This window comes from Oncorhynchus tshawytscha, linkage group LG05 (genome assembly GCF_018296145.1).
Source record: "Oncorhynchus tshawytscha isolate Ot180627B linkage group LG05, Otsh_v2.0, whole genome shotgun sequence".
NCBI lineage: Eukaryota > Metazoa > Chordata > Actinopteri > Salmoniformes > Salmonidae > Oncorhynchus > Oncorhynchus tshawytscha.
Window position 1 is genome coordinate 58,612,527 of NC_056433.1, and position 1,153,433 is coordinate 59,765,959.

The 1,153,433-nt window shown below is 42.7% G+C and overlaps 16 protein-coding genes, 2 long non-coding RNA genes and 1 pseudogene across 48 annotated transcripts in view; 9 read left to right on the top strand and 10 right to left on the bottom strand.

Annotated features, from left to right (window-relative positions):
- The first annotated feature begins 566 nt into the window (after window positions 1-566).
- lrrc40 (leucine rich repeat containing 40) lies at window positions 567-7,530 on the top strand. 2 transcript variants are annotated; one of them, XM_024421546.2, is made up of 15 exons: window positions 568-873; window positions 1,028-1,209; window positions 1,391-1,464; window positions 3,196-3,325; window positions 3,442-3,565; window positions 3,715-3,854; window positions 3,979-4,151; window positions 4,439-4,529; window positions 4,723-4,768; window positions 4,932-5,037; window positions 5,216-5,323; window positions 5,502-5,612; window positions 5,876-5,953; window positions 6,147-6,332; window positions 6,654-7,530. In XM_024421546.2, the coding sequence occupies exons 1-15, from the start codon at window positions 726-728 to the stop codon at window positions 6,757-6,759; spliced, it is 1,803 nt and encodes a 600-aa protein (XP_024277314.1). In that variant the 5' UTR covers window positions 568-725; the 3' UTR covers window positions 6,760-7,530. The 2 variants fall into 2 exon arrangements, with proteins under 2 accessions (XP_024277315.1, XP_024277314.1); XM_024421547.2 differs by lacking the exon at window positions 5,502-5,612 and having other exon boundaries at window positions 567-873.
- A 155-nt stretch (window positions 7,531-7,685) lies between these two features.
- Window positions 7,686-200,003, bottom strand: LOC112251575 (leucine-rich repeat-containing protein 7). 11 transcript variants are annotated; one of them, XM_042322154.1, is made up of 29 exons: window positions 199,691-200,003; window positions 151,796-152,104; window positions 72,750-72,952; window positions 70,930-71,047; window positions 70,686-70,764; window positions 68,654-68,743; window positions 65,643-65,699; window positions 63,692-63,755; window positions 59,680-59,754; window positions 58,830-58,974; window positions 36,400-36,472; window positions 35,362-35,379; window positions 32,186-32,315; window positions 31,428-31,543; window positions 30,592-30,661; window positions 30,362-30,461; window positions 29,787-29,911; window positions 29,514-29,702; window positions 29,113-29,247; window positions 27,415-27,501; window positions 26,152-26,263; window positions 23,341-23,524; window positions 16,994-18,797; window positions 16,142-16,294; window positions 14,940-15,059; window positions 13,696-13,968; window positions 13,310-13,402; window positions 11,819-11,893; window positions 7,686-10,166 (listed from the first exon to the last, which is right to left on the bottom strand). In XM_042322154.1, exons 3-29 carry the CDS (start codon window positions 72,936-72,938, stop codon window positions 10,059-10,061), a joined length of 4,782 nt encoding a protein of 1,593 aa, XP_042178088.1. In that variant the 5' UTR covers window positions 72,939-72,952; window positions 151,796-152,104; window positions 199,691-200,003; the 3' UTR covers window positions 7,686-10,058. The 11 variants fall into 11 exon arrangements, with proteins under 11 accessions (XP_042178088.1, XP_042178087.1, XP_042178092.1 ...); XM_042322153.1 differs by lacking the exons at window positions 151,796-152,104; window positions 199,691-200,003 and adding an exon at window positions 131,737-132,355 and having other exon boundaries at window positions 13,696-13,929; XM_042322158.1 differs by lacking the exons at window positions 151,796-152,104; window positions 199,691-200,003 and adding an exon at window positions 131,737-132,355 and having other exon boundaries at window positions 11,819-11,876.
- Window positions 200,004-205,917: 5,914 nt separating this feature from the next.
- Window positions 205,918-216,446, top strand: depdc1a (DEP domain containing 1a). 2 transcript variants are annotated; one of them, XM_024421569.1, is made up of 12 exons: window positions 205,918-206,086; window positions 207,708-207,973; window positions 211,335-211,479; window positions 211,560-211,678; window positions 211,765-211,895; window positions 211,992-212,039; window positions 212,183-212,320; window positions 212,898-213,905; window positions 214,367-214,539; window positions 214,633-214,809; window positions 215,200-215,388; window positions 215,582-216,446. In XM_024421569.1, exons 1-12 carry the CDS (start codon window positions 206,036-206,038, stop codon window positions 215,723-215,725), a joined length of 2,589 nt encoding a protein of 862 aa, XP_024277337.1. In that variant the 5' UTR covers window positions 205,918-206,035; the 3' UTR covers window positions 215,726-216,446. The 2 variants fall into 2 exon arrangements, with proteins under 2 accessions (XP_024277337.1, XP_024277338.1); XM_024421570.2 differs by lacking the exon at window positions 212,898-213,905.
- An 817-nt stretch (window positions 216,447-217,263) lies between these two features.
- Window positions 217,264-222,072, top strand: LOC112250987 (retinal Mueller cells isomerohydrolase). 2 transcript variants are annotated; one of them, XM_024421571.2, is made up of 14 exons: window positions 217,264-217,403; window positions 217,779-217,861; window positions 217,990-218,140; window positions 218,504-218,611; window positions 218,711-218,852; window positions 218,940-219,087; window positions 219,177-219,258; window positions 219,429-219,561; window positions 219,687-219,826; window positions 219,915-220,044; window positions 220,172-220,286; window positions 220,437-220,531; window positions 220,651-220,762; window positions 220,991-222,072. In XM_024421571.2, exons 1-14 carry the CDS (start codon window positions 217,393-217,395, stop codon window positions 221,137-221,139), a joined length of 1,599 nt encoding a protein of 532 aa, XP_024277339.1. In that variant the 5' UTR covers window positions 217,264-217,392; the 3' UTR covers window positions 221,140-222,072. The 2 variants fall into 2 exon arrangements, with proteins under 2 accessions (XP_024277339.1, XP_042178097.1); XM_042322163.1 differs by having other exon boundaries at window positions 217,272-217,468; window positions 220,991-222,071.
- Window positions 222,073-223,371: 1,299 nt separating this feature from the next.
- Window positions 223,372-230,526, bottom strand: si:ch211-198n5.11 (methylcrotonoyl-coenzyme A carboxylase 2). 2 transcript variants are annotated; one of them, XM_024421574.2, is made up of 13 exons: window positions 230,371-230,526; window positions 229,593-229,910; window positions 229,295-229,491; window positions 228,922-229,100; window positions 228,763-228,843; window positions 228,498-228,676; window positions 228,199-228,382; window positions 227,996-228,087; window positions 226,968-227,124; window positions 226,462-226,584; window positions 225,704-225,828; window positions 224,077-224,158; window positions 223,372-223,719 (listed from the first exon to the last, which is right to left on the bottom strand). In XM_024421574.2, the coding sequence occupies exons 1-13, from the start codon at window positions 230,388-230,390 to the stop codon at window positions 223,633-223,635; spliced, it is 1,824 nt and encodes a 607-aa protein (XP_024277342.1). In that variant the 5' UTR covers window positions 230,391-230,526; the 3' UTR covers window positions 223,372-223,632. The 2 variants fall into 2 exon arrangements, with proteins under 2 accessions (XP_024277342.1, XP_024277341.1); XM_024421573.2 differs by having other exon boundaries at window positions 228,190-228,382.
- A 589-nt stretch (window positions 230,527-231,115) lies between these two features.
- On the top strand, window positions 231,116-274,975 carry fnbp1l (formin binding protein 1-like). Of its 3 annotated transcripts, XM_024421577.2 has the most exons (16): window positions 231,116-231,307; window positions 255,200-255,315; window positions 258,081-258,131; window positions 261,670-261,817; window positions 261,978-262,040; window positions 262,746-262,850; window positions 262,969-263,097; window positions 263,240-263,386; window positions 263,899-264,108; window positions 264,206-264,214; window positions 265,962-266,071; window positions 266,203-266,335; window positions 268,241-268,335; window positions 270,645-270,808; window positions 271,018-271,176; window positions 271,962-274,975. In XM_024421577.2, exons 1-16 carry the CDS (start codon window positions 231,284-231,286, stop codon window positions 271,967-271,969), a joined length of 1,671 nt encoding a protein of 556 aa, XP_024277345.1. In that variant the 5' UTR covers window positions 231,116-231,283; the 3' UTR covers window positions 271,970-274,975. The 3 variants fall into 3 exon arrangements, with proteins under 3 accessions (XP_024277345.1, XP_024277343.1, XP_024277344.1); XM_024421575.2 differs by having other exon boundaries at window positions 271,018-274,975; XM_024421576.2 differs by lacking the exon at window positions 264,206-264,214 and having other exon boundaries at window positions 231,117-231,307; window positions 271,018-274,975.
- A 1,450-nt stretch (window positions 274,976-276,425) lies between these two features.
- LOC112250990 (breast cancer anti-estrogen resistance protein 3) lies at window positions 276,426-337,781 on the bottom strand. 2 transcript variants are annotated; one of them, XM_024421578.2, is made up of 12 exons: window positions 337,545-337,781; window positions 326,992-327,343; window positions 320,581-320,623; window positions 288,299-288,427; window positions 280,688-281,133; window positions 279,992-280,092; window positions 278,850-279,655; window positions 278,100-278,215; window positions 277,821-277,992; window positions 277,567-277,678; window positions 277,274-277,480; window positions 276,426-277,077 (listed from the first exon to the last, which is right to left on the bottom strand). In XM_024421578.2, exons 2-12 carry the CDS (start codon window positions 327,333-327,335, stop codon window positions 276,902-276,904), a joined length of 2,652 nt encoding a protein of 883 aa, XP_024277346.1. In that variant the 5' UTR covers window positions 327,336-327,343; window positions 337,545-337,781; the 3' UTR covers window positions 276,426-276,901. The 2 variants fall into 2 exon arrangements, with proteins under 2 accessions (XP_024277346.1, XP_024277347.1); XM_024421579.2 differs by lacking the exons at window positions 320,581-320,623; window positions 326,992-327,343; window positions 337,545-337,781 and adding an exon at window positions 309,990-310,369 and having other exon boundaries at window positions 276,428-277,077.
- Window positions 337,782-404,070: 66,289 nt separating this feature from the next.
- LOC121846534 lies at window positions 404,071-414,967 on the top strand. 2 transcript variants are annotated; one of them, XR_006083458.1, is made up of 3 exons: window positions 404,071-404,237; window positions 409,236-410,125; window positions 414,310-414,967. It is a non-coding gene; the product is annotated as an uncharacterized LOC121846534 (long non-coding RNA). The 2 variants fall into 2 exon arrangements; XR_006083459.1 differs by lacking the exon at window positions 404,071-404,237 and adding an exon at window positions 407,116-407,306.
- slc5a9 (solute carrier family 5 member 9) lies at window positions 408,528-416,025 on the bottom strand. Its single transcript, XM_024421580.2, has 13 exons — window positions 414,991-416,025; window positions 414,671-414,742; window positions 414,287-414,391; window positions 413,954-414,118; window positions 413,760-413,865; window positions 413,589-413,669; window positions 413,211-413,416; window positions 412,903-413,038; window positions 411,082-411,189; window positions 410,744-410,894; window positions 409,931-410,099; window positions 409,597-409,812; window positions 408,528-409,439 (listed from the first exon to the last, which is right to left on the bottom strand). The coding sequence occupies exons 1-13, from the start codon at window positions 415,117-415,119 to the stop codon at window positions 409,104-409,106; spliced, it is 1,980 nt and encodes a 659-aa protein (XP_024277348.1). The 5' UTR covers window positions 415,120-416,025; the 3' UTR covers window positions 408,528-409,103.
- A 2,060-nt stretch (window positions 416,026-418,085) lies between these two features.
- Window positions 418,086-425,183, top strand: LOC112250992 (glutamate--cysteine ligase regulatory subunit). 2 transcript variants are annotated; one of them, XM_024421581.2, is made up of 7 exons: window positions 418,086-418,396; window positions 419,106-419,174; window positions 422,994-423,078; window positions 423,263-423,319; window positions 423,568-423,770; window positions 423,860-423,974; window positions 424,113-425,183. In XM_024421581.2, exons 1-7 carry the CDS (start codon window positions 418,271-418,273, stop codon window positions 424,280-424,282), a joined length of 825 nt encoding a protein of 274 aa, XP_024277349.1. In that variant the 5' UTR covers window positions 418,086-418,270; the 3' UTR covers window positions 424,283-425,183. The 2 variants fall into 2 exon arrangements, with proteins under 2 accessions (XP_024277349.1, XP_024277350.1); XM_024421582.1 differs by lacking the exon at window positions 418,086-418,396 and adding an exon at window positions 422,625-422,843.
- Window positions 425,184-433,554: 8,371 nt separating this feature from the next.
- Window positions 433,555-436,769, top strand: LOC112251576 (annotated as a pseudogene).
- Window positions 436,770-437,636: 867 nt separating this feature from the next.
- spata6 (spermatogenesis associated 6) lies at window positions 437,637-450,977 on the bottom strand. Of its 2 annotated transcripts, none has more exons than XM_042322164.1 (13): window positions 450,688-450,977; window positions 450,157-450,294; window positions 449,990-450,038; window positions 449,866-449,907; window positions 448,580-448,704; window positions 448,287-448,373; window positions 443,510-443,794; window positions 442,474-442,585; window positions 442,295-442,339; window positions 441,534-441,687; window positions 439,809-439,902; window positions 438,897-438,979; window positions 437,637-438,648 (listed from the first exon to the last, which is right to left on the bottom strand). In XM_042322164.1, the coding sequence occupies exons 1-13, from the start codon at window positions 450,778-450,780 to the stop codon at window positions 438,492-438,494; spliced, it is 1,464 nt and encodes a 487-aa protein (XP_042178098.1). In that variant the 5' UTR covers window positions 450,781-450,977; the 3' UTR covers window positions 437,637-438,491. The 2 variants fall into 2 exon arrangements, with proteins under 2 accessions (XP_042178098.1, XP_024277351.1); XM_024421583.2 differs by having other exon boundaries at window positions 441,534-441,691; window positions 442,299-442,339; window positions 450,688-450,974.
- Window positions 450,978-456,068: 5,091 nt separating this feature from the next.
- Window positions 456,069-856,732, bottom strand: agbl4 (AGBL carboxypeptidase 4). Its single transcript, XM_024421584.2, has 13 exons — window positions 856,437-856,732; window positions 849,860-849,982; window positions 827,506-827,630; window positions 707,230-707,324; window positions 661,410-661,626; window positions 596,639-596,678; window positions 497,818-497,907; window positions 495,992-496,106; window positions 493,065-493,176; window positions 481,580-481,729; window positions 466,672-466,834; window positions 456,424-456,526; window positions 456,069-456,330 (listed from the first exon to the last, which is right to left on the bottom strand). Exons 1-13 carry the CDS (start codon window positions 856,477-856,479, stop codon window positions 456,219-456,221), a joined length of 1,488 nt encoding a protein of 495 aa, XP_024277352.1. The 5' UTR covers window positions 856,480-856,732; the 3' UTR covers window positions 456,069-456,218.
- Window positions 553,482-577,421, bottom strand: LOC112250996 (BEN domain-containing protein 5). Of its 2 annotated transcripts, none has more exons than XM_042322165.1 (7): window positions 577,106-577,421; window positions 565,286-565,416; window positions 563,929-564,322; window positions 557,713-557,772; window positions 555,767-555,915; window positions 554,765-554,978; window positions 553,482-554,648 (listed from the first exon to the last, which is right to left on the bottom strand). In XM_042322165.1, exons 1-7 carry the CDS (start codon window positions 577,281-577,283, stop codon window positions 554,452-554,454), a joined length of 1,323 nt encoding a protein of 440 aa, XP_042178099.1. In that variant the 5' UTR covers window positions 577,284-577,421; the 3' UTR covers window positions 553,482-554,451. The 2 variants fall into 2 exon arrangements, with proteins under 2 accessions (XP_042178099.1, XP_024277354.1); XM_024421586.2 differs by having other exon boundaries at window positions 563,869-564,322.
- Window positions 856,733-860,654: 3,922 nt separating the features above from the next.
- LOC121846535 lies at window positions 860,655-880,281 on the bottom strand. Its single transcript, XR_006083460.1, has 2 exons — window positions 880,198-880,281; window positions 860,655-861,352 (listed from the first exon to the last, which is right to left on the bottom strand). It is a non-coding gene; the product is annotated as an uncharacterized LOC121846535 (long non-coding RNA).
- LOC112250997 (ELAV-like protein 4) lies at window positions 862,044-931,563 on the top strand. Of its 7 annotated transcripts, none has more exons than XM_024421591.2 (8): window positions 862,044-862,545; window positions 893,488-893,574; window positions 897,094-897,334; window positions 906,400-906,503; window positions 912,553-912,706; window positions 922,224-922,458; window positions 924,757-924,795; window positions 927,663-931,563. In XM_024421591.2, exons 1-8 carry the CDS (start codon window positions 862,498-862,500, stop codon window positions 927,988-927,990), a joined length of 1,236 nt encoding a protein of 411 aa, XP_024277359.1. In that variant the 5' UTR covers window positions 862,044-862,497; the 3' UTR covers window positions 927,991-931,563. The 7 variants fall into 7 exon arrangements, with proteins under 7 accessions (XP_024277359.1, XP_024277357.1, XP_024277358.1 ...); XM_024421587.2 differs by lacking the exon at window positions 862,044-862,545 and adding an exon at window positions 863,021-863,253; XM_024421588.2 differs by lacking the exon at window positions 862,044-862,545 and adding an exon at window positions 863,021-863,253 and having other exon boundaries at window positions 922,233-922,458.
- A 100,770-nt stretch (window positions 931,564-1,032,333) lies between these two features.
- On the bottom strand, window positions 1,032,334-1,039,909 carry dmrta2 (DMRT-like family A2). Of its 2 annotated transcripts, none has more exons than XM_024421612.2 (4): window positions 1,039,778-1,039,909; window positions 1,037,022-1,037,139; window positions 1,034,497-1,034,967; window positions 1,032,334-1,034,165 (listed from the first exon to the last, which is right to left on the bottom strand). In XM_024421612.2, exons 3-4 carry the CDS (start codon window positions 1,034,942-1,034,944, stop codon window positions 1,033,321-1,033,323), a joined length of 1,293 nt encoding a protein of 430 aa, XP_024277380.1. In that variant the 5' UTR covers window positions 1,034,945-1,034,967; window positions 1,037,022-1,037,139; window positions 1,039,778-1,039,909; the 3' UTR covers window positions 1,032,334-1,033,320. The 2 variants fall into 2 exon arrangements, with proteins under 2 accessions (XP_024277380.1, XP_024277379.1); XM_024421611.1 differs by lacking the exon at window positions 1,039,778-1,039,909 and adding an exon at window positions 1,039,451-1,039,532.
- Window positions 1,039,910-1,047,288: 7,379 nt separating this feature from the next.
- faf1 (Fas (TNFRSF6) associated factor 1) lies at window positions 1,047,289-1,131,346 on the bottom strand. Its single transcript, XM_024421613.2, has 19 exons — window positions 1,131,042-1,131,346; window positions 1,128,660-1,128,728; window positions 1,123,104-1,123,150; window positions 1,119,255-1,119,490; window positions 1,118,548-1,118,639; window positions 1,118,249-1,118,340; window positions 1,113,782-1,113,887; window positions 1,095,549-1,095,635; window positions 1,088,917-1,089,012; window positions 1,088,700-1,088,826; window positions 1,088,540-1,088,603; window positions 1,088,358-1,088,439; window positions 1,074,208-1,074,362; window positions 1,069,311-1,069,447; window positions 1,069,030-1,069,118; window positions 1,064,899-1,064,979; window positions 1,064,533-1,064,610; window positions 1,055,352-1,055,567; window positions 1,047,289-1,048,146 (listed from the first exon to the last, which is right to left on the bottom strand). The coding sequence occupies exons 1-19, from the start codon at window positions 1,131,087-1,131,089 to the stop codon at window positions 1,048,063-1,048,065; spliced, it is 1,986 nt and encodes a 661-aa protein (XP_024277381.1). The 5' UTR covers window positions 1,131,090-1,131,346; the 3' UTR covers window positions 1,047,289-1,048,062.
- A 20,733-nt stretch (window positions 1,131,347-1,152,079) lies between these two features.
- The window catches only part of cdkn2c (cyclin-dependent kinase inhibitor 2C (p18, inhibits CDK4)), a 4,745-nt gene continuing 3,391 nt past the window's right edge, over window positions 1,152,080-1,153,433 (top strand). The window contains exon 1 of one of the 3 annotated variants that reach the window (XM_042322166.1): window positions 1,152,080-1,152,202. The gene's annotated coding sequence lies outside the window, so the exon portion shown is untranslated. Of the gene's footprint in view, window positions 1,152,203-1,152,225; window positions 1,152,938-1,153,001 lie in introns of those variants that run through there. The other 2 variants (XM_024421616.2, XM_024421614.2) reach the window with 2 other exon arrangements.

Here is a 1,153,433-nt window from a genome sequence, read left to right on the forward strand (position 1 = left end):
GCTTATTGTGGACAGTATTTTGACGGGAGTAAACTCTCTCGCTTCGCCTCATCCTCCCTTTTTATATTGCACCTCTAGCCGGACCTCTAGTCCGAGGTCCGGCGCGCTATCGACTGTGTCGCAAAAGCATGCTCGTGCGGCAGAGTCGATTTCCGCGCTTATAAACCCAGGGTCGTTACAATATTTAACCTTCATTTAACTAGGCAAGTCAGTTAAGAACAAATTATTATTTACAATGACGGCCTACCCCGGCCAAAACCGTTCTTATTATACCTCAGTGGATCCAACTCATCCAACAGCCACAGAGTTTCTAATACTGTACTGTCTTTGATTCAGCTGCTCAACCTTTTCCGGGTCAAGGTTTTCACGTACTACCAAAATAAGAGTCCATATTGAAATCCGGGCGCATCATTGGATAAAATACAAAAAGTGAATTATATCGAGCATTACTAATTCTTATTTCAGATAAAGGTACATCAATTAACAATTCAATATACATCGCTTTTTACGACGTTTATAATTCTGAAGAATGACTTTTACAATTAAATATTCACATTTGAACCGGAAATTATCATTTAACCCAGAAAGGCTTATGAAATGCTTGGCTCCTAAATTTAGTTTTCTATCGGCTTTTTATAAATACATAGCGAGCTAGCTAGCTAACATTATTGGCATAACTAACAAGCTGGTTAGACAAAGTTAGTGGCACTAACAACATATGAACAATGTCACGCTTTAAAAGAGGTGCCAAAGTGGATTCTAGAGCAGGATTTAGAACAGAAAAAGAGGAACCGGGTGCTGTCCCTTATGGATTGTTGAAAACCGCCAGAAAAAGCGGGCAGCTCAATTTGTCTGGGCGAGGGCTGACTGAAGGTAACTGTCAGGGAAGAAAGACTCTGCCTATTTATCATGATGACACATCATGAGATGGGTATGGTGTTGGTTGGTTGATTGATTGATGACCACTTGAATGAATGCATGTAACGTTATGCTAATGCTAAACATTTTACCACTATTCTGCACTTAGTCCCACAAAGTGTCTGGAGGCTGAACTTAGACACACCTGAGGAGGCCAAACAGAACTTGTCATTTGGGGCAGATGATCGCTGGTGGGACCAGACAGATCTGACCAAGCTGCTTCTCTCTTCAAACAAGCTGGAAGCTCTGTCAGAGGATGTCAAGCTGTTGCCAGCCCTTACTGTTTTGGATGTGGGTATTGTTTTTTTCTGAGGTGTTTTGTGTTGCCTGATTTAAGAAGTGATCGACTAGGCCCTTTCAAAGCTTGAATGGGAGGTCTATGCTCCCAAGATTTATGGGAGAAACTACTTTGACAAGTTTGATGTTTACGATGACCCTCTGACATTCTGTCTTGTCTTTCCACTTTCCCAAGGTCCATGATAATCAGCTTACCTCATTACCCACATCTATTGGAGAGTTGCAACATCTTCAGAAACTCAGTCTGAGGTATGTGAGGATTTTGTCAACTAGAGTTACTCAACAAATGAGAAATGCACACCAGGAATCACTTCCATTATAAAGAAAGAAGAGGTCTCTCCTCTATATACTGACGTTCTGCTAAAATGCTGTCCGTTAACTGGGTGGGTATAATTTGTGGAACATTCCAACTGGAATCTGTTCCAAAAACTTCATAAAGTACAAGGTTGCTAACAAACCATGCATACAATGTAACATGATCAATTCACCTAGCGAACTAGCTGCCGAATAGGCATCAACTCACCACGTAGTTTATTCTTAATGTTTGTCCATAGGTTAACAGAGTGAGGACAGACATTTTTCAGAATAAACATGGTGAGTGAAAAACGTAATTAAATAGCCCACTCCCTACCCGGTATCTTATTCTGCCGCTATACATTTTATTTGTCACATGCGCCGAGTACAACAGGTGTAGACCTTACAGTGAAATGCTTACTTACAAGCCCTTAACCAACAGTGCAGTTTTATGAAAATACCCCCCAATTTGTATTTATTTTTTATTAAGAGATAAGAATAGCAAATAATTAAAGAGCAGCAGTAAATAACAATAGCGAGGCTATATACAGGGGATACCGGTATGGAGTCAATGTGCGGGGGCACCGGTGTCGAGGTAATATGTGCATGTAGGTAGAGTTATTAAAGTGACTGCATAGATAGTAACTGAGAGTAGCAGCATAGAAGGGGGGCAATGCAAATAGTCTGGGTAGCCATTTGATTAGCTGTTCAGGAGTCTTATGGCTTGGGGGTAGAAGCTGTTTAGAAGCCTCTTGGACCTAGACTTGGCACTCCGGTACCGCTTGCTGTGCGGTAGCAGAGAGAACAGTCTACGACTAGGGTGGCTGGAGTCTTTGACAATTTTTTATGCCTTCCTCTGACACCACCTGGTATAGAGGTCCTGGAAGGCAGGAAGCTTAGCCCCGGTGATGTACTGGGCCGTGCGCACTACCCTCTGTAGTACCTTGCGTTTGGAGGCCGAGCAGTTGCCATACCAGGCAGTGATGCAACCCGTCAGGATGCTCTCGATGGTGCAGCTGTAAAACCTTTTGAGGATCTGAGGACCCATGCCAAATATTTTCAGTCTCCTGAAGGGGGATAGGTTTTGTCGTGCCCTCTTCACATCTGTCTAGGTGTGATTGGACTATGTTCGTTTGTTGGTGATGTGGACGGCAAGGAACTTGAAGCTCTCAACCTGCTCCACTACAGCCGCATTGATGAGAATGGGGGCGTGCTCAGTCCTCCTTTTCCTGTAGTCCACATTCATCTCCTTTGACTTGCTCACATTCAGAGAGAGTTTGTTGTCCTTGCACCACACGGTCACGGTCTCTGATCTCCACCCTACCACTGTTGTGTCATCAGCAAACTTAATGATGGTGTTGGAGTTGTGCCTGGCCGTGCAGTCATGAGTGAACAGGGAGTACAGGAGGGGACTGAGCACGCACCCCTGAGGGGGCCCCTGTGTTGAGGATCAGCGTGGCGGATGTGTTGTTACCTACCCTTACCACCTGGGGACGTCCCAAAAGGAAGTCCAGTTTCAGAGGGAGGGGTTTAGTGCTGGAGTCCTTAGCTTAGTGATGAGCTTTGAGGGCACAATTTTTTTATGCGTTATTTGTTGGCAACCTTGTTATTTACAATGTTTTTGGAATAGATTCCTGTTGGAATGTTCCACAAATTATACCCGCCCCTATTACCTCTCTGTTGCAGTCACAATAAACTGAAAGAGTTTCCGGAGGAGATATGGAGTCTGAAGAACCTCACCTGTCTCCAGCTGCAGCAGAATCTACTGGAGCACCTGCCAGAGGGAGTGGGATTGCTCACTAACCTGGATGATTTCGTAAGTTCAGAACTGGCAATGAAACACTACTAAAATGTGTCAGTGTAACAAAGTGATTATCTTAGATTAACTCTTTGGATGATCTCGCTGACTTGTTTTTGTATTGTTGGTGGAAGGATCTTTCCAACAACCAGCTAACTGCCGTCCCTGACAGTCTGGGCAACTTGAACCATCTGGTGAAGCTGAACCTCTCCCACAACAAGCTGAAGAGCCTCCCTTCAGGAATCAGTGTCATGAAAAGTAAGACGGAAATGGCAGCATATGTTTTGGTTTGTGTGTTGTTTAGTTTTTGTATGTACTGCCTACCTGTTAGAAATGGATGCATCCACTGTTATGTTCTTGACATGAACATGGCTGAAGCATAACATCCTGTATGAACGCCTCCACAGATTTGAGACTGCTGGACTGCACACACAATCAGCTTGAGAGCATACCTCCTGTCTTGTCTCAAATGGCGTCTTTAGAGCAGCTCTATCTGAGACACAACAAACTGCGCTTTCTTCCTGAACTGCCCTCCTCAAGGCTCAAGGTAAGGACACTGATGATTTCCTTTGAGAAGGAACGTTTGAGTCTCAATGAGATCACCTGTATGAATGAATTGTAAACAAGTGCCCTATGCAAACTCTGACAGCTTTCTATCACATGTCTGGTAGGAGCTGCATGTTGGTAATAACCAGATTGAGGTGCTGGAGGCAGAGCACCTGAAACACCTGAGCACTCTGAGTGTATTGGAGCTGAGGGACAACAAGGTGAAGACTCTCCCTGAGGAAATCAAACTACTCCAAGGCTTGGAGCGCCTAGACCTAGTCAACAATGACATCAGCAGGTAGGTTTGCCTGATCAGATCTCCTCTGGTCTCTCCTCCGTGGTTACTGTACTTGGTCCACCTCACAGGTCGTGTGCTGTTATTCTTAACTAATTTGTTTATTATTTAGTTGATTTAGCCTCTTTCATCAGTGCATATAACAGATTTCTACACAGCACAAATATAAACCAATTAAATAAGAACAAAGCTCACAAGTCAAAACACCCCAAAATGTCCTGTGTAGTGTTTAGCTGCCTGGATATCTTATGGCTGTGCTACTGCATTTCTCCCTTGTATGCGTGAGCCAGTCTGCCAGCTGCCCTTGCCCTCCTGCCCAAGCTGAAGATCCTGACTCTAGAGGGCAACCCTCTGAGAGGCATCCGCAGAGACCTCTTGACTGTGAGTTAGTTAGGACGACATCCCATTACCTTCTGGAAGCTACTACAGTTTCAGCACTACAGTAGAACCTCAATTAACCTCACTGTAGAGTTGCAATGTAGCCAATTTTATTTTTATTTTTTACCTTTTATTTAATTTATTTAACTAGGCAAGTCAGTTCTGTGATAGGATATGACTTTTGTGCCCTTCACAGAAAGGAACCAATGAATTGCTGAAGTACTTGAGGGGTCGAATAAAAGGTACAATGATGTTTGTCTTTTTCTGTCTATGCAGAAGGTTCTCATATTCTGTGAATAGGCCCTTTTATTTACTTTGCAAGGTTTTGTGGAAAGGCCACTGTTGATTTACCAGACTGTCTCATATCATTGGACTGACATTTTCATTTTTCATTTGGATCTGTAGAGGATTCAGATGGCAAAGGAGATGAGCCTGACACCGCCATGACTCTGCCCAGTCAGGCGAAGATCAACGTGCACACCATTAAAACACGGAAGACATTGGACTACAGGTGTGTGTCAACTATTATTTTTGTGCCGTGTTTGAAGCTCAGTTAAGACATTCTGGGAAAGTTAAAAACTCAAACGTTCTACCACAAAATGATATTGCATTGCCACAGCATGAGGGTAGTTGTGATGTAGTGAAGTGTTGTCAGTAAACTGTTGCTTTGTGTGTGACCCTGGTTCCAGTGAGAAGCAGATGGCATGTGTTCCTGATGATGTGTTTGATGCTGTGGGAAGTGAGCCTGTTGCCAGTGTCAACTTCAGCAAGAACCAGCTGGCTGCAGTACCTCCCAGGTACCTTGCTTGTAATCAGTGACTTCACACCACAGTCTGGGCCTATGGAGGAAAAACCCTCAGTGTGAGAAGAATCACACCACTCCTAAAAGTCACCACAAAGCCATTGATAGAGAATGTCAGATACAGTAGGACTGTTGTGGTGTTGAGTTTGAATGAGTCTCTGCTTGGTCCTCAGGGTTGTGGAGTTGAAGGACTCTGTTTCTGACATCAACCTGGGGTTTAACAAGCTGACCAGCCTCCCCTTGGAGTTTTGCATGCTGCAGCAGCTGGCACACATAGACCTCAGGTACATAAACTGACAATCAGCCTCCACAGCACATCTGTCAGCTCTACAGCTCAAATACCAGAAGGCCTTGTCTTTCCAAATAAAAGTAGCGTTTCTGTTGCGGAGGTCAGTGAAACGAGAGGCTCAACCTTTTTTAGACTCCGAGGTGTTTCTGGTGGGAGCATTGTTTTAACCCGGTCTAAAATTGGTACATTTGCTTAAGATGGTACATCGGTGCATGTGAGACATTTGTAATATGCAGTTTGTTTTGGCTTTTCCCTCAGAAACAATCTTTTGACATCTCTACCAATGGAAATTGAGGCCCTAATGAAACTGCGGAGCATCACACTGTCATTCAACAGGTAAGCACTCTGGTCTTAAAGGAATGTAGTCATCGTGCTGTACACAGATGATTGGTAACAATGGATTCAAATTCATGTCATATTTTGACAGTCATTCAACAGGTAAGCACTCTGGTCTTAAAGGAATGTAGTCATCGTGCTGTACACAGATGATTGGTAAAAACGTATTCAAATTCATGTCATATTTTGACAGGTTTAAGTTGTTCCCAGAGGTGCTGTACCGGGTTCCCAGCCTGGAGACCATTCTTATCAGTAATAACCAAGTGGGAGCCATTAACCCACTGCAGCTCAAAGCTCTGGACAAGCTGTCCACTCTGGACCTGCAGAACAATGACATCATGCAGGTGCCACCTGAACTGGGCAACTGTACGAGCCTGAGGTAGGGACCGGGATGTGACACTGTTTAGGGGACGATATATGATGTGACGAAGATATAACTGGACAGGATTTCAAAAAGCGTGGTCATATCTGGTTTTATTTAGATAGGGGTGGAAGCTGCAGGAACTGTGCTATTTGTGTCAGGTATGGTGTTGAATAGCAATCAGAAAAGGTATATGCGCTAGGGCATCCAACTCAGTGATCCATATAGTTGTGATTTTGCTCCGAGCTGTTGTTGTATAGAGGGAAGTATGTGTTTGTATATCAATATTTGAAGCTGGCTTGAAGCTGGTCTCACTAATTCTCTCGTCTTTCCTTTTAGAGCCCTCATGCTGGATGGAAATCCTTTCCGCAACCCCAGAGCAGCCATTGTATCCAGAGGAACTGATGCTGTCCTGGAGTACCTACGAAGCAGGATCCCTACATAGTCAACTACATTAAAGCCAAATGAGATACAACACACACAACTACAACACACCACATGAGAAAGTACCATTTTATGATTAATCAGTGTTTGTTTTTGGCTTGAAACTAACTGCCATTATTCTGTGAAAGTGTTCATGACATTCGAGCCTGATGATTTGAAGTGTACTTTCTCTGGTTTGATCTAAGATATAAAGTTTGAATGATTACTACTGGGAGACTGCTGTAACAATGTTTACAAGATCCTTTACCAATGGCAATATTTGAATTGCATTCCAAGCTGAAAAGCCTGTCTTAGTGTGGGTTCTTTTTCTCAATATATGGAAAAATATTAGCAATTCCACTAAGCTTATTCTTTAGGAAAGTTTTGCATTCAATGTTTAACATAATGTATGGCAATTGCAAGATAATCTGACACTTCTACTGATTTGGCCTTGGCCTGTTTGATACTCTGATCCAAACGAGACATTTTAAATTGTTATATCATTCTCAAGAATTCATTTGTAATGACATTGAGATAGTGTAACAACATATCTAATAGCCTGAAAAAAAACATCTGTTCTTCAGTCGCTCTTTATGTGAGACAGAAGAACTTGCATGCACTCTCATTGTATTCATGAAAACTGAGTAAGACAATTGAACCATGTCTGTTTCAATGACTCCAACAACAATAATGATTGAATTCCAACCACATTAAATGTGTACAAGGCAGATGTGTTTGGTGCTTTGATCCTTTGTTATAGTCTTTAATAAATACACAGTATGATACTGTTTAGTGTGATAGATGGCAGTAGATGCCAGACTTACCATGAAATATTAAATTTGAGTAATTTAGCAGATGCTGTTATCAAGAGTGACAAATTAACTTCCTAATTTAGGGGAAGAAAATACTGGTATTGATGGGATTGTATAAAGACCACAGAGGACCATGAAAAATAACAAGTGACATTTTTATTATTTGTACAATATACTTTTATACATTATTCAAAACACTTCTTAAATACTGAAAAATTGTACTTCCAAAGCCGAAAATGGCTCTGTATTTGCTGCACAGCATTTTTCGTTCCATTTTATAATCTTTTAATAAAAATGTATCTTAAATATGTACAGATAGCATCTGCGAAATGCAATCTAAACACACAATATATACTTTACCAATTACATTTCTTTGTGTTAATACAGAAATAAAACTGGAAGGATTAAACTTGCATGTGCAAATAAATAGTATAATAAATTTCACTAAATTTGTCCAACTAAACAGAATAATTCTCTTTCAATAGTTAAAATGACTTTTTGCACAAAAAATGAAGCAGCATTCAAGTCCAGTGAGTCTTCATACTGCAGAAGCTTGGAGTACATTCACAATCTATATGAATAAATGATCTCAAAGTGTTTTCATTCACAATCTATGAATAAATGATCTCAAAGTGTTTTCATTCACAATTATTTACATCAATACTGCAATTTGACTGAATATTACCATATATTCACTTTTTTATATTTAATTGTATTTTAAACACATACAAAAATGACTATTTTTATATTCATATACATATATATAATATTTGTATAACACAAATTCACAATTACTGTAGAAATACATTTGATAGTAGAGCTTTTCTTCAAGTCGTAAGATCTTCATCCATACTCTTTCATTGTCCTTATAAAATCTCGCAAATTGAGCAAAGCTATATATTTGAGCAAAGGTATATCAATATATTCCGAATAATTACCTGAAAACATTTAGTAAAAATAATTATATTATCAAACTTTCTGGAACAATATCTTGAATATTTGAACTCATAATTGACTGGATACCGAAGTACCACTTACCAGCTTAGCTTGGCACAAATTCAACCAGGGTCCTTCCATAGAGTTATAGGTGCTTGGTTTTTCTCAAGAATGTCACATTTGATGCTACATTTGACAAAAATGTTATGAAAAATTGTCAGGGCTCATAAGGAATATGTTTTTGATTGGGATAAAATGGCACCAATTTTGACAATATAATAATCTCATTGGTTTGCAAAAAGAGAGAAATCTCTTTATAAGAGAGACCCTAAAATCTATTTCAAAACGCAGAATGTATCCCAAAAACATATTCAAAGACCATGCTGTAACATCAGAGCTTAAAATGAACATCCATCCAGAAATGTAACAGGGTGGAATGCTTATTCTGGGCAGTGGCATTGTTGAAAAAAACAAACATAGTTCTCGCATTAATATTTCTCCAATGATGCGTACTCATAATAAACTGAGCTTGAAATGTTCTAAAAAGTCATTGGTGTTCCACAGAGTGGTGCTGAAAAGCTAAGCAATATTACTCACACCACTTCAAATCAGTGCGAACAAAACCACTCAAAGGTTTTTTATAGAAACACAGACAAACAGATGAGAAACGGTGTTACAATTGTGCTTAAGTGCACAAACAATGGATGTTTCTGTATATGAATGTGGGGGTATGTATACATTACATGCTCCTTGGCACAATTATGGGAAACCACATAATATAGCCAGCAGATGGCCCTCTAGGGTAGTCTTGTCATGTTGGGATAGAATATTGCTTCTACTTCAATTTTGCTCATGTGTGTAAACATATACATATACATTATTGAACATTGAGCACCTACAAACATTCTAGTTCACAGAATGCAGTGACTGGTTGGGTACAGAGAGCAACATAGTTTTAAAACAATTAAATAAACCGGTGGGAAAAGCTATAATAAAAAATAAAAAAGCAGTTTATAAGTTGGCCCTGTATTAAGGTTGGAGACAAGTGCGATTTCCTTCTTCTGTAACAAAAAAAATAATATTTTCAGTACCATTCACCTCTCTACTGTTCATGTCTTTATTGTAAATGAAAATATTTACACAAGGCATATACAAAGTTGAGGCAGTGTTTATGGTGAATGTAATTCCTAAAGAGCTAGTGTGTTTTCATGCTCTGAGAGTAAAATGAGAAGCTACAATGAAAAAGGTACAAAATAAAAGGCAATATAAATAAGCAAAAAACTTCTAAATAAAAACAAAGATCAAATAAAAATAAATAACATGAAATTACTCCAACCTACAGCCTCGGGCTGAATGAGAAAAATGACTTTCATTCACATCAACTCAGAATATACATTTCCTGTTTACACAAAATTCATAGATAGGTTATAAGATATGTATCCTATAGTACATTTGGCACTAGTATTTGCCATTGGTCCAGCAATTGGCAAATGTCTCTGTTCATAGATAAAAATCGGTTGTACACATTTCCACAAACCGTTTGGGCAAGAAGCAATGGTGTTATAAAAAATATTTAAATTGTGCTCTCCCTCAAGATTACCAAGTCCACAGGTTTCTGGAAATTCTTCAGAAGAGAGACAGCAGTTTCATGTTCCATGTGTAAAAAACTATGTCCATTGCCCTGCAATGCAAAAATGAAGCAGAAGGTGAACAGAGTGAAGTGGGTGAGGAGGGGCAGGGCGGGGCAGCATGGAGAGGACTGGAAACAGTCCTAGCTCAGGAGATAGAAACACAACACTGTCAAGGAAAAGAGGAGAGGAAGAGCAGAGAGATGCACACAGGACGAGAAGGAGGTCATGCTGTAAAGGAGAGAAGGAGGAAAGAAGCTGGTCTTTAGAGGTCTGTCCTTCAGCTAACACTTGTATCTGTGGAGAGAGTAGAGAAGTGCCTGCTTCTGCAGGCTACGGGTGGGCGAGGAGCAAGGGGCGAGGGGAAAGGAGCGAGGGGAAAGGGGCGAGGGCTTCTGCTAGCACACATTTAAAGCGGCACAGATATAACAGACATGCCAATAACTGTAGAGACTATTGCAATCCCATTAAGTTGTATTGGCACAGAGAGCCTGGCTTGTTCATGTAGGCTTCACTGACATGGGTTTGGATTTATGACATGGACCAGGGATCTGACAATCTACAGGGGTACAGTGCCCTCTCTGCACTATGGTAAACACTTACTTTGACAGTGTCAAGCCCTGGTCTTAGTATTTTGTGTTTTCTTTATTTATTTGGTCAGGCCAGGGTGTGACATGGGTTTATTTTGTGGTGTGTTTGTGTATGGGGGTTTTTCGTAGGTTTTGGGATTGTGGCTAAGTGGGGTTTTCTAGCATAGTCTATGGTTGCCTGAGGCGTTCTCAATCAGAGGCAGGTGATTATCGTTGTCTCTGATTGGGAACCATATTTAGGCAGCCATATTCTTTGAGTGTTTGGTGGGTGATTGTTCCTGTCTCTGTGTTTGTTGTTCACCAGATAGGCTGTATAGGTTTTCACATTCCGGTTGTTGTTTTTGTATTGTTCATGTTTCATCTTAATTAAAGATGTATATTATTAACCACGCTGCATTTTGATTCGACTCTCCTTCGACGGAAGAAAACCGTAACAGACAGCTTCATCCCTATGTACTGTATGTATGATGGTGATTACCCTTTTAAAGTAACAGCCCTCTACCTAAGCTAAATACACCACCACATCATAGTGTGCAATTTGTTTCTTATCACATTGGGTAGAAGAACTCTGATGCTCATCCTAAAATGTTTACTCCTAAAGTATTTTTCGAGAAGAGATTGGAGTATTTGATATTACTGAAATAGAGGAAGAGACCAGATTCAATCTTTGCTGCAAAGTTGGAAAGATGGAGAGGACAGTTGAGAAAAAATAGCAGAAAATGCTCCAGGGGTTTCAAGGTTATCAAAAAAGTTGAGATCATTACATTGCTGGTCGATACTATATATAAAACATCACATTAGGAATCCTATATATCAGCAAAGTTACTTACTTGTATGTTATCCACTTACATTTTTCAGTCTGTTTCTATGGGCCTTTATTAGGATACATACAGTATAAGCACTATTAGTGGAAGACCTGACTGAAGGACAAGTAAAGCATGTTGGAGGTTTGACAGAGGTCAAAACAGAGGACCATGCTCACTTGGTAGACACATGTACGTCCAGCACAAAATGCCACATGCAAAGCCTCTACTGGCAATGTGGCGGAAGGAGGATGCGCTCTCACAGACTCAGAGGACAATGATGATCGATGCAGTGATGAACAACATGGTTACCTTCAGTATTTTGTCCCCAGGCAGAAGCAGGTTGGAGGCCGGTCCATCAGGCTGTACCCTAGTAACAAAGATACCCTATAAGTCAAAAGTGATATGAGGTTAGGAACCACATGGTGAAGATGGTTTAGAATCTTTGCCTTTCAAACTGGGTGTTTGGCGCTTTTTTTGTGTTTCCTCGAACTCAAGTTCTGTGCATGATTTTGATGATGTCATTGTCAACATTAACTTTATAGATTTAGCTGGACTGTAAAAAGCAGACAACTATCGTAAGGATCTGTCACAAGATGGAAGTGTTCTCTGAGTGTGCTCTGTTTGTTAAACTCAAGAAGTACATGTACTTACATGGCATTTACATCTAACTTTAATGAAAAGATATCAACAGTACTAAAACGATACGATAAAAATATATATATTTGTCCAGCTATTTACAAAGTTATGGACACTGTGGGGGAGGTTTTTTACATTTCATGTTTCCAAAAAATGTCTAATCAAGGCAGAGATTATAAATATACCAATCTTTGCATGCGTTTAAACCATATGAAGATGATCATAATACCATATGAAGATGCTTATTCAACACAGTTACACAGTTAATCCTCACTTGAAGCCCGAATAACGTTACTAACATCTAATGACTCATGTATTACATCAGGGACTCCTTGAGGCATCACAGGAAAGCAGGCCCTCAGAAGATTCCCTCTGTAATCAGCATGCACCACCTTTCAGTGGGGTGCTAAGATGGGGGATGATATGCATACAAAATATACAACACATTCAATGGCTATAACAAGGTGTACAAAATTGAATTTAAATTCTATTTCCATGGCTTACAATACTTTCCACCCTGCAAATATAATGTCAAGGAGAAGAAACTAGGGACTGGATTCGCGGAAGATCCACGTTATGCTCAATTGATATTTAAAGGCAATGTTCCCGCCACTACATTCACAGTAAACGCTGCATGTCATCTAAATCGGAAATGACCTTTACATTTTTACGTGGATCTTCCACGATACTTCTGCGATAAGGATTTAATCCAGCCCTAGGCTTTGATGTTTCAAAATGACAAGAGAAAAACAGCAACAACATTTGAACTGATTTAGAAATAGTTTAAATTCAAAGCTATGGACATTTTTCTCACTGCATCCTTTCTTTGCGGTTACCATGGTAACAAGACAGTATTGAACTATTGGCCATTTGCCAACCTTGCCAACATTACGATTCATTGCCACAAAACATGTGGAGTCTTTTCTTGATTCTTGCTCATTATTGGCATATAATAAAAAGGTTCAAAGTTAACCAAGTAAACTGCAGCACTGTAGTAGCACCTGTTACCATGGAAACTCTGAAGCGAGACATACAGTGCTGTGCAGTGGTTATTCAAACAGCTTAAGGAACAGCCTACAGCAGAGAAAAATGGAACATGTTCCTATGGCACAGGCTGCACAGTATCAGACCCCCACAGAGAACATTTAGCTGCTTTAATCTTACCATGTCAGAAGGCTTGAAGGGGTTCCCTTGGCCACTGATTCCTCCTGAGATGCTGAACCCTAAGCCTGGATTCTTCTCTATCCGCACACAGAACTGCCAAACGACACAAAAACTTCATATTGCCAAAAATATAAATTTGATATTGTATTACGATACAATTACGTGGTGCAAATCTCTCCTCTCTATATACCGGTAGCCAGAATATAGGCCTCTCAGAGATCTGTTGTCGACCAGATTGAGAGAGGGAAAGGAAGAGGGAGAGGAGAGTGAAAGGATGCCTAAGAGGAAGAGGGTGAGAGAGAAGTACAAAGAGACAAACACAGATGGAGGGACAAACACAGAGACAAACAAAGAGATGGAAGTGGAGCGAGGGAGTGATGGCCAACCTGCTCCTGGAAGCCGTCCATGCTTTTCTGGCCTTTGGTCTGGATGAGACAGCGTGCGCTCTGGGGCCGGGGACTGGTGGTGGTGGCCATGGGCAGAGGAGACTGGTACTGTTGAATGGAGATCTTGTTGATGGCGCCCTCGTACTGCTGGTCCCGCACCGAGCGGTGTGGGGGTGTGGCCGACGCGGATGTCACTATCATTGTCTGTGATTGGTGGGGGTGGTGGCCGCCTGCCTGTGGGTAATTCAACCCGTTAGGCAAAGAGTCAGGAAGCTGCAAAGATGCAAACGTCACGTCTTACAAAATGGCGGATAACAGACAGATGAGGTGCAGCATGCTTCAGCCCCTATCTCTGTTAGTTTGGTTTTCTTCAAGCCTGAATGACCATATAGAGGCTTTCCTGCAAACCCTATTATCCTACATGATACTCTTAGAAAAAAGTGCTATATAGAACCTAAAAGGGTTCTTCGGCTGTCCCCATAGCAGAACCCATTTTGGTTCCATATAGAACCCTTTCCAAGGTAGTTCTACCTGAAACCAAAAAGGGTTCTAACTGGAACCAAAAAGGGTTCTCCTATGGGGACAGCCGAAGAACCCTTCTGGAACCCTTTTATCTAAGAGTGTACAAGTAATAAAACAGGATACACAACCCACAGTTCTCTCTGTGCATTAATATTTCATAGGAAGTCCCTGGTCTACCTTTCTCATTATTGTTGCACAGACACTGATGGCTAGATTGTGACCACAATTAAATGACAGCCAAACTAACTGAAAAACAGAGGTTGCCAGGGAGACCAAGCAAGAATGGAGCGCTGCTGGAATGATTCATGGTGCTTAGCAATTACTCCTGACATTTAACAACATTGACATAGCAATCACAGCTAAATAAAGGAGCCCATCTTAAAAGAACAGGTGGAGTAACCTTAAGAAGTACAACAGAGACAAGACAAGGGACCCTTTATGAAGCATTATGTGGTTATACTGTATGTCCTTGTAATGTCACCTTTGTTTAATACAATGCATGTATGGGGGGTGTATTACGGTTTGACGTTAAATGTACTGGTATGTCATAAATAAATACATGAATGAGCTACAAGCTCAATGTTCAGTCAGCAAGCTGGGTGATAATGAGCACTATATCATCAGCATAGTTTAGGCTCAAATTAACAGTGACATTACACCACATATCTAACACTCCAAACAGGCCTCTCTCTCTGGGTCCTTTGTCAGTGTAAAGCACAAACCTTTTTCATGATGTTTTCTGGGGGCACGTCTCTCCTGCCCAGTGAGTAGGGGGCCCACTGAGTGGTGGGAGAGACCACCTCCTGGCCGTTGTCTAATATATTGCTCTGTTGAGAAGGGGTCTGGAGAGAGAATAGGGTAAAGGAACAGGGTTCAGGGTATCATTACGGCTATGGGGTTAACCTGCGTTTTCTGCCAAAAGGACTACAGTTTTGCCAGAGATAAAGTTGAATTGATTTACAGTGTTAATTATAAGGTTATAATCATTGATAATAATATTACTATTGACGGAGTACTGCAGCTAGTAAACCAGTGGGTGTCCTTGGATCAATCATGACCTTAATTTCTTTATAATAGTAAGCGCAAAGTCCTATGCGTATGAATATATTAGTTGGGTTATTTGCCTCCTGTCATTTTTCCGCACACAATACTTTTTTGTTAAGAATAGATGATAACAGGTGTAGAGATATTCTGAATGATGGTTTTGCTGTCAAAATGATATATTATCTTGGCACTAAAATACCTTATACGAGAAAGATACAATCTCCGGGTTTTATTACAATGTGCTTGTCTATGTCCTGAAATGCATGGTGTCTATTCACTAGGCTCTATTGGATTGAGGCTACTGAGTGACACAGTAATACTTGTACAGAGGACGGCTGTAACCCGTAGAGCAGAGCAGACACCGTAGCTGACACACATATATTGCAGACATGCAACACACCGCAAGACATTTTAAGATTTCAGACAACAGATAAAAGACAGCACTTGGCTTGAAGTTGAAATGGGAGGTATTGCCATGTCCGTCATTTTAAGGCTTGTTTCACCATTTGGCTGAGAAATGGTATAATACTCGGCTTCACTATGGATTCTATACTGATACTGTGATACATGAGGCTTAGCCCATCACATGTCATGGTGTATCTGTAGGCTAGTTTCTGTTTGATGTTGAAATATGGACTATAATAAAAAATATATATATATATACGGCCATAGCATTTCAATATTTAAGGCAAGTGATAACAAATATTCACATTCTCCATTGGCAATTGTAGGTATTGGTAATATTGTGCTTCTTATGATAAATGTTATTTTTAAGCTTTTATCCTTACAAAACAGGACAAATGCAGTACGCACTATCACATGAACGTTAAAGGGTTCAACTGCACTGAGACTGTTTCTGTGTTTTCTGGTTCATACTCACATTGGGTAGAGGTAGCCACTGTGTTGTTTGGTTTTCATGCTTATTCGTGTTATTGTAAAAGTTTATTGTCATGCTTCTGCCGGCATGCGGTGCGGCATAGCCTCCAGAGTACAGCATGCCGAAGTTTACTGTGTTGTGCTTAAGGACAGCGCTCTGATTGGAGGGAAACAACCGCGTGACATGAGTAAATGGGTGAGCCACTGGGTAAACGGGATTGCACCAACACACATTGCGTAGCTGCAACAGATAAAGTGAGCTTGACAAACAGAACAACAACAGTACAGAGTTACTACAGTACCAGAACAAACACATTAAAAACACACTCATGGATACAATACGATTACGTATACCATACAAGCAACAGTATGTACTTTTCTTTAAGAGATGTGTAGCACTGAAGTACTTGCCTATATTATCAAGGGCCGATTTCCCGGACCCAGATTAAGCCTAGTCCTGGAGAGCTTTTTAGTTTAGAACTAGACTTAATCTAGTTAGGGAAACTCATCCAAATTGTTGTAGTACAGACAGATATACTTGTCTTGTTAAAGTATGATATCATACTAACAGTTATAGTAGAATGAAAATAAAAGAGAAAGAAGAGGAGAAAGGAGGTAAGAGGGGAAAACTTACCATGTTTGTGCTTCTTATCACAATCGACATAAGTGATTAACATACGTATAGAGAAACATCAAGTGGGTCTGGTGCCACAACTGGCGCACATTGCTAAGCAGTGGACTGAACACGTTCATTAATACTGACAGTCATGCAGTCATGTGGTGTGTCAACAGAAGCGCCCATATAGATGTTACGTGAGCGTGTAATAAACTGTGTTTAAGAAGTTGTCAGACTTACCCGGTCTAATCGTTTGGCCTCTATATGTCTAAGCAGCTGTTGCCTCCAGTCTACTGGCATCTTAGAGGACATATCATCAGGCTTATGCTGCAGCTGCATGGTGCGCATTTTCATCTCATCAGGGCTCTTTATATTCTCAGTGCACGTGCTCAGATTATAATCTGGAGGCATCTTCTCCAACAGTGCAGCCATTGTGGGTCTGGCAGACACAGGCCTGGCCTGGGACGCCCCAAACGTCTCTGTGCTGTAACTCCTGGCCGACAGGGGGCGTCGCTGCGTCAGGCTCTTTGTAGGGTAGCCCATGATAGGCTTCTTGGGCTCCTGGTAGGAGGAGTAGTCTTCCTCGTACCTGCCATTCCTCTTGTTGTACTGTTGGTCCTGCTGGGCCATGCTGGGACTGTTCTGTTGCTCCAGAATGCCTTTGAAGTGCTGCCGGCCGTAGTGGTCCGACATCTGCTGCATCTCCTGGGCCTCCTGAACCCTGCGGAACAGAGCCAGCTCTGTGGAGCTTACCAGGGAGTCAGCCCGCCTCAGGAACCCAGGCCGGGAGCGCTGACTAGGGATGGGGAAGGGTTGCTGTTGCTGGGGCGGCTGGTTCTCCTCGTTGACTGAGGGCTGAGAGTAGGAGAACATCTGGTCCATATGAGGGTAACCCCGGTAGCCCCTGGGGCTCACCAGCTCTTTGGGCAGGGTCTTCCCTGGCTGGTTGACATACTCAGGGGTGTTGGGGAAGGGCGGAGGGGCCCTCCTCTCCTGCTGCTGATTCCTCATGTCCATAGCCACCTGAGGGTTGAAGCTCTGGTCGAAGTGGTAGACCTTCTTCGGGATGGCAGGCTTCTGCTGCTGGCTATTTGTGCCGTAGGCGTCATCATCGTCCAGCATAGGGGCAGACTGGCTGCGGGACATGCTCTGTTCCATGGGGGCCGGCATGTCTGGACGGTCAACACTCCCATGGTTCTCTATGCTGGAGCTGTAGCTGTCCACAGGGATGCTGTACACCTTGTAGGAGCCCATGTCTATTTCATCAATGCTCTGGGACTTCTTGAACTTAGCCTTCACCTCCTTCATCATGGGAGAGAGGCGCTCAGAGCTCTTGCTCATCACCATGGCCCCAGAGCTTGGTCTAGTGGGTTTGGATTGGACATGTTGGTACATGCTGGATATGTTGGCCTGCTGGTTGCTGCGCCCCTGACCCTGCCCCGAATTCCTGGAGTCTAGGTAACCCCATGTCCCTGTGGAGGGGAACGTCCCTGGCAGCTCCCCATGATGCATCTCCTGCTCAAAGTCCTTGCGGTCAGGGTTGGGGCTGTTGCCTGGGGAGCTCAGTTTTGAGGGGAAAGCTGTGCGGTCCTCGAAGGGGCTGGGCGTTCGTGTCCAGTTCTGCCATGGGTTGGGAGGGGGAGGCTGAGGCACTTCATTTTCTGGCGTGGTGCGGACATTATGGAATTGGTGGGAGGGGTGTGGGTGTTGGTGAGGTGCATCCTGCAGCTCCAGGGGGACGCCCACGATGCGCTCCTGCCTCATGAGGGGCCGGCGGCCCCCGTGGGAGGTGGAGGAGCTGCGGGACTTGGAGCCCAGCATGGGGTTACCACTGCTGCTACCACTGGGGGTCTCTAGAGGAGCCTCCTCAGACACGAAGCCTGTGTTGTCGTAGTGGGAGGTATCGTTCCACTGGTCAAAGGTGTCACTGAGAGGGCGTCGCTCACCGCGCTGCTGCAGTGTGCTGGAGGGAGGGGTCTCTCTGGGGTCTCTCTGACTCAGTAGCGGCTTGGTTTCGATGGGTTTGGGGAACTGCTGGACCAGCCTGCAGAAAGAGCGTAAGCACAGGTATGACAGCGTATAATTTCATTAAGATGTACAGCACCAATCAAAAGTTTGGACACACATACTCACTCAACGGTTTTTCTTTATTTTTACTATTTTCTACATTGTAGAATAATAGTGAAGACATCAGAACTATGAAATAACATACAGTGCCTTGCGAAAGTATTCGGCCCCCTTGAACTTTGCAACCTTTTGCCACATTTCAGGCTTCAAACAAAGTTATAAAACTGTATTTTTTTGTGAAGAATCAACAACAAGTGGGACACAATCATGAAGTGGAACAACATTTATTGGATATTTCAAACTTTTTTAACAAATCAAAAACTTAAAAATTGGGCGTGCAAAATTATTCAGCCCCCTTAAGTTAATACTTTGTAGCGCCACCTTTTGCTGCGATTACAGCTGTAAGTCGCTTGGGGTATGTCTCTATCAGTTTTGCACATCGAGAGACTGACATTTTTTCCCATTCCTCCTTGCAAAACAGCTCGAGCTCAGTGAGGTTGGATGGAGAGCATTTGTGAACAGCAGTTTTCAGTTCTTTCCACAGATTCTCGATTGGATTCAGGTCTGGACTTTGACTTGGCCATTCTAACACCTGGATATGTTTATTTTTGAACCATTCCATTGTAGATTTTGCTTTATGTTTTGGATCATTGTCTTGTTGGAAGACAAATCTCCGTCCCAGTCTCAGGTCTTTTGCAGACTCCATCAGGTTTTCTTCCAGAATGGTCCTGTATTTGGCTCCATCCATCTTCCCATCAATTTTAACCATCTTCCCTGTCCCTGCTGAAGAAAAGCAGGCCCAAACCATGATGCTGCCACCACCATGTTTGACAGTGGGGATGGTGTGTTCAGGGTGATGAGCTGTGTTGCTTTTACACCAAACATAAGGTTTTGCATTGTTGCCAAAAAGTTCAATTTTGGTTTCATCTGACCAGAGCACCTTCTTCCACATGTTTGGTGTGTCTCCCAGGTGGCTTGTGGCAAACTTTAAACAACACTTTTTATGGATATCTTTAAGAAATGGCTTTCTTCTTGCTACTCTTCCATAAAGGCCAGATTTGTGCAATATACGACTGATTGTTGTCCTATGGACAGAGTCTCCCACCTCAGCTGTAGATCTCTGCAGTTCATCCAGAGTGATCATGGGCCTCTTGGCTGCATCTCTGATCAGTCTTCTCCTTGTATGAGCTGAAAGTTTAGAGGGACGGCCAGGTCTTGGTAGATTTGCAGTGGTCTGATACTCCTTCCATTTCAATATTATCGCTTGCACAGTGCTCCTTGGGATGTTTAAAGCTTGGGAAATCTTTTTGTATCTAAATCTGGCTTTAAACTTCTTCACAACAGTATCTTGGACCTGCCTGGTGTGTTCCTTGTTCTTCATGATGCTCTCTGCGCTTTTAACGGACCTCTGAGACTATCACAGTGCAGGTGCATTTATACGGAGACTTGATTACACACAGGTGGATTGTATTTATCATCATTAGTCATTTAGGTCAACATTGGATCATTCAGAGATCCTCACTGAACTTCTGGAGAGAGTTTGCTGCACTGAAAGTAAAGGGGCTGAATAATTTTGCACGCCGAATTTTTCCGTTTTTGATTTGTTAAAAATGTTTGAAATATCCAATAAATGTCGTTCCACTTCATGATTGTGTCCCACTTGTTGTTGATTCTTCACAAAAAAATACAGTTTTATATCTTTATGTTTGAAGCCTGAAATGTGGCAAAAGGTCGCAAAGTTCAAGGGGGCCGAATACTTTCGCAAGGCACTGTATATCATACAGTAACCAAAAAAAGTGTTAAATCAAAATACATTTGAGATTTTAGATTCTTCAAAGTAACCACCCTTTGCCTTGATGAAAGCGTTGCATACTCTTGGCGTTCTCTCAACCAACTTCATGAGGAATGCTTTTCCAACAGTCTTGAAGGAGTTCCCACACATGCTGAGCACTTGTTGGCTGCTTTTCCTTCACTCTGCGGTTCAACTCATCCAAAACCATCTCAATTGGGTTGAGGTCAGGTGATGCAGCACTCCATCACTCTCCTTCTGTCACGTTGGCATAAATGGTCGGAAGACAGGCGCAGGAATGCGTAATAGTTTTTTAAATTATACCCCAAATGACGGCGTGTCGTGTAAAGGCACGGGGACAAAGCCCAAACAAACACTATACAAAACACAGAGTTGAAACCCAAATAAAAGAGCGAGGAGTACCTCGAATAAATAACACAAGCGCACAATGATTAACACACGGGACCCGTAATCATCTGTGCAATCCACAATGGCACGAAAGCCAAAACACACAGCACAGGTACTCACACAAACCAATGGACATTGTAACAATAATCAATAGGACAATGGTAAACCAAGGACACACTTATACAATTACAAATCACTGGGAATAGGGGCCAGGTGTGCGTAATGAAAGTTCCGGAGGGATCCGTGACAGTATCACCCTGACGCGCTGCACAAGCAGCACAATGCCACCGGCCTCGAGGATGATCACAGGAACGCAGTGCGGGTCGATCAGGACCCAATGCAGCTGCCGAAGTTGGATCGTCATCGGACGGGCTAGTTGCAACTGCCGAAGTTGCATCGTCATTGGACGGGCTAGTTGCAACTACCGAAGTTGCATCGTCGTCGGACGGGCTAGTTGCAACTGCCCGAAGTTGCATCATCGTCGGACAGGCTAGTTGCAACTGCCCGAAGTTGCGGCGGTTGTCGGAAGGACCATTCGCAGTGGCGTCTGACGGACCGGTTGTGGCGGTGTCAGACGGCCCAGTTGCAGCTGCTGAAGTTGCGGCGGCGCCGGATGGACCAGTCACAGCGTCGTCGGACGGGCCCTTCCCGCTGTCTCCCGTAATGGTCGATTATTCTGTCACGTTGGCATAAATGGTCGAGAGACAGGCGCAGGAAGGTGTAATAGTTTTTTTTATTATAACCCAAATTACGGTGTGCCATTTAAAGGCACAGGGACGAAGCCCAAACAAACACTATACAACACAGGGTTGAAACCCGAACTAAAGAGCGAGGAATACCTCGAATAAATAACACAAGCGCACAATGATATTACGAGACCCGTAATCATCTGCACAATCCACAATGGCACGAAAGACAAAACACACAGCACAGGTACTCACACGCACCAACGGACATTGTAATAATAATCAACAGGACAATGGTAAACCAAGGACACACTCAAGCAATTACTAATCACTGGGAATAGGGGCCAGGTGTGCATAATGAAAGTTCCGGAGTGATCCGTGACACCTTCTTGGTCAAATAGCCCTTACAAAATCTGGAGGTGTGTTTTTGGTCATTGTCCTGTTGAAAAACAAATTATAGTCCCACTACGCGCAAACCAGATGGGATGGCGTATTGCTTCAGAATGCTGTGGTAGCCATGCTGGTTAAGTGTGCCTTGAATTCTAAATAAATCACTGACAGTGTCGCGAGCAAAGCACCCCCACACCATCACACCTCCTCCTCCATGCTTCACGGTGGGAACCACACATGCAGAGATAATCAGTTCACTTACTCTGTGTCTCACAAAGACACGGCGGTTGAAACAAAATTATTAAATTTAGACTCATCAGACCAAGACAGATTTCCACCAAATTGCTTGTGTTTCTTGGCCCAAGCAAGTCTCTTCTTATTTGGTGTCCTTTAGTAGTGGTTTCTTTGCAGCAATTGACCATGAAGGCCTGATTCACACAGTCTCCTCTGAACAATTGATGTTGAGATATGTCTGTTACTTGAACTCTGGGCTGCAATCTGAGGTGCAGTTAACTCTAATGAACTTATCCTCTGCAGCAGAGGTAACTCTGGGTCTTCCTTTCCTGTGGTGGTCCTCATGAGAGCCAGTTTCATCATAGCACTTGATGGTTTTTGCGACTGCACTTGAAGAAACTTTCGGAATTAAAGTAATGACTGTCATTTCTCTTTTCTTATTTGAGCTGTTCTTGCCATAATATGGACTTGGTATTTTACCAAATAGGGCTATCTTCTCTGTGTGTGAGAGTGAGTGAGTGAGTGAGTGAGTGATAGAGAGAGAGAGAGGTGTGCTGTGCGGCGCTCTGTCAGTCTTATGGAGATGTATGTTAATGAAAGATTTAAAAGAGCCTTGTTGCACCACTCTCTCCCCTCACACAGCCTCTTGACAGCTGGAGTTCCAACCCTTGTTCACCCAGGTGCTCTACACAACATCCCTGTCTCAAGAAACAGACGGCTGGAATCGATGCCTGCTAAATGACATATTTACACAGTACAGAACAGTACTGGATGTGACCCAGCTAGCAAGCACTTATCATACCACAGGTGGCTGAGGCAGCACACCATGGTAGGCAAACTGACATCAGACCATTGTCGGCAAACAGACGATATAGGGCTATGCTGAGCCTCTGATTTTGCCGATGGAAGACCGATCATGGGTCACCGTAAGCTTGCTATCAGGCGTGTGTCTGTAGCTGGCCACTGGTTCTGTGTGAGGACTGTGGGTTGAAAGCCGGTGAGCCACTGCCCACCTGTTGGTCCAGTGTTGTTGAGGCACTCCTCCATCCTTCCCAGCAGCCTGCAGGGCGGCCACGTTGCCCGGGGGGTTAGAGGAGCCGGAAGAACCCTGGGATGGAGAGTAGTCCGAGTAGGTGGCTGACGAGCCACTGTTGTTCAGGCAATGCATCTTATCCGGATCTGATTCATCTGTAGACTCTGACAGGGAAGGGCGAGAGAAAAGCATTGACATGTCTCTGCTGTCATCTACCTGAAAATTTCATTTGAATGGGGGCTTAAGGAGTTATCTTATTTTCAAAAGGTCACTGCTCATGTTTCCACTTGAAATGTGGATTGAAGCTGGGTCTCCAGGGGAGCAAAAGCTATTGGAGAGAATTGGATGCTGTTCTCCTCAATCCAACAGGGAGTCGTTATGTAATGGATTGCAATAAACATGGGCGATTCCACGTCAAATATTTTTGGTATCTCAGATAGTTCTGGCAATTCTCACATATACATCCTTCCTCCCAAGGAAGTAACTAACATGCTTTTTACATTTGTATCAAAAAACGTTTTTTGTATAATGAGTAATATTGCCATTTTATGCCCATCTTGGTGTCATTATACTCCTTATAGTGGTCTCTCTAATATGTAGTATGTCTTTATTCTGAAATACACCTTTTGATGTGTATTTATTCAATGTGATAAAAAGTAATATTAGTATTTCTAAACTACCCTTTTTGATGAAGATTATTTTTGACATATTGTTTGTAAACATCTCTAATTTACAGAGTGTGCTCTCTGGTACTTTTAATGATATGACCCATCTTAGATACAGAAATTGACGTTATAGGTCAGTAACCAATCACAGCCCTCCTTTAGGATTGCACATTCAGCAAGTCACCAGCAGAGGGAGTTTGCATTTAATCTATTTTCCCATTCACGGTGTTGGTGGTGCTCATAAAATGTATCATACCTTCAGAATTAGCAGAGTCCACTCTAGAAATGTGATGTACTTGTAGAGTATATCGTCCCGAACAATCGGTCTTAAAATGAACACAATCTAAAAGGGTCATTTTGAGGAATAAATATTTTTAATGTTGAATAAATGAATGTGAATATTTGTATTTCAGAATAAAGACATACTACATATTAAAGAGACCACTATAAGGAGTATAATGACACCAAGATGTTGTATCATATATATAATTCCCGCTCCCGCTGAACCATATATCTGTATCATATATGGTTTACATATCATATGGTCTTACAGGAGGCATGTATGTATAGGTCTATAAAGGGCATAAAATGGCCAATTCCATCATGATTTTCAAAAGAATCGTTTGTGATACAAATGTAAAAAGCATTTTAAACATCCTTCCTCCCAATAAATTTTAATGTGAGAATTGCAAGAACAATCTGAGATACCAAAAATATTATTCCCGCTCCCGCTGGCGTGGAATCACCCTTATGCTTTATACCGTACCTAATTAGAATACAAAACTCCCCAAGGACATTATATAATAATTGTGCATTGCAGGACTATGCTTTGTAATCTCACAGGAGGAAACAACCATGCAATTAGAAAGAACAATAGCAAACACAGGGATTTTCACTGTAGAGTTGAGAAAGCTTGAGGCTTTTTCATGTCAGAATAGGATAAGAGCGGAGAGTGAGTGTATTTACTGATAGGGGTCAGCCTCCCACCGATTGAGATATCAGCTCAAATGGCCTGCAGCAACTAGTCAATCAGCTTACTCTCTGGTTTATCAGTTTGAAAGTATGGCCCAAGATATACAGTACCAGTCAAAAGTTTGGACACACCTACTCATTCAAGCGTTTTCCTTTATTTTTACTATTTTCTACATTGTAGAATAACAGTGAAGACATCAAAACTATGAAATAACACATATGGAATCATATAGTAACCAAAAAAGTGTTAAACAAATCAAATATATTTTCATATGAGATTCTTCAAAGTAGCCACCCTTTGCCTTGATGACAGCTTTGCACACTCTTGACATTCTCTCAACCAGCTTCATGAATGCATTTCAATTTACAGGTGTGCCTTGATAAAATGTAATGTAGAAAATAGTAAAATGAAAGAAAAACCCTTGAATGAGTAGGTCCAAACGTTCGACTGGTAATGTATATGGTGGGGTCAACATTGATAAAGATGAGCAATAATGACTATAAAATCAATTTAAAACATTGGGAAATTATATTATTTTATACTAGTATAATTGTTCAGGGAAAGAGATTTTGTTTAACAAGTAATCATTGTTTATTTCAAAAAGGTAGGGATAAAAATAATTGACACCCCTAAAGATCCTTATAAAGTATTAAAAAGTTCACTATTTGTACCCATTTTCCTAGCATGCAATGACTACATCAAGCTTGTGACTCTACAAACTTGTTTGATGCCTTCACAGTTTGTTTGGGTTGTGTTTCAGATTATTTTGTGCCCAATAAAAATGAACGGTAAATCATTTGTGTAATTTTGGAGTACCTGTTCTTAGAAATAAGAATATAATATATTTCTAAACACTACATTAATGTGGATGCTACCATTATTATGGACAATCCTGAATGAATCATGAATAACAATGACTGAGAAAGTTACGGAGGGTCAAAGATCATACCCCCAACACATGCTAACCTTTCACCATTACCATAACAGGGGAGTTTAGCATGTCTTGGGGGCGTGATCTTTGACCTCTAACATCACTCATTTTTGTTTTCTGAAATGAGTTTAGAGGAACAGAGAGCAGTGATGATATAACCTTAATGATAATGGTTGTGTTTGTAGTGAAGTAGAATACCAGGGATGGGAGTTTACGGCCTACCTTTCTTGTCTTTCCCCAGTAATACAACCTTTGGTTTGTACATGGCCGGTTCCACCAGGGTGGGCCTCATATCAGAGATACGGATATCATTCGGAGAGCCGCTCATAGAATCCTGAGAAAAGTTATTACACAATTCTTATTTCTGAACAAAAGACCCAAAGACAAAAACCGAGACACAGCTTGGTTAACAGCTTCAACGACTTAACTCCACAAGCTCTTCCTGAGGCAGGAACTAACAAAAGGACACAAATATAGTACATAACTGATCATTATTGTACTGCTTATACTGATAGTGTCATCAGTAACTGATATATGTTCTCTATATCTTAGTGATGTGTAACACACTGGAGCATGTCCTATCTGTGACTTCCTTCTCTCTTAGAGCTTAGAGGCCCAGCTGCTTGCTACAGGAGAGCCTACTTCCCACACCTGATGTCCCACATCTGCAGCTCTGCTCACTGCACCCCCACGGGGCAGGCCGAGGCAGCCGAGCGGAGAGAGACCACCAGGCCTGCTTGCCAGGCGACTCCAGGAACCACATCCCAGGAACACTCACTACACAGCACTGTCTCACTGGCATATCTGTATCTCCCGCCATCTTCTTTTTCTCTTGTGTAAAAAAGAGATCGCAATATATCCGATACTTCTATATGTTTCAAAACATATAATCGGATATCTATAAATCCATACCCATGATGGGGCTACTATGAGGGTTCAGCATGTTCAGTGTTACATGACACGCAACGACAGCTGCAACCTCTTTCTGCTTTGGGTAAAAATGCCACCTTAAATCACTCCCAAGATTGTGTCCATAATTTACCAGCACCTTCTCTGTGGCTGGGGGTAATTGGTATGCCAGGCTGGATGCTTTTTGCCACGTCTCAGAGGAATGCTTGATTAACTCAAAACAAACAGCTGCGTGGTGTGGTGATGCCAATAAGTGCTGGAGTTAGCCTTGGCACTGCCAGTCTACTGCCCGTTTGCACACTACTGTGTATACTATATATGCCATGATGCAGACTTTGCATAAAAAATGTTCCTCTTCATAAGTACTGTACATTATATACATTACATATCTACAGTTTCACTGTTCATTAGAGAGAGTGCCTGTTATCGGCTTTCATCTTCATATTTCATGATACTCCGACTTTGTTTCTCCAGAAGTTTCATAGTCTTTGTCAGCGTGCAAGAGGCAGTGTGAAGTCACACCAGCCGAGCCGTGGTTGAGCAGACTGTCTAATGTCTGATCTCACAGCCACTTACTATGAGGCAGAAACAGGAAGAAGCTGTAACGGCTGATGATGTATTCTCTGGCTGTGGCAGCTTGGGAACCACGCGATGTAAAGAAATCTAAGCAAAACAAACAAACACACATACAAACAAATAAAAGATGGAGAGGAAGTTTTCATGGTTCTACAAAAAAAAAATTGTGTGAGGTAAAGAAGCATGGTTTATGGCATCAGCCCCCCACCCCTTCATCCCACCCACCCATCCATCCCCCCACCCATCCATCCCCCACATCCCTCCACCCCTCCAGCCACCCCTACATCCCCAAATCCCTCCAGCCCCCTCCCCACCAGCCCCCCACCCCTCCAGCCCCCCACCCAGTGACCCAGTTCCCATTGCGGCACCGCGGCACCCAAGGGTCTCTTTCTCCCTGGGGTTTTATGGGAGGAGACAGCATGAGGCAATCCAAAGCAGTTATGGACACAAAGTACACAGGACATTGCAGCTCTGTCAAAACACTTTACAGAGAGGTAGAGATATAGCAGAGTGCCAAGCACAGGAGAACCTTCCAGATTTAGGGTTAGGAAAATAAGTGGTTGCTAGCTGACTCCTTGGAAGTTCGAACCTACTTCTACTGGAAATCTATTTTCATATTACAGGTTAAAATAAAATCTAATCTACATCTCATCTCAAATATATGCAATGTTTAAAGGACTCACAACCAGCATGAGTGCATTTACAACCCTGATGTAAATGGCCCAAACTCTGGGCTCCTATAGAGCTTATAAAGAAATGACAGTAAGCAGATACAAGATACATATTATATGACCTGCTTCATTCATCTCCAGATGCTGACCACTTGACTCTGGGAACAGGCGCTTATTCAGATCTAGCCTCTTGGAGTCCTCTGAATACAATTGACATTTAACACTGACCTTTGCTCTGTTTGTTCAACAGCCTCTGCTGTTCGTTGTGCAGTATTTCAAGCCTTATTAAAAGGCTACAAATTCTGCACCAGGTTGCCCCCCTGGGGACTTGCAAATGCACTAATACTTGACATTTGAGCTATGGCCGAGTTAACCTCCATTTCAGCCACAATATGATATTATGCCAAGATAATGCACCTTTTTGCACACAGCATCAAAAAAAATCTGAAAACAGCACCTCAGCAGACTACCTGTCTGACTCTGCGTATTCAGAGAGAGAGAGCTAACGATTTAACAAAGACCCAGTTGAAGCCATCATGGGGCCTTTGAGGCTTCCAGATGAAAGGATTCTATGATCTCTGTAGGTTTCAATCACCTCTAAAAAGTTGCTACGCCACAGTTCCATGGCCCTGGGTTTAATACATTGCCCCCTCAAACTTTGTCACACCTGGCCATAAGTCAAAAACACTGAAACCTGATACTACATGAATCTATGTCTTTGAAAAAGTTTGGACACACCCACTCAGTTATTTCAATGAAATTCAGTTCCCATGCGTTCAATACAGGTGGTCTCACCTCTACCCGAACTCTCACATTGAGATGTCCAAGGCAACTAAGGACTAAATCTGACATAACGGCCTGAGAGGACCTTGAGGCTGCAGTGTAAACATTCATGTCAGTACTCTCTCCCCCACCAAGCCCAATACAAGCTGTTATTTTGTTTTGCTTTCCTGGTGTTAAAAGGACGTAATAAGTGCTACAAACAATTGAACATTTTCACAAAGAGATAAGGAAATTGCTCCTGTACCTCTGAGCTCTCAGTCAGATCCTCCTTGTCCTTGCGCTTTGGGATGTCGATGGCAGAGTTGTGGATGATGCCCTGCTCTGTCATCTGAGTCTTGTTGAACTCTCTCTCTCTCTCTAACATCTCTCTTTCCATCACCTAGAAAAGAAGATCACTCTGAGTGACTGGGTGACACATATCTATCGCATTCAGCCAAAGAGGACTATGTATAATCAAATCATTTGTTTTTGTTTTGTGTGTGTGTGTGTGTGTGTGTGTGTGTGTGTGTGTGTGTGTGTGTGTGTGTGTGTGTGTGTGTGTGTGTGTGTGTGTGTGTGTGTGTGTGTGTGTGTGTGTGTGTGAGAGAGAGAGAGTGTGGTGGTATGTGTGGGTCTCTGGGTGTGTGGTATGACCCGGTCTGTTACCTCTTTGGGGGGCATGGGCCAGGGGGGCTCATACTGTTCTTGTTTTCGTGACTCCATGTTGGTACCAGAGGAGTTAGTACCAGTGCTGAGGGGAAGCTGGTTCTTGCCCACCATGTTCTGCACTGACTTCACCATGTTCTTCAGGTCCTCTGGGTACGGTGTGGGGTAGCGCTTCAGATTGATCTCAACCTGGACGGACAGGACAAGCAAAATAAGCGGTAATAACAAGATACAAACGGGGGAAACTGAGGTCAACAGAAAGTCCTGTGAAACCTTGACTTTTCCAGAGTTGTCCTCCTCCTCCTTCTTCTCCTCGAACTCAAAGGCAACGGTCATCCTCTGCTGACGCTGCTCCTCCCATAAGGTGGGGTTGAAGCTGTCGCTGTCTGACTGGTAGTCTACAGAGAGGACGGGCAGGAAAACAGGGAGGTGTCACTGACTTATTGTGCACTGGTCTCACACTGGTGCTATTCTGACATGCTCACTTCACCAACAGCATACAGTGCACTGGCACCTAACCCAACCATCTGTCAAACGCCCTCAAGTGGAACCTCAAAATGGATTCAATCCCTGAGTAAATTTACACCTTCAGTCTCTCTGACCCTCAAAGGGTAGTTCAGTGACACATGCTCTGCACACATATCACTATACCCATTACTATGAGGGATACCAGTGTTATTTAAAGCACCATTCATCAATTGTAAATACATATCCATGGCACCTTAGCGATCACAAAATCACATACTCATAGTACTGTAACATCCACTTTGTGGGAATACTTGGCTATGAGCATTTTCCCTCATGTCAGCATGTGTTACATTTCCACCCACAGTATCTGGCTAGCTCACCCTCATCATGTCGTGGTTGCTGAGGGAACATATAGTTGGTGAGGACCCTCTGCTTGGTCTCTGGATGGGCCTCTGTCTGGAGAGGGATCAGGGCCTTGGACTGCACACAGAAGACAATCACACATAACTGACACTTCAAGTATAGCTAACACAGCTAAAACTATAGATTTGATCCAAAAATGTAAAGGTCTGTTTCTTTCTAACAAAACAATATATAAGATCATATTTACCTGATTGTCTGAAAGCCAAAGAGCAGCAAGATCTTTTAGTTTTGTGAAAGTGAATGGGAGATTCTTTAATCTGTGTAAGGGAGAAGAAGACGAAATGGGAGTAAGAAGGCATATCATCTCAATGAGTACACTGTGTTCGGGTGTGTTCAAGGACACAGATCATCATTAAGTCCCCTGTGAAAAGCCAATATTATTCCTCTACCAAGGAACTATAATAGCCTGCCTCTGACTGACTGACACCCACTACTCACCTTGGCAACACGCTCAGCAAACTCTGCCTCACTTTGACAACAGAAATATGTCAGAGGAAGACAGTGTTGTCGGCTACCGTAGGGAGGATGATGCAGGGTTGGGGTGATTCGGTGCCCATTCTGAGGCAGCCTATCAGCTCTGTGGTGTGTGGTGCTGCGTGTAGAGGCAGGTCTGACTAATGGCTGTCGTGTGTTAAGTGATGGTCAGGTTTAATTACCTTGGATCCAGTTAATCACTGGCAGAGCAACCAAACATCTCATAAAGAGCTTTCTTAATTAGCCCGTGGGCAGGGGGAAGTGCTTTCTAAGGCTGTGCAGCTATCTTAATGTGCTATTAACAAAATAATAACCACTAGCTAGCTTCCCTAGTTTTTATAAAATCCTCAGAAGAATGCCCCACTCCACCTACGCTCTATGTAAATATATAGACACACAACACAAGCCTTTTCCTCATCAATGAGAGTGTGAGGAACATATGGATTCACTGTGTGTCTGCGTTTCTGTGTGTCTGTGTTTCTGTGTGTCTGTGTTTCTGTGTGTGCGTGTGCTAATGTATGTATACATAGCAGAGCAATCGGTAGATACCTATTATCGCTTAAATTGAGAACACGTAGCTTGGTCATCTGCCCAATCTCATCAGGTAGAAACTCTAGTTTATTGGAGCGCAACGACATGACGGTCACATTCTTACAGTTCCCAATCTGCAACAAAAGAGCCAAGCAGATATTTCGGTGATCACTTTCCATCTTCCATGCACCAAACCATATAAATGACCAGTTTTGAGGAAGCTACACTGAAAATATAGTTTACCACGCTACCAATTACTTCACACTGGAAGAAGTTAAGCTACACTAAAGCTACCCTTAAGAAAAAGTAGATCACTACATCCAAACTACTTTGTGCTAAATTATCATATCTCAACCTGAAATGTCATAGACTACAAATTGCAAGAATAGATCACTCTGGAGTCAGATGTTAGCAGAATGTGTGATTTAGCCTATTCAACGGGTCAAGTGAAAATTAGGCAGGTCTGACGCTGAAAAAGCAAGAACATTCTTGCCTACCTCACCTATATATTATATATTATATAGCAAAAAAGTAGCATGTAGTTCCAGTAGTTAGCTACACCACTGCATGGCAAAAAAAGTAATTAACTACTGACAACACTACCAAGATTTGAATTTAGTTCAACTGCCACCAAGCTACTGCAAAACATAGTTAAATTACTAGTTGAGCTAGATGTAGTTCACTATTCCCCAACACTGTTAAATACACAACCAAATGCATTGTGTATGTGTGTGAGTACAGGAGCACTGTGAGGATATAGGGACAGACGGACGTACCTCCCTGGGTAGTTCAATGAGAAAGTTTTCATCAGCAGAAAACGTGCGAAGGTTGGGCAGGTAGCCAATGGTGGGGGGCAGGGACTCTAATTCATTACAGCTGCAGTCAAACTCCTCTAAAAGCGATAAACTGGGTAGAAGAAGAAAGAGGAGAATGAGTCCCTTAAGAATCCTTCATGCCACAGCTACTTCCACTTGGTTAGTTATTAGTGTAACATCAACATGTAAAGAAGCACAATAACCAAAACCCTATCAATAAAAAATAAAGGAAAAACAACCACAAAACTGCATAGATTTTCTACTACACATGTCTTTGATGTACCATATTAATATGTGCATATCATTTTGTCAAGAACCTGCGAAGCACAGACCTACTTACACAGACCAACTTAATTTGTACGCAAAAAAAATGGGCTGTGAATTATTGAAGTGGAACATTTACATACACTTAGGTCATAGTCATTAGTCATTAAAACTTGTTTTTCAACCACTCCACAAATGTCTTCTTAACAAACTATAGTTTTGTCAAGTCGGTTAGAACATCTACTTAGTGCATGACACAAGTAATTTTTTCAACAATTGTTAACAGACAGATTATTTCACTTATAATTCACTGTATCACAATTCCAGTGGGTCAGAGGTTTACATACACTAAGTTGACTGTGCCTTTAAACAGCTTGGAAAATTCCCCAAAATTATATCATGGCTTTAGAAGCCTCTGATAGGCTAATTGACATAAGTTGAGTCAATTGGAGGTGTACCTGTGGATGTATTTCAAGGCCTACCTTCAAACTCAGTGCCTCTTTGCTTGACATCATGGGAAAATCAAAAGAAATCAGCCAATACCTCAGAAAATATTGTAGACCACAAGTCTGGTTCATCCTTGGAAGCAATTTCCAAATGTCTGAAGGTACAACGTTCATCTGTACAAACAATAGTACGCAGCCATCATACCGCTCAGGAAGGAGACGCGTTCTGTCTCCTTGAGATGATCGTACTTTGGTGTGAAAAGTGAAAATCAATCCCAGAACAACAGCAAAGGACCTTGCGAAGATGCTGTAGAAAACAGGTACAAAAGTATCTATATCCACAGTAAAATGAGTCCTATATTGACATAACCTGAAAGGCCGTTCAGCAAGGAAGAAGCCACTGCTCCAAAACCACCATACAAAAACAGACTACGGTTTGCAACTGCGCATGGGAACAAAGACTGTACTTTTTGGAGAAATGTCCTCTGGTCTGATGAAACAAAAATATAACTGTTTGGCCATAATGACCATCGTTATGTTTGGAGGAAAAAGGGGGAGGCTAGCAAGCTGAAGAACCCCATCTCAATCGTGACACATGGGGGTGGCAGCATCATGTTGTGGGAGTGCTTTGCCGCAGGAGGGACTGGTGCACTTCACAAAATAGATGGCATCATGAGGAAAGAAAATTATGTAGATATATTGAAGCAACATCTCAAGACATCAGTCAGGAAGTTAAAGCTTGGTCACAAATGGGTCTTCCAAATGGACAATGACCCCAAGCATACTTCCAAAGTTGTGGCAAAATGGCTTAAGGACAACAAAGTCAAGGTATTGGAGTGGCCACCACAAAGCCCTGACCTTAATCCCATAGAAAATTTGTGGGCTGAACTGAAAAAGCGTGTGCGAGCAAGGAGGCCTACAAACCTGACTCAGTTACACAAGCTCTGTCAGGAGGAATGGGCCAAAATTCACCCAACTTATTGTGGGAAGCTTGTGGAAGGCTACCCGAAACGTTTGACCCAAATTAACGGCAATGCTACCAAATACTAATTGAGTGTATGTAAACTTCTGACCCACTGGGATTGTGATGAAAGAATGAAAAGCTGAAATAAATAATTCTCTCTACTATTTCTCTGACATTTCACATTCTTAAAATAAAGTGGTGATCCTAACTGACCTAAGACAGGGAATTGTTTACTAGGATTAAATGTCAGGAATTGTGAAAAACTGAGTTTAAATGTAATTGGCTAAGGTGTATGTAAACTTCCGACTTCAACTGTATCATAATGATACAAGCATTATTTCACTCAAGCCACGGGCAGATTCATTTCAGCAGCAGGTTGCATTATTTGTTATTGACTGTATTTGTTGTTGACAGATACAGTCTCAGATGACTGATCCCTCCTTGGTGTAGAGACATTAATGGAAACAAATCATAATTGTGTTCCTTATAAGAGTAGATCCATCTAAGACATGTACAGACTACAGAAAGGTGAAATCATGAATCAAATGGATTCATGAGGATCATGGCAATATTCAATACCATGACTTGATAGAATGAGAGATTTTTACAGACAAACCACAACATTTATTCAACTTTATTAATTCCATGAGTGAAAATGAAAATGAATACTCACTATCTGGTGGTGCCAGTATCTCTTTTCAATCAGATTATAATCAACAGAATGCTTTTTACCAAAATCGGGAATATTAAATACTGAACTTCATGAATGACAAACTTAACTCTATATCTTATATTATACCTTAAACTCTAAAGCCACAGTGTTTATTGAGTCAAATGCCCTTGCCTCTTTGTCAGATTTCAAAGGACAACGTGAGCAAAAACAACAACAACTGTCCAGTTTTTAAATTCAAACTCCAACAGAGCGTTTAGTGTAAAATGTCATTGTATATGAACAGGATAGGATGAGGGAAAGAGCTGCCTCCCCAAACTGGAAAGACTTCATTTAAGCAATAAGGCCTGAGGGGGTGTGATATATGGTCAATATACCACAGCTAAGGGCTGTTCTTAAGCACGATACAATGTGAAGTGCCTGGATACAGCCCTTAGCTATGGTATATTGGCTATATATCACAAACCCCCGAGGTGCCTTATTGCTGCTTATCAACGTTATTAGAACAGTAAACAGTTAATTTTGTGTCATACCACAGCTTTAAGTCAATCAGCATTTGGGCCAATCACCATTTACAATTGTATTTATTTATTATACACACAGCAGAGTCATTAGCTCAACATTTGTCTGAACAGGCTGGCCCAGCTGGCCTCCCATATGCAGGCCTTTTACTAGAGCTGCTTCCCTGGCCGGAACATACAGACAGGGGACATTAAGGTGAGCACTTGCCTGAATAAACATGCTGTGGCGAGGAGGAATGTGTACAGGAGACAGGGATTTACAGTCTACTTACCCTATTTTGGCGCGTCCACTAAGTGGCCCATTTTAGATGCATGTGAAATAACCACAACACACAAAACCGACCAATGACAAACCAAGAAAAAAAGGTGTACAGGAAACAGTATCACAGGCTTGGGGAGCAGCAGTGGGGGAGGCAGGGCACGGTAAGGATGAACATGACATGATGAGCTGTAAGGTAGTGACCCTGACCTATGACATCCCAGTAACTGGGCGTCTTCAGACTTGACCCCCAGAATTGCCTCTGACTCATTCTAGTTTACAGATTAAACTGATATAGTATATATAAAACAAGCAAATCAACTTGGCTGGCTATTGTGTTTGAGTTTGAGGTTACAATACAAGCAAAGGAAGCTTGGGAAGTTTTTTAATTTTTTTATTTTTACATCAGAGTCAAGTCCACTAAGACAGCCTCCATTTTAAATATTGCACAACAAATGAATGGCACACCCCCAAAATGTATCTCTCTCCCTCTCTCCCTCCTTTCCCTCCCTCCCTCCCTCCCTCCCTCCCTCCCTCCCTCCCTCCCTCCCTCCCTCCCTCCCTCCCTCCCTCCCTCCCCCTCCCTCCCTCCTCCCTCCCTCCCTCTCTCTCCCCTCTCTCTCAGTGCCGCCAACTGAGACACAATGTTCTACATCACTCTGTACTTGGTGTGAACAGTGATGGAGCAAATCAGCGTTAGTCGATGTGAGGTGAGAAGCAGCATCAAGGAGAAGGTGCCAGAGTGAGACAGCAGAGTTTCAGACCCCTTCTATCCACAGGCCGTGTTGACTACAGCAACAAACCACTGGCATAGAAGACGAGCTAAGATTAAGATGCAATGTGTCAACTGAATTTACCATCAAAATCTGTCTCTGACGGCTTTTAATTTGGTTATGCAATAGATGCCCTAAAACGGACTAACATTCAGTTCAATGATAGATATGCATTAATAAACAAGACTTGGAATTTAGTTTAGCTTTTGGCCACATCCTTTCAAAAAATGTCATTTGGGAAGTTCAGGGATTGCAATTTGAGAAGTGAAAGTACTCACCTTCCAATGGTGTTAGGCAGTGAGGTGAGCTGGTTGTCATCCACTTTTAGTGTTGTGAGCTTCTTCAACATTCCTACAATGGAGACAAAGACATAACTCTAGTTTCACTATTCATTTGATGTTATGTAATTGATTCTTTAAAAAAAGGAACAAATACACTATGAGAAGCAAAGTCAAAAGAGAAGAACACGGTTAAAAGGAATTTTTCAAACCCATTGTCTATATAATCCTCTTACCGGTTGATTCATCTACAGCCAGGAAATTATAGACAAACTTATTAAGTACAAAATAACTTAATAGATTGTGCAAATTAAATTTGAGGATTCAAACAAACACTTTTTTCTCTCCAAATAGGAATGGCATTTTAATGACGCATATGATTGATAATGGCAATCCAACTCAGGGATTTGCGCTCTCAGATAACAACCTCTAACCAGGAGATCCTATTGTTGCAGAGGGGAGAGAGAGGAGACAATCTAACCAGGAGATCCTATTGTTGCAGAGGGGAGAGAGAGGAGACAATATAACCAGGAGATCCTATTGTTGCAGAATGGAGAGAGCAGAGACAATCTAACCAGGAGATCCTATTGTTGCAGAGGGGAGAGAGCAGAGACAATCTAACCAGGAGATCCTATTGTTGCAGAGGGGAGAGAGCAGAGACAATCTAACCAGGAGATCCTATTGTTCCAGAGGGGAGAGAGCAGAGACAATATAACCAGGAGATCCCATTGTTGCAGATGGAGGAGAGAGAGACACATTCTAACCAGGAGATCCTATTGTTGCAGAGGGGACAGAGCAGAGACAATCTAACCAGAAGATCCTATTGTTGCAGAGGGGAGAGAGAGAGACCATCGAACCAGGAGATCCTATTGTTCCAGAGGGAGAGAGCAAAGACAATCTAACCAGGAGATCCTATTGTTGCAGAGGGAGAGAAAAGAGACAATCCAACCAGGAGATCCTATTGTTCCAGAGGGGAGAGAGCAGAGACAATCTAACCAGGAGATCCTATTGTTACAGAGGGGAGAGAGCGGAGACAATCTAACCAAGTGATCCTATTGTTCCAGAGGGGAGAGAGCAGGGACAATCTAACCCAGGAGATCCTATTGTTCCAGAGGGGAGAGAGCAGAGATAATCTAACCAGGAGATCCTATTGTTCCAGAGGGGAGAGAGCAGAGACAATCTAACCAGGAGATCCTATTGTTCCAGAGGGGAGAGAGAGGAGACAATCTAACCAGGAGATCCTATTGTTGCAGAGGGGAGAGAGAGGAGACAATCTAAACAGGAGATCCTATTGTTGCAGAGTGGAGAGAGCAGAGACAATCTAACCAGGAGATCCTATTGTTCCAGAGGGGAGAGAGAGGAGACCATCGAACCAGGAGATCCTATTGTTCCAGAGGGGAGAGAGCAAAGACAATCTAACCAGGAGATCCTATTGTTGCAGAGGGGAGAGAAAGAGACGATCCAACCAGGAGATCCTATTGTTCCAGAGGGAGAGAGCAGAGATAATCTAACCAGGAGATCCTATTGTTCCAGAGAGGGAGAGAGCAGAGACAATCTTACCAGGAGATCGTATTGTTCCAGAGGGGAGAGAGAGGAGACAATCTAATCAGGAGATCCTATTGTTACAGAGGGGAGAGAGCAGAGACAATCTAAACAGGAGATCTTATTGTTGCAGAGGGAGAGAGAGGAGACAATCTAACCAGGAGATCCTATTGTTGCAGAGGGGAGAGAGAGGAAACAATCTAACCAGGAGATCCTATTGTTCCAGAGGGGAGAGAGCAGAGACAATCTTACCAGGAGATCTATTGTTCCAGAGGGGAGAGAGCAGAGACAATCTAATCAGGAGATCCTATTGTTACAGAGGGGAGAGAGCAGAGACAATCTTACCAGGAGATCGTATTGTTCCAGAGGGGAGAGAGAGAGACAATCTAATCAGGAGATCTTATTGTTGCAGAGGGGAGAGAGCAGAGACAATCTAACCAGGAGATCCTATTGTTGCAGAGGGGAGAGAGAGGAGACAATCTAACCAGGAGATCCTATTGTTCCAGAGGGGAGAGAGCAGAGACAATCTAACCAGGAGATCCTATTGTTACAGAGGGGAGAGAGCAGAGACAATCTAACCAGGAGATCCTATTGTTGCAGAGGGGAGAGAGCAGAGACAATCTAACCAGGAGATCCTATTGTTGCAGAGCGGAGAGAGCGGAGACAATCTAACCAGGAGATCCTATTGTTCCAGACGGGAGAGAGAGGAGACAATCTAACCAAGAGATCCTATTGTTCCAGAGGGGAGAGAGCAGAGACAATATAACCAGGATATCCTATTGTTCCAGAGGGGAGAGAGCAGAGACAATCTAACCAGGAGATCCTATTGTTGCAGAGGGGAGAGAGCAGAGACAATCTAACCAGGATATCCTACTGTTCCAGAGGGGAGAGAGCAGAGACAATCGAACCAGGAGATCCTATTGTTGCAGAGGGGAGAGAGCAGAGACAATCTAACCAGTCTACCCTATTGTTTCAGAGGGGAGAGAGCAGAGACAATCTAACCAGGAGATCTTATTGTTGCAGAGGGGAGAGAGCAGAGACAATCTAACCAGGAGATCCTATTGTTGCAGAAGGGAGAAAGCAGAGACAATATAACCAGGAGATCCTATTGTTCCAGAGGGGAGACAGCAGTGACAATCGAACCAGGAGATCCTATTGTTGCAGAGGGGAGAGAGCAGAGACAATATAACCAGGAGATCCTATTGTTGCAGAGGGGAGAGAGCAGAGACAATCTAACCAGGAGATCCTATTGTTGCAGAAGGGAGAAAGCAGAGACAATATAACCAGGAGATCCTATTGTTGCAGAGAGGAGAGAGCAGACACAATCTAACCAGGAGATCCTATTGTTGCAGAGGGGAGAGAGCAGAGACAATCTAACCAGGAGATCCTATTGTTGCAGAGGGGAGAGAGCAGAGACAATCTAACCAGGAGATCCTATTGTTGCAGAGGGGAGAGAGCAGAGACAATCTAACCAGGAGATCCTATTGTTGCAGAGGGGAGAGAGCAGAGACAATCTAACCAGGAGATCCTATTGTTCCAGAGGGGAGAGAGAGGAGACAATCTAACCAGGAGATCCTATTGTTGCAGAGGGGAGAGAGCAGAGACAATCTAACCAGGAGATCTTATTGTTGCAGAGGGGAGAGAGCAGAGACAATATAACCAGGAGATCCTATTGTTGCAGAGGGGAGAGAGAGGAGACAATCTAACCAGGAGATCCTATTGTTGCAGAGCGGAGAGAGCGGAGACAATCTAACCAGGATATCCTATTGTTCCAGAGGGGAGAGAGAGGAGACAACCTAACCAGGAGATCCTATTGTTCCAGAAGGGAGAGAGCAGAGACAATCTAACCAGGAGATCCTATTGTTCCAGAGGGGAGAGAGAGAGACAATCTAATCAGGAGATCCTATTGTTACAGAGGGGAGAGAGCAGAGACAATCTAACCAGGAGATCCTATTGTTGCAGAGGGGAGAGAGCAGAGACAATCTAACCAGGAGATCCTATTGTTCCAGAGGGGAGAGAGCAGAGACAATCTAACCAGGAGATCCTATTGTTACAGAGGGGAGAGAGCAGAGACAATCTAACCAGGAGATCCTATTGTTACAGAGGGGAGAGAGCAGAGACAATCTAACCAGGAGATCCTATTGTTGCAGAGGGGAGAGAGCAGAGACAATCTAACCAGGAGATCCTATTGTTGCAGAGGGGAGAGAGCAGAGACAATCTAACCAGGATATCCTACTGTTCCAGAGGGGAGAGAGCAGAGACAATCGAACCAGGAGATCCTATTGTTACAGAGGGGAGAGAGCAGAGACAATCTAACCAGTCTACCCTATTGTTTCAGAGGGGAGAGAGCAGAGACAATCTAACCAGGAGATCCTATTGTTGCAGAGGGGAGAGAGCAGAGACAATCTAACCAGGAGATCCTATTGTTGCAGAAGGGAGAAAGCAGAGACAATATAACCAGGAGATCCTATTGTTGCAGAGAGGAGAGAGCAGAGACAATCTAACCAGTCTACCCTATTGTTTCAGAGGGGAGAGAGCAGAGACAATCTAACCAGGAGATCCTATTGTTGCAGAGGGGAGAGAGCAGAGACAATCTAACCAGGAGATCCTATTGTTGCAGAAGGGAGAGAGCAGAGACAATATAACCAGGAGATCCTATTGTTGCAGAGAGGAGAGAGCAGACACAATCTAACCAGGAGATCCTATTGTTGCAGAGGGGAGAGAGCAGACACAATCTAACCAGGAGATCCTATTGTTACAGAGGGGAGAGAGCAGAGACAATCTAACCAGTCTACCCTATTGTTTCAGAGGGGAGAGAGCAGAGACAATCTAACCAGGAGATCCTATTGTTGCAGAGGGGACAGAGCAGAGACAATCTAACCAGGAGATCCTATTGTTGCAGAGGGGAGAGAGCAGAGACAATCTAACCAGGAGATCCTATTGTTCCAGACGGGAGAGAGAGGAGACAATATAACCAGGAGATCCTATTGTTGCAGAATGGAGAGAGCAGAGACAATCTAACCAGGATATCCTATTGTTCCAGAGGGGAGATCAGAGACAATCTAAGCTGGAGATCCTATTGTTCCAGAGGGGAGAGAGCAGAGACAATCTAACCAAGAGTTCCTATTGTTGCAGAGGGGAGAGAGCAGAGACAATCTAACCAGGATATGCTACTGTTCCAGAGGGGAGAGAGCAGAGACAATCTAACCAGGAGATCCTATTGTTGCAGAGGGGAGAGAGCAGAGACAATATAACCAGGAGATCCTATTGTTGCAGAAGGGAGAGAGCAGAGACAATCTAACCAGGAGATCCTATTGTTACAGAGGGGAGAGAGCAGAGACAATCTAACCAGGAGATCCTATTGTTGCAGAGGGGAGAGAGCAGAGACAATCTAACCAGGATATCCTATTGTTCCAGAGGGAGAGAGCAGAGAGTATCTAACCAGTCTACCCTATTGTTTCAGAGGGGAGAGAGCAGAGACAATCTGAACCAGGAGATCCTATTGTTCCAGGGGAGACAGCAGAGACAATCGAACCAGGAGATTCTATTGTTACAGAGGGGAGAGAGCAGAGACAATCTAACCAGGAGATCCTATTGTTGCAGAGGGGAGAGAGCAGAGACAATACAACCAGGAGATCTATTGTTCCAGAGGGGAGAGAGCAGAGACCATATAACCAGGAGATCCTATTGTTGCAGAGGGGAGAGAGCAGAGACAATCTAACCAGTCTACCCTAATTTTTCTGAGGGGAGAGAGCAGAGACAATCTAACCAGGAGATCTTATTGTTGCAGAGGGGAGAGAGCAGAGACAATCTAACCAGGATATCCTATTGTTCCAGAGGGGAGATACGAGACAATCTAACCAGGAGATCCTGTTGTTCCAGAGGGGAGACAGCAGTGACAATCGAACCAGGAGATCCTATTGTTGCAGAGGGGAGAGAGCAGAGACAATATAACCAGGAGATCATATTGTTGCAGAAGGGAGAGAGCAGAGACAATCTAACCAGGAGATCGTATTGTTCCAGAGGGGAGAGAGCAGAGACCATATAACCAGGAGATCCTATTGTTGCAGAGGGGAGAGAGAGGAGACCATCTAACCAGAAGATCCTATTGTTCCAGAGGGGAGAGAGCAGAGACAAGCTAACCAGGAGATCCTATTGTTGCAGAGGGGAGAGATCAGAGACAATCGAACCAGGAGATCCTATTGTTGCAGAGGGGAGAGAGCAGAGACAATCTAACCATTCTACCCTATTGTTTCTGAGGGGAGAGAGCAGAGAAAATCTAACCAGGAGATCTTAGTGTTGCAGAGGGGAGAGAGCAGAGACAATCTAACCAGGATATCCTATTATTCCAGAGGGGAGAAAGCAGAGACAATCTAACCAGGAGATCCTATTGTTCCAGAGGGGAGTCAGCAGAGACAATCGCACCAGGAGATCCTGTTGTTGCAGAGGGGAGAGAGCAGAGACAATATATCCAGGAGATCCTATTATTGCAGAAGGGAGAGAGCAGAGACAATCTAACCAGGATATCCTATTGTTGCAGAGGGGAGAGAGCAGAGACAATCTAACTAGGAGATCCTATTGTTCCAGAGGGGAGACAGCAGAGACAATCTAACCAGGAGATCCTATTGTTGCAGAAGGGAGAGAGCAGAGACAATCTAACCAGGAGATCGTATTGTTGCAGAGGAGAGAGAGCAGAGACAATCTAACCAGTCTACCCTATTGTTTCAGAGGGGAGAGAGCAGAGACAATCTAACCAGGAGATCTTATTGTTGCAGAGGGGAGAGAGCAGAGACAATCTAACCAGGATATCCTATTGTTCCAGAGGGGAGAGAGCAGAGACAACCTAAACAGGAGATCCTATTGTTCCAGAGGGGAGATACGAGACAATCTAACCAGGAGATCCTGTTGTTCCAGAGGGGAGACAGCAGTGACAATCTAACCAGGAGATCCTATTGTTGCAGAGGGGAGAGAGCAGAGACAATATAACCAGGAGATCATATTGTTGCAGAAGGGAGAGAGCAGAGACAATCTAACCAGGAGATCGTATTATTCCAGAGGGGAGACAGCAGAGACAATCAAACCAGGAGATCGTATTGTTCCAGAGGGGAGAGAGCAGAGACCATATAACCAGGAGATCCTATTGTTGCAGAGGGGAGAGAGAGGAGACCATCTAACCAGAAGATCCTATTGTTGCAGAGGGGAGAGAGATGAGACAATCTAACCAGGAGAATCTATTGTTCCAGAGGGGAGAGAGAGGAGACAATATAACCAAGAGATCCTATTGTTCCAGAGGGGAGAGAGCAGAGACAATCTAACCAGGAGATCCTATTGTTGCAGAGGGGAGAGAGCAGAGACAATATAACCAGGAGATCATATTGTTGCAGAAGGGAGAGAGCAGAGACAATCTAACCAGGATATCCTATTGTTCCAGAGGGGAGAGAGCAGAGACAAACTAAACAGGAGATCCTATTGTTCCAGAGGGGAGATCAGAGACAATCTAAGCTGGAGATCCTATTGTTCCAGAGGGGAGACAGCAGTGACAATCGAACCAGGAGATCCTATTGTTGCAGAGGGGAGAGAGCAGAGACAATATAACCAGGAGATCATATTGTTGCAGAAGGGAGAGAGCAGAGACAATCTAACCAGGAGATCCTATTGTTCCAGAGGGGAGACAGCAGAGACAATCAAACCAGGAGATTGTATTGTTCCAGAGGGGAGAGAGCAGAGACCATATAACCAGGAGATCCTATTGTTGCAGAGAGGAGAGAGCAGAGACAATCTAACCAGGCTATCCTATTATTCCAGAGGGAGAGAGCAGAGACAATCTAATCAGGAGATCCTATTGTTGCAGAGGGGAGAGAGCAGAGACAATATAACCAGGAGATCCTATTGTTGCAGAGGAGAGAGAGCAGAGACAATCTAACCAATCTACCCTATTGTTTCAGAGGGGAGAGGGCAGAGACAATATAACCAGGAGATCCTATTGTTCCAGAGGGGAGAGAGCAGAGACAATCTAACCAGGAGATCCTATTGTTCCAGAGGGGAGAGAGCAGAGACAATCTAACCAGGAGATCCTATTGTTACAGAGGGGAGAGAGCAGAGACAATCTAACCAGGAGATCGTATTGTTCCAGAGGGGAGAGAGCAGAGACAATCTAACCAGGAGATCCTATTGTTGCAGAGAGGAGAGAGCAGACACAATCTAACCAGGAGATCCTATTGTTGAAGAGGGAGAGAGAGGAGACAATCTAACCAGGAGACCCTACTGTTCCAGAGGGGAGAGAGCAGAGACAATATAATCAGGAGATCATATTGTTGCAGAGAGGAGAGAGCAGAGACAATCTAACCAGGAGATCATTTTGTTACAGAGGCAGAGAGGAGACAATATAACCAGGAGACCCTACTGTTCCAGAGGGGAGAGAGCAGAGAAAATCTAAACAGGAGATCCTATTGTTGCAGAGAGGAGAGAGCAGAGCAATCTATCCAGGAGATCGTCGTGTTGCAGAGGGGAGAGAGCAGAGAAAATCTAACCAGGATATCCTATTATTCCAGAGGGGAGAGAGCAGAGACAATCTAAACAGGAGATCTTATTGTTGCAGAGGGGAGAGAGCAGAAACAATCTAACCAGGATATCCTATTTTTGCAGAGGGGAGAGAGCAGAGACAACCTAAACAGGAGATCCTGTTGTTCCAGAGGGGAGAGCAGAGACAATCTAACCAGGACATCCTATTTTTGCAGAATGGAGAGAGCAGAGACAATCTAACCAGGAGATCTTACTGTTGCAGAGGGAGAGAGCAGAGAAAATATAACCAGGAGATCCTATTGTTGCAGAGAGGGAGAGAGCAGAGGCAATCTATCCAGGAGATCGTCGTGTTGCAGAGGGGAGAGAGCAGAGAAAATCTAACCAGGATATCCTATTATTCCAGAGGGGAGAGAGCAGAGACAATCTAAACAGGAGATCCTATTGTTCCAGAGGGAGTCAGCAGAGACAATCGAACCAGGAGATCCTATTGTTGAAAAGGGGAGAGAGCAGAGACAATATAACCAGGAGATCCTATTGTTGCAGAATGGAGAGAGCAGAGACAATATAACCAGGAGATACTATTGTTGTAGAGGGAGAGAGCAGAGACAATCTAACCAGTCTACCCTATTGTTTCAGAGGGGAGAGAGCAGAGACAATCTAACCAGGAGATCTTATTGTTGCAGAGGGGAGAGAGCAGAGACAATCTAACCAGGATATCCTATTTTTGCAGAGGAGAGAGAGCAGAGACAATCTAACCAGGAGATCCTATTGTTCCAGAGGGGAGAGAGCAGAGACAATCTATCCAGGAGACCCTATTGTTCCAGAGGGGAGAGAGCAGAGACAATCTAACCAGGAGATGATATTGTTACAGAGGGGAGAGAGCAGAAGAGACAATCTAACCATGAGATCCTATTGTTACAGAGGGGAGACAGCAGAGACAATCGAACCAGGAGATCCTATTGTTGCAGAGGGGAGAGAGAAAATACAATCTAACCAGGAGATCCTATTGTTGCAGAGGGGAGAGAGCAGAGACAATCTAAACAGGAGATCCTATTGTTCCAGAGGGGAGACAATCTAACCAGGAGATCCTATTGTTCCAGAGGGGAGAGAGCAGAGACAATCTAACCAGGTTATCCTATTGTTCCAGAGGGGAGAGAGCAGAGACAATCTAACCAGGAGATCCTATTGTTCCAGAGGGGAGAGAGCAGACACAATCTAAACAGGAGATCCTATTGTTCCAGAGCGTAGATAGCAGACACAATCGAACCAGGAGATCCTATTGTTGCAGAGGGGAGAGGGCAGAGACAATATAACCAGGAGATCATATTGGTGCAGAGGGGAGAGAGCAGAGACAATGTAACCAGGAGATCCTATTGTTGCAGAGGAGAGAGAGCAGAGACAATCTAACCAGTCTACCCTATTGTTCCAGAGGGGAGAGAGCATAGACAATCTAACCAGGAGATCCTATTGTTCCAGAGGGGAGAGAGCAGAGACAATCTAAACAGGAGATCCTATTGTTCCAGAGCGGAGATAGCAGGCACAATCAAACCAGGAGATCCTATTGTTGCAGAGGGGAGAGGGCAGAGACAATATAACCAGGAGATCCTATTGGTGCAGAGGGGAGAGAGCAGAGACAATCTAACCAGGATATCCTACTGTTCCAGAGGGGAGAGAGCAGAGACAATCTAACCACGAGATCCTATTGTTGCAGAGGGGAGAGAGAGGAGACAATCTAACCAGGAGATCCTATTGTTGCACAGGGGAGAGAGATGAGACAATCTAACCGGGAGATCCTATTGTTGCAGAGCGGAGAGAGCGGAGACAATCTAACCAGGATATCCTATTGTTCCAGACGGGAGAGAGAGGAGACAATATAACCAGGAGATCCTATTGTTGCAGAATGGAGAGAGCAGAGACAATCTAACCAGGATATCCTATTGTTCCAGAGGGGAGAGAGCAGAGACAATCTAAGCTGGAGATCCTATTGTTCCAGATGGGAGAGAGCAGAGACAATCTAACCAAGAGATCCTATTGTTGCAGAGGGGAGAGAGCAGGCACAATCAAACCAGGAGATCCTATTGTTGCAGAGGGGAGAGGGCAGAGACAATATAACCAGGAGATCCTATTGGTGCAGAGGGGAGAGAGCAGAGACAATGTAACCAGGAGATCCTATTGTTGCAGAGGAGAGAGAGCAGAGACAATCTAACCAGTCTACCCTATTGTTTCAGAGGGGAGAGAGCAGAGACAATCTTACCAGGAGATCCTATTGTTCCAGAGGGGAGAGAGCAGACACAATCTAACCAGGAGATCGTATTGTTACAGAGGGGAGAGAGCAGAAGAGACAATCTAACCAGGAGATCGTATTGTTACAGAGGGGAGACAGCAGAGACAATCGAACCAGGAGATCCTATTGTTGCAGAGGGGAGAGAGCAGAGACAATCTAAACAGGAGATCCTATTGTTCCAGAGGGGAGAGAGCAGAGACAATCTAACCAGGAGATCCTATTGTTCCAGAGGGGAGAGAGCAGAGACAATCTAACCAGGAGATCCTATTGTTCCAGAGGGGAGAGAGCAGAGACAATCTAACCAGGAGATCCTATTGTTACAGAGGGGAGAGAGCAGAGAAAATCTAACCAGGAGACCCTACTGTTCCTGAGGGGAGAGAGCAGAGACAATCTAACCAGGAGATCCTATTGTTGCAGAGGGGAGAGAGCAGAGACAATCTAACCAGGAGATCCTATTGTTGCAGAGGGGAGAGAGCAGAGACAATCTAACCAGGATATCCTATTGTTCCAGAGGGGAGAGAGCAGAGACAAACTAAACAGGAGATCCTATTGTTCCAGAGGGGAGATCAGAGACAATCTAAGCTGGAGATCCTATTGTTCCAGAGGGGAGAGAGCAGAGACAATCTAACCAAGAGTTCCTATTGTTGCAGAGGGGAGAGAGCAGAGACAATCTAACCAGGATATGCTACTGTTCCAGAGGGGAGAGAGCAGAGACAATCTAACCAGGAGATCCTATTGTTGCAGAGGGGAGAGAGCAGACACAATCGAACCAGGAGATCCTATTGTTGCAGAGGGGAGAGGGCAGAGACAATATAACCAGGAGATCATATTGTTGCAGAGGGAGAGAGCAGAGACAATCTAACCAGGAGATCCTATTGTTGCAGAGGGAGAGAGCAGAGACAATCTAACCAGTCTACCCTATTGTTCCAGAGGGGAGAGAGCAGAGACAATCTAACCAGGAGATCCTATTGTTCCAGAGGGGAGAGAGCAGAGACAATCTAAACCAGGAGATCCTATTGTTCCAGAGGGAGAGAGCAGGCACAATCAAACCAGGAGATCCTATTGTTGCAGAGGGGAGAGGGCAGAGACAATATAACCAGGAGATCCTATTGGTGCAGAGGGGAGAGAGCAGAGACAATGTAACCAGGAGATCCTATTGTTGCAGAGGAGAGAGAGCAGACACAATCTAACCAGGAGATCGTATTGTTACAGAGGGGAGAGAGCAGAAGAGACAATCTAACCAGGAGATCGTATTGTTACAGAGGGGAGACAGCAGAGACAATCGAACCAGGAGATCCTATTGTTGCAGAGGGGAGAGAGCAGAGACAATCTAAACAGGAGATCCTATTGTTCCAGAGGGGAGAGAGGGGAGACAATCTAACCAGGAGATCCTATTGTTCCAGAGGGGAGAGAGCAGAGACAATCTAACCAAGATATCCTATTGTTCCAGAGGGGAGAGAGCATAGACAATCTAACCAGGAGATCCTATTGTTCCAGAGGGGAGAGAGCAGAGACAATCTAAACAGGAGATCCTATTGTTCCAGAGCGGAGATAGCAGGCACAATCAAACCAGGAGATCCTATTGTTGCAGAGGGGAGAGGGCAGAGACAATATAACCAGGAGATCCTATTGGTGCAGAGGGGAGAGAGCAGAGACAATGTAACCAGGAGATCCTATTGTTGCAGAGGAGAGAGAGCAGAGACAATCTAACCAGTCTACCCTATTGTTTCAGAGGGGAGAGAGCAGAGACAATCTTACCAGGAGATCCTATTGTTCCAGAGGGGAGAGAGCAGACACAATCTAACCAGGAGATCGTATTGTTACAGAGGGGAGAGAGCAGAAGAGACAATCTAACCAGGAGATCGTATTGTTACAGAGGGGAGACAGCAGAGACAATCGAACCAGGAGATCCTATTGTTGCAGAGGGGAGAGAGCAGAGACAATCTAAACAGGAGATCCTATTGTTCCAGAGGGGAGAGAGCAGAGACAATCTAACCAGGAGATCCTATTGTTCCAGAGGGGAGAGAGCAGAGACAATCTAACCAAGATATCCTATTGTTCCAGAGGGGAGAGAGCAGAGACAATCTAACTAGGAGATCATATTGTTACAGAGGCGAGAGAGAGGAGACAATATAACCAGGAGACCCTACTGTTCCAGAGGGGAGAGAGCAGAGAAAATCTAAACAGGAGATCCTATTGTTGCAGAGAGGAGAGAGCAGAGGCAATCTATCCAGGAGATCGTTGTGTTGCAGAGGGGAGAGAGCAGAGAAAATCTAACCAGGATATCCTATTATTCCAGAGGGGAGAGAGCAGAGACAATCTAAACAGGAGATCCTATTGTTCCAGAGGGGAGTCAGCAGAGACAATCGAACCAGGAGATCCTATTGTTGTAGAGGGGAGAGAGCAGAGACAATATAACCAGGAGATCCTATTGTTGCAGAATGGAGAGAGCAGAGACAATATAACCAGGAGATCCTATTGTTGTAGAGTGGAGAGAGCAGAGACAATCTAACCAGGAGATCCTATTGTTGCAGAGAGGAGAGAGCAGACATAATCTAACCAGGAGATCTTAGTGTTGCAGAGGGGAGAGAGCAGAGACAATCTAACCAGGATATCTTAGTGTTGCAGAGGGGAGAGAGCAGAGACAATCGAACCAGGATATCCTGTTGTTCCAGAGGGGAGAGAGCAGAGACAATCTAACCAGGAGATCCTATTGTTCCAGAGGGGAGAGAGCAGAGACAATCTATCCAGGAGATCATATTGTTCCAGAGGGGAGAGAGCAGAGACAATCTAACCAGGATATCCTATTGTTCCAGAGGGGAGAGAGCAGAGACAATCTAACCAGGAGATCCTATTGTTGCAGAGGGGAGAGAGCAGAGACAATATAACCAGGAGATCCTATTATCGCAGAGGGGAGAGAGCAGAGACAATCTAACCAGGACATCCTATTGTTGCAGAATGGAGAGAGCAGAGACAATCTAACCAGGAGATCCTATTGTTGCAGTGGGGAGAGACCAGAGACAATCTAACCAGGAGATCTTACTGTTGCAGAGGGGAGAGAGAAAAGACAATCTAACCAGGAGATCCTATTGTTGCAGAGGGGAGAGAGCAGAGACAATCTAAACAGGAGATCCTATTGTTCCAGAGGGGAGAGAGGGGAGACAATCTAACCAGGAGATCCTATTGTTCCAGAGGGGAGAGAGCAGAGACAATCTAACCAGGAGATCCTATTGTTGCAGAGGGGACAGAGCAGAGACAATCTAAACGGGAGATCCTATTGTTCCAGAGCGGAGATAGCATACACAATCGAACCAGGAGATCCTATTGTTGCAGAGGGCAGAGACAATATAACCAGGAGATCAAATTGGTGCAGAGGGGAGAGAGCAGAGACAATGTAACCAGGAGATCCTATTGTTAAGAGGAGAGAGAGCAGAGACAATGTAACCAGGAGATCCTATTGTTGCAGAGGAGAGAGAGCAGAGACAATCTAACCAGTCTACCCTATATTTCCAGAGGGGAGAGAGCATAGACAATCTAACCAGGAGATCCTATTGTTCCAGAGGGGACAGAGCAGAGACAATCTAAATGGGAGATCCTATTGTTCCAGAGCGGAGATAGCATACACAATCGAACCAGGAGATCCTATTGTTGCAGAGGGGAGAGGGCAGAGACAATATAACCAGGAGATCCTATTGGTGCAGAGGGGAGAGAGCAGAGACAATGTAACCAGGAGATCCTATTGTTGCAGAGGAGAGAGAGCAGAGACAATCTAACCAGTCTACCCTATTGTTTCAGAGGGGAGAGAGCAGAGACAATCTTACCAGGAGATCATATTGTTCCAGAGGGGAGAGAGCAGAGACAATCTAACCAGGAGATCCTATTATTCCAGAGGGGAGAGAGCAGAGACAATCGAACCAGGAGATCCTATTGTTGCAGAGGGGAGAGAGCAGAGACAATATAACCAGGAGATCCTATTGTTGCAGAGGGGAGAGAGCAGAGACAATCTAACCAGGACATCCTATTGTTGCAGAATGAGGAGAGCAGAGACAATCTAACCAGGAGATCCTATTGTTGCAGTGGGGAGAGACCAGAGACAATCTAACCAGGAAATCTTACTGTTGCAGAGGGGAGAGAGAAAAGACAATCTAACCAGGATATCCTATTGTTGCAGAGGGGAGAGAGCAGAGACAATCTAAACAGGAGATCCTATTGTTCCAGAGGGGAGAGAGGGGAGACAATATAAACAGGAGATCCTATTGTTGCAGAATGGAGAGAGCAGAGAAAATCTAACCAGGAGATCCTATTGTTCCAGAGGGGAGAGAGAGGAGACAATCTAAACAGGAGATCCTATTGTTGCAGAGGGGAGAGAGCAGAGACAATCTAACCAGGAGATCATATTTTTCCAGAGGGGAGAGAGCAGAGACAATCTAACCAGGAGATCCTATTGTTACAGAGGGGAGAGAGCATAGACAATCTAAACAGGAGATCCTCTTGTTCCAGAGGGGAGAGAGAGCAGAGACAGTCTAACCAGGAGATATTATTGTTCCAGAGGGGAGAGAGCAGAGACAATCTAACCAGCAGATCCTATTGTTACAGAGGGGAGAGAGCAGAGACAATCTAACCAGGAGATCCTATTGTTGCAGAGGGGACAGAGCAGAGACAATCTAAACGGGAGATCCTATTGTTCCAGAGCGGAGATAGCATACACAATCGAACCAGGAGATCCTATTGTTGCAGAGGGGAGAGGGCAGAGACAATATAACCAGGAGATCCTATTGGTGCAGAGGGGAGAGAGCAGAGACAATGTAACCAGGAGATCCTATTGTTAAGAGGAGAGAGAGCAGAGACAATGTAACCAGGAGATCCTATTGTTGCAGAGGAGAGAGAGCAGAGACAATCTAACCAGTCTACCCTATATTTCCAGAGGGGAGAGAGCATAGACAATCTAACCAGGAGATCCTATTGTTCCAGAGGGGACAGAGCAGAGACAATCTAAATGGGAGATCCTATTGTTCCAGAGCGGAGAGATACAAAATCGAACCAGGAGATCCTATTGTTGCAGAGGGGAGAGGGCAGAGACAATATAACCAGGAGATCCTATTGGTGCAGAGGGGAGAAAGCAGAGACAATGTAACCAGGAGATCATATTGTTCCAGAGGGGAGAGAGCAGAGACAATCTAACCAGGAGATCCTATTGTTCCAGAGGGGAGAGAGCAGAGACAATCGAACCAGGAGATCCTATTGTTACAGAGGGGAGAGAGCAGAGACAATATAACCAGGAGATCCTATTGTTGCAGAGGGTAGAGATTAGAGACAATCTAACCAGGACATCCTATTGTTGCAGAATGGAGAGAGCAGAGACAATCTAACCAGGAGATCCTATTGTTGCAGTGGGGAGAGACCAGAGACAATCTAACCAGGAAATCTTACTGTTGCAGAGGGGAGAGAGAAAAGACAATCTAACCAGGATATGCTATTGTTGCAGAGGGGAGAGAGCAGAGACAATCTAAACAGGAGATCCTATTGTTCCAGAGGGGAGAGAGGGGAGACAATATAAACAGGAGATCCTATTGTTGCAGAATGGAGAGAGCAGAGAAAATCTAACCAGATGATCCTATTGTTGCTGAGGAAACAATCTAACCAAGAGATCCTATTGTTCCAGAGGGAGAGAGCAGAGACAATCTAACCAGGAGATCCTATTGTTCCAGAGGGGAGAGAGCAGAGACAATCGAACCAGGAGATCCTATTGTTGCAGAGGGAGAGAGCAGAGACAATATAACCAGGAGATCATATTGTTGCAGAGGGGAGAGAGCAGAGACAATCTAACCAGGACATCCTATTGTTGCAGAATGGAGAGAGCAGAGACAGTCTAACCAGGAGATCCTATTGTTGCAGTGGGGAGAGACCAGAGACAATCTAACCAGGAAATCTTAGTGTTGCAGAGGGGAGAGAGCAGAGACAATCTAACCAGGAGATCCTATTGTTGCAGAGGGGAGAGAGATGAGACAATCTAACCAGGAGATCCTATTGTTGCAGAGCGGAGAGAGCGGAGACAATCTAACCAGGAGATCCTATTGTTCCAGAGGGGAGAGAGAGGAGACAATATAACCAGGAGATCCTATTGTTGCAGAATGGAGAGAGCAGAGACAATCTAACCAGGATATCCTATTGTTCCAGAGGGGAGAGAGCAGAGACAATCTAAACAGGAGATCCTATTCTTCCAGAGGGGAGAGAGGGGAGACAATATAAACAGGAGATCCTATTGTTGCAGAATGTAGAGAGCAGAGAAAATCTAACCAGGAGATCCTATTGTTCCAGAGGGGAGAGAGAGGAGACAATCTAACCAGGAGATCCTATTGTTACAGAGGGGAGAGAGCATAGACAATCTAAACAGGAGATCCTCTTGTTCCAGAGGGGAGAGAGCAGAGACAGTCTAACCAGGAGATATTACTGTTCCAGAGGGGAGAGAGCAGAGACAATCTAACCAGCAGATCCTATTGTTACAGAGGGGAGAGAGCAGAGACAATCTAACCAGGAGATCCTATTGTTACAGTGGGGAGAGAGCAGAGACAATCTAACCAGGAGATCCTATTGTTGCAGAGGGGAGAGAGCAGAGACAATCTAAACAGGAGATCAAATTGTTGCAGAAGGGAGAGATCAGAGACAATATAACCAGGAGATCCTATTGTTGCAGAGGGGAGAGAGAGGAGACAATGTAACCAGGAGATCCTATTGTTGCAGAATGGAGAGAGCAGAGACAATCTAACCAGGAGATCCTATTGTTGCAGTGGGGAGAGACCAGAGACAATCTAACCAGGAAATCTTACTGTTGCAGAGGGGAGAGAGAAAAGACAATCTAACCAGGATATGCTATTGTTGCAGAGGGGAGAGAGCAGAGACAATCTAAACAGGAGATCCTATTGTTCCAGAGGGGAGAGAGGGGAGACAATATAAACAGGAGATCCTATTGTTGCAGAATGGAGAGAGCAGAGAAAATCTAACCAGATGATCCTATTGTTGCAGAGGGGAGAGTGAGGAAACAATCTAACCAAGAGATCCTATTGTTCCAGAGGGGAGAGAGCAGAGACAATCTAACCAGGAGATCCTATTGTTCCAGAGGGGAGAGAGCAGAGACAATCGAACCAGGAGATCCTATTGTTGCAGAGGGGAGAGAGCAGAGACAATATAACCAGGAGATCATATTGTTGCAGAGGGGAGAGAGCAGAGACAATCTAACCAGGACATCCTATTGTTGCAGAATGGAGAGAGCAGAGACAGTCTAACCAGGAGATCCTATTGTTGCAGTGGGGAGAGACCAGAGACAATCTAACCAGGAAATCTTACTGTTGCAGAGGGGAGAGAGAAAAGACAATCTAACCAGGATATCCTATTGTTGCAGAGGGGAGAGAGCAGAGACAATCTAAACAGGAGATCCTATTGTTCCAGAGGGGAGAGAGGGGAGACAATATAAACAGGAGATCCTATTGTTGCAGAATGGAGAGAGCAGAGAAAATCTAACCAGGAGATCCTATTGTTCCAGAGGGGAGAGAGAGGAGACAATCTAAACAGGAGATCCTATTGTTGCAGAGGGGAGTGAGCAGAGACAATCTAACCAGGATATCCTATTGTTGCAGAGGGGAGAGAGCAGAGACAATCTAAACAGGAGATCCTATTCTTCCAGAGGGGAGAGAGGGGAGACAATATAAACAGGAGATCCTATTGTTGCAGAATGTAGAGAGCAGAGAAAATCTAACCAGGAGATCCTATTGTTCCAGAGGGGAGAGAGCAGAGACAGTCTAACCAGGAGATATTACTGTTCCAGAGGGGAGAGAGCAGAGACAATCTAACCAGGAGATCCTATTGTTCCAGAGGGGAGAGAGAGGAGACAATCTAAACAGGAGATCCTCTTGTTCCAGAGGGGAGAGAGCAGAGACAGTCTAACCAGGAGATATTACTGTTCCAGAGGGGAGAGAGCAGAGACAATCTAACCAGCAGATCCTATTGTTACAGAGGGGAGAGAGCAGAGACAATCTAACCAGGAGATCCTATTGTTACAGTGGGGAGAGAGCAGAGACAATCTAACCAGGAGATCCTATTGTTGCAGAGGGGAGAGAGCAGAGACAATCTAAACAGGAGATCAAATTGTTGCAGAGGGGAGAGATCAGAGACAATATAACCAGGAGATCCTATTGTTGCAGAGGGGAGAGAGAGGAGACCATGTAACCAGGAGATCCTATTGTTGCAGAGGGGAGAGAGCAGAGACAATCTAACCAGGAGATCCTATTGTTGCAGTGGGGAGAGACCAGAGACAATCTAACCAGGAAATCTTACTGTTGCAGAGGGGAGAGAGAAAAGACAATCTAACCAGGATATCCTATTGTTGCAGAGGGGAGAGAGCAGAGACAATCTAAACAGGAGATCCTATTGTTCCAGAGGGGAGAGAGGGGAGACAATATAAACAGGAGATCCTATTGTTGCAGAATGGAGAGAGCAGAGAAAATCTAACCAGGAGATCCTATTGTTCCAGAGGGGAGAGAGAGGAGACAATCTAAACAGGAGATCCTATTGTTGCAGAGGGGAGAGAGCAGAGACAATCTAACCAGGAGATCATATTTTTCCAGAGGGGAGAGAGCAGATACAATCTAACCAGGAGATCCTATTGTTACAGAGGGGAGAGAGCATAGACAATCTAAACAGGAGATCCTCTTGTTCCAGAGGGGAGAGAGCAGAGACAGTCTAACCAGGAGATATTATTGTTCCAGAGGGGAGAGAGCAGAGACAATCTAAACAGGAGATCAAATTGTTGCAGAGGGGAGAGATCAGAGACAATATAACCAGGAGATCCTATTGTTGCAGAGGGGAGAGAGAGGAGACCATGTAACCAGGAGATCCTATTGTTCCAGAGGGGAGAGAGCAGAGACAATCTAACCAGATGATCCTATTGTTGCAGCGAGGAGAGAGCGGACACAATCTAACCAGGAGATCCTTTTGTTGCAGAGGGGAGAGAGCAGAGACAATCTAACCAGGAGATCCTTTTGTTGCAGAGGGGAGAGAGCAGAGACAAAATAACCAGGAGATCCTATTGTTGCAGAAGGGAGAGAACAGAGACAATCTAACCAGGAGATCCTATTGTTCCAGAGGGGAGAGAGCAGAGACAATCTAACCAGATGATCCTATTGTTGCAGCGAGGAGAGAGCGGACACAATCTAACCAGGAGATCCTATTATTCCAGAGGGGAGAGAGCAGAGACAATCTAACCAGGAGATCCTATTGTTGCAGAGAGGAGAGATCGGACGCAATCTAACCAGGAGACCCTACTGTTCCAGAGGGGAGAGAGCATAGAAAATCTAAACAGGAGATCCTATTGTTGCAGAGAGGAAAGAGCGGACACAATCTAACCAGGAGATCCTATTATTCCAGAGGGGAGAGAGCAGAGACAATCTAACCAGGAGATCCTATTGTTGCAAAGAGGAGAGAGCGGACGCAATTTCACCAGGAGACCCTACTGTTCCAAAGGGGAGAGAGCAGAGACAATCTAACCAGGAGATCCTTTTGTTGCAGAGGGGAGAGAGCAGAGACAAAATAACCAGGAGATCCTATTGTTGCAGAAGGGAGAGAACAGAGACAATCTAACCAGGAGATCCTATTGTTGCAGAGGAGAGAGAGCAGAGAAAATCTAACCAGTCTACCCTATTGTTTCAGAGGGGAGAGAGCAGAGACAATCTAACCAGGAGATCCTATTGTTGCAGAGGAGAGAGCAGACACAATCGAACCAGGAGATCCTATTGTTGCAGATGGGAGAGAGCAGAGACAATCTTACCAGGAGATCCTATTGTTCCAGAGGGGAGAGAGCAGAGACAATCTAACCAGGAGATCCTGTTGTTCCAGAGGGGAGACAGAAGAGACAATCTAACCAGGAGATCCTATTGTTACAGAGGGGAGAGAGAGGAGACAATCTAACCAGGAGACCCTACTGTTCCAGAGGGGAGAGAGCAGAGACAATCTAACCAGGAGATCCTATTGTTGCAGAGAGGAGAGAGCAGAGACAATATAACCAGGAGATCCTATTGTTGCAGAGGGGAGAGAGCAGAGACAATGTAACCAGGAGATCGTATTGTTGCAGAGAGGAGAGAGCAGGGACAATCTAACCAGGAGATACTGTTGTTGCAGAATGGAGAGAGCAGAGACAATCTAACCAGGATATCCTATTGTTGCAAAGAGGAGAGAGCGGACGCAATTTCACCAGGAGACCCTACTGTTCCAAAGGGGAGAGAGCAGAGACAATCTAACCAGGAGATCCTTTTGTTGCAGAGGGGAGAGAGCAGAGACAAAATAACCAGGAGATCCTATTGTTGCAGAAGGGAGAGAACAGAGACAATCTAACCAGGAGATCCTATTGTTGCAGAGGAGAGAGAGCAGAGAAAATCTAACCAGTCTACCCTATTGTTTCAGAGGGGAGAGAGCAGAGACAATCTAACCAGGAGATCCTATTGTTGCAGATGGGAGAGAGCAGAGACAATCTTACCAGGAGATCCTATTGTTGCAGATGGGAGAGAGCAGAGACAATCTTACCAGGAGATCCTATTGTTCCAGAGGGGAGAGAGCAGAGACAATCTAACCAGGAGATCCTATTGTTACAGAGGGGAGAGAGCAGAAGAGACAATCTAACCAGGAGATCCTATTGTTACAGAGGGGAGAGAGAGGAGACAATCTAACCAGGAGACCCTACTGTTCCAGAGGGGAGAGAGCAGAGACAATCTAACCAGGAGATCCTATTGTTGCAGAGAGGAGAGAGCAGAGACAATATAACCAGGAGATCCTATTGTTGCAGAGGGGAGAGAGCAGAGACAATGTAACCAGGAGATCGTATTGTTGCAGAGAGGAGAGAGCAGGGACAATCTAACCAGGAGATACTGTTGTTGCAGAATGGAGAGAGCAGAGACAATCTAACCAGGATATCCTATTGTTGCAGTGGGGAGAGAGCAGAGACAATCTAACCAGGAGATCTTAGTGTTGCAGAGGGGAGAGAGAAAAGACAATATAACCAGGAGATCCTATTGTTGCAGAGGGGAGAGAGAGGAGACCATGTAACCAGGAGATCCTATTGTTGCAGAGGAGAGAGAGCAGAGACAATCTAACCAGGAGATCCTATTATTCCAGAGGGGAGAGACCAGAGACAATCTAACCAGGAAATCTTACTGTTGCAGAGGGAGAGAGAAAAGACAATCTAACCAGGATATCCTATTGTTGCAGGGGAGAGAGCAGAGACAATCTAAACAGGAGATCCTATTGTTCCAGAGGGGAGAGAGGGAGACAATATAAACAGGAGATCCTATTGTTGCAGAATGGAGAGAGCAGAGAAAATCTAACCAGGAGATCCTATTGTTCCAGAGGGGAGAGAGCAGAGACAATCTAACCAGGAGATCCTATTATTCCAGAGGGGAGAGAGCAGAGACAGTCTAACCAGGAGATATTACTGTTCCAGAGGGGAGAGAGCAGAGACAATATAACCAGGAGATCCTATTGTTGTAGAGGGGAGAGAGCAGAGACAATCTAAACAGGAGATCAAATTGTTGCAGAGGGGAGAGATCAGAGACAATATAACCAGGAGATCCTATTGTTGCAGAGGGGAGAGAGAGGAGACCATGTAACCAGGAGATCCTATTGTTGCAGAGGGGAGAGAGCAGAGACAATCTAACCAGGAGAACCTATTGTTCCAGAGGGGAGAGAGAGGAGACAATATAACCAAGAGATCCTATTGTTCCAGAGGGGAGAGAGCAGAGAAAATCTAACCAGGAGATCCTATTGTTCCAGGGGGGAGAGAGCAGAGACAATCTAACCAGGAGATCCTATTGTTCCAGAGGGGAGAGAGCGGAGACAATCTAACCAGGATACCCTATTTTTTCAGAGGGGAAAGAGCAGAGACAATCTAACCAGGATATCCCATTGTTGCAGAGGGGAGAGAGCAGAGACAATATAACCAGGAGATCCTATTGTTGCAGAATGGAGAGAGCAGAGACAATCTAACCAGGAGATCCTACTGTTCCAGAGGGGAGAGAACAGAGATGTTATATGGCCTCACCTATGGTGTCAGGCAGATGCTGCAGCATGTTGGAGGAGAGTAGGAGGTCCTCCAGGCACTCACAGCCAGAGATGTCAGTGTCCAGGCTTTCAATCCTGTTTTTAGCCAGGTCTAGGTAGCGCAGCTGCCTCAGCTTCCCTATACACTTCAGCAGAAGGGGAGGGAGAGACATGGAGAGATGGATGTTAGAGTGGTTGAAGAGAGAGAGACAGAGAGAGAGACACAGAGAGAGAGGGGGGGAGAGACAGACAGACAGACAGAGAGAGATGGAGAGACAGGGGAGATGGAGAGACAGAGACAGACAGAGAGAGATGGAGAGACAGAGAGAGACAGAGAGAGAGAGAGAGAGAGATGGAGAGACAGGGGAGATGGAGAGACAGAGACAGAGAGAGATGGAGAGAGAGAGAGAGAGAGAGAGAGAGAGAGAGAGAGAGAGAGAGAGAGAGACAGAGAGAGAGAGACAGAGAGAGAGAGACAGAGAGAGACAGACAGAGAGAGAGAGAGACAGAGAGAGAGAGAGAGAGAGAGAGAGAGAGAGAGAGAGAGAGACAGAGAGAGACAGAGAGAGAGAGACAGAGAGAGAGAGAGACAGAGAGAGAGACAGAGAGAGAGAGAGACAGAGAGAGAGACAGAGAGAGAGACAGAGAGACAGAGAGAGACAGAGAGAGACAGAGAGAGACAGAGAGAGAGTGTTGCCATTGTTCCAACATGTGGGTTTGAGGGAACTGTCTTGCAAGAGTTTCCCTATGGTAGTGCATCACACCCGCCATCTACAGACTTCATTAGGGCCAATGACAAATGAAACAGACAGATAGTGACTGGAGGTGGTAGTGAAGGGCTGTAGGCCTACCCCAGGTATCTTCTGCAGAGAGTTGTTGTCCATCCACAGCTCCTTTAGGTTATGGATCTGCTCCAGGACTTCAGGCTGAAACACCAAAGACACACAACATCCTGTAGCTGTCTAGAACAACCAGCAGCAGGAGGGCTGTACCTTAGAAAATAGCCCAGAAACTAGGGCAGAGACATAAGAAAGCCCTGGCAACTTGGAGTCAGGGCAGGGTGAGGAGTGGCATTTCATTTATCATCATGGTAAAGGAAGTGGGATTTTAACACCAACAATATAAGAAGTGAATAATCTCAATCCACAACACCAATGGGGGTAATAACAAAAGTAGGGATGTCAATGACGGCATGTGCACACAGAGTGGTGCAAGGTTACGATCCTCAGTCGCTCCTCCAGATGTATTCTAGAATCATCTCACGTTCCGTATTCTATAATGGGAAAGGTGTGTTTGAATCGCTGCACGGGCCACAGAGTGGGGTAATGAATGAATGGAGCTCTGTGAGTGATTGTATTCGATACAGGCCTGTGTGGAGAGGCCTGGCCAGACTGTGTGTGTCTCTCTGGAGTAAAGGTTATACCCGACTATGTGTAAATGACTCCATTAGGCCAACCTGAGAGACTAAGTGACAGACCCCACAGTCCTTCATGCTGCCCAAATCAATTCCAATCTCTCTCATCTAGGTGTTTCATGCATTTCTTTCCCCAGCATGGTGTGGCATCATTGGTGTGGCAGTCAATAAGGACTCCAAATAGTATTGTGGACTATTTTCTATTTACACTATTTCTGATTGTTATTTCTGACAGCTTTTTTCTCATAGTTGTGAGGGTAGCTACAGTATCTTGTGTGTTTTCTGAAAAAGTAGTGATGTTTTATTAAGTTTGCCAAGGGCATTCTCCTAAAAAAAAATGGTATGTGCTAGCTTCAGTGACAGAATTTGTGAGCGAAGTTAACAGAATCTCAGCATGGAAGCAGCCAGAACCTAACAACAACAAAAACAGGAGGTACACAACCACTTTCTCAAAAATAATAGAAATTCCTACAGTATCATTTGAGACTTTACAACATAGCAATCTAAATCAGACTGATGCAATGCATTTTCTATTATCTGCTCAAAAAAAGTACAATTTAGAGTAAACTTCAAACCCCCAAAAAAACAAATGAAGTTTCCATCCCACTAAGGGTATAAAGAAGGTCATTGGGTAATGGATGCGGTGCTAAAAATGTCCCATGTAGTCGCCGTGTCCCCTACCTGCCCACTACCCTCCCAAAACACCACACACAATCTCCAAATCCCTCATTGAACTCTTGGAGTGTTGTGTGTAGTATGACTCATTAATCCATAACTCACTATCTACAGTACAGCTGGAGTCAGTACAGTAGCACCACACTATTTTACTTGTAAGTTCAGCGTTAATGAGAAACAAAGAGAAGGGTTGGCATGGTGGACTGTGTTGGCACCTCTACCATGCCTCCTGTTCTCTCCGGATGGAGATTAAACACTTGGATGGTGCTCATTGCCATGGAGCTTCCTGTGCAGAGGCATGTCTTCTTGTCTGTCTTTGAAGCGCTGGGATGTCATTTCCTCTCTGCTGATGACATCCACTGCTCTGCTCTACCCCGGCCCTCCAAGCACCGGCATCTGCATCCCCCTCCCCCTCCCCCCTTCCCCTTCTCCAGGCAGGGACTTTAATTAGGAAACTTTCCTCACTCTCTGCCTGTGACACACAGGACTCAGCATCTGCTCGTGGCTCAGCTGGGCCCACATGTGCTGAGGTCATTGTTTGGTTTCGTCACATGACAATGCTTCTGAAGTTGCAGACGTTTTCACATCTGCATCTTCTGCATGCGTTTAGCCTAGAGCAAGAAGGACAATGTTTTCAGTCTCATTCATATCAATGAGCTGCTTGTGCTGAATGCACATAAGGTGCATAAGATAAGGTCTTCTGAATCCTGGTCTTATACATGTAAATGTTTGCAGTTTAGTAAAACCGAGTAGAAGACTGATTGCCACTAAAATAAGGCATGAGCTGAAATCAGAGCTTTCATAGAGCTTCTGGTTCAGCCAACCTGCTAGAAGCTCTGTTGATTCTGAATTACATTCCAGAGCTTAGTTAAATTAAGGGGAAAGGTGTCTGCCTCTACAAAGAAATACCAATAAACCAGGACGGAATTCTGGAAAAAATCCATGAATTCTCCGTGCTGAAAAACACTGATAGAATAATCTAACATTCGCCACAGAAACCATCAGCTGAAGAAATGCAATAGGTATGTTGGCACAAAGTATGGGGCAGACAACAGCTTAAGGAATGCGAGAAAATGCATTATATTTTCCCTGGGCTTCGAAATCAGCAGGCAATAAAGCTAGACTACAGGATTCTATTTGAGGGGAATTGAGATGCAATTGGCAATGTTGCTCACACTATCAGCAAAAAGCAACAGGAGTCCTTGAATGGGGAAGGGATAGGACAAGAGAGGCCATAAGTGGAGGGAGGAAGGCTTGTATTTAAGTAGGACACACAGATTGTGAGTTCAGACTATAGCACCAGGAAGAGTTGATGGGCACTCTCTCTCTCTGCAGTAACTTGGGGGCTTCAGCAAAGCATGCTTATCACAATGCCAAACCATCTGCTCCCTTGGAACGGGCTGTGCAAAATATGCCTTTTCCTCACTTCCCAAGGACAAAGTCCTGGAAATACTAAAGGTACATCAGACGTGACAGAAAGTATAGACGAGGGGTTCCCAAACTTTTTTACACGACTCCATCATGTAAACAAAGTGACGTAATCAACGGCCAATGTTGTCTTTTTTAAACTGGGGTTATGACAGTCTATTACAAATCAGTCTGACAGTACTTTTGACAGTATTTCAATCTGAAGGAAGTATGTTTTGAAGTGACTGAAATGCATCAGAAAGGTAATGGGAAGTTCAGAAGACCATCAGGTAATAATTTTGTATGATCTTGATATTATTTTCCCCCCAGTCTGATTTAGTGCCTGGTCTTGTCCACTCTGTTCTAGTAAGTCCTGCGTGGCTTGTGGGCTTTGCAGGGAAACAGAAGACACATACGTGTCTTAGAGTCTTATCTTTCAGTAATGGGGTCATAATATTTTGTAGTTTAAACTGTTCAAAAAAATGGAGCCATTTTTAGGAAGAAAACAGAAACAGCTCTGTTTAATACATCTAGCGGCTACCGGCTATGAAGCAAGTTCAATCTTTTTTATTTCACTTCAGAGTTTCTCTCACAACCCTATTTTCAAATAAGGCGACCCCACATGGGGTTGCGACCCCTCGTTTGAGAAACGCTGGTTCAGACCTACAACCAACTCCAAACAGAAAAATGCTCTTATGTTTAAAATTCGATGGTTGGAACATATCACCCAGTCATTCTGAGATGGGTTTGTTTGCCTGTTAATCTTGACCTTGAGTGAGGAGGAGGCAGGTGCTGCCGTGTGCATAGTGAGTGTGTTCCATCGCCACAGTGAGTCACAGAGGGGTCCGTGGAGGCAGCCCAGCCCTCAGTCTAACAGCACATTTAGACATGCACAATTAAGGCATCAGTGGGACCTGTGGCACAGAGCATGTCATGCATGGCATCACCCAGCAGCTCTCCCAGGGGCTCCGCAGTCCCAGCACAGTGTGTGATCATGTTAACCAAGGATGACTTGAAAAGTTACGCACTTGAAAAGCCTCCCTCCCTCCCTGAGCATTCTGCATCCACACACTTCATATTGCCCCATTTTAGATATCACATGGATTGTCGGTCAATAATCATGCAACATTTTAAACTAATCTCACAGTACCTCTCTATTGTACCAGCCATTTCCCATGGCACGCATTCACGCACACATGTACACACACAAACAGCGGGCGGAGGGAGCAGTGCTGGAGAAGTAATGAGGGTGCAGAGCAGAGCGAGGGGGGCCTGGCTCGTCTTCCAGGTCTGCTGGGTCATGGCTGCCTGTGTGGTGACAGCTGCTGTCCACGTGACTGCCGTCTTCAAAGGGCCTCTTTTCTTACCAGTTCAGTGAATTCATTGCTTCCCAAGTCTAATCGCTCCAGCTGTGACAGTCTGTGTATTGACCTGCAGCAAACAAGAGGGAAGAGCCTCAGATTCTGGCATAGAAACAAAGTCACCATTTAGAAAGGCCAATCACCAGCCAAACTCCTTCCCAAACAGGCCTCCTGCAACTCTGCCATCGCAGAGGGGACGCCGTGCTTGCCAGATATCCCCACACATTCACATAATATTCACTACAAATATAAATAGCTAAAATCAAAACAATGCAGTTAGTTAATGATTAATATAACATGAAATGGCTTTCTCCATTGCACCATGCAACACCTCAAATTAAACTCTTTCATCCATGCAGTGTACACAATGTCAGCCGGGGAGAGCAATGTCAGAATGATTTCATCTAAGATGTATTGCACATCATTACTGGTTGTATTGGCTTGCGATTGCAGAGGACCTTTGTCTTGAGTGGTGCGCGTCCATTAGTAAAATCACTAAAGAGGATAGTCTGCCATGTATGTTTTATGTCATGATATACAGCAGCTGGGCCATATAGTTCATTTCAATTATGATGTGAGAACAAACAGATCAGATCCCTCATGGCAGAATATTTCCCCAACCTTGATTACATATCAAAATCCTATTTGCAATCTATACCCTTCCTCTAGGATACACTTTCCCTCCAATGACTCTGTGATAACGTGACACACTCATTAACTGAATGAGGACATTACACTCATCTTCAAGGGGAAACATGTTTGAGTTGGTTTACGCAGATGAATAAACATCCCTTGCTGTGCCACATTAGAGGTGACAGAGGATGAGTGTACTTCATTTGATTCAATCTCTAGTGTGAGGGATGGGGGTAGGGTTATTGTTATGGTGGGATAAAAGTTGTTTTCAAATCAGGACACCTGAGTGAGCCAGCATGCACCAACCAATGTGAGCAGTGTGTGTCTGTCTCTTGGGCACACAGTGCAACACTCTCCACTATGATAAATAAACATCACTGGCTGCGCTCCACTAGCTACACACACACCAGTACACACACACACTCCAACGTGGGGCCTTCTTCACATTTCATTTAGACATCAAATAACAAGACCACAGCACAGCGCCCCTCCTCTGACACATGCTACCCATCGCACAGAGAGAGACTGATGGCATTTGCTTTAGAAGCTGCTATTTACCATGCTCTGACTCTGATCTGCCCATTAAGATTCCTCCTCAGAATGTTACTCAGGCTATTTGCCCCCCAGCGTGTGATGCAGGGGGAATGGTAAAACCAAAGCCTGCTGTGTTGACGAGTACCTTGGGCAGGGTTGGATTATTCATAGGGACTGAGTAGGCATGCTGGCTTCTAAAGCTGTCAGTGCTTCCATTAACAGACACATTTCATGGCTACTTCAGGGGCTACTTCAGTAGCTCCTCCATAGGAGAGAGGGGACAGACGTGAGGTGGGTAGGCTATGTGTAGGCTGGATGGAGTGGGATGAAGGCTATCATTTATTTGAAGTGCTTGTGGAAGACATAGAGACGTTGCAATAAAATACTCTATTAACTTGTGGATAGATAACACTAAAACAGTTCAACATTGTAGTTCTCTCTATTTGTATGAATCAATGATATTGGCTGCAAATGATCCAGGCTGTATCACAACCGGCCGTGATTGGGAGTCCCATAGGGCGGCGCACGTCCGGGTTAGGCCAGTGTAGGCCGTCAATGTAAATAAGAATTTGTTCTTAACTGACTTGCCTGGTTAAATAAAGGTTAAATAATTTTTTTTAAATAAAATTATCTATGTACTTTAGTGAAAAGTATGTTGGCAAAGAGTTTAGTTTCAGCCTGGGATGTCTTTTACTGTACCCTTTCCTTTCCATCCCATGATCAAACACGTCTCTGTAGCTAACTCTAGCTGCCCTGGTGATGTAAGGTCTCTGCGTGGTGAGTCACTCACTTTGGCATCGTTTTCAGGTGGTTCTCTCGCAGTTCCAGGATCCGTAACTTGGAAAGTCTGAAAGGTAGAGGATGTCAAAAACACACATAATCACAACAAGACATACAAAATAAATTATAGGGAGGGTATATTCCTGGAATCTTTTGAAGTTTATTTGAAAATTACCAGAATTTTCATCTTTCAAGGATTTTATGTAATCTATCACAAGGCATTTAGTGGCCCTTTGGGTACTTCAGATTGTCACAGGTGCCTGTAATAATTTCTGGCACTCTGCGTGGCCTTATCACATGTAAAATACATGAAATAATTGAATAAGAGTCAAAAAAATGGAATGACAAAGCTACAAAACATTATCCTAAATAAAAACGATAAACTCAGGGTTCCAGCATGAAACAACCTTTATACAGTGCATTTGGTGCATTTGGAAAGTATACAGACCCATTGATTTACAGCCTTATTCTAAAAGGTATTAAAACGTTTATTTCCCCTCATCAATCTACATGCAATACCCCATAATGACAAAGCATGTTTTACATTTTTTTTTGCAAATTTATAAAAAATGTACTGAAATATTACATTTACATAAGTATTCAGACCCTTTACTCAGTACTTTGTTGATGCACCTTTGGCAGCGATGACAGCCTTGAGTCTTCCTGGGTATGACGCTACAAGCTTGGCACACCTGCATTCTTCTCTGCAAATCCTCTCAAGCTCTGTCAGGTTGGATGGGAAGCGTCGCTGCACAGCTATTTTCAGGTCTCTCCAGAGATCAGGTTCAAGTCCGGTCTCTGACTGGGCCACTCAAGGACAGTGAGACTTGTTCTGAAGTTTATATTTATTTATTTCACCTTTATTTAACCAGGTAGGCAAGTTGAGAACAAGTTCTCATTTACAATTGCGACCTGGCCAAGATAAAGCAAAGCAGTTCGACACATACAACAACACCGAGTTACACATGGAGTAAAACAAACATACAGTCAATAATACAGTATAAACAAGTCTATATACGATTTGAGCAAATGAGGTGAGATAAGGGAGGTAAAGGCAAAAAAAAGGCCATGGTAGCAAAGTAAATACAATATAGCAAGTAAAACACTGGAATGGTAGATTTGCAGTGGAAGAATGTGCAAAGTAGAAATAAAAATAATGGGGTGCAAAGGAGCTAAATAAATAAATAAATCAAATAAATACAGTAGGGAAAGAGGTAGTTGTTTGGGCTAAATTATAGGTGGGCTATGTACAGGTGCAGTAATCTGTGAGCTGCTCTGACAGTTGGTGCATAAAGCTAGTGAGGGAGATAAGTGTTTCCAGTTTCAGAGATTTTTGTAGTTCGTTCCAGTCATTGGCAGCAGAGAACTGGAAGGAGAGGCGGCCAACGAAAGAATTGGTTTTGGGGGTGACCAGAGAGATATACCTGCTGGAGCGCGTGCTACAGGTGGGTGATGCTATGGTGACCAGTGAGCTGAGATAAGGGGGGACTTTACCTAGCAGGGTCTTGTAGATGACATGGAGCCAGTGGGTTTGACGACGAGTATGAGGTGAGGGCCAGCCAACGAGAGCGTACAGGTCGCAATGGTGGGTAGTATATGGGGCTTTGGTGACAAAACGGATTTTGTACCCACAGCATGATGCTGTCACCACCATGCTTCACTGTAGGGATGGTGCCAGGTTTTCTCCAGATGTGACTCTTGGCATTCAAGCCATTCTTGGTTTCATCAGACTAGAGAATCTTGTTTCTCATGGTCTGAGTCCTTTAGGTGCCTTTTGGCAAACTCCAAGCGGGCTGTCATGTGCTTTTTACAGCTGAGTGGCTTCTGCCTGGACACTACCATAAAGGCCTGATTGGTGAAGTGCTGCAGAGATGGTTGTCCTTCTGGAAGTTTCTCCCAACTCCACAGAGGAACTCTGGAGCTCTGTCATAGTGACCATCGGGTTCTTGGTTATCTCCCTAACCAAGGCTCTTCTCCCCCGATTGCTTAGTTTGGCCGGGTAGCCAGCTCTAGGAAGAGTCTTGGTGGATCCAAACTACTTCCATTTAAGAATGATGGAGGCCACTGGGTTCTTGGGGGCCTTCAATGCTGCAGACATTTTTTGGTACCCTTTCCCAGATCTGTGCCTCGACACAATCTACGGACAATTCCTTTGACCTCATGGCTTGGTTTTTGCTCTGACAAACTGTCAACTGTGGGACCATATATGGACAGGTATGTGCCTTTCCAAATCATGTCCAATCAACTGAATTTACCATAGGTAGATGGTTGTAAAAGTTGTAAAAAGATCAAGGATGATAAATGGAAACAGGATGCACCTCTGCTCAATTTCGAGCATCATAGCAAATGGTCTGAATATTTAAGTAAATTAGGTATTTCTGTTTTTATTTTATTTTATACATTTGCAAACATTTCTAAAAAAACGGTTTGCTTTGTCATTATTGGGTATTGAGTGCAGATTGATAAGGGAAAAAAACATTTTAATCAATTTTAGAATAAGGCTGTAACATAACAAAATGTGGAAAAGTTTTTTTTTTTTTTTACAGTTATCCAAGTAGAAATGACCAAATTTACGATAGATTTTCTGTTAATTACCAAAATTCCTGAAGATTACAGTAACTTTGGTAAATTAACCTTAGTAGTAATAGATGTTAATGATATGCATAGGACTGTCAAGTATTGGATCAGAAAACATGACACCCCAACCTTAAATTCCATTACACTGAGCCCAAGAGCAATACCACTGCCGTTTTGATGAACTGTTACTTTATTTTCAATTCATCACCAAACCAGAGAGGAGATGCTGCTAAACCCATTGCTTTATTAAAGCAAGCCCCAGGCTGGTGCTTTTTACCAGGCGTTGTGTGCAGAGAATAAAGAACAGTCTGTTTACAATGTAAACCCACCCAGGCATACATGTAACGGAGCGCAGAATAAAAGCTCCAATCCAAACCCTATACATACACAGAGGACCCAAGGACCCACAGACGCAGAGCAGGGTACTCCATAAGCTGAGCTCACCTGCCAAAGTTGGCGGGGAGGTACTCCAGAAAGGCGTCGTTTAAGAAGAGCTGTGTCAGGTTGAGGAGCTGGGTGAAGCCGTCTGGGAGCCTGCAGTGGAGAGATTGAAAATGAGAGAGAGAGGGGAGGGAATAGAGAGAATTGTAGAAAGAAAGAGAGCAGGTTCCTGTTAGTTGGTGCCAGGGTACAGGATTTACAGAGGCTAAGGACCTCAGACACATTTAAAGTCAGGCTAAATGTTAGCCCGCCCCAACTCCCCTGAAACAGCTCCACTCAGCACTGTCAGAAAAGCTAGCACACTGCAGCACTACAGAATGACTCATACTCATACCTTGGTGCCCCAATATTCAATATTCGGCCCACTATTGTTTACAACATATATAAATAACATTGGTAATGCTGCAAAAAATGTATATAATTGTATGCAGATGAGACAGTGTTGTATTCCCTTGCTCCATCGGTTAGCCAAGCCTTTTCACATTTTAAGTCAGATTTTCAAGCACTGCAGATGTCACTTTTTGATCTAAAGTTAGTGCTAGATGCAAACAAAATACATGCTTTTTTCTAGGTCCCAAAAAACAAGATTTAAATGAATGTGTAATGCCTAGTTTGAACGGTACACAAATTGAGTGAGTTCCTTCCTACAAATATCATGGTAGCTGGCTTGGTGACAAACCTTTGTTTAAAAAACGTCACTGAGTTGGCGAAGAAGTTGAAGTTTCAGGGTTTTTTTTATTACAGAAACAAGCATGTCTGACTTTTGTTAATAGGAAGGAAATTGTCCAGGCCACTTGAATGTTTATTTTAGATTCTGGGGATATTATCTATACGCATGCAGCAGCAGCTACACTTAAACCACTAGATGCTGTTTCATTGTGCCCTTAGGTTTATTACTGGTGATAGTTGTACAACTCACCATTGTGTTTTGTATCAAAAAATGGGTTGGGCCTCTTTGTATGTAAGGAGAAAGCAGCATTTTCTTGTGTTTATCTACAAAGCACTCATGTAGAAACATCCTATGTATCTATCATCATTAATTAAAATGGCCAAACCCAGGCTCAGACTTGGATAACAGCGGAGGCCCCTTCAGTCTCTACAGAGCTGAGTAAAGCTGATTTTAATTTTCTTGTACCATTTATGTGAGATCTCTGAAATGAGATGTTCTGATCCCCATTGGTCAGTTCTGAGTACTGATCAGAGACCTTTACGTTGATAAATGTGTCTGTTTTTTCTTAATATGTTTGGAAACATTGTGTATTGTGTGTTTGATGTATTTATGCAGGGCTCATCTGTAAGAGAGACCCTAGTCTCAGTATAATAAAAAGCCAATCAGTAATACATCCTTACTCTAGTCTACGAGGAGCCATTTGTTTGTCAACCTATGATTTTCCACCAAAAAATGCTAAATGTATGGCGTAAAAAATGTTCAGTGGCAGAGCAACTCCTCATGGCTTTTCAATGTATTTAATAGCAGGAGTCACGTCATGTCAAGAACTAGCAGAGAGACCTGCATTACCCTCTGTAAGGACAGAAAACGACTCAAAATCAAATTTATTGGTCACATACACATGGTTAGCAGATGTTAATGCAAGTACAGCGAAATATGCCATATTTAACAAACGGCATATTTACACAATGCAGTATCAATTAAGATAATTAACAGGGCAGGACAGAAATGTCTTAGTTTAACATTGATGGAATTGTTTCTATTCTTCTATTCAAATCATTTCAATTCAGAAAAAAGCCTCAGATACACAAATAGAACAGTCTCCCATGTAGTTATTTGCCTCTTTATGTTTATCTGTTAGAGTTGCCCTGGGGCGATTTTGGAAAATATTAAAAAGATTGACCCATAATTTCTACAGCCATTTTTACTGAAATATTAATGGATGTTTCTTACTGAGGTCATCTGTGGTTGTTGCTTGGTACATAGCGACAGACACAGCTGTTGGCGATGATAGTACAGCATTACCATTGTCCCTATAGACTACAGCCATTCCACCACAGTGATACACTTTCTCTCTTCACTTACTTGGCAATGGGATTTACACTGGCCTCCACAACAGATAGGCATTTACAGCATTTAATGTTGTCTGGGAACTCTTGAATACCTAAAGATGGAATGGAATAGAAACATGTTTGTCATTCATAAACCAATTACCACTCATGACTCATCCTTTTGTACATCATGCAAACATTTAGTATCAGTAGAGAGTAGAGATTTTGAATAGATCCGAGTAGAAACTAGCAGAGATTGATGGATCTCACTCGCTTACCGTTTTTACTGATGTCCAACTCCCTCAGGTTTACAAGGCTGGCTATGGTGGTTGGCAGGTTGGACAGGTCATTGTCAGGCATGCTCAGCTTCCGGAGAGCCTGACAGTTAAATAGTTGCTTTAGAAAGAGAGAGGCAGAATAGAAGAAACACAAGTTTTACTCTCAGCCTTCTGAGTTGAAAGAGTGTAGACTTGGTGAGACTTCATGCATTGCGTTTCAATGAGGCTGGTCTCTAGTGATACGATGCTGTTAAATGAGTAACGTCTCAACATTCTAACGGGTTTCCCATTGATCACTGTAAGAGCAGCCACTCTCGGTTGAGTAACCTTGTGGGACAGCATTAGTCCTCCACAGCTCTATATAGAGGGGGGAGCCACATGAGAGAGAGAGAGAGAGAGAGAGAGGTAACAGAGAGAGAGAAAGGGTGCTATACAGAATTATAGTGTGCATGTGCATCACAGCATGCCACTTGATGTTTGAGATAACAGGTTACAAATTACCAGTGCACAGTGTATCATGAATAATGAATAGATCAGCTTTTACATTCAAAGCCAGCCAATACAGTATCAGCAAGCGCCTTCTCCTATATTTGACTGCAGTCCATTCCTTTCTCCATGAAAAGGAAAGAATAGAAAGGGAGACGTTCTGAGTCTCTGCATCCCAAACAGCACCTTATTCCCTATATGGCCCATGGGGCTCTGGTTAAAAGTAGTGCACTACAAAGGGAAGAAGGTGCCATTTGAGATGCAGTCAAGGAGACATTACAGTCCAGTGGGGACATTACTATAACATGCCCATTATGAGAGGCCATTACTCTTTAAGAGCAGTAAGAGCCAGAGGGGGAGTAGCTACAACAATGAAGACTGGAGAGGAGAGCCAGCATTGTCCAGTCATGCCCAGGGCATCACTCTGATACATGAGCCACACTTACATAAAGGACCACACACTCTGGATCTATCAATGCCTGGTCTTATGCAACCCTGTGAGGAGCCACACTGGCCCTGAACTCTCTACACAAAGACCCTAACCTAACGTAGCAGGCGTAAAAGAAAACGCCTGAGCGGGGTCCCCATATTCGGGTGTCATGAGAAAAAGAAGTTGAAGATACCAAAGTCGGTTTCTGCCGCCTAAAAGCATCTAATTGGGAGTTTGTTGATGAACACTGTGAAATTTCATGAAATGTAGTAATTCCACTGAAACACTCTGAAGGATATCACAGTTAAGTGCACTGTAAACATTCAGCCAATACATTGTTGGATTTCATCAATGTTGTACTAAACGACTACGATGTATTCAGCCAGGGGTTTCAATTTAAAACAAAGACACTATTGTCAAGATTGTAATAGATCTCCGTTGAAAGTCTTAACGAAAGCTACATTCACAGATTGTATTGTTTTCAGTTCAATGTGAAGGTCAGACAAGAGTCAGCAAGTCCATTTGTGTTTCACTCTCTGCTTCATAAGCAGCTCATTTACAGACAGGAAGGACATTGCGGCACTGTTTGGTCTGTGGGGGTCTGGTTGGCCTGGCAACTTATTTAGCCAATCAACACTGAGCGCCACATGAAGAGAGAGTGCATCGAGCTGAGATAATGTTTCCATCGATCATTACGACATGCTTTAGTAATGTGGGGGAAATTCAAGGGAATAACTGTTGTCTGAACTATTTGGCTTTATAGAGCCTCTTTTCTAGTTCACCCCTTTCATTTCCCAGCCCCAGCCTCAACCCCAGCCGCAGCCTTGTCCCCAGCCTCGTCCCCAGCCTCAGTCCCAACCCCAGGCCCAGCCCTGTCCCCAGCCTCAGCCCCAGCAGAACCCACCTTGGGCAGCTCCTCGATCTGGTTGGCATCCAGGTAGAGTTCCTCCAGCGTGCGCTCAAAGCTGAATATCTCCTTGGGCACCTGCTGCAGGCTGCAGTGGGAGTAGTCCAGCACTGAGATGACCTCCTCCTCACCCCGGAAGCACCGGCACGGCACCAGACGCCCAATGATCTTCCTCTTAGTCGTCATCTCCAGACACTGCACTGTTGAGGGGGAGGAGGAGAAGAGAGAAGAAGGAAAGAAAGGGAGAGAAGACTGTCAATGTAACGCATTTCAATCCCATATTAATGTGTGCTGACGCCAGGCTAGCGTGTCCTGAGTTATCGACAACATAAACTAGCCGAGCGTTCCTCTGACCCACTCTGCTTTAAATAATCTCCCCACTGCTTGGCCCTCGCCTCGCCATCCCCACGATTAGGTCAGGACAGCATTGCAGAAGATTAAATGTAATTAGCCGTAGCCATGCTGAACCACGGTCGTCATCCAGGCTCTTAATTGTCTCCGACAAAGTTAAGTGCATTTAGCCAACCTGAGTCAAAGCCACTATTCACACTGTTACAAAGCACAGCAATACCATCATACTAGTGCCACATCCTAATTATACTGAAGAAAAATATAAACTGAACATGTAAAGTGTTGGTCCCATGTTTCATGAGCTGAAATAAAAGATCCCATAAATGTTCCATACACATAAAAAGCTTATTTCTAAAAATGTTGGTGCACAAATGTGTTTACATCCCTGTTACTGATAATTTCTCCTTTGCCAAGATAATCCATCCACCTGACAGGTGTGGCATATCAAGAAGCTGATTAAACAGCAGGATCATTACACAGGTGCACCTTGTGCTGGGGACAATAAAAGGCTACTCTAAAATGTGCAGTTTTGTCACACAACACAATGCCACAGATGTCTCAGGTTTTGAGGGAGTATGCAATTAGCCTGCTGACTGCAGCAATGTCCACTAGAGCTGTTGGCAGAGAATGTAACGTTAATTTCTCTACCATAACCTGCCTCCAACGTTGTTTTAGAGATTTTGGCAGTAACCCCATTCGCTCAGGACCTCCACATCTGGCTTCTTCAACTGCGGGATTGTCTGAGACCTGCCACCCAGACAGCTGATGAAACTGAGGAGTGGCTCCCCAGCGCCCCTGCCAGTCATGTGAAATCCATAGAATAGGGCCTAATGAATTTATTTAAATTGACTGATTTCCTTATATAAACTGTAACTCAGTAAAAAAAATTGAAATTGCTGTTGCGTTGTGGTTGCATTTATATTTTTGTTCAGTATAGTTTACATCAACTACCAAGGAGAAGTATAGTCATTTCACACAAATAAAAATGTAATATTCAGCCGTGGACAACAACTCCTAAGCACTATTTCTTAGGGCTAAAATAGATTTACTGGGTAAAGTAAATGGTAGATATCAGGGCTCATAAAATGTGCTATTAGCATACATTCTCCATCTGTCTTTTTTCACTATCACAAATGATGCCACTTATCAATACGTACAAGGTACGCTATCAAGGTAGTATAAGCTGAAACATCTCTGTAAGTGTAAGTCCTCTAGTGCAAAGTGGTTATGTGTGCCTATCCACAGTCTTTAATATATTGAATAATAGAAAGGAGACAAACATTGGACTAACAATAAATAGACACTGATCTGGACGTGATTAATTTGTTAGTGATCAGTCAGCAATAGAATAGTCTCTCACAAAGCCTCTCTGCACATCCCCACTGGTTAACTAACGGTGGAACATGTTTGTGTGAAGACAGTTTGCACTAAATAATTAGCAGCTCTGCACTCAAAATTATAGAAGACAATTAGTATGAATGTGTCCTATTTCCATGTAACGATGGGGTAAGATCTGAGTTGTATCTGAGAGACCATATTCCTTTCTCTTGGAGATTGTATAAACAGTTTTTCCCAATGGGCTCAGGAGTGGCGAAGGTTGAGTCATGCTTTCCCCCGAAACATGACCCGCCAAGCCTCGCTTCTTAACACCCGCTTGCTTAACCCGGAAGCCAGCTGCACCCATGCGTCTGAGGAAACACCGTTCAACTGACGACCGAAGTCAGCTAACTGGGGTCGAACCCCAGGCTGCACCGACGCCGCAACACTGCGATGCAGTGCCTTAGACCACTGCACCACTCGGGAGGCCATAATGAGATCTTTTGAACAAAAGTCAATCATTCCCCCAATTAAATAACATTTCTAATAATAAAGCAGTGGTATAAATGTGATTAGAAATGGGGTGGTTCGAGCCCTGAATGCTGATTGGCTGACAGCTGTGGTGTATTAGACCATATACCACAGGTATGACAAAACATTTATTTTTACTGCTCAAATTACGTAGGTAACCAGTTTATGATAGCAATAAGGCACCTCGGGGGTTGTAATATATTGTGTCGTGCCTAAGAACTGCCATATACCACACCACCTCGTGCCTTATTACTTAAATGTACCCTTGTGATAATTAAAACGTTCTTCTATTATACTGAACCCATCGTTCAGTCTCTGCTGGGAAATCAATGCCAAATTAACAAGATACATGTTTATCATTTTAGTTTTTCCTGTTTTAGTCCTTGTAAATACCACATTAAACACCACTAAAAATACCAAGACGTGAAGCTGTGATTGTCCCCTAACCTTGGGCTGCTCTATGCCACTACAACTAGCGTGTGAATTGCACTGTCCCTGTACAAATCCATCGCTCACTGTAACGTCACTGTAAGATTTTTGTCTCTGTTTATTTTGAAAGATGCAGTCACATCAGTTCTGGCAGTCAAACAAGGTTATTCATCATAAGCTAAACCATATGATGATATTTGGATTCCTACAGACGCAGCAGTAGCAGCTCTGAGAGGCGTGCCGTTGGTTAGTGTACTGTGCTGTGTAGTGTGTACAGTTAGATTTGGGGCCCAGCTAGCGTGGCTGCTGGTGGGAGGACAGCTGTGCAGGTGGAGAGCAGGGGCAGCTGGGTACTGATTCCACAGCCTCCACCAGCCAGTAGTGACTCCACAGCGAACAGGCTGGGTCCCACCACTCATCTTTGTTTTTCACCCAAAAACACACACACAACAACAATGGCTATAGCGCAGGCAGGACAACCTTCTTTCCAGAAGCCACATTTTCCATGTATTGGTCTTTGTATTGTTCTGAAATCCTATTGTAAAGGAGACAAACAACCCTGTTTTAATCGGAGCGCCTTGTAAAGAGCCTCTCTCCAATACTGTAGAGCAGAGCAGAGCAGGGATATAAATGATATTTCAGCTTGGGAGACATAAAGCCGGTATGGAGCCAGGCTCTCTGGGGGCAGGAGTATATCACACAAGGTCACAGTGAAATCCCTCTATCACATCCACACTCCTACTTCCAGGAACACAGCAGCAGCTGCCAGTTCCCTCTCATCTTCTCCTCAGTCCTCACACACACACAGCAGCATCAGGGGTCACACCCACAGAGAGGTGTCAACAGCCAATCAAAATGCAGGGAAGAGGCTGTCTGAGCAGCAAAAGAAATACCCTTAGAAATATCCAGCAGCTTCGTGTGTGTTTCCTAATCAGATCCTTTGAGTGAGATCCCTGCTCTTATGACTGGTTGTATAGCATAGAGCCGGAGGGCCTCTCATAGAAGTATAATTCTGATTATATAGGGCCTCTTCACACAGATCAGACCTGCAGGACTCCAGTGCTAGGCTCAGCTGCCTGTGTGTGAGAATATTCCCAATGGGGCTAGAGAGAGAGAGAGAAGTGACAGAGAGTGGTGAAGTTGAAGACAGGCAGCAGAGAGAAAGAAGAAGCAGCATCAGCCAGACAAGATAAGGTCTCCTTAATCTCCACAGTAGTCAAGAAAGCTGACTGACAAAGCCACAGCAAGATTTTACACACTTGATCCACAGTGCGTGAAATGTATCTATTTGTTTTAGGCACCATTCATTGTAAGACTGTGGTTATCTTACATAGCAATCCTAAACAATTCAGAAATGTGAAAACGAACTGACGCCAATACTATGTTCTCTCTACAACCAACAATAAACAAGGGTTCAAATTCCTGATCAAGATTAGCTGCATTACACAATCAATGAATCCTATAACCCACTGAATCTCATTTTTCTGTGAGATGAATTGCCTCTAGAACAGAAAGATTGCATAAAACTGAATGAGTTCATCAGCAATCTGACATTGTGGGAAATCTATGGACTCAATCTATGGTCTCATTTAGGTTGGTCTCATTTACTCTAAGAGCAGGGTGAAGAGGTACCCCAACGCTCAATCAAGTCAAATCGAGTATTGGAGTATACATAACAAAGGAACATATGCCATGCCTGTAATGTATCACTTGTTGAATTGTATACAGTTTATTGAGCTTCTATTTTGAATATCCTTTTGTATACAGTACAATGACTAATATTCTATTCTCTCCAGTCTACCAAGTGTCAGAGAGAAAAGGAAACAGTAAAAGAAGAGCACTTTGGTATGTTGTGTTATCATCAGTGAGTTCTGCTCAGGGTGCTATGGAAACTACATGACGCAGGAGCAGATTCTGCAGAGGTGGTGAGGAGCGAGGACACCGGCTCAACTCCATCTCTATCTCTCTCTGTCAGCCATTCTATGGGAACAGCTCTGCTGATTAGATTTAATTCACTAGACGAGTCATTCCAAATGTCTCTAACGTGAGCCCTCACTCTTGAGTATAAAATATGTACTCTTTTGTTGGCTTATCAAAGGCACTGCTGAGAATATGCACATGAATGGAGATGTTGCCTGTAAAATAAGTTTATTTTTGGCTACAGATTTCAATAAAAAGCCAGCTCTGTCTTACTTTTTTAAGGAAAGTTGTAATTTGTGTCTATATCAGTGGCTCCGGTGAGCAAACCCTTCTCTCCCAGGAAAAGTGGAACAGCAGAACACTGTACATACTCATTATAAATGCATGCGTACCCCAACAGCTGAATTCCTCAGGGTCAGCTAGCAGCCAACTTTACAAATGCAGCTCCTCACAATAGCTCCAATCCGTTACCACGGTAACCATCTTTAAGGGGTCAATGTATTTTATAGACAATTGTATTTATTTATCTGACTGTTGATATTACACACGTTCAGGAACCAAGGAAAATAAGCATTGATTTAGATGTCCAGAGAATGTTGTGTAATACCCTTGTTAAAATCAAGTAGAGTTTGTTATAATTACGTTGTATTAGATATAAAAGGTGATCGAATTGCTCCTGAAGTGTAATGTCATTAATGCATTTTTTCAAAATAAATATTTCTTTAATGTACTAGTGAATAGATTAGTTTACTTTTAAGTTTTGACCAATATGGTAGCTTGTTAAGCTGAGGCCAATGGGAGAGTTGACCTGGTTAACAGGAGGCCTGAGACGGAGACGTTGAAGAAAGAAAAAAGAGATGTTGAAAAAAGGATGAGGAGACATTATCAGTGTTGGTGAAGAAAAACTATAAAAGTATAACATAACAAGTATAACATAACCCATATCTACCCGAGTTTTGGAGGGAAATACTGATTTTATTTTATTAGAGAGTTATATTTATTTTGTTAAGAAAGACTTAGTAGAGACTGAAGCTACCGTTTCATCGTGGAGGTATTTGACAGCCTCGAAGTTAGCCTAGTATCGTGCGAGACCTGGAGAGAATTGCTTGTGGAAGATACAGTGGAGAGAACAAGTATTTGATACACTGCCGGAAACGTATGATCTCTGTAATTGCAAACAAAAGTTTCTGTACCAAATATTAAGTTCCGCTTTTCTGATGTATCAAATACTTATGTCATGCAATAAAATGCAAATGAATTACTTCAAAATCATACAATGTGATTTTCTGGATTTTTGTTTTAGATTCCGTCTCTCACAGTTGAAGTGTACCTATGATAAAAAATTACAGACCTCTACATGCTTTGTAAGTAGGAAAACCTGCAAAATCGGCAGTGTATCAAATATTTGTTCTCCCCACTGTAAATGAGTTAATGTTTCCATGGCATATCTGTTGCTGCTAAGGAGTACTGTCTGCATTGATAGCTGTGCTTGCTCTGGATCTTGTGAGGACACCTACACAGAACTGCTATACTTCCCTGAGGAAATATCAACTAGTAGTGAGTAACCATAATGGTGGGGTTCTTCGGGACTTCATGTGTGTCGTAAAAAAAAGTTCAGCTCCACATGCACCAACCGGTTTAAAAGCAAGCTTGTAAGTAATCTGGACAATGGTTGTATTATTTTTCATTTCTTTTGATGTGATACATTGAAAATGTGATAATATGATAATATGATTGATAATATGATTGGTTTACAGAAGAAGGCTAAAAAGTATGTATTTTTCCTCTGTGAACAATATGTTAATAAGGATGGATGCTGCGGAAGTGATTGAGAGCTATGCCTTCCTTGCCTGGCTGTAAATAATGGAAGATTACAGTGAACATGAAGGAAAACGGGCTCAGGGTAAATAAATCAAGCAATCTGTAAAAGGTAATTGTAGCACTGGGGCTTGTTCACAGAGCCTGGGCAGAGCCTGGCCCATTGACAGAAAGACAGACAAACAGAGCCTGGCCCACTGACAGAAAGACAGACAGACAGAGCCTGGCCCACTGAAAGAAAGAAAGAAAGAAAGAAAGAAAGAAAGAAAGAAAGAAAGAAAGAAAGAAAGAAAGAAAGAAAGAAAGAAAGAAAGAAAGAAAGAAAGAAAGAAAGAAAGAAAGAAAGAAAGAAAGAGGTTAGGTCGGGGTGTGACTAAGCAGCGTGACCAGGAGGTGCAGGGATCCTGGGCCAGGAGTGGAGGACATCCTGGACTTGGGATGAAATAATGGCAGGAGACAAAAGCCTGCCATGGAAGCAGGAGGAAGCAGCGAAAGAGGGACAGTGACGACACCGGGGTTCGTGGCCACGACGTAGGCCCAAGAAGCAGCCTCAAAAAAATGTTTTGGGAGGGGCACATGGGGTGGTCGGCGACGCTGAGGGGTGAGTCAGAGACCATGGAGGAAGCGTTGGATAGATTGAGAGAGAGTGAACGAAGTGGTGAGATAGAGACCTTCGAGGAGTGGTTGGCGAAATGTGAAGAAAGTGAAGCGGAAGAGCTGTTGGTTTGGCTGGAGAGGCAAGACAGTCGCCCTGAGGAGTGTGTTAGCCGTCCGATGCCACCTGTGCCAGATCTCCGCACTCGCTTTGAGGAGAGTGTCATCGTTCCGGTACAATGTTTTCAGGTTCTACGCACTGTGTCTCCAGTGCACCTCCACAGCCCAGTGCGTCCTGGGCCAGTCCCCCGCATTTGCAGAGCGAAGGTTGTCAGCTCTGCGCTCCAGACCTCCAGTGCGCCTCCACAGCCCGGTACGCCCTGTGCCAGCTCCACGCACCAGGTCTCCAGTGCGTCTCCCTAGCCTGGTACACCCTGTGCCAGCTCCACGCACTAAAGCCTCCAGCGACGGTCTGCAGTCCGAAGCCTCCGGCGACTATCCACGATACGGTCCCTCCGGCGACGATCCACGGTCCGGTTCCTCCGGCTACAATCCACGGTCCGGTTCCTCCTGCGACGATCTTCGGGCCGGAGCTTCCGGCAACGATCCACGGCCCGGTTCCTCTGGCGACATTTCATGGTCTGGAGTCACCGGCGATGATCCACGGTCCGTTTCCAACGGCGACGATCCATGGTCCGGAGCTTCAGGCGATGATCCCCGCACCAGAGTCGCCACCGAAGTGGGCGGATCCGCAAGCGGAGCGGGGTCTACGTCCCGCACCGTAACCGCCACCGAGGCTAGATGCCCACCCGGACCCTCCCCTATAGAGTCAGGTTTTGCAACCGGAGTCCGAACCTTTGGGGGGGAGGGGTACTGTCACACCCTGACCTTAGAGATTCTTTATTCTCTATTTTAGGTTAGGTCGGGGTGTGACTACGGTGGGCATTCTAGTTTCTTTATTTCTAGGTTGGCCTGGTATGGTTCCCAATCAGAGGCAGCTGTCTATCATTGTCTCTGATTGGGGATCAGACTTAGGCAGCCTTTTCCCACCTGTTGGTTGTGGGATCTTGTGTGTGTATAGTTGCCTTGAGCGCTGCATAGCTTCACGTTCGTTTCTTTCTTCTTTATTGTTTTTTGCCGGTTCACGTTAAATAAAGATGATGAATCCAACCCTCGCTGCATTTGGTCAGATTCTTATAACAACGTTCATGACACAGACAGAGACAGAGACAGACAGAGCCTATAGCCTGGGACACATTGACTAGGATGCTACCAGTATTAAAACGATTAAAAAGCTCCATGCATCCTGTATGTCTAATCATTCCATATTCAATGATCTGTAATGTTTTATGTAAATATTCTGTCATAATGCCTACACAAGGTTGTCATAAACTTCCCTTACACCGTGACATTACATTTAATGACGTTCCATTGCAAAGTTCGGCCTAGCCAGCCTTGGAGGCACTATACAGCCTAGTGTAGTAGACTAGTGTTACAACACACTATATAGCCTAGTGTGCTAGACTAGTGTTACAGTTTACTAAAGGGAATGTCGCAGGTACAGTTGAAGTCTGAAGTTTACATACCCCTGAGCCAAATACATTTAAACTCAGTTTTTCACAATTCCTGACATTTAATCCCAGTAATCCCAGTAATTCCAGTCTTATGTCAGTTAGGGTCACCACTTTATTTTAAGAATGTGAAATGTTAGAATAATAGAAGAGAGAGTGATTTCTTTCAGATGTAATATTTTTCATCACATTCCCATTGGGTCAGAAGTTTACATACACTCAATTAGTATTTGGTAGCATTACCTATATATTGTTTAACTTGGGTCAAATGTTTCGGGTAACCTTCCACAAGCTTCCCACAATAAGTTGGGTGAATTTTGGCCCATTCCTTCTGACCGAGCTGGTGTAACTGAGTCAGGTTTGTAGGCCTCCTTGCTCACACACGCTTTTTCAGTTCTGCCCACAAATGTTCTACAGGATTGACGTCAAGGGCTTTAATGCCACTCCAATACCTTGACTTTATTGTCCTTAAGCCATTTTGCAACAACTTTGGAAGTATGCTTGGGGTCATTGTCCATTTGGAAGACCCATTTGTGACCAAGCTTTAACAACCTGACTGATGTCTTGACATGTTGCTTCAATATATTCACATCATTTTCCTTCCTCATGACGCCATCTATTTTGTGAAGTGCACCAGTCCCTCTTGTAGCAAAGCACCCCCACAACATGATGATGCCACCCCCGTGCTTCACGGTTGGGATGGTGTTCTTCGGCTTGCAAGCCTCCCCCTTTTTCCTCCAAACATAACAATGATCATTATGACCAAACAGTTCTATTGTTGTTTCATCATTTCTCCAAAAAGTACGATCTTTGTCCCCATGTGCAGTTGCAAACCGTAGGCTTTTTATGGCGGTTTTGGAGCAGTGGCTTCTTCCGTGCTGAAAGGCCTTTCTGTCACGTTCTGACCTTAGTTCTTTTATTATGTCTTTGTTTTAGTATGGTCAGGGCGTGAGTTGGGTGGGTTGTCTATGTTAGTTTTTCTATGATTTGCTATTTCTGTGTTTGGCCTGGTATGGTTCTCAATCAGAGCCAGCTGTCAATCATTGTCCCTGATTGAGAACCATATTTCGGTAGCCTGTTTTCTATTGTGTTTCGTGGGTGATTATTTTCTGTTCTGTGTTTTATGTATGCACCGTACAGGACTGTTTCGGTTTCATTTCGTTCTCTTTGTTGTTTTATTATTTAGTGTTCTGAGTTATAAATAAATATAATGAACACTTACCACGCTGCGCATTGGTCCTCCGATCCTTCTTACTACTCCTCCTTAGAAGAGGAGGACGAGAATCGTTAACCTTTATGTCAATATACAGTGGGGCAAAAAAGTATTTAGTCAGTCACTAATTGTGCAAGTTCTCCCACTTAAAAAGATGAGAGAGGCCTGTAATTTTCATCATAGGTACACTTCAACGAGGACAGACAAAATGAGAAAAAAATCCTGAAAATCACATTGTAGGATTTTTAATTTATTTATTTGCAAATTATGGTGGAAAATAAGTATTTGGTCACCTACAAACAAGCAAGTTTTCTGGCTCTCACAGACCTGTAACTTCTTCTTTATGAGGCTCCTCTGTCCTCCACTCATTACCTGTATTAATGGCACATGTTTGAACTTGTTATCAGTATAAAAGACACCTATCCACAACCTCAAACAGTCACACTACAAACTTCACTATGGCCAAGACCAAAGAGCTGTCAAAGGACACCAGAAACAAAATTGTAGACCTGCACCAGGGTGGGAAGACTGAATCTGCAATAGGTAAGCAGCTTGGTTTGAAGAAATCAACTGTGGGAGCAATTATTAGGAAATGGAAGACATACAAGACCACTGATAATCTCCCTCAATCTGGGGCTCCACGCAAGATCTCACCCCGTGGGGTCAAAATGATCACAAGAACGGTGAGCAAAAATCCCAGAACCACACGGGGGGACCTAGTGAATGACCTGCAGAGAGCTGGGACCAAAGTAACAAAGCCTACCATCAGTAACACACTACGCCGCCAGGGACTCAAATCCTGCAGTGCCAGACGTGTCCCCCTGCTTAAGCCAGTACATGTCCAGGCCCGTCTGAAGTTTGCTAGAGAGCATTTGGATGATCCAGAAGAAGATTGGGAGAATGTCATATGGTCAGATGAAACCAAAATATAACTTTTTGGTAAAAACTCAACTCGTCGTGTTTGGAGGACAAAGAATGCTGAGTTGCATCCAAAGAACATACCTATTGTGAAGCAGGGGGGTGGAAACATCATGCTTTGGGGCTGTTTTTCTGCAAAGGGACCAGGACGACTGATCCGTGTAAAGGAAAGAATGAATGGGGCCATGTATCGTGAGATTTTGAGTGAAAACCTCCTTCCATCAGCAAGGGTATTGAAGATGAATCGTGGCTGGGTCTTTCAGCATGACAATGATCCCAAACACACCGCCCGGGCAACGAAGGAGTGGCTTCGTAAGAAGCATTTCAAGGTCCTGGAGTGGCCTAGCCAGTCTCCAGATCTCAACCCCATAGAAAATCTTTGGAGGGAGTTGAAAGTCCGTGTTGCCCAGCAACAGCCCCAAAACATCACTGCTCTAGAGGAGATCTGCATGGAGGAATGGGCCAAAATACCAGCAACAGTGTGTGAAAACCTTGTGAAGACTTACAGAAACGTTTGACCTCTGTCATTGCCAACAAAGGGTATATAACAAAGTATTGAGATAAACTTTTGTTATTGACCAAATGCTTATTTTCCACCATAATTTGCAAATAAATTCATTAAAAATCCTACAATGTGATTTTCTGGATTTCTTTTCCTCATTTTGTCTGTCATAGTTGAAGTGTACCTATGATGAAAATTACAGGCATCTCTCATCTTTTTAAGTGGGAGAACTTGCACAATTGGTGGCTGACTAAATACTTTTTTGCCCCACTGTAGGACTCGTTTTACTGTGGATATAGATACTTTTGTACCGGTTTCCTCCAGCATCTTCACAAGGTCCTTTGCTGTTGTTCTGGGATTGATTTTCACTTTTCGCAACAAAGTATGATCATCTCTAGGAGACAGAACATGTCTCCGTCCTGAGTGGTATGATGGCTGCGTGGTCCCATGGTGTTTATTCTTGCTTACTATTGTTTGTACAGATGAACGTGGTACTTTCAGGCATTTGGAAATTGCTCCCAAGGATGAACCAGGCTTATAGAGGTCTACATTTTCTTCTGAGGTTTTGGTGGATGTTTTTTGATTTTCCCATGATCTCAAGCAGAGGCACTGAGTTTGAAGGTAGGCCTTGAAATACATCCACTGGTACACCTCCAATTGACTCAAATTATGTCAATTAGCCTATCAGAAGCTTTAAAGCCGTGACATCATTTTCTGGAATTTTCCAAGCTGTTTAAAGGCACAGTCAACTTAGTGTATGTAAACTTCTGACCCACTGGACTTGTGATACAGTGAATTATAAGTGAAATAATCTGTCTGTAAACAATTGTTAGAAAAATTACTTGTGTCATGCACAAAGTAGATGTCCTAACCGACTTGCCAAAACTATAGTTTGTTAATAAGAAACTTGTGAAGTGGTTGAAAAACGAGTTTTAACGACTCCAACCTAAGTGTATGTAAACTTCCGACTTCAACTTTATATCACACAGGTATTAGTCAATAACAGGACATTGATTTAATATTTTAGGGCAGTTGAACTTGTTTGAAGAGAAAAACACTCAAATCTCTACTTTTACAATCCCATAAACCCTATACAAGCAAGGTGTGTTGTTTGCCATCTACAATTCAGACATCAGTCAATTGACATGTACTGTCACGATTTTGTAGTCTCTAGCAGCTATGGGATTTTGCAACAGCTGGATGAGCCCAAGTTGAAGTTTGACAACTTTGTGAATGGCTCCTTAGAATGGAAACACAAAGCAGAAGTCCCAAAGCAGTCAATGTGTCACGACAGTATGAACACGTATACAAATCTATCAAGAGATACACACAAGAGGGAAGTTAGTACAAATATAGCATGCCTAACTCTCATCCATCTCCCCTACTTCTTCTACTCACTCTCTTCCTGTGCCTGCTGCCCTGTCAGAGGAGATGCAGTTTATTTAACAGTGAGCAGCACATCGCTCTTAAGCAGCATGGTCCTGTTTGAGTGACTAGACTAGTCGTCTACCTCCCTTGGGCTGGATTGAGAACAGGCCCTGTGGAAGTCACAGCCAGGCCAGGAAAAGTAAGCCCTCCACGGCTCAGTCACAATGTGCAGCCAGACACACAATACAAATGTCTCCAGCTGGACATCAGCCAACAGTGGATTACAGAAGCTTACAGATAAGACTATAGAGGGCACCCAAAGTCACCAGAAACAGACTTCTTGTTTGTTTTGCCACTTTAAAAAAATGATAATGGGTATGAATCACACACACAGCAACATGTATGTGGCATACTATTTCCTCTGAATTCCATACTATTTCCTTGGAATTTTACAAAATGTCTCAGCTTTAGCTCAGCGGGCTTAGACTGTCTTGTCAAACCCCAGTCAGTCACACTAGTAAACCGTTTGTCAGAAAGAAACTTCAATAGCCTTGGTGCTCTGGGACTGGTGTTACAGCACACTATATAGCCTAGTGTCGTTGACTAGTGTTAGAGCATGCTATGCAGTCCTAGTTAACAAGAAAATGAGAAAGCTACACTCAAGGGCACATGTCACAGAGAGGCAGTGAAAAGGGGTGAGAAGGAGTACCTGTCAGGCAGCAGAGTGTGTGAATATACCCCTTACTGGCAGTAGGAGGGAGAGAGCAGTTAAATTAGAGCAGAGTCAGATCAAGTTACTGAGCCTGCCATCTCTCCAGTTCTCAGAAGTTTGGCCTAGCCAGCCTTGGAGGCAGGAGTGTTAAGGACATAGCTTACTGAGGGGAATCTCACAGTTATATCAGACAGGTGCTAATCAATAACAGGACATTGATTTAACCTTTTATCTCAGACTGCAACTATATGTTTGGATTATCTGTGACAGGTCTTATTTACGTTACAGTTTCTGCAAAGCTTAACGGTCTAATCCTCCAACAACACTATTTAAATGATAAACATCCTTAGGAAGTATTCACTTTAAGATTCAAACTGTAGCCAACCAACGTTCATAAAAATTATAGTCCAGTTAGAGTGAAACTACTCTACATACTGTGTAAACACATCAAATATTAAACCGTTAAAATAATTGAATTGAAATCAAGGCTAATATGGGTGTGCATGGATAGTGGTAGATCTCAATAAGTACACTTTTATTTATTTAACCCCCCACCCCCTTCAGTGATATCCAATTGCGATCCAATGATGATCTTGTCTCATCGCCTCAACTCCCCAACGGCCTCGGGAGAGGCGCAGGTCTATAGACCCGGGTTCGATTCCGTGTTAAGGAGCGTGGTTTGGCGGGTCATTTGGAGGGCGCCTTACTCAGCCTTTGCCTCTCCCTTGCAGTGATGAGACAAGATCGTAATTGGATATGACAAAATTGGTGAGAAAAGGGGGGGTAAAATACCAACAATTTTAAGAAAGTAAAATGACTCTTTTTAGTCCCCTCCCAACCCCCCCTGACGATCCCACAGGTGAAGTAGCTGGATGTGGAGGTCCTGGGCTGGTGTGGTTACACGTGGTCTGCGGTTGTGAGGCCGGTGGAATGTATTGCCAAATTCTCTAAAACAAAATGAACATTCAATTATCTGACAACAGCTCTGTTGGACATTCTTGCAGTCAGAATGCCAATTGCAAGCCTCACCTCAAAACATGAGAAATCTGTGGCATTGTGTTGTGTGACAAAACAGCCCATTTTTAGAGTGGCCTTTTATTATTCCCAACACAAGGTGCACCTGTGTAATGATCATGCTGTTTAATCATCTTCTGGATATTCTACATCTGTCAGGTGGATGGATTATCTTGGTAAAGGACAAATGCTCTTTAACAGTTATGTAAACAAATTTGTGCACAACATTTTAGAGAAATAAGCTTTTTGTGCGTATGGAACATTTCTGGGATTTTTTATTTAAGTTCATGAAACATGGTACCAAAACTTTACATGTTGCATTTATATTTTTGTTCAGTATAAGAGAAGACGATATGAATGTCGTCATGTAGACTACAGTCTGACATTTCTAAATTCAAAATGACTGTTAGTACGCACATCCAGATGAGACAACAAACAGACTACTGGCACAGATCTGTTTGCTGAGAGGTTATTTGTAAGAATCCCAAGAAAATAAAATGTCGTCAGACTCATTCATACAATAATTGTTGGACTGACTCCACAATATGGCCTTAGAGAGCCATACATCATGAGAGTGGAAGCTCTCTCCATTGAAACATGGTGCCCAAGGGTCTACTGTAGTCCATCACTGATGCTCACACACACACCACACACACACACACACACACACACACACACACACACACGCACACACACACACACACACACACACACACACACACACACACACACACACACACACACACACACACACACACACAAGGTGACTTCAGAATGAGATCATCACAGCTGCCTCTCCTCTCGTCATTGGCCAGTCAACACCATCATAATTTACACTAGAACAAGGATTTCAACATATAGTACTGCATGTGGTTCACTTCATAGTCTACTTTATGACATCCACAGCTGGCTGCAGGAAAGAATAACTGTGCAGATACAGATTAACACTGATATGTCTACATGCAGCTTTACATTGCCTTATTCCTGAAAAACAGACTACACCCTCAATTGGTGATACCAAACTAAAATGTTAGGGGTTAAAGGACTGTAGCTGTGTGAAGGATGACAGGAAGCTGAGACTTGATGGGAACACTTAAAGGTCACTCAGTCTACTGGTAGATGTAGACAATGAAGACATACGCTATATAACAGGACTGGGCTTCTGACAGCTATTCTCATCCTAGAATCCAGGTCAACCTCAAAGGCGCGTTGTTTCTAAAACTCTGAAATGACTGAAAAAATGCTCCAAGTAGAAGGACCTCTTCAGTGGGTTTAACACAATGATTTACAGAATAGTGTTGACTGAACAAGGGAAATCATGTCATACTGTGAGGTCATTGTTTTCTCAACAACGTAGCAACTGCTCATTAATCATACAGGCAAGCTAAAATGTTAACATTTGAGGACAGGCTTCTTCAGCACAACAGCAGTTGTACTTGTCACAATGGCAAGGAAAATGGGGGCTTCTTTTTTCCATGTCCTGTGCTCTACATTACAATCAGGCTCTCTGTGGTAACATGTCAGAGTGTGTGGGAGGAAAAAGCAAGGAACATCTTTTTTATTATCTTGTTCTGCCGCAAGTTGTCATTCATTATAGAGGAAGACTGGGGATGCAGGATGGCAAAAGTAAGATCCTCACATGGAGACAAGATGAGTTTTTAAGCAGTGCACAGAATGCTCTGATGAGTCAGACAGGTTGGGCAATGGACCATGGCTTCCAATGGTGAGAACCGACAAAACACAGCTATGTCTGTGCAACAAACTCACAAGGGCAGTGGTGCTGATGATGATCAATAGCACTTGTTGACAACTGGGTGGGATTTTTATATTGATTTCATATATTTCATACATTAAATGAAATATATTTATCTTCACAACAACGTTAAGTGAGTCCTTTTATATTCACTCACCAGGTGTGAGATTCACTTTGATGAAACATGCTAACAAGGCTCAGCTCTCCTATTCGCTGCAGTTTGTCCGTATGCAGGGTTTTGTAGTCACAGACACTGGCACTTCCATTGGTCAGCTGCAGAATTGCCTAATTAGCCTCACTAAATATGTCAATGTTTTAGCTTAACAGCCACCTACAGTGCATTCGGGAAAGTATTCAGACCCCTTCCCTTTTCCACATTTCGTTACGTTCTAAAATGTATTAAATCATTTTTCGCCCTCATAATTCTACACACAATACCCCATAATGACAGAGAGAAAACTGTTTATTTTTATTTTTTACCAAATGTTTTAAAAATAAAAAACAGAAACACCTTATTTACATAAGTATTCAGACCCTTTGCTATGATACTCTAAATTGTGCTCAGGTGCATCCTGTTTCCATTGATCATGCTTGAGATGTTTCTACAACGTGGAGTCCACCTGTGGTAAATTCAATTGATTGGACATGATTTGGAAAAGAACACACCTATCTATATAAGATCCCACAGTTGTCAGTGCATGTCAGATCAAAAACTAAGCCATGAAGTGGAAGGAATTGTCCTTAGTGCTTCGAGACAGGATTGTGTCGAGGCACAGATCTGGGGAAGGGTACCAAAGGATTTCTGCAGCATTGAAGGTCCCCAAGAACACAGTGGCCTCCATCATACTTAAATGGAAGAAGTTTGGAACCACCAAAACTCTTCCAAGAGCTGGCCGCCCGGCCAAACTAAGCAATCGGGGGAGAAGGGTCTTGGTCAGGGAGGTGACCAAGAACCCGATGGTCACTCAGACAGATCTCCAGAGTTCCTCTGTGGAGATGGGAGAACCTTCCAGAAGGACAACCATCTCTGCAGCTCTCCACCAATCAGGCCTTTATGGTAGAGTAGCCAGACTGAAGCCACTCCTCAGTAAAAGGCACATGACAGCCCGCTTGGATTTTGTCATAAGGCACCTAAAGGACTCTCAGACCATGAGACACAAGATTCTCTGGTCTGATGAAATCAAGATTGAACGCCAAGTGACACATCTGGAGGAAACCATTTAAAAAATGTATACATTTGCAAAAATGTCTAAAAACCTGTTTTTGCTTTTAGGGTATTTTGTGTAGATTGATGAGGGAATAAAACTTTAATCAATTAGAATAAGGCTGTAACGTAATAAAATGTGGAACAGGTGAAGGAGTCTGAAAACATTCCCGAATGCACTGTATACATGGGGCGGTAGCGTAGTGGTTAGAGTGTTGGGCTAGTAACTGAAAGGTTGCAAGTTCTAATCCCTGAGCTGACAAGGTACAGATCTGTCGTTCTGCCCCTGAACAGGCAGTTAACCCACTGTTCCTAGGCCATCATTGAAAATATGAATTTGTTCTTAACTGACTTGCCTGGTTAAATAAAGGTCACATTTTAAAAAATACATACACACGTGCCCTCACATCCTCTTTTTTTAGCTCTAGGTGGATTCGAGGTAAGACGGAATCATCTGTTACTATGCTGATTTTTCACGCAAGTGACATAACAAAAGACTCTGCAACAATTACAGTCAAAATGCTCAACATCACAAAGTCTGGGGAAATTTACTGTAGAAAGTTTTTAAAGTCAGTGAAGTGAACTTGAGACTGTCCTTGAATACTTGGGATATACTGGCTTCAGTTGTCTGAATTACAAGTGCCGGGAGAGGTTTCATGGCTTAAAATGGAATCATTTGTGTTCTTAAATACAGTGGCCAGGTCACAGACTATTAAACCAAGGAGATATCCAAGCCTTCAAGAGTGACAAAAAGCAGTTTAGAACATTATAGCATTACCAACAACCGCATTATATGGTACAGTACTGAGGGATTTAGCTATATTTGATTGGCCTCTTTTGAGGCCACCGCTTAGTTTTTTTCTTGGACAAAAGCCTGTGATCCATGGCCCAGTTCTGCCTCTGTCGCAGAACATCCTTGAGCATGAGAGTGGGCAGGGACAGCATCATAATGATATCTCACGCTCTGTTGCTAGAAAGAGGGAATCTATCACTAACAATAGAGAAAGACTACATTTTCTGGGTGAATTGGTGTAGCGAATAAGGGGGAACAGCCAGACAGGGCATGAACCAATAACCTATTATTACAGGGTAAGCATGCTATGTTGGCCCATAAAGATCCCAGTCTCTTGGCAGAGGCAGTATGCTTCCCATGCAGGGTGGATACACTATGTTCTCTCTTGAGAAATAGGCCTATGTCCAAATGAACAGGGGCACACATACAAAAATAAATTGCAGCCATATCCCATGACTACCACTGGTGTAGCGACTAAGCGGGAACAGCTTGAGTGCTTTTACATACAGTACAGGGAGGCTATAATATCAATTAATGTCTAAGTAATAATAATTTACAAAAATACTTTTATAATGGAACCATTTATCCCCTTACAGCAAAAAGTACCTTTTGAAAAGGAGCTTGTGTGCACTGCCTTAATACTGTTGACAACAACTAAATATCTGGAGAGAGTGCAATGCTGAGCATTAAAGTTAGGACTGAGGATGGTGGTGATGGTGCTGTGTTTTAGGTCACCTAACAGAAGGGACTCCCAGCTGCCTGTGAGAACTGGTGCTCGGTGCCCAGGGAGCCAGGGACTTTCAAGATAATGGAGACAGATCCAGGACATCAGGCAGAGCAGACCATTATAGTGAAGATGGAGGGGAACTAGAACAGATACCTCACCCTGCTGGAGTCTGACAACACCTCCTGACATTTCTTTTGTGGACTCAAACCAATGTATCACTTTTCTCAACACGATGAGCTAAGTTTCAGCATTAATTGCCAAAAAATGATTAATATGACAAGAATGTATTCCAATGTAATGTCTGCAAGTGAACAAGCCTTGATGCACCTGAATATGTTTCCTAAAGCCCGAGTCCTTGCAGATACTTCCATGCACTCTCATAATTCTGACAGGCAGAGGGAATTTGTGCTCTGTGAGTAAATGTGGTTACTGAGGAAGAATGCTTTGCTGCTGTGATCTTTAGCAGGTCAGTGGGCAGGCAGGCAGGTAGGGAGGGAGGTAGGGAGGGAGGAGGGAGGGAGGGGGAGGGAGGGAGGGAGGGAGGGAGGGAGGGAGGGAGGGAGGGAGGGAGGGAGGGAGGGAGGGAGGGAGGGAGGGAGGGAGGGAGGGAGGGAGGGAGGTAGTAAGGTAGTAAGGTAGGGATGCAGGCAGGCAGGTAAGCAGGAAGGAAGGAAGGAAGGAAGGAAGGAAGGAAGGAAGGAAGGAAGGAAGGAAGGAAGGAAGGAAGGAAGGAAGGAAGGAAGGCAGAAGGAAGGCAGACAGGCAGGGCAGGCAGGCAGGTGGGTCAGTGGGCAGGCAGGGAGGCAGGCAGGGAGGCAGGCAGGGAGGCAGGCAGGCAGGTAGGCAGGTCAATGGGCAGGGAGGAAGGCAGGCAGTCATGCAGGCAGGGGGACAGGTCAGTGGGCAGGCAGGCAGGCAGGCAGGAAGGGAGGGAGGGAGGCAGGTCAGTGAACAGACAGGGAGGCAGGCAGGGAGGCAGGCAGGGAGACAGGGAGACAGGCAGGCAGGTCAGTGGGTAGGGAGTGAAGGAGGCAGGCAGTCAGCCAGGGAGACAGATCAGTGGGCAGGCAGGGAGGGAGGGAGGCAGGTCAGTGGGCAGACAGGAGGGGGCAGGCAGGGAGACAGGCAGGCAGGTCAGTGGGCAGACAGGGAGGGAGGCAGGCAGGGAACTGGCGGGTTGAGGGGTTCAGTGACGCAGTGTTGTCATCACTCATCATCACATCTGTTCACTGACTATGTGTATAAACAGAGTAAAGCTACCAGAGGGGAACAGGCAACTGTAGTCCATTTCACCCTGTCACAACAATCAAAGAAACAATCACTCAGCTGACCCAGGTCCAGATCACATTACGGAGGAGGATAGTGAATCATAGCTGATCCTGAGGAGAGGCATTATGATATGTCTCCATTAGGAGGAAACACAGTTAAATACCTACTATAATTACATATCTATAATGGGTAATGACCCATTTCGCTGCAATGAGTCTGTTTAGCCTGATATACTGCAGCACGTACGTCTCTGTATGACCCAAGCCTTGGCCCATGACCCACTATCTGACGCTGATCTAATGCTTCTGTAGTCTGAAGCCAGACAATCTGTCCTCTGTCTCTAGGCCGAGAAAAAAAATGATTCCCCCAAGTAATAAAAAGAGGATTCCTTCTGTGCAACAAACACAACAGTGGTTTCATTGTCCCTTTAGTATAGGTCAGTACTCCGTAAGTAATTGCCCAACATTTAGTATTATTAATGATTCCATATTATACCATAACTATTTTTGAAAAAGGTCAAATCTAATTAAAAGTTTTTCAAAGTGTAATTTCTTATGCTATTTTTCTTGATGAGCCTTCTAACCTACATATTAGACCACCATCTCCATTCATTATTACACTCTTAATGAGTACTGGGGAACAAGTGACCTTTCCATATAGAACACATTTCACCCTCACACAGAACTGCTACGTTTCCGAATTTCTCCATTGATGCATTATTCTGGGATCGACTCCCCTTGCCTTGCTAGTGCTAATTTAATCTCTTTGTAGTCTGTGCCAGGCAATTGCTCTGTGAGGCTCTCCATTTCTTTCTTCTGTGTCCCTTTATGAGCTACACAACCCCAATAACAGACACATTTTTCTCTCACTCCCGCTCACAGAACTCAACTTTTACCATCTCCCCCTCTCAAAATACGCCATTAAGTTGGCTGGCCAACCTCAAGCACCTTTTCCTCCCTTTTCCAATACTAGACATCCCTATATTGGGGGCTAATAAGCATTTAGCCTCAGCACATGGAGCATTTAACTGTGCTAAACTACCATTTAAAATATCAAATAACAATTAAGGCATGTTCTTCATCAAACTTAATCTCAGTAAATGCAGAGAGCAATGAATGGGAGAGATTTGGTCTTGTCACAGATCTTACAGTACATACTCTAATCCTGTCCCACTTCACATCCCACTGTGCCTGTGCCTGTGTGTGCGTGCGCGTGCGTGTGTGTGTGTGCGTGCGTGCGTGTGTGTGTGTGTGTGTATGTGTGTGTGTGTGTGTTGTAAGTAGGGTTGCAATGCTACTGGTAATCTTCAGAAAATAACAGAAAATCGATGGCACTCTATCGTTAACTTTGGTAATTTATACTTGAATAATTTGAATGCATTCATATATAGTATTAATTTATTATGTCTCCATATTGTCCATGAGTTTCTAGTAGATAGACCATATGGTTCAAGAGAAAATAGACAAATTAATTTAAAAAAGCATTGAATCAACATGGCATTATTTTCAATTAACTCTACAACTCTTCCAGCTATTGCTGAAACTCTCATATTAGACACCAATGGTATTCACTAAATTGATGGTTTATATTTAGGAGAATGTTTTACAGCTTTGTCATACAGTTTTTATTTAATAAAATAATAATCTTATTAAATTATTTCATATATTTTATATGAGGCCACTCAGAGGTCCAGAGATTATTACAGACACCTGGGATAATCTGAAGTAGCAAAAAGGTTCACTAGATAATTTGTGATAGATTACATAAAATCCTTGAAAGATACCAAAATTCTTGTAGTGGAAATTGGTGGAGGTATCTGAAACAGCCGATAATCTCATTGAGGAAGCGGTAATGTTAGACAACAATGGGCCTGACACAAATGTTATTAGTTACATGCGCTGAATACAACAGGTGTAGACCTTACAGTGAAATGCTTACTTACGAGCCCCTGACCAACAAAATAACAATAGCGAGACTATATACAAGAGGGTACGGATACAGAGTCAATGTGCGGGGGCACCGGTTAGTTGAGGGAGTATGTACAGTACATATAGGTCAAGTTATTAAAGTGTCTATGCATGACAACAGAGAGTAGCAGTAGTGTAAAGAGGAGGTGAGAGGGGGCACTGCAAATAGTATGGGTAGCCATTTGACTAGATGTTCAGGAGTCTTATGGCTTGGGGTTAGAAGCTGTTTAGAAGCCTCTTGGACCGAGACTTGGCGCTCCGCTACCGCTTGCCGTGCGGTATCAGAGAAAACGGTCTATGACTAGGGGGGCTGGAGTCTTTGACAATTTTTAGGGAATTCCTCCAACACCGCCTGGTATAGAGGTCCTTGATGGCAGGAAGCTTGGCCCCAGTGATGTATTGGGCCATTCGCACTACCCTCTGTAATGCCTTGCAGTCGGAAGCAGAGCACTTGCCAAACCAGGCAGTGATGCAACCAGTCAGCTCTCGATGGTGCAACCAGATGCTCTCGATGGTGCAGCTGTAGAACATTTTGAGGATCTGAGGACCCATGCCAAATCTTTTTAGTTTCCTGAGGGGGAATAGGTTTTGTCATGCCCTCTTCTCGACTGTCTTGGTGTTCTTGGACCATGTTAGTTTGTTGGTGATGTGGACACCAAGGAAGCTCTCAACCTGCTCCACTACGGCCCCGTCGATGAGAAGGGGGGCGTGCTCGGTCCTCTTTTTCCTGTAGTCCACACCAGACTGAGTCTCTGTACCACAGGGCCTGATAAGCAGTACAACAGTAGCTAGATGGGGGCTTCAGAACATGTCGTCAACAAGGCTTTGTAAATCTGTTTTACCACTACAGTGATCTCCCCCAATGTTATAGATGGAGTTATAGATAGTGTTATAGACGGCTGCAACAAACACTGCTGATACACTTGACTTAGTTGCTGCCCAGGAAAGAATAAATGACATTCTAAACAAAACTTACGACTTAAATGCCCCAGTTAGGAATAATTAAATTGATAATGTTGTTTATCCACGACTTTCTAGTGCCGAGCTAACTTAGCAGATAGAGCATGCTCAGGCAGCATTGCGTGACAGCTCATACCCCTGAGTGGCCTTGAACCACTTTCAGAGATAATGCAAAGCAATAAAGTTTAAAAATGTCTCTGTAGAGTGTACCCAACACACTCTCCTCCTCCTCGCCTAATTTGAAGATTTGAAACTTCACCCTGAGAGTGACTGGTGATTTACAAAACGGACTCTTGTACTGTCTGTGTGATCAGAATCTTGTTCCACTTAATCAGTGAAGTTCTCCACTGATGCCTCCATGGTTTGGGACTTACAGAGAGATCCTGATGAACTACTGTCTTTACATCACCAGAGCCAATTGAGAAATGATGAAAAGAGTTCTAATAGGCTAGAAAAAGTGAAAGTTGACTTTTTTGTCTTTAATCATAGGGATTTAATGTTCATGTGAGTGAACCTAAAATGAAAGACTACGCTGTTCACCAGTGGGCGCTAGAAAGCAGTCTGGGGAAGGAGGCATTGGCAAATAATCAACCTGCATCGTCTAATTAGGATACCAGTGGTGACGCAGCAGTTCAGAACATTCAGAACTCTGGGAAAGAAGAAAAAAAAGATCCTCTTCACAGTTAAGGAGTAATCCTCTCTGACCTGGTGTGATGTGGCTCACAGTCCATTCACACAGTTCATATGGGGCTGGATGTATGTAGTGGGAGGAGGAATTTTCTCTCTGTCTTCCTCAGGTTGATATTAGGGGTCATGACATGAATTGTCATGTTATCGTGGTTACCCAGGGAAACCATGAGATTGGTTGATGTGAGCGGTTTAAAATCTGTGCTTTGGTGAAGTGTGTTGGGTACTGGAATATTAGATTCTGAACCAGGATGTACAGACCCAGTCCAGTATGCTTTCATTTCTTTTAACAATATTTGCAACAAATACTTGGGCCTATGCGATGTGTAAAATGGTACAGGAGGACAAAACTAGGAACTGTCTGATGCAACACAAGACAGTCACAAGGCCCTCGGATGTTGAGTGAAAACGTTGCCAAAATTCCATCATAAAATCTAAGCTCAGTCTACCTCAGGTGCCAACCAATGGACTGGCTTGAAATCACTCTAACTGCAACAAAGTGCAAATGATAGGATTTTAACAAACCAAATTGAGTAATTCATGAAACCCGTGCTTGATACTATGAAAGCCACATTTCACAATATGTGTTTGGCCAGACAACTTGACAAGGTTAAGCACTGTGAATGAAAAGTTGGTGTTTTAATAAAGCCTTTTCCTATATATCATGAAATTATTATGAGCGGCGGCAGTCCAGGCAGAATTGATAACATCATATATTATTTATCCCAAATGTAACTATGACCTACTTCAGAATCCTATGCAGTACAATAGAATGGTATGAAGCTACAGTATATGCAAAGATTAGACTGATAACAAGATAGATAAGACTGCTTTACAGAACATGCAACCAATCCACATCTTCATTCAAAGTAGCCTATGACTTAGTAGCCTATCACCCAGCGGTCATCATTTGGTGTATGGGACATAATGTGATGTCATTGTCTGGTTGAAATATGGTTTTCTGGTTGTGTTAGTTGGGTAATGTGATTGCTTTACAACTGATGAGTCCCCTTCCTTGTTGCTATGCCGATTGCAATGCATCGGTACCAATCCACCATGTTGGTGGGCGAAACAAATGCTAAAAATGACTTGTATCACACAACCCTGCGATATTAAGAGCTGCTATTTTTAAACCGAGATGCAAATGTGAGAGGCAGAAGTAATCAGTGCTAAGACATGTGTCTGTAGAGCTTGTGACACTATTTTCTGATTCTCTCTCTCTATCTCTCTCTGATCATGCATCCAGGGCATGTCCGTAGAGTCCCTTCCAGTATGAGGCTGAGGTAGGTAGGTAAACCATCTTGTAAGAGAGAGAAGAGGGGAGGACTCCAATAACATTGAGCCCCTCTGGACTGCACTCACTCAGCCATAAATGTTTTTGCTCCATATTGCTTACTCTACTGCAGCCAGGAAGCCCTGGAGCAATGAATGTGAAGTACAGCCATGAGAGGAAAGCTTAACCTGTACAACTTGAGAAAGATTACTGGAAGTCTGTGCAACACACGGCGCCCCATATTGCCTAACGCAGACATTAAAAATGTTGCACCAATCAACATTTGCATATGAGCCGAGTATGGCCACGGTTTATATAAAACTGAAAGCCAATGGGAGGGTCAGGTGTAACGACGGGTCAAAGGAGCAAGCTCCATTCAATAGTGGTTACCGCCGCGTCGTCATACAAGTGCATCTAAAAAAAGAACATGCTTCCTCAGCAGAAACTGGCCTCATTCGATAGACTGATACCTATAAGTGAATCAAGGCTCTAGGGACTCGGCCTAGATTCAGAATTGGGAGTTGTTCCGAGAGCTGGAAGGAGAGACCAGGGAGAACAATTTCTGGAAAGTTAAAGGAAACCCTGTAAAACTAATACAGTATATTTGGCTACTCCATTCACTCCATTCTCCATAGAATGCTGATTAAAGGGGGTATGATGAAGTAATCCACCCTATCTAATATCTCATTTGTGCCCTGGTGCATTTACCATAACTCAAAACACTAGCCAAAGGTTACAATGTCAAGGCCCATATTTATTATTGTTACTTAATATAAAGGGGGTGACAAAATGACTAATTGGACTAATAAGCCAAATCTGTGTTCAAATCCTGCTAGCGCTCAGAAGCATCTTGAGGGTATTTCTCTTACTTTTCATCTCAGTAGTGTTATTCCAGAGTGCTGTTCCATTTCTTTATGCCTGAGAAAGATTACATGACATCTCCATCGTGATATGGCCCTGCGGAGGAGGGAGGGAGGACAGCGATGGTTTAAGGTGCACTGTAATCTGGGAGAATAGTGGAATTACACAGCAGGAATGTAAAGTGTTCTCTGAATGGAATTGCCCGGTCAGCATTCTTCAATAATCCTGCCTCTCCCAGGACCACTAGTGCCGCCCAGCCATCCACCCACATCCACAGCACACATCAACTAAACCATCCAGCCGTAGAACCGCTAACCATAAACATGTGAGGTCATTACAACCCCAGAGCCCATTAATGGGAGCCATGCACTCATGTGGAAATGATATTGCATCACAGTGGCATCTTATCAAATCAAATGCAGTAGCTGGAGTCATACTCCTAATGTATGTACAGTGGGGCAAAAAAGTATTTAGTCAGCCACCAATTGTGCAAGTTCTCCCACGTAAAAAGATGAGAGAGGCCTGTAATTTTCATCATAGGTACACTTCAACTATGACAGACAAAATGAGGGAAAAAAATCCAGAAAATCACATTGTAGGATTTTTTATGAATTTATTTGCAAATAGGAAAAAAAATATAAACGCAACATGTAAAGTCCCATGTTTCATGAGCTGAAATAAAAGATACCAGAAATTGTCCATACACATGTGGGTGAAAAACGAATTCTAATTGGCTGAGCCTGGCTCCTAAGTGGGTGGCCCTATGCCCTCCCAGGCCCACCCATGGCTGTGCCACTGCCCAGCCATGTGAAATCCATAGATTAGGGCCTAATGAATGTATTTCTACTGACTGATTTCCTTATATGAACTATAACTCAGTCAAATCTATGAAATTGTTCCACGTTGCATTTATATTTTTGTCCAGTGTAGTATATTCATGAATTTAACAGTGTTGGTTGAATGAACCTCTACCTCCTATTGAAGTCCCCCCCCCCCTCCAATGGTAATCCAAAAACATATGAGCTGCACATAGCCTTAAATACCTTAAGGGAACATTTTGACATTCGCCATATGGTTAGTGAGAAAGTCCACATTGCAAATGTATGGTCCCTTACTAGACGTCCGACAACGTTTCTAAAATTTACGGACGGCGGCAGGCCATGCAGCAGGGCCGTGCAGCAGGGCCGGATCTTCCAGGAAGACATCAAACGAAGTCTCTCGGACATTCGGTTTCGGTTTTATAACATTTTCCAATTTTGGTCATTTTTCCGCTGTCCCGGTAAATCCCACAGGAGGAATCATATTGAATCATATTGCTAATCATATTGCAAATGTACAAAACATCACCAATCACGACATGGCCTTATCTCCTAAACGGAAAAGACTTTGAAGATGAAACTTGGTGAGCATAGGTTTGGCATAATGGGCAGTTGGCCCGGAACAAGATGGCGTCCAGGCCTCAACGTTTTTTGAGTTATGGCCATTTTTCTGGGATTAAAGGTCAAAAATGAAAATAGAGCAATATTTTTTCCACTTCACATCGAAGTAAATGAACCTACGGTGTCAATACGGCCATTTATCTATCGTAAATTTAAGAGAAATCGTACAATGTCAAATTGGTGATGTTCAAAAAAAGGTTTCGTTTTTTAAAGTTTCAGATCCAGTTGCAGCGTGTTCAGACGAACCTTTTTGTGTTTCCGAGCTATGCGAGATTTCTGTGATTTTCTGTGATTTTCTGAAATAACACACACTCATTCAACCCTCTGTAAATAAGTCAGTTCTTAACATGAAGACTTAAAACTCAATATTCTATAAGTGCCTACCTAAAGGAGGATATGTGTTCACTTTCAGCTTCCTGTGTAAACCGGAAGTGCATTAAAATGGTGTCATAGGTGCTGTTTCGAAGGGTTAAAAAGGTCTGATCTTTTCAAAACTTCCTATGTGTGATTAGGCAACCCTCATGAACTGTAAATCAGTCATTTCTCCCAACAGATGTCAAAGAAAAGCTCTCTCTCACACACACACACACACACAGGAAGGATGGAGTGACAAAGTGCGGTGCTTAAAGACACTCAGAGCCTGCAATGGCATTACCATAGTCTCTAGGCTGTGCCGAGTTCAACAAGATGCCCTGCTTGACCGTAGCTCGCTCTGAGTGCAGCGACCGTGAAAAAAGTAGGCCCAAAATGAAGCCTGGACCTAAATGTCATTTGCTTTTGGGTGACAGTGAGAGAACCGTTAGGGTGAGAAGCACAATTCGACCTCAGGTACGTTCCTGAGGTCCTCCCGATCTGTGCAAGCCTAAACTTGACCATGTGGCATTAACCCTTAACAGTGAAAACAGTTTTTTCTCACAGTTTACAATGACTTCTCTCCCCATGGGAATACATTGGCTGCTCCTCTAAAGTCAACCTGAAGCCTATGTGGGTTATGAATGCCTTATGAACCTGTCTTCGATGACAGTCCATCAAGCCACTATGAGGTCTACCTGTGTCGATTCTAAGCTTCCTGAAGCAAACGGAAATGGTTCAAATCACCCTAAAAGTGTTTTGCCATACCCAACCTGATGTTTGATAGAAATAGTGCATTCAACCCTGTGTAAATCAGTCAGTTCTTAACGTATAGACTTACAACTCAGGATTCTGTAAAAGCATACTGCAAGGAGGATATGTGTTTACTTACTGCCATAATTGGAGTCATAGGGGCTGTTTCGAAGGGTTAAAAAAGTCAGCTCTTTCCAAAACTTCATATGTGTGATTAGGCAACCCTAATGAACTGTAAATCAGTCATGTCTCCCATAACATTTCCAAGAGAAACTCACACACACACACACACACACACACAGCTTGGACGGAGGGACACAGTGTGGTGCGTAGAGACAGACAGAGCCTGCAATAGTTAACTTGGTTCAAACTATTAAAGAACCGTCAGAGCTAGATTTCTGAAACTTTAGAAACCTGTTCTAGAGCTCAGATTGATAGTGCGTGGTGAGTTATGTGGCTCTAGAAGGTTCTCGGACCGAGAAACAGCCTCGTACATTTGCAATAACTTCAATTCATTTTGACCATTATGAAAATGACAACATTTAGAAAAGTCCCAGAGTCGCAAGACTAGGTCCATTGAAACCGGCTCGGCCCATAGAGACGGACCCCAACGTTTCTGTCCAATAGCTCATTCAAGGACCCCGTAGAAAGGCATGGAAAAAAAGTGGATTTTCAGCACCTTGCTCGGGCACCGAATGACTTATCGAGTCGAAACTTGGGATTTGAGGTTGCCTCAGCTAGGCCTACATATAATGTCAGAACTGGGCCCGCAGCTAGAACGTAACTACGTGATTCATGTTTTTATTATGGTTTGAACAGAAGGCGCTGTGAATTTTGGGCCAGCTATGAAATATGTGATAGTTGGCTTCTAAACTATTTGGAAAAAGTGGGTGTGGTGTCAGTTTGTATCAGTTTGGTGTCAGAATGATATCTAATTGACTGATGGATGGTGACTTCCTGGTTGACTTTTGTCCATTTGCAATATGTTTAAACAGTGAGGTACCATCACCAAAGTGACATTCTGAAATCAACCCCAACGAGCGATGGAGAGGAACCAGAATGCCCAGCCATCCCGAGTTCATTGGCCCAGTCAATTTTGCATTTCTGCAGGAGTTTTGAGCATGCCAAATTTGTGATAGTAAATGCCCATTGAAACATATTGCAAATGCACAGTGCATTTTCAATGTGATTCAGCAGTGAAAAAACATCACCAAATGGACATGATGAAATCAACACAATGAGCGATGGAGAGGAACCACTATCACTGCCTGGCCATCCCGAGTTCATCAGGCCAGTCAATTTAGCATTTCTGCAGTATTTTTGAGCATGCCAAATTCGTGATGGTAAATGCCCATTGAAACATATTGCAAATGCACAGTGCAAAAAATTATGATAATCAAATATGACAAAAGTATGTTCATACAGTTCCTATACATGTGTAACTGACAAAAAAATCTAAAGAATTCCGTAAAACGGTCCAGAAAGCACTTTTTTAAGGCGGTGCTAAGTTTTTGAATTTTTTTTCACATTTTCGACTTTTGACTTCCTATGAAATCATATTGCAAATGGACAAAACATATGCCTTATGCACAAAAAAACGGTCCAGAAAGCACTTTTTAAGGGGGTGATAATTTCTTTCTCACTTTTTAGCTATTTTTGACTTTTGACTTCCTATGAAATCATATTGCAAATGGACAAAACATATGGGAAATCTTATGCACAAGTTTTTTTTAAATTATGATAATAAAATATGACTAAAGTATGTTGATACAGTTCTTATACATGTGTAATTGACACAAAAATCTAAATAATTTCGAAAAACGGTCCAGAAAGCACTTTTTAAGGGGGTGATAAGTTTTTTCAATTTTTTTGTTATTTTTTTACTTTTGACTTCCTATGAAATCATATTGCAAATGGACAAAACATATGCCTTATGCACAAGTAAAAATAAATGTTTTTAAAAATGATGATAATAAAATTTGACAAAAGTATATTTATACAGTTCTTACACATGTGTAATTGACAAAAAATCGAAAGAATTAAAAATAAAAAAAACTTTCAAAATTGTGTTACATTTGCAATTTGAAAAATTACGGTGGAGCGCACTCGCCATCTGTTGGAGTGTTACACTTGGCATTTGCCATATGGCTTTTGCAATCAACTTTGAATGAAACAACGCCGAATTGAGTGGTATTGGACACTGTGTATATGTTTCGTACGGTGCCAATATGTTCCCATTCATTTTTGTACATTTCAGGGGGGTGTTCCCTTACAAAGGTGATGCACTACATGACCAAAAGTATGTGGACACCTGCTCGTCGAACGTCTCATTCCAAAATCATGGGCATTAATATGGAGTTGGTCCCCCCTTTGCTGTTATAACAACCTCCACTCTTCTGGGAAGGCTTTCCACTAGATGTTGGAACATTGCTGCGGGGACTTGCTTCCATTCAGACATAAGAGCATTAGTGAGGTCGGGCACTGATGTTGGGCAATTAGGCCTGGTTTGTAGTCGGTGTTCCAATTCATCCCAAAGGTGTTCAATGGAGTTGATGTCAAGGCTATGTGCAGGCCAGTGAAGTTCTTCCACACCAATCTCGACAAACCTTTTCTGTACGGACTTCGCTTTGTGCATGGGGGCATTGTCATGCTGAAACAGTAAAGGGCCTTCTGCAAACTGTTGCCACAAAGTTGGAAGAACAGAATTGTCTAGAATGTCATTGTATGCTATAGTGTTAAGATTTCCCTTCACTGGAACTAAGGGGCCTAGCCGAACCAGGAAAAATCAAATCCAGATTCGTCCGTCGGACTGCCAGATGGTGAAGCGTGATTTATCACTCCAGAGCATGCGTTTCCACTGCTCCAGAGTCCAATGGCGGCGAGCTTTACACCACTCCAGCCAACGCTTGGTATTGTTCATGGTGATCTTAGGCTTGTGTACGGCTGCTCGGTCATGGAAACACATTTCATGAAACTCCAGACAAACAGTTGTTGTGCTGACATTGCTTCCAGAGGCAGTTTGGAACTTGGTAGTGAGTGTTGCAACTGAGGACATACAATTTTTACATGCTACATGCTACACGCTTCAGCACTCAGCTGTCCCGTTCTGTGAGCTTGTGTGGCCTACCACTTCGCGGCTGGGCAGTTGTTGCTCCTAGACCTTTCCACTTCACAATAACAGCACTTTGACGAACTGACTTCTTGGAAAAGTGGCATCCTATGACGGTGCCATGTTGAAAGTAACTGAGCTCTTCAGTAAGGCCATTCTACTGCCAATGTTAATTTATGGAAATTGCATGGATGTGTGCTCAATTTCATACACCTGTCAGCAACGGGTGAGTCTGAAATAGGGCTGTCCACATACTTTTGTATATATAGTGTATTAAGGTTGCACTGCCGCCAGAGAAACTTCTCTTGATACCTGGAACGCACATTGTAACACACAAAGCACCTTGACTGCATCCTGTTCACTTGACAGGTTTATATACTGTATATAAATATGAAATGCCCAGAAATAGTAAACCAGCATTTGTGCAACCATTGGGATATACTGTACATAGTGACAAACAGAAAGAATATCAACAGATGCTTCATATCCTCCAAACACTCTACAACCAGCTTACAGAAGCAAACAATTCCTAAATCTAAGGTATTGTCCTTTCCAAAAAAAACATAAGAGAATAGACGAAGCATCCAAGTATGTTTGCATGCAATAGTTTGTATTAGTGGTATGTAATACAGCAGCATAAATATGACAAGCTGATGTTTAGCCAACAAGGTAAAATAAGAGAGGGAGTGATGAGTCTAAATCACAAAGAGAATGATAGTTATGATTACTGTTTACCCCACATGATTCTGGAGTAAAAGACGTTTAAGTTTACCCCACGTGATTCTGGAGTAAATACTTTTAAGTTTACCCCACGTGATTCTGGAGTAAAAGACGTTTAAGTTTACCCCATGTGATTCTGGAGTAAAAGACTTTTAAGTTTACCCCATGTGATTCTGGAGTAAAAGACTTTTAAGTTTACCCCATGTGATTCTGGAGTAAAAGATGTTTAAGTTAACCCCAGATGATTCTGGAGTAAAAGACTTTTAAGTTTACCCCACGTGATTCTGGAGTAAAAGACGTTTATGTTTACCCCACATTATTCTGGAGTAAAAGATGTTTAAGTTTACCCCATGTGATTCTGGAGTAAAAGACGTTTAAGTTTACCCCATGTGATTCTGGAGTAAAAGATGTTTAAGTTTACCCCACGTGATTCTGGAGTAAAAAAGATGTTTAAGTTTACCCCACGTGATTCTGGAGTAAAAGACGTTTAAGTTTACCCCACGTGATTCTGGAGTAAAAGACGTTTAAGTTTACCCCACGTGATTCTGGAGTAAAAGACGTTTAAGTTTACCCCATGTGATTCTGGAGTAAAAGACGTTTAAGTTTACCCCACGTGATTCTGGAGTAAAAGACGTTTAAGTTTACCCCATGTGATTCTGGAGTAAAAGACGTTTAAGTTTACCCCATGTGATTCTGGAGTAAAAGACGTTTAAGTTTACCCCACGTGATTCTGGAGTAAATACTTTTAAGTTTACCCCACGTGATTCTGGAGTAAAAGACGTTTAAGTTTACCCCATGTGATTCTGGAGTAAAAGACTTTTAAGTTTACCCCATGTGATTCTGGAGTAAAAGACTTTTAAGTTTACCCCATGTGATTCTGGAGTAAAAGACGTTTAAGTTTACCCCACGTGATTCTGGAGTAAAAGACGTTTAAGTTTACCCCACGTGATTCTGGAGTAAAAGACGTTTAAGTTTACCCCACATGATCCTGGAGTAAAAGACGTTTAAGAACAAATAATCCTTCTCAAAATGACCAAAAAGCCATGACAAACATGCCAAGTTATGGGTTATACAGAGTATTATCAGTTCAGTTTAATCATCCCTATTTCTTACTTTGAAAAAATTATGAGCAGCAACCAATAGATTCTCAGTAGAACATCAGTCTCACTTCACCTTCGGGAGTGCAAAAATAGATAGCGTTCCCTTGAGGTACACCAAGGTAGTGTTCAGGTTTTTTGAGTACAGTACCGCCTGCCCTTCCACATACATTCATGTTGGATTCAAACAGATCTTGAACTCATTAGCGTTAGTTGATTGGAGCTTTATACGATTATAGATCTATTAGGGTCTACAGGCACACGATGATAGACTTAATACAATGAAGACTTGGAGTTGTGTTGTTGTCCTGAAATGCACCTCAGAGGCTATTAGCATCCACTGTCATCTTGCCTTTGCCCTCTAGCCCAGACTGGCCAATGACAGCCCTGCTGAGACACAAGTCAAAGCTGACTACTGGAAAGAAAACAACAGACAAATGTTGCTTGCCCCGGTCTGTCCGCTCAGACTACACTCCTATCAGCTTCCTGATAGCACATGGTTAGCGACTCTGTAGTAGATACAGTCAACATACATGTACAACATACTGTACATTAGTCTCGCTTGGCCAGACTTACAGAACAATGAGGCCAGGTCTAATTTGACGTAAAGACAAGATGTGCATTGATCAAATTGGATGATTCTTCAGCTTAACAATTTGCTGTGGGTCTTCCTAGCCTAGTACATCAGTGGCCCTACAGAATTATAAAAACACATGCATAATGATATGGAGTTTTTGAACTTGTCTCCTCCAATCAATTGCAGTCATTTCTATAGATAATGGAACCCTAAGGGCAGGAATACTTTTACTCTAATGTGAGCACTTATACTATAAGAAAACTGCTAGTAGAGTCATACAAAAGCCTCTGTCCTTTCAGACTGTCAGAATAAGGCATAGAGCCAGGACGAACCCACGGCTATACAAGACAGGCAAAGCCTACTTGTTTTATTTTGCACTTTCTCTACTCAACAGTTGAGAATTATTGGGAACGAAGATGTGGTGTGCTTGTACACAATACCAAAAATATACAAGGCAAAACCAAATGTCTCAAGTGATACAGTCCATGTTACGTCATGCTGCTGTAATTATTAGGAGTAGTAGTCTAGGTTGTCACAAAACATCAGACATATGGTTTCTTATTGTTTTCAAGCCTGAGGAGAAATATGATTTAGTTATGTTTTTTATCCCAGTAGTCCCAGTTTATCCACACAGGAAGTACATTACAGGGTTGGTCCATTCTTTCTACACCTCCGTTCCTTTATTTATATGTGCTGTGCTTGAGGTCCAGGTAATGCAAATGTAATGCTACATAATCACAGAGGTGAAACCTTGCAATCAAGGTATATTTAATACTGCTCACTGCAGCAGTTTGCCCCTCTCCCTATCTCTCTTTCTCCTTCCCACATACTGCATATGAATGAATGCAATTAGACATGGCTGGCTGGCACCCTGATCCACAATGCTGGCTGACAGGATTCTTTATCACGCTCACAACAGCTCTTCACCACTTTAAGTAAGAAAAGGCACTTGGATAATTAATTGAGATTATGCTGTGAGAAATACGCGGTGCTGTTGCAGACAGGGGATTCAGATTGTAATCGCTCGCTCTCTTTTCTTACCCACTCAGATTTATCCATTGAGTTTTATAGATTAGAAAAGACTAAACTCTAGGGTTGCAAAGATATCAGGTAATCTATGGCAATCTATCGTATTAATTTATAAGTGTTAATTTATAATATCTGTGTCCATATTGCCCATCAGTTTCTAGTAGATACACCATATGGTTTAATGGAAAATAAAATAATGAATGAAAAAAGCATCTAATCCACAATGCATTATTTTCAATTAACTCTGCAACTCTTCCAACTATAGTTTTTTTCACAACTGCCACCAGTTTGACGCCAACACATTGACAACAAATAAATATTGACATAGTAAAATAAATAAAAGTTAGAAAACTAAGTTGATGGTTTTTATTTAGTATAATGTTTTATAGCTTTGTTATTTAAAAAAATATTTTTTAATTATCTTATTAAATTATTTCACATAGTTTACATGTGATAAAGCCACACAGAGGGACAGAGATTATTACAGACACCTCTGATGATCTGAAGTACCCAAAAGGGCCACTAGATATCTTGTCATAGATTACATACTTTATTATTTTCCTTGAAAGATACCAAAATTCTGGTAGTTTACTGGTAAAGAGTGAAATGTTACAGTAATGTACCCTCCCTTTGCAACCCCCACTCAAAAAACCTTAAAACTACCCAGCAGGAGGAAACAACTTCCTAGATGGCTTTAACAGTGGTTGTCTATGGTGGATAAAGGAAGTTAAGTGGTAGAATACCCCCCAATGCTTGTATTTTTTTACTAGGCAAGTCAGTTAAGAACAAACATTTTTTTTTAATGACACCCTAGGAACAGTGGGTTAACTGCCTTGTTAAGGGTTAGAACCACAGATTTTTACCTTGTCAGCTCGGGGATTCAATCTTGCAAACTTCCGGTTACTAGACCAATGCTCTAACCACTAGGCTACCTGCCGCCCCAGGTAGCCTGCATACCCTTAGGCATTTTGTGACTTGTTTCGATATTAGTCACCAAGAATGATAGTTATACTGTCAGTAAAACATATCATATTATTTAATGCAATGAGGTGAACAACTGTGACAGGCATGCAGTAATAAATTAAAACAGAGCAATTCCCCTCTCAATGTGCACTATGACACTAGAAAGGAGAGGCAGTAAGTTTATTGGAGTCATTAAAGTATATTACCCCCTCAGTCAGTATATTTTCATTGAAAGGTCTAAATAAAACACATACTGTATATGGAGTAGAAAGACAGATATTATAGCCATTTATGTTGCTTAGTTACAGGAAAATCTGTAGTTGATTAAATGGTACTAGCAATTGAAACCCCAACTGTATATTCAAACTGAATAATATAAAATCACATTTATGGTGCCTCTCATCTTGTACCTCACGGTGACACTATCAACAGGAAGGATATTAGCTCAAGCTTATTGAGGTATCTTGTGTAGATCTGTAATGCATTAGTTATAGCCCACTGGTAAACCCCTCTGTGGTAGAGCCAGACACAGGAAGCTTTATTTCCAGAGAACATCTGATGACCTCAAAATTGGGTTAATGGAGATAAGGATTTGGCCTGAATTCTGCATGGCACCCTCTTCAAGCCAACATTGGGGGTCCATTGGCAACTCAAAGCAGACACACCATAAGGTAATTTTGAGGATTCTGCCATTTGTCTTTAAGAGGTAGTGGGAGTGGCTGAATAGACATAGATTTGGAGACACTTTGCAACAGTTTCTGTTAATATGTTGTGGTTGAGGCAGCTGTCCAGGCAGGGGCAGGGTGTATGGGTAGATGATGGATGGGCCGCCTTTGACGACAGGCCCCAGGAGCTCCCAAAGCGCCTGGCAGGGGTCCAGGGAAGTCAGGCCTGTTTGCCCTGCCTGGGTCCTCTCCTCTCTCTCTCTGCTACTAGAGAGAGGCCCATTAATCTCCTGCCAGTGCCACGGCCCATCATACAAACATCCCTCCCCTCACACTGTCACTCAGGTTTTGTGCTGCAGTCAGGCCTGATCCATTCCCATGGCAGTGCTTACGGGAGACACCACCGCCACACCTAATCTCCTCACACCTGTCCACCATGTTATCTCGTCCCTGCACTCCCACTGCAGGCCATTGAGACCAAAGTCTCCTGCCCATATGACTAACAATCAAGCCACTCTTCAGTTGAGGCCGGCCGCTCCCATCTGTGAATAGAAAATCAACTGCAGTGTAAATACTGTACCAAACCAATTTTGACAACTGACTCATACTGGCATCTATCAAGGTAAAGTTAATAGAGACTGAGAAGAGATAATATAAGCACAATAGGTTCAAGTGTCTGCTTTGAGATTAAAATGGCGCCGGAGAAGAATGCAGATGTTTTACGTGCCCCCAAATTATTTTGTTTTTTGTTTGTTTCTTTGCGTTGTTTGTGATTTATTTTTCTTATTTTGTACATAATGTTGCCGCTACGTCTCTTATGACCGAAATAACTTCTGGACATCAGGACTGCGATTACTCACCACGGACTGGCAGAATACTTTTTTTCCTTTAACGAGAATGACGAGCCCGATGCAAACAATATACTGCTTTCTCTGGAACAGGCCCAGATCCCCGTGATTTGTGTGAAGAGGAGGCGGAGAAAAAGGCAGCTGGAGGGCGGGCTGCCTTCTGAGAATTCGTAGGCGATCAAATAAACCCCCACTTCCTTCCATTCTGCTAGTAAACGTGCAACCTTTGGACAATAAATTACCTACGCGGAAGATTAAACTACCAACGGGACATTCAAAACTGTAATATCTTATGCTTTACGGAGTCGTGGCTGAACGACGACACTATCAACATACAGCTGGCTGGTTAAACGCTGCAGCGGCAGGGTAAAACAGTGGCGTCTGATAAGACAAGGGGCGGCGGACTATTTATTGTAAATAACAGCTGGTGCACAGACTAAGGAAGTCTCGAGCTATTGCTCGCCTGAGGTACAGTATCTCATGATTAGCTGTAGACCACACTATCTACCTAGAGAGTTTTCATCTGTATATTTCATAGCTGTTTACATATCACCACAGTCAGAGGCTGGCACTAAGACAGCATTGAATGAGCTGTTCCGGAATAAGCAAACAAGAAAACGCTCACCCAGAGGCGGCACTCCTAGTAGCCGGGGACTTTAATGCAGGGAAACTTAAATACCAAATTTACCAAATTTCTATCAGCATGTTAAATGTGCAACCAGAGGGGAAAAAAACTCTGGACCACCTTTACTCCACACACAGAGACACATACAAAGCTCTCCCTCCATTTGACCTCCATTTGGCAAATCTGACCATAATTCTATCCTCCTGATTCCTGATTACAAGCAAAAATCAAAGCAGGAAGCACCAGTGACTAGATCAATAAAAAAGTGGTCAGATGAAGCAGATGCTAAGCTACAGGACTATTTTGCTAGCACATTACCCTCCCCCAATTTGCATTACCCACTCTCCTCTCCCCCTCTTTTACACACCGCTGCTACTCTCTGTTGTTATCATCTATGCATAGTCACTTTAATAACTCTACCTTCATGTACATATTACCTCAACTAACCGGTGCCCCCACACATTGACTCTGTACCGGTACCCCCTGTATATAGTCTCGTTATTGTTATTTTACTGTTTCTTTAATTACTTGTTACTTTTATTTCTTATTCTTATCCGTATTCTTTCTAAAACTGCGTTGTTAGTAAGGGGCTTGTAAGTAAGCATTTCACTGTAAGGTTGTATTCGGCGCATGTAACCAATACAATTTCATTTTTGATTTGATTTGAAGCCTATATTGTAACTGTACTGATGTTGATGTCTTCTTCAGTTTGACTTCAGAGCTGCATATTGTTGCCCTGCAGAGTTTGTCTACTAACTTGGTATCTTGCTCTAGCAATGAATACACAAACTGGTAGAAAGAAATGACTATAAAACAGCCCAATATATGAGAGAAATACCGTTATTAGAAATATATTTATTTGCAAAAAGAGATGGCTGACATTTTCATGGCAGATGGACTAATCAGTGAAATATGATGAATAGTATAGGTAAGGAAGCACAGACAGCAGCTGCCCATGTCCATATGGACAGATGCCACAACAAAGAACACCTTTTCCACTGTGTTTACAGATCCAGTTGGGGTCATCCAATATTCAAATCACTTGTCACTATTCTGCACCTAAAGGCTGGAAAGTTTAGAGTCCTCTAAACTTCAGAACATCATTTAGACTTGTAAAATGTTGAAAATCTAGTAATTGATAAGCAGTTGTTAAACTAACAGAAACACTCACAATTCATAATTCATTAACACACAAACATAAAAAGCATTTATGTTAATTGATGGAAGACACAAATAGGGTTATGGAGGCTTAACGAAGAGCCTCTTCACAACTACTACACTTTTCGTAAAAATATCGTTGGCTGCTACGTCTGGAGCGCTACCTCTGGAGGTAGCACATGACCTCGCCCGACAGTTGCCCCCCTTGAACCAGGGTAGTGTAAACAGAATTGTCTCACTGAACTAACACTCCTACAGCATATCTGGTAATAGCAGAGCAATATTTTTGAAACAGGTGAAATGTATAGACCTTTTCCAAATTTTTCCTTGAAATTGAATTAACATCCTTTCACATTCGCAGTAGCTGCCAGCTGCACTGAGTGACTTAAAACTATGGAATCCCATCCCACCACCCAAAAAATGTCACATGTAGATTATACAAATAGGCAGTGGCGGTCCGCCATATTTTGGCATTAATACATGTCACATACCAGTTTGCAAAAAAAAATAATCTCTGAGTTAATAAAGCTGCATACATGCAACATCTTTTTTTTGCTTTCTTGAGAAAGGTAGCTCCAAAATGCAGGTGTTTCAGCCTAGCTCAGTGCTTTCTGTGAGGGTGCGGCAGCCAGCTGAAAATACGGACTGTAGGGGTTGGTAATGTTCTCTAGTTGCGCGTGATTGGCTCAGTGTTCTGTCACTGATGGGGACACTACGTCACCGCAAAATCTAAGGGTAGAGCTCAAAACATTCAAGCCCCTTGCTGCCATTAAGTTACATTAGAAGTGCCCATCCAAGAAGGTTCAAGGTCATTGACCACAGATAAAATGACATCAAATCACGTTATATATTTCCTTTCCTTCCAGTTCTCTGCTGCCAATGACTGGAATGAGATGCAAAAATCTCTGAAGATGGAGTCTTATATCTCCCTCTCTAAAATTAAGCATCAGCTGTCAGAACAGCTTACCGATCACTGTACCTGTACACAGCCAATCTGTAAATAGCACACCCAACTACCTCATCCCCATATTATTACTTACCCTCTTGCTATTTTGCACCCCAGTATCTCTACTTGCACATCATCATCTGCACATCTATCACTCCAGTATTAATGCTAAATTGTAATTATTTTTGCCTCTATGGCCTATTTATTGCCTACCTCTCTACTCTTCTACATTTCCACACACTGTACATAGATTTTTCTATTTTTATTTTATTTTGTGTTATTGACTGTACGTTTGTTTATGTGTAACTCTGTGTTGTTGTTTTTGTCGCACTGCTTTACTTTATCTTGGCCAGTTGTAAATGGCAACTTGTTCTCATCTGGCCTACCTGGTTAAATAAAGGTTAAATAAAATAAATTTTAAAAAACATATCTACAGTAGCTTTAATTTGACTGATTATGTCAACATCATACTTTCAAAATCTTAGCTAGCAAGCTAGCAGTCATCATCATGAATCAAGTCGACAATCTACTGGCAAATCCTTTTCAATCCTTGTCATATAAAGAGAAATAATAAAGAGAAATTATAGAGAAAACGTATCAGTGCAAATCGGCCATTGGACATAAATATCACACAAGTTGGCAATCGCAAATTCAACGTTTTTCCAAGTGTTCAAGTTTTTCCAGCGCGATATCTGCTCAAAACAACTGGAAACTTGGAAATGTGAAATATCAGACTTAAGTGAGTCCAAGAAAACTGGGAACTCAGAAAAAAAAACTAGCACCGACTGGGAAAATATGTTTTGAACAATCATCCAAATCGGAATTGCATGTTGAGAAATCGGGCTTCTTTCTAGAGCTCCGACCTGAAGATCACTGACGTCATCATGATTCAACCTTGGTTTTTCTGAGTTCCCAGTTGTCTTGAAAGCACCATAAATCCAGAGAATGCCAGACTTTGATGACAAAATTTGTTCACAAAGGACCCCCTCGCCACCTTCCTGTTCAAGTGAGCACAGCACAACAAGGTGAGTCCAAAAATGTATTGTATGCTGTTGCATTAATTATGTAATATGCCAGGGAGATACTGTAGCTAAGAGAGCAATTCTAAGTGTATGTTGTGTAGTAAGCTGTTAGTAGCCCATGTGCCTCACCCTAATTATTTGGTCCCTTTTCCCCTCATAATTTCACCTACTGTTCTGACTTGGTGGTGAACATGTAACCTATAGCCTGTTTTAGAGAAATGTAATCACTTAATATTGTAAGGTCTTTCATTGTCTGCTTATATCCCCTCTTTATTTATCCTGTTCCTTCTGAATTGGTGTATCTGCTCGTAGTCCCATTATGCCATAGTTTGTACATCTCAATTGTCAGTAGAAACCATATTTGTTTAAGCGAGTCAGCCATATCAGCTATGTTTTTTTTTAGAGGTGTAGCAGTGGTAAGGTGTTGGGACTACAGTTGGGACTCTGCTGTTGGGACAGCTTTGTGTAGGCTCTAACAGTTTGTGTGTCACGACTTCCGCCAAAGTTGGTCCCTCTCCTTGTTCGGGCGGTGTTCGGCGGTCGACATCACCGACCTTCTAGCCATCGCTGATCCATTTTTTATTTTCCATTGGTGTTGTCTTGTCTTCCATCACACCTGGTGGGCACCGTTTGTCACCGTTATAGTGAAATTAATTAATTTTTTAGTGTTGTGTTGGGTAGTGGCATTGCTGACATGCATCTAAAAAAATAGTTTTTTGCCACACTAAGATGTATATGCTAAAATGTTTTTTAATTTGTAACGTGTGATTTCATAGGAGACCCCACAGGTCCCATAGTGGTGTGGGGGAAATTGTTTTCCTGGGGCCCAGAGTTTTTCCTGATCTGGTAGTAGGCTAACCTAACCAATTCTGGACCCTAGTTGTAGCGTATGACAGGAATAAATCAGCTGTTAAAAATGGTTTTATATGGGCTATGATGGGACCCGATTATTTTTCTAATCAATTCAAATAGTAAAAAAATATATATAAACTCCTGGAAAAACTCCTAACCCTAGCCCTTACACAAACAAAGAGACAACAACTGCGACTGGACAACAAAACTAACAGGGCTGAGCTCACTGTATGCAGGGTTGCATTATGTAGGCCTTTGCATCTGTAATTAAAAACATACTCAAACAGTATGTCATCACTTTCGTGTTGATTGATTAATTCCAGTCAATACTTTTTTATTAAAAAGACCTAGGTAGCCTAGCCACCCGAAGTTTGAATATAAGCCAAGTTTGATCACATTCACAATTTCTCAGAACACAAATAACTGGGCCTATTTTAGACTATAAATACATAGCTTTGGCTACAAAAACATGATGTTATGTTTCCCCTGGCCAGGCCAAGATGGGATCAGAGGGCATGGGCTACCTACAGTTGGGATTGTTATCAGTAGGCTACAGTTGATCAGACTGAAACACAGACTAATTGTGCACGTTGAGAAATCATGGTGGTGTGTATCAGCTTCCATATAAAACAGCCCATCACAGTGAATTCACCTATACCCACATTTTCAGCCACAGTTAGCTTATAGCACATGCAATGATTTGCATGATATAGATCAAAATTAAACAATGTTATAAGGTAGGCCTACTGTACTTATATCTTCGTATGAGAGAGTTAATCATAAATTTTTGATAGGCTAACGTTACTTGATGTAATGAGTGTAGCATACAGATGCGTAAATTAACCCTTTAACTGTCTGCACATGCTTGTGTATTGTTGTATTATTCAAGATTATAGAACAGGTGCTTCTAATCCTGAATGCTGATTGGTTAAAACCACATTCTGGTGTCTATTCCACAAGTTACCACCAGCTAAATCTATGACGTTAAAATTCCTATTTACTCTGTTCCGTCTGACTTCACAATTCACTGTCTCATTAGCCCAGCCAGGCACTTTATAAACTTGATCTCCGCTATAAAAAGCATCTAGACATTATCTCACATTTCTTTAAGACTAACATTTTGTTTTCAACAGAGATTTGAATAAACCCAGCTGTCTGTCTCTCTGACATTTGCAACATTGTTTCAATATATAAATTCGATCTCTACCCCTCCTGAGTGGTGCAGTGGTCTAAGGCACTACATCGCAGTTGCTAGCTGTGCCACTAGAGATTCTCTGTTGCAGCCGGCCGCGACCGGGAGACCCATAGGGCGGCGCACAATTGGCCCAACATTGTCCGGGTTAGGGAAGGGTTTGGCCGGCAGGGATGTCCTCGTCCCATTGCACTCTAGCGACTCCTGTGGCGGGCCAGGCGCCTGCATGCTGACACGGTCGCCAGGTGTATGGTGTTTCCTCCGACAAATTGGTGTGGCTGGCTTTCGGGTTAAGCGGGCAATGTGTCAAGAAGCAGTGCGTCTTGGTTGGGTCGTGTTACGGAGAACGCATGGCTCCCGACCTTCGCCTCTCCCGAGTCAGTATGGGAATTGCAGTGATGAGACAAGACTGTAACTACCAATTGGATACCACGAAATTGGGGAGAAAAAGTTATTAAAAAATTATTATAATAATTATGTCCATCTCCATCTGTCAAATAGTAATGAACTAGTCGGGACGAGACAGACAGGTAGGCAGCGTTTCTCAGCCAGTCGAAATCATGAATTATCTGGCATCATTTTTATGGATACAAAGAAATGTCAATTGAAAAAAGGTCAAACGAAACGAAGTGCAGCAAGTTTGCAGTCTTTCCTGCTTCAGTTTGAAGTGACTGTGTTAGCTGTGTTGTTGGCTAGCTCCTCTGAACAACAGTGTCCTGAGGAGAGAGCACATTTTCTATGTCAGGCGAAATCGCGCCTCATTAGCTCATTGTTATGGATGTATCCAAATAAATGTCACTAGAAAACACTTTAAACAAATGCAAATGCAGCTACTGTTGTTATTCTGAGTGCACTGTTTGACGTGACTGTAAGTTAGCCGTAGTTGGCTAGCTAGCAAGCAGGGGATAAGAACGTTGCCAGCCAGTATGGCAATGGAACGTTTAGAACGAACGACTGGGTCGCGTCCATAGATGCAGAACAAAAAGACTGAATGACTGGGTCGCGTCTCTGGCAACCGAACCAATAGAACAAACGACCAGTCGGCTTGGGTAGTAACCCTAGATTTGTGTCGGGACTATATCTAGTGGAAGGATGAAATAGTATGAATAAATTAATCAAAATAAGGTTTTTAATGAAAATATGTCAATCGTTATTTGAATATGTTGGTAACTCGTTGTATAAAAGTGAAACCAAAGTGAAACCTTTCTTCTAAAATGTTGCCCTATTGAATAATGCAAACCAAGAGTGTCGCATTGCCAGCCACAACGAAAGGTAAGGCAAGGACATAATGTGAATTGAAAAGTAGAATTATCTTTCACCACAATGCTCCTCTCCTTCATATCTCGTAGTGGGAACAGGGCCCAAATGGAAGATAATTAGATTATTTCTGCTTATTTCTGCAGTAGTTTTAAGAGCACTAAACAGGCAAATGTGTAGACATCAATGAGTTAATTAGAAAGATGCACTAAAAACTCAAGGTAGAGATATTTTCATGTGGAAGACCTGTTGTCAACTTTGAATGGCTAGCTAACTTCAACGGTACAGCTTGTAGCAGTTAGCTGCTGCCTCTTTTCCAGTGATGTGACTAACTGGCAGGTTGGGCTTTCATCAGCCCCTTCAAAGGCACAAAATGTAAACAGTACCTGCTTACTAATGAGAATGGAAGACAGCTTTCATCCATAAGAAAAAAATATGAACCAAATGAAAAATTAAACACCTCAACCCTTACACACACTCTTCACATTTTGCTGCCTTAAAATTAAAGGGATACAACTTTATTTTCCTACTGATCTCCACAACCTAGTCCACATTTTCTAAGTGAAATAAAACATTTCCAAATCAATACAAATGTAAACGAAGATGTCTTGATTGTGTGTCTTCATACCCCAGAGTTAATCCTATGTGGGAGCACCATTGATTAAGATTAGATTAACATCACTTTATTGGTCAATTACACAAAGGTCCAGACAAAATTCTACTCCGCTTTTAACCCAACCCCCAAGAAAGACACACATCAGTGGAGACTCCTCAGAGGTGTCACGGTTCATGAATCCACTGCCTCCCTCTCTCTTTCTCTTTCTCTTTCTCTCTCTCTCTCTCTCTCTCTCTCTCTCTCTCTCCCGTGCATGCCCTAACAGACCGTATAACGACACGGAGGGCTGGCACGCCAGCGGCGGGAACACGGCCAGTTCAGCCTCCGCTCACGAACCCATGCAGCTGGGGAGAGCTTGCCTCTCCCGGGAAGAGAGGGAGAGGCGGAGATCCCAAGGACTCTGTCTCTACTGTGGTAGAGCGGGCCACTTTATCCACTCCTGCCCGGTAAAAGATCAGGCCCGGTAGTAAGCATGAGGCTACTATCGGGTGGTGTCACCACAGAGAAGACCTCATCATCTACTCTCCTCCCGGTAAGACTAAGATGGGCCACCCACACGCACGACACCCAAGCCTTACTGGACTCAGGAGCAGAGGGTAATTTCATGGACTTCAAGCTCGCTCACAAACTCCAGATTCCTATCACCTCACTCTCGCACAAGATATCCGTCAACGCTCTCAATGGTCAAGAACTCCCCAACATTTCTCACACCACTGAACCTATCACACTCATCACTTCTGGCAATCACACTGAGACACTATCATTTCTACTCATGGACTCACCCCTTGCACCATTAGTTTTTTTCTTCCTTCCGGCGCCGACAGAGATGGCCGCCTCGCTTCGCGTTCCTAGGAAACTATGCAGTTTTTTGTTTTTTTACGTGTTATTTTTTACACTAGTACCCCAGGTCATCTTAGGTTTCATTACATACAGCCGAGAAGAACTACTGAATATAAGATCAGCGTCAACTCACCATCAGTACGACCAAGAATATGTTTTTCGCGATGCGGATCCTGTGTTCTGCCTTACAACCAGTGTAACGGAGTGGATCACATGCAGCGACCAAAAAAAAAAACGACTCAGAAAAAGAGGGAAACGAGGCGGTCTTCTGGTCAGACTCCGGAGACGGGCACACCGTGCACCACTCCCTAGCATTCTTCTTGCCAATGTCCAGTCTCTTGACAACAAGGTTGATGAAATCCGAGCAAGGGTAGCATTCCAGAGGGACATCAGAGACTGCAACGTTCTCTGCTTCACGGAAACATGGCTCACTGGACAGACGCAATCCGTTAAGCGGTGCAGCCAGCGGGTTTCTCCACGCATCGCGCCGACAGAAACAAACATCTTTCTGGTAAGAAGACGGGCGGGGGCGTATGCCTTATGGCCAACGTGACATGGTGTGATGAAAGAAACATACAGGAACTCAAATCCTTCTGTTCACCTGATTTAGAATTCCTCACAATCAAATGTAGACTCCCTGTTCACCCACGACTGCGTGGCCATGCACGCCTCCAACTCAATCATCAAGTTTGCGGATCGACACAACAGTGGTAGGCTTGATTACCAACAACGACGAGACGGCCTACAGGGAGGAGGTGAGGGCCCTCGGAGTGTGGTGTCAGGAAAATAACCTCACACTCAACGTCAACAAAACTAAGGAGATGATTGTGGACTTCAGGAAACAGCAGATTGTGGGGAACACCCCCCATCCACATCGATGGAACAGTAGTGGAGAGGGTAGCAAGTTTTAAGTTCCTCGGCATACACATCACAGACAAACTGAATTGGTCCACTCACACAGACAGCATCGTGAGGAAGGCGCAGCAGCGCCTCTTCAACCTCAGGAGGCTGAAGAAATTCGGCTTGTCACCAAAAGCACTCACAAACTTCTACAGATGCACAATCGAGAGCATCCTGGCGGGCTGTATCACCGCCTGGTATGGCAACTGCACCGCCCTCAACCGTAAGGCTCTCCAGAGGGTAGTGAGGTCTGCACAATGCATCACCGGGGGCAAACTACCTGCCCTCCAGGACACCTACACCACCCGATGCTACAGGAAGGCCATAAAGATCATCAAGGACATCAACCACCCGAGCCACTGCCTGTTCACCCCGCTGTCATCCAGAAGGCGAGGTCAGTACAGGTGCATCAAAGCTGGGACCGAGAGACTGAAAAACAGCTTCTATCTCAAGGCCATCAGACTGTTAAACAGCCACCACTAACATTGAGTGGCTACTGCCAACACACTGTCAATGACACTGACTCTACTCCAGCCACTTTAATCATGGGAATTGATGGGAAATGATGTAAATATATCACTAGCCACTTTAAACAATGCTACCTTATATAATGTTACTTACCCTACATTGTTCATCTCATATGCATACGTTGATACTGTACTCTATATCATCGACTGCATCCTTATGTAATACATGTATCACTAGCCACTTTAACTATGCCACTTGGTTTACATACTTATCTCATATGTATATACTGTACTCGATATCATCTACTGTATCTTGCCTATGCTGCTCTGTACCATCACTCATTCATATATCCTTATGTACATATTCTTTATCCCCTTACACTGTGTATAAGACAGTAGTTTTTTTGGAATTGTTAGTTAGATTACTTGTTCGTTATTACTGCATTGTCGGAACTAGAAGCACAAGCATTTCGCTACACTCGCATTAACATCTGCTAACCATGTGTATGTGACAAATAAAATTTGATTTGATTTGATTTGATTTGATTAGTTCTCGGCCACCCTTGGCTCACCCAACACAACCCCAGAGTTGACTGGGGTCATAACTCTATATCCATGTGGAGTAACAAGTGCCTTGAGTCCTGTTTGGTGTCTGCTTGTTCGTCTGTGTCTGATTCTGTGTTTCTAGAGGAGGCAGTGGATTTGTCTAACGTGCCCGTTGAATACCTCGACCTGAAGGAGGTGTTCAGTAAGTCCCGTGCTGCTTCTCTTCCTCCGCATCGTCCCTATGACTGTGCAATAGAATTATTGCCAGGTGAGTCTCCGCCTAAAGGCAAGTTATATTCACTCTCTGTTCCTGAGAGGGAGGCTATGGAGAGATACATCTCTGATTCTCTGGCATCTGGATTCATTCGTCCTTCCTCTTCTCCAGCGGGGCGGGGTTCTTCTTTGTGGGGAAGAAGGACGGTTCTCTGCGTCCTTGCATTGATTACCGTGGGTTGAATAACATCACAGTGAAGAATACCTATCCCTTACCGTTGATGTCCTCAGCCTTTGAAAGGTTACAGGGAGCATCCGTGTTCACTAAGTTGGATTTACGGAATGCATATCATTTGGTGGGGGACGAATGGAAGACCGCGTTTAACACCCCCAGAGGGCACTTCGAATATTTGGTCATGCCTTTTGGGCTATCCAACTCCCCAGCGGTTTTCCAGGCACTCGTCAATGACGTGCTGAGAGATATGATTGATCAGTTCATATATGTTTACCTGGATGACATACTGATTTTTTCTTCTTCTCTCCAGGAACACGTTCAGCACGTCAGACGAGTGCTTCAGAGGTTGTTGGAGAATGGACTTTTTGTCAAGGCGGAGAAATGCATTTTTCATGCACAATCCGTTCCATTCCTAGGTTACATCGTCTCGACTGAAGGTATTCGCATGGATCCTGACAAGGTTAAGGCTGTGGTGGATTGGCCAAGCCCAGATTCCCGTAAGGCCCTACAGAGGTTTCTGGGATTCGCCAATTTCTACCGGCGTTTCGTTCGCAACTTTAGCCAGATAGTCGCTCCTCTCACCGCCTTAACCTCCCCCAGAGTGACGTTCAGGTGGTCCGATACAGCCGAGGCTGCATTCGCCAAACTCAAGAGCCGCTTTGTTTCGGCTCCCATCCTCATAGCTCCCGATCCCTCGCGTCAGTTCGTGGTGGAGGTGGACGCTTCAGAGGTGGGGGTAGGTGCGGTACTTTCCCAACGTTCCTCTTCTGACGACAAGATGCACCCTTGCGCGTTCCTTTCCCATCGGTTATCACCTGCGGAACGCAACTACGACATTGGCAACAGAGAGTTGTTGGCAGTGAAGTTAGCACTGGAGGAGTGGCGCCATTGGTTAGAGGGTTCGGGGTACCTTTTATAGTTTGGACCGATCACAAAAATTTTGAATATATCAGAACCGCCAAGCGACTCAACTCCAGGCAGGCGCGGTGGGCACTCTTTTCGGACGTTTTGACTTCTCTCTCTCGTATCGCCCGGGTTCCAAGAATGTCAAACCCGATTCCCTTTCTCGCATTTTTGACCATCCATCCACTCCCGAGTGCATCCTACCCGGGACCCTAGTGGTCTCCACACTCACATGGGAGGTTGAATCGAGTCAAAACGGCCTTAGAAGGGGTAACGCCTCCGCCCGGTTGCCCGCCTAATCGGTTGTTTGTGCCGGAGGGGTGTCGGTCCGATGTTATTCGGTGGGGGCATTGCTCCAACGTAGCGTGTCATCCAGGAGTCAGCCGCACTAGCTTTTTGGTTAAGCAACGCTTTTGGTGGCCACTGATGGCTCGTGACATTCACAGTTTTGTCTTGGCTTGCTCGGTTTGTGCCACTGGGAAGACTTCTAATCGACCCCCAGATGGGTTACTCCAACCGCTGTCGGTCCCTTCGAGACCCTGGTCCCACATCGCGCTAGATTTTGTTACCGCCCTCCCGCCCTCCCAGGGCAAGACGGTTGTTTTGACCGTGGTGGACCGGTTCTCGAAGGCGGCTCATTTTATTCCCTTGCCTAAATTACCATCTGCCAAGGAGACAGCGGTAACTGTCGTGGATCACGTCTTTCGCTTACATGGCCTGCCGATGGACGTAGTTTCTGACAGGGGGCCCCAATTTGTGTCCAAGTTTTGGCAAGAGTTTTGTAGGTTACTGGGAGCGAGTGTCAGCCTGTCTTCAGGGTTTCATCCCCAGAGCAACGGTCAAACGGAGAGGGCCAACCAAGATTTGGAGAGAGTGTTGCGATGTTTGGTTTCTAAGAATCCCTCTTCCTGGAGTCAACAACTCTCTATGGTTGAGTACGCTCACAATTCGTTGCCAGTGGCAGCCACGGGTCTCTCTCCGTTTGAGTGTAGTTTAGGTTACCAGCCACCTATCTTTCCCAGTACGGAGTCCGAGGTCACTGTTCCCTCCGCTCACGCTTTCATCCAGAGGTGCCTTCACGCATGGAGCAGAGCCCGTGAGACTCTTCTCCGGGTGGGGGCGCACCAAGGCTAAGGCCGATCGCCACCGGTCGAAGCCTCCGGTATACGTCGTTGGCCAAAGAGTGTGGCTTTCTACTAAGAACATTCCACTCCGATCCGTTTCGAACAAGCTTGCCCCAAAATTTATCGGCCCGTTCAAAGTCACCAGGATCATTAGTCCGGTGGCGGTCCGGCTCAAGCTTCCTCCGGCGTATAGGAGAATTCATCCTACCTTTCATGTGTCTAAAATAAAACCTGTGTTTCAGGCACGCATTAACCCGCCGGTCCCGGTTCCCCCGCCGCCACGACTTGTTGATGGGGAACCCACCTTTTCTGTCAATTGTATTTTGGACTCTAGAAGGAGGGGACGCGGATTCCAGTACCTGGTGGACTGGGAGGGTTACGGCCCGGAGGAGAGAAGTTGGGTACCTGCTAGGGACATTCTGGATCACTCCCTTATCGATGATTTCAATCGACAGGTAAATTCGCCTGGGAACGCCAAGAGGCGTTCCTGGGGGGGGGTATTGTCACGGTTCATGAATCCACTGCCTCCCTCTCTCTTTCTCTTTCTCTTTCTCTCTCTCTCTCTCTCTCTCTCTCTCTCCCGTGTTTGTGTGGGCGTGGTTCCCAATCTCGGCCTGATTGTCTGTGCCAGCTGGAATCACTTATCTTCCCTTTATATGTTCTGTAACCAGTGTTTCTTGTTGCCAGATCGTTGCTACTTCTCTGAGGTTGTGTCGTGTGTCCGTGCTCATCTCTCACCGCCCTTGTGTGGATTATCTGCTGTGCTTCCTCCTAACCATCCGGACACACTCCCCTGGATTTCTCAGCACGCTATCATCGGAAGATGCGCCCTAGTCCCTGGGTCGGATTCCGTCTGAGTACAGTCTGTCTGTCCTGTTGCTGCTGTAAACTGTATTCATTAAACCATCGTTGCTTGCATCCTGCATCCGCCTCTGTATTGTCACAAGAGGAGGAAGGGGAGGAACATCCTCCACAGTGAATTTCATAAAAATGTTAATTGTAAAACATTAAAAAAGTTACATTTTTTAGATAAAACTATACTACATATAATCATGTCACCAAAGAACAAATTAAAACACACTATTTTGCAAATAACGTCTACAGTAGCCTGAACAGCACTCTGTAGGGCAGAACCATGGTGTAGCCGGAAGACAGCTAGTTTCCATCCTCCTCTGGGTACATTGACTTCAATACAAAACCTAGGAGGATCATGGTTCTCACCCCCTTCCATAGATTTGCACAGTAATTATAACAACTTCCGAGGACGTCCTCCAGCCTATCAGAGTTCTTGCAGCATGAACTGAGATGTGGTCCAACCAATCAAAGGAATCTAGTACTGAAAGCATAAGCGTCAGCTAGCTAGCACTGCAGTGCATACACTGTGGTAAGTAGTTGACTCAAAGAGAGAGAAAGACAATAGTTGAACAGTTTTGAACAAAATAGAGAGAGAGAGAGAGAGAGAGAGAAAGATATCTTTTTTTCATTTAATTAGCTAGAAAATGCAGCTAGCTAGTTTAGCCTACTGAAACATCCTACTAAAACAGAGGAATGCCCTGTTAGCTAGCTAGCTATGACTTAAAAACACAACAAGGTAAGCTTTTGTTATTGCAAAATTATTGCCACAGGTGCCCGCCGGCGTAACTGCTTACTGACTGCACACTAACTTTATGATTGTAGCGGGTTTACTAACGCATTAGTTATATTAGCTATGATGACTATGACGTTACTTTAGCTAATATGGTGACAACGATGTAGGCTGTGTGTAGTGGTTTGGCTTGGAAAGTTTTTTTTGCCTGGTCACATACAGCTGATGCATTGAAGTCTACAAGCGAAGGGAAGAGGTTAGACGAAGAGAGCGCATAGATGCGAGATGGAATACAACATGGCTGCTATGAAAGTGAACTGTGTTTACGCATGATCAGGGGTGTATTCATTCTGTCGATTCTGTTTAAAAACGTTTCTTAAATGGAAGCAAACGGAACAAAACAGGAATAAACATGCCTGAATCTGTCCAATAGAAACTCTTGTTTGCAACTGTTGGACTAATGATTACACCCTATATCAGCTAAATGCAGGCAAGAGTTTGCAAGGCAGTATTGAATGTCACAGACTGTCCATATCGTTCTCTCGACCTGTGTGTACCTACGTTGAAAACTTTAAATCATAGGCTAGGTTGTAGCAACCTCATGATGGGTATAGGGAAAATTAGAGTATCATGTAGTAGCCTAAACCTATCGCTGTTACATTGAACTGGGTGAATGGAATATGAATATTTGTCATCCAATAAGCTGTAATAGAAATAAGGCCATGCTTTTGAAAGAAAAATCTTCCGCCCTCGCCCTAAAATTTCACTGACCGCCACTGACACAAATACAGGGTGCTCCGACACTGGGCACCCAGGAACTATTGCTGTGTGGGGGTAAGTCCCTTGCTCAAGGGCACAACGGCAAGCAATGGCATCTAGGATTTGATACCAGAAAATCTCCAGTTGCCAGCTCAATTCCCGCCAGATATTTCCCGTCGGACCCAGGATTCAAACTGGCAACCCTCTGGTGGCTGGCTCGCCGCTCGAACCGCTAGGCTACTTGCAGCCCTAGCAGCCATTACAGCTGTGAATCATTTTAAATAAGATTCTACCAACTTTGCTCTGTCAATTATAAACCATAAATGTATTTTACTTTGAAAATGTGGACTAGGTTGTGTAGATCAACAGGAGCAAAATCAAATTGAATCCTTTTTTAGATTGAATTTTTAAGGTAGCAAAAAGAGTGTGTGAACGGTGTGTAGACTTTCACCAGGCACTATATGCAAAACGGAAGCTGTCAACTCCAAATCAAATCAAATGTTATTTGTCACATGCACCGAATAAAACAGGAAATAAGGCCATGCTCATGAAATGCTTACTTACAAGCCCATAACCAACATTTCAAGCAATAGAGTTAAGAAAATATTTACTAAATAAAATAAAAAGTAACACAATGAAATATCAATATCGAGGCTATTACAGGGGGTACCGGTACCGAGTCAATGTGCGGGAGTACATGTTAGTCAACGTCATTTGTACATGTAGGTAGGGGTAGAGTGACTATGTATAGATAATAAACAGCGAGTAGCAGCAGTGTAAAAAAAAGGGATGGTCACTGATGGATGGTCACTGTAAATAGGCGGGGTGGCCATTTGATGAAAGCTGTTAAGGAGCCTTTTGGACCTAGACTTGACGCTCCAGTACTGCTTGCCGTGCGGTAACAGAGAGTCCATGACTGGAGTCGTTGACAATTTTTGGGGCCTTCCTCCTCTGACACCGCCTGGTATATAGATCCTGGATGGCAGGAACCTTGGCCCCAGTGATGTACTTGGCCCCAGTGTGCGCACTATCCTCTGCAGTTTCTTATGGTCGGATGCCAAGCAGATGCCATACCAGGTGGTGATGTAACCGGTCAGGATGCTCTCGATGGTGCAGCTGTAGACATTTTTTGGGATCTGGGGACCCATGCCAAATCTTTTCATTCTCCTGAGAGTGAAAAGGTGTTGTTATGCCCTCTTCACGACTGACCTGTTGTGTTTGGACCATGATAGTCTGTTGGTAATGTGGACACCAAGGAGGTTGAAACTCTTGACCCGGTCCACTGCAGCCACGTCAATGTTAATGGGGGCCTGTTTGAACCTCCTTTTCCTGTAGTTCACGATAAGCTCCTTTGTCTTGATCACATTGAGGGAGAGGTTGTTGTCCTGGAAGCACACTGCCTGGTCTCTGACCTCCTCCCTCTAGGCTTTCTCACCGTTGTCGGTGATCAGGCCTACCACTGTTGGGTCATCAGCAAAGTTAATGATTGTGTTGGAGTCGTGTTGGCCACGCAGTCGTGGGTGAACAGGGAGTACAGGAGGGGACTAAGCACTCATCCCTGAGGGGCCCCAGTGTTGAAGATCAGCGTGGCAGATGTGTTGTTGCCTACCCTTACCACCTGGGAGCGGCCTGTCAGGAAGTCCTGGATCCAGTTGCAGAGGGAGGTGTTTAGTCCCAGGGTCCTTAGCTTGGTGATGAGCTTAGTGGGCACTATAGTGTTGAACGCTGAGTTATAGTCAATGAATAGCATTCTCACATAGGTGTTCCTTTTGTCCAGGTGTGAAAGGGCAGTGTGGAGTGCAGGAGAGATTGCATCATCTGTGGATCTGTTGGGGCGGTATGGGAATTGGAGTGGGTCTAGGGTTTCCAGAATGATGGTGTTGATGTGAGCCATGTCCAGCCTTTCAAAGCACTTAATGGCTACCGACGTTGGTGCTACGGGGCGGTAGTCATTTTGGCAGGTTATCTTCGCTTTCTTGGGCACAGGGACTATGGTGGTCTGCTTGAAACATGTAGGTATTACAGACTGGGTCAGGGAGAGGTTGAAAGTGGACTTCAGGAAACAGCAGAGGGAACACCCCCCTATCAACATTGATGGAACAGTAGTGGAGAGGGTAGTAAGTTTTAAGTTCCTCGGCATACACATCACAGACAAACGGAATTGGTCCACCCACACAGACAGCATCGTGAAGAAGGCGCAGCAACGCCTCTTCAACCTCAGGAGGCTGAAGAAATTCGGCTTGTCACCAAAAGCACTCACAAACTTCTACAGATGCACAATCGAGAGCATCCTGTCGGGCTGTATCACCGCCTGGTACGGCAACTGCTCCGCCCACAACCGTAAGGCTCTCCAGAGGGTAGTGAGGTCTGCACAACGCATCACCGGGGGCAAACTACCTGCCCTCCAGGACACCTACACCACCCGATGTCACAGGAAGGCCATAAAGATCATCAAGGACAACAACCACCCGAGCCACTGCCTGTTCACCCCGCTGTCATCCAGAAGGCGAGGTCAGTACAGGTGCATCAAAGCTGGGACCGAGAGACTGAAAAACAGCTTCTATCTCAAGGCCATCAGACTGTTAAACAGCCACCACTAACATTGAGTGGCTGCTGCCAACACACTGACTCAACTCCAGCCACTTTAATAATGGGAATTGATGGGAAATTATGTAAAATATATCACTAGCCACTTTAAACAATGCTACCTAATATAATGTTTACATACCCTACATTATTCATCTCATATGTATATGTATATACTGTACTCTATATCATCTACTGCATCTTTATGTAATACATGTATCACTAGCCACTTTAACTATGCCACTTTGTTTACATACTCATCTCATATGTATATACTGCACTCAATACCATCTACTGTATCTTGCCTATGCCGCTCTGTACCATCACTCATTCATATATCTTTATGTACATATTCTTTATCCCCTTACACTTGTGTCTATAAATAAGGTAGTAGTTTTGGAATTGTTAGCTAGATTACTTGTTGGTTATTACTGCATTGTCGGAACTAGAAGCACAAGCATTTCGCTACACTCGCATTAACATCTGCTAACCATGTGTATGTGACAAATAAAATTTGATTTGATTTGATTTGAAGTATCAGTGAAGACACTTGCCAGTTGGTCCGCGCATGCTCTGAGTATACGTCCTGGTAATCTGTCTGGCCCCGGGGTCTTGTGAATGTTGACCTGTTTAAAGGTCTTGCTCATATCGGCTACGGAGAGCGTGATCACCCAGTCGTATGAAACACTGGTGCTCTCATGCATGCTTCAGGGTTGCTTAACTCGAAGTAATCATAAAAGGCATTTAGCTCATCTGATAGGCTCGTGTCAGTTCGACGGCTGGGTTTCCCTTTGTCGTCCATAATAGTTTGCAAGCCCGGCCACATCCAACGAGCGTCAGAGCTGGTGTAGTAGGATTCAATCTCAGTCCTGTATTGATGCTTTGCTTGTTTGATGGTTTGTCTGAGGGCATAGCGGGATGTCTTATAAGTGTCCGGATTAGGGTCCCGCTCCTTGAAAGCAGCAGCTCCAGCCTTTAGCTCGGTGCGGATGTTGCCTGTAATCCATGGCTTCTTGTTGGGAAATGTATGTATGGTTACTGTGGGGACAATGTCGTCAATGCACTTATTGATGAAGCAGGTGACTGAGGTGGTGTACTCAGTGCTAATGGATGAATCCTGGAACATATTCCAGTCTGTGCTAGCAAAACAGTCCTGTAGCGTAGCATCCACGCCATCTGACCACTTCCGTAATGAGCGAGTCCCTTTTACTTCCTCCTTTAGTTTTTGCTTGTAAGTAGGAATCAGGAGGATATAATTATGGTCAGATTGGCCAAATGGAGGTTGAGCTTTGTATGTGACTCTGTGTGTGGAGTAAAAGTGGTCTAGAGTTTTTTTCCCCTCTGGTTGCACATGCGACATGCTGGTAGAAATGACGTAAAATGGATTTGAGTTTGACTGCATTAAAGTCCCTGGACACTAGGAGCAACGTTGTTTGCTTTTGGCCTTAGGCAGCGCGTTGAGTGCGGTCTTAGTGCCAGCATTAGTTTGTGGAGGTGAATAGATGGCTAATGAATACTATAAATGAAAACTCTCTTGGTAGATAGTGTGGTCTACAGCATATCATGAGGTACTCTACCTCAGGCGAGCAACACCTTGAGACTTCTATAATATTAGACATTGCGCACCAGCTGTTACTGACAAATAGAAACACACCCCTACACCGCGTCTTAACAAAAGTAGCTGTTCTTTCCTGCCGATGCACGGGAAACCCAGCCAGCTCTATATTATCCGTGTCGTCGTTCAGCCACGACTCGGTGTAACATAAGATATTACAGTTTTTAATGTCCGGTTGGTAGGATAGTCTCAATCGTAGATCATACAGTTTATTTTCCAGTGCTCATTGGCCAAAATAACTGATGGTAAAGGTGGTTTACCCACTCTCCGACGAATTCTCTCAGTCTTTTCTTCACACGAATGACAGGGATTTGGGCCTAGTCTCGGGGAAGCAGTATATCCTTTGCGTCTGACTCATTAAAGTATTCAGTTTGGATCCAGTTCGAGGTGAGAAATCGCTGTTCTGATGTCCAGAAGCTTTTTTTGGCCATAAGAGACAGTAGCAGCACCATTATGTACAAAATAAGTTACAAACAATGCAAAGAAACTAAAAACATAGCACAGTTAGTTAGGAGCCCGTAAAACGGCAGCCATCCCCTCCGGCGCCATTATGTTACTTCACTATGAAACTGTATCATTGACTGGATATCTAACCAGATCAATTCCTATAGGTTGCAACAGGATTTAGACACAAGCCGACCTGTATCAAGGCACTGCAGTATCAGTTAGAGTGACCTGCTTATGCCACTCATATGAACACCAGGAAATTCATGGTCTTCTCATTAATTGATCAATTTAAGAAACAGTTGATTTGGATTGAAATTGGATTGTACTATGGGACTACAAATAGACCCATATCCTCATTCAATTGTCTAAGATGATCAGGGTTCACCTTGAATAGCTATGATACCATAGAGGTGCAATCATGTCAATCATGAATATCAGGGACAAGTAGCCTAGGCACCTGGGGAACAAACATACAGTGGCTCATGGTTCAATATAAACATCAAGCCTGATGTAACCTATACTGTAGGTTAGTGAAAGACTAATACTGGATATACACTACCTTTCAAACGTTTGGGGTCACTTAAAAATGTCCTTGTTTTTGAAAGAAAAGCTATTTTTTTGTCCATTAAAACAACATCAAATTGATAAGAAATACAGTGTAGTCATGGTTCATCTTGTAAAACACCAGTCTCAACGTCAACAGTAAAGAGGCAACTCCAAGATACAGGCCTTCTAGGCAGATTTGCAAAGAAAAAGCCATATCTCAGACTGGCCAATAAAAATAAAAGATTAAGATGGGCAAAAGAACACAGACACTGGACAGAGGAGCTCTGCCTAGAAGGCCAGCATCCTGGAGTCGCCTCTTCACTGTTGATGTTAACTGGTGTTTTGTGGGTACTATTTAATGAAGCTGCCAGTTGAGGACTTGTGAGGCATCTGTTTCTTAAACTAGACACTCTAATGTACTTGTCCTCTTGCTCAGTTGTGCACCGGGGCCTCCCACTCAGTTTGCTCTGTTCTGTGAAGGGAGTAGTACACAGCGTTGTACGAGATTTTCAGTTCTTGGCAATTTCTCACATGGAGTAGCCTTCATTTCTTAGAACAAGAATAGACTGACGAGTTTCAGAAGAAAGTTCTTTGTTTCTGGCTATTTTGAGCCTGTAATCAAACCCACAAATGCTGATGTTCCAGATACTCAACTAGTCTAAAGAAGGACAGTTTTGTTGCTTCTTTAATTAGCACAACAGATGTCAGCTTTGCTAGCATAATTGCAAAAGGGTTTTTGAATCATCAATTATCTTTTTAAAATGATAAACTTAGATTAGCTAACACAAAGTGCCGTTGGAACACAGGAGTGATGGTTGCTGATAATGGGCCTCTGTACGCCTATGTAGATATTCCATAAAAAATCTGCCATTTCCTGCTACATTAGTCATTTACGACATTAACAATGTCTACACTGTATTTCTGATCAATTTGATGTTATTTTAATGGACAAAAAATGTGTTTTTACTTTCAAAAACAAGGACATTTCTAAGTGACCCCAAACATTTGAACGGTAGTGTATGCAATTATAATATCAATATAACCAAGTCTTTATCCAGAACTCACTGCTAGCCTATATGTGAAATGTGAACATAATCTTCATAAAACATAAGAATCTTGCAATTGGTAACAGTGATCAATTGAGTGAGGTGCAATATTTTGTTATTATATCATTTGCTCACTACATTAGATACAGTTTCTTATTGATGACATGGCTTTACAGTATCAACAATAAAATGCACACTTACGTTGTAGATGTGAGTAATTGTCCATTGGGTTGTTCTATAGAATTTATCTAAATCCAATTGTAATTCCAAAACCGGGCAGTAGCCTTCTGTGACAGGTATGTGCAGAGGTGAGTAGACTATTCAAGGAGCACCAACCCATGGTGCGGTTTTCCTTTCAGTGACAAGGAATAAATTGGTCTCTTTCAAGACAAAACAAATGAGCATCCACATGCTGACCATAACACGTTAGACTGTAAGCACATCATAAAATAGTATTCCTATTCTAATAGCAGATTTCAGGTGATAATAGGATATTGATCAAGATGCGCTTTATATCACTGTAAACCGATAGATGAACACCCAGCCATTTCTCCCCATACTTTTATCAAAGGGTTCAAAGTCATAATGCTTATCTTCTTTGTGCATACAATCCCGTTTACCGAGGTGCACAAACACGGCAAAAAAAACTCGCGATTATGCCGGGTTTGATAGATTACGCTCATTGGGTGATTCCGTCATCGAATTTCGAGGCAGGTACCGATTTGGTCCTCTGCCCTCCACGAATAATTCGATGTCCTTCTCCGTGAGAGAACTCGAAGACTTCTCACGAATGAAATCAAATGAGCGTTTCCTCCTCTCGCATCGACACGAGAGAGGAGGAGGCAGAAGAAGGGAGGTGGAGGGAGGAAATGAGGATTAGATGAAGATGGAACGAACGGGGACGCAAAAGGAGTGGTCTGTGTGCATGCGAGCGCGTGAATAAAGTGCGCGGCAGGGAAACAACTGAGATAAAATAAGACCAGAATACACCGTTCATAAAACTAGAAACTACACTCCTGTCTGACCACGGCTCCACCGCCACTCTAGAATTACTCAAGAGCTTGCCCAATGCTGTGTGTATAACCCTTCCATGTCTGTGTTAACCAACAGTGTAGCCCACTTTCAATGAAATAAAAGTCCAATATTGAGGTTTAATACAGTATTTTTTCAGCCTACTATTGCATGTTGCTTTCATCATTCCTCTTCCAGACAGAAATTTGGGCAAGCAATCTCAGCGCTCTCTATAGCAGACACACAGAGGAATGGTGAGAGCACAGATCACATTGGGCTTCTTCGGAAAGCTATTGCATCTGTAAAGAAAACTGGATTGAGGAGGGCTTGTAACCTGTTGTTATACTTAGCTGCTTTAGTCTTAATATTTTTTGGTTTAGGGACCACTGAGAAAAAACGTCAATGTTTTAAGAGGGCATAGTTTACATTGCACTGAGCTCAGAACTCAAGAAAAACACACAAAACAACGGCTTTGTTAGGATTTATTGGCACCCTTGGTTAAGATGAGCAAAAAATACTATAAAATAAAGAGCTATTTTCTATGCAAAACAAATTTGTGAAATTATATTATTTTATTCTAATACAATTGCTCATTTTTGAAAAAATTCAGAAAGATAGGGGTCAAAATTATTGACACCCCTGTTTTCGATACTCTAGCAATACTCATCGATTTTGATTAGTGCTTGGGGTTTTTGTCTTGATGGAAGATCCACTTGTGGCCAAGTGTCAGTCTCCTGGCAGAGGCATCCAGGTTTTTGGATAAAATTAGCTGGTACTTTGTAGTTCATGATGCCGTTGACCTGAAAGGGACAGTGTAGTCAAACATGCAATTTTCTTGTATTTTATATAGGCTGAGTGTACAAAACATTATGAACACCTCTTTCCATGACATAGACCAGGGGAGTCAAACTCATTCTGTGGAGGACCTACTGTCTGCTGGTTTTGGGGTTTTCATTTTTAATTTATCAATCAAAGACAAGGGAGGAGTGAAAACCGGCAGACACTCAGCCCTCTGTGGAACGAGTTTGACACATGTGACATAGACTGACAAGGTGAGTCCAGGTGAAAGCTATGGTCCTTTATTGATGTCACTTGTTAAATCCACTTCAATCAGTGTAGATGAATGGGAGGAGACAGGTTAAAGAAGGATTTTCAAAGCCTTGAGACAATTGAGACATGGATTGTGTATGTGTACCATTCAGAGGGTGAATGGGCAAGACAAAATATTTAAGTGCCTTTGAACAGGGTATGGTAGTAGGTGCCAGCAGTTTGTGTCAAGAACTGCAACGCTGCTGGGTTGTTCACGCTCAACAATTTTCCATGTGTATCAAGAAGGGTCCACCACCCAATGGTCAACCAGGCAAATTGACACAACTGTGGGAAGGAGTCCACATTGGCCAGCTTTCGACACCTTGTAGAGTTCATTGAGGCTGTTCTGATGGCAAAAAGGGGGGGGGGGGTTGCAACTCAATATTAGGAAGGTCTTCTTAATGTCTTGTACAATCAGTGTATATTTCTATTCAATGAGTTTTTAATAATACTATGAAATTGTGCAAATTATGATAATGTAATTTTAGTGTAAGATCTGTTTGAAAAGATCGCCTGAACCTTCAGTTTGTTTGGCTGGGTGGGGATTTGGACTACCTGGTGACATCAAAATTCTTGATGGAGAAATTGCATTTTGCTAAGAAGCCATTTTAGTTTATTTTTGACCATTTTAATTGAAAATAATCACAGGTACTTAATTGATACCCAGAAATGATTTTGTATTGAGATGAAAACAGCTGCATTGGACCTTTAACAAGGGCCCCAGGACCTATGGAAGCAAAATAGCCCCATAACATCAAAGATCCTCCCCCATATTTTACCGTCAGTATGAGGTACTTTTCCGCATGTGCTTCTGTTTTTCAATGCCAATCCCACAACTGGTGTGCGTGGCCGAAGCGCTCTATTTTCATGTCATCTGACCATAGCACCGGTTCCAGTCCAAGTGCCAATGCCGTTTATCAAACTCCAGGCAGTGCAACAGTCAGATGATCATAGCACCGATGGTCATCCTAATATGGGTGATTTCCATAACTCAGCTCTTGAGAGATGACTAAATCGCCTATGACTTTTCATTAGATCTCCCTCCATACATTGAAGGTCAATGATTGGAATTGTTCCATACAATGGCCAGTCAGCCTGTAAGCCACATATATATAGGATAAAGCGCTGGAATTGGGACAGAGGCATAGAGTTACTAAATGGATTACAGATGGATGGTTGAATGTTTCAAGCTATATGGATCAAGTCCAGTAATAGTAGGCTAGATTATACAGTATCTTAGGCTATTATTGGCTTCTAAATATTAGGCATCTAAATGGCTGCATGAATACCCTTCCACCTTCAGACAGGCAACATTTACTTTGGCTATGGTGTAAATACAGTCATTCCCAAATGAAGGAGAATGCTTGCCACGGGTGTGTATTGTTGTGTTGTCATCACATGCACTGCACAACATAATCAAAGGCAATTATACACCTTCATACACCAGAGAGACTATAATCCAACCCACAGCCTCTATAGTATGTTTCAACAACTAACTATACATTTCTGTTTTATGATAAAAATACCTATTGTCAAAACATGTCCATTGAAAGACTGGACTCATTTGCACACTCTCTTGATGAAATGTATGTAGAGTCAAATGTCTGAACACATTATAAAACTCAGCCTCTTGTAGAGGTATTGTCAAGTATTTTAGTGTTGCATGCAGATATTACATCCTTCTTTCCTTGGTTACTATGGAGACATTGTGACAAGAATGCCTGTAATCCAAGGGCAAATAATAATAATACATTTTCATTGCAAGGTTATCTCAAAGCTCTACTGAGGGGGAAAAATAGCATTATATACAATAAAAACAACATACATTTAGAATCAAGGCAGGTAAAGTAGTAATAGTGGGCTAAGTGGTAAATGCATTTTAGATTTGGACTAGGACTATGAAATAGACAGTCTGTAGAAGTGGGTTTTAAATCTCCTATGACTCTTCATTAGATCGCCCTCCATACATTGAAGGACAATGATTGGAATCTTTCAATACCATCGCCAGCCAGCCAGTAGGCCACAGTATATGGGAAATAGCACCTGAGTGGGGACAGAGACATGGAGTTACTAGATGGATACACACTCAGATGGATGTTGGAATGTTTCAGGCTGAGTTGACATGCACATGATGCAACATTTTTTTAAAATTCATTACAAATGTTATTCTACACACCAAAATGTATAATCATCATTGTCATACATCATACTACAGACTGTATGTCACAAATTACAATTGCTTCACAAAATCTATATACAGTAGCTTAATTTAACACACACTCTTATCTGTCTCTCCTCTCTGTCTGTCCAACCCAGTGAATACCTACAATACGGTACACTGTCAACTCTCACAGCTGTCTCTCTGTTAGATACAGCCAGAGGATGATTTTCATAATCCCGTGAGAATGATGAGCTAGTTTACTGACCGTCAGAGTGTCACTCATTATCCATAATCAATTATGAGCATGACAAATACACAGAATGCCATTAGGATGAAAATAAATATTAATATAAACAAAGTCTATGTTCTGGTTTAATGTTCAGTGATGTGCTCTGTGAGTGTGGTTGCTGCATAGGGATATTACATGATAATTAAGCTATCAAACAAGTGACATAACTGCTGTGTGAACCCTTTGTAATAACATGCACTCCATGGCCTTGTCTCCAAAGCCAAACCCCCCGTCATCACAGGCAGACATTCCCAGGTGGAACCCCAGCATGGACTACGATCGGAGAGGGTCTGTTTCAACGCTGCTTCAGAAGTGTCCGATTCAATTAGGCAGTCTGACAGCGAGTGCAGCACGACTGGAGAGACCCTCTTTGTGGGGACTAGGAAAGCTAGTTAACATTGGCAAGGCACTCCGCCAGCGTACAGCATCAGGCCTCTGCTCTCAACATCAAAGAACAGACCTGGACACGTCTTTAACGAAGCAGGCAGGGCCTGACCAATCTCACTGAGACAGTTGCAAATGAAGAACCAAATGCAAATGAAGGCAATCAGACACCTCCATGTTTTCAAGGCCCAGGGGCTGTTTGTGTCTATACTACATGGGAAATGTATTCACTAAGTGGCATAAAATATGGTTTGCTCAGATCTGGGTAACTATCTGAGATTTGTAAAGATTGCTGATTCGATATCTGTATGTCATCACTTATTAACAAGGGGTTATTTGGTTTTATTTCTGCTCTAACAGCCACCTGTGTGCTGACTGTCTATCTCCTGCCGACTGTGCAGTGTTGTGGGCAACCTTCATGGGGTAGACTGCTGTCAGAGAGGGGTGTAATGGTGATGAATGAGGTTCTGGGGAGGTATTGAGTCCATCTGTGAAATCCACTGCACTGGAAACACCAGTGGGCTTCTCAATGGACAGCACTATACAATGACATAACGCTTTTATGTCAGTGTGCTAATGGTCATTGGTGCAAAGACCTCAAAGATTGGTCGTCATGAGATGAGATGCATAGTAAGGGTCCTGTCAACCCTATATCATACATTAATTAATCACTAACATCATTCAGTCATACCAGGATCAGTTTGATAGGTCCAATAGGTGAAATAGAAAAACAGATGGAAATGACAGAATTCTTATAGTGAATTCCACTGCAGTTGCCTGTTAAGAGGTTAACAGTGTTAGTAGTACATTTTCATTGATTCTTTCCTTCCTCAAAGGCAACAGCCTACAAACAGTCCTGTTTGATTTTTCACAAATGACACCGTTATCTAATTGTTAACATAAGCATGCACACAGTCCTTAAATAAACAGATCGTACATTAAGTTGAACACATTTTAATAATACAGCTAATAGATTTGAACATGTTTCTAGTCTCTGGTGACCGTTTATCCACCTACAACTAGTAAATCTACAGTATGGTATTGCACTGGGACTGGATACTCTGAATGAATCAGAACTAGGCAATATCTTTGCATTCATTTCCTCCATCCTGACAGCTACCCCAGGCTTTAGAGAGCATTCAAGTAACTATCCAGTGAAAATCTCACATTTAAAAGCTCATATTCTGTTAACACATACATAAATAATGTTGTTGACTTATCCTATACTCGTATTTGTGGCCAAAGCATAAATTGTAGAAAAAACACAAAAAAAACCCACAAACAGTTTTTTCAAAAATGCTTGCTATTTCCTCATGGAGGATGATGTCATCCTCATGAGGAGAATGATCTGGCCAATCAGTGGTTTACTCCCATTAACATTTTTGACCGGTATACGGCCACACATTTCCATTTCCATATAGACCTCACACTCGTACAGGTTACCCACGTCCATATGCAGTGAAACATAACAAATATAAGCACCCCCTATTTGACCTTTGACCATTCTGTTGTTGGGGTACGCCCACAACATTCCAACACAGAAAACTGCTTTTTTAACATACTCAATTACAATTTTATGGAAGGAAAACTACATGTATTTCACTCATATTGTAAATAATTATAGGTCATATTTCATAGAAATCTGGAAACACTGGAGAGTAACTTTAAAAAGAACAGATTGCTTTTGTCATTTTCAATCTGTGAGAGTAATCCCACCAGAATTGCCATATCATCTTAAAGCAATTTTTACTGAGGTTGCCTGTAGTTTTAGCACAAAGGTAAACATTAAGACAAAGATCCCTAAGCTATTCAATAAAAATATAGCTGTCACTTACAATTATAGCTCTAAAATTAAATGTAGGCTACTCAAAAAAATGGGGTTTCATTTTCCACTTCCTGCAGCGCTTGCCTAGACTAATGAAACCCCATGAAACTGAGTTGCATTTTCTGCTTATGATGGGGAGGAAAGATAAGACACGGAATACATACTTAATCAAATAATCAAATATGAAAATGGACCTACTATGGCTAAACATACACAAATAATCTCCCACTCCCCCTCTTACCTCCCCCTCTCTCAGAAGTCCAAAACTTTCTCCTACATTGAACCCGAGTGTCAGCACTTCTGCTTGGATATGAATAAATGAATTAGATTATTTTCCACAGGCCCTTTCATCAGCATTTCAGACCCTCACCTTTGGGAAGGGGAAGTCAATTTGTGTCTTCTCAGTTCACTATGGCTGCAGCAGCCCAGCCTGGCTCTCGAAACCTCATCTAATTAACATTGGTGCAGTGTTGTCAATGATCAGTCCAGAAACCCTCCCAAGGACCATTAATACAGACCATTAATACAAAGGCTGAGAATCAGGCTCTGATACTTTAATACCCTCATTAATTATGATCATTTTATACCACAACTCCAGTAAGTCCCCCCTTGCAAATCAATGTTATCAATATGGGATTTATATCATTCTGGGACACACGTTTCCTTCACTGATGAACACAACACAGAGCTTCTTCTCTCATGCATAAAATGTTTACCGGCATCAAACAAAACAAGTCATTAATGTGACACATTTCCACCTCATTAATAAAACCATACAACAATATATTATAGAGTAGAATTATTACCAGGAGGCTTCAATATATCCTGTATGTATCAGTAGAGGCTCCTCAGAGGAGAAAGGGGAGGACCATCCTCCCCAGAAAATGCCATAAAAATAAAAATAATTTAACATTAAAAAAGTTATCCTTTTTAGATAAAGCTATACAAAATATGTTCACGTCACCAAATAATTTATTAAAACACACTGTTTTGCAATGAAGATCTACATTAGCTTCAACAGCACTCTGTAGGGTAGCACCATGGTGTAGCCGAAGGACAGTTAGCTTCCATCCTCCTTTGGGTACATTGACTTCAATACAAAACTTAGGAGGCTCATGGTTCTAAACCCTTACCATAGTAATTATGACAACTTCTGGAGGACATCCTCCAACCTATCAGAGCTCTTGCAGCATGAACTGACATGTTGTCCACCCAATCAAAGGATCAGAGGATGAATCTAGTACTAAAAGTATAAGCCACAGCTAGCTAGAACTGCAGTGCATAAAATGTGGTGAGTAGTTGTCTCAGCTTTGAACAGATTAATTTCTTCAAAAATGGAGGAGCAAGAGAGAGAGAGAGAGAGAGAGAGAGAGAGAGAGAGACAGCTATATTTCATAATTATTTTTTCACTTTCTTAGCTAGCAAATGCAGCTAACTAGTTTAGCCTACTGAAGCACCCAGCTTCAACAGAGAGATGCTATGTTAGCTAGCTGGCTGTGACTATCCAACACTGGAACTCTTCCAAGTAACTAATTACTAGTTACTAATGTATTGCCACCGGGGCCCGCCAGTGTAACAGATAAATATCTTACTGGCTGTACACTGTACTGCATGGTTGTAGGAGGTTTACTAACACATTACTTCTATTAGCTATGTTGACTATGACGTTACTTTAGCTAATATGGTTACAACGATGTCGAGTGTGAGTAGTGGTTATGATATGAAGGTTTGGCTTGGAAAGGTTTTTTGCCTGGTCACAGACAGCTGATGTGTTGTGCATTGAAGTCCACAAGTGAAGGGAAAGGTGAGAGGAGAAGAGGGCTTAGATGCGAGAAGGAATACAACAAGCTGTTGATATGTGGCTATGAAAGTGAACTGTTTGCGTGTGATCAGGGGTGTATTCATTCTGCCGATTCTGTCGAAAAACGAAACAGGGATAAATATACCTGAATTTGTCAAATAGAAATGCTAGTTTGCAACTGCTGGACTAATGACTACACCCTAGATCAGCTAGATGAAGGCAAGAGTGTGCAAGGCGGTATTGAATGTGTCACTGTCTGCCATATCGTTCTCTTGACCTGTGTGCACCTACGTTGTAAACTTTCTTTCATAGGTTGTTGCAATCTCATGATGGGTATATGGAAAATGTGAGTATCATGTCGTTGCCTAAACCAGTTGATGTTACATTGAACTGGGTGAATGGAATATGAATGACTGTCATTCAATATGCTGTAATAGAAATAAGGTCATGCTCATAAAAAAAATGTCCTCCCTTTTAAACGGCACTGACTGCCACTGTTATGTATGTAGCTGTATTGTTATCAAATCTAATATTATTTGTCACATGCGCCGAATACAACCTTACAGTGAAATACTTATTTACAATCCCTTAACCAAAAATGCGGTTTTAAGAAAATATTTTTTTAAAGTAAGTGATCAACGTAACAAATAATTAAAGAGCAGCCGTAAAATAACAATAGCGAGGCTATATACAAAGGGGTACCGGTACAGAGTCAATGTGCGGGGGCACCAGTGTCGAGGTAATTGAGGTAATATGTACATGTAGGTAGAGTGATTAAAGTGACTATGCATAGATAATAACAGAGAAGAGCGGCAGCGTAGAGGGGATGGGGGGGGGCAATGCAATAGTCTGGGTAGCCATTTGATTAGATGTTCAGGAGTCTTCTGGCTTGGATGTAGAAGCTGTTTAGAAGCCTCTTGGACCGAGACTTGGCGCTCCGGTACCACCTACTGTGCGGTAGCAGAGAGAACAGTCTATGACTAGGGTGGCTGGAGTCTTTGACCATTTTTAGGGCCTTCCTCTGACACCGCCTAGTAAAGAGGTCCTGGATGGCAGGAAGCTTGGCCCCGATGATGTACGCACAACCCTCTGTAGTGCCTTGTGGTCGGAGGCCGAGCAGTTGCCAAACCAGGCAGTGATGCAACCAGTCAGGATGCTCTTGATGGTGTAGCTGTAAAATCTTTTGAGGATCTGAGGACGCATGCCAAATCTTTTCAGTCTCCTGAGGGGGAATAGGTTTTGTCGTGCCCTCTTCATGACTGTCTTGGTGTGCTTGGACCATGTTAGTTTGTTGGTGATGTGGACGCCAAGGAACATGAAGCTCTCAACCTGCTCAACTGCAGCCCTATTGATGATAGGCGTGGGGGGGTGTGCTAGGTCCTCCTTTTCCTGTAGTCCACGTTGAGGGAGAGTTTGTTGTCTTTGCACCACATGGTCAGGCCTCTGACCTCCTCCCTATAGGCTGTCTCATTGTTGTCGGTGATCAGGCCTACCACTGTTGTGTCACCTGCAAACTTAATGATGGTGTTGGAGTCGTGCTTGGCGGTGCAGTCATGAGTGAACAGGGAGTACAGGAGGGGACTGAGCACGGAACACCTGAGGGGCCCCCGTATTGAGGATCAGCGTGGCGGATGTGTTGTTTACCTACCCTTACCACCTGGGGCGGCCTGTCAAGAAGTCCAGGATGCAGTTGCAGAGGGAGGGGTTTAGTCCCATGGTCCATAGTTTAATATAGTGTTGAACGCTGAGCTGTAGTCAATGAATAGCATTCTCACATAGGTGTTCCTTTAGTCCAGGTGTGAAAGGGCAGTGTGGAGTGCAATAGAGATTGTGTTATCTGTGGATCTGTTGGGGCGGTATGCAAATTGGAGTGAGTCTAGGGTTTCTGGGATAATGGCGTTGATGTGAGCCATGACCAGCGTCTCAAAGCACTTCACAGCTACAGAAGTGAGTGCTACGGGTCGGTAGTCATTTAGGCAGGTTACCTTAGTGTTATTGAGCACAGGGACTACGGTGGTCTGCTTGAAACATGTTGGTATTACAGACTGAGATATGCTCGGAGTACATGTCCTGGTAATCCGTCTGGCACTGCGGCCTTGTGAATGTTGACCTGTTTAAAGTTAAAGGTGTAAAAGGGATAGGTGAAATCCCTGGAAAAGAGGAATAATAGCTTGTGCGTCACAGGACTATGCTACATCTGTTTCCTTTTCCATTGGATTAGTGGATCATTTTAAGCTAGAAGAACAAATGAATGCCAAAGAGAGCTTCCTTAGAAAATAAAACGAGAAGTAATGCCAGCGTGAGCACAAATCCACTAACAAATCATTAAAACTCCAAAACACAACTAAACACACACACACTCAGAGTGTGTGCAATGGCGGCCTTCTCTAGCATAATGAGTGCCTTAGACCCAAAACTTGAATTGGGCCTTTCGTCAAGGGGCCTAGTGGTCTGGAAAGCAGATGAACACGTATCGTAATGCGTACTCTGAGCAGGTAAGGACAGGGACAGGGCCAGTGGTATAGAGCAGTGAAGTGGCCTAGCTGGACACTGTAATCACAGGACACAGGTCTCTCAGCCGTCTATCACTCATTGATCCCTGAACCTTGGCTCCTCCAGCCTTAAACAACCTCCCACAGAGTCCCCTCCCTGCACATGAAGATTACATCCTGGGAATACGACGGGACTGGAATCGACCACATTGTCGGGGGAATGTATAATATATGTGTGGGTGCTGCAGCCCCGGTTAAGCATATCAAATCCTCACTGGTTCCATAGAAGTCAAAAACATTTTCCACCACGTCAATGTCGCCTACTGTACATGCCACCAGCGGCGTTTGACACACTCAGAGTGTATCTGGGGAAAATGGGTTCTGATCATATATCCAGGAAAAGTGCTGCCCCACTCTTTTACGCTACTGCTACTCTCTGTTCATCATAAATGCATAGTCACTTTAACCATATCTACATGTACATACTACCTCAATAAGCCTGACTAACCGGTGTCTGTATGTAGCCTCTCTACTTTTATACCCTCGCTACTGTATATAGCCTGTCTTTTTACTGTTGTTTTATTTCTTTACTTACCTATTGTTCATCTAACACCTTTTTTGCACTATTGGTTAGAGCCTGTAAGTAAGCATTTCACTGTAAGGTCTACACCTGTTGTATTTGTCGCACGTGACAAATACACTTTGATTTGATTTGTATTTTGAAAATATAGAAAACAAAGCGAGACTAGTATAGGAAAATATAGGAATTATTGAATACACCCTGCTGTGTTTCCTACCATAAATCTTTAAATAAATTACCACAACTAGGTGACAGTGTGTTTAAAGGAGATTTGGAGTTAAATAATGAGCACATACAGGTGTTCTTATTGCTGTGTTTGTATAATATGAAGCTAAATCAACAAAACAAACCACTTTTTAATCTTAATCTGCTTCATTTCTCAATGGGGATTGCTCTTCCCCATACTGCACATCAGTTCTACATCTGCACTGGAGAAATCTCAGCCTTGCACATCCTCACCACTTGGTTTCCCTATGGGCTCTCTGTTGCCATGGAAACCCCATCCTGTAGCTAGCCCGGTGGAGGCAGATCAAATACCTGAAGAGGAAGTGGAGGACAGATGGATTTGGAGCTAGGCCTGGAAGGATGCTCCAGCTAAGACAAATAATGACACAGAGAATCAACGCGGTTTATATGGTTTAAAGGGTTCCTCTTGGTTTACACACGTTAGAGTAGGAGATGGATTTATTAAGGGAGGGGAATGAAGCAGTGAGCTAGGGGGTTAAGTGGGAAGATACTCACTAAAAGCTGAAACATTAACAGCACCATTTCCTTGTGTCTCCCTGATGCCTTGTGAGTAATAGGTGAGGGTGTACAAAATTCTCAACCAGTGGGTTTTAAATCTGGATAGAACATGTTATGCTGTGGTGCTCCTCTTCATGTCCTCCTGCAGCTGTTACAGGGCGCATAAGGCTGAACGGTTGTGTATACGTGGAAATATATTAGCGAGGCCTGTGTCTTCACTAATCTCTGTTGTTTAAGACATTCTTCTAATTAATCTCATTGTCTGTCTGGCATGACAATTCCTTTTGGCAAGAAAACCCTTTAAGTATTCCAAGATCCATCTCTGGAGTATTCCAATGAGACCCACTCTTATTGGTCTGTTGCTATTGTTTAATGATAAGGCATGATTCATCCTATTCAGATGCAACATTTATCATCTTTTAGGCTCCATATGCGTATCATATGAAATATTTATATTGGAACGGGCAGTTATATTTAGTTTATTCTGCTCTGTCTCCTCTTTCCCGAGGAATGAAACAGCATTTGGCTGAGCAGCAGCAGCAAGGTCATCAGACATTGAGCAGAGGCTATTGAGTGCAGTGTTTATGAACACTACCCAGAGATGTGACACTTGTGCTGGGGGAGCGTTACTTCATTATGCCATCTGCAGACACAGTACATTACAGAGGAGTGCAGGGAGCTATCCGATGGCCTGCAAAGGCCTAACAAACATCATGCAAAGAAAGCAAGCTGTGGATAACATGGAGGAATTTCATGAAATATACGTTCAAACGGAGAGTGGCTCTGGGAAGAAAGGAATCAAAATGGTAGAATAGAACATCCAGTCAAAATTTGCCAAGGTTATAAGAACTATGTTGTTTTAGCTCCATGTCATCAACCAGCAGAGTGTGAGCAGTGGTGTGATTACATTAAGCACTGGATTCTAAACTGGAAGCTCTCACGCAAATAACTGAATCCACTTGCATGTGCCCCCAAATACATTTCATAGCCCTCTTGTTTGTGATGTCTGTTTGTGTATGCAGAGTATTTCTGTCATTTTCTTCAGGGATGGGTTGTGTGTGTGTCCGCCCCCAGAGCCTGATACTATAACTCAGCCAGCCTATGACAGACAGAATGTGGGGGCTGCCATACAGCAGGAAGCCATGCAGCCTCAAGAACATCACATAGATTAGAGCAGGCCTGGGCAACTCTAGTCCTCAGGGGCCTGATTGGTGTCCCACTTTTCCCCCATCCCTAGCAAACACACCTGATTTAAAAAATAATGTCATTTTCAACTGAAGATCATGATTAGTTGATTATTGGAGTCAGGTGTGTTAGCTGGGGCTGGGCCAAAAGTGTGACACCAATCAGGCTCCCGAGGACTAGAGTTGCCCAGGCCTGGATTAGAGGGTACCAGGCTACACAGTTGCCAAACGCATCGCATGTCATCTCTTTAACCAAAAACACAGAGCTCCACCATGCTAAGCTTCAATGATTACCATGTGTTAGCACTGTCTGGAGGACATATAAACATTAGAAATGTTTTCAAAAAGATACTTGATTAATTGGTTACTCTTAGTATACATTATACTGGAAATTGCATTTGAGTTATTTAGCAGACACTTTATCCAGAGAAATGTACAGTAGTGAGTGCATACATTTCTGTTGTTTTCCCCATGCTAATTGAACCCACAACCTTGGTGTTGCAAACACCATCCTCTACCAACTGAGCCATGAAGGACCACAGAAATGGTGCCTAGAGGTGCCCTCCTTTTGGAAGCAGCACGGTAACAGGCACAGTCTGCGTCAGAGCATGCCATGTTGGCATAATTAAACCAGGCCTGAGTGGCAGAGCTCTGATAGGGAAAGGTTGTCAGTGGTACTGTACATCACAGGCTGTGCCAGCTTCAGCACTGCCACACGGACAGGTCTGGCACGAAGCCAGTGGAGATGTCAAGACAACGAGAGGATGGTGAGATAGAAAGCCCAGTCCAACTGCTTCAATCGGGGTCACAATAACACCTTTCAGTGAAGAGGCATGAGTCAAGCTTCCTCTGTTCTATTACTCATTTCACTATAACGTGTTTCATTTCCTACATGTCAATTCTCAGTCAAAGATTATGTTCAGTATAAAATGTTTTATATGTCATATGCTAGGAAAATCTCATGTAGTCCAAAACACGTCCATGGAGACCCACAGCTAGCTGTGCCTGCCTGTGTATCAGCTCATGCCAGGGTTTGAGTGGCATGCCTAGGCAGGGTTCTGACATGAAGTTACAGTGTCCAGTCCTGGACGTTCAGCATCACTGAGTCTCCATAGATACACAGTCAGTCAGCTCCCATAGTGGGCTTCTTTGAACCTGGAGTGGACACTCTCTGTTGCAGCGTTGCTCAGGTCTCAAGGTCTCATCATACCAAAGCACAGATGGTTATTGGCCTGTAAATGAACAGGCAAGAAACAGATTACTGCCATGATGACCCAGTTTATCTGGTGAGTGTATCAACCTTACTACAAGCTAAATGTATCACCACCGGCTGAAGACCAATCCAGATGTCGGTCCAGTGCATGGCTTTAAGAATATAGAATGGATTATTGTCCACTTGTTTCGTTGTCCTAGAGCGTAAAGTATCGTATGGTAGCTGTCAGCTTCCTTAATCTTAAACACAAACATAACCTCCACCCAACACCTTAGCAAGAAACACATCTATCTCCTCAAATTCACATAAAGAGTGAAGAGAAAGATTAATAAAATAGTGTCCCTGTGTTACAGTGAGAGTGGCTTGCCTGCCTCCAGTGTGGGTGGTGGTAGAGAAGAGGTACAGAAAGCAGCAGTAGCAGTGAGCACATCCCCTCGCTCCAAGAGGACCCCAGCCACTCTCTGCTCTCTGTCTCTGCTGAGGTGTAGCTGTGTTCCATCTGCCACTGTTGCTATGGAGACCAGTCCCACTGATCTACATAGGAGACCGTTGGGGAAGATCTGCTAGGGCTGTTCCTATTAGCATGACTCAACGGCAGGCAGCATTACAGGCCCTGCCAACCATCCTTTCTGCCTGGCCACATGACATAGTTTTTATTTAACCTTTAACTTGACAGGGAGTCAATGCTGAGACCATGGTCTATTTCCCAGCTGAGGACGGTATAGTACCACAATACACATCAAAATACAATAAAATACACATTATTATAAACAACGAAACAATCATATAAAACAGACACATTCTTCAGTAACAATGTCCCCTAACAACCATCTGAAATGCCGTAGAGGCACCAATTCCACCATTTTGAAAGTGTATTGTAGATCATTCCACACGTAAGGTTAATGCTCATAATTTTTCTCTAGTTGGGCTGAAATTGTAAATGGGAGGTCACATCAATCCCCGTATTCTCATCACTGTTCCGAGACCTATGTTTGTTGTTGTATGGAGGAGCTGCATGGGGCAGAAGTGATGATTCAACACTGCAATTTAGAGGGAATAAGAACATCTTGTGAAATATTGATCTCATGATTGTGTACCACAGAGACATCTTTTATTGATTTTCACAATGATTAAATTACTTAAAACCATGTCCCAAGTCACATGTACCGGTATATTCCAGTATTCGAAGATGTTCGTTTATAGTGTATCATGTTCAGTAGCGACCCGTCATTCAGGGCAGGTGGGGCTATTTTTTGCCCAAAAAAACAAAAAATATATTTTGGGGGGGAGGGGGCTTGCTTGTTTTGCATGTTATTTTGGCATTAATATGTGTCACATATCAGTTTGCAAATAATGTTAAAAAAAAAAATATATATATAATTGAGTTAATAAAGCTGCGTACAAACATGTTTTCTTGAGTAAAGGAGGTCCAAAATGCAGGTGTTTGAGCCTAGTTCAATGCTTTCTGTGGTGGTGGGGCAAGCCAGCAGAAAATATGGAGTGTTGCGCAATGATCGGCCCAGTGTTCTGTCACTCATGGGGACACTACATCACCGCCAAGTCTAAGGGTAGAGCTCGAAAGGGTAGAGCTCGAAAATTCAAGCCTCATTGGGTACTGCCATACATGTCAATGTCATACTTTCAAAATCTTAGCTAGCAGTCATCATCATGAATCAAGTCGACAATCTATTGGCAAATCATTTTTAATCCTTGTCATATGAAGAGAAATAATTAAGAGAAATTATAGATAAAACGTATCAGTGCTCATCGGCCATTGGACATAAACATTACACAACCAGTTGGAAATCGCAAATTCAATGATGAATGCTATGGAAGGAATCAGTGGCAAACTGCAAGCATTGCAAGGAAATCATTAGCCTGCTATTCAGTGGAGTGGCTGTAGGGTTCAAGTCTAAAATTAAGGGTCTCTTTTCCTAGTTTAAAATTATAAACATTCAACACTGGCCATGCTGTCAATGAAGCATGACTTGTGCCGCGCTCAAAACAACTGTTATCTCGGAACTACAAAATCTGACTTTAGTGAGTTCAAGACAATTGGGAACTCGGGGAAAATAAGTTTGGAACTTTCATCCAACTCGGAATTGTAAATCAGGAACTCGGAACTCTTTCTAGATTCAACCTTTTTTCCCAAATGTCTTGAAAGCACCATAAATCCAGAGAATGCCAGACTTTAATGACAATGTTTGATGACAACATTTGCCTACAAAGGACCACTGCGCCACCTTCCTGTTCAAATGAACACAGCACAACAAGGTGAGTCCAAAAATGTATTGTATGCTGCTGCATAAATTATGTAATATGTATATGTATACTAATATAAACATAGATATGTATACTGTAGCAAAGAAAGTAATACTAAGTGTATGTTGTGTGGTAAGCTGTTAGTAATCGATGTGCCTCACCCTAATAATTTGGTTTATTTTCACCCCTTAATTTTGCCTACTGTTCTGACTTGTTTCCCTGACCTGTTTCTGAGAAATGTAATCATCGAATATTGTAAGAGCTTTCAATGTCTGCTTATATGCCCCCTTTAATTATCGGCTCATGTTCTGAATTCTGTCCCTGTACATTTCAAAAGTGCTGAACAAATAGTTATATTGACTACATCCGTCCTAGCTCGCTCATTAATGTCTTACTTGAAATTACGGATTGCTTCTTATCTGCTTGTCATCCCCCTTATGCCATAGTTTGTACATCTAAATTGTCAGTATAAACCACATTTATTTAAGCAAGTCAGCCGTTTTTTTAAAGGCAGTAAATGAGGCTAAATTAACTTTCGCTGCCAGGTGTAGCAGTGGTAAGGTGTTGGGACTCTGCTGTTGGGACAGCTTTATATAGGCCCTAACAGTTTGTGGGCACAGTTTGTCACCTTTATAATGCAATTCATGTATTGTTTACTGTTGTGTAGTGGCTTCCCACATTTTACTTTTTTTTTTTGCCCCACCAAGATTTACATGCTAAAATTGCCGCTGATCATGTTGTATGCATTGCATATGTATATGATACGACATAAATAATGTATCAACTACACTCTTTGAGGTTTAACATGAGCGATAGAGGCTTTTTCCGAATGTCAGCTTTGAAGTATGAAAATATTTTTTTTAAAGAAGAAGGAGCTTTAGACATGGGCATGGAAATGAACCTTGACTGGCATTATTCAAATGTCATAATATTAACGGCTGGTTGACTATACCGACCATCATAGCACTACAGTGCTGTGTAAAGCAGAACATTCCCTGGGGCTCTGTCCCTTTCTCCACTGATTCAAATCCACACTTGTCCATGACTATGTGGGAGTTCCTAGGGAAAACAAGAAAGCACTTTGAAAGATGAATCCAGATCAACAACGCTAGCCAGGGTCATGATGGGATGTGACTATCACAACAGAATAAAGGCAAGGTAAAAGTCAAAGCTTTTAGACCCCCTATTACTCCAATAACAGGATGTATGTAGTGAAGGGGTTCTGGATTGTAAAACATAGAGAATTATAGCACTTTCAGGAACAGACGATAATCACTCCTCTTTGGGAAAAGTCGGCTTGGGGCCAGGAAGTCACCTCAGAGCCATGTCTCTCTCCAGGGATGGGAAATAGCAGTTCATCTCCTGATTACACTGGTAGAACTGGTGAAGTGACCCTAAACATCTATAAGGCTCTCCAATCAGAACCATGGCTCTCCTTCAAATCAAATTCAGCCAGGGATGAAATCCCATGGGTGATTAAAGTTGAACATGCCTGCATCCATAATACTGAGCCTTGGCATCCAAATATTATTATGTGTCCTTGGTCTCTTTCCATCTCTCTCCTTCACACAGTAGAGGAAGGCTCACAAAGACAGTCTGACAGTGCAAGCCCGCCCTGAAGATGATTGACAATTGTTAGGCTCTGATGCTATCTCCATGGGAACTGATTGGTAAGATAAATACAGTGCACCAGAAAGAGCGGTGGCTCACCCAATAAGAGAGGAGCTGACCTCCTTTATGCACCATAAACCCAATCATTACTCAAACCTCATCACATGATTAAGCTAATTAAAGCCCTATGTTCATGACATTCCATTAGTCGTGTCATGTTTATTACCCACCTCATCAAACACTAATGATATGTCAGGTAATAATTAAATCATCAAACAAATGAACAGAGTCAATATAGTGTATAGCCCTATTCTGATAATGTGGTTAGTGTTATTCATTGAGGATTGTTATTCAGTTCATGAACTTCTGTGTAGACTATATTGAATGGCCCTGTATTCTAATGGTAAAAATACAGGGCTGAATCTAGGTTCTTATAGTTTAATGGCAGCTGAGCGAGAGGACTCTAAATGTGCCAGCCTCCTCCCTCCCTAAGAGGTTAGAAGAAAGTGCTAATGAGAACATCTGGTCAAATGGCTGAGAGCCAGAAGTGTTCCTGAGACACTCTGAAAGACACCTCTCAGCTTCGCTCTCCAAAGTGGAGCACATTCACTATTCACTGCTGTCATCATTCAACTGCACTTTAGTGGAATGGGCATATAATTGCAATGCATTACTACTGTTGATTATATATCTCACATATTAAGGCCCTTGATTTGATCTGTCTCATAAGACCCCTGCTCATTATTTATCTCACATATCAAGATCAACACTTTGTGGACACAGCTCAAAGATACAAAAAATACAAACGGAATACAAGACAACATTTAATATTCTGCAGCAATGATTGATAAAAAAAATGTTTTGATCTGGCTACAGCAAAACACAAGTTCTATTTGCTCCTGTTCTTAACACTTGGAGCGTGAAGAAACACATGATTGTACTGTCCAGTGGCACCACTAACTCTCTTCTCCTAATGACTCGACTCTTCTCTTTCACCAACCCAACAAAGCTGCACAGCGATGTGTATTTGGCCTTTGGCCATAAAGATGGCATTTAAGACTAGCAAATATAGATTTTTTTAATGACATTGGAATTACAGACATTTAATGTTACAGCCTGTTGGCAGAATGAGTGAGTCAACATTCCAATCTGCCATATTCAGACAGGCCTTCCTCTCAATCTGCCATATTCAGACAGGCCTTCCTCTCAATCTGCCATATTCAGACAGGCCTTCCTCCCCTGCATGTCTCCATAGATCATTATCACTGCACTATATCCAGCTGTGGTCAACCTCTCTCTGGAGGGAGGCCAGAAGTTAAACAATTGTATTATTGGACCCATATCCAGGCTGTAGTACACCTCAGTGAGTCCATTACATCAGTTCATTCACCCTTTTACTAGACCTTGTCCATCACTCAAATAGAGGATCCAGCTGCACTCCGATGACATCAGAAGAGTCACCCAGGCCTAGCGACAGGGTCAGTAAGTCTACAGCACTGGGAGACTACATCACTGCAAAATGAACCCCCAAAACTGTTTCTGAAGCTCATTATAAAATCGTTGATCATAAGCGTTTCAAATTTCTATTATTTCTATATATCTATTATTACTTACCAGGGCAGACAGGGGATGGCCTTGGGTTTGTGTTGCCTATGTTGTCGGTTTGGCCAGGGTTAGTAGAAGGCCCCTGGATTTCACTGGTGGTGGATTGACACAGTCGCCCAGTGCATTGACCTGCGTTTGTTCTTGTTGTCCTGCCTCATCTTTGCCTCCCTGTCCGTGCAAATCCTGCAGGGCACTAGGCTCTGGAGAAGTCTCTTGTTACATCCTCCATATTATGTACAGTTGGCACTCCTGCCACTCTCCTGCTCTCAGTCCCAATGTGATGATGAACGCTTGTTACTCCTTAAGCGCCAATGATTCCTAAGAAAATGAAGAAAAGGGAAGGGAAGGACATCTTTAGTTCTGCTCCACAGGTTGCTCAAGTGGTCTACTGTTTTTCAGTTGGGTTTCAATACGAGAAAAGATTTCCAACAGCAGACACAGTACATTAACATGTGTATTATTGTTATCTCTGAAACGAGAATCAGGGAGGGTTGTGGCACAAGCGAGATGAATTGAGGGCATGTTTAGTACATCATATAGCTTGCCATTAAAAATATTCTCTAGTTGAAAGCCTCATGAAAAATCTGCCAGTGCACTCATGGCAATGTGCTTTATTTAGTGAGTGAAACATTTCCCTATTTTACTGAGGAGCAGGAGGACTCTGCTGCCTGCGATGGCCACACCATTCATGTCTTCAGGAAAGAATGCTTTTAAACTTGAAAAGAGTGGAAAATAATGAAGCCCTTGAAAAAGGCATTTAGTAATTATTATATATCCCTGCATAGAAGGACTTATCCCACAGTTAAATGTTTCAAAACCAAGTATAAATTCTGCACTCAATGTTCTCATCAATACACTTCAACATCTCTGTGTTTTCTCCCAGAGTAGAACAAAACAGACCTTACATCATCACCCCTTAAGCAGAGAATGTAGATAGATTAGGTTTATGTAAATTCACTGAAAGTTATTTCTGTTCTATGGCATGATTGCGTCATGGCAATCAAATCAACCCACTGTCCATATTGTGTCAATGCTAAGAGCAGAAGAGTATTTAAATCTGTAGCCATGGTGAGCATGAGTCATAAGAATGCATGTTCATTAAACTATTGAGGCTATTTAGATGCTCAGTTAATAGAACAACCTAGATACCAATGCTGTATACCTCCTCAAAACAAGGCAAGAGCTCAATTTATTTTCTTAAAAACTTCCATTTGTAAATGTGGTCTACATAATGTTGTGGGGCAATGTGAACTCAACTGTGTTCTAGTATCATAGAAGTCTCTTAAATGTTTAATTTTGCAGCTGATTTTATATCATTCAACCCAGAGTCTTCCTTTGGAGTGGTTGTGACTGTAACGTTAGCTGGATGGGCTGAGCCTCACTGCGAATAACTTAAATCACACTTCCCTGCTCTTAAACCATGGGGCCACAGAAGATCTAAACACACAGTACCCTCAGACTCAGAAGGAGGATGAGTGAGTCATTGGCATGAAATGGAATTGCGGGTATTAAACCCAAATGTGAGTTGAAGGAGAGAAAGAAGTTTCGGCTGTGAGTGACAGCAGGCAGCATCAGTGTTGTGATGGAGACATGTCTATTTTCATAAGCTTTATCCTTGAGAATACCAAGCACCACCTTACGGATTTATGCCCTTCTGTTCACATTTGTTTGGTTGCCATACCATGGATCTCCCTTTAGGATCTCCCTTTAGACTGCAAGCCAATGGCATGATCATGACTGTCCAGTTAAGGCTTGGATAATGAATTCCTCATCATGGTTACCCCTGATCTCTAACTCATATACTAACGCAGCTTCTAGACTAGAGGAAGGTCCACCAGCAGACATGCAATCATCCTCAAAGATATGTTACTTAAGAGTACCTCATTATGCACACAATGAAAATCCTCAATTATTGAAAATAGATCATTATGAATTAATGTTTAATGATTGCATTTGAGTGGTTATCGCATATGACATTGACTAATACAGTATTCATGTAGCTCTCATGTAGATATTGTTCTGCTCGAGATTGGATATTCAACATAAAGTACTTACTGTAGCCATGTGTACTTTACTTATTCAATATTACATGACATTATTTTCCATTTTATATTTCCCTTGTTGCTCCTGTGTGCTGAATATGGGCTACATACACACCTGCATTTCTAAAAAACAATGATGTGTCATTTTGTACTTTACAGTACACATAAGGCCATCCCCAGGCACGACTCAGAAAGAACGCCCAAAACTGAATTCAACTACAAAGTGCTGTCATGTTAATCTTCTTCTCAGCCTCTAATACGGTTCCCTTTCAAACTTAATCAATCAAGTAAAGACAGGAAAATAAATATTAACTGTTCATAGTTTGAACGTCGCTGAGGCAAATGAGAGTATTTTCTAATTTCTCATATTTCTCATTTCAAAACAGAAATGTTGCTGCATGCTTTCCCAGAGGTAAACACCTGTCAGTGAAAACACAGAGGCATTTTCATTCAATTATATTGCATACATCCATTTTCTTTCTCAACATATTTAATTATCCTGTAAAATATTGTTTTAGTTATAATCAGCCAAGATGCTTTTTGGAGTGTGGTTCTCTAAAATGGGCTTCCAAAGTGGGCAAGTGTTAAATATTCCATATTAATGAGCCCAGAGAGGGCATCGCTTACTACAGAGTAGGCTGGGCAGCCTAAGGTGAAGATAAACTTAGCCTGATAGCATGTAATCTTAACCCATGGAGTCATGGTTTCTCCCAGGTTCACTATGCTGCATCAAAGAAGTCTGGTAAAGCAAGCATACAATATGTTAAGCAACAATACCCCAGTGTATTAACAGCTCATTCACCCTTCCCTTGAATATAATGTGTAACTCTCCCACCCACACAGCAGGTAAAGTGATGAGTAATCTCCTCTGCAGCTGTGCCCCAGCCAGGTAAACACTGTGTGCATAAAGATGACCACTCACACCAACCACTCTGCCCTGATGAGTAAATGTCACCTCCCACCCCCACCCCCACTCCCACCACCAACACCACCACCACTGCATGTCCAGGTAAACAATGACGGACCCCTTCAGATCCTCTCTGCTGCCAGCCTCGTGACTGGCAAGGGCAGCTTTAGTGTAGTGAGTGGTGTTAGTGGATTCCCATGGCAGACGGGGGCAACCTGATGAAATAAGGCTGACGGTGGGGGAGCCACGCACAGATTGAAAGTGGTTAAATCACAGCTGGGTAGCCGTGCGGGCGGATCAATGGAAAGAAAGTATCTCTCCCTTAGTTCCACCAGTGAGCAGCATTTAAACATGCCAAGCTCAGACTCAATCACTTTACCTAATGTGCCTCGATAGTTTTAGGGTTGTATAGGCAGTAGCTGGGGGAGACACAGCACGCTTCATCGCAAAATGTATTGTATAGCTCAGATGGTATAGTACAGAACATAAAGGACAATTTGCAGCATTTGTGTCAATTAGAGTGTTTGTGACAATTAGAGCAGAGCAGCCATCTTATATTTCAATATTCATTTTTAGATTAAAGCCAAATGTTACTAATTTCCCTTTCTCTTTTTTCTGACCAACTTTTTATGTAGGTTTGTCAGTCAAAACCACATGCATGGTCATTGAGTTATTTCTAACCCCCCCCCTATAGTTGGTTAAAAGAGCTTACATAAGTTAGTTAGTGAGCGTCTGGATCTGTTGTGTATTTCCCACATAACACATGTGACTCAGTAGTCAGGTGGTGTCACTCAACTGAGTGAATTTCATCCTCCCTCTCAGACGAAGTCAGTCACGATGGCAACCAGATTCACTTACAGTAGTACTGTAGCTCCAGCCACTCAACTCAATCATGTTAGAATCCTGACCTCAAGACAACTTCAGACCCAAGAGGCAGGCTGGCCACAAAGCCAAAATAAGCAACATACTGTATACCCTCTCTCTGAATGAGGTTGACAAAAACTGGAGAACACTAAATCTAATACAAGGGCATCAGAGAGGTTCTATGTGGGTGTATGTTCTATAGGTATCTATAGATTTCAAATGTAGGTAAGCTTTATTTGTGGTTAATGCTTGTGTGGAGTACTGCACTACACTGCTCCTCAACTGACTCTAACCAATGCACATAGGCCTACATTTGCCAATAGTAATGTGAGCACAGTCAGCCGGACGGTGAGCGCCTCTAGAAAATTCAAATCAAATAGTTTATTGTTCACATACACAGATTTCAGATGTTATCACAGGTGCGGCGAAATACTTGTGTTTCTAGCTCCAACAGTGCAGTAATAACAATACAATAATAATATTTGTATAACTAACCCCATATAGACCAGAGCCTGTCGTTTCCAATGGGAGCAAAGTAATCATAGTGGGCAGAACAAGCAAGGAGGTGGGCCGAGCCAAGTAGGAGCTAGTGAGATTCTATTGGCGCATTCAAGCATTCATTTGCATATTAACGTTAGAGAACTCTGACTCTGTGAATTGCTCGTGTGCAATAACTCAATTCGCCCTTGCACTCCTTCTAAACAATGCAGTCCATTCTGAAGAATTTTGTTTGCAGGGGGGTATTGCAAATTGATTAGCTGTTCAGGAGTCTTATGGCTTGGGTGTACAGTCGTGGCCAAAAGTTTTGAGAATGACACAAATATTAATTTTCACAAAGTCTGCTGCCTCAGTTTGTATGATAGCAGTTTGCAAATACTCCAGAATGTTATGAAGAGTGATCAGATGAATTGCAATTAATTGAAAAGTCCCTCTTTGTCATGCAAATGAACTGAATCCCTCCCAAAACATTCCACTGCATTTCAGCCCTGCCACAAAAGGACCAGCTGACATCATGTCAGTGATTCAGCTGCGGGATTGGGGCACCACCAGTACAGAGCTTGCTCAGGAATGGCAGCAGGCAGGTGTGAGGTCATTTGCACGCACAGTGAGGCGAATACTTTTGGAGGATGGCCTGGTGTCAAGAAGGGTAGCAAAAGAAGCCATTTCTCTCCAGGAAAAACATCAGGGACAGACTGATATTCTGCAAAAGGTACAGGGATTGGACTGCTGAGGACTGGGTTAAGTAATTTTCCCCTTTCCGATAGTTTGGGGCATCCGGAAAAAGCTAGTCCGGAGAAGACAAGGTGAGTGCTACCATCAGTCCTGTGTCATGCCAACAGTAAAGTATCCTAAGACCATTCATGTGTGGGGTTGCTTCTCAGCCAAGGGAGTGGGCTCACTCACAATGTTGCCTAAGAACACAGCCATGAATAAAGAATGGTACCAACACATCCTCCGAGAGCAACTTCTCCCAACCATCCAGGAACAGTTTGGTGACTAACAATGCCTTTTCCAGCATGATGGAGCACCTTGCCATAAGGCAAAAGTGATAACTAAGTGGCTCGGGGAACAAAACATCGATATTTTGGGTCCATGGCCAGGAAACTCCCCAGACCTTAATCCCATTGAGAACTTGTGGTCAATCCTCAAGAGGCGGGTGGACAAACAAAAACCCACAAATTCTGACAAACTCCAAGCAATGATTATGCATGAACGGGCTGCCATCAGTCAGGATGTGACCCAGAAGTTAATTGCCAGCATGCCAGGGCGGATTGCAGAGGTCTTGAAAAAGAAGGGTTAACACTGTAAATATTGACTCTTTGCATCAACTTCATGTAATTGTCAATAAAATACTTTTACACTTATGAAATGCTTGTAATTATAATTCAGTATTCCGTAGTAACATCTGACAAAAAATATTTAAAGACACTGAAGCAGCAAACTTTGTGGAAATTAATATTTGTGTCATTCTCAAAACTTTTGGCCACGACTGTAAAAGCTATTTTGGAGCCTCTTTGACCGAGACTTGGCTTGCCGTGAGGTAGCAGAGAGAACAGTCTATGAATAGGGTGACTGGAGTCTTTGACAATTTTTAGGGCCTTCATCTGACACCTCCTGGTATAGAGGTCCTGGATGGCAGGAAGCGTGGCCCCGGTGATGTACTGGGCTGTACGCACTACCCTCTGTAATGCCTTGTGGTCGGAGGCAGAGCAGTTGCCATACCAGGCAGTGATGCAATCTGTCAGGATGCTCTTGATGGTGTAGCTGTAAAACCTTTTGAGGATTTGAGGACCCATGCCAAATCTTTTCAGTCTCCTGAGGGGGAATAGGTTTTGCCCTCTTCATGACTGTCTTGGTGTGCTTGGACCATGTTATTTTGTTGGTGATGTGGACGCCAAGGAACTTGAAGCTCTCAACCTGCTCCACAACAGCCCCGTCGATGAGAATGGGGGCGTGCTCGTTCCTCCTCTAACGATGTACGCTGAGAGTCGGGAAGCAAGTTCAGGAAGTGAATACATTTAATTAATAAATGAACATGAACTAAACAAGAAACATGAATAGCGCACCGACATGAAACAGAAACAGAAACAATAACACATGGGGAAGGAACCAAAGGGAGTGACATAAATAGTGCAGGTGAACAAGGAGGTGATGGAGTCCAGGTGATTGTCATTAGGCGCTGATGCGCGTGACAGGTGTGCGCAACAATAAACAGCCAGGTGACCTAGAGGCCAGAGAGGGAGCACACGTGACAGTACTCCCCTCCCCGACACGCGGTACTAGCCGCAGGACAGTGACCAAAATGACGATCCCGGGGATCAGGAGTGGACTGGTCACCTCTGCTGAGGCGTGGAAACCTGTCGTTCCGGCTGAGGAGCGGGAGCATGGCGACCTAGAGCGCCGGAGAGAGAGCATATGTGACAGTTCCCCCTCCCCAGCGCACAGCTCCAGCCGCAGGACACCTGGAGTGGACTGATCGCCTCCACTGAGGCGCAGAAACCTGGCACGGGAACCTGTTCACCCAGCTGAGGCATTGGAGCCTATCGAGCCCGCTGAGGCATGGGAGCCTGTCGAGCCAGCTGAGGCATGGGAGCCTATCAAACCCGCCGAAGCATGGGAGTCGGACAAACCGGCTGAGGCCTCCGTTGTAGCTCTGGTACTGACACCCGGACCCGACATCACCTCCAACACAAAAACAAAACAAAAAAACACTCCCTGATGCTTCCCTTTGGTGAGAAGTTATTCTGTAAAGATGTATGCTGAGAGTCGAGAAGCAAATTCAGGGAGTGAATACATTTAATAAATAAACAAACATGAACCAAACAAGAAACACGAATCACGCGTAACAGGTGTGGCGCAATAATAAGCAGCCTGGTGACCTAGAGGCCGGAGAGGGAGCACACGTGACACCTCCTTTTCCTGTAGTCCACAATCATCTCCTTTGTCTTGATCATGTTGAGGGAGAGGTTATTGTCCTTGCACCACACGATCAGGTCTCTGACCTCCTCCCTCTAGGCTGTCTCATCGTTGTCTGTGAAATATCTGTCTCATTGTTCTATCTGTGGTAATAACACCTAGCAAAACACAACAATAATCCCAACATTTTAAATAAAGAAATGAAGAAATATCAGAATGAGCAATGTCAGAGTCCGGAATATAAATATATATTTAAAATTATATAGACAGTATGGACAGTATATGAATAGAAAATGTACAGCAGTAGTTATATTGCATAAACCATGACTAAAATACTGTATAAACATTTCATGGTAAGGTCTACACCTGAAATATAAGTATTTCACGGTAAGGTTGTTGTATTCGCCACATGTGACAAATACAATTTTATTTTATTTACATATAATGTGGTTAAAACTTCTTCGGGATCGGTGTCCCATCCACGGGACGGTTGAGCTAACGCAGTCTAATACAATTAGCATGACATCATGCAACAAGAAATGACGTAAGTAACAAGAAAATTTCCCAGGACATAGACATATCTGACAGAACGCTTAAATTCTTGTTAATCTAACTGCACTGTCCAATTTACAGTAGCTATTAGAGTGAAATAATACCATGCTATTGTTTGAAGAGAATGCACAATTTTGAACATGAAAAGTTATTAATAAACAAATTAGGCACATTTGGCAAGTCCTGATACAAAATTTTGAACAGAGATGCAATGGTTCATTGGCTCAGTCTTAAACTTTGCACATACACTGCTATCTAGTGGCCAAAATCTAAATTGCAGCTGGGCTGGAATAATACATTATGGCCTTTCTCTTGTATTTCAAAGATGAAGGTACAAAATAACAGTTGTTTTTTTCTTTGTGTTATCTTTTACCAGATCTATTGTGTTATATTCTCCTACATTCCTTTCACATTTCCACAAACTTCAAAGTGTTTCCTTTCATATGGACCAAAGAATATGCATATCCTTGCTTTAGGGGCTGAGTTACAGGCAGTTTGTCACGTTCTGACCTTAGTTCTTTTGTTATGTCTTTGTTTTAGTATGGTCAGGGCGTGAGTTGGGTGGGTTGTCTATGCTCCTTTTTCTATGTGGTGTTTTTTTGTTTGGCCTGGTATGGTTCTCAATCAGAGGCAGGTGTCGTTAGTTGTCTCTGATTGAGAATCATACTTAGGTAGCCTTTTCCCACCTGTGTTTTGTGGGTGATTATTTTCCGTTTCAGTGTTTGCACCATTCGGGACTCTTTCCGTTTTCATTTTGTTTCTCTTGTTCCTTTTGTATTCTGTATTCATTCTCATTAAATTAAATTATGGATACATACGACGCTGCATTTTGGTCCTCCGATCCTTCCTACTACTCCTCCTCAGAAGAGGAGGAAGAAAGCCTTGACACCGTTAGATTTGGGTATGTCATTTTAGGTGAACATTTTAAAAAGGGGGTGGATCCTTAAGACGTACCAAGGCCAAAACTGTTTAAAACATACATTTGCCTAACCTGATTTCAAAAGTGTGTTCCGCGATTGCAATAAGAATTGTTGTGCAATTACATCAGTGCCATTTATGATGAGGGAGGATTTTTTTTTATATGCGCATGGTCTTATTTCTATTACAGCATATTGCATGACTGTCACTCATATTCCATTCACCCAGTTCAATGTAACATCGATAGGTTTAGGCTACTACATGATACTCTAATTTTCCCTATACCCATCATGAGGTTGCTACAACTTAGCCTAAAGTTTACAACGTAAGTGCACACAGGTCGAGAGTGTTCAATACCCCCTTGCACACTTTTGCCTGCATCTAGTTTATCTAGGGTGTAATCATTAGTCCAACAGTTTCTATTGGACAAATTCAGGTATTTTTTTATCCCTGTTTCGTTTGCTGCCGTTTAAAAAACGTTTTTCAAAATAATCCGCAGAATGAATACACCCCTAATGGCACGGAAACACAGTGCACTTTCATAGCAGCCGCGTTGTATTCCTTCTCGCTTCTATGCACTCTCTTCCGCTCACCTTTTGTCACGACTTCTACCGAAGGTAACTCCTCTCCCTGTTCGGGCGGCGCTTGGCGGTCGGCGTCGCCGGTCTACCAGCCACCACCGATCCCTTTTTCCTTTTCTGTTTGTTTTGTCTTTGGTTCTTTTTTCACACCTGGTTTCATTTGCGTTAATTTCTGTGTGTTTAAGGGTAACCTGTTGCCTGCCTAAGTTTGTGCGGGATTAGTCTTTTTATGTATATGCTCGGTTGTATTTACCGTTGTTTTGTTTTCACGGTTATGCAAGTGTATTATTGTGTCGGAACTGTGTTCTCTGTAACAAGGTTGTAGTCCTTTTCGACTGTGCCATTCCTGTGTTGGTGGACTGTCTTATTAAAATACGCTTCTCAGACATCAAATCAAATCACATCAAATCAAATCAAATTTTATTTGTCACATACACATGGTTAGCAGATGTTAATGCGAGTGTAGCGAAATGCTTGTGCTTCTAGTTCCGACAATGCAGAAATAACCAACAAGTAATCTAACTAACAATTCCAAAACTACTGTCTTATACACAGTGTAAGGGGATAAAGAATATGTACATAAGGATATATGAATGAGTGATGGTACAGAGCAGCATAGGCAAGATACAGTAGCTGATATCGAGTACAGTATATACATATGAGATGAGTATGTAAACAAAGTGGCATAGTTAAAGTGGCTAGTGATACATGTATTACATAAGGATGCAGTCGATGATATAGAGTACAGTATATACGCATGCATATGAGATGAATAATGTAGGGTATGTAAACATTATATAAGGTAGCATTGTTTAAAGTGGCTAGTGATATATTTACATCATTTCCCATCAATTCCCATTATTAAAGTGGCTGGAGTTGAGTCAGTGTCAGTGTCAGTGTGTTGGCAGCAGCCACTCAATGTTAGTGGTGGCTGTTTAACAGTCTGATGGCCTTGAGATAGAAGCTGTTTTTCAGTCTCTCGGTCCCAGCTTTGATGCACCTGTACTGACCTCGCCTTCTGGATGATAGCGGGGTGAACAGGCAGTGGCTCGGGTGGTTGATGTCCTTGATAATCTTTATGGCCTTCCTGTAACATCGGGTGGTGTAGGTGTCCTGGAGGGCAGGTAGTTTGCCCCCGGTGATGCGTTGTGCAGACCTCACTACCCTCTGGAGAGCCTTACGGTTGAGGGCGGAGCAGTTGCCGTACCAGGCGGTGATACAGCCCGCCAGGATGCTCTCGATTGTGCATCTGTAGAAGTTTGTGAGTGCTTTTGGTGACAAGCCGAATTTCTTCAGCCTCCTGAGGTTGAAGAGGCGCTGCTGCGCCTTCTTCACGATGCTGTCTGTGTGAGTGGACCAATTCAGTTTGTCTGTGATGTGTATGCCGAGGAACTTAAAACTTGCTACCCTCTCCACTACTGTTCCATCGATGTGGATAGGGGGGTGTTCCCTCTGCTGTTTCCCATCCCTGCTCTCCTGCGCCTGACTCCTACACCTATCACCTAGACACACTTTATCACAGAATCCCGCACCAACTCATGGAGTCAGCAGGAGCGGACCCGTGTCTATGGAGGAGTGCGTTCAACACCACACGGCAGTGTTACACCGGCTGGGGACCGCAATGGATCAGGTGATGGCAACGATGGAAAAATGGGAGAGAGCTGGCCTTCCCACACCTCCATCAGCCACACCCCAACCAGTACCACCACCCTCTCCTTCATTGCCTGGGTACAGTGGGATCCGACTGCGGCCAGGTGCCAGGGTTTCTTACTCCAGATGGACTTATACCTGGCAACCGTTCACCCGGCTCCTTTGGGAGGTGAGAGCGTGAACCCCCTCGTCTCCTGCCTCTCAGGTAAAGCTCTGGAGTGGGCCAACGCAGTATGGAACGATTCTGACTCGGCGAGGGAACACTACCCAGAGTGAATGGCTGTTCCATCTGAGGCAGAAGAAGAGGAGTGCTCAGGACTTTGCCCTAGAGTTCCGGACCTTGACTGCTGGCGCGGGATGGAACGACAGGGCCCTGATCGATCACTATAGGTGCAGTTTGCGAGAGGACGTCCGTAGGGAGCTAGCCTGTAGAGACACCACTCTCTCCTTGGATCAGCTGATCGACATGTCCATTCGTTTGGACAACTTGCTGGCGACCCTCGGACGTCCAGATCGGGTTCTGTCAGTTTCATCCCCCAGCTCCTCCACTCCAACGCCCATGGAGCTAGGAGGTGCTGCAGCGAGGGAGACCGGAGGAGGGGGCCTTTCCTGTACCAGCTGTGGTCGCAGAGGGCACAATGCTGACCGGTGCTGGGGGGGGGTCCTCCAGGGAGTCGAGATGCCAGGCCGAACACTGTTCAGACTCCTCAGGTGAGTCAGCACCAGGCTCACCCAGAGCCCCCTGTTGGTCACATGTATGTATTGATTGTTTTTCCTGAATTTGCCCCTCTTTCCTGGCATAAGGCGCTAGTAGATTCAGGCATGGCGGGGAATTTTATTGACCACGGTTTAGCGCATAGGTTAGGGATCCTCCTTGTTCAGCTTGACAAACCCTTCCCAGTGCACGCCTTAGATAGCCAACCATTAGGGTCAGGGCTAGTCAGGGAGGCCACGGCTCCACTGGGCATGGTTACGCAGGAGGGTCATGAGGAGAGAATTAGTCTCTTCCTCATTGATTCTCCTGCATTTTCGGTGGTGCTGCGGGGAAGCCTGCGTCCGTGCATTGACTATAGAGGTCTAAATTTCATCACGGTGGGGTACCCGCTACCTCTCATTGCCACGGAGATTGAGTCATTTCACGGAGCACGCTTTTTCAGAAAAATGGATCTCAGGAGCTCATATAACTTGGTGCGTATCCAGGAGGGAGATGAGTGGAAGACAGTATTTAGTACCACATCCGGCCATTATGAGTACCTCGTCATGCCGTACGGGTTGAAGAATGTTCCAGCAGTCTTCCAATCTTTTGTAGAAGAGATTCTCAGGGACCTGCACGGGCAGGGTGTGGTGGTTTATACCAATGATATTCTGGTCTATTCCGCAACACGCGCCGCGCATGTGTCTCTGGTGTGCAAGGTACATGGCCGACTGTTGGAGCATGACCTGTACGTCAAGGCTGAGAAATGCTTGTTCTTCAACAGGCCTTCTCCTTCCTTGGGTATCGCATTTCCACATCAGGGTTGGTGATGGAGTGTGACCGCATTGCAGCCGTGTGTAATTGGCCGACTCCAACCACGGTAAGGAGGTGCAGCGGTTTTCCAATTACGTCCCGGAGGTTTATCCGGGGTTTTGGGCAGGTGGCTGCTCCCATTACGTCACTGCTAAATGGGGGGCCGGTGCGTCTGGGGTGGTCGGCTGAGGCGGACAGGGCTTTTGATCGCCTGAAGGCTCTTTTCACCTCGGCCCCCGTGCTAGCGCATCCGAATCCCTCCTTGGCATTCATAGTGGAGTTGGACGCGTCCGAGGCTGGGATTGGAGCCGTGCTCTCACAGCGCTCGGGTACGCCACCAAAGCTCAGCCCGGCAGAGCGAAGCTATGATGTGGGGGATCGGGAGCTGCTGGCTGTCGTCAGGGCCCGGAAGGTGTGGAGACATTGGCTTGAGGGGGCTCAATACCCATTACTCATCTGGACTGACCACCGTAATCTAGAGTACATCTAGAGCGAGGAGACTGAACCCTCATCTGATTTGGTGGGCTCACACGTCCACACCTTTTCCCTTTGTTTGTGGACTTCAACGCACATGTAATGATGGCGCGGTGAGTCAGAAGCAGGTGCAGGTAAAAATGTTTTAATAAATAAATTAAATATAATACAAAACAAGACACATGAACAACACACAGACAGGAAACAGAAACAATGATGCCCGGGGAAGGAACCAAAGAGAGTGACATATATAGGGCAGGTAATCAAGGAAGTGATGGAGTCAAGGTGAATGATGACACGCAGGTGCATGTAACGACGGTGACAGGTGTGCTCCATAACAAGCAGCCTGGTGACCTAGAAGCCGGAGAGGGAGCACACATGACAGCACAACACATCAGCTGTATGTGACCAAGCAAAAAAAACAACGTTCCAAGCCAAACCATGTCATAACCGCCACACAGCCTACATCGTTGTCCCCATATTAGCTAAAGTAACGTCCTAGTCAACATAGCTAATAGAACTAATGCTTTGTAGTAACATTAGTGTATAGTCAGTAAGCAATTTAGCAGTTACACCGCCGGGCCCGGTGACAATAAATGAATTAAGCCAAAAGCTTACCTTGACTTGGAAGAGTTCCAGTGTTGTGTTGGATAGTCATAGCCAGCTAGCTAACATAGCATCCCTCTGTTTGAGCCAGGTGTTTGAGTAGGCTAAACTAGCCAGCTGCATTTGCTAGCTAAGTAAGTGAAACTGAAACTGAAAAAATTACAAAATCTCTCTCTCTCTCTCATGCTTCTCCTTCAATTTTGATGAAATTAATTTGTTCAAAACTGTTCAACTATTGTCTTCTGAGTCAACTACTATACTGGAGTTCTAGATAACTATTGCTTAGGTTTTCAGTACTAGATTCATTCTCTGATCCTTTGATTGGGTGGACAACATGTCAGTTCATGCTGCAAGAGCTCTGATAGGCTGGAGGATGTCCTCCGGAAGTTGTCATAATTACTGTGTAAGTCTATGGAAGGGGGTGAGAACCAAGAGCCTCCTAGGTTCTGTATTGAAGTCAATGTACCAAGAGGAGGATGGAAGCTAGCTGTCCTCCATCTACACCATGGTGCTACCCTACAGAGTGCTGTTGAGGCTACTGTAGACCTTCATTGCAAAACAGTGTGTTTTAATCAATTATTTGGTGACGTGAATATATTTAGTAAAGTTATATCTGAAAAGGATAACCTTTTAAATGTTTTAAAATGTTTTTTTAAATGAAATTCACTGCAGAGGTGGTCCTCCCCTTTCTGCTCTGAGAAGCCTCCACTGGAATACATGTTTCCCTCCTATGGCTCTCCCAACTTGAATGGTCCCTGAGAGGCATATTTATCTTGTACACACTATGTAAATATGTCAACTATTACACTATGGGGTTGTCTGATTTTGTTTTAATAATAACATTACATGGAAAAAATAGTAGCACTGGAAAGTTACATCCTGAGTGATCAAGTATAGGCTTTGAATTACTTTGACAGCAGTTACAGGAGGCTACAAAAGCCTCACACTGTTGTCTGAGTTAAGCGCTGCTGTGGTTCGCATTATAGACAATTTAATTCCCTTCATCTGAACATTGGAGTTTCATCAACAATCATGCATGTTAGTTCAGTGCACACAGTATAACAGAGAAAATAACATATTTGAGAATACATTTATTTGGGAATATATTTCACAGAACAAACATGCTTCTGTCTGTATTAGGCTGTCATCTCCAAACCAGTGTTTTTTATTCTACACTGATCTCAAAAACGACCTCTCTAGAATCCATATGACGGATTCCTGTTCACGTGACGGAATCCAGAATCCTGTTCACGTGCTAGTCGGAACTCTGAAATGTACGACTTGCTAAGTGGTTGTAGTTATACACATGCAGCGTTCAACCAGTTAGCACGTCGGTTGAACGCGGCATGTGAACGAGGCATAAGTGCATAGAGTCATAGAACACTAGTCACTTTAAAAAGCGACTGCCCTAAAAAACAGCTAATCCCTTTGAAAATGACCTATGTGGCGTCGATATGAGTCAGAAACATTTATTCCAGTGTCAAGATTTACTACAAAGTGTAAATATGATTATTTTGGTCATGAAGTCAATCTCGTCTGAAACAGAGTTTGGAACCTCACAATGAGTAAATGAAGGTTGGGTTTGGATTACAATTATGTCAACAAACCATACCCCCTTTTGCCAAGCTCCACTTGCATATTAACCCGCCTCCCACTTCACTTCTCTTCATTGAGGGGAGTCGATTAATTGGCATAAGCCAGGTGCTCCGTTCACAGCTCATGGCGAAGTCTTGTCTTCACATATCATGATATCTGAAGTGAAATAGAAAGGTGAATGCAGCAACCAGGTGGGTTCCACCATGCTAATCATAACCAGCATTGATAATGTAATCAGTGCTCGGTGTGTGTGTTTGTGTGTGACCGACCAGTATCTTTGATGAGGGGCCAGGAGATGATCTCCACTGCCATGCCCATCAATGGGGCGCTGGCAAAGACCTTACCTCCAGCCTTACCTTTTGCCTGCTCGCCAACAGTCGTCGATGGGGAAACCAGAATTAGGTAGGATTAATCGGACCGGTTAAAACTTCAACATAGTATATGTCTGTTTGTCAGAGATCATCTATCTTAATAGAACAGTGACTATGTGTGTATTCGTTCACAGATGCATCTATGGTGCCAGCACTTGTTAGACTTGCAAGATGATGTGATGGAGCCCTGACCGACAGACAGGCTTGACACTGATGTCTCTGAATGGAGAGAGACCTGGCACTCTGCATAAAAATGTTTATTTCACTTGTATTGTCTTTTTTTATTATTGAATTGAATTGTATCAGTCAATATGGGGAGGGAGAAACCCTGTGTATTCTGCACCAGTATCAGGGAACTCCTGTTGTATATGGGACACCACATGGGAAGGTGTGACCACTGGGACATGTTTGCCAAGGTAGCCCCATTGCCACCACCAAAATGCCAATAGGCACAGTATCTGTATCGGCTGGGAATGACAATCAAAGGTGAAAGGTGCACAGTGTTATATCAACAGAACACTGCTTCTATAGTATTATGTAAAGGGTTGTTTATACTACATGGACCTGTTACAACATTTGAAAGATATCAAAACTCTTATTTTAGAATATCTACAGATAAATGTATATCTACCTACATCTGCCTGTAGTTATTGAACTCAACCTGCAGGAGGTTTGTTTGTTGTGATTGAGTGAGGGAAAACAGCCGTGGGCAAGGTTCTGACAGATGGGTATGTCTTGATGGTGGCAAGGACACATCCAAGAAACACCACATCAAACCACACCCCCAACCCAACTCACGTTTGGCTTCTGTCATGCCCGCCACATTAGTAATGTTTACATACTGTTTTAAAAAAAGAGTGGTATCCCAGTTTAGCAATGATTATTCATCTACTCCTTCAGTTGAGCATGTGTCATTGTTTTACAAATACACTTTTACAGCTGGAGTTTCAAGAAAGGTTTAGATGCAGCTGCGCAACAGAACTTTTAAAGGGGCAATTTCGTTTTAAAAGAGCAATGAGATACTTTGTAATAGAAACAACAAAAAATCGTATTTTGGGTGAATAATAATGAATATGTATTTATACGTACATTCATATTTATAATAAAATAACAATAATTAATAATAATAACAATCAGGATGTTGTCTCCAATCGGGTAAACGCAGATGGAAAAACTCCATGCTTCCACCTACAGTATGTACATTATATAGCCACTATGCTTTATCAGTTGGGTTACAGGTGATAATGCTTATTGCTAATAGCACATCTGATAATATAGATCATTCATAGGCTACATGCATAGTCCAATATGTTAAAATAAACAATACTAACCTAAATGACAGAGTGAAAAGAAGGAAGCCAGTACAGAATAAAAAATATTCAAAAACATGCATCCTGTTTGCAATAAGGCACTAAAGTAAAATTGCAAAAAATGTGGCAAAGAAATTAACTTTATGTCCTGAATACAAAGCATTATGTTTGGGACAAATCCAACACAACACATCACTGAGAACCTGTCATGCCATGACCTTGGAGAGCCTTTTTATTTCTCTATTTGGTTAGGTCAGGGTGTGATTTGGGTGGGCATTCTAGTTTTTCTGTTTCTTTGTTGGCCGGGTATGGTTCCCAATCAGAGGCAGCTGTCTATCGTTGTCTCTGATTGGGGATCATACTTAGACAGCCTGTTTTCCACCTTAGTTTGTGGGATCTTGATTTTGTATAGGTGCTGGGTAGCCTGCAGACCTTTACGTTCGTTTTGTATTTTGTTGTTTTTCGGTGTCATTAAAATAAAGAAAAATGTAGGCCTACCACGCTGCACCTTGGTCCAATCCATCTTTAAACGAACGTGACAGTACCACTCTTCATATTTTCAAGCATGGTGGTGCCTGCATCATGTTATGGGTATTCTTGTCATCGGCAAGGACAGGGGAGTTTTTTTTAAATAGAAAGAAACAGAATAGAGCTAGGCACAGGCAAAATCCTAGAGGAAAACCTGGTTCAGTCTGCTTTCCAACAGACACTGGGAGACAAATTCACTTTTCAGCAGGACAACAACCTAAAACACAAGGCCAAGTCTACACTGGAGTTGCTTACAAAGACAACATTGAATGATGCTGAGTGGCCTATTTACAGTTTGGACTTAAAACAGCTTGAAAATCTATGGCAAGACTTCAAAATCACTGTCTAACAATGATCAACAACCAACTTGACAGAGTGTGAACAATTTAAAAAATTATAATGTGCAATTCTTGTACAATCCAGGGCCCAGATTCACAAACCTTCTTAAGAAGAAATTTCTTCTTAACTGCCATTTTTTCCCTTAACTATAGACTTACGAAGGAAGTTAAGCAAAGATGCTATTCCTCAAAAAGGTTCTTGGAAATGTTCTTGCGCTATTTCAAAATTTGATTATTGAAAATAACATTTTTGTATTTGTTCTTAATTCCAAGTTAGCTAAACCCTTGTCTTAAACTCAGGCTAGTGAGATAATACACTCATGAAAGCAATTGAACATGTTTAATTCACTCACAAACGTAATCTGAACGTTTTACTATTGATTATTTTAAACCCAATAACATGTTTTTGAACAGTAAGTAGGAAATATGCTAATATAAGTGCTTGTATAAGTGCTTGTAAAACAAAGGGCAGTGTGGCTGAGGCCAAGCTACAGGCCACAGCTACAGTAATATCTATTGTTATATTGGACCTTCTGGCGAGGTTGCCTATCTGGGCATAGTGTTCTGTTGCCCTTATTCGTGACTACATTGCATTACATTAAGCCATTGAACGTCCCCTTTAGGAGGTAAATGTCCCAACTATTTGATGCTGCCCGAATGCGCTGTCTAAACGCAAATACGCTTCGCACGTGATACAGTTTTGAAAACATTTGGAACTTAACTTTCATATAAGCAGGAAATAATTGTTCAATTATACAAAGTTGCTGCAAACCTTTTCACCTATTGCTCATACAATATAACTTACAAGAGAAAACTAAAAACATTCCTGTTTCCACAACTCTCCTTCATTCCACTACATCAAAACCTTCTAGTCGCCAGTGCCATTCTAAACTGAGGCCCTAGGTCTCTTTCTGACAATGCTATTCAACAATATCCTTCCTACAGCCCACTGAGATGCTCTCTTGCTTCAAGACCATCTCACAGACATCCTCCCATCCATGGTCCAGACAGGCATGGCACAAATAAAAGAGAGATAAATTAATAAATGGAGGGAGGGGAAAGTGGAGCAGAAATCCCTTAGGTCTCCCATTTCTGGGACGCACCATCAACATCACTCACATGGAGGTGATGCAAACCCACAGATCGCTGCTCCACGCTTATTATCACAGAGATTAAGAGGGAGAGCAGGGGGAGCACAATCCATACATCCCATACCTATAGCCTATGTTTGTCACAGCCGGTCTCCCGGTGGAGGGAACAAAGAGGAAGTCACAGCATGTTGTGACTAAGTACACCTGCAGGCACATCCGGCGGAGCGTACGGCCACTCATAGATTAATTCCCTCACCTGCCTGTAGCGTCTCTGTGTCTTTAGTCGGCTTTCTGAGGTAAAATACACTGGCAGTGAACCTACAGAACACTGCCCTCACGATATGTTTACAGTACTTTATATGTATAATAATATATTTTCAATGCATTTTCAGTACCTACAGTTGAAGTCGGAAGTTTACATACACCTTAGCCAAGTACATTTAATCTCAGTTTTTCACAATTCCTGACATTTAATACTAGTAAAAATTCCCTGTTTTAGGTCAGTTAGGATCACCACTTTATTTTAAGAATGTGAAATGTCAGAATAATAGTAGAGAGAATGATTGATTTCATCTTTTATTTCTATCATCACATTCCCAGTGGGTCAGAAGGTTACATACACTCAATTAGTATTTGGTAGCATTGCCTTTAAATTACTTAACTTGGGTCAAACTTGAAGCCTTCCAGCCTTCCCACAATAAGTTGGGTGCATGTTGGCCCATTCCTCCTGACAGAGCTCGTGTAACTGAGGCAGGTTTGTAAGGACTCCTTGCTCACACATACTTTTTAAGTTCTGCCCACATATTTTGTATAGGATTGAGGGGTTTGTGATGGCCACTCCAATACCTTGACTTTTAAGCAATTTTGCCACAACTTTGGAAGTATGCTTGGGGTCATTGTTCATTTGGAAGACCCATTTGCGACCAAGCTTTAACTTCTTGACTGATGTCTTGAGATGTTGCTTCAATATATCCACATAATTTTCCTGCCTCATGATGCCATCTATTTTGTGAAGTGCACCAGTCCCTCCTGCAGCAAAGCACCCCCACAACATGATGCTGCCACCCCCGTGCTTCACGGTTGAGATGGTGTCCTTCGACTTGCAAGCCTTCCCTTTTTCCTCCAAACATAATAATGGTCATTATGGCCAAACAGTTCTATTGTTGTTTCATCAGATCAGAGGACATTACTCCAAAAAGTACGATCTTTGTCCCCATATGCAGTTGCAAACCGTAGTCTGGCTTTTTTATGGCGGTTTTGGAGCAGTGGCTTCTTCCTTGCTGAGCAACCTTTCAGGTTATGTCGATATAGGACTTGATTTACTGTGGATATAGATACTTTTGTACCTGTTTCCTCCAGCATCTTCACAAGGTCCTTTGCTGTTGTTCTGGGAATGATTTAAACATCACTAGGAGACAGCACGTGTCTCCTTCCTGAGCGGTATGATGGCTGCGTGGTCCCATGGTGTTTATACTTGTGTACTATTGTTTGTACAGATGAACGTGGTACCTTCAGGTGTTTGTAAATTGCTGACCAGGATGAACCAGACTTGTGGAGGTCTACAATTTTTTTCTGAGGTCTTGGCTGATTTCTTTTGATTTTCCCATGATATCAAGCGAAGAGCCACTGAGTTTAAAGCCATGACATCATTTTCTGGAATTTTTCAAGCTGTTTAAAGGCACAGTCAACTGAGTGTATGTAAACTTCTGACCCACTGGAATTGTGATACAGTGAATTATAGGTGAAACAATCTATTGTTGGAAAAATGACTTGTGTCATGCACAAAGTAGATGTCCTATCCGACTTACCAAAACTATAGTTTGTTAACAAGAAATTTGTGGAGTGGTTGAAAAACGTTTTTTTTAACCTCTTATGGCTACGATCACTGTACAGGGATTAACATCAGGGGAAATTTCAGAGTGACAACTAAAAATACAACGTCGTAACATTAAACATTCTTGAAAATGCAAGTGTCTTACACCCTTCAAAAAATTAGGATCTTGGTAATCAAACTACGTTTTCCAATTTAAAATAGCTATTACAGAGAACAAATACCATGTTTTTGTTTGAGAAGAGCAATCAACAACAAAAAAACATTTTCCGCCATGAAGGTTTTTACACATTCACATCTGAAGGTAAAATTATGACTTACATTCTGATATCTTGCTCTTATTTCTCTTCCTGAGGGTCCCAGTGATCAAATGAAGTCATGTAAGCTTCTGAGTTTAACTGTATACAGTATTACTACATGCTAAATTGGAAAAAACATACCACCATCTCTTTCTGTCAGTGAGAAACTTTCCTACTAACTGTAACTTATCACATCTGTGGTCATCTGACCCAAAGAGCTGTAACTTTTTGCACAAGGTCATATCTAATGAAGTGAATTAATTGACTGTTGTTAAGTTTATTATGTTTGTCCATCAATGGGGTTAAAGGAGAGAGATCTTTTACCTCACAGACGCCCACATGGTGTCTGATGTGTCCCATTCACATCCCACCAAATTGCCGCCAAGGAAACATTTGTATAAGTAATCTTGGTTTACATTTTACAATTTCGAATCACAAGATGGATTCAATTGGAAATGTATCATCTCTTTTCTCTCTGCAGAGTCATAACATGAAACTGAAGTACTGACAGTACTTAAGCACGCCTTAATTTTGAGAATATGCTGTTAAAATTAAACACTGTGGAATGAGGGAAAGCTATATTAAATGGATGTCTAGTTTTGTAGAAGCCCAGGGGGTGTCCTGTCATCCCAGAATGCCTCACACTGGCCTACTTTGGTATTTCTGTTCCTGCATTTTGTCACCGCAACAGAGTGAGCAATGAAGCCCTCTCAATAAACCAGTGAGTATAGCCTATCCATAAGTCCAAGAATTTGAAGAATGCATGGAAAGAATAGAGTCAGTCCTATACTGAGAGATAAAGAAAAAATATATTGCATCAAGGTCTAATATCACATCTCCTCACAATGAAAGAGGAGCTACAGGAAGATCATAATGAAAAAAGTCCATTCCAGTTTCCTGTGGAGTAATAAGGCATTGTCCTCAACGTTTTGTTTTGTTCGCCCCCCCCCCCCCAAATGGCAATTTGTTATGTAATATAGATTTAGGAGCAGCATCCCATCAAAGCAGTGAGCCTCAATTGCTTTTATTGCTATTACTGAGACCATTAAACTCACCTTACAGCGTGTGGATGGTTTTATAATACTGAGTCAATGTGCTGAACATGAGTTTGCATTAGGGTCTGAGAGAAGAGCATACAGACGAGACACATTGTCTTATCTACACAGTGTCTTAAAGCAGAGCGGGGCCTCGGGATATTTCTTGTTTTGTCAAACGAGAGGCTCTTAATGCCTGTGCAGTGACTGATTCACTGACCCTACACTTGTAAACGTTTACCTTCCTACAGTAACAGGGTCATAGTACTGTAGTCTTCCATTATCATGCTAGGGAGAGGAGATGCTGTTAAAATATGACCAGTCTCTGACTCTCCCAAACAGGGTCCAACTCAACCATCCTCTGTTGGGTCTTGTTGAGGTAGCCCTGATACATAACTTACTGTAAAACCATTGCATTATCCATTATTTTTATTTTCCTCTCAATTTCCTCCAAAACACACAGCAGGCGACTTCTCTCTAACTCAGATCCATTGGTCTTTAGTGCCTTACTTCCTTTCCCATTGAAATACACAGCCTTATCAGGATGTCTTGTTTGTAGTGATCAAAGCATAAGACCTCATTTACTTTGGATGGTGTGATTCAGGGTTATGGTCTAATTAATAAGGTCAGTGCCTATTGATATAAAGTAACTATGCTTGTGTTCATTAACCTAGGCTACAACTCACCATGGGTTTGGAGGGGCTAAAGAGAGAATGGATTAGTATGAGCGCAGTGAGAGGGCTCATGAAGGCTGAGGGAGAAATGCCTGGATCTCTCTCTCTCTCTCTGCTGTGGTGGTAGTGGTGAGATGGTGTGATGTTGAAATGAACAGACAGAATGTTTTATTTGTGACTTCACACAGAGAGGACTGAGCAGTACTGCACTGCCTGAGTGGGCTGACAACCAGTCATGCAACACAGAGTTACCATGGAAACTAGAAAAGGCAAGGAGAAAAATGCAAGACCATGGATGAGAGGAAAAGTTCCGTCATTTCCCCCTAGAATGTCGGGCAGTGCAATGTAAACTGTATCTAGTCTCTGTATAGCATAGGGTGAATGTCAGTAATAAAGCTTATTTAGTCCTTCCTTGTGCTATACTGCTCAGTACACTGTACTACACAGGCAAGGTCCCTAACAGTTGGTTAACACTTTTTTTTAATCTGCTTTTTCAATCCACCAAGACAAACTAAAATCTAGAAATTGATTTAGCCTGAAACGCTTGGTAAGATGAGAGCTTGGTCCAGAGTTGAAACATGTTCAGGCCAGTGATGTGAATCCCCTGGAGGTGGCTTTTTGAAAAATAAGTCACACAAGAAACATTTTCAATTCGTCTTACACAGTAGGTGGTAACCTCCCTCAGCTTGGTAGTTATTAAATAGCCTTAACCCAAAACACCAAATATTCATTTTTAAGAGCAAAATTTGCACATTCTCACACCAACCATTCACAAGCTGCACCAGGGCTCCACCTGCTGAACAGAGAGGAGCAGCGGAGAGGGACCTCAGACTGGGACTCTATCAGCAGCAGTATGCGGATATATCTCCTGTATTTTATCTACCAGCCCCGCTAGTCACATCAGTAGGAGGAATAGGGGGGATTAGAAGAATAGGGTTTTCATTGGTTAATGTATCAGCACTATTTCTTCAGGAGGAGACACCAAGGACATCTCTATAGTCCATAAAGTCCTTCCACCAGTACTTCCTTCTCCATGACTCATTAATCCATACGGCACATTAGATTTATCTGTTCGATCAGAGCAGGTTGGCCTCTACTTCAATTAAAAAGTCTGCTGATTTATGGCCAACTGCTCCAAAGGATTAGCGCCAGGGCCTGTGAAGAAAAAGTACAGTGAGTAAGCAGAGTAAGAGAAAAAAATATTTTTTTATGTATGTAACTTGGCTGACTAAACTTTTAAATGTCAACTGAAATGGTCTAAAAGTTCCTATTACAGGATTTCAAAGTACTGTAAATGTATGATGTTGTTAGATCCGAGGCACTGTGCTAGATGATGCAGAAAGCCATAATGTTTTCATTTAATTGGATATTTCCAGTAAATAGATCACATTTGTAAAACATTCCATGTAGGTTTAACAAGCACAGTATTGCCCTATTTTCCCTACAAGCCTTCCGATGCAGTTGTAGATCTGGATGTTCTTTCTTTTGGCCAGTATCAAAGATTGGAGCTGACTTCATGTTCTGCAGGGACTCTGTGTTCACCCTTCGGTTTCAATAAAGGAGGATCAAGAGGAATAAAAGATTAAAGTAATTGCTCATTCCAATTCAGCTGTTTTTTTTAACAAAGTGAACATCTCATAAAAAACTGTATTTGTTTCTGCATGATTTTGAATAATGAATCTAAATAATGCATATTGATCACTGAGGGAGTAAACAATAGCTCTCCAGTGATTTGATACTTCAGTTGAAGTCGGAAGTTTACATACACTTAGGTTGGAGTCATTAAAACTCGTTTTTCAACCACTCCACAAATTTCTTGTGAACAAACTATAGTTTTGGCAAGTCGGTTAGGACTTGTCGGTTATCTACGTTGTGCAGTCGGTTATCTACTTTGTGAATGACACAAGTCATTTTCCCAACAATTATATACAGACAGATTATTTCACTTATAATTCACTGTATCACAATTCCAGTGGGTCAGAAGTTTACATACACTAAGTTGACTGTGCCTTTAAACAGCTTGGAAAATTCAAGAGAATGATATCATGTCTTTAGAAACTTCTGATAGGTTAATTGACATCATTTGAGTCAATTGGAGTTGTACCTGTGGATGTATTTCATGGCCTACCTTCAAACTAAGTTCCTCTTTGCTTGACATCATAGGAAACTCAAAAGAAATCAGCCAAGACCTCAAAAAATGAATTGTAGACTTCAACAAGTCTGGTTCATCCTGGGGAGCAATTTCCAAATACCTGAAAGTACCATGTTCATCTGTACAAACAATAGTACGCAAGTATAAACACCATGGAACCACGCAGCCGTCATACCGCTCAGGAAGGAGACACGTTCTGTCTCCTAGAGATGAACGTACTTTGGTGCGAAAAGTGCAAATCAATCCCAGAACAACAGCAAAGGACCTTGTGAATATGCTGGAGGAAACAGGTACAAAAGTATCTATATCCACAGTAAAACAAGTCCTATATCGACATACCCTGAAAGACCGCTCAGCAAGGAAGAAGCCACTGCTCCAAAACCGCCATAAAAAAGTCAGACTACGGTTTGCAACTGCACATGGGGACAATGATTGTACTTTTTGGAGAAATGTCCTCTGGTCTGATGAAACAATGATAGAACTGTTTGGGCATAATGACCATTGTTATGTTTGGAGGAAAAAGGGGAGGTTTTCAAGCCGAAGAACAACATCCCAACTGTGAAGCACGGGGATGGCAGCATCATGTTGTGGGGGTGCTTGCTGCAGGAGGGACTGGTGCATTTCACAAAATAGATGGCATCATGAGGCAGGAAAATTATGTGGATATATTGAAGCAACATCTCAAGACATCAGTCAGGAAGTTAAAGCTTGGTCGCAAATGGGTCTTCCAAATGAACAATGGCACCAAGCATACTTCCAAAGTTGTGGCAAAATGGCTTAAGGACAACAAAGTCAAGGTATTGGAGTGGCCATCATAAAGCCCTGACCTCAATCCTATAGAACATTTGTGGGAAGAACTGAAAAAGAATGTGTGAGTGAGGAGGCCTACAAACCTGACTCAGTTACACCAGCTCTGTCAGGAAGAATGGGCCAAAATTCACCCAACTTATTGTGCGAAGCTTGTGGAAGGCCACCCGGAACGTTTGACCCAAGTTAAGCAATTTAATGGCAATGCTACCAAATACTAATTGAGTGTATGTGGGGGCCAGTGTCTCCTGACCCCTCCTGTCTCAGCCTCCAGTATTTATGATGCAGTAGTTTAGGTGTCGGGGGGCTAGGGTCAGTCTGGTTTATCTGGAGTATTTCTCCTGTCTTATCCGGTGTCCTGTGTGAATTTAAGTATGCTCTCTCTAATTCTCTCTTTCTCTCTTTCTTTCTTTCTTTCTTTCTTTCTTTCTTTCTTTCTTTCTTTCTTTCTTTCTTTCTTTCTTTCTTTCTTTCTTTCTTTCTTTCTTTCTTTCTTTCTTTCTTTCTTTCTTTCTTTCTTTCTTCTCTCTCTCTCTCTCTCTCTCTCTCTCTCTCTCTCAGAGGACCATGCCTCAGGACTACCTGGCATGATGACTCCTTGCTGTCCCCAGTCCACCTGGCCGTGCTGCTGCTCCAGTTTCAACTGTTCTATGGAACCCTGACCTGTTCACCGGACATGCTACCTGTCCCAGACCTGCTGTTTTCAACTCTCTCAATGATTGGCTATGAAAAGCCAACTGACATTTACTCCTGAGGTGTTGACCTGTTGCACCCTCGACAACTACTGTGATTATTATTATTTGACCATGCTGGTCATTTATGAGCATTTGTACATCTTGGCCATGTTCTGTTATAATCTCCACCCGGCACAGCCAGAAGAGCCTGGTTCCTCTCTAGGTTTCTTCCTAGGTTTTGGCCTTTCTAGGGAGTTTTTCCGAGCCACCATGCTTCTACACCTGCATTGCTTGCTGTTTGGGGTTTTAGGCTGGGTTCCTGTACAGCACTTTGAGATATCAGCTGATCTAAGAAGGGCTATATAAATACATTTGATTTGATTTGATTTGTGTATGTAAACTTCTGACCCACTGGGAATGTGATGAAAGAAATACAAGCTGAAATAAATCATTCTCTCTACTATTATTCTGACATTTCACTTTTTTTTAAATTTAATTTTACGTCTTTTTCTCCCCAATTTCATGGTATCCAATTGTTTTAGTAGCTACTATCTTGTCTCATCGCTACAACTCCCATACAGGCTCGGGAGAGACGAAGGTTGAAAGTCATGCGTCCTCCGATACACAACCCAACCAAGCCGCACTGCTTCTTAACACAGCATGCATCCAACCCGGAAGCCAGCCGCACCAATGTGTCGGAGGAAACGCCAATCAAGAAAAGCTGCAACGAGCTAGCCACTATAATATAACAATGTTCTACAGAAGAGATCTTCTATTAACCTTAATCATAGCATGCCAGAGTGATGGTTTCCTACTACAAAGACTTCAAAACCATTTCTCACGCACACAATAGTCTCACTACTGTGAGAAAATTGCAATAGTGTAACTGTTTTAAACAATTCTCAAAGTGTTTGTGAAACCTAAAAGACTTCAGTGAAGTGGAACTTGCACCATGAGTTTAAAGAGTAGGCCTATGAGTAGCTGGTACATTTATTGCCTTGGGCTGTGAATCTCTCATTACAGCATGTACAGTACAACTGCCGCCCTCCTAATCACCCTGTTAAAACAGGACAGACTCCACTGCCTCCCTTCACACCTCAGGCATACAGGTGCCATTGGCCACAGCAGTCATTCCCACCCCTCAGGTATGACTTCCATTTACAGAAAGCAAATACAGATGAGAAAGTCATGCTTGCATTGCTCCCCGACACAAAAGTCATTATAACAGCGATGGGGAAGATGATGAGAGGCACTTATTGAGTTCTAGGAGACACTCTCCTCTCTCCTCCCCAGTATACCCTGTTGTGAATGTCTTGTAATGTCTTTAAAATTGTATAACTCCTTAATCTTGCTGGACCCCAGGAAGAGAACCTGCTGCCTTGGCAGCAACTAATGGGGATCCATACGAAATACAAAATACAAATACCCTTATTGTCAATGCTAGATCATTTGGAGACAGAAATATTTGTCCTATGGCATTACATGACCTGTTATACACATTATATTATGGTCTTTTTACACATCCAACACACATGTCTTCCGAGGATCAATATACTGCAACACCAAGTCAAATATAATCATCTTTCAGTCACACATATACTGCATTCAGATATGAGGCCACACAGACAGGACTAAAGGGACAGCGAAAACATACAGGTGATGTTTCGTTGAACTTTTCCTAGAAACAGACCCATAGAGAACACTCAGTTTAATTTCAAATGCATAACTTAGTCTGTGAAATGTATAAAGGCAGATAAACCTCTCTTTTGAGTACAAATCTGCTTGGCAGATTTATAATAACTCATGATCTTTTATAATGTAATCCTTTTAGCCCAATAAACTGGTCACACATTTCATGATTCACGCATTTATACTACAGCACAGTCATTTGAATGTCCAAGTATTATCACTTTGGCGAGATCTAATATCTCTATAACTAATATGTTCATTATGAGAGTATCAATTACATTAATGCTCTTTCTTTCCTGGATATTCCTGGGAGGAGAATTTGTCATTACACTGCCAGTGTCTGTACCGTACGGAATTCAAGGATTTGGCTCCTCGGCAAGCAAGGTTTTGAGAATTGATGTGTCTCGGTAGCAAAATACAAATTAGCCTTCTCCTGCTGGTTGTATGATTACACAACATCATCATAAAATGTGAAATGATTGAAATCCAGCTTGTATCATCTTGTAATCTAGCTGTTACCCATACTGCAGCATATCTTCCACTCTCAATTTTCAAATCTCTGACAGAATAAAACTGTCTTCACAAAGCAAACTAATGGTTATTCCCGGGACCAAGGTGCAAGAAAATCAAGTGTTTATAATAAAAATTCTGCTGTGACTCTTGTTACCTGGAATAGAATCCTCAATTGAGAATGAAGTTAATACAGTAAAATCATACTCCTTACCAGCCACATGCCATGATTAACCATGCCTCGTGAAGAGCCAACACTGCTACCTACAGCCAGCTGCCCTGACTCACAACTGAAGCACCAGCCATTTTGTCGTGGGAACATTCATACGAGCAAAATGAATACATTGGCTCTGCTGGTCAAACCTCCCAGTCAGGAGGTTTAATGGGAGGAAAAAATAAACAAGCAAATTCCTTTTGTATCATTCACACAAATAGGAATCATATTGCTAGTGGACCGACAGCGGAGCAAACAGTTCCCAGGAGACAATGACATGTCTTTACAGTGAGCTGCTCACTGATAATTAGACTCAGTTTGGGATGCCCTTCTGGTGCAGTTGGCTAAAGTGTCCAAATAGGACCTAAGCTATGATTCAACCCCAGTGCTGAGTCTTCCCCCACCAGCACTATGGCCCCCCAACACCTTACGACCATGACACTGGCAAGGGTTTAAAGTTCATGGGCTATGATGGGATGTGTTAGCACAGCAGCACTAATGGCATCAGGTAACCCTAAAGCATGCTATGAACACACACACACAGACACAAACACACACACACACACCTTTCTGCATTATCTGTTGCTGGTTTGCTTGAGAACAGTTCAGCCTGTGACTGATGCTTGATGAGTTCTTGGAGAGGGTATTTAAAATAGATAACACAACAATTTAGAAAAACACAGAGACAGAATGTAATCACTCGACATCAAGTAAAATGAGCATTTAGTAGTCAGATTCAAGGCTGTACAATCTCATTACATTGTCATGTACAATCTCATTACATTGTCATGTACAATCTCATTACATTGTCATGTACAGTTGAAGTCGAAAGTTTACATACACTTAGGTTGGAGTCATTCAAACTCATTTTTCCACCACTCTACAAATGTCTTCTTAACAAACTATAGTTTTGGCAAGTCAGTTAGGACATCTACTTTGTGCATGACACACGTCATTTTTCCTACAAGTGTTTACAGACAGATTATTCCACTTTTAAATCACTGTATCACAATTCCAGTGGGTTAGAAGTTTACATACACTAAGTTGACTGTGCCTTTAAACAGCTTAGAACATTCCAGAAAATTATGTCATGGCTCTAGAAACTTCTGATAGGTTAATTTACATAATTTGAGTCAATTGGAGGTGTACCTGTGGATGTATTTCAAGGCCTACCTTCAAACTCAGTTCCTCTTTGCTTGACATCATGGGAAAATCAAGAGAAATCAGCCAAGACCTCAGAAAAAGAATAGTAGACCTCCACAAGTCTGGTTCATCCTTGGGAGCAATTTCCAAACACCTGAAGGTACCACGTTCATCTGTACAAACAATAATATGCAAGTATAAACACCATGGGACCATACCACTCAGGAAGGAGACGCGTTCTGTTTCCTAAAGATGAACGTACTTTGGTGTGAAAAGTGCAAATCAATCCCAGAACAACAAAGGACCTTGTGAAGATGCTGGAGGAAACAGGTACAAAAGTATCTATATCCACATAACCCGAAAGGCCGCTCAGCAAGGAAGAAGCCACTGCTCCAAAACCGCCATAAAAAAAGCCAGACTAAGGTTTGCAACTGCACATGGGGACAATGATCGTACTTTTTGGAGAAATGTCCTCCGGTCTGATAAAACAAAAATAGAATGGTTTGGCCATAATGACCATTGTTATGTTTGGAGGAAAAAGGGGGAGGCTTGCAAGCCGAAGAACACCATCCCAACCGTGAAGCATGGGGGTGTCAGCATCATGTTGTGGGGGTTCTTTGCTGCACGAGGGACTGGTGCACTTCACAAAATAGATGGCATCATGAGGCAGGAAAATTATGTGGATATAATGAAGCAACATCTCAAGACATTAAAGCTTGGTTGCAAATGCGTCTTCCAAATGGACAATGACCCCAAGCATATTTCCAAAGTTGTGGCAAAATGGCTTAAGGACAACAAAGTCAAGGTATTGAAGTGAATCCTATAGAAAATGTGTGGGCAGAACTGAAAATGCGTGTGCGAACAAGGAAACCTGACTCAGGTACACCAGCTCTGTACAGAGGAATGGGCCAAAATTCCCCCAATTTATTGTTGAAAGCTTGTAGAAGGTTACCTAAAACATTTAACTGTCACGCCCTGGTCTTAGTATTTTGTGTTTTCTTTATTATTTTGGTCAGGCCAGGGTGTGACATTGGTTAATTATGTGGTGTGTTTTGTCTTGTTTTTTTTTGTAGGTATTGGGATTGTGGTATAGTGGGGTTGTCTAGAAAAGTCTATGGTTGCCTGAAGTGGTTCTCAATCAGAGGCAGGTGTTTATCGTTGTCTCTGATTGGGAACCATATTTAGGCAGCCATATTCTTTGAGTGTTTCGTGGGTGATTGTTCCTGTCTCAGTGTTTGTTTGCACCAGATAAGCCTGTTTAGATTTTTACGTTTATTGTTTGTATTGTTCGTGTTTATCTTTTTATTAAACATGAATCGAAATAACCACGCTGCATTTTGGTCCTCCTCTCCTTCGACGGAAGAAAACATTAACCCAAGTTAAGCAATTTAAAGGCAATGCTACCAAATACTAATTGAGTGTATGTAAACTTCTGACCCACTGGGAATGTGATGAAAGAAATAAAAGCTGAAATAAATCAATCTCTCTACGATTATTTAGACATTTCACATTCTTAAAATAAAGTGGTGATCCTAACTGACCTAAGACAGGGAATTTTTACTAGGATTAAATGTCAGGAATTGTGAAACTGAGTTTAAACTTATTTGGCTGAGGTGTATGTAAACCTCCGACTTCAACTGTAGATGCACAATTACAGGTAACGTATTGTATTGATGGAAGCAGCACAGACATCAATTCAATGTCTATTCCACTTTGGTTCAATGTAACATTGATTCAACTAGTGTGTGCCCAGTGGGATGTTTTAACTTTTCCCAGTATTAATGAATGCAGAAAAGCTGCTCACAAATAAAAGATTATATTCTATTCCCTCAAACGATTCCTATTGCAGGGCATCCGACGCTTGCCGTTATCTATGTACATCCTGCTCTAGTGTGAATATTTGAGTGATCTGTGAGTATTGAGCCTCCGATAAGGAATTTACACCACTCCTGTTGTTTCAGCAACATTGTGATGGAGGCCACCCTGCTCAATCTGCACACCAATAAAAAGGAATGAAGAGAGGGAGAGAGAGGGACAGGGAGAGATCGATAGAAGGAAAGAGAGAGAGAGAGCAATTGGGGGGGACTCCGGCATCAGTGTATATTCCACTCACATGTCCTCCCACACATCTCCTCCCACAGCGGGCCAGGCTCTGGAGTGCTGTATTAAGGAGCTGAAAATTGGAAGATGGAGGGATGCTTTACCTTGCTACGTAACCCACTTAAGCTTGATATACATCTACAATACAGGACAGAATCGACAAATGGGTTACATGAGACAACCACTGCCAGGCTATGGGTAGATCAAATCCCCAAAAGTCACATATAGTGTGGATTGTCATATTCAGCTCCTTATTCACAGCACAATTCAATCTTGAAAGAGATGTGCACTCTTAGAAAAAAAGGTTCTAAAAGGGTTCTTCTGCTGTCGCCATAGGAGAACCCTTTTTGGTTCAGGTAGAATCCTTTTGTGTTTCAGGTAGAACTATTTTGGGTTCCATGTATTTTGGGTTCCATGGGGAAGGGTTCTACATGGAACCCAATAGAGTTCTACCTGGAACCAAAAAGGGTTCTTCAAAGGGTTCTCCTATGGGGACAGCTGAGAAACCCTTTTACGGTTCATTGACCTGGCCAAGGCTTTCGACTCTGTCACCACATTCTTATCAGCAGACTCAACAGCCTTGGTTTCTCAAATGACTGCCTCGCCTGATTCACCAACTACTTCTCAGACAAAGTTCAGTGTGTCAAATCAGAGGGCCTGTTGTCCGGACCTCTGGCAGTCTCTATGGGGGTGCCACAGGGTTCAATTCTCGGGCCGACTTTTTTCTCTGTGTATATCAATAATATTGCTCTTGCGGCTGGTGATTCTCTGATCCACCTCTACGCAGACGACACCATTCTATATACTTCTGGCCCTTCTTTGGACACTGTGTTAACTAACCTCCAGGCAAGCTTCAATGCCATACAACTCTCCTTAAATGCAAGTAAAGCTAAATGCATGCTCTTCAACTGATCGCTGCCCACACCTGCCTGCCCATCCAGCATCACTGCTCTGGACAGTTCTGACTTAGAATATGTGGACAACTACAAATACCTAGGTGTCTCGTTAGACTGTAAACTCTCCTTCCAGACTCACATTAAGCATCTCCAATCCAAAATTAGATCTAGAATCGGCTTCCTATTTCGCAACAAAGCATCCTTCACTCATGCTGCCAAACATACCCTCGTAAAACTGACCATCCTACCGATCCTTGACTTCGGTGATGTCATTTACAAAATAGCCTCCAACATTCTACTCAGCAAACTGGATGTAGTCCCACGTCACATGCCACTGGATCATCGGGCTCCCCTTCTTCAGCGGGATCGATAGGTGTCTTGCCTCAGCCGGATCGTCAGGCTCCCATGCCTGAGCCGGCTCGCTAGGCTCTCACACTCCTGCCGGTTCATCGGGCTTTCATGCCCCAACCGGCTTAGGTGGGACGCCAAGTGGCGTCCCAAGAGGGAGGGGTACTGTCACGTCTGCTGCCACTCTTCCCTTCCCCTGGCGCTTGAGGGCGCCAGGTTACCCTGCATCACACGCTCCTGCCATCCATCACTCACACCTGCCCTCCCTCGTCACTCGCATCAGCGTTATTGGACTCACTTATCTCCTGTTTATTTCCTCCTCTATATTTGTCAGTTCCCCAGCTCTGTTCCTTGCTGCTGCATTGATTGTTTTTGTCTTTAGTTTTAGTTCTTGACGCTGTTCCTGTCTAGTGTTATTTCAGTTATTTATTAAATGTTTTCTCCAGTGCCTGCTTCGTCTCTCCAGCGTCATTCCTCGTGACACATCCCCATATTGTTATTTCTTTTTTTGCTACTTTGCACCCCAGTATCTCTACTTGCACATTCATCTTCTGCACATCTATCACTCCAGTGTTTAATTGCTAAATTGTATTTACATCGCCACTACAGCCTATTTATTGCCTTACCTCCCTAATCCTACCTCATTTGCACACACTGTATATAGACTTTTTCCTGTTGTGTTATTGACTGTACATTTGATTATTCTATGTGTAACTCTGTGTTGTTGTTTGTGTCGCACTGCTTTGCTTTATCTTGGCCAGGTCGCAGTTGTAAATGACAACTTGTTCTCAACTGGCCTACCTGGTTAAATAAAGGTGAAAAAAAGAAGAAAAAAATTGTGTGGGTAATATGACAAATTTGGGTATATGTCACGTTTCAGAACCATACATTCTGCGATGTCCTTATCTCCTAAAAGTAGATCTCTCACAGGCCTGGGAGAGAGAGACAGGCTCATGCTGTGGGAGATGAGTGTAGCTCTGGTTACCATTTGCAGCAGCGCACCACAAGCCCTGTGCCCAAAGCAGAGCACAGCGGAATAGGGAACTGGTGCTGAATACAGAATACCTCTCTCTCTCACTCACACACTCACACACACACACTCACACACACACATACATACAAACACAGCCGTTTCCCATCCTGCATCAGTCTCCCCTTGCTCTCCCAGCAGCAGGGGCCGCTCTGGGCTTGCTGCTCTCGTCGGCAACGGTGGCCTGTAGGGGTAACTGAGTAACTGTTGAGAGTGCAGACACCCACGCTCTGTTACAAGCTAAAGCTTGTCAGTGGGTGGACAAGCTGGAGAGCTGCAGCGATGTTCTGGAGGAGCAGAGAGTGGAGATGGGCTTTGCATATTCATGACCTCCCCAGTCAAAGCCAGTCAAGGCACCGGCTCGGGAACCCCAGCATGACACACCCATATGGACTCAGTGAGCCCACAAGTACAACAAGCATTACACACTCTCCTCATGACCATAGAACAGCAGCTCCCACTACAACAGGGTATATGTTCTCAGTCCATACCGCACAGTGTAAGTCTGAGTACACAAGCTCCTTGTGGTCTTTTTCCTCTGTTGAGGTATTTACAGATATCACCATCATCCGTTAACTGCACGTCAGAGTTTATATCGCCCACATGAGTCAGATGAGGAGATCCTGTTGCTGTGTAGCTCACTGAGCCAGTGTGGATACTGGGAGGAAACTGTGTGATGACATATAAAAAAGGGTAATGATAACAAGGTGTTGAAGAGCACTGCGGGAGGAGTGTAAGTAGATCTCTCTCTCTCTCTGTCGCTGCGCTGGGATTGGCAGTGTGTGGGTTGGCTGCTCTCTTTCTCACTCCCTCTCTCGCACAGATGATGCAGCACCATGGAAACCTGTGCAGATATCTGCAGCTAATTATACGACCCGGTGACAGATATGAGCAAGAAAAAGTACAGTGGAATTAAGCTGCCAGCTCAGTGAGTCTAGGGCTCCTCTCCTTCCTCTCTTCCTCACCATCTCCAACACCCCCCTAAAAAAAAGTCAACAGAGCAGGACAGCTGGGCTTGTGTCAGCTTGTAAATCCTGTCTCACTAGACTAGAGTAAACAACTATATTACTGTAAATAAGGGACAGAATGTTTTTTCCTCAAAGTTAGAATACATCCCCACATACAATATGACTAAATAACACGTTATTCTGTGTTGATCAATAAGTTGTTGCTATGGTGACCGGAAGAGGCGGCTGAGCTGATCAATAAGTTGTTGCTATGGTGACCAGAAGAGGCGGCCAGCGCACTGGCAACTTGTGCAGAGCCCTTCTAAAGTGTGAAGGGAAGTCATTTGCTGGCCTGACTACACACAGTGCTAATTGGGTCTCGCCAATGGTCTAATGAGGTACTGTAGCCAGAAAAATGTCTCCCCAAAAATGGGGGCACTTCTATGTCAGGCAATAGGCTATTTGACATCGTTACTCTTAAGGTGAGAACATGGTGAATCTCTATTACAAGGAAAATATGTCTAAAGATACATGTTAAGTTGGCTTAAAGATCACTGAAAGAAGTTACTAAGGTTGATCAAACCATTTCATTGCCATAACATTTCATGAACTTTCTACAGTTTGCTTAATATAAAACAGTTTGTTCAAACCCAAAAAGTGTATTGTCTCCTAACCAAACATTTGTTGTGGAAGTCTGGAAGGGGCTTCCACAAATGTTTTTTGTCTAAGAAATGTGCCTACAGTAAATGTGTCACAAGACATTGGACTATGAAGCTTAATAAAGACATATATGTATCAATAGCATCAAGTAAAGGACCTTGCCCTGTTTGTCTGTGCATGATTACTTGTGGATGATATTATATATTTTCCCTGAGGCCATGGCACTGTGCCTTTCTGTAATTCACTGCTCTACCAGCAGGTGGTGCTAGTGTAAGGGACAGAAACAGGGAGCAGCCAGGCTGAGGAGGGACAGTTTTTTAATGACAAGATGAAGCTCCATCAAGGCAGGGCACACTATATTTAGACTGAGTGCAATTCCTCTTCCAGAAAGCTTCTGTTCATCTTGAAGGGAGAGTATGAGGAACCTTGACGTACTGAATCATTTATCAGTGTTGCTGAACTGTCATCCATCATCCATCATCACTCCCCCCTCTACAATACTATCACCTTGAGATGAAAGCAATGACAAACAGAATATAAATCTGAAGTTAGTTTGTCTGTGTTGTCACAAGATATGACATTTTTCATTAACACATCATGAGAACTCTCTCGGCAATTCCTTAAACCTTAGTCAAAAGACAAGAGAGATTTGAAAACCAGAACTGATGCTGAGTGCTGTGGGCAGACCAAAGGTGACACTCTGAGATGGTGCTGGAATAGCCTGCTACAGGTTAAAACCCACACACAGTTCTCTGTTCTGAACAAAATATTTTCATAATCCGAGAGAAGATGGTGCAACAGCAGGGGTGGCTAATGCTCACATAAGACGTTATGTCTTTGGTCATATTGAGTGAATACTGGATATAACACTTCCTTTGCCCATCACTCTGTGATGAAACAGAATGGGAAAATCACAGTCAAGCTATTCCATGGGATGAATGAATTTAGGCCATAGTGACCTAGATAACAGAGGACCTACTTTCATCTGATTGGCTTTATTTAAGGCGGTCCACTCCCAGTTCCCGGGCCCAATCCAAACCAGCCCTGTCTCACAGCCGTATCCTCCTTCCCTTGCAGATCCCAGCTGGAAGGTGACATCTCACAGACAGTAGCAGTACCAGGCCGTAGTGCTCAGCCTCAGCACATATCAGATTCCTCCACTCTGTCTATACAGTGCATTCGGAAGTATTCAGAAGCATTTACCTTTTTCACATTTTGTTACGTTGCAGCCTTATTCTTACGTTGCAGCCTTATCCTAAAATTGATACCCGATAATGACTAATTGAAAACAGGTTTTCAGAATGTTTGAAAATTTATTAAAAATGTAAAACAGAAATAACTTATTTACGTAAGTATTCAGACCCTTTGCTATGAGACTCGAAATTAAGCTCAGGTGCATCCTGTTTCCATTGATCATACTTCCTACAACTTGACTGGAGTCCACCTATGGTAAAACATGATTTGGAAAGGCACACTCCTGCTATATAAGGTCCCACAGTTGACAGTAAATGTCAGAACAAAAACCAAGCCATGAGATTGAAGGAATTGTCCGTAGAGCTCCGAGACAGGATTGTGTCATGGCACAGATCTGGGGAAGGGTACCAAAAGATGTGTGCAGCATTGAAGGTCCCCAAGAACACAGAGGCCTCCATTAGTCTTATTGGAAGAAGTTTGGAACCACCAAGACTCTTCATATGGTTGGCCGGCCGGCCAATTGAGCAATCGGAGGAGAAGGGCCTTGTCCAGGGAGGTGACCAAGAACCTGATGGTCACTCTGACAGAGCTCCAGAGTTTCTCTGCGGAGATGGGGGAACCTTCCAGAAGGACAACCATCTCTGCAGCACTCCACTAATCAGGCCTTTATGGTAGAGTGGCCAGACGAAAGCCACTCCTCAGTAAAAGGCACATGACAGCCCGCTTGGAGTCCGCAAAAAGGCACCTAAAGGACAGACCATGAAAAACAAGATTATCTGGTCTGATGAAACCAAGATTGACCTCTTCGACCTGAATGCCAAGCGTCATGTCTGGAGGAAACCTGGCACCATCCCTACGGTGAAGCATGGTGGTGGCAGCATCATGCTGTGGGGATGTTTTTCAGCGTCAGGGACTGGGAGACTAGTCAAGATCGAGAGAAAGATGAACGAAGCAAAGTACAGAGAGACCCTTGATGAATACCTGCTCCAGAGAGCTCAGGACCTCAGACTGGGGTAAAGGTTCACCTTCCAACAGGACAACGACCCTAAGCACACAGCCAAGACAAAGCAGGAGTGGCTTCCGGACAAGTCTCTGAATGTCCTTGAGTGGCCCAGACAGAACCCGATCAAACATCTCTGGAGACCTGAAAATAGCTGTGCAGCGACGCTCCCCATCCAAACTGACAGAGCTTGAGAGGATCTGCATAGAAGAATGGGAGAAACTCCCCAAATACAGGTGTGCCAAGCTTGTAGCATCATACCCAAGAAGACTCGAGGCTGTAATCGCTGCCAAAGGTGCTTCAACAAAGTACTGAATAAAGGGTCTGAATACTTATGTAAATGTAATATTTCAGTTTATTTTATACATTTGCAAAATAATGTCTAAAAACCTGTTGTTGCTTTGTCATGATGGGGTATTGTGTGTAGAATGATGAGGGGGAAAAGTAAAGGGGTCTGTCCACTTTCCGAATGCACTGTATGTTCCCTATTCAAAGTCATGATTGCCATCACTATATTAATCTGTAGAGGTATTGTGGGGAATAACCACTGGGTTGAAGAGAATGAAAAAGTCATATATTTAGTCATGTCCTATTGCTTGTCATCTATCTCATGATAAAGACAGGTCCTACTGAGTAACGGCTGGCAGGAGTGATGAATACCACACTGCATCGGCAGACACTCAGCGTGTCTGTCCCAAATGTGTCCGCTTACAGCCGGTTCCACCATGACTTCTAAAATAACACAACAAATCTGAAATGTTTTAGTCCAAAGGTTATACAGTATACAGTGACAACAACAAGCCTTGTGGGCATTTACTAGAAGGTAGAATATGATTGCTTCATTGTCTTACTTATGTAAACGGAGATGGCGATATGCCAAGATCTTGAATGAATAATGATGACACACACACACACCCACTCAATGACAAACAGTGATTTTAATGAGGGTTGGAAAATGACTAATTGAAAAAGATATAAAGGAAAAGAACAATAATGTTTTTTTTATCACCAAATAAAGTACTTTGTGTCTTTAGAATAATAAGGCATAAACTTTTTAGACAATAACAGATGGTAAGACGATAAAACTAACAGTTTTACTGACACATAAACTCAGAAAACGAGAAAACTATCATTCAAGGTCAACATCTAGCTACGGTATTGCGGTATTGCATCTCAGTCCTTCATGTCTTATTATAAGCAAGGTCAGAGCCAATGAAACCAGAGTCTTAAGTGGAAAGCTGACACATTGTCCTCCTCATACTTTGCATTGTTACAGAATTCTTGATATTTTTTTTACTATGTGTGTGTCTCTCTTTCTCCAGATAGCAGATAACCAGATGATTGCTTCTTCTTCTCGGCTAGTTACCGGATCTACTGGCTCTCTCCAATGACTTTGAAGAACAAAAACAATCCAAGGATGTGACCTTCTGCAGGAGAACCATCATACCCTCCAAGCCATGGATATCATCCCTCAGAATAACTGGAGGTTTAATTCACATACTGCCAAGTTAGCACACATTCTTTTGGTTCAGGAATGACATAAAAATGATCAAAGCTTGGATAAAATGAAAGTGGAAACTAAGGATACCTGCATGAAACATCAATTTATACTCAATATACTGGACAAAAAAATGTATTGCTTGAAAAGCGACAGTGATTTTAAGAGCAATGTCTGTTATCTATGCACTGGCTCGGTTCTTTCAGATGAAAGTATTCTGTTTGTGGGCTGAGGTTGAGAGAAGTTGAGAAAATCTATGCTTGATAGCTTGAAAGAAGAATCAACCAAAACAAAAAAAATATCATGTTTCCGTAGCAATGCGTTCACCTGAGAAACCTGCCACATTTTGTTGCATTAGAACAGTAGGAGTGTATAGCTGAACTCACGAATCATTAGCTTCCAAAAGAAAGGAGTCAGTGTTGGTTGCCGTGCAACCTAGGTCTATATCATAATAAAGGCAAGGAGACGAACAATATAACTTGACTGGGGGAAGGTCACGAATCCACCGAGAGCGTAAGTATAAGGCTATCCTCAAAAATATATATTTATTTGTTGTGAGGATAAAGGCATGAACATCAGATATGATTGCATCCAGAGCAGTGAGAGAGCGATAACGGATGGCTCTTCATGTATTACAGTGGTCAAAAAGAAAGGCTTGGTAGTGAGAGGTTCAATTTGACATTGAGCCAATCTCACTAGAACAAATCTTTAATTTACTCCCCACCACCTCAGCAACAAACCCCAATTCCGCCCAGCAGAGGAGGAAAGGTCCGCGGGACAAAAAACCGAATCTCTCTGAGCCAGAGGGCGCAACTCCATTCCATAGTCCGTCTGGTGGATAGAACCCAAGGCTATTGGAACAGAGGAGAAACCAGAGAATGAAGTTTCTAAGGAAACAGTGAAAAGAGCCTTTTCCACAACAAGATTATGTTGTTGTCTTTATGTTTGTTCCCATAACATGGCTGAGGTACAAGCAGTGTACAGCAATAATGCCCGAATATAAAACATTCAAGTTCTCTGTCTAAGTCATTATTGACAAGGAAGTAATATGATAGCATTTAGCATGACTTAAATAACCTCATTAATGGATTTCAGATTTTAGTAATTGGGCCATATAGATCTCAACAGGCCACCCTAATACTGTACACTCCTTAGGGCACTAATGGAAAACATGAATATTTATACATTTCACAAGGCCAATATCAAAACATGTTTAATACATGAAATGAAACATGGACATCCATTATTTGCAGAGGTATCAGGGAATGATATTGACCTGCACTGCTCGAAGATGAGATTGTATTACATACTACCACCGGTGCTTTTTTCAGCACACAGAATAATTGGCCCTATTTTATTTCATGATTTGTTTTTGCATTAGGAAAAGGTTCATTTGATTTGATTGGCCATTTAGGTTATTTATTATATGTTATTTGAAAGGTCTACGTTTATATGTCGGTGTTCGCCAATGTCATGTAAATATCCATGGATCCCACTCATCTTCTGCGCCTGTCACACCCTGATCTGTTTCACCTGTCTTGTGATTGTCTCCACCCCCTCCAGGTGTTGCTTTGTATCCCTGATGTATATATCCCTGTGTTTCCTGTCTCTCTGTGCCAGTTTGTCTTAAATATTTTTCAAGTCAACCAGCGTTTTTCCTGTACTCCTGTTTCGATTCTCTTTTGCTAGTCCTCCCGGTTTTTGACCCTTGCTTGTTTTCTGGACTCCGTACCCGCCTGCCTGACCATCCTGCCTGCCCTGACCGCGAGCCTGCCTGCCACTCTGTACCTACTGGACACTGAACTGGTTTTGACCTTTTGCCTGTCCACGACCATTCTCTTGCCTACCCCTTTTGGATTGTTTAATAAATATCAAGACTCAAACCATCTGCCTCCCGTGTCTGCATCTGGGTCTCGCCTTGTGCGCTTATAGTACAAACTGGCCATGACAGACCCAACAGACTTGGACCAGCTCCGCAACGCTGTCTCCTTGCAGGGAGCCACCATTGGGAGGCATGAAGAGTTATTACAGGACCTTTTGGAATGGCTTCGTTCCCTGATGGAATGCCATGACCAAGGGTTTAAGGCTATGATGGAGGAAATCAGGGAGTTAGCTCATAGGCAGCCTACCACCTCTGAGAACACCCAACCACCCAGTAACTTTTTTCCTATTAGTGGTGAGTTTGTACAGCCGACCCCGGCTCCCCGAGAACCCTGCTTACTTACCCTGCGATATTCTGGGGATCATGGTACCTGCCAGGGTTTTCTTTCTCAGTGCTCTCTTATTTTTGAGCTACAGCCATCTTCGTTTCTTTTGGACTGATCGAAGATAGCATCTTTTATTACGCTAATGTCAGGAAGGACGCTATTCTGGGCTACGCCAGTCTGGGAGCAACAATCCGACATTTGTCGTCATCTGAAGGATTTCATGACAGAGGTGAGGAAGGTGTTCGAATCTCCGGTATCCGGGAGAGAGGCGGCCTGAAAACTTCTTGAATTACGTCAAGACTCCTGTAGTGTGGCAGACTACGCTAATCCCTTTCGCACATTTTCCGCCGAGAGTGCCTGGAATCCAGAGTCTCTTTTCAATACCTTTCTTCATGGATTATCTGAGGTGGTAAAAGATTACCGGAGGACCTCAATTCCCTCATCCCACTCACCATTAGAATTGATGGACATCTAAGGGAACGCAGGAGTGAGAGGAGGTCTGGCCTAGGTCACACTCGTTCATCCGCAGTGGCTCGCTCACCTTCGAAGGAACTCCCTGAAGGCTGTTTTTCTGAGAGGATCGGAAGCCACCCGAGCTCCCTCGAGAGTCATCGGCGACGGGTGAGTCCGGAACCTGTGCAACTGGGCAGAGCTAGGTTATCGCCTAGGGAATGTTCACATAGGTTAAGTTCCAACAGTTGTCTGTACTGTGGGGCTGTGGGACATTATATAGCCACCTGCACAGTTAAGATACCTATTTATGTAGTAGGTACAAGTACACTGGTGAACCAGGCTGGGAATCCTCTACATCCCATCAACCGCACTCCTTTTTTTGTCATACCACTGTGGGGAAACCAGTCTAAATCTCTCCGGGTATTTATTGACTCTGGGGTGCATGAGAGTTTTATGGGCGCTAACCTAGTTTCTGAATCAGGTGTCCCAACTCAACTCCTCTCTGTTCCCATGGACACTAGAGCACTGGATGGCCGCTCCATTGGTAGAGTTACCTACAGTACTGTTCCTGTTCATCTGCGGGTTTCAGGAAATCACAGTGAGGCTATACAGCTTCTCCTCATTGAGTCTCCCGATGTTCCTGTTTAGGGATTTTCTTGGCTCAAAAAACACAACCCCATTATTGACTGGACCACAAGTTCAATCCTGGGTTGGAGTCCGTTCTGCCATTCCCATTGCCTCAAAGCAGCGCAGCATTCCTCAAGACAGCCTCCTCAGGGCTTAAGTCAAGTCTTGGATTTCTCTGCCGTCTCCACAGAGTACTACAACTTCCTGGAGGTCTTCAGCAAGGCACAGGCTACTTCTCTTCCCCCGCACCGTCCTTATGATAGTGTCATTGATCTCCTCCCAGGCACCACACCACTTCGTGGTAGGCTATATTATCTATCCTGGCTGGAGACCAAGGCCATGGAGGAGTACATAGAGGACTCTCTAGCTACTGTCTGTCTGCATCCCCTGCAGGCGCAGGATTTTTCTTTGTGGAGAGGAAGGACAAGACCCTGTGTCCGTGCATTGACTACCGGGGTCTAAATTACATTACGGTTAAGAATTGTTACCCCCTACCACTCTTCTCCTCAGTTTTCGAACTTCTCCAGGGTGCCACCATTTTTTCCAAGCTGGACCTTCAGAATGCATACCACCTGGTTTGGATATGCGAAGGAGATGAGTGGAAGACAGTATTCAACACAGCCAGTGGACATTATGAGTACCAGGTCATGCCGTTTGGACTCCCCAATGCCCACTCTGTCTTCCAGGCTCAGGTAAACGATGTGCTCCGGGATTGTTAAACTGTTTTGTGTTTGTCTACCTTGACAACACCCTGTTTTTTTTCCCGGTCTGCACAAGAACATGTTCTTCATGTCAGACAGGTCCTTCAGCGCTTCCTGGAGAACCAATTGTTCATGAAAGCCGAGAAGTGAGATCCACCGCTCTACAAACTCCTTTCTGGGATATGTCATCGCTGAGGAAATTGTCCAGATGGATCCTGGAAAGGTGAAAGCAGTGGTGGATTGGCCTCAACCTTCGTCAAGGGTGCAGTTTGCAACATTTCCTGGGTTTTGCTAACTTCTACCACCGTTTCATTCGGGGTTACAGCACCCTGGCGCCCCCCCCCCCTCTGCACTCAACTCTCCCAAGGTACCGTTCACATGGCCTCCAGCTGTCGACAAAGCCTTTGTGGACCTAAAGCATCGGTTCACAACAGCTCCCATCCTCATCCATCCGGATCCGTCCCGTAAATTTGTGGTAGAGGTTGATGCTTCTGATGTTGGAGTGGGGGCCATCCTGTTCCAGCAATCTGCCTAGGACCAAAAGCTTAATTCCTGTCCCATCGTCTCAATCCTGCAGAGAGGAACTACGATGTAGGTAACCGAGAACTCCTGGCGGTGAGATGGCGTTGGAAGAGTGGAGGCACTGGCTGGAAGGAGCAGAACAGCCATTCCTGGTCTGGACCAACCATGAAAATATTGAATATCTCCATACAGCAAAGCGGCTTAACTCCAGGCAGGTCCGGTGGGCTCTCCTGTTTACAAGATTTAACTTCACCATTTCCTACCGCCCAGGGTCCAAGAATGTGAAGCCTGACACACTCTCCCGCCTATACAGTTCCTTTGCCAAACCCTCAGTCTCCAAAACCATTCTCCCTAACTCATGCCTTGCAGCCTCAGTGGGTTGGTGTATTGAGACCCTTGTTTGCAAGGCACAACGTTCCCAGCCTGGACCTGAAGGGGGCATGGCTAACCAGCTGATTGTCCCTAACTCAGTCCGGTCCTGAAATGGGCTCATTTGGGCTGACCTGTCATTCCGATTCCCGCCGTACCCTAGCATTCCTCTGACAACGTTTCTGGTGGCACACAGGACTCTCCTCTTTTGAGTGTTGCATGGAGTATCAATCTCCACTCTACCCAGAACAAGAACCGTAAGTCAACGTACCCTCGGCCCAGATGTTTGTCCGCCGCTGTCAACATACCTGGAGAAGAGCTCGGGTAGCACTTCTCAAGACCAACTCCAGGTATCGTCAACAAACGGACCGCAGCTGGACTCCAGCTCCCCGTTACCGCATTGGGCAGAGGGTATGGCTGTCCACACAGGACCTGCCCCTTCGGGTAGAGTCCTACAAACTGTCCCCTCATTTCATTGGTCCGTTTCCCATCTCTAGAGTCCATAGTTCCACTGCTGTCCGTCTCTTGTTACCCCGGACCCTCCGCATTCACCCTACATTTCATATGTCTACGATTAAGCCTGTGTCTCACAGTCCTTTGTCTTCTGTCCCCAGGGCCCCACCCCTCCCCGTGTCATTGATGGCCATCCGGCATACAGGTTGTAACATCTCCTGGGTGTTCAACAATGGGGCAGGGATTTCCAGTACCTGGTTGACTGGGAGGGTTACTGCCTGGGGGAGAGGTGCTGGGTTCCCACTAGAGACATCCTGGATCCAGCCCTCATCGCCGACTTCCACCCCCGTGATTTGTTTCACCTGTCTTGTGATTGTCTCCACCCCCTCCAGGTGTCGCTTATTATCCCTGTGTTTCCTGTCTCTCTGTGCCAATTCGTCTTGTGTATTTTTCAAGTCAACCATAGTTTTTCCCGTACTCCTGTTTTTTGACCCTTGCCTGTTTTCTGGACTCTGTACCCGACCATTCTGACCATTCTGCCTGCCCTGACCTCGAGCCTGCCTGCCACTCTGTACCTCCTGGACTCTGACCTGGTTTTGACCTTTTGCCTGTCCACGACCATTCTCTTGCCTACCCCTTTTGGATTGTTCAATAAATATCAAGACTCAAACCATCTGGGTCTCGCCTTGTGTCCTTATAGCGCCTGTAAATATATCTGCATTTTGCACCTGATTTCATCTGACTCGTGATTCTTCGCACTCCCTGGTAAGACCACCTAGGGTCCACTATCTTACACATTGGTACCTGCTTTAGTCGCTGACAGATTTTCCAAATGAGGGTCAGTTTCTCAGGTTTAAAAAGATGCCATATCATGTTCAGTGACCAACTAGGCTACTACCAATGTAATTAGCAAAACAACCTGTATTACCAGATTTTGTTTCATTGGTATAATTCTATCCACTGCCTTTTGATTTGTGCTCTGGCCTGTAAGTGATATCTTAGCCTCAGTCACCCTATAGGACCCAGCCAAGCTGGCAAGGACATGGACGACCCCTCTCCCTAGAAGAAAATAGCTTAGGTCAGCTAGCATCAAACAGAAGGTTCTTCTGGAGAAATACATTTCTTACATGGGCAAAAAAGTTATAGCAAACTTTTTAGAGGATCATTGGTATTCGGCTGAGTGCTTGGGTTGGGTTTTCCATGGCAACTATTTTCTTGTGGTAGCAATTGGCTAAAGAGAGCTGAGTGTAAAATGGATGCTCAGTGTGAGTTTGAGGCATGAAGTCCATTCAATAGAGGAGGTATGTGTACTCAAGTCTCAACTGTACTAGTATAAAAGTACTAGTGATAGTCAAGAAAGTGGCCAAACGCAAACCATACACAAAATGGATGACATTAGATGACTAAGTAGTTTCCAATCAATCCTTTGATAACCTTAGCCTACTTGAACACAGCCTGATAATATATGCCATTTAGCAGAAGCTTTTATCCAAAGCGACTTAGTCATGTGTGCATACATTTTACATATGGGTGCTGCTGACGAATTCTATTATTTTGTTCCCCTCATATTCTCCCTCATTACTCAGTCTCTTTGATGTTAGGCATCAGCAGCTTTACACAGCACTGTGAATGGTGTTTTTAGAGAGTCAGCATGGATGGACTTGGCATAGTGGGGATGAGGGAAAGTCTGTATAGGCATGCACTCCAGTATTAGCCTAGGAGACACAGCTCAGGGCACATAAGCAAAGCTATCTAAAGAGCTTATGGTGATATGTTCACATGCAACAATGTAACCTGCAATGTAACCAATGCAAACCGCCCTTTCACGATGGATGACAGCACTCATATGCAACATAAGTGTTGCTGGAGCTTTGAATTAAACTAGTGTAATTCGTAGTAGTGCAGCCTGGTCTCAGAGCACTTTGTATTATTTTGTATGTAAATGCGACAGTCCATTTAGTTGTTACATTTCGTATGGTATGAATTAATTTGTGGATGTCCATCCCGCATTTCATATGATATGTTACAAATTAAACTGAACAAAATATAAATGCAACATGCAACAATTTCTTAGATTTTGTTGAGTTACAGTTCATATAAGGAAATGAGTCAATTGAAATAAATAAATTAGGCCCTAATCTATGGATTTCACATGACTGGACAGGGGTGCAGCCATCGGTGGGCCTGGGAAGGCATAGACCCACCCACTTGGGAGCCAAGCCCAGCCAATCAGAATGAGTTTTTCCCCACAAAAGGGCTTTATTACAGACAGAAATACTCCTCCAACATTCAATTCTCTGGCAACAGCTCTGGTGGACATTCCTGCAGTCAGCATGCCAATTGCACGCTCCCTCAAAACTTGATACATCGGTGGTATTATGTTGGGTTACAAAACTGCACATTTTAGAGTGGCCTTTTGTTGTCCCCAACACAAGGTGCACCTGTGTAATGATCATGCTGTTTAATCAGCTTCTTGATATGCCACACCTGTCAGGTGGATGGATTATATTGACAAAGGATAAAATGCTCACTAACAGGGATATAAACAAATTTTGAGAGAAATATGCATATGGAAAATTTCCGGGATCTTTTATTTCAGCTCATGAAACATGGTACCAGCACTTTATATGCTGTGTTTATATTTTTGTTCAGTGTACAATTCGTATTACATGTTACGAATTTGCAAACGACGCCCGCCCTTCCACCCCAACCAACCACCCTACTTTCGTTTCTGCCTTAAGTAACCATCTGTCTTATATAACCATACCAAACATCATATCATACTATTTTTGCATCCCAGATTTTCGTTTACTTTATTACGTCTAGTATATGAAACCAGGCTGAGTATTGGTATCCTTATATACAGTAGTAGCCTATATGTTACAGTAAATATTGAAAATTTTAAAAAACTGAGCCAAGATACTCACTTTAGTAAATACAAGGGTTTACCTGCAAATACATTTTTGCCTAATTCGGTAGGCGTAGTTTCTCCTCCACAATGCAGATACAGTAGGTTATAGCACTCACTGGACCCGTACAGTTTACATGATGTAACGAGCCTCCTGCGCAGCATAAAGAACATGCACATGCATAACACTTGTGTTAAAAAACATTACCTACCGTATTGAGCAGGTCGTACATTTTGATTAAACCTTCACAAGGTCACAACAAATGCAGTCGTTTTCCCTCGGTCAAATCCTCTAGTTTACGAATTAGTCACGTTCTTAATTAAACTTGCACAAATTCTTCCTTTCGGGGTGGTGACGGTCGGAGTAAATGTAGGTATGTGGTATAGCTACTTCCTCGAATGGTGTTTTGATTTCTCAATCATTTATCTACTTAGATATTTCGCTTGCATATAATAGCAGCCTTTTATAACACTTGCTGCGATGGGCACAGCATGCGCTGCGCTACAGACTTACAATGTCAATCAAACAGGTTCATTGGCAATTGGAGCGCCCACCCCTACGCAACGCGGATTGGCTCATATGTATGATTGACATGAATTTTAACATAACTGCGCCGATGTTCATAAACTGGAAACCAGATTGTGAACTCACAGGGTGCAGGCTGTTGATACAGATGGTTACATTCCCTATTTATGATGACATCTATCCTCAATGATGCAGACCTTTTCTGAGCAATACATTTTTTTTTTATCACCCCAAGGAGTTGGGAAAAAAAATATTTGTATTATATCTATCGAGGCCTTTAGCCTGTGTACCTACAACAGTAGTCTAACTGTTTGTGTAATTACACATTTAAAGATGTTATGCATATGATTTACACAAAACAATATAATCAATGATGTGAGTTTATTACAGTCCGAAATGTGCACATAATCTGTAATTACACTGTACTTACATGGGTATTATTACAGTGTTAAAATGGTATTGTCAAGAATACACCGAATAAAGATAGGCTATTCCAGACCCAACCCAGGTATCCCCATGTGACAGACCAACAGTACAGCACCCTGAAACATAAGTCTAATCAAACATAAATGTTCACATAGTGACATACTATAAAATAACACAACCTCATTTCATAATCCACAAGCATGGGATCAGTAGGCCTGGAAGAAATCTCATCGAAGAACAAAGACTAGACCTATGTCACATAAAGGAACTGATAAAACTTTTATTCAGAGAATTCCATCAAGAATGTTGCCTTCAAAAATCTATAAAGGCATTTCTTCTGAATAGAACTGCATGTCCCTTGTGAAAAATGGCATCATAATCACTCCCCTCCAAATCGTCCCTCTCCTATGTAATAATCGAAAGGCCCATATCTATGCTGTGAATATGAAGTGGAGGGTGATTGGTAGGAGGTTATCTGACTTCGGAGGTTTACTGTTTTATTTTACAGTTGCTTAGCAACAGACTGATATGTGGTAAGTGGAGAAGCAATGTGATAAAAACTGTTAACAGCTGATGTTCTTTAGTCCTTGACTCCAAGCCGGTTTGAAATGTTTCTATGAACTCAGAATTTTGAATATTTCAAGAACCTCTGAATATGAATTGTTACTTATATACCAAATAATTGATGGTTACTAACTTACTTTTCAATGTTGCACCTTTAGAAGAGAGATGCATGCATGGTGTACTCATTAGATACATGCTATTCAATCAAAGTCAAAACATTAACTACTGTATCATATACTTGTGTATTACACGCCCCTCCTCACTCACCGCAGCCAAAGACATAGTAAAGCTTTCATTTAAAACATAATTTGAGGGCCACACTTGTAGTTTATATGAGACCATAATCATCCACTGCTGGCCAAGAGCTATTGCATAGTGATCCTCGTTGAAATTATTTGTAACACATCCTCATGCTATGTCTCCTCTGCCTTTACATCACCTTCACTTAGGTCCATGTATGACATATACCTCTCTTACTGCAAAATACGTTACTCTGCAGATCTAGATCACTGCTAAAGAGAGTCTGGTGGTGGCTTGTTGGGGATGGTTGCAGTGAGTAATATATGCAAAACATATTAGCTGCAGAGCATGGCAAGAGTACAAACAGATCTGGGTCAAGCATGGAGTATGAAACTAAAGCATCAATGCATCCTACAGGCTATACATTACTCATACACGATAATGGGCTTAGTACGTCTGCATCTTGGACAATGTGACTAGTGTATAGCAGAAGCTTTTAGATACAACGTGTTGTCCCAACAGGGTTGGGGAGTAACGAATTACATGTAATCCATTACATGGAAGGGATTACAAAAAACGGTATCTGTAAGCCGTTATATTACGGGAAAAAATAGTGTAATCATATTACAGATACTTTTGAAACACTAGATGATTACTTCGAGGATTACTTTTAAATTCAGAAAGGATGTTTGCGGAAAAAAATCTTTGACACTTCTCTATTTTCTCAATGACATTCAAATCAGCATTGAAAAAAGGCACAAGTTTCAGTTTGTTCCATCTGAGTTAGTCTGACCCCAAGTCAGAGACCACTATCATGACACACCAAATGTGTTTGATGGATCGCGGGAAAAGAGCAGGAATAGGCTTTTGTAGGCTACAGTCCAAGCTATGTCTTCCAATGGTGCGACTGCTGTCGGTATCCAAAGATTATCCAATTTGAATTAAAGCTTGGAGGTAAGGATGACAGCAGTAGTGTAGTCTACAGCAATACGGATAGCACTTATTATTGATATCTACATAGCGTATTGATGTGAATCATATTTTACCTGAAACGCACAAGGCCCTCTACACCCACAATTAATCCACAGATAAAAGGGTAAACCGAGTTTGTTTCTAGTAATCTCTCCTCCTTCAGGCTTCTTCTTCTTTGGACTTTATATGGCGGTTGGCAACCAACTTTAAGAGGCATTACCACTACCAACTGCATTGGAGTATGGACCCCAGTTCATCTTTCAATCAACCACATGGGTATGTGCTCCTAAAAACCAATGAGGAGATGGGAGAGGCGGGACTTGCAGCGCATCAAGCGTCACAAATAGAACCATGTTCTATTTTAGTGCCTGGCAACGCAGATGCTCGTTGACGCACGCGAGCAGTCTAGGTGCAATAATTGAATAACATGTATGTGTACATTTATTTTGCAACGCTCGCACATGTGATGCGAGCTGTGTGGTCAGCATCTTACGGATTGGGGTTGCTGTGGATGGCTGTTCACAAATCTATATTTGAATTTGAACCCCATAATGGTTGAATTCAAGAAGTTTAAGCTGCCTATAAATCATTGATTTTTAAACCAGTGGACAGCTAGTGAAAAATGTGCTCTTGCAACAGCTGCATAGTGCGGATCCCAGCCTATGGAATAAAAGTGGGACTTTTATTGCTCAATCTAATTGATGCTGATAAATAAAATCCATAGACCTAATGGACACATGCTCAAACTCACACACTTTTGATAGACTTAAAGGGGCAATCTATAGTTGCTACATCCATTTTGGACATACAAATGATATATATTAATGTAAAGATATAATTTAATCGTATTACTATACGTAGTAGAAAATGATGGGTTAGAAGAAGCCTACAAAACCAACCCATAAAGTAAAATGTAACATCCATGTATGGCCAGCTATGTAAACTTTAACATTGATTTATCCTGCAATAGATGTTGTTCAATTGGTAACATACATTTTTGTCTTCCTCTAATGCCTCTTATTGGGAAAGTAATATAAAAGTAACTGAATGTAATCAGATTATGTTACTGAGTTTGGGTAAATCCCAAAGTTACATTACTGATTACAATTTTGGACAGGTAAATAGTAACTGATTACATTTAGAAAGTAAACTCTCCAACCCTGTGTCTCAAGTTGTACAAGTCTTCAAAGATTTGAGATTTGAGGTGCATGTGTAAAAGACACAGGAACTAGTTTAGTGTTTTTGTTTTCCTAATACTGTTGGACAATGCAACACCCGTCTATTCATTTTCGATCGTTTCTTACAATCAGTCCTGAAATTAGCAAATCTAAAGCACTACCCTAAACCTTTTCATCATGTGTATCTAACCTCCCTCCTTTAACCTTTCATATTTTGTGTCACAACATTGCCTAATTGGATAACACACTGCAGGAGGTGTTAAGAGGCTACTGACAAACTGAAATGGTACACCCACACAGACAGTGTGATGAAGAAGGCAGAACAGAGCCTCTTCAACCTCAGGAGGCTGAAGAAATTTGGCTTGGCACCTAAAACCCTCACAAACTTTTACAGACACCCAATTGAGAGCATCCTGTCAGGCTATATCACCGCCTGATATGGCAACTGCACTACCCGTAACTGCAGGGCTCTCCAGAGGGTGGTGTGGTCTTCCCAACGCCTCACCGGAGGCAAACAACCTGCCCTCCAGGACACCTACAACACCCGATGTCACAGGAAGGCAACAAAAAAAAGTTAATCAATGACAACAACCACCCGAGCCACGGCATTTTCACCCTGCTATCATCCAGAAGGCGAGGTCAGTACAGGTGCATCAAAGCTGGGACTGAGAGACTAAAAAACAGCTTCTATCTCAAAGCCATCAGACTGATAAATAGCCATCAGTAGCACATTAGAGGCTGTTGCCCTATATACATAGACTTTAAATCACTGGTCACTTTAATAATGGAACACAAGTCACTCTAATAATGTTTACATATTTTGCATTACTCATCTCATATGTATATACTGTATTCTATTCTACTGTATCTAAGTCTATACCGCTCTGACATTGCTCGTCCAAATACCCATATATTCTTAATTCCATTCCATTACTTTAGATTTGTGTGTATTGTGAGACATTACTTGTTAGATATTACTGCATTGTCGGAGCTAGAAACACAAGCATTTCACTACACCCGCAAAAACATCTGCTAAACACGTGTATGTGACCAATAAAATTGTATTTGATTTGAAAACCATGTCCATTTAATATCACTGTTTCCTCTGTGCTAGATGTATTTAAAAAAAACAGTATATGCATTGGTTTATTCGTCATTAGAACATTGTGGAAGCAAAGTTCAGAAACCTTCTCAAAGAAACAAAAGGAGAGGCCCTTATTAGATGATTTACAGACAGTGTTGCTATCCAGCTGTGTCCCACTGTAATTCAACTCACCCAGGCCTTTTATTATACAAAGTAGAGCCACTTGCTCTGTTTTCACACCCATCTGTCAAACTCACCCTCCTCACCGTTAGCCATCATCATATTGTTTTTTGAAGGTTTTACAAAGATCCATGCTATAAGAAACCCTTATCAAAATACCCAAATTACACATTGTTATCCTGATATTACACAGGGGGAAGGAGATTATGTGGTTTTATACACGTGATTACAGTTGTTATTCACACACGACAGTTCTCTGCTGTGTTACTACCTTTCCCATGTCCTGAGGAAAGGTACATCAATAATTAAGTATAGCTGAATATGATTAGACTCCAGGTTTAAGTTATGGAATAATATTAATGTTGGTGAATAAGGGAGGACTTGTCTACGGGAACCAGCATCTACTATTCTGTGGAGTAGGTTCATCCTGCGGATGGATTAATGGGATGAATGAGTGTGTGGAACAGTGGGCCCGGGGCAGGCAGTAACCCTGGACAGTGGAGGCCCTTGGTGATGAGATGATAGTATTCGAGCTTCCTGTCCTGCAGAGCTCAGCAGGAGGGACTGTGTGTACTGAAGCTGCATCCTCCTCCCCTGAAGATCTGAGCAGAAACCACACTAGTTTGCTTCCTTCTGTCAGCTTCCCCCAAAACACTAATTTTCTTCCCTCTCTCAATCCTGTTTTCATTTTCATTTCAATATTTAGGACCATTTGCACAATTTAGTCACCAGCGTTTAACGAACATCTTTGTTGTAGACCGTTTAGAAAACTAAAAACTCCATCACAAAGTGTGATGCCAATCACATCAAAGAACAGTACATGCCTGTTCATGAATGGCTACTTTACCTCTCATGAATGGCTATAATCCCTGTTTTATATATGTTCATGTTTACAGTATCGGATCACTGTATTTATAGTTAAATGTTGTTAAGTAAACTAAACAAACTGTATTAACGTGTTTTAGTTTTGTAGGCTACTGTACTGCTCTGTTTGTTGTGGGGTCATACTGCATGCACCAGGTGGCAGTCTACATTCAATGTTTCACTCAAAAGTTATGCTTCTCAGAATTTACTGATACATGATATCATTTTGACAATCTCTGATAAAAATTACATAGATTGTTGCCTGAGTTTGCGTAATCATTCATGAGTCTCGCCAAAAGTATCGCCTATTTGTTTTCATCCCACAGTACTCTTTTGTGTCGTTTGTCCACCAGCCTTATGAATAGTCACATGACAAAGATGTTGTCCAATCAGCTGCCTCCAGAAGAAAGCTCGTAATTTTAAACAGTGTGGAATGCCACTGGTCGCTGCATCGACAATGTGGCACAGATAACCAACAAACTACAATAATTTGGGTTGTTTGCACGTTGATTCTAGCGTCAATATGATGAGTTCTCATATTGTCACTCCTGGGCCTTATAGGGCGACAAAACTGGTAAGCTTTTCTTGTACACTTGTTCTTGTTGTGAAGTTAGCTAGCTAACGTTAAACCGTTAACTAGTGTTACGATGCTAGCTATGCTGCAACTTGGGCAAACGAGCGAACTAGTTATGGTGTAAATTGGGCAACCTAGTTATGATGTAATTTGGGCAACCTAGTAGTTATGATGTAATTTGGGCAACCTAGTAGTTATGATGTAATTTGGGCAACCTAGTAGTTATGATGTAATTTGGGCAACCTAGTTACCTATGCTGTAATTTGGGCAAATAGGCTGGCTAGTTAGCTAACGTTAGTATGTTGCAACTTTGGTGGGTTGGTTGGCTGTCTGACTGGCTAGCTAACGTTAGCTATGCTGCAAACTGGCTAGAACTGTGCAGATCACTCACAATGTAACGGTGTTTTTTACAGAGTCGGACAGCCCTACATATTTTAGGCCAGCAATATGTTACCGAGGATTAGCTAGTTAGTGACAAATCCCTGATCGTTTTCCTATTCTGATTTGACGTCAGGATGATATCACATCAGCAATTAGTAGTTGAAACACTCCCCGCCCCTGTTTCGGTAGAAATATGAGAGATTGTGCTGGAGAATTGTAATCACTCTCAAATGAATAGACAAAACTATGGTAGCCCTCGATCACGACTCTCAGTTCCATTACACATAACGTTACGAGTCATTGGATGAAGGTGTCCTTCTGTATGGGGGACATATGAACGCTGGGGCTCTTAACAATCAGAAAATTAACACGAGGTATGGTTTTGGAAACTAGGACCGTAACTTCAATTTTCAGCGATAAATCATGAAAATAGAAGTTGTTCCCACATGGCCATATCTAAATGTTACAGCACTTGTGGAAGACGAGTCCACCACCTGTGTGTATGCGTAATTCTGGAAGTGTAGCAGGAGGGTAGTTTTGTTGGGATGGAGTCACCCATAGCTGTATGGAAGTGTGCAAAACTGCTACAGTAAGTGTATCTGTTTTATTTGAATGATGTTTCGAAATCCAAAAATCTCAAGCGATGATTGACGTTTCTAAACGTTCACAGCCTAGAGTTTGAGAGCAATGGATGCAAAGACTATCTATTATACCAAACTGATCGTTTAACATTTTTTTTTTAGGCTATATAGTGTTACATTTATAGTTCTGGAGTGTTATTTTGTTTACAAACACTGGCGTAAAACTAGTCCGGCTGTGATACAGTTCATATACATTCTGAAAACATTGGTGTGAAATCGTGTAAATGTTCCTTAGTAAGAATGTTGAATTCAATACCATTTTAACATACTCTACAGGTTGTTTGTGGGGTTTGTACTTCAGCGGCTCGAAATTTGAGACAAAATATACTTATGAAATACCTTTTAGAGAGGTGATATGTATATGGTTCGGTTTGGCACCAAGGTAAAGTCAGTTTAACATAAGATATTCGGTTTTTGCTCGTCAGTAGCTATTGAGCCAAGCATGCCATGACAATAAAAATGGTATATTCTGAATCAGGGGAGGATGGAGGAAAAGTCAACTTTTTATATATTGAAATCTGAATACAAAATTGGACAAACCTCACAGACAGCCGGTAGAGTAAGTACAATTTAATTTGTAAGTACAATTTAATTTGCAGTGGAATGAAGTCACAAAGCTATTCAAGGCAGGGATGCCTCTGCGGAAACACCGACAACACTTCAGAGTATATGGGAACTGTTTTACTGCCATAGCAGCTGTCGACTGGCTACACGAACTGCTCAGGTACAATAGTAACTTTGGACCAGATGTCACCAGACAACAGACTATCCAACTGCTGAAGAAGTTCCTCAAAAATCATGTGATCGAGGATGTGAAGGGCAGATGGGGTTCAGAAGATTTGGAAGACAACAGCCATCTCTACAGGTAGCCTAAATCCTAGATGGTGGATAAATAGTTCAATCAGGCTGTTTGTTTACCATTGTAAAAAATGTAGACCAAAGCCAGCATATAAATGGGCATTCCCTCTCTCGTGTGAACATACTTTCCTGCATGAGCTCACGGTTCCTCCATAATCTTTCATATTCTCACGGGGGGGGGGGGCTGGATCTGGTCTATTTATAGACACCCTGCAAGGTGTGGCTTAAGGTGACCACGCCCCCGAGTAGGTTACTCCCATGTAATTAGCCTAACTTTGGCATCATCCTAAGCAAACTGACACTTTGAAAACATTAATTGATATTATTTTTATTTTTTATATTTTTTTTATAAATCTTGTCGATATTAACATTTGGCTGTCACAACAAATGATTTGCATGATACTTATTCTTCAACTGTAATTTGTTACCTGACCTGTTAACACTTACAGAAAAGATGTCACATTATATTTGTCATTGTTTGTTAACACCTAGTTTTTTTCGCCCGTTGGTTAGCTGTCTGGCTAGTGAGAGAAGTTAGTCTCGCTCTAATTCGCTAGTCGCGTAAATACTTCCACTTTTTGCCTACCTGTAGTTATTTGAAAGAGTTGCTTATTGTTGGCTTGCCTATACAGTTGGGCAAAAGTATTTAGTCAGCCACCAATTGTGCAAGTTCTCCCACTTAAAAAGATGAGAGGCCTGTAATTTTCATCATAGGTACACTTCAACTATGACAGACAAAATGAGGAGAAAATCACATTGTAGGATTTTTAATGAATATATTTGCAAATTATGGTGGAAACTTTTGTTATTGACCAAATACTTATTTATCTCAATACTTTATATACCCTTTGTTGGCAATAACAGAGGTCAAACGTTTTCTGTAAGTCAAAACAAGGTTTTCACACACTTGCTGGTATTTTGGCCCATTCCTCCATGCAGTCTCCTCTAGAGCAGTGATGTTTTGGGGCTGTTGCTGGGCAACACAGACTTTCAACTCCCTCCAAAGATTTTCTATGGGGTTGAGACTGGCTAGGCCACTCCAGGACCTTGAAATGCTTCTTACGAAGCCACTCCTTCGTTGCTCGGGCGGTGTGTTTGGGATCATTGTCATGCTGAAAGACCCAGCCACGTTTCATCTTCAATGCCCTTGCTGATGGAAGGAGGTTTTCACTCAATCTCACGATACATGGCCCCATTCATTCTTTCCTTTACACAGATCAGTTGTCCTGGTCCCTTTGCAGAAAAACAGCCCCAAAGCATGATGTTTCCACCCCCATGCCTCACAGCGGCAGGGTAGCCTAGTGGTTAGAGCATTGGACTAGTAACCGAAAGGTTGCAAGTTCAAATCCCCAAGCTGACAAGGTACAAAATCTGTTGTTCTGCCCCTGGACAGGCAGTTAACCCACTGTTCCTAGGCTGTCATTTATAAATAAGAATTTGTTCTTAACTGACTTGCCTAGTTAAATAAAGGTTTAAAAATTATTTTAAAAATAAACAGTAGGAATGGTGTTCTTTGGATGCAACTCAGCATTCTTTGTCCTCCAAACACAACTTTTTGGTAAACTCAACTCGTCCTATTTTGGTTTCATCTGACCATATGACATTCTCCCAATCTTCTTCTGGATCATCCAAATGCTCTCTAGCAAACTTCAGACGGGCCTGGACATGTATTGGCTTAAGCAGGGGGACACGTCTGGCACTGCAGGATTTGCGTCCCTGGCGGCGTAGTGTGTTACTGATGGTAGGCTTTGTTACTTTGGTCCCAGCTCTCTGCAGGTCATTCACTAGGTCCCCCCGTGTGGTTCTGGGATTTTTGCTCACCGTTCTTGTGATCATTTTGTGACCCCACGGGGTGAGATCTTGCGTGGAGCCCCAGATCGAGGGGAGATTATCAGTGGTCTTGTATGTCTTCCATTTCCTAATAATTGCTCCCACAGTTGATTTCTTCAAACCAAGCTGCTTACCTATTGCATATTCAGTCTTCCCAGCCTGGTGCAGGTCTACAATTTTGTTTCTGGTGTCCTTTGACAGCTTTTTGGTCTTGGCCATAGTGGAGTTTGGAGTGTGACTGAGGTTGTGGACAGGTCTTTTATACTGATAACAAGTTCAAACAGGTGCTATTAATACAGAAAACGAGTGGAGGATAGAGGAGCCTCTTAAAGAAGAAGTTACAGGTCTGTGAGAGCCAGAAATCTTGCTTGTTTGTAGGTGACCAAATACTTATTTTCCACCATAATTTGCAAATAAATTCATTAAAAATCCTACAATGTGATTTTTCTGATATATATATATTTTTCCCCCCCCTCATTTTGTCTCATAGTTGAAGTGTACCTATGATGAAAATTACAGGCCTCTCTCATATTTTTAAGTGGGAGAACTTGCACAATTGGTGGCTGACTAAATAGTTTTTGCCCCACTGTATGTCCTTTCAACTTGCCGGAGTCCAGCTGGGCATACAACCTTAACAAATGGCCCTAACAAAAGTAGCCTATGGTGATGTTTACACCTACTTGGTGGAATCTCCAGGCTTGCACAAATATTAAAATACATAAGAATATTATAGCTGTTATTTGGACAGATACAGCTCACTAGTCCATACTACAAGCTACCTAGCAAGCTTTATGCAAAGCGACTTACCGGTGATTAAGTGGTTGAACACACAAATGTACCGAGTAACCGGAGCCCACAGCTTTCCATCATCAATAGCCTGAAACAATAAGGTTTGTCTAACCTGGTCCTTGGGCAGTTGATTAAACTGAATTAGATGGTCTTTCTTTCCATTCAAACAAAACAGGACACAATAGCTTTTCAGCATCTTAAAAGCATGGCTAGTTAGCTTATTGAAGAAAGTCTGTTGGAATTTGCTCTTTGGCTGATAATTGTGACATACATTCCATGCAACAGTCTCTGTTCATGCTAACATTTTTACATCTAGAATGAAAGTGTTTTTAGGTATGATGTAGTTTGTTGATTAAGACAACATGGAAGTATGTTAGATGACCAACCGAGAATTTCCACAATTTTTATATGATGATACAATAAAAGAGTAGACATTGTCGGCTTAAAGTAGGCAATTTAACATGGGAGTGCCCTACGGCTGTACCTTACTCGGGGGGTGTGGTCACGTTAAGACATGTCATATGTGTATTATCCATGCACACCAGAAATTGAGCCAGGGAGATGACTCCTTTCTCTACAATCTCTGGGGCACCCCCTCCGCGGGGTGGGGGCAATAAGCAGACCAGTGCGATCCCACCCCGAAAGAATGAGGGAGTGGGATGTCTCGCTTTCTCTACCATCTCTGGCCTAAGTAATCTTTTAGGGTGTTTCATTGAAATAATTGTAGCATTTCGCCTTTGCTGTCCTAGGTTTGCTTCAACATCTCCTTTGAAACCAATTCCCCATCGCCCACCTGTGTCAGGGCCTGCATCAGTAAAGAAGAGTTTCTCAATGAAAGAAAAGGAAGGCTTCTTCAAATGTAGGACTTCCAAGAAACCTGGCAAGGAGACTACAGTAAGTATTGTTGATATTTTAGAAAATGTTCCCCCAGTATGATTTGCCCGCATAATTGACTGAGAAATTGTTTCTCACAGGAAAATGTGGATCCATCAAAACAAGATATGGAGACTGAGCCTGTGATTGAAGTGGTCCAGGCCAGAGCACTAACAGAGGAAGATATTCAGGATGTTTGGAGAGGCATCACTCTCACACAGTAAGATTCACTCTTCATTTATTTAAAATCATTCTTACTCATTTTAATGAGTAGATCCTTATTCCATTGCCTCTTTACTCCTTCAGCCTTCAGAAAACATTGGGATTGACTGCGCTTGAGGATGTTTTGGATCCAAGACACATCAATTCTCAAAACATTGTGTACAACATGACCAATGTGAACAAGCATGGGGTTGTTACACTTGAGGACAAGACTGGTATAGCCTATTCTTTCTCTGATTTATATCTGCACTCTGTACACAATGCACGCAAAATGTAAGATGCATGGTCATTTATTAGCCGTTTCTCCACAGATGACCTCCCACACTGGGTCTTGTCTGCAATGAAATGTCTTGCAAACTGTAAGTAAGATTTTACTCAACAGTTTTAGTGGCATATTGTATTGAGAAATAGATTTCACCTCACACAAAACAAGACTAGGCTCTCAATAGGAGAGCTATGTTTTCAGACCAACATCTAAAAAATGTCACTGAACCCTTTCTAGGGCCGAAGTATGATTCCAACCAGCCATCCTATCCTGGGTTTGAGAGGGATGTGTTTAAAACCGTCTCTGACTACTTCTACAGCCTCCCTCAGCCACTTCTTACATTTGAGTACTATGAGTTGTTTGTCAACATCTTGGGTATGTATGCATTTTGCAAGCTTTAAAATTGAATGCATAAATGACCATGAGGTGAAATGGTTTGACAAACTTAATTTTTGGGGTTTCCCTGTTCCTCTCTAACCTAAAGTGTTACTAAAACCTGGATTGAATTAACCTATAATGTAATTTTCCCATCTTTTGCAACTTAGCTATCAACATTTGCAGTCATTTATAAGTTAAAGTAGAGGACAAATCTCAGGTGTGGTTATTGAATTCAGGCAAATGTTTTAAAGTTTACTGGACTAGTATTCATCCTTCTATATGAAATTTCATTTTTTTATAAGAGCTCTATTTGATAAGATTTAGTTTGTCTTGTCTCCACTCTGCAACTGAACAAAGATTGACCAGATCCAATACAAGCAGCATGAAACTGCAACTGGTTTGTGTTATTTCCCTCCTAACAGAGGATGTGACTCGACTGCTCTGTGACATTTGTTATAACTAACTCATGTATGTCCAATTAGCTATTCCCTTTCCCCACAATGTGCCAACTCTCTTGTTTATGTCCTGCTGGCTTCACAAGTGTTGTTTTTGTCTTTGTCTGGTCTCTTGCTAGTTTTATGTGGCTACATTGTGGCTCCTAAAACTCAAAGAGGAAAGCGAAAAAACCAAGAGGATCCCAGCTACCCCCAGCCTGCCAAAAACCCTCACATGAACGGTGCTGTTAACCTGTTCAAATCAACGGAATGTCTGTTGTTGAGCTTAATTCGGAAAGAGGCTTTTGAAGAGGGCGACTCACCAATGAGAGAGGTGTTCAGCTCAAAGGCCCAGTCCACGTTTGCAGCTCTGAAGACGGGCTGTGCCGGGAGGGTCCCCCAGATGGGTCTGACAGGCCGAAGGGCCAGTTCTGGGGATGTCCTGGGAGGCAACTCTCCGAGTCTTGTACGGTCAGAGAGCAGTGGCACCTCTTCAGTTAGGCTCAGAAGACCCAGTAGTTGTTCCCTGGAGAGAATCCTGGATGAATCAGCTAAGTCTGACTCATACGCCCAACACAAGTTGTTCCAGTCTACAGAGAGTCTGGTGTCCTGCAAAAGTAACAGTGGCAGCAAGTACAGCACCCAACCTCAGAATAAAACTGACTCTCTGTCTGTTTTAGACAGCTACCCTTACTCTGAACCCCAAGTCTTTGTCACCATGGCAACTCCCAGTTGCAACAGCAGTTCAGGTGTGATGTCTGTAGAGGGTAGCACTCACAGCTCCAAAAGCGAGGGTGCCAGAAGCAGCATCTCGCTACCAATGGACACCCTCTCAGTCAGTCAGAAGCCCAAGCGCCCTAGGAGCATTGGTACCTGTTTGGATATAGCTGAGCACAGAGGGATGTCTGCCAGCTGTTTCAGTATTAACGCCCCTGTAGCAGAGATCACCGTGAAGCCAGACTCCTCCTCCACTGTTGGCCTGAGGGGTCCCAGTCTGCTTAACCTGAGGGCCAGCAGCATGGACCTCCGAGACCTCAGAGCTGGACCTTCTGTTAGCAGGCGCTGTCAGAGCTCTCTGGACCTGTCCAGGCCAACCCTTGCTCTGCCCTCTGTGTTCACTTATGCACGCCGTCTGAGTTCCGAGCAAAGTAAGCCTACATCTGCATGCTTGTGTTTGTGCTTTTGCATGTCTTAACACCTGGCCTAACATTGCTCATTGGGCTTGCACTAATATGGGGTGAGACTCTAATTGTCCTTTAAGAGAAGGTTATCACTGCAAGCATTTCAATTGTAATCATCTGGATACTTTCCAGAACTTTAAACTGCCCTGTTTAAAGTATTATGCCTATACAATTACATTTAATGATGACGTGTACAAGTTTTTAAATGTAACATAGTTAATGCAGTTCTTGCTGTAGAGAAGCAAGGGCTTTTTGCCATTGAGATATAACATTGATTTAATCTTCCAAGTGAAATCACACACGCTTCAATGCATTTCATTAGCCTCAAGTCCTAGTGGTGTGTGTGCATCGTTTTGATCTGATGCATATCAAGGGTTGAATACATGCCATTCCATTGTACAGTCGTGTGATTGTGTATATGTGTGAAGGTCTCCTCCAGCCTCAGTTGGAGCGGGTGGCCATTGAGGCTCTGCAGCTCTGCACCCTGTTGCTGCCCCCTGCCAGCCGGAGGAAGCTCCAGCTGCTGATGAGAATGATCTCCCGGATGAGTCAGAATGTGGACATGCCTCGGCTCCATGACGCCATAGGAACACGCACATTGGTGAGGGCTGAGAGAAACACAGGTTTTGCAATTCTGCGTGATGATTTGAACATATCCTCATAACTCCATTATTCAATCCCATTGTGTTTCCAGATGGTCCATACCTTCTCCCGCTGCGTGCTGGGCTGTGAGGAAGAAGTGGACCTGGATGAGCTTCTGGCCACCAGACTGGTCTCCTTCCTCATGGATCACCACCAGGAGATACTCCAGGTGCCAGTCTATCTGCAGAACGCTGTCCAAGACCACCTGGTATACCTCAGAAAAGTACAGGTATAATACTGTCACTCTTATAAGGTATCTATTATATACCGTAGTTGGTTACGTGAGTTGTCATGAAATAGAATTTTCATTGATTTTAAAGGTAGACTCAATGAAATTACTTTGCCATGAGCAACACTAGCTATTGCGATGAGCAAGATGCAAGACTTCCTGGTCACACAGTATCTGTGCATGTGCAAGGTGTCCCCTTCACGCTGTTTTCAATGTAGTAGCTACAGGACCAAAACAGCGGTGAAATTTACCCTCGTGCTTCAAAGCTCTTAGTTGTGGAAATTGACCCACTATTCTATTTACTTTGTGTATCTACGTCATATCGCTGAGTCTACCTTTAATAAAGAAAGTAGACCGTGACGTGTTGAAAGTGACTATCCTCTCCTCTAGATAACCTACCCAGGTAGTGGTGGTGTGGAGGCCCCCATGCCCATCTACTCCTTCTGCAGACAGATCAGTACCGAGGAGTTTGAGGAGCAGAAGCTGAGTGTGTCCCAGGCTGCCATTGCTGACCTGCTGGAGAGCCTGGTCAAAGACAAGAACATGTCTGTGAAGGATAAGAAGAAGAAGCTCAAGCAGGTAACAAGTTAGATGGCATGTTGTGGGAACACTTTCCTAGTATTCTCTTATCTCACTACACAGTACGAAAATGGATGCACTCACTTGTAAATCACTCAAGACTCTGCTAAATGACTAAAATGTACAAATGTAATCTCACTGCACATTTGTATACGATTTACCCCCCTAAGCTAATACATTTTTGTATCATCAGTTTCAGAGGCAGTATACAGACATTTACACTCACCGATTTCCAACGACTGCGAGCGAGGCGCAGCTTTTTGAAGATAAACCAAAGATCAAACCTCCAATGCTGATAAGTATGAAAAAACCAAAAGCTTTTGGAATTAGAAATTGAAGGTACAATTGGGATGCAACTGTTTGTGTGGAATATTTTTGTTGCTTGAAACTAGACCTGGCAGCTAAATGTAGGAAGGTGGGAGGAAACTACTATGGGGGACCACCACAATTTAGACTGCAACTATAACATTTCTCTTTAGGGTTGAATTATGCATGTTTTATGTTAAGTCATGTTTTTGTGTGTAATTTCTAAATACTGCAGTATGTATCTTTAGTGCACCAAATAATTTATTCGGGATTGATGATGCCCTCGTATGGGAGTATAAGCTGTAAGCAAATGACAATTTGGGAGTCGATTCTTTATTTTCTTTTATTTTGAAGTTGATCCAGATTTATAGACTCCGATTGACATCAATGTACGGAATTTAAACCTTCAAGCATTTGTGTTTTTTTTTTTTCATAGGGTTGTATGAAATGCTTATAATTGAACTTTGTTCATGTTTTTCTGTTTTGTCACTTCTCTGTATTTTTATTCCATTAACATTCTCTAAGTTGAGCTCAAATACTTTATTGTATATTTTTGGTGTGGGATGTTTTTCTCTTTCTTTCCTGGCTAGTTATGTTCAGCCATTTGGGATAATGAAGTTTTGCACTATTTTCTGTCATTTTTTAAACAAACAGTAGTTTAGACCAGTCAATACAATGGTTCATATATATACTTGACAAATGTATTTTTACTGCCATTTATGAAGTATTAAACCTAAAGGGAGACTTTTGGACTTATTTAGATGCATTTTCTCAATACCTCTTTATAGCTGGATACCTAACCTCAAAGGAAGAGCCATCAATGACATAAGTTTACCCTTTGACTTGTATTGTTATTTCCCCGCAAAACATCTGTTTACTATGCAACGTTCTTGAAAATAAAGTGTTCAACTGTAAAACAAAATCCTCTTTACGAACTGTGCAAATGTACTTGCCTTTATTAGTGTTCTAGGATGGTGTTTATTTAATCATATTTGTTTACCTCTGTGTCCTTGTACTGTCTGTCTGGCACCAGAAGGGAGAGACAGTGTTAACTCTGACCACAGAATTCCATGTATCTTTGCACTACACATGGTGCATGTGGCAGAGCTCTGCTGTTAGAATTCTAAGCTCATTGCAACTGAAGATGATGACTTGCATGTCCCTCTGATTCTGACCTTCATCCCTCTAGATCGGGATAAAGAAAAGGAAGACCCCCAGTTAATCATACATGTGCACAACAAACACCCTCTGTGTGGGTGCCTACACAGATTATTGTAAAACATTTGAGTTAAATTAATCTGAAATCCATCCAATTAGTTCTAAATACTGTGGGAACATCTTTCTCTGACATGTAAAACATTTGATACAAGCTAGAAAGATATTGCATAATGAAGTACATTACTTTCCTGTTTTTTTTTATCTTGATTTAGGTATGTTGGTGGGCTCAGGTTAGCAAATGTGGTTCTGGTCTTAATTACGCTGAGAAATTCCTGAAGGAGGAGTATTGGGGCGGTGGGTTAAAAGTACATGGAAAAGTGAATGGTCTGGGTACAAAGGGATTCTTGTTTCAGAGACCTCTGATTGGTTTGGGGGGAGGTTCTCAAACTCCCGGCGCTCTGCCTGGGAATCTAACTGTCTATAAAGGCTGCTGATCACTCCACAGTTCAGACTGATTTCCTACACACTGTCAATAGGAAAATGGTTAGTCGGTGAGTAACTCCTTTTATACATTTTCCTTAGCTTCAACTTTTCCCCCATACAAGAATATAAGTTGGTGAGTAAACTACCTCTTTTTTTGCATACTTTTCATAACTGACAGGAGTATTAAGTTGAGTAACTGTTCTTGTGCAAAGCTTTTAGATCAAAGCATTTTTCTCATGACTTTTTTGCTGCATGCTAGTGTAAAGCAGTTGAACATGTGTGTTCTGGTCTCGGATTGTATTTTTTTTTTGTTTTGAACTAAAACTTAATTTAGGCAATAATGTAAGTGTTTCTAGGTCTGAAAAGATTAGTTGGATCAGCCGCCTAGGATTTCATGTGAATAGATGTTTCTATTTGATGGAGTAATTTTGTTTGGTTTTCAGAATTGAGCATCCGGCTGGTGGCTACAAGAAAATCTTTGAGACATGTGAAGAGTTGAATGAGCCCATTCCTGCTGTGGTTGTAGGTATGTGAGGAACAGGTCTGAGACTCCACTACCCTTTGGTTTACAAGCGAGAAGGTTTGGGGTTTTATGGCGGTTAAGAGCGGAATGAGCACAACAGGGTAACATGGATCATTTCATGCTGTGTTCAGGTGTGATCCCAGAATGGCTGAGCGGCAGTCTGTTGCGTCTTGGACCCGGCCTGTTTGAGGTGGGGGCTGAGCCTTTCTACCACCTCTTTGATGGCCAGGCCCTCATGCACAAGTTTGACCTAAAGAACGGCCATGTGACATACTATCGGAAGTAAGGCCCTCTGTGTTGATGTTGACTTCAGTGATGTGTAACACTTTACAACCGTGAGGTAGTAAAATATATATTTTATGAGGGCATGCAATAATTTTACACTACACACTGGTGGTAGTTGTGTAGTTTTGTGAAATGTTCCCCTCGGCCCATAAATTTGACTGGAATGTTTTGAGAAACCTCAGTGAGGACTGTTTCTCATTAAAACAGTGAATACTAAAACACAGTGACCTACTGCTGCTCTCAAAAGCTTTGGAAAGAGCTGAAACAGAAGTGGGCCTATCGATTCCCAATCTGTATGTTCCAAGCTACATGTTTGAATATTGGTTGTAATTATTGTTTTTAACTACTGTTTCTCTAAAGATTTGTCAAAACAGATGCCTATGTGCGAGCCATGACAGAGAAAAGAGTGGTCATCACGGAGTTCGGAACAGCAGCCTACCCAGATCCTTGCAAAAATATATTCTCAAGGTGATTTGCTATCATGTTATGATAATCAAGTTAAACACTCATGTGTCATGACTTCGTTATTAGACGCAACATTCAAATAGTCCATTCTTGTCTTTGTAGGTTTTTCACCTACTTCAAAGGGATTGAGGTGACAGATAATTGCTTAGTGAACGTGTACCCTGTTGGTGAGGATTTCTATGCCTGCACAGAAACCAACTACATCACCAAAGTGGACCCAGACACACTGGAGACTCTGAAAAGGGTATGTGCTGCTCCCTCTGGCTGACATCAGATTGAGTGAACATAAGAACTCTCGTCACAAAGAAAGTCTCTCAAACTCTTTCTCCAGGTGGACCTGTGTGACTACCTCTCGGTCAATGGCGTGACGGCTCATCCACACATTGAAAGTGATGGAACGGTGTACAACATTGGGAACTGTTTTGGGAAGAATATGTCACTGGCCTACAACATTGTCAAAATTCCTCCCACACCAAAAGGTTAGTTCTGTATACAGCATTGATACTATATTCTGGAAGTGAGATGTCCCTAAATCAAATGGCTATCTGGTTGTGATTCTTGTTTTCAGACAAGTCAGATCCCATTGCAAAGTCCAAGGTTCTTGTGCAGCTCCCCAGCAGTGAGAGATTCAAGCCCTCCTATGTTCACAGGTTGGTGACATTGCTGATTGTCAGGATACCGTTTTCTAGGAATAGAACAGACAAATAATTGACTTGATTGTTAACGTTTGGATAACTAGGCCCCTGGAGTTCACATTCTTGCTTGTAACATTATTGCACATTTAAATGTATTAAAATACTTTTCCTGCATCCTCCATCAGCTTTGGAATGACAGAGAACTACTTTGTCTTCGTTGAGACTCCAGTGAAGATAAACCTTCTAAAATTCTTGACCGCTTGGAGCATCTGGGGCACAAATTACATGGATTGCTTTGAGTCAAACGAAACCATGGGCGTAAGTAAAGGAACACCTAGACCACTATTGTCAAACTGTATTCAAGGGCTGTTAGCATTCCAATGTTTATTGATACTAAAATAATCTGTCTTCAACACTAGCTAACAGTATCCCTTTTCATCTAGACATGGTTCCATCTGGCTACAAAGGACCCAGCTGAATACATAGAGCATAAATTCAGGACTTCTGCCTTCAATCTCTTCCATCACATCAACAGCTATGAGGACGATGGCTTCATCATTGTTGACCTGTGTACTTGGAAAGGGTGAATACTGACCAGTTGTTGTAGTGACTTGAGAAGAACATATGTACAAGACACTTATCCAGTGCTTCTTTCTCTTGTTCAATTTTAGCCATGAGTTTGTCTACAACTACCTATATCTGGCCAACCTGCGGGAGAACTGGGAGGAAGTGAAGAAAGCTGCTATGAGGGCACCTCAGCCAGAGGTCCGGCGATACGTTCTGCCCATGGACGTCCACAAGGTAAGTGTTGTGGCCTTAATCTTAGTCATTTCTGGAGTAAGGAGTTATCACTGCTTTGATGTTATCCTCTCAGGATAGAGGAGGACTAAACCAGTTAAGTTTTTCCTGTTTGTACTTGAACTTGCAGGAGGAACAGGGGAAGAATCTGATATCCCTTCCGTACACCACAGCCACTGCAGTGATGCGCAGCGATGGAACCATCTGGCTGGAGCCTGAGGTTCTGTTTTCTGGACCACGACAAGGTAACACACATGCAGCTTGTTTCATTAAACCTTGAGGGCTCCCCTATTCTTATACCATCTAATGCCACTAAATATCTGTTCATCTGTCATCAGTCAAAAGATTTTCCTCGTTCGATTAAATCAGTCATTTGAATTCCTTTATCATTGCAGCTTTTGAGTTCCCTCAGATCAACTACAGTAAGTTCTCTGGGAAGAACTACAGCTATGCCTATGGACTGGGCCTGAACCACTTCATCCCTGACAGGGTGAGTATAGCATGCAGACAGGAACGCTGGTGATGCATTAGCCAAGTCTGAGGTTTATGATTAGACTAATCTGCTAATAGTCATTCTGGGAGTACGTTTTTGATTGTGTCATGCTGTAGATCTGCAAACTGAACGTGAAGACTAAGGATACGTGGGTGTGGCAGGAGCCAGACTCTTACCCCTCAGAGCCCATCTTTGTGCAGACCCCAGATTCTGTGGAGGAAGATGACGGTAAACAGAGGGATTTTAGGCGATTCTATAATATGATAGACAGGAGCCACAATTATGTGGTCTTTAACATTTAACTGATCAGGTAGCATGACTTACCTAAGCAGGATCCACCTTAGTGTGATGTAAAAGGCCGACATACCAATACTATACAACTTGAGGTGTGATACGAGTTGAGGTGGGAGGACTCTCTTTTTGTAGATGTGACACTGCTCTTTTCCCTCTTCCTAGGGGTGTTGTTGAGCATCGTGGTGAACCCTGGAGCAGACCAGAGGCCAGGGTATCTCCTCATCCTCAATGCTAGAGACCTGACAGAGATCGCACGGGCTGAGGTGGAGGTCATCATCCCTGTCACCTTCCATGGAATGTACAAGCCTTAGGACTACATTCTCAAACACATCTACAATACCACTCCACAGGAGAAAGGGATAATAATAATACTAAAACCTTTGTTGGGAATGTAAAAAAAATATATATATATATATATCACTGATGTAACCTGTTTGTGGCTTAGTTTCAAAATCAATGTTGTGATATGCACTGTACAAAAGTATGTGGACAGCCCTTCAAATTTGTGGATTTGGCTGTTTCAGCCACATCCGTTGCTGAAAGGTATATAAAATCGCACACACAGCCATGCAATCTCCAAAGACAAACATTGGCAGAATGGCCTTACTGAAGAGCTGAGTGACTTTCAATGGGGCATCCTACCATCATAGGATGCCACCTTTCCAACAAGTCAGTCAAATATCTGCCCTGTTATGAGCTGCCCCGGTGAACTGCTGTTATTGTGAAGTGGAAATGTCTAGGAGCAACAACGGCTCAGCCGTGAAGTGGTAGGTTACACAAGCTCACGGAATGGGACTGCCTAAATGCGTAAAAATCACCTCTTGCAACATTCACTACCGAGTTCCAAACACCCTCTGGAAGCAACGTCAGCACAAGAACTGCATTCTCTGGAGTCATGAATCACGCCTCCCCATCTGGCAGTCCGATGGACGAATCTGGGTTTGGAGGATGCCAGGAGAACTCTATACCTGCCCCAATGCATAGTTTGGTGGAGGAGGAATAATGGTCGGTGGTTATTTTTCATGGTTTGGGCTAGTTCCCCTTAGTTACAGCATAAAATTACATTCTAGATGATTCTGTGCTTCCAACTTTGACAGGCCCTTTCCCGTTTCAGTATGACAACACCCCTGTGCACGAAGCGAGGTCCATACAGAAATGGTTTGTCAAGATCGGTGTGGAAGAACTTGCCTGGCCTGCACAGAGCCCTGACCTCAACCCCATTGAAGACCTTTGGGATGAATTGGAACATTGACTGCAAACCAGGCCTAATTGCCCAACATCAGTGCCAGACCATACTAATGTTCTTGTGGCTTAATTGAAGCAAGTCCCCAACATCTAGTGGAATACCTTCCCAGAAGACTGGAGGCTGATATAGCAGCATGGTGGTGACCAACTCCATATGTTCCACAAGCAGGTCTCCACATACTTTTGGTCAAGTGTTGTATCTGTCATAAACTCAGACCTAAAGGCCTAGTGCTCATTAGCTTTAATGGAACCATGTACGATGGCTTCAAAGTATTCACACCCCTTGACTTTTTCCACATTTTGTTACAGCTTGATTTTAAAATATATTAAATCGAAACATTAACCCCGAATGTGTCAAGTTGCATGTACTCATCCTGTGTGTAACATTTGTAAGGTTTCTCAGTCGAGCACTTGAATTTCAAACACAATCAAAAGACCAGGGAGGTTTTCCAAGGGCACCTATTGGTAGATGGGTAAAACAAAAGCAGACATTGAATATCCTTTTGAGCATGGTAAAGTTATTAATTACACTTTGGATGGTGTATCAATACAACCAGTCATACAAAGATACAAGTGTTCTTCCTAACTCAGTTGCCGTAGAGGACAGAAACTGCTCAGGATTTCAGCATGAGGCCAATGGCAACATTAAAACCGAGTTTAAAGGCTGTGATAGAACTGATGGAGAAACATTAACCTAAATGAGTGAAAAGGAAGCCTGGGCAGAATCCAAATTAATCCAAAACATGGATCCTGTTTGCCACATCTTTTGCAGTTTTACTTTGTTGCAAAGAAATTAACTTAATCCTGAATACAAAGTGTTGTGTTTGGGCAAATCCAACATCAGTAACACTCCATATTTTCAAGCATGGTGCTGGCTGCATCTTATGTGTATGCTTATCGGCAAGGACTAGGGAGTTTTTTTTTTAGAGAAACCTGGTTGTCTGCTTTCCAAGAGGCATGGAGACAAATTCACCTTTCAGCAGGACAATAACCTAAAACAAGGCCAAATAAACACGAGTTGCTAACCAAGATGACATGGAATGTTCCTGAGTGACCTAATTACAGTTTCGCCTTAAATCTTTGGCAAGACTAATGGCTGTCTAGCAACGACCAACTTGAATATTTAAAATGTGCAAATATTGTATAATGTAGGAGAGCAAAACTCTTGATGTATACAGAGACTCAGCTGTAATCGTTGCCCAAAGTTATTCAAACATGTATTGACTCGAGTGCATACTTATGAGATTTCTGTATTTTATTTTTTAAATACATTTACAAAAACATGTTTTCCCTTTGAGTATTGTGTGTAGATGGGTATTTAATACATTTTGAATTCAGGCTGTAACAAAATGTGTAAATAAGTCAAGGGGTATGAAGGCACTATGTAAGAATTAACACACGACAATTGTTTTTCCTTCTATGTTTCAAGTTGTATTTACACATTCTTTTATTCAATGCCATTACAAATCTCCAATGTTTTTTCTGTGATCAGCACTTCATTGTTAAGGCATTTTGTCAGATTTAAGACCTTTTTCTAAAAGACAATTATAAAAAAAGTTTTACATTCGGAGTAATGGAGTCCTTATTTTCTCTTTGGAGAGTTGGTATTCCTGTTGTTTGATGATTTTCAGACAATCACTTAAAACCTAATGAGAAAGAAAATGTAATAGTCATGTGTAAACTGATAACGATTCACAGATAAAGGACTTGTAACACTTTCTGTATTTTTTGAAATTAATAACCTACCAAGTAGCATTCAATAACCCTACTTCTTTCAAAAGGCGAAGAGATTCTCAAGAATAACAACTTGTGATGACCACAGCCAACTAAACTATGCCATTACGTAAGTGTTTTGGTTTTCCCACATGTGCATGGTAAACCGCAAAATCTGCTTCCAGTCAGTGAGGACAAGCCAGGACTGTGTGACCTTAAGTGGCAGTTGTGATTCTACAGAGATTTAAAATCAATCCTGGTCCTGTGTGCCTTAGTTGCTTGTTATTTACCTTCCTCGTGTCCTGGGGAAGAATCACTCCATCGTCCCAAAGTCTGCCAGATGAGAAGAATGCAGAGCTCTCCTTCTCCAACCTAGAAGAATAAACACTCCTGTTAACATCCACTACCAATCATATTCCTGTATGAAAGACTGTACTATGCAGTGCAGGCTCCTCAGTGAATTTCAGAAATGTTTTAAAGTGATCGCTTTTAGATAAAACTATACTAAATAAATTCATGTCACCAATAGTTAATTGAAACACTTTTGAAATTAAGTTCTGCAGTAGCCTCTGTCACATCCGGCCGTGATTGGGAGCCCCATAGGGCAGCTCACAATTGGCCTGGGTTTGGCCGTCATTGTAAATAAGAATTTGTTCTTAACTGACTTGCCTAGTTAAATAAAGGTTCAATAAAAAAAATTCAACTCTGTAGGGTAGCACCATGGTGTAGTCGGAGGACAGCTAGTTTCAGTCATCCTCTGGGTACATTAACTTCAATACAAAACCTAGGAGGCTTGTGGTTCTCAACTCCTTTCATAGACTTACACAGTAATTATGACAACTTCCATAGGATGTCTTCCAACCTGTCAGAGTTCTAGTACACCCAATCAAAGGATGAATCTAGTATTTAAAGCATGGCAGTGCATAAAATGTAGTGAGTAGATGACTCAAAAGGGAGATAAAGACAATAGTTTAACAGTTCTGAACATATGAATTTAATCAAAAATATTTTTTTCCACTTTCATTTAGCTAGCAAATGCAGCTAGCTAGTTCAGCCTGCTCAAACAGAGGGATGCTATGTTAGATAGCTGGCTATCCAACACTGGAAATGTTCCAAGTCAAGGTAAGTGTTTTTATTGTTTTCATTTATTGCCACCGGGGCCTGCCGATGCAACTGCTAAACTGTACTGCATGAATGTAGCGAGTTTACTAATGCGTTAGTTTTAGTAGCTATGTTAAATATAACATATGGTCTGTGTGTAGCGGTTATGATATGATGGTTTGGCTTGGAATGTTTTTTTCAGCCTGGTCACAGACAGCTGATGTGTTGTGCACTTAAGTCCACAAGCGAAGGGAAAAGGTGAGAGGAGAGTGCATAGATGCGATAAGGAATACTACAACAATCAAAGTGATCATGCTGAATCTGTGGCTGCAATGAAATAGAACTGTTTGCGTGCGAGCAGGGGTGCATTCATTCGGACGATTATTTTTTCAACAATCTTAAATGAAAGCAAACGGAATGAAACGGGGATAAACATACCTGCATCTGTCTATTAGAAACTCCTGTTTGCAACTGTTGGACTAATGCTTATACCCTAGATCAGCTAGATGCCAGCAATAGTGTGCAAGACGGTACTGAATGTGTCAATGTCTGTCAAATTTCTTTCAACCTGTGCACCTACATTGTAAACTTTCATTCATAGGCTAGGTAGTAGCAACCTCATGATGGGTATAGGGAAAATTCAAGTATCATGTATTAGCCTAAACCTATCGACGTTACATTGAACTGGGTGAATGGAATATGAATAACTGTCATCCAATATGCTGTAATAGATAAGGCCATGCTCATAAAAAAAAAAAGTGCGTCTTCCCTCATCTTAAACGGCACCGACTGCCACTGGTCCTATGGGTGACTTACCTCTTATTGATCTTCTCAACATCCTCCTCGTCTTGTGCCAGAGCTGCAGAGTGACCAGGGGCCACCAGGGACACTCTGGCATTGGGCCAAAGGAATAGGAAGTTTGGGTCAAATGACCTGCCACACTAGATAAAGAAAAACACAGAAAAGAGACCCGTTTAGTTAGTATTTTCAAAATACACTCAGTGGCCAGTTTATTAGGTACACATGTCTAGTACTGGGTCAGACACCCCTTTGCCTCCAGAATAGCCTGAATAGTTTGGGAATTGAAATGTTGCTCAAGTGGTATGAAGGAACCTAACATGTGTCAGGAAAACATTCCTCACACCATTACACCACCAGACTGTGCCGTTGACATCAGGCAGGATGGTGCCATAGACTCATGCCACTCACGCCAAATCCTGACTCTGCCATCAGTATGACATAACAGGAACCAGGATTCTTCGTGAAAATCCCAGGAGGCCAGATGTTTTTGAGATACAGGAACCGACACGCCTGGCACCAGCGATCATACCACACTCAAAGTCGCTTAGGTCACTCGTTTTGTCCATTCTAATGTTCAATCGAACTGTAACTGAATGACTCGATGTCCGTCTGCCAGCTTTATAGAACAAGCCACGTGACTCAGTCTATAGGAGCAAAACATTTTTGCGAATGGGGCAGTGAACCTAAAACTGTCCACTGAGTGTATAAGGGAATTGATGTGTAAGCACTGGGTAAATTCATACAGCGACTACTGCTGGCACTATTGCACAAACCATAGCATAACTTTCAGCGCCATGGCATCCCCCAATGACGATGGTGATTTTTGGAACAGAGGCACATGCCACAGCTGACATCATGGAACCCTGAGCCTTCAGTCTGTTGGCGTTGGTCTCTGCCTAGAGTAGAGAGAGGATACATACACACACATAGTTAACAGATTGGTCCATGAGTAACACCAGCAGAAACTTGTTAACACACCGACATGAAATTCCACAACCATGTTCAAGAACAGAGCATAACATCCTGATGACATGGCTGTATTGATTTTGAGACCCGATTTTAATCATAGTCCTATTTAACATGGCTGACTGAGTCCCACAGGAGTGTCCATCTACAAAATAATATTGAGAGGCCTCTCCGTGCTCCTCCTCGCCAGGCTTTGTTTTACATTCGGAGTAATGGAGTCCTTATTTTCTCTTTGAAGAGTTGGTATTCCTGTTGTTTGAAAAATTTGGTTTTATTCTGTGGTGAGTGCTCAGGGTTGGCTGCAGTGCCATACCTGGTTTTGGGAGAGGGTCAGCTCTGGCATTGGGACGGTGTTCTGTAGGAATATCAGGGGGATGTCTCGCTGGTCACACAGCTGGACAAAGTGGCTGCCTTTTAATGATGCGTTGTGCGTCAGCGCCCCATTGCTCGCCACAATGCCAACCTGATGCCTGAAGAAAAAATGTATACTGCAAGTTAGGCATTAAACTTGAATAAAATGTATTGCCTTCATACAGCAGTTGTGCAAATTGTATTTTAGTACTTTTAGTGGAGTTTAAGAACACAAAGTGAAATAAACTTTTCATCAAGATTTATATGGATTTTCATTAGTAATTTCTTGATGAATTGTTTGAGCACCATATCCTGATTAAAATCAAAATACCCTCTGGGATCTAGAATGCAGGTTGACGTTTATTGCCATGGCTATATTGTAAATGTTTTGGTTAGGCATTAGGTTTAGCAGTGTGGTTAGGGTTAGGTTTAAAATCAGATTTTATGACTGTGTCAGCTTGTGACCACTCTGCAGCGCTGCCTCCAGAACAAGATTAATGACGAACAACGCTAACCTGCATCTAAAACATTCCGCTGCCATGGCAACGAGTTGCTCTCAGAGAAGTTCTTTGTAAAAGCAGATGAAAGCTGGCTGAAGTGACTTGTTTTCCCTTGTGTTCTCCATTCTCATTAAAAAACATCGCCCATCTTAATCTGACTCTTGTTGGGGATGGGAAAGATTTGACTGGTTGGAACACAGAAGCACACTAATCTAATTTGCAAATTAACAGGGTTAACCGTTAATCTCCTGATGCTCTTTTGTTAAACAGTCTGCTTCAAAACTGTGTCAGTTAATTAATGTTATCGGAGGATAGAGGTTTTAAGAGGTTCCAATATACAGCAACTTTCTGAAGCAAATAAAATACATTAAAATGTATGCATAATGAAGGGAGATGTAAAAGTCTGACCTCTAAGATAAAATCTACTAAACCATTGAAGGAGGACGGGTAAATACTTCAAGACTAAAGACTGTCAATCAACAACTCTTACCTGCTAATTCTGGCAAAACCAGTCACAAGGGTTGTTCCATATCGAGCCTTGAATTCCTGGAACTTACTGCCATCCGTCAGCCGACTCAGGATCTGACCAGAAAAAAAGACCAGAAAAAAAAGTTACAGAATAATTGTAATTCTAAAACATCCCCATGAGATGTGACTGTTGGTTTAAGTGTGTGTTGAGCTGACCAGCTTGACCTCCAGGCTGTGTTCATAGTCCCGTGGTGCCAGACCCATCAACTCCTCCACACTATGTAGAGGCTCCTCCACCCCTGCCTCGTCCTCCTCGGGCAGCTCAAAGTTGAGGGTAGAGATTATGTTACGTGTGGTTTCATAGGCCTCCTTCTCCACAGAGGCAAAGTGGTCCACACAGCCGCTCACTCTGAAACAGCACAGTGAGGGGGAGGTGAAGTTTGAGCCTATTAGTGCAGATATAGTAGTATAGTGAATCGCACAGAGAACTTGAGAGTTTGTCGGCTTTCCACTCACTCACTCACTCTGCATGGAGTGTGGCCCCACCCAGATTCTCTGGGGAGACTTCTTCCCCTGTGGCAGCTTTCACCAAGGGCGGTCCGCCCAGGAATATCGTCCCGATCCGGTGCACCATCACAGTCTCTTCTGCCATAGTGGGGATGTATGCACCGCCAGCTGTACATGAACCACAAACCACGGATACCTAGAGGGAGTAAGATACAACATTCATGGGTAGAAAATATCATGTTTGGATTGTCTTCAATTGGATGTTTAGCATTTCTGTCTCACCTGAGGGATCTTCATTGCAGACATGATGGCTTCATTGTAGAAAGTACGTCCTCCTTGGTTTTTATCAGGGAAAATCTCAGACTGTGGATGGAGTAAACTTAGCAATCACGTATTGAGTCATTCATCAGTGGTATTAATCTCAATGAGTTGAGTTCATACCTGAAGAGGAAGGAATGCACCTCCACTATCCACCAAGTAGACACAAGGAAGTCGGTTCTGGATAGCTACATCCTGGGCTCTGAGCTGCTTCTTGACGGTTATGGGATAGGCTGTACCACCACTCACAGTAGCATCATTGGCAATAAACACACACCACAACCCGTTGATTTTACCTATACCTGCAACAGTGAAGAAGTGCACAAGGAAGCAATAAGGCTGAGTATAACTCATTCTTACTTATACATATTGTTTTACAATGCACTGGAACAAGACATTTCCCTTGCTGCCAAATTCCAGGTTGGATATTTCAAGTTTCTGAGTGATAAGCATGCATTAAGAACATCTGTCACTGACAGAGCAGAGAACCCTCTACCAGTGAGACAGCCTGCTGAGGGGATGTCTCCATAGGGTAGGCCCATTCCAGCGAAGGGAGACAGCTCAAAGTAGTATCCGTCATCAAACAGCATGCGAAGACGGTCCGTAACCAACATCTTCTTGTTTCTCTGGGTGTGCCTCTTTACTGCATTCTCCCCACCCCCCTTCTTCACCTTCTCCATGTATTCAATATACCTGGAAGTGCCACCATGTGGTCAGAAGGCTAATACTATACAGCAGAAATGGAAACTAGTTGATACACTGTGATTACTGAGGTGTATGGAGTTTCGACCTACCTTTCTTGGCATGCCTGGCTGTTTCGTAGGTTAGCCTCAAATACATCATTGTGAATTGGCTGAAGGGCTTCATCTAAAACTGGAAAGGCACTTGGCAATCGTCTTCTGTGCACACTGGTGCTCATCAAGTAGGCTGCCAGTGGCAGCTGCTTAGCTTGGCCTGAGAGAATGTGTGCCAAAGGTTGCCATAGGTTACCTGCTGATGTCCTTAAGTGTAAACAGCGTTCTGGGCGCCTGTGTGTGCACGGGTCAACGTTCCATAGAGGTGACTGAGAGGAGACATAACCAGGACATAGTCTGCCTTTGGTCCTCAAACCCCTGAAAAGCAATGAATGAATGACAATGTAGAGAATGTTTTAATGGGGAAATCTAGCTAATTGACAACACGCCCCGTTATTTCTAATTTTTAAACATCGTAGAAGACCAGTGGAGGCTGCTGGGGGGAGTACGGTTCATAACAGCAGGAACGGAGCAAATGGAATGGCATCAAACACATGGGAACCATGTATTTGATACCATTCCACCAATTCTTCTCCAGCCATTCCTCCCCAATTAAATGTGCCACCAACGTCCTGTGTATCAAACTATTTTGCACCATTCAGTGTTGCAAAGTAACACACAGCTACAATATGTACGTCAGCTTGCTAAGTATGCCAAAGGTCATCACAGTATTTTGGCTGTTGTGAACTAGCTAGCAGCAGTCGTTACCTAGCTTTGTAACAATCTCAACAATATGACATTGCTAGCTACTTTGGACTACAGGCACCATAGTACTTACCTTGAAAGGCAACTGTACATGACTGTTTAGCTGCGTAAAATATTAGACGTATCTCAAGTTTATTTCCATTACAAATGGACTTCGCTTCTAGGTGTTACACGAATTAACGTCTGGGCGGAAACAGAAGTGATCCTTCAACGCGCCCATCTTGTTAGACCATACCCTATACATACCACTAGATGGCGGTATTTAAGAATCAACAAAAAATATCAAGCATGTTAGTCAACCACAGAACTCAGGTTACGGCGTCATTCATTGAAAATGAGACATTAAAGGCCCTTGATATTCCCCAGTAATGTTTGTTTCCTACATCATTTTTCATTCAAAAGTAAGAGTTAAATAAACGATGAATTACTTAATGTGGCTAACTTTTTAGGCAAATGATTCCAACCAAATAATCCATAAGTGATTGTTGTGACAACTGATCAAATGGTCGATAGGAGCTAATATGATAGGAGCTAATACATAGGAGCTAATAGGAGCTAATACAAAATTAATCGATTGACACATTTTCTTCATAAAGTCTTGTCCTCCCCACCAAATGTGGGAAATTTAAAAAAAATAGTGTGAATGGGATTATCTCATCACCATAGTTCTAGAATAACTAATTTGATTTAACTCAATTATTGTATGTGTTTACTTAAGTTATATCATTATTTGCTTGATTTCTAAATAATACTAAATAATATGCATGCCTTGAAAATCTTATTGGAGAACCTGAACCTCCCGTTTATCTGTATCCTCTGCTAGATCCCAACTTCCTCCGGCAAGGCTAAATCAGACAGCTCCTCCAGAGTGAGCAAGGAGTAGCTACACCACAGACGACGGCAAACGATTGGAAACGCAACCTTGGCGAGTTTTGAGCGGGGAATACGCTGACAATCTGGGGGTTTATTAACAAGGGGAGTCCGCAATGACTTGGGGAACGGAGCTTTGGGTAAGTTTGCTAGCTATTGGTATAAACTATTTTGCTCTCTTTGTTCTTGTGTGGACTACACACCTAGCTGCCACACAACTTGGCACGAATTCAATGACGGTGCTCGGGTACCTTACTAGACTTGTGTAAAGCTAGCCAGCTAAGCAGGCTAATCCTGACATGCACCTTTACCATAGAGACGGTAAACAATAGGCAATACGTGTACAAATATCAGCCAAGCAAGGCAGATCATTTGCTCACTTGTTATCATAACATGTCTCTGACTGTGGCTTGATTTCGGACCCTTAATTTATTATTTTTAGCAGATGAATAGGGCGCCTATCACACCAATAGGGCGCCTATCACACCCTGTTTCTTAGTTCAAAGACTCTCCCTAAAAAAAGGTGGAGACACCGGTGGCTACTAAGCAAACCCCTGGACTGTTCTCTCGATGCTTGTATGGATCTACTACCCCAGCATGAAACAATACACGTGCACATTTAGAATAACTTGGTTCTAAAATCTCGAGGTTATTTATTTGCTCTGCTTCCTCGCTGGGTCTTTGTGAGTGACTCGTCAAGCTTAACCATTGCTCCCAATTTTCTAGGAGATTGCGCAATTCATATAATCCGCTAAACAATAGTAGACTATTATTTTACCAATATAACAATGAACTGCCTATTGAACAGACCTTTTGGGGAGCTAATTCAAGGTACCGTCTTTGTCATGTTCTGTCTGGTCTGGCTTGTCTATGACTGCCAGCCCCTTGCCCTGGCTACATCATCCGGCTTGTCCAATGTGTTTATTGTCTTATTTACTTTGTGCATGTAGCCATCTACCATGTTACTTGTTATTGAGAACATAATCTTCACTTATCAGGGACATTGAACTCATATGAAATGTAGCTATTCCAGTGACAAGGGTGTTGCCCATAAAACGCTTTGGTCATCACCGGTAGCTTACCAGTGCAGCTTCTCCCCCTTATAATTCTAAAATGTACAGTTGCAAAACCTGTAGTGTTGCTGCCAAAATGATAGTCAAGGAAGTAATTGGCCTATTTCATACCAATTACATTGATAGCTAGCTAACATTTGATAGACAGAACTGCACTGTCATGCAGTTTGAGGGAACAGAACAATATGTTGAAGCCTTAGTCAACATGTGACAATGTGGCACATATGGGTTCACTTCAGTATGATAAACTTAGAACCAAAATTGCTGAGAAAATGTCTATTTGCTACAGTTTTTTCATGAAAAAAATTAACATTCTGTATAGCATGTCTGTGCCCTGTGAGGCTCATACTGTTTGCTTGCAAGAGCTGTCTGTATGATAAAGGTTTCAGCAAGTAGGCTATACTCCTAACCTACTGCACCATGATGTAAAATGCCTAATTTTTCCAACATTGTGCAATTGAATTGTATTGATTTGCATGCTAAACACATTCTCCTTGCTGTGTAGACACAATAACCACCCTTGCTTTCTAGGACTGATGTTGCACAGCGGATTACTGCTATTGACTATTTACCCCAGATTTGCAGGATTATGTGGCTAATTGTCTGGGTGCATGTGTTAGGCCCTTATCCCTTATATTTTAAATGTGTGCCATGCGGGAACCAACTTGATTCAAAATGCCCATTCCATATTGTTTTACTCCTAAATCTCAATCAGGAATCTCCCTCCAAACATAATTGGGTTATTTCCCCAGAGTGTCTGGTTCGCTAAAAGAAATCTAAATTTGCAGATTGAATTTGCATCGTTAGCACAGTAACACCAATGTTATCTGCCTTGTCTCTTTTTATGAATTCAATTAATTTAGGCCCTTCTACCTAACGTCACATTGAGGTTTTGCAATTCTGTATTTCTACTTTAGAACAACAGAGATTGCCCAACACATGCTAATAGCTGTCTGGTTTCACAATCAAATATTCAGAAATGTAAACGAACTACAATGCAATCAAAACACAACTAAGCCTATCACTGTTTGTAGTCACGGTATGACGGGTGTTTGTTAGTAGTGTCATCACATTGACAGTATGATTTTGGGCTCAGGGTCCATTACTGTAGGCCCTTTCACGTTTCTCATTTCTCTGTCCACCTGGCATTCATCCATGGCGTTGAGACCTAATGCCTGAGACTAACACATACTTTTACATGGTGTTGACATGTCTAACTGACTGACTGGAGATCAGTGTGAGGTTAAGTGTTACCAAGCTGAGCACACAGGCTATCAACAGTTATTCTAGCATTCTTTTGCAACTGCTTTGAATGATGATGATCATGGTTAATGTGAGGTTGGTCATTTGTGTGAGAAGAGTGATCAAGGGGGAGAGAGATCAATTAAGGTCACAGACGTTAAATCAGACCTGAGACCTGCTATTGCAGTCAGTCCCCGGCACACATCCTTAAGTCGTTTCCCCTCAGTGAGGTTGCTGAGAGTGGAATCACAGGATTGTGTAGAGGAGTGTGTGGATGTTGTCTTTTAATAAAGGGAAGCTGTGCTACAGGCATTGCTTAGGGAGGTGTTAAACAGGGAGAGTGTGAACGGAGGAGGTGGTAGACAGGGTTTTGGAGACAGATGGGGAATAGTGCGTAACGCTTGTTCCCATGCATTCCGAGAGGCGGACTGGGAACATTGAGGGGAAGTGCTGCCCTGCCTAGGTAAATTACACAGGACAAAACAGAAGAGGCAGTAAAATAATCAACGAGAGAGGGAGGTGGATCAGGAGGCATCACAGATCAACAGGGATTTGATCGGTGGAGGCCCACTGCATAGCCAGGGTGCCTGCGGCTTTGGGTTGCATGCATTAGTACATTTTTCTTTGCTTTATCTGCATAGAATTTAGTCCATTAGTCACGTTTGTTGTGCAGTTTTATGGTAAAAAAGTATAGCTCATTTATTAGCTGAGACATGTCAGGCCATCAGACCTAATATTGGAGGAAAGAGTTGGTTGTGGTTTACAGTGTGGCTACATCTATTTTATCGAGACTTGTGTTGCGAGTTGGCAAGCTGACATACCATACTTTTTTAAAGATGCAGTCAGGGATTTCTCTGATATCAAGCAGTGCAACATGAGGTTGATATATCAAACACTTAAAGAAGTGGGTTCCTCATACATATATTTTGAGACGGTGCTCAGCTAATTAGCCTGGTGAGTCGTCCTCATTCCCCTAGTTTTTGCTTTCTGCTATTTCATGCCCCTCTAATTCTCCGCTTGACAAAGCCTGCCCTGGACACTTGGCTGTCTTTGGAGTCTTTTTTTCTTCTTTTTACAAGGTAAATGACCCATGATCTGTCAGAATGATTTGAACGCCCGTGCCTCTTATCTGATTCTTAGGGAGTTCTGAAAGGGGTTTTTACTATGGGGGGGGGGTTGCTCATGCTCTCTAGACACAGTGTGTGTCTTCTCTGTGGACGGTGCATTGTAATGCCTCACTGACTGTCAGAGCTTTAGAAGGGAGTAGCAGAAGCAGCAGAGCTCAGTTTAAGACTGTTCAATTAATGCTAATCCTGCTGACTGGATCATCATCCTGGCCCTGGGATTCTGGCATGTTTTTGACAACCTGAACCCCTCCTCCTCTGTTATTGCAGAAGGCCTAATGCAGATTTTTGCAGCATCAATTCAAGCCATTCCCCCTGTATAGAGCGAAACATCAGATATTACTATATTATCTGTGATGGGTTAATTCCATGTCCTGTGAATAATGTAGCCCATCTATAATAGATGTCTGAGGAAGGTGATTCACATTCTGTGTTGCTCCCAGTCCCTCCTATGATTTGTGGGTTGGCTGGTGGACCTCCTTTGTCCAGTCTTTTTTCTTAGTGTTAATCTGGACAACATGGGGTTAAGTCAGGTGAGATGAGATGAGAGCTGCTAAACTCTCTGCCTGCCAAGTCTTCACAGAGGGGCCCTTGCTTCCTTCCACTGACAACCATGGTGAAAGAAGACTGGGTAATGATGACTAATGAGTAGGCTATAATTGGTCTGTATTTGGGATTCTATTCTATCAAGTTGTAGAGATCTGGTCACATCAATGGAGGGCTGACTGAGACAATGGTTCACCATGACCCAGCATATTTCTTTTGTCTCTGACCTATTTCCAGTCAGGTGCAAAGAGAACGGTTTCAAATGAGGACATTTCAAATCCACCACTGATTTAAAACAGTAGGACATTGACCAAACTATAAATCTCAGCTGAAATGCAGAGTTCTCCTTTTCGTTTGCGGTGTGAAAATCGTGTGGGTCTACAAGGCATTACAATCTCCTGTTTTGGTTTTTGGGATCATGCATCGAGGGAGGAGAGGTTGATTGCTCACTACTCTCAAGAAAGCCTGGCTCAATTCTGATTAAAAAAATATTTAAAACTAATTTGTGAAATGGTGTTTTGTTCTCAGCCAAGCTTTGTTTCATGACACTGTAACACCTTCCCTCTACAGTACAACCCCAGGGTAATGAGAGCAATCTAGTTGAGATTTACACACAATTAATGTTTAATGTTCTCTGCTGCCACTGTCTCTGTCCTCTGACAAGTCACATTGAAAACACAACTGCTGGGCTCTTCCTGTTAGGCTGGTGCTCTCTGAAAACATGTCCCCACTCTGATCTCTGCAACTCTTCCCATCCCTGACCGGATTTAATGGACCATGTAACCTCTGTTTCTGTGCCCTTTCTTAGAATCCGATTGAGTTTTCGCTAATCCGGAACATGTAACCTAGCCATAGGTTGTAACTAAGCATATTGCAGAACTTAATAGTCGTTCCTGGTTAACTGCCATGGTCACGAGCTATAGTGCTGTGTGTTGTAGCCTAAAGTCATTACGTTAGGCCCCCAAATGCAGTGCATGAATACACTACACTACGTTTCAGGACTTTTAAAATCCTCTTGAATGGATGCCAGTTCGGTGATGATGCTTCAGGTTCTGCATTCTGTCGCAGACAGTTAGTCAAGACATTAGTCAAAGCATTAGGAATTTTACATGGAAAGTGTGGGAATTTTAGCAAAAATTACTCTCAATACAGTCATTATCATTTTTCTCACACAATGTCTGGTTTGAATGCCAAATGTAAGTTTGGAACAGTGGCTACAACAGCCATTTTCCACCCTCTGTGACAAAAGTATCATTGGGAACACAGCTAATGTCTCACAAGGTGAATGAATACACTTTTGACCTTATAATTTAGGCTATAAACTCATGACTTGGTAGACTTTTTGAAAGTCAGGAACAGAAACTGATGTTGTGTCCTGGGTTCATACAGGTAGAAGGTCAGCCGACGCTCCCACAACTTTACACCCACAGGGTTCTCATACTAGGTTATCTTATTGCTCTGGAGCACTAAAGGCTTTTGACACTGCTGGGATTGATGTCCGTCTGATGCCTTTGCCCAATGTGTACAAAACAGCCCACCAGCAACCTCAGCCAGGTGAGGTGATTCAAATCTGTTCTCTGGACATCCACACTACAAACATGCATATCACCTGAACTGTAGTGTTGCACCATTTTCAGTAATCCTCTTTCCTCATTGGCGGTAATAAACGGGGCATAACATGTCGTAATAAATAAGTCATGGCCATGCATTTGAACCATTGAATGGAGACTGAGTACTGGCACTGCAAGTTGTTTTGTGCCACACAAGCAGTGGTTGTCTTTGACCTGCTGTCCATTCATTTCATTTCTGCTTTTGTTCTAAGAACTTTGTGCATTTGGCAGCCATTGTTCTGCAAGCATGGAAAATGAATTGCGCTTTAGCGTGGGCTCTCTGAGTGTTGGCTGGAGTTGTATGAGAGGGTAACAGAGTTCACTGACTCCCCATTCATTTTTGCTGGGCCTCTTGCAGCTTGACTAATTATTTGGGTCTGTTTACATGAAGGGGAAACAAGACATGAGAAAGTGGACCGCATTGTGTCACCTTTTTGTTTAGATGACAAAGCAATGTATTGCTTATCGACCAGATAAATACAGACTGAACCACTTTAGCTAGGGGGGAATTGAGTAGTGTGTGTGGCAGGATTCCAGGAATTTAGTCTTTTGCAGACATTTACACTTCCTATTGATTCACAGGCTGCTGTTTTCCTTCCCAAGACAATGAGCCGAGTAGAAAGAACATGTTATAGCCTATAAGGAAAAATAATGATTATCGTTTCTTTTAGTGATCTGCATACTAACATGTTGACTGGTTAGTTGTTGCTGTGGAACCATCAGACAGGCAGACAAGGGGAAGTGTCTCTCCCAGAATATATTTCGCTGAGCTTGCTGACAATTTACTACACAATATGCTTGCTTGGTAACCCTTTTCTCTGAAAGAATAATGACTTTCTGAACATATTCAAGTCAGGTAATTGACTTTCTCATGTACGAAAAACAGGACATTTGGCGGTGACCCAGAGCAGCCTAGACCTGAGTATCAGGATCAGCCCATATGCTGTAGGCTGTGTTTTACAAGACAACCATTTACCAGTGCAGGAAATGTAGGCTACCGTTCTGAAGTTAATTATTAAACAAAGTAGTCGATTAGCCAAGCATGACAGGGATTCACTAACCTACACTGTAGTTGACGAAGTGAAGCAGGCTCAACACGTCTTAGGCTGCAGACTTGTGTAGTCAACATGCATAGGGAGATGCCTATTTCCTTCTGTTATTTTATGGTGAAATATTTCAGCTGAGCCACATTTTCACAGGCACCACTGGTGTCTACTCAGTTCACACAGCAGAGAGATGGTGATAAGCTCTGCTAACTGCTCAAAGTCACCTTGAAATGAGTTGGGGCTGGTATGAGCCCCAGTGTTGAATGGCCAGGAAGAGGTGGGTGGGGCATGCAGGCCTCGTGAACCCCCATCCTCCTCTGCTGATCCCCAGCCACACACACTAAAACTGTAGTGCTGAACAAATGCCACTGTTAAATGGCAGTAACAGAGCAGACAGCAGAAGGGGGCCAGATGTTGATAAATCATGATACTATTATTCATCAAAGGAATCCGTCTCCCACTTGATTCCTTTCATCAGAGTTGTGTTAATAAAAACATGTCACCTACTGTAATTCTATCACTGGTCTAATGACGTCACGCTGTGATTCGCTGAGCGAGAAGGCAGAAAATGACACTGAACTAGATGGTGAATAAAATGAGGTCAGTGTGTCAGACCCGAATGTCACATGCTACAATTCTGTGTAGAATCAGTCCTGTTCTGCATTAAATCAGAATAACATTTCACAGCCCTGTCATAGAAACAAGATGGGATGGGAAGTTGTTCAAAGCGTTCGGTTCTCTTCAGTTGACCTCTGTGCTGATGGGCTGAGACGTGGGGAACAAAGGTGTTGACGGGGACAGAGACGAGGACCTTGTTGGGGCCCACGCTTTAACACCACAGCTGGAGTCTACCAAGGAATGCCTTTTAACTGTCACTTCATATACCAGGCGCGGTGTGGTGACTGGGGCGGACAGAAACAGTGGCGTTCTGATTTCTCTCTCGCATATGTGCTAGCTCACACACACACACACACTCTCCACCTCTCTTCAAAGGGAGGCAGGGACACATCTAGAAGATTGTTAGGGAAACATCTTCTCTGGCTCATTTTGCTGGAAGGGTCTCATGGATCACAGGGCTACTCTACTATAAAAGGTTCAAATCATTTTTCAGTTCAGAGCCTTCACCTTTTTAAAGGGACATTTGAAATCAATTTTTAAAAATGCCAACCTCATGTTCATCTTCAGCACTACCCCAACATCAACATATGTGAAAATGGTGCATTTCTATGTTTTGTAGTAAAAATGTTGGGGTGATGCTGTAGTTGATGAATATGAAGTTGCATTTTTTTTTTCCTTTAACTAATCCTCAAGTCCCATATGAAGGACTGCAGAGCATTGAAATGACCTTGTCATATTGCACAGGGGAAGGTTTCCATTTCCGGTCCATTCAGCTGACTCAAGCTGCTGTGCTGGACTGCACCGGAGGACTTCTTATGTTCACATTAGTTGGCTTTTTATTAAACACCATCTATAATGTTTGGCAGGAGGCTCTGGATCGAGCTAGGAAGGGATATAAGGGCCCACCAGATTTGCTTACCCACCACCCTCTCGGGCCCGGCTGCCTCCTCAGCCTCTAAACAAGCTGGGCCAGGAACTTCTCTGGACTCCTCGTCCAGCAGATGATTTACTGGGACGGCAGAACATACAAACATTCCCATCCTGACTTTGAAAACATTTCAACATTCTTTCCTCTCCTGCTGCTCACTCCGCAGGGAGCCTGAGTAAGAATGGATGTGCTGTCATAATACACTCGCAGAGGGAGAAGAGTTTCCTTTTGGTCCAGATAAGAATAGCTGTGGTGGCCCGTGGTTCATGTTTGTGGCTTGGGCAGGTTTTCTGGTTGAGGTCAGCCTGTCAGTGCTGCTGCTGCCCCAGGACAGGAGTTGGAAACAGCCTGGCTGGACTGAGGCTGAGGCTCCTGTCACATGGGGGTTCTAACTGGCCAGGAAACTAAAGGAGCCTATACAGTTGTGAACTTGTGATGTGGCCCTGCTGTGCTACATTATGGCAGTGCCCGTGTCATGTGGACAGTGTCTTCTATCTTCCCCCTTCCCCTATTCTCTCTTTCTGTCTCTCTAACCCTCTCTTTCTGTCTCTCTAACCCTCTCTTCCTGTCTTCCCCTATTCTCTTTGTTTCTCCAACCCTCTCTCTTCCTGTCTTCCCCTATTCTCTTTGTTTCTCCAACCCTCTCTCTTCCTGTCTTCCCCTATTCTCTCTGTTTCTTCAACCCTTTCTTCCTGTCTTCCCCTATTCTCTCTCTGTTTCTTCAACCCTCTCTCTTCCTGTCTTCCCCTATTCTCTTTGTTTCTTCAACCCTCTCTCTTCCTGTCTTCCCCTATTCTCTCTTTGTTTCTCCAACCCTCTCTTCTCTTTACAGAGCCCTGTCCTCCTTTCTCTCATCCCCATTTCTCTCTCACTTCTCTGTCCACAGCCCTGTCCTCCTCCTCCTCTCTCTCTCTCTCTCTATAGCCCTATTTTCTCTCTTCTCTCTATAGATCTCTGTCCCCTCTCTTAAGTGAAAAAGGATGTCAGGAAGTAAACTGGTTCCTGCCCCAGACCCAGCCGGCCTGCTGCTACAGATTAATTCATAGCGGATGTTTGGAGCCTCTATTTTACGGGTAGGGATCCTTAAAGGCAGCCAATGGCTTTAGTAGTAGTATGAACTCACTGGGACCCTCTGCACTGTGTGCCATTAGTCATGTCAGCCATTTCTTTGTGTATCACCCAGCAGGCCGCGAGAGGAGGAGGATGTATTCACTCTGTCTTGGTCACAGTTCAAGGGGCACTTGGAAGGGGCAGGAAATAAGGTGGCTGTTAGAGACTGGAGCTGTTCCTTGATTGTGCTTTGATACTGATAGGAAGACCAATATCTCAAAATGGAATAAACATATTTATCGTACAGAAGACCTCAAACTCAGTGGAGTTTCAAATGTTTACTCAGCGAAGATCCAGCTGAATACATACATTCAATACAGTGTCCACTTACACCCTGAGCTCCCACCCCCTCCCTTCCACAAAGATGTACTTTTCCATCACACAGGATTTGTCTGTGCTCCTCCGTGCATATCACAGGACTTTTTATCAGCCAGGAGAGGCCTTGAGATGTTGGGAGTGCACATTCCTGAAGCCCACTGCAGTCCGCTTCTCATACACACAGAGCTTGAACCTAACGCTATTCATACTAAGAGGATATAATGATGTATAGGTATTAAACAGTCATTTACGATCTGTCACCTCCGAGTCGATGTGTGTATTATTAAGTTCATGAGTCACCATGGCCCAACAGCAGCCACTTCAACATCCCCACATTGTTGTCACATCAATGTCCTCAACACTGGACCTGGGATCTGACTTCTTCCTTGGGGCATGGCAGGCCTTTCTATTTTCATCCTGTGTGTCCGGGCATTAGGAGTGATTAGATAGAACAGTGCTAACAAGCCAGGGTGTTGACAGGCTTGGAGGTGTTCGGTATTCCCTACAGTCATGCTGGCTGGACTCTCTGCTGACTGAGATAGATGAATGCTGACAGGTTAGCAGCCAGCTGTGGAGGTGCCCTTTCTACTTTGTGTGTGTGTTGCGCAAACAGTGGTCTTAGGCTACATCTCGGGCAGGGGACTTTGTCTCCCATAAGTTTGCCTTCTGACCACACCTTGCCCTCTTGGCCAAACAAATGTTGTGCCACCTCATTCTGAGTGGCTATTTCAGCCTGTTTTTCTAACCAGATATACCTGTATAGAAGTAGTTAGACCCGGGTTCAAAGATCTATACACACACACAGACAAAGATGCACGAAAGCTTTGATGGCCTATATGCAGCATAATGGGTTGAGACAGTCACACACTGCGCTGACCATATCAACAGGGAGTCGGGGACCTAATGTGTGTCATCACAACAGTTTGGCTGTATGACAAGGCAAGTCCTAGACGGTCACATCCTTTCAAGTAGTAGGGGGATTCTCTGATCGCATAGGCAGTCAAATCCTTTCAGCCCCATTATATTCCTCTGTCTCTGCCAGGTTCTGTGCCCGTGTGTGGTTCTCTGCAGGGTGGCCTCCCGATCCACTCCTCACAGCTCCTTCTGCCAGCCTTCATGTGATGGCACATGTACCGCCAGGACAACATTCTCATCAAGCCCGTATCATATACTGATGCACAGGAAATGAATAGACTAATCATTTGAATGGATTGTTTTTAAAGAAACAAACTGTGACCAGCTGTCTCGGGGCTTAACAGTGTGAACGTTTTACTCGCAGATGCACCTTATTATTTAGCTGTGGGACCTGTCATTTTTATTTGGGAGCATCAGTGTGCCTAGAAAAATTAAGGATTCAGGATTAAGGATTTGTCAACATAGGCACACACATGCTCCTTGTAAAAAAATAAAAAGGTCAGTGTGGAGTCCTGTGTCTCTTACAAGATCAAGTATTCAAATTGTTTATCCGTATCTATTTGCATTAGTCTACAGGAAGAGCCGGTAGCGTAAACATCCTCCGTTTGTGTTTAAAATGCTAATATTGCTCTGATATTCTGATCTCCTTTGCTTCTTTGTAACTCCACAGGCCGCTATTGTTTGTGACAAAGGCCACCCTCACCCAGCCTTGCCTGCTTCCTCTTTCTGACTGGGTGCCACAGAAAAAGCCACTCGACTTGTGTGACAGGGTCGGGGTGTATTTTGCAGAAGGATCAGAGCAGACGATGAGGCAGATTGGGTTGCTATGAAACTTGACCAGGTTTTTTTTCGGGACTAAATATAGAGACATGTGGCATAGCTATGAAAGTGGTTTTTCCTGCCTTCTGTAGCAAGGCCAACTCTAGAGTAATGAAATATCTGTGATATGAAAAACAACTCCATTCAGTCAGGCTCTGTTCAAACACAGCTATATGATCTCTGTGCGTCTGTAAGCAGCAGCCTGTCTCATGGTAACAGCCTAAACTATACCACAATAGATGGCCTCAGGAAGATTGGCTGTGTTTTGAAGTGGTCTGGTACTAATGGTGACAGGTAGTTGGGTTGACTGTTATTAACACAGTGTTAATGATTTTAACGTTTAAAAAAGTCCAAATGAGCTCGTTAAGGAGCTAAGATTTAAAGCAGGATTTTGAACAGAAACGGATCTCGCCCCTCTCGTCAGCATGAATCCCATGTGTGCAGTCAACCTTTCTACCCGTTCTTGATTATGGCGATGCTATTTATCAAACTGCCTCTAGTCTTAAACCCCTGGATGCCGTTTCTCATTGCGCCCTTCGTTTTATCACAGGAGACCGTTGTATTACTCATCACTGTATTCTGAACCAATGGGTTGTCTGGGCCTCTCTTAAGTCAGGTAGATCACATCATTGTGGGGCGGCAGGGTAGCCAAGTGGTTAGAGCGTTGGACAAGTAACCGGAAGTTCAAACCCCCAAGCTGACAAAGTACAAATCTGTCGTTCTGCCCCTGAACAGGCAGTTAACCCACTGTTCCTAGGCCGTCATTGAAAATAAGAATTTGTTCTTAACTGACTTGCCTGGTTAAATAAAGGTAAAATAAAAAAATGTTTAAAAAAATTATGCTCTTTTTGTTTACAAAGCCCTGCTCTACAAGCTTCACACTTACCCAACTTTACTGTTTAAGATTTCAAATGACAAGTTATCAAACCTGTTCACAGGGTTGGTTAACTCTAGTGTTTGGAATAAACTCCAAAAGACGTTTCGATTGGCTGCTTTGGTGTCCCTCGGGCAATTCAGACAGAGGATTTATAATGAAGAATGTGTTTGTTTTAATTGGCTGTTTTGTATTTTAATATCTATATTGTGTATGTTTGTTTATCTATACTATCCTATTGATGTTTTTGTATTGTGCATGGCAAATTTTCAAGTCTTTAGTCTCAATATTACTTCCCTGTTGAAATAAGGTAAATAATAAAATAATGAAGAGGTCTCTCTGAGCCTTGATTCAGGTTTCTCCCAAAGTAGATGTGTTTGTCTGTGGTGTGTCCTGTCCTGTGAAAGTTAGCTTCCAGCCGTCAACATGCTGATGAGGGAGGAGGAGGGAACAGCATTCCCAAGCTCGCTATTAGAACAGGAAATGGGATGCCCAGGTCACGCAACATGGGGGTCACAAGGCCACTCAATGGAAAGATTGTAGTTTTACTGTCTAGAGGTGGAAAAGGCCAGTACTGTTGCGCTTGTGTGTGTCTGCCTGCTGGTGAGCACGTATGTGTATTTAATGTAGATGTACACACTCCTTCCTGTCCTATGGGTTTGTGTGTAGTGTGCTGTTGTAGTGGATTCTTCAGGGAGCCTGGCTGCAGTGCTGGGTCCACCCTGTCAGATGTCATTCCCTGGCCCAGGAGCAGTGATGAGCTCACCAGCTCAGGCCCAGATGGTGTCAGGCAGACCAGGGTCAGCCCTGTACTTAGACTGCTGTTCTCCAGCCAACAGCCAAACAAGGCAAGAGAGAATCACATAAACAGGAAAATTAGACGTCTGCTTAAAATCGGAACATTTGCTCTCTTTCTGAAAAATAGTAATTGTAGCCTAGATTTATCCTTATTTGTCTGACTTGAGGCAGGCAATGTACAACTGTGAGTTCTTACTCTTATCATTCAATTTCATTGGCTATTTTTTTAAGGCAGATACTTTTCACAACATGTATTCAACTTTTTGAAGCGCTCCCTATGATTGTGGCTTGCAATAAACAAGTCACTGAGAAAGGTTTTACACCGACGTCTGTATGAAAGTAAAGATGTATTGTCTTTATTTACAGAATCCACAAATGGAGCTAGAGAGTAAAACCCCTCCCCTTTCCCACAGAAATATATGCTAGCTGATGACTTTGGGAGCTGTTTCATATCGTTCTTCCTCTCTCCATATATAGAATAATATCCGGCTGAGTCTCTCCAGGGCTCTGTCATGTTAAAGGAATTAGTATTAGTGCCTAAGAAGTAACTATTGTAGTGTGTGTAGCCAGATCACTTCAATTATTGGCCAAATAAAGTTAATGGCACATCTGTCTTGCACATTGGCGCTTGACCAGAGTGCTACTGGATGAATACCAGTCTCACATGCTGCAGGGCCGGTACTCTGATGAGACAACAGGGGCCTAGTTTATGTCCCCCCAGCCCCCTCTTCATGAGGGTAAGTTGGTAATTCACCACAGTATGTCTTTTGTTTCTGGGCTGGGCTATGAAAATATATGAACTAGCCATGGCACTACTAGTATGACAAGAAGCTGTTGTTCTTGCCCCACGTGGAGCCCTTGGTGGTAGTAGGACTCACAAGGGCTGTGGCTTGGTTCAAATTTCACTGACCCCCAATGACTCACTAAAGACATTGGCCACTTCCTCTCCATCAATGTTGTTTTTCTGCATGCTTAACATTTAGCCTCTGTGGCATGGAGTGCAGCACAATGTTCCTGACTTGTCAGATTGTGTATATTCCACTTAAGTCGTTGCAGAAACACAGGGTCATGCACAAAGTAGCCATTGTGTTTCTATCAGACTTAACTCATCATTTTGTCCCAAATGACCCATGAATTAACTCACATTTATCCAGATCTATTCATTGCTTATCAAAATCCAGGCAAATATGAAATAATATACAACTCTCATGCTTCTGAATTTGATACATACAGTAGGCATAATCTGGAAAGCAGATGATGATGATGATGATGATGATGATGATGGGCCTTGTGTTCTCCAGGCGCTGATGACGTGGGTGTCGATTTTAAGGCAGCCCCCCGCACCTCTCTGATTCCAATGTGGAAGACACCTTTCAGTTGAATGCATTCAGTTTTACAACTGACTAGGTATCCCCCTTTACCTTTTTCTTGTCTCACAATTCGCTACATCTCAAACTACTTGAACTGCTTAATAGGCCCAGTTCTCAGGCAGTTGAATGCAAACTCTGATGCTCCTGAAGACTCCTGAGAGGCAGTAAATCAGAGTCCACCAGACCTGGACAGGCCAGACTTCTCTAATGTCTGCCACATCAATTCCACTACGCTACAGCCCCAGGAGAAGCCATGAGAGATCACCATGGCACAGACACACACTCCGAGTGGACAGGCAGCGGTGTAGGCCGACGCCTCCTCAGAGACTGGAGTAGAGGGGGGTAAAGTACCGTCTCTCACTCTACATGTGATCGATGTGACTGCCTGACTGCCATCCGGCTGGAACTCGTGATCCTTTCTGTCATAAAGGAGACAGTGAGTCTTCCCTCCCAGGCTGAGTACATGGGGCTGTTGCCTGCAGCACCAGTGGGAAACGCCTGGTCAGGCCAGCCAGGACCATAGAGTCATTGTGTAGTGTTAGTCCCTGGGCCCTACAGCCTCTTCCTGTCCCAAGTCCTCCTACGCATGATCACATTCTCATTCATCTCCAGGGTCTAGTTTGATCAACAGCCCACTGACTCTCCATCCAAAGAACAGAGTCCTCTCCTGCTCTCTAGCACCTTCCAGATGGTTCATGTGTCACAAAGGCAGACTCATTCAAGCTACAAGGCCCAGAGGGAACTGCTTCTAAAATGCTTTAGAAAATAAATTGCCATGGTAGAAGCCAGGGAGCCAACAGTGCAGGACTTTAAGACAATGCAGTACGACATAGACATGACGTCTCTCTTATAAGGTGACGGGACTGTCCCTGATTTCCAGGGACCGTTGCCGACCAGCCCTCAAAGAAAAAAGCAACAGAAGTTAAATTTAAGGCTGATATTTTAGTCATCAAAAGTTATATGGAGTTTTGATTTGTATGTAAGAATGTTCTCACCCTGTATTAAGATGGTTTAGACCTGGTTTAGACCTGGTTTAGACCTGGTTTAGACCTGGTTTAGACCTGGTTTAGACCTTTTGAGTGTCTGATCAGTGATGGATTGGAACCACCGCATGAAAAGCCATTCCATTACAATAACCTAAACTTGGGTGGTTCAAAAATGACTAGATGGGAAATCCATGTATGCATTATAATTAATACAAGTATTTGAAAGGACAATATCGGGGGTAGTTAAATTTAGTTCCATGCCCCCCACACTACCAAAAAACACTTTTCCCTAATCTGTTCACCTTACTCTATCACATGTTGAAAATGTGAGTTTTAATTAACACTCTCCCTCTCCCTCATCCCCTGCTGTGCACAGCCCATGTGATCCAGTCAGTTCCCGTCTCTGCATGGGAATGGGATTACCAGCTACATGGTGCTGCAGCCTCTGCCTGTCTGTCTTCACTCTACACGGTCAGCCTCCAGGACTACTGTAACTTATCCTGCCTGTCTGTCCACAGAACAACCAGGGATTGGCTAACCAGAGTCATAAATGTTGCAGGCTGCCCGGCAACTTAATACAAGGCGTGTTTTTTCACCCCCCTGCCACTCCCTTTCTCTCTTCTCTATTTTTTCAGCACATCAAAAGGTCTGGCTGGTAGAGATTGGATTAGGACAGGGGTTTGGGTCTGTCTGAGTTGTAGAGTGGGGCTGGGGATCAAAGGGGAACACTAGTCCCTGGGCCCCTGGGGGCTTTATTAGAACAGCAGGTCTGAGTGATTTTAGAGGTGGCAGGGAGGATGTGGTTAACTAGCTTCGTAGCTAGTCAGCTCTTATAGTACAGTGTATCATGTATTTTTTTTTTACCCTACCCCTCTCACAGGGACATTTTTAACGTTTTTTCTGCTGGAAAAGTGGGGGGCTCAGTGGCAGAACCAGAGTATTTTAATGCCAATGCAGGTTAAAGCTCTTTTTCCTAAATAACACAAGCTGGTTTGAGAATCTTAGCCAGTGTCCCATTGCGAATGTATGGACACATTTTATCAGGGTTCTACTAGAAGAAATGAGCTGTTACATTATTCTGCGTACCCCCCCAAAGCTGCCTTGATTTGTCTTGTATTCTCCATGCATTATTCATGAAATAAAGATGGGGGGCTGCATAGTTTCACCTCCTCCCTCTTTTCAACCCAGATCTCCTCTTATCTGGGTGTTGTTAAAGCCAATGTTTACACTCTACACACACACACTCTACGCACACACTCACTCACTCACACTCTACACACGCGCACACACACACACACACACACACATACACTCATGTGCACGCACAGTCACACCACACCTCACCCTCACACAGTGCAGGCAGGGCCTGCAGAGTGATGCCAGTGTTTTAGACACTGTGACATTTCCCACTCTGCCCCACTCTGAAGCCCGCTCTCCCAGGAACTGTCTGCCTTCTTTTGACACTGACCCCGAATGCCAGGGTGTAATGAGGGTATTGTCCCTGCAGCCATGTGTATGCAAATAAAACCCCTCCATTATATTTATGGTATGCACATAGCATTTCTAGTGCTAGGAGTGTCACACCATGTAGGCTAGGGGCTAATAGCTACTCTCATAATACAGCTCCTAGAGAGACCTTGGGAGTCCCTGATGTTATTGTTCCAGCAATGACATCACATCCTGACATTATTCTTCATAAGGATGTTTTCCTCTGGCCCACGGGGATGCCTTTCCAGATATCATTGTGGCTTCTGGTTTGGGGTGCCCATGTATATGATCCCTTTTGTTTTATTCAGAGAAAGTTAGACTATTGTTTCTTATGGTCAGTAAAGTCATTGCTGGAGTGTTCTTATGGGGCTGCTGAATTTCATCAAATCATAATGTTTGTGGAGTATCTTTAAATATGAGAGGAAATGAAATATAAGACGGGCTATGCACAAGAGAAATCAAACTAGACTGTGTTTCCCTTCCACTGTCCCTGTGCTAACTGGGCTCAGTGTCTCCCACTCTGGGGACACAAGGGATCTTCTCTGGTGGGAAAAATACTTTTGTATGTAAATGGGAAGATCGTTTCCAAGCCACACAAATTATATTGATACCCAACCTTCAGACCTACACAAAAACAACGGATTCTGTTTGAGGTATACAGTGAGTGGAAGGGAGACCAGGTAGGCTAAAAGGCTCAGCAGTGGTCTCAAGCTGCCCTGTGTGTGTCTGACATCATCCACAGACAGTGGAAAGAGTAACCTTGGAGAATGAAATGGAGAAACACTCAAAAGAGAAACCTGATCTGCTGAACTGGCCTCTTGGGAATCTCTACCCAAATCTCTAGCCATAAAGAAGTTTTCCCCCTCTTCCAAAATACAGAGGCTATTCCCCTGTCAGTCAGTCCAGCTGCTGAGAGTGAGAGACTTGGCTTGAAGGCACATCCAACAGTCTGTTGGGCTGTACTCTGGCCTACATATTACTGTTCCTCAGGCTTTTCCATAGAGGGATCCCAGTTATGACAGACTGCTGTGTGAAGGTCTGGTTACTGAAAGGTGAGCTCTGAAGCCCTTCTAACTGGCTGGTATTGCGCTGCACTGTGACTCTTTGTGCTGTATTGTACTGTGCTACTGTGTGCTGTGCCGTCTGTCATGGCTGTGGCGAGCCAGAGAGGAGGAGCAGGCCGAGGCTGGGATGAGGAGCTCATGGAGTTACTTATTCATGAGTATTGAACGATGGAGGAAAGCTGACGTAAGGCAGATGGGACAGAAAGACACCGATACAGACTTGAACATCTGCTCCTGCCCACAAGGAAACATGCTGGGGCATGGGGGTGTTGTTCACATCCTCGGCAGTGGAATGAAAGAAACTGATGCCGACCCTTGATGCTCCAGATCCTATCATCCGTATCCCAGAGATTGGATGTCTAGGCCTACTTTGGGTTGTAGACTGTAGGAGGCGGTAAACATAACACAGATCTTTTGTTGTACCCTCATCGGCACGCAGAGCTTTGCATGGTTATAGAGCCACTCACCTCTGATTTAGAGCCTTACTAGAGCCTCAGAATATCTCTGTTCTGCAGAATTCCTCTCCTATCAAGCACCATTTGTCAGCTATGCAGTTGGTAGTTGAGTTAATCAGTAATAGTATTCTGTACTTCGATGGCAACAGTAACCTGTATCATCACAACACTCAAAAGTGAGGAACAACAATATATAGCAGTTCATGGCCAAGAGAACACTATCACTTTGAGATTAAACAGCGAGCGCATAATGAAATCGCAGGCTGTCCTCTGAGGATAGGAGGCTCCACTCCCAGGCCCACTGATGAGCTGAAACTGCCTTGTGTTATTGAAAACACCCATTAGGCCTCCTCATGCAGCTCCGCAAGGAGAACCATGTGAGAATGAGCCAGTGTTAGTAAAAACATCAGTCGTCGTCATGGCTAGTCTCAGAAGAGAACCAGCACCAAGGAATGAAGTTAAATTCACAGGGAGTCGTACATGGAGTTTGCAATGTGAAACAGGCCCTGCTGTAACAACACATCTTTTCATTTTATGGACCCCCCTCCTCCCTGGGTCTGATTCAGTGCTATTGCAAGGTTCTTACCCGTCGTCATCATAGTAGTCACTGTGGGTTGCTGCGCTCAGTCCATTGAGGTGTTGTGGTTTTCCTCCCATTTCCTCCTCATCCTTCCCTTCACACTGTAAATACCTTGCCTCTCATGTTGCTGTCTTGGCACAAACCGTGTGGTGGTTGTCTGCCTGATTTGTATTTTTTATTTTTAGACTGGTGGGTGTCTCGTGTTTCTGCTGCGTGTCTGTATGACAGATGTCGGACACACACCAACTAACTCGGTCTCCTATAGTTTTATGAATTCTTCAGTATTTATTTCCATTTGGAGGGATGGGATCATAATAATCCAAAAGAACGATCTAAACCACCTGTTTGGGTTAGGATGGTATCAGAGAGTGAGGACCAGTTGGTTTTCCTGCTGACGGTGATGGAAGAAGGGACACCCCACCTGACCCGGCTTTATTCCTGCTGTTTACATGTCAACAATCATTAACTCAACTGAAGGAGTTGGTTTACTGGGAAGACCCAAAGATGGACCGTAAAGCAGAAGTGAGAAGCATTGGTTCTTATCTTTATTGGAGGCATAAGGGCTCTCTCTTCTCTTTCTCTCTTCTCTTTCTCTCTTCTCTTTCTCTCTTCTCTCTTCTCTTTCTCTCTGTTCTCTACCTCTGCTAGACTTTCACGAGTGTGGGGACCCTGACATGTGCTGAACATTGAAGCTGGAGGGGCCTGAAATGGTCATGGAAATGCAGAAGCTGCTGAGTCATTCCACAAGGAAGCCATTTTATTGGAGGAGAAATGATTTCCATGCCGACGGCTGAGTCCACTAAGCTGTGAGACAGACAGAGCTTTAATCAGACGAGCAGCTAGGGCTCAGGCAGACCTGGTCAGTCTGTTCTCTCTGTCTCTCTCTCTCTCTCTGTCTCTCTGTCTCTGTGTGTGTGTGTGTGTCTTAGTGTAAAACAGTTGTGTATATGTGCTCTCTTGCGTATCTCATTTGGCACGCTTTGCCCAATCGCAGGGATATACTTCTGGAAGGTTGTCGATTCAGTATCCATTGTAGATCTTAGTATTAGCCCATGATCTGTGCGCACATTTTCTGAGAATGGGTTTCATGTATGGTATAACAGGCACGTGGAATTGACTAGCTCGCTCTCTTTCTCTCTTCTCCCTCCCTCCCTGTATGCTTATGGACTGAGTCTGTGTGAAGCGCCAGTGAGGAGGGGTCCATGGGGACGGCCTGGGTATTGTTCTCTCGCAGAGGAAGTGTGTTGGCTGGAGTCCACCAGTCAGTCCCTCTGGGTCTGTCTACGTCCTAAGCCAAGCCTAAACACTGCCTCGCTCCCAGGCAGGGCACAAGCCATGGGAGAGAAGAGACTTCACTTCCCCCCTCGCTCTACTTTTCACCTTCTCTCTCCCTTTCTCCCTCTCCTCCAGTACAGCTCAGACAGGGGGAGAGGAGCAGACAGGGGGAGAGGAGCAGACAGGGGGAGGAGCAGACGGGGGGGAGAGGGCAGACAGGGGAGAGGAGCAGACGGGGGGGAGAGGAGCAGACGGGGGGAGAGGAGCAGACGGGGGGGAGAGGAGCAGACGGGGGGAGAGGAGCAGACGGGGGGAGAGGAGCAGACGGGGGGGAGAGGAGCAGACGGGGGGAGGGGGACGGGGGGGAGAGGAGCAGACGGGGGGGAGAGGAGCAGACGGGGGGAGAGAGGAGCAGACGGGGGGGGGAGGAGCAGGGGGGGGAGCAGACGGGGGGGGAGCAGACTGGGGGGAGAGAGGAGCAGACTGGGGGGGGGAGAGAGGAGCAGGGGGGGGGAGAGAGGAGCAGACGGGGGAGAGAGGAGCAGACGGGGGGGGAGGAGCAGACTGGGGGGGGGGAGGAGGAGCAGACGGGGGGGAGAGGGCAGACGGGGGGGAGAGGAGCAGACGGGGGGGGGGAGAGAGGAGCAGACGGGGGGGGGAGAGGAGCAGAGGGGGGAGAGGGGACGGGGGGAGAGAGGAGCAGACGGGGGGGAGGAGAGAGGAGAGAGCAGGGGGGGGAGAGAGGAGCAGACGGGGGGGGAGAGGAGCAGACCGGGGGGGGAGGAGCAGACGGGGGGGAGAGAGGAGCAGACGGGGGGGGGAGCAGACGGGGGGAGAGAGAGAGCAGGGGGGGAGGAGCAGACGGGGGGGGGGGAGACGGGGGGGAGGAGCAGACGGGGGGGAGAGGGGAGCAGAGCAGACGGGGGGGGAGAGAGGAGCAGACGGGGGGGGGGGGGAGAGGAGCAGACGGGGGGGGGAGCAGAGACGGGGGAGAGAGGAGCAGACGGGGGGGAGAGAGGAGCAGACGGGGGGGGGGGAGGAGCAGACGGGGGGGGGGAGCAGACGGGGGGAGGAGCAGACGGGGGGGGGGGAGCAGGGGGGGGGGAGGAGCAGACGGGGGGGAGAGGAGCAGACGGGGGGGAGGAGACGGGGGAGAGGAGCAGACGGGGGGGGAGGAGCAGACGGGGGGGGGAGGAGCAGACGGGGGAGAGAGGAGCAGACTGGGGGGGGGAGAGGAGGCAGACGGGGGGACGGGGGGGCAGACTGGGGGGCAGACGGGGGGAGAGGGCAGGGGGGGAGGGGGAGCAGACGGGGGGGGGGAGGAGCAGACGGGGGGGGAGGAGCAGAGCAGGGGGGGAGAGACGGGGGAGAGGAGCAGACGGGGGGGGGGGGGGAGAGAGAGGAGCAGACGGGGGGGAGAGAGGAGCAGAGCGGGGGGGGAGAGGAGCAGACGGGGGGAGAGGGGGAGGAGCAGACGGGGGAGGAGCAGGACAGGGGGGGGGGAGGAGCAGACGGGGGGGGGAGGGAGGAGCAGACTGGGGGGGGAGAGGAGCAGACTGGGGGGGAGAGGAGCAGCAGGGGGGGGAGAGAGGAGCAGACGGGGGGGGAGAGAGGAGCAGACGGGGGGGGAGAGAGGAGCAGACGGGGGGAGAGAGGAGCAGACGGGGGGGGAGAGGAGCAGACGGGGGGAGAGAGGAGCAGACGGGGGGAGAGGAGCAGGGGGGAGGAGCAGACGGGGGGGGAGAGGAGCAGACGGGGGGGGGAGGAGCAGACGGGGGGAGGAGGAGCAGACGGGGGGAGAGAGGAGCAGACTGGGGGGAGAGGGGAGCAGACTGGGGGGGGAGAGAGGAGCAGACTGGGGGGGGGGAGAGAGGAGCAGACTGGGGGGAGAGAGGAGCAGGGGGGGGGGGAGAGAGGAGCAGACAGGGGTGGAACTGGAATCCATCCCCCTCTCTCTTTCCCTCTGTATCCCAGAACACAGCATGAGAGAGTGACTCACCTCATCAGGCTCAGGGCTGGACTGTGTATAGTTCTGTGCTGGTGGTGATCCTGACAGTTTCTATCTATTTTGAGCCTGCAGACAGTCTCTGAAGTAGGAAGGTAAGCGTGACCTCTGAGCAACTCCCCCTTAGGTGAAATCATCTGAGTCTGACTGACTTTGGTATAGCCTAGCTCCACTGTTCCCTCCTAGACTTAGCTGGACTGTACAATCTGTTTCTCTTCACCTTAGTTGGACTTAATCTGACGCTTGGCCTTGTGGCCTGAACGTCAGGGCTGAAGTATGGAAAATGTACGCTAGTCTCTCTGGCTGGTGGTGCCAGCTGTGCCAGACTGTCGTAGAGCCAAGCTGGCTTCAGAGGGAGAGAGTCCAGTGGCACAGAATGATCTAATCATCACTATCCTGTCTCTGTCGGTCAGCAGCAGCTCAGACATCAAAGCGGAGAGGAGGAGACCAGTGGTGTGAATGAAATTGAGTCAGTATCAGTCAGAATAGGGAACAGGAATGTCAATGGTCATAAATGAGATCACACCATTTTTAATCCATCCTCTAAGCCTTCTCTATAGACTCAGACTGGCTACTGATATCATGTAGGTTAGATGTTGACTTGTTCCAAGTAAGCCTTCAATTAATGGGGATCGCCTCCGCTGTGTGGCTGTGCAGAATGTGCACAGTGCCTACTGCATAGGCTAACAGTGAAGAGAGTAACATGAGGACAGGCAGCTGAAAGTATGTGCTGTCAGCTGTATTAACTCTTGTGTGTGTTAAACATTTCCCTCTCAGCCCAGGGCTGTTAAACGGGATCTCTTGGAAAGATACAACATTGACCTTCTCTGGATATTTAAATCAAGCTATCATCCATCCAAAATATACAGTAAGGCCTGTTCTGCCTTTACTCTATAGACAAGTAGGGCAGGAATTTCCAGGGACCTGATGATACGATGTTATCACATTACTTTGGTACCGATTTATATGTTGCGATTCGATGTTCCAAAGCTTCCAAGCTATGAAGGAAAAATACTGGTGTTTTGTTGCATGTACAGCCAATTAGCACACAAATAATATTTGACATTGTCAAAACGATACAATATATCGTCCAAAATAATATCCCGATATGTGATATCACCCCCCTCCCCTCCCATATCTAGAGACAAGGTTCTGCTGTGAAACACCGTGTCTGCACCGTGTCTGCACCGTGTCTGCACCGTGTCTGCACCGTGTCTGCACCGTGTCTGCACCGTGTCTGCACCGTGTCTGCACCGTGTCTGCACCGCGTCTGCACCGCGTCTGCACCGCGTCTGCACCGCGTCTGCACCGCGTCTGCACCGCGTCTGCACCGCGTCCGCACCGCGTCCGCACCGCGTCCGCACCGTGTCCGCACCGTGTCCGCACCGCGTCCGCACCGCGTCCGCACCGCGTCCGCACCGCGTCTGCACCGCGTCTGCACCGCGTCTGCACCGCGTCCGCACCGCGTCCGCACCGCGTCCGCACCGCGTCCGCACCGCGTCCGCACCGCGTCCGCACCGCGTCCGCACCGCGTCCGCACCGTGTCTGCACCGTGTCCGCACCGTGTCCGCGTAGCTTTCCTTTCAGTTGATGAAATAAAGCCTGACACTCAGTGATAAAGTAGTGACTCAACATATGTTTGTTATCCCATGTAATATGACTGGTTCTCATTCATGGATCATTTAATTCAGTCTGTCATGTGCATGTCACTAAGAGCTCACACTGTCGGTCAGTCTCCCTCCAACCCTAACCTCCCTCTTCTCCCTCTTCTCTCCATCTCTTTCTCAGGACCAGTTTGAAAACCTTGACAAGCATACTCAATGGGGGATTGACTTCCTAGAGAGGTATTCAAAGTTTGTCAAGGAAAGGCTGGAGATCGAACAGACATATGCAAAACAGTTGAGGTAAAAACCCTATTCAAACTCCCTGGCCCACTGGTTTTAATCTTTCAATTCCATGGAACTGTTTTGAGGTGTGTTGCGTACACTGAATAATGAATTGACGAGTATGCCTATTCTGTGTTATACATGCATATTAGACATTAGTAGTTCTGTATATTAACCTTCATGTTATATGAAAGATAATGAAACATCATCATGAAATGATGTGATTGGATCTGTTTGAATGAATATCTGAGAACATCAGTACGACCACTCTGTCTGAACAATAGGCGCAACTCACCCAATCAGACATGCTTGTGCTGCCATGAATTGATTTTGGTAGGCCACAAATCAATATAATAGGATTAGCCACAGAACAAATGGATTTCTAGGAGGTGGCTCCTGGACAGTCTCTAGACAGTAGAGGAGTAGGTCTACAGATCTATATGCAATTGGATTACTCAACTCTGTATCCTGCCTGACATCCATGTGTAATCTTTTGGAGCAAATCTACAAATGAGCAAAACCAAGGACTTCTAAAACGACGACAATTCTACCAGTTCTTGGATCAGAGTGAGACCACTGGTTTAACTAAATGTAAGCTGGGAATAGGCAGATGTAGGCTCTGGTTAGTAAACCATAGGTGACCACTCACTGAACCTGCCCCCACACACACACACATGGCTCATGATGTCACCATGGCATGCTGTGGTTAAACTTCATGCCTCTGTTTCCTGCTTAATCGTCCCCTCTACTCTGAGCTACTGCCACGACTGAGAGAGTATGACTCTGTCTCCTTCCCTCTCACGTGGTCACTTTTATTAGGCTGGTTTGTTTTCCAGAAGAAAAGCCATTTTGGAAAAAAGGTGTCAATGCTGACACATTTAGTTTCATGTATGTTGTACTTGTGAGTAACTGGTACCACATCCCATATCAGATGCCATAAACACTAACATTCTATCCCACATTAAAAGGCATCCTGCCGTGACTATCTCTGTTAGTAAGGTTTAGAAACTACAACATCTCAGCAGTGTGCTGTCCCAATGTGCTGTCAATGCACGAGGGAATTGAATATTATTCCTAGTATTTCCCAGCATCCGTGCTACACCATCTGGCTGTGTGTTCCTCCTCATTCCCCTGAAGCTATGTCATCACTGCTGCCTGGCATGTGGGACGGTAATGTAGAGGGGCTCCTGCTGTGGCCTCTGCAACCCCCTGGAGGCTTTACCCCCACCCCCCACATCGCTTTGAGGTGTTGCCTAGATACAACACTGCCGCTGACCAAGTCTCCTTAACATGTCATGAGCCACCTACTGTAGCCGCTCAGTAAGACGAGCACCAGGACCCCCAGACCATCAGAGCAACCCAGTGAATAATTTAACCAGCTATGAATTATGGGCTGAAAATGAGGAGCTCCTGACTTCTCCGTAATGCATTCTTTAAACATGTGCATTGCACGCTGATAGGCTACACACGGTGAGTGGAACAAGTCTTTTCTACTCGTTATCGCCCTACCATTTCTGTTGGGAAATTTCTCCCTGACTCCCTGGACAGTCACTCTGTTCAGGTACAGTGCCTAGTGAAAGTCTACACAGCCCTTGCACAGTCTTCACATTTTGCTGCCTTAAAATTTAAATACAAAAGGCAAATTATTTATTTATATTTTTTGATAAATGTTGATCATCTTATTAAAAACGATTCCCAGCTGTAATGGCTGTCAAAGGTGCTCCACTAAGTATTAACTCTGGGGTGTGAAGACTGATGCACAATGAAGACATTTGTTTTTTATTTTTTATTCATTTGCAACATTTTCCATAACTTTTCTCCCACTTTGAAAATGGGGAGTAGATTGTGTAGATCGGTAGGAAAAATAATCTAATTTATTTCTGGGGAACAATTAAGTTCCTCTCTGTGATTGTTTTCAATTAAAACGATCAAAAACAAACAGAGCAATTTTTCAAGCAAGACTGTCTGGGAGTGTTCTGAGTGGGGAGGGGAAAACAGAAAATTAGCTCTTATTGGCAGAGAGGTTTGGAACACTTTCTTATTGATTTGTTAATTTACTGCATGGTGATGTCACCATGGAAGACCAAAACTCCATCCACCAAAACAGGCTGACATTTCAGGTGGTCTTCTCAAACTGCTCTTACACTAAAAGGGCACTATCATAATTTTCACAATTTCACATTATTATTCCAACCTCAGTGTGGAAATGTATGTAAATCATAGGAAATCGTGTTTTTGACTGCACTGGGCCTTTTTAAGGTAGCAAAATGTGCAAGGGGTGTGTAGACTTTTACTAGTGACTGTATTGTTCTGTGTAATTCATGGAAAGGCACCAGACCAGGCTGATGATTCTCAGTCTGTGTGTGGGGAGCTACTCCCCTGGTCCCCTGCTCCCCTGCTCCCCAGGACAGGGGAAACAGAGTGCTGGTTCAGTGGAGACGGGGAGGGGGACAGACGCGTCTGAAAACCTCTCTGGATTCCTCCTCCATTCATCCCTGAAGAGCGATTGGAGCCAGAGCGTTGCATGTACTGCATGCCTGAAGAGCACCACAGCATAACACTACTACAGGAGCATCTCTCCAGAGGGACTACTTTATCAAAGAGAACCATTTCTTTGTGTTGCTCCTCCTGCGTTTGCAGGAATACCACAATGTGCCAGTTTAGCTGTGTATGTCTGACCTACTTTATCTAGTTTCTCTGTCTCAGTGGAGAATCTGACTGACGGAAATGAACTGGGCTATCTAATCTCGGTCTCTGAACGGCTGTCTCCTCTCACCTCACAGGAACCTGGTGAAGAAGTACTGTCCCAAACGCTCCAAAGACGATGAACCTAGGTGAGTAGAGTAGACCCAGTTTCATTAAATGGTTAACCTGTGAGTGGTATCAGCTTTACACCACACACAGGGCCTTCCCACTAGCCTTGTCACCAACAAACACGGGCTGCCATGACAACCCAGCACTTTTAAACATTTAATTGCTTCCATAGAATCGAATAGAGCAATGTACATTCATGAGGCATCAAAGCCAAAGGAATTTAATGATGTAAAAATAATGCAGAAGATGGCATGTAAATGGTGTGGAAATCTACCAAAAAACAATCAGGCATCAACCAATTCAATCCCTTCTAGACAATTTCCTGGACAAAGGGTTACACTGTAAATAGTGAAGGTGTAAACTTGACAGTAGAACATCTAAACGTTATGTTTGACCTCAAATTTTCATCAAATTTAAAGCTGACAACCTAAGAAAATGAACAACCATGACCATGATTTGATGAAGAATGCAGAAAGAAATTGAGAAACCTATCCAACCAAAAACATAGAGACCCAGAACCTAAGCTGACACCTTCACTATGGTGAATCACTAAAACAATGCAGAAATACACTATGGAAAAAGAAGGAACAGCACGTCAGAAATCAGCTCAATGTAATAAGAATCCATATAATCTTACCACTTCTGGGAAAACCCTGTGTTGTTTGTTTCGAGTTATCTATTCAAAACAGATGTATGGATAAACCACTTCTCCAATATGTTTAGCTCTTTAACCAAGAACAAACAGCAAAAACATATTCAGGCTCAAATATAAATCTTAGAATCAACTATTAATGACTACCAGAACCCACTGGATTCTTGAATGAACTACAGGACAAAATACAAACCCTCCAACCCAAATAGGCCTGTGGAGTTGATAGTATCCTAAATGAAATGATAAAATTATACAGACCACAAATTCCAATTTGGCCAAACTTAGAGTTTAACATAATACTCAGCTCTGGCATCTTCCACAATATTTGGAACCAAGGACTGATTACCCCAATCCACAAAAGGGTTGACACATTTGACCCCAAGATCTACCGGGGGGATATGCGTCAACAGCAACCTTGGGGAAATGCTCTGCATTATCATTAACAGCGGACTCGTACGTTCCCTCAGCGAAAACAATGTACTGAGCAAATATCAAATTGGCTTTTTACAAAATTACTGTACGACAGACCACGTATTCACCCTGCACACCCTAATTGACAAACAAGCAAATCAAAACAAAGTCTTCTCATGCTTTGTTGATTTCAAAAAAGCTTTCAACTCAATTTGGCATGAGGGTCTGCTATACAAATTGATGGAAAGTGGTGTTTGGGGAAAAACATACGACATTATAAAACCCATGTACACAAACAACAAGTGTGAGGTCAAAATTGGCAAACACATTTCTTTCCACAGCGCCGGGGGGTGAGACAGGGATGCAGCTTAAGCCCAAACCCTCTTCAACATGTACAGTGGGGCAAAAAAGTATTTAGTCAGCCACCAATTGTGCAAGTTCTCCCACTTAAAAAGATGAGAGGCCTGTAATTTTCATCATAGGTACACTTCAACTGACAGACAAAATGAGAGAGAAAAAAATCCAGAAAATCACATTGTAGGATTTTTTTATGAATTTATTTGCAAATTATGGTGGAAAATAAGTAGAGAACTTGCACAATTGGTGGCTGACTAAATACTTTTTTGCCCCACTGTATACCAACGAATTGGTGAGGGCACTAGAACATTCTGCAGCACCTGGCCACACCCTACAAGAATCTGAAATCAAATGTCTACTGTTTGCTGATGATCTTGTGCTTCTGTCCTCAACCAAGTAGGGCCTACAGAAGCACTTACATTTTCTGCACAGATTCTGTCAGACCTGGGCCCTGACAGTGAATCTCAGTAAGACAAAAATAATGGTGTTCCAAAAAGAGGTCCAGTTGCCAGGACCACGATTACAAATGATATCTAGACACCGTTGCCCTAGAGCACACAAACTATACATACCTTCGGCCTAAACATCAGCGCCACAGGTAACTTCCACAAAGCTGTGAACAAAGGCAAGAAGGGCCTCCTATGCCATCAAAAGCAACATAAAATTAGACATACCAATTATGATCTGGATCTAAAAATACAATTGAGACTGCATGCAGAATTCTGCAAAAATATCCTCTGTGTACAACATAAAACACCAAATAATGCATGCAGAGCAGAATTAGGCCGATATCCGCTAATTATCAAAATCCAGAAATTAGCTTTTAAATTCTACAACCTCCTAAAAGGACACGATTCCATAACAAAGCCATCACCTACAGAGAAATTAACCTGGAGAAGAGCCCCCTAAGCAAGCTGGTCCTGGTGCTCTGTTCACGAAGCAAATAGACCACACAGAGCCCCAGGACAGTAACATAATTAGACCCAACCAAATCATGAGAAAACAAAAAAATTATTACTTGACACATTGGAAAGAATTGACAAAAAACTGAGAACTAGCATGCTGTTTGGCCCTAAACAGAGAGTACACAGTGGCAGAATACCTGACCACTGTCACTGACCCAAACGTAAGGAAAACATTGACTATGTACAGACTCTGAGCATAGCCTTGCTATTGAGAGAGGCCGCTGTAGGCAGACCTGACTCTCAAGAGAAGATGGGCTACTTGCACAATGCCCACAAAATGAGGTCGAAACTGAGCTACACTTCCTAACCTCCTGCCAAATGTATGACCATATTAGAGACACATATTTCCCTCGGATTACACAGATCCACAAATAATTTGGGAGAAAAAAAAATACCACCTGTGTGCCATCACAGCAGCAAGATGTGTGACCTGTTACCACAAGACAAGGGCAACCAGTGAAGAACACATACATCCTATGTTTATTTATTTTCCCTTTTGTACTTGACATGTTTCCCATGCCAATAAAGCCCTTGAATTGAGAGACAGCTGCATTTAGGCTCAGCCTAACAGCACTGATATTTACAGTGGACAGGCCATGGTTGGGACAACACCCTCTGAATTCTCTGAAACCATTCCCCTAATGAATTACATTATCCCTGCATCATTTGGCCCTGTGTCCTAACTCCTAACACTGGTGCTATAACAGGACAGGGAGAAGATGGTTGGAGGGAGGGAGTGGGGCTCCTGGGGCCCTCTAAGGGATACATAACATATGTCACAGTCCCTCCTTCTGTGGTCCTTCCTCTGTGGATGTGTGTGGGGGATGGAGGCTTGGGAGAATTCTAATGAAGTGAGATGGTAACGTCCTTAAGGCGGAGGTGGGCTTGTTGTCAATCTCAACACTGAGGCCAGTGTTATTGGATTTCCAGCTCCCACTAGGCGTCCTCCTCTGTCTGTGTGGTACACTCAGAGCCTAAATCCAGACTCGACCCATATTGTAGATGTGGCCTTAACCACTGCTATCTAAGGGGTTCACAGCATGGATCTCTCTCTCTCATTCTATCCTAATAAAGTTATCTTGCTAATACCCTGGTTTTCTGTACCCTAGGGCCGAGGCCAGTATACATGCTTAGATGAAGTGTTGAGTACCCTGACCTGTCCTTTGTGTTCAGGTTCTCGTCGTGCGTGTCATTCTACTCCATCCTGAACGAGCTGAATGACTACGCGGGGCAGAGGGAGGTGGTGGCCGAGGAGATGGGACACAAGGTGTACGGAGAGCTGATGAGGTATTCACAGGACCTCAAGTCAGAGAGGAAACAGGTGAGTGGCTTTGCTAGTAGTGGTACACTACTCCCTGGTAGAACATGCCTTCATTATGTACAGTTTGGTTATTTTGTTTACGCTGTAGTGAGTTTATTATAAATGTGTTTATTGAGATCCTCCTTTGTTGAGTTTTTGTTTGTGTTTTTTGACTCCACAGCACCTCCAGGAGGGCAGGAAGGCCCAGCAGTATCTGGACCAGTGTTGGAAACAGATGGACAATGTGAGAGAAGGGAGGGATAGAGGGAGGGAGGGCCACGGTGGCACAAGGCACAAAGGGGACAGGGAAAGGAGGGTGTGACACCTCCAGCAGGGACCTGCTCCCTTCCGCCGACTGCCAGACGCCTAGTCCTGCTGGGCTGCATGCAAGAGAGGGCCTAGAGGATTTCCACTTACCTACACAGCTCACACACACTCACACACATTTCAAATAGTACACAGGAAGATACATGCATAATAAAAGCAAGTGGACACACACACACTGACGAGAGGAGCATTCCTGCATTTCAGGCCTTTTCAGTCTCTGAGGCTCGATCATCTTTGCAGCTTTTAGGGCTTGTATAATTTCAGCCAGCTACAGCTGAGTCTCAGATTGAGAATGGCAGTGTTGTAATGCCTTAGGTATTCCTCTTTGTCACGTAATGCAACACAGATGTTCTGGCAGGAAGAAAGGATATATTTAGTTTTAGTTTTTTAGTTATCACTGGTGCCTGTTTAACCACTGCTATCTAAGGGGCTCACAGCATGGATCTCTCTCTCTCATTTTATCCTTACAAAGTTATCTTGCTAATACCCTGGCATGATAAGTGTTTTGCTCTCCATCTATGGCCTGTAGAAATGGGACAGGGTTGCAGGATTGACTCTCGGTTTTGAGAAGAGGTCAACGGGTCTTGACTAGTAATCTCAATCTCCCATTTGACTTTCTTAGAGCAAGAAAAAGTTTGAGCGGGAGTGCAAGGAGGCAGAGAAATCACAGATCAGCTATGACCGGTTAGACAACGACATCAACGCCACCAAGTCAGAGGTAGAAAAGGTAAGTCCTGACCTGGCTTGAGACATGACATGTACACTACCTACACTCATATACCTCAGAGGGTGGGATTTGCTATCTATATTGAGTGGTCCTGAATTCTCCCTCTTATCCACTGCAGGCAAAGTCCCAGTTGTACCTGCGCACACACTCGGCAGACGAGAGTAAGAACGAGTACGCTGCTCAGCTGCAGAACTTTAATGGGGAACAGTGGAAACATTTCAACGTGGCCATTCCACAGATATTCAAGGTAATCCACAGTCAGCCATTCTTCTCCAGGCTTCAACTTCTCTCTTGTCCCCTATTGGCCTGACAGATGGGAATCTGAGCTGTGATTGCCTAACAGGAAACCAGAAGGTCAGAGATCATTGTGTGTTTTCCGACCTCTCCAGAACCTGCAGGACATGGACGAGAGGCGGACAGTGAAGCTGGGAGAGACGTACCGGAGCTTTGCCGACGTGGAGCGCAGAGTCGTCCCCATTATCTCCAAGTGTCTGGAGGGTATGGTGACTGCGGCCAAGGCTGTGGACCAACGCAAGGTGGGTCTGGAGGATGGTACACCTGTATTTTATAGCATTGTGCCCTGTAGTTTGAGGTAGGGTGTACATCAGACTATCCTTTACCACAGTGCACGGAGCGGAGGCAGCACGTGGCATGGGTGGAGCAGGACCAGGACCAGTAGTTAGTCATCCACCCAGCAGCCAGGCCAGCGGTGAGGCAATTGCTCCCTGGGCTCTATTAAAGCTGGCCTCAGCCTCCACCAGTGTTTGTGTGGCATGACTGGTACTGGCAGTCTCCTCTCTCCTCCCCACCCACAGGCCTACAGGCTGTTGCTGCTGCTGGAGGCAGCTGAGCAGAGCTGCTCCCCACTCTATGTGACATGTTTTCATTTGATTCTTATTTATGCACTCAACGTGTGGTTTCTACCAGGGGCTGGGCTGTGGAGTACACTGCTGTCATGATATCCCAGAAAACATCATTTTAAAGAAATGTCAGTTGGTAATGTTTAATGTTCACTATCTTTCTTTCTCTCTCTCTTTCTTTCTTTCAGGACTCAGCGATTGTAGTGGAGTCGTTTAAGTCAGGCTTTGAGCCTCCGGGGGACTACCCGTTTGAGGACTACAGTCAGAACCTCTCCCGGACGGGCTCAGACAACACCATCAGCACCCCCAAGAATGAGGGGGGGGTCAAGCCAGACCCCAAACACTCCATCAGCAAAACAGCCAAGAACAAACTGTGGCTCTTTGGGAAAAAGCCGAAGGTGAGAGATCTGTCATCAGTTGATACTAACACATTCTCTCATTGTTTCAGTGTTAAATAACTTGTATTTATCTTTCTATGTTTATCTGTCATAACAGAGTGCACTGGTAGGTTTACACAACCGTCGTCTAACACCCTTTCTGTTGACTTACGGTAACTGGGTTTTGTAACAGTCACCTAGATCTAACATTTTCTACTCTATAACATCAGTCACTACACTTTGACCTACCAAAGGCCAAATTGTCTGTCTGTTAATCTATAACTTTTGGGGGGTTTGTGTTAGAGTAGCTTGCCATTTTCAGATGACTTGTCTAGTCCGTTGAAGGAGATGTTGGTGCTCATATTGCCTCTGATTTGCCTGCTCTTGTTTTGTCATGTCCATTCTTGTCTCTCACCTGAGGTTCTCTCAAATGTCATCTTGCTTCACTGGAGTTTCTCCTGCTGAGATTTGTTTTGTGGGATAATATGTTGAACCACATGTTTATCACTTCTTTATAGAAACAACACCATGAGAGTGGTTGGGAGGTTGACCAACCCTTTTTTGTTGCCCCCCCCCCGACCTGGCCCCTCGTCAGCCACTCTATTTCCTAAATTTGCCAGTGACCCCATAGCTTTCTGTCTGTCTGAAATGAGAACGGTCAAACCCAGGATAGCGTCTTTCAGGGGTCTTAAACGAAGGGTAAGACTAAGAGCATGTCAGTGTGTTTGGGTTTGCAGTGATTTACCTTTCTCTCTCTCTCTCTCTCTCACTTCTCACCTCTTCTCTGATGTTTAATCAGGTTGCTTTTCACTAGTTAGGATCAGGGGTATGTTGAAATCACAGGATTCAAATGTCATGATTGAGTCTGTGTCTAGTGTGAAATGCAGGAAGCGATATTGAAACTGTAGGTGGTATATGGATGTGGTGGTGGTGGTGGTGAAATGCAGGAAGCGATATTGAAACTGTAGGTGGTATATGGATGGGGTGGTGGTGGTGGTGACATGTCGATGTAACATGAAGGTTAACTGTATTGTACCTCGTCATGAGCCACCCAATATACTGTATGATGGCTACACAGTCTGAATGACACAAGGTAGTATTACCGGACCATTGATTGTGTGTCACCCCTGTGTGTCTCATTGGTTTCTGGCTGAAGGACCTGGTTTAATTTCCTTAATGGATGGCTGAGGTGATTCATGGTGTGTCTGCAGTAAAGAGACAGACTTCCTGGAAACAACCCTCTCTCTGTGCTCTAAATTGCATCGCATCATCTAGAAGGGGCTTTTAAAATGTCAACTTGTTTTTAGTATACCTTGAGAACAGTGGATTCTCCTTGGAGGATAGCCTTTCCGATACATGATACAACACATTATGTGCAGAATCATTCAATCACTGAATATAAATAACACACATTATGTAACATTGTGGCAAGTATAACTTCACCCAGATTGAGACACTAAACATGCTCATCAGATTGTGCCTACTTCTGTCCTTAACATTTTTGGGTAACTTTGCTCCAAACAGAAAATAGCCACACCCTTGTGATAGTTTGATGCTGTGCTGTTAGTTACCATGGTAACCTACATGAGCCACGTACGTGTTGACAACCTTTTTTTGGGGTCTTTTTTTCTATTGGCCTTTTTTAACACAGTGGTCAGTGGTGTGATGTCTCCACTGCGAGAGCTAGTTTGTCCCGTCTAGTGGAGTTCTATAGCACATGTCCAGTGTTACAGATACTTCTTGAGTGAGATTTTCAAACCTACTCTTTCCCTGGTCTCTCCTACTGTCATTCTCTTGGTTCTTGCTGTGGAAAGATGTCTAGAGCCCATGAGTGACTGTCATTTTGACTAGAAAGTATACTGATGTGATTTCAGGCTCCATCACTGGAGGACTTCAGCCACCTGCCTCCTGAACAGAGACGCAAGAGGCTCCAGGCTCGGATAGACGAGCTCAGCAAAGAACTACAGAAAGAGGTGGACCAAAGGTAGGCCATTGGAACACTTTAACACGGCATTCTATCTTATACATTGCCCATGTTTCTGCTCCATTAGTATTTCAGTGCCATTTGTTCAATTGTTTGTGTACGATGTTTTCCCATTGTGACTGTGTATCCAGAGATGCACTGAACAAGATGAAGGATGTGTATGAGAAGAACCCTCAGATGGGTGACCCCCAGAGTCTCCAGCCCAAGATATCAGAGACCATGTGCAACATGGAGAAACTGCGCTCTGAGATCCACAAGAATGAGGTAGGTCTTCCCAGCCAAGAGCCCTGGAGCCCCAACCAGAGAGCAGAGGGTAGGGGAATGGAGGGGAGCCTTCACAGCACATCTGGAGACATGGTGACTGGGTTGAGGTTTACAGTGCTGAGTTAGCCCCCTCTGGGGGATGACTATATACACTGTTTCTCTTTGTCAACAGCACACTGAGTAGAACAGGATATGACTGCCAGAGTACAGTATGTGAGCGGAGCTTGCCCAATTTGACTGGAGCGTGGAACTAGATTCCCGAAGGCTGGAGCGTCAGCCTTCTCGCCTGCTCCAGTACCGCTCACTTCACGAGCTCAGGGCATGCCCGTCCCAGCATGCATTTGTAGTCTACTTGTGTGCTGCTTTCCCCTAGCTTTAGCTATTGTCATCAAGTAAGCTAAATATTTTCATAAAGAAACTGATAAAACACACAAAATCAAGGTGACTTACAAAGATGAGGATAGAGCAAGAGAGGGAGTGTGGCGATGAACTAAAGAATCATTGTGGAATCTGAAAAGACACATATCCCAAAAGCATGATGGTGTACTTACTACGTGCACATGTTTAAAAGAAAGGAACGAGGTGGGTAGATAACTGTGTCACTGTAGCAAAGTATTTATACACTAAGAATAAGATCACTTAAAAGTTCATTTTTGTTCTCTTATCTATACAATAGGCCATAATTGAATTTGACCCAATAGGCCTGGCATATTCCCAATTTCAAGGAGCTTTCTGTTTTTGATCAGGTTATTTTGCCTAAAACCCTTTAGACCTACCTATAGAAAAAAACAAGGCAACTCTGCATCTCTGCTCAGCCTGGCAAGAGTGGACAAAAGGGTGTTTAGCATCCCCAGTGGCTCTGCAAGCACGGTGAGGATATTCTCCACTGCTTGCCTGCTCTCCAGGCACCATCGTATGAGCCTGAAGCCACACACTGGTCAAACTCGTGTTTCTAAAAATAAAATCAAAGGCACTGTCAGTTATACCTAAGGCATTTTTAGTTTAATTTGTGTTTCATTCTACGTAAGCCACAGCCTAAATGCGCGATTTATAGATGTATTCCTTTGTAGGCTATAGCCTTGAAATATTCTAGCCTAAATAATACATTTCCTTCTTAGGCTACCTGTCTGCTCTGGACCCGTTCAGTGTTTTTATGCTGTTTAATATGACATGTAGCCTATTTGAAATGATGAGCGCATCATACAGTCACCTTTTCATGTTTATCAAATACTTTTCATTCAAATCTTATGGTTTGGTTTCAATACTTCAAAACCAAATGGTAGATCCATGTCGTCACAAAGATCGATGGGTGTTGTTTCAATTGGGATTTTAATGAATGGAGCACATTTGGAGCGGAAGTTTTTTTTTTTCCTGTGAGAGGAACAGTTGGAAAGGATGTGGAGCAGCACAAGCACCGCTCCATGAATGATGAGCACCAGCACCGCTCCATGAATGATGAGCACCAGCACCGCTCCATGAATGATGAGCACCAGCACCGCTCCATGAATGATGAGCACCAGCACCGCTCCATGAATGATGAGCACCAGCTCCATGAATGATGAGCACCAGCACCGCTCCATGAATGATGAGCACCAGCACCGCTCCATGAATGATGAGCACCAGCACCGCTCCATGAATGATGAGCACCAGCACCAGCACCGCTCCATGAATGATGAGCACCAGCAGGTTTCCCCACCGCTCAACTCTGTTCACATGCTCTGAGGGCTGCTTGGATCTTCAGGGGGTTCCATCTACTACACTATATTGAAGGACTGGCTAAATGATGGCATATCAAGGAAAGGAATGAGTGTATCCACCGTGGGGTTGTGAACAGCAGTATGACTGTTATATGACTGATTCTCCCGCTGTTAATTTCCTCTCTCACTCTCACTCTCTCATACTCAGAGCTGGCTGTCGGAGGTGGAGGGAAAAGTGAGCACCAGAGGAGACCGAAGACCCAGTGCTGATGTCAACCATCACGCCCCCCACGGCAGAGAGAGGTCAGGGGGCACACAAACACACGAGGACTGGTATAGATCCTATCATGCGTAGTAGAGGGAGTCATTGTAGTGAAACGGGTGCCCATGGGCCATAGCGTTAAAAAGATCCACATTCACCAGATGTCTTTGTATAGATATAGAATGGAACACATTCTAGTTATGTCTGTCTTAGAATACTTAACATGGGTGGTGTCGTAATCATTTTCTGTAAAGGAACATGACTCAGTCACAGACTGACTGGAGCAGAATCCTACAGCTTGCAACTCACCGAGAGTTCGGTGAAAAGCTTGAGCTGGCACACACCCAAAAAGATTAGTAGAGGTACCTGTTAAATCCGTTTCTATCAGTGTAGAAGAAGGGGAGGAGACATGTTAAAGAAGGATTTTTCAACCTTGAGACAATCAAGACATGGATTGTGTATGTGTGCCATTAAAAGGGTAAATGGGCAAGATTCATTTAAGTGCCTTTGAACAGGGTGTGGCAGTAGGTGTAAGGCACACTGGGGTCGTGTCTGGACTATCATTAAATGTGCAGACTTATCTATGTCAAATCATTTCTCTAGCTTTAATTATTACGTGATTTAAACTAATCATGTAAACATTAACCAGGAAGTTGGGGCACCACCGAAAATGTTTATTACAATGTTATAATTTTCCGAATATAACTTCAGATATTTTAATATCTGATCAACTAGTCTTCTATTAATGAATCAGTTTTCATCAATTCTCCTTACTGTATGTCGCAAACCCTTGGATATCTGCACAAACCCTAGCCAAAATCATGATATAGCGATATACAAATTGGCTTAATTATTTATTTACTAACTAAATAATAACACATAATTACATGACAAACAAACAGTAGATATTGGTTTCTATTTCTATAACAATGATAGAAAAGTTCTTATTGGGCTAAGCCGATATGACTGCTTGGTAGACAAAGGAAAGGGGTGGGGAGAGAGGGAAAGACCAAATGGATTCACTACACAGTCTAATTATATTAATTGAAATGCTAATCCTTTGCACGTGAACGGCCGCTCATTCGAGAATAATTGCAGTGTACATATTTACGCCCGTATGTCGTTGTTTTCTCTTTTGAAATCCTCAATCGTCCTGTAGAGTTCATCAGTCTCTGGTTAACAATGTCACAATGTCTTTTGTGGTTGTAGTTGGTTGGAATGGATACTTCAGAGTACCATTCGGAAATGTTCTCATAGGATAGATGCTTCGGAGGTTGGCGGTATTTCTAGCTGCAGACTAGTAATTTGTGTCATCTAGAATTTGCTCTTATTCTGTAGTGATCGATAGTCTCAAGAGTTTAACCATTTCCAGCCTTGTAGCCAAAACTACAGCTGTATGGTCTCTGTGGCCTATAGAATTGTAGCCATTCCAACGTGGGGACTCTGTCCCAGCGTTCTCTTACTTAATGTATGTTTCGTAGGAATGGGTTTTATACACTTCAGAGAAAAGGGCGATCAATGACGCCGACATAATGTCTATGCTCACGTGGGCCTGCTTACTGACCTGGTTAACTTTTTATATGAAAACCCATATTTTCTCATTTAGAAGGTTAACATCACATATCTTTTCACAAATAGTTTTATGTTTAATCACATACGTTTCACAATATTTAGATATAAACCTGACAGCTGGGAAATGTACACTTTTAAGAGATACAGTTATTTGTGTTTCCTGTCCTTCATGAGATCACCAAATGAAACACACTCAGCATGACTATCCCTTTAGTGTCCACGGACAATTCCAACATTCTCAAAAATATCAATATTGTTTAGTTCTCCCATTTTGGGGATTAGGAGTTTTCAACGAAGAGAAGCTCTTTCTACAAGGTATTTATGACCTGTCTTAAAGTCATAAAACTTGTGGTGGGGAGAGTGAGAGAGAAGGTAGGAGCCACGGTATACACCCTCAAAAGGCCACGTCGTGACACCGGTTATAGCGTGTCAAGAAATGCAATGCTACTGGGTTTTTCACACTCAACCGTTTCCTGTCTGTATCAAGAATGGTCCACCACCCAAAGGACATCCTGCCCTGTGGAACCCTTTAAACACTTTGTAATCCATGCCTGATGAATTGAGGTTGTTCTGAGGGCAAAGGGGGTGCAACTCAATATTAGGAAAGTGTTTCTAATGTTTGGTACTCAGTTTATAATCTTCCTGTAATTTATTGGGTAAACCACCAACGTTTTTTTCAGGGTTATCATGAGTTCACCCATCTAAACCTGAGTGGCTGAGATGGAACTGACTCTCTCTCATCCTTCCCTTCTCTTCACCCTCTCTTCTCTTCATCCAGCCCTGAGGGCAGTTACACCGACGTCCCCAACCAGGAGCACCGCAGCCCCCCTCACCAGCCAGACCCCCGACAGGCCCACCAGCCAGACGAGTTTGATGATGAGTTTGACGATGACGACCCGCTCCCAGTCATTGGCCACTGCAAAGCACTCTACTCCTTTAACGGTACAGCACAGCAGAGCCAGTGATGCTCTCTGCATTTCACTGGCTCACTGTGTGTAGTGACAGTAATAGTGGTGGGCTTTCTGACTAGTGGAGCAGTATTTAGTATTTGCGTGAATGTGAATATGAACTGTGATATGTGCTATTCCTGTACAGTGTGATTCGTTCCCTGTGTGCAAACAGTATGCCTGTGTTGTGCTGTTGACCCCCAGGTCAGAACGAGGGTACGCTGTTGATGAAGGAGAACGAGGTGCTGTACATCATCGAGGAGGACAAGGGGGACGGCTGGACGCGAGCCAGGAAGCAGAGCGGAGAGGAGGGCTATGTGCCCACGTCCTACGTGGAGATCGCCATGGAGAAGAACAGCAAAGGTGCAGTCACCTACATCTGATCTGACCACCTGCATGGACTCCTATATCATATCCCCTCTTCCTCCTCTGGGGATTGCTGGTCAGAACAGCAGCCCCTCTTCTTTGTTCACTGTGTGAGCTCACGACAAACAAACACAACAGACATCCTGGTAGTGTAGTGACCTCCCTGTACAGGAGCTCTGTATCAATGAATTAAGCCATGTGTGTCTGTATGAGGACGTATCCATAGCCACCCTCTGTGGCAAGGGGACTCCTCCCCCACTTAAGACAGATTATTGTATTTCATATTTCAGAAGTGATTTGTGTTATGTTTGTTTTTAGTTCATGTGTCTTTTGTTTTTAGAAGGAGATGTTGTAATGCTCTACTGGTTTTTAGTTGTCAGTGGTGACAGATTTGGAAAATGAAAAAGAAACTTACCTGTTTTACTTTTGTATGGTCTTATATGTGTTATCAGCCATCTGTTGTGAGTCTCATATGTGAAGTGATCTGCTCCACCTATTTAAGACTGGAATGGAGTTAAACAGTCCTGGTAAGGACTGGCTTGTTTTGTGCCTATATGACTCATGCCTCCCACTACGGTACTACTCTTTAAGATAATCGTACACTCTCTCTCTTCGTGTGTGTCACAACAATGGCACCCTCTGGTGGTCAGGACTATATTACACTCAGAGGAGTAGTTGTACTGTCTCTGTCCTAGTGGTGTGGGTGGTGGCAGGTGTCAATGCTCTGTAGCCAGGTCGGTACAGTAACTCCTCTCCTCTCTCTCTCTCCTATTGGACTGCAGATTCCTGAGGGGAGCAGTGTGGCGAGGTCTTTGGTGGAGGGTACATGCTGAGTCTGTTCTGGGCGGGCAGAACAGGGGAGGGGAAAGGCTTGGCAGGTTGCATGTTTGCATGCACACGTCCATGGCCATTAACATGATTCCATAGCAGCAGAGACTCTTGGGATAGGAGCTATGCCTCTGTAGGAGGGGAGCATTCTTCCTAGACTGTGTCTGCCTAGACACAGCACAGAGTAACCATCCGACTGCAGCATAACAGCAGAATCCGGGACCGGGGAGGGGTCTTAGAGCTAGCAGCTTACAACATCATCATTTATAATGAGAGAACTACACTACTACTCACCTCTGTATTTCTGCTCCTCAGATAACGTCCAGCACTAACAGCCTGTCTTGTTGTTGCATTGTCATTCTATTGTTGGGAATGCCTGCCTGACTGTGCCACTCTCCTGTGGTCCCCTCACCTTAACGCGCTTCAGCATGTCTGTAACATGAACTGTCATTCCTTCATACAGGACTGGCCATGATGAATGCAGCGTCTTGGATGTAACTCTGTGGTCGCTCCCGCCGCCCATTCATTCACTTCTAATCTTCCTGTATGTCTTCTTCATTCTTCCACGTTTAGTTTTTTGTGTGCCTTGTTTTTGTTCTAACTGTGTTGATGGAATTGTTCTCATCGTGCTAGTGCGTGTGTGTGTTGAATGTCATCTCTGTCATGGTGTTGTTCAGTAACTTGTGGCACCGCATTCAGTCACTCAGGTCAGTGTAGGACTACTCTAGTCACAGACAGCCGGCTTGCCCGTCACACTACCCCCTCCTCACTCCTCCCTGCACCAGCACCAGACAAGAGGAAGGCTGGTGGGGTAGTGCAGTGACATCAGCACACCAGCAGAGGGCCTTCCTCCCTCACCAGTCAGTCACCACACAGGAACTCAGGCTCAGGCCAGGAAACCTGGAAGCTGAGCTAAAACAAACTACAAAGGCCATCCAACAACAACACTCCATGCATTATTTTCCTTAATAATATCTGAGAGAGAGGATGGACCCACTGAGTGCTCTTCCATTACTCTCTGCTGCACACAAGGACTCCAACCGACTCAGTCTACGCTGGCTTGCTGTGGTGCTGCTCTTGGGCCTGACCGCCACGTCTCTTCTCTGTCTCCGTGGAGCATCCTGGGGCCTCGGTGTGCTGCCATCTCCACACGAATGAGTGTTGCATTACCTTAACGTTCCTCTTTCAAGCGCATATTATATTTCTGATTGTGATGATACATATATTAACATATGTATACATATACCTGTATGTATATATGTAGTTAATTGTATTACTGAATTGTATTAACATCTCTTTTATTTCATACTGAATGTGTTTTTATGGTGACTTTTTATAGGGTTTTAATCAGTCGTACCGTTAGCTCATAGTAACCATGCATTGTTTGTCAGAACATCCTTATGAATAGGGATATGATGCACTTTTGCCCTATAGCATTTTTAATGAAATATCAATGAATGAATGAATGAAATGGACTCTGTATGCTACCTTTTGTACAAATGTAAAGTGAGACAGCTGTGACCACTGTTATTATAGGAGGTGTAGAGTTCAGAACTACCACAAAATATAGGAATTTACTGCTTTTGATACTCCTCACGATTTTAAATGTAATTAATTTGGAAGTGAATTTAACTTGCATGATTCCCTTTAATTAGTATGAACATAATTGACATGGTGAGAGATCACCATGATCACCCATGTCGCTTAAAACAAAGAAAAGATGTGTCTTTTATCAGACTGACACAGGGTTTTACCCTGGCAGGATATAATATTCCCCTTTTTGCCGTTAATTTGGTGGTCCCACTTTGAAATGCTAATACGATCAGTGATTTAGTCCCTAATAATTACTTAAAGCTGTGAAAGTTATACCATATGTTCATCTTACTTGAACTGCATCTCTCTCAACTTCCTAGAGACAACCCTAGGTCTTAGACATCCAATGGAGGAACAGATCTTCTTCCTTGATGAATGTGCACTAACTAACACAGATAATGCTGTTTTAAAATGGAACAGCGCAGGTTATATACACCCTGCGATTCTGTTTAGTTTCATCATGTCATTCCGTTGCCTGGATGAGCTCATTTGAATGTTCACTCCTCTTTTGTTGAACTGGTGTATGTTATCAGAAATCAGAACTGGGGGGGAGAGTCCTTCCCTTTGTTTCAGTGACATCCCTTTGAGTAGCTTACCGAGGAGCATGAAGGTACATGCTTGACTCAACATATCTGGAGTTCACAGCAAATATTTAAGCGCTGTATATTGGCTACCTGCCTCTATTGTAGGCCTATTCATGTATTGACCCTTGACCCTACTCTACAATATCAACCGATATAGTAATACTGGTTAAATCCCTGATGGACATGTAATTGTTGATCAAAATCAGAAGAGGAAGTCAAGGTTTAAGTTGTTAATGTGTAAGTAGTTGTTTTTTTAATATGAAGTGCGTTAACCCATTCATGTCTGCGGTGTGTGTCTGGCTATCCTCCATCAGTAATAACAAGGATTTTGACAAGCTTGTCTCTAATGGCCTAAAACGGTGCTGGACCGACTTGTTGGCACCACAGTGCAAGTGGCCTTCAGTGATGACACTTTTTGATGATGGATATGTAGGTTTCTCACTAGCATCCTTAACCAAATGTTATGCCATGAAGGGATTTTCATTTTGGACTGAAACTGAGCTAAATCATAGCCATCATGCTGTAGTTCTGATCATTATGCAAAACTTAACAATAAGTTTTAAGACTCAGTAATATTCACGCTTATGGTGGCAAATTCATCTAATGACAGAAAAGTAGATATGAGAATGTCGCTGTTGTCTTATTTGAACATATATTGTAATAACCAATTGCAGTACTTCTATTTCTTCATGTTGTGCACATCTTTTTACTTTTAATGTTGTGAGACACTTTGTGTGGGAAAAAAATATGTTCTCTCAAATTGTTCTAATAAACAAACACATGAACAAACATTGGCATCTTTTTGAAGACCTCATTAACATCTCTGTATACCCGTTGCAAAACCTTCTGGTTGATGCTTATTTATAAAACCCTCTTAGGCCTCACTCCCCCCAATCCGAGACATCTACTGCAGCCCTCATCCTCCACATACAACACCCATTCTTGTCAGTAAAAGGTCCCAAAAGCACACACACGTCCCTGGGTCACTCGTCTTTTCAGTTCGCTGCGACTGAAAACTTTTGTCTACCTTCTTGCCCTTTGTGCTTTTGTCTGCCCAATAATGTTTGTACCATATTTTTGTGCTGGCATGTTGTGTTGTCATGTGTTGCTGCCATGCTATGTTGTTGTCTTAGGTCTCTCTTTATGTAGTGTTGTCTCATCGTGATGTGTGTTTTGGTCTATATTTTTAATCCCAGTCCCCGTCCCCGCAGGAGGCCTTTTGGTAAGCCGTCATTTTAAATAAGAATTTGTTCTTAACTGACTTTCCTAAACGTATATGTGTTCCGAAGTTGTTACTCAGACACTTACTCAGACACCTGCATGTCATTTCTTTGTCTATTTCTTGCCACAAGAGTTCATATCAAGATATTACAATGAATAAGCAGCTATTTACAGGTCAATAATATTTAAGAGGGAAATATATTACACTGTCTAGCATTCATATGCTCACATTAAATATGTACACCTTTTACCATTCAGGATTATCCAGATGAACTCGTATACCGTGACATCTGAGGAACATTGAACATGAAGCAGACAGTTGAAGAACTAGTTAATGTACATGCAGTATATATTACATAGTATTTTAGACCATATACGGTAACTGCCTCTTGTATAGCGACCAAACGTCGTCCTTTACGTCTGTTTCATCATTTCATGTCCTCTGTCATTTTGTTGAACCCTTATAACAAGGGTGTTACATCTCAGTCCCTACTTTAGTGATACATTCATACACCCATTTCTTTCAGAAAGTCTTCTCGGGTCGTCCTCTTGGTCTCAGTGCGGTCAGTGTGTTCTCCTCTCTGCCACATCCACTAGGATGACTTCTGCTGCACATACACTGAGCGTAGAAAACATTTGGAACACCTGCCTAACATTGAGCTGCACCCCCTTTCGCCCTCAGAACAGCCTCAATTCATCAGGACTCTACAAGGTGTCGAGAGTGTTCCACCAGGATGCTGGCCCATGTCGACTCCAATGTTTTCCACAGTTGTGTCAAGTTGGCTGGATGTCCTTTGGGTGGTGGACCATTCTTGATGCACACGGGAAACTGAAAAAGCGTGAAAAACCCAGCAGAGTTTCAGTTCTTGACACACACAAACCGGTGCGCATGGCACCTAATACCATTACCCTGTTCAAAGGCACTTAAATATTTTGTCTTGCCCATTAACCCTCTGAATAGCACACCTACACAATCCTTGAACCTGTCTCCTCCCCTTCATCTACACTGGTTGAAGTGACATCAATAAGGGATCATAGCTTTCACATGGTTCATCTGTCATGGAAAGAGCAGGTGTCCTTAATGTTTTGTACACTCAATGTATATGGTGCAGATCTGTTTTTGCTATCATGCCAACTCCCTTTCACTCATTGTCATTCCATTGGCTTGACAATGACAGCAATGGAGTAGGCAGGAGCACAAACAGATCTTGGACCAGGCCACCCCCCCTCCCCCCTCCTGCGTTACTGAGGGAAATATTTCCCCTTCATAAGAACACACTCAATATCCTGCCACTGCCAGGGAAGAGTTCCAACTGGATCTCAGACACTCTCCCTCCATTGGACAGGTTGGGAAATCACAGTAGTCTCGCTATGCAACCATCTTCCTCATCCTTAGTCAATACGGGGCACAGTTTGTCCTCTCTGTTAACCAGCCTGAAGGTCCTTTTACAACCCACCAGTGTTCACTAATACAGTCTGTTTACTACAGGCTCGGTTTAGAGTTCTGTGTGTTTGACCGCTGGCTCCAGCTTTCTGGACAAAGCAGTTAGGATGAGTGTGAACTTGTCGTATCTCTCCGTCTGGTTGACGGCCGCCCCTCTGCTGCCCCACAGCAGACGCAGCTGAAAGTCTGTTTTAAAGATCTCCAGCAGGTCCTCGTCAGCCTGGAAGTCTGCACATAGAAAGAGGAATAAATTATCGTTAGCCTTGTAGCACATCATACCAGCTTAGTCATGCATCTGTTATAGTGTCTTAAGCAATCTCGGGCATTATGAAAAAAGCTGTGACGTTTTGGACAAGAGCATTTGTTGAACAAATAATGTTAACAGCTGTGAGCACTATCTAGCAGAAGGTGTGGAGTGTATTACCTTTCAGGACGTGTTCAGTGTTGGCGGTGTATGAGTCAGCATTGTGTGCCACGCTGCGGGCCTCCTCTAGGTGACGCAGCATGATCTCACAGCCCTGGTCGTTGCTCTCCCACAGTTCCATGCCCTCGAACGCCACCGCTGGGCGCTCCATCAAGATGAGCAGGGGCATTAGTAGGGGCACCGTGGTGCCAGTCGGGGGCATGTCCACTACACACACACAGGGACACGGTCAGAGACTACAACTGCACTTAAGCTCTGTAAGAGCACCAAGGAGGCTCTATTGAAGTGCTTACCTGTTCCTTCATACAGGCCCTTGTAAAAGGGCTTGAGAGACTTCTCGTATATGATGGCAGTCTGAGTGTATTTCCTCCTCAGCATGGTCCAGGTGTGGTCTAATCGTGTGATCTGTGGTCAAGGGCATATATACGGTATGTTAGGAAACAAACAGCACAATCACAATATCCCTAGGGACATCTGCCTTTAAATACTAATCTCAGAACACGTGGTGGGGTTGGGGGACCATGTCTGGCTGTATTGAGTGGGGTACCTGAGGCATGTCCAATGCTTTCATGATGGAGGAGAAGGCGTACAGGTCCCCCATGGAGTCCTTCAGTTCTAGAGCCACCATGATAATGCGGTTCAGCGTGGCGGTTCGCTCCTCCAGACTTCCTGTGCAGCCCAGGATGTCCACGGCAACCCCGATGGCCATGGTGTGGTGCCTGAGTTACACAACGGAGAGTTCAGTCATGAGTGCCTTGTGTCTAGATGTGGGTTCCTATCACCTGAGGCGTGTGTCAGGTGGGTTTGGGTGTGTATGTGTGTTTACCTTTCCATCAGGTCTCGACGCAGCTGCCTGCCGTGGGGTAAGGTCACCAGCTCCAGACCAGAGGACACACCCATTTGACCTTTCACCTCCTCAGAGACACCAAGTACCCTAGCAACCTGTCAGGTACATAACCATTTTTTAGTTAAGCTATAGGAGGATGGAAGTGTTTTAGAATGGTCACGTTTGGGGAAATCCTATCATTGTTTATGAGTTCCTTCTGACTGAATTAAACAAGAGACATCTTTATTGAATTCCACAGCCACCTTACATAACGTTGTGCCATAGCTGTTTTTAACAACACATAAAGATGTTTCCCTCAAGACTAGACACCCAGTCATGGGTTTGGCTACAGAGCATTTTTGGTGCATCTAACTAAATAACATTTACTGGTTTCATTTGGCCCTTTGTGTAGTGTACCACTCACAGACAGACATAAGGCACCTGACTGTCTCTGAAATGCAAAATACCAACGAGAGGAAATGAATGAAATGCCAGTCGTCTCTGATGCCCTCTGTGTGCCTGACTGTCCAGCCCCTAAATTAGATGCTGCTGAAGAATAAGACATGTATCACGCAAACACAAACTGTCCTGCAAATCTCCCATTCATATTAATTAATGATGTACACTGACATTTCTTTTATGATCTCAAGTTGGGATTCAACCCTGAGTGCTCAGACATACAGTAGGCCTAGTGCGGTAGAGAATGTCCTGTGGGTAATCTGGGTATGGTGTAGTGGGACAGTGCAGTACCTGGCAGTCTGCCATGAGGATGTGCTTGGCAATGATGTGGTGGTCTTTCTGAACGAGCAGTTCTTTGGCTCTCTTCAGCACACTCATCTCCAGGGGTTTGTTCTCTGCAGGCAGTAGCCTGGATTCAAACTCCCCCGGCCGGAACGTAGACGCGGTCTCCAACACCGGCCGCCGGAAGCTCCTCTCTTTCTCCTCCCCTGTCTTCTCTATCTCATCCAGCTCTCCTTTCCTCTCTTGTTCCACCTCCTCCTCTTCGCTGCCATTCTCCAGGGCTTCGATGGCATGGTGGTAGGAGCTGCGGTCCAGTTTGGAGCCATGGCTGCTCTTCTCATTCTCCTCTGTCCTCAGCCTCTCTACGTAGCTGTTGATATTGTTGTTGTTGTTAGGCTGGGGGCCCAAGCCTGGAGCCTGGAGCCTGTCCCAATCCGCTGGGCTGCAGGGGCTCAGCTCAAAGTAGTTCACCTCCGGGCTGCGGGGCTGGGGAGACTGGAGAGCCTGGGTCAGATGCTGCTTCTTGAGCTTCAGTGGGGGAACAGGGGGACCTGGGGCTGGGCTGGCCAGAGGGGCCAGGGGTTGCAGGTGTGGGGAGTGGGGTATCCTCATGGCGGGCACCTTGCTGGGCTTGGGGGGCGGCTTGGGGCAGAGCTGGCTTTCTGAGCCCCGGATGGCCTCTCCGGCCTGGGTCTCAAAGGCCATCCTCCTTGGCACAGTGGGACTGAGGGCCGGCTCACTGCCCGTCCTGAACACTGGAGACTGGGACCGAGGCTGATGCTCCATCAGCTGGGACTGGGGCTGGGGCCTGGAGCCTGGGGAGTGACAGGGGACCATCATTACCTGAACCTGCACACTGCAGCCTAGTACATACAGCTAGAGCCATGTCTGTGTTGTGTGGCTGTGGAGCTGCTGTGATGGCTGCTGTATTTTATTCCAAAGACTCAGACATCAAGCACATCTATCCATTTCCATTTCATCTTTTATCTGCTCTGTAATCCTTTCAGAAATATATTTATCGCCATCCTTAGCTAATGTCACAATTCTCATTTCTGAGCTGAGGGTACAAAGCAAAGTTTTGAAGGCTTGTCGGGGCTGTAAATCCTCTGACAACAGGATATGAGAGAGAGAGGGCGAGAGAAGGTACCTACCTAGAGGAAGAAAGCTCTCTGACTGGTGGGTTTTGAGAGGCAACCTTCTCTCCTGAACGTGGTTCAGACACGCCGGCTGGCTTCCACACTTGTCTTTGTTCCTGATGGACAGAAAGAAAGAAACAGAGAGAGAGAGAGAGAGAGAGAGAGAGAGAGAGAGGTCAATTGGACTGAGCCCTTTAGCTACCAACAGAGGCATGTCCACTGGGCACACCACACCACTAACCCCTACTGAAACCTGATACATTGACGCAGTGTTTATGTAAAATGGTACTGTGTAATTTGAGGGGGTATTTTTTATCCTGGTTTGCCTTGGCATTGTGCTCAGAGGTTGGTATTCTCCATCCAGGCTAAACATCACTCCTTACTTACTTTGCCTCAGTAATGGTTTATTGTAGATATATACTTATCTCTGTGACTCCCACATTAGTGTGACAAATTTGGAGTGCACATGTGTTGTTTGCATGGCAGGCTATACATGAACATTATACAGATCCAATTCCATTTGGAGTGACCCCTGTATGACGGAATGTACAGTGTCTATATAAGCTCCTGGGTGCAGAGGAGAATAAAATGAACTTTAATGTCGTAATAAATCAGCTGCAGGAAAGCATCTCCATTGTACCATTGTAACACACTAGCAATTCACCATATCAAGAGCAGACAACCCTGAACCTCCTTAGATAGCCTACTAACCTAAGCAGGTTCCCCCGTTCAAGGCTTTGGTCCTGGGTGTGTCCGTTCATGATGTTGAGGCTCAGGCGTTTGGAGGTCTGGCTCTTCCTCTCTGGCAGGGTCAGACCGGTCTCCACACGGACACAGGCCACCCCATACTTCTCCTCTAGGCAGCGCAGGGGCAAGGCCCTGTTGATGGGCTGGAAGATGATGGCTCCCACCACCTCTGTCACTGGCTTCCTGTTTCCCACGTAGTAGCGCACTAGGGCAGGCACGCTGTCGAAGCCCTCCTTCTCAAACAGGTACTGCACCCGACAGTAGGCCTCGTTCATGGCCACCACCATCTTATTGATCTTGAAGTGCTGCGGGCTGTTCTTCCACTGGCAGGTCAGGACGTAGTTCCCAGGGTTGGACAGAGAGTCCCGGATCAGGAAGTCCCCGTCTCTCTGGATCAGGTTCTCTGCCACCTGGACACCAGAGGACACGTGTTGAGCACATATAGACAGGCATACTGTATAGCTCATACAAATGGCTGTATTTTCAATATCACACAGTTGGACCTGTGTTTCCGTTTGTCACACTTGTCTCACAGTTGGATTTGTGGCGACAGGTGTTCTAGTCCCTCTCACTGAATGGCCTCATTAACCTGCTTGGCTCACTGAATGTTTTCTCTAGGACTACTGTTACTGTACTATAACATCCTGATACCTCCCAGCAAGCTCTCTAAGCCCAGGCCACACAAAGCCAAACAGGAACTCATAGTCAGAAGGGTCAAGTGTCCAAGCCCCCAGTGTTGTGTAGAAACTCTCATACATTGGTCCACACTCTTGATCATTATAATCATATAATATCATTATAATCATCCAACGGGTTTTGGAGAGGCGAAGGTCGAGTCATGCATCCTCCCAAACATGACTCCCCTAATTCATCTTCTTAACACCCGCCCGCTTAACCCGGAAGCCAGCTGCACCAACGTGTCAGAGGAAACACCGTTCAACTAATGACCGAAGTCAGCCTGCAGGTGCCCAGCCCACCACCAGGAGTCGCTAGAACGCGATGAGCCAGGGAAAGCCCCCCCGGCCAAACCCTCCCCTAACCCGGACGATGCTGGGCCAATTGTGCGCCACCCTATGGGACTCCTGGTCACGGCCGGTCGAACCCGGTCCGTAGTGACGGCGATGCAGTGACTCAGACTGCCACGTCACACAGGAGGCCACCTGTTTGGTTTTTGAAAATGTCTGAATAATATTTTGTTAAATAATAGTCTTTTTTTTAAATTGGTCCACACTCCACTCCACCACATACTCCACTCATTCCTCCAAACATTTAATTACCTTACTATTTAATTAACTTAGTATTGAACTAAGTATTTATGTTTATATAATCATGAGTTGGAAGGTTAAGGGTTTCTAATTAGACTTTTTAAAAGCCCTCTTCACAATGGGGCCGCAGTGACACCAGGAAGGAGCTTATTAAACCTGATTAGCATCACTTGGCAGCATGAATGCTGTTTTTCAGTATCCTTACATAGTCTCTGTCCTACTGAGGAGGTGCAGGCTGAGCCGTAAAACTGAGCACAGCTGTGTGTGTGTTTACCAGTCTTATGCCACCCTGTCACGACTGCAAGGACAAGCTCAAAAGAGTTCAATTTCTTATTCAGGGGCAATGCTTTGGGTTTATAAAGCCAGTCTGACGCATTGAAAGTCATTTGATTTATACCTCATGAAACTGCTCATTTATATTAAGATCCATGTTAAATCCATTAGCCATGCAATGTTGTTTATATATTTCTAATAGACATCTGTTGTGAATTAATTTTGTTGTGAAATTTACTATCCTCGATGCACTGGCATGGAGAGAAACCTCAATCACCTGAAGCCTGGAGCTGCTGATGTGTATCGTCTAATGGTAGAATGGGAGTGGACTGAGCTGGTCTTACTAGTTCTTGTTGAGAGACGCACAGTCTTGTGGGTAAACATGACAGTGTGTAATGTACCGTGTGGAGCTAGCCAGTGATGAGAATTATAGAGGCGTGGTCAGTGCCAGATCAGTGAACCAGCGGAAGGCAATAAGATAAGATGTCATTAATAAATGGTGTCATGTCATCTGATTAAGACCTGTGTGTGTGCTGAGAGACAGACTGAGCATCCTCACTGAAGCTGAGGTTCATGGAAAGAGCTCTGCGGTCTGAGCTCTCAGTACTACAGTATGTACACACACAGACGCAGTGTGTGTGTGTCAGGGCCACTCTGTTCTCACTGACAAGTTCTCAGTGACAAGCTCTTAGTGAGATAATGATGAAAGCACAAGGTTGAAATTAAGTCCATTTCAATTAACCATGCAGCAGCGGGTGTCAAGCCTCATTCAGCCACAGCACGTCAAAGTGACAGCCTCACACCATGGATTCAATACAGCCAGTGCTGTAGAACGGACCTGACAAGATAAATACTTATCTCTGTTGTTGACTTGTCCTTATTTGTCTGATTCTGATCTGGCTCAACCAGTTTCAGACAAGCTGCCAGAGAATGAATCTGCTCTGTGTACATAGGCACTCATTTGAGCTGAGCCCAGGGTGTGAGGATGTCATCAGTGTTCTTCCTCATCCCCCTGATCTGATCCTGCTGTGCTGGGATCTGTCACAGTCTGTCACAGTCTGTCATAGGAGGAGGCTAAGTCCCCACCCTCAGCCATGTAGCTTTCACTCTGCAGTCCACATAAAAGAAAGCTCCCTTCTGGAAACCTCTAGACACTCAGGGAGTTTCACATATTTATGACAAGAACTGCCAAACAAAGTGTCTAAGCTCCCTGACTCTCCATTCACACAGTAGTCCACAGAGTGACCAAACAAAGCATTGTTTGGGATGTCATTATAGAGACGTTTGATTGAGCTTGGAAAAGGTTATGTCTGCCCAGCTGTCCTGCCCTGCGCGGGTATGCGGAAGGTTTTGCATGGTTGTCATGTTTTCAGAGCAACAGTGCATTTCACTGTCAGTCTACACCTGTTGTTTACGAAGCATGTGACAAATGTTATTTTACTTTATTTGCTGTGATTCCTCCACAGAGTGGGTGGGTGACCAACAGGCAGTGCTGTGATTCCTCTACAGAGTGGGTGGGTGGGTGACCAACAGGCCGTGCTGTGATTCCTCCACAGGGTGGGTGGGTGGGTGACCAACAGGCAGTGCTGTGATTCCTCTACAGAGTGGGTGGGTGACCAACAGACAGTGCTGTGATTCCTCTACAGAGTGGGTGGGTGACCAACAGGCAGTGCTGTGATTCCTCCACAGAGTGGGTGGGTGGGTGGGTGACCAACAGACAGTGCTGTGATTCCTCTACAGAGTGGGTGGGTGACCAACAGGCCGTGCTGAGATTCCTCTACAGAGTGGGTGGGTGACCAACAGGCAGTGCTGTGATTCCTCTACGGAGTGGGTGGACCAACAGGCAGGTGACCAACAGGCAGTGCTGTGATTCCTCCACAGAGTGGGAGGCAGTGCTGTGATTCCTCTACAGAGTGGGTGGGTGACCAACAGACAGTGCTGTGATTCCTCTACAGAGTGGGTGGGTGGGTGACCAACAGGCCGTGCTGTGATTCCTCCACAGGGTGGTTGGGTGGGTGACCAACAGGCAGTGCTGTGATTCCTCTACAGAGTGGGTGGGTGACCAACAGACAGTGCTGTGATTCCTCTACAGAGTGGGTGGGTGACCAACAGGCAGTGCTGTGATTCCTCCACAGAGTGGGTGGGTGACCAACAGGCAGTGCTGTGATTCCTCCACAGAGTGGGTGGGTGACCAACAGGCAGTGCTGTGATTCCTCTACAGAGTGGGTGGGTGGGTGACCAACAGGCAGTGCTGTGATTCCTCCACAGAGTGGGTGGGTGACCAACAGGCAGTGCTGTGATTCCTCCACAGAGTGGGTGGGTGACCAACAGGCAGTGCTGTGATTCCTCCACAGAGTGGGTGGGTGACCAACAGGCCGTGCTGAGATTCCTCTACAGAGTGGGTGGGTGACCGACAGGCAGTGCTGTGATTCCTCCACAGAGTGGGTGGGTGACCGACAGGCCGTGCTGTGATTCCTTCACAGAGTGGGTGGGTGACCAACAGGCAGTGCTATGATTCCTCCACAGAGTGGGTGGGTGACCAACAGGCCGTGCTGTGATTCCTCCACAGAGTGGGAGGCAGTGCTGTGATTCCTCCACAGGGTGGGTGGGTGACCAACAGGCAGTGCTGTGATTCCTCTACAGAGTGGGTGGGTGACCAACAGACAGTGCTGTGATTCCTCCACAGAGTGGGTGGGTGGGTGACCAACAGGCAGTGCTGTGATTCCTCCACAGAGTGGGTGGGTGACCAACAGGCCATGCTGAGATTCCTCTACAGGGTGGGTGGGTGGGTGACCAACAGGCAGTGCTGTGATTCCTCTACAGAGTGGGTGGGTGACCAACAGGCAGTGCTGTGATTCCTCCACAGAGTGGGTGGGTGACCAACAGGCAGTGCTGTGATTCCTCCACAGAGTGGGTGGGTGACCAACAGACAGTGCTGTGATTCCTCTACAGAGTGGGTGGGTGACCGACAGGCCGTGCTGAGATTCCTCTACAGAGTGGGTGGGTGACCGACAGGCAGTGCTGTGATTCCTCCAGAGAGTGGGTGGGTGACCAACAGGCAGTGCTATGATTCCTCCACAGAGTGGGTGGGTGACCAACAGGCAGTGCTATGATTCCTCCAGAGAGTGGGTGGGTGACCGACAGGCCGTGCTGAGATTCCTCTACAGAGTGGGTGGGTGACCGACAGGCAGTGCTGTGATTCCTCCAGAGAGTGGGTGGGTGACCAACAGGCAGTGCTATGATTCCTCCACAGAGTGGGTGGGTGACCAACAGGCAGCAGGAATGACAGGGCCCTGAATGAAATAAGTGTGCAACTGGATACCCAGTCGTAGCTGTTGGCAACACGGGAACCCCTCCCCTCTCTGCATGCTTTCATTGGGCTAGTCATGTTTCACGGTAAGCCTCTCCCTTCTCTCAGCTCCATCTCTTTATTGAACTATCCTCTTTCACAAAGAGCCAGCGTGTGCCGCCGGCCACAAAAACAATACCTTATCAAAAATCCTTTTGACCCAAGCTAAAATAAGGCTCATGATAAATCATTAAACAGCAGCTGAGTTGTTCCTACAGAGAGTGTGTGTGTGTGTGTGCATGTTTGTGTGGCTATTTACCACCACAAACCTATGCTGGCACTAAAACCGCACTCAACGAGCTGAATAGTGTCATAAGCAAACAAGAAAATGCTCATCCAGAGGCGGCACTCCTAGCAGTGATTTTAATGCAGGGAAACTGAAATCAGTTTTACCACATTTCTACCAGCATGTCCCCTGTGCAAAAAAATTCTAGATCACCGTTACTCCACACACAGAGACGCATACAAAGCTCTCCCTCACCATCCATTCGGCAAATCTGACCATAAGTATATCCTCCTGATTCGTGCTTACAAGAAATAATCAAATTAGAAGTACCAGTGACCTGCTCAAAGGGAAGTGGTCCGATGAAGTGGATGCTAAACTACAGGACTGTTTCACTTTCACAGACTGGAATATGTTCTGGGATTGCTGGCATTGAAGATTTTACCACATTAGTCACCGGCTTCATTAATAAGTGCAATGACTATGACGACGCCCCCACAATGTGACCATATGTACATATGCCGATTACAGGCAACATTCGCACTGAGCTAAAGGCTTGAGCTGCCACTTTCAAGAAGCGGCACACTTATAAGAAATCCCTCTGCGACCTCCGACAAGCCATCAAACAGGCAAAGCATCAATATAGGAGTATGATCGAATCATACTACGCCAGCTCTGACACTCTGTCAGATGTGGCAGGGCTTGCAAGTGATCACGGAGGGATTACAGAGGGAAACCCAGCCGCGAGCTGCCAAGTTGACACGAGCCTACCAGACGAGCTAAGTGCCTTCTATGCTCGCTTCGAGGCACTCAACACTGAACCATGCATGTTCTGTACGACTGTGTGATCACGCTCGCCAAAGCCGACGTGAGTAAGACCTTTAAACAGGTTAACATTAACAAGGCCGCAGGTCCATACGGATAACCAGGATGCGTACTCAGAGAATGCTCTGACCAGCTGGCATGTGTCTTAGCTGATATTTTCAACCTCTCCCTGACCCTTTCTGTAATACCTACAGTACATGTTTCAAGCAGACCACCGTAGTCCCTGTGCCCAAGAACACCAAGGTAACCTTTCTAAATGACTATCGTCCCATAGCACTCACATCTGTAGTCATGGAATGCTTTGAAAGGCTGGTCATAGCTCACATGAACACCATCATCCCAGACACCCTGGGCCCAATCCAGTTCGCATACCGCCCCAACAGATCCACAGATGATGCAATCTCTATTCTCTACTCCACACTGCTCTCTCCCACCTTGACAAGAGGAACATCTACGTGAGAATACTGTTCATTGACTAAAGCTCAACACTAAGCTAAGGACCCTGGGACTGAACCCCTCTTTCTGGAAGTGAATCCTGGATATCTTGACGGGCCGCCCCCAGGTGGTGAGGGAGGGCAATACCACATCTGCCATGCTGTCCCTCAACACAGAGGCCATTCAGAGGTGTGTGCCTAGTCACCTCCTTTACTACCTGTTCAACAACCATCATTAAGTTGCTGATGACGGTGGTGAGACAGCCTATAGGGAGAAGGTCAGAGACCTGGCAGTGTGGTGCCCGGACAACAACCTCTCCGTCAACATCAGCAAGACAAAAAAGCTGATCGTCAACAAGACAAAGAAGCTGAGATAAAGGGCCGAGAATGCCCCCATTCACATCAACTGGACTGTAGTGGAGTGGGTCGAGAGCTTCAAGTTCCTCTGTGTCCACATCACTAAGGATCTATCATGGTCCAAACACACCAACACAATCGTGAAGAGGGTACGACAACACCTCTTCCCCCTCAGAAGGCTGAAAAGGCTTGGCATGGGCCCTCAGATCCTCAAAAAGTTCTACAGCTACACCATTGAGAGCATCTTCACTGGCTGCATCACTGCTTGGTATGGCAACTGCTCGGCATCCGACTGCAAAGCGCTAAAGAGAGCAGTGCATACGGCCCAGTAGATCACTGGGGCCGAGCTCCCTGCCATCCAGGACCTCTATACCAGGCCGTGTCAAAGGAAAGCTTTAGAAATTGTCAAAGACTCCAGCCACCCAAGTCATAGATTGTTCTCTCTGCTACTGCATGGCACGCAGTACCGATGCACCAAGTCTGGAACCAAGAGGACCCTGAACAGCTTCTACCCTCAAGCCATAAGACTGCTAAGTGGTTAGTTAAATAGTTAACCAAATATCTACCCAGACTATCTGCATTGACCGTTTTTTGTCTCATCACATATGCTGCTGTTACTGTTTATTATCTATTCTGTTGCCTAGTCACTTTATTATATTGGAGGTAGATGTACGGCCTCGTACCCCTGCACATTGACCCTGTGTACATTATATATTCAAGTTACTTATTGTGTATTTATTATTACTTTTCTGTTAAGCATTTCACTGTCAATTTACATCTGTTTGTTAAGAAACATGTGACAGAAAATTTGATTTGATTTATTTTTGTATGTGTCTGTGTGTGTGTTACCTGTCTGGGAATGGCTCCATGGTACCAGGCGTGGCTGCATGGCTCCTCACTGGCCATTTTCAGCTCTTCCTCCAACTCTTTGCGTAGTTTCTCCGGCGGGCCCTCCATTATGTACTTGTCCCTGGAGAACTGCACATAGACAGGAACAACAGCTTCTTTCAGTACTGGGATCCTCACAGACATGGATGCGCACTGCACTGGCTGTCTGCTCCTGTCTGTGTGGTAAACCTTTTAAATGTAACTCTCCCTCTACTGTATCTACCTCACACGTTCTCTTTCTCTTTCTTTTTCTCTCTCCCTCTCCTTCTCTCTGTGTAAGCAATGTGTCATACATGGCTCTCCTCCCCTCTTTGTGTTCTGGGCTGTAATTTCCCAGAGCCACACCATGCCGAAGGCTCTACCTGCCTCTGCTTTGACTGCTGTGTCATATCCTGGTCTCTTTGCCACGCCCCTCTGCCCCGCCCCAGCGAGAGGCCTCAGGGCGGAACACAACAAAACACACCTACCTCTACCTCCCTCACCTGACTGCTGTGACACACTCACTCATATAGAGTGCAGTGTGTATACAACCAATAAACTTTTATTTTATTTTATTTGACAGAGTCCAGTATGCCGGGCTGTTGTGACACACTATGATTTACAAAACCTATCCTCCTTCACAATCATAAGACTTCCCCTACACACTCTTTTTTTACCTTCATTTAACTAGGCAAGTCAGTTATTTTCAATGACGGCCTAGGAACAGTGGTTTAACTGCCTTGTTCAGGGGCAAAACAACAGATTTTTACCTTGTCAGCTCGGGGATTCAATCTGGCAACCTTTCGGTTACTAGTCCAACGCTCCAACCACTAGGCTAGCTGCATGTCCTGCATTGAGTTTTGTAAACACATTACAAAAGGGATTGGTCTGTTGTTGTGCAACCTCTGTCTGCCCGCAATATACCAGTATCTATGTCGATAAATGATCAGAGTAATACTGAAATTTCCCTCCTGTGGCGCCACTCGTGGGATTAAACCGAGCTTCAGTTTTCTACTTCATTAACTAGAGGTCCAGGTGACCCAGCCAGAACAACACACTCCTTAATGTTTTATAATTGTGTTGCTCTTTAAACAAACCCCCTGGAGATGGCAGGCAGGATTAGACTCTGGAGGAAATTACTGTAGCCATTGTGTTATTTTAGATGTTGGCACCAAACCTGCAACTTTCCAAAACACAATCTGAGGATTACTAGGGGCTGCCAAGACCTGGTTCATAAAGAGATGGAGAGGTAGAGGAGGTTGTGGGAGGAGGGAGTTGATTGGCTATTCAGCATTGACCCTAAGGGTGAGTGATGACCAGTAGGATTATTGTGTTACATCAACTCAATACCTTTCTCCAGTGACCAATATTATACTTGGTTTTCTAATAAATTGTTGTTTGTGTACAACCTCTGCATTAACCTTACTTGCCTAGTGCCATCTTTGTCCCTGCACACTACAACAATGATCTTTCTGGGAATATTGACAATACAGATGAACATTGATCAACAACAATGATGTAATATGACAATGGCCTTCGGGACAGAAACTCTTCACAGCTGTGTTTTTCCCTTTAAGGGACTGGGACATACAGTATCATATACCCATTTGTCCCCTTCTAAAATAGCATGAGGCCTTCTTGACATTGGCTAACTGTTAGGACTGCACAGTGTTTTGCCTATCTGACCACTTCTAGAAGCAGTGACGCGGTATTGTGCCGAGCTTAACAGGCTATTTGTTTCCACTGTTTAACCCACGGCTAAATATGTTAGACTGCGTTCACCTTCGACCCCAGAGAGAACATCCGGAAGGACTGTAAATTTGAGTTTTCTGTTGTGGCCGACAGAATTATATGCCAAATAAAACTGAAGTAAGGCTCCAGGAAATTGTGTTTTATTTTTGCGGGTGGAGGGGGTAAGCATTGGAAACTCAAGCTTGAGGTAATATGGAGCTATTTATTTTAGAAGTGTCGTTCCATGTCAATTCAGCAAGCCATGACACCCACCATCTCAGATTGCTATGAAATCATTTCTGTAGTTTGAAACAGATAAGATTAGCATTCCTGCAACATTATTCTGTTGAAGTATAATTTGATCTCTGAGAAATTTTGCTAATTCATTGCACCCAAATTTGCCATTTATAGGATTCATATAATATTCAATACATATAGTACCTAAAATCTGATTTGGACCAAACGTGTTTCTAACAATGAGTAAGAGGTGAAGAATCCAAAGAAATGGTCAAAAGCCACCCACAGACCCCACACGCTAATTCCACCCTAACAAGAGTAAACAGTATCAGTTCCCTATGTATGACCAGTAGTATGGAGCTGCGGCTCAGAGTATTATTTCTTCATCCTATGAAACGTATTCTCAGTGAATTTGGTGATGTTTTCTTTTCCCTATTCAGAGGAATTATTCAGTGAAGTTGTTAGGTTTATGTCTCATCCTACATCCACCAGGTTCTGATAAAATTATATTTCAACCAAATAATGTTAACAGGAATGCTAATCATATCTGTTTCTAACATCATCAACAATTCTAGAACAATCTGAGATGGTGGGTGTTGAAATCCTCTTTCTTGTGCTTTTTGAGGTGGAACGACCTAGCAGAGAGCTAATTAAGTGGACTGAATCACTGTCAGCTATGGGCTGCTGCTACTGTTTTATATCTGTATATATATATTTAGTCTGTCTGTTCCGTTGGAGAGACAGTGGACCTGCTGCTCATCAGATTAAAATAGGTTTTATATGTTTCAAAGACTATTGAAAAGATAGTCTAGGGTTAAACTTCCTCTAGTGAGGTTATGGGTGTCTGTGCCTGAGACTCTCCACGAGAGAGCCTCATATTGAAGCATAAGCCTATCCATATGCATAGCCTGCATGCTAAACTTAGATTGGTGGGAAATGTATGCAAGGAAAAGTCTTGTAAATGTCATGACAGAAGCAGTGAATATTCTTCTTACACTGCATCCTTCGCTGGCAGGCTGTCTCTCTCACTCTGCTTTACTGTGGAAGTGCACACATGCTTGCACAGACACACACAAACATACCCTGGGCGAGGGGGGCTGTCAACAGCCTGTCAGCCATGTGTGATTCCTGCATGGCCCAACGCTCCCCAAGAAACGGCCCACTAGCCCTGGGGAAGCTGAGGATCGAGAGAGCTGGCATCTCACAAACACATTCAAGCTGAGCCAGAGTCAGATATTCTATATCCTCGAAAGCTATAAGCCTAGAAGTCAAAACTAATGATAGAATTATCCATAGTGGTTGAAACAAGCTTAGCCTTATCACAGCAGTAAAGCAGTGTGAAGAGTTTTACACAATCTCCAGGGGGATGTTACATAACAACAGTCTAAATGTAATTAGCACAATAAAAAAATCCCCATCAAAATATGTCTGTTTAAGCTGGAGATATTTTTTTAATGGACTGCGTCTCCATCCACTGCATCCACCGCTTTCCGCCTCTGCGTTGGAAGGAGGCAGAGCTACAGCGATGTTTGTCAGACCAGGAGACACCCCTAAAATCTGTCTTCTCACAAAAACTTCTGTAGTGTACGAACCATTTGGGCAACAAACTAATATGATCCCTCTATGGAAAGATGAGACTCTCACGAACATGATGACGTTCTCCGTTTTGCAAGCATCACGGGACTCGTATGAAGTCGGTACTGCCGATCTGACAACTACTGTCTCTAGTGTCTGAACAGTTTGGGCTACACACTACAATAATATGACCGCATCATCATCGAAAGGTGGTATTTTTTATATTTAATATTCTTCAAAGTAGCCACCCTTTGCCTTGATGACAGCTTTGCATACTCTTGGCAATGGTGATTGCGTCATCGGTGGATCTGTTGGGGCGCTGTACACCTGGACAAGAGGAAAACCTATGTGAGAATGCTGTTCATCGACTACAGCTCTGCTTTCAACACCATAGTGCCCTCCAAACTCGTCACTATGTTCAGGGTCCTGGGTCTGAACTCTGTGCAACTGGGTCCTAGACTTCCTGACGGGCCGACCCCAGTTGGAGAGGGTAGGCAGCAACATCTCCGCCACGCTGATCCTCAACATGGGGGGCCCCCCTGTACTCCCCTGTGCTCAGCCCCTCCTGTACTCCCTGTTCACCCATGACTGCATGGATACGCAAGACTATAACTCAGTCATCAAGTTTGCTGACAACACGACAGTGGTAGGCCTGACAATGATGAGACAGCCTACAAGGAGGAGGTTAGAGCTGTGGCGGAGTGGTGCCAGGAAGTAACCTCTCTTTCAGTGTAAAAAACAACTAAGGAGCTGATCGTGGACTGCAGGAGACAGAAGAGGGAGCACCACCCCATCCACAACGACGGGGCCTCGCAAACATCTATGGATGCACCATTGAGAGCAAGCATTCTGTCGGGCTGCATTACAGTTTGGTACGGCAACTGTGCCACCCTCAATAGCATGGGCAGGGTTTTCGAATAACAGATTACATGTAATGGATTACAAAAAAACTGTAATCTGTTACGTTACCAACAAAAAGATTGTAATCAAATTACAGATACTTTAGAAAAACTAGATGATTACTTCTAGGATTACTTTTAAATTCATAAAGGATGGTTGCGGAAAAAATAGTTGACACCTTTCTGTTTTCTCTGACATTCAAATCAGCATTCAAAAAAGGCGCAAATTTAAGTTTGCTTCGCCTGAGTGAGTCTGATTAGAAGTCACTGACCACTATGATGACACACAATATGCTTTTGATGGATTGTGGGAAAAGAGCATAAATGGGCTTTTGTAGGCTACAGACCAGGCTATGTCTTCCAATGGTGTGACTAATGTCGGTATCCAAAGATTATCCAACTTGAAGAAACGCCTAGAGGTAAGGACGACCGCGGTAGTCTAGCCTACGGGGTGATATTATTATTGATATCTACATAGCACATTGATGTGAATCACACTACTGCCCTCTCATTTAGGTATTTGCGCCTTACATATTGTAGTTGTTGTGGATGGCTGTTCACAAATGTATATGTATATTTTAAACCAACAATGGTGGAATTGAAGAAGTTTAAGCTGCCTATCAATCTTTTTTTATGTCCATAGGCCTAGCAGACACATGTTCAAACTCACACACTTTTGATAGACTTAAACAGTTGCAAGTTATAGATATATCAAAGTGTCACCAATGTAAACAATAGGCCTATAGCAAATGCAGCATATGGCATACATTTTTCACATGCAAATAACACTTTTCGGTAGTGCTCAAAGCACGCCATTCCATGTGAGCAACATTGTTTTTCAACTCGAAGCAATTAACCCAATCAGTCTTCCATGACAACAAAATAAACAACAGAGTAGTAAGTACTTCATTTGTGTGTTATGCTCAGGTAAAACAATTTGGCGAATCTACATTCCCATATTTCCTATTCTTGAAGTTCAAGGGGTATTCAATTCATTCGAATGACTGGAAATCTGACAGATTTTTTTTTATAAATGTAAACATATAGCAATGGTTTAGAAGAAACCTACATAACCAACCTATAAAGTAAAATACAACATCCATTTATGGCCAGCCATAGATTTTATCCTGCAATAGATTTTGTTAAATTTGTAATATGAATTTTTGTCTTCTAATACCCTTTAAGGGGAAAGTAATCTAAAACTAACTGAAAGTAATCAGATTACAGTACTGAGTTTGGTGATCCAAAAGTTAAATGACTAATTACAATTTTGGACAAGTGACTATTAACTATAATGATTACATTTAGAAAATAACATAGCCTACCCTGCGCATGGCCCTCCAGAGGATGATGCGGTCAGTCCAATGCATCACTGGGGGCACGCTGCCTGCCCTCCAGGACATTTACAACACTCGTTGTCAAAGGAAGGCCAAGAAGATAATTAAGGACCTCAGCCACCCAAGCAACAGTCTGTTCACTCTGCTACCATCTTGCAGGCAGAGACAGTGCAGGTGCATCAGATCCAGGACAGAGAACACTGAGAAAAAGCTTCTAACACCATCAGACTTTTGAACAGCCATCCCTAGCCAGCTACCTGCCCGGCCCTGCACCTTGAGACTAATGCCTGCGTATATAGTCATTGAACGCTGGTTACCTCGTATTCTGTTAATATACTGTTGTTTACTCACTGTGTATGTATATACTGTATTCTCAACATAGCTCATCCTAATATACCTACTGCTCTACATACTATTTTCTTTTCCAGATGATATACTGTCTATATACACCGCATATTTATGTACTTTGGATTGTTATTTCTTGATGTCTTGTTTTGATGTTTTTGATTAGTCACGTATTTCTCTTGTATGTGCGCGACATTATACTGCAGTGTTGGAAATGTAACACGCACTTCGCTATAACACCTGCTAATATGTGGACGCGACCAATAAACTTTGATTTGATGTTGATGCCATCCAGTGAGAATACGATAGGATAACAATACAGGCCAGTATGGTATTTTACTGCCCTGAACAACCAACCAGAATCATATCTATGGCTCGAGCATTAGCCTCTGTCACAGGCTTTGAGGCATCAACACGTGTTTGTCACATGACCCAGTACCATATATGTTATTCCCATGGATACGGTGGCCAGGGTGAACCCATTGTTCACCATGGCCACCGTATGTGTGGTATGTGTCAGAACTGTCCCGTGTCGTTGTGATAAAGACGCTGGCATGCTTTGGCGTGTACCCCCAGATGGTACAACAGGTCAGTCGTTGAACTAAGTAATGAAGAGTATAATAAGACATTGACCGCCTAAAAAAAACAGTCAGTCTACTGCTTCAAATATCTTTCATCTGGACAGGCCTGAATAGTGTGCAATGCAATATTACATAGAATACCACAGCACAACATGGCCCTGAAATACCACAGCACCACATGGCCCTGCAATACCACAGAAAAGGAAGCAAACATAGCCTATGGCCACTATGTCAATGATGTAATGTAAATCCTAAAAAATCTCACTGAAATAAAAAATGAAGTAGCTATAACTCATAAAGCGGTGAAAGTTTTGCCCAGTATGGAAAAGTTCTCATCCTTCCATCTCCACCCATTGGGTATTTATACATGTCATGTATATATAGAGACTTACAATCCCAGGCCCAAGCAGGGGAGCACAGCCTGAAATAACCACTGAGGGCACTGGCATTGTACTGAAGGATGGCCCGAGGCAGGGCAGGCAGGCAGGCATACTCTCTCCATGTTGTCAACAGTCTGTAGACCCAGCCAACACCCTTAAGCCACAGAATTACAGTGACCAGACACTCCATACCCAGACAGCAGCCTGGGAAAAGTATCTTTCCAGGAGCTGTTTGTCTTTGCTTCTGTCTTTCCTTTTTTCAATTCATGACATAATACTACCAAAGACCTTCAACCTCCATTCACACTCACAAAGCTCCTTCTCTCCCTCCCCTCGACACTTAGCCCAGTTGAATTAAGGACGTTTTATAGCGGTATGGGGAACTTGACGCCAACTGAACACACGCATCTTAATTGGGGAGGATGGGCTCATGGTAATGGCTTGAGTGGAATCAGTGGAATGGTATCGAATACATCAACCACATGGTTTCCATGTGTTTGATGCCATACCATTTGCTCCGTTCCAGTGATTATTATAAGCTGTCCTCCCCTCAGCAGCCTCCACTGCAACTGAAGTAGATTTTCTTGGCATCTCGTGGCTTTTCAACAGCACTGAGGAACCACTTTACGACGTTGAAGAATTACAGCAGGCCCTGGTTCACATAGCTGTCCAATGAGGAAATCAACTCTTAACCTGAGTTTAAAAATAGCTCTGGTATAATTACTCCTGAGGAGCCTGATGATACGATGGACAGAGTTAATCCCTCCATCAGGGTAACTACATTATTCCATTTCTGTTAGTCACATGTCTGTGGAACTTGTTCAGTTTATGTCTCAGTTGTTAAATCTTACGTTCATACAAATATTTACACGTTACATTTGCTGAAAAGAAACGCAGTTGACAGTGAGAGGACATTTCTTTTTTTGCTGAGTTTATATTAGCCCACACAGGTACAAGGATGCACTTTCATGCTAGGTTTAGGAGCTCATATTGAAGCTTATAGAGGCCCCAACTGATGTATGGAACCATCTTAAAATGATCTACTTTGGTTTAGATACAAGCATCATGAAACCTATAACACAAATTAATTTGACTTAGTGATTTCTTTTTACCTAACTTGCTTACCACTTTCTCCATGTGGTTTATTCCTTCACAGACTACACAACATTATGATCTCTTCCTAAATATCCGGTCAAATGATACATTTTGTGTATGGTTTCCTAGAAACAAGGGTGGCTCAACTTACCCCTTTGGCTCAACTCACTCCCTCTCCCCTATGCCTGAATGTTCACACATTTGCATGACTGATCATGGGGTGGCTTTTTAAAGACCTTCTCTTTACTGTCCATGTCATCATCGTGGAAAGCACCCATCCATGTTAGACGGACTCTCAATCATGATTGCATCGAGTGCATATCTCTGGCTGGGCTTCATCACATTACCCTGCTGCCATTCCCTAAGACAGTTAAGTGGTGTTACTGTCATCTTCATCCGGATTGCTAGCTTAAAGACACAACCTCCAGAAGGATACAGAGCCAAACACAGTGGGATAGTTGCAGAAGTGCCATCCTTCCAGATGAAAATGGGACACAGTCATTTGTTTGTTTTGAGGGCATGGCTGTGAGTTACTGGACATGGTTCAGGTTCATTGTGTGATTTAATGACTTGAGGAAATGGGGATGTGTTTAGTGGGTTCTCCTCAGAGAGCTGGCCCCTCCAGCTCTTGCTCCAGATGATGTGAACTGCAGCGGTTCGTCAGAAGTAAATCTCTATGGGTTAAAACAAGGGGTTGTTCTGAACAGAACCATACTTTCTTTTGTTCCGTTCCACTGTTCCGACCAGCAAAATCAAGTTCTGAACTGGTTCAAATCCCCCAAAAAGTACCGGTTTAAATTGTTCCTTTATAAACCCCTGAAATCATTTCATTTTCTTTTACATTTAGCTCGACATTGAATTACTTCACCAATCATGCGGTACGGATATAGCAGCTTGCTATGGAGCTGGCAGGCTATAGCTCAATGAGTTGCTTACATGTGTGATGGAAAGACAAGTGTAGGGTGCAAGATGAGTGCGAGAGGGTGGAAGAAGAGGCTTTGCTTAAAGTGCTGGGCATCTTGTGATGACATGCATTATCTGAATTAGGCCCACGGAATTATACCTACGGAGGAGTGGCTTCTATGGAGGAACTTTGAATTCCTTTGAACTTTAACGTTGGCTTAGCTCTGGACCAGAGAGGCTAGCTAGCTAACAAGCTTGTGTGTGCAGAGCGGCACCAGAATTAAAAACACATCTTACCTATTTGTAGTTAATAAATCCAATATTAAATGTGATAACTGTAGTATCCCTAACTAGAATTTAAAAGTGAATACATTCTAATAAAAATATCTTCTGAATCATGCTTGCAAGGCTATTAAACAAGCTAAGCGTCAGTACAGAGACAAAGTAGAATCTCAATTCAACGGCTCAGACACAAGAGGCATGTGGCAGGGTCTACAGTCAATCACGGACTACAGGAAGAAATCCAGCCCAGTCACGGACCAGGATGTCTTGCTCCCAGGCAGACTAAATAACTTTTTTGCCCGCTTTGAGGACAATACAGTGCCACTGACACGGCCTGCAATGAAAACATGCGGCCTCTCCTTCACTGCAGCCGAGGTGAGTAAGACATTTAAACGTGTTAACCCTCGCAAGGCTGCAGGCCCAGACGGCATCCCCAGCCGCGCCCTCAGAGCATGCGCAGACCAGCTGGCCGGTGTGTTTACGGACATATTCAATCAATCCCTATACCAGTCTGCTGTTCCCACATGCTTCAAGAGGGCCACCATTGTTCCTGTTCCCAAGAAAGCTAAGGTAACTGAGCTAAACGACTACCGCCCCGTAGCACTCACATCCGTCATCATGAAGTGCTTTGAGAGACTATTCAAGGACCATATCACCTCTACCCTACCTGACACCCTAGACCCACTCCAATTTGCTTACCACCCAAATAGGTCCACAGACGATGCAATCTCAACCACACTGCACACTGCCCTAACCCATCTGGACAAGAGGAATACCTATGTGAGAATGCTGTTCATCGACTACAGCTCGGCATTCAACACCATATTACCCTCCAAGCTCGTCATCAAGCTCGAGACCCTGGGTCTCGACCCCGCCCTGTGCAACTGGGTACTGGACTTCCTGACGGACCGCCCCCAGGTGGTGAGGGTAGGCAACAACATCTCCTCCCCGCTGATCCTCAACACTGGGGCCCCACAAGGGTGCGTTCTGAGCCCTCTTCTGTACTCCCTGTTCACCCACGACTGCGTGGCCACGCACGCCTCCAACGCAATCATCAAGTTTGCGGACGACACAACAGTGGTAGGCTTGATTACCAACAACGACGAGACGGCCTACAGGGAGGAGGTGAGGGCCCTCGGAGTGTGGTGTCAGGAAAATAACCTCACACTCAACGTCAACAAAACTAAGGAGATGATTGTGGACTTCAGGAAACAGCAGAGGGAACACCCCCTATCCACATCGATGGAACAGTAGTGGAGAGGGTAGCAAGTTTTAAGTTCCTCGGCATACACATCACAGACAAACTGAATTGGTCCACTCACACAGACAGCATCGTGAAGAAGGCGCAGCAGCGCCTCTTCAACCTCAGGAGGCTGAAGAAATTCGGCTTGTCACCAAAAGCACTCACAAACTTCTACAGATGCACAATCGAGAGCATCCTGGCGGGCTGTATCACCGCCTGGTATGGCAACTGCTCCGCCCTCAACTGTAAGGCTCTCCAGAGGGTAGTGAGGTCTGCACAACGCATCACCGGGGCAAACTACCTGCCCTCCAGGACACCTACACCACCCGATGTTACAGGAAGGCCATAAAGATCATCAAGGACATCAACCACCCGAGCCACTGCCTGTTCACCCCGCTATCATCCAGAAGGCGAGGTCAGTACAGGTGCATCAAAGCTGGGACCGAGAGTCTGAAAAACAGCTTCTATCTCAAGGCCATCAGACTGTTAAACAGCCACCACTAACATTGAGTGGCTGCTGCCAACACACTGACACTGACTCAACTCCAGCCACTTTAATAATGGGAATTGATGGGAAATGATGTAAATATATCACTAGCCACTTTAAACAATGCTACCCTATATAATGTTACTTACCCTACATTATTCATCTCATATGCATATGTATATACTGTACTCTATATCATCGACTGCATCCTTATGTAATACATGTATCACTAGCCACTTTAACTATGCCACTTTGTTTACATACTCATCTCATATGTATATACTGTACTCGATACCATCTACTGTATCTTGCCTATGCTGCTCTGTACCATCACTCATTCATATATCCTTATGTACATATTCTTTATCCCCTTACACTGTGTATAAGACAGTAGTTTTGGAATTGTTAGTTAGATTACTTGTTGGTTATTACTGCATTGTCGGAACTAGAAGCACAAGCATTTCGCTACACTCGCATTAACATCTGCTAACCATGTGTATGTGACAAATAAAATTTGATTTGATTTGGTATTATCAGTAGGGCTGAGAATGACGCTACAGTGGACAGCAGCTGTTTTACAGGCAACTGACCAATTCTGCTATTTTGTGTGTTTTGTTGCACTGTTGTTAACTTTTTTTTGTATGTACATAATGTTTCCACCATCGTTTCCTGTGACAGAAAAGAGTTCTGGATATCAGAACAGTGATCACCAACCTCGACTGGGATGAAAATTTCTACTTCAACAAGTCGGAGGCGCAGGACATACTGCTCACCCCAGACCAGAGAGGCCGACGTGTGGGCACCTTAACAAAACTACGTCAGCGAGTACATAAACCACTTCTACCCTCAGTTCTATTAGCGAATGTACAATCACTGGAAAACAAACTGGACGAGCTCCGGTCGAGACTATTCTATCGGGACCTGAAAAACTGTAAAATCCTATGTTTCTCAGAGTCGTGGCTGGAAAAGGACATGGATAATATATAACTAGCTGGTTTTTCTATGCATCGGTAGGACAAAACGGCATGAAGGATAAGATGTAGACCAGGTATTCCCAAACTGAGATACGCGCCATCGGGGGTACACCAAATAAAAATGTGATTCACAATTTAAAAAATACCAGTATTTTCAAAACAGTCCATTTATATTTTCCAACGGGGCTATAAATTCGGGTGAGGTTTTTTTTCTCGCCTGAGTAGCCTCGTTTCACTGCCAAAAATAAAATTAAACCATCTAGTGTTCAGCAAAAAAACAACAATGTCAAATACAGGTAGCCTGGTCAAATAATTTGCATCCAATCACATTACCTGTTACTCTCCCGCAGGAGAGAGTCACATTACCTGTTACTCTCCCGCACTCTACCACTAATGGTCCGTAAGTAGCCAAACGTAGCTGCTGCTCATGTTGGTCTCTGTACTGATGTCTCAAAAGCCACGACAGAGAGACCTAGGGAAGTGGTAACGCTCGTGCAAGCAGTTGCTCCCGACGCCACTTGGGTACACTGCAACGTCCATCAATAAGCTCTTGCTGCCAAGGGAATGCCTGACAGTTTGAAAGACGTTTTGGACACTACAGTGAAAATGGATTAACTTTGTTAAAGCAAGGCCCCTGAACTCTTGTGTTATTTCTGCACTATGCAATGATATGGGCAGCAACCATGGAACGCTTTTACAACATAAAGAAGTCTGTTGGTTTTCAAGGGGCAAAGGATTGACACATTTTTTTAAAATTGAGAGACGAGCTTAAAGTTTTCTTTATTGACCATCATTTTCACTTGTCTGACTGCTTGCATGATGATGAGTTTCTCACACGACTGGCCTATCTCGGTGATGGTTTTTTGGCTTATCTGGGCGATGTTTTTTCTCTCCTGAATGATCTGAATCTAGGATTACAGGGACTCTCCGCAACTATATTCATTGTGCGGGACACAATTGAGGCTATTGAGGCTACGATTAAGAAGTTGAAGCTCTTTGTCTGCATTAACAAGGACAACACACAGGTCTTTCTTTTGTGTGCAAATGAACTCAAGCTTACGTCAAATGTGATATAGTGAAGCACCTGAGTGAGTTGGGTGTGCAAATAAGCAGGTACTTTCCCAAAACGGATGACACAAACAACTGGATTCATTATCCATTTCATGCCTTGCCTCCAGTCCACTTAATGATATCTGAACAAGAGATCCTCACCGAAATTGCAACAAGCGGTTCTGTGAAAATGTAATTTATTCAGAAGCCAATGCCAGATTTCTGGATTGGGCTGCGCTCAGAGTATCCTGCCTCGGCAAATTGCGCAGTTAAGACACTGATGCCCTTTGCAACCACGTACCTATGTGAGAGTGGTTTCTCGGTCCTCACTAGCATGAAAAATAAATACAGGCACAGAATGTGTGTGTATAATGATTTAAGACAGACTCTCCAATACAACCCAACAAACATTGCAGAGTTATGTGCATCCTTTCAAGCACACCCTTCTCATTAACCTGTAGCGAGTTATTCACAATTTTCGATTAATAAATAAGGTTTTATATGTAAGAGGGTTAAATAAAGAGAAAAATTATTATACAAAATGATGGCAAAAACAACATTTGAGAGTGCGCTGACCATGGTGCTAGAGGGGGTATGCAGCTGGAGGTTGAATGTTTGAAGGGGTACGGGACCATGAAAACTTTGGGAACCACTGATGTAGACCAAACTATTTACCAAGAGAGTTTACACCTATATTTTTTGTAGCTCTATGTAGTCTATTTACAACCACAAACCAATGCTGGCACGAAGACCTCACTAAATGAGCTGTATACACCATAACTAAAAAAGAACACACTCATCCAGAGCCGGCTCTCCTAATAGCCTGTGATTTTAATGCAAGGAAACTGAAATCCATTTTATCTCATTTCTACCAGCATGACACCTGTGCAACTAGAAACTAGGTAATCTTTACTCCACACACAGAAATGCATACAAAGCTCTCCCTTGTCCTCTATTTGGTAAATCTGACCATAACTCTATCCTCCTGATTCCTGCTTACAAGCAAAAACTCAAACAGGAAATACCAGTGACGTGTCCAATATGGAAGTGATCCGGTGAAGTGGATGCTAAGCTACAGGACTGTTCCGCTAGCACAGACTGGAATATGTTCCGGGATTCATCCGATAGCATTAAGGAATTTACTACATCAGTCACCAGCTTCATTAATAAGTGCATCGATGACGTCGTCCCCACAGTGACCATACATATATATCCCAATCAGAAGCCATGAATTACAGGAAACAACCACACTGAGCCAGCCACAGCTGCCTAGTGACGTAAGCCTACTCTCACTTCAAGGCAAGCAGCACTGAATCATGCATGAGAGCACCAGCTGTTCCGGATGACTGTGTGATCACGCTCGCCATAGCTGGTGTGAGTAAGACCTTTAAACAGGTTAACATTCACAAGGCTGCACGGACTGACGGATTACCAGGATGCGTACTCAGAGCATGTGCTGACCAGCTGGCAAGTATCCTATATGTTACCTATATGTTTCAAGCAGACCACCATAGTCCCTGTGCCCATAGTAACCTATCTAAATGACTCATCTGTGATGAAAGGCTTTGAAAGGTTGATCATGGCTCACATCAACACCATTATCCCAGACACCCTGGACCCACTCCAATTTGCATACCACCCCAACAGCTCCACACATAGCACAATCTCTATTGCACACTGTCCTTTCCCACCTCGACAAGAGGAACACCTATGTGAGAATGCTGTTCATTGACTACAACTCAGCTTTCAACATCATAGTGCCCCCCAAGCTCATTACTAAGATAAAGACCCTGGGACTGAACACCTCCCTCTGCAACTGGATCCTGGACTTCCTGATGGGCTGCAGCCAGGTGGTGAGGGTGGGCAACAACACATCCACCACGCTGACCCTCAACACGGGGGCCCCTCAGAGGTGCGTGCTTAGTCCCCTCCTGTTGTCCCTATTCACCTATGACTGAGTGACTGCGCACGACTCCAACACCATTATTAAGTTTGCTGACGGCACGCCGGTGGTAGGCCTGAACACAAACGGCAATGAGACTATAGGGAGAAGGTCCAGAGACCTAGCAGTGTGGTTCCAGAACAACAACCTTTCCCTCAACATCAGCAAGACAAAGAAGCTGATCGAGAACAACAGGAATCAAAGGGCAGAGCACAGATCCCCATTCACACTTATCCCACCAGACATGCCACCAGGGGTATTTTCACAGTCCCCAAATCCAGAGCAAATTCAAGAAAGCATACAGTATTATATATAGCCCTAATTGCATGGAACTTCCTTCCATCTCATATTGCTCAAATAAACAGCAAACCTGATTTCAAAAAGCAGATGAAGCAACACCTCGAGGCACAACGCCTCTCCCCTATTTGACCTAGATAGTTTGTGTGTATGCATTGATATGTAGGCTACGTGTGCATTTACAAAAATGTTTTATGTAGTTCTGTCTTTGAGCTATTCTTGTCTGTTGATGTTCTGCATTATGTCATTCTGTATTGTGTTTTGTGTGGACCCCAGGAAGAGTAGCTGCTGCTTTTGCAACAGATAATGGGGATCCTAATAAAATACCAAATACATTAACAGAGCTGTAGTGGAGCGGGTCAAGAGCTTCAAGTTTCTCTGTGTCCACATCACTAAGGATCTATCATGGTCCACACACACAGTCATGAAGAGGGCATGACAATGCCTCTTCCCCCTCAGGAGACTGAAAAGATTTGGCATGGGCCCCCAGATCCTCAAAATGTTATACAGCTGCACCATTAAGAGCATATTGACTGGCTGCATAACCTCTTGGTATGGCAGCTGCTTGGCATCTGACTGCAAGGCGCTACAGAGGGTAGTGCATACGGCCCAGTACATCACTGGGGCCAAGCTCCCTACAATCCAGGACCTCTATACCAGGCGATTTCAGACAAAGACCCTAAAAAGACTCCAGCCACCCAAGTCATAGAGTGTTCTCTCTGTTACTGCACAGCAAGCGGTACCGATAAACAAAGTCTGAAACCAACAGGGCCCTGATCATCATCTACCCCCAAGCCATATGACTGCTAAATAGTTAGTTAAATATTTAACCAAAAAGCTACCTGGGCTACCTGCATTGACCTTTATTGCACTAACTTTTTTGACTCATTACATACGCTGCTGCTACTGTTTATTATATGTCACTTTAGTCCTATTTATATGTACATATCTACCTCAATTACCTCGTACCCCTGAACAGGGACTTGAATCTGGTATCCTGTGTATGTAGCCAAGTTATCTTTACTCATTGTATATTTATTATTACTTTTATTATTACTTGCTCTACTTTTCTATTATTTCTCTATTTCCTTTCTCTCTGCATTGGGAAGGGAAGGGCCTTTTAGTAAGCATGGCATTGTTAGTCTACACCTGTTGTGTATGAAGCATGTGACAAATACAATTTTATTTGAGTAGGTTACAGCTATGCTTCGGAGGGGAAGGGCCTGGTAGCCTACACATACACACCTGGAAAAGATTTTCAGCTGGCAGGCAGATGCTGGAAAAGGTTTCTGATTCACATAGGGAGGGCTTTGCATAGGCGCTTTGTTGCGTTTTTTGTGGGACTGGAAAAAAATGCCCGGAACATTAAAGAACGTTATTAACCGGTTCCCATGCTTTTAAATAACTGTTCTGTTCTGGAACTTTACAGATCACTTTTGTTCCCGGTTCTCGTTCTATTCCTTGAAAATGTTTGTTATTTTCCGTTTTTGGGTTCTGTTCCCTGAACCACTTCCAACCCCTGGTTTTAACCGGGTTCTGGCTTACTATGGACCTCTGAGCTTTGTCTTTGAGATTATGATTATGAACCGCCATGACCTTGCCCCATATTAATCTCTGTGAGTATGAATGATTTCTCAGAATAAAATAGAATATATACAGAAGAAAAATACCAACGCAACATGCAACAATTTCAACTATTTTATTAAGTTACAGTTCCTATAAGGAAATCAGTCAATTGAAATAAATTAATTAGGCCCTAATCTCTGTATTTCACATGACTGGGCGCCAGCCATGGGTGGGCCTGGGAGGGCATAGGCCCACCCACTTGTGAGCCAGGCCAGCCAATCAGAATGAGTATTTCTTTCCCACAAAAGGGCTTTATTGCAGACAGAAATACTCCTCAGTTTCATCAGTTGTCAAAGAGGCTGGTCTCAGACCAGGCTCAGTGGACCCTACAGTCAGGCTCCTATTAAGCTTTTGATCACGCGGCCATGTTCCGGGTTGCCGCTGAAAATAACATTGACTTATACACTGACACGATGAGAGGAGGAAACCATCAGTCCCAGAGGTTAAGGAAGATAGGGGGTAGTTAATGGTCTTTCATGGCATTTCTATCACTCATCTGTGATTTGATGCGTGGGCTCACCCTTCCTGTGTAGGGGTAAAGCGATAGGATGCCCTGATGGACCTATCTCTGTCTGAGGCCCTTCAGGAGACCTACTGCAGTCCACTGACCATCCATTATCCCCTCTCCTGTTTATGACTACTGGGCTCCATGGCTCCATAGCCCTGTTCATCTACATCAACATATTGGTAATATGATGCCCAGTAGCAGGACAAATCCACACAGGAAAGCATGGGAAGTGATGGATATGGAGGAGGCCCTGAGCTGCTTTGAACTCATCCTTAATGCCCACATTTCTCCGAAGCTGCATGGTTCTGATCGGTGGTCTAACTTGTCACTATCTAAAAGATTAAAGCTTCCTTCACAGAGTTTTTTTTGGCCATTTGAAAGACCTTATTGTTTAGATAGAGTAGAATAATATGTGCTTTTGAGTCCACCTTAGCTGCGTTAAATCAGCACCTTCCTGGGGCTTCTCTCTTAACTCCGCCCCACTTCCCCAAAGCGCACCACTCAGGGCTCCACTCAGGCCCCAGCTCAGCGCTGGCATCCTGGGGAGGGACCCAAGGCAGCTGGGCCAGATCACTGGAGACGCGGGGTGGTCATCTTTAATGTTTCCTCAAGCGCAGAGCAGTTGAACTACAGAGCGAACAGGCTTAACCCCATGGGACGGAGGAGCTGGAGGCTCCCTGGCTGAAACAGAGGGAGCTGAGGAGTACAAAACGAAAAAATCCCTAAGGGATAGAAAGAAAGAGAACAAGAGAAAGAAAGAAAGATAAACAGGAAAATAGAGAAATAACAGGATTGAGATGATAGGGAATTGTTGGTCAGACAGCAGCAGGCTTAATTGAAGCGAGAGAGTAAATTGTCAGAGATTTGACACACACCTGTCTGTAATGACGTTAGGTACTAATAGTGATGGACGGGCTTCAGCCATGCTGTTTGAGCACCTCAGACTGCTTCTGTCAAGGGGCTGATGTGATGACACTCTGCACCTCACTCCCATGCTGTTCTACACAGCTTCAAACCTCTGTGTGGAGAGCTATGAGTGTGAGTGTGTGTGTGGTTGGTTGGTTCTTCTATCCTTTATCCTTGTGTGGACCTACAATCCCCCAAAGTCCCCACAAAGATAGTGAAAAATCGAAATTCTCTCTCGTGGGGACATTTCCCACATCCCCATGAGGACAAAGGCCATTTTAAGTTTAGGGGTTTGGTTTAAGGTTTGGGTTACAGTTAGGGTCATGGTTAGAGTTAGGGTAAGGGGCTAGTGATTGGTTTAGGGTTAGAAGTTAGGTTTAGGGTTAGGGTTACGTGTTAAGTGTAGGGTTAGGGAAAATAGGATTTTGAACGGAAATAAATTGTAGGTCCCCACGAGGATAGAAGAACATAATGTGTGTGTTATAATGGGACAGTGCATATTGCATCAGTATAGGGTGTTAATAGAGATGAGTGATGTATGTAAGTGAGCAAGCCTGTTAATCTACACTGGCCTTCTAGAGTGTGTGTGGGCTTTGCACCCTCAGCATACAGATACTTGGCTCTACATGGTTGTCCTCCACTCCCAGCTGTGCTGCTGAGCTGCCTTGGTCCTTTAATAGTGCTAAGTCTAAAGCTGCAGTTGGGTGTTGTTTTCATGGAGAGGAAATTAGTGAGATGTCTTTCAGTAGTTACAGTAGCTTGGCCTATATCCTCTCACATAGCACAGGCCCCTGTGTAATTCTCCCTCTCTCTCTCTCTCTCTCCCTCTTCAATGACCCCTTGCACCAGAGCCCAGAGCCCCAACACTGCCCACTGTGTTCCCCCCGTGACCCCCTCCTCCGACCCCCACACACAGACCAGCCTGTCCGAACAACCCCTAGAGCTATTTTAAGCCTGGGCCAAACAAAACAGAGCCCATGTCTTAGCTAGCAGACTTCCCGGACTCTCTGGGGTCCGTTGGGTTCAACTGGCCAGATGCGAGGAACCACAAATTGTGGGCTATTTTGGGGGGAAATATCTCCCCTTAAGATGATGGGGCGGCAGGGTAGCCTAGTGGTTAGAGCATTGGACTAGTAACCGGAAGGTTGCAAGTTCAAACCCCCGAGCTGACAAGGTACAAATCTGTCGTTCTGCCCCTGAACAGGCAGTTAACCCACTGTTCCTAGGCCGTCATTGAAAATAAGAATTTGTTCTTAACTGACTTGCCTAGATAAATAAAGGTAAAATTAAATTTAAAAAATAGTCAGATGGATCATAGACTTGTACAAAACATGCCATTTTCCACTATGGGTGACGATGAGAGAGGTTCACAGAAGAAAAGAGAGAGAGAATTCAATAGCCCTACCTCCTGTTGATAGATGAGTGTGAGAGACCGTAGACGATGATGATGGGCCTGTTCTCCCTGTGGCTAACACCGATGAGCTTTGGGACAGTAGCCCTCCAGGGAAAAGTCACTTCAATCTACAAGCTTTTCACTCATATGCAGTTTAGCTGTTGCAGCTATTATTACAACCCACTTGTATTAAATAATGTGCATGTACAAAGGATAGCTCTATTACAGAGTACTGTACGGTACAGGGGGTTGTACAAGGGGTTCAGCCAGCCAAGAATAATTATCAGAACTGATAATGGCTATTAATAATGTCAGAATTTTGGTCCATCTCATGACCCCCTAGCCCTTCTGGAGTTACAGGCCCACATTACTTCCATAAACACGGTTGGGACAGATATAGGGCCTCACTATTTCAAGCCTCACCATCAATTCACTTAATGTCACTGCAACAATTCCCTCTGATGACATAAAAGGCAGAAAACTTCAATGAGACAGAGTAAAAACAAGTCCTACTTTGGACAAAGGAAAGTGAAAAGAGCATTTAAATAACCCAGCCTAACCTCAAAGACGTAACATAGTAAATGTGAATCTGTGACACTCAAACTAGTATGATATGTTACACTTGGTATGGTTACATAAGACAGAAGGTTGCTTAAGGGGGAGGTTGGACAGGACCCAAATGTGTGGTCGAATCACATCACGGACAACTTTAGCATTTTAGCTAATTAGCAACTTTGCAACTACTTAGCATGTTAGCTAACCCTTAACCCCTAACCTTAACCCTAAACCCCTAACCTTAACCTAGTTAACGCTAGCTACAACAAAATGTAATTCATAACATATTGTACAAATTGCAATTCGTAATATACGATATGAATTGCAATTCGTAATATATCATACAAATTGTAATTCACAACTTACCATACGAAATGGATGATGGACATCCACAAATTAATATATACCATATGCAACGTAACCTATCATACTAAATGGAGGGAGACATATTTATATTTACTATGTTACCTCTATTCCTGAGTCCAGGTTGAATAACACAAGCTAATGGAATGTGAATTCATGCTAACTCAAATACACTGATATTTACAGATGAGATCTCACACATTTATTTGAGTGCAAGGGCACAGTCACACACACACACACACACACACACACACACACACACACACACACACACACACACACACACACACACACACACACACACACAATAACAGATCACAAACACACTTAGCATCACTATCCAGCTCCAGAAAGTCGTCACATGGAGTGGGGTGTCTGGCAGACGTCTTCACTTACTATAATGAAAACAGTCATATATCTAAACAGTATGTCTTGGTTGGGACAATAAAAACCAACTAGCACCCACTGACTAGGCTATTTAAAGCTTTGACACAGACATATGGGCCAGGCAGCACAGAGCATAGAAAAACACAAAAAGAAAGTAAAAGTTCTCTCTATCCCACATCAGAGAAACAATCCACATGGACCAGTTAATACACGATAGATTGTGAGAAAAAAACATGTTAAGCACTCCCACAGTCCACAGAGGACACATTCATCATATCCAAATACCCAGGCTAAAGTAAGGGATCAAGGATAAAGCCTCCTTTTAAAGGAGCAACTGATGATTCATTTAAATTACCATCGGATAAGCCTGTTAGCCCAAAACAAAGCTTTTAAGAGTAAGATTACAGGGGACGAATCAGAGACTTTTCCTTTCACTAAAGTACAGAAGTAATTACAGGAAGTACAGCGCATGCCATTCAGATTACCTGGGTTTAAAACATGCAATACACTGATTATGTTATAATGTGAATGCTACTGTGTGAACAGGTGACACAATGCCTGTCTGTCTGTCACTCACCTTGGCCCCGATGACAGAGCTCTTCTGGTAAAAGCAGCACAGGGCTGCAGTTAAGGTCCTCAGAACATTGCATCTCTCCGACATCTCTCACCCCTCTCACAGTAAAAGCCACTCCAAGAAACTGTCTCAAAAACTACAGAGATTCTCAGTTAGCATTCACTTCTTTTGCACCAGGGGTGTGAACATGGTAGCAGCTCACTCTGTGGCTCTCTCTCTCTAGTCTCTCTCTTTTTCAGTCGAAGCAGTTCTGTTCTCTGTGCGCTACACAGTGAACACACCACACCATGCTGCTTCACTCAGTCCCGGAGCTCCATGTATGGAGCTTTGGAATCCCCATGTGATTTTGCTCTCCCGCAAATGAAATCTTAGCCAGCTGGGAGAGAACTACCTCTACCTCTACTGCCTCTGGCTCTACTAAGACTAACCCCCAGCAACCCCCTCTCACCACTGGCTGAGTTTAGAGAAAGAGAGAGAGGGGGGTAGAAAGTGAGAGAGAGATGGGGAGGGGGAAGGTCAAAAGCGAGAGAGAGAAAGAGAGGGGAGAGAGAGAGAGAGAGAGAGAGAGAGAGAGAGATGGAGAAGGCCGAAAGCGAGAGAGAGAAAGAGAGGGAGAGAGAGAGAGAAGCTGCTCTGTGTTTTTTTGAAGCCCCCTACCCCTACCAACAGTGCTGCTCTGATTAACACACCAACAGAGAGAGGGGGTAAAAAAAGATTGAGAGAGAGAGTGAAAGAGAGAAGCTGCTGTGTGTTTTTCTGAAGCCCCCTACCCCTACCAACAGTGCTGCTCTGATTAACACACCATCAGAGAGAGGGTAAAAAGAATGAGAGAGAGAAGCTGCTGTGTGTTTTTCTGAAGCCCCCTACCCCTACCAACAGCACTGCTCTGATTAACACACCATCAGAGAGAGGGGGTAAAAAGATCGAGAGAGAGAGAGAGTGAAAGAGAGAAGCTGCTGTGTGTTTTTCTGAAGCCCCCTACCCCTACCAACAGCACTGCTCTGATTAACACACCATCAGAGAGAGGGGGTAAAAAGATCGAGAGAGAGAGAGAGAGTGAAAGAGAGAAGCTGCTGTGTGTTTTTCTGAAGCCCCCTACCCCTACCAACAGTGCTGCTCTGATTAACACACCATCACCACACACATTCTATGAGCCTCTTCTGCTCTTTTAACATACTGGTGTTTTAAACTGTGGAGGTATTTTGGTTTGTTTTAAATTAAAAGATGCATCTGTTCTGTTCATCTCAGAAAAATAGGAAACTCTCTACAAAGGAAGACAGATGTGTGTAATGCAACCAAATCCAGGTCAAATAGGTGAAAATATCTGCAGTTGAGAATAAAAGTGATATAAAACTAAGCTTTAAATCAGTCAGGTCGGACATAACCTGTGTTGTTGAAGAGAAAAATAAGGAAATAATCTGGTTTCTGAAGGCTCTATTCAATCAGATCTGTTTTATCCTCCACAAAGAAGTTATTTCGCGGTGTCTGAGGTGGAACTGCTTTAGAGCTGTCAAATCCACAAGCGGCTCCTGGTATTACACCTAAAGCGGACATTGCCATTGGCTGCACAGAGTCACATTAAGAGAAATCCCATGCGGCCTTCTTTACAAGTTTGAACCCTGGAATGTGAGATGTAATCTACACCTTGATTAGGCTGATCGAAATCCTCATTATTTCGTTCAATGATTTCAAATTTAAGCGTCATTATTTCTATAAAGCCTAAACTTTCCTGTTCTGAACTTCTAACGCAAATGGGACTGTTGTGGCTTTGTGACAATGATCAAGAGCATCTGCTCACCGTTTTGACAGCTCCGAAGCAGTTTCACCTCTCACACCGCCAAAACATAAACTATGTGGGTGTGGGCTATCGCTGGTTAACGCTTGATCTGATTAAATCTAGGCATTAGTCTGTATTTGTCTCTTGGAACAACCATTGAGAAGAATGTAGAGCATTCAGATGTGGACCGAGGAGGGGAACAGGAGAGATGAGTGGCAGGATAACTATTCACTGGGGTCAGAGCTGTATCTCTCTGTGTCTCTTAATGCTAAGGCCACTTAACTTCAATCAGCACTCCAGGGTGTGGAGAGATGGTTGGAGTATAACAGAGCATGACCAAAATATATGTCTTCATTCAAAGCAATGCCACTTCGCAGACACTTTTATCCACATTTCTTACAGTGCAGTGCATGCATCATTTTACATCATTTTCACACATTGTACATCACATGATGTATGTGTGATCCCTGAAGGGATTGAACCCATGACCTTGGCGTTGCTAACACTCTTACCAACTGAGCCACACACGACCACTTTTTGTCCGTCTCCCCAGTAATGCCAACAGAGTGGAATACCAAGCACTCCAACAACTACAGGAATTTCCATCCCCATTTCATTAGCATCATGTTGGGCTCTCAGCTGTTCTGGGAATGTTTGGTTGGATGGATGATGATGGGCTGTTTAGCTCTTTCTCTTGGTCCTCCAATACCATGACATCAGCAGACATACTATTGTGTGTGTAAAATCCTCCTTAATTCACTTGTCAGTTGAAATACTGTAACTTCAAGGAAACTTACGACCCGTTACAGGAAGGTGGAAAAAAGCCATGTTAGAAATCTGCTTTACTTCAGCAAATACAGCCTCACAGGACTGGCTTGCTTCAGCCCTATGAATCAGAGATACGATTAAACTATAGGAGAGGGAGAGAGAGAACTGGCTGACTAACGATGCAGAGTTGTGAGAATGAATGTCTGCAATGCACAGCTCAGCTATTTGCAGGTGCTTTCTTAAAAAGGGGAGCAATCTGCACTTATAAACTGGCCAATCTTAAACTATGCAAAGTGAATAATCTGTTAAGTGGGCCTCTCTGGCTGCATTTAGACAGGCAGCCCAATTCTGACATTTTTTTCTCACTAATTGGTCTTTTGATCTGATGTGATTGGTCAAAAGACCGATTAGTGTAAAAAAAAAAAAACAGTTCAGAATTGGGCTGCTTGTCTAAACGCAGCCTCTGCTTTCACCATTAACAAACCTATTGCAACACCTTTAGAACAAAAACTCAAACACCAACTCAGTTGGGGTAACGGCAGTGGGATAGGGAAAGGGCCAGGAGGGCCACTACCTGGGGGGTGTAATTACCCAAGAGCCATTAAGAAATGCTGGGTTCCATTCTGCTGCACCCAAATCGCTCATAAAATGTAGAAAAATACATTAGGTAAGGCAGGCTGGCTTCCTCTCTACACAGTGTGACACTGATGATGACAACACTGATGATGAAACATGAGACACACAACACTAATGCTGGCACAGAGCCACAGAGCAAAATTGACCAGTGCCATGTGTGCTGCATTGATATATTACATATAACATCATGTTTTTTCTCTTGGTCATTTCTAGATAAAAGATCTTAGGAACAGTGTGTAATGTCTGTCCTTTTAGGCTTGGAAAACTACAATGGATAATAAAAATACGATATGGAAAGCATATTGACACGTCTTTTAATTCAACTCCTGAAAAGAATAGGATAACAACAGATTAGCAAGAGATTTACTAGTATTATCAGTGGATGTTCATGTCTGTTCAGCTGTTCAGCTGCATAAATGATACTGTAGTTCTTAAGTCAAACCACTAGAGAGTGCCATTTCTCTTCCTTGTGGTAGAGTAGATTGTGGACTATGACCCTGCTGAAGGGCATACCGCAGTTCTAACTCGTCTAGGAAACAGGTACAATGGATACTGTAGATAGGAACAACAGGGAGAGATGAAGGACAACTGAGGTAGAGAAGATAACTGTCCTGAGGGGGTCACTGGTACCTGTACTGCATATTCTAGCCACACCATGTACATTATGTATGAGTGGGGCTTGGAGAGTTGGGTGAGATGAGCAACTCATAATCTACAGCAATTTTCTGAACGACCTCATCCTACAGATGAAAGGTCCAGAGAAGCTATCCGCTGTCCTGTTCCTATTTAGAAGTATTTATCCGCTGTCCTGTTCCTATTAAGAAGTATTGTCATAAATCCAAACTTATAATGTCTCTGTAGTTCTGGCAATTTTTGTATCTCTCTAACCCAGCTCTCACCCTGCCTGCCACAAATAGAGTGTATTTATTTCTGTGTGTGTATTTCTGCGGGCTGTGCTGTGCTGTGCTGTGCTGTGCTGTGCTGTGCTGTGCTGTGCTGTGCTGTGCTGTGCTGTGCAGGCCACATGGGGGGCCAAAGGGTCTTCATCTGGTGTTAAGCGAGGGCTGCAGATCTCTCATGTGGCATAGAGAGCCATTGTTCCCTTTAAAGCTCTTTCATTCTGGCAAAAACCAGTTGCATCAACGTTGTTTCCACGTCATTTCAACCCCTAAATTCAATCTGATGATGTTGAATCAACGTGGAAAATTGATGGGATTTTTTTTAAAGTCCTCAACCAAGGGGATTTCTTTCTTTTTTTCACCAAACTTTTAACCAGACAATCCACTAGGCCTGATGTTCTCCATCCTGTCTTTGTTGTCCTCCTGTTCTTCCTCTCTCTTCTTCTTTCTCTACTCTTTCTCTCTTGTGCTGTCTCTTTCCATTCTTCTCTCTCTATCAGTCTCTCTTCTACAGTAGTGTTTCACTGAGGAGTCTACTGGAGTAGCAGGTGTCTCTCATCCTGGTCTCTATCCTCATCTGCCACCATGTTGTCTTTGTGACTGTATCACTCTGACAGTTAGTCTCACTCTAATCAATGTGAGGCTCATTACATAACCATGATTTAAAACCCTTTTCTCATAAACACCACATACTCCCAGAGGGAGAAGTTGGGCTCCACCCAGAAAAAGAGGGTATTTTAGGCGTTGAGTCCTTCTTGAACAATTTCCCCTCTCCCGCCTTCTAGATTGGCTTTGAAGATTGTAGCCATGTCAAATCAGAGGCCAAACAACAAGACTTTCACACGCAACAGTTTCCACCCACACTGTGGCTACATTCAGTCATTCTCAGACCAGCCCTGGTTTATCTGTTGTCTCTCCAGTACACCCATCTAAACCACTATCCCAGTGGTTGGTTGCAGTAGGATTGTGGCCATTGGGCATTTGTAACGGATGTGAAATGGCTAGCTAGTTAGCGGTGTTCGCGCTAAATAGCGTTTCAATCGGTGACGTCACTTGCTCTGAGACCTTGAAGTAGTAGTTCCCCTTGCTCTCCAAGGGCCGCGGCTATTGTGGAGCGATGGGTAACGACGCTTTGTGGGTGACTGTTGTTGATGTGTGCAGAGGGTCCCTGGTTCGCGCCCGGGTATATGGGCGAGGGGACGGTCTAAAGTTATACTGTTACACATTACTCTGACCAGCTTCCTGTTCACACACAGGCCCCCTACCCACAGGAAAGGACTTTAGCACATCAGCCTTTGATGTTTCCTGTTCATGTGTGGCAAACATTCATTGTTTCTTCAATAGCATATTAATTTAAGGCCTGGCTGAGTGGAAAAACAAACCCACCTGGATGGGCTGTGTGAAGCTTACAGTAACAGTGGATACAGTATCATGGGTGTTATGTAAGGCCTGGGTCAGACAGTACAGTTCAGCAGTGAAGGTCAGCAGATTAATCTACCATCAAAACAATTGGAGAGGTGCTCCAATCTGCTGTAGCCCTGCCATCCTCCGGGCTTTCCCATATGGAAATCCTCCTGCACTGTGACTACCCAGTATAGCACACAGTGGGATGAGGCGGTGTGAGGCGGGCTGTGCTGCGTCAGGCCTCTCTAGTGTTGGTTAAACACCACTCTACACTATCTACCATCCTGAATCTGGTGAAACTCACCTCAGAGTTTGTGTGTGTGCGTATAGCTAGGTTCATTGTGGAGAGGATAAAGGGCACAGATGACTCTTGCCTAAGAATGACTGCATGATCTCAGTTGCACTCTCATCTGTCTAATCCTTCTGAGGTGAGCTGAGGTGAGGACAGGGCTCTGATGTCACAGCGTTTGTGATGTTTCCTCATATAACACTGTCTGACCTGGTATCAACAACAACTCAGCAAGCTGAGTCAGACATGGCAGGTGGCTCTCTCCAACATTACAATTAGTAATGAGGGAAGATGTAGTCCATGCAGTTGCCTGTTACTGTCCCAACATGTTGAGGTGACTGAATAAAGCCTTCCGCATGCTTTGGTTCGGCTGGTCCCTAGCTGAGTTCAGCTAGGCGAACCGAACAAGTGTGTCCGCATTCTCCCTTAAAAGTCCTTTACTTGAAAAACGAGAAAAACACAGCAATAGTACTGTTTGTCCATCTTGAAACGCCATAGCCGGTATATGCTTACTCAATATGGTCTGAATTGATCGAAGATAACTCAATAAATCTGTCTCACAAATCGTATTTTTGACGTTTTGACGAGGAGATCTTAGTCTCACAATTTTACATCTAACTAAGATGTTAGGTGCAATATTTCTGTTGTGCATGAAAACGTTTTGTTTCTCATTGAATGACAACAAACACTTTACTGAAGAATCCCTATTGTTGACCAATCACTGATAAATGGGTGTAGATTTGCAGCGAGAGAAAAACGTTTGTGTGCACGAACAGCCGAAAAACCATTGCCGAAGACCAAAACTAACAAAAACGTCACAAAATGTTGTAATAATATAAGCACAAACTGTTCCGAACTGTTTCGGCTGGGAAGCAGGCATGAATAAATGACTGGAGATGGAAGTGAGAGAATTCATATTTGAAAGCAGGAGAGGGTACGTGACAATCGAGTGACAGTCTGAACTGTGTGTTTCTTTTTTCTTCTCATTCTAAGGCATATTGAGCCAGTGCCCTGAGGGGTGATAAGGACTACCTACTATCCTAGTGAGATAGTGAAGTACAGTGCCTTGCAAAAGTATTCACCCCCCTTGGCATTTTTCCTATTTTGTTGAATTCCAACCTGTAATTGAAATGGATTTTTGGGGGGGATTTTGTGTAATGGATTTTGTGTAATTCTGTTTTTTAAACAGAAAAGTGGTGCGTGTATATGTATTCACCCCTTTGCTATGATGCCCCTAAATATGATCTGGTGCAACCAATTACCTTCAGAAGGCACATAATTAGTTAAATAAAGTCCACCTGTGTGCAATCTAAGTGTCACATGATCTGTCACATGATCTCAGTATATATACACCTGTTCTGAAAGGCCCCAGAGTCTGCAACACCACTAAGCAAGTTGCACCATGAAGACCAAGGAGCTCTCCAAACAGGTCAGTTGTGGAGAAGTACAGATCAGGGTTGGGTTATAAAAAAATATATGAAACTTTGAACATCCCACGGAGCACCATTAAATCCATTATTTAAAAAATGAAAAGAATATGACACCACAACAAACCTGCCAAGAGAGGTCCGCCTACCAAAATTCACAGACCAGGCTAGGAGGGCATTAATCAGAGAGGCAACAAAGAGACCAAAGATAACCCTGAAGGAGCTGCAAAGCTCCACAGCGGAGATTGGAGTATCTGCCAAAAGGCATGTGGGAGACTACCCAAACAAATGGAAGGACGTACTCTGGTCAGATGAGACAAAAATGTTGCTTTTTGGCCATCAATGAAAACGCTATGTCTGGTGCAAACCCAATCACTCAGAGAACACCATCCCCACAGTGAAGCATGGTGGTGGCAGCATCATGCTGTGGGTAGGTTTTTCATCAGCAGGGACTGGGAAACTAGTCAGAATTGAAGGAATGATGGATGGCGCTAAATACAGGGAAATTCTTGAGGGTAACCTGTTTCAGTCTTCCAGAGATTTGAGACTGGGACGGAGGTTCACCTTCCAGCAGGACAATGACCCTAAGCAAACTGCTAAAACAATATTCGAGCGGTTTAAGGGGAAATGTTTAAATGTATTGGAATGGCCTAGTCAAAGCCCAGACCTCAATCCAATTGAGAATCTGTGGTATGACTTAAAGATTGCTGTACACCAGCGGAACCCATCGAACTTGAAGGAGCTGAGGCAGTTTTGCCCTGAAGAATGGGCAAAAATCCCAATGGATAGATGTGCCAAGCTTATAAAGACACCCCAAGAGACTTGCAACTGTATTTGCTGCAAAAGGTGGCTCTACAAAGTATTGACTTTGGGGGTGAATAGTTATGCACTCTCAAGTTTTCCGTTTTTTTGTCTTATTTCTTGTTTGTTTCACAATTAAAACATATTTTGCATCTTCAAAGTGGCAGACATGCTGTGTAAATCAAATGATACAAACCCCCCAAAAATCTATTTTAATTCCAGGTTATAAGGCAACAAAATAGGAAAAATGCCAATGGGGGTGAATACTTTCGCAAGCCACTGTAGCAGAGTGGTGGTTAGGACTACCTGCTGCCCTCGTGAGATAGTGAAGTAGCAGAGTGGTAGTTAGGACTACCTGCTGCCCTAGTGAGATAGTGAAGTAGCAGAGTGGTGGTTAGGACTACCTGCTGCCCTAGTGAGATAGTGAAGTAGCACAGTGGTGGTTAGGACTACCTGCTGCCCTAGTGAGATAGTGAAGTAGCACAGTGGTGGTTAGGACTACCTGCTGCCCTAGTGAGATAGTGAAGTAGCAGAGTGGTGGTTAGGACTACCTGCTGCCCTAGTGAGACAGTGAAGTAGCAGAGTGGTGGTTAGGACTACCTGCTGCACTAGTGAGATAGTGAAGTAGAAGAGTGGTGGTTAGGACTACCTGCTGCCCTAGTGAGATAGTGAAGTAGCAGAGTGGTAGTTAGGACTACCTGCTGCCCTAGTGAGATAGTGAAGTAGCAGAGTGGTGGTTAGGACTACCTGCTGCCCTAGTGAGATAGTGAAGTAGCACAGTGGTGGTTAGGACTACCTGCTGCCCTAGTGAGATAGTGAAGTAGCAGAGTGGTGGTTAGGACTACCTGCTGCCCTAGTGAGATAGTGAAGTAGCAGAGTGGTGGTTAGGACTACCTGCTGCCCTAGTGAGATAGTGAAGTAGAAGAGTGGTGGTTAGGACTACCTGCTGCCCTAGTGAGATAGTGAAGTAGCAGAGTGGTGGTTAGGACTACCTGCTGCCCTAGTGAGATAGTGAAGTAGCTGTGTGTTCATGACAGGCTGCCATGGCTTCTGAGGGGAGAGCTGTTTTGGTTTGCTCTCCTGAACTGCATGTGAGGAACCACTGGGTTTGCTTTTCACACTGGCCTGAGAGCATCCTATTCCGTGAGGCAAGCAGGCCAGGGAAAGAGCGACAGACTGAGAAAGTGGGTTAAGGAAAAAATGAAGGAGTGGGTGAATGAGCATGTGTGAGAGAGATGGCAGGTGTGTGAGAGTGATGGTAGTGTGGTATCAGAACACACAGGCCTCAGTCATCACTCAAGCCCAATCACAGTGTACAGGGACACAGGTGAAGGTAATGGGAAATATGATTTGTTTGATACATTGCTGTACTTCTGAGACTAAGTGCCTCGTAGCCTGGAGAGAAATTGGATTAGTGTATTAGATAGAGGACATTTCCTCCCCTCACTCATCCTTTTCCTTATGAGGCTTTTTGATAGCCTCCAGCCTTAGAGAGAGTAGAATGATTTGTGTACACATCAACCTTATGTAAAGAGGAAGTATAGGTAGAGACATCAGTTAATCAGCTATTAAACGTGTACCATACATCAACTATTTAGAGCACTAGATCGCTAAAAAGTCTACTTGGAGGAAATTGAACATTGTTCCACATCATTTACATCTAAGAGCGACTCCTTTCCACCTCAAGTGGTATCTGCAACTTTTTAACCAAAGAGACGTTAGTCCCCTGAAGACGTTACTCAGCCCTTTAAATGCAGATGGGTTACAGTGTGGCTCCTTCTGACACGAAACATACAAATCTAGTGAGTCACAGTCTCCTGTTTGCCTACTGTTGTCCAGTGGCGTTGGGATAATAGTTCAGGTCTCATGAGGACTACGCCTGGATATTCACCCCGTTTCAAACAAACCCACCCCTCTCTCTGCCATTAAGTGGGTATACAAGACTATATCTACACAGGAAACCAAGCTTGTAGAGGACACTGTCGCACAGCTAAACTTTATGAACCGAAATTTGATGAAACACTGTAGTCAAAGGAATAGTCATCAGACCTTCTAAAGGTCAAACACAGGAACACCCACACATACAGTAAACATATCATGTACTCTCATGTCTTCTCCATGTGTATATATTTACTGTCTATTAATCTATCTTTCGTCCTATATCCTTTAAAATACCGGAAAAAATAAACTGAGAGACTCCATATCCTCTATGTCAGATCAACATCATGTGTCAATGTTCCGAGAGAGAGGTCCCTGGAAGCTACTAGCATTCCTGCCCTATTTCACTGACCTCACAGTTACAAAACAAGCCTAATCTAGGAATTAGTGTTATATCAAATTCCAAAAACTGAACTACATAAGCTTACAGTATTTACTAAAGTTTTACTGACACTCAAAGGAAATAGAAATGTAAACCTGTAAGACTGGACTGGTCTTGCCTTTCCTGACGAACACAATTCAGATTAGAGATAATTGAACCAACCCTCAATCTTTCTGACCTCTTCTCAATCAGAAGTAACAAAACAGTGATGCCTGTTGGGCCCTGTGTCTCAAGCAGCAGTGGAATAGGTAAGTGGGTTGAGTGGGTTCCTACCTTGACGTACTCCAGGGTGGGGTCCATGCTGCTGCTGGGGTCCCTGGGGAACAGAGACAGAGTTCTGTTGAGTGAACACATTCCTAATGGCAGCTTCTGGTCCCCTCCACTCCCTCCCTGTGCTGTGATGCGTCTGCTTCTACTATCCTGCCTGCTGACTGTGGGTCTACCTCCTCTCTGACAGGAGTGGCATGCTCAGACACTGCCTTCCCTCCTCTCCACCCCTCCACTGCACCCCCACTCATTAGTCTACTCACCCAGCCCCCCACACAAGTCACAGCTACATGTGTCCCCTTTTTCTGACCCCACTGGCAAATTCACACCCCCACATCTGCCCTGTCTCTTACATCAGAGGGAAAAAAGGGGGTTTAAAATGCCATATCATTAGCAGGGCTAGTCCTCCCAAAATTCTCAGTATCACTTCAGATGTCAGAAATGCATTTTGATAGGACATAACATCTTAAAGCTAAGATTAGTTCTTTTCAAATCCCTGAGGAAGTGTGGATGCATTCCCAGATCTCTGCGAAAAATTCTGTTTATTTTGAGTTCTGCCTCTGTCTCTCATCTCAAATGTTTTTTTTTAGGGGGGGGTTAGAGAAGTTGAACCCAAGCCCTTGATGCAGGGGTCTTACAGTCAGACAAGAGGGGGAGTAATTCCTTGAGCCTTTCACCACTTTTCCCATAGGGATTGTAAAGAGAAAAAACACAAACATCTCTTTTAAGAGCCTTCGTGGAGTAGGAAACAAAAACAGTGGAATTTCAAGTTGCTCCTTAATCCATTCAAAATGTTGAATAAGCGAGTTAGTATCTAAACCAAAGGATTTAGTGTAAAATTACAATCTAAAAATAACTCACCGAACTGCTGTGATGGCCCTTGGTCTTTTCTTTCCTCCCTACTTTCAGAGAAAGGTGGGAACGCAGCAGGAAATACAGTTGAGAGTATAACAATCTGAAAAATACTTCCCAAGAAGTTCAGCACCGGCCACTAGCTCTTAAACAGATCTCACTCCATTTAGCTGCTGTACGACCGCGTCTCATCTACTCACTGCCAGGAGAGGTGAACTTTCTCTCCTCTGCCCATTCTTTCATGTCAGCCTATACAGTAACCTGGCTTCTCTTTCAGCAGGGTGAGTGACTGGTATGGCATGCCACCTCAGAGGAACACAACACAGGCAGGCTGCTGCGCTGGCTGGTTCACCTCTGAAGCCGCTCCATCCGCATCAGAATAAAGAGCTGGCCTTGTTATTCAACAACTACATCTACAGTGTTAGGTAATGTCACAATCAGTTCACAGTATGGTGGTGTTCCTATAGAATTGGACAGGACATTACAGGTTCCACCTGCTCCCATCATACAGCCAAGACTAATAAAGAGAATAGATATCCCACCCATAGTGTTCATATTGGGTAGAGAACAGATATCCCACCCATACTGTTCATATTGAGTAGAGAACAAATATCCCACCCATACTGTTCATATTGGGTAGAGAACAGATATCCCACCCATACTGTTCATATTGGGTAGAGAACAGATATCCCACCCATACTGTTCATATTGGGTAGAGAACAGATATCCCACCCATACTGTTCATATTGGGTAGAGAACAGATATCCCACCCATACTGTTCATATTGGGTAGAGAACAGATATCCCACCCATACTGTTCATATTGGGTAGAGAACAGATATCCCACCCATACTGTTCATATTGGGTAGAGAACAGAGGTGTTGGGAGACACATCATAGAGTTGGAGAGAGGACGAGTGAGAGGACAAGTGAGAGGACGAGTGAGGCCACAGGCCAGCCAAAGAGCCTCTCCTTTAGACCGGTTTAGTGTCAGCCAGACCACAGCTGCATTGTGTCCTGGTGAGGAAATGTACCCTGCTCAACCACTGACTTTCCCCAAACCTCAAGTTCAAATGGAGCTCAGTCAAGCCAAGGACAAGGACAGAGCAGGTCATACACAGACGACCTGGCTATAATTGGATTTCCGCACACAGCCTCACTGACTGAGAGAGAGTGGCACTTGACATGCAACACTCCCTCAGTCAAAGGTTGTTCTGGATGCCTAAAGGCGTTCGCCTGCTTCCCAGCCGAAAGAATTCGGAACAGTTCGTTCATATATAATGACAACATTTTGTGGCGTTCTTGTTCGTTTTGGACTACAGCAAGGTTTTTTTTCGGCTGTTCAGGCACATAAAACATTTTCTCAAGGCAATCGGGAGTTGGTAGCCAAAGTCTGCACCCCCTCATCGGCCATTGGTCAACAGTAGGAATTTTTCAATTCCTCCTGTCGTTCAACGAGAAACAACTTGTCCTCATGCACATTTTTTCACTTGAGACATACTGCACCAAAAATCCTCGTCAGGACGACTTGGCAAAAACTTTAAAATGAATGACCGATTTTTGAGTTATCTTAGATTAATTCTGACTATTTTGAGGACTGATTATAGTGTCTCAAGAGAGACAATCAGTACTATTGCCACTTTTTTCTAGTTTTTCAAGCAAAGGTCTTTTAAGGGAGTATGCGAGCACACTAGTACGGTTCGCCTAGCCGGGTTCGGCAAGGCCCAGCCCAACCGAAGCCTGCGGAGGCACATCCACACTACTGACTCAAGGGGCAGTTTGACGCTATTGGAAAATCCCTCAACTTCTACATGTACTGTATAGTACAGTGGATCAGTGCTCTGCTGTGCACAAAATAACTTATATAAATGCATACATATACTAATCTCTCCCAAACAGCATTGAGTGTCCATCTGGTGATGAAATAATGAATGCAGGGAAAAATGAAGAGAGGAGAGGGGGTGGTAATGAGATGCTCTGGTTGAGTTCTCTTTCTCTCTTTTTATTTTACTGGGTAGCTACAGGTGTGTCCCCCATCAGACCAAACATGTGCTCTCAGCCTGCTGCTGGCTGGCCTTATAAAAGCAGAAGCAGCTGTGGCTATACTGCCTACTCCTTACTCCAACCCAGAGGAGAGGGAGAGAACGAGAGAATGAGGGAGGAGGGAGCAAATGAGAGAGAAAAAACAGGACACCCCTGGTCCAACACAAACAGGAGCTGCTAAAAGGAGCGCTGTTTATTTACCCGCCAGATCAGCACTCACGGAGGAGAGGGAGCAACTTCTGCTCTGGCTGGACATTATGAACAGAACTAACACTAGGACAGGAATTATAGTGTTTACACTGTGATTGGCTCACACAATAGAAGCCTTCGAGTCCTACAGATAATCATTGACAATAATAGTGTACAGTAAAAATGATTGTTCCGTGGCTGTGCTTCTGATATGGGAATGGAATATTACTTTTAAGATATGGGAATAGAATGTTTACTGTACCTAACCAACAGCTTTACAGTAACACAGCATGGCATCATTTGGAGATGCGACCAATGATCAAACAGCAATGTTATGATGACATCCTTTTCTTAGGATTGGGTTAGTTCACAGTGTCCTTGGGAACATTGAGGCCGGACATCACGGCATCATTATTTATCTGTGCTGTGATACAGAGGACAGCCTGGGCATGGCGTAAACAAAGACTTTCTGTGACAGACGTGGTGTGTGTGATGCCTATTCGTCTACCTACCTGGTCCTAACAACGCATGTACTGCAGCTGTAGCACCATGATTCCCAGTGGGATGTTTTGGTTTTTGATCAGAGTGGTTGAGAACTGACGTTGACAGACAGACATCCAGAAAACACTTCACCACTCTCTAGCCTTGGAGGAAACCATCCAGGCATCAGATCTGACCAGCCAGCAGCAGACCATTTCTCAGCAGAACAGAGAGAATCAGTCACTCTAGATTCTGAGCTCACGGCCAGCTCCGTCTTTTATCATCCCTTTCATCTCCTATACAAGGCTGTAAATCTTCTCGCCATCTCAACCTGAGTCAACCGGAGTCCAACTCATAAAGTATTTGCAGGCACACCACAGCCAGAGCTGTCTGCCTCCCCCTGGGGCAGAGTGAGTGGGCCCTGGGTTATAGTGGCTATCTGGCTTAGGCACACACAAATACACAGGCACACATACCACACAGATTGACTGAGGTTAGGGGTCACCTGAAGAATCACTCACTTTCTGGATCAATCCAGATAGCGTCATCGATACAGAGTAAACACTGATTAATTAGTGTGTGGTTAAAGGATGGAGCACTGTCTGGGTCAAGGGTCAACAGACAGTCAGGGAGACTAAAAAGTCAGCACAAAGAAACATAGGTTGGTTTAAAACATGTACAATATCCACAAAACAAGAATAAGCAAAGTAGTTCAATGAGTAGAAATGAAACAGTGTTCATTGATCAATGTAATCTGCATGAAAAGAGATGGACAGAGTGGCATACCCTCCCATCCTGAAGTTAATGACAGAGCCACAGGTGACTGCCAAAATAAAGGTAACACCAACATTAAGTGTCTTAATAGAGCAATGGGCCGCCACGAACCAGAACAGCTTCAATCCACCTTGGCATAGATTCTACAAGTGTCTGGAACTCTACTGGAGGAATGCGACACCATTCTTCCATGAGAAATTCCATCATTGGTGTTTTGTTGATGGTGGTGGAAAACGCTGTCTCAGGCGCTGCTCCAGAAACTCCCATAAGTGTTCAATTGAGTTGTGATCTGGTCACGGAGATGGCCATGGCATATGGTTTACATCGTTTTCATTCTCATAAACCATTCAGTGACCACTTGTGCCCTGTGGATGGGGCATTGTCTTCCTATGGGGTCACAGTCATCGTAACCAAAATAATGGCCTGCCCAGCATTTTTATACATGACCCTAAGCATGATGGGATGTTAATTAGTTAATTAACCCAGAAATCACACCTGTGTGGAAGCACCTGCTTTCAATATAGTTTATATCGCTCATTTACTCAAGTGTTTCCTTTATTTTGGTAGTTACAAGTATATTTTCATAAGAGATGAGGACAAAGCCCTTTGACTAATCCTGAAATCTCCCTCATCAGTCAGCCATACCCAGCTCCCTGGCAAAGCCAGGTAACCAACCAATCAACCAGCGGCCTTCAGATAGACACAATGGGCCTGCAGTCCTGTCTTGTAGCAGGCAGCACAGTGCTGGCAGCCACACAGAATGGGTCCCTCAGAACTATAGCTGTCATAGTGTTCTGTTAGCCCTGATCCCTCACCATCTCCACACATCTATCTGCACATCAGCGTCTAGAGTTACAGCAGCAGCCAGAATCTGGTCTCTGGTCTCCGTGTGCTTAATGCACCTCAGGGCTCTCTTCAGAACCCCTCTAACCCTCCTCTCCTTCCCTCCCTCCTTGCTTCCCTTTCTTTGCTGAGCCAGACAACCCTCTTCCTCTGTTGCTCCTCCACACCTCCACTGTGTATCCCATACTGCCAGAATGAAGGTTGTGGCTTATTTATTCTCCTTCCTTTTGTCTACTTTTCACCTTCACTAACCTCACCAGCTTTGTGGAGATTAAATACTAGACCTATATTAGATAACCTTCAAATGTCAAGGGATAGACACAGCCTTTTCAGTTATTAGTAACACCCCCCTCGCACCCCAACCCCCTTCCTCCACCCAAGTCCAGACATATTCTGTCTGCCTGCCCAAAGTGTGTCTAAAGAGGGGGACTGTGTTTCATTCTGTCCAGCACTGCACCGTTGCTCTGGACTATAGTGACACATAAAACTCTGTCACACAGGATATAACTCACAGTCTGGGTTGTCTGGGCGCATATATCTCAACCATCTAGACAAGCTTTGTTGTTATGGCGGTTGGTTTATATCACTCTAAACAGAGGGCTTACCTTCACTGCATCTCTCTGAGGTCTGTGTGTGTGTATACGTGTGAAAGTGCTGTTGTGTCTTTATCCACAGTTACCTGGCCTAATCACATGGATTGATGCTGAGGAACTTCTCGTCACTTCTTTGTGTTCTCTAAGATCAAGCAAGCCATATCAGCAGTCTGACAGTGTTGTGTTTCAGTAGTGAGTGAGGTGTTAAGCCCCGCAAAGTGCTGTGGGGAAGAGGAGGCCCTGACAAAGCAGCCCCAGCCCACAGATAACATCTATAGGGGGCCACAGTGAAGCTGCTCTGCAGTAACTCAACAGGGCCTGAGGGATACAGCCCCCTGCCCTGACAGACAGAGAGGTGGTAGCAGAGAGGCTAGTGCTAACATGTGCTGCTCACTGATTACATCTCAGCTGACCTGCTTACCATGGCTTGAGCTGGGACACTATTTCAGAGTGAAGTAGTCTCAGTTAGTCAGGGGGGTGGTAGCAGCTGAAAGTCTGCAAAGTACTTAAGGGGCTTTAAAGAGCGCACCCTAAGTGTCTTATTGGACAAAACATAAATATTTGTTTTAGATTCGGATTCGGATTCTGTGAAATGAACAAAGGAAAAGCATAGCGCTGGAGCATCAAAGATGTGTATGGCTGTACCTGTATGAGGTGTGGACTTCCATCCCTGTATGGTAAGACTGGTGTTCCTCGATGATGTTGTGGATGAGTGGCGAGGTGGGCAGGCGGGCTCGGGCCGGGTGGGGCAGAGTGCCCATGTGACTGTACATGTCCCAGGAGCGGGCAGGGCCCTGAACCGGGGCCCCTTTCTTCCTCCTAGGCAGAGTGCCGTGGATGGAGACACTGTGGTATCCAGCTGGGGGCAGCTCCGGTACTGCAGGCCTGGAGCTCAGCAGGTCCATAGAGGAGGCCAGAGAACACTGCCTGCTGCCCACGCCCATGTGCATATTTCTTGGCAGACTGGCAAACTTCCCCTCTGCCATCATCCTCAGCTCTAAGAGGGAAGAAAGAGAGAGAGACATCAGATCAGACCACATGGCAGGAGGAGGAGTGGGAGGACTAGGGGTTATATAAGGCTGACCATATCACAGACATGGTGCCCGGTAAAGTAAACATGTGCTGCTGATGCACATCCTCACAAAGGACAAATGTGTGGAAACATATACGTGTGTACGTACAGTTCCTCTTAAGCAGCCCACCCGGTATACTATAGCACAGTGACAACTGCAGTGGCCCCGGATATGTTATGATAATGATGGAATATATACATAAGTACAGTGAAATGAAGCCAGTGGCATAGAGACCATGCTTCATGTATCCCAGTCATAGTTCCACTGATGCTCCCTCCCTCTCCATAGCAGCAGCAAGGAGCAGGATAACATAACTGCAGGCTATCAGTGAACCACCAGCCAGTCTGACTCTGACCACAAGACAGCAGATAGAGACGTCTTGTTCCATGCCCTCAGCGTTCCACACCCAGTTTTTGGACCACTACGCCACTAATTGGGCCATGAAATCAAGACTCCTTTCTAAGCCGAATGGATTTTCTGCTCAGCTTTCTGCTTTCATCCTTTGCCCCCAGCCAGCCTTTTAGCATGCTAATGAGCAGAGAAACAAAACTCATGCCTTAGCAGAGAGAGAGAGGCTGACATCACTTGCTGTTGCTGCTGTTTCTTCACCTGCTCCTCACAGAGCAGCCACACAGCTTATGGATTATTCATAACCTGTTTTATTTCCTTAACTTGGCTTGGCATGTGAAGGGAAGTGAACTTGGTAAAACATTTATAGCAATCTTCTCAGCGGTGCAGCCATAATTTATGATATTGGATTATCAGAAGGGGTCAACTGAGGATAAAGCCTGCTGCCTTAGTTAAAATGAAATCATGTGGTGATGAAAGACAAAGAAACACTTTGTCCTGGCACTTTGATAGAGTTTCTTACTCAGCAGTCTTTGTTTTACTCATGCATGGATGTAAACCTCTGTGTAGCAAGACGTCGTGGTGGGTTGAGGGAGCAGCAGTCCTATAGAAACAGCTTCTTGGGGAGGACGGGGATAAGGAGAGGTAGAGAATCCACTGACCCAGACAACAGCTGAGTGTGAACACGCACTGACCCCGTTAACCAGTTCTATTAAAGCTATTCAACAACAAACACACCGCCACCGAAACACACACACACACAGGGCAGTGCTGATGTTGCTTTCAAAGCCTTTGTCCTCTTGGTGCTGTGTGAAATTTTATCTAAGCCAGGGCTGGTGTCAGTGTTTAGGTATTAACTCTGTGAAATGTCTCTAACTGAGAGGGGGGGCGATTTAAGGCCCTGCGTCACGTCCCTAAAATGGTTGATCCACCCCACAGTAATTGCAGTGCAACCAGATATCATCTTCTTCAAGGAGATGCTTTGCTGTTGGATCAGTGCCAGGAGGGCAGCAGCAGGGAGGACTGTACTATAGCAGTATGGGTCTAGAGAGTCTGGTGGGAATTTCCCAACATCATGGGTGCTACTGACTGATGGGAGAGTACCATAATCTGCCTTGTGATGACAGCACACTTCAAAATACAGACACTCACTCTGATTCTGCAAATTCAATGAAGAGTAGTCAAATCTAGTCCTGTAATTAAAGTATGATAATATCTCCCTTCTCTCTGTGCTATGTCTCCTTACTCAGCATAGCAGTATTGAGGAGATGAAAGAACGCCATTAGGTAAGAGGAGTAATGAACACCAGGGGTGTAGACTAAAGGCATCAGCATGCTTCAGTTTGGCTGGCGGCTAGCGGAAGTCGGCTAGGCAAACCGAACGAGGCTGCTCGCATGCTCCCTTAAAAGACCTTCGCTTGAAAAATGAGATAAAAGCGGCAACAGTACTGTTTGTCCATTTTGAGACGCTGTAGCCAAAATACACTTTCTCAAAGTAGTCAGAGTTAATCTAAGATAACTCAAGAAATCTGTCATTAATTTTGACGTTTTTGCAGAGGAGATTTTACATCTAACTAAGATGTTTGGTGCAGTATTTCTCAATGAAAAAATGTGCATGAAAATGAGTCATATCTTGTTGAATGACAACAAAGACTTTATTGAAGAATACCTACTGTTGACCAATCACTGACAAAGGGGCGTAGACTTCGGCTCCGAACTTTGGCTTGCCTCCAGAAAAAAATGTTGTGTGCCCAAACAGCCGAAAAACCCCTCACCGAAGTCCAAAACGTCACAAAATGTCATCATAATATATGCACAAACTCTTCTGAACTGTTTCGGCTGGGAAGCATGTGGACGTATTTACATCCGGACATCCCTCATGAAAAGTAGCTTTCAATTACCTACTACTCATCACTACTACACAATATCTACACAAAACCTCCTGGTTTTACTACCTAATTACTTTTGAGATGTGTCGTAAGCCAGTTGTGATTTATGTAGTAATTTAAGTAGTAATGAGTGATAAATTGGGACGTTTCACTACTGGTGAACACTACATAATTTCCTGTGCAAATCACTACGTAATTCTCCCTTAACTGTGTAACTACTGAGCTTTTGGTTATCTACTACTTAAAACATACACATACCTACACAATTCCTACATGCCCATGTAACCGATGTGAAATGGCTAATTAGCGGGGTGCACGCTAATAGCGTTTCAATTGGTGACGTCACTCGCTCTAAGACCTTGAAGTAGTTATTCCCTTTGCTCTGTAAGGGCCGCGGCTTTTGTGGAGTGATGGGTAGGAGGAGAGGAGAGGGACGGAAGGTAAAACTGTTATATTGATGCTGTTGACCCGGATCACTGGTTGCTGCGGAAAAAGGAGGAGGTCAAAAGGGGAGTGAGTGTAACGATGTGAAATCCTTTCCAACCACTCCGCTAAATACCGCTCCTCTCTCACAGGAAAAAAAAACAGCTGCTACAAATTTGCTCCAATCAATAACATCACAATTTAACCAACACCAATATATTTTTGTGACTACCTGGACCTATAATTTGGTTTTTGAAGTATAGAAACCAAATCATAGGATTTGAATGAAAAGTGTTTTAATAAACAACTGGAAAAGGTGACTGTAAGAAGCGCACATCACTTCAAATAGGCTACATGTCATATTAAACAGCATATAAACACTCTAAACAGGTCAAGAGCTAGACAGGTAGCCTAAGAAAGCACGAAAATGAATTATTTAGGCTATATTATTTAAATTATTTAAAGGTTATAGCCTTCAAATAAATACATTTTGAAGCATTTGCGAGTGCGACACACTAGGCTGTGGCAGGGACATTAAAGCCTTCAGCATTTAAACAACATTTTGTTGTATTAAATCACTATAGTCAATCAATTGCGCAAAAGGCTGTGACTTACTTCAATTTAGGAAAAATTAATTATTAGGCTCAGTCTAAAGTGCCTTTGAATTATTTTTTAGAAACATGAGTTTGGCCAGACTCTGTGGTTTCAGGCTCATGCGATGGTGTCTGGAGAGCAGACCAGCAGCGGAGAATGCACTCTGTGATTGGGGATGCTAAACACCCTTTGGGTCACTCTTGCCAGGCTGGGCAGGATGTGTAGTGTTTTTTTCTGTAGGTAGGCCTAAAAGATTTTAGCGAAAATAACCCTATCAAAACAAAAATGTCATTGAAAGAGGTAATATGTCACGCCTATTGGGCCAAAATCGGTGATGGCCTATTGTATAGATAATATAATGAAAATGAACAAAACTTTAAAGATATTTTTTGTTTATAAATACTATGCTACAGTGACAGACTTAGCTAGCTACTCACCTCATTCCTTTCTGTTAGCATGTGCACATAACAAGTACACCATCAGGCTTTCGAGATATGTGTTTTTTCAGATTCCACAATGATTCTTTAGTTGTGGACACTTCATCACCACACTCCCTCTCTTGCTCTATCCTCCTCATCTTTGTAAGTCGCCTTGATTTTTCACCTATGTGTTTCATCTGTTTCTTTATGAAAATATTTAGCATACTTGATGACAGTAGCTAAAGCAAGGGGATAGCAGCACGCAAGTAGACTACAAATTCATGCTGGGCTGGGAATGCCCTGAGCTCACGAAGTGAGCGCTACTGGAGCGAAATTGGAGCAGGCGAGAAGGCCAACGCTCCAGCCTTTGGTGAAACTCACTCCACGCTCCAGTCAAATTGGGCACATTCTCTGGTCACCACTAGACTAGCGCACACGATATTTCCTCAAGTTTGTAACTGTAGTTATATCATCAAACAATAATTAATATGCTTATACAAATGTAATTGTATTTTTTTATTAAATTAATTACATATTAAATGATATATTTACGCTTTTGTTAATCCTTTTAAAGCCGTATCTTCATTCAGCTTTAATTTAACTATCTTCAGATTTAAAATAATTTGCAGACACATGTCTCCACCATGTAACCTTTTAGAAAATAAAGAAGAGCACAAGAGAGAACCAATTATAAGGCATTATCAATCATCTGCTAACAGAGGTCACATTAGATAACACAGAAAGAAAAACATTTGACTAACAATGTTAATCTTACCAACAACGGCCTCCAGTCTTCTTATGTTGAGGACCTCCTTGGCAACAGGTCAAAAAGACATACAGTGCCTTCAGAAATTATTCACACCCCTTGACTTTTTCCACATTTTGTTGTTTTACAAAGTGGGATTAAAATGAATTTAATTGTCATTTTTGGTCAACAATCTATGCAAAATACGCTGTAATGCCAAAGTGTAAAAAAAGCTAACATTTATATAAAATAAAAACACTAATATATTGTGAGGACAGACACGAGATGAGAAGCAAGAACAGGGAGTGAACATTTCATGGAAAACGGACATATAACAAAAACAAGAACAACGTCTGGACAGGGGGAACACAACTGAGGAACATACAGATACAGAGGGGGCAATCAACAACGTGAAGGAGTCCAGGAGACAGGTGTGTGCAATGAAGGGCAGCCTGGTGCCCTCGAGAGCCAGAGAGGGAATGCTGGAGCAGATGTGGCATATATTTTCATTAGATAAGTACTCACCCCGTTAGACAATACATGTTAGAATCACCTTTGGCAGCGATTACAGCTGTGAGTCTTTCTGGGCACGTTTCAAAGACCTTTGAACACATGGATTTGCACACCAATATTTACCCATGATTCTTTTTAACATTCCTCAAGCTCTGTCAAGTTGGTGGTTGATCATTACTAGAAAGCCAATTCCATTTTTTGCCATCATATTGTCAAGACGATTTAGGTCAAAACTGTAACCAGGCCTCTCAGGAACATTCAATGTCATCCTGGTAAGCAATTCAATTGTAGATTTGGCCTTGTGTTTAAGGTTATTGTCCTGCTGAAAGATGAATTTGTCTCCAAGTTTCTGTTGGAAAGAACACTGAACCAGGTTTACCTCTAGGATTTGCCTGTGCTTGGTTTATTCCATTTATTTTGATCAACAAAAAAAACTCCCTAGTCCTTGCTGATGACAATCAAACCCATAACATGATGCAGCCACCACCATGCTTGAAAATATGAAGAGTGGTACTCAGTGTTGTGTTGTGTTGGATTTGCCCCAAACATAACGCTTTGTATTCAGGTCAAAAAGTGCATTTCTTTGTCACATTTTTTCTAGTATTACTTAAGTGCCTTGTATTCTGTAAAGACTTCCTTCTTTTCACTCTGTCATTTAGGTTAGTGCTGTGGAGAAACTACAATGTTGTTGATCCATCCTCAGTTTCTCATATCACAACCATTCAATTCCGTAACTGTTTTAAAATCACCATTGCCTAATGGTGAAATCCCTGAGGAGTTTCTTTCCTCTCTGGCAACTGAGTTAGGAAGGATGCCTGTATCTTTGATATACCATCCAACGCCAAATTAATAACTTCACCATGCTCAAAGGGATATACCATGTCTACTTTTCTATTTTTACACACCGAGTTTGCTTTTCTATTTTTGCACATCTACCAACTGGTGCCCTTCTTTGCGAGGCATTGATAAACCTCCCTGGTCTTTGTGGTTGAATCTGTGCTTGAAATTCATTCCTTGATTGAGGGACCTTACAATTATCTGTATGTGTGTGGTACAGAGATGGGGTATTTATTCAAAAATAATGTTCACTGCTATTACTAAACACAGAATGAGTCAATGCAACTTATTATGTGATTTGTTAAGCACATTTTTACTCCTGAACTTATTTAGGATTGTCACAACAAAAGGGTTGTGGGTTTCCAACAAGTCAGTTTGTCAAATGTCTACCATGCTAGAGCATCCGCGTTCAACTGTAAGTGCTTTTCTTGTGAAGTGGAAACATCTAGGAGCAACCACGGCTCAGCCGCAAGGTGGTAGACCATAGAAGTTCACAGAACGGGACCAAAGAAAATTGCGCATAAAAATCGTCTGTCCTCGGTTGCAACACTCACTACCGGGTTCCAAACGGTCTGTGGAAACAACGTCAGCACAAGAACTGTTTGTTGGGAGCTTCATGAAATGGGTTTCCATTGCCAAGCAGCCACACACAAGCCTAAGATCACCATGCGCAATGCAATGGTGTAAAGCTCACCGCTATTGGACTCTGGAGCAGTAGAATACCTTCACTGGAGTGATGAAACACGCTTCACCATTTGCCAGTCCGGCGGACAATTCTGGGTTTGGCGGATGTGAGGAGAACGCTACCTGCCCGAACTTATAGTGCCAACTGTAAATTTGGGTGGAGGAGGAATAATGGTCTGGGGTTGTTTTTCATGGTTCGAGCTCAGCCCCTTAGTTTCAGTGAAGGAAAATCTAAATGGTACAGCATACAATGACATTCTAGACGTTAATAGGTTTGTGTAGTAAATAAGTATCACCTTTTCATGATGGATGATATGCTCTTTGAAACTTGTTCCTGGTTGACATAGTAATCTAGCTAGCTATGTATATTGGGAGATGGTTACCAGCAGGTTTCAATCTCAGGAGAAAAAGGACATTCCAATGAGATAGGATCAGAAAGACTTTTGATCCACCTACTGTACTGTACTTAATGTTCCAGATGCATGGTGGGACTGAAAATCAGAGCAGAGAACAGGCTTTCACAGAGTGATACGGCACTGGATATTAGGTATCCCGAATCAAAAACTCCCTCACCCCATAAGAACAGTTTCCAGAAATTGCTTAACTCCTCTAATATCATGTTGATCACAGGTAATGAATGACATGATGCAGAACTCGTGCCGCATTCTAAACTACTGGGAACTCGGAAATCTCAGACTTCAGTGCATTGAAGACAAATGGGTAGCTTGGACGGTCATCCAACTCAGAATTCGAATACGGAAACTCTTTTAAGAACTTCAGCTTTCCAACCTGAAGTTTTTTTTATGTTCCCAGTTGTCTTGAAAACACCTCGGATCGGACCACCACAGATGTTTATTCACCTGCTCTGTTAGACTCATCAGGTGGGTTGAGTCACTGAACATGTCCCAGTTACTCAGCATCATCATACCACAGGACAAACGCCAGCGAGTGGGAAGAACATATCCCTTCACAGCTCTAAAACACATTACAGTCTATGCAAGTGTGAATATTCACACAAATCAACCAAACACCCTACCTTAATTAACAGCACCCACCTGGGTGATGATGCACAGTGGGCGGTTCAGCAGCCATTTTGTGCCAGACCACTGACCAGTCACAACCACACAACCCCTTCCTGCAGTAGCCAGGTGACGATTCCTATAGAAGCCAGTTAAACTGGTGGTGCGGAGGCGGGGGGTTAATTGGCTGGTGAGTAAAGTGCCTGAGGGCTGGTCAGTGTGTGGAGGCCTGCTGTTGACCTCGGAGAGAGCAGAATGAAGCAGCCCAGCAGTGAGGCAGTGGGGCCAGAACCAGGCACATATCTTTTCACTTAAGGAATGTTGCTTGACAATTACTCCCCTGGTGACAGTCTGTCGCACGTGCCGGAAGAGAAAGGGTTAACCCTCTCTGGGCTCCTTAAGAAGATGAATATTCAAGACATTAATCTGATAACATAAATTATTCAGGCAAAATACTAGAAGAGGTGACAAGGTTATGGCCATCATTTGAACTGAGGTGTGGGTCTAGAAAATACCTCTTCTTTCATCTATCTCCTTTGTGTCTCTCATGATGTCTCTCCTCCTTACCTCACACTGTTTTACATTCTTTCTCTCTTTTGTCTCTCTACCTCTCACAAGCACAATGGTCTTTCTCTGGCTCTCTGCCCACTGCTTACACAATCCTCTGCATCTTTCACTGAAGACACACAATACCACACACACACACAGACACACACTCACACATTCACATTCGCAAATTCTTTAAAGTCCTTTGTATCTGGCTCGTGACACAGGGCACATGCCATTGCTGATGTCAGCAAACACAAATATTGTCTTTCTTTTACTGTACCTATAGTAGGAGCATTGTGTCCTGCACTAGTCCCACAGCACATACAAATCTGTTAAGTGAAAGTGAACAAAACTGGCCTTGATTCAAAAAGATACGGAAGAGTCAACATGCAAAGGAAATAAAACTATAAGCTTCCAAACTAAAGCTACTAGAGATGTACAGGGGAAGAAGAGAATACTCCAGTGCATTTCTAAACAGTGTTATCAGTGTTATGTTTTCTCCAGCCTTCCCCCACACTCACTCCTCCATGGGAATCTAGTGAATAATGCAAGTCCCCTTCAATGAATTCAAACCCGCTTTGAGTGGACAAAAGACCCAGAGAGGCTGTGGGCCATGAGCACTCTTCAGAATAAACCCTCTAATAAATCTGTCACCATAGCCTGACTGCTATTCCCAACCAGCTTCTCTCATCCATCCCATATCTGACAATGGTGCAGTTCTGTGGGAGACTAAACAGTTTGGTCTGCTCTAGTCTACAATATCAGTCTGCTCTACACAGTGGACATCTGGGCTGGGCTATACATCTAAACCCCCATCAGACCCATCATACCCAGGGCTTTGGGAGTTTATCTCTCCCCCATTAATGCCGGTCCTCCACTCAGTACACAAATCCCAGTGAATCAGGCTGGAGACAGGCTCTGAGCCGACACTCAGGGTTTCTACAGCAGGGCGTTCAGCCTGCATCTTATGTAGTGTACAGGAAGGAATAGGAAGCTTTAGCGAAAGGGGCTGACACACAGGAAATCAGCTAAGATGTGGAGGCAGCAGGCAGGGCAGGGAGATCAGAATGTGTTTCAGCTGGGGCTCTAAAAGTAGTAACTAGCAGACACTTCACAGCTCCAGCTCTGTCACATGCTGCAGGCCTGGCCCCTCATTACCCAGACAGCAGAACAGACCCACTAGGAAAACTAATGAGTGGCTCAGGAAAATAAAGCCACAAATAAAACACATGCAGGGAAATGAAGAGAGGAATACAATTAACCAGAGGAAACTGACGGATGAGGTTGCCCTTCCTTTCTCACTGCAAACTGGAGAGAGTGGATGGGCGGAATACTGCGGACAAACATGTTTGCACACAGACATTAGCATGAACATACACGCACACATGCACACACAAATGCACGCACACACACACAGCAGTGCATTACTAAAGCAACCCCTGGCCAGTCTTTCTCCAGACCTCTGAAAAGAACAAAGAGCCCAACTGTCACATGACACTTTTTGGCCCTTCTTTTGTTGAGAGAAGGGGGTGTTTGATATGAACTCAGATCTCTCCCACCTTCCTCTCCTCCTCCTCAGAGAGAGAGAGTCTTCCCGTCTGTGAGCTGCATGGCTGGTCTGTGTGTGGCATATGAATCACGAGTTATTAAAGCCCACAGCAGTGGCTGCCACTCAGTTCCTCACCAACAACTCCAGCTACTGTCATCTCTCTCCTACACAGCAACCAGCAACTTAGGTGGCCAATTTCCCAGGGGAAAAGTCTCCGAAATCTATTCCATTGACTAACAAAGTCCTTGAAAAACATGCTTATCTTATGTTATTGTGTAAAGCGTTTGAGGAAACATTTGTTAAAGTTTGACCTTGTTAGTGAGAAAAAGCATCAACTGAACTGACTGAAGTTATTCTACTGAAAACAATACAAAGAGTTTCCTGTTGACAACTCTGAATAAATCTAAATTATTTGAAGTTGTACAAAGTTGCTAGAGAGAAATTAGCAAGAGAGATACTGCTTACTCTTCTGTAAGCATCTGGATACAGCACCAACACATTCCAACACATTTATACAAAGCAGAGTCCAATCCAGTACGGTTTCTAGAAATCCTTACCTGTCTGTTTAAAGTTGCACTTGTTTTGAAGAACAGCACAGCCAGAGATTTCCTCCTCACTTCACTTCAGTAGAGTTCCTCCTGAGTGGCAGCGCTACAGAGTCCCAGGCATAGTAGACTGACTGACCAGCAAAGAGACTCGCACGAACAGGCAACGACAAGGCTAGATTGCAGAAACAAACCCCTTCCTCCTCTCTCTCTCTCTGGCTTTGTGTGTCTCTGGGCCTCCCACAGTGGCTGTGTTGCCGTCCTCTTCCCCTCCGTAGTATGCTCTCTCTCTCTCTCTCTCTCTCTCTCTCTCTAAGGGCTTTATTGGCATGGGAAACATATGTTTACATTGCCAAAGCAAGTGAAATAGATAATAAACAATAAAACATGTACTGTAAACATTACACTTACAAAAGTTCCAAAAGAATAAAGACATTTCAAATGTCATATTATGTATATATACAGTGTTCTCTATCTCTCTCGCTGATACACACACTCAGAAACACACACGTGCCCCTACTCCTCCACACAGGCACCGAGCCACAGGGGAGTGATTTACGACTTACCCTCAACCCCATCCTCCCCTGTCCCCCAGCACTGAAAACGTCCCTCTCTTCACACCTCTTCCCTCCTCTCCTCTGTCACCAATCCCAGGAGAGAGGCCAGAGCAGCCTCACATTTAATGTCCCAACAACAACCTTTGTTATTGTCCAGTTTCAATCCGATAATGTTATTTGAAAATCCAATAATGTTCTTTAAAGAAAACATATATATACTTGTCACTGTACAGACAGTGCAACTAAACAAACAAACAAAAAAGTTCCTTTTTCAGGACCTTGTCTTTCAAGGATAATTCATAAAAATCCAAATAACTTCACAGATCTTCATTGTAAAAGGTTTAAACACTGTTTCCCATGCTTGTTCAATGAACCATAAACAATTAATGAACATGCACCTGTGGAACGGTCGTTAAGACACTAACATCTTACAGACGGTAGGCAATTAAGGTCACAGTTATGAAAACTTAGGACCCTAAAGAGGCCTTTCTACTGACTCTGAAAAACACCAAAAGGAAGATGCCCAGGGTCCCTAATCATCTGCGTGATCATGCCTTAGGCAAGCTGCAAGGAGGCATGAGGACTGCAGATGTGGCCACGGCAATAAATTGCAATGTCCATATTGTGATACGCCTAACACAGCACTACAGGGAGACAGGACGGACAGCTGATCGTCCTCGCAGTGGCAGACCACATGTAACAACACCTGCACAGGATCTGAACGTCACACCTGCGGGACAGGTACAGGATGGCAACAACTACTGCCCGAGTTACACCAATCCCTCCATCAGTGCTCAGACTGTTCGCAATAAGCTGAGAGAGGCTGGACTGAGGGCTTGTAGGCCTGTTGTAAGGCAGGTCCTCACCAGACATCACCGGCAACAACGTCGCCTATGGGCACAAACCCACTGTCGCTGGACCAGACAGGACTGGCAAAACGTGCTTATCACTGATGAGTCTGGTGCAGTCCATGAGGAGGAGATGCACTGTAGTACTTAATGCAGCTGGTGGCCACACCAGATACTGACTGTTACTTTTGATTTTTATCCCCCCCTTTGTTCAGGGACACATTATTCAACTTCTGTTAGTCACATGTCTGTGGAACTTGTTCAGTTCAGGTCTCAGTTGTTGAATCTTATGTTCATACAAATATTTGTTAAGTTTGCTGAAAATAAACACAGTTGACAGTGAGAGGACGTTTCTTTTTTTTGCTGAGTTTATGATGTGCAATCTGATCACATCTCTGAAAACATTAAAATAATAATAATTAAATGTTAAGGTAGCTAGTATTCTGTCTTGTAAGACACGTGTACTGTCTCCAAAAAACAGAGGGAGTGCTGTTTGTCTTGGCTGAGGTACAGAATACACTTTCCCTGTCTTTGTCCTCTGAATCCTTCACATTGTCTGCTGATGATAACACACAACCCAGTGTGCGTGTGTGTGTTCCTTCCTGGCAGACTCTGGCCAAAGATACCAGTCCTGTTGCCCTGTGATTGAAAGGACAGGTGATGTTTGTTTCGTGCAACGCTATGCTAAATCTGCCATGGTGACTCAGTGTGTGTGTATATATATATATATATATATATATATACTCAGTGTGTGTGTACGTGTGTGTGTGTGGGTGTGTGTGTCCACAGAATCCTTCAGCCTCTGCATCCCAGCTGGGTATTTTGTCAGGAGGACACACGCACACACTTGAAAGACATCTGGAATCAGACAGACCCTCTCCAGTTACACTGCACCTGCCAGGACACTCTACCTCATAACACCCCTCATTCATCAAGGTGTCAGGACATTGAAAATGTCTCACAATTGAATGACATAGTATGTTGTGATAGTCATATTATTTGACAATAAATCATAATGAACCAGGTCAGACTGTGGTACAGCGGATGTGAAGCTAGTATGTTTGAGAGAACTGTAGGTTCTGTAGACAATGTCTGTGTGTTCTCATTTGTTATGTATTGATGCCGTTTGGCTTGGCACAGCTTCTCACTGAGTGACCCTGCTGTTATCTGATGACCTGGGTGTCCTCAGGCACCTCAGCTACATACACACACACACACACACACACACACACACACACACACACACACACACTCCTAGTCCAGCGCACATGCATTCATCAGGGGAAAGTTCAGATGCCAGGTGCCATGTTTCTTCCCCTCGGAATAGATCCAAAAGTCCTGATCCCATCTCATTGCTCACATGTTTGTAAAGGAAGGGGGGCATTTCCAAGAAATCACTCCTCTGATCAATCCGTCACCCTCTCTTTCCTCTGAGTCAAGATCCTGATCTGTAATCTGCTGTTGGTTACTCACAGTACTGCCTGTTGATGACCATAGATTACCACATTTACGCAGGAGCCATCCCTTGTCCATAAACTGTCAATCATAACCAAGTTCCCTCTGTGAAAAATAAAGTTATTCTGTTCTGTAAAGGGGAATGTTTCTGTACAGGAAAATGCTAGTACAGGATGTGTACTAAGACTGTTTCTCTACCAGTCTTTTCCCTATGCTGTAGTTTAGTTCTGCGTAGAGGAAATGCAGTATGTACTGTAGGCCTGAAGACATCCCCCCTCCGGCCTAGTACCCAAGGCTGCGAGGAAGAACAATTTGTCAGCACTTGAAATGTAAACTATCCATGTTTTAAAGAACACCTCATTCCATAACTTTTTAACAGAGTACAAATGACCATGGTTTTATTGCATCATTCAAGATTTGACATTGAACACTCTTAATTACAGAACAATGTTAGTAGGACCAGGTTTAACTGATTCAACTACACCATCACTTCATAGAATTCTCTGGGATTTAGTTATGAGGAATGTTTTTCATGGTTGTCAAAACTTGTAGAACAATGTGAGCAGCTCGCAAATATACTGTACCTGTGCCACGTATGTATGAATGTCTGCATGAATGTACAGCCACTCGCTTCCCTAGCTGAGCTGAGCCTAGCAGACAAGTGTTGCTCTGGCAGTCTTTGTTGAGAGTTGAGTGGTGGTCTATCTTTGGTCCACAGTCTCAGCTGAGCACCATGTGGAATTCTCTCACCATGGTAACTTGTGTTTTCCATCAGGGACAAATAACAGTTCATCTGCATGCTGCTGCATTTCTGCCCATCATCTGCCTTCTCACATTCCTGAAGGGCGGTCAGCCTCAAATCGAATCAAATCAAATTGTATTGGTCACATACACGTGTTTAGCAGATGGTATTGCAGGTGTAAGCGAAATGCTTGTGCTTCTAGCTCCGACAGTACAGTAATATCTAACAAGTAATATCTAACAATTACACAACAAATACACAATACACACAAATCTAAGTAAAGGAATGGAATTAAGAATATATAAATATATGGATGAGCAATGTCAGAGCGGCATAGACTAAGATACAGTAGAATAGTATAGAATAGAGTATATACATATGATATGTAAACGTTGTTAAAATGGCATATTTAAAGTGACTAGTGATTGTATATATGTGTATATAGGCAGCAGCCTCTCTGTGCTAGTGATGGCTATTTAACAGTCTGATGACCTTGAGATAGAAGCTGTTTTTCAGTCTCTCGGTCCCAGCTTTGATGCACCTGTGCTGACCTCACCTTCTGGATGATAGTGGGGTGAACAGGCAGTGGCTTGTGTGGTTATTGTCCTTGATGATCTTTTTGGCCTTTTACCCCGGGTGATGCATTGGGCAGACTGCACCACCCTCTGGAGAGCCCTGTGGTTGTGGGCGGTGCAGTTGCTGTACCAGGCAGTGATACAACCCGACAGGATGCTCTCAATTGTGCATCTGTAAAAGTTTGTGAGGGTTTTATGTGACAAGCCAAACTTCTTCAGCCTCCTGAGGTTGAAGAGGCGCTGTTGCGCCTTCTTCACCACACTGTCTATGTGGGTGGACCATTTCAGTTTGTCAGTGATGTGTACGGAGAGGAACTTGAAGCTTTCCACCTTCTCCACTGTGGTCCCGTCGATGTGGATAGGGGGTGCTCCCTCTGCTGTTTCCTGAAGTCCATGATCATCTACTTTGTTTTGTTGACGTTGAGTGAGAGGTTATTTTATTGGCACCACATTCCCAGAGCCCTCACCTCCTCCCTGTAGGCTGTCTTGTCGTTGTTGGTAATCAAGCCTACTACTGTAGTGTTGTCTGCAAAATTGATGACTGTGTTGGAGGCGTGCTTGGCCCCGCAGTCATGGGTGAACAGGGAGTACAGGAGGGGGCTGAGCATGTACCCTTGTGGGGCCCCAGTGTTGAGGATCAGCGAAGTGGAGGTGTTGTTTCCTACCTTCACCCACTGGGGGCGGCCCGTCGCAAAGTCCAAGACCCAATTGCACAGGGCAGGGGTTCAGACCCAGGGCCTCAAGCTTAATGATAAGCTTGGAGAGTACTATGGTGTTGAATGCTGAGCTGTAGTCAATGAACAGCATTCTTACATAGGTATTGCTCTTTTCCAGATGGGATAGGGCAGTGTGCAGTGTGATGGCGATTGCGATTGCATCGTCTGTTGACCTATTGGGGCGGTAAGCAAATTGAAGTGCGTCTAGGGTGACAGGTAAGGTAGAGGTGATGTGATCCTTGACTAGTCTCTCAAAGCACTTCATGGTGCAGAAAAATTAATCCATGCTTTTGTTACTTCTAGGTTAGACTACTGCAATGCTCTACTTTTCGGCTACCCGGATAAAGCACTAAATAAACTTCAGTTAGTGCTAAATACGGCTGCTAGAATCCTGACTAGAACCCAAAAATGTGATCATATTACTCCAGTACTAGCCTCCCTACACTGGCTTCCTGTTATGGCAAGGGCTGATTTCAAGGTTTTACTGCTAACCCACAAAGCAATACATGGGCTTGCTCCTACCTATCTTTCTGATTTGGTCCTGCCGTACATACCTACACGTACGCTACGGTCACAAGACGCAGGCCTCCTAATTGTCCCTAGAATTTCTAAGCAAACATCTGGAGGCAGGGCTTTCTCCTATAGAGCTCCATTTTTATGGAATGGTCTGCCTACCCATGTGAGAGACTCAGACTCGGTCTCAACTCAAGTTTTTACTGACGACTCATCTCTTCAGTGGGTCATATGATTGAGTGTAGTCTGGCCCAGGAGTGTGAAGGTGAACGGAAAGGCTCTGGAATAACGAACCGCCGTTGCTGTCTCTGCCTGGCCGGTTCACGTCTCTCCACTGGGATTCTCTGCCTCTAACCCTATTACAGGGGCTGAGTCACTGGCTTACTGGTGCTCTTTCATGCTGTCCCTAGGAGGGGTGCGTCACTTGAGTGGGTTGAATCACTGATCTTCCTGTCTGGGTTGGCGCCCCCCCTTGGGTTGTGCCATGGCGGAGATCTTTGTGGGCTATACTCGGCCTTGTCTCAGGATGGTAAGTTGGTGGTTGAAGATATCCCTCTAGTGGTGTGGGGGCTGTGCTTTGGCAAAGTGGGTGGGGTTATATCCTTCCTGTTTGGCCTGTCCGGGGGTATCATCGGATGGGGCCACAGTGTCTCCTGACCCCTCCTGTCTCAGCCTCCAGTATTTATGCTGCAGTAGTTTATGTGTTGGGGGGCTAGGGTCAGTTTGTTATATCTGGAGTACTTCTCCTGTCTTATCCGGTATCCTATGTGAATTTAAGTATGCTCTCTCTAATTCTCTCTTTCTCTCTGCTGGTCATTTATGAACATTTGAACATCTTGGCCATGTTCTGTTATAATCTCCACCCGGCACAGCCAGAAGAGGACTGGCCACCCCTCATAGCCTGGTTCCTCTCTAGGATTCTTCCTAGTTTTGGCCTTTCTAGGGAGTTTTTCCGTGCTTCTACACCTGCATTGCTTGCTGTTTGGGGTTTTAGGCTGGGTTTATGTACATCACTTTGAGATATCAGCTGATGTACGAAGGGCTATATAAATACATTTGATTTGATGATGACAGAAGTGAGTGCTACGGGGCGATTCACCAAGGGGAAGTCCACACACAGTGGATAAGAGAACAACACTGTGACCCAACAATACCACAGGCTACGGCTGTCAGTCAGCAGTGAGTGTTGTAAAAATAATGGATGGCCCTGTGTCAGTGACAATGCTGTGTACTGTAGCATGGTGACTAATGCATGCAGGCTGGTGGATGGGCTTTGATTGGACACGCTGCCTAAGCATTGTTTGAGCTCACATTGCAATGAGAAATGTATCACACAAGCCTGGTTGATAATAAAACTGACCAGTGATTTCTAGTTGGAGTGGCCTGTGACTGTTTTACTATCAGCACTAAAATAGGTAGAGATATTAGGTGTGTTGTTAGCAGGGTTATTTCAAACTGAGCAACTTTTCTCTTTCTTTCTTTCTTTCTTTCTTTCTTTCTTTCTTTCTTTCTTTCTTTCTTTCTTTCTTTCTTTCTTTCTTTCTTTCTTTCTTTCTTTCTTTCTTTCTTTCTTTCTTTCTTTCTTTCTTTCTTTCTTTCTTTCTTTCTTTCTTTCTTTCTTTCTTTCTTTCTTTCTTTCTTTCTTTCTTTCTTTCTTTCTTTCTTTACAGAGCATGCCCAGCCGTTGACACCAGAGGACTTTGTTTATGTTGGTGAGGAACAGGGCTGGTCTGGACATACTGAACTCTCTCACCACTGTCCCGTCCCATGTGACAGAGGAGCAATGGGAACGGAGACCACCCTGAGAAAACGCCCTCCTCCATCACAACATTTTGATCCTATAAGATTTCAATAGACATCTCTGAGTGTTGTCATGGTAGGAGGAAGTGTTGTTATCACGTCAGGGCAATGCAGAGAGTATTGCTGTATGTCATGATGAAATTAAATTATCATAGTGTGGGACTGCAAAGACCTAGCATTAGTAAAGCATTTATCTTCTGTCTTTATTTCTTGCAATGTTTTTCATTCTCAGGGATGAAAGTGCTAACCCAAGCAGAGTTTTACACTCATGGTCACAGAAGACACTTAAATATATATGTAGGCTGGGCTGGAATCCAATGAACAGCAATATATTTAAATATGCTTGCCATCCCCAAATGTATACATACTACACTGGTGTCCTCCGTTGCAATTATTGCGTAATCTCCAGCTGCGTGTATTTTTCGTTTGCTTCAAGGAGAAACACAGCTGCCACGAATTATTTATCATCGAATAGATATGTGAAAAACACCTTGAGGATTGATTCTAAACAACGTTTGCCATGTTTCTGTCGATATTATGGAGTTAATTTGGTAAAAGGTTCGGCGTTGTAGAGACTGCATTTTCGGATTTTATTTCTTAGCCAAACGTGATGAACAAAACGGAGCGATTTCTCCTACACAAGTAATCTTTTTGGAAAAACTGAACATTTGCTATCTAGCTGAGAGTCTCCTCATTGAAAACATCCGAAGTTCTTCAAAGGTAAATTATTTTATTTGAATGCTTTTCTTGTTTTTGTGAAAATGCTAGCTATCTATCAATACTCTTACACAAATGCTTGTGTAGCTATGGTTGAAAAGAATATTTTGAAAAACTGAGATGACAGTGTTGTTAACAAAGGTTAAGCTTGTGAGTGAATATATTTCTTTCATTTCATTTGCGATTTTCATGAATAGTTAACGTTGCGTTATGGTAATGAGCTTGAGGCTATAATTACGCTCCCGGATACGGGATTGCTCGACACTAGAGGTTAACTTGAACAAATACTGTACATAGACAATCTGCCACTCCCTGATCTGTTTTACCTGTCCTTGTGCTTGTCTCCACCAAACCTCCAGGTGTCGCCCATCTTCCCCACTTATCCCCTGAGTATTTATACCTGTGTTTTTGGTCTGTCTGGGCCAGTTTGTCTTATTTGTTCAAGTCAACCAGCGTTTTCTCAGCTCCTGTTTTCCCCAGTCTCTCTTGTTCACGTCCTCCTGGCTTTTCTCGTCCTCCTTGCCTGTCCTGACTCTGAGCCCGCCTGCCTGACCACTCTGCCTGCCCCTAACCCTGAGCCTGCCTGCCGTTCTTTACCTTTGCAGCTACTCTGGATTATCGACCCCTGCCTGCCTTTACCTGTCGTTTGCCTGCCCCTGTTGTTGCAATAAACATTGTTACGTCAACATAGTCTGCACTTGGGTCTTACCTGAAACGTGATAGTACGAACTGGCCATGACTGACCCAGCAGACTTACACCAGCTCCGCAATGCCAAGGAGCCATCATTAGTAGACACAAGGAGTTGCTTCGCGGATTAATGGAAGGGTTCCAGAACATGGCCAAACGTCAAGACCTAGCATTGGACGCATTGCGGGAGCAATTCTGTGGGTTGCCTACCAGGCAGCCTACCATGACAGTAACCTCCCAGCCCCTCAGTAACCCGGCTGGTAGCAGCGCCATCACCCCGGTTTCCCGGGAACCCCGCTTATCTCTCACAGAGCGCTACAATGGAGATTCCATAACCTGACGGGCCTTTCTCTCCCAGTGTTCCCTCATTTGCGAGCTGCAGCCTTATTTGACCGCTCGAAGATAGTGTACATCATTACGCTGATGTCCGGGAGGGCACTCGCCTGGGCCACGGTGGTGTGGGAGCAACAATCCGCCATCAGCCTCAGTCTGGAGGTATTCATGGCGGAGGTGAGAAAGGTTTTAGGCTCCGGTGTCCGGGAGAGAGGCTGCTCGGAAGTTACTCCAGCTTCGGCAGGACACCCTCAGCGTAGCAGACTATGCGGTGGAGTTCCGCATGCTAGCGGCGGAGGGTACCTGGAACACGGAAGCGCTGTTTGACACGTTCCTGCATAGATTATCGGAGGAGGTAAAGGATGAGCTGGCAGCCCGAGAACTACCGACAGATCTCAACTCACTCATCGCTTTAACCATCCGGATCGATGGTCGGCTACGGGAACCTAGTAGGGAGAAGAGGTCCGATTGCGGCCCCAAATACTCACTCAGGGAACCCACCTTGCATCTGATGAACTCCAGAAGTCCACATGAGGATCCGAGCTTACCCGAGTCTCTTCAAGAGCCTCGGGAAACTGCCGATTCACCTCTTCCCGAGCCGATGCAGCTCGGCAGGGCCAGGCTGTCCCCAGAGTTTTCTGTATTGGGGTACTGCCGGTCATTATGTGTCTACCTGTCCCTTAAAGAGACATAGCTCATTCTTTGGAGTGAGTACTCTGGTGGACCTTAAAACAATTGTCTTCCCTTGCTCACCCCCCTTCTCCGTGCCATCCCTCGGTGGGGGACCAATCCAAGTCTCTCCAGGTACCCATCGACTCCGGGGCCGATGTGAGTCTCATGGACGTTACACTGGGGTCTGAGCTGGGAATCCCCACTCAACCCCTCTCCATTCCCATGGGTGTTAGAGCGTGGACGGGCGCTCTATAAGCCGGGTCACCCACCAGACCACCCCCATCAACCTACAAGTGTTGGGGAACCACAGCGAGACGATCCAATTCCTGCTGGTTGAGTCTCTGCAGGTTCCGTGGTATTGGGATTCTCTTGGCTCCAGCAACACAATCCCTCCATTGATTGGGCTACTGGTGCCATCGTGGGCTGGAGCCCATCCTGCCACACTCATTGCCTGAAGTCATCTCTGCTTGCCCTGAGACATCTTCCGGGGGCTTGGAAATTGCCCCGCCGGACTTCTCCGCCAGCTCCGCAGAGTACTAGGACCTCCGGGAGGGCTTCAGTAAGGCCCGGGCCACATCACTTCCGCAGCACTGACCAGTATCCAAGAAGGTCAAGCCTAAGGCGCTGGTACACAGCTATAGTGCCACGGCTACTACCCCGGAAGCCGAGACCTTCCCTCCCCGCTGTCACGACTTCCGCCGAAGTCGGTCCCTCTCCTTGTTCGGGCAGTGTTCGGCGGTCGACATCACCAACCTGATCCATTTTTCATTTTCCATTGGTTTTGTCTTGTCTTCCACACACCTGGTTCCAATCGCATCAATTACATGTTGTGTATTTAACCCTCTGTTTCTCATCATGTCCTTGTCGGTGATTGTCTGTTTGTGATGTATGTTTGGTGCAAGTTATGTTCTGGTGTGCGACGGGTTTTTCACCCTCTTATTATATTTTGTATATTTTGGTTTTCTGTATTTTTGTATATTCATTCAACGGCTCCGTTTATTCTAAGTTCACTCTCCTGCGCCTGACTTCCCTGCCACCAGCACGCACCCATTACACCCGCTCCAAGATCATTAGCCCCTCTGCTGTTCGTCCTCGGTTGCCCCGTATCCTCTGTATTTTTCCTACCTTTTCTGTGTCTTGAGTTAAAACCATGTCTGACTGCCCCTTGTCTAGTGTTTCCAGAAAGCATGACATGCCAATGTCCTTGAATGATAGAAATTATGATCTTTTGATTCAATTTATCATATGAGAAACTGGCCCAGCATAACTGAAAATGTTTATCTACCTCAGTACAGTACTTTGGAAAGATATTCAATAGAAATCCAATAATTTTCAGAAGTGTCAATTCCACTCTACTCATTGCTTTGAGGCCACTTAACCGTTTGCTAAACACTACTGAGTCACAGTGTAGGATATGTCATATTTGTCTGACTGTGCTAAGACTCCTCAAAGAGAAAAGTTAACATTCAGAAGAACAGAAGAAGGCTAATCTATTTAGCACTATCCCTGAATACACACACCATTAGCCAACACTCCCTGCAAGTTTGTCTTTCTGATCGTTAGTGTGAGAGGCTATTAAACTTTTGGTGTGGATGGATGGTGCAACAGGAGACTTGATGACCCTTTATCAGCAGCCCAAAGCCACTTAATGCAGGCACATAAAAAAAGCAAGTGTATTTTGTTAGGAATGGAATGTTGCCCTACATGAACACTCTTTTAGAATAAAGAATTCAAATTGCCCCAAACCAAATGTCATACACTTGGTAGTAACCATACCACCAATAGGGAGTCGGCGTATAATGCATTGGAAACAAGCAGCGGCCTGTCTATGATCCATACGGAGACCTCATCCCCACTTTTCTACAGAGTTAATTATACACAGCAGGACACCTGCCCCAGGGCAGCCACTGCTGCTCCAACTCTTACAGCTGCCTGGCTAGACCCTGTATAATCACCTGTGTGTGTGTGTGTGTGTGTGTGTGTGTGTGTGTGTGTGTGTGTGTGTGTGTGTGTGTGTGTGTGTGCGTGTGTGCTTGCGTGCGTGCGTGTTCCACCGTGGTTGTAGGAGTAGGATGCTGTGTTGTGACATCACCCCATTGAAGTTGAAATTTAAAATGGTTAAGGTAAGGATTAAGGTTAGGTAAGGGTTATGGTAAGGTCAGGGTGGGGGTTAAGTTTAAGGTTTAGGGTTTAGGGTAGGGACATCCAAGGATCCTTGATTGCACTAACCCTGGAAGTGTACCTGTGTCTACAGTAAATGAGGCTGTGTTTTGATTTCCACTCCTGTTCCCAGGCCTAAGATGCCTGTCTGTCTTATCTCAGTAATCCCTATATGTTGCCATCAGCCTCCTGGTGCTTTCATGACTTACAGCTGAACACCTTATTACCTTCGTCTGTCTTTACAGGTGGCGTCAAGGGATAAGAACAAGAGAAGAAGAAAGAAAAACATGAAATCTGTTGAATATCCTAATTAATCACTGATGAGTCTTGAGGACTCCGGAGCTTATTCACTCAGATGACCAGGAAGTCTTTAGCCTTTAACTAGGGCACATCGTTTTCCCTGGTGACTGTAAGGAAAGTATCAGCGACTATTCAGCACAACACTGTTTCACTGGAGGGGGGCTATCCTCTGAACCCTGGCCCAGTGAGGTGGGGCCGTAGGGTGGCAGTGGCCAGTGAGAGAGTGCCGGTGGGCTTGTTCCCTACTATGGCCATCCTCTCTATCCTTCCAAACGCATTACATGGCCTGTGCTGCCCAACACAAACAGAGGCCAGGATGGGAGGAGATGGAAGCAGAGAGGGAGGGCTGGGAACCAAACGAACAGGGTCTGAGCCAGTCTGTGAAAACAGTATGATGGGCCGGATGAGGCCTGCTCCTGTTTGGTCAGCCGTGTGAGTGTTGGAAGAGAAAGACACTTCTCTTGTTAAAACACTACCACTTTTCCTTTCACATCCAAACAAGTGTAAGTGCATTGGGTGGGTGTTATGTGGCATATGCTTGGCATTGCATAGCATTTAGCATTTAGCAAACAACAGCTCAAAATCTACAGTTTAATCTTGAGGCTTTCAATGGGAATGACTGGGACTGGGAATGTTTCAGTGGGAATTACTTTTCTGGATTTGAGTCACAACAACAGTGACTCATAATGTGAACAGACCATAACAAAGTATATTTTTCATCAACAGGTTTGGTATAGGAAGATAACATTGCCTGCAACTACCAGTGAGATGATGTTGTGCCACTGACCTCTCCTCCTCTCCCTCTCCTGCAGTGTCTGGATGCTGGTGAGGATGTGGATGCGGTGGAGGTGGTTATGGACCCCCAGCTCCAGCAGGTCCAGCTCATTCAGGTGCAACAGGTCCTGCAGGGAGAGACACAGATGGATGGGAAGAAGGTTAGAATATATGAAGAAGGAATGCCCGCAAGGTGTACCAAACTGTACCATAATGCAGACACACTTTGGCTGTATCAGCCTTCTTCAGGAGCAAGACAGGACCGTTTTCAGACAGGCAAGGACACCTTCCCCTACCTCCAAACTGAGGAGTGTGTCCTCTCCTCTCCCTAATCTACTCAGGCCAGTACCATACACTGCCTGTCATTACTGGGCTGCCACTTTGCTGCTGCTGATGGTGCCCTTTCTTACACTTCAAACCAGGGGCTTGTTTCAAAACAATACATTATTGATGGCGAGCTCACAAACACCACTTTGTTTTCCTCAGAGTGCCAGCATGCATTGATCCCCAGAGAGACAAAACAGACCAGTTTAATTATAGGTTTGGTTAGGAGATATTTTCTGCTGTTTGGAACATGCCTTTGAGCTTGTGTTAACAATACCGAAATATCCAAACAGAGGAAATGATGGGTTCATTTTCTCTGTGAGATCAGGGTTAGCTTACAAATAATGACAGAGCATTCATATCATATATTCTTGATGCAAGTGAAGTTACAAGTTCGCTTTAGTCACATGATAATAACATTTTCATTATAACAACAACATGGAGATTTCAAATTCTCAGCTCTCCTGTTTGCTTTGCCTTTATCATCCCTTGTGCAATGGAGCAGTGATCTGGACCAGATTGTTTTAAGGCAGCAGAGTTATTTTTCCACCACGGTACATTAGAGTTTTTGTCCCTGTTATCTGTGTAGCGGTGGAATCTCAGCCAGGATCTCTGTGTTCACCAAGCATACTTCTGCATTGTCCTGCCTTTGTTATAATGGGGGGCCCACCAGACCCAGCCAGCCTCAGTTAGCCTCTCAGGGCAGCTGGGCTGGTGTGTGTCTGTCTGGGTATCCAGATAATGTCTCCACTAGGGCAATGGGAGCCCTATGCTGGTAAGGGTCCATTATCCAATGACGGCTCCTAGGTGTGCAGTGCTTACCCATAGAGGCCCCTAGTAGTTACACACCCTCTTACCCACTTGCAGACAAAGCTGACATTAATAGCCAGAAAGAGCCCTTTGGCCTATCCTTAAGACTCCAGTGCATTATCCAACCGTGTCATGGCATTTCAATACATTTCTCAAGCAGATATTTGAACAGTTATCTTTGTCAGGTGGTGGCGTGCGGAGTTGTGGTTTGGTCTGAGTTGTTGTTTTCTTGTCTGGATATTTGAGCACCGGCAGGTCTGAATGACTGGCAGTTTGTTAATGTAACGCTGATGCTCACCAGCGTTGGAATGTGGTGAGATGCAGCAGAACGTGTCCCCAGGGAGTGAGAAGCATAGACTGTTAGAAGTGCTGATATCTCCCCATTACTCTCATTACAGGGCTGGTTATCAGGGCTGCATAGCCAGAGAGGCAGAAACGAAGAGAGGAAGGCAGCCATGCAGTCATGCGTCTCCCCTCATCTCTCTCACCTGTCTGGGCAGCATTGGAGCAGAGAGACGTCACAGACAATCTCCTGGCTGATGGATGCTCTCCAATGGTTGATAGACAGGCATTAAAGCACTGGTGTTATAACTGTAGCATATTTCACCACATACACTGTGTATGTTTTATCACTGGTTTGACCCCTAGGACAGTTAACTTGTGTGGCATTATAGGGTTAGGTTTTGCAGTGTAGACTCAGTCTAAAAGAGAAGGTCCATTAGAGAAATTTGATAAAAACTTGTATCCCCCACTCTCTCTCTTTTCACACTTAATTCTGCCAATAATGGAGCAGTTAAGGAGGTTCATTAGCACGCTCCATAATCTCTGTTTCACATGACTGAGGCATTGTGGGCCTTCATTAGCATGGCTGAAATAGCTACATTTCTGCAGCATCCAACATCTAACAGCCATTGATCTGAGTGAATAATAAAGGCAGGTACACTCATGTATGTCTAAAGAGTTCACTCTTAAGAGTTCTCTCTACTCTCTGTAATGGTGGGATAGAAGGTTGTAATAGCCTTCCTGTCCTTCCTGATTAACATGGGGAACACTGTCTACCCATGACGATAGGCATGTGACCCTACCAAGGTTTTGTGTCACTTACTGTAAAAGGCTTTTAGAGGCCAACTCGGCAACTTTATGAAGCCTGTTTGAAGTCCTCACACAGGATGGTATGTGTTATAATGAGGGAACAGGTGGATCCCCTCTCCTGTGTTTAAAAGGTCTGTTGAACAGCACTGCAGAGCCATGGACTTAAATGTGCATTCTAAAAAAGATGATCCGTGTATTTCCTTTGTCGTAACTATTTGGGTTATTTCTCTGGTGGTTCTGGGGTGATTTAGCGCGGATATAAGCTCTTGAAGTACATGATGAGCATGTTCTGAACAAGCTCATCACAGTGAATCACATCTTTGCTTGTACCAAATACTGTATATCTGTAAGCTGCTAAGACATCAGATACTGTAGGTTCATCATCTAATAACATATTGCCAAAATAGAAGTGAAATAAAGGGATGAGGTAATTGTGACAACAGACTACAAAAAACAAAAAGTTGCAGCAATATGGAGGCCTTGGATCACTTGACATGAGTCAGGGAGCTAAGGACCTCTTATTGACGTGGTCTCTCCAGGAACCTTAAGAGACTCTTGACAGGCTCATTCTGATGTCTACTTTAACGGTCTACAGCTCTGGGTCATAGTGTGTCTTTACAGGAAAAAATATCAATGGCAGCGGCCCTGAGGCCAGACCCTACTGTCATGTTTTATACCCTGTTCTTATGAATGAGGTACAACTTTCTCTCTTTTGAGCTCTGATCCAAACCTATGTCCATTAACCCTTTACCATAACGTCAAATCACTGCAGAGGAAATAACTCACAGGTGTAGCAGAATAGGACCAGGATCTTGAGGAGAAACGGTTAGCTCTGGTCGTTCTAAACCCCTTAGCCTTTGGTGACAGTCAGAGTCAGCCAGCTGGGTCCAAAAGCTAACAGTTAAGTGGGTATCATAAATCCCCATTAATAAGGATCTCGAAGGAAGACTGGGTGGGTAGGGGGAGACGGGGGAAGGGAGATAGGGTGGGGGAGACATGGGAAAGGACACAGGGGGAGAAAGAGGAAGAGGGAGACATGGGTGCGGGAGACAATGGGAGAAAGGCAAGGTGGAATGAGATAGAGGGAGGTAGGGATGGGAGAGACAGGGGAAGGAGACAAGAGAAGAGAGAAAGAGGGAAGGAGACCAGGGGAAGTGGTCAGGGAGAGTGAGAGAAAGACTAGGGAAGGAAGACAGAGTTGGAGAGAGAGAGGGGTGGATGGAGCCGGGGGGGGGGCTAGAGGGAGGGAGACAGTGAGTGGGTTGGTCAGGCGAGGCAGAAGGAGAGGGAATGTCCGCAGTGGTGCTACTCAATCAAAAGTATACAGCTGTAACCTCACACCAGCCACGGACATTGCTGTTTTATACAGGTCACATCACATAACAACTTTAACCCACTGGGAACAAAAGACTGTACAATATGGCATGGTTATTGCAAAAATACACATCTTAAGCCTTTGGAATATAGAGGCTGTACCTGTTTTTAAAACTTGGTTAGCTGAAGTCACCAGTTTACTACATATATACAGGATTCGACACGATACCTCTGGCAGATCTAATACATTCGACATGGCAGCCCTTTTTGGCGTATCTTTCACGTGGTGAGCAACACAACAACATAGACAACACAACATACAACCTGCATCCCAACCTGATCCACAGTCATTCTTTTTAATGGAGCATATTCCTTACACAGTATGTCAAATATCAATGAAGCATGGTGCCGATTCCTAAAGAGCAATGTCTTCTGTTTTTTCTTTCTGTTTTTCTGTGTTCTGTCAGGGAATGGAGGGTGGGGGGTATTCCCAATGGATTGTTTGCTGTCATTATCTGTCTATTTGTAATGCTGAAAATTCATAAATAATAAAAACATTTAAAGGAGGGCTCCAAACAGGTCCATCATGTCATGGATTCCCCCGGTACTGCTGCTAATTCCGTTCACCAGCTCCGGAGGTCTACATCACCAGCCTCTAGTTGTCACTGAACTGTTTCATTACGCACACCTGGTTCCCATTTCCCCTGATTAGTAATTGTATATATGTGCCCTTCGTTTATCATTGTTTTGTCGGTTATTGTTCCCATGTCTGTTGGTCTTGTGAGTACCTGTGCCTTGTTGTTTCGGCTTTCGTGCTGCGTGTATTGTGTACTTGTTATTACGGGTCTCGTCCTGTGTACTGTTGTTTAAAAATACATATACATTTCTCCTTTAATTAACCAGGTAGGCTAGTTAAGAACAAGTTCTCATATACAACTACGACCTGGCCAAGATAAAGCAAAGCAAACACAAACAACAACAACACAGAGTTACACATGGAATAAACAAACATACAATCAATAATACAATATAAAAGGTCTATATACAGTGTGTGCAAATGAGGTAGGATAAGGGAGGTTTGGCAATAAATAGGCCATAGTGGCGATATAATTACAATATAGCAATTCAACACGGGAGTGATATATGTGCAGAAGGGTTAGGTGCAAAGGAGCAAGATTTAAAAAATCAATACAGTAAGGGGATGAGGTAGATAGATGGGCTGTTTACAGATGGGCTATGTACAGGTGCAGTGATCTGTGAGCTGCTCTGACAGCTGGTGCTTAAAGCTAGTGAGGGAGATATGAGTCTCCAGCTTCAGTGATTTTTGCAGTTCGTTCCAGTCATTGGCAGCAGAGAACTGGAAGGAAAGGCGGTGGTGGGTAGCTATTCGATGCTAATGCAGTACACCACAGGATATTTTTGTGCTGGTCAAGGGCAGTCAAGTCTGGATTGAACCAAGGGCTATATCTGTTCCTGGTTCTACATTTTTATAATGGGGCATGCTTATTTAAGATTGTGAGGAAAGCACTTTTAAAGAATAACCAGGCATCCTCTACTGACGGAATGAGCTCAATATCCTTCCAGGATTCCCGGGCCAGGTCGATTAGAAAGGCCTGCTCGCTGAAGTGTTTTAGGGAGTGTTTGACAGTGATGAGGGGTGCTCATTTGACCGCAGACCCATTACGGACACAAGCAATGAGGCAGTGATCGCTGAGATCCTGGTTGAAGACAGCAGAGATGAGGGTGCCTGAGTTTACGGATTTGGGGTTGTACCTGGTAGGTTCATTGATAATTTGTGTGAGATTGAGGGCATCAAGCTTAGATTGTAGGATGGCCAGGGTGTTAAGCATGTCCCAGTTTAGGTTACCTAACAGCATGAGCTCTGAAGATAGATGGGGGGCAATCAATTCACATATGGTGTCCAGGGCACAGCTGGGACAGAAGGTGGTCTATAGAAAGCGGCAACAGTGAGAGACTTGTTTCTGGAAAGGTGGATTTTTAAAAGTAGAAGCTCAAATTGTTTGGGCACAGACCTGGATAATAAGACAGAACTATGCAGGCTATCGCTGCAGTAGATTTTAACTCCGCCCATTTTGGCAATTCTTACTTGTCCGAAAATTTTATAGTTAGGGATGGAAATTTCAGGGTTTTTGGTGGCCTTCCTAAGCGAGGATTCAGACACTGCTAGGACATCCGGGATGGCAGAGTGTGCTAAAGCAGTGAATAAAACAAACTTAGGAAAGAGGCTTCTAATGTTAACATGCATGAAACCAAGGCTTTTACGGTTACAGAAATCAACAAATGAGAGTGCCTGGGGAATGGGAGTGGAGCTAGCCACTGCAGGGCCTGGATTAACCTCTACATCACCAGAGCAACAGATGAGGAGTAGGATAAGGGTACGGCTAAACTCTATAAGAACTTGTCGTGTAGTACGTTCGGAACAGAAAGTTAAATGAGCAGGTTTCTGGGCACGGTAGAATAGGTTCAAGGCATAATATACAGACAAAAATATGGTAGGATGTGAATACAGTGGAGGTAAACCTATGCATTGAGTGACAATGAGAGAGATATTGTCTCTAGAAACATCATTTAAACCAGGTGAGGTCACCGCATGTGTGGTAGGTGGAACTAAAGGGTTAACTTAGGCGTATTGAGCAGGACTAGAGGCTCTACAGTGAAATAAGGCAATAATTACTAACCAAAACAGTAATGGACAAGGCATATTGATATTAGGGAGAGGCATGCATAGCCGAGTGATCATAGAGGTCCAGTGAGACACGGCGATTCAGGCAGCTAGTGTGCCGGGGATAGCATGCTAGCAGAAGAGCCTTAGAGGGACGTTGCGACGTTAGAAGTCTGTTGTAGCCCCCTCGTGCGGTTACGTCGGCAGACCAGTCGTCATGGATCAGCAGGGCTCTGTGTGGTAAAAGGGTCCAGGCCAATTGGAAAAATAGGTATAGTGGCCAAAGAATTTGTCCGATTGGGCTCTTCAGGTAACAGTTCGATATGCTCTTGATGGCTAGCGGGCTGCGGCTAGCTTGCGGTAGGAATCCGGAGATATGGAGAAAAATAAGTCCGATTTGCTCTGGTTTGAGTCACTCTGTGCAGACTAGCGAGAGTTGACCGGGCTAAAGGTAGCTGATGACCGCTATCAGTGGCTAGCTGACTACTCGCTAGTAGCTAGTTAGCTGGCTAGCTTCTGTTGGGGTTCCGGTTCAAAAGTAAAGAAAATAGCAGATCCATACCACATTGGGTGAGCCGGATTGCAGGAGATGTTGAGGTTAAGAAAAATATATTTTTAAATAAATGCGAAGAAAAAAGATAAAAAAGATATATACACAGGACATGACTGACTGCTACGCCATCTTGGATCACCACTTGTGCACTTGTTATTACGGGGCTCATCCCGTGTATTGTCATAACGGGTCTCGTCCCGTGTATTTATTAGAGGTTTAACCTCGCTTTTTTGTTTGGGTTACATCCCTTTCTTTTTGTATACGTGTTTGTTTTTGGCTTCATCCCTGTGTCTTTCATGGCATGTTGTATTTTTGGGTGGAGTATTAAACCCTCCTAATACGTATTCCTGCGCCTGTCTCCAATCCTTTATGCAACATGACACATCACCACGACAGCCCAGGGCTCACACACCATCAACCACTTCTGCCCTGCTCACACACATTCCTCACATAGTGTCCGCAGGCTCTGGGCGGCCACAGCTTTAAATCTATACTAGGAATCGTATTTTAGGCCTGCAGTTTAGGGATCCAGGATAAGAGGGTGTTTTTTTCTCGTTGAATTGATGGATTTCCCAGGGCAGGGATATTGCTATATGATTTTATTTTCCCTGGATCGGTCACTCTGTGGAAGAATTTGAGGATTGCAGACTGCATTCACAGAGGAAATGTAATCTATAAATCAAAACCTATCCATGACGATGGGTAAAAGTTCATTAATCCGATTTTAATTAAATGCATCTCTGTTGAGTTGAGTTTTTCTTTTGCTACAACTACTTTCACTGCTTTTGGCTGAGTGGGTCATTTGAGACACACTGCTGTGCTTTGGTAGTCTTTTCCACGGATCTGCTTCATCAGCAGACTATGTGTGTTCTCTTTAGTGTCTATGTGTGTTCTCTTTAGTGTGTATGCGTGTGTGTGTCGTGTCAGTGTGTCTGTTCGTGCTTGCTTGCGCGTACGTTTCTGCATAGTGAATCAGGCTGAGTTCTGCTCTTACCTCCACGCCGTCATACTCCTCGTCAAACAGAGTGCAGTACTGCGGCAGACCCAGCTGACTAAGCCACTTGGAGATGGCCAGATGCTTCATGCTGCCAACCCTCCACCAGGCCAGCCTCTCCCTCCCCTGGGGCTCCCCTGGGGCCTTTGTCACCTGAGGAGAGGACCAGGCACAACATCACCATTACAACCCACTCAGGATGGCTGCTACATATGTTTGTAGTGAAGGGTAAAGAGGCAAATCAGTCATTAAAAGTACATTAAAGGACCCAACATCAGACGGTGTCATCAGCTTTCATTCAGGCATCGGAGAGGAGTACTATGAGTCCAACCTGATTCATACATCCATCAGATCAGTTTGACTGGATTATGGTTATTGTATGATTTACTATACAAACTTTTACTCAGCATCATGGGGAATTAACAGTGCAGCACTATTACTCACAGCCTGAACACCCTGCCATGAACAAATCATTTAGCTGTCACTTCATACAAACTGTCCTCATGAGAGAATAGCTTACAATGTTCACAATGTTCAGAATGGTTAGAAATGTGTAAAAAAAATCAAATAAGGGTTTTATATGATACTTTTTAAACATGATCTAAAACATTGTCTTCAGTGTCTATCCTTTTTTATATTAATACCGGGTAAAAATAGTGATTACATGGTAGCCCTTTACACTCGTACCCCATACACTGGTTGAAAACGCGTAAATTGGAATGCAGTGGCTGTACAGTAACATGCTATACATGACGTCAGAGCTCAGCATTATATGGGTCTGACTGACAGCCATTCTGATCTTGAGCACCACACGCGACAACCAATTGCCTCAATCCCTCCTACTAATTGGGCAACATTTGCATATGTTTTGTTGTCTGAGTGAGTGAAATGCTGTTAAGAGGACTCTATGTGTTTTGAAAGATGAGATGTTGAGGATTATAATAAATACCGCTTTGATGTCATACAAGCAAACCAAACACCTGTGAGTCCAAATGTGCACTTCAGATTTCCATATCATAAATCTCATGTTATATACAGCGTCAATGTTTATGATCACTATGTTTAATGACATGGTGTCATACCCAAATCAAAATCTAATTTGATTTGTCATATACACATGATTAGCAGATGTTAATGCGAGTGTAGCGAAATGCTTGCATGTCACTGTCTTCAGAACCCTGGGGCTGGAATACCCTGGGTTGTTCTGAAGATAATGAGCCTATGTTTGTCTTTTGTGAAGAAAGAAATCCTGTGTCACACGCATCTGAATGCACTCTAAATTGCATTGTGAAAGCCTACCACCTACCACCTACCACCTTAGCTAGTCATGTTGGCAATAAAACAGGCTTTGAAATGATGCCACCTGACTCAGATTGTGATTTATAATGGACCATTTTTGGATTGAATAAACAACAACAGTCATTGTGTGATGGTGGGGATACAGGGTTGTGTTCGAAATAAAGCAACTACAAGTGTGCTTGCTCTAGTTCCTCGACAACACAGCTAGGAGAGCTCAAAAAAACACCTTATAGTTCAAGACTTCTTTGAGTCATAAAAGTTAATTGCAATGACTTAGGAACTGTGCACACTTTGGAGAGGTGTGTGGCCACTTGGAGACACCAGTTAGTCCTCTCACTCAAACCCTTGTTTCACTGACCCCACATTTTCCAGGAATATTCTTATCATGTTACTTAATGTATCCACAGTATTTTCAGATTTAGTTATCAACAAATGCGGCGAAAGGTATAGTTGTGTTCTCCCAAAAACTCCAAACTGTACCCTTTCAATTGCTATCATGGTCATGCATTTCATATTTCAACAATATATAACTTGAGTAACTTGGCAAAGAACTTCTTAATGAGATATGGCCTTTGGAGAGAAGCCATTATAGTTATTACTTGGGCGTTGCCAGTTAAAGGCCAGTCTGTGGTCACCTCTCAGGCAGAGAAGTGCGTTGTTAAGTGTTCTCTATGCCAGCTGATGTGTCCTCTCCACACTGCTCAGCTCAGCTTAGACACTCTCCTCCACAACCAGGCTCACACTAGCTTTCATCAAGTAAACCGCTTGCAGCTAGCTAGCTCACAGCTAGCTTACACTCACCGTGGCATCCAGTACCGAAGCTATCCCTGAGGGCAACCTCTCGGCCTACTCAGCTGTTCACACGAACCCCATTCATACACGGCTAGAGCCCAATAATCCACCGGATCCTTGCTGTAAACTCTGGACCTTGGCACCGGTTCACTGCTGCTACCGATTGGCTATAGTGGCTAATGCCACTGCCACGAAGCTAGCACCAATTAGCCGTGAGCCAGGCGCATCTCCCGGCTAGGAAACTAAATTCTACAATACCTCTTTCGCCATCTGGCTTGGATTCTCTGTCGACACGGCCCCCCGCCGCACCACCACGACTGGTCTGCCGACGAATACTCCAACCACGGTGCCTTCAACCGGCCTCCGTCGGAGGGTTACTAACTTTAAACGCTGTGCCGCCCGAGTGCTAGCGTAGTGGCGGCTCCCCTGTTCCATCTACTGCTGCCCTCTGGACACTATGATCACTATGATCACTTGGCTACATAGCTGATGCCTGCTGGACTGTCCATTAATCACGGTGCTCCATTCTGTTTATTTATTTTTTATCTGTCGGCCCCAGCTGCGAACTCAGGCTCTGTGTGTAGTTAATCCGACCCTCTCTGCCTAGTCATCGCCATTTTACCTGATGTTGTTGTTTTAGCTGATTAGCTGTTGTTGTCTCACCTGTTGTTTTAGCTAGCTCTCCCAATCAACACCTGCAATTACTTTATGCCTTGCTGTATGTCTCTCTCAAATATCAATATGCCTTTTATAGTCTTGTTCAGGTTAGTTATCATTGATTTAGTTTACAATGGAGCCCCTAGTTCCACTCTTCATACCTCTGATACCTCCTTTGTACCACCTCCCACACATTACAACCAGAATGTCCAGAGATACAACCTCTCTTATCATCACCCAGTGCCTGGGCTTACCTCCGCTGTACCCGCACCCCACCATACCCCTGTCTGCGCATTATGCCCTACCATGCCCAGAAATCTGCTCCTTTTATTCTTTGTCCCCAACGCTCTAGGCGACCAGTTTTGATAGCCTATAGCCGCACCCTCATACTACTCCTCCTTTGTTCCGAGGGTGATGTGGAGGTATACTTCTGTGATCGAAAAAGCCTTGGTTTCATGCATGTCAACATCAGAAGCCTCCTCCCTAAGTTTGTTTTACTCACTGCTTTAGCACACTCTGCCAACCCTGATGTCCTTGCCGTGTCTGAAACCTGGCTTAGGAAGGCCACCAAAAATTTGGAGATTTCCATACCCAACTATAACATTTTCCGTCAAGATAGAACTGCCAAAAGGGGGCGGAGTTGCAGTCTACTGCAGAGATAGCCTGCAAAGTAATGTCATACTTTCCAGGTCCATACCCAAACAGTTCGAACTACTAATTTTAAAAATGACTCTCTCCAGAAATAAGTCTCTCACTGTTGCCGCCTGCTACCGACCCCCCCTCAGCTCCCAGCTGTGTCCTGGACACCATTTGTGAATTGATCGCCCCCCATCTAGCTTCAGAGTTTGTTCTGTTAGGTGACCTAAACTGGGATATGCTTAACACCCCGGCAGTCCTACAATCTAAGCTAGATGCCCTCAATCTCACACAAATCTCAAGGAACCTACAACCCTAAATCTGTAAACAAGGGCACCCTCATAGACCACCTGGCCCTCCAAATACACCTCCGCTGTCTTCAATCAGGATCTCAGCAATCACTGCCTCATTGCCTGTATCCGCTACGGGCCTGCAGTCAAACGACCACCCCTCATCACTGTCAAACGCTCCCTAAAACACTTCTGCGAGCAGGCCTTTCTAATCGACCTGGCCCGGGTATCCTGGAAGGATATTGACCTCATCCCGTCAGTTGAGGATGCCTGGTCATTCTTTAAAAGTAACCTCCTCACCATCTTAGATAAGCATGCTCCGTTCAAAAAATGCAGAACTAAGAACAGATATAGCCCTTGGTTCACTCCAGACCTGACTGTCCTCGACCAGCACAAAAACATCCTGTGGCGGACTGCAATAGCATCGAATAGTCCCCGCGATATGCAACTGTTCAGGGAAGTCAGGAACCAATGCACGCAGTCAGTCAGGAAAGAAAGGCCAGCTTTTTCAAGCAGAAATTTGCATCCTGTAGCTCTAACTCCAAAAATTTCTGGGACACTGTAAAGTTCATGGAGAACAAGAGCACCTCCTCCCAGCTGCCCACTGCACTGAAGCTAGGTAACACGGTCACCACTGATAAATCCATGATAATCGAAAACTACAACAAACATTTCTCCTCCTGGCTACTCCAACCTCGGCCAACAGCTCCCCCCCCCTCCCCGCAGCTACTCGCCCAAGCCTCCCCAGCTTCTCCTTTACCCAAATCCAGATAGCAGATGTTCTGAAAGAGCTGCAAAATCTGGACCCATACAAATGAGCTGGTCTTGACAATCTGAACCCTCTATTTCTGAAACTATCCGCCGCCATTGTCGCAACCCCTATTACCAGCCTGTTCAACCTCTCTTTCATATCATCTGAGATCCCCAAGGATTGGAAAGCTGCCGCAGTCATCCCCCTCTTCAAAGGGGGAGACACCCTGGACCCAAACTGTTACAGACCTATATCCATCCTGCTCTGCCTATTTACGGTCTTCGAAAGCCTAGTCAACAAACAGATCACTGACCATCTCGAATCCCACCGTACCTTCTCCGCTGTGCAATCTGGTTTCCGAGCCGGTCACCGGTGCACCTCAGCCACGCTCAAGGTACTAAACAATATCATAACCGCCATCGATAAAAGACAGTACTGTGCAGCCGTCTTCATCGACCTGGCCAAGGCTTTCGACTCTGTCAATCACCATATTCTTATCGGCAGACTCAGTAGCCTCGGTTTTTCTAATGACTGCCTTGCCTGGTTCACCAACGACTTTGCAGACAGAGTTCAGTGTGTCAAATCGGAGGGCATGTTGTCTGGTCCTCTGGCAGTCTCTATGGGGGTGTCACAGGGTTCAATTCTCGGGCCGACTCTTTTCTCTGTATATACTGTATCAATGATGTTGCTCTTGCTGCGGGCGATTCCCTGATTCACCTCTACGCAGACAACACCATTCTGTATACTTCTGGCCCTTCCTTGGACACTGTGCTATCTAACCTCCAAACGAGCTTCAATGCCATACAACACTCCTTCCGTGGCCTCCAACTGCTCTTAAACGCTAGTAAAACCAAATGCATGCTTTTCAACCGTTCGCTGCCTGCACCCGCACGCCCGACTAGCATCACCACCCTGGATGGTTCCGACCTAGAATATGTGGACATCTATAAGTACCTAGATGTCTGGCTAGACTGTAATCTCTCCTTCCAGACTCATATCAAACATCTCCAATCTAAAATCAAATCTAGAGTCTTTCTATTCCGCAACAAAGTCTCCTTCACTCACGCCGCCAAACTTACCCTAGTAAAACTGACTATCCTACCGATCCTCGACTTCGGCGATGTCATCTACAAAATAGCTTCCAATACTCTACTCAGCAAACTGGGTGCAGTTTATCACAGTGCCATCCATTTTGTTACTAAAGCACCTTTTACCACCCACAACTGTGACCTGTATGCTCTAGTCGGCTGGTCCTCGCTACATATTCGTCGCCAGACCAACTGGCTCCAGGTCATCTACAAGTCCATGCTAGGTAAAGCTCCGCCTTATCTCAGTTCACTGGTCACGATGGAAACACCCACCCGTAGCACGCGCTCCAGCAGGTGTATCTCACTGATCATCCCTAAAGCCAACACCTCATTTGGCCACCTTTCCTTCCAGTTCTCTGCTGCCTGTGACTGGAACGAATTGCAAAAATCGCAAAAATCCCTCACCAACTTTAAACATCTGCTATCTGAGCAGCTAACCGATCGCTGCAGCTGTACATAGTCTATCGGTAAATAGCCCACCCAATTTACCTACCTCATCCCCATACTGTTTTTATTTATTTACTTTTCTGCTCTTTTGCACACCAGTATATCTTCCTGCACATGACCATCTGATCATTTATCACTCCAGTGTTAATCTGCTAAATTGTAATTATTCGCCTACCTCCTCATGCCTTTTGCACACAATGTATATAGACTCTTTTTTTCTATTTTTTTCTACTGTGTTATTGACTTGTTTATTGTTTACTCCATGTGTACCTCTGTTGTCTGTTCACACTGCTATGCTTTATCTTGGCCAGGTCGCAGTTGTAAATGAGAACTTGTTCTCAACTAGCCTACCTGGTTAAATAAAGGTGAAATAAAAAAATAAAAAAAATAAAAAAGTGGAACAACTTTAACTTAAGTCACTGGCAGTCTTTATGGTGTTTTCATAATATTGTAGCTGTATAATTTCTTGATGAGAATTGTTGCTGTTACATGAGGCAGCATATTGAAAGAGTTCCCTTGCTCTCACCATTCCATCTTTAATTTCCCCAATGTAAACTTGTGCCAACTCCTGTAGAGAGCAGGCCTCTCCACTGGAGAGTCTCCAGGCTGCAAATAATGCCCCTCTCTACATACTTAAACAATGCTCTATAAAGTGTAGATAGAGGCTCATAGCAAGGGTCATAAACCCAGAAGGGGACAATGAGGTTGTAGTTAGTTAATCCAACCTGCAGTGTGTTCCCCCAGCTGAGCCCACTGACTGGGATGGTGCTTCTGGCGTGAAGCAATCAGCAGAGTAAAACTATTTAAATCAGGGGCAGATTCATCCCCCATTCATCTCAATCATGAATGTCAATGTCTTCAGACCCCTGGGTCTGGAATAGCTGAGTAGGCTCTTCCCTGGTATTGTTGAGTCTGGGGAAGTATCCAATGGTGTCACACACTCTCTCATTACCATCATTATAGTCGTGCTGTATTAGGGTCATTCCACGAAAATAATGCATTTTTTGTCCTCTGATGTTTAAGTAGAAATTGAATTTTAAAAGCCTTTTATATTAAATGAAGTGCCCTATAATATTTATGGCTGATTTAAGATGTTATCATCGACCCCGTTACAGTCAACCCTGTTACTTTATTTGGCACTTAATAGCCATTTACTATAGTCATTTTTTTATTTTAGTTTTTTATGAAGTTGAAGTTAAACTTCTCAAAAGGTGCACCAGCATTTCTGTTTGTACAATGCACTGTGCCAAGCCATTAGGAGATGTCTGTTCAACATGTCATTTGTTTAACAATGCCATAAACTACTGTTTGCAGTTGCATAATGCATACACAGGAAAACAGCATTTTAAATCAGTGGCAGTCTAAACAGAGGACCAAAATAAAAACAGAGCTTGGTTAAAAATAATACATCAATGGACAGTAATAGAATTAGTAATGAGGTAGCTTATTTCATCTATACTAACACCCACTGACACCCAACCATAACTGATGAGGTACCACCCTATGATTGACGCTCAGCTGTTAGAGCTATTGCCCTAGACACAACATCCACATCAGAATTATTCAATTCCCTTAAGAGTCACTGAGTGGGCACGTGCAGCAGGCTTCATCAGGTTGCCTCTGCCGCCTTAATCACACAAAGTGATGTCACATACACACGCAATGTCATGTGTCCCCGAGGGTCCCCACCTAAGACAAGCTCCCGACTGGCTTCATTATCCTCACAATGACGAGCCCCTTACTCTAGATCATCCTAAGCTCTGCTTTCTGTCCTCATGTCATGTCAATGTTCTACGTCAGTGGTGGCTGTAGGAGCAGTTTTGCCTGTTTATGTGTTGTGTGTATGTTATCTGTCAAGGGTTATTTGAACTTGTTTTGTACACTAAAGAACACTATATGTTGGGGTCATGGGTCACTGGTCACATGTATATAGGTAGCACAGGTGACCAGGAAGGGTTAGCACAGGGGACCAGGAAGGGTTGGCATAGGTGACCAGGAAGGGTTGGCACAGGTAACCAGGAAGGGTTGGCACAGGTAACCAGGATGGGTTGGCACAGGTGACCAGGAAGGGTTGGCACAGGTGACCACGAAGGGTTGGCACAGGTGACCAGTAAGGGTTAGCACAGGTGACCAGGAAGGCTTAGCACAGGTGACCAGGAAGGGTTGGCACAGGTGAGAGGAGAAGGCATACAGATCTTACCTTATCACAGATACAGCTTATAGAATTGCATCTCTCTGTACCTTTTGTATAGGAATAGGTGTATTGGAGATATTATATTTTATACGCACAATAAATGGGAACTTCATCAGAAAAGAGTAACGTTTGGAAAGCTGATTGTTGTGGACACGTTATGGACAGCTCTCTCCTGTGCCAGTGGCTTTTCACTGGCTTACGCCACTACAGTGGGTATAACTCTAATCATGGAGGGCTCTGGTGTGTGGTTTTGTCACTGCACCAGCACACATTTGCCCATCCGTATTCTTTCTAACTCCAGATCTGTACTGTAGTACCCACTGCCCAGCAGCAGTAGCATCAAACCATGAGAAGAAGAAGAAGAAGAAGAAGAAGAAGAAGAAGAAGAAGAAGAAGAAGAAGAAGAAGAAGAAGGATAAGGAGGCTGGAGACAACATTCCCCCACACAAGAACCCCAGCACTGAATACACTGCCTCCTGCATCCTGTGTGGGCCTGCTTCCTGCCTCCTAAGAGGTGGTTGGAAGCATAGAAGGTTTCCTAACCTGCAACAAAGAAGGGAGTAACTACCTTACAGACAAACTTTAAGACAGACTACTGTAGATTTAGGAGGATCAATGAGTTTATATTCATCTTCTTGACCTAGCACTTTAAAATCTATACCCATTCTGACAACATGCTTTGTCCAGTGTCCCTCAGCACCCTCCCTTCTTGTGTTCAATGACTCATGCACGATGATGCAGTACATTGCATCATATGCTGCTATGAAGATAGACAAGTGGGCACTATTTGATAGCTCCTCATTGTTTGGTACTATTACAGTGCCATTACCCTCCACTCTAATCATGTGTTGTGGGGTGGACAGACAAGTGGGATGGATTTTATCTTTATCTATCTTCTTGTCACGAACGTGAGGAGAGACGGACCAAGGCGCAGCGGGTGTTGAGTTCCACATACTTATTATAAAGTGAAACTTAGCAAAACAAAACAATAAATCAAATAAACTAACAATGAAACGTGACTACGTGGTGCACATGCACAAAACACAAAATAATATCCCACAAATGCAGGTGGGGAAACAAACTACCTAAATATGATCCCCAATCAGAGGCAACAATAAACAGCTGCCTCTTATTGGGAACCATATCAGCCCCCACATAGAAATATCTATACTAGATCACCCCCTAGTCACGCCCTGACCTACTAAACCATAGAGAACTAAGGGCTCCCCTCCCCTCCAAAGGTGTGGCCTCCGGCTGCAAAACCTGACACCAAATGGGGAGGGTAGGGGGGTGATTAGTGTCGGTGGCGGCTCCGGTGCAGGTCATAGCCCCCGCCCAGACGCCGGATCCGGCCAAGGAGGGCTCCGGCCATGGAGCTGGGTTGGACGCCGTGCCTGGACTGGGAACCGGCGCAGAGGAAGGCTCCGGCCTTGGAGCGGGACAGGACGCTGTGCCTGGACTGGGCACCCGTGCAGAGGAAGGCTCCTGCCCTGGATCGGGACTGTGGACCGTCGCAGGAGGTTCCGGACTGCGGACCGTCGTAGGAGGTTTCCCGGACTGGGAACCGTCGCCGAAAGCTCTGTACTGTGAACCGTCTCCGGAAGCTCTGGACTGGGAACAATCACCGGAAACTCTGGACTGGGAACCATTGTCGGAAGCTCTGGACTGGGAACCGTCGCCGGAAGCTCTGGACTGGGAACCGTTGCCGGAAGCTCTGGACTATGAACCGTCACCGGAAGCTCTGGACTGTGAGTGCGCACTGGAGGCCTAGTGCGTGGAGCCGGTACAGGACGTACCGGACAGGGAAGGCGCACTGGAGGACTGGTGCGTGGAGCCGGCACAGGTGGCACCGGACTGGTGACCCGCACCTCAGGGTGAGTGCGGGGAGAAGGCACAGGACGTACCAGACTGGGGACACGTACTTCAGGGCGAGGACAAACCGGACTGGGGAGGCACTCTGGAGGCCAGAAGCGTGGATCCGGCCCAAGTTGCACCAGACTGCTAACTGGATCCTCTGGTCGGATGTTGAGCAGAACACACTTGCACAACATCTCTCTCCTCTCCCAACTTCCCCATTGCCTCCCTGACAGTCTCTGGCTCTGCAGGGCGAGTGCAGGGAGCAGGCATAGGACGATCCGGGCTGGAGAGGCGCACTGGTGACCTGGTGTGTGGAGCTAGCACAGATGGTACCGGGCTGAGAAGGCACTCCTCAGTGCGCCTGCGCTGCAGCATACTCCTTGCCAGAACCTCTCTCCGGTATCTTTCATTAAATTCCTCTATCGACTCCCACACAGGCTCTGGCACTCTCCACTGCTCGACCGCTAGCTCTGCCGACCACCCCTCGTGACCCCCCCAAAAGAATCTTGGGGTTCTCCTTGGGCTTTTTGTGGGCGCGAATCCTGGCGTCGTCGCTGTCCTCCATTTTTCCCTCCGTCTGCCGCCAAGGAAGGGTTTCGCATCCTCTCATGTCTTCCCAAGTCCAAAACTTCCTCACCTCATGTTCACGCTGCTTGGTCCTTTGTTGGTGGGATATTCTGTTACGAACGTGAGGAGAGACGGACCAAGGCGCAGCGGATGTTGAGTTCCACATATTTATTATAAAGTGAAACTTAGCAAAACAAAACATCAAATAAACTAACAATGAAACGTGACTACGTGGTGCACATGCACAAAACACAAAATAATATCCTACAAATGCAGGTGGGGAAACAACCTACCTAAATATGATCCCCAATCAGAGGCAACGATAAACAGCTGCCTCTAATTGGGAACTATATCAGCACCCACATATAAATATCTATACTAGATCACCCCCTAGTCACGCCCTGACCTACTACACCATAGAGAACTAAGGGCTCTCTATGGTCAGGGCGTGACAGTTCTATTCAGAGCTGGCCTAAATAGCCCTTGTGTGGGGGAATGTTAGAACACCTTTCCAGTGAGGCTACCAGCCTGGCTCAGGACTGAAGCTACCAGCCTGGCTCAGGACTGAGGCTACCAGCCTGGCTCTGGACTGAAGCTACCAGCCTGGCTCTGGACTGAAGCTACCAGACTGGCTCAGGACTGAGGCTACCAGCCTGTCTCTGGACTGAAGCTACCAGACTGGCTCAGGACTGAGGCTACCAGCCTGGCTCAGGACTGAAGCTACCAGCCTGGCTCAGGACTGAAGCTACCAGCCTGGCTCAGGACTGAGGCTACCAGCCTTCAGGACTGAGGCTACCAGCCTGGCTCTGGACTGAGGCTACCAACCTTCAGGACTGAGGCTACCAGCCTGGCTCTGGACTGAGGCTACCAGCCTGGCTCTGGACTGAGGCTACCAGCCTTCAGGACTGAGGCTACTAGCTTGGCTCTGGACGGAGTCTACCAGCCTTCAGGACTGAGGCTACTAGCCTGGCTCTGGACTGAGTCTACCAGCCTTCAGGACTGAGGCTACCAGCCTGGCTCTGGACTGAGGCTACCAGCCTTCAGGACTGAGGCTACCAGCCTTCAGGACTGAGGCTACTTGCCTGGCTCAGGACTGAGTCCACCAGCCTTCAGGACTGAGGCTACCAGCCTGGCTCAGGACTGAGGCTAACAGCACACACAGAAAAACTCACACATCCCTCCAACATAACTACAATACCACAACGCTTTTTCACAGATGCAGGTTTGATCATTTGGTCATGGGGCATGTAATTCCAATATCAGTGGATATGAGCATTATTTCTGACATCCAGCCACAACTCAATACGGACTATATCAATATGACAAATCGTTCTATATGCCAGGCTGAGGTAAGCATTTCTGCTAATCTGGAGAGATGTGAAGACTAGATGAAAAGAATGACTCTCCTCTGAAATAATGGGCCTGTTCTGTTCAGTGATGTAACAGTTCCAGATTGCCCAGGGCCAGATCTCTGCTGTACTGTACCAGTGGGAGGTCCCCTGACTGGCAGGCACACGCAGGCAGCTGGCAGCCTCTATGAATGGTACAATGCAGGGAAGCACCACCAGAGCACTCTTGATTAATGACAGCATCGCATTTGTGTGTGTGTTGTGGTGTGTGCACATGTGTGTGTATTCATTCATGCGTGTGTGTGTGTGTGTGTGTATGTGGGTGGGGGAGGGAGGGAGGGGGGTATGTATGCTGTCAGACCAGAGTGTGCAGTCCACCACTGAAAGACAAACATTTCTGAGGCAACAAGGGGACAGAGCTGGGCTCAGATCAGGACTCCAATCAGCATTGATTGGAATTCCAACATTTACTCTCCATATCCACATCAAGTCCAAAGACATGGCGTGTGTATGTACGTGTGTGCAGGGGTGTGTGCGTGTGTGTGCGTGCGTACGTGTGTGCTCTGCAGCTGTTCTTTGTGTTCGTCAGCACACAGTGAGATAGGCATACTAATCATCGTTGGTGGTTCAAAGTAACCTCTCTAAGAAAACATTCTAATACAGGATAAAAACAACTGTATTCCCACACAGGATTCTTGCAGTTAACTTTATATATCACATACTTGATGTAACCTAGCCCATTATACATTCTAGTGAATGTTATTGCTCAATGTGCCCCCTCTCAGCAACTGCTGATTTAGTTTCCTATATGCTTAGTGAAAACCATTTGGAAGTCATTAAGTTTAATTGCAACTTTTTGCCGGATAAGAGTGCATTCATCCGTGACAAGTCATGGAATACTAAATAGTTTTGTGACGTAAGCACAACCCCATATGTACAGTACATACTGCCTGCTGCACTGCAGACCTGATGAACAGTACAGACACAACATCATTTTTTTTTTAACTATGTCTTCTCTGTATCATTTGTTTTTCCTTTTCGGATCTACTGAAATTGAGGATATTAATCACCAATATTGGGGGGGGAAACAAAAAAGACCATTTCATGCATCTCATACAATTTTGACATCATAAAATAACGAATAGAAACAGATCCAAGGTCTGTTGTGAGGGCCTGGGCTGTCGCTTTGAAAGCCTCTCCCATTATTATGGGATATCATGATGGAAAAAAGCTCAGAGCATAGTCATTTAAGTTTCTTTTTACAAATAATTGACGGCACAAAGCTCCACTAAACTTAGCCCATTACATGAGGGGTGATGCCATCACTTTGAATAGACAGTATTGACCAAGGGCAACTTGTCAAGCCTCTAGTCACAGACTGTACGAGGTCCGCTAGTATCATCAACAGTAACCTGATATAAATCAAGGCTGAAGGGATGGAGGGACTATTTAGGAATTGGCAGTCATTTAGCATGACCCACTCAGTACTCATGCTGAACCTGGCTGAGGGACATCATCTATGTGCAGAGCACTGCAGAAGATCTACTATCAGCAGTCTGTAACGGTTGAGAGTTCCGGCCCAAGTCTCCTGAAATCAGTGCACTTGATCAGGACATGAAAGTACCCAGAACTGACCATTACCAGTAACCTGCCAGCTCAGAGCTCTATGGGAGATGCTTGGGTAATAGAGGAACATTTCACAAGGCTGCAGAACCAAACAGAGGTGCGTTTCCTCCCTGCAGTGAGTGCCACGCCTGAGCCGTGGCGTTCAGGCCAAGACCACTCACCACATTCTCTGGCTTGACTCATGCCCTCTAACATGCTGTTAGATAGCACTGGTATGTCAGCTGTGTAGTGTACTGTAAACACTAGTGGAAGACTCCTAGTCCTGAGGGAAGGGGAGGGTCGGCACCCATTTAGGTGGGAGGGTGTTGTGTGAACACTATGTTTATTCACAGATCTGACAAGTATGCGTAACTGTGCTGATGAGTTATGGACAGTGCACTCCTGCTAAACTGGCTTTGCATAACCCTAACCCCAACCCTTGACATGGTCCCACAGTTAACCATTCAAACACAAATATGATGCATATTTTCCAGTATAGCATCAATCCTAATTAGGTTTAGGCGGTATCCACATCTTCATACCGTTCCTGTACCATACAAGGGTATACGGTATTACTGGCAGCGCACACAAGGGGCACTATTTCTTCCTAAAAGATAGTTAGATAGTTAGTTTAAAGTAATAAGCAATGGAGTAACACGGTATATGGTATAAACAGTATACTTCCCAAGCCTAATCCTAACACACAAAACCATACTGTACACCGGAGTAATCTCTGCAACTCTATGTCAATACTGAGGCTGAAGGCCATAGAGGTCCTAAGGGATTCCTGAAGGTCACAGATAATGATAAAAACAGAGTCATATAGCCCTGTTTCCCATGTCCTATTTAATTGTGGGTCCATGAAATGCTTTTATAAGCTGCCAATACCAGCCAAAGTCAAGTGAAACGGCACCATGTGAAGAACCTAGCCATTCAGAAATAGTCACCTTTTTTTAAAAACACTTCGGGGCTATAAACATCACAATTCTTGGGTATCCTCATGAGATGTACTATTTTAAGTTGTTGGCAAAAACATCTATTAGAAATCTGGACTCGTATGAGATTGACAGTCACAGACAGCAGAGGGCACAACAATGCTGAATACACTTGGCAGCAATGGATAAGGATTAGAGAACTCACAATGAATGTGACCCTACACAATATATTAAGTCCGGCGCCGACAGAGATGGCCGCCTCGCTTCGAGTTCCTAGGAAACTATGCAGTTTTTTGTTTTTTTACGTGTTATTTCTTACATTAGTACCCCAGGTCATCTTAGGTTTCATTACATGCAGTCGAGAAGAACTACTGAATATAAGATCAGCGTCAACTCACCATCAGTACGACCAAGAATATGATTTTCGCGACGCGGATCCTGTGTTCTGCCTTTCAAACAGGACAACGGAATGGATCCCATGGGGCGACCCAAAAAAACGACTCCGAAAAAGAGGGAAATGAGGCGGTCTTCTGGTCAGACTCCGGAGACGGGCACATCGTGCACCACTCCCTAGCATTCTTCTCGCCAATGTCCAGTCTCTCAACAACAAGGTTGATGAAATCCGAGCAAGGGTAGCATTCCAGAGGGACATCAGAGACTGTAACGTTCTTTGCTTCACGGAAACATGGCTCACTGGAGAGACGCTATCGGAGGCGGTGCAGCCAGCGGGTTTCTCCACGCATCGCGCCGACAGAAACAAACATCTTTCTGGTAAGAAGAGGGGCGGGGGCGTATGCCTTATGGCTAATGAGACATGGTGTGATGAAAGAAACATACAGGAACTCAAATCCTTCTGTTCACCTGATTTAGAATTCCTCACAATCAAATGTCGACCACATTATCTACCAAGAGAATTCTCTTCGATTATAATCACAGCCGTATATATCCCCCAAGCAGACACATCGATGGCTCTGAACGAACTTTATTTGACTCTTTGCAAACTGGAATCCATTTATCCGGAGGCTGCATTCATTGTAGCTGGGGATTTTAACAAGGCTAATCTGAAAACAAGACTCCCTAAATTTTATCAGCATATCGATTGCGCAACCAGGGGTGGAAAAACCTTGGATCATTGTTACTCTAACTTCCGTGACGCATATAAGGCCCTGCCCCGCCCCCCTTTCGGAAAAGCTGACCACGACTCCATTTTGTTGATCCCTGCCTACAGACAGAAACTAAAAAAAGAAGCTCCCACGCTGAGGTCTGTCCAACGCTGGTCCGACCAAGCTGACTCCACACTCCAAGACTGCTTCCATCACGTGGACTGGGATATGTTTCGTATTGCGTCAGATAACAACATTGACGAATACGCTGATTCGGTGTGCGAGTTCATTAGAACGTGCGTTGAAAATGTCGTTCCCATAGCAACGATTAAAACATTCCCTAACCAGAAACCGTGGATTGATGGCAACATTCGTGTGAAACTGAAAGCGAGAACCACTGCTTTTAATCAGGGCAAGGTGACTGGTAACTTGACCGAATACAAACAGTGCAGCTACTCCCTCCGCAAGGCTATCAAACAAGCTAAGCATCAGTACAGAGACAAAGTAGAATCTCAATTCAACGGCTCAGACACAAGAGGCATGTGGCAGGGTCTACAGTCAATCACGGACTACAAGAAGAAAACCAGCCCAGTCACGGACCAGGATGTCTTGCTCCCAGTCAGACTAAATAACTTTTTTGCCCGCTTTGAGGACAATACAGTGCCACTGACACGGCCTGCAACGGAAACATGCGGACTCTCCTTCAGTGCAGCCGAGGTGAGTAAGACATTTAAACGTGTTAACCCTCGCAAGGCTGCAGGCCCAGACGGCATCCCCAGCCGCGCCCTCAGAGCATGCGCAGACCAGCTGGCCGGTGTGTTTACGGACATATTCAATCAATCCCTATACCAGTCTGCTGTTCCCACATGCTTCAAGAGGGCCACCATTGTTCCTGTTCCCAAGAAAGCTAAGGTAACTGAGCTAAACGACTACCGCCCGTAGCCCTCACTTCCGTCATCATGAAGTGCTTTGAGAGACTAGTCAAGGCCCATATCACCTCCACCCTACCTGACACCCTAGACCCACTCCAATTTGCTTACCGCCCAAATAGGTCCACAGACGATGCAATCTCAACCACACTGCACACTGCCCTAACCCATCTGGACAAGAGGAATACCTATGTGAGAATGCTGTTCATCGACTACAGCTCGGCATTCAACACCATAGTACCCTCCAAGCTCGTCATCAAGCTCGAGACCCTGGGTCTCGACCCCGCCCTGTGCAACTGGGTACTGGACTTCCTGACGGGCCGCCCCCAGGTGGTGAGGGTAGGCAACAACATCTCCACCCCACTGATCTTCAACACTGGGGCCCCACAAGGGTGCGTTCTGAGCCCTCTCCTGTACTCCCTGTTCACCCACGACTGCGTGGCCACGCACGCCTCCAACTCAATCATCAAGTTTGCGGATGACACAACAGTGGTAGGCTTGATCACCAACAACGACGAGACGGCCTACAGGGAGGAGGTGAGGGCCCTCGGAGTGTGGTGTCAGGAAAATAACCTCACACTCAACGTCAACAAAACTAAGGAGATGATTGTGGACTTCAGGAAGCAGCAGAGGGAACACCCCCCTATCCACATCGATGGAACAGTAGTGGAGAGGGTAGCAAGTTTTAAGTTCCTCGGCATACACATCACAGACAAACTGAATTGGTCCACTCACACAGACAGCATCGTGAAGAAGGCGCAGCAGCGCCTCTTCAACCTCAGGAGGCTGAAGAAATTTGGCTTGTCACCAAAAGCACTCACAGACTTCTACAGATGCACAATCGAGAGCATCCTGGCGGGCTGTATCACCGCCTGGTACGGCAACTGCTCTGCCCACAACCGTAAGGCTCTCCAGAGGGTAGTGAGGTCTGCACAACGCATCACCGGGGGCAAACTACCTGCCCTCCAGGACACCTACACCACCCGATGTTACAGGAAGGCCATAAAGATCATCAAGGACAACAACCACCCAAGCCACTGCCTGTTCACCCCGCTATCATCCAGAAGGCGAGGTCAGTACAGGTGCATCAAAGCTGGGACCGAGAGACTGAAAAACAGCTTCTATCTCAAGGCCATCAGACTGTTAAACAGCCACCACTAACATTGAGTGGCTGCTGCCAACACACTGACACTGACACTGACTCAACTCCAGCCACTTTAATGATGTAAAATGATGTAAAATATATCACTAGCCACTTTAAACAATGCTACCTTATATAATGTTACATACCCTACATTATTCATCTCATATGCATACGTATATACTGTACTCTATATCATCTTCTGCATCCTTATGTAATACATGTATCACTAGCCACTTTAACTATGCCACTTTGTTTACATACTCATCTCATATGTATATACTGTACTCGATACCATCTACTGTATCTTGCCTATGCTGCTCTGTACCATCACTCATTCATATATCTTTATGTACATATTCTTTATCCCCTTACACTGTGTATAAGACAGTAGTTTTGGAATTGTTAGTTAGATTACTTGTTGGTTATTACTGCATTGTCGGAACCAGAAGCACAAGCATTTCGCTACACTCGCATTAACATCTGCTAACCATGTGTATGTGACAAATAAAATTTTATTTGATTTGAAGTCCATTTGGTATTGATTACTCTGCTGGTGCAAGGTCATCAATTGTTCAAATTGAATTAAGTTAGAGCAAAATTATAAATGCTGCCCATGACTCATAGCACCATTTTTGTGTTAATCCTGGCAGTAGTGATGGGAAGCTTAATCTCTTTTTACTGAACAAATATTTTGACTAATTTCATTCATTTGATTCATTATTACCCAGAGCACGCAGGACCCCTACCAGAAAATGATGAACTAAAAATGCAAAAGAATCATGATTCTACAAGTCTCTCATTCACCATAGGGGGTTTGTTATTGGGGCTGTCCTTTGTGATTGAGACTTATAAAAGTGTGCTTCAAACAATGTACATTTGTGATTGATAGGCAATCAAATAACATTGTTTATTGATACCTTTGAAACTAGGTCTTGTTGCGGCTGCAACCAGACTAGAGTGTGAAGGACTCTTGACGGAATGGCACTGCTTGCAACAGCCCCCCCACAACGATTCGTTCTCAAGTTTGCGTGTTGAGCAGAGGCAGTTTGTGTATGTTTTGGTTCTACTAAAAGCTATGTCCATCAAGTAACATTCAATAATCAATGTAATATAATTTATTGCACAATGCAATCAATTATCAGTTCTAAACATATTTTTTTCTTTATTCTGCCTGCAGCATGATCTATTTCCCCTTGCGCACATGATAGACAGTTGCTGGTCGGAGCACATCTCCAGAGCCAATGAGGTGCAGGAGCTCGTAAAGGCGTCAGTATGCTTCAGTTAGGCTGGCGTCTAGCCAAACTCAGCTAGGCGAACCGAGCGAGTGTGCTCGCTTACTCCCTTAAAAGACCTTCACTTGAAAAATAAGAAAAGTGGCAATATTACTGTTTGTCCATTTTGAGACACCATAATTAGTATACACTTCCACAAAATAGTCAGATTAATTCTAAGATAACTCAATAAATGATCTAAGATGTTTGGTGCAGTATTTCTGAATGAAAAAATGTGCATGAAAACGAGTCATCTCTCGTTGAATGACTAAGTGTCACGATTGTCGTAATAATATTCGGACCAAAGCGCAGCGTGAAATCAGTTCGACATTTTTATTAGAAGTGAACCGCACAAAAAAAACAATAAAGAGCAAACGACACGTGAAGCTATGGAGTGCTCACAGGCAACTACACATAAACAAGATCCCACAAAACACAGTGGGGAAATGGCTGCCTAAATATGATCCCCAATCAGAGGCAACGATAAACAGCTGCCTCTGATTGGGAACCATTCCAGGCCAACATAGAAATAAAACAACCTAGTTACCCACCCTAGTCACACCCCGACCTAACCAAAATAGAGAATAAAAAGGCTCTCTATGGTCAGGGAGTGACACAAATACTTTATTGAATATTCCCTACTGTTGACCAATCACCGACGAAGGGGCATAGACTTCGGCTACAGACTTCGGCTTGCCTCCATAAAAAATGTTGTGTGCTCAAACAGCTGAAAAAACACTCGCCGAAATCCAAAACTAACAAAAATGTCACAAAATGTTGTCATAGGATATGCACAAACATACAGAACTGTTTCGGCTGGGAAGCCTTAAGGTTCTGCATGGTCAATCTGCAGTGGCCGTACAGCATTTACTGTGATGTGGCCTCCACAGAAGTCAAAGCATTCATACTTTTCCTCTTCGCAGAGCAGAGTAAATGCTGTGAAGAAAGTTGTCAAGGAAGTGAGTTTGTGTTTATACAGGATCTCCCCCACCTACCGTAAATCAATCATGTTAATACGGAGCTATACGGAGCCCTCTGAATTGTTACAGAATTTGGGATGTACACGGCGATGCAGTACGGAGCTCGATTTGGCCTCCACATGCTTCTGGGTCGCATTGGCGGAGAAAGCATAAATTGTCAACCGAACGACTAAAATGAACAAGTCACTCGGACAAATTAATTGACTCTCGAGTCAGTAAAAAGAGTTGTTCAAAAATAAAGAATTGTTTGCGAACAGCTGTGGGTGGATAACAATCTAAAGTCACTATACTGTCATCTGAAATAAAATGAAAGGTCCAATAAGACTCAACTGGTTAAACTTTTTATGTAATATATTGTTTTAAGGATCCGCTCCTTTTTTTCAATTTTCGACGAAAATTACATACCCAAATCTAACTGCCTGTAGCTCAGGACCTGAAGCAAGGATATGCATATTCTTGATACCATTTGAAAGGAAACACTTGAACGTTTGTGGAAATGTGAAATTAATGTAGGAGAATATAAAACATTGGATCTGGTAAAAGATAAAACAAAGACAAAACAAGCTTCTTTGGGTACCATCATCTTTGAAATGCAAGAAAAAGGCCATAATGTATTTTCCCAGCCCAGGCGTAATTTAGAATTTGCAGTGTGTGTGCTAAGTTTTAGACTGATCCAATGAACCATTGTATATCTGTTGAAAATGTTGTATCAAGACTGCCCAAATGTGCCTAATTGGTTTATTAATACATTTTTTCAAGTTCATAATTGTGCACTCTCCTCAAATAATAACATGGTATTCTTTCACTGTAATAGGTACTGTACATTGGACAGTGCAGTTAGATTAACAAGAAGTTAAGATTTCTGCTCATATCAGATATGTCTATGTCCTGGGAAATGTTCACGTTACTTACAACCTCATGCTAATCACATTAGCCTATGTTAGCTTAACCGTCCCGTGGGGGACACACCGATCTTGTAGAGGTTTAAAGTCAAATGCCATGCTTTGTGATTTGCTCCTCCCTGAGCATGCCTTAAATAGTTCAGTTCAGGAGGAACATGCTTCAAACAGTTATCATTACACATATCTTGATTACAGCATGTTCATAACTTCAAATCCTCGCCATTTTGGGTGGAGAGAGTTGAGAGAGTTCAGTTGACAGCGTCCTGGGGAGCTTGGAGTATGAAAGCTGTGGGAGCAGAGTGGAAGAGCAACATCTCTTCAGTCGTCTGCCCGCCCGCCTCCCCATCGTGCTAAGGCATGATGAAGGGGGCCACATGAAAAGCTCTGAACATATTGCAGCGCTGTGGTGTGGTTAGCTCATAAACACTGCCAGAAAGGACTCAGGTCTCTGTCTCCTTCTGAAATTACACCCAGGACGGCAATAACCCATTCCTCAGGCCCCCTGGCATCCACGTGCCTTCCAGTGAGAAAGATCTAATTTGCACTTCTGACTCTAATGTCTGGACTGGTACAAGGTCCCTGCACCAAACCTATTAGCCCGTAGATGACAGGAGACCCTGGGATCAGAGATGGTTTATTGGTACTATGGCAGAGATTATTCTGGGTTACTAACTCTGCGTGACTGGGCTTGTGAAGAAGACATGGTACTAATGTTAATGCAGCAGGTGACTCTCTCCACAGTGATGCCCCAGGAAGATATAATAAATATTATAATAACAGCCAAGCATAAACACACCTTATGTATTATCCATGGCAAGTTGAAGGTATCTTGTGTGGACTCCCTGATCTTTCTCATGAGACATCTTGATAAACAGAATTATGACAATACATAATGTCAAGGATTAAAGTTTGTGTATATCATAACAGTTACTGAAAATCCCCATGAAATTGCGATTTGTTGTTCCCCCATCATTTACATAATTTGGCAGTCAGAGGTAACATTCTTGAGGGATGCATGTGAGCACACATCACCCTGCAATAAATCACAAGACGTTACCTGTGTAGCTTCTAACTAACTGCATGCCATGTTACAACATGAGAAGGTGCATGTGCAATGAACAATGTCCTATAATGTTCGAACAAAGATTTTCTAAAAGATTTTGAGTGCGTTGCAGCATCAAACATGCAAAAATGTAATGGAACATAATGTCCCACATTCCATCTGATTGACACACGTTCAACATGCACAATTGAAGGATAGCCTTAGAAATAAAGTTACTAAACACACAACTTACCTTACAAGACTTGAGCAATTCAAGGCAATCCAAAACGCAAGAGCAGTTCGAAAAGAGTAGTTGAAGAGGAGAGTTGAATTCTGAATGAGAAAGGTGTATCTTCCTTTGCCAGGTCGATAACCATGGCAGTAAAATTGTCCCTTGGGACAGAAAAGCTGCGGAGTGCACACACCTCAATGATGCACGCCAGTGGATGAAAGGTCCGCTTTTCTGCTGCAGAGATAACAGCAGCAACTGCCAACTCTTATCTACACTGAATGGGCTTCAGGAAGCAAATGCATCCTGCTTGATGTCACTTTCTTTGTTGCGCTGCGCTCTGAGCTCTCCATGGAGATGCTGCACCGTAGATGGGCTTCATCCACATTCCTCTCATACTGCCGCTGACCTGCCTCTGCAGATGTGCTCTGTCTCTGTGAATCAGTTTATATTTTTTTACAATTGCCACCCTCTATAGATGACAAAATAATTCAATGGCGTGCCATCATTTTACATTTCACATCCCTCTGTCAGTAAACGTAATCCTTGCCACCTTCCACAAACTAGGATATAGGGCCTGGCTATGGTCCAATTGATGTGAACAAAATATTCATATTGATCTGATCTGATTCATGAGGATTCTGTCATTGTTTCTGTAATATGCATTACAATGGTCACAGACTGAGGACTGCCATATCCCTTTAGGAAGCAATCTGACACTTTAATCATAGCCAAAGAACATTGGTAGGCGGAGGATTTAAATATCCTCGCCTAAACTTAATTCCAGCTTTACCTATTGACCATTATTCTCTGCACTAAATTATCTGTGGTCCCGTGGACAAGACTATTAGCACTTAGATAATTAAACTTTTCTCATGCAGGGAAGGCAGCAAAAACCACTTCAGCTGTTGTAATCTGACCATTGTTCTTGCCTAGATATGACCTTCGGGTGTCATTTACCTTTTATCTTATCAGTATGTGGCCTATATTCAAAATGGATCTCTATATATTTCCATTTCTGGAGACATCTTTAAAATACTGTATAACTACTGTATGTAGATACACATTTACAATTGTAATCTGTGACACACTGATATAACTTAGAAACGCTTTCTAGATGTCCTTAACGATTGTTTAGTTTCTACTATAGGAAATATACGTGTGAGATAATATGGGATATATGAAAACATGTTTCATTCACTAGATTTGTTCATGGTCAATTATGTCTTAAAGAAAGAAATCCTCAGTTTGTTTGGAGAGACAAACAAAGAAACAACCAAAGAAACAAAATGATTAAAAAGAGTAAGTTGACAAGGTGAGTGTCATACAGTGACATCCATGACTGTCGCCTATCAAATCAAATCAAATATTATTTGTTACATGCGCCGAATACAACAGGTGTAGATCTTACAGTGAAATGCTTACTTACAAGCCCTTAACCAACAATGCAGTTTATGAAAAATCCATGTTAAGTAAAAAAAAAAAAAAATAGATAAGTAAAAAATAACAAAATACAAGTAACAAATAATTAAAGAGTAGAATAACAATAGCGAGGCTATATACAGGGGGTACCGGTACAGAGTCAATGTGTGGGGACACCGGTTAGTCGAGGTAATTGAGGTAATATGTACATGTAGGTAGAATTAGTGACTATGCACAGATAATAAACAGAGAATAGCAGCAGCGTAAAAGATGGGCAGGGGGGGGCACACAATGCAAATAATCTGGGGAGCCATTTGATTAGCTGTTCAGGAGTCTTATGGCTTGGGGGTAGAAGCTGTTGAGAAGCCTTTTGGACCTAGACTTGGTGCTTCGGTACCGCTTGTCGTGCAGTAGTAGAGAGAACAGTCTATGACTGGGGTGGCTGGAGTCTTTGACAATGTTTCGGGCCTTCCTCTGACACTGCCTGGTATAGAAGTCCTGGATGGCAGGAAGCTTGGCCCCAGTGATGTACTGGGCCGTATGCACTACCCTCTGTAGTGCCTTGCGGTCGGAGGCCGAACAGTTGTCATACCAGGCAGTGATGCAACCAGTCAGGATGCTCTCAATGGTGCAGATGGAGAACTTTTGAGGATCTGAGGACCCATGCCAAATCTTTTCAGTCTCCCGAAGGGAAATAGGTTTTGTCGTGCCCTCTTCACGACTGTCTTGGTGTGCTTGGAACATGACCGTTTGTTGGTTATGTAGACACCAAGGAACTTGAAGCTCTCAACTTGCTCCACTACAGCCCCATCGATGAGAATGGGGGTGTGCTCGGTCCTCCTTTTCCTGTAGTCCACAATCATCTCCTTAGTCTTGATCACGCTGAGGGAGAGGTTGTTTTCCTGGCACCACACAGCCAGGTCTCTGACCTTCTCCCTATAGGCTGTCTCATCGTTGTCGGTGATCAGGCCTACCACTGTTGTGTCATCAGCAAACTTAATGATGGTGTCGGAGTCGTGCCTGGCCATGCATTCATGAGTGAACAGGGAGTACATGAGGGGACTGAGTATGCACCCTTGAGGGGCCCCAGTGTTGAGGATCAGCGAGGTGGATGGTGTTGTTACCTACCCTTACCACCTGGGGGGCGGCCCATCAGGAAGTCCATGATCCAGTTGCAGAGGGAGGTGTTTAGTCCCAGGGTCCTTAGCTTAGTGATGAGGTTTGAGGGCACTATGGTGTTAAATGCTGAGCTGTAGTCAATGAACAGCACACATAGGTGTTAATTTTGTCCAGGTGAGAAAGGGCAGTGTGGAGTGCAATAGAAATTGCATCATCTGTGGATCTGTTGGGGCAGTATGCAAATTGGAGTGGGTCTAGGGTTTCTGGGATAATGGTGTTGATGTGGCCATGACCAGCCTTTCAAAGCACGTCATGGCTACAGACGTGAGTGCTACATGTCGGTAGTCATTTAGGCAGGTTACCTTAGTGTTCTTGGACACAGGGACTATGGTGGTCTGCTTGAAACATGTTGGCATTACAGGCATTCAGTGAAGACACTTGCCAGTTGGTTAGCGCATGCTCAGAGTACACATCCTGGTAATCCTTCTGGCCCTTTGGACTTGTGAATGTTGACCTGTTTAAAAATAAAAGTCTTACTCACATTGGCTACGGAGAGTGTGACCACACAGTCGTCCGGAAGAGCTGATGCTCTCATGCATGTTTCAGTGTTACTTGCCTCAAAGCGAGTATAGAGGTAATTTAGTTCGTCTGGGAGGCTCATGTCACTGGGAAGCTTGCGGTTGTGCTTCCCTTTCTAGTCTGTAATAGTTTGCAAGCCCTGCCACATCCGACGAGCATCAGAGATGGTGTTGTACGATTCGATCTTAGTCCTATATTGACGCTTTGACTGTTTGATGGTTCGTCGGAGGGCATAGAGAGATTTCTGTTAAGCTACCGGGTTAGAGTCCCTCTAGACTTTAGCTTAGTGCAGATGTTGCCATTAATCATGGCTTCTGGTTGGGATATCTACGTACAGTCACTTGGGGGAACGACATCATTGATGCCCTTATTGATGAAGCCAGTGACTGATGTGGTGTACTCCGAGCATGCCATCAGAATAATCCCGGAACATATTCCAGTCTGTGATAGCAAAACAGTTCTGTAGCTTAGCATCTGCTGCATCTGACCACTTTTATTGCTTCGTGCTTAAGTTTTTACTTGTAAGCAGGAATCAGGAGGATGGAATTATGGCCAGATTTGCCAAATGGAGGGTGAGGGAGAGCTTTGTATGTGTCTCTGTGTGTGGAGTAAAGGTGGTCTAGAGTTTTTTCCCCTCTGGTTACACATTTAACACGCTGGTAGAAATTAGGTAAAACGGATTTAAGTTTCCCTGCATTAAAGTCCCCAGCCACTAGGAGCGCTGCCTCTGGATGAGAGTTTTCCTGTTTGCTTATGGCCGTATACAGCTCATTGAGTGCAGTCTTAGTGCCAGCATCAGTTTGTGGTGGTAAATAGACAACTACAAAGAATATAGATGAAAACTCTCTTGGTAAATAGTGTGGTCTACAGCTTATCATGATATACTCTACCTCAGGCGAGCAAAACCTCGAGACTTCCTTAGATATCATGCACCAGTTGTTTACAAATATACATAGATCTACACCCCTTGTCTTACCAGAGGCTACTGTTCTATCTTGCCAATACAGTGTCTAACCCCACCAGCTGTATATTATTCATGTCGTCGTTCGGCCACGACTCAGTGAAACATAAGATATTACCGTTTTTAATGTCCCGTTGGTAGGATATACGTGCTTGGAGTTAGTCTATTTTATTATGCAATGATTGTACGTTGGCTAATAGGACCGATGGCAAAGAAAAATTACCCACTCTATGCTGGATCCTTACAAGGCACCCTCACCTTCGTTCTCGATATCTCCGTCTCTTTCTCCTGCGAATGACGGGGATGAGGGCCTTGTTGGGTGTCTGGAGTAAATCCTTCTCATCCAATTCGTTAAAGAAAAAAATTGTCTTTCAATACGAGGTGAGTAATTGCTGTCTAGAAGCTCTTTTCGGTCAGAAGAGACGGTGGCAGAAACATTATATACAAAATAAGTTACAAATAACACGAAAAAACACACAATTGGTATGGAGACTGTAAAATGGCAGCCATTCTCTCTGGCGCCATTAATGTAGCATTGTAATCATTAAAATGCATTTTAATTGAATTCATTTTTCACATGGGGCTATGTCCTCTGATTCAACTGAATGTTCCAAGGAGTGGTGAGTGATGCACTCTGTTAACATAGTTTAATACCCTTTCCCCTTTTTGAAGATGAGATTCTATTTGGCATTGTGTCTCAGGTTCCCCTTTGATTTATGCTGCAGTGCCAGACAGAACCCATCATTGATGTGTTTAGTTTGGGAGCGAGTCTACAAGCAGCCCTTTCTCTGTGTGATACAGTAATTGGGCCTACAAATATTTACATGTCAGTTGTTGGTAACCGTAGCAGATGACATGCTTGGCACGGGCATCAAGTTAGGTTGGAATGGCAGGAGCCATGCAAGACTGCTCATCTGAAGAGCCAGGAACGATATGCACAGAAAACAACACAATAAGCGCTCTGAAACACCCAACAACTGTTACATTGTCTGGGACACATTTTAATTTGCCTGAGTAGGAGAGAAAGCACCCACAGAGATCAGTGATGCACAAGCGATCTGTGGTGCGCATAACTTACCACCACAGCTGTATTACATACGGTAACATTTGGAAGCATTTCAAACAATTTGCCTCAAACAAGTATTCTATAGATGCTTTATGTTTCACATATGTTGTTGCAAAGCTTCTCAACAGTCCATGTAATCTCTTGAGAAACAACAATTTGTTGAAAGGGAACTATAATGGTGTGTTAATGACATCAGGTGAAAGAAAAGTATGGTTTCCCCCACTGGGTAGGCCACTCAACTGTCTTAAGCCAAACAAGCCCCCCCCAGGGCACCTGAGGCCCTGTCTGACCTGTCTCCGACAGAGAAGTACATGGTGACTCCATGGAGGGAGGCAGTCAGTCCCCATTGAGTGTACAGGGACTGAATGTCACATTCAGTGATTAGGGTGGGCATTCTATGTTTTCTATTTCTTTGTTGTTTTTGCCATGTGTGGTTCCCAATCAGAGGCAGCTGTCTATCGTTGTCTCTGATTGGGGATCATATATAAGTTGTGATTTTCCATTTGTGTTTTGTGGGGAGTTATTTTCTGTTTAGCTGTTTTGTTGCCTGACAGAACTGTTTGCGTTTGTTTTTTCTACTTTGTTATTTTGTGCTGTGTTCAGTTTCATTAAAAATCATGAATGCCTACCACATTGCACCTTGGTCTCCTTCTTCAACCCACGAGAGTCGTTACACTGAACCTCTAGACAAACTAAAATTAGTTGCACGATTGCCCCTGGACAGTCCTGTCCCGACAAGTCACCTCTGTAGGAAGGGGAAAATATCACCCTGAGAAAAATGACACTGTTAGTGTTCTCCCCCCTCCTACCATACATTCCCTACTTCTCCAGGATTTACTGTGCTCACTCAAGATTAAATTGAACCATTGTGAGACATCTGATCACTTGGTAATTAAATTCAGTCCCTAAACACATCTTTAGACTGTCCGTCAATTGTGAACAGTGTTGTGAACAATCCTGTTGTGCAAACTATTTCAGTTACTGTTTGAACAAAATTGTCCTCCGGTAAGGTAAGGGTTGAATAACAGTGTGTACATTTTTTAAAACATTTTTGTAAATTCTATTTCACCTTTATTTAACCGGGTAGACCAGATGAGAACAAGTTCTCATTTACAACTGTGACCTGGCCAAGATAAAGCAAAGCAGTGCAACACAAACAACACAGAGTTACACATGGGATAAACAAATGTACATTCAATAACACAATAGAAAAATCTACATACAGTATGAGCAAATGTAGTAAGATTAGGGAGGTAAGGCAATAAATAGGCCATAGTGGCAAAATAATTACAATTGTGCAATTAAACACTGGAGTGTGTCAGGTGCAGGAGAGCAGAGAGTTGTGAACAAGCCACTCTTTATTGAGGCAGGAGGAACCAACAGTCGGACGCAGCTGCGTCAAAACCTCCAGCCCATAGGCAAAAGTGCAAAACAGTCACAATAATTTATGTTTAACAATAAACATCTTCGTGAACAAAACGGTATAAGCAAACCAATCTGGCGCGTCAACAATTAACACGTAACACAAACAATTTCACACAAAGACATGAGGGGGAACAGAGGAATAAATACAGTGGGGGAAAAAAGTATTTAGTCAGCCACCAATTGTGCAAGTTCTCCCACTTAAAAAGATGAGAGAGGCCTGTAATTTTCATCATAGGTACACTTCAACTATGACAGACAAAATTAGAAAAAAATCCAGAAAATCACATTGTAGGATTTTTAAAGAATTTATTTGCAAATTATGGTGGAAAATAAGTATTTGGTCAATAACAAAAGTTTATCTCAATACTTTGTTATATACCCTCTGTTGGCAATGACAGAGGTCAAACGTTTTCTGTAAGTCTTCACAAGGTTTTCACACACTGTTGCTGGTATTTTGGCCCATTCCTCCATGCAGATCTCCTCTAGAGCAGTGATGTTTTGGGGCTGTTGCTGGGCAACACGGACTTTCAACTCCCTCCAAAGATTTTCTATGGGGTTGAGATCTGGAGACTGGCTAGGCCACTCCAGGACCTTGAAATGCTTCTTACGAAGCCCCTCCTTCGTTGCCCAGGCAGTGTGTTTGGGATCATTGTCATGCTGAACGACCCAACCACGTTTCATCTTCAATGCCCTTGCTGATGGAAGGAGGTTTTCACTCAAAATCTCAGAAAAACAGCCCCAAAGCATGATGTTTCCACCCCCATGCTTCACAGTAGGTATGGTGTTCTTTGGATGCAACTCAGCATTCTTTGTCCTCCAAACACGACGAGTTGAGTTTTTACCAAAAAGTTATATTTTGGTTTCATCTGACCATATGACATTCTCCCAATCTTCTTCTGGATCATCCAAATGCTCTCTAGCAAACTTCAGACGGGCCTGGACATGTACTGGCTTAAGCAGGGGGACACGTCTGGCACTGCAGGATTTGAGTCCCTGGCAGCGTAGTGTGTTACTAATGGTAGGCTTTGTTACTTTGGTCCCAGCTCTGCAGGTCATTCACTAATTCCCCCCATGTGGTTCTGGGATTTTTGCTCACCGTTCTTGTGATCATTTTGACCCCACGGTGTGAGATCTTGTGTGGAGCCCCAGATCGAGGGAGATTATCAGTGGTCTTGTATGTCTTCCATTTCCTAATAATTGCTCCCACAGTTGATCTCTTTAAACCAAGCTGCTTACCTATTGCAGATTCAGTCTTCCCAGCCTGGTGCAGGTCTACAATTTTGTTTCTGGTGTCCTTTGACAGCTCTTTGGTCTTGGCCATAGTGGAGTTTGGAGTGTGACTGAGATTGTGGACAGGTGTCTTTTATACTGATAACAAGTTCAAACAGGTGCCATTAATACAGATAACGAGTGGAGGACAGAGGCGCCTTTTAAAGAAGAAGTTACAGGTCTGTGAGAGCCAGATATCTTGCTTGTTTGTAGGTGACCAAATACTTATTTTCCACCATAATTTGCAAATAAATTCATAAAAAATCCTAAATGTGATTTTCTGGATTTGTTTTCCTCATTTTGTCTGTCATAGTTGAAATGTACCTATGATGAAAATTACAGGCCTCTCTCATCTTTTTAAGTAGGAGAACTTGCACAATTGGTGGCTGACTAAATACCTTTTTTGCCCCACTGTACATGCAGTGTGATTGGGGAATGAAAACCAGGTGTGCAGGGAACAAGACAAAACAAATGGATAAATGAAAAATGGAGCTGCGATGGCTAGAAAGCTTATGACGTCGACCGCTTAACGCCGCCCGAACAAGGAGAGGAGCCAACTTCGGTGGAAGTAGTGACAGAGTGATAGATGTGCAGAAGATGAATGTGCAATTATTGTTACTGGGGTGTAAAGGAGCAAGAAAATAAATAACAATATGGGGATGAGGTAGTTTGGTGGGCTATTTACAGATGGGCTTCGTACAGGTGTAATGATCGGTAAGCTGCTCTGACAGCTGATGCTGTTAGTGAGGGTGATATAAGACTCCAGCTTCAGTGATTTTTGCAATTCGTTCCAGTCATTGGCAGCAGAGAACTGGAAGAAAAGGCGGCCAAAGGAGGAGTTGGCTTTGGGGATGACCAGTGAAATATACCTGCTGTCCGGACAACAGGACCTCCTATTTGACACACTGAACTCTATCTGAGAAGTAGTTGGTGAACCAGGCGAGGTACCGATTTGAGAAAGGCTATTGAGTCTGCTGATAAGAATGTGGTGATTGACAGAGTCGAAAGCCTTGGCCAGGTTGATGAAGATGGCTGCACAGTATTGTCTTTTATTCGATGTCGGTTATAATATCGTTTAGGACCTTGAGCGTGGCTGAGGTGCACCAATGACCAGCTCGGAAACCAGACTGCACAGCGGAGAAGGTACAGTGGGATTCGAAATGGTTGGTGATCTGTTTGTTAACTTGGCTGAAGAGGGGGATGACCGCAGCATCTTTCCAATCTTTGGGGATCTCAGACGATACAAAAGAGAGGTTAAACAGGTTAGTAATAGGGGTTGCAACAATTGCGGCAGATACTTTTAGAAAGAGAGGGTCCAGATTGTCTAGCCCAGCTGATTTGTAGGGATCCAGATTTTGCAGCTCTTTCAGAACATCAGCTATCTGGATTTGGGTGAAGGAGAAATGGGGAGGCTTGGGCAAGTTGCTGTGGGGGGTGCAGAGCTGCTGACCGGGGTAGGGGTAGCCAGGTGGAAAGCATAGCCAGCCATAGAAAAATGCTTGTTGAAATTCTCGATTATCGTAGATTTATCGGTGGTGACAGTGTTTCCTAGCCTCAATGCAGTGGTAGGTGCTCTTATTCTCCATGGACGTTACAGTGTCCCAGAACTTTTTGGAGTTTATGCTACAGGATGCAAATGTCTGTTTGAAAAAGCTAGCCTTTGCTTTCCTAACTGCCTATGTATATTGGTTCCTAATTTGCCTGAAAAGTTGCATATCGCGGGAGCTATTTGATGCTAATGCAGTACGCCACAGGATGTTTTTGTGCTGGTCAAGGGCAGTCAAGTCTGGAGTGTACCAGCCTGTTCTTAGTTCTACTTGTTTTGAATGGGCATGCTTATTTAAGATGGTGAGGAAGGCACTTTTAAAGAATAACCAGGCATCCTCTACTGACGGAATGAGGTCAATATCCTTCCAGGATACCTGGGCCAAGTTGATATGAAAGGCCTGCTCGCTGAAGTGCTTTAGGGAGCGTTTGACAGTGATGAGGGGTGGTCATATGACCGCGGACCCATTACGGACGCAGGCAATGAGGCAGTGATTGCTGAGATCCTGGATGAAGACAGCAGAGGTTTATTCAGAGGGCATGTTGGTCAGGATGATATCTATGAGGGTGCCCGTGCTTACGGATTTAGGGTTGTATCTGGTAGGTTTCTTGATAATTTGTGTGAGATTGAGGGCATCTAGTTTAGATTGTAGGACTGCCGTTAAGCATATCCCAGTTTAGGTCACCTAACAGTACAAACTCTGAAGTTAATTCACATATGGTGTCCAGGGCACAGCTGGGGGCTGAGGAGGGTCGATAACAAGCGGCAACAGTGAGAGACTTATTTCTGGAAAGGTGGATTTTTAAAAGTAGAAGCTTGAACTGTTTGGTTACAGACCTGTTTAGCATGACAGAACTCTGCAGTAGATTGCAACTCCATCCCCTTTGGCAGTTCTATCTCGGCATTAAATGTAGTTGGGGATGGAAATGTCAGAATTTATGGTGGCCTTCCTAAGCCAGGATTCAGACATGGCTAGGACATCAGGGTTGGCGGAGTGTGCTAAAGCAGTGAATAAAACAAACTTAGGGAGGAGGCTTCTGATGTTAACATGCATGAAACCAAGGCGTTTACGGTTACAGAAGTCAACAAATGAGAGCGCCTGGGGAATAGGAGTGGAACTGGGGGCTACAGAGCCTGAGTTAACCTCTACATCACCAGATGAACAGAGGCAGAGTAGGAAAAGAGTACGGCCATGGCTATAAGAACTGGTCGTCTAGTGAGTTGGGGACAGAGAATAAAAGGAGGTAAACCTAGGCGTTGAGTGACGATGATAGAGGTTCCATCTCTGGAGGCACCAGTTAAGCCAGGTGAGGTCTCCGCATGTGTGTGGAGTGGGACAAAAGAGCTATCTATGGTATTTTGAGCAGGACTGAGGGCTCTACAGTGAAATAAAACAATAAGAACTAGCCAAGACAGCAGTAGACAAGGCATATTGACATTGGAGAGAGGCATAAAGCAATCACAGGTGTTGATCAGCAGAGCTAAGACAACAATGGGTAAATGGCGATGAATGAATGGGCAGAGCGATGAATGAATGAATGGGCAGAGCGGGTCACATTTCTTCCCCTTGGGATTAATATAGATCAAAATGGTCACGGATCCACCATATTCTCTGTCCCAACCTTCGAAATAAGGGACCTGCTGTCTGGGTATTCATCTGCCATCTGTGGAGTACAAGGCTAGCCTTTTCTCCTCATCAGACATAATTTATCACCCACACTCACCTTCACTCAGCATCAATCTGAGCCCTGGCTTTGAAGGGGAGAACCCTGGATCACAGTAAGCTGAGACGGTGTGCACAATAATACGGAAAGATGATAAATTAGATTGATGATAAATTCATGTCACAATAAGGTCACTGATTCATCTGGGCTAGCGGAACAAAGGGCAAGTTCTCATGGTGAGGAAAGTGAATGGCTTGCCTGTGCAGTGACCTGGCTGTATGCTCAGTGCCTTCAGAAAGTATTCAGACCACTTGACTTTTTCCACATTCTGTTACGTTACAGCCTTATTCTGAAATCTATTAAATAAATGTTTTTCCTAAATAAATAAAAATCTTTAGCAATCTACACACAATACCCCATAATGGCAAAGCGAAAACAGGATTGGACATGATTTGGACATGATTTGGAAAGGCACACACCTGTCTACATAAGGTCCCACAGTTGACAGTGCATGTCAGAGCAAAATCCAAGCCATGAAGTCAAATGAATTGTCTGTAGAGCTCCGAGACAGGATTGTGTCGATGCACCGATCTGGGGGAGGGTACCAACATTTATTTTCAGCATTGAAGATCCCAGAGAATACAGTGGCCTCCATCATTCTTGGTCACTCTGACAGAGCTCTAGAGTTCCTCTGTGGAAATGGGAGAACCTTCCAGAAGGACAACCATCTCTGCAGCACTCCACCAATCAGGCCTTTATGGTAGAGTGGCCAGACGGAAGCAACTCCTCAGTAAAAGGCACATGACAGCCCTCTTTGTGTTTGCCGAAAGGCACCTAAAGGACTCTCAGACCATGAGAAACAAGATTTTCTGGTCTGGAAACCAAGATTGAACGTGTCTGAAAACCAAGATTGGCTTCGGGACAAGTCTCTGAATGTCCTTGATTGGCCCAGCAAGAGCCCGGACTTGAACCTGATCAAACATCTCTGAAGAGACCTGAAAATAGCTGTGCAGCAACGCACCCCATCCAACCTGACAGAGCTTGAGAGGATCTGCAGAGAAGAATGGGAGAAATTCCCCAAATAGAGGTGTGCCAAGCTTGTAGCATCTTACCCAAGAAGACTTGAGACTGTCATCGCTGCCAAAGGTGCTTCAACAAAGTACTGAGTAAAAGGTCTGAATACTTATGTAAATGTGACATTTGAGTTTTATGTTTTTATAAATGAGCAAAAATGTCTAAAACACTGTTTTTCTTTGACATTATGGGGTATAGTGTGTAGATTGATGAGGGGGGGGGGACTATTTCATAACATTTTAGAATAAGGCTGTAATGTAACAAAATGTGGAAAAAGTCAAGGGGTGTGAATACTTTCCAAAGGCACAGTATGTGTTGAAAGGCCAGTGCTATACGTAGCGATTGGGTGAAAACTGACGTTTTGGTACAATAACTCCTCTCTTTGGAATGCTTGATAAAAGAGGAGAAGGTTGCCCTCTCCCATTGGTGAATCTAATTTCACTGTCATGCATTTATGGTTTAGGAATTAAACACAAACATGATGACTGTAAATATGAATACATTTATTTTAGATTTATTTGACATAAACATGAAACATTTCAGCCATCTCACAATGTTTTCATTGGCCATAAAAAGGAAAAGCCAGGCACTAAAGCTATACTATATCAAATCTGACATTTGTGCCAATGCTTCGGGTAAGGTAATTGTTAATAGCAACATTGATGGTGATCCACTTTGGTTGGAAACTGCACCCCCTGAGAATAAGCCTCCATCATTATCAACACTCACTTATACCTGCTACACAATTCATCCTCTTTTGTTCAAGTGAATAATTGGTTCCGGATATGAAGAGGTAAATAGGAGCATGTATCATAATACAGTTGGACGATGTTTATTTTTCAACTGGCCTCCAGGGATGGGAAGAAGATACATACACACATGCACCCACCACATCTCTAACAGTTGCTTTTGAAGGGAAGTAGAGGACTTGTTACTTATTACAACAAGCATCTGCTCATACCCTAGGCATTATAAAAGTTATTTCAGCATCTACTGGGGAACAAAATGTGCCCTGCCATGCGTTTAACGTTTTTTGTTTTTGTGTCATAAACAAATAGTCTTTTCAGGCTTTACACTCAAATATAGCAACAAACAGGTCTGATCGGGAAAACCACCCATAGTTGAATCAAATAAGCCCTGATGGAGTTATACACCTCTCAAATTGAGGGTTTCACTAGTTACCACAGCCACAAAGTCAAAATTGGCTCTCATAAACATTTATGAAACCAAACATTTGCTTTTTGGTCTTCATTTAAGGTTAGTGTTAGGCATAAGGTTAGCAGTGTGGTTAAGATTAGGATTAAGGTTAGTATTAGGTTTAAATCAGATTTTAAAAAGATAAATTGTAGAAATCGGGTTTATGACTGTGGTCACCTGTGTAGATAGAGGTGATAGCCTTTTGGTTGACACGTTGAAAACTCAACAGTATCTTATTGTTGTGTGCTCTCTAGTGGATGATGACAATATTGCATTACACAATTTTTCTTTGTGGATAGAATGGAAGGACCAAGGCAGGTGCTTTGCAGATATTTTATACAGTAACATAATATTATAATACTACCTCTTCTCAGCAAAATAAAAAAAGTAAACCTATATTAATGTGAATGGCTTTGCACATGTGGCCTATTGAAGTGGCCAAGCTGACAGAAGGCTAATATAAACCATGACAGAGTAGGACACAAGTGACTAAAAAGGCTTATATACAGCACCAGTCAAAGGTTTGGACACACTTACTCATTCCAGGGTTTTCTTTATTTGTACTATTACTACATTGTAGAATAATAGTGAAGACATCAAAACTATAAAAAAACACATATGGGAATCATGTAGCAACCAAAAAAGTGTTCAACAAATCAAAATAAATGTTATATTTGAGATTCTTCAATGTAGCCACCTTTTGCCTTGATGACAGCTTTGCACACATTTGGCATTCTCTCAACCAGCTTCATGAGGTAGTCACCTGGAATACATTTCAATTAACAGGTGTGTCTTGGTAGAAAGTACATTTGTGGAATTTCTTTCCTTCTTTCCAAGAATTTATTTCCTGCATTTCAGCCAATCAGTTGTGTTGTGGCAAGGTAGGGGTGGCATACAGAAGATAGCCCCATTTGGTAAAAGACCAAGTACATATAATGACAAGAACTGCTCAAATAAGCAAAAGGAAATGACAGTCCATTATTACTTTAAGACATGAAGGTCAGTCAATGTAGAAAATTCCAAGAACTTTTAAAGTTTCTTCAAGTGCAGTCGCAAAAACCATCAAGCGCTATGATGAAACTAGCTCTCATGAGGACCGCCACAGGAAAGGAAGACCCAGAGTTACCTCTGCTGCAGAGGATAAGTTCATTAGAGTTAACTACACCTCAGATTCCAGCCCAAATAAATGCTTCACGGAGTTCAAGTAACAGACACATCTCAACATCAACTGTTCAGAGGAGACTGCATGAATCAGGCCTTCATGGTCGAAATGCTGCAAATAAACCACTACTAAAGGACACCAACAAGAGGAATAGACTTGCTTCGGCCAAGAAACACGAGCAATGAACATTAGTCCCGTGGAAATCTGTCCTTTGGTCTGATGAGTCCAAATTTGAGATTTTTGGTTCCAACTGCCGTGTCTTTGTGAGACGCAGAGTAGGTGAACGGATGATCTCTGCATATGTGGTTCCAGCTGTGAAGCATGGAGGAGGTGTGATGGTGTGGGGGTGCTTTGCTGTTGACACTGTCAGTGATTTGTTTAGAATTTAAGGCACACTTAACCAGCATGGCTGAGTGAAGGAAAAGCACTCAACAAGTGCTCAGCATATGTGGGAACTCCTTCAAGACTGTTGGAAAAGCCTTCTAGGTGAAGTTGGTTGAGAGAATGCCAAGCATGTGCAAAGCTGTCATCAACGCAAAGGGTGGCTACTTTGAATAATCTAAAATCTATATATTTGGATTTGTTTCACACTTTTTTGGTTACTACAAATGTGTTATTTCATAGTTTTGATGTCTTCACTATTATTCTACAATGTAGAAAATAGTATGAAGAGAAACCCTTGAATGAGTAGGTGTGTCCAACCTTTGACTGGTACTGTATGTTAACAAATGTTAACTCTAGTTTCAAGTTTTATTAGTCTTATTAGTTTTATTAGTGTGTACGGGATAGTCTACGCATGGTATACATCGTCCAACAAATGCTCACTTGCAGGTTCCTTCTCGGCAATGCAACCACATTAAAAAATAGTAAAAAATATGAATATGAACATAAAGTAAATGGCAGTAGAATAGAATCAACATTTTAGCATCACTTAATACTGTAAGGCACAATTTATAGTTCAATAGTTAAATGCATATTGGGAAAGGGAGGAATGGGGAGCAAGTGTATAAATTGAGCAATATAATAAGAGGGAGTCTGGTAGCAGCAGATGTGATGTGTGTGTGCTAAGGTGTGGAGAATCAGAACAGGTGGTCAGTCCAGTTCAAGTGTTCATTGCTTGTAGCTTGTAGACACCGTGCATTAGGAGAGTATTCAGACCCCTTGATCTTTTCAACATTTTCTTATGTTACAGCCTTATTACTAAATTGATTAAATAGTTTTTAAGACAAAGCAAAACCTTGTTTTTGTTTGCTAATTTATAAAAAATAAAAATAACCTTAAATGTCTAATTACAGTTGAAGTCGGAAGTTTACATACAAAATAGCCAAATACATTTAAAATCAGTTTTTCACAATTCCTGACATTTAATCATAGTAAGAATTCCCTGTCTTAGGTCAGTTAGGATCACCACTTTATTTTAAGAATGTGAAATGTCAGAATAATAGTAGAGAGAATAATTTATTTAAGCTTTTATTTACTTTCATCACATTCCCAGTGGGTCAGAAGTTGACATACACTCAATTAGTATTTGGTAGCATGGCCTTTAAATTGTTTAACTTGGGTCAAACGTTTCAGGTAGTCTTCTACAAGCTTCCCACAATAAGTTGGGTGAATTTTGGCCCATTCCTCTGTACAGAGCTGGTGTAACTGAGTCAGGATTGCAGGCCTCCGTGCTTGCACATGCTTTTTCAGATCTGCCCACAAATGTTCTATAGGTTTGAAGTCTGGGCTCTGTGATGGCCACGTCAATACCTTGACTTTGTTGTCCTCAAGCCATTTTGCCACATATTTGGAAGTACGCTTGGGTCATTGTCCATTGGAAGACCCATTTGTGACCAAGCTTTAACTTCCTAACTAATGTCTTGAGATGTTGCTTCAATATTATCCACACAATTTTCGTGCCTCATGATGCCATCTATTTTGTGAAGTGCACCAGTCCCTCCTGCAACGAAGCATCCCCACAACATGATGCTGCCACCCCCGTGCTTCATGGTTGGGATGGTGTTCTTCGGCTTGCAAACTTCCCTCTTTTTCCTCCAAACATAACGATGGTCGTTATGGCCAAACAGTTCTATATTTGTTTCCTCAGACCAGAGGCCATTTCTCCAAAAAGTACGATCTTTGTCCCCATGTGCAGTTGCAAACCATAGTCTGACTTTTTTTATGGTGGTTTTGGAGCAGTGTGCCTTCCTTGCTGAGCGGCCTTTCAGGTTATGTCTATATAGGACTCCTTTTACTGTGGATACAGATACTTTTGTGCCTGTTTCCTCCAGCATCTTCACAAGGTCCTTTGCTGTTGTTCTGGGGTTGATTTGCACTTTTTGCACCAAAGTACGTTCATCACTAGGAGACAGAACTCGTCTCCTTCCTGAGCGCTATGACAGGTGAGTGGTCCCATGGTGTTTATATGTGCATACTATTCTTTGTATAGATGAACATGGTACCTTCAGGCATTTGGAAATTGCTCCCGAGGATGAACCAGACTTGTGGAGGTCTACAATTTTTTTTCTGAGGTCTTGCCTGATTTCTTTTGATTTTCCCATGATGTCAAGCAAAAATGCACTTGTGTTTGAAGGTAGGCCTTGAAATACATCCACAGGTACACCTCCAATTGACTCAAATGATGTCAATCAGCCTATCAGAAGCTTCTAAAGCCATGACATCATTTTCTGGAATTTTCCAAGCTGTTTAAAGGCACAGTGAACTTCGTGTATGGAAACTTCTGATGCACTCGAATTGCAGCGATTACAGGCTCGATTCTTCTTGGGTATGATGCAACAAGCTTGACACACCTGTATTTGGGGAGTTTCTCCCATTCTTCGCCGCAGATCCTCTCAAGCTCTGTCATGTTGGATTGGGAGAGTTGCTGCACAGCTATTTTCAGGTCTATCTAGAGATGTTCGATCGGGTTCAAGTCCGGGCTCTGGCGGGGCCACTCAAGGACATTCAGAGACTTGTCCCTAAGCCACTCCTGTGTTGTATTGGCTGTGTGCTTAGGGAGTTGTCCTGTTGGAAGGTGAACCTGAGCTCTCTGGAGCAGGTTTATATCAAAGATCATTCTGTACTTTGCTCCGTTCATCTTTCCAATGATCCTGAATAGTCTCTCTGTCACTGCCGCTGAACACCACCATGCTTCACCGTAGGGATGGTGCCAGGTTTCCTCCAGAAATTATGCTTGGCATTCAGTCCAAAGAGTTCAATCTCGGTTTCTAGACCAGAGAATCTTGTTTCTCATGGTCTGAGTCCTTTAGGTGCCTTTCAGCAAACTCCAAGCTGGCTGTCATGTTCCTTTTACTGAGGAGTGGCTTCCACCTGGGCACTCTACCATAAAGGCCTCATTGGTGGAGTGCTGGAGAGATGGTTGTCCTTCTGCAAGGTTCTCCCATCTCCACAGAAAAACTCTGGAACTCTGTCAGAGTGACCATCACTTACCTGGTCACCTCCTTGACCAAGGCTCTTCTCCACCAATTGCTCAGCTTGGCCAGGCGGCCAGCTCTAGAAACAGTCTTGGTGGTTCCAAACGTCTTCCATTTAAGAATGATGGAGGCCACTGTGTTCTCGGGGAACTTCAATGCTGCAGAAATGTTCTGGTACCCTTCCCCAGATCTGTGCCTCATCACAATCCAGTGTCAGAGCTCTACGGACAATTCCTTCGACCTCATGGCTTGGTTTTTATTCTGACATGCACGGTCAACTGTGGGACCTTAATGATAGGTGTGTGCCTTTCCAAATCATGTCCAATCAATTGAATTTACCACAGGTGGACTCCAATCAAGTTGTAGAAACATCTCAATGATGATCAGGGGAAACAGGATGCACCTGAGCTCAATTTCAAAGAGTCTGAATACTTACAGTGGCAAGAAAAAGTATGTGAACCCTTTGGAATTACCTGTATTTCTGCATAAATTTGACATAAAATATGGTCTGATCTTCATCTAAGTCACAACAATAGACAAACACAGTGTGCTTAAACTAATAACACAAATTATTGTATTTTCTTGTCTATATTGAATACATAATTTAAACATTTACAGTGTAGGTTGGAAAACGTATGTGAACCCCTAGACGGTGGAGAAAGTTAATCACTGTTGCTACTCTCCCTAGGAGTGGCCATCCTGCAAAGATGACTGCAAGAGCATAGTGCAGAATTCTCAATGAGGTTAAGAAGAATCCTAGTGTCAGCTAAAGACTTACAGAAATCTCTGGAAGATGCTAACATCTCTGTTGACGAGTTTACAATATGTAAAACAAGAATGGTGTTCATGGGAGGACACCATGGAAGAAGCCACTGCTGTCCAAAAAAAACATTGCTGCACGTCTGAAGCTCGCAATAGAGCACCTGGATGAGCACCTGGCAAAATATTCTGGACACTATGTGTTTGGATGTGTGGAAAAAAGGCACAGCACACCACATCAAAACCTCATCCCAACTGTAAACTATGGTGGAAGGAGCATCATGGTTTAGGGCTGCTTTGCTGCCTCATGGCCTGGAAAGCTTGCTATCATCGACGGAAAAATGAATTCCCAAGTTTATCGAGACATTTTGCAGGAGAATGTAAGGCTATCTGTCCACCAATTGAAGCTCAACAGAAGTTAGGAGATGCAACAGGACAACAACCCATTAGACAGATGTAAATCAACAGAATGGCTAGAACAGAAGAAAATACGCCTTCTGGAGTGGCCCAGTCAGTCCTGACCTTCTGGAGTGGCCCAGTCAGAGTCCTGACCTTCTGGAGTGGCCCAGTCAGAGTCCTGACCTTCTGGAGTGGCCCAGTCAGAGTCCTGACCTTCTGGAGTGGCCCAGTCAGAGTCCTGACCTTCTGGAGTGGCCCAGTCAGTCCTGACCTTCTGGCCCAGTCAGAGGCCCAGTCAGAGTCCTGACCTTCTGGAGTGGCCCAGTCAGAGTCCTCAGCCCAGTCAGAGTCCTGACCTTCTGGCCCAGTCAGTCCTGACCTTCAATCAGTCCTGACCTTCTGGAGTGGCCCAGTCAGAGTCCTGACCTTCTGGAGTGGCCCAGTCAGTCCTGACCTTCTGGAGTGGCCCAGTCAGAGTCCTGACCTTCTGGAGTGGCCCAGTCAGAGTCCTGACATTCTGGAGTGGCCCAGTCAGAGTCCTGACCTGCTGGAGTGGCCCAGTCAGAGTCCTGACCTTCTGGAGTGACCCAGTCAGTCCTGACCTCAACCACATTGAGATGCTGTGGCATGACCTCAAGAGAGAGGTTCACACTAGACATCCCAAGAATATTGTGGAACCGAAACAGTTTTGCAAAGAGGAATGGTCCAAAATTCCTCCTGACCGTTGTGCAGGTCTGATGCGAAACTAGAGAAAAGGTTTGTTTGAGCTTATTGCTGCAAAAGGGTCAACTTGTTATTAAATCCAAGGGTTCACATACTTTTTCCAACCTGTACTGTGAATGTTTACATGGTGTGATCAATAAAGAGATGAAAAATTCTAATTGTTTGTCTGTTATTAGTTTAAGCAGACTGTGTTCGTCTTTTGTTTAGACGAAGATCAGATAAAATTGTATGACCAATTTATGCAGAGATCCAGGTAATTCTAAAGGGTTCACATACTTTTTCTTCCCACAGTATGTAAATAAGGAATTTCTGTTTTTATTTTTAATACATTTGCAAAAGATTTGAAGAACCTGTTTTCACTTTGTCAGTATGGGGTATTGTGTGTAGATTGACCGAGGACAACATTTAATTGAATCCATTTTAGAATAAGGCTGTAACATAACAAAAACCTTTCCGAATACACTGTATGTAGATGTGCACTGTATGCACTGTATGTAGTCTCTGGGCCTGTTGGTATCAGACCCCATGCTCTGCAACATAGTCTAAGAGCATTTTGTATTATCCTGTACATAAATCCCAGGCACCCTATTCAGTATGATATGTTACATTTCGTATTGTGTTCATTAATTTGTGGATGTCCATCATCCATTTCGTATATGTTACGATTTACAACTCGTATGATACTGTAAGTTACAAATTGCATTCTTACAATATGTTAGGAAGTAGGAAAATGTACAATATAAACGAATTGTCACGCTCTGACCTTAGATATCTCTGTTTTCTTTATATTTTGGTTTGGTCAGGGTGTGACGAAGGTGGGTATGCTAGTTTTGTATTGTCTAGGGTTTTGTATGTCTAGGTGTTTTGTAAGTCTAGGTATTTGTATGTCTATGGTGGCCTGATATGATTCCCAATCAGAGGCAGCTGTTTATCATTGTCTCTGATTGGGGATCGTATTTAGGTAGCCATTTTCCCTGTGTCCCTGTGTTCTTGTCTATGTGTAGTTGCCTGTCAGCACTCGTTTGTATAGCTTCATGTTTTGTTTTGTTATTTTGTTAGTTTGTTCAGTGTTTCATTCTTTAAATAAATAAGAATGTACCTATACCACGCTGCACCTTGGCCTCCTTCATACGACGGACATGACACGAATTTGCAAAATGGCTAGAGCAGGAAAATTAAAGCAGGAAGCACCAGTGACTCGGTTTATAAAAAAGTGGTCAAATGAAGCAGATGCTAAGCTACAGGGCTGTTTGCTATCAAGACTGGAACATGTTCCGGGATTCTTCCAATGGTATTGAGGAGTACACCTCATCAGTCACTGACTTTATCAATAAGTGCATCGAGGACGTCTTCCTCACAATGACTGTACGTACATACCCCAACCAGAAGCAATGGATTACAGGCAATATTCGCACTGAGCTAAAGGGTAGAGCTGCCGGTTTCAAGGTGCGGGACTCTAACCCGGAAGCTTCCAAGAAATCCTGCTATGCCCTGCGACGAATCATAAAACAGACAAAGCTCGTCTTATGTGGCAGGGCTTGCAAAATATTACAGACTACAAATGGAAGCACAGCCGCAAGCTTCCCAGTGACACGGGCCTACCAGACAAGTTAAATCACTTCTATGCTTGCTTCGAGGGAAGCAATACTGAGGCATGGATGAGAGCATCAGCTGTTCCAGACGACTGTGTGATCACGCTCTCCGTAGACGACGTGAGTAAGACCTTTAAACAGGTCAACATTCACAAGGCTGCGGGGCCAGACGGATTATGTGCTGCGGGCATGTGCTGACCAACTGGCAGGTGTCTTCACTGACATTTTCAACATGTTGGTATTACAGACTCAATCAGGGACATGTTTCAAGCAGACCACCATAGTCCCTGTGCCCAAGAACACGAAGGCAACCTGTCTAAATGACTACAGACCCATAGCACTCACGTCCATAGCCATGAAGTGCTTTGAAAGGCTGGTAATGGCTCACATCAACTCCATTATCCCAGAAACACTAGACCCACTCCAATTTGTATACCGCCCAAACAGATCCACAGATTATGCAATCTCTGTTGCACTCCACAATACCCTTTCCCACCTGGATAAAATGAGAATGCTGTTCATTGACTATAGCTCAGCGTTCAACACCATAGTACCCTCAAAGATCATCACTAAGCTAAGGATCCTGGGATTAAACATCTCCCTCTGCAACTGGATCCTGGACTTCCTGATGGCCGCCCCCAGGTGGTGAGGGTAGGAAGCAACACGTCTGCCACACTGATCCTCAACACTGGAGCCCCCCAGGGGTGCGTGCTCAGTCCCCTCCTGTACTCCCTGTTCACCCACGACTGCATGGCCAGGCACGACTCCAACATCATCATTAAGTTTGCAGACGACACAACAGTGGTAGGCCTGATCACCGATAACAACGAGACAGCCTATAGGGAGGAGGTCAGAGACCTGGCCGGGTGGTGCCAGAATAACAACCTATCCCTCAACGTAACCAAGACTAAGGAAATGATTGTGGACTACAGGAAATGGAAGACCGAGCACGCCCCCATTCTCATCGATGGAGCTGTAGTGGAGCAGGTTGAGAGCTTCAAGTTCCTTGGTGTTCACATCACCAACAAACTAGAATGATCCAAACACACTAAGACAGTCGTGAAGAGAACGACAAAGCATATTCCTCCTCAGAAAAATAAAACTATCTGGCATGGGTCCTCAGATCCTCAAAAGGTTCTACAGCTGCAACATCGAGAGCATCCAACCAACATAGAGAATAAACAGCTCTCTATGGTCAGGGCATGACAAGGTGAGGGCACTCGGAGTGTGGTGTCAGGAAAACAACCTCTCACTCAATGTCAACAAAACAAAGGAGATGATTGTGAACTTCAGGAAACAGCAGAGAGCACACCCCCCTATCCACATTGAAGGGTCAGCAGTGGAGAAAGTGGAAAGTTTTAAGTTCCTCTGCATACAAATCAATAACAAACTGAAATGGTCCATCCACACATATAGTGTAGTGAAGAAGCGCCTCTTCAACCTCAGGAGACTGAAGAACCGCAAGGCTCTCCAGAGGGTGGTGCAGTCTGCACAATGCATCACCAGGAGCAAACTACCTGCCCTTCATGACACCTATAGCACCCGATGCCACAGGAAGGAAAAAAAGATAATCAAAGACAACAACCACCCAAGCCACTGCCTAGTCACACCAGAAGGCGAGGTCAGTACAGGTGCATCAAAGCTGGGACAGAGAGACTGAAGAACAGCTTCTATCTCAAGGCCATCAGACTGCTAAACAGCAATCATTAACTCAGAGAGGCTGCTGCCCACATGGAGACCCAATCACTGGCCACTTTAACAAATGGATCACTAATCACTTTAAACAATGCCACTTTAAGTAATGCCACTTTAATAATGTTTACATATTTTACCTTACTCATATCATATGTATATACTGTATTTTATACCATCTATTGCACCTTGCCTATGTCGCTCGGCCATCGTTATTCCGTATATTTATATGTACATATTCTCATTCACCCCTTTCAGATTTGTGTGTATTAGGTAGTTGTTGGGGAACTGTTAGATTACTTGTTAGATATTACTGCACTGTTGGAACCAGAAGCATTTCGCTACACTCGCATTAACATCTGCTAACCATGTGTACTGTATGTGACAAATACTATTTTATTTTATTTGAGTCGTCCGGGTTAGGGCCGTCATTGTAAATAAGAATTTGTTCTTAACTGACTTGCCTAGTTAAATAAAGGTTAATTAAATGAAATACCAGCCGGCTCCTCAGGCTGTAGTTCTCTGCCAACAAACATCCCAGCAGGACTGAACTACACACAGACAGAGAATATTACTAGGAATAAATTATAGCTATAATGTATACATTTATGCACGAAGTTGATCATTCATATTCTTTAATAAATTCAAATATATTACATGGTTGTGAAACGTTGACATTTGATTTGATTCAAACCAGTGACTGTATTCACACACAGGATATCACAAGTAGGAACCATTCGGTTGGTAATTGTTCCCAGACGTCGTTTATTTAGCGGACAACTGCGCAAGACTTTCCGCTTCCTGTTCTCTCTTTTACGTCTCTAAAAACTTAACAGCAAGATAACATACAAAACAAATTGTATGTTCCGTTGTTTTAAAAAATACATTAAAAAAAAGCTAGACTCCGACATGGCCCTACTGAAAGTATGGACGTCGACGAGACTTTTAAACAGGTAATGTTAAATAAACTACGCGTTGGTTTCGAAGAGATTCAATGGGACGCACGTTCGCTAACTAGCAGCTCTGGTCCTGGTTGTTACGTACGGCTTTAGCCTTCTTCAACGCCCTACATATTTCTATAGAGTGGTGACGAAGCGACTTCACCATTCATTGTCAGTATTCAGTGTTCACTCAAACATCGTTCTAAGCTTTGTTTTACTATTTCAGTTACAGCTGATTTGAGACGGGTGCAATGGCATCCCGCAATTCGGGGCGTTCCTCGGTGTAGGCATTCCGGGATCTTCAGGAACCTATCTTTATACTTCCATTGGCCATTTTTGAATCCAGTATATAGGCAGGAGGCAGTGGCGCTCCAGTACAGTAGATGGCGATAATGCACCACAACGTTGGATGCCACCCGCCTATACACCCCACAGAAGAACCGGGGTGACAAAGATAGCTATTTTTTTTATATCACCTTTATTTAACCAGGTAGGCTAGTTGAGAACAAGTTCTCATTTGCAACTGCGACCTGGCCAAGATAAAGCATAGCAATTCAACACATACAACAACACAGAGTTACACATGGAATAAACAAAACATACAGTCAATAATACAGTAGAAAAAAATGTCTATATACAGTGAGTGCAAATGAGGTAAGATAAGGGAGATAAGGCAATAAATAGGCCATGGTGGCAAAGTAATTACAATATAGCAATTAAACACTGGAATGGTAGATGTGCAGAAGATGAATGTGCAAGTAGAGATACTGGGGTGCAAAGGAGCAAGATAAATAAAATAAATACAGTAAGGGGATGAGGTAGATAGATGGGCTGTTTACAGATGGGCTATGTACAGGTGCAGTAATCTGTGAGCTGCTCAGACAGCTGGTGCTTAAAGCTAGTGAGGGAGATATGAGTCTCCAACTTCAGTGATTTTTGCAGTTATTTCCAGTCATTGGCAGCAGAGAACTGGAAGGAAAGGTGACCAAAGGATGAATTGGCTTTGGGGGTGACCAGTGAGATATACCTGCTGAAGTGCGTGGCGAGTGGGTGCTGCTATGGTGACCAGTGAGCTGAGATAAGGCGGGGCTTTACCTAGCAGAGACTGGTAGATAACCTGTAGCCAGTGGGTTTCCTGTGTCAGGAGGAATGGGCCAAAATTCACCCAACTTATTGTGGGAAGCTTGTGGCAGGCTACCCGAACGTTTGACTCAAGTTAAACAATTTAAAGGCAATGCTACCAAATACTAATTGAGTGTATGTAAACTTCTGACCCACTGGGAATGTGATGAAAGATATAAAAGCTTAAATAAATCATTCTCTCTACTATTATTCTGACATGTCATATTCTTAAAATAAAGTGGTGATCCTAACTGACCTAAGACAGGGAATTTTTACTTAGATTAAATGTCAGGAATTGTGAAAAACTGCATTTAAATGTATTTGGTTAAGGTGTATGCAAACTTCTGACTTCAACTGTACATATGAGATGGGTAATGCAATATGTAAAAACAATTTAAAAGTTACTAAGATACCGTAGAATAGTGTGGAGTGCAGTTTATACATGTGAGATGAGTAATGCTAGATACGGAAACATTATTAAAGTGGCTAGTGATCCATTTCTATAAGTGGCCAGTGATTCCTAATCTATGTCCATCAGTAGCAACCTCTCATATGCTAGTGATGGCTGTTTGTTTAGCAGTCTGATGGCCTTGAGATAGAAGCTATTTTTCATTCTCTTGGTCCTAGGTTTGATGCACCTGTACAGACAGACCTCAGTGGCTCGGGTGGTTGATGTCCTTGATGATCTTTTTGGCCTTCATGTCGCATCAGGTGCTGTAGGTGTCCAAGAGGGCGGGACGTTTTCCCCCAGTGATGTGTTGGGCAGACTGCACCCCCCTCTGGAGAGCTTTGCGGTTGTGGGCGGTGCGGTTGCTTTACCAGGTGGTGATACAGCCTGACAGGATGCTCTCGATTGTGCATCTGTAAAATTTTGTGAGGGTTTTAGGTGTTAAGTCAAATTTCTTTAGCCTCCTGAGGTTGAAGAGGCGCTGTTGTGCCTTCTTCACCACACTGCCTGTGTGGGTGAACCATTTCAGTTTTTTAGTGATGTGTATGCTGAGGAACTTGAAGCTTTCCCCCTTCTCCACTGCGATCCCATCAATGTGGATAGGGGGGTGCTCCCTCTGCTGTTTCCTGAAGTCCACAATCATCTCCTTAGTTTTGTTGACATTGAGTGAGAAGTTATTTTCCTGGCACCACTCTCCCAGAGCCCTCTCCTCCTCCCTGTATGGTCGTCTCATCCTTGTTGGTAATCAAGCCTACTACCGTTGTGTCGTCTGCAACCTTGATGATTGAGTTGGAGCCGTGCTTGGCCACACAGTCATGGGTAAACAGGGAGTACAGGAGGGGGCTGAGCACACACCCTTGTGGGGCCCCAGTGTTGAGGATCAGCAAAGAGGCGTTGTTTCCTACCTTCACCACCTGGGGGCGACCCGTCAGGAAGTCCAGGATCCAGTTGCACAGGGTGGGGTTATGAGCCAGGGCCTCAAACTTAATGATGAGCTTGGAGGTTACTATGGTGTTGAATGCTGAGCTATAGTCAATGAACAGCATTCTTACATAGGTATGCATGCTTCTTGTCCAGATGGGACAGGGCAGTGGGCAGTGTGGTGGCGATTGCATGGTCTGTGGATCTATTGGGGCGGTAAGCAAATTGAAGTGCGTCTAGGGTGGCAGGTAAGGTGGAGGTGATATGATCCTCGACTAGTCTCTCAAAGCACTTCATGATGACAGAGGTGAGTGCTACTGTGCGATAGTCATTTAGTTCAATTGCCTTTGCTTTCTTAGGTACAGAGACTGGTGGACATCTTGAAGCATGTGGGGACAACAGACTGGGATAGGGAGAGATTGAATATATCTGTAAACACACCAACCAGCTGGTCTGTGCATGCTCTGAGGCCGCGGCTAGGGAAACCATCTGGGCCGGCAGCCTTGCATGCCTTGTTAACGTGCTTAAACGTCTTACATCTTGTAACGGTCGTCGTATGAAGGAGAAGAGGAGGACCAATGCGCAGCGTGGTATGTGTCCATATTTAATAGAACAAACTGAACACGACAAAATACAAAAATAACAAAGTGAAATAACAAACCGAAACAGTTCCATGTGGAACACACAGACACAGGAAATAAACACTACAATCCAAAAGAAAATAAATGTACTTGTTACCCCATACATTTTCCCTGACACCCAAAAGTAGTCTTTGCATTTTGAATTCTTAGCAGGGCAGGAAAATTGTCCAGTTATCACAGTTAGCAAGAGAACATCGCTGGTCATCTACGGCCTTTGATCTGGCGGACTCACTAAACACACATGCTTCATTTGTAAATTATGTGTTGGAGTGTGCCCCTGGATATCCGTAAATTAAAAACACAAACTGGTGCCATCTAGTTTAAATATAAGGAATTTGATCTACACTTTTTCTTTTGATACTTCAATATATTATAGCAATTACATTTACTTTGATACTTAAGTATATTTAAAACCAAATACTTTTAGACTTTTACTCAAGTCGTATTTTACTGGGTGACTCACTTTTACGTGAGTCATTTTCTATTGAGGTATCTTAAAAATTAGGGCCAGCTTCCCTGTGGAACACTTGCGACAACTTGTAGTTAAATTGAGGCTATTCTGAGGGCAAAAGGGGGTCTGCAACTCAAATCGAATCTTATTGGTCACATACACATGGTTAGCAGACGTTATTGTGAGTGTAGCGAAATGCTTATGCTTCTAGATCCGACAGTGCAGCAGTATCCAACAGGTAATATCTAACAAATTCCACAACAAAACTAATACACACAATCTAGTAAAGGAATGGGATAAGAATATAGAAGTATAAAACATATGGATGAGCAGTGACAGAGCAGATAAGATGCAATAGATAGTAAAGAATAGATAGTGAAGGATACAGTATACATTATATACATATGAGATGAGTAAAGCAAGACATGTAAACATTCTTAAAGTGGCATTATAAAAGTGACTTGTGTTCCATTTATTAAAGTGGCCAATGATATCAAGAATGGTAGGCAGCCGCCTCTGTGCTAGTTGTGACTGTTTAACAATCTTATGGCCTTGATATAGAAGCTGTTTTTCAATCTCTCTGTCCCAGCTTTGGTGCACCTGTACTGACCTCGCCTTCTGGATGGAAGCGGGGTGAACAGGCAGTGGCTCGGGTGGTTATTGTCTTGCCTTCCTGTGACATCGGGTGTTGTAGGTGTCCTGGAGGGCAGGTAGTTTGCCCCCGGTGATGCGTTGTGCAGACATCACCACCCTCTGGAGAGCTTTGCGGTTGTGATGTTTTGTACACAGATAGCGCTGTTGGCTAGACGCACGTGCCAATACCAGTGTGAACACTCACTATTTAATGCAATATTTTTTTGTGAGAAAACCAACAGTAGAGTTGAAAATGCGATGGAAACCCATTTAACTTGCATTTTTTATTCAGTACATGGGGAATTTAACCGCAAAAGGTATTTTATGTCCAATACATCATCACGCACAGCCTTTTATCTGTAACAAGTCCATTTGATGGAAACTCATCTATGGTAGGAAAATGTGCATATTGTTTTTATGCGGATTTTAGAATATTCGCATGAAAATCTGTCGCCAAATGGATGGAATCCTAACTACTGACCCTGATCAAAGAGTACACATACAGATGACAGTTTTGGCAATAAAAAGTCTAAATCCCAACAACATTACCATTATTGTTTGACATTCTAATTGTAAACCAATTAGCATTTTGTGTGTGATCAGTAATTCAATAAACAATATGTGATTCAACAATATCTATAATCAAAATGAGTTATATTAACTCAGGCAAAGTAGCCCCACATAAAGACATTGATAGAGAGTAGTATGAGGGCATTCGCATTGCACACGTTCCGCCAGATTGGTTCTTCCTCAATGCTGGTCAGTTTTAACTCCAAGTCATTTTTCTCCTCCAGGGTTAACTTTTTCTTCTCAGGCCCAGACAGCCCACACAGCCACATTCCAGTACGCTTCCAGCATGGCCTGCCTTCCACAGCAGCCTCCTCCCCAACTCTGGGGTCAGGAGTTCTGGGTGGTGTCCTGGGCTTTGTGGTCCATGGGTCATTGAAGTCAATGCGCGGCTCCTTGCTGTGTCTTGTCCACCATGTCAGGCGATGGAGCTGCAGGGGGATTGAAGAGGGGAAGAATGAATAGGTTATAACATGTAACAAAATGTGTACATGTTCTTTTCTTTTAACTGAAATTAATCTCATAAGTAACAGCATATATTTTGCAAGTCTGTTTAATGTTTATGATTAATACATGTGGCACTCTTACATGGTGCTCTGGAATGGCCGGAGTGCAGAGGCTGACAGCAGTGATGACCAGGCCAGTGAGAGCCAGGAGGATAAGAGCAAAGTACAGGTAGTGGACATCCCTGATGAAGGCTGGCCGTATGTCTATCTCTCCACAAGATGGGGTGCCATACACAAACACCAGCACCATCTGCACCAAGCCAACAGCAAGGCCCACGATCAGACCCCAGAAGGCTCCCTGTGTTAACGGTCATCCACATTGAACGCACACACAAAGGGACAGTGTTTTGTATCAAATCTCAACAATGTGCTTTATGACATAATAACAAATAATGGCATAAAACCCTTGATCTGACCTGCTCATTGACACGCCTCCAGAAGATGGCCATGATGAAGACAGCAGTGATGGGAGGAGCCAGGTAGCTGGTGATGGCCTGGATGTAGTCAAACAGCTGTCCACTGTTGGCTGACTGGATAATGGGGATCCACAGAATGCTGAGCACCACCATTACTAAGATGAACACCCTGCAGGTGATGACCACAAACAGGAGGTGAGGAAAGTATTAAAGTATTGTATAATGAATCGTACATAGGTTACTTTTGTTAGGAATCGTTGCCTTACTAAAATAGTTTTAATTTAGAAAAATCCTGATCAGTTTTCTAGTATGTAAATGTAACCGTATTGAGTATATACAACATTGGACTTTGGACCAGAGGTCATGGGTTTGGATTATGGGGCAGGGAAACTTAAATTGCCTCCATAAAACAGACATCTTAATGGGATATATACCTTAAGTCTTGCATTCTAAACAAGGCAATGTTTGCAACAGGGAATTCCCACAAAACAAATAATGCTTGCTCCATCCATTTTGTATTATTGTTTGAGAAAAAAATGATATCACTTGTTATTTGGGTAAAAATGTAAAATCTTGACACTTTAATTAAGCTGCCTAGATTTTGTAAAATGTCTTCTGAGGTTTAGTTATGCGATTTTATACTAAGCTTATTATTCACAGGGAAGTTGTAGCACAAAATACAACAGTGCCTGGAGTAAACAAAAGCAGAACCTGAGGAAGTTGGGCATGTTTAGACACAGCTATTGTCAAACAACTGGCTTTGACTCATGTTTAGAAGGCATTGCTGTACATTTCTTTAATGGCGTTACCTACCTGCCCACTACCATGAGTTCTGGCTCAGAGGCCTGTGGCCGGACCCTCTGCCAGATGTCCATGGTGAACAGGGTGCTGCTGCTGTTGAAGATGGAAGTCAGAGAGGACATGAGGGCAGCCATCATTACTGCAATCATCAACCCCCGCATGCCTGGAGAGGATAGACACAGATATAACAGATTGAAGAGTGAAATTGGGCGAGTCAGATTTAAAATACAAACATCCTCAGAAAATTATATAGACACACATACAGTGATGACACATTTGAACCTTTTCAAAAATAGGATCAATAGTAAGTGTGTTTTCAGTGTGTTCACGCGTGTGTGCGGATGTCTTACCAACAGGCATAAGTTCTACCACTAGTTTTGGGTAGGCAATATTGGAGCAGCCCACGGTGGCTCCACAGATTCTTTGGCACGCAATGGGGTCAACACATCCTACCTCATCTGCAGACATAAATAGACGATACACAGTGGGGCAAAAAAGTATTTAGTCAGCCACCAATTGTGCAAGTTCTCCCACTTAAAAAGATGAGAGGCCTGTAATTTTCATCATAGGTACACTTCAACTATGACAGACAAAATGAGAGAAAAAAATCCAGAAAATCACATTGTAGGATTTTTAATACATTTATTTGAAAATTATGGTGGAAAATAAGTATTTGGTCACCTACAAACAAGCAAGATTTCTGGCTCTCACAGACCTGTAACTTCTTCTTTAAGAGGCTCCTCTGTCCTCCACTCGTTACCTGTATTAATGGCACCTGTTTGAACTTGTTATCTGTATAAAAGACACCTGTCCACAACCTCAAACAGTCACACTCCAAACTCCACTATGGCCAAGACCAAAGAGCTGTCAAAGGACACCAGAAACAAAATTGTAGACCTGCACCAGGCTGGGAAGACTGAATCTGCAATAGGTAAGCAGCTTGGTTTGAAGAAATCAACTGTGGGAGCAATTATTAGGAAATGGAAGACATACAAGACCACTGATAATCTCCCTCGATCTGGGGCTCCACGCAAGATCTCACCCCGTTGGGTCAAAATGATCACAAGAACGGTGAACAAAAATCCCAGAACCACACGGGGGGACCTAGTGAATGACCTGCAGAGAGCTGGGACCAAAGTAACAAAGCCTACCATTAGTAACACACTACGCCGCCATGGACTCAAATCCTGCAGTGCCAGACGTGTCCCCCTGCTTAAGCCAGTACATGTCCAGGCCCGTCTGAAGTTTGCTAGAGAGCATTTGGATGATCCAGAAGAAGATTGGGAGAATGTCATATGGTCAGATGAAACCAAAATATAACTTTTTGGTAAAAACTCAGCTCGTCGTGTTTGGAGGACAAAGAATGCTGAGTTGCATCCAAAGAACACCATACCTACTGTGAAGCATGGGGATGGAAACATCATGCTTTGGGGCTGTTTTTCTGCAAAGGGACCAGGACGACTGATCCGTGTAAAGGAAAGAATGAATGGGGCCATGTATCGTGAGATTTTGAGTGAAAACCTCCTTCCATCAGCAAGGGCATTGAAGATGAAACGTGGTTGGGTCGTTCAGCATGACAATGATCCCAAACACACCGCCCGGACAACGAAGGAGTGGCTTAGTAAGAAGCATTTCAAGGTCCTGGAGTGGCTTAGCCAGTCTCCAGATCTCAACCCCATAGAAAATCTTTGGAGGGAGTTGAAAGTCTGTGTTGCCCAGCAACAGCCCCAAAACATCACTGCTCTAGAGGAGATCTGCATGGAGGACTGGGCCAAAATACCAGCAACAGTGTGTGAGAACCTTGTGAAGACTTACAGAAAACGTTTGACCTTTCTCATTGCCAACAAAGGGTATATAACAAAGTATTGAGATAAACTTATTTGCCACCATAATTTGCAAATAAATTCATTAAAAATCCTACAATGTGATTTTCTCGATTTTTTTTCTTTCTCATTTTGTCTGTCATAGTTGAAGTGTATCTATGATGAAAATTACAGGCCTCATCTTTTTAAGTTGAAGAACTGACTAAATACTTTTTTGCCCCACTGTAGTAATACACAGTACAATAACATACTATACAGGTTCTGAACAAGGGCAATACCATTGCTGTATATCTGCCAGAGGGTCCATTGCTGTATATTGGATTTAGTATAGACAAAGTGAGAACTCACTTGGGTAAAGTGCTCTGCTGATCATTCCAGGCATCACTATAAAGAACATGGGCAGGACCTTCAGGTAACCTCCCAGCACAGAGCCTCCTTTGGCATGGGACAGGTTCTTGGCTGAGAGAGACCTCTGCACTGTCACCTGGAGCAGGTTAGGACAAGGTCACTTACGTGAGGAAATCTCATGCCTCTCCAAAAAGGTGGGATTCTTCGTAATGGTCTACTGTAACATACCTAAATAACAAGTCAAAATAACACCTTAGACTTGACTGTAATGCAAAATGCAAGTCAACTACAAAAGTTCCATCTCATACCTGGTCAGTGCACCACACCCAGGTGGCTAGCACCGTGAGGCCAAACAGCAGACCAGGCCAGGGCAGATCCCCCCTAACTGGGTCTCTGAGGATGTGGAAGGCATCGGACCGGGGTAGGTGACATGTAGTGTTGGGCACAGTCAATGTGGGGATGGCCTCCTTGTACTGCTCCAGCAGACCCTCATACCAACCCACTTTGTCAAACGCTAAAGATAAAGTTCAAGGGTCCATTTGAAAATGGATACAATAAATCATCCAATCACTAATTAATAAAATAATTATATACTATGATACTAAAGTAGTTTTAGACAAATTCATATTTAGAGGTATGTACTGTATACCGTTGAACTTATACTATAGAAAACATAAAAACAGTACCTATGAACATGAGTACAAATGCGCCTATCACCATGATGACCGTCTGTAAAGCATCTGTATAGATAACTGCAGTCAGCCCCCCTGGAATCAATAACAGCCAATGGTAATCAATAACAAACAATGCCATGTAATGAATTAATAAATGACTGGTAGATTATGTTGAGAAGTTACCAGCTATAGTGTAGAGGGCAGTTACTAGAAGAAGCACCACTGTGGAGAGATAGAGGTCCCAGCCCAGGGACACTTGAATGAACAGAGCGCCAGAGAAGATGTCTGTCTGTCAGCAGAGGTAACAAGAATATTCAACTAGCACCCTGAATTGCAGTATGAAAAATGGTAGATTTTTTTTTATATGAGCATCTTACTGATATCTTGGTGAAAATATAGAGGATGAGGGAGAGAACACTCATGTAGATTCGGATGCGCTGGCCTCCAAACCGCTTCTTCAGGTACTCTGGCATAGTTACCACACCAGCAGAGATGTAAACAGGCACAAAGATCCAACCAAGAGCAATGAGGACCCAAGCTGCCTGTGAAACATGAAAGCTTATTCTAAGCTGAAATACTGTGGATAGGTCTTCATAATAAAGGGCGTCCACCTCCTGATGGAAATATTGACAAACTGTAATAACTCAATTATCCTCTCCATTGTTTATCATCTTGGTGTTTTTTCACAATGCACTTAACATATTACTCACATTCCATTCAAACCCTCCAACAGCGATGCCTCCTGCTGCTCCAGTGCCAGCTAGTCCAATGAACAAACCACTGCCAACATTACTGGACATCAGAGAGGCCCCAATCTGAGACAGCAGAACAAAATGTACTTCATTTTGTCCATTTTTATCTTTGGATATAGATAGCTATTATCAGTATCAACTATTTCCATCCAATTATTTAATGTTATAAAAGAAACAACTTTCCTAATTTAAAATAGATGATAATACTTAATAGTCTGGATCATGATTAACTTTTTATCTAGTTGACATACTAATTTCTTCACTAATGTTCAGTTCAATGCATAGAGTTTATTTGAGTTCAATGCATTGAGTTCAATACCATCATAATCTCAGGCTACTTACAGGCCACCATGTCATGGATCTTCCAGCCAAGAAGTATCCACCCACCGTCCCACGGTTTGCCCTGACAGAAGACTGCGATAAAGAGTTAATTTACATCATACATCAAACTATACTGTCTGTAGATATTAGTTACAGCAAAGCCTTCTCAATGACATTGCTTTATACTTATTATTTAGTCAATATTTCATTTATTTGAACAACAGATTTTGTGAGAGGAAGAATTCTGATGAATTAATCTCCACAGTACAACTTCAGTGTTAGGTCTGCCCTCTTCATACAATGAAAGCATCCACCAGGTAATAGGAGTGTTTATTACTTACCCATATTCCCACAACAAGAACAAAGACGAAGTATACCACGACCACAACAATATCAAGAGCTTCCAAAGCAAACTTTTCAGTTAATTCAGGCACAGAAGTCGTTGTCGCAAGACTAGGTGTTGAAGTCATTTTGACAAAAACATAGAAAACCGTGTGAACTTTGAGGCTAGCATGAAGCAAGTCAATAATTAATCAGCTTATCAAGACAATATGGAACCCCATTCATTGGTCACATATAAACCGGAAAGTCTTCAGAAATACCTATCAGATTGTAAAGGATGTTTCCTGGAAAGATTTCAGTGGTGACATTTTCCTAAAATCCATAGGATGTGTATGTGTGTGCTGTATGCTCTGTTGGGCAGCTAACGAACATTCTATTATGTTCCAGAACTGGTTTGACAAGAACATTATCTGGGTTAAACAATTATTCAATAATGATGGCAAACTATATGATTATCAAGACTTCATGAGAACACAATGTTACAGTCACTCCTGAGGAGTATCAAATTGTTGTTAGAGCTGTCCCTAAAGGTGCTATTCTTCTTTTAGGAGAATATAACACTCCAAGTGCAACTGTTGAGGATTTTGTAGCCTCAATACAGTTAGAAGGAATTGACATGTTAACTATAAATGTAATAACATGTATATAAGGAAACTATGTCAATATGTTACTATTCCCTCTGGTAAAATGTACTGGAATGCAGCCCTAGGACAAGTGAACTGGAACAAAGTCTCATTGTTGTCTGGTAAATATTGTATATCTAATAAGGTGAAAGAAGTATCATACAAACTCATTCATAGAATCTATCCTGTAAAGACCTTTATTATATACAGATTTAAAATAGCTATTGATAACAAATGTGTATTTTGTAGCTGTGACCCAGAAACTCTTGACCATTTATTTTGGGACTGTTCTTATGTCAGAAGATTTTGGAGTGAGTTAGAATATTTTATTTGAAAAGAAACGACTATTAATGTTAATCTGAGAGAATCTGATAATGTTTATTTTGATCCAAATTATATGGAACGTGACTGTCACGCCCTGACCTTAGTTATCTTAGTTTTCTTTATTATTTGGTTAGGTCAGGGTGTGACGTTTAGTTTTGGTATTGTCTAGGGGGTTTGTATGTTTAGGGTTTTTGTATGTCTAGGGGTTTTTGTATGTCTAGGTGTTTATGTCTATGGCTGCCTGGATTGGTTCTCAATCAGAGGCAGCTGTTTATTGTTGTCTCTGATTGGGAACCATATTTAGGTTGCCATATTCCTTGGTTAATTTGTGGGTTGTTATTCTATGTTTAGTTGCCTGTTCTGCACCAGCCATATTGCTTCACATTTTGTTGTTTAGTTCTGTTCAGTGTTCTCTCTTTAATTAAAGAGTTATGTTTGCTTACCAAGCTGCGCCTTGGTCTCCTCTTTATGACGACAGTGACGTAACTTTCATTGTTAATTTATTTATCCATAAAATGTAGTGGGCAGAGAACAAACCCCTCTTCACATTATTTAAGATACTTTAAATATTATTTTGAAATGAAGAGTAAATGTAAAAACAAAAAAGAAATATGCACCATAAAAGTATTAGTCTCGATATGTAATACCCGTCTGTTAGGTTTATGTACTCTTGTTTGTATATTTCTATAATTTGTATGTTGTGTTCATAATAAAAATATATAAAAAATAAATAAACCTATGGTCACAAAATTATATATGTAGTTAAGTGAATAAAAATAATAATTGTATTACCAACATGGGATAAAGATGTACATCTACAAATAATATATATACACACACAATAATGGCAGAACAGTAAAGTTAAGTAGCTACAACAGGCTCTATCACATCTTCCAAAACTTGCTGTAATCATACCCTTTGAAATAGTCTTTGAATTCCACCGTCCTCTGCTTAACAGCTCCCTTCTTGGGATCCCGCTTCCAGATCCTGATTTTCCTTTCTTCCTCTGAGAGTGTACTGATGTCCACAGGCATCTGAAGGGATACAACACAAAATTATCAAAATCACTCTCACAAGTTGTCTGATTAGCATTCAAATGTAAGATTCCTGAATAGTCAAAAGTGGCAAAAATATAAACTCAGCAAAAAAAAAGAAACAGACCTTTTTCAGGACCCTTTCAAAGATAATTAGTAAATATCTAAATAAATTCACAGATCTTCATTGTAAAGAGTTTAAACATTGTTTCCCATGCTTGTTCAATGAATCATAAACAATTAATGAACATACACCTGTGGAACGGTCGTTAAGTACACTGTACAAAAATATAAACTCAAAATGTAAAGTGCTCGTCCCATGAGCTGAAATAAAAGATACCAGAAATGTTCCATGCGCACAAAAAGCTTCTCTCAAATTTTGTGCACAAATTTGTTTACATCCCTGTTAGTGAGAATTTCTGCTTTGCCAAGATAATCTATCCACCTGACAGGTGCCGGACATCAAGAAGCTGATTAAACAGTATGCTCATTACACAGGGACACCTTGTGCCGAGGACAATAAAAGGCCATTCTAAAATGTGCAGTTTTGTCTCACAACACAATGCCACAGATGTCTCAAGTTTTGAGGGAGTGTGCAAATGGCATGCTGACTCTGGGAATGTCCACCAGAGCTGTTGCCAGATAATTTAATGTTAATTTCTCTACCATAAGCCACCTCCAATGTCGTTTTATAGTTTTTGGCAGTACATCCAACCAGCCTCACAACCGCAGACCACGTATATGACGTCGTGTGGGCGAGCAGTTTGCTGATTCATAATTAATTTTACAGAAACAAGAAGATCCCACGTAGTTTGGCGTATTTTTTTTTTCAACATTTTGAACGTTTACCTAAAAAAAAAAATCCATCAGACCTGTCACATTTTTTACCTGACATGTACGTTACTAAGCATAAAAAGTTTGGATGGAAACCTGGTTACTGGTGGTGATTTTCATGTTGAATTAAAAAGGATATCTCTCTTGAAACAAGCTGAGTCATGATTACTGTACATTACAATTGTCAGTACAGTACTGAACTGTAACAACATATTGGTCAACAGGGTGCTAAATTCCACATAAATCCATGCCAGATTTTGCACACAACGCACAGTTGCAAGGTGGGCGTGCTCATAGCGCTAGTTTCCACCAGCAAAATAAACTACCGGTACATATGCAATTCACAGAGGTACTGTTTTTGAAACGCCTGTCGCTAACTGCAGAATTAAATAACTGGATAAGTTGCTGGATAGCTTAAAAGGACGTTTCACTACTATATATTTACAGACAACCAAGGACACCACATGGACACTCACACCACCAGTGCTAAAGTGCTTCTCAACCATGCTACGACATTGAATCTGCACACGGGAAATTTAGTAAACCGTAGCCGTCTCAAGAAAAAATGTCCGTCTTCACATAGTGAAGAGGTAAGACTGACCATTGACTTTGTCATAACTGGCTAGCTAATGTAAGACGTTTGAAAAGAGTGCATCACGGCTGGTCAGCTAACTGGCTAGATAATGTTGTTGCTAACTAGCTTGAAAAACCATGGCCTCGACTTAAATTAGCGCGTTTAGGTAGCTCAACAACCATGCGTTGTCTTTCCTATATCCATCCCCATTACGTCATTAAAAACGTCAGTTTGCGTTATGTAGTCTGACGTTTATGGCTGTATTGCAAGACCTGTCAGGGTCATGATTCACCTGATGATCAGATTCAAAGATGCATGAGGACATTTTTAAATTAAGAAAGCCAGGATTTGTCTTGTGTAGATTATTGAAGGCCAGCTTTAATTCGGCATGGAGAACAATCATAAAACGATTTCCTTGAAGCTGTGCCCAACTTGACTTAAGAATCTCCATTTAGCGTTTAATAGTGTTGATGTTGTATAGTAAGCCATAGCTCAGGACCAGAACATAATGCGCACATGTTCGTACTGTCCAAGTCACTAATTGCCAGCAGTGTACGAAATAATCCTATACTGTCCATGTCTGGCAATCTTTCACAGCATCATTGAGTGATCTGTAGGCATCATTGAAAGCCCTACCTAGTTACGAGGTGTTGTTTATAGCAAACATGTTAACACTTCAAATCATTTACAGTCCACTCTTAATACATTTTTTTTTACCATTCCAGATTCAAGACTGTGTTCGAGCTACACTTAGTGAGTGGTTTGCCACGATACCACCACCAACTTCACCAACGGTTAGGCAGTTCTCTTATTTATTTGTTTATTTATTGATCTCTATTTGCTATAAATGAATGGGCTGAAGCACAGTTTGCTGCATTTAACCTATTGGACTAATAATTAGCTAGATCCCAAATGTGATCTTTTAATCTTTTATCTAGTTAGCATTCTATTGATTTATTTAAAAAACTTGCATAAACACAGTGAATATAATGTAGGCATATCTGTCAGGGTAACAGAAACCACTTCATGTCACCATTTACCACCCCCCAACACTTTCCCTGGTTGCTACTACTCTTGTTCAACTAAGCATGTAATCTGTCACCACAATTTAAGTCACTCCTCAACAAATATATAGAGGTTATTGCATTTTACCCCAAGTTACCCTACAATTGACCCATGTTCCATTTAGTCCCACTCTCCCAATGCACTCACTGCAAACTCTGGGTTTAAAATGGTGCTGTTCACAGATATTTAGGAGTTGAGAAATAAAGTAGGAATGGAAAGCTGGGATCCCCCTCTTTTTAATAAAGGCCATTAAAACTGCTGTTTTCCCTGCTATTGCCAGAATTGTTGTGCATTGACTGCTTGTCGGAATGCATGTTTTCCTCCCTATGGCACTGAACTTGAACACACAACAAGCCGACCAGGGAAATAGATAAATCAGACAACCCATAGTATAATAGTTTATCTATTCATTAGTTGTTTTGTTTGCAGAGGAAAACTACATCTGGACCGCTCTAGCATCTTCAAAGTGCTCCTCGGCAGATATATTGTTCATGTTAGATATTTTTTTGGCCTGGTGGCAATGATTTTACCGTGGCGCAGCACCAGAGCTAAATGACTGCAGCGGAAAAACTGGAGAGACATCACACTCCATCCACCCACTCAATACCACATACAGTGCATTCGGGAAAGTATTCAGACCCCTTCCCCTGGACAAGGCAGTAAATCCACTGTTCCTAGGCTGTCATTGTAAATAAGAATTTGTTCTTAACTGACTTGCCTAAAAAAAAAAAAATCTACACCCAATGCTCCATAATGACAAAGTGAAAACAGGTTTTTAGACATTTTTGAAAATCTATTTTTTTTAAACGGATACCTTATTTACATAAGACCCTTTGCGATGTGACTCTAATTTAAGCTCCGGTGCATCCTGTTTCCATTGATCATCCTTGAGATGTTTCTGCAACTTGGAGTCAACCTGTGGTAAATGCAATTGATTGGACATGATTTGGAAAGGAACACACCTGTCTATAAGGTCCCACAGTTGACAGTGCATGTCAGAGCAAATACCAAGCCATGAGGTCGAAGGAATTGTTCGTGAAGCTCCGAGACCGGATTGTGTCTGCACAGATCTGGAGAAGGGTACCAAAAAATGTCTACAACATTGAAGGGCCCCAAAAACACAGTGGCCTCCATCATTCTTATATAGAAGACGTTTGTAACCACCAAGACTCTTCCTAGAGCTGGCCAAACTGAGCGATTGGTAGAAGGGTCTTTTGTCAAGGAGGTGACCAAGACCTCGATGGTCACTGACAGAGTTCCAGAGTTCATCTGTGGAGATGGGAGAACCTTCCAGAAGGACAATGATCTCTACAGCACTTCTCCAATCAGGCCAGACAAAGCCACTCCTCAGTAAAAGGCACATGACAGCCGGCTTGGAATTTGCAACAAGCACCAAAAAGGCTCTGACCATGAGAGACAAGTTTCTCTGGTCTGAAACCAAAATGTAACTCTTTGGCCTGAATGCCAAGCGTCATGTCTGGAGGAAACCTGGCATCATCCCTACGGTGAAGCATGGTGGTGGTGGAAGTATCATGCTGTGGGGATGTTTTTCAGCAGCAGGAACTTGGGAGACTAGTCAGGATCGAGGCAAAGATGAACAATGCAAAGTACAGAGAGATCCTTGATGAAAACCTGCTCAGGACCTCCGACTGGGGTGAAGGTTAACCTTCCAACAGGAGGACAACTCTAAGTACACAGCCAAGACAACGCAGAAGTGGTTTCGGGACAAGTCTCAATGTCCTTGAGTGGCCCAGCCAGAGCCCGGACTTGAACCCGATCGAACATCTCTGGAGAGACCTGAAAATAGCTGTGCAGTGATGCTCCCCATCCAACCTGACAGCGCTTGAGAGGACCTGCAGAGAAGAATGGGAGAAACTCCCCAAATACAGGTGTGCCAAGCTTGTAGCGTCATACCCAAGGACCGAGGCTGGAGTAGCTGCTAAAGGTGCTTCAACAAAGTACTGAGTAAAAGGTCTGAATACTTATGTAAATGTGATTATCTTGTTTTTATTTAATAAATTAGCAAAAATGGCATCTGTTTTTGCTTTGTCATGGGTTATTGTGTGTAGATTGAGGGGGATAAACTATTGAATCCATTTTAGAATAAGGCTGAAACTAAAAATTGAAGGGGTCTGAACTTTGCGAATGCATTGTAGTTTGCCACGCTGATAAATACTTTTTTTTTAGCTGCAAAGCATCTGTGTTTTTAGTAATAACAAAATATATATTATTGCTATGCATACGCTTTAAAGTCTCATTTATCCACTACATGAAAGTGCTTCTATTATTTCTGAACATTTGTTTGAACTAAGGTTTTTTTGGCATTAACTATCCAGCATCAACTACCTTTTGTTCTATAGTATTTTATCCCATGATCAAAGAGCACCTCATGGTAAACAACTATAACCAAAGAAGCACTCCTTCTGTGTCTACCACATAGCCTAGTTGTATTTCCCATGCATGTTTTATTACGTACATAGCTACAAAAGGGCTATTAACCCAACTTCCAAACACCGATTATAGTGTTCATAATCTTTTTACCAAGTTCCCATGGTGACCAAGTGTCTACAGTATCTCTGATCAGCTAACATTTTACATTATCTAGCATTAATGAACAATACTTGTGTAACCATGGGTTACTTCTACGTGATGGCGTTCTTCTCCTGGGAAAACAAAATAGCTGTCTGACTGCAAAGAATTCCTCAGACTGATGAAAGGGACCTGTCATTTTGATCGTTCATGCAAAGTTGCCTGCGAAAGGTTCTACATGTGCTTCTGCTGTGAGGTTGGCGTAGCTTTGCCCTGTGGTATTTCTGCTAATCTGCTTCAGCACGCTCAGTGAATACAGAGGGGAGAGGGGGTCTAAGCCCTGAAAAAAACCTTTTTAGTTCGATGCGGTGATAGAACTATTTCACGTTCTCTTTGGAAGGGCGGGAATAGAGGGCTGTCTGAAACCATTAAGTGCACCTCGTTGGACTTTTGATAGTTTGGCAGCCTCTGCCGCATATTCGGCACGGTGCAAATGAAGCACGCCTCTGTTTCATGCAGCATGCCAGAGCGAGCAGTTCTTCCACTGTCGGGAGAAATGGTAATGCATATTAATATTAATTGCATGCAATTAAAGATTGCTTAGCTACAAACACAACAGCGGAAGCACATTCATGATCTCTGATTCGCAGGTGGCGGACTTCTGTGAGAGCTTATTGTTATGCCTTAAAACCTTTGCCCCCCAACCAACGAGGAAGTCTGCTGTAGGGTTGCCAGCCCGCTCTTCATTTCCATTCAGTTCGACTCGCCATAAGTTCGGGGTCTGAACTGTGCTTTATGTACACAAAGCCAAAGCTTATTGGAGCATCCCTGCAATGAAATCCCACAAGATTGTAAAACAGAAATTCTGGGTTCGTATTTGAACAAAGTGGAGGCACAATTGAAGTTTCTTCTCTGGTTCTTTGTAATTTTAAGCTTCATTTTTGTAAAAAAAAAAAAATTGACAAACTTTTGTTGAAGTTTGAGTACATGTTCTAATATTGATTTACACATTTATTTAGGACTTACCAGACACAATTGACTGCTCCATCCCTCAAGCTACAGAAGCAATCACACCTGAGGAGAGGGAGGAGCTGAAGGTTTCAGGTGAGTTTTACTGTTACTTGTGTCTTTCATGACAATGGACATAGTGATGATATGAGACCGTAGTGTGGCATTGACATGAGGAATTCTGAGCTCAGTATTTGAATTGCATGACAAAAATGCCTTTCCTGGTAACTTGCCGAGGGGTTGTTTTTGTCATTAACATGACCATATTCTTGCTTTGCAGTCAAACTATTTATTTGCGAGGCAGACCTCTCTTCAATCAAAGATGCAGTAGATAAGGGTGAGTATTACATTTGTTACAAATAAGAAAAGAACCATATTGACTCAGTGACTGCCAAAAGTCATTTGGCATATGCGATAGTCTATAAACCTGACCTTGCTGTCATATTAAAATTCAACAGACCAAAGTAGACATTAGTATCAGTGAACTTCTGTCTGTTCCTGGACCACACCCAATTCATGTTTGCATAACCTCAACCAATTTTGTGCTTTAAGTTTCATGCTCATAAGATGGACTGTTTCTGACAGCTTGCCAGGCCCTGGCGGTTTCCCAGCTGGACTCAGTGATCATTGCGCCCCCTGCTCTGCCTGAGGAAGTGAGCCAGACCCTGGACAACCTGCAGCCTGCCTGGAGTGAACTGGAGGGTCTGGTGCAAAGCCACAAGATTGCTACCATCGGCACCTCCGACCTGGACAAGGAGCTCCTGGAGCAGCTCTACAACTGGGCCCAGGTGAGTGGTGATGTTGAGACCCTCAGATTGTTCTAGGATTGCTTTGGTGTATTTGGGGTTTTGAATTGTTTTATTTTCTCCTGGTCTAGGTGAAACCCAGTAGTAACCAGGTGAATCTGGCCTCCTGCTGTGTGATGCCCCCTGACCTGACTGCTTTTGCAAAGGAGTTTGACATTCAGCTACTGACTCATAATGACCCAAAAGGTGAATATTCCGCTCTTGCATTTGAATTTGTGATATTTTCACTATATAATCAGATTCATGTTTTACATGAGTAGGGTACAGACAGGATGTGTGTGTGCGCTGAGGGTCAGTGAATTAACACATTGTCTCTTCCTGTAGAACTGATTACTGCTGCCAGCTTCCAGGAGGCAGTGCAGGAGAGCACTCAGGACCTGAAGGTGGCAGACTGGAGGTTGGAGTGGATTTTGCGTTACTCCATCATAGTCAAAAGCAGGGGGATCATCAAAGCAAAAGGCTACCTTGTTCATGCAAAGAGAAGCAGCCTGTAGCATGTCCTCTGAAAACCAGTTGTTCAGATGTTATTCATGACCAATGCATTCATAGTAATGAAACCACTTACCCTTCTGCATTGCAGTGGAAGCTGTGTTTTAAAGACTGATAGGTAGCTAAACTTTTATCCAACATGGTTTCAAAGCGGATTTTTCTCCTTTTCTCCCCGCGTCTACTTTATTTTGCTGTATCAAGGATTATGGGGTATTATGAAAAAATGATGCATTGGTACCACAGAATTTGTATTTTAGTACAATGACAGAATTATTCAAAAGCAGTTTAAAGGGGAAACACAGCCTCTAACCCACTATGGAAATGTCCTATGATATTTTTACATTGTAAATTTGGATCTGTTGTTAAAGCTTGAGTCATGTGTAAAGTCCTAGTGCTCTCTGATGTGTATGAGCAGCTTCTACTGTATAATACTGGCACCCTCTATTGGCAATGGGGGGGATTAAGGCCTAATTCCAATTGACATTTATGGTTAGTTCAGAAACTATTTTTGATTGTGTACACATTTTATTTGAAACAAATCTAGTGATACTTTATGGATGTTAGTATTGTCATGTCAAACATTTTAATATATGTTTAAAGCCCTGTACTTACTGAGAATATACTAGGACAGTGGTTCCCAAACTGTGGGGTGCGCCTCCTAGGGTTTAAATTAGTAGGCTCAACACCTTTATTGTGTATTCCTAATAGCACTGAAAAATTCCCGATTGGCATGGAAAATGATTTACAAGCTCTGAAGTGTCTGGATTGATAATGCCTTATTCATCATGGCTTTTCTTCCAGACATTGTCCAAAAAGTTTGATTTCTCTCTTGTACTGTAATTAAAATGTTGCTATTTTCTGTATATCATGTCCTAGAATTGGGTTTATTAAATGATGAAAGACTAAGTGTTTTATTTTAAAATGAATGCGTTAACTGTGTCTCAGGATCAGTTTCTGCTAAATCACCGAAATGTGATCAATGTTAAGGTATAGTGCTAAGCCAGTTTTTCTCTTATGAGTCAGTCAGTCATGTAATTAGCAATGTCTGCTATCTGAACTTGTTGTGATCATGGCCGGCTACCGACCGGGCACGGAAACATTTACTTTCTTTCTGCAATCTCGAGAGGGGGGCTAAAGTGTTTTCCCTGCCAGGTGGGTGGCCACTCAACCAAATCTCACTTAGGGCCCCCAAAGGCTAGGGCCAGCCATGATTCAGTTACCTAACCAAGGCCCCCCGTAACTCCTATACTCCCATCTGATGATTAACAGAGCTGCAAGAGCGCAGGCTCCTGTGATTTGCAGTTGCAGTAAAATTTAAAAAAGTATATATATATATATATATATATATAGTACCAGTCAGAAGTTGAGACACCTACTTGAGGGTTTTTCATTTTTACTATTTTCTACATGGTAGAATAATAGTGAAGACAATAATACACTTTTTTTAAATAATAAATGTAACCAAAAAAGTGTTAAACAAATCAAACATATTTGAGATTCTTCAAAGTAGCCACCCTTTGCCTTGACAGCTTTGCACCTGCTTAGCATTCTCTCAACCAGCTTCATGAGGTGGTCACCTGGAATGGATTTCAATTAACTTGTAAAATTCATTTGTGGAATTTAGCCCTATTTGGTAAAAGTCCATATGTCAAGAACAGCTCAAATAAGCAAAGAGAAACGACAGTCCATCATTACTTTAAGACATCATTCAATGCAGAACATTTCAAGATCTTTAAAAGGTTCTTCAAGTGCAGTCGCAAAAACCATTAATGCAGGAAAGGAAGACCCAGAGTTACCTCAATTCCAGGGGCTTTATTGGCATGGGAAACAGATGTTAACATTGCCCAAACAGTGAAGTAGATAATATACCAAAGTGAAAAAACAAAAATGAACAGTAAACATTACACACAGAAGTTCCGTTAATGCTCACGTGGCAGCAAGCTAGCAGAGCAAGCAGTCCCGCTCTGGTTTGCTTTGCAGTGCATCTTAGAAGAAACATGAGTTGCTAGTATATAAGCACTTGTTCTTTTACAAGGCAAGCAGTTGTGTATACATCATTACAGTAATGCCATTTCCACCGAAGTAGTCACAAATTGGTCCTGCCTGTAGAGTTTGCAGTTAAGGGCAATCCCATAGTAAGGGAATTACACTATACTTGCAAATCGAGTGAATTAAGAAGGATTTTTTTTTTGTCGTTCCAGTTGTACTTGGTCTGATATACCATGGCTTTCAGCCAATTATCATTTAGGGCTCAAACCACACAGTTTATAATTGTAAATAAATCCAGTTTGGATGTGCATGACTATAGATCCGACAGGAGAGTTTCAGTGGTGAATTTTGGACAGAGGATCTTGAGGATCTCTCCAAGAAACATGGAGACTATTTCCTGGCGATTGTCTTGATGTGTCAGATGTTGACTACAAACGGTTATAAAAGGCCTATTTGCGACGTTTACATTATTCAATAGAAATACAATCGGGGTTTAGAATTGCAATTCAACATCCCCATGGTTTGCTGAGCTAGATACAGGTTGCCTATAGGCCAACATCTAATTTCAGGGAAAAGTCCACAATGAAACGGACTGTCTTTGGTCATTACAATCTAAATAGCCTACCTACAACTGGTAAAGTTATCATGATGTGTGCGCATGCTACTTGGTTTCTGTGACTGCTGCGGCACTTTCTCAACCAGTACCCGTTAAAAGTTTGGACACAACTACTCATTCAAGAGTTTTTATTTTTACTATTTTATATATTGTAGAATAATAGTGAAGACATCAACTATGGAATCATGTAGTAACCAAAATAAATGTTAAACAAATCACAATATATTTTAGATTCTTCAAAGTAGCCACCCTTTGCCTTGATGACAGCTTTGCACACTCTTGGCATTCTCTCAACCAGCTTCATGAGTTAGTCCCCAGGAATGCATTTCAATTAACAGATGTGCCTTGTTAAAGTACATTTGTGGAATTTCTTTCCTTAACTTCTTTGGGACTGGGGGGCAGTATTGAGTAGCTTGGATGAATAAGGTGCCCAGAGTATATATTTTAAACATTTGCATGTAGTCTATTTAGGTCTTTAATATCCTCGTTTTAAAATAACAATCCTGTCCTGCCTGCTACTCAGGCCCAGTAGCTAATATATGCATATTCAAATCAAATCAAATGTATTTATATAGCCCTTCGTACATCAGCTGATATCTCAAAGTGCTGTACAGAAACCCAGCCTAAAACCCCAAACAGCAAGCAATGCAGGTGTTGAAACACATTGGCTAGGAAAAACTCCCTAGAAAGGCCAAAACCTAGAAAGAAACCTAGGGAGGAACCAGGCTATGAGGGGTGGCCAGTCCTCTTCTGGCTGTGCCGGGTGGAGATTATAACAGAATATGGCCAAGATGTTCAAATGTTCATAAATTACAAGCATGGTCAAATAATAGGTCTGGGACAGGTAGCACGTCCGGTGGACTGGGGACAGCAAGGAGTCATCATGCCAGGTAGTCCTGAGGCATGGTCCTAGGGCTCAGTTCCTCCGAGAGAGAGAAAGAAATAGAGAATTAGAGAGAGCATAAGACATGAGAAGTACTCCAGATATAACAAACTGACCCTAGCCCCCCGACACATAAACTACTGCAGCATAAATACTGGAGGCTGAGACGGGAGGGGTCAGGAGACACTGTGGCCCCATCCGATGATACCCCCGGACAGGGCCAAACGGGAAGGATATAACCCCACCCACTTTGCCAAAGCACAGCCCCCACACCACTAGAGGGATATCTTCAACCACTTACCATCCTCCATCCTGAGACAAGGCCAAGTATAGCCCACAAAGATCTCCGCCACGGCGCCAACCCAGACAGGAAGATCACATCAGTGACTCAACCCACTCAAGTGACGCACCCCTCCTAGGGACGGCATGAAAGAGCACCAGTAAGCCAGTGACTCAGCCCCTGTAATAGGATTAGAGGCAGAGAATCCCAGTGGAAAGAGGGGAACCGGCCAGGCAGAGACAGCAAGGGCGGTTCGTTGCTCCAGAGCCCTTCCGTTCACCTTCACACTCCTGGGCCAGGCTAAACTCAATCATATGACCCACTGAAGAGATGAGTCTTCAGTAAAGACTTAAGGGTTGAGACCGAGTTTGCGTCTCTCACATGGGTAGGCAGACCATTCCATAAAAATGGAGCTCTGTAGGAGAAAGCCCTGCCTCCAGCTGTTTGCTTAGAAATTCTAGGGACAATTAGGAGGCCTGCGTCTTTTGACCGTAGCGTACGTGTAGGTATGTACGGCAGGACCAAATCAGAGAGATAGGTAGGAGCAAGCCCATGTAATGCTTTGTAGATTAGCAGTAAAACCTTGAAATCAGCCCTTGCCTTGACAGGAAGCCAGTGTAGGGAGGCTAGCACTGGAGTAATATGATCAAATGTTTTGGTTCTAGTCAGGATTCTAGCAGCCGTATTTAACGCTAACTGAAGTTTATTTCGTGCTTTATCCGGCTAGCCGGAAAGTAGAGCATTGCAGTATTATATTATTAGTAGATTTGGATACAGATTTGAAAACACTCTGAAGTTTCTAAAACTGTTTGAATGATGTCTGTGAGTGTCACAGAACTCATGGCATGCAAAAACCAGAGAAAAAATCCAACCAGGAAGTGGAAAATCTGAGGTTTGTAGTTTTTCAAGTCATTGCCTATCGAATATACAGTGTCTATGGAATCATATTGCACTTCCTAAGGCTTCCACTAGATGTCAACAGTATTTAGAACCTTGTTTGATGCTTCTACTGTGAAGGAGGGGGGAATGAGAGTTGATTGAGTCAGGGCTCTGCCAGAGTGCCATGAGCTGATCACGTGCGCTCACGTGAGAGCGACCTGCGTCCCATCACATTTCTACAGACAAAGGAATTCTCCAGTTGGAACATTATTTAAGATTTATGATAAAAACATCCCAAAGATTGATTCTATACATCGTTTGACATGTTTCTACGAACTGTAATATGACTTTTCGTCTGAACTTTTGCCTGGACTTGCCCGCGCCTCGTGAGTTTGGATTGTGTACTAAACGCGCAAACGAAAAGGAGGTATTTGGACATAAATAATGGACTTTATTGAACAAATCAATCATTTCTTGTGGAACTGGGATTCCTGGGACTGCATTCTGATGAAGATCATCGAAGGTAAGTGAATATTTATAATGCTATTTCTGACTTCTGTTGACTCCACAACATGGCGAATATCTGTATGGCTTGTTTTGTTGTCTGAGCGCTGTACTCAGATTATTGCATGGTGTGCTTTTTCGGTAAAGCTTTTTTGAAATCGTACACAGCGGTTGCATTAAGGAGAAGTTTATCTAAAGTTCCATGCATAACACTTGTACTTTCATGAACATTTATGATGAGTATTTCTGTAAATTGATGTGGCTCTCTGCAAAATCACTGGATGTTTTGGAAGCAAAACATTACTGAACGTAATGTGCCAATGTAAACTGAGATTTTTGGATATAAATAGGAACTTTATCGAACAAAACATACATGTATTGTGTTACATGAAGTCCTATGAGTGTCATCTGATGAAGATCATCAAAGGTTAGTGATTCATTTTATCTCTATTTTTGCTTTTTGTGACTCTTTGGCTGGAAAAATGGCTGTGTTTTTCTGTGACTAGGTACTAACCTAACATAATCGTTTGGTGTGCTTTTGTTGTAAAGCCTTTTTGAAATCGGACACTGGCTGGATTTACAACAAGTTTATATTTTAAATGGTGTAAAATACTTCTATGTTTGAGGAATTTTAATTATGGGATTTCTGTTGTTTTGAATTTGGCACCCTGCAATTTCACTGGCTGTTGGCGAGGTGGGACGCTACCGTCCCACATATCCCAGAGAGGTTAATCCATTTGAGCCAATCAGTTGTATTGTGACAAGGTGACAAATACAGAAGAGAGCCCTATTTGGTAAAAGAACAAATAAGAACAGACCAAGTAAGAACAGCTCAAATAAGCAAAGAGAAACAGCATTCTAAGACATGAAGCATTCTAAGTCAGTTAATGTGGAAAATTTCAAGAACTTTGAACGTTTCTTCAAATGTGAAACTGGCTCTCATGAGGACCGCCACAGGAAAGGAAGACCGAGAGTTACCTCTGCTGCAGAGGATAAGTTCATTAGCGCTACCAGCCTCCGATTGCAGCCCAAATAAATGCCTCACAAAGTTAAAATAACAGACACATCTCAACATCAACTGTTCAGATGAGATTGAGTGAATCAGGCCTTCATGGTTGAATAAATCAAATAAACCACTACTAAAGGACACCAATAAGAGACTTGCTTGGGCCAAGAAACACGAGCAATAGACTATACTGGTGGAAATCTGACCTTTTGGTCTGAGTTCAAATTTGGGATTTTTGGTTCCAACCGCCTTGTCTTTGTGAGTCGCAGAGTAGGTGAATGGATCTCCGTATGTGTGGTTCCCACCGTGAAGCATGGAGGAGGTGTGATAGTGTGGGGGTGCTGTGCTGCTGACACTGATTTTAGAATTCAAGGCACACTTAACCAGATATGGCTACCACAGCATTCTGCAGCGATACGCCCATCCCATCTGGTTTGCACTTAGTGGGACTATAATTTGTACAGGACAATGACCCAACACACCTCCAAGCTGTGTAAAGGCTATTTGACCAAGGAGAGTGTGAAGGTGCAACACTCCAGCAATCACCTGACATCAACCCAATTGAGATGGTTTGGGATGAGTTGGACTGCAGAGTGAAGGAAAAGCAGCCAACAAGTGCTCAGCACATGTGGGAACTTCTTCAAGACTGTTGGAAAAGCATTCCTCGTGAAGCTGGTTGAAAATGCCAAGAGTGTGCAAAGCTGTCTTCAAGGCAAAATGTGGCTACTTTAAAACCTCTTGGTGTTAGGGGGCAGTATTTTACATTTTTGGATAAAAAAACGTTCCCGTTTTAAATGGGATATTTTGCCAGGAAAATATGCTAGAATATGCATATAATTGACAGCTTTGGATAGAGAACACTAACACTGGCATTTTATCAAATTGTACTGACATTTATATAAATGACATTTATATATATATATATATATATAAATGTCAGTACAATTTGATAAAATGCCATCAATGTTTGAAATGGTGGGATCTTTGTGTTGGTAAAATTAATTATGAGAGAAATGGCAGTGAAAGTGCTTTTATGCCCAAATATTGATATAAGAAGAATCCTATCAAAGTAGACTTGGGAGTCAAGCGATATGTTGTGTGGGCCTCTCACTACCACACCGGAAAGCATGCAGTTTATTAGACTACAGACTAAATAAATTATGAACTTCACACACTTTATATATATATATATATATATATATGGTAGGACTTTAAAACTTCTTGTGGAACGCTACCGTCCCACCTGGCCAACATTCGGTGACATTGCAGAGCGCCAAATTCAAAATACAGAAATACTCTTTATAATCATTCATAAAATATACAAGTGTTATACATCGGCTTAAAGATTAACTTCTTGTTAATCCAGCCGCTGTGTCAGATTTCAAAAAGGCTTTACGGTGAAAGCATACCATGCGATTATCTGAGGACGGCGCCCCGCTTACAAAAGCATACAAACATTTTCCAGCCAAATAGAGGAGTCACAAAAGTCAGAAATAGCGATAAAATGAATCACTTACCTTTGATGATCTTCATATGGTTGCACTAACAAGACTCCCTGTTACACAATAAATGTTTGTTTTGTTCGATCAAGTTCCTCTGTCCCAAAAACTCAGTTTTGTTGGTGCGTTTTGTTCAGTAATCCACTGGCCCCAGGGTGGTCAAAACATGCAGACAAATACATCCTAATAGTACTGGTAAAGTTCGTCGAAACATGTCAAACATTGTTTATAATTAATCCTCAGGTTGTCTATTGTCTAAATAATCAATAACATTTCAACCGGACAATAGCGTTTTCAATAGAAAGGAAAAACAACGAACAGCACGCTATCGGTCACGCGCGCAAAGCAGCTCTGCATTCTTCCTCTGTCCTCTGACCAAAAGGTATTTTTACTTGTCATTTTCAAAATATAAGCCTGAAAGCATGTCTAAAGACAGACATCTAGTGGAAGCCATAGGAACTGGAATCTAGGCCCTAAATCATAACATAGTCAATAGGCATTCAATGGAAAACAACTCACGTAACAAAATCCCACTTCCTGGATGGATTTTCCTCTAGTTTTTGCCTGCCATATCAGTTCTGTTATACTCACAGACATTATTTTAACAGTTTTAGAAACTTCAGTGTTTTTTATCCAATACTACTATGCATATCCTAGCTTCTGGGCCTGAGTAACAGGCTGTTTACTTTGGGCAAGTTTCTCATCCAAACTTCAAAATACTACCCCCTACCCAAGAGAGGTTAAAAACACTGGATGAACTCTGTGGTTACTGACACACCTGACTCAAATAGCCAGCTTGCTAATCAATGTCTTGATAAGTTGATTCGTTTTTAACACTGCTCCACTGTCAACAACACAACTACACCCTACTGTTTTCAACAGATTCATCATGCCAGAGATTGCTTTGCTTATATAAAGTGTTTTGTCTCATAGTTCTGAAGTACTGGGATTGACATTTCGCCACAGGCCACTCCAGCGTCCACTCGGAGAACCAGGAGGATGGCTGATTTAAAGGGAGACTGCAACCCAGTCTGTGACCAGTGACTCCCAGCACGATGTTCCCTCTGAGGCCCAGAGTTCCACCGTGAAGAGGAAGACCAGGGCGTCCAAACGTCACACTTTGCTAACCAGGTAGACTCCACCCATGAAGCTGATGAGTCTGAGTCCTGCTGTTCTATTGTATCAGATATGGAGGTTATACCCGACAAACAGCCAGCTCGCAGGGGCCGAAGGATAGCCACAGGCAGGGCGCAGCCTGACGCAATAAAGGAAGAGAATGTGTCTGAGGTAGACTCTTGTTCCTCCTCAGTGTCTGGCTCCTCAGTGTCTGGCTACAGAGGACCAAACATTCACTGAGCCCCCAGTAAGACTGTTCTCAAAGACTGCCAAACAGGACCATAATAATTATTGCAGCTCAGTGGTGTCTTGAGTCCAAGGTTCTTGACTTCCAGACCAGCATGACCAGGAGCACAAGGACTACTTCAAAGTATCATACTGAGGACACTGAGTTTTTAGATCCTGAGTCTTGTCTCTGCTCAGACGTCCACGGTGCGTAGAGCTACCAGAAGCAGCACGGGTTGGTTTGTTGATGCTATCCCCATGCATTTAGCGGAAACCACCGATGGCTCCAAGTCCCCTCTACTTCACAGGAGAAGCAGAGGTGTGGTTAAAGCAGTTCCCTGTGACCTCCAGACTTGTGACTCAGGGCTTTGAGTCTGGGCCAAGTATGACTCCCAGGAGGTCCACTCGTAGGTGGCCTGTTCCTAAACGGACATGCACCACTGTAATGGACACTGAGTCTGACCAGACTGATGTGTATATCCCTCTGTGTAGCTCGGTGAGAGGCAGGGGCACCCCCTGTAGTAGTCGCACTGGATCCAACCGCAGTTCCAGGGCAGCTCCACTTACCCGGGCTAACAGCCAAGGCCCTGGATATACTAGTTGAGAAATCCATATGCTAGTCAGATAAGGTGAGGTTATCTGAGTTTGCAGAGGATAGTGTGTCAGAGGACCATCAATTAGAGGACGCAATCAACACTGATCCATACTGCTCCGTGATAGAAGTGGGTGAAGAAAAGATAATCCTTGAGGATCAGGATGTAGTGATGGATGAGCCAGAGCCCATCCAAGTTCCAAAATCTGCTCTGGAGCAAACTGGAAGTGTGACAGTCTCTCAGGATGCAGAGGTCACTAGTGTTCAACAGGAGTTCGTTGAGACAACCAACCGTGAAGAGCCAGAGAAGAATACCTCTGAGGCGGATGTCCCTGCTCAGCAAAACATCCTAAAAGATGAGAAGGTGATCCCAGCAGAGGCTGAAGTCAGAGTAGCAGTCTGTGAGGGTGCTGATGCAGAGATGGCTGAGGCCCTCTGTGAGCCTGCAGTGGAATCAGAAGACCAGCAGAGGGAGCTGTCCACTGAGGATGCAGCAGATACGGACGCCCCAGTGATAATAGAACAGGAGTCGATAACACCAGCTGATGCGCAAGTCTCTCTCGATCATACAGTAAAAGTAACGGAGTGTGAAAATGCAATGTCCCCTGTTATAGTGGTGTCTGAGGAAAAGGCCATAGATGTAAACCCCCACACAGGTCCTCCATCGGAGGTAGACAGCCAGGAATGTAAGGCAGTGCCTAGTGAGGAGACTATGGATGTGAGCAGCACAATAGTAACTGAGAATGAAAGGGCTGATCAAGATGAAGCCCCTCACATCACAGAGACCATTTTGGTGACCTCTATCCAGAACCTGAAGGTCAGTGTATCTGACGCTGACAAGCTAGAGGAGCCCAGAGACACGGTCATTATACAGAAATCTGGCGTGATCAGTTTACTGGAAAGCAGTGATGAAGAGGATGACAATAGCCAGCATTCTGAGGAGGAAGGGGATGGTCCTGATGGTGAATAGGAAGCTGTCTGTATAGAGGATGAAGAGGATGCAGACCCATCCAGACCTCAAGTTGCTGCTGCTCAGTCCTCGGCTCCTGATGGCCTGTTTGTCATAGACACCCGGCCTGGCCTTCAGTCAGATGAACTGTACTACGAGGATGAGAAGGAAAAGGAGGGGGACACTGCTGGTGGCACGGAGGCAAGATCAGGAAGAATGTGTTGATCAGGAGGGAGACTATGATAAAGATGCACAAGTCCTCTTCACAAGCAGAAATCCACAATTGTAAGTATCTGTTTTTTTGTTGTTCATGATCATGTCATCTGTGCATTTAAAAATGGCTATAAGTTGATAGGGCTACACTGCCATTTTTAGTCAAAATGGATAGCAGGATTTTTTTTTTTTTTTTCAAATCTCAAGCTATTTACTCAAATATTGAATTGCAATGCCAAGCACGTATAAAGACTTTTCACATTCATTTTCATTAACATATCAAGAGCGAACCAGTTGGAGACTAGACAATGCTTCCTCTCCCGGGTAATTATTTGAGACAATCTGTTATAGGAAAGACTTGTCCAGCCGCATTGACCCGGGCCTGAGAGTGAAGGAGCTTGGGGGATTATACATCAATTTTGATGGCAGCAAATCAAAGACTGTCTCTAACTCCCTGAAAAAACTAAAGGAACAGAAGAGCCAAGATGTGGTAAATAACTTTCATTGATTTTGTTTTGAAGGTGATATATGGCGTAGAATTGGTAATGAATTGTGCAGTTATGCAAGGCTAGGTAATTCAATAACGAGAGGAAGTTTTTCATGAATTTCAACCCTTTGACTGCCACGGATTTCTGCGTTTTTCAGATTTTCTGCTTCTACATTGTGATTATTTTTTTCTGTTGGCAGTTGATGAAGAAAAGTGTTATTGGCCCAGAGCTTGAGAAGAAAGATGCTGTGCCTCCATACAGGGAGTCCAAACAGGCTGTGAAACTGAAGCGCAAAGTGAATACAAGTCCATGTAACCTTGTTTATTAATTTAGAAAAGGAAGTAGTGTGATACAAGGAGAAGTTATATTTTTACTACATTTAGCAATTTTTGTTCACTCATTGACTGGCATGTTTCCTCCTTGGCTTGCCATGCTCAGGAGGAGAAGGACTTGACAACTGGAGCCAGGTGGTTTAACATGCGGGCTCCTGAAATGACAAGAGTAATTAAAGGGTGACCTCAAAGCACTGAAAATGCGTGGAGCACTGGACCCTAAGTGGTTTTACAAGAAGAACGATAGAGATGGATTCCCCAAGTATTTCCAGGTCAGTAATCATCTAACCCTCAACTGTGCTTGATTTTCCCAGTGCTCCATATGTTGTGTTCAATGCTATGGGGGGAAAAATGTTGAGCAACTATTCTTCACTACTCTTAGCTAGAATTACTGTAAGGATTTACAATGTACTTTTTATTTTGGAACTATTTTAACCTTTTTGTGCTTGAATGTCTTTGTCCCATGTTGCTACAGTAGTAGAAAGCCCTGTGGACTTCTATCATTCCCGTGTCCTGAAGAAAGACCGGAAGAGAACCATGGTGGTGGAGTTGTTTGCTGATGCAGAGTTCAGACAGTAAGTTTCATTTGATCTTTGTCATGTACAGTATTAGTTCATATCATGTCTGAAACTATGTTTTTGGCATAGTGTATGGAAATGCATAACAATTGACAATAAATATTTGATATGAACTACTTGAAGGGCTTATACTTTCCCTTTAACCTCAACAGAAACGAGAAGAAATACCAACAGATCATGACAGAAAAAGCAGCCATTGGTGCTGGCAAGAAGAATAATAAGTTCAGAAAGTGAGTGACTGAATTGAGACCATTATATGTTAATGCCTGAATGAAACCTGTTAAACACACAGTACCATTTTTAGTGTCTGAGTGTCGATGCATCTGTTAAATGTTTTATTAACACGAACTATGTATCAACAGATTTTATGACTTTGTAATTCAAAGTTTAAAAAAATCTTTATCACATTATTGGGAAACAATAAAGTACCTTACTGTGATTGTTTTATTTTTTGTATCATTTTAATTGAAAACAAATCTCTTCATAGCAATTTCTCAAGCAATAATTGTCAGACTACTCCCAGACAATCCTAAGTGGGGAGGGGGAAAATTGAAAACTAGCTGTTATTGGCAGAGGTTTGGAACTAATTTACTGCCTGGCAGGCCAAAACTCCATCCCACCAAAACGGGCTGAAATGTATTTTCAAACAGCACGCACTAAGGGCATTATCACAATTTCATTCCAAATGCAGTGTGGATATATACTCAACAAAATAAACATGTAACAATTTCATAGATTTTTACTGAGTTAAATGAATAAGGCCCTAATCTATGTATTTCACATAAGTGGGGATCCTTTAGCCAGACACCGTTAAAAAAATGGGCCTCAGGATCTCGTCACGGTATTTTTGTGCATCCAAATTGCCATCAGCTTCTGCCTGCCCATACCATAATACCACTGCTACCATGGGGCACTCCTCAATGTTGACGTCAGCCGGACATATTCTCTAAAATGACATTGGAGACGACTTATGGTAGAGAAATTAACAAATTCTCTGGCAGCAGCTCTGGTGGACATTCCTGTAGTCAGCATGCCAATTGCACGCTCACTCAACTTGAGACATCTGTGGCATTGTTGTGACAACTCCATTATAGTGGCCTTTTGTCCCCAGTGTAATGATCATGCTGTTTAGTCAGCTGCTGGATGGCTTATCTTGGCAAAGGAGAAATGCTTAACATTTGAAAGAAACAAGCTTTTTGTGCATATGGAACATTTCAGGGATCTTTAATTTCAGCTCATGAAACATGGGACCAACACTTTACATGTTGCATTTTTGTTCAATATATGAAACATGTTTGACAGCACTGGGCCTTTTTACATTAATGGCCATAAACAATGGAAATCAAGATTTCAAATATATTATGCATAGCCACCATTGCTATACTTGTTAGGAGTTTCCCCATTTAGTATACTTAAGTCAAGCTGAAGAGGCTTGGGAACTATTCATACTTTTCCCTGACATATCCAATATGAATTGATATTTTAGGATCACCGGACATACTTTGTTCAAGCACTAATTTTTTCAACTTTCCAATGATTTATTGAACAAAACCACCTTAAGCCATTGGTCAACTGTACTTTGTCTTCATCCCAATAAGCCAATTGAGTTGAATGAGCTGCATTGTGCCCAAATGGACTGTTTTACAAAAGCTATTCTCTGCAACCCTTTCCATTATGTGTACATTTGCTGGAACATGAAAGATATTTTTTTGTGTGTCTAAGGGTACAAATCCACATAAAGAGATCAAATGAATTAACATCTGCTCAACCAGTTTCTACCCAGAGAATGAGTACACCAAATCCACAAGATGGACAGGAAAGATATTTTGAAAAAGTAGTCATTAAATCAGTTTAGATAAACATTCTTAGTACAAAAATATGGAAAATTGTAAATAGTGCACACATGTAACTCTAAATGAGCTAAAATCAGTGTAACCAGGGCACATATGACAAACTCTTTGGTTATGGTATAGCACAGGGTCAGTGTTCCTTCATCTTAGCAATCAAGTACCACCAGTCATAATTGGAACCCAGCCAGGTGTCTGAAGCAATAATAGTGTAGGTCTCAGGTGGTGCTCAAGGCCCTCCTGTACATGTTCTTGTAGATGAGTCCCAGACTGTCCTCAAACACAGCCCTGTGGGGTTTCCCTGTGTAGCAGGCAACCTGCCTGCTCCAGAATGTCCCATTGTCCAGGTGGACAGATGTCTCTCCAGGAGTGTCCCTGCAGCGGGAGGACATCAGAAAAAGCCTCAGGTTAAGAACATTAATGCTACAGTACAGGTCATTAATGCACATCGTTCTAATTATTGTTTGAAGATAACTAACGTACAAATAATACTGGATTAATTGCTACATAAATATATATTGTTAAAACAGCAGAAAGATGGTCTGTGGGAAAACTTTCTGGTTATTATGAAGATGTCAGTGATTAGGTGTTTCAAAGTATTATGACAGGCCTAGAGCGTGTACCTGTCCTGGAAAGCCTGGCTGTCACATAAAGAGTCTTCACAGGAGAGCGGAGGCCCCCGCTTAGCCGAACACCCATCCTCGTCCTGAAAATATACAAATATTTTGTTTGTTACAATTATTGAGCATTACTGAAAAAATTAACTAATTATGCACTCCAAGTGTGTGACGTGACATTAGCGAATCAATTAATTGCACAAACCCCAAAAATATAGCACTGTTTACTATAATTCAAAATATCCTATTTAAAGTCAAGCTCTTTTAGTTGTTTGATTTCATTCTCTTAAGTAAATCCCCCTCAGTGTTCCCTTTTCATTATGTGTGGATTAAGCATCTCTTCCTCTTGAAGCTCTGCTTCAGTCATGTAGCTGTTGGCACCATGCTGAGGCTCCTTGGTACCTTCTCTATTTTTGTGCTGGAGAAGATGAGCCCTTAACAGAAGCTTACTGCCTGAAGATCTCCCACCCACAGAACCCCGTCTCCCTTTTATTTCATAGCCGCTTTCAGACAGCTTTAGGGTAATTAAACAGATTTCCCTTTGGTTTCGCCATCAGGATATTTCAAACAGCAAAGGGTGGGAAGTGATACGTCTTATTAACAACACCTGCCAACTCGACAGCTTTTCCCATTTGAGGTAAACCGAGCCGAACAGGTATTTCAAGGCTTTAAATTTAAAAGAAAATGGGGAACAAAAATGTAGAGGTGAGAGGAAGTTCAGCTCACCAAATGAGTAAAATCAAAGTGTGCCTAGACAAAGATGTAGTGCAAAACTAATGTTCCATAACATGCAAATTAATCTTCATAACCAACAGAAGTGTTCCAAGCTCCATATTATAAATGTGTCTTAGGCATTGATCTGTCAATATCAGTAGGGGCCTATGCTTTGTCTATCCTAAAAGGTCATACATTACTCACAAAGTGTAGTTTCCTGTCAGTAGAATGGGTGTGGAGAATCTTCTGGACTCGACTGTGGATCTCCTTAGACGGACTGGACTCACTACTATGGAACCTAGAATAATGACATTACAGTCACATCCCCTTCACACAACAAAGTATGTAACATTATGGTAAGCAGGAAACCAAATCTAAATGTATCTACAATATTTAACGACAAAAAAAAGAACGTAATCTATGTATTCTATTCTCCACTAGGCTGTGCTGTATGCCAAGTCCTGGGATAAAAATATCAGTGGATATAAAACAGGCATAAAACATGTAGACAAAAGACATACCGCAATAAATAAAAAAAACAGCTAAAATGTACCCATTGTAGCATGTAGGTAACTACTCTATTTTATTGAGGCTTTGAATGTTTCACATTTCTTTGAATTCAACTCTTCTAAAAGAGTGTGATTGGATTCTGTGTTCTGATCCTAAAACAGTGGTATGTCAACAGTTAGAATACCGTCTATTAGTCTAGGGACAGACTTGTTTTTTTAGCACAACATAAAAGTATTGCTGTCCGTAACTGGAAAAGGGGCAATATAAAATAAGAGGCTTACAAAAGACAAATACTTCTAAGTTCTGTATTACTTCCAATTCACATCTGATTGGTAAGGGAGACGTGCCGTCTTGCCATTTGGTGCTGCTTTTATCTTTAAACAGCTAAATGTAGTCGCTGCTTCAGACAGATAGTCATAAAGGACAAACCATCACAACATAAATAGACTGAGGGTGGAGGGCAAAGTTGATGTAAGGATCTATCATTTGCTTTTCCATCAAAGACTTCCACAAGACGTGCTCCTTCTCCCGTTGTCAGAATCTACAAAACCCAGCTTAATCTCCAGCACTGTGACTTCTGTCGCGTTTTCAATTGAGGGAAGCATCATTCATTTCCTACAATTTACTTTCCAGTTTAAAATTGCCTATTGATTTTAATGTTTACTTATGAACTGAAAAAAGGGAGGTGGCGTAACAAACAACCAAACATTTGTTGGTTTAGCTCGCAGCTGTTCAGATCAATGACAGGGTCTCTCAGAATTTATTAAAGTGTGCGTCAGGTCAAATGCATTCGGTCTTGCTGAAACACAATCAATACCATTTTCCCTTGTTTTCTCAGGGATCCTTTTTTTCTTTTAAGTAATGAACAAACATGACAAGACATCAGATCCTGTCATTTGAGAGAGGGGGATATTCATCTTGGCTGTCGAGTGTTATCAAAATAAAGATTACAAGTACAAAGTCTGTTGTATCTGGCCAGGTTCTCATGAGGTCCAAATGGTCAATACCATATAATTGGAAATATGGGAGAGGTAGTTTCTCCCGCAATCCTTTCAACATCTTTTGAGCAAACACAAATAGCTGAGCTCCGAGCATGACAAGGTCTAGTCAAATTCTACCAAAAACGTATTTTCTTCCCCTTTTTACTCATCTGGGAGAAAAACCATAGAGATTAAGCTAAAGAAGATACCCAATGACACACAGCTTCAAATCTTGTCATTGGTGATCTGCACAAACTACTCAGGGGACGGAAGAGACAAAACACCAAGTCATTAGCAGGGACTTTAATTATGCTCCTTATTATCTAACTTTATCTCAGGAGGACTGTTGTGTGGGAAACTAAAATAGTAAAAACCCCACAGGAGGCCAGGACAGAAAAATACGTGTTGAACTGTGTTCCAGTAGCGGGTGTGTTGTTACCGCTCTCTGAGGGAGGAGCGGCTGAGCAGGGGACTCCTCGGGCCACACACTGGGGTAGAGGACTGGGCAGCCAGGGCCATCCTGGCTGTGGTTCTGGAACAGTCCTGTCTGGAAGACTTCCCTGGTGATTTCTGAGTCTTCAGACAGCCAGTGCCTACCTGGAGAAAGACAAGAAAACCTATGATCAGCACTGTTTAACACACTGCATTATCTCTCCTAAAAAGCCCAGTGCATTAAAAAAACGTGATTTTTATGTGTTTTATATACATTTCCACACTACGAGGTTGGAATAATACTGTGAAATTGTGAAAATTATGATAATACTCCTTTTAGTGTAAGCTGTTTGAAAAGATTTCCTGAAATTTCGGCCTTTTTAGGTCAGCCTGTTGACATCACCAGGCGGTAAATGAGTTAATAGACCAAGAAGCGCGTTCCAAACCTCCCTGCCAATAACAGCTAGTATTCCCCTCCCCACTCAGACCACTCCCAGAAAAGTCCTTGCAAAATTCTTATTTGAGAAATTGCTCTTTGCTAAGAAGCTATTTTTGTTTCTTTTTGACCATTTTAATTTAAAAACAATCCCAGTAAGGTACTTAATTGTTACCCAGAAATGATTTGATATTGAGATAAAAACAGCTGCATTGGACCTTTAATAACATGAAGACATGCAGTATTTGAAATACCATTTATTTCCATTCCTTTCAAAAAAAAATATATATATATATAACATGAAAGACAATATTACACATATATATATTGACTTACTTTAACAGGCTTTGGTCTATAGCTGCCAAGGAGAGAGACATCTAAGGAGAAAATAAGAACAACAGTACTGTACCATACAGTGCAAAAGTTGTAATCTAGAAGTTAGTCAGGTATATCAAAAAAGACAATGTATTTACATCCACCAACACAGATACTCCTACACATAATTACTCACCTCCTAAGGGGTCTAGAGCAAAGCTGGTGGACCTGCTGTGGGGAAGGCTTATTTTAGAGGAGAGACAAGATGAAGGAGTCTCAATCATGGAGACACTCCGAGTACTGGTGACCTGTAGCATATAAAAGACAAAACAATCAGCTAAAGTCAGTCATTATTAGAGTAATAATAGAGGTGCTAACCAAGCAGCATGTAATGACACGTAGGGAGCTCATTTCACCTGCTATATTTATCTTTCATTCCAGAGTTAATCACTCTATATAAAGACTAGAAAAAGGTTCAACCAAAGAGAGAAACTTTTTAGGCTGACCGACACCACTAACTCAACCTCTATTCAGCTGCTGATGTGTCAACTGAACCCCACACTCTTCAATTAAACATGAATATCATCACACGCACTGAGGAAATTAGCTATTTGCTTCCACATACAGTATGTGTGCAATGCAGGCTTTAAACACACATTGATCATGCATTCAGTGCAGGGCTCAGCTACTTCAATAGGTAACTACTTGTTAATCAAGGTCTGACTCTTAATTACCTAGGTTAATTGTAGCCCCGGGATTTCCTCTGTAAAACGCTCTCTTTTTAAAGGCTGCATTGCTGGAAAATGCCACACTGATATCACAGCTAAATCCCAATCTTAACTTTAATGACATGACAGCTTTGATATTTACACCTCAGGAACTGGATGTTATTTAAATTAACAATCAAACAGAAACAGGAGGAGCCAGTGAAAGGCCTTCCAGTTGTTCTCAAGCCATGCCCAGGGGCTTGGCATCTATTGGCTTTGATCATAGCAATAACCTCCCTATGAAAAGATATCCATATCCTTCAAACCTGGTACATTTACAATGTTTGCAGCAAACAAGGGCAAACTATTTATACTTATAGAGATCCTTAAAGAAAGAGAGTGAATGAAATAAGTGCTGATGGAATAGCCTAACTGAGTTGTAAGATAATAGGACATTGAAAACTGGGCTATATATCTACACACATAGACAAACACAGTCAGAGAGAAAGAGATGTAAACACCAACCACAAAGGGGATCTGGGCCTCTGTTTCCTTCTTGAACTTGTAGGGCCCAAGTTGGAGGTAGCTGAGTCTCTGCCTGGCTTCCTCAGACAGTTGGCACATCCTGCGGTGGGTGTAGGGAGAGAGAGCACGAGCCTGGGAGGCCACAGTGGGCTGCTCATAACCACTGGATGGACCAATCAGACTCAGATCATTCCCTTTCAGTGTCTGTCTAGGGCTCCCAACAGCCCCTCTGACTGGTCTACGCCTTGCTGGGGACTGTTTGGCTGGGGATGGTCTACAACACGGCTGCAAAGGGAGAGGCAACAGGTTGGAGTCCACAAGAATCATGTGACCACAACTGCAACTAGGCTGTATACTGCAATTGCACAAATAAGCTACTTCTTGATATTTCAAATATTGTGGTTGATTTGTTTGTTTATTGATAAAACATACAGTTCATCCCTTCACTTTTTCCACTTTGTTGCGTTACAGCCTTATTCTAAAATGTATACAAATTCCCTTTCTTATCCTCAATCTACACACAACACCCCATAATTACAAATCAAAAACAGGTTGTAGACATTTTTGTTAATGTATTACAAATTTAAAAAACAGATACCATATTTACATAAGTTCTTATCCTTTGCTATGAGACTCGAAATTGAGCTCAGGTGCTTCCTGTTTCCATTGATCATCATTGAGATATTTCTACAAACTTGAATGGAGTCCACCTGTGGCAAATTCAATTGATTGGACATGATTTGGAAAGGAACACACCTGTCTATAAGGTCCCACAGTTGACAGTGCATGTCAGAGCAAAAGCCAAGACATGAGGTCGAAGGAATTGTCCATAGAGCTCCGAGACAGGATTGTGTCGAGACACCGATCTAGGGAAGGGTATCAAAACATTTCTGCAGCATTGAAGGTTCCCAAGAACACAGTTGCCTCCATTCTTAAATAGAAGAATTATGGAACCATCAACACTATTCCTAGAGCTGAGCAATTGGGGGAGAAGGGCCTTGGTCAGGGAGGTGACCAAGAACCCAATGGTCACTCTTGACAGACATCTAGAGTTCTTCTGTGGAGATGGGAGAACCTTCCAGAAGGACAACCATCTCTGTAGCACTCCACCAATCAGGCCTTTATTGTAGTGGCCAGACAGAAGCTGCTCCTCAGTAAAAGGAACAGCAGCCCGCTTGGAGTTTGCCAAAAGGCACCTAAAAGACTCTCAGACCATGAGAAACAAGATTCTCTGGTCTAATGAAACCAAGATGGAAGTCTTTAGCCTGAATACCAAGCGTCACATCTGGAGGAAACCGGGCACCACTCATCACCTGGCCAATACCATACCTACGGCGAAGCATGGTGGTGGCAACATCATGCTGTGGGGATGTTATTTAGCAGCGACTGGGAGACTAGTCAGGATGGAGGGAAAGCTGAAGCGAACAACGTATAGAGAGATCCTTGATGAAAAGCACTCTGGAGCAGGTTAGGACCTCAGACTGGGGCGAAGGTTCACCTTCCAACAGGACAAAGACCCTAAGCACAGAGCAAAGACAATGTCGGAGTGGCTTCGGGACAAGTCTCTGAATGTACTTGAGTGAACCAGCCAGAGCCCGGACTTGAAACCGATCTAATATATTTTGAGAGACCTGAAAATAGCTGTACAGCGACGCTTCCCATCCAACCTGGCCACCTAATCCCCAGCTTCCAATTGGCTCAATCATACCCTCTACTCTCCCTTGTAACTATTCCACAGGTCATTGCTGTAAATGTGAATGGGTTCTCAGTCAACTTACCTGGTAAAAATAAAGGGTTAATAATAAAGTGGTTTCATCACAGTTGCACATTCAGAGATCAATTTATAGCCATTAATCTAAAATAATTAATAGATTTTAAACAAAAAACACTTTACGTTTGTCATAGATTAATATGAGACAAAAGGCGAGTTCCTAACGAGTTCAGGAAGCCAAGCAAGAGCTCTGTGAGACATTCACAGTGAAGGGGGCAGATGTTTTGATCAAGAAAGACCTTTTGAAAATATGCCCATTTTCTCTAACACTAAACATAAATGTATTTTACAGTTATATGGTGAAATCTTAGCCATTTTATCACTTGACAATGCTATATGTAGAACGCTTGTCATTTCAAGCCTTATACAGTTTTGTTGAATAGGAAATACATAAAAGATTTCATATTTGTACTGCGTACTTGAGCCCGTGTCCTCAAAAGTGACCACCAATTTATAACTTGTTTTTTTAACCAGAAAGGTAAGATTTTAACCTTTGAGTATGCAGCATTACTAGTTATTGTTTATGGCCCTCTAATGATAAATAAGTACTTTTGGGGATTACGTAGATTACATTTAACTGGTTAACAACTGCACACAGTGTGGGAGACAGCTGCTCAGGCCAACGAGAGGTAGGCCTATCCCTGTTCTAATAGGCTATTTGTACATCTGCATGACACCTTCAGCATTCAGATGCTTGTAAAATGTCTTTCACAATGTCAAATCATAGGCTTTAGTAGTTGAGTGACCTCCAATGTAATTTGCTGGGTCAATGTTACCAAATGCCCTGTAGAAAATTGGATTTTAGCCTACCGGAGTGGACACAACTAACATCCAGCTGCTGATTGAAAACCCCAATCATTCAGATTTTATTTAGATTGGTCACCATAAGTAAATCCTTTTGGTCATTTTGCTTTAAAACAGTCAGTGTATATATTTGGTCATTTTTACATGAACAGAGTAATTTCATAAAGGTAAGCAATCATTTTTGTGAGCTGCGCATGGTCACATTCATTATCAGAGTGGGAAAAGCTCTCCTTAAAGTTCCAAACCATTCACTTTTGAGACGGGGTAAAAAAAAAAGCTGCATTATATTGAATGCAATGCTACTTTCTAAAGATAATTACTGACACAGTACGAGCTCAAAACAATTTGAATCTGCAAAACTGACAAGTTAATCAGTAGGTGATGGTGATTTCAGATAAAGTGGGGGGACAAAAAGCACAAATTGCTATATTAGGAAAAAATGTCCCTCCATTTCCCTCCATTCCCTCCATTAAAACTATGCAATGTAAAAAACACCTCTGTGCTTGGATATCACCTTGGTTGCAAAATGTCTTCAATGATTCTAATGGTTGCTAACAACATAATTCTGAGAAGCAATATCTTAGTTTCTGTGGGCAATGCCCAGATAAATATGTAATTTATGTTATTTGATGGCCAGCTTCAGACTAATAATAGCATTACATGGTTGTATAATAAATATAATTGAAATGCTAATTGGGACATCCTGGCATATTAACACATTTTTAGGAAATGGAATAAATAAATCCTGATTGAGATTGCCATTTGGAGTGGACTGATAATGAAATGAAACTAAGTAGATTTTTCCCAATTATTGTAGGGCTCTTTTTTGGTTAAACACAAAAGGCCCATTTTCCACCATGAGTTGTGCTTGTCTGATATGATTAGTGGGCCTGGTGGTATTGGTAATGGGTGATAAAGCAGGGTGTCCTTGAAACAACAAAGCCTGAGCCACAAGTAGCGTATAAAACAAGAAACGAGACCCATTCAAACGGATGCAAGTCATGTCGAGAAAACCCATTTAAAAAGAATGCCATGTCAAGTCCACACCATGAGACTTCACAAAGAGTGACATGCACACAAACACAGACAAAAAAAGGAGTGACAACAGTGGAAATAGACAAGACAGCTGTCTGAGAGACTAGATACAAGAGACAGAGGGAGAAGAGAATTACTAAATTCTCCATTACAGGGCAAGACATTTTAAAGGGTTCCTATTGTAAAAGTGGAAAAGAGGAGCCTTAGTGCATTGCTCAACCTGCCAGGGTAATGAGAATCCTGAGTATCCATTAGCGTCATATGAAGAAAGGCTAAAGGCAGCATCAATGATGCTTCTCCCTATCACTTTACTCTGATTCACATCTCCTTGGGGGTCACGACAGAATACCTACACCCATCCAAATCCAGCCATTTTGTCAATAATGGCCATTAAAATAAATGGCTCTGGTAACAGCACCTGGAGAACGGTCCTACATTTCACAACACTGACTTGATAGATAATACTCAAAGGCCTGAGGTTTGTAATTTGTTATTGGAACAATAAAAAAATCTATTTTTTGGTCTGATTCTGCAGGGGCTTTTAAGTTCTCGGGGAAAATGGATGACTACCTTGCTCTCGCTCTCCTGCAGTCTGTCTGCCAAATACCTCTTTAAAGTATAGCCATCAAAGCGGATTACACTAGAAAAATTGATAGCACCCGTTATGAAACACAAATCCTGAAAGGAGCTGCAAATCTTCAGTTTGAAAAGTAAATGGAAATATTCTGCAACTGAGCACAACTTGCCCTTTAAATCCAACGGACACAGTGAGGAGAAGCCAGGTGAGAACGGATACTTATTTTTCCACCATAATTTGCAAATAAATTCATTACAAATTCTACAATGTGATTTTCTGGATTTTTTTTCTCATAGTTGAAGTGTACCTATGATGAAAATTACAGGCATCTCTCATCTTTTTAAGTGGGAGAACTTGCACAATTGGTGGCTGACTAAATACTTTTTTGCCCCACTGTATGCTACAAGACATGCTTTAAAACCAAAAAACCATTTAGATCACTGTCTTGTCTTTAAATGAGAAACCCTCATCTCCTTCCTCTTAACTATGGCTGTCTGGGTATCATTCAAATCTCTCAACTGAACACAATTCATTGTGAACACGGAAACACTGGGTGTGATGAGGGCAGTAAGGAGAGGACACACACTTACAGGGGAGGCAGGCTGAGGCTGGCTATCTTTCCCATCACATTCCTCAATGACAGACATGGTTGCAAACTCCACTTTAGGAGAGATTCCCTGAGGGGACAGTAGAAAACAAAAGCCTTTAACAAGGAGCTGGAAACCCAACCAGAGAGTGACTTCAGATAACACATCGCTTGCAAGATCAATTTGCAAACACAAAATCTACAATCATTGCATTCTCAAGAAAACAAAATGGAAGAAAATTGGCTTTGGAGATGTTTAACATATGGCAAAGCATGTGGAGGAGGTGGTGCACCCACAGGGAAACAGATAGATCTCCTCATCAGCATCTCTCTCTCAGGACCATCGGCTCTAGGTGTCAGCTTGGGGCCTGGATAGAGGAATTCTCTGGTCTTCTCTTCAATAGTGGCCAAAATATCCCCCTCTAAAACCACAGAGCAATATATAGCTTAAAGTAATACCCCACACAAAAAATATTAGTCCATTGTTGATATAGTCCCAAAATGTTTTGCATGTCAGCAAGCAAGTTTTAAAGATATAACTTTCAAAATACAGACGGTATGATGCAGCGTTTTGCATCATATGATGCATCATACCGGCTGTATTTCCATTATACCGTTATATATCTTCAACATTGGATTGCTGACATGCAAAACATTTTGGGACTAGATCAACAATAGACTAATGAAAGAAATACAAAAAGATATGCTGAACAAAAATGTAAAGGCAACACGCAACCATTTCAAAGATTTTGCTGAGTTACAGTTCATATAAGGAAATCAGTCAATTGAAATAAATTCATTAGGCCCTAATCTATGTATTCCACATGACTGGGCTGGGGTGCAACCAACCATTGGTGGGCATAGACCCACCCACTGGGGAACCAGGCCCAGCCAATCAGAATGAGCACCCCGCCCCAACCCCTCAGACAATCCCGCAGGTGAACAAGACAGATGTGGAGGTCCTGGGTTGGTGTGGTTACACGTGGTCTACACCTGTGTAATGATCATGCTGTTTAATCAGTTTCTTGATATGCCACACCTGTCATGTGGATGGATTATCTTGACAAAGGATAAAATGCTCACTAACAAAGATGTAAACAAATTTGTGCACAAAACTTTAGCGAAATAAGATTGTGTGCATATGGAACATTTCTGGCATCTTATTTCAGCCCATGAAACCAGCACTTTACATGTTTTTAAAAAATATGTTTACATGTTTATTTTTGTTTAGTGTAGTTTTTGGTATTTGTTTCATTAGTCCATTGTTCTATGTACTGTATAGCCATGCTAATTTACAGCAGGGAATATACACCGAGTATACCAAACATTAGGAACACATTTCTAATATTGAGTTGCCCTCAGAACTGCCTCAATTCGTCGGGCATGAACTCTACAAGGTGCCGAAAGCATTCCGCAGGTGGTCTTAATGATTTGTTGACTCAGTGTAGGTATTGTGAAAAAAACAAGTCAAGAGATGATTTGTAAGCAGGTTACTTTTAGAAATTATGAAATGCATGTCCCTATCATGCTTAAAAACCATGAACTGTTAAGACATTTCATTTTTTTCTTCTGGAAAGTCATACCTGGAGGCACAAGCTGAATCAGTTCAAAGGATGTTGTGTCAGCTATGGGAAGATAACAGAGACATAAGATATTTTATGTTATAAAATTATATCACAAAAAGGCTCAAAATGAGAAAATGACTACCTTCAAGGAGGTCCACAATGTGACCTGGGTCAGCCACTCCTGTGAACGTCTTCAGATGGAGATAAAGAACATATGAAAGCCAGTTTGACGGTGACAACATGATTGTTTTGTGTTGCTGTAAGCAATGTTGTGGGTCGGGGTATAGTATGTGTTTCTATCCTTCTTACCTTCACAAATACCATGTTCTCGTGGAATAGAAGAGGGAAGGCAGGCGGCAGACAGAGAGTCTTCTTGAACTGTCCCATGACGCAGACACTCAGGTATATGTCTTCCTGATTGGGTAACACAACCCCTGGACAAGTAATCTGTAATCAAACAAATCAATTGTAGATCACTACTGGGCTAGATAGCAATTGCTTACTTTGTGCAACAAATTGCTACCGTAGCTCGTAGCTATTATTAGCTAACGTTAAAAGACAAATCCAACAATGGGCTGGCAAGCCTAACGTTATTGATCTAGCTATTTTGCTTGGGAGTTCACTTTTGTGCACAGTGGGAGCAGTTGGCTGCAGTAGTTTTAGGCATTTGTGTGTGTATATTGAGGGTTGGAAGATGGATAGCAAGCTAACGTTTGCTAGCGAAGATTATTGAGTGTGCGGTTTGGGTTAGCTTAGCTAGCTCATTTGCGAATATAGTATCAGCATTATGGATCAAGTAAAAACTTAGTGAGAGAAAATAACATATCAGGTTGTACTTACAGCTTGGATTTTAACTTTCACGGTGCATTTCAGAGCTTTCTGAGACATTTTAGAGGAGGAGAGCTTCTTCTTCTGAGGTGTCAAACCACCCATTTTCAAACTTCGTTGTCATAGCTGCCAAATACTAACAGGGAGCGGGGAGATTCTTCTTCTTCTTTGGATTTAAAGGCGGTTAGCATACAATATGTTGCATTACTGCCATCAACGGGAGTATAATATACATCCATTATACTTTCTGATTCAAAATGGGGAAAGCAAAAACTGAAATTAACAAAAACATGTACAGTACCAGTCAAAAGTTTGGACACACCTACTCATTCAAGGGTTTTTCTTTTTACTATTTTCTACACTGTAGAATAATAATGAAGACATCACAACTAGGAAATAACACACATGGAATCATGCCGTAACCAAAAAAGTGTTAAACCAATAGATTTACCCCAATTTCATGGTATCCAATTGGTAGTTACAGTCTTGTCTCATCACTGCAACTCCCGTACAGACTCAGGAGAGGCAAATGTCGAGAGCCGAGTGTCCTCCGAAACACAACCCAACCAAGCCGCACTGCTTCTTGACACAATGTCCACTTAGCCTGGATGCCAGCCGCACCAATGTGTCAGATGAAACACCAGACACCTGGCAACCATGTCAGCGTGCACTGCACCCAGCCCACCACAGGAATCTCTAGTGTGTGATGGGACAAGGCAATCCCTGCCAGGCCAAACCCTCACGACGCTGGGCCAATTTTGCACCGCCCCACAGGTCTCCCGGTCACAGCAGGCTGCGACAGAGCCTGGACTTGAACCCAGAATATATATTGGCACAGCTACCACTGCGATGCAGTGCCTTACACCAGTGCTCCACTCAGGAGGCAAATATATTCTATATTTGAGATTCTTCAAAGTCACCACTCTTTGCCTTGACAGCTTTGCATACTCTTGACATTCTCTCAACCAGCTTCACCTGAAATGCTTTTCCAACTGGCTCCTGAGTATCGCAGCGGTTTAAGTCAGTACATGAGGTGTCACTACAGTCCCTGGTTCAAATCCAGGCTATATCACATCTGGATGTGATCGGGAGTCCCAAAGGGTGGTGCACAATTGGCCTAGCATTGCTGTGTTAGGCTGTCATTGTAAATAAGAATTTGTTCTTAACTGACTTGCCTAACTAAATATTATTATTTTTTAAACAGTCTTGAAGGAGTTCCCACATATGCTGCTTTTCCTTCACTCTGCGGTCCAACTCATCCCAAACCATCTCAATGGGGTTGAGGAGGCCAGGTCATCTGATGCAGCACTCCATCACTCTCCTTATTTGTCAACTAGCCCTTACACTGCCTGGGGGTGTGTTGGGTCATTGTCCTGTTGAAAAACAAATGATAGTCCCACTAAGCGCAAACCAGATAGGGTGATGTGTCACTGAAGAATGCTGTGGTAGCCATGCTGGTTAAGTGTGCCTTGAATTCAAAATATATCACAGACAGTGTCTCCAGCAATGCACCCCCACACCATCACACCTCCTCCTCCATTCTTCACAGTGGGAACCACACATGCAGAGATAATCTGTTCACCTACTCTGCGTCTCACAAAGACACGGCGGTTGGAACCAAAAATCTCAAATCTGGACTCATCAGACCAAAGAACAGATTTCCACCGGTCTAATATCCATTGCTCGTGTTTCTTGGCCCAAGCAAGTCTCTTATTTTTATTGGTGTCCTTTAGTAGTGGTTTCTTTGCAGCATTTCGACCATGAAAGCTTGATTCACGCAGTCTCCTCTGAACAGTTGATACTGAGATGTGTCTGTTACTTGAACTCTGTGAAGCATTTATTTGGGCTGCAATTTCTGAGGCTGGTAACTCTAATGAACTTGAGATTCAAGCAGAGGTAACACTGGGTCTTCCTTTCCTGTGGCGGTCCTAATGAGAGCCAGTTTCATCATAGCGTTTGAGACTACATTTGAAGAAACAAAGTTCTTGAAATGTTCCAGATTAACTGACCTTCATGTCATCAAGTAATGATGGACTGTCATTTCTCTTTGCTCATTTGAGCTGTTCTTGCCATAATATGGACTTGGTCTATTGCCAAATAGGGATATCTTCTGTATACCACCCCTACCTTGTCACAACACAACTGATTGGCTCAAACGCATTAAGAAGGAAAGAAATTCCACAAATTAACTTTTAACAAGACACACCTGTTAGTTGAAATGCATTCCAGGTGACTACCTCATGAAGCTGGTTGAGAGAATGCCAAGAGTGTGCAAAGCTGTCATCAAGGCAAAAGGTGGCTACTTTGAAGAATCTCAAATATAATATATATTTTGATTTGTTTAACACTTTTGTGGTTACTACATGATTCCATATGCGTTATTTCATAGTTTTGATGTCTTCACTATTATTCTATGTAGAAAATAATAAAACATAAAGAAAAACTCTGGAATGAGTAGGTGTGTCCAAACTTTTGACTGGTACTGTATATACAAAAAACACTCTTCCAACTAACCCTACACTAAAACATTAACATTAAACATTAAAAACCCACTACCTCATTCCATTACCTTGACCTTATCTGTTCCTGTACCATGCAAATGGCCTGGGAGAAAGGGACACCACCACTCAACACATCCAGTAAGTAACTCTTCTAAAGTCAAATCTCGTCTCGTATACCCAAATACTTCCCTGGAGCTGCCACCACAACATCCATTTTCTGCGATTTATGTTCCATTTCTGCAGCACAGTTGATAACCATTGCTATGAACGCAGAGAAGCCAACCATACTGAAGCATATATTACTCATTAACCTATCCCTCTGTGCTGGCACAGATCTACTACTCACAGGATCCCTTATCCTTGGACCCATCCTTCTCAATTGTCTGCACTGCTTCAGCATACAACACCTTCTGAGCTACTCTGACTCTAGCAAAGCAAAGATATTGGTGGTCATGTGACTCTTGGGGGAAAATAAAACTGGAATTCAATCAATCTGCATTTTGTAGACTGTGTTCAGTGGATTCAACAAAAGTCCAAAACCATTTATTGGGCAGATTGAGAATAAATAGTTACAATGTCCTGATAAATGATGAGAGCCGCAGAGCGGTCAAATAAGTGGACTTTAGATCATGCCATGCATTTATTTTATTTATGCTTAGAAAAACTAACTTCCAGTCCTACCCCACATTAGTCTTGCATTCATGATCATCCTTTAGATGAGTAGTTATACACACCAACCTCTACTGGCTTTGTTATATACAGGGTGACACTGACCACAGCGGGGCTCTAAACAGACTTGTTTGCAGCTTTTACATTTGAGTAATTTAGCAGATGCTCTTATCCAGAGCAACTAAGGTTAAATGCCTTACTCAAGGGCACATTGACAGATATTCACCTAGTTGTCTCAGGGATTTGAACCAGCAACCTTTCAGATACTGGCCCACTGCTCTTAACCATTAGGCTACCTGCAGCTGCAATTAACCATCCTCTTAGATAAACAAGAGCCTCTGGGATTTGGCAAGAGGCTAAATAATGCATAACAAATGTAAGGATGGCTAATTAGAAATATAATTTTCTTGACTATTGAAGAGAAAATGTATTAACAATTCTCACCTTCTCGCATGCATAGCTGTGTACAATTAATTAGAAAGTAATGTGCCCAGTCTCATTGAGAAAGCAATAGAGAATAATATCTCTACATAAAGCTTAAAATGATAGCAGCACAGTGGGGACCGTGCACTTTGAATAGAAGGAAGCATTTTCCTGTGTGTGTGCATGCAGTTTGTTTGTGTGTGTGTGTGTGTGTGTGCTTGTGCGTGTGTGTGTGTGTGCATGTGCAAGAGAGAGAGAGATGCGCTAACATGCACTTTAGTGTTGGACAGGTCCAGATCTGACACATGTTCAGTGAAAGCATCAAAAGACAAATGTCTTTCGTCATTCTCGTACAGCCTCTCCATCTTCTCGTCAACCATGTAAAAGTCCTTTGTGTATGCTTTTATGCTGACAGATTGCCTCACTTATTCCAAATGACTGGTCTGAAAATTACATGTTGTTCTTCACGCCACACTTGACTAATGTACCATTCTCTCTAGCTCTCCTACTTATGCCTTTGTGTTGAGCAAATCCCATGGATGATGTTTTACATAATGCAGTGAAAAGCACTCTGTGCTCTGAACAGATAGGTTGAATAGATGTTTACATTGCAGTAAGATATGGAAATTAATGGATATCAGTCAATTCAGGGCAAGTTCATACTTGATAGATACCCATCATTTTCTAGAGGGATTTCAAATTCATGAATTTTCTTCTATATTATAATCCATGAAATGACTTCAGTTGAAATCAAATTGACCCTAAGTCTGTTTCCTTTAAATCACAAACACCTGTGTAAACTAATGCACTGACAATGACTGAACATCAATTTCACAAACTTACAAATGTGTGTTATATTTCATAGTTTTATCAACAGAATACTTAGATACCGATAAGGTCATGACTAAACAAAAATGGGTTACCCCTCCCATTACACCCCTCCAAATAGAGTAGGATACAGAACTGCAAGATAAACACAAAATAAGTTACTTACAAGAGAAAACACATGCACTTATTTTCAATGACATGCGTGAATACATTTGAATAAAAAGCAATACCTATAATGGAAAAAGCACATTGTGGTAAAATATATGAATGATGTATGAAGGCCTCAAATGGAACGTGAGATGTATATGTGTCAGCTTGATTCATCCCATACATTTCATACAGTCAGAGCAACTTGCTCTAATGAAGTTCCATGGGTAAATATCCTCCAATTAACATGTTATCCAAAAGTGATCCGTTTGTGAAATTGCATCCTTTGTCTTGGGCTGATGCACCTAATTTTCATGAGGGCTGTGTGGATATAGTGTAGGGCTGTGTGGATATAGTGTAAGGCTGTGTGGATATAGTGTAGGGCTGTGTGGATATAGTGTAGGGCTGTGTGGATATAGTGTAGGGCTGTGTGGATATAGTGTAGGTCTGTGTGGATATAGTGTAGGTCTGTGTGGATATAGTGTAGGTCTGTGTGGATATAGTGTAGGGCTGTGTGGATATAGTGTAGTGTAGGCTGTGTGGATATAGTGATATAGGGCTATGTGGATATAGTGTAGGGCTGTGTGGATATAGTGTAGGGCTGTGTGGATATAGTGTAGGGCTGTGTGGATATAGTGTAGGGCTGTGTGGATATAGTGTAGTGGGCTGTGTGGATATAGTGTAGGGCTAGGGTGTGGATATAGTGTAGGGCTGTGGATATATAGGGCTGTGGATATAGGAGGGCTGTGTGGATATAGTGTAGGGCTGTGTGGATATAGTGTAGGGCTGTGTGGATATAGTGTAGGGCTGTGATATGGTAGGGCTGTGTGGATATAGTGTAGGGCTGTGTGGATATAGTGTCGGGCTGTGTGGATATAGTGTAGGGCTGTGTGGATATAGTGTAGGGCTGTGAGTCAGGAACCTTATACAGTGGTCAGACTGGACTGGTCTCTCCAGTATGTTATTGCCAGGTGTCTAGTACTCTCCTGTGATACTCTGGTTCTTCCTCTCTGCTCTTCTCTCACTCCCAGAAGTCCTCCCATTCCCATTTCCATTCCCCTGTCGACCCTGGGACAATACCTCCATACTGAGGACACAAAAACATTAGTGAATATTATCAAGTTAAACAAATAGGATGTAAACTGGACAAGTTATTGAAATGTGTCATTAGAAACACTACCTGTTGATGTGATTTGAGATTTGTAGTTTGTTGTCATCAATGAAGTTGTTGTGCCTGTAGTAGTCGAGGAAGGTGCGGGCAACATTTCTTCCAAGCTTCATGTCTGAGGGGACCATGTTAAGGTTCTTCCCTATAACATGAACATATGGCGCTGTTAGCCTTTAGTTTAGTCAACAACAAGGCCATTTCTCCCTGGCTGGGAGGCATTTACTGGAGTTACACTGTTTCATTTCACAAAGCCTCTAAATCCTGCCTCTGACGCTCTACTATTAATTGAAATAAATAAATAAATAAAGCCCTAGTTTCTTCCTCACAGAACAAATAGAACCATTTGCAGTAAATAACTAAGCAATAACCAGTAGAGAAATGTGGCGTATAAATTACCAGGCTACAACACACTGTGTTCCACACTTAGTGGGGGTAAATCAACTGCATCAGCCAAAAACACGAAGGTGGAAGGCATCACAGTGGCAATTACTTACCGCCCAGGCTTTTTAAAAATTCACAAGTCTAGCCCCCAGCCCCCACCACATTATGGAAGGCATCAATAACTTGAGACACTTGATCATAAAACTGTGTGGTTACTCTGCATGCTGTTGCCATGACGCTGAGCTGGATTAGATCACAAACACAGATAATAACAAAATAATTTAGATTAAGGCAAAATGTAGAAAACATTTTTTTTTTAAATGCTGGTCAATCTACACGAATCACTACACACATAAATACTGTTAAGACAATAGGGAAAACGATGAGAAAAAATTCCCTCATGTACGATTATAATTCATAGGACCAGAACAAGAAAAAAATGAGTGACAACTACCAGTAATCCATATTTCATCAAAGATGGACACATAGGTTCCCCAGTGAAGGTGCTGTTATGAATATATTCTTTACCAGACAGACCAAAATGATGAAATGACACAGAGACATAATTGTTCACCTCTTGTCATTTCCTTGTTGATGTTCAGATATGACCTGTCTATCTGTCACACCTCTATGATTGAAACAAGTGCCCGTGAAAAAAATATAAAAAGAAAGTGTATTTTTTGTATTATTATTCCTTTCAACGCTCAGATATTACCTAGGAAACATAAATCCAAGGCCTTGTAGGTGAAATCCCATTATCCAAAGCTGTTAACTCATAAACAATCCATCCTTGGGCTGAATTGAGTGTCTGGGTGGAGGTCCATGCCTTTGTGTCTTTTCAGTGAACACATGCACGTGCACACACATCACACTGTATGGAAGCTAACATGTCATAGATTAACAAAGAAGACAAATCAAATCAAATTGTATTGGTCACCTACCCGTGGTTAGCAGATGTTAATGTGAGTGTGCTTCTGCTTCTAGTTCTGACAGTGCAGCAATATCTAACAAGTAATCAACAATTCCACAACTACCTAACACACACAAATCTAAGTAAAGGGACGGAATAATAATATGTACATATAAATATATGAATGAGCGATGACTGAGCGGTATAGGCAAGATGCAATAGATGGTATAGAATATAGACACTCTTGCCGACAGTTGTGGCTGCTTTGTGTGATATATTGTTGTCTCTACCTTCTTGCCCTTTGTGATGTTGTCTGTGCCCAATAATGTTTGTACCATGTTTTGTGCTGCTACTATGTTGTTGTTATGTTGTGTTGCTACCATGCTATGTTGTTGTCTTAGGTCTCTCTTTATGTAGTGTTGTCGTGATGTTTTTTCCTATATTTATATTTTACTTATTTTTAAAATCCCAGCCCTCTTCCCCGCAGGAGGCCTTTTGCCTTTTTGTAGTCCGTTATTGTAAATACGAATTTGTTCTTAACTGACTTGCATAGTTAAATAAAGGTTACATTTTAAAAATGAGATGAGTAACGGCCAATGATTTTGATGTAGGCAGCAGCCTCTCTGTGTTAGTGATGGCTGTTTAACAGTCTGATGGCCTTGAGATAGAAGATGTGTTTCAGTCTTTCGGTCCCAGATTTGATGCACCTGTACTGACCTCGCCTTCTGGATGGTAGCGGGGTGAACAGGCAGTTGATTGGGTGGTTGTTGTCCTTGATGATCTTTTTGGCCTTCCTGTGACATCGGGTGCTGTAGGTGTCCTAGAGGGCAGGTAGTTTGCCCCCGGTGATGCATTATGCAGACCTCACTAGCCTCTGGAGAGCCTTACGGTTGTGGGCGGAGCAGTTGCCGTACCAGGAGGTGATACAACCCGGCATGATGCTCTCAATTGTGCATCTGTAAAAGTTTGTGAGGGTTTAAGGTGACAAGCCTCCTGAGGTTGAAGAGGCGCTGTTGCACCTTCTTCACCACACTGTCTGTATAGGGTGCCTCCCATTTGCCCTATTTTGGCTTTGAGTGCCAGTACCTTCCTCATCCCCCTTCCATACCCCACTGTTGCTACTCAGTCACCTTAGCCTGGAAAGGTGGTGTCTCTGTGGGCCTCCATTCGTCACTCTGCCGGTCGATGGGCACTCTCCGCACAGCTCCAGCTCTTGTATTTACACCCATCTGTCTGGCGCTACAACCTCTGCATCATGCCATTAACTATTTTAGGCTCATAACCTGCTATGCATCTATAGTTACAATAATCTTCTTCTCTAGTTATTTTAGAAGGGTAACATGCAGTATCTTAACTCTAGCCTTATGTCATGTTGACCATCCTCTGAAGTGAGTACCATAATTTTGAGGATTCTTCTGAAGACATGATGCAGTACAACATACTTGTCCTCCAGACTGTTATAATCCAATACAGGTCTGTTTTAACCCAGAGTGCCCTCCATAAGGTTATCCTACACCAGCCTCTCCAGCCACTGATAGACCACCGTCCCTCATGTATCCCTGACATCTTCATTTTGACCTTGGGAAAGTTTTGTGTTACCCCGTGATCAAACGGTGCCAGCGCAAACGCATGCTCTGAGCAATGACAGAAATATCCCAGAAACCCGTGGAGTGCAGATGGCCTCTCAGCTTGTGATGTCACATCTCACATCTATTACAGGAAGTTGGTGATGGATGGCCGCATCGGAAGGAAAATACTTCATCTGCATCACAGCTGCGGGCGGGACACTCCAACACCCTGATTGGCTGCTGACCTGTTGCCAAGGGCAACCAGAGCAGTCGGGATGAGCTGCTAGCGGCAGGAAGTGAGGACTCTGCCAAAGCACAGCCTGAGGGCAGCTCGCGAAGGAGGGCGGAAAGTTCCAAAACATCAACTCAACACACCAGGCAGGAGGGAAAGGTGTTGCATAATCAAGGGGGGTGGAAGTTTGGCAGCCCTTCCTGCAATGGTGCATAAAGAAACAAATGTATGCAGTTGGCAATATGTAAGTATTTTACTGACACAAAATGTCACATTCCACCTAGACAGTACATTTTCCCTTTCAGAATGAAGGTGCACATCAGAATTTCTATATTACTATCAAAGTTCCTTCCTATTCCTTGTCTCCATAGAAAACAAGGCTGCCCAATATAAGTAGGCCCATTGGCACAGTCAGGCAGAAAATAAGCCTTCCCTGAAGGACCTTCCCTGCCAAGATGGACAATATCTTCCTCTCAGGATAATTTCTATACTAAATCTCCCTGCCTGGAGACAAACGCAGGACATCAGGCTAAACGACTGGACACTAGACAGCTGGCTCTGAACTCAATAGCAGTCCATTCTACTGTAACTCACAAAGAGGACAGGCCAGGGAATACAGGATGTCCTCGGGAAACATGGCAAGAAATTTGGTGGTAAATTAGGGTGTGCTTCATTGTGTTATCAGATGGAGAACTGGACAGCGGAGGTAGACTACAGTAAAGCTCAGAGAGGACGTCTTTGTGGTGCTTGTTGGGTAAGGTGATAGGAACTCAACTTTTGGTACATTGGAATGTCAGGTCAATGAGAAGAGGAGAGTTGTGCTGGGTGCTCTGGCCTGCCAGATCTACAGTATGGCAGAGAGGATACTGCACCAGCTTTGGAGCATGAGGGGCTTTAATATCTCCTCTACCCTCTTGTAGGATCGATAAAGGCCTTTGTTGTGACTCAAGGACAAGCCACCATGGGGCTGATGAGGTGACGAGACAATGGGAAAATGGACACTCCACAGCAGATACGACAGATGATTTGTTTACCAAGCTGTTTATCTGCTTTCAGTGTCATGTGCCCAGTCTAAACAGACAGACGGACAATGATGCCCCAATGACAAGGAACAAAACACCAGCGTCCACAGCAGACCATCCCTAACAAGAAGACAAATTAGGGACATCAGCGCCATCAATACCATCAAGTGACAGGCCTGTCACCAGGGTGATACAAAGAGCCAATTAACAATGCTAATTAAAACAGTAAACAGCGGTGCACAAAGGGAGCATGTTTTCCCCCCGCAGCTAAACTATGTTCAAAGACCTTGTGTCCTTTTCCTATAAGAAACTTTGTAGCTAATGTGTAATGCTTCATTCATTAGACATCCAACACCTGTTCTCCCCCTTAAAGACATCCAGACACAAAACACAGGCATCCATGCAGTAACAAAGACATACACACGCATGAACACACACACACGCACATGCACACACACACAGCTATCAGATAGGGCCTCATCTTCAGCAGACTCCTAATGGGGACTGACAGCAGTGATAAGGAGTAGCCCTGAGTGCTGCAGGTCTGGAGTCTGTCCAGTGTCCGTCACTTAAGAGGTGCAGAGGGCAGGCAGCAGATATGTCCAGTGGCTAGATTGGTAAGTACGTACATCTCATGCCATAAAGCTCTCAGAGCCACTGGCTGAGCAGCATCAGATGACCTCTATCTAATCTGTCTGTCTAAAAGCCAGTAGGGATGATGAAGGAAACTTCATTTAAGACTCCATGTACACTGTCACGCAAGTCAACTAATAGGGTTTTGAATGGCATGAAATTCCTAATTATATTTGTTTGTGGATAAAAGTAAGCCTACCCTGTGATTTAATGGAAAGGAGAAAGAAAATAAGTCAACAATTGAGAGAATCCTATCACGTCTAATGATGATCTGAGGAGCATATTACTGCAACTGTGGGAGAATATCTGCCTACTTGTCACTGTCCATCAACTAAGTGTCATGATTAGCGAAGCCTGAAATGTTCAATTGGCAGGTTTGGTATTCAAATGTCCCTGTGTGAGTCACGCTCCCATACTTTGCGTGTGCCAATGTATTGCTGTTGTCAGAGTGATCTCCCAGACTGCAGCTAGCTGTCAGGCCGTGCCGTCTTCTGTGGGCTGGTGATTGATGTTGAAGCCAGGAGGAACCACCGAGCTGTCCGGTTCCACATTGTGCTCCTCGTGCTGTATCAATTTATGTGTATGGAACGTGTTCAGGACAGCACAACACTTAAGTGAGGCAGTGATACCAAACTAAGGGTTTGACAACATGGCCATGCTTGATTGAGTGAGACTTTTATGGTGAGACCCGGGGATAATAGGTCTTTCAGTAGCCGTCTGGACTGGAGCCTAAAGGACAGGGGGAAATGGCACACCGCCGGGACAAGGAGCTGTCTTTCTTCAGCCCAGCGCTGGACTTGTTAACTCAAGAGTAAAAAGGGCAACGCATAGCTCCCTCTCACCACTGGCATGTCTGGTCACATGACATAGCTAGCGCTGGAGTCCATTGTCCAATCAACCCTCATCATCTTACTTTAAATAGATAGAAGGCATTGTGTAAAGTTCTATAAAAAAAAACTAAAAGTGGGAAGACATGAAAGTCACAGATTACTTGCTCTCCCAGTCAAAGCATCAAGCTGGGTTTTGAATAAGGTCCCAGATTCTCTCAACATTCACACTGTCTGGTCTCCCTGTTAATGATGCTCTGACATTACAGTGTGTATACCTCATCAAAAAGATCAAGTTTGATTGAGAAAATAGAATAACCTGAAAACCTCCACAATGACCTAAATGAGAAAATAGAATAACCTTGACAGAAAGGTAGACCAAATGTGTCTGCTCTGTCCTACTTCAGATATATTATAAATTACATACTTGAAGTAAGACATAACATTTTGAATAATATATTTTTTGAAGTTATTTTAAGAAAACAGCTCCACCACAAAGTATTTGAGCAAGAGGTTGGTATTGTACCTTCCTCTGTTTGAGTACTCATCTCTTCACAATGTTGCCAATCCCTATCCATGGAGAGCCATAACAGACCAGCACACAGAGACTATAGACTCAGAGGGACACCAGTCCTATGAAGCCACAGTGGAATCTTCCCAATAGGACATCAGTCTAAGAACAAAGCAAATGCCTCAGTGAATTCTCAGCATGAAACATTGTTTCTCTCCATTTCGTGCAAGATTACAGGTGGTGAAATCATTAAACGACCGAGAATATTCCAACTGCTCTGGCGTGGAACATTCACAGCTTGCTCATTCAATATAATGAGCCTTTTAGACCTGGGTGACCATAGACGGGGGAAGGAAAGTAAGGAAAAATCTGTGAATTTGGAAAATATGAAATTCGCATTGACGTGGGGAGCAAGAAAAGACCCTCTCTCTGGCTGGAAACCTGTTGCAGGTTTTTGAAAATAACCGTTTTTCTTAAGTTTGATCCGGATCTTTCATCTTATCTTTTTAATCACAGAAACGGGCCATTTTCAACATATGTAGATACTAGTATTGTGCAGGAGATAATGAATATGATGTTGAAAAGTGGCAGAATTGCCCTTTAACATTTCAATTATGGTGACTACAAGGTCCTTCCATCAAATTAGTCCATTTTGGGTAGTGTAACTTGGTGATTTTGGTGTTGTTGATTTCACCAAATTATTACATTCTGTCATGAAGAGCACATGTTCAACTTAATAAAAAAACACTGTTTCCACCTCAAAAGGTAAAAAAAAAGAAAAGACTATAGTAAGTTCCTGTTAAGTGCCAAATAAATAAAGCGAAAGGGTTGACCGTAACAGGGTTGATGATTTCCTCTTAAATCAGCCATACATCCCCTTGAGACAGGGGGAATAGAAGCTTGTTGTGTGCAACAGGGAAGGGCAACTGAATGCAAGCTTAACAAAAAAAATGTATTGGTAAAATGATGGGTAACAGGTTTGACGTGTTATGCTTGACCCACCACAAAACACCAGAAAATGGCCAAAAAGAGTAGAACTAGCTCATCTGCTTTTCCACTATGATTTGATTATTAGATGTTCAATGTTTGTTAAAAAAATATTTTTAAAGGAATAGTTTCACCATATTAAAATGAGAATTCAGTTCACGTAATAGGGTGGACAACGTAAGGACAGGTTTTTTTTCTTTACCTTAAAAATGTATCACTAATCATATGAAATAAATAATAGCCTTCAGAAATGACTTTGTCAAAGCAACCAAATAACTAGGGCTTTCCAATGATGGTGAAACCTTGAGACATTTTTTTGGGAGGGGGGGGGTTAAGTGTGTTAAATCTTAATAGACGTCACAGAGAGTGCACAGAGGGACGTGTCAAAATGGGCACTTCATTTAATATAACAGGCTTTAAACAGGAGAAGGGGGGATTCATTTGGGTGTCCAGGTAATGATTTATTTATAATTCATTCATTTTTAGAGCGGGAGGGGGGTTGCAAAGCATCAAGGTCTTTGTTGATGATTTGCACGCTCAATAGACCAGATCACCGGGGAGTAAAAAGCGACATGGCTGGTCCCTTCAACCTGTCTGACCCCAATCTTTGCTCTACACGAAGTCCCCGCTGCCCTCTCCCTGCGTAGTGCTGACACTCCCCCTCCCCAAGCCCAGCTACACACATCCCCCAGGCCTGTTCCTGCCTGCCTCCAGCAGGGCCCCCAACCCCTACCATGACTCAGCCCCCCCACATCCCGATCACCCACTAGGCTCGCCTCCATGGTATTCCTATATAATGTTCTTCCATTTACATTATTACCTCACCTCATCCATCTTGCTTTCAGCCAGCATACTTTAGCGCAGAGAGACCAACAAAGACAGCCAGTAAACACTGCTACTCCAGAAGCATAAAGGGGGTGTGACGGACCGCAGCAGCTCTGTTCTGTTTCCTTATCTCTTTCTTTAAGCCCACTGCACAGTGACAAATAATCAAGGGACTTGTTATGCACTTGCAGTGTGTGGCTATCACCGTGGTTATGCTATGTGCATACATATTACAGCAGCCTCTCTGTTCCAACTGTCTCCTCTGTACAGCACAGCTCTTTTATGTGGGAAACAAAGAAAGGAACATTTTCAAGGAGAGGAGCATCACGGGTAAATTATGACTCTTTCCACACACAGTAAAGAGATTTTTTTTGTTTCCATCCCCTCTCTGACACTAAGGGAAAAGAATGTCCTGGAGGCAGTGTAATTCTACATGAATGGGTTTCTTATTATAGCGAGCCAGCCAACTAGGCCTTGGACTTGACAGTTCAGTGGAGCACTGGGTTGGGGGAAAACATTGAGTGAGATGAGAAGGCTTTACAGCCCTTTTGATATAAACACAAGATAAATAAATAATTTAACAAAGAAGTGAATGGATGCCCTGTATATAAGGGTTGCTGGCAGTGGGTTGTCTACAGTGTGATACAAGGCAGGCAGGGACAGAGCCACATGGAGCTGAGCCACACACAGACACCTCACCCTCCTGGCACTAGAGGGCACTTACGGTACACAGAACATCTCCTCTCATCTCAAAACAGGGAATATGGGCACTGTATAGTACACTTTTCTGCCTGTAGGCTGAATCCACACCACTCTGGTTTTCTGCTTCTTCTCTATCCCATGGATCTGAGACGTGTCTCCTCTTTTCCAACAAAGTTTGTTAAAATGGCTAAAAACAAGTTAATCTGAAGGAACATTTTAGTCTGTAGAGAATGTCTATTTAATGCCTATTTATTTTTTAAGGCTCCCGAGTGGCGCAGCGGTCTAAGACACTGCATCTCAGTGCAAGAGAAATCACTAAAGTCCCTAGTTTGAATCCAGGCTGTATCACATCCGGCTGTGATTGGAAGTCCCATAGGACGGCGCACAATTGGCCCAGCGTAGTTTGGGTTTGGCCGGAGTAGGCTGTCATTGTAAATAAGAGTTTGTTCTTAACTGACTTGCCTGGTTAAATAAAGGTTACACATTTAACCCTGAATGCATTTGGAGTGTACAAAAGACTATGCAATTAACAGGCCTGCTGTATTCTATTCTTCATCACAACAAAAGCAGAACACACATGCTCTCTACCTCTTTTGTAAACAAAATCAATGGGGCAGGTGTTGCCTTCCCACTGTCACTACGTATCTGGCTGAACAAAAGAGCAAGGCAGCGTTCAGGTGGATAAGAGCTGACCTGACTCGTCTACATCTCAGCCCTGTACTGCCTGTCGATCGAGCCAGGCCTCCAATAATGACTAGGAAATCAATAGGCTCTCGTCTGGCCCTAAATGAGGTTGTTACTATAGGGGCAGGCAGTGTGGATAAACGCTGGGGGATGGAGAACCAGTACAATAGACTGACATTATCACCATCAGCCCTCATTAGTGGGCTCTACAGACGGCTTTTCTGTTGCATGGTGTACAGACACGGCCCAGATAATTTCACTGGCCAAGACATCTGCACAGGTCTGGCTTTTGTCTACTCAGGAGTAGCATTGATTTGGAGAATCAGACCTTTTGTAGTCCAGAGTATCTCCCTCAAGAAGACACAAATTCAATCTGCCCACAGTGCCCAATCGCTGTGCACAGACTGGGCTCTCAGGGAGAAATCGGATTCTGTTTTCGATGCGTGTTGGTGTCCACAAAAACACAAAACACTGTTGGTGTTTGTACACTGATTTGCTGGCTCAATGACATGAGCCTTTCAATATACGACAGAACCTCTCACTCAATTTCCCTTTAAACCAATCTGTGCTGCAGCCTGCATCCCACAAGTCCCAGGCACCAGTAATATACCCTCCATTTGCAACCCTAGTCCCAGGCACCACAACACACAATCCCCTCTGTTCCTGTTGCATATCTTGTCCTACATGGATGGACAGGGTGTATTGATGTAACTATCAATCAACTCTGACACCAATACAGCATGCTTTCTATGAGATGTGAAGCTCTGAAGTTTGGGGAAGTTAGTGGAGGGAGAGAGGGAGGGAGGAGACATACACGTGTACACGTGTCGTGTGCTCCATCTCTGTCTCTCCCCCTGATGCCTCCCCTCCTTTCTCCTCCATCAGCCAGCGGGGGAGGGTGGGAAGGCGTGGGCAGAAGGAGGCGGGGGCCCGGCCAGGCTCCCTGGGAACCCTGATGACAATGAGAGAGAAGGATACAGGTGTCCTCTGTGTAGGGAACGGGCGACGTGCTCCCCGCTGCCATGTAGCTGTAGAAGGACACCTCCAGGGTGTAGCAGTAGGACGTGTCGTCCAGCAGGCCACCCAGGAAGCGCCTCCCGGTGCCAGCCTTCACCACGTCACGGTTAAATGACGTGTTGGACTGTGAAGTGAAACACTGTTAATACAGAAAATATTCTACTCTACCAACATTATAAATCAATAATTAGTCAGACAAGTGACAAAGTATATGTGTATAGAAGCCGAAACACGTCAGAGTTTTTAAACTTTGTTTCCATTGAACATGCCATTTAAATAAAGGTATTTTAATTCATTATATGAAGAGTGCCTTGGTCCTCCTTTTCTTTGTGTATGTTGGTGAATTTCAATGCTTAATTCTAATAATTCCCACAGAACTCATTGTGGTCTTGTTGTAATGCATACATGTCCAATCAAAAGAGCATTTTTGACCAATGGGACAATTGTGTTAATATACTTCTACGAAAACCAATGGTCCAAACTTCATGTCTCTATCATAATCCGTTAAAAAGTTATTGGAGTTTATAAACTTTTGGATTGACAGAATTAGGGTGACTAAATCAATGGAGGCCAGAGAACACATGGTCAAAAATCTGGAAAATTGAACTGCGTCAATTTGGCTAGATTCTGTGCAAGAATTAAGCCTACTGGTTAACGTTACCTGACAGGCTCACTTTCCCATTGAACTCGTCATCTTTCTCCTCAACTCCACAGGACATAAAACAATATAGAGGTAAGATGGATATCGATTTTGAATACACGACATGTATTATTTTCATATTTTATTATACACTTTTCACATTAATTAGAAATTCCTGTTTTCGAAGATTTCTCACGAAAATAATATCTGAAATGTCAACGGAGCACTGAGTGTAAACCAAGATTTTTATTTTCAAAGCCTTTTACATTTAATTCAGCTCGTCATGTTAATTTAGCATGTTGCTACCCACGACAACCTCAAAATGTTAAATTATCAAAAGTTGTTACGACAAAAACCTGCACGGCCATGTCAACAGAGCTCGGTATAGACAGGTTAGCTGACAAAGTCGCGAAAGCAATTTGCGCGCTTCAATGTGGGCAGAAGTCCAATCAGTTGTGATTTCAGATGGCCAGATAGCTTGCAATAATGACACGAAGCTGCCATGTGGAGAATTGTAGGTGGCTCGTTTCAGCTAGTTTTATCTTGTCCTTGATACCATGTCTTGTTTTGAGGTGTTTTTACTGATGTCACTTCTATGCTAATATGGCAAAAACTAGCTTCACTAGCTAGCTAACCAACAACTGTAACGATGTATTTGAGAGACAAGTACTCATTGTCAAATCAAAAATCAAATCAAATTGTATTTGTCACAAGCTTCGTAAACAACAGGTGTAGACTAACAGTGAAATGCTTACATATGGGCCCTTCCCAAAAATACAGAGAGAAGAATAGAAAGATAATAACACAAATAAATACACAATGAGTAATAACTTAGCGTAGGGGTAAAGTGTCAACCAGCTAAAGGTGTCACAACCAGTTATTGAGTGGTAAGGGGCAATTCCTTTTCACACAGGGGAATTGGGTGTTGCATAACTTCGTTATTTTATTTAATTAAGTATCAATTTTTGTTATTTGTAAACTCAGGATCACTTGATCTAATATTAGGTTTTGGTTGAAGATCTGCTAACATTCAGTATAAAAAATAAGTGAAAATCAGAAAGGGGCAAATACTTTTTCACAGCACTGTATTTGGTTAACTATTTAGCAGTCTTATGGCTTGGGGGTAAAAGATTTTCAGGGTCCTGTTGGTTCCAGAAATACAAAAAGCTTATTTCTCAAAAATCTTGTGCACAAATTTGTTTACACCTCTGTTAGTGAGCATTTCTCCTTTGCCAAGATAATCCATCCACCAGACAGTTGTGGCGTATAAAGAAGCTGATTTAACAGCATGATCATTACACAGGTGCACCTTGTGCTGGGGACAATAAAAGGCCACTAAAATGCGTAACTTTGTCAGACAACACAATAGAGCCCCACAGTGGTGTCATAATACCCATAAAACCTAGCGGTCAAACAGGGAAATGGTTCCAATCGTTTTTCCACCATTCATTTTCCCATGGGGAATTTTAGAATTTTAAACCCTTAAAATAAGGGTTGTGTTTCTTGTAGGCTTACCCTGGCGTGACGTTATGATAACAATGTAAATCTCTCTCGGTGTCACGTCCTGACCATAGAGAGTCCTTATTTTCTATGGTGGAGTAGGTCAGGGTATGACTGGGGGGTTAGTCTAGTTTATTATTTCTATGTGGGTGTTCTAGTTTTCATGTTTCTATGTTGGTGATTTGTATGATTCTCAATTAGAGGCAGCTGGTAATCGTTATCTCTAATTGGGGATCATATTTAAGTAGTGTTTGTTCTGCACCTTGGTCCTTCTCTACAAACGAACGTGACACTCAGACAAGGTGACTTTCATCAATATAGTCGTCTCTAGTTACAGATTGGAAAATGCTAATTAGTTTCAAAGGAGACATCATGCAAGACTACAAATCTCTGCAAGCTCTTGAATGTCATCTCTAGCTGACCCCTTTGTTAACATGTAGTGTCAATTTAAAACTTGCACAAGACAGTTTGCAAAATTGTAAATTTAAAGACATTTAGCCAATGTATTACTAAATTTACCTAACAATAGATAGTTAATCCAGAGATTCTTACCTTTGCCTTGATTCGGCAGTCTTGTCCAGATCACCATGGCATTTGTAGCTCTTTATGATAGCCACATTATCAGCTAATTAGCATTTCATTTTTGGGGGGTAAATACAGATGAATATATTGATAAGTCACCTTGTCCTAGAGAGATTGACACAGTTATCAAAACGTCACGCCAGGGTAAGCCTACACGAAACACAGCTTTTATTTTAAGAGTTTCTAAAATCCCCTATGGGGGGGGGTGACAATTGGAGCTTTTTCTTGTTTGACCACTAGGGTTTATGGGTATTATGACTCTTACTGTGGTACTCTATGCCACAGATGTCTCAAGTTGAGGGAGTGTGCAATTGGCATACTGACTGCAGGAATGTCTACCAGAGCTGTTGCCAGAGAATTGAATGTTAAATTGAATGTTAAATTCACTACTATAAGCCGCCTCCAACGTCGTTTTAGAGAATTTGGCAGCATATCCAACCTTCCTCACAGCCATAGACCATGTGCATGGTGACGTGTGGGTGAGCGTTTTGCTGTTCACAACGTTCAATTCAGAGTGCCCCATGGTGGCGATGGAGTTATGGTATGGGCAGGCATAATGGTATGGGCAGGCATAAGCTACGGACAACGAACACAATTGCATTTTGTCAATTTCAATGCACAGTGATAACGTGACGATATCCTGAGGCCCCTTGTCTTGGCATTCATCCGCCGCCATCACCTAATATTTCAGCAGGATAATTCACGGCCCCATGTTGCAAGGATCTGTACCCAATTCCTGGAAGCTGAAAATGTCCCAGTTCTTCCATGACCTGCATACTCACCAGACATGTCCCGATTGAGTACATTTGAGATGCTCTGGATCGACATGTACGACAACGTGTTCCAGTTCCGTCCAATATCCAGCAACTTTGCACAGCCATTGAAGTGGGACAACATTCCACAGGCCACAATCAACAGCCTGAACAACTCTATGCGAAGGAGATATGCTGCATGAGGCAAATGGTCACACTAGATACTGAATGGTTTTCTAATCCACTCCTGTACTTATTTTTTTAAGGTATCTGTGACCAACAGATGCATATCTGTATTCCCAATCATGTGAAATCCATAGATTAGGGCCTTATACATTCATTTAAATTGACTGATTTACATATATGAACTGTAACTCAGTAAAATCTTTGAAATAGTTTTCTGTTGCATTTATATATTTATTTATCTTTTCAATAAACATTGGGGAGACATATACAGTGCCTTCGGAATGTATTCAGGCCCCTTGACCTTTTCCACATTTTGTAACTTTGCAACGTTATTATAAAATTGATAAATATTTTGATTTATTTAATCAATCTACACACAATACCCCATAATGACAAAGTGAAAACAGGTTAAGAAATTTTTGCAAATTTATACAAATAAAAAACAAACCTTATTTACATAAGTTTTCAGAGACTTTGCTATGAGACTCGAAATTGAGCTCAGGTACATCCTGCCCACATTGATCATCCTTGCGATGTTTCTACAACTTGATTGGAGTCCACCTGTGATCAATTCAATTGATTGGACATGATTTGGAAAGCCACATTTGACAGTGCATGTCAGAGCAAAAACCAAGCCATGAGGTCGAAGGAATTGTCCGTAGGATTATGTTGAAGTGCAGATATATTTAATAGATTTTTATTTCACCTTTATTTAACCAGGTAGGCAAGTTGAGAACAAGTTCTCATTTACAATTGCGACCTGGCCAAGATAAAGCAAAGCAGTTTGACACGTACAACAACACAGAGTTACACATGGAGTAAAACAAACATACAGTCAATAATACAGTAGAAAAATAAGTCTATATACGATGTGAGCAAATGAGGTGAGATAAGGGAGGTAAAAGCAAAAATAGGCCATGGTGGCAAAGTAAATACAATATAGCAAGTAACACACTGGAATGGTAGATTTGCAGTGGAAGAATGTGCAAAGTAGAAATAGAAATAATGGGGTACAAAGGAGCAAAATAAATAAATACATACAGTAGGGGAAGAGGTAGTTGTTTGGGCTAAATTATAGATGGGCTATGTACAGGTGCAGTAATCTGCGATCCGGGGAAGGGTACCAAAAAATGTCTGCAGCATTGATGGTCTCCAAGAACACAGTGGCCTCCATCATTCTTAAACGGAATAAGTTTGGAACCACCAAGGCTCTTCCTAGAGCTGGCCGCCCAGCCAAACTGCACAATTGGGGGAGAAGGGCCTTGGTCAGGGAGGTGACCAAGAACCTGATGGTCATTCTGACAGAGCTCTATAGTTCCTCTATGGCGATAGGAGAACCTTCCAGAAGGACAACCATCTCTGCAGCACCAATCAGGCCTTTATGGTAGAGTGGCCAGATGGAAGCCACTCCTCAGTAAAACGCAAATTACAGCCTGCTTGGAGTTTGCCAAAAGCCACCTAAAGACTCTCAGACCATGAGAAAAAAGATTCTCTGGAAACCAATACTGAACTCTTTGAAATGAATGCCAAGCGTCACGTCCGAAGGAAACCTGACACCATCCCTATGGTGAAGCATTGTGGTGGCAGCATCATGCTGTGTGATGTTATTCAGCAGCAGGGACTGGGAGACTAGTCAGGATCGAGGGAAAGATGAAGGGAACAAAGTACAGAGAGCTCCTTGATGAAAACATGCTCGAGAGCACTCAGGACCTCAGACTGGGGCGAAGGTTCACCTTCCAACAGGACAATGACCCTAAGCACACAGCCAAGACAAAGCAGGATTGGCTTTGGGACAAGTGTCTGAATGTCCTTGAGTGGTCCAGTCAGAGCCCGGACTTGAATGCTATCAAACATCTCTGGAGAGACCTGAAAATAGCTGTGCAGCAACGCTCCTCATCCAACCTGACAGAGATTGAGAGGATCTGCGGAGAAGAATGGGAGAAACTCCCCAAACACAGGTGTGCCAAGCTTGTAGCATCATACCCAAGACTCAATGCTGTAATTGCTGCCAAAGGTGCTTCAAAGTCAATTATATTTTTTATAAATTATTATTATTGTGTGTAGATAGTTTCCCCTCCCCCTTATCAATATAATCAATTTCAGAAAAAGGCTGTAACCTAACAAAATGTGGAAAAGGTCAAGGGCTCAGGAATACTTCCCGAAGGCACTGTAGTTTGTGTTGTCAACAATCTAAGCCATCGCTGTCTGTTTAACCCCATAGTTGCACATGTGTTGGTTTTGTTGCTAAACAACCGACCGTTTAATAGGTTACAAAATCCGACATTTTGGATATAATGAACGATTCAGAACATGAATAATCATATTTGTCTTGGTAAAATGTTATAAAATATAACATAAGGAAGTGAAATTTCATCACCAAAGCGTGTTTTCACCTACTCTGGTCAGAGTGGGTGGACACCCTCCATATGACATGTATTTTCAGTCAGCTTCAGTGTAATACATGATTAAGTCAATTTAGTTTCCATTGCACTCTAGTAGTCCACTCAACATGAATGGAACTTGACCCCTGTAACGTAAATGCAGGGTTGGCTTTCACTCCTGGTAGTTTTCACTTATTGATTTCTATGTGCTTTGGGCAGTGCTGAATGGGCAGGAAAAAAAGAGCAGAGTAAGGGACATGACTTCTGGCCTGCTGTCACCACTACTGTACACACCCCAATGGTATACACTCACACTCGACGCGAGCACGCACATGCAGAAGTACACACACACACAAACGGTGTGGTGAAGATGGTGCTGCATTGGATAGTTGCCGTCTTATGGGCTCCTAACCAATTCTGATATTATGTGTGTGTTTTTTACGCTGATCTTAACTTGTTTTACATACAGTTGAAGTCGGAAATTTACATACCCTTAGCCAAATACATTTAAACTCAGTTTTTCACAATTCCTGACATTTAATCCTAGTAAAAAATTCCCTGTCTTAGGTCAGTTAGGATCACCACTTTATTTTAAGAATGTGAAATGTCAGAATAATAGTAGAGACAATGATTTATTTCAGCTTTTATTTCTTTCATCACATTCCCAGTGGGTCAGAAGTTTACATACACGCAATTAGAATTTGGTAGCATTGCCTTTAAATTGTTTAATTTGGATCGAACGTTTCAGGTAGCCTTCCAAAAGTTTCCCACAATAAGTTGGGTAAATTTTGGCCCATTCCTCCTGACAGAGCTGGTATAACTGAGTTAGGTTTGTAGGCCTCCTTGCTCGCACACACTTTTTCAGTTCTGCCCACAAATTTTCTATAGGATTGAGGTCAGGGCTTTGTGATGGCCACTCCAATACTTTGACTCTGTTGTCCTTAAGCCATTTTGCCACAACTTTGGAAGTATGCTTGGGGTAATTGTTCATTTGGAAGACCCATTTGTGACCAAGCATTAATTTCCTGACTGATGTCTTGAGATGTTGCTTCAATATATTCACATAATTTTCCTCCCTCATGATGCCATCTATTTTGTGAAGTGCACCAGTCCCTCCTGCAGCAAAGCACCCCACAACATGATGCTGTCACCCCCGTGCTTCACGGTTGGGATGGTGTTCTTTGGCTTGCAAGCCTCTTCCTTTTTCCTCCAAACATAACGATGGTACAGTGCCTTGCGAAAGTATTCGGCCCCCTTGAACTTTGCGACCTTTTGCCACATTTCAGGCTTCAAGCATAAAGATATAAAACTATATTTTTTTGTGAAGAATCAACAACAAGTGGGACACAATCATGAAGTGGAACGACATTTATTGGATATTTCAAACTTGCAAAATTATTCAGCCCCTTTACTTTCAGTGCAGCAAACTCTCTCCAGAAGTTCAGTGAGGATCTCTGAATGATCCAATGTTGACCTAAATGACTAATGATGATAAATACAATCCACCTGTGTGTAATCAAGTCTCCGTATAAATGCACCTGCACTGTGATAGTCTCAGAGGTCCGTTAAAAGCGCAGAGAGCATCATGAAGAACAAGGAACACACCAGGCAGGTCCGAGATACTGTTGTGAAGAAGTTTAAAGCCGGATTTGGATACAAAAAGATTTCCCAAGCTTTAAACATCCCAAGGAGCACTGTGCAAGCGATAATATTGAAATGGAAGGAGTATCAGACCACTGCAAATCTACCAAGACCTGGCCGTCCCTCTAAACGTTCAGCTCATACAAGGAGAAGACTGATCAGAGATGCAGCCAAGAGGCCCATGATCACTCTGGATGAACTGCAGAGATCTACAGCTGAGGTGGGAGACTCTGTCCATAGGACAACAATCTTGTTGTATATTGCACAAATCTGGCCTTTATGGAAGAGTGGCAAGAAGAAAGCCATTTCTTAAAGATATCCATAAAAAGTGTCGTTTAAAGTTTGCCACAAGCCACCAGGGAGACACACCAAACATGTGGAAGAAGGTGCTCTGGTCAGATGAAACCAAAGTTGAACTTTTTGGCAACAATGCAAAATGTTATGTTTGGCGTAAAAGCAACACAGCTCATCACCCTGAACACACCATCCCACTTTCAAACATTGTGGTGGCAGCATCATGGTTTGGGCCTGCTTTTCTTCAGCAGGGACAGGGAAGATGGTTAAAATTGATGGGAAGATGGATGGAGCCAAATACAGGACCATTCTGGAAGAAAACCTGATGGAGTCTGCAAAAGACCTGAGACTGGGACGGAGATTTGTCTTCCAACAAGACAATGATCCAAAACATAAAGCAAAATCTACAATGGAATGGTTCAAAAATAAACATACCCAGGTGTTAGAATGGCCAAGTCAAAGACCAGACCTGAATCCAATCGAGAATCTGTGGAAAGAACTGAAAACTGCTCTTCACAAATGCTCTCCATCCAACCTCACTGAGCTCGAGCTGTTTTGCAAGGAGGAATGGGAAAAAATGTCAGTCTCTCGATGTGCAAAACTGATAGAGATATACCCCAAGCGACTTACAGCTGTAATCGCAGCAAAAGGTGGCGCTACAAAGTATTAACTTAAGGGGGCTGAATAATTTTGCACGCCCAATTTTTCAGTTTTTGATTTGTTAAAAAAGTTTGAAATATCCAATAAATGTCGTTCCACTTCATGATTGTGTCCCACTTGTTGTTGATTCTTCACAAAAAAAATACATGTTTGAAGCCTGAAATGTGGCAAAAGGTCGCAAAGTTCAAGGGGGCCGAATACTTTCACAAGGCACTGTAATTATGGCCAAACAGTTCTATTTTTGTTTCATCAAACTAGAGGACATTTTTCTAAAAAGTACGATCTTTGCCCCCATGTGCAGTTGCAAACCGTAGTCTGGCTTTTTTATGGCAGTTTTGGAGCAGTGTGCCTTCCTTGCTGAGCGGCCTTTCAGGTTATGTCGATAAATGACTTGTTTTACTGTGGATATAGATACTTTTGTAGCTGTTTCCTCCAGCATCTTCACTAGGTCCTTTGTTGTTGTTCTGGGATTGATTTACACTTTTTGCACCAAAGTACGTTCACCTCTAGGAGACAGAACACGTCTCCTTCCTGAGCGGTATAATGGCTGCGTGGTCTCATGGTGTTTATACTTGCATACTATTGTTTGTACAGATGAACGTGGTACCTTCAGGCGTTTGGAAATTGCTCCCATGGATGAACCAGACTTGTGGAGGTCTACAATTTTTTTTTCTGGGGTCTTGGCTGATTTCTTTTGATTTCCTTATGATGTCAAGCAAAGAGGCACCGAGTTTGAAGGTAGGCCTTGAAATACATACACAGGTACACCTCCAATTGACTCAAATGATGTCAATTAGTCTATCAGAAGCTTCTAAAGCCATTACATAATTTTCTGGAATGTTCCAAGCTGTTTAAAGGCACAGTCAACTTAGTGTATGTAAACTTCTGACCCACTGGAATTGAGATACAGTGAAATAATCTGTCTATACACAATTGTTGGTAAAAAATGACTTTTCTCATGCACAAAGTAGATGTCCTAACCGACTTGCCAAAACTATAGTTTGTTAACAAGACATTTGTTTAGTGGTTGAAAAACGAGTTTTAATGACTCCAACCTAAGTGTATGTAAACTTCCGACTTCCAACTGTAATATTTCTGCCATCATTTCTATGACCAAAAACACCTGGACATCAGAACAGCGATCACCGACCTCGATTTGGGTGACGATTTCTACTTCAACGAGTCGGCAGCTGTGGATGTACTGCTTATTTCGATGAACGTACAACCATTAGGGAATAAACTAGATGAACTCCATACGAGACTATCCTATCAACGGACATGAAAAACTGTAATATCCTATGTTTCTCGGAGTCGTTGCTGAACATGGACATGGATAATATACATCTAGATGGTTTTGCTATGCATCAGCAAGACCGAACGGCAGCTTCAGATAAGGTTAAGGGGGAGGTGTGTCTCTTTGTTAACAACAGCTGTTGCACAATCTTTAATGTTAAGTCTCAAGGTGAAAAGTTCAAAGACTGAGCCTAACTAGGCATTTTTCATTCAATTCACAGCCTATATGCACAATTTATAGACTATACTAATTGAATACAACAAAATGTTGTTTAAATGCTGAGTGCTTAATGTTCCTGCCAGCCTAGTGTGTCGCACTCGCACATGTTTTACAATTAACACTGAGTATACAAAACATCAAGGAACATGCTCTTTCCATGACATGGACTGACCGGGTGAATCCAGAGGAAAGCTATGATCCCTTATTGATGTCACTCCTTAAATTGACTTCAGTCAGTGTAGATGAAGGGTAGGAGACAGGTTAAAGAAGGATTTTTAAGCCTTGAAGACAATTGAGACATGGATTGTGTAATGTGTACCATTCAGAGAATGAATGGGCAAGATAAAAGATTAAAGTTGCTTTGAATAGGGTGATAGTAGGTGCCCGGCACACCTACTACCACCCTGTTTTTCACACTCAACAGTTTCCCATGTGTATGAAGAATGGTCCACCACCCAAAAGACACCCAGTCTTGAGTCAACATGGGCCAGCATCACTGTGGAATGCTATCGACACCTTGTATAGTCCATGCCCTGATGAATCAAAGGTTTTCTTAATGTTTGGTATACTCAGTGTATTTATTTGTAGGCTATAACCTTGAGGTAATAGGCTAATAGTCTAAATAATTCATTTTCATTCCTTAGGCTACCTGTCTGGCTCTTGACCTATTTAGAGTGTTTATACGCTGTTTAATACCACATGTAGCCTTCAAACGGTCAAACTTTCATGTTGTTTACTAAAATACTTTTCATTCAAATCATATGGTTTCGTTTCAATAATTCAATAACTATCGGTATGTCCAGGTAGTCACAAAAATAGATGGGTATTTAAATTGTGATTTTAATGAATGGAGCGAATTTGGAGCGGGTTTTAGTGGAGCAGTTGGAAAGGAGGTGGAGTACAGGAGCAGTGCACAAGCACCGAGGCTTGAGCTCACCTTTAGATCACCTTTACTCCACACACAGAAACGCATACAAAGCTCTCCCTTGCCGTCCATTTGGCAAATCTGACCATAACTCTATCCTCCTGATTACTACTTACAAGTAAAAACTCAAAAAGGAAGAACCAGTGACGCACTTAATATGGAAGCGGTCAGATGAAGCAGACTACAGGACTGTTTTGCTAGCACAGACTGGAATATGTTCTGGGATTCAACCGATGACATTGAGGAGTTTACCACAGTCACCGGCTTCATTAATTTAATAAGTGCTTCGATGACGTCGTCCTCACAGTGACCGTCCTCACATATCCCAACCAGAAGCCATGGATTCCAGGCAACATCCGCACTGAGCTAAAGGATAGAGCTACTGCTGCTTTCAAGGACCGGGACACTAATCCGGACGCTTATAATAAATCCCCCTACGACCTCTGACAAGCCATCAAACAGTCAAAATGTCAATACAGGACTAAGATTGAGTCCTAATACTCTGAAACTCGTCAGATTTGGCAGGGCTTGCAAACTATCATAGATTACAAAGGGAAACCCAGCCACAAGCTCCCCAGTGACGTGAGCCTACCAGACTAGCTAAATTCCTTCTATGCTTGCTTCAAAGCAATCAACACTGAACTGTGCATGAGATTACCAGCTGTTCCGCATGACTCTGATCTCGATCTCCGTAGCCAATGTGAGAAAGACCTTTAAACAGGTTAACATTCACAAGGCTATGGGGCCAGGCGGATTACCAGGATGCGTACTCAGCGCATGCGCTAAATAGCTGGCAAGTGTCTTCATGATATTTTCAACCTCTCCCTGACCCAGTCTGTAACACCTACATGTTTCAAGCAGACCACCATAGTCCCTGTGCCCAAGGTAACCTGTTTAAATTACTATTGCCCCGTAGCACTCACATCTCACATCGTAGCACCAAAGCCCCATATACTACCCACCACTGCGACCTGTACGCTCTCGTTGGCTGGCCCTCGCTTCATACTCGTCGCCAAACCCACTGGCTCCAGGTCATCTACAAGACCCTGCTAGGTAAAGTGTCCCCTTATCTCAACTCGCTGTAGCACGCGCTCCAGCAGGTATATCTCTCTGGTCACCCCCAAAACCAATTATTCCTTTTGCCGCCTCTCCTTCCAGTTCTCTGCTGCCAATGACTGGAACGAACTACAAAAATCTCTGAAACTGGAAACACTTATCTCCCTCACTAGCTTTAAGCACCAGCTGTCAGAGCAGCTCACAGATTACTGCACCTCTACATAGCCCATCTATAATTTAGCCCAAACAACTACCTCTCCCCCTACTGTATTTATTTATTTTGCTTCTTTGCACCCCACTATTCCTATCTCTACCTTGCACATTCTTCCACTGCAAATCTACCATTCCAGTGTTTTACTTGCTGTATTGTATTTACTTTGCCACCATGGCCTTTTTTTGTGTTTTTTTTGTGCCGTTTTTGCCTCATTTGCTCACATTATATATAGACTTATTTTTCTACTGTATTATTGACTGTATGTTTGTTTTACTCCATGTTTAACTCTGTGTTGTTGTATGTGTCAAACTGCTTTGCTCTATCTTGGTCAGGTCGCAATTGTAAATGAGAACTTGTTCTCAACTTGCCTACCTGGTTAATTAAATAAAGGTGAAATAAAAAAATAAACATCTGTGCCCATGAAATGCTTTGAAAGGCAAATTAAATCAAAGTTTATTGGTCGCGTACACATATTTGCAGATGTTATTGCAGGTGCAACGAAATGCTTGTGTTTCCAGCCCCAACAGTGCAGTGATACCAAGCAGAAAAACAACAATACACACATAGGAAATATCTGAATGTCTCATACATATAAAGATGGTATGGACAGTATACAGTGCATTCAGAAAGTATTCAGACCCCTTCAGACCCCCGTTTCCCACATTTTGTTACGTTACCTTATTCTAAAATTGATTAAATAAAGAAAAATCCTCAATCTACACACAATACCCCATAATGACAAAGCAAAAAAAAAAAACATTGAGGCACAGATCTGGGAAAGGGAACCAAAAAATGTCACCAGCATTGAAGTTCCCCAAGATTACATTTGTAACCACCAAGACTCTTCCTAGAACTGGCTGCCCAGCCAAACTAAGCCATCGGGGGAGAAGGGCCTTGGTCAGGGAGATGACAAAGAACCTGATGGTCACTCTGACAGAGCTCCAGAGTTCCTCTGTGGAGATGGGAGAACCTTCCAGAAGGATAACCATCTCTGCAGCACTCCACTAAATCAGGCCTTTATGGTAGAGCGGAAAGACGGAAGCCACTCCTCAGTAAAATACAAATGACAGCCCGCTTGGAGTTTGCCAAAAGGCACCTAAAGACTCTCAGACCATGAAAAACAAGATTCTCTGGTCTGATGAAACCAAGATTGAACTCTTTGGCATGAATTCCAAGCGTCACATCTGGAGGAAACCAGGCACTGCTCATCACCTGGCCAATACCATCCCTATGGTGGCAGCATAATGCTGTGGGGAGGATTTTTAGCGGCAGGGACTGGATCGAGGGAATGATGAACGGAGCAAAGTACAGAGAGATCCTTGATTAAAACTTGCTAAGTGCGCTCAGGTATTCAGACTGGGGCGAAGGTTCACCTTCCAACAGGACAACGACCCTAGGCACATGGCCAAGACAACACAGGTGTTTCAGAACAAGTCTCTGAATGTCCTTGTGTGGCCCAGACCCGATAGAACATCTCTGGAGAGACCTGAAAATAGCTGTGCAACAACGCTCACCATCCAACCTGACAGAGCTTGAGAGGATCTGCAGAGAAGAATGGGAGAAACTCCCCAAACACAGGTGTGCCAAGCTTGTAGTGTCCTATCCAAGAATAATCTATGCTGTAATCACTGCCAAAGGTGCTTCAACAAAGTACTGAGTAAAGGGTCTGAATACTTATGTAAGTATAATTTCAATTTGACATTTTTTGAAAATCAGCAAACATTTCTAAATAACTGTTTTTGCTTTGTCATTATGGGGACTGTATTTGTACATATCTACCTCAATTACCTCGTACCCCTGCACATCGCCTCGGTACTGGTGCCCGATGTATATAGCCAAATTATCGTTACTCATTCTGCATTTTTACTTGTGTTATTATTTTTCTATTATTTCTCTTTTTTTCTTTCAGTATTGTTGGGAAGGGCCCATCAGTAAGCATTTCACTGTTAGTCTACACCTGTTGTTTACGAAGCATGTGACAAATAACATTTTATTTGACACATGCAGGCACACACGTCTGTATACACTCACAACAAAAGGTTAGCTCTTTATTGAGCCAGCAAAATAAATAAGTGGTGGACAATCTGTGACATTCTTTATGTATGCTGGTTGGCTAAAGTCATTTTGGCTGTTGAAAGACTTTCCTTGTGTACTGGTGAAGAAAGTTCTATGAGAGCTGTGAATGTGTCACTGCACAAAAAAGGTTATTCTTCTGGCTATATGTAACTGGCACTGATACAAAATGTCACATTGGCTGAGCGCTGAAGGTCAATGTGGCTGAGAGGTGAAAGGGAACACAGAATTTTTAAATATAGCTTCCACACCCAGCTGTACGATAGATCTCAGTTAACCCTGTGGGTGATACAGTAACTACTGTAGCATAGCCAACTAGCACCTGCTAATATGTGGGGTGTATTTCCTGTGGAACATATGTGAGATGAGTATGGTTAGGATTGATATGGCCTGACCAGGGACAACTCTGGGCCCTAAAGTTGTCCCTGGTACAGTTGATGTGATGGACTTACAAAGGAGAAGTCTGGGGCGTTTTGGCAGAGCAGGCGAGGAAACACGGCTTGTCTCTGGACTCTCTCCTCCTCCTCAAACACGTTCCCGTACATGAAGCCATTCATCATGGTGGAGTGGGCATGAACATCAATGTAGAACTCTAGCCCTACCTTATGAGTACATGACACACACACACACAGAGAGAGAGAAAGGGGCACAGGGCAGGGGTGTCACAAACCTGCCGAATATACACCATTTACAAATTTCATAGCCATTGCCATTTCTATCAAAATGTAAAGATCTTGATTTGACTAAGACTCCTTGGCTACATATTTTTCAAATGCCCACGTCATGTATTCTACAAAAACATTGGGAACAACAACAACCAAGCTGTGTCACACAAATGCCTTGTTTGGCTGTGGAGGGCATCTTCCTAGTGAAAGATGACTCTCCGAGGTGGCAGAGCACCAGAGGAGAATCACAGAAGAGCTAGCAAACCTCCCACAGCGACAGTGAGAGAGAGAGGGAGGGAAGAATGATGATACTAGTCATATTTTATCCCCTGTAGAGCCCAGGGACAGAGCTGAGGAGAGGAGAGCCCAGGAGACTGGCTTGGTGGCCCCACACAGATGAGATGTGGAGACTTGCTGGGGAGAGCCTTCCAGATACAGCTGCACTACAATACAGTAGCCCACACACAATCAGACTTTATTCAGACTATCAGTTACTGTAGCTACACTGCTTCCCACACAGCAGGCTGTGGAGCTGAGAGGAAAACACTATGAGAACCAGCTGTCACACACACACACACACACACACACACATACACTACATGACAAGAAGTATGGGGACACCTGCTCATCCAAAATCATGGGCATTACTATGGAGTTTGTCCCCCCTTTGCTGCTATAATAGCCTCCACTCTTCTGGCTTTCCACTAGATGTTGGAACATTGCTGCGGGGACTTGCTTCTATTCAGCCACAAGAGCATTAGTGAGGTTGGGCACTGACGTTGGGCGATTATGCCTGGCTCGCAGTCAGCGCTCCAATTCATCCCAAAGGTGATCAATGGAGTTGAGGTCAGGACTCTGTGCAGGCCAGTCAAGTTCTTCCACACAGATTTCGACAAACCATTTCTGTATGGACCTCACTTTGTGCACAGGGGCATTTCGGACCCATCCTAGGTTACAAGGTACACACACACGCACACACACACAGCTGATATGGCTGAACATATCTCCCTGGCATATTACATAATTTATGCAGTAGCATATAAAACATTTTTGGACCTTGTGCGCGGCGGTCCGTCCTTGGCAAATTTTGTCATCAAAGAAAAAGATTTACAATTCCGAGTTGTATGACCGTTCAAAACGTATTTTCCCAGTGTGACTTCCCAATTGCAATGCTTGTGGTTAGCCACTGTCACCGATTCCTTCCAAACAACTCATTGTTGAATTTGCGATTTTGCGATTTACAACTTGTGTAATGTTTATGGCCGATGAGCACCGATACGTTTTATCTATATTTTCTCTTCATATGACAAGGATTAAAAACTATTTGCCAGTAGACTTGATTCATAATGATGACTGCTAGCTAAGATTGTGAAAGTAAGATGTTGAAATGATCAGTCCAATCAAAACTACTGTACATATAACGTGATTTCTGTGGCCAATGACCTTGAGCCTTCTTGGAAGGGCACTTGTAATATAACTATCTCATAGGGCTGAAATTTTGGATGTCTACCATTTACTGAAGAACTGAAGCTTGGCGATTGCGCAAATCCCTATGACTGACAGGATACTGAGCTAATGCCCCACCTGCCCTGAATGACGGGTCGCCACTGTTTGACATACAGACTAGATCTATGAGAGAAAATCTGGTACTGGTATCAAAAGAAAATGCAGGCGAAGTCCTGAAAGTGTGGTGAAAGAATTTCAGGCGATGCTGTCGATAAAATCCAACCCGAACGGGTACACCTTTTCAGACAGAAATATGCATCCCAAATTTGCATCCTTCAATGATAAAATAATGGTTAAAAGTCTGGGTAAAAGACCCAGTGGTATGAATGATATGATCCCGAAGGAAATTGCAGAACTGTGCAAAGTTCTGTAACCACTCTTCAAGGAGAATAGATTAAAAGAGAAACGTGTAGCTCTTGTAGTCGATAAACTGTATATTGATAACCAAATGTTCAGAGACACCAAGACTACATGGCTATTCTAAATATTACACATTTCCCATAGAGGATTAGAATAATGGAACACCCAATACTATGAATGATAGGGATGGTAATAACACAATATATATAAAAAATTAAATACAACAATTGATAAAGAAGTAAACTACAACTACACTATACCATTCAAGATAGAGAATGTTGTAAAATAATTCATATTCAACTTTCTATTTATAGTATTTTAGAAATAGATAAGACAGCATTAGAAGAAAGGTTAATTAGATAAATAATACATCTTAAAATAAACTCAGCAAAAAAAGAAACTTCCCTTTTTCAGGACCCTGTCTTTCAAAGACAATTCGGAAAAAATACAAATAACTTCACAGATCTTCATTGTAAAGGGTTTTAACACTGTTTACCATGCTTGTTCAATGAACCATAAACAATTAATGAACATGCACCTGTGGAACGATCGTTAAGACACTAACAGCTTACAGATGGTAGGCAATTAAGGTCACAGTTCTGAAAACTTAGGACACTAAAGAGGCCTTTCTACTGACTCTGAAATACACCAAAAGAAAGATGCCCAGGGTCCCTGCTCATCTGCGTGAACGTGCCTTAGGCATGCTGCAAGGAGGCATGAGGACTGCAGATGTGGCCAGGGCAATAAATTGCAATGTCCGTCCTGTGAGACGCCTAACACAGCACTACAGGGATACAGGAATGACAGCTGATCATCCTCGCAGTGGCAGACCACGTGTAACAACACCTGCACAGGATCAGTACATCCGAACATCACACCTGCGGGACAGGTACAGTATGGCAACAACAACTGCCCGAGTTACACCAGGAACGTACAATCCCTCCATCAGTGCTCAGATTGTCCACAATAGGCTGAGCGAGGCTGGACTGAAGGCTTGTAGATTTGTTGTAAGGCAGGTCCTCACCAGACATCACCATCAACAACGTTGCCTATGGGCACAAACCCACTGTCACTGGACCAGACAGGACTGGCAGAAAGTGCTCTTCACTGATGAGTCAACGTTTTGTCTCACCAGGGGTGATGGTCGGATTCGCATTTCTTGTCGAAGGAATGAGCATTACTCCGAGGCCTGTACTCCAAATCGATCCCGCTCCAGAGGTAGAGGGTCCGTCATGGTGTGAGGCAGTGTGTCACAGCATCATCGGACTGAGCTTGCTGTCATTGCAGGCAATCTCAACGCTGGGCGATACAGGGAAGACATCCTCCTCGCTCATGTGCTATCCTTCTTGCAGGCTCAACCTGACATGACCCTCCAGCATGACAATGACACCAGCCATACTGCTCGTTCTGTGCATGATTTCCTGCAAGACAGGAATGTCAGTGTTCTGCCATGGCCAGCGAAGAGCCTGGATCTCAATCCTATTGAGCACGTCTGGGACCTGTTGGATCGGAGGGTGAGGGCTAGGGCCATTCCCCCCAGAAATGTCTGGGAACTTGTGTCTTGGTGGAAGAGTGGGGTAACATCTCACAGCAAGAACTGGCAAATCTGGTGCAGTCCATGAGGAGGAGATGCACTGCAGTACTTAATGAAGCTGGTGGCCACACCAGATACTAACTGTTACTTTTGATTTTGACGCCCCCTTTGTTCAGGGACACATTATTCAATTTCTGTTAGTCACATGTCTGTGAAACTTGTTCAGTTTATGTCTCAGTTGTTGAATCTTGTTATGTTCATACAAATATTTACACATGTTAAGTTTGCTGAAAATAAACGCAGTTGACAGTGAGAGGACGTTTCTTTTTTTGATGAGTTTAAAAGGAACTGGGACACAAAAGTTCTCAACACAGTAGGGATAAAAACACAGCAAATAGGACATACAGTGCATTCCCGAAAGTATTCAGTTGCTTTGACGTTTTCCACATTTTGTTACATTAACAGCCTCGTTCCAAAATGGATTAAATCATTTCCCCCCCCTCATCAATCTACAAACAATAGCCCATAACGACAAAGCGAAAACAGGTTTTTAGAAATGTTTGCAAAATTATAAAAAATACAATAACAGAAATACCTTACTTACATAGCTATTCAGACCATTACTCAGTACTTTGTTGAAGCACCTATGGCAACGATTACAGCCTCCATTCTTCTCTGCAGATCCTCTCAAGCTCTGTGAGGTTGGATGGGGAGCGACGCTACACAGCTATTTTCAGATCTCTCCAGAGATGTTCTATCGGGTTCAAGTCTGGGCTCTGGGCCACAGAGACTTGTCCTGAAGCCACTCCTGCGTTTGTCTTGGCTGTGTGCTTAGGGCCGTTGTCCTGTTGGAAGGTGAACCTTCACCTCACTCTGACGTCCTCAGTGCTCTGGAGCAGGTTTTCATCAAGGATCTCTCTGTACTTTGTGCCATTCATCTTTCCCTCAATCCTGACTAGTCACCCAGTCCCTGCCGCTGAAAAATATCCCCACAGCATGATGCCGCTGCCACCACCATGCTTCAACATAGGGATGGTGTCAGGTTTCCTCCAGACGTGACACTTGGCATTCAGGCCAAAGAGTTCAATCATGGTTCATCAGACCAAATAACCTTGTTTCTCATGACCTGATAGTCCTTTAGGTGCCTTTTGGCAAACTCCAAGTGGGCTGCCATGTGCCTTTTACTGAGGAGTGGCTGCCGTCTGGCCAATCTACCATAACGGTCTGATTGGTGGAATGCTGCAGAGATGGTTGTCCTTCTGGAAGGCTCTCTCTCCCATCTCCATTGAAGAACTCTGGAGCTCTGTCAGTGACCATCGGGTTCTTAGTCACTTCTTATATAGACAGGTATGTGCCTTTCCAAATCATGTCCAATCAATTGAATTTACCGCAGGTGGACTCCAATCAAGTTGTAGAAACATCTCAAGGATGATCAAAGGAAACAGGATGCACCTGAGCTCAATTTCGAGTCTCATAGCAAAGGGTCTGAACACTTATGTAAATAAGGTATTTCTGTTTTAATCTTTAATACATTTAGCAAACATTTCTAAAAACCTGTTTTTGCTTTGTCATTAGGGGTTATTGTGTATTATTAAAGCTGATCTACCCCCTAATAAACATTTTTACAAAAATAACACACTCCCTAAATCATTAATCCAAGCTTTATTTCAAAAGTTTGGCTTTCACAGTGCAATATGGTGATAGGCATTCTCTCTAGGGACAGTCTTCTGAAAATCTCTATCAGTTGACAAGGCTGCATAGCAGGGGTGACACAGTGGGGAATAACAGTTCAGTTACATTTTATCCAGTTGAATTGTAGAATAGGATTCAAGGCCAATCACATGCTACTGTGGCCAGTGTATAAAGCTCAGGCTTGCTCTTGCTCTCTCTCTAGCCCTGGACACAGCGAATCAGGTGTAATGGGCCCTCTCTCACTCTCATTCCCCTTGACCCCTCACTCACCAGCCCAGCTCAGCACAGCCTCCTTCCCCTCCCTATCTCTCCTACTCTTGTTACACATTCCAGAGCGCACCTCAGTTCCCGGGGGTCGTCAGGGAGTGGGGAGGGATGGAGAGGGAGAAGAGGAGGGTGGAGGGTGGAGAGGGCGACGCGATGCTTGAAATTCTGCTCACAGCCAAAGCAATTTCCTGGCAAGCGCGGTGCTGTCAGCTGCTCTGATGGCTAGCTGTGAAATATTGTGGCTGGGAGTGGGCCGGCAGCAGGCTCTGGCAGCCTGATGGATGGAGCCCAAGCGGAAGAAGGGGAAACAACAACAAAAAAATAGAAAAAGAAAGCAAAACGCAGCCGCCATTAAGGCAGCTCCATCACGCAGTTGAAGGAGTTCCCAGGGTCTAATAGAGGCAGAAAGCCCTCTAATCGGCAGCGCTCGTCAAGCTAAAGGGGAGGAGGTAGTTGGGAACCACCCCTTGTTAAAGCACAGCTCAGATGATGGGGTACTATATGTAATGGTGCAATTTGAGCTGGCGCAGAGGTCCTGCAACGATGGAGTTGGATTGGCACACCCACTTTTTTTCCTTCTGTTAACAATGTAATTAAGAATCTAAATGAAATGGTCGCACAGCGTTGGGTCACTTAAATGGCCGTGCTCCAGACGTTTTCTCTGGAATTATATAAAAGATTCAATCTGGGAAGCCAAAGTGAATCTCCAACAGAGTCTCCAAACAAAACGTCACTATGGTGATTCCCCCTAAAATGTCAAGGACAATGGAAGTACAATGATACAGTGAAGTGCAATCCAGCCCACAATGTCAACTGAGAGCCAGCATAACAGTCTCCTAATGCGCTGTCAATCACAGGCAGACAGGACTGTGAGGCTGAAGCAGTGATTGATTGTTTCATTAACAACCCACCTTGACCTAGAGAATTGTTCATATGAAATTGTAATTAAGCAATTAGAGACAATTAAGAAATGTAGAGAATGAAAGTCAAAAGACAATCTGAGTGTAGAGGTATTACAAATTAAACCTCTCAGAGAAAGATGCAGAGAACGGATTGTTCCGGCAGAAGCTCCCTACAACTCAATAGAAGGACTCGGGCTCAACTTCATCTGAACTGGTGTTGCTGCAGTTTAGTTTAAAGCGGAAGGTCAAATGAATTTTGTCCGACAAGTACTTATCTGCTGCATATGAATTAGTCTGGGCCTATAAGGGCCATAAACGGTTCGCTTATCTTAACACAGAAAAAATGCTGCTGATTTAAGCAGGATTACAGACTAGCTGATTCTCTCACAAAGCATTTAGCATTTGCTAACTTTTGCTCTCTGTTAACATTATTACCATATAGCTGAACATGCTAAAATGGTACTCCATCATCCAGGGCAAGTAGTGTTTATAAATGCAGAATAATTTACCTATTGTCTATACACAGCACTTATTTATATTTTGAATTCTGACACATGATCACTATAATATATCTACTCTGGATTGTTAATTGGACTCGTTCTGTAATTTCTTGGTTTCTTGTCTTGATACTTTTTTCTGCATTTGTATTGTATTTGTGAGACATACTACTGCACTGTCTGAGCTAGTTACATAAGCATTTCGCTGCACCTGCTATAACACCTGTAAATCTGTATACGTGACAAATAAACCTTGATTTAAGTTGATAAAGTCTATAAGTATGCTTGTATGACTGGAGAGCAGAGAAATGAGTGATGCAGTGTGGTCGGAGCGATGGGTGAGTCCAGATGTGCTGCAGAGAGAGAGCAGAGAAATGAGTGATGCAGTGTGGTCGGAGCGATGGGTGAGTCCAGATGTGCTGCAGAGAGAGAGTAGAGAAATGAGTGATGCAGTGTGGTCGGAGCGATGGGTGAGTCCAGATGTGCTGCAGAGAGAGAGTAGAGAAATGAGTGATGCAGTGTGGTCGGAGCGGTGGTTGAGTCCAGATGTGCTGCAGAGAGAGCAGAGAAATGAGTGATGCAGTGTGGTCGGAGCGGTGGGTGAGTCCAGATGTGCTGCAGAGAGAGAGCAGAGAAATGAGTGATGCAGTGTGGTCGGAGCGGTGGGTGAGTCCAGATGTGCTGCAGAGAGAGAGCAGAGAAATGAGTGATGCAGTGTGGTCGGAGCGGTGGGTGAGTCCAGATGTGTTGCAGAGAGAGAGCAGACGCGGTAGTGTTCAAGCCTGTAAGCCCCTCATTCTCTCTCTGCCACAGACTAATTGATGGACATATTTGGCCCTTTTTAACACAGAGGTGACATGTAATCAAGCTAAACGGGCACTCAGACAGCACTCTGTGGCTGTTAGCGCTTCATAAGCAGCTGCATCTGTCTGGAATAGTGCTGAGAGATTAGAGCTTTATGAGGTCGGTTCGGTTCGAGTATCAATAAATAATCACGGTTTTCGATTTCGGTTTCTATTCTTCTTCTTTTTTTTTATACATGAAATGCATTATGAAATAATGATGTTACAATTATTTTGGAGATTTTTAATTGAAAATATTCCATTGTCTCTGTCAGGTGCACATTGGGTAGACATCAACAGAAAAATAGGAAATGTCTATGAAATAATAAAATATTTCAGTTGTGTATATTACTTAGTTTTTATTTGATTACTTTATTATATAAAGTAATCATCTCATCTCTGCTCAAGCAGTAGCAGTCAACCAGCCACGACATACTTTACTGTCTTTAGTCATCCTATTTAGCTTGCCTGCCTAAGTATGCTGCAGAGCTGTCTGACTAAAAAATAATTTGACTAGTTATTCAAAGTAGATAAGGTATAATTTCACAAACTGTCTCTGCCCTTCTCCTAGTTGTGTTGTGTGCATTCCTCTCTCGTGCGGTCTATCCAGTCTGTGTGTATCTAACCTAACGTGAAGTGTATCCGTCCAGAGATCTGTATATAATGACAAGATGCTAATGTCTATGCCCTAACAATGAGAGTCGTTGTCTCAAACACTGGAAGGCAAGGCGACAAGGTTTAGCTCCAAAATAAATCCATAGAAACGCATTGTGTTATTTTGGACAGATTTCGGCAAGAGTAAAACATCTTGTTTCGCCTCTTCCTCTCTGATCGTCTCTGAGCTGGAAAAAACTGGTGCAATGGATTATGGTCATTATAGTTAAATACCACTTTCTGCCCTGAACTAGGTTGAAAACTATAACTCCCTTCAGCCCAGCGTCCCACATAATTATTGACTTGATTTCTCCGATTTCTCTCGTGAATGAGATGATTTCTCTCTAGAGAAACAGCGCGTTGGGCACAAAAAACTCACTAAATGGAATTCAAGTAATTGAACCAACATCAGTCAAAGAGCTGGCCACAGTCACAGTCTGTTACTCCATCTACCAACCTCCCAACAATTCACACACCCTGGGTCTGTTTGGTGGATCTATGCTCCCATTGTGTCACCAAATCATCTTGAGTACAAACTGCACACACCAGAAAGACACTCCAAATGGGTTCCTCCGCAGTGTCATTTTCTTGTTTTTTGCCTGTGAGAGCCAGACAGTTCTGCCTCAAACTGGAGGAGAAGTGGTTGAGGAATTGAAAAGGGGGAGTAATGATGGAGACAAATTGCCCGTAAATCTCAGAAATGGATAAGAAATGGTCCGATGACACCAGAGGACATCTCAACAGACAGACAGACAGACAGACAGAAAGAGCCGTTTCCTCAAGCGCCCTGAATACAGCAGACAATGGCTCCCCACAGAAATAAAGGAAAAGGGAGAGTACAGCCAGGAGGAGGAGGGGGGATTTTCAAGGTGCAATATTCATCTAACCGGTATGACCGCACCTAATACATTTGTTTCAGATAGAAAATTAATTTTCTAATATTAAAAAGGTCAGAAATGAACCATGGCAATACTGGCCCTTTTGTCATCCTTAACAAATTATCCAAAATGGCGCTGTCAGATTGCTGAGGATACGTTCACTATGATGAATGTTCTGAGTAATCAGCCAATCAAAAATAAATCTTATTTTCCTTTGATAAATGGTCTGGAAAAGCATTGCTTTAGGTGGGAGATGAGTTCATTTGTTTCTTCACTCTTCCTTTTTTAAAAACAAACACCAAGGAGCTTGGGAACAGATTATGTTCCAATGTCCTAAAATTCAGATGGATTCAGCGCTATAATAAGGACATAAGGTGTTAGACTGCTTTGAGGTATTTTAAAAAGCAATTAAAATCTGTAATTAATGAAAATAAATCTTTGTCAATCAGGCTTAGATGGATTTTTAGAGATTATCAAAAAGGAGGGATCTTTGTCGAATGAAAGACAGATTCAATCACAGATTTTCAAAGATAAAAAACTAAACGTGTATATTACTAAAAGGGATTAAATAAATGTTGTTGCAGTCTGACTGTCACTGAGCCCTTTCCGAAAGCTAGAGAAATGGCTTTGGTTTGACATTCTTCAAGAGTCAAATGGCCGTTGACAGCTTGAAATCCTCTGTGTCTGCAACCATCTGCCAGCTAGAGGGAAGCGGACAAATAAAGAGTAGCATGTTAGCCCGGCACTGATCTCCTCCTGTTGTCCTCAGACCGTGACCTTGTAACCTCATTAGTGGATGTGCACAGTGTGAGACAGCAGTGGATGGAGGGCCAGGCCCCTGGCCATAGAGCTGGCACTGGGATTGGCATCTGGGAGCCCCAAATCTGAGTGCTGTGTCTGATGTGATTAGCTGGAGAGAGGCGGCCCAGGTCTCTTCTCTGACAGGGCCAGTCGGCCACAGCCAGGCCAGAGGATGGGATGGAGAGAGTGGGGCTGATGAGATGTGGGGACATGGCCCTGCTTGGGATTGCACTGTATGGGTGAATGTAGTGCTGAGGGTGCTGGGGGGTTCAGAGACTGTGAGGTGGTGGAGAGGTGGAGAGCTTAACAAGAGTTCTCCTTCCAGCCACTGGATCAGCCAGTGGAATCATAATTACACATGTGGGCAGGCAGACAGAGGTTCTCCCCCTCAGACCTTGGTTCTGCACTAACCTACATGTGCATGTTCTCTATGGGAGTTGGAGTGCATTAGAGTGGGACTGTGAGGGAAAACAATGTATGCGTGTGAGTATGACACTGAATGCAGTGTGTGTGTGTGTGTGTGTGTGTGTGTGTGTGTGTGTGTGTGTGTGTGTGTGTGTGTGTGTGTGTGTGTGTGTGTGTGTGTGTGTGTGTGTGTGTGTGTGTGTGTGTGTGTGTGTGTGTGTGTGTGTGTGTGTGTAAGAGAGTGAGAGAGCGAGAGTACCTATGTGTGGTGTGTGTTTGGATGGGAGTGTGTAGTTTGCAGAAGTGTGAGGGACATGAGTGGATCACTCTGCCGTGAAGGAGCCCATCGATCAGCATGTCAGCGCTGGGGGAAAAGGTTAAGCTGAGAGCCGTGCCCCTTTGCTCAGCAGAACACCCTGGTCTTATCAGGATTAGAAAGTGTAAGAAAGGGCAGACGATTCCCAGGACAGACTCTGACCTTCAGTAATCTAACAACCTGCGTTTCCACTTATAATTAACACGAAGGCAAAAAAACACAAGGGCCCGTTCCTCTAACAAAGAAAGTGCAAGCTGAATATTGAGTACACTACAGACACTGGCCCCTCAGTACAATCTAATGTCACAGAGACCTACACTTTGCAGAGAGTTGCTGAGTATCAATCCTACAGCACACCTTTCTATAGTTCTCAACCACATGAGTGCATAACCTTCTGAACTAAATCAACTGGAAACAGAGTTTAGATTCAGAACAGTGTTCAAACCTCAACTCAGGTGTTTTATATAGCTAGTATCTGTGGAATTTGAGCATATTCTTGACTCTGATACTGTGTTGCATGTTGTGTGCTGCAGGGTGAGGAATAGACAGCCCACACAGTAACTACAGTACGAAGTGTGTAATACAGGTGTTGGTCGCGGGCTGGAGATTGGGACTCACTGGGTCTTGACTGAGCTGGACGATGAGCTGCTTGACGGCGTGGAGGGTGGGGTGGGCCCAGGGGGATGGCTCCTGCCAATGACGGTTAAGGTCAAAGCCCATCAGAGAACACCTGGGAATGAACACACACACACACACGTGAGTTGAACATTTGCAGATACCTACAATTACTACTGATGCTGTGGCTGTATGTGTTTATATCTAATCAATTAAATCAACAATCAAACCTTCCCAAGAAACACAGATCTTTATTTTATATGAACAATCAATTAGCTTTAGCTTCCCTATTGGAGATCTAAGATCCAATGTATTTCACTAGAAAGTAATTCTACTGCAGTCAAAGAGCAGCTAAAGCCAGTACCTCTAGTCAGAGGTTGCAGGTTGCAGATGTTTTATTGAGCCTGTCTTAACATTTAGTGTAGTTGCCTGGTTTGGCTCCCTTACGAGTCAGAATATTCTAGAGAGAGCTCAGTGACTTTCAACGTGGCACCGTTTATACGATGCCACCTTTCCATCAAGTCAGTTAGTCAAATGTTTGCCCTGCTAGAGCTGCCCCGGTCAACTGTAAGTGCTGTTAAGTTGAAGTGGAAGCGTCTAGAAGCAACAACGGCTCAGCAGCGAAGTGGTAGGCCACACAAGCTCACAGAACTGGACCGCAGAGTGCTGAAGTGCGTAGTGCATAAAAATCGTCTGTCCTCGGTTGCAACACTCACTAGCGAGTTCCAAACTGCCTCTGGAAGCAACGTCAGCGAAATAACTGTTCGTCGGGAGCTTCATGAAATGGGTTTCCATGGCCGAGCAGCCGCACACAAGCCTAAGATCACCATGCTCAAAGCCAAGCGTTGTTTGAAGTGGTGTAAAGCTCGCTGCCATTGGACTCTGGAGCAGTTCTCTGGAGTGATGAATCACGCTTCACCATCTGGCAGTCCGACGGACGAATCTGGGTTTGGCAGATGCCAGGAGACGTTACCTGTCCAAATGCATAGTGCCAACTGTAAAGTTTGGTGGAGGAGGAATAATGGTCTGTTGCTGTTTATCATGGTTTGGGCTAGACCCCTTAGTTCCAGTGAAAGGAAATCTTTACGCTACAGCATACAATGACATTCTAGACGCTTCTGTGCTTCCAACTTTGTGGGAACAGTTTGGGGAAGGCCCTTTTCTCTTTCAGCATGACAATGCCCCTGTGCACAAAGTGAGGTAACTAAAGAAATGGTTTGCGGAGATCAGTGTGGAAGAACTTGACTGGCCTGCACAGAGTCCTGACCTCATCCCCATCGAACACCTTTGGGATGAATTGGAGCGCCGACTGCGAGCCAGGCCTAATCGCCCAACATCAGTGCCCGACCTCACTAATGCTCTTTTGGCTGAATGGAAGCAAGTCCCCGCAGCAATGTTCCAACATCTAGTGGAAAGCCTTCCCAGAAGAGTGGAGTCTGTTATGACAGCAAAGGGGGGACTAACTCCATTGCAATGCCCGTGAATTTGGAATGAGATGTTCGATGAGCTGGTATCCACATACTTTTAGTCATGTCGTGTATATGTTTACTATACATCTTTATCTTATCTGACATGCCACAACTGAAGTTCCTTCTGGAAAAATAAAGTAACTCTCGTCTATTCCAGAGTGGCTGTGGAAGGAAGGTAGCTGGGCTATTGAGCTGCTGCTGCTCACTATCCATGACTTTCATGGGGGCCTGTGTCTGCGTGTCAATGCCAATGTGCAAGCAGGCATGCCTGAAATACTAATCTGTGGTCAGCACTGATTGATTCTGATCCCTGCATGCATCTGTTCGATCGCCCTCCAGATGCAGTGTGCTGCTGAGCCCACAGAAAGGCCAATCAGGCCTCACTGGGAGGGGCAGAGAGAGACACTCTAATTCACTTCATATTAATATGGAGCTTATCACCATTCAGCCAGGCCGACCGCATCATTTTCCAGAGTTGATGAAAACAACCTTTAAGGGTCAACAATCAGCAACAAGATGTTTTTAACCCCTGTCATCATCAGAACAGATGTGATGTACCATTGACAGACTGGGTGCAGCGCAGGGAAGCGACCACTAGACGGCAGCCACAAACACTTTTATTGGCAGCACCAGAGTCTCAGCACATTTGTATTCCTTATGTCCAACCCATTAAGTAAAAGGCAATTATGGAGAGGGAGGTGGAAATGATGCCCATGGAGCCTGTGCCTCAGTGCTAAACAGAGGCTGGAACGTATGGCCTCAGAAACAGCAGCACTACAACTAAACCCTGTGAAAACACGCTCAGCAGAGCGTATGAGACACCGCATGGCAAGAACAGGCAAGATGGCACAGGCAAGATGTGTCTTACACAAGAAATAGGTATAGAAAGGAATAAATATATGTAGACGAGTAAGGGGAGAGTGGATGTGGGTTTATATGTCTGTGACACAAATACTCTAACACATCCCCCACTGGTAAATGTGTGTGTGTCTGGCTTTACACATACGATTTGATTGACAACAAGCACGGGAGAATAAGAGGGGGAATTGACTACTGCAGCTATTACAATGATCTGAACTGTCAACAGAGGAGAAAAGAGATGGCAAAATCGGAAAGCCAGCAGGTCATATTCCAGAGATGGTGCGGTTGCCCATCCAGATAGATATACTCACACATGGCCTTCGGTTTAATTCATATCTGTAACAGCAGAATCTATCAATCCTCTGGTAGGAGACCTACACAGTGGGCATTACCAAACACATCATCTCTCCTTAGCTCTAGCAACGTGGTGCAGCCTAGTCAGATATCTCTATCAGAATGCATCAAATGTACAACTTTTCAGAGGTAGACCTCAAGCAACATGATGGAAATGACTACAGCAGTAAATGTCATAAAACAACTCAACAGCTCTTTTAGTCCATGAAGAAACGGGTGATTTTATTTATTGATAGTAGAGCTTACCTGTAGTTGCCTAAGTAGACGCCGTCAGGGTTGAGCATGGGTACAATCTTAAAGATGACATGGTCACGCAAGGTTTGGGCCACAGGGTGCTGGCTGACTAGGAAGTCAATCACTCCTAAACAATAAAACATGGAGATACACAAGAGAGACTGTCAGAGTTATTTCACTCTATAACTGGAAAGCATCATGCTCAAAGCTATTCTCTCTCACTCACACCCAGAAGCAAGCATGGACAACCATGCACACACACACACACACACCCCTGCACACACTCCCAGTAAAATGGACTTTAAAGGAAAACTCAAGGCCCCAGTTAATTGAGTTTTGAGTAACAAAAAGAAAAGGACAAAAAGAGGGCATTATATAAATCTGAGGGGAAATCTGAGACATCCGTCCACAATCGATAGAAATGGAATGGAGCTGACAGTGGGATAAAAACAGACAGCGGACCTAATTAGCCCACAGGGCCTCAGCCACTGAGTGAGGGAGATAATGCTATCTGCCACAGATGAGACAGCGAGAGTGAGAGAGTTGGAAAGAGAGAGACAGAGAGAGATAGATACATACCGGCTACTGAAAGCCATCCACAGCCCTAGACTGAAGCAGGATAATTGACAGGTAAATAAGAAGCAAAGAGGGCCGACAGCCAGCCTGTAGCCCTCCCTCCCCATCCCACTACAGCCGGCCCGCCCCACTCTGTCCTGCTCGTTACCATTAATGGAGGCATAACAAGCTCTCTAATTGAGTCAATGTGGCAGGCAGGAGGAGAGATGGAGCGTGGGACACAGGTACAGGCCACAGAGTGTGCCATCTAATTACTCAGACTTCCTGAGATTACTTCATGCACATCTGCGTGTCGGAGCTGGGGCTGGTCCTTTGTGGAGCTTAAAGTCACATTGAGCTACATGGGCTGTCTGCTCTCAGGGCTCTGGGGTGACCAAACACTACTCCACAGACTGGTAGCTTTTAACAGTTTCCTGTGCTGTATTGTCAATGGAAAAGTAAAGAAGATCCAAGGACAAGCTTTAGCCTTAACTTAAACTATGATATTAGCTCAAACTGTAAAGACCAGGTAACCCCAGACTTCAACCCTAACCCTGACCCTAATCCTAACCCTTGTCCCCAAAACCCAAGCTACAAACAGGCTAGTATAATAGTCTTACATACACTCTTAGAAAAAAGGGTTCCAAAAGGATTCTTTGGCTGTCCCCATAGAATAACCCTTTTTGATTCCAGGTAGAACCACTTTTGGTTCCAGGTAGAACCCTTCAGGGTTCCATGTAGAATCATCTATTGAAAGGGTTTTTACATGAAACCCAAAAAGGTTCTACCTAGAACCAAAAGGGTTCTACCTGGAGCCAAAAATGGTTCTTCAGAGTTCTCTTATGGGAACTGCCAAATAACCCTTTTAGGTTCTAGATGGCACCTTTTGTTCTAAGAAGTTAGGCTTGTGTCCATGCTTTATGTAAAACCTCTTCAACCGTCATCTCATTAACTGTAACTCACTCTTTCTTCACAGTTCAGATGTCCTTGATTTTGAGGAGAGAAACTCTCCAGGAGTTCAGTTACTTGTCGCCAAAATAAGAGGCTCTTCAGGGGAGAGCTAATCTTAATAACAGCCTGACAAATGCCAGACATGTTAAGAGAGGTATGAGTGGAAGCCAAGGCTCTTTTTGAATAATCTGCTCCTTTGCCACTTTTTTCCCTGTAATTCTACGAGAACTTGATAAACTGCTGGTGAGATGCTCCACCTGGGCTGTGTGTCCGTGTGCACACATGAGTATTAGGGATGTGTATAGAGCACCAGGTTGGAGACAGAGACCTACCTTGGCAGATGAAGGATGCAGGCGACTCCCCAGGGTGTACACGGGCTGTGAGGACAACTAGCTTCTTCACCTTCTCTGGATTCTGTTGAGCTGGAGATGAAACACACACAGGTTAGATGCACGCATATTCGGACAACAGGGCAGCACAGGGGCGCCCCGCTGTCAGAATGAATTGGTCACTAAACACACTTCACAAGTATGTGCTGTAAATTAGCATTCAGCCAAGGGATAATCACCCAGAAAACAGGATAAAGTGGATAAAACATTCAGTGACTACTACACATGGGTGTAATAAGGAACATACAGTATATATATATTTATCATTGTTAAAAAGGGACATTGTGGCCCATTGGAAATGATGTGACGTGTGTGCTCGTGAGGCTGCTCTAACCCATGTTGTGTAAGGACAGGCTCTTTGTAATGCAGCAAATTCAATTCCATGTGCAGTTTTCCCCACTAAAGATGCTACAATGACCTCCAGATCCATTTGGAGGTATTTTGCTGGAGGTATGTTTTCACAATCTACATGATGTTCATGATAGACTGCCCAGCTTAATGCACCATAAATCAAATCTGCCTGCTATTTTCTCTCTGTGAAAGGACCAGGCTGTATGGGAAATTAGGAAGAATTGCATTCAGGATAATAAAATCGTTTGGATGAATACCGGTGCTGCTGGACAAAAAGCTCTTTTAAAATGCTGATCTGCCTCCACCTGCTGCGAGTCACGCTCATTTCTATTCCTGCCTGCTCTGTTCTGTTCTGTTCTGCGTGGGGGACGGGGAGACAGGGGGCTCTGGCACAGCAGCAGCCTTTGTTCATGTAGCACAATGTTCCCCTCGTTATCAACTACATGATGGGCTGTCCAAACACCAGGCCCTGCCTCTCATTTCCAAAGAGAGCAGGCAAGTTTCATTACCATCAACATGGTTACCTGCTGAATGGAGCGCTGGTATTCACCAGAAACACAGAAAAAGTCCCCCTATATCCCTGGATCTGTTCTGCCTTCACAATGGACCCCTCGACCTCACTACGTAGTTACACACCATACTTTACCACATACAGGTCAAGCCTGTCTTCACTTGCTTTGTCTCTTATTCAATATAGATGATTACATTCCATATAGCAGATTATATTTAACTAGATGATGATAAATGTATATATTCCAGTGGTCACACAGAGGAATGCATTTTGAATCTTCAGGGCATCCATTTGATGAATAAGTGATAGAGAGACGCCAAGCACAATGGAGAAGAGGATGGATTGACACCTTGGCCGGTATGGAGGAGGGGGTATCACTGGTACCCCAAGTCAAACCCACAAAAACGTCCCCCTCACTCTCAGCCCCGCACATGAATCATTAAGTAAGAGCATGGATTATTCAGCACACTCTTTGAATTATATATACATATATCACGGTCTGTAAAAACAAGCATGACCTAATACATTATGGCTCTTGCTTTGGTCTCCATAGGATAGCCCCAGGCCTGGGGAGATTTGAGGGTTCCGGGGGTGATAAGAGGGGACTGTGGCTAATGTTGTGAGGGTTGTGAGATGCTGGAGGGTTGTGAGATGCTAGAGGGCTGTGCAACTTTAGCCTGAGAGCAGGTATCAGAGAGCCACTCAGTGATAACAGACGTTACTCTGCAGCTTGACCACAAATGACCACTATGTTTGGAAAGATGGTCTTAAGATGTTCATAGCCACTGCTGAGAGGAAGCCAGACCTGTTAGCAGAACTCCACATGAGCCTTATTGTGTTGATCGCTACTGTTTGTCTGGGCCAAATACTATTTTGCTCAATAGAAGCAAACTGTACCAATGCACTTCAGTAAAGCTTGAAAACTGGCAAATGACTGTCACAGAACACAGGTCAGGCAGCCATCGGAGGTCGACATTTCTCCACATGTTTAGTGTTGCTAATGGCTGGAAGTAATTGTGTGCCTTATTTCTATGTACACAAACTTAATATCCTATTGATCCCCCTGAGCGTCTCCTGAGCAGAGAAAATGCTAATTGGAAATGGGCTGCGTACCTTTTCCTCTCTTTAATTCCAATTACGATTCTAAGGGCTTTGGAAAACATGGGTTGCTGGTGTGAGGGGGTGTGCGTAAACATAAAGTATTATTCTGTGTTTAAAGGAGAAGAAAAAAAGATAGTTCCCTCGCTTTCTCTCTTTGCCCTTCACAGAGACAAATGACTTTGCCATTCAGGAGTCTCGGCAGAGCCGCCGGGGCATTGGTTGTAAATGTGAGTGCTCACCAGGCCCAGCGCTCACTTGGGTGTGAAATTCCATCAGTTATAAATTCCACCTTGGCCTCGACCCGCCGCGACATGGCTCTTGATGCACAACAATGGAGCAGTGCCCACATAGTGCCGTGGGCGAGCACAGGGAGCGCTTCATTCAGAGAGGACTTACGGAGTAAACGTAGCATGCACACAAAGCCCCTTCACATTAAAACCAACAACCTTGAAATAACAGCCACCTCATAACAGAAATCTGTGTGGGATTAAAAAATAATGCTCTTGTACATATATGTTTTATGCTAATTTGCCATTGCGCTTCATCAGTGCAATTTCCACCAGGCTTGCAGCTTAGAGAAGATCTACCGTTTATCTTAGTGCAGTGTATAGGGAGTGCCTAGGATCCCTGCTGCCTCCTCAGCCAAAGCACTCCCCTGCCTGCAACTCTCTGTCTATCTGCCTGCATGCCTCTGCCCAGCCGAGCGTTCAGCCAAACAGCACCACAGGTTCCCAGCCCCCAGAGCACAGCACACAGCTGCAGTGGCACCTGCTGGCCAGCAGGTGCCGCTAAAGATCAGCAGGGGGTGCTGTAATCCCCACACATCCGGATACATGGAAACGGGAGGGAGTGATATACAACCTTTTAAAACAATAGAAATATGCTGTAGAGGCAAATTCTCCTGCAGCATCATTGAGTTATTTGCTCACTTTATTTTGGTTAAGCATTGGAAAGACAGTCTGATGCATGTGTGTGTGATGTATGCTTTCCAGGCTTATACACTGACATATGATATTGCAACACTCAAGATACAGGATAAGGAATCAAAATAAAGCAACCACAGATGGCTGAGTCAATGAGTCAAACTACACTTTTCATTGTTAAACAAATACACTCAGCACTGTCAGTTAGCCTTGAAAAACATGAATTTCCATTTCTTGTTTAAGTTTGAAAAGCAGATATTTTGTTATGGATATCTAGTCTTTACCAATGGCTCTGCCCCATCTCCTTAGTGCCATATAAGCAGAGTGGAGTGGTGATAAGAGCAGAGCTTTGAGAGTTTCTTACTGAGCAGGTCTCCATGTAATGAACCTTTTAACACTACCATCATCACAGACCTCAATGGGCCTGTCACAGCACTGCAGATAAGGAGGGGACTTACATTAGGAAAGTCACAAGAGTCAGGGAGGAAAAAGTATAAGTGAGTGTAAGAGGGAGACTGTATGTGTGTGTGTGTGAGAGAGAGAGAGGGAGAGAGAGAACTAAAGGTAGCGAAAGAGAGAGCAAGAGAGAGAAATAGAGGGAGAAAAATGTCTGCCCACACCTTAGCATCAAACTGCTCCCTCAGCATATTTCTCACCTGAGAAAGTCACATACGCCACATTAGCGCTCAGAGCTTGAAAACATTTTAAGATGTCATATTACGATCAGGTCTGATAAATATGTAAATTCCATCAAAGAAGAAAAGTGTCTTTGACAAACATCCTAAATCTAATGAAATTTGAAGGTCACTCTGATTGTGCAGTTCAGCGTTTTTGCCATGACAGTCTCACCACTTCTAATTCAGACAGATAAGACTTGGAAAGTCTTCTGACATAATACAATTAACTGAGGTCATTGTTTTCTTGAGCTGGATTCATGGGATATCACATTCTGCAGAGTACAGTTTTTTATTGGATACTACTGGCATTATTCAGTATTCATGTATTAATATGTCTGTTACGGCTCCCGAGTGGCGCAGCGGTCTAAGGAACTGCATATCAGTGCTAGATGCGTCACTACAGACACCCAGGTTCAGCGGTCTAAGGCACTGCATATCAGTGCTAGAGGCGTCACTACAGACACCCTGGTTCAGCGGTCTAAGGTACTGCATATCAGTGCTAGATGCGTCACTACAGACACCCTGGTTTGAATCCAGGCTATATCACAACCGGCCATGATTGGGAGTCCCATAGGGCGGTGCACAATTGGCCCAGCGTTGTCTAGGTTTGGCTGGGGTAGGCCGTCATTGAAAATAAGAATTTGTTCTTAACTGACTTGCCTAGTTAAATATCTCATTGAGATGATGCATGTTTCTTACATAGTTCTTTATTAACTCAAATACTGTAATTTATGGTTTACGTAAAACACACAGACCATTCAAACCAGTGAACAGCCAGATGAGTAGAACAGTTGACTGAGTTGACTGTGAGAGGGTGAAATGATGCTATGGTCCTGGATTGTCTCTGTGAGGAGAGACCAGAGACCAGTGCTGCTTCCCACTGTCCAAAGACTTTATTAACCCAGCCTCTGGCCCTACCAAGGCCCTACTCCCTATGAATGCACTAGAATAAATTCGCTTCACTTTGCGTGGAAGTGGAAGCACGACACGTGTGTCATATTCGCGACGTACAGTAGCAGGGTCAATCACGGATTAAAGAAGGAAAACCAGCCGCGTCGCGGACACTGACGTAATGCTTCCGGACAAGCTGAACACCTTCTTCGCTCGCATTGAAGATAATACAGTGCCAGGGCCTCCCGGGTGGCGCAGTGGTTAAGGGCGCTGTACTGCAGCGCCAGCTGTGCCATCAGAGACTCTGGGTTCGACGCCCAGGCTCTGTCATAACCGGCCGCGACCTGGAGGTCCGTGGGGCGACGCACAATTGGCCTAGCGTAGTCCGGGTTAGGGAGGGCTTGGTCAGTAGGGATGTCCTTGTCTCATCACGCACCAGCGACTCCTGTGACGGGCCGGGCGCAGTGCGCGCTAACCAAGGTTGCCAGGTGCACAGTGTTTCCTCCGACACATTGGTGCGGCTGGCTTCCGGGTTGGATGCGTACTGTGTTAAGAAGCAGTGCGGCTTGGTTGGGTTGTGTATCGGAGGACGCATGACTTTCAACCTTCGTCTCTCCCGAGCCCGTACGGGAGTTGTAGCGATGAGACAAGATAGTAGCTACTTAAACAATTGGACACTACGAAATTGGGGAGAAAAAGGGGTAACATTAAAAAAATTAAAAAGAAGATAATACAGTGCCACCGATGTAGACCGCTATTAAGGACTGTGAGCTCTCCTTCTCCATGGTTGACGTGATAAAGACATTTAAGCGTGTTAACCCTCGCAAGCATGCACAGACCAGCTGACTGGTGTGTTTACAGATATTCCATCTCTCCCTATCCCAGCCTGTTGTCCCCACATGCTTGAAGACGGCCACCATTGTCCCTGTACCTAAGAAAGCAAAGAAAATTTAACTAAATGACTATCGCCCCGTAGCACTAACCTCTGTCATCATGAAGTGCTTTGAGAGACTAGTCAAGGATCATATCACCTCCACCTTGCCTGTCACCCTAGACCCACTTCAATTTGCTTACCGACCCAATAGATTCACATACGATGCAATCGTAACCACACTGCACACTGCCCTGACCCATCTGGAAGAGAGGCATACCTATGTAAGAATGATGTTCATTGACTACAGCTCAGCATTCAACACCATAGTAACCTCCAAGCTCATCATCAAGCTGGAGACCCTGGGTCTGAACCCCGCCCTGTGCAACTGGGTCCTGGACTTCCTGACAGGTCGCCCCCAGATGATGAAGGTAGGAAACAACACCTCCTCTTTGCTGATCCTCATCACTGGGGCCCCACAAGGGTGCGTGCTCAGCCCCCTCCTGTACTCCCTGTTCACCCATGACTGTGTGGCCAAGCACGCCTCCAACTCAATCATCAAGTTTGCAGACGACACAACAGTAGTAGTCTTGATTACCAACAACGATGAAACAGTCTACAGGGAGGAGGCGAGGGCTCTGGGAGTGTGGTGCCAGGAAAATAACCTCAACGTCAACAAAACTAAAGAGATGATTGTGGACTTAAGGAAACAGCAGAGGAAGCACCCCCCTATCCACATCGACGGGACCACAGTGGAGAAGGTGGAAAGCTTCAAGTTCCTCGGCGTACACATCACTGACAAACTGAAATGGTCCACCCACACAGACAGTGTGGTGAAGAAGGCGCAACAGCGCCTCTTCAACCTCAGAAGGCTAAAAAAATGTGGCTTAACACCTAAAACCCTCAAACTTTTACAGATGCACAATTGAGAGTATCCTGTCGGGCTGTATCACCACCTGGTTTGGCAAAAGCACCACCCACAACCGCAAAGCTCTCCAGAGTGTGGTGGAGTCTGCCCAACGCATTACCGGGGGAAAACTTCCCGCCCTTCTGGACACCTACATCACCCGAAGCCATAGGAAGGCCAAAGAGATCATCAAGGACATCAACCACCTGAGCCACTGCCTGTTTACCCCGCATCATCCAGAAGGCGAGGTCAGTACAAGCGCATCAAAGCTGAAAAACATCTTATATCTCAAGGCCATCAGACTGTTAAACAGCCATCACTAACACAGAGAGGCTGCTGCCTACATACAGACTCGAAATCATTGGCCACTTGAATAAATGGATCACTAGTCACTTTAATAATGTTTACATATCTTGCATTACTCATCTCATATGTATAAACTGCACTCCACACTATTCTATGGTATCTTAGTCACTTATAAATCGTGTTTACATATTGCATATACTGTATTGTATTCTATACTACACCACTGACTGTTAAACAGCCAGCTCCAGCACATCAGAGGCTGCTGCCTATAGACATAGATTAGGAATCACTGGCCACTTTAAGGAAATGAAACACTATCCACTTTAATAATGTCTCCGTATCTTGCATTGCTCATCTCATATGTATAAACTGTACTCTATACAATTCTACAGTATCTTAGTCACTTTAATTGTGTGTAAATATTGCATCACCCATCTCATATGTACTGTATACTGTATACTATGCCACTGTATCTTAGTCCAATGCCGCTCTGACATGGGGCCGCTCTGACTCTACAGTGGGGCAAAAAAGTATTTAGTCAGCCACCAATTGTGCAAGTTCTCCCACTTGAAAAGATGAGAGAGGCCTGTAATTGTCATCATAGGTACACTACAACTATGACAGACAAAATGAGAAAAAAAATCCAGAAAATCACATTGTAGGATTTTTAATGAATTTATTTGCAAATTATGGTGGAAAATAAGTATTTGGTCACCTACAAACAAGCAAGATTTCTGGCTCTCACAGACCTGTAACTTCTTCTTTAAGAGGCTCCTCTGTCCTCCACTCATTACCTGTATTAATGGCACCTGTTTGAACTTGTTATCAGTATAAAAGACACCTGTCCACAACCTCAAACAGTCACACTCCAAACTCCACTATGGCCAAGACCAAAGAGCTGTCAAATGACACCAGAAACAAAATTGTAGACCTGCACCAGGCTGGGAAGACTGAATCTGCAATAGGTAAGCAGCTTGGTTTGAAGAAATCAACTGTGGGAGCAATTATTAGGAAATGGAAGACATACAAGACCACTGATAATCTCCCTCGATCTGGGGCTCCACACAAGATCTCACCCCGTGGGGTCAAAATGATCACAAGAACGGTGAGCAAAAATCCCAGAACCACATGGGGGGACCTAGTGAATGACCTGCAGAGAGCTGGGACCAAAGTAACAAAGCCTACCATCAGTAACACACTACACCGCCAGGGACTCAAATCCTGCAGTGCCAGACGTGTCCCCCTGCTTAAGCCAGTACATGTCCAGGCCCGTCTGAAGTTTGCTAGAGAGCATTTTGGATGATCCAGAAGAAAATTGGGAGAATGTCATATGGTCAGATGAAACCAAAATAGAACTTTTTGGTAAAAACTCAACTCATCGTGTTTGGAGGACAAAGAATGCTGAGTTGCATCCAAAGAACACCATACCTACTGTGAAGCATGGGGTGGAAACATCATGCTTTGGGGCTGTTTTTCTGCAAAGGGACCAGGACGACTGATCCGTGTAAAGGAAAGAATGAATGGGGCCATGTATCGTGAGATTTTGAGTGAAAACCTCCTTCCATCAGCAAGGGCATTGAAGATGAAACGTGGCTGGGTCTTTCAGCATGACAATGATCCCAAACACACCGCCCGGGCAACGAAGGAGTGGCTTCGTAAGAAGCATTTCAAAGTCCTGCAGTGGCCTAGCCAGTCTCCAGATCTCATAGACAATCTTTGGAGGGAGTTGAAAGTCCATGTTGCCCAGCAACAGCCCCAAAACATCACTGCTCTAGAGGAGATCTGCATGGAGGAATGGGCCAAAATACCAGCAACAGTGTGTGAAAACCTTGTGAAGACTTACAGAAAACATTTGACCTCTGTCATTGCCAACAAAGGGTATATAATGAAGTATTGAGAGAAACTTTTGTTCTTGACCAAATACTTATTTTCCACCATAATTTGCAAATAAATTCATTAAAAATCCTACAATGTGATTTTCTGGATTTTTTTCTCATTTTGTCTGTCATAGTTGAAGTGTACCTATGATGAACATTACAGGCCTCTCTCATCTTTTTAAGTGGGAGAACTTGCACAATTGGTGGCTAACTAAATACTTTTTTGCCCCACTGTATATATTCTTAATTCATTCCTTACTTAGATTTATGTGTTTTTTGGGTAAATGTTGTGAAAATGTTAGATATTACTGTACTGTCAGAGCTAGAAGCACAAGCATTTCGCTACACGCACAATAACATATGCTAAACAGGTGTATGTGACCAATAAAATGTGATTTGAAAAAAAATTATAATAATAATTGTCACTCACGTTAAATGTATACAGGCCCTTGGAATAAGATGCAGACGGTTGTTCTGCCCAGTCGATTGAGCCCGAACAACCATCAGAGCCCCCCTCTCTGCCCCCACCTGCCACCCTCTGCTCCTCAAGGACAGGCAGAGAGGAAGAGAGAGGGCTTTAAAAGCAATAGAACTTTATGGCACTGTTTTCTTCCTCCTGAATAGGTCTGGTCATGACAGGATATAAGATTGTGGGAACACAAAGCCTCTGGTCTCGCTCAGATTTATTCAGCTCATCTTATTTTGGAGGCATGTTGGTGCCAAGGCCTTCTGAAACACTAATAAACCATCCTCCGTCACTCCCCACTACAGGCCACCCACATCCACTCCCGGAGAGAGATACCCTTGGCTCTCACAACATCCCTACTGTCACATACAGACTACAGAGCTCACAATCATGCCAAATCTAGATTCCACCAAATGCCAACTCCCTCTCTGACTCCACAAAATGAAAAAGCAAAGCAGATAGCCACCGCAGACTCATATTTCATGATATTCTAGGACCAGGAAAAGGTAACAGAGGACAGTATGAGGTGCGATGCTGACATTGGTCGAAGGTGCGGATTGACCACTCTAAAACACAGCTCCTGTCCCAACTGAGCTGATGAGAGGACAGCTGAAGTGGGCAATCAGTAGAGGATATTTCACAGTCAGCCTTGTGAGAGAAATGACCTGAAAAGAGGATTAGAATGGCATGTAGTGACACTCATATCAGAATCACGGCGAGGGAGAAACCCTTGAGAACGCAGCATGTAAATATAACCTCGGCCTCTCAAGTGGAGATGAAGCCCATAGGATAAAAGAACTGAGCGCAGTGTGATTACAGATCGATTTGCTGCAATCAAGGCCCTTATGCCTTTTCACTGTGAAATGAAAAGATTTCTCCACTTCAAGCGCGTGAGTGATGACAATTGAGGTCATGGGCGATTTGAAGTGACAGCTCCGAGGCAGGGGCTGAGGATTGAGGGTGGAGAATTTTCTCTTTAAAGAGGCGCTATCACAAATTTCTTGGATGAAGGGCTCCTAATTATGTAAATGGTGAGAGGCCGACCTGAGATATGGCCCACAGCAACAATTGACCATGTAAGCCTGCAGTTCCTTTGTGTTCTTTTCCAACAGATGATTCTGTGCAGGCGTTAGACAAGGTCAGCTTAGCTAGGGTACCCCATCAGCTTCCTTTTTCATGTAAAGCAATGGACTGTGTTTTTCCAGGCAAACAACACACTCCCTTTTGTCATAATGCCTTCAAATGCAGATCCACATATCTCTTATAGCACTACATTATTACATATTTCTAGAGAAATGGAGAACTGAAGATCTTTTTCCACAGATTAGAGTAAGCACACTTTTTTCATTTTAATTTTTTAGGGGATGGATCAGCTTTGCGGATAGATTGTTGCTTCCATCAATGTAATTGTCTGTATCATTTCCAATTTCCCATATATTTTTTGGGTAAATGTATATATCTATATATATACATACATACATACATACATACATACATACATACATACATACATACATACATACATACATACATACATACATACATACATACATACATACATACATACATACATGCATATACACACTTTTTTTAGAATATACCTTTATTATTTCCCGCAAACCCTACCACCCATCCCCTAAATGGAGTAACCTATTAAACAATAACACTTAGGCTTCTACCTTCAGTTTATACCTATTATACACATTTTACAGATTAAATCCATTTTACAATAGTTATATTTTGTTTGTCCTTTATATTTTGTCCTCTATTTCTGATGTCCATCCAATTGTAATTTAAAGACAAAATATTTTGCTAAAATAATTATTATATTATTGAATGATTGACTATGACTTTTCAAATCACCCAGTATTACTTTTTGCAGCGTTAGTTCTAGGTAAATGTTGCAATTCTTTAGAAATTCCTGGACCTGAGATCAAAAACGAGCTACACATGGACAGTACCAAACTAAATGATCTAATGACTCTGCCTCCTCGCAGAAAAATCTGCAGAGCTGGGAAGATTGTATCCCCCATATATACAGTCCCTTGGAAATGTATTCACACCCCTTGGCTTTTTTCTATTTTGTTGCATTGCGACCTGTAATTTAAATGGCTTTTTATTTAGATGTCATGTAATGGACTTACACAAAATAGTCCAAATTGTTGAAGGGAAAAAAAAACTTGTTTAAAAAATAAAGTGGTGAGTGGTGCATACAGTGCCTTGCGAAAGTATTCGGCCCCCTTGAACTTTGCGACCTTTTGCCACATTTCAGGCTTCAAACATAAAGATATAAAACTGTATTTTTTGTGAAGAATCAACAACAAGTGGGACACAATCATGAAGTGGAACAACATTTATTGGATATTTCAAACTTTTTAACAAATCAAAAACTGAAAAATTGGGCGTGCAAAATTATTCAGCCCCTTTACTTTCAGTGCAGCAAACTCTCTCCAGAAGTTCAGTGAGGATCTCTGAATGATCCAATGTTGACCTAAATGACTAATGATGATAAATACAATCCACCTGTGTGTAATCAAGTCTCCGTATAAATGCACCTGCACTGTGATAGTCTCAGAGGTCCGTTAAAAGCGCAGAGAGCATCATGAAGAACAAGGAACACACCAGGCAGGTCCGAGATACTGTTGTGAAGAAGTTTAAAGCCGGATTTGGATACAAAAAGATTTCCCAAGCTTTAAACATCCGAAGGAGCACTGTGCAAGCGATAATATTGAAATGGAAGGAGTATCAGACCACTGCAAATCTACCAAGACCTGGCCGCCCCTCTAAACTTTCAGCTCATACAAGGAGAAGACTGATCAGAGATGCAGCCAAGAGGCCCATGATCACTCTGGATGAACTGCAGAGATCTACAGCTGAGGTGGGAGACTCTGTCCATAGGACAACAATCAGTCGTATATTGCACAAATCTGGCCTTTATGGAAGAGTGGCAAGAAGAAAGCCATTTCTTAAAGATATCCATAAAAGTGTCATTTAAAGTTTGCCACAAGCCACCTGGGAGACACACCAAACATGTGGAAGAAGGTGCTCTGGTCAGATGAAACCAAAATTGAACTTTTTGGCAACAATGCAAAACGTTATGTTTGGCGTAAAAGCAACACAGCTCATCACCCTGAACACACCATCCCCACTATCAAACATGGTGGTGGCAGCATCATGGTTTGGGCCTGCTTTTCTTCAGCAGGGACAGGGAAGATGGTTAAAATTGATGGGAAGATGGATGGAGCCAAATACAGGACCATTCTGAAGAAAACCTGATGGAGTCTGCAAAAGACCTGAGACTGGGACGGAGATTTGTCTTCCAACAAGACAATGATCCAAAACATAAAGCAAAATCTACAATGGAATGGTTCAAAAATAAACATATCCAGGTGTTAGAATGGCCAAGTCAAAGTCCAGACCTGAATCCAATCGAGAATCTGTGGAAAGAACTGAAAACTGCTGTTCACAAATGCTCTCCATCCAACCTCACTGAGCTCGAGCTGTTTTGCAAGGAGGAATGGGAAAAAATTTCAGTCTCTCGATGTGCAAAACTGATAGAGACATACCCCAAGCGACTTACAGCTGTAATCGCAGCAAAAAGGTGGCGCTACAAAGTATTAACTTAAGGGGCTGAATAATTTTGCATTCAATTTTTCAGTTTTTGATTTGTTAAAAAAGTTTGAAATATCCAATAAATGTCGTTCCACTTCATGATTGTGTCCCACTTGTTGTTGATTCTTCACAAAAAATACAGTTTTATATCTTTATGTTTGAAGCCTGAAATGTGGCAAAAAAGGTCGCAAAGTTCAAGGGGGCCGAATACTTTCGCAAGGCACTGTATATATATATATATATATATATATATATATATATATATATATATATATATATATATGCACTGTATATATATATATATATATATATATATATATATGCACCATATACAGTGCCTTGCGAAAGTATTCGGCCCCCTTGAACTTTGCGACCTTTTGTCCACATTACAGGCTTCAAACATAAAGATATAAAACTGTATTTTTTTGTGAAGAATCAACAACAAGTGGAATACAATCATGAAGTGGAACGACATTTATTGGATATTTCAAACTTTTTTAACAAATCAAAAACTGAAAAATTGGGCGTGCAAAACGAGAACAACATCCCCACAGTGAAGCATGGTGGTGGCAGCATCATGCTGTGGGTAGGTTTTTCATCGGCAGGGACTGGGAAACTGGTCAGAATTGAAGGAATGATGGATGGCGCTAAATACCAGGAAATTCTAGAGGGAAACCTGTTACAGTCTTCCAGAGATTTGAGACTGGGACAGAGGTTCACCTTCCAGCAGGACAATGACCCTAAGCATACTGCTAAAGCAACACTCAAGTGGTTTAAGGGGAAACATTTAAATGTCTTGGAATGGCCTAGTCAAAGCCCAGACCTCAATCCAATTGAAAATCTGTGGTATGACTTAAAGAACCCATCCAACTTGAAGGAGCTGGAGCAGTTTTGCCTTGAAGAATGGGCAAAAATCCCAGTGGCTAGATGTGCCAAGCTTATAGAGACATACCCCAAGAGACTTGCAGCTGGAATTTCTGCAAAAGGTGGCTCTACAAAGTATTGACTTTGGGGGGCGTGAATAGTTGTGCATGCTCAAGTTTTCTGTTTTCTTGTTTGTTTCATAAGAAAAATATTTTGCATCTTTTAAGTGGTAGGCATGTTGTGTAAATCAAATGATACAACCCCCCAAAAAAAAAAAAAAAAAAAAAAAACATTTTAATTCCAGGTTGTAAAGGCAACAAAATAGGAAAAATGTCAAGGGGGATGAATACTTTTGCAAGCCACTGTATAATATTCTATTGGTTGCAAGAATTTGTATAATCATTTAAATTTAAAAATGAGAAGTTTTGAATCCGGCGTTGTTTTGCGTGTCAATTCATAAACCATGTGCCATGGAATCAGTACATCGAAAATCTCTTCCCAACTATTTTGGAATTTGTATGGCACAGCGGTCAATTGTTTGGTCTTTAAATTATATTGGTATATATTTTTATTTATCACAATTTCCTTCAACCATTTATGGTTTTTAATGCAGGGTCGACAGACAAGTTCCTTACTTTTTCCCCTTTCTACTTGCCTCTTCAATTTTTGGGGTAATGCTGCAATTTGTTGGTTGTAATTTTAGATAGAGCAGACATTTCCATATGTCTGTGTTACCTGCATGTGTGACATAACTCCACCAGTCCTACTTATGATATCATTTACAAAAATTATACCGTTAATTTTTTTAAAAACTAAAAATATATATATTTTTAATACATTAGTATATTTGAGTTGAATCACAATATTTGTTTTGTGTTTTCTGGTGGATAAAACTTTTAGATAGGTATTTTCCTTTCCATGGTAGAAAGATCTTATCTATTTTTGCCAATTTTCTATTCAAATTTATTGGAGTGAGATCAATTCTTTCTTTCGGGATATGTATACTGAGTATGTCCACATCCCTGTCAGACCATTTTATTGGTAAACTACACGGTAATGTAAAAGTTTCATTTTTTTGTGATCCAATACATAATATAGTACACATCACAATTTCGTTATAATCCAGAGAGGTTAGCACAGATTTCTAATTCCTTAATATTGTTGGATCTAATTTTAACAGCTAACATTTCGATGGCAATAATAAATAGATATGCCGATAGTGGACAACCTTGTTTTACTCCTCTTGACAGTTTAAAACTTTCTGAGATGTAGCCATTATTTACTATTTTACACCTAGGTTTCCTATACATAACTTTAACCCATTTTACAAGAGATTCTCCAAACTTGAAATATTCTAGGCATTTATATATAAACTCCAGTCGTACTTTATCAAATGCCTTTTCAAAATCAGCAATGAAAACCAAACCTGGTTTCCCCATAGTATTATATTGTTTCCAGTACTTGTCTTATATTATCTCCAATGTATCGTCCATGTAAAAAACCTGATTAGGATGAATAATATGACAAAACCATTTTAATTCTATGCACCAAACATTTAGCTGGAATTTTTGCATCACAACACAGTGTAAGAGGCCTCCAATTATTTAAATGGACTGGAACTTTATATATCCACCACTTGGATCCTGTTTCAGTAATAATGAAATCAGACCTTGTTGCTTGACCGATAATCTACCATTTACATAGGAGTGGTTAAAACATGCTAATAATGGTCATCTGAGTATATAAAAAAGTGTGGTATACTTCCACTGGTATGCCATCCAGTCCTGGGGTTTTCCTGGACTTAAAGGCTTTAATTGCATCAACAAGTTCCTCTAATTTGGCCTTCACATGAGTCTTTCTGTACAGATGTTAATTTTACATTATTAATAGGAGAAAAAAACCATACAATTTAGCGTTTGTTGGTGGAGATGGAAACAAAAACATATTCTTAAAGTACTTTACTTCCTCTTTCAAAATATCATTCTGTGAATCATGCCTGACTCCATTATTTGTAAGAAGTTTCAAAGAAAAAAAATGTAGCATTACTATGTTGAAGATAGAAAAATAATTTGGTGCATTTTTCCCCATATTATCCAGTTCGCTTTATTTTTATAATATATTACACTGGATCTTTTTTGAATAAGTTCCTCCATTTCTTTTTGTTTTTCCTCTAACTTATTCTGTGCCTCTATGGTTGTAACGAGTGCGCTGAGTGTTGGGAAGCAAGTACATGGAGTGAGTGTTTTAATAAATAAACAAAAGCATAAACACGAAACAAAAACAACGTACCAACATGAAACAGAGTCAATAACACTTGAGGAAAGAACCAAAGGGAGTGACAGATATAGGGAAGATAATCAAGGAGGTGATGGAGTCCAGGTGAGTGTCATGAGGTGCAGGTGCGCAAGACGATGGTGACAGGTGTGCGTGATAATCAGCAGCCCGATGACCTAGAGGCCGGAGAGGGAGTATACGTGACAATGGTACAGTTTTTATTGCTATCTAACTGTACTGTTAGTCCTTCAATTTCCTTTGTTAATATGGACTCTTTCGATCTAAATTGCTTTTGTTTTATAGTACTGAATTGCATGGGGTCAAGTGTGCTCCCTCTCCGGTCTCTAAGTCACCAGGTTGCTCGTTATGGCGCACACCTATCACCATCGTTACACACATTATGACACTCACCTGGACTCCATCACCTCCTTGATTACCTGCCCTATATATGTCACTCCCTTTGGTTCCTTCCCCAGGCGTCATTGTTTCTGTTTCATGTTTGTACATTGTTCGTGGTGCTTGTTTTGTATTATGTTGTATTTATTTATTTATTAAAACACTCACTCCCTGAACTTGCTTCCCGACTCTCAGCGCACCACGTTACAGAATGACGCCTCACCAAAGGAAAGCATCAGGGAGTTGTTTTTTGTTTTTGTTTTTGAGGTAATGTCGGGTCCGGGTGTCAGAACCGGAGCTACCTGGGAGGCCTCAGACGTTTTTTCGGATTCCCATGGTTTGAAGGGTTCCCCTGCCTCAGCTGGCTCGACAGGCTGCCATGCCTCAGCTGGGGTACTGTCACGTATGCTCTCTCTCTGCGCTCTAGGTCGCCATGCTCCCGTGCCTCAGCTGGATCGACATGTTCCCACGCCTTAGCAGAGGTGACCGCTCCACTCCTGATCCCCGGGATCGTCATCTTGGTCGGCGTCCTGCGGCTAAAGCCGCGCATCGGGGAGGGGGTACTGTCACGTGTGCTCCCTCTCCGGTCTCTTGGCTACCAGGCCGCTCATTATGGCGTAAACCTGTCACCATCGTTACACGCATTATGACACTGACCTGGACTCCATCACCTCCTTGATTACCTGCCCTATATATGTCACTCCCTTTGGTTCCTTCCCCAGGTGTCATTGTTTCTGTTTCATGTCTGTGCGTTGTTCATGTTTTTCATTTTGTATTATGCTAGTGTTTTTTGTTTTGTATTATGTTAGTGCTTTTTGTTTTGTATTATGTTAGTGTTTTTTGTTTTGTATTATGTTAGTGTTTTTTGTTTTGTATTATGTTAGTGCTTTTTGTTTTGTATTATGTTAGTGTTTTTTGTTTTGTATTATGTTAGTGTTTTTTGTTTTGTATTATGTTAGTGCTTTTTGTTTTGTATTATGCTAGTGTTTTTTGTTTTGTTTTATGTTAGTGTTTTTTGTTTTATGTTAGTGTTTTTTGTTTTATGTTAGTGCTTTTTGTTTTGTATTATGTTAGTGTTTTTTGTTTTGTTTTATGTTAGTGCTTTTTGTTTTGTATTATGTTAGTGTTTTTTGTTTTGTTTTATGTTAGTGCTTTTTGTTTTGTATTATGTTAGTGTTTTTTGTTTTGTTTTATGTTAGTGCTTTTTATTTTGTATTATGTTAGTGTTTTTTGTTTTGTTTTGTTAGTGCTTTTTGTTTTGTATTATGTTAGTGTTTTTTGTTTTTATGTTAGTGTTTTTTGTTTTGTTTTATGTTAGAGTGTTTTTTGTTTTGTATTATGTTAGTGTTGTGTTGTTTTATGTTAGTGTTTTTTGTTTTGTATTATGTTAGTGTTTTTTGTTTTGTATTATGTTAGTGTTTTTTGTTTTGTATTATGTTAGTGTTTTTTGTTTTGTATTATGTTAGTGTTTTTTGTTTTGTATTATGTTAGTGTTTTTTGTTTTGTATTATGTTAGTGCTTTTTGTTTTGTATTATGTTAGTGTTTTTTGTTTTGTATTATGCTCGTTTTTATTTATTAAAACACTCACTCCCTGAACTTGTTTCCTGACTCTCAGCGCACATCGTTACACATGGCCTCCAAAGGCACATTTAAAAGTGTCCCATACAATAAGGGGATGTGCTGTACCTATGTTATGTCGGGAAAAGTTATAAATGATTCTGTCCTAACAAGTTATCATCCAGTAGGCTTTGATTACATTTCCAATATCCTCGCCCACGTGGAAATTCTGTAAGAGTAATATATATGCCAATTATGTGATGATCCGACCGCATTCTGTCCCCTATCAACACTTTTTAAACTTTTGGTGCCAGAGAGAATGGTATAAGAAAGTAGTCAAGGCGACTAGCTTAATTAAGCCTCCGCCATGTATATCTCACTAGGTCAGGGTATTTAAGTCTCCATATATCCACTAATTCCAATATATCCATGACATTCATGATTTCCTTAAGTGCCTGAGGGTGATAGTTTGTAGTGTGATTTCCTTTATGGTCCATAGAGGTATTTAAAACCATATTAAAATCCCTCACCATAATAATAGAGTCTAGTGTTGCTTGTAGAGTTGATAAATTATTATATATATTTTCAAAGAAAATTTGGACCGTATAGGTTAATAAGCCATATCTGTTTATTGTCCAATAACATATTTAAAATAATCCATCTACCTTGATGATCTGTTTGGACAATTGGCACATCTGGATCAAAATGACTGTTAATATCATCACCCCTTTTGAATGTCTTTGCCAATGGGAGAAATATATTTAAGTAAGCACACGCTTACCATAAAGGGAAAAAAACATAAAGAGAGAGAGACAGCTCTGTCAAGCGCAAAGCACTTTCACTGTGGTGGATGACTTGTGCAAACTCAGAGGAGAAGCCCACTTTCCATTTAAAGGCATTGGTCATAGTCCTTTCCTCAAACTCTGACTTCTCCTCTTCGCTTCAAAAATGTGACAGGAAGAAAGGCAGATAAAAAAAGAGGGATGACTGGTCTGTGCACTGCATGATACAGAATCAGAAGGAAGCAGTAATAGCCTTTCTTGAAGAATGCGCCACTGAACTTTAGGGCTGTCTTGCTTGAAAGGACAAGTTACAAATAACAAGAAAGAAGAGGAAGAAATGATTCCCCAGGGAAATACACCCCACTGCGCTGCCCTATCCTTGCATGGTTGTGTGGTTAAGGGGTGGGGGGAATGGGGAAACACATTGCTGCCGTGGCAACAGGCCTGAAGCCACAAGCCTGGTGCACACACAAGGCAACCTCCCATGAGCCATTGGGGATCAGGGCCAAACAGGGGCTCGGGGCCAAACAGGTGGAACACACCTGAGGGAGACCACAGAGCAGTCAATGTGAGAAACATGGAGGGGACTCCTAATACACTAACTCACCTGGTGCATGTGCTCCAACAACACCGCAGCTTTACACTGCTAGTGTTCTCTATTAACAGTGATCTGATCCAGAGACAGACAACATCTGCTGCGTCTGCGCTATACTTGAACCTAGCCGGTTTGTCTGAATCTCAACTTAAAATGAGGGATCTCATTATTGTTCTCTAAAGGCCAATGAGGCCCTAATGTAGAGTTGTTGTTCACGTGAGATCAGAGGTTATTTCTGGCAGCACATGAAGCAAACCCCTCTGAACCTTGGACTATAAACAGAGTGGAAAGAGAAAGGCTTGCCGTTTTAATATATATTATTAGTTCCTCTCCCCGGAGTTATAAATTATTTCTGAGAGCAACAAAGTCCAGACACTGAACCCCATCCCGCTTTATTACTCTGTTACAGCTCTGAGGTTTAATTTCTCTCATCTTATCTCCCCCTGCGTAGAAGTTGAGTGAGATCACTGACACTCAATTTACAGCCTTGCTCTCTCTCACTGTCAATCTCTGTCTCATACTCTCAAAAAATATATCGACACACAACCCCTTGCTTTTGGCCCGGGGCTTCAATTGTGGATGGCAAACTATTTTCTTGTGAGCCTTGCGTTTTCCACTGCCACGCCCCGCTTGTCTGTCTGAGGAATATTGATTAAGCAGTGTGAGAAGAGGAGCAGTGGTTTTGTCTTTCTCCCACACTAATCAGTGAAGTGGGACCTCTTGAACAGAAGGCTCAGGTTCAACACGGGCACATCAAAAATGTCAGACTACAATAAGAGCTTTGATAAAAAAAGCTTTGAGTAGTGGATGTGCATTCACACAGAGCATTCAATAAAGTTTGGTTATTTGAATGAGACAACTGGATCATTCAAGGATGAAGCAGATGCTTTCAACACATCTAACTCAATTTACTTTAAACATTTTTGCCATGGCATAGAGTGTATCTCTATTGGGGACATGTATCTGTTCACACATTGAATGTTCAAGACTTGTATGTGGGTTCAAATTGGGTATCAATGGTTCTCTTTGAAGATCATTTTACCAGAGATCAAAGCTCTGGGCGTTATTCCTTCTCTTCCTCTCTGTTCTCTGTCTCTGTCCATGTGTGTGGAGTTCTTCTCCTCCACCTCCTGTCTCTCCATCTCTGCTGCAGTCTCAGTGAGGAGCAGGAGGGGGAGCAGGAGGGGGAGCGAGAGGGCAGCATGTAGCTTCCAAGGCAGCCTGAGCAGCAATGTCACACTGCAGTTTAGTAACAGGCCATTACCCTGTTAATAACACACTAATAGGCTGCTGCTATTTAAAAACACAGCCACATTTCTGTCATTAACATCCACTTACTGTTTCACTCACATTCTGCAACAGAGGATCAGCACAAAACAACCAATCAGTTCTACAGTCCTGCATCATAACCATAGTTAGGGACATATAGAGACTTAGAGTCAGTACAACTACACAAGTACTATTTAGTTAGCTAACTTTTCAGGAGAAAATACTGCACAGTTATCTTAAATTAATCTCCAGACTTGGGAAAAGATGAGACTCTAAAATTATCATAATCATTAGGACATATTAAAGGGGTGTGGAATTCTGTGTGCTTTTTTAGAAGCTAAAGGGTGCTTTGCTGCTCCCTGTGGAGTAGACATTTGAAGAATGTATCAAACACAGAAGTAAAAGGGCAGAGACGTGGTTTGTGCTGGGTATGTCCAACTGAGCACTTCTAATTTCATTGGGGTTTGTCTTTTAAAGAGACACATCCTCTGTGCCCTTTTACTTGAATGCATTTGCCATTTCCTTTACAATGATGCTGTGAAATGTAATAATGCCCTGTAGGCTTTATTGCAACAGCAATCATGGAGGATGTAGTTAGCCAGACTTTGATAGAGATGAATGAAATGTCCGTTGATTCTGGGGAATCCTGATAGGCTGGGTGAAATAAATATAAAAAACCTTGGGTAGCCAATCCCTAATGATGATGAATGCATGCAGCATGAAGATACAGCTCACATAGAGCCCTGTCACTGACAACATATTAAAGAGATGCTCCGTAACTTTGGCGACTATTTTTTAAACCTCCCGCTTTGGGCTGGATATGTCAATGTGTAGTTCATACATGCATAATCTATGAGCATAATTACTGTCTTACCTCAATTAGCCACGAAATATCTAGTTTGAAAGCGATTGTTTTTCGCAAACCTGTGCCGAGCCATTTTCCCTACATTTCCTTCCACGTGGGCCAGCCCCCGAGCAATTTGAGTTCAACCAATGAGTTTCTGCCCCTCAGCATTTCAGTGACAGCTAGCAAGAGGCACGTCATGCATACACAACAGAGTGAGAGAGAAAGCAATGATGTGGTGCACATATCTGCACGTGACGTAGTACGCAATTTAGAGGGACATGCATCGTAACCATAGTTAGGGACATATAGAGATTTAGAGTCAGTACAACTACACAAGTCATATTTAGTTAGCTACTTATACTTTCCGAACTACTGGCTAAAAAGTATACAAAAGTATCTGAGAATCGCTCAAAGATCAGGTAAAGTTTGGTCTTTGTGTTAACTTTGAGAATAGCTTTTCACTCCAGTGGAATGATTAAGTCCTATCCCTCATTCTAATTCCTTTGTAACTTTACATAAAAGACATTAATACACACCTTAATACCCGCTGTTACTATAACCCACTGATAAAACGAACATCAAAAGTGTGAGATTATATCTCTACTTGTCTTTGAAACAAATTTACTTGATAAATAACTCCACATGTTAGTTTAAAGAGAGCTGAGCTGGCTGCTCAGTTGGGATTCTGTTGAGGGAATGATTTGAACCCTAAGGAAAGCAGCTATCTTTTGATTTAATTGGCTTGACCTCATTTGGATTTTGCCAATGAATACACAAACGGAACGATTAGGGTGTGTGTGTGTGTGTGTGTGTGTGTGTGTGTGTGGGCTACTCACTATATCAATAGTCTAATGCTGCACCTCAGTAATGCCACACAGCTCACCTTTGAAATCAATTAAATAAGATGGAAAAAGGGTTGAGCTAATTTAAATGAGGCCTTTGTCACTTCCTTCACACTCCTGGCTACCTGCTCCATAGAGGTTGGAGGATTATGGAGTTGCCATGGCGATGAGCAGGCAGACCTATATGGAGGAATGGGGGCCTATGTTTGAAGTGGCAGGCACTTTGATCAAGAAAATGTTTGTAGTGGGGGCAAACCTCAAGAACAAACAGGGCTTCTGAGAAACTAGTTATCTGTGGAATATAGTCCTGTCTTGAAGGCAGCTTTTAAAAATCCACGACTGCCAGCTCCCTTAACTGATAATCAATCCCTTTTTTATGTAGATGACTGAGGGAAGAAAACAGGGTAAACAGAGAGAGAGAGTAGCCACTTGAGGAAACTGTCTCCCAGCTCCCCACCTTTCTTTACACAGAAAACACAAGACAATGTACACATACTGGAGGGCACAGAATAAGCTACATGGCTGATGGTGTTTTATAGTGTCTCCAACTGAAAGGCCCTGAATCATGGAAATGCCTGCGCTGTCCCTCCATGCCATTGTACAGTAATAGTGGGACTGCTCAACACACACACATACACACACACACACACACACACACACACACACACACACACACACACACACACACACACACACACACACACACACACACACACACACACAGGGTTAGGCATTAATGATTATGAGTCCTCTGGTAGAATGTGTTGTTACAGTCCATTCTCTCTAATGGGAAGAAAGGCTCATTCACAGGAGAGAGAGATTTGCATGAAGTGCTGCTCGTGACACTCAAGGTTAGAGGGAAGCTATAAGAACAAGCCGAGCTGGCTTTGGTATCGTCTGCTGGTTATAGTACTCATTACAGACTAGTCCTGGGGTGTGGCTCAGAAGGGGGCTCGCTACGGGGCGTACTGAGGCTCATTTGTGCATGCAGAGAGAACATCCTGGGTCACCAGTCTTTCTGCTCACAGTCCGTATCACAGTCAGTACCTTCACAATTACCTTGAACACTTAACAATCTGTCTGTCTATCAGCCCATGTAATCTTCTCTAAGACAGGACACATGGGCCTTGTCTCTGCTATAACATTACACACAGTGCCTTCGGAAAGTATTCAGAACCCTTGACTTTTTCCACATATTGTTAGGTTACAGCCTTATTCTAAAAAGGATTTAAGAATTAAATAATCCTCATCATTCTACACACAATATCCCATAATGACAAAGCAAAAACAGGTTTTTAGAAATGTTAGCAAATTTGTTAAATATAAAATGCAGGAATACCTTATTTACATAAGTGTTCAGACCCTTTGCTATGAGACTTGAAATTGAGCTCAGGTGCATCCTGTTTCCATTGATCATCCTTGAGATTATTAGCACAATTTGATTGAACTCCACCTGTGGTAAATTCAATTGATTGGACATGATTTGGAAAGGCACACACCTGTCCATACAAGATCCCACAGTTGACAGTGGATGTCAGAGCAAAAACCAAACCATGAGGACAAAGGAATTGCCCATAGAGCTCCGAGACAGGAATGTGTCGAGGCACATATCTGGGGAATGCTACCAAAAAATGAGTGGAAGCCACTCCTCAGTAAAAGGCACATGACAGCCCACTTGGAGTTTGCCAAAAGGCACCTAAAGACTCTCAGACCATGAGAAACAAGATTCTCTGGTCTGATTAAACCAAGATTGAACTATTTAGCCTGAATGCCAAGCGTCACGTTTGGAGGAAACCTGGCACCATCCCTATGGTGAAGCATGGCGGTGGCGGCATCATGCTGCCGGGATGTTTTTCAGCGGCAGGGACTGGGAGACTAATCACGATCAAGGCAAAGATGAACGGAGCAAAGTACAGAGAGATCCTTGATGAAAACATACTCCAGAGAGCTCAGGGCCTCAGACTGGGGGCGAAGGTTCACCTTCCAACAGGACAACGAAGCACACAGCCAAGACAACGCAAGAGCGGCTTTGGGACAAGTCTCTGAATGTCCTTGAGTGGCCCAGCCAGAGCCTGGACTTGAACCCGATCGAACATCTCTGGAGAGACCTGTGAATAGCTGTGAGAAACACACCCCATCCAATCTGACAGAGCTTGAGAGGATCTGCAGAGAAGAATGTGAGGAACTCCCCAAATACAGGTGTGTCAAGCTTGTAGCTTCATATCCAAGAACAACCGATGCTGTAATCATTGCCAAAGGTGCTTCCAACAAAGAACTGAGTAAAGCATCTGTATACTTACAGTACCAGCAAAAGTTTGGACACACCTACTCATTCAAGGGTTTTCTTTATTTTTTTACTATTTTCTACATTGTAGAATAATAGTTAAGACATCAAAACTATGAAATAACACATATGGAATCCTGTAGTAACCAAAAAAGTGTTAAACAAATCAAAATATATTTTATATTTTATGTTTTTCATAGCCACCCTTTGCCTTGTTGACAGCTTTGCACACGCTTGGCATTCTCTCAACCAGCTTTACCTGGAATGCTTTTCCAACAGTCTTGAAGGAGTTCCCATATATGCTGAGCACTTGTTGGCTGCTTCACTCTGCGGTCCAACTCATCCCAAACCATCTCAATTGGGTTGAGGTCGGGTGATTGTGGAGGCCAGGTCATCTGATGCAACACTCCATCACTCTCCTTCTTTGTCAAATAGCCCTTACACAGCCTGGAGGTGTGTTGGGTCATCGTCCTGTTGAAAAACAAATGATAAGCACAAACCAGATGGGATGGCATATCGCTGCAGAACTGTGGTAGCCATGCTGGTTAAGTGTGCCTTGAATTCTAAATAAATCACTGACAGTGTCACCAGCAAAGCACCATCACACCGTCTCTTTAATTGCTTCACAGTGGGAACCACACATGCAGAGATCATCCGTTCACGTACTCTGCGTTGCACAAAGACACAGCGGTTGGAACCAAAAATCTCAAATATGGACTCATCAGACCAAAGGACAGATTTCCACCAGTCTAATGTCCATTGCTCGTGTTTCTTGTCCCAAGCAAGTCTCTTATTCTTATTGGTGTCATTTAGTAGTGGTTTCTTTGCAGTAATTCGACCATGAAGGTCTGATTCACAGTCTCCTCTGAACAGTTGATGTTGAGATGTGTCTGTTACTTTAACTTTGTGAAGCATTTATTTGGGCTGCAATGTCTGAGGCAGGTAACTCTAATGAACTTATCCTGTGCAGCAGAGGTAACTCTGGGTCTTCCTTTCCTGTGGCGGTCCTCATGAAAGCCAGTTTCATCATACCGCTTGTTGGCTTTTGCGACTGCAAGGGTGTCGCTACTTTGAATAAATAATGTGTTTAACACTTTTTTTGGTCACTACATGATTCCATATGTGTTATTTCATAGTTGTGATGTCTTCACTATTATTATATAATGTAGAAAATCGTAAAAAATAAAGAAAAATCCTGGAATGAGTAGGTGTGTACAAACTTTTGACTGATACTGTATGTAAATGTGATATTTTTATTTTTAATTTTTAATAAATTAGTTTAAAAAATAAAAACTGTTTTTGCTTTGTCATTATGGGGTATTGTGTGTAGATTGATGAAGGGAAAAAACAATTTAATACATTGTAGAATAAGGCTGTAACGTAACAAAATGTGGAATAAGTAAAGGGGTCCGTAGGCAAACTAGAGGCCAATTCAGTGTGTGTGTATGCTGTGTGGATGAATGGTGCGTGCTTCCCTGCAGGCAAAGTGTAAAGCCATGTAGGCTCACCGGAGGCAGGGCGAGTGCTTTAGTGCTCAGGGTGTGACACAGGGCCCCAGTGCTCCTCCATCACGCTGTGGCAGAGAGCACGGCAGTCAGGACCCGGGCTGGGGGCAATGATTCAGACAAATGCATAGGCCGGCGCTCCCGCTCCCAACCAACCATGTCCCCCAAGTCACACTTTATTGTGGCTATTCTCAGAGCAGAAACCACATTACGCGAACAAGTCAGGCACAAAGGTCATATATTTCTCAGGCCTAGTTGGGGCTGTGTGCTTGCCAAAGTGGAACTGTTACACTGCCATTATGCCGTTGTGAGTCACGGTGCCCCAAGGATGGATGTTGTTATTTATTAATTTTTTGAACATGGAACAACAGAATTATGTTGGGTATAGTGGATGAAATAATGCCATGTTATTAACGTTCAGCAGTACAGACTGTTCCATAGAGGCCTTTATAGAAGATCTGTCTCTATAATAAGCTGTAGGTGATATGTGTGTGCCACTCCTTCCCCCTGTATGTGTTTCCAGAATGGCATTAGTGCCACCTTCCCCCTCATTTGAATTTCCCCCTATCTGACTGTCTTGTCAGGTCTGCAGGGTGGGAGATGAATGGGTGATTATTGCATAGCAGGAGCATCAGATAGGCTAATGTATTATTAATGGCTCAAATATCTCTGTTTGATATGATCACTCCGCTGACGGACATGCTCTATGCACAACACAAGTCTCTTCTGCATTTAGGCTCTCAATAGCTCTGACTAACACTCCAAATCACTCCAACAAACACTCTAAACCAGGAAAATGAACCTCCCAGTCAGAAGCAAAAAACACACCATGCTCTGTCTTCAGTGATTTGCAATTCTCAAGAGAATAGTAGAATCTTTATCAATTGTATACGCAAAGTGATGCAGTAATACTCTCCCAATCCTTTAGCCCAGGGGTGTTAAACACATTTTGCCCCGGTGGCCGCATTCGGTCTTCAACGAGGTACGCACTGAAAATGTGTTATATTTCCTCGAAGGCAAAAATTAACAAAAGATAGTCCTCTATCCATCGTTTTTGAATTTTTGATCGTCCCCGACTGTCTAGCTTTCATTCCGGTGACTATTAGCAAACTGAACACAGCCAAGAAACTGTATAAATGTAGGTTCATTATAATCTCTATACAGTTTATATTAGAATTTTGTCATTTTAAAGTATAATGAGTTATGTTTTTTACTCAAGCCACCCACGGGCTGTATGTTTGACCCCCCCCCCCCTGCTTTAGCAGGTACGTCACATCTAGACTTCCTGGGCTAACTTTCTGCAGGTTTGGTGAAGATCAGGGGTGTGAAAAGGTGTTCTCATCAGAAGTGCCCCTATCAGGAGCTCTGTGGGTGGATTAAAATAGAAGGGAAAACAGTGATGAAATATTAATTGTATGCGGCGTGTGTCAGCAAGCAGGAGGCCGGAGCAGGGGCCCGGAGCAGGGGCCCGGCCTGGTCCCACAGGAAGGCCTGTCAGGAGCAGAGAGAGATAGGCAGGAGAAACCCCTGACCTTTGCTGTCAGATGGAGGGGTGTGGGGATGACGCCCAAAGCCCCCTGACACCCCCATGTCCCCTGGTGGGACCATACTGCTCCTTCCCTGACAGACAGACAGACAGACACTAGTCTCAGATATGCTCTGGGGTTCCACACTAGAATGGCTGCGATCTCTGCCGTCACACAGCCGGTGACGAGAGTGTCACCAGCTACCAGCCCTACATCCCTACCCAGCCAAACACCATGAGAGTCCCGGCAGAAACATATGGGCTGGAAAGGAACTCCAGCTGGGATACTAGCTCGGGACCACTTCAACTCACTTCATTTTCTCACTTTCATACTATAGAACAGGAAACACATATAATTTACAGATATCATAGAAAATGTCATCAATACAGACGATTGATGAACAATTCCTCTTCATCAGCATGTCATTGGTAAGTAATAATGACAGCAGCACATAATACATTATCTTAATATATTCAACATGAATAGGCCTATCTTGTTTATATGGATGCTCGCTAACCGAAAAAGATGTGATTCACTGTTGGCAATCATACTGAACAGTAAGTATATAATCACTGAATGCACTCATGCCAACAAACACCCACACAAACACAACCCCTCCCCCCGATGGAGCCTTGACACATGGCAAACAGCTATCTGGAAACCATAGCTACCAGCTCTTTACACTTCTCATTAATTATGACCTCAACAAAAGGCATCCAGAGGCAGTGGAACAGATAGCTCTTTAAGTGTGACACCGTCACAGTTTAACACTATTTCCTTAAGTCTGACAAATGAAGTCCTGGCACTGCAAACCACCCACAAGTTAAAAAAGAAAGAATCTGTCAAATCCAATTGCCTCTTCCTCTATTTTTGTTGTCACACAGCAGCAGGAGCAGGGAATCCTCAATGGGTGACAAGACCCTCTCAGCTCGTGTTATTCTCCAGTAAAAGCCTCACGCCTCACCGCTTGGCCAACACCTTGCTGTGTGCAGGTACACGGCTGCTGGCTAGCTGTCGGGATGAGTTTTCACTAGCCACACGCACAGTCAAACTCTCTCAGCTTGGCTTCAACACTGTTCCCCCTTATTGTCATCACAGGAGCGCACCAGAGCAGTCAGACTCAAACGTGCCTGTGGTGGCTACCTTGAAGCACAGACTGGGGCCAGAGGGTCATTCGAACCAGATCTGATTTCAGATGATACCAGAGTACAAAGTATAAATAACTGTCAACGATGGAAATATTCCCCCCATATATCCATCTTTTGTTTTGTCATCCACACAGGGAAGTGTGATACGTTAGGAGGCTGTGGTGCTGTGTTAACAATGGGAGAGGGAGAGAAGAGAGGAGCAGAGGAGAGGAGTAGAGAGGAGTATGGAGGAGACTGGTGAGGAGAGACGAGTGTGGAGTTGACAGCCAGCGTGCCTGTCCCACTCTTGGGGACACAGAGGCGAGCTGACAGCAGCTGGGTCGCCGCGGCAGCTCCCAGACAGACAGACAGACAGGCGGCCAGCAGGAAGTCACAGTCATGCTGCCCAACTGCACTGGGGAGCACTGGCACTCTCTCTCCTTCTCTTTCTACTCTCTCTCTCTTTCTCCCTCTTTCTCTCTGCCGGCCCTCAGCTCATGCTGAGCAGCTCTGACTGGAGCCATCATCACCTCCATCTACTCTGGCCCCCAATGCCAGACACACTTCCATCCTCTATGCGTGCCTGCCTGTCGTCCCTACCTCCCTGCCTGGCCCTGCTGTCGTCAGAACCTACTGGCAAGTTCCAGAACCCTGTCCGAAGCAAGAAAAGGATGAACTCATGAGCCCATTTAATTTATTTTACTCATGAAACCCTGATTAGGACAGTTTGCTGGCTAAATGTTGGTTAATAAATGATTGCATCGGAGCCACTAGAGCGGGAGTTGGTAACAGGCGAGCCAAAACCAGCCCACGGGATAATTTTTTGTACCCTCCAAATGTTTTTTAATGTTATTTTTGTGGGAGGATTTTTGTTTTTGGTAAAAATAAAAATGTTGAAACACCAGGAATCATTTTCTTTTTTAAAATCAAGTATTCTCACAAATAAAAAAAAATAGGCTCAATCAAGCTAGTCATCTTGACTTTCTTATGTCATTCTCACTTGCACCAAAAGTTTATAAAGTGTTGATAGGGTACAGAATGTGGTCGGACTATCAAATGATTGGCATATACTGTATATAACTCTTACAGAATTTCCACGTGGGCGAGGATATTGGAAATGTAACCAAAGCCGATTGGATGACAACTTGTTTTTAACCAGGCCAGAAAAATATATAACTGACTTATTCCAACATAAGCTGAAAACTGTTGTACTGATTAAAGAAGCAATAAAACTGGCCTTCTTTAGACTACTTGAGTATCAGCATGTGGGTTCGATTAAAGAACTTGTCAGTCTATTCTTGTTCTGAGAAATGAAGGCTATTCTACAGTGCTAACAATTGCAAACTGGTTTTCTAATGATCAATTAGACTTTTAAAATGATAAACTTGGATTAGCTAACACAACGTGCCATTGGAACACAGGAGTGGTGGTTGCTGAGAATGGGCCACTGTACGCCTATGTAGATATTCCATTAAAAATCAGCCGTTTCCGGCCTCACGGGTGGCGCAGTGGTCTAGGGCACTGCATCGCAGTGCTAGCTGTGCCACCAGAGACTCTGGGTTCGCGCCCAGGCTCTGTCGCAGCCGGCCGTGACCGGGAGGTCCAAGCATTGCTCTGTCGCAGCCGGCCGTGACCGGGAGGTCCATGGGGCGACGCACAATTGGCCTAGCGTCGTCCTGGTTAGGGAGGGTTTGGCCGGTAGGGATAACCTTGTCTCATCGTGCACTAGCGACTCCTGGGGCGGGCCAGGCGCAGTGCACGCTAACCAGGTCGCCAGGTGCACGGTGTTTCCTCCGACACATTGGTGCGACTGGCTTCCGGGTTGGATGCGCGCTGTGTTAAGAACAGTGCGGCTTGGTTGGGTTGTGTTTCGGAGGAAGCATGGCTTTCGACCTTCGTCTCTCCCAAGCCCGTACGGGAGTTGTAGCGATGATACAAGATAGTAACTACTAACAATTGGATACCACGAAATTGAGGAGAAAGGGAGGTGAAATTCAACAAAAATCAGCCGTTTCCAGCTACAATAGCCATTTATAACATTCAACGTCTACACTATTTCTGATCAATTTGATGTCATTTTAATGGCCAGAAAATGTTTTGCTTTTCTTTCAAAAACGAGGACATTTCTATGTGACCCCAAACTTTGAACGGTAGTGTAGGTACAGCAGATCTCCTTATTGTATGGGACACTTTCAAATGTGCCTTTGGAGACTATGCAATTCAGTACTTATCTATAAAACAAAAACAATTTAGGTCAAAATAATTCATATTAACAAAGGAATGTAACGATGTACGCTCAGACTTGGGAAGCGAGTGAATACATTTAATTAATAAATGAACAAAAGAAACACGAACCGACATGAAACAGGAACAATGACGACTGGGGAAGAAACCAAACGGAGTGACATACAGTTGAAGTCTGAAGTTTACATACACTAGGTTGGAGTCATTAAAACTTGTTTTTCAACCACTCCACAAATTTCTTGTTAACAAACTATAGTTTTGCATGACACAAGTAATTTTTCCAACAATTGTTTACAGACAGATTATTTCACTTACATTCACTGTGTCACAATTCCAGTGGGTCAGAAGTTTACAGTCAACTTAGTGTATGTAATCCTCTGACACACTCGAATTGTGATACATTTAATTATAAGTGAAATAATCTGTCTGTAAACAATTGTTGGAAAAATTACTTGTGTCATGTTTAAAGTAGATGTGCTAACCGACTTGCCAAAACTAGCCACTCCAATACCTTGACTGTGTGGTCCTTAAGCCATTTTGCCACAACTTTGGAAGTATAATTGGGGTCATTGTCCATTTTGAAAGACCCATTTGTGACCAAGCATTAACTTCCTGACTGATGTCTTGAGATGTTGCTTCAATATATCTACATCATTTTCCTGCCTCATGATGCCATCTATTTTGTGAAGTGCACTAGGCCCTCCTGCAGCAAAGCACCCCCACAACATGATGCTGCCACCCCCGTGCTTCACGGTTGGGATGGTGTTCTTCAGCTTGCAAGCGTCCCCCTTTTTCCTCCAAACATAACGATGGTCATTATGACCAAACAGTTCTATTTTTGTTTCATCCGACCAGAGGACATTTCTCCAAAAAGTACGATCTTTGTGCAGTTGCAAACCTAAGTCTAGCTTTTTTTATGGCGGTTTTGGAGCAGTGGCTTCTTCCTTGCTGAGGGGTCTTTCAGGTTATGTCGATATAGGACTCATTTTACTGTGGATATAGATACTTTTGTACCTGTTTCCTCCAGCACCTTCACAAGGTCCTTTTTTTGTTGTTCTGGGATTGATTTGCACTTTTCGCACCAAAGTACGTTCATATCTAGGAGACAGAACGCGTCTCCTTCCTGAGTGGTATGATGGCTGGTTGGACGCATGGTGTTTATACTTGCATACTATTGTTTGTACAGATGAATGTGGTACCTTCAGGCGTTTGGAAATTGCTCCCAAGGATGAACCAGACTTGTGGAGGTCTACAATTTGTTTTCTGAGGTCTTGGCTGATTTCTTTTGATTTTCTTATGTTGTCAAGCAAAGAGGCACTGAGTTTGAAGGTAGGCCTTGAAATAGATCAACAGGTACACCTCCAATTGACTCAACTGATGTCAATTCGCCTATCAGAAGCTTCTAAAGCCATGACATCATTTTCTGGGATTTTCCAAGCTGTTTAAAGGCACAGTCAACTTAGTGTATGTAAACATCTGACACACTGGAATTGTGATACAATGAATTATAAGTGAAATAATCTGTCTGTAAACAATTGTTGGAAAAATTACTTGTGTCATGTGCAAAGTAGATGTCCCAAACAACTTGCCAAAACTATAGTTTGTGGAGTGGTTGAAAAACGAGTTTTAATGACTCCAACCTAAGTGTATGTGAAATTCCGACTTCAACTGTATATAAAAAATATATTTATATATATTTTATATATATATTTACAAAAAGGTATATGGGGGATAAGAAATTATGCAGACAATTACATTGATGGAAACCACAATCTATCTCCAATATGAAAGCTGATCTACCCCTGAAATAAAAATAGGCATATGTTATCGTGTCTCAATGTAATTACATCTCTTTTTTGGCTTAGATGTCGTCAATTTGCAGTGTAAAATGTTTTCGAATTATGGTCCGGCCCCCCGACAAAAACTCATCTGAATCTAGTTGCCTACCCCGTACTAGAGTGTGCAGCTTTTCCTTTTCTTTTAGCCCATGTCATGTACAGTATACTCATGCGGACCCCTGCATTTAAACATTGTGTGATCTAATGCACAAATGGCCACTTGGTTGAGTACATACAGTACAATATGAGCCAATGTAAAAACTTCTACATACAGTACATATGACCTGATGTACCATGGTCAGCTATATGACCCAATAACTAACATGTGCACAATGTATAAACCGTGTTCTACAGAGCTCTGGTCCCTTGCTCTGAGACATGGTGCAATCTGGGAGTGGCAGTAGAGAGGGCCGAGCTATCTGCTGCCTCCGGCTCTATGGACATGAAGATGCTGTTTGTTTCTATGGGTCTGGGTTATCTGACAGTTTTAGAGGTCTTTAATTAACATGGGCCTGGCAGGGGAGGGCACTTAATGTCACCTCCTATAATGCAGTCTCTGGGGACCAGCCGGTGACAGTGAGGAGGGACAACACTTGTCAGTTTACTCTTTGAGTGTCAGGCCATCCACTCTCCACCCTTACAGCTACTTAAGGCCAATATCACATTAGCCAGGGAAAAACAGATTCCCTCAGAAACAGAATGAGTTGGATTTTAACCTACGCAGCTGCTTCATTGAGTTTGGTGTCTGTGTGAATAATACTAAGAGAAGGTACTTACAAGTCCACTCCTATTCAGAATCCCAGTGCTTTCTTTATTTAACCAGGTAAGTTGACTGAGAACACATTCACAGCAACAACCTGGAGCATAGTTACAGAGGAGAGGAGACAAATGCACCAATTGTAAGCTGGGTTTGATTACGTGAGCATGATGGTCAGATTGGAATTTAGCCAGGACACGAGGGTTAACACCCCTACTCGTACAATAAGTGCCATGGGACCTTTAGTGACCACAGAGAGTCAAGACACCTGTTTAACACCCCCCCTACACAGAGCAATGTCCCCGATCACTGCCCTGGGACATTGGGATATATATTTTAGACCAGATGAAAGGGTGCCTCCTACTGGCCCTCCAACACAACCTCTAGAAGCATCTGGTCTCACATCCAGGGACCAACCAGGACAAACGCCTGCTTTGCTTCAAAAGCAAGCCAGCAGTGGGATGTAGGGTGGTATGGTGCTGGTGCTCACTGAGTGAAAACATCTCATAGTCATAGAGAATTCCACAGCAGATTCAGTTGAATAAGACTTTGACGAAAATGAGTGTGAGAGACAGAAGAATTATACTGGGCCCAGCCAGGTGCTGAGCAGTGATAACATGTTCTACTGCAGTGGTGCGGTGTGAGACCTGAGTGAAGAGGGCCCTCAGCATCCTGTTCAGGTACACACAGTCAGACAGGAGCCGAACAGGACAGAACCGCCTCAGTCTCCTCAGATTTTAAGACTCCCACAGGGCCTCCCTTCATCCTCACCCCTCATCTCAGCTGCCACAGCAGCTGATTGATAACCCTCCCCTCCTTTGGCCTTTAGCACCCACTCCTTCAGCCACTGCACAACGGCCCTCTCCCTCCCTGTCTCCTCTCCTTCCCCGGATGAATATTTATCAGTGAGGAGGCAAGTGGCCAGTCTACCTTTCCTTTTATACACCCTTGTCCTCCTTCAAACTTTTCACTCTGCGACAAATAACATTATGTGAAGGTAATTTGTGAGCAGTGCTTGAGCTGGGGGAAAGTGCTGAGATGTCGCAAGGTGTGCAGCAATCCATTAGCCTCAGTCAGGTCCTGAGCAGCCAGCAGGCAGAAGGACATTCCCCAACTGCAGGCTGGGTTGGGAGCTGTGCTGCGGGCCGCACTCACTGGGAGGCCCCTGAGCCTATTACTCTCTACCTGGGGGGTCCAAACACTACTTTATACATATTTGGACCAATCGTTTGGATCATAACTCACATAGTACTGGCACATTAGGCCATTTCAAAACTGAATACCAACAGGCTCAAAGACAGTTTCTATGTACAAGCCATCAGACTGCTGAACACATGAACTGGACTGACCACCTGCTCTGATTCACCACACCTTAGGACACATGCACTTACTCACGCACACACACATATACAGTTGAAGTCGGAAGTTTACATACACCTTAGCCAAATACATTTAAACTAAATTTTTCACAATTCCTGACATTTAATCCTAGTAAATATTCCCTGTCTTAGGTCAGTTAGGATCACCACTTTATTTTAAGAATGTGAAATGTCAGAATAATAGTAGAGAGAATGATTTATTACAGCTTTTATTTATTTCATCACATTCCCAGTGGGTCAGCAGTTTACATACACTCAATTAGTATTTGGTAGCATTGCCTTTAAATTGTTTAACTTGGGTCAAACGTTTCGGGTAGCCTTCCACAAGCTTCCCGCAATAAGTTGGGTGAATTTTGGCCCATTCCTCCTGACAGAGCTGGTGTAACTGAGTCAGGTTTTTAGGCCTCCTTGCTCGCACACACTTTTTCAGTTCTGCCCACAAATGTTCTATAGGATTGAGTTCAGGGCTTTGTGATGTCCACTCCAATACCTTGACTTTGTTGTCCTTAAGCCATTTGCCACAACTGTGGAAGTATGCTTGGGGTCATTGTCCATTTGGAAGACCCATTTGTGACCAAGCTTTAACTTCCTGACTGATGTCTTGAGATGTTGCTTCAATATATCCACATAATTTTCCTACCTCATGATGCCATCTATTTTGTGAAGTGCACCAGTGTCCCTCCTGTAGCAAAGCACCCTCACAACATGATGCTGCCACCCCTGTGCTTCACGGTTGGGATGGTGTTCTTCAGCTTGCAAGCCTCCCCTTTTTCCTCCAAACATAACGATGGTCATTATGTCCAAACAGTCCTATTTCTGTTTCATCAGACCAGAGGACATTCCTCCAAAAAGTACGATCTTCGTCCCGAGTGGCTTCTTCCTTGCTGAGCAACCTTTCAGGGTATGTCGATATAGGACTCGTTTTACTGTGGATAGAGATACTTTTGTACTTGTTTCCTCCAGCATCTTCACAAGGTCCTTTGCTGTGGTTCTGGGATTGATTTGCACTTTTCGTACCAAAGTACGTTCATCTCTAGGAGACAGAACGCGTCTCCTTCCTGAGCGGTATTACGGCTGCCTGGTCCCATGGTGTTTATACTTGCGTACTATTGTTTGGACAGATGAACGTGGTACCTTCAGGAATTTGGAAGATGCTCCCAAGGATGAACCAGACTTGTGGAGGTCTACAATTTTTTTTCTGAGGTCTTGGCTGATTTCTTTTGATTTTCCCATGATGTCAAGCAAAGAGGCACTGAGTTTGAAGGTAGACCTTGAAATACATACACAGGTAAACCTCCAATTGACTCAAATGATGTCAATTAGCCTATCAGAATTTTCTAAAGCCATGACATCATTTTCTGGAATTTTCCTAGCTGTCAATTTAGTGTATGTAAACTTCTGAACCACTGGAATTGTGATACGGGGAATTATAAGTGTAATAATCTGTCTGTAAACAATTCTTGGAAAAATTACTTGTGTCATGCACAAAGTAGATGTCCTAACCGACTTGCCAAAACTATAGTTTGTTAACAAGAAATTTGTGGAGTGGTTGAAAAACGAGTTTAATGACTCCAACTGTACATTCATGCTACACACACAACACAACTGCTGCTCCCAGACTCTGCCACCCAATCCCCCCTCCCCAATTCATGTTAAATATTGGACTATAAATAGTTCCTTCCTGTATTATACGTATGCTAAAAAATATATGATATTCTACTGAGCCATTTACTTTATGTTCATATCCTCATCTTGTATTATTTCTTATTGTTGTTGCATTGCAGAGAAGAAACCTGCAAGTAAGCATTTCTTTGGACAATGTATACCATGCATATCCCATACATGAGGCTAATAAAACGTGAATGTATAAAACCCTTTCTGTAACTTTCTTCTTGTGTCTGCCCACCCCTCCCCCCACAAAATAGCAGCCTCTTTATTTGAGAGGAGAGTGGTGGCGTGTCAGGTCACAGTTAATCAAGGTTTATGGTTTATTTTAACATAATGTCACAAGGCTGACACTTCACAGCTTTCGCCGACTGACAGGAACTTCTACATCTCAAGTCTTAGAAGACTGATAAGACTGAAATTGTAATACTTATCTGGCACAAAGGGATTGGTGTGGATGGTGATGTTGGCGGTAGTGATGGTCGAGAATGGAATAATTTATCATTAATTATTCACAGTCACAGGGGAGATGTCATCTTCACACAAAACTCCCAACTTTGTAGCCCTCTTAAAACCGAGAAAAGGACAAAGATAAACTCACGCAGGCTCTTTCAAAAGCAAGCGCTTGCCACTTCTTATTTGAAGTCCATTTTCTTCTCAACTCGATTTGCAATGCATGTTTCACTTGCGGCACATTAACATTTAAATAAACAAGCCAGCTAAATGACCGATGCTGAAACTTAAAAAGAGGAAATAAATAGTTTTTTTCCTCACTCTCCCTTTCTACTCTAACCCTTCCTCATCATATGAGTTTGTGTTAAGCTGAGAAAACAGTTGATGTGCCAAGGAATATAAATATGAATGCATTTCCAATCTTTACTTAAAAGGTATACATCTAATCACTAACTGATGACAATGTATATGACTCAGAAGGTTAGGTAGACATTAAACGGGGCTGTTCTGTTGAGAACTCCACCCCCCCCCCCACACACACACCCCCACACACACCCCACACACCCACACACACACACACACACACACACACACACACACACACACACACACACACACACACACACACACACCAACAAAACTTTGATTTGATACAGTGACCAAAGTGCATTTAAATTGCAAAAAGGACACAAAATGGACAGCAAGACCCTTGATTATTGATGACATGGTCATACAACCAAACTACAGTACAATTACAATGTCAGTCAGCCTAACCTCGCCCAGTGTGCTCAAACCTCTCCACTAAGTTTTCCAAAGTCAAGACAGCCTGTGAGAGCCATCTTGCTGTCAGAGTGCCACTGCAGTGATATCTAAATATGTACACAGAGAATGACTGCCTCAGACAAATGGCTAAACAATCAGGGTAGGGGCGTCAAATCTGCTGTTCTCGATTTAGGAACAATGCATTATTTACAGTGCCATTATTATTCTGGATTTGAGATGAGGCTTCAGTCTTAATTTCACTGTAATCAAAGTCAATGAATATTTAATCAGCATTGCTTCCAGAAACGTAGTAATGCTATTAATATAAAGCATCACAGCTCACTACAGACCTTTTCAAAGGACACAGGGATTCTGTTCGTGTATAGGCTTCTGATATACACACGCAGACAGTACTGATGGTCTGTAGGCCTACTAGGGCTATGGAGTTTCTCTTTGTTGATTGCTTTGATTTCTTTACAGATTACTTCCTTACTCAAGTTAGTTGTTGTTCTTGTATCATAAGTACTCCTATCAGGGTCTTGTGTCAATGTTATAGCCCCTTAGTTATTGCACTGAACAAAAATGTAAACGCAAACGTAAAAAGTGTTGGTCCCATGTTTCATGAGCTGAAATAAAAGATCCCAGAAATGTGTGATGTAAACTCAGCAAAAAAAGAAACATTCCTTTTTCAGGACCCTGTTTTTCAAAGATAATTCGTAAAAATCCCAAATAACTTCACAGATCTTCATTGTAAAGGGTTTTAACACTGTTTCCCATGCTTGTTCAATGAACCATAAACAATTAATGAACATGCACTGGTGGAACGATCGTTAAGACACTAACAGCTTACAGACGGTAGGCAATTAAGGTCAAAGTTATGAAAACTTAGAACACTAAAGAGGCCTTTCTACTGATTCTGAAAAACACCAAACGAAAGATGCCCAGGGTCCCTGCTCATCTGCGTGAACGTGCCTTAGGCATGCTGCAAGGAGGCATGAGGACTTCAGATGTGGCCAGGGCAATAAATTGAAATGTCCGTCCAGTGAGGCGCCTAACACAGCGCTATTGGGAGACAGGACAGACAGCTGATCGTCCTTGCAGTGGCAGACCACGTCTAACAACACCTGCACAGGATCGGTACATGCGAACATCACACCTGCGGGACAGGTACAGGATGGCAACAACAATTGCCCGAGTTACACCACCAACACACAATCCCTCCATCAGTGCTCAGACTGTCCGCAATAGGTTGAGAGAGGCTGGACTGAGGACTTGCAGGCCTGATGTAAGGCAGGTCCTCATCAGACATCACCAGAAACGTCACGTATGGGCACAAACCCACCGTCGCTGGACCAGACAGGACTGGCAGAAAGTGCTCTTCATTGACGAGTCACGGTTTTGTCTCAACAGGGGTGATGGTCAGATTCGCGTTTATCGTCGAAGGAATGAGCGTTACACTGAAGCCTGTACTCTGGAGCGGGATCGTTTCGGAGTCCATCATGGTCTGGGGCGGTGTGTCACAGCATCATCGGACTGAGTTTGTTTTCATTACAGGCAATCTCAACGCTGTGCATTACAGGGAAGACATCCTCCTTCCTCATGTGGTACCCTTCCTGCAGGCTCATCCTGACATGACCCTCCTGTATGACAATGCCACCAGCCATACTGCTCGTTCTGTGGGTGATTTCCTGCAAGACAGGAATGTCAGTGTTCTGCCATGGCCAGCAAAAAAGCCCGGATCTCAATCCCATTGAGCACGTCTGGGACCTGTTGGATCCGAGGGTGAGAGCTAGGGCCATTCCCCCCAGAAATGTCTGGGAACTTGCAGGTGCCTTGGTGGAAGAGTGGGGTAAACTCTCACAGCAAGAACTGGCAAATCTGGTGCAATCCATGAGGAGGAGATGCACTGCAGTACTTAATGCAGCTGGTGGCCACACCAGATACTGACTGTTACTTATATTTTGACCCCCCTTTGTTCAGGGACACATTATTCAATTTCTGTCAGTCACATGTCTGTGGAACTTGTTCAGTTTATGTCTCAGTTGTTGAATCTTGTTACAGTTGAAGTCGGAAGTTTACATACACTTAGGTTGGCGTCATTAAAACTAGTTTTTCAACCACTCCACACATTTCTTGTTAACAAACTATAGTTTTTGCAAGTCGGTTAGGACATCTACTTTGTGCATGACACAAGTAATTCTTCCAAAAAGTGTTTACAGACAGATTTTTCACTTATAATTCACTGTATCACAATTCCAGTGGTCAGAAGTTCACATACACTAAATTGACTGTGCCTTTAAACAGCTTGGAAAATTCCAGAAAATTATGTCACGCTTTAGAAGCTTCTGATAGGCTAATTGACATCATTTGGAGGCACATTTGGAGGTGTACCTGTGTATGTATTTCAAGGCCTACCTTCAAACTCAGTGCCTCTTTGCTTGACATAATGGGGAAATCAAAATGAATCAGCCAAGACCTCAGATTTTTTTTTTAATACCTCATGTGAAGAACCCACTCCAAGAGGCCTTTCTACAGACTTGAAAGTCTGGTTCATCCTTGGGAGCAATTTCCAAATGCCTGAAGGTACCACGTTCGTCTGTACAAGCAATAGTATGAAAGTATAAACACTATGGGACAACAGCCGTCATACCACTCAGGAAGGATACGCGTTCTGTCTCCTAGAGATGAACGTACTTTGGTGTGAAAAGTGCAAATCAATCCCAGAACAATAGCAAAGGACCTTGTGAAGACGCTGGAGGAAACAGGTACAAATGTATCCATATCCACAGTAAAACGAGTCCTACATCAACATAACCTGAAAGGTTACACATGTTTACACATGTTACGTTTGCTGAAAATAAATGCAGTTGACAGTGAGAGGACGTTTCTTTTTTGCTGAGTTTATCATGGCTCATGTCTATTAGTCTGCCTGCCTGGTTTTACAACTCCAGTCAAAGTTGCTGTCGGGCTCCCGAGTGGCACAGCGGTATAAGGCACTACATATCAGAATTTCAGCATGCTTATAGGGAAGGACACTCAACAAGCACTGCACTTACACAAATGACTGATGATTGGCTGAGAGAAATGGATGATAAAATGATTGTGGGGGCTGTCTTGTTAGACTTCAGTGCAGTTTTTGACATTGACATAGTCTGCTGCCCGAAAAACATATGTATTATGGCTTTACACACCCTGCTATAATGTAGATAAAGAGTTACTTGTCTAACAGAACACAGAGGGTGTTCTTTAATGAAAGCCTCTCAAATATAATCAGGAATTCCCCAGGGTAGCTGTTTAGGCCCCTTGCATTTTTCAAATTTACTAATGACATGCCACTAACTTTGAGTAAAGCCAGAGTGTCTATGTATACAGATGACTCAACACTATACACGTCAGCTACTATAGCGACTGAAATGACTGCAACTCTCAACAAAGAGCTGCCGTTAGTTTCAGAGTGGGTGGCAAGGAATAAGTTAGCCCTAAATATTTCTAAAACTAAAAGCATTGTATTTGGGACAAATCACTCACTAAACCCTAAACCTCAACTAAATCTTGTAATATATCATGTGGAAATTGAGCAAGTTTAGATGACTAAACTGCTTGGAGTAACCCCAGATTGTAAACTGTCATGGTCAAAACATATTCATGCAGTAGTAGCTGTCCTTTGGTCTGATGAGTCCAAATTTGAGATTTTTGGTTCCAACCGCCATGTCTTTGTGACGCAGAGTAGGTGAACGGATGATCTCTGCATGTGTGGTTCCCACCCTGAAGCATGGAGGAGGTGTGATGGTGCATTGAAGGTGACACTGTATGTGATTTATTTAGAGTTCAGGGCACACTTAACCAGCATGGCTTCCACAGCATTCTGCAGCAATACTCCATGCGTTCTGGTTTGCGCTTAGTGGGACTATCATTTGTTTTTCAACAGGACAATGACCCAACACACCTCCAGGCTGTAAAAGGGCTATTTGACCAAGAAGGAGAGTGATGGAGTGCTGCATCAGATGATCTGGCCTTCACAATCACCTGACCTCAACCCCATAGAATAGCCTTCATTTCTCAGAACAAGAATAGACTGACGAGTTTCAGACGTTCTTTGTTTCTGGCCATTTTGAGCCTGTAACCGAACCCACAAATGCTGATGCGATGCTCCAGATACTCAACTAGTCTAAAGAAGGCCAGTTTTATTGCTTCTTAATCAGCACAACAGTTTTCAGCTGTGCTAACATAATTGCAAAAGGGTTTTCTAATGATCAATTAGAATTTTAAAATGATAAACTTGGATTAGCTAACACAACGTGCCATTGGAACACAGGAGTGATGGTTACTGATAATGGGCCTCTGTACGCCTATGTAGATATTCAAATTAAAAATCTGCCGTTTCCAGCTACAATGGTCATTTACAACATTAACAATGTCTACACTGTATTTCTGATCAATTTGATGTTATTTTAAAGGACAATTTTTTTTGATTTTCTTTCAAAACAAGGACATTTTAAGTGACCCCAAACTTTTGAACGGTAGTGTATATCAACTTCCCATCAATGTATCATCAATTCAGCAGATATTCAGGCAGGCAGTAAGTGACCTCCATATGGCTGACACGTTGTCTATCATTAGAGTCATTGTTGAGGCTGTCAGTGGGCTGTCATGAATATCTAGTCGGGGGAGCTGCCCAATATTCCCTTTGTCTCTCATGACAGAGGCGGGCAGATTTGATCTTATACAAATTGATTGCCCTTGAAATGTGACAAAATTGCTTAGCAAGTAACAAGCTATATTTACTGCATTATATAATATAATCATTAAAATTATATTACAACAATTAGTTAATTTCCATTATAAACACCATCCACAGAGAGGGAGACGGAGAGAGAGAGTGAGAAATAGGGTGGGTGAGAGAGACTGATGGAGGGTGAGAGAGCGTTGATAGAGGACAGTAGAGAGGAGAATACACAGCTAGGAATATTAAACAGCTGTGGTGATTAGCATCGCGGCAGAGTGGCCCCGTGACAGTGACATTGGCCGTCAATGTCAGACCCTTTTGTGGAGTTTCACCACAATGTTCTTCATTTGTGCCATAATTAGCTTAAACGCTCCAAGAATGAAAAATTCATGATCACTTTGGATTTTTTAATTGAGGGAACATTATGCATTAATCGAAGCCATTTTAAAGCCTTATGCTCAGGAAAAAGAGAGAGTAATCCAAAGGAAGGTAAGGTGTCTGAGCCACCTAACCCATTTCCTTTTAAATAAGGCCAATTTGTGAGAATGTGCGACTCCATGGACATATGGTCCCGCACAGACGCCAAACCTCCTCAACATTTCATTCTAGTGTGTGTGTGTGTGTGTGTGTGTGCGCGTGGGAGAGAAGCATAAGAGACTCATCTTTTTAGAACATCTCATTTTTACATAATTCTCTGTATTCAATATTATATGAGACACAAGAGACTGTGTCCATGGTGCTGCGGGAGGTAGTGTTAAGACTGACGTCCTCTCTGTTACCCTCTGGGGATGAGAGGCTGACTAGAGGGCATCTCAGTCACACTGGCCCCCATAGCAGAACGTCTCCAGACACCTCTTCCATGGACACCAGGACCACCATGGATGGATTGGGGAAGAGAGTGAGAGATTTTAACCTGATTGCTTGATTGGCATGCTTAACCATGCAAATGATTTGATGACTTTGAAGACCAATGGCAGAATTCATTATAAGGATCTCATTGTCTGTTAACCCCGGAGTTTATTTACTAACATGAAAAAAAGAGCAGCACAAAAATAAATTACTCAGAACAAAAAGCAAACGCTTCGACAACATTAGCTGGATCAATGTGTACGCATCAATATAGTATAACCATAAAATAACATTTACTGTTGCAAGATTTCACTCAATGATTGGTCACTGTGATCTGGAAAAGTAATGTATACCTGTCAGTAAATACTATAAGTGAATACCAATCATCCACAATAGTACTTAGAGCTAAAACCCCTCTACTGTGCACTCATACAGATGATTTTGAGGGATTTTGATTATATTGGGGAAAAAACAAAACAAAGACAACATATGGGGAAGTCTTTCACATGGAATCTTGAGCATTGAGTTTGAAACAACTGGATAGTTGAGATCAGAACCATAGGAGAAGGCGGCAGCTGTCTGTAGGTTCAGTAACAATATGGACACATGGGGTATGTACCTCACTAGGGCTGCAAATTGGACAAAAACAGATTCCTCTCCTACAGGCTTTTTCAACGGTATGGCAGATGCATGACTACTTACGTCTGTGTAGCCAGTAATAGTCTCCCATATGATACATAGTATTAACCGCTCTACTGACTCCACACGCAGAGACACTGCTGTGCTTCAAGACTGTCAAAAGACCACCAGTTTATTATGGAGTGGGTTCTTCACATGAGGAATTCTAAATAGATGCCTGCAGGACTATTTATCTCTACACACTCTCCATTACCTTCTGTCTCCATAACTTGTGTCCCCCTCCGGCTAGAGCATTTGTCCCAGAATCGGCCCAATTAAGCCCACTCCCAGGTAAGGGATGAAATGTGAAGCGTCGGTAGGTGCTGACTGAAGTAGGCGGCCGGGGCCTAGCTATCTGACAGCACATCAAAGGGAGTCTGATGGACGTTAGCCTGGGAGCAGCAGCGCTGATTAAACCAGTCCGTGTCGGAGCTGACACCTCTCCAGACTCCCACACGTCACCAATGGCAGCTCAAGCGCTGAGAGTGAAATAGTGTTCAGGGTCACCAAGGTTTTTAATGATGTGAAAGCAGGCATACATTTTGAGGTGCCACTCACCCCTCTGCTCTATAACACCCCTTCTCTCCTTCTCCAATTGTCTCAAAATAGCATGATTTAACCGCCAAAGCTAAGGATTCCAGTGGTCACACACAGTGTGCTTAGAAATAATAGTTGACTCCTTCTGTCACTATTTTCACTAATAATGAATAAGGGATCCTTCAACTGGGTGGTCTAACTGAAAGGCAGCAGACAGGTCACACCAAACTGGCCAAACAGAATTAAACCATATGACTGAACTTCCCTCTATGAGGCCTGGTCTAAATAGAACAGTGGAGCTGATCACCGCTGCCAGGTTTCTATTCATACTCTCATTATCTTGAGAACTGCTGATGGTAGAATGAGACTCAGGCTTTCATTGCAAATGTCACATCAGCCTCTTCCTACTATTGTGAATGTTAATTTAGATATCCAAATAGGCAACAGTTTCTGAGAGGGAACAAAGGCCTAGCACAATTTTTTTTCAGATCCTGTTGATTATACTGCAGATATCATGTAATGTATTGGTCAAGACTGTGGCAATGGAGTATGTGGTCATATTTGTTCAAATACAAGGTATAGTATGTAGACCTGTTGTCACTGTTGTCTTAAACACAGGTTTTTAAAACCAACAGCAATATAAAGGGATTTAAATGAATACCCTAGAATGTGTAATGTAAACAGTGTTTAAGATGAATGTGTCTCCAGTACTGCAGCGGTGACTAAAAGGACACAGTATACCGACACTTGGTTGCAGGAGGCAGAGCCCAGCCCTGGCTGTTCCTCCTAGGCCAATCCATCATTACTACACTGAATCATCTCATTGTCAATAACGGATGCAGCAATACATTACAGGCATGTGGCAACTGTTAGCGTTAATGACATTGAGCAGTCCCCTTGGGCAGAGAAAAAGCCTAGCTGCACAACACATTGCTTAGTAAGGCAATAATACATGGAATGCATTATGAGGCAAACAGAAAGGGCTTGCTCACAAGGAGTGCCATTTCACCACCATATTTAACAATATACAAAAGACTAATTCAATGCAAAACAGCCCGAAAATCTGTCCCCCCCACCACCACCCACAACATTGTAAAAGATTGAGATTCTCAATCGCTGCAATAATTGCTCATTTAATATTACACTGGAGCTTTGACATTGTCATACATTCTAAACCCCTAGTATTGCCAGATTTTCTTGTTTTTGTGTGCCACTGCAGCATGTGGGCTGATATTAACTTCCCGTCTCCCCAATAAATCAGAGAGCCCCTGTCCGCTTATCTCTGGCTGACACCCAGATCAATCTGCCTTTTAATCCCCAGCCCACTCCGCCTCGTGTGAAACCAGCACATCAGACACAGCCCGCCAGCCTGTGTCCCATATCCAAAGTCAAAGCTCCAGGAAGAGATGGGGAGCGAGGATTGATCTCAGCGATGATAGGAAAAGAATTCAGAGTGCATACAGAGCTTATGTGTGATCTACTGTAAAATGCCATAATGCTAATCTAAATACCAAACAAGGTGTCTAATTTGCGTATGCTACGCTCAGCAGAGCTGTGATGTATCACTGGGCCCATCTCTATTTGTCTGCCTGCTTGGTTTCACAACTCCAGTCAAAGTTGCTGTCAACAACAAAAGACTGACAAAGTTAGACTATTTTCTGAGCTTGAGACTCAGGTAGGTTTGTTTTTAAGCGATTAACAGATTTTTGTTTTTTTCATAAACATACAGTAGGCCTACATTTATTTAACCTATATTTAACTAGGCCAATAAGTTAGAGACAGAATGCTAAATAAAATGAAATCTTTAACTCTCTACTCCACACATTTAGGTTTTTCCAAGATATAGGCATTCTGATAATGCTGTACCATGAGGGTACTAAAACACTAAGGAAAATCAGATATTTTCAGAACATTTATTAAGTGAACCTGGTAGAAACAAGCACACATTTCATAAGATAATACAAGTTGGGCATAAACTAGTATTTCACTGCCTCTCAAACCTGATTCTTGGGGCCCATTCTTACTCGCTGTCACTGTCCTCAAGATAACTGTCCTCACTATCAGAGGGTATGATCCTAACTGCTCAATTAGGCTCCTTTGGCCCATAGAATTTATGACCCTGTGAATGTCAGTGGATATGTTGGAATAAACATTGATCAAGGTCATCATTTTACATCAAACGTTATATGATATTGTCCTGAAAAGTAGGCTAACTGCACAACTTTGTCCTGAAGCAACAACAAAAAAGTAGCCTAACTGCACTTGACCTGACGCAATAATACTTTCGGTGTTCCTCAAGGTTCTGTTTTAGGACCACTATTGTTTTCACTATATATTTTACCTCTTGGGGATGTCATTTGAAAACATTATGTTAACTTTCACTGCTATGCGGATGACACACAGCTGTACATTTCGATGAAACATGGTGAAGCCCCAAAATTGCCCTCCCTGGAAGCCCGTGTTTCATACATAAGGAAGTGGATGGCTGCAAACTTTCTACTTTTAAACTCGGACAAAACAGAGATGCTTGTTCTAGGTCCCAAGAAACAAAGAGATCTTCTGTTGAATCTGACAATTAATCTTGATGGTTGTACAGTCGTCTCAAATAAAACAGTGAAGGACCTCGGCATTACTCTGGACCCTGATCTCTCTTTTGACGAACATATCAAGACTGTTTCAAGGACAGCTTTTTTCCATCCATGTAACATTGCAAAAATCAGAAATGTTCTGTCCAAAAATGATGCAGAAAAATGTATCCATGCTTTTGTCACTTCTAGGTTAGACTACTGCAATGCTCTACTTTCTGGCTACCCGGATAAAGCACTAAATAAACTTCAGTTAGTGCTAAATACCGCTGCTAGAATGCTGAATAGAACCAAAAGATTATCATATTACTCCAGTGCTAGCCTCCCTCCACTGGCTTCCTGTTAAGGCAAGGGCTGATTTCAAGGTTTTACTGCTAACCTACAAAGCATTACATGGGCTTGCTCCTACCCAGCTTTCAGATTTGGATCCTGCTGTACATACCTACACATACTTTACGGTCACATGACGCAGGCCTCCTAATTGTTCCTAGAATTTCTAAGCAAACAGCTTGAGGCAGGGCTTTCTCCTGTAAAGCTCAATTTTTATGGAATGGTCTGCCTACCCATGTGAGAGACATAGACTCAGTCTCAACCTTTAAGTATTTATTGAAGACTCATCTAAGTAGGTCCTATGATTGAGTGTAGTCTGGCCCAGGAGTGTGAAGGTGAACGGAAAGGCACTGGAGCAACGAACCGCCCTTGCTGTCTCTGCCTAGCCGGTTCCCCTCTCTCCACTGGGATTCTCTGCCTCTAACCCTATTACAGGGACTGAGTCACTGGCTTACTGGTGCTCTTCCATGCCGTCCCTAGGAGGGTTGCGTCACTTGAGTGGGTTGAGTCACTAACGTCGTATTCCTGTCTGGGTTGTGCCCCCCCTTAGGTTGTGCCCCTCCTGTCTCAGCCTCCAGTATTTATGCTGCAGTAGTTTGTGTCGGGGGGCTAGGGTAAGTCTGTTATATCTGGAGCATTTCTCCCGTCTTATCCGGTGTCCTGTGTGAATTTAAGTATGCTCTCTCTTAATTCTCTCTTTAGGAGGACCTGAGCCCTAGGTCCATGCCTCAGGACTACCTGGCATGATGACTCCTTGCTGTCCCCAATCCACCTGGCCATGCTGCTGCTCCAGTTTCAACTATTCTGCCTGAGTCTATGGAACCCTGACCTGTTCACCGGACATGCTACCTATCCCAGACCTGCTGTTTTCAACTCTCTAGAGACAGCAGGAGAGAATTACTCTCAATGATCAGATATGAAAAGCCAACTGACATTTACTCCTGAGATGCTGACCAGTTGCACCCTCGACAACTACTGTGATAATTATTATTTATCTTGGCCATATTATACATCTTGGCCATATTCTGTTATTATCTCCACCCGGCACAGCCAGAAGATGACTGGCCACCCCTCATAGCCTGGTTCCTCTCTAGGTTTCGGCCTTTCTAGGGAGTTTTTCCTAGCCACCGTTCTTCTACACCTGCAACACCTGCTCTTTCCACGACAGACTGACCAGGTGAATACAACAGCTATGATCACTTATTGATGTCACTTGTTAAATCTACTTCAAATCAATGTAGATGAAGGGGAGGAGACAGGTTAAATAAGACAATTGGAGGCAGGTTAAACGAGACAATTGAGACATGGATTGTGTATGTGTGTCATTCAGGGGGTGAATGGGCAAGACAAAAGATTTAAGTGCCTTTGAACCACAGGAGGTTGGTGGCACCTTAATTGGGAAGGATAAACTCATGGTAATTGCTGGAGTGCAATTTGTGGAATGGATCCATTTGATCGTTTTATTTAACCAGGCAAGTCAGTTAAGAACAAATTCTTATTTACAATGACAGCCTACACTGAACAAACCCAGACAACGCTTGGCCAATTGTCCGCCGCATGGGGCTCCCAATCATGACTGGTTGTGATACAGCCTGGATTTGAACCATGGTGTCTGTAGTGATGCTTCTAGCACGGAGATGCAGTACCTTACACCGCTGTGCCACTCAGGAGCTGTTTGAAAAGTCTGCCTGAAATTTCTCCTGTTTGGCGAGATTAAGTTTGGGCTTGCCTGGTGTTATCACCAGGCGACAAATTAGTTAATAGACCAATAGTTACAGAACTCTCTTCCAATAACAGCTAGTTTTCAGTTTTCCCCTCCCCACTCAAACCATTCCCACAGTCCTAGCAAAATTCTTGCTTGAAAAGTAAGTAATTTGTTTCTTTTTGACCATTTTATTTGAAAACAACAATTATGTACCTTACTGTGATTGTTACCCAGAAATGATTTGATCTTTGGATAAAAACATCTGCATTGGACCTTTAAAAACAATGGGGGGGTTGTGAGGAGTTTAAAGGTTTTCTGTTGCCTGAGGGCAACGGTGTTGTAACGGTTCTCTTGGGGTGAAGTAGAGGCGGACCAAAACGCAGCGTGATTATATTGATTCATGTTTAATAAACAAAGATAAACACGAACACTACAAAACAATAAACGTGGAAAACCAAAAACAGCCCTGTCTGGTGCAAAACACAGAGACAGGAACAATCATCCACAAAACCCAACACAAAACAGGCTACCTAAATATGGTTCCCAATCAGAGACAATGACTAACACCTGCCTCTGATTGAGAACCATATCAGGCCAAACATAGAAACAGACAAACCAGACACACAACATAGAATGCCCACCCAGCTCACGACCTGACCAACACTAAAACAAGGAAAACACATACGAACGATGGTCAGAATGTGCAATGGAAAAAGAGCCATGAGTCAAATGTTCTGGTAGAATAAAAGTCTGGATTTATTTTGTTGATCTGTACATTGAACAGGTGTACCTGGACCGCAAACACAAAATTATGCTAAGCGTCAAAATCGGTTGCATGGCAGAGGTGTGACCGATTTGCAAGGACATGTATATTTATAATATTTTCTTTCTGTACGACACCTTTTGGGGATGGTGACTGAGGGTCTCACTCCCTCCCTAGGACACACTGATGAGGCCACACCCCCTTCCCAAGGACAAATTCACAGATCTTGGCTCCGCACACCACCTTACACAAGAATATGTATGATCTCAAAAACTAGACTGTTCCTTAAACCTGTATCTCTGACTCCAAGAAAAGACCACATGACTACAGCAGAGCCACCGATGGAGTACATATACACAGAGTACATATAATGTTCATAGATCTATGGTTCTGGTTCACAGCAATTGAGCATGTTTGCAATTATTTATATATATTTTTTATCAATTTGTTTATTTGGCTCCCCATTAGCTTTTGCAGAAGCTACTCTTCCTGGGGTCAGGAAGAGTAGCAAGAATGAAGAAGATAAACAAGAAGTTTCAGAGGTGAAATTTATGCATTTTCACACCCATCTATAAAATATTTTTACAAGATTTTAAAAAATTAGGAGTGCATTTAATATTCTCTGAGATAAATTCACAATCCCATCCAACCCAATATTGAATTTTCAGCTAAATACTAGACACTGCTTAGAAATAACCTTGTACTGTAACTGCAATCTGTCTGTAGAAGTGTTGTCACAGCATTGACCTGTGGATAACCAAACATTTACTGAGGACCAAATCTCTCTTATAGAACTGCCCAGTCCAGTTAGAAAATGGTTTTAGCACAACTGCCCATGAAGCCAATATGCAACAAGCGAATAGCAGTATTTGGTTAAATGGTGATCTGAGATCAAGTCAAAATCTGAAGCAAGCTCAAATTGTCCAATTCCTAAGTATGCAGATAACTGCTAAAAATATATTTTAAGATGAACTAGGAATTATGAAGTACTTAACTTAAAAACAACACCAGAGTTGATTTTGCTACAACCAGAATGTATGATTTAAAGAATAAGAAATTTGACTTGTCATTGATTTTGGGATCACCAACCTGAATAAACAGCTTAATGAGAATAAAAACATAGAAAAAATTAGCACCATTTGAGGTAAGAGACACAGATCAGTTAATCTGTTTGCTGGTAGCACCATCAACCGTGAAAATCTCAGAAAGTGACGTAAAACACCCAAAGTTACAGCATAGCAATGATTTGAAATATATATTTGGAGACAACTGGGCATCCCTTGACAGTCACATCTTTAGTAAGCAGGTTAGAAAACAGATTTCCCAATAATGATACCAACTGTGTAGTATTGAGGTTACGAGTTTACATATACATGTGGAAAGGAGTTACCAGTAAGGTATTTTCCTATAGTATTTTAAATATATACATCACACAGACACAAGAGTAGCAATGAGGTAGGGTGGTGATGCTAGATGAAGTATACCTGGCTAATGGATTGTAGAATAAAGCTACATGTAAAGATGAGCAAGAATACATTTTTAAAAATTACATAAAAAAACATCTAATTTAGTGTAAGCTTGACATTTTATCTGAGGTGAGTACATTGGGCCTCATGAATCAGACAGCCAGACCGAGAGTGCAGTAAGACATGCTGACAGTCCATGACTCACTGCCATAGTGAGGATATGACAAATTAATCTTCTTTTTGGAAAACCTCATATCCACTTCAAACCTAAGGAAGTGTTGTCACTACGTCTAGTGGCAGTGATAGTACTGTAGTAGGAACACTGGGCAGTTTGGAGGGTTAAACCTGGACTGGTCCTCAGCATCAGAGACATAACATCTTTTCATGAACTGGTCAGGTGACAATATAGTCCAATATTCATCACTGTTTAACCACACACCCTGTTTTGGCATCAGAAAACAAATGAGTAAACAACAATAACATGTCACAGGAATTCATCGCAGTCCACACAGCAGAACAGTTTCACACACAACCTAAAAGCTTTAAACGTATGCATTGTAATACATAGTGTGCATAAGGACCCGACAGGACCATGTTGATTACTACAGAAATTATAGCAGGACATCTACATTAGGGAGAATTAAATAAATAAATAAAATATATATATATATATATATATATATTCAGTCTCTGTGGTAACTTAGATAACTCTGGACTAAACTTGGCAAGGGTCGTTTTTGTGCAAGTTCAAACCCAGCCTATTTCCTCACCAGCTTTCCCCGCTACATCGTCAGCATTCAATACTTTGTCTTACTATTACCACTCATCCACAACAACACTCAATATATCCAGCACCGCTACACATTCAGTTAAGAGCACACAATCCATTCTTAATGCACATCTCCATTGCCAAGGTCCTTGAATTTGTGAATCACATTAGATGAAATAGCACAGTACAGTCCTTGTTTGTTTGATATGTCAACCCACCCAATTCCCCATCCCCAGTCAGTTCCCATGCTATCTGTTTGTACTGAGCTGATGGAGTCTGCCATCCCTGTGGCTCAGAGCTGCCCTTCCCTGCTCTCTAGCCATTCCAACACATTATCCTGTCTGGTAACACAGATGGATCCCATGTTTAACCACTAGCGATAGCTTGGCATCTAGTGCAGCCTGGGGTTCAGCGTGATTCTACTGTCAATAACAGCAAAGCTGCAACATGACATGGCGGGCCATAAAGGGACCAATGGCTGTGAGGGCTGAGTGACGACAAGCCATGTATTGTATAGTAAATGGCCGTGCCCACCTTAACCATTAGCTGTCCAAACAGAGAGGGAGGGGCTGGTTATAAAACTGGTCTTAACTACTCCTCCGCACCACAAAATACAGGGAATGCGCAATTTCTCAGATTTGAACATTTGTTTGACAAAAATAACAGTGGACTGAAAAGGGCTGTAGATTATTTTTGGCAATCATTCAACCAGGATATCATTCCAGCAGAACTTCCAGTGTTCCCAGCGTCCCACTCCCTAGTCTGCGTCTTAACCAATCACATCATTTAAATAATAGGGTCAATTCAAAGCACATAAAAATAACTGTCAAACATGGAAACAACGGGACAAGAGAGCAGCAGACAAGATTATCTTAACATTTTGAACAACTATTATGCAGTTCCTCTGTAGTATTATATAGTCTGGCTCAAAGGAAGTTGCTTTAAAAAACAAAACATCTTTGTTTTACACATTAGTTTGAGGTCTAAAGCTTATTCCAATATCTGTGGAGTGGCAGGTGGGAGGGAATAGGCTAAACCTGGGGAATATAAAGTAGTAAGTGCCAGTGGCATTGCTTACTAAGGACCACTCTTCACACTTATTCAGTTCATACAAATAGCAAACCAGAACTCAAATATATAATACATTGATTGTTAGTTGTCTTTTTTCCATTTTGCAAACAATCCATTTCTTTGGAAATAGACAATCGGTCACAAGAGATTTAAAGTGCATTCAATGATTGATTTGCTAGTCTGACCAATCCTTAAAACAGGGGAAACATAAGATATGTCAGAGTGTTGTGGTTTGTCTTGAGGTCACACGAGAGACACTTCATTTCTTTGAGTTTAGATGCTCCTGATATACATTTTGGATACAACATCAAGCTTAAAGCCAACAATGATTACGAAAATAAACAAACATAAAAATAAATCACCAAGTAACAAAGGAATTGCAATGTCAATTAACAACACAGACAAAGACCGAAAAGGTATTTAACATGGTAACGTGTAATTCGGACTAAAAACTGAAAATCCACGATTTGTGAAAAGAAATACTAGTTAAATACACACTAAAATATCCCCACATATGGTAGCTTAACAAAAGGTTGACCGAATGGTAAGAACTATAAAGAAAAACCATAGACTGACACACAAACAAAAATAGAAAGTGATGAGACAAAAAGGCTTGATAGGCAGACCTGCAGGTGATTCACAGTTAGCCACATGGTCACAGTTGAATCTGCAGCATTTAATTCCAGATCGCAGACAGCCAGACAAGCCGTTTGGGGAAAAACAAAGAAGACATTTGAAAAGTTCTGATGGCATGTCATTTGAAGTTGTCACTATACCTTATTTTATTCCAAGTGGTGTGCCTCGAAAAAAGAGGGCTGTGAGAGAGCAGGAAGTTGGCTTAATTAAGGCCTACAGGGATCAAGACTAACACTGGCCGCTGCAGACAGCTTTACCTACAGCCACACACAGTATCTGGCAACTTTTCACATTCAGACACCAAAGTGCAGTTTAAAGGTATATCAGCTTTACTTTACAATCATAGCTTACTAGAAAACTTGAGGACACAGTCCCCAATAATTGCCATATTCTAAGGCCTTTCTCCAAAACAGTTTAATGACCTGCAGGACAGTTTGAATAAAGATAACTTCTACAACAATGACATTTACAGTTGAAGTCTGAAGTTTACATACACTTGTTGGAGTCATTAAAACTCATTTTTTAACCACTCCACAATTTTCTTGTTAACAAACTATAGTTTTGGCAAGTCGGTTAGGACATCTACTTTGTGCATGATTTTTCCAACAAGATAATTTCACTTATAATTCATTGTATCATAATTCCAGTGGGTCAGAAGTTTACAAACAGTATGGTGACTGTGCCTTTAAACAGCTCGGAAAGTTCCAGAAAATGATGTTATGGCTTTAGAAGCTTCTGATAGGCTAATTGACATCATTTGAGTTGATTGGAGGTGTACCTGTGGAATTATTTCAAGGCCTACCTTCAAACTCAGTGCCTCTTTGCTTGACATCATGGGAAAATCAAAAGAAAATCAGCCAAGACCTCAGAAAAACAATTGCAGACCTCCACAAGTCTGCTTCATCCTTGGGAGCAATTTCCAAACGCCTGAAGGTACCACGTTCATCTGTACAAACAATAGTACGAAAATATAAACACCATGGGACCACGCAGCCGTAATACCACTCAGGAAGGAGACGTGTTCTGTCTCCTAGAGATGAACGTACTTTGATGTGAAAAGATCAAATCAATCCTAGAACAACAGCAAAGGAACTTGTGAAGATGCTGGAGGAAACAGGGACAAAAGTATCTATATCCACAGTAAAACGAGTCCTATATCGGCAAAACCTGAAAGGCCGCTCAGCAAGGAAGAAGCCACTGCTCCAAAACCGCCATAAAAAAGCCAGACTACGGTTTGCAACTGCACATGGGGACAAAGATCGTACTTTCTGGATAAATGTCCTCTGGTCTGATGAAACAAAAATAGAACTGTTTGGCATAATGACCATCGTTATGTTTGGAGGAAAAAGGGGAAGGCTTGCAAGCCGAAGAACGCCATCCCAATCATGAAGCACGAGGGTGTTGTGGGGTGCTTTGCTGCAGGAGGGGACTGGTGCACTTCAGAAAATAGATGGCTTCATGAGGGGGGAAAATTATTTGAATATATTGGAGCAACATTTGTCAGGAAGTTAAAGCTTGGTCACAAATGGGTCTTCCAAATGGACAATGAACCCAAGCATACTTCCAATGTTTAATTTTTTATTTTACCTTTATTTAACTAGGCAAGTCCGTTAAGAACTTAAGAACAAATTCTTATTTTCAATGACAGCCTAGGAACTGCCTTATTCAGGGGCAGAACGACAGATGTTTTACCTTGTCAGCTCGGGGATTCGATCTTGCAACCTTTCGGTTACTAGTCCAACGCTCTAACCACTAGGCTACCTGCCGCCCCAGATGTGGCAAAATGGCTTAAGGACAACAAAGTCAAGGTATTGGAGTGGCCATCACAAAGCCCTGACCTCAATCCCATGGAAAATTTGTGGGCAGAACTGAAAAAGTGTGGGCAAGCAAGGAGGCCTACAAACCTGACTCAGTTACAGCAGCTCTGTCAGGAGGAAAGGGCCATAATTCACCCAACTTATTGTGGGAAGCTTGTGGAAGGCTACCCGAAACGTTTGACCCAAGTTAAACAATTTAAAGGCAATGCTACCAAATACTAATTGAGTTTGTAAACTTCTGACCCACTGGGAATGTGATGAAAGAAATAAAAGCTGAAATAAATCTCTACTATTATTCTGACATTTCCCATTCTTAAATTGGATCTCTCAAGTAGGATAGATAAATACTGTAAACCAAGTATCCAGAAAATAACATATTGTATCTTCTCAAGACCGTTGCCAGTCTAACGTGGACAAGCACCGCACTGAAACAATGATAAACCTCTGAACCAAACTCTTAATGTTCATTGGTGCTCTATACTATGGAAATCCATATTTCCATGGAAGATACACAGCAATAATCTCTAGGGCAACAGAATATCTGTGCAATGTGGCCTCGATCAATTAAGACCTTGTTGTAAAAGTGCATCTTTACATCCTCCCCAAAACACATTAAGTAACAATAGCACACACAGAGACCTCAACACTAAGGCCTTCGTCATGGCTAACCTTTCCACCACACACACGAACATGATTCCAAAATATCTTCTTACAACCAGAATACTTATTTTTCAAGGGAAATCATTGAGAATATTAGTACTCAATGTCATGTTCTGACACAGAACATTTGGTTTGAGCGCGACTGCATTCTCTAACAACCAGATTGCTTTAAGAATCTCTCCACACAAAAACATCTCTAAAAACCCAGGTCCACCCAGCCAAATCAAATTTGGTCACATGCGCCGAATACAACATGTAGACCTTACCGTGAAATGCTTACTTACAAGCCCTTAACCAACAGTGCAGTTCAAGAAAGTCCTACTTAAAGCTTGTAAAAATACTCACACCCGTTCATATGACTCACACCAAAGCACTCAACCACTCATGGCATTGACTGGTAGGTAAAGCTGTTACAGCTGATGGATTGTTTAGGGCCTTGGGCCCTCACTAAAACCTCTAGTGCTGGCACACATGATCCTACTCACCAGAAAATGAGAGGTACAGTATGGTGACAACTTTATGACACTACATGCCATCATAGGTAAAATTCTCGTTCTTGACAGTTTGTCTAATGAGCAGCTTCGATTCCCGCCTTTCCTCGTTCTTGATGGATTTGTTGATATCCATAATTTTTTCACAAATGTATTTGTTCACTTTGGACAATCTTTGTGTGATCTCTGTGCTGTCTGCTGTTTCTTGAGACACTCTGTCATACAGACACTCTGGAAAAAAGGAAATAAGAGTGCATTATTCATCCCCAAAAATGAAGCGATATTCCAAACTTTGTGAGTTGCAAACAGTGCCTAAAACATCTGAAAGCAGGCCTACACAGTTCTACCTCTGACTATTTTCAGCTTGCTTGGGGAGAGCGGGGGCTTGGGAAGGGCATCTTTCTTCTTTTTGGTGGCCACGCCAGTGACACTTCTGTTCTTGAGGGTCTCAGTGCCCCAGATCATGACGGCCAGGTTTTTGGTAAACTTGGAGTCTCCCTGTGTCCGCTGTAGCTGGTGCCACTTCTCTTCCTGCACCCAGATGCCCCCGCCCAGGTGCACCTGCAGCAACACAGCACAGATATGTAGTGAGGGTCACCTACACCCAGACCTGTGACCACACTGGACTATAACCAACAGCAGCAAAGCAACCCATCCCACAACTATTCAGCCCAAATTAGAAATCAAAAGAGCCATGTTTCAGCAGCTACATTAATAAGTAAGAGGCAATTGTTTCCAGTGTGGATGACTTGCAATGAGTATTTATACTGGCATAGAACCACAGAGACAGGCCTGCCCTGAGTTAAAGGTGAGCGAATGCAGAGAGCGCCATGTGTGCCATCCTGCCTTTATCGCTGAGAAGTCTTTAGGCTGGCATCCAAAGGCTTTTCCCTTTGCAGCTAATGTGCTTTAGGCCCCTTGCCAGCAGACAAGCTTTTCACTGCTCTTAACTTAGAGGAGCCCTTTCTCTTTTTTCTTTCTAGGTCTACCTGTCAGTCACTTCAATTCCACTGGTAGAAATAATTAATAGCGGGCAATGTGTGAGAGTTCTAATTTGCTTTTGTTCTTCACGCTTGAACTGAGAGGCTCTTTGCTTGTAACACAAATTCCCCCCTGTCATGTGAAGCAAGCAGAATTACTATGTGTATAGCCCTGCAACCACTATCAGGGCAATAAACAGTACTGATGTCTAAGCTATACAGACAATCATCTCAGCCTTGTTTACCCTCAAGGAGAGGTGAACGCTTGTGCAATACAAGTTCCCAAGTTTATGTGTAAGGGAAAATAGAATGCTTCCACCACAGCGCGGAAGAAAGAAAGGGGGTGAGACCAGGGTCAGTGACACTCACCTTGCCATCATTACAAGTGTAGACTGTTCTAGGGGAGGGTGAGTGGCTGGAGCTGGTATTGGCCTCTTCTCTGCACACTTCCTGTGGCTCAACGACGGGCTCCACCACCTCCGCTTTGATTGTCTGAGTGCCATTGTCATGCATAGGCTCTGTATAAGGTGCAAAATCAAAAGTAATGTTGAAATGCAAATCTCTAGGCACATTGTATAGTGTTGTTAGTCTCTCAGGTGACAACAAGCCTAGAACACTGACAGAGGCCTTGAATCATCCACAACAGTATGTGGTTAGGGAGTTGTAGTCTTAGCTTTGGACCGGCGCCTGCAGCAAGGCTTCACTGTGCCTCGAGACTGTGGGGCTATTTTAACCCAGTAAGCTGGCTTGATGGTTGGCCACACTAAGCGCTAATGTAGCTGATAAGTTTTAATATTGGTCAGCGCAATACATTCCTGACCCGAAAGCACCCTTGCTAGTCTAATCTTTAGCCTGTCCATTACACCGCCTGGCTCCCATATCACACTCCAGTGGCACCAATGCAAAACACATAGAGCTGGCCATGGAACTGGCTTGAGGGCTGCACTTCCACACTGCAGTAGTCTCAGGGTTCTAGACTAACTTTCTCCACTGGTGGCACCTACTTTTTCAGTTGATGGCAACCAGCACGATTATGGTCGCACCAATGTTTCACAGCTGTGACCTGACCTGTGTCCGTTTATACAAATCAATTATACAATCAATTTGACTTTGTTTTTACCACTCTGACTACATAATGGTAATCATTTATTTGAATGGTAAATCTCTATTGATAAACAGATTAAATAAAAATGTACCCTAGGCCTATTCACAGTACAGGTGGATGCATATTCAATAGGAGTGTGTGCATGTATTGAGTTATGGGGCTTATTTTGGCTGATTTCATGGGGCTACAGATGAAAAACAATGTTTCCTTTCCATTTGAGAGTTATTTTATTGTACTGTAAAGGAAAAGGGGGATACCTAGTCAGTTGTCCAACTGAATGTATTAAACTGAAATGGGTCTTCCACATTAACCCAACCCCTCTGAATCACAGAGGTGCCGGGGTGCGGTCTTGATCGACATCCACGTCTTTGGCGCCCGGGGAACAGTGGGTAAACTGCATTGCTCAGGGGCAGAATATTTTTACCTTGTCAGCTCTGGGATTCGATCCAGCAACCCTTCGGTTACTGGCCCAACGCTCTAACCACTAGTGATCAACAACATTTGCATAGAAGAAGCAAACTATTATTTTATAAAAGTGTGCACTCTCTTTAAGAGCTAATGACATTCATTCACACAATAAGCACATTTACATGCAAAGTAATCATTCCATATTAAATTGATTATGCCACTAGGCAGATAATGCAATAGTCATGTAAACACCTCTTACTCTGCTTATCTTAAAATCGGCTTCAAGTCAAAATCGAAGTAAGCATCTGCCGATTAAATTTTTTTTTTTCTCTCTTCGTAATCTTTTGATTTATTAGGACATATTAACACCTTAAAATTAGCGTTCCAGTTGTGTTTTTGATCTGCGCATGTGGAAGGACCAGCCTTCCACAAGGACCAGCGTTCCACATGGGTCTTCTCTCTTTAGTGCAAGTGAAGTACAGTGGTTGTTCCACTAAATGTTCTGCGATTATGCTGCGGGACTTAGAGGTCATTTGTGGTTTAGTACGGTACCCTGCGTCACCACTTCATTGCTCCAGACCAGCGCAAGGGGGAGTTAGACCACTGATTATGCTTTTGTGTCTCAAGGCACTACCGTGTCTCTAACTGACAATGAATGGGCGACATAAACCTAAATAGAAACTGACAATTGTGCACAACTTCAGTATTACTTACTAAAACTGTTGTTACACAAAGGTTTTTATTCTGAGAGAAACTTCGACTACAATTAGGGTGTGGAAAGTTAGGATTATTTTGCTCTTACCCGTGCCGGCCTCAACTGGGAGACCCATGAGATGACTGTAGGTTTTTGGTTTCTCTCCCTCTAAAAACAGAAATAAATAATTCAAAATAACAAACTAGCTTTATATACAAATTAGTAACAATGTCTCACCCCATGTTCAAGAATGGCCTTTTTCCTCATTCATTTTACCTTACTTGAAAACAAAATCTCCAAAATCTTTTTTTTTTTTTTAAACAAAGAGATTATTAATTTAGCATTATATAAAAGCCCCTTGGATATTCTCAGATACAGTTGAAGTCGGAAGTTTACCTACACTTAGGTTGGAGTCATTAAAACTCATTTACCAACCACTCCACAAATTTCTTGTTAACAAACTATAGTTTGGCAAGTCGGTTAGGACATCTACTTTGTGCATGACAAGTAACTTTTCCAACAATTGTTTACAGACAGATTATTTCATGGTATCACAATTACAGTGGGTCAGAAGTTTACATACACTAAATTGACTGTGCCTTTAAACAGCTTGGAAAATTCTGATAGGCTAATTGACATAATTTGAGTCGATTGGTGGTGTACCTCAAATCAAATCAAATTTTATTTGTCACATACACATGGTTAGCAGATGTTAATGCGAGTGTAGCGAAATGCTTGTGCTTCTAGTTCCGACAATGCAGTAATAACGAACAAGTAATCTAACTAACAATTCCAAAAAAACTGTCTCATACACAGTGTAAGGGGATAAAGAATATGTACATAAGGATATATGAATGAGTGATGGTACAGAGCAGCATAGGCAAGATACAGTAGATGATATCGAGTACAGTATATACATATGAGATGAGTATGTAAACCAAGTGGCGTAGTTAAAGTGGCTAGTGATACATGTATTACATAAGGATGCAGTCGATGATATAGAGTACAGTATCTACGTATGCATATGAGATGAATAATGTAGGGTAAGTAACATTATATAAGGTAGCATTGTTTAAAGTGGCTAGTGATATATTTACATCATTTCCCATCAATTCCCATGATTAAAGTGGCTGGAGTAGAGTCAGTGTCATTGACAGTATGTTGGCAGTAGCCACTCAATGTTAGTGGTGGCTGTTTAACAGTCTGATGGCCTTGAGATAGAAGCTGTTTTTCAGTCTCTCGGTCCCAGCTTTGATGCACCTGTACTGACTTCGCCTTCTGGATGACAGCGGGGTGAACAGGCAGTGGCTCGGGTGGTTGATGTCCTTGATGATCTTTATGGCCTTCCTGTAGCATCGGGTGGTGTAGGTGTCCTGGAGGGCAGGTAGTTTGCCCCCGGTGATGCGTTGTGCAGACCTCACTACCCTCTGGAGAGCCTTACGGTTGAGGGCGGTGCAGTTGCCATACCAGGCGGTGATACAGCCCGCCAGGATGCTCTCGATTGTGCATCTGTAGAAGTTTGTGAGTGCTTTTGGTGACAAGCCGAATTTCTTCAGCCTCCTGAGGTTGAAGAGGCGCTGCTGCGCCTTCCTCACGATGCTGTCTGTGTGAGTGGACCAATTCAGTTTGTCTGTGATGTGTATGCCGAGGAACTTAAAACTTGCTACCCTCTCCACTACTGTTCCATCGATGTGGATGGGGGGGGTGTTCCCTCTGCTGTTTCCTGAAGTCCACAATCATCTCCTTAGTTTTGTTGACGTTGAGTGTGAGGTTATTTTCCTGACACCACACTCCGAGGGCCCTCACCTCCTCCCTGTAGGCCGTACCTGTAGATCTATTTGCAGGCCTACCTTCAAACTCAGTGCCTCATTGCTTAACATTGCTTGACATCATGGGAAAATAAAAATAAATCAGCTAAGACCTCGAAAAAAATGTGTAGACCTCCACAAGTCTGGTTCATCCTTGGGAGCAATTTCCAAGGACTGAAGGCACCACGTTCATCTGTACAAACAATAGTACGCAAGTATAAACACCATGGGACCACGCAGCCTTCATACCGCTCAGGAAGGAGACACGTTCTGTCTCCTAGAGATGAACGTACTTTGGTGTGAAAAGATCAAATCAGTCCCAGAACAACAGCAAAGGAACTTGTGAAGATGCTGGAGGAAACAGGGACAAAAGTATCTATATCCACAGTGATAATGACCATTGTTATGTTTGGAGGAAAAAGGGGGAGGCTTACAAGCCGAAGAACACCATTCCAACCGTGAAGCACAGGGGTGACAGCATCATGTTGTGGGGGTGCTTTGCTGCAGGAGGGACTTGTGCACTTCACAAAATAGACGGCATCATAAGGCAGGAAACCTATGTGGATATGTTGAAGCATCATCTCAAGACAGTCAAGTCAGGAAGTTAAAGCTTGGTAGCAAATGGGTCTTCCAAATGGACAATGACCCCAAGCATTCTTCCAAAGTTGTGGACAACAAAGTCAAGGTATTAGAGTGGCCATCACAAAGCCATGACCTCAAACCCATAGAAAACTGACCTAAAACAAGGAATTTTTACTAGGATTAAATGTCAGGAATTGTTAAAAACTGAGTTTAAATGTATTATGCTAAGGTGTATGTAAACTTCTGACTTCAGCTATATATATATATTTTTATACCCCCTTTCCCCCCCAATTTCATGATATCCAATTGGTAGTTAGTCTTGTCCGTACAGGAGTTGCAGTGATGGGACTCGGGAGAGGCGAAGGTCGAGAGCTATGCGTTCTCTGTAACACGACCCTGCCAAACCGTACTGCTTCTTGACACACTGCCAAAATAGCGGAATAGCCGCTCGGATCAGAGACGAGACAGAGCATTAAGCTTTGATGAATAACTGGTCCTGCTGGGAGCATAGCAACAGACAGCGCATCTCAGTATCAAAAGTAAAAATACAGCCAGACTGGTGTGCTGCTGTGTTTTTCCAAACCTTATAAAACTGTTGAGAGTTGACCTACAACTGATCCAAAAGGAATGAAACATTCAAATTACAGGGCTTTTGCGCCGTTAATGAAATGTAATTTTCACAGCAGTTTACAGCCTAGAGTAGAATTGTGTACTCTCTCGAAAACAGTAATGCAATTATTCATTGCATTGTGGTGTTGTAGGAGTCTAGGTAGGATAACTGTAATGTCCCTAAAAGAGATCATTAGGGGAGCATTATGAGCTGCGTGTCTCATGTCTTCACTGTTCTTCCAACCGCAATGAGGCACCAGACCTCTCCGCTGCCTATCAGCTATACCGCCATGTTCTTGTGAAAAAAAAAAAATACAACATTGGTACAGCTTTGAATGATTTTGTTTTTGTGGTATGATCGCTAGTTAGCCTATTGCAGATCTGGACAAACGATCCACCTACCACTATTGTCACTATGAATGGTGGATAGTGGGAAGAATAGAGAGACTGGTAGATTATATCAACCTGTGGTCTAGTAAGCATGCGGAAAAGCGTAGAACATAAGGGAAGTACCAAAACACCTTGATATAGGGGAGGCGCATGCTAGCAGATTAAATTTAGCTAGGATGGAAGAAATTATATAGTCAAACCTGCAAAATGTAAACCAGGGGAGAAAAAAACAACACACTACCCTCCCCTATAACTGATAAAACTTTTTTTTTTAAACTTCCCAAAGCAAAAAAATATAATTACACCCCCCCTTAGCAAGGAATGTTAGCCTACATAGCTGGAAGCTACTGGTATCTTCCTGCATTGTAAAGTGTTATAGCCTGTAATGCACAGTTTTGTGAAATGTAAATATAATTTGCAATATTTCTACATGCTGTGTTGCATTATTCAAGTGTGTTAACTTCTGTGCAGCCTGAGTGGGGAGCTAACATGATGCAGCCTAGACTCCCAGTGAGTGCAGTGGTTCCTCAGGACAGGCTACAGCTAGCAATGATTAAGTGGAGCAGGCACGGTGCTGTCGTGCTATAAGGGGACATAAGGCTGCGCTGACAGACTTGATCCTCTCTTAATCAGTAGACGACGTGAGACACGTTTCACAGAATTAACAAAAGTAACAAAAAGTGTATGTTCTATTATCGAAAACGTACCAAAGTTTTGGTAGGCCTATACTAAGCAACATTAAACTAAGCTATAAAAAACTTTCACTGGCACGCTAGGGTCCAATTACAAATTGGTGTCACACTGCCAAGTCAAAGGGTCGCAAATGCGAGTGTTCGACGGATTTTAACCTTGTCAGCTCGGGGATTCGATTTTGTAACCTCTCGGTTACTAGTCCAACCACAAACCACTATGGCTACCTGCCGCCTCAAATAGCTGTAGTATCAAGCAAATACTACGATTTACAACATAAACACACTAAAGACTTTAATGATAACAACTAGAGGTCGACCGATTATGATTTTTCAACGCCAATACCGATTATTGGAGGACCAAAAAAGCCGATACCGATTAAATCGGCCGGTTATTACAAATGTAAAATCTATTTAGCCTCAAATAAATAATGAAACATGTTCAACATGGTTTAAATAATGCAAAAACAAAGTGTTGGAAAAGTAAAAGTGCAATATGTGCCATGTAAAAAAGCTAACATTTGAGTTCCTTGCTCAGAACATGAGAACATATGAAAGCTGGTGGGTCCTTTTAACATGAGACTTCGATATTCCAAGGTAAAAGGTTTTAGGTTGTAGTTAATATAGTATTTATAGGACTTTTTCTCTCTATACCATTTTTATTTCATATACCTTTGACTATTGGATGTTCTTATAGGCACTATAGTATTGCCAGTGTAACGGTATAGCTTCCGTCCCTCTCCTCGCCCCTACCTGCGCTCAAACCAGGAACACATCGACAACAGCCACACTCGAAGCAGCGTTACCCATCGCTCCACAAAAGCCACGGCCCTTGCAGAGGGGAATAACTACTCCAAGTCTCAGAGCGAGTGACGTTTAAAACGCTATTAGCGCACACCCAGCTAACTAGCTAGCCATTTCACATCGGTTACACCAGCCATTAGGCTGATAGGCTTGAAGTCATAAACAGCGCTGTGCTTGCGAAGAGCTGCTGACAAAATGCACGAAAGTGCTGTTTGAATGAATGCCTACGAGCCTGCTGCTGCCTACCATCGCTCAATCAGACTGCTCTATCAAATCATAGACTTAATGATAACATAATAACACACAGAAATACCAGCCTTTGGTCATTAATATGGTCGCATCCGGAAACTAGAATTTCGAAAACAAAACGTTTATTATTTCAGTGAAATATGGAACCGTTCGGTATTTTATCTAACGGGTGGCATCCCTAAATCTAAATATTCTTGTTACATTGCACAACCTACAATGTTAACGTCATAATTACGTAAAATTCTGGCAAATTAGTTCGCATTGAGCAAGGCTGCCCAAACTGCATATACCCTGACTCTGCGTGCAATGAACGCAAGAGAAATGACACAATTTCACCTGGTTAATATTGCCTGCTAACCTGGATTTCTTTTAGCTAAATATGCAGGTTTAAAAATATATACATCTGTGTATTGATTTTAAGAAAGGCATTGGTGTTTATGGTTAGGTACAGTCGTCCAATGATTGTGCTTTTTTCGCAAATGCACTTTTGTTAAATCATCCCCCAGCGATGCATCGATTATATGCAACGCAGGACACGCTAGATAAAACGAGTAATATCATCAACCATGTGTAGTTATAACTAGTGATTATGACTGATTGATTTTTACAAGATAAGTTTAATGCTAGCTAGCAACTTACCTTGGCTTCTACTGCATTCGCGTAACAGGCAGGCTCCTCGTGGAGTGCAATGAGAGGCAGGTGGTTAGAGCGTTGGACTAGTTAACTATAAGGTTGCAAGATTGGGTTCCCCGAGCTGACAAGGTGAAAATCTGTCGGTCTGCCCCTGAACAAGGCAGTTTACCCACCGTTCCTAGGCCGTCATTGACAATAAGAATGTGTTCTTAACTGACTTGCCTAGTTAAATAAAAAAGGTATAAAAATTAAGAAAAAAGGGTCAAATCGGCACCCAAAAATACCGATTTACGATTGTTATGAAAACTTGAAATCGTCCCTAATTAAATCGGCCATTCCGATTAATTGGTCGACCTCTAATAACAACCACTTCATAACTTATCAACTCTTGCTAAAAAGCATATAATGACAGTACCCAAACCTACAGATACATTTCTTTTTTTTAAATTGATGAACTCAATGTGGGTGACACTAGTCTAGTAAAACAGTTTTTTCTTAACCTGAACAGATGTGCAAAGCAGGCTGCAGTGAGAGGTGACTGGAGAGTGTGTGACTCTCACCGCTGCCGAGCCTCATGAGGAGTACGTCCTGCAGCCTCCTGTTGAAGTCACGCAGCTCCTTCACCTCTGTCAGCAGGCTGCCATACTCCTTCAGCTTCTTGGCCTGCTGGACCAGCTGCCTGCGGGTTCTCTCCAGCTCCTGCTGTAGCCTCCTCACCTCCTCCTCCTGCTGCCTGTAGCTGTGGACCAGCTCCTCATACAGAACCCGCGGTACCACCGCCTTCTCAGGTCCAGAGTCCCCCTCCTCCTCTTCCAACTCAGCCAGCCTGTCCTCCTCCAGGTCATCATCTCCCTCTATGCAGGAACTCACAGCGTTTCTCTCCAGGCGGGCCACCACCGCTGCCAGGCTCTTCGAGGAGTTGGCTGTGGGACGCCCATGGTCCTGTGTCTGGGCCTGTAGAATCAAATAGGATTTAATGCAGGTTATCATTGTTTAAAACACAAGGGTTATGTATGTGATAATAATGAAGTGGAGCCTGCGTCATCATTTCATGTGATAAGAGTGATCTGGTGTGTCATAAATGTCATATTTTCAGTAACTTTTTGTAATAAGTTTGACTATATATTTATATACAGAACAAAAATATAAATGCAACAATTTCTATGATTTTACTGTGTTACAGTTCATATAAGGAAATTAGTCAAATTAAATAAATTCAATAGCCCCTATGGATTTCACATGACAGGGCAAAGGATCAGCAATGGGTGGGCATCTGGGGAGCTAGGCCCAGCCAATCAGAATGAGTTTTTCCCCCCCAAAATAACTTTATTACAGACAGAACTATTCCTCAGTTTCATCAGCTGTCCGGGTGGCAGGTCTCTAGAAATCCTGCAGGTAAAGAAGCCGGATGTGGAGGTACAACCTGTGTTTAATAAGCTTCTTGATCATAACTTTACATTTTGTGTTTTCTATTTTTGTTCAGTTTGCTTGACAAAATTATATGATGTGCTATAATCACTGGGAAGAGTCATGAGGTTATTTGATGAGATACTCAGAGGACTTGCCTGTTAAAGGGCAGCTGTCCAGAGTGCTGAATGTGTTAATCCAGCATATGGTTAAACAAAAAGCAGGGGGATTTTTAGGGAACGTCCAAACTCATAGTAACAGTTTGTTAAATTATAAAAAGACAAATTACCATAAGTATTCTTCATATTCCTGGAGAACAGCATTATTAGTGAAGATTTTGAATCACACAAATCTAATTTTATTTGTCACATGCTTCGTAAAGAGGTGTTGACTAACAGTCAAATACTTACTTTACGCACCATCAAATTCACTGAGCACAAAAACCACAGAAATGCTCGAACAATTTGAAAACCATGACTAGTTTTGACTACCTTGCTTTGTTGCACCTACCTTTTTATGCCTCAATGGCAGTCGTTCCTCCCCAAAGTGGTTCTCAACTGAAATTCCCATATTCCTTGTCGACATCTTAGGAATTTTCATCTTCTTTTGCATTATATTGTGTTCAAACTCATCAATGTTATCTGCAAAATAAAGCTTAGTGTCAGCTGAAATCAAATATATAAACTCTTCAGACAGAAGGTTACATAAGAGAAAAAAATATTCTCAAAATCAGAGTGAATTTGTTGTGTTACAGCAAATATTATGGAGGGTGATCAGTGCCAGTTCGAAAATGCAAAGCTTAGATTCTAAATTGGTATGTGAAAATTATAAATGTGTATTTATTTTCAAAACAGTGTGCATGATTCATGCCACAATTCAATTGCAAAGTTAAAATGAAAATAGAAAAATGTTAATTGAAAATGGTAAATGGATATGCTTAATTTGAAATAAAAATGGTACAAGTGCACATTATCCCACTAAACCAGTCTATCACCAATGCAACCCGTCAGGTATCATGCAAGGGTACTCATCATGCGAACAACTAACCAGGAAGAAGTGGCTCGGTGACTGTGCACGTGATGAGCAACTCAGCCTAGTGTTTGGTTAACTTTGTACTTTTTCTGAGCTCAGGCAATCTAAATTGTCTAGGCTTTGGCTTAGCAGGCCAAAATGTTATTCTAGTGTACAGGACACCAGGTTCAAACCCCGTCGGTTACAGCAGTTAAAATCATTGCAACGAAAGCCTGACATGGCTAGAATGTACCAATGCATGGTGGTGTTGTGTTGCTCTCCTGGTTCACGCATCCAGGAAGCAATTTGCATGAACGTGGAAAATTAAGAGAGAAAAAAAATGTTAAAATTGAGCATTTGGTAATGAAAACAGCCCCTTTTCCATTTCTGTTTACATTTACCAATTTTCAATTAACCATTTTAACATTGCAATTTCATTGTGGCACGCCCACTGCTATGAAAATATAAATGCATTTATCATTTGGGCATTTAAGCATTGCATTTTTGAACTGGCACTGATCACCCTTCATAAAATGAGCCAGCCCGAAGACCTTTTATGCATCTCCATCTGGCATATGAGTTTCACCCATCTTCAGTAAACAAGCTGCATGTAGTTTGTTTTACTTATGTGAAGCTAGCCACAATAAGAATTATCCACAATATTGGAATTTGAGGTTCGCCTTCAAAATAAAAGTCCCTAATTGAAAGAAATCCATTAGTTACAAATAGTGGAATTGCGCCATGTTTTGACTTGATAATGTTAAAACAAGTTTGGACTGTTAAACATTTTAACAAAAGACAAGTTAATTTGACAAAAATAAATAACATCTGTTAAATCGCACAGTGGATGTATTAGATTTCAGAATTGCATAGGGTACTTATATATTTTTTATTTATTTAACCAGGTAGGGTAGTTCAGAACAAGTTCTCATTTACAACAGTGATCTTGCCAATATAAAGCAAAGCAGTGCGACAAAAACAACACAGAGTGATAAACAAACATGGGATAAACAAACGTACAGTCAATAACAATAGAAAAGGTATATGTACAGTGTGTGCAAATGTAGTAAGATTAGGGAGGTAAGACAAATAGGCCATAGAGGCTAAATAATTACAATTTAGCATTGACCCTGGAGTGATAGATGTGCAGATGATGTGCAAGTAGAGATACTGGGGTGCAAAAGAGAAACAACAAAAAATGACATGGGGATGAGGTAGATGGGTGTGCTATTTACAGATGGGCTGTGTACAGGCACAGTGATCGGTAAGCTGCTGTGACAGCTGATGTTTAAAGTTAGAGAGGGAGATATGTCTCCAGCTTCAGTAATTTTTGCAACTCGTTCCAGTCAATGGCAGCAGAGAACTGGAAGGAAAGGCGGTCAAATGAGATGTCGGCTTTGGGGATGACCAGTGAAATATACCTGCTGGAGCACATGCTACGGGTGGGTGTTGCTATGGAGACCAGTGAGCTGAGCTAAGGAGGGACTTTACCTAGCAAAGTCTTATAGATGACCTGGAACCAGTGGGTATGGCGACGGATATGTAGCGAGGGCCAGCCAACGAGAGCATACAGGGGTGGGCAGTATGAGGATTTGGTGACAAAACGGATGGCACTGTGATAGACTGCATCCAATTTGCTGAGTAGAGTGTTGAGGCTATTTTGTAAATGACATCGCCGAAGTCAAGGATCGGTAGGATAGTCAGTTTTACGAGGGTGTTTTCGGCAGCATGAGTGAAGGAGGCTTTGTTGCGAAATAGGAAGCTGATTCTAGATTGGAGATGCTTAATGGGAGTCTGGAAGGAGAGTTTAGTTTAAACATATACCTAGGTATTTGTAGTTGTCCACATATTCTAAGTCAGAACCTTCCAGAGTAGTGATGCTAGTCAGGCGGGCAGCAAATCGGTTGAAGAGCATGCATTTAGTTTTACTAGCATTACAGTAAACAAGCAGTTGGAGGCCACAGAAGGAGTGTTGTATAGCATTGAAGCTCGTTTGGAGGTTTGTTAACACGGTGTCCAAAGAAGGGCCAGATGTATACAGGGCCAGATGTATACAGAATGGTGTCGTCTGCATAGAGGTGGATCAGAGAATCACCAGTAGCAAGAGGGACATCATTGATATATACAGAGAAAAGAGTCAGCCCGAGATTTAAACCCTGTGGCACCCACAGGCCCTCCGTTTTGACACACTGAACTCTATCAGAGAAGTAGTTGGTGAACCAGGCAAGGCAGTAATTTGAGATACCAAGGCTGTTGAGTCTGCCGATAAGAATGCGGTGATTGACTGAGTCGAAAGCCTCGATGAAGGTCGATGAAGACAGCTGCACAGTACCGTCGTTAATCGATGGCGATTACAATATCGTTTAGGACGTTGAGCGTGGCTTAGGTGCACCCATGACCAGATCGGAAACCAGATTGCATAGTGGAGAAGGTACGGTGGGATTCGAAATGGTCGGTGATCTGTTTGCTAACTTGGCTTTGAAGACTTTAGAAAGGCAGGGCAGGATGGATATAGGTCTAACAGTTTCTAACACTGTCACCACCGATAACTCTGCGCTAATCGATCATTTCAATAAGCGTGGGCAGCTGGGAGGAGGTGCTCTTATTCTCCATGGACTTCACAGTGTCCCAAAACTCTTTGGAATTAGTGCTACAGGATGCAAATCTCCGTTTGAAAAAGCTAGCTTTAGCTTTCCTAACTGATTGTGTATACTGGTTCCTTACTTCCCTGAAAAGTTGCATATCGCGAGTGCTATTTGATGCTAATGCAGTACGCCACAGGATATTTTTGTGCTGGTCAAGGGCAGTCAAGTCTGGAGTGAACCAAGAGCAATATCTGTTCTTAGTTCTACATTTTTTGAGGTATGCTTATTTAGGATGGTGAGGAAACACTTTTAAAGAGCAACCAGGCATCTCTACTGACAGGAAAAGGTCAATATCCTTCCAGGTTACCCGGGCCAGGTAGATTAGAAAGGCTGGCTCGCTGAAGTGTTTAAAGGAGCATTTGACAGTGAGGAGGGGTGGTCGTTTGACCGCGGACACATTACGGACACAGGCAATGAGGCAGTGATCGCTGAGATCCTGGTTGAAGACAGCAGAGGTGTATTTAGAGAGCAAGTTGGTCAGGATGATATCTATGAGGGTGCCCATGGTTACAGATTCAGGGTTGTACCTGGTAGGTTCCTTGATAATTTGTGTGAGACTGAGGGTATCTTGCTTAGATTGTAGGACGACAGGGGTGTTAAGCATATCCCAGTTTAGGTCACCTAACAGTACAAACTCTGAAGATAGATGGGGGTGAAAATCAATTCACATATCGTGTCCAGGGCACAGCTGGGGGCTGAGAAGGGTGTATAACAAGCGGCAACGGTGAGAAACTTATTTCTGGAAAGGTGGATTTTTAAAAGTAGAAGCTCGAATTGTTTGAGCACAGACCTGGATAGCATGATAGAACTCTGCAGGCTCTCTCTGCAGTAGATTGCAACTCCGCCCCCTTTGGCAGGTCTATCTTGTCGGGAAATGTTGTAGGTGGGGATGGAAATTTTGGTGGCTTTCCTAAGCCAGGAATCAGATACGGCTAGGATATCAGGGTTGGCGGAGTGTGTTAAAGTAGTGAATAAAATACACTTAGGGAGGAGGCTTTTGATGTTAACATGCATGAAACCAAGGCTTTTATGGTTACAGAAGTCAACATAATGAGAGCGCCTTGGGAATGGGTGTCGTGCTGGGGGCTACAGGGCTCACTACATCACCAGAGGAACAGATGAGGAGTAGGATAAGGGTACGGCTAAAAGCCATAAGAGTGGGTCGTCTAGTGCATTGGGAACAGAGAATAAAAGGAGCAGATTTCTGGGTGTAGTAGAATAGATGATTCAGGGCATAATGTACAGACAAGGGTATGGTAGGATTTATTTTATTTTACCAGGTAAGTTGACTGAGAACACATTCTCATTTACAACAATTACCTGGGGAATAGTTACAGGTTAGGGGAGGGGGATGAATGAGCCAATTGTAAGCTGGGGATGATTAGGTGACCATGATGGTATGAGGGACAGCTTGGGAAATTCGCCAGAACACCGGGGTTAACACCCCTACTTTTACGATAAGTGCCATGGGATCTTTAATGACCTCAGAGAGCCAGGACACCCGTTGTGAGTGACTCCAGTGGAGGTAAACCTAGGCATTGAGTGGCGATGAGAGCGGTTGCGTCTCTGGAGGCACCAGTTGAGCCAGGTCAAGTCTCCGCATGTGTGGAGGGTGCGACAGAAGAGCTATCTAAGGCATTTAGGGCGGGGCTGGGTGTTCTACAATGGAATAAAACAATAATAACTACCCTAAACAGCAGTAGACAAGGAATATTGACATTAGGGAGAGGCATGTGTACCCAAGTGATCATAGGGTCCAATGAGCAGCAATAGGTGAGTCAGGGAGCCGTTCAGTAGTCGCTACTACGCTAGGCGAGCTGGAGACACGGTGATTCAGAAAGCTAGCGGGCCGTGGCAAGCAGATGGGTCTTCGGCGACATTGCAATGGAAAAGCATGTTGAAACCACCTCGGACGATTACGTCAGCAGACCAATCGTGATTTATTGGCGGGGCTCCGTGTCGGCAATAAAGAGTCCAGGCCAATTGGCAAGAGGTATTGTAGACCTTTTCGGCTAGCCGGGAGATGGGCCTAGCTTGAGGTTAGCTCAAGGCTATCTGGTGCTTGCGTCGGGACATAGGCGTTAGCCAGGATTAGCCACTCGGATTGCATCTAGCTAGCTGCGATGGTCCGGTATAAATGGTCCAGAGCTTGCGGTAGGAATCCAGAGATGTGGTAGAGTAAAAGCAGTCTGATATGCTCTGGGTTGATATCGCGCTGTGCAGACTGGCAGGTATTGACCGAGAGGAGGCTGGCAGGTGTCCGAGTTAACGGTGAAGACCGCTAGCAGTGGCTAACTGACTACTAGCTAGATAGCTGGGTAGCTCCTGATGGGAGTATCCGGTTCTAAAGTATAATAGCAGATCCGTACCACATTGGGCGAGTCGGGTTGCAGGAGACAATATTCAGTCCGTAGATGGAAAGTGAGATTAACATATTTCGTATATGAAAAAAAACAAAACAAGGAAAACAATTTACACAAGACAAAACACACGTCCGACTGCTACGCCATCTTGGATTATCACTGTACAGCCTTACCTATGGATTGTTGATCAATGAAATGGGTGAGCGACAACACAACTGAGTTTACACAACTATTAATGAAAAAGCTCTTATTGCAGGACTCAAAGCACAGAAAGGAGCCACATTAAGCTTACTAGTCAACCTGTGTATTGCAGGGCTTGACATTAACTTTTTTAGCCACTTGTCCTTCAGACAAGGTAACTGATTTCTTTACTTGTCTGAAGGAGAAAAAAATGGCCTACATGTCAAAGTGTAGGTGATATGCATATTGGCTACAGACTCATGTCCAAAAAATGTAAATGTTTCCAGAAAATGTAGCCAAACTTTGCACATTCCTTGTTGAAGGAGGACAATATGGAGGGGTCAGAGGAGTGTGATGAAGACATGGGTTTTGGTGTCATTGATTACCTCTTTCTGAACTCTTTGTTTAAAAACCATCTGGCAGTCCGACGGACGGATTTGGGTTTGACGGATCCCAGGAGAACGCTACCTGCCCCAATGTATAATGTAAACTGTAAAGTTTGGTGGATGAAGAATATGTTTTTGGGGCTAGTTCCCCTTAGTTCCAGTGAATGGAAATCTTAATACTGCAGCATACAATGACATTGCATACAAATTTGTGTGAAGGCCCTTTCCTGTTTCAGCATGACAATGCCCCCTGTGCACAAAGCGAGGTCCATATAGAAATGGCCTGTTGAGATCGGTGTGGAAGAACTTGACTGGCCTGCACAGAGCCCTGACCTCAACACCATCAAATACCTTTGGGATGAATTGGAACGTGGACTACGAGCCAGGTCTAAATCGCCCAACATCAGTGCCGGACCTCACTAATGCTTGTGGCTGAATGGAAGCAAGTCCCTGCAGCAATGTTCCAACATCTAGTGAAAAGCCTTCCCAGAAGAGTGGAGGCTGTTACGGCAGCAGGGGGGGGGGACGACGACGACGACGACACACACACCAACTCCATATTAATGACCATGATTTTGGAATGAAATGTTCAATGAGCAGGTGTACACATAATTTTAGTCATGCAGTGTATAAGTATGCCCTCAATACAATTCTGAAATCCAATACATTCAGTCAGGGGTCTCATTAAGAATTCAGAAATCTGCATTTCAAAACACAGACAAAAATGTTTAAATCTGTTTTATACCATTTCACCTGCATTTTATATTGATAGTGAACTGTGTTTTGTTTGCTTTAAGAGTGATCAGGGGTGTGCAACTAGTTTTCCTTCACAGAAAATACACTGCTCAAAAAAATAAAGGGAACACTAAAATAACACATCCTAGATCTGAATGAATGAAATATTCTCATTAAATACTTTTTTCTTTACATAGTTGAATGTGCTGACAACAAAATCACACAAAAATTATCAATGGAAATCAAATGTATCAACCCATGGAGGTCTGGATTTGAAGTCACACTCAAAATTAAAGTGGAAAACCACACTACAGGCTGATCCAACTTTGATGTAATGTCCTTAAAACAAGTCAAAATGAGGCTCAGTAGTGTGTGTGGCCTCCACGTGCCTGTATGACCTCGCTACAACGCCTGGACATGCTCCTGATGAGGTGGCGGATGGTCTCCTGAGGGATCTCCTCCCAGACCTGGACTAAAGCATCCGCCAACTCCTGGACAGTCTGTGTTGGTGGATGGAGCGAGACATGATGTCCCAGATGTGCTCAATTGGATTCAGGTCTGGGGAACGGGCGGGCCAGTCCATAGCATCAATGCCTTCCTCTTGCAGGAACTGCTGACACACTCCAGCCACATGAGGTCTAGCATCGTCTTGCATTAGGAGGAACCCAGGGACAACCGCACCAGCATATGGTCTCACAAGGGGTCTGAGGATCTCATCTCGGTACCTAATGGCAGTCAGGCTACCTCTGGTGAGCACATGAAGGGCTGTGCGGCCCCCCAAAGAAATGTCACCCCACACAATGACTGACCCACCGCCAAACCGGTCATGCTGGAGGATGCTGCAGGCAGCAGAACGTTCTCCACGGCGTCTCCAGACTCTGTCACATGTGCTCAGTGTGAACCTGCTTTCATCTGTGAAGAGCACAGGGCGCCAGTGGCGAATTTGCCAATCTTGGTGTTCTCTGGCAAATGCCAAACGTCCTGCATGGTGTTGGGCTGTAAAGCACAAACCCCACCTGTGGACGTCGGGCCCTCATACCACCCTCATGGAGTCTGTTTCTGACCGTTTGAGCAGACACATGCACATTTGTGGCCTGCTGGAGGTCATTTTGCAGGGCTCCTCCTGCTCCTCCTTGCACAAAGGCGGAGGTAGCGGTCCTGCTGCTGGGTTGTTGCCCTCCTACGGCCTCCTCCACGTCTCCTGATGCACTGGCCTGTCTCCTGGTAGCGCCTCCATGCTCTGGACACTACGCTGACAGGCACAGCAAACCTTCTTGCCACAGCTCGCATTGATGTGCCATCCTGGATGAGCTCCACTACCTGAGCCACTTGTGTGGGTTGTAGACTCCGTCTCATGCTACCACTAGAGTGAAAGCACCGCCAGCATTCAAAAGTGACCAAAACATCAGCCAGGAAGAATAGGAACTGAGAAGTGGTCTGTGGTCACCACCTGCAGAACCACTCCTTTATTGGGGGTGTCTTGCTAATTGCCTATAATTTCCACCTGTTGTCTATTCCATTTGCACAACAGCATGTGAAATTTATTGTCAATCAGTGGTGCCTTCCTAAGTGGACAGTTTGATTTCACAGAAGTGTGATTGACTTGGAGTTACATTGTGCTGCTTAAGTGTTCCCTTTATTTTTTTGAGCAGTGTACATTAGTGCAACACATTCAGCAGAATGAATTCATAAAAAAATCCTACAATGTGATTTTCTGGATTTTTTTTCTCATTTTGTCTGTCATAGTTGAAGTGTACCTATGATGAACATTACAGGGCTCTCTCATCTTTTTAAGTGGGAGAACTTGCACAATTGGTGGCTGACTAAATACTTTTTTGCCCCACTGTATATGGCATAATGACGCCACATAAAATGTTGCGCCACACAGCATGAAACACACCTAACCTAGCCCACAATGTCTGCTGTGTGGATCGAGCAGTCAACAAGTTGAGCAGTCATTTGAAAGAGTAAGAAGATTTCAGCGAGACAACTCAATAGGCTAACTGGGGAGGTGATTTCACACAGTCACAGTCCCGCGACAATAGGTACAACGCTAATATTTGCGTAAACTCTTCACAGTTGTGTTCTGTGGGTGTCACCGAGTAGACTGTTACCTTATTTTATTGCTTCACATTCCAACCTTTTTTAACATTTTTTAACATCATCTACTTTAAATATGGCATGATTCCACCAACTGTAACCTTCTGCATCACAAAACCTTCAAAGAGGTACTTTAATTTTGAAGGCAAACCGCAAATTCCACTATTGTGCCTAATCCTTATAATGGCTAGCTTCACAACACATAACCCTGTCCGGTCGAGCTTCACTAGCCAGATGAAGCTAGCTGGCTGCTTATAACGTTAGCTTTGTGCAACATGGTTAAGAAGCTGGCTAGCTATTTATTTTCATGAACTGAAGTTCAATTTCAATAGGCGAACAAGAAGTGGCAACCTAGCTAATACTTACAAGGATTCCTAAATCATTGCTAGGAATATTGAAAATGTCTGCAGTTTCTACTGGTCATTGTTTTCAGACTGGTTGTATTGGTGCTAGCTAGGTACCAAGCTAAAGCAAGCTAGCTACCCCAGAAGTTGCGGTCAAATAATGCTTATTACCAATGCGCTATTGTAAACATTGTTTGTGGCCGATGTTTGCAGACTTTTTGTACAGCTTTTTAGGGGCTTCCTCTGACACCGCCTGGTATAGAGGTCCTGGATGGCTGGAAGCTTGGCCTCAGTGATGTACTGGGTTGTTCGCACTACCCTCTGTAGTGCCTTGCGGTCAGAGGCAGAGCAGTTGCCATACCAGGCAGTGATGCAACCAGTCAGGATGCTCTCGATGGTGCAGCTGAAGAACCTTTTGAGGATCTGAGGACCCATGCCAAATCTTTTCAGTCTACTGAGAGGGAATAGGTTTTGTCGTACCCTCTTTACGACTGCCTTGGTGTGCTTGGACCATGTTAGTTTGTTGGTGATGTGGACACCAAGGAACTTGAAGCTCTCAACCTGCTCCACTGCAGCCCCATTGATGAGAAAGGGGGCGTGCTCAGGCCTCTTTTCTGTAGTTCACAATCATCTCCTTTGTCTTGATCACGTTGAGGGAGAGGTTGTTGTCCTGGCACCACACGGCCACGTCTCTGACCTCCGTATAGGCTGTCTGGTCATTGTCGGCTTGGTTTGCACGTGCAAATTCAGAACACACAACATTCTATAATAGAACTGTGTATTTTGACGTGTCAAATTAAACGCTTATTTAACACGCCAAATAGTGTTATTGTCAAATAGTATTATGTGACATGTGCCTTTTTAGACATGCAAAGACCCAACAGGTTTCCATAGTATGTTGTGAAGCTAATAGCAGTGACGCTATTACTGTGTAACTCCGGTAGGGCAAAATCTGAAAAATAGCGCACTTGGTAGTGTGTACCGGAGTTCGACCAGTCGTGAAACCCAACATCACCCACGACAGAGAAAGGTTGATTGTCAATGAAAATTAATTCCATTATCTTGGCTTTAATGGATTTCGCCTTTGAGTTACCTCACTGAAATGTTCTTACTCTTTCAAATGACTGCTCAACTTGTTGACTGCTCGTTCCACACAGCAGACATTGTGGGCTAGGTTAGGAATGCTGTGTTGCGCAAAATTTTACATGGTGTCATTACGTCATGTGCCTACCTACTTATATAGGTATGCAAGTCAGCTTTGACATCGGTTTACTATCGTAACAATTTACATATGGATTTCCTTAAGATAAGCATGTTCAACATTTTGGCTGCTATCTCGCTCCATACCTAGCTATCCAGTGTGAACCTAGAGAGGCATACGGTTAGCTCAGCCAGGTCGTTCAAGATTGACATAGAAATTGGACGTCTATCCACGACCTGAGGACGTTGAGAAATGTCTTAAAGTGAGCCAGGTTGCATGTTCGATCACAGTCGTGGACAGTTTTATTTTATTTTAAATTTTTTACACTGGTTTTTATTTTCTGTTTAAACCCTATCCCAAACCTTAACCATTTGGAATGAGTGCCTAAACCTAACCCTTAACTTCTACATTTTAAGTCTGGATAAATGGAAAGCTAGAGCAACAATAACACTTGGAAATGTGAAGTTTCAAGCAACTTCGATTTTTTTTTGTACGTTTATAGAATGTGCATAAACGTCTAATTCTGTTGTGAGAGAAATCTTGTTGGGTTAGCGAGCAACACTATGACAATCTCAAACAACAACAACAAACCTAACCAATGCACACTCAATTGACATTAGCCAGGGACCTGAGATCATTCAGATATTTAAACCTAGGGACTGTTCAGACACGAGGATTATTAATAATCGTGCTAAATACCATAGTTATGGATGATGCAAAGCTTAGCTAGCTACTTGTGGCTGCTCTGTTACACGATGTAAGTGTGAACGCATGAACAAAACGTTCCACTCAAATATGTGTAGGGGGAAATGTTTTTGCTATAACCGGTGACGTGCTGGATACATATTGATAGCTAGCTAACTTGCATGCAGCTGGCTTGACGTTGTCCGAGCTAGCTACCAAAGGTCGACTGACAGTGACAGTCATCACGTAGCTAGCTAACTATCGTATCGAAGTGTTGTGTATTGCTAGCTAACGTATCCAATGTTAGTAAGCAAGCTGGATGTGTGAGTGGCTGGCTCAGCTAACATTAGCAAACAAGCTAACGTTGATGTGACTTAACTAGCTATACATTAGCTAGTTTAGATAGTTAGCCACGTTAGCTGAAACCAATGTCAGCAAGAACTCTATGTAGCTTTCATATGTACATATGTGATGAGAGCAAATATATCTGTAAACTTGCAAACTAGGTAACGTTAGCAATAGCATCATTGCGAGAACAATGTTAGCTTAATAGCTAGCTAGCTAAGTTAGTGTTTTTGACAGAAGTCCGTGGTATCTTCTTCTCTGATATGTCTCACTTCAAACATTTTAACTATTTCAATGCATAAACAGTAAAACAAAGAGAACATGAAGCGAACTTACCTGCAAGGGCAAGAATCTGTGCTTTGCCCGGCTGGCCTGCACCATTCTCTTCTGTTCTGAGAACCAGATACACCTGATTATCAAAATCTGTTTTGTGCAGAGGTCTAAAATCTTTCACATTTGAAGCAGGTAAAGCGTAGCACATATCGTCTTCCAAGAACCTCACAAAAGCATACATAATTTTTCTTTGGTCCTTTACTTTGGATTGGTTGACAGTTTCCCCTCTAAGTATAAGTATTTAAACAAATATAAAGTGGAATTGGAGAGGGTTTCTATTCTGCCCTCTGCTACTCTGGCCTGGTCTACATCACTTCAGGATATTTGCCGCGCGCTCCATCACAAGACATTGCTAATGGAGAGAAGAATAAACGAATAGTTTCTTCATCAAAATTAAATGTAAAATAAATTAATGAAATAATTAAATTAAATATATATTTACTGACAGAGTATACATATCAACACAGGGCACACATAATATCCTACAGTAAAGGCATGGACAGGGATTCAGTCAAACCCGCATCTCAACCCTGACAGCGGAAAAATGACAGTCTTTGCGCCATAAAGTGATTTAACATTTTTTTTAATGCTTTTCAATTTTTTTTGTAGGGGGCGGGGGCACAAAACGTGATTGATGTAAAGTCCTCCCCTTACTGTAACTCAAAAGGATATGCAGGATATTACCTTGTTTGTGATTGTGACTGTCTGTGATAAATCACACATTTGTCATCACAGAAGTTTAATCTAAAGGAATCTTTATTTTGGTGTTTGTACATATGGAAATCATAGTTTGAAATACAATATAAGTCAACTTCCTAAACTACTGGGGATATTCAAGAAAAATGGTTCCTAGTGAGCTGACTGTAATATTTCAGCCTTTTTCCTGCTGTTTCTTTCCAGATACTTCCAGTTAAAGACGGCATTTCCACAAACCAATCATTATTGTAATCAATACATTCACCTATTACTTTCATTCTGCCTCTGTAGGTCCCATTGAGTCCTCAACCCCCTGGAATGAAACCAAGAGAAGAGAAGAAGGGCCACAGAGATGATTATCTGGTCTGATCTCTGATTCTATTTGTCTGTGGGCGTACAAGTGTGTCTCAGTCAATGTGTTGCCTGGTGTACCTTTTCTTCACACTAGATGACAAAAGCCATCTGACAGAAAGGAAACTCTTTGTTATAGTAAAATAGTCCGGCTGTTTCACAATGGAATGGATTTCTTCACTTGTACTTTAATAGAGAGTAGCATAGTCGATAAATGGCACTAACAATTTCGTTCTGCTTCGCCTGTCGTAATTGAAAAGTAACTGATGCAGAACTTGGATGCCTTTTCTACTCTGTAATTTCATTTCATTTTTTGATTCAGATCAGACATCAAGGCTCGGGGCATAGGTTGCTGTAATTTCACTTATGAGTTTCCTCTTACTGAGGGTTCTGAGAGTTATTGTCCAGTGGAGATGTTTTCTGACGGAGAATGAGGAGAGGTAACCAGAATAAAGTGCTAAGTAATACACTGATATACACTGAGTGTACAAAACATGACATAGACTGATCAGAAGAATCCCGGTGAATGCTATGATCCCTTATTGATGCCACCAGTAAAATCCACTTCAATCAGTGAAGGGGAGGAGACAAGTTAAAGAAGGATTTTTAAGCCTTGAGATAATTGAGACATGGATTGTGTATGTGTGCCATTCAAATGGTGAATGGGCAAGACAACATATTTAAGTGCCTTTAAACGGTGTATGGTTGTAGGTGCCAGGCATACTGCTTTGAGTGTCAAGAACTGCAAAGCGGCTGGGGTTTTCATGCTCAACAGTTTCCTGTGTGTATCAAGAATGGTACACCATCCAGCTAACTTGACACCACTGTGGGAATCGTTGGGGTCAACCTGGGCTATCATCCCTGTGGAACGCTTTCGACACCTTGTAGAGTCCATGCGCCAATTAATTGTGGCTGTTCAGAGGGCAAAAGGGCGTGCAACTCAATATTTGGAAGGTGTCCCTAATGTTTTGTGCACTCAGTGTAAATTGCTAACATTCATAGGAAAATGAGTTGTGTATGAGTTAAACGTCAATCATCCTGGGATAAGACAACGAGAAAAACAACATTTTTTAGAAAGACAAAGGACACTTGTAATAAACTAGACCAGTGAGTATCACTGGTAGGCAAGATTTCAGCAGCTTCTCGTCTCCAATGTCTCCAATGGAGGATTACTGTTAATCTAATCTACTGTCCAATGGCTAGGTCCTCAAGCCTGTGTCTGGCACAATAAAACAGCTCAATTCCAGGAGCTGTTGTTTTGAAGTGTCTCAGGCTTAAGACTGAACTTCCCCTGTCCTACCTCAAGCAACCTGACCCCCAGCATGTGCCTTAACGGATCTGCACACTAATTCTAAACACTGCACTCACTGTGGAATGAGAATAGATATACTTAAAACCATTAAAACTACGAACCAAAAGTAGGGCTGCCATATGTAAAAATGACATTACACAAGAAACTGTGTAGACTGATGTTACCCCACCCTTAAATACATAAAAGCAGCATGTTAAATACACCTTTATAGCACAGTTAGAAGGTAATACAATGAGGACAAAATCTATCCCCTCAGTGGTACTAACAGAGAAGTTGGGCTACATAAAGGTTGAATTTTCCTGAAGCTTTGGGAGCAGTTAACACTGTAAACTTTAGTCAGTGTAGAGTCAGACATCATGTCCTGCCAATTAGCTCCTCGCTGCCTCTCTCATTTATCTTTATTGGTGATACATTACCCTGTATTAAAAAGAGACATGGGGTAATAGCAATAATGATGATGATGGAATTAGACTGCTGAGACGGACGTCATCTCGTTGTGCCTGGAATTCAAAAGGGCTTCGCATATGTTCACAGCAGGTCTTTAGTCCCTTCACGCCTGGGGCTTTCAAGTGGACATGGGATTTTGGTAAAATCGCTGTGATGCTAGGGATGCATTAACATTAGAGCACAGCCAATCAAAACAAAGCACCTGTGCCAATATGTGCGATGGACAGACGCTAGCACAGGTGTGCCTGATGGCTGGCTGGGTTTAACGCCAGCAGGCTGGCATGCAGAACGCCACAGCCTTTGCCAGGCAAATGAGCATACAGCAGGGACAGCAGGATAATTTGGTGAACTAATCGAAATATGCGTTAAAGGGATACTTCGGGATTTTGGCAATGCATCCCTTCCCCCAGGGTCAGATTAACTTGTGGATACCATTTTTATGTCTCTGTGTCCAGTATGAAGAAAGTTAGAGGTAGTTTTGTGAGCCAATGCATAACTAGCATTAGTGCAATGGCTGGGAGTCTATGGGTATCTACTAGCATCTGACTCCACTAGCATCTGGGGAAGTAAAGGACCTAATTGCCAAAATCCCAAAGTATAAAATCAAATAAAATGTTATTTGTCACATGCTTTGTAAACAACAGGTGTAGACTAACAGTGAAATGCTTACATACGGCCCTTTCAAAACAATGAAGAGAGAAAAAAATCATAGAAAAATAATAACACAAGGAATAAGTATGCAATGAGTAACGATAACTTGGCTATATACACGGAATACCAGTGCCGAGTCGATGTGCAGGGTTACGAGGTAATTGAGATAGATATGTACATATAGGTAGGCCTTTTGCACACAATGTATATAGACTCCCCTTTTTTTTCCTACTGTGTTATTGACTTGTTAATTGTTTACTCCATGTGTAACTCTGTGTTGTCTGTTCACACTGCTATGCTTTATCTTGGCCAGGTCGCAGTTGCAAATGAGAACTTGTTCTCAACTAGCCTACCTGGTTAAATAAAGGTGAAAAAAATATATAAAAAAATAAAGTGACTAGGCAACAGGATGATAATAAACAGTAACAGCAGCGACTCAAAAGTGTTAGTGCAAAAAGGGTCAATGCAGATGAATCGTTAACCAATAGCTACCCAAACTAACTATTTAGCAGTCTTATGGCTTGGAAGTAGAAGTTGTTCAGGGTCCTGTTGATTCCAGACATTGTGCATCAGTACCACTTTCTGTGCGGTAGCAGAGAGAAGAGTCTATGACTTGGGTGGCTGGAGTCTTTGATCATTTTTAGGACCTTCTTTTGACACCACCTGGTAGAGAGGGCCTGGATGGCAGGGAGCTCGGCTCCAGTGATTTACTGGGACGTACGCATTACCCTCTGTAGCGCCTTGTGGTCGGATGCCAAGCAGTTGACATACCAAGCAGTGAAGATGCTCTCAATGTTGCAGCTTTAGAACTTTTTGAGGATCTGAGGGCCCATGCCAAATCTTTTCAGCCTTCAGAGGGGGAAGAGGCGTTGTCGTGCTCTCTTCACAACTATATTGATGTGTGTGGACCATGATAGATCCTTAGTGATGTGGACACCGAGGAACTTCAAGCACTTGACCCGCTCCATTACAGCCCCGTCAATGTGAATGGGGACGTGCTCGGCCTTCCAATTCCTGTAGTCAGCGATCAGCTCCTTTGTCTTTCTTGAGCTTGAAGGAGAGGTTGATTTCCTGGCATCATACTGCCAGGTCTCTGACCTCCTACCTATAGGATGTCTTATAATTGTCGGTAATCAGGCCTACCACCTTCGTGTTTTTAGCAAACTTAATGATGGTGTTGGAGTTGTGCAGTCGAGGGTGAACAGGGAGTACAGAAGGGGACTAAGCACACACTCAAGGGAACCTCATGTTGAGGGTCATCATGGCGGATGTGTTGTTGCCTACTCTAACCACCTGGGGTGGCCCTTCAGGAAGTCCAGGATCCAGTTGCAGAGGGAGATGTTTAATCCTAGGGGCAGTTTAGTGATGAGCTTGGAGAGCACAATGTTGTTGAACGCTGAACAGCATCCTCAGGTAGATGTTCCTGTTGTCCAGATGGGAAAGGGCAGTGTGGATTGCAATAGAGATGGAATCATCTGTGGATCTGTTGGGGCGGTATGCAAATTGGAGTGGGTCCAGGGTGTCTGGGAATATGGTGTTGATGTGAGCCATGACCAGCCTTTCAAAGCTTTTAATGGCTACAGATGTGAGTGCTATGGGGTGATAGTCATTTAGATAGGTTACCTTGGCGTTGTTGGGCACACAGACTATGGTGGTCTGCCTAAAACATGTAAGTATTACAGACTGGGTCAGGGAGAGGTTGAAAATGTCAGAAGACACTTGCCAGCTGGTCAGCGCAAGCTCTGAGTACGTGTCCTGATAATCCATCTGGCTCTGCGGCCTTGTGAATGTTTACCTGTTTAAAGGTCTTACTCACATCCGACTACGGAGAGCGTGATCACACAGTCATCCAAAACAGCTGGTGCTCTCATGCATGGTTCAGTGTTGCTAGCCTCGAAGCGAGCATAGAATGTATTTAGCTTGTCTGGTAGGCTAGCATCAGTGGACAGATCGCGGCAGGGTTTCCCTTTGTAATCTGTGACAGTTTGCAAGACCTGCCACATCCGACGAGCGTCAGAGCCGGTGCAGTAGGAATTGATCTTGGTCCTGTATTGATGCTTTACCCGTTTGATGGTTCGTCGGAGGGTGTAGCGGATTAGTTTCCTGCTCCTTGAAAGCGTAGGCTCTAGCCTTTAGCTCAGTGCGGATATTGCCTGTAATCCATGGCTTCTGGTTGGTATATGTACGTACGGTCACTGTGGGGACCACGATGTCGATGCACTTATTAATGAACCCGGTGCCATTGGATGAATCCAAGAACATATTCCAGTCTTTGCTAGTGAAACAGTCCTGTAGTTTAGCATCCGATTCATGGGACCACTTCTGTATTGAGCGCATCACTGGTACTTCCTCTTTGAGTTTTTGCTTGTAAGCAGGAGGATAGAGAAATGGTCAGATTTGCTGAATGGAGGGCTAGGGAGAGCTTTGTATGTGTCTCTGTGTGTGGAGTAAAGGTGATCTAGAGTTTTTTTCACCTTTAGTTGCACAGGTGAAATGCTGGTAGAAATGAGGTAAAACGGATTTCAGATTTCCTGCATTAAAGTCACCAGCCACTAGGAGCGCCGCCTCTGGTTGAGCATTTACTTCTTTGCTCATGGCCCTATACATCTTGTTGAGTGTGGTTTTACGGCCAGCATCGGTTGGCGGAGGTACAGTTGAAGTTGGAAGTTTACATACACTTAGGTTGGAGTCATTAAAACTTGTTTTTCAACCACTCCATACATTTTTTGTTAACAAACTATAGTTTTGGCAAGTCGGTTAGGACATCTACTTTGCGCAGGACACAAGTCATTTTTCCAACAATTGTTTACAGACAGATTATTTCACTTATAATTCACTGTATCACAATTCCAGTGGGTCAGAAGTTTACATATGTTGACTGTGCCTTTAAACAGCTTGGAAAATTCCAGAAAATATGTCATGGCTTTAGAAGCTTCTGATAGGCTAATTGACATAATTTGAGTCGATTGGAGGTGTACCTGTGGATGTATTTCAAGGCCTACCTTCAAACTCAGTGCCTCTTTTCTTGACATCATGGGAAAATCAAAATAAATCAGCCAAGACCTCAGAAAAAAAATTGTAGACCTCCACAAGTTTGGTTCATCATTGGGAGCATTTTCCAAACACCTGAAGGTACCACATTCATCTGTACAAACAATAGTAAGCAAGTATAAACACCATGGGACCATGTAGCCGTCATACCGCTCAGGAAGGAGACGCGTTCTGTCAAAGCCAGACTAAGGTTTGCAATTGCACATGGGGAGAAAGATCGTACTTTTTGGAGAAATGTCCTCTGGTCTGATGAAACAAAAATAGAACTGTTTGGCCATAATGACCATCGTTATGTTTGGAGGAAAAAGGGGGAGGCTTGCAAGCCGAAGAACACCATCCAAACCGTGAAGCACGGGGTGACATCATTATGTTGTGGGGGTGCTTTGCTGCAGGAGGGACTGGTGCACTTCACAAAATAGATGGCATCATGAGGCAGGAAAATTATGCGGATATATTGAAGAAAAATCTCAAGACATCAGTCAGGAAGTTAAAGCTTGGTCGCAAATGGGTCTTCCAAATGGCCCATGACCGCAAGTATACTTCCAAAGTATACTTGGCAAAATGGCTTAAGGACAACAAAGTCAAAGTATTGGAATGGCCATCACAAAGCCCTGACCTCAATCCTATAGAAAATGTGTGGGCATAACTGAAAAAGCCTGTGCGAGCAAGGAGGCTCAGTTACACCAGCTGTCAGGAGGAATTCACCCAACTTTTTATGGGAAGCTTGTGGAAGGCTACCCGAAATGTTTGACCCAAGTTAAACAATTTAAAGGCAATGCTACCAAATACTAATTGAGTGTATGTAAACTGCTGACCCACTGGGAATGTGATGAAAGAAATAAAAGCTGAAATAAATCATTCTCTCTACTATTATTCTGACATTTCACATTCTTAAAATAAAGTGGTGATCCTAACTGTCCTAAAACAGGACATTTTTTACTAGGATTAAATGTCAGGAATTGTGAAAAACTGAGTTTAAATGTATTTGGTTGAGGTGTATGTAAACTTCCGACTTCAACTGTAAATAGACAGCTATTTGTGTTTATTATGGATCCTGCTGCCAAGGCAGCAGCTACTCTTCCTGGGGTCCTGCAAAATAAAGGCAGGTATATACAATTTTAAAAACATTACAATACATGCATTGCAGAATTCACAACACACTAAGTGTGTGCACTCAGACCTATACTCCACTTCCACATATCTACACTGCAAAATGCATGTGTACGTGTGTGTATGGTGTGTATGTTATCATGTGTGTGTATGCATGTGTCTGTGCCTATGTTTGTGTTGCTTCACAGTCCCCGCTGTTCCATAAGGTGTATTTTTACCTGCTTTTAAGTCTGATTCTACTGCTTGCATCAGTTACTTGTTGTGGAATAGAGCTCCATGTAGTTATTGCTCTATGTAGTACTGTGCGCCTCCCATAGTCTGTTCTGGACTTGGGGACTGTGAAGAGACCTCTGGTGGTGTCACGCCCTGACCTTAGAGATCCTTATTATTCTCTATGTTCGGTTAGGTCAGGGTGTGACTCGGGTGGGAAAGTCTATGTTTTCTATTTCTTTGTTTTTGGCCGAGTGTGGTTCCCAATCAGAGGCAGCTGTCTATCGTTGTCTCTGATTGGGGATCATATACTGTATAAGTTGTCATTTTCCTTTTGGGTTTTGTGGGATCTTGTTTTCTGTTTAGTATCTGAGCCTGACAGAACTGTGTGCTTTCATTTTTTTGTCTTTGTTATTTTGTGTTGTCAATAAAAATATGATATACGCCTACCACGCTGCGCCTTGGTCTCCTTCTACAAACGAGAGCCGTTACAGGTGGCATGTCCTGTGGGGTATGCATGGGTGTCTGAGCTGTGTGCTAGTATTTTAAACAGACAGCTCGGTACATTCAGCTTGTGAACACCTCTTACAAAAGCAAGTAATGATGAAGTCAATCTCTCTTCCACTTTGATCCATGAGAGATTTACATGCATGTTGTTAATGTTATCTCTCTGTGTACTTTTAAGGGCCAGCCGTGCTGCCCTGTTCTGAGCCAACTGCAATTTTCCCAAGTCCCTCTTTGTGGCACCTGACCACACTACTGAACAGTAGTATAGGTGCGACAAAACTAGGGCCTGTAGAACATGCCTTGTTGATAGCATTGTTTATTATGGATAAACTTCTCCCCATCGTAGCTACTGTTGTATCAATATGTTTTGACCATGACAGTTTACAATCCAGGGTTACTCCAAGCAGTTTAGTCACCTCAACTTGCTCAATTTCCACATTATTCATTACGAGATGTAGTTGAGATTTAGGGTTTAGTGAATTATTTGTCCCAAATACAATGCTTTTAGTTTTGGAAATATTTAGGGCTAACTTATTCCTTGCTGCCCATTCCGAAACTAACTGCAGCTCTTTGTTAAGTGTTGCAGTCATTTCAGTCGCTGTAATAGCTGACGTGTATACAGTAGTGTTAAGTCATCCACATACATAAACAGACTGGCCTTACTCAAAGCCAGTTGCATGTCGTTAATAAAGATTGAAAAATGCAAGGGGCATAAACAGCTACCCTGGGGAATTCCTGATTCTACCTGGATTATGTTTGAGAGGCTTCCATTAAAGAACACCCGCTGGGTTCTGTTAGACAAGTAACTATTTATCCACATTATAGCAGGGGGTGTAAAGCCATAACACATACGTTTTTCCAGCAGCAGACTATGATTGATAATGTCAAAAGCTGCACTGAAGTCTAACAAGACCGTACCACAATAATTTTATCATCAATTTCACTCAGCCAATCATCTGTCAAGTGCGTAAGTGCTGTGCTTGTTGAGTGTCCTTCCCTATATGCATGCTGAAATTATGTTGTCAATTTGTTTACTGTCAAATAGCATTGTATCTGGTCAAACACCATTTTTTCCAGAAGTTTACAAAGGGTTGGTAACAGGCTGATTGGTCAGCTATTTGAGCCAGCAATGGGGGTTCTATTCTTGGGTAGCAGAATGATTTTAGCTTCCCTCCAGGCCTGAGGGCACCCACTTTCTAGTAGGCTTAAATTGAAGATGTGGCAAATAGGAGTGGCAATATCATCCACTATTATCCTCAGTAATTTTCCATCCAGATTGTCAGACCCTGGTGGCTTGTCATTGTTGATAAACAACAATATTTTTTCTACCTCTTCCACACTGACTTTACGGAATTCAAAAGTGCAATTCTTGTCTTTCATAATTTGGTCAGATATACTTGGATGTGTAGTGTTGCTGGCATGTCATCCCTAAGTTTGCTTATCTTGCCAATGAAAAAGTAATTAAAGTAGTTGGCAACATCAGTGGGTTTGGTGATAAATGAGCCATCTGATTGAATGAATGATGGAGCCAAGTTGGCTATTTCCCTCAAAATGTCATTTAAGGTGCTACAAAGCGTTTTACTCTCATTCTTTATATTATTTATCTTTGTTTCATAGTATAGTTTATTTTTCTTTAGCTTAGTCACATGATTTCTTAATTTGCAGTACGTTTGCCAATCAGTTGGGCTGCCAGACTTATTTGCCATACCTTTTGCCTCATCCCTCTCAACCATACATTTTTTAATTCCTCATCAATCCAAGGGGATTTAACCGCTTTTACAGTCATTTTCTTAATGGATGCGTGCTTATTAGTAACTGGAAATAGCAATTTCATAAATGTGTCAAGTGCAACATCTGGTTGCTCTTCATTACACACACCAGACCAGCAAATATTCTTTACATCATCAACATAATGAATCACTACAAAACTTATTGTATGACCTCTTATACACTATATTAGGCCCAGCCTTCGGAACTTTGGTTTTCCTAGATATGGCTATTATATTGTGATCACTACATCCTTTGGATTTGGATACTGCTTTAAAGCAAATTTCTGCAGCACTAGTAAAGAAGTGATCAATACATGTTGAAGATGTCATTCCTGTGCTGTTTGTAAAAACCCTGGTACTGTAGGTTGACTGACAACCTGAATCAGGTTGCAGGCACTGTTTACAGTTTCAATTTTTTTCTTGAGTGGGCAGCTTGATGAGAGCCAGTCAATACTTAAATCACCCAGAAAATATACTTCTCTGTTGATATCACATACATTATCAAGCATTTCAGACATATTATCCAGATACTGACTGTTAGCACTTGGTGGTCTATAGCAGCTTCCCACAAGAATGGGCTTTAGGTGAGGCAGATGAACCTGTAGCCATATTACTTCAACAGTATTTAACATTAGATAATCTCTAAATACATGTCATAACCATGTATTGCTACCACTGTATCAACGGTATTATATAAGTGAGTTTCAGAGATAGTCAGAATATGATTGTCATCTGTTACAAGCAAGTTATTGACTCCATGGACCTTGTTTCTCAGGCTGCGTATGTTGATATGGGCTATTTTTAGTACTTTTCTGGGTTGCTTGATTGTTTTTAATGCTTTATTGGGAAGTTATTCCGAAGTAGACTTGGCCATGTTATTTATATTGGAGCTGATAGTGCAGGGTGAGCTGCACAAACTAGTCTTCCTTCTAGGGCACACCGCCTAAGTGCTAACAGTATAAGTCTGGTTCATAGGCTCATGATTACCGCATACAATAGCTGTAGGATTAACAGAGGTGTTCAGGGCAATTAGGGGACATAAATTAAGTTACTTACATTGTGTCTGCCAATGCCTCTAGTATAATGTACATTTGATGCAGCATTATGATGACTCATTGTCAAAATGGTAGGGATTAACTGAGCTGGTCTTGGGTCATTGATAAGTAATTGTCTTAACGCAGCCTTGAAATGCGCGAACAGAGTCCAGGAGTCAAGATGATTTGGAAGAAAAATATAGTTGAAAATAAATAGTATGGTCTACAGCTTATCATGAGCTATTCTAACCTAGGCGAGCAGAACCTCAAGACTTCCTTAATATTAGAGATCGCACACCACTTTGTTGTGAAAACCAGAAAACCAAAGTTCCAAAGGCTGGGCCTAATATAGTGTATAAGAGGTCATACAAGAAGTTTTGTAGTGATTCATATGTTGATGATGTAAAGAATATTTGCTGGTCTGGTGTGTGTAATGAGGAGCAACCAGATGCTGCACTTGACACATTTATGAAATTGCTTATTCCAGTTACTAATAAGCAAGCACCCATTAAGAAAATGAATGTAAAGAATGTTAAATCTCCTTGGATTGATGAGGAATTGAAAAATGTTATGGTTGAGAGGGATGAGGCAAAATGTATGGCAAATAAGTCTGGCAGCCCAACTGGCAAACGTACTGCAAATTAAGAAATCATGTGACTAAACTACACCACCGGTCAAAAGTTTTAGAACACCTACTCATTCAAGGATTTTTCTTTATTTTGACTATTTTCTACATTGTAGAATAATAGTGAAGACATCAAAACTACGAAATAACACATATGGAATCATGTAGTTATCTTTAGCTCATTCAGTACAAACATAGTTCACAATTGTATTTCTTGTTTAATATGTAATGTTGGTGCTTTGGTGTGTTTGGACTCTAGGAAGAGTAGCAGCTGCCTTGGCAGGAACTAATGGGGATCCCTAATAAATACAAATACTCCACCTCCCCTGAGCTTCCCCGACGCCACCATTCTGTCCTGCCGATGTATAGAAAACCAGCTGTTTACCTTAACCTTGTTCAGACACGACTCTGAGAAACATAGGATATTACAGTTCTTCAGATCACATTGAAATGACAGTCCAGTTTATTCTCCAGTGATTGCACATTCGCCAATAGAACAGAGGGTAGAAGCGATTAATCCACCCTCCAACTTAGTCTTATCAGTTATCCCACATGCCGGCCACTATAGTCAAGTCTCCTCCTTCTTCGATTGTCAGGGATTTGAGCCTGGTCCGGGATAATCAATAATTATGTCTTTCACCTCTGACTCATTGAAGTAGAAGTCTTCGTCCAAATCGGAGTTAGTGATAACTGTATTGATGTCCAGAAGCTCTTTTCAGTCATAGGAAATGATGGCGGAAACATTATGTACAACAGTTAAGATCAGCGCAAAAAAACACACAAAATAGCACAATTGGTCAGGAGCCTATAAAACGTCCGCTATTCCCACCAGCGCCATTACCACCAAACAATAACAAAAACAAAAGTATCCCTTGAAGATCACAAGTGTAAGGTAAACACTCACAGGAAATGAGGGTACGTGTCACGTGTGCTCCCTCTCCGGCCTCTAGGTCACCAGGCTGCTAGTTATGGAGCACACCTGTCACCATCATTACGCGCATCTGCACATAATGACACTCACCTGGACTCCATCACCTCTTGGATTATCTGTCCTATATATGTCACTCCCTTTGGTTCCTTCCCCAGGTGTCATTGTTTCTGTTTCATGTCTGTGCGTTGTTCGTGTCTCTTGTTTTGTATTATGTTTTCATTTATTTATTAAAATACTCACTCTCTGAACTTGCTTCCAGACTCTCAGCGCACATCGTTCCAGTATGGAAGTGAATCCAAGATGGATTTAAAAAAAACTTGGGTCTATTGATCAAGGGACTATTTACATAACAATTATGTTTTTTACATTTTAAGTATGGTCTTAGTGTTCCTTTATTTTGCTTCTTAATTAGCACTTCATAAATAATTAATTGGCCATGAAAGTAGTCCATTTCCAATTTAAAAAAGTGATAGCGCATGAAATGAACAGTGGCCCCCAATAGGCTGAGGGACATTAATTACTAGTGTGGCCCAAAGACAGACTTCAAAACTGACAGCAAGAGCACAAACAAACTTTGTATAACTCCTTCATTAAATATTTGGAGAAGTATCATTGCTCCCCCTGCCTACAGTGTATTCTCACTGATATGCCAGAGGACATTGATCTTTTCTTAAAAGAACAAATGACTGCCGCAGAAATAGTGATCATATTTCAGCGCCAAACTATTCAGTTCATTAGGGCCACTCTTTACCCTGGTTATTTTGTATTGATTGGCGAAGGCAGTGGTGGAAAAAGTACCCAATTGTCATACTTGAGTAAAAGTAAAGATACTTTAATAGAAAATGACTCAAGTAAAAGTCACCCAGTAAAATACTACTTGAGTAAAAGTCTAAAAGTATTTGGTTTTAAATATACTTAGGTATAAATCATTTCAAAGTGCTTATATTAAGCAAAGCAGACAGCACAATGTTTTTTTTATTTTTACGGATAGCCTGGGGCACACTACAACACTCAGACATCATTAACAAATTAAGAATTTGTGTTTAATGAGTCTGCCAGATCAGAGGCAGTAGGGATGCCCAGGGATGTTTTCTTGATAAGTGTGTGAATTGGGACATTTTCCTGTCCTGCTAAGCATTCAAATTGTACTTTTGGGTGTCAGGGAAAATGTATGGAGTAAAAATTACATTTTCTTTAGGAATGTAGTGAAGTAAAAAACTACTTAAGTAGTACTTTAAAGTATTTTTTACTTAAGTACATTACACCACTGGGCGAGGGTCATGGGGATATATTCTGCACTCTCTCAATATGAATTCTCAAGGATGTATGGACATATAGACTATAAAGACACCACAGTTACTTAGCTAAAAGTTGTTGGCAATTTGTTGCATATATGATGAATATTTCAAATATTTTCACTGAGGTAAACATGTCTATATGACAAACAATGGAAAGAAAATGTCAAATAAAAGTAAGTTCGGGAAAACAAAATATGATTTTTCACAGTATATTTTTCCATGTCCAAAAACTGTCAGCCTACTAAATACATAGGCCTAGCTGTTAGGGAGGCTTTGGTCCTAGGGAATAGGGTTTAATGCTTATCCCTACAGCCCCTGGAGCTGCCACAAATGGAGGCAGCAAGTGACACATTGAAGGTGCTGGTATGACAGCAGCTTGCCTGTGGGATTGCACCAGAGGCCAATGTCGTTCGTGTGTGATGTTTGACAGATAATAGCAGATAAACCCATGCCCAAACAGAAGTTAGCCCGCTGAGGGACAGGCGGCATATGAGGAAGAACTGTGCCTTTAGCCATTCAGCAGGATCCTGAAGCCAAATATACAAGTCAAGGACATTCAGGGTCATCTCACAAACACCTTCTCAGCATCAGTTTATATGCCTGTAACTGGAGCTTGAAATGGATTTTGAGCTTATGAGATATGATAGCTGAGTGATTGAATTAATGTCCAAAGAGCTAAGTCATGTTTTTGGTTCTTGCTGTTTTATTTTTTGAGAAATACCTCATACAACGCAATTCGTTTGTATGCCGCCTACAATGTAGAGGGGGGACCTAAGTTCTTGGAATTCAAAATGAATACACACAGGCTATTTCAAATGGACACTCACATTTGTTTAACGGCTTGGTCAATTTTCAATCAGAGTAATAACACATTTTTTTTGTGGCGCACTGTTGTTCCCTGCAAAAGCAGAGAAACAAAAGGTCCATAATGAAACACACCCACCGCAAAGAGACATTACATTTCACAACAGATAATTCTCAGTAAAGAAGGGCCCCTTCAAAATGAGCAAACGGAGCAAGATTCCCTTTTGATAGTGACAAGCATCTTCTTTCACATCCAGATAATGGAGGCAAGTTAATATGACACAGTGAAAACACAGCTCATCTTGGGCTGTTAGAACATGTAAATGTCAGAGGGGAAAGGGAACATGGAGACATGATCTGATAACCAGGTGCTACACGGCGCAGCAGATACAGCCTGACAGCTAGCTGCTCCTTATTGAGCCAACACACGACGCCACTGCTAAGTAAGAGACTGAGAAAAGGCTAATGAAGTGACCCTGCAAACAAGCCTGCCTAGTCGACAGGTAACCATATCAACCATATTAGCCCAGCAGCTGTGAAAGAGAGCCTGAGCAGGTCGCAGAGCAGAGACTGCTGCTGTTCAATGGGTGCTATGGTTGTTGCACGACTCCACACAACCACACCAGCCCCCACCAACTCAATACACACAGGACAGACACCACGGAATCAACCTCTATTATACACTCCCTTACTGGAGATACAAAAGGCACCCAGGAACAAAAATCCAATCTATTTTTTCTATAAGGATTTGCTACACAGCAGTGCTCAGCAACAGTGGTGGCTCTGGTGACAAAGAAATAATCACAGCTGTCTTCCCTGTTGGAGCAAAGATGCTGTTAAAATGTTGTTTACGTTTTCCAACATCTTCTTTCTTCAAATAAGACAGAGGGAGTTACCCGGAAAGCAATGTTGTGAATTGTCATTTAGTGTCCTTTGAGTTTTAGCTTTGTTGTTCAAATGCCAAACATGAAAACCGTGGCTGATTATGTGAAGAGTGTGAAATTGTGGTATTTGCAAGGCAGGGAATATTTACTCTAGGCATTAGTAGTCAGAAATATTGAGTGTAGGAAAGAGACATGATTTTAAATAATGGTTTAATGATGCATATTTTCTAAATATCTTTCCCTACTGTGGACCTCACTCGTCTTTGCCTGCTGAATTATCACACTCATTCTCAATTCATTAGCATGCTCTTGCTTATTTAGCCACGCTTCTGAGAGGGTTTCGAAAAAATCTACTGGAAAATAGTCAATATAAAGCAGCCAGAGAAGAGCGAGCCCCCTCCACTGCTCAGCCGTTTCTTTGTTGTGTTGTATTCCTCCCTTCATTAAAACGATAGCAAAGTCCCCTATAATGAATTTCAGGGAGATAAAATATGCAAATTCACAGAGAAAGGATATAATTAGGGCAATAATAGAAAGTGTTGTTTTCACAGCTGCTCATTTATACAAAGCCCTGATAGTGTTTTATAAATAACGCCACTATCTCAGCAAGGCGCTAAGTCCCTGCATTCCATTAAAGACACATCTCTCCGCTCCAGCTCCAGAGCCCAGGTATTGAGAGCAGGCCTGTGCAGCTGTCCCGCTGCCCTGCTGGCTGAAACCCTAGAGTCCCATCCACACACAGAGCAGAGGCCTGTCCTGGGGAGCCTAGCCAGTAGCCAGCCACTAGGCCTCTCACCAGTGGATATCACACCAGCAGACTCGGACTGAAAGCTATGCAGCCTCTCAGAATTCTGGCATGAGACAATGTGATGCCACTAGGAAAAATAAATGCACAAATGGGCTCTTTCAGTTTCAGCTTTTCACAAGGAATGAATGGCTTTCTGTATAGGCCTACATCTAGTCTACTCCAGACTCCAGTTCTCTAACTTTGAGTGGCATGTGTTAAACAGAGATAAAAAAGTGACATACTGTTGCTTATCTGTAAATGAAAACTGAAGGACAATACAACATTGTGCAAAACATACTGTCACATCATGCATAAGAGGTGTGAGGGAACTTGTCAAGATTTCTCCCCACAAACAGCCCACCTATCATCAGGCTAATTTGTTTAAGAGGCTCTTGTTCTGAGGCATGTGTGGTAATTGTGAGATTGAGATAAATGAAGAGGAACTGAAAGGTATTGAGTGATCGAGAGAGGAGGAAATATAGATAGAAAGAACAAGCGTTGGGGGGTCTCTATAGATGTTGTGATTCTGGATGGCCAGATTGCAAGCAAGAATGACAAACTGCTATGTGGGGAATCATAAATGGCTCAGTTCAGCTTGTCCTTGACACCAAGTCTTATTTTGAGGTGTTTTGACTGATTTCATGTCAATGCTAATAATTATTGCTAAAATTCTCTAGCTAGCTAACCAACAACTGTAAAGATATATTTGAGAGGATACAAGTTCTCATTGTGCAAATGTATTTATGTTTTCAATAAAAATTGGAGACAAAACATACTGTAGCCTACATGTTGTCAACAATCTAAGCCAACCTCATCTGTTTTGCCCCATGGTTGTGTTAATCGTTTTTGTTGCTTAACTGCCAACCTGTGTATAGTAATATCAGGGCCCAGAGAGAGTGGAGTCCCACAGCCCTAGAGAGACTGAAGACTGAGACTGAAGAGAAACAACCATACCATTAGAGGACATCTGAAGGTTGCCTATTATCTCTCTGCTCCGAGGCCTCGCACATCTATCCAAATCTCATGAATGTGATTGACCTTTTCCCCCCTGTAACGCACAGAGCATATGAAGGGGAAAAGGGACTTAACACAGCCAAGCTAAGTTAATTTAGTTCAAAACACTATTGTAGGGAGTCCAGATATATGAAAAGGTCATTGAGATCAATAGATAGACAATATGTTCTCAAAAAATTGTGACCACCCAAAGCGTATTCTCCCAGCATTTGTGTGAATAAAGGTTTCTGGGTACAGTATGTGTATTTTGGTCAGAGAGTGTAGATATTGCAGGTGTTTAGTTTAGCACCTTTCCTCTCTTCCTGGGCACACCGCGGTGTGTGTGTTAGTGTACCATTGTGGTGAAAACAATGGCCAGGGCTAATCATTATTTAGTTGTGGCAGGTCTGGAAAGGTCAGCAGTCTGAAATGTCAGACTTCAATAGACCCAGATGCACATCGCTCCGCTCAAGTGTCCAATTAAAGACGGAATACCGAGGTTGTGGGGGAAGCGCACTTCAGACAGAGGGGCTAATGAGGGCCCCTGGACGGAGGCTGGGGCCAGAATGGCTGATGCTGATCCATGGAGCATCCTGCAGCCCTCCCCTCTCACATACACCATCACCCATTGAGCTGCATGGGCCCTGTGAACCACTGAGGGTCTATCCTCCTCTGACCTTCCCTCAGACCCCCACACCCACAGCCATGGCCCCACTTGATCTTATTAGTGTCCTCACACCTCCAGCACCGTCTGCAGCCCCGCTGCCCGACTGCATGTACTGTAAGAGAAAGAGGAGAGCGGAGAGATGTCTTGGAGAGAAGATAGAAAGGAAGGGATTGAAAAGATAGGAGAGAAAAGATAGGGAGAGAAGAAGAGATCGAGTCTCCTTTAATCTTGAGGCAGAAAGGGAGAGAGTGTCCTCTTGTTGTTGCCTCCGTATCAGCCTCATTCATCTAAAAGCACAGACGGTTTTCCTTACAACTGGCATAATAACCTTACCACAGACTGCAAGGGCCCAGTGAAGAGTCACAGGTGGGGGAAGTGAGCAATGCTTTTTTTTTTTTTTTTTTTTTTTTTTTTTTTTTTAAATATTTGACTCCTTATTGTTCTCCCACTGTGAATTGTAATGAGCACAGTGCAGGTCCATACAATATGTCTGCAAGGAGTACAGTACAGCAGTCCTGCCTGTATACGCAGCCAAAATAAAATCAAAAACCAGGAAACTAACCAGACTGGCCAATGCATTGAGCAGAAGAGTTGCCACTTAAAAAATAAACAAAGACCCTGATATGACATATAATGCTCTGCATGTCTGATTGCCCTTTTCAGAGTTGTCAAGGTCAGAGATAGTCTTTCCTGGGCATGGGGAACAGATGCCAAATAAATCTGTGAAATTAGCAGGCTCCACGTGCCTCCCTCACATAAGCATTATTTTAATCAAAGCATATTAGACCATCCAGATAATTTAGACATAATAGACACTGTATCATTTCTGGCGTACCCATCTGTTTCCCCTCGCCATCTCTGCAATTTGCGCCATCACCCAGCTGCTTTTACAAGACATTGGGTTCGCCTTCCCCAGCAAAGGCTCTTTAGAGCAGCACCAGTCCAACTGGGGCGCTCCAGATCACAACACATCGCAGCTCCGCTGAGCAGCAGACACATGCTGTTTCATGATACCATATAATATGAAAATAATAGACAAGAGTTATTCCCATTAAATCCAATTAAATGAAAATAAACATAATAGCTATTTTGATGTCTTCATTCACATTGCTAGATCATCGTGCAGATGTTTTGAAAGTTTAAAATGGATGTGAGTGTACGCTCTCAGGGTGCTAAAATGAACAAAGCAATGACCCCAGGGTGTCTGGTAACTGATCCTGTAGTGCCCCATTATCCAGGGAACCTTTATCTGTTAACGTGTACTCTGTGCTAGTAGTCACTATCAGCTCTGCAAACAGAAGTTGTTTTCTGTCCACTGTTTTTTTCTGTCTAATGTCAACACTCACTCACTCTCGCTCTCACACACACCCCATCAGCATCAGTAGAGTTAGGAAACACTGGGCACTCACCAGGGCTGGTGATGGTTAGGAGGTCAAGACGTCGCTGTTGCTGTAAGGAAAAGAGAAGAGAATCAAGGTCAGAAGGTCTTAGGGCGGAAATAGGTTGGTCAAGTCGAAATCTCTCCAAAACAAATAAAATATCAAATTAGAGTATATATAACATGTATGCTACATTATATTATGGGCATATAACAAGTAACATCTGTTTGTGACTGGACACAAACAGCCATTTACTGTTTATCTCAGTCATAAAATTGGTCAGCATCAGTTTATTATTTTTGCACAAGGCGATAGTTTTTCTGATACATTTCCAACATTCGTTCTCTGTGTTGTCTCTATTGCAGCCAGGGGAATGTGCCTTGCCTGTCCGCTCGGCCTGTGTGATGGAGTGTTTATGAGAGTGTGCCCAATTTTACACTTCATGTCTCTAGTTTGGAGAGGGGGGCCAGAAGAGGTGCTAGCTCACCCCTCTCTTCAACCCTCTGCCAAGGCTGCAGGCTCCTGAGTGCTGCATTAATCAACACCTTCTCCCTCTCTTACACTGTGTGTCCCTGAGGAACCAGATCATGCACCACAGGCTAGGGAGGTGTGAGTGTGTGTGTGTGTGTTTATGTTTGTGTATTCACGCAATGTTACATATTTTTGTCATTGCCTTGATTGGATGCTGACGATAGGTTCACCTGCTAGGCCACAGACTGTGATCAATGCAAATGTAATCAGAGGATGAAGCCAAGTCCTTTAAGATTCAAGCATCTTAATGTAAAAACACACATATGTATCCCTCCAAAGCCAACAGTGCTTCAGGTCCACCCTCACCATATGAACAAGAGTCAGAACCTCTCAGATGCACTAAACAAATTTCAGATAAATGCACAGTGAGTGTTGTGGAGTATAGAGAGAGGGAGGAAGTGGTAGTCGAGGCAGCAGAGGTCACTGTGACAGCATGAGAGCAACCAGCCCCAGTAAGACACCTGTGTAGGCTGTTGACTCACCACTTATTTGATATGGAGCCACTGCACTAATCAATATCAAAACAGAAAGATGGATCTAGACCTCACTGTTGCTACATATAGATATTGTAACACAGAGAATGCTATCTTAGCTTACATTACATGAGACATATCATGAACTCAAAGCAACTATGAAGATTAAAAAAAGTATGCTATGTCATTTAAGAGGAAAATATATACTGCAGTGGACAAATTATTAAATCAAAATTCCAACATGATCTTTTTGGTCCATTGATTGATTTCTGTAATAAAGTCATTTTGAAATGATTCTATCCTAATTCATAAATGACCTCGCTCTGATTTTGTTTGAATAACAAACAGGCTGATGTTCATGCAGAACTCCTACTTAGAACTTTGTATCGCCCTCTACTGGCAGTCTGTTACTCTGCAAGTGAAAGTGGGGAGGAAGAAAAACAATGATTCCCTCTTGTCAAGACACACTCTCTTTGGGAAAGTAAGGTTGGCTGCGTGATCAAAATCACTGGAGTATGTCCATGTTATTAAAATCAGTCCCCTGAAAACATTCAACATGGCATATTCAGACCGATTACCCCTAAGTACAAAACTATGCTCAGTACAGATACAGCATTCAGAGAATATTGTATACATGAAGACATTTCCCTTGTAACTAATTCACAAAAATCCATCAAAATGTCACATGACAATTCATTCTAGTGTTGCCTGAATACTCAGTTCAGTGAAATAAAGAGAGTAGAAACCATATTCATACAGGTGTGAAAACCCATTCACAACAGCTCTCAGTAAAATAATATTGATCTGCCATATACTGTACGTCACTGTAACGAGCCCGTACATATCACAGGGTTACTGTGTGTCACTGGCCAGCCTGGAGAGGAACTGAAGAGGATTTGCCAAACAGTGTTTCAGCCTGGCCCAATCCTGTACCCTGACGCTGCTTATCCTGAGATAATTAATCTACAGTGAATTAGAGTATTATAGCACACTAACACAGCTCGCATCACTCTCTCATTGTCACTCCTTACATGGATAAGGTGCTTAGTGTTTCCCAGGAAGAGAGACAGGGAGAAAGAGAGAGAGAGAGAGAGAGAGAGAGAGAGAGAGAGAGAGAGAGAGAGAGAAGAATCACATTAGGAAAGGCAATCCTGGGCAGAAAATAGGATTGTATTAATCTTTATCAAACGCAGCCAAGAGCTGTGGAATCACACCACCCAATACACCCTCTGCCAGCACAGCCACCACGCGGAGTTGGTGTCCAGTGCTCCAACGCTGTCACAGGGCTTAACCAAGGCCTGATATAGAATGATACTGTGTCAGAGTGTGTGTGTGCATGTGTACATCAAGTTGACAGTGCTGATCATTTCCAGTGGCCCAGCCAGAGTCTAAGATTAGTGGGTGGAACAGGTTAAATGGCTGTGAGGCTGGGAACAAACTGTAGGTTGCCAATACACCTACCCAGCTGTCATGGTAACACCTAAACCCCCAATGTTCCTACTAAAGGTACCAGTGTCACACCATAGCAAACAAACACAAGATCATGTTTAAAGGACTTAGAGGTTGGGTTTTTATTTATGTTTTAGTAATTTAACAAACATTCTTATCTAGAGTGACTTAAGTACCTTGTTCAAGGGCACATCGACAGATTTTTCACCTAGTCGGCTCGGGGATTCGAACCAGAGTTACTGGCCCAAAACTCTCAACTGGTAGGCTACTTGCCACTCCAGTAAATTAGGATTGATCTTACTTCCTTGCAACTTCTGTAACCTCTGGCTCTTGCTTTGCAGTTAGAGTGTGGGGCCAGTAACCAAAAGGTTGCTGGTTCGACCACCTGAGCCGACAAGGTGAAAAATCTGTCCACCTGCCCTTGTGCAAGGTACTTGACCCTAATTTGTTCCAGGGGCAACATACTACTATTGCTGACCCTGTAAAACAACACATTTCACTGCACCTATTCAGTGTATGTGACAATAAAACATATATAGGTAACTGCCAAAATAAAGGAAGCACCAAAATAAAGTGTCTTAATCGGGAATTGGACCATCACGAACCAGAACAGCTTCAATCCATCTTGGCATAGATTCTACAAGTGTCTGGAACTCTACTGAAGGGATGCGTCATTCTTCCACGAGAAATTCCATCATTTGGTGTTAGTTGATGGTGGTGGAAAACACTGTCTCAGGTGCTGTGTGGATGGGGACATTGTCATCGTATGGGGGCATAACCATCGTAGCCAAAATAATGACCCGCACAGCATTTTATACATGACCCTAAGCATGATGGGATGTTAATTGCTTAATTAACTCAGGAGGCACACCTGTGTATACTTTGTATCCCTCATTTACTTAGTGCTTCCATTACTGGCAGTTACCTGTATATATACAGTGGGGAGAACAAGTATTTGATACACTGCCGATTTTGCAGGTTTTCCTACTTACAAAGCATGTAGAGGTCTGTAATCAGAAAATCACATTGTATAATTTTTAAGTAATTAATTTGCATTTTATTGCATGACATAAGTATTTGATCACCTACCAACCAGTAAGAATTCCGGCTCTCACAGACCTGTTAGTTTTTCTTTAAGAAGCCCTCCTGTTCTCCACTCATTACCTGTATTAACTGCACCTGTTTGAACTTGTTACCTGTATAAAAGACACCTGTACACACACTCAATCAAACAGACTCCAACTTCTCCACAATGGCCAAGACCAGAGAGGGTGTAAGGACATCAGGGATAAAATTGTAGACCTGCACAGGGCTGGGATGGGCTACAGGACCATAGGCAAGCAGCTTGGTGAGAAGGCAACAACTGTTGGCGCAATTATTAGAAAATGGAAGAAGTTCAAAATGACAGTCAATCTCCCTCGGTCTGGGGCTCCATGCAAGGTCTCACCTCGTGGGGCATCAACGATCATGAGGAAGGTGAGGGATCAGCCCAGAACTACACGGCAGGACATGGTCAATGACCTGAAGAGAGCTGGGACCACAGTCTCAAAGAAAACCATTAGTAACACACTACGCCGTCATGGATTAAAATCCTGCAGCGCACACAAGGTCCCCCTGCTCAAGCCAACGCATGTCCAGGCCCATCTGAAGTTTGCCAATGACCATCTGGATGATTCAGAGGAGGAATGAAAGAAAAATAGAGCTTTTTGGTCTAAACTCCACTCGCCGTGTTTAGAGGAAGAAGGATGAGTACAACCCCAACAACACCATCCCAACCATGAAGCATGGAGGTGGAAACATCATTCTTTGGGGATGCTTTTCTGCAAAGGGGACAGGACGACTGCACAGTATTGAGGGGAGGATGGATGGAGCCATGTATCGCGAGATCTTGGCCAACAACCTTCTTCCCTCAGTAAGAGCATTGAAGATGGGTCGTGGCTGGGTCTTCCAGCATGACAACGACCCGAAACACACAGCCAGGGCAACTAAGGAGTGGCTCCGTAAGAAGCATCTCAAGGTCCTGGAGTGGCCTAGCCAGTTTTCAGACCTGGACCCAATAGAAAATCTTTGGAGGAAGCTGAAAGTCTGTATTGCCCAGCGACAGCCCCGAAACCTGAAGGATCTGGAGAAGGTCTGTATGGAGGAGTGGGCCAAAATCCCTGCTGCAGTGTGTGCAAACCTGGTCAAGAACTACAGGAAACGTATGATCTCTGTAATTGCAAACAAAGATTTCTGTACCAAATATTAAGTTCTGCTTTTCTGATGTATCAAATACTTATGTCATGCAATAAAATGTAAATGAATTACTTAAAAATCATACAATGTGATTTTCTGAATTTTTGTTATAGATTCCTTCTCTCACAGTTGAAGTGTACCTATGATAAAAATGACAGACCTCTACATGTTTTGTAAGGAGGAAAACCTGCAAAATCAGCAGTGTATCAAATACTTGTTCTCCCCACTGTATATATATATATATATATATATATATATATATATATATATATATATACACTACCGTTCAAAAGTTTGGGGTCACTTAGAAATGTCCTTGTTTTGAAAGAAAAGCACATTTTTTGTCCATTAAAATAACACCAAATTGATCAGACATACAGTGTAGACATTGTTGATGTTGTAAATGACTATTGTAGCTGGAAATTTTTAATGAAATATCTACATAGGCGCACAGAGGCCCACTTTCAGCAACCATCACTCCTGTGATGTCAACAGTGAAGAGGCGACTCCGGAATGCTGGCCTTCTAGGTAGAGTTGCAAAGAAAAAGCCATATCTCAGATTCGCCCATAAAAATAAAAGATTAAGATGGGCAGAAGAACACAGACACTGGACAGAGGAACTCTGCCTAGAAGGCCAGCATCCCGGAGTCGCCTCTTCACTGTTGCCGTTGGGACTGGTGTTTTGTGGGAACTATTTAATGAAGCTGCCAGTTGAGGACTTGTGAGGCATCTGTTTCTCAAACTAGACACTCTAATGTACTTGTCCTCTTGCTCAGTTGTGCACCGGGGCCTCCCACTCCTCTTTCTATTCTGGTTAAAGCCTGTTTGTGCTGTTCTGAGAAGGGAGTAGTACACAGCTTTGCACGAGCTTCAGTTTCTTGGCATTTCTCGCATGGAATAGTCTTCATTTCTTAGAACAAGAATAGACTGACGAGTTTCAGAAGACATTTCTTTGTTTCTGGCCATTTTGAGCCTGTAATCGAACCCACAAATGCTGATGCTCCAGATACTCAACTAGTCTAAAGAAGGCCAGTTTTATTGCTTCTTTAATAGGCACAACAGTTTTCAGCTATGCTAACATAATTGCAAAAGGGTTTTCTAATGATCAATTAGCCTTTTAAAATCATAAACTTGGATTAGCTCACACAACGTGCCATTGGAACACAGGAGTGATGGTTACTGATAATGTGACTCTACGCCTACGTAGATATTCCATAAAAAATCTGCCATTTCCAGCTACAATAGTCATTTACAACAATTTGATGTTATTTTAATGGACAAAAAAATGTGCTTTTCTTTCAAAAACAAGGACATGTCTAAGTGACCCCAACTTTTGAACGGTAGTGTGTGCATAAATATATATATATAATATATATATATATATATATATATATATATACAGTTGAAGTCGGAAGTTTACATACACTTAGGTTGGTGTCATTAAAAGTCATTTTTCAACCACTCCACAAATTTCTTGTTAACAAACTATAGTTTTTGCAAGTCGGTTAGGACATCTACTTTGTGCAAGACACAAGTAATTTTTCCAACAATTGTTTACAGACAGATTATTTCACTTATAATTCACTGTATCAAATTGGAGGTCATTGGTTTTCTATGGGAAACTATATTTATGAGGAACCTGGTTGCAGTTCCTATGGCTTCCACTAGATGTCAATGGTCTTCAGAAATTGGATGATGTTTTCCTTTTGAGAATTGACGAAGTATGGCTGTTCTGTGTGAGTGTCAAGCCAAGTGGACTCTTCTGTGTGGCACACGTGAACTGGAGCTCGCTCCACGTTGTTTTTATCCGCTATTGAACACAGTATATTCCGTCTTAAATTTTATAGATTATTTATGTTTTAGGATATCTAAGGTTGGATTAGGAAAGTTGTTTCAAATTTTTGGACCAAGTTTACAGGTAACTTATTAGATACTTTGTAGTCATGTTGGATGAGTTGGAACCAGTGTTTTTTTTAACCAAACGCGCCAAATAAATTGACATTTTGGGGATATAAAGAAGGAATTTATCGAACAAAAGGACCATTTGTGATGTTTCTGGGACATTTTGGAGTGCCATCAGAAGAAGATCTTCAAAGGTAAGGCATGAATTATATAGTTATTTCTGACTTTCGTGTCGCAACTCCCTGGTTGAAAATGATTTGTTATGCATTTGTGTGCTGGGCGCTGTCCTCAGATAATCTCATGGTTTGCTTTCACCATAAAGCCTTTTTGAAATGGTGGCTGGATTAACAACAAGTTAAGCTTTATTTTGATGTATTGCACTTGTGATTTTATGAAAGTTAAATATTTATAGTAATTTAATTTGAATTTGGCGCTCTGCAATTTCATCGGATGTTGTCGAGGTGGGACGCTACCGTCCCACTGATCCGAAAGAAGTTAAAGTATTGATGGACTTTCATTTCTCTTTGCTTATTTGAGCTGTTCTTCTCATAATATGGACTTGGTCTTTTACCAAATAGGGCTATCTTCTGTATACCACCCTTACCTTGTCAAAAAACAACTGACTGGCTCAAACGCATTAAGAAGGAAAGAAATTCCACAAATAACATTTTAACAAGGCACACCTGTCAGTACTAAAAGTGGAGTAGCAATTCAAGGGCTCAGACACAAGACGTATGTGGCAGGGTCTACAGACTATCATGGATTACAAAGGGAAGACCAGCCATGTCGTCTTGCTCCCGAACAAGTTAAACACCTTCTTTGCCCGCTTTGAGAATAACACACTGCCACCGAAGCAGCCCGCTCCCAAGGACTGTGGGCTCTCGTTCTCCGTGGCCGACATGAGTAAGACATTTAAACGTGTTAACCTTCGCAATGCTGCCGGCCCAGACGGTATCCCTAGCCGCATCCTCAGAGCATGCACAGACCAGCTGACTGGAGTGTTTACGAACATATTCAATCTCTTCCTATCCCAGTCTGCTGTCCCCACTTGCTTCAAGATGTCCTGTACCTGTAGAAAGCAAAGACTATCGCCCCGTAGCACTCACTTCTGTCATCATGAAGTGCTTTGAGAGGCTAGTTAAGGATCATATCACCTCTACCTTACTTGACACCCTAGACCCACTTCAATTTGCATACCGCCCCAATAGATCCACAGACGATGCAATCACCACCGCACTGCACACTGCCCTATCCCATCTGGACAAGAGGAATACCTATGTAAGAATGCTGTTCATTGACTATAGCTCAGCCTTCAACACCATAGTATCCTCCAAGCTCATCATTAATAAGCTCGGGCCCTAGGTCTGAACCCTGCCCTGTGCAACTAGGTCCTCGAGAGAACGCCACTATCCACATCGACGGGACCGCAGTGGAGAAGGTGAGTTCCTCGGCTTACACATCACAGACAATCTGAAATGCTCCACCCACACAGACAGTGTTGTGAAGAAGGGGCAACAACATCTCTTCAACTTCAGGAGGATGAAGAAATTCATCTTGGCCCCTAAGACCATCACAAACTGTTACAGACGCATAATTGAGAGCATCCTCTCGAGCTGTATCACCACCTGGTACAGGAACTTCACTGCCCACAACAGCTGGGCTCTCCAGAGGGTGGTGTGGTCTGCCCAACGCATCACCCTGGGCACACTGCCTGCCCTCCAGGACACCTACAGCAACCGAGGTCACAGGAAGGCCAAAGTGTGCATCAAAGCTGGGACTGAGACTGAAAAACAGTTTCTATCTCAAGGCCATCAGACTGTTAAATAGCCATCACTAGCCGGCTACCACCCGGTTACTCAACCCCTTAGAGTCTATACATAGACATGGAATCACTGGTCACTTTAATAATATAACACTAGTCACTTCAATAATGTTTACATACTGCTTTACTCATTTCATGTGTATCTACTGTATTTTAGTCAATGCCACTCTGACATTGCACATCCTAATATTTATATATTTCTTAACTCCATCCTTTTACTTTAGATTTGTGTGTATGGTTGTGAATTGTTAGATATTACTACACTGTTGGAGCTATGAGCACAAGCATTTCGCTACACCTGCAATAACATCTGCTAAATATGTGTATGTGACCTATATTTTATTTGAATTGAAATGCATTCCAGGTGACTACCTCATGAAGCTGGTTGAGAGAATGCCAAGAGTATGCAAAGCTGTCATCAAGACAAAAGGTGGCTACTTTGAAGAATCTCAAATATAAAATACATTTTTTGGTTACTACATGATTCCATGTGTTATTTCATAGTTTTAATGTCTTCACTATTATTCTAGTGAAAGTTATGATCCCTTATTGTTGTAACCTTTCAATCCACTTGCTGCTCCCGAGTGGCGCAGCAGTCTAAGGCATTGCATCTCAGTGCTAGAGACGTCACTACAGACCCTGGTTTGATTCCAGGCTGTATCACAACCGGCTGTGAATGGGAGGCGCAGAATTGGCCCAGCATCGTCCGGGCTAGGGTTTGGCCGGGGTAGGCCGTCATTGTAAATAACAATTTTTCTTAACTGACTTGCCTAGTTAAGTAAAGGTTAAATAAATAAATAAAACAAAGTGTAACGGCTCTCTTCTATCTCCTCCTCTGACGAAGAGGTAGAACAAGGATCGGACCAAAATGCAGCGTGATGATGATTCATGATATATTTTAATGAAGGAAAACCTATACATACAGAAACTACAAAACTAACAAAATGAAATAATGAAAACCAAAACAGCCTATCTGGTGAAATACAAAACACTAAGACAGGAACAATCACCCACAAACACACAGTGAAACCCAGGCTACCTAAATATGGTTCCCAATCAGAGACAACGAGAATCACCTGACTCTGATTGAGAACCTCAGGCAGCCATAGACTATGCTAGACACCCCTACTCAGCCACAATCCCAATACCTACTAAAACCCCCAATACCACAACACAACACAAAATAACCCCATGTCACACCCTGGCCTGACCAAATAAATATATAAACACAAAATACTAAGACCAGGGCGTGACACAAAGACAGGTTAAAGAAGCATTTTTAAGCCTTGAGACAATTGAGACATTTGGAAAAAACATTTTTATTTCACCTTAACCAGGTAGGCCAGTTGAGAACAAGTTCTCATTTACAACTGCGACCTGGCCAAGATAAAACAAAGCAGTGGGACAAAAACAACACAGTTACACATGGGATAAACAAACGTACAGTCAATAACTGTCACGCCCTGATTGGTTTCACCTGTCTTTGTGATTGTCTCCACCCACCTCCAGGTGTCACCCATCTTCCCAGTTATCTCCTGGGTATTTAAACCTGTGTTTTCTGTCTGTCTGTGCCAGTTCGTCTTGTATGTTCTAAGTCAACCAGCGTGGTTTTCCCTGCCCTGACCTCAAGCCTTTTCGAGGCTCTTTTGCTAGTCCTCCCAGTTTTGACCCTTGCCTCTTTTCTGGACTCTGGACACGCCTGCCTGACCATTCTACCTGCCCTGACCTCGTGCCTGCCTGCCACACTGTACCTCCTGGACTCTGAACTGGTTTTGACCTTTTGCCTGTCCACGATCATTCTCTTGCCTACCCTTTTTGGATTATCAGTAAATATCAAAGACTCAAATCATCTGCCTCCCGTGTCTGCATCTGGGTCTTGCCTTGTGCCCTTATAACACAATAGAAAAAATATATATGCAGTGTGTGCAAATGTAGTAAGATTAGGGAGGTAAGGCAATAAATAGGCCACAGAGGTGAAATAATTACAATTTAGCATTAACACTGGAGTGATAGATGTGCAGATGATGATGTGCAAGTAGAGATACTGGGGTGCAAAAAATAAATAACAATATGGGGATGAGGTATTTGGGTGGGCCATTTACAGATGGGCTGTGTACAGGTGCAATGATCAGTAAGCTGCTCTGACAATTGAGGCTTAAAGTTAGTGAGGGAGATAAAAGGCTTCAGTGATTTTTGCAATTCGTTCGAGTCGTTGGCAGCAGAGAACTGGAAAGAAAGTCAGCCAAAAGAGGAGTTGGCTTTGGGGATGACCAGTGAAATATAGCTGCTGGTGCAAGTGCTACGGGTGGGTGTTTCTATGGTGACCAGTGAGCTGAGATAAGGCGGGGCTTTACCTAGCAAAGACTTATAAATGACCTGGAGCCAGTGGATTTGGCGACGAATATGAAGCGAGGGCCAGCCAACGAGAGCATACAGGTCGCAGTGGTGGGTAGTATATGGGGCTTTGGTGACAAAACGGATGGCACTGTGATAGACTACATCCAAGTAGTGTTGGAGGCTATTTTGTAAATTACATCGCCGAAGTCAAGGATCGGTAGGATAGTCAGTTTTACGAGGGTATGTTTAGCAGCATAAGTGAAGGAAGCTTTGTTGCGAAATAGGAAGCCGATTCTAGACTTCATTTTTGATTGGACATCTTTAATGTGAGTCTGGAAGGGGAGTTTACAGTCTAACCAGACACCTAGGTATTTGCAGTTGTCCACATATTCTGCGTCAGAACCGTCCAGAGTAGTGATGCTGGACGGCGGGCAGGTGTGGGCAGCGATCGGTTGAAGAGCATGCATTTAGTTTTACTTGCATTTAAGAGCAGTTGGTGGCAACGGAAGGAGTGTTGTATGGCATTGAAGCTCATCTGGAGGTTTGTTAACACAGTGTCCAAAGAAGGGCCAGAAGTATACAGGATGGTGTCGTCTGCGTAGAGGTGGATCCAAGAATCACCAGCAGCAAGAGCAACATAATTGATATAGGGAAGGGAAGTTGCTGTGCGGGGGTGCAGAGCTGTTGGCCGGAGTAGGAGTTGCCAGGTGGAAAGCATGGCGAGCTGTAGAAAAATGCTTATTGAAATGATCGATTATCGTAGATTTATCGGTGGTGACAGTGTTTCCTAGTGTAGTGGGCAAGTGGGAGGAGGTGCTCTTATTCTCCATGGACTTTACAGTGTCCCGAAACGTTTTTTGGGGGGGGGGAGTTTGTGCTACAGGATGCAAATTTCTGTTTGAAAAAGCTAGCCTTTGCTTTCCTAACTGACCGTGTATATTGGTTCCTAACTTCCCTGAAAAGTTGCATATCGCGGGGGCTATTCGATGCTAATGCAGTATGCCGTACGCCACAGGATTTTTGTGCTGGTCAAGGGCAGTCAAGTCTGGAGTGAACCAAGGGCTATATCTGTTCTTCGTTCTACATTTTCTGAATGGGGCATGCTTATTTAAGATTGTGAGGAAAGCACTTTTAAAGAATAACCAGGCATCCTCTGCTGACGGGAAGAGGTCAATATCCTTCCAGGATACCCGGCCAGGTAGATTAGAAAGGCCTGCTCGCTGAAGTGTTTTAGAGAGCGTTTAACAGTGATGAGGGGTGGTCGTTTGACCGCGGACCCATTACGGACGCAGGCAATGAGGCAGTGATCGCTGAGATCCTGGTTGAAGACAGCAGAGGTGTATTTAGAGGGCAAGTTGGTCAGGATGATATCTATGAGGGTGACCATGTTTATGGATTTAGGGTTGTACCTGGTAGGTTCCTTGATAATTTGTGTGAGATTGAGGGCATCTAGCTTAGATTGTAGGACGGCAGGGGTGTTAAGCATATCCCAGTTTAGGTCACCTAACAGTACGAACTCTGAAGATAAATGGGGGGCAATCAATTCACAGGGCACAACTGGGGGCTGAGGGGGGTATATATGAAGCGGCAACAGTAAGAGACTTGTTTCTGGAAAGGTGGATTTTTCAAAGTAGAAGCTCGAACTGTTTGGGCACAGACCTGGATAGCATGACAGAACTCTGCAGATTATCTCTGCAGTAGAGTGCAACTCCGCCCCCTTTGGCAGTTCTATCTTGGCAGAAAATTTTGCAGTTGGGGATGGAAATTTCAGAATTTTTGGTGGCCTTCCTAAGCCAGGATTCAGACACGGCTAGGACATCAGAATTGGCAGAGTGTGCTAAAGCAGTGAATAAAACATACTTAGAGAGGAGGCTTCTGATGTTAACATACATCAAACCAAGGCTTTAACGGTTACAGAAGTCAACAAATGATAGCGCCTGTGTAACGATCGTCGTATGAAGGAGTGGACCAAAACACAGCGTGGTAAGTGTTCACGATAAATTTAATACTCAAAACACTTGAACAAAATAACAAAGAGGGAAAACCGAAACAGTCCTGTCAGGTGCAGACACTAAACAGAAAACAACTACCCACAAAACCCAAATGAAAAAGGACAACTTATATATGATCCACAATCAGAGACAACGATAGACAGCTGCCTCTGATTGGGAACCACACCAACATAGAAATAAAGAAACTTGAATGCCCACCCTAGTAAAAACCTCTCTATGGCCAGGGCGTGACAGCCTGGGGAATAGGAGTGGACCTGAGGGCTACAGGGCCTGAGTTAACCTCTACATCACCAGAGGAACAGAGGAGGAATAGCATAAGGGTACAGCTATAGGCTATAAGAACTGGTCGTCTTGTGCGTTGGGAACAGAGAATAAAAGGAGCCGATTTCTGTGCATGGTAGAATAGATTCAGGGCATAATGTACAGACAAGGGTATGGTAGGATGTGAGTACAGTGGAGAAAAACCTAGACGTTGAGAGAGGTTTCATCTCTGGAGGCACCAGTTAAGTCAGGTGAGGTCTCCGCATGTGTGTGGGGTGGGACAAAAGAGCTATCTAAGGCATGTTGAGCGGGACTGAGGGCTCTACAGTGAAATAAAACAATAAGACCTAGCCGAGACAACAGCATATTGACATTAGAGAGAGGCATAAAGCAATCACAGGTGTTGATTGGGAAAGCTAAGACAACAATGGGTAAATGGTGATGAATGAGTAGAGCGGGTCAGTTAGGTACATTAAAGGCCTGAGTTTGAGGCTGGGGCCGACAGATAAACAAAATGAGGTACCGTGTTATTGAAACAGTTGTGTAGCCGAGTGATCATAGGGTCCAATGAACAGCAATAGGTGAGTCAGGGGTCCGTTCGGTAGTCACTACTACACCAGGCGAGCGTGGAACACAGCATTCAGAAAGCTAGGGGGCTGGGGCTAGCAGATGGTTCTTCAGGAACATCGTAACGGAATAACCTGTTGAGATCACATCGGGCAATTACGTCAGCAGACCAGTTGTGATGGATCGGCGGGGCTCCGTGTCGACAATAAAGGATCCAGACCAATTGGCAAAAGAGGTATTGTAGCCCTAGAATTAGCTGGTATATAGGCCTAGCTCGAGGCTAGCTCAAGCCTAACTGGTGCTTGCTTCGGGACAGAGGCATTAGCTAACAGTAGCCACTCGTTTGCAGCTAGCTAGCATCGATGATCCGGTGTAATGATCCAGAGCGGCAGGAATCCGGTGATGTGGTAGAGAGAAGCAGTCCGATATGCTCTGGGTTGCTATCGCGTGCTGTGAAGACTGGCAGGTATTGTCCGGGCTAAAGCTGGCTGGTGTCTGAGCTAAAGGTGAAGACCGCTAGCAGTGGCTAACAAAGATTAGTAGCTAGTTAGTTCCTGATGGAGATTCCGGTTATAAGGAATAAAAACAGCAGACCCGTACCACATTGGGTGAGGCGGGTTGCAGGAAAGTAGATTTAGTTAATAGATAGAAAGTGAGATTAAAATATATACCAAAAAACGACTATTTACACGGGATAAGACAAAGACAAACACACGTCCGACTGCTACTCCATCTTGGATTGTATATGTGTGCCATTCAGAGGGTGAATGGGCAAGACAAAATATTTAAGTGCCTTTGAACGGGGTATGGTCGTAGGTGCCAGCCGCACCGGTTTGAGTGTATCAAGAACTGCAACGCTACTGAGTGTATCAAGAATGGTACATTACCCAAAGGACATCCAGTCAACTTGACACAACTGTGGGAAGCATTGGAATCAAGATGGACCAGCATCCCTGTGGAACGTGTGACACCTTGTAGAGTCCATGCCCCGACGTATTGATTCTGTTCTGAGGGCAAAAGGGGGTGCAACTCAATATTAGAAAGGTGTTCCTAATGTTCTGTACACTCAGTCTACATAAAACTACTAGCTAAACAATTATAGACTGGCTTGACTGAGTGATTGGCTTATTTCACTCTGTTTTGTTGAACAGGATTCACCATAAGCATCAGCAAATAAAAACGGGCACCTGAAACTTTATTTCCAAAAGTCATTCATTTGATCTGTCCGATTCTCCCCCTGTCCAATGTTGGTGTAATCTGGTGCAAGTGATGAGCAGCACAGCTTTAATTAACAGAGCAGGCCAGCAGACAGGAGAGGAGAGCGCTCCCTCCACAGCAACAATCTAGGGAGAGACCACAGCCGTCTGTAAAACCATTCATTTTTTACTAAACCTCACTTTTATGACTAAATTAAATATTCATGCACAATCTACCCGAACCCATTTGCAATATTTCCCCCTGAATTGACTTTTCATATTTGCTGATGATTATCATGTGAGTGAAGAAAGGGGGGAGTATTTCAAATCCACCCACCATTTTGTAGTTAATTTCAGATTCAATGAAAGGTCAATATTATACAATTACAGCAGGTTTCACCTTCCACCCCTTCCCAGTTATCAATTTAAACATATAGATGGATATAGCGCAAATATAATTAAACTAAGGTAAGGTTATATTACCAAGGAAATAATATTGTGGAGGCAAATCTTGCAGGAACATCCACAGGGGGAGTAAATGCATGAAGCAAAACTATCACCTGATTGTGGAACAGTTATTATTCACCCTGGTGAACCCTGTCTCTGTCCAGTTGAAGTAAGGGAAATTAGCAGGGAGCTATTTAAACCGTCTGCTTCCTTCCCTGCTCAGGGACTTAATGTCCTTGCTGGGGTCCCCCAGGATCTCTCCGTCTGACGCCTGCTTACCAGGGTCTGGACTGGGAGATGTGGAAGGAGACAGAGGGGGAGGAGGGTGTCAATAATCTGACTCACCTCTCCACCAGTTCTGTTGCGTGACCAGGAGCAGATCAAATCAAACTCCCCCTACTGTGAGTAACCACACTGCCTCCCCCTCAATCTCTCCCCCACGCCACACGCTCAACTCCCCCACGCCCCAGTCTGTAGCCAGCTTGCCACATCATGATGCACTAACACACCACAAGATCAAGTTAGGGAAGCCTCTCTGTCTCTTACTCATCTTCCAAAGGGAGAAACAGGAGTGAGGTAATAGTGAGCTAATCGTCTCCTGGGTTTTGCCTTCACACTCACAGGTCAATACTGTGAGTGCCTGTTATATTACATGATTGAATACTGGATATTCTGCAAGATGCTCCACATCAATTTTATCATTGGCAATAACAAGTCATTTACATGCACAAAAGCTAAAACATGAAATATACTGGCTATTGTTTTATTGGCTCTGTATTACTATTTTGTACAAAAAGGTGCAATTTTCATCTCTGGTTTATCCATATCTGTATATATTTTCATGAATATGGGACTGACATGTAACTGCAGAGTATTCTAGAAATAGCTGTGGGGGATTTGTGTAATTTAAGATGAATAGATATTAATCAATATTAACCATACAATTGCAAACAATGGCAGTATTAATTGGTTTATTTTCTTTCAGTGTGTACACTTGTTTTGAGAGTGTATAATGAAAAATAATCCTGCCAATTTCACCTCATTATTACCTGTATTAGTACAAACAACATTAAAATGTGTCAAGGGTAATTATTGATCTGGCTCTATTTTAAATGGCTGCCAGTGTAGCAAAAATGTATCTATCACTCGGTATGCATGCAATTAAAAACTGTAGGACTGTGTAAAAATCTCAGGTCCGGGCAGGGGATGCTATTGCGTGACCAGGAGCCCTTGGTTAAAAACAACAATGAAACAAATAAAATATGAAATCCTTCAGAGAGAGAGCGCCGGCTCCCCTCAGACCAATAGTGTAACTCTGCCACCTGCACTCCTGCAGTCCTCCTTCCACAGTAGACCAGAGAAATCTAATAACGCACCAGCCTTCCCCTGCCTCTGCCCTGGCCGACACACCACTCTCCGATTCAGCAGTTAAAAACCATGATTGAATTTCATCTTGATTTCATTAAATATTCATAAAGGCCAATTAGAAGAGAAGCTTAGCAGGCTGCAAGAACCCTTTCCATCATTCTGTCACTGCTAGTCCATCAGATGACCCATTTTGAAAGTGGACCCAGAGAGTCCATATGCTTGACCCTGACTCCTCCTGCTTCCCCTCCCTCCAAATCCTCTGAGTCTCTCTCACACACAAGGAAAGAGGCAGGCAGGGAGACAGGGACCGAGACAAGAAGTACAGCCACTCAAAATACCCTGTGGGCTAAAAACAAACAGGCGTATTTACAGATGGAAGCAGAGAGGATATCATCAGAGATCTGTGTATAATGATAAGATGCTAACAATGGGAGTCGTTGTTCAAAAGGCGGGAAGACAGGTGACAAGCTTAGGTCCAAAATAAGCCCATAGAAACACATTGGGATTATTTTGTTCAGATTTTGGCGAGAGTGAAACCTCTCGCTTGGCCTCTTCCTCTCTGATATCATATAGAAGCATGCAGCCCCTTCATATGCCTTATGGACTGTGATTCATTCATAGGAGAAGAACCTCTCTTTGATTTGTGGCTGGCGGAGAGAGGATGAATGGGTGATATATAATCACGCACACTGCAGTAACTGAATACATCACTTTAGGAATGAGGCACAGGAGCCTGAAGCCATAGTCACACACTGCCTGCCACCCATCTACATGAGCAGGGCCTGACAGGGGCTGGAGCTATTAGAGCAGAGGGGAACAGTTCATCAAAGTCTCTCACTTCAACTACATGGCAATCCCTCTCAGGGCTGTATACAGTAGTAGTCATAAGAGTGTTGGACTCTGGTGGTAACCCCACACCCGCTGAACACTGAACACCGACTGACCTTCTTCTATGACCTGGAAGAGAATCAATGACATCATGTTGACCTGGTGACTGATCAATGATCTAAGAACAGGCATAACATATACAATGGTCCACCCTAACCCTCATTATTTGAGCAATTGGAATCTAACTGACCCCTCATCGATGGAGTGCAGATCAAGTGACCTGGTATTTACCAGAGGCTATGACCAATGACCCCCTACCAGCAAACACAGTGTACAACCTCCACCAACCACAGTGTAATCCTGTTAAATAGCAGCTCTGACAACCATGTCATGTAAGGACCGATGCTGGAGTCGAGAAACAGGTACGGGGAGTCAAACATTTAATAAGGAACAAGACAGGAACTGCGTCAGCACACGGATAACAAAAGAACAACCGAACGTTAATGCGGAAGCGGGGAACAGAGCTGGGGGACAGACATATATAGGGAAGGAAATAACACAGGTGATTGAGTCCAGTTGAGTCCAAATGATCGCTGATGCGCGTGACTAGGTAAGTAGGTGTGCGTAATGATGGTGGCAGGAGGGCGTAATGTTGGGGTAGCCCGGCACCCTCATGCGCCAGGGGGGAAGAGGAAGCAGGAAGCGGCACGTAGCCTAATGGTTAGCGCGTTGGGCCAGTAACTGAAAGGTTGCTGTATCGAAACCCCGAACTGACAAGGTAAAAATCTGTCCTTCTGCCCCTGAACAAGGCAGTTAACCCACTGTTCCCCGGGAGGCTGTCATTGTAAGAATTTGTTCTTAACTGACTGGCCTACTTAATTAAATAAAGGTTAAATAAAATAAAATTAAAATAAAAAAGAGCGGGAGCAGGCGTGACATGTCAAGTCATCTTAACACTGAAAAGTTCAATCCATAGAACTGAATTAGGGTCAAGGGTCAATTAATGAGTATCCCTAAATTGGTTTATTGCGGTTGTAGATTAAATGTTTTATGAATGTGTATGCATAATTAATAATGCTATAGATGATAGGTGATTTTATTAGTCATATGCACAGCTCCAAAAGTATACAGACATTGACATATTTTTTGTTGTTTTGGCTCTGTACTCCAGCACTTTGGATTTGAAATTATACAATGACTATGAGGTTGAAGTGCAGACTGACAGCTTGAATTTGAGGGTATTTTCATCCATATTGGGTGAACCGTTTAGAAATTACAACACTTTTTGTACATAGCCCCCCCCATTTTAGGGGACCAAAAGTATTGGGACAAATTTACTTATACTGTATGTGTAGTAAAGGTGCAACATGCATGAATCCCTTCGTCATTTCCTGGTTGCTAAAATTGTAATAGTTTGCCTAATTTCAGTTTATGTGACAAAACAACCACTCATTGTACCATCTAGACCGCTGTGAAATATATTTTCAATAACCACAAATATTGTATTTTCAGCTGTTTGAAGCTGGTGTAGAAAAGGGTTAGGGTTAGGGTTACATAGAACAGATCTACTGCTTTTTATACTTGCTTTCAATGAGAATGACAGACCTATAATTCACATTTCTATGTGAATTTGGCCGGGTCACCCAAAAAGTTACATACCGTATTGCAGCTTTAAATGAGCAAAACGTTTAGTATTTGGTCCCATATTCATAGCACGCAATGACTACATGAAGCGTGTGACTCAACACATTTGTTGGATGCATTTGCTGTTTGTGTTTCCGATTATTTTGTGCCCAATACAAATTAATGGTAAATAATGCATTGTGTCATTTTGGATTCACTTTTATTGTAAATAAGAATATCAATTATGTTTCTAAACACTTCTACATTGATGTGGATGCTACCATGATTACAGATAATCCTGATTGAATTGTGAATAATGATGAGTGAGAAAGTTGCAGATGCACAAATATCATACACCCAAGACATGCTGGACTCTCACCATTACAATAATAGGGGAGGTTAGCATTTTTGTGGGGTATGGTATTTGTGCCTCTAACTTTCTCACTAATCAATATTCACAAATCATTCAGGTTTATCTGTAATCATGGTTGCATCCACTTTAATACACATAGGCAAATTTGTCACAATACTTTTGGTACCCTAAAATGGGGGGACTATGTACAAAAATATTCTAAACGGTTCACCCAATATGGATGAAAATACCCTCAAATTAAAGCTGACAGTCTGCACTTTAACCCCATAGCCGGTATCATTTATCATTTCAACAAAATGTGTCAATGTCCCAATACCTTTGGAGCTCACTGTATTTGCAAGGTACAGTGACATTCTTAAACGCCAAGCTCCACAGTGGCATGTATTCATGGATGCCAAGAGAAGCCAGGCCTCCCCAAAAAATGTACTAAGAAAAAAACATAAATCATTTATCTTCGTCTCTCTGTGTTTAATCATTTTCTTGCAATTGGCAAGAGGCTGAATGTATCTCAGCAGAGAAAGCATCCAAGAGATCAAAATAGCGTCCCTCTGCCTCAGTATGTGTAGCCTATCTATCTGGTGCTGTCTGGTCAAAAATACTATGATATTGTTGCTGCCGGGTGCATTGAATGCAAGGGAAACTGAGTGAGCTCAACTGTGAATGTTCCTGGAGCACCAAAACAAAGTATCAAGGCAAGCCAGTTTGGATTAGGCTTCACACCATTACGGGACGAAACCCGTAATCATCTGCGCAATCCACAAGGGCACAAAATCCCAAAACATACAGCACAGGTGCTCACACGCACCAACGGACATTGTAACAATAATCGACAGCACCATGGTGAACAAAGGGCACATATATACAAATATAATCCGTGGGAATAGGTGCCAGGTGTCCGCAGTGAAAGTTCCAGAGGGATCCGTGACATGGATGGAGATAGGGATTTGGACACGTGGTTTTACTTAATTATCCGTAAAGGCCAATGACTATAACAGCAATTCGGATACAACCATAAATTCATACATTTTGCCCCTGACCTGAGAGGATGGAAGTTCAATATGTAGCTAGATGTCGATAGTAGGCTAATGTTAACTAGCTGGCTCATCATTGCCCATGAAAGGAAGTTAGGCTAGCGAGCAAGAATCTTAGCCAGGACAACAAAAACTAAAAGTGTGTAGCCTACTGTATGACAGAGTCATAGACCGTTTCGGCGGAATGAAAGAGAGGAGGATGGCATTGGTGTTTCTCTACAAGTAGGGTGAGTCACCATGCTTTTTCTACTTGCACGCACTTACACACAAATCAGTACCATGGACAGCCACATCATATTTAGCTTATGTTGATTGGACTAAATTGCTTTTGGAATCTTTTAGTTGTTACTGTATTAGACTAAGCACAGGTGATTTGATGATGTTGAAGTTGAAATGGTGATGGAATAGTGGAGGCAGCTCCTGTTTTCTTTGTGACTTGCGGTACCTCTCCATGGTTCTACATCAATAATTGTTTAGTAATTTGAAAATGTTGCAAACGTTAACTTGATTGACAATGCTGTAGGTCACGTAACTCTTTGTTACATGCAATATGTTTTGTGAAGTTGCTGCTCTCTGGTATCGTGATGAAACAAAGGTGTGTTCTCACACTGTTTATTCTCCCACTGTGTCTTCTTATTGTCTCGGCAGTAGGCCTACAGTGCCTTCGGAAAGTACAGTATTCAGACCCCTTGACTCTTCCAACATTTTGTTATGTTACAGCCTTTTTCTAAAATTGATTAAATAGTTTTTTTCTCCTCCTCATAAATCTACACACAATACCCCATGATGACAAAGCAAAAACAGGTTTTTAGACATTCTTGCAAATGTATTACAAATAAAAACTGAAATACCACATTTACATAAGTATTCAGACCTTTTCCTCAGTACTTTGTTGAAGAACCTTTGCCAGCAATTACAGCAATGAGTCTTCTTGTGAATGACACTACAAGCTTGGCACATCTGTATTTGGAGAGTTTCTCCCATTCTTCTCTGCAGATCCTCTCAAGCTCTGTCAGGTTGGAATGGGTGTGATGCTGCACAGATATTTTCAGGTCTCTCCAGAGATGTTCGATTGAGTTCAAGTCTGGGCTCTGGCTGGGCCACTCAAGGACATTCAGAGACTTGTCCGGAAGCCACTCCTGTGTTGTCTTGGCTGTGTGCTTAGGGTCGTTGTCCTGTTGGAAGGTGAACCTTCGACTCCAATCTGAGGTCCTGAGCGCTCTGGAGCTGATTTTCATCAAGGATCTCTCTGTACTTTGCTCTTTTCATCTTTGCTCCAAACCTGACTTGTCTTGCAGTCCCTGACATTGAAAAACATCCCCATAGCATGATGCTGCCACCACCATGATTCACCGTAGGGATGGTGCCAGGTTTCCTCCATACGTGACGCTTGGCATTTAGGCTAAAATGTTCAATCTTGGTTTCATCAGACCAGATATTCTTGTTTCTCATGGTCTGAGAGTCTTAAAACCTCTTATGGATCCCATAAGCATGAATCCCGCTCGAGTCCCGTTAGCGGGATTGATTTGACAACATCCAGTGAAATTGTAGTGCGCCAAATTCAAACTACAGAAATATCAATATTCAACCTTCACGGAAATATAAGTGTAATACATCAAAATAAAGATTAACTTCTTGTTAATCCAGCCGCTGTGTCAGATTTCAAAAATACTTTACGGCGAAAGCAAACCATGCGATTATCTGAGGACAGCGCCCCGCATACAAACACATGAAAAACATATTTCAACCAGGCAGGTGCGACACAAAAGTCAGAAATAGCCATATAATAAATGCCTTACCTTTGAAGATCTTCTTCTTTTTGCAATCTCAAATGTCTCAGTGACACAATGAATGGTCGTTTTGTTCGATAAATTCCTTCTTTATATCCCCTAAATGTCCATTTATTTGGGGTGTTTGATTCAGAAATACACCGGTTTCAACATGACTACAAAGTATCTAATAAGTTACCTGTAAACTTGGTCCAAACATTTCAAACAATGTTCCTAATCCAACTTCAGGGATCCTAAAATGTAAATAAACAATACAATTTAAGAGGGAATAAACTGTTTCTAATACCGGATAAAAACAATGTGAAGCGCGCTCCAGTTCACGAGCAACAAAAGACAAAAGCCCTTCAGAGTGACACCTACAAAGAACAGCCCTAATTCTTCATTTCTCAAAAGAAAAACATAGAACAATTTCTAAAGACTGTTAACATCTAGTGGAAGCCATAGGAACTGCAATCTGGGCCCTATTAAATAAGGTCTCCCATAGAACACAATTGGAAAACACAGTGACCTCAATTTTTGCCCCCCCTGTATGGATTGTGCTCGGGTTTCGCGTGCCAGGTTTCCTCCAGACTTGATGCTTGGCATTCAGGCCAAAATGTTCAATATTGGTTTCATCAGACCAAAGAATATTGTTTCTTAAGGTGACTTTTGTCAAACTCCAAGTGGGCTGTCATGTGCCTTTTACTGAGGAGTGGCTTCCATTTTTTTGTACCCTTCCCCAGATCTGTGCCTCGACACAATCCTGTCTCGGAGCGGTGTGGACAATTCCTTCGACCTCATGGCTTGGTTTTTGCTCTGACATGCACTGTTAACCTCTCTAAGGTAGGGTGCAGCATTCTGAGATTTGGATTGAAAAGCATGCCCAAATTAAACGGCCTGCTACGCGGGCCCAGAAGATATCATATGCATATAACTGGTAGAGTTGGATAGAAAACACTCTAAAGTTTCCAAAACTGTTAAAATAATGTCTGTGTGTATAACAGAATTGATTTGGCAGGCAAAAACCTGAGAAAAATCCATTCAGGAAGTAGGTTTCTTTTGGTTTTGTAGTTTTCTATTCAATGACATCGCAGCATCCATTGACTTAGGACTCAATTTGCAGTTCCTATGCCTTCCACTAGATGTCAACAGTCTTTAGAAATTGTTTCAGGCTTGTATTCTTATAAATGAGGGAATAAGACCAGTCTGAATGAGTGGACCCTACCGTGTCGCAGAGCGTTTTCATGCGCAATCCCGAGAGAGTGCATTTCTTGTTTACCTTTTATATTGACGACGTTATTGTCCGGTTGAAATATTATAGATCATTTAGGCTAAAAACAACCTGAGGATTGAATATAACATCGTTTGACATGTTTCTATAAACTTTATGGATACAATTTAGATTTTTTGTCTGCCTGTTTTGACTGCGTTTGAGCCTGTGGATTACGGAAGAAAACGTGCAAACAAAACAGGTTTTTGGATATAAAGAGACTTTTTATCGAACAAAAGGAACATTTATTGAGTAAATTAATGTCTAATGAGTGCCCTGATATGAAGATCATCAAAGGTAAGGGATTAATGTTATCTCTATTTCTGAGTTTTGTAACGCTTCTGCTTGGCTGGTTACTGTTTGTAATAATTTGTCAACTGTACTATGTTCTGGGCTAGGTATGTTCTGGGCTAGGTATGCTTTCGCCGAAAAGCATTTTATAAATCTGACACCGTGGTTGGATTAACAAGAAATTAATCTTTAAACCTATGTAAAATATGTTTTCTGAATTTTTATAATTAGCATTTCTGTATTTGAATTTGTCGCTGTGCAATCTCACTGGATGTTGGCCAGGTGGGACGCTAGCGTCCCACATACCTTAGAGAGGTTAAAACCTCTTGCTCCTACCCCCTACTTTTTCGAACATTCTGTTAAAAATTGCGCAACATTTCAGCGCCCTGCTACTCAGGCCAGGAATATAGTATATGCATATGATTAGTATGTGTGGATAGAAAACACTCTGACGTTTCTAAAACTGGTTAAATCACGGCTGTGACTATAACAGAGCGTCTGTTTCATCGAAAAGCGCAGGAAAATCTGATCACTGAAAATGGAAAAAAATATCCATGCGCCACTTCCAGGAATTGTTAAAGGTGAACCGGATTAAATGAGGCCGAGGTTGCAGTACCTACAGCTTCCACAGGATGTCTAGAGTCTTCTCATTTGCTTCGGATTTGATTCTTGGTCGAACCGACCCAAGGGAACTGATTCCCTCCGGCCTCCAACAGGATGTTTTGGTTGAGATTTCTCCGGGCATTTTTTCCAGACGGCCACCTATAGAATTTACATCGCCTCCTGATGAATTTTATCGCTTATTAACGTGTACTAATACCTAAAGTTGCATTACAAAAGTATTTCGAAGTGTTTTGTGAAAGTTTATCGTCGACTTTTTTACTTTTAAAAAATGACGTTAGGTTATGAAACGCTATTTTTTTCCGTTTATCACACAGTCTTCATAGATCGATATCTAGGCTATATATGGACCGATTTAATAAAAAAAAAAGACCCAATAGTGATTATGGGACATCAAGGAGTGCCAACAAAGAAGATGGTCAAAGGTAATGAATGTTTTATATTTTATTGTGCGGTTTGTGTAGCGCCGACTATGCTAATTATTTTGTTTCCATCCCCTGCGGGTCTTTTGGGGTGTTACATGCTATCAGATAATAGCTTCTCATGCTTTCGCCGAAAAGCATTTTAAAAATCTGACTTGTTGCCTGGATTCACAACGAGTGTAGCTTTAATTCAATACCCTGCATGTGTATTTTAATGAACGTTTGCGTTTTAACTAATACTATTAGCGTTTAGCGTAGCGCATTTGCATTTCCAGAGCTCTAGATGGGACGCCTGCGTGTCAGGTAGGAGCAAGAGGTTTTAACTAGGCAAGTCAGTTAAGAACAAATTCTTATTTTCAATGACGGCCTAGGAGCAGTGGGTTAACTGCCTGTTAAAGGGCATAACGACAGATTTTGTACCTTGTCAGCTCGGGAATTTGAACTTGCAACCTTCCGGTTACTAGTCCAACGCTCTAACCACTAGGCTACCCTGCCGCCCCAGTCAATGACCTGACGAGAGCTGGGACCACAGGCTCAAAGAAAACCATTAGTAACACACTACGCCGTCATGGATTAAAATCCTGCAACACACGCAAGGTCCCCCTGCTCAAGCCAGCCCATGTCCAGGCCCATCTGAAGTTTGCCAATGACCATCTGGATGATCCAGAGGAAGAATGGGAGAAGGTCATGTGGTCTGATGAGACAAAAATAGAGCTTTTTGCTCTAAACTCCACTCACCGTGCTTGGAGGAAGAAGAAGGATGAGTACAACTCCAAGAACACCATCCGAACCGTGAAGCATGGAGGTGGAAACATCATTCTTTGGGGATGCTTTTCTGCAAAGGGGACAGGACGACTGCACCGTATTGAGGGGAGGATGGCCAACAACCTCCTTCCCTCAGTAAGAGCATTGAAGATGGGTCGTGGCTGGGTCTTCCAGCATGACAACGACCTGAAACACACAGCCAGGGCATCTAAGGAGTGGCTCCGTAAGAAGCATCTCAAGGTCCTGGAATGGCCTAGCCAGTCTCCAGACCTGAACCCAATAGAAAATCTTTGGAGGGAGCTGAAAGTCCGTATTGCCCAGCGACAGCCCCGAAACCTGAAGGATCTGGAGAAGGTCTGTATGGAGGAGTGGGCCAAAATCCCTGCTGCAGTGTGTGCAAACCTGGTCAAGAACTACAGGAAACGTATGATCTCTGTAATTGCGAAAAAGGTTTCTGTACCAAATATTAAGTTCTGCTTTTCTGATGTGTCAAATACTTATGTCATGCAATAAAATGCAAATTAATTCCTTAAAAATCATTCAATGTGATTTTCTGGATTTTTGTTTTAGATTCCATCTCTCACAGTTGAAGTGTACCTATGATAAAAAATTACAGACCTCTACATGCTTTGTAAGTAGGAAAACCTGCAAAATCGTCAGTGTATCAAATACTTGTTCTCCCCACTGTATGTAAATAAGGTATTTTTAATGCACTTTGTTATTTTGTTAAATTTGTTATTTTTAATACACTTGCAAAAATGTCTAAAAACCTGTTTTTGCTTTGTCATTATGGAGTATTGTGTGTAAATTGCTGAGGAATTTTTTGTTATTTAATACATTTTAGAATAAGGCTGTAACGTAACAAAATGTGGAAAAAGTCAAGGAGTCTGAATACAGTACTTTCCGAAGGCACTGTATATCATGGTGGCAAGGACTTTGAACTAACAGGTTATGGAGCAAACAATGCAATTATCACAACACATAGGTTGTAATATTGCTTTTTCCCCCTGTCTTGGCTTCCCCAGTGATTTTATCCACACACCACTACTGGAGCTCCAATAGTGCAGGTCAAAGAGAAGTGAATGAAATTATAATACAAATAAATATATAATTGTCTCCAATGCAGGTGCTTCCTCTCTTTTATTTTGCTAGTTCACATTTCATTTGTTGTAATCACCCCGTAACAGTATCAGGGACTGAAGAACTTCAATTTCAGTACTTCATTCAGGTATGGGAATACATGTTGAATACTCTTGCTGGTAATTAAAAAGGACAATAATTAGTGTGCGAGCGATCTACGAGTCATGTTTACAATCCCAGAAGTTGTGCGTCTGAGGAGATGGAATGCACAGAAAGCACAGAGTTGGGTGGGAAATGGAAACACAACATCTTGGGGAAATAAAAATAGTAGAAGAAATAATATGGAGATGTGGAAGGAGGCTGAACATTTTTTATTGAGAGAGCGGTTTAATAAAGAATGACACAATTGGGAATTCTCCGTGCCACTTCACACAAGGATAAAACAAATCCAAAAGATGTAGACATGTTGGCTTCCCAGAACTTGTACTTGGAGGGTGGAAACTTTTTTTGTTTTTAACATAAAAAAAGAGACAGAGAAACCGATGCGCACAATTATTGACCATTAATTAACATAAACACATTTAGCATTTCCTGGCTTCCACGGACGCAGACCTTTGAAACATCTACATTTTAAAAGTCTAACAAATCCATGTAATATAGCCTACACCATCACAATAAATGTATTATTTATTTTAGACAGGTCCAAATAAACATCGTATGAAGAAAATGTAGTCTATTTCAGAAGAACAGAATATAATAGTCTGAGTTGTTCCGATGTTAGGCCCTGATCTGGCCATGCCATATGGCTGTGGGATAGACTAGTTCATTTAGCAGACAAGATTTGCTTAGAATTCCATGGCATTATTTTCAATTATTTTATAGTGTGAAGAATACAATTGAACATAGCTGAAAATGATATAAAGGATATTTTCTCCAAACAATTTGAGGGAGTGCGCACATGCGGCTATTCTGTGTTGTGCAGTTAACAAAGAAACAGGTCCTCCTACATACTTAATTTAGAGTTATTTATGCAACTTTATTTGAGATACAAACGTTGGGCAAAATTTTGGATTTTTAATACATTCTAAGGATGCATGATGCGACTCTAAAGTTGGATGAAAGGCATGAGCTCTGCTTTGTTTTTTTTAATGCAGGCTGCACACCCTTCATCATTCTCTCATTCACAATTTGACAAGCACTTGTTAATGCCTCGAATTTCCCGGCAGCATTCCCTTTGTGTGGCCGTAATGCCCCCGAAAAATACATGCCTGTTGTGGGCTGAATATAATAATCATAATTCACTTCTCCCAGCTGCGTGCTCCAAAGCACCTCTCACTCACATGGCTCTCTCAGATATCTAAATTCTTATTAGCCAAGGCCCATCACGTGATCCGATCATTCTCACAGGCTACAAGTGAAGACAGACACATCGGGGACGCAACTATGTTGGAGGAACTGTCCACATTTACTTTTCATCAGTCAACAAGATGAGTAGCCCTAACGAACAACAAAAGCACTAGCTTATGTCAATCTACTATCCCCCATAGTACAAAAGTTGACCTATTCTATCCTGTGCAAGAAATAAATATTCCAAACATAGCCTGGGACAGTTGTGGGATGCGATAGATCCCAAACTAATACAACCACTAGCCTCAAAAAATATTTTAAAAGCAATGAGGCTACATGAGGTGTGCAACTATGATTTGAAGAAGATGCAAAAAAAATGCATGTGTTGTTTGCCTTCAACTGGGCAACATTCACAAGTGATAATATATCATTCACAAGTGAAAGGCTAATGTTGTCACCCATCAGACTATTCTTGACTTAATCTTGTCTTTACCTATACTAAATAATTTATGTGTGAAATTTGTTTTGCTTTAGAAAAGACAATTATCATGCACCTGTTTCGAAACATTACATGTCATCTGTGACCCGATTCAGGAAACTAGGCGTATGTCGCAAGTCACAAATTCACAGGAGAGCCTTTTGAACGTGAATATTTTTTTAAATCAAAATGTGTTTTTTGGCAGAAATATTTTCTTGGTCATGTGAAATTTCAAGCAGAGATTCAGAAAGACCATAGTGAACAATGTGTCTGAGATTGCTGGTGTTGTGAAGAACACCACTGTGACAGGGGTCAACATCCAATAGCTGGTTGGACTGAAGGATGTTACAGTGCTGGTGGAAAATTATGGCTGGCAACAACACCTGACTCTGTACTTCAGGCCGCTGCCACAGATCAAGCAGTACTAGCACTTCAAGTAAAAATGTATTTTAATTGTATGAGGTTATTCTTATCTAAACTTGGGAGGTGAATTGATGTTGTGCATGTTTGTAATGTCTTCTGATTTTTTAGTATTCTCTGTTTTACAGCTTCGATGTGCTGGAGCCTGGTATTGTCCTCAAGGAGTGTTCAGACTGTCTGGACCAGGTTTCAGCTGCTGAGTATCCTTCCTCCCATAGATGGTCTGCCTGTAAAAGCACCACTTGGACTGGACACAGCTAGACAAAATATATTTTTGACAAGACCAGGGAGTTTTGCCTACGAAGAGGCTATGGACATTACATGCCCTGCACCAAAGTCAAAGGCAGGACAGAAACAGCCTCTCCAAATATAGATTCCCTTGTTCATGCGTGATTTGGATGGACGAGTCATCAGCACTATCTGCAGTGCCTCTATTCAGATGACTCTCTCCTAACACACATGCCATACGTTGTTGCTACTATTTTGTTTTTATCCTGCTGCTCAGCCACTTTACCCCTGCTGGTATAAATATAACTACCTTATCTATCACTGATATTGTTATTAATATTGTTATTGTACATACTGTACATGTTATTTATATTAACACAATGTATTTCTAATATTGCTACTATGCAAGTATCCATTTGGCTGTACCGTTTACATCTTCTGTAGAGACCATCCACTTCGAAAAATATTTATATATAATGAATATTGATATGTGTGGTCATAACATGTATTTGTGACATACCACAACAATACCATATGACCGTATCAAGTGTCCACCACATAAATAAAGTTGAAGTCGGAAGTTTGCATACACTTAGGTTGGAGTCATTAAAACTCATTTTTCAACCACTCCACAAAAGTCATTTTTCCAACAATTGTTTACAGACAGATTATTTCACTTATAAGTCACTGTATCACAATTCCAGTGGGTCAGAAGTTTACATACACAAAGTTCACTGTGCCTTTAAACAGCTTGGAAAATTCCAGAAAATGATGACAAATCAAATCAAAGTTTCTTTGTCATGTGCGCCGAATAGACCTTACAGTGAAATGCTTACTTACAGGCTCTAACCAATAGTACAAAGAAAGGTATTAGGTGAACAATAGGTAAGTAAAGAAATAAAAACAACAGTAAAAAGACAGGATATACAGTGGGGCAAAAAAGTATTTAGTCAGCCACCAATTGTGCAAGTTCTCCCACTTAAAAAGATGAGAGAGGCCTGTAATGTTCATCATAGGTACACTTCAACTATGACAGACAAAATGAGAAAAAAATCCAGAAAATCACATTGTAGGATTTTTTATTAATTTATTTTCAAATTGTGGTGGAAAATAAGTATTTGGTCACCTACAAACAAGCAAGATTTCTGGCTCTCACAGACCTGTAACTTCTTCTTTAAGAAGCTACTCTGTCCTCCACTCGTTACCTGTATTAATGGCACCTGTTTGAACTTGTTATCAGTATAAAAGACACCTGTCCACAACCTCAAACAGTCACACTCCAAACTCCAATATGGCCAAGACCAAAGAGCTGTCAAAGGACACCAGAAACAAAATTGTAGACCTGCACCAGGCTGGGAAGACTGAATATGCAATAGGTAAGCAGCTTGGTTTGAAGAAATCAACTGTGGGAGCAATTATTAGGAAATGGAAGACATACAAGACCACTGAAAATCTCCCTCGATCTGGGGCTCCACGCAAGATCTCACCCCGTGGGGTCAAAATGATCACAAGAACAGTGAGCAAAAGTCCCAGAACCACACGGGGGGACCTAGTGAATGACCTGCAGAGAGCTGGGACCAAAGTAACAAAGCATTCCATCAGTAAGACACTACGCCGCCAGGGACACAAATCCTGCAGTGCCAGACGTGTCGCCCTGCTTAAGCCAGTACATGTCCAGGCCCGTCTGAAGTTTGCTAGAGAGCATTTGGAGCATTTGGATGATCCAGAAGAAGATTGGGAGAATGTCATATGGTCAGATGAAACCAAAATAGAACTTTTAGGTAAAAACTCAACTCGTCGTGTTTGGAGGACAAAGAATGCTGAGTTGCATCCAAAGAACCCCATACCTACTGTGAAGCATGGGGGTGGAAACATCATGCTTTGGGGCTGTTTTTCTGCAAAGGGACCAGGACGACTGATCTGTGTAAAGGAAAGAATGAATGGGGCCATGTATCGTGAGATTTTGAGTGAAAACCTCCTTCCATCAGCAAGGGCATTGAAGATGAAACGTGGCTGGGTCTTTCAGCACGACAATGATCCCAAACACACCGCCTGGACAACGAATGAGTGGCTTCGTAAGAAGCATTTCAAGGTCCTGGAGTGGCCTAGCCAGTCTCCAGATCTCAACCCCATAGAAAATCTTTGGAGGGAGTTGAAAGTCCGTGTTGCCCAGCAACAGCCCCAAAACATCACTGCTCTAGAGGAGATCTGCATGGAGGAATGGGCCAAAATACCAGCAACAGTGTGTGAAAACCTTGTGAAGACTTACAGAAAACATTTGACCTCTGTCATTGCCAACAAAGGGTATATAACAAAGTATTAGATAAACTTTTGTTATTGACCAAATACTTATTTTCCACCATAATTTGCAAATAAATTCATAAAAAATCCTACAATGTGATTTTCTGGATTTTTTTTGTCATTTTGTCTGTCATAGTTGAAGTGTACCTATGATGAAAATTACAGGCCTCTCTCATCTTTTTAAGTGGGAGAACTTGCACAATTGGTGGCTGACTAAATACTTTTTTGCCCCACTGTATACAGTAGCGAGGGTATAAAAGTAGCGAGGCTACATACAGACACCGGTTTGATGTCATGGCTTTAGAAGCTTCTGATAGGCTAATTAACATAATTTGAGTCAATTGGAGGTGTACCTGTGGATGTATTTCATTCAAGGCCTACCTTCAAACTCAGTGCCTCATTGCTTAACATCATGGGAAAATCTAAATAAATCAGCCAAGACCTCAGAAAAAAATCTGGTTTATCCTTGAGAGCAATTTTCATCTGTACAAACAATAGTACGCAAGTATAAACACCATGGGACCATGCAGCCGTCATACCGCTCAGGATAGAGACGCGTTCTGTCTCCTAAAGATGAACGTACTTTGGTGCGAAAAGTGCAAATCAATCCAAGAACAACAGCAAAGGACCTTGTGAAGATGCTGGAGGAAACCGGTACAAAAGCATCTATACAGTAAAACAAGTCCTATATCAACATAACTTGAAAGGCTGCTCAGCAACGAAGAAGCCACTGCTCCAAAACCGCCATAAAAAAGCCAGACTACGGTTTGCAACTGCACATGGGGACAAAGATCGTACTTTTTGGAGAAACGTCCTTTGGTCTGATGAAACAAAAATAGAACTGTTTGGTCATAATGACCATTGTTATGTTTGGAGGAAAAAGGGGGAGGCTTGTAAGCCGAAGAATCCCATCCCAACCGTGAAGCACGGGGGTGGCAGCATCATGCTGTGGGGTTGCTTTGCTGCAAAAGGGACTGGTGCACTTCACGAAGTAGATGGCATCATGAGGGAGGGAAATTATGTGGATATATTGAAGCAACATCTTAAGACATCAGTCAGGAAGTTAAAGCTTGGTCGCAAATTGGTGTTCCAAATGGACAATGACCCCAAGCATACAGTCGGAAGTTTACATACACCTTAGCCAAATACATTTAAACTCAGTTTTTCCACAATTCCTGACATTTAATCCTAGTAAAAAATACCCTGTCTTAGCTCAGTTAGGATCACCACTTTATTTTAAGAATGTGAAATGTCAGAATAATAGTAGAGAGAATGATTTATTTCAGCTTTTATTTCTTTCATCACATTCCCAGTGGGTCAGAAGTTGACATACACTCAATTAGTATTTGGTAGCATTGCCTTTAAATTGTTTAACTTGGGTCAAACATTTTGGGTAGCCTTCCACTAGCTTCCCACAATAAGTTGGGTGAATTTTGGCCCATTCCTCCTGACAAAGCTGGTGTAACTGAGTCAGGTTTGTAGGCCTCCTTAAGCGCACACACTTTTTCAGTTCTGCCCACACATGTTCTATAGGATTGAGGTCAGGGCTTTGTGATGGCCACTCCAATACCTTGACTTTGTTGTCCTTTCACAATTCCTTATGGCAGGAATTGTGAAAAACTTAGTTTAAATGTATTTGGCTAAGGTGTATGTAAACCTCCGACTTCAACTATATATGGTGCTTGCATCTGTTTATGTACTGTACATGTGCACCTCACTCAGGTTTCAACTCAGGTTGCATGGCCTTAACTTATGTATGGAATACTATGTGATAAGTGCATGTGTAACAGTATATAAATTATGCTAATGTATGGTGTGAAGGCATTTGGGAAGTTGTGTAAAGTACTTAAGTAAAAATACTTGAAATAACTACTCAAGTAGTTTTTGTGGTATCTGTACATTACTGTACTTTACTATTTTATATTTTTAGCTACTTTTATTTCACTACATTCGTAAAGAAAATAATGTACTTTTTACTTAATACATTTTCCTTGACAAAGTACTTTTTGGCAGGAAAGTTGTCCAATTCACATACTTATCAAGAGAACACCTCTGGTCATCCCGACTGCCCCTGATCTGGCCGACTCACTAAACACAAATGCTTTGTTTGTAAATGAGTGTTGGAGTGTGCTCCTGGCTATCATCAATAAAAAATAAAAAATAATTGTGCCATCTGGTTTAATATAAGGAATTTGAAATTATTTATACTTTTACTCTATGGCATTTTAGTACTTTTTCCACCACTGGATGTGTCTGGGTAAGTATCGAATATTTATAACAATTTTTATCGGACACTATGTTTACCTGGAATTGTTCCTTATTGTAGGCTACTACCACTGTTAGTCTTAATCTTTACTACACTACTTACTGTTTAGCACATGACCTCACATGTGAATCCTTAAAGAGATGGGTGGGGCTGGCTTAAGAGGGTAAGAACAATGCTGAATGGGTGTAGACAAAGGGCAGCACTCCTTTCAAAGTGAGTTTACAAGTTGATCAACTTACAAAGCAGAATGACTTTCCCATTGTTCCTCAAATGCAGTGTATGATATACCATTTTGTAGCTCCGGGTCTCTATTTTTCAATGTAAAAGACCAAATTTCAATTTGCTACATAAGACCATAAGTCCAATTTGAGCTGGTCAGTCAAATCTAAGCACTTAAATAGTGAATGAGGACGCTTTTCCCGTGGTTAATTTTCATGCCAGGCTATACTCATGTTGTAAAGAGAAGCAATGTGTTTAATATTAGCAAAGTTGAGAAATAAATATAGTAGACCAAGCCTATAGAAAGCTGACTTTAATAGAGGCCCTCAAAACTCTGTTTTCTCACACAAGGGATCTGCCAATGCCAATATCCTGCCTTATGACTTGGAACTTACCAAATCAAGTTTAGCAACAAAAGAAACAAAGCATTGGCCATTGTACATGGCTTTTGGCTAATTTCATTAGTCATTTCTGAGATGGCAAGGTGGAGGCACTGAATGGGGAGGACAGAGCGTGTTTTATTTACATGACAGCCGTACAATGTCAAGGGGATTATCCCGGCTGGTCTGGCTGCATTTCCACAGTGGCAGAACGACATGAGGAGGCCGAGAGTGGCATACTAAACGTACGCAGAGGACATTGTTGTAGGACACTATTATCCATGACAACTGGCTGAATGTGGCTACGCTTTGATGATTTACTGTGACATTCCTTCCCCAGATTCTTCTGCTCATTCTCAGCTACTTACAGACACAACGTGAGGGAAACGAGTTCTGATTTAAATTGACAAAAACACTGAGTGAGATGTTGCACTTCTAGTTGTCTCCATCCACTCTCTAGTCAGAGGTAATCCAGAGGTAATAGCTAGAATAAGATCTGATATCTCAGATCATTTTTTCTAGAGCCATATGGCTCTTCAGGCAGAGCATCCAGAACTGCTACTATGATTCTTAGTGAGGCTGTGTGTCACGTCCTGACCTTAGTTCCTTTTTTATGTCTCTATTTTAGTTTGGTCAGGGCGTGAGTTTGTGTGGGTATTCTGTTTTGTTCTGTGTGTTAGATTTCTATGTGTTTGGCCTGGTATGGTTCCCAATCAGAGGCAGCTGTCAATCGTTGTCTCTGATTGAGAACCATACTTAGGCAGCCTGTTTTCCCACTATGGGTTGTGGGTAGTTGTTTTCTGTTTTGTGTTTCTGTACCTGACAGGACTGTTTCGTTTTCGTGCATTCTCTTTGTTATTTTGTTTTGTGTTCAGTTTAAATAAAAATAACATGAACACTTACCACGCTGCGCTTTGGTCCACATCTTCCGACTGTTACACTGTGAGAGCATACAGGCAGAGACTACAGTATGGTGGGTTACAGTTGGCCTTGGAGAAGGCCCTACAAGAAAGCAGCAGCTCTCCAGGAGCATGAATGGAGTGTAAATGGGTAGATAAGTGTATGCAGGTTAAGGAGCATTGTGCCTTGTGGTCCCCCAGAGAAGGGAGATGGTTATGATGTGAGGGCAGAGCCAAGCTGACGTGATGCTCCTCACTGATGCCACTGGGAAGGGCTCCCCACCTCCCCCATCCACTACCAGTCAGTCCCTGGACCCGCACAAAATCAATGTGTTTTCTCCTCACGCCTTTTTTCCTCCCCAGATAAAATAAACAAGAAAACAGTAATTTGACGCATCTGTAATCACCTTAGCCACATCCTTGGAGCTGCAGGCTTTCATTCTGCACGCTTTTAATTTGTTTTCACAGTGGTTCGAGCAAATTGAATTTGTTAATTAAAGCAGCAAAATGAAATGCTGAGCATTATTGACGAGATGCTAATTGAGTTGGTGTGGAAATTGGAGGGGGGGGGGTTTGGGGTATCAATAGCCAGGACAAATCATATTATAGAGGAGAGCAGGAGAGGCGCATGCCAGGCCGTCCCACGAGGCTCCATCAGTGTGTATGCATTCACTATATCTCCCCAGGCCCTGCTGGCACACATACACACAATCCACACCACATACAGAAAGACAGCTGCTCCTACAGCTTCCCTCCACTCACATCTCCAATCCGCTTTGGCTTTGCCACATCATCTGCTTACTCTAAGATGGAGGAGCAGCAACAAAGAAATATACGCCGCCCGGCACCTAGCTCTGTAATCATAATCCATGTTTTAACACACATTATAGAGCAGAAAATGTAGCCTCTGTAACTGAAGGAATATTGAGTATTGCCAAAGTATTCCCAGGAATTGAGGTTCACATCAGCCATTGCTTACAATTCACACTAACCATAAAATGTAAAATTGAGGAGTAATAACCCTCTCCTCTGCAAAATCATATGGTATAATTTAAAAAGTTAGGCAAGAATTTAGTTGTGCACGCACACGTACTACATATTACAGAGGGTAGAATCAATGCTAGGAGAGTTAAAGTACTGTCTCTCTCCCAGAGAGCACGTATCCAGACAATAGTGTAAATGTGCTTTCTGTGGGTATGGTTCCATCAGCCCCAGTGATAACCCCACACTGAAGACAGGGTCATTGGCTTTATTGCCTCCACTGGCGTGCTTATCCTTCCCACAGCTTCATTTTGCATAAATTGACCAGTATTAAACATCAATCCTTAAACAGATCATTTACTCTCTGAGCCCGAGTTCAGCCACCCTCCAGTCACATGGGCCAGCGGCTAATGAGAAGAATTCCCCAAGTTGTGCTAAGTTTGTGCCGCCGGAGCGGGCAAAGACAAGGAGAGAGAGGAGAGAGAAAGAGACCTGGAGAGAAAAAAGAGAGAGCATGACAGAGCGAGAGAGAGAGAAGCACAGACAGAACGAAAGAGACAGGGACAGAGAGCCAGAGATCGGACAGACACAGAAAAAAAAGACAGAGAGAGCGAGATAGATAGATTGCGCATTCGGAAAGTTTTCGGACCCCTTCACTTTTCCCACATTTTGTTATGTTATAGCCTTATTCTAAAATGGATGAAATACATACAAATCCTCAGCAATTTACACACAATACTCCATATTGAGCCAAAACAGGTTTGTAGACATTTTTGCAAATGTATTACAAATAAAAAACAGAAATACATTATTTACATAAGTATTAAGACCCTTTGCTATGAGACTCAAAATTGAGCTCAAGTGCATCCTGTTTCCATTGATCATCCTTCAGATGTTTCCTTGACATGTTTCTTGAGATATTCTACAACTTGATTGGACATGATTTGGAAAAGCACACCGCTGTCTATATAAGGTCCCACAGTTGACAGTGCATGTCAGAGCAAAAACCAAGCCATGAGGCCGAAGGAATTGCCAGTAGCGCTCCGAGACAGGATTGTGTCGAGGCACAGATCTGGGAAAGGGTACAAAAAAAAGTATGCAGCATTGAAGGTCCGCAAGAGCACAGTAGCCTACATCATTCTTAAATGGATGAAGATTGGAACCACCAAGACTCTTTCTACAGCTGGCCGCCTGGCCAAACTGAGCAATCAGGTGAGAAGGTGACCAAGAACCCGATGGTCACTCTGACAGAGCTCTAGAGTTCCTCTGTGGAGATGGGAGAAACTTCCAGAAGGACAACCATCTCTGCAGCACTCCACCAATCAGGCCTTCATGGTAGAGTGGCCAGACGGAAGCCACTCTTCGGTAAAAGGCACATGACAGCCTTCTTGGAGTTTGTCAAAAGGCACTTAAAGGACTCTCAGACCATGAGAAACAAGATTGTCTGATCTGATGAAACCAAGATTGAACTCTTTGGCCTGAATGCCAAGTGTCACGCCTGGATGAAACCTGGCACCATCTCTGAAGTATGGTGGTGGCAGCATCATGTTGTGGGGATGTTTTTCAGCGGCAGGGACTGGAAGACTAGTTGTGATTGAGGGAAAGATGAACGGAGCAAAGTACAGAGAGATCCGTGATGAAAACCGACTCCAGAGAGCTCAGGACCTCTGACCTGGATGAAGGTTCACCTTCCAACAGGACAAAGACACTATGCACACAGCCAAGGCAACACCGCAGGTGTTGGCGCAGGAGAGGTTGGCTGCCTTGTTATTGGCTCTTAACCAACCGTGTTATTTTATTTGTTTTTCTGCATTGTTTGTAACTTATTTTGTACATAATGTTGCTGCTACGGTCTCTTATGAACAGCGATTTTTTATTTAATGAGTCGGACAGGAAGGATATACTCCAAACACACGAACAGGCCCACATCCCCGCCATTTACAGGAGAAAGAAACTGAGATTTTGCGGAAAGAGATCTGGGTGCCTTGTGAGGATCAGGCGACGAGTTGCTAATCTGCCTTTGCTATCTGTACTGTTAGCCAACGTTCATTCGCTGGAAAATAAATGGGACGAATTGAAAGAATGTATTTCATACCAACGGAACATTAAAAACTGAGATATCTTGTGTTTCACTGAGTCGTGGCTGAACGACGACATTAACAACATACAGCTGGCAGGTTATACACTATCAGCAGGATAGAACAGCAGCCTCTGGTAAGACACGGGACAGCGGCCTATGTATACTTGTAAACAACAGCTGGTGCATGATATCTAAGGAAGTTCCAAGGTTTTGCTCGCCTGAGGTACCTCATGATAAGCTGTAGACCACACTATCTACCTAGAGAGTTTTCATCTGTATTTCCGTAGCTGTCAACATACCATCACAGAGCGATGCTGGCTCTAAGACTGCACTCAATGAGCTGTATATTGCCATAAGCAAACAGGAAAATGCTCATCCAGAGGCAGGGCTCCTAGTGGCCAGGGACTTTAATGCAGGGAAACTAAAACAGTTTTACCTTATTTCTATCAGCATGTTAAATGTGCAACCAGAGGGGAAAAAAACTCTTGACCACCTTTACTCCACACACAGAGATGTGTACAAAGCTCTCCATCGCCCTCCATTTGGCAAATCTGACCATAATTCTACCCTTCTGATTCCTGCTTACAAGCAGAAATTATAGCAGGAAGCACCAGCAACTAGGTCTATAAAAAAGTGGTCAGATGAAAGAGATGAAAAACTACAAGACTGTTTTGCTAGCACAGACTGGAATATGTTCTGGGATTCTTCCGATGGCATTGAGGAGTACGCCATCAGTCACAGGCTTCATCAATAAGTGAGTGGCAGGTAGCCTAGTGGTTAGAGTGTTGGGCCAGTAAATAAAAATAAATAAAAGTGCATCGATGATGTCGTCCCCACAGTGACTGTACTACATACACCAACTGAAAGCCGTTGATTACAGGCAACATTTGCACTGAGCTAAAGGGTAGAGCTGCTGCTTTCAAGGAGCGGGAGTCTTATAAGAAATCCTGCTAAGCCCTGAGATGAACCATCAAACAGGCAAAGCGTAAATATAAGACCAAGAATGAATTGTACTACACTGGCTCCGAAAGCTCGTTGGATATGGCAGGGCTTGCATACTATTACAGACTACAAAGGGAAGCACAGCTGAGAGCTGCCAAGTGACACGGGCCTACCAGACAAGTTAAATAACTTCTATGCTTGCTTCAAGGCAAGTAACACTGAAACATGCATCATCTGTTCCGGATGACTGTGTGATTACGCTCTCCAAAGCCGATGTGAGTAAGAGGTTAACATTCGCAGGGCCAGACGGATTACCAGGACGTGTAACTCGAGCATGCGCTGACCAACTGGCAAGTGTCTTCACTGACATTTTCAACCTCTCCCTGTCTCAGTCTGTAATACCAACATGTTTCAAGCGGACCACCATAGTCCCTGTGCCCAGGAACACGAAGGTAACCTGCCAAAATGACTACCGACCTGTAGCACTCACAACTGTAGCCATGAAATGCTTTGAAAGGCTGGTCATGCTCAAATCAACAGCATTATCCCAGAAACCCGAGACCCACTCCAATTTGCATACAGATACACAGATGATGCAATCTCTATTGCACTCCACACTGCCCTTTCACAACTGGACAAAATTAACACCTATGTGAAAATGCTATTCATTGACTACAGCTCAGCGTTCAACACCACAGCTCATCACTAAGCTACGGACCCTGGGACTAAACAGCTCCCTCTGCAGCTGGATCCTGGACTTCCTGACGGGCCGCCCCCCAGGTGGTAAGGGTAGGTAACAACACATCCGCCACACTGATCCTCAACACGGGGGCTGCTCAGGGGTGCGTGCTCAGTCCCCTCCTGTACTCCCTGTTCACTCATGACTGCACGGCCAGGCATGACCCCAACACCATTATTAAGTTTGCCGATAACACAACATTGGTAGGCCTGATCACCGACAACGATGAGACAGCCTATAGGGAGGAGGTCAGAGACCTGAGAGACGTATAGTGCAAGGACAACAACCTCTCCCTCAACGTGATCAAGACAAAAAAGATGATTGGGGACTACAGGAAAAGGAGGACCGAGCACGCCCCCATTCTCATTGACGGGGCTGCAGTGGAGCAGGTTGAGAGCTTCAAGTTCCTTGGTGTCCACATCACCAACAAACTAACATGGTCCAAGCACACCAAGACAGTCGTGAAGAGGGCACGACAAAACCTATTCCCCTTCAGGAGACTGAGAAGAGTTGGCATGGGTCCTGAGATCCTCAAAAGGTTCTACAGCTGCACCATTAAGAGCATCCTGACGGGTTGCCTCACTGCCTGTAATGGCAACAGCTCGGCCTCCGACCGCAATGCACGACAGAGGGGAGTGCTTACGGCCCAGTACATCACCGGGGCCAAGCTTCCTGCCATCCAGGACCTCTATACCAGGCGGGGTCAGAGGAAGGCCCTAAAAATTATTATTATTATTGTTATTGTCAAAGACTCCAGCCACCCTAGTCATAGACTGTTCTCTCTGCTACCGCATGGCAAGCGGTAGCATAGTCTAGGTCCAAGAGGCTTCTAAACAGCTTCTACCCCAAGCCATAAGACTCCTGAACATCTTATCAAATGCTACCCTGTCACTAGGGGGTATTCTAGTTTAACAATTCTATGTTGTGTTCTAGTTTATATTTTCTATGTTGGTGTTTTGTATGGTTCCCAATTAGAGGCAGCTGGTAATCGTTGTCTCTAATTGGGGATCATATTTAAGTAGATATTTTTTCCCACCTGTGTTTGTGGGATATTGTTTTGTGTTTGTGCATGTGCACCACGTAGTCATGTTTAGTTGTTCATTTACTGATATATTTGGTTTTGTTTTAGTTTCTCTGAAGTAAATATGTGGAACTCAACATCCGCTGTGCCTTGGTCCCATTCTTACGACAGCCGACAGAATATCCCACCTACAAAGTGCCGAGCAGCGTGAAAATGAGGTAAGGAAGTTTTGGACTTGGGAGGACATGAGAGGACACGAGACCCTTCCTTGGCAGGAGTCGCCAAGGAGCATGGAGGGACAGCGACGACGCTTTTTGGGGGGAGGCACATGGAGCTGGCGGTCGAGCAGCGGAGAGAGGTGGTAGCATTGAGAATGCTGCAGCACAGGCGTGCTGAAGAGCGTGACACTAGTTCGGTGCCATATGCACCGGTTTCACGCATCTGGCCTCCAGTGCGCCTTCCCAGTCCGGTACGTCCTGTGTCAGCTTTCCGCACTAGCTCAGAAGTGCGTATCACCAGTCCGGTGACACATGTGCTGGCTCCACGCATCAGGCCTCCAGTGCGCCTCCCCAGTCCGGTCCATCCTGTGCCTGCTCCCCGCACTCGCCCTGAAGTGCGTGTCACCAGTCCGGTGCCACCTGTACCGGCTCCACGCACTAGGCCTCCAGTGCGCATTCACAGTCCAGAGCTTCCGGCGACGGTTCATTGTCCAGAGCTTCCGGCGACAGTTCACAGTCCAGAGGTTCCGGCGACGGTTCCCAGTCCAGAGCTTCCGGCGACGGTTCCCAGTCCAGAGCTTCCGGCGATGTTTCACAGTCCGGAACCTCCTGCGACGGTCCACAGTCCGGAACCTCCTGCGACGGTCCACAGTACGGAACCTCCTGCAACGGTCCACAGTCCGGAACCTCCTGCAACGGTCCACAGTCCGGAACCTCCTGCGATGGTCCACAGTCCGGAACCTCCTGTGACGGTCAATGGTCTGGAGAGTCAAGGTACAGTGTCCAACCCAGCTCCAAGGCAGGAGCCTTCCTCTGCGCCGATGCCCAGTCCAGGGACGGTGTTCAGTCCCGCTCCATGGCCGGAGCTTTCTACTGCGCCGGTAACCAGTCCAGGCACGGCGTCCAGTCCCGCTCCATGGCAGGAGCCTTCCTCTGCGCCGGTACTCAGTCCAGGCATGGCTTCCAGTCCCGCTCCAAAGCCTTCCTCTGTGCCCAGTTCAGGCACGGCGTCCAGTCCAGCTCCATGGCCGGAGTCCTCCTTTGCGCCGGTGCCCAGTCCAGGCACGGCGTCCAACCCAGCTCCATGGCCGGAGTCCTCCTTTGTGCCGATGCCCAGCCAGGGGGCTACGACCTACACCGGAGCATCCACGGACACTAATCACTAGAGGTCGACCGATTATGATATTTCAACGCCGATACCGATTATTGGAGGACCAAAAAAAGCCGATACCGAAAAATCTGACTATTTTTTTTATTTTGTAATAACGACAATTACAACAATACTGAATGAACACTTATTTTAACTCAATATAATACATCAATAAAAATCAATTTAGCCTCAAATAAATAATGAAACATGTTCAATTTGGTTTAAATAATGCAAAAACAAAGTGTTGGAAAAGTAAAAGTGCAATATGTGCCATGTAAAAAAGCTAACGTTTGAGTTCCTTGCTCAGAACATGAGAACATATGAAAGTTGGTGGTTCCTTTTAACATGAGACTTCAATATTTCAAGGTAAGAGGTTTTAGGTTGTAGTTAATATATTATTTATACGACTATTTCTCTCTATACCATTTGTATTTCATATACCTTTGACTATTGGATGTTCTTATAGGCACTATAGTATTGCTAGTGTAACAGTATAGTTTCCATCCTTCTCCTCACACCTACCTGGGCTCGAACCAGGAACACATCGACAACAGCCACACTCGAAGCAGAGTTACCCCTTGCTCCACAAAACCTTGCAGAGCAAGGGGAATAACTACTCCAAGCCTCAGAGCAAGAGACGTTTGAAACGCTATTAGCGCACACCCAGCTAACCATTTCACATCGGTTACACCAGCCATTAGGCTGATAGGCTTGAAGTCATAAACAGCGCTGTGCATGCGAAAATAAAGAGTAAAATAATAAATAAAATAATAAAGAATAAAGACCATAAAGAGCCCTTGTCTCTCTATGGTGTAGTAGGTCAGGGCGTGACTAGATAAACTAGTTAAAAAATTCTATGTTGTGTTGTAGTTTATATTTTCTATTTTGGTGTTTTGTATGGTTCCAAATTAGAGGCAGCTGGTAATCGTTGTCTCTAATTGGGGATCACATTTAAGTAGATATTTTTCCCACCTGTGTTTGTGGGATATTGTTTGTTTTCGTGTGTTTGGACACTACATCTTCACGGTCTTTAAGTTTTGTTGTTTTGTTTCTAGTTTCACTTTGTATTAAAAAGATGTAGAAATCAATGCACGCTGCACATTGGTCCGCTCATTTCCAAGATCGTGACATACCCAGACTATTTGCATTGCCCCCCCTCCCCCACCCTCTTCTAGAGTTGATCAGGCTGTTGATTTTGGCCTTTGGAATGTTGTCCCATTCCACTTCAATGGAGGATGAATGGCACGACAACGGAGGATGAACGGCACGAAGACCGAGGATGAATGGCATGACAATGGAGGATGAATGGCACGACAACGGAGGATGAATGGCACGACAATGGGATCTCAGGATCTCGTCACAGTATGTGCATTCAAATTGCCATCAATAAAACACAGATGTGTTCGTTGCCCGTAGCTTATGCCTGCCCATACTATAACACCACCGCCACCATGGGGCCCTCTGTTCACAACGTTTACATTAGCAAACCGCTCGCCCACACAACGCCGTACACGTGGTCTGCAGTTGTGAGGACAGTTGGACGTACGGCCAAATTCTCTAAAACAGCATAGAGAAATTAATATTCAATTCTCTGCCAACAGTTCTGGTGGACATTACTGCAGAAAGCATGCCAATTGCATGCACCCTCAAAACTTGAGACATCTGTGGCATTGTGTTGTGTGACAAAACTGCACTAACAGGGATGTAAACAAATTTGTGCACAAAATTTGAGAGAACTACACTTTTCGAGTGTAATGTAGAATTTCTGGGATCTTTTATTTCAGCTCATGATACATGGGACGAACACTTTACATGTTACGTTTATATTTTTGTTCAGTGTAGATAACCAGATAGATCGATCGGATAGATCCAAAAGAGAGAAAGACAAGAGATACGTGTCCTGGAGCCCTGATGGTACTGCAGTGTCTTTTCCGTCCCCAGCCCTGCTACAGAGCAGAGAGAGCAGGGCGTGACAGTGAGCAGTGGTTAAATTACCAAGGTGATTATGCTTCTAATTACTGGCAGTCCTGCTCTATTGATAAGGGCCCAACCTGCACCTGACAATGCGGCTCCATTTGCTACCTTCTCTCAGGTTTATAGGGCCATAAGCCTTTTGACATCCCAGCGTAGACGGAGAGAAAGAGTGGTAAATTAGAGAGAATGATGGATGGGGAGGGCTATAAAAACACACAATGAGGAAAAAAAGGATTCACAAAATAACAGTTATTTTATAGGCTGTAGTAGCCTATAACATTACAGTAAGACGAAAAACCCAAGGCATTTTTTTCTCAACAGTGCGCGCCGAGGCAAAATACATCTAGGTTATGCTAGAGTTTGTTAACACCATCTGCTCTAACATTCTGAATGCATATCCCCATGAAACTGATTAATATCAAATGGTTGGTGTGCAAGATACTGCATGGATGTTTCACTGTTAAAACTTGAAGAATTATCATTCACGATTCACAGTGAGAAATGTGAAGGGAAGGAGACCACAAAAATGTGTGCGTAAAGTAGAGGGAAAGAAACACATGAGAAGAAGCTTCGGGATCTTTAGTCTGGAAAAAAAAAGGTCAGGGAGTGTAACGGTTTTCTAGTGGTGATGAAGGAGAGTCGGACCAAACTGCAGCGTGTCGATTGAGATTCATGTTTAATCAAACAAAGAAACACGAACACTACACAAAACAATAAACGTAATCGAAACCGAAACAGCCTATCTAGTGCAAACTAACCGAGAGTACACATAGGACACTAAGGACAATCACCCACGACAAACTCAAAGAATATGGCTGCCTAAATATGGTTCCCAATCAGAGACAACGATAAGCACCTGCCTCTGATTGAGAACCATTCCAGACAGCCATAGACTTTGCTAGATAACCCACTAAGCTACAATCCCAATACCACCACCAAAACCCCAAGACAAACACACCACAATTACAAAAACCCCATGCCACACCCTGGCCTGACCAAATACATAAAGATAAACACAAAATACTTTGACCAGGGCGTGACAGGGAGAAGTTGGATCCGCAGCCATTCCATATTTTACGTCTTTTTCTTATACAGTTGAAGTTTACATACACTTAGGTTGGAGTCATTAAAACTAGTTTGTTAACAAACTATAGTTTTGGCAAGTCGGTTAGGAAATCTACCTTGTGCGTGACACAAGTCATTTTTCCATCAATTGTTTACAGACAGATTATTTCACTTGATGTCATGGCTTTAGAAGCTTCTGATAGGCTAATTGACATAATTTGAGTCAATTGGAGGTGTACCTGTGGATGTATTTCAAGGCCTACCTTCAAACTCAGTGCATCTTTGCTTGACATCATGGGAAAATCAAAATAAATCAGCCAAGACCTCAAAAAAAAATTTGTAGACCTCCACAAGTCTGGTTCATCATTGGGAGCAATTTCCAAATGCCTGAAGGTACCACGCTCATCTGTACAACTGTACAAACAATAGTATGAAAGTATAAACACCATGGGACCACACAGCCGTCATACCGCTCAGGAAGGAGACGCATTCTGTCACCTAGAGATGAATGTACTTTGGTGTGAAAAGTGCAAATCAATCCCAGAACAACAGCAAAGGACCTTGTGAAGATGCTGGAGGAAACAGGAACAAAAGTATCTATATCCACAGTAAAACGAGTCCTATATCGACATAACCTGAAAGGCCGCTCAGCAAGGAAGACGCCACTGCTCCAAAACCGCCATAAAAAAGCTAGACTACGGTTTGCAACTACACATGGGGACAAAGATCGTACTTTTTGGAGAAATGTCCTCTGGTCTGATGAAAACTGTTTGGCCATAATGACCATCGTTATATTTGCAGGAAAAAGGGGGTCGCTTGCAAGCCGAAGAACACCATCCCAACCGTGAAGCACGGGGTTGGCAGCATCATGTTTGGGAGGGCTTAGCTGCAGGAGGGACTGAGACAAAATTGATGGCATCATCAGGCAGGAAAATTACGTGGATATATTGAAGCAACATCTCAAGACATCAGTCAGGAAGTTAAAGCTTGGTCGCAAATGGGTCTTCCAAATGGAAAATGACCACACGCATACTTCCTAAGTTGTGGAAAAATGGCTTAAGGAGTCAAGGTATTAGATTGGCCATCACAAAGCCCTGACCTCAATCCTGTAGAACATTTGAAAAAATAAGCATGTGCGAGCAAGGAGGCCTGCAAACCTGACTCAGTTACACCAGCTCTGTCAGGAGGAATGGGTCAAAATTCATCCGACTTATTGTGGGAAGCTTGTGGAAGGTTAGCCGAAACGTTTCACCCAAGCTAAACAATTTAAAGGAAATGCTACCAAATACTAATTGAGTGTATGTAAACTTCTGACTCACTGGGAATGTGATGAAAGAAATAAAAGCTGAAATAAATCATTCTCTCTACTATTATTCTGACATTTCACATTCTTAATATAAAGTGGTGATCCTAACTGACCTAAGACAGGGAATTTTTACTAGGATTAAATGTCAGGAATTGTGAAAAGTTTAAGTGCAAGTGTATTTGGCTAAGATGTATGTAAACTTCCAACTTCAACTGTATATATATAGTTAGCTATCTAACCAAACCTAACCTAAGTTACAGTGCATTTGGAAAGTATTCGGACCTCTTGACTTTTCCCACATTTTTTACATCTAAAATAGATTCAATGGATCAATCTACACACAATACCCCATAATGAGAAAGCAAATACAGGGCTTTGAAATGTTAGCAAAGTGATTACAAATAAAAAACAGAAAAAACATTTACATAAGTATTCAGACCCTTTACTCAGTACTTTGTTGAAGCAACTTTGGCAGCGATGACAGCCTTCGAGACTTTTTGGGTATGACGCTACAAGCTTGGCACACCTGTATTTGGGGAGTTTATCCCATTCCTCTCTGCAGATCCTCTCAAGCTCTGTCAGGTTGGATGGGGAGAGTCGCTGCACAGATATTTTCAGGTCTCTCCAGAGATGTTAGATCAGGTTCAAGTCCAGGCTCTGGCTGGGCCACTCAAGGACATTCAGACACTTGTCCCAGAGCCACTCCTGTGTTGTATTGTCTGTGTGTTTAGGAAGGTGAACGGTGAACTGTCGCCCCAATCTGAGGTTCTGAGCACTCTGGAGCAGGTTTTTAAGGATCTCTCTGTATTTTGCTCTGTTCATCTTTCCCTCGATCCTGACTAGTTTCCCAGTCCATGCAGCGGAAAAACATCCCCACAGCATGATGCTGCCACTACCATGCTTCACCGTAGGGATGGTGCCAGGTTTCCTCCAGATGTGACGCTTGGCATTCAGGCCAAAGAGTTCAATCTTAGTTTCATCTTTGTTTCATCAGACCAGAAAATCTTTTGGCAAACTCCAAGCGGGCTGTTGTGCCTTTTACTGAGGAGTGGCTTCTGTCTGGCCACTCTATCATAAAGGCCTGATTGTTGGAGTGCTGCAGAGATGGTTGTACATCTGGCAGGATCTCCCATCTCCACAGAGGACCTCTAGAGCTCTGTCAGAGTGACCATCGGGTTGTTGGTCATCTCCCTGACCAAGGCCCTTCTCCCCCAATGTCAGATATATGTGTATAGGTGGCAGGGAAGTCAGGGGCAGGAGAGTCAAACGGAGTGTAAAATGGAGTCTTTTAATAAATGTCCAAGTAACATGCTCCATAACACTAAATAGAAAAATGAATATAAACAAATATGGGTACGAAGACCCGTCGCGCACCTATACAAAAAACACTACACTAACAATAAACAATCTCTGACAAAGACATGAGGGGAAACAGAGGGTTAAATACACAACAGGTAATGAATGGGATTGAAAACAGGTGTGTGGGAAGACAAGACAAAACCAATGGAAAATGAAAAATGGATCAATGATGGCTAGAAGACCGGTGACGTCGAACGCCGAGCACCGCCCGAACAAGGAGAGGCAACAACTTCAGCAGAAGTCGTGACACCCAATTGTTTAGTCTAATAAGAGTCTTGGTGGTTCCAAACTTCTTCCATTTAAGAATGATGGAGGCCACTGTGTTCTTTGTCCTGCTGCAGAAATGTTTTGGTACCCTTCCCCTGATTTGTGCCTCGACACAATTCTGTCTCGGAGCTCTACGGGACAATACCTTCGACCTCATGGCTTGGTTTTTGCTCTGACAACTGTGGGACCTTACATAGACAGGTGTGTGCCTTTCCAAATCATGTTTAATCAATTTAACTTACCACAGGTGGACTCCAATCAAGTTGTAGAAACATCTCAAAGATGATCAATGGAAACAGTAGAACTTGAACTCTATTTGGAGTCTCATAGCAAAGGGTCTGAATACTTATGTAAATGAGGTATTTCTGTTTTGTATTTGTTATACATTTGCTCAAATGTAAAAAATAATCATAATAATTTAAAAATAAACAATTTTCGCTTTGTCATTATGGGATATTGTGTTTAGATTCATGAGGGAAAACATGTATTTAATGAATTTTAGATTAAGGCTGTAACGTAACAAAATGTGGAAAAAGGGAAGGGGTCTGAATACTTTCCGAACGTACCGTATGCCTGCCACTTATCTATACTGTATGAAAAGTTAGCTTGAGAAACGCTTCATTTTATCAATAACTATCTATCTGACTGTGACTTGAGGCAAGAAAACCATTAGATCCTGGTTTGTTGTGACCATGTTTTCCCACTTAGATAAATAACATTGAGCAGAGAAATAAGTCAATAAGGCAATAAAACGATGCCTTTTCTTTTCAGCAGTCTAACGTACCTAATCACTAACATGATGATGTACAGTGGGGTCCTTAATTATTGACACCCTTGATAAAGAAGAGCAAAAATGACTGTATAAATTAAATAATTCAAATATTGAAAAAAAGTATTACTTGTTTAACAAATCTCTTTCTCTGAGCAATTGCATTAGTATAAAATAATATAATTTCCCAATTTTTTTTGAGCATACAATGTAGCTCAGTATTTTAATTATTTATTTGATATAGTCATTTTTGCTCATTTTTTCAAGGGTGTCAATAATTTCGGACCCCATTGTACATGTAAAGTGAGCCATAGGTTACATAGGGAAATGTTGCAAATGAGAGGAATATGCATTAGGTACAGTACTGCAGGGATATTATCCATACGGATCTATATAATGTTCATGCTACCTCTCTAAACAACCCCTGGTTGAAGATGAATCTTCATGACTAATTGGCTCTCTGGTCTACCACCATTACACGTTTACAATTTTGCCCATTAAAACATTCATTAACAGCCTCAGAAGTGGAGTTCAAAGTGGAGAACCGGAGGGGTTTGGGGAGGCAGAGTAGCTCCGAACGGTAGGACTAAGGTGGGTAAAAAAGCCAGTGGTGAGATGTGTCATCAGGTTGTCCTGCTGTTTGATCCTGGTGACTAACACTGACTATCACTGTTCAGTGTTCCCCCATTGGGTTTCTCAGTGTCTTTGAACACCAAACATCCACTATAAAAAAGCAAACACTGGAAAAATGCCATCTGTTGGTTACGCTAGTTATTAAATCCCTGCACAAATACTGATAATTAACTAAAGCTATAAATGGTATTTATGCACAGATATGTGCCAGGGTAAAAAAATATCACATACTGTACACCAAAGACCTTTAATTAGACTATGTTTATGGCAATTATAGCTCCCTGCCTCTATGATGCTAACTGAGAGAATTCTTATTATTTAACCCTGAGATACAGTATATTACCATTTAGGATGTAAATATCAAATTCAAAAGGCGTTTCAAGTTCAACTGATTAATAAAACAGTGGCGAGTCTGGCTGTTCTGTGTCTGCTATGTGTCAGTTTGAGCCTGTATGTATGAACTGAGGAGCTGGCTGAGGTGAGATGGTGTCCTTGTGTCTCCTGAGGGTTAGTTTCCTCTCTCTGTTTAAATCACTGCAGATGGCCAGAGAAACGCTTCATTTTACCAATAACTATCTATCTGACTGTGACTTGAGGCAAGAAAACCCTTAGATCCTGGTTTGTTGTGACCATGTTTTCCCACTTAGATAAATAACATTGAGCAGAGAAATAAGTCAATAAGGCCAACAAATTTGGCCTTGCTACATGTTTCTTTAGCACCTGAAATCTTATTGAAAACGAAGGTCCCTCGCCTCATACAGTATATTACTTACCAGTTATCATATAAGACTTTCAGTGAACACTTACTCTGGGTAATTCTTCTCTTTTACCATCTCTGCTAAAATGTTTGGAAGAAAACAGAAAAGGTATTTGTCTGAATGGCCATAGTGTATGGTCCTTAGCACAGGGTTTGTTTGATACAATATCCTACCACCCAATTACCAGGTAAAATTGCCTGTTTAATTTCAGGGGTCGACTATCAGAATACTCTTTTGTAGAATAATGTTTATTGCAGTGAGCCTTACGACTAGTCTGGTCTATCCTAAATACATGCAGTGAACATAGCAAAATAAATCAAGCACAGTGATGATAACTTTTTGCTTGGGCACAGTGATCCATCCCATCAGCTCAATTCTGACTGTTTTCATTTAAGACAGCAGCCTATGAGGCTTTCTGCTAGAATATAATGGTTTGGGTTTAATGAGCTGGAAAAGGGGAGAAGGGAAACTGAAACCATGAGGTGGAGGAGTTTTAAAAGCAAGGTAAACATCCCTCTGTCACAACAAGCACAGAGGAAATAATGACCTAACTAAATTGGGCCAGGCACCGTGAACAGGGTCAAACTCCTTTTTAACAGTCTGTCTGTCTGCTATTGAACATTTGGGTCAATGTTGCCACCATCTCTCCTCCATCAGCTTAATTGTTATTTTCTTCATGTAGATACAAATCAGTCCCTCTTACCAGCTCATGCAGCCTGCTTACCCTTCACAACTAACCAGTGGCTCAATGTAAAGGCTTCTCCACTGGAGAACAACCCGTTTGTTGTTGTTCTTTAAAGACAATACCTACCGCCTCTGACAAGAAACATCCGGAGGAGCATTAAAGACAATACCTACCGCCTCTGACAAGAAACATCCGGAGGAGCATTAAAGACAATACCTACCGCCTCTGACAAGAAACATCCAGAGGAGCATTAAAGACAATACCTACCGCCTCTGACAAGAAACATCCGGAGGAGCATTAAAGACAATACCTACCGCCTCTGACAAGAAACATCCGGAGGAGCATTAAAGACAATACCTACCGCCTCTGACAAGAAACATCCAGAGGAGCATTAAAGACAATACCTACCTCCTCTGACAAGAAACATCCGGAGGAGCATTAAAGACAATACCTACCGCCTCTGACAAGAAACATCCGGAGGAGCATTAAAGACAATACCTACCGCCTCTGACAAGAAACATCCGGAGGAGCATTAAAGACAATATCTACCGCCTCTGACAAGAAACATCCGGAGGAGCATTAAAGACAATACCTACCTCCTCTGACAAGAAACATCCAGAGGAGCATTAAAGACAATACCTACCTCCTCTGACAAGAAACATCCAGAGGAGCATTAAAGACAATACCTACCACCTCTGACAAGAAACATCCAGAGGAGCATTAAAGACAATACCTACCGCCTCTGACAAGAAACATCCAGAGGAGCATTAAAGACAATACCTACCTCCTCTGACAAGAAACATCCAGAGGAGCATTAAAGACAATACCTACCGCCTGACAAGAAACTCCAGAGGAGCATTAAAGACAAACTATCTGACAAGAAACATCCAGAGGAGCATTAAAGACAATACCTACCTCCTCTGACAAGAAACATCCGGAGGAGCATTAAAGACAATACCTACCTCCTCTGACAAGAAACATCCAGAGGAGCATTAAAGACAATACCTACCTCCTCTGACAAGAAACATCCAGAGGAGCATTAAAGACAATACCTACCTCCTCTGACAAGAAACATCCAGAGGAGCATTAAAGACAATACCTACCTCCTCTGACAAGAAACATCCAGAGGAGCATTAAAGACAATACCTACCTCCTCTGACAAGAAACATCCAGAGGAGCATTAAAGACAATACCTACCTCCTCTGACAAGAAACATCCGGAGGAGCATTAAAGACAATACCTACCGCCTCTGACAAGAAACATCCAGAGGAGCATTAAAGACAATACCTACCTCCTCTGACAAGAAACATCCAGAGGAGCATTAAAGACAATACCTCCAGAGGACCTCCTCTGACAAGAAACATCGAGGAGCATTAAAGACAATATCTACCTACCTCTGACAAGAAACATCCAGAGGAGCATTAAAGACAATACCTACCTCCTCTGACAAGAAACATCCAGAGGAGCATTAAAGACAATACCTACCTCCTCTGACAAGAAACATCCAGAGGAGCATTAAAGACAATACCTACCGCCTCTGACAAGAAACATCCGGAGGAGCATTAAAGACAATACCTACCTCCTCTGACAAGAAACATCCGGAGGAGCATTAAAGACAATACCTACCTCCTCTGACAAGAAACATCCAGAGGAGCATTAAAGACAATACCTACCTCCTCTGACAAGAAACATCCAGAGGAGCAAAGGACAAGGTTGCATTCATGAGGATGACTTTTTAGACAAAAATCCTTATCTGAAAGGTAAACATACAGGATATAGAGGAAAAATGTGAGTGTGTGTGTATGTTCGCATAGTATGTATGTTTTTTTTATCTGTGTGCTGGTGTATAGTGGACTGGTTCTCTGGTAAATTAAATTAAGGCATTTGACTTTCAGGCAGAGGAAGGGCAAGAAAGTGTTACCCAGTGGAAGAGATAACATTGATTTCAATCAAGTCTAAGAAAAGAGAAAGATAGAAACAGGTTTGGAAGTGAACAGGGAAGAAGATGTCTGCAAAACATCAAACTTTCTTCTCTCTTTTAGATCGAAATTACTACCTTAGAAGGGGAATGAGGATTTTAATTAGAACTCAAGGCTATCTAATCTTATGTGAAGTTAAAGGCTAATCCTCCCTGCCTCTACCTTGGTACTTTGTCAGTTATTTAATAGCTCCTTTGTTATCTATCTAGTTACATTTGCAAGGTACTTAAATCAGCCATGGAATTTAAAGGCATTCTGATGGCACTGCTGTGATTTCACATGCACATGGGCCCTTAATCAGCTCCTTCAGATGCACAGGCTTCATAACTCTAAACCAAAGTTAGCATTTATTTTATGAAAAATGAACATAAAGAAGCAGATTATTGTGAACAAAACAGGTCTATTACTGACATGATTATATAGTCAACAATTTAGTCAACGTCAAGTTATTTCAAATGGCTGGGCATAAGTTTATTCTCAATAACGTAGACAAACTGTTGGAGGTATAAATGGCATATTCTTTACAATTTCTGCCCTTTTGGTTATATTGAAATAAACACAGTTCCATGCCAGTATACCCAAGCGTTAGGATCTCCTCTAGCTGGTCAAGGACAGAGCTTTATGCATCGGTTGTTAAAAATCTAATGGACACACATGAAACCGATCCAATGTATCATTCCTGTAGTTGTAGTTCAAACAGGTTATTGTTGAGACAAAGCTCTATAATCAGAGGGCTCCCATCGTTCTGTCATATTGTTTTGCCTCACCAGTGTGCGTCAGTCAGTCCTATGGGAGTGCTGCTTCCTCTCAGAATGAGCAGGCTGGCTTTGAGAGGGAGGCGATGCTCTTCATCAGCATCATTCATATATTGAATCATTAGGAAAGCCCTGCAGCTCTCTCTGCAGAATGGAGCTGACTGAGAGACTTACACCACCCATTACAGCACACTAGCCTCTAATCTGAATGGACCAATACATCCTATTCCAATAGCGATACTTCAAACAGACAGCCAAGTGAGGAGTCAATGATATGTAGAAAAACAACAACAACAACAGTGCTGTAATTGTGCATTTACAGTATAGTGTGGAAAAAAACAGGTCTGTCATGGAGAGTGAACTGTTGTACGCCAATTCTTATGCTTTCACTGTGCCATTAATTTTCATTAGAGTGATTGATTTGGATGTAAATGGGAGGCTGAGGAGACCTGTAAGTAACTGGTTAAACCAGCCATTTAAAAGCAGGCCTGTCAAGAGGAGAGTGAGGAGACAAAGACAACTATTGATCGCTCAGTGAAAAGAGATGGACGCTGGAAGCCCAGTGCAGCCGCTTTGTGCCTCACCAATGCAAGTTTCAAATCATAGGGTGGCAGCTTGACGGCTCCACAATGGGCATCTATGGGATGCTATATCTAACATCCACGCAGTCCGAAAGGTTATTTCCTTTTCAAGTGGCCCCTCCATCCCCTTTTCTGCCTCACCCCTCAGCCTCTTCACCTCCTTCAAATCAATGTGGAAAAGTCATGGAACATCTGAGGGTAAGTCACTGAATAGATATCAGATTTTTCTCATGACAGAGCGCTTTTGTGCATGTGGATGAGACTATGATATTTTCCCTCCATGTTCTGTGGTAGCAATGGGGGGAAATGTGAAGATTGATCCGTTACAGAGGTATTTATGGGACAAAAGTCTTCAATTCATAATAGAAATAATAGGTGACAGGAAGCTAAAATCTGCCCGTCTCTAAGGTGTATCCATAGAAACCAAGAAGGTATAGGGAAGGGCTGTCACCATTACTCATGCACAAATCCCTAATATTTAAACACATCTTTCAGGAACGGCATAAAATGTATTACATATGACAGATCTAAACTTCCAAAGACAGCCTTGCAAGGAAGTGACACGACTAATTTATTTTAACATAATCCAATTATATCGGGATGGGGCTTAATGCACTTCTCTTTTATTATTGCATTCTAAAGAGATCATTAAGTGTCTGCTACAGTAGCAGTGATCATAGGAGGGTCCATCCATGGTAGAGCCACGCTCCTCTTTGGCCACAGCCTCTCTCCTCTCACTCTGCCCTCGCACAAATTAACATCAACGCCTTACAAATCTTACAAAACCAAACGTGTCCAACCTAATGTAAAACTGACCATACAAACAAATTAAGATACGATTTGTATAAATTAGCTAGGGCTTACAGTTATATAGTATTGTATATTTGGTGAAGTGTGCAGAAATGTTGAGCTTTAAACAGCTTGTCGTATGGCTCCCATTCAGAGACGATCAGGGCTAACGTATCAGACTCACTACTGTAGATCACACAGATACAGTCTGATATAACCGACTGTATGGCCTACAGAGTTTCAGGGAAAACCATCTAGAGAGAGAAGTCCACTATATGAACCACACCGTTCTCATCATGAATCCTACACGACCCTGTCAATAGTTTGTCATTTTAATTGGAATCATTTAATTCCCTTTGATATCAATAGCTAGTTTCCATTAAAAAAAATATCTCTTTGTTTTTAGAGCTGGTTTCACATTGAGGTATTCTCTCTTCTTTAGCAGCATTCACAGTTGACTGCTCATTTGCATATAGCTGCCGATCTATCAGTCCACAGAGATAACAAGCGTAATGTAAATGTGTTGCTAACTCGTTAGAAAGACCAAGGATTTTATAAAAAAATCAGTAATTACATTTAGTGATTCTCTCCAAGAGGAATGAAGGCGTAAAGGGAAAGCTTAAACATGACATGTTCAAAGAATGAACTAAACATTGATATGAAATGGAAAAAAAACATGAGATATTCCTTGAAGAAGATGTGTATTTTCTTTCTGCGCTTCCCTCTTTATTTCAATACTTAACTGATCAATAGGAACTCCCACATGGAAACAAATCCATAGAAGAACAAAAGGCTTCTACTTTTACGCTCCTCTCCTGAGAATAATTTCATTCAGCAGTACAGTATTTCCTAACATAACCGGCGCCAAAGAGATGAATAGCCATGCAGATGGGAGTGAATCGACAGAAATCAACTGCCACGCCACCTGGCAGCAGATCCAAGTCCATCTCCTTGACATCCAAGTCCCCCCTCCCTTCATACCCTCTCTCCAGCCAAGCTCCCCCAGAGCCCCCCGTGACCCAAAACCCTCCAGCCTGCGCCGCTCCTGCTCTGATGAAAAGCAGGCCGCAATCCCTTTCAATTTCCCCAGTCTGCCTGGGTTCCGTTAAAGGCAATCGACTCTAGTGAATAGAAGCACTATATCACAATATGCAGGTGCAGGCGTGCTAGAGAGGAGAGACATTGTGCCTTTGGAGAGAGAGGAGCTGGCATCCATCTCTCTCAGGCAGACACTCCAGTGTTGGGGAGAAGAGCAGACACACAGGCACTGGGGCTGGGGGGAGCTGAGGGAGAAAGGAAGAGGAGTGAATAGAAAGTGGAGGAAAAATGGGCCCTGTCACATCCTTCCTTTTTTCTTTACTTCAGGTAAAAAGGAGAAGTGCAACAGGGGAGTTAAAAGAGAAGTGTGGAATGGACAAGAGTATCTGTGCAGGGCGGATAAAAAGCCTGGTGGGTGTGAGAGGCAGAGGAGGATGACTGGAGATGTTTGTTATCAGTCGTCTCCAGTCCCCACATGTCAGGGCACTGGGCCGAGGCAGAGGGGCTGATCCCGGAGGAGTGTAGGGTTAGGGCCTGTGGCCAGGGTGGAGGCCACTGTTCTGTAGAGGACCCCAGGACCACGTAGAGAGAGAAAGCGCTTCAGTGACCACGCTTGCTCATCCCCAACCCTGACCGCCCTAAACACACGCCCTCACCCTTGGGCTGTCCTCCCTATGACTGCCTCAATGCCCTGTGTGTTTAATTTATAGTGAGACTGCCTCTTGTTGTTTTATTCAACAGGGACAATATGTCCTCTCCTCACATGTTTACCATACTGTGGTCAGCATCATCTGAGGATGCCTTGTGTGACAGACAGGCTCATAAAAGAAGGACTGGAATGAAGATCAGACTTATGTAAGTCTCATAGGCTTTAGAGTTGTTCTGTTGAAGGCACTGCAGGGATGGCTGCTCCTCTTCATTGACTCTTATCCTCACATTCAATTCCATGGGAGTACATCTCACCCACACACCCACTCAGAGAGCTCCAACTGTCTGGCTCCAACTACTATGCTATGGGAACATTGGAGAGGGGTACTGAGTGCTGTATACCAGGGTCAAGGACTTCGCTTTGTTCAGCCTTTCTGAGTAAAATGACTTGCTTCATAGAAAATTGTCCTCACATGTATGTTGAGGTCTAGGTTATAACTGCAGGCAGGGATAAAATGGACCAGGTTTCTGATTTAAATACCCTGGCAGTAATTCCATACCACAGCCACCAGCTAATCAGAAAACAAATTTGGCTGTATCGATCTATACAGTATTGAAATTCTAAACCAGCACAACATAATCTTCCCCTGTGGAATTAGACACAAAGACATATAGGATCTGTCCCTAAGCCAACTGGGCCACACACTATTATCCTTCTAGGTAACTTTGGACAGGCTGAAGTTCTCAGAAATACACTAGTATCACAGACTTATTTTCATCCCAAATGACGTTATAGGAGGGAGTAATAATGACTATCCATCTACAATGGATGAAAATAACAGGCTATGCATTTCCTCCCCATTCAGCTTAAGCATTCAGAGCATAGCATTCTCATCTGCCACAGACAGGCGCCGCAGCCTCTCCTCCCTATTCCTAAATATGTTTTTCACCCATTTACAACAAATTAAGTTTCCCTCAAAGTGAATTTCAAGCTTGGCTGCATTCAGAGGGTGAGCAACTCTCTTTTCATTAATTTTCATTCTTTTCTCCTAACAAATGATCTACTGTACACCTCGCTCTCCCTCTCTCTCTCCCCTTCTATATCTCTTTCTATCTCTCCTCTTTTCTCTCTTCTTCCTTCCAGGGTCCCAACTCCCCACTATGGGTCTAGCAATGGAAAGCAATTACACTGTCAGAAAAGTGTATTCTGACCTATTAAAAAACCTGAACACTTTTAGAGAACTATTTCTTCTTTTTCCTCTTCTTTGGCCCCATGGGAGAGGAGGACTGACACTAAAATGAAACAGATACTTTTTTACATGCACAGTCCTCCATCCATGGAGTCATTTAGAAAGTAGTGGTTAGTAAATATTCATTGTCGGGCGGCAGAGAGAGCGAGAAGGACGGCAGTGCAGAGCTTTGTGGCTTGGATTAGATTTCTCTGAGAAGGAGCAAACGAGCGTGTCTGCTGCAGCGGATCCATTTGAGAACGCATCCCTTTTCCTCTGTCACTCGATAACTCACTCTCCCAACCCCCTCCACATGACTCCCACACTGCAAAGCAGCACCTACAGTACCCACTCTCCCTCAGCAGAGCCTTCCTTCCCAGCACCACCACTACCTACCTAGCCCACCACTGGAGCTAGGTGCCAGTGAGAAATGTCATCCCTGCACTGTGAGGGTTGTGGGTCTGCTAACAGTACCACCTCTCCTCTGATGCCGATGCCTCAGTATGTGAGGACAGGGTTGTTGATGATGGAGAAGATCTATCTATTATAGGTGAGTGCAGCAGGAGAGAGAGGATGAGAGAGGAGGCAGAGGTGTTGTATCTGAGGCTGAGAGAGCTGCTGCCAGCTAAGTGACAACATAAGCCATGCTGGGTGATATCCTCCTGTCCATAAAGCACCCCTCTCCTCTCTCACCACTCAGTCATTCTATCTGCGGGCCTGTGAATATAAAGTAGCTCACAGAGCCGCTCCACAATATTGAGAGAGCGTTAAGCCTTAAAGGTGTGAGCGATTTCCAATTTCAAAAATAAATATTATCTCTGACTGAGCAAATCTGCTCTTTTTGTGCCTGCATTATAATAAGTCAAGTTGGAAAATACACCACCATCTGACAAACATTCTACTGAATTATCTTTCTACCACACATAGGCTATGGCCTCCAATTCCACTTAAGATAACGTATGTTAATGACAATGGTCACTGTCTCCACCACACTAGCCATACCTACCTTTTCTCCAGCCCACTCCATTCTTTCGTCATTACTATACTAAACACTGGTGAGATGGCATTGCTATAGGGGTCATGATATGCAATAAAGCACTGAGACAACAGCCTAGAGGAATCTCATTGGTCTAGATAAAAGGCCAGCTCAATAGCATGGGGTCGGATAAACCGTTTTATCTTCAATTTCATGTGGAATAAATTCCTTGCTCTACTGTTGGGGTCAGAGGTCAAGCCATTGATCCAACCTTGCTGAGATATAACAGGTGAAAGACCCATTTATATCCCTAAATGCACATCCAGCTACATCAGCACTTTCCAACTATGTTGGAATAGAGGTCAAATACCAATAAAGGCCAGCTTCTTGTCATAGCAACCAGAGCAGCCAGGGTCAAGCAAAAGGGATCATGCATGACCCCACAACCCTTCAGAAAGGTTGAGCCAAGGTCTGGTGTATGCCATTCTAGGCTGCTGCAGTGTTATCACATATAGGCAAACAGCATTCCTCAGCAAGACGTCAGAACTAGAGATCATCAATTCCCTCTGTATGTTCCAAACGACTTCCACTTAGTGTGGTCGCTGTATGTGATATTGTGCTCTCAGCTCATACAGATGATAATGAAGGCTTGCCCAGGCAGTCTGATAGAGGCTCAAAAATACCAGTCAGCTGTTGGAGGGCTCTCCAAATTAGACCGCCATCATAGAATCATTCATGGAAGAACAGACATGGCTGCTGTCAACAGCATCCTTGAACGGGGATGTGAAAGAGTGGACACAAAGGGAGAGCAAAATGCTTCATGATGTTGTGTGAGACACTTTGGCTGCAGTTAAGCCAGTAAATGGCAAGACCTCGTGCAATTACCCAGCAGCCTGGTTTCACACAGCATGGTCATCCATCCACCATGCAGTAGGAAAGACAAACCTAGTCTCCCTCTCTTCTCTTCTCTTCTCTAGCATCAGCTACTAACGCTCAAGTCAGTTTGACCTTCTCTCCTAGCGGAAGGTAGAGTGGCTATTGATTAAATCTTGGCACGCAGTGTACAAACACAGCGATAAGCCCAGCAGACAGCCGCAGTGCCAACTCCGTGGGCCAAAGGCCCCTCTCATCCTTTATTCCCACTAACAGGCACGAAGACACAGTCCCCTACAGCCTGTCTGCAGGAGACCCAGTGGCCATTAGGACCGTAGAAAATCACCTTCCCAGACCAGCACATCATCAGACGTTTCCACACGCCTCTTTCCTCCTTGGAGCATTGGGATGGAAGGGCCTCTTTACATCCTCAGTCTGTGTGAGCCCTGAACGTTTGAAGGTGACATCCACAGGGCACTTAGAAGGCCTATTATTGTAGACAAGCTCAGAGCTGGTTTAGAATGAGGAGCAAAGGGTTTTGTGGTTATTACAGCAAGCATTGTGTAACTCCGTTGCAACAATGTCAGTTTATTGTGTTCCTATGTCAAATTTGAGGAACTTGTTTTCCTTATTTAAGCTGCACACTTCAAAATGATAAAATCCTCTGTTTTGAGAAAATACTTTTAGGGTGATTCTTTTTCCCTCATAAAACACAGTAAGTATTGTGGAACTCAGTGATGGCAGCTGAGGGGTGCAGACTTAAGGATGGTCATCGACTCCTCACTTATCATCCTGAGCAGCTCTTATTTGCACATTAATCATAGATGGCTGCAGATAAGGGCTGCTTTGTCAGAGGTGACAAATAGTGTCACAGTTGGCCATCATGACAGGAAGGGAATGGTAAAAGTGCTTTCTCTGCAACTCCTAGACTGACTCTGCCCATAAGAAAATGCTTTGTCAACTTGTGTAGCAAACACACTTGGTGTGCTTTCAATACTGGGCCCTGGCCGTCTTTTTAGCAGTCAATACGAGAGAAATGGTGGAATAGTTTAAGGAAACTTCTGCCTGGAGTGCACACACATGTTAGCAGAGAAAGGTCCAAGCAGCATCCACTCTGTCTTCATGGACTTGTCCCTCAGGGGGGAGAGTAGCTCACACAACAGTCAAGGAATGGATTGTAGGAGAAATGTTCAGAAAGAGAGAACAGGGGAATGGATACACTGCCTAACCCTTCCAACAGAAACTCTATAAAAACCTTTCATATAACCCACGAGTCCATCACAGGACTGTAGACCATCACAAAGAATGTGTTAGGGTACAAGAAGCAAGAGAGACATCCAGTATATCTGTAATGTCTGTCTTAAAAGAGCTGAAGGAAAGAAACCTTTGGCCATAAACAAAAGCCCGAGCTGCCTGTTAAGTTGTCACAGATGAACAGAGGTTTTTCCAACCTCACCCCACATCTCATTGAATGACACCTGGGCAAAGCAGATGGCAAAAAAGATTTCCATACACTGACTGACAAACATGCAAACGCATACTGCTTAGTATGCTTACAAAGCTTTGGTGTTCACCTATAGCAGCACATACGCCATCAAAAAGCTGTTTTACTATTGGTCCCTGAAGCAGATCTAGGCGCTATATAAAAAGGGAGTGGAGAAGAGAGAGAGAGAGAAAAAAACGATAAAGGGATGGTAGAGAGACGGAGGCTAAAAGGCAATATGCAGTTCAAGCATTTGTTATTATCCCAGAAGTGCAATTATAGTAGTCCTCCCCTATTACAGTGGAGCTATGATCTCTCTTTGTGTTTGGTGGAGACGAGGCATCACAATTACTGCAGCTGTTTATCGGTAGGCAGGTAGACCTAGTGTGCTACAGCTGCTTGGCCCTGAGGCCTGATTCCCTCTGCTTGTCTTCCAGTCTCTAAGTCTATCACTCTGAGTCCAGTTTGTCTCCTCCTCATCTTTTCTTACTTTGGCACTTGTTTACATTCCCCGAGACATCAGCCAATGTACACACTGACATAACCCTCCTTTCAAATCCCTCCAACAATGAAAGTTGAAAGTTAATGCGGAGTAGCAGAAAAGGGGAGGAACTGTGTCACTGACAAATTCTAGCCCTGCAGTTCTGACAAGCACTTTCAGGCTCATTCTGGTCTGAAACAATCCAAGCACCCTCTGATTTATAATCACACCTCAAATGTGTAGCTACATCTCTGAAATCAAGCTTTCCAACAAGTTCCATTTGGAGCTATGACTAGCCTATGAGCAAGCCATACCTAATGATCAGAAATAAGGAGCATATTGTACAGCACACTTTCTATCTTATGCCTCATGCACAAGTTATACTGAGTGAGAGGCTGATTGAAAATGCTATTGTTCATGCTAAGGCAATCAGTCAAGCTCACCAGTGAACGCCACACTAAATGTTGAGGCTTTTGTTTTACCCCCTGATGATTTACAATAGGTCCATTTGCTATTTAATGCCACAGTGTCATTTCTTCATGGAGTCTGCATCTGAAAGGACAATGGAACAAAAATCACTCTTTCATTGTGTGTGTAGATATGCACATGTGGTTTCTGTGTGTGTGTGTGGGGGGGGTTCTCTCAACCAGCTTCACCTGGAATGCTTTTCCAACAGTCTTGAAGGAGTGCCCACATATGCTGAACACTTGTTGGCTGCTTTTCCTTCACTCTGTGGTCCAACTCATCCCAAACCATCTCAATTGGGTTGAGGTCGGGTGATTGTGGAGGCCGGGTCATCTGATGCAGCCCTCCATCACTCTTCTTCTTGGTCAAATAGCCCTTACACAGTCTGAAATGATAGTCCCACTAAGAGCAAACCAAGTGGGATGGCGTATCGCTGCAGAATGCTGTGGTAGCCATGCTGGTTAAGTGTGCAATGAATTCTAAATAATCACTGACAGTGTCACCAGTAAAGCACCCCTCACACCTCCTCCATGCTTCACGGTGTAACCACACATGTGGAGATCATCCGTTCACCTACTCGGTGTCTCACAAAGACACGGTGGTTGGAACCAAAAATCTAAAATTTGGACTAATGAACTTATCCTCTGCAGCAGAGGTAACTCAAGGTCTTCCTTTCCTGTGGCGGTCCTCATGAGAGCCAGTTTCATCATAGCGCTTGATGGTTTTTGCGACTGCATTTGAAGAAACTTTAAAAGTTCTTGACATTTTCCAGATTGACGGACCTTTATGTCTTAAAGTAATGATGGAGTGTCGTTTCTCTTTGCTTATTTGAGCTGTTCTTGCCATACTGTAGTATGGACTTGGTCTTTTATCAAATAAGGCCATCTTCTGTATACCACCCCTACCTTGTCACAACACAACTGATTGGCTCAAACACATTAAGAAGGAAAGAAATTCCACAAATGACCTTTCAACAAGGCACACCTGTTAATTGAAATGCATTCCAGGTGACTACCTCATGCAGCTGGTTGAGAGAATGCCAAGAGTTTGCAAAGCTGTCATCAAGGCAAAGGGTGGTTCAAATATAAAATATATTTGATTTGTTTAACACTTTTTTGGTTACTACATGATTCCATATGTGGTATTTCATAGTTTTGATGTCTTCACTATTATTCTACAATGTAGAAAATAGTAAAAAATAAAGTAAAACCCTGGAATGAGTAGATGTGTTCAAACTTTTGACTGGTACTGTATATGGTAAGCTCTTCCAGCTAACATGTATCATGTGGGTGTGTGAAGCCACTGGAGGGACTTGGGCTCTTTACTGCAGCAGACGGAAAGGTCCCCTCATCCCTCTCTCATTGCTGGTCGTAATGAGATTGCTGGGCCGGGCTGTCAGAGATCCAGGACCGCAGGACATTAAAAGACAAATAAGGCCATAAAACGCCTCTATGACTATGCATACTAAACTAATCCTTAGTCTGAGTGCCAACTTACTCAGTTTTATGTCTGAACTTCTTGTATTTATCACAAAGTGCTGGTGAGGCTAAAAAGTAGAACTAATGCTGCACACTTTGGAGCCCTCATTTTGTACTTGGACATGTCATAGGAGAGTGGGAAGCATAGAAAAACTAATAGAATTCTAGAATTCTAATTATATGATGGGAACTATTGAAGGAATATGCCGATACCTGTTCTTGTCTTTGTTGCCAATTCTGGGCTCCTATTAGTTGAGAGATCACTTTCTGAAATTATTCTTCACCAACATCATCTGCCCTTTCAAACCATATTTCATAAAAATGTGACTCCTTTTAAAATTTACGCCACATTCCTTATTAATAAATGCACTTTCAACATTGCTAGCTCTCCTTGACAAATGTTATTTAAAAAAATAATAACACAAAAATAATAATAATAAGCATTTCTAATGAGTTTTTCACCTACTATTATTTGATAAGAGCAGACAGTACTGCAGGCAGTGTGAAAGATCCTCTTCCTGTTCCTGTGAAAAGAGAGAGCTCTCCTGATTACAGGCAGCAGTGTTCTCCCTCAGAGGGCAACCAGCGTGCAGCGCTGCACAGGCACAACACAGAGAGGAGACACTCTGTGTGGCTCAACCAGCCTCACCACCACACCACCTACAGTAGCACAGTCAAGGATCCCTCCTGTCCTCTGGCTACAATCACACAGAGTTGAACAGTCATACTGATAACATGAAAATGTGAAGCGGAGGACTGGTGGATAGACCTGGGCTGTGGGCTCTTTGGTAGTCTGTTGAAAACTGTTTGATGAGGGAGAGAGGACACACACGTATACGCACGCATGCGCACGCACACACACACTCACCACACTGAGCCCCAGCTGCTCCCTCTGCAGGTAGTCCAGGTTCCTGCACTCCAAGCTGTCCAGGTAGTGCTGCAGTCTGGTGTAGGTGTAGGGGTAGCAGTAAGCAAATTGGTACACATCATCCTCTCGATCAAAGCAGAAGGCAAAAGACATCACGTAGTTTCTCCGATGGTCAGGGCAACGGTAGTAGTACACATTCTTAGTCGGGAGTCTTTGCCTGCAAGGACAGGGGAACATTTCAAGGATTTAGAGAAAATTCATGTCTCATATACAATACATACTGTATACATATTAGATAATTCCCTCAGAACCTTTCCCCAGACTCTATCAGGTTGATAACCGATTATAAAGGGACAACTGCTTGCAGCATTTTGTCTATAAGGTCATTGGTATCAATGTGAGAGCATGGAACAGTACAGAAAGTTTCTAGTCTCGCTGTCATCCGGTCTGTTGTGGTAATGCCGAGGGCTACAAGGAGAGTGATCCAGGGGCCTTAAGTAGCGATCAATCAGAAATGTGACACTACTGCATCCCCTACAGCCTCTCAGTTTACTGCTCTACTCTGCTCTCTCTATTCCCCTAGCTGCCTCTGCATCTCTCCTGTTCACTGGGCATCATCTGAGTTGCATCCCAAACTAACTGTATTAAGCAGCAAATAAAGAAGGACAATGGTAGACTATGGATATTTCATACAGGCTAACAATTGATGGTACATCCCAGCTGAATGAGTGTCTACGCAGCTGATAACTGCATATAAAGCCTGTGCACATGCAAATAAAAAAGCTGACAACAAGGATATGTGAGAGAAAAGGTGGGAGGGGGGGTGAATAACGATCCACAACAAATGTTGGCAAAGAGGAGTAGAAGAGAGTGAATCTTCTGAGAGGGGAAAAAGCAATAACGGACAGGCATTGAGCTGAGGCCACAGAGAGGATGATGGGAAGAGGAGGGGGAGAGAGAGTGAGTGAGGAGGAGGGAGACAGAAGATAAGGAGAGGATGAGAAAGAGGAGGCAGATCAGAGGCTGTGATGGCAGGCTGGCGTCTCTCCTGTAGGACCAGGATCAGAGTGAGATGCTATCTGTATCTGATAGCAGCCTGCCGTCCTGAGCGGCCTATCTGATAAGCAGAGGGCAGCAGGCAGCCTGTCTCAAATGAACCTGGGACTCACTGACCCCCCTCTCAATAAGCCCCATACTCTATCGCCTCTCAACTAGGGATGGGCAGATGGGAAATAGGCTGTTGGTTTTTATGCTGACGTGCGCGCGCACACACGCATATATATATACAAACAAACACTCAAAGAAAATGCTGCTGCCGCTACAAAGTGAAATACAAAATTAAAATCAAACCAAATTAGCCGAGTTGTATAAGGCAAAGTGAGGAAAGGGGGAAAAGGCCAAGCTGATTATTCCCCTGGTAGAGGAGAAAGTGTTCCTATCTCTGTGCAAGTGTGCCTGTCTCAGCAGAATACTAATGCAGCCACCCCGCCCTGCCTCATGCCTGGCTGAAGGGAAGGAGAGAGAAAGAGGGGAGAGAGGTAGAGAGAGGGGAGTGAGAGGAGAGGGGGCAGTAAGCAGTGCTGGCCCGCCCCCCTCCAGAGTAGGCTCTTATCCAGTGTCTGCAGAGCCCCAAGGCTGGCTGCCTGGGCGGGTGACTCTCCCACACCCCTGCACTGCATCCTACAGGGCATTAGGTGGCTGACGAGCTAGTCGACAATACTACTGGGCACGGGCCCAAAGACATACACCACACATTCATATGTATACATGTGCTCAACAAGCACCATGAAGAGAAGGAATGGGAGAAGGAAGCAATAATTAAAAACTTTTCTTTTAAGAATTTCTACATTTTCACTAACTTTAATCTGCTTGTGTAATCAAGTATACTCAGTGTGATATTTTGGGATCTTGGCTCATGCAATTACCTTTAATTTAAATAAAATATATTACCTTTCATTTAAATCAAAGGATTTTATTCCTAATCAAACATATTGGTGGAATGTGGGATGAAAAATGTGTATTGGTGAAGTGTTTGTCCTGTTCATGTGAATTACACACACGCACAAACACGCACAAACACACACACACACGCACAAACACGCACAAACACACGCACAAACACACACACACACACAAACACACACACAAACACACGCTCGCACAAACACACACACACACAAACAAACACACACACACACACACACACACACAAACACAAACACACACACACACAAACACACACAATCACACACACACGCACGCACAAACACACACACGCACAAACACACGCACAAACACACGCACGCACAAACACACACACGCACAAACACACGCACGCACGCACAAACACACGCACGCACGCACACATGGACGCCCACACAAACACAGCACAATGATAGTTTGTGTCAGGAGGTCCCAGGTGTTTTGCTTCCTCCATTGCTTGTCCAGGGCTGAGTGCAGGACCTCCTGCTGTTCCCTGCACACCCAGGAGACCTGGCAGGCTGAAAACAGGGGGCCACATTACCCTGTCACACGCCACCTCGGAAGAATGAAATAAGATGACACTTTATCCAGTTATTTATTCATCTATCTGTTTGGCATTATCCAGCCGTGCAGCTCTTCCCTGTACCATTTGACCTTGTTGGCTACTGAGCGAGTCTTCGATATTGATTGTAATTACACAACAGGAATTTACTGCTGGCCATCGCAGGACTGCTTTACTGTTATGGGCCAAAGAAAATAGCTTTGTGTCTTCCTCTGGAGAGCAGCGATGCAGAGGCTGCTGTCACCCTGGTTTATATCTCTGCAGTGTCTGCTCCTGAACGGCTGCTGGCAATTCGTTTTATCTAAATAATGCTGCCCCATGCCTCTCGTACTTCAGGATGTGGTACAGTGCCCCCATTCCCAAACAGATTTATCACTGCATGTGGCAACAACAAAAAAGCCGCCTCCGATGATAATGTGCACAAACGTGGTTTCACAATTCAGTGCCACAGCAAACACACGCTCACACGTCACAAATATATTCTACACCACAGAAAGTTCCATCCTAAAGCTCAAGGTCATCAACTGAACGAGGGCTGTGAGACGTGTTAACACAACTTCTATACAAGAGCAGGCATAAATGAAGATAAGAAAAACAAAACTCTGCTTGAAATGTCTTATGTGATAACACGACTTCTCCAGCAGAATCCGGGTCAACACCAAAGAGAGCAGAGCACTAGCAGCTAAAAGCAAGCCTTTACTGAGGTGTCACTCTCCTTCCCTCTGCTTTTCAACTTCTCAACTGTTAGCAGATACAAGAGGGGCTTTGATTTTGATGTTGATCTGTTTCCTTCAGAAGTCTCAGAGATGAGGGATAAAATTGGTAGCTTTCATACTAGGGACATCTTGTCTACATTCTCAAATCAATCAAGCGTAGAGGTCACTGCAGTCACGCTACTCGCTTCTCTCTCTGCTCAAAGCTGAGCCTGTCAAGCGCTCAATGTTGGGAATGGTTTAAAATATATCCCACAAGTGCCACAGTTCTACACCATCAATTTGTGACAAATGGAAGCTCTGTTCCTAAAATAAAAATGTTTACATTTGGATGATATTTTTCACAATGATACTATACAACCATAATGTACTACCAGCCGCATTTGAAGAGCCAATCTCTCTACCTACGCTGCCAGATGTTGAACAATTTCACTTTTGTTGAAACATGGCACAGCCTCCTTCTTTTGCATACTAATCCAAGCAGAAAATAGCTTTAGAATGATCTGAAAACAGTCAAGTATGCCTCCTACTCACATGTATGATGTATCTATCCATCTTTTTAGGATGCAGATCAGACATAAAGACGGTGTCCAATCGCACTGTTACTAAGCAACCTCTCTTGCTTTGTCATTCTGTTGGCCGTATGTGATCACTGATGGTATACTGTAGTATAGTGTATAGTGATTGCCACTGCAAGTCACTGAATGTCCTGGAAAGCATAAAATCAGTGTGTGGGTTTAAAACAATGTACAGTAGTCATGGGTTGTTAGTAGGCTCCGGGCTTTCCTTTGGAAAGGCATCTCAAAGCCCACTTTCTGGGGAGACAATAAGCAGTTTACAGAGACATCTGAGCCTGAACAGGGACCCTCTGAAGCTGAGTGGTTTAAACAAGCCGCTGGAAGATTTTCTAAGGTGTTAACATCAAAACCGTTAAGAGATTTAATTTGCTGTCTTGTCCCTTTTTCCACAGCATTTTGGGGAAAGACAGAAGTTAAAATAGGCATCACACGTGAGATGTGACATCCATGTCAGAAGTGTTCACTTCTCACCATTCAACCCTCATGATTTGCTTGTTCTATTCACTCTAGGTAAATGTGTCTCCCCAACGTTATGCTGTCTGATATCAGCGTTTAAAATATCATTTTCTTTAGAGACTTCAATAAATTACAAACCCTTGGGTGAATTAGATGAACAAACAGGCCAACAATCAATATCAGATCAAATTCATAGAGCTTACCATGATTGAATAGTATGCAGCAGTAGATACCATATTCTATCAGAGTTAAACAAATCCCACCTAAAAGCACCAAGTACTATGTGTAAGAGCAAAAAATGCCTTGGCTCCGTACTTTGTTCTATTGCAAGAGCATGTGGGTCATGCTTCACCTCCACTCATAAATGCTATGGGGACGTAGCCATGTTAGAGCTAAGAGCCTGGCGAACAGCAACACACACATACAGCCTCCCAGACCTTAAATCATTGGGTCATTAGACCTGAAACCATAAACTCAAAGACCCAGAGAAATGCACTGGGGTTGTATATTCCAATCTGCTTGCATGCAGAAATGGAAACTATGAGGAACTTGAGCCACGTCCAAGACACTAAGGTGAAATTCACTAATAGTGGTTTCTTACATCTATATAAAAAAATCAAAATTCTTTATCCCTATTTGGACTGGTGATTAAATGTGAAATCATAGACTGACATAGAGTGGATTTTCAGAGTATGAAATTAGAGGAGGTAATGGATGAAAGTGGATAATGGATAAAAATGAGAGCTATTGTTGCAGAGAGGAGTAAGAAGGAAGTGGATTATATAGGTATCAGGTCACATAAGAACATGTAAGGTCGCTGCGCATCACCATGGTGCTTCTTCTGTTTATCACACAAACAAGACACCACTCCCCAGCTCACTTTTATTCATGTTTTAAGAGCGTCGCAAATTCTCTCGACCAAATCACTCAGAACACACACACTGGGTACTTAAGTATTCAGCTAGAGGCATCGACTCAACTTCAGGGTTCGTTTTATGGCGTCATTAAATATATCAAAATAAGTCATCAAAATACATGCCATTAGAATTACTCAGTGGGCTCGGGGGTGATAAATTACGGTACTGCTGACAGGTCTTTGAAACACAGTGGAAGATTTTTTCCAGTTTGGGTTGGCTGGGTAGTGGTGGTATGGAGGGAGCCAGGCAGGCAGCACTGTAAAGTGGGTTCATACAGTAGGGTCAGTGGTGAAGCATAGAGGCTTGTGATGGAGGATAGTCCTTCTACAACCCCTCTTCTGGTGAGTGGGCTGCATTATATTACTCTGTGGTGCGGAAATATTCCACTCACATCCGTGTGCAAACAGTGGACCTCATTCATACACATATCACTCATGCACAGCCGGTTCAACAGACAGACATCTCCACGGGTGTAATGTGGATGTCAATGTGACGTAGGGCCAGTGGCTTGCGATCGCATTCAGAATCAAAACCAGGGCAAACATGTCTTAAATGAGGTCTTGAGAATCCTGTCCTGTCTGATCAAGCAACCTTGTACCGTGCTCAGAATCATCCTGGAGAGGAGTGTAGCTGTGCCAGCACCCTGATTGACCAGCAGATGGCCACACCTCTCGGTGGTGTTCAGTAGTGGCATGACCTTCCCCTCCCTGCTACAGACAGTCCCAGGTCCACTCGCCTGTCTTTAGATCTCTCTAAAGTACTGTGGTCAATACCATAGCACTAAACTTCATCCAAAACCTGTGAACCAATCTGAAAGTTTGAATACAAACTTGGTGTGGATAGTTTAGATTTTTCTCAATGGGGTAAATTAATTTGATTAACAGTGGACTATGTGCCAGACAGGGCAGAGGGTTGACTACACCGCAGCACCCTCCCCTCGCCCAGGCCCGCCCATGGCTCCATGCTGGTGCAGCTACAGGTCCCACTGTGCTGAGAGCAGATGATCACCCTGCCATCGCCAGCGTGGCGCCACCACCCCACTCTGGGGCATGAGGGCAGGTGGCATTAGTCTGGGAGGGGGGCACTAACACGCCACAACCATGATGTCAGTGTTTCACCCTGGTGTGTGTGTGTGTGTTGATAAATGTGTAAGAGGGGTTATGATAACAGGAACAAACACCAGCTCCCCATGCACCTACACCATGCAGCATTAGACCCCACCCCACATTAGTGTTCAGTCTCAGCCAGGTCCCAGGGGAGCCACAATGCCACAGAGTGGTCTGGCTGAGGGCTGACACCAACACACCCATCACACCCATCATACTAGGACTACAGCTAATGTGAATATGCTAAACATGGAGTAAAGCGCATGTCATAATGACTCATAATAGAAAAGCTGTTTCAGATGCACTCACTTCTGTAGACAAAAAAACTGCTGGCCTTGCCCAGCCGCAAACAACAGAGAAATCACACATTCTATTAGACACACTGATAAATCAGTAAAAGGTGTCTGAAAGCATGTTGTAAACAAATACAGTGTCTATGAGATAAAGAGAGAGAGAAGAGAGAGAGAGAGAGAGAGAGAGAGAGAGAGAGAGAGAGAGAGAGAGCAGGTGGAGTGGTTGTGAGACCTCTCTCTCTCCTCTACTCTCCTTTCCCAGGGGAGATGTGGATGTGTCTACTGTCTGCATCAGCTCACTGGGTGGAGTGGACCCAGGGAGACAGCCTGGCGCCAGACTGGCTGGCAAACAACACTTCAGACACACTCACGCACACATAAGCACACAACCAACTCAAAAAAACAACAACAAAAACACACACACATTTCTTAGATCCGAGACATACTGTTGAGCAATCTGCTCCTGACAACTGTACCGCATTCATTCTCCATAGAAGGCGAACAATAGCTCGCTCTGTTAATTACAGGAAGGCAGACATGTAGCTTAATGTAGCCTAGGGCAGTGTGCTGGAGAGATGCTGTTGAGATGGAGTAGAGATGGTGGAGTGACAGGGCTTTTTGAGGGCTAATGCAGATGCATCTCCAGATTCAATTTGCCTGCTCTCTGATAGCATTATCTTCCCAGACAGACAACCTCCCCTCTCACTCCTTTGTTGTCTGTGAACTTACCTCAAGTATTTACGTAAACATTCATACTGGGATAGGACAGGAGTCTAACGTGAAATGTGTAATGATTCCTGTAGAGTAAACCATATACAGTAAATTCACCCGCAGGTTCCTGAAATATATAAGTTGTGTTGGAAATGTGTTCATCAAAGGAGACATGTATTCTGCAACAAAAAAACATAATTTCTGAAAGTGAAATTCCAATGATGAAAGTATTCCCATCTCAGCTCTCTGTGTAAAACCTCTTTGTTGCTTTCTCTCAGCCATAACGTAAATCTAAAAATGCACATCCACATAGTCATTAAATAGAGTACGACAACAATGATCTCAGCTGTATCATAACCATGTTACTGTGTCTGTGTCACTATGACTCATCAGATAGAGGTTAGGCTGATGAGATCATCCACTCTCCTGATGGCAACATGACAAATCATGAGGTCACAATGAGGTCATCAGAATAATGTCATACACTTAGAGTGATGTCATAGTGTACACAGGAAATGAAGAGCATGAACCAGTAATTTCACTGGAGAATGACCTCACACATACACAAGGACATTAGGACAAAGGATAGCTACAATCCTTATGAGATGCAAAACAATAACATCATATTGGAAAGGATCTGCACTTTGTATTTAGGATACTGCCTCGACAAAAGCTTCAAGTATAATTTGACCACAACCGGCATTAAAATAATCATTGTGATTCTACTACAAAATGCTACATTTTCCACTTTGTTGTTTTAAAAGAAGCCAATTTTACTCAACAACCAAATCCAGCAGGCTCTTCGCCTTCTCTAAATGGAAATCAGTGTTGTGCCTGTTAGGGCATGGCAGGTGAGTCTCTATCTCTCTCTGCTTTCTCTCTCCCCACTACCACCCAGATCTGTAAACCATCTGTCCCCTGAGGGTGTCCCTGCCTGGCACAGCCGGCCAGCCTGTCTGACCACATCCCCCCTGGCACCGGTGGCAGCTGTGGTGTTTGGGTTCTCTCCGCTCGCTGCCTGCAGGCAGACTGGTGGCTCCAGGTGCCAGGGGGGTAACTGGGCGCTCGGGCTCCCAGACAGCAGATGCTGCCAATTAACTTCCACGCCACAGGCTGGTATTGGGGCTGGGGGAGCGGGAGCAGGAGCGGGCACCGCACTTATTGAGGTTGACTGGAGTCAGCTAGCGAATCACAGGCTTAGCACAGCACTACTATCCTCTTACTGTCTCTGTGCCCTGTCCCGGGGCACCACATGTCACATCAGAGCCTCTGAGAGGCACAGCTCAATTACGGTAGAGGAAGAAACAATACATTACCCTTCACACTCCACCGCTATCATTCACAGTCAAATCACTTGAGCATCCGCTTTTGTTTATTCGCATTTGCTTCATTTCCCAGTTATGTTGAATTTAATTTAGAGCCGAATGTACTTTTATCACAGCTGGGCTGGCAATCTCAGTCTTTGATTGAACTCGGCGAATTGTAGCGCAGTCAGAATAACAAAAGGAAACCTTGTGGGATGAAATAAGGCCAGCCAGACCGTAGCCTCTCTAAGAGATGGTAGGAGTATACTGTAGGTGTATAATGGAATAGGGATGGATGACATGACATGGAGAGCTCATCAATAGAGGGAGTGAGACAAAACAGAATGGCCTCCAACAAGTGTGGTGTAGATGAGGAGCAGATTGTGATGAGGGGAGAGGCACGAAATACTGTATTTCACAGGTAGGCCGGGGAGACCATCCCAGCTCTCAGCCTCTCTGATGTGATGTGTTGGTGTGGGTGTGAGTGACAGCCCTGCTCGGCCACAGGACAGCAGTGTGAAAACAGAGCCTGACCCCTGGACCACAGCCCGCCCCGCCCTCTCTTTCTCTCTCTCCTTCCCTCACACACACTCAGCACAGAGGGGATGTGACAGCCATGACATTGGGCAAGAAAGGGGATCAACTCTGCTCTCTGAAGAGAAGGGGCTTTTTGACTTATTGTGGGGGATTTTCTCTCTCTTTCTTTCACACACGTCCACACACACAGTTACATGGAAACACATACACACACGTTTTCTGGTCAGAAACCAAGCAGGGATGAGTTGACAGTGGGTGAGTAATGCGCATTGTTTGCTTGCTTTCTCTGGCTGTGTTGACAGGCCATTACAGTGATTACCTTGGACACTGGGAATTACAGGTCATTTTGGAGAGATTCTGACTGCCGAAGCCTTGCCCTTAAAGCCTCAATGCTCTCAAACAACATTTCTATAGTCGGGTCAACAAAATACAAACCTCTGTATGCCTAATGTAACAGAAAAACAAACAAAGGAAACATACAACTAGAATCTTACACTGATGCTCCATCACATCTGACTTCCATCATCACCCCCATAAAACAACCCCCTAACATATACCTAAGAGTAAAAGCTAACCATCCACACTGTCCCAGGTCACCAACTGATCAACTACATGACTAACCAGCATTGCTTTGCACTAAGCAGCACTGTAGTGTTTAATTGATGCTTGCTGCTCTTTAATATCCCTCATGGGAGACAGAATAGCAAGTCTTGGGGCCACTTTGTCACCAGAGTCTCATCCGCCATGCGCAGAGTGACAGATGACTTGTCGCAGAGCTAAGCGAGAATTTTTACTGCAGATTGAAAAGTGGAAAAAAGAAAGAAAGAAAGAAATTGCTCCATTACGCCACAAAGGTAAATCATTCAACGTGCTGGAGCCCTGGGAATGTCATTTACACATATCCGTGCATTTTCATATCCAAATACAATTAGATTTCCCCTCTTGCTGTGTGTGTGTGTGTGAGTGATTTTGTTTTACTATCCTTAGGGTACCAGAAGTCCTCACAAGGATAGTAAAACAAGGAAAATTCAGACAAGTGGTGACTAAAACCCGCACAAACTTTCACAGATGCACAATCGAGAGCATCCTGTCGGGCTGTATCACCGCCTGGTACAGCAACTGCACCGCCCACAACCGCAAGGCTCTCCAGAGGGTGGTGCGGTCTGCCCAACACATCACCGGGGGTAAACTACCTGCCCTCCTGGACACCTACAGCACCCGATGTCACAGGAAGGCCAAAAAGATCATCAATGACAACAACCACCCAAGCCACTGCCTGTTCACCCCGCTATCATCCAAAAGGTGAGGTCAGTACAGGTGCATCAAAGCAGGGACCGAGAGGCTGAAAAACAACTTATATCTCAAGGCCATCAGACTGTTAAACAGCTATCACTAACATTGAGAGGCTGCTGCCTATATACAGACTTGAAATCACTGGCCACATTAATAAATGGAACACTAGTCACTTAAATAATGCCACTTTAATAATGTTTACATATCTTGCATTACTCATCTCATATGTACAGTGGGGCAAAAAAGTATTTAGTCAGCCAACAAATGTGCAAGTTCTCCCACTTAAAAAGATGAGAGAGGCCTGTAATTTTCATCATAGGTACACTTCAACTATGACAGACAAAAAAAAAAAATTTAAATCCAGAAAATCACATTGTAGGATTTTTGATGAATTTATTTGCAAATTATGGTGGAAAATAAGTATTTGGTCAATAACAAAAGTTTATCTCAATACTTTGTTATATACCCTTTGTTGGCAATGACAGAGGTCAAACGTTTTCTGTAAGTCTTCACAAGGTTTTCACACACTGTTGCTGGTATTTTGGCCCATTCCTCCATGCAGATCTCCTCTAGAACAGTGATGTTTTGGGGCTGTTGCTGGGCAACACAGACTTTCAACTCCCTCCAAAGATGTTCTATGGGGTTGAGATCTGGAGACTGGCTAGGCCACTCCAGGACCTTGAAATGCTTCTTACGAAGCCACTCCTTCGTTGCCCGGGCGGTGTGTTTGGGATCATTGTCGTGCTGAAAGACCCAGCCACGTTTCATCTTCAATGCCCTTGCTGATGGAAGGAGGTTTTCACTCAAAATCTCACGATACATGGCCCCATTCATTCTTTCCTTTACATGGATCAATCGTCCTGGTCCCTTTGCAGAAAAACAGCCCCAAAGCATGATGTTTCCAACCCATGCTTCACAGTAGGTATGGTGTTCTTTGGATGCAACTCAGCATTCTTTGTCCTCCAAACACGATGAGTTGAGTTTTTACCAAAAAGTTATATTTTGGTTTCATCTGACCATATGACATCCTCCCAATCTTCTTCTGGAACATGCAAATGCTCTCTAGCAAACTTCAGACGGGCCTGGACATGTACTGGCTTAAGCAGGGGGACACGTCTGGCACTGCAGGATTTGAGTCCCTGGCGGCGTAGTGTGTTACTGATGTTAGGCTTTGTTACTTTGGTCCCAGCTCTCTGCAGGTCATTCACTAGGTCCCCCCGTGTGGTTCTGGGATTTTTTCTCACCATTCTTGTGATCATTTTGACCACACGGGGTGAGATCTTGCGTGGAGCCCCAGATCGAGGGAGATTATCAGTGGTCTTGTATGTCTTCCATTTCCTAATAATTGCTCCCACAGTTGATTTCTTCAAACCAAGCTGCTTACCTATTGCAGATTCAGTCTTCCCAGCCTGGTGCAGGTCTACAATTTTGTTTCTGGTGTCCTTTGACAGCTCTTTGGTCTTGGCCATAGTGGAGTTTGGAGTGTGACTGTTTGAGGTTGTGGACAGGTGTCTTTTATACTGATAACAAGTTCAAACAGGTGCCATTAATACAGGTAACGAGTGGAGGACAGAGGAGCCTCTTAAAGAAGAAGTTACAGGTCTGTGAGAGCCAGAAATCTTGCTTGTTTGTAGGTGACCAAATACTTATTTTCCACCATAATTTGCAAATAAATTCATTAAAAATCCTACAATGTGTTTTTCTGGATTTTGTTTACTCATTTTGTCTGTCATAGTTGAAGTGTACCTATGATGAAAATCACAGGCCTCTCTCATCTTTTTAAGTGGGAGAACTTGCACAATTGGTGGCTGACTAAATACTTTTTCCCCCACTGTATATAATGTATTTTATAACACCTATTGCATCTTGCCTATGCCGCTCTGCCATTGCTCATCCATATATTTATATCTATATATTCTTATTCCTTACCTTTACTTAGATTTGTGTGTATTAGGTAGTTGTTGTGGAATTATTAGATTACGTGTTAGAAATTTCTGCACTGTCAGGAAACTAGAAGCACAAGCACAAGCACAACTAGAAGCACACATTAACATCTGCTAACCATGTGTATGTGACCAGTACAATTTGATTTGATTTGATTTTTACATTTTGCCGGTCCCCACAAGGAAAAAGCTATTTTAGGTTTAGGGTTACAATTATGGTTGGGTTTAGAATTAAGGTTGGGGTTATGGGTTACGTTTAGGTTTAGGTATAGTTTTAGGGTTAGGCTTTGGGTTAAGTTTAGAGTTATGGTCAGATCAAGGGTTAGGGGTTAGGGAAAATAGGATTTTGGAAGGAATACAACACGGTGTGTGTGTTGCCATGTTCTGTTATAATCTCCACCCAACACAGCCAGAAGAGGACTGGCCACCCCTCATAGCCTGGTTCCACTAGGTTTCTTCCTAGGTTCTGGCCTTTCTAGGGAGTTTTTCCTAGCCATCGTGCTTCTACACCTGCATTGCTTGCTGTTTGGGGTTTTAGGCTGGGTTTCTGTACAGCACATAAATATATGTGTGTGTGTGTGTGTGTGTGTGTGTGTGTGTGTGTGTGTGTGTGTGTGTGTGTGTGTGTGTGTGTGTGTGTGTGTGTGTGTGTGTGTGTGTGTGTGAGTGAGTGAGTGAGTGAGTGAGTATGCTTGTACTGTATGTTGGCCTAGCAGTATTTTCTGTGACCCATGTACAGTAGTACTCAGCAGGTAGGCAGATGGCTTTCTCTCCTTCTATCGAGTGTCTCATATGCACAAATATACATCCACTCATAACACAGGAACCCATTAAGACTACACACCTCTAACATGGTGATACATGGTGACAGGAATATTCATGTTATAAAAGATAAAAACAATGTCTTTGCATGTTGTCTTACCAAAATATGGTAATATCCCAGCAAACCCCTCAGCTCTTTGAAACATACTGTACGGTTCCCTCAGGACACGGCTTTGTTTCCATTGGCATGAAGAATGGCACGGTGTCTGATTGATGGTTTGCATTCCATGTCATCTAACAGCATTAGAACATTTCAGCTCATCATAATAAAACATGGGAAGACTCCCATCTCAGTCCTGTCAGACTCCCACCAACCACCCCTCTTTCTCATCCTCCTTTCATCTCTCACCATCACACACCATGGAGATGATGGGAGCTGCTGCTGGAAATCATTTGCTAGCCCCAATAAACTATCACCAAACCTTCTGCATACAAACAACCATTATCTCCCCCATTACTAACCATAGTTCAAAGTGCGGCCTTGAGAGAAGCAGAATCAATATGTAACGCTTTCAAGATTTGTCTTAATTAAGAAACAGGGCTATGGGAAGAAAGAAACACAATGACCTTTTCCTCTATGCAACCCCATTACTAAATATTCAAATTAGACCATAGCAATAGCATGATTACGCCTACTAAATCAGCAATGTCAAACACATTTTCTCATACAAGTAATATGTAAATGAGGACACAATGCAAAAAGCACAACAAAAACCCTAGGCAATAGTCCCATTATGGATGATGCCAATTTTCACTCTTCTGTTGAGTGCATACCCACAATTGTCTCCGACATGGTTCAACAACAGTCTCATATAATGAAAAGACAAATGGCATTTTACACCTTGCTGCCATGAAATGTAGACAAAGATCCATCCCTTTCACAGCAGACTGTCATGCCGTCACCCTGCACTGACTCAAATATCCCACAGCAGGAAATAAGCAGTTGGCCAGAGTGTAGATAAAGAGTGATGCCTAGCAGCGTCCTGGAAGGCATCGCCGTCCTCACAACACATGCACGTTGTCCTCCTCCCGACAGTTTTACTCCTATGTCACCCATCTTTCATTTCCTCTCCTGAACAAAAGAACCGGACCTCCACTATGAATAATGGACGAACCACATCAATGTTCCATGAAGCAACAGGGTTATTATTTTGAAGGTGGGAGAGGATTAATGAAACTATAACTTATTTATTTTTCTGTTGGACGTGGAGTGGGATTTAGTGAGCTAGCAGCGAGCTGGACTGCAGATTACTGTTGCCATGATGGCATCCCTCCTGCCCACACTGTAACACGGCAGAAATCTCTTTAACACACTGCAAAACTGTAATGGGCCAGCCTGTGGTTAATAAAAACAACACAGAGGTCAAGGCTCGAGGGGATTTCACTAAATACAAATGCATCAAAAAGACGGCTCATTAAAAAAGCATTGGAGCAAAATGTAATAATATCAAGATGATATTTCCAAGGATTAGATTCCTCCTTTAATCAACATTTGTTATAGTTGCATTGTCCTTTGGGGCATAAAGGGTTAACCCCACTCGGAGCAGACCAGGCAGAGATAGTGTGTGGCCGGCCGCGTATGGCCAAATCATAGCAAATCACACTCACTCACATCTGCCTTACGATATGCCCGCTCGGTGAAATCACTAGGCTTACGTTCAGAGCAAGCTGAGAGCAATCGGCCAGTACAGCAGGCTCCCCAGTCAACCCCACTCAGAATTACACAGAGAGAGGCAATAGCCTGCACCTGAGCTGGAAGAATGGAAAACAGGCCCAGATGAGACCAGGACAGGATGAATTAGCAGTCCACTAGTGCCAGCCCAGTGATTATCGCCCAACATTCTCCTGCTTGTACTCCCACTGTGAGATTGCAGGAGTTTTGCCACAGTCATTTTTCATTGTCTGCTTATGACGTTTCACATGTGGTCAGTGACTTTCATTTAACCTCCACACACACACACACACACACACACACACACACACACACACACACACACACACACACACACACACACACACACACACACACACACACACACACAAACGCATCCAAACACAAATGTCATTTAGGCAGTCCTCACCCATATTCATTACAGCTGGTACCTTGGAGAGATAGCTACCTTACTGCTGCTGTTCACTCTGCTTACAGTGTTCAGCTCCAGCCAAAGTACCTACTACCTAACTAAGGTAGATGGTCCAAATATATGTGTGTTTCAGTCCTCAAACTTGTTGTACTAGTGCGGGTTCCCTAGAGTCCTGCTGGTCTATTAGTAATCTTCCTACTGTGTTTGTCAGGAGTCTTCCTTCCTCTCTCTCTCTACTCCCCCCATGCCCTGTGCTGTGCAGTGGTGTGGAGTGGAGATTGATGCACGTCGACGCTGCTGTGTGATTGAAACACCTCTCCCCATAAAGCTGTCAGAGGGCTGATGGAGCCGCGGGCCGTTTTATGCATTACACCTGTCGCCCTTCTTCTCCATACTGACACACAATGAAATGGGAAAATCTGGATATTTCTTTCCTCGGCCTTGAAACCGTGCTGTTGAATCATGGAGTGCCACTGGGTGTCTGTTAGCAACCCCAGGCACCGCTGGTGCCGGTGAATGAAGACGTGCTCTGGGTCCGCAGAATCTAGCCTCTACAGAGACACACACACACACAGTCCCTAAGGCCCTAGAGAGACTACTGGCCTCTCCACTGGTACCACAGGACAAACACAACAACCTCTGACTCTGACAAATGTAGGCTTGACTCTCATCCCTATAGGGAATTACTACCTGGACTGGACCAGTAAAAGTGGAGAGTGTACTTGTGTTCTGCTCCCAGCAGATCACACTGGCCTCTTCTCCCTAGTTGTATAGCTTTGCCAGAAGATGGCGTGCTACAGCTCAGACTCCCCAGCTCCCCACTAGCTGCCACTGGCCCTGGACCTGCCTTCTACAGCCAGAACAAGCCTCCCCTCATTTAGGCTCAACTCCATTTGATTTCACATTTGAAGTGACCTTTGAAATATATGTCTAGGTGCACATCTGATGATTTATGTAACCAAACAAAAAGCAGTGCTGGCAATGTTAACCAGAGGATTTATTCCTCCCTGATCTGAAGCCAGTGATTCTGTAGTACGCAGCAGCCTTGATGGAGTGGAGTCTAAAAGAGGCAAGAGAGGGACACAGAATGATAATGAGACTTAAGAGGGCTACAGGGAGTGTGAAATCACCTGTTCTAAAAACAGGATGATGAAGGAATAGCAATAAAACAAGATAAGATATAGGTCTAGCTTAGATACAAACGCCAACTGCTTCAATGGATTTATGGCAAGACTAACTCTCAGGAAAAGTTGCTAAAGAGATTTTGTGAGAAAATATATCCTCTAGTCTTCACCTGTTTCCTTCATTTTACTGGGAATTTCTATTTTACACAGCAAGAATCTACTGTGTGAATTGTATGTGAGTATAAAGATACTGTGGTTATACAAGTCTGCTACTGTACCTATTCTTGTGGCCAATGTTTTCTTTGTCAAAGTGACTAAAACATGTCACTCTCAATCCTGCACTACTTTCACTGTTTAACAAACAACCACTACAAAAATCCACTACAAGAAAAAAACTTTGCTTCTCTTCGGGAAAATTATAATCCTTAACAAAACAACTACCAGCTTCAGCATATTGCTAAGCGTGGAGGAACGCTTAGCGTGGAGGAACCTCACTAGTTCACAGAAGAAAGTAGAACTAGTTGATTACACAGAGGTCTAGAAGCCCCACCTCCTTCATTTAATTGAGTTGAAACAACATGTTCAGAAAGAACACGTAACCCCTACATCCCTATGAGATAGAAGATGGAATCTGGTTCCGATTTCTCCAAACCAAGTCATTGTATTTAGCCTCTGATGGTTCCTCCCTCTAAACACACCTACCAGTCACATCTGTGATATGATTCATAATGATTGTGAGACATGTATTAGAAAGCCATTCTTTCTTGGATTGATCTCCATGGCTGTCTGTTTGGGATAGACAGTATTGATAGCGTGCAGAGTGGACTTATTGAATGTCGGGATTACTCTTTGAATTGTGTGAGATTGAGGTATTACACGACTACACATGTAAAGGACACAAAGCTTCCTAGTTGAAATGCCGGAAGGCAATCCTTCCTGTGAGACCAGATAGTAATAGATGCCACAGAAAGTGGGCTTCCATTCAACTGCCTAAAAATAGTTCAGAGTCAAACAAAATATGACCCTCTATGGCTCCCATGTTGAAACCTGGCAAGACAAATTATATTCATTCCCAGACTACGCATTTAATCAAAGAGTGTGATAATTAATGCTACACTCCATTGCCCAAACAGATATCTTTGTCAAGGTGCTTGTTGCTAAACAAGTCCTTCTCATGTTCTCAAAGACATGATAACATGCCATCTTAATTGCCTCCATCCCATAGACTATAGGAGCATTGGGCACCGACTCACCCTAACCCCACAGGTAGAACAATGAGCCAGATATTTAACCAAATGTATAAATCTGAAGCATCCGGTTGGCATTTACACTCACCACCAAATATGGTGATGAGAGGAAGCCCAGTGGCTGACAATGGGAGAAGATGGAGTGAGATTGATTTTGGCCAACATTTTGCACATTTTCTAATCAATTAAACATTTGATCTCAATACAGTATTCTGTTCCCAAAACTAAAATCAGCTACGAACAGATTGGACTAACTTTTGTAGACTTTACCCTTTCCTAAAGTTTCTAAAATGTGCGTTGTTTAGAAGGAGTGCAAGGGTGAATGGAGTTATTGCACACGCACACTTCATAGAGTAGGTGTTCTGTAACAGAAAAACATGCTAGAACGCGCATATAAGATCTTGCTAGCTCGTGCTTGGCTGGCCACCTCCTTGCTTGTTCTGCCCATTAATTTGCTCCAATTGGAAACGACAGACTGTGGTCTATCTTGGGTTAGCTATAAAAAAATCTTTGCTAACCATCCCCTCCAACAAGTACGTCAGATATTTTATCGTGCTTGCGCACCGCTAACTTTAATAAACTGAACGACCTTGTGGGATTGCACAGGGGATAAATGACGTTTGCCTTCCCCACTGGCAGAAGCAACCACCACACAGGGGTCCTTATCTGGGCTCCACTTAATTACGTGCTTTAATTCTAACATTTTTAAAATGACCCCTCACCACGAAGAGACAAGCTGTTTTAATTAAACAAATGAATATGGCGCTTATCGTACAGGATCAAAGCTCTCATTTGTCACAGTTATAGTTAAGGATGCTGATAATATTATCTCGAGACCTATACGAAATTCCACCACACAGAAAGAAAACCCATCTTATCTCCTATCGGTGCAATGATACATACCCATTTCTGTGTGGCTGCAACATCTCATTAGATGCAGGAGACATGTCTACTTATTTCTATCTTCATCTGATGAGGTATCTCCACTCTCCTTATTACAGTGATGGAGGCCATTTTATATGAGGGCCAAAGGGAAGTGCACTGCCAAATGCTGCAGGCTCATTACTCTGCTTTAAACAAATGAGCTGTGTGGTTCAGTTGGTAGAGCATGGCGCTTGCAATGCCAGGGTTGTGGGTTCAATTCCCACAAGGAAAATGTATGAAAATGTAAGTCGCACTGGATAAGAGTGTCTGCTAAATGACTCAAATGTAAATACTGTTTACAATCCTTATTATATACAAAAGTGAGCTGCTTGTGTATGACTACTATGCAGGATCATTCAACGATATTGCATTGGAATCTCTGGGTATACAGTACCCTGTCAGCTCTGCCTCAGTGAGTCCCTACAGAAACATCAAAAGCGTTGCGTTGGCTTTCTTATCTAAACAGATATGTTGTTTGCCTTCACACAAAGACAAGACAAGAAAGTTGCACATGGGGGATCTTGCTAAATAATAATTTCACACAATAATTTCCCTCCCCTCTGAAGGGGAGCTGAGAGGAGGGAGACTGCAAGGCGATCTGAAAGTCATTTACACTTTCTAGCTAGTTTATGGGAGTAATATAACATATTTTGCACAATACCTAACACTGAGGGTTCCTGCAAGCTGTCTGACCAAATTTAATGGGAAAAGTGTCCGAAAAGACATTATCCCAGCAGGAGGAGAGAGGCCTATTACAGATTACTGCTGGTTGCTAACGTAGCAGTGAAACACTGGGAGGACGGTTAAAGTGATTGTATAGTGGTAAAGTAGGTCAGTCCAGTGAAGGATATTGCAGATGGACTGATCTCTGCCCACCCAGTGTAATGCCTAAAATAAACAAATGTATCTACCTTTAATGGCCCACCCACTGATTTGAGCCTCACCCAAGAAAAGCATTTGCTTACTACAAAATGCTAACCTCCAAACCAAGAGCAAATTGCAATTTTTTTTATACTTAACAGATCTAATTTACACTGTGGGATTCACTGGTGCTGATATTTACTAGAATATTGTGTGTGTGCTGTTCATAGAGATTCTATCATTCACCATTACCCAATCAACTCTTATTAGTTCCTTGAATGAGACCCTCTTCTTCCAATGATGCTGTTACATGTTTTCCAACATAAAAGCCTCCTGTGATTCCCAACTTTATTAAGGTAAAGGGCTCAGTATCTGCCTGACAGCACACTTGAACGTTTTGGCTTTGTGATAAACTGCCTTGATGAGCTGGCAATCTCTGTCTCCCAGCTGTTCAGCTGGCTCCTAAAACTGGTGAGGTGCCACTGTGAGTGAAGACCCGCTCCCCTACCGACAACTGCCTCAGGGCAAAGCCACAGCCTCTCTCTCCGGAGTGACTAGTGAAAATATCTCAGAGCAGTGCAGCCTGGTGACATGGCTGAGATAGACATATCCAAAGCACTGACAGGTCCTGACAAATGAGAACCAGTTCAACTTAAACAGCCCGATCTCAGGCCTTTGCCCAAATGACAGTCCCTTTTCCAAAAGGCAACGAGATGTCAGACATGTTTGTGGGGAAGTGGGTGCCCTTAGGCTATGACATCACATGTCCTTCAGGAGGTCCAGCGAGGGGCCTAGATATTTCACCCCTCTAGAACATGCACCAGTAGGCCAGTGTCTTCATCATGTCTTGCCTACAGGAGGGAACTATTCTATTCTGTTTGACCTCTAAGAGACCTGGCACATCAGAACACACAGAGAAGAGCTCTGCAACCTGATCAGACACCATTCACAATTTACCAATGACAGGAGGGATATTTAATCCCATTTCCTTGATCATCATGTTGCTGTGTCTGTCTAATTTGATTATAACATATTTCCCTTTCATTATGCTGAATGGAAACTGCCCAAAATTATTTTTCTCCTCATTTCCCCTCCTTAAATGATAGAATTAACACTCCCACATTGATCTTCTAGAGGGAGTATGCTCTGTCTGTGAAGAAAGGAAGAAAGCGTGATTATGACGACTTCTGTTCCCATTCATATATTGAAAAACACACAGAACCAGAGAGAAATCAAAACACTGATGGCAAGAATTAGTGGTGAGGATCAGTCCCCTAACGTACTACCCCGGATGGGCCTATTTGATGAAACATGTCTCAGTGGGTGGGGAGGGAGAGAGGGAGGCGTCAACACCTCCCAACTTTATTCAAGTGATGGAGAGGTGAAGATTTTATTTTCTATCTCATCAAGGAGCTGGAGGAGTTAGAGTCTCTCAAGTGAACTTGACTTGACCCCTAACCAGCAGGCGCTCCACAGTAATCAGTCGCTTGGCTGTGGCCCCTCCCACCCCTCCTTTCATCCTACGGTAGTCACAGCCAGACCCTGGTAGGTCTGGGCTCAGAGAGGGCAGACCAACACACAGAGGGTAGACCAACACAGAGGGTAGACCAACACACAGAGCACAGTACAACCACATGTCTCCAACAACATGACATCCATGAATTACCTTGGCGTGGTACATGTGGTACTGCATCTTAGATGTATGCAAAGAGAGAAAGAGCAAACAGGCCAAAAGCAGTGTAACTTTCTGACACTGTGCCCTGCAGTCGCCAGTGAAGAGGACTGATGTGAGAAGCATGGAAGAGAGGAGCAGCGGAGGAGGATGTGCTACAGAAGGCTGCACACTGTGCCTCTGCAGGCTGGGAGGGACACATCATTAGAAACGCCATTAGGGGGCCAGGGCCGGGTGGCTAGAAACGCTCCAGATCCTGTTCAAACACACTCGCCAGGGGCCCTGCATCACCTAATGGGTTGATTTGTAACTCTTTGATTGAGTGAACCCGGCAAAATTCACTGGACCACCAGTTACTTTAATGGAACCAATCAGAGACAAAGACAGCAGCGACAAAGGGTCTTCTAATATGGCAGGAGGAGGAGAGCAGTGGAATATGCAAGGGCAATAAGAGGAAGTTAGGCATTAAACTGAAATATTATTTTGACATTCTGCTTGAGAATTCTCTTCTATCTTTAAGGGACATTATTTCATGGGCCATGGCACATTGTGCGTGGTGCTTTATTCTACTACTGATACTGACTGGATTTTGATCAATATGTATTTGACTTAAGTGGAGGACACTGCAATCGTTGTGCGCTTGAAAACTTAAATCGTATACTAAACCCAGAGCAAATAGTTTTTGTTGTACCTGGAAAAAGATCTGGCAAAATCGTTTCCAATTCAAGTGAGAGAAATCACAAATCCGTCTGAATACTAACCTCTAATGCATTTAGTTACGAATCGGGAGGGTCTAAACTAGAAGATATGTTTGGAATTAACACATTTAGCCTATTTTGGGAAGCACTGGTCATGTTTCCAAACAAGCTCTGTTTTTTAGCAGACTGATTGCATGGATGTGATTTAGTCATTCAAGGTGCCGAATCAACATGAGAAAATTGGGCTGCATTGTACAATAAATTATGGAATCTGTTTCCTTCTCCGCCTCCTTAATTACATTTCAAAGTTTTAATTACGTAGATCAAGGTCTACAGGACACTTTCACCATTATCCCAGTCTCAAATTATGATGACTGCAAGCTACTGTTGAGTCTTTGGGAAATGAATGTGCAATACACAGTAGGGATGTTGTATGCTGATGGGTGGAATAGTTGATGTTTTATGGTAGCAATTCATGGGAAATGTTCATGAAATAATACTGTGAGTGGTAGGAAACATTTTACTAGTCTTAAGAATGACTGTAATACACTTTGTACTTGGTCTTTTCAGAAAACAAAAAACTGGGAAAGAAAATATGAAACTACATTTTGGGGTTATATTCCCTCTTGAATGGAATCTTTCCCAGATTCAAATGTTTAGAAATGCAACTAATTATCCACATGAACCACTGTATTGATGTACAAATAACAGAGAATTAAGTCAAAAGCTTTTTTTAAAGAACACGTGTAAAGACAAATAGTGAGTGACCTATGGCCATGAGCAGCCTTGTAATTCTCTCTAATTAAGGTCATAAATAAATGATTGAGTCGTTCTGCATGATCACTCTGATGCTCTTTCTCTCTCTCTCTCAGCATGGCTGGGCCGGGCCCCAAGGGCTCCCACAGACAGATACTCTGCTCCTAATCTCTTCAAAACAACCTCTGTTCAACTCCATGACCACACTGCTATCTGGAAACATGAAGGTTATGGACTGATTCATCTAATCACAAATAAGTCTGAGTAATGTAGGGCTCACCAAGGCAATGATTGGCACCTTTTACAGAATACATGCTGCCACACAGGCCACCATATTCCACTCTCCAACACATTCACTTTGAAGCCTGTATATTTTTGGCGTTGTTGTTGTTATTGTTGTTTTCCCATTTCAAATGGGGTAAAAGTGTGACTTCTGTCCTCTCAAAGCAAGGCAATTTACTTCACAGGCCAAAAACAAAGAGACAGTAATAAAAAGGAAAACGATTGCTTTTTCATTTAATTTCCACTGGGAAATCTGTTGAGAGAAATAAATGCAATACAATAATAAAGTTTAAGAGGGGTCTGTAGCTTTCCATTCCCTGTGTAATCCAACACAGGCATGAGGGTCAGCCACATTTAATATCTCTTCATTTCAGCAGTGGCAGAGTGAAACTGTAATAATGTTTGTTTTGGTGAACAGGAGACCCTGCAGCGGTGACACAGTGGGACATTGGCCTGCAATACAGAGAGCTCACAGGGCGGGCTGGCCTTAAAACCTGGAATGACTCCCATGTTGAAGCGCTCTAGTCTTACTGATCACCACTGTCCACGTTATGAAGAGTTAACAGTGTCTTATAAAATTTGATACACGTGCTGTAGAACCACGGCTAGATTTGTATGCAATGATAAAACTAGTATCCCCTCATCACATATAGTGCTGCCTATCTCTCTGAAGATCGGATTTAATGAACCACATTAGAGGATACTATGACTTTTATATGATGACTTATAGGTATCCTGGTGTCCTGTAGCTCAGAGTAATGGCCCTTGGATATTCTCAGCACACTCTGGGAGATATTCATGATGCCCCACCTTTCCCTTCCAGTCAAATACTGACAAATTCTCCCTCAGCCTCTAATGTGCCTTTTGTTGCATTAGCAGCCCCAAATGCTTAGATGCTTACCAAATGACATACGAGTGGTGCCAACCCAAAACAGATGGGACCAATCTATATTCAGATTAGCTGTTTCCTCAGATCCATAATAATCTACGCTGTAGTCCTACAATCTCAACAAGCTCTCAGAGTGGTGAGGACTGCCTTGTTTTCTCTTTACCTTTCTGAATGAATGACAAGACCAATGCTGTTATTTGCATTATAAAGCAAACTGCAGCCTGAGATAAGTACAACAATATGACAGGAACATTATACTGTAACCCTTTACAACAAATATGACACAAGACACTCAGATGTATTAAATTAACATAACTTCAAAGGCTACATTTAATATAAACAACAACAAAAAGTATGTACAAATGTAAATAGATTCTTCACAATATATGGGTTATAGCTGAGTGCTGGAAGGCAGTACGTGGACAGCAAACCGTGCTACTGCAGAATAAATAATCATTATTATTTCAGACTACATTTGATTCTTTCTGTGCTGCAATAATTAAATCCCAGCTCTGATTTGTGAGACAGCCCAATCCCCCAGTCTTCACACTCCATTTACTCATTCACATTTCTGACACAGAGGAGCACCAGAGCAAGACCAAAATATCCATTTAAATACAAAATCGTACACAACACATGAATGAAAACTGTTGTCACATGGACGAATATCAAGAACTTATCACATATGTATATGTTGTTTATATATTTAAATATTTGAGAGCTGTGCAATCAAATACATTTCTGTGCCCTTAAAGCTCCTGGGATGACAGCTAATTAAATGGAAAGTAAAATGCTCAGCAGGGCCTGTGGTCTGAGGAGGGATACTTTAGTGGATGGCTGGCAGAAGAGGAGAGGAGGAGAAATAGAAGGAGAAAGGACAAGAAGAATAGAGGACTAGAAGGAGAGAGAGAGAGAGAGAGAGAGGAGGGGGGGAGAGAAGGGGAGAGAGGACTAGAAGAATAGAGGACTAGAAGGCGAGAGGACTATTAGGAGAGAGGACTAGAAGAAGAGAGAGAGAGAGAGAGAGAGAGAGAGAGAGAGAGAGAGAGAGAGAGAGAGAGAGAGAGAGAGAGAGAGGGAGAGTACGAGGAGAGTGAATGCAATTAGTACGAGGAGGATTTCTTCAAGGACCCATCTTCAAACGGGAGGAAAATGGTTTCTAGGCCTGCTCTGTGCTGATACATGCAGCAGAAGCATCTGTCTGGGCTCCTCTAGTCAAGCTGTTGACTTAGCAGAGCTGTTTGAATTTGCCACGCTCTCTTGTACGCTGCCGAGAAATAACATCAAGTCTTTGCAGAACAGAATACAGATATCAACAAACCCTTCGGAGTGTCCTAATGTGTCCTGTCAGCGGCTGACAGGGGAGCTTTGTGAAATCGCTGAGATACCCATAATCTCCCCACTCAGGTCAAAGGTCACCTCACCACTGTGCTGAGCACGCCCCAATAAACCCCTGCACAGCATCGCAACCCGTATCAACTGCACACCCGCCTTATTTCTCCACAACATGCAGGCCTGGCCAGTAATTACTGCAACTCCTGCCAGGCTCAAAAAAAGGCAAGTGTATAATACTTTTGGATGAGCTTTCGCATGATGTGGCCTGTGATACTCTCCCAACATTTCACGCTCCTTAAACTATTAGGTTGCAGCAGGAACAATGGGAGTCGGGAAAGCAGGTAGTGAGGTTGCTAAATGGAGGACTGACTTGCAGTATTCATGGAACTATTGGCTGCAGAAACGGCAACACTCACATAGTTCATTATAAGATGACACAACCAATTTGTAGCTCTGGCTGCTGCAATCTACAAAATCTCCCCTGACAAAAGCATTTAGATTAGACTGCTTTCAGAAAGTACTGTGGTGACACGAACAGCTATACTCTAAAATGGGAAATGAAATCAGTTTTAATTCTCCTCCAGGCAAACATAAAACTGTCCAGGTAAGTCATTTACGGGTTGAATGGAGAGCCAGGAGCAAGCTGTCTCTGCACCACCCTTGCTTCTTGTTCTCTCTCTCTCTCTCTCTCTTACACACACACAGAGAGGTGTCATGCCCATAGGGGGCAGAGGGACACGTACCCCCTCAGATTTGCCCTGTTTGAAAGAATAGGGTATTCGGAAAGTATTCAGACCCCTTGACTTTTTCCACATTTTGTTACGTTACAGCCTTGTTCTAAAATTGATTTTTTTAAATTATAAATCATCATCATTCTACACACAACCCAAAAATGTCAAAGCAAAAACATAAATACCTTATTTACATAAGTATTCAGACTCTGCTATGAGACTAAAAATTGAGCTCAGGTGCATCCTGTTTACATTGATCATCCATGACATTTTTCTACAACTTGATTGGAGTCCACCTGTAGTCAATTAAATTGATTTGGAAAGGCACACACCTGTCCATATAAGTTCCCAAAGTTGACAGTGCATGTCAGAGCAAAATCCAAATTAATTGAGACAGAGACAGAGACCAAGAACCCAATGGTCATTCTGACAGAGCTACAAAGTTCCTCTGTGAAGATGGGAGAACCTTCCAGAGGGACAACCATATCTGCAGCACTCCACCAATCAGGCCTTTATGGTAGAGTGGCCAGACCTCAGTAAAAGGCACATGACAGCCAACTTGGAGTTTGCCAAAAAGCACCTAAAGGACTCTCAGACCATGAGAAACAAGATTCTCTGGTCTGATGAAATGCCAAGCGTCACGTATGGAGGAAACCTGGCACCATCCCTACGGTGAAGCTTGGTGGGGGCAGCATCATGCTGTAGGGATGTTATTCAGTGGCAGGGACTGAGAGACTAGTCAGGAACAAGGGAAAGATAAACGGAGCAAAGTACAGAGAGATCCTTGATGAAAACCTGCTCCAGAGTGCTCAGAACCTCAGACTGGAGCGAAGGTTCACCTTCCAACAGGACAACGACCCTAAGCACACACCCAAGACAATGCAGGAGTGGCTTCGGGACAAGTCTCTGAATGTCCTTGAGTGGCCCGGCCAGACCTGGACTTGAACCCGATCAATCGAACATCTCTGGAGAGACCTGAAAATAGCTGTGCAGCAACACTCCCCATCCAACCTGACAGAGTTTGAGAGGATCTGCGGAGAAGAATGTGAGAAACTCCCCAAATCAGGTGTGCCAAGCTTGTAGCGTCATTCCCAAGAAGACTCGAGGCTGTAATCGCTGCCAAAGGTTCTTCAACAAAGTACTCAGTAAAGGTCTGAATACTTATGTAAATGTGATATTTCATTTATTTATTTTTATATTCATTTGCAAAAACGTTTTTTTTGCTTTGTCATTATGGGATATTGTGAGTAGATTGATAAGGAGAAAAATACATTTTAATACATTTCAGAATAAGGTTGTAACATAACAAAATGTGGAAAAGGTGAAAGGGTCTGAATACTTTCCCAATTCACTGTGTTTATTTCATATCTGTCAATGTTAAAGGAAGATTGCTAATTTTGAGCCTGCTTTGTTCTCATGATGAAGAGCAAGTGGAAGCGCTTCACACAAAAAACAATGCACAAAAATGATTTAATCAATTTTAGAATAAGGCTGTAACGTAACAAAATGTGGAAAAAGTAAAGGGGTCTGAATACTTTCCGAAACAGATATCATGGTGGAGGGAAGCATATTTAGTTTCTTTAGAAAAGTAACCACCAGTTACTGACAGCTCAAGAAGTATGCTTAGATATGCAGAAAAAGATCCCTTTTTTAAATTATTTACTTACTTTACTTACTTTTAATTATTTTATTTACTTTGTGCCCCCTCAGATTTATGGGGTGCAAGACGCCCCTGCACAAGCACACACAATTGCACCCTGTTATCCTCATTGGAAGGCTATTAATCTATTTGTTACATTTTCACACATTATTTCTCAAATAATCCTCTTTTACCTCATCTCTTCATGAATGCTAATGAGTTCCTCTGAACAACGGAGCTCCATAGATTATTCCCATTGGAGCCCCCACTTGCTCTCCATTTCCTATTTTTCCTAATGTAATACACATGTGAATGAAGCTTCCAAGATGGAATTGGAAGCTGAAAATAGAATGAGGTGCCATTCCATCTAATAAATATAATTCTGTAATTTCTTTTTGACAAAGCCTAAGGTCTGCTAAACCCAGGTTGCAGTACAAGAAATCACCCTGGTACATGACTGGTACTTTCATTTCAGGTAGTGCCACTGAACTCTAATATTGCCACATCAAATATATTATTTTTTAAATATTCTCTCAGATTGATATCCCTTTCCATGTTCCTTCATCGAACTCGTGACACACAATTATATGTCAGTACTTTCCTCCTATTTTCCTCTTTCCTTTCTTTTCACTAGAACATTTTGTCCATATCCCTTATCACACAGATGATGTTGACTGAAAATCCTATATTCCAGGTTTTAACTTAAAATCCTACAGAATCCATGGGTTGTCAAATAAATTATATGGGCTCCACTGTGCAAAATGTTGAATATCCAAATGGGGTAAGGGAGGTTAGAAAACAATTTAAACAAAACATGAAAGTATTCAGAATGCATGCACCAAGAGATGTGAGCACATGCAACTTAAATACACAATTTAGTGTAAGTAGATATTGTGCTCACATGGAAATACATTTTCCAATAAAGTTATTAAGAGGAACATATTTGTGTGTGTGTGTGTGTGGGGTGGAGGTCGGGGCAGGGAAGGGGGTTCATCAGGAGCAGAACGGGCTGTTTGACCTTTTTTTTTATGAATCACGACTGTTTGAAAATGAGTCGTTAGGCCTGGCATTATAGCTCAAATTACCAGAGCCGGTCCTTGTCCTGTTTGCCCTTAATTAACAAGCATTCAATTCCCTTATTAATTAGCACAAGCTCTTAGCTATTTTACATCACTCTTAATTTGTAGACAATTAAAAGGGCCTAATATTAAAAGCATGCCACACGGTTAATTGTGTGAGTGGCTTAGCAGCGCGGCAAGTGACAGACTCCCGGAGTTGGGAATCAAAGTAGTCCCTGCAACCTTTCCTTTCTATCTTCTATCGTTCTTTTAAAATGTCTGAATTCTCTCGTGATTCTGCTATTGCACTCTTCAGGAGGAAATAATTTGTCCTGGCTACCATTAAACACCAACTGTTTACTTCCAGACAGGTTTGCAGTGGGCGAATTTGAAAATAGTTTGTTTTGTTCTTGGACAGTAGGGATTGATAGGAGTTAATGCGGTTGATCTGCATGCTGTGTCATTTCAGAGAGGGTCTCCTAGGTTCCGTGGCCAAGCGTTCTCCCTCCCTCTGTGGTTGGTGATTGAGCTCTATGTGTGTTGGAGACTACCTCTCTGTGGTACACAATGTGCCTGCCTGGCAAACACAGACTGCTCCTTTGGTGTTCAGTAGGGCTAGAGTTTACCTCTCATGGAGACCCTCAGCACACTCAAACCGCTCCCGAGGACACCAGTAACATTGAAGAGAGGAGGTCATACACTTAATAACAAAAACAAAACAATAAGAATACCTTAATCAATATTCAAGGTTGTTGAATCAAAACAACTTAAACATTTAGTAAAGAAAAAATAAATATCAAATCAGCCTAATGCATCCTCTAGGCTCTTACATCAGAAATGACTTTTCATTAAGAATTCATATGGCCCTTCCCAGTGCAATCAAAGACCATTACCAAATGAGTCCTGGGCTTCTCTGCCAAGTACTTCATTCAACTTTGACTTTATTTATATATTTTTACATTGTCAAATTCTCTAAACAAATATGTAACTAAGCAGCCACTTCTTTAAAAACATTCCAAAGGAAGCATAACGGTGTAACCCTTTCTACAAACTATTTTATATTAAGAATGCCTGTATTTAAGACTTTATATAGGATATAATAAGAGCCACGTAATATAGTGCTATGTTTGTGCATGCCATGAATGCATAATAGATTTGAAGTTAGTCGCGGCCCGCCCATTTTGTGATTGGTCACCTCCCCCCCAAAAATATACACTATATATACAAAAGTGTGTGGACACACCTTCAAATTAGTGGATTCGGCTATTTCAGCCACACCCATTGCTGACAGGTGTATAAAATTGAGCACACAGCCATGCAATCTCCATCGACAAAAATTGGCAGTAGCATGGCATTACTGAAGAGCTCTGTGACTTTCAACGTGGCACCGTCATAGGATGCCACCTTTCCAACAAGTCAGTTTGTCAAATTTCTGTCCTGCAAGAGCTGCCCCGGTCATCTTTAAGTGCTGTTATTGTGAAGTGGAAATGTCTAGGAGCAACAACGTCTCAGCCGCAAAGTGGTAGGCCACACAAGCTCACAGAACGGAACCGCCGAGTGCTGAAGTGTGTAGCGCGTAAAAATTGTCTGTCCTCGGTTGCAACACTCACTACCGAGTTGCCAAGCGTCGGCTGGAGTGGTGGAGCAGTGGAAACGTGTTCCCTGGAGTGATGAATTACGCCTCACTATCTGGCAGTCGACGGACGAATCTGGGTTGGTGGATGCCAGGAGAACGCTACCTGCCCGAATGCATAGTGTCTACTGTAAATTTTGGTGGAGGAGGAATAATGGTCTGGGGCTGTTTTTCATGGTTCGGGCCCCTTAGTTCCAGTGAAGAGAAATCTTAACGCTACAGCATACAATTACATTCTAGACGATTCTGTGCTTCTAACTTTGCTGCAAGAGTTTGGGGAAGGCCCTTTCCTGTTTCAGCATGACAATGCCCCCGTGAACGAAGCGAGGTCCTTACAGAACTTGACTGGCTTACACAGTGCCCTGACCTCAACCCCATCGAACACCTGTGGAATGAATTGTATAACGCCAGAGTAGTGGGTTCCATTCCTGGGACCATCCATACCTAAAATGTATGCATGCATGTAAATCGTCTGCTAAATGGCATATATTATTACATCCAACAAGAGTCAAAGGACAGAGGGATACAGTACACTAGCTAGAACCTTCTCTGGTAGGACAAAAAATTATTGTATTGCATAAAACCAGGTGTATCACAGAGCATATCAAATTAATTAGTCAGCTACATTAATTTTGAGAAGAAAAATGTATAAATAGTCGGGTCAATTTGTTGGTCAAATTAACCAGTTGATAACCTTTGATAAGCAGCTAGCTAACTAGCTATAACTAGCTGGTAGCTTGCTAGCTAGTTAGACTCTACTGGATTGGTGTCCCTATCCCTAGACGGTTGTTGCTAACGTGCTAATCTGACTAGAATGACATTGAAAGTAACATCCAACCTTCCAGGACAAACATGTCTTATATGTGCATAAAGCTTAAATTCTTGTTAATCTAACTGCACTGTCCAATTTACAGTAGCTATTACAGTGATAAAATACCATGATATTGTTTGATGAGAGTGCACAACAACAACAAAAAATTTATCACAGCACTTGGTTTGATACATTCACCTCTGAAGGTAAATAAAGGGCTTACATTCAGTAATCTTGCTCTGATTTGTCATCCTGTGGGTCCCAGAGATAAAAACAACAGTAAAAAGACATGAAAAAATAGTTGCAAGGCTATATACAGATACCTGTTAGTCAGGCTTATTGAGGTAGTATGTACATGTAGGTATGGTTAAAGTGACTATGCATATATGATGAACAGAGTGTAGCAGAAGCGTAAAAAGAGGGTTTGGCGGGCGGTGGGACACAATGCAGATAGTCCGGTTAGCCAATGTGGTTGGCTAACCGGTTGATCGGGCCAATTTAGGTAGTATGTACATGAATGTATAGTTAAAGTGACTATGCATATATGTTAAACAGAGAGTAGCAGCAGTGAAAAGAGGGGTTGGGGGGGCACACAATGCAAAGAGTCCGGGTAGCCATTTGATTACCTGTTCATTAGTCTTATGGCTTGGGGGTAAAAACTGTTGAGAAGCCTTTTGTCCTAGACTTGGCACTCCGCTAATGCTTGCCATGCGGTAGTAGAGAGAACAGTCTATGACTGGGGGTGGCTGGGGTCTTTGACAATTTTTAGGGCCTTCCTCTGACACCGCCTGGTGTAGAGGTCCTGGATGGCAGGCAGCTTAGCCCCAGTGATGTACCCGGCCGTACGCAGGACCTCTACACATACGCACTACCCTCTGATGTGTCTTGCGGCCGGAGGCCCGAGCAATTGCCGTACCAGGCAGTGATGCAACCGGTCAGGATGCTCTCAATGTTGCAGCTGTAGAACCTTTTGAGGATCTCAGAACCCATGCCAAATCTTTTTAGTTTCCTGAGGGGGAATAGGCTTTGTCGTGCCCTCTTCACGACTGTCTTGGAGTGTTTGGACCAATCTAGTTTGTTGTTGATGTGGACACCAAGGAATTTGAAGCTCTCAACCTGCTCCACAACAGCCCCGCCGATGAGAATGGGGACGTGCTCGGTGCTCCTTTTCCTGTAGTCCACCTTCATCTCCTTAGTCTTGGTTACGTTGAGGGATATGTTGTTATTCTGGCACCACCCGGCCAGGTCTCTGACCTCCTCCCTATAGGCTGTATCATCGTTGTTGGTGATCAGGCCTACCACTGTTGTGTCGTCAGCAAACTTAATGATGGTGTTGGAGTCGTGCCTGGCAATGCAGTCCTTGCCTGGCCATGCAGTCGTGGGTCAACAGGGAGTACAGGAAGTCAGTTAAGGGAGTCAGTTAATCCCCCAATAACTCCTGCTCCCCGGGAGCAGAAGACATCAAATCAAAGAAAAACTTTGTCAGAAGCGCAAAATACAACAAGTGTAGACCTTACCGTGAAATGCTTACTTACAAGCCTTTAACCAACAGAGCAGTTCAAGAAGAGTTAAGAAAATATTTACCAAATAAACACAAGTAAAAAATAATAAAAAGTAACACAATAAAATAACAATAATGAGGCTATATACAGGGGGTATCGAGTCAGTGTGCGGGGGTACAGGTTAGTTGAGGTAATTTGTACATGAAGTGACTATGGTGAAGTCATTATGCATAGATAATAAACAGCGAGTAGCAGCAGTGTACAAAACAAATGGAGGGGTGGGGGGGTTCAATGTAAATAGTCCGGGGGCCATTTGATTAATTGTTCAGCAGTCTTATGGCTTGGGGGTAGAAGCTGTTAAGGAGCCTTTTGGTCCTAGACTTGGCACTCCGGTACCGCTTGCCGTGCGGTAGCAGAGAAAGGACATCGATCAAGGCAGCCCCCAGCACCTCTCTGATTCAGAAGGGTTAGGTTAAATGCGGAAGACACATGTCAATTGAATGCATTCAGTTGAACTGACCAGGTATCCCCTTTCCCCCCCCCTTTCCCCTTACCCCTTTCCCCTTTCCCCCCCTTACCCCTTTCCCCTTTCCCCTTACCCCCCTTTCCCCTTTCCCCCCCTTTCCCCTTTCCCCTTTCCCCTTACCCCTTTCCCCCCTTTCCCCTTACCCCCCCTTTACCTTACCCCCCTTTCCCCCCTTACCCCTTTCCCCTTTCCCCTACCCCCCTTTCCCCTTTTCCCCTTTCCCCTTTACTTACCCTTTCCCCTTTCCCCTTACCCCTTTCCCCTTTCCCCTTTCCCCTTTCCCCTTACCCCTTTCCCCCCTTACCCCTTTCCCCTTTCCCCTTTACCTTACCCCTTTCCCCTTTCCCCTTACCCCTTTCCCCTTTTTACCCCTTTCCCCCTTACCCCTTTCCCCTTTCCCCCCTTACCCCCCCTTTCCCCTTTACCTTACCCCTTTTACCCCTTTCCCCTTTCCCCTTTACCCCTTTTTACCCCTTTCCCCTTTACCTTACCCCTTTCCCCTTTCCTTACCCCCCCTTTCCCCTTTCCCCTTACCCCCCCCTTTCCCCTTACCCCTTTCCCCTTTCCCCTTACCCCTTTCCCCTTTCCCCTTACCCCTTTCCCCTTACCCCTTACCCCCTTTCCCCTTACCCCTTTCCCCTTACCCCTTTCCCTTACCCCCTTCCCCTTACCCCTTACCCCTTTCCCCTTACCCCTTTTTACCCCTTTCCCCTTTCCCCTTTCCCCTTACCCAATTTCAAGTCTATCTAAAGTCATATCTGACTAACTGGGAAATATGAAGTTATCAAAGTTAACTGGCTATCATGCTTTGAGACATTATGCTAGCTATCCCCAGATAGATAATGTGTTTTCACTTATTGCATCTGCATGCTTGTTGCGTTCTCCCTGGTGCACTCAGTCGTTCATGAGCTGGCTGCTCATTCTAAATAGTATAACTAATCTGTTCAAAACAGTGGCAGCATGTGCAGCAGTGGTCATCCGGTTTCTGACACGCAAAAGTGAAATAGGTGTATTAATGCTGTTGTTCAAATGCACAGAGCACTTTATTATCTTATCAAAGAATCTACCGCTAATTCGAAACCTTGGCATCATATTTCTGCCATGCTGCTTTGTTGACAACTCCAACCCCTCCCAACCCCACCCCTCCCCCTCCAGTCAGCGACCGCCACTGTTTGAAGTTCATTGAAACTTCCATAACTTTTTTGCTGAAAATATAAAAACAAAATTAAACAAGCTACTTTTCAAGGACAAGTTAGAGTGAAAACATAACTAGCTAATATGGTACACTACCTTATTGTTAGTAAATGAGATACTCCACATACTCTTGTGAGAGACCTGAAGAGCATTTTTGTATTTATTTTTTAAAACTATTTTTAAATGTCCAGACATTTAGGACTGTCGACTGTGTCTGGGCTGTGATAAAGACAAAGGTAGTTGCTGTGGCCAGTAGTGATCGGAGAGCAGGATGTTTGAGACGGATGGGCAGGGGAGAGGAGAGACGCAGAGGGGAGACCTGAGACGCTGGCTGTCTGTCTGTCTCCCCCACTGAGGCCAGCCTCCCTTACCCAGGGCTTAAATGGTCCAGAGCGCAGCAGGACTTGCTGTGATTGACAGAGCAATTACCGTTAACATGAGCCCTGATGGAGCTGAAGACATCTCCAAATAGAATTTACTATTTAGTAGCATCAGATGCTCACAGAAAGGATTTTGTACAAAATAAAAATTGCCCCACCAACTGAAAACGGAGCACTGCTACTTACAGAACACTTAGTGTGTATGTTTTTCTTTCATAAATGTCACACCCTGACCATAGTTTGCTTTGTATGTTTCTATGTTTTGGTTGATCAGGGTGTGATCTGGTTCATTCTATGTTAATTGTCTAGTTTGTCTAGTTCTATGTTTGGCCTGATATGGTTCTCAATCAGAGGCAGGTGTTCGTCATTGTCTCTGATTGGGAACCATATTTAGGTAGCCTGGGTTTCACTGTGTGTTTGTGGGTGATTGTTCCTGTCTTTGTACCTGCACCAGATAGGGCTGTTTTGAGTTCTCATGTTTATTGTTTTTGTTAGTTTATTCATGTATAGTTTTTTCTTCATTAAACAAACATGAATCATCACGCCGCATTTTGGTCCGCCTCTACTTCCCACAAGAGAACCGTTACAATAAAACCCTTATCCAAGGCTGGCTACCTCTAACTTTTGTCACTGTTTTTGTTCTACTTTTCCCTTCTCCAACTCTTAATTTGTTTGCTCAGTTAAGAGGGCTGTCTATTTTTACTTGAAAGCTGCTGAGTGCTGAAAAAATGAAATGCTAATTACAGCTGACAGAATTCTGGACGTGAAGAGAATTATCAATAAAGCATATACGTTTGAGTGCAAAACACAATAAATCCCTGTCTAAAAGGTAGTGCTATATTGTGGCACTTGCTTCAGCTCACATAATGAGAGCTGTTATAGACAGAAGTTATCTCCTTCTCTTCCCCTCAACTTGGGAGCTCCCAGCAGCATCTGTGGGTTGAGCCACTCTGCCATTCAGCATGCTCCCAACTAGAAAAAGCCTGGATGCCATGCGCTGAATTACATTACACACACAGATTTTTTTATTTGCTCTGGAGAAAAAAGGATGCTTAGTAATTCTTTGCTCTATCAGTCCAACAAATAAGTGAACACAAGGGGACCTGTTGGCAGACAGCATTGTCCAGAAGGTCAACACCTTGGAAAGAAAAGCAGAGGAAAATATGGCACACTCTCTGAGCTTACGCAAACACAACACACAAACAACTGAGAATGCCAGTTCTATGGCTGCATCCTCTCATCACAGTTTCACATCCATTTGTAATGCAACGACAATCTGGAGGAGGAGAGCTCCTCCATAGAGAGAGGAGTAGTCAAGAGAATAAACAAAGGAAAGATGTGATTATCTGCTGCTATTGCTAGTGGTGGATTTTGCTGGGCTGGTGGTGGGGAGCTCTGCGATGGTAAAAATCAGAGAATCACACTGCAAAGAGATGAGTCATGTCATAGCTTGAGCCCAACCCCTCACAGGGAAATCCTATATTCCTCTAAGGAAACAGGAGAGATCAGAAGTCAGCCGGTTCAATTGTCTGCAAGCTCTTCCTCATGCAGCTCGGGGGTGGATGAGCAGAATGTTAAAAAGCCCACAGACCTGTTGAGAAGAGGCTGACTCCACACGCCCACGCATGAGCTGTACACTGGCTTCGATCCACTTAACTACAGAGCAGTGAAGTTCACTTGGGAGATATATCAAGAAGTGGGAGGGCTTCCAATAAAAAGTCCCATTTGGATAACAATGGCCCGGGGCCATTCACATAACATTAACTCACTGGCTGACATCTCCTAAACATTACACACTGTCCATCACCCCATCTCTCCCAACTCTGATCAAACTAATACTGATGGAGGGTGTCAGAATGGGCCAGCAACTCACAAGGTGCTCCAGCTATGTCAGCTCCCTCAACGCTAGCATTTATCACCTGGCATAAACTGCTTGCTGTAACACAATCAAAATACAGTGCTCTATCTCCTCTTATTACTGCACCTTCAGGTCTACGATGGATCCCTGCACTTGGCAATGGGTTCTTATCTGATTGCTGTCTCTCACAGGGGAACACGACCTAGCCCCCAGTAGCACAACCAGGGGCCCCAGGCAGAACTGCTCCTGTGGATAGAAATCAACTTCTGGGTTAAAAGTGCCTCCCGGGTGGTGCAGTGGACTAGGGCACTGCATCGCAGTGCTAGCTGTGCCACCAGAGACTCGGGGTTCGAGCCCAGGCTCTGTCGCACCAGGCCGCAATCGGGAGGTCCATGGGGCGACGCACAATTGGCCTAGCGTCGTCCGGGTTAGGGAGGGTTTGTGCCGGTAGGGATATCCTTGTCTCATCGCACACTAGCGACTCCTGTGGCGGGCCGGGCACAGTGCACGCTAACCAGGTCGCCAAGTGCACAGTGTTTCCTCCGACACATTGGTGTGGCTGACTTCCGGGTTGGAAGAAATATAAAAAATATTTTCAAAAGTGTGACTTTTTCACTGATATATACAGCAAATGTAATCTATTCCCCATTTCTCTCTCTCTCTTGTGCTGAGGCACAGATCTGGGGAAGGGTACCAAAATGTTTCTGCAGCATTGAAGGTCCCCTTCTTCTACACTGCTGCTACTCTACTGTTATTATCGATGCATAGTCACTTTAATAGCTCTAACTACATGTACATATTACCCCAATACCTCGACACCGGTGCCCCCGCACATTGACTCTGTACCGGTATCCCCTGTATAAAGCCCCGATATTGTTATTTACTGCTGCTCTTTAATTATTTGTTATTCTTATCTCCTACTTTTTTAGTTATTTTCTTAAAACTGCATTGTTGGTTGTATTCGTGCATGTAACAAATACAATTTGATATGATTTGAACACAGTGGTCTCCATCATTCTTAAATGTTAGACGTTTGGAACCACCAAGACTCTTCCTAGAGCTGGCCGCCCGGCCAAACTGAGCAATCGAGGGAGAAGGGCCTTGGTCAGGAAGGTGACCAAGAACCCAATGGTCACTCTGACAGAGCTCTAGAGTTTCTCTGTGGAGATGGGAGAATCTTCCAGAAGGACAACCATCTCTGCAGCACTCCACCAAACAGTCCTTTATGGTAGTGGCCAGACAGAAGCCACTCTTCAGTAAAAGGCACATGACAGACCTCTTGGAGTTTTCCAAAAGGCACCTAAAGACTCTCTGGCCATGAGAAACAAGATTATTTGGTCTGATGAAACCAAGATTGAACTCTTTGGCCTGAATGTCATGCATCACATCTGGAGGAAATCTGGCACCATCCCTACGGTGAAGCATAGTGGTGGCAGTGTCATGCTGTTGGGATCTTTTCAGCGGCAGGGACTGGGAGACTAATTGTGGGAAAGATGAATGGATTAAAGTACAGAGAGGTCCTTGATGAAAACCTGCTCCAGAGCGCTCAAGGCCTCAGCCCGGGTCAAAGGTTCACCTTCTAAAAGGACAACGACCCTAAGCACACAGCCAAGATAACGCAGGAGTGGCTTCATGACAACACTCAATGTCCTTGAGTGGCCCAGCCAGATCCCGGACTTGAACCCGATCTAACATCTCTGAAGAGACCTGAAAATAGCTGTGCAGCAAATGCTCCCCATCCAACCTGACAGAGTTTGAGAGGATCTGCAGATAGTAATGGGAGAAGCTCCCCAAATATAGGTGTCATACCCAAGAAGACTCAAGGCTATAATCTCTGCCAAAGGTGCTTCAACAAGGTACTGAGTAAAAGGTCTGAATACTTATGTAAATGTGAAATCTTTTTTTTTTTATATATATATAGATTTGGAATAAATATATATAATAATTTTTGCTTTGTCATTATGGGGTATTATGTGTAGATTGATAAGGGGAAAAAACATTTTAATCCATTTTAGATTAAGGTTGTAACATAATGTGGAAAATTCAAGGGGTCTGAATACTTTCCCAATGCACTGTATTTATTTAATATCTGTCAATGTCAAAAGAAGATTGCTACTTTTGAGCCTGTTTTGTTGTCATGATGAAAAGCAAATGGAAGCTCTTTTAAAAGCATCTTGACCACTTATGGCCAAAAAAACGATGTCATGTTTGTCTCAGTAAGCTCACCGAGTTGTATTCATTCTTTCATATGGGTTTAAAAAGCCTTTCTAAAGTTTTACTGAGCCTTGATTAAACAAGGTATTAGAATACTGAGGTACTCATGCTGTGCCTGTCCCTTAAATATTTGGCCACAAGAGCTTAATTACTTAAAACATGACCAGAGTTAAATGATTAGTGCAGTATTAAACAGCTTAAAACCAATAGGCTTACAGTAACTAGTCTACCTAATGTAGGCCTAACAGCTCCAGCTGGGGACAACGGAATAAACTTTATTCAACCATGAATCAAGAGGGAGTTTTGTTATTCAAAATATCAACAGTATCACCACCTAATTTGTTGATAACACTGGGTTAGTGACTGCAAAGTAACAATAGGCCCCGCCCACTATTAAGAGTGACAGCAATGTTAAATGTAGCCTATTAGTCTTCTCCCAAGTCTGGGAATTCATCTTGACCATAGTTCCCTCACTGTTTCACACACAATGTAACACTAGAAGAGCCGAGTGAGTCATTTTGACTCAATATGACATAATAATTCAAATATCTCTGCCATTTTTAAAATCATGCCCCCCTCCATCCTTGACTTTTCCTAAATATGTCTATTTAACACACATATGTTGTAAGAATTGTGATAACATAAACATAAATGTGATATCAGCAGTTTTAAGAGAACACGTAACTTTTTTTAATCCTCCTTTAGAGTCACAACAGGTAAGACGTTTTGATTACTATACAGTATCAGAAAGAGCTAATTCTGAGGATTCAAAAACCCTTAACATTGACAAATAACTATACAAATTGAAGAGATGAGCTCTATTTCAAAATATAACTTTTTCTAAGAGTAACCACCGTTCCAATGCGCTCCACAGTGAGCATGCGGCAATGGATAGCCTACGGTAACATAAATGAATGAAAATGCTATTGTATTCTTTGAAATACATTTTTTTTCATATTTTGATGTTGCCCAAGACCTTCATAAACACAACCAAAATATAATTTTTCCAATAGCATACAATATATAAATGCATTTATTAAGGCGTCAGCATGCTTCAGTTTGGCTGGCGTCTAGCCGAACTCGGCTAGCCAAACCAAACGAATGTGCTCACATACTCTCTTAAAAGACCTTCACTTGAAGGTCCCTGAGTCAATACAAGTTAGAAACACCTTTGGCAGCGATTACAGCTGTGAGTCTCTAAGAGCTTTAGACACTTGTATTGCGCAATATTAGCCCATCATTTTTTTCATAATTCTTCAAGCTCTGTCAAGATGTTGGGGATCATGGCTAGACAGCAATGTTCAAGTCTTGCCATAGAATTTCAAGCAGATTTAAGTCAAAACTGTAACTTGGCCACTCAGGAACATTCACTGTCTTCTTGGTAAGCAACTCCAGTGTAGAATTGGCCTTGTGTTGTAGGTTATTGTCCTGTGTAAAGCAGACTGAAACAGGTTTTCTAGGATTTTGCCTGTGGTTAGCTCCATTACGTTTCTTTTTATCCTGAAAAACTTTTTATCCCCACTATTTGCCGATGTCAAGCATACCCATGCCATGATGCAGCCACCACCATGCTTGAAAATAAGGAGGCAGTTACTCAATGGTGTGTTGGATTTGCCCCAAGCATAAGGCTTTGCATTTAAGCCAAAAAGTGTATTATGTTGTCGTGTTTTTTTTTGCAGTATTACTTTAGTGCCTTGCTGCATACAGTGTTCCCAGCATTGGCCTCCCACTATGCTGGGGTTGTTGCAGTGGGGGGGACTGGGGTTGTTGCAGTGGGGGGACTGGGGGTTGTTGCAGTGAGGGGGACTGGGGTTGTTGCAGTGGGGGGACTGGGGTTGTTGCAGTGGGGGGACTGGGGTTGTTGCAGTGAGGGGGACTGGGGTTGTTGCAGTGGGGGGACTGGGGTTGTTGCAGGGGGGACTGTTGCAGTGGGGGGGATTGTTGCAGTGGGGTTGTTGGGGGGACTGGGGTTGTTGCAGTGAGGGGGACTGGGGTTGTTGCAGTTGTTGCAGGGGGGACTGGGGTTGTTGCAGTGGGGGGACTGGGGTTGTTGCAGTGAGGGGGACTGGGGTTGTTGCAGTGAGGGGGACTGGGGTTGTTGCAGTGAGGGGGACTGGGGTTGTTGCAGTGAGGGGGACTGGGGTTGTGGCAGTGCAGGGGGACTGGGGTTGTGTTACTGGGGGGACTGGGGTTGTGGCAGTGGGGGACTAGGGTTGTAGCAGTGGGGGGACTACGGTTGTAGCAGTGGGGTTGTGGGGGGGTACTGGGGTTGTGGCAGTGGGGGGTGACTAGGGTTGTAGCAGTGGGGGTACTGGGGTTGGGGGGACTAGGGTTGTGTCAGTGGGGGACTGGGGTTGTGGCAGTGGGGGGGAGACTGGGGTTGTGGAAATGGGGGACCACTGTTAGATTAGGCCTCCCCACGCAGTCCTTTGATGAGGTGGACTGTGGCATTTGTAGGCAGAAGTGGTCTCAGTTGGATATTCCCCTTTCATAAATGGCACAGGGTTATTGCAATTCCACATATAGCCACATCAATAGCCAAAAACATCTATTCCCCATTGTATCCTTTAACACATCTTGTAGAAAATATTGATAGGTATCCACTTTTTCTCTCACAACAGGAATATAACAAGGTAGTATAGAGTAATAGCATTTCTTACAGCACAACAAGTTATCTTTTTTTAAATGTATTTTATTTTTACATTTTCCCATAAAGTTTCCCACCAGATCAAGATAAAACAAATTTGCACACAAAGCCATTGAACGGAACACATTGAGAGAAAGTGGAGCTCAAAGAGTCAGAACAGCCCTATGGTAACATGGCATGTAAAAAGTGTGAATCTGGCTGTGAGATGCAAAGTAGTTTATTGTTGCTCTCTGGCATCTCATTCTCATTGTCTCTCCCCATTAGCCTGTGACCAGGGGTTGGCAGACGTCGACAGTTTCCTGTGGCAGATGCCTGGTGTTTCAATGGCTGCCCTTGATCGCCTTATGACAGATGTCAAGGCTCCTGTTGAACGGGCACGCCCCGTGCCTCGGTGTGTCTGGCAGACAGCGGCCAGCCCCACGACACCCTCCCGCCCCACCTCTGCATCCATCAGTCTCCGACTATTACCTCCGACAGCCATCACATAAGCACCCAACGGTTCACATGCAAATGGGCCCAGACACATCCGTTTTGGAATTCTAATGCATCAGTCTTAAGCCTTCCACATGCTTTGGTTCGGTTGGTGCCTAGCCGAACACGGCTAGGTGAACCGAACGAGTGCGCTCGCATACTCCCTTAAAAGACCTTCGCTTGAAAAATGAGAAGAAATTGGCAATAGTAATGTTGTCCTCAAAATACTCAAAATGAATCTAAGATAACTAAAGAAATCTGTCATAAATGTTGACGTTTTAGCCGAGGAAATTTTAGTCCCACAATTTTACATCTAACCAAGATGTTTGGTTCAGTGTTTCTTCAATATTATTTTTGTTCATAAAAACGATTTGTCTCTCGTTGAATGACAACAGACATTTTAGTTGAGCTAGCTGTGAAGGGGCCTTATGTTTGACACAGAACAGTGTGACACAGAGGACAGGTTTTCAGTTACAGGAGAACATTAAGCCTATGTAGGTAAAAGACTTGCTGGGACCAAAATTGGCATGAATGATCAGTTTCCGAAGGACACTGCAGAACGGTGCAAAGTTCTGTATCCAATTTTCAAAGAAAATAGATTAAAAGCGAAACGAGTAGCTCTCGTTGTTGATAAACTATATATTGATAACCAGTTGTTCAGAGACTCAAAGACTACTCCATGGTTATTTTAAAAATTGCAAAGTTCTCATAGATGAGGAAAATAAATACAATTCTAGCCCGGTTATGGATTGTAACAATACAATAAAAAATATAGCTTTTCTATATATCTTCACATATAACTAATTGAACACATGTGCAGATTTTAATACGGTCTAAAATACCTCTATGGACCGGAAAGGAAATCACACTACAAACTTTCACCCTCAGGCACTTAAAGAAATCATGAATGTCATGGATATATTGGAATTAGTGGATATATGGAGACTTAAATACCCTGACCTAGTGAGATATACATGGCGGAGGCTTAATTAAGCTAGTCGCCTTGACTACTTTCTTATACCATTCTCTCTGGCACCAAAAGTTTAAAAAGTGTTGATAGGGGACAGAATGCGGTCGGATCATCACATAATTGGCATATATATTACTCTTACAGAATTTCCACGTGGGTGAGGATATTGGAAATATAATCAAAGTCTACTAGATGATAAATTGTTTAGAACTAGGACAGAAGAATTTATAAGTGACTTTTTCAGACATAACATAGGTACAGCAGATCCCCTTACTGTATGGGACACTTTTAAATGTGCCTTTAGAGGCAATGCAATTCAGTACTCATCTATAAAACAAAAGAAAAATAGGTCAAAAGAGTCCATATTAACAAAGGAAATTGAAGGACTAACAGTACAGTTAGATAGCAATAAAAACGGTACTATAGAGGCACAGAATAAGTTAGAGGAAAAACAAAAAGAAATGGAGGAACTTATTCAAAAAAGATCCAGTGTAATATATTATAATAATAAAGCGAAAGTGATGGAATATGGGGAAAAATTCACCAAATTCTTTTTCAATCTTCAATATAGAAATGCTACCAAAAAAAATGTATTAAAACTTGTTACAAATGATGGAGTCACACATGATTCACCAAATTATATTTTGAAAGAGGAAGTAAAGTACTTTAAGAATATGTTTTCATTTCAGGCTCCTCCATCTCCACTAACTGAAACTAATTGTATGGATTTTTTTCCTAATAATAATGTAAAATTAATATATCTGTACAGAAAGACTCATGTGAAGGCCAAATTACTGAGGAGGAACTGCTTGAGGCAATTGGGGCCTTTAACGATGGGAAAACTCCAGGGCTGGATGGCATACCAGTGGAAGTATACAAAACTTTTTTGGTATACTCAAAGGACCCTTATTGGCTTGTTTTAACCACTCCTATATAAATGGTAGATTATCAGACATGCAACAAGAAGGTCTGATATCATTATTACTGAAACAGGACCCAAGTGGTATATATAAAGATCCAGTCCATTAAAAAAATTGGAGACCTCTTACACTTCAGTGTTGTGATGCAAAAATCCTAGCAAAATGCTTGGCACATAGAATTAAAAAAGTATTGTCAGATATTATTCATCCTAATCAGACAGGTTCTTTACATGGACGATACATTGGAGATAATATAAGACAAGTACTGGAAACAATAGAACACTATGAAATATCGGGGACACCAGGCCTGGTTTTCATAGCTGATTTTGAAAAGGCTTTTGATAAAGTACGTGGAGTTATGTCGCACATGCTGCTAACACAGCCATATGGAAATGTCTGCTCTATCTAAAATTACAACCAATTAATTGCAGCATTACCACAAAAATGGAAGAGGCAAGTAGAAGGGGAAAAAAGTAAGGAAATTGTATGTCGGCCCTGTATTAAAGAACATAAATGGTTAAAGAAAGGTGTGATAAATAAAAACATATACCAATTTCATTTAAGGGCCAAAATAGTTGGGAAGAGATTTTCGATGTACCCATTCCATGGCACATGGTTTATGAATTGATACGCAAAACAACGCCGGATTCAAAACTTCAAATTTTTCAATATAAATTACTATACAAAATTCTTGCAACTAATAGAATGTTATATATATGGGGGATACAATCTTCCCAGCTCTGCAGATTCTGCTGTGAGGAGGCAGAGTCATTAGATCATTTATTTTGGTATTGTCCATATGTAGCTCGTTTTTGGTCACAGGTCCAGGAATGGCTGAAGTATCGCAACATTTGCCAAGAACTAACGCTACAGATAGCAATACTGGGTGATTTGAAAAGCCATAGTCAATCAATCAATAATATAATAATTATTTGAGCAAAAATGTTTATTTTTAATTTACAATCTGTAGAAGCTATGAGAATAGGAAGGTTCAATTCTTTTGTGAAGCATCACAGCACAGTTGAAAAATATATGGCAAATAGAAATCCAAAATGGGTGATGTTGAGAGATAGATGGGAAGGGTTGAATGGAGCTGAAGGGTTATCTAATAACAAGATAACCAGTGTAAAGCATACAGGGTCTGTAGAATGTATATAGGTTTGGGAACTTCTGTGAAATAGCATAGTTACAAATACAAATCAAACTGGATGGACATCAGAAATAGAGGAAGGACTAAGAACAAACAAGAGAGAACTATTGTAAAGTAGACTGTGTCTGTAGAGTGTGTATAAGATGTATGGATTGAAGGTAGAAGCAGAAGTGTTTATTAGTTTACTCCAATTGGGGGATCGGCGGAAGGGGTTGCGGTGAATAATAATAAAGGTATATTCTTTAAAAAAGTATGTATGTCTATATAGGTATGTGTATGTATATATGTGTATATATATGCATGCGTGTATGGATATATATATTTACCAAAAGAATATGGGGGATTGGAAACGATGCAGACAATTACATTGGAAGCAACATTCTTTCCGCAATATTAAGCTGATCCTCCCTCTAAAAAAACAACAACAGCCTATGTAGGTCCAAGTCTACGACAAAGCGTTATGTACTGTATGTAACTGCTCTTGCCTCATGTCTAATTCTCTAATCAACATCCCTGTCACTGTCCCTCTAACTACCAGGGCATCGCTGCCATGGCAACGGAACATCTTTAGCAACATATCCAATCTCACAACTTCAAACACTATTTTTAATGTCTGGAAAACTAGAGGTACAGGTTGAATAGGTTGTAGCAGACCAATTTTAGCACAACTAAATAATAAACAAGCAAGTGGTACTTTGGAAAAAGTTAGAATCTAGAAATCTGCCCTCAACCACTACCTACTGCGTTGGTAAAGACGTGTTTGAGTGAGATCAAACAGCCCCTTTATGCACCTGTTAGATGACTCTGATTCTGACAGTTTGGACAAGCTTTGCTGGATCGATCTGTTATGGCCTGAGGTTGACTACATGTAGGTTTTCCTATCATCATAAACATGAAGGTTTCAGGTTTAAAGTAAAACCTCAGTTAATGTGTGGGTTTAAGCTTTCATCATGAAGGTCCTTGTATTGCATGTCATGTTCCAAAATGTGCAGTTTAAATGTTTTATTTTGAAAACCGTGAACGTACCATTTAGGTCGGCTGGTGGACTTCACCACTGGAGACATGCCATCTCTATACAGGCTCTTGGTCTTGCTAAAGTTGACAATGTTGAAAATCACCCTCTGAAAGACAAACGTGAACATTCCATTAGAAGAATTCAAGAACAAGAAAAAGGGGATGATATGAAAAGGTAGAAATATCAGAAGGTGAGCACTGAGAGGGAAATAGAGGAACGTGATGCCAACACACCACTCATCAATCGTATATACTGACTGATTATTATGTCAGAGTAGAGATAAGAAAGTGAGCTTCAATACATGATAGTACAACACACTATAAAGTAGAGATGAAAAGACATGTCTGTCAACAGATAGTGTGGTGAAACGGTGGCCTAGCAGATGATCATGCTGAAACTGGCAGGCTACCATGGGGCCAGCTTGGCTTTAAAACCCTCATTCATGGCTGAGTGAGGGATATGTCCTACTCTCCCAGGAAATGCACTGGGACCCCCCTCCTCCGCCAGGATCCCTGATTAGAATCAGGGGAAGAAATAGGTAGGTGGAGAGAATAATAAATATATAAATAATGATAATAATATCACCATGCAGTAAATGAATCCTATTGATGGACCATATCAAATTACCAACTAAGTCCAGGTGGTGGAAGTGAACTGTGTGCTACTGAAATCCTATTACAACACCCCCTCCTCTTCCCCCTCCCTCCTTGCCATCACAGGAGCAGGGATTGTGGCAGGCTGATTCAGACTTAGGTAAAATGACATTTAACTGATGTTCAGACTGGCAGCAGGCTCCTGTACCGTGGAGATAAGACCATCGCTGCTGGCATTTCAATTACACTTCACTGCCCTGCACATCTGTTGCCAGCCTACTTTCAGCTTTTCCTCAGGCAAATACATCCTCATTCTCTGCCTTACATTGGTCATCTTTCTTCTTTTTCTCCAATTCAGATTGTCTTATTCAGTGGCTGTGTCTCATGTCTGTAATCTATTTGTTAAGCGTCTGAACTCCAAGGGGGAGCTCTGTACTCCACCAAAGCAGGCAGGCTGCAACAGTCTCCGTGCTTCTGTTAAGACAAGGTGATTAAAGGAGGTTCCTTCCCTCTTCTTCAAGCTCAACACTGGATCACATGAAGACTCACACAAGGAAGAGAAGACTGTGTTCTTTGAAGTCATATTTCACTGAGACCCGTAAACATAGAGACCTGTTATTGATTTCATTGCATGATGCACAATGGTGTTGTATCTAGGCAGATTCACTGTTGTATAGTCCAAACTCATTGCAACAGCATGCATGCCTGAAAGTTAATCCTCCAGCCAGCTTACCTGTGAGGGAATTTATTTACAACATGTAGATGGAGAAACTGAGCAACTGTTCAAAAAACATAGTAGACCAAACCACAGCATATAGGCCTACAGTACAGTGCTGATGCTGCTGTAAGGTTTGGCTCTCAGATTGATCACATCATTGGGGGGTTGAATTTCTTAAGCCTTTAAACCTTCACCCTTCACTGGCATTAACTGGGAACAGAAGTGGCATGAGTGTGACAGATCTACACTGGAGGGTCATCATTCATCATCCACTTCCCTGACACCGAGCCTCTCACATGTACCCTACACTGCATCATAGCTCATGTGTGTCCCTGTCCTTTATCATGGAAAATCATCACTAGCCGTGATTGCCTCTCTGTGCTTATGCACACATTAATCTTTCCACATCCAAAAACTGCTGGTACTGCTGATGCTGCGGCTCACATCTGGATGTGTTAGCTGTATTAGCTGTGTTGGCTGTATTAGCTGTGCTAGGTGTGCTAGCTGTATTAGCTGTGCTAGTGGTGTTAGCTGTGTTAGCTATCATGAGGAGTGACTCTCCAGTGATCCTCGCCAGTCTGCAGAGTCCTACAGCATCATAAATTGAGGCCAATGGGAGATTGAGATGAGGACGAGAGAGGAGTCAAATTGGAGAGTCTTTTTATTTTGGGGTCTTTAAGTGGTTTGTGTGGCCTACGCCGCCTGGAGCCCACTCATCACACGCAGGAAGACTGACTGGCGGTTGGGTGCTGTAGGCCCACCACTCTTGTTATAAACTCTGCCTACACCCAGGACCAATTTGGGTGCCCGTCTCCCTAGGTGCGGAGAGCACTGTCCTGGAAATGTAATTACACATTGAACAGTTTGAACAGATTAACATCCAGGCTGTCTGAGCTGTCATCTCCATGAAGCATGTCAAACCCCCCTATGTCCCTGTCACTGCCAGAGCGGAGCCCAAACAGGTGTCTCTCTGTCACCCTGCAGCACACACCAAGATACAAGCACCGTGTAACCACTACGTAACCATTCGTTGAAGATTTCTGCCAATGGCGAAACATTTGGCAAAATAATGTAAAATGAATAAAAAACAAGAAATTCTACGTTGAGTACTATCTCATACATTTCTGAATGTTTTGATCTAGCTCCAATGTGTTGACTGTAAGCAGTAGAGAAGGAAGCAGTGTTGGCAGTTTTGAACTACATATAGTTCAACTACATATTGTCGTATCTTGGTGGAAGTTGAACTAAATTCAAATCTTGGTGTTTTCAGTAAATTACTTTTTTGCCATTTAGCGGTGTAGCTAACTACTTGAACTACACTTCTTTTGTTAAATCAGACCTGCCTAATTGTCACTTTTTGTGTTATGTTAACATATTATATTATGTTCACATCTGACCCCAGAGTGATCTATTATTGCAATGTGTAGACTTAGTTATGATAATTTATCACAAAGTAGTTTGAATGTAGTAAACTATATTTTATTAAAAGATAGCTTTAGTGTAGCTCAACTTCTTCCAGTGTGAAGTAATTGGTAGCTTGGTCAACTATATTTTCAGAGTATTTTCCCCAACAATTCCCCCAAAACAATTTTACATTTGACATTTGACTAATTTAGCAAGCACTCTTATCCAGAACAACTTACAAGAGCAATTAGGGTTTAGTGCCTTGCTCAAGGACACAGATTTTTCACATAGTCAGCTTGTTAACCGCTAGGCTACCTCCCGCCCCTGACAGGCATCAGGGTAGTGAATGTGAAGTGGGGCCCTCACCTAACCACTGACCTCTACAGAAACACAGCACTCAGAGCTCCCAGGCCAGGCACTGATAACCCAGTCAAGGCTCCACACTAAACTAGCTCTATGTCAAACAGCGTTTGGGTGCAAAATGCTGTCTTTTGATACACATCAATCCACAGTGAGCCCAGCTCCTGAACTGAAACCAGCACTGAAATATTAAAGAGACTATTCTTAATGGGGTGGTAGTCTATACGGACAATGCAATCCCTCTACCAGTGGAACAAAAATACACAACATGTGATCTAGCTAGCTAGAAGTGCAAGTTGAGAGATCCAGGGAAGTGCAGCAAGGCATGATGAATCATGATTCAGACTTCAGAGTTGAACGGTAGACTCTTTTGTTTACATTGAGAATCAAGGGTCATGGGTACTAAGTAGAGTTAAGTGGTCTAGGGAGTGAACCGGAAGTGACTCGATGCCCTCTGTGGAACACATACAGGACTGTAGAACCAGTGGATCTGTGTCTGTCTGGCTCACGGTACACAGCAGAGAGCCCCTCAGTCATCACTAGAAACACTCTTTTTACGCCATTTCGCCCAGTGGGCGGTGCTACAGTATACGTCACAGTGGGTGTGGATTTAAAAGTGCAAGGACTGTCCGATGCGCGTCCATGTTCAACGAGAACCCTCCGCGTGGGACCTCATTCTTAACCTCTTCACCAACATCACTATGGTGGGTTTATACATTATTGTTTACAATTGCATTTTCATATTAGTACATAATTGCTTTATTTGAACTAACGATAGCTAGCTACCAAGTGGCTGGACCAGTTTTCCCAAAAGTGAACGATGTGTAACGTCAAGTTTAGCTTACTAGCCAACCAACAATGTCAATGCCGCTATCAAGCCAATCTACTAAATTTACCTGAATTAAAAATATGACTAGATTTAATCTAATTTCACTGTGATGGTTAGTCAACATGCAATAATACCTGTATTACTCTCAATCAATGAGATGAATTATTTGCGTTTATATGAACAAGATCAGAACTACTGAGTCTAGCCTTTACCCCTCCCTTTTCAGTGACTGATGTGAACTACAAAAAAAAAGCCAACCAATACTTCAGGTCAGTACGATCAATGATCATGTATAAATACATTGATATGCATGATACGTGTGTGAGTTGTACTGTAGTAGAAATAGCTGCATTAGCTCTATGTGGGTGAGCATCTCTCCCAATGTAATATTTTTTTTCTCTTAACAATAATGAATTTGGTATCAGCGATGCTGGCTTAATTAAAACCGGTTAATCTGATGGATTTTGTATGTCCTTGGTCTTATTTATTTGTTTGAGGGCCTATACATGAGGCCAACTTTACCATATTATCCTGGAGGAATACTCACATACCCAGTCTCATTACTTTGTGTGAATGATATCTCTCTACTTAAAACAATGTGAAATTCAAATACAAAATAATTTGTTTAGCTTCTTTCAATTCTGTGGCTGCATGAAACAGCAAACATAACGTGAATTCAGCGATTACAATTGTTTACTTAATCTTTGTGGTTCCCTGATGAAACAGAATAACATCCATTTACTGTAGTCAGGCTTAGCCAACCAGTACTCTATGGCTTAGCGGTGTGTTGAGTAGATTCTACCATCCAGATTTGAGCAAGTGCTTGGCTCGTTCTCGATCAATGTGTGCACCAATGACTGTATATGGTGTGTACCCGTATGCGCGCTGAAATCTACAGCACCACCCACCGGGCGAAATGGCGTGAAAAGAGTGTCTCCAGTCATCACAGACACCCAGGCTTATTGTTCGTGGCAGCCTACCTGTTCCTCTCCAGCAGGCTTTGATCAGTCGATCGCTGGAAAAGCATCACCACCAGGCCTACATCAGATTCACAATGAAGTAACTGACAGCCCTGATGCCACGGCAGACAGGAATACAGAGGGGAAACGCAGGGGCGCCAGCCACAGTTCTTCCCTATAAAACATAGGGCTAGACCTCAGCCTAAAGATACGGCAAGGGTTACATTTGACACGTTTAGTGCTATGGGGTATGCCTTTGAGGATTCACACAGTCAGAACACTGCAATCCTAAGGCTTTACTCTATTGGCCCCAGAGGTGAAGGTCCTGTCTAATGCAACACAATCATGACCTTTGGTTATCCTCTCTTCATCACACCGGTTGTAAAAAAAAAAAAAAAAAACTGCATGGCCATGAGTTCAAGATGCAGAGGGACAGGATTGTCTCCTGTGGGGGATTAGCAGGAGCAGGAGAGCTCTTTGCTTTGGAAGACCTGACAGGACGCTCACAAGCTGCCAATGTCAGCTCAGGGTGGCGGCCTGTGGAGGGGACGCTGACCTCAGGTTAAAAATATTACACTGTCAGTGGCATCTCCTGTTGTCTTCCTGTCGCCACCTGAGCTTCACATGGACAAAACAAAAATAGGGTTTTGTATTGTTTTGAAATGTCCTCTGTAAAATAAAGTAATGTGAAGTCTCAGATACCTAACTATTGATCTGAAGACCTGCTGGGTAGCCTTTAAATGTCAGCTTTTAATTTCCTTCTCCTTCTCAAAAAAAGATGTATTCAAAAGTCTTGTTTCAGAGCTATCAGATTACAGGAAACGGTGACAGTCATTTAAAGCAGCCGTCAGACCTTTTGTTTGGATAGGCATTCACAGCCTTTTGTATTGGTATCTATTATTTAACCAGAGAACCAGGAAGTTCACGCTTTGGGTCTTTACGTGAAAGGCAATCTATAAATCCATTGTATGGCCATGTACGATTCAAACAAGTTTAATTAGGCCTTTCCTTTGAGTGTCTGACAGTCAAGCTCAATATCCTCCAGACAATGTAGAAGGTCAGACATAGAGAGACAATAATACCCTCTGAGTTCAAAAAGCATTCCATTAACCTATTGAGGACATTTTTACAGCTGAGGCAATAATAATATAAAACTGCTAAAATACTTTGTATAACAGACTTGGCACTACTGCGCTATGGGCGCATTTTCAAGCATATATATACAGCATATAACTAAGTTACCATATGTAGCCTATAGATGTTTATATACAGTGTGAATATGTATGCATACTTTGAATGCGTTACATGTATTGATTGTGTGTGTGTGTGTGTGTGTGTGTGTGTGTGTGTGTGTGTGTGTGTGTGTGTGTGTGTGTGTGTGTGTGTGTGTGTGTGTGTTTTCCATGGTCAGCTTGCCACACTGCTTCAGATATGAAAAGACTCCTTTGCCTCCAATGTAATCGGCAGAGTGTTTTGATAGCTCTCAGGCAATAAAACACAGCGAGCTTTGACGCATGCTGTGAGCATGCAGCTATCTTTATTAGCCTGGTCTTCATTTCTCGCCTGCTGAATTTTCAGATGGATAAACCCTCAACCAGATAAATATGAGGAATATTGATATCTGTGCGCCACAAAGTATCTCTGTGCTCACACAACCCTCCCCTGTCAAACATGTGTCTTCTCTAACATCCACACAAGTAAAGAGCAGAGCGATGCATACTGACAGCCCATGCTTTTAATATATTCACCTTGGCAAGAGAAATGTCCATGCTCTAAATATTAAGTACAATCTCTGGTCTCTTGAGGATACCTGGCTATTTCTCTCCTACTGAAGCATTTCCCCTCTATGATTCCCTCCTGTATGATTTAGAGGAGCTGCCAGTCCTACAGGTCCACTCACCTCATACGGCCAGACTAGAACTAATGACAGCCTCTACAGACAACAGTCTCCTGCTGCAGGACGAGGACCAAGAAGATGGTCCAATCAAGAAATGAATAAACCTAATTCAGAGCCAACTGATGTTCCTCTTGCTTTAAACATGGCAGAGTTCATTTGCTCAGTCTAGCAGCTCTCTCCATCTCTTGCATCTCTTGCAGCATTTTTGCTCAGGGTCCCCCGTCAAGCCCACTCCAGAGCGCTGGAATTGTCAGAAGTGATGGATGACTATCAACCTTCTGCTGTCTTCCGGACCGCTCCTGGGAGATTTACAGGCCCGCTGACTACCAGGCATGAAAACCAATCTGTTTTTCTCATTCCTCCCTCTCTCCCTCATACCACCTCACTCTCTCTATTTCAACTGCCTCTGTTCCTAAAAGCTTTTCTAATGGAGAAAGTGTGAAAAACAACACAAATATTCACGCAAACAGAAAAACCAATTTGTCTCTTGAAGGGCATTCTTACCATGTCACTACACCATAACATCTTTATACTGACAGGCTGGTCTCTGACAACCTATCTGGTGACTCTACATCCAACTTCTCCACATGCCAAGTCACAGAGACTACCCATCTATATGTATGGGTTGTAATTATAGCATCTAAAAGGTGTGAGGCTAATTGTGCTCTCAAAATAGTAATTACTTTATTATCATGACTATTCTGGTGGACATAATGATCGTTAGAAGGCATTATGTTAATGCAATTAAATGGTTTCATTCTCCCACTAATTGGGGGTATTTTCCAGGGTCAAGTCCTTAAATAAGCAAAGTTGCATCTAAATCCTCATTTGGGCTAAAACCTGAATAGAGAACAGGAGTGGACTAAACTGTGTAACTCATATAAAATTCCAAGAATGTACTAACGTGATTGGACATAGACTATAATGTCAGAACAATAAGAAGACCACTTATAAGTCTTGTAAGTCTTACAAATAATTTTCGCTCATGCAAAAACCCTCTTCATCAGTCCTACCATGTCAATAAAACTACAGATTGTACATTTAGGCCTAATGGAAATTTACTGGGCTAAGACATAGGTTGCAACTCAATCAATTTGAGTTGCAATCAATGTTTTATATGACCACATTTGATCTATGACTTTTCAGTAAAAAAAAATTAGGAGACTAGGAGACATGCTGAATGGTGGAATACATTTCTATTTAAGTATAGGGAGCTGACACATCTCTTCAGAAAAGAGGGTAATATACATAAATTAACATGGAAATGTTATTTTGATTGCAGTCTAATAACATGCAAAAGAGCGTTCTGACTAGCTTTATCAATAATTTGAGCTTGTGAAACGTGGCCACCTCCTACTCCTGACTGCAGTGGAAGCCCCTGTAATGGTACCTGAGCAAATGATCTCTAGCCTATCTGTCAACCTATTACACAGTTTATGCTGAGGTTAATCAGACATGTTCACATTTTTCATTTATATTCTGTGGCTCATTAAATTCCAATGAAATCTTCGGAGGGCCCAAATTTCTCCCAGATTGGAATCCTGTTCCTGTGCTGAGACATGTTTATGATGTATTTAATTATGTTTATCTGTCTATCTATTTTTGCACTGCAGCAGAGACCGGGTGGTGTGATTACCAAACATGCCATCATTGCAATGAACATCTAGACAGGAATGAAGGCCGAAGTATACCATCACAGAGCTTAGCACACACACATGTTGAAAAGCATCAGCTAATGGCGTCCTGGGATATTTTTAACTAACCCCTCTCACACTGAATCCATTCCCTGACAGAGAAGCACTTTTCTGGGAATGGTTTCCATTGATCTGGCTGGGGTATGTATGCTGACTGATTTAGTCATCCGTCTATATATCCCCACACAATGAGTTCCTATGCTTCCTATGCTTAAGGTGATCCAATGGAGCTGCTAAACAGTTTGAGCCTTTACCTTCCCTCTCACTGATCTGTCCACATTTAAACCTTCATCCTACAGCTTGAACTTCAAATCCTAGCAACCTCGGGGTCAAAAACCAATGATATTGTGAGGAGGCAGATGGGCATTGCAGAGAACCAATCTGGTCTTGCCATCTCTACGCCTGGTGTTGGGTGTGTGGGTTAAGTTGAGTATTTTAGATTTAGCCACTGGAAGTGTTTCAGTCAAGCGCGCAAAAAATATCAAGCATGAAAGTAAATATGTTATTTTGCTTTTTGCTCGGTCTGCATTAATTACAACACAGCCATTGGTCAATCCTGGCACATTGCTAAGAGCCATGGGGCGAAATATTAGTCATTTTGAGATGAATAATGCATTACTGTCTAGAGGGGAAGTGCCAACATCTAAGAGTGAACCCAGGATCCTGGCTATAAATAACAGGGCTGGACATCTCACAGAGCCCACACCAGCAGGTGCTCTCTCATCTCTCTACTACGCACATGAATATGCAGATCTGAGAAAAGGCCAAATAAATAAAAGCATCAGGGGTTTCCTGTGATAGTAACTGATGGCATTTGACCCTGCTACATTCTGAGGGGGAAGATGATAGATGTGCCATTCAGTCTTACAGCTGTTCACACATCAACAGAAGCCCAAATTAAAAAATGTAAGTAGCACGGCTTTATTGCTCATGACACTCTGGAGGGTGATATGTCAGGGCCGTGGTGATGGAGAGGAGAGGGGGAGGTTAATGAGTGTCCAGCACCGTTGGCAGAGGCATATTTTTGGCCTCGCCTCACTGTCAAAGGCCTTGACAATAGCACACCCCAAAATAACATAGACACCAATTCGAAGGGGGAAAAAAGAGTGCAAACCTTGGTCAACAGGACCAACAACAAGGGGGTCCAAGGACATCACAGTCATGACAACAGTGCTGCGTTGGCAGGAAGTGATGTCACAGGTCAACGTTTTTAATGCAGTGATCCCCAGGGGACTTGGACCCCACAGCCCTGCCGGATCAGCAGCGGCTGCTGAGAGAGCTCAGTGTGAATGGCTAAACATCTCTGAAGAATATCAATCTGGCTGCTGTGCACTCCTCACTCGTGAGGTAACACCCTAATTCATTTATCAGCCGCCTCTGTAGGGCCTGCTCCATGCTTTTTATTTCCCTCCTTCCCCTTCTTCTTTAACCCCTCTGTGTCTCGGCACATCCTACAGCAACAATGGCTGTGGGAGAGTATTGTAATGCGAGAGGTACACTCTGCCCCCATCTGTTGCTGCAGTGTTTGCACTCTGGCTTTGATTGAGAGGCTGTAAAAAAGCAATCTTCTAGACTAGGGCTCATCTACATGCACGCTGCGTGTCTGCCCACATGCCTCTGAGGGAGACAGTTAAAACATGGCACACAGTTTATTATGGAGCCATGCTGGTTTTAGCGCCAAGGGCCTCTTTGTTTGCAGATTATGAAAAAGGATCGAAACGGACAACTCTGCTGCATCTGCTCGTGTCAACAGCTTGGAAAAGCAAGAGAGCAGAGTAAAGTGATATGTGGTTGTCTCACCCAGCTACCTTAAAATGAATGCACTAATTGTAAGTCGCTCTGGATAAGAGTGTCTTCTAAATGACGCAAATGTTAAATGTACAGAAGTACAAGAAAGAGGACAATAGACTCAGACTCATCACTTGAAAAATGTGTTGAGATGTCTAATGGCTTTTTGTGATGCCTTTATAGCACTCCGCTAATGTAATGCATCATGACTCCAAAAATGCCTGCTTTTTATTGAATGCATGATCGCATTAACGCACAGAGTAACCTTTGCAACGTCATGCGTAACAAAAAGTGATGGTTTTCCTGCAGTTGACTGATTACAGTCTGATAACCATGGAAAACACCACACCCACCATCGATTCCCAGGAAAACAAATCAATAAACACAAGCACACACAACAGAAAATCCAAGAATTCTTCAAGCTCAAAACCTACAACCAGCACACCTTACAGCAAATCCATACCTTAAAGAATGACTGTAGCTGTTTCTTATTACATTTAGAACAAATGTTCCCTCATCCACCTATAAACAGACCACTATGTATCTTAGTTATGACACCACTCATGAAGTTATCTAGTTCTAGTGGAATGCTTGATTCAATCATAGTGTAACATGGTTTACATTTTAAATTGTTGCGTGTGAGCTGCACCTACTGAAGAGTTGTTAACATTTCATTGCGGGATATACCATTAAATGGGAATTACAGGAGAAAAACAAACATTTTCAATTTGTACTGCTCTTGTAGCTATGATAGTTTACATTTCCCATGATAAAAAGACATCCTATAAAACCTCTTGATGAGTATTTCTCCACTGACACACCATACTCATAAGTGTGTTAAAGAATGGGATAAGTGAGTTGAGAATGTAATGCTGATTTATATTCAGTCTTTCACCTCCGGTCGCTGGGCGTGGGAATATCTCTCGATTGAAAGGCTTAAAACCAGAATATTGTACCCATGTCCCGACAGGGTACAGCATGTGTCACGCCCTGACCTTAGAGAGCCTTTTTATTTCTCCCTTTGGTTAGGTCAGGGTGTGATTTGGGTGGGCATTCTAGTTTGTCTATTTCTTTGTTGGCCGGGTATGGTTCCCAATCAGAGGCAGCTGTCTATCGTTGTCTCTGATTGGGGATCATACTTAGACAGCCCTGTTTCCCACCTTCAGTGGAATCTTGTTTGTGTGTAGTTGCTTTCTGCACTGTATATAGCTTTACGTTCGTTTTGCATTTAGTTGTTTTTTGGTGTCATTTAAAATAAAAGTATAATGTACGCCTACCACTCTGCACCTTGGTCTCCTTCTAACAACGGACGTAACAGCATGCCATTTGTATTAAACTAACTACAGTACTATCATGCTGCATGATATTAACTGACTGAATATAACATAAAAAGCTAACAAGAACAAATTTGACATTGTATTCCGATATAGATTTTCCTCTGAAATAGGAGCACAGTAGGATCACCGTCATTTCATTACTTCCATATGTGCAGCACATACTAGCACTGCACATATTAGTGGAGGAAGACTGCCGGTAAGGTCACAGAAAGGTGCGAACAACAGACAAAACAAAGTTAGGATGAATGTTGGCTTACATGCCAAGATTTAAATGAATTGATGCTACAGTACCATACCAAATGAATCAACACTACATTTGTGCCCAAAAGGATCTGATAAATGCATAGATAAAGTAATCTAAACAGTCTTCTCCTCTCATATTTCAGTATAAAAGAGAGGCCTAATTAAATGCAGGAGTAAAACCCATAAAGATGCTAAAGAGAATATCAGTCCAGGAGATCAAATGAATGAATCCACCACATAGATAAAACAAGAAGAAGAGGGAGGGAGGAAAGTTTACACAGAATGAAAGAGGATAGAGCGCAAGAGAGAAACAAAAAAAAGGTTATGTTGATGAATCTGAGTTGCCATAGTGATAGGAAGGAGGTGTGTCACTCTTGGATATGAATAAGGATCATCAGTTTGGCTGCGTTCGTAAATTCACCCTGGCAACCTACTCCGATTTCAGAGCACTCTGGTGTGAGAGTGCCAGAGCGCAGAATAAATAGGGGAATTTACGAACGCCCTAAACCCGGTTGTTATGACAGGTGTAAGTAAACATCGACAAAAAAACGGAATTAAATTGTTGCCAGTAACACAGTTACAGTCATTAACCCTCTTGATAACAATAAAACACTCTAGCAGCTCTGCTGGTAAAATGAATGAGGTGTTCTCTCATTTGTGTCTGGAAATACAGTACGTTCGGAAAGTATTCAGACTTTTTCCAGATATTGTTACATTACAGCCTTATTCTAAAATGGATTAAATAGATTTCTTTCCTCATCAGTCTACACAGTGCACTCTGAACACTCCGAGAGCAAAACGCTCTGAATTTCAGAATGGACAATATGACAAGGCTCTGAATTTACGAACGCTCAGAGCAAACACTGACAGTCTAGAGAGGATTTACGAATGCATCCTCTGTGTATAGTAGCTTTAGCTAACTGCTTTACAAGCACATGATTGGTCAATGGCTGAGACACCTATATGTGACACTTGCAGCCCGACTACTAATATCTCTCTTATGGAAACTCAAAGGAAACAAATCAAAGTAAAGCTCACATATGAGCAGCTGAAAAAATGAGTTTGGTTGTTTCAGTCGTATGTAATCATTGCTCATTAACAGTTTACTTTAGAGATCAGATTGATTTGACTGGTTTATTCCCTATCTGCCATAAGGGGATTACAGGAGAGCTGACTTCTCATGTCTTAAACACAAACAGCCTTGGTATGGTGGAGCGACACAACCGCTGAGCCACACCATCAACAACGTGCTGCTGAATGGATACGCTTAGTGTGTTGCAGGTTATCCAGCATTTTACTCTCCTTTTTACAACCAGTGTTTGTGCACTTTATAGAAAAGGTGTATGGTACTGAATGCTATGACTAGGTACTTACTGTTGAAGAGATTGTGATCCCTGTATTTGTACCACTACCCAGCGTTCAAATTGAAATGGACTGATTGCAAGCTGCTATGAATGAGGATGTCTGTTGAAGGGGTAAAATGTACATGTTACATCAGTCATGCTAAAATGGAAAATATCTATAGATTGTGTGTTCACAATTTTTATGAGGAACATCCTCAAAAGAACAAATGTTTTTCAACATGTACATGCATACAGTAGTAATTCCCCATGCTGACAAAGATTAAACTATGAAATACCCAAAGTAAACTGAAAAAGGTACATCAAATCATTTTCCCCCCATGCCACAGTTGTAATAATCCAGCAGTGCTTTAAATATACATTAAAACTATGTAATTAGTTATGTTGGCCTATGATTGGCAGTTTAATCAATCACAATAGGTTAAATAAGTCATTTGAACGACAAAAACTGGTTAAATGATTCATGTATTAGGTAAATCACATTGTCACGCCCTGATCTGTTTCACCTGTCCTTGTGCTTGTCACCACCCTCCTCCAGGTGTCGCCCATCTTCCCCATTATCCCCTGGGTACTTATACCTGTGTTCTCTGTCTGTTGCCAGTTCGTCAAGTCAACCAATGTTTTCTCTCAGCTCCTGCTTTTCCCCAGCCTCTCTTTTTCTCGCTCTCCTGGTTTTGACCATTTCCTGTCCTGACTCCTGCCTGACCACTCTGCCTGACCCTGAGCTTGCCTGCCGTCCTGTGCCTCTGACCCTAATCTAGATTACCGACCTCTGCCTGACCTGACCTTGTCATCAAATAGAGTATGTCTGATGATTATTCCGTCTGATAAATCATCAGATAAAACCCTTTTTAGTATCATAATGCAAGGAACATCCAAATAATGAAATCAGATTCAGGCAACAGGACACCTCTCTGTGAACATAATGTAATAAGATAGATGCTATAAAGTCTACATTTACTGAACGATCTCTTTAAATACTGCCAGTCAGAGAAGAAGTAGAAGTAAATGTTCAGGGACGCATTTCAAGCAAGGACGGACATACACCAATCCTCTGTGCTCTAAAGGTTGAGTGGAAGTCACCCACCCAACCTCTAAAGCTTGGAGGAATGGGATTCTTAGGTCTGTGTTGAATGACATCACCTTTGCACACCATGAACAAAAGGTAGCGTGAAAGAGCACTGCAAATGGACTCGAGCTTGATTAAATGGTCACTGAGTCGGAAAGCAGCTCTGATTTGATCTGTGACCTCGCACCAAAATCTTTTTAAGAAAAGATTAAATGAATACACCTTTAAAGGAACCTGTGGGACGATGTCAGGTTCCCTTCGCCCCAAACACAGAGGTAGGAAAAATGGGTTTGAGGGCCCAGGGAGTCACTACTACATCAACTGCAAAAGACAAATGGCTGTCATTCCAGGCTCAGCACAAGCCAAAACAAGATCGTAGACGAGGGCAGCCGAGATTTTCACCACTCATGCAGAGCCTTCTAGGCATCACTTCTGTTTCATTAGAGAATAGCGTGCAATGAAAGAGACTGTTACTGATGGTTCAAAGGAAAGTGATGTTTGTTGACTGACCCCATTATTTTTTTCCAAAGCAAATTGATGATCCAGTTTTACTGTGAAACTTTCCACATCTACAGTAGTTCAACTTCAATTCAAAGTGAGTTTCCTCCACAACTGAGTCTGAATAGCCTGCTCATTACATTGTTTTCGATGAATAATATTGAATAAAACTAATATTTCCCATGTCTTCGAGTATGTATGCCCTACTGAATCCTAACTTATAATCTATCTATACCATAATACTGTTCTACTTGAATAATGTCTTTCTCGTACCTCATTATTACCCACCATGCATCATTCCATAAATACTGTACCACACTGCAATGCATCTAAACACTGTAAAAGGTTTCCCAATAGACTTTGGTGATGAACCTGAGAACTATTCTTTATCAAACACTGATTTAGTTGGGAGAGCATGAAGTTAAACATTAAACACTCACTTTTTATTAAACCCTTCTTATTTTCAACACCAGAAGAGTAATGTGCAAGAGCGTAGTTTTCAATAACTACAGTAATTAATTTACTAATGCCAGTTTGGTATCAATCTCATTCTGCAAATTCTATTTATGCAGCTCCACATTGTACATATTTATTATCCTGTAGTGATATGAATGATAGAGAAACAGCCTATTACAAACATTTACTTAAGTCCTGTTTATGACTGCAAGACAAATGGTCTCCGTTTGCTGTTTAGAAATAACATCAAATCACTGTCAGTATCACATACAATCACATGGCACACACATAAAGTCAATGCCACTTTTTGGCTTTCAGTGGACGAAAATCTCTGAGATGGTGGTGCATAACGTGTGGTTAAAAAAAGTGAAACCCTCCATTGTTCTGTGGAACGTGGGGCCATCACTTTGGTAGACCCACATCATTTCAATCAGAGACAATCCAATCACAGGTGTTTTTATTGCAATCAGACAGAGAGGGGCTGGGACCTTGGAAGAAGTGAACTGCTGCTTCAGAGAATTTCAGATCTGTTGAACAGCAGGGACTCAAATCATGTGTCTATGAAGTCTTGATTAGAACGACTTTACAGAGTCAAATGTAGCGAGAGCACAAAACACATCATTTAGCGTTACATTTTAAGTGAAGAACACCATGCAAAGACGTCAAAGCTTTGTCAAGGGATTATGTAGATGCCTTTAAGAAACTCATAATAATCCATTCTTATCAGCCGTATTCAAAGAGGTACAAATTGGAATGGAATGGCTGACAAAGTTGTACAAGTGATTTTAGTAGTTTAGTGCTTCAGGCCAAAGAGGACCACCAAACACAAAGTATAACAAAGTTTAACAAAGTAGCCTAGTCTTCACATTTGTTTGTCACACACTGGCTAAGCCTTTTTGAGCACTCCCTCAAATGTGGATTTGAGGCAAATGTATACTCTGTTCAAATAAATTGTATTTTTACTACTAAGTGTAACATTCAACCAAGAGACAGACACCACTTTACCATGTCAGAAGACAAAGTTAAAGAAAACGGCAATGTGATGGTGTAAGCACACAACGCCATAGGGAGTCAGCTGAAAGTAGCCATTTCTAAGGGGTTTGCTAGGATTACAGTACATGTGTGCTGAGGGCAGGAGAATGGCAGTGGAGGGAGAGAGATGTAAGGAAAGCTGGGAAGGGCTCATCAGAACAGGGCCAGAGCTCCAGGTAGCAGCTCAGACTTCCCACCACCACTCCCTGGGCCAAGGTTATAGCTCTTATGGCTAATTGATCTGCAGTGTTTTAATATGACTTGAAATGAGCTATTCGTTATGCTAATAGGGGGCGAAATTAATCTGATGGCAGCAACCAGTCGTAAGGCCTGTCATTTTACTCACAACTTCCATTTGACATGAGTAACGAGCCCACCTGGCCCCTGGAATTCTGGAACTACGCAAATAAATCCTCCCTCCCCTAACCCCAGTGTGGGGATGGAGAGCATGGGAAGGTGACTTTCATGGAACAGCAGAGGGCTGACTCAAGCAGTCCTGGGCTTAGGCAGGCCACAGGAGTCTCCTAACAGCCCAGCCTCTCTATATGGCGAGAGCAGAGGGTTTTTAAAGAGAGCTGCAGCCTGTAATGGGCTGGAGCCAGATATCATTATCTCTGTGACTCAGGATAGAATTATCTTCCTCGTCTTGCTTTATTGAGTTGGATAAATATAATATCTCGCTCCGATCCATTATCTATTTATACAACAGACCCTAATGCATTCTGTCTTCTTTTGACAAATTCAGAATGTCAAAATCTATGAATAGCCATGCTATGCTATTTTTACATCAAGTTCACTAAACTACTAAAATGTAATCATAATTATAGTTAAGGAACTATGCAATGGTTACTGAACATTTAATGTTTTACCTGCTGGACAAAATACAAATGTACAATGAATTTCTGCTTTAGAAGAGGCTTCAGAGTGATTTTCTAAGGTACAATATTCAACCCATGTCACCACATATTTGAGTGTTTTGATCTGTCGAAAGTGCAGTAAATGAGAAGTGCTGTATAACAGGTATTCTCTTTGATCTGCATGCTGCAGTATTTCCTACAGCAGGTCACCTTGACATGACACTCCACAACCAGAGGAGAGGGTGAAGGTGGTGTCTCACTCCTCTTTCCCTCGCTGGATTTGACAGGTAGGGAAATATATCAGCCAGGCATGACAGCTATGAATGACTCCCCCATCATATCCAGATAATATACTCCTCAATGTAAGCCAGAGCCCTTCAGCCAAGGTACTATGAAGCTCAGTAATGTCTAGTTGGTCGTCAGACAGACTAACTATAGTTCTCCAGCAGGAATTTAAGCATCTATGCCTGCATGCAACATTTTAACAAAGATGGCTTGAATGTATGACTTCTCTGTGTCTATCTGTCTGTACAATGAGTACCTTATCTGAAGTTGTCTAAAGTGTTACTGCAGTTAGATGCATTAAAGTCATTCAAAAGATGCAGTAGGGGTATAACACTAGAGGGCAATTATTTGTTGTTCAGCACAACACCTTGCAGTTACTCCCTCAATAAAAAAATATTGTTTTGTTTCTGTCTAAGCTTGTGGTTGGACTTGTTCCTAAAACCATGACCCCATCACTGGCCCTTTAATAGCCCTATGTTCTCTTCTTATTTGTTTGCCTGTCTGTCCTGTCTGTGAGTGTTTTTTTGTATTTGTGGGGGGTTAGGGCTGGGACTGAGCCAGGTGTTTGGATCTCTGCTGAGTGTTCTAGCACCTTCTCCCTTCCTCCTGGTTTTATGTGACATCGTGCTGACAGGTCAGGAATGTAGGGATTAACCTGAAGAGATTTCTCCCTCTCAACCATATTGAGGTAGTGCCCTTGAAATTCACAAGGACACATTATGTTGCTGTATGCTGCTGGTGTTGTTTTCAAGCCCAGCCTGCAGTATATCACTGAGCAAGGAAGCCACAAAACATTTAGAAAAATGAAATGATGATTTGAGCTTGACACTAATGAGCATTATCAATATCTTTGTTGTTAATATAGTGCGATAATTCACACTGCTTCCTCTGCCAACGAGTCTCATCAGTTCAGTTCAGTTGAATAACAGTGGTAGTCGTCTTTTTACACATGCAATTTCGGAGTTCTGCCACACATTTAGAGGTAGAGGTCAAGTTGAAAGAGAAGAGAGAAAAACTAAAGAGAAAAAGAGAAATCAATGCAAAGCACCACCAGGATACAAAGAAAACCATACTGCTTACCATTTGTTGAATTTTATTGTGCCCAAATACTGACAGGTCTATTTCTCAACAATTTAAAAAAAAAAGAGCCAGGCATAGCAGAGGACACCTAATTACCCAGCATTGTGTGGAACAATAAAGCCCCCGATAAGCCACGATAGAGAAGCTAGTGAGTCTCTATCTCTCTGTGTGTGCATGTGTCTGGAGATGGCTATGGGCAGTGAGATCTTGCTCCCTTTCGCCTGTGCAGCAGACAGTAATGAAAGTCATTCAAATGACTAATGTCTTCATTGGTGAAAAATTAATGATTTTTTTTAGCTTGGGTTAATGGACGTGTCAAACAGAGAAAATGAGTTGTTTGAAAGTAAATTACTGTAATCTATATTTAGTCAACTCTGTAGCCCCATCCCAGCTACCAACAGCAGCACCCTCCTCTCCCCGTCGTATCCGACCCCACCAGCCAGAGCACTCAGTGGGCGAAGCGCTGCCCAAACTTATTTAGCTTCTGCCACTCATTTGATTCATTTAAGCATTTTATTTCTAATTTCTCATAATCCGCAGATAACCTTCTTTTGGGTTCAAATACCACATATACTGAGATAGACTGAAGCCATTTTGTCAGAGAGCTTTCGTTTTCTGTTACTGGAATAAAAGCTTAAATACAAAACTGTCTGGATCGAGGAAAGAAGAGGAGTAAAGGAAATATACATGCATTCAGGCTTAGGAAATGTTAGTCATATAAAACATGGCATTTTCAGCAGTCTAAAAATATATGTCTGGCAAAAAAAATACAAAATAATTACAGAAGTACAAAAAAGTGTCTTCTGCAGTTGGTCAATACAGGTGGTAAATCTGCATCTCGTTTGGAACAGATAGAGATTACTCATCTGACGACACTATTCCTTCTGCAGTTGGTCAATACAGGTGGTAAATCTGCATCTCGTTTGGAACAGATAGAGATTACTCATCTGACGACACTATTCCAGGGAATCCATAATTATGTGCATTGCACCAAGATTATTTTGTGCCGAGTCAAAACCTCTGCTTGAGCAAGGTTACCAATGGGTTAATAAAAGAACAGAAGAGGGTTGGCTTCAGCAATGCCAGCTGATGTATCTATTTATTATAGAAGTAAACAGCATAAAGCTCCCTGAACACAGAGAATTCAAAAAATAATCTTAAAAGTTGCCACTGGGGGAGCCATTGATGTTTATATGTTCACATTACAGCTCTAATGGGCAAAAGTGTGTGTGTGTGTGTGTGTGTGTGTGTGTGTCCCTCTCAGACAGCAGCTTGGCAGTGGCTGTGGGGATGCTGGGCCAGAGAGGTTACATGGAGGTGATTGCACAAAAACGTTATTGTGACCCTCGCCCCACTGCTGCCTTAGAAAACCAGTCACGACTTACAGATTATGATGTGTGTATTCCACTGTATCAATTTCAATGCTGTAATATAGTAATGTGCGAGGTAAATTAACTCAAAATGGCAAGAAAATGAATGTTACAACTACTGTATAACCAAATCTTTTTGATGCTCCCTTCCATTCCAGCTATTCCCTCAACACTCACTTCAGCCCTGCATCTCCACAGATGCTCACATCAACACAGCTCTGTTTTGCACCAGTTGAGGACCCTTCACACTGCTGCCTGGTGAAATAAAGAAATAACTTGCGTGAGGACCCTTCACACTGCTGCCTGGTGAAATAAAGAAATAACTTGCGTGAGGACCCTTCACACTGCTGCCTGGTGAAATAAAGAAATAACTTGCATGAGGACCCTTCACACTGCTGCCTGGTGAAATAAAGAAATAACTGGTGTGAGAAGACTTATGATGACTGACAGACGGCAAACACAACCATGTGTACCTTGGGCCACAACTTGAACACTTTCAGATAGAATACCATTACCAGCCGTGGTAAGTGAGTTTGACAGTACTGTGATGAAACAGGAGGCAGCGCCAGGTTTCAAAGGGCCAGCTGCAGCCCACACAATACCCAGCACTGATTCACCCTCTCCTCTCCCAACACTGGAGATCTGGCAGTAGAGCTGAGTCCAAGCCATATGTGAGCCCTGTGTGGATACCAGGCTGGGCTGGGCACTCAGCCTGCTCTGCTGCAGTCACTGAGTGGACCTGGCTGGCTGATGCACAATCTCTCAGCAACAGGGTGTTCAGAAGGATGTTGGCTCCATGCTGTTTTTTCCAATCAGTCTCCTGTTCATAGTACAGCATGTGTTAGGCAGATAACAGATTCCTTCACAGATTTATCAGTACAAAATGAAACATTGATTCTTTGGAATACACTATTATTTTGTTATGATAGGATGGAGCTAGACTATGTTGCTTTAAAGATCCACTATGCAGAAATCACTCCGCCATTTCCTGGTTGCAAATATTCTAATACATTACATTACTAAAAGTATGTGGAAACCTGCTCGTCGATCATCTCATTCCAAAATCATGGACATCAATATGGAGTTGGTGACCCCTTTGCTACTATAACAGCCTCCACTCTTTTGGGAAGGCTTTCCGCTAGATGTTGGAACATTGCTGCGGGGACATGCTTCCATAGCCCGAACTATGAAAGACAGCCTGAGACCATTATTCCTCCTCCACCAAACTTTAAAGTTGACACTATGCATTCGGGCAGGGAGCGTTCTCCTGGCATCCTCCAAACACAGATTCGTCCATCAAACTGCCAGATGGTGAAGCGTGATTCATCACTCCAGAGAACAGGATTTCACTGTTCTAGAGTCCAATGGTGGCGAGCTTTACGGTACTCCAGCCAATGCTTGGCATTGCGCATGGTAATCTTAGGCTTGTGTGCGGCTGCTCGGCCATGGATAGCCATTTCATGAAGCTCCCGACGAACAATTCTCGTGCTGACGTTGCTTCCAGAGGAAATTTGGAACTCGGTAGTGAGTGTTGCAACCGAGGACAGACCATTTTTACGCACTACGCGCTTCAGCACTCGGCGGTCCCGTTCTGTGAGCTTGTATGGCCTACCACTTCACAGCTGAGCCGCTGTTGCTCCTAGACGTTTCCACTTCACAATAACAGCACTTACAGTTGACCATGGCAGCTCTAGCAGGGCAGAGATTAGACGAACTGACTTGTTGGAAAGGTGGCATCCTATGAAGGTACCACGTTGAAAGTTCTTGAGTATGGCCATTCTACTGCCAATGTTTGTCTATGGAGATTGCATGGCTATATGCTCAATTATTTTTCCCCGACACCTGTCAGCAACAGGTATGGTTGATATAGCCGAATCCACTAACTTGAAGGGGTGTCCACATACTTTTGTATACATGGTGTAGGTCGCCAAATTTCAGTTTATGTGACAAAACAAGGAAGTATAGTGTAGAGAATCATTATACCATCTAAACCGCTATGAAATACATTTTCCGGGACCAAAAATATTGTATTTTCAGCTCTTTGAAGCTGGTGTACAAAACCAAAAGTAAAAGACACAAAAACTAAACTTAAGAATAGAAACAGCTAAATAACTCTTCAGAATTACCTCTACAATTCAAAAACCTAACTATAACCGGGGCTTAAATGTACTAGTACGAAAAATGTACTTGAAAACAGGCTTGTATGGGGTGCATGAAGTGGCCACCTTTTATGGTTAGCACTAGTTCTGCCATACAGACACTAAGAGTCCCAATAGAGCCCTCCCTTTCTGTCTGGCTGCCACAGACCATCATCCTGTTCCACAGAGAGCTCCAGCATGCAAACCATGCTAAAACGCCAGTCACAGCAAAAACACCCAAATAGTTATTTTAGACATGTCAGAGTGTCTTACATAAGCAAAACAGTTCAACACACTGTACTGTTTCAAAGAATACTCACACAGACAGTTTCTTATAGGGGAAACAACTGCACAAACAGCACATAAACAACAATCCAGGGAGACAAAAGTTAAAAATAGAATATTGGGGACTGTACTGGGCACACTACCTCAGGCCAATGCACAGAACAGTGATAGGAATATACATAGAAGGTATTATCCGCTACAAAATGCATTATATTAGCCTAGGCCTACATACAAAACATGTCTCCTTTCAAACACTCCAGCTAATGTTTCTAGTTAAATCAGTAAACCTGACCACCACCTCCATTATCAAAATCCTCAACAACAACCTATATAGTATGTCTGCCCATTATAAAACAAACAGGCATCTGATTTACATTGTTACTGAGTTTATTGGGTTTAAACAAAACTACCTATTGAAAGGGTCTAATTGCAAAATATTTGGTAAAAACAAAAATCGCCATAAGCCTGTAATTTTTAGAATACAATGAGGAAATGATTCCATATTGTGATCAAGTCAAGCTATGTTGTTGTTGTTATTGTTGTCCCTCTCGGTCCCTGTTATCTCAGCTTGAAGCTATGTTTTCTGTTTTATTGTTCCAATCTAAATGAATCACACTCGCAGCTTGAAACAGGTGACCTGCTTGCTAATGAGCCATAAGTGCCAAAGCTTATTTATGTGTGTGTTTATCCCAGACAGCAGAAACATATTAAGCTTGCTGTATTAGGCATTAGCTCTAGTTGTCAGACCTGCAGACTGATGTGTCCTCAGCAGCTGTACATCTGCCCCACTGTCCCTGAGCCTCAGCCCAGCTCAAGTTATACCACTTAATTTCCCCCGTTTTTTTTTTTTATCGCCCCAGTATTACATTGTCCAGAGAAGGTGACCTGGCTGCTCCACCATAAAGAGCAGAGGAGAAGAGAGCAGTGGTGAGTGGGGAGCGATGGCTGCTGGTTCAGCAGAATGTGAGCAGCTCTCCCCCTCCTCGTGCCAGTGTCTGGGGAGCCCAAGGGCGAGCACTCAGCTGTCACCTCCTTCCTACGTCCCAGCCGGCCGGCCGCGCCCAGTCCTGCCTGCCACACATCAGAGCACAGAAGGGCTCGCCTTTCACTGCCACCACCACCTAACACTCAGCTTCCACGTGCACACTTCTGATTTTCAAAATGTGCAAAACCCTCACTGCCACAAACCACCGCCTTCATACTAAACAGCTCCCCTGGGACAAGAGGCAGGGAGGAAATAAATATGTTTCTTGATGCCAGAGTTTCTGACAGAACCTCACACTGCACACTGAGTGTTACTAAGTTTGTCAGTGGCAACTGTGAGCTGTAAGTGTGAGTGTATTCCAACAATATGTGGCGGTATTCAGAGACAATGCTTCCTGACAGCACTTTAATATCTTCGCATTTATTATTGTTCATGGAAATGCTCTTGGCTACTCCTGAGATGAAGATGTTTCTCTTTCAGTTCAGACAGTTACAGCAAATCTAGTACTGTGTAAGTACCACAGTTTTCAAAGGCAAATTAAAATAGTAATTCAATCTTAAAAGTACTAATAATAGTATTATTAACTACTAGCTACTAGTATACTACCTAATATTCTAGTAGTCAGCCAAAATCCGTTATGATTCTAATTTCACAATAGGCATACAGTGCCTTCGGAAAGTATTCAGACCCCTTGACTTTTTCTACATTTTGTTACGTTACAGCTTTATTCTAAAATTGATTAAATTGGTTTTTTTCTCCGTCATAAATCTACACACAATACCCCATAATGACAAAGCAAAAACACGTTTTTAGACGTTTTTGCAAATTTATTACAAACAAAAAACGGAAATATTACATTTACATAAGTATTCAGACATTTTACTCAGTACTTTGATGAAGCATCTTTGGCAGTGATTACAGCCTCAAGTCTTCTTGGGTACGACGCTACAAGCTTGGCACACCTGTATTTAGGGGGTATCTCCCATTCTCCTTTGTAAATCGAATGGGGAGCATCGTTGCATAGCTATTTTCAGGTCTCACCAGAGATGTTCGATCGGGTTCAAGTCCGGGCTCTGGCTGGGCCACTCAAGGACCTTCAGAAACTTGTTCCGAAGCCACTCCTGCGTTGTCTTGGCTGTGTGCTTAGGGTCGTTGTCCTGTTGGAAGGTGAACAATCGCCACCAGTCTGAGGTTCTGAGCGCTCTGGAGGAGGTTTTCAAGAATCTCTGTGTACTTTGCTCCGTTCATCTTTCCCGATATCCTGACTAGTTTCCCAGTTCCTGCCGCTGAAAAACATCCTCACAGCATGATGCTGCCACCACCATGCTTCACCGTAGGGATGGTGCCAGATTTCCTTCAGATGTGATGCTTGGCATTCAGGCCAAAGAGTTTGATCTTGGTTTCATCAGACCAGAGAATCTGGTTTCTCATGATCTTTAAGTGTCTATTGTGGAACTCCAAGCGGGCCATCATGTGCCTTTTCCTGAGGAGTGGCTTCCGTCTGGCCACTCTACCACAAAGGCCAGATTGGTGGAGTGCTGCAGGGATGGTTGTCCTTCGGAAAGGTTCTCCCATCTCCACAGAGGAACTCTGGAGCTCTGTCAGAGTGACCATTGGGTTTTTGGTCACCTCTCAGACCAAGGCCCTTCTCCCACGATTGCTCAGTTTGGCTGGGTGGCCAGCTCTAGGAAGAGTCTTGGTGGTTCCAAACTTCTTCCATTTAAGAATGATGGAGGCCACTGTGTTCTTGGGGACCTTCAATGCTGCAGTTCTGTGCCTCTACACAATCCTGTCTCGTAGCTCTACGGACAATTCCTTCGACCTCATGGCTTGGTTTTTGCTCTGGCGTGCACTGTCAACTGTGTGACCTTATATAGACAGATGTGTGCATTCCCAAATCATGTACAATCAATTGAATTTACCACAGGTGGACTCCAATCAAGTTGTAGAAATATCTCAAGGATGATCAATGGAAACAGGATGCACCTGAGCTCAGTTTCGAGTTTCATTGCAAAGGGTTTGAATACTTATGTAAATAAAGTATTTGTTTTTGATTTTTAATAGATTTGCAAAAATGTATAAAAACCTGTTTGCGCTTTGTCCTTATGGGTTATTGTGTGTAGATTGATGATTTTTTAATCAATTTTATAGACTAAGGCTGTAACGTAACAAAATGTGAAAAAAGTCAAGGGCTTGAATACTTTCCAAAGGCACTGTATGAGTGTTCTTCTGAGTCAGAGAGAACAGAAGAGCTTGGCAGTGCTGTTTGTTTGTTTCCCACAGAATGTTGAGTCATACACCGTGTATTTTGAGAAGATAGAACTTGTAGGACAAGTCTGCCATGTCAAGGTCAACTGTCTGCAGCAGGATGCAAACAAAACTAGCATGGCAGTTCACTCTTCTAATCAAATCAAATAGGAAAGAGGCTTCTGAGTGTGATATATTTCAGAGGAATAATAACAGCAGCTTAAAATGCTCTTGATCACATTATCCAGCCATCACAAAATAGGATGGCGAATGCCCATTACAAATGACTTAAGCACTGCAGACCAGTAACTCAATATGAGGGGGTGTGAGTAGTGGGGGGTGATCGATAATAATTATATTCCTCTTCCAACCCCCAAACCTTTTCAGTAGTGTTCCTCCCTTAATAAAGTAATGATCTGACATTAATCATCCCATGAATTTCTAGGCTCAATAACATAATTAACATTAAGATTTTTTTTTAATGATTTGACACAGTGATCTTAAGCCAAGCCTGACTAGTCATGCCTAAATTGCTTAAGGCAGCAGAGCAGGTAGTGGGCGTGAATTAGAAGTGATCAGTGTGAGTGTCACGCCCTGGTCAAAGTATTTTGTGTTTATCTTTATGTATTTGGTCAGGCCAGGTGTGGCATGGGGTTTTTGTAATTGTGGTGTGTTTGTCTTGGGGTTTTGGTGGTGGTATTGGGATTGTAGCTTAGTGGGTTATCTAGCAAAGTCTATGGCTGTCTGGAATGGTTCTCAATCAGAGGCAGGTGCTTATCGTTGTCTCTGATTGGGAACCATATTTAGGCAGCCATATTCTTTGAGTTTGTCGTGGGTGATTGTCCTTAGTGTCCTATGTGTACTCTCGGTTAGTTTGCACTAGATAGGCTGTTTCGGTTTTGATTACGTTTATTGTTTTGTGTAGTGTTCGTGTTTCTTTATTTGATTAAACATGAATCTCAATCGACACGCTGCAGTTTGGTCCGACTCTCCTTCATCACCACTAGAAAACCGTAACAGAATCACCCACCACCAACGGACCAAGCAGCGTGTTAACAGGCAGCAGCAGCAGGAGCAGCAGCAGCTGCAGTGGGAGAGGCTGCACCACCTGGAGAAATGGACATGGGAGGAAGAACTGGACGGTAAAGGACCCTGGGCTCAGCCTGGAGAATATCGCCGCCCCAAGGAAGAACTGGAGGCGGCGAAAGCTGAGAGGCGCAGATATGAGGAGGCAGCACGGCGTAGCGGATGGAAGCCTGAGAATCAGCCCCAAAATTTCTTGGGGGGCTCAGGGAGAGTGTGGCAGAGTCAGGAGTCAGACCTGAGCCAACTCTCCCTGTTTATCGTGAGGAGCCAAGGAGGAGACCAGAACCAGAGCCGGTGTTGGAGGTGAGCGAAACAGAGACTGTGAAGGAGTTAATGGGGAAATTGGAGGAGAGAGAAATGAGGGAGTTGCTGTGTTGGTGCTTTTTGCATGGAATTCGCCCGACGGAACGTGTTGGGGATTTGATGGCACCTGGGTTAGCGCTCCATACTCGTCCTGAGGTGCGTGTTAGTCGGCTGGTGAGGTTGGTGCCAGCCTCACGCACCAGGCCTCCTGTGCACATCCCTAGCCTTGCACGTCCTGTGCCAACACTGCTCTCAAGATCTCCAGTACGCCTTCACGGTCTAGCCCATCCTGTGCCACCTCCACACTCCAGTCCTCCGGTAGCAGCTCCCCGCACCAGGCTTCCTGTGCGTGTCCTCGATCCAGTACCACCAGATCCAGCACCACGCACCAGGCCTTCAGTGTGCCTCGCCTGTTCAGCGCAGCCAGCGCTTTTCTCCTCTCCTGCGCTGCTGGAGTCTCCCGCCTGTTTAGCGCAGCCAGAGCCTTTCTCCTCTACAGCGCTGCCGGAGCCTCCCGCCTGTTCAGCGCAGCCAGAGCCTTCCTCCTCTACAGCGCTGCCGGAGCCTCCCGCCTGTTTAGCGCAGCCAGAGCCTTTCTCCTCTCCTGCGCTGCCGGAGTCTCCCGCCTGTTCAGCGCAGCCAGAGCTGCCAGTCCGCATGGAGCAGCCAGAGCTGCCAGTCCGCATGGAGCAGCCAGAGCTGTCAGTCTGCATGGAGCAGCCAGAGCTGTCAGTCTGCATGGAGCAGCCAGAGCTGTCAGTCTGCATGGAGCAGCCAGAGCTGTCAGTCTGCATGGAGCAGCCAGTCTGCAAGGAGCAGCCAGAGCTGTCAGTCTGCATGGAGCAGCCAGAGCTGCCAGTCTGCAAGGAGCTGCCAGTCTGTAAGGAGCTGCCAGTCTGCACGGAGCCGCCAGAGCTGTCAGTCTGTAAGAAGCCGCCAGAGCTGTCAGCCTACATGGAGCAGCCAGAGCTGTCAGTCTGCATGAAGCAGCCAGAGCTGTCAGTCTGCAAGGAGCTGTCAGTCTGCACGGAGCTGTCAGTCTGCACGGAGCTGTCAGTCTGCAAGGAGCTGTCAGTCTGCAAGGAGCTGTCAGTCTGCAAGGAGCTGCCAGGCTGCAAGGAGCAGCCAGTCAGCACGGAGCCGCCAGAGCTGTCAGTCTGTAAGAAGCCGCCAGACCTGTCAGCCTATATGGAGCAGCTAGTGCCGCCAGTCTGCCCAGCGCCGCCAGTGCCCCCAGTCTGCCCAGCGCCGTCAGTCTGCCCAGCGCCGCCAGTCTGCCCAGCGCCGTCAGTCTGCCCAGCGCCGCCAGTCTGCCCAGCGCCGCCAGTCTGCCCAGCGCCGCCAGTCTGCCCAGCGCCGCCAGTCTGCCCAGCGCCGCCAGTCTGCCCAGCGCCGCCAGTCTGCCCAGCGCCGCCAGTCTGCCCAGCTTTGCCAGGCTGCCCAGCGCCGCCAGATCTGCCAGTCAGCCAGACTCTTCCAGATCTGCCAGTCAGCCAGACTCTTCCAGATCTGCCAGTCAGCCAGACTCTTCCAGATCTGCCAGTCAGCCAGACTCTTCCAGATCTGCCAGTCAACCAGACTCTTCCAGATCTGCCAGTCAGCCAGACTCTTCCAGATCTGCCAGTCAACCAGACTCTTCCAGATCTGCCAGTCAACCAGACTCTTCCAGATCTGCCAGTCAACCAGACTCTTCCAGATCTGCCAGTCAACCAGACTCTTCCAGATCTGCCAGTCAACCAGACTCTTCCAGATCTGCCAGTCAACCAGACTCTTCCAGATCTGCCAGTCAACCAGACTCTTCCAGATCTGCCAGTCAACCGGACTCTTCCAGATCTGCCAGTCAATCAGACTCTTCCAGATCCGCCAGTCAGCCGGGATCTGCCAGAACTGCCAGTCGACCAGGATCCGCCAGTCGACCAGGATCCGCGAGTCGGCCAGGATCCGCCAGTCGGCCAGGATCCGCCAGAACTGCCAGTCGGCCAGGATCTGCCAGGATCCGCCAGTCGGCCAGGATCCGCCAGGATCCGCCAGGATCTGCCAGTCGGCCAGGATCTGCCAGTCGGCCAGGATCTGCCAGTCGGCCAGGATCCGCCAGTCTGAGTTAGATCCGCCATTCAGCCAGGATCCGCCAGTCTGCCAGGATCCGCCAGTCTGCCAGGATCCGCCAGTCTGCCAGGATCCGCCAGTCAGCCAGGATCCGCCAGTCTGCCAGGATCCGCCAGTCTGCCAGGATCCACCAGTCAGCCAGGATCCGCCAGAAGTGCCAGTCAGCCAGGATCCGCCAGTCTGCCAGGATCCACCAGTCAGCCAGGATCCGCCAGAACTGCCAGTCGGCCAGGATCCGCCAGTCTGCCAGGATCCGCCAGTCTGCCAGGATCAGTTAGATCCGCCATTCAGCCAGGATCCGCCAGTCTGCCAGGATCCACCAGTCAGCCAGGATCCGCCAGAACTGCCAGTCTGCCAGGATCCGCCAGTCGGCCAGGATCTGCTAGTCGGCCAGGATCCGCCAGTCAGCCAGGATCCGCCAGTCTGCCAGGATCCACCAGTCAGCCAGGATCCGCCAGAAGTGCCAGTCAGCCAGGATCTGCCGGAACCACCAGCCAGCCAGGATCTGGTAGATCCATCAACCTGCCTGAGCTTCCTCTCACTCCTGAGCTTCCTCTCACTCCTGAGCTTCCTCTCACTCCTGAGCTTCCTCTCACTCCCGAGCTTCCTCTCACTCCCGAGATTCCCCTCGGTCCCGAGCTTCCCTCGGTCCCGAGCTACCTCAGTCCAGTGGGGCCCGTTGTTAGGTTTCCTAGGCCAAGGTTAGCGGCGAGGGTCGCCACTCAAGGGACACTAAGGAGGTGGACTAAGACAATTATGGAGTGGGGTCCACGCCCAGCACCAGAGCCGCCACCGCGGACAGATGCCCACCCAGACCCTCCCCTACAGGTTTAGGTTGTGCGTTCGGGAGTCCGCACCTTAGGGGGGGGTTCTGTCACGCCCTGGTCAAAGTATTTTGTGTTTATCTTTATGTATTTGGTCAGGCCAGGGTGTGGCATGGGGTTTTTGTAATTGTGGTGTGTTTGTCTTGGGGTTTTGGTGGTGGTATCGGGATTGTAGCTTAGTGGGTTATCTAGCAAAGTCTATGGCTGTCTGGAATGGTTCTCAATCAGAGGCAGGTGCTTATCGTTGTCTCTGATTGGGAACCATATTTAGGCAGCCATATTCTTTGAGTTTGTCGTGGGTGATTGTCCTTAGTGTCCTATGTGTACTCTCGGTTAGTTTGCACTAGATAGGCTGTTTCGGTTTTGATTACGTTTATTGTTTTGTGTAGTGTTCGTGTTTCTTTATTTGATTAAACATGAATCTCAATCGACACGCTGCAGTTTGGTCCGACTCTCCTTCATCACCACTAGAAAACCGTAACAGTGAGGGCACATTTCAGGACACTGTCTCCCTTCCCCATTATGTGATTATTCACAGGAATTCATCATAGCACTACATTCAGACTGTAGAAATCAACATTATTTATGTAAAATGGGTAGAAGCGAGGAGGAGTAATACAAGTGAAAAACAAATCAATCGAAACTGAGAAACTGTCTTTGTTGCTTTTGAGTTAGGGTTGTTTTTTCAGAGAGGTTGTTTTATAGGAGTTTCAACAGGCCGTGTCTCATGCCTGGGGAGGCCTAGGGCTCCACGGCTGTGGTGCTCCAGGGCCCCTCTGCTCAGGTGGGCCTCCATCATTCTTTGACAGTTCCATCTGATTTAATTTGGTTCAGGTGGAACAAATAGGCAGGTGGGAGGTAGCTAGCACCGAGCTGGGAGTTCGCAGCCACAAGAAAAAAAACGTGTGAGCTGGAGGGGGTGGGGAGACTGCCAGCATCTGCTACTTCATTAGCTTGTGAGTCTAAAGAAGCACTGTAACAGCCCAGGCTGACAGAGAATGAAGAAATATCTACCTGGAGTCAAACGCAGAGCCAGAGATGCTCCATTTGTCACCATGAGAGTCTGCAAACTCCAGGGGAAGTTGTGGAAGGAGCACAGGGAGATGGGGAGATGTGAGTGGGAGTCAGGGAGAAGCTACTTTTTCACCTTCTTTTCGACACAAAAACAAGTATCACACCACACAGGATACACTCTGACACTAAAACATTATTTATTAGAGGTTAAGTAAGAGAAACCACTTGGGGGAAAAACCACAGCCCTAAGTACTTCCAAGCACTAACAGTAGTGAACGTGTGGACGAGTGGAAGAGGCCTTTAAATCTCAGTAAGAAATTTTGGGTTGTAATCCAGAAGTTGGTCCTAAGAACAGAGTGGGGTTAGAATTGTCCCTCAAGAGTTTTGAAAAACTGAAAAAAAGCACAATCAAGGTCCCTATGATTTTAATTGTAATTGTTTTATTTAACCTTTATTTAATTAAAGAAGGTGCAATGAGTCTCCCCTTGTCAGAGCCGTGTGTGAGAGTAATATTATCCTTGAACTGAAGACCATCTATCAGCCGTGGTCAGGGGTGAGTTCTGGGGGCCCTCCCCGTCCCCACTAACTCCTCTACTCTTATCTCCATCCTGCTGGAGTATGGAGCAGCCTCCCTCTGCTTTCTGATATACTACCCTCTACAGGGAACAGACATGACTGACAGTACAGTCAAAGGGGAAAAGTTCAGGATTGATCTCTAACTTCAGATGGATGGAATATTGTTCAAATGTCTAAGTGATACTATGAGGAAACGCATACATAATACATAACCCACTGTGCAATGTAACTCTATCAAAGTTCTTGTGCAGAGTGCAATAATCTAATTGCTGATTGCGTTCATGATGATAATGTTGTGCCAGACATACACTCCCCAACACCAATGTGTATTGGCGTACTTCATTAGAAGGTGATGGGCAACTTCAATGGGGGTGGGGGCCACAAGAACTCTGAACTCATTACGAGGGGCCGCAGTGGCTCGCAGGTCTGTGTACCCGCATCCATACCCACACATGCAATCAGAGCCGGCCCTAGACTTTTGGGGGCCCTAAGTGCAATTGTGTTTGGGGTTTTTCTCCTACTGAATGTATTAAGAGAGAAAATAGCTGTTAAAATTGCTATTGAGAGGAACACACTGAATAGGCCTTGTGCATTTATGTATATGTGTAATCACTTGAAATTGTAATCAAATTATTAGGATTTCTGTGTGCTAAATGCTATCTTCACCAATCTATTCCTCAACTGGTAATTTAATGTTATCACTGCAGTAACAAAGAAGTGGTTTTGGTCAAATATCCAATATATAAATCTTCAAGTGACATTACTTCACAGAAGGTGTTACTGGGGGTATGACATTTTGTGGTTTAATCAGCATAATCACCTTGATGAAAGTGAAATCACATTGACTGCAGTACAATACAGTTGATTAGTTCTGATGGGAAACAGTGGCATTATAATCAACTGGAAAAGTAATAGATATTTTTCTTTGTCCTTTGCCACGTTACTTAATATGTCTGGCCACACCATTCTACCTCCCACCATCAGTACTGGTTGCAGACTATAACAACCATGCACTCATAACTAAAACATGAGCCTAAAACTACAGCTATAAGCTATAAAATACCAGTGTAATAATATTCAACACATACAGAGTACAACCATTTAAGATTATTATTTCCCAGTTATCAACACTTGAACAGGGTGACCCCTACATTAACTCAAACCTGATTCCATAATGACCTTGACTTTTGCAAACATGTGAGCCACAGCCAGTTCATCAGTAATGTACCGCAGCTCTGCAAACGAGAGCAAATGACGGAGAGGCGAGCGCTTGACAGCACTAGCAATCGGTTAATTTCTCTTGCACCTTTCCTTTGTTGTAAATAAAACATTATTTCAGATGTTCAATTAAGATAAGTACCCTTAATTTAAGACCTCAGTCAATGTACGACCATCATTATTCAGCCCAGAGTCTAGGTCTTGCTTCAGCTCCCAGACAATTACTCAGGGTCCCCAGCAACCCAGCGAAATTGCAGTCAATTTCTGGAGCACTCATTTGCTTAACAGGGAGAAATCAGGGGATGTGAATCAGAACACCAAGGTATGGAGGAGTAGGGTTGCAGGGAGAGTTAGCTGGCTTGTAATCCAGGGACCTTCACCATGAACTACAGTTGTGAGTGTTTTGAGCAAAATCAACCCCAGCCGACTTGCCTCGACGAAATATATCAAGTCCTTGAAAGGAAAAAAGCTTCTAAGCTCCCATCTGATTTCAGGACTTTGTGTTTGTACTTCGTTACAGCAGCTGATACAAGATTAGATAAACACTGCGGTATCTGTGGCCTGCATCGGTTTCGTTCGCAAAGTGCACTTTCCAATTCTAGAGATGACCTTCGCAAAGGGTTGCCAGACACAGGAGCTTAGGGGGAGGGCACACAACCCTGTCTGTCAGCGACTCCTCAACACCCACCACAGAGATTGGGATCCTAAGGATTTCCCGACCAGATATTGAACTATTATCCATATGGCAGTGAAACAGAGTGCTAGCTAGCCCTATATCTCATACATTTTCCTTTGCATAAAAGTACCAAAATGCTTCTCATTGAGGTGTAGAAAATGCAATACTGCTGAAGAATGGCCTGAGGACTGGAGGAGGTTGAACTAGTTTTCTTCCGGGGGCTGGAGAGTCTGGTCTAAGCTGGACTATAAAACTAGCAGGGTAATTTCAAATGCCTCTGGGGAAGATGAGCTGCCTAGTCTTTCCTCTTGACTGGCTCTCTCACCTCCTCCTGACTCCCCCTGGAACAGTCTAATCCGGAGAAATGGACTTCTTCCAAAGTCGTTGGCCCCTACTGCCAAGCCAACCACTGGGCTGACACAGTGAGAGAAAAACATTGTGCGCTCCACACCCTATATACCATTGTGTACTGCAGAAGGGAAAGTTAACTGATTACTTGGTGTTGAAAGAGGTGAATCAATCTATAACAGGTGGATAACATACAGGAGGAATGGAATTTCAATGAAACAAGCATTGCAGTAATCATGGAAGGTATTTTATGTATTTTAAAGGCAGTTTCAATTAAGCTACATCTTCATATGCCTTGGTTAGAATTAATCATTATTACAATTTTACGTTACATTCTGCTTATTTGGATTCAAACCCAACTGCAATAAAGCTACAGGTAAGGCCAAGGTAAAAGGCGAACAAGATAATGTTCCTCATATGTCTTTAGAGAAAGCACAGGACAAACTGCTGTCTGTCTGCCAAAAGTCCACATAAGTCATTGATCAGTCTGAGGAATTTAATCAGAGTGATTTCTGACTGGCTAGCCAGCTCAATCAATTACCCAGGAGTCACCCATCCTGTGCTGAGCAGTATGACAGGCCTGGAGGGATGTGGGTACTGTGGAACCAAGAACCATGGCCAGCTGAGCCAAAGTGTCCTAAATATAGCAGTCTGCTCAGTCATGAGGGTCTAACATCACTGGGGGAAGAGCTCACAGTCTCAGCCATGAGCCAGATGACCTTGGACACAAACACTAGGCCGATACTGAAGCAGCAGTGTTCCAAAGCTCTCTCTCTGTAGCAGGTAGAGGTCCACAATGGATCTCAGTTAGCAAGCCCTGTACTTGAGACAGGTTCCACTAACGGGTGTCTATTGACAAAGCCAATAGTAAGACTTGTGTAGATTACCAGATAGACTGCACTTTATTTTCACCTTTTTTCCTGGTGTGTGTCAATCGTTTCCTGCAGTAGCGCAGTACAGTAACTAAAGCCAGTGAGTTTTCATTATAAGTCACTTAATCTCCAAGCGCTCAGAGTCAGTGCTCCCTCTCGTCAAAGTGCTTTCCCTGAGAGGGGGTTGAAAGGGGTGTCAGCATGCAGTTCAGCAGAATGGAGCCTGACAATAACCGCATATCGAGCTGTAAAAAGGCCTTGAGCTTCACCAGGGGTTCATGTTACATTAAAAACAAACAAACAATGGCAATTGCCGATAATGGAGACATGAGAACCCATTTCAACCTTTTAAAAGGCTTGAGCTCTGAGACGGCCTGAGCGATCTTTAGCTCTAATAGTTCTCTCTGAAGGCAGATCTATTTTACCCCACACAAACCCCTCCCTACAACACACTCTCTGTTGTATGTTCCCTCTAATGATTCAAAGTTAAACTCTTTTTGCATTCAAGCTTCTTTATAAAACCAGACAGACAAAGAAAAAGGCCAAGATTTTGTTGAAGATTCTGCCACCCAGAGCCTAGATACAATCGGTAACTCTTTATTTGAAAGGTGGATATACTGTGATCATGATATTATGACAAAAACGATTTGATACTTTTACAAACTATACTACGCTACCTTTACAACATATGGATCACTGCCTTATCAGGTAAGTTCAAATGAAGGGCTGCCTTCTATTTCCAATAAAACTGTTATGAGGGAGGCCTGTGAGCCTTATCGAAACATGTTAAGCTACTTTGGTGATACTGAGAAAAGAGATTCCATGAAAACCTAGTCCAGTTCAACAAGGTATATTCACCAAAGGCACTTGGCAGAACTACTGCAACACAAGCGCATGTGAGAACTAACACATCTATTCCTACTCAGAGATTCTCACCTACTCTGTTTTATCTACTGTTAATTAGAAATCCTGTTAGCAAGATGTCTTGTGAGTAAACTAAGCACATGTATCTTCTACTAGTTTTGATTTAGGAGGAAAAACAATCCCAAATGTTTAAAACGTCATCCAAATGTTTAAAACCTCAAGAGAGAAAATAAATTAACTTGGGTATGCTCATAAAATCCAATTCATAAAATCCAATTGGGTACTCATCCAGCACAGATTATTTTTAATTAATCTAGGATGAAATTTAGAGGGAACCTGTGCGACACAGTTAAAGCATTTCATCAACATCAGACGCAACAGTGGGTCTGTTTACCGAATCTAAATAGGGCCAAATGTTCCTCTCTGAAAACAAAAACACAGAAAAACAGAAACAGCCTACGGCTGTCTTTGAAAACAAGATGGTCTGATGATCTGTGTGTGTTGGATGGACATCTGAGATTGGTCTCTTAGTTTGTGTGTGTGTGGCCTTATGTTGTCTTGAGAGGCTGTGACAGTGATAGAGACTGCTCTGGTGTCCCTCCAGTCAACCTGAGTGGTAGGATCTCTCAATAGTCTGTCTGCCCGTCAGTCATCTTGCTACAGCCCTCTGCATGTTTAATATGCTCATAAATACAATCTGTCCCCTCATTATGTAGTGTCTTGTACCAAACTGACACATGTTGTAGGTCTATAGTGAGCTGTTGTCTTGCTATAGTAAACCTTACCTTGAGGTTAAATATGATCTCCTCTTTAATAAGAAACTTTTATTATTACGTAATATTTAATAAAAAATAGAGCAGCACTTAACTGCCCTTGATGACCACAGTGGATTTAACATTATGACAGAATAGCATAGCCTAATAATACCACCATCACACTACCAGGTAAGACCATTGTTCTTATATCTCAATTGCTCTCCCACCTCCCAAACTTTAATTTCCTCTAAAAGAAGGCATTATCAAAAGACAAGGTTAAAGTTAAAGGAACAACACAATTCAATAACCATTTTGGCTGTGCTATCATACCTCCGGAATGAAAAGCCAGCAGAAACCTCCTGAAGGCATTATTTGTCATGCAGTGTCATTGGACTTCAGCAGAGGTGCTGTGTTGAAAGAGTAGATCTGCCACTAGCAAATACAAGCCCAACTAGGTACAACCCTGAGGGTCTTATTATCTAAGGAAGTAGTAACTATATACAAATAGAACTATAAGATAAATAATAAAATATAAATGTCTATGAAACCCAGAGGGATCTGCTTGATTGTATTAACAGTTGATTCACGCCACAAACAAAATTCTTAAAATCAATGTTTTACAAAAACATTGCATGTCCTGTCAACTAACAACACATTAATCTTTTCAAATAAATGTGTTAGGTCCCACCCTTTATTCTGAGAAACCTGTTCTGAGAACTGTAGCCTGAGCTGAAATTTCAATCACTTTAATCATAGGCACATGCAGTTTTCTTTATTGATGCATTGTTAGGGTGGAATATTCCTACATAGGCTTGTCAAGTGCTTTCACAAATCATATTTTTTTGTTATCTGTCACCCATTCAAAAAGATGAGCCGTCAGTTACGGAAAGGACCCCCATGTTCACTGTGTCAATCTCATTATAACCCAAAACAAAGCAGATATTCAATTTAGATAAGTCCTCTGACCATGCTTCACTCTTGAACATGAGACAATGCTCCATTTCCCTCACCATGCAAGAGAGAAAATGGAAAGTACATTATGAGTCAGATTGACAGCTAAGCAGAGAAAATGTCCAATTATGGATTTACTATAAGGGATGAAAAAAGCGACAGCGAAAAAACATCTGTGGAATGAAAGCAAAAGGCCTATTCTTCGGTGGTTGTGCCATTTTTATATTTATCTCAATCCACTACAAAGTTTTTCCACAGACTGCAAACTCATTGTGGCAAAGAGGTAGATGAGGCAGGTGGAAATGTCAGAGAGAGAGATGCACTAAATGGGCCACATTTCCTCTTCCTAACATTTTACAACAATAATAATTAGAAAGGCAGATCGATCCCGAGTCATAATACTAATGATATGCAGTCAAGGCTGCTAGGATCCTGGTAATGACGAAAGAATGTGACATCATTACTCTTGCCTGGACATGAGAGTCTGAATGTCCATTAATACCTAGGTACAGTGCCTTCGGAAAGTATTCACACCCCTTTACCTTTTCCACATTTTGTTGTGTTACAAAGTGGGATTAAAATGGATTTCATTGTCATTTTACACAGAAATACTCTGTACTGTCAAAGTGGAAGACAAATTATAACATTTGTAAGTCAATATATATATGAAAAATAAAACACTAATATATCTTCATTAGATAAGTAGTCAACCCCCAGAGTCAATACATGTCACATGCTGACTAGACCAAGCGCCGCATGCGCCATCATGCGCATGTTGATTTTGTCCATCCACACCAGACACAATCAGGAAACGCAAGTTGAAATATCAAAATGAATCAACTATATTCATTTTGGAACAGGTCGAAAAGCATTAAACATTCATGTCAATTTAGCTAGCTAGCTTGCTGTTGCTAACTAATTTGTCCTGGGATATAAACGTTGGGATGTTATTTTACAATTCATTCACCGATAAAAGGGTATACTGATTTAGTTTCTAGTAATCTCTCCTCCTTCAGTTCTCTTCTTCTTCTTTCGACTTTATATGGCGGTTGGCAACCAACTTTAAGGTGCATTACCACCAGCAACTGGACAGGAGTGTGGACCTCAGTTCATCTTTCAATCACCCACGTGGTTATACGCTCCTAAAAATCAATGAGGAGATAGGAGAGGTGGGACTTGCAGCGCGTCAAGGGTCACAAACCAAGTTCTATTTTTGTGCCTGGCAACACATCCGCTCGTTGACACGGGCAAGCAGTTTGGATGCAATGATTGAATAAAATGTACAGTTGAAGTCAGACGTTTACATACACCTTAGCCAAATACATTTAAACTCAGTTTTTCACAATTCCATTTAATCCTGGTAAAAATTCCCTGTTTTAGCCAAATACATTTAAACTCAGTTTTTCACAATTCCTGACATTTAATCCTAGTAAAAATTCCCTGTCTTAGCCTAATACATTTAAACTCAGTTTTTCCACAATTCCTGACATTTTAATCCTAGTAAAAATTCCCTGTCTTAGGTCAGTTAGGATCACCACTTTATTTTAAGAATGTGAAATGTCAGAGTAACAGTAGAGAGAATGATTTATTTCAGCTTTTATTTCTTTCATCATATTCTCAGTGGATCAGAAGTTTTGCATACACTCAATAAGTATTTGGTAGTTTTGCCTTTAAATTGTTTAACTTCGGTCAAACATTTTGGGTAGCCTTCCACAAGCTTCCCACAATAAGTTGGGTGAATTTTGGCCCATTCCTCCTGAGAGAGCTGGTGTAACTGAATCAGGATTGTAGGCCTCCTTGTTCGCACACACTTTTTCAGTTCTGCCCACAAATGTTCTATGGGATTGAGGTCAGGGCTTTGTGATGGCCACCCCAATACCTTGACTTTCTTGTCCTTAAGCCATTTGGAAGACCCATTTGCGACCAAGCTTTAACTTCCTGACTGATGTCTTGAGATGTTGCTTCAACATATCCACATAATTTTCCTACCTCATGATGCCATCTATTTTGTGAAGTGCACTAGTCCCTCCTGCAGCAAAGCACCCCCACAACATGATGCTGCCACCCCCTTTTCCTCCAAACATAATGATGTGTCACGCCCTGGTCGAAGTATTTTGTGTTTATCTTCATTTATTTGGTCAGGCCAGGGTGTGGCATGGGTTTTTGTATGTGGTGTGTATGTATTGGGATTGTAGCTTAGTGGGGTGTTCTAGTTAGGTCTATGGCTGTCTGAAGTGGTTCTCAATCAGAGGCAGGTGTTTATTGTTGTCTCTGATTGGGAACCATATTTAGGCAGCCATATTCTTTGAGTGTTTTGTGGGTGATTGTCCTTAGTGTCCTTGTTCCTGTGTTAGTTTACACAAGTATAGGCTGTTTCGGTTTTCGTTACGTTCTTTGTTTTGTAGTGTTTATTTGATTCGTGTTTTACGTTTGTTTATTAAACATGGATCGCAATCTACACGCTGCATTTTGGTCCGACTCTCCTTCACCACAAGAGAACCGTTACATGATGGTCATTATGGCTAAACAGTTCTATTTTTGTTTCATCAGACCAGAGGACATTTCTCCAAAAAGTATGATCTTTGTCCCCATGTGCAGTTGCAAACCGTAGACTGGCTATTTTTGCGGTTTTAGAGCAGTAGCTTCTTCCTTGCTGAGCATCCTTTCAGGTTATTTCGATGTAGAACTTGTTTAATTGTGGCTATAGACACTTTTGCACCTGTTTCCTCCTCTTCACAAGGTCCTTTGCTCTTCTGGGATTGATTTGCATTTTTCGCACTAAAGTACTTTCATCTCTAGGAGACAGAACGCGTCTCCTTCCTGAGGGGTATGACGGCTGCGTGGTTCCATGGTGTTTATACTTGTGTACTATTGTTTAAACAGATGAACGTGGTACCTTCAGGCGTTTGGAAATTGCTCCCAAGGATGAACCAGACTTGTGGAGATCTACAATTTTATGGCTGATTTCTTCTGATTTTCCCATGATGTCAAGTAAAGAGGCACTGAGTTTGAAGGTAGGCCTTGAAATACATACACAGGTACACCTCCAACTGACTCAAATTATGTCAATTAGCCCATCAGAAGCTTCTATAGCCATGACATCATTTTCTGGAATTTTCCAAGCTGTTTAAAGGCACAGTCAACTTTGTGTATGTAAACTTCTGACCCACTGGAACAGTGAATTCTAAGTAAAATAATCTGTCTGTAAACAATTGTTGTCCTAACCGACTTGCCAAAACTATAGTTTGTTAACAAGAAATTTGTGGAGTGGTTGAAAAACAAGTTTTAATGACTCCAACCTAGGTGTATGTAAACTTCCGACTTCAACTGTATGTGTACATTTATTTTGCAAAGCTCGCAAACGTAATGCGAGCGGTTGTTCAGCATGTAACAGTGAAATTATTACTTACTGGCAATTCCAAACAATGCAGAGACAAAAATATAGAAAAATAATAACATGAGGAATAAATACACAATGAGTAACGATACCATGGCTATATACACACGGTACCAGTACCGAGTCAATGTACAGGGGTACGAAGTAATTGAGGTAGATATGTAGAGTAACGGTAACTAACGCACTTTTGTACATCACGCTATTCCGTACAATTGACCTTATTTTAGAGCTGTAATCTTTCCAGGTCAACTGTGATATGAATACCATTGTAAAGCACAATTTCTCCCCTTTCACTTCAAAGGCAGTTATAGTCAATGAACTAATCACTGATCATAATCTGGATGTGATTGGCCTGACTGAAACATGGCTTAAGCCTGATGAATTTACTGTGTTAAATGAGGCCTCACCTCCTGGTTACACTAGTGACCATATCCGCCCTGCATCACGCAAATGCGGAGATGTTGCTAACATTTACGATAGCAAATTTCAATTTACAAAAAAAAAGGCGTTTTCCTCTTTTGAGCTTCTAGTCATGAAATCTATGCAGCCTAATCAATCACTTTTTATAGCTACTGTTTACAGGCATCCTGGGCCATATACAGCGTTCCTCACTGAGTTCCTTGAATTCCTATCGGAACTTGTAGTCATAGCAGGTAATATTCTAATTTTTGGTGATTTTAATATTCCCATGGAAAAGTCCACAGACCCCCTCCAAAAGGCTTTCGGAGCCATCATCGACTCAGTGGATTTTGTCCAACATGTCTCTGGACCTACTCACTGTCACAGTCATACTCTGGACCTAGTTTTGTCCCATGGAATAAATGTTGTGGATCTTAATGTTTTTCCTCATAATCCTGGACTATCGGACCACCATTTTATTACGTTTGTAATCGCAAAAAATTATCTGCTCAGACCCCAACCAATGAGCATCAAAAGTCGTACTATAAATTCTCAGACAACAAAAATATGATTTGATGCCCATCCAGACTCCCTCTGCCTACCCAAGGACGTCAGAGGACAAAAAGAGGAACTCAATTTAACCTTGCGCAATACCCTAGATGCAGTTGCACCCCTAAAAACTAAAAACATTTGTCATAAGAACTAGCTCACTGGTATACAGAAAATACCCGAGCTCTGAAGCAAGCTTCCAGAAAATTTGAACGGAAATGGCGAAATACCAAACTGGAGGTCTTCCGACTACCTTGAAAAGACAGTACCGTGCAGTATCGAAGAGCCCTCACTGCTGCTCGATCATCCTATTTTTCCAACTTCATTGAGGAAAATAAGAACAATCTGAAATTTATTTTTGATACTGTTGCAAAGCTAACTAAAAAGCAGCAAAATTGCCCTCGCTAGAAGCCTGTGTTTCAGACATAAGGAAGTGGATGGCTGCAAACTTTCTACTTTTAAACTCGGACAAAACAGAGATGCTTGTTCTAGGTCCCAAGAAACAAAGAGATCTTCTGTTGAATCTGGCAATTAATCTTGATGGTTGAACAGTCGTCTCAAATAAAACTGTGAAGGACCTCTGCGTTATTCTGGACCCTGATCTCTCTTTTGACGAACATATCAAGACTGTTTCAAGGACAGCTTTTTTCCATCTACGTAACATTGCAAAAATCAGAAACTTTCTGCCCAAAAATGATGCAGAAAAATGAATCCATGCTTTTGTCACTTCTAGGTTAGACTACTGCAATGCTCTACTTTCCGGCTACCCGGATAAAGCACTAAATAAACTTCAGTTAGTGCTAAATATGGCTGCTAGAATCATATTACTCCAGTGTTAGCCTCCCTACACTGGCTTCCTGTTAAAGCAAGGGCTGATTTCAAGGTTTTACTGCTAACCTACAAAGCATTACATGGGCTTGCTCCTACCTATCTCTCTGATTTGGTCCTGCCGTATATACCTACATGTACGCTACGGTCACAAGACGCAGGCCTCCTAATTTTCCCTAGAATTTCTAAGCAAACAGCTGGCGGCAGTTCTTTCTCCTATAGAGCTCAATTTTTATGGAATGGTCTGCCTACCCATGTGAGAGACGCAGACTCGGTCTCAACCTTTTAGTCTTTACTGAAGACTCATCTCTTCAGTGGGTCATATTATTGAGTGTAGTCTGGCCCAGGAGTGTGAAGGTGAACGGAAAGACTCTGGAGGAACGAACCGCCCTTGCTGTCTCTGCTTGGCCGGTTCCCCTCTCTCCACTGGGATTCTCTGCCTCTAACCCTATTACAGGGGCTGAGTCACTGGCTTACTAGTGCTCTTCCATGCCTTCCCTGGGAGGGGTGCTTCACTTGAGTGGGTTGAGTCACTGACGTGATCTTCCTATGTGTTGGCCTTTCTAGGGAATTTTTCCTAGCCACCGTGCTTCTACACCTGCATTGCTTGCTGTTTGTGGTTTTAGGCTGGGTTTCTGTACAGCACTTTGAGATATCAGGTGATGTAAGAAGGGCTATATAAATCAATTTGATTTGATTTTGAATAGAAACGTAGTTCACACCCCGGATTTTGATGCAAACACAGTCACTACAGTCCCTTTAGTTTTCATTGCGGCGTCATTTGCCACGGTAGCGCAAATTTGTACGGAATGGGGTTAGTCACCGTTACCAGTCAAAAGTTTGGACACACCTACTCATTCAAGTGTGTTTCTTTATTTTTACTGTTTTATAAATTGTAGAATAATAGTGAAGACAACAAAACTATGAAATCATATGGAGTCATGTGGTAACCAAAACAAATCACAATAAAGTAGCCAACCTTTGCATTGATGACAGCTTTGCACACTCTTGGCATTCTCTCAACCAGCTTAATGGGGAATACTTTTCCGACCGTCTTGAAGGATTGCCCACATATGCTGAGCACTAGTTGGCTGCTTTTCCTTCACTCGGTCCAACTCATCCCAAACCATCTCAATTGGGTTGAGGTCGGGTGATTGTGTAGGCCAGGTCATCTGATGCAGCACTCCATCACTCTCCTTCTTTGTCAAATAGCCCTCACACAGTCTGGAGGTGTATTTTGGGTGAAAAACAAATGATAGTCCCACAAAGCACAAACAAGATGGGATGTCGTATCTCTGCAGAATGCTGTGGTAGCCATGCTGGTTAAGTGTGCCTTGAATTCTAAATAAATCATAGACCGTGTCACCAGCAAAGCACCCCCACACCATCACACCTCCTCCTCCATTCTTGACGGTGGGAACCACACATGCAGAGATCATCCATTCACCTACTCTGTGTCTCACAAAGACACGGCAGCTGGACCAAAATAAAACGAATTGGACTCATTAGACCAATAGACTGATGGAAATCTGTCCAATGTTCATTGCTCGTGTTTCTTGGCCCAAGCAAGTCTCTTATTATTATTGGTGTCCTTTAGTAGTGGTTTCTTTGCAGCAATTTGACCATGAAGGCCTGATTCACATAGTCTACTCTGAACAGTTGATGTTGAGATGTGTCTGTTACTTGAACTCTGTGAAGCATATATTTGGACTGCAATCTGAGGTGCAGTTAACTCTAACTAACTTATCCTCTGCAGCAGAGGTAACTCTGGGTCTTCCTTTCCTGTGGCGGTCCTTATGAAAGCCAGTTCCATTATAGCGCTTGATGGTTTTTGCGACTGCACTTGAAGAAACTTTCCGGATTGACTGACCTTCATGTCTTAAAGTAATGATGGACTGTCATTTCTCTTTGCTTATTTGAGCTGTTCTTGTATTAATATGGACTTGGTCTTTTACCAAATAAGGATATCTTCTGTATACCCCCCCTACCTTGTCACAACACAACTGATTGGCTCAAATGCATTAAGAAGGAAAGAAATTCCACAAATTAACTTTTAACAAGGCACACCTGTTAATTGGGGGGCAGGTAGTTTAGTAGTTAGCGCGTTGGGCCAGTAACCGAAAGGTTGCTAGATCAAATTCCCAAACTGACAAGGTAAAAATATGTCGTTCTGCCCCTGAACAAGGCAGTGTTAAAGATAGGGCTGACTACTGCCCCCTTTGGAGGAATTGCGTGCCCATAGTAAACAGAAAAAAAATCTGTCAAAAATTGCTAATATATGCATATAATAATTATTATTGAATAGAAAACACTCTAAAGCTTCTAAAACCATTCAAATTATGTCTGTATGTAAAGCAGAACTCTCAGGGCAGCCATTCTCCCAAACTCTCTCTTGTCATCATGAAAGTTGGCCCAACTTTGACATCATCGACCCCACCCTTCCCAACCAGCTACAGATCTGGGAACAGTTCCTATCTCTTCAGCGTGGTGTCCTCTTTCAGTGGAGCCTCTCATTGTGAGAATCGCGCGCTCCCTCGAGTTTTGGCGGGCTGAAACCTCCGGGTCACGCGAAAATACATGTACTTTCATGCGCGCGTCGGGTCCGGAGCTCTCTTTGTTCCAGGTTTGACCAAACGATGTAGGTTTGTCTGTTCGAGCTAAGGATTGTTTTGCATGTTTAGAACATGCTAAAGTTTGATTCTGCACTTAGTTTGACCAGTTTAGTCGACATATAATATGTAATTTTGAAGTTTAGATGCGCATCCACTAGAATTTTGGCTGCATTTCAACCGGAATTTGTCATGTTTGATAACCTAAAGACACAGACTTGAAAACCAAACGCAGTTTTTGGTAAGTATAACTCCTTCCACGTCTTCTGATCGAAGAACATCAAAGGTAAGGGAATATTTATGTGTTAATTTTGGGTTTCTGTGGACTCCAAGATAGCGGAGTCATATTGCTAATCTATGAGCGCCGTCTCATATTATAGCCTAGTGAACGAATTCTGTAACGTTAAAAATAAATGTAACACAGCAGTTGCATTAAGAAGAAGTGTATCTTTCTAACTATATGTAGAACATGTATATTTAGTCAAAGTTTATGATGTGTATTGCTTGTTATCTGACGTTATCTGCCGGGGCTATCATCATTTCTCCGGACATTTGAGTAGCATTTTTTTGAACATGGCGTCATTGTAAACAGAGATTTATGCATATAAATTGTATATTATTGAAAAAAACAAATGTACTGTATAACATGTCCTATTACTGTCATCTGATGAAGATTTTCAAAAGGTTAGTAAATTATTTTTCTTTTAATCCTGCGGTTGTTGATTGCATATTTTGTTCACCGTGGCTATTCAAATTAGCTGTGTCTTTGGTGGTGGTTTGACAAAAATATGTGCTATGTTTTCGCCGTAAAACATTTTAGAAATCTGACTTGCTGGCTAGATGAACAAGGTGGTTATCTTTCATTTGAGCTATTGGACTTGTTAATGTGTGGAGGTTAAATATTTCTAAGAATATTTTTGCGTTCCATGCGCCACGTCCCAGTTAACGTCGGAAGGGATCGTTCCCAAATGGGAACCCTAACCCGTCATCAGGTTTTAATCCACTGTTCCACTTGGCTGTCATTGTAAATAAGAATTTGTTCTTACCTGACTTGCATAGTTAAAGAAACATTTGAAATACCAGGTGACTACCTCATGAAGCAGATTGAGAGAATGCCAAGAATGTGCAAAGCTGTAATCAAGGCAAAATATATTTAAGATTCTTCACTTTTTTTGGTTACCACATAATTCCATATGTGTTATTTCATAGTTTTGATGTCTTCACTGTTATTCTACAATGTAGAAAAACCCTGGAATGAGTAGGTGTCCAAACATCTGACTGGTACTGTATTGGTAGGGATAAAGTGACTAGGCAACAGGATAGATAATAGTATGTGAGCTAATGTGATGAGTCAAAAGAGTGCAAAAATAATCAATACAGATAGTCCGGGTAGTCTTATGTCTTGGAGGTAGAAGCTGTTCAGGGTCCTGTTGGCTCCAGACTTGGTGCATCGGTATCGCTTGCCGTGTGGTAGCAGAGCGAACAGTCTATGACTTGGGGGGTTGGAGTCTTTGACAATTTTTAGGGCATTCCTCTGACATCGTCTGGTATAGAGGGCATGGATGGCAGGGAGCTTGGCCCAAGTGATGTACTGGGCCATACACACTACCCTCTGCAGCGCCTTCCGGTCGGATGTCAAGCAGTTGCCATACCAAGCGGTGACGCAGCCAATCAAAAGATGCTCTCAATGGTGCAGCTGTATATCTTGTTGAGGACCATGGACAACAGTTCCTGTGTGTTCGACTCAGTATAACAACTAAATACAGACGTTTCACTACAGTTTCAGTAAAAACCCAAATGTAGAGAACAGAGTCCTCTCCTGTTCAGTTGCTGTAGAGATTATCCACAAGATGATAGCTTATGGAATGAGAACGTAGAGGTGTGATGGCATGTGCATCTGTAATTTAATATGAATACAGCGGGGTGTGGGTAGAGTCACACCTGCTAACCTCAGTGAAAGGAACATTCCATCAAAGGCGGAACAGCTCTCATTAGGATGGAATTGATGGCTGTGAGTTTCCAAGGGTAAGCACCAGCTCAGGGCAGATTTCAGAACACTGAGCATATCACGCTTACTCTATCATCCGGGAAACAGGTTCCAACAAGGCAGAGGAAGCCCAATATTGCCGTGAGCTCAGAGCAGCTTTCTCCTGTGAGCACCGTGACCTTTCTCCCAATCATGGACTTTTTTGTCTGGTTTAAGTTTCAAACAGGTAAATCAGCTGGTTTATGAACCAAGCATGACATATTGATACATATAATACCTGAATAGGAATTGGAGTGTGTTCAATATGACATTTGTAAAATGCATTCAACTGCTCCTGTCTCTACCTACTGAAGTGAATGAATGGCATTAACATCATCATGATGTTAACCAGTAGAGCTGATCAAATTAAATGACTGCATCACTACTTGAGCTCCCTAGATTGTGTATATATATCTGTCCGTGTGTGTGTGCACGCGCCTATGTGTGTGGGTGGTGTGTGTGTGCACGCACGTGTGTGTGTGTGTGTGTGTGTGTGTGTGGGGGGATATCATTGCGCTCAGGAGAGATGGCTTGTTAACAGGAAGAGACATATTGGCCCCGCTGAAGAGCTGTGCAGAGTAGAGTGATCCCAGAGTCCTGGCCTGACCTGTTGGGAGGTTGTTGGAGGGGGAGACTAATGCAGCCTTGTGCATTACCTCTGCTGCTCCGCCACCAGACACATGGGTTTCCTGCCACCGCTGACTCTCTCACACCGAGTGAGTGCAGCCAAGCACAAGGTGCTTAATAACAGGCAATGATGGGCTGCTCTGTCCCAGTCGAGAATAAACCTGTGCTGCGTTGCCCGGGATGTCAACTCTACTCACGTCAATTAACAGCCTTCACACTGGTCTCCATAATACTGAAGGAGCCAAGGAGGAACAGCCATGGGCCTTTCAAGAAAAGATACGCTAATAGTATATTGGCAGTGTCCTACCAAGACTTCATAGCACATCCAGTCTAGGGCATGAAATCAAAACCAGAACTCTGCATCAACTATTATGTCTACAAACGAAGCATTTTGAGAACGTACATACCCAACAGACTACTTTGCTATGGGCACTGTACCAACCGTGAAGGGCTAAGCTAACAAAGCGATTGGAAAGGGTAAGGCTTGTGGCTGGTGGCAGCTGCCGGTTCATCAAGGAGAGTGCTAAACAGACCCTGAGGAGGGGAATGAATGAGGCTTTCAATCTGATGGCTGGTGCGGGAGTCCTCGGGCTCCCGGTAACTAAGACAGCGCCGTCTGTGTCAGTGTAGCAGAAAAAGACAGCTGTCACAATGAATAGCAATGGGGATGGGGTGAGAGCAGGGCAGCATTGGACTGAGTGTTGGGAGGGAGGGGCACAGTGACAGTGTAACAGGAAGAGAGCGCTCAACTCCTCAGGAACCCCCAGGTCTTTCACACAGCCACTGATGAATACACATACACAACTACATCACATATGCACACACACAAACAGACATTCACAAACACACACATACTACTGCTTCTCTTCACTTTTTGAAGACACACTATTGTCCTGTGTAGTTCTGGTAAAGCACCGGGTCATGAATATTAGTAACTAATTCACAGTCCCTGTGTTCCTTTTTATTGTTATACAACCCCTCACAAAAACGAGTACAGTTGGGACTTACACAGGGTCTATGTTGATCAAATCTGGCCCTGCTCTAACAGAGAGATTTGATGATTGAGAGCAGGAAGGTTTCTAGACTAATACAGAAGGAATGCTCCTTTTGAAATTGACTGTGACCCCTGACACACTTGCAATTGACTATTGCACTCGACTGTATGGAATTTCTGCTGCTCTTTTGTCTTCTGTTGTCATCTATGTTCTATTTTCTCCTAAAAATGAAAGTACACTCACACTATGTGCACCCTATTGTCTTCAGAGGTGAAGGGTGGCAGGTAGCCTAGCGGTTAAGAGCGTTGTGCCAGTAACCACTGGTTCGTATCCCTGAGCCGAATAGGTGAAAAATCTGAAAAACCTGTCAATGTGCCTTTGAGCAAGGCCCTTAACCCTAATTGCTCCTGTAAGTCGCTCTGTTTACATTAAGTTATTACTAAAATGTAAAAGCTATACAAAGAGGGTAACTATTTCTAATGTATAGATTCATTATTGTTATCTGTTTGTTCTTCCACTGCCTCTTAATATCACTAATTTCGCATACATACAAACACAGTACACTGTACAAACACAATCAAAACTGCATGGCATGCACTGTCCGCAAACTATCATCAATTACCAAGGAGAATGTCAATGTCTAAGCCTATTTTGGGGGTTGGTGTTTTTGAATGGGACTCCACTAATGCCAAGCAGGATCTTTAAGCGGAGGCTATAAATCATCAGCTGAAAACATCAATATGCAGCAGGCAAAAAACCCTGCTGCCTCCCCAGGCAGCGCTGCACCGCACCTCACCGCCTGCCGTACACCACCAATAAAATCACATGCATTCCAAAGTATAGGAAAAGTGTAAATGGATTAATAGTGTAAAACGGCTGATGCCACAGATTACTGTGGCATTAGTGTGAATGCAGCATCAGATCTGGGATTGAAAAAGATCGCTACAGTTTTAATGTGTTGGACATACAGTAGTAGACAGTTTGGGGAGCAGAGAAAGCAGGAAAGCCTAGCGTGAACTTATATGGACGACTGGGAGAACAGTGGAAGCCCATGTTACATAAGGCTTGCTTTGTCTATACTGGAGAACTTAGACGGGAGATGACAATCTAACTTTTGGGTTTGTTTTTAAGGTGCATTGAACCCATGCAATAAAACCATACATGTAAATAAATCCCCTTTTTTATTCTATTTTTGAATGACTACAGAGAGCAGTGCAGCCAGTTGTTCATGTCCTCAGCAGCATCCCAGATAAAGCTTCATGCAGATGAGGGTTCATTAACATCCCAGAGTGTTTAACTGGGACACTCAGAGGACATTCAAGCACCTGGATTATCAACTGGTCATGCTTTTCATTTGGCTAGGATTATCACAGCCTGGAAAGCGGCACAAATGTGATTTGAGGCGGGGAAAAAGGCAATCAACAAGCCATCTCCAAGCACAAGTAGAAAATAACTCTTTCATAGTCTCGCAATATATTGTTTGAGCATCCCAATTGTACTCTTGAGTATGATTAGGCCTACATCTAAAAAATGAAAGCTGAAATGGGCTTTAAGAATATTTGACATGAGAGGTTGAAAGGACCTGCATTGTGAAATGGAAATGATGTAGGATCTGCTGATGACAGGAGGAAATTAGAGATGTTTGTCCTCCATAACACACAGTTGTTCATCTGAGCCTTTTCAACATGCATGTTCCATGTACCATTATTGGGCCCCAAGGTGTCATGGGCCCTGTAACAGCACACAGATGACAAGGTAGTTAGGGACGAGCTGCCTGTTCCAAGACACTCAATTATCCTGTATTACGCTCTGCCCCATCATACCCACACACTCAACACAGGCACAATAGACCAACAGACTGGAAGACTGACAAGCTCAAAATGTTTAAATCTCAAAACCTTACAGTAGTGTTGATTGGGTTGGTACCAGCAGGCAACAGAACAATGTACAGTGCTCTATGACCACACTTTAAAAGGCCCAGTGCAGTAAAAAATGTGAATTTCCTGTTTTACATATATTTATTTCCACACTATGAAGTTGGAATAAGAGTGTGAATTTGTGAAAATGTGGATCATGCTGTTTGAGAAAAAAATTCTGCCTGTTTTGGTGTGATGGAGTTTTGGCCTGCCTAGAGACATCACCAGATAGTAAAGTAGTTAGTTAATAGACCAATAAGAAAGAGTTCCAAACCTCTCTGCTGCTAATAGCTAGTTTTAAGTTTTTCCCTTCCCACTCAGACCACTCCCAGACAGTCCTAGCTAAATTATTGCTTGTGAAATTGCTCTAGCTAAGAAGCTTTTTCTGTTTCTTTTTGACCTTTTTAATTGAAAACAATCACAGTAAAGTACCTAATTGCTACTCAGAAATGATTTAATATTGATATAAAAATGGCTGCATTGAGCCTTTAACAACATGTTTACACACTGCTGTGGTTATTCATCCTCTGACATTTTACAAGAAACACCTTCCCCAGACACTTTACAGTCGCAGTAATAAAAACTAAAAACACAGGACACCAGAAATGTGTGTGTGTGTGTGTTACCACTTGCCGTGCGGTAGCAGAGAAAACAGTCTATGACTAGGGTGGCTGGAGTCTTTGACAATTTTTAGGGCCTTCCTCTGACACCGCCTGGTATAGAGGTCCTGGATGGCAGGAAGCTTGGCCCCAGTGATGTACTGAGCCGTACGCACTACCCTCTGTAGCACCTTGCGGTCGGAGGCCGAGCAGTTGCCTTTCCAGGCAGTGATGCAACCAGTCAGGTGCTCTCGGTGGTGCAGCTGTAGAACCTTTTGAGGATCTGAGGACCAAGGGCAAATATTTTAAGTCTCCTGAGAGGGGATAGGTTTTGTCGTGTTGAAGCTCTCAACCTACAGCCCCATCAATGACAATGGGGGCGTGCTTGGTCCTCCTTTTCGTGTAGTCCACAATAATTTCCTTTGTCTTGATCAGGTTGAGGGAGAGGTTGTTGTCCTGGCCCCACACGGCCAGGTCTCTGCCCTCCTCCCTATATGCTGTCTCGTCGTTGTCGGTGATCAGGCTGTTGTGTCATCGGCAAACTTAATAATGGTGTTGGAGTCGTGCTTGGCCGTGTAGTCATGAGTAAACAGGGAGTACAGGAGGGGACTGTGCACACACCCCTGAGGAGCCCACATGTTGAGGATCAGAGTCGCGGATGTGTTGTTACCTACCCTTACCACCTGGGGGTGGGCCCGTCAGGATGTCCAGGATCCAGTTGCAGAGGGAGGTGTTTAGTCCCAGGGTCCTTATCTTAGTGGTGAGTTTTGAGGGTACTATGGTGTGGAACCCTGAGCTGTCGTCAATGAATAGCATTCTCACATAGGTGTTCCTTTTGTCTGGGTTTGAAAGGGTAGTGTAGAGTACAATAGAGATTGCGTCATCTGTGGATCTGTTGGGGCGGTATGCAAATTGAAGTGGGTTTAGGGTTTCTGGGATAATGATGTTGATGTGAGCCATGACCAGCCTTTCAAAGCACTTCATGGCTACAGACGTGAAGGATACGGGTCGGTAGTCATTTAGGCAGGTTACCTTAGTGTTCTTGGGCACAGTGACTATGGTGGTCTGCATGAAATATGTTGGTATTACAGACTCTGACAAGGAGAGGTTTAAAATGTCAGTGAAGACACTTGCCAGTTGGTCAGCACATGCTTGGAGTACATGTCCTGGTAATCCGTCTGGCCCTGCATTCCCGTCTGTGCTAGCAAAACAGTCCTGTAGCTTAGCATCTGCTTCATCTGACCACTTTTTTATTGACCGAGTCACTGGTGCATTCTGATTTCATTTTTGCTTGTCAGCAGGAATCAGGAGGACAGATTTATGGTCCGATTAGCCAAATGGAGGGCGAGGGAGAGCTTTGTACGAGTCGCTGTGTGTGGCGTAATGGTGGTGTAGAGTTTTTTTTTTTCCGCCCTCTAGGGGCACATTTAACATGATTGTAAAAATGAGGTAAAACGGTTTTAAGTTTCCCTGCATTAAAGTCCTCGGTCACTAGGAGCGCTGCCTCTGGATGAGAGTTTTCCTGTTTGCTTATGGCAATATACAGCTCATTGAGTGCGGTCTTAGTGCCAGCATCGGTTTGTGGTGGTATGTAGACAGCTACGAAAAATGCAGATGAAAACTCTCTAGGTAGATAGTGTGGTCTACAGCTCATCATGAGATATCATGAGATACTCGATCTCCTTGAGGCTAAACCTCAAGACTTCCTTAGATATCGTGCACCATCTGTTGTTTACAAATATACATAGACCGCCACCCCCTGTCTTACCAGAGGCTGCTGTTCTATCCTGCCGATACATTGTATAACTCACCAGCTGTATGCTATTCATGTCATCATTCAGCCACGACGACTCGGTGAAACATAAGATATTACAGTTTTTAATGTCCCGTTGGTAGGATATACATGCTTTAAATTCGTCCAATTTATTATTCAGCGATTGTACGTAGGCCAATAGTACCGATGGCAAAGGCAGATTAGACACTCGTCGGCGGATCCTTACAAGGCACCCCGATCTCCTTCCGAGATACCTTTTCCGTTTCATTCTCCTGCGAATGATGGGGATGAGGCCTGTTCGGGTGTCTGGAGTAAATCCCTCTCGTCCGCCTCATTAAAGAGAAATTATTCTTCCAGTTCAAGGTGAGTAATTGCTGTTCTGATTTCCAGAAGCTCTTTTCGGTCATGAGACATGGTGGCAGAAACATTATGTACAAAATGAGTTACAAATAACGCAAAAAAACATGCTCAATAGCACAATTTGTTACGGGATCGTAAAACGGCAACCATCTCTTTCGGCGCCATTTAGTTTATAAATACTTTGCTAAAATGACACACTTAAGTATCTACCCACCTCGTTCCTTTCTTTTATCGTGGGCAGGTAGTAAGTACACCATCATGCTTTCGAGATACGTGTATTTTCAGACTCCACAATTCATCTTTAGTTATGGACAATACATCACCGCACCCCCTCTCTTGCAATTGGTCCTCCTCATCGTTGTAAGTCACCTTGATTTTACACCAGTGTGTTTTATCAGTTTCTTTATGAAAATATTTAGTGAACACCATGATAGTAGCTAAAGCTAGGGGCTATAGTAGCACACAAGTAGACTACAAATGCATGCTGGCCCGGGCATGCCCTGAGCTCGTGAAGTGAGCGGTACTGGAGCAAATTTGGAGCAGGCGAGAAGGCTGACGCTACAGGCTTTGGGAATCTCGCTCCACGCTCCAGTAAAATTGGCTCTGCTCCGCTCACATAGTCTGGTGTAGGAATGAGCTGTCTGTTGCAAGACACTCAATTATCCTGTATTACGCTCGGCCCCATCATACCCACACACTCAACACAGGCACAATAGACAGGAAGTGACAAGATAAAAATGTTTCAACCCCAAAACATTACAGTAGTGTTGATTGGGTTGGTATCAAGAGGCAGCAGTACAATGTACAGTGCTCTATGACCACAATTTAACAACATGTTTACACACTGCAGTGGTTCGTCATCCTCTGGCATTTTACAAGATACAAAAGCATCTACCTCAGACACTTCACAGTCAAAGTACTTTTTTCAGCAAAACCACAGGACACCAGAAATTCCCCATTGTGTGTATGTGTACAGTAAGTTTTTCCTTTCCATTTTTTTTCATTACTCTACCTCTGAATACATAGGCTGTAGAAGCCAGCAGCGTTTAAAGTGGGCTGCTTGTCTCACTGGAATTCCCCATCTTGTAGGAATCTCATTTTCAACAAATGTTGGCAGATCAGAAACAAGGCATCTAGGGGAAGAGTGTGTTTGGGGAGGGGGAAGGCACAAGAGGACGTTTTGTAGAATCTTACACTAATACTAACACACAGTCCATAACACAAACTGCTCCAGCCATTCCAGTATTAAATTAGTATTTGGCTTATTTGAGGTTTAACTGAGTCTCACCACAGACTTAAACCTATGTGTTACATAACTATATAGGATTATAAGCCATGTTTTGATTCAATTCATGACAACAAATTCAGTAGATACTACCATTCCACACACAAGGTTACTGCACTTCCAGTTACATGGAAACTGTAACAGAAACAAACTACAGTACAAAAAACAGAAATAGTATCTCTAGTTTCTCAATATAAGGACTTCACCAAGAGTTCAATAGACAGCTAGCCTACTGCTTCATTGGAAAGACAGGAGACAAGTTAGTTAAACCAATGTTTGAGCTCGATAACAGGCAGTGTTTTCACTTTCATATAAAAGGATTATTGAGAATCCAGTAAACAGAATAGGTTGAGCTTTGTTTTGCTTGACACCATAGGAAGATAAATAAGGTTTAATCCCACTAAACACAGCACTTCCTACCAAAGCAACACTCTAGCAACATGTAGAAAACATGGGAAAACATACAAGCCCTGACACAAAGCATCCATCTTGGAAATCACATTCTCATTATAAAGAAACCACTAATCCTACAATCCTACATACAGTTGAAGTCGGAAGTTTACATACACTTAGGTTGGAGTCATTAAAACTTGTTTTTCAACCTCTCCACAAATTTCTTGTTACCCAAACTATAGTTTTGGCAAGTGGGTTAGGACATCTACTTTGTGCATGATACAAGTATTTTTTCCACAATTGTTTACAGACAAGATCATTTCACTTATAATTCACTGTATCACAATTTCAGTGGATCATAAGTCTACATACACTAAGTTGACTGTGCCTTCAAACAGCTTGGAAAATTCCAGAAAATGTCATGGCTTTAGAAGCTTCTGAAAGGCTAATTAACATCATTTGAGTCAATTGGAGGTGTACCTGTGGATGGATTTCAAGGCCTACCTTCAAACTCAGTGCCTCTTTGCTTGACATCATGGGGAAATAAAAATAAATCAGCCAAGACCTCAGAAAAACAATGGTGACCTCTACAAGTCTGGTTCATCCTTGGGAGCAATTTCCAAACGCCTGAAGGTACCACGTTCATCTGTACAAACAATAGTACGCAAGTATAAACACCATGGGACCATGCAGCTGTCATACCGCTCAGGAAGGAGACGCGTTCTGTCTCCTAGAGATGAACGTACTTTGGTGCGAAAAGTGCAAATCAATCCCAGAACAACAGCAAAGGACCTTGTGAAGATGCTGGAGGAAACAGAAACAAAAGTATCTATATCCACAGTAAAACGAGTCCTATATCAACATAACCTGAAAGGCCACTCAGCAAGGAAGAAGCCACTGCTCCAAAACCGCCATAATAAAGCCAGACTATGGTTTGCAGCTGCACATGGGGACAAAGATCGTACATTTTGGAAAAATGTCCTCTGGTCTGATGAAACAAAAATAGAACTGTTTGGCCATAATGACCATCGTTATGTTTGGAGGAAAAAGGGGGAGGCTTGAAAGCCGAAGAACACCATCCCAACCATGAAGCACAGGAGTGGCAGCATCATGTTGTGGGGTGCTTTGCTGCAGGAGGGGCTGGTGCCCTTCACAAAATAGATGAAATAGATGAAAAAAAGGAAAATTGTGTGGATATATTGAAGCAACATCTCAAGACATCAGTCAGGAAGTTAAAGCTTGGTAACAAATGGCTCTTCCAAATAGACAATGACCCCAAGCATTTAAAAAAAAAAACATTATTTAACTAGACAAGTCAGTTAAGAACAAATTCTTATTTTCAATGACAGCCTAGGAACAGTGGGTTAACTGCCTGTTCAGGGGCAGAATGACAGATTTGTACCTTGTCAGCTCGGGGGTTTGAACTTGCAACCTTCCGGTTGCTAGTCCAACACTCTAACACTCTAACCACTAGGCTACCCTGCCACCCCATACTTCCAAAGTTATGGCAAAATGGCTTAAGGAGAACAAAGTCAAGGGATTGGAGTGGCCATCACAAAGCTCTGACCTCAATCCCATAGAAATTTTGTGGGCAGAACTGAAAAAGCGTGTGCGAGCAAGGAGGCCTACAAACCTGACTCAGTTTCACCAGTTCTGTCAGGAGGAATGAGCCAAAATACACCCAATTTATTGTGGGAAGCTTGTGGAAGGTTACCGAAACGTTTGACCCAAGTTTAACAATTTAAAGGCTACCAAATACTAATTGAGTGTTTGTAAACTTCTGACCCACTGGGAATGTGATGAAAGAAATAAAAGCTGAAATAAATCACTCTCTCTACTATTATTCTGACATTTCTTAAGATAAAGTGGTGATCCAAATTGAACTAAAACAGGGAATTATTACTAGGATTAAATGTCAGGAATTGTGAAAAACTGAGTTTAAATGTCTTCGGCTGAGGTGTATGTAAACTTCCAACTTCAACTATGTACCATTTCATAGTGCCTAAGATGTTGTTGAATTTATGTAACTACTTGGCATTTTTGCAAAGGTTAGTTTATTGTTGCTCTCTGAAAGGGAAATCCTTTGGTAAATGTGTCAGATTAACTCAGGAACAGGAACACAGAAAATGGCAGGTATTAAAACTGCATATTTCAACACATAGTTATTTGACTAGCATATAAATAGTTTTCTTAACCTTAACATGTCCGTATAATAAGTGGATTTTAGCTCGGAACATTGTATCGCAGTGTCATTGTGTTTCAAAATTGCACTGCCCAGCTTACATTACAAGGCAACAGAGGTAATTTCTCAGCAAATTACCCTGTCCATTTCTACAGCGAGGGAAACGTTGCAACTGTAATGTTCTCAAAAATATCACAACAGCAATGGTTTGGCTCCAGGCAAGATAAAATGAATGCTGTTATAATTGGTGAATTTATTAAAATGACCTACACACCAACACCATTACGCCTGTAAACCTGCCGCTACACTCTGCTGCACATATCTCTGGAGGAGTTGGAATGCGTATTGGCAATATTAATTGAAAGGTGAAAATTAGTTGCAGGTTTAATATATAAGTTAATTGTTGCAGAATTCCGATAAGCTTGTGTTGGGATTGGATTGACCTCTTTTGCCGAAGAAAAATAGCCACCAGTACTGGTCGATGAAACCATGAGTTATTTTTCACTGTCTCCATCTCTCTCAAGTTGCAATCCCAGTCATTAGGCTGAAAGGAAAGACAGGAAGGATTTTCTCCCTGTATAATAAACCTATTAAGTTGCTATCACCTCTCCAACACCCGTGTGAGCCTGTGATGTATTAATATATTGTCCTCTAAGGTACAGTTCTATGGATACAGGAGAGCATTTCATGCCAGCCAGCTTATCAGCGGAGGCTTATCTCTTTCAGACAGTTAGCAAAGAGTATAGACTGAGGGAATGGCACAGCTACAGGTCATCCATCCCCAGAAATCCCTGCAATGTTTAGAGTAAAACCCTTTCAAGAGGAATCCTGTCATTAACAACTAATACAAGGTGAAGGTCTCACCTGGATTTGGAGAGGAAGTCAACTGAAACGTCAAACTTAAACTTTTCTGAAGAAGAATGCTAATGCATTTGAAGAAATTGATGTAAAAACAATTCCAGGATATGCTTAAAAAAATAAGATTTATGCTAAATATGACTATGAAATTCTTAACTGCTTGTTTGATGAGTGGGTTTGTCTTTAATGTTGTATGGTTATAATAATAAGCCTACTCCTATCTCGCACCCTTCTATGGATCAGTGCCCAGGAAAGGTGAAAGTTGTGAGTAAGTTACTGGAAGTGTGATCCCAGTGGAAAGGCTGCCAAAGGCGAAACAGAGCTGGGTGGGAATTAGACTAGGACTAAAGTAATCGTGAGCACTGGGAGTTGGAGGGGTGCTGCAAAGCTCTGATTTATTTTGTGCATATCTGTAAAGAACCTTCCATCTGGCAGAGCACGAAACCATCAACACTGTAATTAAAATGCAATTACCATCTTTCTCCTCCCCCAGAAACACAGTAATCCCAGAGAATATATTCCATCTGTGCCATATACAGCCTGCCATCTCCTTCTCACCTCAATAGCATTCTCCCTTTAGCTTCTCCTCCTTTATGTGCTGTACATCTACAATAATAGTCCTTTTCCTCATCCATTCTATCCATTGGCTCCATTGACTACACTCAGAATCAATAGCTTTGTTCTGTGGGGTGCTTTCCTCCACATAATATACGCAGAGTATACCAAACATTAGGTACACCACCCTAATATTGAGTTGCCCTCAGAACAGCCTCAATTCGTTGGGGCATGGATTCTACAAGGTGTAGAAAGTGTTCCCCAGGGATGCTGGCCCATGTTGACTCCAATGCTTCCCACAGTTGTGTCACGTTGGCTGGATGTCCTTTGGGTGGTGGACCATGCTTTATACACACAGGAAACTGTTGAAAAACCCAGCAGCATTGCAGTTCGTGACACAAACCGGTGTGCCCGGCACCCTTTACCATTCCCTATTCAAAGGCACTTAAATCTTTTGTCTTGCCCATTCACCCTCTGAATGGCACACATACACAATCCATGTCTCAATTGTCTCAAGGCTTAAAAATCCCTCTTTAACCTCTCCTTCCCTTCATCTACACTGATTGAAGTGGATTTAACAAGTGACATCAACAAGGGATCAAAGCTTGACTGACCTATGATCATAGGATCATAGGTCAGTCTATATCATGGAAAAAGTAGGTGTTCTTAATGTTTTGAATACTCAGTGGATATCTGTTTGGACTGAATCACCCTTCAGATGGATGCATCTGCTTGAGGGTGTAAATAATCACCTGAGCTGCCCTGTCAAAATAAGAACAAGATAAAAAGATATACTACTCCATTCATATTGCATTGTGTGCCACTCTCTTTTCCTCTGAAGGTTATCAGAGGTTTCACCACATATTCACATCTCTATGACTGAAACGCAGGTTGAAGTTAATTGTCATGAATCTTGCCTTGGAGGCAGAACTGAGTAATTTACACTAGTTGGGCCTGCTGCAAAGTAAAAACTGGCTATATCGTAAAAAACATTTTTGGTCTTAATTTAAGGTTAGGGTTAGGGTTTAGGGTTAGCAGTGTGGTTAAGGTTAGGGATAAGGTTAGGTTTAAAAGAGAGTGGAGGAAAAGAGAATGGATTTTATGACTTTGTGGCTGTGCCAGCTAGTGGCTGTGACCACTCTGCAGAGCTGCCTCCAGGGCAAGATTCATGACAATAAATGCCCATAGCTGCGGGAAGTAGAGGTGCTGTGGGTGCTACAGCACCCCCTGAATTATTTTTCTACAAAAGTAGTGCACTGGGCCTTTAATGGTCCCTGTTGACAACAAAGAATCCCACCGTCAGCGATAAGATAGCAGCACCCCTACCCCCAAACATCTTCCCATGGCTATGTAAATGTTGACCTGCGACAGAAACTATGCAATCCATCAATTTGTACAGTGGAATCAAACGTGGGTGTTCAGTTCACGAACAAGTGTCTTTTTAGAAAACAAACAAAAATGAGGGACAACAATGAGAAAGACATAGAAGAGGCACACAGACAATCAATGACCTCAGCCACTCGAGCCACAGTTTGTTCACCCCGCTACCATCTAGATTCTAGAAGGTGGAGACCGTGCATGTGCATCAAAGCTAGGACCGAGAGACTGAAAAACAGCTTCCATCTCTAGGCCATCAAACTGTTAAATAGTCACCAGCAGCCAGACTCCACCCAGTACCCTACCCTGAACCTTTGTCATATTTACTAGCTGGCTACCACCTTAGAGGCTGCTGCCCTACGTACAGTCATTGGTCACTTTAATAATGTTTACACTGTTTTACCCACTTCTATTTTCACTGGTAGTTGTCATATCGATCCTGTTAGCGGGATTGCAGCCATAACAACATGTGGCTAGCTGGCTAAGTAAACAATGAACCATAATCCCAATGTATGACATTACTACCCTGCATGAATCTGCAGATAGCTTACCAACCATGTTCAATGTTAGCTAGCTAACACTAGGCTATAACCAGCCAAGCAAATGGGTCTGACATAATAAGATCATACACGTAACGTTAGCTAGAGAGCCAGCCAGCTAACGTTAGCTAGCTAGGTAACAGTACACTTTAACTTGAAATGAAAACGAATGTCAAAATTAGAAACGTGTAATATCAAAAAATGTAGCTGGCTAGACAATCTTAGCTGTATACATCATGGTTGGACGCCTCTCCCATTCACAGATGCCATGGTTGCCTTTAGTTTGAAGATATAATCCGGAGACAGGTGTTTTCTCCATCTCCTTAGCCATCGTATTCTAATTCCACTGATTTCAAAACTCGGTCCTACAGAAAGTGGAAAGCAACACTTACGCAGTTCTACTAAGCTATATATATATATATATACTGCTCAAAAAAATAAAAGGGAACACGTAAACAACACAATGTAACTCCAAGTCAATCACACTTCTGTGAAATCAAACTGTCCACTTAGGAAGCAACACTGATTGACAATAAATGTATCATGCTGTTGTGCAAATGGAATAGACAACAGGAGGAAATTATAGGCAATTAGCAAGACACCCCCAATAAAGGAGTGGTTCTGCAGGTGGTGACCACAGACCACTTCTCAGTTCCTATGCTTCCTGGCTGATGTTTTGGTGACTTTTGAATGCTGGCGGTGCTTTCACTCTAGTGGTAGCATGAGACTGAGTCTATAACCCACACAAGTGGCTCAGGTAGTGCAGCTCATCCAGGATGGGACATCAATGCGAGCTGTGGGTTTGCTGAAGAAGGTTTGCTGTGTCTGTCAGCGTAGTGTCCAGAGCATGGAGGCGCTACCAGGAGACAGGCCAGTACCTCAGGAGACGTGGAGGAGGCGGTAGGAGGGCAACAATCCAGTAGCAGGACCGCTACCTCCGCCTTTGTGCAAGGAGGAGCACTGCCAGAGCCCTGCAAAATGACCTCCAGCAGGCCACAAATGTGCATGTGTCTGCTCAAACGGTCAGAAACAGACTCCATGAGGGTGGTATGAGGGCCTGACGTCCACAGGTGGGGGTTGTGCTTACAGCCCAACACCGTGCAGGACGTTTGGCATTTGCCAGAGAACACCAAGATTGGCAAATTCGCCACTAGCGCCCTGTGCTCTTCACAGATGAAAACAGGTTCACACTGAGCACATGTGACAGACGTGACAGAGTCTGGAGACGCCGTGGAGAACGTTCTGCTGCCTGCAACATCCTCCAGCATGACCGGTTTGGCGGTGAGTCAGTCATGGTGTGGGGTGGCATTTCTTTGGGGGGACGCACAGCCCTCCATTTGCTCGCCAGAGGTAGCCTGACTGCCATTAGGTACCGAGATGAGATCCTTAGACCCCTTGTGAGACCATATGCTGGTGCAGCTGGCCCTGGGTTCCTCCTAATGCAAGACAATGCTAGACCTCATGTGGCTGGAGTGTGTCAGCAGTTCCTGCAAGAGGAAGGCATTGATGCTATGGACTGGCCCGCCTGTTCCCCAGACCTGAATCCAATTGAGCACATCTGGGACATCATGTCTCGCTCCATCCACCAACGCCACGTTGCACCACAGACTGTCCAGGAGTTGGTGGATGCTTTAGTCCAGGTCTGGGAGGAGATCCCTCAGGAGACCATCCGCCACCTCATCAGGAGCATGCCCAGGCGTTGTAGGGAGGTCATACAGGCATGTGGAGGCCACACACACTACTGAGCCTCATTTTGACTTGTTTTAAGGACATTACATCAAAGTTGGATCAGCCTGTAGTGTGGTTTTCCACTTTAATTTTGAGTGTGACTCCAAATCCAGACCTCCATGGGTTGATAAATTTGATTTCCATTGATAATTTTTGTGTGATTTTGTTGTCCGCACATTCACCTATGTAAAGAAAAAAAGTATTTAATAAGAATATTTCATTCATTCAGATCTAGGATGTGTTATTTTAGTGTTCCCTTTATTTTTTTGAGCAGTGTATATATATTTATTTATTTTTAACGGCGTTAGACCGGATTACCTACACATACTAACCAGCTCAAATAGACAGACCAGTGATATATGGCAGACCAATCCGAACTCATCTCTTGGCATGTCCAGCCCACTCATTATCTCAGCCAATCATGGCAAGCGGTAAGGTTGCTGCCTTTTTCTGTGGCTAAACCAACTAGGCTCGTAATTTAACAATTCTATTCATATTTACAGATGGCATACAAGTTTGTTATTAAGGCATATGAAAGTTTGCATATTCCAGAAGGCATTTCTGCCAAAAGAACACAAAAAAAAAGATTACGTTCAAATTGCTCTCGTGTGAAGTAGTGACCTGCGACATACGCCTAGTTTCCTGAAACGGGTCACATATGAGGAACATGTATTCTCACAGCACATAACTTATTTCAGAGAACATCTTACTGAGTTTTGGTGAATACTACTGTGTCCATATTAGGACGCTCTCAGTATGAGTCTTCAGGAGCTGTGTCTTCAGGAGTTGTGTCATCAGGAGTTGTTACATATTACTGTTAGAAAAGAACAAACACACACTGAAGACAATAGTAATGCAGATAAGATTTTCCCTCAGTCTTGAAGATGAACAGAAGACGGGAACTGGATCTCATCCAAACTACAGTATGAGATGTATTTGAGCTGAAGCTGAAGGTTGAGATAGAAGACATTAGGCCTAGATGCAGGTATATGATTTCATTCTTCAACATTCTTTCCTTCCTGAATTTGTAGGCTGAATTTGACATTCAGATCTGCTCCACTGACCACATTTAACTGAATATAATAAAAACGTTCATGATTTCATCTAGGGTTTTCACTGATATCAAATAGTTGTATGTTCTTTGTTGTGCCCCCGCAATGAGTCACATGATGAAATGTCTACCAAAACATGGCCAGATTTCCATTCCAATTGCCAGTGTAATGGCAGGGAGGGGGAATGAAAAATAGAGGCTAGCTGAAGCCACTGGGGTTAAGCACAATTGTTGTTGCAGAAAGAGGACATTATTGGAAATGGCTTTGGTACCGTGGGCGTCCCTGTTGAATAGCTTCTGCTTCTCTGAGGCTAGCAATGATTCCCTCCTGTTTCCCTCAAACTATTCCATCATTGTAAAGGGGATATATAGAAAGGGAATACCTTCTCCTCCTCCCCTCCCTCCTAAATAGAGCAGAATCTATAGAATTAAAGCCATGACCTTGGGGGATAGGCTGCAATGCTGCTGATGTAACCAACTCAATGATGGGAAAAAGAAGATGCATGACAAGCATTAAATAATAAGTATGTTGGAAGAATGACAGATAGTCGATCGGATTTGTAAAAGGCCAAAACAGTGAGCACCCTTCAGTGTGTTAACCACTTTACACTAACCACCTTAACACTAACCAACTTAATAAGAAGCTAGAAAAGCTAGAAAACCCATCAGGTTACAAAACCCATTCTCCATAGCTCTAGGGATCTCCCCTTCTCTGCTATCACTGAACGAGATGGTTTTCACTACACTCTATATTCTTTATGAGATTATTTGTGAGACAACAAAATGTGCAGAATCAAATCAAGCTCACTCAAATAAAAATGTGTCTTGGAATTGGGAGAAATTTGCCAGGACCCATGAGTAGACAGGGTAAAAAATATTTGAGCACATAAAGATAACATCATACAAATTCTAAAACAAATAGATACCTCCCAACACACAATGTTATTCTTTGATTTCAAAATTCTAGTCACTTCCTCGGGAGTGGGTTAAACAAGCAAAACTCCTGATTTTTTGGAACTCATAGATTTGATTGACATTGGCCTATTCCTTGCTAATAATGGTGCACTCTAACTCAGGTTTGATTACCTGGCTGATTGGGAGGGGAGAGAAGGATGTGCACTATACCACTGTATTTTATCTTATCTCTTAAAGATAAAATAATGGCAGCACACACAGTTTCTATAATAAGAGCACTGCAGCTAGCTATCAAGTTCTTATCAAGTCTACAGAGAGTATTGGACCGTATTGGAATTTCAAACAGTAAACACAATACTGTGTGCATTTCCCAGACAGAGTGGAACAAAAGCCTTGTGCCCTCTGTTACATCCCCCATAACAGTTTAATAATTTAGGGCTGGTTAAATGACTGAGAAACAGTCAAAGTAAAGGAGGGGAATAAAGATGGAGATAAAGAAAGGCAGCCTAAGCCTGGAGTAACCAATCTGTTTGAGGAAGTGCCCTGGCCCGCTGCAGCTTTACAGGGCCCATCCATCAGGAGGGACTGCTGTTCTGCCGCACATTAAAAGGAATTTCCACCATCTCCTCAGGTCACAGGCTCCATCACGAGGGAGGTGCAACTGTCACGAGTCCTTCAAGCCAAAGAGTACCCCCACCCATGTAGATGTAACACATTTCTCAATGCAGCAGAAGCTGGTGATACTGTATCTTATACATTTCTTTGTACAAACAGTAGAATACAATAGAGAGTTGTCAGTCTAGGCCTAAATGTTACACTCAAACATAGGCTATATTTCATTGGTGGGGATGAATGAGACTTTAGCAAAGATTTTTATAACTAACCCAAGATGCAAAACAAGCAAGGAGGTGAGCAGAGCCAAGCAGGAGCTAGCGAAAGTCAATTGGTGCGTTCTAGCACATATTTGCATATTTCTTTTAGGGAATGCCTACCCTGTGAATTGCTCATGTGCAATAGCTACATTTGCCCTTGCACTCCTGAACAACGGCATTTTTAGAAACTTTGGCAACGGGTAAAATCGACAACTTACTCCACCCTGATCGTAACATATTGAGATGTTTTATTTAATTTAACCTTCATTAACTAGGCAAGTCAGTTAAGAACAAATTTGCAATGACAGCCTACCAAAAGGCAAAAAGCCTCCTGCGGGGACAGGGGCTCGGTTTAAAAATTTAAAATATAGCAAAAAACACACAACACAACAAGAGAAACACCACAACACTACATAAAGAGAGACCTAAGACAACAACATAGCATGGCAGCAACACAACATGGCAGCAGCGCAACATGGTAGCAGCAAAAAAACAACAGCGCAAAGGCGAAGCAGCCACAACTGTCAGTAAGAGTGTCCATGACTGAGTCTTTGAATGAAGATATGGAGATAAAACTGTCTGTCCGGTTTGAGTATTTTTTGCAGCTCATTCTAGTCAAATCAAATTTTATTTGTCACATGCGCCGAATACAACAAGTGTAGACTTTACCGTGAAATGCTTACTTACAAGCCCTTAACCAACAGTGCAGTTCAAGAAGAGTTAAGAAAATATTTACCAAGTATACAAAAATAAAAAGTAATAATAAAAAGTAAAACAATAAGAATAACAATAACGAGGCTACAGACAGGGGGCACCGGTACCAAGTCAGCATCAGGGAGAGGTTGAAAATGTCAGTGAAGACACTTGACAGTTGGTCTGCGCATGCTTTGAGTACACGTCCTGGTAATCCGTATGGCCCAGTGGCTTTGTGAATGTTGACTTGTTTAAAGGTTTTTTCCACATCAGCTACCGAGAGCGTTGTCACACAGTCATCCAGAACAGCTGGTGCTCTCGTGCATGCTTCAGTGTTGCTTGCCTCGAAGCGAGCATAAAAGGAATTTAGCTCGTCTGGTAGAAAATAGCAAATATAAAGACAAACCCTGGAATGAGTAAGTGTCAGGCATTCAGACCCTTTACTCAGTTCTTTGTTGAAGCACTTTTGGCAGCGATTACAGCATCCAGTCTTCTTGGGTATGACGCTACAAGCTTAGCACACCTGTATTTGGGTAGTTTCTCCCATTCTTCTCTGCAGATCCTGTCAAGTTCTGTCAGGTTGGATGGGGAGCGTCGCTGCACAGCTATTTTCAAGTCTCTCCAGAGATGTTCGATCGGGTTCAAGTCAGGGTTCTGTCTGGGCCACTCATGGACATTCCGACACTTGTCCCCAAGTCACTCCTGTGTTGTCTTGGCTGTGTGCTTAGGGTCGTTGTCCTGCTGGAAAGTGAACCTTCGCCACAGTCTGAGTTCCTGAGCGCTCGCTCTGGAGCAGGTTTTCATCAAGGATCTCTCTCTACTTTGCTCCACTCATTTTTCCCTCGATCCTGACTGGTCTCCCTGTCCCTGCCGCTGAAAAACATCCTAAAAGCATGATGTTGCTGCCACCATGCTTCACCGTAGGGGTGGTGCCAGGTTTCCTCTTGATGTGACGCTTGGCATTCAGGCCAAAGAGTTCAATCTTGGTTACATCAGACCAGATAATCTTGTTTCTCATGAGAGTCCTTTACGTGCCTTTTGGCAAACTCCAAGCGGGCTGTCGTGCCTTTTACTGAGGAGTGGCTTCTGTGTTCCATTACCATAAAGGCCAGATTGCTGAAGTGCTGCAGAGATAGTTGTCCTTCTGGAAAGTTCTCCCATCTCCACAGAGGAACTCTGTGACCATTGGGTTCTTGGTCACCTCCCCGACCAAGGCCCTCCTCCCCCGATTGTTCAGTTCGGCTGGGCGGCCAGCTCTAGGAAGAGTCTAGGTGGTTCCAAACCTCTTTCATTTAAGAATGATGGAGGCCACTGTTTTCTTGGAGACTTTCAATGCTGCAGAATTGTTTTGGTACCCTTCCCCAGATCTGTGCCTCGACACAATCCTGTCTCGGAGCACTACAGGCAATTCCTTTGATGCCCGGCAACTCAAATCAAGATGGAACTGTTGTCAACACAGTGATGGGGGCAGAAAGCAATGTTAGCTTTACCAGATTTAATTAAGGTTATTCCCTCAAGTTACCGATTCATTCAGCATACATATTGTTTAGATGAGCAGAACTGTATTGATTTTCTGTATTCTCAATCATATTAGTCTTATTCACCAAGCAAATTCAATTCCGTTACAGGCGGTTAACAAGTAAGTTTATAATTACCACAATACCGAATTAGTAACTTGCTAAAGTAATTGGATTACAGTGACAAACTGAACTGCATTATCATAGCAGAGATGCATAATTTCCTACCAACACAAAAGTGGTAAGACTGTACGCATGAGGCACAACAATGTCACCCAACTATATAGGGACATAAGCAAACAAGAAAATGCTCATCCAGAGGCGGTACTCCCAGTGGCCAGTGATTTTTATGCAGGAAAACTGAAATACGTTTTACCTCATTTCTACCAGCCTACCACCTGTGCAACTAGAGCGAACAAACTCTAAATCACCTTTACTCCACACACAGAGATGCATACAAAGCTCTTCTCCACCCTCCATTTGGGAAATCGGACCATAACTTTATCCTCCAGATTCCTGCTTACGATCAAAAACTCAAAAAGGAAGCACCAGCTCAAGACGGTGGTCAGATGAAGCAGATGCTTAGCTCCAGGACTGTTTCACTAGCACAGTGGAATTTATCCGATGGCACTGAGGAGTTTACCAGATCAGTCTCCGGCTTCATTAATTAGTGCATTGACGACATTGTCCCAACAGTGACCGTACATACATATCCCAACCAGAAGTCATGGATTACAGGCAACATCCCCACTCAGCTGAAGGCTAGAGCTGCCGGTTTCACTAATCTGGAAGCTTTTAAGAAATCGCACTATGGCCTCCAACGAACAATCAAAGAGGCAAACTTCCAATACAGGACTGAGATTGAATCCTACTACACAGGCTCTGACACTCGTCGAATGTGGCAGGGCTTGTAAACTATCATGGCTTACAAAAGGAAAACCAGTCGAGAGCTGCCCAGTGATGCGGGCCTACCATACGAGCTAAATGCCTTCAATGCTTGCTTTGAGGAAAGCAACCCTAAACCATGCGTGAGAGCACCAGCTGTCCTGGACAACTGTATGATCATGCTCTCGTAGCCAATGTGAGTAAGACATTCAAGGCCGCAGGGCCAGACGGATTACCATGACACGTACATTTTCAACCTCAACCTCTCTCTGACCCATTCTGTAATACCTATACTGAACAAAAATATAAATGGATCTAAACATGTAAAGTTTTGGTGCCATGTTTCATGAGCTGAGATAAAATATTGTTTCAAATTAGTTTACATCCCTGTTAGTGAGCATTTCTCCATTGTCAAGATAATACTGACAGGTGTAGCATATCAAGAAGTTTATTAAACAGCATTGTCATTACACACGTGCACCTTGTGCTGGGGACCATAAAAGGCCACTCTAAAATGTGCAGTTTTGTCACACAACATAATGCCCTAGATGTCTCAAGTTTCGAGGGAGCGTGTAAATGGCATGTTGACTGCAGGAATGTCCACGAGAGCTGTTGCCATATAAATTCATGTTAATTTCTCTACCATAAGCCACCTCTAACGTCGTTTTATAGAATTTGTAGATACGTCCAACCAGCCTCACAACCGCAGACCACGTGTAACCACTACAGCCCAGGATCTCCACATTCAGCTGCTTCAACTGCAGGATCATCTGAGATCAGCCACACGAACAGCTGATGAAACTGAGGAGTATTTCTCTCTTTAATAAAGCCCTTTTGTGGTGAAAAACTCATTCTAATTGGCTGGGCCTGGTTCCCAGGTTGGTGGGCCTATAACCTCCCAGCCCCACCCATGGCTGCGCCCCTGACCAGTCATGTGAAATCCATAGATTAGGGCATAATGAATTTATTTCAATTGACTGATTTCCTTATATGAACTGTAACTCTGTAAAATTGTTTAAATTGTTGCATGTTGCGTTTATATTTTTGTTCAGTAAACATGTTTAAAGCAAACCACCATAGTCTCTGTGCCTAAGAACACTAAGGTAACTTGTCTAAACGACTACCGCCCCATAGCACTCACATCTGTAGCCATGAAATGCTTTGAAAGGCTGGTCATGGCTCATATCAACACCATCATCCCAGAAACCCTGGACCCACTCCAATTTGCATACCGCCCCAACAGATGCACAGATGATGCAATCTCTATTGCACTCCACACTGCCCTTTCCCACCTGGAGAAAAGGGGAACACCTACGTGAGAATGCTGTTCATTGACTACAGATCAGTGTTCAACACCATAGTGCCCTCAAAGCTCATCACTAAGCTAAGGACCTTGGGACTGAACACCTCCCTCTGCAACTGGATCCTGGACTTCCTGACGGACTGCTCTCAGGTGGTGAGGGTGGCAACAACACATCCGCCACGATGACCCTCAACACGGGGCCCCCTAAAAAATCTAACGTTTATGTTCCTTGCTCAGAACATGAGAACATATGAAAGCTGGTGGTTCAATTTTCCCAGGTAAGAAGTTTTAGGTTGTAGTTAATATAGGAATTATGACTCGTCAACTATTTCTCTCTATACCATTTGTATTTCATATACCTTTGACTATTGGATGTTCTTACAGGCACTTTAGTTTTGCCAGCATAATCTCGGGAGTTGATAGGCTTGAAGTCATAAACAGCGCTGTGCTTCAAGCATTGCTAGGAGTGCTGGCAAAGGCAGTAAAGTGCTGTTTGAATGAATGCTTACGAGCCTGCTGCTGCCTACCACCGCTTAGTCAGACTGCTCTATCAAATATCAAATCATAGACTTAATTATAATGTAATAAACACAGAAATACCAGCCTTTGCTCATTAATATGGTCAAATCCGGAAACTATAATTTCGAAAACAAAACGTTTATTCTTTCAGTGAAATACGGAACCGTTCCGTATTTATCGAACGGGTGGCAACCCTAAGTATAAATATTGCTGTGACATTGCACAACCTTCAATGTTATGTCACAATTATGTACAATTCTGGCAAATTAGTTCACAGTTCGCAACGAGCCAGATGGCCCAAACTGTTGCATATACCCTGACTCTGCTTGCACTGAACGCAAGAAAAGTTTCATAATTTCCCTAGCTAATATTGCTAACATGAATTTCTTTAAATAAATATTAATGTTTAAAAATATATACTTCTGTGTATTGATTTGAACAAAGGCATTGATGTTTATGGTTAGGTACATTTTTCGCCAATGCACTTTTGTTAAATCATCACCTGTTTGGCGAAGTTGAAGTAGGCTGTGATTCAATGATGAATTAACAGGCACTGCATTGATTATATGCAATTCAGGACAATGTAGTTAACTACACATGGTTGATGATATTACTAGGTTAACTAGTGATTATGTGAAGATTGATTGTTTTTTATAAGATAAGTTTAATGCTAGCTAGCAACTTACAGTGGCTCCTTGCAGTCACAAAGTCATATTGATGCCACACACACACACACACACACACTCAGACAGATACACTTTCACACTCTTCACAAATGCTGCTGCTACTCTGTTTATTAGATATCCTGATTGCCTAGCCACATTTACCCCTACCCAAATGTACATACTGTATAACCTCAACTACCTCGTACCCACACATTGACTCAGTACCGGTAATCCTTGTATATAGCCTCATTTTTGTTTTTATTGTGTTATTATTTCCTTTTTATTTAGCAAATATTTCTCTTACTTTTTTAACTCTGCATTGTTGGTAATGTGCTCGTAAGTAAGCATTTCACTGTAAAGCCTACACCTGTTTCATTCGGCGCACCAATAACATTTGATTTGATTTAAGGAGATCTACAATATGTTTGAAATAAACACCCAGATAGTTCAACAAAATCTGCAATAAAGTTAAGTATTATCAGCAGACCACAATCAAATCTCTCTATTTCTGAATCCCTTTTTTTATAGAGAATATTGTGTATAAGCCTGTTTTCTAAGCTGGTCTTGAAAGTCAGGTAAAGGGCTGATTAGCATGAATTGACATCGGGCTAAATCTGTTGCATTGATTTGTTTACTAATAGTGGGTGGAAACAGTAGCCTGGCTCTCTGCTATCAAACCAGACAGAGTATTGAATAATCAATAGCATTTTGGTTATTTTTGTGCTATAAAGGAATTGCTGAAAGTCTGATCAGTAAAATAACACTGACATTAGACAACCAAGCTGTACAGCATGTTCTCGGGAATCAAGCCCCAGCTGTAGTTTATATCTACAGCCTAGTTTGAGCACCCAGACAGAGGAAAATGCATGATTTAGACAAGACTAAACTATTTTCACACAAAAAGGTTTTGCATTCACATCTCTAAATTGTCTTTATTATGCTTCCCATAACTGAGAAGATTGTGTAGAAGTCTGTGAAAGCTTGTATGGAATACCTACAGCCTAGTCTGAGTGAGTACCCAGATGAGGAAAAGGCATGTTTTTAGACAAATAATGAATTTTCACAAATATATTGCAACATATACAGCTAGCACATTTAGGTTCCTTAGAAGTTGTGGGAACATAAAGTACCAGTCAAAAGTTTGGACAAACCTACTCATTCCAGGGTTTTTCTTCATTTGTACTATTTTCGACATTGTAGAATAATAGTGAAGACATCAAAACTATGGAAAAACACATATGGAATCATGTAGTAACTAAAGAAAAGTGTTAAACAAATCAACATATTTTTGATATTTTAGATTCCTCCACCCATTGCCTTGATGACAGCTTTGCACACTTGATGACAGCTTTGCACACCCTTGCATTCTCTCAACCAGCTTCATGAGGTAGTGACCTGGAATGTATTTCAATTAACGAGTGTGCTTTGTTAAAAGTTCATTTGTGGAATTTCTTTCCTTCTAAATGCGTTTAACCCAATCAGTTGTGTTGTGACAAGGTAGGGGTGGTAAACAAGATAGCCCTATTAGGTAAAATACCAAGTCCATATTATGGCAAGAACAGCTCAAATAAGCAAAGAGAAATGACAGTCCATTATTACTTTAAGACATGAAAGTCAGTCAATGCGGAAAATGTTAAGAACTTTGAACGTTTGCAGTCGCAAAAACCATCCAGCGCTATGACGAAACTGGCTCTCATGAGGCCCCCACAGGAAAGGAAGACCCAGAGTTACCTCTGCCGCAGAGGATAAGTTCATAAGAGTAAGCAGATTCAGAAATTGAAGCCCAAGTCAATGCTTCACAGAGTTCAAGTAACAGACAAATCTCAACATCAACTGTTCAGAGGAGACTGCGTGAATCAGGCCTTCATGGTCGAACCACGACTAAAGGACACCAATAAGAAGAAGACTTGCTTGGGCCAGAAAACACGAGCAATGGATATTAGACCGGTGGAAATCTGTCCTTTGGTGTGATTAGTCCAAATTTGAGATTTTTGGTTCCAACCACCGTGTCTTTGTGAGATGCAGAGTAGGTGAACGGATGATCTCCGCATTGTGTGGTTCCCGATGTGAGAGAAAAATGACAAGATTATGTTTAATACTGTATATGAGTACTCTCTCATCTGTGTCTGTTGGGCCTCTTGGGGCTTGAGCTGACAACTGACCTACAGCTGGCATTCCATAGATAAGATGTGGTGGGTGTAACCGAGATAGAGATAGCCTTAAGGAATAGAACAAAACCCTTATTGTGTCTAATCATTATTGCATCTGGGAAACTGCACCAGGTGCAGATGACCACAGGATGAACCCAGGATGGCTTGTGGTGCCCCCCGATCTGCATGGAAGGGGTGTGGAACCAGCCATGACTAAGAATTCTTAGTGTCAGCTATATGCCAGGATTCCTCTGTGTCTTGCCCAGACTAATCCTTAGTATGGGCAAAGGAATACCTCCCAGATTGCAGTTCCTAGGGCTTCCAGTAGATGTCAACAGTCTTTAGAAGAGTTTCAGGCTTGTTTTTTGAAAAATTAGCTAGAATTTGTAGTTCTTCTAGGTGGCTCCCATTTTGACTGGATGAGGGCGTGCAGTTTGTTATTCATATCCGGTAATGAACATACTATTCTCAGTCGTAAATTTTATTGTTTATTTACATATTAAGATACCTAAGGATTGATTAGCAACATTCTTTGACTTGTTTGGATTAAGTTTAATTGTAACTTTTGGGAATCCTTTGTATGCATTTTGAACGAGGTAAACAGGTGGATTACTGAATCAAGCATGCCAACTAAACTGACTTTATTGGGATATAAAGGACTTTATCGAACAAAACAACTATTTGATGTGTAGCTGGAACCCTTGGGATTGCAAACAGAGGAAGTTCTTCAAAAGGATTTATTCTGACTTTTGTGATGCCTCTGCTTGTTTGGAAAATGTTTAATGCTTTTGTACCCGAGGCGTAAAGCCTTTTTGAAATCTGACAGAGCGGCTGGATTAACAAGAAGTTAAGCTTTAAAATAATGTAGGACACTTGTATAATGATGAATGTTTAATATTTCAAATTTTGCATTTTGAATTTGGCACACTCCGATTTCACCGGATGTTGTCGAATTTGATCCCGGTGATGGGATATCCGCACTAAGAGGTTAAAACCTCTTCGGGCTAAGGGGTGGTATTTTCACGTCCGGATAAAAAGCGTGCCCAAAGTAAACTGCCTGCTACTCAGGCCCAGAAGCGAGGATATGCATATAATTGGTATATTTGGATAGAAAACTCACTCTAAAGTTTCTAAAACTGTTAAAAATCTTGTCTGTGAGTATAACAGAACTTATTTGGCAGGCGAAACTCAGAGGACAAACCATCCATGATACATTTTTTTTGAGGTAACAGTGTTTTCAATGGGTTTTCTATGTGGATCTAGATTTCTACGGCACTTGCTTGCCGTTCCTATCGCTTCCACGAGATGTCAACAGTCTTTAGAAATTGATTGATGTTATTCCTTTGAGAAATGAAGAAGTAGGGCTGTTCAGAACGAGGGTCGAGTCTAGTATGCTGTTGTGGTTGGGGCGCGTGACCTGAAAGCTCACTCCACTTTGTTTTAATCCGCTATTGAACGCAGTTTATCCTGTCTTAAATTTTATCGATTATTTACGTTAAAAAATACATAAAGTTGTATTAGGAAAGTTGTTTGGATCAAGATTACAGGTAACTTATTAGATATTGTGTAGTCATGTTGAGCGAGTTGGAACTGGTGTTTTTTTAATCAAACGCACCAAATAAATGGACATTTTGGAGATATAATGACGGAATTAATCGGACCATTTATGATGTTTTTGGGACATATTGGAGTGCCAACAGAGGAAGATCTTCAAAGGTAAGACATGAATGATATCGTTATTTCTGACTTGTGTCGTGCCTGGCAGGTTGAATTATGATTGTCATGTCTTTGCTTGATGGGGTGCTGTCCTCAGATAATAGCATAGTTTGCTTTCGCTGTAAAGCCTTTTTGAAATCTGATACGGTGGCTAGATTAACAAGAAGTTAAGCTTTAATTTGGTTAAACAGCTTGGAAAATTCCAGAAAATTATGTCATGGCTTTAGAAGCTTCTGATAGGCTAACTGATATCATCTGAGTCAATTGGAGGTTTACCTGTGGATGTATTTCAAGGCCTACCTTCAAACTCAGTTCCTCTTTGCTTGAGATCATGGGGAAATAAAAATAAATCAGCCAAGACCTCAGAAAAAAAAATGTCATACCTCCACAAGTCTGGTTCATTCTTGGGAGCAATTTCCAAACGCCTGAAGGAACCACGTTCATCTGTACAAACAATAGTACACAAGTATAAACACCATGGGACCAGGCAGCCGTCATACCGCTCAGGAAGGAGACGCGTTCTGTCTCCTAGAGATGAACGTACTTTGGTGCAAAAAGTGTAAATCAATCTCAGAACAACAGCAAAGGACCTTGTGAAGATGCTGGAGGAAACAGCTACAAAAGTAGCTATATCCACAGTAAAAGGAGTCCTATATCGATATAACCTGTAAGGCCGCTCAGCAAGGAAGAAGCCACTGCTCCAAAACCTCCATAAAAAAGCCAGACTACGGTTTGCAACTGCACATGGGGACAAAGATCAAACTTTTTGGAGAAATGTCCTCTGGTCTGATGAAACAAAAATAGAATTGTTTGGCCATAATGACCATTGTTGTGTTTGGGGGGAAAAGGGGGAGGCTTGCAAGCCGAAGAACACCATACCAACCGCCAAGCACGGGGGTGGCAGCATCATGTTGTGGGGGTGCTTTGCTGTAGGAGGGACCGGTGCACTTCACAAAATAGATGGCATCATGAGGTAGGAAAAATATATGGATATTGAAGCAACATCTCAAGACATCAGTCAGGAAGTTAAAGCTTGGTCGCAAATGGTCTTCCAAATGGACAATGACCCCAAGCATACTTCCAAAGTTGTGGCAAAATGGCTTAAGGAGAACAAAATCAAGGTATTGGAGTGGCCATCCCAAAGCCCTGACCTCAATCCTATAGAACATTTGTGGGCAGAACTGAAAAAGCGTGTGCGTGCATGGAGGCCTACAAACCTGACTCAGTTACAGCAGCTCTGTCAGGAGGGCCAAAATTCACCCAACTTATTGTGGGAAGCTTGTGGAAGGCTACCCAAAAGGTTTGACCCAAGTTAAAGGCACAGTCAACTTAGTGTATGTAAACTTCTGACCTACTGGAATTGTGATACAGTGAATTATAAGTGAAATAATCTGTCTGTAAACAATTGTTGGAAAAATTACTTGTGTCATGCACAAAGTAGGTGTCCTAACCGACTTGCCAAAACTATAGTTTGTTAACAAGAAATTTGTGGAGTGGTTGAAAAACAAGTTTTAATGACTCCAACCTAAGTGTATGTAAACTTCCGACTTCAACTGTATGCTATTGTTAGTTCCTGGTACTTCACCTGAGGTGGAGGTTAGAAAATACGAGATAAGATTGGATTTTTGGGACCATGTTACGCAATTAGATAGGAGACACGGGTACTCTGTAGGTAGTTTTGCACATTTGGATAGACGTAACAGAATCTATACCACAGTAATCGCATTGGGCGATATCCCAGTGTGGATACAACACCCGTTTTAGGAGCACAAATTAGGCAATATTTTGATAATGGTATGGGTTTCCCTGTTCATATAGACAGGGTTTGACAACAAAACAAAAAGCGCTAACCGTCCTGTCTGTCTTGTCTGTTTCATTCCCCTGTTTCTTCCTGTGTTTGTGAATGCGATATGAGAGTTGTGTGAGTATGGAAATAAGTGTTCATCTTAAATTTGGATAATAAGATATAGACATTTGCATAATAAGATGATTGAAATTTGGATGACAAGTTTCGAGATATGCAGCGTTATCTTGGGGTTCCGTCCATCACTGCCCATCATTGAATATTACGGGGTGGTATTGAGCGTGGGATGTTATTTTAGAACAGTAGCGACAAGTCTATAATTTCTGGAAGTCTTGAGAACCGTTGAGGATCCGTGTGGAGCATTATTTCCATGACCGGCCGGGCAGCATACGGGAAACATGCATGTGCGTATTATCGATTACCTTGCACACCCATGTAAAAGGTATTCTGAAAGGTTCAGAGTGGTCCCTTTATGGATCATTTGATAGAGATATAGTTAAAGGACTATATGGCTGTCTACATGATCTGGGAGATAGTCTCAGAAAATGATTGGCATATATTAAAACCGTTATTTAGGAAATCTAAACTCTGGATACCGTTGAGAGAGGCGCAGAAATAACCATCATAGAAGAGGTAAACTATAGGAAAGCCATAGAGGCACTAAAATAAGCACATGAGCATTCTACCAATTCGGCTTGAATATGGGAAAATATAATGGATAAAATTCGGCAGCATTTCCCTGCTGACAGAAATTCTAATCTAATAGAGAATTCAGGGACACAATTGGGACTTTTTCAGACACAAGACAAGACGTATGTAAGGCAATTACAGAATACAAAAAGAAAACCAGCCACATCATGGACACCGACTTCTCGTTTCCATACAAACTAAACACCTTCTTTGCCCGCTTTGAGGATAATACAGTGCCACCGACGTGGCCTGCTACCAAGGACTGCGGGCCCCCCCCCCCCTCCTTCTCCGTGGCCGACGTGAGTAAGGCATTTAAGTGTGTTAAACCTCGCAAGGCTGCCAGCCCAGATGGCATCCCTAGCAGCGTCCTCAGAGCATGCGTAGATCAGCTGGCTGATGTGTTTACGGACATATTCAATCTCTCCCTATCCCAGTCTGCTGTCCCCACATGCTTCAAGATGGCCACCATTGTTCCTGTACCCAAGAAGGCAAAGATAACTGACTATCACCCCATAGCACTCACTTCTCCACCTTACCTGCCACCCTAGACCCACTGAAAATTTGCATTCCGCCCCAATAGGTCCACAGACGATGCAATCACACTGCACAATCACTTCTGGACAAGAGGAATACTAATGTAAGAATGCTGTTCATTGACTACAGCTCTGCATTCAACACCATTGTACCCTCCAAGCTCATCATTAAGCTTGAGGCCCTGGGTCTCAACCCGACCCTGTGCAATTGGGTCCTGGACTTTGACGGGCCGCCCCCAGGTGGTGAAAGTAAGAAACAACATCTCCACCCCGCTGATCCTCAACACTGGGGCCCCACAAGGGTGCATGCTCAGCTCCCTCCTGTACTCCCTGTTCACCCATGACTGCATGGCCATGCAGGCCTCCAACGCAAATATCAAGTTTGCGGACGACACAATAGTGGGCTTGATTACCAACAATGACGAGACAGCCTACAGGGAGGAGGTGAAGGCACTCAGAGTGAGGTGTCAAGAAAACAACCTCTCACTCAACGTCAACAAAACAAAGGAGATGATCGTGGACTTCAGGAAACAGCAGAGGGAGCACCACACTATCCACATTGATGGGACAGCAGTGGAGAAGGTGGAAAGTTTAAGTTCCTCGGCATACACATCACAGACAAACTGAAATGGTCCACCCACACAGATGGTATGGTGAAGAAGGCACAACAGAGCCTCTTCAACCTCAGGATGGCTTGGCTTGTCACCTAAAACCCTCACAAACTTTTAAAGATACACAATTGAGAGCATCCTGTCGGGCTGTATCTGGCCTGGTACGGCAAATGCAACGCCCAGAACTCTCCAGAGGGTGGTGCGGTCTGAACAACGCATCACCGGGGCAAAATACCTGCCCTCTGGGACACCTACAGCACACGATATCATAGGATGTCCAAAAAAGATCATCAAGGACAACAACCACCTGAGCCACTGCCTGTTCACCCTGCTACCATCCAGTGAGTCAGTACAGGTGCATGAAAACTGGGACCGAGAGACGCAGCTTCTATCTTAAGGCCATCAGACTGTTAAACAGCCATCACTAACACAGAGAGGCTGCTGTCTTCATACAGACTTAAAATCATTGGCCACTTGAATAAATGGATCACAAGTCACTTTAATAATGCTTACATATCTTGCATTACTCATCTCATATGTATATACTGTATTTTATACCATCTATTGCATCTTGTCTATTGCCGCTCGGCCATCGCTCATCCATATATTTATATGTACATATTCTTACTCCATCGCTTTACTTAGATTTGTGTTGATTTTTGACTTGGCACAATGACATAAAAGAAGAATCAAAAGCTCAATACACTAGCGTATTGATGTTAACGTCCTATCAAATGAAAAGCAAAACCCATAAAATCAAGATTAGTAGATATACTCAGCGTAACCGCACTTACCGTAACATTTGTGAAGTAAATTGAGTATGTAGTATGCTTATTGGTCTTAATAAGACACAAATTCATTGATTTAACGAATTATGACAAATGTTAAGAACATGCTGAACAATGTTTTTCAAATAAAGTTTCATTATACGTTATGTTGGTTGACATATTTGTTGGTTACGCTATCCTTATGAACTGCATAGCATATCATTGCATCGAACTTGCTAGTATATTAACAATATGCTATCCAACTACCCAACGTTTATTGACTTGATTAGTCACATTATTCTTAGCTTAGCTAAATGGTGTAGCGTTCTCAATGGACATTGCTAAATAGGGTGCTTGTAAATTCGCCCTGGCTATTCTGATTTCAGAGTATAGAATAACTGATGAATTTACGAACGCTCAACATCCGTTGAATATGGCCGGTGTCAGTAAACGTCAGGGAAAAGGACGTAATTCAACTATTATCATGTTTTTCTTAGATAGATATAGCAGCCAGTGTTTGTTTTAAGATGTAAACTGAACGCTTTAACAGCTTGCTTAGTTCAAATTGAAAGGCTAATTTATTAAACATCAATAGCGAAGCAATTTCGAGGTAATATGTTTTTGTGTTGCATAATGGTCTGCTACAATAGACAACTGAGAATGGAGTCCTATTTGAATCACTGAATCATGAACTGAATATATGTTTGTCAACAATTGCAAGTGTTTGTTTTATTACCTGTAGTGACTGTAAGGACAGTGCTGCTTTTGATACCATCGATCACCACATTCTTTTGGAGAGATTGGAAACCCAAATTGGTCTACACGTACAAGTTCTGGCCTGGTTTAGATCTTATCTGTCGGAAAGATATGTTTGTCTCTGTGAATGGTTTGTTCTCTGACAAATCAACTGTAAATTTCGGTGTTCCTCAAGGTTCCGTTTTAGAACCACTATTGTTTTCACTATATGCTTTTGATACCATCGATCACCACATTCTTTTGGAGAGATTGGAAACCCAAATTGGTCTACACATACAAGTTCTGGCCTGGTTTAGATCTTATCTGTCGGAAAGATATCAGTTTGTCTCTGTGAATGGTTTGTCCTCTGACAAATCAACTATAAATTTTGGTGTTCCTCAAGGTTCCGTTTTAGGACCACTATTGTTTTCACTATATATACCTCTTGGGGATGTCATTCGAAAACATAATGTTAACTTTCACTGCTATGCGGATGACACACAGCTGTACATTTCAATGAAACATGGTGAAGCCCCAAAATTGCCCTCGCTAGAAGCATGTGTTTCAGACATAAGGAAGTGGATGGCTGCAAACGTTCTACTTTTAAACTCGGACAAAACAGAGATGCTTGTTCCAAGAGTCCCAAGAAACAAAGAGATCTTCTGTTGAATCTGACAATTAATCTTGATGGTTGTACAGTCGTCTCAAATAAAACTGTGAAGGACCTCGGCGTTACTCTGGACCCTGATCTCTCTTTTGAAGAACATATCAAGACCATTTCAAGGACAGCTTTTTTCCATCTACGTAACATTGCAAAAATCAGAAACTTCTGTCCAAAAATGATGCAGAAAAATGAATCCATGCTTTTGTCACTTCTAGGTTAGACTACTGCAATGCTCTACTTTCCGGCTACCCGGATAAAGCACTAAATAAACTTCAGTTAGTGCTAAATACGGCTGCTAGAATCCTGACTAGAACCAAAGAATTTGATCATATTACTCCAGTGCTAGCCTCCCTACACTGGCTTCCTGTTAAAGCAAGGGCTGATTTCAAGGTTTTACTGCTAACCTACAAAGCATTACATGGGCTTGCTCCTACCTATCTCTCTGATTTTGTCCTGCCGTACATACCTACACGTACGCTATGGTCACCAGACGCAGGCCTCCTAATTGTCCCTAGAATTTCTAAGCAAACAGCTGGAGGCAGGGCTTTCTCCTATAGAGCTCCATTTTTATGGAACGGTCTGCCTACCCATGTCAGAGACGCAAACTCGGTCTCAACCTTGAAGTCTTTACTGAAGACTCATCTCTTCAGTGGGTCACATGATTGAGTGTAGTCTGGACCAGGAGTGGGAAGGTGAACGGAAAGGCTCTGGAGCAACGAACCGCCCTTGCTGTCTCTGCCTGGCCAGTTCCCCTCTTTCCACTGGGATCCTCTGCCTCTAACCCTATTACAGGGGCTGAGTCACTGGCTTACTGGGGCTCTTTCATACCGTCCCTGGGAGGGGTGCGTCACCTGAGTGGGTTGAGTCACTGATGTGATCATCCTGTCTGGGTTGGCCTTGTCTCAGCCTTGTCTCAGTATGGTAAGTTGGTGGTTGAAGATATCCCTCTAGTGGTGTGGGGGCTGTGCTTTGGCAAAGTGGGTGGGGTTATATCCTTCCTGTTTGGCCCTGTCTGGGGGTGTCCTCGGATGGGGCCACAGTGTCTTCTGACCCCTCCTGTCTCAGCCTCCAGTATTTACGCTGCAGTAGTTTATGTGTCGGGGGGCTAGGGTCAGTTTGTTATATCTGGAGTACTTCTCCTATCCTATTCGGTGTCCTGTGTGAATTTAAGTGTGCTCTCTCTAATTCTCTCTTTCTCTCTTTCTTTCTCTCTCTCGGAGGACCTGAGCCCTAGGACCATGCCTCAGGACTACCTGACATGATCACTCCTTGCTGTCCCCAGTCCACCTGGCCATGCTGCTGCTCCAGTTTCAACTGTTCTGCCTTATTATTATTGGACCATGCTGGTCATTTATGAACATTTGAACATCTTGGCCATGTTCTGTTATAATCTCCACCCGGCACAGCCAGAAGAGGACTGGCCACCCCACATAGCCTGGTTCCTCTCTAGGTTTCTTCGTAGGTTTTGGCCTTTCTAGGGAGTTTTTCCTAGCCACCGTGCTTCTACACCTGCATTGCTTGCTGTTTGGGGTTTTAGGCTGGGTTTCTGTACAGCACTTTGAGATATCAGCTGATGTACGAAGGGCTATATAAATAAATTTGATTTGATGATTTGAGTTACCTAAATCGAATGCATTCTAATAACAGCTGATTGGAAATTGCGATAGAGCTGTGACCATGATCTTAATTGATAACTGAACATGGGGATTAGTTATTGCATGATAAAACAAGGCTATAACAGCAATGAATTTAAGTTGTGGGCAGGAAAAGGCTCTCATATTGTGAATTATTTGGTCTTTTCCTTAAGAATTGGCTGATGTATTTTGCTGGGGTTTCAATACAAGGTTAAATGATTGAGCCTTCAGATTGAAAAATAGATTAGCTGCGGTTGAAAGCGAGCGGGCTGTAAAAGAGCATAGTGGGACATTTGAAGCAGAGGTCTGAATAGTTGAATCGGAAACGTTCTTTGAAAGTTTGATTATTGTTGCTCGGTTTTGTACTTTAGGTAACACCAGAGAATTTGAGCATGTCATTTCAAATTATAATCTGTTTCCAGTAACTGAAGTGGATTGTAGTTAGTTTTGACAATTGCACCAACATTTTGGAGGTCCTGGATTTGTTAAAACAGGTTTCTAAGGAGATACAGCTATTAGCCATGTCTTTAAACATATGCCCATTAACAATGACTGGATCATTTTACATGGATATAAGTGGAGACGATTTTGTAGTTGAATAATCCTTGTGAGAATCAAAGACAGTGGATATTAGGTAACATATTCAAATTGGCAGTATATATGGGCGAGAGCAGGAATGATGTTTACAAATAATCAAATTTTGTATCACACCGCATTTAAACAATCAATAAATGGTGTAAATTTGAGGGCTCTGTGTTGATACAATATGTAGTGAATTTGTTATTGGCGTAAAAAGACAAAGAAACTCATATGCAAATGTCACCACATTAGTCAACTTTTTGTTAGAGCAAGGTCACAAGGTATCATATAGGAAAGTACAACCAGCGAAACAAAAGATAACATTGTAATTAAAGTGGCCTCAACTGTGAACAAAAGTTTTGTTTGTTTTAACTATAAAAAATATATATATTGTTCACCTGGTAAAGTAACATTAGACGGAAAGACAGAGGTAGAGTATAGTAGAGATTGTAGAGGGCTTTCTGAGTTAAAGAAAACAGATGTAGACTAGTGAAGGTAACAAAGGAAATGGGAAGTTCAATGGAAAGTAAGAATTTTGAATTTGAATTGTTTGGACTGATTAAGATTTAGCAAAATGGCAACTAACTAAATGTTTATTTCTCTCCCGTTCAAATGTTTCTGAGGTTGTTGCCTTGTTGCCAGCAGTTAGTGAAATTCTGCAGTTTTATAAAGTATAAAGGTACCCGATTCGGCCATAGAGAGAGCTCCCACTTTAAATAAGGCCTGGCAAATTTTGTTTGTTTAAACCTTACATTATGCATATTTGTTAGTGTTTTTAATGCTAAGTCTGATTTATTGTGAGTAGTGTATTTCGTTTGGTTTTAGTGTGTTTTTCACGGGTTAAAGACAATGTATTTTAAAGGCACACACAAATTGAATTTTTAGAGGTTTTACTTTCAGAGTTTTAACTGAACACGTTAATTATTTTTTTATAAGAAATGTACTGAAGAAACTTACTGTAACCTGGGATATGAAATGTATGAAATGTTTGACTGTTTTTAAATAATTAATCTAATAGAGAAAGAAACATATGAAAGGTTGGAATGACCTTTGACCTGACTTTCTAGTGTGGTTTGATCACCCTCACTAGAAAGCTGAGAGACATTGGATGATGATTTAAAGGTCATATGTAATACTGATTTTAAAGGTAATTTGTAATACTGATAATTACAAAGAAGTTTAAAATTAATGTGTGATTCGGACCACGTGAAGGATAGACCTGTCTCTAGTCTATTTTACTATCAGTTTATGGGTACCATTTATTTTCTTAAGGTTATTAATTCTACTTTGATTTGCAGGGTTGTGTTTTTTTACACAATAATCATGAGGTGAGTCGTGTCAAAATGGGGGAATTACCAGTCCTTTGAGGTTTTTTGGATTGAAGTTTACACATCAAGTGATATATAGAAATGTATCGAGTGATATGTAAAGGCATGTATTGTTGTGTTTTGTTTCAATACAAATCTCACCAGATTGGGTTGCTGGATGATCGGGATAACTTCTTGAACCTGTGACTCTGCGATGAGGTCGACAGTGTGGTAGAAGTGATAATTTGTCACACAGTCAATGTTTGTCTGGACACAGCATCCAGTCAAAGCTATCAACTCCTTTTCTCTCATGCTTTTTTCACTCAGGAGCATGATGTCAACCTTGCCCGTAATTGATGTAGACTTGTCAAAATGTGTTTATTTTGGGGCATCAGGTTGATTGTGGAGGTCTACACACGGCTAAATGTATAGTAATTTAGGCTAATGCTGTTAGATACTGATCTGTAATTATAACTGTGATGAGAAAGTTAATACTAGAATTATAAGATTAATATATTGCATGTTAATATAAATGTACATTCTGCTGGTGTTGATGTGTGTTAAATTGAGGGTTTTAACTTTGAGTGATAGAACCAATGTGAATCACTGAAGAATGTCATCCTAAATTTGATTGGATAATTAATTGGGTTTTGATTATGATTTGGAAATGGAATTAATTTTAAAACTGACTAAATGATTTCAGTAAGTAAGATGTTAGTATGTTAATAACTATATGAGTGGAGGAATTCAAGTATTAATTGTTTTGATTGTTGTTAGGCTAGTAGTGACATGTGTTAAGAAGTTGTGTGACTAGCAATCCCGGATCCGGGAGCGTAATCATAGCCTCAAACGAATTAGCATAACGCAGCGGACATAAATACCCCTAGAAACTTTTCCTATTCATGAAAATCGCAAATGAAATATATTCAAACACAAGCTTAGCCTTTTGTTAATCACACTGTCATCTCAGATTTTCAAAATATGCGTTACAGCCAACGCTAGACAAGCATTTGTGTAAATTTATCATGGCGTAATGCTATGCTAGGCTCTGCTGGCAGCAGGCAACATTTTCACGAAAATAAGAAAAGCAACCAAATTAAATCATTTGCCTTTGAAGAACTTTGGATGTTTTCACTCAGGAGACTCCCAGTTAGATAGCAAATTTCCCTTTTTTCCAAAAATATTATTTTTGTAGGCGAAATAGCTCCCTTTTGTTCATCATGCTTGGCTGAGAAATTGACTGGAAAATGCTACCACTACAACGCCAAACTTATTTCCAAATTAGCTCCATAATATCGACAGAAATCCTCAAGGTGTTTTTAACATATATATTCGATAATATATCCGTCGAGGCAATTGGTTTCTCATAAGAAGCGATTGGAAAAATGGCTACCTCAGTATTTTACGCAAGATTTTCTGCAGGAGACACCATGTGACCGCTTGCTAAATATGGTCCCTTACGGCTATTCTTCAACGGAAATGCGCAAAAAGTCACAATGCTGTAGACACCTTGGGGAATACGTAGAAAACGTAAGCTCATTCGTAGCTCATTCACAGCCATTCACAGTCATTGGCATGAGGCGGTTTCAAAAAATGCGGCACTTCCTGGTTGGATTTTTATCTGGGTTTCGCCTGTAACATCAGTCCTGTTGCACTCACAGACAATATCTTTGCAGTTTTGGAAACGTCAGAGTGGTTTCTATCCAAAGCTGTCAATTATACGCATAGTCGAGCATCTTTTCGTGACAAAATATCTTTTTAAAAAGGGAACGTTTTTCATCCAAAAATTTAAATAGCGCCCCCTAACACCAGGAGGTTAAGAAGTTGTGTACCAAAGATGTTGACAAATTTCCCAGCATGCCCTGGTGAATGTGGAGGGTGAACTCTGATCCTGAGAGTGAAACTGATCCTAATCTATTTGAGCTACTGTATATCCTTTACCAAATTCAATTTTTGATGATAATCAGGAAATACAGTGGGGCAAAAAAGTATTTAGTCAGCCACCAATTGTGCAAGTTCTCCCACTTAAAAAGATGAGAGAGGCCTGTAATTTTCATCATAGGTACACTTCAACTATGACAGACAAAATGAGGGAAAAAAATCCAGAAAATCACATTGTAGGATTTTTAATGAATTTATTTGCAAATTATGGTGGAAAATAAGTATTTTGTCAATAACAAAAGTTTATCTCAATACTTTGTTATATACCCTTTGTTGGCAATGACAGAGGTCAAATGTTTTCTGTAAGTCTTAACAAGGTTTTCACACACTGTTGCTGGTATTTTGGCCCATTCCTCCATGCAGATCTCCCCTAGAGCAGTGATGTTTTGGGGCTGTTGCTGGGAAACACGGACTTTCAACTACCTCCAAAGATTTTCTATGGGGTTGAGATCTGGAGACTGGCTAGGCCACTCCAGGACCTTGAAATGCTTCTTACGAAGCCACTCCTTTGTTGCCCGGGCAGTGTGTTTGGGCTCATTGTCATGCTGAAATACCCAGCCACGTTTCATCTTCAATGCCCTTGCTGATGGAAGGAGGTTTTCACTCAAAATCTCACGATACATGGCCCCATTCATTCTTTCCTTTACACGGATCAGTCGTCCTGGTCCCTTTGCAGAAAACCGGCCCAAAGCATGATGTTTCCACCCCCATGCTTCACAGTAGGTATGGTGTTCTTTGGATGCAACTCAGCATTCTTTGTCCTCCAAACACGACGAGTTGAGTTTTTACCAAAAGTTCTATTTTGGTTTCATCTGACCATATGACATTCTCCCAATCTTCTTCTGGATCATCCAAATGCTCTCTAGCAAACTTCAGACGGGCCTGGACATGTACTGGCTTAAGCAGGGGGACACGTCTGGCACTGCAGGATTTGAGTCCCTGGCGGCGTAGTGTTTTACCATGGTAGGTTTTGTTACTTTGGTCCCAGCTCTCTGCAGGTCATTCACTAGGTAACCCCCGTATGGTTCTGGGACTTTTGCTCACCGTTCCTGTGATAATTTTGACCCCACGGGGTGAGATCTTGCGTGGAGCCCCAGATCGAGGGAGATTATCAGTGGTCTTGTATGTCTTCCATTTCCTAATAATTGCTCCCACAGTTGATTTCTTCAAACCAAGCTGCTTACCTATTGCAGATTCAGTCTTCCAAGCCTGGTGCAGGTCTACAATTTTGTTTCTGGTGTCCTTTGACAGCTCTTTGGTCTTGGCCATAGTGGAGTTTGGAGTGTGACTGTTTGAGGTTGTGTACAGGTGTCTTTTATACTGATAACAAGTTCAAACAGGTGCCATTAATACAGGTAATGAATGGAGGACAGAGGAGCCTCTTAAAGAAGAAGTTACAGGTCTGTGAGAGCCAGAAATCTTGCTTGTTTGTAGGTGACCAAATACTTATTTTCCACCATAATATGCAAATAAATTCATTAAAAATCCTACAATGTGATTTTCTGGATTTTTTTTTCTTCTCATTTTGTCTGTCATAGTTGAAGTGTACCTATGATGAAACTTACAGGCCTCTCATCTTTTTAAGTGGGAGAACATGCACAATTGGTGGCTGACTAAATACTTTTTGCCCCACTGTATATCAGGTTTGTGCTAATGGCACATAGCCATAGGTGTTAACTTATAAATAGTGGGATCGTGATAATTGTCCTGGGTCATGTTCATTAGGCACCAAAGTGAAGAAATTTTACTTCAACTGGCAGTCACTACCTGGATTTGTCAAACAAGATATGCTAATTTTTGTTTCTACATATGGTGCTATGGGGATTGAAATAGTTCTTTCCACCATGCTAACCGATGGGAATATGTTCAGCATCAACATGATGATTTTGCTTCGTACTGATGAAACATGACTTAGATTGCTGAGAATTTCTTAACAATATTTGAATGTCTTTTTAAACCTGGTAGGTCTCAAAATGGGGGAATGTGAGAGAGAAATTACAAGATCATGTTTAATACTGTTTATGCATCGAATAGCTATGATGAGTACTCTCTCATCTGTGTCTGTGGAGCAGAGTTGGCCTCTGGAGCTTGAGCTGACAATTGACCTACAGCTGGCATTCCATAGATAAGATGTGGTGGGTGTAACAGAGATAGCCTGGAGAAATAGAACAAAACCCTTATTGTGTCTAATCATTCTTGCATCTGGGAAAAGGCACCGGGTGCAGATGACCACAGGATGAACCCAGGATGGCTTGTGGTGCTCCCCGATCTGCATAGGAGGGGTGTGGAACTCTTCATGTCAGCAATATAAGAAGCAGGATTCCTCTGTAAATGTTAAGCTCTTGGAACATACCTTAGATTGTGCAGTCGACCAGGTTCATTACTGCAATAATGAATCAATATTAAATAAAGATGATTGGCTGAAGAAATTACAAAGTCTCTCTCAGTGTAGATGAATTTCCACGACACCGACGTGAAGAATGGAGGAGGAGGTCTGACTGGTGCTTTGGTCAGGGATTTATTTAGAATTCAAGGCACACTTAACCAGCATGGCTACCACAGAATTCTGCAGCGATACACCATACCATCGGGTTTGCACTTATTGGGACTATCCTTTTTATTTTAACAGGACAATGACCCAAGACACCTCTAGGCTGTGTAAGGGTTATTTTACCAAGAAGGAGTGTGATTGAGTGCTGCATCAGATGACCTGGACTCCACAATCATCCAACCTCAAACTAATTGAGATGGTTTGGGATAAATTGGACCGCAGAGGGAAGGAAAAGCAGATAACAAGTGCTCAGCATATGTGGGAACTCCTTCAAGACTGTTGGAAAAGCATTCCAGGTGAAGCCGGTTGAGAAAATGCCAAGAGTGTGCAAAGCTGTCATCAAGGCAAAGGGGTGGCTACTTTGAAGAATCTAAAAGAACACCTTTGCTACTATAACAGCCTCCACTATTCTGGAAAGGCTTTCCACTAGATGTTGGGACATTGCTGCAGGGACTTGCTCCAGCCGACGCTTGGCATTATGCATGGTGATCTATAGCTGCTCTGCCATGTAAACCCGTTTCATGAAGCTCCCAAAAAACAATGATTTGTGGTGACGGTGCTTCCAGAGGCAGTTTCGAACTCGGTAGTGAGTGTTGCAACCAAGGACAGGCTATTTTTACACGCTATGCACTTCAGCACTTGGCGGTCCCGTTCTGTGAGCTTGTGCGGCTGAGCCATTGTTGCTCCTAGATGTTTCCACTTCACAATAACAGCACTTACAGTTGACTGTGGAAGATCTACCAGGGTACATATTTGAGTTGTTGGAAAGGTGGCATCCTATGACGGTGCCACGTTGAAAGTCACTGAGCTGTTCAGTAAGGCCATTCTACTGCCAATGTTTGTCTATGGAGATTGCATGGCTGTGTGCTCAATTTTATAAACCTGTCAGCAACCAGTGTGGCTGAAATAACGTAATCCACTCATTTGAAACGGTGTCCACATACTTTTGTATATATAGTGTATATTTCTGCACTGTTGTTGAGATGCTTGCTGAATTCATCATGCTGGCATCTTCCGGGGGTCCTGCTGCGCCTCGGCTGTACAAAACACTCTGCTTCCCTCATCAGTGCCAGAGATAGAATTTGGTCCATCAGTCAAGCTGCTGCCGAGGTTGGATCAAAGTTGACTGATTCAGTATGCATTCAAAGCACTCACGAGTGACGTCAGGAGGACCTGTGCCAATTGTTTTGCAACAGTAGTTGACTGCAAGTGTGACTCAAGATTGAGAAGGCATGCCACCACATCTACGACTGACTTAAGTTGGTCGGTGTGGATTGAGAACGGCTCCAGCAACTTCCAAAGCTAGTGATAGTGATACACAAGCTAGACCTACAGTGGGGCAAAAAAGTATTTAGTCAGCCACCAATTGTGCAAGTTCTCCCACTTAAAAAGATGAGAGAGGACTGTAATTTTCATCATAGGCACACTTCAACTATGACAGACAAAATCAGAAAAAAAATCCAGAAAATCACATTGTAGGATTTTTAATGAATTTATTTGCAAATTATGGGGGAAAATACGTATTTGGTCACCTACAAACAAGCAAGATTTCTGGCTCTCACAGACCTGTAACTTCTTCTTTAAGAGGCTCCTCTGTTCTCCACTCGTTACCTGTATTAATGGCACCTGTTTGAACTTGTTATCAGTATAAAAGACACCTGTCCACAACCTCAAACAGTCACACTCCAAACTCCACTATGGCCAAGACCAAAGAGCTGTCAAAGGACACCAGAAACAAAATTGTAGACCTGAACCAGAATGGGAAAACTGAATCTGCAATAGGTAAGCAGCTTGGTTTGAAGAAATAAACTGTGGGAGCAATTATTAGGAAATGGAAGACATACAAGACCACTGATAATCTCCCTCGATCTGGGGCTCCACGCAAGATCTCACCCCGTGGGGTCAAAATGATCACAAGAACGGTGAGCAAAAATCCCAGAACCACACGGGGGGACCTAGTGAATGACCTGCAGAGAGCTGGGACCAAAGTAACAAAGCCTACCATCAGTAACACTCTACGCCGCCAGGGACTCAAATCCTGCAGTGCCAGACGTGTCCCCCTGCTTAAGCCAGTACATGTCCAGGCCTGTCTGAAGTTTGCTAGAAAGCATTTGGATGATCCAGAAGAAGATTGGGAGAATGTCATATGGTCAGATGAAACCAAAATAGAACTTTTTGGTAAAAACTCAACTCGTCGTGTTTGGAGGACAAAGAATGCTGAGTTGCATCCAAAGAACACCATACCTACTGTGAAGCATGGGGATGGAAACATCATGCTTTGGGGCTGTTTTTCTGCAAAGGGACCAGGACGACTGATCCGTGTAAAGGAAAGAATGAATGGGGCCATGTATCATGAGATTTTGAGTGAAACCTCCTTCCATCAGCAAGGGCATTGAAGATGAAACGTGGCTGGGTCTTTCAGCATGACAATGATCCCAAACACAAGGAGTGGCTTCGTAAGAAGCATTTCAAGGCCCTGGAGTGGCCTAGCCAGTCTCCAGAGCTCAACCCCATAGAAAATCTTTGGAAGGAGTTGAAAGTCCGTGTTGCCCAGCAACAGCCCCAAAACATCACTTATCTAGAGGAGATCTGCATGGAGGAATGGGCCAAAATACCAGCAACAGTGTATGAAAACCTTGTTAAGACTTACAGAAAACGTTTGACCTCTGTCATTGCCAACAAAGGTATATAACAAAGTATTGAGAAACTTTTGCTATTGACCAAATACTTATTTTCCACCATAATTTGCAAATAAATTCATTAAAAATCCTACAATGTGATTTTCTGGATTTTTCTTCTCATTTTGTCTGTCATAGTTGAAGTGTACCTATGATGAAAATTACAGGCCTCTCTCATCTTTTTAAGTGGGAGAACTTGCACAATTGGTGGCTGACTAAATACTTTTTTTGCCCCACTGTATTTGAAACATCGACATCTACTGAGAGCATTTACCCACCAGAATCAGAAGCTCGAAACCTCATTCGAAAAAAGCTTGAAAAGTTTGAAAAACCCTGTTACATTTTTGCCGTAAATTTAGAAGAAAAGTTTAGAAGAAAAACAAAACATAATTTATGATCGTTTTTATTAATATTCATTTTAGGTTTGCAGTCAAATTGTTTAATTATAACTGTAGTATGTTAATTTCAGTTTATTAAATAGTTTTCCCAATTTTAGTTTCTATTTTAGTTTCAGTTTTAATTTAGTATAATAACCTTGCCTTGAACTTTACAAACGTTTTCTTGTGCGTTTTTGGAAAGTTTTCTAAATGCTTTCAAACAATTTGAGAACATGACTTGAAATAGAACCCTAAGGAAACTGTAGGAAATGATACACAGATTTCTGACTTCGATACCGATACCATGTTCAGTATCATAATCAAAAAAAATTATATTTGTCACATACAACTGGTGTAGACCTTACAGTGAAATGCTTACTTACAAGCCCTTAACCAACCATTAAAGAGCAAGAATAAAATAACAGTAGCGAGGCTATATACAGGGGGACCGGTACAGAGTCAATGTGCGGGGGCGCAGGTTAGTCGAGCTGTTTGAGGTAAATTGTACATGTAGGTAGAGGTAAAGTCAACTTCCGGCGCCGACAGAGATGGCCGCCTCGCTTCGCGTTCCTAGGAAACTATGCAGTATTTTGTTTTTTTTACGTGTTATTTCTTACATTGGTACACCAGGTAATTTTAGGTTTCATTACATACAGTCGGGAGCAACTACTGAATATAAGAGCACCGTCAACTCACCATCATTACGACCAGAAATATGACTTTCCCGAAGCGGATCCTGTGTTTTGCCTTCCACCCAGGACAATGGATCGGATCCCAGCCGGCGACCCTAAACAATGACGCCGTAAAAGGGGCAAACGAAGCGGTCTTCTGGTCAGGCTCCGGAGACGGGCACATCGTGCACTACTCCCTAGCACACTACTCGCCAATCTCCAGTCTCTTGACAACAAGGTTGATGAAATCCGAGCAAGGGTAGCATTCCAGAGAGACATCAGAGACTGTAACGTTCTTTGCTTCACGGAAACATGGCTCACTCGAGAGACGCTATTGGAATTGGTGCAGCCAGCTGGTTTCTTCACGCATCGGGCCGACAGAAACAAGCATCTTTCTGGTAAGAGGGGCGGGGGGTATGCCTTATGATTAACGAGACGTGGTGTGATCATAACAACATACAGGAACTCAAGTCCTTCTGTTCACCTGACTTAGAATTCCTCACAATCAAATGTCGACCACATTATCTACCAAGGGAATACTCTTCGATTATAATCACAGCCGTATATATTCCCCCCCAAGCAGACACATCGATGGCCCTGAACAAACTTTATCTAACTCTATGTAAACTGGAAACCACATATCCTGAGGCTGCATTCATTGTAGCTGGGGATTTTAACAAGGCTAATCTGAAAACAAGACTCGGACAAAATTATATTAGCATATCGATTGCGCAACCAGGGCTGGTAAAACCCTGGATTATTGTTATTCTAACTTCTGCGACGCATATAAGGCCCTCCCCCACCCTCCTTTCGGAAAAGCTGACCACGACTCCATTTTGTTGCTTCCAGCCTACAGACAGAGACTAAAACAAGAAGCTCCCGCGCTCAGGTCTGTTCAACGCTGGTCCGACCAATTTGATTCCACGCTTCAAGACTGCTTCGATCACGTGGATTGGGATATGTTCCGCATTCCGTCCAACAACAACATTGACATTGACGAATACACTGATTCGGTGAGCGAGTTCATTAGAAAGTGCATCGGCGATGTTATACCCACAGCAACAATTAAATCATTCACAAACCAGAAACCGTGGATTGATGGCAGCATTCGCGCAAAACTGAAAGCGCAAAACACTGCTTTTAACCAGGGCAAGGTAACTGGAAACATGACCGAATACAAACAGTGTAGCTATTCCCTCCGCAAGGCAATCAAACAAGCTAAGCGTCAGTATAGAGACAAAGTAGAGTCGCAATTCAACGGCTTAGACACGAGGTATATGGCAGGGTCTACAGTCAATCATGGATTACAAAAAGAAAACTAGCCCCGTCGCGGACGAGGATGTCTTGCTCCCAGACAGACTAAATAACTTCTTTGCTCGCTTTGAGGACAATACAATGCCACTGGCACGGCCCGCTACCAAAACATGCGGACTCTCCTTCAAGGCAGCCGACGTGAGTAAAACATTTAAACGTGTTAACCCTCGCAAGGCTGCAGGCCCTGATGGAGGCCCTGATGGAATTCCCAGCCGCGTCCTCGGAGCATGCGCAGACCAGCTGGCTGGTGTGTTTACGGACATATTCAATCAATCCTTATCCCAGTCTGCTGTTCCCACATCCCACAAGCACAGTCGATTTTAAATGAGGGCCAGTTCGTCCCTCCTTTTCCTGTAGTCCACAATCATCTCCTTTGTCTTGCTCACATTGAGGGAGAGGTTGTTGTCCTGGCACCCCATTGCCAGGTCTCGGACCTCCTCCCTATAGGCTGTCTCATCGTTATCTGGGATTAGGCCTACCACTGATGTGTCGTCAGCAAACTTAAGTGATGGTGTTGAAGTCGTGCTTGGCCACGCAGTGGTGGGTGAACAGGGAGTACGGGAGGGGACTGAGCACTCACACCTGAGGGGCCCTGGTGTTGCGGGTCGGTGTGGCAAATGTGTTATTGCCAACCCTTACCACCTGGGTGTGTGCCCATCAGGAAGTCCAGGATTCAGTTGCAGAGGGAGGTGTTAAGTCCCAGGTTCCTTAGCTTAGTGATGAGTTTTGTGGGCACATGGTGTTGAACTCTGAGCAGTAGTCAAAGAACAGCATTCTCACATAGATGTTCCTTTTGTCCAGGTGGGAAAGAGCAATGTGGAGTGCAATTGAGATTGCGTCATCTGTGGATCTGTTGGGGCGGTATGCAAATTAAAGTGGGCCTAGGGTTTCTAGGATAATGGTGTTGATGTGAGCCATGGCCAGCCTTTCAAAGCACTTCATGGCTACAGACGTGAGTGCTTCGGGTCAATAGTCATTTAGGCAGGTTACCTTGGTGTTCTTGGCCACAGGGACTATGGTGGTCGGCTTGAAACATGTTGGAATTACAGACTCGTCAGGGACAGGTTGAAAATGTTAGTGAAGACACTTGCCAGTTGGTCCGCGCATGCTTTGAGTGCACGCCCTGAAATCCGTCTGGCCCCATGGCCTTGTGAATGTTGCTTATGGCATTACACAGCTCGTTGAGTGCGGTCTTAGTGCCAGCATTGATTTGTGCTGGTAAATAGAAATCTACAAAAAAATATAGATGAAAACTCTCTTGGTAAATAGTGTGGTCTACAGCTAATCATGAGATACTCTACCTCAGGTGAGCAAAACCTTGAGACTTCTTTAATATTAGATTTTGCGCACCAGCAATTATTGACAAATAGACACTAACAATAATGCTCGTATGAACTCGAACCCAGGCGCAGAGCCAGGCGCAGAGAACCACAGCAAGCAGAGGTAAGGGTAAATCCATAACTTTTACTGAGAGTCTTAACAGAAACAAGGCAACCGCACAAGAGCACACTAATAAAACATGAGACCCAAGCAAAGATACAGGCCAACTTAGGAACCTAAATAACAAGGCAACCAGGTGAACAGAGAAGGTAATTAAAGACAGGTGAATCCCCTTGTCTTACAGGAGGCAGCTATTCTATCTTGCCGATGCACGGAAAACCCAGCCAGCTGCCATCTCGTTGTTCAGCCACGACTTGGTGAAACATAAGATATTACAGTGTTTAATGTCCCATAGGTAGGATAGTCTTGATCGGAGATCATTCAGTTTATTATCTAATGGCTAACAGGACGGATGGTAGAGGCGTGTTACCTACTCGCCATCGGATTCTTACAAGGCACCCCAACCTATGTACCCTATATCTCTGTCTCTTCTTCATGAAAATTACAGGGTTTAGACCTTTCCAGGGTCTGAAGTAAATCCTTTGCGTCCGACTCGTTAAAGAAAAAATCTTCATCCAGTACGAGGTGCGTAATCGCTGTTCTGATATCCAGAAGCTCTTTTCAGTCATAAGAGACGGTGGCAGAAACATTATGTACAAAATGTGTTATATTTATTTCTATGTGGGCCTCCCAGGTGGCACAGTGGTCTAGGGCACTGCATCGCAGTGCTAGCTGTGCCACCAGAGTCTCTGGGTTTGCGCCCAGGCTCTGTCGCAGCCGGCCGGGAATGGGAGGTCTGTGGGGCGACACACAATTGGCCTAGCTTCGTCCGGGTTAGGGAGGGTTTGGCCGGTAGGGATATCCTTGTCTCATCGCGCACCAGCGACTCTGTGGTGGGCCGGGTGCAGTGCGCGCTAACCAAGGTCGACTGGTGCACGGTGTTTCCTCCGACACATTGGTGTGGCTGGCTTCCGGGTTGGATGTGTGATGTGTTAAGAAGCAGTGCGGCTTGGTTGGGTTGTGTTTCGGAGGACGCATGACTTTCGACCTTCGTCTCTCCCGAGCGCGTACCGGAGTTGTAGCGCTGAGACAAGATAGTAACTACTAATAATTGGATACTACGAAATTGGGGAGAAAAAGGGGGTAGATTTTTATTTATTTCTATGTTATGTATTTCTTTTTAATCAACAACAATATGTTGATAACTGGTAAAACAAATAAAAATATATATTATATTCTATATTCAATTTCTTGCAAAAATAAAACACCATAATAAATAACAGAAGAAATACTTTAAATGTTCCTTATGCAAAACCATAATGAGTACTCAGAGCAGACAAAATAATTGTACAATTACATCTAAACTGTTTTAAAATGTAATTTGACACATATCAGGGTTAATTTGCTCATCTATTGCCATAATATTGGGTCAAATTACATTCATTACACCAATAATGAATTATTCATTACAGCTAAACCATTTACTGAATTAAATGAGTGGTTTAGAAAAATAATGACATCGTTATGATGAAAATGCAATGTGTAAAATAGTTTTTTTAATGTACACTACCGTTCAAATGTTTGGGGACACTTAGAAATGTCTGTGTTTTTTAAAGAAAAGCTCTTTTTTTTGTCCATTAAAATAACATCAAATCGATCAGAAATACAGTGTAGACATTGTTAATGTTGTAAATGACTATTGTAGTTAGAAACAACTGATTTTTAATCTTTTCTTTTTATTGGCCAGTCTGAGATATGGCTTTCTCTTTGCATCTCTGCCTAGAAGGCCAACATCTCGGAGTCGCCTCTTCACTGTTGACGTTGAGACTGGTGTTTTGCGGGTACTATTTAATGAAGCTGCCAGTTGTGAGGTGTCTGTTTCTCAAAGTAGACACTGTAATGTACTTGTCCTCTTGCTCAGTTGTGCACCTGGTCCTCCCACTCCTCTTTCTATTCTGGTTAGAGACAGTTTGCGCTCTTCTGTGAAGGGAGTAGTATACATCGTTGCAAGAGATCTTCAGTTTCTTGGCAATTTCTCACATGGAATAGCCTTCATTTCTCAGAACAAGAATAGACTAACGAGTTCCAGAAGAAAGTCTGTTTCTGGCCATTTTGAGCCTGTAATCGAACCCACAAATGCGGATGCTCCAGATACTCAACTGGTCTAAAGAAAGCCAGATTTATTGCTTCTTTAATCAGGACAACAGTTTTCAGCTGTGCTGATTAGCCTTTTAAAATGATAAACTTGGATTAGCTAACACAATGTGCCATTGGAACACAGGAGTGATGGTTGCTGATGGGCCTCTGTACACCTATGTAAATATTCCATTTAAAATCAGCCCTTTCCAGCTACAATAGTCATTTACAACATTAACAATGTCTACACTGTATTTCTGATCAATGTTATTTTAATGGACAAAAAAAATGGCTTTTCTTTCAAAATCAAGAACATTTCTAGGTGACCCCAAACTTTTGAACGGTAGTGTAGTTTTAGAACCTCCCTTGCAGTGCACTGCTTAGTAACACATTATGCTTATTTATTTTGGTGGGCTGTTTCTCATCATCTGCAAACAGTTTGTATCATGCCATGTTAATTTAAATTTGATTTCTTTCACCTTTATTTAACCAGGTAGGCCAGTTGAGAACAAGTTCTCATTCACATCTGCGACCTGGCCAAGATAAAGCATAGCAGTGCGACAAAAACAACAACGCAGAGTTACACATAAACAAACGTACCGTCAATAACACAAAAGAAAAGAAAAATAGAAAGATGTGTGTGCAAATGTCGAAGAGTAGGGAGGTAAGTAATAAATAGGACATAGAGGCGAAAATAAATACATTTTAGCATTAATACTGGAGTGATATATGAGCAGATGATGATGTGCAAGTAGATACTGGGGTGCAAAAGAGCAAGAGGGTAAGTAATAATATGGGGATGAGGTGTGCTACTTACAGATTGGCTGTGTACAGGTACAGTGATCGGTAAGCTGCTCTGACAGCTGATGCTTAAAGTTAGAGAGGGAGATATAAGACTCCAGCTTTAGAGATTTTTGCAATTCGTTCCAGTCAATGGCAGCAGAGAACTGGAAGGAAAGACGGCCAAAGAAAGTGTTGGCTTTGGAGATGACCATTGAAATATACCTGCTGGAGCGCGTGCTACGGGTGGGTGTTGCTATGTTGACCAGTGAGCTGAGATAAGGCGGGGCTTTACCTAGAAAAGATTTATAGATGACCTGGAGCCAGTGGGTTTGGTGACGGATATGTAGAGAGGGCCAGCCAACGACAGCATAGAGGTCGCAGTGGTGGGTAGTATATGAGGCTTTTGTGATAAAACAGATGGCAGTGTGATAGACTACATCCAGTTTGCTGAGTAGAGTGTTAGGGGCTATTTTGTAAATGACATCGCCGAAGTCAAGGATCGGTAGGATAGTCAGTTTTACGAGGGTATGTTTGGCGGCATGAGTGAAGGAGGCCTTGTTGCAAAATAGGAAGCCGATTCTAGATTTACTTTTGGATTGGAGATGCTTAATGTGAGTAATGTAATCAAATCAAATCAAATCAAATCAAATTTTATTTGTCACATACACATGGTTAGCAGATGTTAATGCGAGTGTAGCGAAATGCTTGTGCTTCTAGTTCCGACAATGCAGTAATAACGAACAAGTAATCTAACTAACAATTCCAAAAAAACTACTGTCTTATACACAGTGTAAGGGGATAAAGAATATGTACATAAGGATATATGAATGAATGAGTGATGGTACAGAGCAGCATAGGCAAGATACAGTAGATGATATCGAGTACAGTATATACATATGAGATAAGTATGTAAACCAAGTGGCATAGTTAAAGTGGCTAGTGATACATGTATTACATAAGGATGCAGTCGATGATATAGAGTACAGTATCAACGTATGCATATGAGATTAACAATGTAGGGTAAGTAACATTATATAAGGTAGCATTGTTTAAAGTGGCTAGTGATATATTTACATCATTTCCCATCAATTCCCATGATTAAAGTGGCTGGAGTGGAGTCAGTGTCATTGACAGTGTGTTGGCAGTAGCCACTCAATGTTAGTGGTGGCTGTTTAACAGTCTGATGGCCTTGAGATAGAAGCTGTTTTTCAGTCTCTCGGTCCCAGCTTTGATGCACCTGTACTGACCTCGCCTTCTGGATGACAGCGGGGTGAACAGGCAGTGGCTCGGGTGGTTGATGTCCTTGATGATCTTTTGGCCTTCCTGTAGCATCGGGTGGTGTAGGTGTCCTGGAGGGCAGGTAGTTTGCCCCGGTGATGCGTTGTGCAGACCTCACTACCCTCTGGAGAGCCTTACGGTTGAGGGCGGTGCAGTTTCCATACCAGGCGGTGATACAGCCCGCCAGGATGCTCTCGATTGTGCATCTGTAGAAGTTTGTGAGTGCTTTTGGTGACAAGCCGAATTTCTTCAGCCTCCTGAGGTTGAAGAGGCGCTGCTGCGCCTTCCTCACGATGCTGTCTGTGTGAGTGGACCAATTCAGTTTGTCTGTGATGTGTATGCCGAGGAACTTAAAACTTGCTACCCTCTCCACTACTGTTCCATCGATGTGGATGGGGGGTGTTCCCTCTGCTGTTTCCTGAAGTCCACAATCATCTCCTTAGTTTTGTTGACGTTGAGTGTGAGGTTATTTTCCTGACACCACACAGGGCCCTCACCTCCTCCCTGTAGGCCATCTCGTCGTTGTTGGTAATCAAGCCTACCACTGTTGTGTCGTCCGCAAACTTGATGATTGAGTTGAGGCGTGCATGGCCACGCAGTCGTGGGTGAACAGGGAGTACAGGAGAGGGCTCAGAACGCACCCTTGTGGGGCCCCAGTGTTGAGGATCAGCGGGGAGGAGATGTTGTTGCCTACCCTCACCACCTGGGGGCGGCCCGTCAGGAAGTCCAGTACCCAGTTGCACAGGGGGTCGAGACCCAGGGTCTCGAGCTTGATGACGAGCTTGGAGGGTACTATGGTGTTGAATGCCGAGCTGTAGTCGATGAACAGCATTCTCACATAGGTATTCCTCTTGTCCAGATGGGTTAGGGCAGTGTGCAGTGTGGTTGGGATTGCATCGTCTGTGGACCTATTTGGGCGGTAAGCAAATTGGAGTGGGTCAAGGGTGTCAGGTAGGGTGGAGGTGATATGGTCCTTGACTAGTCTCTCAAAGCACTTCATGATGACGGATGTGAGTGCTACGGGGCGGTAGTCGTTTAGCTCAGTTACCTTAGCTTTCTTGGGAACAGGAACAATGGTGGCCCTTGAAGCATGTGGGAACAGCAGACTGGTATAGGGATTGATTGAATATGTCCGTAAACACACCGGCCAGCTGGTCTGCGCATGCTCTGAGGGCGCGGCTGGGGATGCCGTCTGGGCCTGCAGCCTTGCGAGGGTTAACACGTTTAAATGTCTTACTCACTTCGGCTGCAGTGAAGGAGAGACCGCATGTTTCCGTTGCAGGCCGTGTCAGTGGCACTGTATTGTCCTCAAAGCGGGCAAATCAAAGCTATGTAATTAAAGTACTCCCATAGTTTGCATCCGGAGCCAGTTTTATCCACAAGCTGCGGCATGGAGGTATGATATTTTCTTTAGAAGAAGCCATGCAGTCTGCATTTTCTCTTTTCATGCTTGCTTCTCAAAAGTGGCTTGCGTTGTGTCAGATGCATGTGTAAGAACAGCCTGGTTAGCTACTGCCCATTGAGAAGGTTCAGAAAAATTACTAGACAGATTCTATCCTCTGAATCCGTATATGACGTGAGACACATTTGACAGAATTACCAAAAGAAACAATAATTCTAGTACCAAACCTTTTTTCATGTTCTACTATAGTATCAAAAAAGTACATACGTTTCAATATACCGTGCAATACTAATGTGAAACACTGAAATTCCCACAGAAGAATGTTGTTTCATTCTTGAAACACTTTGAGAACATTACTTTAAATAAAACCACAAGGAAACCTGTAGGAAATGTTATGCTGAAGTGTTGAACGATTTGAGAATATTCCCAATGTCAAACCAGTTGGAGAACGTTCCCAGAACACTGCCAAAATTGCAATTATATGTAACCATGTTTGAACTTTTAAGACAGTGGTTACCAAACTGTGGGGTGTGAGGGGTCAGCAGGGAAGGGGGCCCAGGTGTCCCCTCAAAATAATTATATATATATTTTTAAAGGAACTCAAGTCTGGCTTTAAACTTACTCTTGAAATTTGTAATAGTAGAATGCACAAGGTTAGAGCATTATCAGTTCCTCTTTTTACGTTAGTCATTGCATACCTTAGAGAGCTATTTATAACTTGCCAGAAATGTTCAAATCAACTAGCCTATGTCAGCTAAAATAAATATTTAGGTTTTTTTTAGCCCATAGATATTGTTGTAATTTTTTTGTCGCTCAAATATCGCATGAATACACATTAGACATGGCAAACATGTATAGAATAGCAAATAATAAGCCTTAAACCTGAAAAATTCTCACCACCAACAAGAAGGGTGCAAACAGTTTGTATCATGAACAGTGCTCATGAAGAGTTTGTGTCATGAAATAGACGTAGCACGTACCCACACGTGGGGGGGAGGGCGGCACAGGGTGTTCTCGATTTTTGCCATGGGTCCGAGTGAAAAAGTTTGGGAACCCCTGTTTTAGAAAACGTTTCGTATTAAACACCAATATTTAAAAACATTTTTTGTCAAGTTCCTTAAATTGACTGAGAATGTTCCAAAGCCAAGCAACTATCTTGCACCATTCCCAGAAAGGTTTGGGATGGTTGCATGCAAAGTAACCATAGAACAACGCTCTCACCGAGCTCTAGAAATCATTTGGTTCTCAGAACGTTATGTGCTAGCTTGGTTCATAGCTGTAAATTGTCTTCATTATGCTTCGCTAAGCTGAATACACTGTGGAGAAATTGTCTGGAGTCTGAAAGCTGGTATGGTACGCTACTCAATATGGGGCCTGACAGACAAATCCAAAGTGAACATGGAATGTTTTTACAAGATTAGCACATCTATTATTGAGAGAAAGCAAACATTTATACTATATTTACCTACTTGTGGGAGGATTTATCAACTCACAATGGATATATTGAGCATAGACTGTCATTCTAATCATGATGTTGGTTTTGTAAAAAAAAAAAAAAAGTTTATCTATTTAACCTTTATTTAACTAGGCAAGTCAGTTAAGAACAAATTCGTATTTATAACGACAGCCTACCAAAAGGCCTCCTGCGGGGACGGGGGCTGGGATTAAAAATAAAGGATAAAACACACATCACTACGAGAGAGACAACACAACATAAATACAAACCTAAGACAACAACATAGTAAGGCCACAACACATGACAACACAGCATGGTAGCAACACAACATGGTAGCAGCATAAAACATGGTACAAACATTATTGGGCACAGACAACAGCACCAAGGGCAAGAAGGTAGAGACAACAATACATCACACAAAGCAGCCACAACTGTCAGTGAGGGTGTCCATGATTGAGTCTTTGAATGTTTGATTGTTTGTTGCAGCTCGTTCCAGTCGCTAGCTGAAGCGAACTGAATAGATGAGCGACCCAGGGATTTGTGTGCTTTGGGGACCTTTAACAGAATGTGACTGGCAGAACAGGTTTTGTATGTGGAGGATGAGGTCTGCAGTAGATCTCTCAGATAGGGTGGAGTGAGGCCTAAGAGAGTTTTATAAATAAGCATCAACCAGTGGGTCTTGCGACGGGTATACAGAGATGACCAGTTTACAGAGGAGTATAGAGTACAGTGATGTGTCCTATAAGGAGCATTGGTGGCAAATCTGATGGCCGAATGGTAAAGAACATCTAGCCGCTCGAGTGCACCCTTACCTGCCAATCTATAAATTACGTCTCTGTAATCTAACATGGGTAGGATGGCCATCTGAATCATGGTTAGTTTGGCAACTGGGGTGAGAGGAGCGATTACGATAGAGGAAACCAAGTCTAGATTTAACTTTAGCCTGCAGTTTTGATATGTGATGAGAGAAGGACAGTTTACCAACTAGCTATACTCCCAAGTACCTCAAACATGATCTCTCGGCCATATCTAAGTCTACATCATAACAAATAGACTACTGTTCATCATCCTATGACACATCTTCAATAATAACACCAGTCATTGACATGCTAAAACTTAACACAAACATTGTCAGCTCGTGTTGCATGATACTTGATGAGCATTATACTGCTCTTGACAAAAATGTATCTATCTATCAGCATCATCTAAAGTCAAAATTTTAAACAACTCTCTGTTTATGTATACAGGAAGTGGCAGCTAAATACATCTGTAAATAAAACCAAAACAGACAAATATTTCTAACAGGAAGGAGAACATATCAGTCTCAGATCATTCCCTGAGGTTGCAGAAAGATGGAGAGAGCAGAAAGGGGCAGCCAGACTGATAGAGACATTGATATAATTGAGTCTGACTTCTTCCACCACCCACCCCTCTGTCCATCTGTACACAGCCTTGGACCCACCGCATGCATCCACAACAACAACCTGCACTCCCCGAAATAAATCTCCACTTGACGCACGGCTGTCTACAGGAGAACATCTGGACAAGTTTCACAGAGCCAACCTTGTGCCAACCTGCTTAATAGCCTATGGAGTCAATTATAAAAGGAAAATGTACTGGCTTAATCGTTAATGGTGCCATCTGGATAGTGGCGATTTCAGAGAAGACTTCTTACCTGGTCATCTGGGCATTTTCTGTTGTACCCGGCTCTAGAGCAATGGAGTATAACCAAAAGAGAAACAGTTATTCATTTTTAATGAAGTTACTATTTCACTCCTCAACTAGTATATGCCTCTGTGTGTGTGTGTGTACAAGAAGCCCTGATCAATCTTCATTCATATGCAAAACAACTCCTTTTGGGGAGCTAGGGAACTCTGCAAATTAAATGCCCCATTTTCTTTAATGGTCTTTAAAACCTCTTAAGGATGGGACCCTTTTTTTCAATTTCCACCTAAACTGACATTTTAAAAAATGACATAAAATGACAAATAGTTTTCCTGTTGTGTCTTCCTTTCAATACAATTCCGAACTTGTTTGGCCAAGGACTGCAGTACAGATTTGCAGTTGGAGACTTCTCAGTAGAAATTATGAATCACTATTTTATAAAACAAATTCATGGTGTAAATATCCGGTCTGGGGTTTTTGTTGTAATCCAAAGCCTTCTAGCACTCAGGCTTGTACTGTGCAATTTAAAACTCAATCCCCTAGAGCAAATAGCAAGAGCATAAATTCCCTCACTGCAGGGGATGGTTTAACAAATGTGATTCAGCGCAACTCAGGGGCAAAGGTAGAGGGTTATTTATCGAGGCCTGTGAGGGATGATGCTCTATAGGATGGTGGCAACAACAGCATGACAGGCCGAAGTAGAAGACAGAGAGAAGGAAGGCTCTAGCAAGCATGGGGGATTTGGTGGTGGGGAGGGGGCAGTAGGGGAGCTGATAGATTGAAAAACACATTTACTTAAGTGTTTGGCATACCGCTCACAAATCTAGCTTGGCATGAAGGACAATTTGGACCTCAGAGAAGCAGCACTCTAAATCAAGGACACTGGAGAGTAAGCGGGAGGAAGCACGGGGGTAGCTTTAGTGGGAGAGCTCACCACATTTACTCATCTTGCAGATCTCCCTCTACCTTGGCAAAGCCTATAAGGTCAACCCATCTACTTTTCAAAGGCATATGATGCCTGCGACAGGACAGGAGGCCAAAGTCTGCAGAATGCTAATGCCTTAGTTACCAAAGAACAGTAGAAGCGTGTCACGCTCCTTTCAGATTTAAAAGAGCAAAGCTACAGTATCTAGTTCAGGAGCCTAGTATGTTTCATGACATATAGTCAAGACCATTTAATCTTATTCTGCTCTTTTGATTTGAAACTACTTCAGTATTCTGAGAAACCAAGTCCATAATATCAGCAGTCTGTTAATGTGTGAGTCGTTGCAGTGCAATGAGTACAGTGCAATACATATCCAATTATGATTACAGTGATTCCTTGTTGCAAAATCTTTATAGTTTGCCTAATTTACATTTGTGTGACAAACAAGCAATGCATACTGAAGAGAATCATTGTACCAAAGATGTTGTATTTTAAGCTGTTTGAAGCTGGTGTAGAAAACCAAAAATAAAAGACGCAAAAACAAAACTTAAGAATGGGAAGCATAGAAATAGCAAACATGGAAGAGATCTACCACTTCTTAGACTTGCTTTCAATGAAAAGGACAAATCTACAGTGCCTTCAGAAAGTATTCATACAGCTTGATTTATTATACATTTTGTTTTGTTACAGTCTTTGTGAGACGCAGAGTAGGTGAACAGATAATCTCTGCATGTGTGGTTCCCCCCTTGAAGCATGGAGAAGGAGGTGTGATGGTGTGGGGGTGCTTTGCTGGTGACACTGTCAGTGATTTATTTAGAATTCAAGACACACTTAACCTGCATGGCTGCAGCGATACGCCATCCCATCTGGTTTGCGCTTAGTGGGACTATCATTTGTTTTCAACAGGACAATGACCCAACACACCTCCAGGCTGTGTAAGGGCTTTTTGACCAAGAAGGAGAATGATGGAGTGCTGCATCAGATGACCTGTCCTCCACAGTTGGACAGCAGAGGGAAGGAAAAGCAGCCAACAAGTGCTCAGAATATGTGGGAACTCCTTCAAGACTGTTGGAAAAGCATTCCAGGTGAAGCTGGTTGAGAGAATGCCAAGAGTGTGAAAAGTTGTCATCAAGGCAAAGCTGTCATCAAACTATTTTTTTTAAAGGCAAAGGGTGGCTACTTTGAAGAATCTCAAATATGAAATATATTTTGATTTGTTTAACACTTTTTTGGTTATTTCATAGTTGTGATTTCTTCACTATTATTCTACAATGTAGAAAATATTCAAAATAAAGAAAAACCCTGGAATGAGTAGGTGTGTCCAAACTTTTGACTGGTACTGTAAGTAGTCACACCCCTGAGTCAATACTTTGTAGCACCTTTGGCAGAGATTACAGCAGTGAGTCTTTCTGGTTAAGTCTATAAGAGCTTTCCACACCTGGATCGTGTAACATTTGCCCGTTATTTTAAAATTCTTAATTCTTCAAGATATGTCAAATTGTTTGTTGATCATTGCTAGACAACCATTTTCAGGTATTTTTAATAGATGTTGCAGTAGATTTAAGTCAAAACTGTAACTCTGCCACTCAGGAATATTCAATGCCTTCTTTGTAAGCAACTCCAGTGTAGATTTGGCCTAGTGTTTTAGGTTATTGTCCTGGTGAAAGGTGAATTAATCTCCCAGTGTCTGGTGGAAAGCAGACTGAACTAGGTTTTCCTCTAGGATTTTGCTTATGCAAAGCTCCATTCCATCTATTTTTTATCCTGAAAAATTCCCCAGTCCTTAACAATTACAAGCATATTCATAACATGATGCAGCCACCACTACACTTGGAAATGTGGAGAGTGGTTGTATTGGATTTGACCCAAACATAACACTTTGTATTCTGTGGAAAAAATTAATTGCTTTGCCAAATTATTTGCAATATTACTTTGGTGCCTTGTTGCAAAAAGGATGCATGCTTAGGAAAATGTTTATTATGTACAATTTTCCTTCTTCTCACTCTGTAATTTTGGTTAGTGTTGTGGAGTAACTACAATGGTGTTGATCCATCCTCAGTTATCTCCTTTCACAGCCATTAAACTCTGTAACTGTCACCATTGGCCTCATGGTGAAATCCCTGAGCTGTTTCCTTCCTCTCCGGCAACTGAGTTAGGAAGGACACCTGTATCGTTGTAGTGACTGGGTGTATTGTAACTCAAAGGGATATTCAACATCTGCTTTCAATTAATTTATTTTTTCACATCTACCAATAGGTGCCATTCTTTGCGAGGAATTGGAAAACCTACCTGGTCATGATGGTTTAATCTGTGTTTGAAATTCACTGCACGACTGAGGGACCTTACAGATAATTGTATGTGTGGGGTACAGAGATTAGATATTCATTAAAAAAACATGTTACACTATAATAAGCAAAGTTTTACTCTTGAATTTATTCAGGCTTGCCATAACAAAGAGGTTGAATACTTATTGACTCAAGACATCTCAGCCTTTTATTTTTTATTAATTAGTACAAATTCTGAAAAACATAATTCCACTTTGACTTTATGGGGTATTGTGTGTAGACCAGTGACATTCTTTCTTATATTTAATCAATTTTAAATTCTGTCTGTAACACAACAAAATGTGGAAAAAGTCAAGGGGTGTGAATACTTTCTAAAGGCATTGTATAACTCAAATTTCTATGTGAATTTGGTTGGGTTGCATAAAAAGTGACATATTACAGCTTTAAGTACGATACATGACTGCAACATTGACCTAGCCTCTCGAAAGGGGAATTCAAAGACTAAACAGCTAGTAGAACAATGGCCAAGGGTGGCACACAGCTCAAATAACCACTCACTCAACACAACACGTACCCACCCCCTTAATTGAAATCACGGCCATGGCAGAGAGCCGTCCCCATGAGCCGAAACAAATGTGTGTTTGATTTGTTATCATTTGTAAGGGAAGGGGTTAAAGAAATAAGCACCCACGCTAACGGCGTCCTGACAAATGGAGACCGGGGTATATGAACCATGAAATGAACACTCTGGCAATTTGAAGGCAGGAGGCTTTCAGCACCATGGTCAGCAACAAAGTGCCTGCAACACCTCACTGCTTGAGCGATGGTATTATCAAGGCTAGAGAGAGTCACAGAGAAAGAGTAGAAAAGGATGGGAAGAGAAAGAGATTGTGGGGATTGGAAATTGGAATAGGAGATAAATAAAAAGAGTCAATGAGAAAAGGAGATGGCAAAAAAGAGGACCCAGCTGCTTAAATATGGATATTATGAAGCACATTGAGCTGTGTTGTTGGCTTTTCATGATCTGGAATAGTAAAACATAGAGTAAAGGTTGATGATAAGCAGATTTAAAAGCTGTGTTGTAAGATGGCATCCATAGAATACATGAAAGGCATGGCATATAAAGGCCACTATCTGTAGTACAGGAAAGGGTTGTGTATAGATACTAGCCTATTTCCTGAGTTGGAAGTAACTGTAATATAAGCTTCCTCTGCCTCCACATAAAATGAGCCAAAGTTATCAGAGGTGTGCAGAATGCAAAGCCCAGATGAAGTTAGCAAATAACTTCCACCAAACCCTGCTGTTTAATTGCCATTTTTTTTACATGAATTGCTGTTTTGGTTCAGTATAGCCATTAAACAGTAAATAAGCCATTAACAACACTGCTTGCCTGTGTGCCCTGGGCCAGGAACTTTATTTCTCGGTAAGAAATTGAAGTATGAGCCCCACAGGCATGGCTGCTGAGGTTAATGTAGTTTTTGTTGATGACGGGCTCAGCCACAACAACTCAACCTGCGTTAAAAATAGGCCAGTCTGCAAAGCCCATCTGTCTACATTAGATACTGTGCAATTACTTATCCCTAACATTTTGATAGCAATCATTTCAATGGACATTTCATTGCTTGATTTGATAATGATGAAAATTCCTCTTGCTTGGAATATTTATAATGGTTATGTAGTGCTTCTCGGCACACTAAAGTAAAGACGTGAGATTCTGCAAACCGACAAGAAAAAGGCCTATATTGGTTGTGGTGTCTTTCCTCCAGCACATCTACTGTACCATCAGACAAGTGAAATAAGTTGTTTAGCTGTAAATGCTGAACCCAAAACGCTAATATTTTCAACCTGACAGAACATTAACATGTGGAGTAATAAATAGAGTCCAAGGGAAAACATTTTGTTTTCTGTGCATTTCGAATCTAACAACATACCAAAACAAACAGAGTAACCAATTCCTCTCCATACAATTGAAAATGTTGAAGTAACCATGACAGACTGAGACAGCAGAGACAACCCTGAGCAGATATACTTGTCCAGTGTCATGCCCTCAGTCTTCCACTCCTGTCTGCTCAGTGAGATGATGGCACCTGGCAGTCCACTACAGCCAGTGTCTTTCTCCATAACACCAACGCTCCATCATTCACGTCTGATCTGCCCCGTACCATCTCTCTTTTGGGGCTTTGCTTTTGCTTTTAGAGGTCCTGTTGACATGTAAAACACAACTCTGATTTCGGGCTTATTTGAGACAGACAAGGATGTAGCCTATTATTCACTTGTTGCAGGCAAAATGAGAGCACACTCCTCCAAATGTCAAAGTGAGTCTAATAAAGAATGTTCTGGCTGTAGAGATGGTGTGGTGTCAGAGTAAATACAGACTTCTCAAAAGGGCCCTCTCTCAAAACATCCCAACATTCAAGTATGACAGTAAGATTTACATTTGGAAAGGGAAATGGTGTCATTCTAATAGGGGTGTAATTAAAAGCTGCATCTCATCAACTACAGAAGGAGATGAACAGTCTTCGTCCGCTCTCTCAGAGCCTGTGAAAACAAGGAGTATAAAATCATTCTTAATTACACATGTCACATGAAAAGCATTCAGCCTACTTTTTATGTGTTCTAACAGCACTCCTCTTGGCTGATTAATTCAACAAAACACACATTCCAACTGCTCATTATACTCCAAACTTTTACTCTCTTGGCTTTTATGTACGTCTTTTCCATTTAAATTTTCTTATTTTTCCAGTCCCCTGCATTTCAACTGCGTAGCATCATATATTCACTGCCAGCCACCCACGATGGCAGTCCTTTGGGAGAAATAGTTTGACAGCATTGATAGCCTGTCAGTTTTATGTTGGCCAACACTGATATGAAATTTCAAAGAAGGGAAACAATCTTTTCATGTTATTTACAGGTGTCCCAAAAACATACAAAATCAATTGTATTAATGGGCTTTACCTTCATAAATAACTTAATTTAAATAAGTCTAGTAATATGTCAAACTATTTAACAATGAGGGCGTAATGTTATTAATGCAAAATGTATCTTATATTAAAGCAAATAAAATTTTATTCGTCACATGCGCCGAATACAACAGGTGTAGACGTACCGTGAAATGCTTACTTACAAGCCCTTAACCAACAATGCAGTTCAAGAAATAGAATTAAGAAAATATTCACTAAATAAAAGATTGACAGCACCTAGTATATAGGTCCTGGATGGCAGGAAGCTTGGCTCCAGTGATGTATTGGGCCGTACCCACTACCCTCTGTAGTGCCTTACGGTCGGATGCCGAACAGTTGCCATACCAGGCGATGATGCAACCGGTCAGGATGCTCATGATGGTGCAGCTACAGTAATGTATAGGATCTGGGGACCAATACCAAATCTTTTCAGTCTCCTGAGGGGGAAAAGGTGTTGTCGTGCCCTCTTCACGACTGTCTTGGAGTGTTTGGACCATGATAGTTTGTTGGTGATATGGACACCAAGGAACTTGAAACTCTGGACCCGCTCCACTACAGCCCGTCAATGTTCACGGGGGCCAGTTTGGCTCTCCTTTTCTTTTGGTCCACGATCATCTCCTTTGTCTTGCTCACATTGAGGGAAAGGTTGTTGTCTCGCGTCAATGGGCAGTTTCCCTTTGTAGTCCATAATAGTTTGAAAGCCCTGTCACATCCGACAAGCATCAGAGCCGGTGTAGTAGCATTCAATCTTAGTCCTGTATTGATGCTTTGCCTGTTTGATGGTTCATCTGAGGGAATAGCGCAATTTCTTATAACCGTCCGGATTAGTGTCGCGCTCCCTGAAAGCTGCACTTCTAGCCTTTAGCTGGTGCTGATGTTGCCTGTAATCCATGGCTTCCGGTTGGGATATGTACTTACGGTCACTGTGGGGATGAAGTCGTCGATGCACTTATTGATGAAGCCAGTGACTGAGTTGGTATATCTCTCAATGCCATTGGATGAATCACGGAACATATTCCAGTCTGTGCTAGCAAAACACTCCTGTAGCGTAGCATCTACGTCATCTGACCACTTCGGCATTGAGCGAGCCACTGGTACATCCTGCTTTAGTTTTTGCTTGTAAGCAGGAATCAGCAGGATATAATTATGGTCAGATTTGCCGAATGGAGGGCGAGGGAGAGCTTTGTATGCGTCTCTGTGTGTTGATTAAAGGTGGTCTAGAGTTATTTTTTTCTCTCCGGTTGCACATGCTGGTAGAAATGACGTAAAACGGATTTAAGTTGGCCTGCATTAAAGTCCCCGGCCACTAGGAATGTCGCTTCTGGATGAGCATTTTCTTGTTTGCTTATGGCCTTATACAGCTCGATGAGTACGGTCTTGGTGCCAGCATCGGTTTGTGGTTGTAAATAGACGGCTACGAATAATATAGATGAGAACTCTCTTGGTAGATAGTGTGGCCTACAGCTTATCATGAAGAACTCTACCTCAGGCGAGCAATACCTCGAGACTTCTTGAATATTAGACATCGCGCACCAGCAATTATTGACAAATAGACACACACCCCACCCCTCATCTTACCAGACGTAGCTGCTCTGTCCTGCAGATGCACGGAAAACCCAGCCAGCTCTATATTATCTGGGCCATCGTTCAGCCACGACTCCGTGAAACATAAGATATTACAGCTTTCTACTCTCAACCACAGATCATCAAGTTAAATCAGGAGAGTTATTCATGTAGACAATTAGGAAATAATGAATGTGCAATTTAAATTTCAATCTATAGATGGGTTAACTGACGTCATGAAAACGATGCTTCCATGGGGCAGAAGTCAGTCCGAGTGTGCAAAGGGTGGCTACTTTGAAGAATCTAAAATATATTTTGAATTGTTTAACACTTTTTTGGTTACTACATGATTCCATATGTGTTATTTCATAGTTTTCATAGATTGGATGTCTTCACTATAATTAACGGTAGAAAATTGAAAAAGAAATTGAAAAAAAACCTTGAATGAGTCCAAACTTTTGACTGGTACTGTACATATTCTTATAATATGTTTTATTGCCACATACACCGGATGTGAAATGTGTTGTTTTACAGAGTCAACCATAGTAGTACGGCACATCGACAGATTGTTCACCTTGTCGGCTAGGGTATTCGAACCAGCTACCTTTCGGTTACTGGCCCAATGCTCTAACCTCTAAGACTACCTGCCACCCTTATATAGTGATATAGCTGGTAGATGTTGTCTCACTCACTCTACTTCTAACATTCCCCTTTTTCTTTTTAACACTCTTCGTGTAGCCAAATATGTTAACAATGAGCAACTTTTGATTCAGTTAGGAAGTTTAGACAGAAGGACAGGTCCATTGGCTCCCTGGAGTACTTAAATCTCTACATCTGAAAGACAAACAACATCTGTTTACTCCTAGCAAACAATCTCTGGCTAGGCTGTGGTGTAGATATCACACACATGATGTACAAGCAGTGGGTTTTCAAAGTCTCTATCACACTGGGATTCCAGGGTTATATTCAAGATAAAATTCTAATTGGTTTTGCATCCATGCAATTTGCATGACATGCACCCACCAAAGGCATGATGGACCCAAAAAGGCAACTGATAAAAAAAACATTATAAACATTCAATGTGTGTGAGTGCACGTGTGTTAGCGTGTGAGAGAGAAGAGTGTGCTCGTGCGCGTACATCCAATGATAGGAGGTAGCCCTTGGTAAGCAAAGTCGTGACAAATTCATGCAGGATTCACCCCAGGCATCAAAGAGGAGGAAGTGAAAAAATGGACGATGAGAAATCCCCTAGGGCTCTGGTCTGCACGGAATCCCCACAGCATGAATATGTTCTGCTTTGTTTCATTGACATCCTGCCTCTCTGGATCTACCTGCAGCCACGACAGGAAGAATACACACTGTCAAGGCCCCGGCTCTGATTTATAGAACTGCAGAGTTCAGGCGGCAGCGACCCCAAGGTGCTGCTGGGAGATAAAATCCTGCATGGACCAACGACCCATCACGGACCACCATCGCCACACTCCCCTCTCAGCTAGTCACACCGCACACTTCCCCTCCAAGGCCAAGACATCATATCACGCCATATCTAGGCTAACTGCGACACACCATATATTATTATATTATAACTGGATGGTTCGAGCCCTGAATGCAGATTGGCTGAAAGCCGTGGTATATCAGACCGTATACCATTGGTATGACAAAACATTTATTTTTACTGCTCTAATTATGTTGGTAACCAGTTTATAATAGCAATAAGGCACCTCAGGGGTTTTTGATATATGGCCAATATACCACGGCTAAGGGCTGTGTCCTGGCACTCCGCGTTGCGTCGTGCATAAGAACAGCCCTGAGCTGTGGCCTATTGGCCATATACCACACCTCCTCTGGCCTTATTGCTTAATTATATTATACGGACCAGCTAGCAACAACACGCCTGATATGTTAGATTTAATAAAGCTGAATTCTTCTGCAAATGTTGAGGGAATCCTGATGAATTAACATATTAAAACATTTTTGAAATTGTTGTTTTTTCTGATTAGGCTATACTATTTCCACAACACAGGCTAATAGCAGATTATCCTTATTAAGAAGGGTACATTCAGAAAGGAAATAAAGAGTGGTTCCCATAATTAGGCCACTGTTACATGGTTAAAACAATTAAGTTATTACTATTCACATCGCCTTTACCTACAATAATTATCTCAAAGCATTTTGGCACCATTAGGGCATTTATAGCAAGAGCACCTGAACCTGCCTAAGCATGGTTAAGCGTGAGACCTCAGTTAGAGACCTATATTAAACTGCAGCCCATTGTGAGTGTGTGTTATGCTGGCCCTCCACCTCACTGTAAGCCCCAACTGCAGTGGCTATCAATGGCTCTCCTAGCATGGGCTCCTCTCCTCTCTCTCCTCTTCTGCAGCAGGGGAGTCAGACGCCCACGCTTAGCTCTCATGTTACCAGGCACACCGCCCGCTAGCCCCACCTATATTACAACACGCAGCGAAAACAACCATATTGGCTTTACTTAACAACATTAACCGTGAACACAGATTGACAGCAGCTCCCTCTGCAGCCTCCTACAGCAAATAATACAGGGGAAATTGTGTTCAATACAGAGAGCCATCCAGGGAATTAGAGATTCAAAAACAACATTTGAGTAATAAGTGAAAGCCACTGAATAGAATGAAAATGCAAATGTGGGCTGAGGACTTGCATGTTTCAAAACAAGACAAACCTGCCTGGCTTTTTAAACACACACAGTACATTAGGGGCATCTCACTGTTGTGAAATTCGTTTAACCTGGGTGGTCCCTATATTATCTTACAGAAGGGTTGTTTTTTCCCCCTCGAACTACTCATTTAGTCTTACGGTTGATTTGGTTACATGAGTGATAATTAGACCAACAACATGGAGATTTAATTAGCTATTCAATATGAGGTTTAGTAAAGGCTTCGGTCTACACTCCTACAGAGTGATGGTTCTGAGTGTAGCACTTACTGCTTGATAGCCAGCTATGAGGAATCTATGTGTTGATTTTATAATGCACTGAAGGCCTAGATCTTCCATGTTATACCAACTCCAAAGTGAAGGGTAAGCAAATGAACAACTGAAACACTTCTCTAGCTCATTACCAAAATCCCCAGACAGTCAACAAACGTGTAGCCCAACTCCACAATGCTAAAGCACAACCATCACCATGCCCCACATTGGATATAAACACAGATATAACATCATGAGAACAATTTATGAAGTAATTAGCCATTATGAGCAAACAGTGCAGCGAGAAGGAGAACATTTGCTGATTGAATTAACCACATAAATAGAAACAAAAGCAGCATCAAAGCAGCACCACAGTGCTGCTTAGTAGCTCCTTGCTGTTTAATAAACAGGGAAAAATGTGTGCTCCCAGGCCACTAGTTGGCATAATGAACGTGTCTGCATCTGAATGCTGGCGTTAAACCCTGTGGTGCTGTGATCGGACTCTGTCCTCCCATTATCTGGACACCAACGGGTTACAACAACAGAACGGGGAACGCTCACACTGCGAGGGAGCCAACACCAGGCCCCCCTTTAAAACAATAGCCTAATTACAACATTTATAACCCAGAATCTGGAATTGAATTTAGTCCAATTTAAGGCTGCGCTGGCATGAAAATACTATTTGATTAGAACAGCCGTGGTTTCATTTGTGGCGCAGCAGATTGCAGAGCATCTCTATCCGGTGCGCAATCTGTATTCATTACGCTGTGTAAAGGATGATCCATGTCCTGACTCTGCATTGATAATTTCATGCAGATGCACAGCGCTCCACATGGCCCCAGTGCTTCCCTTACAACGGCTCTGCTCATCTCCTCTCTGCCGCCTCACATGCTGGGCTCAGCAGTGCTGCTCAGCCAATTTCAGCCTTTTAGGACCTCAAAAGGCATCCCAGGCACCCCCACCACCCATAGCAAGGAGTATCAAAAGGCGGAGAGATCAAAAGTAGAAAGAAATATATATTTTAATGTATATAAATTGGTCACACGTGTCTGTCTGATATGTGTAGTAGCAGTTGATATTTGTAGTAGCAGTGCCATACAGATGTAATCGTCCTCTTTCATGATTTGGGACGAGGACCAGAGTCTGTATCTCGATTTGGCAGTGATTCACACATTTTCACTCTGTTGTATGGCGCACAGATGCATATACAGTCCTGATGAACACAGCATACAGAGATGGGGTTCTATACTGTCAAATCCAAAATAATATTGTATATCTGTTAAATAACAATCATTACTAATACTGTGAATACTGAGAGGAATTCTGTTATAGTGATCATATTTGCATAAAAACAGAAGTAGGCCTACTGCTAAGTTGGCTTTAGTCTACTTGGTGTCTGTTCTGTTTCAAAACATAACTCAGATCAGAATGTATTTGACTAGGCTTTAAATTAATAAAGCTAAAAAATAAAGCAATACATTTTTATAAGGAGTATCGTATCAGAAGATAACCCATGGAAACTGATTTTGCTATAATTAGAAAATCCAATGTGTGCCCTCAAATCCTTTTGTCTATTTCATTATGCAAAATCTGAAGACTATTGGTCTTGACAAAGAATAAGATCCATTAGTTCCCCTTGGAGAGGAAAGTTACTTGATATCATCAGAACTCTCTGAGTGCACTGTTTAATGACTGTCTTTCAAATTCGCAATTTTCTCTTACTATGTTCTTACCACGCTTTAAACCTACAATCCAAAACTTTATATCCGATGTAAGCCTATTTGTTCCCAAATCCCACTTTGTTGAATAATCCCTTTGAATAAACCACAAAAGCCCATTCCTCTTCTATAGTGACTGGGAGAGAAACCTTGAAAGCATTCCCCACAGCAGCAGAGCAGGCATAGGAAATATAAATGGCTGTCCTGCTCCCAAAGCAAAGCAAGAAGGGAAAAAAGGTAAAGGATAAAAAACAGGGACTCTGCCTGTGCGGTATTTTTAGTATTGCAGAGTAAACAGAGGACGAGACCTGTTGCAGAGTGGGGGAGCCAGTGTGGAGAGACCTGATAAACTGCTTGTGCAGCCTCTAATCCAGGAGCTCAGCACCGTAAGCCCTCCCACAGGCAGGCCCCCACACCACGCTGCCGCACCACGGCATGCCGGCCATGATTACACTCATCTTCCGGCAGTCACGGGGGACCCGGCTGTCCCCATCAGCAGTGAAGGACATCAGGCAACAGAGGAAAGGAGGGGTTAAATAGCCACGCCCAGACATGGACCAAGGCTTCCTTCCACAGCACCCTGGTCAAACCTGACCATCACAGATATTTCAAAATTAAATTTAAAAAACATTATACAGCATTCAAGAGGTTCTAGAAGCCGGCTTTGGCAAGCATTTTTCATGTTATCCAACAAATGTAAACATCTGGAGTTTGCTAAACGGCATTGGCACTTGGATTGGAACCAGTGCTGTGGTCAGATGACATGAAAGTAGAGCTCTTTGGCCATGCACACCAGTGGTGGGTTTGGCATCTAAATGAGAATACATAAGCAGAAAATAACCCCATACCTACTGTAAAAAATGGTGGTGGATCTTTGATGTTATGGGGCTATTTTGCTTCCACTGGTCCTGGGGCCCTTGTTAAGGTCAATGGCATCATGAACTTTACCCAGTACCAGGACATTTTAGCCAAAAACCTGGATGTCTCTGCAGGAGGCTGACACTTGGCTGCAAGTGGATCTTCCAGCAAGACAATAACTCCAAGCGCACATCAAAATCCACAGAGAAATGGTTAATTGGCCACAAAAATCTAAATTTTCCAATAGCCAAGAGGGCAATCCATAAGCGCAGACGAAGGATATAAAGGATCTGGAAGGATCCCTCCCAATGTGTACTTCAACTCATAAAACTGTAAATAGCCCATCCAACTACCTACATCATCCCCATTTTGTTTTTATTGACTTTTTTTGCTCTTTTGCACACCAGTATTTCTACTTGCACATCATCATCTGCACATCTATCACTCCAGTGTTAATTTGCTAAATTGTAATTACTTCGCTACTATGGCCTATTTATTGCCTTACCTCCTTACTACATTTGCACACACTGTATATAGATTTTTCTATTGTGTTATTGACTGTACTTTTGTTTATTCCATGTGTAACTCTGTGTTGTTGTTTTTGTTGCACTGCTTTGCTTTATCTTGACCAGGTCGTAGTTGTAAATGAGAACTTGTTCTCAACTGACCTACCTGGTTAAATAAAGGAGAAATAAAAAATACAAAAAATAATAATAATTCTCAATGCCATTATCCTCGCAAGGTGAGGTATTGAAAGGTATTGAAACCAATATTGACCCCTACCTTTTTGAGAAAAAAAATGTATTAGTTGTTAAACAAAATCTCTTTCTATGACCAATTGTATTAGTATAAAATAATTTCCCTTTTTTTCTGCATACAATGTAGCTCAGTTTTTGAATAATTTATACAGTCATTTTTGTTCATCTTTATCAAGGGTGTCAATAATTTCAGACCTAACTGAACATAAAAACAGGACAATTCTCATAACTACATTCCCATCCCTCCTCTGTGAAAACAAATCAATGTGCATTACATCCATTACCGTGCTCGTGGACAAGTCAGGGACTCCAAACTACTCAGCCTTTCTCTCTTCTCCTAAATACACTGCAAAATATGTCCAAACATTCACATCTCTTAAAACTGATGTGCAAATTGTACATTTCACATTCTATTCAGAATATAGCAAAGTGCAGAGGAAATTTGAAGACCTTTTATGCTCAATTAGAAATATTCATAAATCTGAGAAATCTATATCATGCCCTTTGACACCCAGTCGGGCACAACTGAATGATCTAATAGTTCCTATCAGCATGACACTGCCCAAAATGAGTCAGTCACCTGAGATGAAATGTCATTTAATATATGTGCCATATATATCATGTTAGATTAGACCATATCATCATCAATAAATGTCAATATAAAAAGTTCTGGAGAGATTATTGTCCTTTAGGAATTCAAGACACCTCACATTCTAACTCAATTCTTTCTATTTTTTGATTATGGAGAATAACTGCCTCTGCTGAGCTTTTCCTGGATAAGTGAAGCTTGTAAATCACACATGAATTTCAGTAGCTGAAGGCAGTGGTTTTACTGTATTATATATAGTATTGCTCCCCAAAGATTTCTATGATAATACCTCACAGCCGTGCCCTTCACGCAGCTTGATGTCAAACAGCCACCGTCCACAGCATGGATTAAATAGAAGCACAGCACATCACTGTTTCCACTGGTTAAAAAGCTCAATATATATTTTTCAGAGGTGAGAAAATATGGGGAAGAATCTTGAATAGTTTCCATGCTCTCTCAATTTGAAATACTGCATGAAAGAGAGATATTTGTACTACACAGATAAATGCAGTAACATGGCTGGCTTATTGCCTAAAATTGCTACACGAGTATATCTAAAAAAAAAAGATTACAAAAAGAGAGAAATTATATCACAAGCAGAAGCGGTCTAACATCAATTCATCACTGACACACTATCAGTGTCCATAAATATGTAGACTATATTTTATGGTTAGGTGACATTGGACTAACATGAAGTGCTAGGATTTAATAACTGGCTCAACAGTCAAAATTACTTGAATGATAACTCCAGTTTAGAGTGCTGCTATGCTTTGCTCAGTCGTTGCAACATAATTAACCAGCATCAGTCTCACCATACCAAAAGCAAGACGAAGTTTGAGGTGAAGGTTTTGTAGAGAAGAAAAGAAAAAGACATCCATCCATCATAACCGTGCTATGGTGCAGCCAATTTCCACAAAGCTGCTAAGCTGATTGAGGCCGACCAAATCTTTTTCACCAGCTTACATTCCTTCAAAATGGTCATCTCAGTTCCAATATCACGGGCTTTTACTGTTTCCAATTTCACTGTTCTCGACTGAGAGTCGGTCGGCTTAGTTGGATAAAACACTCTAGCCCAGTTCCTTGTGAATGTACTGATATCTCTATAGCACAGCTTCCACATAGCTCTATTTATTTATTTACTCATGCCATATTTTTATTTATTTCTATTTATAAAATGCAAGTAAACCGCCAAATAACAATTACATCAAACATACTCACTCTCTCTCACCCCCCCCCCACCACCACACACACACACACACACACACACACACACACACACACACACACACACAGTTACAGTGCACATACGTATAACACACACGACACCGTACCAAAACACACAAGCACCAGATACCCTACAACCTCCTACTGAAGTTGATTCAATTCCAGGCTCGCATTCTAAAAAAGGAAATTGGAGATATATATAAAATAAAATAAAGAAAGGACTGTGTGGCATCAACAAAACACTCAGAAGCTAATTGTGAAAATGTTTATTCCTACTGCTTTTTCCCCCACCTGTAGATGTCTGTGTATGCAAGAGTCATTGAGTGTATGTTCGTGTGGGCTTCTCACTAGCCTTTCGCTCTCCTCTTTTTTTTGCCACAACAGCAAATATCCTGTTGGCGCAGGATGCCGGGCCGTATCTGGCCCTAAAATCGATAAGGCTCCTGGCTAAGGGCTCCCATTCATCTCTTGGCCATAAAATTTGATTAGCGCTGACTACAGCACTGCAGGGAGATGGGGCCGATAGGGCAGGGCTGCAGAAGACAGCATTCAATTTTTTCATCCACGCTCTCTCGCTCCGTCTGTCTCTTAGCCCAGGCTCTCACTTTTCAACATAGAGCTACCCAGGCTTGTATGCCTACACATTAGACAGCAGGAATAGAATTCCGCTGCCGGTTGACTCCTTTTTAGTATCTTGTTTTCTCTCTCTGAATTAGATCGGAATGACAGAACTGATGAAGCTCCAATCAGAGTTGATAAAATTAAACAAATGCCCTCGGCAGCAGCCTGAGCGGTCCGCAGACATGAAACACGCGTTCTGTTCCCTCACACAGTATCTCTGTGGCATGTGACCACTGCTCTCAGCCAATCCGAGAGCTCAACGCATGCAAGTGGCTAGCGCTTCTCAGTGCTGTGATGAGGAAGCAGGTATGAAACAAACAACTCTTCTGAAGGTCTAGGATACAACAAAACTTGAAATCATTTGGAATTGTGAGCTACGGACACATTCTTTTTTAAATACCCATAAAAGTGTGCATAGAAATTTGAATAAAGGCAGACAGGTTAATAGTAACAGTCAATAAAGAAAATATGTGTATATTTGGAATGCAGTATACAGTATTAATACAAATTCAGGGAAATCCACCACCTACCTGTGTCTCCCGCACATTTTCCACTGTGAAGTTGAACCAAACTCTGAAGCGAGGGTTACAGGTGTCAGGTCTGATGAACAGATCAAACTCAAATTCACTGATGTAATCAACACGTCCAAGGTTACCTGAGAAAATGAAGATCACATTCAGGAATCATTTCACATCCTGGCAAGTAGTCTAGTTGCCAGTTATGCCTCAACTAGATGCTTTTGAAAATGTGATGCATAACCCCCCTTTCCAAGATTAATAGATTTCAAGATACTACATATGCTGCTTACTGAAATAAATCTGAAAATGTTATATTTAGAAAGGTCTTCATTGATGCATTTATGTTGCAGGCATCTCCTTCACCACTCATGTAGCTAGAACCTTGGGATATATTTTCCATTGGATTCATTAAAATTCAAGTGATCAACTTGTTATCCGTTAGATGTGTATATAATGTATCAGACACGGATGGGAGGACTAACCCTGTCCATCCCTCACCATAGCCTCTCCCTGCAGGCACAGCGACAGTGACAATACGTGGGATGAAGAGAATGGAACTTAGCTACTGTTCAGGTGAAAAATGGGAAAGCTTTGAATGGTGGTATCTTCAAAATAACAAGCCATCAAAAAAAAATTCATTTAGCTTTAATTTGCAGGGCTACATATATATATATATATATACATATATATATTTCACAGCACGGATCTATCCACCGCTGTGTGATTTATACAATGTCAAATAAGCCTAGACCAGAGGCCCGGCTTAGCCCACTGGCTCGCAGACAGTTAACTCCCCAGGCAAGAGGACAACCTGCTTTGCTCTGCTCCGCGTCCCTCAGCCTGTCCATGTGGTGTGGATGGAGTGTGGAAGCGACCGACCACCTGGTGCCAGGTAGCACAGAGCTAATTATCGACAGATGGGGTAACCACCACACTGTCAGAGCAGATCGCTCTCCTTCTGCCATCTGAGAGGGCTAATCCACCCGCTTCCTGAAAATCCCTTCACTCGTCATGCTGTCCACAGAAATACCATCATCTACCAACCCTCACAGGAAACTGCATGTTGCTCCTGTATGAGCTCTAAAATATATGCTTTATTATTTTTTATACAAATACATCAAAGACCCCACTGGGAAATGCAATATGGATTATGGACAACAGAACCCCTACAGAATATGATCTGGAAATCATTTTGGAAGTGTCTTACAAATTGTATGCTTATTTTGTAACACATGATTCTGTATTTACATGTCTGCCATTCTCTAACAGCTTTGCTGTTGCACTAATGGCTACTGGCGTTTCATTCCAACACATTGGTTGCAAAATGGAAATGCTCTCTGCAAAAATGAATATTGGCACTCTAACTGATTACACTGTGACTGTAGCTCTTGTGAACAATGCTAGAGCTGTAAGAATACAAATAGGGGTCAGACATAGTGAGAGCTGTTCACAACTTATCAGACACCTATGGCAAAGGTTGATAACTGACCTTTACTGTGCCCATTACATGAACGAACACTGTGTGCTTGCACTCGTGTGTAGTTTAATGTAATGTATCATCACAGCTATTTCATTTAATGACACACCACCTAGCCTACCCCATAGCACAACATATTGCTACACTTGGTGGTAGTTGGGAGAAGATAAGTGAAACACACTGTACCACAAACCAAAGACACATCTGTTTTACAACCCTTACTTGAAATAACCACCTACTGTACAAACCGACTGAGAAGTGTCAGGTGCTGGCAAAGCAATCCAGAGCCATAGTTGTTAGCTGAAACAAGCACAGCTGCAGATAGCATGGTGGGGATATGAGAACTGCACCTGTTCCAACCAGATGTGCTGTATAATCTATCATCTCTAATTCCAATGTCTTAGCGATGTATCTGGTTTGCCCTACCAAATATTAGCTATTAGAGGACGCAGATAGCCTCTAAAGGTTGTTTCATATGGAAGTGTGGATATCACAGCTACTGTTTTTGTTGACTGATTTATTTAAGCTACTTTCACTATTCAAATTAATACAATTGAAGGATGTATCTACAGGTTTGTAAACTACAGACATGTAAACATGGACTAAACATAAGTGTGTTAAAAATAAATGTCAAGAGATTCTGAAGCTTTTTAATGGCATATGATATGAATACAACTTTCTAAATATACATTAAATAATGACTAAGTCCATTGAATCTGTCATATGGCTCCAAATAGCACAAGGCTGCAACTAAACCGAAACCTTGTGTACACTAATGCAACATCATAAAGAGCTATCAAAATCTCACTAACTCTCTGGCTCTCTCACTCAGACTGCAGCCAGAGTCCTTTCCATTCGTTTGGCATTTCAGGACCATGGACAGCGGATAAGCATATACAGTAGGACTTTCTCAGGCACAACTACAATAAGAGGTTCAGAGGAATTTCAACGAAAGCACTGAAGGTCTTCATTGAATGGCATGCCACTTATCTCCTCTTCATTGATGAAAAAAAAAGAGTCAAACCAAAAGTGCATTTACCATACCACAAACCGGTGAGGTAGAAGTTACCCATCAGAAAAGTACCAGACAAATACAAAGATGATGAACCAACTTTTAAAACAAGCTGAGGATGTCATTGCAGGGAGATAGAAAATGCTATCTCTACTTCAAAGCACAGTAGCCACGCACTGCTAGGTTATTGAGCTTGATGCTTGAAGACCTGAAGTGAGGGATAGCACAGGCCTCAAGGTTAGAATGGCATGTTCAGCTTGTGGAGCAGGGATATGACACAGTATTGATTTTAATTGTAATTTTATGGTGGCTAACTCCAGATTCCAATGCTGCAGTACTAATCAATTCCATATTATTCAGTATTTAACAAACATAAATGGCAAACAGACCTCTCTAAATCCTAAAGCATAAAAAGACCATCATATTGGTAGCCTATGGACTACTTGGAAAAGTGAGAGTAGTGACTTATCTAAAGTTGTTTTATTAATTTGCACAAAGATGCAGTCAAACTATAGTGTAATTAGTGTAGGCTACACTAGGGGAAAGAGAAAGATAAAGAGGGAGCAAGCAACAGAGAAAAACATCAGTTATCTAATAAGAGTTACTACTGCAAGGCTTGTGTGTCTACATTCGTCCTTAGTGGAGGTTTCATAAGTTATGTTCCATATCAATCATCTATAAAAAAATTAATATAAAAGAGAGTCGCACACATAAACTCCCAGTCATTTATTGGGTAAATCACCAACGTTTGGGCATCACTGTGCCTTCAGGGTAATATCATGAATACTTGAACCAGGTTATGTAGACAAACAGTGCAATTAGTGCAACCAATGACAATAGTGAGGGGTGGGTCATAATTATTAAGTTAATTAGAATGAATTATATATCAATCATCAACCATTGGGAGAAACATATGCAGCACTTACAATTTAATAAATTGGGTTTCAACAAATGGCCTAACTGTAAGAACCCACCCAGTGGGCTGAGTAAACCTACTAAAGGCTTTGCTGTCCTTTGAAAATCAGTTTAAACATGACAGGTTCTCCATAAGGACTCCGTAGTTTGTACGAAACCACCTCTCGTTCTCTCTCGCTTTCTAGTCTCTATATCTTTATTTTCTTAATTAAAAGATTGGGGGAAACGGTGAACCATCTGAATGTATACCGGTTTAAGTGAAGACACACCATGTGTCTCTCTTTCTCTCCACTACTGCTGTGTGCTGTCCAAACTCCCACGATTTGAGTACTTTGTTCCCCCATTATAAATATTTGTTCATGTTTCCCAAAGTTCAAATCAATTTATGTTACATTTATATTCCATATAATCTTAGAGTAATTACTGGCTAGCGCTACCCAATCTCATTCCCTTTCCAGATATTGCAACATTGTCAATATTTCTGTCAAATTCGGTACACAGTAAGTTGCATTTCTTTTTCTATTTCCTCTCCTCTGAGTGGGTGCAAGCTTAAAGTGCACATGAACATTTGCTAGTTCATTTTATACCCAATAAATGTGCTTGTGTCAAATTTTCAAAGCAGTCTGATCCGATACAAAAGTACAAAAGCTTGTATGAAATTTAAATGACAACAAAATGTGATGCTTTGTTTGATCACATGCATTTTCAAAACATGTTTCAAAATGTGAGATCCCACCATAGACTGTAGGTGTTTCTCAATATGCATACTACGCTGCTCCACACTATCATGCTCCGAGTTCAGTCTCCAAGGAAGTTCTCTTGAGTACGTTCTTGTGAGGATGAGAGTGTGGAGAACTCATCAAATGTTACATAAGAGAAGCAACTGCACTCTGTGCTACTTACGGTATTACCTTTGACCAATACAGACGAAACAAGATACATTTTTACTTCATAATCATCAGCCAAGCAAGATTAGCAAATGTCTATATTTTCAAGTAATGTGGTGGCGGCATCATGTTATGGGTATGCTTGTCACTGGCAGGCAATGGGAGTTTGTCAGAATCAAAAGAAATATGAAAGGAGCAAAGCCCAAGTAAAAAAATGGGAAACCTACCTCAATGTTTTAAACCCTGGGATAGTTTTTTGTATTTGAAATAAAAATGCATTATGACACCTTTTGGTTTTCGCAATGGCATTGACATATGATGACAAACCAAATGCGTTTGAAGAATCCTTTTAGTCTTCTTCTAATGCATCTTAAGGGGAAAATAATCGAAAAGTAACAGAAAGTGATATGATTACCGTACCAAGTTTCGATTCTGTGGAACATGGTTTCCGAATATATACGCAAAACAATGCTTGATTCAAAACTTACAAGTTTTTCAATTTAAAATTATTTTACAAAATTCTTGCCACAAATATAATGTTAGGTAATGGGGCATACAACCAGCTCAGCTCTGCAGATTTTGCTACGAAAAGGCAGAATCACTAGATCATTAATTTTTGTATTGCCCATATGTAGCTTGTATCTGGTCACAATTTCAGGTACGGCTGGAAAATCACAACATTTATCTAAAAATAACCCTACAAATAGCACTGTTGGGAGATTTGGAAAACCATTGTCAATCGATCAACAATATAATAATACTTTTAGTAAAAATACTTATCTTTAACTCACAATCTGTAGATACTATAGAATGCAGGCAGGTTCAGAATTTATGTGAAACAACTCAGCACAGTTAAAAAAATATATATAGCACCTGGAAATCACAACATGGCGGTTTACAGAGATAGGTGGGATGGACTGAGAGTAGCAGAGGGGTAGATTTAGAAGTTCATGTTCTATAATATACAGTTGAATTCGGAAGTTTACATACAGTACACCTTAGACAAATACATTTAAACTCAGTTTTTCACAATTCCTGACATTTAAACCTAGTAAACATTCCATGTCCTAGGTCAGTTAGGATCACCACTCTATTTTAAAAATGTGAAATGTCAGAATAATAGTAGAGAGAGTGATTTATTTCAGCTTTTATTTCTTTCATCACATTCCCAGTGGGTCAGAAGTTTACATGCACTCAATTAGTATTTGGTAGCATTGCCTTTAAATGGCTTAACTTGGGTCAAACGTTTCGGATAGCCTTCCACAAGCTTCCCACAATAAGTTGGGTGAATTTTGGCCCATTCCTCCTGACAGAGCTGGTGTAACTGAGTCAGGTTTGTAGGCCTCCATGCTTGCACGTACTTTTTCAGTTCTGCCCACACATTTTCCATAGGATTGAGGTCAGGGCTTTGTGATGGCCATTCCAATATCTCGACTTTGTTGTCCTTAAACCATTTTGCTACAACTTTGGAAGTATGCTTGGGGTCATTGTCCATTTGGAAGACCCCTTTGCGACCAAGATTTAACTTCCTGACTGATGTCTTGAGATGTTGCTTCAATATATCCACATCATTTTCCTGCCTCATGATGTCATCTATTTGGTGAAGTGCACCAGTCCCTCCTGCAGCAAAGCACCCCACAACATGATGCTGCCAGCCCTGTGCTTCACGGTTGGGATGGTGTTCTTCGGCTTGGAAGCCTCCAACTTTTTCCTCCAAACATAACGATGGTCATTATGGCCAAACAGTTCGATTTTTGTTTCATCAGACCAGAGGACATTTTCCCAAAAAGTACGATCTTTGTCCCCATGTGCAGTTGGAGCAGTGGCTTCTTCCTTGCTGAGCGGCCTTTCAGGTTATGTCGATATAAGACTCGTTTTACTGTGGATATAGATACTTTTCTACCCGTTTCCTCCAGCATCTTCACAAGGTCCTTTGCTGTTGTTCTGGGATTGATTTTCACTTTTTCACCAAAGTACGTTCATCTCTAGGAGACAGAACGCGTCTCCTACCTGTATGACGTCTGCGTGGTCCCATTGTGTTTATACTTGCGTACTATTGTTTGTACAGATGAACGTGGTACCTTCAGGCATTTGGAAATTGCTCCCAAGGATGAACCAGACTTGTGGCGGACTACAATTTTTTTTCTGAGGTCTTGGCTGATTTCTTTTGATTTTCCCATGATGTCAAGCAAAGAGGTACACCTCCAATTGACTCAAATTATGTCAATTAGCCTATCAGAAGCTTCTAAAGCCATGACATCATTTTCGGGAATTTTCCAAGCTGTTTAAAGGCACAGTCAACTTAGTGTATGTAAACATCTGACCCACTAGTATTGTGATACAGTGAACTATATGTGAAATAATATATCTGTAAACAATTGTTGGAAAAATTACTTGTGTCATGCACAAAGTAGATGTCCTAAACAACTTGCCAAAACTATAGTTTGTTACCAAGAAATTTGTGGAGTGGTTGAAAAACGAGTTTTAATGACTCCAACCTAAGTGTATATAAACTTTCGACTCCTAAACAACTTGCCAAAACTATAGTTTGTTACCAAGAAATTTGTGGAGTGGTTGAAAAATGAGTTTTAATGACTCCAACCTAAGTGTATATAAACTTTCGACTTAACTGTATATATGACTGAAAATACAATGTATAATGATTAAATACTATCTATCCAGATGTAATGTACAGTGCATTCGGAATATATTCAGATCCCTTGACTTTTTCCACATGTTGTTACAGCCTTATTCTAAAATTGATTAAATTAAATGTTTTCCTCTTCAATCTACACACAATACCCTATAATGATGAAGGTTCACATGTGCCTTGTTGCAAACAGGATGCATGTTTTGGAATATTTTTTATTCTGTACAGGCTTCATTCTTTTCACTCTGTCAATTAGGTTAGTATTGTGAAGTAACTACAATGTTGTTGATCCATCCTCAGTTTTTCTCCTATCACATCCATTAAACTCTGTAACTGTTTTAAAGTCATCATTAGCCTCATGATGAAATCTCTGACTAGTTTCCTTCCTCTCCGGCAACTGAGTTAGGAAGGAGGCCTGTATCTTTGGAGTGACTGGGTGTGTTGATACACCATCCAAAGTGGTATTTATAACTTCACTATGCTCAAAGGGATATTCAATGTCTGCTTTTAAAATGGTTGCCCATCTACCAATAGGTGCCATTCTTTGCGAGGCATTGGAAAACCTCCCTGGTCTTTGTGGTTGAATCTGTTTGGAATTCACTGCTAGACTGAGGGACTTAACAGATAATTGTATGCGTGGGGTACATAGATGATGTAGTCATTCAAAAATCCTGTTAAACACTATTATTGCACACAGAGTGCAACTTATTATGTGACTTGTTAAGCACATTTTTACTCCTGAACTTATTTAGGCTTGCCATAACAAAAGGGTTGAATACTTATTGACTCACGACATTTCAGCTTTTCATGTCTTCATTTCTAAAAACATAATTCCATTTTGGCATTATGGGGTATTGTGTGTAAGCCAGTTACAAACATTTTTCAATGTAATACATTTTAAATTCAGGCTGTAACACAACAAAATGTGGAAAAGGTGAAGGGGTATGAATACTTTCTGAAGGCAGTGAAGGCCTATGGGCCTATACATGATGCAGTCCACTATGATTTGAAAAAGTAGCAAAAAAAATGCAATGCACTATTTGTTGCCTTTAGACTGCACACGCTGGGCATCATTCACAAGTGATAATATTCTCACCCATCAGACTATTCTCAATATAATCTGGTCTTTACATATACTAAATAATATATTTGTGAAATGAGTTTTGATTTAGAATTACCATGCACCTGTCAGAACAAGGGCAGGGTAAAAAAACGTAATCCATACGCACTTGAATAACGAATGGAGGACGCTCTCCCGTGGTTCATTTTCATGCCAGCCAGGTAGGTTACCTCAGTTATAAAGCAAAGCAATGTGCTTAATATAAGGAAAGTTGAGAAATAAATATAGTTGGCCTAGCCTATACAAAGATGATGGGATCCTCCTCTTTTTAATAGACAGCATCAAAACGTGTTTTTCTCACTCAATTGCACAGCCTATAGAAATGTTGAGCAAATATAACCCTTATTTCATTCCATGCATCAACCAGCTATGGGGAGCTGGCTCTGTGCAACAGGTGATCCTATTCCGCTCAAACTCAATGTCAGGGCTGAACTGTTTGATTTGATTTAGTTTGCATTGATGTCAGAGTGATTAAATGGGACAATAGAGCCCTGAGTACCAGGTCATTAGCAAGTGGCCTAATGACCATCAGCGGCATCAGAGCACAGTTTTGGAGAAGACTAGTAACCATGACTCAACAGTCACATGGAATTTGACTGCGGTCATGACTCGTGACTGCCGGTGATACGGTCACCGTAACAGCCCAAGGGAGGACGATTTTTTTAATGAGTATGGTCTTATTTCTATTACAGCATACTGAATGACTGTCATTCATATTCCATTTACCCAGCTCAAGGTAACATCGATAGGTTTAAGCTACTACATGATACTCAAATTTGTCCTATATCCATCATGATGTTGCAACAACCTAGGCTACAAATTAAAGTTTATAATGTAGGTGCACATGTCGAGAGACAAATTGCAGTAATCAAGGTGACATTGACACATTCAATACCGCCTAGAAAGTTTCTATTGGACAAATTCAGGCAGGTCCCTCCCTGTTTCGTTCTGTTTGTAGTAGCCTAAACCTTAGCAAGCTAAACATCTGCACCTGAACCTGGCTGCCTCCTACAACAACTGCTACCAGGTCTGTATTTTACACCAGTAAACTGGTTTAATACATTTACTTATGTGCTTTGTTAAAAAAACACTGTTCATTTGACAGTAACATGGGAGCTGCAAAACCTGTAACTGCAGAAGTGTGCAAAATGGCAGCCAGTGCATGGGTAAGGCAAGAGGAAGGTCATTCACACATGGACTCACAGGAGAAAACATGGCTAATCTAATCCCATTACGGAGGTACAAAGGAGAGCAGTCACAGTGCTCAGCCCACACAATGTGACAGCCTGTAGCTGCTCTGGATGGATGGCCTGTGTGCCTCTGCCATGCAGATGTATCATGCAGCATGCCCGGGGTGCTGTCTTCAACAGAGCCATAGTAATGTAGATAGTTGTTTTCAAATGCATTATTTCAATGATTGATTTATGGCTGTACTTGTGATGACTTCCATTTAGGGTAGCCTAACTAAAATGATAAATAAACATTTTCCACAACATTTTGCTCCCCCAGAAATGTCCTTTCGGCACAATAAACAGAATAACATACAGTATGTGTCTAAAATGAAAGAGTATAAAAGGCTTGAGAATGGAAATTTACTTTACACATGAAGACAAATTGACTGCTCACATGAAGTGAAGTGTTGAAAATCAATTTTCAATACCAACACCAATAAATTGCTGAATATTGCTTGATAAAGTAATGTCTTGTGGTATTATTGGTATGAAGCACTTTACACTGACAACTGCATCTATACTGAACAAAAATATAAAACGCAACATGCAACAATTTCAATGATTTTACTGAGTTACAGTTCATATAAGGAAATCAGTTAAATGAAATAAATAAATTAGTCCCTAATCTATGGATTTCATATGACTGGGCAGGAAAGCAGCCATGGGTCGGTATCGGCCCACTCACTTGGGAGCCAGGCCCAAACAATCAGAATTCGTTTTTTTCCCACAAAAGGGCTTTATTACAGAAATAAATTCTCCTCAGTTTCATCAGCTGTCCGGGTGGCGGGTGGCTGGTCTCAGACGATCCCGCAGGTGAAGAAGCCGTATGTGGAGGTACTGTGCTGGTGTGGTTACACGTGGTCTCCGGTTGTGAGGCCAGTTGGACATACTGCCAAATTCTCTAAAACGACGTTGGAGGCGGCTTATGGTAGAGAAATGAACATTCAATTCCCTTGCAACAGGTCTGGTGGACATTCTTGCAGTCAACATGCCAATTGCACGCTCCCTCAAAACTTGACACATTTGTCTAAAGGCAAAAAACACCCCTGTAATTTCCACCTCAAAAATGTGTACACAAAAAATGAGGGCTGGTCAAAGACATCCATCTGTCTTTTTCCTGGGCTTTCCTCCGTGATACAAACTTTACTGGAAATTAAAAGGGACTTCTGAGAGTGGGAACCTTTTAAATGTATTTTTGCTATGTGCTCCATTTCATTATTGGAAAACACATCAGTTTGCCCCTGGTGTGAGAATTTCAGGGTACAGACAACTGATAAAGACGGAATTGATTCCATCCAGCAGAGGTGTCTCAGTTTAGACCTGAGGCAAAATGTCTGTCCTTGCACTTTTCCTCCAGTATCTAAAGGCAAGTTGTCAAAGAGAAAACATCAATCTCTTGCTTCAGGACTTCTAAAAAGCAGTTTTTCCTCTACCTTATCATTAAATAGGGTGGCAGGTAACCTAGCAGTTAGAGCGTTCGGCTAGTAACCTGAAAGGTCACTGGTTCGAGAACCCGAGCCAACAAGGTGAAGAATCTGTCGATGTGGCCTTGAACAAGGACAAAACACTTAACCTCCAAGGTCCACACAAACTCTCTCACAGGTGTCAAAACATAGCGAATTTAAATACTTTATTGTTAGAACTTTAAACTATATTACATTTTTTTGCATTAACAGAATGCCAAAGACAGCCCTGAAAAGACAGTGAATCTGTATGTGAAAAAAAGGAGATAACAACTGAAGTGGAGAGAACAAGGTAAACAACATCATCCCTTTATGAAACCATTTGAGCACCAGCAAACTCTAACAGATATTAAAATGGCTCAGCCTGGGGATACCAGTGAGATATGCAGCCCACATATTTGGCACAAATGATGTAAAAGCCTGTAAATTCAAAAGAGACCACATTTTCTCACTGCCCTTTTATAATCATTTTCAAAAGACCCTAAAGCAAGTATCTTACATCCAGAGCAGTTGGTATGGTAATGGGTCATACTCATAGTGATGCATGTATTCTTAGTAAAACTGGCTTTGTTGTATTATCAAATCTCAGCCAGCCAATGTGTTAGCCCACAAGTTCTTGTCACATCAAGCTAGCCCTTGACATGAGCCTGTAAAAGCACTTAAATATGATCATCTTTACATTTATTGATTTCTGAAGCCTTACATTATCAGGTTTTACCAGAGGAATCTATAGTAAGCTTGTGCATTGTTTTTGTTTTGTTGCGTTTGTGTTTTCCTCTCCTCTTATCATTTTGTGCTATGCAGTGGTGGCCTCTTCAGAGAATAAATACAAGTCTGTTCCAATTTCATGCTATCTTCTTACAAGTTAATTATGTGGAGGCCTACAAAGGACAAGAGAGGCTTTGGCAGAGGGACAACAGTCCAGGTCTCGTCTTTGTTGTTTTGTCTGTTTTGTTTCTTCTTCTCCCAGACACACTCTCCCTCTCTTTTTCTCTCTCTCTCTGCCTCTCACAACACAGGGGAATAATCTTCCCTGCAGAGAGTTTGGAGATAAAAACAGAGAGAGCTGAAGGGTCCTTGGCGAGCCCAAGGCAAGGAGAAGGTCAACAGGACTGCTAAGAAGGGCTGTTATCATCTTGGTAACATGTTATCGGGAAGCCTGCAGTCCTGGTTATTTACAGTTATTGCTCCTTCTGGGTGCACACTTCAGTGCTTGGGGCTGGGCTGATTGAGCTGTAATGAGTTCAGGAACACAGGGAGTGGGCAAAAGAAAAGGGGAGAAACAAGGGAGACTAGAAATCAACGGCCATACCAATAGGTCAGCAAAAAAAAAAGTTTCACTGAAAAGTGGAGACAAAAGGAGAGTGAACTACTAGTACGGCTCTTCTCTCCATGCACGTCCTTCCATTTGAAACCAAACAAATCTCCCCAATAGAAGAGGAGAGGGCAGGGTCCCCAATGAGGCCCCTGGCAGGTAATCTGACAGTAAGTGACTCTTGACATTCAATACAGTGTGACAGAGAGGGAGGTGCCAACCCTCAGAGTCAAAGTCACAGGCCAAATTGAGGATCAACATCACTGCTATGAATTTGCTCAAAAATATTTCTATTTTTTTTACCTGCACCTGTCCAGTATTGTGTGTTAATCGGATAGGCCCATAGTTAAGGGGAGGTTGAAGTGAATCTGAGAGTTGAGCTAGTCGGGAAGAGGATGTCTGTAAATCCCAGTGTGGTTTCCAACCGTCAGGAGCAACGCTGAGGAAATCTCTCATTGTGAAACAGCTTTTCAATCTGGGGAATTACACAAAGTGCTGCTACTGTCAATGCACTGCCAGCTTTACACAAAAATGAAAGGACAGGAAAAAGGCTATATTGAAAGTCATTCAAAAGGCTTGGCAGAGGATCAGGTTTTTGTGCAATCACTCTGGCAAGCTGTACCCAAGCATGGTGCAATTACTTAAGAGAAATTAAGCAACAGAGCAATAAATATCTATATAACAAAGTAAAAAAGTACAATGAAAATAAAATATTAATAATAACTTCTTTTTTTTTAAATACCAGAAAGGCAAAGACAACACATCCACAGACATCCTAATCTCTATTAAATGCATTGGATGTAAGAGAAGATGCATATTTTGGACAAAATCTTTTATCAAGAAAGAAAATAGTGAAGAGGGACGTTTTAGCTGAATTCTTCATCACTGCAGGAAGTGCAGATCCCAGAGGTTTCCAAGAGCAGAGCACAGATTTAACATTCTTCAGAAGAGGGATGCAAAGTGTCCCTCTCATTAGAAAAAGATTGTTCAAATACTCAAATAGCCCTTATTCACAGCCAGTGGGCAGTCTCAAATAGTTTTTCTGGTAAATGTTGGAGTCCATAGAGGCATCTCACATTCGCTAGAAAAGCCTTTCAAGTTTTTTGAAGACACAAATCGCTCACAATGTGATGCCTATGTATGTGAAGGGCCAGGCTTGCATCAGAAAATAAGCTGTCTGTCATGACATTTTGACCACATAAGTTTTTATGTCCATCCATGTCAAAACCAGATAAGATTAAATCAATTTGTTGACTTGTCTGTACTGCATATCATGGCAACGTGCTATTGGGAAATGGGATTAATAATTAGCTTAGTCATAACAATCATAGAGCTATGCACATTAACCTACATCAAGACTAGTTGTTTAGCCTTGAGCATTTCAATAAAATCTTATAGGCATACATCCACTATCCTCATGTGTCAAAATAAAATCAGGGCAGAAACATTAAAAAGCGCTAAAATCCCATTTCTACCAAGATGGCATTCATAGGTGGTTGCCCCATCAATGAATATTGTAGCGGCAGAAATTGAATTATAGCCTAGCCTTTGAGAATATGATCGTCTAATAGCTTCACAACTTCTCTCCCAATCTGGCAGAACCCGGCCTGCATATTATGCACAGTGTTTGGCAGAGGGAAGACAGAAACAATATAAAGTCATTATCCTGGTAGGAAGCTCTGTCAAGTCTACCTACCCTGAAGCAACTGGTCATCACTAACAAATGCAAACCACTGAAAGCAGTTGTACCTGGCTAAATATCCTATATTCTATTCCCGCCTGTGACATCAAAGTATCTCTGCAATATTTCAACTAAATTATTTTAAAGGGGATACATACTTACATTCAATATGAGATCTTGTTAAACCTTTATGTGGTGTACATTTCAATGTTGTCTACTATGAATAGCGGAAGACAGACGTCTGTATCAAAATCTCATGTATTCTATCAAAATAGTCTTATTTTGCACTTCACTTTACAAACATATTCTGCGCATGAATTTGTGATATCAAACAAAACCTGACACATGACTGAAGCTCATCTCAGGAAGGCATTCTAAATAAATCAGCAAAATAAACAGAGGCAGCTTAAAAAACATGAACTGCTAAAGTGTTACAAATCCTCGCCATTTTCCCAAACTGCACCCTCTTGCCTCAGATGAGAAACGACACGTTTGCCTAGAAACTGTGTTTATGGAATCAGGATTGCTTGGAAATGAATTACTCCATCATTGGAGCTCTGCGTTCACACACCACAAGAGCAATAGAAGCTTGTTGCCGTCATGTTCACTTACAACATATTAACATTGAGAGATTGAGGAGAAGCATGGACCCTGAGGACTATGACCCAAAGGCTCAGAATCCCCATACTACCATCTCTGGATCATTTAGAGACAACGAAAAATATGATTCATCACAGCCAAACATCCTGTACAAGCACACAAACACATGTCAACACTAAAGGGGAGCAAGCCAACATCAACCTAAAACACATTTTTATGTCTTTATGTGCAGTTGAAGGAAGTTGAAGGTAGTGTCACAAGCCATTGTTAAAGATGATGATACAAAATAGAAAAAACGTATGGTTTTTTTCATTGTTTTATCTAAACCAGATCTATTGTGTGTTATTCTCCTACATTCAATTCACATTTACACAAACTTCAGAGTGTTTTCTTTCAAATGGTACCAAGAATATGCATATACTTGGTTCTGTGCCTGAGCTACAGGCTGTTAGATTTGGGTATGTCTTCAGGCGGAAATTGCACAAAGTAGGGGGGTAGTTCTAAGAGGTTTAACTAGTGTTAGCACAATGACTGGAAGTCTACCCAAATAGTATCCATCTGACTCTGGGTAAGTACAGTAGAAACAGGGCTTAATTGCCAAAATATAATATTATCCCCTTTAGAAGGGTTCATAAGCAATAATGGCAATAAAGTGTATGACTGTTTCATTATAAAATAATATGCATAAATTAACCTTTTCTACCTATCGTTAAAGCACCACCATGTAGAGGAAACATTTGCCAGCAATGTGAATATTCTGTTCAAACAATTACCCTACAAATCTTACAAAACGTTTGTGTGGTTACTAGCATTTTGTGACATTTTGAGAACAAGAGGCCAGCTCAATATTTTTATGTATCTCAACAATCAACAATTAACTTTCAAAATATTGAAGATGTTTGTACTACTTCTGCCAGGAGAAGTGTCTGTGTCAGAGCAAACTGGGCCATGTGTTCCCTCTCTGATTAGATGAAACCAAGAGCGGCAGGCGAGAATGTCAGACAGGATTATCGCCCGTTTCATTTGCTCTGCTTTTGCACAAACCTGATATCACCTCCCCTGCCTCGCTCAGTGACATTGCACAGACACATATGATAACTGAGACTACTGTAGCTTGCAAATATTATGACACTAGATGGGACTCTTCTGAAACGTTTGCTCTGCTCAAACGTGCAATGAGAAAATGGAGCCAGTATTCTTACAATATGTATTTTTTTTGTACATCATTAACATAGTATTTTACCTGTGCAAAGTGCATTCTACAGACTAGCAAGGGGATTGGCAAAGATGCTGCTCATGCTGTGACCCTGGGTTAAGTGCAATGGCTGCCCATGTCTCCAGAGCTACAAAGCTCTACGCCTGCTTAAGCGTAGCACCTTAATCTTGGGATGTTTTGTTTCCTTCAGGGCCATGCCTATATAACGACACAACACTCACTGGGTATCAGATGGGACGTAAAAGGAAATAAAAAATGGACAAAAAAAGTCCAGAAAAGAGGGCGAGAAAGCAAGGGAATGGACATAGAAAAATGTAATAATATAAATAAATATATTTTAACTCATAGTTATAAAGGGTTGATAAATAGAATAAATCAAAAGGAATAGTCTAGCCGACTCTCACTTGACAGCCCAAATTTATCTCCATAATCTCCTCCCGACTTAAAAGAAGAAGAAAAAAAGCTTTTAAAAAAAAGAAAGAAAAGTGAAAAGACCATTTAGTGTTTTGGGCAGTGAAGCCAATCCAATACCAAGGACAAGTAAGGGAGACGGAGAGGCTAGATTTCCTCTCAATACATCAGAGTCATAGCCTAAGTGTTACTGCACAACAAAATATTCATCTGGAAAACCCATAACTCAGTTAAAGTTACATAAGCTTATATAAGACAAAGTTAAAACATGAATTTTAGCCTATGTGGAATGGCTAGCTAGTGACTGTAAGATGCAATGACATCCAATATTATACCCACGGTCCAAAGATAAATAAGCAACTTTTACAGTATATCCTTAATTTAATTATATTTGGTTACCAATCTAATCAGAAATCACAATGCACAGCTTTAGATCTGCTTTTCCTTTTCAGAAGAAAAACAAGTTTTGTCTACTGCTTTCCGCTATGTTATGTTTTAATCACATTTTAGTCTTGGAATAAAACCAACAACAGGACATCAGGAGTGGCACTGTAGCTCAGCCCTCTCCAAACCACTTGTGCTAAGCATCTTGCTTGATTGTTAAAGCGTTTCCTTTTTCTTTAATCAATGAAGACCCAACTGTCTTGATTCATGGGTACTCTGGAGTATATAAATGTCTTCTGACAAGCTTGACTGCATTTCCCCCCAGCATTCGTTCAGTTCCTGTTTAGTTTTTCTCCTCTCTAAATGTTGCTTTGGCTCTGGCTATAATCACTCATCCTGTAGATGGGCTCTGCAATTGCAACATGAACACTTCTGAGAGAAGATAAGGCAAGATAGATTCCGTAAAATGCTTGGGAAAAGAAAAAACAATTAAACCTTCATCAGCAGTGAACAGTGCAGGAATTGTTCATAGTGTTTATCCTCATTAGTAATCTCTCTGCAGAATCCTTTTAGTCCATTTTTTTACAGTTTTCTATTGTTCACTGATTCCAAAAATATTTTTTCATCTATTATCATTACTGTGCATGATTTCAAATCCACGTAGCAAATCCATGAAATGCATCAGAGGTTCCATACTTTCTATAATGTCTATGGCGGATACATTCGTTTTGCATTTGGAAACAATTGTATTATCAAGAATAAACATAAGTATATTCCCTACCTTTGCTTATTCATTCAGTTGCTACTTACTCCCCTCAGACTATGTTAACACATTTATTCGGCATTTCAGAGGTATCCGTGTCATATAAAAACAAAACTTCCATTTAAAATAATTAGTACACAATCATTTGGTGTTATTTTGTCATTCTTTGATGTCATTTAGCAGTCAGCAGTGCAGAAAATGTAAATTGTATCTGTTACAATGTAGCCATGTAAAAGTTGCATAAATTACATTTGTTTTCTAAATTTGGATAAAACATTTACATCACAAACGATTAGAAACACAAAATGCCACATGAATAAACATTACGGTACAGAAATTGCTATATTTTGGAAGGAAACCCCTCCCTACACTCTTAGAAAAAAAGGGTTCTTCAACTGTCCCCATAGGAGAACCATTTTTGGTTCCAGTAGAACCCTTTTTGGTTCCATGTAGAACTTTTTTTTTCCATGTGTAAAATGTTCTACATAGAACCCAAAAGCCTTCTTCAAAGGGTTATCCTATGGGGACAACCAAAGAACCCTTTTAGGTTCTAGATTGCACCTTTCTTTCTAAGAGTGTATATGCGACAGGTAGCCTAGTGGTTAGAGTGTTGGGCCAGTAACCAAGCGTTGGTAAAAATCTGTTGTACTGCCCCTGAACAAGGCAGTTAACCTACTGTTCCTAGGCCGTCATTGTATATAAGAATTTGTTCTTACACTGACTTGCCTAGTTAAATAAAGATTACAAAATAAATATGCAGTGTTATCTCAGTAGGAAAAACAACACTATGCCTCGTCTGATAGGTGGGCACAGGATTTGCCCAGAGCACGAATGAGGTGCATCAGCCTGATATTCCATGAAAATGGTGAAAGCGAGTGGCAGACGCATGCAGGCAAAACAGTTGATGAAGTGTGAAGGGAAATGGCTTCCAACAGCAGTGGATGCTGTGGTGGACTCAAGGTATCTGCATAGCAAATACAAAAACAGTCGCTAGCGCATCCAGGTCTGTGAAAAGAGCATCTGTTTCGACTTGATAAATCCCCTTTTCTTATTTCAGTTAGACTTTTTCACTGTTCTCTGGCATACCATCATAATATCCCCACTTCTTTATCTGTCTTATTACTAATTCCCTCAACTCACATGACAATATCAAAGCTGTGGCCTGAGAAAGAGGAATAATGCTAAATAAAAACAACAGTGACATACAATAGGTCTATAACAAAATACAAAGTTTGTTCAACTGCTACTTAGACAAAAGATGTTGGCAATTACAGCTGATTTTGGATATTACAGCCGAACTCATAACAATCAATGAGGCTTAATGAGTTGTGTCTGCAGTCAGTGTGAAACAAGTCAATTAGAGGATTTTACAGGTGCTGCATATCCCACAATGGAAGGTCACATGAATATGTGAGTCAGAGTTCTGTTGTAGGGTACCGTACGCTTATCACTTAACCTTACTAAATATCTGCGATCTCCAAAGCATTTACTTTGATTCGGTCTCCCTCTCCATGCAACTTGATGTCTGAAGACCAAGTTCAGGTAATAATCAATGATGGCTTAATAACTTCTGTGAATGGTCAACAGGAACAGTAAAACAATATGTTAACACTGTCAGTGTCATCCTTTAATGAGAAACACAGTGCTGGAGGCAATCAAGCCATTGACCACCTAAATTCAGAATCCACAAAAAGATGTAGGATTCAATTGAATACCTACAGGCAGCTCTCAAAGTTCATCATTAGATCTGACAAGTACTTTATTATTAATATATTTGTAGGAAAGATTTTCCTACAAATATAAGCTACAGAATGGTTTAGCTAAATCCTAATTGTGCACAGATGGATGCACAGGTTGAATTCTGGAAAATGATTCACTGTATAGAATATTTCTAATTTATTCTAATTTGACAGTTCAAATTATTTCTGCTTATTCGTAAAACTAATGGAGCTCATTTGATTTGTGATTGGTGACTAATATTACCAATGTAAAGAATTATGTTTCAAGCACTAATCCGCTTTCACATTAAAGCAATGCCATAATTCTGTCTGACATTGATAGAAAATAACTGTCAAAGTGACAACCATTTCATTTCTCCATGTACACATCGTAAAACTAATGATAAAGGTCCAAGTAATAATAGATACAAATATGTTCCTTTCTCTAAATAAAAACCCATTGATTAATAAACATCCATAAAAAAAATGAAATTGATGGGCTAAAGAGATCATTATAACTATTAAAACTCAATTAAGCATATAGAAGTCTTTGACAATTGACATTGTTTTTCATACCTCCATATCTACAGAACCATCAATATGGTTTTAATGACAGCTTGAGGAAATAGTCATTATTTTTTCTATACTATCAAAGTCTGCATTTTCTTGTATTATCTTAAAAAGCAAAGGAAGAGAGGACTGCTGAAGCTAGTGTGACTCAGAGACCTGTGGGCTGCAATGCCTATGAAAATATATACCACTGACATAATCTGCATATGGTTGACAAGAAACTGAATTATGTCTCATCTAAATGTAAATTAGGGGTTTTATACATTTAGTAAATGGCTTACATTACCGTAGTCTGTTTTAATAAACCAATTAGAATGTATTACCAGGGATACTAAAGAAATAAAATAAAATCTCTAGTTTCTAAAATGTATGCAAAATGTTGACAGCTGTCCTACAAAAAAGTGGCAATATTGGCAGCATGAACCTCACTGAGTGATATCTCTGCATAAATTCAAATAAATGTCTGCTTGAATTCACATGTTTCAGGCAATAAATTGTTTGAGGTGAAGTGATCCATATAGTGATCCGTACAGTAGCCTCTATAAGGGTATTCAAATGTTCTTCCTGTCAGTGTCATATTATATAACAAATGCACGAATTGGAAATGTGAGACCTTCACAGATATCACTGTCACTACATGTAATATGGATGCTAGTTATTTGACCATGCAGTGAGTGATACTGTCTAGATATTGATGTAATCTAAAGGGTAAATTTAAGCACTACATCAACAGTAGATATTCAACAGTAGATATTGATCTTGAATCTTCTTGGCAAACGAACATGTTTTAAATATGCTTACACCTTGGTAATATGAAAGTTATTCTTCTTCAGTGAAAACACATTGATATTGAATGTGTGTTGCTACTCAAGGTAGGCAATGCCAAATCGCTGGATTATGAATAGTTCTCTTCGTTTCTCAATTCCACCAACAAAACAAACCACAATTCTTTATGAACAGTGAGGGCTAAGTCCTGAAAAAAACATATCACTCCTTGTGAAATGTATTGACAGATACTCACCATATGACCACTGAAGTGAAAAATTACTTTTCATCATTTAGTCCTAATAGGAGACCTGTTGGCTTATAAGTGGTTAAAATAGTTAGCCTAGCTGCAGTGTTGCTTCGTTGAAACAGCAACACAACATTAATTTGACATTTAGCGTAGTTCAATTCCTCTCAGTTTCCAACTTTAGTAATGCATTTACTGGAAAGAGATTAATATCAATTCCATAAATCATTCAGGAGAATTTCCGGACCTAGAGACATCTGGGTAATGTTATACATGTTAGCGGATCTCAGTCTGAGAGCTCAACGCCCATTAATCAATGTCTGAGGTCCTCCGAGCATGTCATCTGGGAAAATAAGGAAACTTATTTAAAAACCCGTAAGAAGCGTAAGTCTCCTGATTATTTATTAATATCCATATCAACCTCCTAAAACATATGTTTGGCTACTCTCCTCTCTATTCACTCCCCTTTGACAGGCCACATGCATAGCCGTTTTAATCTTCATTTATAACTCGGGATCGAGCATAGCACTCACTTTTAGACAAATCCTCAAATCCTCATGGCTTCCCAGATCTTAGTTAGAAGCTCTTTGTTTATCTCTTAACTTTCAAACCTCTCACCTGTTATGTGGTGCCATGGTGTGACTGACAATACCATATGATATTATAGTAATACCCTATCATATTAATTTCATTTGATTGACAGTGCCGTTCGGTAGTATAAGCTTACCTTAAAAAATGGTGTCTAATAAACCTCTAACCACTTGTTTATTCAGTATTATGTCTGGGAGAAAAACACATAGATTCTTCTCAGAAGTTTCACATTCTATCCAAATAAACAAAGTCAAAAAATAAAAATCAACTTAAAAAGTCTATCCTCTGACAGCTGGGCCAAACAGCACAGAATCACAAGTTAAACTTCATCTCTGCACAGCCAGAAATTGGTTGCCTGCCAAGAATATGAAAGCTATGTCTCATCTGTTGAAGACCCTGAACCTAATCTCCCAGCAGAGAATGATATTGTGAATGTTCCACTGGCCCACTGATTCACTGTCACTCCAGCCCAGAGTCACTCTCTTTGCTGCCCACTTGACCTTGTCACAGAGGAAAGCACTTTATTTTCATTGCAGTGCCATTCATTTGGTTGAAAAGTTCAAAACAAAGGCCATTTACAAAGCATTCTGGAACATATTAACTTGTTTAATTACAGTCTTCAACTAGGAAGATGGACAAGGTAAAAGAGCAGTGACTCACTTAGAACCTTTTAATTTTTTTGTTACCCTTTTCTATAGCTAATTAACCATTAAAAGACACAATCAAAGAAATGATTTAGGCCTAGTTGTATAGAATATTCTGCTTTTATTAATAGGCAATGTTTAATATAATTTCACTAATTCGATAGGATGCAATTCAAATCACAGAAACATATCTAAGGAAATAAAATTGTTTCGTAACTGAAGTATATGAGATCTGTAAAGGAGGATCAGAGGATCGCACTACAAAACAACCTGTTTGGGTGCATGTGGGTCTTCCTGTATATTAGTAAACAATAAAAATAAAAAAATAGGCTGAAAATGTAATACAGTACCCAGAAATGTGGTATATAGTGACGAATTACCTGTCAACCTGCCTTGCACCAGCAGGCATAGCCTACATTATATTCATTATTTACTATAGCCTAAGTCTTATGCTGCCCTTTTTAAATTGAGGGATGACAATAATATCATCATAGAATGATCACTTAATAACACTGGATTGTTTTGTGATCAAAATAGAATTACATAGCCTATAACTACTTAAGCTAGGTAAAAGAAATTCTAAATTAGCCTAATTAGCTTAGATAAGCCTAGTCTGTGGATGTATTTACAAATATTGTGATAAATGTATCAAATGTTACAGTAGTTTAAATTGTGATATTACACCTCATTACAGTTTGTACTTACCACTCTCGAAGCAAGCATCAAAGACAAGGTGGCCTTTCCGTGGAACTCCTGTGTATCCTGGTGGAGTCACCATCAGCTTGTTCACATTGCCCACTAAGGCATCCTCTCCTCCAGCTTCACTGCCTAGGACAACCACATATCACTTGTCAAACAACTTAATCTGAACTAAAATCTATTAAACACCCCACCATTCTAAGGATATCACATGCGGTAAATATCATATTAAGGCTAGATATCTCAATATTTTCACACTTTGTGCCTTATCAGAAGTAGATACAGTATGACAAGATTTCTTTCGTGCATCAAATGTGGCTTGCCTGCCTTATGCATAGTAAGTAAGGCATGGTGTTGGCAAAGCCTTAACTGAGGTCACCTTGCAGAAATATATCTACTTGTATTGTATTAGAACTAAATAAAAACCTCAAGACAACAAAAAGGCGTGAAATGATTTATTTTGGTGTGTTCAGAGATTTCACTATTGTAAACAAATGGTGTTACTAGCTAAAACTTCACAACCTTTAAAAGCTATAGCCAGGTCTAACAAGTGCTTGGTCTGCTTTTTTGACAGGTGCTAAAGCAGGTGGTTAAACAGCCTATGCTATTTGGAGTGAAACAAACTGTCCTTTACCTGCAGATAATGCATGAATAATTATCAAGTGTCCCTGATAGTGTTGCATTTAATTACAGTACATTCTAGGTAGCTAATATGTTGTGCATGTTAACCTACACATGTGGATTAGGATTTAACTCTATGAACTCAGGTCTTGTAATTGTAGACTAGAAAAGGACATTTAAATGTGGTGTGATGTGCTTGCTAGTCTTGAAGTATTTATGGTTGTGATGTAGTGGTAGTGACAGCAATGGTATTAATAGGGTTTTCAAAGGCTATGTGTTAGTTATAGTGACCTATTTTTGGGTGGTTTGTAGGTGTGGAGTCGTTATAGTCAGTGGTGTAAAGTACTTAAGTAAAATATACTTTAAAGTACTACTTAAGTCGTTTTTGTGGGATATCTGGGCCTGATTGCGTAACATCTTAAGTGTTTCTCTTAAGGCCATACTTTAGGGCTTTTACCATAGTTTGAAGGCATGCATGGCAGAAAGAGTATCTGGCATGATTCACTGACTAAATGTCTCTTCAAAGTGATCACATTTATTTTGTTAGATAGCAAAACTTCCACAATCAACACAGGATAACAAAACTGCTTCAGAAGAAAATAAACCAAGTTTGTAGCCATGGATTTTGCACCTTCCAATGTTTAGCTAAGTACCCAGTTGGTTGATGTTTTCCTTTTGTAAACAAGGCTGATGAAAGCAACATTCACCTCCACAAATGATGTTTACACTGATATCCATACTGAATTAAGCAGTTAAGGGACCTCATGGGCACCCTTAACTTTTTCACTTAATTTAAGGGGGACATTCAGATTAAAATGTTTTGTTCAAGTGACTTACAGTTAAGAAAACTTTAAGGGAAAGATGAGGGGAAAATTAACTTTAGGTGTTTTATGCAACCGGGCCCTGTACTATTTATATTTTGGACAACTATTACTCCACTACATTCCTAAAGACAATATGTACTTTTTACTCCCATACCTTTTCCCTTACACCCAAAAGTACTTGTCATTTCGAATGCTCAGGCAGGACAGCAATATGGTCCAATTCACGCACCTATTAATATAACGCGTTGTCATCCCTAGTGCCTCAGATCTAGGGGACTAACTAAACACAAACTCTGCGTTTGTAAATTATGTCTGAGTGCTAAAATTTTTAAAACAAGAAAGGTGTGCCGTCTAGTTTGCTTAATATACCGAATTTCATGTATAGCATTTACTTTTACTTATTACTTTTTCACAAGTATGACAACTGAGTATGTTTTCCACCACTGTACTTAAGTACACTTAAAACCATACACTTTTAAACGAGTAGTATCACTTTTACTTGAGTCATTTTCTATTAAGGTATCTTGACAATTGAGTACTTTTCCCACCACTGATTATGGGCTAGTATAGTAGGCTAGAGTGAGTGTTATGTCATCATTAGGTGTTTATAAGCTCTCAAAATAAAATTGTTTGAACATTCTGAAAGTTTTGTGGCAGTGATTCAGTTTAGAGTGTTGAAGCCTGCATTCCACCATTGAAATGAACGGGGATACAATAAAGCACACTATTCCAGACTGGTCTGCTCGTTTTAGAGTTTGAATGGCGTTTCTAGCTTAAACGTTTGAAGACTAGACAGAACTTTTGCCCATTCAATTCTATGGCCCCTGAAATGCATTGGGATTAATACAAACGTGGTTGTAGTGTGAAAAGTAGTGTCAAAGCAACAGTTCCAATACCAGTCGCCATGTTTTAAATGATTTGCATAGTTAAATTAAACACTTTTTAAAAAATTATAGTATTTCTTTAATAGGCAACTCAACTGCCTGGGAGAGCATATTTTTCAAGAGTTCGTAAAATTATAAAACCTATTAGTCATTTCTTCATTATCAAATGATGTCTTAGAAGTCAACAACATTTTACAACCTTGTAATTTCCTATTTTATACACAATTACTAAAAAAAAAAATTGGTAAATTAGGTTTGGTTTTGCACACATTCAAATCAAATCAAAGTTTATTTGTCACGTGCGCCGAATACAACAGGTGTAGACCTTACAGTGAAATGCTTACTTACAGGCTCTAACCAATAGTGCGAAAAAAAGGTGTGTGTATGTGTAGGTAGGTAAAGAAATAAAACAACAGTAAAAAGACATTTGAAAATAACAGTAGCAAGGCTATATACAGACACCGGTTAGTCAGGCTTATTGAGGTAGTATGTACATGTAGGTATGGTTAAAGTGACTATGCATATATGATGAACAGAGAGTGGCAGTAGCGTAAAAAGAGGGGTTGGCGGGTGGTGGGACTCAATGCAGATAGCGCGGTTAGCCAATGTGCGGAAGCACTGGTTGGTCGGGCCAATTGAGGTAGTATGTACATGAATGTATAGTTAAAGTGACTATGCATATATGTTAAACAGAAGTAGCAGCAGTGAAGAGGAGGGGATGGGTTGGGGGGGGGCGTACACAATGCAAATAGTCCAGGTAACCATTTGGAGTCTTATGGCTTGGGGATAAAAACTGTTGAGAAGCCTTTTTGTTCTAGACTTGGCACTCCGGTACCGCTTGCCATGCGGTAGTAGAGAGAACAGTATATGACTGGGGTGGCTGGGGTCTTTGACAATTTGTAGGGCCTTCCTCTGATACTGCCTGGTATAGAGGTCCTGGAGGGCAGGCAGCTTTGCCCCAGTGATGTACTGGGCCGTACGCACTACCCTCTGAAGTGCCTTGTGGTCGGAGGCCGAGCAATTGCCGTACCAGGCAGTAATGCAACCGGTCAGGATGCTCTCGATGTTGCAGCTGTAGAACCTTTTGAAGATCTCAGGACTCTTTTTAGGACTCTTTTTAGTTTCCTGAGAGGGAATAGGCTTTGTCGTGCCCTCTTCACGACTGTCTTAGTGTGTTTGGACCATGATAGTTTGTTGTTGATGTGGACACCAAGGAAATTAAAGCTCCCAACCTGCTCCACTACAGCCCCATCGAGGAGAATGGGGGCGTGCTCGGTCCTCTTTTTCCTGTAGTCCACAATCATCTCCTTAGTCTTGGTTACGTTGAGGGATAGGTTGTTATTCTGGCACCACCCGGCCAGGTCTCTGATGTCCTCCCTATAGGCTGTCTCATCGTTGTCGGTGATCAGGCCTACCACTGTTGTGTCATCTGCAAACTTAATGATGGTGTTGTGCCTGGCCATGCAGTCGTGGGTGAACAGGGAGTACAGGAGGGGACTGAGCACGCACCCCTGGGGAGCTCCAGTGTTGAGGATCAGCGTGGCAGATGTGTTGCTACCTACCCTCACCACCTGGGGGCGGCCCGTCAGGAGGTCCAGGATCCAGTTGCAGAGGGAGGTGTTAAGTCCCAGGTTCCTTAGCTTAGTGATGAGCTTTGAGGGTACTATGGTGTTGAACACTGAGCTGTAGTCAATGAATAGCATTCTCACATAGGTGTTCCTTTTGTCCAGGTGGGAAAGGGCAGTGTGGAGTGCAATAGAGATTGCATCATCTGTGGATCTGTTTGGGCGCTATGCAAATTGGAGTAGGTCTAGGGTTTCTGGGATAACGGTGTTGATGTGAGCCACTACCAGCCTTTCAAAGCACTTCATGGCTATGGAAGTGAGTGCTACGGGTCTGTAGTCATTTAGACAGGTTGCTTTTGTGTTCTTGGGCACAGGGAATATGGTGGTCTGCTTGAAACAAGTTGGTATTACAGACTCAATCAGGGACATGTTGAAAATGTAAGTAAAGACACCTGCCAGTTGGTCAGCACATGCCCAGAGCACACGTCCTGGTAATCCGTCTGGCCCCGCAGCCTTGTGTATGTTGACCTGTTTAAAGGTCTTACTCACGTTGACTACGGAGAGCGTGATCACACAGTCGTCCGGAACAGCTGATGCTCTCATGCATGCCTCAGTGTTGCTAGCCTCGAAGCGAGCATAGAAGTGATTTAGCTCGTCTGGAAGGCTCGTGTCACTGGGCAGCTCACGGCTGTGCTTCCCTTTGTAGTCTGTAATAGTTTGCAATCCCTGCCACATCCGACGAGTGTCGGAGCCGGTGTAGTATGATTCAATCTTAGCCCTGTATTGACGCTTTACCTGTTTGATGGTTCGTCGCAGGGCATAGCGGTATTTCTTGTAAGCTTCCGGGTTAGAGTCCCACACCTTGAAAGCAGCAGCTCTACCCTTTAGTTCAGTGCGAATGTTCCCTGTAATCCATGGCCTCTGGTTGGGGTATGTTCACTTCCTGATTTTCAACCATCTTTGGATGGGTGTTCTAAAAATATATGGGAGTCCGATAAATGAAAAACACATGACATTTTACGAAATGGAATTGGTTGAGATGATAAAATATGGCAAAATTAGCTGCCTGTTAAAGGGTTAAGAACAAATTCTTATTTACAATGACCACCTACCCCAGCTAAACCCTAACCCGGACGACGCTGGGCCAATTGTGCGCCGCCATATTAAGCCAACGCTAGATATGATTTTGGACAATAGAAAAATATTATTATGGGATCATTATTAACTGCCTGCCTGTTATCTTCAATATGTTTTATAACATCATTCAGTACATGAAATGTTATTGTTATTCTAAGCATATGAACTGTAAAAGCATTCATTTACATGTATCATATTTATTCAGATCATCAGTCCTCATTTAACTAGGCCCATCTTCCATTAGAGGTAAATTAAGCAGACAAGATGTAAATGAATGTATCCTGTTTTTGATGATTTAAAAAATCTATGCAAATTCCAATACAAAATTTGTTTACTTTAATTGGGCAACTCAATCTGCTGGTTGAGATGTTTGCGATGCATTATCTATCAAAGTTTAAGTTTCTATCAAAGTCATGCACACAAAAATAATTAATTTCTAGCCTATATCTGGAATCACCATCATCAAACCATAATCTAACTCAGTTTAGGAGCCTGAGATCGCGGATATATTGAGGGAGTCATACCCTATGGTTATGACAATGTCGTCCTGTCCTTTGGTTTGTTATGTTTTAAAGGTGTATGCTTATTAGGCTAGGTATGCCTATTAGGCTAGGTCTACTGTGAAGCCTAGGCCTACAATGTTGTTTGTAAATGTTTTAAACATTTAGTTAAGAAGACCACAATGAAAATAAGTTTTCAAAGTTTTGGTGTCATCCTCAATGATTTGAAATGCATTATCCACATGTGTGGTTGTATTGTGTTTTACATTGTCAAATAAACCTATATTGAGGCTAAACACACATATTTTGCATAACAATCATTTTTCAGATAAAATGTTTTATTGGTGTGCCAGTTAAAGGTTAAAGTTGTTATGGTGTTTACGGTTTTGGTATTAGAGATTCCAGCAAAATAATAATAATAATAAGCATGACCAGTTTGTTTATAAAGCAAAGCACACCTAATTAAAACCCTTACGATGACGTGTAGCCACAGCCATGCTATTACCATAGAAATATAGGGAACCACTACTTCTTGTGTCTAACACAGCTACTTGCCACAGCCAGTTGCTGCAAGAGGCAGCTAAGTATTTGCTAGCTCTGGTCCTGGGCGTTGTACGGTTGAGAGTACAGCAGAACGACGCTCTGGACCAGAGCTAGCACTAGCTAACGTTAGCTGCTAAACTCAGTCACAGAGCAAATCCCGCACATTAGATGCATAGCAAGTAGTCTGTCCAGACAGAGTGTTTACGGCAAACACTTCAATTTGCTGAACATTTTCATGCTACTAGCTAGTATTATTTATATCAGGTAGCTAAATTAGTAGCTAGCTAACTAGAAGGTTAACGTTACCTAACAAAATAACGTCGTTAGCTAGTAACAAGCTTACTTAGCTAACTAGCAAAGTGATGTTTACAAACGATGTTGTGTCGGTCTAGGTGATTGATGCAGCAGTCCAGACTCATTCATAACTAAATGTGCAGCAACCTGCTATGCACTCTCATGCACTTGAATATAGGTACTATAGGAGGTAGGTAGCACTACTATTTACACACCAGCGTCGACGTCTCTCATGTTCTCCTCCATCTTCCTTTCCATTTTTGCACAACACACCAGCGCACAACGCTGGCTGAGTGTTGCCACGGCAACGCAGTCTAGGGATAAGGACAGGTGGGAGGGAGTTGGGTGGTTTCCACTAGCTTCCACAGTCAGATTCCTCAGCCACAAAGTCAAAATTGGTTACGAGCCTACAACAACTATTTGCTTTGTGGTCTGCATTTAAGGTTAGGGTTAGGCAAGGGTTAGTAGCGTGGTTAGGGTTAGGTTTACAATTTAATTTTAAGAAGATAAATTATAGAAATGCGCGGAGTTTATAACTTTGCCCTAAGCAAGTCAAAAGCAGGTGCAAGCTTCAAGAAGAGCATTACATTTTAAGATACATTTTAAAAATCTCTTTCAAAATGTAGAACTCTATTTTATTTACCCAACGCATGTTATACACATGGTGTCAACTAAAAAGACCTGAACATATTATCAATTTTTAAGAATGATGGTCAAATGAGTTGTAGTTTACTGTGAAAGGGTAGGAACCATAATTTGGGTCAGTATTTCCCCTGGGACTCTAATTACTAATGAAACATGTAAAACAGTATAAACTCACCCCTGACCTGTTCTCAGGTGAGAACTTTTTAATAAATGTTATTTTTATTATTACTCAGTATTACTTTTTATTACTCATAATACAAAAATCAACTTACATTGCTACATCAAAAATGTAAAAAAAAAAAAACACAGGTATTAACAAGAAAATACTCAAACATACAAAAAATATCAATAAAATAATACAAAAATAAACAATTTTAGTGCAATTGTATTCACTTTGAAAAAAATCTTATTATAATGATTCAGGAAAATAGTACTCTTGTTGTTATTCACTAGGGTTAATGTTTTAATTAGATTTGTAATTTTGGTATCGCATTTTGGAATTTTTGTTTGTGTATGAAGTATTTGGCAACAAGAATGAAAAAAAATTCAATCATGTCAGTGGTCTTGTTATCACTGCAATAGTAACATATTATATCTTTCATGTCAAAAACATAGGCAGTGTTCATAATGGTAAATAAGTATTTTGCAAGGTTTTCCCAAAATTCTGATACAAATTTAATTACATTTTCTGACACAAATTTAAAGTGAGACAGATTCTCACCTTCTTTTTCACAGAAAACGCAGATATCATCAATAGCCACACATTTGGATATCATAGAATTACATGGATATAGCTTATGTAAAATTTTGAAGTGCACTTCCTTAACTTTGTTTGGTATACAGTATTTGTAAGGCCTTAACCATGCATTTTTCCAGACAATGTCAGGAATAAGCATGTTCCAGAAAAACGTTCCTCTCGGTGTAAGTTGGTTTTGTGAATGAAGAATTTGTCTTATATATTTATTACAACAAGATCTCTCAATATTCCTCTCATGCCAGCTGGGGTAGAACAATTACTTTTTCCTTATAGTTGAGTCTGAATTATTCCACAAAAGAGCTTTATGTGGGGAAAAACTGTGCAGGAAACATATTTTCCAGGCCATTAAAGCTTGTTGGTGAAACCTAGCAAATTTACTAGGTAATCTTTCAGGAATATAATTACATTTCAGTAAAAATTGAAGACCTCCCAATTTATTAAACACATTATTTGTTATGAAATACCATATTGAATCAGTATTGATCAAACATTTTTTCAACCAGTTTATCTTGAAAGTGTTATTTATGTCAACAAAATCCAACCCTTCTAGACCGCCTTCAGCTTTTTTGTTAGAAAGGACTGATTTTTTAGTTTGTGAGACATATTTTTCCAGATGAAGTCAAGAAAGGTCTTATTGATCTCTTTACATACATACATAGCGATAATGAGGGGTACACCAAACGAGACAGTCCCTCTGCCTTGGACAGAAGTACTCTCCCAAGTATAGAAAGATCTCTTTGTAGCCAATTATTAAATATATGTTTAGTTCTCTTAATTTTAGGAGAGAAATTCAAATGTTGTCTGACTAAGTGTTTTTTTGACAGATGTATTCCTAAATATTTAACACAGTCCTTTACAGGCATATTTTCTATTTCTTTATCATCAGAGTCAAATAAACATAATATTTCACATTTAGAAACATTCAGAATTAATCCTGATGCAATAGAAAATGCAGTTATAGCATTAAGGGCATGTGCAACCTGGTCTTTGTCTCTTAAGAAGAGTAGTATCATCAGCCAGTTGGGAAATTTTGATTTCTTTGTTAAAAACGGTTAAGCCATACAAATGTATTTACTTAATTCAGATTATCTAGAGATAGAAGTTCCACAACCAAAATGAATAGAAATGGCGAAATTGGGCATCCCTGTCGTATACTTCTGTTGATACTGATACAGATGAGAACTTTTGTCCTGTAGGTCATGAGCTATGTCGTTGCACTACTAGTCTGTTGGTGTGAGCGCAACCATGCTGTTTTTGAGTTGTATAGTCAAATGTTTTCTGAGAAGGTATGTTTGTTTTAAGTTGGTTGTTTATTGCGATGTATTTGGGTCCAAGAAATAAATGTTTTCATTTTTTAATCTCTGGTAGTGGAAGTAGCCTTATTTTGGAAATCTCCACTAACAATGTATGCTCCTTTCCCCACTTAACTTTTTAGCTAACAGAGACAACATGGTAGGCTACAGAGCCTGAACATGTAGCATGATTTTCGATTGTGATTTTAGAAATGCAATGTCTCGCTGTTGCCAATGGCCCTAAATTATCTACGGATTGATAAAATATGCCCTATGCAGAAATTGCTCCATTTCCTGGTTGCAAATATTTCTAATAGGTTGCCTAATTTCAGATTGTGACGTGTAAGTATAGTGTAAAGTATCATTGTACCATCTAACCCGCTGTGAAATATATTTTCCTTAACCACATTTTTTTTCTTCATTTTCAGCTGATTGAAGCTGGTGTACAAAAGTAAAAGAAGCAAAAACAAAACTTAAGCATGGAAACCATAGAAATAGTGCCCATAGAACAGATCTACCGCTTCTTAAACTTGCTTTCATTGAGTAACAGACTTATAACTTACATTTATGTCACTCAAAAAGTTACATATTACAGCTTTAAAGCATGAGGATTTCTATCCCATTCATAAATGCTAACTACCTTTAGCGCCTATTGACGATAGAAGGACTATCTTCTGGTTAGGAGAGTTTCGTTAAGAGGCCTGACACTTGCTATAAACGTTAACACGCATCGCTTGCTGTACAGTTTTGGAAACAAGCAACTTGTATTTTATATCAGCAAGAAATACATTTATTAAATATATATATATATATATGTATATATATACACACGGTCAGCTGCAACTGTGTTGAAACCAGTTAAAACAGTGTAAGTGTATATTTTGCATTTGTGAAATTAAAGTATAGTGCATTATTTTTCTAGAACCGTACCGCAATTGAGAATTGATTCATGTTTAGATGGAGTATTTAGCTGTTTTGGCTGCCAGAGCCAATTTGCCTCGAGATGATGTACATTTCTTGGACTATATGGTTACGTTAGGCTCATTTAGTCCATTATTGGGCTAGAGGCTTTCTAGATAATTGGAGCATATGTCATTAAGCCAATTGCTTTCCATTATTACCGCCACACCTGATTAGCTTGATCAAATGAATGGCCATATGACTCCAGAGCAAGAGGCATATAGACTTTCTGTTGCTTATTTTCAAGTTATAAGCTTTGTGTAACAGGAACAAATAAATAAGGCTGGGAGGAGGGCAATGATTGTTGTCCCTGTGATCATATTTGATAGCTACAGGCAGCTAAACAACTAGGGCGGCATTATTATTTCTTAAATTATAAAGAACAGTGCTGTGCAATATTTCCAGAAAATTGAATAGCTGTCCTTCATGGCATGTCATCCCTTAACTCTAACCAATTAATGGGCTCCATGGTGCTGGATTTATTTTGGGACTGATGTTCAATGAAATTACTGTGAGACGAGAAACAAAAGTATTTGTACAGTCATTGATATTCCATGCCTATTTTTGATATGGGTTGTTAGTGATCATGTTTTGAGGAGACCATTCCACACTGCTCATAGCAGAACAGGAAAACAGGAAACCCTCAGGGAAAGGGTTTTGCTACTACACAAGATATGTTTTCAAATGCTCCTTTCAATGCTACTATTTTAAAATATTTGTATTTATAGCATGACTGAAATGATTTTAAAAAACAACTTCTCTTAGTGATTGCTTCTGTCTTTTCCTGTGGAACACCATGTATTTTCATATACAGTGTTGGTACAGGGAAACCCTTTTTAGTTTGACCATGTAGGGACTTCCAACATATAAAGCACCATCAACGAAAAGGAAGTCATGCAAAATCAAAAGACAGGACATGGGGGACTGGAAAGAACAGGCGGCATAAGAGACCATCACTATGGCGACAGCAATCAAGAGACTTGGGACTGAGCAGGTCAGAGAAGAGGGCTTGAAAGGCAGCTGACAGAGAAATCAACCCTCAGACTGGATGATTCAAGTGACAGCTCATCCCAGAGTACAGGTGGCCTGGCTGTCCCCAGAGAGACTGTTTTGAGAAGCCAGTTGTACACGGTAACAGCCTTTGTGAGGTAAATGTAAGAATAAGGCCATGATAGAAAAAAAACAACTAGTAGTTGTATTATTGACTAGTGCTGTATGGTCTCAGCTGTTCTCTAGGTATGTATGATTTCAGCCATATTCTTACTCTCTCGCCTTCTAACTAACTTTTACATATCCATGCAAGTATACACATCATCACACGTTCAAATGCACAACATTAACAGCATTAGGAGAGAATTGCAGACTGTCTCTCTTCTCTGCTTGCAGTGACTCTGTCCTCTCCTGGCTGCGGTCCATACCAGCAGATGGTCTGGTGTCAATGGGCTGCTATTAACTGGCCACAGTCCTCTCCTGGGGCCTGGCAAAAAAAAGTACATACAGTGAGTGCACTGGAGACAGACAAGCCATGCTGCTTGTGGAGGTACTGACACTTTTTCACTATTTTAAGATGAAGTCAAACCAAACTGATGAACGGTATCATCACGCAGTTTATTATATTCAGTAGAAATACATCTACAGGAAATTATATTATGTTTCTCTGTAGTAACACTGGAATTACTAATTACTGACATAATTGGGTTGTATAAACATGCTTTTACATAGTAATTGTAGTATCCCAAGCCTTAAATGACATACAGTGCAAACCCAAAGAATCTGACTCAAGAGAGACGGTACAGGTGACTGTATCACAAATAACATGTCTCACACCAATGTTCATGTTTTATGTGGCTATTTTTTACTTGTCATGCTGAAAAGGAATACACTGAATACACAATAGTATATTTATGGTGGTGTTCCATCATCCTGCTATTAAGTGGTCCTATTGAGATGAGGACTAGGCAGAAAAGGAGAAGGAATGGGCCTGATCCCTGTGTCTCATGTCTTATACACATACAGGAAACCGAGAGAACAGGCAGATGTGGTGGCGTCGCTGTTGTTAGAACAGTCTTCCCACCTTGTGGTAGCAAAGTGAACTGTAGCTGCCTGCATGAGAGCGTGAGCAAGCGAGTTGGGGGGGAGAGAGCGACACAGAGAGATGGAATGAGAGAGAGAGGGAGAGAAAGGGCGAGAGAGAGGGAGTTTAAACTAAGAGCTATGTTTTGGGACAAACTAATCTGCTAGAGAGCAGTGTGAGGATCGGAGCGCATTGTGTGAGCGAGTGTGCGGTGGACAGATAAGGGAACAAGCCCGCCAGCCCGACTGCTTGTTTTAATGTGCTGACTGGGGAGATAAAAAAAAATATTGACTCTTCAGTCGTGTGCCGAGACCCTGGGCACAAGCGCCACATACACCAGAGGTGTACCAAAAAAGGGGGAAAAGTGGACAAAAATCTGACACTAAACAGATATTATAGAGGATTTTTTCCCCCTGTTTTTTAATTTATTTATTTTTTATTTGTTTTTTCCTGGGACTGACTCCCATTTCCAGTAGAAAGAGGGAGACAATAACTGAAGGAGAGCCCTTAGAAAATAAGAAAAGGACGAAAAAAGCATTGTCTACAAGATGTTCGAAATCAGCCGAACTCTCAACGCTGCTTTGTTGAGCAATGAGGTAAAGAAATTGTCTTTGTTTCTTCTCACCTCCCCAGTGTATGTGCTGCCTACCATTCTGTGTTGTGTATTATAGTGTGTGTGCATTTCTGTGCTCATGGTTTAAGTGTAAAGACGCAGGGTTGATTAATGCTTAGCCTATTATCCAAGCTTGATGGTTGGCAGTAGAAAAGGATCACTACGCTTCTCACTCATTCTTGCTTGCAGTAACAAATGGGATGCTAGGCGGCTGGCTGTTTTATTTCCCCTAATTTACCCAAAACAAGGTAGCTATCAATGCTAAGCTTGCTTGAGGAATCGCCCATCTTGGGCTCAAAATGTGTGTACGTACATATGTGTATGAGCGTATGATTGTGTGCTTGTGTGTGGGTGTGTGTGCATATACACACAAGCTTGTGTGTGAGTGCATAGTGTACTGTGATTGCCCTCCTCTTCCCCCCTCTCTCTTCTTTCGTCTCCTCACTCCCGCTATCCTTTGCCATTCTGTTTCTGTCCTTCCTACCTTCCGTTTCTGTTCTTCCTTTCTCTCCCTCTCCCCCTCTCTCTATCTGTGTGTGAGCGTGCACTCTGTGAGCAGCATCTCAAGATGATGGTGCGGTACCCCCAGCTCTCGGGACTAGCCACTGCTGACGGCTCCGTCCCTGAGAGGCTCTCGCCGCTATTTCCCAGGGATCTCCCATCCACCCAGATGGGGTCCAGGTCAATTTTGGTAAGAGGATAGACAGAAATATCTCACTCTTAAAACACTAACAGGAGATAAAAGACAAAGTGAGAGAGAGCAGTAGAGAATAGATCAATTTAGGAAGATGACTATCCCCAGGAATTGTATTAGCAGCTATTTACATGCTTGTGTGTGCTCAAAAATATCCGCCTACTTAACCCTCTGTCAATCAGTCCGTTATCTTGGGAGTAAGAGCGGCAGAGTGAATTTTCAGTGTGTATGAATTCAGTGTAGCAGCCTCCCTGTGTGCGTAGTTTGCCAATGCCAGCATCTTTATGTGAATTTTGTATGTGTGTAAGCTTATCCGTTATGTGCATGGACATAGTTACTGCAATATTTATAAACAATTTATTTAAAAAACATTTTTTACATCTGAAACAGATCAAATTAGAATATGGAAATGAGTATGTAATATGGCGTCAGGTAATAGTTTTTCATTGAAAAGTGTGGGGTTGGGTACATTACTACATTCACCATGTTGACACTCGTAACTGCCAGATGTGATGTGGGGCAACTTAGAAACACAGGGCTACTGCAAGAACAGTGAAACCTTGCTACAATTATGAAATACTGTAAAACATAAATGTTATCTTTAATACCTGATGCTCTGTATGGACAGAATATACAAGTATGGATATAGTGTAATTCAATTGTTTTACTTTTTCTAACATTTGTTTAGACAGGGTACTGATCTGATTTCTTTATGTAATGAAGATGGTGGCAACTTAGTGGCAACTAAGTCAACCTGAAGTTAAACCATAACGCTATATTAACAGTTAAATTCTGTGCGTAATGAGAAGAGGAGGCAGCAATGTACCTACATTAAGTCTGGTCTTTGAGATAATTTATTCCAGTCTTCCTCATTATTGTTAGAACGTGAGTCTACAGTATGTGCTGTTTATAATGTAGTGTAGTTCAAGGGGAAGAGAGGCATGAGAAAACCCTCACTGGAAAACGTTGAGAGAAAATCCCTTACTTGGTGCATTACATCTACATGAAACTGTTGGTGTCTAATCTGTGACGGGCTCTCATTCGGCTTCCCTTCAAACAGGCTCAGCTTCCCACCCTAGAGCTTTCCTGAATTTAGCAGAAATCGTTGTAATGCTGACAGCATTGAGGTCTGCTGTTGACTGTACGCGAATGCAGAGGAAATGTTTGGTCATCCATAAAGACTTAATGTTCTTATTCACCTGGCAGAACCGTCTTATTCACTCACAGACTATTTTCGCATACACAGTCATGCTATCTAGCTACCTGTAAAGAATCCCAGTAGTTATACTACTGAGGAAATATAAACTTAAATTGCATATGACAAGTAGATTGATGCTGTGATTTCTCTTTCACATATAACAATAGTACCACACAGTGCCTTAATTTCAGCTGAAATTAAAATTGAATAGTAGATTGTAATAATAGATAGTGAGGTTATGGCAAGTTATTAAATCACCTCTTACAAGCATTTTAATTGCAACACGTGAAATGATTTTGCATTTGGGTTAGCTAAAAAACTTGATGTGGATGTTTGTATTCATTTTCATTATATCTGACTGAGTAGGCAGACAGTTCTAAAGCTCTGATCAGAGTAAACCCAGACCCTGTTTTTATGTGATCCCGAAAATGCACAAATACGATGCTACTTCCTGTTAAAATAAATGTGAATACATGAGTTGTATGTAAATCAGAATATATGAGGCGTGTCTGGGATTCTGATTACCCTGGTTAAAACTGACCATCGTTACAATGATTAATGGTACCTTCATTAAGCACAGCTAGATCATTTGCATACATTAGATAAATGTGCTGGAAGATTGTTGAGGCTTTGCTCTTGGAGAGCTGGATTGTTTTATTCTTTTGGTGGATGCAAGACATAATATTATGATACTAGAGACCAAAATGTTTAGTTCTAGATGTCTGAGCTGTCTTACGGTGTGAGCTGTGTAATACCACTGTATAGATATGCTTCAGTATGAAATCAAAACTGAAGGATTGACAAAATTAAATCAAACGCAATAATAAAAGGTTGTTATTATACTGGTATGATACTGAACACCTTCAAATATATTTCAAGGGAATCCAGTATAGCAAAGTAATAAAGCAAAATACATAGCTTGCTAAATGGCTACAGTCTAGAACAATGTCCCTGTAGTCCAGGCAGCCATTTGTCAGGCTCTAGGTGAGCTAGAGAACATTGTGTTTAAAAGGATGTCTAACATATTCTAAAACTCTACTGAGTTTTCTATCAGAACCAATGGATCCAGCCAACGTAGACTGGGAGGAGAACACGCCATTCAGAATATCAGCCATATTGGTTGCTATGAATAGTCTAACAAAAATCCAAGAACTTCAGCATGGATAGTAGTCAGAGGCAGATATGGGTGAGGAATAAATTAAGATTTCTTAACTGTCTGTTTTGAATGCCGTTTATTTGTGAGCCCCTGATTACTGTCGTCATGCAGCTGTTGTTTTTTATAACACAGTGCTTTCTTTGGTAACTCCATTCTTCAGTAAAAAAAAAAGGTTAGATTTACCTTAACTCATTTAAGGCATCGTCACGACAAACAGAAGCAAGGCGAGTAGAGGGAATTGTACAGCAGTTGGCAAAGGCATATTGGCACCCCATAGATTGTAAGGGTCATCTCTATTTCACAACAATGATTAGCTCTTTCCATCTGCCGCTTCCATCACTTCCTCCTTTCCTGATTGCAGTGTTTCTCTGGTTAATTTACCCCAGGAAATGAGTTAATTTAAGCTCCACAAGCCTGCCTTTGCTGTTACAGGTGCAATATACAGAGGCATGTATCATCTCTGAGAGAGGCAGTGCACTGTGCCCAGTAGGTAGAATCACCTAGCTAACTGCGACACAAAATCATATCTCAGATAAAAAGGCCATAGATTGATATCGATTAACTTACAGGAGCATGATTTTAGGATTTACTATCGGTGAATAATGAAATTAAGAAATAACCAGGATTTGTTTCATGGTGGATTTGGACCAATATTGAGTGAACTGAACGAAGATCTCAATTGGTAACATGTCAATACCAACATGATTCATTGAACCATATGGGTTCACCGGATTTAGTGATTGTGTGCCAAGACACACAATCACTCAGTGTGTGGTTGTCTGAAAATAAAGGAACGCTTCCTTTTTCAGCAGAGGTACCAGAACCTTGCTCAATCATATGTGGCTAGGTTAATGCGATTTGGCAGAGCTCTCTTCAATTTTAGGAAGAAAAGTGCTATTTCTCCTGCAGGTCAATCAGCGGTCATCTGCATACAGCTGCAGAACTACATCCCATCTCAAACTGCGGCACTGCTGTTAACTACATATAGGCTGTGGAACATTTTATCATAGATTATTGCAGTGTGGGTCCACAATTTTTATTGTTATTATTTGTTTGTTTATTTCACCTTTATTTAACCAAGTAGGTCAATTGAGAACAAGTTCTCTTTTACAACTGCGACCTGGCCAAGGTAAAGCAAAGCAGTGCGACAAAAACAACAGTTACACATGGGATAAACAAACGTATAGTCAATAGCACAATAGAAAACTCTGTATACAGTGTGTGCAAATGAAATAAGAAGGTAAGGCAATAAATAGGCCAATAGGGGCAAAGTAATTACAATTTAGAAATTTACACTGGAGTGATATATGTGCAGATGAGAATGTGCAAGTAGAAATACTGGTGTGCAAAAGAGCAGAAAAACAAAAGCAAATATGGGGATGAGGTAGGTAGTTGGTTGGATAGGCTATTTACAGATGGGCTGTGTACAGCTGCAGCGATCGATAAGCTGCTCTGACAGCTGACGCTTAAAGTTAGTGAGGAAGATATAAGTCTCCAACTTCAGTGATTTTTGCAATTCGTTCCAGTCATTGGCAGCAGAGAACTGGAAGGAAAGGCGGCCAAAGAGGTGTTGGCTTTGGGGATGACCAGTGAAACATACCTGCTGGAACACGTGCTACGGGTGGGTGCTGTTATGGTGACCAGTGAGCTGAGATAAGGCGGGGCTTTACCTAGCAAAGACTTAGAGATGACATGGAGCCAGTGGGTTTGGCGATGAATATGTAGCGAGGACCAGCCAACGAGAGCATTACAGGTCATAGTGGTGGGTAGTATATGGAGGCTATTTTGTAAATGACATCGCCGAAGTCAAGGATCGGTAGGATAGTCAGTTTTACGAGGGTATGTTTGTCAGCATGAGTGAAGGAGGCTTTGTTGCGAAATAGGAGGCCAATTCTAGATTTAACTTTGGAATGGAGATGCTTAATGTAAGTCTGGAATGAGAGTTTACAGTCTAGCCAGAATCCTAGGTATTTATAGTTGTCCACATATTCAAAGAACCGAACAATAAGGTTGTTAGAGAATATGCTGAGCTAATTACGCCCATAAAGAAACTAACTGTTGGGTCAGGTGGCCTGTGTGGTATAGGGTATGCTTTGTCAGCTTCATGTAAAGAACCCAGTAACTGTCCAATGAATGGCAATCACACTGATCGTGTCAAGTCAATGCCATCATAATTGATTTCTGAGCCGGCTGTGGTAGCTACTGTACTGTGTTCCTGCGTGGCAGGCAGGGCCGGGAGGGCAGGCTGGCAGTGCCACACTGAGAGGGGGCCAGTGCTGCAAGGGGGGCCTGGTGAGCAGCAGCTGAGCCAGTGTCCCGCTGGGAGCCGTCACCGCTGAGTGGAGCAGGTGTCTCCAGCCAGGCAAAAAGCTTCTCTAAGCCAGAGGGGGGGCAGGGCCAACCACAGCACTGTTTGCCCCGCAGAGGACAGGTGGCCCACTCTCTCTTTCGCTCTCTCTCTCTCTACTCCTTCACAGTGCCTCCTCCAGGGGCTGTCTTTTAATACCCAGCCACCCTATTGTGTAACTTGTCCTCCGAGTACATTTAAATGTGATCACATTAGCATGTTTTGCTAGCAATGTCACTGTCCATGGTGCTGAAGGTCCAGATAGATATACAGGGGGAGGTGGTTGTCATCCATAACACTTAGCAGAAGGTTCAGCTTTCTGAATACAGGTAGCCTGACCTGGAAGTAAGTCTGTGATTTCACCCGTAGAGAGGCGTTTGAAGACTAGAGAAACACATAATACAATTATGACGATAGTTTGAAAACCATGACTTTGAGAACAGAAATTGTAGTTTGACTGTTATGTCAGAGCGCTTAAAACGTACAATAGTTTGAAACCACAAATTTTAATAGCAAACATTACTGCTTTTTCCTCTTACAACCCCCAAGAGCAGTTATATTGTGTCGATTAAACCGACATTTCATTTTAGAGCCACTTTTATTTACCAGTATGCTTACTGTGGCCATTGTTTCATATCTAATCACAGTTATTTCACGGCTGTTAACAGAGTAATTAGAAAAGGAACAACGTTGAAAAGTTTGGAGAGAAAAAATGGAATTGTGTTGTCTTTATTGCCTGAGAGCAAGGTTTACTCTCGTCTGTGTACACACAGTAATGAATGTTACTGTTAATTAGAGTGGAACGGTGAAAGGGTATTGGGGAAAACAGACACAGCTTTATGCCAATCTCAGTCAACTGTTTCCGTACACTCAGTTCCAGCAGCATAAACATAGGCCACACCACCAACCATAACAAAGGAGGCATTACCCAGCTTGAGCCCGACTGACCAGTGTAGTTTACTATTGTAATCTCTCTTAGCTGACTGGGCTCAAAATCCCAAAACACAACACAAGAAGTGGGGTGGAATGGGGACACCCACGACCTGCGGATTCCATCTTTAATAAAAATAACAATGACGCTCTAGTCAAGATTATCTCCTCACAAAAGACACATTCTACCTTTTCAAGACATACAATTGAAGTGTCTATATTATTAAAAAAATGCATTTTAATTGTATCCAAAATTGCATTGCACATTATGATGCATAAGAATATAAAACAAAAAAATGTCAGTCAAATGGATGCACCTGCTATTCAAGAGCAAATCAGTATCGGGCCTCCATCTTAAGAGTAGAGATTCAAGAATGCTATAGATCACAGCTGCTGACCGTTGGTGAAGTGATAAATGTAGCCAACACCTGAGCAATAGGCTGTGGCTGAATCTTGACATAGTTTCTTAGCACATCCCTTTTATTGATTTACTAATTGTATGGGAGCTAGAGAGTGACTGCGGTCATGAATAAATGATATGTGCCTGACGTGTACATTACTGAGGAAGACCTGCGAGGCCAGGCATTACTTCCGTAGACACATAGCGGTTCTCTTCACAGCCCTGGGAAAGCATCATCCCTACTAGTTTTCCAAGCCATTAATAATTCATCCTTTCTAACAGCAGCATTCAGGTTTAAATGTGTTACCATGGAGTCTTCCTAGAACATCAGTGACAAGACTCTAAAATAACCCAATTTAAAGCAGGAGAAAAGCGTATTTATGTATGGTAATTATTCCTTAAGGGATTCTTCTCTGCTGCGCTCTCCATTCTCCATTTCTTTACTCTCCTTATCTCGTTCTCTATCCTCCTGAGAAAGAGCGTGCGCACGTGTGTGGGATGGGTGGGGGGGGGCTTGTTTTTTCAGAGCAGTGTTTCCCAACTCCAGTCCTCGAAGGCAGGTTGATGTTTATTGTCATGAGTCTTGCCCTGGAGGCAGAACGGAGTGGTTTCCGCTGGATGGGCCAGCTACAAAATAAAAAATTAATGAAAACAAAAATGTGTTTTTTGATCATAATTGAAGGTTAGGCATAAGGGTTAGCAGTGTGGTTAGGATTGGGTTTAACATCAGATTTTATGACTTTGTGGCTATGCCAGCTAGAGCTGCCTCCAGTACATGAGTAATCTCAATAAATGGCAACCTGCGACCTCAAGTGTTCCCCCAACACCACACACTTATGTTGTAGCCACAGAAAAACACACCTGATTCAGAGGGCTGTATTCATTCCTTTCATAGCTAGTGTAGAAACACAACATAATTTATTAATGCATTGCATTTTATCAAACATAGGTCTACGCCTTTCTAAACAAGGGGTTTTCTTGTTTAATAAAACACAGCTACTACAACACACAAGGTGAAGCTATTCGACAAGGATATATGCTGTTAAACTAAAATACTGCAGAGTTAGGCTAGCATTGTGCACTCGCTTTCCTACTAGCATCATAAGGAGGAGCAGTAAACCATGAAGTGACATTTAGAAAGATGAAATGTGCAGCGTGGGCATGTTAGAAGGGCTCCAGAGCTCTGAGGCAGGCAGGCAGCACAGCGAAGGGCTGGGGCCAGGCAGGAGAATGATTCCCCGCTCTGAGGGGAGGTGCTGATTAAAGCCCCAGCCAGATGGACCGCAGTGGTCTCCCTCAGAGCGTGGAGGTACCCCGACTGGGATCAAACACAGAGCAGGCCGCCCCACAGCCAACCACTACACCACCATGACAGCACCCGTCACACACAATGGCAACACAGACGCCAATAACGATGAGGGGCAACACTGGTAATGACAAGGGGAGAAGGCAACGTGTCGTTGCAGTTGAATATCATTTATCAAGCGGCAACACCTCTGTAATCCAAGGTCTCCTGCTATGATTGCACCATCTGAGCCAGAATACATGTCAACCATGCAAACCCCCCTGTGCAATTTTACAGCCCTCTCATTTCAGTTTTAGGTTATAGGGGCCTAAGTCCTTGCTCCCAAACAATTTTTTGGAAGTATATACTTGAGATGTAGGCTACCTTGCTGTGGTTCAGTATTTATAAAACAAAGTTCCTTTGGCGTGGCCACTGCTTTTTGTAATAACTACCACCGCTATTGAATTGTAATAACTGTCTTACTACCTGCATTTTGTGACATGGCCATCTCTCCATATACAGTATGTGGTTTTCTCCCATCACATTCTGTTCCACAGACAGAAATATCTTAGGCAGGTAGACAAACCATGTCACTTCTTAAGTCTAAAAGCTCCTGCTACACTGAACAAAAATATAAACGCAACATGTAAAGTGTTGGTCTCATGTTTCATGAGCTGAAATAAAATATCCCAGACATTTTCAATCTGCACAAAAAACATATTTCTCTCACATTTTGTGTACATTTGTTAACATCCCTGTTAGTGAGCATTTCTCCTTTGCCAAGATAATCCATCCACCTGACAGGTGTGGCATATCAAGAAGCTGATTAAACAGTATGATCATTACACAGGTGCACCTTGTCCTGGGGACAATAAAAGGCCACTCTATAATGTGCAGTTTTGTCACACAACACAATGCCACAGATGTCTCAAGTGTGCAATTGGCATGCTGACTGAAGGAATGTCCACCAGAGCTGTTTCCAAAGAATTGAATGGTCATTTCTCTACCATAAACCGCCTCCAATGTTATTTTTTTAAATTTGACAGTACGTCCAACCGGCCTCACATCCACAGACTACGTGTATGGCGTTGTGTGGATGAGCGGTTTGCTATGGTCAACGTTGTGAACATAGTGCCCCATGATGGCGGTGGGGTTATGGTATGGGCAGGTATAAACTACAGACAACAAACTCAATTGCATTTTAATCGATGGCACAAAAATACAATGAGAATGAATGTCTTGTTGAGAAGTTTCTCTTAGGTGGTGATATGAGTATGAGTTGAAATGGACGTGGTTCATGTCCAATGACATGGAAAGATAGGTATTTACCGGAGAAAAGTGTTTCATGCAGTTTTAGGAGCTGAGTAAGGATTTGGCGGAACGCTTGTCTGTCGTCTTAAACATCAAAGATAACAGAAGCCAGTCCTGACGGCTAAATGCAGATTTGTAATTGATGCCTGATGTCTCGGAGTAAGCAATGCTGAGTTTGTCACACTGTATCGAGACAAAAGGTCTGACCCCAATTTGTTGATTTGTTACGGGTGCAGACTGGACTTAAGCCAGGTAAGTGATGATAATCAATCTGAGTTGCACGGCCAGGTGCAGCCAAAACTTGGATACAGGAAGTAAATGGATTCTTCAAGGGAAATGAAAAAGAGCTACGTAAGCTCCTGTATACTGAGGAGAAGAGAAACCTGGGTGTTTATTAAAAATAATCAGCTAATTTATGAGGAACGTACTGTGCTGGGATTTTTCCATGACAGGCCCAGTTCCATGGAAAGTGCATGAGGAACAGAATGTTTTTGAGGTCTATCTTCCTATGCCAAAACAGGCATAAATGGGCTAGAAAAGCAGGCAGGGGAGGACACTTTCAATCCGGTTAGTATCCCTCGTAGGAAATGTCACAGCACGGGCTGGAAGAGGCGAGGCCTCCTGTTAGCAAAGCTGAGGATCTAACTACAGGCCCAGTGTGACATGCTAATTAATCAAGGACTGTTGACCTTTCACTGACCTGGTTTTCTGGTGGTCATTCAAACAACATTGTGAAAGTCACCATTTCAATACAGATCAGTTTTTTATTCTTTAAAATCAAAGGGAATTTCGGATTTATTCTTAAAAAATATAAATGAGTGATATTTTAAAATATGGATGAGTCCATGGATGAATGTAACAAATTCTGAAATCTATATTGTTTATTCAAAGTACATGTATGGCAATAAGCACAAAGGGTTAGTTACATGTATGGCATTAAGCATAGAGGGTTAGTTACATGTATGGTGTTAAGCACAGAGGGTTAGTTACATGTATGGCATTAAGCACAGAGGGTTAGTTAGTTACATGTATGGCATTAAGCACAGAGGGTTAGTTACATGTATGGCATTAAGCACAGAGGGTTAGTTACATGTATGGCATTAACAGAGAGGGTTAGTATATGTATGGCATTAAGCACAGAGGGTTAGTATATGCATGGCATTAAGCGCAGGGTTAGTTACATGTATGGCATTAAGCACAGAGGGTTAGTTACATGTATGGCATTAAGCATAGAGGGTTAGTTACATGTATGGTGTTAAGCACAGAGGGTTAGTTACATGTATGGCATTAAGCACAGAGGGTTAGTTAGTTACATGTATGGCATTAAGCACAGAGGGTTAGTTACATGTATGGCATTAAGCACAGAGGGTTAGTTACATGTATGGCATTAAGCACAGAGGGTTAGTACATGTATGGCATTAAGCGCAGAGGGTTAGTTACATGTATGGCATTAAGCACAGAGGGTTAGTTACATGTATGGCATTAAGCATAGAGCGTTAGTTACATGTATGGTGTTAAGCACAGAGTGTTAGTTACATGTATGGTGTTAAGCACAGAGGGTTAGTTACATGTATGGCATTAAGCACAGCGGGTTAGTTGCATGTATGGCATTAAGCACAGAGGGTTAGTTACATGTATGACATTAAGCACAGAGGGTTAGTTACATGTATGGCATTAAGCACAGCGGGTTAGTTGCATGTATGGCATTAAGCACAGAGGGTTAGTTACATGTATGACATTAAGCACAGAGGGTTAGTTACATGTATGAGCATGACATATTGAAACTTCTTACAATGTTAACAGTTCTTGACACATTTCAGGTGACACCTACACTTTGCTACCTTTTAAATAAACCTGTAATTATTCAGAGTGAAACATGAGTCAAACACACTGGATCTAACAGTTGATTGCTTTGACTTAAATGAAGTTGACACTATAAGACTGTCTGCTGCATGCCTAAACTGATTTCATGCTAACTACATACAGAAGAGATATCTTACAATGTTGCTATTCTAACTGCAAAAATCAAGTGTACAGTATGTGAGAGAGAGAGCTCGTGTATGCGTGCGTGTGTAGTCAGCAGTAAAAATTATAAAAATCATTGGTTGAAACTCAAGTCAGCATTGAGGACCGATCCCTATTTGCATCAGCAGAAAAAAATATTCACTGGATGTTAATCCGTGGAGGGGTTTTGAGTGGGAGGGGTTTAGGGTGAGTAGGGAGGACAGGAGCGAGCAGGCGGAGTTCATGACAATTAGCCAGATGCTGGTCTCAAAATTAGCAGGCTTTCAGCAGAGGTAGGAGCCATTCTGGTGGGGCACTATAATTAGGGCTACAGCAATCGGTGTGTCAGGTCGAAGGTACTTTGGGAACAAAGGGTGTGAGAGAGAGCGTCTGGGCATGTCCAGGCAGAGACAATCAATGAGACGGGCTTTACATTACTGACTGCACCGTTGGCAATCCTCCTGGGTTAGGGCCAGTAAAGCTTTCCACTTTAAAAAAATGGAAGCATAAACAAAAAAACTAAAACATTCCAGAATAGTCTAAATACACAGTACAGTTCATAAGGCTTAAGCTGAATTCACATTTATTTTATTTATTTATCTTACAAAATCCCGAAAACTAAATTAGACAAATTTGATAGATTGTACCTTCCTTATATCTGTCACACAAACACGCACGCACATACAGGGCTGTGATGATTTTGTCATTTTGAGTAACAATGAATTGTCAAGCAAATAGTCACGGTTATTGTCATACATTTTATTTTTGTTTAAAAATGTTTTGAGCTCGTAATGTATCATAATGGATATTTGAAAATGAGCTTTGACACACCTAATGAATACAATACAGCTTGGGTGACACCCGTCTCAAAAGCGAAAGGTTTTGACCGCTTGGAACTTTTGGAAATAAAGCTTCTCCTCCTGACCATGCCATTCTGCTCCTATAATGACCAACTTTATCCCCTTGGTGTAAAAATGAAAAACTGCTATTGGGTAAACGATATCCACTTGAAAATAAAGTATAATTATTGTTATAGCGGTTATTTTCCTTAGTTCACGGTTATTGTTAATCATTGTCGGTTACATGATTATACGATTATTGTGCCAGCCCTACACACATACACAGTGTATATAAAGAGCCAAAGCCCAAGGGAGGTAAACCTTCCTGTCCAGCAACACCAGTGACTAGATCTGAAATCTCCCAGCATGGGTGGCATCCTATTTAGAATCTCTCAAACAGCTCACTCCATCTGTCTCCAGGCAGCCAACCTCCCCCATCTGACAACACTGGAGAGAGCAAAATGTAGCACTGCTTTAAGACCCCATTCACTCTCATCCATCACATTCTACAGTATTGATTAAAACAACGTAAGAAAATAATATGGTGAAACAAAGCAATTACAATAGAGGATATTTTGGATATTTGAAATATTTTGAGTTATTGAGGATGCCGGTGCGTAGATAAGAATCGTCTTCCTGGAGCGCCTTTACTGCGTGCCTATTATTTCAATAGTTACAGTTCTCTGTAATCCAAAATAAAAAGGATTGTTTTCCATCTGTGTTATGTTCGGATATTTACAGCCAAGAATTAAAAGGTGGCAATAAAAGCATGGTGCCAGAGAGAATATTAAAGTCAGTGAGGCAGAGAATTACTTCCCAAGCTTGCACAGAATGCAATGGATTCTAAAAGGTCAAGTCGGAAGAATAAAAGCGATAGAGAACCTAGTCTAGTATTAATTGCAGGTTTCTAGACTGAGAAGCATTGCACCAGAAAACTCCCGAAACAAATAGGCAGTTGGTATGTGATATTGTCCCTGGCAGTAAGGGATAGCGGAAGATACCACACATAAATTAAAATAACTCCAGAAAACACGTCCATTCGGGAAACACCCGAGTCCTGTTGATTCCTAATTGAGGGTGGCAAGGCTTTAGCCGTAGCTTTAATTAATGCTCATTAGTATTTCAAGCACATTGTTGTGCATGGCTTTAGTACTCAGTGAGGTGGAGGGGCCAGAGGTGCAGTGGGGAGATTGGAGAGCTTCAAAGCACTTCCTAGCAGTTTCTCACTGTGGGGAAATTCTGTGCCCTGTGAAAGTTGACCAACGTTATTGGTCTCTTCTCATTGTCACTATGCATGTAAATACTGTATATGGATATTATACCGTGTACTACTACTGTACATGTACAAATATACATACATTGCATACATATTACGTGCAGATATAGTATGTATAGCATGCATTCATAAAGAAAATACATACATTGTCTTCTTTACATATTGAGAATTGAACATTTGAGTCATTCCAAGCCCACGTCCACACCAAAAAACTCCTGAAAATGTTTTGGGTGTATTATGGATTAGGCTAACAGTGCTGCAGCGTTTTGTTGGCTGTCAAGAGCTCTGTGTGATTTGCCATCAGCGCTCGTTCAGCTGGAGATTGGTGAACTCAGCCAGAGGTTAATGGACTTACTCAAGTTAGTCTGTCTGCCATGAGAGCCACCTCCTCCTAATTGAATAAATGAGGACTAGCTAGATGTCTCTGGTGTCTGGAATAAAACAATGCACTGTAATGACGCAGTGTTGAACAATGGATAAAATAGCCCTACTGCTGCCTAACACACAGGCAAATGCTGTAACAAAACATTGGGCAGTAACAAAACAACAACACAGCAAAGTGTAATATACTGTGCCATGTCAACTAAATGAATTAGAGTATGCAGGTGCTTTCTCTCCTTGTTGCTGAGTCTGGGGCCAGCTAGGGTAAATCTGATATTTTATGGCCTCTCTGGTCACTGCAGCTCTCATATCAAAAGCTATTCTAATCAAATCAGACTATCCCCAAGAGGATGTGGCTGCTAGATTAAGGTAGATGAGGTATAGAACATACTGTATACAATATGCATTGTTATTGCATCTAAAATACTGTATAAAATATGCATTGTTATTTTATCATTGTAAAATCTAGTTATGAATTATTGTGTGACCTACATCAAATCATAGCTGTGTGTTGGAGGCCACACTGAATACATTTATGGAGGCATTCTCATAATGCAAAGGTGGCATTACTGAAGTTTATGTTTGAGATGTGCCATGTACTGTAGTTACCTTGTGCAGGGTAGGATTGACAGGACTGCAGTAATACAGGGATGTCAAATGTTCAGGCTGCTGCATAGACACTATGGAGGCTCTAGTCTAGAGAGGCCCGGTTACATTGTGTTTGAGAAAAAATGTTAACTCTCAAATATGTCATTGTTGCAATAGTTTGTGAGTCGGCAACATATAATCATGCTAAATCATTTTATACTGCGCTCATTTTCCTAATGTGGACAGTTTGTGTTACTACCTCACACTGGCCCAAAGGCCGGCAGATGGTGATGTTGAGTGGTTTCATCCTACCGTCCAAAGGGAATGCATGCAGCTGGCTGTACACTCGTATCCCCTACGGACTGGTTCGTACATAAAACATTCTCCATTCAGGCTGCAAAGGCTTCGTTTTCCTCCTGAACTAGATTTAATGGCGACAAGGCATTGAAAATATGAATACATTCTTTATGAAACACCATTTTCCAACACCATGCTAGAGTGACTAATGAGGGAGAGGCTATACACACACCCGGTGCCCAAATTGCTGACGTATGTCACACAGCGAGAGTAGAGTGGAGACGAACGGATTTGGTTTAGTCAGTAATTTGTCCTGATGAGCCCTTCCCAGCTAGCTAGTTACTAGATGTGGCTAGAAACTTCAGTGAGAATTAGACACTTGTCTGTCGAAGTTGGGACTTTCTGTCTCAAACGTTTGCTCCTTATTCTGTTTATTTCAGCATGATATCGATAACAGTGATTCATCAAAAAAAAGTGTATAAACACAGAACAAAAATATAAACGCAACAATTGAAAAGATTTTACTGAATTACAGTTCACATAAGGAAATCAGTCAATTGAAATAGATTGATTAGGCCCTAATCTATGAATTTCACATGACTGGACAGGGGTGCAGCCATGTGTGGGCATAGGCCCACCCACTGGGGAGCTAGGCCCAGCCAATCAGAATGAGTTTTTCCTCACAAGAGGCCTTTATTACAGACAGAAACACACTATATATACAAAAATATGTGGACAACCTTCAAATTAGTGGATTCAGCTATTTCAGCAACATCCGTTGCTGACAGGTGTATAAAATCGAGCACAGTCATGCAATCTCCATAGACACACATTGGCAGTAAAATGGCCTTACGGAAGAGCTCAGACTTTCAACGTGGCACCGTCATAGGATGCCACCTTTCCAACAAATCAGTTTGTCACATTTCAGCCCTGCTAGAGCAAGGAGAATAAGGAGCAAACGTTTGAGACAGAAAGTCCCAACTTCGACAGACAAGTGTCTAATTCTCACTGAAGTTTCTAGCCAAGTGCTGTTATTGTGAAGTGGAAACGTCTAAGAGCAACAACGACTCAGCCGCTAAGTGGTAGGCCACAGAAGCTCACAGAACCGAACCGCCAAGTGCTGATGCGTCTAGCGCATAAAAATTGTCTGTCCTTGGTTGCAACACTCACTACTGAGTTCCAAACTGCCTCTGGAAGCAACGTCAGCACAAACTGTTTGTCGAGCTTCATGAAATGGGTTTCCATGGCCGAGCAGCCACACACAAGCCTAAGATCATCATGTGCCAAGCGTCGGCTGGAGTGGTGTAAAGCTCGCCACCATTGGAATCTGGAGCAGTGGAAATGCGTTCTCTGGAGTGATTAACCACGCTTCACCATCTGAAAGTCAGACTAATGAATCAGGGTTTGGCTGATGCCAGGAGAACGCTACCTGCCCGAATGCACAGTGCCAACTGTAAAGTTTGGTGGAGGGGAAATAATGGTCTAGGGTTGTTTTTCATGGTTCGGACTTGGAACCTTAATTCCAGTTCAGAAATCTTAACGCTACAGCGTACAATGACATTCTAGACGATTCTGTGCTTCCAAATTTGTGGCAACAGTTTGGCCCTTTCCTGTTTCAGCATGACAATGACCCTGTGCACAAAGCGATGTCCATACAGAAATGGTTTGTTGAGATCGGTGTGGAACAACTTGACTGGCCTGTACAGAGCCCTGACCTCAACCCCATCAAACACCTTTTGGGTGAACTGGAACGCCGACTGCGTTGGGCCTAGTTGCCCAACATCAGTGCCCGACCTCTCTAATGCTCTTGTGGCTGAATGGAAGCAAGTCCCCGCAGCAATGTTCCAACATCTAGGGGGAAGCCTTCCCAGAAGAGGGGAGGCTGTTACAGCTGCAAAGGGGGACAAACTCCATATTAATGCCCATGATTTTTGGAATGAGATGTTCGACGTGCAGGTGTCCACATACATTTGGTCCTGTAGTGTACTCCTGTTTCTGTATATTGGTTATTCATTTGGACACTTTAAAACTGTGTTTTACATTGGGCTATTTATCAAAATGTATTGTCAACAGGAAGCAGCTACAGCATTATTTTCAACTTAAGTTTTAGGAATACAAATTTAACTTTCAACATTAATTTCCAATGGTATTGTACTTAATCAGGTAAAAACTGCTGAATGAGTCCAAACACGTGCTGTGATTTATTTATTTGGGTGATATAGCAGAAATCACCTAAACGGGTTTGCCCTGCCTAGTAGTAGGCTTATAGGTATGGGATGAGATGCATCCCCTACCCAGGTACAAAAGTCCTCCCACCAGAGCACTACAAACACAGAGCTATAATTATTGATGGTGCTTGCGTGCAGCTGTGAAGGGAAGCACATGTGGTTGAAGCTCACAGAAAAGACAGGAGGAAGCAGGGGGTATAGAGTGGCGAGCTAGGGCATGGCTGTAACATCAACAAAATCCTCAACATCAAAAGGGCAGATATACTACTGTGTAATGCCATGCAGAGGAACGATTAAGCTACTGTAGTTCTCTATACAATGTTAATGGTGCTAGGTCTCCATCCATGTAGGCTACAAAACCTCATCACACCGTGTGTGGGGGTTCGAGGTGGTTATTGGTTAGCTTGCTCCATGTTACAGCTGCCAATTAACTTCTCTGCATTCGCTTGGAGGTTAGATGAATACTGTAGATGTTGTAGTGCGTAATATAAATAGCATCTTACGTCGGTACCATCGCCCCCCGTAGTTCCCTGCTGCTCCGTCTATAGCCCTCCTCCAACACTCTCCTCCACTAGCGCACCACCCCTTCCCCGCTCTATCGCAGCCAATGAGATTCTAAACCATACAGACTGAATAACCCATAAATGGTTTGAAGGAAAAGGGTTGCTTGCATTAGCTGTTTCCTTTCAGTGAAGACTTACCCTTTTAGTTTTGTTTTATTTTTTGGGACCGTTTCTTTTCTCCGACGCTCCCGAAGAGATTTCCACCCACGGCTCGCCTCTGACACGCTGCACACACTGCAGGCTCACGTTCATCCACTCACACGCGCCTTCTTTATCCGATTGTCATTGGGACCACGCGCGCCCAGCACTAGGATCGACTCCTTCAGCTACCGATTTTCTTTATCCACACGAAGACTAAATACTTGCTGCTCTCCTTTCGCTTTATCCTCCTCAACCTAAAACAAGAATGGTCATGGTGAGTAGGGAACAATTTGTTTAGCCTATGCTAAGGCATCTAAGCTATATCTATCTTATTATTTGTCTACATTTAATGAGCTGCTTTGAGTAACCAGCATCATTGCATCTCTGCAGCAGTAGCCGAGCCAGGTGATACACTTCCGTATGGGGTTTGTGTTTGAATCCGTAGTGAGCCTATCCCATTTTTGGGGGGCGCTTTGTTGTTTCTAGATGTGTCGCTCCTGCAGGTGTGTGTGTGTGTGTGTGTGAGAGAGAGATTTACAGTTTGACGTGAGTATAGAATACAACTTTATTGTCCATCCAGGATGGACATTTTTCTTTGGCTTTACCTTATATTAAAACGATCACACACATACATTCTCACGTCACACACTTCTAAAAGTCAGACCGTTATATTGCATACACTAAAAACAGAGGACACTGATACATTAATTCACTCACAATGCACTGTTAAAATAGATAGCTATGTGCATATCAGTAGTAACCTGTGTTAACCCAAGGCTGGCTTAGTTATTTAACAGCCTATTTTTTTTAAATAACTGCAACTTAAAATGAGGCTATATAACATTTGTATTTAGAATTTGTTTTAGCAATATCTAATGATATGTTTCATGAATTGCAAATGACATGCATTTGAACTGGATTCCCATCCTTATTTGAATGAGATACATGCAACAAATATCAGCACATATGAATGTGTACAACTAGCCTAGTGTATATTTGCAGACTTAATCATGCATGCAGTAATAGCTAATTTATATACATAGTGCTGTTCAGGCATCCTATTACCATAGTGCCTGAGGGTGCAATCACTCTTTGTGCTCACTCAAGCAAAGACCTTAGCAGCGATTGATTGCTTTGCTGGTACCAAAAAGCTTTTATTTGCCAAGCGCTCCTTGCATCTGTGAGGCTACCAGAGTGAATGTGTTAACTTTGTGGAGGAGTGGGCTGGAAAGACAGGCGCAGGAGCCAGTGAGAATGCTGCAGCACACGCTTCCAGAGAGAGGGGAGCTCTGACCTCACAGATGAGGAGGAGACCGGGGAGGGGGCTGCAGCCCAGAGCTCACGTTGAAGCCTTTTACATTCTCACCCAGCCGCTCTGGAAGAAGGGCATGCCTGCTTTCACAAGCCGCCTACTGTCTGACCATCACAGAGAGAGAAAGCAAGAGACAGAGCTCCAAGTGAGGGGGAAATTTGCTCAGGCGCTGGGGAGAGAAAACAGCTGCCGGCTCACAAATGGAGTGGAATGGGTTTAAAATGGTAAGGAGGCTGCAGCCTGCCAGCTGCTTGTTGTGTCCTTGCATCCATCCGACAGCCTGCAGCAGTAGCACCATGCCTCACTCAGTGTGCCTTCCTTCCCCAACAGTTAACGGGGTGTTATTCATCCAGTTTTGGGAGAAGGCGATGGGTATAGTCATTGCTATGAGAGGAAACGCATGGAGGCGAGGGGCAGTGGAGAGGTTTCGGGGATCGACACCCATTTTACGACCATGAAGTGGTGCGTGAATCTCCTGTCCTCCCTGTAGGTTTGCACAATCGTAAACTATTCATGTTACCTGTGCAGGGCAAACGTAAAGTACATTGTTTTATCTGATATTTTGCCTGCATGATATTGTTCATGATGTTGTTCATTGTAAATAGTTGATGGTACTTTTGTAGGTTTGGTATATTCATGTTTTATAGTGCACATTTTGGTAGGTTTTATTTGACAGTGTATGTACTGTAGGCCTATGGTTGTGAATAGCATTTGTGAATGTGTAGTGTATCAGAGGGAGATAGGTTTATGTAGAAATAGAGAGAATGTGTGTGTGTGTGTGTGTGTGTGTGTGTGTGTGTGTGTGTGTGTGTGTGTGTGTGTGTGTGTGTGTGTGTGTGTGTCTGTGTCTGTGTGTGTGTGTGTGTGTGTGTGTGTGTGTGTGTGTGTGTGTGTGTGTGTGCGTGTGTGCGTGTGTGTGTGAGATGCATGCCTGCATTGGTGTACATTTCCCCTCACTTAGACAGGTTTTTAAAGAATCGCCTGTGCCTCCTCTGCTTCTGCCTCTGACGCTGCTGGTAGGTCTTGTCTTTGCTGCATGGTGGATGTTTGTGCATCCATTGTTGACTAAGGGCTCAGAGTCACTTCCTCCCCGGGCTGTCCTCCGGCTGGTGGGAGGCAGTGCCTGCCAGGGACTCAGTTTAACTCTGATCCATCCACAACAACAACATACAGCCAAGTGGCAGGGCTGACTAACCAAATCAACAAACACATATTTTTGTAAAACCTTTCTGCATTCACAGAGGCTGTTTTCCCTGACTTCTACATTTCCATAGACATATCAAACATTATTTTACTGTATGCTGTTAATAAAAAGCTGAATAAAATTTTCAAATGGCATTATACTGCTTTTAAAATGTTGTCCCTGTCACAAAATGAATTTGCCAGCTTCCATATTAGCATCTTGAATGTGGGAAGCATTATTCATTTTTCGAAGTGAATATTTGATCGTTTGTGTGTGGGCTTTTCCGTGCAATCAAAATGCTAATTGAAAAGAAAGCAATTCCCAACCATGGTGACACCGATAGCACCCTGTCTCCCTGACTGCTCTCTGTCGCATAGTGATGGAGGGGTTTGCCAGTAACTCCGTGCTAAAGGAGGGAGGCGGGGATGTTGGGAGTGATAGAAGGAAGGAGAGAGAGGGGGGGGGTATGGGAGATATCTAACGCTAGTGTTTACGGTGTGGAACTGTGCGTGCTCCTCATCGAGCAGCACCCTGCTGTCTGTCAGTGGGGCTCAAACACTGGGCAGTGTCACCACACTTCTACTGCCCTCCATTAGAGTTACAACACTCAGGGTGCAATCTTTACTATCCAGCACCAAGGTTACATATCAATGCTAATAAGTAGAGATACTCAGATTAATATAAAGTAGGGTTTTGTGAGCAGCTGGATGGTATGCCACAGACTGGTGTGGGTAGAGGAGGGGGCTGCTGACCTCAGTGGGAGAACTGGGGGTGAGTAAAGAGCTGTGGATGGTGTGGTTCAGAAGGTGGGAGAGTTTGCACTTGACGGTGCTAACACCCATAACAGTGGAGTGTCACCGGGGCTCTCAGATTCTCACAGTTGGACAGGGAGTGAGAGAGGTTAAAGAGATGAATAAGAATCATATTTTAGAAGATCAGGTTGTGTTCACTTTGCTTAGGCTACCATTGTTGTGAAGAGAAGTCATTCTAAAACGGACCAGTATTGCTCAAACAGCGATAGGATCTATAGGTGAGGCAAGGTCCTCCTGGAAGAATACAATTATTTATTTATACCTGAATCAAGTAATGGTGAAGGAGGTATAAGTATGGGTGTAAGAACAGTATTAAAGCTATTAGAGGTTCTGCCGAACAACCGTGGTTTGTGGTGATTAAATTAGCTTGCTCCGCCTTAGATTCTGTGGCCTTGAGAGTAGTGCTCTTGAGAATAGTGTACTCAAATCAAACATGTAAAGGTAAAGTTCAGCTTGCTGAGTGCTGTTTCCATCCATCCAATCAGGTATGAATTATCATGGTTACATTTTTATACATGTAACAACGGGATGTATTTTACATGATAGTTGCATGATAAACAGTAACATATTGGCTGCAATATAATACTGAATAGGAAATAAACTGCTAAAACGTCGTTTTTTTGTCATGGATGTCTTGTAGTTAATGTATTGTATCCTATGCTGTGCAGATGCAGTTTGTCATAGAGTTGAAAAGAAGTACAACTGACAAGTGTCCAGATGTAGATAGACAAATGAGAGCCGGATTAACTAGTAGACAAATTAAGAGAGGAGTGAGGCTGACTAAAATGGACAGTGGAATACTTTGCCATTACTCAACAGGGCAGTTGACTTCTACCCATCTGTAATCAGTGCATAATATCAATATTCAGTACTATCCCTGTCATAGAGGCATCTAACCATTAATTACAGCAATATAACTGACCACATGCCTCGCCCTTAGATCTGAATCAATCTGTAGAACCGTTGAATAGCCAGATGTGGACAAATAAACACCCCGCAGCTCTCCAATGTTTTGTGTGAGATGTGATCGTGTTGTTGCTGTTGACATGCTACCGTGCCTAAGAGAGGACTTGGACAGAGTCTCCAGTCCTTGAGAAGCGTGGGTAATTATTCACATGCAACTCCCAGCAGAAATGCCACATGGTCATGTTGGTGTCCTCTCAATCATCTATCTCCTGCCTGCTTCCAGTCAGGCATAGTCACTAACATGGCAGTATCTTAATCAAAGTGGTGATTTGTTAAATAATTGCATGTTTTGATTATTTATGCCCTGAAGAGGGATCTATAGTAATTCATTTGGATTGAGATTTAAAGCAGGATGATAAATCACATATAGCAGAACATTTGCTTTGTAAAGTAGATTCACATTTTAATTTCAAACTTATGCCATAAATGTCTCTCGTTTATAATTGATTCAAAAACGCTTTTTTGTTTTATTGATAACACTATGCATTTGCATGAATTGGAAAGCAAGGAAATTATAACAGTTGAATCCCATAAGCATTAATAAGTCTCCCTATAAATGTTTTGGTGTTATCAATATTACCAATGTAAGCAAGAAAAACACTCATTTTCCACATAACTTAGCCTATACTCAGACAAAAACAGTAAGGACTAATGAGCTAATGCCCATTTGAATAAGCCGCTCTGAACCATTGTCTCAAATATATGACTTTGTTATTAAATATTCCTTTTGTGTGAAGACTAAACATACATGAATATTAACAAAACGGTTTAGTTAAAAATGTAATAGGCTTCCACAGTGATATATTTTATTTATTTATTTAAATTTCCCCTTTAGAAAGGAGAGATGAAGGAATTCAGCTGTGAGGGGGAACTGACTTCACAAATACAAGCCTAATTCCTTTGGCGGAAATTGAAAGTACCACAGACAGACAATAATCAGCTACAAATTCTTAGCACAAACAACCCGGTAGCAAACACAGGGTCATGCTCTTGTTGTTTGTTGCTCCTGCTTTTCTGAGTAAATATACTAAAGGAAAGTAAGGAAATAGATAGATATTAATATATCCTCTCTATCTCTGTTCATTTTGGGTGGCAGGGTAGCCTAGTGGTTAGAGTGTTGGACTAGTAACTGAAAGGTTGCAAGTTCATATCCCTGAGCTGACAAGGTACAAATCTGTTGTTCTGCCCCTCAACAGGCAGTTAACCCACTGTTCCTATGCTGTCATTGAAAATAAGAATTTGTTCTTAACTGACTTGCCTAGTTAAATAAAGGTAAAAAAATAAAAATTCAAAGATGGAAGTAGAACGCTGACTTCCATTCTACTCTTTCTTCATCCTCCTCTGTATTCCGTGCATTTTGGTATTCATACATACTTTTGGATTTGAGTGGCAGTTACTCCTGAGACTGTGCCCAAACCTCACACCCCTCTGATCTACATTTTGCATCCCAGGAAAAGGAGAAAAGAAAGCAACAGCAGGCTTGGTATCGTTAGCAGTTGCTCCGGCTCGTTGTTCAACGTTGCCAAGTAAAGTGGCCAGTTACTGTGATGATAAAGGACGTTTCAAGGTCATCCCTCCAACAGGGGATTTTTTCACAGCCTGGAAGGCATCAAACATTTATATTTCTGTTGCCGGATGAATTATACATTTAACATGCAACATAACAACATGCAACAAAATGGCACTGCTGGTTGGATTACAAACAAACACATTAGGCCTATCGCTTCCCTACATCGTTACACACAGGTCTGCACCATCAAATCCTAGTACTGTAAATATAAACAGGGGGAAATATTCTGTTTCTACTTGCTGTAGGTCAAGAGAAAGAAAGGGGAGGAGGATTAAGAATGAGATGGACGGAGGAAGGAAGTACATTTCCTAGTCAGATCTATCCACAGACCCGTAGTGGACAGGGTACCCACAAGCAAGGGGTCAGGGTGGTGGAGCTGACAGAAGCTTCCTCAATCCCTATTGAGAACATAAAAGCGTTACTGCCTAAAAGTCTATGGTTCATACCTTTCTTTTTCTATCGCTGTCAAAAGCCGAGGCAAGCATGAGGGTGATGAGATTTGATCACTAGCTCGTTCCACCTCAAAAAGCACAAGAAAGAGGATTTCAACACCCACCATCTCAGATTGTTCTAAAATCGTTTCTGTAGTTCATAACAGATACAATTAGTATTCCTGAAACATCATTTTATTGAATTTGAGAAATTAAACTTATTGAATCCCCCCCAAAATAAAAATAAATACATATTTGAATCCTATAAATTAGAATGTCCAATTTGGGTGCAATCAATTAGCTTAATTTATCTGAGATAAAATAAAATGGCAACAAAACAATGCTTCAGGAATGCCAAGCACACCTGTTTCTAACTACAGACACAATTTCAGAACAATCTGAGATGGTGAGTGTCATGGCTATCTGAAATGACATCGAACAATTCCACTGCCATCAGAGGTTTTCTCATCTGGCAACGGGATTCATCCTGTCAATGCCTATACCAGTGTTTCCCAAACTCTATTCTGGGGACCCCAAGGGGTGCAAGTTTTGGTTTTTGCCCTAGAACTACACAGCTGAGTCAAAGAATCAAAGCTTGATGATTAGTTAATTATTTGAATCAGCTGTGTAGTGCTAGGGCAAAAACCAAAACTTGCACCCCTTGGGGTCCCCAGAACCAAGTTTGAAAAACGCTGGCCTATTCCCTTCATATCAACTGTAAAACGTTCTCCTCAAACTAGATGGAAAGATGAATTTTACTACAGATATCTATCAAGACAGATAAACATTTGAAGCAATTAACATTACTATCAAGTTGGGATCCAGAGAGATAGATGTGTACAATCTGCTATCTTCCAAATACATGTCTCCCTGGCATGCTATTGATATAAAACTCCATTCCAGAATTTTCCATGGAAATAGCCCTATATTTTCTGGCACATACTATATGAACATAGATAGTCTCCTGTGGGCATTTTCAATTACACTGTACCACGGCAGAAGGAGATTAATCTTCTATTTTGAATGCATGCCACATTTTATGGTTTAGTTGATATGCTGGAGGGGTAATCTTAGCTGTGAGTATACATTTAGGCTTTGTCTTCTCACTGCAGCAGAAGCTAAATTTGAGTAGATTTTTTGTTTGTTTCCAATTTTCTAATGACCTAATATGCTCCAAGTTAGTATATTATATCACAAAAGAATTGAGGATTAGTTTCACAGATGCACTTTTTTTATATGAATATTACTCATAATAGAGCTTGTATAGTATGATTAGTACCAGTACAATTAAATGTACTGCACATGGATAGATATAACAATGGATGCTAATGCAGAACATACTGTACATTAAACTGTCATACAAGGACATTATATGTAATGAATCTGTCTCTCTTGCTCTTCTCAAATAATGTATTAACTGTCTCCGTCCAGGTGCTTGCTTTTCTGTATTTTCGATCGTTTTATTGACTTAAGACGAAAGGACAACCTGTCATCTATTTGATTATATGAGCTCCAGTTCAGATCCTAATCAATAACCAGATTAGCTCCTAGCAATGTACTGTTATCATGGGCCTTGGAATGAAGCCCTGTGCAACGGCTGGTGTCTGTGTGATTTAGCTTCCTGTGTGAGCTGCAAGGCCCCTGACTGTCAGGAGAAGGCAGGCACACATTCTGGTCATTGGAGACACACAAGCAGACAGGCAGGCAGGCAGCCTGGGAAGCAGCTGATGGGGCAGCAGAGATCATAGGCAGTGATTAGATTAGGAGGAGCCTTGCTTTGCTCTGGCTGGGCCTCAGTGTGTGTGTGTGCGTGTGTGTGTGTGTGTGTGTGTGTGTGTGTGTGTGTGTGTGTGTGTGTGTGTGTGTGTGTGTGTGTGTGTGTGTGTGTGTGTGTGTGTGTGTGTGTGTGTGTGTGTGCATGTGTGTGTGTGTGTGTGCGCGCATGTGTGTGTGTGTGCGCGCATGTGTGTGTGTGTGCGCGCATGTGTGTGCAGGGAGCCTGGGACTCTTCCTCCCCCTCTCTGTCTTATAGGCAGGCAGACAAGGCTTTGCCCTAATGCAGCTTAGTTTCTGGTCTTTTACCTACAGGCTATTTGTACATCTATACCTGTTTTACCCAAGCAAATATGACTCATCCTAGCTTCAAATCAGCATTAATTAAAAGTAGATTCAGGGGATGGTGTTTAGGCATGTGCAAAGGTTTGATGAACTAGAATCCAAAGTACATTAGTTCATTCTAATTTGAACTAAAAAATGTAAATATTTAATTACAACTAGGCTGGGGATTTTACATATAATTTCTATTTTAGACATTACGAACAAGGAGAGGAGCTTATTGTTGGTCAGGAACATTGATGCCTGCACAGGTGCAGTGATCTGACACCTGGTGTTGATGCAGTGGAACCATGGCTTCTACACTGGCTAAAAACAACCTCAAGATGGTAATGAGCTTTCACTTAAAATACGAAACTAATATAAACCAAGGCTGCATTGTACTGTAGTCACCTTCATTCAGAAGTATCCCACTTGTGTAGATGAGGGTCCAGTCATGTAGTAGTGATAGAGTGGCGCGGGTGCGTGCATAGTGAGGGGTGACAGTGTATTGACCCCGTCGTTGGGAATCAGCCTTAGGACTGGGGTTAGCAGACATGGGTGGTATTATTCTCTCTCTCTCTCTCTCTCCTTTAGTTAAACTGTATTAAATGAAATAATGTAATCTGTCATGAAGACTTAACAACCTATTAAGGGAACATTAATATCCCACATGAGCGGTGTGATTAGACCAATGCACATGTAGTATTGATGTTTTGTCAGTGATGAGGCTGTGAGGCTCTCTGAGTGGACCACTGTGTTCAGAGTTCAGTCTCAGCTAGCCTTTTGCAGCCTGTGGATATCACAGCTCCTCTCCCCATGCTGGCTCATGGACAGGACCCCCAGAGGCCCCTGGGCCCAGGGCTGGGGCTAAACATGTACGCCTAGGGTACAGGGTACGGCCAAGCTGCCAGGCAGGTGGCCAGGAGTTCTCACACCACTTCAGGGGAGGGGAGGATGGCACAGGTCAGTGGAGCCACACAAATTGAAGTGTCATCTCAGAATCAAGATGCTCACCAATTTTCTGCTTCCATGCATTGGTGCAGAGTTGGGATTTAGCCAATGTACAAATGGCTTGAGTCCACCTAGGGTTTGGCAGTGGCAGGAGACTGCGGCCCATAGGTCCCTATGGTCACTGTCCGTGGGCTGCTTATTCTCTAGACTAAGGCAGTTTACAACTCCAATGCCACGAAAACAAATCAGGAAAAAGCTCACTGCAGAGAAGCTAGATTACATTTTGATTGAATTCAGGCCTAATTATAATTCAGTTGTGTAGGAAAAAGTTTCAGGCTCTCCCAATGTTTCCCTTCTAGTGGTTATTAAGTGGTCTTTTGTTTGCAATTTGAACTTTCCTGAAAGTAGTCTGGCGGACGTTTACTTGTGCTTTAGTGTTTGCTTTTTTAAAAGATAAGTTGTTTTTCCAATTACCATCAGAGCTGGGAAGAAGGAGAGGGTGATTTAAAATGCTAGCAGAAAGCTTTAACAGCCAGTGAGTTAGAGTGAGAAATCCATTTGATGCACATGGTGCTTTCAGAAGTGGAGAGTAACACTGACAGACTTAGCTGTCAGATCTGAGATTTAGCCCATGGTCAAAGAATGTCAGGCTAGGACCTTCTAGAAGCAGACCTTGGATGCATTTCATATTTATTGTATAACCAGTGTATATTTTAAGTTTGTTTTGAGGATACATTCTGAGATTTATATAAGTGTCTACAGTTGGACAATATAATAAAGAATTGATGAAATTGAAACAATGTAAGACTGATGTCTCCAAGGTAGTCTGAGATTAGACTAGATGTAGCTGTGATATTTAAAGAGCTTGACTCTGCTGCAGACATCTTCTGCAATTAATAGCGGCGCGTTGCCTTCTCGTCTCCTGACCTTTGACCCTAGAGAGTGTACGTAGATTACTCAGTGGAGAGGCCAAGAGAGGGTTCTGGGAAAGTTCTATCGATCCAATAAAACAGTGGACATCATAAGGGGAAAAAGTCAAGCAAAGTGAAATGAAAAATTGCTTACATACAGCACTGAAACATTTATTATTCTGAGTCACACAGAGAAGGGAAGAAAAAAATCAATTTGGCAAAGTAGATGCGGATCGATGTTGGTGGAGTCAGGCGGGTGCGGCGCAAGGTGTTCCAGATTACTTTCCTGATTGATCCGACCCAGCTTCCGTCTGACCTGCAGGATGACTGAAAAGGCAACGAAAAATAAAAAGATGGAGAAAAAAAATCTATAGCATGGAGGGAACTTCACTGACCTGGAGTTAAGATAGAAAAATCATATAAATGTGTCTGAATCGCTTTGATAACTCAAGTTCCCTCTTACTCTGAAGCACTTTGAGGGAGTTGGTGCATACTGGGGTTTCAATGGTTGAGTTTGTGACCTACCCTCTCCTTGAAATGAGCATTTCAATGGATCGAGGACACTATGACCTTTCACTGTATTAGATGACAGAATTACAGAATACTTTACTGTACGATGGACAAACCTTTGATTCAAAAATATGAAATATTTAACAGATTGGATTTAATTTTATGTTTTATGATTGAACATGTCCATGTAAACAGGAAAATCTGATAGGATAATTTTACTGATAATCTAATGAGTCAGTGTATAATATCCTGTTGGGGTCATCCTCTGTTCTAGCATATAGGAGAATGCTGGGATGTGGCGAGACATTGAAATCACAAACAACCATCCAACTGACCTCCATTTTGTGCCAGGCGCTATCAGTTCAATTATACTACTGTCGCATTCTGATCCACTGCAGTGTCTCCTCTCCGCATCCATCCCAGCAAAGTCACGGGAAATTGATTGTCTAAGCTCGTTTGGGCAGAGGAGGTCTGCCTGGCAGTAAAGTGGCACTTTTACAGTGTCACCGTGGCAGAGGAGAGGCTTCTGGTCATGTGGGATTTGCTAGATGACGCAGGCTGCGGAGGGAGATAATGTCCTCTGTGGGCAGTTATAACATTTTCTACATGACTGCCATACCAGACACACCTCAGGAGCTCAAGGAGATGGGGAGCCCTTACAGGGTGTCAAATATTTGACACACTAGAGAATATATGGATTATATAATAACTCTGTCTAATGTCTGCTGCGCACAACCAAAATATATTCCCTGAATAATGGAAATTGTACCCATGAGCGATTGCTCATCTGTTGTTGTTGTTTTTTACGTAATTGCACTGTCCCTTCATTTGAATATTATTTGAGATGTTATCAGGAAGTGTGTGTGTGCCCAGCCCGACATAGAAAGAGGGAGAGAATCATTATTAGTGGCTGTATTGATACACTTGGCTGCATATCTGTTATGCTACTGGTAATAAAACAATAGAATGTAGATTTCAGCAACCATACGTCTTTATCGTATATCTAATACCCACTAAAATCTCTCAATATTTCAGCAACTGTTTGCTTGCTTGGAAATTGGTTTTAGAATATATATTTGTTTGCATAGAGTTAATATTGTAGCTACAGTATGTAAATACAAAAGGAACACAAACTACCCTTTTGCTGCAATACTACCCACAACCTCTCAGTAGAGTGGGTAGTACATCATTTGATCAAATGTTTTGGAAACCACAGCCAATGTTTAGTCCTACACCTGCTTGCTGCTTTTCACCATGTTTTGGGACCTCATTTGAACATGCTGCATATTATGCTTACTTTGGCAAAATCATTCATTTTAGACTCGCCCATTCAAAGCTATCCATAGCAGATGGGGTGAAAAATGCTTTTAATGTTTCACCTTTGTTTAACATCTCTTTTCAGGTTAACTTTCAGAATATTAAATGAGATTAAAACTCAATGGGAAAAAAAGGATGTTGCATGATCAATATGCCTTCTCCTTTAAAATGGACGTTGGTCAACCATGTTGGGCGACCTCTTATGTCCACTGGGTATCCAAGCCTTGCGGGCATATCTATTTAAGGCTATCCAGCCCATGCTGCTTTCTTTGTCTAAAAATAGGGGTCTGTGTCATGCCTGTATTCACTTTGACAAATCCTGTGTATATGATGGTTCAGGTTGACTCAAGCAGTGTATTGTTTCATCTGAATCCCTGTGAATGGGAAAATCTAGATCATAAGAAAAAGCTACATCAAAAATGTATATTACCATAAGTATTAATCCCCCAAAGATGAATGTGTAATACAGTGTGTTCTTTATATTCTAAAGCTGTAAGATGTTGCTATAACCTTCGGTCTTCACCTAAACTAAAACAGAGGTGGCATCTGGTAAAGGAAATGTACCTATAATTCATTGGCTCAATTTACATTCCCCAAATTATCAACCCAAACATCCTGACACACGCCGACCTTTCAGCATACACAAGCTGCCCCTCTCAATTCCCCATTCCCCTCTCCAACTGACAGTCCATTCTCATTTGGAACCCCAATAACACCCCCCAGAGGATGAATGGTCTCCTCCATCACCTGACCCTGACTGGTTACATCCCATTGCATTCCTCTACCTTCTCATCCCTCTGTCTGGGAGAGTAAATGAAGCAAGGGGTCAGCCTCAAAATCCTGGTGTTACAGCTTCAGCTCTATATTCTGCAGAGGATACTGCTGCCTGCAGCCCCCAGCTCATTTGAGGAGCTGTCTTTGTCAAGGGGCTTGTTTACTCACCAGGAGTGAGAGGGATATCCACATCGTTAATGCTACAGAGGTCACCATAGTTCCCAAGTCAGGTCTATCCTCCTCTCCCCAAATAGACCACGTCATACTCAACACCAACATTACAGTAATGGTCCCTTATCTGAATTATACCCAAGTCTCAATGAGCAGTATTCCTATACAGAAACCAACCCCTACCTGGAAGGAAGCAGAGCCACCTGTGTGTTTTAGTGTGGCTGGTGACCGTAAGGCCTGTGTAGAAAAACAAGCATGTTAAATCTTGACCCTGAAACCTCCTAGGGATCGACAGAGACACAGTGGCGTCAGGCAGAACTCCCGCAGCTACAGGGCTGGGCAGAGAAGGGATTGCTGACACAGCCAAAGATGGTAAGGAGACAGCCACAAAAATGGCTTTTTACCCGACATTATCAATGGTGATGACAGTGCTGCTGAAGGAGCAGGTCTGTCTGCTAGGCCAGAGGGGAGGGGCCCTGATGCAGGCCTGTCTGTCTGCTAGGCCAGAGGGGAGGGGCCCTGATGCAGGCCGGCCGGGCAGACACACTGCGCCAGCTACTTTTTCTGCCAACCTAGTGTACTGTGTGCTGGGAGGATGCTGATTGATTTACTGTGAGTGGAAAAAAAGATGTGGAGTAAATATAGCTTTATATACAATATAAATATGTGAATCTTTACAATATTGGATGTAAAATTATAATGCTTTAACCATTCATCAACCTTAATGTACATGTTTTAGGTCCTATAAATATAAATGCTCTAAATTTTGCATCCAAATGTTTTTATGTCGGCTATATATTTCCCCTTCTGTAATTTTGTTCTTGCATCTGGTGTGTTATTTATTGAATAATGAAGACAGTATAGGTAATGGAAAATGTATGCATTTTGTCAAGTTGTGATGTACGATATGAGAAAATATTCCAGCCTTGCAAATCACTTCTTACCTCACTCCCAATGTGAGGTACTGTTTCATAGTCACATAAATACAATCTTATTTCAAATCTAAATAATACACAACAAAATCCTCGATAATAAAAACCCATGACATTAAATCACCGGTACATAAGTATTAAGGATAGGCCTGGATGATGTGTTTCTGTCGACTCACTCATCTAAAGGGGTGAACTTTAACCTCTTCTAATGGACCTCTATCCCCTCCGTCTTCCTCCACACAGACACAGCCTCCAGAGACACTGCCTTACTCACGCCTTGCATGACTCACACACATTAGATTCATGAACCAATATTTATTTCCAACACTCTGAACCCACTAAGGCCTCCATTTTAGTCCAGAGGAAGCAGGTCCCTCCCACACACCATGCCCAGTGGCATTAATGGAGGCTGTAAATCCAGCATTGTGTTTCAGCCCGGTCAGGGGAAACAAGCTCTAATCTGAAGCTAGTGTTAGCTAGCTAGCGTTCTGTTGAATCAGTAGGCCCGGTGTCTGTCCTCAGGCTGACGCTAGAGCTCCTTTGAAGGCTTTGCTTGTGTGCTGTAGTGCCTCGGCCAGGAACCCAGAGAGACCATGGAGATATTGCCTTTCTCAGCACTGGGCTACTCTGTGGGAGAGCAGAGATACCCAGCCACTGAGGCACAATGGACAGCTGAGCATGGGTAGTGCCGGTGGCAGGGGGTAGAAATTATAATTGGTCAATCTGACTGACGGGTCTTGGGTAATTCAAGGTAGCCATTTTTTTTCCCTGGTGAAAACTCAAAGCACACGTCCCATGGAGTTGAAAGTATTTTTGACAGAATGAAGCTCAGCAGGAAGTGTAAACAAATTTAATAAGGCCCCCCAATCAACTTTGTTACTGCTAGGTACTTTATCCCTTCTTCCTCGCTGTCTCCATGGTCCTTCTTTGGTGGAGTGGTGAGGATACTGTCAAAAGCACAATTTGCATGCAGAATAGATCATGAGCGCTTTTAAAGAGGCGGTTCTCTGTTTGTATTCTGCTGTGTGCTCCAGGCATTATCTTGTGTGTTGTTCCATTGTAAAGTAGACTGGTGTGTGTGGAATGAGAAGATGGGGGTTGAAATGATTCACATTCAAGTTTATTTATGATAAACCCTCCTCCACTGTAGATAATGTATGTCTCAGGCTTGAGGTTCGTGTTAGAAAACCAAAGGAGAAAACAATAGAGTTGAGATCTACATGACTGATAATGATTGTTCAGAATATTGTGATAAAATATTGTCTATTTTAGTTTTTAGACCAGTTTTCAACAACATCATTGCTATCAAAACATTAACTTAGCTACAGTCAGATGGGGCAACCTTTCTAAATATGCTGGTTTTGAATAGAGGTACAAACTTCAATGTTATAACATTGAAGTTTGTACCTCTATTCAAAACCAGCATATTTAGAAAGTATATATATATAAATATGCCCGAACCTGTGTTAAGATCTTTCCTTTTCTATGATTTTGATTCACTTTTGATTCAAACAGCAGAAACATGTAACCTATTTTCCTCATCTTTTAGATCTTTATTTAAATGACACCAAAGTAACAGTCATTTTACAGGAGCTTTATACTACCCTTAGTTCATTTTGGTTCACCTCTGGAAGTGTTTACCTGTGTTTTTTCCCAAGGTTCTTTGTTAAAGGTGCAATATGCAGAATGTCATTTCCTCGATGGTAGAATTCTAATAGTTCATTTAGTTTATGTGACCAAACAAGCATTGTATAGTGTAGAGAATCATTGTACAATCCAAACCGCTGTGAAATATTTTTTCAATAACCAAAGATATATTTTCAGCTGTTTGAAGTTGGTGTACAAAACCTTAAGTTAAAGACGCAACAGCGAAACTTAAGAATGGGAAGCATAGAAATAGTGCACAGAACAGATCTACCGTTACTTAGACTTGCGTTCAATGAGAATGACAGATCTATAACTCACATTTCTGTGTGAATTTGGTCGGGTCACCCAAAAAGTTACATTTTGCAGCTTTAATGATTTTGTATAGTTGTGTTGTAGACACTGACAGATTAAACTCAGAGTCTACACAGCCACAGTGTCTCTGGTACAGACTTTCAATAAAACACAGAAAAGTAAATCAGTGCTCTGACTGTTGTTCACACTGTTACATTTCCCTATATCGTCTTCTTTAGTTAAAAGCCCATCAAGTTTACTTTTCAAAGAACCTTGTTTGGGGTGTTTTCACCCCCATGTGGGGCAGATGCTTTTAACAGCAGGCACCCTGAGGTTCCTATTCTGTCACCCTATATCTCCAAACACAAACACACCACACCTCACACAGACCTTCCATAAACCACTTAGGCTCAGCTTCTCTGTGTAAGTGGATGATTGTAATCAACTGACTGTAACCGAGAATCAAATAATACCATTAAACACACAGATTTTATGCTAATGGCTGAATATATTTGGTGGCAGTCTTGGGATCTTGAAATAAGTGTTTGCCAGTAGATAAGCACATCAGACTGCCTTTCCTCAGTGCCTCCTCCCTCAAGGGCCTGCAAGCTCTACTTCAAACACCTGCTCTTAACGCACACTGCAAAACCAGCCGCAAATGTTCCCTGTGACAGACAGCAGTGCCCCGCTGAATCGCTCAAATTTTTACCACTCTCTAACTGCACCAGCTATCAAAGCACAGAGAAGAACTAAAAAATATCACTCATGTCTCTAACAGCTATGTCTGCATGAATATGTAAGAGTTTAAGTTGCATGTGTACATATAGTGTTCACTTTATGGTCTCATACTGTGAGTTAAACTTGGTGTTTCTTTTGTCTGAGTTTTGATGGCCTGGAATGTAGATTTGATGTTTACTGTGTTTATGTGAGGTCCAATAATGAATCATGGTTCTCAGATTGAGACGCCATACCTCCTACCCCCCTTTAATTGTTCTTCTTCCCAAACCCTTCCCTCCCTCAGATAATCAGCAACATGGAGCCTCAGGTGACGAACGGCCCCAACGGCACCACGGCTAACGGGCCGTCCAGCAACAGCCGCAGCTGCCCTTCACCCATGCAAACTGGAGGCCCCACCGACGACAGCAAGACCAACCTCATTGTCAACTACCTGCCCCAGAACATGACCCAGGAGGAGTTCCGCAGCCTGTTTGGCAGCATCGGAGAGATTGAGTCCTGCAAACTGGTCCGCGACAAGATCACAGGTACGATGAAACACTGGCCATGGGAAGAAAGGAAGTGGGTGGGTGTGGTACAGGGTGGGATGGCATGGTGCCAGAGGCCTATGATCCTGGACAGTACTCCAGCTGGTTACTGCAGAGCAGGAGGATGGGGCTTGGCCTGGAGCTGGCCGGTGAGCAGCAAAGTGAAGAAACCCAGTGCTATGTGGCACAGGGGTGTTTAAGCAGCACTTCCCAGCTAATCATGCCTCTAATCCCAGCCTAGTGGCTGTGTGGGTGGTATAGCAGATGGATGGGGGAGGCTGCTCTGAGATAATGCCAGATAATGGCTTTCATTTTAGATCCTACTTAGTGACACTTCTTCCTTGATAATCTCATTAAAAAGGGCCAGTGTTGAAGAGCAACATCTACTCTTGACCATGAGAAGCAGCCAGGCTCACAGTGGCTCAGGCAGCAGCAGGCTGATGGAAGTACAGGGCCATCTTTTACAATAATGGGCCCGAGCTGGCAGGAAGGTAATATGTAGTATATATAAGAATAGCACCTGGAAACCACACTCTCCACTCATTTTCCATATATTTTTTCCATATGTGTGAACAGTGAGGTCAGTAAACAGTGAGGTCTAACATTTTATATCGGAGAGAGTAAAAAGAGACATCATAGAGTAATAATATATGACTTTAGCAGATGCTTTTATCCAAAGCAACTTAGTCATGTGTGTATACATTTTACATATGTGTGGCCCCAGCGGGAATAAAACCCGCAAAATGTGGTGTTGCAGGCACCACGCTCTACCAACTGAGGCACAAAGGACCACAAGATTACCAGGAAGCTCTCACTGACCTAAATGGGAAAGTAAGGCCATTTCTGAGAACATTGAAAGTTCTTCTCTACCATACAAGGTCTCTGATGACTTAGGAACACAAAGTGTGTTATAAATATCCCCCTTCTCCAGTGGATGTCTGTGTTGTGCTCCCATGGGTGCAATTTCGTCGTTGAAACTTTTAGACTAACAAACCGTTTCTCCCTCTCAGTTGAGGCAATGCCAGGAGGCTGCATGCACAACCACTTGGTATCATTATCTGACTTTCGGGGAGGACTATTTTTTAAGCTTAACTATTTTTTAAGCCCTTTCTTGTGCATTTCCAAACATACCTCTAGACATTTGACCAGAATACCATTTAAAACACTACTACACTACTACATTCTCAAACACCACATACAGGACATTAATGCATATGGACCTGCCCTTTCAGTTAACTGTATGTACATTTTTTAAGTACAGAATGTGAAATTCCTTTACACTGCAGTTCAAAGGGAAGGAGGATGTCTGTGATGACAAGGTGATGAGAGCTACCTAAGCCCGAGCGTTGTAAGAGACAGGCTTCTCTTTTCTCTGGACCGGGTGCTGTCAGCTTTGATGAAGCGAGAGCGGCGTGAGGTACAAGCCCACCCGGCCACTCTGAGCTCGTCTGTCAGGCCCGCTCCTGCTCAGTGAAGTGCCACCTCAGATTGTTTACCCTGCTCCCCACGCCGTTCTTGCTGCGCATGTAATACACCAGGGACCTACAGGTTAATCTTTTATTTAAGGCAAACTTACACGCACATCGCTAGAGCCCACACATGCCCTTACTGACTCTGGCACATCACCCTCTCAACTTTCTCTCAGGCTGAAGACAAAACTAAAGAGAGACACAAAGTGAGTTGTATTGTGTGGCAGCAGGTCCCACTTTTCAGTGGGAAGGGAGTGAAGGACAGGGTGTTTGAGGTGTTGACTAAAACAGAAAGTTCTCCAACAGACTTGTGTGTATCTCTATGAAGACGGTATTAAAATCCTAATCCTCAGTAAAAATGCAAACATCTTCAGCCAGAGCTGAAGCATCACCGTCTCTGTCTGCCTCTAATAACATAAACATACACCCTTGGGGAGAGCTAGTGATATTCTTGTGGACCTGGTAACATATTGAATGACAACTTTTAATGGAATACATTAGGAAAGTTTTAGTGATTCTGGTCATCAGCATACAGAGAATGAAAATGACTGATCAGGCGACACCAAGGCAGGAATTGGATCATTGTCAGTTGCCCATTTTTCTGGATAATTTTGTGCACTAGGCTGCATTTCTTTAGGAAAATGAATGCATTTGTATTTATAACCAGGGAAGCTAAAGTCATTCTGCTACCCAAGAATAGTAAAGCCCCCTTTACTGGCTCAAATAGCCGACAACAGATTGTGTTTGACCAGATGCAATGCTATTTTACAGTGAACAAATTGACAGTATTTCAGCATGCTTATAGGGAAGGACACTCAACAAGCACTGCACTTACACAAATGACTGATGATTGGCTGAGAGACATTGATGATAAAATGATTGTGGGGGCTGTCTTGTTAGACTTCAGTGCAGCTTTGACATTATCGATCATAGTCTGCTGCTGGAAAAACGTATGTGTTATGGCTTTACAACCCCTGCTATAATGTGGATAAAGAGTTACTTGTCTAACAGAACACAGAGGGTGTTCTTTAATGGAAGCCTCTCAAATATAATCCAGTTAGAATCAGGAATTCCCCAGGGTAGCTGTTTAGGTCCCTTGCTATTTTCAGTTTTTACTAACAACATGCCATGACTTTGACTAAAGCCAGAGTTTCTATGTATGCGGATGACTCGATACTATACACTTCAGCTACTACAGCGACTGAAATGACTGCAACAGTCAACAAAGAGCTGCAGTTTCAGAGTGGGTGGCAAGGAATAAGTTAGCCCTAAATATTTCTAAAACTAAAAGCATTGTATTTGGAACAAAACACGCACTAAACCCTAAACCTCAACTAAATCTTGTAATAAATAATGTGGAAATTGAGCAAGTTGAGATGACTAAATTTCTTGAAGTAACACTAGACTGTAAACTGTCACGGTCAAAACATATTGATGCAGTCGTAGCTATGATGGGGAGAAGTCTGTCTATAATAAAGCGATGCTCTGCCTTCTTAACAACAATATCAACAAGGCAGGTCCTGCAGGCCCTAGTTTTGTCGCACCTTGACTACTGTTCAGTGGTGTGGTCAGGTGCCACAAAATATGACTTAGGAAAATTGCAATTGGCTCAGAACAGGGCAGCACGACTGGCCCTTGGATGTACACAGAGAGCTAATATTAATAATATGCATGTCAACCTCTCCTGGCTGAAAGTGGAGGAAAGACTTCATCACTACTTTTATTTATGAGAGGTATTGACATGTTGAATGCACCAAGATGTCTGTCTAAACTACTGGCACACAGCTTGGACACCCATGCATACACCACAAGACCTGCCACAAGAGGTCTCTTCACAGTCCCCAAGTCCAGAACAGATTATGGGAGGCACACAGTACTATATAGAGTCATGACTACATGGAACTCTATCAAGTAACTGACACAAGCAGTAAAATTAGATTTAAACAACAGATTAAAAAAACACCTTATGGAACAGCAGGGACTGTGAAGCAACAGAAACATTGGCACAGATACATGCATGCATACACACATAGATTAACTAATGTAGATATGTAGTAGTGGTGGAGTAGGGGCCTGAGGGCACACAGTGTGTTGTGAAATCTGTGAATGTATTGTCATGTTTTAAAATTGTATAAACTGCCTTCATTTTGCTGGACCCCAGGAAGAGTAGCTGCTTATGGGAGTTTCTGGAGCAGCGCCTGAGACAGCGTGCAAACACCAAATTATGGAATTTCTCAAAGAAGAATGGTGTCGCATTCCTCCAGTAGAGTTCCAGACACTTGTAGAATCTATGCCAAGGTGGATTGAAGTTTTTCTAAGCTTGTGGGGTTACATCATTTGGTTTTTTGTTGTTTGGCAGTTACCTGTACATTCAAAGGATTCACAGTCAAAGCCAATGCGTTTTATTTACTTCCAATACATGGTTTGTTGCTGGAACCATTTGTTTACCAAGCTCTTGCGCAATCAAACGTTCCATAGTGGTGAGCATCAGGAATGAATGTCAGTGCTTTGCAGAGTGGAACACAGTGTGTATTCACCCTCCTCCGGTTCACATGAATCTCACTGGTTCATATAACAATTAATATGATGCAAGCGTGCATAAAATAGCTTCCTCTGTAGAACGCTGATGATAAAAACAGTATGATATAAAATACTTAGTATGACAATGAGGCTAGTAGCTCTTAAATTGGACCAAAGTGAAAGATAGAAAACCACCTTAGACATACTAGCAGATACCTATTGACTTCATTTCAAATCGCTATCATTTGTTAAATCCAGAATACATGCATTTACTGTAAGACAGAAATCATAGAAGGTTAAAGAAGGCATTAATATACCTGGTATGGGACGAGATGAACACACATCTGACGTCTTCTCTTAAGCCAGGTATTACAGACCAGCCTGGCCCATAAGTGCCTCTCAAAAACTCCAAAACTTAAATGTGTGTTCACAATACATTTTTAGAATCCCAGGCATAAAACACCCTGGCTGTCTCCTTTCTTCTCCCCCCACTCCCTGTGCTGCTTGAGTGGCCCATACATGGGAGAGGGAGAGTGGGCCAGTCAGCCAGTCCCCAGATCTGGAGGACCATCGTACTCCTCCGGCTCTAGCTGCTGCTGCCACTGTTGTCATATCCAGGGCCTGACGTCATGGAGCTGGGGTGTCCCAGATTCACAGGGGTCCTCTCTCCTGCTACTCTGCTATCCTCCCAGACATCCTACACATTTTGAGCTTCCATCCAACTCGCCTCAGGCAGCAGCCACCGATTGGGAGGAGGGACTGGGGGTGGGTGGGAGACTCCTGCATATTACAGTTGCTGCTACCTTGGCAACCCTAGAGAACAGACATCTGAGCTGAGGCAGTGTATGCGTGGAATGTTTATTTGGTCAGCAATTTAGTCACACTAATGTAAGCACATAGCTATAGTAAGGCTGTATTAGTGTTTGAATGCCATTATAGTCAAATGTTTATATTATGACCTAATGTTTGTCAATTGTTCAGTGTTATGCCATTGCTGTAGGTATAAAAATTAAATATGGCCAAAAATGCAAATGGTAAATAGTGGCATACAAAATGCCCTTAATAGCTCTGAGTCCACGTTTGCTGTAATCAAATTACTTTTGCTATTAACAGCCAGTTAGAATGAACTGAGCCTCTGTCAGTTTTTCGTACTAGAAGCACTTACCGCAGCTAAGTGGTTTATGTAGATTTAAAGTGTGAATTATAAATGTATATTCAATCATATCATAAAACTGCACATTAGGTTATTCTACTTTCTTTAGGAGATTAGCAAACAAAACCTAACTTCTTGAACTTTAACAACATAATACTGAACTGGGAACTTCTAGAAGTTTGTATATGTGTATTTGTCGGAATTTAAGTTGGTGACTACTCTCGCAAATATTTTGGAGAGTGCTGGTCCGTCAAAAATCATTCCCAAGTTGCTGTTGCAGCAAGGGTAAAATGTCAGGGAACCAACACGATGATACACATCTGTTTTGACAAACTGGAATGTTTTCTTTCCTCCTCCAAATCTTAAATGTGGCTAAATTTAAGACTGACCAAACCAATATGCCTGTTTCTACCTCAGGAACCTGGTGCTATCAAGGTATGTTACTGTCAGCTTTTCATAGCACTGTCATCCTGTGCACAATGCACTTTCCCCCTCTTCTCTCTCATCCCATGGCATCTTATATGACAGATTGAAGCCATTTTCACTGACAGGGATGGAGTGGGGACTCCGAGACACAGACCGAACATGGAGGCTTAGAGAGAACAGGTTGTAAGTCATTAATACAGAGCATCGCAATGTTGTCTTAACCATTGTGAAATATTAAGGCAATTCTTATTTTTATGAAGGGCCCAATCACAGAAGGATATTGTTTACTACTAGGTTACAGATCATATCTTGTATACAGACATGCATGTTAATAAATGGAATGGAGGTACTGTAACTATCTACAGGGTACCTAAAGGTAATACATACAATTTTATTGGTCGAGTACACATATTTTCCAGATGTTATCACAGGTGTAGCGACACTCCAACAGTGCAGTAATATCTAACAATACAAAACAATAGGAAGGAAGGAAGACCATAAGTGTATGGAAGCCATGACAGAGGAGGCCCCAGCAACTCTCTTTCCACACGGTGTGTGTGTCTGTGGTTCTCTGTGCAAGTCACCACATCGGGAGAGGCAGAACACCCGCTGGAAACACACTCATTTTATCATCTCACACATTCCGCAACCTGCTGCTCTTCAGGAAACAAATAATGACTTAGTCATACTGTAGCACCACCGAGAGGAGCCACTCACTGGAAATAGCAGTGATTTGCCAAGGAAAAACATTTGGTGCACTGCCTATTTCCCCCTTGTATTTATTTTTTGACTGTACGGGGAGCGGTGAAGACCTGGTGAGGTGGTCTCAATTACCCCGGCCCGCTCTCTCATCAGTAGTGGTTAGGGCTAAAACGGGACAGCTGTTATGAAGCATTATGGCACTGCTGTGTTAATGTCACAACTAATGAGCTCAATTATCCCAGCGCACGTCTGCTACGAACCAACGCACCACTCTGGATCACAAAGAGGGGGGATCCACTGTCACACAACTATTGGCCCTGTGCTTTTAGCTCAACTCATCCTAATGAAGGAGCTCAGCACGATCCCACTACTAACATTACTAAGCTGTTTATTTATGAAGAATATCCCTTTTAACTGATGTTAAGCATTGTCTTTTTAGTTTGTACATGTTGTTCAAACGCCTCCAGATTTGGGGATGGGATGGGATTGCTGTTGTTAGGAGCTGAAAGTCATGGAAAATGAAGATCTATCCTCATTAAAAGCTCATTAAAACTGCAATGCATCATTTTGGTTTGGGGTTTTAATTGACAATTAAAATGTGTAAGTTAATGTATCCATTAGACAAATTAAACGGCATAGGGATAATTTCCTGTTTGCTCTTCCATTAGAGGGTATTTATTATGCTATCTTAATGGCATTTTCAGCTTCCTGGATGCCTTTTTTCCCAGATGTTTGTCTATAATTATCCTTAATGGCATTTGTACAATCCTTCAAAATGGCACTCAGCCTTTCTAGTGACACGTGGATCTAGATTCCTATATAAAACACAGTAAACAACCAGAAAATAAGCCTTTATACAAAAAGCGAAAACATTGTTGTGCTAAAACACCTGCACTCTCCTGGACAGCTATGTACTGTAGTAGTAGCTTTGCTGTGCTGTGTAGAACAGCGTTGAGGCATGTTGTGCTGCGCCGTGCTGAGCTGTGCTGTTCTGAACCGTGCTGTGCTAGGCCTGTGTATTTATTTCAGTCAGGCGTCGTGCTGGGTTGAACCTGCTGGGCTGCATGCGTGCAGAGCAAGTCGTTGTTGTGAAAGGCCAAGACAAGTTTGCCTGCCAATGTTGGCCCACAGTCTGCGCACTACCGCTTTTTGACCTTGTCAGGGTGTGTGTGTGTGTGTACACTTTCTATTTACTGTGTACGTTTTAGTGCTATATTCACATCAGCGGTCCATAGTTTGCAAAAAAATGTTTTACATGCAGTATGAGTGTATGTTTCTGTGCGTTGGCGTTGTGTCTCCGGGAAGCAGTCAGCCCATGGACCCCTGCTGTGGGCTACTCTGTTACTGGTGGGTGGAATCCCCTCTTGGAGCTGCCTCGTGCTGAAAGCAGCTGCCTCACCCCATTTCTCCACTCACCTAGGGAGTGGTGCCAGGGGGTGGGAGGAGGGGCACACCCAGATCTCCCATCCAGCCTTGCCAAGGTGGGCACAGGGACTGGTGCCAACTCCCAAAGACACACTGGTGTAGACTGCACCAGAATTGGAGGGAGTGAGGGATCACAAACAGAGACAGGTCCTTGTGTTCATTTGGAATCCATTCACACACGGACACGTGTTTATAGTATGTATACGGCACATGTGCCTACAAACATATACAAGCACACAGGTACTTTAGAGAGGTGCTTGGCACAGCGGACATGACAGTGTAGGGGCCCTGATGGCCTCTCAGAGCTGAGCGCTGAGGGCCAGGGTGAGCATGCAGAGGAGGGATGAGCACCTGAGACTCTCTTCACACACAGCTCCTGCCTGCCTGCCTACCTGCCTGCCCGCCCAAGTGCAATGTAACTGTATCATTAATCGCAACCCAGCACATCCAGGCGCCTCTGCATGAGTGCGCTTCGGAAGCACACTTCATTTCAGCTAACCTTTTGTAAGCTATGCTTGTCGAGCCTCAAGTTCTCCTTGTGAAGCAGTGGAAGGGGGAGGAGGAAGGTGACAGAGAGGGGGGAGCCGCTCTGCAGTTGGCTAATTATCGGCAACCCACATTGAGGAGTATGAGAAGAGATGTCTTTGCGAAGGCACTTTGATATTGAATACATATCCACAGGCCCACGGATATTTTTGCGTTAATGGCATAGTTCTATTTTAGTGTCCAAACTTTCCGAGGGGTGCTGTCAGATCAGTGTCAGCGAGATGAAGGGTAAAAATAGCTGTGAACCACAGAGATTCTCTCCCGGACAGGAGGTTTTTAATGAACAATGGAGAAATGATAATCCAGGGTAATCCACTGAAAGTGAGGGAGAAGCATCGTGTTTGATGTGAGAAATACAGCTCCCTTTGGCCCAAAGCTGCAGCATGCTTTGGATGCTATTTACTTGGTGCCAGAGCAGCGCTGTATTACATTTGAGATTCACTTTGTCTTTTCCACTGTGGACTTACTGCTGTCTGGTTCCATTAATGGCTATAAGTACGTTGCTCCACTTGGACTTGCCAGGCACTTGTGTAGCAAGTTTGTTTATTTTACTATCACACAGCCACAATAGCTTTAGGCGTTTGTTGAAAGTCAACGAGCTCATCAAAGCCGACTCTGCCTGAAATAAATACCCAGAGATGTCAGGAAAATGTTCAATCAAAACAAATCTGGTATTAATGACAATGTCAGACGTTTTTCAAAAACAATGACATTTTTTCGCTTTCAGTTGTGAAGACATTACTTGGACTTAGAATGTATCTGTACCAATTCTGAATGTACTGGGTAGAATTCTGTATTGTCAAAATGCTCTTTCTGTTTTACAGGACAGAGTCTGGGCTATGGGTTCGTCAACTACATAGACCCAAAGGATGCAGAGAAAGCCATTAACACATTAAACGGACTCAGACTTCAAACCAAAACTATCAAGGTAAGTCAGATTGGTAAAAACTGTTCTGTACCCTGAATATCAATTCACCCAGCGGCCATGTGATTAGGAACGCACTGCTTCAGTGCCCATGTAGGTTTTAGGAATGTTGGGCAGTGACTGAGGCTTCTGATAAGCTAGAGAGGAGATTCATACTCATTTAAATACATGCAGAGAGAGAGAGAGAAAGAGTAGCTGAATCAAAGAGCATAAAAAGCCGTGAGGTATAACTGATATGCTAATTCAGTTCTAAAATGTCAAAATGTAAAGGTGAAACTAGAAAGATTTTCAGACAGTAGGGAAAAAACATTTATTACATGCTGCCAAAGTTAAATAGAGGACTCAAATTAATATTACATTTTATTAAAGGTTGGGAAGTCAAATATAGATGAAGGGAAAAGTATAATTTCATAATTAGTATAGTTTTATTAGTATACTCAATATCCAGTCGTTTGTCTTTACTTGTTGAGCAGGATTATGATCGCTATCCCCTCATATGGCTCCGTTATGCTGTTCGCTTTAAGCCATACTGTAATCTGCTCTGCTACCATAATCCAAGCCCTTTCAGTAACATATTTCTAAATCTAATCAGATCAGATTACCCTGCCGAGCTGAATGGGAAAAGCTCAGACACAATCCCCAATCCCTCGACAGCCCTGAACATGACAGGTCAATATTGTAAAGGGAAACAGCCACACCAGATCAACACAGCCCAGCCTGTTTTCAATCCAGCACAGTGCTTTGAAGTGGGCTCTTGAGAGGCAAGGGCGTGGGGAGACAGCCAGAGCTCTCTTTGTATGTCTGTGCGTGTCAGAGTGTGACAGTCAGTATGACCCACAGTTACTCTAGCGCAGGTCTCACCCACTGAGCGTAGCTGACAGGCGTTAGGATGAGTCACTGGGTCCGTGTCTGTAGATTCCCGCTGCCACTCTCCCTCACTAATGAAGTCTGCTGAGATGGAAAACCAGAGGGCCAAGCTAGCACCCAGGCCCCCAACCCAGGCAACTGTAGCAGTGACGCTCCCCAGTCCTCCCAAGTCCCCACGCATCAGGCTTCTCTTTAGGAAGCAGCCCACTTAGGAATCACCAGCGTGCCATGGCCTGTCCCCTTGGGCTAGAGAGAAGAGCCTACTGCTGTTTCTCATTGACACTGTCAAAACCCATAGCATATTCAGAGCTACACACACACTCCTCGCTTCCTCAGCTCTTGCACAGCCTCTTCCTCCCACAGCTTGTGTGTAATAAAACGGGAGCGATCTTCCGTGTCCATCATCCTGGAGCACACAGTCCAAAGAGCAAGTACACCAGTGAGCGATGTCCTCTCCCCCCACACGCACTGTCCTCCCCTATCTCTCTCGCTTACAAATACACACACAGCGTTCCATATCGTTCAGCTTCCTCTGTCTGTCCATCTTATCCAGTCAGACGGAGCAGCATCTTTGACTTCACCCTAGCTCTCAGTGATAGCAGCAGATTCCCTCTCTGCATGAGAGGTTTAGGCCAGCCCTTTTGTCTGTCTCTCCCTTCGATTTGAGTTTTGCTCTTTTCATTCTTGCCATTCTGCGAAACTCATTATTTAGACTGTGTTACCCATATCAATAAGGCCTTTTAGCAGCACTGAAGAAAATGCCCCTTTTACAACTTCTAATAAGTGTGTTCAAGGTCATTATCTACTTAAAATATCCATGCAGTGCCACAGGCCTTTCTTTCTGCACCAGAGGTTATCTTAAGCAGCCATGAAAATGAAGACAGACTCCCTAATAGCAGCAGACAGCTCTGTTTTGCAGCCCAGTGTGAGGCTCTCTGGTGGGAGAGAAGAGAGAGCTGCTTGTGGTGTCACTGAACTACAGTTCATACGTCGATGTACAGAGGAAACATTTAGAGCCCTCTTTTCGGGAAGACACTTGACATGAAGAGCTTAGTGTCTTTGATATGACTTTCCAGTTTCACACCAAGCCTCAGCTGATGAAACGTGTGCTTTTTATGCAGTACAATACTGTAGTTAATATGTAGGCGATTGTGTACACATAATACTCACAGACACATCACTCCCTATTCCATACACACGTTTCCCTTCTAGTACCCCCATAGCACTAGTACACTCAGTGCTCCCTCACTGTAGGGTGTAAACAAAAAGGAGCGGCTCGGTTCGCCACAGAGTTTCACACACACAGGTGGTGTCTTTCTGGGGTATGTTTCTGTCTTTTAAAGCGTGTGGTTTCCTCCTCCATGACACCTCAGAGTTTCTCAGCACAACTCTGCTGCTGCTACCCTGTGGAGGTGTGAGAGGAAGGAGCCCGCTGGAGGTGAGAAGAGCAGGGCTACACAGTCTCTCTTCACACACACACACACACACACACACACACACACACACACACACACACACACACACACACACACACACACACACACACACACACACAAACACAGACACAGAGACACACACACACACACAGACACACACACACACACAAACACACACACACACACTTACTTGTTACAGCCATTGGAGGTGTTGATGGATAAGACATCTGGGGTGGGCTGACAGGGAGAGAAGGAGAGAAAGTGATAGAACCAAAGGGGAAAGAAGGAAGGAAGGTTTGAAAGACGAGGGCCACAGGGGAAGCTAACTGCCAATGCTTTTGCCTTCAGAGTTAAATAGGATTTTTTGTGATTATGCCGAGATGTTTTTATTTGCACAAGTACATTTTTTAACCAGGCAAGTCAGTTAAGAACAAATTCTTGTTTACAATTTTATTTTTTTATTTTTTTCACCTTTATTTAACCAGGTAGGCTAGTTGAGAACAAGTTCTCATTTGCAACTGCGACCTGGCCAAGATAAAGCAAAGCAGTTCGACACATACAACAACACAGAGTAACACATGGAATAAACAAACATACAGTCAATAATACCATAGAAAAATAAGTCTATATACAGCATGTGCAAATGAGGTTAGGATAAGGGAGGTAAGGCAATACATAGGCCATGGTGGCAAAGTAATTACAATATAGCAATTCAACACTGGAATTGTAGATGTGCAGAAGATGAATGTGCAAGTAGAGATACTGGGGTGCAAAGGAGCAAGATAAATAAATAAATACAGTATGGGGATGAGGTAGTTGGATGGGCTACAGATGGGCTATGTACAGGTGCAGTAATCTGTGAGCTGCTCTGGCAGCTGGTGCTTAAAATTAGTGAGGGAGATGTGAGTCTCCAGCTTCAGTGATTTTTGCAGTTTGTTCCAGTCATTTGCAGCAGAGAACTGGAAGGAGGGGCAGCCAAAGGAGGAATTGGCTTTGGGGGTGACCAGTGAGATATACCTGCTGGAGCGCGTGCTACGGGTGGGTGCTGCTATGGTGACCATTGAGCTGAGATAAGGCGGGGCTTTACCTAGCAGAGACTTGGTGACAAAATGGATGGCACTGCGATAGACTGCATTCAATTTGTTGAGTAGGGTGTTGGAGGCTATTTTGTAAATGACATCGCCAAAGTCAAAGATCGGTAGGATGGTCAGTTTTACGAGGGTATGTTTGGCAGGATGCTTTGTTGCGAAATAGGAAGCCGATTCTGGATTTAATTTTGAATTGGAGATGCTTTAATGCGATTCTGGAAGGAGAGTTTACAGTCTAACCAGACACCTAGGTATTTGTAGTTGTCCACATATTCTAAGTCAGAGTAGTGATGCTGGATGGGCGGGCAGGTGCGGCAGCGATCGGTTGAAGATCATGCATTTAGTTTTACTTGCATTTAAGAGCAGTTGGAGGCCACGGAAGAAGCGTTGTATGGCATTGAAGCTCGTCTGGAGGTTAGTTAACACAGTGTCCAAAGAAGGACCAGAAGTATACAGAATGGTTTCGTCTGCGTAGAGGTGGATCAGAGAATCGCCAGCAGCAAGAGCGACATCATTGATATATACAGAGAAGAGAGTCAGCCTGAGAATTGAACCCTGTGGCACCCCCATAGAGACTGCCAGAGGTCCGGACAACAATCCCCCATGGGCCTCACTGTGTAAATAGTTTCATCAGCAGCCAACAAATCACACTGTATGAAATAATAGGTAATAAAGACGACAACCTACTAATTTGATTTGACACTGAACTCTATCAGAGAAGTAGTTGGTGAACCAGGCAAGGCAATCATTTGAGAAACCAAGGCTGTTGAGTCTGCCGATGAGAATGTGGTGATTGACAGAGCCGAAAGCCTTGGCCAGGTCTATGAATACGGCTGCACAGTAATGTGGCTGAGGTGCACCCATGACCAGCTCTGAAACCAGATTGCATAGCGGAGAAGGTACGGTGGGATTCGAAATGGTCGGTAATCTATTTGTTATCTATCGTCTTTCGAAGATCCTAGAAAGGTAGGGTAGGATAGATATAGGTCTGTAGCAGTTTGGGTCTAGAGTGTCTCCCCCTTTGAAGAGGGGGATGACTGTGGCAGATTTCCAATCTATGGGAATCTCAGACGATACAAAGAGAAGTTGAACAGGCTAGTAATAGGGGTTGCAACAATTTCGGCAGATCATTTTAGAAAGAGAGGGTCCAGATTCTCTAGCCCGGGTGATGTGTAGGGGTACAGATTTTGTAGCTCTTTCAGAACATCATCTATCTGAATTTGGGTGAAGGAGAAATGGGGGAGGCTTGGGCGAGTTGCTGTGGGGATGGAGGACTGTTGATCGGGGTAGGGGTAGCCAGGTGGAAAGCATGGCCAGCCTTAGAAAATGATGGCCTACCCTGGCCAAACCCTGAACCGGAAGACGCTGGGCCAATTGTGTGCCACCCTATGGGACTCACAATCACTCCCTATGGAACTCCCAATCACACCCACCTGGAATTGAACCAGGGTCTGTAGTGACACCACTAGCACTGAGATGCAGTGCCTTAAACCGCTGCGCCACTCAGGAGCCAGTGTTTAATGGTTTATGTCTTTGAATGAATACCCTGGATGGAAAAGGTTATCCAGTCAGCAATGGTAACAGGATTAAACTCACATTTTGAAAAAGTAAAACCAGATCGCAATCTAGAAATTAGAACAGCATTCAACAAAGGACAGGAACTGTTTCAGGAGAGAGCAAACATGAAACGGCTGCAATATCAAGGTCTAATTTGCCAGTTAAAGATCATGAAGAACACCCTGTCAATGATAAACAGAACAGCCTTCAAATAGTATCTTCCAATATGGTGTAATACTACAGTTTATATGACCTTTTAAAATAAGAGTTAAGGAAATGGTAGCATCTAAATTAGACTGAGGGAGGTGAGTGTGTGCTCTGACAGAATGAGAGCTGTGACCCAGGCTAACAGGAGAGATGACAGCCAAGCATCGACAGTCTGTGTGAGAGTGGGAGTGTGAGGGACTCCGAGTGTGTGAGAGAGAGGCGCTGTCCAAGGTGCTGGTGAGTGTGGCACACTGAAGAGAGGGTGTTACAGAACTGTGGAGGGGTCTGTGAGAGAAGGCACCCACCTCATTTAGGTTGCATAGTTATAGTTAGTTCAATCCATCCCCATACAACCCCCCCCCCCCCTCACCAAAATAGGATTTCCAAACGACCTCTTTTCATCTCTTTCTCTCTCTCTCCCACCCTCATCTACAGGCTGTAAATACACCTTCTCTCCCATCTACTGTATGTGTGAGTGCATTTGTTTTTATGTAAGAATTAACAAGAGCGATATATTTTTGTCCAATACTTCCATATTAATGATGAGGGTTGATGAGGGTTCGATGTGTGAGCCTTTTGCTACAGTACACAAATATGAATGTTATGCAACAAATCAAATGGAAGATAAATTGGTGCCAACCTAACTTCCTCACATCTCTTCTGCATGGGGTCTGCTAGGCTAATGTGTAAGTGGCTTTTAGATGGAATCTGCTGTAACGCAAGTGATGTGCTAATTAAAACAAGCTCAGTAAGGTGAAGCCCTGTGATTCAGGTCATTAAAAACAACTTGCACCAACATCTCTGCCAATGCCCTGGAAAAAATACAAACCAATGCTCTACGCTCAAAATGTTCTCATAGATGCTCCAGTAATTTTTATCTCTTACCTATCTCCTAAGGTGTCATATGCACGTCCCAGCTCAGCCTCCATCCGAGACGCTAACCTGTATGTGAGTGGTCTGCCAAAGACCATGACCCAGAAGGACCTGGAGCAGCTCTTCTCCCAGTACGGACGCATCATCACCTCCCGCATCCTGGTGGACCAGGTCACAGGTATCCATGGGGAGCCTTTTCATTTATATACATACAAACCTATGCATGCGCTCACACACACACACACACACACACACACACACACACACACACACACACACACACACACACACACACACACACACACACACACACTCTAACCCTCTAGCCAGCACAGCACACATGCATTGGCCTAAACATGATAACACACACAAATATGCACACACACATATATACATAAACGTATGTTCATCTGAGTCATACACACCCTACACACAACCCGAGCACAGGCACAAAAAGAGATTAAACCATGATGCCAAAACATGCAGCATGACTTCCATTGCACAGCTCTTAGATCCATTTCAGAGGTTTTGTCTGCCTGCGGCAGGCTCCAGTGTTATGTGTACTGAAGAAGCAGAATGAGTACAACACATTGTAAGCCACACTCATTTGCCTAAGCAGAATAAATCAGCCCTGACACTGGGGCCCTCCACACACAACAGAGCAGGATCAAATTTAGAGCAGGTCTGTTTATTTGCAGCTATGTTTCCACAAGACCTGTTCCACACAGCCCTCGGGATCACAAACAACAGCACAAAAACTAAAGGCAGTGGAAAACACATCTGTTCATATAACTACAGTACTAGCCAGCTAGATATTCCCATTAACCTTGTCTCATACCACTGTCATAAATAAATCAACCTCTGAATAGCCTAAATGGAATGGAATGTCTGACGCATTCTGTGGAGCAGTATTTAAAAAAAGAAAAGGTCTAAATAGTTAATGGTATTACCATGCTTGCACACAGTTGGTCTTAAGAGACAGAAACAGTTTCCCAAGCATGTTCTCCACAAGCCCAATGCTCATCCTGTTGGTGTGCCAACAGTCTCTTCTTCTCCATTGTATCCCAATCACACTGTTGAAGGGAACAGTAGGCAGGATCATAACCTTACATGTCTCACAGTGCCAGAACCACTCCACAGAGAGAGAGACAGGCAAATCTTCTGCCTCAGATGCGTGCACACGCACACGTTCTCTTTCTCCTTCTCTCTCTTTCTCCCTCTCACTCACACGTACACACACACACAGTGCCTGGCCCACCAGCACATACAGGCCCTACCCGGCCCAGAGAGGCCTCCCCTGAGGCAGGGGGATCTGCTGAAGGAATTTCTAATTAAATTTTAGTTGCTGGTGATTAAGAAACAAGGAGGGTTTTTAGAGGAGCCCGAGAGCTCAGAGCTGGCACATCACACGTACTGCCATAAAGAGAAATGGACCGTAAATTAAAACTCTATTGCGACTCACACAAGTGTAACTGTGGGGTGAGAGAGGGGAAGAGAGAGAGAGATTAGTTTAAAATTTTTGCCTTTGTCCTTTACTTTTGAGTGGTTAACCATTCATATGTATAGGACAGTTAATCATGCATTGATTTCAACATCATTACACACACACACGCCAATATCATCAACATAATTTGATATTCCAAATTAGAATTCCCCTCCATCTGTTCAGTTTCAGACATTACTGTGGCTCAGAGTGAGCACACAAGCTCCAAAGGCCAATCTAGGAATCGGTTTGGTTTGGACAAATGTGCTCAAACCCACTAATTAGGAGATTTAGTTCATTTTCACAGACCATCAACGTGATGCATATTGCAGTCAGTCTCCTGCTCAGTATCATCAGAAAGAACTTTGAATCACAGTTTGCATAGTTCACAGTCAGAGAAGACAATGTTCTGTTACAAATAGTCCAAGGATGGCGGACTGAACTCACATTGACTTGACAATGAGTTGGGACTGGGGAATTATGTTATTACAAAGCCTAAGCCCACATTTCTTTCCACTGCCCTGATCATGAAGATTTTGCTGTCCATCAATAAATAACCCCAATGACCTTTATAACCAATCAGAACATCACACGATAGGCCAGTCGCTCATCCACACTGATGCAGGCCTGGCAGTCATTGCATAACACATCAATCATGTAACCAAAGTGTTTTGTCAATATTAGATCTTTCTCTTCTCTCTTTCTGTTGATATCTGCAGAATGGATATGTGTATTTCCCCTCTATCGGAACAAATATCGCAGAGAAGCATTTTTATATCGCATCACTCTCTCTAACCTTTGGGGAAAGTTGTCGGATCATGATGTTCAATGCGAACAGAAACTCAATGTGAAGGAAATATAATACGGAGAGGCTTTGATCAATAGTTAAATATTCTCAACATCTCTGCAGGGCCCAGGCACACAGCAGTCAGTCAATACACATCTCCTCAATAAGTACAATACAATTGATCCGGAGAGCTTTCTTTTATAAGTTACGCCTAGTCACACAGACTAGAGCATGCAAAACGTTCATACACACTACATATATTAAAACCCTGATCAATCCGTGTGTGGCTTCCTCTCCATAGACACATCTACACTTTTACAGTGGATGTTGATGATGAATGTTGTAATACATTCTGGCTCATGTAAAATCCCCACCATGTGTGGCTGAAGATCAAGGCTACGTACTGTATGAGCAAACCTGATTTATTTACAGATAAAATAAGACCTTGTACAACTCATCTCTTTCCTGGTGTCTCCATAACCCACCAGAACCCATAACATGGAGTGTATTGCATAGTTACCTTGGCCTGCGGTCACACATAGAAGCAGACAGATGGCTTTAACTCTGCTTTTACTGAGCGGAGCAGAGAGCACCTAAGCTCTTCAAAGGCTTCTTTCACACTGCCTTTTCAAAGACCATCTGTATCTATCCCCACAAACTAAGTTACATAAAACAAGAACAGGTCTTTCTCTCCATCTTTCTCTCTCTCTCTCGGATTAGGAGGCAGGGAGAGGTTTTTTCCTAATGTATTTAATGTGTAAGTTTAACAAACATTCCATACAGTTGCTACAGCCACTTCAAAGAGCGGAATGACAAACGGTAGCAAAGCGCTCAGGTTTGGAGCGGAGAGAGAAGGCTTTCATCAGCCGCCTGGACAGATTCTCAGATCCCTCCAGATTTCCCAGAGGAATGTTTGCCGAGCGAAGTGTTGGGGAGCACCGTGGTAGTGTCTGGGTGCAGTGGGCGTGCAGAAAGCTTTGTCAGGGCACTGGCAGCTCCTTGCCACTGTCTTCCCTGGTTGGGGTTATTAATAAACCAGCCATTCTCTGTGTTCATGTGTGCTCGGAAGAGATAAGAACAGGTAGAGTTACATAAGCCATGGCTGATTACTGTGAATGAAACTGCCTGTAGCCTGTAGTACATTGTGGCCTAATGCTGTATGGCCTGTGATAAGTACTGGAACCGGCTGAAGCTGCCTGCCTGCCACCGTCTGTTTCCCAGCTTTCCTCAGCCTGCCTGTTTGCATTGCTTTGTTTTGATATGCAAAAAAAAAACATCTGGAAGCTCATTATGTAAATGTTGGGGGGGGATACTCCACAATATCAACACTGACAGTAATTCAGTAAAAAAGAAGAAATATTAAGTAGATAATTTCTGGGATTGTTTTGTTAGATTTCTGCCTTGCTTGAGGGAACCACTGATGAAAGCCAAAACGTATACCCTACATTAGATTGTATTCTGAAGCGACTGCTGTTAACTGTCTGACACACAGACCTGTTTGTATGGAGTCTCTTCTCTCTGCCAGGATATCACAGTCACTGGTTCAAAGTTCATGATCGCCTGACCTGTTGTGGTGTAATTGCATTAGGCCCTGCTGACCTTACAGTGCAGTAGTAGTGCTTCTCCTCATGCCCAGAAGGTCTATATGGCAGTGAAAGGAGAAATGAGAGGAATTGCTGTTCGTGGGGTCAAAGACCCTCACACCTCTCTCCACAGTGCTACCATATAGGCACAGAGATCCTCACACCTCTCCACATAGACAGGGACAGACCTAGTTCTCAAGAGACCACTGCACTAGCCCTCCACTCTTTACACCCCTTCCTTAATGGACACCACTTCAAGTCAACACTTCATTCAAGTGGCTGGGGTGTTTTTCTCAGATCCCACCCTGAATGTGGGTTTGCAGCCTTCAGCTGTATGCTAAGCACTGCTGTAGTGTAGATCTCTTCAAACAACTGCAGCCTGGTGCAGTTCAAGGCCAAGGGGCATACATAGACTACTGGTGCTTGTCTGCTCTCTTCACTAGAGGTGTGGTCATATCCCTACAGGAGATGAGTCCACAGGGTGTAAACAGGTAGTTCATTGCTCTAGAAACTCAAAAATACTGTAGTCTTTAAGTCTTAAAATGTCCCGACTCTTCCACAAGGGGCATTCTTGACATGAGTAGCTAGTGGGTTTATGGAGAAAAAAAATAAACAACTATGCATGAAGTGAAGTTGGGAAACAAAGCACAACTATGATTGTATTGGATTGACAAATGTTTATTAAATTATTCAAGTGAAAGTGACAAACCAGGGTTCGATACTGCGACCAAAACAGTTGCATTTGCGACCGTTTGACTTAGCAATACGACACATTTATTATTGGTTCGTTTTTGCTTCACTTTTATCATGTTTTATTCATACAGTAATGTGCAACTGACCAAAAATAAACCATATTTCTAAAGAGGCAACAACTGCCCGGGAATGCCCCTGTCTTTGTGTGTCAGGGCTCGACATACAAGGGAGGTTTCGGGAACCCTCCGAGCCAGGCAATCACCGAGCCAGGCAATCATCCCCGTCAGTGGCTTGGGCCAGTGATTTTTTTTTTAAAGACGGATTACCAAAACTTTTCGTTCGTTGTGTCGATTATTTATCATACGCGCGGCTGCACACATATAGCAGCTCATAAACAGCTGGTTGTTGTGTAGAGCAACTCACCGAAGACCAACAGCGGTAGTAAATATGTTCCAAATTATATTTACCAGTAAATGCTGGCAAGAATGGGTATGCAAACCAGATATTTAAAAGTTCAAAGTCTTGGTTAAATATTTGCGATGTGCAGTTCAGTCATTTTGCCTACCTTGAAAATCAGACTTTTCCTCTAAGGCTCTCTGGTCCTTGAAAAGTAATTGAAGTTAAGGTAGCCTATGTAGAAGTTCTACTGCTCTAATATAATTATTCCGTGATTTAATTTCTGATCGTTTTTTGAGAGATGCAGCCGCTTTCGTTTGTTTCAATTGAAGGGTGTTGCGCTTCTTGGCAGTTAAACCATGTGCGGTTATTATAAGCAAGATAGCCTTATCGCGAACCATTAGCAGAAATCAGCTAAAGTGAGGTCGAAACCTGGTGTTACATCAGTGACGCCTCGCAACACGTCAAACCAATCAAATGCCTTGCTCCAAAGGTGCTCACCAGATTAGTACCGTAGGAGCAACAGTGCATGAAGACTGAACATGTCAACAAAACCAAGCACACTTTAGAATGTTCACAGCATTTATGTTAATTCAAGATGAGCTAAAGCTGCAGCAAGAGGGGACAAATGGTCTTCAATGCTGGCCATATCAATACGTTTCTGAAGTGATATTTGGCTGTAAAGGCTAGCATTAGGGACAATAAGTAGCTAGCCACATTGAAGTTTGTTTTGAGAAAAGTCAGCTAACCATGTAAGCTACCTAAGTACAACTAACTAGCTAACGTTAGCTACTAGCTAGTTCAATTTCTCTCATGTTTATAAAGCCAACAAAATGTTAATAAAAACAGCATATTATTGACCTAAAAGGTTAGCTGTGTTAGCCCAGTCGCTAGCTTATCCAGGGTCAGTGATACGTAACGTAAACTCGTACATCGCCTTGGTCTGTACAATTGCCCTTATTTTAGCACCCCAAAAACGTAATACTTCTAGATCAACTGTAATGTCAATACCATTGTAAAGCACAATTTCTCTCCTTTCCAACATAATCAATTACATGACCTAAACACTGCCCGTTTCTGCATAATTCAAGCAGGCAATGAGCCCCGTCGGGTCTTTTTTTAAATGGCGGGTGGGGAAGCGAAACTAATGCGTGATAGTGAGAGATGTTGTGTGGGAAAATTGCTTTTCTTCACTCGATCTGTCTAACTTATCGCCTCTAAAATGTAAATAAAACACTATAAAGAGTTTATATAATGTGTCATTACATACCTATTTGAAGGTTTGAATTTGAATCGGGTTTTTAGGGCGGTGCTAAAGTAAACAGCGGCTTTGAGAATGCAATGATGACGCAAAAAATGACTAGGTATCCCCCCTTACCCCGTCACTGTCCATTTCTTGTTTTTAAAGGATGAGAGAAGTGCTACACCTGGTGGAGAGAGATTGTAAGAAAGAAATAGTTGCTTTCTGCGTGCTGTACGTTACGACATGACATGCCACGATGTAACGGAGGGTCCGTTTTTTAAAACTTTTCTCCAATACTATAGAGCCATTACCATGTCGATCAATGCTTGAATAGAAACCTAGTTCACACCCCTGATTTTGAAGTCAACACAGTCGCTACAGTCCCATTAGTTTTCTTTGTAGCCTCGTTTGAATGTTGAGGTTGCGCACGTTTGTACGGAATGGGGTGAGTTTACGTTACACCATATTTTAGTGTGTAAAAATAATGTCAATGCATAATGCCATTGGGTGGTAATGCATACTTTTTCGTATACATTGAGTTTTTTTCTATAGGCTATTACAACAATTAAATATAACATTTAAGTCCTTGAATTGTAATTTCCATGGTCTGTATGAACCCTGTAACATTAGGGGAAAAACTTCTTCGGGATGTCTCTTCAGCATTTTTTAAATTTTTTATTTCACCTTTATTTAACCAGGTAGGCTAGTTGAGAACAAGTTCTCATTTGCAACTGCGATTTAAAAACTTCTTCGGGATCGGTGTCCCGTCTATGGGACGGTTGAACTAATGTAGGCTAATTCGATTAGCATGAGGTTGTAAGTAACAATAACATTTCCCAGGACATAGACATATCTGATATTGGCAGAAAGTTCTTGTTAATCTAACTGCACTGTCCAATTTACAGTAGCTATTACAGTGAAATAATACCATGCTATTGTTTGAGGAGAGTGCACAATTTTGAACATGAAAATTTATTAATAAACAAATTAGGTATATTTGGGCAGTCTTGATCTAAATTCTTTAACAAAAACATTTCATAGATGATGGTACAAATCTTTTTACAAAAGAACGGTTGTTTTTTTCTTTGTATTATCTTTTACCAGATCTATTGTGTTATATTTTCATACATTCCTTTCACATTTCCGCAAACTACAAAGTGTTTCCTTTCAAATGGTACCAATAATATGTTTATCCTTGCTTCAGGGCCTGAGCTACAGGCAGTTACATTTGGGTATGTCATTTTTGGCGGAAATTGGGGAAAAAAGGGGCAGATCCTTAAACCCAACCCCTCTGAATCAGAGAGGAGCAGGGGGCTGCCATAATCAACATCCATGTCTTCAGTGCCCAGAGAACAGTGGGTTAACTGCCTTGCTCAGGGGCAGAACAACAGATTTTTACCTTGTCAGCTCTGGGATTTGATTCAGCAACCTTTTGGTTACTGGCTCAACAGTCTAACCATTAGGCTACCTGCCGCATGGTTCTCCAACTCTGTTTTCTAGAGCACCTGATTCTAATAATTAGCTGGTTGATGAACTGAATCAGGTTAGTTACACCTGGGGTTGGAGCGAAAACCTATAGGAGAGTACTCTCCAGGAACAGGATTGGAGAGCCCTGCTGTATAGGCTACTTGGATAGCCCGTAAATGAAAGATCAAATCACCAGCTATTGTAATTATGCACGCATCATTTGCGTTCCTGTCAGATCTTGACCTGGGACAGTATTTTTTCATTCGGACCAGTAGCTTTCAGTTGGCACTAGCCCGGTGTGCTTCTGGAAAATTTTATCTGAATGACGAGCCCTGCTGTGTGCGGTGCGAGTAGGGCCTATAAGTCTACCACTTTGTGTATCTGTTAGCAATGCTAATGATAGCCTAAGCGTTTTTAGGTAGATGGAAAGGTAACTTTTTTTTTTACTGTGATATCATTTTGGTATCAAGTATCCTTTTTCCAGTTCTGCCCTCTAGAGGATTTCGCAGAAAACATGGTACTTTGAAATCTGCAAAAAATACATTTAGCACTTTATTGTAACAGTCTCTTTTCTTTGCCATAACAGTAAATCTCTCCAAGTCAATGTAAGAACACAAGGGCATGCTAATTTAAAAGATAGCTAGTCATTATTGGCCTGGTTATGTATGGAATGCAGGTACATTATGGGACAGGTCATCATCAATTATTGAAAAAAATGTTTTTAACATTTTGTGCAACCAAATCGTGATGGTGCCACCAACTGAAAAAGTTAGTGTAGAACCCTGCAAACAAATCAACATAATGTACAAAAACAGTATGCACTTGTTACCAGCTAGGAATATCAGTATGACATTATTTTCTACCGAAGCAGCAGTGACCCTAGTTTCACATCGGAGCCAGAGCTGTATGCCAACAATTCAAACCCCTTTGGAATAACAGACTGTGTTTATTATTTTCTAGCAGTGACAACCTAATTATAATGTACAGGTACAGGGAAGGCATGGAGGGATTGGGAGAGTCTGTCAAGAGCTGCAGCAACCCATAAGTTAAATTATTCAGCATTAGAGTGAATGAAAGCATTCGGCATTGGAGAGATTGTGTGTAAATGTTTGTTCAGGGCTGCACATATCAAAAGAGTCTGATTCGAGAAGAAAATGAGACAGCGGAACAGAAAAACATCAATAAGCGCAAGCGGCGTTGTGAGAGAGAAATGACAATAAAAAGTGTTTCTGTGTGTGGTGTATAGATGTGCACACACAGTATTATGCAAATAGTCCTGGCAGCATGCTGTCACTGAGCGAGTGTCCCCTGGGCCAGTCAGCCAGCCTCATTAAAAACGAGCAGCACGCGTTTATGGAGACCAAGAAAAGACCTCCTGGGCAGTACGTCTCTCCAAATGTTACTTTCAGGTGGCGGTCAAAAAACATTGCCTCGAGGCGACTCAAATGTCGCCAGCAAAATGGCGTGAGGCCTGAGTGTGTGGCCATCAGCTAGGAGGAGAACTGCAGTGTGTGCTGAGTCCAACGCACCTCACGGAGTAGCCTCAATGAGCTGTGAGGAGACACAGCACTACAGCAGCTAGCACACAAACAACACAACAGCATTTCTGCATCAGCAGGCATCAGCTCCTCTATAGCCTCCTCTCTTTGACAGCACAGGAAATCATGGTGGTGCCTTCGCTTTTCCCTCTGCGCTATACTGTCTTCTTCAAATAACACTGTTATACACATAACACAATCCCTCTCTGTATGGAATACAAATAATGACCAACTCATAGTATCCCCTTTACAAAACGTTGCTTTCAATGTTATTAAAAGCAACAACAGACATCATCTCTGTACCATGTATGAAAGAGATAATAAGGGTGTGTGTGTGTGTGTGTGTGTGTGTGTGTGTGTGTGTGTGTGTGTGTGTGTGTGTGTGTGTGTGTGTGTGTGTGTGTGTGTGTGTGTGTGTGTGTGTGTGTGTGTGTGTGTGTGTGTGTGTGTAATCTAACCGGAACCACATGAAGTAAAAGGACGCCCCTATGTTTGTGATGTGTTGGCCCCACAGGTGGTTCGCGGGGTGTGGGGTTCATTCGCTTTGATAAGAGGATAGAGGCTGAGGAGGCCATTAAGGGGCTGAATGGACAGAAGCCCTCTGGAGCTGCTGAGCCCATCACCGTCAAGTTCGCCAACAACCCCAGCCAGAAGACCAGCCAAGCCCTACTGTCCCAGCTGTACCAGTCCCCCAACCGCCGGTACCCAGGCCCCCTGCACCACCAGGCCCAGAGGTTCAGGTAAATACCTAGGGCTCACAACAAGGGTCAGGAGGTCAGGTTCAGCCATTGGGGTATTGGTTCAAATATATATTTCTACTGTTATATGTACTGTAGAGTTGAGTATGGCATTTTATTGTCTAATTGCAACGATCAACCACCTTGTAAGTCATCAGTCACCAATATGATGTTTGATTCTTTGTGCATTCAACCAAGAAAGCATTTTTGTTCCAAAGAGTGGGTTTCCTGGAGCTCCACCCATAACTGAGAAGAACTGTTTACAAGAGACAGTGGGGTTCTGTCGTTCACAATGTCTCCATCACATCACCTCATCACCCTCCTTATTCCATAATGCAACCAGCTGTCATCCCCTCTTTCCATCCACTGTTCATTCCCAACACATACTTAGCCTGATACTCACCGATTCCAGACTGTAGTCCCAATGAGAATATATGAAAATGATCTTCTGAACCCAAAAAATATTTAAGATTGTAGAGCAAATTATTATAATAAAAAAAATTATATATATTTATGAAAAGTTAGACCAACAAAGTTAGGAATATACAACATGATTTTCAGTAGAATCCAGGGTCTGAGAACTGCAGATCCAGAGCCTTTCAACTTCCTCAGCATTACAACCAACAGCCACAGGGCTGAACTTAATCCACAAACTCAGACAGAAATGCATCACATATCTTGTCAATGTTGCTCATTTGCCACCAGTCAATATAATGCCTGTTTGTCTGATCCACCTCTAAGAAGGCAATATAATCCTTTATTCAAAATATTGTAGATTTCAGTTATTAGTGATGCTCCACATTACTAATGACAGTAATTGGTCAATTAGGCTTATTATATTTAAGGTAGGAGCAGGTTTTAATTTAACAGACTTTTTTTAAATGGACGGTTCCCATTTACATGCATTGAGAGGCACCACTTTTGTATGCTGTGGGCTTGGAGAGGGTTTGTGAAAAGCTGGCATCCAAGGCAGGTTTTTTTTTTTTTTTTTTTTTTTTACAGCAGTAGCCCATCAGATGTCTCCAGCACAGCGGCCTGAAGCGCCTCCTCAGAGCTTCCAGTCCAATTGACTAATTTACCCACAAAAGCAGATTGCTCAGTCCCAGCCCGCATAATGGCCTAATTGCTGCTTTAATGAGTCAACACATTTTTGTGCTTTGTTTAGATTTTTTGGTCAGGTTCACAGACGGCATCTCTGCCCACTGATGACCTGCAGCACAGACAGTGTTTTGAAAGGGAGAGGTACTTTAGAATGGCCCCAAGTTCCCAACCCTTCCATTAGGCTGAAAGGCTTACTAAGACATGAGACAGTGCAGACCCATGTGACAAATGATGGTCATTGCGTGGCCACGCAAGGCTCACTCAAAAAGCCTCTGATTTATGTGGCTGAGTGGCTTCCATCCTTGGCCCACTGAGCACAGTGACTATCTGTCTGCAGGACCGGTCTGATTTTTCCTCCCGACCAACTGACTAACAAACACCATTCCATTTGACATTCTACATGAACAGGTGTCAAAAGAAAGCTATTTTTTTTGGTCAGTTACTATTCAGTAGTGTTTACTTAGTCCAAACCATGCAACATTATTCCCTGATTTGTCATCTTCCTCTCTTAAAACCTTTACCATCTCTCAAAAAATGCCAAACCATTACACTGACAGAACTCTATTTTTTTTAGAATTATTATACTATTTAGTAGTATAATATATGTTCAATTTGTCGCTCAACCTTCTTGAAAATGACAAACTTAATGCCAAAGTACCTGAGGGGCAATTGGAATAATGATGCAAAGCAGTTTTCATAGTTTATGACATAAATAATCATTATTTCGTTATGCTGTCAGGATCGACATTGAATTTGAGAAAGACAAGATTTCAAAACTTTCTTTGACATCAATACTATGGCTTAACTCACAATTATAAATGACTTATAAATGATTTGACCTCAACACAACAGCACAGATGTACAACGGAACCACTCTGAAAGCCCCGTGCAGCATAAGAATGTGTGGAGCGTGAGAGTGCTCTCCATAGGGCCTCATGCTAAAAAAAGAAAATGTCGCTGTGTGCTGGCTGATTGGGCCACAGAGTGGCCTCTTGTGTTAGCACTGTACAGTACTGTTGCTAGCCTGCTGCTTTGTTGCTGTGTGAATGACACCACCCCTGACTGGTGGGGCTCCTCAGTGTAATGGCCCATCTCTGGATGGCTTTCTTCTTTGAGTGAGGCAGGGATGTAGAATTAGTTCCATTGAGTGAGTCAACCATCTGCCTGGCATTAACCCCAGAACCCTCCTTCTCTTTACAGGCTGGACAATTTGCTTAATATGGCCTATGGCGTAAAGAGGTAATTAAAACTTCACCGAATGCCAGATGTCCATGTTGACAAAATGATTTCTATCCTGTTTTCTTCATTTTTAGAAGTCACTTGCATTCGAATCAGTTCAAGGTTATTCTGCCTTGATGTTTTTGGTTTTCTTTAGCCTTGTTTAATTTGAATCCACCAACCACTAGTCCAAAAGGAAAACAATCGTCTTTTGTTTTCTAATGTTCAATTTGCTTTGAGTATGATGAGTGCTGACTTTTACATTCCGATTGCTTTGGATAGTTTCTGTGTATATTTCTGTTCTCTTGTGTGTAGCTCTTGTTTTTAGGCGTGTTTTTCTACCGGATTCAGGTACTCTAGCCTAACCTCTGTCCAGCTTTAGATGTTACATCGGGATAAAGTTCAGTTTGAAAACACTAATATCAAAGCAGTGAATGGAACACAATTCAATAGGACTTGCCATAATGGTTGTAATAATACATTTATTACAACATGTTATTACAGCAGTAAGCAGTAGTGATGAGGCGTTGGGGTTAAGGGGTCAGTAAGGGGCAAGATGGGAGAGGCTGGAGACACCTGGATCCCTGCAGGAAATGCTGTTTCACTGCAGCCAGCTCGACTTCTGATCACCTCTTTTTGCTCATAACTTTTGCTTTTGCTACTGTTGATGTAACATGAAGTGAAGCGGCTGTGAGACATCATGATATCAGCTGATGACATTTTGTTGCATGTTACAGTAATCAGTGAGTTCCTTTGATGTCCACTCACTGGAATAGAAAGGCTGTGATCCCAGATGTAGCATGGAAAAATAAGCATTTGCTTTTTACATTTTTTAAATGGAATGATTAAATAGCTTTTTCTGTGAAAAGAGCAAATCCACTGAATTCATCGGTTTCCATAGCAGTGATTAGCAGCAATTCTTGCTGAGAGTGAAGGCTCAACTATAAGACGGTGACAGAATGATGCATGGGAAAGACTGTTTAGCGCATAGCTCTACCTCAATGTCCCAGGCAGCAACTCGTTTGTCTAACATACCTCTATTTGTACTGGGGGCAGGAAACAATTAATTCAGTGGAAGGGGGATGCAAAAGATCTGGCCAAGAAAATGACAACAAAAAGAAGAGAAGACATTTATAATATTCACCAATATGCTGCAGTGCCTGCTGGTTGAACAACACAGTACCAAGGCAAAGACTATTGAAAATGTACAAACTGTCAAAGCAGTAGAGTTTTGGAATACAGAAATCCAACAAGCCCTGCCTTCAGAACAGCCTCTTGCTTGCTTGGCACATGGTTTGAAGTGCTGATGATTAATGAACAAAGGCAAGTGTAGTAGTAGTCAGTGTGCTTTAGAAGTGAGCAATGGAGGTGGGAGCTAGGGGAGGGTGGGATGGCTGCAGGTCAGCCCTTGTTGCTATGCAACTCCTTTCCTTTTCTATGGAAGAACCACACAGTGTGTTTGATCCTGCCCTGTTAGACACCACTGTAGTCTCCTCCGTGGCTCTGTTAGCCAGCCTGATTGTCTCTCACCCTCACACACTCACACATACCTGGATTTGCATCGAAATTACTATGGAGGTGTTATTTCACCCAGACAGAGAGACCCGAATACAATTGAACGTGTTAGAAAAGGCCTTGACGTGACTAGAGGTTTTAAGACCCTAGTGAAAGAGGGAAGACTTGCTGTTAGAAAATATACATTTTACACAGGGACTGTAATGAGACACAAACAAGAACCAAAAAGGATATTGTGTTGGCAAAAAATGTTAAAGCTCAAGTCGTGGCCAAAGTACTGATGAAAGGTCTGAGTGATTCTTGCCGATACTTAGAGGCTCTGTGGTCTGAGCAAGACTATCGATCACTGTCATCCTCATCCGCCCCACAACAGATGACTGCAGGAGTGGGTGGATGGAATACACTTTGTTCCTAATACTACTGGGTTGTAAAGTGTTTCCATTTTCCATTTAGTTTGCTCCTTCCTTCCTCCCTTCCTTAAGAAGGGAGGCTTCTCCGAGACAGCTGCAGTAAAGCGGAAATCTCAATTAAAGCATACCCAATAATGCCTATAGTCATTCTGAGAGGAGGCATAAGAAATTAACCTTTTATCCAATTTACCTTTTATTTAAAGTGGAAATTTCCTTTAAGCGGAAAGGCAATTAAGTGAAGTCAACTGAGCATTCAAATCTCTATCGCAAAAAGGGAGAAGATTACAAGGCGAATAAGTGCAGATTTACTTGGTTGCATACTCAATCTCTGATGAATTTCAAAATCTTTTAATTCAGCAAGTTCCTGTAATTTAGCTCCCAATAGAGGCACTCAGGAAGACCGAGGGAGAAAAGCTTCCCCTGTGCATCCCTCCCTCCCTCGGATGCTGCTGAAGCCATTTCCCAGCAGGCCCCCCACAGAGCAGTCTGCCTTGAGAAAAGGCCACTCAGTCAATATGGAGGCGCACAGAGGGGAAATAGTCTAGCAGGAGGATACAGTACACAGACAGACCCTTAGTCATAGTGCATCATGTGCACTGGGTTGCACATGTAATAATCAATGTAGGATGGTCAGGAATGCTAGAACTGTTTGGTTTTATTTGTCCTATTTCACACATGTACAAGTGTTTTAATACACATGTGTGAATTAGAAATGTGTTTTTTGCATATCGCAACTCTCCCTGAGACACACTCAGAGAGTGGGGTCATGGCGAGGTTCACTTTGGACACTTGGAGAGGAACTTGAGTGTATAGGGAAATGCCTTGGCCTGCAATCTCAATGCTTGTAAATCCATGCACACGCAGTTGGTTTTCTATTTCTCTCAATTGGGCATTTGTTTCACTTAACATTGTACTTTTTCTCTCCCTCCCTCTCTCTTTATCTCTGTCTATCTTGTGGTGCAGGTTTTCTCCTATCACCATTGACAGCATGACTAGCCTGGTGGGCATGAACATCCCTGGCCACACAGGCACTGGCTGGTGCATCTTTGTCTACAACCTGTCTCCAGACTCTGACGAGAGCGTCTTATGGCAGCTGTTCGGGCCCTTTGGAGCAGTCAACAACGTCAAGGTCATCCGCGACTTCAATACCAACAAGTGCAAGGGCTTCGGCTTCGTCACCATGACGAACTACGATGAGGCAGCCATGGCCATCGCCAGTCTCAACGGGTACCGGTTGGGAGACCGCGTCTTGCAAGTCTCGTTCAAGACCAACAAGACCCACAAATCCTGAACCCTTCCTCACTCCAAATCCCCTGTCACCACTACCACTACCACCTTACAGTCGCCCAACACAGCAACTCTCCAGAAGGAACACAGCAAACAAACAAACAAAAAAGAACTAGAAATGGCTTATACTATAACTTTGGAACTATAAGCCAATGTTGCCTAAGTATTACAAAATGAAAGATGAAAATATCCATGATTTGGAACCCCTGTGATTCTACAGGATTCCTGTTGTATATCCTTTCTGTTCTTGTGGTTGTTAAACTATTTTCTCTTCTATGTAAACAGTAGCAAAAACCAGTCCCCTTATTTCAAAGAAGAGAATGTCCTTTTTAGATTTAACTTTCTTGGTCTTGATTGAGGATTTATTTATTTTTTTAAATCCGGATCCACTGTCGTTAGAATTATGCCTCCCTGACAGAAGAAGGGAGGGGGCTCTTTTTTAAATTGGTGACCATTCATTCATTTTTTTGTGTATATTAAAACCCCCTAACAATTCTAAGGGATGACACAATCCTATTTTCTCTGATGCAGAAAAAAAGAATTTCTAACATTTGTTTGTTTTGTATTGCAAACAAAACACGTCTTTCCTCACTGGGGTTTGGGAGATGGGGAGAGGGAAGGGATGGGTTAGGAATCCTGATGACAGGTTAAGTGATTTAAAAAACACTGTTGCCAAAGAGAAAATCTCTTTGCTTGAAAATGCGTTTAGAAAAATAAAAAATAAAGAGAAGAAAATCTATTTTTATAATATGATAATTAAAATAATTATTGAAGAATTTTTACAAAGAATCTGGATTTGAAAAAATAGAAAAATATTTTGACTGGCTAATTAGGCGGTGGGGGAGGGGTGGGCGCCACCTTGTCTTGTTCGTTCTGCCGTGGTACTTTTTAGGAGCAAAGGTTGTTTGTTTTTAGGAGAAATTGATTGGCGATGATTTTGTAGATGGAAGGTTTTGTCAAGGGATGCAAATTGAGGCGGGTGATCGTTGTAATTTTTCATAGTGCGTAATTATTCAACAGCGATACCCAAAAGGGAAGGGAGAGGGGTCTTTCAAGGCCTAACCATCCTCACAGTTGAGAGCCCAAAGCAAGAAGACCCATTGTCCACTTGTTTTCTTTTTGTCATCAGCCTATGGGATATCAGTAATGAATATATACACATCTATCCATTTAGAAAACATACATTATCTATTGTTTTCTTTGCTATAATTTTGTGTAATTTTAAAATAACTTCCTTTAGCGATCAACAGTAGGTGCTATATTACATGATTCACATATCTTAAATATCCACATTTGTTGTTCTATGTGTTGTTCAGAGAAAAAATACTTCGATGTTGGCATTGAATTGAGCTGCTGTTCTTGTTTATTTTTGTTGTTGGCCCCCATCTGGTTAGACTATTTCTTGCTGAAATACCAGATGACGGACTTTGGGCCGTGTAAGAATCACTTAACAAGTTTTCTTTGGCTTGCTGACTTTTAGGTTACTTGCTAAGTGTGAAGCGTTGTCAAAATTCAATAATAATTAGCTAGTTCTGTTAGTCTAGATATTTGTTTCCTCAAAGGATCTATTACAACTGTGTCTTTATTTGTTGTGTACAAATAGATAATATATAGTCTACATTTGTTTTACAATATCTATATCTATATAAGTTGTCACTGTCTTTTGTTTGAGCTTGTCTTTTTCATATGACAACTTTATGAAGTGATGGTTCAGTTACTTAGAAAACACGTGAGGAATCCTGTTTAATATGTTGTCATGTCGCTTGTAAAAAAAAAATGTAAAAAAGATTTGGAGAAAAATTTTGGTATCTGCCGCGGCAAAAGAAACCGAACAAAAGCTTAGAAAATAACTATTTATTCATTTATTTATTGATCGATTGATTGTTTCATTGCTTCAACTATTTATTTATATTGATTATTTATTTATTTTTATATTTATTTGTTCTGTTGTCTGTGTATTTGCGTGAATCTGGTACAGGGAGGGGTGACGTTTCTGAGCAAAAGGGAACAAAGCGAGTAGGGGAGAGGCTCTTCCATTAGTCCACTGCACTGACAACTTTTAGTACGTTTGTGCTTTGTACCGATATTGTACCGATATAAATTACAATATAAAAAAATCTAAAAGTTGAAAACTAAAAACGCTCTTCCCTTATTACTAGAAACAGTTACTCGCTATGCATAACCTAGTTGATAGTTAAATTTGCTATTGCTTTTTTCTTGTCTTGTTAAACAAAATCTTTAAATCTTTTTCAATACAGTTTAGTCTTAATATAATGTTATAACAGTTGTTCTGGTTCAATATAACCTGTGATCAGTTTGTGTCGTTTTAAAGCCACTCCGCACCCTCCCTCCACACTACCGCTTTGTGATGAAACTTTATGCAAAAATGTGGGTCTGAAGCATAATTTTCAGTTTTCAAACATTTTATAACATCCAATTTTGGAGGCTCAGGCACCTGAATTCGATGAGCAAATGTCCATTGTATTTGAGGGTCATTCATTGCACTGGACTAATCAGTCAACTCACCTAAGAGTCAAACTTATTTTTAGAGAATCATGTTTGAAAATTACAAAAGAACATCTCTTTAAAGAGATCTTGATCATTGTACACTAACTATACTTATGGCAGTTGTTGCTATTTAAAAATACTGAAGGTATTTAATGGATTATACCCATTCTATATTTTATATACTATAATATGATATATATTTTGAAAGGTAAAGATAGGGAATGGTTCCTGAAGTACTGAATTGGATTTTGTTGAGCCAGGAAACATGAGGTGTAGGAAAATTGTAAACACTCAGACACATGCATATATATATATACTCTCTCATAACCACATCTTAGGCAGACCATCTGTCATCATCCAACCACTATACAGTTCTGACCTCAGAACACCAACAGACCCCTTTTCATGCTCCAGAGCTGTTTGGAGCTTGAATTATGCAACGACCCCAGTAGAATGTGGTTCTGATGTGTGAACATATTTCCTATGTCTTTTGAACTGTGTTCATGCTCATGAGTGTGTTTGTGAACACGTTTGTGTGTGTGTGTGTGTGTGTTTGTAAGGGTGTTTGAAACATGGGGATGCGTCACCTCGGTCTATGCCCAACCCCTATGGCTCACACATCCCCTGTAGCGCCTTCTAGTGGCAGCCTGCCAATAGGAAATCAACAGCCAGTAGTGTAGGAGGGAAGGTTAAGAGAGAAACAAGGCTCTTGTCATTTTTCATTTTCTCCTGAAATGTGTTTGTTTACTATCTGAAAATCTATAAACTATCTTTAAAGACAAAAAAGAACAAAAAATTTCAGAGCCTAATTGGTCTCTCCTATTTATGTTATTCCTTATCAATTATCAATTATTATTATTGCTATTATTCTTAGTATTCTTATCCTTATTATTAATCCAATTACTGCGATGAATGACTTCATGTTATCCTTGCTAGTTTAGGTCATTTCTGAAACTGGAAACAAAAAAATCTTGCTGTAAATGTTTTTTTTTTCTCCATAAAACTGTTGTGTTTGAATTATTTGTACTTTTGAATGTTGGGACAATAAAATGAGGTGTTGAAGAGCGTTGTTGTTGATTCTCTTGTATGCTGTTATTAAGTGATCAATTGCACATGGTGTTTCGCTTTACTCCAAACTCACATCTTAGAAGTAGTGTAATATATTAGATCAGGGGTCTTCAACTCTTACCCAACGAGGTCTAGAGCCTGCTGATTTTCTGTTCTATCTGATCATTTATTGCACCCACCTGGTGTCTCAGGTCTAAATCAGTCCCTGATTAGATAGGAACAATGAAAAGAAATGAGTGGCTTCGAGGTCCAGAGTTGAGTTTGAGGTTATTAGGTGCTAGATCCCGTAGACCAGAGTGATGTCAAATCAAATGTTATTTGTCACATGCGCCGAATACAACAGGTGTAGTAGACCTTACAGTGAAATGCTTACTTACAAGCCCTTAACCAACAATGCTTTAAGAAGTTTTAAGAAGAAAAATGTGTTAAGTAAAAAAAACATTTTAAATTCTAGGCATAGATAATAAACAGAGAGTAGCAGCAGCGTAAAAGAGGGGGGTCTGGGTAGCCCTTTGATTAGCTGTCCAGGAGTCTTATGGCTTTGGGGTAGATGAGGTTAAGAAGCCTTTTGGACATAGACTTGGCGCTCCAGTACAGCTTGCCATGCGGTAGCAGAGAGAACAGTCTATGACTAGGGTGGCTGGAGTCTTTGACAATTTTTAGGGCCTTCCTCTGACACCGCCTGGTATATAGGTCCTGGATGGCGGTGATGTACTGAGCCATACGCACTACCCTCTGTAGTGCCTTGCGGTCAGAGGCTGAGCAGTTGCCATTCCAGACAGTGATGCAACCAGTCAGGATGCTCTCGATGGTGCAGCTGTAGAACCTTTTGAGGATCTGAGGACCCATGCCAAATCTTTTCAGTCTCCTGAGGGGGAATAGGCTTTGTCATGCCCTCTTCACGACTGTCTTATCGTGTTTGGACCATGATAGTTTGTTGGTGATGTGAACACCAAGGAACTTGAAGTTCACAACCTGCACCACTGCAGCCCCGTCGATGAGAATGGGGGCGCGCTCGGTCCTCCTTTCCCTGTAGTCCACAATCATCTCCTTTGTCTTGATCATGTTGAGGGAGAGGTTGTTGCCCTGGCACCACATGGCAAGGTCTCTGACCTCCTCCCTATAGGATGTCTCATCGTTGTTTGTGATCAGGCCTACCACTGTTGTATCATCGGCAAACTTGATAATGGTGTTGGAGTCGTGCCTGGCCATGCAGTCGTGAGTGAACAGGGAGTACAGGAGGTGACTGAGCACGCACCGGTGTTGACGATCAGCGTGGCGGATGTGTTGTTACCTACCCTTACCACCTGGGGGCGGCCCGTCAGGAAGTCCAGGATCCAGTTGCAGAGGGAGGTGTTTAGTCCCATGGTCCTTAGCTCTCGCTGCTGGTGATTCTCTGATCCACCTCTACGCAGACGACACCATTCTGTATACATCTGGCCCTTCCTTGTACACTGTGTTAACTAACCTCCAGACAAGCTTGAATGCCATACAACTCTCCTTCCGTGGCCTCCAACTGCTCTTAAATGCAAGTAAAACTAAGTGCATGCTCTCCAACCGATCACTGCCCGCACCTGCCTGCCCACCCAGCATCACTACTCTGGACGGTTCTGACTTATATATGTTGACAACTACAAATACCTAGGTGTCTGGCTAGACTGTAAACTCTCCTTCCAGACTCACATTAAGCATCTCCAATCCAAAATTAAATCTAGAATCGGCTTCCTATTTCGCAACAAATAATCCTTCACTCATACAGCCAAACATACCCTCGTAAAACTGACCATCCTACCGATCCTCGACTTTGACGATGTCATCTATAAAATAGCCTCCAACACTCTACTCAACAAATTGGTTACAGTTTATCACAGTGTCATACCGTTTTGTCACCAAAGCCCCATATATTACCCACCACTGCGACCTGTACGCTCTCGTTGGCTGACCATCGCTTCATAATCGTCGCCAAACCCACTGGCTCCATGTCATCTACAAGTCTCTGTTAGGTAAAGCCCCTCCTTATCTCAGCTCACTGGTCACCATAGCAGCACCCACCTGTAGCACGCGCTCCAGCTGGTATATCTCACTGGTCACCCCCAAAGCCAATTCTTCCTTTGGCCGCCACTCCTTACAGTTCTCTGCTGCCAATGACTGGAACAAACTACAAACATCTCTGAAGCTGGAGACTCTTACCTCCCTCACCAGCTTTAAGCACAAGCTGTCAGAGCAGCTCACAGATCACTGCACCTGTACATAGCTCATCTGTAATTAACCCATCCAATCTACCTCATCCCCATACTGTATTTATGTATTTATCTTGCTCCTTTGCACCCCAGTATCTCTACTTGCACATTCATCTTCTGTACATCCTATCATTCCAGCGTTTAATTGCTATATTGTAATTACTTCGCCACCATGGCCTATTTATTGCTTACCTCTCTTATCCTACCTCATTTGCACATGCTGTATATAGATCTTTCTACTGTATTTTTGATTGTATGTTTGTTTATTCCATTTGTAATTCTGTGTTGTTGTATGTGTCGAACTGCTTTGCTTTATCTTGGCCAGGTCGCAGTTGTAAATGAGAACTTGTTCTCAACTAGCCTACCTGGTTAAATAAAGGTGAAATAAAACAAATAAAAAATAAAAAATTCGCTTTGAGGGCACTATGGTGCTGAACGCTGAGCTGTAGTCAATGAATAGTATTCTCACATAGGTGTTCCTTTTGTCTAGGTGGGAAAGGGCAGTGTTGAATGCAATAGAGATTGCATCATCTGTGGATTTGTTGGGGCGGTATGCAAATTGGAGTGGGTCTAGGGTTTCTGGGATAATGGTGCATCTCTAAAGCAGGGGTAGCCAGGCAACCCTGTTCCTAGAGTGTTGCAGGTACCTCAGGATTTTGTTTCAGCTAGGCACCACACCTAAGCAACTGAGCTAATGGATCAGTTCAGTGATTGCCTAAATTCAACACACCTGGTCTTCCAGTTCGGTTAAATCCAAAACATGAAGTCCCTGTGGCACCCCAGGACAAGAGTTGCTTTCTCCTGCTCTGAAGCTTCACCTAACTCAGGGGTGTCAAACTCATTCCACGGAGGGCCTATTTTCTGCAGGTTTTTCTTTTTTTTCTTTCAAGTAAGCCAGAGACAACCAGGTAGTTCCTTACTAATTAGTGACCTTAATTCATCAATCAAGGACAAGGGAGGAGCAAAAACCTGCAGACACTCGGCCCTCCGTCGAATGAGTTTGACACCTGTGACCCAATTGCTGCCTTGGGAATACTAAATGTCAATTTCAATATAGATTTCATAGAGAATTATTCACTGCTCAATATAAAATATTTCACTATCATAACTGCTTCATATCTTTCTCAAACACTCGAAACTGATGCATTTCTAACACCATGAAATACACTAAATTGTAATAGTGATGAGATAAAAGGCATTTGTCCTCTGTCTTGTAGACAGTCACATAAAACCCAGTCAGGTGGCACGTGGAAAAGTGAAATTGTGAGATACTAGTGCCCCCTGCATCCCTGCTGAAGTATTATTTCTAACATCAGAGATTTTCACCTCTCACATTGTTGACATTAACCACGTTTCCATCCACAGATTTTAAAGAGTAAAGTCATACCATATAAAAAAAAATCATGACAGCTGTGATGGAAACAGGAAGTTTCGGTACAATTGTATAAATATCCAATCTGTACGTTCAACATGGTGGGATCTTTTTGTGTTGGTAAGATTAATAATGTGAGAGATTCCAGTGGAAACGCCTTTATGCGCAGATGTTGATATAACAACCACTATATCGAAGTAAACTTGGAGTCACGTGATGACATGGTGTGTGGTCCTCTCACCAGGGGCACAACTTCACTGGGGACGGGGGGACCATGACCCCCCCACATTCTGAAATGGCATTTTTGTACCCCCAGTTTTATCATTGCACTGTGATACAAAACACGGCTCCAGTGTGCTTTAGGACCATGCGAACGCCTCAGAGTGGTTGGGTAGGCTGCTTTCGAGTTTCAGTCAGCTCCATTTAGGACCTCACAGACACCACAGAGCACAGACATCACACAGCGTGCGGCCAGGCTGTGTGAAGGCAAAGCTTCTGAAAGGTTGGCGTATAGGACCAGCACAGGAGAGATGAACAGAGGCAGCTGCTGCATGTGTTGTGCTTTTTCTCTGAGTTGTAAAAGCAAGCAGAGCAGAAACTGACTACTCTTTAGTTGACTGATTTAGCTGGCATGGTAACTGCCGTTTGACAAAAAAAACAAATATTTACTCCAGTGCTGAGCTAGTAGTGTAAATGACATGCTACGTTAGCTAATGTTTCATCACCCTCTCGACTGAGTGAATGAACTATTAGCAGCTAGTTAGTAGCTACCACAGCCAGTTCAGCTCTAGCTAGCCTCTAGCTATCTGTCAGGTAGCAGTATCTAACAGCTGTTGTGTGTATGGAAATGTTTTGTAGCCTTAGTTTTGTCCCGTTTCAACAGAAGTAAATTTGATGAAGTGTCATTGTACCATTAGCTAAAAGTTGGCTAACGTTAGCTAGCTAGCTCACTAACTTTAGCTATTATTTTTGCTTCAATCACACTAGACCTGAATCAAATGATGAAACCAGCGGCCAAACGACTGAAGACCGATATTCTATTGTTTTTCAGCCCAATGTGAGCTTTTATTAGTCAGCATAGCAATGTGAGTTTTTTATTAATGTCAGTATAGCAATGTAACGTTATTGATCTGTCAGTTTCTCTAGCGACTTCCCTACTTTTCATACTGACATGATATAAACAGCTCTACAGACTACACCGTCATGGTGCACAGTCAGTACACAACACTATGCTCATCATGTCTTAGAAGGATCAGATGGTGACAGGTGTCCCTGCAAGGTCAGACAGCCAAGGAAGACCAGACTACAGAGCTCAGGTCAATTTTGCAGTATATTATAACAATCATTGAATGGATACAAAGTTCCATTTTGAGTTGATGGGTAGGCTATAGTCTGGGATCTTCGAATAATGGTCATTTTAATTGTTGAAAAATGTATTCCATTCATGGATAATATAATGTATTAAAGAATTACATTGGTATACATTTAATGTACACCAATGTAATTCTTTGTCATGCTTCATCTGAGCAGGGTCAGATGGTGACAGGAGTCTTATCAGGGTCAGGCAGCCAGGGAAGACCAGTCTTTGACAGAGCTGAGGTGAATTTTTGCAGATACAACACTTTATTTTTCTCTGTGCAGCAAACACTGGACAAGCAAGAAGCTTCAAAGATGGAAACTATTTTAAGGCAGCCTGACAGACCTCTAAAGTTGATTTCCAAAATGTAGCAAGGGTTGATCGAGGCTTTTCCTGATGACACACGTGTAAAACAAAAATGTGAGGAAGAGCTAGGAGACGCTATTGATGATGATGAATGGTACAGATACAGTATGTTAGAAAGCCCAGGCATGTTCATATTATCTCAGACATAAATTACTGCAGTTTAAGACCATCCATAGAACATATTATATGCAGGTGAAACTGAATATCATGCACTCATAAATGTAATTATTCTGCTGGAGGTGTAAAACACAAAAGGGGAGATATTTGCATATGTTAGGGTCTTGTGAAGGCTGGAAGAATTCTTGCAAAGAGTGTGTTCTTTTATCTCAACATGTCTAGATTCTCCCTTCTCTCTGTTTATGTTTGCTTGGAAATGTTGATACTGGAGACTGTTATCAGAAGAAACTGTGTAACCTAGCATTCATAGCGGCAAACAAATGCATTGCCATTAATTGGAAGGTTGGTTATCCTCCCACAACGGATGGAAGAAATGTAAACGTATGTATCACTAGATTAAATGTATTACAAAATGAAGGGTATACTGTGCAACTTTCATAAAGGTCTGGATGCCTTATACAGAATACAGTACGACAAAAGGAGTCTATATTGAAAACATGCCCACGTCAGGGGAGATACCTATTTAGTCAATCCCTAGCTGCTGGGCTGCTCAGTCCTGGCCCTGGGGGTCTGCCATATTGTTGGTTGATGAATGTTTCACTAAGATCGTAAAGCTGAGTGGGGTGTGTTGGGTTGGGGCGCTGCAGTGCTGTGGACCCCTAGGGACAGGATGGGGTGGTCGAGCTATATTGTGTGCAAGTAAAAAGAGCTCTACAGTACTAGTAGACCTATGATATGAATTATATGGCGGGTGTACTGTTTCTGTGTGTTAATGTGTAGGTGTATGTATTTTTCTAAAACTGTAGTTTTCCAAACCTTTCCTTAAGACATAAAAAAAATGATGGGGAGGAAGTTGTGTTGGGGAGAGACAGGTGTGCAGGCAGCTCGGGCTGGCTTGGTGGTCTGGCTGACATTTTAGAAAGAGTATGTGTTAATAAAGACAATCGAAAGTCTTTGTACTTTATTGGTGTGTTCATTTTGTTAGGCAATTGGTTAAAGGTGCAACACAATATTGATTATTTAATTATCATTGATCTAGTTCAGTCTTATCAATCACTTAAACATATTTAACAATGATCTCTTACCTAGCTTGATGACTGAGCATCTTTGCTTACTTTATGTTGTTCTAAATAGAGACGGCTAGAAGGGCCATGGGTCATATTAGATTTGTAGAAATGCAGGAAATGAGCTTAAGATGCCCACAGAAATGGGAGGACCCCCAGACCCCCCACCAAGTTATATCCCCCCTCCACACTTCTAAACCCAAAGTTGCACCCCTGCCTCCCACTATGACTTGGGGGACCATGCAGTTTATTAGGCAACAGATGAAATAAATGATGATGAACTTCACAGGTTGTCAAAGTGCACGATGATCTTGATGCTCCTTTCCAATAAATATCGAGGGTCTTATTCTGGTGACATGATAATCGATGCTTGACAGTTGTTTGACAAATAAACCATTCTCGCTCTTATCCATAATATTCTCATCATGTAGACTAGCCTATCAGCACAGCCTACCTGCACTGTATCTGCGAGATATTGTCTCGAGTGCATGTGCTAAAACCAGAGTAGGCACATTTGCTATTCAACGCAACAGTTTTTATGACAACTATCGGTAGAGTTTAAAATGCGATGGAAACACATCGAACTTTAGATGTTGTATTCTGTACATGGAAATGTAAGCAAAAAAATAGGCCTATATTTCGTGTGCACTACGTCATCCATCACCCACAGTCTTTTATTTGCAACAAATACATTTGATGGAAACACATCTCTGGTGGGAAAATGCACATATTGTTTTTATGCAGAAAAATCTGTTGCCTATTGGATGAAAACCTAGCTACTGAAATATAGCCCAATATAATATAGCCCTAGCTACTGAAATATAGCCCATGTCTGTTCATGTGAGACATTTTCCTGCCACAATAATCACTTAAATAAAAACAAAGGCCATTATGGATGCTGAGGAGATTATGGATATAAAAGGTGCTGTCCATCCAGCTTTGTGTTTTCCTGTTGTTAATGGTTTAATGAGGCAGGAATCCCATCAAGGCCGAGTTCTGAGAACGAGTCACTATTCCATTGCTCTGGAGTCCCCTTCAAACCAGCCTCCAGTCTCTGCCTTCAGCATACTTTTGGAATAATCTGACCATTACATTTACCAACTAGCTCTCACAGTCTCACGTCAGAATTCAACGTTCTTCTATTTTCCTCAAATGTCAAATTTCAAAGTTGTTGCAAACATCAAATTTCCAAGTGTTTAAGTTAAGGCATTAACTCCAAATATTTAAGGTTAGGGTTCATTTTAAGCACTAACTCCAAAATCTTAAACTTAGGCTTACCCTAGTAAAACTGACTATCCTACCAATCCTCGACTTCGGCGATGTCATCTACAAAATGGCTTCCAACACTCTACTCAGCAAACTGGATGCAGTATATCACAGTGCCATCCGTTTTGTCACTAAAGCACCTTATACCACCCACCACTGCGACTTGTATGCTCTAGTCGGCTGGCCCTCGCTACATATTCGTCGCCAGACCCACTGGCTCCAGGTCATCTACAAGTCCATGCTAGGTAAAGCTCCGCCTTATCTCAGTTCACTGGTCACGATGGCAACACCCATCCGTAGCACGCGCTCCAGCAGGTGTATCTCACTGATCATCCCTAAAGCCAACACCTCATTTGGCCGCCTTTCGTTCCAGTACTCTGCTGCCTGTGACTGGAACGAATTGCAAAAATCGCTGAAGTTGGAGACTTTTATCTCCCTCACCAACTTCAAACATCAGCTATCTGAGCAGCTAACCGATCGCTGCAGCTGTACATAGTCTATTGGTAAATAGCCCACCCATTTTCACCTACCTCATCCCCATACTGTTTTTATTTATTTACTTTTCTGCTCTTTTGCACACCAATATCTCTACCTGTACATGACCATCTGATCATATATCACTCCAGTGTTAATCTGCAAAATTGTAACTATTCGTCTACCTCCTCATGCCTTTTGCACACATTGTACATTGTATATAGACTCCCCCTTTGTTTTCTACTGTGTTATTGACTTGTTAATTTGTTTATTCCATGTGTAACTCTGTGCTGTCTGCTCACACTGCTATGCTTTATCTTGGCCAGGTCGCAGTTGTAAATGAGAACTTGTTCTCAACTAGCCTACCTGGTTAAATAAAGGTGAAATAAAAAAAAATAAAAAATTAACTCCGAATGATTAAGGTAAGGGATAAGGTTTGGGATAAGCTTAAAACAAAACTCTCAAAAACAACATTCTATTACTGGATGCAAACTTGCAACCTTTGGAATCAGAGGCAGACGCTTACGCCCATCCTCCATCCCCTGCGCCCATTTGCCATTCCTGTACACAACGCCCTAGCAAAACCTACATGAAGGTAACAGTGCTCACTGATGCCCCTAGTGGCCAGTTTCAACATAATCTCCCAACATCCCCAATCATGGATGGACGTAGAATACTGACTTGTACCATGGGTGACCTGACTGAAATTTAGCACTGACCCGTTTCTCAAACAAACTAACTTGTAACGAGAACAAAGGCACTGTAAGGGTAACTTCCCTAGATATCCCTCATCCCCTCCAGCTTGGACTCTGATTGGTGGTGGTGACATATGATTGTGATTCTCAGTTTTATATAAACCTCTGATCACACTTGTTACGTCGTGTGAATGTCAGCATCCTGCGCTGGTGCAATAGAGAGCAAAGCTGCCAAAAGAAAAGCCTGAAGCTGCCTCAGTAGGAGACACGTTTTGACATGAGGTTTTTTTTCTGCCCCAAATATAAATCCATATGGCAGTGTGGCTGCACCCCTCTTCTCCCCTCGCCCCTCTGTCACCTCCCCAGGCAGCAGACGTCTTTCTCTGCGCTGCGTAGCGGCATGGTGGCTGGCACCAGCACTGGGCGCCCTATACTGCCTGTTTGTTTAGAGACAGACGGTGTGACTCCACTGTGTTCAGTTCTCAGCTCCAGGCCTCTGCTAAAGCCCCTCACACTGGCCCTGGCACCAAGCAGCACATGCTGGATTCTCTCTCTCTTCTTCCGTTTGGCTTTCATCCTCCCAACGATAAAGTGGAACATTACAAGAGTGCACTGCATGGCAAATTACACTGTTGTGCTCCCAACCTGAAGATATACCCAAGATCCTGAGATACAGTTTATGATGGTCTGATAAGAAAGTGCTACAGAAAACAGTCAGCAACTTTGAAAAACATAGCTCGTCATATGCCAGTAGTTCCATCATCAAATATAATTTATCCTTTCCCAAAGCAAGGAATGACAGTGGCCAGAAACGTCCCATAGATCTGTATATCTCGGCTCAGCAACCACAGCATCCAACCATCTGTCACAGAGGGCGGCCATGTTCAAAAGCCAATCATCTCATTCCAAGACCCCTAGAATTCTCGCTCCGCATTCCAACAACAGGCTGGGACACAACCCAATGCCAGGTTCGCATTCATAGACAGACAATGACAAACTATGACACATGTATCTGTCAGCATACACACCAGCCACACCTTGCACACACACAGACCCTGCTTTCAAAACATGACTTTCGACTGCCATTGATGTAACTTTGGTTTCTACAACAATTACTTACTCACCACAAGTCCAAAGAGAGATACCACGCTATGGATCAGACAAATAGCAACGCTGCTAAAAATACACTCCTGATCAGCTGTTGGTAAAAAAATGAGAAAAGGTTCCATAATCCACAGCCAGTAAAGATAAAACAATGCTGAGTTCCATAACATGATGGATATAACTTTGCTGATTTCTCAACAATAGGGTATAGTCAGTGTGGTATATCTCATTGGATTTCTGAACCATGCATGTGCACACTGAACTTTTGAAGAGGGTCGAGACAGGTTAGAGTCAAATACTGTACTGCTTGCCTTGGTTCTAAATCCCTGAGGCCCATCAGGTTGCAGAACAGACCAATTTCAAATGGTGGTAATGAAGAGAGGATTTAATAAACCTCGAAATATAAGTGTGCCATAATCCTGTCCTTTCTTCAAATGTTGAGGAGAATGTAAGTGATAATGAACCCTTGAAACAGATATACCGTGATCCACTGACTTTATGCTGCATTTGAAATGATTAAAGATAGAGTTCAAAAAGCCAATGGACAGCAAGTTCTAGTTACAGTCTGATGGAGCACACAGTACACGGGCCTTTCTGTCTGAGGTCTCACCCCACTTGTTCACTATGTTTTAACACCTGTCATCACAGGTCCAGCTTAGCACCTCTACACTGAAAACAGCTCTGGAAATGGGTGACCTGTTTGAGAATATATATATGGTGCCAACTGTCTAAAGCTGCTAGGCATAAAAACATCCAAACACCAGCCACAGGCTATGATTAGATTAAAACACTGCACATATCCAGTTGTCTGGCAGGTACTGGCTCTTGCCTCAGGCCTAAGAGGAACCTATCATCAGCACTGTGCGTATAATTTGAAATCAGTGGGTCAGGCACAGTGTGGATTTCATTTGGCCCTTGGTCCGTGGAATAGGATGTTGTTGTGAGAATCGCACACACGCACGCACGCACGCACACACACACACACACAGGCAGCCAGGCAAATAGTGGTTCACCTGGTGCCTGGTGGGCACCCTCGTCCTTCCTGCTGTCACCACTGTCTGTCTGTCGTGAATGCTTATCTTCCAGGTCAATAGACTCAACACCATGTCACCTCAGTTTCACCTCCAGGTCTAATTAGCCATACATACCATATACTGTAACCCCCCCTCCCATACTCTGGCCTGGCCACATCACTAATCTACAGGGATTTAGATGATGTGGTTTAAATTTACAGTGATCTTCAACCCTCACTTAAGTTTTGGTATTGCTTTGTTTGGTGTTTATTGATGTGGTGGACATTGATATCACCTCATATTTTCTGTGCTACGGACATAGTGACATTAAACACAGTGAATTTAATGACATCTGTGGGAGATCATTGAAGTAGAGGGTTTTTAATAATCTGGCTTTAGGAAAAAGTCTGAAATGGATACTCATGGTGATAAAAAGCAGAGTGAGTGCTGTGGCACTGGTCACCAGATTCAACAGCCCACTCCACCAGGCGGAGCAGATAGCTGTCAGACCACCAGTGCTGTTAGTCCTCTTCTGGCCAAGACCAGGGGAAGTGGTAATGGATATGAACTGCTCTCCTGGTGGAGTACTCACAATTAGCCGCTAGTACATTTTACAGAGGGTTCCACTCTCAGGCATTGGGTCAATTATGGGGATAATGCACAGTGCTGGAGTACAATAAAATCTTGACCCTCTTGATCACACTGTCCACCAATGGTGTAATAGGTAGGAAACAGGGAGAGAAAAATCCTGAAGCACTGCCCAAATACAAGTAAGATATAATATACAGTATACAGTCTATCAGTTAAGTCCACTAAATGTCCTTTGTTTACAAGAGCAGAGAAAGATGTCTGCTAGTGCAGCCAAATAACGGTGACAGGGTATTTGTTATGGTCCCTCCCTGCTTTGACATCTGCTCAGTAACAAAGTTTCCTCTTTAGGAAATGAGTGGGACTGTTGCCAGTTCTCAGAGTCAGCTCTTATGCATTGGCATGGTCAAAATTCTTAACACAAAGAAAACGCTTCGTCTGCATTCATCCTGGCCGACTACCGCATAGGTCCTGCATTAAAGTGTGCAGCATTGAGCTGGTATCTGATTCACTGACCTTCTGTGTGCTCATGCCTTGCAAATGTAATCAAGTGCAGCTCTCGATGCCATTCCCCGGAAAAAACATTCTGGCATGTACTGTACATCCAGGGAAGACGTATAACCCACCACCCCATCAAACCTCCCCAGAAGTACACTCTATAAGAGAGCTCCGAGCCTAGAGACTGAGGGAGAGATACAGACAGTATTACTGCACCAGCTAGAGAGAAACACCACCAGCCCTACAGCCACTAAATCAGCTCTGCTAGTCTGGAGGCAGGACCAGTGGGTCCAGTGGAAGAGCCTTGGAGAGAGAGATCCCTGGTTGCCAGTGATTTCCTGGCCTCCTCTGTGTTCCTGCAGTAGAATGTGTGCACACCACACATCATTTGGAGGCAGTTCACACAGGACCTCCCGCCCTCTACCGTGCAGGTGGAATTTCACATGCATGGCTGAGCTTCTTGACTGCAGCCAGTGTTGCTAGGCGACAGGCGATCTAGCAGCAGAGGGGACCTGACATTAGGAAAAGCAAATTGACCACAGGAGGGCTAATCTGGCGTGAAACAACAGCTGGCCAGGCATACTCCATCAGCAGGGCCAGGCAGCAGCAGTCACTGTCAAGGTCCAGGGACAGACCTCCCCATGGGCCAGCGTAACCAGTGTGCCAGGGCCCCGGCAGGCTGCAGCAGGCAGAAGGAGTCCTGCTATGTGATCCATGTTGGAGCTCAAATAAGCTCAGGGCTTATATGCCTGTAGAGCTCAGCGATGACAGCGGTGGGTGTGCAATGATGTCCGAGGAAGGAATCTGTGTTGATGTTGAGGGTCTGGTGTGTCTGGTGTCTAGATGCTGCTCCATGGGACAGAGTGCAGAGCAGAGATACAGACAGCTGAGGAATGGCAGCTAATGAATATCATCCCGTCAGTCTAATGTTTATTCAAGGGCATACATCCTCTGTGAAGTAACTCAAGTGCAAGAAGTGCTGGAGAAGACAGCCAGAGGGCTGAGATAATTGAAGCAGAAATGATAGGGGATGAAAACAGTGACAGATCACAAACTGACAACCTCCTATATAAAACTTTCAGGAAATTAAGCATATGACAAGGGCATTAGTTCCTAAGTAAATGCAAAAAAGCTTGAAACCTCAAGATCCTGTCAGAAAGTAAGATGGTCTGTAACCATAACAAGGAAAGGGGACATCAAAATGCACTATTTGTCTGGAAGTGTGGAGAGCTCTTCACCTCCAGACTAGTAGTCAAAATCAGACATAAAGACAGACAGACCGACAGGGTCTCCTGGAGAGGGTTTTTTGTGTGAATGCATGGCTGTGACGAGAGGGTGAGTCTACCTCAGTAACACAACAACTGAGCGTAATGATGTGATGGGCTTCCCTGAGTCAAAGCAGGCAGGCGGGGGTTCTCCCTCTAGTCAGAATACTGTCTGACTAATCATAGGGCAACCCCACTAGTAGACAATGGGCCAACAAACCGCCCTCATCAACCTCCCATTCGCTCCATGTAGCCATCCGCCCAGGAATTATCTCCCTTTTTAATTCCAGGTCTTCCTTATTAACTTAACATCTACTGCATAGAAATAACTTGGGATGGAAAGTCAGATGGATGTCTACAACCAAGAAACATAGCAGTAAAACATGGTGGCTTCATCTGAACCCCTGTACTGTTTGATGAAGTAGTACAGTATATCTGTATCTTTTATACATTGATTTTGTCATCAGTGCCATTACAGCCATACTGATTTGGAGATGGTCAGCGAAGTTCATCTTTGATGTATTCATTTATCAGAGTGTTACTCTGTTTTTTATTACTGGTTATCAAACAATAAGGAGATAAATCCATCCACATTATTCTCCCTAGCAGCAGACCCTGCACTGCATCTTGCCAGCTAATTAGCAGAAGATAGAATACATGGCACTAGCATTTGGGGTTGGGGTTCCCCTGGAGGTTGGGCCCCCCAGATAGCATATGAACATGTCCTAAGCCATGAATTATTACTTTTAGAATGACAGGAAATTAGATTTAAAACTGCAAAAATGTCTCACAGCCTCATGGCAAAATGTGTGGAATTGTAGGAAATTAGCTCAGGAATTCTTGAAAGTCGGGACAATCCTTGTCCGGCAGGGAAGCTTTATTAAAAAAAAGAAGAAAAGAAAAAATAATATATGTATTTGTATTATTTGAGCTTAAAATGTACATTTACAGGAATTTTATAAAGAAAATATTTGTTTTTTAAGTGTTCATGTATTTCAATATTACGAAGTTCCATGTCGGCTCTATGCCTGGAAAGAACCTTGTCCGGAGCAATTTCATAACTCTCCCAATTTCAAACTCTCCAAAAACGTGTAAAAAAATAAAATATATAAAAAAGCCAATTATGGATATGAACTGGAAAATTATCTTATATACAATAGTTTCTTGCAATAGCCCTCTGTGACTTCTCTCAAAACTATGATTCCTAAAAGATGTGTCCAGAAATTTGGTAAAATCTATCAGTTTGTCTAAAATCCTAAATTAATCAGGAATGAGAAAAGTCAGCTATAACATAGAAGAGACACAAATACATTTTTATGTATTTCATATTGTATTTTGCATTGGATTGTATTCCATTTGTTGTGTATTCTACACTATATATACAAAAGTACATGGACACCACTTCAAATAAGGGGATTCAGAAATTTCAGCCACACCCGTTGCTGACAGGTGTATAAAATCGAGCACACAGCCATGCAATCTCCATAGACAAACATTGGCAGTAGAATGGCCTTACTGAAGAGCTCAGTGGCACCGGCATAGGATGTTAGTCACAAGTCAGTTAATCAAATTTCTGCCCTGCTAGAGCTGCCCCAGTCCACTGTAAGTGCTGTTATTGTGAAGTGGAAATGTCAAGGAGCAACAACGGCTCAGCCGTGAAGTGGTAGGACACACAAGCTCACAAAACAGGACCGCAAAGTGATATCCTCGGTTGCAATACTCTGAGTTCCAAACTGCTTCGGGGAGCAACGTCAGCACAAAAACTGTTTGTCGGGTTCTTCATGAAATGGATTTCCATGGCCGAGCAGCCGCACACAAGCCTAAGATCATCATGCGCAATGCGCAGTGGTGTAAAGCTCACCGACATTGGACTCTGGAGCAGTAGAACGCGTTCTCTGGAGTGATGAATCACGCTTCACCATCTGGCAGTCTGATGGATGAATCTGGGTTCAGCAGATGCCAGGAGAACACTACCTGCCCCAATGCATAGTGCCAACTGTAAGTTTGGTGGAGGAGGAATAATGTTCTGTGGCAGGTTTTTACTGTTCGGGCTAGGCCCCTTAGTTCCAGTGAAGGGAAATCTTAACGCTACAGCCTACAATGACATTCTAGACAATTCTGTGCTTCCAACTTTGTGGCAACAGTTTGGGTAACATCTCAACATGACAATGCCCCCATGCACAAAGCGAGGTACACACAGAAATGTTTGTTGAGATCGTTGTGGAAGAACATGATTGGCCTGCACAGAGCCCTGACCTCAACTCCATCGAACACCTTTAGGATGAATTGGAACACCGACAGCGAGCCAGGCCTAATCGCCCAACATCAGTGCCCGACCTCACGAATGCTCTTGTGGCTGAATGTAAGCAAGTCCCAGAAGAGTGGAGGCTATTATAGCAGCAAAGGGGGGACCAAGTCAACACAACAAAATGTGGAATAAGTCAAGGTGTATGAATACTTTCTGAAGGCACTGTAAAGAGGTGTGTTTCTTTCCAAATCATGTCCAAACAATTTAATTGGCCACAGGTGCACTACAATAAAGTGATAGTGACATCTCAAGGATGATCAAAGGAAATTGGATTCACCTGAGCTCAATTTGGAGTGTCATAGCAAAGGGGTGTGAATACTTAAGTAAATGAGATATTTCCTTTCCAGTAAAAATGGCAAAAATGTCTAAAAACACATTTTCACTTTGTCATTATGGGGTATTGTGTGTAGATGGACGACAAGAAAACAGATTTTGAATCCATTTTGAATTCAGGCTGGAACACAACAAAATGTTGAATAAGTCAAGAGATGTGAATACTTTTTGAAGACACTGTATATCCTGAAGTACCTGGTCCTCCTTTTATCAACACAGTGGGGAAACTACCAGAAGTCAGATAGATTCTCATTCTCATTCCTCTTTACCATGCAGCTGCACCACTAAGTCATACATAGCAGGGGTTCTCAACAGGTTTTGCCACGGGACCCAAATTGAACCAGGTCTCAGTCGTGATCCAATATTGATATTAAATGTACCAATTATATGACAAGGGAAAAACAGTTCCACCTTTTTCATTGTCAATAATTCCATTTTGACCATATTCTTGATGAACAATGTTATGCTCATTGGTTTGAGACCTTAAAATCAACCAAAATCCGCTAAATAGTGTTGATAATAACTCTATATTGAAAATACTGGGATTGAAGAAAACTGTACTTTGTGACTAGTATGTCCTCACTATTTTGCCTTTTCCTTAAAGCGGCAATCTGCAATTCAAAGAATAGCAAAGTGGACACTTCCACTGTTTTGGTAAAAAGCTGAGTGATGGGGCTGGAGAAATGTAAGGATGTAATTAATGTACAGTAATGTAATCTGTTTATTGCACTCTGCTGTACTTTGTTTCAAAAGCTTTTAGGCACTCTCATTCACCAACCCTTGTCATCGTCATAAAGTTTTCAAATACATAAACTTCAATTTCATATTCTTGCACATACTCGCAAGCCTATGCCAAACACACACACGCACGCACGCATGCAAACTGGCACATGCCAACTGGTGCATGATAGACTATATAATGTAAATGGCCACTGGAGGCTGTGTTAAATGTCCTGGGGGGCTCGGAAGTCATTACACACTAAAGGAGCCATATGGTCAGAAAACAAACAAAAACTACAAATCTTCTCCCAAAAATAAGGTCATGAGATGCTTTCTCTTGAGTTGAAGAAAGACAGATGAAGTATCCGTGTTTGCAGCTGTAGTTCTCTAACTTGTGAGAAAAGGTCAATAACCCGCTGTCATCCTTTTTTTGTGAACGCATGAAAGTTGACTTGAGGGTTTTGAACTTGGGCCGAGATTCAATTGAAGGGGTGTTATAGCGCAGGATGCTATTCAGCCAATAATGCAACTTTTAAAGGAATTCTCTTCGACTTTTGTGGAGATCAAGTTCATGGTAAATGCTACGTATGTCTGCACAAGTGTAAATGATTTTGAATCCCTGCCTTAATCTTACCAATTTGTTTATTAATTTATTTACTTGGGGCAATGCAATTCTCAATTAACATCAAATATCTTTCTAGTCCATATCTAAACCTGATTTTATCATTTTAAGCCCATACAGTGCATTGGGAAAGTATTCAGACCCCTTTTAAGTTCCAGCCTTATTCTAAAAATGATTAGCAATACCCCATAATGACAAATGAAAAACAGGTTTTTAGAAATGTTTGCAAATGTATAAAAATAAACGAAAATATAACATTTACATAAATATTCAGACCCTTTACTCAATACTTTGTAGAAGCACCTTTGGCAGCGATTACAGCCTCGAGTCTTCTTGGATATGACGCTACAAGCTTGGCACCTGTATTTGGGGAGTTTCTGCAGATCCTCTCAAGCTCTGTCAGACTGGATGGGGAGTGTCGCTGCACAGCAATTTTCAGGTCTCTCAGGGATGTTCGATCAGGTTCAAGTCCGGGCTCTGGGTGGGCCCCTCAAGGACATTCAGAGACTTGTCCTGAAGCCACTTCTGTGTTGTCTTGGCTGTGTTCTTAAGTCTTGCTGTCCTATTGGAAGGTGAACCTTCGCCCCAGTCTGAGGTCCTGAGCGCTCTGGACTTTGCTCCATTAAACTTTCCCTCGATCCTGACTAGTCCTCCCAGTCCCTGCAGCTGAAAAACATCCCCACATTATGATGCTGCCACCACCATGCTTCACCGTAGTGATGGTGCCAGGTTTCCTCCAGATGTGACGCTTGGCATTCAGGCCAAAGAGTTCAACCTTGGCTTCATCAGACCAGAGAATCTTGTTTCTCATGGTTTGAGAGTCCTTTAGGTGCCTTTTGGCAAATTCGGAGCAAGCTGTCATGTGCCCTTTACTGAGGAGTGGCTTCCGTCTGGCCACTCTACCATAAAGGCCTGATTGGTTGAGGGTTGCAGAGATGGTTGTCTTTCTGGAAGGTTCTCCCATCTCCACAGAGGAACACTGGAGCTCTGTCAGAGAGACCATCAGGTTCTTGGTCACCTCCCTGACCAAGGCCCTTCTCCCCCGATTGCTCAGTTTGGCCGGGCTGCCAGCTCTAGGAAGAGTCTTGGTGGTTCCAAACTTATTCCATTTAAGAATGATGGAGGCCATTGTGTTCTCGGGGACCTTCAATGCTGCAGAAATATTTTGGTACCCTTCCCCAGATCTGTGCCTCGTGCAAATCCTGTCTCGGCGCTCAATGGACAAGTCCTTCAAACTCATGGCTTGATTTTTGCATTGACATGCACTGTCAACTGTGGGACCTTACAGTGCCTTTGGAAAGTATTCAGCCCCCTTGATTTTTTTCACATTTTATATTTGAGATTCTTCAAAGTAGTCACCCTTTGCACAGTCTTGGCATTTTTAAAAGTTGGTGTGCCTTCTTAAAAGTTCATTTGTGGAATTTCTTTCCTTCTTAATGCATTTGAGCCAATCAGTTGTGTTGTGACAAGGTAGGGGGATATACAGAAGATAGCCCTATTTGGTAAAAGACAAAGTCCATATTATGGACAGCTTAAATAAGCAAAGAGAAACGACAGTCCATCATTACTTTAAGACATGAAGGTCATGGCTCTCATGAAGACTGCCACAGGAAAGGAAGTCCCAGAGTTACCTCTGCTGCAGAGGATAAGTTCATTAGAGTTACCAGCCTCAGAAATTGCAGCCCCAAAAATTGCTTCACAGAGTTCAAGTAACAGAAACATCTCAAAATCAGCTGTTCAGAGGAGACTGTGTGAATCAGGCCTTCATGGTCGAATTTCTGCAAAGAAACCACTACTAAAGGACACCAATAAGAAGAAGAGACTTGCTTGGGCCAAGAAACACGAGCAATGAACATTAGTCCCGTGGAAATTTTCCTTTGGTCTGGAGTCCAAATTTCAGATTTTTGGTTCCAACATCCATGTCTTTGTGAGACGCGGTGTGGGTGAACGGATGATCTCTGCATGTGTATTTTCCACCGTAAAGCATGGAGGAGAAGGTGTGATGGTGTGGGGTGCTTTGCTGGTGACACTGTCTATGATTTATTTAGAATTCAAGGCACACTTAACCAGCATGGCTACCACAGCATTCTGCAGCGATATATGCCATCCCATCTGGTTTGGGCTTAGTGGGACTATCATTTGTTTTTCAACAGGACAATGATGCAACACACCTTAAGGCTTGGAAGGGCTATTTGACCAAAAAGGAGAGTGATGGAGTGCTGCATCAGATGACCTGGCCTCCACAATCCCCGACCTCAACCAAGTTGAGATGGTTTGGGATGAGTTGGACTGCAGAGAGAAAGAAAAGTAGCCAACAAAGGCTCAGCATATGTGGGAACTCCTTCAAGACTGTTTTTAAAGCATTCCAGGTGAAGCTGGTTGAGACAATGCCAAGAGTGTGCAAAGCTGTCATGAACAAAAAGGGTAGCTATTCGAAGAATCTCTAATATAAAATATATTTTGATTTGTTTAACATTTCTTTGGTTACTACATGATTCCATATGTGTTATTTCATAGTTTTGATGTCTTCACTATAATTCTTCAATGTAGAAAATAGGAAAAATAAAGAAAAACCGTTGAATGAGTAGGTGTGTCCAAACATTTGACTGGTTCTGTATGTAAATAATACACAACTGAGATATACAACTGAGAGAGAGACACACAGCTGCATGTGAGCTCACATTTTCAACATGTTTTTTTTATACAAAAGGATAGATTTGGAGATAGATAAACTTGGATTTTTCAGCAGGGACATATGCAGGATGCTACCCTCCACAGCATGGCCTTCGCTCCAGATCAAAACTCCAAACCTTCAACCTAATTTTGGACAAAATTACCTGGAGGTATTACGGCGACCAAGGATTCATTTTTCCAAGGTATACGGAGGTTGCTCTGGCAAACAGCAGAGACCTGAGGACACCATCCAACTTGGAACTGAGTGAGTAGTGTTTGGTCTGATGCTATTTTGAAAGCCAAGAAGAAGAAGAAAAATGTTGTACATTACAATGATATATATTATTTAATGGGGACTGAATGCTGAGTTAAGGCTGCCAGGCTTGCTAGGACAGACCAGATATAACTTAAATTAGCACTGGGATGTGAAGTGAGAGGTGTCAAGGCCTTTGGGTCCACCAAGTGGCAGGAGTCTCTTGCAGCCTGCCACACCCAAATCCAGAGGCCTTTGAAGCCCCCTCCCGCTGTTCAGAGATTCTAAAATCTTATGGTCAGTCCAAACCAAAAATGCTCCGCCCCTTCCAGCCAGTGCCTCCACTCCTCCAGAGCCATCTTAACCGCTAGGAGTTCCCGTTTCCCAATGTCATAGTTGGTTGCCCCCTGGAAAGGGGGTTGCCCCCTGGATGGTTTGAAAGCCGAGGAGAGGATTGGTAGCGAGTACCTATTCTTGATCATGATGTCATTGAGGCCCCAGTAATCAATACATGGACGCAGGAGAGGCAGAAGGGCGAATGCTCTTCAAGCAGCCAGAGAGTTCTCAATGTACTCCTCCATGGCCTTGGTCTCAGGTCCAGACAGGGAATATAGCCGGCCTCGAGGCGGTGTGGTGCCCTGGAGGAGGTCAATAGCACAATCGTAAGGATGATGTGGAAGAAGGGAGATAGCATGAGCCTTACTGAAAAACTCCCGGAGGACATGATACTCTGCGGGAACGGCAGAGAGATCCGAAGCCGTACTTAACCCTCGAGGCAGATGTTCCGGGGAAGACTGCGCCACCTTTCGGCAGTGAGACTGGCAGAATGGGCTCCAACCCAGGATTGAACCCGTGGTCCAGTCAATATTGGGATTGTGATTCTGGAGCCAAGAAAATCCCAAAAACAACAGGGATGTGAGGAGACTCAATGAGGAGAAGCTGTATTGACTCACTGGGATTACCAGATATCTGCAGATTAATGGGAACTGTGCTGTGCGTGACTACCTATGGAACAGCCGTCCAGTGCTCTGGCATCCATGGGAATGTAGAGGAGTTGAGTGGGAATACCTAGTTCGGATACCAGGGTAGCGTCCATGAAACTCTCATCAGCCCCAGAGTCAATGAGCTCCCGAAGAGACTTTGACTGGTATCCCCACAGCAGGATAACAGCAAAAGGGGTACGGGTAATAGGAATTAGATGATTCCCAGTCTGGCTCACCAGTGTACTTGTACCTAGTAATGGGTGGCTTCGGATCCTCTTGAAAAACAGTCTTTGGGGACTTCCGGATTCCCTCGGAGGTGAGCGAGCCACAGTGGATGACGAGTGTGACCTTGGCCAGACCTCCTCTCACTCCTGCGTTCCCGTAATCCGACGTCCATCAATCCTAATGGTGAGAGCGATGAGGGAATCGAGGTCAACCGGTAATTCCCAAGCAGCTAGCTCATCTTTTAGTACTGCTGATAATCCGTGGCGGAAGGTATCGAAAAGGGACTCCGGATTCCAGGCACTCTCGGCAACCAACATGCGAAAGTCTACAGCGTAATCTGCCACACTACGGGAGTATGCCACACTACATAATTCAAGTAGTTTTCAGGCCGCCTCTCCCAGATACCGGAGAATCGAACATCTTCCTCACCTCTGCCAATAAATGCTCTAGATGACAACAAATGTAGGATTGTTGCTCCCAAACTGCCATAGCCCAGGAAAGCTCCCTTCCCGACATTAGCGTAATAATATACGCAATCTTTGATCGGTCCGAAGGGAGTAAAGATGGCTGTAGCTCAAAAATAAGGGAGAAAGAAAAGAAAGAAACTGAGATAGAAACCCCTGGCAGGTTCCAGGATCCCCAGAATATTGCTCCGGAGGAGCGGGGTTCTCTGGGAGCCGGGGTAGGCTGTACAAACTCACCACTAATAGAAAAAAGGTTACTGGGTGGTTGGGGGCTTGAGGTGGCAGGCTGCCTATGAGCTAACTTCCTGATTTGCTCCATAATAGCTTTAAACCTTTGGTCGTGGCGTTCCGTCAGGGAACGAAGCCCTTCCAAAAGGTCCAGTAGTAGCTCCTTCTGCCTCCCAATGGTGGCTCCCTGCAGGGAGACAGCGTGGCGAGCTGGTCCAAGTCTGCTGGGTCTGTCATGGCCAGTTCATACTATAAGGGCATAGGACGAGACCCAGGTGCAGACACAGGAGGCAGATGGTTAGAGTCTCTGATATTTATTATAATCCCAGGGGCAGGCAAGAGAATGGTTGTGGACAGGCAAAAATATCATAACAAGGTCAGAGTCCAGGAGGTACAGAGTTGCAGGCAGGCTCGAGGTCAGGGCAGGCAGTATGGTCAGACAGGTGGGTTCAGAGTCAGGGCAGGCAAGGGTCAAAACCGGGAGGACTAGCAAAAGAGAGATAAGAAAAAGAAGGAGCACGGGAAAAACACGCTGGTTGACTTGACAAGACAAGACGAACTGGCACAGAGAGACAGGAAACACAGGGATAAATACACCTGAGAAAATAAGCAACATCTGGAGGGGGTGGAGACTATCACAAGGACAGGTGAAAAAGATCAGTGCGTGACAAATAAGGTTGTAACCTTTTTTTCTGAATGCACTGTATCCACTATTTTTCAACCATCTGACAAGCAACATGTTGTAGAGGTATGTACTTGAGAAACTAAAAGATGCTTATGAAAATGCTGTGTTTCCAGAGCGGATATATACTTGTGTTATATTGCATTTAGATCCAAGGTTCAAGATCCAAAAATAGGATTAAGTGTTAGGCTTAGGGTTAATCCTATCCTTGGTCCATAACCCAAACCCTAATTCTATTCAAAACCTAACCCTATCCGTAAATTAATGTCCACACCACTAATCAACCCTAGCCCTAGCTGTAACCCAAGACCTAACCCTAACCCTAATCTTTCATTCTCTCAGGTATCTACCTCTATAACCCTCAAACTCAACTCTGGACCTCGAAGCCAGTTCCACTGTGTTTTCTTCATTGTTGCCCTCTATTCAGGGACTGATTTACTGTAGATCTGGGACACCAGGTGGGTGAAATTAATTATAAAGTAGAACAGAAAACCATCAGGCTCCAGAACTCGTAGGGTAAGAGTTGAATACCCCTGCTCCACAACATGGTATTGTCACAAGGTTGGAGAACCGTGAATATGGGCTTAAAATTCTAAAAGTAGGTTTTGGATATCGACAAAAAATTATTTTATGTTACATTAGCCATGCACTGCACCAAACAGTAAATAAATAAACAAACATAATCTATTTTTGTCAACACACTGACTGAAAACAGATCTGTCTCTTTATGTATTCATATGCCCCTTAGAAAGAATTTCCACCATTTCAACCCTCTTCTCTTTTCAGGAAAATTATGGGCCAGCTGGTGTGTTTTTTGATGTGCGTTTCTCTTTAATACCAAGCTCTGGCTGCTCTCTCCTGTCTCTGCTCCTCTCTCTTCCTCCACTCCCAGCTCTGAAGCAAAATCCTTCTGGGTCCCAATTAGGACTCAAAGCTGCTGTTCTCTGTATGATAACAACACCAAGCACTGACAACATGCTACCTGTCAACGAGAACATCAACACCCACCATCTGTTCCCTTGCAAATTATCTTCATTACTCTCAACTCACAATATAATGCTTTTCTTTACAAAAAAAATGATAACTTTTTTAATCCTTTCTGATTACTTGGTAATCTGACTCAAATAAAATAGCTATATTTGAGGAAGTCTCTTTCCCTATTCAAATATCTCTTTTATTTTTGACGGGGGAACGTTTAAGATGAATGCTATAAAAACATTTCCTGATTGTTAAAACTCTAATTATATTAGAGTTAGCCTTTGTAGGTAACCACATTTCCAACCTAACACCCATGTACTCCTAATAGCTTTAACAGTTGGTATATTAATCAGGATGAAACTGATTGGTATGAAAATATGTGAGACAGGTTATTTTGTGAAGTGTGACATGTCCAACAGCATCCAAATGTTAACATTGTAGACAGCCGTGTAGTGCAACCAAACCATCAGAAAATCAATAAGTCAAGCAATTCATCATAATTCTAGATGGCATGCTGTACATTGTCATGAAAGTCCATGAGAATCCAAATAGGTCAGATTAGGTTTGCAATTAATAACTTCAATCAGACCCCCTCTCTCCCATAGAGGGGGGGGATAACTAGTGGGGGCTAACAACTCATGTCCTGTTGTAAATCAGGGGAGAAGATCCAGCCCTGTGCTCTCAAGATTCACCAAAGGAATGTACTTTGTTTCAGCAGACTTTTTCCCGCTGAAACTCTAACACGTTCAAAGCGAATACTGGAACAATATTTCTAACATAGAATGTGGGGAATGGTCAGAGGCAACCTATAGAACACTAATGTTATTTTGTGATGTCATTAAAAATGCTATAAAGAAATACTGTAACTTGGAAAGTATACCCACTACTGTACATACACAAATGTTCCATACTACGCGTTGTGAATGTAATATGAACAATTCTGAAAGTGTTTTTGTTAAGAGAGGGATGTGATTTGAGAAGTTATAAGAGATAATTGTTTTCCATAAACTTTGCACAGTGAGTAGTTACCGCACGGAGTGAGGTCAGGGAGCGTGCCAGCCTGCCGGAAACGCCCCTTTTGAGCAAACTGTATAAATGATGGATTAAGAAAAAAACACATCAGACCAGAAAGACGTGAAGCTGCAACTGTACGTTTAAAGTGGTTTGAACTTTGAATCTCAACACAAGGTGGAGACGATAATCTCACCTCCCGGACAATCACTAGTACGGCTGACTAGCTGTCCTAAGTAAAGAATCTTCGAAAGCGAATTTAAGAAGGACCATCCTGTTACTCTGCTCAAACCAACGTATTACGCTACTCTCATCACCCCACTGGGAAACCATCGATACAGTTGGTTAGCCTATCTTCAAAGAAGCATCTTTAAGAGCGAATGGATGGAAAGTCAACTCTGTAGTTCTGTTCAGGACAATCAGAGCCTTACAAGTGTGCCGCGAAAAGGCCCAACCCCCTTTCCAAGGCTGCCCTGTTCACCGACAGATCCCTGGCGAACCCATGCATTTCACATAAATAAATTCATGATTTCTTACTCAAAGCGAGTTGCGGTTCGTGTGCAAAGTATATGGTTACTGTAGGTGAGAGTAGTTTCTGAATGGAACAATGTTAAGTGTCTCTGTCCCTCTCTCTCTCCCTCTCCATCTTTTCTTTAACAAGCATCAATGTTGTTGTCATTCCGCTAGGGACCTGTTTTCAGCGTATTACGTCTCCAGTCAATAACAGGCGCAAAGTGTGTATGTTTATCCTGTGTTCACATTCAATTAGGTAAATAAATAATTAAACCAATTTGTGTAGTACTGAATCATAAGTAAGGCTTGGGATTTTGCAGATGCAAGGAGTTACGACTGTTCAGAATGATGATATGATACAGGGTTATGATTAATAAATTGACTGTTTATAGATGTGATAGGTAAATATCTTTCAGAGTTTAATTCGGGAGATGATAACTATTTAAAGAACCGCTCTTGTGGTGCCCCAGATCCTAATGAGTTAATTGTTACATGATTAATTTAATCGGGTAACAATTAAACATAGTTAGTTAATTAGATAAATATGTCACACCCTGATCCGTTTCACCTGTCTTTGTGCTTGTCTCCACCCCCTCCAGGTGTTGCCAATCTTCCCCATTATCCCAAGTGTATTTATACCTGTGTTCTCTGTTTGTCTGTTGCCAGTTTGTTTTGTTTTGTGAAATCTACCAGCGTTTTCCCCCTTGCTCCTCTCTGTTCCTGTTCCTGTTTTCTAGTTTTTCCCGGTTTTTAACATTCTGCCTGTCCTGACCCTGAGCCTGCCTGCCATTCTGTACTTTGCCACACCACACTGGATTATTGACCCCTGCCTGCTCTGGCGCTGAGACTGCCTGCCGTTCTGGACCTTTTGCACCCTACCTGTATTACTGACCTCTGTCGTTTTGCCTGCACCTGTACTAGTATTAAACTTGAGTTACTTTGACATTGACTGCATCTGGGTCTTACCTGAAACGTGATAAAATAACAGTCTACACATTAATGTTTAAATCAAGTCAAGACAACATTGGGTTTGCTCTTTAGGAAATACATTACATAAATCCATCTCTGATGTCTTTGCTTCTCTACATAACGGACCTGAAGGGCAAAACACACAGCACACAAACCTCCCCTCGCCTCTGGGCCACAGGGATACAATGTATCTTTGTAAAGAGGGTGTTCTGCTAAAACACATGGCCCTAACAAAGTCATCAATGTCAAACCCAGTTCTCAGGACTACAGTCCCCTGGTATCAGAGGTAGTCCAGTGACAGTGGGTAGAATGACATAGTGACAACATGATGGTTATCTATGTTAGATCAAAAAGCTGCCCAAGACCGATTCGCTCAGAAATTAGACTTTGTTTGAAGATTCAATTAAATGTGTATCACAGCAGGGAGAGAGAGAGTGTGTCGGGGAGGTACTAATGAATCTCAAATGCCATTTTATCCATCATTATACTCCCAGTAATGTTACTTTCACTCACACTTCTGCCTTTAAAAAAATCTCACATTACAACGGTAACAGAAATGGTGAATCCTCCCAAGTGAGGCCATCTCAGGAAAAGAGCTGATATGTTTTGTCTATTTTTCCCTCTTAATTGTCCCATTCCCCCATCTTCTCTCTGATAAAGGCTCTCCTGTGTCTTAGCAAAACCACACAAATTATACTATAATTTCATTACAATCTTAACCCAACTAGGTTTCACTACAACAGTCAGTACATACATTTGAAAACTACTCAGAACAAGTAGAGATTAATTATATAAACACAAATAAAGCTTTTATTGCTGTTGCTATGATAACACTGATTAACAATAACACGTTTCAGTGGCTTAAACTTCCTACTTCCAAACAAGTTTGTAGGCACAATATTCTCTCTCTCTCTCGGTCTCTCTGTTTTTGTCTCTCTCTCTCTCTCTCTCTCTCTCTCTCTCTCTCTCTCTCTCTCTTGATTCAATTCAAAGGGTTTTATTGGCATGGGAAACATACAGTGCCTTCGGAAAGTATTCAGACTCCTCAACTTTTCCCACATTTAGTTAGGTTTACAGCCTTGTCCCAGAATTATTATGTGTAGATTGTGTGTTGATTGATTATTAAATCAATCTACACACAATCCCCCATAATGACAGAGCAAAAACAGTTTTATAGACATTTTTTCTCATTTATAAAAAATTAAAAACAGAAATATTACATTTACATAAGTATTCAGACCCTTTACTCAGTACTTTGTTGAAGCACCTTTGGCAGAGATTACAGCCTCGATTCTTCTTGTGCATGACACTACAAGCTTGGCACACCTATATTTGGGGAGTTTCTCCCATTCTTCTCTGCAAATCCTCTCAAGATCTGTCAGATTGGACTGGGAGTGTCGCTGCACAGTTATTTTCAGGTCTCTCCAGAGATGTTAGATTGGGTTCAAGTCCAGGCTCTGGCTGGGCCACTCAAGGACATTCAGAGACTTGTCCCGAAGCCACTCCTGCGTAGTCTTGGCTGTGTGCTTAGGGTTGTTGTCCTGTTGGAAGGTGAACCTTCATCCCAGTCTGAGGTCCTGAGCGCTCTGAGGCAGGTTTTCATCAAGGATCTCTCTCTGTACTTTGCTCCGTTCATCTTTCCCTCAATCCTGACTAGTCTCCCAGTTTCTGCAGTTGAAAAACATCCCCACAGCATGATGCTGCCACCACGCTTCACCGTAGGGATGGTGCCAGGTGTCCTCCAGACGTGATACTTGGCGTTCAGGTCAAAGAGTTCAATATTGGTTTCATCAGACCAGAGAATCTTGTTTCTCACGGTCTGAGATCTTTAGGTGCCTTTAGGCAAACTCCAAGCAGGCTGTCATTTGGATTTTACTCAGGAGTGGCTTCCGTCTGGCCACTCTACCATATAGGCCTGATTGGTGTTGCAGAGATGGTTGTCCTTCTGGAAGGTTCTCCCATCTCAAGGATGCTCAGTGGAAATAGGATGCACCTGAGCTCAATTTTGAGTCTCAAATCAAATCAAATCAAATTGTATTTGACACATACAACAGGTGTGTAAAAATTAAAAAGGTCTGAATACTTTCCGAATGCGCTGTACCTCTGTGACCAGAACAGATAATTAAGTAGGAAGTATGAAGTGGGCAGTAACTTAATATGTTCAATGATTTGCCTGCATCTTTTATAGCTCACAAACCTCTCTTGATTTGCCCCTTAGCTGACAGGTCACGCTTAGTATCAGAGCAAAGGTCATGTCGTAGGAGAGCTGCTTGATTCAGAAGAGCACTTTGGTCTGATACATTTTCAACAGGATTCTTTTGTACACCTCCCTTTGAATGAAGGGTTTGTACAAGCCAGGGATGAGAGCGAATCACATTGTACATTCTTGAATAGATCTGTGGTGGGTAGAGAACAGTAGAACAACATGACTGTTGTGGTGAGGAAACATCTCCATAATTGAGAGAGGGGAAAGCACGGATGAGTCATCTAGAAAGGCCTGCCCACTCCTGGAGAAAAAGCTAATTCCATTTGACGGATATTGATTGGCTATTTTGGCCCTCGGAATCCTGCAAGCATTTGATTTCCTTTCTTTCACCAAAAAGGCCTTTGATTTATTTTTGTGCATATGGCATAGTCGACTTCAAGGGAAATCAGTACATTCATTAAACATGCCCTGCAAAACAAAGCAAACAACACATTAATTAATGGAGTTAGAAATAACACATTTGAAATGGTCTAACATTTGAAAAGACTATCCAAATTTTGTTTCCATAACTCATGAGTTTAAAAATCAAATGGGTATATGAACAATGTATGATTACATAAAAGAGTGGGAGTGTTTTTTATTTTAACCTGCCCAAACACTTTGAAAGTTTACATTTATTTAAAAAGGCCACAACCATTGCATTTTGTTTGATAGATACCCTAATAACAGTGTGTAAAAGCTATAGAGTTAGATAGAAAACTCTAGATGGATAAACCCCATTTTGGTGTGGACATTGACATTGAGGGCTTCCACCATTTTAAAGTAGACAACTGGGTGGGACTTCCTATGGGTTAAGGATCACATGATTCAGCCAATGAATTATACCTGTGAGCTAGGTGGAAGTATGCACCCTTTCAGTTTGTCTGCCAACTCATAGAAGTAGTAGAAGAAGAAAATGGACAACTTCAAATTGGAGATTGCCTCAATGGCGCTGCCTGTGCACTCACCGATTCCATAATTTGACATATATGAAAATTACATCTCAATCTATGTCTGTGGTAAAAGCCCATCAGCCATGGAGATAAATGACTCCTACTCCAACACTGAAGCCTCTACCATGACACGACTGCCCAGGGACCAGGTCATTATGGCCTCTGCTGTTAAAGCACCCGTACATGTAATTGCAAAGGAATAAAATATTTTGTAGAGACCATAAAAGTCCTAAAAAGAAGAGAGAGGAAATAAGGAACAAGTCCCCAGGTTCTTTCCCTTTTGTCATTCCATCTTCTTTTTAATTAAAGGAGATGTACTGCAGAATGCCCTCACCTACTCATATTCACGGAGGTTTTATATTTCCTCCATTATTAAGCAGTAAAAATGTAGTTTTATGCCTGGTTACAGATAGGTGAGAATGGAGATGGAAGGGTGAGGGGAGGTCTGCGGTGGGAGGAGAAGGACTGGGTGGAGAAAGCGCTCGCCTCATCCCTCGCTCTCTCGTCCTCACTATCTCTCTGATCTGTCATTCACTGGCATTTACAGCGCATTTCATTCCACCTTTCTTTAAGGACAGTTGGTTTTCCCCCCTGAGACCATTAACATAAAGGGGAGAGGAAATTAGAATTTTGCAGACATACTCCACCCCCCCTCTCTCTTTCTCCTATGTCTGGGAGTGAGAGGTAGAAACAGTCCAAGCGTGACAGCATCCAGTAAGCACTCTCATTTAGCCCTAATCCATCACAGGGCTTAACACTTCGCTGGCCCTGAACATTGCACTGAGGGCCTTACATTTGGGCATTGGACAGTGCAACACATGACCTCTCCCTTAACCTCACCCTTTTACAACACCCCATCCTCTTGCTTTAAGGTCATGGGGAGCCAACATTGCCCACTCTGCATTAGCCTTGATTGATCTGATATCTCCTTGGTGCAGTCCTAGGCCACTCAACACCCATACAATGACATGTGCAATTTGGAGAACACACACTCTTTGGAAGATTCTTGAAATGTACACTGTCTAAGGATGTGAGAGTAATGGTTGGATAATGGTTTCTAGCTGGTGTGCAGCTACATCCCGGTGCCAATAGTAGTCATCTAATGGTTCAGACCCCTACCTCTCACTCCCTTACTGGTTTCATGAGCAGGCATTTAAAGATGCCTTCTGCTACAGTTAATGCACACTGAGGTGTGTCAAAAATGCCCGTCAGGTTTTCTGGAGCGTTTTAAGAGACAGGTGTTGTACGGCTCTCATAGTGATATACAGTATCTGTGGTCGGGGGCTCTGGGGTCTGCTGGAACCTTGACAGAGGTAATCATTCAGGGAAATGGAGGGGCGAAGCGGCTTTAAATACTGCTGCTCCACTGTTTTAGGCTTCACTGCATAAGCAAATAACGCTCTGTGTCTCTCTAATAAGCCAGTGAGCTCAAGGGGAAAATAGCCTCGCAAAAAAGGTTTCTACAAAACAGAGCTTTTTTTTTAAGCTGACAAATAAATTGCTTACAATATTAATAGTTTCTGCTTCGGAGGCACTGCGGCTGTGAATAAAAATGACATATTTCAATGCCCTGCAATGTCTTAATGTGAATGTATCAGTCGTTGCAACTGGTGGCGATGTTAATAATCCCTACAGCAGTAATGGATTCAGTAAACCCACTTTATTCCAGGTAGCCTAGGTTCTCAGCTAAATCCCTTGATGAATATATAAATACATTTTATAGTTATACTTGTTCTGTCAAATTAGGTATTTTAGCATCCTGCCCCCACTGGAATTATAGACATTTCATTTTTGCTGAATGCAGATAATCATGGTTTCACTGTGGGTTTCACTGTGGGTTTCACTGTGGGTTTCACTGTGGGTTTAGAAGGAAAACCCAGAGAGTTCTGTTCCCCCACACTGACTGATCTGATGTCAGAGGAAATTCTCACCTTCTCTTTCAGCCACAGAATGTGATTAATTCCCCTGCAGTCTTACACAGATTAGAACTAGTAAGTACCAGGAGACTTTACACGTAGGATTCTCTGTGAACATATGCCAGGTCTGGTTTGGATCAGATTCATGGCAATATATAATTGATGGAAATAAGGATATATTCGTACAGGACAATCCAACTGCACATATTAATGCAAAATCATGCAGTCCTCCACTGTGAAGAGATACAAAGTGCAACACAGTGATGACAAAGGAAAACAATCCATGATGGAATTGATGTTGTGTTAACGTATCACTGATTAAACTGATGGCTTCAAAACTGTGAAGAAGAACAATAAATCATACACTATTTCCACATCATCAGTCTTTGAAGTGATGGCCTATGGCACGTCCGATGAGTGGTAAGCAAAGTATGAGGCCTCGTCCAGTCAGCCTCAGACAGACACTGTAAATATGATGGAGTGTCCTACTCAGCAACTTGGCAGCAACATGAAAAATTGATTTTCTGACAGATTAAAAAAGATTAAACCAGCAATAAAAACAACAGGAAAATGCTTAATGGACCATATGCGCACACTAAGCTTTTATATGTATTATTTTCATTTTATTTGGTGCTATTCATCTTATTTATGCCGACAAAACAGAGAGCTGTCAATACAAGCAGATGTGTCACACTGAAGTGTCCTTTGGATGAGTCCTTTAAATAGGGAAGTTACCTCCCCTATCTCACTCTTTCACAAGCGCTCCCCACTAACCCACTGTGGGAAACTCTCAGACTGAATCTGTTGAAATTTACACTTTGAAAAAGTTCAGCAAGGAAACAAATTCTTCAGGGGTTCAGTCCCTGTCAGCTAAGGATGTTACAGCTAATACTTGCCATGGCGACCTGTGTCTAAAGAAATAATGAACCAGTAATTAACCAGGCAGACAGACAGTCAGACAAACCACTGATTGAGTTCATGAACAGTTTATAAGTCAGAGGGAATCTAAAGTTGAGAGTTCTCCCATCCACATTTAAGGTTGAAACCTAAACTAATGTATGTAAACTCCGTCCAAACATGCTATACAAATTCTATACATATTATGTTCAACCTCTGAATGGAGGGGAGGAATCAAAATGGACTTGCGCTACTAATACTGTTAAATTTCAAATATCAACATGCATTTCAATTATGTTTTTCATACAACCAGAATGCCTCTTTGCGTATCTCCCTGCACTGATCTCCTCTGGATTTACAACTCTGGCAGTGAGGTTTCGTTCCTCAAGCTGTGGGACACGTCTCCCATCCTCAGATCAGACTTATGGCATTGGACATATTGGTGAGATTCAGTGTCACCTTCCAGCCATAATATGGCATTGTGATGATCAATCAACTTTCTTCCTCCATATTTTCTCTCTCCCTCCCCCCTTACACACCCACCCTTCTGAGGGACCTTTCTCTGACATTAGTGTTGGCAGCCAGCAAAGCCACAACAGCTAAATGCTGTCACTTCTCCACAGATGCCTCCCTGGAATGGAGCATACGGGAGGCTATTACATAAAGCTGAGTGACTTAGAAGCAAATCCTTTCTGCCCATAACTGCGAGAGCCTGCTGCCAAACCTCAGGGCAGGCTTTCCCTGAAGTAGGGGGGTATTTTTGGGTTGGAGAAATGAGAAATGCAGAATGTCAGCATTTAATCCTATACCAGCTGCCCCTTTCTCCCCACTCACTACACACCGCTCCCTCTACAGAGCTGCTTCCTAGCTCTCTCTCTCTCTCTCTCTTTCAGAGAAATAAAACAATAATCTCTGAAGACTTGCCTGTTTGCAAAACTGTCTCTTAGCATATTGTACAACAACATTTCCGATCTCAGATTCACTCTTCCTTTGAATCAAATTCCAATTTTCTCACCAATTCCAGACCAGCTCAAGTGGTACATTTATGCCAATGAAGCAAAGTTGGAACATAGACAACTCTAGCACAGAGTTATATCTTTGACTCTCGTGCCCCAAAGCCCATTTTAGCATTACCAGCGCCATTGAGGTGAGTATGCACCCTTTCAGTTTGTTTACTAACTCATAGAAGTAGTAGAATAATAAATTGACTACTTTAGAAGGGAGATAGCCTCAATGGCGCTTCCCCTGCTGTCCCAGACGCCATAATTGGACAAATACAAAGATGATGTTTGCAGGTGACCAAACACTTATTTTCCACCATCATTTGCAAATAAATTCATTAAAAATCCTACAATGTGATTTTCTGGATATTTTTTTCTCATTTTGTCTGTCATTGTTGAAGTGTACCTATGATGAAAATTACAGGCCTCTCTCATCTTTTTAAGTGGGAGAACTTGCACAATTGGAGGCTGACTAAATACTTTTTTGCCCCACTGTATATAGTTAGAAACACCATGATGTATATAGTTAGTAACACCATGATGTATATAGTCAGTAGCACCATGATGCATATAGTTAGTAACATCGTGATGCATATTGTTAGTAACACCGTGATGCATATAGTTAGTAACACCATGATGTATATAGTTAGTAACACCACAACATATGTAGTTAGAAACAACATGATGTATATAGTTATTAACACGATGATATATATAGTTAGTAACACCATGATGTAAATAGTTAGTAACACCATGATGTATATAGTTAGTAGCACCATGAGGTATATAGTTCATAACACCATAATGTATATAGTTAGTAACACCATGATGTATATAGTTAGTAACACCATGATGTATATAGTTAATAGCACCATGATGTATATAGTTAGTAACACAATGATGTATATAGTTATTAACACCACATTGTTTGTAGTTAGTAGCAGCATGATGTGTGTAGTTAGTAGAAGCTTGATGTGTGTAGTTAGTAGCACCGACAATGCAGTAATAACCAACAAGTAATCTAACTAACAATTCCAAAACTACTGTCTTATACACAGTGTAAGGGGATAAAGAATATGTACATAAGGATATATGAATGAGTGATGGTACAGAGCAGCATAGGCAAGATACAGTAGATGGTATCGAGTACAGTATATACATATGAGATGAGTATGTAAACAAAGTGGCATAGTTAAAGTGGCTAGTGATACATGTATTACATAAGGATGCAGTCGATGATATAGAGTACAGTATATACGTATGCATATGAGATGAATAATGTAGGGTAAGTAACATTATATAGGGTAGCATTGTTTAAAGTGGCTAGTGATATATTTACATCATTTCCCATCAATTCCCATTATTAAAGTGGCTGGAGTTGAGTCAGTGTCAGTGTCAGTGTGTTGGCAGCAGCCACTCAATGTTAGTGGTGGCTGTTTAACAGTCTGATGGCCTTGAGATAGAAGCTGTTTTTCAGTCTCTCGGTCCCAGCTTTGATGCACCTGTACTGACCTCGCCTTCTGGATGATAGCGGGGTGAACAGGCAGTGGCTCGGGTGGTTGATGTCCTTGATGATCTTTATGGCCTTCCTGTAACATCGGGTGGTGTAGGTGTCCTGGAGGGCAGGTAGTTTGCCCCCGGTGATGCGTTGTGCAGACCTCACTACCCTCTGGAGAGCCTTACGGTTGAGGGCGGAGCAGTTACCGTACCAGGCGGTGATACAGCCCGCCAGGATGCTCTCGATTGTGCATCTGTAGAAGTTTGTGAGTGCTTTTGGTGACAAGCCGAATTTCTTCAGCCTCCTGAGGTTTCACGATGCTGTCTGTGTGAGTGGACCAATTCAGTTTGTCTGTGATGTGTATGCCGAGGAACTTAAAACTTGCTACCCTCTCCACTACTGTTCCATCGATGTGGATAGGGGGGTGTTCCCTCTAATGAACTCGCACACCGAATCAGCGTATTCGTCAATGTTGTTGTCTGACGCAATACGAAACATCTCCCAGTCCACGTGATGGAAGCAGTCTTGGAGTGTGGAGTCAGCTTGGTCAGACCAGCGTTGGACAGACCTCAGCGTGGGAGCCTCTTGTTTTAGTTTCTGTCTGTAGGCGGGGATCAACAAAATGGAGTCGTGGTCAGCTTTTCCGAAAGGGGGGCGGGGCAGGGCCTTATATGCGTCGCGGAAGTTAGAGTAACAATGATCCAAGGTCTTTCCACCCCTGGTTGCGCAATCGATATGCTGATAAAATTTAGGGAGTCTTGATGCATATTGTTAGTAACACCATGATGTATATAGTTACTAACACCATGATGCGTATTGTTAGTAACACCATGATGTATATAGTTAGTAACACCATGATGTATATAGTTATTAACACCACAATGTGTGTAGTTAGTAGAATAATGATGTGTGTAGTTAGTAGCACCACATTGTTTGTAGTTTGAAACACCATGATGTATATAGTTAGTAGCACCATGATGTGTATAGTTAGTAACACCATGATGTATATTGTTAGTAACAGTATGATGTATATAGTTAGTAACACCATGATGTATATAGTTTGTAACACCATGATGTATGTAGTTAGTAACACCATGATGTACTGTATATAGTTAGTAACACCATGATGTATATAGTTAGTAGCACCATGAGGTATATAGTTCGTAACACCATAATGTATATAGTTAGTAACACCATGATGTATATAGTTACTAACACCACAATGTTTGTAGTTAGTAGCAGCATGATGTGTGTAGTTAGTAGAAGCTTGATGTGTGTAGTTAGTAGCACCACAATGTGTGTAGTTAGAAACACCATGATGTATATAGTTAGTAGCACCATGATGTATATAGTTAGTAACACCGTGATGTATATAGGTAATAACACCATTATGTATATAGTTAGTAACAACCATGATGTATATAGTTAGTAACAACATGATGTATGTTGTTAGTAACACCATGATTTATATAGTTAGTAACACAATGATGCATATTGTTAGTAACACCATGATGTAAATAGTTACTAACACCATGATGCATATTGTTAGTAACACCATGATGTATATAGTTAGTAACACAATGATGCATATTGTTAGTAACACCATGATGTAAATAGTTATTAACACCACAATGTGTGTAGTTAGTAGCATCATGATATGTGTAGTTAGTAGAATAATGATGTAGTTAGTAGCACCACATTGTTTGTAGTTTGAAACACCATGATGTATAAAGTTAGTAACAGTATGATGTATATAGTTAGTAACACCATGATGTATATAGTTAGTGACACCATGATGTATATAGTTAGTAACACCATGATATATATATAGTTAGTAACACCATGATGTATATAGTTAGTAACACCATGATGTATATAGTTAGTAACACCATGATGTAAATAGTTACTAACCCCATGATACATATTGTTAGTAGCAACATAATGTATATAGTTAGTAACACCATAATGTATATAGTTAGTAACACCATAATGTATATAGTTAGTAACACCACAATGTGAGTAGTTAGTAGCAGCATGATATGTGTAGTTAGTAGAAGAATAATGTCTGTAGTTAGTAGCACCACATTGTTTGTAGTTTGAAACAGCATGATGTATATAGTTTGAAACACCATGATGTATATAGTTAGTAACACCATGATGTATATAGTTAGTAACACCATGATGTATATAGTTAGTAGCACCATGAGGTATATAGTTTGTAACACCATGATGTATATAGTTAATAGCACCATGATGTATATAGTTAGTAACACAATGATGTATATAGTTAGAAACACAATGATGTATATAGTTAGTAACACCATGATGTATGTTGTAAGTAACACCATGATGTATGTAGTTATTAACAACACAATGTGTGTAGTTAGTAGAAGCATGATGTGTGTAGTTAGTAGCACCATATTGTGTGTAGTTTGAAACACCATGATGTATATAGTTAGTAACACCATGATGTTTATAGTTAATAGCACCATGATGTATATAGTTAGTAACACAATAATGTATATAGTTACTAGCACCATGATGTATATAGTTATTAACAACACAATGTGTGTAGTTAGTAGCATCATGATATGTGTAGTTAGTAGAAGAATGATGTGTGTAGTAAGTAGCACCACATTGTTTGTGGTTTGAAACACCATGATGTATATAGTTTGTAACACCATGATGTATATAGTTAGTAACACCATGATGTATATAGTTAGTAACACCATAATGTATATAGTTAGTAACACCATGATGTATATAGTTAGTAGCACCATGATGTATACAGTTAGTAACACCATGATGTATATAGTTATTAACAACACAATGTGTGTAGTTAGTAGCATCATGATATGTGTAGTTAGTAGAATAATGATGTGTGTAGTTAGTAGCACCACATTGTTTGTAGTTTGAAACACCATGATGTATATAGTTAGTAGCACCATGATGTGTATAGTTAGTAACACCATGATGTATATAGTTTGTAACACCATGATGTATATAGTTAGAAACACCATGATGTATAAAGTTAGTAACAGTATGATGTATATAGTTAGTAACACCATGATGTATATAGTTAGTGACACCATGATGTATATAGTTAGTAACACCATGATGTATGTAGTTAGTAACACCATGATGTACTGTATATAGTTAGTAACACCATGATGTATATAGTTAGTAGCACCATGAGGTATATAGTTCGTAACACCATAATGTATATAGTTAGTAACACCATGATGTATATAGTTACTAACACCACAATGTTTGTAGTTAGTAGCAGCATGATGTGTGTAGTTAGTAGAAGCTTGATGTGTGTAGTTAGTAGCACCACAATGTGTGTAGTTAGAAACACCATGATGTATATAGTTAGTAGCACCATGATGTATATAGTTAGTAACACCGTGATGTATATAGGTAATAACACCATTATGTATATAGTTAGTAACAACCATGATGTATATAGTTAGTAACAACATGATGTATGTTGTTAGTAACACCATGATTTATATAGTTAGTAACACAATGATGCATATTGTTAGTAACACCATGATGTAAATAGTTACTAACACCATGATGCATATTGTTAGTAACACCATGATGTATATAGTTAGTAACACCATGATGCGTATTGTTAGTAACACCATGATGTATATAGTTATTAACACCACAATGTGTGTAGTTAGTAGCATCATGATATGTGTAGTTAGTAGAATAATGATGTGTGTAGTTAGTAGCACCACATTGTTTGTAGTTTGAAACACCATGATGTATATAGTTAGTAGCACCATGATGTGTATAGTTAGTAACACCATGATGTATATAGTTTGTAACACCATGATGTATATAGTTAGTAACACCATGATATATATATAGTTAGTAACACCATCATGTATATAGTTAGTAACACCATGATGTATATAGTTAGTAACACCATGATGTAAATAGTTACTAACCCCATGATACATATTGTTAGTAGCAACATAATGTATATAGTTAGTAACACCATAATGTATATAGTTAGTAACACCACAATGTGAGTAGTTAGTAGCAGCATGATATGTGTAGTTAGTAGAAGAATAATGTCTGTAGTTAGTAGCACCACATTGTTTGTAGTTTGAAACAGCATGATGTATATAGTTTGAAACACCATGATGTATATAGTTAGTAACACCATGATGTATATAGTTAGTAACACCATGATGTATATAGTTAGTAGCACCATGAGGTATATAGTTTGTAACACCATAATGTATATAGTTAGTAACACCATGATGTATATAGTTAGTAACACCATGATGTATATAGTTAATAGCACCATGATGTATATAGTTAGTAACACAATGATGTATACAGTTAGTAACACCATGATGTATATAGTTATTAACAACACAATGTGTGTAGTTAGTAGAAGCATGATGTGTGTAGTTAGTAGCACCATAATGTGTATAGTTAGTAACACCATGATGTATATAGTTAGTAACACCATGATGTATATAGTTAATAGCACCATGATGTATATAGTTAGTAACACAATGATGTATACAGTTAGTAACACCATGATGTATATAGTTATTAACAACACAATGTGTGTAGTTAGTAGCATCATGATATGTGTAGTTAGTAGAAGAATGATGTGTGTAGTAAGTAGCACCACATTGTTTGTAGTTTGAAACACCATGATGTATATAGTTTGTAACACCATGATGTATATAGTTAGTAACACCATGATGTATATAGTTAGTAACACCATAATGTATATAGTTAGTAACACCATGATGTATATAGTTAGTAGCACCATGATGTATACAGTTAGTAACACCATGATGTATATAGTTAGTAACACCACAATGTGTGTAGTTAGTAGAAGCATGATGTGTGTAGTTAGTAGCACCATATTGTGTGTAGTTTGAAACACCATGATGTATATAGTTAGTAACACCATGATGTTTATAGTTAATAGCACCATGATGTATATAGTTAGTAACACAATAATGTATATAGTTACTAGCACCATGATGTATATAGTTAGTAACACCATGATGTATATAGTTAGTAACACCATGATGCATATTGTTAGTAACACCATGATGTAAATAGTTACTAACACCATGATGCATATTGTTAGTAACACCATGATGTATATAGTTAGTAACACAATGATGCATATTGTTAGTAACACCATGATGTAAATAGTTACTAACACCATGATGCATATTGTTAGTAACACCATGATGTATATAGTTAGTAACACCATGATGCGTATTGTTAGTAACACCATGATGTATATAGTTATTAACACCACAATGTGTGTAGTTAGTAGCATCATGATATGTGTAGTTAGTAGAATAATGATGTGTGTAGTTAGTAGCACCACATTGTTTGTAGTTTGAAACACCATGATGTATATAGTTAGTAGCACCATGATGTGTATAGTTAGTAACACCATGATGTATATAGTTTGTGACACCATGATGTATATAGTTAGTAACACCATGATATATATATAGTTAGTAACACCATCATGTATATAGTTAGTAACACCATGATGTATATAGTTAGTAACACCATGATGTAAATAGTTACTAACCCCATGATACATATTGTTAGTAGCAACATAATGTATATAGTTAGTAACACCATAATGTATATAGTTAGTAACACCATAATGTATATAGTTAGTAACACCACAATGTGAGTAGTTAGTAGCAGCATGATATGTGTAGTTAGTAGAAGAATAATGTCTGTAGTTAGTAGCACCACATTGTTTGTAGTTTGAAACAGCATGATGTATATAGTTTGAAACACCATGATGTATATAGTTAGTAACACCATGATGTATATAGTTAGTAACACCATGATGTATATAGTTAGTAGCACCATGAGGTATATAGTTTGTAACACCATAATGTATATAGTTAGTAACACCATGATGTATATAGTTAGTAACACCATGATGTATATAGTTAATAGCACCATGATGTATATAGTTAGTAACACAATGATGTATACAGTTAGTAACACCATGATGTATATAGTTAGTAACACACAATGAGTTAGTAGAAGCATGATGTGTGTAGTTAGTAGCACCATATTGTGTGTAGTTTGAAACACCATGATGTATATAGTTAGTAACACCATGATGTTTATAGTTAATAGCACCATGATGTATATAGTTAGTAACACAATAATGTATATAGTTACTAGCACCATGATGTATATAGTTATTAACAACACAATGTGTGTAGTTAGTAGCATCATGATATGTGTAGTTAGTAGAAGAATGATGTGTGTAGTAAGTAGCACCACATTGTTTGTAGTTTGAAACACCATGATGTATATAGCTTGTAACACCATGATGTATATAGTTAGTAGCACCATGAGGTATATAGTTAGTAACACCATAGTGTATATAGTTAGTAACACCATGATGTATATAGTTAGTAGCACCATGATGTATACAGTTAGTAACACCATGATGTATATAGTTAGTAACACCACAATGTGTGTAGTTAGTAGAAGCATGATGTGTGTAGTTAGTAGCACCATATTGTGTGTAGTTTGAAACACCATGATGTATATAGTTAGTAACACCATGATGTTTATAGTTAATAGCACCATGATGTATATAGTTAGTAACACAATAATGTATATAGTTACTAGCACCATGATGTATATAGTTAGTAACACCATGATGTATATAGTTAGTAACACCAAGATGTAAATAGTTAGAGACACCATGATGTATATAGTTAGTAACACAATGATGTAAATAGTTAGTAACACCATGATGTATATAGTTAGTAACACGATGATGTAAATAGTTAGTAACACCATCATGTACATAGTTAGTAGCACCATGAGGTGTATAGTTTGTAACACCATAATGTATATAGTTAGTAACACCATGATGTATATAGTTAGTAACACCATGATGTATATAGTTAATAGCACCATGATGTATATAGTTAGTAACACAATGATGTATATAGTTAGAAACACAATGATGTATATAGTTAGTAACACCATGATGTATGTTGTAAGTAACACCATGATGTATGTAGTTATTAACACCATGATGTATATAGTTAGTAACACCATGATGTATATAGTTAGTAACACCATGATGTTTATTGTTAGTAACACCATGATATATATAGTTAGTAGCACCACAATGTATATTGTTAGTAACACCATGATGTATATAGTAGTGAGTAACACCATGATGTAGAAAGTTAGTAACACCATGATGTATATAGTTTGTAACACCGTGATATATATAGTTAGTAACACCACAATGTATATTGTTAGTAACATCATGATGTATATTGTTAGTAACACCATGATATATATAGTTAGTAACACCATGATGTAAATAGTTAGAGACACCATGATGTATATAGTTAGTAACACGATGATGTAAATAGTTAGTAACACCATGATGTATATAGTTAGTAACACGATGATGTAAATAGTTAGTAACACCATCATGTATATAGTTAGTAGCACCATGAGGTATATAGTTTGTAACACCATAATGTATATAGTTAGTAACACCATGATGTATATAGTTAGTAATAACACCATGATGTATATAGTTAATAGCACCATGATGTATATACTTAGTAACACAATGATGTATATAGTTAGAAACACAATGATGTATATAGTTAGTAACACCATGATGTATGTTGTTAGTAACACCATGATATATATAGTTAGTAACACTATGATGCATATTGTTAGTAACACCATGATGTATATAGTTATTAACAACACAATGTGTGTAGTTAGTGGCATCATGATATGTGTAGTTAGTAGAAGAATGATGTGTGTAGTTAGTAGCACCACATTGTTTGTAGTTTGAAACACCATGATGTATATAGTTAGTATCACCATGATGTATATAGTTAGTAACACCATGATGTTTATTGTTAGTAACACCATGATGTATATAGTTAGTAGCACCACAATGTATATTGTTAGTAACACCATGATGTATACAGTAGTGAGTAACACCATGATGTAGAAAGTTAGTAACACCATGATGTATATAGTTAGTAGCACCATGATGTATATAGTTTGTAACACCGTGATATATATAGTTAGTAAGACCACAATGTATATTGTTAGTAACATCATGATGTATATTGTTAGTAACATCATGATGTATATAGTTAGTAACACCATGATGTATATTGTTATGTAACACCATGATTAAATAGTTAGTAAGACCATGATGCATATTGTTAGTAACACCATGATGTATATAGTTAGTAACACCATAATGTATATAGTTAGTAACACCATAATGTATATTGTTAGTAACACCATCATGTATATAGTTAGTAGCACCATGATGTATACAGTTAGTAACACCATGATGTATATAGTTAGTAACACCTCAATGTGTGTAGTTAGTAGCAGCATGATGTGTGTAGTTAGTAGCACCACATTGTGTGTAGTTTGAAACACCATGATGTATATAGTTAGTAGCACCATGATGTATATAGTTAGTAACACCGTGATGTATATAGTTAATAACACCATGATGTATATAGTTAGTAGCAGCATGATGTATATAGTTAGTAACACCATGATGTATATAGTTAGTAACACCATGATGTATATTGTTAGTAACACCGCGATGTATATAGTTAGTAACACCATGATGCATATTGTTAGTAACACCATGATGTATATAGTTAGTAACACCATGATGTATACAGTTAGTAACACCATGATGTATATAGTTAGTAACACCATAATGTATATAGTTAGTAACACCATGATGTATATAGTTAGTAGAACCATGATGTATACAGTTAGTAACACCATGATGTATATAGTTAGTAACACCACAATGTGTGTAGTTAGTAGCAGCATGATGTGTGTAGTTAGTAGAAGCATGATATGTGTAGTTAGTAGCACCACATTGTGTAGTTTGAAACACCATGATGTATATAGTTAGTAGCACCATGGTGTATATAGTTAGTAACACCATAATGTATATAGTTAGTAACACCGTGATGTATATAGTTAGTAACACCATAATGTATATAGTTAGTAACACCATGATGTATATAGTTAGTAGCAGCATGATGTATATAGTTAGTAGCAGCATGATGCATGTAGTTAGTAACATTGTGATGTATATAGTTAGTAACACCATGATGTATATAGTTAGTAACACGATGATGTAAATAGTTAGTAACACCATCATGTATATAGTTAGTAGCACCATGAGGTATATAGTTTGTAACACCATAATGTATATAGTTAGTAACACCATGATGTATATAGTTAATAGCACCATGATGTATATACTTAGTAACACAATGATGTATATAGTTAGAAACACAATGATGTATATAGTTAGTAACACCATGATGTATGTTGTTAGTAACACCATGATTTATATAGTTAGTAACACCATGATGCATATTGTTAGTAACACCATGATGTATATAGTTACTAACACCATGATGCATATTGTTAGTAACACCATGATGTATATAGTTATTAACAACACAATGTGTGTAGTTAGTGGCATCATGATATGTGTAGTTAGTAGAAGAATGATGTGTGTAGTTAGTAGCACCACATTGTTTGTAGTTTGAAACACCATGATGTATATAGTTACTAACACCATGATGCATATTGTTAGTAACACCATGATGTATATAGTTATTAACAACACAATGTGTGTAGTTAGTGGCATCATGATATGTGTAGTTAGTAGAAGAATGATGTGTGTAGTTAGTAGCACCACATTGTTTGTAGTTTGAAACACCATGATGTATATAGTTAGTATCACCATGATGTATATAGTTAGTAACACCATGATGTTTATTGTTAGTAACACCATGATGTATATAGTTAGTAGCACCACAATGTATATTGTTAGTAACACCATGATGTATATAGTTAGTAACACCATGATGTAGATAGTTAGTAACACCATGATGTATATAGTTAGTAGCACCATGATGTATATAGTTTGTAACATGATATATATATAGTTAGTAAGACCACAATGTATATTGTTAGTAACATCATGATGTATATTGTTAGTAACATCATGATGTATATAGTTAGAAACACCATGATGTGTATAGTTAGTAACACCATGATGTATATTGTTATGTAACACCATGATTAAATAGTTAGTAACACCATGATGCATATTGTTAGTAACACCATGATGTATATAGTTCGTAACACCATAGTGTATATAGTTAGTAACACCATGATGTATATAGTTAGTAACACCATGATGTATATAGATAGTAGCACCATGATGTATACAGTTAGTAACACCACAATGTGTGTAGTTAGTAGCAGCATGATGTGTGTAGTTAGTAGCACCACATTGTGTGTAGTTTGAAACACCATGATGTATATAGTTAGTAGCACCATGATATGTATATAGTTAGTAACACCATGATGTATATAGTTAGTAACACCATGATGTATATAGTTAGAAACACCATGATGTATATAGTTAGTAGCAGCATGATGTATATAGTTAGTAACACCATGATGTATATAGTTAGTAACACCATGATGTATATAGTTAGTAACATTGTGATGTATATAGTTAGTAACACCATGATGCATATTGTTAGTAACACCATGATGTATATAGTTAGTAACACCATAATGTATATAGTTAGTAACACCAATGTATACAGTTAGTAACACCATGATGTATATAGTTAGTAACACCATAATGTATATAGTTAGTAACACCATGATGTATATAGTTAGTAGAACCATGATGTATACAGTTAGTAACACCATGATGTATATAGTTAGTAACACCACAATGATGTGTAGTTAGTAGCAGCATGATGTGTGTAGTTAGTAGAAGCATGATATGTGTAGTTAGTAGCACCACATTGTGTAGTTTGAAACACCATGATGTATATAGTTAGTAGCACCATGGTGTATATAGTTAGTAACACCATAATGTATATAGTTAGTAACACCGTGATGTATATAGTTAGTAACACCATAATGTATATAGTTAGTAACACCATGATGTATATAGTTAGTAGCAGCATGATGTATATAGTTAGTAGCAGCATGATGCATGTAGTTAGTAACATTGTGATGTATATAGTTAGTAACACCATGATGTATATAGTTAGTAACACGATGATGTAAATAGTTAGTAACACCATAATGTATATAGTTAGTAACACCATGATGTATATAGTTAGTAGCAGCATGATGTATATAGTTAGTAGCAGCATGATGCATGTAGTTAGTAACATTGTGATGTATATAGTTAGTAACACCATGATGTATATAGTTAGAAACACCATGATGTATAAAGTTAGTAACACCATGATGTATATAGTTAGTAACACCATGATGTATATAGTTAATAACACCATGATTTATATAGTTAGTAACACCATGATGTATATAGTTAATAACACCATGATTTACATAGTTAGTAACACCATGATGTATATAGCTTGTAACACCATGATGTATATAGTTAGTAGCACCATGAGGTATATAGTTCGTAACACCATAGTGTATATAGTTAGTAACACCATGATGTATATAGTTAGTAACACCATGATGTATATAGATAGTAGCACCATGATGTATACAGTTAGTAACACCACAATGTGTGTAGTTAGTAGCAGCATGATGTGTGTAGTTAGTAGCACCACATTGTGTGTAGTTTGAAACACCATGATGTATATAGTTAGTAACACCATGATATATATATAGTTAGTAGCACCATGATGTATATAGCTAGTAACACCATGATGTATATAGTTAGAAACACCATGATGTACAGTGGGGCAAAAAAGTATTTTGTCAGCCACCAATTGTGCAAGTTCTCCCACTTAAAAAGATGAGAGAGGCCTGTAATTTTCATCATAGGTTACTCTTCAACTGTGATAGACAAAATGAGAAGAAAATAAATCCAGAAAATCACATTGTAGGATTTTTTATGAATTTATTTGCAAATTATGGTGGAAAATAAGTGTTTGGTCACCAACAAACAAGCAAGATTTCTGGCTCTCACAGACCTGTAAGCCTTCTTTAAGAGGCTCCTCTGTCCTCCACTCGTTACCTTTATTAATGGCACCTGTTTGAACTTGATATCAGTATAAAAGACACCTGTCCACAACCTCAAACAGTCACACTCCAAACTCCACTCTGGCCAAGACCAAAGAGCTGTCAAAGGACACCAGAAACAAAATTGTAGACCTGCACCAGGCTGGGAAGACTGAATCTGCAATAGGTAAGCAGCTTGGTTTGAAGAAATCAACTGTGGGAGCAATTATTAGGAAATGGAAGACATACAAGACCACTGATAATCTCCCTCGATCTGGGGCTCCACACAAGATCTCACCCCGTGGGGTCAAAATGATCACAAGAACGGTGAGCAAAAATCCCAGAACCACACGAGGGGACCTAGTGAATGACCTGCAGAGAGCTGGGACCAAAGTAACAAAGCCTACCATCAGTAACACACTACGCCGCCAGGGACTCAAATCCTGCAGTGCCAGACGTGTCCCCCTGCTTAAGCCAGTACATGTCCAGGCCCGTCTGAAGTTTGCTAGAGAGAATTTGGATGATCCAGAAGAAGATTGGGAGAATGTCATATGGTCAGATGAAACCAAAATATAACTTTTTGGTAAAAACTCAACTCGTCGTGTTTGGAGTCCAAAGAATGCTGAGGTGCATCCAAAGAACACCATACCTACTGTGAAGCATGGGGGTGGAAACATCATGCTTTGGGGCTGTTTTTCTGCAAAGGGACCAGGACGACTGATCCGTGTAAAGGAAAGAATTAATGGGGCCACGTATCGTGAGACTTTGAGTGAAATCCTCCCTCCATCAGCAAGGGCATTGAAGATGAAACTTGGCTGGGTCTTTCAGCATGACAATGATCCCAAACACACCGCCCGGGCAACGAAGGAGTGGCTTCGTAAGAAGCATTTCAAGGTCCTGGAGTGGCCTAGCCAGTCTCCAGATCTCAACCCCATAGAAAATCTTTGGAGGGAGTTGAAAGTCCGTGTTGCTTAGCAACAGCCCCAAACCATCACTGCTCTAGAGGAGATCTGCATAGAGGAATGGGCCAAAATACCAGCAACAATGTGTGAAAACCTTGTGAAGACTTACAGAAAACGTTTGACCTCTGTCATTGCCAACAAAGGGTATATAACTTATTGAGATATTGAGATAAACTTTTGTTATTGACCAAAAACTTATTTTCCACCATAATTTGCAAATAAATTCATAAAAAATCCTACAATGTGATTTTCGGGATTTTTTCCCCTCATTTTATCTGTCATTTTTGAAGTGTACCTATGATGAAAATTACAGGCCTCTCTCATCTTTTTAAGTGGGAGAACTTGCACAATTGGTGGCTGACTAAATACTTTTTTGCCCCACTGTATATAGTTAGTAACACCATGATGCATATTGTTAGTAACACCATGATGTATATAGTTAGTAACACCATAATGTATATAGTTAGTAACACCATGATGTATATAGTTAGTAGCACCATGATGTATATAGTTAGTAACACCATGATGTTTATAGTTATTAACACCACAATGTGTGTAGTTAGTAGCAGCATGATGTGTGTAGATAGTTGATGCATGATGTGTGTAGTTAGTAACACCATGATGTATATAGTTAGTAACACCATGATGTATATAGTTAGTAACACCATGATGTATATAGTTAGTAACACCATGATGTATATTGTTAGTAACACCATGAAATATATAGGTAGTAACACCATGATGTATATTGTTAGTAACACCATGATGTATATAGTTAGCAACACCATGATGTATATAGTTAGTAACACCATGACATGTATTGCCCTGTAATGTGTGTAGCACCGTGCTCTGCCCAGTTGGCACACATCCTATCAGGCCTCTGCAGCCTCCTTCCTGGTATGATGGAATTGTACTTTCCTTTTTTTACACAGCTATATTTCCCTCAGGAGTTGATGGCAGCAGGTGTTCATAAATACCTCAGCATTGACTCAGATGAATTAAAAGGCATCAGAACATGTTTATTTACATGTTGAGCTAATTTCTGGAGGACGTAGACCAAGAAATTATTTTGAGATTTGAGACAATGAAATGCAGCGTCATCGGGGAGCTGTCCTAGTTGGGTTGGTAACGAGATAAAATGAAGCCATGTATTCAGTATTTACCAGGTTCATTGGACCACCTCAAGCAGGCACAACTATGGCCAAACAACATCAGTACGAATATAAAGAATAAACACATGGCATATGCTGAAAATATTATTTAAGCGCCAGTAGGATAGGTTTTCCAGATAATGTATTATTATTTAGAGGTATTATTTAGCAGAGCAGGAGTTCACAGTCTGAGGTCAGACTCAGTTGTATGATTAATTCTACATGCCCTGATTGCACTGTGAGAACATCCCTTCTAAATTCCCACTTATAAAGTCACATTGTTCAAGGCTACTCATCGTGTTCAGGGGCTTTTGTAATCTTAATAATCACTCTTTGTACACTATATATACAAAAGTGTGTGGACAGCCCTTCAAATTAGTGGATTTGGCTATGTCAGCCACACCCGGTCATGACAGGTGTGTAAAATCGAGCACACAGCCATGCAATCTTCATTGAAAAACATTGGCAGTAGAATGGCCTTACTGAAGAGCTCAGTATTTTCAACTTGGCACCTTCATAGGTTGCCACGTTGCCCCGCTCAGCCATGAAGTGGTAGGCCACACAAGCTCACAGAACGGGACCGCTGAGTCCTGAAGCACATAGCGCGTAAAAATCGTCTGGCCTCGGTTGCAACACTCACTACCGAGTTCCAAACTGGCTCTGGAAGCAACTTCAGCACAATAACTGTTTGTCGGGAGCTTCATGAAATGCATTTCCATGGCTGAGCAACTGCACACAAGCCTAAAATCACCATGCGCAATGTCAAGAGTTGGCTGGAGTAGTGTAAAACTCGCTTCCATTGGACTCTGGAGCAGGGGAAACACATTCTCTGGAGTGATGAATCATGCTTCATCATCTGGCAGTTCGATGGACAAATCTGGGTTTAGCGGATGCCAGGAGATGCTACCTGCCCCAATGCATAGTGCCAACTGTAAAGTTTGGTGGAGGAGGAATAATGTTATGGAGCTGTTTTTCATGGATTGAATGAGGCCCCTTAGTTCCAGTGAAGGGAAATCTAAACGCTAAAGTCTACAATGACATACTACACGATTCTTTGCTTCCAACTTTGTGGCAACGGTTTGGGGAAGGCCCTTTCCTGTTTCAGCATGACAATTCCCCCTTGCACAAAGCGAGGTCCATACAGGTATGGCTAGTTGAGATTGGTGTGGAAGAACTTGACTGGCCTGCACAGAGCCCCGACCTCAACCCCATCGAACACTTTTGGGATGAATTGGAATGCCGACTGCGAGTCAGGCCTAATCACCCAACTTCAGTGCAAGTCTACGCAGCAATGTTCCAACATCTAGTGGAAAGACTTACAAGAAGAGTGGAGGCTGTTATAGCAGCAAAGGGGGACCAATTCCATATTAATGCCCATGGTTTTGTAATGAGATGTTCGACAAGCAGGTGTCCACATACTTTTGGTAATGTAGTGTATATGACATCCACATTATCCATCTTGAAGACAGAGTTGCCTATCATCGGTTCATACCGACACTTGCTGGTCAATGAAGCCTTGGTGTTCTGTCAGTTTTGCCATAGTGTGTGTTTTAGAACCACAGAAATGTTCTCATTTCCAACCGTCTTTGTGTTTTTCTCTGCTGAGGCAGTGACTACCAATAGGGAGCGGTCAGTGAGAGGTAACAGAGAGGAGACAGAGTTGCCATGACATTAAGATTCTTCCTGTGTGCTCACGCACGCTAGTCACGCCTTTCTCAGGGAATCTTCTCCAGGCACCGCTTCCAAGGTGAGTGCGCTCGGTCCTGAGGAGTTGGGAGCCAGAGATAGCTGAGAGAAGCTATTAAAATATGGGCAGGAATTTCCGTTATCTCGCCCACCGAGGCTGTGAACGAGGCTTTGTGTTATTATGGAGATAAAATGCACAGACGCTCTGAACAAGGGAAGGAGGAAGGGAGGGGGCGTAGGAACGTCAGATTTATGGAGCTAGGGAAGCTTAAGGTTATTAAATCTGAAGATTACTCGACTGCGAAATTGTTGAAGTTTTACGAGAAGTTGAGGGATTTAGGCGAGTCCTAAACAGAAGGCATTAGAGGCCAGCGATACATTATTCAGAATTATTTCAGCCCTTTCTTTCCATCTCTCTTGTCTTTCTTCCATTTCCATTAAGCTCATAACGAATGCCATATTGAACTATTTCTTAATACCTATTCATGGGCAGTAACCTTTCCCTCCGCTTGGTGCTCTCCCTTTTCACCCCAACCTCTGTGGTCCTCTGACCTTGCAACTTCAGTAGTAACCCATCCTGCTAAATAGCTACACAGACTCTCTGAGTTGACCCTTGTATTTTATTATTATTTTTGCACACTCTATGCACACTCACAAGACCATACACACTTCTATTTTATTCACTAGGCAAGTTAGTGAAGAACAAATTCTTCTTTACAATGACGACCTACACCGGCCAAACCCAGACGACGCTGGGCCAATTGTGCGCCGCCCTATGGGACTCCCAATTACAGCCGGTTATGATACAGCCTGGAGTGGAACCAGGGTGTCTGTAGTGACGCCTCTAGCACAGAGATGCAGTGCCTTAGACCGCTGAACCAGGGTGTCTGCAGTGATGCACTGAGATGTAGTGCCTTAGACCGCTGAACCAGGGTGTCTGTAGTGATGCACTGAGATGTAGTGCCTTAGACCGCTGAACCAGGGTGTCTGTAGTGATGCACTGAGATGTAGTGCCTGACCGCTGAACCAGGGTGTCTGTAGTGATGCACTGAGATGTAGTGCCTTACACCGCTGAACCAGGGTGTCTGCAGTGATGCACTGAGATTTAGTGCCTTACACCACTGAACCAGGGTGTCTGTAATGATGCACTGAGATGTAGTGCCTTAGACCGCTGAACCAGGGTGTCTGTAGTGATGCACTGAGATGTAGTGCCTTAGACCGCTGAACCAGGGTGTCTGTAGTGATGCACTGAGATGTAGTGCCTTAGACTGCTGAACCAGGGTGTCTGCAGTGATGCACTGAGATGTAGCGCCTTACACCGCTGAACCAGGGTGTCTGTAGTGATATACTGAGATGTAGTGCCTTACACCGCTGAACCAGGGTGTCTGCAGTGATGCACTGAGATGTAGTGCCTTACACCGCTGAACCAGGGTGTCTGCAGTGATGCACTGAGAATTAGTGCCTTACACCGCTGAACCAAGGTGTCTGCAGTGATACACTGAGATGCAGAGCCTTACACCGCTGAACCAGGGTGTCTGCAGTGATGCACTAAGATGCAGTGTCCTAGACCGCTGAACCAGGGTGTCTGCAGTGATGCACTGAGATGTAGAGCCTTAGACCGCTGAACCAGGGTGTCTGCAGTGATGCACTGAGATGCAGTGTCCTAGACCGCTGAACCAGGGTGTCTGCAGTGATGCACTGAGATGTAGAGCCTTAGACCGCTGAACCAGGGTGTCTGTAGAGACGCCTCTAGCACTGAGATGCAGAGCCTTAGACCGCTGAACCAGGGTGTCTGTAGAGACGCCTCTAGCACTGAGATGCAGAGCCTTAGACCGCTGCGCTAGTCGGGAGTCCACTTACATACACCGGTACTCCAACACACATACAAACACTCACTCCATAATTTGCTCACACACACATAGTATGCACATACATGGAACTGACCCTGTCTATAGCATATGCTTACTTACTTTATCGTGTGCTTCTTATTTCTTATTTTTATATCTCGTATGTATTTTTTCTACCTTGTTATTTTAACGTTAGATTGCTATTGATTACTGCATCGTTGGGGTTAGAGCTTACATGATAGGCATTTCACTGAACTTGTGCATGTGACATTAAAACTTGAATAAACACCCAAGTTAGCCATTTATAGCATTATGTGATGAGCCACCAAAGAAAAACAATAGAAGTTCAGTATAGAAGTGTTATACAAAATAGCACTACGCACCATTAAACACAATATTAGGATGACTACAAAGATTTAGAGTAACCAGAATGATTCTTCATTGATGCCCTGAAGAATCATATTAGTATGCAAGTGTGTGTGAGAGAGAGCATCTGTGAGACGGTTTTCCTTCCCGTTTTCTTGAAAAGAAAAACAATCTTAAAATAAAAAGCATATTCTCCAATGGCAACAAAGGATACCTACCTAATGTCATAAATAACACATCAGCTACTACCCAAAAATCAGTTCCTCCTCAGTGGAACATATAGGCAGCCTCCCCCACCTATCTCTGCTAAGACTTTAAAGGGAGCTGCCACTTCTGATCCAGAGGAACCGTTTGACTCCCCCTCTGCTCTCCCTTGTTGTCTCTCACTACTCTCTACCAGCTTCTCTGTTTGAGAACTAGCTACAGTGGGCTTATTCAGGTCAGGTTTGTTTTCTCTCTGTAAACACCAAACCGTTTCTCAGAGTGGAACACACCAGTGGGGGAGTCAGTGAATAAAACATCTCACGCAGTATAGAACAAACCTTTCCAATAAGATAGACTTTTTCAACCTGGTCAGAGCAAAACGTATTATATTTGACAAAACTCTGTGCCACATTTAGTATGATATGTTACTTTACTTTAGGTTACATTACATTGGCCTACCAATGTAATAGCTCATACAATGTCATATAAATTGCAGAACGTATAGTAGCCTACTTCTTGATCACATTTTACCCATTTAGTGTGATATGCTGCAATCAAGTGTTTTAGTATGATATTCTACTTTAGGTTAGGGAAGGGTTAGCTAACATGCTAAGTAGTTGCAGAGTAGCTAAAATGTAGTAAGTAGTTGCAAAGTAGTTAATTAGCTAAAATGCTGAAGTTGTTTGAAGTTGTTTGTCAACCTGCCCACCTATCCGCCCATCCGCCTACTTTTGTTTTTGCCTTAAGTAATCTACTGTCCATAACAAACATAACATATCATATCAATTTGAGTGTCCCAGATTTACATTTACTATGTTACATGTAGTCAATGTAAAGCAACCTAATGTAAAGGAACATATCATACTAAATAGAGTGGCACAGATTTTTGTAATATATAATAGATTTTCTCTGAGACCAGGCTGACTTTTTACCCCAACCATACATCAGTCAAATTTATATAGCTCTGAAATGAAAGAAGAAAAACACTTTTTGGTTTACTGTATTGTATTCATGGACTTTGGGTTGAAGGAGCCCCATTGTAAGCCTGTAAACATGCAGCAGTCCTACATGCTCTTTGTTAAACCAGGAGGCCTCAAGATATTTCACACTTCTTTCATTCCCAATTCTGCACAGGTCTTTCTTGTCCCCTCTTTTTCCATTTCTTAATTTGCACAATTTCCCCTCTCCCTCATTGATTTGTACGAGTCAGGGAGAATTCACACACCCCAAACTGGGATTTCATATAGACTAGTTATTGGTGTGTGCGTAAGCATAAGTGTGTGAGTATGTACGTGTGTGTGTGCATGTGTTAGGAAGAGGCAGGTCGATGTGTGTAGTGGACAGAGGATTTACAAAGTGTTTGTTGACACTCAGAAGCGGCCATCTCTTCCTGATCCACTTGATAATTTCCTTCGCCTTGGTGGAGAGAAAATTCATTAACCTCTCTGCCACACAACCATTTCTTGAGATGTGCATGTTTAATGTGGCTTAAAGGAGCTTTTTAAAGCTGTAAACAGTGGCTAATTGGCAGGACTATAAGCAGCGCAACGCATCACGCACACCAGCTAACTCGTTAAGAGGTGGTCTTATTTGAACACGATTGCCCCACATCACTCTGTAGCTCCTTACCCTGGTCTCCCCCTCGCCTTCACACTCAGCAGGTCTCCCTAGGGACTAAATAACCGCCCCAGGGTCCACAGTGACCATCCACTGGGGGGCTGCTGTGGCCTGGAGACAAAACTCCCACTCAGCCAGGGAGGCTGCTGGAGCATGTGTGTGTAGGGGTGTGTGGATGCACCGACAGAGGGAAAGGGGGCAGCCGATGGAAGGTTGGAGTTTTAAGAGCCCCCTTCCACACGTTGGTGAGGTGTTTTCTGTCAGCTACACGCAAAAAAAATAGGTCAAAATACGGGCTGATTGCCATGCTTGTAATTACACTAATGGCTTCATTACTGGCATTCATTTAGCCCTCATCACTGGCATTCATTTAGCCCTCATCACTGGCATTAATTTAGCCCTCATCACTGGCATTAATTTAGCCCTCATCACTGGCATTAATTTTGGCATTAATTTAGCCCTCATCACTGGCATTAATTTAGCCCTCATCACTGGCATTCATTTAGCCCTCATCACTGGCATTAATTTAGCCCTCATCACTGGCATTAATTTAGCCCTCATCACTGGCATTAATTTAGCCCTCATCACTGGCATTAATTTAGCCCTCATCACTGGCATTCATTTAGCCCTCATCACTGGCATTAATTTAGCCCTCATCACTGGCATTAATTTAGCCCTCATCACTGGCATTAATTTAGCCATCATCACTGGCATTAATTTAGCCCTCATCACTGGCATTAATTTAGCCATCATCACTGGCATTAATTTAGCCCTCGTCAGTCTTTTGCAAGTGATTAATCTAAAGCGGAGGAGGTGCTCAACGCACAGTAAAAAACGAAAATAATTTCAAATAGAACAAAAATACCAGATTTCCCAGCTTCGTATGTTATCTCAGGACAGTTGTTCACCTTGCTGCATTTCAGGAAGTTGACCAGGCCAGCAAAAAGAGGCTCACTGTGTAAGCAGGACCTGTGTGGTCAAAGACTCAATTACTCTGAGATATGGACCATATTCTGTTATCAAAAATAGAAGTGTAAGAGGAAAGTATGTTTTTTTTTACAAGTAATAGAGTCCTGAAATAGTATATATCAAACAGTATTTAGGTCTGAAATGGCATGAATATATAGACTGCAACAAAACTTGGATATGACCATTGGGTACACTGAAATCAATGTTCCAGGAGAACCCTTTAAATCATCGTACCAACTGTCAACACATGATGCATCAGCCTTTTTGCCAGCGAGTTGTGCTTTTCTATTTCAAATCAGCACATTTCAGTCACGGAATGCAACACTGTGCTTAACAGGAAAAACAAACAAAAGCAATGAAATAAAAACGGAAATATTTACGACACAACAAACATAAGAGGACAAAAAAGCTAAAGAATAACAATAAAAACTGAACGATTAAAACGCACCCTAAGGAAAAGCAAAGCTAAAAAGGTGTGTTTTAAGATCTCTTTTAAAAATGTCCACAGTTTCAGCCTCCCTCAGGTTCTCTGGCAGGCTATTCCAGAGGCTGGGGGCATAGTAACTAAAGGCTGTCTCTCCATGCCTCTTGGTCCTAGGCTTCGGGATATTTAAAAGGCCAGTACCAGAGGACCTGAGGGACTTACTGGGTTACTGGGTACATAACTTAAAAGCATGTCTGACATGTATTGGGGTGCACAGTCGTGGATTGATTTGAAAACCAATAGAAGAATCTTCAAATTCTAAAACTTCTAAAACTCAGAGGCAGCCAGTGCAGAGACCTTAAAACTGTGCCCTCCTTCTGGTCTTGGTCAGTACCCGTGCTGCAGCATTCTGTATGTTTTGCAGTTGACCAATGGGTTTCTTGGGTAGACCAAACAGGAGAGCATGTAATTAAAGCATGGATGAGTCTCTCTGTATCAGCCTGAGAGAGAAATGTTCGCACCTTGGCAATGTTCCTCAGGTGGTAAAAAGCTATTATGGTCACATTCCTAATGTGTGGTTCGAAATAGAGTTCGGAATCTAAAATAACACTTAGGCTTTTTACCTGGTGTTTTATCTTTATTGCCTGTGAATTCAAATGTGCGGCCAGATTCTCTCTCTGTACTTTGGCTCCAGCAATAAGTTCCTCAGCCTTGTCTTGATTTAGCTGGAGGAAGTTGTGAACCATCCAAGTATTTCAATCACTAATACAGTCTAATAATTGATCCATGAAGCTAAGATCCTCTGGTGACACAGAAATGTAAAGTTGTGTATCGTCTGCGTAGCAGTGAACATGAATGCTGTGCTTTCTGATAACGCTGCTAAGGTGTAGCATATATAAACAGTACCGAACCCAAAATCAGACGCTGTGGAATGCCACATGACATGTTTTTTCTCTGAGTTATTTTCACCAAAGGTGATAAAAAAAACTGTCCCAAACCAATTTAGAACTGGACCGGAGAGGCCAACCCACCTCTCCAGTCTGTCCAGAAGGACATCATGGTCAACAATGTCGAATGCAGCACTTAAATCCAAGAGTATACGGATAAAGAGCTGTTTGGCATCTGTGTTAGCTCTAAGATCATTGAAATAATCTCACACCTGAAGCATTTGTGCCTAGCCGTCGTTAAAAACACTGCTGGGCTAGCACTGCTAGCGTTAGCTTGCTCCATTTTCATAATGGCTAGCAGCTATCTGCTACTTAACAGGAATCCAGGACACAAACTTGTGGTCCCAGCCGTAAAGGCTGATCACGTTACGGAATCAGTAGCAATACAAACTTTAGCTATGATTAAAAACGATTTAAAGAAAACGATTTCATAAAAACAACAAACTGAATGTTGGCAGTACACTGTTCTGTGATCCACAAATTAATAATGCAAATTTAACAATGGAGAAAGTAGGCATAAGAATGGACCAGAACAGAGGACGAGTGAATGTGTTTGCCCAGAACACTGAGCCAATAGAAGTTGGGTAAATATTTGGTCCATTAATTTACTGCCCATTTCCAAATAATTAATTTCCGTCCGTGAGCAGCACCTTAATGCAGTACAAATACTGTCACTTACATTCAGATGTGCTGACCTTGGCATCCTGGTGTGTGAAGAGGCAAATGGTTTGCAAATTCTCACAGCAGATGTAAGTGAGAGTATTTGTACTGCATCAAGGTGCTGCTCACGGCCAGATATTAATTACTGGTGATTAGTAATCAGGCCTACCACTGTTGTGTCGTCTTGATGATTGAGTTGGAGACGTGCGTGGCCACGCAGTATTGGGTGAACAGGGAGTTCTGGCAAGATCAGTGTAGCGGAGGTGTTGTTGCCTTCCCTCACCACTTTGGGTCGGCCCGTCAGGAAGTGAAGGACCAAGCTGCACAGGGCGGGGTTCAGACCCAGGGCCCAGAGCTTAGGGATTAGCTTGGAGGGCACTATGGTTTTGAAAGCTGAGCTGTAGTCAATGAGCAGCATTCTGACATACAGTGTATTCAAAAAATATTCAGACCCCTTGACTTTCTCCACATTTTGTTATGTTACAGCCTTATTCTCAAATGGATTAAATTGTTTGTTTTCTTCATCAATCTACACACAATAACAAAACCCCATAATTTACAAAGCAAAAACAGGTTTTTGACATTTCTGCCAAAAAAATGGAAATAGCACATTTCCATAAGTTTTCAGACCCTTTATTCAATACTTTGTTGAAGCACCTTTGGCAGAGATTACAGCCTAGAGTCTTCTTGGGTATGACGCTACAAGCTTGGCACGCCTGTATTTGGGGAGTTTCTCCCATTTTTCTCTGCAGATCGTCTCAAGCTCTGTCAGGCTGGATGGAGATCGCTGCTGCACAGTTATTTTCAGGTCTCTCCAGAGATGTTCTTTCGGGTTCAAGTCCGGGCTCTGGCTGGACCACTCAAGGACATTCAGAGACTTGTCCCGAAGCCACTCCTGCGTTGTCTTAGATGTGTGCTTAGGGTCATTGTCCTGTTGGAAGGTGAACCTTCCCTCCAGTCTGAGGTCCTGAGCGCTCTGGAGCAGGTTTTCATCAAGGATCTCTCTGTACTTTTGCTCTGTTCATCTTTCCCTCGATCCAGACTAGTGTTCCAGTCCCTGCCACTGAGAAACCTTAGTATGATGAGTATGATGCTGCCACCACCATGCTTCACCGTAGGGATGGTGCCAGGTTTCCTCCACACGTGACACTTGGCATTCAAGCCAATGAGTTCAATCTTGGTTTCATCAGTCCAGAAAATCTTGTTTCTCATGGTCTGAGAATCTTTTAGGTGCCTTTTGGCAAACTCCAAGTGGGCTGTCACATGCGGGCTGTCACATGCCGTCTGGCCACTCTACCATAAAGGCCTGATTGGTTGAGTGCTGCAGAGATGGCTGTCCTTCTGGAAGGTTCTCCCATCTTCACAGAGGAACTCTGGAGCTCTGTCAGAGTGATCATTGGGATCTTGGTCACCTCCCTGGCCAAGGCCCTTCTCCTCCGTTTGGCAGGGCAGCCAGATCTAGGAAGATTCTTGGTGGTTCCTTCTTCTTCCATTTAACAATGATGGAGGCCACTGTGTTCTTGGGGACCTTCAATGCGGCAGATTTTTTTTTCATACCCTTCCCCAGATCTGTGCCTTGACACAAGAGCTCTATGAACAATTCCTTTGACCTCATGGCTTGGTTTTTGCTCTGACATGCACTGTTACATGTGGGACCTTATATAGACTGGTGTGTGCCTTTCCAAATCATGTCCAATCAATTGAATTTACCAATGAAGTTGTAGAAACATCTCAAGGATGATCAATGGGAACAGGATGCACCTGTGCTCAACTTTCAAGTCTCATAGCAAAGGGACTACTTTATCTTTTGTATTTGTAATACATTTGCCAAAAAAGTTTCCACTTTGTCATTATGTGGTATTGTGTGTAGATTGATGACATTTTTTATTTAATCTGTTTTTTAAAAAGGCTGTAACTTAACAAAATATGGAAAAGGTCAAGGGGTCTGAATACTTTCTGAATGCACTTTTGGTATTCCTCTTGTCCAGATGAGATAGGGCAGTTCGATGGTGATTGCATCATCCGTGGACCTGTTGGGGCGGTAAGCAAATTTTAGGGGTTTGGGGTGTCGGGTAAGATTAAAGATCAGGCTGCCTCTCAAAGTATTTCATGATAACAAAGTGAGTGCTACTGGGCGATAGTCATTTAGTTCAGTTACCTTTGCTTTCTTGGGTACAGGAACAACGGTGGACAAACAAGATGGCGCCGAGTAGATGCAACAGCTACAATGTGGGCACAATCAGAATGTGGATAAGATCAGGACAAAAGATGCATGTTTGCACCAGGTATACAAGGCTAGAGAGAGCGAGAGACACACACCAGTGGAGGCTGATGGGAGGAGCTATAGGACAGGGTCATTCGAATGGTTGGAATAGAATGACTGGAATAGAGTCAAATATGGTTTCCCTATGTTCGATACCATTCCATTAGCTCCATTCCAGGCATTACAATGAGCCTGTCCTCCTATAGCTCCTCCCAGTAGCCTTCACTGGCACACACATGTATGCACACACTCAGGCACAAGTCCAAAGCTGTCCATACTGATTAAAGGCTCAGGCATCTAGGTGTGTGATTTATAGCTCTCTACTGTTTGGAAAACAATCTCTCAGATCTGAATCATGCAGAGACTGGATACAAAGACTGATGACTTCATGAGCAATCCTTCCTGTAGTCACCTCCTATAACAAAGCCTACATATTCTATAGTGCATCCTCTACAGTTCACATCTGTTCCATTTCATTAATGGAGTGCTATGTTCAGATGATCTTACCTTCCATTGTTAAATCACAGAATTGATATTCCAGAATGAGGACATTTATCATTTTTGTTTCAATTAAGTTTCTTTGGATAATACAAATATTACAACTTTTACATTATCTTACATATTATGAACAATATTTTGCTTTGTCTTATACATTAAAACCTAGCAACTCAGAAATGTGTGAACTCATAGTGAAAAGCTTCCACTCAAGGTTGCAATGGGCAGTTGATCAATACTCCTCCCACACCCTCTCATCCCCTCTCCCGCAAGCCACACTCCAAAAACATAAATTCCTTTAAATCCACCCCCACTCTCTGTACTCTCAGGGTCTCTCTAAGTCTCTCTCTCTAAGTCCCGATCCATCACTGTCCTCCCAATCAATAATCAATCTGCAGTGTCCTGCACCCTCTCCATCCATCTCCATTGCATAGCTGAGCACACTCTGCCAGTATAGATCATAATTTGGAGGGCTCTAATTGCTGGTCAGAAAAGGGAGGCCTTTAATGTTATCACAGGTCACCACTCTGCCCACCTCTCAACCTGACCCACTTTCTTCATCTTCGCTCCCTTCTCACTTTCCGCAATCCCTCTTTCTCTTCAAGACCATTAGAAAATAAACATAACCCAACACAAACAACGCTCAAACTATAAGGCCTTTGTGTCTCTCAATTTTATACACAGTACTTCAAGTTAGTTAACCTTTGTTGATTATTAAAAGGAAAAAATATAAAAGGAATTATTTACAAAGCAACTGTCTGAATGTGCGTGCTTGAGGATCTGGTGGTGTTGATTCTGTGAGTTTCTCCACAGAGGGTGTGTTAAGAGCTGTCAAGGGATCCCAAATCTCTGCGCTGCCTGCAGAGTAAGCGAAGCACTCAGCTGCATCCAGCGTTTCCATAAAGTGATACGCTGTTAATTAATTTACCTTGAGAAAAAAATAAATCCCAGGACTGTGCTAACTGCTGCTGTTAACCACTGATATTCTACATTTAAAAATAATCATAACACAAGTCAGGTGGTGATATGATTATCAAATCAAGACAAGTTACTTTGTGGAAAATTAGGACAGGGTGTTGACTCATTTGAATGCCCAAGAACATTTAGGCAATCTTCTTGAATAGTTTTTCTGGTGTTTTCCAAGCAACCAGTAATACAAGCCATAAGGGATATCTCCCCAGTTTGGAACTGGACAAACAAGTGGGTCTCACGATTCGCCCATGCACAGCTGTACAAAGGAAGGCACATGGGCACTAATTGACGGTCAATGATTAAGAAAAGCCCCGGCCCATGTGAATCCTCAGCTACTAATTGGCTGCTTGTAAAAGATCACCCTGAGGGGAAACAAAGGGCCCTTGAAATATTCATGGCCTTAACAACTCTGGAAGTTCCCCAGGGATTCCTCTTATTGCCGTGTGTTTGGACTGCCATCCTCTCCTGCTGCTTACAATAGCAGAGGAAACATGTATCTGTTGGAGAGGGATCCCTTTGGCTGTGGGATCTCCTAAACGTCATAGGAACAGCAATTATATAACCTTTTTTGTTCACTTTAAGCATACTCATCTACATACTCTATATATACTGTACAAAAGTATGCAGACACCCCTTTAAATTAGTGTATTCAGCTATTTCAGACACACCCGTTGCTAACAGGGGTTATAAAATCGAGCAAACAGCCATGCAATCTCCATAGACAGACATCGGCAGTAGAATGGCCTTACTGAAGAGCTCAGTGACTTTGAACGTGACACCTTCATACAGTGAGCTTCAAAATTACTGGCACCCCTAACTGGCAATGCACAAACAAAACAAAAATATATATAAACAATATAATTATAGAGATAAACTCAAAATACCAACATGTGAGAAATACTGTACTTTATTAATGTTTCAATAGAACCAACCAAAATCATACAATTATTTAATACAAAATACATTTAACTTCATAATTATTGGCACTCCTCATTTAGTACTTAGCACAACCACCTCTGGCAAGGATAACAACATGGAGTTTTTTCCTGTAATGTTTGACAAGGTTAAGGAACACATTTGGAGGGATTTTGGACCATTCCTCTATGCAGATCCTTTCAAGATCCTTCACATTCTTGGTTTGCGCTTATCAACTGCCCTCTTCCACTCAGCCCACAGGTTTTCGATTGGATTGAGGTCCGGCGACTGAGATGGCCAGGCAGAACATTGATGTTTGTTGTCACAGAACCATTTCTGTGCGGATCTTGAGGTATGTTTTGGGTCATTGTCTTGTTGGAAAGTCCACATACAGCCAAGTCCCAGCCTTCTGGCAGATGCAACCAGATTGTCAGCCAAAATTGCATGATACTTGGTGGAATTCATTATGCCATCAATCTTAACCAGTGGCCCTGGACCTCTGGAATTAAAACAGCCCCAAAACATCACTGACCCCCCTCCATATTTCACCATGGGTATGAGGTGACTCTCCTTGTATACATCTCTGTTTCGACACCAAACATGCCGATACTGTACCTGACCAAAACGTTCAAATGTGGTCTCATCTGACCAGAGCACCTTCTTCCAGTCATAATTTAAATGACGTATTGCAAACTCCAAGCGCTTGTGTCTGTGTCTTGGGGTCAGAAAGGGCTTTCTTCTGGCAACCCTTCCAAAGAGCCTGTGGTTGTGGAGGTGGCGTTTGATGGTGCTTTTTGAAACATGGTGACCCCAAGACGCCACCAAGGCCTGCAATTTTTTAACAGTGATTCTTGGGGATTTTGTTGCTTCTCTCACCATCCTCCTCCCTATCCTGGGGGGCAAAATGCATTTGCGTCCTCTACCGTGAGGTTTTCAACTGTTCCATATCTTCTGAATTTTCTAATAATTGCCCTGACAGTGCTCAGTGGTATATTCAATCGTTTGTGGATCTTCTTGTAGCCATTACCAAATTTAAGAAGGTCTATGATCATCTGTCTCTTTTGAACTGCTAGTTCTTTTGTTTTCTTCATGGTGTTGGATGACAGCGGGATATTGCATGTGTGTTACGTCATTTTTATACCCTAGTGAAACAGGAAGTGATGTAGTGGCTCAATATAGTTCCTTAAGACTTAGATCAACTTAAATAAGTGGAATTTAATTTGTGGTTTAATTTTGGTAGATGTTATTTACAATAATCTTTAAGGCTGCCATTAATTGTGAAACCTTGATTTGGAGGATATTGATTTTCAATTAAATCAATAAATTATTTTGGTTGGTTCCATTGAAACATTAATAAAGTACAGTATTTCTCACATGTTGGTATTTTGAGTTTATCTCTATAATTATATTGTTTATATTTGTTTAAGCATTGTTTGTGCTTTGCCAGTCAGAGGTGCCAGTAATTTTGAAGCCCACTGTAGGATGCCACCTTTCATACATAAGTGATGTTATTGTGAAGTGGAAACATCTAGGAGCAACAACAGCTCAGCTGCAAAGTGGTAGGCCACACAAGCTCACAGAACGGGACCACCGAGTGCTGAAGCGTGTAGAAATCGTCTGTCCTCGGTTGCTATATTCACTACCAAGTTCCAAACTGCCTCTGGAAGCAACGTCAGCACAATAACTGTTCGTCAGGAGCTTCATGAAATGTGTTTCCATGGCAGAGCATCCCTACACAAGCCTAAGATCACCATGTGCAATGCCAAGCGCCTGCTGGAGTTGTTTAAAGCTCGCCGCCATTGGACTTTGGAGCAGTAGAAATGCGTTCTCTGGGGTGATGAATCACACCTCACCATCTGGCAGTCCAAAAGACAAATCTGGGTGTGGCGGATGCCAGGAGAATGCTACCTTCCCCAATGCATTGTGCCAACTGTTAAGTTTGATGGAGGAGGAATAATGGTATGGGGCTGGTGTTCATGGTTCAGCCTAGGCCCCTTAGTTCTAGTGAAGGGAAATCCCAACGCTAGAGCATAGAAAATTCTGTGCTTCCAACTTTGTGGTAAAGTTTTGGGAAGGCCATTTCCTGTTTCAGCATGACAATACCCCCGTGCCCAAAGTGAGGTCCAAAAGTTCTTCGAGATTGGTGTGGAAGAACTTGACTGGCCTGCACAGACCCCTGACCTTAACCCCATCGAACACCTTCGGGGTGAATTGGAATGCCAACTGCGAGCCAGGCCTAATCACTCAAAATCAGTGCCCTACCTCACTAGTGCACTTGTGGCTATGGGAGAAAGTCCCCGCAGCAATGTTCCAACATCTAGTGGAAAGTCTTCCCAGAAGAGTGGAGGCTGTTATAGCAGCAAAGGGGGGACCAACTCCATATTAATGCCCATGATTTTGGAATGAGATGTTCAACAAGCAGGTGTCCACATACTTTTGGTCATGTAATGTACCTGACATATAATCAGTATAATGAGACCACTGGTTCTGTGGCATTTTTCTTTACATAAAAATCATAAATTAAAGACGTGCTCTGGTACTTTGGCGACTAGTAAATATTTTTTAAACTTCCCACTTTGGGCTGGATGTGTCAATGTGTAGTTCATACATGCATAATCTATGAGTCTTACCTCAATTAGCCACAAAATTCCTAGTTTGAAAGATAGTTTTCTGGAAGATGTGTGGCGCCATACATTTAACTCCACGTGGGCCAGCCCCCTAGCAATTTGAGTTTCAACCAATAAGCTTCAGCCCCTCACCATTTGAGTACCAGCTAGTATGACGCACACACAGTAGAGCGAGAGAGAGAGCAATGACGTGGTGCACATATCTGCACATTTGTGACATCGATCGCAATTTTCGGCTGATGTGTTACTTTCAGAACTAATGGCTAAAAATAATACAAAGGTACTGGAGAATATCTTTAACTTTAAGCAAACTTCAGAACAAATGGAAGAAGCCATTTATGAGAGCAATACTGTATGCGCAAGAAAATTAATTCCAACTTTCCCATCTCTCTATATGATATGCTAATAAGGAATTCCGAACACACATTAAAATGGTGGCAGCTTCTTACAGTTCCTCATCAATGCATTTTGCTGAAATGTACTGTTTGCAATATGCAATTAATAAGTTGTTGAACGCTTTGAATGAATTCCATTCTAAATGTAATTGTCTCCATTCCCCAGAGGCCCAGTGACAAGCCTGGCGACGGTGCCTGTCACTAGAAACAGCCTCATCTTTAATCTTCATTTGATGACTTTCACTCAGTCAGCTGCTGTAGCATAATTCAATGTGAGAGAGAGAGCCAGAGAGGTAGCATGGAGAGGTAGTATGGCAGGTTTCATACAGACCTATTTCTGTCATTCAGACTGGGGGTGTCTCTCATCTGTTGAGTCATACACTTCAAAAGCTTCCACACCACCTGAACACTACATGGGCGGCTGTAGTGTATGTTAGGATGTTTCTGTTTTCTGTACACTGAAGTCCTGGTTTTTCATCCCGGAAATCTTAAAGCATGGGGAGTCACATCCAGAAGATCCAACACTTTCTAAGAAAATTGCCATATTTAGACAGCTGCCTTTAAGAACTCGTGAAGTTTTCTGGCTTAGTAGTGAGTGATTGAGTGAGTGAGTGAGTGAGTGAGTGAGTGAGTGAGTGAGTGAGTGAGTGAGTGAGGGAGGGAGGGAGGGAGGGAGGGAGGGAGGGAGGGAGGGAGGGAGGGAGGGAGGGAGGGAGGGAGGGAGGGAGGGAGGGAGGGAGGGAGGGAGGGAGGGAGGGAGGGAGGGAGGGAGGGAAAGTTTGAACTGTTGCTTGACTTCAGTAGGACCTCTTCTGTTTACATACTACAAGATGCCCTCCCTCTTCTCATACATACACACATGCATAATCACACACGCACGGGTATAATGTCACACACGCACACACACAAACACCTTATCTGCACCAGCAGAGTTGACTGACACACCATACTTGAAGTGATTAAATTAGTTCATGCTGTGCTGGCACAGCTTGACGTACATTTATCCTTAAACTCATACGAGCAATTTTGTTATGCAGCATATAATGCAGTGTCTTACCAAGGGAACCATACCTGACCCATTGGGTTGAGAGGAAATGATTGTGGGCTCTATTTTCGGCTGGCGCTAAGGAGGCGCAAGTCTCAAACGCACGTTAGTTCGCAATTTCATCATGGAAAAACTGGCGCACTGGAATTTTCCACCCCTTATGCCAGGTTCAACAATTTACCTGTCTAACATCAGCGTGCTTGCGCTGAGTTGTGAGGGGTGGCAATATCTAAGGTGTGTCCTTAAAAACAAGTGCAAAAGTGACCATTTCATGCAGCACTAAAGGGAAGTTTTAAGACCCACCAAAAGCAGGTCTAAAGAGTAAGGCAGTTGGTAGGCCTGATCCCATGGATTTTGAGAGCAGAAATTAATGTCATAATTTATCCTAGCCTTACATTATACAATAAAACTGTATTAATCCCAGAAGGGCAATTCGTTCAGGGCTGACAGGATGCTTCAAACAGGACAAACACAGACAGACAGTATAAAACATTTAATATAAACACTTATTAAGACATCAGTGCATGATGCAATTTAAGAAACTAAAAGTTAAATGGTAGCCACAGTTTTAATTAATTGCAGGGCTAAACTATCTCTGGAATAGTCCCTAGATCTTCCTTGGTGGTCCAGGCAGATGGCCTAGGGCACAAACAAGGCCCTGCGCCTATTGGATGGACACTTGAGACAGCAGGAGGTTGGAGGCGTCCAAGGGGGAGCAATTGAAACTGCGGGTTGAGGACATGGGTGCTGTCACCCAGGATATCATAGGCCTTCCTCCTGGCCTTCTGCTCAAAGAATGAGGCCAGACTTCTGAGAGGCCCCCAGGTGATCTTAGAGCAGGTGTTCACAATGGCTTGGAGGCAGTTCCTGTTCTTGACAGAGAGGGATGTCAACCAGCATCTGAAAGAGAAACACAGAATGCTCTCTATGAAAGAACTGTTAAAGGTTTGTAGTATTGATTTGTGGACACTGAATGAGTTCAGTTTCCTGAGAAAGTATTGTCTCTGGTGGGCTTTTTTGATGATGGCGTCTGTGTTTTGTTCAAATTTCAGGGTGTTATCAACGATGCTACCAAGATATTTATACTGGTCCAAAATGTCCATCTCCTTACCATGGATGATCACTGGGTCCATCCTGTGGGGTTTAATCCTGAAGTCAACAACCATTTCCTTCATCTTGGAGACATTCAACTCCAGCAGTGCACTGCCACACCAGTCAATGAAGTCCTGAAGGGCTCGGCCGTGGTCAGTCCCTGTGCAAGTGAGTAGGGTGTCTGACATGGTACCATTAGTATAGACTCTCTGTGGCCTGTCAGTTTAAAAAATCCATAATTATCTATGCATAGTCACTTTATTAACTCTACCTACATGTACATATTACCTTAATTACCTCGACACCGGTGCCCCCGCACATTGACTCTGTACCGGTACCCCCTGTATATTGTTATTTTACTGCTGCTCTTTAATTATTTATTTTTATCTCTTACTTTTTGGGGTATTTTCTTAAAACTGCATTGTTGGGGGCTTGTAAGTAAGCATTTCACGGTAAGGTTGTACCTGTTGTGCTCGGCGCATGTGACAAATAAAATGATATTTTGATTTGATGTTTTCCATGGCAGTGGGTGGGACAAGGCTTTGGTCCAGCGAGGACTGGAACATCTGGAGTAGGACCCCACTGAGCTGCTCAGCACAGTACCGGAGGGTCCTGCCACAGATTCCACCCAGTCCTGGGGCTTTGTTGATTGGTGTGGGTTTAAGCCGTTTCATCACGTCATTTGCTTGAGGGGTGAACATGGCACATGGCGTGAAACTCTGCTTAAGCTCCACCGCGTCAGGGGTGAGGTCAGGGGTGAGGTCAGGGGTGAGGTCAGGGGTGAGGTCGGGCCTCTCAAAGCGAGTGTAGAATATGTTCAGCTCATTGGGCATAGAGGAGTTACTGATCCCTCCGAACTCACAAGCCTAATTTCTGACAGCACGCTTACAGCAGCCATGATTTTAATATCCTGCCAGGCTGCCCTATAGTTCACCTGCTCAAACTTCTACTCAATCTTGTTTTTAGATTGATTTTTAGCTTGTCTAATGGCTTGCTTGACTTCCTTGTTAACCATTTTTTTCTGCTCCACCATACCTGTGAGAAATACCCGTTTTTCTCATTAAGAATGGCCCTGAGCTCCTTGGTCACCCAGGGTTTGTTGGGAAATAGTAATCTGTTTCGTTGGGATTATTGAGTCAACGCAAAAAGTTGTGTATTTTGACACTGTTAGTACACTGTTAGACTGAGACATAGCATGAGTCCAGAATCCTATTTTGGCAAGTGGCAGAAGACACATATTGATGATAGCCTTTTAGTGCTTTATCCATGGGGCAATGGTAAAAATCCCCAAGGACAAACTTGGGAGAATCTGGTGATATGGTATCCAGTTTATGAAGGGTGTTTTTTAAGAGCTCTGTGGCTTCATCAACATTAGCACGTGGGCGGATATACTGTAAACAACAACATAGAATAGTTGGGGGGATTCACGAGGCAGATAAAATGGGCAGAAAGAGACAGCAAGAAGTTCAATGTAAGATTCACAGACTTTGTCTCTTACTAATACTGTGTTGCCAGTAGCGGTAAAATCACTGGAAATCAAAGCCAGGAAAAAAATGCAATATTACAACCTATGTGTTGTTTGCTCTATAACCTGTTAGTTCATATGCCTTGCCACCGTTATATATAGGCCTAAGGCCAAGCCAATAAGAACATACAGTGGAAGAATAAATTCAACCACACCCTTGTTTCATCACAAAATCTGACTGCATCTTCTGTCCGGTGATGTCCACAAAGCATATTGCATGTAACAAACAGCATGGTCAATCAAGTTCATTTTTCCGACATTTTTGGACTATGAAACAACTATTGATTTAGAACACTTGAGAGTTACACTTTTGAGTTAAGGTTAAGGTTAGAGTTACGGTTAGGGTAAGAGTACAGGTTAGGTTTAGGGTTAGGGGTTAGGGAAAATAGGATTTTGAATGGGACTGAATTGTGTGTCCCCACAAGGTCAACTGTACAGCTGTGTGTGTGTGTGTGTGTGTGTGTGTGTGTGTGTGTGTGTGTGTGTGTGTGTGTGTGTGTGTGTGTGTGTGTGTGTGTGTGTGTGTGTGTGTGTGTGTGTGTGTGTGTGTGTGTGTGTGTGTGTGGAAAAAACATGTTGATTCACCCTACAGTGTATTTGGAAAGCATTCAGACCCATTGACTCTTTCCACATTTTGTTACGTTACAACCTTATTCTGAAATGGATTAAATTACTTGTTTCCCTCATCAATCTAGACACAATACCCCATGATAACGAAGCAAAAACAGGTTTCTAGAACACCCCCCCACCCAAAAAATAAAAAAATAAAATAGAAATACATGACTTACATAAGTATTCAAACCCTTTTATATGAGACTCAAAAGTGAGCTCAGGTGCATCCTGTTTCCATCGATTATCCTTGAGATGTTTCTACAACTTGATTGGAGTCCACCTGTGATAAATTCAATTGATTGCACATGATTTGGAAAGGAACACACCTGTCTATATAAGGTCCCAAAGTTGACAATGCATGTCAGAGCATATATCAAGTCATGAGGTCGAAGGAGTAGTCCATAGAAGCCGATGGTCAATCTGACAGAGCTCCAGAGTGGACAAGGCATAGATCTGGGGAAGTATACAAAAAATGTCGGCAGCATTGAAGGTCCCCAAGAACACAGTGAATTCCATCACTGTTCAATGGAAGAAGTTTAGAACCACCAAGACTCTTCCTAGAGCTGGCTGCCCGGCCAAACTGAGCAATCGAGGGAGAAGGGCCTTGTTAAGGGAGGTGACCAGGAACCCAATGGTCACTCTGACAAAGCTCCAGAGTTCTGCTATGAAGATGAGAGAACCTTCCAGAAGGACAACCATCTCCGAAGTACTCCACCAATCAGTCCTTTATGGTAGAGTGGCCAGACGGAAGCTACTCCTCAGTAAAAGGCATATGACAGCCAACTTTTAGTTTGCCAAAAGGCATGTAAAGACTCTCAGACCATGAGTAACAAGACACTCTGATCTGATTAAACCAAGATTGAACTCTGTTCGGCCTGAATGCCAAGTGTCACGTCTGGAGGAAATTTGGCACCATCCCTACGGTGAAGCATGGTGGTTGCAGCAGCATGTTGTGGGGATGTTTTCAGTGGCAGGGACTGGGAGACGAGTCAGGATCGAGGGAAAGACATGTATTTATTTTAATTTTATTTAACCTTTATTTAACCAGGAAGGGCTCATTGAGATTTAAAATCTCTTTTTCAAGAGCGTCCTTGTGCAACAGTATAACTTTAGACCGTCCCCTCGCCCATACCCGCAATGCTCCCCATCCAACCTGACAGATCTTGAGATGATCTGCAGAGAAGAATGGGAGAAACTCCCCAAATAAGGGTGTGCCAACATTGTAGCGTCACACCCAAGAAGACTCAAGGATGTAATCTCTGCCAAAGGTGCTTCAACAAAGCACCTGAGTAGAAGGTCTGAATATTTACGTAAATGTGATATTTCAGTTTCAATACATTTGCAAACATCTCTAAAAAACAGTTTTGTTTTGTCATTATGGGGTATTGTGTGTAGATTGATGAGGGAAAACCATTTATCAATTTTAGAATAAGGCTGTAATGTAACAAAATGTGGAAATCTTCTGAATGCACTGTATAGAAATGCCAATGCCATCCTCCTCTCTTTCATGTTGCCAAAATTGTCTATGATTCTGTCATACAGTACATGCTTTTAGTTTTTTTTAGCTAGCTAGCCACCGGGGGACAACAACACAACGAGATGCAACAATTAACGTTTTTTTCTGTCAATAAACTTTGGCTTTTGATGTGATTGGTGGGAAGCCAAATTCAAACTGGCTTCCCTTGACACTTTTTTTGCTGCACCAGGACCATTCACTGTTGAGTTCACTTAGTTTAGCTCAATGCTGATTGGCTATTATTGTTTTAAAAAAATATCAAGGGGGGCTTCCTTTGCGTTCAATGCTATGGGCCGCAACAATATCATATATTTTTTTGACCAGACAGCACCAGATAGATGAGCTACACATACAGAGCCAGAGGGACGCTTTTTTCGCTCGCTTGGATGCTTTCTCTGATGGGATACATTCATCCCCTTGCATATTTAAGGAAAATGATGAAACAGAGACAGACCATTTTTAAAAACTTATTTGTACATAATGTTGCTACTATCGTCTCTTATGACCGAAAATAACTTCTGGACTTCAGAACAGTGATTACTCACATCAAACTGGATGAAGATTTTTTTTTTAAACTAATCCGACATGATGGATATACTGCTTTCTCGGGAACAGGCCCAAATCTTCCTCATTTGCATGAAGAAAAAATAGAGAAAAAGGGGGCGGAGATCAGCTGCCTTCTGAGAATTCATAGGTGAGTGAGTAAACCTCCACTACCATCCGTTCTATTGGCCAACGTGCAATCATTGGAAAACGAATTGGATGATATATGAGCAAGACTATCCTACCAACGATCCTACCAGGTAAGTCAAGGGGTGGGGTGTGTATCTATTTGTCAATAAGAGCTGGTGCACAATGTCTAATATTAAAGAAGTCTCGAGGTATTGCTCACCTGAGGTAGAGTACCTTATGATAAGCTGTAGACCACACTATCTACCAAGAGAGTTCTCATCTAAATTATTCGTAGCCGTCTATTTACCACCACAAATTGATGCTGGCACTAAGACGCACACAACCAGATGTATAAGGTCATAAGTAAACAAGAAAATGCTCATCCAGAAGTGACACTCCTAGTGGCCAGGGACTTTAATGCAGGCAAACTTAAATCCGTTTTACCTCATTTCTACCAGCATGTCACATGTACAACCAGAGGGAAAAAAACTCTGGACCACCTTTATTCCACACACAGAGACGCATACAATGCTGTCCCTCACCCTCCATTTGGCAAATCTGACCATAATTCTATCCTCCTGATTCCTGCTTACAAGCAAAAACTAAAGCAAGACGTACCAGTGACTCGATCAATAATGAAGTGGTCAGATGACGCGTATACTATGCTACAGGACTGTTTTGCTTGCACAGACTGGAATATGTTCCGGGATTCATCCAATGGCATTGAGGAGTATACCACATCAGTCATAGGCTTCATCAATAAGTGCATCAAGGACGTCGTCCCCAGAGTGACCGAACGTACATATCCCAATCAGAATCCATGTATTACAGGCAACATCCGCATTGAGCTAAAGGCTAGAATTGCCGCTTTCAAGAAGCCGGACACTAACCCGTACGCTTATAATAAATGTCGTTACACCCTCAGACGTACCATCAAACAGGCAAAGTGTCAATACAGGATTAAGATTGAATCCTACTATATCGGCTCTGATGCTCATCGGATGTGGCAGGGCTTGAAAACTATTATGGACTACAAAAGGAAACCCAGCTGCGAGCTGCCCAGTGACACAAGCCTACCAGACAAGCCAAATGCCTTTTATGCTCACTTCGAGGCAAGCAACACTGAAGCATACATGACAGCACCAGCTGTTCCAGACAACTGTGTGATAATGCTCTCGGTAGCCGATGTGAGCAAGACCTTTAAACAGGTCAACATTCACCAAGTCGCGGGGCCAAACGGATTACCAGGACGTGTACTCAAAGCATGCTCGGACCCACTGGCAAGTGTCTTCACTGACATTTTCAACCTCTCCCTGACCGGGTCTATAATACCTACATATTTCAAGCAGACCACCGTAGTCCCTGTGCCCAAGGACGCGAAGGTAACCTGCCTAAATGATGTCCACCCCATAGCACTCTTGTCGGTAGCAGTGCTTTGAAGTGCTTTGAAAGGCTGGCCATGGCTCACATCAACACCATCATCCCAGATACCCTTGACCCACTCCATTTCTTAACACCCCAACAGATCCACAGATGACGCAATCTCAATCACACTCCACGCTGCCCTTTCCCACCTGGACAAAAGGAACATCTATGTGAAAATGCTGTTCATTGACGACAGCTCAGCATTCAACACCATAGTGCCCACAAAGCTCATCACTAATCTTAGGACCCTGGGACTAAACAACTCCCTCTGCAACTGGATCCTGGACTTCCTGAAGGGCTGCCCCCAGGTGCTAAGGGTAGACAACAACACGTCTGCCACGCTGATCCTCAACACTGCGTGCTTAGACCCTCCTGTACTCCTTGTTCACCCACGACTGCGTGGCCAAACACAACTCCAACACCTGCCTTCATTTTGCGGATGACACAACAGTGGTAGGCCTGATTATCGACAATGAAGAGACAGCCTATACGGAGGAGGTCAGAGACCTGGCAGTGTGGTGCCAGGACAGCAACATCTCTCTCCACGTGAGCAAGACAAAGGAGATGATTGTTGACTGCAGGAAAAGGCGGCCAAACAGGCCCCATTAACATCAACAGGGCTGTAGTGGAATGGGTCGAGAGTTTTAAGTTCCTTGGTGTCCACATCACCAATGAACTATCATGGTCCAAACACACCACACACATGAAGAGGGCACGACAACACCTTTTCCCCCTCAGGAGACTTAAAAGATTTGGCATGGGTCCCCAGATCCTCAAAAAGTTCTACAACTGTACCGTCAAGAGCATCCTGACCGGTTGCATCACCACCTGGTATGGCAACTGCTCCGCATCTGACCGTGAGGCGTTACAGAGGGTAGTGCGTACGGTCCAGTACATCACTGGGGCCAAGCTTCCTGCCATCCAGGACCTACCCAATAGGCGGTGTCAGAGGAAAAATTGTCAAAGACTCCAGTCACATAAGTCATAGACTGTTCTCTCTGCTACCGCGCAGTAAGCGGTACCAGAGCACCAAGTCTAGGACCAAAAAGCTCCTTAACAGCTTTAACCGCCAAGCCATAAGACTACAAATAATCAAATGGTCACCCGTACTATTTGCATTAACATCCCCCCGCCCCATTTGTTACTACACTGCAGCTACTCGCTTTTTATTATCTATGCATAATCACTTTACCCCTACCTATATGTACAAATTGCCTCAACTAACCTGTACCACCGCACATTGACTCGGTACCCCTGTATATAGCCTCGTTATTGTTATTTTATTGTGTTACTTTTTAATATTTTTTTTATTTTACTTTATTTGGTAAATATTTTCTTATTATAGGAAGCATTTCACGGTAAGGTCTACCTACACCTGTTGTATTCGGCGCATGTGACAAATAAAGTTTGATTTGGTTTGATTTTGATAAAGTGGTTTTAAACGGTCTACTGAGAGTGCCTTGAAATATTTTGGAGGTTTTTGCCCACATGCTTTTTCATGATTCACAATCAACATGCCTGCATACTTCCTTTCGCTTGTTCAAGATGCACTCTCTAAACTATTCAGTCCTTCTCCCACTGGGACCAGACATCAGTTCAACATCTAGTTCTGATTTAAAATTGGTTGAGTTGCATAAAACCCCCTCCATGTGTCTGTATGCCCATCATGAATCGAGAGATGAGATGATGCCAGTAACCCATGACCCACGACCCACGACTGCGTGGCCATGCACGCCTCCAACTCAATCATCAAATCATCAGACGACACTACAGTGATAGGCTTGATTACCAACAACGACGAGACGGCCTACAGGTCTGTGTGTTGTTGTCCTTGATGATCTTTATGGCCTTCCTGTGACATCGGGTGGTGTAGGTGTCCTGGAGGGCAGGTAGTTTGCACCAGGTTATGCGTTGTGCAGACCTCACTACCCTCTGTAGAAGTTTGTGAGTGCTTTTGGTGACAAACCGAATTTCTTCAGCCTCCTGAGGTTGAAGAGGCGCTGCTGCGCCTTCTTCACAACGCTGTCTGTGTGGGTGGACCAATTCAGTTTGTCCGTGATGTGTACGACGAGGAACTTAAAACTTACTATCCTCTCCACTACTGTCCCTTCGATGAGTTTAGGGGGGTGCTCCCTCTGCTGTTTCCTGAAGTCCACAATCATCTCCTTTGTTTTGTTGACGTTGAGTGTGAGGTTATTTTCCTGACACCACACTCCAAGGGCCCTCACCTCCTCCCTGTAGGCCGTCTCATCGTTGTTGGCAATCAAGCCTACCACTGTAGTGTCGTCCATAAACTTGATGATTGAGTTGGAGGTGTGCATGTTCACGCAGTCGTGGGTGAACAGGGAGTACAGGAGAGGGCTCAGAACGCACCCTTGTGGGGCCCCAGTGTTGAGGATTAGCGGGGTGGACATGTTGTTACCTACCCTCACCACCTGGGGGCAGCCAGTCAGGAAGTCCAGTACCCAGTTGCACGGGGCGGGGTCGAGACCCAGGGTCTCGAGCTTGATGGCAAGTTTGGAGGGTACTATGGTGTTAAATGCTGAGCTGTAGTCGATGAACAGCATTCTCACATAGGTATTCCTCTTGTCCAGATGGGTTAGGGCAGTGTGTAGTGTGGTTGCGATTGCGTCGTCTGTGGGCCTATTGGGGCGGTAAGCAAATTGGAGTGGGTCTAGGGTGTCAGGTAGGGTGGAGGTGATATGGTCCTTGACTAGTCTCTCAATGCACTTTATGATGACAGAAGTGAGTGCTACGGGGCGGTAGTCGTTTAGCTCAGTTACCTTAGATTTCTTGGGAACAGGAACAATGGTGGCCCTCTTGAGGCATGTGGGAACAGCAGACTGGGATAAGGATTGATTGAATATGTCCGTAAACACACCAGCCAGCTGGTCAGCGCATGCTCTGAGGACGCGGCCGGGGATGGCGTCTGGGCCTGCAGCCTTGCGAGGGTTAACACGTTTAAATGTTTTACTCACGTAGGCTGCAGTGAAGGAGAGTCCGCAGGTTTTGGTAGCGGGCCGTGTCAGTGGCACTGTATTGTCCTCAAAGCGGGCAAAAAAATTATTTAGTCTGTCTGGGAGCAAGACATCCTGGTCTGCGACAGGGCTGGTTTTCTTTTTGTAATCCATGATTGACTGTAGACCCTGCCACAAACCTCTTGTGTCTGAGCCGTTGAATTGCGACTCTACTTTGTCTCTATACTGACGCTTAGCTTGTTTGATTGCCTTGCGGAGGGAATAGCTACACTGTTTGTATTTGGTCATGTTTCCGGTCACCTTTCCCTGGTTAAAAGCAGTGGTTCGCACTTTCAGTTTCGTGCGAATGCTGCCATCAATCCACGGTTTCTATAACATCGTCAATGCAGTTTCTAATGATCTCGCTCACAGAATCACTGTATTCGTCAATGTTGTTGTTGGACGGAATGCGGAACATATCCCAATCCACGTGATCGAAGCAGTCTTGAAGCGTGGAATCAGATTGGTTGGACCAGCGTTGAACAGACCTGAGCGCGGGAGCTTCTTGTTTTAGTCTCTGTCTGTAGGCTGGAAGCAACAAAATGGAGTCGTGGTCAGCTTTTCCGAAAGGAGGGCGGGGAGGGCCTTATATGCGTCGCGGAAGTTAGAATAACAATCATCCAGGGTTTTTACCAGCGCTGGTTGCGCAATCGATATGCTGATAGAATTTAGGGAGTCTTGTTTTCAGATTAGCCTTGTTAAAATCCCCAGCTACAATGAATGCAGCCTCAGGATATGTGGTTTCCAGTTTACATAGAGTCAGATAAAGTTTGTTCAGGGCCATCGATGTGTCTGCTTGGGGGGGAATATATACGGCTGTGATTATAATCAAAGAGAATTCCCTTCGTAGATAATGCGGTCAACATTTGATTGTGAGGAATTCTAAGTCAGGTGAACAGAAGGACTTGAGTTCCTGTAAGTTGTTATAATCACACCACGTCTCGTTAATCATAAGGCATACCTCCCCACCCCTCTTCTTACCAGAAAGGTGCCTGTTTCTGTCGGCGCGATGTGTGGAGAAACCAGCTGGCTGCACCGACTCCATTGCCGTCTCTTGAGTGACCCATGTTTCCGTGAAGCAAAGAACTTTACAGTCTCTGATGTCTCTCTGGAATGCTACCCTTGCTCGGATTTCATCAACCTTGTTGTCAAGAGACTGGACATTGTCGAGTAGTATGCCAGGGAGTGGTGCGCGATGTGCCCGTCTCCGGAGCCTGACCAGAAGACCGCCTCGTTTGCCCCTTTTATGGCGTCGTTGTTTAGGGTCGCCGGCTGGGATCCGATCCATTGTACTGGGGGAAGGCAAAACACAGGATCCACTTCGGGAGAGTCATATTCCTGGTCGTAATGATGGGAAGTTGACGTTGCTCTTATATTCAGTAGTTCCTCCCAACTGTATGTAATGAAACCTAAGATTACCTGGGGTACCAATGTAAGAAATAACACTTAAAAAACAAAATACTGCATAGTTTCCTAAGAACGCGAAGCGAGGCGGCCATCTCTGTCGGCGCCGGAAGGGTCTGAGTGGCCAAGTTCTGGCTGGGCCACTCAAGGACATTCAGAAACTTGTCCCGAAGCCACTCCTGCGCTGTCTTGGCTGTGTGCTTAGGTTCTTTGTGCTGTTGGGAGGTAAACCTTCGCCCCAATCTGAGGTACTGAGCACTCTGGAGCAGGTTTTCATCAAGGATCTCTTTGTACTTTCCTCCGTTCATCTTTACCTCGATCATGACTAGTCTCCCAGTCCCTGAAAAATATCCCCACAAAATGATGCTGCTACCACCATGTTTCACCGTAGGGATGGTGCCAGGTTTCCTCCAGACGTGATGCTTGGCATTCAGGCCAAATAGTTTCATCAGACCAGAGAATCTTGTTTGTCATGGTCTGAGAGTCTTTAGATGCCTTTTTGAAAACTCCAAGAAAGCTCTCATGTGCCTTTTACTGAGGAGTCTGGCCACTCTACTATAAAGGCCTGATTGGCGGAGTGCCGCAGAGATGGTTGTCCTTCTGGAAGGTTCTCCCATCTCCACAGAGGAACTCTGGTGCTCTGTCAGAGTTATCCCCGATGGCTCAGTTTGGCCAGGTGGCCAGCTCTAGGAATAGTTTTGGTGGTTCCAAACTTCTTCCTTTTATGAATGATGGAAGCAACTGTGCTGTTGGGGACCTTCAATGCTGCAGACATTTTTTGTACCCTTCCCCAGATATGTGCCTTGATACAATACTGTCTCAGAGTTCTACAGACAATTCATTCAACCTCATGGCTTGGTTTTTGCTCTGATATGCACTGTCAACTGTGGGGCCTTATATAGACAGGTGTGTGCCTTTCCAAATCATGTCCAATCAATTGAATTTACCACAGGTGGACTCCAATTAAGTTTTAGAACATATAAATGATGAGCAATGGAAACAGGATGCAACTGAGCTCAATTTCAGGTCTCATAGCAAAGGGTCTGAATACTTATGTAAATAAGGTATTTCTGTGTTTAATTTTTAATACATTTGCAAAAAAATCTAAAAACCTGTTTTCGCTTTGTCATTATGGGGTATTGTGTGTAGATTGCTGAGGGAAAAATGTATTACAGACTAAGCCTGTAATGTAACAAAATGTTAAAAAAGTCAAGGGGTCTGAAAACTTTCCGAAGGCACTATTTGACCTCTACGGGATGGCTGTCCCTAAACCGGAGCGGTTGTTGCTAACGTTCACTAATGTGACTAGAATGACATTGTATACAACAGCCAACTGTCTTATATGGGCTGAAAGCTTAAAGTCTTGTTAATCTAACTGCAGTGTCCAACTAACAGTAGCTATTACAGTGAAAAAATACCATGCTATTGTTTGAGGAGAGTGCACAACAACAAAAAACTTATCACAGCAACTGGTTTGATACATTGACCTCTGAAGGTGAATATTGTACTTACATTCAGTAATCTTGCTCTGATTTGTCATCCTGAGGGTCCCAGAGATAAAATGTAGCATAGTTTTGTTGGATAAAATCAATTTTTATGTTCAAATGTAGGAACTGGAGTCTACAGTTTGACCCCACTGCTGTCTCTGGCTCCACACCCACCCCATCTGGTCATCTAGATGTGTGAAAGTTAGTGTATAAGCTAATGATCCATCATGTATGACATTCCTGGGAGTGTGTAAACTTACATTTTTTATCACCATAGCATTTTTGTATGTTCTCTATAGTTATGTACTTGAAAATGTATCACTTGATCAATTCAGCACATTTGGGCAAACTCCTGGCAGACTTGATACAAAATATTGTGCAGTAATGTAATTCTTCACTGGATCCATCTGAAACTTTGCACACAAACTGCTGCCATAAGTTGGGCAAAACCTAAATTACATCTAAACTCCTATCTTCAAGTATGACCTTTCTCTTGCATTTCAAAGATGATGAAAAAATATATATACATACATGCTAAAATATTAATGTTTGTGTGGAGATCTAATGCACGGCAAGTTATTTGTCAATTAGCTATTCTTAGAATATTTCAAACGTTGTCTCAATGACATAGCTACTGTTTAATAGGGGAATCCCAGCTTTCCAACAGTGCAGATGTATTTAGGCTATCTACAGTGCCGTTGCCAGGCGACAACGACAGTCATGCTTAGTTTGCTATAGTTAACTAGCGAGATAACTGCTACATATCTACAGTGATGGTGGACAGGCGCAACAACATTCATGCTTAGTTAGCTATAGTTAACTAGCGAGATAGCTAAATCAAAACATAACTTGTAGCAGTTGTCTCTCATTATTTTATACCTGCTGCTGAAATTGTCCACTTGCACAGGCACACGTAGCACACACAGACACACGCTGAAGGGTCATTTCGATAAATGCTGATATGCAGACTTGATAATATTTTTAAGTGTTTCTTAATGAATTACATTAAGAACAATTATGAAACTAAGTCCCATGACTTTTCATGACCTTACAAACCTTAGTTTGACAATTTGGAACAGCGCATTATGTGCATTCAGGCTGATGCATTTTCAATCTGTGCAATCTCGAACTGCCTACTGTCACACATCGATTCACAGATGGCAAATACAATTGAACACTAAACTGTCCCAAGTCAAGCGCTGATTGAAGCCATGCGATTAGGCTTCTTACAATGTGGCACAGCCTACACATATTTTGTTTCTATAGGCTATTTAACAAACTAGGCTATAAAGAAGTCAATATCCATGCCGAAATTGGTGACATCAGCCCATATTACTACATAAAACCCAGTGTGTTAAGCCTACTCTAGAGACTTCCTGTTTGTTTAAAAATAAATGTATCACCTCTTTCTCCCCAATTTTGTAATATCCAATTGCGATCTTGTCTCATCGCTGCAACTCCCCAATCGGGCTCGGGAGAGGCAAAGGTCGTGTCATGCGTCCTCCGAAACATGACCCGCCAAACCACGCTCCTTAACTTCCCACCGCACCAATGAGTCAGAGGAAACACCGTTTGACTGACGAGCGAGGTCAGCTTGCAGGTGCCCAGTCTGCCATAAGGAGTCGCTAGAGCGCAAAGAACCAAGTAAAGCCCCCCCGGCCAAACCCACCCCTAACCGGGACAACGCTGGGCCAATTGTGCGCTGCCCTATGGGACTCCGGGTCATGGCTGGTTGTGACACAGCCTGGGATCGAACACCAGTTTGTAGTGATGCCTCAAGCACTGCAATGCAGTGCCTTAGACCGCTGCACCACTCGGGAGGCTATAAAGGCCTAACATTCTAATTGGAGTTGATGACAATACATAAAATACCATGAATGCACCACTTGAAGAAAGCACATATTTAGCCATGGAGTACGTTCTGATTGGCCAATAAGGGGTCAATCCTTGAAAACACCTACAACTATTCCTCAAAACCCAGCCCTTTCGCTCCACCGTGCCCATAATTCCTGATGTGACAATATAACAAATATTTCTGACACACATACAGCGCAACCACCAACACTAACATTTACCATTGCGTTAGTTAAAAAAAAAAAATAGAGCCCTGTGTGTGAGGATCAAAGGAACTAAGGAGGGGGAGTGGGTCCCAGGGCCCAAATAACAAAAGGACCTTTCAAATGATGGTTTAAAATGTGATTCTTGAATCAATATAGCTCAAGGTGCTCCGCTATCAATGCATGCAGAGATGAACTATGTCCAATAGCGACCTCTGACACTCTTGCCCCACCCCTATCCAGTTGAGACACCTTACCTTGACCAGACAAGAAAATACAGATGGCTGTCAACCATCATTCCCACCACCACACCAGGGTCATAACTCATAACACAATACCCCCAAATGCATATACTGTAACACCTAAGTAAAAGTTGGTATGTTAGCTCGTTGTGTGTAGTTGGGTCTATTCAGTACAACGAAAGCAATGGTTTTCTTTTGTTGTTGTTTTTTAATTCAGTGCAGACAGTAAACAGGGCTCTTAAAATGAAAATGAGTTTTATGTAAGGAATAACAACCTAAATGGATTTTCTCTACACTAGGAGGCCCTGTGGCTATTTATCTTCTACTGGCTAATTTTTCATTACAGCATACTGAGGGAAAACATGGAAAACATACAGTCAGATAGAAGCACCGTGTTTCTCAAAATAGTGCCTCAATTGTGTTTCTCGTTTTAGCACCCTAGTCCTTGGAGATCATCTGAAAAGCCCTTCTGGAATATAATTTAAAGGGTGCCATCAGCAACTTTTCTGGGAAACACTTTAATGATATTACATGTACTTTATATCACTTGCCTAACCCATTAAATTACATTGTCATAAGTACATGCAGTCCTTTTTAATAATTTATTTGAAAATAGTTTCAACAGTGGCTTAAGTACTATGTAATTGTCTGTACATGCTGAGTAGATTAGAAGATCGATACATGGGTAATCCCTTTGTAGTTATCCTGCAATAATGTCATGTCAAATTTGATTTAAAAAAAAATCTAATTATCATTGACTGACACAACTGGATGTTGCTGTTATTTAAGAATTAATCATTTGATTATCACATCCTAAAGATTCCGTTGATCACTGGTTTCATGTCATTGGTGTGGGGCATATACTGTACACTGACTATACAAAACATTAAGGACACCTGCTCTTTCCGTGACATAGACTGATCTCTTATTTAAGTCACCTGTTAAATCCACTTCAATCAGTGTAGATGAAGGGGAGGAGACAGGTTTAAGAAGGATTTTTAAGACTTGAAACAACTGAGACATTGATTGTGCATTTGTTCCATTCAGAGGGTGAATGGACAAGACAAAATATTTAAGTGCCTTTGACCGGGGTACGGTAGTAGGTGCCAGGCGCACCGGTTTGTGTCAAGAACTGCAACGCTGCTGGATTTTTCACACTCAACAGTTTCCTGTGTGTATCAAGAATGGTCCACCACCCAAAGGACATCCAGCCAACTTGACAAAACTGTGAGAAGCATTGGAGTCAACATGTGCTAGCATCCCTGTGGAACACTTTCGACACCTAGAGTCCATGCCACGATGAATTGAGGCTGTTCTGAGGACAAAAAGGAGGGGAGTGTAACTCAATATTAGGAAGGTGTTCCTAATGTTTGGTATACTCAATGTGTACTGGGAATGAATTGGATGATTTGAGCTCAGTGAGTGCTCTACCAGCTTACATCCAGAAGATGGTGCTCTCTCTCTGCCAAAACACTTCCACTCTAATTAACCCTTAACTGTTGTTCCCCAACTCCTACGCTATTGCTGCTCCACAGCCCTTCAACCACTCACCCACCTGGCCCCTCTCCAAACTCGCCACTACACTACGACACGCTCCAACATGCTAAACTAATCAATCACCAATGCAGACTGCTGTTGTCGGGGCGACAGAAGAGGGTAGACAGAACTGAGTCAGATAAATAAATGGATTAAAGCATTATCTTGTAGAGACACATGCAGCTCTGTGGGCATTAGAACTATTCTTAGGGAATACACTGTGCTGGTATTCCACAATCTGTATTTCCATGCCTCTGCAACCATGTCCTGAAAACATACAGTATATTCACATCCATGAGTCACCATGAAAATAAAGGTAGTAGGCCTATACAAAAATATAAGCAAAAACATTTCTGAAACATTACAATTCTTAGGACTGTTTTGGTGGGGTTTACTATAATCCTTGTAGCAATAGGATGGTGTGTTTAGAACATTTCCACATGATGCAAGCTACTTGACTGTGTGATATGAAGTGCAGTTATTAGGGGCATGCAGGGTCATGTTTGACCTTATTGTTTACATGACAGACATCCATGCTGCATATTTCGGCTGGAGGTGGCATTCGTATGGATAGGCTGCCATCTAGTGTCTTTAGATCAGACTTGCATGCAACAGTAAATAAGTCATGAAGCGCAAATCATGGATGAGTTGTTCATGGGTATTGTAGTTTCTAAATGATCCTCCTCATCACACAAAGCTGGCAGGTGATTCAAGTTGCTTTTATCAAGAAAGACATATTTTGCTAAACATACTATCAATAAATTAGATAAGAATAATAAGCATAAGAAACAAATCATCCAAAATCTGCAACAATAAATGCATGATCATTCCCATCAAATTTGACTTACTATGATTGTGATATGTGGTTGTCTCACCTTGCTTCCATATGATGAATGCACTAATTGTAAGTTGCTCTGGATAAGTGTCTGCTAAATGCTTAAAATGGAAATGTCATTTTAAAGCTAATTAAAAAACATTTATAATTATACTGAACAAAATATAAATGCAACATGCAACAATTGTAATGATTTTACTGAGTTACAGTTCATATAAGGAAATCAGTCAATTGAAATAAATTCATTAGGCCCTAATCTATGGATTCACATGACTGGGCAGAGGTGCAGCAGTAGGCCCACCCACTTGGGAGCCAGGCCCACCCACAGGGGAGCCTGGCCCAGCCAATCGGAATGAGTTTTTCCCCACAAAACGGATTTATTACAGACAGAAATCCTCCTCAGTTTCATCAGCTGTCTGGGTGGCTGGTCTCAGATGATCCCGAAGGTGAAGAAGGCGGGGTGTAGAGGTCCTGGGCTGGTGTGATTATACTTGGTCTGCGGATGTGAGGCCGGTTGGACATACTGCCAAATTCTCTAAAACGACTTTGGAGGTGGCTTATGGTGGAGAAATGAACATTAAATTCTCTGGCAACAGCTCTGGTGGATATACCTGCAGTCAGCATGCTAATTGCACACTCCCTCAAAATGAGACATATGTGGCATTGTGAAATGTGACAAAACTGGACATTTTAGTGGCCTTTTATTATCCTCAGCACATGGTGCACCTGTGTAGTAATGATCGTGCTGTTTTTATATATATATATATATATATATATATATATATATATATATATATATATATATATATATATATATATATTATATATATATTTTATATATTTATTATATATAATTTTATGATTTGTTTTATTCAAGTTTTACAAAATGTACACCCTTTGGAATTAACCTGGAATTCTGCATAAATTGATCATAAAATGTTATCTGATCTGATCTTCATGTAAGTCACAATAGACAAACACAGTCTGCTTAAACTAGTAACACACAAACAATTATATGTTTTCATGTCTTTATTGAACACACCGTATTCACAGTGCAGGGTGGGAAAAGTATGTGAACCCTTGGATTTAATAACTGGTTGACCCTCCTTTGGCAGCAATAACCTCAACCAAAAGTTTTCTGTAGTTGCGGATCAGACCTGCACAACGGTCAGGAGAAATGTTGGACCATTCCTCTTTACAAAACTGTTTCAGTTCAGCAATATTATTGGGATGTCTGGTGTGAACCGCTCTCTTGAGGTCATGCCACAGCAACTCAATCGGGTGGAAGTGAGGACTGACTGAGCCACTCCAGAAGGCATATTTTCATCTGTTAAACCATTCTGTTGTTGATTTACTTCTGTGTTTTGGGTCGTTGTCCCATTGCATCACCCAACTTCTGTTGAGCTTCAATTGGCGGACAGATAGCCTTACATTCTCCTGCAAAATGTCTTAAAAAACTTGGGAATTCAAGTTTGTGGAGAAGTCATTAACCTAGGGGTTCACATACTTTTCACAACCTACTCTTTGAATGCTTACATTATGATTTCAATATAGACAAGAAAATACAATAAGTTGTGTGTTATTAGTTTAAGTACACTGTGTTTGTTCATTATTGTGACTTGGATCAAGATCAGATCGGATTTTATGACAGATTTATGCAGAAATCCAGGTAATTCCAATTTTATAATATCCCAACCACCCTCCCTCCCTCCACTCAAGACATCCACTCACATAAACAACTCAATACAGATTCAAGATACAAAAAGTGGAGCAACAAAAACAGAAATAAGGCCTCCCAATTTGTGCAGTGGTTGGCACTGCATCGCAGTGGTTGGCACTGCATCGCAGTGCTAGCTGTGCAACTAGTGATTCTGGGTCTGTTGCAGCCGGACGCGAACGGGAGACACATGGGACAGTGCACAGGTTCGGGGAGGGTTTGGCCGGCAGGGATGTCCTTGTCTCATTGTGCACTAGTGACTCCTGTGGCGGTCCGGATGCAATACACGGTCGCCAGGTGTACGGTGTTTCCTACAACACATTGGTGCAGCTGGCTTCCAGGTTAAGTGGGCATTAGGTCAAGAAGCAGTGCGGCTTGGTTGGGTTGTGTTTCAGAGGATGCACGGCTCTCAACCTTCGCCTCTCCCAAGTCTGTACGGGAGATGCAGCGATGACAAGACTGTAACTACCAATTGGACACCACGAAATTGGGGAGAAAAGGGGGGTAATAAAAATAAGTTAATAAATGATCCGAAAACCTAAGACAACTGGATAGCATTATATTGATGATTGTACCTATTATGTAATGACTACTGGGAAACCTTAATATATCTTATCAGATGGGAGCCTCTGCAAGCCATTGAAGTATGACATAAATGGTTGCCATTTTCTAACAAACATATCATTGGAGCCCCTAAGAGAATACTTAATTTTCTCAAGCTTTGGGAAGAACATTACATTGTTGAGTCATTGAAAAGTAGAGCAGATATGAGCAGACTTCCACTGGGGGAAACAAGTATACGTCGAGTTGCTAAGGATGTAAAAGCAACAATATCGGCATATTTGGGTCCAAGGAGAACAAGGTCTCTGCAATACCAAAAACAGCTAGCAAGAACCATGGCTGCAGGTTTATTTCAAGCACCTCAGATAATATGTTTAAAATAGAATCCCAGTAATTTTGTAGTTTAGAGTGTAGAATAAACATGTGACTACGGTCAACATCTATCATACTGATCATTTACATTTGGATATATTTCAGACAATCTGGATTTGGAAAAATGCACTCTATGTAAAACCTTAAATTGTATGACGCCAAGATGAGCACAATATATAGTGGAGCGTACTCTATGAATCGCCTCATCCCATCACTCCTGTGTAAATTCAACACCCATTTCCCATTGACAAGCAGATTTAGTTTTGTTGGTGGAGTGTTTGTCCAATGACATAATACAAATAGATCTGAGAAATTATTGCTTTCTGTCGAGGTAATAGAGTCAATATGTCATCCCAGGGTTGGCAAGGGGGTGGAGAAGGGAAGCCAGAAAATTGGAAGGAGGCACAATGCCTAATTTGAAGGTAACGGAAAAAGGGAGATGAGGCAAAGAGTATTTAGAGACCAGGTTGGGAAAACTAGAAAAAAAAACATGTACATATAAGTATTGGAAGGACTTAATGCTTTCTCTTACTTTACAAGGAAAGGTATTATTTATTAGGGAAGCAAGGAATAAGTGATTATTATCAATAGGACCCATAATAGTTGCAGAGGAGAATTTAAAATGAAACTGGTACTAAATCTTAAGTGTGGAAAGCACTACAGGATTGCCAGTATAGCCAGTATAGCGAGAGGGGGACGCTGGGAGAGAAGAGCAGAGTAAAGCAGGAAGAGAAGCAGAAATACAATGTGCCTCTAGGTGGCACCATGGGGTATCAGGACCAACTAACCAGAATGGCAATTTCTGAAAGTTGGTTGCCCAGTAATAATATAAAAAGTTGGCTAGTGCAAGCCCTCCACTAAACTTGCATTTCTGAAGTAAAGGTCTACTGACTCTGGGTACCTTTCCTCCCCAAATAAATGTGGTAACAGCCTGATTGATTGACTTTCTAAAAAAACATTGGTAAAAAAAATGCATTAATCCTTCCTATAAGTGATAGTGGTAATCTACCCCATTTAATTTGTATAAGGAGGGGAACAACATTTTTTTATGTTTAATTTAACCTTTATTTAACTAGGTAAGCCAGTTAAGGACAAATTCTTATTTACAATGACGGCCTACCCCGGCCAAACCCAGACGACGCTAGGCCAATTGTGCGCTGCCCTATGGGACTCCCAATCACGGCCAGATGTGATAGAGCCTGGATTCGAACAAGGTACTGTAGTAACGCCTCTTGCACTGAGATGCAGTGTCTTAGACTGCTGCGCCACTCAGAGCATGTTATGAACGAGTTACGAGTTACGTTCACTCCAAGATATTTGAAACCAGAGCGGCTAGGCTGAAAAGGCGAGTCGGTCTACTGGAGCTGTTGGATTGATTGGGAAGCATTCACTTTTTTGGAGATTCAGCTTGTAACTGTAGAAGGATCCAAAGTTCTTCAGAATAGAAAGGATAGAAGGTAAAGAGGTTACAGGGTTATTTACATAGGTTATTATTATATGCAGATGATGTCTTACTCTATGTTCAACTCCTTCCCGTGTTACACTTTGGAAAGAGGAGGATGCCCGTAAAGCTACAGAAAGGGGCTCAATGGCGACGGGAAATAATAAAGGGGACAGTGGGCAACCTTGGCGTGTCCCACATTCCAGGGCAAAATAATCAGAACATGTGTCATTGCTACAGACACTGGCCTGGGGAGATGTATACAAGAGATGGGTCCATGGGCTAAATTTGTCCCCAAATCCAAATGATTTAAGAACAGCAAATAGGTACTCCCATTAAATTCTGTTGAATGCTTTCTCTGCATCTAGGGAGATTACCTCCTCAGGGGAGTTGGAGAATGGTTTGGAATAAATCATGTTAAACAGCATTTGGATATTAAAAAAATAGTATCTGTCCTTTATAAAACAGCTTTGTTCCTGTGATATGAATCCTGGTTATGACTACTTCCAGATGCCTCACTAGCACCTTTACATCCACATTGAGGCTTAGGGGCCTAAATTAATAACAGGAAGTGGGGTCTTTCCCCTTCTTAAGAATAAGCACTATTGAAGCCTGTGTTAGGGTAGGTGGCAGCGAGCCACGTTCAAGTGACTCATTATACATAGATAAAAGTAAAGGGGCTAACTCAGTTAGAAACACATCAGGCCCTGGAACTTTGTTGCCTTGCATTGACTTGATAGACTGGATAACTTCTTCAAGGCTGAGAGGAGAATCAAGGTAATCTGCAGTTTCAAGTATGAACAAGCTGTTTAATCAGCTTCTTGATATGCCACACCTGTCAGGTGGATGGATTATCTTGGCAACTGAGAAATTCTCACTAACAGGGATGCAAACTAATTCCTACACAAAATTAGAGAGAAATACGCTTTTTGTACATATGGAACATTTCTGGGATCTTTTATTTCAGCTCATGAAACATGGGACCAACACTTTACATATTGCGTTTATATTTTTGTTCAGTATAGTAGATTTTGTTATCGGTTTCAACAAACCTTTATTTTTGTACTTATCTATTGGATATTGTTTTTTGTGGTGCGATTTTCATATAAGCCCTTGGGGCTTCCAACTTACGTTACACCTGCAGACCGCTTTTTAAAAAATGGTATTGTTCTATAACTTGTTAAATCTGCATTGTTCTATCAATTGTTAAATTTGTATTGTTCTATCTGTATTGTTCTATCCATCTCAAACAGGTCTAAATGGCAACGCTCTTGATGCCCTTCTGGAAGAGAAAGAAAACATAGGGATGCAACAGAGTACTATCACAGTGGCTATCAAGTTGATCAACAGCAGGCAGGTGGTGTTGTCACTAAGATGCAACAGAGTACTATCACAGTGGCTATCAAGTTGATCAACAGCAGGCAGGTGGTGTTGTCACTAAGATGCTGCCAAGTTGTAATAACAATAATTTACAGCAGAGGCCGTGGTCAGACAAGTTCTGGGATCATGACAGCCAAAGATTTGTACCCTGGCTGCATTAAACTTGATGATGAAGATGGAAGATGACAGGCCAAAGCCGATACCAAATAATCAAATCAAATGTTATTTGTCACATGCTTCGTAACCAACAGGTGTAGACTAACAGTGAAATGCCTACTTGCAGGCCCTTTATCAACAACGCAGAGAAAAAAAATTGTAAAATAATTACGAGGAATTAATACACAATGAGTAGTGACAACGATAACTTGACTATACACTTCTTTTGTTTTCTTTATAACTCGAGTCTACACACCGGGCACCCGTACCGGTGTGCAGGGGTAGATACCATATGTATACATAGGCAGGGGTAAAGTACCGAGGGAACTGGATAGATAACATTTGATTTAAATGCTGGGGGGGGGGCAATATGGCCGACCGGTGGCTTCAAAGCCTCTTAATGGCCAATACATAGCATCAGCAATCCAGGGTGTATATACATCACTGATCAAATCTAGGGCCTAGATTCAATCAGATCAACCTGTGATAGCAGACACCCGCATACCAGATGTTTTGTCAGTGTTTGAGGTCGAACTGAGTTGGAGCTGTCAAATCAGTGAGCAGCTGCTCTTGCAATCATTGTCACAATGCCACACCCACCCCACTCCTGTTAGATGTTCTGAAAGTGCAGGGTATATAGAAATAATTAAGCTCAACGTGAAAAATCATTCAACGAAATAATGAGGATTTCTATCAGCCTAATCAAGGAGTTGATGACATCTCACATTCCAGAGTTCGAATTTGTAAACAAGGCTACATGGGATTTCTCATCATGCGACACCATGCGACCAATGACAATGTCTGCTTTAGGTACATTACCAGGAGCCGCTTTAGGTACATTACCATTTGACAGCTCTAAAGCAGTTCCACCTCCGACACGCGAAACAAAAAAAACTGTGCTGTGCTGATGTCGGCAAAATCGGATTTTACCAAATAGAGCCCTAAGTATAAGGTTGCTTAGAGAAAGCGTCTTAAGTGTGACTTTATTTTTAAAATAACAAAAATGTAATAAAATCCTAGTGACATAGTGTATGTATATGCACTGAAATGAATTCTCAGATCTGAGGTTTTCCGCCCAGTCCTGAATTTACTCCACTCTCACAGCTAAGAGCAGGAGAGACATTGTTAGTCCTCTAGGCTGTATCCAGGGATTACTCCCAATTCAATATCTTGCTCCATTTTCTCTGCCCTTGTTGAGTACCCCTTGCTGATCTGAAAGGATTGGAAGTGTTTGAGCAATATGGTAGTAGCTCCACCTAAGCTAGCTAGAAGGCCAGGTTGAGTGTCTGACATAGGTCTTACCAACCAGGAGCTTACACCTATATCAAATCCTATCCCATCGAAGGGAGTGATTCAACAGTGGCAGGGAAAAGGTATGCAGTTACCTATTGAATATGTGCCCAGATATGGAGTCATGTGGCTGCCTAAATTACTAAGTGGTCTCTCATATACTTGAACTGAGAGATATCTTCCCTTTACACTAATAAATTATGTAAGGTTTGCCAAGCCATCACCCTAAAAGCTTTCAGGGCAAAATATTTACATATTGAGGAATAGGAGATTAACCAAAAAAGCTGTTACTGTTTACTGTCAACTGGCTATGGACATACTCAACTGTCTGACACTGACATTCAGAATGTAACGTGGTTGACAGTTCACATGTCACCTCTGGAGTATAGCCTTCCTATGAAAACAGGGTTTAGTTTAACCATTGTAGCATAACTGTTGTGGCCTTAGTCTGAAAGGCTGTTTCATGATGCTTTCAGCTTTGGCTAAAGATGATCAGATATAATTAAGCCATGTCTATAATAAAACTATAGTCTACACTGTTTACGTAATTGCTGTTTGAGGTATGGCTATGCTTTGATACAGAGTATCAGTGTATGCACTTTAAACATTGTACATTGTATAAAAGGGCCGTGGTTAAATTAACAGAAATATATAGCTAGTTCCACTAATTTCTGGGTTATAGCAAATAAAAAAGAGAACTTAAATTGGGTCAAGATGTAGGCCTATGGTATATCATGGAATTGTTTGTCATTGAAAAGGATCCTTGTTGGACACATGGTGCTGTATCATGATTCAAAGTGAATTGGGAGAAAATGTTAAATGGCCATTATTCAAGTTATGACTTCTCAAGCTTAGAAAGTAAATGTACGTGGAAATGGCCAAAGACACATGAAATACTTGTGCCTGATACCATACAATCTGGAGGAGGCATATCAAAACTATTATTTTCCTTTAATAGATTAGATTGAATCTGATATTCAGAGATTGAGATATCTCCCTATTTCTATGTTAGGTAGGGTCAGCATAATCAAAATGATTATACTTTTAAAAAAATATATAAACGAAACACATAAAGTGTTGGTCCCATGTTACATGAGCTGAAATAAAAGATCCCAGAAATGTTCCATACGCACAAAAAGCTTATTTCTCTCAAATGTTGTACACAAATTTGTTTACATCCCTGTTCGTGAACATTTCTCCTTTGCCAAGATTATCCATTCAGTTGACAGGTGTGGCATATCAAGAATCTGATTAAACAGCATGATCATTACACAGATGCACCTTGTACTGGGGACAAAGAAAGGCCACACTAAAATGTGCAGTTGTCACATTACACAATGCCACAGATGTCTCAAGTTTTGAGGGAGCATGCAATTGGCATGCTGACTGCAGGAATGTCCACCAGAGCTGTTGCCAGAGGATTGAACGTTCATTTCTCTACCATAAGCCACCTCCAACGTCTTTTTAGAGAATTTGGCAGTATGTCCAACCGGCCTCACAACCAAAGACCACATGTATGGCGTTGTGTGGGCAAGCGGTTTGCTGATGTTAACGTTGTGAAGTGCCCCATGGTGGCGGTGGGGTTATGGTATAGGCAGGCATAATCTACGGACAACAAACACAATTGCATTTCATCAATGGCAATTTGAATGCACAAAAATACTGTGAGGAGATCCTGAGACTTATTGTGAAGCCCAGGTGTCTGTGAACAACAGATGCATATCTGTATTCCCAGTCATGTGAAAACCATAGATAATGGCCTAATGAATTGATTTAATTTGACTGATTTCCTCATATGAACTGTAACTCAGTAAAAATGAAATTGTTTATATTTTTGTTCAGTATATTACCAAGGTTTATGTATTTATTCCAAACCCTGCCAGTTTCAATTCCATCTTTTTAAATAAAATAAATGGCCTGCTTTCCAATCTTATTTGGAATGGAAAGACCTCAAGTGTCAAATGGACTGTTTTATACTTACCCTATAAAGCTAGAGGTCTTGGACTACCTAATATGAAGATGTATTACTGGACTGCACAACTGCATTCACTTAAACAATGAACAGCAAAATATCCATGTGCATGGAGGAATATCGAAGCCATAAATGTAATCCCTTATGATCTAAAATATATTCATTACTTCAGGTCCAAGGTGTTAAAGAAAAAAAGTAAATCCATGGATTCTCAAATTCCATTCTTATTTGGGAAAATATACATCATTTCAGGAGGTGTAAAGAACCAATATCACAAGGCAACCTTATTTGGAATAACCCCACCTTACCTCAAGTGTTTAATGAAAACACCTGTCCTGGTTCCAAACTGTCATCATGAACTTTGAACATGCAGTATGATGGATCTCTACTGTCCTTCAATCAATTACAATAAATATTTGTATTATCCAAGGCTGACTTCTTGAAGCTATTTTTTTACAACTCAGAAGTCTTATTCAATCGCTTCAACAGAATCTGGATGAATCTAAGGCCTCTAGCATAGAAAAAATCTACAGTGCCTTGCAAAAGTATTAATCTCCCTTGGCGTTTTTCTATTTTGTTGCATTACAACCTGTAATTTAAATGGATTTTTATTTGGATTTCATGTAATGGACATATATAAAATAGTCCAAATTGGTGAAGTGAAATGAAAAAAAGGGAAAACAGAAAAAAAGTGGTGCGTGCATATGTATTCACCCCCTTTGCTATGAAGCCCCTAAATAAGATCTGGTGCAACCAATTACCTTCAGAAGTCACTTCATTTGTTAAATAAAGTCTACCTGTGTCCAGTCCAAGTGTCACATGCTCTGTCACATGATCTCAGTATATATACACCTGTTCTAAAAGGCCCCAGAGTCTGCAACACAACTAAGCAAAGAATAGCCAGGCATCATCTACTGACGAGATGAGGTCAATGTCATTCAGGATACCCCAATTCGTTCCAGTCATGGGCCAGGTCGATTGGAACTTAATGTGAGTCTCAGAGTTTGAGACACCAAGGTATTTGTTGTTTACGTATTCTTAAAAGTGATGCTCGGCAGGATACAGAAGTAACCCCGTAGCCAGGTCGTCTGCCAATAAGAATTAGAAAGGCCTGCTCCTAGAAATGTTTCAGGGAGCGTTTGACAGTGATGAGGGGTGTTTGTTTGGTTGCAGACCCATTGCGGATGCAGTCAATGAGGCAGTGATCGCTGATATCTTGATTGAAAACAGCAGAGGTTCATTTTGGAGGGCGAGTTAGTTAGGATGACATCTATGAGGGTGCCCGTGTTTACTGATTTGGGGTTGTATCTGGTAGGTTCATTGATAATTTGTGTGAGATTGAGGGCATCAAGCTTAGTTTGTAGGATGGCCGGGGTGTTAAGCATGTCCCAGTTTAGGTCACCTAGTAGCACGAGCTCAGAAGATAGATGGGGGGCAATCAATTCACATATGGTATCGAGGGCACAGCTGGGGGCAGAGGGAGGTCTATAGCAAGCGGCAACAGTGAGAGACTTGTTTCTGGAAAGGGGAATTTTTAGAAGTAGAAGCTCAAATTGTTTGGGTACAGACTTAGATAGTAATACAGAACTCTGCAGGCTATCTCTGCAGTAGATTGCAACACCGCCCCCTTTGGCAGTTCTATCTTGGCGAAAACGTTATAGTTAGGAATGGAAATTTCAAGGTTTTTGGTGGTTTTCCTAAGCCAGGATTCAGACACGGCTAAGACATCTGGGTTGGCAGAGTGTGCTAAAGCAGTGAGTAAAACAAACTTAGGGAGTAGGCTTCTAATGTTAACATGCATGAAACCAAGGCTTTTATGTTTACAGAAGTCAACAAATGAGAGCACCTGTGGGGTGGGAGTGGAGCTAGGCAATGCAGGACCTGGATCAACCTCCACATCACCAGAGGAACAGAGGAGAAGTAGGATAAGTGTACGGCTAAAGACTATACGAACTGGCCGTCTAGCACGTTCAGAACAGAGAATGAAAGGAGCAGGTTTCTGGGCACGATAGCATAGATTCAAGGCATAGTGTACAGACAAAGGTATGGTAGGATATGAGTACATTGGAGGTAAACCTAGGCATTGAGTAATGAAGAGAGAGATATAGTCTCTAGAGATGTTTAAACCAGGTGATGTTAGCAGTTAGCATGGGTTAGCAGTTACAGACCGGGCAGGTAAGCTAGCAGTTAGCAGGCCGGGGCTGGAAACTAGCAGTTAGTAGACCGGGGCAAGCTAGCAGTTAGCAGGCTGGGTTAGCAAGCAGTTAGCAGGGGCTAGCAGTTAGCAGACCGGGTTAGCAAGCAAGCAGTTAGCAGGGGCTGGAAGGTTAGCCTTTGGGGACGTCGCGACGATGGGGGTAAGTCTGTTTTTGCCTCTTTGTGCGGTGACGTCGATAGACCAGTCGTGGAATTAGTAGGGTTCCAAGTAGCTCTAGGTAGCTAGCAGGCCTAGCTGGTTAGCATAATGGGCCTTCAGCAGGTGTCGCACCTGAGGGGCCTGTTGGGAGTCCTCGGGCAGATTATGTCGGTATTCCAGTCGTAGGGGATCTGCGGGGTTCCATGCCCATGTATTATATACCAGCTCCAGTGTCTGTGTGTGGTAGAAAAGGGGTCCAGATATTGTATATTTCGGTGGTAGCCCAGGAGTATACATCGGTGGTAGCACAGGAGCCCTGGCCAGGCTAGCTTCAAGCTAATTTGTGCTTGCTCTGGGATGGAAACACTAGCCAGGAGTAGTCATCCGGGATTGCGGTTAGCTAGTTGTGAAGATCCAGATGAAAATGTTCAGTTTGTGGTAGGAATCCGGGGATAAAAATAACAGGTCCGTTATGCTCTGGTTAGAGTCACGTTGTTCGAACTGACGAGAACTTTCCGAGCTGAAGGTTAGCTGATGACCGCTGGCAATGGTTTGCTGACTGATAGCTGGTAGTTAGCTGGCTAGCTTCAGTTGAGGGATTCCAGATCCGAAGTAAATATAAATACTTTAGGAAAAAAAAGCAGATCCACGCCACATTGGGTGAGGCGGGTTGCAGGAGAGTATTTAGATGTTGAGGTTTAGCAAAATATTTTAAAGGATATGCGACGAAAAAGATGTAAAACGATATATACAAGGGACACGACAGGACAAGGACGTCTGACTGCTACGCCATCTTGGATTGGATTGATGAGCTGCAAAGCTCCACAGCGGAGATTGGAGTATCTGTCCATAGGACCACTTTAAGCCGTACACTCCACAGAGCTGGGCTTTACGGAAGAGTGGCCAGAAAAAAGGTTGCTGCTTAAAGAAAAAAATAAGCAAACACATTTGGTGTTTGCCAAGAGGCATGTGGGAGACTCCCCAAACATATGGAAGAAGGTACTCTGGTCAGATGAGACTAAAATTAAGCTTTTTGGCCATCAAGGAAAACGATATGTCTGGCGCAAACCCAACACCTCTCATCATCCCGAGAATAACACCCCCACAGTGAAGCCTGGTGGTGGCAGCATCATGCTGTGGGGATGTTTTTCATCAGCAGGGACTGGGAAACTGGTCAGAATTGAAGGACTGATGGATGGCGTTAAATACAGGGAAATTCTTGAGGGAAACCTGTTTCAGTCTTCCAGAGATTTAAGACTGGGACAGACGTTCTCTTTCCAGCAGGACAATGACCCTAGGCATACTGCTAAAGCAACACTTGAGTGGTTTAATGGGAAACATTTAAATGTCTTGGAATGGCCTAGTCAAAGCCCAGACTTCAATCCAATTGAGAATCTGTGGTATGACTTAAAGATTGCTGTACACCAGCGGAACCCATCCAACTTTAAGGAGCTGGAGCAGTTTTGCCTTGAAGAATGGGAAAAAATCCCAGTGGCTAGATGTGCCGAGCTTATAGAGACATACTCCAAAATATTTGTAGCTGTAATTGCTGCAAAAGGTGGTTCTACAGAGAAATTGACTGGGGGGGGGGGGTCTGTTTTTTTGTCTTATTTCTTGTTTGTTTCACAATAAAAATTATTTTGCATCTTTGAAGTGGTAGGCATGTTGTGTAAATCAAATAATACAAAATATATATATATATATTTTAATTCCAGATTGTAAGGCAACAAAATAGGAAAAATGCCAAGGGGGATGAATAATTTCGCAAGCCACTGTATAAGGGAAAAATGGGATCTAAAGGAAGAAATTGAGGAGAACCATTGATCACAGATATGTGAAAATGTTCATACTTGCTCCTAAAATCTAAGACAAACTACTGTAATTTAAGATGATTCATAGGAGTTACTACACTCCTCAACCTGGTCTCAGAGCATTTCATATTACTATATACTAAATCCGAGACACTCCATGTTGTGTTATGTTTGGTATGGTTACATAAGACAGATGGTTACTTTAGGCTTAAATGGTTGAAGGGTGGATGTGTGGGTGTATAACCTGAACATAAAGCAACCCAAAGGTTGGGAGTTCAAATTCCATCATGAACAACTTTAGCAATTTAACTAATTCGCAACATTTCAACTATTTCCTACTTTGCAACTACTTAGCATGTTAGCTAACCCTAAACCCTTTTCACTAACCCTTCCCCTAACCTTAACCCAACTCCTAAACTTAATCCTAACACCTAGGCTAGCTAACGTTAGCTAGAATTTGCAACATATACATTTAGCTCATTCGTAACATATTGTATGTTTTGCAAATGTGTAACATATAATACGAATTGTATTTCGTAACATGTCATACGAAATGGGTGATGGACATCCACAAATTAATAAATACCATACCAACAGAGATCTGATATTTCTGAGTGCATTGCATGCATTCTGGCAGGAGTGCAACCTGGTCAGAGCATTTTGGATCCTTCTGTACATAAATCCGAGACTCCATTTAGTATGATACATGTAACATGTATCATACTAAATGGAGTCTCGGATTTATGTACAGAAGGATCCAAAATGCTCTGACCAGGTTGCACTCCTGCCAGAATGCATGCAATGCACTCAGAAATATCAGATCTCTGTTGGAACCCTATTACATATGCTGTGGTCCTGTGATAAACTGATACCATTTTGGGATAATGTATGTGCTATAATTTCATTGTGTATAGGAATTTATACCCATCCATCTCCACGATTATGTCTGTTGGGAAATGTAAATATTGTTTCTCAATATCAAAGTTTTGTAATCTAGGTCTAATTGCTGCTGCAAAAAAAATGTAGAGACATCAGTTGGAAAGCCTCATTTTCACCCTCAAACTATCTAGCTACGTACCGTTGGATTTAGTATATTATAAAAGGTAAACAAAAACCGGAAGTGTTTGACAAAATTTGGAAACCATATGTATTTTTCTTAAAACTGCACTGCTGGTTAAGGGCTTGTAAGTAAGCATTTCTCTGTAAGGTCTACACCGGTTGTATTCCGCGCTATGTGACAAATAAAATTGTATTTTATTTTTGATCACCGGGGAAGGTGTTGTATAGTGGGCGTTTGGTTTTTGTGTTGCGTTTGTGATGTGGAAAAACTAATCAAAAACAATTTATACATTTTTGTTTACAAATAATAATTTAAAGATATGAATCGAATAACAGAGAACATGTATTTCCAGTTAAATTAAAGCCATCAAATGATCTCTATCCCATTCCTATCGAATATCACCTTACCAAGAACATGTGATGTATGCGGCTGACTGACAATTACTTGGTCCAAAGGACAATCATAGTATAAAAGAGACGATTATACCGCAGGGTTTGAATGTCCAGATACTACAAGGATTGCTCAATCCGATATTCGAAAACCATATTTATTATCATTCCTTGTGGCAGGTCATTTAATGTAAGGCTCTGAAGTTATTACAACAAATACACTTTATGAAATGTGTAATAATGGGCCTCTCAGTAAGTGTTGGGTTTCGTTTTCCGTTTGTCATTATGAAGGCACCCTGTCAATTACTTTGTTTACATTGTTATTTGGAAGGTGAGAGTGAACACTTCAATTCCGCTGAGCAAGAGAGATGAGGTTTCCACGGCATATTTCAAGAGTAGTGAAATTTGAATTCTGAAATGAATGTGCTCTTTGCCACTTCCCCAGTGGGTTTCTGTTTTCCCTCTCAAAATGTATGCGACCAGGTCTATAGCTGGAAAGTCTATACGATTACTATAAGTTTAAAAAATGCATACAAAGGAATACAAATACTATCATGAGACAGAGGCGTCATGCCCACACGGGCACGTGCCCCTTCAGATTTGTCCTGTAATAAATATTTACACAGTACCAGTCCAAAGTTGACACCTACTCATTCCATGGTTTTTCTTTATTTTAACTTTTTTCTACAATGTAGAATAGTGAAGACAACAAAACTACGAAATAACACACATGGAATCATGTAGTAACCAGAAAAGTATTAAACAAATCCAAATATATTTTATATTTGAGATTCTTTAAGTAGCCACCCTTTGCCTTGATGACAGCTTTGCACATTCTTGGCATTCTCTCAACCAGCTTCACTACTAAAGGACCCCAATAATAAGAAGAGACTTGCTTGGGCCAAAAAAACCCAGCAATGGACATTAGACCAGTGGGAATCTGTCCTTTGGTCTGATGAGTGCAAATTTGAGATTGTTGGTTCCGATCGCAATGTTTTTGTGAGACACAGAGTAGGTGAATGAATGATCTCACTTGTGGTTCCCACCGTGAAGCATGGAGGTGGTGGTGTGATGGTGTGGGGTTGTTTTGCTGGTGACACCATCTGTGATTTATTTAGAATTCAAGGCACACTTAACCAGCATGGCTACCACAGCATTCTGCAGTGATACACCATGCCATCTGGTTTGCACATTTGTTTTTCAACAGGGTAATGACACAAAACACTTCCAGGCTGTGTAAGGGCTAATTGACCAAAGAGATGGAGTTTTGCGTCAGATGACCTAGCCTCCACAATTAAGATGGTTTGGGATGAGTTGGACCGCAGAGTGAAGGAAAAGCAGCCAACAAATACTCAGCATATCTGGAACTCCTTCAAGACTGTTGGAAAAGCATTCCAGGTGAAGCTGGTTATGAGAATGACGAGCATTTGCAAAGCTGTCATCAAGGCAAAGGGTGGCTACTTTGAATAATGTAAAATATATTTTGATTTGTTTCACACTGTTTTGGTTACTACATTATTCCATGTGTTATTTCATAGTTCTGATGTCTTTACTATTATTCTACAATGTAGGAAATAGTACAAATAAAAGAAAAACCCTTGAATAAGTAGATGTGTCCAAACTTTTGACTGGTACTGTGTGTGTGTGTGTGTATATATATATATATAAATCTTGTTTGCCTGTAATATTACTAGCCACCTAACAATTTCATGAAGTTGGCTTTAGCTAGGCCAGCTAGGTTCCCAATCTCCCAACTTCATAACTAGCTATCAAGAAGCCATTTCAGGCTAGAAATCAAGTTAGAGTAGCTGGCTTGTCAAACTATCTTAGCTGGCATGCCCTGCTGGCAAGGTTGGTAGACTTAAGAAAAACAACCACTAACTAAATGTACTGAATAAGACTAAATTTCTTTACCCCGATTTTAGCAGAGATGTATATTTCGTTTCTTGAATTTTTTTCCAAAAGAACCAACAGTCAAGAGTATACAGATAGCTCAAGACTTATTTTTAGATATGTAGAAAAACACTTTTTTTTTTTACATAGAATGAAGCATAATGATTATGGTTGTAGATTGCAGGAAAAAGCGTTTTCAGGTGTTAGAAAAATGACCCCCTCTGGACCACCCTCACATACTTTGTGCCGCATCAGATTTTTGGGGTGCATGACGAGACATGACAAATTTCTGAAACATAAAAGTTAGCAAAGGTTACATAATATTTGTATAAGCACTATATGATAATTACTGCAAATAATAGCCTTATAGGAATAATAAAAATAATATCAGTAAATTGTTTGTGTGGTGTCTAGAAATAATTGGCAATCATTTTGTATAAAATAACATTTATTTCCAGTAATTTCACGTGACACTACAGCTTGTGACAGAGGAGCAATAGACTTGCAAACAAATGCAATTTCACAAAACAGAGAAGTGTTGTAGTGTAGTTGATAAGATGCTGGATAAAGTACACAGGTAAAGTCAATTATAATATAATCAATCTTATATAATCAAATGCAATATACAATGTACTGTTGGATAAAAAGTCAGAAAAATAATGCCAATACATCATTCGTTTTAACAATTAAGCTTTCGATTGTAATGTTCAACGTCAGTAACCTAAACGTTATGGAAATAACTTGATCCCACTTGAACGTTTTTTGTTTTAAAGCTTGGCTATCCTAAAAAAGTGTGAGCAATAATTCCTTAGTAACTAAGGTTGGATGTTTCCTCCAGATTTTTTTATATTTTTTATACTAAAAATAAAAAGTAACAATTGCACCAGGTTCACCAAACACAACAACCCAAATATTTCAAAAAGTGAAATTGGGTTGCACCACTTTTTTTCAATCTCACAAAACCCTACAATTTACAGGAACCATATCGAAGTTATAATTTGGATGTGCTTCATATATGTACTTCAGTATTATGCTACTGCATACATTATGGTGTGATGAATAATTTGTCTGTCCGTTTTTCTGGAATTGCAACCCCTTTAGTAATGTTTCAGACAAAATACTTTCATTGGCGAGATATTTTCAGGTTACACACTATGATTGGCGGGGGACTTAAAGCAAAAATTGTGTATATGCCCATGGAATAATAGGCTCTCTCTGAGAAAACAAAGTTATATAAGTGAGCCTGGGTTCGCATGGGACTAAAAACAAAGCATTATGTACAGCAGTGGAGTATCAAACATTACTGATTTCTTCATAACATTCAACACTTGTGGCTACAAATACACTGTTCCTCTCTGAATGTGTCCACTTGAATCCTAGCCCCAACACGACTGAGTTAATTAAACATCGCACATTCTTAGTCTAACGGTTTGTCTGGGTTATTGTTGACGAGGGGCCCGTACAGGCCATTGGTGTACCCTTGGTCTTTGTGCAAGAGTGTCCTGTCCCGTATGAGGTCACTGAATGAGTAGTCCATTGGTGGCCTGAAGCCCAGAGTTGGCATCAACCCAGTGGTGGAGTAGGGTGTCATGAAGGTGAGCCCTCTGCTGTGGGCCGAGTAGGCCAGCCGCAAGGGGTTTAGTCCCAGATGGGTGCTCAGGGGGTAGGTGCTGGGATCCGCGCCAAAGTGTGGCGCATTTGGCTGCAGAGGGGAGAAGGCGGAGCGGTTGCTCAGCGTTATTGCTCCCGGTAACATGGGCCTTGGAGTGGAAGAAAGGTGCGGCTGTGCGCTCTGGAGCATGCGTTCTGCTGTCCACGCCTGCTCCGGGGCCTTGGCTTGTCCACTGTTGTTGAGAATTTGCTCGATGGCCTGCACCACGTCTTTCCCGCAGCCCTGTAGAACCAGTTCGAGAACACTTCGCTTGTGGCTGGGGAACACTCTGGTCAATATGTCGATGGGGTTCATTTGCCTGGAGGCGGCCGATGGTTCTTGATCATCTTTGTCGGTCTCCGAACCCGAGTCAGATCCTAAGGGGCTGATCGAACCCGGGGTGTCCTCTCCGTCTTTCATTGCCTTGGAGACAGGAGAGCTAATGAACGACTCTCCGTCTCCATTCTCGGAGCCCGAGCCATGACGCCCGTCTGGGGATGAGATCCCTGGTTCGCTGTCAGTGGAAACCGATTTGCCCACAGTCTGCTGCTTGGTCACTGATACTGACATTTGGGACTTCGGAAACAATTCAAACTTCTGCATGCTTGAATCTGTGAAATAGATGCATTAAAAAAACGATGAGATGTCAGTCAAATAACAAAGACGCCCAATACGCTCCGTTTGATTGTTTTACCAAGATGTTCACTGTCACTTGACAGTTTGGTAAATTAAAATGCCAACTTGCCATCTTGAAATATGTGTCACCTCAAACATTTCTCCATCAGGGTCCTTTACGTTACTCTTCAAAGTTACGAAAAACAATGCGGAAAACACGCTTACGCACAAAACAATCTGACCTACATTGTGCCAATATCATTACGTCGGCCTATCAGTGTTTATGAGCAGGCTACTCTGAGCAGGATAATATATAAATCCACTTACCGGAGTTACTTTCGTTGTTGACAGAACCGAAAACCTCATAACTCTGACGAGGTGGTATGATGCCGTTGGCGGCCGCCAGAGCTAGCCCTTCTGCTGTCCCGTACAGGAGCTGCAGCTCCCGGGCTTCGTTCTCCTCCTGAGCTTGCTGTCGACGGAGAGCCACTTGTGCGGCCATTACGCGCTGTCTCTCAGCGATTAGGGTGCATTTGGCGCACATACAGTCCTTCCAGCGGCAATAGCGTTTATGGCCCTTCAGCGCAGATACCACGCCATGATTCCTGCAGCGGGCACACTTCGGGGTGCGAGGATACTTCTCCGTTGCGCGATATAGCATTGGACCCCTCAGGAGGCTACTGGCCATGGAGACGGGGATGTTGACAGACGCTCCGGCTCCAGGGTGGATCTGGGATCCTGACGGTGCGGTGGAGAGCTCTGGTCTCAGATCCATGTCCTATTGCTGATCAATATCTACTATCAATCGGAAAAAGTAACTTGATGATGCAGCGTAGTTTGTATTGATGCTAAGGAGTAAATTGTTCACACCAGTCGAACAGTTGTCAACATCCCTGCACAACTTCTAAAGTAGGTTAATCTACTGGTGTTCTGTCCATTGAAGATAACGATACGTAGCCGCAACCAGATAAAATACCGATTGTCAACTTGCGCGAGTAAGGTATAAAAACGCCATGCAACCTGTCAAGAGTTGATTAACTCTGCAACAATCTGTACTGAAAAACTAACTTTTAACGTGTTATGTACGAGGAGAAATCCAAGAGACTTGCAGAAATTAGTGCCCTGTTTTAACTTAATATCACCTAAAAGGAGCCGAGGTTGCTATACTCGCACCAGCGTGAGACACTAACTTACTCAAGAGATTGCCACTAGATACAGATCCTCCTCTCTCCATTGTTACTCCTACGTTTTCATTAGACAAATTTGACAACAATGTGGCGCCTGTCATTGGCCAAAGGGGGAAGGTGCAATCTGATTGGCCCGTCACTTTTTCAACTGTGTCCACCTGAGTTCTTTCTCAAATAACAAGTGTTTAGAATCTGAAAGGGATCCTGAAGAGCTAAAATACATAATTTTCAACTTCAATTCAAAAGCAAAAAGAAAACTATCAAATCAAGTAATATTTATAAAAAATTTAAATATTATGGAAAGATTCCAAAGCTTATATTAAATGCAATTATCGAGACATTCAGGCAATAATTCGATTTCTGAAGTTGATCTGTATTGCTTTACTTGATTATATTGCTTGATGTATCGTCACGTGTCTTTACTGTATAAAACGCCTTTATTGATCCTTTCATTTACGCTTTTTTTTATTAAGACAATGTTTAAAGGCTCACTGACGTCACTGTCCTTTAATTCCGTCAAATCACAAGGTAAGTACATTTACATATTGATTCAAATAGACTAGCCTATGCAGTGCAAGAGCTGGTAGAATGTTGAGCATGGAGTTGGGAAAAACATGTCTTAAGATAAAAAGTTGTATTTTTATTTGTCATAATAGTAATTTACGTGTTTTTATTGTACAATGATAGCACCATTATTACACGATTTTAATGCTACTCATGGACATTCATTATGCGATTCGATTGAGCCAAGCCGGACCCTTTGATAAGTAGCCTACTGTGCACTGACAATAATAAAAAAAGTTTCAGTGCGGTTAAGTTTAGGAATAGAATTGGCATATCGAAAACTAGCCTACATATTTACGTCGTCAGCAAACAGTGAGCCAACAACTATCCTTCCATTCAATTTTTTGGGGGTACAATATTTCAATTCAAGCACATAGCTACCAAATACCTTCAACATGCATGAATCAAATGGTAAAAAAACGAGTAACCTTATGAGTTTATAGGCTATAGCCTAAACAAATAATTTACTGTGAGTGAGCCGGAAATTTAAAGGCCGCATGTTTTGCAATTACAGCATTTGAGGTCGTGAGAAAATATAAAATCAAACAACCTCGTACTTGAGACTGGTCTTTTGCGTGGAATTATTTTTGAGAATAACCATCTTGAAATAATTGCTGCTTGTCACGTTGGCTTTTGTCAGTAGGCAATACCTCAAGTCAAGTGCAAACAGTAGTCAAAGCCTGTATGCAGCACCCCAAGAAAAAAACAGGCGAAATTCTTAAATTACTCCATAGACAACGTCTACATTTTTCTCCAATTAAGTTTATAATTGTATTGTTTTCTATTAATACATCGATGTTCATAAGTGTTTTTATGGTTTAGCTTAATTTATTTAATCTTTTAAGACAATCATTTAAAATGGCATTGACTGCCAACGTGAGAATCAGTAAGTAATTATTTACACAAATTAACAATTATATTACTAGCAAATGTTGAAAGTTTCATATTGAATTATGACAAATAAATTCCAACTTAGCTTGTATATGAACCATTATTCAACTTGCAGCCTAAGTGTACATTGAATTGTTTAAAAAAAAAATCACAACATACCAAGATATTTAATTTGTACTTTTGGACGACCAGATTGCAGGTGATACTAACTTGAAGGTTGCTGGCCCGCCATGGACACCAGGGGATGATGTTGCAATCGTTCATGTCACTCCAGGATGAACTTGGGATCCTGATGGTGCCTTGGATCCCTGCCCTCGATGACCTATGCCTACAATCAAATTGTAAACGACGTGGGTATGGTTGACAAATTGGATGAAACTTCGCCGATGCTCTACTGGGTCAATTTTCAACCGTAGAACTTAATTTTTCACTTTGTACAAACCATTTAAATAGAGGCAAATAATTAACGATAATGATCTATTATAAAATATAAACCGGTGAGAAATGTCAATTTGAGTGGATCAATTCAATAAGAATATTTTGATTAATTTAGTCGACTCCAATAACAATTTTAAAATGGCACAATTACTACCAGTAATCAAACACAAATATCAAGCGCAAATGGGTCTGTAGGCCTTCGTGTTTCGATCCTGGTGGATCATGCAATGTTGAGTGTTACGTTTTACTTGCACCAAATTAACAAACATAGGGCCTACAATTCTGTAATTTCACAGTGATATTGATGGACCGCAGAAAACCCAACATTACCCATGTCCCCTCTCCAGTAACCTTTAGTAATAATACTCAATTTAATACAGGTCGGCTAAACATTTCACTTGTAGGCCTACATGGGACACTGCAATAATTGTATTCTAATGAATGTGGGTTTAGGCTATATTGACTGGATAGGGCTGCATGAGTAACTTCACAAAAGCAAACCAAAACATCATAACCTGTACCTCTATAACCCTGAGCACCTTTCCACATTTGGTATAGGGCTTTTCTGGGCTCCTCCACTGGAGGTGTATGCCCCACTTATTGATTACCTACAGAATCACAGTAAGCAAATGACACCTGTTTTCCATGCAGCTGTCATCTGCACCTTTAATTAGCCTACCTAATAGAAGATATTAAATACGTATTTTTGTATTATTTTTTACATGCAAGTAATGTCGGCAGTGATCTCACACCCATGAAAAAAAGAGGTTCATTGCGTTCACTATAAATCACGGTGTGGGTTAATGTGTTTTTTTTTTTTTTTTTTAAATGTGTAGTTTTTTAACCTGTAGTAAATGTTGAACAAATTTGTTGATTAATATTTTGACGATAAACATCAACATGCTAATTAAACACAAGCACACAAATCCGTTGAGGTCTGTGTGGCACTAAGCATTCATCTAACAATATCGGTTAAAGTTGAAAATATAATAGCCTTGACAGTGTCCACCCAGAAACTATATTTTGCTGTTTCATTAGTCCATTGTTGATATAGTCCCAAATTGTTTTGCAGGTCAGCAATCAAGTTTTAAAGATATAACTTACAAAATACAGACGATATGAAGCATCATACTGGATCTGTCATTTTAAAGTTGTACATCTTTAAAACGTGATTGCTGACATGCAAAATATTTTTGGGACTATATCAACAATGGACTAATGAAAGAAATACCAAAAGATGGGGTGGCATTTTCCTTTAAAATAGTAGTACAATAAGAATTCAATAGGCCTAGTACCATACAACATTCTTATCTGGGTTCTCTCATGGTTTCCAATGAAATGCCCCAGCGCAGTTAAGTGACTGTGGGCACTTAAGAAATTCAACATTCTATGAACTGTTCATTAAGCCTATGCATAAAAAAACATGTGAGGCTTTCATTTCTTTACGAGAGGCTAGGTGACTGAGTTTACACCTTTTTAGACAGCCACAAAAGGAATGCTTGACACAACATATGTAGCAGCATGTTTCTGCTACCGCAGCACCCTGGTAAAGTATTCGAGCGAACTCTTTCGCTGCTGCCGCCCTGCCTGAGCACGATTGAACCACGATTGCCTCCTGGGGTCTTCCGCTGAACTAACATAGTTTATTAAACGAGACCGAGGTGAGAGTAGCAGTTATACAAAGTGTAAGCGGCACCGGGTTTGGTGGAAAAACCACTGCGCATTTACACGCTTCATCTGTTCACCAAGTGCTCATTAGGTTGTTAACCTCTAGTTCAAATTAGGCTCTGGCGATGTTGAGTTTAAGCGAAAGGTGACATTTTAGATCTAAACCTCAAAATAACTGCATAAAAATACCCCTTTGTTGCTGTGACACACAATATATGCCATGAACTAGTTGAGCTATATTGAACCTCACAGGCCACCCCAGTAAAAATTGACTACGCTTGGTCGTACTTAGGCCTAATTTACTCTACCCACAACTCATGGATTACTCTTCAAATAATGAGTCCCATAGGCTCAAGGCGAGACACTAGCATTGCTGTACATTTCTCTGAGAATACGTGGAAGATCACAGTCCCTAAAAAAACAAACACTTGAGCCCTTCTTCCCCACTCTTGACCGATGGAACACGCATTTCTAAATGAGGGATAACCCCGACATCACATTATATGGGTCTTTTTGCCAAACCTTTTCCCCACCTTTCAGTGGCAGTGCACGCACCACGCACGCACACTCTTTTTGAAGCCGGCCGTTTCTTCTGCCCAAGAGGCAGTGCGGCAGAGGTATCATCCCTCACTTTACATAGTGGGGGTTAAAATTAATTTATCCATAAGGAGATTCATTTGATAATACATACTGTATTAGGCTACTTAGCCTTAGACCCACCCATACAATAATGACAACAGTGTGCATATAACTACGTCAACAAAAGTAATCAAGCTATTAATACAGCCATTCCACGCCTCCAATTCTAAAATGTTAAACAGTTTTAGAGTAGCCTAAATGTGTGTGTGTGTGTTACTTACGTCCGCACAGCCAATTAAAATGCAGACGTTATCCTTCCACATCTGCCTCCTTTGCAAACGAATGGCACAGAAAAGGTAGCCCATGAATGGGCGTTCATTGAGATCACAGATGGAGTATGGGTTTTTGCTCGAAATTTGAGAAACACCATTGTCCCCAATCAAAACTCAATGTGTTGTCCTACAATGGGCTGGGCTTTGAGCTCTGCCGCTTCAATTGGCCTTGTTTTTTAAACTTGAAGTGTTCAGTACAAAGGCTTGCCTCCTAAATGTCACCTCCTGAATGCTCGCCTCAAGACCGTGCTCAAAAAGAAAAATAACACAATTATGAAGCAATAATTAGCCTACTCTGCTTCACTTCGCACGCCACTGCTCCCATTCAACTCCCTTTAGCTATGCTTAATGCTTTATTCCAGGGCATGATAATCCGAAAGCAACAGATTTAATTTATTTGGCCTATATATTTTTTGCATATAAATTGATTTGGGACTCATTAAATAAATTAATGTTCCATTTCGTTGCAATACCAGCCTGCTGAATTATAGCTTTTCGCTCAGGCCTAAAGTTTAGCCGGATGTTAGGCCCATAATAAAAACACAACTACAGTAAATTAAGCGTCAATTTGAGTTTAATCGATTACCAATTTACTAGAATTACAAAACAGTAAACATCAACAATTGGCATGATGGCATTGATAATATTTCTTCCTTGTGTTTTTACAAGAGCTGAAATTACTGACACGAGTTTACAGTTGTGTCAGTATTTCAGACCTTGTAATAACTGAACAGCTTTGTCACACAGCATTTAGATTGTCATGCAATTTACATGAGGGTCGGGAAACAAACCTATTGGCTTGTTTTTTTTGCGCCTTTAGTTTATTTTGGTGGTTGGCTATTCATGCAGTCAGAAATAGGTTTATTAAAATCGCACTCCGCATATCAACTCACTATCTCATGTTTTTAGTGAGGAATAAAACAAACGGAAAAATAACAAATCGTAAAAGCTACAACTCAGTAGGGCAACGAATGAGGGAAAGTTAAACAATTTCATAAATGGAAAAAAAAAATTTTGTATGCTAATTGATCCTCTAAGCACGCAGCGAAACGTAACTGCATCGCGTTTACCCTGATTAGCCTCATAATAGCTGTTGATTAAACTGCTGTTCACAATACATAATTTATAAGTGTAGGCCTACGGAGGCTGTAATTATTATATTCTATCAAAATAAAAACGGCCTAAAAATGGAACATATTGATACGTTGTTTTTTTCTATTGTGTTACTGGACTGTACGTTTGTTTACGCCATGTGTAACTCGGTGTTGTGTTTGTCGCACTGCTTTGCTTCATCTTGACCAGGTCGCAGTTGTAAATGAGAACTTGTTCTCAACTGGCCTACCTGGTTAAATAATGGTGAAATAAGAATAATTTATATATTTTTTAAATGGCCTACAGTCCCTATAAACTACATGAAACAAACATTTTAAACGTACTGTAGCTGTGCCAATGTTTGTGGCCAATTGCATTAAAATAGTATAAAATGGTCTGCGTTATCCTAAACAGTTCTTATTCCGTTTGAATTTACATAAAGGATACAATTCTATAAAAAGGCATTTATTTGTAGGCTTCAAGAGGTTTAATTAAGTTCTGAACTTTATTTACTTCTGCAAATAGAATAAAAGACAGACCAACAATAATGCGAGAAAGACCTGAAGAAGAAGAAATAAAATGATACATTTTTCATATGCCATAAATCCTCATTTCAATGGAAAAACAGTTGAGTTTTATTACTAGGGGGCCTCACTGTAATCAGTATTTAACGGTCCAATGTACAGTATACATGTAAGCTTATAGATTTACACCATATACAATATGCAGGTTACTGATTAGTGTTCCACATAGCTACTTTACCTATAGAGTGTGTATGTACACACGTTTATTTCTACTAAATAATACTTTCACAACCTTTATATTTGCATCATCCAAAGCTAAATTGACTTTAGGGGTGGGGTATTAGGCAATAATGATAAGGCTCATCATAAGGCTGTTATACCTAATGAATCATATCTTCTGATGCTATGTTGTGAAGGGAGGTACAATTAATATGCATTCATTTGGAAAAAGTTGTTAAAAATGAACTTCAGATGAACGTTTTTGACTCTTCCACCTCCCCTACTCACTGTCCATCAACCATGCACACATCCAGACTTTCGCTTGCTCTACCTCCACCACCACACTCCCTCTTATTGAACAAGAAACCCAGAGAGAAATGAGCCCCCTTTTGTGCCCAACAGTTTAAGCTGCATAGATTCTGTTTCTTTGGCACTCATTGAGTGCCAACATCTCTGAGAAAGTAAACTTTGAGTGACCCTCCAGGTTAGTTTAGTCTGGGATCCCTCCATCACTTGGTGAGTGGATTTAAAAAGCAGGATGCTTGTGGGATCACATCTTACTTCAAAAGGAGAGATGACTTGCATCAGGAATTCTGTTCCCTCACCAGGGGCCAACATTCTTGACCCTGGAAGACTGGTTAAACATTATTGAACACTTCCCTTTTGTTAGGGAAGAAGAAAGTCACCACCTGATGTTGCCACCAGTGAATCTGTGTCATAGGAAGCCAGAGAATAAGTCCATTGTCACACTGCCACATTCTCAAATTGTGGGATTTAACGGTGGTGGCATTACAAGATCAGAACCTGAGTGACAGCCACCGTATTTAAGACACTGACATCCAAAGGTTGACCAAGAACCCCCAACAAAATAGATGTCCTGGGAGTTCAAGCTGACATCACCAAATAGTCAAGCCATATTGACTTGATTTGTACATGCATAATAACAGCTATCTGCATTCTAATATCCATATGAACCTGGGCCTACACAACACTTACCTTGTTATAATTATGGTACGGTCCAGTCTAAGAGAGATGGTGGAAAATCTCAGTCAACAACATAAAACAATATTTATACTAAGCATCATATCCATACATGGAAGTGGGACAGTGAAGTCGAATATTTTTGGAAGAAAGCAAGTTTTACAATTCTGAATGATCAAGTCATTGAGACTCACCTCACCCACTGTTTACTGCAACATTATGCCTGAGAACAGTTTTCCTGGGGAATATGACTCCTACAAACTTCAACAATATTGTAAAAACAGGCTTTTACGGACAAATTATTTAGCGATAAAGTGGTTTTGAATAACCGTGTAGACATCAATACCAAACCAATTCTCTGAAAGAGAAATCTTTAACAGGACAAATTGCAATTCTAGTACAGTAAAATGTTGTTTTAGCATGGCACAGTTAACATATACTGGCCTTAAAAACATATTAAAAAACATCAGGTGACAAGTTGGATCAAGTTGAGAGAAATATCATAATATCCAATAGGCATTTCTGACTGAATCATCATCATTAGTTGCAGCTGTACAAAAGAGATGCCCAAGTGCATTAGTGAACCATTCAATGATTGAAACAGTAATATCACACACCAGGAGTTGCACAATCCACATAGTTCCCTGGGGAAGAAGGCCTGACAAGGATTATGCACCTGTCTCTTGATTAAGTGCACCTAGTATATGTTCAATTAAATCCTGACCTTCCAGTGACCTCTCTTCTGCCGTAAGCTCTGTTCAGGATTCCTTATTTTTACAACCTTGATGTCAACTCTGGGCCAAAACAGGTAGCTCTGTATCTGGATGTGCCCACCTCTGACATGCAGCAAGCTCCTTACATTTCAAATCATAATCTTACCTATTTAAACAAGTCAGAGTTGTAAGAGCTTAAAATGGGAAAGCATGAAGGAAGTTTGTCACTGACAGTTATGTTTCGCCAGGGTATCAGGAACAGTTTTCCTATCTATGTATAATCCTGGATAATTCAAATGAGGATTTAAATGCTGTGAGCAGTATGTTACTGACATGGTGTGTCATGTCAGGTTGTGAAGGGGACCGACTGACGCATGCTCTGCTCGGTCTCACCAGGCACACACACAGCAGCCTGGGGAAGTCTGACTGAATGAACACATTAAAACATTCAAATTCCTTGCGTGAGAACCAAGAAAGCGGTGGGTATGTTGCAGAGGGATGAATTCGCCTCAAGGATGGAGAGATTCTTTCCTCTCCACTTAAACAGAGGTCATATGAACACAATCTGACAAGAAGATTAAGAATTTCTAGATTTTCTTATTTGTACACCACCTGTTTTAACCAATGACCCAATGAACGTCAGACTCCTGCTCTGAAACACACTGCATGAGCTCCTGTTCCAACTTAATGACTGACCCTCCACCCAAAGAATAAATAAGAATGCCAGAAATAACTAAATCTATTCTGGTCATTTCATTAGAGGCATGCATTGAGAGCACTAATCCTGATTCCCAAAACCTGCCTCTTTGATAAAAGGAAAAGTCCTCAGTGAACAGGAGGGCTCTACTGTTGGGCCCACTGTGCCGGCTCAAACGTTGCTTTTTGCTGTTAAAAGAACGCCATTTCAGATGGAGAGATAAGCTTATAAGCTTGTCGTGGAAGTGAGATTTTTTTTGTTGCCTTTGTGGAAGATAATACCAGGAGATGTCTGGAAAATATTGCTCCTAACCAAGAAAATAATGCAATTTTATTTTTTTTAGGAAAAGCAAGCTAGTCTCTACCATGATACACAACATGACCAAAAGTATGTGGACACCTACTTGTCGAACATCTCATTCCAAAATCATGGCCATTAATATTGAGTTAGTCCCCCCTTTGCTGATATAACAGCCTCCACTCTTTCCTCTAGATGTTGGAACATTGCTGCAGGGACTTGGTTCCATTCAGCCACAAGAGCATTCGTGAGGTCAGGCACTGATGTTGGGCGATTAAGCATGGCTCACAGTCAGCATTCCAATTCATCTCAAAGGAGGTCAGGGCTCTGTGCAGTCCTTCCACATCAATCTTGACAAACCATTTCTGTATGGACCTCACTTTGTGCAAGGTGGTATTGTCATGCTGAAACAGGAAAGGGACTTCACAAAACTGTTGCCACAAAGTTGGAAGCACAGAAACGTCTAGAATGTTCACTGGAACTAAGGGGCCTACCCGAACCATGAAAAACAGCCCCAGACCATTATTCCTCCTCCAATAAACTTTAGTTGTACTATACATTCGGGCAAGGTAGCGTTCTCCTGGCATCCGCCAAACACAGACTCGTCCGTCGGCTATCAGATGGTGAAGCGTGATTCATCACTCCAGAAAAACACGTTTCCACTGCTTCAGAGTCCAATTGCGGTGAGCTTAACACCACTCCAGCCGACGCCTGGCGTTGCGCATGGTGATCCTAGGCTTGTGTGCGGCTGCTCGGCCATGGAAACCCATTTCATGAAGCTCCCGCCATTGTTGCACCTAGACCTTTCCACCTCACAATAACAGCACTTACAGTTGTTGATCAGGACAGCTCTAGCAGGGCAGAAATTGGACCAAATGACTTGTTGGAAATGTGGCATCCTATGATGATGCCAAGTAGAAAGTCACTGGGCAAGGACATTCTACTGCCAATGTTTGTCTATGTAGATTGCATGGCTATGTGCTTTTATACACCGGTCAGCAACGGGTGTGGCTGAAATAGCCGAATCCACTAATTTGAAGGGGTACCCACATACTTTTGTATATATAGTGTATGTAGACTTCCTGACTGATGTCTTGAGATGTGAATATATTGACGCAACATCATTTCCCTTCTTCATGACGCCATCGATTTTGTGAAGTGCACCAATCCCTCCGGCAGCAAAGCACCCCCACAAAATGATGCTGCCACCCCCGTGCTTCACGGTTGAGATAGTGTTCTTCGGCTTGCAAGCCTCCCCCTTTTGATCCAAACATAACTATGGTCATTATGACCAAACAGTTCTATTTTTGTGTCATCAGACCAGAGGACATTTCTCCAAAAATGTCCATATTTTCCCCCATGTGCAGTTGCAAACCGTAGTCTGGCTTTTTTTAATGGTGGTTTTGGAGCAGTGTCTTCTTCCTTGCTGAGCGACCTTTCGGGTTATGTCGATATAGAATTTGTTTTACTGTGGATATAGATACTTCTGTACCCGTTTCCTCCAGCATCTTCACAAGGTCCTTTGCTGTTGTTCTGTGATTGATTTGCACTTTTCACACCAAAGTACGTTAATCTCTAGGAGACAGAACACGTCTCCTTCCTGAGCAGTATGACAGCTGCGTGGTCCCATGGTGTTTATACTTGTGTACTATTGTTTGTACAGATGAACATGGTACTTTCAGGCATTTGGAAATTGCTCCCAAGGATGAACCAAACTTGGAGGTCCACAATTTTCTTTCTGAGGTCTTGGCTGATTTCTTGCGATTTTTCCATGATGTCAAGCAGAGGCACTGAGTTTGAAGGTAGGCCTCGAAATACATCTACAGGTACACCTCCAATTGACTCAAATTATGTCAATTAGCCTCTCAGTTGATTCTAAAGCAATGACACAATTTTCTGAGTTTTTTTCCAAGCTGTTTAAAGACAGTCAACTTAGTGTATGTAAACTTCTGACCCACTAGTACTGTGACAGTGTACTATAAAAGTGAAATCTAAACAATTGTTGGAAAAATTAATTGTGTCATGAACAAGGTAGAAGTCCTGACTGACTTGCCAAAACTAGTTTGTCAACAAGAAATGTGTGGAGTGGTTGAAAAATGAGTTTTAATGACTCCAACCTAAGTGTATGGAAACTTCGACTTAACTGTAACTGCTGTTCCTATGAAGTCCACAAACGTTTGTATGTATAGTGTATATTGTTACTGAATAGCAAATACTGATGCATGATCATACACTGATACCCATCACCCATACCCAGTTACATTTTTTATATTAGATAATAGAACTGATTGTCCATCAGGAATTCATTCACTCAGTACACTGAAGTTCATCCAAACGTATTGCTTTTAGAAATGTCTCAAATGTTTAACGCAAACTCAGGCTGCATATCGACATGTAGTCTTCACAGCTACTCCAGAGAGCCAATCGCTGACCAGATGTGGTGTATTTTCCCCATGCCTGGCTTGACAGGAAGCTTACCATGTTAGCTAACGGAGTTCAGCATGCTGACGTACACACTTCAGAGTCAAACACAAAAAACTCCTATTCAGATCCTTCATACAAGGACAGCCCATAGCCTGCTGGCCAAATAGACAATAAATGGTTTAAATAATATAATCGCTTTAATGTTTTGTAGAAAGTTTGCTGAGGTCTCAATGACAGAAACCCTGAAATAATGACTCAGAAGGTGACAAGGAATAAACCAAATTTAAATAAAACCTAATAGCCACTTAAAATACTAAATGTTCCAAGTCAGATTTACAAAATGAATAGCCTACCCATCTCTCCACTACAGCTCAAAACACTCACGGTCAAATCTGTATTAAAGATACCACTTAAATTAGGGGGGGAATAAAAAATAATCACAAAAGGCCACATTAATACAAAATTCATATGACGTGTGTGTGCGCGTTTCAAGAGAGTGCTGGCTCAGACGGATGCATGTTCATATATATTTTATATAATGTATATCAAACTAAAACTAATACAGCATCAAACTTAAAAAGGATCAAGAAAAATAAAGTAGTAACAGTTGGTTGTGGAGCATTTTGAAATTAAAACCAGATTGGTCAGAGCAGGAGGGGTGCAGATCAGGAACATTGAGCCTCTCTGGCTGCGGGTGGGAAGGGGGCAGGAGGGGGTCCATCCCTGGTTGGGTGCATGGAGGGGCAGGTGGGAGCAATGGGGGTACGGCCAATTGCAGGTGGAGATTAGATAGTCCAGCGTTCTCCAGGAAATGTCTCCTTGCTTATTTTATTCAAACAAAACATGACTTAAAAAAAGCAGCCGTACTGTAGTGGGAAGTCCTTGTCCGTGATGCTGTTCTTCTACTCAAAAGTTTCTTATTAATATCCTTTATCATACTGTAAGTGTGGACAGAGAAAACCATGACACTGCAATTAAGTGAGGGGCGAGAGTGTTTGGCTGTGTGCTTGTGGTAGCTTCTCTGTGCATACGTGTACACTAGGCATTCATGTACGATGCACAGGCCGAGAGCAGGGATGCTTACGTGTGTGTGTGTGTGTGTGTGTGTGTGTGGGGGGTGGGGGGGGTTGTGAGTGTGAATAGTGTACTGTATATGTTGTGTATTGTGTGTGTTTGAGAGTTCACCTCCATGTGAGAGGGTGGTCTGTCTCTGTAGACCCACTAAAACCATGCTAGAACTCTTCACTACTCTTCCAGCCAGTCCCACCACCACATGGCCAGGCTGTCCTACTCTTTAGCTTCCAGGAACAGGGTCTCCTGCGGGAAAAGCTTGGCCTCCAGTAAAGACGAGGCTGGGTCTAGCTGGGTGATCTGCAGAGAAAGAGAACAAGAGAAGCATGAGAAGAGGACACATTCATACAGGATAGTCATTACACAAGTCCATGTTCTAGCTCCAGTTGGAAGTGGCTTTTAACCACATGTGCATACATGGAAAGTGTTAGTTTGTACTTTTTACCAGGCACATTGCAACTTATCAACTAGTCCAATTCTAAACTTTTTTATCATTGAACACTTTTGTGTACCTTGGGACATGTACACAAATGTGAACGTACCAAAGTACACCATGCAAACAGACGTACTGAAAAGGTGTTAACTTGGCCTCTGCTTGGGGTATGTCTCTAAGCTACATCATCAAGTGGAAAAGCCGTTGACGGTGAGACAGTAATCTGATCATCTCTGTTTTGGTGGCCAGCGTTGCGTTTCCCCAGAGAGATTGATCATTTCTGTTTTCTAAGGCTTCCATCCAAACTAAACAGCTGTGGTTTCTACAAGGACCTGCCTTGAACGATGTGTGTTATGACCTTAAACTAATCACCTTTACCTACTGAATGAATGAATGACCAAACAAAAAGACATAAGGTAGATGCTAATATTAAAAAAGACATACAGTATCAATAAGTGTCAAAATATTCATCATTCAAATCCAGGTTGAGGGCATCGGCAGAGCAAGATGGTAATAATGCATTGCCACCCATAATGCAGCCAATTTCGTCAGCCATGTTGACACACGGGTAACCTATGCTGTTTAACATGAGACAACTCAGCCTGCTAGCTTATGAGGGTTAATCACCGGGAGTCTCCTGTTACATAGGCCCCCGTCATCCCCTTCCCCACACCTGGGCCCTCTGTCTACTGTGACGTGGGGGCCAGGCCAGGGCAGGGCAGGGCTTATCTGTTGCCTGTGGTGACAGCCTCTGATTAGACCTCCTGTTATGATCACTGGGGTGGTAATTAACTAGCAGGCATCAGACAACCAGCGCAAGAAGGTCCGAGTTCACCTCACACTGATGAGACCATCCTCACAACGACATTAGGTGGAGAAGCACTGCTGGATGATGTGAAAGCTGGAAGACCTTTGAGGCTGAAACCAAGTTAAACACCCACCTCAACTCTCCTTTCACCATGGAGTCAGAGTTTGCTCTGTAACTATCCTGATAGATCTCTCCCTCTCTCAAGCTCTGCTCTGGCTGGGGAAGTAATCCCTGCAGTTGTCAGTTGTCCTGCCCGGTTCACCGTTGAATTTGGATGTATTGTGCCTGTTGTGCCGCCAACAGGCTGATCCTACTCCCTGATATGACATGTTCTTCTGTTCTACCACACACATATGGTAATAAACTAATCTTCCCTCAATATAAATAAAGAGTCGTCTTTCCTAATGAGTCACATTTCCAATGATCATTGAGTCATCAAAACCTAACCTTCAATAGAGCTACATAATTTCAACGGTATGATGCCGGGAGGTCAAAGAGGAGCAAGAATTCATCAGCAAACACAGCTATTCCCAGAGGAAATGGGAAATGTCACACCAATGGAGGCTCTTTGACATCACGTTCTCATACTCATTTCTCCTGTCATTAGTGCTCCTCGCTCCCCAGCATGACCTGAGCTCATAAGGCAGCACAGGGAGGGGTGTCACGTCAACCTACACAACGCACCGCAGCCAGGGGAAAGCAAGATGGTGTGCTGCTAAAAGATTACATCCCAACGGGTGAACTGAACACCTTTTCCCCCCACCTTTTGCTCAGTATTTCACAAATGCCAGCTATGCTAATGAACCTGACAGGCTGTTATGACACCACAGCATCAGGTATGAGTAAATTAGGGTTTAGGGAGGAGCAGGTGCGGCTGTGTGTGTGTGTTGACGGGGGGAGGGGAGAGCATCTGACTAAAAAGAAAGTCGAGAAACAAGATGCCACACTGACACAGGAGACAAGCGCCATCAGTGATTGTTTACATTGTTATCCAATTAAGAGACCATAAGCATTGAGGCATCTGTCAACAAACAAAGCTGTTGTTTTTCTCTCCACTCTGCGTCGCGATACCCTCTATATTTTCACTGTCTGGCTCTCCCTATATCCGATGAATTCTCTTCTCCCCTGACTAACACATACAGCAGCCGGGCAGAGCCTGACACAAACATACACAGGCCTACATTATTCATGATATGGCCAACAAAGCAATCTTATCAACGAACAGCTCTATGATAAAGGCAATACACAAGCATTTAAACTGTACTGTATGACTTGTAATTACATTTTAGTGTAGTAGATAAACCAACTAGATGTCTGGCACACAACATGAAAGTCTAGCATCAGTCTGTGGAGGGCCATTTTAAGTGTTTTGAAGGTTGCGGTTTAATCCGTAGCAGCGGTGTTTTCTCAAGTGCTTGACAATGTTGGTGGATAATCATCTAACCCGATCACACACTCATCCTGACAGGCCTCACAGTGACCAAACAAACGGAGCAGAACAAGATGCCACCTTCCTTGAGAGACCCACTACTACTGCCAAAATAGTCTAATTCCTCTGAAGATGTCATATAAAACAGTTCTCCATCAAATTAAAACTAATGGCAAATGTTGGTCTAAAACAGGCTCATTCACGTACACTACTTATGCAAGTTACCCAAGGACTATGGAAGTTTCAGATGTCCCACTAAGTAGAATTTCTAGATATTATTTGAGAGAATGTTGGATCTTTACCTTCAATCTTTAGTAAAGGACTAGGATATAAAGAAATGTTCCTACGTTTGAGGATCTGCCATCACATCTACAAAATAATGGATTAACTCCATGTCATTGTCTTCAGTGTTATGATTATCGTGCTTAACATAATTAACACTTAAGTTGAAGTAAAAATAAATATTGCAAATCACTTCATTAGTATGAATAAAACATTTGATAACTTGAGACGAGTGAAAAAATAAACACCCGTCTCAAGATGTCAGTTTCTAACAATCAAAATGTGCAGCTGAAATAACATTTTTTTATGAAGCCATTTAGGTTCTATGTTAATTCAAACCATATAGCTTGTCTGTTTTAAAAACTTGTGTTGTCAAGTGTTTATTTGGCCAATTACAAAAGCAGTGGGAGATCATTATGTGCTTCCAGGAACGATGACAACACGTAGAGCCAGGGCGTGAACAACACACTTCAAAGTGGGCCGCCGCGCGGCCTGGAGAGAGGGAGGAGGGTGAAAAGGGGGGCTGCCGTTCCCCAGGGGAACAGGCCCTGAGCTTTTAACTTCTCTGGAACAGGGAAGCAATCTGCTCTCAGAAGTCCCCTATATGCTGTCTAGAGCGGAGCCAACATAAACACCAGTCCCACACACACACAGTGCATAAAGTGTGAGACTGAGTACAGTATGCATGTCCAGGACTATGGGGAGCAGGTAGCCTAGCGGTTAAGAGCTTTGACTCAGAAACCGAAAGGTCGCTGGTTCAAATCCCCAAGCCGACTAGGTGAAAAATCCGTTGATGTGTCCTTGAGCAAGGCACTAAACCAGAATTGCTCCTGTAAGTCGCTCTGGATAAGAGCGACTGGAATCAGAGCTATAACCTACATGGATCTATATCCCACATGCAGTCATACATGTGGGAGAGGATATTGTGGAAATACTTTTGGGGAAGGAGTATGAATTTTGGGACTAAATCAACAAACTGCAATTGTTCTTCCTTGAAATGAACCAAGTTGTGCAGATGTGATGTCTAGTTCAGTTGGACACGAGGATCATTTCATAGCACTGTTTATTTTTCCTAAATCTAGAGTTTTGTCTAAATCATTCTACACATTGGTACTGTTCAAACATGTCATTTTCAGAAACCTGGAACAACAATTAGGGTAAGGTTAAACTCAGCACAAAGTACAGTATCACAACGTGAAGAAAAATATCCTGTGAAGAATGTTTGGGGGTCTAAAACCTAGACTGAGCTAAGTTAACTCACGACTGGAACTACTAAGTATCTAGACCACATACACAGTACATACTGGTTCTGGTGAGTGTGAAGAAACATGTTGACGCAAAGAGCAAACATGTAACTTCCTCCAATAACTAACAAGCAGTCAAAGAAACAAAAGTATAAAGTCAGCGATGCATTTGATTTTATTTCTGTTTAATCATCTTCCACTTAATTGCTGGCAATTATCTTGAGTTGTCATGCAGGGGAAGGAGAGAAGAAGTTTAAACATTTGCGGTGTATTACAAATGCAATAGTGGTACATCCGCTAATCCGAGCAGAGCAACAGTGGAAGCGTCTGGAGGAGATTGAGGCTCCTTTTAATTAGAGAGGAGAGCTGCAGGATTAGACGGACTGGGCACTGTTCAGATGCACAAACACTCTGGCACACACTGCTTGGTGATGTCCACAATGGCACCCTGTTTTCTATGTAGTGCACTACTTTTGACCAGGGCCCACAGGGTAGTGCACTACTTTTGACCAGGGCCCACAGGGTAGTGCACGATAAAGAGAACAGGGTACCATTTTGGACATACCCATAAACTCTGCTCTCTCTTTCTCCTGTCCTCTGCACCACATCTCTACTAGAACTTCATTGGAGATGAAGACATTTTTATCTTGGCCTAAAACACATGGATTTTAAAGTGTATTTAAGAAGATGTGAATAAGGCATGGATATGCTTGAATAGATGAAGGCATGTGTGCCCACCTGAGTGTGTGAGCATTTGTATGTGCGCCAATGTTTGTGTACTGTATGTGTCTAGTGTGCGCATGTGTATAAGTGTGTGCATGTGTGTGTGCGTGTGGTGTGAGTTAGCTAGAGTGAAGTGTTTGTACCCCCATGTTCCCTACAGACCTGGATGGCAGGCTGTCTGGGCAGGCCTGCACACACACACACACTCCCCTTGATTAATGGAAATCCCATTTTGTTTCCACCACTCCAATTAAGCAGGGAGTTAAAATGGTGCTCATTAGCTACCTGCCACAGCACAGAGCAGAGCGTGGCCAACAGCTCTAATTACTGGGAGGAGAACTCCAGTCGGTGCGGCGCCGTGCACCGCGGATGCAGAGGAACCAACCGAGGAGAATACTGTTGACTGTATCCTAAGTAGCCAGCGCTCTTCTGTGTATACGTACTGGCTAATTAATATTCAACACATTATAAATGCACTTGTGGATAGAAGTCACACACACTCACGCAAGCACACGAAAAAACACATTTCTCATTAGCCCACCATGGCTTTTAATTATACAGAAATCCTCTAACTATCTGAACAGTCACACTCTCTTGGCTCCAGGGATTGAGATGAGCAACAAACTGGAGCCACATGCAGGGGTGAGCCAATTATGACTGTGGACTTCTCCTGCAGAGATGTTACATTACAGGCTGCTGTGTTGATCACTGCTTAGTACCTGTAGTTAGCCAGCCAAAGGTACTGAGCAAATAGGTACTGAAAGGTACTGAGCACAGTTAAACATACTGTAGAGTTAAATAATGGTCATTAGTTACACTTTGGTTCCACCTTGTTAAAAGTAGGGATGTGTTCAAGACGATTCGATACAAGAACGATACGTTTTAGTTAAATGATTTGGTGCGATTAGAGAACAAATCGATGCGATTCGGTTCAATGCAATCCGATGCACTAACATTTGTTGTTGCTGATCGAGTTCATGACCTAGGCCTCTGAGCTTGATCTGTCTGAGCTGACTTCTGTGTTTGGTGTGTAAATGATTGTACACCGAGTATACCAAATATTAGGAACACCTTCCTAATATTGAGTTGTGCACAACCCCCCACCCCTTTTTACTCTCAGAACAGCCTCAATTTGTTGGGGTATGACTCTAGAAGGTGTCAAAACATTTCCACATGTCAACTCCAATACTTCCCACAGTTGTGTCAAGTTGGTTGATGTCCTTTGAGTGGTGGACTATTCTTGATACACATGGGAAACAGAGCTTGAAAAACCCAGCAGCGCTGCAGTTCTTGACACAAACCGGTGAGCCTGGCACCTACTACCATACCCGTCCAAAGGCACTTCAATCTTTTGTTTCACCCATTGACCCTCTCAATGGCACATGTACACAATCCATGTCTCAAAGCCTAAAAACGTCTTCCCCCTTCATCTACACTGATTGAAGTGGATTTAACAGGTGACATCAATAAGGGATCATAGCTTTCATCTGGATTCACCTCGTCAGTCTAGGTCATGGACAGAACAGGTGTTAATGTTTTGTATTATCCGTGTAGGTCTATGGCATATGGACTATGTAGGCACCTGAGTTGAGCCATAATAGCGTTGGGCCAGTAACCAATAGGTCGCTGGTTCGAATCCCCGAGCCGACTAGGTGCAAAAAGTCAGTCAATGTACCCTTCAGCAAGGCACTTAAGCCTAATTGCTCCAGGGTCGCCGTCAATGGCTGATCCCTGGCCCCACTCTCCGAGGGTGTCTCAGGGAGAGTGGGATATGCAAAAAAATAACATGACTAATTCACACTTGTATAATACACACTAATGTGTGAAATAGGACAAATGTAAGCACTCACCTAATAATAACAATTATTAGGGAGACCAGGCTTCTACCACCCCACTACCACTATCAGATTAGGGGTGTTTAATGGAGCCTGTTTTTTTTGTCTCCAGTATCTTACTTTCATTCCCGTAAAACACTTTTTTCAACAGCACATAGATAACCTATGTAATTTGCACGGTTGTTACTCAACTAAAAAAGCCTAATATCACGCAAGCCATTTAAGCATTTGAATGCTGAAGGTGCCGCGCAGATAAGCAAGATCAGGAACAGACCGCCTACCTAACGTTGGTCAGTGCGCGAAGCTGGGCACAGAGCTCAGTTTGACTTGGCTACAATGCAAAATGACTTGTAGATCAATGACTCAACACAGTTAAGCCTACATGTAGTTCCACACTAAACGAGAGGATGCATCAGTTGTCACAATAGAGGAGTTATTTTTTTGGAAGTTAGAAAGAACATAAAATAAAATATTTTCTGATCGACGCATGCTACATTTCAATCGGTTTGTGGTTCGATGCACTTGTATCTTAAATATTTGTATTGGGGACCGATACGTATTGGTGAATCGCTACATTCCTAATATAAACACACTGTGGTGCCGTGTGGCTCAGTTGGTAGAGCATGGTGCTTACAATGCCAGGGTTGTGGGAAAGATTCCCACCAGGAGACCAGTACGAAAAAAGTATAAAAATGTATGCATTCCACTACTATAAGTCGCTTTGGATAAGACTAAAAATGTAAATACTCACGTTTCTGCGGGGGAAGGTGGTGAGCAGTTTGAAGTCATCCCAGGGGTAGCCCTTGGAGGCCACAAAGTCAAAGAGGACCTGCAACTTGGTGCTGCCCAGGAAGCGCCGCACCAGAAACTCACCACTGGGAGTTCGTATACGCAGCTTGCTAATTGGCTCTCCTCCCTCCTCCGCCGGCTCTGGCGGCAGGGCATGTTCCAATGAGAGACGGATGGCCTGAACAAAGGGGAGGGACAAAGCGATCATAGAGTTAGGTAGGGAAGGGGGTGATTATTCACAGTTGGACAATGACTTAAGTGTGATTAATTTGCTTACAATGACATAGATTCACTTTGTTTCATGGAACAAACTGTGGTAGAAAGGGGAACTTTAAAACTACTATTTATGAGGCAACATATAAATTACACTGAATCCACAAGGCATCAAATCCTCTGGCCTCTTCTTCCAAAACGTGTAGGCTAGTCGGTGCGTCTCATTAATAAAGACATGCAGAACAACGCTAACTCGTGCCGGGGTAGATTAGATAACTGCCCAGAACAAATAGGATCGCCTCATCAACAGCAGGGAAATTAATCAGGTCTCCAGTGTCACAGAGCAGGACCTGCTGCTCCCGCGGGGCTCTTTCCCTCCAGCTTGTTGTTCCTGTTTTGACAGAGGGTAGCATATGCTGTGACAACACACAGCAGCTTTATTTACCAACCATAATGCAATTATATTTCATAAAAGTGTACAACAGTAGCTCATTAGCAGCTCCAGGCTTTGAGTGGGAGCGTGCCAGAGGCACTCCCCAGGTAGATGCCTGGTAAAGGGCCCCCCAGCAGCACACTGAACTGTGGCGTCTGTAAAGCCACAGAGCACACGCCTCACTTAGGGCCTGCTTCTCACAAAGAACACACAGGAGCATAACCACTCAACGCAAAAAACAACCACCACCACAGGAGGGGTGGGAGGGGGAAGTGTGCGCACCTGACAGGAGCACCATGAGGCCACTGGTACCAGTAAATAATGACATCACCACTCCCCCCCTGCCTCTCATGCTTTCATCTCCCTCTCCACACAAAGACAAAATCACAGAAAGCATTTCCCCTTGTACTCATGTGTCTACTGAGCGGTTTGTTACCCTGCGGGGCATTGTGACGGGTGGTGCAGGGCAGACAGCCGGAGACCTGGGGCAGACTTGAGGTCTGGTCTGTGGGTACAGACCGTGTGTAGTCCCGGGCGGCTGAGTGGGTGGGTGTTTGGCTGGGCTCCAGGTTTGGGACACCATGCTGCCTTGTTTACTCACACACAATGTCAGAGAAATTAGGTATTGGAGCAGCCAGGGATAAGCAGCACAACTCTGAATGGTTGGGACAGCTGTTGTCCTTCCTCCACACACTATATAGACACACTGCCTCCGCTTATTATCTCCCAACCTTCTACCTGATGACCGACAACAGTAGTAGTGGGTGATCGAGCGAAACAATCTGGAACTAGGTCTGTGGTTAGAACTCGAGCCTTGTTTAAATACAGTTGAAGTCAGAAGTTTGCATACACCTTAGCCAAATACATTTAAACACCGTTTTTCACAATTCCTGACATTTAATCCTAGTACAAATTCCATCTTAGGTCAGTTAGGATCACCACTTCATTTTAAGAATGTAAATTGTCAGAATGATTTATTTCAGCTTTTATTTCTTTCATCACATTTCCAGTGGGTCAGAAGTTTACATACACTCAATTAGTATTTGGTAGCATTTCCTTTAAATTGTTTATTTTGGGTAGCCTTCCACAAGCTTCCCACAATAAGTTCGGTGAATTTTGGCCCAATCCTACTGACAGAGCTGGTGTAACAGAGTCAGGTTTGTAGGCCTCCTTGCTCGCACACACTTTTTCAGTTCTGCCCGCACATTTTCTATAGGATTGAGGTCAGGGCTTTGTGATGGCCACTCCAATACCTTGACTTTGTTGTCCTTAAGCCATTTTGCCACAACTTTGGAAGTATGCTTGGGGTCATTGTCCATTTGGAAGACCCATGTGACCAAGCGTCGACTTCCTGACTGATGTCTTGAGATGTTGCTTCAATATATCCACAATTTTCCTGCCTCATGATGCCATCTATTTTGTGAAGCGCACCAGTCCCTCCTGCAGCAAAGTACCCCCACAACATGATGCAGCAACCCCCGTGCTTCACGGTTGAGATGGGGTTGCAAGCGTCCCCCTTTTTATGGCCAAACTGTTCTATTTTTGTTTCATCAGTCCAGAGGAAATTCTTCCAAAAAAGTACAAACCGTAGTCTGGCTTTTTTAATGGCAGATTTGGAGCAGTGGCTTCTCCTTGACGAGCGGCCCTTCAGGTTATGTCGATATAGGACTCGTTTTACTGTGGATATAGATACTTTTGTACCCGTTTCCTCCAGCATCTTAACAAGGTCCTTTGCTGTTGTTCTGGGATTGATTTGCACTTTTCGCACCAAAGTACGTTCATCTCTAGGAGACAGAATGCGTCTCCTTCCTGAGCGTTATGACGGCTGCAGGGTCCCATGGTGTTTATACTTGCGTACTATTGTTTGTACAGATGAACATGGTACCTTCAGGCATTTGGAAATTGCTCCCAAGGATGAACCAGACTTGTGGACGTGTACAATTGTTTTTCTGAGGTAGGCCTTGAAATACATCCACAGATACACCTCCAATTGACTCAAATGATGTCAATTAGCCTATCAGAAGCTTCTAAAGCCATGACATCATTTTCTGGAATTTTCCAAGCTGTTTAAAGGCAAAGTCAACTTAGTGTATGTAAACTTCTGACCCACTGGAATTGTGATACAGTGAAGTATAAGTGAAATAATCTGTCTGTAAACAATTGTTGGAAAAATGACTTGTGTCATACACAAAGTAGATGTCCTAACCGACTTGCCAAAACTATAGTTTGTTAACAAGAAATGTGTGGAGTGGTTGAAAAACTCCAACCTAAGTGGAGTCCTCCCGAGTTCAACTGTACATCTGAGGTTCCAGTGCCAGTTACGGTTGTGTGATGAGTCATTAAGTTCAGATATAGGTACAAAATGCATGTCAAATACTTGATGTAAATCTAGACGTAATCTATGAAGATGTACCACCTGTGAAAGCCTGTCATACACAATAATGGCATACACACAAAGAACTCCCTTTACCTCATCCCTGCACATGATTATGGTTGTGGAATGATATGTGTTGATGTGTGTCTGTGGCTTATAGCTAGTGGTCTTCCTCCAGGTTGTTTGTGTCACTCTCCTGTTGTGGGTAGTGTTCTTGAGGCTTCATTACTGAATCCAACAGTGTGTCTCAGTCTCCAGTCTCATCATTAAATACTAGGGTTGGAAACTTTCCAATAAATTTCCAACATTTTCTCTAATATTTTCCATGGGAAGTTAAGCCCGGGAATTTTGCTTCAATTCATCAAAAAAGTAAGCTTATAACAGTGAACCTTTTTTTGTGGGATACACACAAGGCAATTCTAGGTCTTGTGGAATATTTTGGTTAAACTATCCCCAATTCAATGGAATTGCAACCCTCCGCATGCAGGGCATCCTTCCATCACATGTACAGCTAATTCAAGATCTTGCACACTAATGAGATGCTTTCTGGTAAGTTTTGATTACAATACTGGGTGGGGTGAATATATTTTATATGACAAATTATTTATTGTTAACTAGTAAATATTAGCCTACAGCAAAGTGTGTTTAAATGATTTCTAACTTGTTAACAGTTTCTGCTACCATTTGGAGTTTAGCTTGCTTAACCTGTAGTGACGCCCAGCCCGTGAACGGGACCGTTATCATCATCTGACACTAATTAGCATAACGCAACAGACATAAATCTTCCTAGAAAATATTCCTATTCATGAAAAATCACAAGTGACATATATTGGAACACAGCTTAGCCTTTTGTTAATCACCCTGTCATCTCAGATTTTCAAAATATGCTTTACAGCCAACACTAGACAAGCATTTGTGTAAGTTTATCATAGCCTAGCATAGCATTATGCCTTGCTAGCAGCAGGCAAACTTGTCACGGAAATCAGAAAAGCAATCAAATTAAATCGTTTACCTTTGATGAACTTCGGATGTTCACTCACGAGACTCCCAGGTAGACAGCCAAAGTTCATTTTTTCCCCAAATATTATTTTTGTAGGCGAAATAGCTCCGTTTCTTCTTCACGTTTGGCTGAGAAATCGCCCGGAAATTGCGGTCACCACAACGCCGAAAAATATTCCAAATTGGCTCCATAATATCGATAGAAACATGGCAAACGTTGTTTAGAATCCATCCTCAAGGTGTTTTTCTAATATCTATTCGATAATATATCCGTCGGGACAATTCCTTTTTCTCTAGGACCGATTGGAGTAATGGCTACCTCTGCACTTTACGCGAGAATCTCTCTCGGAGCCACCATGTGACCACTTACGCAATGTGCCCCCATACGGCTATTCTTCAACAGAAATGCGGAAAACTACGCCACAATGCTTGTAGACACCTTGGGGAATACGTAGACAGCGTAAGCTCGTTGATGGTACATTCACAGCCATATAGGGAGTCATTGGAACGCAGCGCTTTCAAAACCTGGGGCACTTCCGGATTGGATTTTTCTCAGGCTTTCGCCTGCAACGTCAGTTCTGTTATACTCACAGACAATATATTTACAGTTTTGGAAACGTTAGTGTTTTCTTTCCAAAGCTGTCAATTATATGCATATTCTAGCATCTTTTCCTGACAAAATATCCCATTTAAAACGGGAACGTTTTTTCCCCCAAAATGAAAATACTGCCCCCTAACACCAAGAGGTTAAGCCTGCTAACTGAGGAGTGTTAATTCACCTGTTTCCATACATGTTTCATTTTAAAACATTTATCTTACAAAGGAGTTTAATCTAACTGCTTAACTATTTATTTGTACATGGAATTGTATTTTCTTTTCCTCATTGTTTTTCTACTCTACAGGAAAATGCCACAGGCACCATCTGATGTGTGGAAACATTTCACTGCAGTTAATGTTAACTAGTTAACTAGAAGGAAAAGCTGTGTACATTTGCAAATACTGTGCCAAATCATTTGTGAAGAATGCAACAAAGATGCAGAATCTGGCGAAGTGCATAAAGTTCCCACGGCGCTCACAACAAGCAACCCTGACAAAAGTCCCTCTACTTCTATTCAAGGTGAAAATGATGAATCAGACACCTTATTGATAGCAACAGCTCATAGTCCTCCTGGAATCAGAAGTTTTTGACTAAATAGAGGAACGTAGTCAGAGAAAAGCTGATGAATGTCTTGCTCGAGCTGTGTATGCAACTGATGCTCACAAGCAATGTGTATTGTAAGAGATGTCTGAATATTCTTCGCCCACATACACCCCTACAACCAAACAAGCTTTATCTACTCATTTGCTGGATTCAGAGTTCAAGTGAAGGTCAAGCAAATCATACAGAAATCAGACTATTGCAATCATCTCTGATGGGTGGTCGAATGTTCGTGGGCAAGGAATAATTGACTATATCGCCACATCTTAACCAGTATTCTACAAGAGGACAGACACACCAGTCTCTACATTGCAGATGAGCTGAAGGCAGTCATCAATGACCTAAGACCACAGAAAGTATTTACATTGGTGACAGACAATGCTGCAAACATGAAGGCTACTTGGTCTAAAGTGGAGGAGTCCTAGCCTCACATCACACCCATTGGCTGTGCTGCTCATGCATCGAGTCTTCTCCTCAAGGACATCATGGCACTGAAAACAATGGATACACTCTACAAGAGAGCCAAGGAAATGGTTAGGTATGGGAAGGGTCATCAAGTTATAGCAGCAATCTACCTCACCAAGCAAAGTGAGAAGAATAAGAGCACCACATTGAAGCTGCCCAGCAACACCCATTGGGGTGGCGTTGTCATCATGTTTGAGGGGAAGCAGTCTCTCCAAGAAATGGCCATATCACAGTCTGCCGATATGGACAGCACCATCAAGAAGATCCTCCTGGATGATGTATTTTGGGAGAGAGTGGAAGCAGCCTGAAACGCCTGAAACCTATAGCAGTAGCCATTGCACAGATTGAGGGAGACAATGCCATCCTGTCTGATGTTCAGACTCTGCTTGCAGATGTAAGAGAAGAAGTCCGTACTGCCCTGCCCACTTCTCGGTTGCTCCAAGCAGAGGAAACTGCAGATCTGAAATACATCAAAAAGTATGGCTTCTGCCTGAAGCCCATACACGACGCAGCGTTCATGTTGGACCCCAAGTATGCTGGCAAGAGCATCCTGCCTGGTGCAGAGATCAACAAGACCTATGGTGTCATCATTACCGTGTTTCACCACCTTGGCCTGGATGAGGGCAAGGTTCTTGGCAGTCTGGCAAAGTACACTTCCAAGCAAGGGCTTTGGGATGGAGATGAGATATGCTGGCACAACTGCCATATTGCATCACTCACCTGGTGGAAGGGACTTTGTGGATCTGAGGCTCTTTCCCCTTATCCTACAAATTCCACCAACATCAGCCGCCTCAGAGAGCAACTGGTCATTGTTTGGGAACACACACGCAACAGACTGACCAATACAAGGGTTGAAAAATTGGTGGCCGCCCAGGCAAATTTGAGGCTTTTTGAGCCTGACAACGAGTCATCCTCAACAAGGCTAGAAAGTGACAGTGAAGATGAGGCCTCAGAATCTGATGTTCAAGAGGTGGACATTGAGGTCCAGGGAGATGACATGGAAGCCTGAGAGGCAGATAACCAAAGCTTTAGTTTCTAGACTATCATTTTACAGATGGAACATTGAGAAAAGTTTTGGAAGATGCGATGGATCATTGGGGATCATTCAATATTCCCTTTTGTTGTTCATTGTAATCATTCCATGTGAAGAGTCAACTCATTTAAGTAAAATTTGTAACTAAATTGTTTTTTAAATTTGTATTGGAAGGATTTAATCATTTGCAATTATGTCTACTTAAGATAAGGTAAAATGTTTATGTTTCTGTCTCCATATAAGGTAAATATATCCAATGCAAAAAACATATACATTTAAATGGTATTAATATGCAAGTATTTCCATTAATTCCCATATTTATTCCCCGTTAATTCCCACGGAGAGTTTCCACCTCTGAATATTCCCCAAAATGTGAAACCCTACTAAAAACACACCACATGCCCTCCTGCCTGCCTCACACTTGACCAGACAGACACGCAACCAGACAGGTGAAAATACACCTGATACAGTCACACACAGGTCAGGTCAATGACTAGATTGTGTTTTCCTCTGCTTTAGACTTTAGGGCCACAATAAGGTAAGCCTGTCTGAGGTAAAGGATGTGGTATAGACTGCATGTAAACAACAGAGGGGCCATTGTTGGGTATCATGTTTCTGAATATCTACACTGTTGCATACAAGCAGGGTCGGTTGGTGGAGAGGAAACCATGGCAACGGACTAGAGGACTACAGTGATATAATTAAGACTGGACAGAAAGGGCTTTTGTTCGGGGCTGTTTAACTAATGTGACAAATCATCTCAGCTAGCTGGTTCACCTGATCCCTGCTGTCTGTGGAGTTTGCTGCTGAGTAAATAGCCAATCAGCTGGCTAAAAGGAGATATATCTACAGCATCCACCACTGCGTTCCCTCTGCCATAATTGTTTTTCTTTGTCCCACCGTGCTTTGTGCTGCACCTTTTGTTCACTTGGTTTCAATATGAGCTTGTGTGTTGTAGGGAATTCAAACAGGACAATAACATCTCTGTATGACAAGCTTAACAGGGATAGGGCTTACTGTACACACAAGAGATTAGTACATGTCCCTCTCTTTCTCTGCCTCCACCATGGGGATCACATGTTAGCATACACTCCACAAACAACATATATGGACATGCAGCACGAAACAGACTCAAATACTATACAAAAGTATGTGGATACCCCTTCAAATGAGTGGATTCGGCTATTTCAGCCACACCCATTGCTGACAGGTGTATAAAATTGAGCACACATCCTTGCAATCTCCATAGACAAACATTGGCAGTAGAATGGCCTTACTGAGCTTAGTGACTTTCAACGTGGCACCGCCATAGGTCGGTTTGTCAAACTTCTGCCCTGCTAGAGCTGCCCTGGTCCATTGTAAGTGCTGTTATTGTGAAGTGGAAATGCCAAGGAGCAACAACTGCTCAGCTGCGAAGTGGTAGCCACACAAACTCACAGAACGGGACCGCCAAGTGCTTTAAGCGTGTAAAACAACCCTGTCCTCGGTTGCAACACTCACTACCAACTGCCTCTGGAAGCAACGTCAGCACAAGAACTGTTCGTTGGGAGCTTCATGAAATAGGTTTCCATGGACGAGCAGCCGCACACAAGCCTAAGATCACCATGCGCAATGCCAGGCGTCGGCTGGAGTGGTGTAAAGCTCGCCGCCATTGGACTCTGGAGCAGTAGAAACGCATTCTCTGGAGTGATGAATCACGCTTCACCATCTGGTTGTCTGACGGATTAATCTGGGTTTGGCAGATGCCAGGAGAACACTACCTGCCCCAATGCATACAGCCAACAGTAAAGTTTGGTGGAGGAGGAATAATGGTCTGGGGCTGTTTTTCATGGTTCGGGCTAGGCCCTTTAGTTCCAGTGAAGGGAAATCTTAATGCTACAGCCTACAATGACATTCAAGAAGATTATGTGCTTCCAACTTCGTGGCAACAGTTTGGGGAAGGCCCTTTCCTGTTTCAGCATGACAATGTCCCGTACACAAAGAAAGGTCCATACAGAAATGGTTTGTTGAGATCGGTGTGGACGAACTTGACTGGCCAGCTCAGAGCCCTGACCTCAACCCCATTCAACACCTTTGGGATGAATTGGAACACCAACTGTGAGCCAGGCTTATTCACCCAACATCAGCGCCACACCTCCCTAATGCTCGTGGCTGAATGGAAGCAAGTACCCGCAGCAATGTTCCAACAACTCATGGAAAGCCTTCCCAGTCATGTGGAGGCTGTTATAGCAACAAAGATGGAACCAACTCCATATTAATGCTCATGATTTTGGAATGAGATGTTCGATGAGTATCTGTCCACATACTTTTGGACATGTACTGTATAAATCATGTATATATTTTTTTTTATCTAACAAAGTGACCATGTGTTTTCAGTTATCTAAGTAGGTAATTGTTTAACTCTAAACATTATGGTTAATGTTCTCACCTCTTTCTCATCATCTGCTTCTTTCTGGATCTGTTGCAGGCGAAGCTGTTCTGCCTGCTCTCTCTCCTGTGCTTCTCTCTGAAACAGAAATATATTTTTATTAATCCATCCGACATCAAACCATTACGAATAGTGATCAAACAATCAACGATGCGACAGTTAACCGGTTTACTGGGTGGTTTCACAATAACCATTAACAACACATAGTAATGGCCACAATCATAACATGATTGTAGAAGGGTATCCACTTTAAAGTTGTGCTCTGTATAATGTTTCACTTGAGTTTAATGCTAAAATGCATGCTAAAAACTAACATTAATGTGATGAGAATGGATCCATGCCATTGTGTTGTAGTTGATGCCCAACCTTTTTACGGTCAGCCTCTAATGACAGTTGGTAGGCCTCATCCTGCTCCCTCTTCACCATTTCCCTGGCTTCACGTTCATCCTGGATAGAGAAAGAGACCACGTTAGAAGAGAAGTCAAATACCCTCAAGTTATGAGGTAACCAATAACACCAATAACTGAAGTAGTTAAAGTAAAAACAAAGTAGCTTTCTTCCTCTGCCACGTTATATTGTTCTGTGTTGAATAGCTGTGATACCTGGCAGCTGAGCAGCAGGAAGTAGAATGAGAGAACTGAATGCTTTGTGTGGTTTAGCCAGACAAGGCTTGAAAGAGTATCATGTGGGAGAAGGGAATCCATCCGGGCCTAGACTTCCTTAACAGACCTGAGGGCTCTTTTCTTTTCCCTCAGAGTTCCTGTTTGTACAGAGGCAGACGACTGCCTTTCTACAGGCTGTGTGTAAGAGGCTTTCTAAAGCAGGGAGAAAGAACTGTTTCCATTGTGTCAGCAATGGCATTTGTTTTGGAGCCTGGGAGACTACCTTTTCTTTTCTGAACCCTGGACTTTGTGCCAATGACGTGAAAAAGTTACGCTATTGTGATTTGTGGGGTTTGCGCACATGGCAGGGGGAGTGGTCAATTCTTGCAAGCCTGAGAATGAAAAGGATACATTTTTCTGTTGTCCTAAATGATATTGGTCACTGAATAGACATTGTAATAGCATGGTTGAGGACAAAAGAATAAAGGGTCACTTATCGTAAGTGCATTTGTCCAGCAGTCACGCAATAACAGTTACTGTAAAGTATAATGTTCCATATTGTGTTCATTCCCTTTAATAAAATATCATGAAACAAACAAACGTTGCCTTTACTACCCATAACACACATTATGCACAGGTACCTTTCTTCATTTACTGGGTATTGCAGTGATACTATACAATACAGTTTCCAACTACTTATGTAGCCTTTATCTGGTATTAAAATAGATTAAAGGAATAAACAAAAAAGTATGTAACAGATTCTAACAGCCATGTATTTCCTGCTGTTAATGCACAGTCCATGACTAACTAAACAGACAATCCAGGTGTGTTTGGTGAAGTCAAGTTCGTTCAAATCTATGTGAAAGTAACTTTTTGGCTCTGCTGCAGTCTGTCCACCTCCCAGGCATGTCAGTCAGTTAGTGAGGAATGTGAGTGTGATGTTGGCAGATGTCTGGGTCTGTCCTCAGAGGAATGGGCCAGCAGAGCAGGACAGCCTCAGACAGTGAGTAGGTGTGAGCTCAGAGCCGTCTGGGATAGCGGGGGCTGTGGCAATGGGAGAACATCAGGTCGGAATATAGGGACTGAGGTTTAGATTTTTTGGGGGATCCTCATTAGCCGACGCCAATGGCGACAGCTAGTGTTCCTGGGGTGAACCTGAATTCTTCTGAGTGACCTGTACTGAAGGGTGACTCAAAGTACACCAACACCCCTAGCCTTAGGAGTCCTCTGCTTGAACTCTCAAGTCCAAATGATGACTGATTACTGACATGCTGTACATAAATCTAACCCAAGGCATTCAACTGATAAGGGGGCCAAGGGGCCAAACAATTGTATTTAAATATCTATGACTGTAAACGTAGTGAGGAGATTTAGCTAATATGATAACTCTTTCCAATGATTGAAAGGCGGTAGGCGAGCTCAAGGAGTGACAAGTTCACTTCACAGCGAAGATGTATATGGTCTGGCATTTACAGGATGTGGTTCCAGATTCCTGCGGTTATTAATCACTCTGGTACATTACCCACTCATGATCATTTGTTCTCCTGATTTGTGACATTATCACTTCACATTTCCATCAATCCCGACAGGCCTGTGTAATTAACACACCCAGTGACCTTTATGGAGCCAGATCGCTTGTCAATGTGCCAGAAAATAATATACTACTTGTCATGAACAGAAACATTCTAAATATGTCAAATTGAAAAGTCATTAGGAACCAAATTGCATGTTAAGTGAATAACAGTATTTCTGTTGACATCAAAAGCTGTCATATTCGCTTTGCATCTATGAAGACAATAGCAACGCAACCACCCAAGCTTCTAGCCATGAAAACCTGTCCCTCAACTTCTCTAAACGGTGCTGTATCATCCAGCCTGGTCACACACAGCTTGGTGCTGTATCATCCAGCCTGGTCACACACAGTTTGGTGCTGTATCATCCAGCCTGGTCACACACAGCTTGGTGCTGTATCATCCAGCCTGGTCACACACAGCTTGGTGCTGTATCATCCAGCCTGGTCACACACAGCTTGGTGCTGTATCATCCAGCCTGGTCACACACAGCTTGGTGCTGTATCATCCAGCCTGGTCACACACAGCTTGGTGCTGTATCATCCAGCCTGGTCACACACAGCTTGGTGCTGTATCATCCAGCCTGGTCACCCACAGCTTGGTGCTGTATCATCCAGCCTGGTCACCCACAGCTTGGTGCTGTATCATCCAGCCTGGTCACCCCAGCTTGGTGCTGTATCATCCAGCCTGGTCACCCAGCTTGGTGCTGTATCATCCAGCCTGGTCACACAGCTTGGTGCTGTATCATCCAGCCTGGTCACCCAGCTTGGTGCTGTATCATCCAGCCTGGTCACCCAGCTTGGTGCTGTATCATCCAGCCTGGTCACCCAGCTTGGTGCTGTATCATCCAGCCTGGTCACCCACACAACATACAGCTTGGTGCTGTATCATCCAAGCCTGGTCACACACGACATACAGCTTAGTGACATGTGCACAGTGTACACACTTCTTGTTGCTTATTGGTCTTAATGATTTTTTCTGAAAGGGTAGGCATCCAAAACCTAATGGGAACCCCAGGTGCAGACACTCATTGGCTCACCTACAGTTACCCCTCCGGCTGTGTGCAAAACAACACTGTCTCACAATTCCCATGACGATATGCTGTAACTAAACTAATCAAACACTGAAAGGTCACTAAACTAGTATTGTTAAGTAAACACAGTGGGAGTCGAACACATTCCTAATATGATGTGACTAAGACAGACAGGCAACCAGCCAGGCCTAGTGCTGAGGAACATGAGACAATCTCAGGTTTTAATCTACTACAACACGCTGCTGCAGATGCCTTTCATCTCAGAGACAGTAACCACTTTGTGACCATTTCTTTCTTTAAACCTCTATCCCATCAACAAGAGTGAAAGGTCTAAAGATATGTCGGTGAGAGAGAATGTGTACTGGTAGTCAGTCATCTCCCACTGACAAGTTGACGCTAAGTATTGAGCACATTGGTCTGAGCCTGATGGCACGTCTTCCCACTTCATCTCTTCCAGACTGCTGATTAATGAGAGATTTAAACAGTACAAAGAAACAAGGCATTGAGTCATCTGTATTCACTAACAACAAGAACTGTATGCCAAAGACAACATGGTCTAGTGTAGTCAGCTGAGGGGAACTACCTGTTTAAAGGGTCAGACAAAACTAGAATGCCGTTCTTTGTTTATTTAATGTTGTGTAAATATCTGCTAGAGCGGGAGAATGATTAAATCCATCCATTTCAACACATAAAAGACAGCATTCATGAGGTCAGGTAAATGTCTGACAGAGGGACCCCAGCCATACTGTCCCAAGATTCCTGTCCTCACATGAAAGAATACCGCTTCTGTTTCGCTGCTTTCTTCTCAGAGTGGAGCTTGGAATTTGTTTGTCGAGTTTCTATTGGATTAAAACGGCAATGGACAGAGAATGGTGAAAAAGAGAACAGTTTGTATCCTGCTCCCATATCCTGCTCCCATTGTGAAGACCTTAGGCACAGTTAACTAAAACCAAACTAAAACCAAATTAATTGTGCTTCGCCCCCCTGACCCAGACAAAGGGCATCTCAGATGTGTGTTCCTAGCCTTGGCCCTAAGTGGAGCTGGTGGCAGTCACAATGCATTCCGATTTGTCTCCGCATGTCCCCATTTAGCTCCGAGACACCCTATGGCATAATTCTATGAGAACGGCTCAAATGGCACAATAATTGTCTCCCTCTTGGCCTCCTTTGATTAAACAAATCATGGTATATTTCAGTGGCCATGGCCTAATCATGGCTTACATTTCAAACATCTACTCCCCCTTAAAGACTCTGTTCTTCTGTGTGCTTTCAGAGTTCCACTCATCTGTACCTCATCCTTGATGTCCTCTTGCTGCTGAGCTGAGAAGATTTCCATTGCACCCATTAGCCTCATCATCAACTCATCCACTGTTGTATTGCCTTCAAAAGAATAATAAAAAACAAGGCATTAAAAAAAAAAAACATTTTTTTCCTCATTCGCACAAATACTTACTATTTTATCATTACAGAAGGGTCATAGAGTAAATTGCTAAATTATAGCTATAGTTAAGTATAGCTTCATAAACCCCTTCTTTTATCCAGAACATAACAAATATTGTTGACATTCATTACCTTGAATAACATTTAAAACTTCATTTGATGTCCTCTTTCCCATGACAATAAGGAGCAGGGGGAACTGATCGGTCTTGTATGTCCGAATAGTCTGTGCCACCACACTGCCAAAATGCCTCGTGCAAATGGTGAGTAGTCTAGGAAAGGAAAAGACAGGACGGACATTTTTCACATGAACAGCACTTGAGAGGTACACGGCTCATACCATTAAGGACTTTAAAACCAATTCTGCCTTTTCTTCCAGGAGACGTCCCTGTCTAAATAGGCCTAGTAGACAAATTAGTATTCCCCACCAGTGGTGATGAACTGATAGGGCAGAGAGGATTTCTTATTCCATTACAAAGACAGAACTTTAAATTAACATTTCACTAGAAGGAAAAGGGTAGCAGGCAGGCCCTTGGGCGCTCACTGTAAATGTCATAATATTAATGAATTGCTATAGAGTGAATGCAAATACAGATTATATTTTTTGCTCGCCTTTTAATAAGATCCACTTTAATAACTGGCTGGTAAAATACAGGAGTAATGAAATGGGTGGAGGATGATGTCAGAGGGATGGAGTGATTGGTCTGGTCGGGGGTGCTACTCATTAATTCAAAGTTGAGAGTGTAGGTTGCATTACTTTTCAAACTTTGAGATGGAACAGCATCAACTCAACACTTAACCATGGGAAGCATTAGCACCAATCTCCAATCAGCATTCCAGGAGAAACAAGGTCATTTCAACCACAACATTACTCTTTTATTTTACCAGGTAGGCCAGTTGAGAACAAGTACTCATTTACAACTACGACCTGGCCAAAATAAACCAAAGCAGTGCAACAAAAAAAACAGAGTTACACATGGGCTAAACAAACGTGCAGTCAAAAATGCAATGGAAAAAGTCTATGTACAGTGTTTGCAAATGTAGTAAGATTAGGGAGGTAAGGCAATAAATAGGCCAGAGGCTAAATAATTACAATTTAGCATTAACAATGACTGATAGATGTACAGATGATGTGCAAGTAGAGATACAGGGGTGCAAAAGAGAAAACAAATATATAATAATATGGGGATGAGGTAGTTGGGTGTGCTATTTACAGATCGGCTGTGTATCGGTAGTGATCGGTAAGCTGCTCTGACAGCTGATGCTTAAATAAACTCTTACGCTAAATCTACACCAAATAGCTCATGTACAGTTGAAGTCGGAAGTTTACATACACCTTAGCCAAATACATTTAAACTGAGATTTTCACAATTCCTCCCATTTAATCCTAGTAAAGACTCCCTGTCATAGGTCAGTTAGGATCACCACTTTATTATAAGAATGGGAAATGTCAGAATAATAGTAAAGATAATGATTTCAGCTTTTATTTCTTTCAACACATTCCCAGTGGGTCAGAAGTTTACATGCACTCAATTACTATTTGGTAGCATTGCTTTTAAATTGCTTAACTTGGATCAAATGTTTTGGGTAGCCTTCCACAAGCTTCCCACAATAAGTTGGGTGAATTTTTGCCCATTCCTCCTGACAGAGCTGGAGTAACGGAGTCAGGTTTGTAGGCCTCCTTGCTCGCACACACTTTTTCAGCTCTGCCCACAAATTTTGTAAAGGCTTGAGGTCAGGGCTTTGTGAGGGCCACTCTGATACCTCGACTTTGTTGTCCTTAAGCCATTTTGCCACAACTTTGGAAGTATGCTTGGTGTCATTGTCCATTTGGAAGAACATTTGCAACAAAGTTTTAACTTTGAATGATGTCTTGAGATGTTGCTTCAATATATCCACAATTTTCCTGCCTCATGATGCCATCTATTTTGTGAAGTGCACAAGTCCCTCCTGCAGCAAAGCACCCACCCGGTATGACGGCTTCGTGGTCCCATGGTGTTTATAATTACGTACTATTGTTTGTATAGATGAACGCGGTACCTTCAGGCGTTTGGAAATCGCTCTCAAGGATGAACAAGACTTGTGGAGGTCTACAATTTTTTTCCGGAGGTCTTGGCTGATTTTTTGCGATTTTCCCATGATGTCAAGCAAAGAGGCACTGAGTTTGAAGGTAGGCCTTGAAATACACCTCCAATTGACTCAAATTATGTCAATTAGCCTATCAGAAGCTTCTAAAGCCATGCCATCATTTTCTGGAATTTCCCAAGCTGTTTAAAGGCACAGTCAACTTTGTGTATGTAAACTTCTGACCCACTGGAATTGTGATACAGTGAATTATTAGTGAAATTATCTGTCTGTAAACAATTGTTGGAAAAATTACTTGTAAATTACAAAGTAGATGTCCTAACAGACTTGCCAAAACTATAGTTTGTTAACAAGAAATTTGTGGAGTGGATGAAAAACGAGTTAATGATTCAAAGCTAAGTGTATGTAAACTTTTGACTTCAACTGTAGTTGATCATGGGTTCTGACAATGTGGCTGACCAGTCTTTTGACCATCCAGCTGTGGTTAAGGAGAGGTTCTCCCCATGACACAATGAGGATGTCCAAGCCCCGTCCTTGTCCCTGCTCTAGGGGGCCCTGAAAAGGCCTCAACACAGCCAGGCCAAAACAATGGAGAGAGGTAATTCTAACCTGTCACCAAGGTCTTGGGGACAATCGCCACAGCCTTCAGAGAAACCCAATCTTAATTCCCATATTAAACACAACCTCCTTTGGTTCCAATCAAACACCTTAGGAGTCAACCCAACACCTTTCTCTTACAACTACCATACATAGTGTACTGCTGCTTAATCTTTTGACTAACTCCGGAGTAACCCTAAAGAGCAGAAATGTTTCTATAAATGGTTTGCAGGTCGGCATTTATTGGGATGACTCATACTGGAGGCTGCTCTGCATAGTGGTCACTAGCTGGCACAGCTACAAAGTCAGTCAATCTGGTTTTAAACCTAACCACATTGCTACAGTAACCCTAATGCCTAACACTAACCTTTAATTTGCACACATTTTTACGATAGACAATTTTGACATTGCATCTGGGCCATCTTGCGGAAATCACTCAGTTCTGCCTCCAGGGCAAGATTCATGACAATAAACATCAACCTGTATATGGTGCACAATAACAAGTACTGACACAGCATCACAAATGAAGGGTGAAAATTGTGTCTGAAGCGCAGGAAGTAGAAATGAAACCAAGGAATAAGGTCAATAAGGTGAGCGGTTCACTGCAGTCTCTTTCAGCCATAACATATCTTAAAGAATGTATAGCTTTGCTTCTCACAAAATCCTTAAGGGAGTTATTTTTTTCTAACTACTGGAAACACCTGGTCCTTGAATATCAGGTCATGGTTGGTTTGGTAATGAGAGTGACAAGCTTCTAATTCTGCTCACTCTCTTCCTCTCCACATGGCAAAGTGTTAATGTTTCCCTGGACTGTCAGGTTCACTTATTTACATCAAAGTCATGCATGAGATGTTGAGAGACTGCTGCAACTTTACATACACTCCAGTGAGCATACAACAAACTCTCAGGTGTGCTTTAGTCAATCACGTGGAATAGGAACCGGATGCTACACAGAAAACACAGATACTCTGCGCAGGCATGTTTTGAATGGAAAATAGCACTTTTCAGGCGATTCTCACGTTTTGAATACAGTGCTTCTGAACAAGTCAGATGAGTGCATGACACTTTTACTGGTAATGTGCTCAATTACGAGGAGTTCAATACCATTATTGATCGGTACAGCACCGTATAATAAATTAAAATAGATGAGATGTGTAATGAAAGTATGCAGTCAAACGCAAAAGCATGGAATCAAAAGCTAACAACTATCTGAAAGATGTAGTGTTTTGAGTATATTTATTCATCATTCAGTTCAATACTAGCTGTGCATGAGGCTCAGTGTCTGGTATTTCAGAGACATTTTGCCATAGGCAACAATTACATTGGCACGTATTCGACAGGTCTGGTTTTATGCATAATTTTTCACTTAAATAAAGGATACGCTTTGAGGCCCTATGAGTTAGAATACCTTCTTTATAGCCACTGTGACTCATGCCAAACACCAGTCACTCAGAATCAACCTACGTGTGTGAGAATGTGGGAAAAATGTGTGTGTACGTACATACGTTAGAGCAAGTAGCAGTGCACATTATGAAAAGCTCCAGATGTTGCCTGCCTTTAATCTGCAATAAAAAGGCTCAGCTGGGGCAAAAAGCAAGAACCAAAAGGGAGAAAGGGTGCGGAATGAGGGAAAGTCAGTGTCTGAGCCTTTCCCCCGTCTTTCTTAAACGCCTCCTACCAGGGGGTGGGCTTAGCCCTGAAGTCTAGTGGAAGGAAAATCTAGGGCCTACCCCGGAGCAAGAGGCTGCTGCTGGGCCCCAATCAAACCTCAATCTGGTTACCGGCCCTCTCTACCATTCCCCACATCACACCTGGGACGCTGCCCCATTCTTGCCCTTGGCTAGGGGAGTAGAGCATGGCCAGGGAGGGTTAAGCCTGGCTTTGGGGTCAGGAGTTGAAGGCTTGAGAGTATTGTTGAGTATTGCTAGTGCAGGGAGTCACATACTGAGACAGGCAGGACATTGGTGGAAATAATGGAATTGGGTTGTGAATTGCTATGGAGGAAAGATGAAGTTGGGTTGATAAGGCTGCTATGTCATGAGCGCCCTCAGCCTTGGGGAAATAGAGATGTTCTCCCAGGCAATGCAGACTTCATGGGACCTTCATTTCTAACATTGGGGCCTCATACTGCAAACACAACTGCTTTTGTTAGCACACATCCCCCTCCCCTCACCGATGAAGAGGGGCTTGAGTTAAAGAGAAAGAGTGGTGCGGAGCAGGGGATTGGGGATGACTCTCAGCTATTAAGATGGCATCCACTTGTCAGACTAGCTCTGATATTCATTTTGTTTTCAGGGCTACAGCGGTGGATTCCTGAGTTGTGATGAGGGCATTGAGTACTCATACATACCTGGCTTTGTTAGCTTCTTTAGTGACATCCCATGCCCATGTGATGAAGTTCTGGCTCAGATAGGCCACTATGGAGTCTGCACACATCATCTGGGAGCAGAAGACGTTGCTGAGCACACTCTCGTCATTGTGGAGGTAGATGGCCAGCAGTTTTCTCTGTGGAAATGGACATCAGAGAGGTTTTCATTAGCAGAGGTGTGTGCGGATTGAGAAGCTAATGACCAACCAGAACCTGAAACACAGGGTGAGAAAAGTGTCTTTGCGCAGAGTCTGGTCCTAGCTCAGAATTAGATCATTGAAGGGAGAGGTTTTATACAGCTTTTCACACGTCGCTCAACAGGAGACTGTGAGTAAAGTGATTGCTTTCACCGACAGCAAGGCCAAACCAATGAAAAGCAAACACACAAAATCAAATGAACAGGGAGTAAATAAAACTTCCTTTAAGGGGGCAGATGAGAAAACAAAAACAGACAAATCACTTTATTTTACACCAAATGCCACTGGCCTTCTCAGGTTAGCAGCAGGGGTGGGAAATATCGACGAAGCTCTAAAATCCAAGGATATTGACACCATCATATGATCGACAGATTCTCAGGACTCACTGACAACTAATACATTTTTAAAAAACAAACACCTACAAACAGAAAAGGTTCTCTTGGATGGTGTAGGAAATAAAGCCCTCTAAATTACATAACACTCACAAATTTCTTTGACCCCCTACGTTCCTTGCAAAACTCAAGAGGGTGATTTCTCAGGAGCTGTAGCTACATACCAAAAGCAAAATAAGCACAGGCAGAAAAGTGAGGGAAAGTTAAAAGAAAGTTGTGCTATATTGTGGCCTGTGTCGAAAAGGAGTGGGAGAGCACTGCTGTGTTTGCTCAGCGATTAGAGGTTTAGAATAAGCTCCCCGGTTCCTAGCGGGAAGGAGCTTGGGGCTCATTCAGTGGCCCAATTGAACGCCCTGAAAAGATTAAACACTCATGCTGAGAAGACAAGCAAATTCAGCATTGAGAGTCCCCGCCCCCCCCTTCTCAAAAAAGATGAATTAAGACACACGCACACACCCTTGCACTCATTATCTTATACATACATACATGCACATAGACGCACACATATTCGTTCCTCTGCAACTTGTTTTAAGTCTCCAAAAGGACATTTTTACAAACAGTAGGTTCACAAACATATGTTTTATTATTTATTTACCTTTATTTAACCAGGTAGGCAAGTTGAGAACAAGTTCTCATTTACAATTGCGACCTGGCCAAGATAAAGCAAAGCAGTTCGACAGATACAACGACACAGAGTTACACATGGAGTAAAACAAACATACAGTCAATAATACAGTATAAACAAGTCTATATACAATGTGAGCAAATGAGGTGAGAAGGAGGTAAAGGCAAAAAAGGCCATGGTGGCAAAGTAAATACAATATAGCAAGTAAAACACTGGAATGGTAGTTTTGCAATGGAAGAATGTGCAAAGTAGAAATAAAAATAATGGGGTGCAAAGGAGCAAAATAAATAAATAAATAAAAATTAAATACAGTTGGGAAAGAGGTAGTTGTTTGGGCTAAATTATAGGTGGGCTATGTACAGGTGCAGTAATCTGTGAGCTGCTCTGACATACATTTTGTAAAGAGGGAACAACCCCTCTCCTATAATAACACCCAATCACCAACTCCCTCACTTTACCCGGACGACTTTCCCGCTCTTCTCCAACTGTTCCCCATCTTCTTTCCGAATGCTTTCCTTAGCAAGGACAAATCCCCTAAAACCAATTTACTAGGTTCAACCTGGGCTAGAAAGTGACCCAAAAGGCCCTCTTTCTGGTGTGAAAACCGATCTGTTCTGTGAGCCAGACTGCAGTGATTTTCACACAGCACCCTGTCAGTGTTCACTTCCCATCACTCCGTCTGTCCCTCTCCTAGTGTAGACTAGAGCCATGTGAAACAGGTAGCCGTTGGCCAGGAGCTGGGGGAGCAGAATGGGCTCAGCTCACATCCGGATGGTCTTTGTGTCCAGCCTGGACCGTATGATTATCTGCAACATGAGCAGGAATTCTACACAGGTGTGCCTCTGGGGGGGATGAATAGAATGACAACCGAAAGATGCAGTAGACCAGTCAGAATAAAACGACTCGCAGTTTGTGAAATGTTGAACTCATCTCATCTTTAACCACACCACTCAGACACAGGTTGTGATAATGCAGCACGACTCCAGTGAAAAATACAAGCATTTGTTTTGTTCGACAAAAAGTTTGTGAAAATACACCTGCTTGATAACCATGGCCCCTGATAAATACACTACCATATGTAATTTGTGCCAGCCATCCGTTTTCATTAGTCTCTTTCAGTTTATGCATTTGTGTTGTGGGAGAACGTTTTTAATTATAGCCAGTGTTGGGGAGCAAAGAAGCCGGGGGAAAGTGATCATCCACAGTAGCCCAAAGAAAAACAAACACTTCAAAATGAAGACCTCAAATTACTGCTCCCCTGCCCCACACACACACTGAGAACACACGTTCAGATCAATGCTTGAACAGATGGTAGGTACATGATTGAAATTATTGAAAAACACATTGTATTAATAGTAACCAGTTCTGATTTCATTTTTTTGAGGTGCCATAAACTTGTCAAATTTTAGTGAAGACAAAATAGCACACAATTGTCAAATTGAATGTAAAGCTGCAATATGTAACTTTGTGGGCGACCTAACCAAATGTACATATAAATGTGAGTTATAGACCTGTGAGTCTAAGAAGCGGTAGATCTTCTCTAGGTATACTATTCTATGCTCCCTGTTCTTGCACCTTTTACTTTGACATCAGCTTCAAAAACAGCTGAATATAAAATATTTTTGGTTATTGAAAATATTTGACAGTGGTTTAGATGGTACACCAATCTCAACATTATACATTGTTTTGTCACATAAGCTGAAATTAGGCGACCTATTCAAATTTTTGCAACCAGGTAATGGCAGAACGATTTATACATATTGCACCTTAACATAATAAACCTCAGTCTTTATACACATGAAACTATAGTCAAAATATTCAGCTGGGCATCAGTTCATCTGACTGGAAGTGTTCTAGTAGAAACAAATAAAAACATTAAAATGAGATCACTTTCACCTGAGCAGGGAGAGATGGATAGGGAATGGATAAACACATTTCCATCCATGGTATCGATTTCTCCTCTCTCCTTCTCATTGCTCTTTTGCTAAACTACGGGGGATTTAAGCGGATACTCGAGTGTGATAAAACCCTCACCCCAGCACTGCTATGAATTTTGATGTGTGTCTTTGTGTGAGTGAGAGAGCAGGGTTACTCCGATTAACCGCACCGTTAAGGGGATTTGAGGGGAGCCTTGGCAGTGATGGGTGGCCTGTCTGAAGGGCCTTACTGCTGATCCTCTGGAGGGCTCAGGGGCCCAAAGCATTTTCATTAAGGCTGGATTGAGGTGCATCTCTCCCTCCAGAAACGCTTCATCAAATGTAGTGTTTTACTTAGTGATTAGCCCATCAGACATTGAGTGTGACAGATTCCTCTTCAAAATCTCTCCCTGGTCCCTCCTTCCCCTGAAACCTGCATCATACCAATATCCACTACAAAAAAATATTTATTTATTTATTTTTACCCCTTTTTCGTGGTATCAAATTGTTTTAGTAGCTACTATCTTGTCTCATCGCTACAACTCCTGTACGGGCTCGGGAGAGACGAAGGTTGAAAGTCATGCGTCCTCCGATACACAACCCAACCAAGCCGCACTGCTTCTTAACACAGCGCGCATCCAACCCGGAAGCCAGCCGCACCAATGTGTCGGAGAAAACACCGTGCACCTGGCCACCTTGGTTAGCGCGCACTGCGCCCGGCCCGCCACAGGAGTCGCTGGTGCGCGATGAGACAAGGATATCCCTACCGGCCAAACCCTCCCTAACCCGGACGACGCTAGGCCAATTGTGCGTCGCCCCACGGACCTCCCGGTCTTGGCCGGTTACGACAGAGGCTGGGCGCGAACCCAGAGTCTGATGGCACAGCTGGCGCCAATATCCACTAAATTAACAGCTAGTTGCGATGACAAGAGAGGAGAGATTTAGACCAATTTCTTCAAAAGGGAAGAGGGAGGTGGTGCTGGTTGGGGAGGGGTGTTTCAGAAGTTGACACCCAATGGTCACTTGAGTCAGATGTGTGTTTCTCCCGTCTCATCTCCTCTAAGGCTACAGAGAGAGAGTAGGGGGTCAGCTGCATGTGTCCCTTCATATTGGTTTATTTTCATTGACACAATGTACAGTCTCCAGCTGCACCAGAGAGCTCAACGGAGAGGGGGCCATACTGAGCTGGCTTAGGGAAGAGGATATCAGCTGGGAGACAAGCCGAGCCTCTGCCTCACGGTCTAAAACCCCCCAAACATCTTGCTGTGTTCTCCCATTCTAATAAGACAGTAAGCCACACAAGCTGTCAGTTGATACAACCCTCCTTAAGAAGGACAAAGCAGAAAAATTAAGAAAAATTGTGGGCTAAAAATAAAAGTGACAGCTGTCATGATGAAAATGTAATGAGGTTTATGAGAGGAATCAAATGGTGGCTCTTTTTGAACAAGCACTCCCACCTTTAGATGTAAAAGAAAAGACAATGGTAATTTACAGTGCCTTCAAAATGTGTTCACACTCCTTATTCCACTTTGCTGTGATGCAGCTCGAAGACAATACCCCATAATGACAAAGTGAAAAAAATGTTTTTATAAATGTCAGTAAATTTATTGAAAATGAAACAGAAATACATCATTTACAGAAGTATTCATACCCCTTTGCTATGATACTCCAAATTGTGCATCCAATTTCCTTGATCATTCTTGAGATGTCACTACAACTTGGAGTTCACCTGTGGCCAATTCAATTGTTTGGACATGATTTTAAAAAAGAAACACCTGTCTATGTAAGGTCCCACATTTGACAGTACATTTCAGAGCAGAAACTATACCATGAAGTCCAAGTATGTCTGTAGATCTCAGAGATATAATTATGATTAGGCTTACAGTACAAGTCAAAAGTTGACACCTACTCATTTAAGTGTTTTTCTTTATTTTTACCATTTTCTACATTGTAGAATAATAGTGAAGACATCAAAACTATGAAATAACACATGGAATCATGTAGTAACCAAAAAAAAAAAAGTGTTAAATCAAAAATATATTTAAAAAAGTAGCCACCCTTTGCCTTGATGACAGCTTTGCCCACTCTTCGCATTCTCTCAAACAGCTTCACCTGGAATGCTTTTCCAACCACCATGAAGGAGTTCCCACATATGCTGAGTAGTTCTTGGCTGCTTTTCCTTCACTCTGCGGTCCAACTCATCCCAAACCATCTTAATTGGTTGAGGTTGGGTGATTGTGGCGACCAGGTCATCTGATGCAGCACTCCATCACTCTCCTCCTCTGTTAAATAGCCCTTACACAGCCTGGAGGCATGATGCCCAAACCAGATGGGATGGCGTATCGCTGCAGAATGCTGTGGTAGTTATGCTGGTTAAGTGTGCCTTGAATTCTAAATAAATCACAGACAGTGTCACTAGCAAAGCACCCCCACACCGTTACACCACCTCCTCCATGCTTCACAGTGGAAACCACACAAGCAGGGACCATCCTTTCACCTACTCTGCATCTCAAAGACACGGCAGTTGGAACAACAAAGAAATCTACAATTTGGACTCATCTGACCAAATATGTGAAGCATTTATTTGGGCTCCAATTTCTGAGGCTGGTAACTAAGAAATTGTTAGCTCTGCAACAGAGCTCTGGGTCTTCCTTTCCTGTGGTGGTCCTCATGAGAGCCAGTTTCATCATAGCGCTTGATGGATTTTGTGACTGGAATGCAGCCAATAACTTTGAAAGTTTATTCAAGTAGAAACACTTAAGACACACCCTCTCCCCTCAGCCCACCAGACACTTTTGATGACACATCATGACCCAAGTTTACACATGCAGGGCGAGGGAGGAAGGAATTCATTTTAAAAATGGACCGCTCTTGCACAGAAATTCGTCACTCATTCATCCCGCAACAATTGTGTTTTCAGCCACTGGTAGCTTGTGGGTGCTATTTATATGCGATACAGTCAATTATGATTGCATGTCTACTAAGTATATAATTATTATTATTATATCCCTATATCTCTACTGTGTGATAGCTAGCAAATTAATTAGCTAACTGACGTTAGCCTGCCTAGCTACAACTGAAGGAAAATGTTTTATTTCTACAATTTCCAAAAGCCAATCAAACAAAAACATTACTTTTAAGAGACGTGTTTGTGCATTAGTAGCACAATTTCAAACTTATTTACATTCGTTTTACTTACACTTGTATGTTGGCTCCATATTGATGCTTTCAGTTGTCGCATGTACAATCATCGCAAATTGAATTATGGGGAGTTTCAGGCCCTGAAGTTCACAAATTGTACACTCGCAAACACCATTAAATAAGAGGGCTGAGGGGCTCACGTTTCAAACTTCCCTTGCTTTGCTAATCATTTGGACCGACGACAAATATGGCCGCGGGGATTCCCCCAAGGGCATAAGGCGAGGGTAAGTAGACGAGGGTGTGTTATGAGTTTGAAATGTAGCCATTGAAATTATCACGACTGACTGACCTACATGTCTTAAAGTAATGAACCTTCGTTTCTCTTTGCTTATTTGAGCTATTCTTGCCATAATATAGACTTGGTCTTTTACCAAATAGAGCCATCTTCTGTTTACCACCCCTACCTTGTCACAACAACTGATTGGCTGAAATGCATTAAGGAAATCAATTCCACAAATTAACTTATAACAAGGCACACCTGTTAATTTAAATGCATTCCAGGTGACTACCTCATGAAGCTCGTTGAGAGAATGTCAAGAGTATGTCAAGAGTGTGCAAAGCTGTCAAGGCAAAGGGTGGCTACTTTGAAGAATCTCAAATATAAAATATATTTCGATTTTTTCAACACTTGTGGTTACATGATTCCATGTGTGTTATTTCATAGTTTTGATGTCTTCACTATTATTCTACAATGTAGAAAATAGTAAAAATAAAGAAAAACCATTGAATGAGCAGGTGTCCAAACTTTTGACTGGTACTGTATATCTGGGGAAGGGTATAAAACAATTACTAGAGTGTTGAATGTGGCCCCCACCATTGTGAAATAAACTTACAAAATATGGAACTATCCAGACTCTGCCTAGAACTGGCCGTCCGACCAAACTGAGCAACCGGGCAAGAAGGACCTTGATGACCAAGATGGAAGCCACTGCTGAAAAAAAAGGCACATGACAGCACATCTGGCGTTTACAAAAATGCATGTGAAAGACTCAGATGTGCAAAGCCAATTCAGAAACACTAAAGACCAAAGCTGCAATCTCGGCCTCCCGAGTGGCGCAGCGGACTAAGGCACTGCACCGCAGTGCTTGAGGCGTCACTACAGACCCAAGTTCGATCCCAGGCTGTGTCGCAGCTGGCCGTGACCGGGAGACCCATGAGGTGGCACACAATTGGCCCAGCGTCATCCAGGTTAGGGGAGGGTTCGGTCGGCCAGGATGTCCTTGTCCCATCGCGCTCTAGCATCTCCGGCAGGCCGGGCGCAGCACACTGACTTCGGTCGCCTCTGACATACTGGTGCGACTGGCTTCCGGGCTAAGCGAGCATTGCGGCTTGGCAAGATCGTGTTTTGGAGGTCGCATGGCTCTCGACCTTCGCCTCTACTAGCCCGTAAGGGAGTTGCAGCGGTGGGACAAGACTAACTGGATATCACAAAATTGGTGAGAAAAAAAAAGTTTTAAAACAACTAAATGCCACCAAAAGTATTGACTCGGGTGTGAATATTTATGTAAATGCAATATTTCAGCATTTAATTTTCAATAAATTCGAAAAATTGTCTTAACATGTTTTCACTTTTATTATGGGGTATTGTGTGTAGATGGGTGATAAATGTTTTAACCTCTGCGCACCGAACCCGTTAGCGGGATTAAATTCGACAACATACGGTGATCGCTACATAAATAGTCATATTAAACAATCATGACAATACAAGTGTCTCACGTTTCGAAAGCCTAGAATTTTGCTAATCAAACTGCGTTGTCAGATTTAAAAAAGGATTTACTGCAAAAGAATACGATGCGATAATCTGAGGACAGTGCCCCATAAAAATAAACTATTTCAACCAGCACAGGTGTAACAAAATCACAAATTGCAATAAAATAAATAGTTTACCTTTGACGATCGTTTTCTGTTTGCAATCCCAATGCTCATTGTTACACAATTAATGGTCTTTTGTTTGATAAAATACATTTTTATAGCCTAACATGAAACATTTTGTGAACCGCTTGTGTCGTGAATTCCGTCTCATTCAATTTGACGACACATTCGATGTAAATACACACACTAAACGTGACTTCTGCAGTCATGTTTGGTTTCATTGCAATCGACTGGTTTGTTTGTAACACAACCAAACTTGATGGGTCATTTCGCGGGACGTATTGACAACAACAACAAAAACATTTTGAAGACAACAAGTAATGATGACATTGTGCACCAATGATATGACCGCTGTTTCGTTGATTGACTGTATTTTAACCCAATGACCACTGATCGTCTTGAAATCTAGCTGGGTAGACAGCCAATGAGCTGACGTAAACGGCAATATGTAAAAATAAACTCTGGCGTAAAGAGGGTCATTCGCCATTGAAGATTCATACTGGAAGAAGCGCATGCTATGCACAGCACTTTTTTGGTAAAGCGCATCTTCAGCTGTTTATACACTGCTCAAAAAAATAAAGGGAACACTAAAATGACACATCCTAGATCTGAAAGAATGAAATATTCTTATTAAATACGTTTTTCTTTACATAGTTGAATGTGCTGACAAGAAAATCACAAATTATCAATGGAAATCAAATTTATCAACCAATGTAGGTCTGGATTTGGAGTCACACTCAAAATTAAAGTGGAAAACCACACTACAGGCTGATCCAACTTTAATGTAATGTCCTTAAAACAAGTCAAAATGAGGCTCAGTAGTGTGTGTGGCCTCCACGTGCCTGTATGACCTCCCTACAACGCCTGGGCATGCTCCTGATGAGGTGGCGGATGTTCTCCTGAGGGATCTCTTCCCAGACCTGGACTAAAGCATCCGCCAACTCCTGGACAATCTGTGGTGCAACACAGACGTTGGTGGATGGAGCGAGACATGATGTCCCAGATGTGCTCAATTGGATTCAGGTCTGGGGAACGGGCGGGCCAGTCCATAGTATCAATGCCTTCCTCTTGCAGGAACTGCTGACACACTCCAGCCACATGAGGTCTAGCATTGTCTTGCATTAGGAGGAACCCAGGGCCAACCGCACCAGCATATGGTCTCACAAGGGGTCTGAGGATCTCATCTGGTTAGAGCGTTGGACTAGTAACCGAAAGGTTGCAAGTTCGAATCCCTGAGCTGACAAGGTACAAATCTGTTGTTCTGCCCCTGAACAGGCAGTTAACCCACTGTTCCTAGGCGACAATTGAAAATAAGAATTTGTTCTTAACTGACTTGCCTGGTAAAATAAAGGTAAAATAAAAAATAAAAAAATCTCGGTACCTAATGGCAGTCAGGCTACCTCTGGCGAGCACATGGAGGCTGTGCGGTATCCCAAAGAAATGCCACCCCACGACTGACCCACTGCCAAACCGGTCATGCTGGAGGATGTTGCAGGCAGCAGAACGTTCTCCACGGCATCTCCAGACTGTCACGTGCTCAGTGTGAACCTGCTTTCATCTGTGAAGAGCACAGGGCGCCAGTGGCGAATTTGCCAATTTTGGTGTTCTCTGGCAAATGCCAAACGTCCTGCACGGTGTTGGGCTGTAAGCACAACCCCCACCTGTGGACGTCGGGCCCTCATACCACCCTCATGGAGTCTGTTTCTGACCGTTTGAGCAGACACAAGCACATTTGTGGCCTGCTGGAGGTCATTATGCAGGGCTCTGGCAGTGCTCCTCCTGCTCCTCCTGCTCCTCCTTGCACAAAGGCGGAGGTCCTGCTGCTGGGTTGTTGCCCTCCTACGGCCTCCTCCACGTCTCCTGATGTACTGGCCTGTCTCCTGGTAGCGCCTCCATGCTCTGGAAACTACCACTAGAGTGAAAGCACCGCCAGCATTCAAAAGTGACCAAAACATCAGCCAGGAAGAATAGGAACTGAGAAGTGGTCTGTGGTCACCACCTGCAGAACCACTCCTTTATTGGGGGTGTCTTGCTAATTGCCTATAATTTCCACCTGTTGTCTATTCCATTTGCACAACAGCATGTGAAATGTATTGTCAATCAGTGTTGCTTCCTAAGTGGACAGTTTGATTTCACAGAAGTATGATTGACTTGGAGTTACATTGTGTTGTTTAAGTGTTCCCTTTATTTTTTTGAGCAGTGTATATCAATCAGTATGGCGACTATTGATATATACTGCTAAAAAAAAAAATCTACAAAATAAAGTGAACACTTAAACACCACAAAAGCTAAATCTAAGTCTAGATATACAGATGTACACACAATTTTAGAAGAAATTGATTGGGAAAGTGAGAGAGATTGTTGGAGGATGATTCATTTAGCTAGCATAGCTTTGATTCCCAAATAGAGGAATATTTTTTGAATGGAGAGGACATCGTTTGACTGGTAAATTCTTCTCATGCTAATGCCGTTGTTTGAAATTAATAATACACAATATTATTTGTGATTATTTACAATTTTAGTAGCAATATATAAAAATGTAATGAAATGTGTAAAGTACACTTTGGTTATACATTGTGGGTGGGGGTGTTTGTATGTATGTGTATGACCCATAGCCTAGGTTTGTGTGTGTATATATACATATTGTGGATTAGAGGGAGCATGGCTGAGATGAGTGTCTGCCGCTCCACCCACCCCCACGTGAAATAGCCTATTTGAGGCTGTTGAGGGGAGGACAGGCCCACAACAAATGGCCAAAGTGAAATGAAGACAGTCGATCTAGATGGTCTGTCATAATATAAAACAGACAGTAGATCTAGCTGGTCTGTCATATTATAAATGAGACAGATCTAGCAGGTCTATAATAATATATTCAACCTTATGTTCCTTGTACTCTATACAGTGGGGCAAAAAAGTATTTAGTCAGCCACCAATTGTGCAAGTTCTCCCACTTAAAAAGATGAGGCCTGTAATTTTCATCATAGGTATACTTCAACTATGACAGACAAAATTAGAAGAAACAAAATCCAGAAAATCACATTGTAGGATTTTTAATTTATTTATTTTCAAATTATGGTGGAAAATAAGTATTTGGTCAATAAAAGTTTCTCAATACCTTGTTATATACCCTTTGTTGGCAATGACAGAGGTCTAATGTTTTCTGTAAGTCTTCACAAGGTTTTCACACACTGTTGCTGGTATTTTGGCCCATTCCTCCATGCAGATCCCCTCTAGAGCAGTGATGTTTTGGGGCTGTTGCTGGGCAACACGGACTTTCAACTCCCTCCAAAGATTTTCTATGGGGTTGAGATCTGGAGACTGGCTAGGCCACTCCAGGACCTTGAAATGCTTCTTACGAAGCCATTCCTTCAATGCCCGGGCGGTGTGTTTGGGATCATTGTCATGCTGAAAGACCCAGCCACGTTTCATCTTCAATGCCGATGGAAGGAGGTTTTCACTCGAAATCTCACGATACATGGCCCCATTCATTCTTTCCTTTACACGGATCAGTCGTCCTGGTCCCTTTGCAGAAAAACAGCCCCAAAGCATGATGTTTCCAACCCCATGCTTCACAGTAGGTATGGTGTTCTTTGGATGCAACTCAGCATTCTTTGTCCTCCAAACATGACGAGTTGAGTTTTTACCAAAAAGTTTTATTTTGGTTTCATCTGACCATATGACATTCTCCCAATCTTCTTCTGGATCATCCCAATGCTCTCTAGCAAACTTCAGAGGGGCCTGGACATGTACTGGCTTAAGGAGGGGGACACGTCTGGCACTGCAGGATTTGAGTCCTTGGCGGCGTAGTGTGTTACTGATGGTAGGCTTTGTTACTTTGGTCCCAGCTCTCTGCAGGTCATTCACTAGGTCCCCCTGTGTGGTTCTGCGATTTTTGCTCACCGTTCTTGTGATCATTTTGACCCCACGGGGTGAGATCTTGTGTGGAGCCCCAGATCGAGGGAAATTATCAGTGGTCTTGTATGTCTTCCATTTCCTAATAATTGCTCCCACAGTTGATTTCTTCAAACCAAGCTGCTTACCTATTGCAGATTCAGTCTTCCCAGCCTGGTGCAGGTCTACAATTTGGTTTCTGGTGTATTTTGACAGCTCTTTGGTCTTGGCCATAGTGGAGTTTGGAGTGTGACTGTTTGAGGTTGTGGACAGGTGTCTTTTATACTGATAACAAGTTCAAACAGGTGCCATTAATACAGGTAACGAGTGGAGGACAGAGGAGCCTCTTAAAGAAGAAGTTACAGGTCTGTGAGATCCAGAAATCTTGCTTGTTTGTTATTTTGTTAGTGTGTTATTTTTGTTAGTGTGTGAAAACCTTGTGAAGACTTACAGAAAACGTTTGAGCTCTGTCATCGTCAACAAAGGGTATATAACAAAGTATTGAGATAAACTTTTGTTGTTGACCAAATACTTATTTTCCACCATAATTTGCAAATAAATTCATTAAAAATCCTACAATGTGATTTTCTGGATTTTTTCTCTCATTTTGTCTGTCATAGTTGAAGTGTACCTATGATGAAAATTACAGGCCTCTCTCGTCTTTTTAAGTGGGAGAACTTGCACAATTGGTGGCTGACTAAATACTTTTTTGCCCCACTTTATATACCTGTTGATACTGGGCTCATATGTGAAACTATTCTAACTGAACATTTTCTTTCACAGTGACACTGACTCCGAATGGGAGCCCCCAGTGCCAAGGTGTCCATCCCCCACTGAAGCTGGTTCATCCAGCCGGACACCTGTTGTCTCAGCGCTACTGGGGCATGGACCGCAAAAAATGTCCCCCTTCCAACTGCAATAAAGGACTACAACAAGAGCATGGGAGGTGTGGACCTGTCAGATGCGCTGATTGGCTATTACAATGTTCTCCATAAGACGATGAAATGGTACAAGACCTTTATAATTTCATCGACATTGCTGTGGTGAATGCATTCATCCTACACAAGGAAATGGTTAAGAGCTGTGGAAAGCCCCCCATCTCACAGCTAGCCTTCAGAGAGCTGCTCATCAAGGAGCTTGCTGGCTACAGCACCACGTTCTGGCCCCTCTACCTCTGTCCCTTCTGCTCCTGCCACAAGTGGTGTTCATCTGCCCAAATTAATTTCTGCAGGCATGGATGTGCCTCAGGGCCAAAGGGGCACAGCATGGAGGCGTCACTGTGTTCTTTGCAAAATGAAGTCCCCCATCACCTGCACCACATGCTTGGTGACCCTCTGCTTTACAGCAGAAAGAGACTACTTTGGCACCTGGTATCAGCAGCACAATATTGTGTAGAGGACTGAGGGTCTTAGAATACCATTTTGGTATTTTGTATATAGTTATTCCATTCAAAATGTATAACTTCACCAATTTGGCAACTTGGGTACATTTGGGCTACTTGTGTGGGACACCTGAGTGACTTCATGATAAATGTCATGTAGCACACTCATTTTGGATGTTATCATTTTGAAACTTTGCACAAGTACTGTTGCCCTCATGTTTTTCACTGAAATTATCCCCATCATCCTATCTGAATGTTTGTTTTGTCTTGTTCATTTTAAATATGATACAATAAAAATGAAAAAACGTATGTTTTTTTTTTCATTGTATTATCTAAACCAGATCTATTGTGTTATATTCTCCTACATTCAATTCACATTTACACAAACTTCAGTGTTTTCTTTCAAATGAAAATAAGAATATGCATATCCTTGGTTCTGTGCCTAAGCTACAGGCAGTTAGATCTGGGTATGTCTTCAGGCGGAAATTGAAAAAAGTAGGGGGGTAGCTGTAAGCGGTTAATACATTTTGAATTCAGGCTGTAACAACAAAATGTGGATTAAGTCAAGGGGTATGAACACTTTCTGAAGGCACTAGTATCATGTCCTGTTAACCTGTAAATTATACTACTGAGACCAGCTCCTCTACTGTTACTTACATCTCTGGCTTTGCCATAGAAGGCCTCTTGAGATGCTGCCTCCAAAGTACCAATGAAGAACACTGGATGACATTCTCCGTACCTGCAACACACACATAGGAGATTGACCCGTAAAAAGAATGCATGGATCTTCCACATCGTTTGAGAAGCACAGGCCCCTTAAAACAATACTAAATACGTACCTTGTTGAAAATTCAGCAGTAAAGTGCAGTAAGGCATCACTTTCATTCTCACTATTCTCTGGCACTGCAGAGAAAGAAAACACATTAGCTTGATAACAATTAAATACCAAATCAACCTTTTTGAATCGAGTGGTAGCATCATGCTAAGTGAGGTACGTACTCAAGGCGGCTTTCCGACAGCCTGTAGAAGACCCCATACCGAACATCTCTGATTCGTCCACTCCAAATTCAGACGCATCCTCAAAGTCATCCCCCTCGCTGTCGCTTACCATGTGGACATCTGCGCACTGTTCAAACATATTCGCTTCAGTATTGTTGACCTATCAAACACAATGAAAAATGTAAAACAAAGCCAAATGTACTGTGTGTTGCTCTACCTCTTCTGTGGGCTCCTGGTTGTTGGCTGGTGAGGACCTTCGACACACACTGAGGTGATGGCAGGGGTAGCTGATTCCAGAGGCAGCCAGTGTCATCTGGGGACAGAAACATATATTTTTTAACAATAAAATCTGAACAATGCATTAACATTCTATAAGGAGGCGTAAAGGCAGAAAGAGATCCAAGTTCCACATTCACAGATAAACCATTCTGACTTTCTGTTAGGATTAGAACAAAACATTTATCCAGACTTATAAGGAAGCCCAGAATAAAATGTACAGGCATGGTTTATGGACAATCTAATTAAAAGACTGGAAATGTCACCAACCGCAGCACTGGAGGGACTCATTCAAGACCGTCTATATGGCTGAACCCAACGGGATAGGGTAAAGATAGAGGCAGGTGCCATAGAAAGTGATGGGGCCCCAGCACCCATCTTTCTAACTATGCTACTCACTAACCTGCTCTCCCTGAGAGTGTAAGGGATTATCAGTGTTAAATCGATAATGCAAGTCTTAAAAGGATTTCATTTCAAGTATGGGGCAGATGATCTGAACCTGACCACAACATCCTACATGGCCCACTGAAGCCAAGCGGCAAATTAATAAAAGCATTGTCAAAACGTAGCAGAAATAATCTCTACTTAATACAGTATTTTAGTCTGTTCATAATCAACGTTAGCAAACCAACTCATCCACTACAGTTCAAATAAAGTAAAAATGTATTTACCTACAGGTTCATCGTTTGAGAAAACAACCTTATGTTTATTGCAAACAAGTGCTATAGTGGCATTAAATGGAGGTTTAACCCTAATGCCGTGATTGACACGGACAGACAAAAGGGAAAGTCCCTGGCCGTCAACAGCAGAGGGTGGCAATCTTTGCTATTGTCAGGTCCTCTAGCCAACAAAACCAGTTGGTAATTGTTGAATCAGGACCCGATTACATGTAACGGCAATTGAGTTTCAAAAGCAGAGTGACTGCTGGAGTTTTCCACGGCTCTTTTAAAGTAATTCAGCCAGAGAATAGAGTAACCACTAGTCCTCGTTGGGCACATGATTTGCTGGATGATAAAAACAGAACATATCCAAATATAGAGAGAGCCATCATTCTCATTTGAATCCACTGTTAAATTACTATTGGCGCAAGAAATAAGGTTGTATCTTGTAAGTCAAATTCCCACTTGCTCAACAGGAAAAACAGCAGAAAAACAGTATTCCCTGGACAAATAAAGTATGAGCAATATCCTGCTGTGGCCCATAGCTATTTCCCTGCTGTGCAGCACAGTGCCAGGGGAAGATGCAGGAAAGCCGTGCAGCAGAGTCCGTAAAGTCATGTGACCATCTTGTCATGGTCTTCCCATTTGGCCTCGTTAGTTCCGCTGCCCACACACACGACAGATTGTGTTTGTCTTTCACAACTAACTTAAAGCAAATGTACTTTAAAATAAAATGTATTAATAAAGAGGCAGGACTAGGCTGCCATGGCTGGGACAGCTGAGTGCAAGTGTTAATGCTTTTAATTAACACTTACACTGAATAACACTGGAACACCTAGGAAGAACACTTAGCAGAATTGCCTGTCATGGTTCATGTAACAAAAATACTACCACACTAATTCTTTAGCGGGTTAAGTATTATTGTATAACGGTACAATTCCTATTTTCTCATTAGCCAAGTTGATCTTATTAAATCAAATGGAATTGGATGGAAATATCCTTGACTGTAAATTGAGTCTGGTTGCCACACTTTGTTGGTTTGAAAGAACATTTCTAAACAGTGCTCCATAGAAATCCAAGTGCTGGTAAAAAAATTATCGACACAGTGGTTTGAGAGGCTGACCCCTTGAGCAGGACAGAGACGAGGGCTTTGAGATGTGAAGGAATGTCTTGCTCTTTTCTCTTGCCTCTCCAATCGAGTGGCAATCAAACGTGAGAATCTTAATGGCGGCTAAGTGGACCCCCTCAACAATAAAAGGTTTCCTCCAAGGCCCTAATAAGTGTATAAATAAAGTTGATCACTTCTCTTGTCAATGGGGGACATTGAGGGGAGGGACGACGTGCTGAAAATCAGAAAAATAAAGTTGAGCGGTCATCCAAGCCAAGCTTTGACCCCGTGCCTTCCACTGATGCTGCGGGATAAGTGCAGCTTCCCAGCTCTGTGGCGCAACGCTGCGGGGCACAGGGGAGAGGTTAACCCCCCCCACTGACCTTCTCCTCCATCCCAACACAAAGAACAAGCTCCTCTTTTTTGGATTCTTTTAATTAACACTTGCACTGAAGCTTCTAAGCATTGGGGAGCGATGCCAGGAAAGAATTCTCTCTGCCCCCCTTGCCGCCTCTTTCCCGCTCTCCCTCATTCTTTCTGTTTCTTTTTTGTCTGGGCAGTGTTTGGATTAGGTCTCTGGCTGTGAGTGTGAGATAATTATCACTGACAGCTGCACTGACAGTACCCAGAGCCCCAATACCACCTTGTTCAACAACTCTTTGATAAAGGGGGACAACAGAGCCTGAGAAAATAAAGACAGAAGAAAAGAAGCCCCACCCTAAACACCTGTTGGTCTCTTATAGGTTCCTGCTTGCCTGTTTACAGTATGTCATTCCTGATTAAGATCAGGGGTCCTGCACCAAGTATTTGAGGTTCACACACCAGCTTCTCCACAGAAAGTCATAGTGTTGAAGGAAAATGCTGCTGAAATCAACAGCGGGGCATTTCACTACTATGCTCACAGAGCAGGGGATCCAAGAAGTGACCAAACGAATGAGGAACATTCTGGAGATGGGGGAGGGGGGGGACTTGTGCATTAAAGCCCTCAAAGTAGCAAATGCATTTGGTCAGAGGGAGATGGATAGAGGCTGAGCCTACACAGTCTCTCTTCCATGCAGCGCATGTCCTCCTCACTGAGTCTGGCCCCACTGAATGTTACCTGAAGACAGCAATCACACAGGGGGCTCTTTCTCGGCTTATCACTGAGCCCTGTCGCTACGGCAACCAGCAGGCCCCAATAAGCCTGCACGGGGCTGTCAACCAGAGAATCCATTAAAAGCCGGGAGGAGAGGAGCCGGGCTCAGAGCCCTCAGAGTGACTGCATTAATACATTAGCAAACACCATGAAACACTGGATAAATGTCAGCAATTATGGCGGAAGAGAAAAAAGCAGAGTCTAATAAGGATGTCTCACTGTCTGTCAATCACTCCCACAGGTGCAGGACCGCTCTGTCAATCAGAATGGCCAGAATACTTGCCGCTTGGCTCGGCTTGTTTCCTCAAAGGAGTAGACGAAAGTGGTGGTAATAAGAAAGTCTCACAACAGATCAATCATCTTTCACACCAAGGGAGTCAGACAATGGCCCATTACCTCAAGCAACAACTGTTTCTCCACAATGTGCCTTGTGTTTTTCAACTCAGCTAACCCCAAACTTTTGACTGCACTGCCCCTCTTTAATGATATTTCCAGAGGTCAGAAAAAAACTCTCAAATTGTGAAATTATGATAATGCCCTTTTTGTGTAAGAGTCATTTAAATTTTTATTTTATTTATTATTATTATTTTTTTTAAATACAGGCATTTCAGTCTGTTCAGGTGAGATGTTTTTGGCCCAGATCATCAAAATCTGATTTAGACCAATGGTCAGTCATCTTTTATTTCCATATGTACCCTCCAACTTTCAAGGGGTAAGCTCTAGAGCAGGGGTCTCAAATATCAGGTGTGGAAGATTAGGGTTGGAGTGAAAACCTACAGGACAGTAGCTCTCCAGGAACAGGGTTGGAGAGCCCTGCTCTAGATTCTAGACAATCCTATCCGCCATTCAGGGTTGTTAATGTAAACACATGACGACACTGGAGAGGCTCCCGAGTGGCACAGCGGTCTAAGGCACTGCATCTTAGTGCTAAAAGCATCACAACAGACCCTGTTTCGATTGCAGGCTGTATCACAACCAGCCGTGTGTGGGAGTCTCATAGGGCGGAGGCGTCACACAATTGGCCCAGAGTCGTCCAGGTTTGGACGGGGTAGGCCGTCATTGTAAATAAGAAATTGTTAACTGACTTGCCTAGTTTAACCTTTTAACATTTCAAATGGCAAAAGGAGGCTCAGGGAAATAAATTACAAAAAGTTCTTATTTTCAATACACACACAGTGATGACAGTGATTTAAAAACAATAATTTCAAGACTGCATGGGGACTTCAAAGCGTCAGCTTCATCATAATCTAAGGCTATATAGGCTAACACTGCCAAATGAGCATTACCCTCTTGTTTCTGTGGCCAGGTTGCTTGCAGTTCCCTTCATCACCTTTTATATTTCACATCCTTATAATTTTTAGTATCAAATTACCTCCCTGAATCATATTGCCAACCAAAACAAGGTGTTTCTTCCTGCTCTGATTTAAATTTTATGTAGGCTAACACTTTGTAGATCAATACACAAAGGCACGGAATCAGGGAGGTGAAGTACCAAAACCAATCACTTGTTCCTCCACAGGTAAGCTCCTACCACATTTGACTTCTTGTACAAAAAAAACTAAACAACCTAACAATCTTTGAAGATGACGATTTCTGAGTGTAAAGCACAATTATAAAATAAGCAGAAGGTAAATAAGTTAATCAATTAGCTCATGTTTAATTAGACAAATCTAAGCCTTGGATGTGAAAACTGTATTTTCAACCTCTGCAAGACTTTAAATAAAAATGAGTCTGGGTAATTGGTTATCAAAAGGCAGTGGGTGTTGGAGTAGCTGGCAGAAGTGGTGCCCAGCTGAGCTTGTGAACTGATCTTTAACTCCAGAGATGCTCCAGCAGTGTACAAAACTGCACCACAAATATAAAAGGCCTGTTATCTAACAGTATGCATGTTTGTGTCGTTTATCTGTCTGAAATGTTTTTGTTTTTCCCATTCACTTGAGCGTAGACAATCATTTCTGATGTGGCTTAAATTGGTTATTTAATTATAAAACAGCCTGGTGACAATAAAACCTCTAAATTTAAACAATACTGATCCCTAAATTGAACAACAAATGATTACACTGTAAAAAATAATTCTGACTTTTCCCCCACTAAATATTAAGTGAGTGCATTGAATGAAAAAAAGGCTGAAAAATAATGATAAAGTAGTCACCGATTCTGACTCCTTGAAAATGTCATTTTAAAACCTAGCTGCCATGTTTATTGGTACAAATCCCCAGAGATCAGGCGGGGTTAATGAGATATGCAATGGAAGAGCCAGGCTGGCATGCAAGGGCTTTCTCTGTAATGCTCAGAGACCTTTCAATAAGGGTTTGGGCTGGAGAGGCCTAATATCGCAGTCAATGCTTTTAATATCTCCTCCCAAGAAACATGGGAGCAGTGAGCCTCCTTAGCCAGGCTATGGCCAGGCACATTGCTATGACCTAAAGCCACTTTCTATTTATCCCCAAGCCACCTTAGAGCTTTGGTCGAGCCAAGACTCATTGAGAAGCAGCCCACCTCATATTCCGGAATATTGTGGGTTCCAAAGGGCTGTGGGTGAGAAGTGATAATGTACACTTTACTGTAGTTTCAGGTTGGACTTGATATCTTGGCTAGATTGCCTGTCTAAGGAAAGAGATGGATAACAATTAAATAGATCCATATCAGTGCTGTATAGGGTTTGTGGTTTGAGAGGCTGCCTTTGGCCACTGCGCTTTACATTAAGGCACACAAAGAGCAAACAATTTAGAACAAAAAATAAATATAACCTTTTGTCTCAGCCTTTCAGGAAAATAAACGGTTGCAATGTATGTATTTGCTTTGACAAGAGAGCAACCAAACGAGACATAAAAGCTCCACTTAAAAACAAAACAACAAAAGATGCAGGGATTGTTAATTCAATTTGCCAAAGTGAATATTTGAATGTAGATGGTAGATGGGAAAAGAGAGGGTTGTCATAAGAACCACACAACATTTAGAGAACAGGTTCTCACCAGGTGACCACACCCTGTACTACATCTAAAATAGAAATGTCATTGTAGATTTTAATCATGATCAGAGCAAGAAAACCCAGTTCAGGGTTGGAAAGAGGATGCCACAAAATAATGTAATATGAGGTAATACTTTAAAACAACAGCAAATATAAAAGTTGAAGAGCCAACAGAATGTGTATGGAACAACCCAGTTGCACAATCATCCATAAAATTAGCATGGGAACATACAAGCTGTCAAAGAAGCGGGGGGGGGTCGGAGTTCCTCAGGGCTCCATGTGAGGACCGCGTCTGATCACTTTGACTAAATTTAGCTGAATGGCTGAACGGTGACCCCAGGCGGGAGAGGTCAGTGACATTCAATGACGTGAGCTTTAATGTCCACAGATAGAAGGACCCGGCAAACCCCTGCAGACTGTCCTGACATTTTAATTAGTTTCTACCTCTTACTTTTAGACTGGACAGATGGTTTCAGCACTGAAACATTTAACAGTATCAAGCCTTCATGGAATAAACTTTAACCCGGGTCTTTAACCTTCTTAAATCAAAATATATTCAGTAAATGAAAACATGGGTAACATATTTTCCTAATTTATGTAAGACTGTTGGTGAACAGCAGCTATAAGGTCCAAAGACAACATGGAAATGGAGTGGTGTTCCCAAGTCCAAGCCTGAGAGACATGTGTTTTTGATCCTTACCGAATCGTCAGATGCCGCAGCAGGCCAGCCCTCCCATTGTTGGTGTCGCACTGGGATGTTTGTCAGGTCTGAAACATTCCTTTTCACCTGGAAAGAAAGACAATGGCAAATAATTATTACATCTATCATTTCAGATTAAAACATGAATACTTTTAATGGAAATCCTGAAGAAAATAACGGCAAATATCAGTAAGTAGCCTATACCGAACTATAACAGTAAACACATCATGAGAGACAGCATCATTGGTGTGTCGGCATAGCTTTGATTGTCTCCCGTGGAGGTGTGGAAAGGAACAAAGATGGAGGGAGGGCACAGGGCATTGGACAGAGAGAAAAAGCTGTGTCATCTGCATTCCACAGAGATGCCTTGCTTAATGCACAGAAACACTCAAATGAACAGTATTTCTCTTCTCCCATTCTTGACCGGTGTATCTGCACTTAACATTCCGTGCTTTTAAACCGTTAGCAGCGTCCCACGAGCACCAAGCTCCCGCCATCCCTGCCCTGATGGTTTAAAGCACAATGCCAGCCTGATGTGCACAAGGCGAGGGTGATCAAAGCTAGTGTCGCCTGAGTGCTGGATTCTAGCGCATTACCCCTGCAGAATGCACTACCCTGCAGGGGTAGATACTGATGCTGAGCAAACTGGCCATTGTGGTGGAAAGCTCCCTCCACACACAGCCAAATCCTCCAACACTCAGAGGGAGAGATGCATCCTTGCCGAGATGGCGGTCTCGTGCCCACAGATGGAGTGCTTTTTTATGTTGAATAAAAGTCTACAATTCTGCAGACGAGTGTCTGTGTTGAGGTCTGTGTCACTTGGTAAGAAGCAGACTAGCCTGAAAATGCCTTGGTAAAAGTTTATATACAATGCGTGGCTGACATGGGATCACGATATTCAAACCTCATTCTCTCGCCAGTCCCAAACACACACATGCACAGTGCCTTTCTTTATGAAGTGGAGTGGGGTCAGGCCGGGTGGCCAGTGTTATTACAGAGTGTAATATCTGTGTTTGACCAGAGGGCTACAGGGATTTCTCCTCCTAGCGCTGACCGACAGGCAGGCATAAACACTAGCGCCCAGCTGTAATTAAGCGTCTCCAGTCAAAGGTTAAGGCAGCCTTAGAGAAACAACAAACTAATGCCCATAAAGGAGGTCCTGGTGGCTGCAAGTTGGAAACAGCACTTTAACCAAACCTATTCTATCAGAGCAGCGATACGTTTATTAGCTCAGATTTTACGAGACGCATTACAATCTCCTGCTTTAATGAAGGTTTTCCCTACCACAACGTATCCACATCCTCTAACACGTGCATAGCAGACAGAACAGGAAGGCGAGCCTCAACACCAACAAGGAAGTTGACAGAACTGTGAGAACAGTTTCTAAAAGTAAGATGCACAACATGACCAAAAGGTACGTGGAAACCTGCTCGTTGAACATCCTAAAGGTGTTCGATGGGTTGAAGTCTTGGCTGTGCAGGCCAGTCAAGTTCTTACACACTGATTTCGAAAATTGGAACCCCGACCTCACTAATGCTCATGGCTGAATGGAAGCAAATCCCTGCAGTAATGTTCCAACATCTAGTGGAAAGTCTTCACAGAAGAGTGGAGGCTGTCATAGCAGCAAAGGGAGTGCCAACTCGATATTTATGCCCATGATATTTAAATGAGATGTTAGATGAGCAGGTGTCCACATACTTTTGGTCATGTAGTGTATACACGTCAGTCGATAAAAAAAGTACCATAAAATTAATTTATTGAAACCGTAATATCAACTGGTTAAGCAAGATGGTGCAACGCAATCTTCAAAAAGGCAGTAACCTCAGCAGTGGTGCTTGCTTGTAGAAGCCTATGGATGTGCAATGGCATAACAAAATAAGGTTAAATTTAGCAGACAAGACACCCATATTTCCTGAGCCCTCATCACAGTCAAGACAATAATTTTATCGTAAATTTTTATTTATTTAAATGAAATCACAAAAAGAACAGAATATTTTTCCAAATGAAAAAAGAAAAGTTGTGATGCACATTTCACATCTGGACCAGTTAAACTCTAAAAGAATGATCATTTGAAACGGGGTGATATACAGATGCTCAATTTAGAAAATTCTGCCTGTTCTTTGACATTTTCTTTGGCCTATGCTTAATAAATCCAGTCCATTTAGAATGTGTTAAAACTGTCATTTGTCAAGGAATGTAGCTTGTGTACCATTAGTTATGCGTTTTGAAAGGCATTTATTTCTGTAGGCCTAAATGGAGCTCGTGGGCTCACTCCGCACATGTGTGTGTCTGTGTGTGTGTGTGTGTAGGGAGCAGTTGGAAGGCAATTGAGTGAATGAGACACTGAGGGGGAAAAGTAATTTAGGGAGAAGAACTGTGTGATGCTTGGCATGGTTTATTTTTTTTGTGACCCACAAATGTACATGTACAAATGGAACACTAGAGTCAAAGAAAATTAACTAGGTCTTCAAGACAAAATTTCACTTGCCTGTTCGGGCACCCACAACGCACATCCACCAAAAATGTTAACAATATTTCTGGTTAAAGATGGAAATTTGAAGTCCGTTAAAGTACTCATGCCCATCCCTAATTTGGAAAGAACTGAATGAGCAATTAGGCTAATTATGTTTGCTTAAAACAACCATCTTGACCAATTCTCTCTGAAGCTGCCCTAAAATCAATATCAACATAAGACCAGGATTCCTTTTTTATCAATATCTGGCTAAATAGAACCAGCATTAACTATTCATGATGATTTTATGCAATGTACTACAGCCTTTTGCTAGGCATTCCAATTACAAATCTCATTAAAACGCCAATCGCCCAGCTCAGCTTTCACCAAAGCAACCTACCGTTACCACTGCTGATGAAAGCGATATTACAATTCACTTTTCAAAAAAGCCCATCACATTACTAGTAAGGCCAGTTAGACACATACTCTGATAACAGTGCTGTCTAATGCTGCCCCCTGTCTGCCAGATAACTGTATTTACTTTGAGAGCAGCTTGATTAGGGTCTCACTTCACCAGATACATTAAAATCACACACAACTTGTACCATTTCTTAACATGTAGCCCAATCCCCTTTATGTAGAATATTTAGAATGGTACATGTTAAGAAACTGTACAAGTTCTCAGATTATTATATTATAAATAAATATCTGGGAATATGGATTGATGAAAAGTTATTTTAAAAAGCATAAGAATAAATGAGTTAAGTTGAATAAAAATGGGCTTCTTTAGAAATAGACTATGCCTCTGCATGAACAGGAGAAACCAGATAATTCAGTCAACTTTCCTGCCAGTGCTAGGCTACAGTAACACCATTTATATGAATGCAGCTGCCACTACACTGAAACCACTAGATGCAGTTTACCACAGCACATTTCGCTTTATTACAGGGAACAGGTTGAGGACACATCATTGCATCCTATATCAGAAAGTAAGCTGGCCCTCTCTTAAGTCTCGTAGATTGATACACTGCTCTCTTTGTTTATAAAGCCCTCTTAAAAACTTCTGCAGTACCTTAGTTCATTGTTAAATTCCAGATACACGAGTCACCAAACCAGATCACATGGATAGCCAACTATAAATATACTGAACAAAAATATAAAACCCCAACATGTGACAATTTCAAAGATTTTACTGAGTTACAGTTCATATAAGGCAATCAGTCAAATAAATTCATTAGGCCCTAATCATGACTGGGAATACAGATATACATCCGTTGGTCACAGATACCTTAAAACAAAAAGGGCGTGGATCAGAAAACGAGTCAGTATCTAGTAACCATTTGCCTCATGCTGCACAACACATTTCTTCCGCATAGAGTTGATCAGGCTGTTGATTGTGACCTGTGGAATGTTGTCGCATTCCTCTTCAATGGCTATGCGAAGTGGCTGGATATTAGTTGGAACACGCTGTCGTACACATCCATCCAGAGCATCACAAACATGCTCAACGGGTGACATGTCTGGTGAGTACGCAGGCCATGGAAGAACTGGGGCATTTTCAGCTTCCAGGAATTGTGTACAGATCCTTCCAACATGGGGCCATGCATTATCATGCTGAAACATGGGGTGATGGCGGCGGGTAAATGGCACAACAAGGGGCCTCAAGATCTCGTCACGTTACCTCTGTGCATTCAAATGGCCATAGATGAAATTCAATTGTGTTTGTTGTCCGTAGCTTATGCCTGCCCACACCATAACCCCAGCATGGGGCACTGTTCACAATATTGACATGAGCAAACCGCTCGCACACACAACGCCATACATGTGGTCTGTGGTTGTGAAGCCGGTTGGACTTAATGACAAATTCTCTAAAACGATGTTTGAGGCAGCTTATGGAAGAGAAATTAACATTAAATTCTCTGGAAACATCTCTAGTGGACATTCCTGCATTCAGCACGCCAATTGCGCACTCCATCAAAACTTAGTAGACCTAGGGTAAACTACGCGTACTTTGGTTACACAAAACAAAAAGGACAACGTTGTCATAACCTAGAGCATTACATACAGACAAACATTTTCTTTTGCTCGATCGTTAGCCAGCTTTTGAGATTCTTTTTAAATTGGTCGGCATGGCTTGGAGTTGCTGTGGTAGTCTGTCGCGTGAAACAGTACACGTATGAAAAGGTCTTCTTACCAGATACAACAATTAAAACAAAAAACTATTTTAAACAGGCAATAGTCTTTGGCTTTAGTGTTGTATTGGTGGACATATCTAATGAGTAAAATAATCTTGAAAAAGGTACCTTGGTCTGGTCCAAAATTACATGGGCCAGACCAAGTTGAATTAATATTACACTTCTGTACAGATAGCCAGCCTAGCTGATTAAAATGCTTGACCTTCAGATGAGTACGAGGGGACAGTTGAAGTACAACTCACCAGCTTGTATTGTAGCTGGTCTGTAGCTTATTCTTTAAAAAAGGTATGTGTACGCATAATCAAAGTGTCACTGAACTAGCGCACCTGCCAGAGTCTTTAGTTTGTCACTATCAAGATATTTCGAGGTCTGAGCTAGGAATTAAATGCCTTGGTTTATCTTTGTTAAAACCTTCAGGGGCATAGTTTCACCAGTCAGGTACTTTTCCAATTCACATCCAATGTCACTGACTGAAGTTTTTGGTGTAACCACAGAGTTGCCCACTTTGGCACTAAAACCAGGGGATAATGCAAGCTTTACTCTGGAACCAAATAAGATGGATTCTGTTTTTCCAAGATGCAGAGAAAACTTGTTATTGGAAAGTCATTTACTGATATTGGATAACTCTGCACTAAGGAGCTCTTTGACCGAGGCTTTGTTCTTATGGGACACCAGTAGAGTAGTTACCCATAAAAAAAAAAGAATTACGAGAGCAGGCTGATTTTATCTTTAAATGTACAGTAGGAAGAGAAGTGGACCAAGGATGCTCCTCTGCGGGACTCCACAGCTGATCCCTTTCGCACTAGAATGTTTTCCTTTAACATCCACCATTTGGTCCTGCGGTTAAGACCAAGGGCTTTTATCTTGTAGTGAATGATACTATGGTCAACCCTGTCAAAAGCCTTGTGCAAATCCACATTCCACAGAAATTCTAGAGGTCCCGCTGACCTCAAATCAAATCAAATCAAATCAAATGGGAATTAGGTGAATCGGCATTCGGTTATTTTTTTGCACCCGTGGATAGAATGATCTGCAGAGCTCTCTGCACCTTGATGCTCTGGAGTGGGGTAGTAGTTAATGGAGGACCTCCTTGTTGAGGATTGGGATTGCTTTTAAATTGCTTGCAAATATCGGATGCTAATATTACATTGTATTTGTAAATTTTGTATACATGCATGGTTCCCTATGCAAAAGATGCCTTGGTCTCAATGGGATTTCCCTGTTAAAATGTAAATGTTTAAGTAATAACAAAAGGGCTGTGACTACAAAAAGGTAATAGCAGTTTGAGACGCAGACAATGAAAAAAATAGTTTGCGACAAATGCTTTGAGGCGGTGTCATTTTACGCAAGATAGATATTACAGTGGATAATTCATTTTTTAACACAATATATAACTTAACAGAATTTATAACACACAGAAAGCCCTTCCCTGCTGTTAAGGCTGAGACCAGCATGTACTCAATATCACAGTGCTTGGGCAACATACACAGAAACATTAATGATCAAATCATTCTAAATGCCAAGTACTAGTAATCCTTGGCTGGAGCAAAATCAAAGAGAAGAAAAGGTTGCCGTTAAACAGTCACAAGCTCTCCAGCACCAGATGCCTTTCATTCAGTCTCTCTCCCCCCTTTCTTTTCTGTTCTCCGTTCCTCTCCCCAGCTGCAGAGTAGAAACGGCAAGGGCTGGAGAAATCCCCCGGACAACTCTTCTGATCACGGACACTCCAGACCCATCGGCCATCACTATTCTACCCGCCACTTTCCTGGCAAACATTTGCACTCCAGCTTAGCGTACCCCCACATTTTGGCTGTGAATGCCAATCAGAGCCCCCGAGGACGAACTGTGGTGAGCGAGGAGAGCAGGGAGCCGTTCCCTGGGAGCCACAAGGCAAAGCCAGGGCTTTTGGCAAAGACAAACAAGAGGACAGGACTCTCCCCATTGATATGCATAAGCAGAGACCATCGGCTGGTCTTCAACTAAGACAAAAGAGGATGAGAAAGATGGTTTGCACTGGGCTCCCTATGTGGCGGTGTTGGGGACAGAATGGACGAAAGGGGGCTGCATCTTTGAATATGGTGTTGCTTCTTTGTTGCCTTCTTATTTGATCATTCAGATCTCCATGACCGCAATACAATCCCTTACATTAGAACTTGTACTTGGCAAGTCAATTAATAGACAGCCAACTACATATTTCCCCACACTACTTATTCTAAGAATTTCATCGAGTTTTATGAAGTATTCCAAAACCCTTTGATGTTCTTTAGGCCTGGCACTTGACGATACAAATAGCAGTTTTCCACATGTTTATGAAACATCACCTACATCTTTCATTATGTTCTACACATTTGGTGCCAAAAAATAAAATACTAAATAAAACTTTAAATGAAAAACAGTAAATATGTGCCCAACACGCAGTGAACCACAGATCAATGTACGGTGGTAAAGGTGCTGGGCCTCATATTCTCTTTTGAGGGAACAGAATGCCTAAAGACAAGCATGTGGGAGGACATGGAGGACTGTTAGATTCTGCTTTGTCCCCTCTCCTGCTCCCCCACCAAGCTACCAGCCCTCTTCCTCTTTTCTTTTCCCCCCTCTTCACAACAGGGACCCCTCCCCAGTGTTTGTAATCCCAGCAGAAACACTTAAGGTTCACAGTGGGTGCTCATCAAAACCATCTGCCCGAGGAAGGGGAGAGGACACCCTCACGCCGCTGCTGCTGTATTAATCTCTTCAATTAGCACCATTACAAACCCGTAAAGTAGGCTGATTACAGTAATGGTCACCAGCGCCATACATGCAGCAACACCAAGAGCAGGGGACGCTGGGGCCCAGGAAACCAATCTAACCGATGCACCAGCAAAACACAACGGTCTGTCTGCAGTCCGACTAATTATGAGAGACAGAAACAATAACCACGGGCACTTTGGCGTCGCTAGAGTCACCAGTAGTGGAAAATGCTGCCTTTGACATGAATAGAATGAAAACAACTTTACTACAAAAGGTGATACATTTGTACTTGAATATCATCTTGCTTTTTATCAATCAGAACTTGTTGTGCCTTGGGACTGTCAGAGGTCATTGCCGACTCAACATTCTTACTTGGTCCCAACAAACTTGATTCAAACTTAAAAATGGAGGCTACTCCCCGAGTGAGTTACATACCAAAGTATCGCTCACAATGAAAAGGGATTTCAGCGACACCGTCAGTCCATGGGGAGCTTATTACACTTAACGTGGACCAGACTACCTGCTGTGAATAATTAATGGAGCCATTTCAGATTGCTCTGCATATGCTATTAAAACAAGAGAAAGAAGATGTGTCCTTATAAATATAAGCATTTGTTTTAGTCCTCTGAGCTAACTAAGTGGAAACACTAGAGGCTAATGCTGCAATGGATGAAAAGAGAGCAACTGCAGTGTTTCCCCTAGGATTTTCTCATAGTAATTACTAACAACAATTGGATACCACGAAATTGGGGAGAAAAAGGGGTAAAATTCAAAAATAAAATACATTTTACCCCCTTTTCTCCCCAATTTCGTGGTATCCAATTGTTGTTAGTAATTACTATCTTATCTCATCGCTACAACTCCCGTAAGGGCTCAGGAGAGACGAAGGTCGAAAGCCATGCGTCCTCGGAAACACAACCCAACCGCACTGCTTCTTAACACAGCGCGCCTCCAACCCGGAAGCCAGTCACACCAATGTGTCAGAGGAAACACCGTGCACCTGGCTACCTTGGTTAGCGCGCACTGCGCCCGGCCCACCACAGGAGTTGCTGGTGCGCGATGAGACAAGGATATCCCTACCGGCCAAACCCTCCCTAACCCGGACGACGCTAGGCCAATTGTGCGTCGCCCAACGGATCTCCCTGTAGGCGAAATAGCTCCGACAGAGCCTGGGCGCGAACCCAGAGTCTCTGGTGGCACAGTTAGTGCTGCGATGCAGTGCCCTAGACCACTGCGCCATACGGGAGGCCCCACTCCACTCAATTTTGAAATAATTCATATTTAATATTAATTTCTCACCACATATTATTTCAAACATTATCTGGCAATATGATATAAGGGAAAAGGCAACAAATAAGGGGGCCCTAAACAAGAATTTGGATGAGACGGACAACGAACCGTTTTCAACATCGCCGACCAACGAGGAGTTGGCTGAAGATGCTAGCTCCCAATAGAACCTACTCCAAGTGACCTACTGGCTGCTATAAACTATCTAAGCAAGAAGGTGGACATAAGGTTGGCTGATATCTCAAAGCATATTGGGACTTTGACTGAAACTGTGAAGGCAACCAAGGGCAGGGTGCATTAGGTCGAGCAGACAGTTAATCAAGAGGCCAGGCTACAGGACATAGAGAAACAGTGCACATAAAAAATTCACAAAACCATGAAAGCAAGACTGGAAATGCTCGCGTCGCAGTCAAGACACCAGAACATCCGAATATTTTGGATGCAGGAGGACACTGAGAAAGGGAAACCCATTGAATTTGTTTCAGAGCCAATACCAGCATTGCTGGATAGTGAACACTTCAAAACACCCATCCCGATCGACCGCGCACACATATCACAGGCAACGAAGCCGGCCAAGGGCGCACCACCAAGGACATTCATTGCACGACTGCACTCTCTCTAGACCAGGGATCTCATCCTCAAACTGGCTAGTCAAAAGTTCCCCCTTAACTACAAAGGAGCCAGGGTGTCTTTCTACCCAGATCTTAATAAGGGGGTGAGGAACCAACAGAAAGAGTATGATGAGTTGCACAATAAATGCAGGGCGGCCAACATGCGACATGGATTCCTCTTCCCAGCCTGGTTTAAGGTGACAGTCGAGGGATCAACAAGTACGTTTGACAGAGAGGCTGACCTGTTCTTGTCAAGCAAGCTCCCTGGCTGAGGATACAGAACTGCTGTGTCAACCAGCAAAGTGGCTAAACAGAGAGAGGCCAGGAATGTGTTTGAATTTCCTACTGATGTCTTTTTGATCAGAAGATCAAAGATTGGGACTTATGTTGGATGAGATGTTATTGCTTATACAGCATTGTTTAGCCTATCATGTTTTAGTCCCAATGTGAGAGTTAAGTGTAATCTAATATTTGTTTTTATATGCATAGCCTATAGATGCCGAGTTAGTTCAGGCTTTGTCTAGGCACCCTAATGTTTGTGTGTTAGTCAAGGAGTGCTTCGTTTGGTTAAGTCACTCAGTAAGAGGATATGGTCTGTGTTTCATGTTTACTTTTAGTACAGGTGGCATGACAAGTTCCCACATGGTGGGATGTTTTTCGTTTGGGTTTCGTAAGACAGCAACAATTTGCTCTAAAATAAGAAATGCCAAAGTGACCAGGCACAGAGTAGACCTGGTGGATTAAAGATAGTCAGTTGGAACTGTGATGGCTTAGGTCATGTCGTGAAAAGAGCTAATGTTTTTACTCATCTTAAAAAGATCTGGGCGCTGACAGAGTGCTTCTTCAAGAACCTCAATAAAACAGTCAGCTCAGGCCAAAACTATGAGTCAGCTGGATCGGTCAGATATACCAGTCTAATTTTGAGTCAAAAGCTAGAGGGGTAGCAATCCTGATAAGGAAAAACATTCCTTTCGTTTACCCATCCTCGATTTCAGATCCTAAATGGTCAGTATATTATTGTGGCTGGTTCACTGAATTTGATACCAATAACCTTGGTCAATTTATATGGACCCAACGTCGATGATCCATAATTTTTTCAAATGATATTTAAGGCCATAACAAATATCTCAAATACAAGTGTTATTGTTGGAGGTGACTATCTAAATGAGGATCTAATGTACAGTTAAACAGCTATCATGGCACTTCAACAATCAAATGCCAGTGTCAGTCTAAATACATTGATGACAACCCATAACACTGTCGATATTTGGAGACTAATGCCTATCTATTGGGTGGCTCATTCATTTCGTCAGTTGATAAGTCATATTCCATCATTTACTTTTTTTGTTGGACTCCAAACTTAATTTCAGCAGCTGCGTCGGTTACACATCACCCGATTGTAATTACGGACCACTCTCCGTTGTCCATGGTGCTGAAACTCGACAATGTGTCTGCGACCGTGGCGCTTAGACGCATACTTGTCGAAAGATGATACTTTGTCAGTGCTTGAAGGAGCAGATAGCTCCGAGGGTGAATAAAGCTAACGACACGGGGGATGTTGACTACTCCACCCTTTGGGAATCTCTCAATGCTGTGATTAGAGGTTACATTATTTCATATACATCAGAGAGGAAGAAACACGCCAATACAAGGCTGAAAGAAATTTAAAGAGTTTGGGGAACAGGTTTTATTACGAATTCCTCGAATGCAGTCCTTGAGAAGATCAAAGTTGAAATACGAACACAGTACCATCCTTTCGAAACGGGTGGGCTCTTTACTTGCTAGAACACAACAAAATTATTTTGAACTGGGTGAAACACCACATCGATTATTAGCAGGACAGGTAAGGCATGTACAGGCATCTAGAGCTATTCATAAAATAAGAGAGACAATGGTAAAATAGTAACAGGATATTAATAAATGTTTTGTGCAGTTTAACTCAGAGCTATATCAATCGAAATGCGATGCTACTGATCCAAACTATGGAACGCTTTCTCACCGAATGTGAAATTCCTAAACTAGACAGGGGGGCAGCTGCTGCACTTGATGCCAGGATAACTTCAGAGGCGATTAACACAGCGATAGCACAATTTCCAAACACCAAGGCACTTGGGCCCGATGGATATGTAATAGAATTCTATAAGTAGTACTGCGCAAGTCTAGCTCCAGTTATGTTGCGAATGTTTAAACAATCCAAAGAAAATGCCAAACTCCCACAAACACTGTATGAGGCTACTATAGCACTGATCTTGAAAAAAGATTCCACGGAGATGTTTTCTTATCACCCCGTGTTGTTGCTCCCCATAGAAAATAAAACGTGGATTAAGATATTGGCAAACCGATAGAAAAAAATATGTTTGACATCATACACCCTGACCAGACAGGTTTTTATTCCAGGTCGACATATATACTACAATTTGAGATGACGTTTCAACGTAATGTATCATGATCATAAAGTTGAGGCAGTGGTAATTGCTCGACGCAGAGAAGGCGTTTGATCAGATTGAGCGGAAGTATGTCGGTTCTGGAGCATTTCGGGTTTGGAAAGGAACGTATTAATTGGATAAGAATTATTTATGCACACCCAATGGCATCCGTGGGAACCAATCAGGAGATGTTGCAGTCATTCCACCTGTTCAAAGGCTACCGACAGGGGTGCCCAATTTTGCCTGCTCTCTTCACTATAGCCATGGAAGCCCTTGCTACTCTCATTCGTGTATGTGCCGATATAGCTCCCGCTAAAATAAGACACGCAGAACAAAATTTCCCTCAATGCAGACTGTTATTTTGTTTTTATCCAAGCCTAAAACTTCTATTCCCCCCTTAACATGATGAATACATTTGGCTCCTTCTCAGGCTACAAGATACACTGGCTACAAGATACACTGGCAAAAAAGCAAATTGATGCCAATATCACCCCTGTGATTATGCCATTTCTGCAATCTACCCCATTTAGAACAGTGATGGACAAGTTCACAAGCCTTGGCATCAGTAACAAAACTTAAGTCAGCTATTGAAAACGAATTGGGATATAAAAATTGATCAGCTTAAACAAAAACAGATTGAGAACTCGGCCTTTCTCCTTGGTTGGTCGTATAAACATTCAAAATGGTTGTCCTACCCAGGTTTCTTTACTTCTTCCAATATCTACCCAATTTCATTCCAAAGCTATTTTAAGAAACTGGATTCAATAATAATTCCATTCTTATGGGATAACAAGGCAGCCAGAATTTCAAAGAAGCATTTAAGAAAGTACAAGTTACAAGGGGGGTTTTGGCCTTCCTCACTTTAAACTGTATTATTGGGCTGCTAAATCTGAACATTGGGTCTTTCTGGAGGGAAAGTTGAACTGGGATCTGACAGAATGATATGCCTTCATGACTTTTGATTGAGCAGACCGCCGGTCAAATGTTCCTCACTCCCTGTACTTGTTAACAGCCCAGCATGACTCTAACCCAGACATGTCACACTCTTGGGATCTGGAAACAGATTCTGTATTTTCTTAACATACCCACTGTATACATTGACAGCCCGATTTGCCTGAATCATGCTTTCCACCATGCATTGGATAATATGGTGTTATCACAGTGGAGAGAGAAGGGTCTCACAACAAAATCGGTAACTTATACATTGGTCATTTAGCTTAATTTCAACAATTACAAAGTAATAAGTTTAACATGCCATCAACACTTTCAGATACCTCCAAATCAGGAATTTCTTAAGGACACATCCCACAGTACGGCATTAAGCCAAAGAATCCTACATTAGATAACCTTATCAAACCCCATTCAAAAGGGTCAGTCTCTAGGCTTTATAATTTGCTACAGGCCCACATAAAAAGGTACAGTTGAAGTTGGAAGTTCACATACACTTTTGCCAAATACATTTAAATTCAGTTTCACAATTCCTAACATTTAATCCTAGTAAAAATTCCCTGTGTCAGTTAGGATCACCACTTTATTATAAGAATGTGAAATGTCAGAATAATAGGAAAATTATTTCAGCTTTTATTTCTTTCATCACATTCCCAGTGGGTCAGAAGTTTACATATGCTCAATTAGTATTTGGTTGAATTGCCTTTCAATTGTTTAACTTGGATCAAACGTGTCAGGTAGCCTTCCACAAGCATCTCACAATAAGTTAGGTGAATTTTGGCCCATTCCTCCTGACAAAGCTGGTGTAACTGAGCCAGGTTTGTAGGCCTCCTTGCTCGCACACGCTTTTTCAGCAAACTATAGTTTGTTAACAAGAAATGTGTGGTGTGGTTGAAAACGAGTTTTAATGACTCCAACCTAAGTGTATGTAAACTTCCAACTTCAACCGTATCTACATACACTATTAAAAAGGGCTTGGGAGCAGAAACATGGTTCAGAAAGCTCAGATGAGGACTGGGTAGAAACTCTCAGGAATATAAAACAGTTTTGTGAATGCCAGGCACAACCTTGTTCAGTTTAAGGTGATACACAGGTTACATTACTCAAATGTGAAACTGCATAAAATATTCCCAGACACCTCACCACTGTGTGAGAGGAGCAAGCAGGAGGGGACTTTTACCCACTTATTTTGGACATCCTAAGATACATGCTTACTGGGCTCTCATTTCTGATTACTTATCTAAAGCCTTTGATATGGTTATAGCCCCAGACCGATTGATCGCTCTGTTTGGTACAGTTGATGGGAATAACAAGGAAGGGAAGGCTGTCCATCTTTGAAGTCTATTAGCCAAAAGGCTCATAATGCAATTTTGGAAATTGGAGACTGTGCCTACCTTTGAAATGGATTTACGTACTGTAATGAATATGGAAAAGATTCAATACCATACCTCCAATAGAACTCTGTTATACAAAATATGTCAGCCTATACAGGATAAAAGGTCTAGTCCAGCATCATAACTGGGTTGATGAGCTGCTGCTACCCTGTGCAGTACTCCATGCAATATTTAAATGTCGCTTAGCTACACTGCTTGTAATGACTATGCTATCTTCCAATAATATACACTGCTCAAAAAAATAAAGGGAACACTTAAACACCACAATGTAACTCCAAGTCAATCATACTTCTGTGAAATCAAACTGTCCACTTAGGAAGCAACACTGATTTACAATAAATTTCACATGCTGTTGTGCAAATGGAATAGACAACAGGTGGAAATTATAGGCAATTAGCAAGACACCCCCAATAAAGGAGTGGTTCTGCAGGTGGTGACCACAGACCACTTCTCAGTTCCTATTCTTCCTGGCTGATGTTTTGGTCACTTTTGAATGCTGGCGGTGCTTTCACTCTAGTGGTAGCATGAGACGGAGTCTATAACCCACACAAGTGGCTCAGGTAGTGCAGCTCATCCAGGATGGCACATCAATGCGAGCTGTGGCAAGAAGGTTTGCTGTGTCTGTCAGCGTAGTGTCCAGAGCATGGAGGCGCTACCAGGAGACAGGCCAGTACATCAGGAGATGTGGAGGAGGCCGTAGGAGGGCAACAACCCAGCAGCAGGACCGCTACCTCCGCCTTTGTGCAAGGAGGAGCACTGCCAGAGCCCTGCAAAATGACTTCCAGCAGGCCACAAATGTGCATGTGTCTGCTTAAACGGTCAGAAATAAACTCCATGAGGGTGGGATGAGGGCCCGACGTCCACAGGTGGAGGTTGTGCTTGCAGGACGTTTGGCATTTGCCAGAGAACACCAAGATTGGCAAATTCGCCACTGGCGCTCTGTGCTCTTCACAGATGAAAGCAGGTTCACACTGAGCACATGTGACAGAGTCTGGAGACGCCGTGGAGAACGTTCTGCTGCCTGCAGCATCCTCCAGCATGACCGGTTTGGCGGTGGGTCAGTCATGGTGTGGGGTGGCATTTCTTTGGGGGGCCGCACAGCCCTCCATGTGCTCGCCAGAGGTAGCCTGACTGCCATTAGGTACCGAGATGAGATCCTCAGACCCCTTGTGAGACCATATGCTGGGCGGTTGTCCCTGGGTTCCTCCTAATGCAAGACAATGCTAGACCTCATGTGGCTGGAGTGTGTCAGCAGTTCCTGCAAGAGGAAGGTATTGATGCTATGGATTGGCCCGCCTGTTCCCCAGACCTGAATCCAATTGAGCACAACTGGGACATCATGTCTCGCTCCATCCACTAACGCCACGTTGCACCACAGACTGTCCAGGAGTTGGCGGATGCTTTAGTCAGGTCTGGGAGGAGATCATCCGCTACCTCATCAGGAGCATGCCCAGGTGTTGTAGGGAGGTCATACAGGCACGTGGAGGCCACACACTACTGAGCCTCATTTTGACTTGTTTTAAGGACATTACATCAAAGTTGGATCAGCCTGTAGGGTGGTTTTCCACTTTAATTTTGGAGTGTGACTCCAAATCCAGACCTACATGGGTTGATACATTTGATTTCCATTGATAATGTGTGATTTTGTCAGCACATTCAACTATGTAAAGAAAAAAGTATTTAATATGAATATTTCATTCATTCAGATCTAGGATGTTTTATTTTAGTGTTCCCTTTATTTTTGTGAGCAGTGTATAACACCTAATAGAATTATTTTTGTATGCTTGAGTTAGGTTTTGGCCTCTTAAATATGCCATTCCATGCAACAGTACAATGGAGGTCAATGTTTAGTATCTGTCTTTTTTATTTATTCTTTTTTTATTGGAAAATAAACATTTTTAAAAAGTGCACCCTCAGGCCACTGTTCTACTAGCCAATACAGTGCATTCGGAAATTATTCACACCCCTTGACTTTTTACACATTGTTAAGTTACAACCTTAATCTAAAATTGTTTAAATTGTTATTTTCCCCTCCCAATATACACACAATAACAAAGCAAAAACATGTTAAGAACTGCTGAAATACTGAATAGTGAAATAGCACATTTACGTAAGTGTTCAGACCCTTTACTCAGTACTTTGTTGAACCTCCATTGGCAGCGATTACAGCCTGGAGTATTCTTGGGTAAGATGCTACAAGCTTGGCACACCTGTATTTGGAAGTAACTTATTCCTTGCCACCCTTTCTGAATCTAACTGCAGCTCTTTGTTAAGTGTTGCAGTCATTTCAGTCACTGTAGTAGCTGACGTGTAGTGTTGTCAGCCGCATACATATAGACACTGGCATGTCATTAGTAAAGATTACACCCTTTGAGAAAAGTAAACAACTGCCCGGGGGAATTCCTGATTCTACCTGGATTATATTTTAATGGAAGCGCCTCAAACACCCTCTCTGTTCTGTTAGACAAGTAACTCTTTATCCACAATATAGCAGGGGATGTAAAGCCATAAAACATACATTTTACAACAGCAGATTATGATCGATAATGTCAAAAGCTGCACTGAAGTCAAACAAAACAGATCCCACAATTGTTTGACCATATGTGCCATGCTTGCTGTAAGTCTGTTAATTTGTTTACTGTAAAATAGCATTGTTTCTGGTCCAAAAAAAAAAGGTTGACCTAAATTTTGTAACAGGCTGATTGGTCGGCTGTTTGAGCCAGTAAAGGGAGCTTTACTATTCTTGGGTAGCGGAATTACTTTTGCTTGCCTCCAGGCCTGAGGGCGCACACACCTTCTAGTAGGCTTAGATTGAAGATATGGCAAATAGGAGTTGCAATATCATCCGCCATTATTCTCAGTAATTTTCTATCCAAGTTGTCAGACCCCAGTGGCTTGTCATTGTTGATAGACAACAATCATTTTTTCACCTCTTCCACAATCACGTTACGGAATTCAAAATAACAACGCTGGTCTTTCAGAATTTGATCAGTTATACTTGGATGTGTAGTGTTAGCATTTGTTGCTGGCATATCATAGCTAAATTGGCTAATCTTGCCAATGAAAATATAATTAAAGTAGTTGGCAATATCAGTGCAATTTGTGATGAATGAGCCATCTGATTCAATGAATGATGGAGCAGAGTTTGCCTGTTGGCCCAAAACATAATTTAAGGTGCTCCAAAGCTTTTTACTATCATTCTATTGGCTGCAGAGGTTTCTTTCTTTTTAACATCCTACAATTATACACGTTGCTTTTATACTATGAGTGACTCAAACATAAGATCAATGGCCCGATGCCATGACATTTGAATTTTAGATATTCTGACTGTCTAGTTATTTTGGTGATTAAAAAATAAATAAGTGTACTCAAAAATTATAGCTCCATTATGTTTTCTACATACTTTACATCTGGTTTAAGTTGTTTAATTAAAGTTAAACACTTAAAAAAATGTAAGAGTGAGATTTTTGTATACATCTTTGAGGGGCAACAACGATTTAGCAGGGGCAGCCCACCACTGCTAAATGCATATAGGGAAACCACTGAACTGAGATGCACTGACTGAATAGATTATGGTGTTGTCTACATGGCAGTCCACCCACCCAACCATCTTCAACCCTCAGATCAAGCTGCAGCGGAGTCTGTAATAAGTAAAAAGAGGGGCAAATAGGAAGCCAGTGGGCCCAGTATGAATATTTAAATCTGCTACCAAATCCAGTGTTTGGTTTCAGATAGAGAAAATGAGCATGACCCGTTCCCAACCACATCTCTCTCCAATGTTGCTTGCCAATTTGTCCTCAAACATCTTTTCGGACATTTAGAAAGTCACTGGCTGTGTGGACCTGATAGATGGGCAATCTTGGAGAAGAGAAATGATAACTACCAACTCTATTGAGGTGCTGCAGTAAGCAAACAATGCACCACAGCTGTGTGTAAAATTTGAGCATTCATGTAGAATATTGATATTAATTCCTATTGTAGCAACATGGCTGAGCAAAACTTTGATTGCAGTTATTAGAGTTGTATAGTCAATTCAAATATAAAAAAAATTCCTACTCAGTGATGGCAGTTATGTTTTATAAGAACTGTAATATCAATCAAACCTTACAACTATCCTACTGGAAGTAGGCCATATCTTGAAGAACTTTCAGCACTGACAGGACATTATGTGAAGAGAGAGGGAGACCCACCTCCTGTATGGTTCTGCTGCCAGGGAAGTTGAGGTTGTAGTCTCTCTGGGCTTCACGGTGGCTGATGACAAGCAGGAAGTTCTGATTTAATGACTCCTGAAGAACGCTGGAGAAGGAGGAACAAATAAAACAGAGTCAAGTGGAGAACAAGCTGAGACTAGTCAGACACTTATCCCTGCAGTGAGATGGCTCCCTGTGTCTCCCCTGGGGCTCGTGCCCACTCCTCAGTCTCTGTCCAGACAGGCCTGGTGCCGGGTCCCTCTTCTGCTCAGCAGCCTGCTAGCCTGCTCCCTGAGACCGCATGGGGTGGTCAGGACACAGGGCCACAGCAGTGACATCACACACACACACACTTACACAACCTGTTCACAGCCCCCTCAACATTGTTAATCTGGCAGACAAGTCAATGTATTGATTTGTCAGACTGATTTTTCTCAAAGTTGCTCCTATACATTGGGCCAGAGTGGTTTTTAAGGGCAGACAAGTGGAGAGTTCTAGGCCCTAGCTTTCAGCTATGAGCAATGACTGAGGATGTGTACAGTACAGGAAGACACTGTGTGCTTCACAGAGAGATTAAAGTTTTGGACGCTTCACTTATAATAAACGTTGAGGTTAAGTAGCGGTTTGAGCAAACGCTCAGTCTGTGTTCGTGAATATGAATCGGAAGCTTAGTCCAAGCCAGGCAGTTAATCAGAGCTCAACTCGAAGCGAGGAGGAAAAGGATAGTCGGAATTAATATGTAGCACACATTAATTATGCAATCACTGCCTTAATCTGCGCAGATCTGGACGAGCTTATGTTAACAGAAGCTCAAATTTACTGTAATGACAGCATATTTACATTGACTAAAACTACGAAATCAATATGTAAATGTAATGTTTGTTGTAGCTAACCAGGAAGATTGAAAATGTGTGGTGTGGAAGGACTGGATGCATATGTAATGGGTTGAGCAGGGAGAGGCAGGCAGGGGAGAGGGAGGAATGGGGACTCGCATAGGCGAGCCAGCTAATATCAGCATGATTTGTTTAGACACAGTCCCGACTGATTCTGGCAGACGAAACAGCATAGGGGAAAAGTGGGTAGCTGTGTTGTAGCATTACCATAAGCCATTGTGAAGACAGCAATAATAATAATAAATAATAATAATAATATGGGGACTTATGGCTTTACACAGTAAAGACTGAACGTGAGCGGACTATGTGGCCCATACTGTGAGGCATTTGTCTCCTCTGTTACTTAGCGATTTGGCTTCCAGCAAGTTGGTTGTATTGAGATAAAAGACCTAAGCAAATATACAGAGGAGAATTAATATCTTTGCTTCCGGGGTCCTACTATTGACTCAGTGCTTTCAGCTCCTCTCATGACGTTCTCCCTACACTCCCATCAGGCTGTCCTGCATCTGAGCGTTTGCGCCAGCGACCTCTATACATGGAGGCACCGTGTGTGTCCTCTCAGGAGTACTTGACACGGCATGAGGTGTTCTGAGTAAAATGTCAATTAACTTTATAGACAAAAAAATAAACCGTTTTGCAGGGGAGGAGCAGTCTCGACAGATTGGTTTCATTCTGAGATAAGCCTCTGAGGGTCCCCAGGCACAGAGCAGACACACAGACTTTATTAAAATAGCCCTGCCAGAGAGACACACACACTTTTCCCTTTACGTTAGAACACCACACACATTGACCATCTCATCTGTGATGTATGATCTAAAGAGGCCAAACTACAGGCAGGCATGCATAACCATCCTACCTCCACATTCTGGACCTGCAACATAATAGGCAAATACACAATCTCCCATGATCTGGTATGTCTTGATCTGCAATTTTGTCTCAAGACCAACCAGCATACTAATTGTTAATAATTTCCACAGATTTTTGCCAGCCAGCATGAGGCATCAGTATCTCTGAGGGGATAACAAACTGGGGAGGGAGGGACGCTGCAAATTAATACCAAACGTCTAATAATCCATTTGTATTTCACATTCAGAGTTCAAATTAAAATAACCTTCAATAAAACACTTCCTGGAAGCAACAGAAATAGATGAGTCGCATTAAAATATAAAAATCACCCTACATTATTTATGCAAGAGATTAGCTCCATCTAGATACCCTCCTGTATTAACCGTCAGTCAACACAGACACCGGGAAACGTTTGTTTGGCTCAGGAGTGGATCTCGGTAACTACCTTTGAGGAGGGAGCGCTTGTCTGAAATCTCCAAAGCCTCCCAATTTATTTCAAATCAAACAGAGGATTGACTGAGTGGGCCTGGTGATATGGATAACTATTTGATTAGTCTGTTTGGTTTAGGTGTGCAGAGATGTGCTTTTGAAGTAATTGCCTACTGTGGCTTTTATTTGTTAAGTTATGTCCCATGTTCAGAAACTTCTCCCAATTATTACAAAGGAATAGGAACTAAATCAGAGGTAAAATGTTATTTTAAACTCAAGCAAAGAGTATATTACATATGGGCACAAGTACTCCTTGCATAGTAATACACAAACATCCTAGTGAAGTACTAAATACTGAAGGTCTATTCTAGCAAGCAGTCAATATGATTATTTTGGAATAAATAAATTGCCACCAAACGTAATGGCCTTCCATAACTGAAGGCAATAGATAAATAGTAAAAAGTGTTAATCTTCTCAGCTTGCTGCCTACTACAAAGTTTCATTTCAATTAGAGTTAAGCAGGCTTGAATGCACCCTCTTCAGTAAAACTCAGAAGTGCTACTGTACATCTTGGTTGTTCCCTGGGATTTAAAAAGGTGGTACCCAAGCTAGCCCTGCTAGTAGTGCCCTGTTTCAGCAGGTATTAGTACAGGGTTTGTCAGAACGGTGGGATGGCAGCTCTCTGACAGCAGCAGACTTCCAGCTCTGTGAATGCACTGCAACGGTTATTTTTAATGCCGCTGTGCTAACAGCTTGCCTGCCCTCCCTGTAGGAGGCCTGCTCCTCTGAGCGGTGTGATCTGTCACCCTCTTCCAGCAGCAAAGATCACAACAGGGTCGCCACACACCCTTACCAAAATAGTTTATGGAGGATAATGAGCGCCTAACACTGAAAATGATAGCTATAGCACTAAGATAATTGTACCACTAAGAGACACTGCAGTGGCCATAGTTAGCCAGAAAATAGCCATTAGCTGCCTGCTACACACAGTCAAACCTCTACTTACTGGTTGTCAAAGCAGCACAGCCAACGGCAGCAGCAGCGTTCTCTCTTTTTGGAAAAAATATTATAGAACCCTAACCATACAAGGCATTGCAATATTTGACCCATGCCGGTATCTGGCCGTTTCTCTGTGTTTGATTCAATGGGTTCTGAGATGAACACGGGGAAGAAACATGAGACCAGCTGTATTGACTGTTGTCCTCCTATCCGACACACGTCGGTGCACAACGACTGCTGTAGAACCGGAGTGACTCTTCATAATGCATGGCAGTGCCACGTGTCTATCTCCTCAGCAACCCCTCTGGGCCCGACAGCCTCCCTAATCAACACAGATAATTACACAGACACATCCCCTCCTGTTACAACCGACAACAGACACACTCCAACAGCACTTCAGCTCATCAACAATTACAGGAGCAATGCCTTAGTGCCTTTCACACCGTTCTCGCTCTACATTCGGGGAAATCTGAATAGGATGTTGCTAAAGTATGCTCAGATAAAAATGGAACATGTGTACAGCGTACCAAATATTGACAAGCCTTATTGGTGTGTTGCCATGCTGGTGAGCAGATGCACCAGAGAATTTTTACAGTGAGTGGGATTTCCTTATTGGTATGAACTTTACATGGCTGATACAGATGAAATATCAGATCAGTGACAAACCAGCCTTCGTGACAGGATTATAGCTCAATGATGAATATTATGACATTTTAGAAGGAGAAGTGGCTAAAGCCTCATTGGATTCATAAAGCTTGGTAGAATGACCTTCTAGAGTGGCTTAATGGATCCTCCTCATTGAATTTCAAATTTCTCTCAAAATTACAGAAGTGAAAAGGCTGCTCTATATTTTCAGCAACAAAATAAAGACTGGAAATAGCAACAAATACAGCAATAAAGAGCATTATTTACATTATACAAAGAATATTTCAGTAGGATTCCACTTCAAATGTCAAAATAACTTGTGCACAAGGGTCAAATATCTTTGTAAATATTCAAATTGGAAGCTATTGTACAATATTCATGGCATATATTCCATAAACTATTTTTTTAAATTACTAGGTGTACAGTGCCACCTAGTGTTCAACCCATATGAAAATGGCTTTGTTGGCAAAGTGGTGCAGTCCTGTTGATTTACCAGTCCTTTTGATGTGGGTAACAATCAGTGTAACAATCAAAGCAGCTGCATATTGAGGTACTGGAGGGTATTGGGTAAACAGTGTCAGTTACCTGCTGGGAATTGTTTGCTGAAGATAATGTGACTCAAAACAGGAAACAAAGGAGGAGTCAAGTTGGGTACCTGTTTTGGCTGGTGCTGGCAGTGGGGGCGATATCTGGGGTGAGCACATACAGGCTGTTGTTCTTGGGCAAGTGTAAACTTCGCAGAACCGTCTGAGGACACAGGGACAGACCAATAAATAATACTAAGTGGTACTTTATCCATCCCCACTCGATGGGTGTGAGTGACATTTGTGAAACCTCATCCGATGTGAAAAATAAAAGATAAAACTTAAAAAGGTGGCAAAGAGATGCTTTAAACATGCTCATTTCAAGAGGTATTACATTAACCAAAACAATTGTTTTGAGAGAAATACTCACAACGTCAGATACGTCTCCACTTTTCCAACCCTTTAACTGCATTTGTGAAATGGGGACCTGAAGCTCTGTCTCAAGAATATGTTTGATTTCCCCTACAAACAAGAAAAGGAAGAAACAAGTTGTAGAATTATGAACTGGCAGTTGGACATATCCCCACCATAAGATGGCAGTAATAGATGAGAAAACGTGTTTTCAAAGCAAAGTACAAAATTCACTGTGTATTAATGAAAGTTTACACCTTTACATTTGAGTAAAACATTTGTAATACACACTTCCACTACCTTATCTTCACAACATAAATAGTTTCAACACTGTGTACAAGTGTGTAGATTCTGAGAAAGGGTTCAAAGTCTAAAAACGAAAGCACTATACCTAGGTGTTGTATTGACCAACATCGCTCCTTTTACCAGAAACACACAATATTTTGGATTCTCAGTAACACCACATCTGTAACACCCACATTTTCTCTGAGTAAGCAGTAAGGGTGTGTGATGTATTGTATTTATTACAGATCCCCATTAGTTCCTGCCAAGGCAGCAGCTACTCTTCCTGGGGTCCAGCAAAATCAAGGCAGTAATACATTTTTTTAATTACAAGACATTCACAACAGATTTCCACAACATATTAATGATGAGTAGGCCCATAGTGGAATATTAGTGTAGGAACCATAGTATGAAGAGTAGTGTAAGGTGAGCGCATCTCCTCACCAACTGCGCTGCCCTCCTCTACGACCACTTCCACAGTGCGCTGGCGGTACTCCACCCGGAAGTTGAGCATGCGCGGCTGCCGCTCCACAATGTGTCGAGAGGGGAGGACAGGGCAGAAGGCTGAGGAGGAGGATGGCGGAGAGGAGGAAGACGATGAGGTGGCTGGTGGGGCCACTGCTGCCTCTGCTGTTGCTGCTTGGCGGTGAGGCCCATAGATGTTGGCCTGAGACACCTCGCTGGGGAAGTTTTTGTGGGTTCAGACAGTAAGCAGAGGTTCAGAAAACATCAACACAGGGAGCATCATGTTGTGCAGTTCAATATCATATTGAATTGTATACAGAGTTAAGTGTGTCTATAAAAGTAGAAAGTCTACCACCAAAATAATGTAATTCTCAGACTAAACCCTATATGTGGAATTTTACTCAACACTATTGAAATGCAAAAACAAAGCATCATTTTTCAATAAACTCAAACATTTAGCCTATTTAGATTTTACTGGGTTTCTGAATACTTTGTCCACTGCAGGAAAAAAGTATTGTCCACTTAAATAGGCTAAAGCAGGGGTGTCAAACCAGGGGTTCAATCCGGCCCACGGGTAGTTTGAGCAAAAAAATAACTCTTAAACTCTTAAAAAAATAATACTTTAAAAAACCTAAAAACCAAATAGAAACTGTGCAGAAGTGATAAAGGACCTACATTCATAAGGTTTCTTGACTGTGTCCAGCAAACTAATAATCACAGAAATGAAAGCTAGACAGTGAGAGAGCATTAAAAAAAAAAAAAAAGTTTTGTTTTGGGTAAAAGACTCTTATAACACATTCAGGCCAGCCCTCCGAACCTCATTGAAAACCCTGGGCTAAACCTTTGAATTGCTTGAAAATTATTTATTTTTTTAAATTGTATGCTTTTTGCTTCTTCCCCATCACAAATGGTACAAGCAACACTGAACAGAAATATTCAAAATCCACAAAATACCCACAGCCCCCTTCTGAGGCAGCAACAAGAGCCTCTCAGCAGCAATACAAACAGTTTCAGAGTCAGTGTAAACAGGCTTTAGTGGATAATATGGGCAGATGCTGAATTGTCTGCCACAGAGCAAATTCAGTCTTATTTTGCTGCAGAGGCCAGAGACAAAACTTTTTTTTTTCTCAGCCTCTCTCCATGTCTAAGGCCTGAATTCCCTCGAGGCTCTGTCCCACACGGCAGTAAATAATGTATTTTCTCTCCCAACCCGGACAAAGACGCTTCTCTTTTCCTCGTGGGTCAGCACATATCGTGCTGGGAGGGAGAGCAGGGTCTTGCACAAAGGCTGTATTTATCCAACCCGATTACAATACCAAAAAGGTTAAAGACGTTGGGGGTTCTGAGGGCACGTAGGAAATCATTACAGATCAATGTTCCATGATAATGGCATAAAAACAACATACCGTACACAGAAACCACTTGTGAGGCTTGGATTCACCCACAGCCAAGAATTAGGCCTACCGTCATAGGCAGGTGGAAATGACGTTTCAGGGAGAGCAGAGGCTTGTTGTTGGACATATACAAAAGGTCTAACCGTCTAAGTCTGCATGGACAAACACCTGTCCTACAGAGATCTGCACAGGTGCATAATGACCTCTTATGAACCACAGAATAAGAAGTCTACAAGCATGGATGTTAGGAAAATTAGATCATGTCATAATCAGCTATGCAGTAAGCATTTACATATACACAGAAAACAAACTGACAGTTTGAGGTAACTCACCATTAGCTAGTAAATTCAGTGAGTGAAATAACAGCCAATACCGCAAATAAACACTTCCTGTACCTACACAAATTAGAAAACTAGAGTGCACTGATATTTCAGTTTCAGTATCTTGGTGCAAAACTGTTATACACAGTTGATTGTCATTCATATCCATCATAGAAGATGTTGGTGTGTTTGAGTTGTACTCTCATCAGGGGTGTAGACAACCAAAGAAACCATAACATGGTCTAACAATGAGGACATGCTACGCAATTTCTTAAACAGGATGAAAGAAGCCATAATTCACCCTAGACGGTAGGCTATACATTTCCCTTGCAACGTGATGGAAGGTTTTTGTAAGCATTCTAAGCTACAATTTGAAACTTGGCACATTAATACAGAGGATCGTTGACTATTATAAGTGTTAAAAATACAAATGGTTGTTCCATGGCATACATCTAGATGTCGCTCTCCACCTAGTCAGGAGGCAGGCTTGGGGCTAAGAGCAGGCCTCCAGCTGGCTACGGTCACCTCAATGGAGCCGTTTACTGAGGAGGAGTGCCATCCTACGAGAGCAGCCTGGTGCCAGCCAGTATACGGGCTGACTGCAAGTCACACAGCCAGGCTCCATTCATAATTATGTGTGCCCTTAAGAAACCATGTTCTCATGCCCAAAGTCTTCAGAAACTCGCAAAATAAACCGTTTAACAGAATGTGCCCAGTCAATGTATTTGTTCTTCAGCCCAGTGTATTCATGGAGTTCGGACTGACCGTTGAGAAAAAACGTGAGCCACAATGCCTCAGAGGCGTTTTTGTCAGTAGCCCTTTTAATTCCAGTTTTTGGGAAGATATTCCTCTCTGTTCTTTCACATAAAAACACTTGTTTCTGTTGATACTCTACTCAAAGAGCATACCAAATACTATCAGAGTTCTATTTTTCTGCCTACCACTGAAATGCAGTAATTCAAAGCCATATCAAGCCTACAACTTTGAATATCACTTCAAACTATAACCACCCCCACAGTATTTCACTTGATATTGCCCAGCTATGGGCTACAAATCTGGTTGTTTGATTTCCGCCTAATTTGGTGTTCAAATCTTGACTGAATAAACTACATGACACTGAGCTTTGTGGGGGAAATGAGATCCAAAGCCTCAATTTCCTGCACTGATGATCACGATTTTTTCCAAAATGTCAGTTTGTGCCTACTCAATAGGCTTTGTACAAAAACGAGAGCTACATATTCAAGAGGTCAAGTGACTGATGTAGCTATTGATTACTACATGTATCCTAAATCTTCTGAACTCCTCAATCGTCATCAGGCCACAAGGTTACAATTCGATTGGCCAGGGCACTCTTGAAAAAGAGCCCTTCCAGGTTAAATAAAAACATTTTTTTAAATATTTTTTTAAATATTGCCGTTTTAAAACATAACAAAACCTAGCTCTTGACATTAGGCCTACACAGACGAGACCACAGCTGCACTTTATAAAATAATAAAAATGATTTTGCATGAACAAGTAACCACCATTGCTCCAAAATGTGCTTTCACTGAGAGTTCTAGAGTTCTAGACATTATGTACTGCTTCTACACCTGCATTGCTTGCCGTTTGGGGTTTTAGGCTGTGTTTCTGTACAGCTGATGTAAGAAGGGCTTTATAAATACATTTGATTGATATTCAGGTCAACAAAACAAGGTTATTGGCCTTGCTCTTCATGTAAGTACAGGTGTGGGCATGTGCTATGGTAGTTTTGTATTCTTGCTTGTGAATTGAAATTACAAATAAAGTTGATTTTGGTTTGTTTCTGTGTAGCAGGTAGAACGTCACATTGACGGTGACGCGTTTTTGCATATGACACTATGCCATATGATTCAGTGTGGTTGGGTTAATGCGGAAGACACATTTCAGTTGAATGCATTCAGTTGCACAACTGACTAGGTATCCCCCTTTCCCGTCCCTTATGCTTACCTCCTGTGTAGAAGTTATGCTTCCTATTTTGGTTAACATATTCATTTTTGCAATATGGTCAAAACATTAGTTTGAGGGGATGTTTAGAAAATGCACAGTGAACACTTGATTAACTTCTGAAGATGCAACAGTCATTTCTGGCATATTACCTTTGCAAGATCCCATTCTCTTGTGGCATCACACCATTGATGGCTGCCTGTAAAAAGAGAAAATACCATGGAATAAAATGTGTCGCAAAGTATTACACTCTTGAGACCATGCATGTTCAAACACTGATAATCAACAGTAAACGTTCCCATAACTATCTACTGCCAGTTCCTGCCATTAGAACTAGTCATTTGAATTTCAAAGGCAACTTTTGGTAGCCATACGAGTGGCTGTGAGTCTCTCTACAGCAACTATAATTCTGAAATGAATGTTAGTGTACTCACCTAGGATGATAGTGAGACACATTAGGTATAGGCATGCATTGATGGGCTACTCTTTTCTGTTAAAACAATTAGATTTTTATCATATTTGGACTCAACGTAAAGGGAACGTAATGCAAGAAAATGAGGGGGCACTGGTGCCCAAACGATGATATGACATTCAAACGAGAACAGATCATTGATGAGAAAGGAGGTTGAAGTACGTAGTTGGCCTCAGAAAGTTTTTTTAAACAGTGAAACTGATTTAGGGGAACTGTTGAGTACACAGAGCAGCGAGAGGACAATACTCGCAATGAGTTTATTTTTGGCCCATTGTTAGGAGACCTATTGAGATGAGTGCTCTAGAACACTGGGAAATGTCCAGCAGTGTTTCCAAACATTGCAAAATGTACCATCAACTAAAAAGTACATGAACAGAAAATATTTTAAAATTGACAAAAATACCAGAGAAAATTGTAATTGTGAAAACTTGGCAAGTATTAAGAAGAGTTTGTAAGCAGGTCTACTAGTGAAGCCACAAATCAATGAGAAAGGGCCACTGAGTATTTAACACTTGTTCGCTGTCCTGTCCCAACACACAGGTTTCTTTTGTTCGCTGTCCTGTCCCAACACACAGGTTTCTTTTGTTCGCTGTCCTGTCCCAACACACAGGTTTCTTTTGTTCGCTGTCCTGTCCCAACACACAGGTTTCTTTTGTACATTTTGCTCAACCTAACATCACCGAAAAGGAACTGCAAGTCATCACATTTACAGGTGCGTTTAACCACTGCTTAGGCTCTACTTGCTTGCTTTGAAAAGCTGCCAGCACAAGAACAGCTCTCGGCTAAATATAGCCCACCCCATCCAACACACACTATGATAAAGGGTTACATTGTGGAAATAAAGTCAAACCGTTTCATACCGCTCCTTTGAATCTCAAACTTGAAATCAAAGCTGACACAAGACTTTCTTTATACGCCCATTAAAGAGGGGTGGTAGGTAGCCCAAATGATGTCTCACTGATAAACGGAGACACATGGCAATGATGGTGCATTGTTGATTGAAATGTCACAATCAAGGTGACAATACAGCTCAGTAATAAGTGTAGCATTTTAGTTCAAATAGGAAGCAAACTGAAATAGGTAATGAAATCACATACTGTGTGCTTTTAGCAGCTATGCTTTTTGCTTAATTGGTCATTTGAATTGGCTTACAAGTTGAAGTAACTAGCAAGCACCAGTGCTCACAGTTGTACTGTAGTATGATTTGGTCAGGTTCACCATGTAGACTATGCCTTGGTGGATGACAGGAGTAGAGAGTTGTGAATTAGGCCTACCCATGGCCTTGAATTTATATAAATGGGTCTTCGTTTGATAAATGTATCTCAGAATACAGTAATTGGAGTATCAATAGACATTACATGCTAAAAAAATGGTTAGGCATAATATTCTAGAAACGACAACATTAGTACTTTCAACGTAGAGCACATACGGAAATCTATAACTCACATTACACAAGAGTATGTGCAACAATGTAAAGGGTGGTCCGGTGATTTTAATTGGCACCCGAAGTTGAGCAAAATATATTTTAATATATAATTTGTTTCGTATAATTTTTGTTGTTGGACACAAGTCTATAATATCATCAGGAAATCTACTCAGTGATTTTGATTTAGGAAATCTGTTCAAGCATTCAAACGCATAAATAGAGGCATACGTTATCATATTCCAATGTAATCAAGGTCCGATTCTGTTTTTGTCAAATATTATATCCATTTGGGACGGTTGCAATTAAATTTGCAGTGTACAATTTATTTAGAACTCTAACTAGGTTTCCACACAACCAATTTATGCGAGTAAAGTACAAAAATATCACGACAGGCCTGATGGAAATAGCAAATTCATCTGTAAACATCGCAAATGGCAACAACAAAAAACAGACAAGACAACGTGGGATCTTTAGGGGTCAAACATTATGCGAGAAATGGCGGCGGAAATGTCTAATAAAAGACAGACATTTACACAAGTATTCAGACCCTTTACTCAGTACTTTGTTGAAGCACCTTCGGCAGCGATTACAGCCTTGTGTCTTCTTGGATATGACACTACAAGCTTGGAACACCTGTATATTGTGAGTTCCTCCCATTCTTCTCTGCAGATCCTCTCAAGCTCTGCCAAGTTAGATGGGGAGCATAGCTGCACAGCCATTTTCAGATCTCTCCAGATGTTTGATCGGGTTCAAGTCCAGGCTCTGGCTGGGCCACTCAAGGACATTGAGACTTGTCCCGAAGCCAACTCAATGCAGGAGTGGCTATGTGCTCAGGGTCATTGTCCTGTTGGAAGGTGAACCTTCACCCCAGTCTGAGGTCCTGAGCAGGTTTTCATCAATGATCTCCCTGTACTTTGCGGGATTAATCTTTCCCTCAATCCTGACTAGTCTCCCAGTTCATGCAGCTGAAAAACATCCCCACAGCATGACGCTGCCACCACCACACTTCACCGTAGAGCTGGTGCCAAGTTTCCTCCAGATGTGACGCTTGGCATTCAGGTAAAAGAGTTCAATCTTGGTTTCATCACACCAGAGAATGTTGTTTCTCATGGTCTGAGAGTCCTTTATGTGCCTTTTGGCAAGCTCCAAGCCTTTTACTGAGGAGTGGCTTCTATCTGGCAACTCTACCATAAAGATTGTGGAGTGTTGCAGAAATGGTTGTCCTTCTGGAAGGTTCTCCCATCTCCACAGAGGAACTCTGGAGCTCTGTCAGTGACCATTGGAATCTTGGTCACCTCCCTGACCAAGGCCCTTCTCCCCCGATTGCTCAGTTTGGCCAGGCAGCCAAATCCAGGAAGAGTCTTGGTGGTTCCAAACTTCTTCCATTTAAGAATGATGCAGGCCACAGTGTTCTTTGGACCTTCAATGCTGCAGAATTGTTTTGGTACACTTCCCCAGATCTGTGCCGCGACACAATCATGTCTCGGAGCTCTAAGGATAATACTTTTGACCTCATGGCTTGGTTTTTGCGATGACATGCGCTGTCAACTGTGGGACCTTATATAGACAGGTGTGTGCCTTTCCAAATCATGTCCAATCAATAGAATTTATCACAGATGGACTCCAATCAAGTTGAAGAAACATCTTAAAGAAACATCTTAAAGATGATCAATGGAAGCAGGATGCACCTGAGCTCAATTTCGAGTCCAATAGCAAAAGGGTCGAAATACTTATGTAAATAAAGGTGTTTTTTACATTTTTTTATAAAAAGGTGCAAAAATTCCAACTGTTTTCACTTTGTCATAATGAGTATTGCGCATAGATTGATGAGGATTTTATTTTATTAAATCAATTTTAGAATAAGGTTGTAACATAACAAAATGTGGAAAACGTCAAGGGGTCTGAATCCTTTCCAAATGCACTGCAATAACCATCAAATCATAGTAAACTTGGAGTCTCGCGATGATATGTTGTGTGGTCCTCCAACAACAACTCAGGAAAGCATGCAGTAATTTGGTTCCAGATGAAATGAATTATGATAAACTTCACAGGGTGGTGAAAGTGCAAGGTGAATCACTTGATGCTCCTTTCCAATAAATTGAGGGTCTTACTCTGGTGACATGATTGATGCTTGGCTGCAGTTTGACAAATAAAAATAATCCTGCTCTTTTGACCATAATCTCATAATGTAGGCAATGCCCACACCGCATCTGCGAGCTGTTGGCTCCAGCCCACATGCCATCTGCGTGTGAGCGTGCCTTAGGCATGCTGCAAGGAGGCATGAGGACTACAGATGTGGCCAGGGCAATAAATTGCAATGTCCGTACTGTGAGATGCCTAAGACAGCGCTACAGGGAGGCAGGACGGACAGATGATCATCCTCGCAGTGGCAGACCACCTGTAACAACACCTGCACAGGATCGGTACATCCGAACATCACATCTGCAGAACAGGTACAGGATGGCAACAACAACTGCCCAAGATACACCAGGAATGCACAATCCCTCCATCGGTGCTCAGACTGTCCGCAATAGGCTGAGAGAGGCTGGACTGAGGGCTTGTAGGCCTGTTGTAAGGCAGGTCCCCACCAGACTTCACCAGCAACAACGTCACAAACCCACTGTCGCTGGACCAGACAGGACTGGCAAAAAATATTCACTGATAATTCACGGTTTTGTCTCACCCCGGGTTATGGTCTAATTCCCGTTTATCGTTGAAGGAATAAGGGTTACAACGAGGCCTGTACTCTGGAGCGGGATCGATTTGGAGGTGGAGGGTCCGTCATGGTCTGGCGCGGTGTGTCACAGCATCATCAGACTGAGCTTGTTGTCATTGCAGGCAATCTCAACGCTGTGCGTTACAGCGAAGACATCCTCCTCCTCCATGTGGTACCCTTCCTGCAGGCTCATCCTGACATGACCCTCCAGTATGACAATGCCACCAGTTATACTGCTCGTTCTGTACGTGATTTCCTGCAAGACAGGAATGTCAGTGTTCTTCCATGGCCAGCAAAGAGCCTGGATCTCAATCCCATTGAGCACATCTGGGACTTGTTGGATTAGAGGGTGAGGGCCATTCCCCCCCAGAAAAATCCGGGAACTTGCAGGTGCGTTGGTGGAAGAGTGGGGTAACATCTCACAGTAAGAACTGGCAAATACAGTGCAGTCCATGAGGAGGAGATGCACTGCAGTACTTAATGCAGCTGGTGGCCACACCAGACTCTGAATGTTACTTTTGAACCCCCCCCCCTTTCTGTTAGTCACATGTCTGTGTTCAGTTTATGTCTTAGTTGTTGATTCTTATGTTCATACAAATATTTACACGTTAAGTTTACTGAAAATAAATGCAGTTGACAGTGAGAGGACGTTTCTTTTAGTGCTGAGTTCATAATGAAAACACATTAAAATTATTATTATTTATTTTTAAATTGGGTACATGAGAATTTAATTGCCAAAGACATTTTTATGTGCACCGCGTCGTCACACAGCCTTTTTTACACAAAAAGTACATTTGAGGGAAACATCTGATGGGAAAAAAACATTGTTTTTATGCAGATTTCAGAATATTTGCTTGGAAATGTTTGCCAATTGGATAGAAAACTAGCTTCTGTTCTGGCCCCCGATCATCTGTTCAAGGAAAAAAAAGAAAATAGGCCCACAGCTATGATTGTGGACCAATGAGGTAAAGGCTATAGTCACTACAGTGGCCAGGTTGTTTAACAATTTTAATAGCAAAATAAGTATATAATATATTTTCAATTTAAAAGAAGAAAATGTCAGGTTCGTATGACCTACTGATGTGTGAACTTACCACTAAATCCCAATTATTGAGTTCTAAGAGCGTGATTGCCTCTGCAATGTTGTCAATGCCAGTGCAAGCCTGTGAGAAAAACAGAAGAGGTCATGTACATAAAACACAAGAACCAATAGAAAGTGTAATTGAGCATTTATGATGCTGACCAAAAATACCAGCATTATAGATTTGATTCTTGCATCCTGCAACATATACTGAATCTGCCACTATGACCTGTTCTGTAGCCTAAGTCACTTTGGATAAAAGCAACTGGTAAATAAACCAAGGCCAACTTTGACATCTTCTTAGAAACTGACGAGTTTTAGCGGATTTGTTTGTTGTCCCTTGGGCTCGTGCGGTGGAGGAGATCTTTGTGGGCTATACTCAGCCTTGACTCAGGGTAGTAAGTTGGTGGTTTGTTGATATCCCTATAGTGGTGTGGGGGCTGTGCTTTGGAAAAGTGGTTGGAGTTATATCCTGCCTGGTTGGCCCTGTCTGGGGGTATCGTCAGACGGGGCCACAATGTCCCTCGACCTCCCGGTCTCAGCCCCCAGTATCTATGCTGCAATAGTCTATGTGCCAGGGAACTAGGGTCAGTCTTATATCTGGTGTAATTCTCCTGTCTTATCTGGTGTCCTGTGTGAATTGTATTATTCTCTCTCTAATTTGCTCTCCCCCCCAGAGGACATGAGCCCTGGGACCATGCCTCAGGACTACCTGGCCTGATGGCTCTCTGGCCTGATGACTCTTGGCTGTCCCCAGTCCACCCAGTTGTGCTGCTTCTCCAGTTCCACCGGACACGCTACCTTGTACCAGATCTGCTGTTTTCGACTTTCTACCGCACCTGCTGTCTCGACCACTGAATGCTTGGCTATGAAAATCCAAATGACATTTTCTCCTGAGGTACTGACCTGTTGCACCCTCTACAACCAGATTATTATTTGACCCTGCTGGTTATCTATGAATATTTGAACATATTGAAGAACAATCTGGCCTTAATGGCCATATACTCTAATAATATCCACCCGGCACAGCCAGAAGAGGACTGGCCACCCCTCAGAGCCTGGTTCCTCTAGGTTTCTTCCTAGGTTCCTGCCTTTCTATGGAGTTTTTCCTAACCACCATACATCTGCATTGCTTGCTGTTTGGGATTTTAGGCTGGTTTCTGTATAGCACTTTGTGACATCTGCTGATGTAAAAATGGGCTTTATAAATACATTTGATTGATTGATATTAAGATATTGGGTTTATAGCTGACTTTCAAAAAGTTCCACATTCCAAATGTTCCTAATGGACAGTGAGCTGAAAGTACACTGCTCGCATAAATTGCCCTTATCAATACCATAACACTGAATGATACTGTAATTTACCTGGTATCAACCACCCAAATTAATCTGGTCCTCCACTCAGTATATCACTGGGTGGGTTTGACTGACTGGTCATTATCAGTATAACGACATGTTTCAGTGGGCTAGAAGTATTTACATTGCACCAACCAAGTATGCTCAAGCTAGTATTAGTGCTACATTGAAAGAAAGTTTTTCCAGAATTACTATTTACCTCCATGTAGCCTAATGTGATTAACGAGGAGCTAAAAAAGGAGTGCATGTAGCACTGACAGCTTAAAACTGGGTTCTTCAGTTTTGTGGCCCTGTTATTTATTCAAAGACCTGTAAATTGTCAGGATGAAGAGCTCAAGCGTTCAACACGAACGTTAAATCTACAGCGCTTGGAAACATGCACAAGAAATGCACGCTAGTGATGTCACTTGATAGTAGGCTAGCTAGCTAAACTCAATAGTGACCAAGCAAGTAGTTAGCTACCTAACGTTAGTTTGAGAGTTAAGCAAACACAAGTTAGCTAGCTAACCAACTCAGTTGAGAACATTTTCAATTCATACAGCATATATAATCGCTGAGAAATGACAAAGCAAGCTAACGGTAGCTATATCGTTTTTAAATTCCTCTATAATTAGCTACGATGATCCCAGCTTTTACTAACTAGCTAGCTTTTTAGCTAACAACTAACGTTGGTTCGCTAAATTGACGTCTAACAGTACTGTTAGATAGCTACCAGACATACTGGTATATTATATTGTTGACTTCAGATACTTTTGGGGTAGACAGCTTTACAAAATGCTATGCAACAATGCAATTATTTAGTAGCTAACTCGCTCCTGCGTCTAGACGTAACGTTAGCTAGTTAACGTTCATTAGTAACGCATCTAATGTTCGCTAGCAATCGTGTTAGCTAGCTTGCTAGTAAGCTAATGTGTTTGCCGTGTCAGCTGACGAGACATTGCTGTTGACGTTAACACTGCCTATTGTTTAATGTTAAGGTTCAACATAATTAAACTAGCAATCTAGATAGTTTTGTATCCTAAGGAAAGTCCGAACCCACCTGAAAGTCAGCAAGAATAATTTCTCTGTCCATGCTATCGGAGGCCATCGCAGTGACTGCTTAAACGCGATTCTTCGTCTAGCTATCGCTTGCTTTCTCGCCTCACTCACTCAAGCAAATGGTGAGTACGATATCATGTAAATATCTGCTTAAGTAAACTCAATACATATATATGCGGTAGCTATGTAAGTTGCAAATGCCGCACTTTGGGTTGGGTTTTACGACTTAAATGAATTTCAATTCTCTGTTATCGTCACTTTTTTTCTGGTTGGTATTCACGGCTTTGTCTTCTCTTTACGGCAATCACAAAGTGGGATAACGTAATAGAGATTGATAGAGGACTCATCTTTATATCTGTGCCATAGAGCTCGCCAATTTGTAGTCCTAAAACCCGGAAAATAGTTCGCTCTGGTTGTTTCAGCTATCGCTATATGGGAAAGAATATGATTTTGCAATAAACGCAGAAAATAAGGTCTTAATTTAACACAGGCTTATGAGATCTTATACGTTTTGTTCTATGAGATAATAGTAGCCAGTTAGCTGATTAACATTATCTCATAGAGCAAAACATATAAGATCTCCTAAGCCAGTTTTTAGGGTACCACAGACCTTATTTTCAGTGTTTATCCAAAAACCCTACTGAAACGCCATTCATTTTCTCAATAGGGATTGTTCAATGAACCATAGTGGAGTTAGTGCCTACAAAAAGACGCCATTACTATTTCTCTATTATATACGGGTTGGTTTGGATGTTTAGCAACACAACCGACTCGTGAGCAACTATGGGGAAAAACAGACAGGGTTGGCATAGATTATTATTATGTTATTGACTGTACATTTGTTTATTCCATGTGTAACTGTATTGTTGTTTGTGTTGCACTGCTTTGCTTTATCTTCGCAATTGTAAATGAGAACGTGTTCTAAACTGGCCAACCTGGTTAAATAAAACAATACTTTAAAAATATATATTTTGTTGACAACATGTAAATTATATTTTGTCTCCAATGTTTATTGAGAACATAAATACATGTACACAATGAGCGTTTATCTCTCAAATACATCATTACAGTTGTTGGTTAACTAGCTAACGAATTTGAGCCATATTAGCATTGACATGAAATCAGCCAAAACACCTCAAAACAAGACATGGTATCAAGAACAAGATGAAACTAGCTCCAACAAGTCACTTATGATTCCCCACATGGCAGTTTCTTGTAATTGTTGGTAGCTACCTGGCCATCCAGAATCACAACAACTCCCCATTGAAGCGTGCACATCCTTTTTGTGACGTTGTCAGCTAACCCATCTATAGTGTCTGTGACAGCATGGGCACAGTGCCATTTAGGCTACAATCCATTGGAATCCCCACCAAATTGACTGGGCCTACTTTGACTACTTTAAAATGGTGGAAGCATAGTGGAAGTCCTCAATGGCGCTGCCCATGCAAAAACGGCCTTTTGGCCTCTAGAAGCCTCTTTTATTTTCTATGTATATGGTTAATTTTGCCACAATGTTCTGAATATTGCAGATGGAATGAAATGTATAAGCACAAAAAGTCTCCAAGAGGGCTCTATCTGCAACATTGTTACTTTGCGCCTTCACTGTATGCACAAAGTTTAACCCTAAACCTCTTAAATGTAAAGTCCCAATATTTGAGGATCCTATTTATTTATTTTCAATTCAGTCTGGTATGTGAACGGTAGTCCCTATTTGCAAAAGCAGTGTGTCTGCGGAAAGCTGAGTGTCTTGGCTATTGATCTGTGCACAATCTTTGGTGTGACTTACTACCATATATGGGCATACAAATGCCCGTATACAGACATAATTTCAAGATGGCTGCTACCTACATTCCGGTTAGCGCTGTGAAGCATACACGAAATTAACACGAAATACGTTGATTCACACCGAAAGCCGGGACTCCACAGATCATGAGGATGTCTTATTTTTTAAATCTTTTTTAAAATCTTTTTTACATTTTTATTAATATCAAATCAATACATAAAGCACATGAGGGAACACAAGCATACATAGATTACAAACAATAGACAATCGAGCTAGGGGGTACAATATCACATTACAATTACACAAGGACCTTAAGGGACATGCATATACTTACAATTCTAACAGCTTTTTTGACAGTAGAGCATTTAACCGTCTTAAAATACAGTTCAATTTCTTTTTGTAGGGTACGAAAATGTGGTTTTCTGTTTGAGAGGATGTCTTATTTGTCTGCCTGTGACCTACCGTTATTGATCAGCAGCCCTGAGAGTGAAAATGTTTATTGTACACAACGTTTTCACCAAACAGCAAACATCTTAGATTTGGTCTGTGTTTGAGCTATAGCTACATGGGGTGTATGAAATGAATGCTTAGGTTGGAACAAATCTAGCCTACTGCCAATGTTATCTGATGATGTATGACTTCATCTTTGTGCATGAAAAATATGATGAAAACACTTGGATATCCCCTACACCACCACAATGTTTGAGAGAGGTTGGTGTTGTAGACATTCATTTTTATAGTGAACAATAACTTAAGGCACATCCAGTGTGCAAAAACAGTACAATTACCACATTTGGACACTTTGGAGAGGTTGAAAGGACACTTGAATGTACCCTGGATACCCCATAACAACACTACAGTGTTTGAGTGAGGTTGATATGGTATATATTGTGTTTTTATACTGAACAAATATAATTTATGGATTACAAATATGTAAAAGCACAATAGCAATTATCTAATTTACAGACGTATGCCACTTACTGAAAAGGGTGCCTATAGAGAGGGCAGCCGTGCTTCTAGCCCCTACACAACTTTACAGTTTTTTTAATGTGTTATTTCTTCGACCAGGAATACGACTTTCCCAAATCGGATCCTTTGTTCATACCCGGGCAATTGAACTGATCCAGAGGTAGATCCAAAATATTGCCGGCGGAGAAGAGTGGACTTCTGGTCTGACTCAGGAGGCACGCACACCACCCACCGCTTCCGAGTATATTACTCGCTAATGTTCAATCTCTGGGTAATTAAGTTGACGAGCTGAGGGCGAGGATTTCCTTCCAATGAGACATCAGGGATTGTAACATACTCTGTTTCACGGAAACTTGGCTCTCTTGGGATATACTGTCTTGAGTCCGTACAGCCAGTTGGGTTCTCAGTTCATCAGTTCATCGTGCAGACAGGAATAAATATCTCTCTGGGAAGAAGAATGGCTGGCTTCGGTTATAGTCACAGCCATGTATATTCCCCCCAAGCCGATACCACAACGACCCTCAAAGAACTTCACTGGACTTTATGTCAACTGGAAACCACATATCCTGAGGCTGCATTTATTGTAGCTGGGGATTTTAACAAAGCAAATTTGAAGAAAATGCTACCGAAGTTCTATTAACACATAGACTGTAGTACTCACGCTAAAACACTTGACCACTGCTACTCCAACTTCCTGGATACCTACAAGGCCCTCCCCCGCCCTTCCTTCGGCAAATCTGACCACGACTCAATTTTGCTCCTCCCTTCCGATAGGCAGAAACCCAAACAGGAAGTACCCGTGCTAAGGACTATTCAACGCTGGTCTGACCAATTGGAATCCATGCTTCAAGATGGTTTTAAATTACGTGGACTAAGGATATGTTCCAGGTAGCCTCTGACAATTACATCGACAAATACACTGATACAGTGACTGAGTTTATCAGGAAGTGTATTGGAGATGTTGTTCCCACTGTGACTATTAAAACTTACCCTACCCAAAAACCGTGGATAGATGGCAGCATTCACGCAAAGCTGAAAGCATGAACCACCGCATTTAACTATGGCAAGGTGACTGGGAATATGGCCGAATACAAACAGTGTAGTTATTCCCGCCGTAAGGCAATCAAACAGGCAAAACATCAGTATAGAGACAAAGTGGAGTCGCAATTCAACGGCTCAGACACGAGACATGAGATGCCCGCTTTGAGTATAACAGTGCCAACGACACGGCCCGCTGCCAAGGACTGTGGGCTCTCCTTCTCCGTGGCCAACGTGAGAAAGACATTTAAGCCAACGTGAGAAAGACATTTAAGCGTGGTAACCCTTGCAAGGCTGCCGGTCCAGACACCATCCCTAGCCGTGTCCTCAGAGCATGCACAGACCAGCTGGCTGGAGTGTTTACGGACATATTCAATTTCTCCCTATCCCAGTCTGCTGTCCCCACATGCTTCAAGATAGCCAGCATTGTTCCTGTACCCAATAAAGCAAAGGTAACTGAACCAAATGACTATCGCCCCATAGCACTCACTTTTGTCATCATGAAGTGATTTGAGAGACTAGTCAAGGATCATATCACCTCTACTTTACCCCGACACCCTAGACCCACTACAATTTGCTTACCACCCCAATAGATCCACAGACGATGCCCTATCCCATCTGGACAAGAGGCATACCTATGTAAGAATGCTGTTCATTGACTACAGCTCAGCATGCAACACCATAGTACTTACAAGCTCATCATTAAACTCGAGGTCCTGGGTCTGAACCCCGCCCCATGCAACTGGGTCCTGGACTTCCTGACGGGCCGCCCCCAGGTGGTGAAGGTAGGAAACAACACCTCCACTTCGCTGATCCTTAAAACTGGGGCCCGACAAGGGTGCGTGCTCAGCCCCCTCCCGTACTCCCTGTTTACCCATTGCTGCATGACCACGCACACCTCCAACTCAATCATCAAGTTTGCAGAAGACACAACAGTAGTAAGCTTGATCACCAACAATGATGAGACAGCCTACAGGGAGGAGGTAAGGGCTCTGGGAGTATGGTGCCAGGAAAACAACCTCTCACTCAATGTCAACAAAACAAAGGAGCTGAATGTGGACTTCAGGAAACAGCAAAGGGAACACCCTCCTATCCACATCGACAGGACCGCAGTGGAGAAAGTGGAAAGTTCCTCAGCGTACACATCACTGACAAACTGAAATGGTCCACCCACACAGACAGTGTGGTGAAAAAAAGAGCAACAGTGCCTCTTCAACCTCAGGAGGCTAAAGAAATTTGGCTTGGCACCTAAAACCCTCAAAAACCTTTACGAATGCACAATTGAGAGCATCCTGTCGGGCTGTATCACCGCCTGCTACGGCAACTGCACCGCCCGCAACCGCAGGGCTCTCCAGAGGGTGGTGCACATCCAGTGTGCAAAAATTCTGACACTTTAGAGAAGTTGAAAGGATACTTGATACCCCATAACACCACCACAATGTTTGAGTGAGGTTGAAATGGTAGAAATTGTGTTTTTTAACTGAACAAATAGCATGGTGCGGTCTGCACAATGCATCACTGGGGGCAAACTACCTGCCCTCCAGGACACCTAAAGCACCTGATGTTACAAGAAGGCCAAAAAGATCAAAAGACAACAACCACCAGAGTCACTTCCTGTTCACCCCGCTATCATCCAAAAGGCGAGGTACATCAAAGCTGGGACCTAGAGACTGAAAAACAGCTTCTATCTCAAGGCCATCAGACTGTTAAATAGCCATCACTAGCACATTAGAGGCTGCTGCCTATATAGATAGACTTGAAATCACTGGCCACTTTAATAATGGAACACTAGTCACTTTAAAAACGGTTACATATTTTTGTATATACTTTTTGTATATACTGTATTCTATTCTACTGTGTCTTAGTCTATGCCACTCTGATATTGCTCATCCATATATTTATATATTCTTAATTCCATTCCTTTACTTAGATTTGTGTATATTGTTGTGAAATTGTTAGATATTACTTGTTAGATATTACTGCACCGTTGGAGCTAGAAACAAAATCATTTCGCTACACCCTCAATAACATCAGCTAAATAATTTTTTTGCCCGCTTTGAGGACAATACAGTGCCACTGACACGGCCGCAACCAAAACATGCGGACTCTCCTTCACTGCAGCCGAGGTGAGTAAAACATTTAAACGTGTTAACCCTTGCAAGGCTGCAGGCCCAGACGGCATCCCCAGCCGCTCCCTCAGAGCATGCGCAGTCCAGCTGGTTGGTGTGTTTACGGACATATTCAATCAATCCTTATCCCAGTCTGCTGTTCCCACATGTTTCAAGAGGGCCACCATTGTTCCTGTTCCCAAGAAAGCTAAGGTAACTGAGCTATACGACTACCGCCCCGTAGCACTCACTTCCGTCATCATGAAGTGCTTTGAGAGACTAGTCAAGGACCATATCACCTCCACCCTACCTGACACCCTAGACCCACTCCAATTTGCTTACCGCCCAAATAGGTCCACAGTCGATGCAATCTCAACCACACTGCACACTGCCCTAACCCATCTAGACAAGAGGAATACCTATGTGCGAATGCTGTTCATCGACTACAGCTCAGCATTTAACACCATAGTACCCTCCAAACTCGTCATCAAGCTCGAGACCCTGGGTCTCAACCCCGCCCTGTGCAACTGGGTACTGGACTTCCTGACGGGCCACCCCCAGGTGGTGAGGGTAGATAACAACATCTCCACCCCGCTGATCCTCAACACTGGGGCCCCACAAGGGTGCGTTCTGAGCCCTCTCCTGTACTCCCTGTTCACCCACGACTGCGTGGCCACGCACGCCTCCAACTCAATCATCAAGTTTGCGGACGACACAACAGTGGTAGGCTTGATTACCAACAACGACGAGACGGCCTACAGGGAGGAGGTGAGGGCCCTCGGAGTGTGGTGTCAGGAAAATAACCTCACACTCAACGTCAACAAAACTAAGGAGATGATTGTGGACTTCAGGAAACAGCAGAGGGAACACCCCCCTATCCACATCGATTGGACAGTAGTGGAGAGGGTAGTAAGTTTTAAGTTCCTCGGCGTACACATCACAGACAAACTGAATTGGTCCACCCACAAAGACAGCATCGTGAAGAAGGTGCAGCAGCTCCTCTTCAACCTCAGGAGGCTGAAGAAATTTGGCTTGTCACCAAAAGCACTCACAAACTTCTACAGATGCACAATCGAGAGCACCCTGTAGGGCTGTATCACCGCCTGGTACGGCAACTGCTCCGCCCACAACCGTAAGGCTCTCCAGAGGGTAGTGAGGTCTGCACAACGCATCGACGGGGGCAACCTACCTGCCCTCCAGGACACCTACACCACCCGATGTCACAGGAAGGCCATAAAGATCATCAAGGACAACAACCACCCGAGCCACTGCCTGTTCACCCCGCTATCATCCAGAAGGCGAGGTCAGTACAGGTGCATCAAAGCTGGGACCGACAGACTGAAAAACAGCTTCCATCTCAAGGCCATCAGACTGTTAAACAGCCACCACTAACATTGAGTGGCTGCTGCCAACACACTGACTCATCTCCAGCCACTTTAATAATGGGAATTGATGGGAATATATGTAAAATACATCACTAGCCACTTTAAACAATGCTACCTAATATAATATTTACACACCCTACATTATTCATCTCATATGTATACGTATATACTGTACTCTATATCATCTACTGCATCTTTATGTAATAAATGTATCACTAGCCACTTTAAACTATGCCACTTTGTTTACATACTCATCTCATATGTATATACTGTACTCGATACCATCTACTGCATCTTGCCTATGCCGCTCTGTACCATCACTCATTCATATATCTTTATGTACATATTCTTTATCCCTTTACACTTGTGTGTATAAGGTAGTAGTTTTGGAATTGTTAGTTAGATTACTCGTTGGTTATTACTGCATTGTCGGAACTAGAAGCACAAGCATTTCGCTACACTCGCATTAACATCTGCTAACCATGTGTATGTGACAAATACATTTGATTTGATTTGATTTAAATACGTGTATGTGACCAATAACATTTGATTAAATTTGATTTGGAGAGGTTTAGGGACACTTTGAAACGTCCTGTGACCACACCTGACACCACTTACGAAAAACAACTGCCCATTTCTAGTTGTTAATTCTATCAATCCCATTTTTTCCTGATATTGTTCACATGTTGTGGAAGCCATCTGATGTGTTTCCAGCTCTGGGCATCAATAATTCACTGATAGGTTGTCAATTAAAGATTACTTTCAAAATACAAAAACGGTTACTTTGTGTGTGCTTGATCTTGTGTATTCTGAACTGTGTAACTCATATCTACCTTCTCATAATTTCCTCATAATCTCCCAGATATCTTCTTTCCAAATATACCAAGTTTTGGCATGTCAGAATCATGCAATTACACATGAATAGCAGTTACTTTTGGGTATGTCTATTTTGCCAATTTTGCCTAAGAGGTTAGGAAAATATGTACTTTTTACTCCCATACATTTTCCATGACACCTGGAGGCTCAGGCAGGACAGTAATATGGTCCAATTCACACGTATCAATATAACTCATTGTCATTCCTACTGCCTCTGATCTGGCGGTCACAAATACTGCGTTTGTAAATAATGTCTGAGTGTTGGAATGTGCCACTGGCTGTCTGTAATTTAAAAAATAATAACATGGTGCAGTCTGGTTTGCTTAATATAAAGAATTTGATGTCGGGGGAATACGGAATAAGTGGGACACTTCTTGCAATTCAGTCTTCTGTAACCTCCTTCGACATTATACAACATATTAGCCCAACACGTGATACATTTCTGAAATCCTCGAGATGTTTCCTAATAACACACAAAGTAAATGTTGATATCCTATTCACAGGAGGCATGTGTACACTGAGTCAAAATCCTATTTTCAGTTTGCATTCGGTAGACTAGATCAAGCAGGTTAGATCAACTGGGACACCATTCAATTCAATTGTGTGTTATTAGGAAACATCTGACGATTTCAGAAATCTATCATGTGTTGGGCTAATATGTTGGCTAGATGTCGGAAGAAGTTACAAAAGACAGAAATGCAAAAAGTGTCCCACTTTTTCTGAATTCACTCAAATAACTGTCACGCCCTGGCAATAGAGAGGCTTTTTATTCTCTATTTTGGTTAGGCCAGGGTGTGACTAGGGTGGGCATTCTATGTTTTGTATTTCTATGTCTTGGCCTGGTTCTCAATCAGGGACAGCTGTCTATCGTTGTCTCTGATTGAGAACCATACTTAGGTACCCTTTTCCCCCACCTGTTTTGTGGGAGGTTAACTTTGTAGTTGTTCAGGGCAAGCTTCACAGGTGTTTTTTTTGTTCTTCGTTTTGTCAGAGTCATTTTTAAATAAAGTTCAAATGTACGCTTACCGTGCTGCACCTCGGTCCAGTCCTTCAGCCAGCCGTGACAATAACAGTACAAGAAATACATGAATAGTACTACAAGAACCTGAGTTCTGCCTAACCTAAGTACAGGGTAATGTAATGTGAACTGGAAAAGCTTATACTGTAAGTCTGTTCCACTTTAGCTATTCCATGCTCTTTTACTTTAGCTAACTATGGATGGTAAAGTGGGATGACAAAAAAAAAAACAGAATTACAAAATTGAAACCTAATATTGGCAACTCTTTTATGTGTTTTGATTGACCAGTTCATAGTATGCACATTTACATCACAATTTGGGACAGTGCATTATTTATTACCGTTTTATAACCTTAACATCAAAACAGAAAAACAGCTGTCACTGAGCCGGGTGAGCTTCCGGCCCTCTATTATGTCACACCAATGAAGGGATGTAATTTTCATTCATGTTTTATGTCAGACCAAGAAATAAACGTGTCAGGATTAAGCTGTCCCAGTTTATATGATGTCCCACTCTTTCTGAATTCACCTGAAGTATGACAATGTTGTACTTTTCCACCACCACATACTTTTAGACTTTTGTTCAAGTAGTATTTTACTGGGTGACTTTCACTTTTACTTGAGTCATTTTTCTATCTTTTCTTGAACAATTGAGTACTTTTCCACCACTGGAATTACGTAGGCTAGGTTATTAATCCTACATAAAAGTCTGACAAATAGGGATGCTAACAAACATCACACAGATACGCTGCAGAGACGTCTGTTTAGCTTGCTTGCCAGCATGAGCAGTAAGTCAATCAATCAATCAAATTTATTTATAAAGCCCTTTTTTACATCAGCCAATGTCAAAAAGTGCTATACAGAAATCCAGCCTCAAACCCCAATCAGCAAGCAATGCAGATATAGAAGTACCGAACAACTCGGGAAACCCAGCTTCAGCTTAATTAACTGGAGAATAAATGAAACCCTCACCAGCTAGCTACATATCTATTTTAGTTTCCCTGTCCGATTCATAAAACGAGTCCACTTATTGTTATTTTTACCTTTCCACAAACTGTCTGTTACTCGATATGAGCAAGTTAAACCAAATGTATCAAAGAATATGAAATCACGATTAGTTTGCCAGTAACATTTTAGTAATTTAGCTATCCTTCTAAATGTGGTGGTCAGTGGATACACTATGAGTTGAACATATTTGTCTGAAAACGAGCTTGTCGCCAGTTGTTGTTGCCCGTGGTGGAATCATATCTAACCAGCTAGCTCCTGAAGCCTATGTCTATGGGTTCCCGAGTGACGCAGTGGCCTAAGGCACAGCATCTACAGTTCCTGGTTTGAATCCAGGCTGTATCACATCTGGCTGTGATTGAGAGTCCTATAGGGCGGCACACAATTGGCCCGGCATCGTTCGGGTTTGGCCGGGGTAGGCTGTCATTGTAAATAAGAATTTGTTCTTAACTGACTTGCCTACTTAAATAAAGGTATAAAATGGCTGAGGTGACTCACACCCTGTAGCTAACTAACAAGCCCACCTCGGCAACAATGTTATTGGGGTGTGGGTGTCACGAGTCCCGCCGAAGATGGTTCCTCTTCCAGTTCGGGCGGTGCTCAGCGGTCGCCGGCCTACTAGCTGCCACCGATCCCCTTTTCTGTTTCAGTTAGTTTTGTCTGATTAGTTTCACCTGTTTCTGTTTGGGTTTTGTTTTGGGCTATTTAAACCCGGTATGCCCGCCTGCTTTTGTGCGGGTGTAACGGAATTCTTCGTCCTCCTCTAATGAGGAGTATGAAATGTTGGACCAATGTGCAGCGTGGTATGTGTTCATGATGTTTATTTTACTGAACACTGAAAATACAAAATAACAACGTGAAATAAACGAAAACCGAAACAGTCCTGAAAGGTGCAGAAAACACTAAACAGAAAATAATCACCCACAAAACACAGGTGGGAAAAGGCTACCTAAGTATGATTCTCAGAGACAACGAACGAGAACCTGTAATGGCAGATTTCCTCCCCTTCGTCTGAAGAGGAGTAAGGATCGGACCAAGATGCGGCGTGGTAAGTGTTCATGACGATTTTAATAAGAAAAGCACTGAACACTATGAAATACAAAAACAATAAACGAATACGTGAAATAACCAAACCGAAACAGTACCGTGTGGTGACAAACACACACACGGAAACAAACACCCACAAACCAACAGTGAAACGCAGGCTACCTAAATATGGTTTTCAATCAGGGACAATGATAAACAGCTACCTCTGATTGAGAACCATATCGGGCCAAACACAGAAATAGAAAAAACATAGAAACACAAACATAGACTGCCCACCCCAACTCACACCCTGACCATACTAAATAAAGACAAAACAAAGGAAATGAAGGTCAGAACGTGACAGAACCATACCAGGCGAAACAGAAAACCACAACATAGAAAAAAGAACATAGACTACCCACCCCAACTCACACCCTGACCAAACTAAAACAAAGACATAACAAAGGAACTAAGGTCAGAACGCGAGAGCCGAAGCTCCGCCCCTGCGCTTTCTTTTCGAAGAAGCTGGGTCCGGCGGAGCGAAACTATGATGTGGGGGACCGGGAGTTGTTAGCTGTGGTGAAAGCCCTGAAGGTGTGGAGACACTGGCTTGAGGGGGCTAAGCACCCTTTCCTCATCTGGACTGACCACCGCAATCTGGAGTATATCCGGGCGGCAAGGAGACTGAATCCTCGTCAGGCTAAGTGGGCCATGTTCTTTACCCGATTCAGATTCACAATCTCTTATAGACCAGGTTCCCTCAACACTAAGGCCGACGCGCTGTCCCGTCTCTATGACACTGAGGATCGGTCCATTGATCCTACTCCCATCCTTCCAGCTTCTAGGCTGGTGGCACCGGTGGTATGGGAGGTCGATGCGGATATCGAGCGGGCATTGTGGTTGGAACCTGCGCTTTCACATGATCCTGCCGGTCTCTGGTACGTGCCGCTTGGTGTCCGTGATCAATTGATTCGGTGGGCTCACACACTACCCTCTTCAGGTCATCCAGGTATTGCGAGGACAGTGCGGGTCTTGGGGGGAAATACTGGTGGCCCACCTTAGCTAAGGACGTGAGGCTCTATGTCTCCTCCTGTTCGGTGTGCGCCCAGAGTAAGGCTCCTAGGCACCTGCCTAGAGGGAAGCTACAGCCCCTCCCTGTTCCACAATGGCCCTGGTCTCATCTGTCGGTGGACTTCCTTACCGATCTTCCCCCGTCTCAGGGAAACACTACCATTCTTGTCACGCCCTGGTCTTAGTATTTTGTGTTTTCTTTATTATTTTGGTCAGGCCAGGGTGTGACATGGGTTTATTATGTGGTGTGTTTTGTCTTGGGGTTTTTGTAGGTATTGGGATAGTGGTATAGTGGGGTTATTCTAGAATAGTCTATGGCTGTCTGGAGTGGTTCTCAATCAGAGGCAGGTGTTTATCGTTGTCTCTGATTGGGAACCATATTTAGGCAGCCATATTCTTTGAGTCTTTCGTGGGTGATTGTTCCTGTCTCTGTGTTTGTTTGCACCAGATAGGCTGTTTAGGTTTTCAGGTTACGTTTCTTGTTTTGTATTGTTCGTGTTTATTTGTTTATTAAACATGTATCAAAATTACCACGCTGCATTTTGGTCCTCCTCTCCTTCACCGCAAGACAACCGTAATGGAATCAGCCACCACAACGGGACCAAGCGGCGTGGTGACAGGCAGTGGCAGCAGGAGCAACAAAGTCTGGATTATATGACTTGGGAGGAAATAGACAGGTGGGCGGTCGACCCAGGGAGAGTGCCGGGGCCCGCCTGGGATTCACTGGAGCAGTGCGAGGAGGATTATAGGAGAATGGAGTTGGAGAGACGAACACGGCGGTGTGGAAGGAAGCCCGAGAGTCAGCCCCAAAAATGTATTGGGGGAACAGGGAGAGTGTGGCAGAGTCAGGAGTCAGACCTGAGCCAACTCCCCCTGTTTATCGTAAGAAGCCAAGGAGGAAACCAGAACCATAGCTGGTGTTGGAGGTGAGCGAAGCAGAGACTGTGAAGGAGTTAATGGGGAAATTGGAGGAGAGAGTTATGAGGGAGTTGCTGTGTTGGTGTATGAGGTGCGGAATTCGTCCGACGGAGCGTGTCGGGGATTTGATGGCACCTGGGTCAGCTCTTCATACTCGTCTTGAGGTGCGTGCAAGTCGGCTGGTGAAGATTGTGCCAGCCTCACGCACCAGGCCTCCTGTGCACTTCCCTAGCCTTGCACGTCCTGTGCCAGCCCTGCTCTCAAGATCTCCAGTACGCCTTCCCGGTCTGGTCCATCCTGTGCCACCTCCACACACCAGCCCTCCGGTGGCAGCTCCCCGCACCAGGCTTCCTGTGCGTGTCCTCGGCCCGGTACCACCAGTGCCAGCACCACACATCAGGCCTACAGTGCGCCTCGCCTGTCCAGCGCTGCCAGAGCCTTCCTCCTCTCTAGTGCTGTCAGCCTTCCTCCTCTACAGCGCTGTCGGAGTCTCCTGCCTGTCCAGCGCTGCCGGAGCCTTCCTCCTCTACAGCGCTGCCGGAGTCTAATGCCTGTTCTGCGCTGCCGGAATCTCCCGCTTGTTTAGCGCTGCCAGAGCCTTCCTCCTCTACTGCGCTGCCGGAGTCTCCCACCTGTTCAGCGCTGCCAGAGCTGCCAGTCTGCATGGAGCAGCCAGAGCTGCCAGTCTGCATGGAGCAGCCAGAGCAGCCAGTCTGCATGGAGCAGCCAGAGCCGCCCGTCTGCATGGAGCAGCCAGAGCCGCCAGTCTGCATGGAGCAGCCAGAACCGCCAGTCTGCATGGAGCAGCCAGAGCCGCCAGTCTGCATGGAGCAGCCAGAGCCGCCAGTCTGCATGGAGCAGCCAGAGCCGCCAGTCTGCATGGAGCAGCCAGAGCCGCCATTCTGCATGGAGCAGCCAGAGCCGCCAGTCAGCATGGAGCAGCCAGAGCCGCCAGTCAGCATGGAGCAGCCAGAGCAGCCAGAGCCGCCAGTCAGCCAGGATCTTCCAGATCCGCCAGTCAGCCAGGATCCGCCAGTCAGCCAGGATCTGCCGGAAACGCCAGTCAGACAGGATCTGCCAGAACCACCAGCCAGCCAGGATCTGCCAGAGCCAACTACCTGCCTGAGCTTCCTCTCAGTACTGAGCTTCCTCTCAGCCCTGAGCTTCCTCTCAGCCCCGAGCTACCCTTCAGTCCCGAGCTACCCCTCAGTCCCGGGCTACCCTTCAGTCCCGAGCTACCCCTCAGTCCCGGGCTACCCCTCAGTCCCGAGCTACCTCAGTCCCGAGCTGCCCCTCAGTCCCGAGCTGCCCCTCAGTCCAGTGGGGCCCTTGGTGAGGGTTACTAGGCCAAGGTCGGCGGCGAAGGTCGCCAATCTAAGGACGAGATGCAGGCGGACTGAGACTTTGTTGGAGTGGGGTCCACATCCCGCGCCGGAGCCGCCACCGTGGACAGACGCCCACCCGGACCCTCCCCTATGGGTTTAGGTGTGCGGCCGGGAGTCCGAACCAGGGGGGGGGGTTCTGTCACGCCCTGGTCTTAGTATTTTGTGTTTTCTTTATTATTTTGGTCAGGCCAGGGTGTGACATGGGTTTATTATGTGGTGTGTTTCGTCTTGGGGTTTTTGTAGGTATTGGGATTGTGGTATAGTGGGGTTATTCTAGAATAGTCTATGGCTGTCTGGAGTGGTTCTCAATCAGAGGCAGGTGTTTATCGTTGTCTCTGATTGGGAACCATATTTAGGCAGCCATATTCTTTGAGTCTTTCGTGGGTGATTGTTCCTGTCTCTGTGTTTGTTTGCACCAGATAGGCTGTTTAGGTTTTCACGTTACGTTTCTTGTTTTGTATTGTTCGTGTTTATTCATTTTTTAAACATGTATCAAAATGACCACGCTGCATTTTGGTCCTCCTCTCCTTCACCGCAAGAAAACCGTAACAATTCTGGTCGTTGTGGATCGGTTCTCTGTCCTGCCATCTCCTCCCATTGCCTGGTCTCCCTACGGCCCTACAGACTGCGGAGGCTCTATTTACCCACGTCTTCCGGCACTACGGGGTGCCGGAGGACATTGTATCTGATCGGGGTCCCCAGTTCAGTTCACGTCCCGAGTTTGGAGGGCGTTTATGGAACGTCTGGGGTCTCGGTCAGCCTGACCTCTGGTTATCACCCCGAGAGTAATGGGAATGTGGAGAGAGTGAACCAGGAAGTGGGTAGGTTTATGCGGTCGTATTGCCAGGACCGGCCAGGAGAATGGGCGAGGTACGTCCCATGGGCAGAGGTGGCACAGAACTCACTCCTCCACGAACATGTCACCATTCCAATCCGTGCTGGGCTACCAGCCGGTCCTGGCTCCGTGGCATCAGAGTCAGCCCGAAGCTCCTGCGGTGGAGGAGTGGGTGCAAGCGCTCTAAGGCGCCCTGGCTGGTGGACGGCAGAAGAAGAGCGCTGACCGCCACCTCAGTGAGGCACCTGTGTTCGCACCAGGGGACAGGGTCTGGCTCTCGACCCGAAACCTGCCCCTCCGCCTGCCCTGCCAGAAGCTGGGGCCGCAGTGTGTGGGGCCATTTAAAGTCCTGAGGAGGATAAACGAAGTATGTTACAGATTACAACTCCCCTCTTACTATCGTATTAACCCCTCGTTTCATGTGTCTCTCCTCAGGCCGGTGGTAGCTGGTCCCCTACAAGAAGGTGAGGTGCCGGAGGTCCCTCAGCCCCCTCTGGACATCGAGGGGTCCCCTGCGTACACGGTACGAGCTATTCTAGACTCGAGACACCGGGTGAGGGGCCTGCAGAACATTGTGGACTGGGAGGGGTACGGTCCGGAGGAGAGGTGCTGGGTACCGGTGGGGGACATTTTGGATCCATCGCTACTAAGGGAGTTCCATCGCCTCCATCCGGATCGCCCTGCGCCTCGCCCTCCGCGTCGCCCTCGAGGCCGGGGTCAGCGTGCTGAGGGAGCCGCGTGTCGGGGGGTACTGTCACGAATCCCGCCGAAGATGGTTCCTGTTCGGGCGGCGCTCGGCGGTCGTCGTCGCCGGGCCTACTAGCTGCCACCGATCCCCTTTTCTGTTTCAGTTAGTTTTGTCTGATTAGTTTCACCTGTTTCTTGTTTGGGTTTTGTTTTAGGCTATTTAAACCCGGTATGCCCGCCTGCTTTTGTGCGGGCTTGTTTTTCTGTTCATGTGTGTGGATTTATATGGATTCCTTTTTCTGGGCGGTTTTGTCCTGTTTCTTGGACTTGGTTATTTATGCGCCCGTGTGTTTGGCGTGACCGTTACTCTGTTCCTGGAATAAAGACCCACGTTTGAACTAACTCTGCTCTCTGCGCCTGACTCCTCCACCCACTACTCCTAGAAGCCGTGACAGTGGGAATATTAGATATGTCTTTTAATTTTAAGATAACTGTCATTGAAGTTGGTGGTTAGCTACTACTGGTTTTAGATCCAAGGTGAGAGAAATTGTCTGCCATTGTTTTGGTTTTTGGTAAGGGCTCGGAGTGATGTCAAGCACACAAGAAGCGTCAACTAATCACCCGACACATAATAATGACTTTGCCTCCGGCTATCCTACGAAAATAAATTTCACGTACAGTACAGTAGACTACAGTAGAGTACAGTAGTGTTTAATTCAGTAGAGTAGAGTACAGTTTAATATAGTACAGTAGAGTACAGTTTAGTTCAGTAGAATATATTTTAATTAGAGTAGGGTACAATACAGTACATTATACTGTACTGAACAATACTTTTCTTTACTTTACAGTACTCTATTGTGCTCTTTTGTTTTGTACTGTACTGTAATATACTCTACTTTTCTTTACTGTAATGTAATGTATTTTAGTCTGTTGTGCTCTACTGTACTGTGTTGTGCTGTGCTGTCCAAACTTGTGAAATATAGATGTCTATGTTTGGGCCAAATGAAGGCCCGCACCAGATCTAAACCAATTATAGATGTCTGTATTTGGGCCAAATATAGGACCGAGGTAAAGTTGGTTTTATATTCGGACATTCAACAGATTTTCGCCAAAAGCCATTTAAAAATGTAAAAATCAATAACTAATGCACCGTTTGTCACAGAATCATCAAACTAGATACAATGTATTCTAGAAATGTCTAGCATACTTTTACAACCTTTGTTTTGAGGAAGAATTCCAGTTTTGATTTTATAGAAATACATCAAATCTATAAAATGCCATTTAGTATGAATCAATAGCTAATTCACTGTTTGTCACAGAAACATCAAACCAGGTATTATTTATTCTATAAATGTCCAGCATACTTTTACAATATTTGTTTTGACTAAATATTCCAGTTTTGATTTGATAGAGGGCATGTAGTCCGTCTAGAAGGCGTGTGGTCAAAGTTCTAACAAGTCTGTTATACCCTATTAGAAGGGGCCTGGCATAAACTTCTGCATCTTCAGTCATATTAAATTAGATTACAGGAAAAAACTATGGGCTGAAGAGGTCAGCGTAGACATTGTTAATGTTGCAAATGACTATTGTAGCTGGAAAAAGCAGATTTTTTAATGGAATATCTACATAGGTGTACAGAGGCCCATTATCAGCAACCATCACTCCTGTGTTTCAATGGCACGTTGTGTTAGATAATCCAAGTTATAATTTTAAAAGGCTAATTGATCATTAGAAAACCATTTAACAATTATGTTAGCACAGCTGAAAACTGTCGTGCTGATTACAGAAGCAATAAAACTGGCCTTCTTTAGACACGTTGAGTATCTGGAGCATCAGCATTTGTGTGTTCGATTACAGGCTCAAAATGTCCAGAAACAAGTAACTTTTTTCTGAAACTGGTCAGTCTATTCTTGTTCTGAGAAATGAAGGCTATTCCATGTGTGAAACTGCAAAGAAACTGAAGATCTTGTACAACGCTGTGTACTACTCCCTTCACAGAATAGCTCAAACTTGCTCTAACCAGGATAGAAAGAGGAGTGTGAGGCCCCGGTGCACAACTGAGTGAGAGGACAAGTACATTTGAGTGTCTAGTTTGAGAAACAGACGCCTCACAAGTCCTCAACTGGCAGCTTCATTAAATAGTACCCGCAAAACACCAGTCTCAACATCAACAGTGAAGAGGCGACTCCAGGATGCTGTCCTTCTAGGCAGAGTTGCAAAGAAAAAGCTATATCTCTGTCCAGTGTCTGTGTTCTTTTGCCCATCTTAATATTTTATTTTTATTGGCCAGTCTGAGATATGGCTTTTTCTTTGCAACTCTGCCTAGAAGGACAGCATCCTGGAGTCGCCTCTTCACTGTTGATGTTGAGACTGGTGTTTTGCGGATACTATTTAATGAAGCTGCCAGCTGAGGACTTGTGAGGCAAACACAACGTGCCATTGGAACACAGTTGTGATGGTTGCTGATCCTGGACTGGACTTCCTGACGGGCCGCCCCCAGATGGTAAGAGTAGGCAACAAAAAGCCTGCCACGCTGATCCTTAACACTGGGGCCCCTCAGGGGTGTGTACTTAGTCCCCTCCTGTATTCCCTGTTCAGCCATGACTGTGTGGCCAAACACGACTCCAACACCATCATTAAGTTTGCTGACAACACAACAGTGGTAGGCTAGATCACCGACAATGATGAGACAGCCTATAGGGAGGAGGTCAGAGAACTGGCAGTGTGGTGCCAGGACAACAACCTCGCCCTCAATGTGACCAAGACAAAGGAGCTGATCGTGGACTACAGGAAAAGGCGGGCCGAACAGGCCCCCATTAACATCAACGGGGCTGTAGTGGAGCGGGTCGACAGTTTCAAGTTCCTTGATGTCCACATCACCAATGAACTATCATGGTCCAAACATACCAAGACAGTCGTGAAGAGGGCACAGTCTCTCCCTCAAGAGACTGAAAAGATTTGGTGGGGGCCCCCAGATCCTCAAAAGTTTCTACAGCTGCACCATCGAGAGCATCCTGACAAGGTTGCATCACTGCCTGGTAGGGCAACTGCTTGGCATCTGACCGTAAGGCGGTACAGAGGGTTGAGCGAACGTCCCAGTACATCACTGGGGCCAAGCTTCCTGCCATCCAGGACCTATATAGTAGGTGGTGTCAGAGGAAAGCCCATAAAATTGTCAGAGACTCCAGTCACCCAAGTTATAGACTGTTTTCTCTGCTACCGCACGGCAAGCGGTACCGGAGCGCCAAGTCTAGGAACAAAAGGCTCCTCAACAGCTTCTACCCCCAAGTCATTTGACTGCTGAACAATTCATAAAAATCGCCACCAGACAATTTACATTGACATCCCCCCTTGTACACTGCTGCTACTTGCTGTTTGTTTGTTACCTATGCATAGTTTCTTCGCCCCCACCTACATGTACAGATTACCTCAACTAGCCTGTACCCCTGCACATTGACTCGGTACTGGTGCCCCTGTATATAGCCTCGTTATTGTTATTCTTATTGTGTTACTTTTTATTATTACTTTTTATTTTAACCTACTTGGTAAATATTTTCTTCTTCTTGAACTGAACTGTTGGTTAAGGGCTTGTAAGTAAGTATTTCACGGTAAAGTCATCACTTGTATTCGGCGCATGTGGCAAATAAAGTTTGATTTGATAATGGGCCTCTGTACGCCTATGTAGATATTCCAGTTACAATAGTCATTTACAACATTAACAATGTCTACACTGTATTTGTGATCAATTTGATGTTATTTTAATGGACAAAAAAAATGCTTTTCTTTCAAAACAAGGACATTTCTATGTGACCCCAAACTTTTGAATGGTAGTGTATGTTATGGTTTACTCTTAGTTTTCCTTATGTCCCCTGTGGAATGTCCATGTCCACCTGTCTTCTTGGTTAGGCAGGCCTGACCCCTTCATCCCATAGTTTTTTCCTGTAATCAAATGTAATATGACTGAAGATGCAAAAGTTCATGCCAGGCCCCTTCTAATAGGGTATAACAGACTCGTTAGAACTTTGACCTAGACAGACTACATGCCTTCTATCAAATCCAAACTGGAATTTTTAGTCAAAACAAAAGTTGCGAAAGTATGCAAGACATTTATAGAATAAATCATATCTAGTTTGATGATTCCGTGACAAACGGTGAATTAGTTATTGATTTTTACATTTTTAAATTGATTTTGGCGAATGTCTGTTGAATGTCTGTTGAATGTCTGTTGAATTGTCTGTTGAATGTCCGAATGGTGTGAATATAAAAGCAACTTTACCTCGGTAAATATAGGTCGGTCCGAACCGGACCAAAGATTAAGCAAACATAGAAATCTATGAACGTTGAAATCAAGGCGGGTTCGGACCGCGCCAATAAAATAAATTTAAAAAGACGGGCGGTCTAGTTAGGACCAAAGAAATACTTCCAAAAGACGTCTGCTTCGGTCCGTGCTTAGTGTGATAGGCCATACAGCTGCCCCCCATCGTAACGCAAAATGCACGTTTTTTTTATTGTCAATTGAGCCTTTAACAATGTAGGTTAAAAGCAATAGATTTCAGATTATTGTTCAAATTATCAATCCCATGGAATATGAATTCTTGCATCCTAGCTCTGCCTTTGAATATTTTCCATCCCTCATTTTATCAAAGGGGTGTTGAAATGATAAAGACTGGGCTTTCAATACATCATCTAGGCATACAGACCTCATAGCAAAAGAATCATGCTTATGATTTAGGTTATCGTTGTTGTCTTTCCCATAGAGCGCTACCGAAACTAACCAGAAAACAATATTAACTGTTCTAGAGCAACACGTCGTGGCATTTTTCGGTTATGAAAATGTTATTTTACAACCGGGAAAGAAGCCCAGGCTATCGTCACAACTGCAGTCTTTTTTGTCCCGCCCTCCTTCTCTTGCTCTCATCGACTGTTATGTGGGCGTATGGCTCTGTATTTCAAAAATAAGTTATGTCAAAACCAGCGTTTTTTTCCCATCTAAATATTGACTGCCAACCAATCGAATGAGTGAACTCATTCAACAACTGATGCTGAGGTGTTGTATCTAGTAAGTAGGGGATGTTATATCAAGTCTAGGCTATAAATCGAAAATCGTGTAAGCTTTTCTGTTTAATATTCCTACACGACTAGGCTACACCTACCCGGCATATGCCTATTGCAGGCTGAACTTGAAACGCTACTAAGTCCCGTAAACTCCGTGGTGTGGTTGATTTTTTTATTGATTTACCCACCTTTACAAAAGTTTAGTAGTCTAACTATTTTAATTGTAACAGATGGTCGCCTATACTGCTACATTGTGCTAAGTGGAAGAAGAGAACGTTGCTTATCAAATGACGAAACTGTTCCCGCGCACTGTCTGAACAAATGCTTTACTATTAATGAACCAAAAGAAGGACGATATCCAGACCAAGTATCATCATTTGAAAATGGGCGGGAAGTTTACATAAAAGTCTGAACAAGCATCTCTCCAAATGTCATTGGATAACCTAACGTTGTCAGAATATTTTTTCTTCTCTTTCTCATCTGGGACTGGTGAGAGAGCAAGTCGGCAATCAGACGCTACAAAGTTGCAAGCCCTTATCGAAACGGCAGCCATGGATACAGTTGCAGGACAAAAGCAACGCTTTTGAGAGCAGCAGACCAGCATTTTGGGGAGTTGCACCTGTAGGCTAACCTATATTGTCAGTCCCAGAGTGAAGTAGACTAGCGAACGGAGTAGGCTGTCTAGGAAACAGAATAGTTTAATATGGGTTTTTACTCAAGGTCGAATTGGACATTGAATGTGAGTTGTAGCCTAATGCGTTGTAACTGTTGGATGATATCATTTCATGGACATACCCCCCCCTCTCTCTCTGCATTTAGAATACATTATCAGGCTATAGGTTAAAATCTAATGAGGGTAGGCTATGCTACCTGCAGAGTTGGGTAAAATCATCTGGAATAACACCGGTCTAGCCTATACATAAACATGGGGAATATCCATTAACTCTATTTTAGAATCTCAAATGTTACCGACTGCACGTGAACGGGGTTCAATAATAAGTATGAACGTCAACTCTGCAGCTGGACGATTGGAATTAGTTTGACATTTTTCAACTTCGTGCGTCTTGGTCCACTATTGGAAATCCCAAACACCAATCCAACGTGATGAAAATCTATATTTTTAAGGAAGGTGATGATGACCATGAATTTGAGTTAGAAATGGCGTGACATCCCTGTTGTTTTCCGTGCCGAAGCGAGTTGTTACAGTGGGATGGCATTAAAAAGGGAGGCGGACC

Bases quoted from the DNA above. Each gene is read 5' to 3' on its own strand.
- LOC112250996 (XM_024421586.2), bottom strand. From the start codon at position 577,283: ATGTATGCTTTTGTGAGGTTCTTGGAAGACGATATGTGCTACGCTTTA. The intron at 565,417-577,105 runs GTAAGTTCGCTT...TTTATTTTGCAG, and splicing joins ACAGATTCTTGCCCTTGCAG to ATAACATTGATGAGTTTGAA. The intron at 554,979-555,766 runs GTGAGTGTCACT...GTGTTGCTGCAG, and splicing joins ACACTTGTAATGATGGCAAG to GTGCACCTGGGCGGGGGCAT.
- lrrc40 (XM_024421546.2), top strand. From the start codon at position 726: ATGTCACGCTTTAAAAGAGGTGCCAAAGTGGATTCTAGAGCAGGATTT. The intron at 4,769-4,931 runs GTACAATGATGT...TTGGATCTGTAG, and splicing joins CTTGAGGGGTCGAATAAAAG to AGGATTCAGATGGCAAAGGA. The intron at 5,954-6,146 runs GTAAGCACTCTG...ATATTTTGACAG, and splicing joins ATCACACTGTCATTCAACAG to GTTTAAGTTGTTCCCAGAGG.
- LOC112250992 (XM_024421581.2), top strand. From the start codon at position 418,271: ATGGACACTCACACCACCAGTGCTAAAGTGCTTCTCAACCATGCTACG. The intron at 423,320-423,567 runs GTGAGTATTACA...TGTTTCTGACAG, and splicing joins CAAAGATGCAGTAGATAAGG to CTTGCCAGGCCCTGGCGGTT. The intron at 423,771-423,859 runs GTGAGTGGTGAT...CTCCTGGTCTAG, and splicing joins AGCTCTACAACTGGGCCCAG to GTGAAACCCAGTAGTAACCA.
- LOC112251575 (XM_042322151.1), bottom strand. From the start codon at position 131,761: ATGGACAATTACTCACATCTACAAC. The intron at 58,975-59,679 runs GTAGGCCTACAG...CTTCTGCTGAAG, and splicing joins CTCTGCAGAAGATACCTGGG to TGTATAGGGAAGCTGAGGCA. The intron at 30,462-30,591 runs GTAAATATGATC...TTCTGTGTGCAG, and splicing joins TTTGGCTTTCAGACAATCAG to TCCAAGGCCCTGATCCCTCT.
- LOC112250990 (XM_024421578.2), bottom strand. From the start codon at position 327,335: ATGATGGCAGAGGGGAAGTTTGCCAGTCTGCCAAGAAATATGCACATG. The intron at 278,216-278,849 runs GTACTGCACTGT...TGTACCTGACAG, and splicing joins TCCTCATGGCAGACTGCCAG to GTTGCTAGGGTACTTGGTGT. The intron at 277,679-277,820 runs GTACCCCACTCA...CCTTGACCACAG, and splicing joins AAGCATTGGACATGCCTCAG to ATCACACGATTAGACCACAC.
- faf1 (XM_024421613.2), bottom strand. From the start codon at position 1,131,089: ATGGCCTCCGATAGCATGGACAGAGAAATTATTCTTGCTGACTTTCAG. The intron at 1,118,341-1,118,547 runs GTGAGTATTTCT...CTGTGTCCTCAG, and splicing joins GTGGAGACGTATCTGACGTT to ACGGTTCTGCGAAGTTTACA. The intron at 1,048,147-1,055,351 runs GTGAGTATTTAC...CTTTCTCTGCAG, and splicing joins CCACCTTCCCCCGCAGAAAC to ATCACCCAGCTAGACCCAGC.
- LOC112250997 (XM_024421587.2), top strand. From the start codon at position 863,131: ATGATGGTGCGGTACCCCCAGCTCTCGGGACTAGCCACTGCTGACGGC. The intron at 906,504-912,552 runs GTAAGTCAGATT...CTATCTCCTAAG, and splicing joins TTCAAACCAAAACTATCAAG to GTGTCATATGCACGTCCCAG. The intron at 924,796-927,662 runs GTAATTAAAACT...CTTGTGGTGCAG, and splicing joins ATGGCCTATGGCGTAAAGAG to GTTTTCTCCTATCACCATTG.
- depdc1a (XM_024421569.1), top strand. From the start codon at position 206,036: ATGATGAGTTCTCATATTGTCACTCCTGGGCCTTATAGGGCGACAAAA. The intron at 206,087-207,707 runs GTAAGCTTTTCT...TTTAATTTGCAG, and splicing joins CTTATAGGGCGACAAAACTG to TGGAATGAAGTCACAAAGCT. The intron at 214,810-215,199 runs GTATAATACTGT...CCTCTCCTCTAG, and splicing joins TATACCTCAGAAAAGTACAG to ATAACCTACCCAGGTAGTGG.
- si:ch211-198n5.11 (XM_024421573.2), bottom strand. From the start codon at position 230,390: ATGTACAGTTGCCTTTCAAG. The intron at 228,844-228,921 runs GTATGAACTCAA...CTCCATCCACAG, and splicing joins GTGCATTCCTTCCTCTTCAG to TCTGAGATTTTCCCTGATAA. The intron at 228,088-228,189 runs GTCAGCTCAACA...TTTTCTGGTCAG, and splicing joins ACAGCCTGGAGGTCAAGCTG to ATCCTGAGTCGGCTGACGGA.
- spata6 (XM_042322164.1), bottom strand. From the start codon at position 450,780: ATGGGTGGTTTGACACCTCAGAAGAAGAAGCTCTCCTCCTCTAAAATG. The intron at 450,295-450,687 runs GTAAGTACAACC...GTTTGATTACAG, and splicing joins TGAAAGTTAAAATCCAAGCT to ATTACTTGTCCAGGGGTTGT. The intron at 448,374-448,579 runs GTGGGTGCACCA...CTGTCCCCTCAG, and splicing joins GGAGATCTATCTGTTTCCCT to GGAATCTCTCCTAAAGTGGA.
- dmrta2 (XM_024421612.2), bottom strand. From the start codon at position 1,034,944: ATGGATCTGAGACCAGAGCTCTCCACCGCACCGTCAGGATCCCAGATC. The intron at 1,034,166-1,034,496 runs GTAAGTGGATTT...TCTATTTCACAG, and splicing joins CAACAACGAAAGTAACTCCG to ATTCAAGCATGCAGAAGTTT.
- slc5a9 (XM_024421580.2), bottom strand. From the start codon at position 415,119: ATGACTTCAACACCTAGTCTTGCGACAACGACTTCTGTGCCTGAATTA. The intron at 413,866-413,953 runs GTAAGATGCTCA...CTCTGCTGACAG, and splicing joins ATATTTTCACCAAGATATCA to ACAGACATCTTCTCTGGCGC. The intron at 411,190-412,902 runs GTGAGTTCTCAC...TTATGTCTGCAG, and splicing joins CAGCAGAGCACTTTACCCAA to ATGAGGTAGGATGTGTTGAC.
- fnbp1l (XM_024421575.2), top strand. From the start codon at position 231,284: ATGACTTGGGGAACGGAGCTTTGG. The intron at 263,098-263,239 runs GTAATCCACAGT...CGACCTCTCCAG, and splicing joins CCATTCCACAGATATTCAAG to AACCTGCAGGACATGGACGA. The intron at 266,072-266,202 runs GTAGGCCATTGG...CTGTGTATCCAG, and splicing joins CAGAAAGAGGTGGACCAAAG to AGATGCACTGAACAAGATGA.
- LOC112250987 (XM_024421571.2), top strand. The intron at 218,853-218,939 runs GTATGTGCTGCT...CTCTTTCTCCAG, and splicing joins CACTGGAGACTCTGAAAAGG to GTGGACCTGTGTGACTACCT. The intron at 219,259-219,428 runs GTTGGTGACATT...ATCCTCCATCAG, and splicing joins AAGCCCTCCTATGTTCACAG to CTTTGGAATGACAGAGAACT.
- agbl4 (XM_024421584.2), bottom strand. From the start codon at position 856,479: ATGGAAAGGAAGATGGAGGAGAACATGAGAGACGTCGACGCTG. The intron at 827,631-849,859 runs GTAAGTACAAAC...TCATTTTCTCAG, and splicing joins TGATGCTTGCTTCGAGAGTG to GTAACCTTGGACGTGTTGAT. The intron at 481,730-493,064 runs GTGAGTCCCAAT...TGTACTCATAAG, and splicing joins TCCAGCTCAGTCAAGACCCA to GTAGGGCTAGAGTTCTACAT.